The following is a 1,153,433-nucleotide window of genomic DNA, read 5'->3' as shown; positions in this document are numbered from 1 at the left end:
TCTGAGTAAGTGCACACACAGTCCCGGTGAGGGCAAGAGGAGGCCACAAACAGGCTGCTTCCATTGACATCCTAGCAAAGTGACATCTGTCAGATTAGCCTACTGTCCAGAGCAGGGGCCTGAAGGGATGGGGCACGAGACAGGTACATTTCAGCTGAAGAGAGGCAGGCAACTGCCCCAAGGTGGTCAGACTGAAGAGTTGGCCTTGGGAAAAATCCTCAAGAAGATGCACCAGCAGCCTTGGGTGGACACTGTGTCTACAGGCCCCCGAGAGTGAGGGCACTGAGCTGCGTGGTAGGGATGCCAAAGGCAGAGGGCCTATTTCAAGTTTTTCCTGGGGTCGCTCTGCTTCTACAGCAGAGGTTTCAGCAGTAACAACTTCTGTCTTTCCTCCACAGATGAAATAGAATGGCCCCCTTAGGAAATTTACTTCTTTGCATTTTAAACTTTGCAACTGACTTAAAAAAAAAACAATGGGGGCAGGGGCAGAGATTCCATTTTCTCAAATTACAGTTTTCATTCTTCATCAGCCTTCAGAATTTGGCAAGTAGATTCCATTATTTGGTGTGCTGGAAAAGTCAGTCCTGGGGCATATGATGCAACTTCCTGCAACTCATTAAGATTCTTACCATTCTGAACTGGAAATACACACACACGTTAATCTCAGGAGGAAACAAAAATTAGAGCCTCTTTCAACATTATGCACAGGGGGCCATTCTGCTTTCTCATACCCTCCTAGTAAGCATCCCTGCTGCAGCCTTCCCGCAAGAAAGCTGCGGGGTGTACTCTGGGCTCCGTGGGGGAGGATGGCACCCTAGTGAGCATCGTAGGAACCTACAGAAGCTGGAATTATCCCGAAAACTCCTTCCTTCCCTCCAAAGCTCAGAATACATACTAAGAGTCTTTCAATACAGCCTGCCTCCTTGATTACTTCTCTGTGCAATTTGTATGCAAGGTTCAGACAGTCCCAAAAGTCTTTTTGGACTCAGTGAAGTTCTTGACAGCCAATCAAATGGTCCTCCTTTGGTAAAGTTTTGGTGTTAGCTACCTCCCCTTGCTGGGAAAACAATTCTTCTCATACAAAGTAGTGTAATGGTCTGCAAGTCTGTTTCCCCTACTGGATTTTGAGTTCCTTGTATTCACAGGATCTGAGACTCTGACATACAATGGTATTTATATTATATATACTTATTATATATATTATATACATATATAGTATGTATATATAATCATTAGATCATTAAGGAATACATCAAGATTATTACATATAGTACTATTAACCTCTGGTTCACATCTCAGCATCCTGAACATCTTTATTCATCCATTCCTTCGTTCACTCACTCACCACACAATTACTCAATGCCTACATTAGGCTAGTAAATTTTAAATGCTAGAACAGACACTGGCTTTGACCTCAGGGATCTGAAATTAGAAAAACTAAAAGATAAATAAATAAAAAAGAAAGGTTTGGTTGAAATGAGAATAGAAAAAAATTACCAAATTAAAATAACCACAACACGCCAAAAACAATACATATTTTCTCCTACTCAAAGTTAATGCTAAGTTACAGCCTATAGTTTATTTCCTTGAACAGGTAAAGGTACTTTGACATCTATTTTCTCATTTGATCCTCATTGTAAGTCTGGAAGAAACCAGAAGATATTATGGTCTTCATTCTATAGATGAGGAGTGTGACATTCATAAAAGATAAAATGGAAAAGTCTCCACTAGTAGGTAATGGTAGAAATGGAGTCTCACCATATCACACTACCTCCAGAGACTATATTTGGTTTGGCAAGGATTTGTCAAAACTTAAAACCAAAATGTTGAATTCATTCCACAATTGTAAATACAAGATATAATATATATAAATAAAATAGATGTAAGTTCAATTATATTTCTTGTCCCTTTATGTAATCAAAATTGCTAGTTGGTCTATAATTTATGTATTGCTCAATTCTCACCTTAGCTAATAAATATGCAAAAAAATAGGAAACTTATGGGACATATTTGACACCTTAAAAGCCAAAAACCCCCAAAATCCAAAAGCTCAACTGATTCAACAATAGTTCACCACAATGAAAATCATATTACAAATGGAAAGGTAGCAAGATTTGATGGGAAACATATGGACAGAATCTGAAGAACTGCCTTCTATTCCTGCTTGTCTAGTCGCAGACCACTTACCAGTTTGGTGTAATCTGGGGCTTGGGAGTGGAAGTGGGGGGAGGGAGGTGGGAAAGCAATGATGTTTACCTCTCTGAAATTTCATTTTCTCAACTGTAAAACTAGTTGATACTCCCCCAATGACTTCCTAAGACTGTTGAGAGACCAGTAAAATGATATGCATGAAAGTATTTTAAAATGTTAATATTTTATGCAAATATAAGCTCTTTTAATTATTAACCCCCTTCTTTCAGTTCTGATTTGTCTTCACCCCCACATTCCTATGCCAACTCTAACTTGATTCAGTCTCCACAGTTTAATTGTGCTTGGAATCCAAAAATTTTAAATATTTAAATTTCACCTAATTTAATCTAATATTTAACCTGCATTTTCCCCCTCGTGTTTTAAATCCATTACTTCTTGAAGTGTCTTTGTTGACTAATGAGAAAAATTGGTCCCTCTCCTCTCTATAACACCTCTTTATGCATCTGTAAACAGTTACCATGTGTCCCCTCTGTCTTCCTCCTTAAGATTGAACATCCTCAGGTCTCTTAGCTTTTTCTTAGAGGCCCTATTTTCAGAGCCCTTCATCATTTATTGTTGCTCTCTTCTGCAACCTCTGGCAAACGTGTCTATGTTTTAAAAAGTGTGCCATGCCAAATGGAGCATGGTACTCCTATCAAGGTCTAAGGATTACCAAGTGGAGTCCAATAATCATGTTATTTATTTTGTCCTTGACAATTCTGCTAATACAACACAGGGTAGCTATTGCCTTTTTTCCTTCTTTCTTTCTTTTTCTTTTTTTTCATAACAGCATCACACTATTGACTTTTTCTAAGATGTTACTAGCGTAAATTAGAGCTCCTAAAGACAAGAATTGGTAAAATTAACTTACTAATCTTTCTTTTAGTCACATTACCTACAGCAGCATTTCATAAATATTAGGTGCTTAATAAATATGGAGTGAGCCAATAAATACTATTTGTACCTACAAATGGTAATGTTTAAACATATTTTGATTTGATGAAACATGATCCTTTCATTTATGACTGAAACATACTGAAGAGTAGAAAATCTGCATCTGAGTCCTATGGGATTACTTAACACAATTAGATTGAAATGGGTAAACAAAGATTTTACTGCATTTTATTTACATAAAACATCTCTTCATTTACATGAAAGTTTCTGGAAACTCCACCAGAAAACCAGAAGCACAAACCATGAAACTAATGACCAATTCACTTAAAATCAATTACTGTATTAATATAATAGAAGACCTTATAGAATTTAACTGGACTGTCAAACTTGCTTAATATTTGATTTCACAGGACCAAATCTAGAGAAAATATTAGAGGATTTGGCAAAGTCGGTGACTAGAATGCAGGAAGCCTTGATCTTCTAAGCCAGTAGCTCTATCAAAACTTCCTTTTGGGGGAACTGGTAAATGAGAGCAAATAAATGTAATCTCATGCAGATCAGGAGACTGGATTTAAAGGGATCTGAGGTAGTGATGATACCCTTTTATCCTCTAAGTATTATGAACATTTTATCTTATCAGACTGGCTAAGAATCTGTTGCCACAATGCTACACAGTGAGAAAATATCAAGCGCATCAGTAACAATGTAGCTAATCTTCCTTGGCTATTCAGATGAGAAGTGACCCATAGTTTAAATATAGCACTTTCAGAGGATAAGGGAAGAAAGAGCAAGGAACGAGCAAGGGATTCTTCTAGAATACTAACCATTGCAGAATAAATGATGCCTCTTGGACTGCAGATTTTTTTTAATACTTGGCAAACATATCTTTGGGATGGATTTTCATTGAAAATATACAGAGCCAAACTAACCTGAACACCTTTCATAAAGCTTACTGGCTAAAATAAATACATATCTTTTGAAAATAAGTCCCAAGAGATTATGATTGTTCAGTTATCAAGTACGTATTGGAAATTTACATTATACTAGAAATTTCAGTAAGGGCCTAAAAATACATTTAAAAAATAGTTTAGTCAGGTAGCAGGACACAGAAATACAAAAATGATAAAGTCCAACCACCAATTTCAGCTTTTAGCCTACTTGACTTGACCACTGGGCAACATTTTATACTGGTGACTGTTACGTAATTCATGAAAATTTCCTAGATTCTCAGGCAGTTTCTTCACCTACATATCTGGCTAATCCTTCTTGGTTGTCTTGTATTATCCATCCCTGAATGCCTTTCATCCCCCACCCCCACCCCGAGATGTATCCTTGACCCTGAGTCTTTTAATCCATTCTCATGGCTCCAATTTCCATCCACATGCAGGTGACTTCTTTCTTTCTTTCTTTTTTTAAATAATTTTAAAATTTTAATTTTTTTAACATCTTTATTGGAGTATAATTGCTTTACAATGTTGTGTTAGTTTCTTCTTTTTAAGTTAAGAATCTCTGGTTGCATATTCAGACTCAAGCTCCCTTGAACAGAGGAAGGAAGTTATTATCCAGAGATAATGGTACATTCTAAATTCAAGTCTAGGAACACAGCCCAGACTAGGGAAAGTCCTTGGATACAGAGGGAGTGGGAAGGCCTTCAGGAATTTCTCTCTCTGCTGCTTTCTGTTCATATGCCTTAATTCTCTCTCTCATTTCCCCCTACCCCTGCAGCAGTACACCTCTATCTGCTTCTCAATTAATTTATATGTTTCAACTAATTTGCACATTTTATTCAAGAGATAAGAGAGGCTAATTGGTTATCTCTGAATTTCAATTCCAAATTCCTGTGAGACCTGGATCAGTCCTGCTCTGGTCAGACATTCATTCTTGTCCTAACTGTAACCAGTGGAGCAAGGGTCCATGGTCCAAAGAATGTGACTTCAAAGAATGTGACCTCAGACTTCTTTTTAAGGTTAATTCCTTTTTTTTTTTTACTTTAACTGACGTTAGAAATTATTTATTTATTTTAGCTTTTTGTTTTATGTTGGAATATAGTTGATTAACAGTGTTGTGTTAGTTTCAGGTGTACAGCAAAGTGATTCATTTGTACACATACACATATCCATTCTCTTTCAAATTCTTTTCCCATTTAGGCTGTTACATAATTTTGAGCAGAGATCCTTGTGCTACATAGTAGGTCCCTGCTGGTTATCCATTCTAAATATAGTAGTGTGTACATGTCAATCCCAAACTCCCTAACTATCCCTCCTCCCACCCTTCACCCCTGGTAACCATACGTTCGTTCTCTAAGTCTGTGAGTCTCTGTTTTATAAGTAAGTTCATTTGTATCATTTTTTTAGCTCCTGCCTATAAGTGATAAATATGGTAGTTCTCTTTCTCTGTCTGACTTACTTCAATTAGTATAGCGATCTCTAGGTCCATCTGTGTTGCTGCAAATGGCATTTCATTCTTTTTAATGGCTGAGTAATATTCCATTGTATATATATACACCACATCTTCTTTATCCATTCATCTGTCCATAGACATTTAGGTTGTTTCCATGTCTTGGCTACTGTAAACAGTGCTAGTTAATTCCTATTCCAGTATTTGAAGATTTTCAGTTGTTGTTGCTGATTGTTTGGTTTTGGCTATCACATGCTACTGGGCAGAAAACAATAGCAGTATATAATAATGGTTAAGGATAGTCAAACGGCTATGGGTTCTATTCCCATAAGGCTTGTGAGAGCAGGAAACAAGTCTACTGGATTCCAGCTATGTCCTCAGAGTCCAGTAGAGTGTCTCATGCGTAACAGACATTAACAACAGCGGCAGCAAGAACAAAGCAAGTGGAGAAATTAATCACTTTGGAAAACAACTAACACACTGCTAGTATCCTTGCCTGGGATGTGATGTTTAAAAAGCTTCCATTTCCTACATGTGGTTTAGAAGAGTATTCCTAACTGTACTGTCTTACACAGTCCCACAAAATGGAGATACTGTTGCATATTAGACACAAGGAAGAAAAGAAACTTCAAAATAGGTTACTCGCTGAAAGTTTTTAATGAGGCATTAACAGCTCTGTAAATTAAAGTTCTAATTTGCAGTTTTATGGAGTAAACAAGGAGAGAACAGCATCAGATGTAGGCTGCTGTTGCTGCCTCCTCTCAACACATCTTAAGGGAGTGTCAAATTGATTTTGCAATCCTTAATTATATTTCTCTAATTTTTTTTGGACTACTGAATTTATCAGTATGCAGAAACAATCAGTTTTCAGCAAACTATTTTTCTCAGTTAAACTTAATAAGAGAGCATATTAACTCCAATTATATGAGCTATGAAAAATATATTATAGAGGTGCAACAGCATCACAGCAAGAATTGGTCAACTGAGTATGCAAATGTGTATTTCATATTTTAACTGATTAAATTCTTTCCTGTGGAAAAAATACCTGAACAATAGACAAACTACAGCTCTCTGTGTTATAAAAGTTTCTGTCCTAATGTGAATGAGTTCCAAAGAAACCCTATTCAGTAGAGAAAAAAAAAATGTTATTTTGTTGACATTATAGATTCTTGCTGTTAACATAGTTTAACATAGTTAACATAGTTTAATAAATCTCATTTTTCCTATGCTCTATAATATGTAGTGGATACCAATTTATTTCAGGTAAAATTGAGCTTAAATCTAAAGTATATACATTGCTTAAGTCTCTACCTAAAGGAGTTCAGGACCAGTAAATTAAATAATAGACAAATTGATTGATTTTTCTCTACATAAAGCCATTTTTCCATCACAATGTAGATCAATGGTTTTCATGCTAGAATGTTGCAAGAATCACCTGGAGAACTTTTTCTTTTATCCATTTTATTGAGGTATAATTTACATGCAATAAACTGCATCCACTTAAAGGGTACAGTTCAATAAGTTATGAGAAAATCAAAAACACAATGAGATATCATCTCATACCTGTCAGAATGGCTTTCATCAAAAAAAAAAAAAACCCACAACTAACAAATGCAGCCACTGCAGAAAACAATATGGAGGATTGGCAAAAAAACTAAAAATAGAGTTACCACATGACCCAGCAATTCCACTCCTCGGTACACATCCAAAAAAAAAAGAAATATACACACACCCCAATGTTGACAGCAGCATTATTTATAATTGCCAAGATATGGAAGCAACCTAAGTGCCCATCAACAGGTGAACTGTTAAAGAAGATGTGATATATATATATACACACACACACACATATATACACATATATACATATACATATACACACATACACACACACACACAATGGAAAACTACTCAGCCGTTAAAAAGCATGAAATTTTGCCATTTGCAGCAACATGGATGGACTTGAAGGGCATTATGCTAAGTGAACTAAGTAACACAAAGATAAGTACTGTATGCTATCACTTATATGTGGAATCTAAAAAATACAACAAACTAGTGAATATAACAAAAAAGAAGCAGACTCACAGCTATAGAGAACAAACTAGTGGTTACCCATGGGGAGAGGGAAGGGGGAGCGGCAATATAGGAAAACAAAGTTATAAGGAATGTATACCTCTGAAGCCCCATTAGGAGTACTGCAGAGCACTTCCATCGTCCCCTCTTCCTCAGCCCCAGGCCATCACTGACCTCTTTTGTCACTATAGATTAATAATTTAAAAATTTTTTTATGTCAATGGAATTATAATTAAGTAGTCTTCTGCTTTCTTTATTCAGCATATCAATTGAGGTTTGATCCATATTGTTGTTCATATCAGTAGTTTATCCCTTTCCATTGTTGAGTAGTATCCCACTGTATGGATATACCACTGTTTGTTTATCCATTCATCTATGGATGGATATTGTGTTGTTTCCAGTTTTTGACCATACTGAATATAGGTGCTATGAATACTTATGTGCATACTTTTTGTGTGGACAAATTATTTCATTTCTTTTAGACAAATACCCCTGAGATGCAGAGCTGATTCTTATAGTAAGTATCTGTTTAACAGAGTACATGTGGAGATCTTGTCAAAATGCAACTCTCCAGCTATTTCTCCAGATATGTGGTGGGAATCAGAGTTTGCTGCTTTCTTTCAACCACTTATCCAGGCTAATTCTTACAAAGACAGGTCTTCTAACATTTTGTGAGACATTGTGTAGGCAAAACCAATAGATGACTGAATAAAATGGTCACTTTTAAAGAGGCAATCTATAAAAAAAAATACATACATATAATCTTAGTAAAAATATCTATTTAATTTAAGAAACCCAGTGGTCTTATAAAGATGACAAAATTAAGATCAAAAACCTTAATGTGGTGGTCTTCACGTGCAAGGTTTGACCTCTTCTTATATTTCAACTTCATCAAGCACCATTCCTGATTTCTGTGCTCTGGCTTCATTGAATTCTTCCAGTTTTGCTTGTTGGTTCACGTTTGCTTATTTATATACCATGTCATCTCTCACATCAAGGCACTTATACATGCTACTTTCTCTACCTGAACTGCTATACTTCCTATTTTTTGCCTAGCTACCTCAAATTACATTTTTCAGATTATAAAACTCTTCGTCTGAGAGGTCTTCATGAATCCTCTAGACTGGGTTGAATGCTCCTACTATCCATTACAACAGTTTTCTACATCTTATTTTCAGACTTATGGAAATCTTTTTTTTTTGTAACTTTTCAAATTGAGGTATAACATAACAATGAAGTACACAAATTATCAGGGTATACTTTGATGGACATACACAAAGTAAATCCACATGCATTAACACTTTGCAGACTAAAGCATAGACTAATTCCAGACTCTCAGAAGGCTCTGTTTTGCTTTCTTTCACTTATTATCCCATCTTCTGCCTTCCATCATCACTGATTCATTTTCCTGTTCTTGCAATTTATATAAGTGGATTATTAGACTTTTTTTGTTTCTAGCTTCCTTTGCTCAGTAATAGGTCATGAAATTTATCCATATTACTATTGTGAGAATAGTTGGTTCATTTTTATAGCTATACACAGTTCATAGAATTAATACATTACAATTTGTTGTCTATTCTATTTTTGATGGAAATTTGGGTTGTTAACAGTTTTTGATTATCAAGAATATAAAGTTCCTAAGAACAACCTTGCACATGATTTTTGGTACACATATATATGCATTAATTTTGGATATCTATGTGGCAGTATATCATTAGTCTATTTTTGTTTATGCTTGTGCCAATGTTATACTGCCTTACCTACTGTAGCTTTACAGCTAGTTTTGATATGTCATAGTGTAAATCCTCCAGCTTTGTCCTTCTTCAGTATAGCCTTGGCTACTCTAAGTCCTGTCCTTTTCCATATAAATTTTAGAGTTAGCTTGTCAGTTTTCACCAAAATCCTGAGATTATGACTGGAACTACATGGATTATACAGATAAAGTTAGAAAGACTTGTTAATGATATTAAATCTTCAAATCCAGGAACATGAATATCTCTTCATTTATTTAGGTCTTCTCTAATTTCTCACAGTAATACTTTGTAGTTTTCAGTGTAGAGGTCTTGTATTTTATTTTATTTTTTTTACTAGATTTGTTTCTAAATCTTCTATGCATTTTGGTGATATTATAAGTGCTACTTAAATTTTTTTTCCTTTTCCACTTGCTTTTTGCTATTCAATAGAAACATTTGATTTAGGCATATTGATCTTTACCCAACATCTTTGCTAAATTCACTTATTAAATTGGATAGCTTATATATTATTTTGATTCTTCTATATATATAATCATCACATCTGCAAATAAAGACAGTTTACTTCTTCTTTGACATTCTTAATGTATTTATTTTTTTTGCTACATTGCTCTGCTAGTACTTCCAATACAATGTTGAATACAAGTGGTGATAGTGGACTTCTTCATCCTATTCCTGACATCTGGGAGAAAACAGTCAACATTTTGCTATCAGTAGTCTTTTATAAAAATATATTTACCAGGGTATTTCATTCTTACTTTGCTGAGAATTTTATCAAATATATTTATTGAATCCATAGGGATAATTTAGGAGGGTTCATCTTTATTAGGTTAATGTGGTAAATTACAGAGATATTTTGGCCTTACTTTCTTCATTATTTTTTCCATTTTTTATTTCATTAATTTTTGCTTTTATTTGTATTACTTCCTTCTTTCAAGTTTGGAGGGTTTTATTTGCTTTTTTTTTTTTTTTTTTCTGGTTTCTCCTTGAGTTAGAAGCTTAGATACTTGATTTCTAACTCTTCCTTTTTTTTTTCCTAATATATGCGTTCAGACGTTCATAGCTTAAGATTACCATTTACTCCTACAGGGATGGAATTGAAATTCTATCTACTTAGATCCTAATTTAGCTATTATTTTAATTCTAGAACTCCTGTTCTAATACATTCCAATTCTCTGTTTAAATTCTGCATCTTTTCATTTATTTTATTCACAATTTTAATCACAGTTATTTTAAAGTCTGTGTCTGGATATTATATATATATATATATTTCCAGTATGTCTAGATTACTTGAAGATCTATATTTTTGTTTTTATTAGATCCTATTTTTTGGTATTTCTGGTAATTTTGGATTGAATAGCAAACATCGGGTATTAAAAAAAATGTAGATTCTTGTTGATGTTACCTTCTTGCAGCAAATATTTAAATTATTCTGGCAGACAGACTTTTACTCCACCAGCAGTTGAGATGGGTTGAGGATTTACTTCCTGCTTTGGGATGACCGCACTATTCCTCATTTGCTCTCACTGCTAGAGTTTCAGCTGAATGCCTGCCATATTTACCAGGGCCCCTCCTCCTTGGGCCCTGAACTCTAATTTTTTTTTTTTTTTTTTTTTTGCGGTACGCGGGCTTCTCACTGTTGTGGCCTCTCCCATTGCGGAGCACAGGTTCCGGACGCGCAGGCCCAGCAGCCATGGCTCAAGGGCCCAGCCTCTCCGCGGCATGTGGGATCTTCCCAGACCAGGGCATGAACCCGCGTCCCCTGCAGAGGCAGGCGGACTCTCAACCACTGCGCCACCAGGGAAGCCCTGAACTCTATTTTTTTTGCCTTTCAAGCCATGTTTCCCCTCTGCCCCTAACACTGCAATATAGGAATTAAGAAATAAAACAGAAGGAAAATGCAAAGATAAATAAAAAGCTCACACAAATGGTTTTTCTTATTTCTGTGATCTTGATCCCACCAGGCCTGGCACTCCTAGTTACACAGTAATGTCTTTAAAGTACCATATTTTTAAGAAATTTTTATCCAACTTTTAATTTTTTCTCAGCAGGAGGATTTTTTGAAATACTTCACAGCTGGAGTCAGAAATCACTTGTAATTATTTAATTACATGTTTGATGCCTGATTTCATTGCAAGCTTTCAAGCTCCCTAAGGTTAGGGACTGTGTCTGCTTTACTCAATACCCTTTCTAAAACACCAATCATAGCACCTGGCAAATGGGGTGCAATTGAGAAAGATTCACAATACACCCACTAAATGATTGAGTCCCTCCACTTAAAGGCAGAAGTAGCAAGCAGAGCCAAAAGGTTTGAAAAATATTTGCAGAAAATAGAAGGGGAAGCCTGTTGAGAAATATTTAGTTTCTTTGTATGTTTAAAAAGATATAATAACACTACTGTTTAGGGACACATAGGTTGAGGGTTAAGAAAGGGCTCTTGTTTTGAAAATTATTGATAATCTTGAAGGAAGCATTTACAGGAAAGAAGTGGGCAGAAAAAAATGTAGATTGAGGAGTGATTGGTAGATGAGAAAACCTGTAACCATTGGGAAAGTCTTCTTTTTTAAGAGGACTGATGATGAGGAAAAGATAAAAAATAGAGTTAGATTTATAAGCACATGTTGAAATGTAAAGGTAGCCACTAGAAATGCAGAAATGAGAGGTAGAACATCTAAGCCTCTAGACAGAGAAGAAAGGCAACTAAAAAAAAGCCAAACAAACAAAGGTCAGAACTTCATAGACTGAATAAAATAAAGTGAATGATCAGAGAGATATGAGGTAGAGAGAGGTTATAAAAGAATATCATCAAGATTTATGTGGTTTAGGCATATAAAATATATGAATGAATGGAACAGCACATAATTCAAAATCCCGAATTTTAAAATGTCAGCCATAAATGCATATATAATAATGACCATTATGATATTGTGTGCTAATTCCTGCATTGAAACTTTACAATAATCCATTTTAGAGATGAAGAAACTGAGCTGGAGAGCGGGGAAGTGACTCATGCAAAGTTAAACACCAGCACGTAGAGGAGCCAGATTTTCAACTTGGGGAGTCTGACTCCAAAACCTGCACTCTACCACTGCCATTGCTGTCTTCCTTCTGAACTAGAATGTCGACGTCAATACCTCCATTGCCCTTGAAATAGAATTCAATCAATTTGATGCTGTTAATCCATCCATAGCATTGATCACTGCTGTTTATAAAGCACTTTCAAGATTAAAAATGTTTTTTATTGTACTATATATGTTTATTATGACTGTCATCCTAAACCTATCGCAATAAGCCCTAATGATATGTATAGGTAAAAGTGTCAAAATATTCATTAACCTCAAAATTTAATAAGCCTAAGGAGATCCTGTGTCTAAGACACGTGCAACATCTTGTTTCCAGCAATACCATGTGACAGCTGCAGTGGGACAGAAAACGGCTCTAGCTATAATAATCGACAGAGAAGTAACTTCACCAGCAACTAAGGGTCATTAATAAGAATTTTTTTGTCTCTAATACTATATAGCTTAAAACATACTTTCTTATACATCCGAGGCCAATAGAGACTAAACAAATTGAGTTATCACTCTAAACTGTCAATACTTCCAAAAAGGTAGCTCTCAACATTTTGTGACGTATTCTAACGCATCGCAAATCTCATCATTAAGTAATTCTCATAGCTAAGCAATCTTTCTTATGGATTTTTCATTTTCTACCTAACTAACTCCTTTAGTGAATTCTTTATTCAACATTTATTGAACATCTAGTACGGATCCTAGGATGTGCAAGGCACAAATTTATAACTGAAGAAAACAGTCATAACTTCAGCCTTTTGGGGATATAGATAAGTGAACAAGCAATTGTAACGGCATGTGATAAAGGTTAAAACAGAGATTCTTGGTTTCTGTGGTAGTAAGTTAGAGAGGCTCCTAATCTAGGTTTGGCATGGAGTCGGGAGAGGTTGTTGGGAGGCTATTTAAAGGAATAGCTCAGTTGACACTTCAGTGATGAGTAGGAATTAGCCAGGTAACAGGAAAAAGAAGCACTTGCAAGTAAAGGGAGGCATTTCAGGGAAAGGCATCAATATCTTCAAAGACCTGGACATTCAAGAGAGTGGGGTAGATTCAAGCAGCTGGGACTGGAAGATGGCTGTAGAGCTGGAGAGTAACACAGGAGGTATATGAAGAGGTGAGGCTGAACGGTAAGCAGGGAAGCAGAAGAGACTTCATGCAGGGCATCTTTATGAGAAACTTTTGAAAGGTTTTTAGCAACATGATAAGAAATATTAGTAGTTAAAAAAATAGCCTGTAGAAGAGTGAAACTTTTGATTTAGAGACCCACACATAGACCTGGACAAGGAAGTAGCTACAGGACGAGTGGATATTTCCAAGACATGTATCAGAGGCGTAATGGCTAGCGGAGGACCAATTGATGGAATGTGAGGAAGGGAGTGAGAAGTGGTATTCAGGGACATCTCCCAGGTTTCTGTCTCAGGCACCCAGTTATATTCACTTTGGTAAACACAGTGGTAAACACAGAAGAAGGAACGTATCAGGGGAAGGGGTGGATGTGAAGAGACGCAGAAGCCAAGAAAGAGGCATCTACAGTTTTTTTCCGTTTTCTGCCTCGTTGGATGGAAGGACCATTAAATTATTCATTCTCATGAACTTCCCATAAGTCCTTATCTTTCCTTTATGAAATTCTCCTAGGGCCCATTTTATTTGTGGGGATGACATGGCCACCGCTGCCAGAGATGACTTAAATGACCCGAATGATTAAGCAGGCGTTTCTTCCCCCTTCAGCCTCCTCCTGCACCTCTTCAGAGGTTGCACTTAAGTTCAAAGAACCTCCAAACTGAGACTGGGCCTCAGTCAAGGGAATGTACGTAACTGAGTTTCCTTTCTTGAAACTCCAAACCAGCCTGAGGGCGATGTTTGTGAGCTTCCTACAACATACACACCTTAAATAAGGTCTTCATAATATTTCTCGAAATTTCCCCACTCCAAAGGAACTCTTAGTGCATGATCTCATAAAACATTTCTTCAGGCCACTAGAATTCGGTTTTGAAAGATCCAGAATTTTGACAATGATATTACTGGAATCCTTTCTATCTGACTGGAAATGAGGTTAATCTTTTTTTTTTCCCCAAACATTTTAACGTAAAATTACATATGTGTATTTTTTTTCAAATTTCTTAAATTGATGTATAGTTGATTTACAATGTTGGGTTAATTTCTGTTGTATAACAAAGTGATTCAGTTACACATATACACACATTCTTTTTTATATTCTTTTCCATTATGGTTTATCACAGGATATTGAATATAGTTCCCTGTGCTGTACAGTAGGACCTTGTTGTTTATCCATCCTACCTATAATAGTTTGTATCTGCTGATCCCAAACTCCCAATCCTTCCCTCCCCCACTCCCCTCTCCCTTGGCAACCACAAGTCTGTTGTCTATGTCTGTGAGTCTGTTTCTGTTTCGTAGATAAGTTCATTAGTGTTATACTTTAGATTCCGCACGTAAGTGATATCATACTGTATTTGTCTTTCTCTTTCTGACTTATGAAGTTAATCATAATACTTTTTTATGGGTGTTATATTTAACCTAACTGATATAAAATAATTGTAACTATAGATCTTTAAATATTTTAATTATTTTTTCCCAAGAAAATATATACAAAAATTTTCACTTTATTAAATCAAAAAGCAATCAGCTCATAGGTGCTAGTTTCACTATCACTGCTGACCATTATGATTCTTTTTCTGCTCTAAGTTCCTCTTTCTACTCATTTAAATTGGATGAAAGGAGAACTAAAATTAGTCTTTTTTTTGATGCAGAATGTCATGAAGAGACAGAAACATTTTTCTTTGCAACAAAGCCTTAAATAAGATTCCAAAATGGCCAATGTATTGTAAGAAAAAGACACTGGGCAATTTAAGTACCGTAGGTAAATTTGAGACTACTAGGAAACCCAGGGACAGGGTGGAAAGCCTGTGTTTGACAGTATGGCACGAGTGTGTGAGAACACACGTACAGTTGTATAGCAGGCAACAATACATCTTTTTTTGGTAATAAAAGAGATGGGGAAAGCAGATGCTTTAAGCTGGTTAAAAGAGTGTTAGCAGCTAACAACAGTTTGTTTCAAGGAAAAGATTATTCTATTGTATTGGCATGGTCAATGTTGGGGTGACTTTCTGGCCACCTAAGGCTCTGTTGAGCAGAAAAGATGCTATTTCAAGATACTTTCACTTATCAAGCATTACCACCTACTTTGTTGTGTTGGTTTCTCTCATTTATTTTATCTGAGCTCCTTTCTACGTATCTTTAGGCTTCCTGGCATTAGGGCGGAAGAAAAATGTATCATTAATGATGAAATTATGTTAGTATTTTTTTTTTAGAACTAGACTTTAGACCAGGAATAGGCAAGCTACCAGTCTATTGCCCATTTTTGCAAATAAAGTTTTATCGGAACCTGGTTACCCTTATTTTTTTACATATTGTCTATGGATGTTTTCATGCTGCCATGACAGAGCTGAGTAGTTGTGACAGAGATCTCTTGGCCCATAAAGTCAGAAATACTGTTTGGACCTTTAAAGGAGAATTTTGTAACCCCTGCTCTAGATTGACTTGGTGAGAAGTTCACAAAAAGGAAAGGGTTCTTCATGCAAAGACAAATTTGCAATTGCATTCATTTTGACCACCTGAGCAATATCAAAGCCCCCAAAAGGTCTAAAAATTTTGGTGAGACAAAAATCCCTGTGTTGAAATGATTATTTTGTGCAATCTGAGATAAAATTCCAAAGTGAAACAACTTACTTCCAAACCAACCCGACCATTAACTTTCCAAACACAAGGCAACATTACAGAAATGTGCTTCAAAATTAGTCACCTTAAAGATGCAAGGTTAAAACAAATGCAGCCCTTGTAAATTGGCCTTTCTGATGAAGTTGATGAATGGGGAAAAAGCACGGTCCTCTGCCACCCTTCAGTGTCATCTGAAAGCATTTCCTAAGAACTTACTTGGACCTCTCTACTGAAGGTAATAAAAACTAAGCAATTTTAATATTCACTTCTGAATATCTCTAGTTATCATAGGTTAGTCTGACTTCTGTTATTCTAAGAAGATATGTATTTGGATCCTTGTCTCTCTCAGTCCATAAAGGTGAGCTCAACCAGACAGTCACATCTCTTCTGATTCAGTTGCATCAGAAATACCCATGGATCCTCGGCATTGCCCAAGACCCACTGCTTTACTTTGCTCTCAAGTTCCGTGTTCTTACTCTTGCCTTTGTTGTTCTATATCATTATTGCCTGTTTGTTAAACTGCTAGGCCATAGCGTCGATTCATAGAGCTGCTTTTCAATAACTGTGGCCAAAATCTAACATCAAAGCTTAAATAACTTTGTGGTTTAAATATGCTTTGAAAAGACTTGGTGTTTTATTTAGTGTTTTTTTTTTTTTTTTTTTTTCTAAGTACTTTCTGGCAAAACTACTTGCTCCCAGTCAGAGGAAAACAAATAGTGGGACACCAAGGGTGTTGAAGGTCAGAATTAATATGCTTTTACTAATTAGTGTATCGAAGGAGTTTGCCCTACTTATACCTGTACTGTAACTGCTTAGAATCAGCTTTCCTTTAATGCAGTGTTTTAGTGCCTCAGTTCACTGAAAATAATACAAAAATAATAAAGCGTAAATATCATACAGTAAAATGTAAAATATACGCTTTTAAAAGATATTGATTTGGGGGGTTGCATTTCTCTTTTCATGGGTCGGTAATTAATTGTATTTCTGGATCGTGAGGCATTTTAGTTCAGCCATTTTGGGGAAGGCAAATACTAAGAGACAAAAATGTAAGACAATCACTTGGTGTCCTTGAACGGCATTATTATGAAGAAAGTGTACAGAGTTCTCATCTGCAAGATATTCAACATCAGTCATCACATTTTTCATGAAGACAAATAAAAGGGAATTACATCCAGGTGCACATGTGTGTTCATCTCCCCAGTGGGTTGCTACAAAGATCTCTGCAAAGGCAGTTCCTGATTTCTAGGCAGGTTCACCAGTAAAGGCAGTTTAAAAGGCTGGTGTGATTGGCGTCTGGATACTACAATAGTCAAACCTTCCCCCAAATGATCGTGGACCTGTTTTCCACTAATAGGAAAAACAAGTGACAAGGAGAGAGAGAGTCACCTTTGGAATGCCAAACTGAGCAGTATTTTAGTTTGCTGTTTTTACCAGCTTCCCTTTGATTACTAGCAAAATTCTTTGTGTAAGTGGATTTATTCTGCATTCCTGAAAATAATAAGCAAAAAATTTTTTTTTCTCTCCAGAAACACGGTGATAGCTCCTTCCTGTTGTAGGTGGGAGGGATGCTCTATCTGCTATTGCTGTTTTGGAAGGACAAAGTACTGTTAACCCCGTGTAATCAGGGGACTATTTCATTATGAGTGTTCACATGATTTTCTAGTTCCAAGATCATGAAATTATGTTGAACTTGTGTCTTCTTTACACCCTCTGATATAACTCAAGAACTGAATATCCATTTTATATTGAGTAATTTTCCCCACATCACTTAAGTTATCCCTAGAAGTTAACTTATTCCCATAAATTCTTCAGATTAGTAGAGAGAAAGCTTACATTTCTGTAAACCTTAAATTGTGAATATATTATATGAAAGAATCATAAAACAATTAAAAATCTAAGTGTTTTTAAACTCACAGATGCCTTGGTGATAACTTCTATTTTGAATTTTTGAGGCTACTTAAATAACCTGTGCTAACTGATTTGGAATTTTAGAAGTTAAAGGAATTGGCCAAGCCTCAGTTTAATAGATGAGCATGATAAGACCCAGAGGAAAGTAGTTTATATAGTGTCTCAACACTAGGTAGATTAATTTAACTGTTTTCAATAACAAAATTAAATATCACATTTTAATATAGAAATTGCACATTACTCGTACCCCAGGTACAACATTTAGGCAAACATATCTTGTATGTGCAGCAGCAGACGAATTAATAGAATGTTGATTTTATGACTTGCAGAAGACTTTTAGAAAATCTCCTGTCTCATAGTAGGCACTTAATAAATATTTGTTCAATGAGTGATAGCTGATAGCTAATGTTTAAAGACTATAAAGTAATCTGTGTGGCAGATACTGTGCAAAGTTCGTTAGGTGAGCTATCTCCTTTAATCCTTACCTACCTGCTGGATATCAATATTGTAAGTAGTAGTATTATGCCAATTTGAAAGAAAAGGAAACAGAGGCACACAAGTGATTAAGTGGTTTGTCTAATTACATTTAACTAATAAATAATGGGGCATAGATCTGAAACTCCTGTTAGTCTGTTCCCAAAGCCCTCATCCTTAATCATAAAGAAATGGGGGAGTTACTTATACTATGATGTAAATGACTGATAATACACCCTTCCTGGAAATTAGATTTTTGAAAGAACACTTGTATCAGAAAGGAAAAGCGATCAAACGTAGATCTTGCAAAAGATTCATCTGGTTCATTTTTCGGCCCCAAAGTAGATTTTGACAGAGTTCATTTATAATACTAAGCTTACTGATTTATACAGTGAGCAACACAGACATATATTCATATGTTTGAATTGTTTTCATTCTATCATATGAGGGAAAATATTTAAAGCAAATATGGAAGAGGGGGGAGTTATATGAGAGATTCCTTTCTTGAACTGTAATAATGAGATAGTTTATACCTAGACTTTCAACATATTGCTATGACCATGGAATGAATGTATTTACAAATCCTGTCATTGATGGGTGAACTCTCACATTTTTTCCTTACATAAAATATGTATAGTAATACACATCCCTGTATATTTGTTTTTGAGTCATTTGATATCTCCATTCATATTTCAGGAATCATTTTTAGTTAGAGTTTGAGATTCTGAAATGAATCAAAATAAAAGATATCTTAGTTCTTCTTACAATTATTCACTTTTTAAATATAATTCATCATCTTAGAGATGATCAGGATTTGCTCATTAAATTTGCCTTAGAATATAAAAACTGCATGAAATTTATAGGAGCGTGAGTTGAAAGCACTGTTTGACACACAGCACTTCAGCCCACCTAAAATAATTTTGTTTGATGTTAAAAATCTAGTTTTAGGCACACTCTAGAATTAATTGCTACGGAAAAAAAAATCTTATCCCCAGATGTCTTTGGAGATGCAAGTAATAAATAATGCCAATACTATTTCTGGTTGCTACCTGAAAAGCCGAAAAACCGAAAGACAAATCCAAAAAGTTCAGCAGTGTTGAGTAAGGTTTATTTGGGTGATCATTATTTCATCTTCCATCCTCATTTATTACTTTTAGATACTTATTATTCCACAACTTCCAAGCTACTGTCCACAGAATTATCCCTCCCGCTCTGTGGCAAAGCACCAGCTTTTGAACCAGAAGCTTCCAAATTCACATTTCACCTCCAAAATTCAGTAGCTGTGGCACCATGTGGGAACCAGTTATTGGAACCTCACTTCCTCATGTTCCATGAGGGGAAAAATATCTACCTTCTAATGCTGCAGAGGGATTGGATGAAAGAATATACAAGTAAAACAAATGCATGATGCTAGCAATACATTTACCTTTCTACATAAGAAGATCCAAGTTGAAGGAAAGCTATTGATTGAGTTGGTTTTGTAAACTTGTCCCGGTTCATTAATTGGGGAAATTTTGTTAAACCATAACCTGCCTCAATAAAAGTATCCAGCCGAATCTGCCAGGTGAGCCAAAGGGTCAAACCAATAACTTGATGGAGACCTGGTTACTTTAACAGTTAAGAGAGACTCGAAAGTAAGCCAAGCTTCCCATAAAAAGGAGGTAGCGAGGCCCCAGAACATGCCTGAATGCAGAAGAACTGCTTATTCTCCAGGAATCGCCAAAGCTCTAGGAGTCGTTCAAGCCCAAACTGTGATCTGCCTGTCTTGTCCTTCAAATGCTGTGGACTCCAAACACATTTTCTGTGCAGCTGGAGGCTTTGTTATAGACAGAAGGATCCTGCTTAGGGAGGCCAGTGTTTACGGCCTAACTTTCTTAAAGAGGAATTTGGAAAACTTCCCAGACCCTGCATCTGCCCCTAGCCCTTGCACCTCGGAGTCTGAGGGCGGCTAGGGAGACAGCGCAGACGACTAAATTTATTAACAGCCGACGGGCCACTCTATCTTTCACAGCAACAACAGTAGGTGATCCCATCAAAAACCTGTCTGCTGGCTAGCCAGCAAATCCGAGCTGACATGCCTGCTGCAGCGAGACCCAGATGAATGGAAACGAAGGCTGCTTCCTCGAAGAAACACATCACAAGCCAAATGTTGGACCAGGAAGTCAGTTCTAGTTCCATTTGAGAAAAAGCCTTTGACTTTTTTTCCATAGGTTCTTTCCCAGATACTTATGTTTCCTTTTCTTCCCTTTCTTTGACTTTTACGAATATTAAGTAGAAGTCGAGCGTTTTAGGGGAGCTCAATGGTTGAATTTCTAATACTCAGTGAGGAGTTGGATATACTAGTCCAGTGGTTAAGTGTGCATTAATCTTAATATATCACAGCTAGAACATAATCATGATTCATTACAAATATACATCAGCAGCCAGCCTCACTTAAAAGCAAACTATTTACCATTTTAAGTAAAAATAAAATATGTGAGCTACGTTTTATAGTTCAAATTCCATTTCATTGTCCTCAACATACGCAGCATTGGAAAGACTAGCTATTTGCTCCAAAATGACTTTCTCATGGATTAAATTAATATCATTATGAGTTTACAGAGTAACACATATTATATACTTTAAAAAAATTGTAATGGGAAATAAAGTATCATGAATAATTAGAGTTTTCTACATCTGTAGTGAAATAGTGCTTTTAAAAACTGTAATTCATAGAGATAACTGGACTTCCAGAATACTGTAATACCAGTCAGACCAGAAATTGAGTGAGACGTGTGAGGTTGGCTCACACAGTGAGGATTGGATCCTGTCTTTATTTAAAATTTTTATATTTTACTGGGGATGTTTTGGCATTGATTTTTATTTTAAAAATATTGTATTAAAATATCATTTACATGGATTACTGAGTTTTGGGTGCCTTTAAATTTTGTGCCTTGCTTGCCTTACTCTACTCCTGACCCATAGAAGGTATGCTTTCCCTGAAATTACTTTTTCCCATAATGCTCTCCATAGAACATGGGGTATTAACAGTCTTTACACTTTAAAAAGAAAAGAGCTACATCAAATAAGTGTCAGGAATAGTTAAACAGTTAAATAGCTTTCTTATAATTCTTTTCAGAGACTGGATAAGCTGATGTATACTGAGAATCTCCAACAGCATGGGGGCATTTCTCAAACTCATTTGCCCACAGAACTCTTTTCCACAAAGGAAGTGAGGAATACTCCGACACATTCTGGTAAATAGCGTCCAAGAGTCATTTCCAGCACATACGTTGAGCTAATAAGACTGCCTTTTCAGGGAATTCCCTTGTGGTCCAGTGGTTCAGACTCTGTGTTTCCACTGCATGTGGCATGAGTCCGATCCCCAGTTGGGAACTAAGACCACACACACCACACAGTGTGGGCAGAAGAAAAAAAAATTAAAAACACCACCGCCTTCTCACATCTATTATATATATATTTTTCTTTTCTTTCCTCCACTTAACCCACTTGTTTTTTTTCAGAATACTGAAGAGATAAATGTCGACACAATCAAGCTAAAGTTATAAAAGGGCTACATTAGTATCTCTATAAACAGGTGTAGTAAAAATTCATTGTAAAGACATATCAAAAGCATTAAAAATACCCCAGGGCTTAGTGCCTCGTAAAGAAAGTGATATCAAGCACACTTACCGGTGAAGTCTGTATTGAATGGGTGAGTGGAGCTGGGAAATTTATAATATCCGTTTCCTGTGAAACGAGTTCCTTTCATCATTGTGGCCCTTGGAGCTGGTAGAGCTGCCTGTCTCCTTTCCAGCTGATATGTAGGAGAGGGTCCATTCTGTTCTTCAGGTGCCTGCCACCTCAGATGGATGGTTGTACTGTTGATTCCTTCAACCAGAGGTGGCCTCAGTTGGGCTGGTGCTAAATATTAGAAAACCCTTGTTACGTTCAAGAATTTGGCTCCTATCTCTAGACACAGATATGCACACATATGTTCACATGCACCTGTGTACATTAACTCAAAATCAAATCAATTATGGCCTCCAGTATTTCTATGGTCTAGGAACTGAAAACAGTTAATATTAAATGTGACTAAACAAAATTTTGAATGCTGAATACACTTTTATCATTAAACAAAGTTTTTTTCTTACAAATAATTTCTCTATTCTTTCTTGCGACCTGACAGATACTACATATTATAGTCTGTTGGAGCACCACCCAGATTCTCTTTACCAAGCAGATGCTTCACTGCTCTAGCTTCTGTGCCAGTTGGTCTCTAATGGCTCATGGCTTCTCCATTTTCGAGAGAATACCCCTGCCCTACCCAGGAGCTACAAGATCCCTTGTGAATCCTGCAGCCAGTGACTACCAAGCTAGTGGCTACTGATCACAAAGGGCAGAGTCCCTTGTCTTAACATGGTATTGAGTCAGGGCTGCAATTCACAGAGGCCAAGCAGGAAAAGGAAATGGTTGAAATGGGCTCGTTAGGGAGACAAGAGAAAGTGGGGTTTGAGAAAAACCGGTGAGCGGGGCGGGGGTGAACAGTCACTAATTCGTGCCAGCCCACGGATGGTTCAGGAATGACAACCCAATGTTGTCAAATCTTTTATTTTGTTACCTAAAAAAAAAATCATTTTATGTGGAATTTTCTGATTTTTAAAGCTTAGCTACTGGTCTAAATTAAAACAAACAAACAAAAAAACACCACTCTGAAAGCCAAAGCATCCACAGGAAGGAATGAGCCTGTGATCTCAGCGGTTTGCAAACTCCTGTCCAGGCACAACAGACTCAGGCAGCCTCGGGGGCCCTGGAGTGACCACAGCACTCCCAGCAGTGGCCTGAGCCTTGGGCAGTGAGGGCCCAGGGCTCACACGCACACTGGGGCCCGGCGCGCCTTGACGTCCAGGGACACTGGCATTTCTTTGGAGCCTCCTGGGAAACCCCAGGAGTGACAGCTCTGAGACTTCCCCTAAAACCTACTGGAAACAGATCAGATTAACAACTGAGTTGTTGAAAATGAAGACCTGTTTCGATTTTCATTTTCTTAAGCAGTTGGGTTTGTAGGATGAGATGCGTATCCACTCGAAGTGTGTCAGCTGGGTTTGAGGGGTGAAAATGAAGAAAAGAACGCATGTCATAATCGCCAAGTCTATTTACTGAGGACCCAGACTAAGGCTGTGGAGCTTAACTTACACCTGTGTTAACACAGCCTTGTGCAGACACAAAGTTTTTGCCTGTTTCAGTACATGTAAGATAAAATGGTGTGAATACAAAAACTAATATTCTTAAACCAAGAAAGGCAATTCACCTTAAATCAGCTTCGAACAATGACCATTTGTTACTTTCTAGAAAGCTTGGCCAGCTTTCCAAAGAGAAACAATTCATTGTGATTCTATTTTCAGTTTTAGTAAAGAAGAGAGGGCAGTGAGTAAAAAGTTCATCAACTTAGAAAGATAATTAACAATTCTGTTCATCTTCCGCCAGTGTGAGCCATGTGATTTTTTTTTTTTTTTTTTTTTTTTACGGTACGCGGGCCTCTCACTGTTGTGGTCTCTCCCGTTGCGGAGCACAGGCTCCGGACGCGCAGGCTCAGCGGCCACGGCTCGCGGGCCAAGCCGCTCCGCGGCATGTGGGATCCTCCCGGACCAGGGCACGAACCCGCGTCCCCTGCATCGGCAGGCGGACTCTCAACAACTGCGCCACCAGGGAAGCCCGCCATGTGATATTTTTATTCTTATATATACGGATCTGTAAATTTTATGCATGATTTCCTTTAGTATTCTTTACCAAAAATTAGCTAAATGCTGGGTTCTCAAAGATTTCATTCTACAAGCTATGATCCCTCTTCAGAATAATCCAAAACAAAATAAAAAGCTAAGCCATGCAGACATTTCTTCTCCCACTAAGCTCATCTCCAGAGTTTGGAGTTCCATCTTTGTAAAATTTCAGGAAGCCATCATTGGCTATTAGCTTAACTGGGGAAGGAGGACCGCCGAAGATTTCTGAGTCTTGGGGTCAGAGAAGCAAGTAATGGAGGACCGATTATATTATTTTCATTTGTTTAAAATTTTCTACTTAGGAGCAGACAATAGGAATTTTGAGCTTTTCTGTTACTTTCCTGTATTCCACTTAAGATTCCCTAGTGATCTGGCACACAAAGACTTGAACTTTTTAGTTTGAAGAATACCATCTATTCCAGTGATATCCAAATATCATATGATAGCGCTTGTATGTGGAATCTTAAAAAATGACACAGATGAACTTGTTTACAAAACAGAAATAAAGTCACAGGTGTAGAAAACAAATTTATTCTTATTTAAAAGCAGCTACTTTCTCAAGGTCGCATTTGTTTGACATCTAATACTCTTTCCCTTTACTCCAATCACCCATCTGGATGGGGATAATGAAAATTTGTACCACTACTGTACTCAGAATCCTTTCCCCATGGATGCATCATTGAAAATCACTTCTTAGTCAGGAATATAATTTCAGAGTCAAACAAAACAAAATCAAAGGAATTCCAGCAACTCAGTAGGTTTGCTTGTTTATTTGTTTTGTTTGATTGAACGTCTACTAAAAGTGAGAGCACGCAATTTTTAAAATATGACAAAATGATTATAATCAATGAGGACACATGCATTGAGGATCCACTAAAATTAATGTTGACTATTTAAAGTCTAACAAGTCGTGGAGTGCTTCTAGATTCACAGGGGAATTGCTCTGCTGAGCAATTACAGCATTCTTAGGAAGTCAACCACAGAGAATGAGTGGAACTAGAGTATATATATATGTGTGTGTTTGGGTGTGTGCATTTTATTCACTTGCTTAAAAAAAAACAAAAAACAACTCTCAGCTGGTCTGTTACAGTTTCACTTGTGAGTCAACCCAGCCCACCTGAAAGGGTGAGTACCTACTCAGTCACTATCTTCAGAATTCCCCTAAGACCAGAGGGGAACTTTCAATCAATTAAATGAGACTGGTCTCATATACATTCACAAGTAGAATAATGATAAGAAAAACAGATACTCCTGAACTATTAAACACATACACACAAACACAGACTAAGAGACAGGTGAATTAAAGATTATGGCTCAGATCATCAAAGTGAAGGGATTATAGGTATACATTTGTTCATCACAAGACAGTAAATTAAGAGACAATACGAGGCTTCCCTGGTGGTGCAGTGGTTGAGAATCTGCCTGCTAATGCAAGGGACACGGGTTCGAGCCCTGGTCTGGGAGGATCCCACATGCCGTGGAGCGACTAAACCCGTGCGCTACAACTACTGAGCCTGCGCATCTGGAGCCTGTGCTCCGCAACAAGAGAGGCCGCGGTAGTGAGAGGCCCGTGCACCGCGATAAAGAGTGGCCCCCGCTTGCCACAACTAGAGAAAGCCCTCACACAGAAACAAAGATGCAACACAGCAAAAATTAATTAATAAACTCCTACCCGCAACATCTTCTAAAAAAAAAAAAGAGAGACAATATGGAATAATGCGAAAGTCTCTGCAGACTCCTAGAGATATAATTTTCACTTTTTATCCAATTCTGTATGATTTTACAAAAATCACTTCAAACCTATATGCCTCCGTTTTCCCATCCAACATGAGGATAAATTTTCAGTGGAACACTTTGAAAATAACTGCTTTTAAAAACAATATAATTGCGTTAGGTTTTACAAAGCAAACTTCTATTCCAATACAGGGCACTATTTTTACTAGCCAATAAAGCATCTTTCGAATTACGTATTATAAAATGATTCAATTCATCCACATTTAGAATCTGTGTTTACTTAGAAAATCCTCTTATAAGCGTAAAGTATAAAATGGATCTTCATAAGATACTTAGGCTTTTAGATTCAAAGACTAGCAACATACAAAGTCTGTTTCCACTTGGAATAAAATTACGGTGCTCTTGTATTTTTTTGCATTAGCTCTGTGATCCAATTTCTAGTCTCTCCTATTTACAAGCATTCTTTTATACAACACTGCGTAATATACATTCTTCTTTATGTAGCATTTATTACTTTATAATCTGATTAATAGCATATCATAATGCATAAGTTTACACTTGCAAAATTTACGTAGTGTGGAGTTTGACCATCTTAGGATAAGAACTGAAGACTAAATGAGCAGAAGTGCTTGCTGACAGGTCTTTAAAATCAAATCTGTTCTCAAGGAAGAGTTTGTTGTCTATGAAGACTGCATGGCTGTGTCCATACTGTAAAGCATCAACTATTAGGAAGACAGCAATCTAGGAACACACAGCGATTCCTCATTTCAGGGGTGTGAGGGGGGAAAGACTAATATGAGACATCCTCAGGCATCTTGTCAGTGGAAAATGATCCTGACTTTGTCTCAGAGATGCAAACTGTCACAGGAAATGCGATTTGCCAAATGCTGTTAGGCCCGAACACCTGTGAAAGGGCCCTGGAACTAGGACTCAAACGTAAAATCCGGGCTCACGTAGCCATGATTTCCCAGTTGGCAAGTGCTCTCCATTCAGCGTCCAGAAGAGGAGAGGATTCTCCCCTCAGACTCTCAGAGACTTCTCAGTGCTTTCTTGTTGACTATCTATTCTCTGACTGAGGAAAGAACAACATGAATTTTCCCATTTTCTTCTTTGTTTACTAGTCCCCTTCAAGAGAGAAGATATATAGTGGAACTGATCTGGAAAGGAGAAAACTTAGGTTCTAGACTGCTTCTTTAAGACCCTACTTATAGAACATTGGCTAATCCATTATTTGGCCTCTCTGTTCTTCAGTATCTCACTCATTCATTTATATTTTTGGAAAAAAATTTTTTATTAAAGTATAGTTGGTGTACAATATTATATAAATTACAGGTGTACAATAGAGTGATACACCATTTTTAGAGGTTATGCTCCAGTTACAGTTACTATAAGATATTGGCTATATTCCCTGTGCTGTACAATATATCCTTGTAGCTTATTTTATACATAATAGTTTGTACCTCTTAATCCCTTACCCCTATATTGCCCCTCCCCCCTTCCCTCTCCCCACTGGGAACCACTAGTTTGTTCTCTATAGCTGTGAGGCTGCTTCTTTTTTGTTGTTGTTGTTACATTCACTAGTTTGTTGCAATTTTTAGATTCCACATACAAGTGATATCATTCTGCCTCTCTTATTTCACTTAGGAAATACCTTCCAAGTCTATCCATGCTGTTGCAAATGGCCAAATTTCATCCTTTTTTATGGCTGAGTAATATTCCACTGTATATATATATATATATATATATATATATATACACCATGTCTTCTTTACCCATTCATCTGCTGATGGACACTTAGGTTGCTTCCATATCTTGGCAACTGTAATAATGCTGCTATGAACATTGGGGTGAATGGATCTTTTCAAATTAGTGTTTTCATTTTTTCCAGATATGAACCCAGGGGTAGAATTGCTGGGTAATACCTCATTTATTGAAGAGCACAACAGACCCGATCGTGCCTAGGGTCTCTTCCAGTTTCAAAATTCTGCTTGAACATTTCCAAGCAGCTCCTCTCCATAGTAAACCAAGAAGGGGTGCTGGATACATAGATCCCCTCAGCCCTCCAGGAAGCCAGCCAGCTTATCTCCCACAGCTCTGAGCCACCTTGTTCTTTACCTCAGCACGGCAGATACATATTATGATTTTTCTGTGTGTTCTATGATATAAACAAGGCCAGAAAGCAGTGCTTTTAGAGAATTTAGGGGGAATCACCTCCTTGATGAATAAACACTACCTTAACCAGCTGTCATGCAGGTGATCACCAATAATTTGCACGCATCTCACGTCCAACACATAAACAGCGTGAGGATCCGTGATTTCTGAACTGTACATATGGCAGCAGCGATGACAACACGGACTGTTCCCTAAAGTCCCCTGTCAATAAAAGGTAGTTGCTTGGACTGTAATTATGGCATCCTTGGTACCCAAACTTGAAGCTTTTATGGGGCTTATGCAATTAACTACTTAAATGCATAGTAACACTTGCTTCTCTGACAGAAAAGTATTGATTTTTTAATCATTTTCAAGTCTCCTCTAGCACAAATAAATGTACTACAGTTACAGTTAATGCACTGTGTACATGCATTAAACGTTGGTGTGACAAAATTTATTATTTTGTGATATATAGAGCTGAAGTCGGGCTTCTCAGAAAGTAGCATCATGGATCCGACATCAGTGTGGAAACTACCATTGTCCTCGATACTCCAAATTCTCTAACTTCTACAAGTTAGAGATCTTTTTTCATAGGATACTTAGGCTTAAAATAAAGGAGGGCATGCTGAATATAAATCTTTCCTATATGTCAGTGTAGGAGAAAATTAGAAATAGTCCAACAGAGAAGATAACAGTTTATTTTTTCCCAAAGCTGTGGGTGTATGGCAACTCTGTTCAGATGAATTTTTGTCTATTTAATTTTTTTCCCCTTGCATTTATTTAGGGCACATCTATCAAAATATTTTGCACACAATAGTCTTTCTAGTTCAATTCTTACACATTTTAATTGTGTTGTTTTAATGCCTTACTATAGTTAATACATCGGAAAACTAAAACGGTGCTTTAAAAAGTGTGATTTCTGCCATGACAAAAGGTGAACAGAGGCCCCGTGAAAGTCACAGATCTAAATACAGACCTGGCAACAGAGGTCATTACACAGTGTATGAACAAGCCTTTACCTTGGGTGCATCACACATTCAACATTGAAGTGGGTGAGTGAAAAGCAGTTAATTTTGTTTTGTTAGAAATAATATCATTTTAGTTTTAGCATCTAAGACAGATGCCAGCATTTCACTCTGAACAGATGGTAATTCCATCTAATAGTGCATCTCTGTATTAGTCAGGTCTGTTGTGTATACAAACAGTAATAAACAGTAGGTAAGGAGCAAAATAAATTTTAATTGTTGACATTAAATTCTGGCTGCCACAGTTCTAAGGCTGCAATATTCCTTTTTCAAGTCTGTCAGGTTTACTAATGCTACAAAAGCTTTGTCGAAAGCCACCGGATTCCAGCTTCCATACAAAGATGTTGCGTGCTACCAGCTGTTGGTCTGCACCAGGAGTACCTGTTTTTCTACACTGAAATAATCCTTCAGGAATAACATGGGATTGGTGCTACCGCCGATGCACTGGTCCGCCATGATTTCTTTTAGAATGCTCCTGAAGGACTGAACCTTTAATTAAGAGGTTGCTTTTTAAAATGTTGTGTCCAATTGTTACAACTGGGGTCATGGTGCTGTCACAGCCACTTTCCTACCCTGCTAAGTAAGGGTCTCTCATTCAGTTCACTCTATTCTCTTTGCAAATCTGGGCATTCCTGAACTTCTATGAAACTGACATCATCCTTTTCATTTGGTTGGCTTTATCAGGAGTCTGAAGGATTTCCCTAACAATTGCAGCTCTCGTCAGCTGAGCTCTTCTGTAGACTTCGCTGTGGATCAAGCCTGCCAACAAGCACCAATCTGGTTCTCATAATGTCTCCTACGATCTGGTATTACAAGTAGTAGCCGCTCTATATTTGGGGAAGCTGCCATGTCAAAATCATTATAAAAAACCCCAGTTTGGCATTCAAGTTCAATAACAAACACACTTTGCCATCATATTTCCTTAAAAACAAGGATGTATTTTTTTGAATCATGAAAAATATATTGCTTCCACCATATGGGACAACCAACGACTCACCAACCGATTTCAGATGCAGCATATTGAGCTGACCATATGTTACTGTGCTGTTGAATGGCTGAGTGATTCATGCCCGTCACATTCTAGTATATCAATTAAAGCTCCTTGAAGTCTGCATGATTTGTGTCTCTGTTATTAAACCCTGCTAATTCATCCCACTTACACATCTGTTATAAATCTCTAGGAGTGCTGCATGATTCATGGCAATCTGTGAGCATGCTACAGCAAATTCTTCTCCTTGTAATTAACAGTAAATTGTTTTACTGCCATGCAATGAATTTTTCAGTTATATTGCAAATGAACTCCTAAATGTGCGGTTCTTTCCTAAGAACTGACTTATATCATTAGGCAATTAAAAAGTATTGCTTTGAACCAAAAGCTTTTAATCAAGAGAAATACAACTTCAACATTGCCTGAGAGCCATGGAAATTTGACACGGTGGTTAGAAGGGCAAAATAATTTCTGTTGTCGAAAGAGCAAAACAAACAAAACCAACCCTTCCGCGTACTCAGGACTTCCCTGATGCTAAGACGTGAGAACTGCTGCCTGAAAAGACTGGGTGAGACAAGTGTGCACAGATACTCTTTATCTTAGAAGTGACTTAAGTCATCTGTCATTACCAAATTTCTCAGATTGACTTACACTGCTCTAATTGTAAAACAGTGCCTTTATTCTTGAAATAAATAATTGGATAATTAGCCAAGTTGAATCCGCAGAGGATTTCACTGCTGTTCAAGTGCTCCTGTCAAAGGTGAAGCAAATTCATTTCAGCTCGCCTCTGCAGCTCTTCGAAGAGGCTTTGATTTTTTTTTTCCCCCGCTTTCCTGGCAGCAGCCTGAGATTCATGAGTCCATACATCAAGTCGGTAGTTTAACAACAAATGGAATTAAATTCAAAGAAGGGAAACTAATTGAAGGACAGCAACAAAAGTGTTTGGTAATGTGCTTTTTAATATGGCATGCCACATTTGCATGATAATTTTTCCTTTTTAGCATGGAGCAGAAAGTGACTAGCTTAATGAGGGATTATTCAAGACAGGAACGAACAAAATGCATTCATAACTAAGAACAAAGATTGTATTATGAAACAAAAACAGGCAACCTCAGAGAAGTAACTGGATGATTGGTTTATGCATTATGAATAAAAAGGTAGAAAAATATTTATATTAGTATTCACTAATGACTATATATACAAGATTGTTGTAATTAAAATTATAAATTAACATATTAAGAGTGCTTGTTTAATCACTCTGGGTCCTATTCACAATGAAAAGACTTATGTACCTGCATACAAAACAATGTGTATTTTCAACCCAGCCGCAAACATACATTCTACTTCGGATTCAGACAAAAATCTTAATGCACCACTAATTACTTGCTTAATGGGAGATGGGCACTTCTAAGCTTGTAGTGTAGAGGTCATTTTATGACAGGTAAACGAAATAGGACATTTTTCCTCCAGGAATGGATCTCCAAAAGGAATTTCTCTGAAGGAAGGTTTAATTTGTACTTAATTCACAAAGGGCGGAAATGTACAAAGTTATTAGAGTAAAAGGGTAATCTTCAAGAAAAGTATAAGGGTGCCCAGTCCATCAGTTTATGACCCTTATATACCCAGAAGCAACTCCAAAGCCACCCATGACAGTTTCCTGAAGATTTTGCAATGGAGATGCAGCCGCTCCTGGGAGAATACCTCTCTCACATCAGCTCTCAGACTTTGTCACGGGCACCAAAACTAAAGGAGTAAAGCAATAAATATTCTGGACGAAATGTGTAATTCTAATAATATTTAATTGAAAAAATACTTCAAAGAGAGCAAATTATAATGCTCGAGCTTTTTAATGAAACATACATCTTTACAGGTATCTTTTTGATTTCTGTGACTGAGATTCAAGGAAAAATAACATGTTTAAGTGATTCAGTGCTTCAAAAAGGTTGACTACTACTAATTTTGGGTGCTGTTCAAAATTTTTAAATGGTCGCTGGCTTCTTCTGATTCCTGACACTTCACTCACATGAACTACATTTAGACTTGAGTTAAATTTCTCACAAATCCATTAGAATGCACTGGAGTAATATATACCCTCCAAATTGTAACTTTATTACTAGAAGAAACAGAGCAGGAAGAATCATAGCTGCAACTTAACTTTTATTCCTTTCCTACAATGGTCAACAAACCTGTTGACCATTCAAAAGGATTGACCTTCTCACTGTTTATTTCTATGACTTAATATCTATCAGTTACGCACAGAGGTTTAATCCTAGGGAAATTTTAGAAAACAAACCTTATTCACCTATTAAAAACAAAGGAGGCAAGAAGGATATTGGATCTGTAATTGCTGGGGTTTTCTTTGTATTCTAATAAAAACAAGTCCATTCTCCCTGATCCAAACACCCCTGAAAATGGTATATTTTATAATAAATCCAGTGGCAAGCAAAAATTTTTTTTTTTATACTTTTGTCATGTAAGTGACTTTATTCCCTGCCTGGCAGATGAAGAGTCAGAGAATTCTGACAAAATAAATTAAGGGATAAAGAAATAAAAAATTTCCCAGAAGAACGCTAAAATAATTTTTCCTTCAGAAAAGAAAGGATTTCACATGTGAACAAAGTTAATATGTTCTTTTTTTAATGGAAATTGAGTAGAAGGAACATTCTGGCAAAGGACAAAAAACTACACATTTAAAATTTACTATCCCATCTTCTCCTGCAACTGTTTAATTTTTTACCTTCCAGCTTCTGCTCTAACCATGTTAATCAGAGTGCTGCCCAGAGAGTCATCAGTGACCCCACGTTCCTTGCAGTTTACATTTTTCCTACTTTCCCTACAGCATGTGACCCTACTGACAACATTCTCCTTCTAGAATTCTCTCTCCCCTTGAGTTTTTGGATACTGCTTTTTCTACGTTCTTTTTCTAACTCTGACCACGTCTCTGTTCCCTTTATTCCTCCTTTCCTCTTCCTCCCAAAATGTGAGCATTCACTGAGATGTAAACTTTTATTTTGTATTTTCTCTGCCATCACTAATACATTATCATCCATAGTTTCGCCTCCTTCTACATGCAGGTGACTATAAAACCCGCATCCTTCTTAAGCTCCAGATTTGCATTTTCTGCTGTTGGCTGGTTATAATTGTCATGGATGTGTTTCCATCAGATAATCAAACTGAAACTCATGGTTTTATTTCTCCCATATGTTCTTTCTTCGTCTCTTGCATTAGATTTAGTGGCATCACCACTGTCTAGGATATTTACTGTCATCTTCAATTTCTCTCTCTTCTTAACCTGTGGATTTCCCTTCCTTGATCTACTCTATTCCTTTCTTTTTTTTTTTTTGCGATTCACGGGCCTCTCACTGTTGTGGCCTCTCCCGTGGCGGAGCACAGGCTCCGGATGCGCAGGCTCAGCGGCCATAGCTCACGGGCCCGGCCGCTCCGAGGCATGTGGGACCTTCCCGGACCGGGGCACGAACCCGTGTCCCCTGCATCAGCAGGCGGACCCTCAACCACTGCACCACCAGGGAAGCCCCTATTCCTTTCTTTTAATCTTTCCTTCTATTTATCTGATTTACTTTCTCATGGCCCCCTTGGAATGTCTACCAGTCTCTATTCCCACACTTTAATCTATTCTACACTGTACTGACAGAGACATCTTTATAAACCTCAGCTTTCATCATGTCAGTATGGAACAGTCCCTCAAACAGTGACACATGGTATAATAACTGCAAAAATCTTTACCAATTCTTTATAGTCCATTTCAAGTGCCACTTAACCTGAGCTAATTTCCCAGTCTCCTAAATCAAAGCTATCTATCCCGGTATTCTCCGTTCCCATAGCTTTCTTTTATCCTTTCCCCCAAGGGGTTAACCCTACCTGTTATTTGTCAGTACCTTAATGCAGACACCATTAAGGTATCTTTGAATGGATTCTACTAGTATCCCCTCCACCCAGTGCTTTAAATAGTAACCTTAATAGATGCTTACTGAATTGAGCACTCACAGCAAAACAGAGCAACAATATGGTTATGACACATTATTAACTCTATATTGTAAACAACAAATTTGAAATGTGTAGTTTTTGATCAAAATCCTGAAATGCATGCCATAACTCTGAACAACATGCTCCTTACAGAACTGAAAAATGATGCTTTTCAATGTCAGCCCCCCTACAGTTTACTTTTGCCATTCAATCCTTAGTTTTAGGACTCTCCACTGTTATATGTATGTTATAATACTGTTACGGAAACAAAGCTGTAAAATAAATTGCATGACTTCGATAACATTCGATTAGACATTCTATAACATTTACATTGTGACTGAGAAAAGTATTACAAAACAGTTATGATAGAAATCTTGATTAAAAATAGCAATTTTTTTTGAGGATTTACTCTGTGCTGGGCACTGCTTTAAATACTTAACATGTATTTACTCCTCGGGAGAGCCCCATGTAATAGGTTATCCTTATTTATAAATTGGAAAACTAAGGCACAGAGATCATATAATTTACTCAAGGTCACAAAGCTAGTGGATGGCAGAGCCCAAATTCAAGTTGCAGCATTCTGGCTTATCATTTTCCCCTAAAATACACAAATAAACTCTTATTTGAAAAAGTCATTTAACTTGCACATCTCATGGCTTTCGGAGACTATGAGAGGTTTCCAAGTTCTGTTTTTCAGGGATAAAGAGGCAGGGAGAGGACTCAGAGGGCCTAGATGAGTTCTGCTCCACTCAGCTTCCAGTGGATGGAGTGGCCTTAAGCCTCCTCACCAGTGACTAGAAGAAGAGCACATAGCACTGGGGCGCAGTGAGTTCCACGCCCCAGGAACTCTTACTGCAACCAATGAGGATGATATTCACACAGATGTGATCATTGGTCCATTAAGCAGGGAAGATGCCATTCTATAGACATTTTCCCTGCTTTTCTCTTTCCATGTCCAGGGTCTGTCTAGTCTCTGGGGACTGGCATGTCTCTGTTCAGTTCTTTTAGTTTGTGTCTATGAAAAAAACAGAGTAGATCCTATCTAAAGGAGAGAGCCTGTCCTAACAGTGCTGGAAACCTGGGCATGTGAGGTGCAGCTGGGAGGTCCCTCAGTACACAGCCTGGAGGAGAGAAGACTTGGCTGGGGGTATTGTTACTGAAGATGTTATTGGAAGTGATGTCATGACGAAGGTGAATTAGAGTGAGGACAGCGCGCAAGGGAGTGGAAGGAGAATGTTCAATAGGAACCAGAGGGAGGTATCTTGGATTAGTATCGCCTTTGAAATTGCGTTTCGAAGAGGTCTCTAAACATGGTAGGATGTGCCAGAGAGGTGTAGTTCCCCCACCACTAAAGGATCAAACACAGGCTGGACAAACACTTGGAAGGAATGTTGCATAGGATATGTTAATATTGGCTAGTCACCCTAGATGACTTTGAAATGTTTTACAACCCTGAGAAGCTGTGATTTCAGTTCTGCTCGGTCACATCATCGGAGTCCCTTTATCCTCCCCTAGATCTCAGGCCAACCTTTGGTTGGTGTGGTTTCTGTTTCCACTTTCTCCAGCCCCCAGGACAGATTCCTCTTTTAATTTTTATCCTCTAGTTCCAAATTATGTCATTTTTTCTAAAAGAGACAGGGAGTCTTCCCCTGTTATCCACACCCTGTAACTCTCTAATAACACAGTATATAAAAATAAATAAATACTCTTATAGGAGCACGGTGTTTTTTTTCAAGCTAGGTACTCCATAAATACTTGTACATATAGGTTAAATATGTAAAAACGCAAAGAGTTCAGTCAGAGATAATAAAACATAATTACTTGGAACTTTGGAGTCATTCTCATTATTGAAAAAAAAAATTTTTTTTTTTTTGGCCGTGCCATGCAGCACGTGGGGATCTTAGTTCCCCAACCGGGACTGAACCCCTGCCCCTTGCATTGGGAGCACAGAGTCTTAACCACTGGACTGCCAGGGAAGTCCCCATCATTGGTGGACAATTTGAAGAAACAAAATTACTTGTTATATTTGAAGTCTGTTGTATATTGATACAAGATAATTTGAGCCAAACAAGTTTTTCCAGAATGAAAACAAAATAAAACAAGACAAAAACTATGGAATTGTATATGAAGACAGTAAGGAAGAAGGTCTAAGGAGTATTTTCATAGCTAAACACGTTTGCATGCTATCTGTCATTCGCCTAGGAGTCTCTTAACCTCCTCACATCTGGACATTTCCTTAAAGAGCACCAGGAATCTAAGCCCTGTTGGATGCTGACAGAAAAACTGATTTGAAAATATCCTAAATGGTAAGTAATTGGGTTATATAGGTGTTAATAATACCTGTAATCAAGTTTGTGTGAACCTAATTTGTCGTAAGGAAGCAAGCAAAAAATTACACAAACTATTTCCTGGTAAGATTATACTTGATAACAAGTCGTTATTTCAATTTTATGTACTTAGGAGCTTCATATTCATAATAAAAAGATTAATAAGCACACTACTGCCTATCCAATAAAGGCAAAATATGACACCAGGGCAACCCAGTGATTTCTGGATGTCTGCTGTTAGCTCCATGGGGCAGGAGGGGATAGACCAAATCCCACACAAAAAAAGTTAGGATTGAGAGGAGGAGTATTCTGAGTCCTCAGAAGAAGCCTGCCAAACACTTCAAACAATTGTTGGGACACCTTTAGGACTTAGGGTGGTGGGAGCCCTGTAGTCACTCTGCATCTAATTATGTTTCTTATGGTGACACAGTTGCAACTCAGGAATGTTCAGGGCTCTTAAGTTTCTTTTTCTGTGTCATCTTTTTCTATGTCAAGGTCAGTAGCAATAAGGGCTAGTGAGGGAGAAGGAGAAAGCAGAAAAGACAAATATTAAGTCCAAACTAAAGAAGGTATTGAGCTTTGTAGGTGTTTTGTTTATAAATACACAATGTATTTTTCATGTCCTTTAGAACTTGCTTACCTGCTGCTAAAGTCCGTCCTCCTCCCGAAGCACTGGTTATACAACCAACTGAATTGCAGAGAGAAATAGTAAAGTTGTATATCCTATAAGGTTGTAGTCCTTTTACAATATAAGACAGTTCTTGGGATTTAGCAGTGTACAACATCTGTGAAGCAAAAAGAACTAGACGTCAGGTAATAGATAATCAGTGTGAAAAATATTAGCTTGACAAGCAAAGTTCCAGGAATTCTGACAGAGGGAATTATTGCCAACCACGATTAGGAAAAGGGATTCTTTTTGAAGGGCCTCAACAAGCTAGGATTTAATTGACAATTGTACAATCACACTGTTTTATGAGGTAATAATCCAGTTCCTGAGTGGATAAATGAGGAAACCGAGTTATTGCCTCATAAAGCAGCATGGTGGTGCAGTTCGTGTCACTGATGGTACAGATAAAGAATGGTGACACTGTCATTGTTATCGTGAAAAAGTCCAAATAAAACCACAGGGCTTGGCCAAAATGAACCCAGTGCAGTAATGCCCACATGCTAGGTGATGGAGCTGGTACAGAAAGATGTCACTATGTTCAATCAATCCCATCATTTGTTTTTTTTAAAAAAAAAGCCACAGGAAGGAAAAGGGAAAAAAAGGAAAGATTACTGAGCACCCACATGAAGTCAATTCTCAATTATCTTTCTTGTACAACTGAGCATAAGCAGATTGATCAAACAGTTACATTTTTTTTTGAAATCCTGTCTTTATCACACATTTTCAAATGAAAATAGCAGATTTGAGCAACGGAGACTCTATGGTCCATAAACAAGTAATTAAACAATAAGCACTGAGAGCTTGTCCTGTCATTATAACTAGAATTGATCAAAAGCAACCATGTAAATTTGCTTAGTCTGTAGATACAAAGACCACTGGTGATTATATTCAGGAAAAAAAAGTCATTAAAATGGATAGTCTGACAGCAAGCATGAGTACAAAGCTATTTTTTCTAAGGGATACTGATGTACATTCATATGAAATAATCTTCCATATATATAAATACTACAGCTAACTGTAAAGATTAATAACATTTGGAGTCAATTTCTAGATTTTGTTTTCCCTTTAGGAGTACAATAAAATTCATTTGGAATATGTGCCTGGGTACTGACTTTAAAATTTCATAAACTGAGAAGTTCTAGAAAGCAGTGTGTTTGGAATATAAAGTATATTGCTTACATAACATTTTTCAGAAATAAAGGTGACTTTGGAGATTCAAAATATCTAGGAATAATTTAAAACACTGGCACCATTTTCTTGCAATTACATTTAGAAATCAGAAAAGCATCAAACACTGAATTATTAATCCTTTTTCCAATTTTAAAATGGCTACTTAGGTTTTGAAGATATAAACTTTTTTCTTTTGTGCAATGTGATTTAAAATTTTCTAAGAAAAATAAAACTTTGAAATGAGTAAATATTACTTAATATTGCTATAAGATTTATCTTATTTAGCACAATCTTCATGGGATTTAATGTAGATTTTTAGAAAATGAAATTGTTTCTAAGATAAAATACATTAAGGTATTTCTTATTTAATTAAAAAAAGATAAAATAATTAAGGTATTTCTTATTTAATTAAAAAACTTGAATCATTTTTAAACAAATTATTCTTTGTCTCAAGAACACATCATGAGGGAGGGGATGAACAATATGGAGGTTCCTTAAAAAACTAAAAATAGAACTACCATACGACCCAGCAATCCCACTACCGGGCATATACCCTGAGAAAACCATAATTCAAAAAGAGTCATGTACCATAATGTTCACTGCAGCTCTATTTACAATAGCCAGGACATGGAAGCAACCTAAGTGTCCATCAACAGATGAATGGATAAAGAAGATGTGGCACATATATACAATGGAATATTACTCAGCCATAAAAAGAAACAAAATTGAGTTATTTGTAGTGAGGTGGATGAATCTAGAGTCTGTCATACAGAGTGAAGTAAGTCAGAAAGAGAAAAATAAATACTGTATGCTAACACATATATATGGAATCTAAAAAACAAAAAAAAAATGGTCATGAAGAACCTAGGGGCAAGAGGGGAATAAACACACAGACCTACTAGAGAATGGACTTGAGGACACGGGGAGGGGGAAGGGTAAGTTGGGACAAAGTGAGAGAGTGGCATGAACATACATACACTAGCAAATGTAAAATAGATAGCTAGTGGGAAGCAGCCGCATAGCACAGGGAGATCAGCTCACTGCTTTGTGACCAGCTAGAAGGGTGGGATAGGGAAGGCGGGAGGGAGGCAGACGCAAGAGGGAAGAGATATGGGGATATATGTATATGTATAACTGATTCACTTTGTTATAAAGCAGAAACTAACACACCATTGTAAAGCAATTATACTCCAATAAAAAGGTTAAAAAAAAAAGAGGGAGGGGATATGGGGACATGTGTATGCATATGGCTAATTCACTTTGTTGTGCAACAGAAACACAGTATTGTGAAGCAATTATACTCCAATAAAGATCTATTTAAAAAAAATTTTTAAAGAACACAAAATGAAATGTAATAAAGATAAAATGTAGACTAATACTAATTTTGATGAAATTTTACTTCTTCTCTACATATAGTTGTTATAAATTACATGATTTTTAAGAGACACTTATCCTAGAGCTTGGGGCATGTAAAATCATCACTCAGATAAACTGTGTCTTTATCATGTACATAGACTCATCTTAACAAGTCTTAAAGGATGTATCTAATTGAAAGTTTTTTGTGGGATTAATCTTTAAAGAGGTGAGAAGAACTTTGTAGGAGTTTAAAATACTACAATGATAATAGCATCACTTCTCTATATGTCTTCTACCACATTCTTAGGTAAAGATCCTTTAACAGTTATTTTTACAGCAGGCTTTCCCCAGAAATTTTGGCTATTTATTTACCAAGATTATAACAAGACATGCTCAGGTCAGTGTGGATACAAATTTAATTGTTGAGAACATAAAAAATTTGACTTTGCCACTTGTGATTTCACTTTCTTGAATATATGATTAGGTAGATGAATATTTGCAGGAGAGGGTATAAGAGAGAGAATAAAGTGACATATCTATATTCTTATTTTAATTCAGACACAAAGAAAAGACTTTGAAACAAACAAAAGATTTATATACATAAATTTTGTCAATATAAAAATTTTCCTGTTCCATTGAATAATATTTTATAAAATGTAATGTAGCCATATCCCATTAATAATAATCACTAATAATAACAATATCTAATATTTGTCAAGCTCTTTAAGCTCTACAAAAACTGTATAGATAAGCAGGAATTGTTTTCCCATTTTACACATGAATAAAACCTGAAGCACAGAGATGTGTGATATGGCAAGTAATTGGTAAAAGCGGGATAAAAACAAGTTGATTTCTGGGATGTGTTGTATAAACTATGTTTTTTTTTTCTTATCTTAGTTCCTTGGAATAGAATATTATAATACAAGTAACAGCCAGAACGCATTATATGCTGTGCTAGCTGGTAATCCAAACCCACATGTCATCCACCATTCTGACACTGCTGGCTCAATCTCAACTCCTACCTATGACTCCTTGGAGGAACCTTAAGACTTGTGAGAGTAGAAAAATGTGGTTTGATTTGCAGTTGGGTTGTCTTAGTATGTGGTTCATGAAGTCCAAAATGGGTGCTGACTGCTCCATAGCTCCATTCAGGGATGGTCCTAAAACCCAGCAATAAAAAGAAATCCTTTCAATGGGCAAAACTTTAGGTAGTGCACCTGGTGATTTATTCTTTGTGGAAAGGGAAGGGTCCCTGAATTATATGGCTGTGGTTTGGTTGTACTGAACATGGCCATAAAAGAAAAAAAGACTAGAAAATCAGGAACTAGGATGTCTAGGGAAGAAGAATGTGGACAGGTCCATGGGACAGGGCAACAAGTAAGTGCAAAGATCTTTTCCTGTCCTGTTAATGTCCTCCAAAGAGCATCTTCCTCAGAAGAGATGCTAAACAGCCAAGTATGCAGAATGACTTGTCCAGTTGACATCAGCCGGTCTTTGTCTTTGGTCACTCTTATGCTGATAGAAAGGACACTGGTCACACCATAAACTGGAGGGTAACAAGAGCCTCTCATCCTCCAGGATTATTATACATATCAAATGAATTAGTCTATGTACACAGTAAAGCCTCAGTAATCTTAACCTATGATCATTATTCTCATTACTGCTGGCTGGATATAACTCACTAGAAGGAAATATGTCACTACATATCCCAAACCTTGAACATGTTCACAACCTTTGCTATAAGCTGTGATAAACTGCATCCCTCAGAATTTATTCTTAGGAAATAGAAATATGCAAAATGTACATATAAGATGTTCTTATCAATGTCATTTAGATTTCCAAGAGAATTAATACAATGGACATATCAATTGATTGTGGATTGGTTGAACCATTATTGTGTACCCAGATAATATGATAGTACACAGCTACTGAATGTCAGCTTCTTGCAAGATATTTAAGGATATATGCTAAGTGGAAAAAGCAGATTTCATGAAACAAAGTTATACCAACTTTATTTCCATACACCCTTATATTAGGAAAAATGAGTGATATAAGTATTTTGAGCCTTGTGTACATAAATATTATATTAAGAAATGAATGCCCCCTTTAAGGATTGTATTGGGTTGGCCAAAAACTTCATTCGGTTTTAAGTAAAAATAAGACATATTTTTCATTTTCACCAAGAAACTTATTGAATGTATTCATTAACTGAGCAAACTTTTTGGCCAACCCAATATAAATGAAAATTCTGTCAGAATTCTGCAAATACAGAAAATGTCAATATGAAGACATAATTCAATTCTGAAAGGTCGTTAGTTGAAAATAACAATACCTGTGAAAACACCACCGGACTAGATTGTTGAGGTGATTGTTCAGAAACCATACTGACGTTATACCCCACAACTTTTCCTCTTGTCACATTATCTGCTGGCATCTCCCAGGACACATTGAGCGAGTATGGTGAGAGGGCGGAGACTGAAGGAGGGGTCATGAATACAGGCGCTGTTAACAACAACAATAACAACAGCCAAGACAATGAACGCCGTATTCACAGGTTTTCAACCTGAATCCACACATTTATCCTAGTTTCTGAAACACCTCACTCCTTACGTAATATTCTAATTTTTAAAAATCAAAGAAGATGCTGGTGTGTATAAAAGCTACTCACTCACTTATTTTTATATCTGCAAGGATGTTTCTCCACCTTCACATTACTAACAAAGATATTTTCCATTTACAAAATTAAAAAATAGGAATTTGCTTGTGTTCATAAAGGTAACTAGTAGATAGCTGGGGAGGAAACCATAGGTCTTATGACGTCTTTGAAAGGAGAAGCCACAAAAACAGAATATGTCTCAGTCCACAAAGTTTTGAACAATGCATAGCGACATATTGGATTTCTTACATAGAGAAGTAATTCACTGAGCTCCTGGGAGAATATTACTCTTCAGAAAGAGGGAAATCGAAATAACTCTTTAGAAAGAGGGAAATCGAAATAACTCTTTAGAAAGAGGGAAATCGAAATTCTAAATAACCCCGAAGAAATTCGAAAAGTTTTCAATAAATCTGGATTGAAATGTTCAGGGACATACACATATACATTCTCCTCCTGCCATCCTTGAGATCTTAATATGGATTTTAAATGTGTTAACCAAAGGTGTATTATCAAAGGACCTCATTGCACTTTCATTAGCCAGTGACCCATACGATTATGAGGGTCCAGTATTGCTGTTTCATCCATTACTTTTCATTTCTGACCTTGACTTTCCCCTTCCAGAATGCCATGGCTCATCACTTGTGCTATCATGGCCCTATTATTTGGACAAGATGGCTGGGAGTCATTAAGAGGTGCTCAAGCACAATGCACATTTTATTCATGAAATGATTCCCTTGGACATCAAACTTGAAGCTACACTTACCCTCCACAGTCCGAACAGATCCAATTTAAATCGGGATGTGGGTTTCTTTGTATATCTATAGATTCAAAGCATAACAAAAGTGTAGTTTTTTTGTCATGGGCTCATGAAATTTGAAGTGTTTATAATATAAAGAATGAGGTGGAGGATTAAAAATATCTCATTTGCCTTAGTAAAGCTATCTTAAGAAAATTAAAACTTTTCACCATCTTTCCTTACCATATTGCCAACTGCTTATAAACACACTTGGGAATTATAGATTTTGATGTCTGGGATTATATTTTAAGGTACAATTTGGTACCTAAGCTATTTGTTTTGGAAAGAGAAAGAAAAACAAAAACAGATTTGTGAAACTGGTAACAGTTATATCTTTCACTGAACATAAATTGTACTGAATCTGGAGCAAGATGGGACATATGGCCAGCCCAGGACTGGAAACCAATTGCTATTTTTGACAAGCATTCCCAAAAGACTATAACTACAGTTAAGTCATTTTGGCGCCTTGAAGTAACAACTAAAACATTCTTTTTTTCCCTAGAACTTACTGCAAGAACTTTGTGACCTTGAGTTATCTATGAAACCAATCTATGCATTCAATATTTCCTTGGTTTATGTAAATGTACAACTCTTGCTTTTCGAATGTATTTAGTGCTGTTGACTTTACTTTGAGGCAATATTTTCATTCAGGAGTTTCCAAAGTAGAGTTCAAAGCATTAGTCTTCACCTGATTCTCCCGTTCTTCCTGTGGTCCAGGCAGAAGACACACTCCCAGCCATGTTCACAGCTAAGACTCTAAACTTGTACTTGGTGTACGGCTCCAAGCCAGTGACGATTGTGGTTGGTTCGGGAGGTTCTAATGCATTTTCACTGGCTGATTCTGCAAGTGGGTAAGGACTGAGCCAGCCACTGCTCTGAAAAACTCGACTTTCTGCTGACCTGGTTTCTCCATTAGATCTCAGTCTTTCCATGTATAGTTCATATCTTATAATTATGCCTAGAAAAGTGAAACGGTGGACAAAGAGGACTTATTAGACAAATGGGCTATTTTAGGGGTGGGGTGATGTTAGGTTATGTGAAGAGTCCTGGCTCTCCTTGTTCTTCTGACTCAATTACCTGTCTATTTTCTTGGTAATCCACATGATAGGCACTTATTAAAAAAAAACCAAACTACAAGTTGATAGCTACATGAATGCATATTACTGAAAAGCATATTCATGGAAAACGAAAACAGCGCAAAAGTGTACAAACACAAAATAACTATAATTTATGATAGGTAAAGTCAATATTTTTCAGGATGATTGGTTATAATTTATACTAAGAATGGCTATCTCTTTTCGGAAATGTGATCACTGTACCTTCAATTTGTACAGTTTCAAATCTGGGGATTTTAATTTGATTATCTGCTTAACATAAGCCTTGTTTACATAAATATTAGAATATTACAGTTCATTTCCACCTAGTTTTATCAAGTAACTTAAAAATCCTAAGAAAAAAGCTTTTGTTATAACACGCACATGATATTAAATTACTAAAAATCTATGAAGGTGTGCTGGCCTGTATAACCAAGGGTTCAATTATATAAGCCCAAAAAGTAACTTAATGGAGTCAGCTAGCCTATATACATATTTTTTTGTATTATTTCATATCTTCTTCTTGCTTAAAAGAAAATTTACTGCTTATGGGTGCCCTAACTTGTGACACAGTCAAATATAATGCATTTCCTAAGTGAGTTTCAAATTAGAAACATCATTCGTGTTATGGCAGATGTCACTAAGAGCAAAGATAATATTAGCCTTCTAGGGGGCAATTTAAATGAGTGGAATTTGTTATTAGATTAAAGAAATATACTTATTCTACTAACCAGGACAAAGAGTATATCTTTAGAAATCGTTTCCCAATTATGACATCATGCAGTTATAAAACTGAAAATGGTTGTCAGAATCTTAGTGCACAATTCCAAATACCCAGATTCTCCTTCATGTTTTACCCAAGAATGGGAAATCTAGGCCTTGAATTCCTACCATTTGGTTCCATCGGTGGAGCCCATTCTACCTGAAGCTCTGTGGAACTGATCTTCCGCACCTCGGGTGGACCCAGCCTTCGGGGAGGTGCCTGGGCTGTGGTCACTGTCAGAGGGGTGCTGTGTAAACAGCCCCCGCTAGTACACGCCTGTACAGCAAAACGGTATTTGGTGAATGGAACCAGATTCCAGATGGTAGCGGTGGTTTCAGGACCTTCATAGGGAACACAGGGCTGGATGCCATCTAGAGGAGCACAGGACAAAATATATTTCTCGATAGGACCAGAACGATTTGAAGGTACAGCCCAGGTAAGTGTCACAGAGTCTGAGCTAATAGGACTGATATAACTTAAGTTCAGGCTTCCCTCTGGGGCCCCTGGTTTTGTCCTGTACGTGACAGCTGCACTCCTTGTTGAACCACTCAAGCTGCTGGTCTCGAGGTAATAGGAATAGGAGGTATATGGTGACAGCGCAGTGTCTAAGAAGTACTGAATATCTGAAATTTAAAAAAAAAAAAAGAAAAGAGTTACATTCCACAAATTGGCAAGGAAACATTTCTAATTATTTTTCTGTTATATAACATAACTAGATTAAACTACACCAATCCACTCTTTTGAATAAAAGTATGGTTCATATTTTTAAAAATTGAGATGAAGCAAATACTGGTTACTTTTATTGTGCAGTACAATATAAGAAAAGTGCCTTTTGTAATGATGCATATTTAGAAGCTAAAGCTTTTGTTTTGTTCTTTGTATGATACAGCGTCCTTTTTTATATGCTAGAAACCTAATGCCCAAGGTGATGGTATTAGGAGGTGGGGGGACTTTGAAAAATGATGACATCATGAGGGTGGAGTCCACACATGGGATTAGTACCCTTGCAAAAGAGGGCCCAGAAAAATCCCTCATCCCTTTCACCATGTGAGGACACAGCGAGAAGTTGGCAGACTGCAACCCCGAAGAGGGCCATCATCAGAACCCAACCGTGCTGGCACCCTGACTTTGGACTTCTAGCCTCCAGAACATTGAGAAATGAACTTCTGTTGTTTAGAAGCCACTCAGCCTGTGGTATTTTGTTATAGCAGCCTAAACAGACTAAGACAGTGACCATCTGAGTGAAGGGTTATTTGGACATTCTGTTACACATATCATTGCAAATTCTTCATGAAAATATGTTGAATATCAGACTAGAGTCCAGTCAGGTCACAGAAAGCACAGAGTTCAGCACAGAGTAATCTGAACAAGGAAAGCGGAATACACAGAATGATTGAGTACAAAAGGGTTTTACTTACTTAGGGGACCAGAAACCTCTGAAGAATGCAGGAAGAGAATTGACAGAGACAGGGAAAAATCATGACCCCCAGGGCTGAAGCAGAGCACCTAGGGAAGGAACAGAACTGGAAGAGACAAGACCTGGGATGAGATCAGACTTTGTTGGACAGGGTGCAACCGTGGCCCACTTGACGGTGAAGTTCGCTGAGGTTCCATGAAGGCAGAACTCCCTTGGAATCTGGCCTCTAGCACCTCAGGTGCTCTACCACAGAACTTACAGAGAAAACACTTACTGGCAGAGCGCCAAGGAAAGCTGCCCATGATGAGGGGCTACACCATGGAACTCACTGGAAAGCCACCGTCTGTGGTACTAGGGGAAGATGCCACCTGGGCATCAGAAGAATTTACTGGGACTGCCATGCACTGTCTTCTGGGGTGCATGTTGTAGAACTCACTCTTATGGGGCCAGAGCTTGGGAAAGCTGCCCTTTGGGGCCCTGGGGAAAAGCTGCCCAAGGGTAGCCTGGCAGCTGTGTACGGCTGAACATCACTTGTTGAGTGATCTCCTGAGAGGGGTGCACACCGGAACCAGGAAGAGAAACCACCATCTCCTGCAGGATCCCTCCAACACCCTCTACTGATAGAGTGCAACATCATACCGGCTAGTAAAGGAGAAATGTTTACAGGTTCCAGCTCCATTACCACAAAGCAGGCAATGAAGCCAAGGTTTGAAACGGAGAGGCAACAAATTGATAACTTGTACAAGTATACACTTAAAAATCGTTTATGAGACCATGATCTTTAGCCATATTCTTGGGAAACATTTCCTTGGGAAGCATATAAAATGGCTGATGTGTTATTTATAATAGGAAATGTTTAAATAAATTAAAGTTGAATTTCTTAATGAGTTATATTAGTCTAATATTACATTAATAGGATTCTAATATTATATTAGTTATTTAAAACAATAGTGATGAAGACCATACAGCAATATGAGAAAAAATATGAAATGTAATACTGCATAGACTTGATTATTATGCAAAATAAACTGAAGTACATATTCTCCCAGAAATTTTCCAAAATGAGATTCATTTTTGCACTAGAATGCTGGAATTGTGATGCTTAAATTTTTTTTCCTTTACATTTTCTTAATTGGATATACCACTTTTATAATAAAAAGTTATACAAATTCAAATCAAAATCAGGTGTTTAGAGAAATTATTGCACAAGAATATCATGAAATTCCTCTTTAGAGATGCACTGGGTCACAATATTGGCTGACCCCAGCCCCCGTGTGTGGCATTCTCACCCACCAGAGCTACATGGAGCTGTGCAAGTTGCCTGAATTAACCTTATTTTCTCACACACACCTTCATGCCTCGTCTTGTACAATTTCTTCCATGAGAGTAATTCTTCCTCTACTGTGGTATCTGGTTAATTCACCTCACATCACCCGCTTTTGCGGAACTTTCAATGGTTCTCAATCACTATCTCTGCCCTCACAGGCATGGTTGCTTCTTACCCCTCCTCCACTTATAGGATACTCAGAAATATTCTAAAAATATTTCTTAATACTCTTAAGTCTATTCTGGTACAATATTTAATATATTACTTTGTAATCTTGGTTTATTTATCTATATCTCTTTTCAATAATGAGAACTGTTCCTTCCATCCTTGTATTTCTAGTGGCTGGTACCGTTCCTGGTCTGCAGTGAGCAGTGAACAAAGCAGTGAACAAAGAATGAACGAATGATTCATCATATACATATTTTTTTCCAGGAAATAGTATTAAGACCCTTATAATAAAAAACATTGATTTTCATCTATTCTGTTTTCATTCTTATCCCCTGCTTATATTTTCTGGGTGTTTTAGGTTTATTTCTCTCAGAGGTAACTGAACCATCTTACCCTTGTTACATTGATCCTTTGATGTGTATGGAGTAATAAATGATAATGACATTAAAGGTAGAAATGAAATCCCAGAGTTCACTAAGATACAGTGTTGTTTAAAACTCTCATCTTAAACTATGTTAATGTCCCTAGTGACGTAAGCAATGGTCACACGTAGAAATAATCTTCCTCTAGTTTCCCTGTGAAAGCATTTCCCTGGAGTAACATGTAAGGACTATCTCCCCACTCATGGTGACCCAAAGGAGGAAAGATTTAACCGATTGTGAATTTGGGGGGAAAAAAAAGCAAAGCATCCTTTTCTAATCTGTCTTCCTGCAGGAGAAAATGTATATTTTCCAATCTGGCTTCTATTAATAATGACGATGATTTTTATTTTTCATTTCCATCTTATAGATGGAATCCTTATGTCTAGTTCCCCTTTAGTTTCAAACTCAAGTAGGAAAAAATACTATGATTTACTGACCACCCCTTAAAACTTCAATACTATCAAAAGTGTGCTATTTCCTACAATAGCTGTTCTCTTCACCCCTATAACAAATAAAATACCTATTGGCAGCCCTAATCGTGACTGCAGGGGAGATAGTATTAGGTGCTGATTATGTACAATCCCCACTGTGCTAACTTACACCTTTCTCTTCTACTCTTGAAAACTAATTAGGATGCAAAATGAGTGAAATGTTACCTAGGGGAACCACTGACTATACCTTAACTTCCTTTTAAAAAGTTATTTATAAACTTTAAAATTATTCCATCATTATTAGCAGGTAGTACTAAGAACAAATAATTTGCAAGATCTAAAAATGAAAATACCGGTGTGTTATGATCTTAGGTTGGAAACTACTGCCCTGGAGAATCCCTTAGTGCATCAGGCCAGCTAGGAAAAGTTTTATTCTAACAAGGAATTCTATAATGGTCTCAACCAAATGGTCAAACTTGCTTGGAAGACACACTATTAATTTTCTTTGAAAAGTTCAATGATTCTCCACCTATAATTCCAAATGCCTTTATTTAACCCAGAGATTTGTGTTCATATGACTGGATATACGTACTGTTCCCTCTTCATATTACACATGCTATCCACACACTGGAAATAGAGTAATAAACATGAGGGTATTATTAGAATGATACAAAATTCTGACAGCATTAACCAATTGTTCTTACTGTTCAAATGCCATCATGCAGATAATTTGCATATCATTAATTACAGTGATTGTCAAGAAATGCCAGAAGTGGCATTTTTTAATGAAAAATAAGGATTTAAGAAATAATACCTGTTTAATAGGATTATATAAATTTCTGATTAGTGAACGAGCACACATTTATTGTGTAAGAAACTGTTATTTGGATTCTATATTAGTGCAATCATGAAAAAGAGCCAGATTGTTGTACTCACATGTAATGTTCTATAAAATAGATCACTATATGTTACTATGTAAAACATGCCTCTGGGTTGAAGGGTATAATTGAGGTTTAATTTTACTATTGAACTAACCTATATGGAAAATAGAGTGACCCTAATATACAACTTAAGAAATAATTCAACCAGTAATAGTGTCATCTTCAAAATCACTTTCAATATTTTAATAACTCTCTCTTCTTCTATCACAAAAACTTAAGTTTCAGGACACCTGGATCATGCTGACATTTGGAAGAAAATAAACATTCTAGTAGCAGGTTTTTAGGATGCTTTGCCAACGTGGCAGATGTAGACAGATGTTCCTTTCCCTTTGCAATCTGCATTATAAAGTTCAGAGCTTCCATTAACTTCAAAGAAGACTAGAGGCACTGAAGAGACATTTAGAGTTAACACAAAGTACTGAATGTAATAACATAAGTCATACAGAACTGGGTGCAAAATGTAACCTACTATAGTATACACAAAATAAAACTGTATGCTATGCAAAAGTTGTAACGCCAATCAATATGTCAAAACAAGGCACCTTCCTAATCATTTTCAGAAAGATTATGGAACTTCAGTGTTTTTACATAGCTTTATATAATTTTCTAATTAATTAATCATGTTAAACTAGAATTTGGAAAACTGGGTCTTAAACAAAGAGAACAACATGGAAACCTGAATTGGAATCACTGTTTCAATGTTTCTTAAACTAGTTTCTTAAACTAGTTTCTTAAACTAGCTTGTAGCTAAACATGACCAAAGCAAACATCAAAGAACACAAGGCTGGAAGAAAATTTCCAAGTTTTCCTTCTGTCTTTAGGGAAAAAGTATCTAAAACATCTGAGTAAATCTTTTCAAAGATAATGGGTCTAAATACTTTGATTTCTACAAGCTCCTTCAAAATCTTCATAATAGTTTCAGGTGCAAAGATAGTCTTCATGGTTTGTTCACATCCTTCTCTCAATTTAGTTCCATGTTGCTGGGTTTTACCTCTGTGGAAATGGCAATGTATGCATATAATTATACTATTTGCTTGAATGTTAGGACTCTGATTTCCCTTTTTGAAAAGTCCATTTTTCAACCTGAGAATTTAAAATGTGAACCCCTTATAATAGAAATATTTGATAAATTTTCTATAATCCTTATACCCAGAAAAATGATAGACCAGTTTGTTGTAAGTCTTCCAGTATTTTTATATATTTTAAATTAAAATATAATTCATAGATTATTTTAATATCTTTTAGTTACCTTAAACTGTATTTCATGGACATTTCCCATTCATTAATAACTAAACTAAGAGAGCACTTTATAGGTGACCATATTCTACAATTCACTTAATAATGCACCAGATTCTATTATGTCATGTACCATGATTTACTGAAAGTTTTTTGAATGTCTGACTTTTTCCAATATCTTGCAATTACAAATAGTGCAAGTCTGGACATATTTTGTGATTTGGTGTCCCTTTATGACTATGCATTTGAGATACATTTTCTAAAGTAGGTTTGCTGAGTTCAAATGGTTTGCAAAAGGTTTCTCATATATTTTGACAAGTTATCCCATGCGAAAAGTCATACCAATGAACCCTCACAGATAGCCCAGCAGTTTATGTAAGTTCTAGCTTCTCCATATCCTCATTAATCCTGGAAAGGGTAATTTGTTTCCATCTTTGAGGCTTTGATAAGCATTCACGTCTTAACAAATAATAAGCATCTCATTTTCACTGCGTTTCTCTGATTACTAGGGAGATTTGTAATTCTCTCTCTGCTGAAACACTCCATGCTAGACCACAACATGTCTCCTCAATGTCAAAGAACTTAACTAATGTATCAATTTTCAGAATATTATATCTTTCCATCACCAAACCTTGAAACTCACTGTATGGGTATTGATCTTCAACTGTGTAGATTTCAAAACCATCCCTGAATAAACTGTAAGTGAGCCAGTGGGCATTTGGAGAATCAGGTGGACTCCAGGAAACACTGATAGCAGAAGAATTTTGAACTTTTCCTCTGGGTGGAGGTTGCTGGGATGGAGCTAAATTACAATGGAGAGAGCATGTATCAGCAAAGGCAATCAATAAGGACACAAGTAAACTTAAGTAAGACATCCAGCAAAGAGGTCTTTCTGATTCAGGATTACTTTACCAAGAAGACATGTGGTTTACCAAGACATTAATAAACAAAGGGTATACATCATGAGTTCTCTAAAACAAAGCTTTTTATCTATAAACATAAAATCTGTTTGTAGGTCAATGCAGCTGACATGAATATGGTTGGGGGAAAAAAACCACAAAAGTTTACATAAGCACTTTTTTTTATTGAAGTATAGTTGACTTACAATATTATATTCGTTTCAGGTGTATAACATAGTGATTTGATACTTGTATAGATAATGCACCACACAGAGTTATTACAGCATTATTAACTCTATTCCCTGTGCTGTACACTACATCCCTGGGACTTATTTATTCTGTAACTGGAAGTTTGTACTTCTTAATCCCCTTCACCTCTTTCACCCATTCCCCACCTCCCCTCTGGCAACCATTGGTTTGTTCTCTGTATCCATGAGTTTGTCTCTGTTTTGTTCTATTTGTTCATTTTTTTTTAGATTCCACATATAAATGAAAACATACAGTATTTCTCTAACTCTCCACCTCTTTCTTGGAATTTTCCAGAGAAACTATCCAAGGATGCATAATATTTATTTTCTATTTAATTAAATTAAAAGTTGATACACATAAATTGTGTTGAAACTTGAAATAAGTCGTGTCATTTTTGGATTTTTTAAAAGGAAGTTTTCCATTCCATTAAGCACAATGTCTCATCTTGCTTCACAGAGCACAGTGTAAAAGAAAGAATAATAGCTGATGATACAAATAGCTGTGGATGCTAAGGATGTTAAATAGTCTAAATATTAGCAAGAAACAAATTAAATGTATTACATGAACACCAAGCACCTGTTAGAGTTGCTATGATTGTTTATAACACCTGTTAAAAATGCTGTGATTGTAACATAGAAAACAAACTTATGGTTACCAAAGGGGAAATCAGTGGCGGGGGAGGGGGGAGAAGGGTTAAATTAGGGGTTTGGGATTAAAAGATACACACTACTATACATAAAATAGATAAACAACAAGACCTACTGTTTAGCACAGGGAATTATATTCAATATCTTGTAATAATCTCTCATGGAAAAAAATCTGAAAAAGAATATATATAAATATATGTATATAACTGAAGCACTTTGCTGTACACCTGATACTAACAAAACCCTGTAAATCAACTAGACTTCAATTTAAAAAGTGCTGCGATTCAGATGTAGAGAACAAACATATGGACACCAAGGGGGGAAAGCAGGGCGGGGGGGGGGTGAATTGGGAGATTAGGATTGACATATATATACTAATATATACAAAATAGGTAACTAATAAGAACCTGCTGCATAGCACAAAAAAATATAATAAAATAAAAAATGCTGTGATTGTTAGAGATAATACGTTTTCTTCCATCAGGCACATAAGAGCATTCACCTCACTATTTTAGTGATATTTTTATAGTATAAATATATACTATGAACACATTGTTTCTTAGCACTATATTTTTCATAGTCTCCCTATTTTGGAGAATCAGTCTACATTTTTTTCCCCAGAAGATATAAAGGTAAAGGAGAAAAACAATGTCTAACTATATTTTAAGGGCAATCAACCACCAGTTTATTTACCCGCCTCTGGTTTAAGATACATAACCCTTCAACCATTTAGAGAAGCATAATGTAATCGGACTTTCTCATTGAATAAAATGACAAAGGCACAGTTTGCTGTGTTAACTTATTTTGTAAACCATTAATCTTTCTGTTGAGAAAAAATTTTAAATCATGAATCGATCATGAATCGATCAATTATCAATATTATTATATGAAATAGCTGCAGTCACTAGGTGATAGTCCATGTTTCAGAAGAAAAGAAAATGCACACTCAAGTGATTTAACAAAGAGCTTAATAAAGAAACTCTTTTCAAAAGGGTGGGCAGAAGGTAAAGGAACCAAAAGACATGGAGCAGTACTCTGGGGTATGGTAATAGCAGAGCTCTTTTACTACTTCTGTCACGGGTCAAGACCAATCCCAGGCTCAATGCTTCACTAGAAATTCATTCACTCATCATATCGTCCTACTCATGGGTAAGGTTTATTACCGCAAAAGGATACGGAGTACAATCAAAAAAGGGAAAAGGTACATGGGTAAAGTCTGGGGGAAACCAGGCACAAGCTTCAAGTTACAGAGGATGGGCTTAATTTCCCTAGCAACATATAAAAACACACGTGAAATGTTGCCAGCCAGAGAAGTTCATTAGAAACTCAGTGCCCGGTGTCTATACTGGGGACTGTTCATGTCCCCAGTCTCTGCCTGGCACACACCAAAATTCCAAACTCCTAGAAAGAAAGCAGGTGTTAAGCACTGTATGGTCAGGCCACTCAAGAGGGCTGTCCTCTTGCTCTCTGTACATCCTCTGTTCAACCAGTGCCTGCTTCACCTACATCCTACTCACAGGACTGACCTTCCTACATACTTGCCCCAGGTCCCAGCTAATGATTGTTCTTATCAGAGGCAGTGAAGGGCGTGGTCCACTGCTGGTTTCCTTGGTAACCGAAGAGCCAGCCAGAAGTAATTCCCCCTATAACTGGTAATCCCTCCCACCCCCCAGTGAAGCCTACAGCCATGTCCTGCCTGCTCTCCCCTGCATATGGTGGGGTGTCACTCCAGGACCTTGCTTCAGACATGTAAGCTTCCCCATCCACTAAATCATTCATGTCTCTGTCATTGACTCCAGACTCCTTCTTTGGTCTCAAAACTGGGGAAATGGAGGCCAGTATTTCCTATGGGTTGCAGCCCAACAAGCATAAACCATGTGATCTGTACAAAATTTAAGGGACAGTGAGCCCTTCTTAAAAATTCTGAGGATGGTGGGAGCCATCACACTGTCCAAATCCCAGATGCCAGCCAAAGGCCAACTTTGCAAGCAGGTCTTTCTAAAGGCAAGCATTCAGGCCTGCTATGTTAAGTTTTTCTCACACATTATCCCTAGCTTGAAGGGGCACAGCACTCAGAGACAGAAAGGGATGTGTGAAGAGCATCATCTGACCACTCGTTGAAGGACAGAGCCAACTCAAGGCCAGTCTTACACTGAGACAGGGAGCTGGGGATTAAATGTTCTGACTTCCCTTTCTGCCAGCCCTCCTCCAGATGACTAGAAGGCTCCTACTTGTAGCTGAAGCCAACCGAGAGTCAGGGGGCAAGAGAGCCTGCTGACACAGAACATACAGAATCTTGGGGAACAGAGCGGAGTGAGAAGTATGGAGTAGTAACGTGAAGTTATCCTAACACACCAGGCAAAGACTTTCAACTGAGAGCTATTACTAATTCATCAGTACTCATGAATGATCTACTCCATTTGAAAGACATGAGATAATCCAACAATAGCATTTTAAGAAAGTATATCAAGAGCACTGAATTTGAAATACATAAAATTCCGTATCTATGCATAGGCTTCCTAAAGACAATGTCTCTAAACCTATGGTAGATAATATTAACGTCACATTTTTCAAGAAAAATATTCAACCTAGATACATTCTCACTCTTCCCCTTTATCTTTTTTTTGGAGGGGATTTTCATCACTATGTTAAAATTCTAACTGTCCATATGCCTATTTAGATATAGGATAGTGAGTAATGACAATCTCAAAATGACACATGAAGAGAGAATTATTTCCAAACAGCACCTTATATTTTTGAATTCAATGATTTGCCATATTTTGCTATGGTCACTTTGGTTGGTTGAATACTGACAGTACATTTGATCTTTCAGTGGATTTTAATTTAGGGCTCTAAATCCTGTTATTCTTAGTGGAACTTCAAAGACTCATAAACTGTCTCATCTACAGCACTCTCAAAGAGCCTCGTAATCCATGGCAATTTAATGTTTTTTAGTGAATATTAGTGATTACATCTAAAACTCCGCATGCTCTCAGGAACACAATAGATTTCAGAGTTAGAGCAATCAAAACTGACCATTAAACTATTTTCTAAGACGGCAAAATACTTTTGGGATGATTGAAAGAGAGACAGATGTTTCAGTCCCATGTCAAAGGATGTAGAAAATGATTTGCATTACGTGAAAATTTCCTTGACAACAAACACAATCATACACATATATACACACATAGCCTCTTTCAAATGTTTAAAGTTGATTACTTTTTATGACCATCTCTAACCACAATCTTGTCTGACTTCACAGTGTGAATGAATAGTGCTTGTTTGACATTTGATGAGAATTTTCAAAGACCTGAAGGTTTAGATAGTTCAGTACCACTCTAAGAATAAATATTTTGAAACCCTGGGCATGAGATAACTTGAATCCACTTTTTTGTGCTGAAAGTAGGATTCTGAGAAAATGATCATACACTCATTAATCAAAATTGCCAAGAATGGTCTTTGTATAAGGCTCTCTTTTAAGGAAGGAAAGTATAATATTGTGACTACATCCATCAGTTTGGGATTACATCCCAGCTTGGGAACTTTGGTAATTTTAAGACTGCAGTCAAATTTCAGTTGGATGCTCTGACCCTTTTCTTATTTATAGTAAGAAGATGATAATGTCTACCTCTGAAAGCCAAAGCAACTATTATAAGTGTGTTCTAAAAATTAAAGAAAAATATGATAATTTTGTTTCAACAAAAAGGGAATTTCAACAGAGAAAGAGAATGTATAAAAACACCAAAACCAGAGTTGAACAGTATAATAACTAAAATGGAAACTTCTCTAGAGAGGGCTCAATGGCAGATTTGAAATGAAAGAAGAATCAGTAAACTTGTTATAAAGCAACAGATGGAACTTAAATATACAACAATATGATTTATCTAATCCAAAGAACAGAGAAAAAAATTTAACAAAAGTGAAAACAGCCTCAGAGATCTGTGAGTAAATGTCGTATGTATAATGTGTCAACATACATGCAATGGGAAGCACAAAGGAGAGAAAAGACAGAGAAAGGAGAAAAAAATATTTGAAGAAATATTGGCTCAAACTGTCCAAATTCAATGTAAAACACTTATCTCCAATTCCAAAAAGCATAATGAATTCAAGTAGGATACACACAAAGTGATTCAGATCTAGACATAGTGTAGTCAAACTGGTGAAAGAAAAAGACAAACTCTTGAAAGCAGTAAGAGAAAAAACAACTCATAACACAGTTGAAGGGAAATACAATTAAAGGTTTACAGAAACAAAGGAGGCCAGAAGGTAGTAGAATGACATATTTAAAGTCCCCAAAAGAAAAAAGAATAGTTGGTACCAAGAATTCTATATCTAGAAAAAATTACTCATCAAAAGTAAAAGTTAGGGGCTTCCTGGTGGCGCAGTGGTTGAGAGTCCGCCTGCCGATGCAGGGGACACGGGTTCATGCCCCGGTCCGGGAAGATCCCACGTGCCACGGAGTGGCTGGGCCTGTGAGCCATGGCCGCTGAGCCTGTGCTCCGCAACGGGAGAGGCCACGGCACTGAGAGGCCCGCGTACCGCAAAAAAAAAAAGTAAACATCTACCACTACTAAGAAATGTAGGCCAGGTTTCCAGTGACAAGACCATCCACTTTTGCCTGAGGTGTAATTCCTAGACTGTGTCTCAGGTGCAAGAACAGGTAGCAAAAAATGGAGCGGAAGCCAGTATTTTCATACAGCATTAGTGGCAGAACCAATCAAAAAATCTCTAAGATTCCATATATGTTATGTAAAGCTGTCACAATTCTATTATAAACGATGATTTACAACTGACATCCAAAGAAATATGCTGGAATTTCTGTTGCACACAAATCAATCAACTATATAGCTAATCAGTGAACAACAAATATTAATTAAATGTTCGATGAATCCAGATTGGTGTTTAGACTGTATTTATACACAAAGGCAATTGTGATAGTCCTTTCCCAAGAGTAGCGTAAGTACCTACAATTTTACTTTTCCTAAAATCCAGAGAGACCAGTGAAACACGGGATACTGAAGATAAAACACACAGGTACAAAAGCTGAATATGTCTTGTTAATCATTAGCTACATCTTGCTTTCCACTACTTCCAAAACTAGTACAGTTGCTGTGGACCCCAATATTTTATTACTTCTCTCTCTTCCTTAAATATAGATAGCACTGCTCCAGGCATGCTTATTTATGATGATGTGTCCAGACTTGTGGCATTTCCTAACATTGTGACTCATGACAATCTCGGGACACCTCAAGGAGGAAACATATTGTACAATATATTACAGAGGGCTCCTTACCACATGTTCTTAGCAGGCATTTCTTGGGAATTCTGGAAAAAGTAAGGATAGATGATCTTGAAGTAGATACAAAGAAATCATCAATATGCTATGAAATTGTAGGGCTGCAGGTGACCTTGAGAAGTCAGTTCAAGGCCCTTGAGAATGGTGTTGAGAAGTCAAAAGACACTATGATGTAACCTTTGGCTTCCAAGAGTTAAAAATGTGAGAGATGTTGAAAAAACTAATGCAACTTAAAGTAGAAAGACAGGAATATCAAATACAGGAGTAATATGTGGTGATAAATAATGATAATAACTGCTACAATATCAATAAACAACTAATAGTAGCACAGTGTCCATATAATGGTGGGGGCGGGGTGGAAGGACATAAATCCCGCAATAATCTTCCATTTGCTATAGAAATTACCTGGAAATGTTCTTATGTGGTGAGGTGACCACTCATTTTGGTTGAACCAATGTTGTCCTAAATTTTACACTGAAAAGTCCCACATTCTGGGAAAACCCTTAGTCTGGGGTAAACCAGGACTTTGGTCACCTTGTTAGTGATACCACTGCAACAAACGATTGTAAATTTCCCACTACTAAGATCATCGTATAACCAGGTTCAATGATCCAATCAAGGGAAAGAACCCAAATTTCATTTAGTGTAATTTTTTTTTCCATTTCTCACTTAAATTCTCCGCATTGTACCTAAGCCTTTCTGATGAGTTCTCGGTGGAGAGAGAAATTAAGGAGACAGTGCCCTGCGTGATGTTGCCTCCTATACCTGTATTGGGCCAGAGGTCACTTACTTTTGCTGCAGCCCAATGGATTGTTGATATCCAAATGGCTTGCACTGGGAACACAAGTATCACACTTTGAGCCAGTGACAAATCGTTTACAGAAACACTGGCCAGTGACTGAGTGACAGGTTTCATTCAAGGCTCCTGAGAGATGACAACTGCATGGCTGACATCTGAAAAGACAAATAAACCATCAAAGAGAATAACGTTTCGATTAGTAATTCACAGTATAAGTTACATCTATCAATAACACTGTGGAATAAAATAGTCTGTTTTAGCCAGTGTATTGAAAAGGATTCCTGAGCTAAAAAACACAAAATACAACAAAACAGAAAAAACACCTTTATCAAAATGCCACTCACGATAAAATCTCTATGAAGCCATCTCTTTGTACACTAATTAATGCCAAGAAAGTGTTATATTGCTTTTTTCTATGCCATGATACATCTTATGGTCTATTTTCCATACTAGTTGCTCAATTAAGGACACTGTAAACTTTCCATCCTCACAAAAGCAGTTCTCCTGACAGCTAAAAATTAAGATGAGATACCCATAAAATTATCTCTTCAAGTATCCTTTAAGTTGTGAAATACAAAACTGGGTATGATAATTATTGCTCCCCCTAAAAATCTTGTAATCCTATAGTTTTATAAAGAGTAAAAATTATATAGTTTTCTAAAGACTACGTTTTGCTAAGGAAACGGTTTGAGGAAGATACGTTCAAATACTGTTGATGCTTCAATATATGTTATGTGTCACTTTTTATTTTATGCACTAAACTTATTCACCCAAAATAATTAAAGAATAGAGCATTATTCTGATCTATGAAAAGATACTATTGATATAAATATAATGAAAGAACTTCATTTTGACTTAGATTTCCTGGACCCAACGTTGATTGTAAAAGTCACTGTTTTGGCATTTTGCCATGGTAGAAACGTAAACCTGTTTTCTCAGAGTGAATTATTCAAACACTCACTCCATGTCAATGTCACAGATTAGGATAAGCAATTTGGGCACCATGAAGCCTCAGAGAAGCAAAACAGCACACGTAAGAAGACTACCACCTTTAAACAGAGACCTTCCATAGGGTGCATTTAAAACAAAAGTATGGCTTCCCCTATATTTTCTAATAAAGATGCTGGATGGATAGAGTTACTTCATCTCACTGCGACTTTTATGGTGTGATCTCCTGGGTAATCATTCAAGACCCTTTAAAAAGCCGATAAAAGCTAAGGCTACTAAATAAGCTGCAAATTTGTTTTATGGACTAATATCACCTTGGGAATAAATAAAGTACAGTTTGTCCTGAAACCCACTATATTGTAGTTTGCCCTTTTTATGTCATGATAAAAGGACATGTTTCCCTCCAAACAACTATCCTGTATCCTTTATGTATAGACACTGCAGCAGAACTCCATCTCAAATAGATATTTTGTTTAGGTGTTTAAGGATTAGATCTGAAGAAAATTATGCATGGAAATTAAAATGGAATTACAGCAGCAACAAAATATTTAATTTGCTCCTAACTTCATTATATGCTATTACTTAGAGTATACTGTCGGCTTTTAATGTAATATTGGTAAGCAGAAGCAATAAGAGACAAGCTTCTCTCAATGCATATATATATATCACCGCACCACTCATGAATAAGTGTGTGTCAAGTATTTCAGCTTTTATTACCATTCACTCATGACACAATCACATTTCTTTTACATACAGTACATTTAGAGTAATAGTTTCCAGTGTATAACATAATTCCTTTCTTTGATGGAGATCTATTTTCTTCACGTTAACTGTTACATGCTTAACTCCAAGTCAGCTCTGTCAATATACATGGGATATTAAGTTCCAAATCCAAACGGAATAAACCAGTTCTTAGGAAAGCATGCAGTGTTTTGAGTAACTAAGTGTCACTCTTCCTGATTTCATAGTCTTTTTATCCCAGCCATTGTTATATGCAACTTCTCTGACTTCTTATAATGGCTTGACGTTAGTAAGAGAGATTTTTACCTGGATGAAGTTCATAGGAGACTTTTCTGAATATTATAGTTTGTTTCTAGCCTAAAGGACGCTGGGGATAATTTTGTAATTAAGGTTTAAGTAAAATGATTCCTGTAAATTTCTCAGCCATTCAAATATAATTTTAAACATTTCCAAGACTCTTTAGCAGATAAGCTACAAGTTTGATGTCATTTTATAAGTTATCCTTCCTCAAGAGCATCTCCTAAATGAAATACATTTCACATTTATTAAAACAAAATTATACATAATGAAGGAAAAGACATTTTAAGCTTAGAAAGAGAAACACCAAACTAAGATGAATTGTGATATTGATTTTGTGAGGATAAATGGTTTTTGTAATATTAATATAAAGAAACCTTTATTACACTGATTCTCCTGGTACAGCTAGGGCTTCTCCCGCAATCTGTTTAAAATCTTCATTTTTCATCCTTATGGGAAAACCTCACTTGCTAAATGGATTTCATAAAGAGTAATCTGTCAAGATTTATATAGATAAACAATGTGTGATGTTTATTGACCAGTTCATTATGGTTACCATTACAGTTCTGTTTGGGCCCTTACATAACTTAGTGTTTACTGGATAGAATGGGAAAGAAGGTAATTAGCTTCTGTCTCTTAAATCACAAATCTCATATATTTTCCTTTCCAGAGAGCTTCTTCCAGTTGTGCAAACAGTAAGAGAAAGAGTTATCCTACTTATTACTATTGCGGAAACATCACTATGAATGAAGGGAATGAGTTTCAATAGGGCATCTCATTGTCAGAAACTTCATCACGTGAGGAAGAGCTACCACAATAGGAGGCCCACGGATACGGTCCAGGATATAGATAACTTTACTGACGTTTCTCTTTGGACACCTCTCTTCTGTCTGGAGCCTCAACTCATAGGTAACATCAAATTGAGTTAAAGATATTGACCGACATAGATAACATTCACTGAGGGCTAATTATGGCCCAGGACTGGACTAGGCACCGAGCACATAAAGATGAACAAGACAGAGTTGTCCCTGTCTTCAAGGAGCCCTCAGTCTAGTGAGAAATGAAAAAATGGAGAGAGAATTAATAAAGATGTGTACAGACTCTTTGGGAACACAGAAAAGGACCAACTGCCTACTCTGGTGGAAAAGGATCGGGGCAGGGAAAGGAGTAGTAAGAAGGGATCCTGGAAGAGGATGTTTGGACTGCATACTAAAAGATGAATAGGAGGGCTTCCCTGGTGGCGCAGTGGTTGAGAGTCCGCCTGCCGATGCAGGGGACGCGGGTTCGTGCCCCGGTCCGGGAGGATCCCACATGCCGCGGAGCGGCTGGGCCCGTGAGCCATGGCTGCTGAGCCTGCGCATCCGGAGCCTGTGCTCCGCAGCGGGAGAGGCCACAACGGTGAGAGGCCCGCGTACCGCAAAAAAAAAAAAAAAAAGATGAATAGGAATAAGCCAAGCCAACCAGGGAGGGGAGAAAAGAGACAGATAAGACACAGCAGGAGAGGGTGGGAAATTTTAAGCAATTCAAAAATTTTGGATATAAATTCCAAACAAGAAGGTGGTGACAGATAAAGGTGGACAGGTAAGCAGAGGTAAGATAATGCTAGATTAGGTGCAGTGGTGACAGTGGGAAGGAGCAGGATAGATTTAAGAAATGTTTAGTGTGTGAAATCAGTAGGATGGGGTGGACAAATTGAAAAGAGACGTGAAGAAGGAAATAAGGGCGTGGGGTCACTCCCGGTTTTCTAATTTGCTGATGGGTGGATGACGGGGTCATCATTTAACATAAAGAACGAAGAAGGAAGAGACCTCCAATTGCTGAAGGACTTTAGTCAAGGATTATTAATAATCATTAAGAATAGAAGAGAAAGAGGCTTCAAGGCAAATTGGAGAAATTAGACAAAGAGTTTTCTTCCATCAGTCCCTAGCACAAAGACCAGCAACCAGTAAGTGTTCGATAAATATTGTTGAATAAATGAATGAATAAAGCACTAGAAAAGCTTTAGACTTAGGACACCACAGATAAATCTAAATGTGACACATAGCTTTAATAACAATTTAACTTTTGAGCCCTTTCTGATTGGCATAGCTGTCCCCCTGGCTAACCTCTCCCCAAGGAAGGGGCCACTCTTTAAGGGCTGGCCTTCTATTCTGACTCCCTAAGGCCAGAAGAGTTCTTGGTTCAGTCCTTCTGTGCAGGATCCCATGAGTGCCCTCCAGAGGAGTCTGGTTTTCCCCTGGTTAAGATTCTATTCCATCTCTTCAGTGGACGTGTGGTCTCACTGAGCTTCCCAGTTTCCCTTTCTTCACAGCCAACTAGTAGCACCAGATTCTCTTAGAACCAACGTCCAGAATTATAAGAGAGGGATTTGGGGTTTGGAGATCCTCTGTGTGTGAGCTGAAAGCCGTATCACATGGCTTAATGGAGAGGAAGTGGGTGGTGCTGTCTCATCAAGGAGGGAGGAGTCTGCAGTGTTCAGCCCACCCGCCCTAGTGAAGCCTTCCTACAAGTAAAGGGACTCATAAGAACTGGACCTGGGCAGTGACTCCCTTGCATCCAGACAACAGTGTCATCCGAGTCCAGGGTGGGGACATTCCTGTCATCTGAAGAAGACCTTGCTAAGCACAGTCCTGTATTTGGGCCTCTGCCACTTTCTCCTTTGTTGGCACTCCACCTAATCACAGGGAATGTAGGCCACGTCCAACATGCTAGTCACAAAGACCAGACATTTAAAAGGAAAAGAAATCCCAGAAGACTCACTATATTAACAATAACACACGTTTATGTCTCGAAGCTCTAGGGTTCCTTTCCTTAACCTCCTCATTATATGAACATGATAACTCTGAGGTCCGAAAGCAGAGTCAAATTCTTAAAGTGCTCTCAGGGAGGAGCAAGTACACTAATTCTGCGACCCCAGAGGTAGAAGTAAGATCGGTCAAGAAAGTCACAGGAATGAAATTTTTGCTTAATATGAAGAATAAGATTAGAGTTGTTTGAAATAAAGATGAGTTGTTTCAGAGACAATAAGCTCTTTTCAGTCCCATGTTTTCAGCAGAAGCTGAACGATCAGTTATCCTTAAAGGTGATTTATGTAGAAAAATGTATAGGGTACAGTTTAACCAAAGTTACTTTTAAGCTCCTTTCCCAATCTATAGAGTTATGATTCTACAGTGCTTGGTGGGATTACGTAACTTGCTCAGGGGTCACTGACTCTTGGTTACAGACTCAGCAATCTTTATCTAAAAGGACCAGACTAGTAAATATTTTAGGCTTTGTGGCCAAATGACCTCTGGGGCAACTCAACTCTGCTGTAGTAGTGTGCAAGCAGCCATAGACAGTATGTGAAGATTGAGTATTACTGCGCTCCAATAAAATTTTATTTCCATAGATAGGTGGCAGGCCAGGTCTGGTCCACAGGCCACAGTTTGCTGAACCCTGGTGTAGTAGGTTGAATTATTACCCCCCAACAATGTCAAAGTTCCAATCTCCAGAACTTGTGTTACCTTACTTGGCAAAGGAACTTTGCAGATTTGAGATAAAGAGATTACCCTGTATTATCTGAGTATCTAATGTAATCACAAGAGTCCTTATAGGAGACAGACAAGAAGGTGAGAGTCAGAGAGAGAAGATGTAAGAACATAAGCAGAGATCAGAGAAGACAGAAAACACTACTGTGCTGGCTTTGAAGGTGAAGAAAGGAGCCATGAGCTAAGGAATGGGGGTGGTGTCTGGAACTGGGGAAAGCAAGGAAGTGGGTCGTCTCCTGCTGTCCAAGATAAACATAGGCCTGCTGACACCTTGACTTTAGCCCAATGAAACTTAGGACTTCTGGCTTCCATAACTATAAGATAATAAATTCATGTTGTTTTATGCTGCTAAGTTTGTAGTAAATAATTATCATAGCAGGAATAGGACACGAATAGGCCTGGTCTAGTAGAACAGCCATAACTGGAACCTAAACACCTTGATGCCAACACTGTTATTCCTATTATATCACATTGAATAAATGCTACTAGTTTATAAAAACTGAGATTTCTTAGAGAGCCATACAGAACCTGTATTAAAGGAGAATATATCATCTAGTGGTCACGGTAGATTGCAAAAATGACCACAACTCTTCACCTCTCTGTTTACGCAGGTCCTTTGCAACTAACTGTGCAATTCCTTCCATCAAAAAGTAGAGTCTATTTCTCCACCTCTGAATATGTGCTGGCCTGTGACTTGCTTTGGCTAACAGACTAAGGCAAAAGTAACTTTGTGGCAGTTCCAAGCATAGGTCTCAAGTGTCCGAGCACCTTTCTGCTCTCTTTGGGAACTCATCCACTCCCTCATGAGTGAGCCCTGGCTAGGTGGCTAGCTGATGAGAGGCATGTGGCCCTTTAACCCCATCACCCTAGATAAGAACTAGCTGTCTAACAAAGAGTCATAGAGGAGAATGAATCTGTGAGGAACATTCCCCAGCATTCCACTGTGATACCACCAAAGGACAAGAAAGTTATCTGCTTCCCTTTGAAGTCATTGATCTGGTTCTCAGAAAAAGAGACCGATTGAGATCCCTTGGAAATATGCATGTCAAAAGATGGCCAGACCAAATATTTAACTTAGTGGTGAAATGGAGAACTTGTGCAGTAAAACCAAAAGTAATCTGGTCACAGAAGAATTTTACTTTATGTTTTAGAAGTCTGAGCCTTTTGATTCCCTGGCCAGCCTAGATCCCAATTCCCTACTATCTGAGGGAAATCATAGTTCATTGTGTGTCAGCTGGTCAGTAGAAGACACATAGTGATACTTCTAGCTCCTTAAGGCTAAAAAAAGACAATATACCACTAATGAATGGAAAGAAAAGAAGTCATTATGGAAAAAATCTTTAGGGGATTGTGAGGTTTGGATGGTATGTGAGAAAATGGTGGTGCCCCAGATGAACTGGAACCGTCTTGTGGGCTGAGAGAAAGAGGACTCGTAGTTACAGGTCAACTTGCGGACAGTGCTAGGGAGTGCACTGTGTCAAATACGGGTCTCAACTACCCACTGAGACGAACTGAATGTGGCCCATTTTTGTCTCATTGTTTTTGGTTTAGACAAATATGATATATTTTTATTCATTTTTTTTTGCTTTATTGATTTTTTCAGTGGGCAGACTTATTTTTGCTTCATTGTTTTCAATACTGATTAAATCACGTTTGCCTTATGTGTCCAAGGTAAATGGAGTGATTTTTGCACTTGGATCAGCTTTTTAAAAACACATGTCCTTTTTTGTGATAGGGAGCTTTTGAAGAATGGACTACTTAGATGAAAACAGGCAAATGATTTTGTTACTGTTGTGTTTGGGGCATTTTTTGTCACTGTTGCTGTAGTTTAGGGTCAGGTCCTATTTTATGTTACTTATTTTGCCCTTGGGAGTATTAAAAAAAAGTATACAAAATAAGCCAAGAAAAAAATATAGCAAACACAGCTGTGCACAATAAAGAGAAGATGGAGTAGGGTAAGGGATATGTGTGAACTTCACGGAGGGGTTAAGTAAAATCCCCTGAATATATAAATGGAGAAAGCAGATGAGAAGGTCAATTTATTTTCAAAATCAATGAAGAGATACAATGATACTTGTATCTTCTCCTTGCTTAAAAATAAAATACTTACATTCTTTGTAGAATTCTGGAAATTAATGAAATAAATTTATACTTATAAGTACCTACAAGGTACAGTCAAATGATTTTAGATGATTTTCTTTCTTTTTTTAAAATTTTAACATCTGGGCACAAATAGTTATTTTCCTAACTGCACGTCTGTATACATTTAGACTATGAGTGGATTTTTTCCTTCAGAAAACAAAAATTCCTTATACTAGATGGAATCCCATATGTTGTAGCCATCTTTGCACACATTTTCAAAATAGTCAGTGTTAGTATATATACACAAGAACAACCAGAAGTCAACAAATAGATTTCAATATCATTCAGGAAAGGAATGGAAAACATAAAAAGAATAAAATCCATTTTTATCTCTTCTCAGTGATGAGCAAAAGTATACATTCAAGCAATTCTCATTGTCACATTTTGAAACATCTTTCTCTATGACCTTCTGTGCTAGAGGATTTCTTCTCTATCATCGATGTTAAAGTGAAATGCGACAGTAGAATTCATCAGTGGAATAGAAGGGTCAACTGTAGACAAGGGCATTCCAGATGACTGATTTAACAAGGGACAAATCCTGCTGATTTCTTTGGGTCTTTGTGGTTAAGGAAGGCTTTATTTATTTCAGAGAAGCTGCATTACACGTGGTGGCTCTTGCTTTCAATAGCTCTTTCCAGCAGCAGCGTATGCTAATATCAAGAGCCAACCCTGCCCAATCTGAGAGCATCCTGAGTCGCACGTGGGTGGTGCAGACTTGAATAGTTATTTTAAGATTTATATCCCTTTCACTAAGATGATGACGGCATGAGACTTTTATTTTTTTAATTTTTGGCAGAGGTGAGGAAAGTAATGCAAATGAGAATTTTTTCTGTGTTGGTTATATTAAGAATGGGATGCATGAGAGGCATGCAAATTTAAAACTCAGAGAGACAACTAGCCATAGGCCTAGAGCCCATGATGGAGATCTGAAGATGTGATAATATATTTGAAAGTCATTTACAGGCATGTAGAGGTTGAAATCATAGACGTTGATATGTAAGTTGAAGGGCCAGATTAAAGAGGACTAATCATCAAAAGAAACAGAAAACAAATCAGAGAAGCAGAATCTTGGGAATCAAAGGAAAAGATGATTTTAAGAAAAGTGCAAACAATAAAATAATTAGCACACTGGAAAACCATTAGTCATAAAAAGCAATCCTAAATTAATTTTACTTTCATCTTTCACTGATCCTTTAAATATATCATACGGGGCTAATTCCCCTGTCTGCCACCTGGATATAAAGTGAGTCAACTGTATGGCGTTTCTGGTCTTTCTTAGGTAACAGAAAGTCCTACAGCTATTTTAAGTTGCAACGCATGGGTTCAACAAGAAGAACCAAACTGGAGGCATCAGATTTCCTGGTTTTAAAATATATTACAAAGCTATTGTAATCAAAACGGTATGGTACTGGCATTAAAAACAGACACACAGACGAATGGAACAGAATAGAGAGCCCAGAAACAAATCCATGCGTATCAGTCAACTGATCTTCAAAAAGGGTATCAGGAACACACAATGAGGAAAGGATGGTCTCTTCAATAAATGGTGCTGGCAAAACTAAATATTCACATGCAGAAGAATGAAATTGGACCCTAAATCATCATATACAAAAATCAACTCAAAATGGATTAAAAACTTAAAGTTAATACCAGAGTCTAAAACTACTAGAAGAAAACATAGGGAAAAAGCTTCTTGACATTGGTCTGGGCAATGATTTTGTGGTTATGACACCAAAGCTCAGGCAAAAAAGCAAAAAAAGATGAACTAAAAAGCTTCTGCACAGCAAACGAAGTAACCAACAGAGTGAAAACAGACAGCCTACAGAATGGGAGAAAATATTTGCAAACCATCTATCTGATAGGGGGTTAATATCCAAAATATATAAGAAACTCATACAACTCAATAGCAAAAAAAAACCCTAATTTAAAAAAATGAGCAAAGGATATTTATAGACATTTCTCCAAAGAAGACATGCAAATGGCCAACAGGTACATTAAAAGGTGCTCAACATCATTAATCATCAGGGAAATGCAAATCAAACCACAATGAGATATCACCTCACACCTGTTACAATGGCTATTATCAAAAAGCTAGGTGTTGGTGAGGATGTGGAGAAAAGGGAAGCCCTGTACACTACTGGTGGGAATGTAAGTTGGTACAGTCACTATGGAAAACAGTATGAAAGTTCCTTAAGGAACTAAAAATAGGACTATCATATGATTCCAGCAATCCCACTTCTGGGTATATATCCAAAGGAAATAAAATCAGGATCGTGAAGAGATATCCACACCCCTATGTTCACTACAGCATTATTCACAATAGCCAAGATAGGGAAACAACATAAATGCGCGTAAATGGATAAATGGATAAAGAAAATATGGCGTGTGTGTGTACTTCCTTACTTGACTCAATATAATTATCAGTCACCTAATATGTAAAGATATACAATTGTATTTACATGACACTTGTCATAAGTCTTTTTGCTTTGAACTCACACTTATTCTGGCTTTTTTATGCTATAGAAGCTGCCAGCTTTTCAAACTTTGGCTCTATCTCCTAGACTACAGCCCGCACTCATCCCTTTTATTTTACTGAGTTCTGCTTTCCTAATTTTAACCTTGGCACCTTCTAATAATGTATTTGTTGTTGTGGTGGTGGTGGTGGTGGTGGTGATGATGAGGATGTATTTTATACCTACATTTCTGGCTCTTCCTATTTATTCCTCATCAATTCAGGTTAACATTTCAAGCCAGCTTTTAACCCAGGGAGTCTGATTGCCACGTTAGCCAGTCCAACTGCAGGGTGATAGGTGATAGAACACTACTCGTAAGCAATTCTTGGTCCTGGATTAGATTGGGGTGGGTAGATAAATGAGGGAGAAGCAGAATGGGGTGAAGATCAGCCTGAGTTTACAAACACTGAAGGGGAGGGGAAGCCATGTAATGAAGGGAATCAGGTTTCACTTAAAGCAAGTGAAGTGAAAAACCCAAGACAATGAGACATCTTTTGGTCATTAAGTAGGGGTTTTGGTGACAACACTGGCAAGAATAACAAGGGAGCTCAGTAGAGGGGAAATGGGTAAGTGACTGCTGGCACAAAATGTCATAGATAGGCATGAGTATTCCAAGGACAGCTGAGTGGGGAAGATATTTTTCTCTTGGTAATTAAGTGTTGTCAGAAAGACTATGGAAGAGATAGGAAATCTAAAGACAGAGGCTGCCAGTAGTGAAACAAACCAACCCTGGAGTTCCAACTGGGAAATTTGTGAGATGGTCTTTCAACAAAAAGTATGTAGAGGGGGTGGTGGTAGGTGCAATAACTGGCCCTGATTTTACTATCAAGATCCTGGTAATACTTTTTATTTAACATCTACTGTACCATGTGTTTTCTATACTCATTCAGAGCAATTTCATATTTGTACAGAAGAGTGGTAATGCTCTCAGACTAACCAAGACGATATTCCAATGGTAACAGAAGTGGAGCAGCATGGATTTGAAATATAAGATATGTAATAAGAACATAAAGTTGTTTTAATAAATATTTTAAATATTATATTAAAGTTTTTTAATCAAATTGAATTTTAGTAGAAAGCCAAATGAACTAGCTTGAGTTCTTTTTCAATAATTTACCCCGTCACACTGTCCACACTCTAAGCAGGCTGTTAATGAAGAGTGTAACAGCCAAAAGGCAGGCAGCAGGTGACGATGAGTTGAAAAAATCATCTCAAACCCTTGAGCACTTAGCCTTTATATTTATAAACACACACAGACACATATTGAGAAACAGATTTGGTTGGTGTGTGCAGACACAACACTAGTTTCTTGGGGATAGGAACGTCAAAGAATTCATGGATACAGTCCCAATCCTAGACAGATTTATTACCTGACCAGACCAAGAAAACACACATGGAATTGGCATTCCAGCACACCTTCAAAAGTACAGCAATGAACACATCTGCATGAAAGCAAATGCCCACAGATACACAGGAAGTAAGAAGTAGAACATTAAAGACAGTGTAACTTTGAAAAGTGGTTAATTTACTTTCAGAAGGTACTTTACACACTGGGGAAAAAAAATCTTATCACTGAATTCAAAGATATGTTTCTCATCTGCCAGTCTTTAAACCTAAATTAGAAAGGCAAAAGGAACATAAATGAATGCAGTAATAAATTCAGGGTCCATGTAGAGCAAAGTATATACACACACATGATACCTATCTCAGCCTGTGTATGTGCTTGTGTATTTACTTTTATGGATATTTCTTTACCTGTCTTTCTCCACAACCAAATTTTGAGTTCTTTACAGAAAAAGGATTTTATCCTATTAAATATTCCCAGGCCCTAATACTGGACACATTTATCAATGTACAGCAACCCATACATTGGAACTCTAGGAGATATGCAAAGATTACTATTATGTTTAATAAATACAGACATCAATGCATAAAAGAATATATCCACAGACTAAGGGGGACAGAAAATACTCCTTTTTACAGAAGATACTGCCAAAAAATCACTGTTAGTTAAAAAAAAAAAAAGTAATTACAAATATAATTTAGTAAAAACATTTAATTATTAATTCTTATAAACACTTACCTTCCAGCTAGAGGATCAAATCCAAAGTAAAGGTCTTTACAATGGTCACAACTTTGCCCGGCAATGGAATCATCTTGGCAAACACACTGACCAGTCCAGCTATTACAGATGTGATTAACTGCACCAGTCTTGTGGCATGAACATGGCAGGCAGCCAGTGGCATTGCCTGGAGAAATATAAAAACCTGGAAATGAAGCAATGAAAAGTTTTTATTATACTTTCTACCCAGTCTTTTCTTTAAAAAATAACATTTTGATTACACTGAAAAACAGAACGCTCTAACACGGCACTATCTAAGTCCCTGTACAAACGTGGCTGTAGCCGTTCTTTATCAGTATGTCAATTATGGCCAAAGAAAAGCTGAGTAAATAATTGACATTGTAACTGGGTGTCTTCCTGGCACCTACGATTCAGTGTATGTAAAACCTATTTCATGATCTTTCCACTAAAGACTGGTCCCTCCTCTAATCATCTCTGTTTCAGCAAATATCACCACCATCTATTGCTTCAGCTGGAACTCTGAGACATCTTTGGTAGGATAGCCTGATAAAATACAGAATGCCCAGTTAAATTTGAATTTCTGATAACCAATGATTATTTTAGTAAAATTATGTCCCATGTGATATTTGCTCGTATTAAAAAATTATCATTTGAAATTCAAATTTAATTGAGCATCCTATATTTTGCTAAAACTGGCAACTCTTGAGTCCTTCACTTCCCTGTGCCCCTACATATAGCAAATTACCAAGTCCTATGAATACTGCCTTCTAAGAATCTTAAATCTTCTACTCTCCATCCCCACTGCCACCTCCCTGGTTAAAGTCACTACCAAGTTTTCTATAGTTAACACTATGTACCAGAGGCTATGATAAAAGCTTTATATTCACTGTCTCATTTAGTTCTCACTGTTAGCAATGTTAATAATTCAGGCATTATTATGTCTATTGCATAAATTAGACAACTGAAAGTTAGGAAGGTTAACAAACTTTCCTAAAATGATAGAGTTGACAAATAGCAGATTCAAACCCAGGCATCTCAACCACAGAGGCTGTCTCACCCCCTAGCATCCCTCTTGTCCTCCTCCAATCTATTCTTCATAGTGTAGCTGGAACCATCTTTTTCAGAGTGTATATTGAACACCTCATTCCTCTGTTTAAAATTACTTCATAACTTCCTATTCCCTTTAGGAAAAAAATAAATCCTAGCACAGCTTCCAACCCTCCAGTAAGGTCCTGCCTATCTCCCTAGCTTCATTTTACAGCTCATCCCATCTGCCCCAGTCATACTTCATTCTGTTCTTGATGCCTAAATGCTTTTCATGGGCAGTTCTGTCTGCTAAAATGATGTGGACCCACCTTTTCTGCTTAGCTCACTCTATGCATATCAGGTCTTGTGACTCTTCCTCCAGTAACCTATTCTGGGCTAGTTCAGGTATGCCTGTTAGTTTCACAGCATTCTATTTCCTATAGAGTGCTGAGGAAAATTACAATTATTCTCAGTTCCACCAGACTGTAACCACCCTGAAGGCAGGAACCTCATCTGATTAATTCATCATTGTCTACCCAGCATCCAATACAGTGCTTGCCACAAAGGAGGCACTCGAACACTGGAATTCACGAAACTGCACCAAATTATGAGGTAGGCATTGATCCCAACAAGTACTATATTTAAAAAAACAAAAACAGAATTTAGATTAATTATAAAATCTGTATTTTTTCTTATAGAAAAAGAAGGGAAATAAAATATGATTCAAAAATATCTTCCAGTGACTTAAAATTTCTTGGACCCAGAAGGTGGAAATCAACAGTTATAAAATTAGAAACGCATTGGACATTTGGATGATGAAGCAGTCATATGAGGGAGAAATGGTTCTGGGTGTTGTGTGATATGTGTGTTTGTGCATGTACGTGTATATACACATACATACGCATATTCACATATATACACACACAAGTGTGTGCATAATGTTACAAGGAATTTTCTTGAAATAATGAATGAAGCTCTGGCGAATGAAAATAAGTTGTACAGTTGTCAGGATCACTAACTTACATTTATAAAATATCAGTGATATGAAAGAGAGAAAAAGCGTGAGCACACAGGGAAGCACTCTGTGGTATCTATTCTTTAGGGGAAAAACCAAAAGTAATTGGAACACTGTAAAATTCATTTGAGGCTTTAGTTGAGAACAAGCCATTCTTTTACAGCTACCAACAATTAATTTGTTATTCTTCTCCTAGGCCCTGCATATTCTCTCTTAAAAAGTTTCAGGAGGAGTAAAATAGAAAAGAAAGAAGCTCAAAATCTGTGCCATTCAATTGGAGAGAAATAAGACTATCATTTTTGATAGTAATTTGCAACGAGATTCTGCCCTTTGCTTCTTTGCATTCACCAACAGCAATTTGCTTTATATGTGTTGCCAGAAATAGAGTATGGCCCTGACAGTTATTACATAGTTTCCTATCTGACTCACCATGTGATCAAAATCACAAACGTAGAAGGCTTCTATTTTAGACTCAAGACCACTGTGGCTGGGATTCTATGTATTTTCCCTTGTGTGAAGGTACCTAGGTCCTTAAGGTTCATGATGATGGCATCATTCATGTACTAACAGCTCTCCAATTTGGATAAATTCCCCATCAGCACAGATACTTAGAAGTAGAATTAATCTGGACTTTTTGCAATAGGTTCAAGCCACAGAGAAATCTAGGATAGCTAGGAAGGATTTTTACAAAAAAATGATTTGTTAGATGAATCTGTAAAGACCAGGAGTGTAGATTTTGGTGCAGAAGATTGGGTTGCCCAAGTTTTGGAGACTAAAGAAGGGCACAGAAAAATCAGAGGTATCAGCAGAGAAGAACAAGAAAGGTATTAAGGCAGCCAGGGAGGCTGCAGCCTGGAGGTTAGGGCTTCAAGGAAAAGACTACATAGGAGTTTGTCTTAGGGTTAATTCCCCTCCTCCTCTCAGCAGCATGATTATAAAGGTTAATCCCACCAGTATTTCAGCTGTCCTATTTTTAAGCAGTTCTGATTAGGATGACTCAGGTACTTTCCTGCTCAGTGATTACTTCCTGCCTTACCTGAATGTGCCTTATTCTAGACCATTACCTCTCCTTTTATGACTCCTAACTACAGAAGTAGTTCTGTAGTTAGAACTTCCCTCCCACTTAAACTTCAGCTCCTGAGTGTAGCTTAAAGACAACTGACCTTAATTTCTTTCTTTTTTTTTTCTTTTTAAACTCAATAGATTTCTGATCTCCCTCCATTAGGTCCACTTCATCTTCCCCAAGTACGTGTCTGCATCATTTTAACTGGTCTTTTGGAGATTTCTTTCCATGGGTGATTTTGTACCACAGTTTAAAGCACGGTCATTAGGACAAAGGTATTACCTTCCATTATCAGGGCTGAGAGCTCACACCCCCAAATCAGCCCACTAAAGTTTCTTCTTTTCTCCAGTTTTCTTTCTAACTCCAGTCCCAGACCAGACAAGTCTCATGTGGGAAACAATGTGTTATACAGCTAACGCAGAAAGTCACCCATATCATAAAAGAGTATTGCTTTATCCAGGAGAAGGCTTACAGCATCCCTAGAGTTCAAAGTTATTAGCCAGGCAGCTGGTATCCTCTCCTGTAGTGGCTATTTGCACAGCAGAGTACCTGCCCTGGGCATAAAAGAAGAGCCCATTTCCTAGCAATGTCCCTCCTGAGGACCGTGAACAACTAGGCTTTGCTAAGGTCTGGAAATGGGAGAGAGAAAACAAGTTTAACCTCTAGGCCTTATTCAGAAAAGGAGGGCAGAGCTGAGGCTAAGCTCTAATTATGAGCCATTTAGAAGAAACAATTCTCATCTTCAACCAGAGAATGGACACCATGTTAAGAGAAAAGTCTAGGGAGGAATTTGTGGCTCACCTACCCCAGGCAACAAAAGACCATTTGAGAAATGGTTTTGCAAGTCAATCTTTTCAAAATGAAGTGTAGGAGATGATGCTAATTTTCAAATTAAAATAACAATTTTCCTCCGTTTGATGGTTTTGTATAAAAATCATGCTAAAATTATTATTCATAGATTTGACCAAATGTTAACAAATGCTAAATAAATATGATTATTCATCTCAAGCTATCATTTCTCTTTAAACATTTGAAAAACTCATTTTCGACTAGTTTAGATGTATTTTAAATGCCCTCCTCCTCCTATTGCTTCTTCCTGGACTGCTTCCCCTGTTTGAATACCTTGCCGAATCCTATTTGCTTTTAAAACCCAGCTCAGGAAACACTACTAGGTTCTTTATGTCTCCCAGCCTTCAAGAATTAATCAGTCCCTTGATTTTACTCCTTCTCTATCTTATGCATTTCTAATATTGCACTTATCACAAATATGTTATGATCTGCACATGAGTCAGTTTCCCCTACTAAACTGTAATGCCTTAATATATTTCTGGTTGTATATCTTACAGCAGCACAGGCTCTGGTGTGTAGTAATTTATTCAATAGACGTTAATTGAAAAAAATGGATATATGAAGGAAATGGATAGATGGGTGAAAGGATGGATGAGTAGATGGATGGGAGGATATCTGTTACTCTTTACAATTATCAGATGATATCTCTAATACTGAAAAGAAAATGGTAAACATAAATCTGTGAGTCATGAGAGTGGTTAGAAGAGGTAGGGTATCAGGGAGGATTAGTAGGAAATGTATATGGATAAGCACGATAAATTCAAAATGTAATCCTTGCCAGATCAACGGATGGAACAGGGCTTCAGAAAGAAAATATCACTCCAAAAATATGTCTCCAGTTCGTAGAATGAAGGATAGAATAAGATGCTTATATAAGGGAAATTATTCTTTCGGACTTTCTGTTTTATAAAAAACCTGGTTTTCCTATTTGAGTATCCATGAGAAGCCTTCATAAGTATATTCTCTAAGAATCAAATCCAATAACAACAATGAATATAAAGAAGCAGCGCTCTGATTATGTCTTAGAGATTACAGTGCACAGATACACATGTATATTCATAATCCACAGCAAAACTTTTTCCTTGCTCTCACTTTTCTCAGTCTCAATATTTTTCAGATGCATGCTCTAAAGTCTCTGTCCTATGCCATGGCAAACATCTCAGACACTTCTCTAACTTTGTCCGTGGAGTAAGCCCACTCCTAGGCCTCTCGGTCGGCTCTCCATTACTTGATCACTGTAGCTGCTCACAGCTCTGTTCATTTTTATTTTGTAACTATTATTCAGATTCAGCACAACAAATGAAATATCCCAGGACCTGAAGCAGTAGCGAGAAACATGGGTTGAGATGAGTTTGAGCACTGGGGGGAGGTTACAGACACTTGTAAGAGTCTCTATTTCAACCCACCCTCAAATATTTGTTAAGTGAATGTTTATAACAAATAAAGAGGGATTCAGAATGAGAGTTTCACTCTTTCAGAGTGCAGATTCTGGGGTCAGATGGACTTGGATTTGTAAATGGTTCTTCTACTTAATGAGACTGCATTTCCCCTAAGGAAATAATACTGGTCCTTCCATCGTAGAAATAATGTGCATATTAAATGGAATTTTTTTAGATAAAACACTATTCCAGGGTCTGGCATACAGTATACACTTGGTAAATATTATCTATTATCATCATTGTAATTTTTACTAGGCAGTTTTCAATGCAAGTGGGATTTTCCTAAAATTTAGATAATGACCTGTCAATATCCTTTTTTTTTTTTTTTCCCCCAGATGTGAGTAGGATTGTGATTCATATTTCCTATGACAAGATTCTTTCCTGGTGGTTTATTAAGGAAAAGGCTCTTACTCTGTGGTCTTTCTGTGAAAAACAGGCTAATCTGGAAAAGCCGTTTCACCGAACACTGGGGCATGTGTCATAATCGGATCTCAATTTTGATGCACTGATTTTTAATGGAGTATCAGCCATCTAATTCCAATTCCATTGGCAGGGTCTTGCATGCAATGCTGGTTGATGAGCTCATTTCTTGACAACTATGATGCACTTCTTAATGAAACAAGATACTTTATTTTCTAATGGTCTGTATGAGTTATAAAAGCAAACCCAAAGTAAATACCAGAGGGAAGCATGAGGAATTGTCCTATTAGCGCGAAACATGTCATGTGAAGCTGTTTTCATTATAAATTAGCCTTTATTTTATTCCAAAGCTGCAGGATCCTCAATAAACCCTCTCTGCCTCTAGTTCTCAAGGACAAGGGTGGGTCACTGGCTGGGGACGCCTTGACACCGTTCCCTGCCTTTCTCCACCCGGCCTCTGATTAACTGCCTGCTGCCAAACGTTATGAGGTCATCCAGTCCTGAAAAAACGAACCGGGAAAACATATTCCGTGCTCTATTTATGAGTGCAGGTATGTGTCCATCCATATATGTACACACACTCCAAATAATTTTAAATTAAAGCATTTTTAAAATACTTAATGGAGGTTAAGCAGCATTCTTAACCTCTTTTCGAGTTATTGAATGGCATATTAAAACCAATGTGGCTCTAATGTACCTTCTAATGTGCACTGCTGCTTTAACAAATTGCCTATAAATTTTCGTTGAATTAAGCCTATTCCTTGTACATTCCTAGTAAGGTTAAGTTAATAATACATGAGGTTTCATTATATGCACCTTCCTTAATAATGCTTTTTACGAAAGTAGGACAAGAGTCCATGTGTACTAGTCTAGGATGGTCAGTGATATTTACAATCACAGATGAAAAAGGCAGTCTGGAGTCCTTGTGCTCGTTCATTCACCACCACTGTCCATACTGCTCCCTCCGCGGCTCGATGCTCGCACACATCGGTGTGGTGTTCCCCGCTGTAGGCTATAATCTAGTTCTCTCAGATGGGTTTAAAGAAGTAGAAAGAAAGCTTCCGATTGCAGCAGTGCCTTTTAATGTGCCCATTGCCAGGCTGGCTACCATGAAGCATCCGTTTATAATAAAGATACTTTAGGATCAAGGTTTCTTTTTTTCAATCTAAGTTTCAAGGGCAGAGACGATAAAACCCAGAAAACAAAATTCAAAGTAGTTTCTGAAGCTAGGACAATGCAGAACAGAAAACAAAAGAAGAAGAAAAAAAAAGAGGTCCACAAACACACTTTGACTTTTCCATAGGCTATGCGTATGTGTACAGAATACCTTGTGCTGTCCAAAAAATGCATCAGGTCCTTAGGCCACTAGTGTCTTTCCTCCCTGCAAGGTAGAATGCCATATCCTCCCTATGTGTAGCTAAAGAAACACTCACAGGCTTGCACTAGGCCCATGCCTAAAAAGAGGAGAAGGGCATTGAGATATTCTTCAGTGTAAGTCATTCATTAGTTCAGGAAATATCTATGGACCCCCCACTATGGTGATGTGCTCCACGCCCTGGTATAGAGCACTGAACAACCTAAGAAAAGCAATGAGACTTGTAGGCTGGAGAGGAACAACCTATGTCTGGAAATGAAGTCATGGAGGTCATGGGCATTACAGATCATGGGGGCCATTAGAGTCCATCAACTTTGCTGTTTCCTTACAATGATGGAGAGCCGGTGCAGGGTACAGTGATATGATCTGACCGAAGTCTGAACACATCACTTTGCCTGCATGTTGGAGAAGGATAAAGAGGAGAAACAGGGAGTTCAGGCAGCTATTGGGAAAGTCCAGGAGAAACGTGACCACGGCTTGGACCAAGATGGGTAAGTGAGGCGGGTGAGAAGTGGTCAAATCCTGGATATATGTGAAACCAACAAGACTGATTTTGATAGAAGAAACAAGAATTATGGGAAAACTCAAGGTTGACCGCAAGGATTTGATCTGAAAAGATTAAACCCAGAAAATACTAGGGTAACATTTTCAGTTAAGCTTGGTTGATTGGACAATTTTTCCCTTCTAAGTCCAAAACATTAAATAAAAAAAAAAAAAAAAAGAACAGAAGAGGAAATTGCCACTCAGGACAGATGTCTACAAGTAAAAGCCAAGCACTTGCAGGGGGACAGGCCAACAATAAGCTAATTGACGCAGGTTTTCGTAACTCTGGGAAAAAAGTGAAACTGAAGGCTTCAGAGATTTCTGAAGGCAGGTGTGACTTTCCCCAAACAGAAGGTTTTCCCTCTCACATTTTGGGAAAAGAAAATGAGTTTTCTCTTTAGAAGTTATGCCAGAGGGGGTCTGTACTCAACAGGTACAGGGATGAAGTGCTACAGTGAACAGGGGGATTATATGAAAGGGTACCTGTGATGGTTAATTTTATGGGTCAACTTGGCTAGATTTGATGTCCAATTGTTCAGTCAAACACTGGTCTAGATGTTGCTATGAAGGTGTTTTATAGATTCTCCCAAAACATAAGAACATTAATCTACAGACAAAATGCCCCACTGAATTACCAGCGAAAGTATTTATCAAAAAAGCATCTCATCATGAAATTTTCTGACATGAGGGATATAGAAATGGTAAAGCTTCTGGAATGTGAAAAAAAAAGAGAAAGAAACAAGAATCTAGTTGGTACTGCTAGAAGATAATGGTGAAATAAATTTATTGAGTGAAAAGGATTCTATATAATGGTACAATTTCAAACCGCTATGAGTATGGAAGAAAGATAATTTCAGGTATTCAAAATTCTAAAAAAAATCACTTTCCTCCCTGTACTCCTTTTCAGAAGCTACTGGAGCATTTGCTCTACCAAATACACAAATAAATCAAGAAAAAAGAACACATAGGACTCAGGAAACAGGGGATCCACCACAGGATATGTGAAGGAAATCTTCAGTACAGCTGCAAAGGTAAGACCTAGGATACAGCATGTGACAGAACTATAGATCAACAGGCTTAAATCAGAACAGGAGGGTCAGGAGTTCAGATCCTCCCATGGACTAGTATATTCAGTGGAAAAAAAATACACATATATATATGTATGTATGTATGTATATACACACAGACATCTCCTATTGGTTCTTTTTCTCTGGAGAACCCTACCTAATACAGATGTCTCTGTTAAAACTCCTGATTATTTCTCATTTCAATTAAACAAACCACTTACTGACTGCATGCAATATACAAGGAATTACATCAATATTGTGGCTATGTAAGCTGCATAATATAATCCTTACTGTCAAGATATCAAAACTGAAAGGAAATAAGACAACTGCACTAGTAAATAAAATACACGGTAACTTTAAATATGATAATTATTTTCATTAACAGTGATGGTCCCCATTCTATATCCTCCTTAAAAGAGAGGACAGTTTGCCGTACACCTTTGGAGAGGAGTTTTGTGTCATCTGTACTTAGGCAAATAGCTACTAAGAAATTATCCTCCTAAAAAAACACTCTACCACATAAATCCCCAAGAGAAAGGGGTCAGGAGACCATGAGAATTGAGTATGATTTTTCTAATAATTTTTAAATTTTTATTTCTATCAAAATTTACATGCAGATAGTTTTTAAAATCAAATAGAACTTAAAGACTCAGAATGTAAAGTGGCAGCCTGCTGCTTCATCCTTCTCCCAGGAACTTCCCTGCCTAGAGCAATCACCTTCAACTCCTATAGATGTTTCTTCTGGCTTTCATTTCTCAATTTCTGAATAACATGCATGTATTGTTATATCTCAACTCTTAAAATTTAGACTACTGTCTTTCTACTATAGAAAATGAATATTTAGCTCTTTCTACCTCCTCCTCAATAATCCCCTTAGTTGGTTAAATCACTTTTCAGAGATTATCTTATTATGACTACATAAATCTATTTCACAGTTATACCCTATAATATGTTTGATTATATTTCCTTTCTTGAAAAATCTGCCTCTGCTTAGTTTTCTAGGAATCTCTTAGATATTTCTAGGAATCAAAACTCTCCAATAGAACCCTATCCAAGCAATATATCAGTTTCTTTTTTCCACCCCTGGTCCTCCTGTTCTGATTTGAGCCCACTGGTCTCTAGTTCCGTGGCATAGCTATATTCTAGGTCAGAATGAAACACTCAATAAATTTTAACCATGTAACGACTCAAAAGCCTATAAGATTTGCTCTATTAATTTTTGCTGGTTTATTTACAAAGTAGGTTATATACATCATGGTTATTTGTGCAGGAAACTGACTACTTACTTTCCAAAATTAGAGATATTAATAAATAGTGAAAAAAAGTCATCTTAGGATATAAAAAATAGTAATGGATTGCAAATTTGGAAGGATAAATCTGAAGCTGAAAGAACGCAGTACGTTGCAGCTGTCAACACTCAATGATCTTCCTGTTTTCTGGAATACTTACCACCTGAAGGAGTGGTCCCTAGAAGCCATGCTTATGTTATGTGATCCTGACACCACTGGCCACAGTGAATTGGCTCAGACATGGCCACCCCGACAAAACTGAGTCAATTAGAATCTCACTCTTGGAATTGTAACCAAGAAGCAGCTAATGTCTCTCTGTATAGCTGCAACTAGAACTGTAAGCAAACTCAGGAGACAGGGGCGGCTATATAACCACGCAGAGAGGAAGAGAGAAGCAGAGTGCCCTTCTGCAGAAAGAGACGGAGGGTGGGAATGAATGAATGAATATATACCAATGAGAGTTTTCTAGTTCCTGAGTCCTGACTGTGCTGCTCCATATAAGGTTTTATGGGACATTCACTGATAATATAGCCTCCATTTATGTTGAAGCTAGTTCAAATTTTTTTCTGATATTTTATCTCAAAGAGAATTAACTAGCCATCATTTCTTTTCTGTCTCTCTGGATTTACTTGTCACACTGACCAATGCCAAGGGAGAGGTTTGGTTCAATTCTACTAAGCTGAATTCCTTGTTATGCAAAACAAGACTTTAGTCCTACCCTTCCCTGGCAGGCAAATCACCCTTTCGAATTTGCATCACCCTCATTTTCACAGGTTCAGATAACTCAGAGCTGATTTTGCTAGACAGGACAACAATTAGTACAGCTGTTAAACAACCGATATTTATATTTATCATAACATCACGATGAATGTATTATAAAGGAAGTATATTGATTTAGTTAAATCATATAAAGTCAAGGAGAAAGTTATGGATAGGGTCCATCTTTCTTCCAACTGGGAAACCTGGAAAGATGGGTACAGTAGGACTAAACAGTAGCCTATTTTATTAATTTAATGGCATTTAAAAATTATTTTAGATGTTTCTATTTGATGCCAGAACATATAGCTCATTTAGTAAAAACACTTGGTCAGCTTTTATTCAGAAAATCAGTTCATCATCTGAATATTTGGCACTGTGTGGATGACCAACTCAGGTTTCTCTTTCTCTAGAATATAAAATGTATTCTTGCTTTTCTTATTTTTTTTTCAGTTGTTAAAAGGGGATTTACTTCAAGTTGAGAAATTAAATAAAAGTCTCAGTTATGAAATGTCTGATTGGCTGGCATTCATCTAAAGGGTCACTCTCAAATACAGCAACACAAATATGCCACATAATCTTAAATAAACTAGTTACATCTCATCAGATAATGATATAAATGCAACAAAGGTGTTGGAGATTAATTTTTTAGAAGTCCTGACAGAGAAGCAAAGAGGAATCACCTGATATGGGATAAAAAGAAAACCTTCGTGTACTGAAAATGTAACACATTTCTCTCTTACCTGGTTGACACTGATTACACCTTCTTCCTTGACGATGCGGCAAACATAGGCACTGGCCACTGATTGGGTCACAAATGGTCCCAGGTAACGTCCCCCAGGGGTCACACTCACACATCTGGCAGCCTTGAGAATTGCCAACGGTCAGATGATACCTGTGAGGCTCACACCGATTACAGCGAAGACCTGTTACTCCTAATTTGCAGAGACACTGTCCTGTTGATTTGTCACACAGCAGAGAGCCATTTACTGTCCCAGTCCTATCACAGTTACAAGGCAGACAGAGGAAGGAGTTGTTTCGCTGTAGGTAGAAGTATCCCTCCAAACATTCACTGCATCGTCTCCCTCCAACATTGGGATTACAGATGCACTGTCCTGTCCGAGCATCACAGACGGTCCCAGACCGGGACCCAGCTACGTTGCAGTCACAGGCCTTACAACCGGTGGTGTCCAGTCCATAAAAGTGTTCTCTGCAGGTATCACACTGAAGTCCTTTGACTTCTTGTTTGCACTCACACTGCCCAGAAAGAGGATTGCAGAGTTTGTTCACTGAGCCGTGGAGGTTACACTGGCAGGGCTCACAGCCATCGTCATTAACACTTTGGAGAAATTTAAATCCAAAATCACAATGATCACATCTAAGCCCTAAAGAGAAAAATGTGTTTAAAAAGGTAAAGATGTGAAAACAACCGCATTCAAGCTTTCAAGATAGCTGTAGTGCAAACAATGCTACTGTCCACATTTAATACAGGCACAATAAAATGTTGAGTGTTTTTTCCACAAGTAATGCCAAAGAGGGCTGATCATATACTCAAAATACAATGGCAATACTTAACTTGCACTCATGTACCACTTTATTTTTGCAATGTGCTCTATACAATTTTATTCATTACTTAATGCAAGGAGAAATGCTTAATGCAAATACTGCTTCTGTTGCACACACTGGAACTCTTTTCCTCTTTAACAAATATCAGAACTATTATTTTAAAATTATTTAACTATATTAAAACCGTTATTCTTAGTTATTTCATAGTAACAAAGGATGTTCATTTAAAAGTTGAGAGTGAAATACATTTTCAAAGCCATACGGAAGAACTGCATATTACCACATAAGTTATTTTCCTAGAAATCAGCATCCTCCCAAAATGTTTAATAAATGTTAAGCTATAACTATTTTTGTGAGAACAGTACACATACTCACTTCTGAATCTCACACAATTAAATAATTAATATAAATAAAAGTTATCCAGAGCAACTGTATCTCAATGCTTTTATACACTCCTATATTTTATCATTTTCAATTAATATAAATTATGCTCTCCTCGGCTCATAAAGCAATCACATCGCTTGTCATATTGTGTGATTCAGAGCATTCCTCTTTAAACACTAAGTAAATTCTGCTGTTTACATGACTCCTACTTAAAGGAGTACAAACATATATACATTTTACATACAGAGAAAAATGTTTTATCGCCTACACTTAAATCTGACAACTTTCTTTTGTTTCAAAAAAGTGTGACAAGGGAAAGGAATAAAAAAAAATTGAATAGTAAATGTTGAGAGGCAAAATACTTTCTTTAGCTAGTCTTCACATATCCATGAATTTAAATAAGTGACTATGTGAGGTTGAATCCATTGAAAAATTTATTTCAAGCTATAATAGCATTAAAAAAATTAGTCATGAAATAACAGTCAAAAACACACTCATGAAACCATATGCAGAAAAGCATTTCCTAAACTGGAAGGAAACGCATAATATATATGTATATATATGGATAAAAATTCAAGAACTCCAATGGAAGGCAAGTTCTTTAACAGTGATGAATGACTCACCTAAGGCATATCATTTAATTTCAATAAGGAAAATAAAAAAGGACCACTATTGCTGCAAATTTTAAAAATAACTGTATTGTTAACAAGAATTATGACTCATTTTGAACTATTAAAATTGGTCTACATGGATTCACATCATATCAGTTTTAAAAATATGCGCAGTGCTTATTTGAATATGCCATACATATTCCTGACAGGTAATCTATTCCTAACCGTACTCAGGAAGGCCTACAGGGCATCCCATTCGGTGTTAAAAAGTACAGGCGAGTTAGCACACTTGGCATTTAATTCACATTCTTCTCCCTTTTTATTCTAGATGAATGACCTACTTTAATAAAATTATTGGTGCTAATGTATTTTACTGGTGATAGAATCATTAGTAAGCTTTAACAGTTTTGTTAAATCGAACAGTTTGCTTTCTGAAGCACATACAACATATACGTGCATTTTCTGTTGTTTTTTTAATCATATGAACAAGGTAAAATTGAATAAGGTTACTTGCTAGTCCCATTAGGAAAAGAAATACATATACAAAGTTTACATTTCTATTAAAAAATACTGTATGTGCAGAAATAACTCTAGAGATAGTAATATCAAACTGATGATTTCATCTTCAAAAAGTATGTATTTATATTTTCCTGCAGAAAACTACCTGGTCAACCAGTAACACAGGTAAATGGCAGGGAGGCCATAACAAATTTTAAGTAAATAGTAAAGTTTGATTCTTTGATCCTTCCTTAAGCTCTGGAATCTAACTACCACAGGAAAGATTTTATTGATACAGAGCTGTAACCATTTGATTGTCCCTAAAGCCCTTTCTTTAAATTTTGTTTTCACAGCTTGAATTTAAAGGATGTTTTATATCAAAGAACAAAGGATGCTCTATGGACTGAACTTGGAGGACTTCATTCAATATCACAGATAAACTTATACAAAAGTGTGCTTCTCTTTATGTTAGTTGTTCTTTTCTTTTTGTCCCTGAAAAGTTAGCTTTTGTATGCTTAAAATGCATCAGGGCAAGTTTTGGTAAAGATTTTGATTTAATCTTCTTTAAACCAGAGAAATCTTGTGTAATACCATAAATTGCGTAATACTATAAATCTTGTGTAATACCATCAATATGTGCAAGCCCATATTCTTTTCTATTAAATTAAATGAAATGCTTGTCTAGCTGAATTGTACAAAATGATGCATGAATACCAACATATATAAAAGATAAAGAATTAGCTTTAGTGTTATATCACAGAAATGAAAATGTTACTCCAAATGATATGTTCGTATGTTTGTGTATATGCACGTTTGCGGGCACGTGTGTGTGTGTGTGTCTGCCAGGCATGTTTTTATTATTATAAGGTTCAGGTCAGTGTTAGAAAAACCATGGAAGACTTGGTGTCTTGAATGACAATAGAAAGGCAAAGGTCTTTTTTAAACTTTCTATGTGAACCAAGACGTGTTCAGTTACAAGGCTCACTTTATCTGGAAACTTTCCTCTCATGATATTCTCATATATCAACATTTCAAAGTGCATTATGTACATAGTGCATTTCGGGCACTTGATAAATTTTGTCCTTATATGGCTGTGGTTCCCCTCAAAAATGTTGGATGTAATAAATTGCTATAATCAAATCTAATTTCTGAAAAATACCTGTGGGAGTAACAAACAAAAAAAGCACGTCTTGTATAAAAAAATGATAAATAACACCAAAGGTAGCTGTTTATTATAATCAGCTTGGCGCTGAATTACAAAATTAAAATTATGTGGCCCTTTATAACTAACCCTAGCAATATACATGATCTGTGGAATTATGTTGACTTATTTTGCATTTCATAGGAACAGTTCAAAGAAATATAATAGAAAAAAATGGAAAGATTTATCACAAAGGACCCTGCAGCACAGAATATTTCGGAAAAAAATCCATTTATTTTGGTCTATTAAGAAAACTAGCATGGAAATGATTTGCTTAGAACTCATTAAGTGTAAAGCATTTTGAAAAAGTGCTAATTTTCTAAAAGAAACATCTATGCAGTAAGCAAATTATATTTTTCTATGACTTATTAGTATGGGACCATGTGAACTAATGCATCTACGGAATAAAGAAACTTCTGAAGGGTTGATTAAACTAAGCTTCAAGCTGTAGTTTGAGAGAATTATTAATTTAGTCATTTTTAGACAGTTAATTTCATCCAAATTTTTTTTTCCCAGCCTGCCTTGAGCAAGGAAATTTGCTTTACTCTTCAGAGAAGAAATCAAATAGAGGGTTTTATTCCAGATGGTAATAGAGATGTGACTGCAAACTTTTGCATTACACATACCAATAACATTTGCTTTGCACTTGCACTGGCCTGAATTTGGGTGACAGGTAATATCTCCATCCACTGTCCCAGAGGCATTACAGTTGCACGGAATGCAGCCATCAGGATCCCACTCTTGTAGGTTGTAGAATCCGTTCTGGCACTGATTGCACTGTCTGCCAGACACATGTCTCTTACAATTACACTGGCCTCCGATCTAGAGAAGATACAACATTTTGTAGGGTGATGAACGTTTCTATTTTTAGATAATTCGCTCATTAGGTACAAGACAGAGAGGGCAGGGAGGGAAAACACTTTAAATGTGAAACAGACAGGAAGGTAATAAGGTATTTCCCCTCCTGACACAGAAACATGGGAGAGCTTCAGCAGGGTGAATATATAGAGCCGAATGGAAATAAACCCCATAGAAGTCAGTAGTGTATGACTAAAAGGGAAGTGGAATTAAGCCTTAAGCACCATATAAAGAAATCAAAATACAGTCATGGGGAGACTGAAAATAGAAAAGGGCCAGCCGTTAATTTAGTCTTTAATCTCCACCTCTCTGTTTCATTCCTCTCATTTACTCCTTGATCCAAACTTGTCCTGCGCCTGCCCAGTGCTTCAACTGCGGAAGAATCTTCCTATAATAATATCACTCCACCAAGGTGTTAACAATGTTTAAAATAAAGTTCTTAACAGTATCCATTTATGCCTCCTGATAATGACCCTAATAACATTTTTTTACACAACTCTACTCTTAGGAATATTTCAGCATATTTATGGTTCATTTATATTATGAATTAATCACATCAAGTATATTTAACTGACTTACATTGTGGTAAAAAATGCAAAAAAGTTACTTGTTTTAGAGCATTGTCAACTAAAATAACAGCTGAACAAAGGAGAATTTTTCCTCTTCAAGCTGCTGTTTGAGGATGAAAATACACAGACTATATAATGCTTATCTACTCTGTGCATAGATAATGCTATGTTGGTTAAAGAAACAGCTAAAACCTTTCACTAGGGAATATATACATATAACACGTGAAATAAATCTGAGAAATTCAATAATAACTTTGGACTTTCACAAGAGATGTGAATACAGACATCAGATCTCTCATAAAGTCACTGGCCTGTCTCCCCATGATTTCCTTACACTCAGACTGAATCCAGCATGCCACGTTTGGAGGCAAGGTTATCACAAAGGGAAGTTACCTACCTGTGGAAAGACACTGTTTGATCTACCTTTAATCTCAGGGATATCCAAAAATATCACATGAGGTTGGGATTCAGTTACAAAGAGGTAGAGAAGGGTTTTTTAATTAAATAGTTGTTAAAAATCTATCACTGCCTCATTTTTCCTCATCTGGAAAATAGGAACTCACTGGAATCATTATTTAAGGGTAAGATAATGAGACAAAAGGTCTAATACTCTGAAAAATAAAGGTTTATACACGCAGGAGGGAGTTGTAGACAATAATACACGTCAATATCAAAGACACATACAGGTCAGAAAGATATGCAAGGACTGTGACTTGCCCCACAGTGTCTGGCTTTGTTTCACACCCACACTCTTACCCCGCCCCGTGGAAACCAGATTATGACTCAAAACAGGTATTTGATTTGGTCTGCAAAAATAAATGGCATTTATTGACGGGTATAAGTTACTTACAGCCATGAAAATCGAATAGACCTCTGATTACACACATATAACCCTTCAAGTCCATTACCATTTAATGAATCCCCTATTTTTCTGCTCTTGTTTCACATATATTAGTCTTGTTCTCCAGATGGCAAGCACCTTCAGGAATTGGACATACTTTATATTTCTCTCAAAGAATAACCTTGCATACACCCCACATGTAAAGAGGACTCTTTCAAAAATCTAGAGCAAGAAAGAGTGAAAAGGCGAAAGAGAAATAAAGGTGTATTCTGTGCTAAAACTTTATCTTCTATTTATTTTGTTATATTCTTACTCAGATGTAAGGCATGTGTCACCTGGAGCTTCCCTTCCTCTTGAAATCTAGATAAGATTGCCTGGAACCCTCATTCCACTCCTGTTGGAAGGACAAAAGTTCTCCTTCAGCTTTTAAAACTTCTATGTGTACTGATATTCTCATGGCCACCCTGACCCTAAATTTCTGCTTCTTCCATTCGGGAATCTTCCTGCCACCTGAGAGCTCTGCCCTGTATCATTCTAGACACGAAACTTGAAATTTCAGAAGAGGAGCTCTCATTTTTTAAAAAGTAATACATTTTACTAAAGATTTGGGGTGAAAGAAGAGTGAGAACTTTACTTTGCAGTTTATAATATCTATTTAGTTTCCCTACAACTAGACATCGCCAAAGGCTTCTGCACCCCAGTTAGTCACCATTTAACTGTCTTGTCTCTCCCTACTCCTCACTCCTCCCTAATGTGTGTCTACTTTTCCTCTTTACACCTAACTCTTAGTCATCTTTTACATAGATCTAAAAAGTGTTCATTACTGCCTTGATTTGTGCAACACTTTGGTCTTATGGGGTATTTTTTTCAATAAAATGTAATATCCCCATATGGGAAACTCAGCTGCAAATAAGATAACACAACTTTACTCTTATTTCATTAACCTAAATGTTTGCATAACGCATATAGCCTATAATTTCTCTATATTAGCCATACCTTAAAATGCGGTTTAAAAGTAAATGATAAAAGGCTTTATAGTTTATAAATGAGTTCATTGTAATCAGTTTCTCAAAACTCACCTGAAAATACATGTTCACTTCTGTACAACTCACTGTAGATTCTCTCCCTTTTATGTGAGGGAATATAAATCTATTCACACTCTAAGACCAATTCTTGTCCACCAAGAAGTAGAGAGAAGAGTGGGACTCCCTCCCTTTAAAGAATACACTTCCAAAAAGTCAGATACAACACTTTTCTGTTTCCATGCTATTTGATAGAATACTTCTAACCCTAACCCTCGGTTGACTTATTTGATTTTATCTGGCCAGTACTAAGTCAGCAAATATGATGCAAGCAGAAGTTTGAAATGCTTGCAAACTTGGAGTTGATTCTCTCTACCTGGGCTTGGAACCCTGAGACCACCTTGTAAAACAGGCTCAAGCTATCCTGTTGGAGGATTTGAGGACATGTGGAAGAGAATTAGAAGCCCCAGCTAATAGCCTCTCCCATCACCCCAGTTAACCTTCTGCTTGACAACCACTAGACACGTGAGTGAGGCCTTCCTGGATCATCTGACTGCCAGCTGACAAGCTAGCTAACCACATAAATGGAAGAGCTCAGGCACGATCAGATAAGCCAGCCCAGACCACCGCTGAGCCAAACCATAGAATTCTAAACCAAGTAAATGGTTTGCGTGGTTTTAAGCCACCATTTTAGGGGTGAAAGTTAACAGAAACAATACCACTGACCAGAACTTAAATTACGTTTCTATACATAACTGCCAGGGAGGCTGAGAAATACAGTTTATGCTCTAGGATCGCATGGCCAAAAAATATTGAAATTTCTATTAGTAATGTAGAAGGAAAACAAATAATGAGGTACAGTTACTGTTTCTAACAACAAACAAACATGTTCATACTTTAAGCCAGAGACATTTTCTAGCTCTTTAAGGCTTAAAACACAATCTTGGTTTTGTAAGTTTTGGTCTTGCCTGCTTTCAGCCACATGAACAATGAGGGAAAAGGGATGCCCCTGTGAGCTCTAGTTAGAAACTCGAAAATAATTTTGATTAGCCTGGCTTGGGTCATTTCTTTTCTTTTTCTAGTTTCTTAAGGAGAAAGGTTTTTCTTTGAATTTTTTTCTTTTCTAATATAGACAATTTAGTGCTTTTAATATCTTACTAAGGACTGCTATACCAGCATCCCACAGTTTTGATATGTTGTGTTTTCATTTTCATTCAGTTCAGAATACTTTCTAATTTCCCTTTCATTTCCTATTTGACCCTTAGGTTATTGAGATGTGTGTCATTTAGTTTCCAAATATTTAGGGATATTCCAGAGATTACTCTGTTATTGATTTCCAATTTTATTTAATGATTATGGTCAGATAACATACTCTACATGACTTGAATTCTTTTAAATTTATTGAGGCTTGTTTTATGGTCCAGAATTTGATTCATTTTGATAAATGCTTTGTGTAGACTAGAAAAATATGTGTATTCTGCTGCTGCTGAGTGCTCTGTAAACATCAATTAAGTCAAGTTGGTTGACAGTGCTGTTTTAACCTCTATACTTATGATTTTGTCAATTTGTTCTATTAATTATTGAGAAAGGGGTATTGAAATTTTTGCCTACAATCTCGGATTTTTGTATTTCTCCTTTCATTTCTATCAGTTTTTGACTTGTATAGCTGCACAGACTCTGTGGTTTGGTACATAAATTTTAAGAATTTACGTACCAAACCCTTTTGATGAATTGACCTGTTTTGCAATGTGACCATCTTTACCCCGGGAAACACTTTTACTTTAAAATCTATATTTTCTGATATTAATAAAGTGACCCCAGCTTTCTTAGGATTAGTAATTGCATAGTATATCTTTAATCATCCTTTATTTTTAACCTATGTGTGTCTTATATTTGAAATGTATTTCCTGTAGGCAGCATATAATCCTTTGGCAGGGTCTTACTTTTTTTTAATCCAATCTTCCAATCTCTGACTTTTAAATGGAGTATCTAGAACCTTTAAATTTAATGTGATTATTGACATGGTTAGTTTTAAATCCATCATCCTGCTATTTTCCTTATATTTGTTTCAACTGTTTGTGTTCCTCATTTCTGCCTGATTTTCTTTAAATTTTCTAGATTCCATTTTACCTTACTTTCAGTTTATTAGCTACAGCACATTGTTTTATTATTTTTAGTGGTCTCTTTGAAGTCTATGGTGTATATCTTTATCACAGTCTACCTTGAAGTGATTACCTTTAGTAATAAGAACCTTACGATATTATAGTTCATTTTCTCTCTTCTAACATTGTGCTATTGTTGTCATACATTTTAATTGTAAATGTATTATAAACATTTTAATACAGCATTATTGCTTTTGTTTAAACTGCCAATTATTTTTAAAGAGAATTAAATAATCAGATAAATCTTATATAATTACCCATGTAGCTACTCTCTCTGGAGCTCTTCAGTTCTTTGTGTAAATTCATGTTTACATCTGGTATCATTATACTTCTGGCTGAAGGATTTCTTTTTAACATTTCTTATACTGCATGCAGGTCTGCTTGTGATGAATTCTTTCATTTTTATATATTGTAAAAAATTTCTACTTTCCCTTTATCTCAGAGAGATATTTTTGCTAGGTATAGAATTCTATGTACACCGGTTTTTTTATTTCTGTGTTTTAAGTATGTTGCATCATCGTCTTTTTGCTTGCGTTATTTTTAATAGGAAACTCTTATCATCTTAATGGTTTTTCCTCTGTATATAATTTATCTATTTCCTCTGGCTGTTTTAATATTTTATCTTTATCATTAAAGAGAAAATTATCACTAGTTTGAAGCAATTCAATTATGATGTGCTTTCTGCAGTTTTCTTCATGTTTCTTCTTCTTGGCTTTTCTTGAGTTTCTTGGGTTGGTGGTTTTTTTGGTTTTCATTATACAGGATTTAGAATTTTTCAGTTATTATTTCTTCAAATTTTTTTCTGTCTCTATCTTCACTCTTCCTCTTCTTTGGGCACTCCAGTTATACATATATCACAACTCCTGAAGTAGTCCCACAGCTCACTGATGTTGTTTCAATTTTTCTAAATTATCTTTTCTCTATATGTTTAATTTTAGATGGTTTATCTTGTTATGACTTCAAGTTCATTACTCTTTTCTCCAATGTATAAGTACCATTAATCCTATCCAATTTATTTTCATTTTACACATTGCAGCTTTCCTCTCTAGATTTTTGATTTGTATCCTATTTGTACCTTGTATGTCTCTATGCAACTTTTTGAACATCTGGAACATAGTTACAATATCTGTTTTAAGGTACCTGCCTGGTAATTCTAACATCTGTTTTAGTTCTGGGTCTCTTGTGATTAATTGATTTTTGTCCTCATTATAGGTTTTATTTTCCTGCTTCTTTGCATGCCTGGTAATTTTTTTTTAATTGGGTGCTAGATTTTGTGGACTTTCTCTTTTTGGGTGCTAGATATTTTAGTGTTCCTATAAATATTCCTGAGCTTTGTCCTGGGATGCAGTTAAGTTACTTGGAAACAGTTCCTTTGGGTCTTGCTCTTAAGATTTATTAGGTGGTCCTGGAGCAGTGATTAGTCTAGGACTATTCTCTACTCTTGAGGCAAGATACTTCTGTGTACTCTATCGGATATCCTGTGACTCATGAGGTTTTTCTAATTCAGCTAGTGGAAACAGGCACTATTCACAGCCTTGCATGAGTGCTTAGCACGATTACATTTAATTCTTTCAGGTTGTTCTTTCCCCAGCCTCACACACATGCAATAATTGATAGTCAGCTGAGTACTTAAGAAAGATACTCTATAGAGCTCTGGGATTATCTCTCTGTGCTGCTCTCTCTGCAAACTCTAGCCACTTTGGACTCCCCACACTGTCAGCTCCACCTCTTCAACTCAGAGAATCCCCTGAGCTCTACCTCCCACTCTGTTCTTTGGCCTGGAAATTCTCTCAAGGTAAAAAGCCAGAAGATTAAGCATGTGCCTATTTCCTCTTTTCCTGATATTTTACTAAAATAGGAATTTTAAAAATTGTAATCCATAATTTTAATGATTAGACAGAGCAACAGAGAACAAATAAATTTTCCCCAAAAGTTTCAAAGACAGAGAATGGAAGGAAGAAATATAAATGAATATTGACTATACTCTCAACTAGTAAGAAGCTACAATATGGGTGTCAGGTGAGTTGTATTTCTAAAACAAGAAAACTAATTTTTCCTACAGAAAGGAAAACCTTAGCCTTAAGGCTCTGAAAGCCTTAAGGTTTACAAGTGATAAAATACTGAAAAAAGCAGGATAAGTTCTGAAATCAGAACAATGGCTCTCACCTGGGGGTGATTTTGTTCCCCAGAGGACTTTTAGCAGTGGCTGGGGACTTTCTGGTTGTCACAATTGAGAGAGGGGTTCTGCTACCATCTGGTGGGTTGAGGCCAGGGCTGCTGCTAAACATCCTACAACATACAGAACAGTTCCCCACAACAAAGAATTCTCCAGCCAGAAATACCAATCATGCTGTGGTTGAGAATCCTGAATTAGACGAGTTCTACAAAACAAGTATTTAGAGTTCCAATTCCCTTTTTAATCCTACACAGCCGGGTACACTCTTATTCCGTGGTGATATTGGTCTTATTGCCAAAAAAAATTAAGATAACCAGCTCCATTATATTAGACCATCATCAGTGGGTGAACAGATGGGACAGAAATTGGAGGATTAAGTGAGAGTGTACGTACACCCTCACCCCTTGCCACCGTTCCACTTCTCTTACACTGCTTCTAGAAAGCCAGGAGCCAGACTTATTTTCCATTTAGGACCAAGAAAAAAAAAAAAAGGAGAAGAAATAATAATCTATAAGGGAAAGAAGGAATGCAGAAAAGAGAAATATAAGAAGTCATCAACCATAACAAATAAAACACTGCTATAACTATTATCCCCAGAAAGTTATGGTAAAAGTTGCATTCATTTAAAAACATAGAATGGGGGGCTTCCCTGGTGGCGCAGTGGTTGGGAATCTGCCTGCCAATGCAGGGGACACGGGTTCGAGCCCTGGTCTGGGAAGATCCCACATGCCGCGGAGCAGCTGGGCCCGTGAGCCACAACTACTGAGCCTGCGCGTCTGGAGCCTGTGCTCCGCAACAAGAGAGGCCGCAACAGTGAGAGGCCCGCGCACCGCGATGAAGAGTGGGCCCCGCTCGCCACGACTAGAGAAAGTCCTCGCACGAAATGAAGACCCAACACAGTCTAAATAAATAAATAAATAAATTTATTAAAAAAAAAATTAAAAAAAATAAAAAAAATAAAAAAAAACATAGAATGGGACTTCTCTGGTGGCTCAGTGATTAAGAATCTGCCTGCCAATGCAGGGGACACGGGTTTGATCCCTGGTCCTGGAAGATCCCACAGGCCATGGAGCAACTAAGCCCGTGCACCACAACTACAGAGCCTGTGCTCTAGAGCTCACGAGCCACAACTACTGAGCCCGCGTGCCACAACTACTGAAGCCCATGCGCCTAGAGCCTGTGCTCCGCAACAAGAGAAGCCACTGCAATAAGAAGCCTGCGCACCGCAACAAAGAGTAGTCCCTGCTCGCCGCAACTAGAGAAAGCCCGCACACAGCAACGAAGACCCAATGCAACCAAAACTAAATCAATAAAAATAAATAAATTTATTAAAAAATAATAATAAATAAAAACATAGAACAGAAAAAGCCTTAGGAAACAACCTGTGAAGGAAAGAACTATTGAATATTAAAAATACAATAGGCAAAATAAAAATCTCAATAAAAAGACTGTAAGATAAAGTTAAGAAAATTCTTCAGAAATAATAATAGAAGAAAAATGACATAAAAATATAGAATTTCCAGAAGGACAAAAAATAGGAAAATGAGGAAGGAAATTATCAAAGCATTAATACAGCATAAACATTTTTCCTTACATGAAGCCACAGTTTAAAAAGGCTCACCATGTGCTAGCAAATGTAATGGGTAAAAAAAGAAACTACAGTAAGGTACAATCTCATGAAGCATTCAAATACCAGAAATAGAAAGAAGACACAAAAATTTCTAGAGACCAATAAAATAAGTCACATATAAAAGAAATATAGAATATCATTGAAGTGTTCTGTAATATTATTGCAACCTAGAAAACTATATCCTACCTTCCAAATTATAAATAAAATTGTCTTCAAATTATTGGACACGATACCTTCTAAATTATGAATAAACTTATTTTAAATTATTGGAAGCAATACCTTCTAAATTTAACTCCCATTCTCAGGAAGGTACTGGGACATAAGATACCAGCAAATGAGAAAGTCGACAATAATAGCAACAAGAATGCAAGGCATGGGATCCAGGAGATGGAGATTCAGGTATGTGGCAAGCCCATGCTAATAGCTGAGCAGGTAGCCCAGAGGGCCATTGGTCTAGACTAGGTCCAAAAGATGGAACATTCTGAGAAGAAGGTGGGCTGTACAGATGATGTCATCTGTTATACCTGAGCATGTTAAAAAAATTTTTTTTTAATCTTATAGATATGCAAGCGGCAGAGATGTCAGCATCTTGGGGGAAAAAAAACTAGTAGTATATATATAACTATTACTCTGTATATGTCACACTGCTAATGATTAAACAGTAGGTAGTAAATTCATCAAAGGATTGACCATCCAACTTTCTTCAACCTTGTAAAGTACCTAATGGCTGCGTAGCAGGCACTGGCAAAGTGGAAAGGCCAATCCTTTGCATCCCAACCCAGGATTTCCAAGGTTCTGGATGTGCCTTCTCCTCTCTTTTGCTTCCACTCTAGCCACACGGCCTCTTTTCTGTTCCTTGAACACAGCAGGGATACCCACAGCTTAGGGTGTTTGCACAGGCTGCTCTCTCTGCCTGGGTCCCTCCCTACAGACCTCCAGACAACTAACTCCCTCACCACCATCAGGGCTCAAAGCAAATGTCCCCTTCTTAACGAGCAGCTCCCTTAAATTGCAGCTCCCTTCCTTCAAATGGCACTCCTGAGGCCTTTTACTTTGTCCTATTTCGTCCACAGCAATTAACTTAGTAAAGAGATTTACTTATTTTTACATTGACTGATGATTACCTTCCTCCTCTACTCCCCAAACCACCTTACAATGTGAACTCCATAATAGCAGCAGTTTTAGTCATTTTCCCATTTGGGAAATGAATGACTCTTCATTTTGCACAGCAGAAGAAACTGGATCTTAGATCAAGTTACTTCTTGAGGGCCAGACAGTTAGCTGGACAAATCCATGCTCATAACCACTGTGCTAAGTTCACTCTGCTTGTGATAAGCCACAAATGTAACAGCAGCAATGGCAAGAGAGCTAGACCCAAGGAAGGTCAAGGCAATGGCCAATACCTGTGAGGGGCTGGACCCACAGTGGAAGCAGCAGGTTAGCAGTCCAGTTACTAATTTGTGAATTTCTCTGACTCGCCCCGATGTTTGCTAATGGGCGCTGTCTACTACCCAGTGACCACGCTCAAGATCTCTCTACTCTGGACCATACTGCAAAAGTCTGCTGTCCCAGGCTATGTAGCCGTGGTGGATATGCACAGTCAATTGTGTAACAATTGCAACAACGAATTTGGCAGGAAGATTAGTGACAACAGGAAAGAGTAAGACTCTGCTCTGCAATCGTTATCCTAGTCAGCTTTCTCACCCACCCTCTACATTAAGAGATGGAGTTCTATCATGGTGACTCGAGGCATCAGATAATCCATACGTGATTTCTTTTGTGTGTGTGAAAAATATCACTTAGAGATAACGACGTACGAGTTAAAGATTAATAAATTAGGTGAGAACAGTCAATATTTATTAGAGGTTCTCTATGTAATAGACACTACATTTTAAGTAATTCAAAGCAACACTTTTAAAACAGGAGAAATATCTGTCTTCTTAAGCACTCATTTGGCTGGTGGTAGAGGAAAATCTAATGTTCTATAGATTACATCTTCTCACAGAACTCATTAAAAGCCAACGAGGTTATGTGGATGTTGCCAAACAAAGTAAGAATTTGAAAAGCAAACTCAAAAGTTTAAGAACTTGGAAATTAAATTAGATTTTCAGGGTTTTGTTTGAACAGAAATACAAATGAGGGCAAAAAATCTTTTAATTAATGAGTAGATTCTTTAGAATAATCTTTTCTTTTATAGAGACGACTATAGATTTTTTTGAAGAGAAATTCTTCAACTCCTACTCCTCCTTGCTGTAGAACTCATTCATTCATGCTGTTATCAACAAATGTTTGATCACATACAACCACACACTATGTACCCTGTGAGTTGCATGAGGTCATAGTATGCGAGCAATACCTCTCAGTTTCTACCAGTTCTTCCCTCAGAATTGCCAGCATTGCCCAGGAATTGTATGCAGAATGATACACGAATTGATCACCAAGTACTAGCAGTTCTAAGCAATGCCTGTAACGCACTGCTCTCCCCTGACTTGGCACACCACCATACCACTTCCGTGCTCAAAGATATTCAAGAGCTCCCTATTGCCTACCGAACAAAGTCCAAATTCCACGATGTGACCCCAATATGCCTCTCTAGTGTCATGTGACACTACTACCATACCTCAGTGATGGCCCCAGAGTCTCTACTGGAAGGGCTTGATGGCAGCAATCTGGATGGCACTGCTGCTCAAGGACTATTTTGTAGCTACAACTGCATGGCAAAAACACTATTCTTCTTTAGATTATTAACCAATTTTTAATGGCTTTATGGAGGACAATGGTAGGAAGAGAAAAGTGATAATGTGGGGTGAGGGGCTTGATGTCTGCGCCCCTCACCCCACAGAAGGCAATGTCTTCTGTCTCCACTGTCCATCTAGTATCATGTTTTCTGCAAATAACAATAGTTTTGCTTCTTTTTTGACATCCGTGATTTTATTTTGTTCATTTTGTACTCCTTTCAACCTCTGTTACAGCTTTGAACAGAAGTTATAAGAGCAAGGATCCTTGTTTTGTTCCTGATCTTACAGGGAAAATGTTTAACGTTTATTGTTAAGTATGATGTTAAGTTTCTTTGAAGATGCCCTTTTCAGATTGAATAAGTTTTCTTCTGTTTCTAGTATGGAAAGCGTATTTGTCATGAAAGTGTTTTGAATTTTTTCAAAAGTTTTTCAACACTTATTGAGATTATTATGAGATTTATGTTGTTTATTGCACTAATTGATTTTTAAATGTTAAGCCAGTCTTGCATTTTTGGAATAAATGCCAAGCAGTCATGATGCATTACCTTTATTATATATTTCCGGATTCAATTTGCTAAAATATTGTTAAGATATTTTACATCTATGTTCATATGGAACATTTGACTTGTTCAAATGTTATTATATATTTCAGGATTAATATATTTCAGGATTCAATTTGCTAAATTATATTGTTAAGATATTTTACATCTATGTTCATACGGAACAATATTTCAGGATTAATATATTTCAGGATTCAATTTGCTAAATTATATTGTTAAGATATTTTACATCTATGTTCATATGGAACATCTGACTTGTTCAAATGGACTTGTTTTTAAATGTTTTGTCAGGTTATGAGATTAAGGTTAAGTAGCCGTCATTAAACACTTTGGTAAGTACACATTCTTCCTCAGTTTTCTAAAAGAGTTTACGTAGGACTTACATGATTTATTCCTTTATGCTACTGGAGAAGTCACCAATGAAGTCATCTGGGCCTGAAGTTTTCCTTGTTGAAAGGAAATTTGAATTTTGATTACAAATTCAATGTCTTTACAGGAAGCTATTTAGATTTTCTATTTTTTCTTCTGTTAGGTATGTATTAATGTTCTATTTCTTTTTGTGTTAGTTTTATATTAATTTGTCCACTTCACTTAGGATGTCAAATTTCTTAGGAGAGAGTTTTTCATAATATTCATTAGGATCCTATATAGGTGTTTGTAGAATGTGCTGTGATGTCCCTTTTTTTTTATTTCTGATATTGGCAACTTGTTTTTCTCTTCTTTCTACTGATCAGTTTGTCAATGTTATTAATCTTTATGGAAAAAACACGACTACTGAGTTTTTTCATTTTCACTATTGCTTGTCCAATTTCTATTCGGCTAATTTTGTCTTTTCTTTTCCCTTTTGCCTACTTACTCTGTGTTTAGTTTGTTCCTTTTTCCTCCCCATCATCAGTCTTCTGGCTCAGAAAACAATCAGCTTCTCTCAGTGCCTGGCTGCTACTTGCTGATGCAGTCATTTTGCTGTTCATCCCCATTTGTCTTTATTACCTCTCTTACCTGTTTCATAAGAGACTTAAACTATCAGAAAATAAGTGGGTGTGGGGTGGGTGTACGGAAAGTTGAGTGAGTACAGTTGAATACTGTGGTGAGTAGGTGAAAATGGAGGAAAGGACAGTCACTGATGGTGAAATAGGTTGAGAAAGAAGGAGAAGGAGAAGGCATCACATAGGAAGACAAACAACAAAAGAGCTTGGGCTTACATTTCTGCCATGTATTCTATATATTCAGTTTAAGTTAGGCAATACAAGTCAAAAGAGGCTCCAGGGGAATGAGGGACAATGATTACATGGCCACAGAGTTTGTGAATTTCTCCAAATCCCAAAATAAAAACACAACTAAAAAGCAAAACCAGAAGAAGCCAAGAATAATATTTATAACAGAACTAGGTGACCAACTATCCCTAGAAACCCCCAAAGAGAAGCAAGTGCAAAAAAACCAAGTCACAAGACATGTATGGCATGAGTGTCAGCATAGGACAAAGCAGATAGAAGTCAGAGGGCATCTGACTTTTGAAAGATCTGAAAACTCAAACCCCAAGTGCAGTACACTTGAGAACGTTTGGAGAACAGGCATTTTGAGAATGGGTGACTACAAGTGGGAGGGGTACTGCTGATCCAAAACAAGAGATGGTGAGAGATCTACAGTGGGAACTGAAGGGATTGGAGTAGGCTAGCTTCTGGGAACTCTCAAAACTGATGGACCAGGGCACACATCCATGGCAAGACCCCACGCTGAGGAGACACTATGGAAAGTGGATGGGCAGAATGCTGTTTAAAAGAATATGCTTAAAGACAGAAGTTCTGAAGCTGGGGTGGGTTTATCACGGGCAATGAAAAAAATTCAATCTTTCCAAAGTTTATTCCTAGATAATATTAGTAAACAATACATTTCAGGAAGGTTAAATTTCATTTACCAGTCCCTGAGTGATTCGTTCATTCACTATTATGTAACCTTGATTAGCACAGTGCCAAGTACATAGGGGCATCCCCCAAATACTTGTTTATTGACTGGATGAGTTATTTAAAAGTAATTGTTATAGCATTGAAATGTGCTCAGGAGGTACTTCAAATATTAGAAAACTATAAATCACAAGTTCTACTCGGTTTTGGTAGATTTAGTAATATCTGGAATAGGTTCTTAGAAAATATTTACTCCAAATTCTCCTTCATTCAAATGTAAAAATAAAACATATTCACAGTTTTAAAAAGATTTGTCTCAAAGAAGGATACGTGCCATTTTTAAATACTGAAACATTTTGAATATACAAACCTATATCCAACATATGTTTAGTATATTCCAAAGTTGAGTCCTTCGACTGCCTATGACCAAATCAATCAGACCTATAGAAATAAAAGTCCCTGAAGGACAAGCCCAGGAATCTTCATTTTAAAAAATTCCTATTGGTGATTCTTATGAACACTAAGATTAAAGGACTAGCTCCTTAAGTACTTGCTGCCTATTTTGTCACTGCATTATCAATTCCTAGGGACTCGCTGTTACTCTCTTTTCTTCTTAGTCTTGTAACTCATCAAATTATTGATAGGTCCATCACTGAGCATCAGAGAAACATGGTCTTTCTGAACTGATTTAACATTGGAGCATTTATATTATTAAGCATCTAAATGTAAGCTCTGGAAATAGCCTGGTTTTAGCATTTCAAAAAAAAAAAAGCATCTATGAAATACCTAATCATTTGCAGCTGCTGGTGCTTCTAAGGAAAAAATGTGTATATCTCTATTTGTCTATGTATGTATCTGCCTATCTATTTATCTACCTGTCTATCTATCTATTTATCTATCTTTATACAGTATATTCTCCCTGCTAGGAGCTCACTCAGCCATAAGAAGTGGACCCTGAGAATAACTCCATATTTCTAATATAGACACAATGACTTCTTTCCTTAAGCTTCCGCCTCTCTAGAGAAGAAAAGTCCCCACGAATGTAAGAGGCTACCTTTGTAAGGTATTCATTCCACTTCAAAATTAAATGAATCTGCAGTGGTTTCTGCCACATATAAATGTCACAAATTGGAGAATGCCAGGTGAATAATGTACATGATAATACTTGTTTCCATTTAAGTGTTTTGTGATACTGCTGTTTATCATCTTGCTCCAGTATCGAAAATATTCATTTGAGAGGAAAAGCTTCCACACTGGTGTAAAACCAAGACGTCTTTTCTTTTCCATTCTACAATGCCTGTCATTTGTCAGGCTGGTATATTTTTATAGCTCCCCTCCCCCTCCAAAAGGCATTTCCGAGAAAGTGCTTTCCAAACTTCACCACCATAATCTCTAAGGGGAGTGCAGAAAGGTAAAGTTCTGAAGTATGCTCAAACAAAGTGATAGTAGGAAGAGAATACATTTTTTTTCTCAATCTTTTGAGTGTTCAAGACGGAAAGCATGTAAAGAGATTCCCCACATACTGCTGTTCCCAGCAATGGTTACATATTTGAATGGTTTTTTAAGAGGAAGTACTATAATTATAGTCCTTCTACTTCTCAAAGGGGTATAATTTCATATTGCATCATCCTTTCCCCCTCTGGTTTAGGTCTACTTCACTCAGAGATTATAAGCTATAACTTGTAAAAGATGCATATGATATATGTCACACCATGTTAAATTAAAGCATTTCATAAATGTCATCTGAATGGCACAACTGTACAGTGTGGTCTTATTGCAATTTGCTGCAAAATTACTATAGGGGTTATTAACAGGATGGGGTTTTGACTTTATCAAAATGAGAGATCTCACAGTAGCATTTAAAAAATACTTCCAGCACGAAAAAATACATTCTCCACGTGTGTAGTTAATTTTGTACAGAAATAGGCTTTTAGGAAAGTTAACTCATTTGGTTTAACAATCTTTTTTATTTTAGTAAAAATGATCAAAGTTGCTGTGAACCTATAGAGTAGTATGCTTGCCTACTGTACTGTTAGTTTATTGAATCAGTGAAAATGTGAATTCCAAATATATTAAGAGATGTTTATCTGAGATGATAAAGAAACTAAATAAATCAGCCTTTTAAAAAGTGCCTTTACAAAACATTCAAATTAATTTATGTGTAAGATAATAACCTGAATCCTTGGTACACATGAAGCACCAACGGGGCTACATTAACTCGTCAGTATCACCCGAATCTCCACTGGAGAATTGTATTGGTTCTAAGAAATTAGTTTGCAACTGAATTATATACACATGGTTATTTCCTAAATATTTAGGATTTTTTAATAGTTAGAATTAAATTAATAAGATTTGGAATAACAAGCCTAAAACAAATGGATGTTTCCTTGCTACTTTTGGATAGTGTACATAAATATCCAGTTCAGCAACCTGCTATGGGTTCCTTTAATGTGCCAGGCACTGTAAGAGCCAGTGTTTCTAACCTCAGGTTGAACTCTGGAAACAGATAATACAAGTTTCGAATTTCTGCTGTACCCCATTATTACTTGTGTGATCTTGGAGGTGTTGCCTCATTTCTCCGAGGTTCATTGTCCTTAACAACCCAATGGATAAATCGGTAACTACTTTACCAACTTTGGTAAGGACTGAATTACTTGACCAAACATCCTTGCCGTAATACTTTGTACATGGCAAGTGCAAAACAAATGGAACCTATGAGATTCTTACTGACTAGTTTCTGTCCTCATGCACTTTTAGCAGCATGTCATCTGTCTGCCAATCTGTCTTACACATTTCACAATGTGGCACTCCTATGCATGGCACCTAAACCGCATGTGGGTAGATCAAGGTAGAGACCAGTTCTGCAGCACACCAGGATCTGAAACACTCCCCAGTTCTGCAGAAGACTGGAGGGCCTAGTGCTCTTGCCACGGGTTTGCCCTTGATCCTGGGAGCACACCTGCCTCTGGAAATGCTCAGCACATTGGGTTGGTGTGCCAAGAAGGAAGGAGTCTGGCTATGTTCTGTTCCTGAATAAATCAGTATCATCAAAAACACATAGAAAGGGTCCTCATGATGATGCACTGACTAATATTTGAAACATACTTACTATATCTATATCTAAATAGATAAATTCTAAGTGAAGAAAGTCAGACAGAGAAAGAATATCATATGATATCATTCATATGTGGAATCTAGTTTTTTAAAATGAACTTAGTTACAAAACAGAAAAAGACTTACAGATATCAAAAACAAACTTATGGGACTTCCCTGGTGGTGCAGTGGTTACCAATCTGCCTGCCAATGCAGGGGACATGGGTTCGAGCCCTGGTCCGGGAAGATCCCACATGCCACGGAGCAACTAAGCCCATGCGCGACAACTACTGAGCCTGCACTCTAGAGCCCACGAGCCACAACTACTGAAGCCCGTGTGCCTAGAGCCCATGCTCTGCAACAAGAGAAGCCACCACAATGAGAAGCCCGTGCACCGCAACGAAGAGTAGCCCCCGCTCTCTGCAACTAGAGAAAGCCCGCGCGCGGCAACAAAGACCCAACGCAGCCAAAAATAAATTAATTAAAAAAAAAGAAAACAAACTTATGGTTACCAAAGGGGAAACGTGAAGGGGATGAAAAATCAGGAGCCTGAGATGAACATACACACACTATAATATATAAGATAGATAACCAACGAGGACCTACTGTAGAGCACAGGGAACTCTACTCAATATTCTATTATAACCTATATGAGAAAAGAATCTGAAAAAGAATAAATATATGTATGTGTATAACTGAATCACTTTGCTGTACACCTGAAACTAACACAATATTGTAAATCAACTATACTCCAATAAAATTTAAAAAATAAAAAAGATTTACTTTTTATTTATAATCCCAAATAAATAAGGTTTTACTTTTTAATCATAATGTACATATGTATACATTATATCTATCCATATATACATACATATACATATATATGTATCATATGGTGGCTATCTTGCTAAAAGCCTTAAAATACTCCTAGTTTGAAATTGCCTTCAAGATCTATGATCCCTAAGCTTCATCCATGCAGTTTTGCTCTTTGCACTTGTCCTGTCGTCTGGGAGCACCTAGAGGGGCAGTGATTATTGTCTCACTTGCTTGTCCCTGGGGCCTCTCCCTCATAGGTGCTCATGAACGAGACTTCCACGTTGCATGCAAGCTGGTTCTCCTCCCACCCTCGTCCAGGCCTCTTTTGCTAACACGTGCTGACACGGTTGAAGCAGACCACCTTCCACAGCTGTCTCTGCCATTACACAGGATCCACCCCCAAGCAGGCACTGCCATCAGTATTGGTCTGGTAACCCCAAGGTGCTGATGAAGTACTATATTCTCAGGGATTCTCGTTAAGGAGAAGCCACTCTGTTGCGTATGTACCAATAGAAGAAAACATACTTCTCACTGTTGGGCTACCTTCTGTCACATGGGCACCGAGCAGAGATGACAGGTTCTGCATCCTGATCCATTCTCCTCTTCCCTGGTCCACAGCTGTAGCTAGAAAGGGGCTCCCTCACTAGGGACTACCTTTGTCCAGCCCTCCATTAAACTAGTGTAGCCATGTGACGTGCTCTCCCCCAACAGGATCGTATCAGAAGAGACGTGTGCCTCTTTTGGGCCAAGACCTTTTAAAAGGTGGGAGTTGTCTCTCCACATTGTCTTGTCCTTTCCTAGTGAAAGGCAGAGCTACGGAGTGGAAGAGGCTGTGCCCTGAACTGTCGTATGGAGAAGAGCCACCAGGCAACCAGGAACAGCTGCCTTGGAGGGGTTAGAGGAACAAGAAATAAACTCCTATATTGTTTGGGTCACTAGACATGTCGGGGTGTATTCATTACATGCGCTTAGCTTATCCTATTATCGGTAGCAATGCAGTTGCAAACCTTGTTATTACCTCACACTTGTTAGTTAAACCAACAACCACTTATTACCTAACATGCCTGCCCAAACTATCAGCACTGTTGAATCTGACCTTAAATGCCTGAGGTATTCTCACTCGGCCAAGTTTGTGTATCCTGGCCCTTGGGATGAGTTCATTCCCAGGGAGGTGCCAGATGTATCCAAATACGTGGTACTCAACTTAGGCTGAGGCTGGGAACGCCACCGTGGTCGCAGTTTCATCTATTTTACCTTCAGTTTACCACAACTTTGAATCTTGGATAACGTCTTCAGAATGAGCCTTTCCACCAAGCTCAGCTCCATTTCCTCCTTCTCTTCGCATGTGCACCCCAGCACCTTTATCCCTACCCTTGTATCTGGCCCTCTACATTCTCAGGTTGATCACTTATCACTCAGCTTACCAGCTGCAAGAGAAATGTTACTACCCATCTCTCCTTAAGTCTCTGAACGAGGTACCACATGACTTATGGCCAAATCTTCATGTCTTAAAGCTCCACATAAACTCCCCACCTTTCAAATCCTTCGCCACCCTAATGCTTACAGCCAATACCCATACATCATACTATTCAAGGTCAGTCTCCTTATAGGCCGAAGAAACCTGTGCATTACTTCTCTTTGTACACTTTAGTATTGGGGTAACACAAAATATAAGGCAATATGTTTCTGGACTTTTAGATATGTTGTGGTAATTAATGACAAATACTTAGTTCTGAGCAGAGGAGAAAGAGTTGATGAATTGCAGGAAATGGGACATTATGCAGAGAAAGTATATCCTGCTCCATTTTTTAATGTATTTCCTTGACAATTATCACCCTGGCAGATCAATCAATTTTCACAAGTAGGATTCTTATTCCTTATGATTCCATCTTCCATGGGTTGAATCTGGAAATACTTCCGTCACTGATGTCTTTCCATTTCATCTAATTCATCTCAACCACTCGACTCCTGCCTTATTAATTTCTTTTTTAATGTCTCTTAATCATTTCTCTCTCTTCTGGCTCTATTACAGCCGTTTATCGATGCCTTCTTGAGTATTACAATCAACCATTCTTCTCTCTTTTTATAAAATTACAACTATATTTTGGTTTTCAGCCAACTTTTAGATTCCTTCATTCACTGTTTTTTATTTCCATTGTTTTAAAAAAAATAGCTTAGGTTAAATCTTCTGATTTTGAGGACATAGTTTAGGGTACACTTTGACTGCAATTTAACAGGGGCTCAGCATTGTGGAAAACTTAGAAAACCACTTGGTTTTAAGGTGGAATTCAGAGGATAGGAGAGAGTGAATCCACTCCTGACCAAGTGTGTGCAGAAGGACACACTCACATTTACCACCCCCCAACACAGACCCACATCCAGATTCTTTTCTCTATGCATCTTTGATAGACAGTTTTCTAGCAACTTGGTTATTAAAGACTGGTCCACAGACAGCAATGAGGCATCACCCAGAAACTTTCACAAATATAGAATCTTAGTCCCTGCTCAAGATTTTCTGAATCAGAATCTGTCTTTGAAAAAGTATCTGAGAGATTCACATGCACATTAAAGTTTGAGAAGAATTGCGCTGACCGACCTCCTATATCTTGTCTGTTGTGGCTTCACTCTCACGGTTTCCTCAGCCAGGGCCAAGAACACGGCAAAGTAAAGGAGAAAGAAGGGAAGAGAGATGGAGAAAATCCCAAGCAGAAAAGCACTCAGACAGCATTGCCTGAATGCCTTCTGCATGAGGCAGGCCATACGTTAGGGCCTTTCTCTCAAATGTCCTCACCACATCAGCATCACCTGTGCACGTAGGTCAGGAACAGCCTGGGATCTCTACATAAATATACTTTAAGTAGGACCTTCATAGGTCCTTCCCCAAATACCTCAAAATAGTTTTTTAAAGCATCAGCCAGGCCTGGGGCTCTATCTGGTTCCTTCTGGACCTAAGTCACACTAGATGAGGAAAAGGGAAAGAATGTTCAACCTCCAACTCAGGATATATATCCAACAACTCAGGCACTGAGTGCAAAGGAAACACGAAGTGCAGTGACATTTTGGGAGACACATTATGCGTATCTCTACTATTAGCCAAGGCTGCTTATAAGATGAATGGATTTATTTTCCCCAGTGCAGTAATTTTTCTTTTTTTTTGGCCCAGATATATCTTTTGGGTACTGAAAGCTCTCCCTTTAAAGATACATAAACAAAACAAAAAGTACAAAGATACACTCCCACATACAATCTAAAGGTATATATGGATGCCCTAAAACTCATCCATGGTAGCCCTAGGGATCCCAGGACTCTATATTAAGGAATCCTCAATAATAATAACGACTCTTCTCCATTGTCTCCTAATAATATTAATATTATTATGTGCTTTAGATGATCTATGACTTTGATGGTCTTGACTTTGGCATCAGCAATTTTAGGGTTTAGTGACTCAGAGCATTACTTCATGCCATTTTCAAGATCTTGGCATTCACAAGAGGAACAATTACAATATTTCTTATGGAAGAATAAGACAAACATGCCATACCTTATGAGACTGGATGGAGTTTCAAATGACAACTGCCAAAGGGGAAGTTTCCTTTCAGAACACAGAATGCACAGCACAGTCACTCAGGCCATTTGGGGCTGGCTTGGTTCCTAAGTTATTATAACAAAATGAGACTTGAACTACTGCCTAATTTCCTTGTATGCTCCCTAATATTATTAAGGATTGTAATTGCATGAATTTTTAAAACTGGGCTTGAATTTAATTTTACAGTTTATAATTCTGACATTGTTGACAGCTTTTTTAGGGTGTATTCTGTTGTCCCGTTGAAAATGACGCTAAGCAATTTTAGAAATCTTTTATAACATTATTTAGGCAAAGGTGTACTTGACACTATATTTCCACATATAATAATAATCCGTATAATTTGTGTCTGTACGTGGAGCATGAGAAAACAAAATAAAAATTAGGTAAAATGTAAATGTGATTTAGAGGTGGAGAATGTGGAGGTTTTAAATTCACGAAAAGTGTTCTATCACTGTATCTATCTTCAGATTCCTATATGTAGCTCTTTCTGGCTACATGTCAGATTTCATGAAAATTCTGTTTATTTTTTTCTGACTATAAAAATTATCAACAAAGCAAATTAGTCAGACAAAAAGAAAAAAATGTTTTTAAAACAAAGAAAAATGTTAATTTTTAAAAACATCTTTCCTTTCATGCATTTTTAAATTAGATTTTTGTACGTAGAAAATGACACACAGAAGCCTATTTTTATTTTTTTTATTTTTGCGGTACACGGGCCTCTCACTGTTGTGGCCTCTCCCGTTGCAGAGCATAGGCTCAGGCCATGCAGGCTCAGCGGCCATGGCTTACCGGCCCAGCCGCTCTGCGGCACGTGGGATCTTCCCGGACCGGGGCACGAACCCGTGTCCCCTGCATCGGCAGGAGGACTCTCAACCACTGCGCCACCAGGGAAGCCCAGAAGCCTCTTTTTAAAAACGCCTTTTCTATTCTTGTCTCTCTTTTTCTCCTATCCTCACTCCTGAGATCAAAGTCCATGTTGTAATATATACTTTGTACGTTGTAATATGTCCGTACTTTTTTCCTCTTACTACTGAATAAAATTCCATTGAGTGGATATATTACATTTTATTTATCACTCATCAGTTAATGGACATTTGGATTATTTCTACATTTTGACTATTATGAATAAAGCAGCAATGGACATTCATGAATAAGATTGTATGAGGATATATTTTTTCTTTTTGCTTGGATATATAGCAAGGAGTTAAAGTGCAGAGTCGTAGGGTAACACTGTATTTAATATTTTGAGGAACACCAGACTTTTCCAAAGTGGGTACACATTTTACATTCCCACCAGTAGTCTGTGGGAATTCCACTTTCTCCATATCCTCATCAAGACATGTTACTATCTGTACCTTTAATGAAAGCCATCTAAGTGAGTTTGAAGTGGTGTCTCATTGTGCTTCCGATTTGCATTTCTCCTAAGACAAATAATGTCCACAGCATTTTTTCATATGCTTATTTGCCATTTGTATATCTTCCTTGGAGAATTGTCTATTTAGATCCTTTACTCATTTTTTAATTGAACTGTCTTTTAATTATTGAGTTGTAAAGTTTTTCTACAGACACTAGAGACAAGTCTCTTATTGACTATATGCTTTGCAAATATTTTCTCCCATTGTTTGGGTTGTTTTTTCATTTTCCTGATAGTGTCCTATGTAAAACAAATGTTTTAAATTTTAATGAAGTCCAATTTATCCATCCTTTTGTTCCTTGTGCTTTTGGTGTCATATCTAAAATGTCACCGACTAATCTAAGGACATGAAGATTCACATCTCTATTTTCTTCTAAGACTTTTATGGTTTTAGCTCTTACATTTTATTCTTTGCTCCATTTTGAGTTAATTTTTGTATAAGGTATGAAGTAGAGAATCCAACTTCGTTTTTTGCATATCAGTATCATTTATTGAAAAGACCATTGTTTCTTCATTTGTCTTGGCACTCTTGTTAAAAATCAACTGACTGTAAAAGTGATGGTTAATTTCTAGACTCTCAACTCTATTACAGTGATCTGGGTATCTCTCCTCAAGCCACATCACACTGTCTTGATCACAACATTATAGTAAATTCTAAAATTGAGACGTGTGAATCTTCCAACTCTCTTCTTTTTCAAGACAGTTTTGGCCTTTTTTGAGTGCCCTGAATTTTAATATGAATTTTAGGATCATCGTATAAATGTCTGCAAAGAAGCCAGTTGGGCCTTTAACAAGACTGTGTTGAATCTATAGACCAACTGCCATCTTAACAAAATTAAGTCTCTGATACATGAATATAGGATGTTTTTCCATTTATTTAGTGCTTCTTTAATTTCTTTCAACAATATTTTGTAGTGTTCAGAATAAAAGTTTTGGACTTATTTTATTAAATATATTCCTAAGTATTTTATTATTTTGATGTTACTTAAATAAAGTTGTGTTCTAAATTTCAATTTCAGATTGTTCATTGCAAGTACATAAAAATACCACTGATTTCTGTGTATTGATCATGTATTCTGCAAACTTGTTGAACCTTATTAGTTCTGATAGACGGTATTTTAATAAATTTGATAGGGACAGAGTAAAGGGACAAAGTAGGTGATTAAATAGCTAATCCCACCAGGGGATTTTAAGGAGAGAAAAAAGTATGGGAGACATCTATAAGTTAATGATCACTCAGGAAAGCTGGTTTACTTAACCACAAAACCAAGCAGGCTTGCTAGCAACAAAACCATGCAACAGAAGCATGAGACATGCCCCCCACAAATAAAACAATGGTGGCATGAGACCCACATCCTGCCCAGTGAGTTCAGTAAGTTCATGATTCCTTGGACATGCTCCTCTGTGCACACTAAAGAAAATAAAAGGAAAACGTGACATTATACTAAAACCTGAGATGATTTACCATTTTTAGCATATGTTACCACCTTTTTGCTCATTTCCATTGCGCCATGACAGTTTGACCATGTAGGGACAAAAAAAGTCCCCCACCTGACATGGAGGAGGAACTGATGATGGAAGCCTGATGTCTACCCAAGAAAAAGGAAGAAGGTGGTCTTTCCCCCACTTCTCTCTTTTCCTTTGATTGTAAAACTGTAGCCCACTAAGTTCTTGGGGCACGGCACCCTCTCATTAGTCCACTTGTAAGCCTCACAAGCATCCTATTCTAAAAAATCCCTTCTTATCTATCACTTTGCCTCTCACTGAATTCTTTCTGCACTGAGACATAAAGAACCAGAGCTCCTCAAAGCCACCCAAAACACCACCTATCGGTTTCAGATTCCTTGGAATCTTGGGATTTTTTACCTACGAGATCATGTTATATACAAAGACAGATAGTTTTACTTCTTCCTTTCCAATCTGGATGACTTTTTTTTTTTTTTTTTTTTTTTTTTTTTGCCATACGCGGGCCTCTCACTGTTGTGGCCTCTCCCGTTGCAGAGCACAGGCTCTGGACGTGCAGGCTCAGCAGCCATGGCTCACGGGCCCAGCCGCTCCGTGGCATGTGGGATCTTCCCAGAGCAGGGCACGAACCCGCGTCCCCTGCATCGGCAGGTGGACTCTCAACCACTGCGCTGCCAGGGAAGCCCTGGATGACTTTTATTTCATTTTCTTGCCTAATTTCCCTGGTTAGAAACTGCAGTACAATGTTGAATAGAATATTGTTGTCTTATTCCTGATCTTAGGGAGAGAGCATTAAGTTTTTCACTGAAAGTTTTCATTTATAAGTAGGAGGTCAGCTGTAGGTAGGTACTGTGTAGATGTTTGTTTTCAAGTTGAGGAAATTCTCCTCCATTACTAGTTTTCTGAGAGTGTTTATCATGAAATGGTGTTGAATTTTGTCAAATACTATTTCTGAATACAGTATTATAATCAGATGACTTTTTTCTTTAGCCAGAAAATAAGGTGATTGTATTGTTTGATTTTCAAATATTGAAACAGAATGCATTCCTGGAACACAACCACCTTAGTCTTTGTGTTTAATTATTTTAAAATACTGCTGAATATCTATTTGCCAAAATTTTGTTTAAAACTTTGGCTTCTCAATTCATGGAATGATATTGGTTTGTGGTTTTCTTTCACGCACTGTTGCTGGTCTTGTTTGCTATCAGGATAATATTTTCGTTCATGGGCAATCTTTAACTTTCAATTGGTTTATTAGACCAGTTACATTGAATGGTATTATTGCTATATTAAGGTTTAATAAGTCTGCGATTTTATTTTTTTGGTTTTTATTTATTCTATCTGTTTTTCAGTCTCTAGCTACTTCCTCCCTGTATTATTATAGGTTATCTGAACATATTTTATTTTATTATTTCTTTATTTTTTTACATGAACATATTTTAGAATTCCATTTTGATTTATCTGTGGTGTTCTTGAATACATCATCCTTATAATAAGCCTTTTTAGTTGTTGTCTAGATATTACATTATATACACAGATATCAAAGTCTGGTAGTTTTTTTATTTTACCAATTCCAGTTAAGTATAGAAAAATTACTTCCCTTTACATTTCTTACCCTCTCCATTTTTGATATAATTATTTAAAATATCTCCTCTAATATATTGAGAACCACATTAGATAGTGATGTAATTTTTCAACCTTCAAAAAATTTTAAAAACTCAAAGAGGGCTTCCCTGGTGGCGCAGTGGTTGAGAGTCCGCCTGCTGATGCAGGGGACATGGGTTTGTGCTCCGGTCTGGGAAGATCCCACATGCCGTGGAGCGGCTGGGCCCGTGAGCCATGGCCACTGAGCCTGTGCGTCCAGAGCCTGTGCTCCGCAACGGGAAAGGCCACAGCAGTGAGACGCCCGCGTACCACAAAAAAAAAAAAAAAAAAAAAAAAAAAAACACTCAAAGAGAAGGGGGAAAATGTGTCATATTTAGCCACATTTTAACTCTGATGTTTTTTATGCCTTTCTGATGTTGCAAGATTCCTTCATTTATCATTTCCTGTTTAGAGAAGTTTCTTCAGCCTAACTTTAGAGTAGGTATATGCTGGAGACAAATGATGGATGCTTTAAAATCTTTGCATGATAATTCTAACATCTATATCACCTTGATGCTGGTATTGTTGATTGTCTTTTTTCATTCCATTTGATATTATCCTAGTTCTTGTAATGATAAGTGAAATTTTCTTGGAACCCGGACATTTTGGTGTTATGAGACTCTGAATCTTACTTAAGTCTTGCTTTAACAGTCAGGCTTCCTATGAAACTCTTCTGGCGAGTGAAGAGAGGATGTTGCCTCACTATTGCCTGGTGGGAATAGAAGTCAAGGTTCTCCACTCTGGCTCCACTGACTCAGTAGGGGAGGGTCTCCTTGTTACCACCGGGCAGGACTTGGGGTTCTGACTCTCCACTAGGACTCTGAAAACACTGCCCTAGCTGGGAGGGGAGAAACACCTCCATTTCAAGGAGATCTCAAAGAATGTTTACCTATATTGATGACATCAATGATCAGAGAGGTCCTACCTTCTGAAATGTCATTGCCCTGGGTATGTTCATGTACAATTCCACCCCAAAATTAGATCCACCCCATGAGAGCTGGAGAAAGAGATCCAGAGCCAGTAGTGTACTGGAGCCATCTCCACTGTACAAGATCATTCTTCCCAAATTCATATTTGGTGACATCTCATTGGTAGCTTAAAATTGATGATGTGGGCTTTTAATTTTTCTCAGATACCCCAATGTTAAATATTTACAAGCACAGAATTACTAAAACTGTCTCCTACCCCAATAAAATGGACTTGAAATAGGAATTTGAGAAAAATTAGGTTTTAATTTCTTGCATACTTGAGTTGTAGAATTGAGGGACAAATCTGCTACCTTTTACTTCATATGGGTAATGACATATAAATGAAACTTTGGGAGCTGTAACTTTAGTTCACAGTTTTTCAGTACTATATACCAAAATTACTTTACCTTAGATCTTCAGGAAGAAAACGTATTTAAGTGAAAAATTTATGTAATGCTTAGATTATTACAATAACCATTCTAAATGACCATCCAACTATGAGATTAGTGCTCAGACAGAATCTCTCTTCATTTACTTAACGCTTATTAAATAAGTATTTATGGGGTGCTTATTATGTGACTGAAACTGTACTGTTTGTGTTGGACAGAGAAAAGACAATGAAGTAAATAAGTGAATTTATTTAATTTGCTGAAGCAAATAAATGAATTTATTTAATTTGCTTAATTAAATAAAGGCTACAATGAAAATAACATGGGATGATGTAAAATACAGTGATTTGAAAATGTTCTACAACTGAGTGATCAGTGAAGAAATCTCAAAAGATATATCAATCTTTGAATTGAGACTTGAATAACAAGCAAAAGACATCCATGTTGAAAATTCAGGGCAAATGTGTAAGGGTGAAATGTGTAAAGACAGATTTTACTAGTCAACACATATAAAACTGTAATATGACTCTCTCAGAAAATAGTGCCTCAATATCACAATATAAAAACAGTAGAGATTGCCTTTTTAGTTATTTTTCTACCTCCCAGCTTTCCAATGAAGCATATCACACACTATGGTTCATCTGAAGGTCTTCAAATCCATATTAGCTCACTTTACATTTGGCTTTTATTTGCTAAAACAGTTTTTAATACATGCTCCAAGTTATATGACAAATATATTTTGCCTTGAAATAATTATCATTCCATTGTTACTTAAAAAAATTTTTTTTTTCTTTAACCAGATTGTGGTTTATGCTCTTGGCCACTGCATTCTCAACTATTTGCAAGAGAATATGTAATTATTAAAAATTAATACAATCATTGAATTGATTCTTCAAGGTAAATTTGCCTTTTATCTACTTTCGTGTGGTAATATGATCAGAACAGGTAAAAAGCTCCAGCTGAAGACAGCACATTTAAGTACGGAGCTGCTTTTCCTGATGTATGATACAGTTACAATCTGTGTTCATATAGGTCAGACATCAATATTTGTGATGTTGGTAATTAAAATTAATAAAATGATAAAAACCCATTGTACTGTTAGATAGAGAAAAGGTTAAAAGAAATTTAGAACAGAGCTACCATAATTTCCATTTGGATCTATGTGTAAGTGACTTTTGCTATACTATCTTCTACGGAATTTGGGAGGAAAACTGTTCTTGTTTACTTAATATCACTTATGAATATTAATTCACCAGTTATTCCAAGACACATACTTAAATTACTTCGTTGTTTACTTGGAACCCCAAGCTTCCACGTTTCTGTTTTTTTTTTTTTTTGCGGTACGCGGACCTCTCACTCTTGTGGCCTCTCCCGTTGCAGAGCACAGGCTCCGGATGCGCAGGCTCAGCGGCCATGGCTCACGGGCCCAGCCACTCCGTGGCATGTGGGATCCTCCCAGACCGGGGTACGAACCCGTGTCCCCTGCATCAGCAGGTGGACTCTCAACCACTGCGCCACCAGGGAAGCCCCCACGTTTTTTTGACAACTGTAAAATGGACTGCCCAAGTAGCCTTATATTTTATATTCATATTAAAAGTTGTACAGAAACACCCCGAAAGCAACCACCTCTTTGAAATGTAAGCACACACACAGAGGACTTCCTGATATAGCCCTCAGTATCACTGATAGACCATCTCCTAAATTAGTTTCTGGAAGAGAGCAATTCTTTACCTTCAATAGTGAGAACTCACCTGATCACACAGGAAGCTACTGTTTTTAGTGCCAACTTTATCACAGTCACAGGGTTTGCAAACATCTATGGCTGAAGGATCTGCACCAACTTGTCGGAAAAAGTAATCCTTACACAGCTCACAGTTCCTCCCTGCATCGGGGAAAGGTTATGCATTATGACTTCCAATTCATTAAAATCAGCTGCATAATTCAAAATTAAAGACTGTATTCCTTTGAGGAAATTCTATAATTTTAGGGATGTCCATTTTAATGCACCTTTCATCTCTACCTGCCAATTTAGTGATCCACAGCATATGAAACAATGAACCTGTTACAAACTGTGCTCTACTTCATTAAACTCCCATCTGTTATATAATACCACACTTCTAAAAAGCTGTGCTTTGTAGGGGCCCATACATTTTGAAAGAGTTTGTTTCCAAACTTAAAATTCTGGTTTCTAAGACCAGGTACTGAATCTAAATCAAATATGAGAAATTTCTACATTCGTGGCAGATGATATCTCTACAGTTGGAAGCAAATAAGCATATATTATTCAAATATTTTTCCAGAACTAAATCTTATAAAATAGAAGACTGCTTTTAATGTAATTTATTATTTCATAGTTAATGTGATTAAAAGCAAATGCTTCTGTTAGTACTTATGGCCATTATTTTTCATTTCAAATATCAAAATAGAATTTTATATTTAGCTACATCAAATAAATTTCATATTAAATATTAGAATATCTTGACACATTAGAAATATGAGGTAATTCCTATTGTTTACAATTTATTATTCAGAAAATTTCCCTTTCCATTTTATATAAGAAAGCAATCTAAGGAGTTTCTAAACTAAATGTGAGTAGCATATCAGATCACTGAAACTGAAATAAAACTGAAGGCTATCAATTCCCCCTTTAAACATGATGCATTCTTCCTCAAATATTGCTGAAACTGGCCCAATATTAGAAAACTATGAAAACAACTTAATCAAATGAAAAACTCACACTCTAATGGATCTTGGCTGAGGACAAATTAAATGGATTTATAATATGTCTAGAATATTTCCATTTCTATATGCTGAGGACTCCCAAATTTATATCTCCAGTCTGAAATCTCTCCTTTATTTATCATTCAATGAATATTTATTGAGTGATTACCATGTTCCAAACTCTGTGCTAAGGGCTGAGGAAAATACAAACTGCACCCTTTTCACAGAGTTACCTTATAGTCTAGCAGGTAAGATGAATCCTAATTAAATTATTACAGGAATAAATATATATTTACAAACTGTGATAACCATAAGATGCCACTAAAGTATATAGATTATACTGATCCTCTCTGAAGCATCATGGAAGTCCTTTCTTTAAGAAAGGAGCTTCAGAACTGTGTTTCTGACTGCCCCAAAGAGAGTTTCTTCTTTGTTTCTTGGAAACACACAGTGAACTTGTCCAAAGCAGAACTTGCCATCTTCTCCTTCAATTTGATCCTCCTGTATTTCCTATCTCAATGGCTGGTACCAACGTTGATCATGTTGCTCAAACCGGAATGTTAGGCGTAAGTCTTGACTCTTCTTCCTTCCCTTACCTACACTCTGCACCTGGCTCAGAAAATGCTGTCACTGTCTACCCTAAGTGTCTATTGGATCCGCTCATCTCTATCCACACCACCTTAAATGTTTTCCCGCATTACTTCTCATCTGGACCATTGCAATATCTGACTAACGTTTTTTCCCAAACCACTTTTGACCCTCTTCAATCCATTCTCCACTTTATAACCAGATGGGTCTTAAAAAAACACAAAATTCCTTTCCTTAAGTGCCCTGAGATGGCATCTCCTTAACCTTAGGATAGAAGCCAATCTCTTTATCATGGTTTAGAGAGCCCTCCAGTATCTGGGCTCTGCCTTTCTTCCTAGTGCCTTTTCTAACAATCAGCCATTTGCACTTTCAACAGTTCTTCAAGGGCGCCATGTTTCTCTCTCCTCTAGGCCATTGCACAGCTGTTTCTCTTACTGGAAAACTTTGTTCACACTCCTAATCCCCAACCCTGCTCCTTCACCTGGTTAACTCCTACTATACTTCCCCATCTTAGCACTCATCAGACAACTTTTTAATTGTTCCTTTAATAGGGTGCCTTTACCACCATGTAATAATCCACACAAAGACAAGAAAATTCATCATTTTGTTAATCCTTATATTCCCAGCACCTAGCCAAGAGCTTGTCCCACTTTAGGTTATCAATAATTATCCAACAAATTCATTCATGCTTCAGAGTAGCACACTTTCAAACCCATCAGACTTGGGCCATTATATTTTACAAATTCAGACATTGTCTATTTCTGCTTTTAACATATCAGCCTTTCAGAAAATAGTAATTTTTCAATGACTAGTCAAAATGCTGGATGGTTTTGGGGAAAAGACTCTAATAACTATTTTATGCATTTAATGAACATTTTTAAAAAGAGTATTCCCTAATTACTAGAGTCCATACCAAATCTGAATGATTGTAAACCTCTCTACATGGGAATCCAGACATAATGGAAGATCAGAGGTCACACAGAAAACTTATTTCAAGGATATATATACTCAGAATAATACAGTAATTCCTGATGTATCCAAAATATATTCATGATCTAATCAAATGATGTGAACTTATTTAAAAAGAAAAAAACATTTTCCTGAAAATATATAGTCTAAGACTAGAGTGTTATATCTGAAAACTACCTAATCATTTGGAACATGAAGATTCAGTAAACCAGAGTGGTTTTCAAACTTAATGGTATGAAAGCACTTTCTTAAATAAGATAGCAATAACATAATTTAAAATAATATGCATTATGTATAGAAGCACGTGGGCTTCAAGACCAAGTCAGCTTCTCTTATTTGTGTTATTTGCTAGTTACCTGTAGTGTTATGCTCACAGTCATCACAAACTCCTCCACCTCCTCTGTGGTGTTCAAATGGAAAGGGATCCACTGAGATGTTGTAGTGGCAGCTTCTGGAATGGCTGTTGCATTCACAGGGTTTACAATTGAAGGCATGAACTTGATCACTTTGGCGAAAAGGCTTGTCATTATAAAGAGGCAGGCAGTGATCACACTAGAACAATAAAGTAATATCAGAATGATAAATATATAAAGTTGTGCTTTGTTTCTTCTTATTTATATATCCGGCACTTTCACTAGAAAGAAAGCTAATATCAAAGAGTTGAAAGTCAGCAACTATTGTATTTTTAAAAGTGTTTTATAAATCATAAATTAGCATATTACAGTCATGGTAGTGCAGAATTGTTAAAGTGACAATGCAAGCTGAAACCATTTAAAGTGATCTTAATAACCAATGGGGAAAATTATGATTGTTCCACAATCTGAAATTTTTTGTGAAAACATTAAAAGCTTGACTTCCAAGTCCTGGTTCCACAAGTAAAGAGCTTGGAATTGCCACTCCATCATACTAAAAAATAAAAAGTTGAACAGACTGAAAAATCAACAACTCTCCCTGGATCCCTAAGTAGGGGACACGGGGCAAACATCTGTCCCCAAGATTGGAGAGACAGGCAAATAAAGGGAGTCTCAGCTATAGGATCAAAGACTCACTAGCAGAAACTTCCATGGGAACAAATGCTGGGGTAGAAAATCTGAATTATAATTGATATATTGCTGGAAGTTCACCGTGAACAAGTCTGATAATTGAAAACTCCAGGGTAGTGTAGTTATAAAGGGCCCTCACCATTCTGTGAGATTTTCTTCCAGCAGCTTGACCAGGTTCTCACAGTAAATGAACTCAGGGGAAAATCCCCAGGTGCTTCTGGCAGAGGGAGAAGAAAGGAAGCATTTCGAAGTACATCAGAGCACTCTGTTCTTAACGATATCTGTCTCAGGATAAATTACTTAACCAGAGCCTAACGGACCTAGAGAAAGGAAATACTCAACTCCAGCCCCCTCTAGTCACTCTATGCCACCTAAAGGGGAGGTGGGCAGAGGGGACAAAGAGGCATACATGAAGTTCACAGTCCAGAGGCAAAGGCTTACTAAAAGACTGAAAACTAAAGGGAAATAGAAAATAGTAAAACTAACATTTAATAATCATAAGACTATAGAACACTTGCCCTCCCCTCAGTCCTCACCAGCACATTGCTAAAAACCTATTTACAGCAGTTCCTCTCATCTGGTACATCATGTCTGGCTTTCAAGAAAAAAATTACAAGGCATACCAGAAGGCAAAAAACACAATTTGAACAGAAAAAGCAAGCATCAGAACATGACAGAGATGTTGATGTTAGAATTATTAGGCAAGGAATTTAAAATCACAGCATGCAAGAACAGATGGGCAATATAAGCAGAGTGAATGGAAATTCTACAAAAGAACCAAAAAGAAATACTAGAGATCAAAAACACTACCAGAAATGAAGAATGCCTCTGATGAGCTTAGTAGTAGATTGGATAAGGCTCAGGAAAGAATCTCTGAGCTAGATGATATATCAATAGAAACCTCAAAAACTGAAAAGCAAAAAGAATGAAGACTGAAAAATTAGAACACACAATCCAAGGACTGTGGAACAACTACAAAAGGTGCAACATACATATAATGGGAAGGAAACGAGAGGGAGAATGGAATAGAAGAAATATTTGAAACAATAATAATTGAGAATTTCCCCAACTTAATGTCAGACACCAAACCACAGATCCAAGAAACTCAGAAAACACCAAGAAAGATAAATGCCAAAAAACAAACAAAAAACCCCACTATACCTAGGCATATCATTTTCAAACTACAGAAGATCAAAGATAAAAAATTCAGAAAGAGAAAACAAAGTTAAAATACACCTAACCTATATAGTAACAAAGAATTATATCTAACTTCTCCTCAGAAAACATGCAAGCAAGAAGAGAATTGTGTGAAGTACTTAAAGTGTTGAGAGAAAAAAAACTACCAACCTAGAATTCTGTACTCTGCAAAATTATCTTACAAAAGTGAAGGAGAAATAAAGACTTGTCAGACAAACACAAATTGTGAAAATGTGTCGCCAGTAGACCCTACTTGCAAGAAATGTTAAAAGAAGTTTTCTAGAGAAAAGGAAAATAATATACATCAGAAACTTGGATCTACATAAAGGAAGAGTATCAAAGAAGGATAAGTGAAGATAAAACTGTAAAAAACTTCCTATCAGTTACAAATGTAAAGGGAAATAGAAAAACTAACATTTAATAAACTGTAATTTAATATTAGAAACTTTGAGAATTATTTTCCTTGTAAAAATCATTCAGTATCTTGAATAATGCTTGCTTTCTTATTCTGTAAATTTCCATATTGAGCAAGCATCTTTTCTAAGCCTTGAGAATTGTCATACTCCTTTCTAAGTATGGATCAGCCTGCTTCCATCATTTTCATGTTTTTGCTTTCACTGATGTGCAATATCTCTGAGATTCCTTTAATGTAAAGTTTCTGTTGGCATCATTTCCTCTAGGACACCTTTACCTATTCATCACAACCAATGTCCTCATTTATGCTAAATTCGCATTCATTAAGTTGCCCTGGCTGCATATATAAAGTATTCCAAATGGTGACAGTGATCAGCTATTTGTTCTCTAAAAAGAAACGTTTAATTGAAATTTCACTCCCAAAACATTCTTTCCTTCCATCTTTGTTGGCCAATTCTTCTTTTTTGAATATTCATATTTATAAAATGTCACATGGGTTTATCACTTAAAAAGAGGTTAGACCACTACAAGCTTCTCTGTGAACGAACTGATTAATGGATGTGCACTGACCAGTCACCAATAGAGTGAAAGAAGCTACATGATTGGTCACTGATCATGATGTGCAACAGTTATATATATAATTTGTAGACTGACAAGCCAGCAGCAAAATTTGTATTTTATGAAATTACTTACAGGTAATATACCATGATAACTAATATTTGAACCATGTTTTTAGAGGATTGGTGTTTAACTAAAACAGACTTGTTATGTACTGGATCAATTAAAGCTAGACATTTTTTTTAATTAGTGCTTTAGCATCTAATATACATACAATTTATGGACAAAGCAAAATTTATTCCATAGATTAAGGAACTATTCATGGGAACTGTGTTAAAATTTTAGCATAATTATGTACTTAATAAAAGTAATACTATCCTTTTCATAAAATAAATAAATGAAGTAGAAAATAAAAATCACTGATAATTCAACTGCCAAATGATAAGCTACAATATTTTAATGATTTTTTTCAAAACTTATGTGTATTTTTTTCCTTTTTCTCAAAATTAGGAATACACAAAAACACACATATACACACATATAACCCATACTATTACATAGTCTCTTATCATTAAATATCATGAATTTTATTGCATTACTTATCATATTATTCATAAAATAACTTAGTCTGCAACTACAGCAGAAATACTTTGCTTCTTCTAATTTTTTGTTTTTCTTGTGGATATTTCCTTAACAAAATTATAAGTGATAAAGTTGTATCATAAGAGTGTAAATATTTTAAAAGATTTTGTGAAATATGACCACTTTCTTCTAGAAAAATTAAACTAATTTATAATCCCACAAGTAGTATCTGAGAATGTCCATTTTCTTGTGTTCTGCTCAACTAAGTCTATGATTATCTCTTCACTATTTTGATTTTAGAAAAGTATCAATCACTGTTTCAGTATGTATGTTGTTGATTACTAGTAAGGTTTTATATTTTTCATCTAATTTTGATAAAATATAATATTTTTGTGAGAAAATTGCTCATTTTTATTTTGCATATTCATTTTTTCTTATTGCTTTTAAATATCTTTTCATATATTAGGTACATTTTTCTTTGTCTGTCAAATAGTGAGGATTTAGTTCATAATTTTCAATATATACTTATATTTTATTTTCTTTTTCTACTTTACTTCTACATCATTGGCCAAAAATTTTAGCACCATAGTTAATAAATATGCTATAGTGGTGACCGTGGATGTATTTGTATTATTTCTGACTTTAATGGAAATGTCTTTAATATTACAACTTTTATAATGATGTTGACTATTGATTTTAGGTAGATGATCTTTATCACTTAAAAGGAGAAATCTCTATTCCAAAATAAACAAGGTGACTTTATATAAAAACAAAATATTGTCAATTTTATTAAATGTTCTGAATCAGCTGACCTGTTGAACTGAAAAATTATGTTATAGGTTAAGAGGTTAATTAAAATCTATGCTTGCATTCTTAGAATAAACTCAACATCATTAATGGTAAATAATGGTTAAAGTTATGTAGGATTTCTGCATTTATAGTCATAAATTCTATTGCTCCATGTTTTTATACAGACATTAAAATAAATAAAGCCTTAAAACTTTAATAAGGAATAAATATGTATTTGTATTTATCAAGTTAATTTCAATGTCTGAATGAACAAATTTTCATTTTGTACACTAAAACCTATTATAGTTTGTCAAGTTACACTGCATTTAAATTATGATTGATTCTAGATAAGATTTGAAATAAATATGTATATAGCAATAAATATGTACATTCTTACCCTTTTTTTTTTTTGGCTATAAAATACTTAATGTGACTTCTGACAGTACCCAACTTTTTCCATAGTCACATACATAAATTAGGAACCAGAAGAGTCAAACCATGTAAAATAAAGTATCAAAAAGTCTCCCCATATGTTCACAATAATAGTCCTTTGTTTTTTTTAATTTACATTTTTTAAAACTATTTTAGACAACAAATGTCATTCCCTTTTTCTATTTTCTGCAATAAATATCTACTATTTCAGAACAGTTTGACATATTTCATAATTATTATTGGAACAAACTCTAGTCAAAAGCATTTTTTCCAGTATTTATTTTGCCCTACTAGTTCATGGCTGAACAATTTATTCCCTTAATCTTTTTAAATGTAGAAAGAAAAACTATAAGAATTTAATTGTCCAATGTGCTGTTCTTTTATGGTATGCTGAAAAGGTTAGCATGAAAATGCATTGAGTCTTTCTACTTAGCTGAGGAGGAAAAGAAAAAAGACAGAGAAGAGAATGAGAATGTAATATTCAGTCAGTTTTCATGTCAGGTAAGGCTGCATTCTAATTATTGATAAAGTATGCATGCTTACATTTTGGCCTATTAAAAAAATCGGTATCATATTTGTCTTGGAATGAAGAAGATTGTTTTCGGCAAGATCATTTATAACCCTTTGGGCTGGACAGCTGTCCCTCTTCTCTTCTCTCCCTGCACTCTATTAATACCTTGACCCTGCTCCTATCACTTTGAACTCAAATGATTGGTTTGCTTACATGCATCTTTCAGGAAATGCAAGTTACTGATTTTTATACTCCTGTAGTCATCCTCACAGTAGGAGTTTAATAGACAATTGCTAAGCTGCTAACTGAAAACTCACTTCTAATGATACTTATTTTGAAACAAAGTCATTCTTGAAAAACTTTAGACAGGGGTACAATGGGAACAATTAATAAACAGTAATGTTTATGTAAAGTGTTCACAACTGCATGGTATTTGATGACTTGCAATAAACCACCTAAAAATATAAAATGAAACACATTTTGTAAAAGATATGTAGCATTCAGTAGGGTATTGTCAACTATGGGTCTTTGGCCAAAAAAAATTAAAAGTGGGGGAATTGACCTCTTTAAGTTTTCTCTCATCAGCAATAACCATTTGTAAATCAATTTATTTTGTATAATCAAAGTTAGAAATTAGGCATAGGCTGAAGTCAGACATCTTAGTTCAATTATTGGTACTGCCACTAACTGTGAAAAGTAACATGAACTGCATACTTTCTATGTTCTGGGAACTATATTAAGCATTTAAAATGAATTATTACATTGAATCCTCTAGGCTTTGTATTATATGGTATCCCACATCTGATCTCTCTTCTTGATTTTGCTAGCCCTGTGTTTTTGTATAATTAATTCCATCTCTTTAAGGCTTATTTTTCTCATCTAACATGGGGGGTAATAATTCCTGCCTCTTAGAGATGTTGTAAAGTCCAAGTACTTAGCAGAGTGTCTGTCACATCATAAGCCCTCAGTAAACACTGTCTACTACTTTATTGTTAGATTAGCAATTGAGGATCAAAGAGGATAAGTAATGTGAAAACTACCATTGAACAGTAAGTCCCTGAGTCTACTTTAACTCTGAATCTCAGATTCCTCATCTCTAAAAGGAAGGCAATGTAACACAACACCTTAACTGTTACTGACTCAAAATAATCTGAGGATAAGTGGCAATATTTTAAAAATGATCTACAGCAGACAATAACACAACATTGTATATCAACTATACTCCAATAAAAATTTTAAAAATAAATAAATAAAAAATGCTCAACACAAAGCCTGGCACATACTACGCTTTCAAAATCTGGAAGTTACAAGATGGAGGAGGAGGAATGAGAAGAACAAGCAGGGTAAAAATCCAACAGAGGTGTTGATCTCAAGTTCAAATGACACCAGCAGTACGTAAGACAGTCCCTATGTAATATATTGTCTACAACCATTGATAGATTTTTGTGATCATAAACGTACTGGTCTGGTTTAGACGATGTAGCCTACAGAGTGGACCAAGGAGCAATTTATGACCAAAATGCATTTCTGGTTTATCATCTGTAGCTACAACTACTGAGGAGGTCCCATCTACAATTCATTCCTAGTAGCCATCAGACATCACCAGAATATCATTTCTAGTAGCCCTAAGTGTGGATAAGAAGGATAGATGAATACTCACTCTGACCTCCTGGCTTTGGAGAAGAAAAATGCGCTTATTACATTTTCTTCCCCAGGTCAATTAGCCATGCAATTAACCTCATTCCCAAAGGTTTAAAAACTCTATCCCACTGCAAAACCTTGGCCAAATGCAAAATTTTGCTTCAATGCCTGAAGTCTATTTTTTTTACTTCATTTAAAAGTATTCTTATTGACGTCTGTGCTCTCCCAATGATGGTGTTAATATTATTCAAGTTACGCTTTCTTGCATAACTTGGTGGAAGTGATGATATGCAACCTGTGGTCCTGTCACACTGATTACAGAGGCAGTTTGTCTTCAACAAAGCAACTGTCGGCTGTTGGAGTTTGGGATGTTGCCTACATGAATTAGTGGAGTGAATCCAGCAAAAGCATTCCTTTGATATTCTTACGAACGTTTATGCTTTTAGACTGTGATCTAAAAAGATTCTTTTGAGATTTTATCCTTATTGTCAACTTAGAAGCCATTATCAAAAAGCCTTTTTGTAAATGATACTGAACTAAATACTTTACTGATATTCTAAAGATACAGTCCTCGCTCCTTTAATGTTTAAAAACAAAGAGGAATTTGCCACTAACCTAATGGGTTGGTTTGGGTCTGACCAAGTAGTTGTTAGGTGGCTAGCCTTCTTTTTATGGACAATAAAAAACCTACAGAAATATTGGTAAGATTTTAGCCTTTTCTAGAGAAAGCAAGCATAGCTATCATTTTTCAACTCTCAAATTTTTTTTGGAAAAAAAAAATTCTAACACTAGGGTGCAAGAGTTTGTAGAAAGGGCCAGTATGGACAATATTTCTAGGATGGGAGTTTGTCCACAGCTTTCAGGACAGCATATGTGTACATTCCACTGGACCCAACAATTCCACTGGGAATTCAGAAAAGTACATTTTTTTAAACTATTTGAGAAAGATTTTTTTATAATGTGGTCTTTATAATAGGAAAGAAAAGGATACAAGATAAATGTCCAAAAGTAAAGAAATGGCTGAAAAATATCATATATCTTCAAAGAAATATAATACAACCATTCATAAGGACAAATGTAGATAAGTATTTATAATACAATTTGAACTTAAAAACCAAGTGAAAAGTAGTATGTAGAGTATAAGCCTATTTTCTAAAGGTAGACTCATCTGTGAATATGAATACAGAGATAAAACTTTAAGAAGACAGAGACAGATGACACAGATTTCTTTAGTAGAATATCAATAATAAAATATCTGAAAGGATGTAAACTATTTGCCAAGGTTGTCTAGGGGCGGTAGGGTTACAGATGACTTGCTTTTTATAACATTTCTTTCCACAGTGTGCATTTATTACTAATGTATTAAAAATTGTGTTCAAATAAAATGCAACTGCACGGATGATTACAAGAAAATTATACATTATTTGCATCATTTGCATGTACCATTTTGCTAAGAAAATTAAAATGTTCTTATTTTAAATTACACACAGATCAATAAGATACTACAGAGGAAATAACTCTTTTTGAGTATAATGTAGGTTGAAAAAGTACATGAATTACCAGTAAACAGAATATGATTTTTAAACGATAAAAAATTTTCAGAATGATGAGATTAACATATAGAAGCAAGGATTTTGAGAAATGACATCTTAAATTTCTGTTTTAAAGTTTGATTTAAAACATACACAACTATGGCACCTTGACACACATTTTGGCCTCTGATATTAAGGATGAAGCTGCGTTTTTATGATTTTATGTGGTTTACAAAGACAGATAACAGAGAAGGAATACTCTGTAGTCTATTTTTTGGTTACAACATTTCATAAAATTGTTACATTTTTCATCTTATAATTCTGTTTCTCACAACTCCTTTACGATAATACAAAGAATATCGTGACAAAATGGAAGAAATAATAATTAAGGGCATGACAAGTAAATGTTTGAATTCTCACAATTATTTCTATCTTTTCCGTTAATGACTTTTAAACTTTCATTTAAAATCCAGAAATAGTTGTATATCTTATATTCTAGTTCTGAACCAAATGTTTTTCTACCTAACGTTCTCCCAATCTCCAGTTGATCATTTGTCACTTTTGATTATGTTTCAGTTTCTTCTGTACCAACTGGATTCCCCCTGATATGTCCCTGGTTGTTCAAATTATAAGGTTAGACACTGGTTATATCAGGGTGAGGACCTTTATCAACTGATTCATTTCACTGCTTTCATTCTGATAGCATCTTAAAGGCTACTAATCAACTCCCCTAAGTTGCAGCCAAATACTTTAACATGTTCAAGTAGACAAATCACAGAATAATCATTGAATATACAAGACACTGATGACATTTATTTCACTACGTTATGTATTAATATTACACAATGACATTTCTCTCTTCTGGACCATTAAACTGGAATAGTGTTCTTTTGTTACTATTACAGACTAGCAAAGACAGTCTTTCAAAGATTATCCACAGGTCCAAAAGCACTTTTATCAACGCTACTCCCATCAGTCTCAATTTTGATCTACTATTGCCAATATTTCAAATCTGATCCAAATTTACAGAAAAAGTACAAACATACAAATAGTCCCATTTTCAAAAATGTAACTATAGCAGCAACACATTTCTTCAGTCACTTATCCAGCAATCTTAAATGCTCATTATGTGTCTTTGAAGGAAGGAAGAAGAAAATGTCCTCTTAGCCAAAAATACATAAGAGCCATGGGAAGATGGGAGGTGGATGGGGTCGTCCCACAAGTTACTAACAGAAGAGTTCAACAGACTCAGCCGTCCAACAGACTCAATGCCCTTTGAAAGCTCAAGTTCATAATGATGACCATGAGTCATCAAAAACAACTTGTCTTTAACAGTCACAGGTTAAGAAAACGAGGAAGTGAACAATTTGTTTTTGAATGATTTCAAAAAACAGATTAAAACTTCTTTTAATGTTCATTTTAAAAGATCACATCTGGAAAATTTACAAAGAGTAGTTAATTCTGCAATTCTGGTAAATAAATGAAATAATCCTTTTTTTAAAATCTAGTGCATACCATACAGGCTAAAATTTTAGAGGTGCAAAGACGAACTATGGGTACTGACTTATCTCCTTAAGCATGCATAGAGAAAATAGCATTTTGTCTATACTTTTAAAATCACTGCAATTATCATAGAATATTATAATAGTACTTTACTTCTCCATTGTCCTTGTTAGATTCTGAGCTTCCTTAAGCAGGAACCAGATTTTATTGATCTAATGAATCCCAGCATAATGGCTGGAACTTTGTAACTGCTCAATAAATGCTTACTGGGTGAGGGAATGAACAAATGAATGTATGAATGAGTGAATAAATCAATGAACGGTTGATGCAATGAAAGCTCATTTCTATCAGTGAATTCATTTCTTTCATTCCTGGCTCTAGCAAAAAAAACAGAAGTGAGACAAAATTATTTCCCTTTCTACCCTCAACAGTAAAATGCCCACAGATGTCTTTATCTAGGCAATGCTTCCCATGTACTAAGAATAGCTAAGGCTTATGGTGTCAGGCCTACGTGCTTCATATATATTTGATGACTAAATCTCTCCAACAACCTACAAAGTAGTAGCTGCTATTACCTCCATTTTACAACTAAGAAAACTGAGGAATAGGAAAGAAATTGAATAAATTTCTAAAATCATCCAGTAGAATGTCAACTAGTATAAACTAGAATGTAACAATTTCTAAGGGCAGAAAAGTTTGTTGGTTTTTATTCATTACTATATTTCCAGAGCCTAGAGGAAGCCCTAACACATAGGAGGTATTCAATTTAGATACACAAATGGTAGATACATATGTACATACATACATAGGTAGATAGATAGCCCTTGCTCCTAATCCCCATGCTAGACTGTCTCCAGGGATAGAAAATGACCTCTGAGGGAGGGAGGTGTTGAGTGGATTCACTATGGCTAGATGTCCATTCTTACCTCCTTCTGTTCAGTGTCTAAACTGGATGGCAGAGCTCAGGAAACCCAAACTAGGAGTCACCCCACTCCTGGCTGGAAAATTCAGAGGTATGTAGGCAGCCCCTGCCTCTATGGGAAGGGAAACAAGGCAATCTGTTTCAAAGTGAGAGATTATAAACTGCTCACTTTTTAGTCAGTATAGTACTACTTACTGAGCTAAAAGAGGTTATTTGTTACACTATTCCCAAATGGCCTAAATGAATTAGAGATCTTTGGAAGGTCTGTAAATTGCTCCTTTCTCCTCAGAAGCTAGAAGCCAGACCAGTATGTTGGAAATTTTGTCTTAAATCTCTAATAATAATAATTGTCCTCAGGCCCTATTCAAGCTTCCTCTTTCCTTCGAATGTAGTGGTAGTTGTAATTCAAATGATGCCATTTCGTGTAATTTCTTTTGTCTACTAGATAGAGAAATCACCTTTATAAACATAAAAACTTCAGTGTACTCATGTAACTATTTTTTCCAATAGAAGTTTCTCTAGGTATCTCTAACCTTCCAATCATAAAGGTATTGTTACACAAACTTGTTAATTTATCATCATGATAGATTGGGTGGGGTGGGTGTGGAAGCATAGATAAAACTTCCAACTCTGGAGACAATCTAGACAGAAAATGGCTGAATGCTTTGCACACAATAAGTGATCAATATATGTTTGATAAATGCATGAATGTATGGAGGAATGACCTAATAGATTGCTTACATTTATAACATGCTGCAGGATGATGGTACCTTAGTATGTGCAGTATTTAATTAAATAGTAACATAAAAGGTTTAAAGGTAAATGCAATATTTTACCTGCAGAATTTTACCTGTGGATTACTATGTAATCTTAATTAGCAAATTTAAAACAATTACCATGCTTCACCATTGAGAAGACAGAAATGTTCATGTATTTAGCCTTCAATGATCTATTCCTTTCTCAGTAATTATCTTTCCCCTAGTTAGAAATTCTCATATAATTAAAGTGCCCACAGAAAAATTGTACTTACCTGCTTTGTAGGTGCTAAAATTAATAGCATCAATTAAATAACTACTAATACTATTCGACAATACTGATCAGACATTGGTGGCAATACAATGATTGTGAATACTTAATATACAAAGCCTGTCTGGCAATTCAACTATTAATATGTGGTGGCTACTTTTAGAAACTTTCTAATTCATGCAATGCATTGTCTGTACCTCTACAGGCACTGTGCAATGATTAGAAAATCATCCAATAAAACAAATTTTAATAATGTGTGAAACAAAATCTACACTTGCAAAAGTAGACTGTAGGCAGAATTATTCAGACAACTGATTCAGTTCTACACATCGTCTCTGTATAAATATAACTGATAGCCTATGTACTTTTAAGCACAGGGTTTTTTACCATGTGATTTGTGAATACAGACCATCTAACTATGGCTAGTCGTTGAATGAAGCAGAAGCACCTGGATGATGGGCTCCAGAGTTTTATTCATTGATTTTGAATACTGATGGTGTTTGATATTTGATTTTTCCCTTGAGCTTTCTGTTCTTTTTTTCCCCCCCTTTCTTTTTATTGTGTGACTTGTTCAGTGCACTAAAAAGACACATGTGAAGATACAACATGTTCCCCCAAGAGTCCAGAAGGAGGACTTTAAGATTTGCTCAAGTTTGTGGGTAGTGGCCAAGCCAAAGCAATTCTACTGTGTAATATAATAATTTAACCCTGTTTGTGGGCCAGAAAATATGGCCTGGAGTAAAGAACACATTTGTATAGTATAAACTGCATATTTTGAAAAGAAACTTAATGAAAAAGAAATGGATTATATTAAAAATGTTCTTTACATGCAACTGTTCCAAATAATATACATAATACAAAATATGGATTCATATATTAAGAAGCATGATCCATTATCTCTGTCGTTTAGTTTAATGAGTAGACATAAAAATACATTTGAGTTACTATTTGGATATAAAGCCAACTTACATTCCAAATTTTATCTAGTGCTAGACATGAGTACTACATTAGTAAATTAAAAATCCTTTTATTAGTATAGTTGCATTTAATTTTTCCTTTTAAGATTTAAAATGTCAACAATATTTGTTGACAAATTGTCAGCCTGAATCACTTGTTTGTATTAAAGTCATCTCCATTTATTATAGTAATTAGTGTCTTCCAGGGAATCTTTTTTGAATTTCATAAATGAAAGTCCGTCAGTATTTTCAAATACTTGCACCTATAATCAAGATTTTATGGTTGTACTCTAGCATAAGGCTCTACATATACAAGGCATTTCATAAATATTTGTTAAATGAAGAGAGCAAATGATGAAGCTTCACTTTAGAACAATAAGGGTACACAGTAATCATTAATTTTGTAATGGTTATTCCATGCTGAAGAGAGTAGCATCACCTCCACTGTCTTTACCGATAGGATGAATACTTAACGTAGATAATATGTTCCTAATAGATTAATAAATCAAATTATTATATTTTAGGAAAATTATGTTGAGATATTTAAGACACGCAAAATTTATAAAAACAGCAAATAATTGTGTTCCTTATTCACCACCTGATGAAAATAAAATAAAATGCCGTATACATTCCACCCTACCAATAACATCTGAAATTAGTAATATTCATTCACAAGTATTTCTTGATACTTATACTTTATATTTTTGTATTACTTGTAACATAGTATTGTTCTACATGGTTTTAATTTTACATAAATGGTATGCTGTATGTATTATTCTAAAACAAGCTTTTTGCACTCCATTGTTTGAGAAGTCTAATGTTGACACTATACCTATATTCATTCATATCCACTGCTGTATTTCATTTAAATATTTGCAAATTGTTTTTCCACAGTGGTGGCACCTTCCCATCAGTGGCGTATCAGTGCTCAGTACGTAATTCACATCTTTGTCAGCATCTGAAATTTTCAGATTTTTTCATCTTTACCAACCTCATGGGTATAAACCGTTATCTCATAGTTTGGGTTACTTTATCAATAACCAGTAAAGGTTCAGATGTTTTCATATGTAGATTGACCATTTAAGTTGCCACTTCTGGCCTCTTCTGTGAATTACCCATTCGTTATTTTGGTAAGTTTTTCAATTAGTTTGTATGATTTAAAAGTTCCCTTTGCTATATGCATTGTGTTGCCAATATCATCTGCTAGTCTGTAGTTTTTCTTTCTTTTCTTAAAAAGGTAGCTTTTGATGATTAGAAGTTTCTAATTTTAACATAGCCACGTTTACCAATTTCTTCCTTTGTTAGTTTGTGCTTCATGTGCCCAAAAGTCCAAGGGAAAAATGTTATTTATCTTCATAATAAGACATTATTGCGAAGGGCAAGACCCTGCCACTATCTTCCCCAAATTTATTTCCACTGTTTTCACTCCTCTAATCATCTTTACGTTAGAATAAGTTTGTCAAGTCACAGAAAAAAAATCTGTTGTAATATTTTGATTAGAATTAAACTGAATTTATATTATGATTGGGGAGAATTGACATCTGTTATATTAAATCTTCCTCTACATGAGCATGGTGTGGTTCTCCAATAATTCAGGTCTTTTAAATATTTTTCAATAATGTTTCCACCATACACATCATTTGGTAGGTTTTGCTTTGGATATTCCTATTCGTCTGATCCACCAAAATATGTACTCCTATATACACGTATAAAATATCCTCCCACAGTTGGAACCAAGTGGTCTGAGAGCTCACATTGTATGATTTCTTTTAAGTTTGTTCAGGTGCGTTTTATGGCCCAGAATGTGGTTAATCTAGTGAATGTTCCAAGTGAGCTTGAGAAGAATGCATATTCTGCAATTGTTGGACAAAGTAATCTAGGTGTTCAATTATATATCCAGTTGATTGAAAGTGTTGTTGAATTCAACTATGCCCTTACAGATTTTCTGCCTACTGGATCTGCCCATTTCTGAGAGAGGGGTGCTGAAGACTCTATGACAGTGACTGCATCTATTTGTACTTCCTCTTCTATCAGTTTCTGCCTTGTGTACTTTGATGCTCTGTTGTTAGGCACAAGCACATTAATGATTGTTATGTCTCCTTGTAGATTTGACCCTTTTACCACTATGTAATACCCCATCTTATCACTAATAATTTTCCTTACTCTTAACTGTGCTCTGTCTGAAATTAATATTTCAGTATTTACTCTAGTGTTCGTTTGATTAGTGTTAACATGATATATCTTTCTCCATTTCTTTACTTTTAATCTATATGTGTCTTTATATTTAATGTGGGTTTCTTGTAGACAATGTATAGTTGTGTCATGTTTTTGATCCTCTCTGACAAACTCTTTTAATTGATGTTTAGGCCATTGATGTTTAAAGTAATTACTGACATATTTGGAGTAATGCCTACTGTATCTGTTACTCTTTTCTATTCATTGCCCTCATTCTTTGATTCTATTTTTGTCTTCCACTCTTTCTGCCTTTTGTTGTTTTAACTGTGCATTTGATGTGATTCCATTTGCTCTCTTTTCTCAGCATATCAATTATCCTTTTCTTTTTTTTTTTTTTACTTTTTAAAAAAGTGGATGTCCTAGAGTTTGTAATATGCATTTCTAACTAATTTACAATAATTTACAATTAATCTAAGTCCACTTTCAAATAACACTACACCACTTCATGGGTAGAATAAGTACTTTAACAAAACAAAGCACCCCTGGATCCTCTCTTCTGTCCCTTGTATCACTGTTGCCACTTGAGTCACTAATACATAAGCTATAATCATCAAGTATGGAGTTGGCCAAAAAGTTCATCCAGGTTTTCCATCTTACTGAAAAATCCGAACGAACTTTTTGGCCAACCCAACATATCGTGCAATTATTTTGAACAAATTTTTATCTTTTAGATCAATTAAAATAAGAAAAACAAATGTTTTATTTTATCTTCACTTATTTCATCTCTAAGTCACTTCCTTTCTTTATGTAGATCCAAGCTTCTGATCTATATCATTCTCCTTCTCTCTGAAGAACTTCTTTGTTCTCTGAAGAACTCTCTGAAGAATTTCTTGCAAACAAGTCTACTGACAACAAATTCCCTCAACTTTGTTTGAGAAAGTTTTCACTTCTCCTTCACTTTCGAAGGATAATTTTGCAAGTTACAGAATTCTAGGTTGGTGGGTTGTGTCTCTCAACACTTGAGATATTTAATTTTCCTTGTGTGCATGGTTTCTGAGACGTCAGAAGTAATTCTTATCTTTATTCCTCTATAGGTTAGGTGTGTTTTTTTTTTCTGGTTTCTTTTCAGATTTTTTCTTTATCTTTGATTTCCTGTGGTTTGAATATGATATACCTGGGTGTAAATTTTTGGAATTTATTTTGCTTGGTGTTCTCAGGCTTTTGGGATTAGTGGTTTGGTGTCTGACATTCATTTGGGAAATTCTCAGTCATTATTGCTTCTTCTTTTCCATTTCTTTCTTCTCTTTCTAGTATTTCCATTATGCATATATTATATCTTTTGTAACTGTCCCACAGTTCTTAGATATTCTTTTTTTAAAATAATTTTTCTCTTTGCTATTCAGTTTTGGTAGTTTCTATTGACATATTCTCAAGCTCAGAGATTCTTTCTTCAGCCGTGTCCAGTCTGCTAATGAATCCATCAAAGACATCCTTCATTCCTGTTATAGTGTTTTTGATCTCTAGCATATCTTTTTTTTTTTAGAATTTCCATCTTTCTGCTTACATTACCCATCTGTTCTTGTGTATTATATCATTTTCCCATTAGAACCTGTAGCATATTAATTATAGTTGTTTTAACTTCCCAATCTGATAATTCCAACATTTCTACTATATCTGAATCTGGATCTGAAGTTTGCTCTGTCTCTTTAAACTTTACTTTTGGTCTTTTAGTATGCCTTTTAATTTTTTTTTGAAAACTGTACATTATGTACTGGATTAAAGGAACTCCATAAAAATATGCCTTTAGTGATGTGGTCTAAGGTGTGGGGTGTGGAGAAGTGTTCAATAGCCCTATAATTAGGTCTCAGGCTTTTAATGAGTGTGTAACAGTCCCTCAGTCTGACCCCTTAGACACAGCAGGATGACTAGAGGGGGCTGGAGTCGAATATTTTCCTTTCCCTTAACTGTATTTTAATGTCCATTTTAGGAGTATCTTGCTATTTTATACACTCCACCATCTATAATGCTATTATTAATAGAGTTTACATTTATTATTAAATATTAAATATTAATATTAAATATTAATATTAAATATATTAATTATTAATTAAATATATTAAATATATCATTATTAAACAATATTAAATATATAATAATGATATAAATATATCATTATTAAACAATATTATTATTTAAACAATATTATTATTTAATACAGCTTATATATATTTACTGGTTCACTTGCTTATAATTCCTTCTTTTCTGAAATCTTCCTCCTTTTCTGAAATCATTATATTTCTTTATGAAGTATAGCCTTTAAAAATTCTTTCAGTGAATCTACTGGTGGTGAAGTTGATAAATTTTTGTTAGACAAAAATGTATTTTTTCTCCCTTGTTGTTAATTGATAGTTTAGCTACAAATACAATTCTAGGTTTGTTGGTTACTTTCTCTTTGGAATTCAGAGGTATTGCACTATTCCACTGTCTTCTGGCTTCTATTGTGGATTGAGATATCCAATGTCACAGTTTCTTATAAATTCAGATCTATAAATAATTTATCTTTTTCTCTGGTTACTTTTTAGTATCCACTCTTGGTCTTTGATGATCATCAGATTCATTATATCTTACCTATGTATTTTTTTTCATAGTCTACATAGGATTCAGAAGAATCATGCCATTCCTCAGCTTTGGACAATTATTTACCCTTATCCCCTTAAATATCATATTTCTTCATTTGTATATGTTCATCATCTCTATTTACTTCTTCTACAAAGCTGTCTCAATCTATCCCCTTGATCCTAACCTCTTTTTCACATTTTAAACTTGCATTTTAAAGACATTTATGTATATACCTATCTCGGGGAAACAAGTATAAGTGTTTTTCAAAGATTAATAATATCATCCACGTGTCAGACAGGAAATGAAATTCTTGACCTTGACTCACTAAATGTACCTCTAATGGAGATTCTATAATACTAACTGCCAGAATGCTAGTTACATGAAAATGAATTAATTCATTAGTGTTACAAAACTATCGTATAAAATGAAATACATTTACAGTAAAAAATTTCTGTGAGCAAAAAGAAAACATAAGAAGTCATAAAGCTTGATGTGTAATAAAAATATGACACAAGTTAGTCATGATGACTCATACTTCTGGACTTCAGTGCTCTAAAGGAATACACTCTCTCAAATAACAGGAAATATTCATTTACATAAAAAGCAATGTAGAGTGTGACGCTGGCACCATTCAAATTATTGAATGGTAGGAAAGTTTATTATATAAAATGCTTTAAGCTGGCTCTGCTATTTATAATACTAACAAAAATGCATACTGATGGTGTGATTTTAGTTAAAATTCATAAAATCCATGATTAATGTTATCAAAGGGTCACAAATCAGAGCCACAGAATAAAGGAAGTATTCATGGTTCCTAATAAATTGCTCTGTGAATGCTTGACCACCCCTGCAGACAATGATGTCACACGATGATGAAAGACTAGTTAAGTAGCCAACAAAGTGCGCGTGCTTGGCAGAGGCAGTGGTCAGCGCATCATTCTTGGCCCAGAGCCCTTGAAAGGTGCATGCAGCTATTAAAAGAAAATGAAAAATTCTAAGGATGCAAGTTTCAATGGATAACACTTTTCTTAAAGCTAGATTCTATCAATATTTGAACTCTTAGACCAGGTAAAGAAAGTGCCAGACAGGAGGGGAAAAGAAGTAAGACCTATATTGTAGCTATGCCACCATGTTAGTTGACATAGACTAGTTAGTTCCATACACAAGCTTCCAATTCCTAGGTTGTATTCTGCCATGATCTTAACACATATTTTTTGATAGTTATAATGGACTTCCTGAGCAGGTGGACCAGAGGTACTTTATTACAATAAAGCTAATAATACGACTAGTTAGGAAATGACCTATAAAGTACAAAGGAGTTGTGGGGATGGGATGTAGAAGCTGTCAATGACAAATTGGCCCTTGCCATGGGCACTGGCCATCTACCTCCACAAGGATTAAATTATGTGCTGCTGCAGCTGCTGACTTTCAACACCCCCCTGAAAGGAGTTCAGGTGGAGAGCAGCAATGAGGCACTCTGTGCTCTGGGAAAAATGGGTAGAACAGGTCTTCAGATAGATATTTTCAGGAGCCAATTTTATGAGCCCAATTCTTGCATCTCCTCATATCTAGAAAAGCACTAAAATCCTTCACGGTGACGTCTGCTCCTCGTGACTAGCAGAGACCTTCTGCAAAACAATATGTGCTCGACTGCATGTACTCCCCCTTCACCAAAATCACATATACACTGACCTACCTGCCTACCTCTTTGGAGCAGTTTCTCAGAACTATCTGGGATGCTGTCTCCCGGGCTGCAGTCCTCATTTTGCCTCAAATAAAACTTAACTCACAACTCTCATGTTGTGCATTTTTCAGGTCGACAAAGCCTATGTACCAAAATAACACATATTGAATAACTCCATGATATGAAATTTTAGAACAGGCAAAATTAACCTACAGTGACATTGAACAGATTGGTGGTTTCCTGGGATTGAGGTTTGGGAGGAGATATTGACTAGGAAGGAACACAAAAGAGTGGGGAGAGGAAAACATTCTATATCTTGATCATGGTGGTTATTACATGAGGGGATACATTTGCCAAAACTCATCAAACTATACTTTTTTTTTTTTTTGCGGTACGTGGGCCTCTCACTGTTGTGGCCTCTCCCGTTGCGGAGCACAGGCTCCGGACGCGCAGGCTCACCGTCCATGGCTCACGGGCCCAGCCTCTCCGCGGCAATGTGGGATCTTCCCGGACCGGGGCACGAACCCGTGTCCCCTGCATTGACAGGCGGACTCTCAACTGCTGCGCCACCAGGGAAGCCCCAAACTATACATTTTTAAATGGGTATACTCTATTGTACGCAAATTATACTTCAAGAAAGTTGATTTAAAAAGGAAAAACAGTAGTTCTGCAAGATGTTCCCATGAGTCATATTTGGTAAAGGGGACAAGAAATCTCTTTCTTACACTATTTCTTACACTAGTATATGAATTTACAATTATCTCAAAAAATTATTGAAGTTAAAAATACATAAATGAAAATAATTATCCAAATAAAATTAAATTACTCATTTTAAAACAGTATCAACAATCATATGATCCATACAAGTTCAATGCCATGTAATCCTGAAATCTACTTTAAAACATTCAACTCTGCTCAAAAGTTTTTGAATAGCGTCCAGTCTGTTGGGATTTGTTTTTCCATAGATTAATCCTAAAATGGATCAGTAAATTAATTACTCACTGCTTCAGTCATTTGGAGGGAAGAAATGTGGCAGTATGCAAAAATTATTCTCTATTAATGAAATATGCCATTCTAATTTATTGCATACATAATACATTAAAGTCAAAGCCTTAAAATTGCCAATACCATACCAAAATATGTCAGTTCCCAGTCCAACAGCACTGAGCGGAGTCAGTCAGCCTCCCGAAGATAAATGCTTTAGGTTTCACAAAACGTTTAAGAAAAAGTAAGTGTGCCTTTAAGTTCATCTTAGAATCAGTGGTGTTTTTGGTAATAGATTTTCTTGAGTTGTTTTTGGTTACTTGTTAGTTTTATAATTTTATGAATGCACAAAATAAATAGCAGCTATGAAATAGACTGCCAATCCAGCTATACCCAAAATAAATAATCATGTATTCTGGCTACTAGTGTAAGTCTCAATATTAGTGAGTTTTGTGTTTTAGGGTTCAGAAGTTTATAAGTGTCTGAAGACAGGCAGTTAACATGAATGAGGTCACCTAGATATAAAGCTAAGGACAGTAGTAAATTTAGTAGCAAATGAACAGTGATAATGCTCTGAAGATGGTAATTGCTACCGTGAGTTAGCCAACTGTTGCCATGGGGAACATGAGCATAGTAGTGGACTACTTTCTAATTAAGAGAACTCAGAGGTGTAACCAAAAAAAAAAAGAAAGAAAGAAAAGTGAAAACTTTTGTTGGAAAATAAAGAAAAAACTATTTAAACACTGTTCCCACCTGAGGACCACCAGCTCCTAACATCAACTTTATAAACAACTAAAGAATGTTTCATACAGAAAATTCTCTAGAATGGCTCCACATATGAACTTGCTTCTGAATTCACCATTCCATTCCTTTCCCCCGACTTCATTCATTTTCACTTCTGCTAAAAACACTTTCTCATAGGACTGACAATTGCCCAGAACTGGCATCTTCTCAAATCTTACGTTTTCATCTGTTTACCAAATGGCTATAATATAATTCACAAAAGCCCCGTTTATTGAGTAATATTATTAATGGCTAGCATAATACTGTGAAATTGAAGACATTCTTTTTGGATTATGTCCAGATCTTTAAAAAGAACATTGGTTCCAATAGGATATGAATGGCTTATATACCAAAACTTATTATTTTAAAAAGTGGAACAACGTGAAAAGCATTTGAATAAATATATTTTCAAATTATTTTAAGACAACTTTTTTGTCTTTATTTTAAGACAATTATTTAAGACAACTTTTTCAGATACCTAAGTGTATTAAAATATCTAGAATGATAACAAAAGAGAAGCTCATGCTATGAATGCATTATAAAATCATTTTTTATTTTCAACACACGGTTGAAAATATCATAAGACTGAGAAATCATTCAACTTAACAGTCTATTTATTTTTTCCCTTCAGCTGCATTTGCCAAACTTTGGTAAGTGAATGATATTTGTTGCTTTTTTATTTATGGCTACATTCACGAATTATCAAAATATGACAGGAGGAAAATAACAGAAAAGTCAACTTTGAAACTTTTGTTTTCAAAAGGCACTTAGCGTCGAAACAAGAAGCATTAAAACATATTCTCAACCTAAATTATAGTTAATTATTTCACTAGTTCATAATCCAACAGTCACCACCTGAGACCAAGTCTGAAAATCCCAACTTGACTTCTGAAACCAATCATAAGCTGTGATACATTTAATGGCTCTATTTTTAAGGGGAAGCATGAAATCATGCAAGAATCATAAAATATCATTTAACCAGGAGCAGTTAAAGAAAGAGAAAAAGGAAAAAATGGAATGAGGCATGGAGAGGAAGAGAGATGGGGGTGAGGGCGGAGGAGAGGAACTAACTAGTCAAAATAAAGCAAGAGAAGCTCAGATAACAACATATCAAATGAATGTATTAGCCAGTCCTCAGTTTGCATTTACTAGACAGATTCAGATCAAAGTGCCCTATTCAATTCATCCCAGAGCATTTTTTAGTTAGGTAATTAATAGGTTTGGAGAGGAAGGGTGAGGTTAATGAAAGAAATCACTGCCAGGAAAGAAGTGTCTATCTTAAAGGATTAAAAGAAGACACTAAGAAAAACCAAATAAATGTCACTTTAAAATCAAGAACAAATCAAAATCCCCAAAATTTAAACACACAATTATGGCTGAATGAAGAGTGAGTCAATCAAGTTAATCCAATTAATTTCCTTTCTGCGACAACATGATAAGCCATACAATGAAACATTAAAATCAATGCTTTTTCAAAAGATTTGTTTTCATGATATACTAATCAAATCAAACTCAAAGCCTCCAGTGTGAGATATCCAAAAACTGTAGAAGATTCCTTTTTTCAGAGGGATTATCAACTAATGGGGAAGACTAAATGTATAAATAAAAAGATCAGCAGTATAAAGCAATGATCTGGAGAAAAAGTTGAAAGGGGCCTCTGAATTAGAACATGCAAGTTTTGGTTTGAGCACACAGAAAGAAAGGTGGCTGTAACCAAATCAAAGACCATGAGTTGAAACTGAAGATCAGCATCACATCCTAAATGTGCCAGAGGAAGCCTGCATTTTAGATAATATTCTTGCCATTGAACTATATGCACTAATGTTGTAGTCAAAAACAAATTAGATTAAGAATCTCAGACGACAGAAATGGAGTTTGCCAAATCCTTTACAGATGGTCTTAAAAGAATAAGATATTCCATGAAATTCTAAAACAAACTACACAGAGAAGTGAAGTGACTAACGAAACAAGTCAGGGAAAGATCTAGGAGGCAAGGAAGCTCACAAGTCATACAGGAGTCCAGAGACAGTGCTATTATTTTAAAAGCTAAAATATACTAACCTATAATCCCATATTTATGTAACCACAGATACAGATACAACCATTCCATACTCTTGTCAATGCAGAATTGCTTTGTAGAATGACAACTACATAGTGTAACTCACTGTATTTACAACTTTACTTTAATATACATATGGCCAAATTACCCTCCAAAATTTTTGTACCAATTGGTAGTTCCGTCAATGATATATAAAAAGTTCACATTCTCACAAACCTAAATGTTACCAGTTTTGAAACTTTTGCTAATTTGATAGGTTAAAGACAATATTTTATTATAATTTGCAATTTTCTAATTAAAACTGAGGTTGGGTAAACTTTCATATGTTTGTTGAAAATTGTCAGTTCTTCTTTGTAAAATACTTGTTAACATATTTGCTCCTTATCATTATTATTTTTCTAATTATTCTTAAAGTGTTTTTGTGTATTAGGGTTTGTGACATAATAAAATATATTATATTTTTGGGCTGTGGCACACAGCTCCTAAACCTCTTGTAATTTCCTAACTGATAAGAATGATAGGGACATATCTTGTTATAATATTTGGTTTCTGTCCCCAGTTCCTAAAATAGCTCCAGAACAAAAAGGTAAAAGAGCATCTTTTTTTATTCATAACAAGTCCCTTTCAACCCCACCTGAGTTTATTTTAATGAGGTGATTTTTGGAAACACCCTAAGAACAGGGGCTGGTTGCCAGGGTTAGAGGGTTGGAACTTTCAGCCCCATCTCTGGATCTCCAGGGAGGGAGAGGGCCTAGAGGTCAAGTTCAATCACCAATGGCCAATGATTTAATCAATCATGCATAATGAAACTTCCATAAGAACTCTGGCTGAAGAGGTTCAGAGAGCCCACAGATTGATAAACACATTGAGGTGCTGGGAGGGTGGCATGGTCAGAGAGGACACAGAAGCTCTGCGCCCCTTCCTCCTTACCTTCCCTATGCATCCCCTCCATCTGGGCTGTTCCTGAGTTGCATCCTTTTATAATAAATGGTCGTCTAATAAGTAAAGTATTTACTTGAGTTTTGTGAGCCATTCTAGTAAATTATCAAACCAAAAAGGGGGTTGGGGAACTCCCAATTTGCAGCTAAGTCAGACCGAAGTTGTAGTTAACCTGGGGACCCACTACTTGCAGCTGGCATCTGAAGTGAGAGCTCCTCTGGTGGGACTGACCTCTAAACCCATGGGGTCTGTGATACTTCCAGTTAGTGTCAGAATTGAATTAAATTGTAGGACACCCAGTTGATGTCCACAGAGAAGTGAATTGCTTTGTGTAGAAAAACCCCATGCATCTGGTGTCAGAAGTGTAAGCAGCAGTTGTAGAAGAACAGTGTGTTTTGCCTTTTTAGAAGGCTCTCAAATCTTTATCTGTTAATATGATGTAAATATTTTCTATCAGCCTCATCACTTATCATTACACTATAGTTATTTTAGTCCTTACACTATAAAGAATTTTAAATATTTATATGAAAAAATATGTCAATATTTTTTCATGACTCCTGATATGCTTGTTTGTTTCTTGTGTATTTCATATGCTACACTTATATAGACCCCCCCACCTGAGATTTAGAAATACTGCTCTAATCGTTATTTTAATAAATTTAGTTATTTTTACACTTAATTCTTTAAGCGCCTAGATTTTTGTACATGCCATGAGGTAGGCCTCGAACTTTATTTTCTTACAAATTGGCAGCCAATTGCTTCAAACACCATTTACTGAAGACTCCATACTCTTATTTTTGGTATGATTGTTACTGCTGCTGTAACCCTCTTTCATATGAGCTGTTACTGATGTTTATGCTGAATATTTCTAACAAACCTCTCTCAAATTTTTTTCATTTACCTCTTATTCTTAATGATGTAGCTAAATTTCCACTTCAACTATGAAACTTACCCTGATGATCATAGACAAGCTAAAATAATGTAATTTCTAAGTAATTTTACTGTAGATTTTTAAATTAACTACTTAAAATTCCTGATATCAGTAATGAATTAAACTTGATTGATGGACGTACATAAAGATCTCTCTATGTACCTTTGCACAAATTTACCCTTTAGGTGTAGTAATGTGACCCTTTTTCTTTTAGCGCCATCTATTCAGATACCTTAAAAATTGTTTTATAAAATATGATAAACATGAGATGCTGATGAAACAAAGATGAGAAAAGAAAGGAAAAAGAAAATCTCTGCGTTTAGTATTAGTTGTTATTTCCCTCTTAGAGTATTTTTAAATGAAATTTTCAAATTTATTGATGGCTTTAATTTTTCTCTATGAAAAAGTTTTCTGAAATAATTAACATTTTAAGTTCATATCAATTTACTTTTATTCATACCCAGAAATTAGACCAAATCAAGTTTAAGGAATTTATATTCAACAACCCAACACCTCTTTTTTGAGATTCCCATGCATAAACAGAGAACTCACATGAAGTCCTTCAGTGAAACTTTCCCGAGAGCAGAGGCATCTATAGGGCTGGCTTTTCGTGTCACAGTTATCAGCATGACCACGGCACTGACACCTGTGAACATGAGCGTCAGACAACTCCTTAGAAACACCAGCTCAATCATGAATATATTTAAAGACCTACATATATATATATATATATATATATATATATATATCCACTATGTGAATCCAACAAGGGAGACAAATGTGTTAATCAACACAAAAATTAGTTTCTCTTTAATCATGTGTATATTCATAACAGTTTTAAATTAACTTAAGTACGGGAAGGATCGTCATTAATATCCAAACCACATTGACCATGAAGGAAATTTTCAAGCCCATCTTGGGTTGTTTACACCTATGTTAACCATGTGACAAACCTGCCAAGAAAAGGCATTTACTGCAACTACTGACAACACAGTTAAGACTATACAGTTCAGAATAAACTGGAAAATAAAGTTAACAAATTCCAATTTTTTCCCCAAAATTAGATGGTGAAAATTTAATAGTATTATTTTTTCATTGTGCTATGACTTAACAAATAACACTTACATGTTGATATTCTGATCTGTTTTGAAAGATGTTCTTTATTCACAAGATATATCATTCTTCTAGTACAAACCAATTTTAAATATTGTCTATATATGCACTATTTCCATACTAGGGAGTATGCTGCCTCCTAGTTCTCCAGGTATTCATTTGTTTAAATTTGTTCTCAATTAGATCAGATATCTATAAATTAATTAGAGTATATGTGATTTTTCCTTTAAAGGAAAACAGATATTCCTCATAAAACTGTGAATTGTGGACTCAGGGAGACCAAGCCCAACACTTATAAACTAGCTGGTACTATAGTTGTAACTCTAAATCTAGCTCCTGCTCTTTGATTTCAAGAATACTTGAAAATTACATTCCAGAACAAACTAAGCAAAATATTTGGTAAATATTTTCTAAGTTGGATTCATAGTATCATAACTTCTAAACCAAACAGCTTTTGAAAATTGATTTTATAACAGTGTAATATTATGTACAGCAAAGACTTGCATACAAATCTCCCCACAAAATCTTAAGATTATGAAACCAATTCAGTACATGAAGATTAGAATCTGGCTTGCTCTGAAATTTTTGTTAATGTATTTTAAAATAAGTATGACAAAAGTCTAATTAGAAACAATATTCATAATGAAAATCACACTCGAAACCTTGGTAATGAACACTACCTTCCAGTGATGGTGATTTCATTGACCCCGTAGTATCTGTGTCTGGGGCTGACAGAAGTCTCAGTTGTATGGTACTGTCCATGGAAATGAAGTCGTACTTGTGTGGCCTTTACAAACTCTTGAAGAGCTGGGGTATTATAGAAATTATTGTATCCAGGACGATGATTTGGTCCAGGTGTTAGGATGCTAAAGGTGACATTACCACGGGAATATGGAGTAAAACTGTTGATGAAATTTGAAATCATAAGATATTCATATTTTTGACAAAACAAAAATCACAACACAATATTAATAATAGCTTAAATTCTTCATGCTGGGAGAACAAACATATTCCATATATTTCATATACAAACAATATAAGAGCATTACAGAAAAATATAGTAAAACATTTCCTTGAGGACATAATAAAAATCCTATTAATATAGATAACTTGGTAGACAATCTGAAAATCAATTTTAAAGCACAAGTGAGACTGTAAGCAAGAGATACTCTAAAGTTTTACAAGAATTTTAAACATTGTTTAAAACTCAATTTAGGGAGGAGTCCTAGAAAAATCTGCCTTAAGAAAGTTGGTGGTAGAAGGAAGTCTCTACCAACCTGGTTAGCTTACATGTAGGTTACTACTGCTCATTAGTCTCCTAAAATTAACTCCTAAATACATTCAAAGACAATCATTTAAAAATATTCATACTTGGGAAGCTGAAGACAGTTGACAGAATCAGAATTTTCCAATTCTCCATTGTTTTTCATTCCGAAAGTGCTGCAATTTCTAGCAAAATACTGCCAATCCTCCCAGTCTAGGCTGTTGTCTTTCTTCCTTTGAATCCTTATTGCTGTTGGTTGTGGACTAGAGAACTGAATGATGATGTAAAACACCTGAAAATGGATGTTAATTATTGTCACTGAAGTTTTAAGTTTGACCCATCAGTATAAATCATGGAATTGTTAGATTCAAATATAATAACTTCCTTATAATGATAATTACCAAATATTTATTAGATATCCAGAAATTTCATAGCCATATAGTAAAGGCCACACATTCTATAACTGCAGATATGTCCCTCTTCTCAAGAATTTTATAAATTAAGGTGGAAATTAATATTAAGTTTGTTATAAAGATGAAAAAAGAACATTACTTATATGAAATAATTGTTATATATTTCTTCTTAAGTAGTAATTTAAAATAAGGACCTCAGTTTTTATTAATTTGTGCTACTTGATATTGAAAAGATGTTTCAATATTTCATATAATTTTGACACAAATCTCTAATTTTTCTCTAAAATATTAGGTCCTACATACCTTCTTTGAAATATTTTTATTTCATACATTATAATACACTACTTTAGTAAGGTAATGGTCAATTGCCTAATTCAGTTTTCACTTTATAGTTGCAATGTGTCCCCAAATAGATGTGTTCAAGTACGAACTCTTGGTACTTGTGAATGTGACCTTATTTGAAAATAGGGTCTTTGCAGATGTAATTAAGTTAAGGGTCTCAAGGGGAGATAATCCTGGGTGTAGGATGGTCCTCATGAGAGAAGAAAGAGAAAGAATTGACATACACCCAGAAAAAGGAAGAAGGCCATGAAAAAAGGAAGTAGAGATTGGAGTTATGCTGCCATGAACCAAGTAATGCCAGGAGCCACCAGAACCTGGAAAAGGCAAAGAAGGATTCTTCCCCAGCGTCTTTAGAGGGAGCATGGCCCTGTCAACACCTTGATTTCATACTACCGATATTCAGAACTGTAAGAAATTTCTGCTGTGTACAGCCATTCAATCTGTGGTCATTTGTTGAAGCCACCGCTGGAAACTAACACACATCCCACTGTTTCAAATTACCTGATACTGTCCATTTTCCAAATCTATTGAAATAGTCACTCCTTGATTGAGCTGGGTCATGTTTGTAAACACACGGGAAAGCCACGAAGTACCAATATTGTTATCATTGACAAAAGAAAGAGGATGGGCTTCAGGATTCAGCCGTAACACCCTATTATTGGTTGTGTCTTCTGCATCATTAGGAACACAGTATCGCTGTTCCAAACGAGGAACCCGAGGGTGGCTGCCAGGGCAACGGCAATGTGACTGGGTATGCAATCTGGGCAGATCTCCAGAGAAAACTTCCTGAATCTCTCTGTGGGAGTCAAGAAGCAGACGGTAAGGACCAAGAGCTCAACAGTGACAGCTCTTCTAAGAGGTGTTACCAATGTCTATCACTATTTTGTTTTGATTTGCAGCCATTTAGCTTTAATAATTTTCTAAACAGAACATAAAATCAAAGTCATTCCTGGCCAAATAAACATACTCATTCTCAGAAAATGGATATCAAAAACATCAGTACATTTTTTTAAATGAAGTATAGTTGATTACAATGTTGTGTTAATTTCTGCTGTACAGCAAAGTGATTCAGTTATACATATACATTCTTTTTTATATTCTCTTCCATTATGGTTTATCACAGGATATTGAATATAGTTCCCTGTGCTATACAGCAGGACCTTGTTGTTTATCCATTCTAAATATACCAGTTTGCATCTGCTAACCCCAAACTCCCACTCCATCCCTCCCCCACCCCGCTTGGCAACCACAAGTCTATTCTCTGTGTAAAAACAGTACTTTCTTAAGTGTTAACTTTGTACATCAAGAAGCATGAACAAGTCCTTGACTGATTATCAAGATATTTATTAAGATATAGTATTTTACTGGGCCTACTTGTAATAAAAAGAAAGGCAACATTAACTTAGGTTGTTCAGCTGACTTACCACTGAGAGCGAACAATAATGTACTGAAAATAATGAAAGTTATAGATAGGGTCTCTCCTTTATCCATGGGAAAGAAGTAAGAAAATAAGTATCATTTTATCTGCTGCTGTTTTAGGCAAAGGGACTGAGGCCAAGACCATTTGTCAATGGTTTCCTGTGACTCATCAGTACAGATTCTGGCACCCTAAGATGCTTCAATGGCTTCAGATCATATCGCCACTGCCAAGAGTCAAAGAAGAACGCCAGTTTCAGGCAGATATATTTAATTTTTCCATTAAGGGCAATATACTGATCTAGAGCAGAATCAGTCATTCTATTTATAGGCATTCTTCCACATAGCACCTTTCCAGACATTTCAGATAGGCCAACACCAGTAACCCAGGTCTAAGTAGAGAGACTAGACTTCTCTCCAACCCCACCGAAGGCAATGGAGGAGGTAGGAAGCTTTTTCATTCACTAAATTGCATAAAGGCATGCCTTCTTCTTTAAATCTCATTCATAGTTTTCAATTGATATCACATGTTGCATGGGGCCAAAAGTGACCATCCAGTAAGAGCTTTATCTCAGGGAAATCTTTATTTGCAATGCTGCTCATCAGCATTTTAGACAAAGGTGATTTAGAAGATGGTGAGGCTAGTGGCAGTAATCTCCCCAAGACTGTGTTTCAGTGGTACAGCATCCTATATTTAGGCATCTCTAGATCATATAGACGAACAAAAAAAATGTGTATATTGCTAATGGACATACCACTGACCACTGCAGCACCACAAGAGCAATGCTTTTCAACTTTACAAGAGCTAGTCCTGTCATGTGGAAATTCACCATACTAATCTACATTTCCCTTAAAGAAATAGGAATAAACATTCTTCTTTTTGAAGTGAATAAGAGCAACTCATCCATACAACAATTTACTATTATATCATCAAATCATAACTTGGGAAACAAACTTCAGAGGATGTCTCAGGCAGAATTTCACTTTAACTTTCTGAACAGAATGGAAGCCTACATGTCTTGAAAAATGCCTAAGAAAGATTTCCCACCTATTCTCAAGATGAGGAAATACTTCATTAAATATAGTCCAAGTCTACATAGTTATTTGTTCACTGGAAATAGAAATATATAACAATACTTCAAATTACTCACTCTTCTTGTCTCCAAGTCTAACAGCCCCGTCTCTTGAGATCTTTCCATATATCAAAATAATTAATCATTTCCATTGTTCTACATTCTCTAGCACTTACAAATTCAGCAAAACAATTTTAAAAGGCAGATATAGAAGTTTCTTTTTTTAATTTGAATTTTATTTTATTTATTTTTATACAGCAGGTTCTTATTAGTTATCTATTTTATACATATTAGCGTATATATGTCAATCTCAATATCCCAGTTCATCCCACCACCACCACCCTTCCACCCCACTTTCCCCCCTTGGTGTCCATATGTTTGTCCTCTACATCTGTGTCTCTATTTCTGCCTTGCAAACTGGTTCATCTGTACCATTTTTCTAGATTCCAAATATATGCATTAATATATGATATTTGTTTTTCTCTTTCTGACCTACTTCACTCTGTATGAAACTTAAAAGCTTTTGCACAGCAAAGGAAACTATAAACAAGATGAAAAGAAAACCTGCAGAATGGAAGAAAATATTTGCAAATGAATCAATGGACAAAGGATTAATCTCCAAAATATATAAACAGCCCATGCAGCTCAATATTAAAAGAAACAAACAACCCAATCCAAAAATAGGCAGAAGACCTAAATAGACATTTCTCCAAAGAAGACATACAGATGGCCAGGAAGCACATGAAAAGCTGCTCAACATCACTAATTATTAGAGAAATGCAAATCAAAACTACAATGAGGTATCACCTCACACCAGTTAGAATGGGCATTATCAGAAAATCTACAAACAACAAATGCTGGAGAGGGTGTGGAGAAAAGGGAACACTCTAGCACTGCTGGTAGGAATGTAAATTGATACAGCCACTATGGAGAACAGTATGGAGGTTCCTTAAAAAACTAAAAATAGAATTACCATATGACCCAGCCATCCCACTACTGGGCATATACCCAGAGAAAACCATAATTCAAAAAGAGTCATATACCACAATGTTCATTGCAGCACTATTTACAATAGCCAGGTCATGGAAGCAACCTAAATGCCCATCAGCAGATGAATAGATACAGATGTGGTACATATATACAATGGAATATTACTCAGCTATAAAAAGGTCATTTGTAGAGATGTGGATGGACCTAGAGATTATCATACAGAGTGAAGTATAGCAGTTTCTTAAGTATCAGAAACAACTTCATACAGAACATTTAAACAAATGTATCCCAAATTCTATAATACGACTTGTTCAAAAGTCTAGTTTTCTTAGAAGAAATCCTTTGTACAGAATTTGATCAATTTTATATTATGAGGAGTTACCCAATAGAGTAGCACTAGTGAATAACAACCATAGACTAAGCCACAGCAAACACTGTAAACATCAATTAGATGATGTTTCCCAAATACTGTAAAGATGGAAAATGCTGTAATCTTCATGATACTCTTACTTAAATGAATTTATCATTTACCCTTACACTTCAGGTATAAAGTTTTACGATCTGCTTACCTGTTTGTAAGTGCCACTTGGTATAATCGAAAATCTTGCATTCTTCCAACAAATTGCTCTAAACCTGAAAAATACATATATGTATATAATATGAGAAGTCTCAGTTTACCAAGCAACGGTTGACAAATGTTCAAGTGAAATTCTTTTAAAGCTAAGAAACTTTTTAATTATATTAGTTTCAGGTATACAGCATTATAATTCACCATCTGCATACAGTACAAAGTGGTCACAACCACAAGTCTGATTACCATCCATCACCATATGAGTTGACACACTTCATCAGTTTCACCCACTCCTAACCACCTTCCCCTCTGGTAACCACTAAACTGTTCTCTGTATTGATGGGTTTGTTTGTTTTTATTTGTGCATTTGTTTCGTGCATTTGTTTTTTTAGATTCCACATATGAGTGAAATTATACAGTATTTGTCTTTCTCCTTCTGACTTATTTCACTTAGCATAATACCTTCAAGGCTCATCCTTGTTGCCACAAGGATGGATTTCATTCTTTTTTATGGCTGAGTAGTATTCTATTTTATATATATATATGTATATACATACATATATATATAGGCATCTCTTGAATATGTAGACTAATAAAAAGAATGTCACACACACACCACACATCTTCTTTATCCATTCATCAATTGATGGAAACAGGTACACAGGTCGTTTCCATATCTTGGTTATTGTAAACAATGTTACAGAGAACATACGGGCACACACATCTTTTCAAATTAGTGTTTTCATTATCTTCAAATAATACTTAGAAGTGGAATAGCTGGGTCATATGGTAGTTCTAGTCTTAATTTTTTGAGGAATCTCCATACTGATTTCCATAGTGGTTGCACCAATTTACAATCTCACCAACCCAGAAAAAGGTTCCCTTTTCTCCACCTCCTCTCCACAGTTGTTATTTCTTATCCTTTTGATAATAGCCATTCTAACATGTATGAGGTGATATCTCATTACAGTTTTGTTTTGCATTTCCCTAATAATTAGTGATGTTGAACATCATTTCATGTGTGCCTGTTGGCCATCTGTATGTCTTTGGGAAAATGTCTATTCATACCCACTACCTACTTTTTAATTGGGTTGTTCATTCTTTTGTTGTTGCATGAGTTCTTTATATATTTTGGATATTAACCCCTTATCAGATATATCATTGGCAAATATCTTCTCCCATTCAGTAGGCTGCCTTTTCGTTTTGATGATGGTTTCCTTCACTGTGCATAAGCTTTTTAATTTGATGTAGCCCCATTTGTTTATTTTTGCTTTTGTTTCCCTTGACTTTGGAGTCAGAGCCACAAAAACATTGCTAAATCGGATGTCAGCGAGGTTACTGTTTATGCTTTTTCTAGGAATATTATGGTGTCTTTAATCCATTTTGAGTTAATTTTGTGTATGGCATAAGGTAGTCATCTAGTTTCATCATTTTACATGTCCAATTCTCCCAACTGGAAAGAGACTATCCTTTCTCTTGTATGTTCTTTCTCCTTTGTTGGAGATTAATTGTCCACATACATGTGGGTTTATTCATGTGCTCTCAGTTCTGTCCCATTGATCTATGTATTTGTTTTTGTGCCAACACCATACAGTTTTGATTAATACAGCTTTGTAGTAGAGTTTGAAATCAGGGAGAATGGTGCTTCCAGCTTTGTTCTTCTTTCTCAATATTATTTTGGCAATTCAGGATCTCTGTGGTTTCCTACAACTTTTAGAATTATTTGGCCTAGTTCTATGAAATATGCCCTTGGAGTTTTGAAAGGAATTGCATTGAACTTATAGGTTGTTTTGGATAATATGGACATTTTAGGATTATCAGTTCTTCCAATCTATGAATAAGAAATATCTTTCCATTTATTTGTGTCTTCAATTTCATTCAGCAGTGTCTTATAGTTTTCAGTGTACAGGTCTTTCACCTCCTTGGTTAAATTTATTCCTGTTAAAAAAATTGTTTATTTATTTATGGCTGCATTGGGTCTTCATTTCTGTGCACAGGCTTTCTCTAATTGTGGTGAGCAGGGGCTACTCTTCATTGTGGTGCATAGGCTTTTCATTGCAGTGGCTTCTCTTGTTGCAGAGCATGGGCTCCAGGTGTGCGGGCTTCAGTAGTTGTGGTACATGGGCTCAGCAGTTGTGGCGCACGGGCCCAGTTGCTCCACACCATGTGGGATCTTCCTGGACCAGGGATTGAACCCATGTCCCCTGCACTGGCAGGTGGATTCTTATCCACTGCACCACCAAGGAAGTCCCTATTACTTTTTTCAATGCAACTGTAAATATGATTGTTTTCTTAATTTCTCTTTCTCATGGTTCATTATTTGTGCATAGAAATGCAATAGATTTTTGTATATTGATTTTATATCTTGCAACTTACCTTACTTATTAGTTCTAACAGGTTTTGGGGGGAGTCTTTAGGGTTTTCTATATCATGTCATTTGCAAATAGGAACAGTTTTCCTTCTTTCTTTCTGATTTGGATTCCTTTTGTTTCTTATTTCTTGCTAATTGCTGTGGATAGGAATTCCAATACAATGTTGAATAGAAGTGGTGAGAGGGCATCCTTGTCTTATTCCTGATCTTACAGGAAAAGCCTTCATATTTTTCACCATTGTTAGCTGTGGGTTTGTCATACATGGCCTTTATTATGCTGAGATATACTCCCTGTATACCCACTTTGCTGAGAGTTTTTGTCATAAATTAATGTTGAATTTTGTCAAATGCTTTTTCTACATCTATTGAGATGATCATATGACTTTTATCCTTCATTTTGCTGATGTGATTTGTCACCTCAATTGATATGTGGATATTGAACCATCCTTACATCCTTGGAATAAATCCCACTTGATCATGGTGTATGATCCTTTTAATGTCTTGTTGGATTCAGTTTGCTAATATTTTGTCCAGGATTTTTGCCTCCATGTTCATCAAAGAAGAGTTTGAGAAGACTAGGTATTAAATCTTCTTTGAATGCTTTGTAGAATTCACCAGTGAAGACATCTGGTCCTAGGCTTTTTTGTTGACTTTTTTTTTTACTGTTTCAATCTCCTTACTAGTAATTGGTCTATAGTTTAGAAAACTTTTATATCACAGTCCTTTCAAATTCTTACAGACCAATATATATTTTGCTAATTACAAGTGAATAATAATCATAGTTATCTCTATATACATTATAGGACTTGTCAGTTAATATTTTGGCCAGCCTATTTACTGACCCAACTTATGATCTCTATCCAGAATATCTTCCCCAAATCAAATTTCTCTGTAGTTTATAAACCTATAAATCTATCATCTCATCAGCCCTAAATGTGATTGTCATCTGTTTCGCATCCTGATTTTCAGAGCATTCACATTACCAAGAACAAGACTCCCCACTTTTCCATTCCACCTGTTCTACCCCCAAGCTCCAGGGCATCAGCTTGGGTCTTCTCCAAACTAAGATTAATGCCTCATCTAGAAAATCTCCAGTAAGTGAGGATAAATTGAAAATCTCCTATTCATGAGTTCTGAGTTATTCACATGTATCAGTGGCATCCTAGCTCAGTCTCAAAATTCCATCACCTCATGAGAATTTTTCTAAGACAAGTCAGGTTCAGAGCCCAATCTGCTTTGAATTACGTGACTTTTCAAGATGTGGGTATGTATCAACTTTAAACCACACATTATTTTATTAATTCACCAAATATTTATTTAGGATGTACTAACAGATAAGCCCAGGGAGAGTAGGAACAGAAAAATGTAAGAAAGCTAAGGTATTTTTTCTTTTTAATAATGAGAAAAACAATGAAAATGGTAAAATTCTAGCTAGAGTTTAAATCATGGGGACACAACAATGATATGTTCTAAAGTATAATGCTAATCCAGAAACTGTGTTTTTTAAATTAAACTTGGAGCAATGGCCAATCACCAAATGACTATTTCCTTAAATGTGTTTTTTTTAACAATTCTATTTTTTAATTTTATCTCAATAATAGAGTTTTAAGGAATGTCTGATCTATCTTTGCTGCAGTTTTTTGGTGGTGCTTCGGAGGAACCTGGGGCAGAGTGAGGTTATGGCAGATGAATAAAAGATGTAGAGTAGAATTAGCACACCAAATAGTCTGAGATGCTGATCTCAGAAGCAGCAGGAGATGTGAGCAAAGAAAGATGGGACTCAGGGGCATAAAAAGAGTAAGTGTCTATGTGTGAGTTTGTGTGAGTGTGTATTTTATCTTTCTTCTTATAATTATATTAAAGGCTGTAGTTAAGAAAATAACAATATTTCATATATGAATATTTCTTCATGAATCTAAAGGTTTCCAATTGATACATTCTAAGAAAAAGTATATCTGTAGGCCCCCACTCCACTTCTCTGCCTCAGTTTTCCGCACACCCCACAACCCAAAGCCCAAAGAAAACAATGCTCGATGCAGCCTAATGCCCTGACATTCCTGTTAGGAAAGTTCCTCTACCCTTTGTCTAGAAATAGGCAATTGAGGCAAGTGCAAACTAATTATTACTTAAAGCAGTGTTATGAAGAAATAACAACAATAAACAAACAAAAAAACCCCACTCTATTAAAATGTCATAGAAATCTTTAGATTTCCAACACAAATTGCTTTAAAATTTATAATTAGTGAAAAGAGAAAGAAAACATTATGCACAGTTCATTTGACAAACTGGCCATCCAAGAAATTTGGTAAATTGCCCTGGATCAAAGAGCTGAAGCTAAGCAAGGTAGGAAATGATATAATGAAGGATACACCTTTCTTGGACATAGAGGAAAGACAGGAAGAACAGGTGTGAATACATTTAAGTCATTGTGGTTTTGTTTGAAGAGTAGGGAAGACAAACAGGAAAATCACTCCTCATGGTATGAATTTTCTTTCTGAGGAAGAGGTAATGTCTGCCTGGAATGAAGGAAGCTGGATCTGTCCCCTATTTATTTCTTCACCTTCACCTACCCCACTCACACCCAACCCTTCTCCTCCAGCATCCTTCATATGCCATATGGTGCAGGTCTACAGACTACCTGTAGTACTCCACAAGGACCAAGGTCTCTCAGCCCTGAGGTTTTGCACATGATTTTGCCTCTACTTCCAACGTTCCTGCTCTATCCCAGCCCTTAATCAGCTTTGAAATATTTCCTTTGGGAAACTTTCTGTGGCCCAGCAGGATCCTATATGTTCCTGTGGCACTCTGCACTTCTGATTCTGTTCTACAAATGCCTATTTACTTCTCTACCATGCTTATGAAATGTAAAAGTCTTCCCTAGAAAGACACAGAAAGTAATAATTGGTCTTATCTGCTGTTCTATCCCTAGCTCATAGCCAAGTTTCCTGGCAAAGGGTAAAACTGTTCAAAAATTATTTACTAATGAAGGAGGGAAGCAAGGAGGAATAGCGGTATTTATACCTGTAATAAAGATGTATCATGAAGGCTATACAAAATGAGTGAGAAGGTTGACCAGGGAAAAATACACGGATCCTCAAGAAGTATCTTCAGGGCCATCTGAAATCAGAGACTGTAACTTTGCCATGGCACGAGTCTGAAAGCTAAGTGATTTCCCCAAACATGCTGACAACTCAAGAGAAATATCAAATGATGAGAGGTAGCCAGGGTTGAGGGTTTTCAGGTACAGTATATCAAACAAGGAGAACAGGAAGGTAAGATTCCAGTAATATAGAAGAAATAATGCACCACAGTACTTGGAAGAGAACAGGAAAGTGAAACAGGGTGAGAGGTAATAGACCAGAAAAAAGAGAGGAGTCAAGGTAGTGGGCCTCGGATTAAGTAAAAGAAGAGTGCAGTAGAAGTGAGCAGGCTATTTGAAACAATCATAGTATTCACTTCAGTGCTGCCTGGGGACACAATAGAGATAAACACTGGTGCTGCTTTTGGCAGCACTGACTAATGAAGCAACAGGAAGTTTCCCATCATACTCGAAGCATGCTATGCCATCAAGAAACACCCCCCAGATAAAAAAAAATATGGTTATGGGTTGAATGGTGCCCTTCCCAAATTACATGCTGAAGTCTTATCCCCCAGTACCTATGAACATGACCTTCTTTGGAAACAGGGTCTTTGCAGATATCATCAAGGTGATGTCATTAGGGTGGGCCCTAATCTGACTAATGTCCTTATAAAAAGAGGAAAATACTAATAAAAACACATTCACACAGGGAGAAGGCCATGTGACAACAAAGGCAGGGATTAGAGTGACAGAGCTAAAGAACATGGAATACGAAGGATTGGCAGCCACCACCAGAAGTTAATTAAAGACAAAGAAGGATGCACCCCTCGAGGTTTCAGAGAGAACATGGCCCTGTTAACACCTTGATTTTGGACTTACAGCCTCTAGAACTGTAGAACAATAAATTTCTATTGTTATAAGCCACCCAATTTGTGGTATTTTGTTATGGAGGCCCAGGAAACCAGTTTAGTCATCATTTCCTATGGTTGTTAACATAATGAGTTATCAAAGACAAAAAAATAGTGGCAACATGTATTCCACATTACCTAATTTATGTTCGCAGTATAAAAAAAAGTCTAAAATGTTATATATACAACCTCTAGGGAATATTTTAATTCAAAGTACCCAGAAAATACAGATCACAATGAATAAGGGATAATGACTTCTGGTTTTGAAAGCCCTAATATAACTGAAGGCAAAACTGTTGAACACTGTGATTCTGTCAAAGCCTGAATCACGTTGTTGTTTTTTTTAATTAATTTTATTGGCGTATCGTTGCTTTACAATGTTGTGTTAGTTTCTCTTGTTCAGCAAAATGAATCATCCATATGTATACATATATCCCCTCTTTTTTGGATTTCCTTCCCATTTTGGTAACCACAGAGCACTGAGTAGAGTTCCCTGTGCTATACAGTAGGTTCTCATGAGTTATCTAATTTATACTCAGTATCAATAGTGTATATATGTCAATCCCAATCTCCCAATTCCTCCCACTCCCTCCTTACACCCTTGGTATCCATACATTTGTTCTCTACGTCTGTGTCTCTTATTTCTGCTTTGCAAATATGATCATCTATACAATTTTTCTAAATTCCACATATATGTGTTAGCATACAATATTTATTTTTCTCTTTCTGACTTACTTAACTCTGTATGAAAGTCTCTAGGTCCATCCATGTCTTGACAAATGACCCAATTTCATTCCTTTTTATGGCTGAGTAATATTCCATTGTATACATGTACCACATCTTTTTTTTTTTTAACATCTTTATTGGAGTATAATTGTTTTACAATGGTATGTTAGTTTCTCCTTTATAACAAAAAGTGAATCAAGTATACATATATATATAATCCCCATGTCTCCTACCCCTTGCGTCTCCCTCCCACCTTCCCTATCCCACCCCTCTAGGTAGTCACAAAGCACTGAGCTGATCTCCCTGTGCTATGCAGCTGCTTCCCACTAGCTATCTATTTTACATTTGGTAGTGTATATATGTCCACGCCACTCTCTCACTTCGTCCCAGCTTACCCTTCCCCCTCCCTGTGTCCTCAAGTCCATTCTCTACATCTGTGTCTTTATTCCTGTGCTGCCCCTAGATTCTTCAGAACCATTTTTTGTTTTTTGTTTTTTTTTTAGATTCCATATATATGTGTTAGCATATGGTATTTGTTTTTCTCTTTCTGACTTACTTCACTCTGTATGACAGACTCTAGGTCCATCCACCTCACTACAAATAACTCAATTTCGTTGCTTTTTATGGCTGAATAATATTCCACTGTATATATGTGCCAATGTGCCACATCTTCTTTATCCATTCATTGGTTGATGGACACTTAGGTTGCTTCCATGTCCTGGCTATTGTAGATAGTGCTGCAATGAACATTGTGGTATATGACTCTTCTTGAATTATGGTGTTCTCAGGGTATATGCCCAGTAGTGGAATTGCTGGGTCGTATGATAGTTTTTTAAGGAACCTCCATACTGTTCTCCACAGTGGCTGTATCAATTTACATTCCCACCACCAGTGCAAGAGAGTGTCCTTTTCTCCACACCCTCTCCAACATTTATTGTTTGTAGATTTTTTGATGATGGCCATTCTGACTGGTGTGAGGTGATACCTCGTTGTAGTTTTGATTTGCATTTCTCTAATGGTTAGCAATGTTGAGCATTCTTTCATGTGTTTGTTGGCAATCTGTATCTTGTTTGGAGAAATGTCTATTTAGGTCTTCTGCCCATTTTTGGATTGGGTTGTTTGTTTTTTTGATATTGAGCTGCATGAGCCGCTTGTAAATTTTAGAGATTAATCCTTTGTCAGTTGCTTCATTTGCACATATTTTCTTCCATTCTGAGGGTTGTCTTTTCTTCTTGTTTATGTTTTCCTTTGCTGTGCAAAAGCTTTTAAGTTTCATTAGGTTTCATTTATTTATTTTTGTTTTTATCTCCGATTCTCTAGGAGGTGGGTCAAAAAGGATATTGCTGTGATTTATGTCATAGAGTGTTCTGCCTATGATTTCCTCTAAGAGTTTGATAGTGTCTGGCCTTACATTTAGGTTTTTAATCCATTTTGAGTTTATTTTTGTGTATGGTGTTAGGGAGTGTTCTAATTTCATTCTTTTACATGTAGCTGTCCAGTTTTCCCAACACCACTTATTGAAGAGGTCTTTTTTCCATTGTATATTCTTGCCTCCTTTATCAAAAATAAGGTGACCATATGTGCGTGGGTTTATCTCTGGGCTTTCTATCCTGTTCCATTGATCTATATTTCTGTTTTTGTGCCAGTACCATACTGTCTTGATTACTCTAGCTTTGTAGTATAGTCTGAAGTCAGGGAGCCTGATTCTTCCAACTCTGTTTTTCTTTCTCCAGATTGCTTTGGCTATTCAGAGTCTTTTGTGTTTCCATACAAACTGTGAAATTTTTTGTTCTAGTTCTGTGGAAAATGCCATTGGTAGTTTGATAGGGATTGCATTGAATCTTTAGATTGCTTTGGGTAGTTTAGTCATTTTCCCAATGTTGATTCTTCCAATCCAAGAACATGGTATATCTCTCCATCTGTCTGTATCATCTTTAATTTCTTTCATCGGTGTCTTATAGTTTTCTGCACACAGGTCTTTTGTCTCCTTAGGGAAGTTTATTCCTAGGTATTCGAGTCTTTTTGTTGCAATGGTAAATGGGAGTGTTTCCTTAATTTCTCTTTCTGATTTTTCATCATTAGTGTATAGGAATGCAAGAGATTCCTGTGCATTAATTTTGTATCCTGCTACTTTACCAAATTCATTGATTAGCTCTAGTAGTTTTCTGGTAGCATCTTTAGGATTCTCTATGTAGAGTATCATGTCATCTGCCAACAGTGACAGCTTTACTTCTTCTTTTCCAATTTGGATTCCTTTTATTTCTTTTTCTTCTCTGGTTGCTGTGGCTAAAACTTCCAAAATTATGTTGAATAATAGTGGTTAGAGTGGGCAGGCTTGCCTTGTTCCTGATCTTAGTGGAAATGCTTTCAGTTGTTCACCATTCAGAATGATGTTGGCTGTGGGTTTGTCATATATGACCTTTTTTATGTTGAGGTAAGTTCCCTCTATGTCTACTTTCTGGAGGGTTTTTATCATAAATGGTTGTTGAATTTTGTCAAAAGCTTTTTCTGCATCTATTGAGATGATCATATGGTTTTTCTCCTTCAATTTGTTAATATGGTGTATCACATTGATTGATTTGCATATATTGAAGAATCCTTGCAATCCTGGGATAAACACCACTTGATCATGGTGTATGATCGTTTTAATGTGTTGTTGGATTCTGTTTGCTAGTATTTTGTCGAGGATTTTTGCATCTATGTTCAGCAGTGATATTGGTCTGTAGTTTTCTTTCTTTGTGACATCTTTGCCTGGTTTTGGTATCAGGGTGATCGTGGTCTCATAGAATGAGTTTGGGAGTGTTCCTCCCTCTGCAATTTTTTGGAAGAGTTTGACAAGGATAGGTCTTAGCTCTTCTCTAAATGTTTGATAGAATTCACCTGTGAAGCCACCAGGTCCTGGCCTTTTGTTTGTTGGATGATTTTTAATCACAGTCTCAATTTCAGTGCTTGTGATTGGTTTCTTTATATTTTCTATTTCTTCCTGGTTCAGTCTCAGAAGGTTGTGCTTTTCTAAGAATTTGTCCATTTCTTCTAGCTTGTCCATTTTATTGGCATATAGTTGCTTGTAGTAATCTCTCACGATCCTTTGTATTTCTGCAGTGTCATATGTTACTTCTCCTTTTTCATTTCTAATTCTATTGATTTGAGTCTTCTCCCTTTTTTTCTTGATGAGTCTGGCTAATGGTCTATGAATTTTATCTTCTCAAAGAACCAGCTTTTAGTTTTATTGATCTTTGCTATCGTTTCCTTCATTTCTTTTTCATTTATTTCTGATCTGATCTTTATGATTTCTTTCCTTCTGCTAACTTTGGGATTTTTATTTCTTCTTTCTCTTAATGCTTTAGGTATAAGATTAGGTTGTTTATTTGAGATTTTTCATGTTTCATGAGGTAGGATTGTATTGCTATAAACTTCCCTTTTAGAACAGCTTTTGCTGCATTCCGTAGATTTTGGGTCATCATGTTTTCATTGTCATTTGTTTCTAGGCATTTTTTGACTTCCTCTTTGATTTCTTCAGTGATCTCTTGGTTATTAAATAATGTATTGTTTAGCCTCCATTATTTGTATTTTTTACAGATTTTTTCCTGTAATTGATATCTAGTCTCATAGCATACCACACCTTCTTTATCCATTCTTTTCTATTGATGGACATTTAGGTTCCTTCCGTGTCCTAGCTATTGTAAATAGTGTTGCAATGAACACTGGGGTGCATGTGTCTTTTTGAATTGTGGTGTTCTCTGGGTATATGCCCAGTAATCAGATTTCTGGGTCATTTGGTAATTCTACTTTTAGTTTTCTAAGGAACCTCCATACTGTTCTCCAAAGTGGCTGTGTCAATTTACATTCCCATCAACAGTGCATGAAGGTTCCCTTTTCTCCACACCCTCTCCAGCATTTATTGTTTGAAGATTTTTTGATGATGGCCATTCTGACTGGTGTGAGTTTATACCGCATAGTAGTTTTGATTTTCCAATCTATGACAAAGGAGGCAAGAATATACAATGGAGAAACGACAGCCTCTTCGGTAAGTGGTGCTGGGAAAACTGGACAGCTACATGTAAAAGAATGAAATTAGAACCCTCCCTAATGCCATACACAAAAAAAAACCCAAAATGGATTAAAGACCTAAATGTAAGTCCAGACACCACAAAACTCTTAGAGGAAAACATAGGCACAACACTCTTTGACATAAATCACCTCAAAATCTTTTTTGACCTACCTCCTAGAGTAATGAGAATAAAAACAAAAATAAACAAATGGGACCTAATTAAACTTAAAAGCTTTTGTACAGGAAAGGTAACCATAAACATATGAAAAGAGAACCCTCAGAATGGGAGAAAATATTTACAAATGAAGCAACTGACAAAGAATTAATCTCCAAAATATACAAATAGTTCATGCAGCTCAATATCAAAAAAACAAACCCAATCAAAAAATGGGCAGAAGATCTAAATAGACATTTCTCTAAAGAAGACATACACATGGCCAACAAACACATGAAAAGATGCTCAACATCACTAATTATTAGAGAAATGCAAATCAAAACAGAATCATGGCTTTAAATTATCAGGTTGGATTAATTCTTTTATGCATTCATTGACTCAACAAATGCTTACTGGGAACCGTTTACATGCCAGGAACTTTCATGGGTTTCAGGAATACATCAGTTAACAAAACAGGCACAAAAGAAACTCAAACAAACTAACAAACAAACAAAAGAAACTTGCTTTTATGGAGCTTGCATTCAGGCAACTAGATTAATATAACAAGTAATTTATGTAGTATATTAAAACAAGATAAATGCTATGAAAAATGGGAAAAAATAAGAGCAGCTTGGAGAGCATGGCTGGACTTTAATTTGGATAGTATGTTAAAGAGAGGTCTCATTGAGAACACGGTATGACAGTGGAAAGGGAACAATCACATATATAAATCGGGGCAAAATATTCCAGACAGCAGTCATTGAGTGCACAGACCTAAGGCAGTATGCTTGGCATATGAGAAGAACTGCAAGAAGCCAGCATCCTGGAGCAGAATAAGGGAAGTGAGGCTATTGGAAGATTAGGTCAGACAAGTAACTGGCTGCCAGGTGTAGGGTGGTGTGTGTGTGGGGGGGCAATTGGGTTCAAACTGTGAAAAGCCCTGTAGCCTATTGTAAGGACTTCAGTTTTTATTGTATATGAAAGAGGAAGTCACTGGAGAGCTCAGAGTAGAGAGTGACATGAACTCTAGTTTATTCCGAAGTGTTAAAAGTAGAATATAGGGGGCTTCTCTGGTGGCACAGTGGTTAAGAATCTGCCTGCCAATGCAGGGAACACAGGTTTGAGCCCTGGTCCAGGAAGATCCCACGTGCCACAGAGCAAATAAGCCTGTGTGCCACAACTACTGAGTCTGCTCTCTAGAGCCCATGAGCCACAACTACTGAGACCGTGTGCCACAACTACTGAAGCCCATGTACCTAAAGCCTGTGCTCTGTAACGAGAAGCCACTGCAATGAGAAGCCCACGCACCGCAACGAAGTGTAGCCCCCACTTGCAGCAAATAGAGAAAAGTCCTCGTGCAGCAATGAAGACCCAATGCAGCCAAAAAAAAAAAAATCAGTAGCCCTGAAAAAGTTATATATATATATATATATATATATATATATATATATATATATATAAAGTAGAATATAGGATGACAAGAGTAGAAGCAGTGAGACCAGTAAGACTATTACAGTCATCCAAGAGAAAGACAATAGTAGTCAGAAGAGGGTATAGAAGTGGAGGTGTACATCTCAATACTGATAAATTTGAATTCTCTTCCTATATTTTAGTAATAGTTAAAGGGAAGCTTTGCTGCAGAGGGATTATGAAATCTATTTTATCACCTATAAAATAAAAGGCCTAGGCTTTATGACCTTTAAAAACCATTTTAGTTTTAAATTTTGGAATCTGAACATAAAACAATCACATCTACCACAGAATTCATATTTGAAGGGAATTTTTAAAGTTAAAAAAGTTCGCTAAAGACCTAGAGTTAATGTGAATCATCCACTCCAAACAGGAGAATTATGATTTGACTTTGGGGGAGAATATCATAAAATATTTCAAGGACATAGTCTTAAGAGTGAATTTTACTCATTTTTTTGCTAGTTGCCAACTTTTTGGCAACAGATATTCAGTGGAATAAACATTTCATAAAGAGATTCTTCTTTGAAAAATATTCATATGGTAAAGACAGGTCTAAATTATATAAATCGATCAAGTAAATAGATATGACTCATACCAGAAAGCCCTCATAGTTGTCTATTTAGAAAATATGTAATCACTGGTAAGAAGCAGTACAGCCACATTATGATTGGTGGCACAGCAAAATTAGTTAAATAGGAAAACTCTGAGTAAATAATCTAATATATAAATCAAGATAAAAACAGTTTTGCTATAAGCCTAATTTTTTAAAACGTCACAACAATTGGAAAGGAAGAAATAAATTTGCCTCTATTCATGGGTAATATAATTGTCTCCTAGGAAATCCCAGTGAATTTACACAAAAGCTACTAGAAATAATAAAGAAATTTAGCAATTTTATGAGATACAACTTGAAAGTATAAAAAATCAATTCAATTTCTATACACTAGTGATGAAACACTGGAAATGAAACTTTTTAAAGTAACATTTATATTAGCCCCAAAACATGAAATACTAGTTATAAATCTAATAAAGCATGGCAATGTCTATTGATAAAAGTGCAAGATAATGATGAAATAAATTACAGGATGTCATCAGGAATGGCAGAGTAAGAACAACTGAAAATTCTGCCATAAAAGCAATGATAACACTAGCAAAGAATGTCAAATCCAATTTTCTAAAATGATGGAAATTGACCAAAGATTTGCAACAATCCAGGGAGTGTTTTTCCCTCCATGGGTGAATAATAGTAAGAATATCATGTTTTGTGGCATTTTAACTTTCTCTATTCCCATCCTCCTCTATCTCTCAGCAGTTAATCTTGAAATTGGATATTCTACAATCACAGTGAAAAACAGCAGCCTAGCATCCACTGGAGGAATTGAGAATGGGATTGGAGCTCTTTCAAAGCCCCAACCTCAGAAAACTGTCATTATTTAATCTGTCTAGCAGTACTCTAAAATTCCCACAAGTATGGCTTATACTGACTCAGAGTTTGCCCAGTGGAAATAGTCATTTCTTTAGGATGTTTGTTGACAATAACCAGTGGCAACTGCTTAACACTACAGTTGCCTAAGGCAGCAATAACAGCTGGGGAAAACAACAAACAAACAAAAAAAGGTAAAAGGAAAGCTGAGAAATGACATGTCCATAAGGGGCTTTGCAAAACTCCAACATATTCCCATAAATCTAGAAGGCCATGATCATGCAAAGTGGTGTGTGTACACACAGGGACATGTGCATTCCCAAGAGACATCTGAGAAGAACCTAAACTCTCACCTCCTTTTGACCTTGTGGTTCTGCTTAAGCAGCAAATGGTGACTAAAGAAGAGTGCTCATCTGTCTGACTGAATGTTAAAGGTATGCTGCAACACACTAACAGAACCCTCAAAAAAGGCTAAAAAAAGTTATTGGCTCCAGGAATTTATGAAATTCTCTGTTCCATTATTAGCTCAGCACTAAGCTAACTGGACAGAGATTTTAATGACCACATATGACAAAAATACATATTTTATGTAACCTGCTTAGGAAAGTCACTAAGCAAAAGAACAGCAGCAAAAAAAAATCCTGAGGAGAAAAAGACTGATTTCTATATTTGCTACACTATATTATTTAAAATGTCCAGTTTTCAACAAAAAAATTATGACACACGCAAAGAAACAAGAAAGCATGGCTGATACACAGTTGGGGGGAAGTGGCCATAGAAACTGAGCCAATTAAAATCCCATACATTAAACTTACTAGAGAAATACTTCAAATCAACTATTTAAATATGTTCAAAAAACTAAGGGAAACCATATCTAGAGAACTAAAGGAAAGTATGAGAATGATGCCTCAGCAAATAGAGAAGATGAGTAAAGAGACAGAAGTTATAAAACAAAGAATTCACTAAAGGAGCTCAACAACAGGTACAAATGGGTAGAAAAAAGAATCTTAAAAGTCAACTGAGATTATCTAGTCTGAAGAATAGAAAGAAAAAAAATACAAAGAACTAAACAGAACCTCATGGACCTGTGGGATCCCCATCAAGTGTACAAACATAAGCCTAATAGTGATCCCAGAGAAGAGGTAAAGAAAGGAGCAGGGAGAATATTTAAAAGAAATAATCACTAAACCTCCTCAAATTTGATGAAAACCATAATCTACACATCCAAGAAACTCAATGAACTTCAAGAAGGATCAATTCAGAGATCTGTACCTAGGTATATCATAATCAAACTGCTTAAATAAAAAGAGAAAATTATGAAAGCAGTGAGAGAGAAATGATCCATCTCATACAATGAATCTTCAGTAAGATTAACAACAGATTTCTCATGAGAAACCATGGCGGATAGAAGGTAGTGAGATGACATATTTAAAGCACCGAAAGAAAAAAAGACTGTCAACAAAAATTCTCTTTCCTGTAAAACTATTCTTTAAAAATGCAGGACAAATTAAGACATTCCAAGGCAAGCAAAAACTGAGAGAATTTATGACTTATAGACCTAATTTACAAGAAGTACTAAAGGAAGTCTTTAGGCTGAAAGAACAGTAGACAATAGTTCTAATGCATGTAGAGAAATAAAGAGCACTTTTAAAAGTAACTACATAGTGGCTTCCCTGGTGGCGCAGTGGTTGACAGTCCACCTGCCAATGCAGGGGACATGAGTTCAAGCCCTGGTCCAGGGAGATCCCACATGCCGCGGAGCGGCTGGGCCCGTGAGCCATGGCTGCTGAGCCTGTGCGTCTGGAGCCTGTGCTCTGCAATGGGAGAGGCCACAATGTTGAGAGGCCTGTGTACCGCAAAAATAAATAAATAAACAAACTACATAATATAAAAGATAATATAAATATTTCATTTATAATTCTTTTTTTCCTGATTAAAAAGAGAATTGAATAAAGCAATAATTATAAATCTGTGTTGATGGGCATCTAATAACACAGTTTGAATGACAATAACAAGGGGGAGGAAAACAAACAAAATATAGGCACAGAGTTTTTGTATACTATTGAAATTAAGTTGGTATTAATTCAAACTAGATTATTATAAGTTAAGATGTAATTGTGATAACCTGAGAACCTACTAATAAAATAAAAAAATATAGTAAAAGAAATGGCAAGGGGATTAAAATGGTGAACTCAAAAACATTTATTTAACACAAAAGAAAAGAGTAATGGAGAAATAGAGGAACAAAAAGACATAAGAAAAGACATAGAAAACAAACAGCAAAGTGACATTACAAAGGTAACTATCTTATCAGTAATTGCATGAAATGTACATGGTTTAAATACCCCAATAAAAAAATGAGATATTGGAAGAATGGAAAAACAAACCACAAATATGATTCAACTATATATTTTCTATAAGAGACAAGCTCAAAGAAACAGTTTGAAAGCTAAAAAATAGCAAAAAAAAAAATACATATAAATCACATAAACTATAACCAAACACATTCCCAATAACCAATAGGTCAAAGAGGAAATTACAAGAAAACCAGGAAATCCTTGAGACAAATAAAAATGAATATAAAACATATCACACTTCATGAGTTTCAGGTAAAACACTGCTTAAAGGGAAATGTAGAGCTATAATCATCTATATTAAAGAAGAAAGTTATCAAATCAATAGCCTAATCTTCTTCCTTAAGAAACTAGAAAGAAGAAAGGAAACACTATCTAAAGCAATCCAAAGGAAGGAAGTTATAAAGATTAGACACAAATGAAATAAAGGGAAAACAAGCAAAATCAAAAACTGGTTTTTTGAAAAGGTCAACATATTTGACAAATCTTCAGCTAGACGGACAAAGAAAAAAGAAGACTCAAATTATTAATATCAGGAATGAAAGAGGGGACATTACAACTGACCTTACAGACATAAAAAGATTATAGGAGAATCCCATGAACAATTTATGCTAAAATAGATAATCCAGATCACACAGACTAATTTCTAGAAAGATACAAATTACTGAAACTGACTCAAGAAGAAATAGACATCATCACCAAAAAACTACCAGAGCTCATCAATGAATTCAGTAAAGATGCAGGTTACAAAATTAATATACAGAAATCTGTTGCATTTCTATACACTAACAATGTTAAAATGACCATACTACCCAAAAAACGTACAGATTCAATGCAATCCCTGTCAAAATACCAGTGGCATTTTTCACAGAAATAGAACAAATAATTCTAAAATTTGTATGGAAACACAAAAGACCCTGAATAGCTAAAACATTCTTGAGAAAGACCCAGAGGTGTCATGCTCCCTGATTTCAAACTATACTGCAAAGCTACAGTAACCAAAACAGTATAATACTGGCACAAAAACAGACACATAGATCAATGGAACAGCATAGAGAGCCCAGTGAATATGGACTTATATGGGCAATTACTCTATGAAAAAGGAGGAGGCAATAATATACAATGGGAAAAAGACAGTCTCTTTGACAAATGGTGTTGGGAAAACTGGACAGCTAGATGCAGAAGAATCAAAGTGGACTACTGTCACATTACGCACAAAAATAAATTCAAAATGGATTAAAGATTTAAATGTAAGACCTAAGACCATAAAACTTCTAGAAGAAAACATAGGTATTTGCTCTTTGACATTGGTCTCCATAATATGTTTTTAGATATGTCTCCTTGGGTAGGGGAAACAAAAGCAAAAATAAACAGGACTATATCAAACTAAAAAGTTTTTCACAGAGCAGGAAACTATCAGTAAAACGAAAAGGCCACCTAGTGAATGGGAGAAGGTATTTGCAAATTATATATCTGATAAGTGGTTAATATCAAAAATATATAAAGAACTCATACAACAACAAAAGAACAAACAGCCTGACTGAAAAACGGGCAGAGAATCAAAATAAACATTTTTCCAAGGAAGATAAACATACACAGATGGCCAACAGGCAGATGAAAAGATGCTCAACATCACTAATCATCAGGGAAATGCAAATCAAAACCACAATGAGGTATTACCTCACACCTGTCATAAAAACTATTATCAAAAAGGCAACAAATAACAAGTGTTTGCAAGGATGTGGAGAAAAGGAGAACTCATGTGCACTGTTGGTGGGAATGTAAATTGGTGCAGCCACTATGGAAAACAGTATGGAGATTTCTCAAAAGATTAAAAATAGAACTACCATATGATCTAGCAATACCACTCCTCAGTATTTATCCAAAGAAGCATAAACACCAATTAGAAAAGATGTATGCACGTCTATATTCATTGTAGCATTATTTACAATAGCCAAGATATGGAAGCAACCAAAGTGTGCATCAATAGACGAATGGATAAAGAATATGTTGTGTACACACACACACACACACACACACAAATAAAATCCTGTCATTTGCAATGACATGGATGGACTTAGAGGGTATTATGCTTAGTGAAATAAGTCAGACAGAGAAAGGCTAATAATGTATGATTTCACTTAAATGTGAAATCTAAAGAAACAAAACAAGTGAACAAACATAATAAAACATAAACGGAGTTATAGATACAGATAACAAATAGGGGTTTGCCAGTGGTGGGAGGGGGAAGGAGAAGGAAAGAAATAAGTGTGGAAGATTAAGAGGTACAAAATTCCAGTTGCAAAATAAATGAGTCACAGGTATGAAATGTACAGTGTGGGGAATATAGTTAATAACTATGTAATATCTTTGCATGGTGACATATGGTAACTGATTTATTGTAGTGATCAGTTTGAAATACACAGAAATTTTGAATTAATATGCTGTGTAACAGGAACTAACATAGTGCTATAGGTCTATTATACTTTAAAAAAAATAACAAACAAACTTACAGAAAAAGATATCACATTTGTGGTTACCAGAGGTGGAGATGGGGTGGAGGGAGGGGGAAGTGGATGCAGACAGTCGAAAAGTATGAACTTCCAGTTATAAGATAAATAAGTACTAGTGATGTAATGTACAACATTATAAATATAATTAACACTGCTGTATGTCATATACAAAAGCTGTTAAGAGAGTAAATCTCAAGAGTTCTCATCAGAAGAAAAAACTTTGTTTCTATTTCTTTACTTTTATACCTGTATGACATGATGGATGTTCACTAAAATTATTGTGATAATCACTTCATGATGTATGCAAGTCAAATCATTATGTTGTGTACCTTAAACTTATACAGTGCTGTATGTCTATTATATTTCAATAAAACTGGAAGAAGAAACAATAAAAACAAAGAAAATTGATAGTGAATGAAAAAGAAGAAATAGACATTCTGGATAGAGTGATAATAAAAAAGATTAATTTAGTAAAAAAAATTTTTCCACAAAGAAAATCCAGGATCAATGTCTTCACTGAATTCTTATAAACATTTAAAAGAGGAACAATGTCAATCCTTCACAAACTCTTCCAAAAAACAGAAAAAGTAGAAACACTTCCCAAATAATTCTATGAAGTTATCTTACCCTGATACCAAAACCAATAAAGACATTACAAGTAAAGAAAGTTACAGATCAAAGAAATCTTCATAAAATACTAGTAAACCAAATTTAACATCATAAATAAAGGATTATACACCACAAGCAACTGGGATTTATCCTAAAGATTCAAGGTGGGTTCAACATGTGAAAACCAAATAATGAACAATATGATAGAATAAAGGACAAAAACAAATGATCATATCCATAGGTGCAGAAAAAAGCATTTGTCAAATTCCAACATTCTTTCACTATAAAAACAAAAAACATTGAAAAAATAGAAATTCCTCACCTGAGAAAGAGAATTTATAAAAATCAACAGCTAACATCACACTTGAAGGCAAAACACTACTCTCCCCCTATGATCAGGAACAAGACACCAACATCCACATTTACCACTTCTAGTAAATATTGTTCTGGAGGTATTAGCCTCCAGGGCAATTAAGCAAGAAAAAGAAAAGGCTTCCAGATTAGAAAGGAAGAAGTAAAACAAATGTGTACAAGAAGAAACATACAATATGTTAACTATGAAATTTCCTAAATTATAAAAAAAAATTCTTAACATGGGAACTAACACATAATATATACTTTTATTCATAAAATGGAATATTAACAGGGCAGCTAAAATGAATGAACCAGATCTCAAAATTTTAAATTCTCAAAAACTATTTTTATGAAAAAGCCAAGGTGAAAATATACTATAAAGCCACTTATGTAAATTTTAACATGAAGACAATAGCATGTATATTATTTAAGTATACTTATAAGCATATTAGGTTGAAATAGTTAATATCTGACAATTTTTAGTCTGTAAGAATGGCAATTTTATATGGTTCAACCTTATAATAAAGGTATAAAAAAGACATGAGAATGATAATTGTAAATACAGAATAGGAGGGGGGATCTTCAAGAATCTTTAAAAATTGTTCAAGTACATTTCGATATTTCAAGGTCATAAATCTCCATTACCTGGAAAAAACCACTGATGTAAGGAAAAATTTCTAAATTATTTTAGAAAGTTAGATGTTACTAAAAATGCTCAAGTCAAATAAAAGGAAATAGCAACAAGTTATTAAGACTAGATCTGTCCTCGTGAACGAAAAAAATTTTAGAATTGGAACTAGAAGTATAGTGATTGGCACAGTTGCTTTTAAATAGAGGTACTCACCTACAGGCTAAAAGAATTAAAGATAATTACTGTAAATTTTTGGAAAAAATATCTGGTATAATATCAAACTGAGAATCTTCATTTTTTTTATAAATTTTTTTTATTGTTTTATTTTTTTAACCTCTTTATTAGAGTATAATTGCTTTACAATGTTTTGTTAGTTTCTGCTGTATAACGAAGTGAATCACCTATATGTATACATATGTCCCCATATCCCCTCCCTCTGCGCCTCCCTCCCACCCTCCCTATCCCACCCCTCTAGGTGGTCACAAAGCACCAAGCTGATCTCCCTGTGCTATGCAGCTGCTTCCCACTAGCTATCTATTTAACATTTGGTAGAGAATCTTCATCTCTGAAAATAACAAAGCTTAAAGACTGAGCATTTTGACAATACCATTAATAGACTGATATAGGTAAGAAACAAACTGCCAATGCAGTAGAACAGAAAACAAATCTGTGTCCATTCCACAAAGACTTAGATAATGGCTTTTCCTCATTTCTATCAAAAGTTCAAATTGAAATTTAAATTATGCATGATGGGGTTAGGTTAATTACCTGATCTCTAGTCAGTGTGACACAAAAGAAAACATTTCACTCTGAAACAAATTACAAAAACAAATCATAAAAATCTAGAACTTCAAACTATGATGGCTCTAGAATGGAGAGTCAAAGGAGCTTGTTCATTTATTTTTTAATGCTCACAATGGTAAGGATTTTATGCCAGAAAATTTAGGCTGTGTTTTCGTTATTGTTAATGTTGCTTTTAGGTATCAATAGCAAAAAGGTAAGAATACACTCCAGCTGTCATGGAACCATAAAAAGGAAAATAAAGTTCTAAATAACAGTATCGTTGCAGACAACAATAACAAAAAGCACAAGCATTCCATATAGAGTCATATACGATTAATACAGGCATTTTATACAATTACACAATACATACACTATTATAAAGTTCCTTGAATTGAGGAAAGTCTGAAAACTCACCCCCAGAACCAGTAGTTAAGATCAGTGAAAGGCAAGGTGTTATCCTGAAGAATTAACAGATGACCGCAAAATACTCAAAAGTGATAATCAACCACTAGAGAACAGCAGCTTGCATTATGCCAACTTTAGCCAATTGCTTTCCTTCTCTTCAGACCCAGCCTTCTACAGTTATCTGCACTCAAGGCCTTCTGTCCTTCATCATTCAGGCTCATTTTAAAATTATCTACAGTCCCTTTTCGACCATCATCATTAGACTGAAAGTGCATTCTTGATGGCCACCCTAGGTATCATTTTCAGTTTTATAACTTCTCATTCTCCTTGATATTCAGCTGCTTGATATTATTGAAGAGCTTCGTGAATTTTTCAGTATCTGTCTTCTAAATCCTAATCCTTCCAGGCCACATCTATATCCCCTCAGCCGCCTCTCTTCCATATCTCCATTTCCCAACCTTCTATCTATAGCTCAATACTCTTTTTTCTACATTTCTTTCCTTCAAGAATTTCACCTGCTTCTAGATCTTCAAAAATGACCTCTATGAGGAATATTCTTATCTGCATATCATTAGTCCTTAAATCAATCCTCAAATCCACTCTCTTGTCCCAAATGACCTTTTGCCATTTCCACTTGGATAATTCTTTACTATCTCAAATAAATAATTTAAAACTCATTCCCCTAAACTTACTCTGTCCCCTCTTCCTTCTCTCTTCCCCTCCGCTCCATTAACCTTCTCCTCTTCTCCCTCCCTCTCTCCCCACCTCACAAGCATGCACACACACAACCGCAACGTCCTTAGTTCCCTCTATACTGGTATATCTAGGAAACATCTTTGAGCCTTTCTTCTCCTTTAGTCACAACGGCTGCTCAACTACTTCTTTGTAACATTTTCTATTCTCACAAACCTAGTTCATAAGGTATCAATTCTGTAACATTGCCAAAGAGATGAGGCTGACAAACTGATTGAAGCTGTAAAGACTTGTACCCATTATATTCTATCTTTCAGATCCTGCCGTCCACTTATGTATTCAGCAAATATTGAATAGCTACTGTGGGACAGGCAATCTTCTAGGCTCTTGGGACATATCAGTCAACAATGCAAACAAAAAAATCTCTGCCTTCATAAGACTTATATTCTAGAGGGGTAAACAGATATATACAACAATAATAAGTAACGTATAATATGTGAAAAGAGTTAAGTGTTACAGAAAAAAAAAAAAAACAATAGAGTGGCATAATGAGGGCCAGACATGGGGAGCTGGTGTTGGCAATTTTGAACAGGGTAGTAAGGAAGACTTCATTAAGAAGGTGATATCTGAGCAGACTTGAAGCAGGTAAGGGAGTCTGCCCTGTGGATATCAGAAGGTAAAATGGTTCCAACTGAATGAAGGAATAGCCAGTGGTGCAAAGGCTCTAAGACAGAAACTGCCTCACAAAATCAAGAAACAGAAAAAGGCCAGTTTGGCTGCGACAAAGAGAGCAAGGAAAACAGTAATAAGAGATAAAGCCAGAGAGGCAACTGCAGTCAGTTCATGTAGGTCTTAGAGGCCATTGTAAAAATGGTGGCTTTCATGCTGGGGAGGCAGGGAAACAACAGAGCATTTTGAACAGAGAAGTCATATGATCTGACTCATTTTTAACAGAGAAACTCTGGCTTCTGTGTTGAGAATAAAGTGGAGGGCCAGAGTGCAAGCAGTTGAAAGACTGTGCAACAATTATGACTTGGATGGGAATGATTCTAGTGGAGCTGGTAAGAAGGAATCAAACTGGATATATTTTGGAAGTATGATCAGCAGGATTTTTCCTGACACTTGAGATATCAAATGGGAGAGAAAGAGAACTGGCAAGGATGACTCCAAATCCTTTGCTCTGAAGTAGTGGAAAAATAGTTGCCCTCACCTGAGATGGGGAAGGCTATGGGAGAAACTGTGTGAGTCAAAGAGAGAGGTCTAAAAACCAGGATTTCAATGTAGGAAAAAGAAGCTTATTTTGAGGTATAAATTAAGCCTCCAAACGGAGATTTTGGATAGTCTGATGTATATAGCATTCTGGAGTTTAGGAAAGAGGTCTATGGGGAGGGCGATGGGTAGATCCCAATTTGGAAGTCAAGTCATTCAGATGGTATTTAAAGCTATGAGACTAGAGGTGATCTTTAAGGGAGTGAGTGTATATAGACTTGGAAACAAAGTCAGGGTGTAAGGCCTGGAATACCAATATTAAGAAGTCAAGTAATAGATAAAGAGGAACTAGGAATCAAAGTGATAAGTAGCAACTAGAAATTCAAAGGCAAACCGGGAGATGATGCACTCTTAGATGTCAAGTGAAGAAAGTCTATCAAGGAGGAAGGAGTGATCTCAACTCTATTAAATGATGTTGATGGGTCACATAAATTATTGAAATTAACTATTAGATTTATGAAATGAAGGTCAATTAGTTTAACTGTGGTGATGAGCTAAAGCCTGACAGTAGTCGGTAGAATTGGAAAAGAGGAATTCAAGACAACTATCACTGACAATACTTTGGGGGAGTTTTGCTTAAAAAGAGGAACAAGGAAATGAAACAGTGGGCTGGTGGAGGAAATCGGGGTCAAGAAAATGTTTTTCATGGAAGAGTAACAACTTACCTTTGAAATATTCCATTTAAAGAGAAGACTTTACAATATAGGAGTAAGTGGGGAAAAGGCTGGGAAAATTTCCTGGATAAGATCGATTGTAAGACAGAGGTGGGTAAATATAGCAGTGTGAATCTATAGACGTTCTTTTATGATTTGGTTTCATTTTCATAGTGAAAGAGGAGGTAATATCAACTTAGAGGATAAGGAGTAAGTTTGAGAAGAGAACAAATTATGTACATAGTTGTCATAAGATGGGGAAACTGCATGGACAAGAGAAATATGGAATGATTGCAGGGCAGTATCCAGGGCACATATGAGGTTTATGATCATAAACTTAAGGGAGACCAGGCATCCTGATTGGGTACATTTAACCAGTACTGTGGTGTTGCCAAGATAATACTAGAAAGTGAAAAAAAAAAAAAAAGGCAGGAGAGTCACGGTGTGTGTAAGAAAGTGATTATAATATTTGACCATGAAACTTAAGCTGACTAACAAGGGGATAATACACATCAAGGGAGTGGGGAACAGTGAAAAGTTGTTCAGATCAATTGATTGAAGGTCCCAGAGAGGTTGAAAGATGACCTGATTCAGGGTACCAGAGAGTACAAGGTGATAAATACAAGTGCATGTCAGACAGAAAAAGGAAATGCAAGAAGTTTATATGCTAGATGAAATGATGAAAAGACTGCTTCTTGACAAAGGGAACTGCTAAGAGGCACTGAAATAAAAAGTAAAAATATTGCTCAGTAGAAGTCACACGATCACTAGTTAAGTTGGGATCGTCTAACAACAAAAATTCAGAATCCTCAATATGTTTCAGGTTTAAATATTGGCAGTGAATAGATTTCAGGCAAACCAAAGATAACTGATGTAAAATTGAAAAACAAACAGACATAAGCTTAAGGCCCACAAAAGCCAAAAATCTCCAGGAAAAAGGAGAAGGTGTAACTATAAAGTCAATTCTCGAATTCTACTAAAATAATCTTTTGGGCTAAGTAATAGGTACCTTCCTTGGCCAAAATACCTGAGACTAGCAATAGTTAAGGACCAAGAGAGCTGCAGAGTTAAGGTACAGAGTTGGTCAAAGAAAGAAAATGTTATATCAAGTGTTACAATAATAGTTGGACTTTCACTTCTGCTTCAGATGTAGAAAGTTGCAAGAGACCGTCACTTTGCTATCAAACAACCAAAATAAGCCAGATAAGCTATAGAATCATTTTTAACCCATCAGAAAGTAGAGGACACAGAGAAATCCAAATAAATTAAATTCTAGAAAGTAACAAACCTTTCATAGGAGAACTGAGACCGACATCTGCTCTCATCCCTAACAGAGAGGTGAGAAGTAGCAGAATCAGTTACAGAGTAAGAAGAAAGCAGCCCCACGTAGGCTGGGATGACAAATCCCAAAGAGCACCAACCACAGAGTCTGAGTCCATCCTGATTCTAGCCTCAAATATCTGAAACCAGTGGTGAACTAAATTATATTAAAACTGAAATAAAGCTCACATCCAGGTCAACTTCAAATCAGTTTGATGCTGTTATCCTCCCACCATCCTCCTACCCTCCACTAACACACATACTCTAGAGGCTTGATAGACCCAGCAGTGCTCTTTTCTCTGGTCACTATTATTTACTTCTCTCTCTTCTATTCCCTTATACGAAATGTCTGGTAAACAATAAAAACATTTTAAGACACATGAAACAGCAAGAAAATGTGACCAATCATAAAAAAGGAAATAGTCAATAGACATGGCCCGGATGTTGGAATTATCAAATAGGGATTTGGAAATATCTATGGTAAAAATACTAAAAGATCTAGTGGAAATGGTGACAATACATGTGAAAAGATGGGGAAACAGGAGCAGAGAGATGGATCCTAAAAAAAGGAGCCAAATGGAAATACTGGAAACGAAAAGTGTGCTGTTAAAAAATGAAGAATTTTCTAGATAAGCTTAACGGCAGCCTAGACACACGAGAGAAAATAATCAGTGACTATCAAGACAAATCAGTAGAAAGTATCCAAAGAGAAACACTAAGAATAAAAAAAAGAGTAGGGAAAACAAAAACAAGCAAACAAATAAAAACTGTGCTCAAGATCTGTGAGATACTATCTGTGCTCTAACATAAGTGTAATTGAAGTCCCGGAGTAAGAGGAGAAAGAATGTGGAATGAAAAGAAAAAGGAAAAGCAAGAAAAGTTTAAAGAGATAATCATCAGAACTTCCAAAAGTAGTGAAAACCTCAACTTGTACATCCAAGAATCTGAGCAAACCTCAACCAGGATAAATACTATGAAAACTACATCCACGCATAACTTAAACTATTAACATAAAAGAGAAAATTTTAAGCAACAAGAGAAAAATGGCATATACCTTACAAAGGAATATTGATATGAATGATGGTTGATTTCTCACCAGAAACAATGAAAGCAAGTATACAATGAAACAACAATCTTTAAAGTGCTGGAAAAAATTACAATTAGCTATGTAGAATTCTACAGCTGTGAAAATATCTTTCAAAAGCAAAGACAAATTAAAGACATTTTTCATAAAAGCTGAGGGAATTTGTTTCCCAATGACTGAATTATAAGCAATGAAAAAGGAAATTCTTCAGACTAAAAAGAAATAACACCAGGTAGAATTCAGGATTTGTAAGAAACAATGAAGAGTACCAGAGAGGACTAATCTTTGAAGAGAGAAAGAAATTATTTCATGGGACTTTCCTACACAAAATACAGCAGTTTTAAACATCTAGTACATCATTGCCCTAAATAGAACATTTTTTTCTTCCTCGCTCTAAGAAAATTTTGTTTTTCAGCCAAAAAATTAAATGTAGTCCATGACCATTATTTTTAAATATTTAACTTTCACAAAGTCAATAAACTTAATATCTAAATTATAACATTAATATTTATAATAGCAAAGTTTCATTGAGTATCAAACACGAACCAAGTATATATTATTCATAAGTTTTATACTTGCTTTGAAAACTCTATCTAAAACACATGTTACATATGAGGAAACAAATGAGGAAATTGGATTGAGAAGCTCAATTCTTTGCCAAAGTCATTGGCTTCTAAGAAGCAGAGCCAGATTCAAACCAAAAACTGTCCGACTCTAAATTTCATGCCTTGTTTCTTGGGCACTAATTATTATAACAACAGTAATTTCTATGTACAATGAGTTTAATATCCAGTGAAGATTTGTATTTCTTCAACTCATGTTAATAAGTTAGAGTATAGTGTACCTCACACTTATGCTTTTCTCATGTAATAACACATCATGAACCTGTTGCCAAGTCTCTACCAACAGACATTCTATTTCTCTTCATGGTGCACACCTTTTCATTGTTAAGTATAAACTATCATCTGTTTAAGCAATTCCCTTTTGAAGCTTTTAACTGGTCCCAATTATTTGCCACTGTAAGTCATTCTGCAATGAACATTTTTGTGCACATATTTAGGGCCTTGTTTAATTGTATTCTTGAGATATAGGTCCTGGAAGGAGAATACTTGGATGATGTAACTTCCACATTTTTACTTTTCATAGCTTGCCAGGTTATCACAAACTCTTTCCAACACTAGCATTCTCTCTTTTTATTCCTTGCCAAACTGAGTACAAAATGATAAGCACTGTTTGAATTTTAAATTCTCATTTTATTAGTCAGATGTTTCAATATTTTTCCATTAGTGTTTCTGGCCATGGTATCATGCTAATAAAAATCTTTCAATATGCCAGGATTATGGAAACATTTGCCTTTACTGTCCTCTACTACCTCATGATTACACATTTCACATTTTAATGAATTTTAACTCATCTGCAGTTTTTAGTTAATATGGTTGTAAGGTACACATTTAAATTATCTTTTTATTTTTGTACCATAGTGGGCCACTTGTCCTGATAGCATTGCTATCTCTTCTGCAATGCTCCGAAACACCAATTTCATCTTTAATTAAACTGCTCTATACCTTTATATACCTTGTTCCTATACTCTTCTTCCATTCCATTTACCTGTCTTAATCCATCAATTTCTATACTTTTCTATTTCTTGTCTTTTTATCTAATTCCCAAAAAAAAAATTCTCTCAGAAAAATTTAAGCATAATCTCAACTAAACTAAAAGGAAAGCTGACTTTCTATACCCTCGCTGAAGTTAGAAATGTTAACCTTTGGGACACTAGTAGAAAGAAAAGTAGTATTCCAACTCCAGAAAGAACAAGCAGGTGAATTAAGATACAACACACAGTAGAAAACATGAAGGGAAGGGAAGCTGGCATTAGCTTCAGATGATTATCGTTTTGTTCCCTGTATATTCACTTTCACAGCTACATAACAAACATCCACTGATTTCTTAATGACCAATTACCTTCTTAAGAATGTGCTACACACTTTTAAATGCATCATGTAGAGATGCCCACATTTAAAAGGAAATTAGAATTCTGTTGATAAATGAATTCAGAAGTAGCTCGGGAAAGTTTTGATTCACATGATTTTGTATTTTTAAATCCACAATGTGGAGGGCTATTATAGTTCATTATCACAGTGACATTAGAGATTGCCTACAATTACATGTCTGTTACCACAACTCCTCTAGGTTTTATGCCCAACTGGAGGCATTGAAATAAACACACAACTGGAAGAAAATATTCTAAAAAGAAACAGATACATATTGGTTGATATGGATGGTCTAAGGTGTTTCTATTTGTATATTTAGAAATCAGTCCAAGCAAATCAGAGTACCACGTTAATATGTACACATTATACGTATACATATCCCATTAGTACGGATACAGGGCTCAGGAAAAAGCATTCATCTGGTCCCTGATTAATTTCCTAGGTGAGGCAAAGACAAGGCTTGCAGCAACAGAAAGTGTCATTGGCAACATATTTTTCTAGAAAGTTATGCTAGTTAGAAATGAGACTCAAAGAAAAGGCTCTCTAGCAGCGAATACTCATGTGAAAAGTCGTTGCTTCCTGGGTACAGAACCAAAGAAACCAATTAAGCCTAACCAGAGAAGTAAGAAAAGCCATCTTGATTTCCTAAAGGCCTTCGTTTGATATGCCTGTGTTTGAGGTAGTATCTGTTCCAAAGCAGAGACAGCCAGCCCGGTGCTGCATGAGAGCACCTTCAATTCAGCTCGCAGTAATCTCTTGCACAATTACCTCTCCTGAATGAAACCATCTTGGATGCGGACAAAAGTATGGAGGACAGGGACTTGATTTTTTTATTGAAAAAAGGAGCAAGTGAGAGAAAGAAAATGATTTATAATAAGTCCGTGGGAACATTCTGTACCTATCTCTTTTCTGATTAGAGAGGTGGCATGGAGCCTGCCTCATTAGGCAGAAGTAATGAGCCAGTCTACCTGCCATCTCTAATTAGAGAAAAGATACAGTAGGTACAACCGTACCTATAACTTGATGGGAAAAAAGATAAAAATTATTTTAAAATATTCTTTCCTCCTGTAGTTCTCCGATGCTCAGAACTTAAGGAGAAAAACTGTAATAAAAACTAAGTAACATTGGAAATAAACCCTTTTCCAATGATGTGTTTGCCAATCAGAAGTTGAATCAATTTTTTTGCAGTTTAAAAACAAATATCATTTTCAGTCCACACAGTCCTTTGGAAGCATTAATTCAACATTTAGTATACTGAAATAGAATAGGAGCAAATCATTTCAACCCCACAGTGCAGAGTGGACAAATTTATGGCACTGTCTACTACTTTGAGCAACATTTGGGGCAATAAAACGCTTGTAGAAGTGCTAATGGGAGGTAAATATTGAAATAAGGCTCACAAGATGTAATGTGTTATTAAGAATTTCTGCAGGCAGAGTACTTGATAAAATTTTTCAATATACTAATTACTCAAACCAAGCTTCTAAATATATTGGTTCCTTAAAATATTACTTCTTCACATAAGTTTAGCTTGATCTAAAAGAATATACAAATTAAAATAATAGAGTCATGTTTCTTTGGATCTCTTAACAATTCTATGGAAAGTAATTGTTATCTCTGCTTCACAAGAAGAAAATAGATGTTCAAAGAGGTTAATAATAGTTGTCACTTATTAACATTTACAATATGACAAGCAGTACATACTACACATACACAATCTCATATAATTCTTATAATTTTCCCATGAATCATTTATTAAAACATTATTTAATAGATTAGAAACCTAAGACTTAAAAGGGATACATATTTTGACCAAAAATACACAACTAAATTGAATTCAACCCTAAATTTATCTGACCCCAGAGCCTGGAAATTTAACCACAGTGTTTCAGAATGTTTTTTTGAAAATTAAAAATATATACTTTTTTCTTTAAACTAGATAACTCAGGTCATAGGGGGAAATTAAAATTTTACATTGTTTCAAAATTATTAATAACAGCACCCATAAATATCTACGTGACAACTCCAAAGCCATGACTACTTATTCCTTTATTGCAAACATCTGAAAAGATTTGAGTGCCTACTATGTATATATGATAGGACTGTATAACTATTAGAATTAAAATTTAGCAAGGTCATTGGACTTAAGGTCAATATAAAAATTGATGGAATTTTATATAACAGAAAGAAAATTAGAGAATAATGTTCCAAAACAATTGAAGTAAAATTACATGAATAAAAGGACCAACAGATACACAGGACTAAGTCTTACAAATATGAATGAGATGCTGTACAGAAAACTAAAAACATTGCTGGGAGAAAGTAAGGAGTATATGATGTTCATGGATTGGAAGACTTGATATTCTAGAGCTGTCTATTCTCGCAAAATTGAGTTAAGGATTTAAATTCCCTCAAAATTTTGTGAAAAACGAAAAACTCCTTCTAAAATTCATATAATAGCCAAGACAATCTTGAAAGAAAAAAAAGTTGGAGAAATTAAATCTTTCTAAATATTAAGACTTTTATGAAGCTACAATAATGAAAACTAAATGCTTTAATGATAAGTATGGGCAAACATACCATTGAAACAAAACGGTGAGCTCAGGAACAAACCCATCTTCACATAACAGATATATAATTTGTGACAAAGTTACCACTGCAAAGTAGTAGAGAAGTGATGAAAATGTTTAAGGGTAAGGGAACATCTTTATGGTCTTTATGGTGTTCTCCTACACTTTATTCTTTCAGGATTTGCAAAGATATTCTAAACAGGACATGAAAAGTATTAAGTTTGAAAGAAAAGTTAGTAAACTGGACTTCACTAAAATTAAGAATATCTGTTGATCAAAGGAAAATGATAGTATACGCCATAACCCAGAAGGTGATATTTGAAGTCCATGTATCTGTCAAACAACTCATATTCAAAATACTGAAGAGCTCCTGTAAGCAATAAAAAGACAAACTATCCAACTAAAAATAGGCAAAAACTTAAATAGGTATTTCACAAAAGAGCATAGCCGTGACCAAGAAGCACATGAAAATGTTCTCAACATCATAAATCATCAAGAAATGTACCATACAGCCACCAGAATGGCAAACAACAATAACATATGACAATACTCAGTGTTGGTAGGACACGGATCGCCGAAATTCTCAAATATCTTTGGGTAGAATACCCACTTTGAAAAAGTAAAGAAGTATTTCCTAAAGCTTAAAGAAATAGCAACACACAATATAGATAAATCTTACAGGCATAGTGCTTAGAAAAGGAATTAGACACAAAAGAGTACCTACTGCATGATTTAATTTACATGAGAATTCAAGAATAGGCAACACTAATCTATGCCAATAGAGGTCCTTACTAACACTATTCTTGTTTCCCTTTAGAGTCGGTATTCACTAGGAGTCTTTAATACAAGAAATGTTTGATGATCTCACTCTGGATGAGAATTACATAGGATTAAAATTTTATAAAGCTGTACCCCCTTAATATTTATGCATTATGTTACATGCATGTTTTGCCTTTATTAAAAACTTACAATATTTTTAAATTTCTATAATGCAAAGTTATCAGACTATCTAAAAACTAACAAAAACGTGTGTAACATAATATTCTTAGCATTAATGAGCTTTTACAAGTAAGAAATTCCAGACTATAAATATAGACACACAACATGTATGAGGAATTAACAAATGAAATGCAAATTATCAAGACATGTGTGGAAAGCCAGTGAACCTCACTAATGGCCAAATAATTCTAAGGCAGTGTGCAAAAACATTTTTCAGTGAGAGGAATGACAAAAGTGAAAAAAACAAGGATAATTTGTAAGGTCAGTTACTGTTTAAGGAGGCAGATACTTACCTGTATTTTTAAGTGAGGTTGTAAATGTTCACAACCTTTCTGGAGATTATCTGTTGTTAAGCTTTAGGGTAATCAATCTCATATGTATTAAAATTTTAAAATGACCATATATTTCAACCTATTTAACTTCTATTGATTCATGTTAGGGAAATAATTATAATACTAATAACAGCATTACATATCAATATGAGTTAGTATATACAAGGTACAGTATTCATTCATTCCACAAATATGAAGCAACTACTAGGCACCAGATGCTGGAAAAACAGTAGTGCTTTTTATGACATAGCCTCATTTGATCCTTACAATGGGACTGTAATAGCATCATCATCAAGATTTTAAATTGGACGTAACTACAGTTTAGCGACATTAAAAAGTTATTCCAGGTCACAGGGCTAGTAAGTAGAGAGACGGGATTTGAAATCAGGGAAATTGACGCCAAAGTAAAAGGTCTTAGGGAACTGCACAGGCAATTGTTCAAGCACATATATATGTATATGGGTATAGGCATGATAGAGATAGACACAGATATAATATATGGATATATATATTTAGTGTTTTCTATCAAATAACTGCTAATAATACTGAAATAGTAGAAATAACCTAAATGCTCATCAATACAATCTTGTTTAAAAAGTTTTGGGTACAGCTATACAATTGTGCACAATGCAGCCATTTTCAAAGAGAAGGCATACTGATATGTTTCTCATAACATTTGGAGCGGAAGTATTTATTTTCAGAGGGCTCAGAGAAAGCATATGTATGATAATTTCATTTTTGGAAAATTATTATATTTATAACCATATCTCTAGCTATATGTACAAAAATGATGGAAGGGTATAACAAAGTTAACTATATCTATCTATGAAGGTCAAAAAAGGAAAATGCTTCCTATTTTATAGAGTTCTGTGTTGTATGGATTTTCTTATAATGAGCATTTTTTAATAATATAATTCACATTCCCATTTTAAAGTGCAGACAATTTTACAGACCACTGTGATAGTTATTTCAAGAGAAGTCTAAATACAACTTCTGCTCTTTTCAGGATGTGATGCATATTATCTTCTTAATCTACATGGCCCATTTTTAGGGTGGGAAGATATGAACACCATTAATCTAGTTTATTCCATGTTGACTATTATTTTCCAGTTTCTGTCTAATACTCTAAGTCCTACTTTAACAATAGCCATACAATAAAATACAAACCTGAAAAAAAAAGAGAAAGAAAATATAGTTTAAGAAGAAATACAGATGGCCAGGAGGCACACGAAAAGATGCTCAACATTGCTAATTATTAGAGAAAAGCAAATCAAAACTACAATGAGGTCCCACCTCACAACAGTCAGAATGACCACCATTAAAAAGTCTACAAATAACAAATGCTGAAGAGAGTGTGGAGAAAAGGGAACCTCCTACACTGTTGGTGGGAATGGAAGTTGGTGCAGCCACTGTGGAAAACAGTATGGAGGTTCCTCAGAAAACTAAAAATAGAATTACCATATGATCCAACAATCCCACCCCTGGGCATATATCCAGACAAGATTATAATTCAAAAAGATACATCCACCCTTATGTTCATAGCAGCACTATTCACAATAGCCAAGACATGGACATAGCCTAGATGTCCATCAATAGATGAATGGATAAAGATGTGGTACATATAAACAATGGAATACTACTCAGCCATAAAAAAGAACAAAATAATGCCATTTGCAGCAACATGGATGCAACTGAGATTATCATACTAAGTGAAGTAAGTCAGAAAGAGAAAGACAAATACCATATATCACTTATATGTGGAATCTAAAATATGACACAAACGAACCTATCTATGAAATGGAAGGAAAACCACAGACATAGAGAATAGACTGGTGGTTGCCAAGGGGGAGGGGAGTGGGAGAGGGTAGGAGTGGGAGTTTGGGATTAGCAGATGCAAACTGGTATATATAGAATGGATAAACAACAAGGTCTTACTGTAGAGCACGGGGAACTATATTCAATATCCTGTGATAAACCATAATGGAAAAGAATATATAAAAAAAAGAATGTATATATATATGTGTGTAACTGAGTCACTTTGCTATACAGTAGAAATTAACACAACATTGTAATCCAACTTTACTTCAATAAAAAATAAATTTAAAAAATATATAGTTTATTACATAGTATTCTTACTTTAAAAATAAATGATAGAGACGTTCTAATTTTAAAGATTCCCTGATATAGTGGGTTGAATAATGGCCTCCAAAAGATAAGACTACCTGCAACCTGCAACTGTGAGTTTATTTGGAAAAAGCATCTTTGCTGATGTAATTAAGGATCTTGAGACAAGACAATACTGGATTAGGGTGGGTCCTAAATGTGGTCACAAGTGTCCTGAAAAGAGAAGGGGAAAAGGCCAGGTGAAGATGGAAGCAAAGATTGAAGTTATACAGCTACAAGTCAAGAAACACTAAGTATCACCAGAAGCTACCAGAAAGAGAGAGGCGTGGAATGAATTCTCCCCTCAGAACCTGCAGAAGAAACCAATGCTGAATCCTTGATTTCAGACTTCTACCCTCCAGAACCACCAGAGGATGAAATCTGCTTAATTAAGCTGCCACCCAGTTGGTGCTCATGTGTTACAGCAGCGCTAGGAAACAAATACACCTGGGTATTTTAAAATATTATTTTTGACACAATTTTTAAGAAACAGTGTAATTGGATAAAATAAATAATTTTCTGAAGTCGGACTCTTACCATTTAAGCTCTGTCCTATTTTCATAGTACCAGAGGCAAAATCTGTAATTGAACCACTTAGAGTTCTTGCATCAAAAGCTGTATTATCCTCTTCCAAACCATTGACGAAGAAACTGATTTTTGTCTGATGTACCTGTAAGAAATTATCACTGTTATTATTTTGATTGCATAACCTTTTATTTTATAATAACTACACTTCAGCAGGCTTTCTCAAGTTAATTTCCTACTTCTCCACTTCCCTCAGCTGGAAAGACTGGAATTTTATTTTAATGGCTCAATAATACGTCTTGTGTTTGTATATCTAGATATAAACCTATATGTTATAGTTTTGTGCTGGGGTCATGTCTACCAGGGTATTCACAGGTATGCATAACTGTTTGTCCCATATATTTAACAACTCTGACTGTCATGCCTTTATAAGTGTTTTTGGAGACATGTTGTTTCGTTAGCTACTAGTTAGATTTGTTACGGTCATATTTGGAAACAAACAGAAATGAACACAAAGGGCAAAGATATTCAAAACCAGATATACCAAAAATGCATTACATATGGATATAATTCAATTTAGGTTGCTAGTACAAAAGGCTCCTTGTAAACATTTACTTTCTTAGGTGTTGGTATCTAGTCGGTAATTTTCATCTATACTTCTCTAATACAGAATAACGTAAAAAACTGCTAATCGTGTTCTAGGCTAATTAATCAGGCAACCTAACAACTCTCTACATCAGGGGTAAACAAACTTTTTCGGTAAACAGCCAGAGAAAAAATATTTTTTATTTGTTTGCCAAGTGATTTGGTTTTGTGGTCCAAACGGTCCAGGTCACAACTGCTCAACTCTGCTGTAATAGGAAAGCAGCCAGAGACAACATGTATGTGAATGGGCACGGATGTGTTCCGGCAAAACTTTTATAAAAACAGGTAACCAGCCAGATTTGTCCCGTGAGTGTAGTCTGACCACCCCTGGATTACACCATAAAAGTTATGAAATTTTTGTCTGTGTTGATCCGTGAACAGTCAATTCAATCAAACTTCTATGCAGATTACTTCATTGAGAAATTTAATGCCTTGTAGTTGAAGGTCAGAGGCTAACATTTTCATTTAAAAATATCAAATCATAGCATTCAAAATGAAATTTTATTAAAATAGCCTTACAAAAATAACCATCCTCTGATATATTTAAATCATATGAGTGAACTCCTTTCAAACTGCTTCTCAAAAAAAAAAAAAGCATACACACACACATACACCTAGAAATTAGCATCATCATTTATTGAAAAACTTATCCAATATGGCTTTTATCCACTCTACCCAACCTGCTTTCATTTAAAACCGGCTTTCATGTTCTTTCCTAAACTCACTGACCCTGTGTTGCATTTTACTTAATTATAAAACAAAGCTTTAACATAAAGACCTAAAATCACACACTAGCTCCTCACAGACCTGGATATACACCATCCCTGTGGGTTTTTTGGGTTTTTTTTTTGCATCCCATTTTTTACAGCCTGTTACTGTCATTTGGTGTTTGACTGTTATCATTATAAAAGATACAGGCTTTTCTACTTTGTTATTTGTAGCATTATCTCATGTTTTACAACATCTTTGCGCAACACGCAGGCACATGAAATATAACTCGTGAAAAGTTCTCGATGGTATTAATGCATAAAAAAGAATGTGGCTCTATCTCTACTGTCTCTACCCAGCCAAAAGCTGATGAACAGCCCATTTGCCTTTATCACATTAGCACAGCCATGAGGGAAACACATTTGTTCTAGTCAGCTACACTAAAGATACTATTACCAATCTAACATATACATGTTTTATATCAGCAGTATTCTCAGAGCATGAGAGAGCCAACAATATATTAACACTAGCATGACAGTTTATTTAAGAAAAGAAAATTGTCTCTGTAGAGGGACAGAAGTTAGAAATGTATGGCTAAAGCTCAGTGTCACTGGTCTAATAAAGGTAATAATTCTTTGGCTTTCTTTATAGCAGGTAACACTCCTGTGACAGTTCTGTCATATCATTCAAATAAAAATGTTGTCTTTTACAAGTTTAAGTGCACCTTTATTTTGAGTCAGATAGAAAGCATGCTTTTGATTTTCTGTATTCACTGTATTATATCTGTAGTCAAGAGTTCAGGGCCTTTCTTTCTTTTTTCTTTTCTTTTTATCGACTCATCACATATTTGCTTAGTAGAAGGATTCAGTGTCACTGCAGTGAATTCCAGAAGAATGTTTTCACTTTGCTGGTACTTAAAACATGATTAATGACGATCCCAAGTCACTGTCGCCTGTTTGTGACACCCCCCTGCAACCACCTTTTTATAAATAAGATTAAATCCCCTTTGGTGTTCTGTACCATGTTTTATATTCCAGGATCCTCTACGCTACTTTGCAGTTCAGGTCTGGGGCCCCGTCACACTGAAACTGTAACTGTGATGGTGGCTCCTTGCAATAGCTCACCATGATGATCCCCTTGCCAGTTATTTAGGGGAATAGGAATATACACGACAGAATTTCTCACCTGTGAAAAGAAAGCCTTCTCCTGCAGTGCACTTCCCACCTATCTTTTTCTCCACCTCTCTGAGGATTAGAGGAGTTTGTACGTGTTTATTGCTGTGGCTTGAAGGAATGAATTGGCAAAACCAATAGCAGCTGTAGAAAAAGCCTTAAACGCCTTCATAAGACATCCAAAAACATTTTGGAAAGAAGATACAGGGGAGCAAGTCATTCTCCAGCCTTCATTCTCTCAGGGTTTCAAATTTTATTTTAGCCATTGTTTGGGGGAGTCAAATTTGGTGTCCCTGGGATAGGCTGTACTCATTCCTTTGAGCACAAGAGTGTAGTAGACTTAAAAACGTAGAATTCCTAACCATTCTCATGCCTGATTAGAGAGGAGCATAATTCAGAATTCCAGAAGGTCACACAATTGCTGAGAAGCTACCAAGGGAAAACATACACCCAAGTTCACCTTGTAACTGTCAACAATCGCTTGTTCCACTGAAACGCCAAATGTCTGTTGCTATGCTACTCCTGTAGGCCACCACCACCAGGAACAACAACAAAGAAAAAGGAAAACAAAAAACTGCTGATTCAGGTTGGGAAACAAAAAGGCAGAGTACCTACGCTGACTTCCTCATTGGAGAAATAGTTTTATAGTTTTCCTGTTGCCAATATCCTCCTAATTTAAATTTAATTCAATACGGCATTAACCCAGCACCCACAGTGGCACTATGAGTTACACCAAGAAAATAAAATCACTGTACTTTTTCTCAAGGAGCTTGTATGTATGAAACAACAGGGTAATTTTAGCATACTAAATAGTGTCTGAGTCACTACAACTGATGACGGTTGTTTTTTACTTATGTACTGAATCTTCGTGCAGTTAATGCAGTGTTGTCTTTTTTTATGGAGTTGCTTTGAGAAGTTACACCTTCATCCATGAATGTGTGGTGTATAAACTACTTTTGGACCTTCTCTGTGGGACCTGTCTTCCTAGAACCAACTTATAAGCCTCCCAAGAATATCGGTTTCATTAATGTGATGGGTCTCATTTTAAAACAAAATCATTTTAAGCCTTTTGAAAAACACCTTTTTCATAGATTTAACACAAAGTGATCTGGCAACAGATCGTGAATTCAAATTCACTCTCAGATGACGATGGATGATACAAATACAAAAAACATTTTGAATGCTAAGGATTTCAAACAAAAAAGAAAACCACTGTGATATGAATCTGAAGGGAAAACTTTATGGAGGAGAAAGTGTTTTGGACTTTCTGAAATAGAAATTGCCCTGAAATAGAATTTCTATTTCTAGGATAAAGAAGGATTTGCATAAAAGATTCAACTATTCCATCTATAATTTTTAAGCATAAGGAAGGCAATTTATTCTGAAAACTTCATAAGGTTATTTTAAACTATCACATGTATGTTTCATCCCCTACCTGAAAGCATGTGGAATGCCACTCAGCTTACCATCCCAAACCAAAGGTCTTCTGAGGTTTTCCCTCACTCATTCCATCCTCTTTTATTTCTAACTGGTCACCAGTAGCCAACCTCACCTAACTGGTGAGGTTTCTTTACTGTCTGATGATCCCACAATGCTTAATTCCATCTCCATGTTTTATTCAAGCTATTTCCATATGGGAATAACCTTGCTACTGCTTTTCATTTACCTAAATTTTTAATATTTTTCAAAACATATATCTCAAGTCCTGTATCCTACAACGATCCTTTGTTGAATACTTCAGCATTATAAAAGTGCTCTCATTTATTGAAAAACTAGCATGTCAAGCATTGTTCTAAATTATATATATATTCATTTTTTTATCCTTACAACAGCCCAAGGCAGGTTTGGCATTATCTGCAAGTAACGAAATGGAATCACAGAGAATTTTTTTTAAAAAAAAGGTTACACTCTTCAAAGTCACATAGAAGAACAACTGGTTTCAGAGATTGCACCCAGAGAGCATTTAGAAATAACCACCATCTAGTTTATCAGACCCACCCATTGAGTTTCTTGGCTTTAACTCAACACAGTGATGATTCAGGCTTTGTATCAACACCTCCCATAATAAGAAGAGTAACAACTCCAATGAGCTATATAATCACTTGCCATTTGCCAGGCAGTGCGCTGAGTGCTTTACTTATAGTATCTCACTGGGTTCTCAGATTGCCCCTCTACCGTGTTATTATCCCCAGAATGAGGGCACTGAGGTTTACCTACTCCAGTATTCTGCTTCTGCAGACTTTGGGAACCCTTTCATCTTTGAACAGCTTTTACTATTATAAATGATTGAATTGAAAGATATCTCCTTATAACTTCAATTCGTAGGCCCCAGCTCTAATTATTGAGACCACGTGAAAAAAATCCGATCGCTTTTCCACACGAGAGTCCACACATACCATTTTTCTCCTAAGTCTTCTTCCAGATAAATGTGTTTAGTTTCTGTGGTGTTCTAAATATGACATGGTTCTGGGTCTCTCTCTTCTTAAAATGTGGCTCCAGAAATACTACAATCTCTACATGTGGTCTCTCGCCAAACTGAAATAAGATTATCGCCTTAATATAATCCAAAACTGCATGCTACATTTCATGACGTCATACAACTAAAACTGACAAATTAAGTTGAGCTGACTAGTCACTAAGACACTAAGTCTTTTTTTTTTTTTTTTTTTTTTAACTTACATCACTGTTAAAGCATGTCTACTCCATCCTATACATAGGCAGTTAGTTTTTTGGACCAAAGGACAGGAATTTATATTTATCCACATTATATTTCATCTTGTTAGATTCAGCCCATTGCTCCAGGCTGTCAAAATCTTTTTGGATGCTATGTCTGTCATCCAATGTATTTAACATCCTCCAAGATTTGTGTCATTTGCAAATTTGATGAGCATGCCCTACATGCTGGGCAGAAGCTCAATAAATACTAATTGATTGACTGACTAATAGATACTCCAAAAACAAAACTACCAACACAATCTACACGATTCTGCAACTGTAAGCAATAAAGAAAAGGCACCATTTTCTAACAGATAAAATATATCGTACGACGATTCTTCACCTTTGTAAAGTGACCTTATTTAGTAACATGGGTTTTTATAGAATCATATAATTATGAATAAATATGCCAGTCTATTAAATATTTTCTATGCTATGTTTATACAAACAACATGAAAAAAAGAGTTGAGGTAATTGTTGATGGAAGGTTGGTTTGGTAGAAATTAACCGCATGAGTTGCCCACAAGTACTTGCAATGTGCATGCGTTCCCACTACTGGTCTGATTTACTGATAACATCTTATATCTCATTCTCTTTGTATGAAAGATGGCTACAGGGAAATGACTTCAGACACAGCTATATTCCTCAAGATTTTCTTGCTAGTTTTTGTTTCTTTTTTTCACTTCCCATGAGCTCATACATTTCATTTCAACACTCCTCTCCCTGGCCCCTTCTCCCTTCCTCCCGGCCCCATTCATCCCCCCACCCCCTCCCCACCAGACCCCTGTCCCCCACATACAGACTTTTGTTTTTTCCTCTCTGAGTAACTCAGACAAGCCAGGCCCTGGAAGTGATCCATGCCTAAGTGTACTACATTTTCGCCCTAAGTATGATGCTTTGGATTTACTACTCACCCTTGATATCCATTAAAGTTCTCTCTCCATATACTGCAACCTCCTAAGAACAAGCCTCCAACTTAATTAATCTCTAGAAATTTAACATAGGAATCTAAGTAGTTTTCTTTGTCCTATCTTGAGTAGATGTAAAACTCACATGGCCACTTCTTCCGAAACTATTAAATTACTCTCTTCACTTCAAAAAAAAGCTATTTACACACACACACACACACATATATAAAGTAGAAAAATCTTCCAATGGTTTGATTTACTATTGATTTCCTAGGGAATGGGAATAGAGCCAGCCCATTTTCTGTAGATACTGTCTAGGAACATTTCATGCACAATTTCACATTTGGTACAGAGATGATCACAATGTTCTACACTCTTAATTATCCCAATGTATCATTAGTTCTTTTCTCTATGTAATCCATATGGAACAGATGACTTTGAAAAGATTATTAGAATTAGTTGTAAAATACTTAGTAACCTTTTCAGCATTTTATATCCCCAAATCTGGAAGTTGTTTATTTGTTATGCCTACAGATTCCCCTCCTTAAAAAGTCAACTTCTTATTTTGTCTTCCATGTTTAGGAAGAAAATTGTTCACCACACCCTTCATTTAAAACCATAGTTTTTTTGAAAATGTTTCAGTTGTTTGAATATTCAATGAGCACATTATAATATGCTAAGTGTTACGCTACATATGAAGCATGTATAAAACACAGACCTTTTCTTCAAGGAGTTTGTATTCTGTACTGGAAACTGGCATATAAAAATATTTTCAATGCTAGGTGGGAAAATGTAATAAAATAAACATGAATAAAGTGCTTAAGGACAAAGATGAGAAAGAGAAAAATAATCTTAGAAAGTCTTCTCCTCCAAATACTTCCCCATTTCTCTCCTTCCCACTGTAGTGGCATTCCTATGAGCTGCCTATACTTGCTTTGCCCAGTTTCTCTTTTCCTATTTCCTAGTCTCAATTAGTAGTTTCTGGTTTTTATTACTTAAAAACAAACAACAACAACTCAATATTACAGGAAAGTAGCAGGAACAGTACAAGAAGTTTTTTCTGAAACATTTGAGATTAAGTTGCTGACTGATTTACCCATTATCCCCAAATACAGTAATGCATTTGGTACCAAAAAAAAAAAGATATTCTCCTAAATAATCATAATACAACCATCAAAATCAGGAAATTAACATTGACACATCCTTATCACCTTATCCTCAGACACCATTCAAGTTTTGCCAATAGTTCCCAAAATGTCCTTTGTAGATTACAAACCCGGTCCAGGGTCACATGTTGAATTCAGTTGTCACAACTCTCAGGTCTCCTTTGATCTAGAACAGTTCTTCAATCTTTCCTTGACTATCATGATCTTAACACTGTTGAAGACTACAGTCTAGCTATTTTGTAGACTGCCTCTCAATCTGAATTTGTCTGTTTCTTCCTGACTAGATCCAGGTGATTCAGAGATCATCTTATTACATCTTATGTGTTACATAATTTCTAGTTGTTCCATTACTGATGATGTTAACTTTAATCTTTTGGATTAAGATGGTATCTGCCAGGCTTCTTTATGTAAAAAACCAAAATTTCTCTTTGCAATTAATAAGCATTTTGTGAGCAGACACTTTGGGCAGATATCCTGTTCTTTATTAAGCTTTCATTGCCTGCATTTACTTAACTGTACCTGTATGGACTCATGAATTCTTATGTTATTCAGTGGAATATAATAAATGTGCTCAATATGTATTTCAGTGCTCAAGCTATTCCATGTTTAGACAATGAGGGACCCATACTTCCCTGGCCTGGCCCTGAAATCAACCATTTCTCCAAGGAATTCTCGTTCCTTAAGTGACAAGTGGTTTTAGGAACAAAGAATCAGTGCTGTATACTCATCCTATTACTCCCACGCCCCCCCACTCCCTCTTAGTGGACAGAGGTAGAGAATATGAAGATAGAAAGATAGATTAGATCAATACAGACACCTACACATTGACTTATATAGTATTTCTATGTCTATGTGTGTGCATAAATATATATATATATTTATGCACACACATACATACCTGAAATGGGATTACACTGATAAGTTCAATTCTGATCCAATACTCTAAGGTTCATTCTAATTTCTCTTTTCATATTTGCAACTCTCTTCTCTGAAAGGGAGAAACCTGGCTCCCATTATCTTCAATAAACATACTTATTTGATTAATTCTCTTATACATAACCAAAATCCAGTTGCCATGACCAGATACACAACCCCAAAGAGACCTCTTCATCACACTTAGGTCCTGACACCTGTGCCAGGCTACTCTCTCCATGAAAGCATTCCTCCAGCCACTCAAGCTCGAGCATATCAACATTTTGATGCCAGCTGCATCACCACAACTCCCCTATCACGGTCACCAATGAGTTCCATGAAGCTAAAAGCAAACGGTAAATTCCTAGTTTCCAACTTACTTGAACCATCAGTGGCATTGACAGAGCTGATCATTCCCCCCTCCTTGAAATACCTCTGTCATTTGACTGCCTGTACTTCAGACTCTCATAATATTCCCCTTTCCCCTCAGGCTGCTTCTCTCAGTCTCTTTCAATGGATCCTCTTGGACCTGTAAATGTTGAAGTGCCCCAGGATTCAGTCTTTCGATCTCTTCTCCTTTCTGCTTATAAGTAAGTACTCCCTTGATAACATCACCTTGCCTCAATTCTTTAAATACCATCGTTAGGTTGACGACTCCCAAATGATTATCTCTAACTCAGACTTCTTCTAATCTAGACCCTATACCCATCTTTCTATTCAACAACTCTTCTTGGAAGAGCATTAGATCATTCAAGAACATTTCTGCCCCAAACCTGATTCTTCCACAGCCTTCCCCACCTTGGAACATTGCAATTCCCTTCCTCCAGTTGCTCAGCCCAAAATCCTTAGGGTCCTCCCCCACTTCTCTCTTTCCTTCATGCCTCTCACCCATTCCATCAGCAAATCCAGAGGCCCTCCTTTCAAAATATAACCAGAATCCACTCACTGCTCACCACCTCTCTCACTACAACACTAGCCCAAGCCCTCTCTTCCCTAGATTTTTGCAATGGCCTCCTAACTGGCCTCCCAGATGCAGTCTGTGTTCCCCTTCAGTATATTCTCAAGACAGAGGCCCAAGGATTCTTGACAAAACAAAAGCCGATTATGTCACTCTTTTGCAAAACACTGTAAATGTTTTTTGTTTTTTTTTTTCAATTGAAGTATGGTTGATTTACAATGTTGTGTTAGTTTCTGGTGTACAGCAAAGTGATTCAGTTAGACATATATATTATATATATATATTCTTTTTCATATTTTTCCCATTATGGTTTATTACAGGATATTGAATATGGTTCCCTGTGCTACACAGTAGGACCTTGTTCTATATTTTATATATATAGTAGTTTCTATCCACTAATCCCATACTCCAAATTTATCCCTCCCTCACCCCCTTTCCCCTTTGGTAACCATAAATTTGTTTTCTATGTCTATGAGTCTGTTTCTGTTTTGTAAATAAGTTCATTTGTATCATATTTTAGATTCCATGTATAAGTGATATCATATGGTATTTGTCTTTCTGACTTCCTTCACCTAGTATGGTAATCTCCAGGTCCATCCATGTTGCTGCAAATGGCATTATTTCATTCTTTTTTATGGCTGAGTAGTATTCCATTGTGTATATATGCCACATCTTCTTTATCCATTCATCTGTCAATGGACATTTAGGTTGCTTCCATGTCTTGGCTATTGTAAATAGTGCTGCTATGAACACTGGGGTGCATGTGTCTTTTCAAAATTAGAGTTTTCTCAGGATATGTGTGCAAAAGTGGGATCACTGGATCATATGACAACTCTGTTTTTAGTTTAAGGAACCTCCATACTGCTTTCCATAATGGCTGCACCAATTTACATTCCCACCAACAGTGTAGGACAGTTCCTTTTTCTCCACACCCTCTCCAGCATTTATTATTTGTAAACTTTTTGATGGTGGCCATTCTGACCAGTGTGAAGTAGTACCACACTATAGTTCTGATTTGCATTTCTCTAATAATTAGCAATGTTGAGCATCTTTTCATGTGCCTCTTGACCATCTGTATGTCTTCTTTAGAGAAATGTCTATTTAGGTCTTCTGCCCATTTTTCAATTGGGCTGTTTTTGTTATTGAGTTATATGAGCTGTTTATATATTTTGGAAATTAAGCCCTTGTCAGTTGCATTATTTGCAATTATTTTCTCCCAGTCTGTAAGTTGTATTTTCATTTTGTTTACGGTTTCCTTTGCTGTACAAAAGAATGTAAGTTTGAATAGGTCCCATTTGTTTATTTTTGCTTTTATTTCTATTGCCTTGGGAGACTGACCTAAGAAAACATATTGGTAGAGTTTATGGCAGAGAATGTTTTGCCTATGTTCTCTTCTACGAGTTTTATGGTGTCGTGTCTTATATTTAAGTCTTTAAGCCATTTTGTGTTTACTTTTGCGTATGGTGTGAAGGTGTGGTCTAACTTCACTGATTTACCGCATGTAAACCAATGGGTTTCTACACTGAGTAAAAGTTCTACAGATTTCTACCCAATCTGTCTCCTTGCTACCTCTGGCTTATCTTTTATTAGTATGCCCCTGTGCTCTCTGATCTAGCTACACTGTCCTCCACAAACATTCCAGGCACCTATTTTCCTCAAAGCCTTTGCATTTTCTATTTCTTCTCCTTGACGTCGCTTCTACAGACACCTGCTGGCTTATTCCCTCATCTCCTTCAGATGTTTCCTTAACTGTCATTTTAGCAAAACCCCTCCTAATACCCTATCTAAAATTGTAGCCCGATCCATGCTAACCCCCTTCCCTATCAGACTATTCTCTTTACCCACATCAAACATATTGCATATTTTATTTATTTTTGTTTTATTTAGTCTCCTTTTCCTGCCTAAAATCTGAACTCCATAAGAAGAGGTTTGGCTTTGTTTCCCTTACCGTTTTGTTCACTATTGTCCCCTCATTCCCCAGAATGGTAACTAGCAAATATTAGGAACTTATTAAATCTTCATTGAATGAATGAAGCTTCATCTAAACTAAGGATTGAAGGATTAACTAAACTAACTTGGAAGATTAATAGAAATTAGCAAAAGGTGGAAGTGGTAGAAGATAGGGAATAAGTGAGTTGCGGGAAGGAATACGGAAAACGCAAGAAATAAGAAAATGGAAAGAGGCTTATAAGTTATCCCAAGCCTTCCATGTATACTGATCAATCCTTTTTTAAAATTATTTTCTTTTCAATGTGTTGAATTTAAAGTCATCTTTCTCACTTTTTCCCCAAATCTTTTCCAGATTTTTAAACCTCTTTAAATTATAAAGTTGCAAATAACTAGGTCAAATCATGCCTGAAAATGTTGGACGCTGGATTCCTGTTTATACTTTCAGGGAGTAAGACAAAGATGTGAACTCACTCCTGACCCAAAGTCCGAGGGTCAGCAATCCAGCCCTCAATATGTAGATGAATATATAGGAAATCATTTCTGTGTACAATCCAAAAACTCAACTCCACGCCAGTATCCAACTGATATCTTAAAGAGCCTAAGCAGTAATTTGTAAGTTGAAATGGAGTCCTGCCGTATAAATAAAACAGAGGTAAAATGCCTGCTTCCACCCTGCAGGAGTTACTCCTACTAAAATTATCAACAAAGGTGGAATATTCCATTAAATAATTAATGGATTACTAATTTTACATTCCTAAAAGAAATGCATGCTTTTCTACAAGTACCTATCGTCCTGCCATTGTGTGTCCTTTTAATTTTTTTTGTTTTCGTTTTATTTTCCAGCTGTAGGAGTACTGAGCAAAATTTATTGAAAATGTGTCTCATAAACTAAATGAAGAAGAGCCAACTTAGGCCAAAGGAAAAATGTGAATCTCTTTCACCTCCTTTAGAGAACTATATCATGAAATCTGATGTGAATCGCTTTATCTTTGAAGACGCTCTAGAATTGAGAATAAGGTCTTCACGGTGACCCTTGTTTAAAAGGGGTGCTCTCTGCCCTAAACCTGGTGAGACAGTAATTGTCTAAGCAGTTTTTTCTTCAATCAGTAATGGAGAAGCACACACATTTAATTCGGTTTAGACAGAAAAATGACGGCAGCAAATAGGCATTCTTTTAAGGTAAAGATTATATCAGCCCTAAAAACAAAAGTAGCTATTTATGGGTCAAATGTAGAACATTCAGCAAAGTTTCCTTTCTTTTACCCCTGCACAACGAAAAAACACTAAGATTGTGTCATCAATTTGGGCAAGATAAATGAACGCTTTTATTATCATCTGAAGAACATCGTATTAGCAATTGGATCACCAGATTCAAGTGGTGCTCTTGAAAATAATATTCATTTTGTCTTTTTATAATTCACATTTATACAGTCCAATTCTTACATATTTCTTTCCAAACCATTTTCCCCCAGGTAAGCAGCAGCTGTCAAAAAAAAAACCCCTCTAAATTTGGTGGTGTATTTGGAATATAGTTCATCTCTTTCTGCAAAGCCTGGATTAACCTTCTCCAAAGGCTGACAGGTCCCAGGATCGTGAGACCCAGGACAAATATAACCGGTGGGAGAAATATTTGCGTGTTGATTTAACTTGTTGAAGAGAATAACAATGAGTTTACAACTGCTTCCAATATATTTTTAGAAAGAGCAAATCAAGAATGAAGGTGACTATTAAAGGGTAAGACAACTGAAAGGTTAGGGGGAGAATTGCTAAGTTTACAATAGATAATATAAAAATCAGCATAATATCCATTGTCTCCCACGCCATACTTACTGCCCAGGATACTTTAGTAGTGTTTTGTTATCTCCTAATACTTGTAAACAATGGATGTTTGTAAATGACTGTAACTTTCCATTAAGTATAATTAGGTAGTAGTTTACCTCTACCTTCCACAAATTCACCTTTGAATTATAATGTTTAAATACTCAATTTAGGTTGAGATTTTAGGACTTCTGAGACTTTTTTCTAATACAGGTCGTCGGGATGAAGGGATGTAGGGTTAGCTAAGTCCTTATTGCCACTCAGATCTCACTTATATATTGCCACCTCAGAGAGTCCTTTAATGCACAAGCCAGCCTAAATAATCACTTAATAACTTTCTATCATGTTATCATATTTTAATTAACTTTTCTCTCGATATATTTATGATTTAGTTTTTCTTTCCTTTCTGCATCCATCCCTCAGCCATGCCTACACACGCGCATGCGCACACACGTGCACTCACAAAATAACATCAGCTCTAATCAGGTCATCGCATTAGTCCCAGCACTAGCACAAAACCCTTCTAACTCGAAAGCATTTCTTTCTGCAACTTTAACATAACCGTTTCTACTCTCTGCGATTTTTCCCCATCCATTCTTTCTGTTTCCATCTCTGAAACTCCTCTTAGGGGGAGGTTGGATCTCCCTGTGGATGTGTTTCTGTTCAGTCTAGATCAGATCCAAAAACTACAGGGCAAGAGCAGGTAAGCAGCACAACTCATTTTCTCGCTGCAAGGATCCCCTTTCACCCGGGTTGCATCAGCCTGCCTTCTTCTGGCCTAGAGCCCACACTCTACACTCCAAACTGAGGTCAACCGTCTCCACTGCCTGATGCCATCTGATGGGGAAAAGTGGGAGAAGCTGATCCAGACGGTCACTCCAGGTGCTGTCTGCCAAGTCCTGTCCCCGGCAGTCGTCCCCACATATCCTCCTGCCCACAGAGTCTGTCAGCTCCAGGCTTACGACACCCACGACTCAGTTCTCTCATCCGCCACGGCTTTTCTCTCCTATGTGTATTTTGGGCTGTGGTTTCTTCTGCCAACCCGATCTCATCTGCTTTCTACTTTCCTAGATTCCTACAACACGTGTCCTAATCATTGCATTCTTTTCCCTACCTCCCAATAGTAGCATTGGTGATCAGCTGCTACTGTGTCTGAGCACGTTAAAATGGTCAATTTCTTTCCCTAGCAAAAAAAACAGCAAAGACCTAAAAAAACTCGCTGGAAGAAAATAAACATGGGGAGCTGCCTAAGTACCTTATCCTTAATGCACTTGAGAGTGCATTACACTTCTCAAAATTTCACTTCACCATTAGGCTTTCATGCTCCTCGGAATCAGTGTCTAAGTCATTTATACCATTAGACCAGCTAGATGACAGCAAGTTGTCAACAGATTGCTCAAGGATTTCTCTGAGGAACCAGAGACTTACAAGGGGGAGAAAGTGTCACTCCATCTGGATCCAACCATTACACCAATTGACCTGAAAGCTAGAAAGGTTCTGTTTCTCTAAGGAAATAAAACAATTGAAAAGCTTGAGTATCCAATCAAACAAATTACATTTACTTCCCCAAGGGGCTACACCACTCACGCTCCAACCAGAGTTTAGAAGGACTGTCTATTTTAATGGACGACCTTAGCACAGGCTACTGCAAAGGAGCAAAACACAAAATGAATAAAACTGAAATATAATGGCACTGGGGAACCACATAGGTATAAAAGTTCAATCTTACTTGAAATAACATTTTATATGAATTTGAATTCAAGCCCTGTCATTTAAAACTACATATTTATGGAATTAAGCGGGGAATTCCAATTTTACTTAAGGTTGTCATTGATGATCCACAAGAGGAATTAGTCTGTTCACGAAATCTGCAGAAGACACTAAATTGATAGGTATTACGAAAGCCGCTAAGAAACAACCTAGAAGAAAATGCAAGCGGTTAGATATTGGGCAAGAATGGAGTAGGAAATTCATTCTATTTAAAGGGAAGATCATTCCGAACACACAGTTTAAATAACATCTCTTTCCAAGTAGTTGAAAATGTTTATGATTGTCATTCTCACTACCTCATATTTACTGGGGAGCAACATTGTTTCTGATACCAGACAGAATACAGAGACAGAACCGTGAAAAATCAAAAAGATCAAAAATGCCAAATGCAAAAGAAAAACGAGTTCTAGGGAATGCAAGAGAAAGCCAATGTTTGTGTATTTATTTTCCTTGATATGAAAAGTGAAGAAAATGTGTATTATTTTTAAGGAAATTCCAGTTATCTTCTGGGCTTTAACAGAATTCTGAAAAGGCTGAATGTGAGTACATTTGTGAAGAGCAAACGATATTGTAGAATTCAGCGTGAGACAAAACGTGAGGGAAAAAAAAGAGAATCACTAATTTAAGTCATAGTATGATTTTTTTTTAACTTATTGGAGCAAAGAGAGCAGTGAGCTATACAATCACCATCAATGGAAGAGACTACAAAGTGATCAACAATCATGGGAGAGAGAATTTTGTTCAGGATAAAGAAAGAGAGGATTTATGTAGAAATCAGCAAAGTTGTAAGTGTTCACTCATCATTTAAAAAATACATTGAGCTCTTCAGTCTATCACATATCACTTTTTTCTCAATATCATCATTCTTTACCAAACTCACTCAATTCCATTTGTTTACATATTTATTTATATTAAACATCCACCATGCAGCAGGCATTTTTCTATGTTCTTGACACACATAAATGAAGAAAGTATTTGCCTTCAATAAATTCAAAATCTATTTAATGCAAAATCTACCTATAAATGTCTAATGAAATCTACCTATAAAGAAAATGTTGTATGACCAATAGGAAAAAAATGCTATAGGAGCACAGAGGAGAAAAGGGGAAAGGGATTTAGCGTGCTTTTTACAAAGGAATTTGCATTTGTGCTGGTCATTAAAATATGTGTACAAAAGAACTAGGGGTTAAGAGGGAGAGGAAGAAAGGTACAAGGCAGAAGGAACCATGAATGAAGGCACGCAGGAAGAACTTGAATGAAGAGCATTAAGCATAGTTTTCAGAGACTCAGAAAACATCGCAGTTAAAGCTCAAGATACTTAGAAGGACAAGAGGCTACATGGACAGTCTAGCACATTGTAAAGGGTCTTGAAAGAGTTGCTCAGAGGAGAATTCATTCTCTAAAGTGTAAGTAAGGGTGAGCATAGAGTTGATTTAAACAAAGGAGGCATGTAATCACATTTGTATTTTAGAAAGAAAACAGTTTTCACTCTGAAGGTTGTTTTGGAGACAGAAGTCACTGAAAACACTAGGGGTAAGGGGTGGAGAGTATGGGGTGGGGAGTAGAAAATAGGCTGCAATCCACAACCCAAATGTTCAGAAAGGCTCCTGTTTCTAACTCCTACCTGCAAACCAAGTTGTGAAGAACTTTGTTCAAAACTTTAGGGTCATCTTCACTGCTCCTCTAAACTTCCCAATTACTAATGAAATTTTCAGTTTCCTATTTATTTGCCTCATAAACCTGCTTTTGCCTTTCGTTTTCTCCTGCTGCATATTCAATCCATCAGTACCTCTCATCTGTGTTATCATAGGAGCTTCCAAACTGACTGCCCTATTTTCCAAATCTCTTTATTACAACATTGGATGATGCCATCATTCGTTCATCACTCCATTCATTCATTCATAAAAATATTTATTGAGAACTGATCACAGTCAGACATGATGCCAGGCCCTGAAGGGAACATCAGTAAATATGGTACAATCTTTGACCTCAAGTTCCTTGGTCTAGTTGGGGATACAAATGTAGAGCATTGAGTTAATTGTGATGATTTCACAGAAGGATTAAGCACATCTCATTCAGGGTTTGAGATGAGAAAATGTTTCCTGAAGAATCTGATGCCAAATGAGTTAAAGGAGAAGTAGGGTTAAGCTGAATAAATAGTAGAGGGGAGAGGAGTCCTGGCAAAGTCAGGAACGTGTGTGGTTATACAAATGCAAGAAAGACTGATTCACGGCAAGACCTGAGAGTTCAGCATCACTGGAAGGAAAGGTACACAGGGAGGATTTACAGGACATGAGGCTGTGCAGCTGTAGGAGCTAAGTCATTGAGCATCTTTGCGCCATACTCAGGCATCTTAAAACTTAGAAGAAGAACACTTGAATTTTGAAAGATCACTGACTGCACTATGACAATATAAATCTAGGAATTAGAGATTTCATAATCACGAGTATAGAAATCGTTCTAGAGCGAATCATGGTTGTGAATGAGGACTCCAAGGAGGAGTGTGTGAGATGAAAAGTGAATACAGTTAAGCGAGTGGCCATGAAAATACCAAAATAAAGAGCCTGAGTGGAAGAAGAGCTCTTATAAAAGGGGCTTGAGGTGATCGGAATACGCTGATGAATGAATGGACATTAGAGCATATACACGTTCTTATTTAACTTGGATATAAAAGGAAGAAACTAAAAACATTAGTTTTGAAAAAACTAATTATTTGAAAAAACAAATAATTAGGATATAAACACAAAGACATACCAGATCCAGCATTTAGTGATTAGAAAAGTTTTCTGAACATTCAGCTAAGAACAGCTTACTGCATTCCAAAAAAAACAAACAAAGATTAACACCATGATATATGCTACTTGTCCTGGGACTTTAAGGATAAAGAAGGAAACCTATAAAAGTCCCCACCCCCAACACACACAGGACACACACACAGTGAAAAATAATTCTCAAGGTTGTCTCAGATTTCTCTTCGGAAACACGATGCGTTGTATTAAAGGCTCAGAAATGAAAGAGAAGATGAAGAGAAGTTCATCCTCATCCAAGTCACTGTTCATGAAAACAGCCCTTAAAAAGATACACCCAATTCTACAAGGATTCAGAAGGTACATCACCAGCCATGTTCCCTTTGGAAAACAAATACTCTCACCAAAGAGAAGGCTCAATTCAAATTAAGAAATTAGATAAGTAAGTTACAAAAGGACGGTCAATGAGTATTGAATCCATTTAAACATATTACTTTTAAATAACAGTTGTGAAATGTTATGATAATGCTTGAAATAAAAGTAACAACATTTCAATATAATGATTTTGCTATAATATATTGGGATAAAAATCCTTATTTATACTAACAAAAACTAGACTGTGGGAAGAGAAAAAAGAATCGTGAAAGCAAAGGTATGATAGCTCCCTTACTTTCCTATGGGAGTTGATATATAGTTTGATGTCTGAAAATCATGACTTGAGAAATACAGGCTTAAATTATTTTTACATATGGATTTTTAAAATAATCACTAGCATAAATGAAACCAAATTTAATTCCTTCCAAATTACCAGAGGGAAACAATTCTAATACATTAAGATTTCTTAGTAATCAACAAAAAAGCAAACCCCTTAATTTAAAAAAATAAAGCAAGAAAGCAATGTACAGGTATTACTCAGAAGAAAAAAATATATATTCGGCTGGTCAATAAGCCCTACAGAAGGTAAGACGTGCACAAGTTAGGGTAAGAAATGCAAAATGAAACAAGAATGTATGAATATTGTTTTGCCCATCAGACTGGGGAAAGTGAAATAGATAATTCCCTGTATTGGCAAGAATTTAAAGGACAGGCACTCTGATTTACTTTTCATAGGAGTCTGCATTAGTCAAACACTTTCTGAAGGCAATTTGTCAATATGTACCAAAAGTAAAATTATGTACACCCTTTAAATCAAAACCTGCACCTCTGTAATTGACCCTAAGGCTGCACTGAGAAAGCACCTCCAGCTGGAGATCATTAAGTCAGTCCACACACCTGTTTGGTTTTTCTTTTTTTTTTTTTTCCCCCAGTATTAGCCAGCAGTCTATACATAGGCAGTAACAAGGCAGTCTGATGAATCATTTGAGAATTGGGTGTTTGGAGGAAAAGAAGGACAGGGGACATGAAATAAAAGACATGGTTAAGAGACTAGTGAAACCATGTTCTTCGTGGCCTCCGCTAGAAGTGGAGGAAGTGAATCCAGAAGAGACTCAATAGATTCAAAGACAAATACAAGGGTCCAGAGGCTTAACTTAGGTCTGTAGCCAAAAGTTACCATTCACAATAGATACGACATCAGAAAGAGGGCTGTTAGTGTGACTGAGTGAGTGGGATGGTGAAAAGGGGAGAAAATGAGGTTACACGGTCATTGACCAAAAGATGATGCTGGGTCTTGTAAGCTGTGACAAAGCGAGAGAGTGGCATGGACATATACACACTACCAAACGTAAGGTAGATAGCTAGTGGGAAGCAGCCGCATAGCACGGGGAGATCAGCTCGGTGCTTTGTGACCACCTAGAGGGGTGGGATAGGGAGGGTGGGAGACGCAAGAGGGAAGAGATATGGGAACATATGTATATGTATAACTGATTCACTTTGTTATAAAGCAGAAACTAACACACCATTGTAAAGCAATTATACTCCAATAAAAAATTTAAAACAATTTTTTAAAAAAAGATGATGCTGATGTTGAGAAACCCTAAGAGTTAGGGTGAGATTTTCCTGTGTTCATGGCGAGGTTGCCCCAGATTCCAGCTGTGGCAAAAAAGAGGCAGCTGTTGAAGAAAGTTAGATGCTTAGTTAACATGAGCTTAAAAGTACTCTTTCTTTCCAATGCAAGGTTAAAAAAAATAATAATAATGTCAATCTTTAGATCTCCACCTGCCCCCAGCACTGAGATGGATGAAAAGTGGGGGAATGAGTGCCCTCCACTTACAAAGCACAGGAGAGGGGTGCCTCCTGGGAAAGAATCAGTGTTTGTAAGGCCAGGGTTTTGAAGAACTGTTGACCAAGAGGCTGCAAGTGTACGTAAAGTAGCGTGTACAATGAAAATGCTGCCCAAATGTTGAAGATGAAAGTAAAGAAAGGACAGAGAAACGACGGCACGAGAACATGGGAGAGGACACATAATTGAAGGGCATGAATTGTAACAAAAGATGACAGGGCTCTTGGACCCTGCAAGATTAACAGCTCCACATTCCACTGGAATTCTGGGGTGAAGGTGGCTCTGTGCTGCCAGGTTGGGGGAGGGATGGAGCGGGAGCTCGGGGTTAGCAGATGCAAACTGGTATATATAGAACGGATAAACAACAAGGTCCTACTGTATAGCACAGAGATCTGTATTCAATGTCCTATGATAAACCATAATGGAAAGAATATAAAAAAAGAATGTGTATATATATGTATAACTGAATCACGTTGCTTTACAGCAGAAATTAACACAACACTGTAAATCAACTACACTTCAATACATAAAATAAAGGACTGTTTTAACCCGATTCCTCTTTGTTCAAAACCGCCATTTGTTTCCATTTGATTATTGGACGGTATTCCCAACTTCTCTCAAGTTTCCATCATCTGATATCCAACATCCTTCAGGCTTTCATCTTACTATGTTCTTACACAAAATCTGCTCAAGGCAAACCTGACCAGTCACTCTAAGCATTACATGAATACTCCAACCTTTGCGCCTTTCCACGTCCCTGTACAAAACCCAGAATTCTCCCCCCATTTCTGCCTCTTGAGAACTTTTTGAAACTCAAGGCCATAGGTAAATTCATTAGGACCCATGAAGCTTCAGAAGATACTGCAACTTCAACAACTACAACCACTCGTACTCATCACTCTATCAGTGTTACAGTCACCAGTGTTTATGTCTTATCTCTTCTACTAAGTTCCTTTTACCAAGACTCTTTTTAGCTGATTTTTGTCACTTCCAAAACCTCTACACAGTGTCTTTTACGTAGTGTTTAATTTGAAAAATAAATGAAAACACACAGCAGTCACAAACAGAATAGCAGTCATCAAAAAGAATAACAGGGCTTCCCTGGTGGCGCAGTGGTTGAGAGTCCGCCTGCCGATGCTGGGGACACGGGTTCGTGCCCCGGTCCGAGAAGATCCCACGTGCCGCGGAGCGGCTGGGCCCGTGAGCCATGGCCGCTGAGCCTGCGCGTCCGGAGCCTGTGCTCCGCAACGGGAGAGGCCGCAATAGTGAGAGGCCCGCGTACCGCAAAAAATAAAATAAATAAAAATAAAAAGAATAACAGCTCCTGACTTTGTTCCTGCTTTAGCTTTGTGGGCGGAGCTTAAATGCCAATACACTACCCGCACCCCTGACATTTAGCTTCTCAGACTCTGAGAATTTTGTCATAGGACAACTTGAAAATCCTGACAGGTCGTAAAGGGGTTTGGAAGTAAGGCAGGAGGAACTCCTTTTAAAAACGTAATTTAGGGCTTCCCTGGTGGCGCAGTGGTTGAGAGTCCACCTGCCGATGCAGGGGACACGGGTTCGACCCCTGGTCCAGGAAGATCCCACATGCCGCGGAGCAGCTGGGCCCGTGAGCCATGGCCGCTGAGCCTGCGCGTCCGGAGCCTGTGCTCCGCCACGGGATGAGGCCGCAACAGTGAGACGCCCGCGTACCGCAAAAAAAAAAAAAAAAAAGACAGACAAAAACGTAATTTAATTACTTTGCATAAAGGAGAAAACAATCCAAAGTATGAAGGACCCAGAGTGTGGATAAACTTCATACTTCTATGAATGTAAGTAGGATGTAATTTGGAAAAGACAAAAAAAAAAAATCGGAATATGAAAAACATTTATAAAACTAATATCAACTTGATAAAGACACTGGTTACAAGGAAAATGGTTAAAGACACTACTCAGAATAAACTTGTTTTTCCTAAGCCGTAGAGTAGTAAACTCCAATGACAATAACATCCTGGCAGTCAAAACAAACTATGGAATCCATTGTTAAAAATTTAGTTTCCATTTTCACAGTTGAGTCTGGTGTATCTGACCTGATGAAAAAAGTCTTCAACAGAGACCAAATTTTTCTGCATGGATTATTCCAAGACCAATATTCTGGCATTCAGACAGTTTTCTTCAGATGCTGAACATTTTATAATTATTAGACAAGAAGAATCTGGGTATAAAAATGGTTTTAATACAGTGCATACTCTCCAGGCGGGCCAAAGTACTTTACAAATTAATGAGGTAGATATTGGCCATGTGGTGACTTCAGTAGACAAACACAGAATCCATTAAGTACCCAACAGTTCCCTTTACAGATCCTCAAACATAAAAATCTATTCTAAAGCAACACTTCCAAAATGTGTCACAGGGTCTTTAAGGCCCTGTGCCACCAGAGACAGAAATAAAGGACCTTATTTTAACTTTTAACCTGCAAGGACACCTTTACCCGCCCTTCCTCTTTCTCCCCTCCCCCCAGCTCTGACACTGTCTGAATTCCGTATGATGCAAAATTCTGGTGTGGAAATTCGACTCAAATATCTCGTTGAATAGCATCAGGCTCTCCCGACCCTCTAACCTTCTCTTTTGTCCGAATCTCCCGAGAACCAGGCATGTGTCACACTGTAACTAGCTTCCCCTGGAATAGCGTTATTGGAAAGGGGGAAAAATCCTTGCCCAGGACTGACTACATTCTGCCGAGATCCAGTTACACGGCTCTTTAAAGTTAAAAGCAACAAATTTCTATACATTTAACTCAATGAGTTTAATTATAACTGTTATTTTCTCGGGGAAAAAAAATCTACCTTTTATGTAAAGCAAGGGGGTCCAAAGGTGACTCCAGTTTGAGAAGACAGTGAAAACAAATGTCTGGCAAGAAATGATGCTTTTTCCATAAATGAGATTGTTTTAATGTTCTCCTTTCTTCAGAGCTCACTTTAAAATGACCCTTAAGAATCTCCTCCTCAAGGATTTCATCTTTCACTGGAAATCCACTAACTTTGTGTGTCTGGGTTATGCTGCCTTTTGACTCTCGCTGCCGGTAACCAACTAACTTTGTTGTTTTGTAGTTTGGAGGGGAAAAAGTCATTTCCACTCTTTGTATTTTAATATTTTGACTTAAAATGGAACTTGCAAATGCAAAGGAATTCCAGGTGATTTAAGACGCAGAAGCTGAATTTCTATGATGGGCATAGTGAAGAGAAAAACAGCTCACTTTGCACATAAAAGCAGCTTTTTACACGTCATGAGGCATTTGCACAGGGTCTTGTTCTCAGTCAGACCAAAATGCTAATGCCATGTTAACAGAGGGAGGAATCAAAGAATGACATTAGAGGGCAAGCCAGAACCACGATTTATCTGCATAACACTCTGCAGTCCGATGGCAACTTCTAAGCTGGGGACACCACTGGCTGAGGTTCCTGACAAGGAAACTCCTGCTGCTTTTCTGTGAGGAAATTCCTGTCTTTTGTAACTTATCATGCAGGTCTTTCCTTGCCTCCCCCTATGTATTCTTCAAACAATCAAAGGGATATTGGAACTCCTATATCTAAAGGCAAATCAGTTTTAATCTTATATGACAAATTTTCACAAAGCTATATATAACTGTAGGGCAAGGATAAGGATTTAAAAAGCAGTGATGGAGCAGAATAAAACAATTAAAAGGAACCACGGGCCAGGCTTCCCTGGTGGCACAGTGGTTAAGAATCCACCTGCCAATGCAGGGGACACAGGTTCGAGCCCTGGTCCGGGAGGATCTCACATGGCACGGAGCAACTAAGCCTGTGCGCCACAACTACTGAGGCTGCGCTCTAGAGCCCGTGAGCCACAACTACTGAGCCCACGTGCTGCAACTACTGAAGCCCGCGTGCCTAGAGACCATGATCTGCAACAAGAGAAGCCACCGCAGTGAGAAGCCCGTGCACCGCCAACAAAGAGTAGCCCCCGGTCGCCGCAAGTAGAGAAACCCTGCGCGCAACAACGAAGACCCAATCCAGCCAAAAATACATAAGTAAATTTATTTTAAAAAAAGAACAGTATTGGGACCCATAAAAAGGATGAACACCATCTAAATTATAAATAAATGGACACTACTATTTATTTATCTCCTTGTGCTTGGAAACTCAGCTGTTATTTACAACATAGAGAAATGACAAATCACTTCTTAAAGTAAGTAAGGAATCAGTCCTTTTATGATAAAAGCGTTGGTTGGGGTTGGCCCAACTTACTTCTACCAATTCACTCACTTACACAGCATTTCTTCCAGGGATAAATTTACTAAGTAGGATTTTTCTAATGACAATAAAACAATTTTAAATCTTAACTCATATTTAAGCAGGAGAAATTCTTAATCTGACATTAACTTCTTAACCTGCTTTCTTTTCTCCATTTATATACTCTCCATTCATCTCTAAAAGAGATTTATATGCTGAGAAGATTTATAGCCAATGGAACAGAAAGTAAATGCACACCTTAAATAACTGGGCTATTTTCTTCAATACAAATACTTGTCCCATCCCTAATGAGGAAAGTATGGTATTTCTAAATACATTAAAATCTTGCCTCAAACACATTTTTATTTACAGAGAACTTTTTTTTCTATACATCTTCCCTTCAGAACCACTGGAAATGATTTAGTTTTTATTTTAAAATATAGCCAAACATTTCCACCAACACTCAGGCATCAGGTGGACAAAATAATAGTGACTTACATTTACATCTTGCTTCTCAGCTGTCAGTACATTTACTAGCTGTCAGTAAAAGAGGAAAATTTAAAAATTGACTGTCAGTTTTTAAAAAGAGTAAGAAAAGTATACCAGCAAATGTAGAGAAAATAATTTTGAAAAATATTCTACCCGTTTTCAGCATGAGTTTTTCTCCTATGTGAAACGTATAACTGCATAATTTGAATGGTTTGATGTCTTAAAATCACAGATTCTAGAGAAAATGGAATTGCATGGGTAAAACATGTTTGCTTTGAAATCACTATTTCCAAACTAGCTTGGGGCTGATGTAAACACGACTGCCATTCACCTAGTCAAATAAAGGGATCTGGAGCTCTGCAGTGTTATTTGTATAGAACAGGAGACTTAGGCTCAGCTTATTAGATCTATATGTCCCTTAAATTTCCCAACCAGAATCTTAATGAATTTAACATAACTGAAAAGTTGAGCATGGAATACCATAATGAAGAATGAATTCACACCCTAACTGCACCTCTTCCCGAACATAAAACCCCAAGTCTTAATAATTATTTTCCCAATCTCAATATTCAGAAATGGCAACAGAGCTTTTCTTTTATAATACATTGGGTTATATGTGTTTTATAGTTCAATGCAAGTATTTTAGAATATGTGATTTACAGTATATTCACTTTAAAGGGCTAAATGGTCCTGAAACGGATCATTCTATACCTCAGCTTTTAAGAGAACTCATGGATCTAAATAACTAACAGAAGATAAAGGAATAATGATATGACAAATTAATGTGTGCCTATGTTATTGGTATTCATAAGCACACAAAACTTTGAAGATGTTAAGCTTATTAGAGATGTAAGAATTCTCCCATCGCTTGGGCATTTTCCTGGTATAGTGGTGCAATTGCTCATCAAGGAGACTCCTTCCATTTAATCATCACTCATCTGACTTAATGAAATTAAACCTGGGTGAAGGCACGTTATTTTTATTCGAATAATGAACCTGAATCGTTACAGCATTCTGTCCAGAGATAACCAATGGACAGACGAGAACATCTACTGTGAATATATTTAAATATAGATTTACACATGCAGTATTAGGGAAGGTAAAACAGGCTATGAAATAAACATTAGGCATCAACTCTAAGCTCACTGTCAAGAGTACGCCCAAGCTTCTAACCACAGAGTTCAGCTGAAGGTAACTATCTGTCAAATGTAATCTGTGCAAGTGAATATGCTTAAGCTGGGGCTATGAATCAACCAAAATTGCTTTGGTCTTATTGACATTCAATTTTGAGAAGTTGCAGCTCATCCCGTCCAATAGACAGTCTGACAACACCAAGAGTCCTTCCAGTGACAGAAAGCTTTAAATATAGATGCAACTATCATCAAAATACACATGGAACTAAACTTTATGATCCTTCAGAGCATCTTTTGAAATTGGTCAGGAAGTCATCAGCTGGTCATAGATGCCCCCAAGAGCTCATCTCACTGCTCTAACGTCTGCCAGCTGGCTCAGTTAACAAACCATTATTAATCTTGAAAAAAAATAATGAATATAGATTTGATTGACAGGTAAAGTCCTCCTGGATTAGTAGGAGAGTTCCTGTTGCATCGTGCTTAACCCCACTTTGTCACTTTGCAGGTCTGCCTTTTATCTTTTCTACCATTCGAGACTTGCCCCCAGTACATCTTAATAAATAATAACCAGGCATGCAGGAAGAAATCCAGAGGGTCAGTTTTAGACAATGCCTTGCAGATATTTTTTTTGACATGTATTGAGTTTGCATAAGCACTGCATTATACCAACAAGAGAACGAAGGTGAGTGAGGTTAAATGACTCGCTTGGCGTTGTTTCCCCTTGGGCACTGTGACCGCTCAAGCAGATTCTGCCGGGGCCCATATGCTTTTGTTCCAGGTCTTAATCCTGTATTGAACAAACTTTCCATTTCTTTCCTGTCTGGGCATATTTTCTTTTTCTTTTTTTTTAAAATAAATTTATTTATTTATTTATTTATATTTCATTTTTGGCCCCGTTGGGTCTTCGTTGCTGCGCATGGGTTTTCTCTAGTTGCAGCGAGCAGGGGCTACTCTTCGTTGTGGTGCGTGGGCTTCTCATTGTGGTGACTTCTCTTGTTGCGGAGCATGGGCTCAGTAGTCGTGGTGCACGGGCTTAGTTGCTCCGCAACATGTGGGATCTTCCCGGACCAGGGCTCAAACCCGTGTCCACTGCATTGGCAAGAGGATTTTTAACCACTGCGCTAGCAGCGAAGTCCATATTTTCAACCAAGAAAAATATGTTGAGTTCCAAATAACTTGTGATGTTCTGCTCACCTCTGTTCAATACCCTCAACTGCTCTGTGCCTCACTGGTCTCATCTGTACCTTCTTCACAGGGTAGCTCATAAAATGACATGTAAAACCCTTGACTCCGTAAGAAACCAATCGACATAGTGGGTGCATTGATGTTTTACTTTCTAAAGTACTAAGTAAACACTTTCCTGTCCCTCCAAGAGAAATTGCACTGCTAAGAACAAATCTTTACAGGACATAAGGACAAGTACCTGACTTGCAACATTATTTAAAAAGAAAAAAATCTAGAGTGTAGTACATTCCTGAACTCTCACGCTAGTCCTGTTTTTAGCAAAAGCGCTTGCCTTCTTTCAAGGAATCTCTATTATTGATACTTCCCTCAAGACCTACCTCAAACTATGAAGCTATGTGGAAATAAATTGTGATGCAATGTTAACTTAAATAAGAGGAGGAGTAGACAACATTATATATGCACAAAGGGTGTGCTATGGTTAGATCTAAAATATGTACGTGAGACTAGAGAGAATTACATTAATATTATAACAAAGTTACTGGAGAGGTTGGTTGGGTTCGTATTTTTTATTTATTTTCTAAGTATTCTAAAATATTGATTCTATCACAGACAGAGAACAGACTGGTGGTTGCCAAAGGGGAGGTGGGGTGGGGGAGGGATGGAGTGGGAGTTTGCAGTTAGCAGATGTAAACTAGTGTATACAGGATGGATGAACAAGGTCCAACTGTACAGCACAGGGAACTATATTCAATATCCTGTGATAAACCGTACGGAAAAGAATCTGAAAAAGAATGTGATATATATATATATACGTACATGTGTAACCGAGTCAATTTGCTGTATAGCAGTAATTAACACATTATAAATCAACTATACTTCACTCAAAATAAAAATTTTAAAATGCTGATTCTATCACTTAGGTGATTTTTTTAATCTCATTTTTATCCAAAAATTATTTTCCAACAATCTCTACCCAACCTCCCCACACTGTTTCTTTTCTCCTCTGTATAGCTTCTTAGGGACAGAGGCCACAAATTCACCATCTTTGCTCACCTTAAGACCTTTCATGAAGTGGTGTGTGCATAGCAGATGTCAAGGGTGTTTACATTCATAAAAGTAAAGTGTTCTAGGCAAGAGGATTTGACTTGTTCACTAGGGCCATGGCCACAGAGGTTCTTTTCAAGTATTGCATGTGAAAAGGGAAGATACATTTGCCAATGCTGACTTTTACACGTGCTCTTTCCTCCAGTACACTGTGGCCTTGCTCCAGTCATCTGCTTTTGTGTCACCAAAGACTACTGGACAAAAAAGTTCCTTCTGAGTATGGCTAAAAGACAAGTTTTCTTGAAGATCTTATTTATATAGTTCTTACAATTTTCTTATTTTCCAGCAAATATTTAAATTGAAAATTTAATGAAAGGAGTTCCAAAAATACTAAAAAGAATGTGTATAAAACAAAGATAAGGTTCATAAGTAAAACAATTTGCATTTGGGGGGCTTGTACTCAAAAAACACATTAAATAGGACTTAGCATCTTCAGGCTTACTTGTTTCAGGTATTTTTGATCACTAGTTATTTCCCATATGGCTTTTTATTTCTGAATTTTAAAAATCTTATGGCTTTTGATTTTATCATTGAAGTATGGTTGATTTACAATGTTGTGTTAGTTTCGGGTGTACAGCAAAGTGATTAATTTATATACATATACATATATTCTTTTTCAGATTCTTTTCCCTTGTAGGTTATTACAAAATGTTGAATATAGTTCCCTGTGCTATACAGTAGCTCTTGCTGTTTATCTATTTTATATACAGTAGTGTATATATGTTAATCCCACACTCCTAATTTATTCCTCCTCCCCTTTCCCCCTTTGGTAACCATAAGCTTGTTTTCTATGTCTGTGGATTTACCTGTGTTTTATACATAAGTTCATTTGTATCATTTTTTATTTTTAGATTCCCCATATAAGCAATATGCTATATTTGTCTCTGTCTGGCTTACTTCACTTAGTATGATAATTTCTAGGTCCATCCTTGTTGCTGCAAATGGCATTATTTCATTCTTTTTAATGGCTGAGTAATATTCCTTTGTATATATATACTACATCTTCTTTATCCATTCCTCTGTCGATGGACATGTAGGTTGCTTCCACGTCTTGGCTATTGTAAATAATGCTGCAGTGAACTCTGGGGTGCATATATCTTTTCGAATTACGGTTTTCTCCAGATACATGTCTATGGTTGGGATTGCAGGATCATATGGTAGCTCTACTTTTAGTTTTTTAAGGAACCTCAATACGGTTCTCCATAGTGACTGCACAATTTACATTCCCACCAACTGTGTAGGAGGGTTCCTTTTTCTCCGCACAATCTCCAGCATTTATTTGTAGACTTTTTGATGATGACCATTCTGACCGGTGTGAGGTGTTAACTAATTGGCTTTTGATGTTTTTATTTTCTTACATGGAAGATGTCAATCATAAATATTATTAATGGACTGAAAATAATGTTTATGAAATACTGAAAATTAGAAAGCATCATACAAGTCTTCTGATCCTGACCAAGATGGAGTAAGCCCACTTCAGCCTATCTTTCCTTACAATTACCACCGAAAAACCCTGAACAAAATACAAAAAGCAACTACCTGAGGATTCTGAAAAATGAACCAAAGCAAACAGATTGTTTAAAAATGAGTCATAACCTAAAGAACTGAAAACCTCCAATCTGTAAAAGGTATTGTTGAAAGAATGGGAAGACAAGCTACAGACTGGGAGAATATTTGGAAAACAAACAACTGTCAAAAGGCTCATATGCAGAATACATAAAAAGCCATTGAAAGTCCCCAGTAAGAAAACAAAGAACACATTTTTTAAATGGGAAGATTTTGGACAGATACTTCACCAAAGAAGATACACGGAGGAAAAACACAGAAGCCTCTCAATGTCATTGACCACCAGGGAAATGCAGATCAAAACCACAACGAGATATCAATAAATATCTATCAGAAGAATGGCTAACTAGGTACAGGTAGGTAGGTAGATGGGTAGGTAGACAGACCGACAATATCAAGGGCTGGCAAGCAAAGCAACTACAATCTCACATCTTGCTGGTGGGAATACTAAAGGAGACAGCCACTTTGGAGGAAAGCTTGGCAATTTCTGAAAAATTTACGCATACACCTACCATAGGAGCCAGCCACCCTACTACTAGGTATTTACTGAGATAACAGATCAGAGGTTGACAGGGTGTGGGGGTGGGAAGAGGGCAATGGCTATAAAAGGCTACCAGAAGAATATCTGGAGGTTCCATATCTCTTCTATACGTTGACTGGTTGGTGGTTACTTAACTATCATGGTTGCATGATATTTTGTGCATTTACCAAAACTAATAGAAGTGTACACAAAAAGGGGAGATTTTGCTGTATGTAAATAAGTTTTAAATGAATTAAAAAATATTTTAAAAAGCATCACACAAATATGTGATAATAAGCCTTTTCAAAAACCTTTACTAGAACAGATAACAGACTTTTCACAGAAACGTCAAATATCACATGCAAATGTCTCTCAATTGTCAATGCGGCAAATGGTTTCGATCACCAACTTGAGGCCCTAATAAATGATCCAGACATTTTAAATTCTAACTATCTGATCTCACACTTAAACTCTATGTCACCTCAAAACACTTTGAGACTTTTGCAAGGTTGTTTCGCTTTTCAAATCGACCATTTACTGATATCCTATTATTTTCATATAAATGAAACTCCTCCTCTCTTAAGCACAATATTTCTGATGCTAACAATTCTATGCACTTCCTTTAAATAGAAATTTTTAACAATCAACTTTAACTTGGATCATCTTTTAAGTCAAAATATAGTATGTCACCAATTCAGAATTCTTATCAGCTATCCTTAGAAATTGCATAAGCCAATTTTAGAATTTCCTTTCTGTCCCCAATTTTCTTATTTTATGCTTTGATAAACTTCCCTCAATTAAATATGGCTAACCTTAAGTCCAAGTCTTTTCTGTACAGGTTTGACATCACACCATATACCCCTCAAAAAAAGAAAAAAATACCTTGCAAATTATAAGGAAATAGCGAAGGATGAAACTCTAAAGCAGTTTTTCTCAAAGAAGCGTGGTTTTGCCTCTGAGGGGACACTTGGCCATGTCTGAAGACACATTTGCTTATCACTGGGTTGGAGGGAGATGGAGAGATGGGAGGTTTGCTACTGATATCTAGTAGGTAGAAGCCAGGATTGACACTAAACATCCTACAACATACAGGAAAGCCCCTATGACAGAGAATTATCCTGTTCAAAATGTCAAAAGTGCTGAGATTGAACCCACAGATGCAGAGAACAAACTAGTGGTTACCAGTGGGGAGAGAAAATGGGGGAGGGACAATATAGGGGTAGGGGATTAAGAGGTACAAACTATTAGGTATAAAATAAGCTCCAAGGATATATTGTACAACATGGGGAATATAGCCAATAGTTTATAATAACTATAAGTGGAGTATAAACTTTAAAAATTGTGAACCATTATATTGTACACCTGTAATTTATGTAATATGATACGTCAACTACATCAACTGTACTTCAATTTAAAAAAAAAAAGTGCTGAGATTGAGAAATCCTGCCCCAAAGAAATCAACCTATTCAAGAATGACATATACTAATGAAAACGTGAGCACAAAATCAAAACTTGGGGTAATTTCTAGGCATTCCACTTATTCTCTTTCCAACGACTCCACAGCAACATATTGATACTACAGATTTTTCAATATCAAGGAGAAGTAACAGTACATTATCACTTGTTATACAAAGGCATAAGACTGTAGCAGTTTAAGAAATACATCAAAAGTTTGCAATAGAAAGAAATATATGTGATTTAAGGAAACAGAAAGCCATACAAAAATGAGTTGGAGGGCAAGGAAATCTTCAATCAATGACTTCCTGCATGGGAACACAGGTCTGGTTTTTAAGGTCTGGCTCTATAAAAGAAAACCTAATACATTTCTGTTTATGCTAAGTCTAAAACTCCACATGAATTTTCGATGATTCTGTGTGAAACAGTATAAAATCTGCATTTATTAGTATAAGTTTTGCATGAGAGCTTCCACTGTCCATTTAAAAAGCAAGTCACCTATCATTAATGCTCAGTTACACTAGAGTTAATGATTTAGGACAGGATATCTAATAGGTCGCAACAAAAATTAACAACAGCTTATAATTATAGATGCTAATTTGGATAAGCTCTCACTAATTAACCGAAGAATTTATCCTTGGCATTTATTTTAACCACGATCAAGCATTGCTTATTATTTTAATCGACTACATGAACCAGTTACACACGGTGCAAATGAACATGAAACTACATATATTATTAACACAAGAAACTCTCAATCATGAGATCTGCAAATAGTGACAATTGCTTTTGCATCATAAGACAGCTATGTACCTCATTCACAAATCAAATATAAACCAAGATGATGGTCACTTTAACATGGAAAGAGACAAATCTTGAGGGGTCCCAAGTAGCTTTTCGACACCTAAAGTTGCTACAAAAGACATACCTGCCAAAATTAATTGAAACATAATGCGAAAAAGTACAAACTACCTTATCTCTCCAAGCTCCACTCTATATTTAATATGAAACAGCAATCTCTTTCCTCTGAAGTGTTCACGGTCACCTAAATTGGCTGAAATGTTGACACGCTGATGCCAAGTTAAATGTTGCCCTTGAATCAAGTCTCTATTTCTAATTGAGAATTAATCTTGGACTTGCCCACATGAAAGGGATGGATCTCTGCCAGCTGCAGTAGTTGCAACAATCCCAGGCAATAAAGGACGCACCCTGTTGGCCTATGTAGTTATTTTACATTTATCTGGTGTGATATTTGGTTCAGAAACCATTTCAACCTTTTAACTTCTATTTTGACAAGAGAGTTTCTGAAAAAACGTTATGAGAATCTGCAAATGCTCACCCGTAGGTTTCTCATAAAGCATTTTATAATTCGTCAGGACACCTGAACACTGCTGCAACGCATGTGAAATTTTTATTTGTAAATAAGACCATGTCTAGCTTTGTCCAAATTGACTTTGCAATATTTGACCAGTGTATCATCTTTTTCCTATATCCAATTCATTCTGTGAAGGATTCTTCCTTACTTCCCACCATTTTAGCCAACATGTTTTAAACACAATGAAGAGTTTACGGTAAAAAGCGTTAAGAAAGGGTAGACAAGGTCCCCTTTAACACATGGTGACTTCTGGTTCTGACAACGATGGAGGAGTCCTATTCCTCCCAGGTCCTCTTTCCATAATTTAAAAACCCTAGGCATAACATGACAAACAAGTATAGCAGGACTCTTCAAGGTGGGAAGAAGGCAAAAAAAAAACTTAGGGACCTCAGGATTTGAGAAACAACATGGCAGTTAATCCCCTAGTATTCTTATTACTGCCCACATACCCCAGACAGAGCATTCCAGAAGCATCTATCCTAGAACTGCCAACAGGCACAGGTAAAATACATTCCAAGAATAGTCTACTTCTCCTAGATAAAGGACAGGGAAAATGGTGGCCTAAGATAAAAGGCCTCTTAGGCAATGTCTGCCCTACTTCAGCCAGACACCAATGGAAAAACCACAGAGAAACACGTAAACACACAGACACTCTCTCATGGTTCTAACAGAGCCCATCAGGAGGCTAATCTTTCATCCCACCCTCCCACCCAGCAGAAGTAAGTTGCAGTACCTTGAATCCCCTACCTAGTAGAACCGACAGGGCCATTCAGAGATCTCATCTTCCATTGCCCCTGGCAAAGCAGGCAGTGTTCTAGTTCCCTGCAGGGTGGTGCTGAAAACCCAACAAAGAGCTGTTCTTCCCTTCTCCACTTGGCGAAAGCAGGCAACTCTCCAATCTAACGGTAGGGGGAGTATTGGTGGCAAAGAGTAAGGAACTTATTTTCTATACCCTGCTCCACGGAAGGAGGTGGCACTCTGATCCCCTTTCAAAATAGTATTGGCAGGGTGAGAGGGGAGCTGATCTGCCATCCCCACCTGACTGAAGCGGGCTGTACTCCAATTCTTCACCGGGGGATTGTAACCTCAGCCCAGCAAGGACTGAGACTCCAACTCTACCCTCCCATCTGACAACAGGGAGACCTAATGAGGAGGTGCAGAGGCAGGGCGAGTCAGCATTCCACTCCCCCCACTGCCTGACCCTTCCTACTCACCAAGCATCAGTAAGACTGAACAAGGAAAGGAAGCGTGAGCCAGGTCTGGTGAGCACTTTATCTCCCCCAATCCTTGGTGTCAGGGGAGCCCAGGTGAAAGCCGTACCTCTACACCCACTTCATGGCAATGAGACTGAATGCAGTGTTGTGTATCAGGGCTAGTCTGTATTCTGTTTCACACCCAACTCCCACCAAGTGAGCCTAATGGGGAGCTGAGCTGGGCCCCCATCCCAACTTGTGTTAGTGAGACTGAAGGATGTGGTGTGAGGTAAGGCTGGTCAGTATTCCACTGTCCTCTTTACTTCCTTGTGAAATGAACCCAAGGGGAAGCTGAGCCTCCACTTACACCTGGCATCCATGAAGCAGAATAAGGTGACAGGAAAGGAGTTACTTGACACTCCACTGCCCCTTCCTTGGTGTCAATGAGGACCAGCAAGAAGCTGAGCTTCCACTCACCCCACAGTCACAAAGGGGTGTGAGTCAGCAATGTGCTTCCCCCTCTGGTGACAGTGGGGCTCAGCAGGCATATATCTGGAGAAAACCATAATTCGACAAGATACATGCACCCAAATGTTCATTGCAGCACTATTTACGATAGCCAAGACATGGATGCAACCGAAATCTCCATCGACAGAGGAATGGATAAAGAAGATATGGTACATATATACAATGGAATATTACTCGGCCATTAAAAAGAATGAAATAATGCCATTTGCAGCAACATGCATGGACCTAGAGATTATCATACTAAGTGAAGTACGTCAAAGAAAGACAAATATCATATGATATCACTTGTATGTGGAATCTAAAAAAAATGATACAAATGAACTTATTTACAAGACAGAAAAAGACTCACAGACTTCAAAAACAAACTTATGGTTACCAAAGGGGAAAGGTGGTGGGGAGGGATAAATTAGGAGTTTGGAATTCACATATACACACTACTATATATGAAATAGATAATCAACAAGGACCTATACTGTATAGCATGGGGAACTCTACTCAATATTCTGTAATAACTTACATGGGTAAAGAATCTGAAAATGAATAGATATATGTATAACTGAATCACTTTGCTGTACACCTGAAACTAACACAACACTGTAAATCCACTATACTCCAATATAAAATAAAAATCAAATTAAAAATAAGAATCCATAAGCACTTGGAGACGACAGGTGGGTGGGTAGGTGGCCCACTTTCACCAAGGAGGTGTTGAAAATGCTAACCTTCCAACCCGTCATCTGCAACAAGGCCACCAGTGAGGTGATGGTGACAGGGACAGGTGGGAAACTGAACATATACATTCACCTGGCCATTGTGTCAGATCTCACTAGGGGGACAGCCTAATGATAAAACGAAAAGTAAACTGGAGCCAGAGTCTCATAATATAGTAACCAAAATGTCCAGGATAAAATAAAAGTCACATGTCATACAAATAACCAGAAAAACTATGACTTGAATGAGAACAGAAAATCTACCAATACCAACACTGAGATGAATCAGATAGAAGAATTATCTGATAAGGATTTAAAAGCATAAAAATACTTCCACAAGAAATTGTGAATTCTTTCAAAGTGAATGAAGAAAGAAGAGAAAATCTCAGCAAAGTAATAGAAGTTATAATAAAAGATCCAAATGGAAATTTAAGAATTCTTTTTAAACAAAACTTTGAGACAATTAAAAAACTTGCTATATGGACTCAAGAGTAAAGTTAAGATGATGGAATAGAAACTGTGAACTTGAAGACAAATCAATGGTATTTACCTAAATTGAAACAAAAGAGAAAAAAAATATTAAAAGAAATAAAATGAAGCGAGCCTCAAGGATCTGTGGGACAATAACAAAGAGGTAGTATCTCTATAATTAGAATCATAGAGGACAGTGACATTGAAAATATATTGAAAGAAATGTTGTCTGAAAACATTGAAAAATGGCAAAAGACATAAACGTACAGATTCATAAGGCTGAGCAAACTCCCAATAATAGGATAATACCAAAGAAATTCATGCCAAGGAATTCAATATTAAACTTCTGAAAACAAAGCACAAAGAGAAACTCTTGAAAGTTGCCACAGGAAAATGATGCAGAACTTATAAGGGAATATCAATTCAAATTACAACAGGTTTCTCACCTGAACGATGGAAGCCAGAAGGAGCGGCACAACATTTTTCAAGTAATGAAAGAAATTAACTCTCAATCACAAATTTTACATTCAGCAAAAATATCCTTTAGGAATGAAGGGAAAATCAACACATTCTCAGTTGAATGCAAACTAAGAGAATTTGTTTTCATCCAGCTCACTCTTAAAGAGGGACTAAAGAAAGTCCTTTAAAGAGAAACAAAATGACAACAAAAGGTTTAGAATTTCAGGAAGAAAATAAGAACATCAGAATGAGTAATATTAGGAGTAAATACATAAACTATCCTTATCATGAGTTTATTAAATAATATTTGATGGTCAAAGCAAAAACTTTAACACCATTTGATGTGGTGCTCAATGTATGGAGAGGAAACACTCAAGGCAATTATACTTAAAAAGCAGTGTAGGTAAAGGGACCTAAATGGAAGTAACGTTTCTACACTTCAACTGAAGTGACAAAACATCAATGTCAGTAGACTAAGTTAATTATATATACTGTAATACCTAAGCCGCTAAGAACGTTATACAAAAAGATACACCAGAAATGTTATAAAGATGGAATCCTAAAATGTGTTCAAGTAACCCACAGCAAGGTAAGAAAAGCGAAACAGAAAAACCAAAATCAGAAGAAACAGAGAACTAATGACAAAATTGCAGACATAAGTCTATCACATCATTAAGAAGCTTAGATGTAAATGGTCTAAATACACCAAATAAGTGACAGAGATTGGCAGAGTGGATTAAAATTAGATAGATACATAGATAATTGATATATATGCAGAATATAAATAAATATATACAGAATATATATATATATATATATATATATATATATATATATATAACACGCTATGCAACAGCAGGATACACATTAATTTCAAGTGCTCACAGAACGTTCACCAAGAACGTGGGACCATTTTTTAAAAACTCAGCAAATTTTAAAGAACTGAAACAAAACAGTGTTTTTTCTGACCACAATAGATTCAAATTGGAGATCAATATCAGAAATATAATTTTGTTAAATCTTCAAAAGCTTGGAAACTAAACAACCTACTTGTAATTAATGCACGAGTCAAAGAAGTCTCAGCAAAAATAAAAAATACATAGAACTGAATAACAATGAAAATACAACATACTAAAATATTTGTGATACAGCTAAAGCAGTACAAAGAGGAATATTTACAACACTAAATTAAACATTAAATTAAATTACACACTAAATCACAGCACTAAACCTACTGCTTGCTTTTAAGAAGAGAAAAGGTCTGGAAATATCAATCTAAGTTCTTACCTCAAGAAACCCCAGAAAGAGAGCAAAATAAGCGCAAATCAAGCAGACAGAAGGAAATAATATATATAAAAGCAGAAATCAATGCAACTGAGGATAGCTGAACACTAGAGAAAAACCAAGGAAAAAGTGGTTTTTCAAAACTATCAATTAAATTATAAACTTTTGGCAAGACTAACAATTATAAGAGAGAAGACACGAATAATATCAATAATGAAGCAAGTGGTATCACTTTAGATCCTATAGCCAGTAAAATGATAATAAGGGGTAATAAAAGATAAGATGAATAATATTAAAGTCACAAATTCAACATCTTAGAAGAAATAGACTAATTATCTGAAAACCACAAACTACCTAAAATCAACCAAGATAAAATAGACAATCTGAATTAAAGAAATTCAATTTAATTAAAAATCTCCAAATATGACATCTCCAAACAGCTTCACTAAACCTGGAGATGCCTACCAAACATTTAAGGAAGAATTAACGCTAATTTTACATAATCTATTTCAGAAAACAGAATAGGAGGGAACACTTCCCAACTCATTTTATGAGGATAGGATTAACCTAATACCAAAAGATAGTACGAGAAAGGAAAACTATGGATCAATACAGCTCATGAACACAGATGGAAAATTCCTCAGAGGAGTACTAGTAAATCAAATCAAGCAGCATATAAAAGGAATCATCATGACCAAGTTGAATTTATTCCAGGTATGTAAAGTTGGTTAAACATTTGAAAATCAATCAGTGTAACCAACCAGATTAACAGGCTAAAGAAGAAAAATCACATCAATTAGTGTAAAAAAGGACTTTAACAAAATCCAACACTCATTATGATGAAAATTTTTAGTAAATTAGCAATAAAGGGAAATTTTCTCAACATGATGAAGAGCATCTACAGCTAACATTATACTTATTCATGAAAAACTGAATGTTTTCTCCCTAAGATCAGAAACAAAGCAAAGATGTTTGTCATTACCACTCTTACTCAACATAGTATTAGAAATTCTAGCTATTGCAACAAAGAAATAAAAATCACACAGACTGGAAAGAAAGAAACTGCTCCTAATTGCAGGCAACATGATTGTTTATGTAGAAAATCCCAACAAATTACAAAAGAACTTTCAGAACTAATAAGTTAGTTCAGCAAGGTTTTTAAATATAGGATCAAGCCCCCCCAAATCAGTAACATCTTCTGTATTATAACAAAAAATATGTGGGAACTAAAATTTAAAACCTATGACCAATTTCAATCACTCCAAAGAAAATTTAACACTTATGAATAAACTTAGCAAAACATGCACAGGATCTGTATGCTGAAAAGTACAAAATACCAATAAAAGAAATCAAAGATCTAAATTGTTCACATATTGGAAGGTTCAGCATAGTAAAAGATACCAATTCTCCCCAAGTTGATCTAGAGATGCAATGAAATTCCTAACAAGATCCCAACAAGACATTTGGTAGACACAGGTAAATTTATTCTAAAACTTATACGGAAAGGCACAGGCCCTGAAATATATTAAAAATATGAAATCCGTGGTGAAGTAAGGAACAGGTTGGGTGTGTTTATAAAAGGGAAATTTGGGGTAGCCTTATGGTAATAGAACTGTTCTTTATCTTGACTATGATGGAGCCACAAATCTACATATGTGATAAAACTGTATAGAACTACACACACAAACAAGTCCAGAAAAATGGAAAGTCTAAATAAAGTGGGTGGATTGTATCAACGTCAGTATTCTGGTTGTGATATTATGCTATAGTTTTGCAAGATGTTACCCTTGGGTAAGGGGTACTTGGGATCTCTCCGTATTATTTCTCACAAATGTTTGCAAGTCGACAATTATCTCAAAAAAAGTTAATTAAAAATAAACAAAGAAGCACTATCTACACTGGACCCCTCCAAGTTTAGTGCTCCCCAGTTTTCAAAATTTCTTGGGTCTCACTTCTCTTTAATATTTATAAAAGCCTCTTCCCACAAACTTTGAGATGTTCTGTCTGAGACTGCTACAGGTATTTGAAGGGATTAAATAATAATGGTCACCATTTGTCCCAATGTGTATTCCCACAGAATTCATCTTATTTCCAGTTTACTGCTACCTCTCATTTAACCCAAACATTGAACCCAACTCTTTTATATAAATTCCCTAAGGTACCAAACCCCTCAAAATAGCTACCTGTAATCGATTTTGGCCAAATAACTACAATAACACAATGGATTTGCATCCCAGAAAACAACAAACTTAACATTACATATTGTACATCCATAATCTAAACTTTCTCGGTCAACCCCACTACAGTGAAACTGGCACGAGCTGAGTCTCCTCTTCCAGCCCTTCGTCTCTGGCTCTCCTCTCCTCCCCGACCCCCAATTGGAATGCCTTATGTCCTTTCCCTGCCCTTTCCTTTTTCCTTTCTTTCTTTTCTCCCTAGATTGAGAACCATGAACACAAATCATAAACAAGAGAATCCAACTAGTTTTCTACTTCTAGAATATACAATGTTTTTCAGGGATTATCTCATGTAGTCTTTAGAAAGCAGAATGACTGCTTTTCCTGATATGAACACTTACAAAAAATATATATTGACATACATACACACATAATTATATATATATTATATATATAAATATCATTTTTTCTCTGCTGTAATTAAATAATTGGAAGATTAACAAATCTATTAAAGCCTTTCCATTCTTGGAAAAGTTTTTATAATTTGTTTTATTTTAACTGTTCTTTCTTTGGCTTAGAGATATCTAAACTGGTATCTTGAACATATGCTCTTATTATGCATCCAGAACAATACAGCTGCTTGGAATATTTTTGAACGTTGCATTTGAGAGAGAGAAATACCAAGGGAAAATATATGGGAAAAGAAAACTATTCAAGGCCATGTTTAAATAAAGTCATATTCTCTCTTCCATTACCAAGCAATACATACCATAGGCCAAATTCTGCCCTAGGTTATATGAGCACTCTTCTTTTTGACTTTAGTGGGAATTGTTCATGTGTAACTGAAGGCTTCAGTTAGCCCCGTGGACACAAAAATGCCTACCCTCAAAAGAAGCAAAAATGATCTGTCTTATTTGGCTTTTAGATGAAAGTGATATAATATAAATGACAATTCCATTAGATAATATAGGTTTTAAAAAGCACTACCATCAAGTTTTAACTATTACAAATTTGAGAGAATTACCATAGTGGCATTGGCAAGACCAGAGATTGTTGAAACAAATAAGACGTTGGAAAATACTTTTCTTTTTATCACAATTTTCAATTTTAGTAGTGTATGGAATAACTGTGCACTATAATATTTGTATATATTTTCCTTTTGCATATATTGTACATTTTCTAGCTATTGGCTGAGAATCAACCATTTTCTAGCAGAAAAAAATTGCTAAGTTCTTCAAATATCGGTTTCTACGTTTAAATGTTAATTTATCCATAGCTTGCTTTAGATTTTGATTACAGGTTTTTCCAGAGGAAAGGTCTTACTTACTGAACTTAAATTTTTGCCATGAAATATTAGACTGATAACATTCAGACTTGTAAAGGGTAAACACTACAATGAGAGGTGTGTTCATCTTTTTGCATACATCAGCTAGACAAACCTTTTCTTTTGGTGTGTGTGTGTGTATACATATACATGTATATATATGTATGTATATACATATACATGTATATATATGTATGTGTATATATATATAGTGTATATACTAATGGAGAATAATAGTTACGAAATAGATTGGATTAGGAGCAGGTGAAAAAACCTGGGTTGTCTGTCAGAGGGAGAAACAAAAACAAAAGACTTCATAGTTCTATGTAAAACTCTAAGCCACTTTTTCCAGCCTTTTTCATTTAACACATGATATATTTCTTTCTAAGAAACTCAGACCCTCTGAGGCTTACTAACATCTTTTGCTATTTTCATCTTCCAGGCATTGCTCACCTATTCCTGGTATGTAGAATTTCTTCCTTCCTCCTCTTCTCTACCTTAAAAGCCTATTTTTCCTTCAATAGTTAACTCAGATCCTACCTTCTTTATGCATCTTTCCTGACATACCTGAATTGGAATGAGTCATTTCCTGTCTTAAATTCTGATTATTTTATTTTGTTATACACTTTGTAATCCATCAAGGTAGGAAGGAGAACAAGACCACCCCAGACCAATGAAGACACAATGGAGTGTGGGCATCTGAATATCTTTGAAAGTTTCTCAATGATGCTAGTGATCTCTAGAGTTGAGAATTATTGCTCTGAGCTGCAGTCTAGTTTGTAAGTACTAAATATCAAAGTGCTGACTCTCTTCCAGTACTTCTCCTTGGGCAAATGAAACCATTAGTCATGCAATCATCCAAGCCAGAAATCTGGGATTTATCATCTCCCTTTACCTTAACCTCTACTTTCCTTCCATCAACAAGCCCTTTGATTTTAATTCCTGAATAGCTTTCAAAGCTGACCACTTCTCTGTGTATCTGCTATTGCCATCATGGTTCAAGGTATCTCACTTGGGCTCTAAGAGTAACCTAACAACACTTTTTTCTTGTCCTCATGCAAACTGTTCTCCTTCAGTGCAACCAACATGGTCCTTCTGAAAAGATAATCTGCTCAGGCCATACATTTTCCTTACTTCCCCCCACTTCCTCCCTCATCACCTGTTCGCTGCATAAAGCATCTCAGTAGAGTTCTCTTGAGAGCACTTTCACATGGCCAACAGTGATCTTTAAAACATAGCATCTTCCAATGACTCTGGCTACATTTCACATGCTGCTACACTTTGGCTGCTACACTCCACCTCCACTGGCCTTTCAGTATCTCGTATGCAACAAAGTCCCTTTTACAAAAGGGCATCTGCACTATTTGCTATGCATGGATGAAATGTTCGTCTCTACTCTGGTCACCTAGTTCAATCCTGTATGTTCTTTTGAATATATACTGTTATCAGTTAAATTCCGTCCCCCCACAAAAGACAGACTGAAGTCCTAACCCCCCATGTCTGTGACTATGACCTCATTTGGAAACAGAGTCTCCGTGGATATAATCAAGTTAAGGTGAAGTCATACTGATTAGTTGGATCCTAACCCAGTATAACTGGTGTCCTTACAGAAAGAGGAGACGCTGACACACACACACACAGGGGAGGAGATGGCCATGTGATATCGGAGGCAGAGATGAGGTTGATGCATCTAAAAACTCAGGATTTCCGGCAAACACCGGAAGCTAGAAGAAGCAAGTGAGGCTACTCCTCTATAAGTTTTAGAAAGAGCGTGGTCTTGCAGATACCTTAATTTCAGACTTCTGGCCTCCAGAACTGGGAGAGAATACATTGTTGTTATTTTACGCTACTCAGCTGGTGATTTTTTAGGGCAGGCCTAGCAAACTAATACTCGTATCTAATACAATTTCTTCAAAGTAAGCTTTCCTTGACTTCAGAGATTTGATCAGATTGTCCTTCAGATGATCCCACAGAACATATCACAGTTATAATTCGGTTTTCCTTGGTGTGATTGTCTGTCTTTTCCTTCCAATAGACTGTAAGCTCCATTACAGCAGACTATAAAGTACTTTATCAGACATTATTTTCTTTACATGTCACTTACAGTAGAAGCTAAATAGACTGGGTTTATCTTTGTTCCCAATTGTCACAGGTATCTATCATTTCAAGGAGCTACATAATTTTCCAAGGGTTGTACAAATTTTAAGTAAAATATCAAGAATTAAACATTGTCTTTTGGCTAAATATTATAGTTTAAAGTCTGCTAAATATTATAGTTTAAAGTCTCATGCAAAAATGTACAGAGAATAATCTTTATGTTTTTACTTGGAGGGTTTTACCTTTCTCCATAATCAAGTGGGAAGAATTCCCCCTTATTTTTAAGGTATCCTTGCAAAAGGCTTGGTTCTGTATGCCACGGACCAGGTGATCAGGGTGGGTTAAGTGGATTATTCTTTCTTTAACCCACTATAGTCTTTCCTGACTGTCATAAACCAAAAAGATATTGAGCAGAACTGTATATAAAATTATATCCTGTTATGTATTTAAGGCACCTGTATCCCTGAGAGATATGATTGTAAACTATATTGATTTGAATTATTTGTACAAATCATGTAAATATGTGAAGCATTACAAATATGTACAAACGTATGAAAATTCATTTATATTTTATTTACTTTACAAATATGTCTTGTTTCAGTTCTTGGTTTTTGTCAGGGGACGTTCAGAGAACTTTGATAATTAACTACTTCTTCTGTCTTCAGTGACCTAGGTTCACAGCAATTTATTATTTTTTTAGGTAAAGGTCAGAGAAAATTGAGACTGTAAATTCCGGCAGATAATTTAACCTCTCTAAGGCTCCTTTTTTAATCCAGTTCACCTAGTCAGTGCTCAACAGTCACAGCTGTTATTATTATCATCACTTTCAGCTGTTTATTCTGAAAAGCTTTGTTAAATTCTATTGATCTTTACTTCATTTTGAATAACAAACTATTCCCCTAACTTGGGTGACATTCAGCCGGCTAGCTACAAACAGAAGGCTTTCATATACATGTAAATAGTTACAGTTTAAAGCAATGAAAATTATTAAAGGAACGAAACGATATGGATTGACATTCTCTTGTGGTGGGAGTCGAGGTGATGCCCCCAGGAGAATGCCAGTTCACAGAGCTTCCTGAAATGAATGAGGAAGCTTCCATAAGGCTGCGAGGACGTTTTATGTTCCCTCAATCAACAGAGACATGGCAATACCTTTATAAAGCGTGCACATGGGCATACACTCCAGAGATTCACTGAGAGAGTCGGTTTATCTATTCTAACAAATGTTGGTTAAATTGCATTTTCTTTTTCTCCAGAACCATCAATAGTTTCCCTTTTTCAGATTGAATACATAAATCAAAGAACATTTTTCATGAACAAACTATGACTATGAAACTCCTATTCTTCGTCTGTTGATCCCTAAAACTTTATTTACCCATGCATTTTTTTCCTTCACTGTATCAGATTAGAACTGCTCTTTTTCACTTTATTGTAGCTAGGACCTTCTGTGGCTCTTGACTTGTCAGTGTATCAAGGAGCTCTCAAAAGACATAGATGATGTGAAAAACCCCACTGCTGAACTATTTCTTGCGTCCATACTTGCAGTATTTCATCAGCTTCTCATTATAGTACATAATTATTTGACTGCATTTTAGCATAATTACTAATGGGTTACTATACTAATGATTCTTTGATGCTATTTGTCCTATAAAATGTGTAGTACTACTTAAGGGAAAACAGTTTTCAGAGTTTCATAAAACTCTGAGGTTTTACTTTTAAATGATGTGCAACTAAATGTCAATATACTTCCAAGTTGTACTACCCACAAGCCCTAACAAACTGCTGAAGTAAAATCCTTTTACATATTTTCAAAACTTTTTTTTAAAAAAAAGAAATCCGAAGAGGTCTCTTAAAATAACTATAACATGTGCTGATTCAATATGAAAACTAAGCTTTAAAAAAAATCTGCTAATGTTATCAGTGTTCCCCACTCGATAATAAAAAGTCTGAATTGATTTTTTTCCAGTTTTAGTACAAAATATATGACATAACAAATTTCAGCTTGATATAATTTAAAATAGCCAATATATTAAACTCCAAAGTGAAATTTAAATTGGCAATCATGTCAGGTTCAAGTCCCTGAATGAATATTAATTTAAAAACTAATCATTTTCCAACAGGTTGAAGCTTCGAAATGCTAGTTCTTGAATAAAAGCTGTTAGATCCATTACTGTAACATCAGGCATTTTTTGTTTAGGAAACTAGACCTCCAACATTTGGTATGTCTGGCTCTTCCTAGCATCTTTTTTTTTGCCCAGGGAGTTAATTATTTAAAACTCATTTCTTTTTCTGGATTTGGTAAATTAGAATTCTGATTTTACTGATGGAAAGTTGATACTGAGTGAACTGTCTGAGGTAAGGTGTAAGGCCAGATCGGTTAATTAATTTTATGTCACTGTGTCTTTCTAAGTTAAATTCTGAGCCAACTCCATGAGTAAAGATGTTTTATTTTTATATACACACACGCACAGACCTTGCAAATTCATTGATTGTGGCCATATTGGAGGATGAGTAAAAATATATGCATACACTACAGACTTGCAATTTGTAACTTGACTAAGCCAGATTATCTGTGTGTTCTAGCCTATGCCCAGCATTATGAAGTCCCTAACCTCAAAATCAAACAGAATTTGGATGCACTATATTATAAGGCAACAGAGAATAAGTTACATTTCATATTAAAATATGTTCTTTGCAGTTAACTAGTGAAAGAGTTACAAGCTGCATTTGTCCATATCTTGGCTATGAAATCTACCAAAAAAATGTTTGTGTAAATACCAGATAGCAGGGGGAAGCAGAAAAAAGCACAAACCCGATCGTCAGTTGAGGACGAAGCTCTGTCACTTACCATCTCTGTCTAGACAACCCTACACAACTTAGAAGCTTTCCATACTTTCAAAGTCACTTACTTTTTTAGTATACGTGCTGCCGAAGCGAGCACGAAGTCACTTACTTTTTAACGTAGAATTCCAGGAAGTCTGGTTTTGTTCATCTAGTCCTATCCTCTTACTACATAAGTAAGAAAACTGAGGCAAGTGTATTTGTTAAAACTACTGAGTAGCATTACTTGAGTCAGATTTCTCTACACCTCATCTCTTATTCTTCCCACTGCTTTTTGTATTAACTTCCAAGGAATGAGCACATTCTTTATTAAACATCTATGAGTTATTATAAATATTGTAATATCTCAAATGTATTCAGACTTGTTTCCAGTTTAAAGGCACCCTACGCAGAACTCCAATTTAAATAATTGCTCTTTAATTTTTATTTGAATGAATCCAGGTCTCCATAATGCTGGGTACCCCCAAATCTATCAATAAATGCCAGACGAATAAATAAGCGATCTGCACGGCTTTTCTAATGATTTAGGACTGTTTCATTCCGTAGTTTTAACGTAAAATGTAGAATGGGGGGGAACTTATGTAAAAGTAAATAAATAAAAGAAGACCACAAATTGGATAGGACAAATTTTCTCTTGATAGTCGGTTATGAAATAAAGCAGTCTCATTAAATCATAAGTACTTTAACCTTTTCTTGAAAGAAGGGGAAGATTTAAAGATTTATAAAGAAATTTTGCCTAGACTAGGAAGTGACTCACATTTGACATGTACTGAAATGATAATGTTGATTCCAATAGGCACGCTAAGAGCATCTGACTCCCAGGGGAGTAATTCAGTCATGGTTACGTCTTCACATTTGGAATTTTAAACTTTCTTTGTAAAGCTTTTAATGTACTACTGCCTGCCAAAACATGGCACATTTTCACGGATAAGGCAAAATAAAGGCAAGTAAAAAGCATTTTTTTCATCAGCGTTGATATAAAAATATGCGACAAATATAGCTATTCAACATCGTTTCAAGATTCCATTTCTTCAGTCTTCAGTGTTTTTTTTTTTGGCCACACGGCGGCATGCGGGATCTTAGTTCCCCAACAAGGGCTCAAACCTGCGTCCCCTGCAGTGGAAGCGCAGAGTCTTAACCATTGGACCTCCAGGGAAGCCCCTCTGCAGTGGTTTCTATTTCCATTTTTTATATGGAAACGTCATAACACAATTCTGTTGGTCTGGTCAGTGGGTGGAATGGATAAGATATAGAACAAATTAGTCCCCTATCTGCTAACTACTGACAAATGAGAGGCAAGCATGACACACTGAATCCATCATATGCTACAGATGTCACACGTGACCTATCTTTTTGTCGGTCCTTTCAACCCTGGTGGCATGGAAACCTCTGCGTCCTGACAACCAAATTTTCTAAACTCATATCCTAATGAAAAGCAGAGTGGGGAGGGCGAAGGGTAAGCTGTGACAAAGCGAGAGAAAGGCATGGACATATATACACTACCAAACGTAAGGTAGATAGCTAGTGGGAAGCAGTCGCATAGCACAGGGAGATCAGCTCGGTGCTTTGTGACCACCTAGAGGGGTGGGATAGGGAAGGTGGGAGGGAGGGAGACGCAAGAGGGAAGAGATATGGGAACATATGTATATGTATAACTGATTCACTTTGTTATAAAGCAGAAACTAACACACCATTGTAAAGCAACTATACTCCAATAAAGATGTAAAAAAAAAAAAAGAAAAGCAGAGTAGATAAGTCTAACATGATGACTGAATATCACTGTGTCAATACCATCCTATGGAAATCAATCATTGCTAATTCTCTGCATTTCTATTGTAAATGTTCTTCCTTAGGCTTTTAATGCATTGCAGTGCACATACATGGCAGAATTTCATACTACCAGGCCAAACAAAGGTATGTTTCAAGCGTATTTACGTCCTCAATAACGGCAGCTATGCTGAAAGAGACTTTAAAATCCAAGTAACAATTTTCAAGACCTTCTAAGTGAGATAGGCTGGAACCTGGGACCCTTTGCTGCAGTGTTTACACCTGGACAAATGTTTCCTGGAGCAACAAAATATAAAGAAAGAAACTATAAGGGACTAAAAATAACTGCATGCATGTCCAGTTGGGGCAAATTATGGACAAGATACAAAAAGACAAAAAAAAACAACTGCCACTTCTGAAGAACCAGAGCAAAAGCAGGGGATCGCACGTGCCCCCGGCACACAGCACCGCCAAAGGGGTGGGCAGAACACCTAAGCCACCACTGTGGCCCAACCCCTGGACACACCCCTACCCTACCCCATATAAGGAATCAGCTCCACCCCCTTCAGGGAGCGAGCAAGGGAATCTGTTACTTGCTTTTTCTCCCCGCGGCTGCAGCAGGGGCCCCAGTAAAGCCTTGCCTGAATCTCTTGTCTGGCCTCTTATCAATTTCTATTGATTAAGGAGGCCAAGAACCCTGGTAAGTAACATAAGGAAGTCTACCTGCTTCAGGGTGAGGAAAAAAATGTGAGAAATCAAAGATTATTTTCATAAAGTGCACGAGGGTACAACTGTCCTCTAGGGCAAATGGGGTTTGCATGGACCACATTTGAGCACACCTATGAGAGCATATACTGAGAACTACAGTACACAGTACCTCTGGTATAAAAGGCAAGGGTGACTTAAGCTGCACTGGACCATTCCAGAACCCTAAAGAAACCAAAGAATAAACTGTCTCCATTCCTGACAACCATAAAATACCAACCATCTCACAGTTATCTCAGTCTTTAGCAGCTTCTAAGGCGAATACAAACTGTGGTTGACAACTGAAGTAATAATGTAACACCTTTTGAGCGTCTGATGTGTGAAGTTCATTAGTTCTAAGGTCAACATTTTAACACAACAGCCGAATTGTATTCATATCATCAGATGCTATCCACCAAAAACCACTGTAAAAACCAGGCAGGGGTCTTAATACTGCCAAGACTAGTAAAATTAGAACTAGACTGCAAAAGAGCCCTTCCACATTTTTGAACAAAATAAAATACACTAAGCAAATAAAACAAACATTTCCTGAGGATATTACCCCAAATGGGATCGTCCCAACCTTCTGTGGGCATTTTCACAGTAATTTTGAGGGGGAAATTCTGGTATATCAAGAGATACATCATTAGGTCATTTAAATATCGCTTTTCTTTAGTTGTCATTTACACGAGGTTGAAATCTAAAAGGTAGTGCTTCAAATCTGATGGGAAGATGAAAGAAAGGAAGATGGATCCCTGTGTTTAAACAAATGTTAAATATTTTTTATTTTACTCACCTGCACACTAAGATGAATCCATTTCTTCACAAGAATTCTCCCCAGTGTCATTACTTTCACTGGAGGCTGCAAACCATTTACTGTGCGGTAATAAAACATGGTCTCTTTCTCAGATATTGTAAGTTTGAACACAATCTGCCCATCCGCTGTCTTCTCTATAACACACCTTGGGAAGCAACCAGAAAAGAGAAAAGGTCAGCCTCCAACTGAAAGAGAGTCTAAGCCATCACCCAGTGATGGTGGCGTAACTGACCCCAAACTCCACTCAAAGTGTCACAATGAATAAGTACCTGAATGTTATCAAATTCAGGGCAAGCTTTCTCTCAATGAAGAAGCCCTTTTATTTCAATAAAAAATAGAATTCTTATTTACAATATATTCCCCCAGAACCTCCACTCCCTTTATTGGAGACTCATTATGGGAGCTCAAGTGGTCGAATCATCCTGCAAAACCAACACGTAGCCTATTGGCTCATTAGTTCCTCCGCTATTTCTTTTATAGGAAGCGGCACAATACACCACATCCGGCTTGGGTATTGAGTCACCAGCGCAAATCTTTTTTCTTTTCTTTTTTTTTTTTAATGTAAAGAGAGGTTAGTGTCCATAGAAGGCTCTAAACCGCTAACCCTGAGGTCAGAATTGCTCTATTTAATTCTCATGATGAAATGGAGAATGGACGACTATAGCCTTTACTTCGCTCATCATCAACTAGCCAGAAGCCAAAGCCAGTGTCTGTAGCTCGCCATGACCACACGGCCCAGCTGAGGCACTGAGATCATGGTAATGATCCTGGAGGAAAGGTCATCCAATCTTCTAAGAGTACAGTGAAATATTTTGATAAAATAGAAGAATTTTCAGAAAAATTTTAGGTCTGTGTAGGGCCAGTTATCAAATTACTTTGTTTTAATCACTTCTATTCTGATCACAATGGCACTCTTTTCCCATCCCTTTAAATAGACATTTTTATTTTTTATGTCTTCTAATTTCTCTACTGATTTATGTTTAATATATTTTATTTTATACTAATTACATCATTGCATGTGCCTAGCCACTCTGTACCCGTTGAGCAGAAACAGATATGAACTTAAGCAACCCTTTCCTATTACATTTCAACCTAGCAACTCAACTTTTTAGCAGATGAGAGAAGAGCCCCCTGAGTAGATTACTCCTCCACATCTGCTATTTAAAGAGAAATATCATGGACAGTAGCCATCAACATCCCCCCCCAAATAACTAGCTATTAAAGATATTCATCAGCCTGCATCTCACAGACAAGAACTCAAGAAGGCGGTACATCCCAGGGAGGAGAATTTTATCAAGTCCTAGAGGAGTCTGGGTTCCTTTCTTCACCTGGTTGCCTCCTACTCAGCATCTCCAGGATAATGCCTGATCCTAGAATCCTCCCTGCTCAAGGTTCGTAAGGGGCCTTCCCTTGAGCTCACTTATCGTGCTGCCTTGGTAACAACACCCATCCATCCGTCTTCCCATTTGATCATGAGTTTTCTGACAATAGCACCATAGCCTGGTTTATAGTAGAGCCTCAAAAAAATGAGTCAGTGATCTGAGTAGGAAGAATCGAAGAGGCAAAGGTAAGATTGGGCAAACCAAGAATTCTTGCTAAAGGTGTGTTTTTTTTTTTGTTTTTTGTTTTTTTTTGTGGTAAGTGGGCCTCTCACTGTTGTGGCCTCTCCCGTCGCTCCGCGGCATGTGGGATCCTCCCAGATGGGGGCACGAACCCACGTCCCCTGCATCGGCAGGCGGACTCTCAACCACTGCGCCACCAGGGAAGCCCTAAAGGTGTTTTTAAAACTTTCCTTAAAGGGCACATTTTTTCACAAATCATTCCTTCTCACTTGCATTTATTCTTTTTGAGAATTGAGAGGTAATATGACCGGAGAACACTTACCAGTCACTATTTCACTGTCACTTTTTTACTCTATCTGTACATATATTTGGTGATAAAGTTATGAGGCCAAATATATATATTTTAAATAAGGCAAATAGGTTGACATATTTTATATAAAGTGGAAATACGATTTTATGGAAATTCTATTGTGATTGTTTTTAACCCTATGGAAATTCTATTGTGATTTTTTTTTTTAACCCTTTGGTAGGTGAATATTTCTAAGTCACTGGAACGAAAGAATTTCTCTCTATTCCCTGTCTCTAGGTCTTAAACAATCTAAGCAGAGTTTGCCTCTGTTCATTTCTCTTGCCTTAAATCTACAAGTTAGAATTTGACCATTACTCAAGGATGTATTTGCCACATGCAGGCTTATTTCCCCAAGCTTACTGAAAATGCATTTCTTAATATGTTATTGATTATCTTCCTTGCTATTTTGTTTGCTTGTAAACATACTAGCTTGGGTAGATAATGAATGTGAGAGGAAGGCAGGTAGCAAAATATTTAGGAACTGGATTTATTTTGCTCCTGAATAAACAATAATTGGATAATCCATGTCTTGTTTGTTTTACTTATCTAGTACAAACACCCTGAAATTCCCCCAATTCCCACAGGTATTTCAGTTTTGAGAATGGAAACGACCTTGATGCATGGAACTCTCAAAACCATATACCATGTGCTACTGCCTCTATAAATACTCCTCTGTCTTATTTATACAAAATGATACCAATGGAAGATGAATTTGGTAGAGACATATCCCTTGTAAAAAGCTTGGAAAAAAATATTTCATCCTAGCCGTATTTGTCAAGAGACAATTTTTTAAAACTCTTTGCACGTTAGTTACATAAACTAAGTAGGTTGGATTTACTGACATTTCAAACAGTAAGAAAACAGGGTTTTCTTTCAGGGCACATACAGAAATAGGGGTAACGGTTTGTGACGATTTTCACTCCAAATAAAACAAAATGAAAATATGCCAACTTTCACTTGGCACATTAAAACTAAACACCAAAGATATTTAAGCCATATTTGCTTATGAAATTATAAGACTCTTCTGGTTTGTTTCATCAGTTTTTAGATATTTGGCCAACATCCTCATACAAAGAAAACTTCACAAGGAGAAGAGGCAAAAGCCCTACAGGAAGACGAAAGATGAGCAAACTATGCCTCAAAACTGTCCTACTCGTTCCAGTTTCCAGATTGTTTCTAAACACTTAGGGGAAACATTAGATACAGCTTCAGAAACTATTACAGAATGAAGATCAGGTGATTACAGAAAATAACCACAAATGTTAACGAAGCCCCCCTCCGAACTCACTTCTACTGGGATGAATGGCATGAATGCTTTTGAGAAGCTTTTATGCTTCTCTGTATATTTCCTAACAGATGAAAACGCCAGGAAGCGAAGGGCCAAAAGCGACCTCTTTTCAGAGAGAGAGTGTCATTCATTTATTCAACTCATTATTGAGCATCTTCCAAGATGAGTTAAACAAACATCTCTTCCTGGGAAAATAAGGATGCAGACAACACAGTCCTTAGCCCTCAGAGAACTACATGCCTAATGAAAATTGTATACTCTAGTAAGGGCAAGTTGTTTATACAAACCTGGACCAAAACTTTGAAAATATCCATTATTTGTATTGCTAGTCCCCATGACTTAAAACTCACACTGAGCCTGGTTGAGCCTCTGAAAACTAAGACCAAAAGTTTAGCTAAACTGCTGGGAAAAAAAAAAAAAAAAAAAGAGCCAGGTGTAAATATGTCTGCCTGCCATGAAATTATTTTAACACACTCTTCTCTGAGGGTTTACTTCATCCATGGAAAGGAGAAAAATACTTCGAACTCAGGAAAAATTATTTGGAATATAAAGTTGACCAGGAGAGCCTAATATAGGAGTAGGTCTTCAGTTGCATCAATTCCAAAGTGCCTTCATTTCTAGGTTGGAATTCAAGTTGCAATACCCTTGACTCTTACTGATTTTGCAGGACCCTAGGAAAGCTTACACTCCCTCTGCTACTTACATTACACCTTCTTGCTCGGGTTTCAACCACACAGCTAGAGTAAATGACGCCGCCAACCTGGCAGCAGGAGGAGAGGCAAAGCAACTCTGGTGATTTCCAAAAATGAAACTTGCAGAAGAGCCGTGGGCATCGGGACTCAGATCACGCCGGTCTACGGTGATGCAGCCGCTGAGGCCCGCTGAGAAGAGGTCAGTGTAGGTGGGGGGCGACGATCGGTAAGGACAATCCTGAATGCAGAACTGCTGGGGACAGACCCGAAGGCCTTCAGCTGCGGCAGAGCTCTGACAGAAGGTGCTTCGGGCTGGGAGTCCACACGTCGCTTGGGTTGGCACCACCGAAACCTTCTTGAAAGCTGCCACGTTCTCCAGCCTTGGGAAAAGGCCCTGCGAGTCAGCCCACGATATGGAAGCAAAATAAGTAAAGAGCCACGTTTTAGGGGTGGGAAACAAGAAGCCGAAGCCCAAAGAAAGTGCCAGGCAATTCATGTTTACACAAAAGCATTCTCCTTCCGATCAAGCGTTCCTAAATAAATAATCAGGCCGACGGCGCTGGCCAGCGACTCTTTAACACGGCGTGCTTTAAATAACATTGAGATAAATCCATTTTCGGCAAACCGCAGACGCCTTTTCACACTGGGGTAACACCGGAGGCCTCCTTAGTGATGGCGAAGACATGAGTAGCAGCTGGTGTCTGGGAATCAAAAGCAGAGAGTCAAGGAAGAGCTGTTACTGTTACATCTTTAAAACTGTCGGTACATTCTAAGCAGGGGGATTCCGAGTCCCCAGGAAACATGATTAAACTTCTTAAAAACATTTTGAAGTACACTCTCTAGAGTAAAACACTCATTCTTTTGGTAACTCTCTTCATCGGGCAAATCAAGCACTCGAAAAGCCCACAGGACAACCAGTTGGACGTACACGTATGTGCACATACTTTTATTAATATATTTCCCCACACAGTAATTTCAGATTGCTACTCCACCCCAGGGAATTAGCACTAACCACTCTCCTTCACAAGGTAAAGAACTATATAGATTTCCTTTACACACGCACGGGACGTTGCTAACGCAGAGCTAACTTGCAGATGTCCCGAATAAAGCTGGCAAAGCACTTTGGGCCTTTCCCCCCGCCTCATCGCAGCATGTGCGGCAACTTTAAGCTCACGGTAAAGCTGATTAGAAACCCAGCACCATCTGTCCATCCCACGCCTCAGTATTTAGCAAACGTTTGTGTGTTTCCTCATAAGACTTTGTGTAGGTTACATATGGACCCCTGATACTGTGTAAGTAATTGTATTGATAAATAAGCTGAGTTACCATTTCTTTATAGCATTTCAACCAGGCCCCTCAGTGTGACAAATGGCTCTTCACAGGACCGCTGTCCCTGGTTGCCTGGCAACGCTGCGGTAACCTCCGGAAAGTCTCAGCAAATAGGCCACAGCAGCAGGACGGCCGCATGGAAGACTTGGGTGCCCAAGTCAGGGATTCTGCGCAGCGAACGCTTGGTTACCTGAAACTCAGAGTGCAGTCTGCTGGCTGGCCCGCCTGGAACTGAGCTCCTCAGCCTCCAGCAGGTGCCTCAAGCAGTGGGAGGGACCAGCATGGGGCCAGGCATGCATAATTTTAAAGTAGCAGTGCACCTTATCCTCTAATCCCTTCTTTTGCCCCTCCCCTTTCCCTGGCTTTCATGCACCTCAATCCATTTAATCATGCCATCAAAATGATCTTACAGAAGCAAAAGGACCACTGACTTCTTAGCTGCTTGACTGGATATGAATATGTGTGTATTTACGAATGCATGTTTGATGTCAATTCTATGTAGTTTTATTACATCCAAAACTCTCTTCAACCGTCTGGGACATCCCATCCTACAGGAGAAACATTCTAAAGCAACTGATACTTCTATCCCTCCACTGTCTTATAAATGGAAAACTCATTTGGGAAACAACTAGCCAGTTGGGCTTTTTCTATAAGTTATCATATTTAGAGAAATGTTTAGAAGTGAGAGAAATGTCTGTATGGCATTTCTTGTTAGTAAGGCAGGCAGAGACAACTCCAGAATGTCTTCACTCAAATTTCCTTTCATTTCTCTTCCAAGAGAGACCTGGCCATAACTTTTAAGTATCCACTTTACCAGTCAGAACTAGGTGCTTCCAGAGGAAATCTTCATCTTTTGTCAAATTATCCTATTCTCTCTACTAGTTGATTATTATAATCTTGCAAGGGCAATTTTTATTTAAAAGCAAATTTTAATGTAAAACCAGCTAATATGTAAGGAAAATCTGGGGAAATATGTTTGGAAATAGGTACGTAGGACACAGTGAAGTAGACAAATGGATTACTCACACCTCTACAAAACATGCAACCAATATTGGTCTTCCAATGTGTTATTCAATGTCTGGCTCCTCTTATTGCCTTAAGAATCCAAAGATTAACTTTAATTTTTAATTGTGGTGCTTCAGTATATCTTTTGGGTCACCATTCTGGGGATAAAAAAATCATCTCCACATAACAACTCCTGCTTTGTAGTAGGAAGTCATGACTCAAAAGAGACGATCTAAGATTAGCAACTCTGCTCCACAACCAGAAACGCTGCCTGTAATTTGCAAGGGCAGACAATGGATTGACATAGCCCTCAACTTTTGCAATTCTGTACTATCAATCGTGAAGATACATCTGGTAAATGATTTGGGCACCAACAGTTCTACCACCACTAGAAGTGCCTGAGAAATACATAAAGAAAAAAAAGTAAGAGTGTACAGGAGGAAAGTTTAGTTCAACACAAGTAACTATGTGCTACTATTTTTCTCATATATTTTCATGGATTCACTGGGTAGTTCTGTTCTAGACCAGCTTGGCTGGGGCTGGATGGTCTGATGTGCCTCACTCTCTAATCTAGCAGTTGGCTTGACACTCATGGGAGTCTAACCCAAGCTCATCCTGGTGATAGGAGGAAAATTCTGAGCAACCTAAGATGGGAGAGCCTAAGGTAAAAGTATTATTCGGGCATCTGCTTATATCATATTTGCTAATGTTCCCATTGACCAGAGCAAGTCACATGGCCAAGCCCAGATTCAAAGGCTGTGAAATTGACTCAGTTCTTCAAAGAACAGTTGAGAATTGCCAGCAATTTCTTCTTCTAGTGGTAAAGACATCATTGACTCAGAATTTCCTTCCTCCGAAAAAGTCCAAAACATGGTCTTTTAGTTAGACAACTATAAGTAATTTCATACTCATTATTGTGGAAAACATTACTATAATAAGCTTAGTTTTTCAAGTCCTTGAGGCTTAGCTCCTATTGATGGACAAAATCAAGGGATATCCTTGGGTTTTTAACATCCTTTAATTTACTATTAAAATTGACTAACCTCTGCCATAAATGATCTAGAAAAACAGTGAATGTATAATAAGTACTATTAGATGTGAAAATAGAGGCACAAACTACAGAGGCAATGTGATTACAGATACAAGAAAAAGTAGACAATTTTATGAGAATTAAACTTGAGTTCTTAGGCAAATTGGAAAAGTTGCTTAAAATATTTCCAACTTAGACTGATTCAAGAAGAGAGAGAGACGGAAACAACCCAGATGTCCATCAGCTGCAGAACAGATAAAGAAATTGTGGCATATGCATAGGCTGGAAGGAGAAAGCACAATGAAAGAAAAGTGAACTACCATTACAAGCAACAACGTAGATAAGTCTCACAGACATGGTCGTCAGTGAAATAAGGCAGACGCCCCCAAGAACATAGTGTATGATTCCATTTATATGAAGTGCAAAGGCAAAGCTAATCTGTGGTGACAGAAGTCAGAATAGTGCTCTCTTTAAGACAGAGGAAGAGACTGGAAAGTGTTCAAAGAAGCCAGCAGGAGGGCTGGACATTTATCTTGATATGGGTGGTGGTTACACAGGTGGATACATTTTTAAAAGTTCCTCAAGCTTTACACTTAAGGTTTGTTCGCTTTGTGCAAACTATACCTCTATAAAAAAAAAGAGTAGTAAATTTAAAAAAATTTAAGATGAATAGTTCTATCTGTTATAGTCTGCAGTTAAATGTCTTCCCACAAGGAAAACGGTGGGCCTGGAGAGTTGTGCAAATCAGTTATACCACCCGTCTGGGAAAACTGTAATTCCAATTTTTACAAACATTCTTGCAAATCGAATAAGAGAATATTTCCCTTCTTTTTTGAAGCAGTATAACCAAAAGAGAAAGGGAGAGAGAGAGAGAGAGAGTGCGTGTGTGTGTGTGTGTGTGTGTGTGTGTGTGTGTGTGAGAGAGAGAGAGAGAGAGAGAGAGAGAGAGAAAATATAATAAGGGAAAATTAAAGACCAATCATGCTCATATACATACTGCAAAAAAAAATTCTGAATAAAACATAAGCAAACTGAATTGAGAAGTATATAAGAAGCTTAAATCTTTTAAGTTGGCTTTATTCCAGAATTGCAAAATTGGTTTGAATTTTAAAAATATATTAATTCACCATAAAAATAGTAAAAATTCTTGTGAGTTTTTAGGACTAAAACCCTTAACAAACTAAAGAAGAAAACTTCTATAACTTGACGGTTTACAAAAGCAACATCATAAATAATAATAATCAGGATAAATAGCAATTTTGTTAAAATCAGGAGTAGTGCAAGAACACCTACTATCACAGCTTCTAATCAACATTTTACTAGCCAGTGCGTGAAAATAAGGAAAAGATAAACCAAAGCATAAGTACTGAAAATGATTATCAAATGTCATACATTTCTCTAAATAACAAAATCCAAAGACAAATATTTGACCTAGGTTCTGGAGAGAAGATGTACATATGATGAATGCTGCTCATCAATTTCGGGCTCTTTTTTCTAGGCACAAACTACTTGACCCCTTGTCAAGTTAGAGGTGGCCACGTGACTTGCTTTAGCCAATGAAATATGAGCCACTGCCAGGGGAAAGCTACAAGGACCAGTGTGCAATTTCCTGTGCTCACTCTGCCACGTCCAGATGGTGCCTGCTCTGTCAGCCTCTTGCCCTGGCTGGGAAGACATAGATCAGAGTCTGCTTGCCAGCCCTACTGGACACATAGCATGTGTGAAAAATAACTTTGATTGTTTAAAGGAATTTTTTGAAATCTTGGCATTCTTTATTACTGCAGAATAATTTAGTTTAATACGAGGGATGCAAAGATCAATAAACAAAAATCAACTGCACGTCTCTGTGACAGATAGAGGATGAAATAAACAAATTAGAAAATATAACTAAAAGATGCTATTCATATTATAAGGTACTTAAGAACAAATCTAAAAACTGCATTACTACTATGAAAAAAATCAAGTTTTACTGAATAACATGTAAGAGACCAAAAACAGAGAGAGAAATTATGTTCTTGGATTCAACGACTATCACGAGGATGAAGTTTTCATATAGTTGTCTATTAATCCAATGCAATTCCTATGAAAAGCACAGCAGAGTTACTCATGGAACTTGACAAACCTATTTTAAAACATATAAAAAAGAGCAAACAGCCGACAGTATCCAAGGCACTGCAAACATAGAAGATGAGGGACTTTGCTAACAGATATCAAGATGTATATAGGGCCATATAAACTAGGAGTGTGCAACATTAATGCACAGATGGGGAAAAAAATCCGATAGAAACATCAAGAACCACAGGAAAAGACTCACACATATATAGACTTATATTTGTCCCTGGATATCACTAAAAAAAGGATGAACTAGTTAGTAAATTTTACAAGGAAAATCAATTCCACTTACTGGAAAATAAAATGAAATTGGATCCCTACTTCTCAGTATATACGAAAGTTACTTCGAGATAGATTGAGACCTAAACGTTTAGAGACAAAACTTGAAAATCTTTTGAAATTAAAGAAGATGCTTTAACCACCTTAAGATGGGAACATATTTCTTAACCTGGACACAAGTGTAAAACATAAAAGATAAATAAATGGGACTACATTAAAATCAAGAACTTCTGTTCATCAAATGTCCCCATAAAGGGAAAACCCAAGAAAACCTAAGCCACAACACTAGAGACATGTCACACATGTGATGGGAAAAGAATGAACACAGAGAATGCTTAAATAATTTCTGTGAATCGAAAGACGAATATTCCAATTCTTTTTAAAAAGACAGATGATATAAACAAGGATTTCAGAGAACAGTAAACATGAGGGGCCAATAAACTTACAGAAAGTATTGGACTTCATCAATATATACAGAGAGGCAAATTAAAACCACAATGAAATTTTATTTTACACACGCTAGATCATACAAATTTTATATTAGGGCAATACCAACCATTATGAAGGGTATGTAGCAAAATGAACTGAATATTGCAGGTGGAAGGGTAAATTAATGCAAATGCTCTAAAGAACAATTTGGCATATTTAGAAAAGTTGAAGCTGCCTATACTCTAAAAAACAGCACGTTCACACTTATGCACATTCATTAGAAAACCTTAGTGCTTTGCACCAGGGGGCATATTCTGTATTTCACAGCAGTCGTTTCTGGTAATGCCAGAAAGCTGGAAGCCATTCAATGTCTATAATAAATATCAATAAATCATTGACATCTTCCTATGACAACAAATTCTGCTATCTGTTGATCTCTTTCTCGCTCTTCTTATTTCTTCTGCCTTTTTGTTCCCCCTGTGCTTCCTGATTTTCTATGATATAAGTTGACTGTTGACACAGTTATCCAACCAAGTAACCAACCACAGGTTACAGTGGGCAAGCACAACGCATTGAGTATAATATTCTGATTCTAGGTTTTTATCTTTTCAACAGTTCATGGTAGCTGAGAACACCTAGCATCTATCATCGGGGATTTTTTCCATTATATCCTTACCCTTTTTCACATTTGAAAATTCAGATGGCTAGTTCTCGGATAATTAAAGATTGGGTTAGAGTCATAACGGTCATCACAATAGATGCCGTATACTGAGTGTCTCACATGTAGCAGACACCATACACATGATTTATACACGTGTGTGTATTTACATATACACACATAGCCATCTCATCTTTACTATAACTCTAGGAGGTAAGTGCTCTTACCTCATTTCACAAATGTGGAAATTGCAATTTGGAAGGGCTTGATTCTGTTTGTCTTTGCATCTTGAGAAATGAGCATGTCTAACAGGAGGGGCACTCAAACAATGTTTGATTTTTTAATTTCGTGTTCTTTTTTTTTATTGTATTTTTCTTGCCAGAATTGAAAACACTAGCTATTTTATAAAGACTATATTAGTTTTGCCAATATAGAAACAATCTTTGTGCTTTCAAATTATAAAGAGATTAAATGACAAAAATGAATCTATCAGGTCATCAAAGTGCAATGTTTTTGACCAGTGTGTCCTACTTATAGTGTAACAGCAGCACCAATATCAAGTGTGACTAGGATACAGGGGTGTCAACCTCAGGTTGTGGCCTGGGCTGCGGTCCTGTCAACCTGAAGGACTGAACCAAGATTATAAATCAAACAGGGTGGTGGTCCAGGCTAGGGGGTGGTTCAGGAAACATATACTACCCAGTAAGGAAGGTGCAGGACGGAGAGGCCGAGAGAACGAGAGAGATGTTAAAAGTAAATGACTCAGGCTTCCCTGGTGGCGCAGTGGTTGAGAATCCACCCACCAATGCAGGGGCAAGGGTTCGAGCCCTGGTCCAGGAGGATCCCACATGCCGCGGAGCAACTAAGCCAGTGCGCCACAACTACGGAGCCTGCACTCTACAGCCCGCGAGCCACAACTACTGAGCCTGCGCTCTAGAGCCCGTGAGCCACAACTACTGAGCCCGTGTGCCACAACTACTGAGCCTGCGCTCTAGAGCCCGAGCTCCACAACAAGAGAAGCCACTGCAGTGAGAAGCCCACGCACCACAATGAAGAGTAGCCCCCACTCACCACAACTAGAGAAAAGCCCACGTGCAGCAACAAAGACCCAACACAGCCTAAATAAATAAATAAATAAATAAAATTTATGTAAAAAAAAGTAAATGACTGAGTTGGTAAGTGGGTACAGTAACTCGGATAGAGAGGACCATGGCTGCTAGCATTAGCAGACTCTTCCTGAGACAGAGGACAGTGTAAGCCAATACCCAGTCTGGAAGTAGACATAGCCAGGCGGAGGAGGACCCAATCAGATGGATATGCCCTGACATATGTTTAAAGTACATTTAATAAGATGAGGAAAAACTGAGTTTCTTCTCTCCTCCACTCCATACATTTTCTCTTTTAAAATTACACAATGTGTGAACACTGTAAAAAAGATTTTTTAAGCAATATGAGGAGACAAAATTGAAGACTTCATCCACACCCCACCATCACCTCTTCATTAAGCCTCTGTTAGAATTTTTTTGACCTTCTTTTACAAGCATGAAGTATGTATATTCTACACCAATCAGATTCCACATTGTGAAAATTTCAGCAAAATGCTTCCTATTTTTGGAAAATCCCCATCCATTTTCTTTTGCGATTTTCTGAACCAATACAATCCCTTACAATGCTTAAAATTCAGAGCATAAAGTAAACCATTTTCCTTGAATAGTAATAGTTCACACATTATTTGATTTCTAAAGTCTTAAACTAAGGTACTTACTGACAAAGTAAGAATAAATCTAAGTATCATGTGAGTCAAAGCGACACGTGACCTAAAGGTGAAAGTTTAAAGAGTCAGTGCTGGAGGGGTCCTCTCCTCTGATTTTCTGGTCATATTGATACGGAACAATCATCATCCAGGTCTCTGAATAACTACACCTAGATCACACAGATAACCTGCAATGGAAATGTAACATGCAGGACATGTAGCATGAATGAGAGATAAACCCACGTGGTTTTAAGCCACTGAGATCCTAGGATTGCTTGTTATGACAGTAGGGACTACCCTCTGTGATACACAGGGCCTGCTGCATTTTCTTATACAGCTGTACCTGCAGCAGGAAAATTGCCAACACTCCTATCAAATGTACTTGCAAACAAGGCTGGTGCATTCAACGGACAACTAATGACCTAATTTGCATCCATAAAAACCCATATCCTTCAGTCAGTGAGCACAGTTGACCCCGCAGAGTGAAAGCATCTACCTGTAGTGCCTGGAAGGGAGTGACTGCATCTTTAATTCTTCAGGCGTACTGAGGAGGCAGCAGCTCTTTGGACCCCAAGAGGCTAGAACTCCTTTAATAATGTTGCATCCAGTTGGTTGGCAAATGGTATCAAAACAAAAACACAAAAAACTGGTCGCCATCTTCTCAGATGGGTCTTAGAAAAGGAGACAGTTTATTCCAGCAAGGAAAACTGTTTGAGAGAAAGAGAAACCTCCCCCAAGAAAAGGGCCTGTAAGAAGAAGACTACAGGTAAGGACACGCTGGAATGTAAGGATAAAGAAAGTACGTAAGGCAGTAGCAAGTGAGATCAGAGAAGACAACCAGAAACAGGGGGATCGTTTGTGAAGCAGCGTTACTGCCAGTCACACACCCCATCTAGTAGGGCAACTAGGAAGGCCCCTTTATACCACCCCCATTAGTTCAGTTCAGTCTTAGGCAGAAGCTACATCTTAATTTGAGGGTAACACCAAAAACCCATAGAAGGGAAACCTCCTTCCTTGGAGTGGGTTAGAGATTCACCCACGGGCTCACCCACGGGCTCAATGGAAGTTGACTTCTTGGAATGCTGTGATCCTCAAGGCCAGGCCTAAAATCCCCAGAATGGAGCACTTGCCTCCTAGAGAATGACAGAAACGTCAGAACCTCTCACTTCCAAGAAGAAAACGAGCCACCAGGAGATAAGGCACGCCACAGCACTATCCAATAGAGAAGCTGGTAACCTGCCCTGAGGGATGCGAGCCCTCGGACTTAGGAGACCCCAGTGGAAGATGTTTCACAGTCGGAAGAGGCAGTCACTGAAAAGATGAGCAAAGCACCACGCCTTGCTGGTGAGGCTCAGCCCTATCCCCGTAAGATGCTGAGAAGTTGGTGAGGGACACAGTATGTCTTAGGGGTATTTCAAAAAAAAAAAAAGATAAGGTTAAATGAACGGACCACATACCCACCATCACCTGGAGCACTGTGACAGGTAGGACCATTTAGTGGGTAAGAATGCAAGCTCCAGAGACAGCCTGGGTTAGAACCCTGACTCTACCCCCTATATTTGCTGTGTGTTCTTGGACAGGTTACTTAACCTCTGTTTTTCAGCTTCCTCATCTGTAAAATGGGAATATTACCTACCTCCTAGGGTTGTTGGGAGATTAAATGTAGAGAACATAGACTAGTTTTTCACTGTTAGCTTTCTTTATATTTTTTTTTCCAATTTATACCTACTGAGTTTTTCTGTAATTGTACACCCAAAGACAATAGAGAGAATAGGTACATTTGGAGGAAATACTACCATACATTTTTCTATCATTAGATTTCAAACACTTTTATAGATTATCTCACTTGATCTTTATAACAACACTACAGATTGGACACAGACAGCATCACTCCCAAAATACACATGAAGAAAAAGATAATCTGGGCTTACATCGCTTGATGGGCAAGTGGCAAAGCCCAGATTAACTGGATTGGACCTAGTACCTGTCATCTTATTCGAAGGCCGAACTCAGAGGTTTCATGAAATGCTGGGGTATTGAATTATGTCTTGAGAATTAATCGTTTTTATAGATAGAGGAGAACACAATGAGCCTTTCAAGTGATAGGAACAACATAAGTGAAGACACCTAGTTTAGAATAAGACTGTCCTACATTTACAGGACATGTATTTCCTATAGAAATACATACATACAATTCATTGCTCTAAAGTAGATTATATCAGATTTCCAAATTTTTCTGAGAAGGTTCAAAGCATTAACAAGGGTATTATAAATAACTTTGGGAGCCTCTGGTTTTTATTCAGTTTCTAGGTCCCAGCCATTCTCATTCTACTGCCTTGATCAAAATTGTTAAACACATGTTCTTATAGTTCGTAAATTATGCACACCCTCAGATGGCCCAGGAATTGCATTTGTTTGAGGCACAAAAGCTTCACGTGGATATTTCAGGTTGCGCTGGGACACGTGGGGAACTTGATACCGTTGATAGCGTGTGGCAGGCCATCTAACTCCTGTCCATTCTTTCTCCTCGTGCTGGGCAAGGGCCAAGACTGAGCCTGGCAGGTGAATTCAAGATTGGCTTCCTAGAGCTGAGCCTGGCAGGGACATAACAGCTGCCAGGCCATACGGGACAGGTAGCGGCCGGCAAGTTAATAGCTAGCGAGCAGGACAAATAGGTGGGTGTGGGTCTGAAAATGAAAATGACACAGTGTGAGGGAAGGACAGCAGGCAAGCAGAGCACAGGACGGAGCTCCAGCCAGACAGGCAATCGGCAATAATTAAGGCTCAAGTTTCTGCAAAGAGCCCCGTTCCTCGGAATCAGGTGCCTCCCTCTTTACAAGGGGGAAAGCCCTGGATTGCCTGAAACCCACGGGTGTGCTATTTCAACATGCTTTTGAGAAAGTGCCGTCGCAGGGAGGGAGGAAACATGAAGACACAGCAGGTTTCAGGGCACAGTGAACTAAGCAGGGAGGGTGGTACATCTGGTCTTAGAAACTCAACCCAGCTGAATAACCCCTAAAGCACTCCCAAAGAGTAAAGAAAAAAAAAAGAAAAAGAAAATGTGTGCTACACTTAGAATGAAAGAGAAGATGTAAAAATCATGATGGGAAGAAAAATTATTTTGCTTAGGAGAAAACGCCAATATTATGTGTTTGAGAGCTCTTTTGTCTTAATTTAGGGAAAATAATATGGAATCTGCTGCATCAGTGGACTTTTCTAAAAGGTCTCTGTAACTCTCCATGTAATTTACTTATGTGGTTTATTAGTATAATTTTTAGGTTCAGAAGTCAAAGGCCTCAAGAGAAGAGCAAGAGTTAGAAAAATGATGAGGGTAATAAAATTTGAGCGAAATACATTTGCAGAATAGTTTCTAAAAGTTATGTAAGCACTATCATTATCAGCAAAACTGAAACAGATAGTTTGAGAAATAAGAGATTTTACTGAAAAGAAAATTGCTTGTGAGGGAGGGGATGTGAGGCTCAACTCTGATGGGACTATTGTTAGGGTTTGAACGCAAACCCAGGTCTCCTGATGACCAGACCAGAATGATTTCTACCTCGTTCCACACCCAAGAACAGATTTGATTACATGTGATTTTGCATATATGTAAAATTACAGATTTTGCATATACACAAATCAGACAGTTCATGAAGAAGAATTAAGGAACATGAGTATGTGAGCAATCCCTTTGTAATAATAACAATACTAACAACGTTATAAGTGTTAAATGAGTGTACAGTACGTATCAGGCATCATGTTGGAAAAACTATCTCATCTATCTATACAAAAACCTCCAGCAATAATGAACATTACTTGAGATATCAGGATGCTGGGACCAGGATATTAAGGAATTTATTAAAGAACGACAATATTTAGGAAGAAATACAAGATTCAAATCGAGCTCCCTCTAAATCTTTACCAAATGCCACATTGTCATTTAAAGCAATGATCTCAGAACATTCTCGTGTTAGACCTTTTCTTGATATTCTACATGTACCCTTAAAGTAATTTAGGAGGTACTGAGCATCTACAGTCTACCAGGCACTGTGCTACACTGACTGATGAATGGATACCAATTCTAAGAAAACCCTTGAAATTAAGAATTGGCCTTTTGCTTAAAAAAAAAAAGAAAAATGAAGGATTTTATTTTAGGAGAGAAGAGAAAGTCCTTAGTTTAACTGAGATCCACAGATGCAGCCCCTTTTGGCTGTAGGGTGTTCAGATGCCTCCAGTTCTGTTGTTTGAGAATCACAATAGTAGAGCACATTCAGAAGGATCATCTGAGAAAAAGCCAGGAAGTTGGGGGAAAAAATGAGGAGTAAAGCACAGTTTTAAATGAGTACTTGATAAGATTAAAGTTATTGGCAATAAGGGAGCCACTTTATGTAGGGGCAAATGAATCAACTCTAATTTTAACCTAAAATACCACTATAGGGGCAGTAAAATTCTTTCTACTTGGATAAATACTCTCTATTTGAATTACAGCTTGCAGTGAAAATGTAATAAAAATGTTAACTTGACAAGACGCTATGACCACAAAAAAGGAGCTCTTTGTCAGGCAGCTGCAGGACTGGCCACCAGAATTGAAATGGAACTAGAGTAAAATCTGCAAATGATCCATCAAAAGCAGGGTAGAGGGCTTCCCTGGTGGCGCAGTGGTTGAGAGTCCGCCTGCTGATGCAGGGGACACAGGTTCGTGCCCCAGTCCGGGAAGATCCCACATGCCACGGAGCGGCTGGGCCCGTGAGCCATGGCCACTGAGCCTGTGCGTCCAGAGCCTGTGCTCCGCAACAGGAGAGGCCACAGCAGGGAGAGGCCAGCGTACCGCAAAAAAAAAAAAAAAAAAAAAAAAAAAAAAGCTGTTGCTGCCGCCACCAAGAGGCCTGTCTGCGAGCACAGGTCACTATCCACACCTCCCCTCCCGGAGCCTGTGCAGCCCGCCACTGCCAGGAGGCTACAGTGCTGGACCCCCTATGGCAAACAACTAGCAAAACAGGAACACAACCCTACCCATTAGCAGAGAGGCTGCCAAAACCCATAATAAGGTCACAGGCACCCCAAAATACACCACCGGATGCAGTCCTGCCCACCAGAAAGACAAGATCCAGCCTCATCCACCAGAACACAGGCACCAGTCCCCTCCACCAGGAAGCCTGCACAACCCACTGAACCAACATTAGCCACTGGGGACAGACACCAAAAACAACGGGAACTACAGAACTGCAGCCTGCGAAAAGGAGACCCCAAACACAGTAAGTTAAGCAAAATGAGAAGACAGAGACCATCAGACCAAACAAATGAAGAGGAAATAGGCAGTCTACCTGAAAAAGAATTCAGAGTACTGATAGTAAAGACGATTCAAAATCTTGGAAATAGAATGGAGAAAATACAAGAAACGTTTAACAAGGATCTAGGATAACTAAAGAGCAAACAAACAACGATGAACAACAAAATAAATGAAATTTAAAATTCTCTAGAAGGAATCAATAGCGGAATAACAGAGGCAGAAGAATGGATAAGTAACCTGGAAGATAAAATAGTGGAAATAACTACCACAGAACAGAATAAAGAAAAAAGAATTAAAAGAATTGAGGACAGTCTCAGAGACCTCTGGGACAACATTAAACGCACCAACATTCGAATTATAAGGGTCCAAGAAGAAGAAGAGAAGAAAAGGGACTGAGAAAATATTTGAAGAGATTATAGTTCAAAACCTCCCTAATATGGGAGAGGAAATAGTCAATCAAGTCCAGGAAGCACAGAGAGCCCCATACAGGATAAATCCAAGGAGAAACACACCAAGACACATATTAATCGAACTATCAAAAATTAAATACAAAGAAAAAATATTAAAAGCAGCAAGGGAAAAGCAAGAAATAACATACAAGGGAATCCCCATAAGGATAACAGCTGATGTTTCAGCAGAAACTCTGCAAACCAGAAGGGAGTGGCAGGACATATTTAAAGTGATGAAAGGGAAAAACCTACAACCAAGATTACTTTACCCAACAAGGATCTCATTCAGATTCGACAGAGAAATTAAAACCTTTACAGACAAGCAAAAGCTAAGAGACTTCAGCACCACCAAACCAGCTTTACAACAAATGCTAAAGGAACTTCTCTAGGCAGGAAACACAAGAGAAGGAAAAGAACTACAATAACAAACCCAAAACAATTAAGAAAATGGTAATAGGAACACACATATCAATGATTACCTTAAAGATAAATGGATTAAGTGCTCCAACCAAAAGACATAGACTGGCTGAATGGATACAAAAACAAGACCCGTATGTATGCTGTCTACAAGAGAACCACTTCAGACCTAGAGACACATACAGACTGAAAGTGAGGGGATGGAAAAAGATATTCCATGCAAATGGAAATCAAAAGAAAGCTTGAGTAGCAATTCTCATATCAGACAAAATAGACTTTAAAATAAAGACTTCTACAAGAGACAAAGGACATGGCATGATGATCAAGGGATCAATCCAGGAAGAATATAACAACTGTAAATATTTATCCACCCAACATAGGAGCACCTCAAAACATAAGGCAAAGGCTAACAGCCATGAAAGGAGAAATAAACAGTAACACAATCATAATAGGGGACTTTAACACCACAATTTAACCAATGGGAAGATCTTCCAAAATGAAAATAAATAAGGAAACACAAGCTTTAAATGACACATTAAACAAGATAGACTTAATTATAATTTATAGGACATTCCATCCAAAAACAACAGAATACCTTTTCTTCTCAGGTGCTCATAGAACATTCTCCAGGAGAGATCATATCTTGGGTCAGAAATCAAGCCTTGGTAAATATAAGAAAATTGAAATCACATCAAATATCTCTTCCGAACACAATGCTATGAGACTAGTTATCAATTACAGGAAAAAATCTGTAAAAAATACAGACACATGGAGGTTAAACAATACACTAATGAATAACCAAGAGATCACTGAAGAAATCAAAGAGGACATCAAAAAATACCTAGAAACAAATGACAATGAAAACATGATGACCCAAAACCTATGGGATGCAGCAAAAGCAGTTCTGAGAGGGAAGTTTATAGCAATACAATACTACCTCAAGAAACAAGAAACATCTCAAATAAACAACCTAACCTTACACCTAAAGCAATTAGAGAAAGAAGAACAAAAAAACCCCAAAGTTAGCAAAAGGAAAAAAATCATAAAAATCAGATCAGAAATAAATGAAAAAGAAATGAAGGAAACAACAGCAAAGATCAATAAAACTAGGGCTTCCCTGGTGGCGCAGTGGTTGAGAGTCCACCTGCCGATGCAGGGGACACAGGTTTGTGCCCCGGTCCGGGAAGATCCCACATGCCGCGGAGCGGCTGGGCCCCGTGAGCCATGGCCGCTGAGCCTGCACGTCCAGAGCCTGTGCTCCGCAGCAGGAGAGGCCACAACAGTGAGAGGTCCGTGTACCACCAAAAAAAAAAAAAAAAAAAACAATAAAACTAAAAGCAGGTTCTTTAAGAAGGTAAACAAAATTGATAAACCATTAGCCAGACTCATCAAAAAAAAAAAAAGGGAGAACACTCAAATCAATAGAATTAGAAATGAAAAAGGAGAAGTAACAACTGACACTGCAGAAATACAAAGGATCATGAGAGATTACTGCAAGCGACTATATGCCAATAAAATGGACAACCTGGAAGAAATGGACAAATTCTTAGAAAAGCACAACCTTCCAAGACTGAACCAGGAAGAAATAGAAAAAATAAACAGGCCAATCTCTAAGATCCTCTATCTGTTCCTCTAAGAGCAGGAACAAGACAAGGTTATCCACTCTCACACCACTATTATTCAACATAGTTTTGGAAGTTTTAGCCACAGCAATCAGAGAAGAAAAAGAAATAAGAGGAATCCAAATCAGAAAACAAGAAATAAAGCTGTCACTGTCTGCAGATGACATGATACTATACATAGAGAATCCAAAAGATGCTACCAGAAAACTACTACAGCTAATCAATTTGGTAAAGTAGCAGGATACAAAATTAATGCACAGAAATCTCTTGCATTCCTATACACTAATGATGAAAAATCTGAAAGAGAAATTAAGGAAATTCTCCCATTTACCAATGCAACAAAAAGAATAAAATACCTAGGAATAAACCTGCCTAAGGAGAAAAAAGACCTGTATGCAGAAAACTATAAGACACTGATGAAAGAAATTAAAGATGATACAAACAGATGGAGCGATATACCATGTTTTGGATTGGAAGAATCAACGTTGTGAAAATGACTATACTACCCAAAGCAATCTACAGATTCAATGCAGTCTCTATCAAACTACCAATGGCATTTTTCACAGACCTACAACAAAAAATTTCACAATTTGTATGGAAACACAAAAGACCCCAAATAGCCAAAGCAATCTGGAGAAAGAAAAATGGAGGTGGAGAAATCAGGCTCCCTGACTTCCGACTATACTACAAAGGTACAGTAATCAAGACAGTATGGTACTGGCACAAAAACAGAAATACAGATCAATGGAACAGGATAGAAAGTCCAGAGGTAAACCCACACACATATGGTCACCTTATTTTTGATAAAGGAGGCAAGGATATACAATGGATAAAAGACAGCCTCTTCAGTAAGTGGTTCTGGGAAAACTGGACAGCTACATGTAAAAGAATGAAATCAGAACACTTCCTAACACCATACACAAAAATAAACTCAAAATGGATTAAAGACCTAAATATAAGGCCAGACACTTTAAAACTCTTAGAGGAAAACATAGGCAGAACACTCTATGGCATAAATCACAGCAAGATCCTTTTTGACCCACCTCCTAGAGAAATGGAAATAAAAACAAAAATAAACAAATGGGACTGAATGAAACTTAAAAGCTTTTGCACATCAGAGGAAATCATAAACAAGACAAAAATACAACCCTCAAAATGGAAGATAATATTTGCAAACGAAGCAACTGACAAAGGATTAATCTCCAAAATTTACAAGCAGCTCATGCAGCTCAATATCAAAAAAAAACAAACAACCCAATCCAAAAATGGGCAGAAGACCTAAATAGACATTTCTCCAAAGAAGATATACAGATTGCCAACACCACATGAAAGGATGCTCAACATCACTAATCATTAGAGAAATACAAATCAAAACTACAATGACCTCATACCAGTCAGAATGGCCATCATCAAAAAATCTGCAAACAATAAATGCTGGAGAGGGTGTGGAGAAAAGGGAACCCTCTTGCACTGGTGGTGGGAATGTAAATTGATACAGCCACTATGGAGAACAGTATGGAGGTTTCTTAAAAAACTAAAAATAGAACCACTATATGACCCAGTATTTCCACTACTGGACATATACGCTGAGAAAACCATAATTCAAAAAGAGTCATGTCCAGAATGTTCATCACAGCACTATTTACAATAGCCAGGACATGGAAGCAGCCTAAGAGTCCATCGGCAATTGAATGGGTAAGAAGATGTGGCAGGTATATACAATGGAATATTACGCAGCCATAGAAAGAAATGAAACTGATTTATTTGTGGTGACCTGGATGGACCTAGAGTCTGTCATACAGAGTGAAGTAAGTCAGAAAGAGAAAAACAAATACTGTATGCTAACACATAGATATGGAATCTAAAAAAAAAAACAAAATGGTTCTGAAGAACCTAGGGTCAGGACAGGAATAAAGACGCAGACGTAGAGAATGGACTTGAGGACAAGGGGAGTGGGAAGGTTAAGCTGGGATGAAGTGAGAAATTGACATGACATATATACACTACCAAATGTAAAATAGATAGGTAGTGGGAAGTATCCGCATAGCACAGGGAGATCATCTTGGTGCTTAGTGACCACCTATAGGGGTGGGATAGGGAAGGTGGGAGGGAGACACAAGAGGGAGGAGATTTGGGGATATATGTATTTGTATAGCTGATTCACTTTGTTATAAAGCAGAAACTAACACACCATTATAAAGCAATTATACTCCAATAAAGGTTTAAAAAAAAGTCTACAAATAATAATACACTGTTGGTGGGAATATAAGTTGGTACAGCCACTATAGAGAACAGTATGGACTTTCCTTAAAAAACTAAAAATAGAATTACCATAGGATCCAGCAATCCCACTCCTGGGCATATAACTGGACAAAACTATAATATGAAAAGATACATGCACCCCAGTGTTCATAAAAGCACTGTTTACAATAGCCAAGACATGGAAACCACATAAATGTCCATCGACAGAGGAATGGATACTGAAGATGTGGTATATATACACAATGGAATATTACTCAGCCATAAAAAAGAATGAAATAATGCCATTTGCAGCAACATGGATAGACCTAGATATTATCATATTAAGTGAAGCAAGTCAGAAAGAGAAAGATAAATACCATATGATATCACTTACACGTGGAATCTAAAATATGACACAAATGAACTTTTATGCAACAGAAACAGACTCACAGACATAGAGAACAGACTTGTGGTTGCCAAAGGGGATAGGGGATGGGGAATGGGAGAGGGAAGGACTGGGAGTTTGGGGTTAGCAGATGCAAACTATTATATATTGAATGGATAAACAACAAGGTTCTATTGTACAGCACAGGGAACTATAATCAATATCCTGTGATAAAGCACAATGGAAAAGAATATATAAATATAAAACCGAATCACTTTGCTGTACAGCAGAAATTAACACAACATTGCAAATCAACTATACTTTAATAAAATTTAAAAAATGAAAAAAACCCATAAAATCACATGTATGGGTAAATATAAATACATACCTAGTGTACAAAACAACAGAAGTGATATTTTGTGACATTTAAATTGAATAAAGTAAGTCAATTTAATGACAAAAGTAAAACAAAAATTTCGATGGAATAAGCGAAGTTAGAGTTTATCACTAACTGAAAAAGTATTAATTTATATTTGTGAAATCAAGGATTCATATTTTCATTTGTTGTGTGACTACAAAAAGAATAGAAAAAATGTAACTATAAGCTGGTAGAGAGAAAAATGGAATAATGTAAAATTTTCAAACAATCCAAAGAGGGCAAGATAGGGAAAAAAAAAGAACATAAAACAAGTAGGAGAACATAAAACAAACTGCAAGAAGAATGCGTAAGTACATAAATGTTAAAGGATTATATAGTTAAATTAAAAGACCATGATTATCAGCTTATATGCTACTTACAGGATATTTTAGTAAGATAAAAAAATAAAAGGATGGACAAAGCTATACCAGCAAACACTAACTAGATGAATCTGGGGTAGTTATAATAAAATTTTCAGAAAATGTAAACTTTAAGAAGCATTTTTAGGGATAAAGAGGTATATATGTGATACTAAAAAGTCAATTAACAAGAACATAAGAAATTATAAAGGTATATGTTTGTAGTTCAATTCCCAATATAGATATTTGACAGAATTAAAGGAGAAACAGGCAAATGCACAGTCATAAGCAAAGGATTTTACTCCACCTCTTAGTAATTAATAAACATATCAGTAACAATTAAAAAGATATTTTTAGCAAAATTAATAAACTTAACCTAATCAACATATAGAGAGCACTGTAGCCAATCATGCTAGAACTGACATTTTCAAATACAAATGGAATACGTACCAAAGTTTTTCATACGTTTGGCCATGAAGCAGTTCTCAACAAGTTTCAAGAGATTCAAGTAAACCAGGACGTTTATCAGACTACAGTAAAATTAAGCTATAAGTCAATAACAAAGATATTCAGAAAATCCCTAAGTGTTTGGAAATGAAGTAACATGTTTCCAGATAATTTACAGACCAAAGGTAAATCACAAAATGGATGTTAGAAAACATTTTGAGCTTAACAATAATGACAATAAAACATCAAAATCTCCTTAAAGGGAAATGAAGAGCCTAAATGCATATATAAGATTAAAAGTCAATTACTTAAGCAATCAAGCTCAAGCAATTGGAAGGAAATAATTTGAACACCCTCCCCCAAAAGAAAAAGGAAAGTAATTAACCAGTGAGCACAAATCTATGCAAAGAATATTGTACAACAGAGAAAAATCAAGAAAACCGAAACTCATTTCTTTGAAAAGACCAATAAAATTGATAATTAATGGATCAAGAGAAAAACGAAAGATGAAGAATTTACCAATAACAAGTGAATACCCTGCAAAACCTACAGATACTACAAGGAAAATAAGGTGACATTATTAATATCTTTATCCCAATAAATTTGGGAAATTAAACTGAGAAAATACTTAGAAAAAGAAATTTATCTAAAAGCTGATACTCTGTATATATTAAAGAAAGTGAATCTGTAGTTGAAAATTTTCCCACAAAGAACTTTCCATACACTTTACCAGGAAATTCTTCTAAACACTTAAGATATATCATCATTATTACACAAATTCTTCCAGAGACTATATAAAGAAAGAACACGTTCCAACTAATTTTAAGAGGCTAAAACCTTCAAGGATATAAAAAAAGGAACTCTGCATGCCAGTCTCTCTCCTGATATGCAGAAACCTGGAAAAATATTAGCACACATAATCTAAAGTGTGTATGAGGTACAAAACATCAGAATCAAGCTGAATTTATTTCTAAAATGCAAATTGATTTACCTTTCTGATAACTAATCAACGTAATTTGCCATATTAACTTAATAAAAGAGAAATCCCACGTGATCAGTCACAGATAAACCATTTGATAAAAATGCAATATCCATGCTTGATTTTAAAAAAAAAGAAAAACTTTTAGCTAGGAATAGAAGAGAGTTTCTTTATCCATTAAGAATACCGACCCCCCCCCAAATGTAAATTGATATAGCCACTATGGAGAACAGTATGGAGGTTCCTTAAAAAACTAAGAATAGAACTACCATATAACCCAGCAATCCCACTACTGGGCATATACCCTGAGAAAACCATAATTCAAAAAGAGTCATATACCACAATGTTCATTGCAGCACTATTTACAATAGCCAGGACATGGAAGCAGCCTAAATGTCCATTGGCAACTGAATGGATAAAGAAGATGTGGCACATACATACAATGGAATATTACTCAGCCATAAAAAGAAACGAAATTGAGTTATTTGTAGTGAGGTGGATGGACCTAGAGCGTGTCATACAGAGTGAAGTAAGTCAGAGAGAGAAAAACAAATACTGTACGCTAATATATATATATATATATATATATATATATATATATATGGAATCTAAAAAAAAAAAATGGTTCTGAAGAACCTAGGGGCAGGGCAGGAATAAAGACACAGACGTAGAGAATGGACTTGAGGACATGGGAAGGGGGAAGGGTAAGCTGGGACGAAGTAAGAAAGTGGCATTGACATATATACACTACCAAACGTAAAATAGATAGCTAGTGGGAAGCAGCCTCATAGCACAGGGAGATCAGCTCAGTGCTTTGTGACCACCTAGAGGGGTGGGATAGAGAGGGTGGGAGGGAGACGCAAGAGGGAAGAGATATGGGGATATATGTATATGTATAACTGATTCACTTTGTTATAAAGCAGAAACTAACAACACTGTAAAGTAATTATATTCCAATAAAGATGTTTAAAAAAAAGCCAAATATATATACACACACACACACACACAAAGAAAACACACAATACTGGAATGTGGGCACTCAATAAACTCTGGTGGACTGGTACAAAAAAAAAAAAAGAAAAGAACACCAATCCCCCAAAATAGCAATATAGCAGATACCTACTTAATGATATGTACATTTTCATTGTCGCCATTTCTGTTCATTATTAAACTCAAAATCCAGGCCAGCACAACAAGGTAAATGAAAGCAATAAATGGTATCAATGTGGGAAAGGGAGAAATATACCTGTCAGTGCTCACAGATATTAATGAGTGTGTGGAAAATCCAAAAGACTCTACAAACTATTAAAAGTAATGAGTAAATTTAGCCAAGTGATTGGATATAAGATCAAAACATAAATATGAATTACATAATTACAAAACATAAAAAAACAAATTTTATATAACAGCATGAAATTACAACATAAAATTTAAAAATCAGCATTAGAGTAGCTTAAACAAACCAGAGAAACAACTTTAATGAAAAACACAGAAATTCATGAAATTTTATTTTGATAAGTAAAATAAGTCCAATAAATTGAGAGCTGGACCATGTTCATGAACTGAAAGACTCAATATTACAAAGATGTCAATTCTCCACAAATGGAGCAACAAATCCAATGTAATTCCCATCAAAATCCCAGCAGGGTTAATTGTAAATCAATGTAATTATAAAATTTAGCAGATGATTGGGAGTTTGGGATTAGCAGAGACAAGCTATTATATATAGTATGGATAAACAACAAGGTCCTACTATATAGCACAGGGAACTATATTTAATATGCTGTGACAAACCACAATGGAAAAGAATATGAAAAAGAATATACATACATGTATAACTGAGTCACTTTGCCATACAGAAGAAATTAACACAACATTGTAAATCAACTACACGTCAATACATTTTTTTTATATGAAACTGAAAAGACAAATTACAAAAGAGAACAGTTGAAGTAAAAATTTGGAGAATGCAAAGAACAGAGAACACTACTGGACACTAAGATATAATAAATCTGCAATAAGATAGTGTGGTGTGGGTGAAAATAGACAAATATACCAAAGGAAACAGAACAGAGAGCCCAGACACTCATAAATATATAGAAATTTCATTTACGAAAATATTTGACTTCAGAGCAGTAGGAAAAATTTGTTGTTAATTTTGGGTTTTTTGGTTTTTCTTTTTAATAAAGGATTCTGGGTCAATTTGCTATAATGAAAGAAACAACAAGTATCTTTTTATAAACAGAAATTTCCAATTTTAATATATCACTAAGAGAGTAAAACGTCAAGTGGCAGACTGGGATAAAACATTTGCAGTGTCTGATAAATAATTATTATCCAGAGTATATAGAAAACACCTGAAAATCAATGAGAGGCACACAATATAGAAAAAATGAACAAAATTCTTGCACAAGCTTTTTGTAAGAGGTCAATATACATGAATAAACATAAATTCATGCTCAACTCCTCCATGATCAGATAACTGAAAATCAGCAATAACAATGCAACTCTACCAAAATGGATTAAAATTTAAGAAATACCAAGTATGAACAAATATGTGATGCAGTTGGAAATCTTATATACTGCAATTCCATTTCAAGGTTTAAACTCAACAAAAATGTGTACGTGTTTACCAAAGGACATGTATTTATAAGCATTAGGATTTTCACAGCAGTGCTTTCACAATAGCCAAAAACGGGAAACTATCGAATGTCTATCATCAATGGAATGGCTAAATAATAAATTGTTGAATATTCATACCATAAAACTCTATGCAGCATTGAGAATGAACAATCTAAACCACACATGCAATGACATGTTTCAATCTCACATACATGACGTTGAGTGACAGAGCCATGGAAAAAAAAGGACATAATGTAGACTGCATTTACATAAAACTCAAAATCAGGCAAGACTCATCTATCATAAGAGAAGTAAGTGTTTTCCCTTACAAGAGGTAATGCCTGAATGGAGGTAGGCATAAAGGGGTCGATGGAGGGGAAGAGGGGATGCTTTTGAAGGCCCATAAATGTTGTTTCTTGATTTTAATGCTGCTTACACAGTATGTTCAACTTGTGAAAACATGTTTCATTTGTATAAAATACTTATGATTAGTCCACTGTGTACGTTATAATTCAATGAAAAATTAATAAAAGGAAGAATCAGACAATGTCTGTTTTAATAGGTGAGCTTAATCCATGGACATTTATTATTTCTGATACTTTAGGATTTATTTATTTAAACTATTATTTTTCCGTTTCTGCCTTTATGTGGTTTCAAGTTTCCTAATCCACTTTCTTTTCCTCACTAGTGAAAAAATTACACATTTTATTCATGCTCTTATGATTATCACTTGATATTTTACCTTCCTGTTTTTTTAAAATGTGTAGTCAGAATTTCTATCGTTTACCTGAAGAAGTCAAGAATTTCCAATAGTTTTACTTCCACTTCCTTCTTTTCTCACCTGTCACATAGCTATTGGAATTTTAGTTCCCAATTTTATTTTAAATTGTCAACATTTACCTGGAAGTATCCATGAATTTTGCTACCATAACTCAATGTTTCTTCTTACATTTCATTTCTACCTCCTACATTTTCTTATTGCTGAAGCAATATTGTTTTTCACAGAATGTCTATAAATGATCAAATTTCTGATTCTTATAGTTGAAAATGACTATCTCATTCTCATATTTGAATGATACTTTGATTTTGTATTGATTCTAGATTTCAAGTTTTCATTCCCCCAAACTGCCTTCTTGCATCCAGTTTTACTGATAAGAAACCTAATAAACTAATATGAAAATGATTATCATGCCTGTGTAGCTTATCAGGTTCCTCCCACGCCCACCTTTGGGGTTTGCAGTTTTTTCTCTCTGCAGTTTCCATATGTTGACTCTAGACGAGAGGTTATTTTTAGAATTTTTGCTGCCAGACACTGTTAACTCTTTCAGTCTGAAAACTCCTATTTTGCTTTAGAAATTATCTTCTGTTTGTATTTTGGATATTTTCTCTCTTCCATCATCACTACATTAGACAAATGATTAAACCTTATGTCTTTATCTTACATATTTTATACATATTGCTCTTCATCCGGGTAATTCTTTACTCTTCTTGTTGATGAATGGTCTTTTGAGCTACGTCCTTTGGACTCATACAACCAGATTTTAAGCTTTTCGTTTCAACAGTACAGTTTAACTTCTGACTTTAGTTAATCTGTTCAAGTGTCTTGAGTTTTGCTCCGTGGATATTATATTTATTCTGAAGTCATGTTGTTCATAGTACAAACTCTGTTAGAAACTTTTTATTCTCTCTCAAATGGTGAGTTTTCCTGAAATATTTGATGACTCCTGGATATGCAAGGTTTGTTTGTTTTGCTTTGTTTTTGCGGTACGCGGGCCTCTCACTGTTGTGGCCTCTCCCGTTGCGGAGCACAGGCTCCGGACGCGCAGGCTCAGCGGCCATGGCTCACGGGCCCAGCCTCTCCGCGGCATGTGGGATCTTCCCGGACCGGGGCACGAACCCATGTCCCCTGCATCGACAGGCGGACTCTCAACCACTGCGCCACCAGGGAAGCCCCGCAGTTTTTTAATAGTAGAAATTGTCCATTAGACGGCCTGCGATTTCTATTTGGGCAACCTGATAGAAAATACATGGAACTTAACGCTACACTTTATATTCCTGCTTATTTAGATTTTTTTTAAAAAAATCAAGGAGATGTCTTAAGTTTCTGGTTTTGTGACTGCAGTGTTCCCTGCTCTTCCCGATCTAAACAGCCTCTGGGTGCACCGTCTTCCAATCTGTCTCAAGCTCCCGCAGCTGACCTCTCTCCCTGTTGCTCCTCCCTGGCCTAGGGAAAAAGAAGGCGGATGGAGGAACGTTGCGAAACTCCACCCAGTAGTGCAGCTGGAAGTCATCAGCCCGCGGACTGGCTCTCTGCACCATCCTGCTCGCAGGTGTTCTACTTCTGGCGGCATTAAGGTTCCATTTAGCTTTCAACTATGATTTACCTCTTCAGTCTGGAATAAACTGCTTACCATCTCTAATTCTGTCTCCTCGTTCTTGGCACTGAGGTTTCTCCTTCTGTGTCAGTGTGGTTATGGAATTGATTTTGGGTTCTCTTAGTAACATGTTTAGAGGTGGGGTAGGAGATGCTATAGCATGACCTCAGTCATCCATTTTGAATTATAAACCTCACAACTTTCCAACTTGCCAAAGTTATGAATAAAAAGGTCTTTCGGCTCCACCTTCAGTAGGTGGTGCATCAATTATACTTTTGTTTCTCTTTCACCTATTTTTTAATTGAGGTAAAATTTTGTATATAACATTATGTAAGTTTTGAGTTTAAAGCATAATTCAACATTTGTATACAATACAAAGTAAAATCATGCCGTAATTGTCTTTCTCTGTCTTATTCACTTAGCCTAATGCCCTCAGGGTTCATCCATGTTGTCACAAAGGGCAGGATTTCATTCTTTTTATGTTTGAGTAGTATTTCCACTGTGTGTGTGCGCGCGCGTGTGTGTGCGCTCGTGTGTGTGTGTGTGTGTGTGTGTGTGTGTGTGTATATACACACACACACACCACGTATTCTTTTTTTTTTGCGGTACGCGGGCCTCTCACTGTTGTGGCCTCTCCCGTTGCGGAGCACAGGCTCCGGACGTGCAGGCTCAGCGGCCATGGCTCACGGGCCCAGCCGTTCCGCGGCATGTGGGATCTTCTCGGACCGGGGCACGAATCCGTGTCCCCTGCATCGGCAGGCTCTGCTCCACAAAAACTTAGCTGCATTTTGAGAAAACTTCTTGGGCTGAGTTTTAAGAAAAAATATGTTTCTTACGTATCTCACAGAGTTTGATAGTACTAGAGTGCACTTCGTAAGTATCTGCTTGGTGGCCTCTCAGACTCTCATTAACACAAGAATAAAGGAAGTTGGGGGGATTAGAATGAATGTTTCATGAGCATTTGTACGTATTAGAACCTGTGCTAAGTGCTTTGTTTTATTTATCCTAGAAATAAACTATGAGGAGATAGTTTATATAAATGAAATATATAAAACTACGTTTTTATAAATGAAAAAGTTGAGGCTCACAGAAATAGCTTGCACTGTCCAGTAGCACTGTTGAACACTGTCCAGTAGTGTTTATATTGGTCATTAGTCAGTTTCCTGTTGCATTTCCCCGTGCAAACAATTCACATGCCCTCAAGCCCTCCAACGTCCCCCAATCCCTCTTTCACAGCACATGATAAACATGCTCCCATCCCTGCAGACTTTCCCTTCTTTTCATCCTTGCCTCTAATTCTCAGGGAGAGGACTGTGTCTTTCCTCTCTACCTCTAAAACTCTCAATTTCTTCTCCTTCGAGATTTTGCTCCTTGAAATATGCTTTAACATGACGGCTTCAACACTTCCTCTGGTACTTTTCTCAACTACAAATATCCTGTTTTTATATTCATTTATTCATTCATTTATATATAATATATAGAGAGAATAGTAACCTTGCTCTTGCTGTAAGCTGTTCTATCTCTTCAAACTCGGTGAAAGCAGAGGCTATTCTTTGTGTCCTCAGCCCTTTCTCTTGTTCCTGTACCCATTCCACTCCACTGAAGATACCCTCCCTAAATCACTCATCTCCTGTTGGTCAAATACATTAGCTTATATTCAGTCCCGTTTCTCCTCTGTCAACATCTACCAAGTTCAGTAATGTTACCTAGTCCTACTTTTAAAAAACCTTTCCTCACCTGACTTCCAGATATCTTCATTTCTGTCTTACATGAATCCTTTTCAGATCTTCAGATCTTTCCTCCTGCCTTCAAGTGTTCTTTTTCCCCTTTTAGTTCTTAGCTGCAAATGAGAATCACCTGGGGTACTTTTTAAACAGGCTGAAGCTGTGTAGCCCTACCCAAGACCAATGAAGTTAGAATCTCTCAGAGACAGAGACAGAGACAGAGACAGAGACAGAGACAGAGACAGAGCCCAGGCAGGAGCGTTTTTTAAAGTTCCCAAGATGATTCTAATGCACAGCCGGAATTGGAGACTTACAGGTTTTCCAGAAGCCAGTGATTCTTATATGAATAAGCACCACCTAGAAAGAGCTCTTAAAATGCAATTCCTCAGGGCCTGCTTGCTAGGTATTATGACTCAGCAGTATTTGAACAGGACCTATAGATGGGTGTGTTTAACAAGAGCACCAGATGATTCTCATCAAGTGTGGTTAAGAATTATTTAAGGATTTTTCACCCATTCCCTTTCTTTTAGCATGCCTTCTAAACCGCCTTCTAAGCTTCCCGACCTGCATGTCGCAGTCAGTTTTAACTTACCATGTGTGAAATAAAACGTATTCCCTGCCCCTGCCATACCGCTCTCAAATCCCATTGCTTGTCGTATATTCCTGTTCTCTGCTGAGTGACATAAGTATCTACTGCGTAAAAGCAGAAATCTTTGAGCTAACATCTTCCCTTTTTTCCTAATTTTTCACATCACATTGATCAATACAGCCCCTTGATTCTACTTAAGAAATATCTCCAAAAACCTCTCCTTCCTCCTCACTACATTATTAGGACTTTTCCTAAAACAAACACTACTACTTTACGACTTTTTTCCAACTCGGTATCTCCACATTGTTGCCAGAGTGAATTTTTTTATTAATAAAATGCACACTAGAAAGGAAAGTAACATTCAATGAAGAGCCTAGTCTATGCCAGACACTGTTCTAAGAATTATACCTGTTTAATTCGTTTACTTCTCACATCAGTGCTTTGCCTATATTATCTCCATTTTACAGATGAAAGGTAAATGAGAAGAAACTTGCCTAAGCTTACATACCTCATAAGCAGCAGAGCCGGGATGCAGGTCCAGGCAACTCGAGCTCTTAATCACTCCAGTGTACTGATGCCTGGTTATGTTGTTCTCCATCTTAAAGATCTCGGCTTCTTCTAAATTGCCTACAAAACAAAGACTCTTTAGCATGGCATACAAGTCCTTTCAGATTATTTCCGCCTCCTAACCCCTCAACCTTATTTACTACCTGTTAGGCTGCACCCCGCAGGCCTGTAAGCGTTGTAGTTGTGAGTCCAAGGAGCCAGGACACCGTGACAGAGACACCAACTGTTTATTGGATGGGGGATCCTACACGTCTGAAGCTAAAGAGTGCCGAAGCAACACTGACGACAGCAGAAAATGTCACTAATGGGGGGGAGGAGTCTACCTACCATTTATAGGGGGAATTGACTTCTAATTGGCTCATCAGCTACCAGGGAAACCAGCAGCTGGGGGTGGGCAGGGACAAGCATGTAGGCAGTTACTGATTAAGCCCTACAATTAAGAGGATTGGAGAGTCCTGTGAATGAAGGAGGGCCTGGCCCAGCAGGGGATGCACAGAGAGCAAGAGAAGAACCATCTCGAAAGGCCTGACCATACACTACCCCCCCTTCTTTGTTCTGTGAGAGTCACACTATTTTCATCCCCACCAAGTCCTCTCAGGCTCAACAATTTTGTTCCATCTGCTCTGCTTATCCTGCCTCTCTGAAACTTCTTCCCACCCTCCCTCTGACCAGGCAATGCTGACTCATCCTTTCAAAACTAATTTCAAATATTACTGATTCTGTAAAAATGTTGCAGATGCTTTCAGCAAACAGCTCTCAGCTTATTTTGTATCATCACTCTTTGAACTTTGTATAGACAATGCGTATTATTTATTTTAGTAGACAAAATTTCCTGGAATACAGTCTGTATTAATTTCCTAGAGCTACTGCAAAAAATTAACACAAATGTGGGGTCTTTAAACACTAAAAATGTATTCTCTTACACTTTGAGAAGCCAGGAGTCTGAAATGAAGATGTCAGTAGGGCCATGCTCCCTCAGAAGGTTCTGGAGAGAATTTTTCTTTGCCTTTTCCAGATTTTGGTGCTTTTGATTTGTGGTACATTACTCAGATCTCTGCGTTCATCTTCATGTGGCCTTCTCCATGTTTCTACATCCTCTCCTCTTCTTATAAGAACACTGGGCATTGGATTTAGAGCCCGTCTTATATGGAGGATGACTTCATCTTGAGATCCTTAATGAATTACCTCTGCAAAGAAGCTATTTCCAGATATTGTCACATTCTGAGGTTCTAGGTGGAGTTGAATTTTGGAGGGACACTATTTAACCCACTAAAGCAATACAGAGGCAATAAATGTTTATTGATTGTTTGGTAGGAGGCTGGTAGAATGAATGAATGAAAGAGCTTATATCCAGCATATATAAAGAAATCTCAATGATAAGACAAGCAATCCAAATTTTTTAACTCTCTTTTTTCCTTTACTTTTGTAAACATCTTATTTTGTTAAAGCAATTTTAAGTTTACAACAAAATTAAGAAAGAGGTCTAGGGATTTCCCATATACCCTCTGCCCCCACACATGCATAACCTTCCCTATTATCTATAACCTTCCCTATTATCAATGTCACTCACCAGAATGGTACATTTTTAACAAGGAAAAACCCTACTTTGACTCATCATAATTAACTAAAGTACATAGTTTACATTACAGGTCACTTGATATTGTATTGATACATTCTATGGGTTTGGACAAATGTATATTAATATACATCCATCATTATAATATCATACAAGTATTTTCACTGGCCTAAAGCATCTTCTGTGCTCTGGCTATACATCCCTTCCTCAACTCCCCAACCCTGGTAACTACCTACCTTTTTATTGTCTCCACCGTTATGCCTTGTTCCAAACGTCACATCGTTGGAACCATTCAGGGTGTAGCATTTTCAGATTAGCTTCTTAAACTTAGTAATATGCACTGAATGTTCCTCCATGCTTTTCATGGTTTGCTAGCTCATTTCTTTTAGGCACTGAATAATGTTCCATTGTCTGGCTGTACCATGGTTTATTTGTATATGCACCTACTAAACTGTGCTTCCAAGTTTTGGCAATTATGAGTAAAGCTGACATAACCATCTATGTGCAGGTTTTGGGGTGGACATAAATATTCAACTCATTTTGGTAGATACCAAGGAACATGATTTTTGAATCATATGGTAAGAATATGCTTCGTCTTATTTCTTTAAAAAAAAAAAAGGCAAATTATCTTTCAAAGTGTCTCTACCATCTTGCATACCCACCAACAATGTGTGACAGCTCCTGTTGTCCACTCCAACCATGAGGCAGCAGTTTGCCATTTCATCCCTTCTGTTATGGACCCAAGAAGAGTTCTTGATTTTTCAGTCTGTGGAGCTTTTCACTGGTCGTCAGGATGGAGGGGCAAGTTCCAAACTCCTTACACGCAAAACCAGAAACTGGAAGTCCGGTCCAATTTCTAACAAATATTTCAACAAAGAAAATATCCAGATGGTAAACAAGGATATGAAAAGATGTTACATCATTAGTCATCAGGAAAAATACAACATAAAATCACAGCAAGACACTGCTACATAAAGTGGACTCAAAACAATAAATAAGTATATAAATGACAAGGTAATTTCGTGGCTAAGTGCTAGTTTCAAATTCTCCCTCTCGCAGTCAATACCTGTATAACCTTGAGCAGAGTCACCAAGGCTTTGTTTCTTCATATGTAAAACTGGAACAATAATAGCAATACCGACTGCTTAGAGTTGCCAGAAGGACAAAATGAGATCATGCATGTGAAAGTGTTAGCACTGGGCCTGGCACATAGTAGGTGTTCATCAGACTCAGCTATTATTATTACTTAACGCATATATGTGGAATCTAGAAAAATGGTACAGATGAACCTATTTGCAAAGCAGAAATAGAGACACAGATGTAAAGAACAAGTGTATGGACACCAAGGGGAGAAGGGGGGGAGGGTGGGATGAAGTGGGAGATTGGGATTGACATACATACACTACTATGTATAAAATAAATAACTAATGAGAACCTACTGTGTAGCACAGGGAATTCTACTCAGTGCTCTGTGGTGACCTAAATGGGAAGGAAATCCAAAAAAGAGGGGATATATGTATACATATAGCTGACTCACTTCTCTGTACAGCAGAAAATAACAACATTGTAAAGCAACTATACCCCAATTAAAAAAAATCAAATCAAATTTTAAAAATCCCAAGTTATATAAATAAAATATAAAATTATGGGGGAAAAAAGCCTTCCAAGAAAAATGAAAGCTCTGGCTCTGAGCTACAGCGATTACGAGGCTTCTAGCGTAGTAGGGGTTCCCCTTGGCTTCACTCTCTCTCATTCCACAATAAAGCAAAACTCTTCTCAGCAACTCACTAACTGTTGGAAATTGATCTTCCACCAACTCAGTGACATAAACAGTACTTCCTCTGAGGCTGTTTGTTGACCTTGTAGCCATCTTCACTGGCCATCTCATCTCTTCTAGCTGAAGCCCCTGCTGTCATTCAATTAAGCCTCCATTCCAGACCAGAGGCTCCCAGACAGAGAGTCCCCAGCCCAGATCTCCTGTGGGCACAGCACACAGCTTACACAGGCAGGGCAGAGCGACTAACAGTTGGATTTAGAGCTTTCTGGTTCACCCTGCACCGCGGGCAAAAAACAGTATTCCTTTGGGTTTTCACAGTGTCTGGATGCAGTGAGTCATTTAGTCCCATAAGGTAAATTAAATAACATCGCATTTTAAATGGAACTCATTAAATACATTCATAAAAACAATTAAGATATTTCAGTAACACCACAAAGCATTTATGCAACTCATAAAAAAATACCGTTGTACTGATTCCCAGCCTTCACACACAGCTCTGAAATGGCACATTTATCCTTGGCCTATTGATTAAAGAAATATGACATGTTGCAACCAAATTTTGGCAGGTTTCTAAATACTTTGTGAGCATTATAGATACTTTTTAAAATACGAGTTTTGTGAGACAATCTCCATAACCAACATTATATCTTCTAGAATTGTTCAACGACTTATGGAGGAAAAACAGGTTAAAATAGAGGGTGCTGTGGTTGCATGTCTAAAAGAGAACCACCGGGAAGGAATCCAGGTGATTGTAAAAACTGTTTCCTAAAATCATACAAATTATTAAAAATACACATAGGCTAATGTTCCTGTGGATTCACTGTCTCCTCTAAAATACACAGGCAGAAATATTTCCTCCTCTGTTTCCATGGCATTTGGAGAAGCTTCTTACATATCACCTCATAGTGAATCTAGGAACAACTGCTCCCACGGGTCTTGTAAGACAATGGGTGTTAGGGGACAGGACAGTATAGCGGGGATGGGGGTCAGACTCGCAAGTCCAACAACCTTGACTTCTGATCTCAGCCGTGCTGTTTATTAGACATAGATCCTTGAGCAAGTTATTTAACCTTTCTGTCCTTCTGTGTTTTCACAGTTGTTGGGAGAATCAATTGAGAAATATAAGTGCCCAGTAAATGGTGACTACAGATGACATGGTTGAAAAGGTGCTATTATCTTTGGGGCGTTTGACCTTGTAAATGACTTTGTTTTCCTCTTTACTTTGGCCTCTGGGAAGCTTACAGAACAAATTTTCTGACCATCTCTAGTGATCACAACTGGATGGACCCACATGGTCTACATTTCTGGGTGCAATTTTTGCTCTGGTTTTTTTTTTTTTTTGCGGTACGCGGGCCTCTCACTGCTGTGGCCTCTCCCGCTGCAGAGCACAGGCTCCGGACGCGCGGGCCCAGCGGCCACGGCTCACAGGCGCAGCCGCTCCGTGGCATGTGGGACCCTCCCGAACCGGGGCACAAACCCGCGTCCCCTGCATTGGCAGGCGGACTCTCAACCACTGCGCCACCAGGGAAGCCCTTTGCTCTGGTTTTATTTGTTATTATTTTACTGCTCATAATTTTCTTTCTCCTCAACTCAGTTATCTATGTTTACTTTTGCAAAAGTGTGTGTGTGTGTGCGCATTATATCAGATCTTCTGTGGAATAAATAAGTATGCAAGGGAATAAATAAATACATTTTAAAAATTCTATCTGGTCTAAATAATTATGGTTATCTAATGACATCTTGTTGTTTTGTGTTGTCTCCACAGTGGACTGTGAACTAGGAATCCAAACTCCTCAAGGGACATATCTTACTATTGCATTCGTCATCCTTATCACAGTTCCTAAAACACAGAAGAGACTCAGTGATTGTTAAGTGAAGGAGTATATTTCTCACTGTTGTGTGTATTACTTTGTCTTGACCTGTAAGGAATCTGCTCAAATTTTAGAACAAGACAAGAAAAATCGCATGAACTTTACCTAAAAACTATGAAAGCATGTAGTCTTCACATTAAGGTTGATTCAGGTTCAAGTAAACCCGACATTCACAGGGTCCATGGTGAGCAAATCCAGGATTATTACTCTGTACCCTGAGGACTCAATGATCGTTCCGTCCATATTTCAGCATCTTAACTCTAAGCTTATGAATAGGGTAATATATATTCTGATTTTAGAGAAAACAGTAACATCATCTTTTTAATCAGTCCCAGCAAGTAAATAATGAATAAAAATAGACGGGGGGTAGTGAGGCTGGAGAAACTTGGACATTTAGTTCTCATTTCATAAACAAGCTCAAAATTCAACTAAGGCTTTTAATAGAAGCTAAATAGCTATCATGTGTCTCGGGAAGGGATAATAAATGAATGGTGTAAGCAGTAGCCAGATTTATATATACATTAATGTCCTAATTTATAAAAACCAATTTGTGTGCTAAGGGTAAAAAGAAGCCCAAAGCATTTCTTAATTTGTTCCCACGATCTCATTTACCTTATTAGTATTCGTTATTATTTGTAAAATTAATTGATTTCCCTTTTGCGCCACACTTTCCCTGATTTTCCAGAAGGGGCAACAGCTGCTTTCTAGGTCCTGAAAGACACGGTGGGCGGGTGGTGACTGAAATGCTGACTAATGACTTTATGCCTGTAAGTGCGGCGATCTCCCCTCAAAGCTCTGTCAGAATGACCTGGAGAATGGCGGCAAAGCGGACCCTGCTATTCTCAGTGCAGACTGACAATTTGTGCTAAACTGTATCGAATTTGGAGATCTGGACAAATGCCCATTTGGGACGAGGTTTGACTCACCTGGTCTCTCTGAGTCGTAGATAACTCCCAAGAGAGAAAACAGCCTTCAAAAAAAGAAAAGTTGAAATTTTCTGATCCCTTGGGATTTGTGTAGATGCCCCCCTACCTCTCCTCCGCCCCCTTTTTCTTTCTGGAAAATATCTTATGTTCTGACTTAAGTTTGTCACTGTTTTCTCTAGGTTTTGTCTGATCTTAACAGAAAACCTGTGTCATTAGTATTACTTTGAAAGGTAGAGTATGAGCCAAAGTATTCACCTGGTATCAATAAAAAAGATAAAGATAATATTAACATAAGAGAAAAACGTAGCCTCTTTGTGAAAAAATATCACAAAGCACCATCGTATCTGAAATGTTCATTAAGCAAAGTTAAACGGCACAATCACATTAAACCAGCTACTGATAGTATTTGAGTATTATGATCAGTGAAAAGTCCAAACAGACTGAAAAAAGAATTATATTCAGTAACTCCAATACATGACATTACTCAGTGCCCCAATGAACCAGAAATACCCAGTTGTACTTCTTCCTGGTCCTCTCTTAATTGGCTGATTTTTGGAGTCTCCCTCTACCATATTTTTAGCTCCTCTTTGGATCTTTCTGTACACTTCATGATCCTCAAAATTCCATCCTCATGTTCTTTTTCCTCTCAAATGTCATTTATAGTCTAATGACGCCCACTGCTATGTCCCCAAAACCCAACTTTTTCATGTGACTTTCAGACCTATGTCTTTTACAACTTACGGAACATCTCTCCCTAAAAGCTACACAACCTCTTCAAGGGCCACTGGTCTGAATCAATTGCTCAGCCAGTTACCCTTAACTCTCCACTCCCAACAGCCAAATGTCAGCAGTTATCTGTTGCTTCTGCTTCATATCTAGCTCTTGCTTCAGTACTCTTTCACCTTGGACAAAATTCCCCTTAGAACTTCTCAGCAGCCAAGTGTGTTGCTACTTCAGTGATCTCCCTGACCCTAGTTAATCCCTCAGTTATCCAGCCCACAAATTCTTCCATCTGAGTCATACGTCTGGTGTCACCATCCTGTTTAAAATTTTCAGCGACCTCTCCTTGTCTATAAGAGAAACTAACAGCCTCATTATAATATTCGTTCCATGTAAGTTGGTGCAGCCACTATGGAAATCAGTATGGAAGTTCCTCAGAAAACTGAAAATAGAATTACCATATGATCCAGCAATTCTACTTCTGGGCCTATATCTGGACAAAACAATAATTCAAAAAGATACTGCACCCCTATGTTCATAGCAGCACTATTTGCAATAGCCAAAACATAGAAACAACCTAAATGTCCATCAACAGATGAATGGATAAAGAAGGTGTAGTACATATATGCAATGGAATATTACTCAGCCATAAAAAAGAACAAAATAATGCCATTTGCAACGACATGGATGCAACTAGAGATTATCACAGTAAGTGAAGTGAATCAGAAAGAGAAAGACAAATACTATATGATATCACTTATATATGGAATCTAAAATGTGACACAAATGAACCTATCTATGAAACAGAAACAGAATCATGGACATAGAGAACAGACTGGTGGTTGCCAAGGGGGAGGGGGTTGGAGGAGGGATGGAGTGCGAGGTTGGGGTCAGCAGATGTAAGCTTTTATATACAGAATGGATAAACAACAAGGTCCTACTGTATAGCACAGAGAACTGTATCCAATATCCTATGATAAACCATAGTAGAAAAGAATATATAAAAATGAATGTAAATATATATCTATACATGTACAACTGAGTCAATTTGTTGTACAGTAGTAATTAACACAACATTGTAAATCAACTACACTTCAATAAAAAGTTTAAAGATATTTTTAAAATATTAAAAAATAATAATATTCATTCCATTCATCTCACCATTCATTTACTCAAGAAATATTCATTCGACCCCTATTAAAAACCAGGCACCGTTGGTATTGAACGTGCCATAGGGAGTGAAATACAAGTCTGTGCCTTCTCCGAACCCTGGCCTCCATCTTCCAGCCTCATCCCTGCTCTCTCTCCCTACCCTACTTACACCCTACATATTGTGTTCACACCAAATTTCTGTCTCCTAAATATGCTCTGCATTTTGTCCTTCATGTCTCTCACAAAATAGGCTATTTCAAAATGAACTTTTTATCCTCTAAATTGTGACTTTCTAATAATATTTAAAGACCCAATTCAAGAGTCACCTCTCCTGAGAAACGTTCCCGGTCTGTCCCAGACCGTGTGGACAACTCCCTTGGAGCTACGAATAGGATTTTATTGCTATGATAGACATTCTTCAATTAGCAAACCGTTCATCAACATCTACAACATAACAAACAGCTATGGGCTAGATGATTGACTGTAGTTTTCTATTTCTTTCTTTTTTTTTTAATTCCCAGCATCTTACACAATGCCAACCAAACATATGTATGTTGGGCCAAAAAAATTTTTTTCCAGTAATAAATGTAAAATAAACATAAAAAGTGAAGTAGTTTGGTCAAATGAATTGTCTAATTCTAATTGTGGAAGAAAAAAAAGTTAATCTCAAATAAAGACCTATCTGTTTTGGATAAGGGAGGAAGGAATGTTGCCTTTTGACGATTATTCCAACTATTATTTTTCCAACTATTATTTTTATGACTCAGTTAGGAGGTGAATACATGCCTAGATGAAAAACCTGATATAGGTGAATGTATTAATTGGCTTCAGAACTGGAAGACAGAGGGTTTTACTCACATGTGCAACTTTGAGATGTTCTGGGAAAACAATGAGCTTCCACATAATTTACTCCCAGAAGTTAAGGATTTTAGGAACACCTCTCTAATCACTCTTTAAGATGTAAGTATGCTGAATGACCCCTTTTGACCACATCAGCAGTAGCTGTCTAATTCTCAACCTGCCACTTCTTGAAAGAACATTCATTTTTCCCAATGGCTTCTCTTCACATAGTTTAGAATAAATATCTCTATGGTCCCCCAGCGTAACTCAGGAAACTGACAAGGTACATAGTCTTCTCCTACCCAATTTCTCCTTTGCTCCCTACCCCTCCACCCTCAATCCCTTTCTAAGGCACCAAAGTAAAAGCTGACTGATAACATTCTGTGTTTCTCACCAGTAGCTGGTCTATTATGATCTAAAACTGGGCTGCTTCTCACTGCTGGGTGGAAATCCCATGAGCACCTATTGCTACATCATTCAAATACCAGCAGCCAGGGATTCTGAAACAGAGGAATGGAGCAGCAGGAAGAGGCTCTCATGGGGCATTCGTTTCATGCAGATCCGTGAAGCCAAAGTCTTTCTGGCTGCTTTTCACGCACTGGTTCATTCTCTGTTAAAAAGATGTGGCATAAGGCTTAGCGGATGTACAAGAACTCAAGCTGTTGGATTGTATAAAAAGGGGGAAGGTATTTTGTCAGCTTTTGAGATTTCCTTTTTCAATGTGACCAGACGTTCATATACATTTACAGACTTCCCTTTTAATCAGCAACGTGCAAATTGCTTATTCATCTGGCTAGACGTAGGGCAGGCACTGTTCATGGAGATAGGGCTGCACATTATAGGCACAATTCCGGTGAAAGGAAATCTTTGTTTAAAAAAAAAAAAAGAGTACTGGAGGTGAGAAGAAATAAGTGTTATAAAAGCAAATACAGTCTGGGACCAGGACTCCCAAGGCATAGACCTCGTTTCCAGTTGCCTGGTACAAAGCCAACCAAATTTCTCCTAATTGTTTTAATAATATTAATACAAATTCCACCATAACGTACCATACAACTATTTGATTCTTAAATGTTTCTGTTTGCCGTATTGGTGCAGTTTCCCTACCAAAAACCTTTTAGTTGATTTTGAGTCATATTTCCATGCTGGTTTATTTTTAGCAACAAATTCCGATGTAGTCAGGACTATTTTCCTGTATGACTAGGCTGAGTGTCATTCCAGAATCTTTTTGTCAGACTCATCAGTATCATGGTACATATCTGCATGTTTAATGTTGAAATAAATTAATAAAATGTATTTATTTATATACATTTTATATTTCTTATATAATTAAAGAAACTGTATTTTCATCATATGTCTTTCTTTACTCAGTGTTTATCTGAGCATCAAATTGGTACTTACTCAGTGGTAACATTTTATAAGTAACAGTGAATCTATCTTAACATTTTCACCTCCATACCTACTTCTGAGTGATAGGGAATGGTCACGGAATGATTGAACTTCAGTTTGATCCCAGCTACGTAAGATGACTCTCTTTTCTTCTATTCTTATAATACATGAAAATTTTGAAAAACTACGGCCATAACAGAGTCAACCTCCTTTATTTCACCTTCCGGCATACACCACCTTTTACTGTTAGTACCTAATAATCGTCTTCCAAGAGAGGCTACAAACTCCAAACATTTGTCTGCTTTGTTCATTGCTATATCTCCAATGTCTAGAACAAGGGTGGCACAAAGAATTACACAGGCACATCAATAAATATTTGAAAAATAATATGAAAAGAAACAATCAGTACATTGTTTAGCTATTCAGCCCTCACTTATGTATTCTTATTTGTTAAATTGTTAGTAGTTAAGTACATTTTGGAATTAAACATGAAATTGCTAATAAAATACATGTAAATAATTGAACAAAAATGTAAATGGAAGGGCAGAATAGAGTCCAGAGCTTCCAGAGAGGAGAGCGAATGTGAGTGAGCCATTGGGATCAAGGGTCCTGCAACTCGCAGTCAAAGGACACAGCAGGAGAAGGACTTCTATGGGGCAGAGAAGCAGAACCTCAGCCATTCCTCCTTCAGCAATGCAAGGTGCCCCACACTTCTCACACTCATCTTTGAAAGGAAAGGGAAAGAAGAGGAGAAGGTGGATGAGTGCCCCACTGCCAATGGCACTGACTTAGATTTGGGAAGTCCGGTTAAGTACCTGTGGTGAGATGATGTTAACACATCTCCCGCCTAGTCCTACACTCTGTCTCACCTAGACCCCCTCTCACTTCAGGAGCACTCAAAGCCAGGGAAACATGGACACTGGATCCTTGGACAAAACCATCATCCTCTTTTCATTCAAAGTGTTCAGCCCAGGTATAAATCCCTTTTCTATAAGGAAAGATTTGTAAGGATATGCCATCATACAGAACAGATTTTGTACTGCATTTCTCCCACCTCCAAAGCCCCACTCTCACCTCGAGCTGGGAAAAAACATGATCCTTGTAGGAGGACAGAGGGAGCAGAGTTGAAGGGAGACAAAGAATCCACAGACGAGTTTGATTCCACAAAAGTAGGAAGGCCCTGATCTCATTAGGTGGAGCCCAATCCAGTGAATGAGGTCCTGGAGCAGCAGAAGCATAAGTCAGGGTGTTAAAGAGGGACGGGCAGAGGAGACGCGAGACAATACCCCTCCAACCCTCCCCCTCCACTCCTGCAAATCTCCAGAAACTTGGAGCGCACAAGATAATCTCCCCAAGTTCCCCATGCCCACAAAAAATTGTGTAAGTGTTGAGATTTGTTCCATGGAAAGAAAGGAAGCCTTGGGTTCAGGACAAGGGAGCCACCAAGTACATAACTGAAGACCAGAAGCCATGCAGAACTGTGCCCGTCTTACCTGATGGCATCATGGCCGGACCCTTCTCCATGACGCCATGATGCTATGTGACCCCCAGGAATTGGATGCTGCTCGAGGGGGTAAAATGAAGAAAGGACAATTTTTAATTAACTGAGTTAAAATCTAGAATGACTGAGAAAAACAGAATGGACTACAACACATTCCCCCATCAGGGAGAACGGGGACTCAACAAAGAGATTTGCGGCATTATGGACAAAGTTTCACAGCACGGCCGGGAAGCCTTCACATCTCTTAGCATATATTGTAACTCCACTTGGCAAGCTACATGCTGGGGATGACAAGCATAAGTGTAATTAAACAATCTTTAAAGTGTCATGAATACCTGAGAAGAAATAAATACAAGTTTAATGCATTTTATCTAAACTGAGAACAACTAAAATAAAGGTGGGAGAATACATTGTAGACAAAGATGTGACCAATAATTTCCTTGAAAATAGAGTTGAAACTCATGATTAATATTTTATATCAAATGAAAAGATTATATTACTATTTAAATTTAGCTGTTCCTAACAACACTGTCATCAGGAGGGGAAATGAGATGTTGACCCACTGTATTAGGACATGTATTTTCAATTTCTGCACACCGAGTCATTCCCTTACTTTAGGAAAAATATTTATTCAGGAGCTGGGTCAATGATTAAGGAGTGCATGATGATCAGAAAAAAGCCCAACTTACTGATCCGTAAAGAAGACTTGTACATTACAGTGCTTTGATGTAGTCGTTAGTATCATTCTCTTCATTAGCATTATGGTCATTAAAGAAGCAGTGTAATATAGTAACATAATAATATGTTATGAACATAGAGTCCAGAGTCAAATCCCTGCTCGTTCATTTACTAGCTATGCGTCTCTGCAGCAAGTTGCTTACCTTCTTGGTTTACCCATCTGTACAATGGAGATTTCACTGTCCGCACCGCTCGCGGCTGTTAGGAAGACCGAAAGGAGTTTAATGTAACAAAGAACTTGGAACAGAGTCTGGCACATATTACACTCTATCAAGGTGTTGACATTTACACGGGTTATTGACGGTAGTAAGTGTGGTGACATCTAACCTTAAATTGGCATTTTTACAGTTTATAAACCAGATCGAGCTACATTGATCTATTTTAATCTTCATAAGAGCCCTGAGAAGGAGGTGACACTGATATCCATTTTTAAGCAAGAACACTGAAGTTTGGAGGGATTAAGCAACCACTCTAACGAACACAGATTTGAACTCCAGGCTCCTGAATCCAGATACAAAGCTGTTGTCAAGACATTTGCGTTCTCAGCCACACTTGACATGAATCATTCTCCTTTAAGGAAAACAAAACTAAAGGTAAGAGGAACAAATACTACTTTATCCAGAGACAACATATAGAGTCTGAACACTGATATTGGCATCAGGGTGGGGAAGGGCAGGGTGCATTGGAGGAAGTGGTGGGTGCCCTGGGTCACCGATAGGAAAGCCCAGTTTGGCGGACGGAGCTCATCCAAGGCAGCAGAGCCACTTAAGGAGGTCACCCCTGGGCGGAAGGTATGTTATGCACAAAGCAACCCCACTTCTGTGGATTGAAGGCTGCATAAAGTAAAATCTTGGCGTGGAAAGCCCTTCTCTCCAATCGTTGTAAGTGATATTGGATAAAATTTACAATGACCTTATGTTTCAGCTATTACTAGGACCTTAACAGGCACCTCACCAAAGAAGAGATACAGATGGCAAATAACCATATGAAAGATGCTCCACATCATACGTCATCAGGGAAATGCAAACTGAAACAACGAGATACCGCTACACGCCTATTAGAACGGCCAAAATCCAGAACACTGACAGCATCAAATGCTTGTGAGGATATGGAGCTACAGGAACTCTCATGCATGGCTGGTGGGGATGCAAAATGGTACAGCCACTTTGGAAAACAGTTAGGTGGTTTCTTAAAAAACTAAACATTTTCTTACCATATGACTCAGCAGTCACACTCCTTGGTATTTACGCAAAGGAGTTGAAAATTCATGTCCACACAAGAACCTTCACACAGATGTTTATTGCCGCTTTATTTATAATTGCCAAACTTGGAAACATCCTAAGATGTCCTTCAGTAGATGAAGGGATATATGAACAGTGGTACATCCAGAAATGACATATTACTCAGTGCTAAAAAGAAATAAGTTATCAAGCCACGAAAAGACATGGAGCAACATTAAATACATACTACTAAGTGAAAGAAGCCAATCTGAAAGTGCTACATGCTGTATGATTCCAACTATATGATACCCTGGAAAAGAAAAACTATGGAGACAATGAAAAGAGCCGTGGTTGCCGGGGTTGGTGGGGAAAACATGAATAAGCAAAGCACAGGATTTTTAGGGCAGTGAAAATACTGTGTACACTATTATAACCACGGATATATGTAATTATACATTGTTTATATCCATAGCACGTACAACACCAAGAGTGAACCATATAGGTTATTACAGAATATTGAATAGAGTTTCCTGTGCTATACAGTAGGTGTTTGTTGTTTATTCTCTATATAGTAGTGTGTATATGTTAATCTCAAACTCCTAATTTTTCCCTGCCCCCCACCTTTCCCCTTTGGTAACCATAAGTTTATTTTTGAAGTCTGTGAGTCTGATTCTGTTTTGTAAATAAGTTCATTTGTAATAATCTATATGGGAAAAGAATCTGAAAAAGAATGGATAGGTGTATATGTATAACTGAATCACTTTGCTGTACACCTGAAACTAACACAACATTGTAAATCAACTATACTCCAATATAAAATAAAAATTAAATTTAAAAAAAGAATGAACCATAATGCAAACTTATGGACTTTGGTTGACTATGATGTATCAATGTAGGCTTACCCTTGGCAAAGAAAATGTAGCATTCTGGTGAGCGATGGCTAGGAGTGTGTAGGGACAGGGGGTATATGGGAAATCTCTGTATCTCCCTTTCAATTTTGTTGAAAACCTAAAACTGCTCTAAAAAAATTAAGTCTTTTTAAAAAACTAAATAAGTAAGGATATATAGCAGTATTTTGAATGATGTCCTGAGAAATGTCCGAGGTTAAAAATCAGTCAGTTCAAAGCAATATGGAGGCCAATATTTGCAGAGGTTGCTCTGGAAGGTAATGGAAATAATCCTCACAATTAGATAATAGAGCCTTTCCACATTAACATAAATGATATTTAAAAATTGAAACATTAAGCCATGGTAAACATAAGCTCCAATATTAATGGGGCACATAAACAGAAAAAAAATGGTTTTGTGCTATTTAATCTCAAAAATGGTTTAATGACCCTCATCTGATTATGAAAACAGCACAAGCCACTGTATTAGATAAATAGGACATTAAAAATACTGCTAACTGGTAAGCAGCTTGAAAATCTACAAATGAAAGTATTTTTAAATCAAATTTAATAGTCACTGAAGGAATATTAAAGGGATGTCCTAGATACGAGTGTGACATTGGCAAACATGAACATGTATAAAGAACGTTGAAGAAAAGCAACAGAAGAACAGCTAGGAAAACAAATCACAGATTGAAAGTTAAGAATTTGGTTAATTTAGTTAAGGCTTGGTTTCTGCTACTCCAGATGCATTAATCCTCAGACTAATAAGAATATTGACTAATATAGTATGCTTTAATGCATAATGATACCATCCGAATACAACAAACATGGTCAAATGCTTCTCTGGAACTTGGTTTTATGTTGAAAGTCAACCCTTCCACTAGACTGGACAGAGCTTAAGCAAATGTATGTAACACACTGTACTGCAATCTGCCACCATTTTCCTCACCACTCACCTTGACATGAAGAGTCATGATCACTAATAAATGATCATGTCCTTCAGTATTTGAGTCTCGGTGGGCTTGGCTTGAGATGATTCTCTGGCTCCCCTTCTAAGTGCTCATTCATCTTCCCTTCTCTCTTCTTAATATGTTAGTATAATGAAGAAGGACTTGACTTCACCCCAGAGTCATCTTACTAAGTGTAGGGTCTCCTAGGCTTCAATTCCCTAACTTGAAAACCGGAGATAATAATGATACCTCACGAGTGGTTGTATGATGGGAGGGGTAAGCATGTGCTTGGTGGGACCAATCAGCTCAGTAAGCATTACTGTTATGTTCCTCACACTATAGCCCTAGTTGCTCACCTTTACGGACTGGCCCCGACCCCAAGGCTTAACCTCCTACTGATGGTCCTCTGGGAACCTCCTCATTTGTACCATGGTCCATCACATTGCTCTCCTGGTACTACAATAGTGCATCTGAAATATGTATGTTAGATTAATTGTGGCTGGAAATACAAAAGAGGAATATGTCAGAGACAGTCCCAAAGAGCCAAGTAATTACCCCCAAACATTTGTTTCCATCCCCAGAGCAAAATTAGAATCACTAGACGTTCTCAGTGCCATAACGCTCATATTCCACAGCCAGAAGGGAAATCTGGCTGATGGTAGTTGGTTGCAGACTGTGCCCGTGGTACCAGACACTGGGTTATGAGGTTTTGTGCATTTGGTCCAGCTCTGGATCCCACTGGGAAAAAGATGGTTGTAAAGGGAGCTGGAATCAGAAAGGGTCAAGGAGCTCCCTACCTGTCATTCAGCGACATGACACTTAGATATATTTTCCCCCGATGCTTACCTCACAGAAACACAGCAGTCTTTTCTCTCCCCATTTATCATGGTCTAACCTTTTGAACTGTAATTTTGAGAAACAGACCAAAAATAACCTCTGTAAATAAAACCTTGTTGGTTTGCTTTGTTTTGTTTTGTTTCTTCAGGGAGCTTAATGTTTGCCTACGTGTCCCCAAATGAGAGCGCCATCTTTGGGAATCCGTTTTCCAACTGGAAAATGGGAATGAACCCTAGAAGAAAGAGAAAGGCAGTGAGGCAGCCTAAAAAGGAAACCGGGTGCGAACTCCCAGGTTTGCCTTCCCTTCCCTGAGTGCTGGGAACCTCTCCAGCCTTTCCTGCAAGAACCCCAGTTGCACTGTAGACCACATCCAGCAGCGGTGGGTGGCATTTCTTAGAACTTGCACTGTTTTATATGATTACTTTTCCTTAACACCTAACAATACACACAGGTGTTTGCTAGCAGGTACAATGTTATTGAGCATTTACTATCTTGCAGGTAAAATCCTGAAATGAAGAGCATAGGATGAAATAGAGAATGCTATAGAGGCCACTCAATAAATCCTATCATCTGTATATTCCTACACCTATACCATGAAATTATATAGAATAAATGCAGCAACCTATAATTTCTAACTGTGAATTTTGTGAATACCGTTTTGATTTCCTTACTCTGTCTCTGAACTACTCCATAATGTGAATTCATCTGTTTCCTTCATTCTTGTTCAAGTTCTTTTTGGAACACAGCCAGTTACAAAGAAATAACTTTATTTTTCAAATCAGCCCTATCCCCTATACCATCGTTGGCAAACAAGGGAAAGCATCAGATTGTTAAGCGAACAATAATTGGGTGCAAAGCTCAGAAAGATAGGAATGGCTGTTTTCTCACACAGGCAGGGCAGTTGGAAGCTTTCTTTCTTAACTGATAATTACAGATACGCTGCATCAAGAGGGCATGTGAGAAGTACCAGTGCTCACTTGACCTACCAAATATATTTGTTTGGGAAAATATAAATGACAAATTGACCTTCAGATTAATGACTACCATATTGGTAAAGTACAAATTTAAAAGCCACATTACTTTAGTAAAGAGAAGCTTGCTAACGGCTCTTTAATTAAGTACAGTTAATGACCTTAAGGGGATTAGTAGTCTTGTCTGATAATCAATAAGCATGGCAAGATTGCCGCCTCATAAACTGGGGTGGGAGAACCAAATTAATCTGCAAAGATTAGTTTCCCCTAGTCTCTTCCATCATGAGTTGATTCTATCCAACCCTTAGGAAACTCATAATCCCAGGTAAGAACACACCTGTAATCCATTAGTTCTGAAGACATATATTTATCTTAGCAAACATGGTTTAAAAAATAGTGCCAAGAATCCAAGTGACAAATCATAGGTCTTTTCTTGCAAATCATTGTTTGAATAACGCTCAAATAAAATCCTCTGTGCCCCACTTGATGAGTGATTGGCTAATGGATTTTAACTAGCTGTGCCACTGAGGGGTACAATTTCTTCATTTATAAAGTGAAGGAGGAGGCCTCGACGGTCCTTGCCAGTTTCTACATTTTATATTTTGAATAGATAATAATTATAGATTTACTTTGTGAATTATCCATGTTTTAGTAACGAATCAGTTTTGAGCAATAAAATGTTAACCTTCTGGGCTAAGCCTTGTCTTCATTTGCCCCTACACACTCAGCAAAAGCAAGCATGGCCGACCAAGAGAGAATATTTGAAATGCGTTATCAAGGCAAGAACAAAACAAACAAATTAAAAATGTGTGGCATTTGATGCCATATGGTGCAGTGAAGACAGAGGAGAGGGAGGATGAGGTGGAATTTGGGAATAATAGCTTTGGAGTCACACATGTTCTGTTCAACACTTGATTCTTCTGCTTCTAAGATGCATGGCTTAGACAAATTGTTCTTCCCTTCTCAACTTCAGTAGGGCTTAGAGGGCATATCATCAAAATCACAGTAAGTTAATATCCTGCGTACACATCATAGTACTTTCCAGATTGTACTTGTCTATTCCTATGCCATTCTCCCATGTTTCTGGGTGATCTGTAGATAAATATCATATGCAATCTATATGATCCAGCAATGATCCTGGGCATATATCTGGAGAAAACCATAATTCAAAAAGATACATGTACCCCAATATTCATTGCAGCTCTATTTACAATGGCTGAGACATGGAAGCAATCTAAATGTCCATCGACAGATGGGTGGATAAAGAAGATGTGACACATATATGCAATGGAATATTACTCAGCCATAAAAAAGAATGAAATAGTGCCATTTGCAGCAACTTGAATGGACCTGGAGATTATCATACTAAGTAAGTCAAACAGAGAAAGACAAATATCATATGATATCACTTATATGTGGAATCTAAAAAGTGATACAAATGAACTTATTTACAAAACAGAAACAGACTCACAGACTTAGAAAGCAAACATATGGTTACCAAAGGGGAAAGGTGGTAGGGAGGGATAAATTAAGATATTGGGATTAACATATACACACTACTATATATAAAATAGACAATCAACAAGGACCTACTGTATAGCACAGGGAACTATACTCAGTATCCTGTAATAACCTACATGGGAAAAGAATCTGCAAAAGAATGGATATATGTATATGTATAACCGAATCACTTTGCTGTACACCTGAGACTAACACAACATTGTAAATCAACTATACGCCAATATAAGATAAAAATTTTAAGAAGAAAAAAAATTACATGTAGTCTATATGCAATATAACTCTATGTGATATATAAATTCTATACTTGTCCCTGAGTGCCCATCAGACCTTTTGAAAATAACACTATACCTTTTTATCTATGGTTTTTAGCTCCACCTATAGTACCTGGCACACACACATACTGATCAAAATAAAGTACACTTTACAGTAGTTTATTGGTTTTATTCAATTTTAAATCTTCAATATCTGGGCCCCCAATGTTGTGTTGAGGCTACCAGGGCAATCAACTTACTCACTAAAACTAATAAGTAGTATCTGATTTTCTTTAAATACGCCAGTGTTATCAATTTTATGCACAGCAGTTTACTTATACAATAGTTAAGCTCAACTATGTCCCAGGGATTGTGTGAAATGGTTTTAAATATTAAATGATGTTAATCACAAAAATTATATAGCTATTTAATATGTGCAGTCATATTAGAAAGGCTTTTTCTTAAGGTCTTTTCACAGTCACATTTAACTTATTATTATAAACTTGTTGATTATTATCCAAGCAACACTGGTAAGACCTGGTAACTTGGAAGCTGAAGTTGTCAGAAAAAGTCATTTTGCCAGCATGAGATAATGTTCTATTTACTAAGAATATTAAGATAATGTAATAGAGGCTATATTTGAAGAATAATCTCAAGAACTTCAAAAGCTAAAACATAAAAACAGAAACAAAAAACCCACTGAACTTCTAGTAACACTGCTGATACTACAGAGACCCTTTCTTACAGATTGGTTATTTAACTTCTTAAGGGTTTATCTTACAAGAGAGCCTTCTAGATGAGGAAAATGCACAAAGTTCTTTAGAACAAAGTCTCTGAGCAAGGGAAAAAGTCTCCTTCACTAGATGTAAAAACTGTTAACATTTCCTATATTCTAAGAGTAAAAAAATTCCATATATTGTATGGGAATGAAGCCCATTCTGAAATTCTTACGTGAGATGCCAGATTTCCAGTTTTGCCACCGAACATTGCTGTCCATATATTTAGATTCTATTGCAGTCCCATTTTTTTCCCATTTGTGAGAAAGTACACAGAAAGGGCAGCCTGTTTGCAGCAATCTGTTAGAGCCTCTGATGCTTAAGGGCTATTGGATCGGTCTCGGGAGAGCTCGTGGCTGAGCTTGTGATTCTAAAGCTAGATCTCAGCTTGCTTACCGGTGCCCGAGGGCAGCTCCCCACTTGGAGGTGGTCTGGGACCCCTGCGCTCTGCCCCTGGGGGCATTTTCTGTCGCACCTGTTCTGGTCAGTGAACAGTTCCCACACCATCTACCCGCTGCTGGTGCTGGTGGACTGACTGAGTTCCAGGGTGCTGCACTTGACCTTTAAAATGCTGAAGTATGTGTGCTTCGGGGATCACTCAGGAGGTCTTATTCTCAGAACCACGAGCCACCACCATCCTTTAAGTCATCAATTAATCCACAGTGTCATTATAAGTGGCAAATACTTTGTTCAACTGTTTCCCCGTGGACATGCCAACTTGAATATCAATAAATTGCAGTAGGTCAGGAGATTTTTTTAATTCCCTTCATCTGAACAGCCATGGCCATGAAGACAAGTAAACATCAACTTTTCACACTCATAGAAAGTTTTCTCAAAGTCCCTAGACATGAGATAAAAATATAACAACTACAAAATCAACCTAAATTTCCACTGTGCCTCTCAGTCAAGCCCTGCAAATTCGAGATGTTCAAGAAGTACTGTTACTACTTCTCCAAACTTTCAAGGAGCAGCTGAAACAAAGGAATTCTGTTGGGACTAAGATTTTATTCTTCATAGTATTAGGTAGTTAGTCAGACATGGGCAGGTCCCGCCCCATCCTGGACCAGGTCATCTTTCCCTCCCCCAACCTGGACACTGCTAATCGGAACACACCCGGAGATCCTCTCTTTGCAGTCAGGGACTGCTAAGTTTCCAGCCTTATCGGGACCAAACATGATAAAACCTGCCAGCAGAGGTTGGCATAGCGCACCAAGACCTAAATGGTGACTCAGAGTAACCCAGGCTTCCTTACGCCGTATTTGTAATACATTAGCACTACCGTTTCTGCCTCCCCTAACCCCCATGTGTTTCTCTTGGGTGCTTATGGGTGTCTGTGCACAAGGAGAAAAGTTATATAACCTAAAGCTGTCAATCAACTTGTCAGTCAAAGGACACAGGGAGGGACTTTCCACCACTCTGAAAAACCAACCCTAGCCCCATTGCAGGGCTGCTTCTGGTTTCCAGACAGCCTGCTCTCATTCTTTGTTGTTTTTTTAAGTTTTAAAATTTTATTTATTTTTTTATACAGAAGGTTCTTATTAGTTACCCATTTTATACATATTAGTGTATATATGTCAGTCCCAGTCTCCCAATTCATCACACCACCATCTCATCTTTTCTTGAGAGCGTACTTTTGCTTTGCTTAATAAAACTCTTGCTACTTAAAACTGCTCTATGTCTCTCATCCGAATTCCTTCCCTCCATAGGACAAGAACGGAGGAAATCACCATTCCACCGGTAACAAAAGAACTGAAACAATATAACAGAGCATTATACAATTGTAAGACGGTATGATAGGGTATAGGCAGCAGTAGTTGTAGTATAAGAAGCAGTGATAGAAATAGTAGAATTCTATTAGATGCTTGTAGACAGTGAAAGAAGGAACAAGGAGGACGGAACATTCCAGAGTTGATTCGGTTGAAGAGAGGTAGACCTGCTAAGCACCCCCTTCCTGTCTCACTCAGCACATGGGTCAACCCAAGATGGAGAAGCCAAGCATTTTAGCATCATCTCTAACGGCCTTGACTAAAAGGTCACAGGGAGGAAACGTAGAATAGTGAGGAGAGCACAGGTTTTCTACCATCGTCTCTGGCTGAATCTCCGTGGGGCCTTGAGCAAATCCCTTCTCTTCGCCGGGCCCCCATTTCTCTCCCATAAATATCCATCTCACAGGGCTCTTGGAAGATTTATAACTCGTCGACACAAAGCACCTAGCACGATGCATAGGTTAGAGTAGTCATGTTTTAAATAGATACTTTATTTTTCAAGAATTAATAATTAAAAAGGCAAATAATTCAGTGGTGCCCATGTCCATTCATCCAGATTTAACTTACTCATATTAAGGAAGGCCCAATGAGACCCAAATGGAGAGCAAAGAAGGTTCAGAGAACAAAATTTGTCCACTGGGGGCCACTTGGGAGAGGACATTGTGGAGATCAGCAGAGCAGCAGATTACAGTGGGGCAAGCCGTGAAGATGCTCGAAAGGACTGTGAGATTAGAGTGGGGCAAGCCGTGAAGATGCTCGAAAGGACTGTGAGATTAGAGTGGGGCAAGCCGTGAAGATGCTCGAAAGGACTGTGAGATTACAGTGGGGCAAGCCGTGAAGATGCTCGAAAGGACTCTTCCAAGGCATCAAAGAGTTTCTTTTACAGTTCTGCTCCGGACTAGCCCTGAGCCCAGACAAAGATATTTAATCAGAGAGCAATTAAGTGTTATTAACATCAAATCGCAATTTTTACTTTGCAATAGTCAAGTTTTCATTTCTGTGTCTTTCTTGCAGGAAACATTTTCCTCAGCATTTTCTCAAATTGGCATGGTTCTTTTTTTCTCACAATGATGTTGGGGGTTTCAATGATGGGAGACTTGACCCAGGCCTCGTCAGAAGTGTAGCCCTGGTTTCTATGTTGCTGTTGGACATATTGATAAACAGCTCTGGAATCAGGTTGCAGATGTCTTGTGACACAGATTATGAACTGGGGGCCAGGCTTGTGAAACTCTCTGCAAAGAGCACTTTTTACATTTTTATTGCCTACAAAATGCCAGGAGAGTTTCCAAGTAAGAGCAATCACTGTTAAAGAAAATAGGACATAAAATAAACTGTTATTACCTGCAAAACAGCTGGATTTCCTTTTCTTCCCAGAGAAGCACATAAACCCCCTGTATACTCTGACATGAAGAAATGTAATAGAACTTTTATTTCTGCAAACACTAGATATCTGTTCTTTGATAGGCAACATTGGGGAAAAAGTTGTGCTTAAAATTTTATCAGCTGTTCCATGATCACAGAATTAAAGAAGGGATCTCACAAACGGATCTGGCCCACTCTTGGTCCAGGACAGGGTGCTGTCAAGGTTAAGAGCAAGTGTTTTGCAGTAGGACAGACTGACATCCGATCCTGGCTCTGTTTCTTGGTATATATGGGGCATGAGGAAAGTTATTTCAGCTCTTCAAGTTTCACTTTCCTTATTGCAAAGTGGGGACAATAATAGCACCTACCTCATAAGTCTTGAGTATTAAATGAAACAAAATATGTAAAGTGTTAAACATAACGCTTGACCCGTTTGGAAACACCCAGAAAAATGGTAGCTATTATGCCAAAACTGTCCCTAGAAAATAGTTGTTTGATGTAATTTTATAATATATAAATAGGGCACCTAAAGTATAATTTAAGGAAATGAGAATATTTTTAATTGCATCCTTTCTTTTCCTTTCATTTAAATCCATTGCTTTTCCTACTTGTTTTCTTTGAATACAATGGATGATTTCTCAGCACCTGTCTTATAAACGCACTCTTCAATGATCTAGAATTATGATTTTACAGCTGCGAGAGGTTTTATATATAATTTAATGCAACTCCCTTGTTTTCTAGATAATGGAACAAAGCATTAAAAAGATGACAAGACTTGCACAAATTCACAGGTATAATCTTCAACAAAACTCCAGCTATTACGGGCCTCTCCCAATGCTCCCTCCAAGTAAAATTCTAAATTTGAAGCTAACTCTCATCCTTTCCAGCTCTTGTTCCCTGTCATGAGTTCTTCCAACTGTTCTTTATTGTCATTCTATCCTTTTCATGATACTTCGTAAGCACCTTCCAGGTCCTCTGAACTTTTTTACAACTTGAAGATTCCAAGCTATATGCCTTACCCTACTGGTGTCTAATTACAGACAAGGGTTACCAAAGGATTGTTCCCTGACCCCTGGTTTTTGGTACTGCCCCTGGAAGAACTTTCTCTGAGCATCCCTGGTAAAGGTCATCCTCTCTTTTGACCTCTCATAGGTCCAGATATGTGTGCATTTGCTCCTTCCTGGATTCTAAGTCCTTGTACAGAGGGATTCTAGCTCCCCGCACAGATTACCCAACAGATCTCCGAGGAGGAATCACAGAACTCCTTTGTCTGTGGCAGAGCAACTCCCAGAGTTAGATCAAGGCATGCCAGGGGCGGCCTCTGACTTCTGGGAAGTAAAGCAAAAGGTAGGAGAACTTGAGTTCGGGGTCTTCCTCCCATCTAACCGCTAACCAGTTGTAAATGATCATATCAGACTGTCCTGTTGTTTTTCTTATTGGTCACTGTCAACTTTTCTCAGTACAAGTGTCTTCACAGCCCATGGATACAAATATTCAACTACATAATTTGGTATAAAGAGGTTTCCACTGACATTCTGATTTAATTTCCAGCCCCCTTTTCTTGTAACTAAACTTTAATTCTACCTCCTTCCGATGAAGCCAAAGAAGTGTGGATTTGGTATGAAACTTTTCATACATCAGTTACACATCCTTAAAAACAAGGATACTAAATTTGGAAAACTGCTTTCTGCATAACTTGATTAAAACTAGCCCGAAGTAGTAATTTACTCTGTCTCCAATCCCATCGGGTGGGTTTGCAGGGTGTGTACGGAAGACTAATGATGACAGAATTGCTTTCAAGAAAAATACTTCTACTTTTTAACCTGGGTTAAATGAATATAAACCTTACACTGAAGGGGGGAGGTGGCAGCCAAAGGGAGGAGCACCAATTCCCCATCCATAAAAAGCATCTGGCACAAGGAAAACAGTAGCAAGTCCAGATGGTACCCAGCTCTGACACAAGCCAGGGAATGCTCTATGGACAGAAGTACCATATAGACTGTGTGTGAGGAAGCACAAAATACAGTCTTAAAAAATTAAAAATGGGAACTTTCATGGTTGGGTAGGGGGAGAGAATGAGAGTTTAGTCAATATCCTAATAATAAGGACTGCTTTACAAGACCTTCTCTTATTCCTTTATGTCTCCACCTCTCCTTTAAAGTGTATTTTAAGGCATATGGCAGTTGGGCAATCACACTGGGAGGGGGTGTGGCCAATGCTGCCCGGGGTTGAAAAAACCAATTGGAAAGGCGAACATCCATGGTGCCCAACTGGTGTGCGTGCTGTCTAATGTGGTCTAAGGTCGGCAATTGGCCTTCTGTGGTTATCATCCAGCAGGCATTTGGTGCACAAATGCCTGTTTTAAGATCTGCTGAACCAGACATAGAAAACAAACTTATGGCTACCAAAGGGGGAAGGAGGGGAGGGCTAAATTAGGAGTTTGGGATTAACAGATTCACACCACTATATATAAAATAGATAAACGACAAGGACTGACTATATAGCAGAGGGAACTGTCCTCAATATTTATAATAACCTATAAGGGAAAAGAATCTGGGAAAGAATCTATATATAGAGAGAATAAATATATATAGAGAGAATAAATATATATAAAAGAATATATAGAGAGAATAAATACATATAAAATATATATATATATATAAATAGAATCACTGTGCTGTACACCTGACATTAACACATTGTAAATCAACTATACTTCAATAAAATTAAAAAAAAAAATTTTAAATATCTGCTGAACCAATTGATTTCCCCTCCCTTCACTCTCTTCTCAGAGAAGCTAAAGGCTAGTTATTCTCAGTTCAAATATTTCTCGTTTAGGGAGGCCTTCTTCAACCAGGAGAGCCTGGATCAGGGCTCTCATCCCACACTCCTTAGCAGCCAGGATTTTTTGTAAGGACTCACTACAGTTGTGGTCATTGGCTCAAAGCCTGTTCTCCCTCTAACCCCGAACTGTAGGAATGCACGGAATATGCCTGTGTTCACGTTCACCCAGCTCATGACCGACTCTGAGTCTACACATCTTCGGTCTGTGTAACAGACATTGTCCTAAGCACGTGTCATGAAGCGATAAGCAAGACATACAAAACTTGGCTTCACAGAGCTTCCTTTCTATGAGGGGAGACAAGCAACGAGTGTGAAAGAGATTAGCACGGCTCTCTAGAAAGAAACGTTTGGTGGTGCTGACTGCTCTGGAAGCAAATTAAGCAGGAAAAGGGGAGAGTGAGGCTGAGGAAGGCATTTTCAGTTTTAAATAAAGTGATTGGAAAAGCCTCACTGAGAACTTGAAGGAAGATCTAAAGAAGGTGACGGAGCAACGATATGCATCAGAAAGCTGTTTATTTGTTGAGGGAACTAGTAAGTGAAAGGAAGAGGGAAAGAAGGACACAGTTGCCGGTCTAGGGCTTTGTCAACCACATGGTTCCAGCCTCTGTGCCCAGTAGCACTCTGCTAGGTTAAAAATGACCCACATAAAACTCCAAGAAAGGAGTTCTGGAATTGAGTTCTTTGCTTTCTAGTTTGAATTACATAACAGAAAAGAAAAACTAGATGATGTGGTTCAGATCAAGAAGTCAAAGAAAGTAAGGGTGAAAGTTAGCCAGGGGTCGACTTCCTGGAGAAGAGTAGGAAAAAACCAGCATGAGCAGAGGTGGGAAAGAAGAAAGGAACCCAGTGCACTGGCGGCACGGAAAGATCCAGGGGCAGGTTTGACTTCTGGAGCATTTGGAGATGAGGCTGGCTTGAAAGGTGGTTCAGAGAGAAAGTCATTAATGCCAAAGAAAGAAATTTTGTGCCTGATGTGACAGACAGTTGTAATCAGCAGATTTGATGATGCCTGGTCTGAGACCCAAGATCGATGGCAAAGGCGGAGGCAGGAAACGGAAGTCGATCAGTGCAAGGCAGCGTCATTTAAAGCGTGGAATGACGCAGGCGTGGCACAAATAGGGGAGAGTTGAAATAAAGAAGAAAAAGCGAGTCACTAACTGCAGGACATCGGGAAAGACTCACAGCCTCTCAGCCAGCTTTCATCTGGAACAGAAATGAATTGGGCCCGATAATCTGCGCAGTGACTTCCAGCTTTATTTGGCTATGACTTTGTTTATATTATAAAATGATAGTATAAAGAAAGAGATCTCCATTCTGGATTGACTGGGCTACAAAATTGCCTCATTCCATGGCTCTACTGTGACCTATTGCGGATGTACCTAGAGCCCCATGCCAAAGTATTCGTAGGAAACTTCACTTAGAAAATCTTGTTCCTTAGAAAAACTAAAAATAGGGTCACCATATGATCCAGCAATCCCACTCCTGGGCATATATCCAGAGAAAACTCTAATTTGAAAATACACACGTACCCCAGTGTTTACGGCAGCAAGACCTGAAAAAAACCCAAGTGCTCATCAGCAGATGATTGGTTTAAGAAGATGGGATAGAAATACACAATGGAATATTACACAGCCATAAAAAATGAAATAATACCATTTGCAGCAACATGGATTTTCATCCTAAGTGAAGTAAGTCAGACAAAGACAAATATCATATGATATCACTTATATGTGGAATGTTAAAAAAAAAGGTACAAATGAACTTATTTACAAAACAGAAACAGACTCACAGACATAGAAAACAAACTTATGGTTACCAAAGGGGATATGGGTGGGGGAGGGGGAGGGATAAACTGGGAGTTTGGGATTAGCAGATACACACTACTATATATAAAATAGATGAACAACAAGGACCTACTTTATAGCACAGGGAACTGTATTCAATATCTTGTAATAACCTATAATGGAAAAAAATCTGAAAAAGAATATATGTATATATATGTGTGTGTGTATATATATAGAACTGAATCATTTTGCTGTACATCAACTATACTTCAATTACAAAAAAGAAAGTCTCCAGGATTCTTCTAAAAGTCACATTCAAATTGCTTTGCAAAACACAAAAATTCACGTGTGAAATACTGCAAACTTTCGGAAATAATTTCTTCTATTCTATGGCCATTATGTAGAATAAAAGAAATTATTCAAAAGTAACCAAAACATATAAGCAGAAAGAGAGAGAACTACCACCACTGGCAAATATTTAAGTCCAACACTTAACCACGTATGAAACCACAAAATGAGGCAGATGCTAACTGGAAGAGCCATAGACCATTTAAAAGACAGCAGCACAGAAGCAACCCCATCCCTTGAAGTCAGGAATTCTCTGTTTTCCTTTCTCTCAGCTTCATTGATTTTAACCTAAGTCACACGGGACCTAAGAGGATTTGGTGAGGGGATTGACAAATGTTTCTACAGAGTGAGGAAATCTCAGGCAAAAATTTTATATAGGCAAGTAAAGTGAAATTTATTAAGATGTTCATTTTGTGACTACCTTTACCTCAGTTTGACCCTGCATAGGTTATTCTGAATTCATACCCTAAATCAATAGTTTTGTTCTGCTTCAGTCTTCCCACATGGTGGGGTAAAAGAACTCTTCCAAAGAACTTTAACAATGAATTTTGTGATTTTATTTTCGTAAAACCCAAACACATTTACGACTAAGCCCACTTTGGTACATCTGGATGCCCGCCAAACGCCACTGTAATCTCAGCGCCCGTCTGTGTGTGTGTCCACAATTACTTTGGCATCAAATTGTTGCAGAAACACAAGAAAAGTCTAGAGGTATATTTAATATATAACAATGTCTGGGCACCAAATGCATACTGAATGATATAACAATGTGCTTTAGAACTGCGGTTTCAAGTAGTGTATTCGGAGAAAAAATGGTAGAATCAATTTCACAAGTAGGGCCAAATATATGAATTGCAGGACTTAGTAGATCATGAAAATATGGAGTTTTTGTTCAAAAAGCAGAAGGGGAAAAGCATTTTTATTCCCCACTCCACACCCTTGCCCTGTTACGGTGTTTTTATCAGTTAATTGATATCTCGGTCCCTGGAGAGTAGAGATACTGGCCAGGCAGGTTCAGACCCTCATGGACATTCATGACTCAGATCACGTGATGAACGCTCACCACAGGCCTCACCACACCTGCCTTCACAATAGAGCCTCAGTGCCAAGGCCATAGGACCCGTGTTTTAGTGACACTATATTGACAACGTTATACTAAACAACCTAGTTTCAAGAAAATGGCATCATCTGTCACATACTTTGTTTTATTCATCCGTTTTGTATTTACTTTGTAGATTTTTTTGTTGTTGTATAACTGTAAAAGGAGTGCCCCTAATTTTGTATTTGTAATTATTTAAGCACCATTATTATAAAAAGGGAATTAAGTAAATCTTGGAGATCTATGAAACTTTTTTCCTTTAAAAGCATCAAGATCATTAACTAACATGAGCTGCTTATATGTCCCCTTACACTCAGCTCTGAAGGTGCCACAAAATTCAGATGAAGTGTTTAAAAAAAACCCAAAAAACTATAAGAAATGCTTTGGGTACTGTGTGGAGGGAAAATAGCACCGAGACCATGAGGAGTAGTTAAAACACGGGAGGAGAGAGGCTGGAGAAGTGAGGAAGGGCTTTCCCACCGGGCCTTCTTTCTCCCCTGCATCTCCCCCTCCTCCCCTCCCCATCCAATTTGTCATCGTGGAGCAGGAAAAAAAGGAGATGGAAAAACATATGTTATAAAAAGATAAATAACACTAGTAGATCTATATGAAGAGAAAAAAGTAGACTTAAGGGAAACGTGGATCCCACAGCCAAAGAAGGAAAGTTCATTATGATAAAGGTGTCATTTGCCAAAATCATATAACAAGTCACAAAGAATACAGAGCATATATTGACAAATCTACAAAGAGAAATAGACACATCCATAATCATATTGGGATACTTAAATATACCTGTCTTAGTAACTGGTAGAACAAGCAGGCAATATCAATACGGTTTTAGAATTTTTAAAAAATTGTAGAAGATTTGATCGATACAGTTGACGTAATAAAAATATGCATAACACTGGACTTGGCAACGGAAGAATATGTATTCTTTTCAAGTAAATATGAACATTTACAAACTGGCCATGTCATGATCCACAAAGTAAGCCTTAACAAATTTCAAAGGATTGAATTTATAAAGAGTAGTTTGTCTGACCATGATTCAGTGAAGATAGAAATTAATAACCAAAGGAAATCAAGAAATATACTTCTAAATAAAATATGATCACAGAATAAATAGCTTGCAATATTAAAAATTATTTTGAATTTAATGTTAACAGAACACTAAGTGCTGAAATATGCGGGTGATTTCATAATATAGATTAAAATGAAGGAAAGATGAAAACTAATGAGTAAGCATCTATATCAAGAAGATAAAAGAATAAAGTAAATGAATCTAAGGAGAAAATAATAAAGGGGAGAGTAAGAATGGGAGTTAGCATATCACCAATCACACAATAGAAATGGAACAAAAAAATTTCAAGTTTGTTCTTTGAAAAAACCGTTTAAAATTCATAAACCTTGGAAAGACTGATTAAGAAATGAATGAAAGGATGGAATAGCCATCATTAAGAAGTCTACTAAGAGTAAATGCTGGAGAGGGTGTGGAGAAAAGGGAACCCTCCTACACTGTTGGTGGGAATGTACATTGGTGCAGCCACTATGGAGAACAGTATGGAGGTTCCTTAAGAAACTAAAAATAGAGTTGCCATTTGCTCCAGCAATCCTACTCCTGGGCATATACCTGGAAAAGACAAAAATTCTAATTCACTAAGATACATGCACCCCAATGTTCATAGCAGCACTATTTACAATAGCCAAAACCTGGAAACAATCCAAGGGCCCATAAACAGATGAATGGCTTAAAAAGATGGGCTATAAATATACAATGGAATATTACTCAGACATAAAAACAGAATGAAAAAATACCATTTGCAGCAACATGGATGGACCTAGAGATTATCATCCTAAGTGAAGTAAGCCAGACAGAGAAAGACATATGTATGATATCACTTGTACGTGGAATCTAAAAAATAATACAAATGAATCTATATACAAAACAGACACACAGACATGGAAAACAAACTTATGGTTACCAAACGGGAAAGCCAAGGGGGGGAAGGATAAATTAGGAATGTGGGATTAACAGATACAAACTACTATACATAAAACAGATAAGCAGCAAGGATTACTGTATAGCCCAGGGAACTATATTCAATATCTTGTAACAACCTATAATGGAAAATAATCTGAAAAGAATATGTATATATAACTGAATCACTAGGCTGTACAAATGAAACACAATATCATAAATCAACCATACTTCAATTTTTTAAAAAAAGGAAATGAAAGGACAGTATACAAATATTCAATATAAAAGGAAATTCCAATGAAAAAGGAAATACCACTGCAGTAAGCTAAATGATGCACCCCAAAGATATCAGGTCCTAATCCCTGGAATTTGTAAATGTTACCTTATTTGGAAAAGGAATTTGTACAGGTGTGATTAAGTTAAGGATCTTGAGTTGGGGAGATTATACTAGATTATCCAGCGGGTCCTAAATGCCATCACAAATATCTTTATAAGAGAGAGGTAGAGGGAGATAAGACACAAGCAGTGGAGAGGGCCATGTGGTGAGGGAGCAGAGAGAGATGTGAAGATGGGAATAATGTAGCCATACAGCAAGGAATGCTAGCAGCCCCCAGTAATTGGAGGAGCAATGAATGGATGCTCCTCTAGAGCCTTTGGAGGGAACTCAGCCCTGGTGACATCTTGATTTTGGACCCGTGGAACTTATTTCAGACTTCTGGCCTGAGGATAAATGTCAGTCAAACATAATACAAGAAGAGATTTAAAAACTTGCATGATGCCATAATTGTTACAAAGTGTAGTCCTAAGGAAATAACTTTATCTAGAGAAAACATCAGGCCCACACTGTTTCTGTGGCAAATTCAATGACGCATTTACCAAAGAAATAACGTAATAATTGAGATTAGCACAATAAACGAGATTGGGTCTAATACAAATTCTTCAAGAGAAGGAAAGATAAAGAAGGTACATTTCTTCCATCTTGTTTTATGATAACCTCTATATCATAAACTGAAAATTATATTATGGAGAAAAATTATAGGATTTTCTTGTTCATAAACCGAGATGGAAAAACTCTTAAACAAAACATAAGAAAACCAAATTCAGCATAATATAAAGAGATTAATATACCGTGATCAAGTTTGGTGTATTTCAGGAATGCAAAATTAGTTTCATTTTAAAATAGCAATCAAGGGCATACGGGGATATATGTATACATATAGTTGATTCCCTTTGTTATACAGCAGAAACTAACACAACATTGTAAAGCAATTATGCTCCAATAACGATGTAAAAATAAGTAAATAACTTAAATAGCAATCAATATAACTTGCCACGTTACCAGCACAAAAAAGAAAAATCACAGAATATCTTAGCAGATGCAAGAAAAGGTATTTGATAAAATTCAAAGTTGATGCAGTATAAAAATTCTTAGCAATCAGTGGAAAAGAAGGAAACATCCTTTATCTATTAAAGGATGTCTATAAGGAGCCTACATCAAAATTAATGGTGAAAGCCAAAACCATTTACTTTGAGACAGGGAATAAGGTAAGGGTTCTTGTCTCACTAGATTTATTACCATGGAATGAAGGTCTTTGCTGGTGCAGTAGGACAAAGGCAAGAAGTAAAAGACACAAGGTTTAAGAGGAGAGAAATAAAGCCTGTGTGAAAGATACGTTTGAGCATGTAAAACATTCAAAAGAACCCACCAACAAAGTATTAGAATTAATGGGTAAGTTTACCCAGGTTGGTGGATGCAAAACGAATATACAAAGCAATTTTAATTTTACGTGTTGGCAAAAAACAAAACGTAAAATAAAAACGAACTATAGACATAACCTTTACAATAGCACCAAAATATTTCTAATACTTATGCTATAAGCACTCAAGATCTTTTGAAAGATGCTATATTGTAAGAACATAAAAAAGCTGAAGAAAAATAGAATTGAGGGTTATAATGTACTCACGAATTGGAAGTTTCAAGGTAACATAGATATGCATGTTCCACAGATTGATCTAGAGAATCAATGCCATCCTAACTAAAATATTAACAGGTGTGTATATGTGTACGTGTGCGTAAATTAACAAGATGATTCTATATTTTATAGAGAAATGCTAAAAGCCAAGATACTCAGGGAAAAGACACCATGAAGAGGAGTTGCTCTGTCAGCTATTCAGCCTTATGATAAGTATTTTAGGAAGTAATTAGGAGTGCTCAGGATTGGCACAAAGACTGACAAATGAAAGAATAGAAAAGCAGACCCAGAAACAGAGCCGTGTATAGCAGAGGTGACACTGGAGCTGCAGAGAAAGGTCAATCTCTTCCACTGAGTGTTTAAACAACTGGATGTTCATATAGAAAAACAAGAAGATAGAAAACTTGACCTCCACTTCATGTCATACACAAAAATCAATTCCAGGTAGTTGGAAGACTTAAAAGAGAAAGGTAAAACAATATCACTTGTAGAAGATAATATTTGAAAGTATTTTCATAACCTCAAAGAAGGGAAAGAGTTTTTTAAATAGGGCACAGAAAGCACAAGCTACAGAATATGATTGATATGATAACTTGGATTATATTAAAATTAAGAACTTCATCAAAAGATAGCATTAAGAGAGCGAAAATGGAAGCCACAGAGTTAAAGTTATTTGCTACACATAAAACTGACAAATGGTTCATACCCAGAATATGTTAAAAAAAAAACAAACCCTGACAAATCAGTAAGTACAGGCCACCAGAAAGGTGAATGGGGCAATTGCTTCAACAGAAATTTCATTTAAAAAAAAAAGGCTAATAAATGTATGAAAAAGTGCTCAATATTATTAGTCATCAGGGAAATGAAAAACATTATAAAATATAACTACATAGTCAACAGAATGACTAAAATTTAAAAGTGTGCAATAACATTCAGACTTTTAGAACTTTCTCCCACACTGTGAGTAGGAAAAGATATGGACACAATCACTTTGGAAAATAGCTTAAAAGTATCTACTAAAGTTGAACTTACATAGTCATGCTACCTTTTAGAATATAGTAACAAATGCATGTACATATAAGCAGGTGATGTGGCAAACTAGCTATTAATAGTTTATAGAAGCATTATGTGTACTAGAAAAAAACTGTATATAACCCAATGTCCATCATTTGGAAAAATAAACAGTACTATACAGTACTGAAGATAAAAAAAACTACTATTAGCCACCACATGGATGAACTTCTCAAAAGTAATACTGATTGAAAGAAGCCAGTCACAAAATATTAGGTACTGTATAATTCAATTTATATAAATGTCAAAAGCAGACCAACCTCTACTATGCTATTTAGAGATACATGAGTAGAAGGAGAAGTAAATCATGATTATTTTTGTTTTGGGGAAGGAGCATGAGTGTGATGTTTGTGAAACTCACAATGTTCTTTCTCGACTTGGTTGCTGCTTTCGTGAATGTTAGCTTTATGATCGTTCATTAAGGAATACCTAGGTTTTAGGCACATTTCTATGTTTAAAAAGATTTTTTAAAGGACATTATTTACTGGTAAAGAGAATGATAGTTAAAAGGTCATGAAGGTAACGAACATATGTGTAATTGGTGATATTGACTGAAAATACATAAAGCATTAACTGACAAACATACAAATAAATCAATACATAATTGTTAAGTGGGGATTCTAACACATTCCTCTAAGAAATTCTAATATCAAGCAGGCGAAAATAAGCAGCAATGAAATATTTAAATCACATCAATACTGTGCTCAAATGAAATGTCACCCCTCATTCAGAGGATTCACGTTCTTTTTTGAGCACACGTAGAACTTTCTCAAAAAACAGATCCTAGCTGAGCCACAAAGAAAGCTCTTTTAAATTCTGTGATTCAGCCTCATACAGACTGTGTTCTCTGACAGTAACAAAATATCATTGGAAATCAATGACAACAAGTATTTAAAACAAATATTTAACAGGTACCTGAAATCTATACACATAACACACCATGCTGGTTAAAACCTCTTGATTAAAACGAAAATCGTAAGAAAAATTAGAACTAAATGCTTGCAAAAGCATTACCTGTCAAATTTTGTGGAATAGTATTAAGAAGGAAATTTGTGGCTTTGAATATAGTCATTAAAAACGAACAATTGAGTAGAAATTATCAAAGCACTTATGATATATTGAATTATTGTCTCCATTTCTTTATTTCTCTTTGTATCTACGTCCTTTGTCATGTAAATGTCAAGTTTCTCCCACATAATTGCAGAGCACATTGCCCTGTTCTTTGACCTTGGATTTGGCTACATGACTTGCTTGAGCCAATGGGAGGCCATAGAAGACAGATATGAGCTTGAAATGAGCTGGTGCCTTGGGACTTGCTTTCCTGTGCCCTCTGTGATCATCATGAAAAGAGGATCTTCTGAGTAGCTGCTGCCCCTCCAGCCTGGCCCCCAGAGGGAGACATAAGATGCAGAACTGGCCCAGCCAGATCCACAGGTTGACACAGAACCACACAGTCAAGCCCCCTCTAGACACTCCAACTCCAAGTAATAAGTACCTATTTTATTCCACATCGAGGTTCTCTGGTTATAATACACCAAAAACCGACTGATAGAAAACTCGGTACTTAGAAATGGAATTTCTGCCATCATGAAAACCTAAAATACGTGGAAGTGGCTTTGGGACAGAGACAGTGGGAAACTTTTATAGAAAGTTGGAAAAATGTTACTGAAGGCTGGAAAGACAGCAATTCATGTTATATACTGGCAACCCATTCACAAAGTTTCTGCCTTTAGTTACTTGGAAGAAAGAAAATGAATCTAATGAATGTATGGACTTGGGAAAGAAGGTTTACAGTCAGAATGCTAAAAGCATGAGTCGATTGCTCCTACCTGCCTATTAGAAGGTACAGAGAGAAAGAGACGGACTTAGAAATAAGCTGATCAGTTTGCGATCTGAATTTAGAGGGAATGTAGACCATTTACATAGAAAATCCAGGACTGTACACAAATTATTAGAACTAATAAGGAAGTTCAGCAAATTCCCAAGTTTAAGATCGATATGTAAAATGAAACAGTACTCCTTTATTCGAAAGACAAAGCATAACAAAACAATCACTAATAAAATAGATAGCAAGTTGTAATTTGCAATAGCTACAAATCTATAAGGTACCCAGGATTTGACTCAAAGAAAGCATGAGACTTTACGGAGGTAATCTCTACTAGAACATAGGCAAAACATTCTCTGACATAAATCGTATCAATGTTTTCTTAGGTCAGTCTCCCAAGGCAATAGAAATAAAAGCAAAAATAAACAAATGGGATCTAATCAAACTTATAAGCTTTTGCACAGCAAAGGAAACCATAAACAAAATGAAAAGACAACCTGTGGAATGGGAGAAGATATTTGCAAACAATGCAAAAACAAAGGCTTAATTTCCAAAGTGTACAAACAGCTCATACAACTCAATAACAAAAAACATAAAACAAACTTGAAAAATAGTCAGAAGAACAAAATAGACATTTCTGCAAAGAAGACATACAGATGGCCAATAGGCACATGAAAAGATGCTCAATATTGGTAAATATTAGAGAAATGCAAATCAAAACTACAGTGAGGTACCACCTCACACCGGTCAGAATGGCCATCATTAAACAGTCTACAAATAGCAAATACTGGAGAGGAAGTGGAGAAAAGGGAACCCTCCTACACTGTTGGTGGGAATGTGAATTGTTGCAGCCACTATGGAAAACAATATGGTGGTTCCTCAAAAGCTAAAAATAGAGTTGCTATATGCAGCAATCCACTCCTGGGCATATATCCCAATAAAAGTATAATTCAAAAAGATACATGCACCCCTATTTTCAAAGCAGCACTATTCACAAGAGCCAAGACATGGAAGCAACCTAAATGTCCATCAACAGATGAATGGGTAAAGAAGATGTGGTACATAAATGCAATGGAATACTACTCAGCCATAAAAAAGAACAAAATAATGCCATTTGCAGAAACATGGATGGGACTAGAGATGATCATACTAAGTGAAGGAAGTCAGAAAGAGAAAGACAAATACCATATGATATCACTTACATGTGGAATCTAAAATATGACACAAATGAACTTATCTATGAAACAGAATTAGACTCACAGACATAAAGAACAGACTTGTGGTTGCCAGGGGGAGGGGGGATTGGGGAGGGATGGAATGGGAGTTTGGAATTAGTAGATACAAACTATCATATATAGAATGGATAAACAACAAGGTCCTACTGTATAGCACAGGGAACTATATTCAATATCCTGTGATAAACCATAATGGAAAAGAATATGAAAAAGAATGTATATATATATATATATATATGTCTAACTGAATCACTTTGCTGTACACCAGAAATTAACATAACATTGTAAATCAACTACACTTCAATAAAAAAAACTCTTTTAAAGAAAAAACCATAATTTGAAAAGATACATGCACCCCAATGTTCATTGCAGCACTATTTACAATAGCCAGGACATGGAAGCAACCTAAATGGCCCTTGGCGGAGGAATGGATAAAGAAGATGTGGTACATATATGCAATGGAATACTACTCAGCCATAAAAAGAGAACAAAACAATGCCACTTGCAGCAACGTGGATGGACCTAGAGATTGTCTTACTGAGTGAAGTAAGTCAGACACAGAAAGACAAATACATATGATATCGCTTATATGTGGAATCTAAAAAAGGGGTACAAATGAACTTATCTACAAAACAGAAATAGAGTTACAGATGTAGAAAACAAACTTATGGTTACCAGGGGGTAAGGGGGGGCAGGGATAAATTGGGAGATTGGGATTGACATATACACACTACTATATATAAAATAGATAACTAATAAGGATCTACTGTATATCGTAGGGAACCCTACTCAATACTCTGTAATGGCCTGTATGGGAAAGGAATCTAAAAAAGAGTGGATATATGTATATGTATAACTGAATCACTTTGCTGTACACCTGAAGCTAACGCAACATTGTAAATCACCTGTACTCCAATAAAAATTAATAGAAAAAGAAAAGAACAAAAGAGAAAGAAAAGAAGATATGAATAAATGGAGATCTATAATATGCTCACTGAATTTGATTTATAAAATGTTAACTTTCTCCAAATTAATTTGTACATTAAAAATTCTAATAAAATTTATAGAAGAAAATTGAAAAAATTTTCAATTTATAGAGAATTGAAAAAAATTTTGAAAAGTATGAGAAAGAAAAAATTCTCTAAAAAACTAAGAATTTGATAAATAAGACAAAGTGTGTGGCGGTGAGTGGAGGATACATTCTATAAGATATTAAGACAAACTACAAAACTATAGTAATAAAGTAATATAATATTGTGGCAGTAACATATACATTGTCTGAAAAGCATAATAAAAAACCAAGAAATAGATTTCTTTATACATGGTAGTTTGATATATAGATTTGACATCATACATTGGTAGAGAACAGAGTAGAGAATAAATTTCAACCTTATATCACATTAAAAACATCCAAACAGGATTTTAAAAGACCTAAATGTAAAATTTAAATTATAAAAATAACTGCAGAAAATTATAAACATATATTCTTAACTTTGAAAGCACAAGGACCAAACTGATGCATCACTATCACAATTAATAATTTCTAGTGAACAAAGACAAAGGTCAAAGTTACTAGATGCATGACAGACTAGAAGACATTTGCAAAAACTGAAACTGACAAGGATCAATATCTAAAATATACAAAGAACTCCTGCAAATGAACAAGAAAATGATAGGAAACCCAATAGAAAAAAGATCAAAGGTTATGAATAGGCAATTCACAGAAAGGGGAGCCTGAGCTAGTACAAGAATAAGAAAAGATGTTAAAAGAAGTGTAAGTCGAAACAATAACATGCCATTTTAAAAGTAATCAAGTTAGTAAAATTTAAGAGCAAAATAAAGTTATATGCTGCTGAGGGAAAATGAAACAAAACGTATTGCTGGTGGGAGTTCAAACCTATCTAATTCAAATTATATTGGTCCATAGGAAAGACATCCAAAGATGCTCATTGCATTATTGATTGTTTTAAGGAATTGAAAACAACCTTATCACCAGCAGCAAGGAAGTCACATGCCATAGAATCCCTGTGTGTAAAAACATCCACATATCTAAACATCATTTTACTTATTATCCATCCCAGAAATTATTCTCAACTACGTATTTTCTTTTTGTGGAGGAAGGGATTTTTTTCAATACATACACTTGAAAATATAGGCTATATATTTATTTTGATTTAGAAGCATAAAGTTGATACACTAGGGCTGGTCAATCATTTTGTTCACCAAAGGAAAACCAAGGCAAAATAAAAGTCTAGTGGAGAGGAATCTCAAAGTGATTAATATAGAAGTATCAGCAACTTTTTTACATTAATGTTTAGTATTTTTCATTTGTAATGATATGAAATCTCATAATTTAAGAAGGAAAAAAACAAGACTTGCATAGCTCTAGACCTCATTTTGGAAATTGCTCTTATGACTTTAGTTTTCTGTGCTTTTTTTTTTTTTTTTAAGCTACCAGTTCTTCACTTCCTAACAAAACTGTGAGATTCGACTAAGCATGGCAGATTGAATTGGAGTGTGAATAGTGTGATTTAATGCTCCTGCTAGGCTGAAATGTTTTCCTGTTAGGTTCTCATAGTGACCCCTCCCAACAGTTTGTTTGTATTTCTCAAAACCAGCTCTCCAAAGTTCAGTCTATTATGAAACACGCAGGCTACTATGATTTTCACAAAGCTAAAACAGGCTTTTTTTTTTTTTTTTTTTTTTGGTAGAATAAGATCCAGTTCCAATTTGACTGTCTGTAACAAAATTTGTATTGATTAAAAACTTCACTGTTGGGCTTCCCTGGTGGCGCAGTGGTTGAGGGTCCGCCTGCCGATGCGGGGGACGCGGGTTCGTGCCCCGGTCCGGGAAGATCCCACATGCCGCAGAGCGGCTGGGCCCGTGAGCCGTGGCCGCTGGGCCTGCGCGTCCGGAGCTTGTGCTCCGCGGCAGGAGAGGCCTTAGAGGTGAGGTGGCCGCGTACCGCAAAAAACCCAAAAAGACAATAAAACAAAAAAGCAAACAAAAAAAAACTTCACTGTTTCAAAATCCTTTGTCAAGGCTGCATTATAAGGCCTCTCGCAAAATGATCCAAATAATTCCATATATGCTAGGACATTCTTTCCAATTCTTTTAAAAAAGAATACTGGAAAAGGTATATTATGCTCAAAGAGCATTTACATTCATGCTTGGGGCTTCTGTGCTATGTTGACTATGCTGCTGTTTAAAAATATTTTTATACACACACATACATACACGTTTGGTTTATGATCTTAAGTTTAAAAACACTTCTGACTTGGAGCAAATTTTCTCATGGCCAAAATTCTGTGGCATGTTATGGCAATGCCATTAGTACATTGGGACATCTTTTTTTAAGGTTGTACAATTGATGGAATAGTTAATTATTAATCTGACTGGCATCTGTAAAGAAAAAGGGAGTTCTCTTGCTTTCAGGCCATAGACTCAGTATGTAAATCTCTTGTGTGGCTGCAACCCTAATATTCCTGCAGCTATAATGTCACCTACCGTAATTTTCCTGCTAATAAACGAATTTGAACTAGCTAGGAATCCTAAATTTTGAGACTCGTTGTTTATCTCAAATATACTCCAGAGAAATAGTAATGCAGTTCTGCTTTGAATTTAATTTAAACAGGAACAGGCAAAACAAATCTCTATGGAGGACATTTGACAATAATAAAATATTTCTCCCAGCAGGTGAGCTGGTAGCAATTGTATTGTTGCAATCCAAGCTCACGTTTCAGTAGGTCATTACCATCATAACAAGCCCTTGGACCAACTGGCATGGACATGCAACATTGAGCCCCTGATGGGCACATTATTTCAGACCTTTAACTTCCCGGAGAACAAGACAAATACTCCTGGGAAGGAGGGATTATATTTTGAAATCCCTTTCTTTTCTGTTTTGTTTCATAATAAGATGCAGTGTACAATCAGTCTACTGCTACTTGTTTCACTGTTTTTCCACACTACCAAGGGGCACCAGAAGCTAGCCTTAGAGATCTGAAAGTGCCAGAAACACTGACTTAAACCCTCTGTGTCTATTAGACTATGCAACTTTCCGTTCAACGTGTACACCATTGTAGGTGAAACAAAAACCTTAAGCATTTCTCTTTTCTTTGACAGTTTAATCACAAATTAAACAACAAAGTGTACCTAAAGTTTTTGCATAGGCCCAAGAATGAAATATTCTATCTCAGTTCTATTTCATTTCTACCTCTTACCTAAATCAGCAACTTGCAAAATATAGGTAACAGGAATCATTCCAAGAAATCAATTTTGTTCTAATTGTGTTGCTCTTTTGTTTTTTTCAGTAGGGAAAAAACAGGCATTTTGAACCACACCTAACTTAATTTTAAAGCACATGAAAGGGCCAAATGAGTATGACTCAAAAAAAGAAAAAAAAAGATTGTGTGATATTCTGTGCAGGTGTTTAACAGGTATCTCCATTTTCACCTGGGGCATAACCAGAAGATGTGGCTTGGGAATCATTGAAGAAAACGTGTGTTCTCCATGCGTGCTGGGGCAGGATGGAGGTGGGAGGGTTGAGGGGGAGTAGCTGGGGTGGGGGAAGTGGAGGTGAAAACCTTCCAAATGCATTTCATTGGCTTTGTGAGTTAAAAAGTAAAAAGGTTAAGTCCTTTTGTCTTGATATTAAAGAAAAAGATAGTCTAAAATTCTCACAAAAATTCAGAGCCAATATCTGAAAAGGTTCTTTTTAAAAATTTTTTAGAACATTCCTGGCTTATTGGAGAAAAGTATAAAACTTTAAAGCAATGGTTTCCTCATTTTGTCTTCACATTAGAATCACCTGGAGATTTTTTTAAACTATTCCAAAGCCCAGGCCAATTAAACCCCAATCTTCAATATGAGCGCCAGGGATTTTTAACATTCTTCACGTGATTCCAATATTCTGCCAAGTTCGAGAACCACCACTTAAAAAATAAAAAATCACTTATACACAACAGGTAAAAATAAAAGTGACCCTTTAACATAAATACATAACTCATTTGTCAAGTCTACTAGTTGTTTATATACCAAGAAATGCAACAAATGTCAAAATCCTACTTTTTTTCTTTTACACCTGAGGCGACCGTGATAAATACATCAGTACCAGCAAAAGTTGCTCTGTAATAATTCTAAATTATAAAAACCAGAATTCTGACATAGACGTTCTCAAAAGCGTGTGTGTCTGTGTGTGTGTGTGTGTGTGTGTGTGTGTGTGTGTGTAGAACACATACTTTTAAATGAGGACCTACTGGAAGATTACAGGCATGATTTTCCTTCTTAGGTTTGTCTCTTGCATGGTCTCAGTTTTACCCAAATATTTTGAAACTATCCATAATAAAACATGTCAGATTCTACACTGGGCTACTGCCACTCAAAGGACACTCGAATAGGAAAGACAAGTCTTGAGTTCTGTGGCCAGCTAGTGCATCTTAGTGATTTAGGTAATCTCACACCCCTGAATCGGATGCAGTGCCTGGGGGGGGAGGGGAGGGGGGGCTTTTGTGTCACCAGCTTGCTTCTCTAGTAGAACCAGCCACCTCGGAAAGGTGAGAAACACGGTGGGCAAACACAATGACGGGACACTGTCCAGATAGGCAGAGAAGCCAAGAAAGCACATATTAGCACCTCGGTAAGGGCTCCAGGAGGGGCCCGTGGGAGAACAGCTGACCCTGAGCGGCAAGGGCCCTCGTCTCTCCCGGCAAAAAAGCCAAGGGGAAGCCACTTGCTGTCAGCAGTGCTGTTTAACCCTCCTGAGTTCCAAGACAGCGCCCCGTCCTCAGGCTCACCGATCTAGAAGCTCTGCCGCTGCCCTGTTCAGGAAATCCTGCCGGCCACTCCGCTCAGCACTGCTCCGAGGACTCTGGAGCTCAGCTGGCTGCCACGCTCAGAGCCAGCGCCTGATTTAATTGTGGATGGAGGGAAATAATAGGTATCTCTAGCAGATTTTAATAGGATCTTAAAATAGGGGGAAAGTTTTCTGTTATGACATTGACATAGAGGCGACAATTTGGAGTAATGCAGAATGATGTGGAGATGCTTTAAGATTAAATAAGAGCTATATAAAGGCTTGTCAGAATGAATTCTAATGTGCCTGAGACACTTTGCATACTCTTAAATATGCAAAATGTCTCTTGGCACCCTAGAATTCATTCTGACAAGCCTTTATATAGCTCTTCTTTAACCTCCCACTTTATTTTTAGGGAACAGGTTCTCAGATACTCTTTGAATGCAAGCAACAAAGGGCAGTGTTTACTGATTTGGTTCTGTAGTGGGGGAGGGAGCGTGAAAAAAGAAAACACCGTACAAAGGAGCAATCAAAAGTGGAAGCATGTTTAATATTGCTCTACCGTCATCCTGAAAGGCATAATAATTTGAGTTACACATCTGAACTGATTGGAGTTACAGAATCATATCTCCCTTTTGCATTTAACAATATATACAATATAAAATAAATACATTTACACAAATGGACATTTGCTGGAGCACACAGTATGGTACACATCACAAAAATATACAATTGATTGCTTTACAGATGTGAAGCCCATCTACAGCTATAGACAAGGTTTTATTATTATTATTCTTTTTACTACTGTCTATAATGCAACTCCTGGATTATTATAAGCAGTTAAAATTTTTTTTGTCCTTTTACGATCTTTGCACATAAGACTGCCATAAAATGTTTTCCTAGGCAGGTAAACAGAGACGCTTAAATAATTAAAATACAATCACCAACACTCATTTTCTCTTCTATAAGAAAAATAGCAGTTTTAAATTTTTTATATCTTTTATGTTATCATTTAAATGCAAAATAGTGGAATAAATACAACAATCTGATCTGATTGAAACACAAGTGTAACTACAGGTAGTCACACAATCATATTGCTTTAAATAAGAACAAACCTAAAAGAAGCAAAATTACAATTAAAATCATACGGCTAAAACATACACCTTGATAACTTTCCAATACTTCACATTAAGTAAATGGTCTTGCTTGAAACTTGAAAAAAACTTACCTCAAGCGAGGTTTAAGATGAAGCATTTACCCTAAAGCCCGTGCAGTTCTTTTAGATCTAAATTTTAGTTGTGTTTCCTATTTGTGAGATACTTGGTCTCTTGCAATGCTGAGAGTCAATTAAACTGAAAACTAAAAATTGTTCTTCGTTCTTTTTACATCTCCCCATCTTGCGTTTTCAGTTGGTTGGCCTTTACTCCTTAAGCCCAAGTACTTTAATGTGATACAGTGAAAACAATGTATATATTGTATATATTTTATTTATATATATAGTGTGGTTGAATAGTAGTAACTTAAACCCTGCACAAACTGTCTGGAAAATAATCTTTTTTAAACACTTACATATATAAATAATCTTAGAGAATCAGCACCTTTTTTTTTTTCCCAGGAGTTGTATTTTCCGTTGTTATTTTTCAAGGGATGTGCCAATTTCTGAACTCCTATCACAGCTATAAATTTCAAGTTATTGACCATCTGAATGAATTGCTAATGATGATTTACCTAGAATCACACTACAGTCACTTCTCTACTGAGAAACCACAATCTACAATTATAGTCCCATATAGCTAATGATAGATACACAGTATTCCTAGCACTAGGCTGATGAAACATCAACCCAAGGTATTTTGTTTAAAGCACACAAAGTAGCAATAGTTTTGGAAACGTGTCCGCACCAAAATGTTTCGCAACAACACAGAGCGAGTTTATAACAACATCTGAGAGATGATTGAGTGAAAGCCATATATACAGCATTTAAAAATTAGACTTATCTATATTCTTGAAATATTCAAAGTTTTATTTCTAAGCTATACATTGGTATTCTATAATAAACCATTAGAGAAATTATTCCTTGTTTTGAAAATATCATTATGATTTTGATGTGTATCTGTTCATAATGAATACTTGTTTGGAGTTTCAATCTCTTAATTATTATTAGGAAGAACCTTATTAATGGTAAGGAATAGAATATACTACTGTAGTCTCCTGAGGAATTGTACATCCAATATTGTCTCTAATTCTACCCTGTGTCTAAAAGCACACACCACAAGAATCCAAACACCACACGAACAACAAGACAACAGTCCTTGAATGCAACATAAAATTCAGGAAAGCACAGCAAACATGAAACATTGAAAAGCTGAACTACATTTCTTTTGTTTGTTAGGATTACAATTTTAATTACATCTGTGTACATAGAATAAGACTGTTCACATAATACAGGGAGCAGCTACTAACACTGGTCCATTGGTATAGCATTTAATGGAGGTTACTGTTTATTGGTTATTCAGCGATTATAGATTTGGGGGGTATCTAATTGATTTCTTCATTAGATTACACCTCTTAACAGTCTGGGACCTGACTGACTTTCTTGCTGTGACAATACTGGTTGAAAAGCACATAGATTGGCTTAGCTCTTGGTTAAAAACTGCAGATTAATTTAAACAAACATTCCTAAATGAATCAACCCATAGAGATTAGGTTTTAGAATTTGGTCAGGCGTCTGCTTTGATGATTGTTTCTTTTTTTCAAATTCTGGCATTTGCCTTATTGCCTCTTAGGTGAATACTGGCTCACAGCTCCTTCTGAGAAAAGGTCTGTAACTTGGCAAACAGGCAGTATCTCATTCCTAACCACCGTGGCAGCTAGAAATCCTACGGCAACTGGACCTCCCAGGTAGAGAGGGGCGCTCCTGATCATTCTACGGATCTGTGTTCCACGTGTGGTGCTTACATACGTGACCACTCGGAGTCACTGCAGGTGTAATCTAATCCTCTGTGTCAGTGAACATTTAGGTAAACTGGAGCTCATGTTAAGAAATTGATGTTTGGGACCAGACTGGCACACAACATAAATTGCATCCGTGATAATATGCACCTTCCCTTCAACTATTGCTTGAGTAAGTTAAATTCCCATATTAATAAATGGCTGAAAAGTGGTAAAGCTGGTACAAAAAAATCTCCATTTGTAAGAAGAAATGAAACATTTTTTAAAAATCTTCCTTCAGGATTCATTTGTCCTTCATTATTGTTCATAATTGTTCAAAGCCAGCACAAAATTGCAGTATTCTTATTTCTCTTTAGTATTGCATGAATGAATAAAGCTTAAACTATTCCCTGAAAAAGTTACATAGTCGCTAAACTAACAAATACCTGGAAGACTTGAAAAAACAATTAAGGAATCAAATGGCTGTAACTGATCTAGATGGAAAAGCAATGATAAGAAGCAGCCGATGCAACGTTGCTTAAGTCGTCTAATTAGAGGCTGCTCCAGTGGAATCTAATACTGCACTCAGTCAATTTGTGTATGTTGCACTGTACTCTTAGGTGCCATGGTTCTCTCTGATTCCTTAGTCATTGGGGATGTAATGGTTCACAAGAAGTTCACTGGTATCCATATTATGGATCTCCATCCTTTGGCAGGGCTGGCTTCCATCACTCTCCAATTAGAGACTTCTTTTAAAAGTTCAGCAGCAGAAGGAAAGGAAGGAAGGAAAGAAGGAAGGAAGGAAGGAGGAGGGAGGAAGGGAGGGAGGGAGGGAAAGGAAAAGAAAGGAAAGGCAGCAACATTTTCTTATAACCAGAGCTATTAAAATTTAAAAGAAAGGGGAAGAATGAGAAAAGAGGGAGGAAGGTAGAAGAAAGGAAGGAGGGTGGGAGGGAAGGAAGGAAGGAAGGAAAGGAGAGAGTGGGGAACCAGCGATGAAGGAAGCAAGAAACGAAAGAGAAAGAAAATAGGGCGGGAGAAAAAAAAAATAAAGAGCAAAAGAAACGGAGAAAAGATGAGATTAAGGTAGAAAAAAACTCATCAGGAGGATACAGAGGAATCTGAAAGCTGCTTCATAGTCTTGCTGCTAAATGATCAGTGCAGTCTTACTTGATTTTTGATGTTGTTAACTAAACTCTAAGTTTTTTTGACATCACTCTTGGGTTTATTTTTCCCTTTTTCGGCGTGCAGGATAGGATGCCCGGGGAAGCTTTTAGTCAGACCTTGGCCTCCAGCATTTCCAAAAAAAGTTTGTGCATGGGGACTTTGCCTTCCAGTTTGATGTTGTAGAAATGCTGCACGGCCTTGGTAGAGGTCTGCCTCAGGAGCGGCAGCGTCATCAGCATCTTGCCGGCCCTGCGAGGGTCTTCCATGTGCTGGCCGGCCTCATAATCCTGCAAGGCCTCGTGTAAGACATCCTGAAGCTTCTGAACGGCTTCGACGTCTTCTATGTGCATGGAGTCTGTACAAGGCCAGAAAGATAAACAATATTAACGATAATAAAAAATACGCTGATTCGAGTTATGAAACTTAAACCTTATTACTGAACTTCTCTACACTGTGATTTGTTCAGAGACTCTCACATTTCCAAAATCTCCATTTTATTTTTCTAAATTTCACTGCAGTAGATAATTTACAATACTGGCTTAGAACATGGGAATTACTACAAAAAGCCTTTATTTCAAACATGTGGGTTTCTTTCCTCCTGAGACTGAGCAAGTGAACACTTTAACAGATAACAGTCTTGGCTGTTTTATTCATTACCTCATTCGTGTATTTATTCATTCATTCAATTATAAAAGGCCATCTATCAAAAAATTATTCTATGTAACGTTGTATAAAATTCAGACCTTGTGCTCAAAAAGCCCATATGTCCCAAAAGGGGAAAAAAAAGTTGATAACCAAAATTTTAAGAACTCCATGTAAACACACCGAATCTAACACTATGCTCAGTTGTAGACTGTACAGAGATCACAATACATTGCTCATCTTTTTAGAATTTTTAGTGTACTCTTAACAGTTCATTAAAACATCCTGACATAGCCTGCTTCTCTGCAGACTTTAGATTAATGAATTCTGAAATACTTTTCACATTTGTGAAGTGAACTTCGCCCTTAAGTGACTAATTTAAAAATCTAATTCAGTCAAGCAAGGAAAGGGTTAACAGGGTTGCCACAATTATTCTTGCGAGAAATGCGAGATGTGGGGAAAAAATAAAAGTTACAGTTCCAGCTCTAAAACAGACACTTAATTATATACAAGTTTGAATCATTTAGCATGTTTTATTGATTCTGATGACAGTTTATCTGTTAATTACACATAACGGCGTCTTTGGGGGATTCTTCATGTTTAATAATTCTAGTTCTCTGAGAATGCAGAGCTCTGAGATATATGTACCTAGCCTAATCTTTCATATCATTCAAATATCAGATCACATGCCCCAAAAGAGAGAGGAAATGTAATTTAAAATCAAGTAGCTAAACATACGATTAAAAAAATTACGGCAAGGTACTTAAAAGATCAACGGCTATAACCAATAAAGGTTTTTAAAACTTCTTCGTATTTTCTTTACTGCTTTTTTTTTTTTTAACACGGTCATTTTAAAATCGTTTCATCATATCATTGGCGAATTGACCACCATTTACATGAGGTGGTTAATAACACATTTCTTTAAAAGAGTTTTGAATATTCTGGAATATGGTTGCTTATAAGGGTTTACTGCTCAAGATTCGATTCCTGCCTGGTGGGGCCAAAAGAAGGAATTCTTCTGGGTGGGAAACGTTGACAGTGGTGTCCTGGAGTGGAACTCCAGACATTCTCCAACATGAACCCTGGCCTTTCCGATGGACTGCTTCTACCTAGGCTTTCCTGCAATCTGGTTCCTTTCAGCGGAGCAAATCCATCCACTTCCTGTGTGTCTTCTCTTAGAAACAAGCACACGGAATTTCCAAAGTTGTCTAAGGGGGCGGTAATGAAAGTGACATAAAAACAGTCACGGAGGTGACAACAACATGCTCTGATATTTGTTATTTCTATGTTTGCACTTAAATACTGTCAGGGGAAAATGGTGGACATGGACACACAGTAACGGTGAGTGCTTAGATACACAGAAGACTGACCTTTGTACATAAGGGAACCGGGATGAAGTGGACTCACCCAACCTATCTGGGGACTAAACGTTAACACTCTAAGTGGAAACAGTGGGGAAGAAATGGATGAGGAAAAAAGGAACTGCAGTCTTTACAGATAAAATTAAATCAAAATAGCGGTTTTCCAAACAGATTGATTTTGTAAAAAGCAGAATAAATATACTGATTTTAAAAAGCAGAATAGGGACTTCCATGGCCATCCAGTGGTTAAGACTCTGTGCTTCCACTGCAGGAGGTACGGGTTTGATCCCTGGTCAGGGAACTAAGACCCTGCATGCTGCGCAGGGTGGCCAAAAAATTTAAAAAAAAAAAAGAAAGAAAGAAAAAAAGAAAAACAAATTTTTTAAAGCAGAATAAATATACCATTTCTTAAGTACCTGTTTTGGGTGACGCCTCTGATAAGCACTTTATGAACATTGCCTCATTCATCTCAACAGCCCTGCAAGGCAGGTGGCTGCTAGGAAGTGTCAGAGTAGGCTTAAACTCTGGTGTCTCTGAATCAAAGTGTGCTGCCAGGATTTATAACACCGGACATGGCATTTCCTTTTTTTTTTTTTTTAAAGAACTGAAATCGTCCTCTTAAGCTCATCTCATTCAACTTTGCGTCTTCAGCAAGAATCTTTCCTACAACATTTCTAATAAAGACATTGCCAGTTACATGGAGAGCATTCTACTTAACAAGGGACAGAACTACTTGTTAGAAGTGTCCTCTTCATATTTTCCCAAATCTGCCTCTAACTTCCATCCTTTGGTCCTGGTTCTAACTACTGAAACAATACAGGATAACTTTCTTTCTCCGACATGGCAGGTCTTGAAATGCTTGAAGTACGGTCACCTCAGCCCCGACTCCAAGTCTTTCCTTCCCCACTGCTCTTGCCTGGCGGGAGATATATTATAGGATGTCACAGGAAATGAGGCGAGAACAAATAGCAGAGAGATATGCTCACAAACAGCAATTAAGACTTCAAACTATTCTTTTAAAGGCGGTGATTTAGCTTGAGAGATTTAAAAATGATTTAATCAAATTACTATGATAATTTAACTTCCCATTTACAGAAAAGATTCTAACTCATTTTAGCTTTACCCATTCTCGGAGCTGCTAATACTTTAAATGCAAACTCACTAAATCTGAACTATTTAATTAGACCATGATTCAGCTGGCAGACTGCTGAAGAAAATATTAATCTCCATTAAGGATCCCAGTTCAAGTTCTGGCTCTGTGGCTTTAATCTCTGTTTTGTTCTTCGGGCTAAATTTATACATTTATGCAAAGCTCAGTAGAACTGGCATTACTTTATATAATTATTTAACTCTAGTTGTTTGTACTGGGTTTTGGGGTTTTTTTTAACTTTATGTTTTAAAGGAAATTTTCCCATTATTTGTGCTAATGGGAACCAGCTAAACTTAATAATGGAAATCACAGGTTTATGAACTAACCAGACAGTGCAAAGCTGAACATTACAAACACCGAGTGAACTGTTAAGAAAAAAAAAAAACACCTAGGATTTCTGGGTCCAAGCCCAGACCTATTAAATCAGAAAATTGGACTGGATGCAGGACATCTGTATTTTTTAAAATCTAGGTGATCCTATGGTCAAGCCAGGGTTGAGAATCACTAAACTAGACAATAAGACAAACAAATGCTATTCTAAAATGATCAAGATTCCAAAAGATTACCAAAGTTCCAATGATACGTATAGTGTCACCCATATATTAAGTTTCAACATCTAATAATAAAATAGAACCCTTTTGTTCAATTCCAATATTTTCCTCCATGAAGTACGACCCTAAAGGGACATGTCTAGCTCAGATCACTTACTCTGGGAAGACAGCTAAATATCCTTATACCAATAGCCGCAAAATTCAGTGATACTTAGAGCCGTTGCAAAAGAAGATTTTGTTTGTACTTCTTACCTGGAATAAGGCACTGCCCTTCTCTATGGTAAAATTATCCATTACTGTGGCAATAGGTAAAGCTACTCCAGAATGCCCACGCTCTGTTTAGGAACTGTCTTCAGGACTTGTAGCTCATTCTTGGCACTATTTTCTCAATGATGCCAAATCTTATTTTGAGGACGGAATTGAATATTAGACATAAATAAAGCATATACAGAGTCAAATCTGGTACATATTATAAACCAACACTCAGAGTAACCTTTTCTGTGGGACACAGATGTTGATTTTCTTTAGTGTTAGTAAGCTGCCTACATGAAGAGGGGCAGTAACGATACAGCCGACGTGACTCTAATCACCAAAGGAATGAAACATAATATGATGAAAAAGACAGAGAAGTGAGCAAAAGTCTATTTTCTAAAAGATAATTTGCGTCTCCACATTTTTATATACAATTATAAGGAGTCTAAAACAGTGATCTTCTCAGCTACAATCAGATGAGATACCGAAGAACCCTGGTTGACTGTCATGGCACAATGGCTTTTGATTAACATAGATAGTCAAACTTAACGTTTTCAAAAAGGTGCCAATCATAAAGTTTTGATTAAAAATCAGTAAACTGTATTCCAGGAGGATGGCAGTGGTGACAGCAAAAACTCTCTCCAAATCTGCACATAAAAGAACAGAGCGGGCTTCCCTGGTGGCACAGTGGTTGAGAGTCCGCCTGCCGATGCAGGGGACACGGGTTCGTGCCCCGGTCCGGGAAGATCCCACATGCTGCGGAGCGGCTAGGCCCGTGAGCCATGGCCGCTGAGCCTGCGCGTCTGGAGCCTGTGCTCCGCAACGGGAGAGGCCACAGCAGTGAGAGGCCCGCGTACCGCAAAAAAAAAAAAAAAAGAGCAACTAGATGGCAAAATTAAAAATCCATAGAAAACACTTACCAAAAAACTAAGTAACAAGATATCCCCAAAAGACACACACACACACACACAATCAGGATTATAGTGTGTGTGTCTGCGTTCCTAGCTCTGTTCCACTGAAGGGGTTCAGGAAGCACGGCCAACCCAGGTATGCAGTATTCGGAACCAGTAGCACCCAAGTTGTAATCAGATTCCAGGCCCCAATCAGGAAATATTTAGGATGAATATGAACACCTTGTCAGAATAAATAGGAAGGAGAGTATGTACAACTATTACGTCATTCAAAAAGATTCCAGACGCTGACTTGAAGAGGTTCCCGCTGACTCAAATGGGACAATTTAAACTTTAAAAAGAATTACAATTACAATTGATTGAAATCTATTGATTATGTTTAAATACATGTCTTTATAATGACATTAAAAAAAGATAGGGTTCTGATTCCTTATCTTGAAAACTGGTGAATAAACAGAAATAATCAAGCATTTATCCCACATTTCCCATTCAGTCTGTATCACTGGTAACCAAATAAGAGAGGAGAGAAAGCATCTCTGTGTATAAGTATCCCAGCTACTGAATGAAAAAAGAAAGGTTAAAATTACAAATCACCACGGATTTAAGGAATGAGTACCAATGGCTGCTAACATCACAAAAAGTGAGACAACCAGACATTATATGTCTCCCAAAGAACAGCACCCCACCTGTAGGTCTAGAAACTGAATCTGATTAAGCCCTTTGGATCCAGTTGCTGGTTTGCACAAGACGCAAAGGGCAGAGAAACATGATGAGCTGCCCCTAGAGGATATAAACTGCAAAGTCCAGACTCTGGGGAACTGTGCAGGGCAAATGCCCTGGCTTTTGCAATAGATAAACTATAAGAACACAAAAACTTAAAGAGGAACTTTTAGAGTAAAGGAGACTTTAAAAATCCATAAGGAGAAAACAATGTTTTTTAAAGGGGAAGATTAAACTATCGTGTCTGGGGATACACATTTAGTAACAAAACCACTATAAAACATACAGAAGTGACGACTATAAAAGTCAGGACAGGATAGGGGTTACTTTTGTGAGAAGGGAAGGGAGAGCGACTGGGACAGATGCAAAGTTATATTTCTTGACCTTGCTTATATATTCATTGTGGTAGGCAGCAAAACGGTCCCAAAGATATCTGGGTAGCCCAACCCTGCAACCTAAATGTTACCTCGTGTGGCAAAACGGACTTTGCAGCTGTGATTTAGGATCTTGATATGGGAACAGTTTATTCAGGTGGGCCTTCAGTGAAATCAAAAGTGTCCTTATAAGAGGGAGGAAAAGGAAAAAGAAGGCAGTGTTGCCAATGAAGCAAAATGGTACAGGCCTGGCTCTGAAGATGCAGGAAGGCGCCATGCGCCAAGGGATGCAAGGAACACCACAGTAGAAGCTGGAAAAGGCCAGGTATCAGATTCTCCCCTAGAGCCTCCAGAGGGAGAGTGGCCCTGTCCACAACTTGTCATTAACCTGGTGAAACTGATCATGGACCACTGACCTCCTGAACTGTAGGAGAACAAATAAGCGTGGTTTAGAGCCACCAAGATGTGGTGATCTGTTAGAGGAACTAATACACTTATTAAGGCACACATTCCGTTTTGTATGTGTGTGCGTTTTAATCTGTGTTTTTATTAAAATGGGGAGAGAGCTAGAGAGAGAGGTAGTGAGAAACTTGATGAAAAGGTCCCTGCTAGAAAGTAGTGAGTTGAGCAGAATTCCTATCAAGACTACAGAAACACTTGTCAGAAACACCAAGGAAGCCGTTCATATATCAAGCAGGGTGTTGGATCATAAAACCTTTTAGGCCTTTTCTAACCCAGTGAAGTTATAATTCTAATATTGGAAATAGACATAATAATTCTGATTTTGTGCCTAACCATGGTGAGAAAAACAGGACTTCTGATTTTACAGCTTTCCATTGAGACACACTTTTTTTTTTTTTTTTTTTTGGAGGACTGTTTTCCTCCTTTCTTGCTGGGGCTATCAAGTCTGCTTTCTCTTACATTTATATCAATCACACAAATCACTCTCCTACTGTATTTATATAAAATGGTGAATCACAGAAAACCCTCGTGGCCCATAGTTTCTTTCCTCCAGGCTTCCCTCTCGAATCCCAAATTATTGTTGTTTGTTCTGCTGACCTCACATAATTTCCCTGCTAGGTCTTTTCTATTATGCTGCAAGTACTCAAGGCCTTCCCTCTCCCTCCAGTATCTTACACTTTTCTAGAACTTTCTAACTCCTGTTACTAGAAGTGATAAAGACAATGACACCCAAGAAGTGAATCTTGATACCAGCTTGGGTGGTAAATATTTCAACCTTTCTCAACATCCTAAATGCTCTGCACTATGCCAATGACCTTTTATAACAGATTGCTCATTATCTTAAGACCTATACATGAAATGGTGCTATATTATGTCAACTCCTAGAAGTAAAGCAACTATAGAGGATTTTATGTGCTTATAATGCAGGATGGAAGCACAGAGATACTTGTAGCAAGTATTTCCCATGTTATATAAAGGCATAGTGATCATTGAGCATGCTAAGAAACGTTCAGGAACCAGCCTTATTTTCTACATAAAGTTTTGAAATATCACGGTGTGCATGAAATGCAAGGGTTGCATTAAATTAAAAAACAATCCACTTCCCAGATATATCATCTAAAATAAAATTAAAATAATTCAAGCAGTGATGACTGATTTGAGCAAAAACCAGAGAGAAGCAGACTAGGAGATGGAAAGGCATAATTCTGATTTCTTATTTATCTTATAGAATAAGATACTGGTTTGGGTAAAAGTTAAGAATAAATTTCTACCTGCCACAAAGGACCTATCCATTTCTTTAAAAATGTTATAATCTGGTAAACATTTTGTTTTCGATTCTTTTTGTCACTTTCCTGAGTGGTTTTATATCACTATAGCTCCTCGAAGACAGCAAGATAAAGGAACTGGGGACAAAATTCTAAACTAAACTTAAAATACTAATTTAGGGTGGCAGATGTGAAATTGCACTGGCTAACATCTTACTCATTGACCCTTTTAAAGACATGGTATACACGTTATTTGTGAAATAGAAATATTAATAGCTTATTGATAGCAAGGGACTGAGGGTCCAACCCTCTGCCTCAAAGCAGCCACACATCTGTATCAGCTCACTTCCATTACCTGTAAAATGATACTGGATATGTCTACCCAAACAGGCACGCTGTGGAAATCAAAAGAGATTCCCCAGCAGAGGCTAAAAACTAAAACAGAAATGTCTACAGAAAGATTCTAAAAAAGGATAATCTCTTGACCAATAGCTAAAACTATCTCCTGAGTATCAAATCAGCAAACTCCAAATTTCAGTAAAATTGTTTGAGGGCCCAGTAGATACTAAAGAACTGAAGAGGTGTTTTTACTTTTATACTAGTTGTTTAGATCCGTGAAGATGTTAATATTTCTATATTACCAATTTAGCACAAACACACACACCACACACAAAATATACGACCAAGCCACATGCAAAATATAAGACCAAACTTAACACCCTCTCTTAAAAGTAACTGAGATTAAAATTTTAGGCCAGTTAGGAGATGTTAGATGCTATTAAATTCATCTGCCTCATTTTACAGAGAAGAAAAGAGTTATGTGGATAAACCATGCATTCTCAAAGGAGGTGACATTTGGAATTGGAGAGTAGAAAAAACCCTCTCTTTTTAGGTAAAATTCACATATACGCAGTACATAAACAGATGCATTGTATATCTGTGATATTAATACTTCATTGGGGACCTATTAGGAAAAACGTATCGAAAAAGCCTACCCTAAGAGGAGAGAGAATGAAATAAGATTGAGGAACACTAGTCCAATCTTGTATGAGGGTCCAAATATCCTGATTAAATATGGCCCCCATTCCACTCCCCAATAGAAATCATAGACTTTTTAATCCCTTGAAATTATACCACATTCTGCACATATGCCATTTGTCCTTGAGAACAAAATACTGTCATGAGATGAGCATAATGACTGATGATTTGAAATTGATGACCAAAATATTATTTGCAGCTTTATATGAATAGCTGCTATTACTCCAGAGGTACTATGCAGAAGTAAAAAGAAAACTCAACTTAAATATGTAGATTCTATCTATTCTCACATGGGCTGGGCTCACAGGGCTCTAGGTTGGGGGTGGGTCTGGGGTGGCAGCAGTCGGGTTGTGAGGGGCAGCTATGGAGTTGAAGGTCTTGTGACTTAAGCCAAAGAGAATGATCGGACTAAAGGTAATTCTTAATCTTAAACTGCTTTTCATCTTCCACTATGTAAAGGTGAGTATATTACCTTGGGGCCAGTGATAATAGTTTCAAACAAATTTTAGACATAAGAATCAATAGAACCAATTGAGAGAACAGAACCACGTGCTATAATCTTACCCAAAATGCTGGCAGTAATATTTCACTATATTTTCCCATAAAGACATAAAATTAATTCTAGAATCATAGAATTCCCCAAATGGAAAGAATTCTAGAGATTAGTCTAAACCTCTTGGTGTACGTGTGGGAAAGCCGGGGCCTTACAATGACAATGTTAAAATTGTGACCTAGATTTTCCTCTTTAAATTCAGTCCCACAGAGATGTATCGGGGATGCAGTATTTCTCAAAAGGCTGTTGGCACTCCAAAATAGAGAATGTGTAGTTTAAGTGAGTCAGTTAGTTTCTTACCTTCAAAAATCAGTGGAACAATTATTTAGGGTTTTCAAAGATCTGAATGTGATAATTACAGTATTAGCTCATGATATATTGTTTTTTTTTGGCTATATACCTGAAGATAGGGAATACACTTCCAATGGCTTTCTGGTGTTATAGATATTCCTGAATTCATATGTGACAGAAACATAGCTACAAAAAATATGACAGCCATTATCGGGAAGCCAATTCCCTGTTTCCCAAGCATAAGCACAACATTTATAATTATTGAATAAAGACAGATGTTTAAAATAAGCTGAAATTTAGATTAATGAGACAATGGTTGTTTACACCTACAGCCATACGGGGAACGCTGAGGTACTTATATAAATCACACTGAAGTAGGTTTAAAGTCTCTTATGTTAATCTAAAATTTCTAAATAGTGAAAGAAAATCTACAAGTTTTTTGGTATGTTTACGAAAAGCATTAAAATATTTTCATATTGCTGTGTTTGAGCAGCTTAAGAAACACAGGTTCCCGGCAAGACTGAATCTGCAACTTTATTGCTGTCCTCCAAATAATGGTAAAAAAAAATGGAATAAAATAGCATCATATTGACAGTCTCAAACAAAATGCCTTTCTGAGTGGTTTATCCCAAGGTAAAACGGTGGGGCTTGCAGGTTGGCTGGATGAGAGAAAGGCCATATTTATACAGCACAGGAGAGGTGGCACGTTTTAGACATTAAAATAGTCCCTATAGGACTTCGTCGTTACTCCTTTATTATGGACTCTGATTCAATTAATTTTCCTTGGTATTGAGACGCTGAAAAAATGTTAGAATTACTTACAGGAGAATTTTGTGAGGTGGAGAAATTTTTAAGAAAAAAAAATGCTACAGAATACTATGCTAGAAAAAAGAGAGGGTTTGTTTGACTATTTCTGGCTGTTAATACAAGAAAAATAAACTGACTAGTTCTATAAACTTTTTAATCACCAGTCATTGCTTGAAAGTAGGTCACCTCCTCTGCCTCACAGCAGAGAATGTGGAATACAAGTATCTCTCTATAAAAACATTAATGATTATACTTCTACACAGCAGCAACAGAAATGCTGCTACTAATTAATTCGGGTAAACTAAATAATAATCTATAGCCATAAAGTATACATCTAACATCCAAAAGTATAGAATTTTAGCAATTTTGATGATAAAGCTTTAGCATTGCTCAGCACTCATGATTAATTAATAATTCACAAAAAGCAATTTGAGACACGAAAGATATAAAACACACTGGCTTCATTTTAAAAATAATTAACCAAGTAAATGTTTTACACTAGAATCACTATATAGTTTCCAAATAAAAATTCTTCCCAAACCATCACTGCAAAATCTTTCATCTAATTATGAGAGGTGCTCTAATGGGAAGTCCATGCAAGCTAATAAATTCTCAGAAAATTTCTATCCCATCTCCCACTTTGGTTTTCCAGAGAGCAGGGCACAGGGTTCCTCAGGGTTTGTGACAACGATGCCATTTGTCACAGAGAATCATATTTTACAGTTTCACAGGGGAGTAAGCGAGAAGTGAATGGTGTTATAAGGAAGAGGGGTACGTTCGCCATTAAAAGTGTGAAATGCTAAATGCCATCATGAAGACAAATAGGAAAGTACAACTTCATTGTTGAAAACAATCCCCCTCCTATCAGTCCAAGGATTCATGCATCAATATTGTAGATGAACTGTTAATTACAAAATCAATTAAAAATTATTTCTAAAAACAGTCACGCGTCCCTGGCTCTCATGGGGGCAATTTGGGCAGAAGGTCTCATCTCACTAGGACCACGCCGAATCACAAAGTCGTCATCCACAAGTAAGCAAAAGCAATCTGGTTTTTCATTTTTCAGCGCGGCTGAGCCCAGTCTGAGATTGATCGTCACATATGGCCCCAGAAAACAAACTGTCAATACCTTGAATGCTGCAGAATTTGAACAAATAGCCGTCCGCCCATTCAAGCCACTCATTGCATCCCATTTAACAGATTTTATTGACAGTTTCCTTCTTGTAATTAAAGGGAAAACTACTGGCCAGCAACCAAGATAAAGTTCAAAGATAGGGTCAAAACAAAAGCAGATGGAGGGGCACGGTGTGACTGTCAATGGTACATAGCATCAGAGCGTGTTATTGACATGCAGGTATCTAAAGATCAGCTCGTCATTAAGGAGGGATCTATCCTGGACTTTATGCAAATGCTAAGAGAGACTTAAGACCACAGTCAAGCATCAGGAGAGGCACAAAGGGAAAAACAACAAAGCACCAACGATTTTTACTTATCAGAGGTTGCTCCCTATTTTAGTACATTTCAGTTCTCATGTAAAGACCAATTTATTCTCATAATTCTTAACCCTTACTGCATAGGTAATACCCTTGAGGGAAATACTCCTTCAGCAGAACTTGACTTTTAGAGAATTCCAGAATGGAAGAAAACAGAGTATGCTCTGATAACCAAAGTGAAAGGCAACACTACATGTATTATTCCAATTACAAAATTTGCATTTTGGGGGACCGGGGGAATGATTTGTATTTGTAACTCACACATATTTTCACTTGTGCAAACAAGACACAGGAGCTGATTTGGTCCTGAGTGTCCATTTACACCACATGCACATGAGTTTTTGCTGTGCCACGGTTCATGTTAGTAAGTGAATTAGGCGGTGGAAGTGTCACAGCTTTTAATAAACAAACAAAATAAAAATAATTCCCTTTAAGTTGATATTTCTTTTCTTCTAACGTTTCACTAGAAAGCTACAATGACTATAATTTTGCTGCCTCAGAATTTACAACTGGGTCTAGCAAATCCCTGAAGAAGAAAGAAGTTAAGGCAAGGGGTAAAACTGACATATTAGAATGCAACAACGGGCCATTGTCAATATGCCAACCTGAATTAGCAAGAGCGATTGCTTTGAGGGTGACAAATTCTTCTTTCTCCAGCTTCATGCTCTTGTATTTCTTTACCAGCTGCAGGATAGCATTATTTAGGTCAAGAAGGCCTGCTAATTTAGACTGGTCTTCATCCATTATATAATCGTCTGCATAGACAAGTTCATCCTCAAAGGAAAGAGATCGGTACACGACACCGAGGATCAAAATTTCCATCCAAGCACTCTGCAGAAGGCTCATCTGGTCCGCCAGGGACAGCGTGGAGAAGCCTGCATGGGAAGATGGGCAGATCGAGTTACTTTAAAGCCGTCATTTCATAATACAACGCTAGTTTCATACGGTAGTCATCTTCTGCATCGGTGCTCAAAATTATGCTGAGCTTTGATTAGCCACTCTTAAAATTTCCCCTGATCATTTTGCCAATGGCAAAGTAAAAGTCACAAACCAGCTTCAACTTGTTGGCATTGTCTCAAGGTCTTATAGACACAGCTGAGAGGAATATAATAGAAAAGAAGTAGTTTTGTTTCTTTCACTTGAGAAGGAACTACCTTGTAATGTTGAAATATACTTGATTTCTAGGGGAAGTCTTCATGACTGTCTTACAGGAAGTCAAACTTTCAACTACCTCATCTCTAAAAACTACTACTGATAAACACCATGAAAGTAAAAAAACAAAAGCCCCAAATAAAGGAAAACAAACAATGTAGGCCACACAGCAGAGTGCAGTTTGGAACCGTTTCTCTGTAACAGTCACAAGCACAGTGAGTATGGAGTATGCTTACACCCAAAAGAGCCTTCTTAACTGGGTATTTTGCCCCCCTGATATCTAGCACGAATTCCTTTTTTAAATGGTGATTATTGGTATAAAAGAGGGTAGAATCTTTTGTAGCCTGGCCTCCTCAGCAAATAGAGAAGCCACAATTTATTCTTGATATTAAGATCCAGTTATTAACAAAAGTTAAATATGGAGGCAACAAGGTGTGATGGACAGAATATGAGCAGAACCTGATCCTGAACTTAAATGCTGGCTCCACTGAGCTACTGGCTGTTTCACCTCAAGCAAGACAATTTCCTTGTACCTTAATTTTTGTTTTGGGGAAATATAAAAGAAAACCCAGCAAAACACTAATATATAATATGCGTTCCATAAGTGTAGCTGTATGATATATTATTTTTATCTGAAATACCTGGATGACTGCTTCAATCCTTTACAAAAATCTGGTCTGCATTGATGCATAGATGTCTAAAGTCCCTTCTGAACTCAAGAAAACACAAGCAAAAAAAAAAAAAAAAAAAAAAATTAAAAAGAAAATGTGGTTCAAGAGGGAAAGATGAAGTAGTACAATTAAACTTACTTAGGAGTAAAGATATATATTTAAATTTTAGAGGAATTAGACCCAGACTCTAAAAGGAAGTCTTAGTGGAGAAACCCGATGATCAACCACATACTTTTCCTAAAAAAAGAAATGGTTCTTAAAACTTCACTTTCATTTCCAAGGTTATGCTCAGGAATTCCAAGGGTGACCAACCATCTCTGTGGTTTTTGAGGACAATGGGACCATGATTTAAGGTCCTGCTACCAATAATTCTACAGAAGGAAGGAAATATTAATAATGCAACTTGTGATATTAGCAACTACAGCACGGTAAAGAAAAGGAAATGATTTCCTGGCCCGCTGGAGAAAACTAGTGGTTTGTCATTTGGCACCATTAACTACAAGTGTTTAATAAAATCATCAAGAGGGATTAAGTCAAGCTTTTCTTAAGGGGTTTTAGGGCCTGTGTAAAAAGCATTTCTTTCATTTTTTTATCAAGCCGCTTACATGTTACTTAACTGATCTTCTTTTAGACTGGCTATGTCTTTTTTTCCATTCTTTTTTTTTTTTTTATCATTGCAATGTGAGGTTACATTAATAAACATCCTCTTGGCATTAGAGATGTAACAACTTTTAACAGGGATTCAAAAGAGAAGAATAATGATCTAATCTGAGTAGGTGCGGTTCCATTTGCTCTTGAGGTTGTTTTACAACAAACAAACCAAAAAACAAACAATATTGCTCTTTTTTTCTCTTCCCCCATCGCAAGAAAAAGACGTCATGCAAATTCAAATATCTAAGCTAAGAAAAGGGACGGAGTAGGAATTTCTTTTGTAAATGAAGCAGACGAAAACATAATCATCTAGAAAGTTCTGAGCAGAAAGGGATGGGTATTTTCCATTTGCCTTCGTTTCCTTGTTCCTTTTCCTGCTCCCAAGCAGCAGTTTTTCTGCAGCAGCAGATGGACAGAGCGCATAGCCTGCAGCACCTTCCTGTGACAGCCCTATTCTCCCTCCCAGACACTGCTGTTAGTAAATAGATTTACACATTCTCCAATCTCCACACATCTTTCTGCCGAATAATTAAAAGCAGGATGATTAGTTTATTGAGTGGAAGGAGGAACTTTTTTATTGAGGTCCATCCACGATTTTATCAGGGCCAGCACTTTTACGGCTGTCAGGAGGATGCAGGCCTCCAATTTTTCTTATCTGCCTGATTAATACAAACGCTGTTTCAGGACGCATTAATTAACAGATACAAATCTACGTTCTCATGGAAGGATCAATACGGAGAAGAAAAGAGGCATCAATGTGAATTTAGTGCTGATGATGGAGAAGGCGCACTATCGACATTTACGCACACGGAAACTTTAAAGTTGCACGGGGTCCCCTTTGTCCCTGTGATTTACAAATGAACAATTTTTCAGCCATAACAATGTTTCACACATTTCTTGGGGGTTTAATTAAGCAAAAACAATAACATTTCATTTTTTTAGGTTGATCTTGCAGTTTGATTCTTCTAGGTGGATGGCTCTGTGTGTGTGTGAGAGAGTGAGTGTATGTAAACCAAACTTTTCCTTTCAATTCTTAATGAAATAAAAAGAAGGAAAAGGGTAAAGAAAAGGATCTCCTTTTGGGGGGGCAGGTTGGGGAGCACATAAAGATGGATATAGCACAAAAGGTCTGTTGGATTGCCTCAAATCTATTTCAAGCTGATTAGAGGAGGTATAATTTTTGCAAAACCATAGGGAAAAGAAGACAACCCATGCTTTACACAATATAAAAAAGTCTGGCCTTTTTTATCTCTTCTTGGTCTAGAAATAGCTGGATTCCAACAGTTTAACCCTTTCCTCCCAAACCTCTGCAATCTAGAAACTGTCACAAAGAGCTGTCCGGCCCAAATGCCTGGATAACAGCCTTGTTTAAACAGCCTTGTTATGAGCTAGCTGTGTTCACCTGAGCACTAAGGAGGCTGAATACCTAATCGAGATGATATTTTAATTCCTCAAAAAATTTCTCCCTGGCCTTGAGGAGGGCTAGTTCTATTTTACATTCATAAAGACACGTGGATAAAATGATAACTTTACCAGTAGTCCTGAGCAAAGTATAACAACCTAAGTGACCAAGATCTAGATGAAAATGTATATTTTAATAAACTGAGTCTAAGGAATTTTCTAAAAACACTATGGCTCCATTGGCACACGCATGCTTGCATCCAAATGATAATTACTTGCTTGTGCTTTTACTGGGCATTTAGTGGTGTTTTATAGCTCTTGGGCTACAAGTTCGAGGTCCTCAGCATCTATAACCTTTAGCTATCTTCGGAGAGAAACCTCCTTCCGAAGTGAAATAAAACATGCTTTGCAGTGGTGTCATTGGAACTTCATGTTTTGTACATCCCAGGATCTTAATCTTTGGTGTGTGACAGGTTATAGTTTTAAATGTTCAGCCATATTACAGCTTTTTAAAATACACTGGTATCATGGTACCTTTTTTCTTCCCCAGCTCCAGCCCATTCCATGCATATCGCTGGCAACCCTGATCTCTCTTCATCTCCATCCTAGGATCAGTGCCCTTTAACGTATCTCAGGCATTCTGCAGGCAGAACGACTCGCTACCTTAACCCACAGTTAAATAGCGTGTTTATCTGCAATACAGTGTGCTCCAAATAAAGCAGACGACACTGGGGCATAACATCATTTGGAAGGATTGGAAAGCTTCTCAAGAGGCAGGTACCCCTGAGTAATAGGCTGGAAGAAACCATGCTTTGTGCCAATCCCCTTTCCTTCTTCTACTGGAAACTTCGGAGGTTGACAGTGGTGCTACGGCACTTGTCAACCGCTTTTATTTATTTATTTTTTCTTAGCCCAGCAAACGGATGCACTTTGCCGTCAACTTACAAAAAAGGCTAAGCATTTGAAAGTGTGAAGGGCAAAAAATATCTGACGGCTAGTCTTCAAAAATACACTTTCATTTCAGAAAGCATAAATGTTTATTTCCTGAACAGAGTGTTGACAGAAATAGGCTGCCGTGAAGGCATTTGGGTTTAACCCCTGCTAGGCATTTTCTTCTCAGCTGCTTCCTTGAAACAGAACAAGGCTTTTAAATCTTCAGGGTGTCTGTTAATATCACTTAATCATGGCATTGATTTGCCCGCCCACAGTTTTTTGAACTGTAGGGTCTCTGTTCCACCAAAAATGGACACTTTTCAGCAAATAGCATAGCATGCTAAAATTATAATTCTGTCATAATGACTCACTGAGATGACAAACGAAGTTCGCTGAGAGAAGCTGACTGAGCAACATGGCGTCAGCTAGATGCTTCTTCTCCCATATAAATAAACCTAGTGTAGACAGGAACTAGGGGAGAAGAGATAACAATAGCACGAAAATTTGGTCTTAGTTATCAATAAATGCACAGATGCATAAGCCTTGTTAGTGATAAACTTTCTCTTTTTAAGTCAGCCGCTCTTCTCAAATAGCAGGAGACATATCATTTGTTCTATGATTCACAAAACACACAGCTCTGGGGCTTGTAAAATATATATAAATTAAGACCTTTTTTCTCTTTTTTTTTTTTTTCATAGAGATGGACTTCACGGACTAGAACTCAGTAGAGGCTAGAGGCAAGCAACTACAGATGGTCCAGTGCCAAAGTGAAAGCTGGAATATCCACCTGGATCTACCGGCAGCATTTTCTTTAAACATTTTCTTTATGAAAGATGATAATAATTATCTCTATTATATTATAATATCTCTTTATTATATTAGTACCTAAGCATTAGATACAATACATACAATGCTACCCTTTGAACCTTTATCCTGTTAGCCTGACCCAGATATTAATAATTGAGATTCAATAACAATTGGTTTGGGTGACATGTAAGAATAACTGACAAAAACGGGATCACTCCTTTCTTCCCAATTTGATCATTTGTTTTAACATTTGTGGATTCCGTAAGATAGCTGTTTCTTTACTTCTGTTTTCATACTCCAAGTGGGGTTCACAGAGATTTTATGGAGCCATTATTTTAAAATAGTGGCTTCATGGGACAAATGTGAAAATCTGAAAGACAGAACCCAGATTCAAAAATTATTCTATATCTATGTGGGAGAACTGATGACCATCTATATACAGTTTAGTATAAGATCTGGATAGTTGCGATAAACTAAAGAAGGAGAGAGTAGAATTGGACGGGTAGCACCCACCTGTCCAGGGCACAATTATCACTGTTCACCGAGCTTACAGCTTTGACCGGCCACTGACCACTCATGCTGATTATGTGAACAGTCAAATAAGTTTGCAAGGGCACCGAGATTGAAAACACGCCCCCCTACCCCCATGGCACTGATGAAATGCTTTCTTTCGTAAGAAACAATTGTTTCTTATTTCCCAGTCCAGCTTGCTAGAAACATTAAAAGTGTAACAGCAGCTAAGGAAAAATATTCCCAGGTGGCAGCATAGAAAAGCCTCAAAATGATGATAGGAATTTTTTGTTGGTTTGTTTTTGTGAGTGGGCAGTTTTAAACAACTGCCAAGCTTCTTTGAAAAAAGGACCAGAGAGAGGGCAGAAGGATGCAAAATAAGAATACAGAGAACATCTACAGGGAGGGTACAGCTTCTCTTTGCAAGTCCCACTTACCTACCCTCTCTGAATGCCTACAGAGGAGCAAATAATTTCCTCAGTCTTTCCCAAACTCCTTCTGACCTGGCCTCAACTTTACTTCTCTCCTTTCATCTAAACCAAGAAGAAAGACAAATTGTTGGGGAGCATGGAGGCGAGGATGGAGAAGCTGCTTTCAAGGAGGGACATCTAATAGCTTTCTTTACCTACAAGCTTTTTTTTTTTTTTTTTTGTACTAGTTGAAAACAAGAAAGTTCTGCCTGGAAAACTCTCCTTTTTGATGTGACTTAAATTTGTTTGGCCATGAAGAAAAAAGGAAGGCAGCACCATATAATATAGGACTCTTAAAACAAAAATCTTATAAAAGGGTATTGTCAGTTTCACTTAGGGATTAGATAGATACAGAGGAGGGAAAAGCATCATTCTGAAGCAACACTTCTGATTTGGAAGAAAAAGAAACTGTGCTTGAATCTGCCTTGCTTTCCCCAGTGGGACTGGTCAAGAAATATCATCATCGTGCATTACAGGGCATGGACCAGTTGTCCAAGGAAAATCAGTCCAGCCTGGGCACCAGATGTGCAGGCACCATCCTCTTCAGGAAATTCCCAAGGAGTCTTTATCAAATTGGGTCTAATTCTTGATGTAAAAGTCAAACCTCCAAAATAAACACAAATCGACTCTGTCTTGAACTTTGGGGATCTGTAAGGCTGACAGACATTTCCACAGACTTTTGAAGAGTATGTAGGAGACTTATAATGTCAAATACCCAAAAGCTAAGGGTTTACTGCTGTGGAGTGATAGATGAGGGAAGAGGCTGGTGTGGGGAGCAGAGACCTTGAGGTCGGGGGATCTGGGTTATGGTTCTACCCTCGCTACGACCAACGGTGTTAACTTGGTCCCTGCTGTAAGCGGACTTGTGGCCCTCCAAAAGCTGTTGGAATCCTAACTCCCAGGACTGTGAATGTGACCTTATTTGGAAACAGGGTCTTTGTAGATGATCAAGTTAAGATGAGGTCATTAGAGTGGGTCCTAATCTAACCCGACTGTAACTTCATAAAAAGGGCGAAATTTAGACTCAGAGACAGACACAAACAGAGGGAAAACAATGTGAAGATACACAGGATGAACACCATCTACAAGCCAAGGGATGCTGGAGGCTACCCGAAGCTAGAAGAGAGGGGTGGAACAGATCCTTCCTCATGGCGCTCATAAGGAACCGACCCTCCAGACACCTTGATCTCAGACTTCCAGCCTCCAGACACCTTGATCTCAGACTTCCAGCCTCCAGAACTGGAAGACAACTGTGAGACAGTTGCTTCACCCATCCAGTTTGTGGTAAACAAATACAGCAAACAAATACAGACCCACAGCTGACTCTTCATCTGTCAAATGTGAAATGTGGACCAAACATCTCTGAAGGATCTTCCAGCTCCAATACCGTCTGACTCAGAATAACGAACTGAGAGCTACTTACATGAAGCACGAGGCTGTGCGGGTATCGGTGAGCACTTCCCACGAACATCACTGCGTTGGGAGTAAGTCAACCTAGCACGGGGTGCCACCTCTGCTACCAACTAATCATGTGACTCAACTTCTCCAATTCCTGCTTTCTCATCTGTAAAATGCGAAGGTGGCAAAAATCTTCCAAAAGTTTGGGTCTAGCCCTACGTTATTTAGGTTTCCAAGGGTTCCACTGTAACCACTGATATTTAGTGCCTCTATGATAAGTAAAGCACTGTGCTCAGAACCATGAGATGATACAATGCCTGCCCTCTATAACTTTACAGTTTAGTAAAAGTACATTAAAGCACAATGAGGAGAAGTAGGTAGGCGCCATAAAGAATGATCAAAGTGAATGTAAATGCAGAGGAGGAAAGATGGGTGTTTGGTTGGACACATCCTCCCAAATGTACCCAACACTTTCTCTTCTTTTCTTCCTCCATGGTTTTGAGTTGGGCCCCCATCTTCTCTTTTGGGATACAGGGACACCAAAATCCTTATGTCTGGTGTTTCCTTTTTCCATCCTACCTGTGGCTATTCAAGCGTTCTTTCAAATATGAAATCTAATTATGCTATTCGCTGATCAAAACACTTTACTGGCTTCCACATCTGAAGGACAAAACTGAAACTCTCTGGCACAATATGAAATGTCTTTCACTACGTGGCCCTTCTCTCCCTTTCCTGCCATACTTCCTGAAAAATCCTCCCCTGGGAAGTCCTCCGTAGACGGCTTAACACCTTGAAAATTGAGCCCATTTTCCCAACCCCAATGAGAAACCCCACAACTTCACTACTTCCCAGATTAACAGCATCACCATCCACCAGCTGCCTCACTCCTAGCCTTTCAGGGATCTGTCACCAAGTTTTCTCTTTTTGTAGTTCCGACATCAAGTGCACACATTTCTTTCCATCCCTACCGTCCTTACCAGTGTTCCTGTGTAGCATCCAGGGGCACTGACAGTTGTAAGTTGTAAACAGGATAGTGGAGCTCAAGGTAAAGACATCAGCAAGTAAAGGAGTGGGTGTGACGATGTGCTGCCTAACAGGTATATCTGTATCCTTCTCAGTGCGTTCCATGATCTCTGAGCTCTTAACAGTGGAGACCTCCTCTTCTTTGCTCCCTGCTATATCCCCAGCACCTCCATCACTGCCTGCCACATAGCATGTGCTTAATAAACATGTGCCCAAGGAATGAATGGAGAGAAAATTCCTTAACAACTCACGGACTGGCTTTCAACAAGAATGGAAGGCTAGCGATAATATTCCAGAGAAATAAAAATTCCAGATACCAGGTCCCTCTCCCTCTCCACAAAAATATTTGAATGCTTAACAAGACAACTGCCTAATGTGTTTTCATAATTCAGCAAGTGTTTATTAAGGCACCGGTTATACAAGAAGCTCTGCTTACCAGTGCCTATACAGTATATAGGATTTTCTCTGGAGCCACTTAAACTCTGGTAAAGTCCTGCCTAAATTTCTCAACCTCAGCCAGTTCTTTTTTAATTTGTAACTAAAGTTGACATTTTAATCATATGGCCTAACTACTTCCTCCTATATTTACAAGCAACTATTCATAACAGATTCTGTGATGATGTCATGACTTTTTTCTTTTATTATTTACAGGTATCTGTAATTAATTTCTCTGCTTTACCTTAGTTGTATAATTATTTTGACAACGTGTAAATTTATTATCCGGAGCTAGTATTTTAATCCTCTGAAATCCTAACTTAGGTCAGGAACGAAAGAAAAAGCTCACTGCTTCTTTCTACTTGAGGGAATAAAAATCTGTATGTCTACAGTTTTTACATAAATTCTTAGGAGACTCCAAATCTAGCTTTGGTAAAGTCCAAGTAACTGATAAAGACACTTTCTACACTTAAAAAAAAAAAAAAAGGCAAGCAGATTGAGAAATCCTGTATTTTTTTTTAATCATTATGGGTTTCCTCTTCCTAAATCAAAAACAGCAAAGAAAAGGCAATGCAATAAAAATGCATTCACATGCGGCATCTCCCTTTCAGTCCACTTTAGAACAATGGGTTCTCACTAAGTAAATACTCACTTGTCAGAGGTATCTGCAACATGACAGCCATTGGACAGCAACGAGGGAGCGAGATGGCTTCCCATTTTAAAGCAGCAAATTAGACATTTACAGGGCTTCCCTGGTGGCGCAGTGGTTGAGAATCCGCCTGACAATGCAGGGGACACGGGTTCGAGCCCTGGTCCGGGAAGATCCCACATGCCGTGGAGCAACTAGGCCCGTGAGCCACGACTACTGAGCCTGCGCGCGTCTGGAGCCTGTGCTCCACAACAAGAGAGGCCGCGACAGTGAGAGGCCCGCGCACCGCGATGAAGAGTGGCCCCTGCTTGCCACAACTAGAGAAAGCCCTCGCGCAGAAACGAAGCCCCAACACAGCCATAAATAAATATAAAAATAAATAAATAAAAATGTTACCATTCTTTAAAAAAAAAAAAAAGACATTTACAAACAGCGAAGATGGTACTTGTTGGTTATAACCTTTCACTGTGTCTGTACAAGTAGGTGCTAATGTAATTTAAATGCCATTTAGACGTGTTTCAGGTTTATCAAACTGGTTTGTATAGCCATTCTTATGTAATAATTTTGAAGGGGAACCGTTTCCACCTGCTGTAGGAACAAGAATAGCTAGAACCAGCCCTGTGCAAATATCTGGGCAAGTGAAGGAAGATCATTTACGTTAAGAAAAATCAAGTTGGACCTTGAGGAAATCAAGCAGAAATCAAGCAAATATTTTTAATAAGTCAGGTAGTCCGTTCACATTATTTCTGTGTGGACTTTGTTTTACCATTTTTTGTACGTAGCTATTTAGCTGCGAGTTTGGATTAATGGGCACACAAATTATGTCCCTTGGAGACCAAAATTCTTCATTTAGAATAGAAATATGGGAGGAAACGCAAGATGAATTTTGGTAACATAAATTTTCAGATCAAAATATATGTTTTCTTCACCATCCAAAGTTTTAATAAACTAACAAATAAGTTATTAATAAAGTATGTCATTTGTCAGAGTTTAGCAAGAGAGAGATGTGCCTCTAATCCTGTTTAGAATTGTTGGAAAAACAATCCCAACTATAATTTGGGGTTAACTTTTTTTGTTAAACAACACATTATTGGCATTTTTACTTTCCTTTATAATTTCTAATATTTGATGTTTAATCTGTGTTTCTGACCCCCAAATATAGTTTAAATTAAAAAGAAATTTTTGTGAGTTTTTCTTTTGCCCACATGGAATGTAATAACTTTTTTAAAAAGATGAACTGCTTCTCGTGGGAACATTCAACCATTAAAGGAAATCTATAAATAGCAACTTAGCCATGGCTACTTTGTTTTGTTATTTGTGACATAACATAATATTCTTCTATTGAAGAATCTAAAAGCATATTCCACATATTGAATAAAATAGGAGTAAACTGTTACAGTAGATAAATATATATTTATATACATTAAATAACTCAGTTTTATATACATATATATATATATACACACACTATATACATATAAAACTACACAGAGTTCATATATATATGAATGAGTTAATAAAATGAAAAAATGAGAAGGGAAGGAGAAATGGTCAACCCACCCTAATCGGATTTTGAATTAAATGCTGCCTATCTAAGAAAGGTAAGTGTTCAAAGTTTCTCCCAATGCACCTGCTTGCATAAATGAAGGCAGAGTTGCTGCCTTATGGCTCAGGGTATTTAGTCAAAGGAGTCTTTTTGTTACCTTTTTCCCATTTGTGAAGGCCACACCTACACACACGTGAAGGCACAGAATGATGGTGGCATTGTGAAAAACTGGGTGATTTCCTGAGCTCACCTAAAAATTTGCAAATTTTATTTCAGCTACCAAATTATAAAAGAATAGAGTTGTGATCATCTTGTGTGCTTTCACTTAAAGGACCAAGAATTGATTCTCTCTGGGATCTCTACGAGAAAATCACTTCTAATTTCTATATTAATTTTATACAACGTGCCCTCAAATCTTTTCAAATATACCTAATTAGTCCCTTGATATAGAAACACAAATTCCAACAAGAGCCCTAATTATGAGAGACTTGCTGTTTGTGGAATTAACATTAATTTCTCCACTTTTCTCACGTTTACTACCTACAAGTGAAGCAGAAAAAAAGGAAAAAAAAAGAAAATCCTTCAGGTGTGCTTTTCTTGATTTTCCCCAAGTAGAAAGATACTACAACTCAGTGTCTCCAACATATGCCCTGGCAGGAAGAGAGGCAGGAAAAAAAAAAAAAAAAAACCAGACCCAGGAGGTCTTCTGCATAAACGCAAGTTAAAGGATTTACAGCTCAGGCCATTAAAAACAAAGTGTCATATGTATTGATGAACGCACTTAGAAGAAATATGTTCTCCATGAGATGCATGCCACAGATGTGAAATTACAGCACCCTGACCCTGAAACTCCACATTCAAATAGTATTAGAAATCCTCACTATCTATGCTTAAAGACCTGGGCATAATTTGTGCTCTGGACAGCATGGAAAAACAGCAACTCTGAATTTCTAGCCCTGAGAGTTCGGTTTAAAGTCAGGCTCTCACAATATTTTTCTCTGGGGCTAATGAAGATCTGTTTACAAATATTTACTCCCAAGTTCACGGCTGGTGTTTGCCGGCTCAAGCCGAGCTGAGTCATTACGGCTTTGGTACAGGATCCACTGGGGAGGCTACCAGTTATCTTCTCATTGACAACAGAGGCAACCCCTTCGATTCCTCTCTGCCTCCCCTTCTTCCTCTCTACACTGCCTGCCCCCCCGATTTGGATAACTGGCCAAGTTAAAAAGAAACGAAAAACGTGAAACAACACAGCTCTTGGAATTTCTCAACCACATGAATGCAGAATCGTTATCAGTCGTGAAATGCTGCCTGTCCTATTTACCACGGATACACAAACCAAACCTGCAAACCTGCACCTCCTATAATAACTCTTTCGAGACACTCTTCCATTCAAAAGTAGAATGGAGGAGGGAGATGTAGCTGCCGTAAAAGGCTCTCACATTGTCATTCCTCTCCTCCCGAAATGAACGAGAGCACCCACCGCACAGCCTCCCAGTCTCCCTGCTTTGATCTGTTGGGAAGGATATTTATCTTTGTATTCACTATCTCACCTCTCCTCTTTGCTGTGACCAATCCCTTTCATGTCACTGAGATCCTGCAAATAGATCCAGGAAATCCTAGAAATTCCTGTATGAGGTTGATTCAAGGAAATAAGCAAAGGGTTATTAAATAAGAGTTACCATCCGGGGATGAACCTTGTTGGAAGTTGCACCGTTTCCTAACTCCATTTGAGTAGCATTAAGGCTACCTCTGCAGGCAGAGACTCTTAAACGTCTGCAACAGTCCAAAATGAAAGAGGGGGAAAAAAAAAAAGGAAGAAAAAAAGCTGCCTGATTCTAATACACCTAATTAGCCATCGGCAGACTCTTAATTGCATACATTAGGATGATTCCATAGTGGAGATTAATTCTAAATATACCCAAGCAGCTGGTTAAGATGCCATGGATTACAGTGTGGACTGTACTTTTCCACTTAATTAGATATCAAAATTAAGCAGCAACAAGCATTTTGACATAACGGGGATCGAGCCGCTGCTTGGGATCCCAGAGCTGCACTAAAATGACCGCTAAACAGAGCCGCACAGATGGAGAGATATTAAATGCCACACTGGAAAGTAATTTCAAATAATAAAATATCAATATTTACATTTTAATTACCCCTACTGAGAGCCGCTCTGTCATTTTCACTATTGCCGACGCAGCAAGGGGTAGTGAAATGACATTGCAGCTCTGGCTGCAATGACTATTTTGTTTCCATTAAAGAATGACAAGTGTTTTAGAGGCAGTGACACTCGGTGTGTGAACAAGAATGACAGCAGATCAGAAAATTCCTATTAAGGGACTAAATGCCTCAACAAGAGAATTGACTCTGAGCCACAGCTCTTCCTTGAAGCACATAATCCCTTCCAAATTTTCTGCTGAAAGTTTATTATTGGGGATGCCCAAGGGAAGTTTTAGTCTCCCATGAAATATTTAGATCGGAAAACGTTATATGATGATTGCCAATTTAAAAACAATAATACTTGACGTGAACAAATATCCAGGAGTTCTGTGTAAATCACAAAGATGTTGGGGGTTTCTTTGTAAAATTTTCTGTCATTGAAATTGACAATACCATTGATCACATTTCCTTGGAACGTATCTATTTCCTATCAAATACATGGATGAAAGCTTGGGATATGGCTTAGAAACATCATAATAAAAATGCTGGGCTTATTCGCCCTGGGTTTTCATTAGTATTTGGTTGTAGGCAGCCATCTCGATCACAGTTTTCTTAACATGGAAAATAAAGTAAAAACGGGTCACAATTTGTATGGGTAAACGCATACCCCTGTGCATGGATGGTACATATTTTTCTTTAGCTTTTATTATTATTTAAAAATGGCAAAGTCCTAGCGGCTCTTAGAGACCCTCCCCAAATTTAATTACTCTTTATGGGGTGCAAAGATGAGATTATGGAAAAAAAAATAAAAGGTATATATGAGATGTGACATGCTGCATTCACAGGATAATAAATGAAAACAGTAAGCTCTTCCTTTGGGGATGACTGTCAAAACTGTAGAGCTCTTGTAAGAATTTTAATGCCTCAGGATATGAGAGAGTGTATAAGAGAAACTCCTTGGTCACTACAGCAGGCAGTTAACTGACCCCCTATCTCAGAGCCTGCGTTTATTTAATGTGTAGAGATGAACAACCATAAATGTGATGAATGGCTATAGCGGGAGCCTGAATAGAATTCTTCAAAGAAGAGAAAAGGGAAGTTGGGGAGTGATATAGGCCCTTAGCCCTCTTCTACTCCCAATCCTTTTAAAATACCAGTTTTGAAGTTGGAATAAAAACTTGATAACAGGCATGGTAGACTAATGCCAATTCTCTAACTAGGAGATGTGCCTGGGAAAGTATTTCTTAAGCATCCCTAATGCTTTTAGGACAAGACAGATCCCCATTTCTCAGCTACCAGCACCTTTTAATTTCTGAAAGAGCCACGGTTGAAAATCTTAATTAATTGTTCCATACTGCTTCAGGATCATTATGCAATGTAATAAAGGCCGTGTAATTATGAAATTTTACAGCCATTACCAAGGCTGATGGCTCGTATTTCATCCTCAGCTGGACCCGATGGCTTTTAGGCACTCGGCTCCCCTTTGATGAACTACAGACAGATCTATCAGGCCCAAACAATATCCAGGCGAGGCAGCTATAATAGCTACCTACAGATGAAGCCATAGATAAAGATAAACTATAAATCTACACACACAAATGCAGGCACGTTGCCTGGGGATGACAGAGAGAGGATGAGACACTTGGGAAAGGCAGGCGCTTCCACGAAGGTGGCCTCCTGCGCTTCTCCTGCATTCACTCCAGAATGGGTTGGATTTCATAAAAGACAGTGAAACCCAAGTGTACATCTCCTTTATTATCTGTATCTTGAAAGAAAATGAGAGAAGGCAGGGGTGTGAGAGTGTATCCATGAGCATTGTACTTACCGTCTTATTTAAAGGGCAGAAGCTACTCATATATGCTAACGTCCATTTCAGTGGTGGAAAAACAAAAGGCTAGATATTTAGCATTCTTTTTTTTTTTTTTGCCCGAATATAGCACTAATACAGCAATTCAAAATAAGCACACTACAACAAATCAGAGTGTAGCTCATGAGTATCTCTTTTAGAGATATGAACACACTGAAAGGCAGACGGGGAAGATATAATTATATTCATGTATAACTAAAACTTCTGCAGCTCCAAAGTGTTTTTCATTTTGGCATGTAATAATCCATATAGCCATAAAACTATGGTCTGCTTTATGTATCAGTATTTCCAACATCTCTTTTTTGTGAATTACGCATTTATGTAGTTCCTTGTAAACAACAAGTTAAATGGAAAAGGTCCACCGAGGAGGTTCATTCGACAACCGTAAGGGCTACACTCCAGGGAGCATCGAGTTCAACTCTGCCTTTGGGATACGGCGGCGACTTCCGTCCTTACGATGGCATCAGCTTCATGCTGGCTCTTTTCATGAATATGACCAGACAGCCAGTCTGTAACATATCCAGGGAGGAAAAAAAGCCCATCGAGGGTCAGTCCAACTCGTGCTGCAAGCTACAATGGTGGACCATCTCGGGCAAGAAAGAAAAGTAGAAGGATGTACCTAGGGTGGTTTTGAGATTGAAAACTGACAGCCGGGTAGGGTGTATGTGTACAGAAGAGGGCTGGTGCACATAAAAAAGGATGTAAGCTAGGTTTAAGTGGCATTATTAAGTCTCTGGAAAGCACAGCTTGAAACTGTTCACTAGAAGTATGGATTAAGAGTGAGAAAAACTGGTTTCAGTACAATCTCATCTATTAACTAGCTGTGTAACCTTGAGCTAGTCACTGAATTGCTGTTTCCTTATCCCAAACAAAGTTCATTGACCAGATGATCTAGTCTACTGTACACTCCAGATTGGACATTCCATTATTTTTGATGTTCTTTGTTTGGGGGCAGAAAAAGTTATGGACCTAAAACATCCCTTCCATATACAAATGGTTGGTCTCCCTGCCTGAATTCCTTTCTAGGCTTGACTGTATTTTATTTTGCCAACGTGATCTCACCTCCCTTTTTTTTTTTTTTTTTTTTTTGAGAAATAGAGAACGTTGGGTATAGATACCCTTGACCTACTTCTCCTTCTCATCTGTACGAGGACCAATTCCTAACACCTTCCTGCTTGTCTCTAAAGAAAAGAGATTGCTCCTTCTTCCCAAGGAAGGAATTTAGTCCGTTCTGCCCCTCTCCTCCTCCCTGAAATGTTCCGCATACCCTCTGGCACTTGTAACACATTTTTCTCTTGGTCTTCCTGCCTTGTTTCAAGTCAAGCCTTTCCACGTGATACTTTCCATAATTCTGTTTGGCTTTTCCTCTTTTCCCTCTACCTGCTCTCCATTTCTATGGGTGTAACAAGCCTGGAATACCAGCATACACTTCTCCCAAAAGAGCTAGACTTTTATAGATCCAACTCCTTGCAGCCATCCCCATTGAAATACACCACAGGCAACTCACCTCAAAATATCTACAACTGACCTCATTCCCTGCCCCCTCTAATTTATCCCAATGGATTCCCTAGAGCATCCCCATCAAATACTCAACAAGATATAATCAAAGTTTTGGAGCGATATTTGACTCTTCTCCTATGTCCAACTGTTCCTATGAAATGTCTTTGGGTTCCACCTCTTATTTCCAGTCCTACTGCCTAATCTCACCCTTCATTATCTTCCCCCTGAACTGAACTCGTGGTTTCCCTGACTCAAATCTCACCCCTTCTACATCTACATTCAGCAGGGATCATCTCTTCTCTGCTCTTATGATTTCTCTCTGTGAGGTTCATGGAATCCTTCCTAGTCAGGGCTCAATTTACCATTCTTTATTTCTTGTTAAGAATGATGGTGAAGATAAAAATCTGTAAAATTTATTCAGGACTTACTATGTGCCAGGCATTATGCTAAATACTTCCATTTATGGAGTGCCCAGGCATTAGGGATTCAACAAAAGACAAAGTACTTGTCCTCTGGGGGTTTACATTCAGGAGGGCAGGGGGTGAGAAAATAAATAAAAATACAACAGGTGGTAAAACAGTGGCACAATGGAGGAAATAGCCACAAAACAGAGGGAAAAAATAGGCACCAGAGAAGGGGTGAAAGGAAGGAGTTATGTTAAGCAGGGCTGTCAAGGAAAGGCTCCCCGACATAGGACCTCTGAGCAGAGCTCAGAGGAGAGGAGAGAGCAGGCATGCATCCCTCTGTGGAGGACGGAATGGCAAACACACCCTTGCTGGGGGAGGAAGCTTCTTTTTGTGATTCAGAGAATTGCAGAGGCCAGTGCAGCTGGGGACGAAGAGGTGGAGACAACGGTGTTGGTGGGGTCATGGGAACTGGCATGTCACAAAGGCTTTGCAACTTTTTGCAAACTTTTGCAGCTTTTACTTTGAGTGAGAAGGAGAAGCCACTGGGGGCTTTGGGCAAAGAGGAGACCCAACCTGACTTGCATTTTAAAAAGATGACCGGGTGCAGGAGAGCAATGAGGCTGCTGCAAGCATTTCATTCTCACCTTAAGGGGCAACTGCTGTTCTCTTTCCCACTTTCCACATGAGGCAACTGAGGTAGCAAACCCACTCCAGGTCACATGGCTAAAAGTATTAGAGTTACAGCCATAAAAAAAGAATGAAATAATGCCATTTGCAGCAATATGAATGGACCTAGAGATGATCATACAAGTGAAGTAAGTCAGAAAGAGAAAGACAAATATCATATGATGTCAGTTATATGTGTAATCTAAAATATGACACAAATGAACCTATCTAGGAAACAGAAACAGAATCACAGACACAGAGAACACAGTTGTGGTTGCCAAAGGGCAGGGGGCAGCAGGGAGGGACGGAGTCAGAGTTTGGGACTATAATAATAGTAAATAATAATATATATTATATTTATAATAATAAACTATTATTTATATGGGTAACTGAATCACTTTGCTGTGCACCAGAAACTAACACCACATTGTAAATCAACTATACTTCAATAAAACTCACTTTTTAAAAAAGCACTAGAGCTACTATTTGCACACATGTCATCTGAGTCCAGAATCTGCAATTGAGCCACCATGCAGCGTGCTTTTCTTCCTATGTTCCCATCATCATCTATTCTTTTCCAGACAAGCCACACTGACTTCTGTGCTTTTGTTATTTCTCCCTCCCTCCCTCCCTTCCTTTCTTTCTTTCCTTCCTCCCTCCATTCTTCCTTCCTTCCTTTTCTTTTCCTTCCTTCCTTCCTCCCTCCCTCCCTCTCTCTTTCTTTCTTTGGCCATGCCACGCTTATGGGATCTCAGTTCCCCAACCAGGGATTGAACCCAGGCCATGGCAGTGAAAGCCTGGAATCCTAACCACTAGGCCACCAGGGAACTCCAGATATTTCTTTACCTTAGTGTAGAATGCCTTTTCCCTTCCTTTCTGTAGGGCAGATGTCTCTTCAACCATCCATACCTCTCTGAAATATTTTCCTCTAAGTATTTCCCTAATGACCTTAGGGAGAGTGATACCTCCTTCTCTACAGTCTTCTCCTCCACTACTCTGCCCATCATCCTATTGTGTAGACACTACTGAAGTCATGACCTTTTCTGTGATATCAAACCACTTATTCATCATGGTATCCCCAGGGCTTAGTACATAGGAACAGTTTTGTTTTTCTAACTGAAATATTTGTGTGTGTGTGTGTGTGTGTGTATGTGTGTATGTGTGTGTGTGTGTGTGTGTGTGTGTGTCTGTGTGTGCGCGCGTCCAGACCTTGCATGGTCTCAGGACCTAAACAGTCTTAATCCACGTTTGGGAAATAACCAAAGAAATGAGTGGTGGGAAGGGCGAGTGGTCACAGCTTGAGTGAAGGCACAACCAGTGAGTGTGTGAGAAGAGCTAAGAGCAAAACGGCTAAAGAGCTTCCTGACACCTATGCCCCACCCCCGTCCCATTACTGCTCCCACACTTCCCCCAAAAGGCTGGAAATTAGAACACAGTGAAGGCTTTCCTCTGCTGCTGCCCAGCGAGAGGTGACTCAGACAGCTGAGTAATTCCTCAAGGGGAATACAGGATAAGCTTGAGAAGCTGGAAGAGTTTGAGAGCGAAAAAGCAGCAAATGCATCCCTTCGTCCAGAAAGAACATGCTAAAAACCTCTTAAAAGGACCCTAACCATCGTCCTATTCCCCAGCTTAACACCAACCTACTGCTCCACATGCTTGGGTTTAATTCTCCAGCGTGCCAGCCACCCCCATTAACAGTAAAATTGTTTCAAGATAACTCCGAAAAGCTAAATGCCACAGCAGGACGATGTTACCAGGTGTTTATGGAACAAAGTACATACGAGCACAGGATACGAAGCCCTGGAAATAGTCTTAAAAATTATCTTATTGAAAATGCTCATTTAAAAGATGAGGAAGCTGACAACCCTTAGGAAAACAAATTCCATCATTATATGAGACATGTCAGTTAACAAAGAAATTTGAAATAGACGCTATTTCCCCTTCCCTAATCGTTCTGGGATATACTGTCTGGCCACATTGCATGTAGAATTTATGTATTTTCATATTTCTAGCGTATCTCATCCCTAAGATAGAGGAGCCTTGTAAGCCTTCTCCCTTATTAACACTTCCTGTAGAATTCAGATACTGCTATTTTCATGTTCTGAAGAATCTCGGCAAAGTCAATGGGCTCAGCAATTCATATAGAATGAAATGGGAGTAAACTTCCATATTCTGTGCAAATGAAAACTCTTACAGATTTGTTATACATATTTTTCACTTATCACCTATTTTTAATTAGAACAAAGAGGTATTACAGACTCATCATTTAAGCATCCAGCTGAGGTTGCCATGGCCATGCACAAAGGACTGTATTTAATTTTTCAACTGGTCTATCTTTTACACCACAAAGGAGGCGCTCAAATATTCACTAAATGTATAAACTCACAAGAGCAAGCTGTCTATATCAGTCAATACCATGTTTGAAATAATGATGTGTTTTCAGACATCTAATTTCTAAATTCAATTTTAATATAAATAAAATCGCTATTTGCAGCAACATGGATGGACCTGGAGAATATTATACTGAGTGAAGTAAGTCAGACAGAGAAAGACAAATATTATATGATATCACTTATATGTGGAATCTAAAAAATAATACAAGTGAATCTATATACAAAACAGAAACAGATTCACAGACATAGAAAACAAACTTATAGTTATCAAAGGGGAAAAGGGGTGGGAAGGATAAATTAGGAGTATGATAATAACAGATACAAACTACTGTACATAAAATAGATAAGCAATAAGGGTTTACTGTATAGCACAGGGAACTATATTCAATATCTTATAATAACCTATAATCAAAACAATCTGAAAAAATATATATATATAACTAAATCACTTTGCTGTACACCTGAAACTAATATTATATTGTAATCAACTACACTTCAGTAAAAAAAAATATTCACAAGGAACTTGGCATTTAACGATTAACAGTAAAAGTATCACTGTAATGGTGCTACACGCTAAACTCCGTTTCAGTTTCTCTAGGATCAAGGCCTGGAAAGTATTTAAGCAATTGAACTAGAGGAGAAACAACAGCTAGAAATAAAGACTAATTCAAAGCCTATTCTGTCCCAACGCGAACGTTATTTTATTCTGGTGCTTTTACTAAGGTAAGTTCTTTAGGCAGAATAATTCCTGTTGTGCTCGATTAGGATTTCTTGCTACTTAAAATTTAATGGTTGACGATAGCTAGTGGGAAGCAGCGCGTAGCACAGGGAGATCAGCTCGGTGCCTTGTGACCACCTAGAGGGGTGGGATAGGGAGGGTGGGAGGGAGACGCAAAAGGGAGGGGATATGGGCATATATGTATGCATACAGCTGATTCACTTTGTTACACAGTAGAAACTAAGACAACACTGTAAGCAATTATACTCCAATAAAGATGTTAAAAAAAATTTAATGGTTATTTCTTAAAAAAAAAAAAATCAAAGAACTTGCTTTTTTATTCCTATTGAAATCTGGCAGTCTTTGAAGGGGTTTCTTTATAACCAGGAAGATGACATTTACTACTGGGGCGAGGGGACAGGGATTCTCTTTGGAGGCAGCAGCACTAATAAAGGTATGGTTCAATGTCCGAGGTATTCGTCCACGTTTTATTAATTAGGTGGAAAGCCTTTCCCACTGGAATAGTGCAAGGTATTTATTAACACTTCAGACCACAAATAGAACAAATGTACAGCAAAGGAGGTAATTATGAAATATACCAATCCCTTTATCAACTTGGCAGGGACAACCCAAAAGACGGGTTTCTGATTATGATCTTTTTCATGATATTTTAATTGTGCTTCTTAACCTGCTAAATTAAAAACTACAGGGCAATCTCACTTAGATCACAGACAAAGGAGATCATATCAATTTGCAACAAAATGTATGAATGCTCTTATCTGCTTTAATTACACCCAGAACTTAACAGGCAAATTCAATAAGATCACAGAAGGATTGAGAGCTAAATGTTATCTCTCAGCCAATGGCATTATCATGCCCATATGTTGTTACACATTATGGAGCGTGAACCTTTGTTTAATAATAAGTTTAGGAAATAAGGATACTGAAAGTAAAGGAGGCTTGTTCTGAGATTTGAGTCTGTCGGTTATTTTTGTCATCAGCTAGTCTATGTACCCTGGCCGTGAAAATAAGATGAGGGACAGACAATAAAAAAGACCTAAGTCTTCCTGCCTCTTAAACAAAGCCAGGATATGGATTCGGAATATGTTTTTGAATTTTTATTTTATTCTCTGTCTGTAATCATTTTTCGACCAAAATCCTGCCAGAATTAATCTCAGCCAAGCCTTTAGTTCTTCTCAATTAACCCGTTTACTTTTATCCTAAAAACCCTCACCCCAAACCTTCTTATGATCCCCGAGTGTGACTACAGAGCAGGTTCTTGAGAACTTCAACTACTAAGGATTTGAATTTTTAATTCTGTCCACATCTTTGGAAGCCTAATCCAAGGCCAATGTCCTGGTAATAGTTTGACCTAAAATGTGCTCTTTGGTGACTTCAAGAACTGGAGCTACTACATTCTGTGATGGTACCATCTGCGCCTTTGGGGCTGGATGAGGGGCAGAGAGTTTTCTGATTCTACTACTAATCCTGGTTGACCAATTCCTATCCCTTCTATGCTACGTGCAAAGGAAACCACTCCTAATGCTCACATCCTACTGATTCCCATGTTTTCTTGTTTTTCTTGAACTATTTTCTCTCTCCCTCCCAGAGGTGGGGATTCTTATTTAATCACTTCAGCAAGCTTCAAGCTTTTTGCTCTCCTGGAGGAACAGAAGGATGCACCTTTTTTTGATTCCTTAGGAAGTCATCCTTAAAAATTATCAATAGCTCTTACATACACATGTAAGTGAGACATCAACATTTAGTTACGCAAAAAGAGGCACATTCGAGTAAGGATGGACGATGCGTCATGTAGATCCTTAGCGTTCTCTACCAGCAACCAATGTAATGGGACAGTGAAGAGATGGACAGCCATTTAGAAGCTTACGCTTCAATATTATTAAGGAAGCTACTCCTTTACCCTGAGTTAGGACACATCATAGCATTTATTCCACAATGTATCTTGATTTGTCTTTGACATCTTTGTTTTTTCCAAATTTTCAAATTTTTATTGTTTTCCCAAATAGATTTTGATGACTGGGATGGTATTTTAGAAACAGTATATTCCAGCCCCGCCCCCCCAAAAAACTCAATAATGTTGGAGGATTAAATGTTTTCTATCTACTTATTTATTTATTTGCTGATGTAGCTCTAGGTCCACACTTTTGTACAGTTCATATACTCTTGCATGTGCGATGCAGGAGAAAGTCCATTTGAACTTGTACTGGTCTGAATTTAATGTTTATTTCCACTCAAATTATTCTCAGCCAAAGGTAAAACCACTCTGTCTCCCTCCCCCCACCAAATGGCATTTGGAAATATGGTATGTTTAGAACCAAGGCTTTTATTGGGAGAACTAAAGGAGGCTAAAAGTTCTGCAAAATAAAATTTCCCACTCAAAATGACAAGAGCACCCGCATTGAAAAATGTATGCGTTAAGTCCATTGGACAAATAAAACTGAAATTGACTATACAGTTGCCATGTGCCAAAATGCACACGGGACCATCTTCAAATCACTGACAAGGAACTGTATGTTCTGGAATTTCCCACGGCACTCTGATATCCACCCCAAATCCATGTAAGTACATAATTTTTCAGGTTGTAGCATTGTTTTCAAATCTGCCTTCAAGAATCTCATTGTACATTCTTTTATCTGGAATTTTTGGAAATTCTCTAACACCATTTTTAAAAAGCTTTGGGATTAAGACATATTTCTTTCTTTAGCACAGACATTCAGGAAATTTCTTCTATGCTTCTACGAATCCCTGATAGCTCTAAAAGAGAAGAGAACTAACTTCCTTGAGCCCCAAGGCGGAAAGATCATCTTGGGAACACAGGTATGTATCACGTGTGGATTCTGGCAAGCTTCTAATTTTGTTTTATTATCTCAATATTAATGTCTAATTGTTGTCTTCTGGAGACTTACTAATAAAATTTGAATTGGAAATACACTGCATTTCAACATATATTAACATGATTTCATTTATTTCTATTGATTCACTATGAAAACTGTGATTACATTTGCAGTGTATTTTCTCAGTCTACTGAAGAAAAATATAGTACTCACCATCAGCTGAACAGTGCTTTAACACCATTCTAAACGACGCAGGATTCCATCTATACTTAACATCATAGTGATAAGTGAAGTTACTTAAATATTTTTCAGAGATTGACTCATTTAAAAAAATAGAAAGAAGAAAATATAGAATCACATTGTTTTTGTGTTTATGATCAATATATGTTAAAAATGAAAAAAAAGCTTAGAAAATTGTTTCAAATATCAAAATAGCAGAAACTTTTGATAAACTGAATTTACACATCTTGTAAAATGGAATAGCAATTACCTGAGTGACGCTTTTCAGGACATAGATATGCATACAGCGTCAACTGTGTGAATTTAGAGAAAAATCACTTAATCTTTGGGTCTTGGTTTCCTCATCTGGACAAAATAAGAGGGTGGATATAACAACCTCACAAGGATGCTGTACCTATCATATGCAAGTGAGCATCAAATTTATTTGGGATCACTTTGTAATCTGAGCATCACTATGCAAATGATAAACATTGTCATTATTATTCTTTCATTAATAGTAAAAATAGTTCAGATTTGTAAAGGCAGGAGGCATCTCATCTAGGTGAATTTCATTACATAAAACTTCCAAACATTTTTTAAAGATTTTACACATCTTGGGTAGAGTCCTTTAAAATGATTACATATTTCTCAGTCTTCTCAAAATAAGTCTACTAAATACATTTTTAATTTTCCTGATCATCAGAAACATCATGCCAGGAAGCATCAGGAGATCCAAGCTGCCCTGAGTTGCCCTCAGAGGTAACTGAGGAATGTGGGGCTGCCCAAACCCACGTTACACAGCCTCCTGTGCTGGGCTTCTTAGTACTCGATCTGCATTTTATATTTTTGCCTGCAGACTCTTACTTTCTATTGCCATCCATAGGATTCCCTTTGGCGTCAATCTCTCCAGAAATTTGCTAGGTATCAGAAAAAGAGTTAAGGTAGTTAGAATGGTTCATAGAAAGGGTTGAATAGCCTATGAGTGAGGGACTGAGGGGCTTTACAATTACAGTACTTTTGGAAATTACCCAGAACATTTTTTTCCGTTTGTTTTCAATTATGCGATAGGGAGTTGGGCTGTTCAAAATTTGATATATTATCCCTAGATGGAGAGAAACTGAGTGGAAAGATAGTGACATAAAATTTGCTTAAGCGGAAATTTCTGTGTGAAAATACGGTTATTATGGTTCATTGTTTTTCCTCTGAAATGATTAGAAAAACAGTTTAAGAATTAAAAAATGCCAGTAAGAGTTGAATTATATAGACTCACTCATGTATAAGAGTAACTGCCAAAGTATTTATGCAACAAAATAATACCTTTACATATAAAGGTTTTATATAGACTTTATATAACTCATTGACAAGCTATGACATATCCACCCCAACTCACCAATTCTAAGGGTGTCTAGATTAATATTAACATCTTCACAGTTATTCTGAAATTATCTGTGTAAGTTCATATGAAAGGTATCTCTGTCAAAAATTAAAATGTCTTTAAATATACATAGCATTGACTTGAGTGCTTAGAATATTTACCACTGAATATTTATAAATTTTTATAAAAATTTATAAACATTATTTACTTCCAAGTAACTCAGAAACGGTTTCTGTTTGATGAATAAATACATATTTATATATTTGTTAAAATGCATATTGCTTATTGGATGTGCTATAATGGCTCCTTTCTCACCATTACATGTGAATGTGTAATTAGCCACATAATAAATATCTCCAATGAAATTTTCAAGAAAGCTCTTAATTCAGATATGTCATGGTCACTTTTCAGAGTTCACGAACCTTTCTGATTTATTTTTAAACACTAAGGATAAACTTATGGCTTGGCCACAAAATGCTGGTGCAAACGCACCTGGGCTCCCCAATAAATATGTATTGATCTTGTGGATGAATGTGGCTTCTTGGGAAATGAGGCCTTCTCTTTGGTAATAAAGCTACCGTATTTATTTACGTATCCATTTATGAGATTTGCAAAACTGAATACTAAACTCAAAAACCTTATGAGTGTGAGGGTTTACAACAGGTTTCTCAATTTCAACACGACTGGTATTTTAGGCTGAAAACTTCTTTGCTGAGGGGCAAGGTGTGGGGGGATGTCCCGTGAATCGTAGAACATGGAGCAGCGTCCCTGGCCTCTCCACACTAGATGCTCCTCCTTCCCTGTTGTTTCCCTGACTGTGACAATCAAAATGTCCCCAGTCACTGCCAAATGTTCCCCACGAGGCAAAATTGCCCCTGGGTGGGGACCATTGGTTAGGGATGATGAAAAAACCTCCTTTCCTTCCTAAGTGAGTAATTAGTTGTTGGGAATCATGGTATCAAAAATAGCTTGTCTCGGTCTATGTAGCATTTTCCCAGGCCCAACCAGAGACTTGAATAAGAGGGACTCCTCTATTTGCCAAACTTGTCCCCGAGCAAAGTTTCTGTCTCTCCTGGCAATACTAGGCCTGCTTCATGGGTGTGTGCTCTATGCAGGGAGCTGCATGTAGTTGGATGCTCTGCTGTTGTCATCTTGAAATTCTTAATCCACAGGTTCTGCATTTTCATTTTGCACTGGACCCCACCAACTATGTAGCCAGTTCTGTAATAACTATCAAATCAACATTATTGGGATGCACCCATGAAATCTGTTTTGCCAGCAGAAGTTTTTGAGGTCCCATTGTGCTAAACAAAAAAGTCAGTTTGGAATGTAAAAAAATCAATTAGTTTATACCAGGAATTTGTGTTAGCATAGCAGATAAAAATCAGGGTTTTGAATGCAGACCTGAATTTCAGACTCATTGTCTCTATTTTACTAGCTTCATGATCTCAGGCAAGTTGTTTGACTTCTCTAAGCTTCAATTTTCTCAATTATAAAATGGTGTCCAATCGATAAGGGGAATGGAATATTATATAATGGAATACTACTCAGCCATAAAAAATGAACTAGTGATATTTCCAGCAACATAGATGGAGCTAGAGAATATTATGCTTAGTGAGATAAGTCAGACAAAGACAAATATTATATGATATCACTTATATATGGAATCTAAAAAATAATACCAATGAATCTACATACAAAACAGAAACAGATTCATAGACATAGAAAACAAACTTGCGGTTACCAAAGTGGAGGGGGGAAGGGAAAAATTGGGGGTATGGTATTAATAGATAAAAAATACTATATGATAAGCAATGAGGATTTACTGTATAGCACAGGGAATTATACCCAATATCTTGTAATAACCTATAATGGAATGTAATCTGCAAAAATACCGAATCACTATGCTGTACACCTGAAACTAACACAGTATTGTAAATCAACTACACTTCAATTTAAAAAATGGTGTCAGAGGTGATCCTCAGTTATAGGGTTGCTTTGAAGAATAACTGAGATGATGTATACAAAACAATGAGCACTGCGCCTGGCACCTAGTAAGTGCTCAATGAATGTAGCTCCATGACAATGATGATGTTGCCAAAACCCATCCTAGACTGCGACGAGAAAATAAAATTCAGCCTCAAAAGTGTCATCATACTGTTTTTGAAGGCAGATTTCCAGAGTTCAAAGTGGTAGTCCTTTAGGTTGAATCTTACTCTTCCAATATTTTCCTATTACTATTCACCCAAAAGTCTCAAATCTAAATTTTAAAAACACCTATCAAGTGCTTAAAACCTGGCTCCGAATTTACACACCCAGGTCCAAATGTCCAGGGAACACATCTGAACGGGGCTGTATGTGCTCCGCTGCTGACATTACCCGAAGTCGATGGTGCAAGCGTGCGTGTTAATACATTTCATACATTAAAGATGTAAATTTTATTCTTCAAGCTGAAAGCCAGGTGATTAATTCTCATAGCATAGTGATCAATTGGTGCAGATGCTCCACCTGTATTAATGTTTGTTTTTGTACGCATTAGGAGCGGAAGCACACCAATAACACAGGTGTCGTACGCAGAGCTGCGCGAGGTTGCCGTTAGCCGGCAAACACTGAGATCAGTACGTAGGTTGCACGTAGCACTGCCAATTTTTTCAATTAGACCCATTATTGATTTGATGAAAAAGCAAATTAAACATACCATGGTGGTATGTAAATCGGTTAGAGAGAGCATAAGGTTCTGGTACAAAGCTTCAAAGGCATGAGCTGTACAGCTTTCCTCAGCTGTAACTCATAGGGGTTCCTGGCGATTGCTGCTCTGTACGGGGTTCCTTGGGCTGCATGTGCCGGCTGGCCAAACAATCGTCTGGAAAGACCAGAGCTGTATTTTAGAAATTCACAACAGTTTTGCAGAAAGGGAAAGGATGCTGGAAATCGACTAACTTTGAAAGGATACGGAGATAGGAAGGGTTGCAGAAGCGGCCTAAAATGGTTTTCATCAAGTGATAGTCTGGTTTGCCTGCCCGGATGTATGGTCATGGAGAGTGCATCCCGCAGGCATATACGTGACACATTTAAAAGATCGATTTTGCTGATTTGAAAAGTTGTCTTGACCACTACCTCAAGCTACTGCTGCATGTTTTCATTGTCTAAAGTTGAAAGCTGCTGTGCTGTCTAAAATCAGTCTCATCAGCTTCTATATCATAATTTCTTAAAATCTGAAAGAATGTTCTTTGTACGTCAATGAATCATGTTCTCCAGTCCTGCTAACAAATGGGCAGAGGTACTGAAAATGGGCCTGTTTAACCTACAACGACTGGTTTTATTAACAGAAGGGAGCTAATGCTCACCTAAAACTTCTTGATACCTCCCTATGCATTTATCTTCTCTGGATTATCTACACAAGAAGCCTTCAAGCCTTCGAGAAGCCTTCCCTGATTCCCGAAGTTAGGGTTCCCGCCATGGTGTACCCCTAGTATGCTGTGTTGCCCCATCAATGCACTTAGAACACCATGTTATAATTGTCTCTTTGCTTGTCTGTGTCCCTCAAAAGATTCTGAGCCTTACGACCGTGTGACCATCTCTGCTCTGTTTACTTTTGTATTCCACTGCCTAGGAGAGTGATTACCATAAAGGTACCCAACACGTTTACAATAAATAAGTCACGTGGTCAAAATTCAATTTTGTTAACTTTAAATAAGAGACCTTATTAACTAATATTCCAAAGAGTTTGCTCTTCTCATGGCAAATAAGGAAATCTAGTAGGCCAAAGGACTGGCATTGCCAAATCTTAAGCTCTAAGTTCTAAATATAAAGCCTATGATAAATCTGTCAAGATCAACTGGAATCAGTCAGTGATGATTGGAAATGCCATCAAAATAAGTAGCAGGTGCATCAAGGTCATAGAGATGACCTGTCATCCTCATAGGATGACTTTCACGTCCTATTTAGCAACTTACACTGAGAAGGCAAATGACTTTTTGCAGAGAAGAAAGAGAAAGAACCAAAGTGATGGCTGTAACTGGAGATGAGGTTAACAACAAACCAAAATCAAAGAGAAAATGTTGCAACTTTTAAATGTCATCAGATCAATGACGTAAAAGAGCTTTTTATATGAGCACTCAGAAGAAAGAGAATTGGACAAGAGAAAAATATTGGGAAAGGATGGAAAAGTATGCCTACTGATTGCATTGAGATAAATAGAGCCAAGAGGGATTGGGAGGTGGGGTCTTGCATTCATGGGAAGACAATTTCTGTGAATGAATGAATGGGTAATTGTCACAGTTCATCAGAAGTTACCGAGTTGCTAAGCAAGTATAATTAGGGAAAAGACATTCAGATCAGATAGTCCATCCAAACAAGTTCATTTCATGTCCTTTGAATTATAACATTTTATATATACATATATATATATATATATATATATATATATATTGACATTTCCCTGTTGTGCCCCAAATCAACACACCCTTTCTTCCTGGATCATATCAGGGCACTGCAAACATGCACATCTTCGCAAAGAGCCACTTAGGTGAAAAGAATACGTTGCCCAAACAGAGAGGCTCTAAAGATGTGAAACTTAGAAAAACAAAGTTTTTGTCCACTTTTTCCCCCTGAGGGAAACTGTCCAAAGAGATGTGGATGGTATAAATCATCTGAAGAGTTCTTGGTTGTTTTTGTTTTCCTTTATTTTCACATTCGTGAGTTCATTTTCTTTTTAATCGAAAATCTAGAAGATTGGAGCTGGCACTGCCAGCAGTGTCTGATGGGAGAGAGCATATGTTTCCTGTCATACTGGCATCTGACTATAACAGCCATGCGGAAGTCAATGCAAGTCCTTACATCAAAGTTTGATTGCCATTGTACGGACGTTGCTAGAAGTTGAAAAAAAGCAATGTCCATTTGAAGCTTGTCTGTGAACTTTGCATGAACCGCTAGGAATAATGTAGTGTGATGACAAGCCAGTTATACTTTCCACTAAATTTGCTGTCTGGAATGAACTGAAATAGTGTTTGGTTTGTGTAATTACGTCCATCTATCTTTATATTCCAGCGGCATATCGCAAATTGAAAATACTAAAAATTGACTGTTGGTTCTGATATTTAATGATTGCCAAAGACAAGACGATGATTTATTGGTTACTTACCGATGTGACACATTTGCATCTTATTAGACGGAGATTACTATTCCTTAAAATGCGGACGAGGCCTGATCATGTCTGATGGATTGATTTGATTTGCAAATGTAATCAAACTAATAAGAGGGAAAAAATGAGCAATAATGCCTTGTTTTTCAACTGGCAATCACTCCCCTGCCAACAAGGCTGATATCCCTGACTAAGCAGCCTTTACACCGTCTTCCTGTCGTCTCAAATAAACAAAGGGATGCTAAGAGCTTGATAAGAGGATAACAAGCCATGTACAGATGCAGCATGGAGCCCGCACCCCTGAACTGTGCTGTTGCAGGCGAGAACAAAAGTTAATGGCAGGAGATGCCACACGACCTTAACAATCCTGAGAAAAGCTCTCGCTGTAATCAGCTCTCTATTCCCATATTCTTAATATCTCTTCAAAGTAAATGAAGAACCTTTCCTTAAAGTAAAAAATACTGCCATCTTCCCTCGTGCAGTAAGCAGGCCTCTACTCATAAAGAGACTCTGTTTCTGAGATAGTTTAACCACGTAAGATCCAAGTGGGTTCAGAACAACCACGCATACATGGTTTGAAAAGAGCATAAAAACCCTGTCAGGCAGCTGCTGGCCCTCAGTTTATTCCCTAGAACATCACTGATATCCAGAATACAGGGAGGGGAGCTACAGAGTGGGAAACTCTGAAATACTGGACCAGGAGGTGTGGTTGACACCTGACTTTGATCATTCTCAAAGCATTTCTTCAAGACTCTTGAGTACGTGTATGACGGAAAAATAGAAACCATGATCCTGAGTGAGCTGCAAAGCAACCATTCTTGAGATAAAAATTCAAAAAGTGTTTTGATAATAGATCAACTATGCCTCAAAGTCATATAATAATGACAGAGACAGTCTCCCTAAAACAGAACTTTAGTATAAGGCCAACCACAGAGTAGGCTTTTAATATATATTTTTTGTTCAGTGCACGAGTGAATAGGTATTAGCTTGCTACAAAAATATATTACACATGGTATTTTTGTTGGGAAACTGAATATTACAAAGTGTGCAAAAAAAGTCAAATTGAATTTAGAGAACCTACTACCATATTCAGATATCTCAAAAATGATCATAGTTGATGTTTCAAAGATAACCACGTCATCCATCTTCAGCCCATATGAAATTTATTAAACTACAAGAATATAGTATGGTCAGATTCACATTAAATAATAAATAATTCTATTTGAACTGTAAAAAATTGCCTTGGAAATTTGACTTAGACTTTCATGGCACATACAGAAATGTGAGAACCTAAAATCCTCACTGAGTATACTGGGTTGGATAACTGACCAGATTAATTAAAATCCATGGATTATCTACAAGCTAATTTTAATCAAATGTTATATACTGATCTGTCAGTGACACTGTCTTCAAAGATAGCATCACATATATTTACAAAGCAAGTATTCAGAGATGCTTTATATATAAGGTGCACCTCATGTATTCCTGTTACTTTGTCTCTATGTTACCTAGACACTTAGCTCTGTATCAAGATCCTCCATTGAGAAACTCTTGGCCACTTTAAGCTCTTGGTTATGTTTCCCAACCTCAAGCCTCAGTGAAGGAATTCTCTCTACTGTATCCCCCTGTGTGAAACAGAAAGATTCTGAGCTATACCTTTAGATTAATAATTCTTCAGAAAGGGGTTTGATCTGATATATCCAGATATTATAGCCAAGCTATATCAAAGAGTAACAAAAGAAAGATGGGTTTATTACTTATAATTTGGGGTGCACAACTTAAAATATACCGAAATAACTTTTCTATAACATTTTCACTACTGGTCTATCTTCAAAAAATATGCTGTCCATATAAATATGTGCATGTTTATATATGATGTAATATAATGTGGTATAATATAGAACAACGAGGATAACTTGCTAATATTTAATACTATGCATAAGAAGATATACTCTTTTCTGAAAAACTTGTGGTGACGATGATAAATATCAACAGTGTTCAACTGTTAAATGACTGAGTTTTAGTCTCAACTATGTCCTGAGTAGCTCGTGACCTTGGGTAAGTCATTCAGTTTTCCTGGCCTTCAACGTTTTTATCTGTAAGTGAATGTGCAAATAAAGGCATTTAACATTTACTGAACACTTAGCAATTAAAAGATTGGATTGGGCACTTTACATACATTAACTCCCTGAATTGTCCCAGTAGCCTATCAAGTTGGCCACTTCATTATTATCATCCGCATCTTATACATAAGCAAACTTAGTTCATGGCACGAAGCAATATCAGAATTTGAACCATGGTCTCTAACTCCAAGGATGGTACACTACCCACTGCAATATACTACTTCCTCTTAAAATGAGAAGTTCTAGCAATTGAATTCTAAGGTTCATTCTGGTTCTATCATCCAAGAATTAATTTTTAAAGAAAGAGATCTCTATTTGCTATCCTTCCATTTATTTTTAAAAGAGTGTCATAAAACTTCCTGTAGGCATGTTTCTAAGTAAGCAAGCATATTTTTTAAAGTTTGGGAAAATCTATCATATCATATTGAAGCACTTTGCGTCAATATCACAGCCATTCACAGAAATAAATCTGAAATGTTTAAGTAGAGATTCCATGCTTTTCCACAAAAGGTTAATCTGAGTAATATGCACAGTTGAAAGGACCTTTGGGAGGGTATTCCTCTTCTACGTTTACAAGTCTGCATTGCAGACTGGGCTCTGCCGTGACACAGAAAATCACAAGATTAAGTAGAGCTGGACTATTTTTTTTCCTAAAGTGCTGACCATGTCAGGAGGAATCAGTCCTTCCTTGAACCCGTAGCTGTTCCTTCCCTCTCTCCCTCCTCAGCCCAGGCTACCATGTGCCCTGCCATAAACATGCCGCCTGGCTGAGGGGGCCCAGCACTTCAGGGAATTAATCCTTCCGTAATGTAGGTTAAGCAGGTGTGAAGCCCCCTTCCTACAGAGAGGAGGGAGCTGCTCTTCAGAGACACCCCTGGAATTACGGTGTTTCATTGGGCTCCGATGACTCTCTAAATCCATACAGGCTGTGCTGCTGACCTGGACGGCTGGTCATCCACTGGCTTAATCTGAATCCAGTGGAAGAAACGGGTCCTTTCCCCTTCTTGATTTTATAATATTAACAATATGTAGTGAGGACTTAATTGCCCATTCTGGCAATGGAAATATAATTTCCTTATTGGAAGCAAAGTTCTGTGGTTAAATGGAGACATGGAAAATTGTGGGATGAACTAAGGTGAATTGACTCTAGAGCTTAGAATTACCAAGAGGTGCTATTTACCCACTATATGTTCCTCTTTAACTAAATTACGATGCATTAGTACTTTTAACTCATATAATAATAGCACAGAACTTCACATTAAGAGATCCAAGTATAAAATGAAAGCTGAATATCCCTTTGACTTGGGGTTTGTGTACTTTGTACGTCATTCCTGATTCTTGGTGGAGGAAAAAAACATATAACCTGGCAAAAATAAATAAAAAATAAAAGTGGTTGATTGCTTCTGAGAAAATCATAGTTTGTTTTTTTCTTTTCTGGGGAAAACCAAGAAATTTTTTTTCTTAAGAGAAATATCAAGGTATTTATAAACAAATGGAGGTATTATATCTGTTTATCATATACCATAAGCTTCTTAGAAAGTTTGGTCAATTAAAGGGATTTTTAGCAGGTTAAATACATTCTCCTAATTGGGTTCTTCTAAGAATCATATATGAAGGTTGAAAAGTGGCCTGAACTGGGGAGGAAGCAGCTTGGCGTTAGGGAAATTCTATGCCTGGGGACATGTTTGGTATAATGTTAAAAATATTATCTGATTGGTAAGATGCCACTGATGTGGATGGCTTGGGTCACTTTGGACACTGATTTGTTGAAAATGAAGAGAAAGAGAATAATGAAAAAGTAGAGTTAAAGGGAGGGCAGTGCCTTGACTATGTGGACCCTGACTTTGGTTAATAAGGAAAATTCACATGGAAGAGCAAAAAGGTAAATGAATAGCAAATTCCTTCTGTAGATTTCCCCTCCCCCTTCTCCTTCCACCCCTCTGATAACCCCTCTCGGCAGAGGCAATTCAACAGTCTACGAGATCCGCAATATCAAAACTACTCCTCAGTAGTCCTCACACCTTTCATTCCTCCCCAAGTGTCCACAGGGAATTCAGTTCAACCCCCTTTCCTCTTTGCTTCATCTACATCAGCACCGTTTCTTTTTATGCATCAAAACCACACTTTGTATCTTGAACCTGATGGTCACTTATTCACCGAACCTTGGTCTAACAAGGAAGTAGGCTGACTTAGTCACGTTAAGGAATACAGCCAAGGCAAACATTCTTGGGAAAAAAGGCAAACAGAAGAGCAAAGTTACATGGCTTTTCTGAGGCTTTCAAATTCTTTTTATGGTGATGAAAAAGCTCCATCCTTTACAACACACACACACACACACACACACACACACACACACACACACACTACTACTACTACTACACAGCGCTCACACTTTCACATTAACTATTCTATTTCATGTGGGATGACTTGACTATTTCTTTTTTCCAGTGTAATTAGGTTATGTCCCAGCTTTCATAAACTCATTTAGATATAGGCAATCTTGGATTACGCAGCTATTTTTATCTACAAAATGTAATGCATGGTACCAGAAATTCTGAGTTCAGCTGAGTAATACTTACACCCTCATTCAAAAAGAAAACTCAGCATTTTTTTTCATTTTTTTTTGAAGAAACCACTTCTCTGTGTGCTTTCAAATTACTCTGTATTCCACAGAAAACTGTTCCTCAGATGCTTGAAGTCTCCAGCTGCCACACAATTTATATCTCTTTCCTCTGCTCTTTGTTTTTCAGCCATTTTCCCTGAATGTCAAAGTCAATTTAGTGCATTTCACTTTGCTGAATAAATCAGAGGCGAAATCCTTGCTAAAAGTGAAAATTTGATTTGCTAAAAGGAGCTTAGGGCAACTATTAATCAATATATCCAGAGTGCCAAAGCCAAGGCCACGATAGACATGCATTCATTTGGAGATTGGCTGAGGCAGAGCAAGGGGGACGCAGGGGAAAACGTGTGACCAGCCCACGGGAGGGAGGTGGGATTAGGGATGGAGAGAGGGTCAAAGAGGAGCAGAGGGAGAAACAAAACACGCCAGCATCGCGTTTAAACTTCTCCCTCCAATTCTTCTTTTAGAGGTGGAAAAATATTTTAACGAGCCATTTAAGCATATATGGGTTATGCTAATTAAATCAGCTTCCACATAGAATTCTTTTCACAAGACACAGAAGTCTTTCTCTCTTGAACTCATCAAGTAGCCTCGAGAAGACCCTAAAAGTCAGAAGTAACAGCTCTATGAACAAACAGAATTCCAGAACAGAAAGATATGAGTTGGGCCAGGTCTATGGGATGTCAGTATTTTGATAACCCTCAGGCAGAGTGCAGGCTTGTTCAGGCTTCTGATATATATAGTGAACCGAATGACGAGACTCATCCTGTCACCTTATCATTCAAAAGAGTTTCGCGATTACGATTACTTGCCTGAAAATGATACCATCTTTTAGGACTTGATGAATAGAGAAATCTTCAACCCAGTGATCTGAACAGAATTGGGGAGGAAGAGCCTTCAATTTTAGCAACCCATCATTTAAAAACTTTTCCAACCATTCAGCTGAGTAGCTACACAGTGATCACCTTGTTTCATTAAAATTTGTGATCAGGGATATAAAGGGCACACTATCAATCAAACACCTTGATTTTTATTGATTTTAAAGGTGTGTCATACATTTCCTCTTTGATTCAATTCTCCCTTCATTTTATAAATGTAGAGACAATATTTAAAAACAGGGCAAATACGTTCCATTTGCCTAAACTTGTATGAAAGGCAGGTAGGTAATCTGGAACAAATGACAAAAAATGTACGGGGAAGTAGAGGAGGATAGGGGAGAAAGACCTACTGAAGCTACTGGTAAAAAGTCATTTAAGTTAAATATTCCACGGTTCAAGTAACACTACTAACAGTGTGAATCAAACTTCCTGACTCTAGGGGACAATAAGAATTAAACAACTGAATTGTTATGGACATCAAGTAAAAGTTCGTGAAAGTGCTTTGTAAACAATAATAAACTCTACCGATGTTAGTTGTTTTTGTATTGAAAGCTTAATCCCACAAAAAAGAAGATTACCACATAACAATGCACATATGTATGCACAGCTATTTATGCAGACACAGATCCATGATTCAGGGTGGAGATCAGGTCACCTGTAGCTTGAATAAGCCCCACAGTACCTAGCATAGTATTAGGTCCATAGCAGACACTCAAATACTTAAATTGTATTCATGACTGCTATGAAATCATGATTCCTCGCTGATCAGAGGTACACAATGGCATGACGACGAATGGATGGCAGATATATTTGGGGGATACCTAGGAATGGACCAGAACACTGGAACAGAGCTTACGTGAGCACAGGTAATTCAGCATGGTGACGGCACTGTGCATCAGGTCACAAACAATGGCACTGAGTGGTGTGGAGAGGTCTTTGTGAGCATCTTTAATAACATTTGGGGGTGTCTCTTGAACCAGGTCTCTGTCTGGGAAACCTCAAACCTTCTTTGTTGGTCTTTCTCCTTTCTAGCAAGGGAGCTGCAGAAAATGAACAAGCCTGTAGGGGATCTTTCAGATTAGTTTTTTCACAACATAGTTTTCAGCTTGTTCCTTTCTCCATATCACAACTGTGACTTCAGAAACTGATAAACGTTCAGTTATTTCAGGTGTGGCTGAGGAGGACGAACCTGACTATCTAGAAGCTAATGGTCTTGTTCGCCTAGGACAGAGTGATGGCCATATCCATACAGTGACCCTCTTGGTTAAATAACCTTTCCCTCCCTTTCTATTATAATGGAGGTTTGTTCTGAATATTTTTTGAAATAGCTCTTATGAATACTAACTTTTTGGATCACTTGGCTCTAATTACAATAAAATGACAATCTATGCACAGTCTCTTAGGCACTAAAATGAACACTGAATATTTTACGTTTTTAGATGATTCTTGATAATTTGCAAATTAATTATCCATATGTGTATAATTTGCATGTGTGTTTTTTTTCCTCATTTGATTTTCATAATATAACTCATGGCCAGACCAATTACATAACTTACAAAACATTACTCAACTATATACAGCTCAGGTTTTCTGATTTTACTTTCAGAATTATTCTACCTTTTATAAACCACAACTACCGGTACACAGGTATACAACTCCCAGGTACATTAAACATAACTTCCAACTATCTGATAATTGAATATAGTTGTAATTTAAATAGTCTTACTAAGTGCCAAGGCATTGGATCTTAAATTTAAAATTTCTCCACTTGGGGCTTCCCTGGTGGCACAGTGGTTGAGAGTCCGCCTGCTGATGCAGGGGACATGGGTTCGTGCCCTGGTCCGGGAAGATCCCACATGCCGCGGAGCGGCTGGGCCCGTGAGCCATGGCCGCTGAGCCTGCGCGTCCGGAGCCTGTGCTCCACAACGGGAGAGGCCACAACAGTGAGAGGCCCGCATACCGCAAAAAAAAAAAAAAAATTTCTCCACTTAACTAAAAGACTCAATGACTTCACAGTTCTGAAATCATTAAGTTACATGCATATAAGAAAAATTAATCCTGAGAAAAGAGCTGTAATCGCTTTAATTCACTTGTAGCAAAGTAGAAATTACAACTACGCGTAAATTCAGTTATACCATGGGGTGGAGGGCGGAGCCTCAGAGCCAATTAATAGTTTTGTGCTGTGCATATTTTTAATCAACTAATCAATAGTACATTTTTCAAGTGCCAATGATATAGAAACGAAACAGCATATTAGGTCCTTTTTATATATAACATAACTCTCTTAGTTAACTATGCCATTTCCTGCATGTGAAACCATAATCACATGCATACACATGAAAACTTACCTGGTGTTACAAATGGAAACATAATCTTACAGTAATTATTTCCACCACAATTTTTTGTGCTTTTTCACATGTCATAATCATGTAATGGTGCCAGCAGTTTAAGATAAGTAATGGGCAGTTAAAAAACAAAACCTTCACAACTTTGCCTGGGGAATGATACAATCTAAAAAATTGATCTCTACGTAAAATGCATTAGAACAATAAATATATCTTTCAACAGTATCATTAGCCATAAATATTAGTTCAAAACATTCTTGGGTATTCTCTCACAAAATTTATATCCTAATATAGAAATAGTTTATCCATGTTCTTTAGAGATTTCTGTCATTTATAGAAAATTCTAAGTACTTCTGTCGAGAAAACTAGAAAAAGCCAACTCGCTGAGCAAGTTTTAATACGTTTTCCTAAGTGATCGTTTTAGAAAAAATGTTTCAGAATAAATGGAGAATACTGGTTTCTATACTTTAGACTTCTGTTTCTTACATGAATAACTATACATAATGACTGTTTTATCACATCTCTTCCTAGTGTGGTTTTCTTTTTGAGCTTAATAGTTCCTGCCTTCATTTGGTATGAAGAAAAACTATAGTTTTTTGTGGGTTTTTTCCTGTTTTAAAAATGTCACTAAGAGGCTCCAAACTTGAATGGAGTCCTCCTTCTTCAGCAGGTAACTGTTCGATCTGTCATGTCAAAAATAAACAAGCCCACCTGATAATCTGCCATACTTGATAAAGGAAAAAACAACTTCTAAAATACATTCATTCACTGAATTGTTCAAATACCTTTCTCTTAAAGTCATTCGTCTGGCGAGATCCATAAATATATTTAAGCCACTTATATAGGTCAGCTAATATGGGTGATGCTTTTTTAAGCACCATCTGACGAAGCACATTCTGCATTTTGCTAACAAAGTTACAGTACAAAATAATATTTTAATCAACCACAAAGAACAATAATAGATCTGACTGCTGGGCTGATAATCGTCTTATCACACCCTGTGAAACCTAGCTCTAATATGTGACAGAGCCGCCATTACTTGGCAGCCCATTCTAAAAAAGGCCAACAATGGAGAGAGAATGAAGTGGAGTGTGCAGGACCTCCGTATCTACATAAAAGAGATTAGAGGCGACAGCGGTCCATTTTACAGCTCAATCATATTGTGTTAGCATGCGCTTATCCGAGCGCGGACGAAATTGAAAGAGAAATAAAAAAGAGTCAGGCAGATAGGAACCAGAAAAGCGAGGCATGAGCAATTTCCAAGGATATAAAAGGATGCTAATGGTGGGGCCCTGTCATTCTTAAAAAGGGCTATTAGGGCACCATCATCTGTTCTGGTGCCCTTATGCTCCTTCAACTAAAGTCAAGCATTTTCTAAAGCCCTTGTGATCTTTTTGCTTCTAGAGATAAAGTATGGTCATGTTTCCGAACAACACACTTTTCCATTTATGTGATTTATTAAAGTAAGTCAACTAATTCTATTTACTGATAAAAAAAACCCCACTCCCTATGTATTCTTCTTCAATATTTTCTTTTGTTGAATTTGTCACTTTTTTATGTAGCAAAAGCAAGTATACAAAAGTATCTTCCCAGGAGTGCAGAAAGTCTACTGATCTGATCTTATATGCTAAACTTAATTTTTAAAAAGTGTGTGTGTGTGTGTGTGTGTGTGTGTGTGTGTGTGTGTGTGATTCCACAAACTGAGAGCAGCACAAAGAGAGCAAAGGCTTGGATTTTAGTATATTTAAGAAAAAAAGATTTCACTTTAGTTTTAACAGAAGCATTAAAAAACAAACAATTTTGAACTGAAGATTAAGACGTGAAATTTCCGTTCTGATTTGGCTTTAATTCCAGCTCTGACCCCAGTTATGAGGACTAGGTCATGGTATCAAAAACACATTTTTACTTTTATCAAGGCAGAAATGAGACTTTAATCTTTATATTCTCTTTGGCTTTACCCCCTCCCCATCTCATGCTCCATGTTGCTGCCGTGCCCAGGCTCCCTGAACCCGGCTATATAGACCAGCACGCTGGTATCACAGCATCTTTTACTTCTACCTCCGAACACTGCATGGCACACTTACTGTTATGAAACTTAAAGGCATTTCAGTGAATTCGTGTTTTGCTAATCCCTCTCTGAAAAGCCAAGATACTCCTTGCAGTCATTTAAAACACCCTCCGGGTATCACGAGAAACAGAGCTGTGAATCATCATTGCACAGTAACCTCCTCTGGCATTTGCTGGGGAGAGAGAATAACGTCAGCCCCTACCAATTCTAAGCCTCAGCTTAAGACTGAACACATAATCGTATAGCAATTGTTTCCACCACTGGAAATGCTGTTACTCATAGTTATTTAAAGTTACTGTCTTCACAAAGGTCACCAGAGCCCCTTTACTGTGACAAGTTCCTCTGTAAGCTGACATTTCTACTTAGATACACAACTGGACCCACAAATTTATCACTGACTTTTCCTTTCCAGAGAGCAGCAGCAGGAGTTGTTGACTTTTCTTGATCGTTATTATGGAATGTCTGTACGATAACAGAATATGGGCTTAACAAATTTCTTAATTCGGGGAGAACTTGGGCAGAATTCGTGGCCTCTCCCGTTGCGGAGCACAGGCTCCGGACGCGCAGGCTCAGCGGCCACGGCTCACGGGCCCAGCCGCTCCGCGGCATGTAGGATCTTCCCCGACCGGGACACGAACCCGTGTCCCCTGCATCGGCAGGCGGACTCTCAACCACTGCGCCACCAGGGAAGCCCTGTGCAAGTGTTTTTACCTCTCTCTGCCCCAGATCTCCCTATCTTTGAATTAAAGATAATAATATCTGATTCCTGGGTTAGAACAATGGGTCTCAACCGGGGAAGGGGGGCATGATTTTGCCTCCCAAGAGGACATCTGGCAATGTGTGAAGACATTTTTGTTTGTTACAACTCAAGGATGCTAATAGGTAGAAACCAAGGATGTTGCTAAATACCCTACAAGGAACAGGACAGGCCCCATAACAAAAGATTATCTGGTTCCAAACATCAGTTGCGTCAAGACTGAGAAACCCTGGGTTAGAATAATGCTATTTTAAACCTGTGAGTATGTATGTCTGTGTACCTGTGTGTGTGGATAAATGTAAATGATATAATATATATTGATTATTTTTAAAAGTATCTGTGGACACTTCAACAAATCTTAGTTTTGTTTCTTTCTAAAACCCTTCACAACACTTTCCTTCCAAAAAAGTTTTCATACACTGTTTAGGTAAATTCTGGTTGTTTCCACCGCTACAACTTCCAATGTCTCACCATCTTTCAGCATATTCTATTTCGATTTTTTTTGCTTTTTCTAAAAACCTTATAGATATGATTACAATCCAAATGCAAATCAGCTATCCACACAATCAAATTCTCATCTTTCTTTTAGATGCAGTGACCCTTGTGGAGGTATCTTCTAAAGAATACACTCCAGCTCACCTATTTAACTTGTTTTGACTTAATTGGGGGTGCTTTATTAGCAAACAGTGTAAGACAAAGTAGCCGGTATAATACAGAGTGATGTTTAAATTAGTTTACAATTTGCTTGGCCTCATCTAGAACTGCAGTGAACAAAGCCATTCAGAAATGTCAGCTGTGTTCCCAAGCACTGTAACAAATTGTCGCCTGAACGCTGCACACCTAATGACTTCAAATTAGCTTCACTGCGATATTGCCTGACAGTTCGTTACGACTGTTAGCAACATAGCTGGCGTATCATGGCCAATAAATTGGTTTCAGTGTGGGCTGGGAAAGGGACTTCCATCAATTTGATTAAAGAAATTACTGTAGCATTCAAAGCATAAAGACAAACTAGTTTAAGGAGACAGAAATAAGTTCACTGTACCAGAGAAACACGGCTCATCGTCCAAAAATTTGTTTGTAAACTATTTGAAGATCAAAGCTCAAACAAACAATAATTCACGTAGACTACTAAAATTCTTAAACCTTGTGATCAGGTATATGTTCACTGATCTAAGGACAGGCCTGGAGAGAAAAATAATTGGATACTTTAAAATACTACTTTTGGGACTTCCCTGGGGGCGCAGTGGATAAGACTCTGCACTCCCAATGCAGGGGGCCCGGGTTCGATCCCTGGTCAGGGAACTAGATCCCACATGCATGCTGCAACTAAGAGTTTGCATGCCACAACTAAGGAGGCTGCCTGCCACAACTAAGACCCAGCACAATCAAATAAATAAATAAATAAATATTTTTTAAAAACCCTGAAATACTACTCTTAAGTCACCATATGAGAATATTTACAATGTCAATTTAACATTTATTTTCATAATTTATGTATAAATTCATGGTAAATATCTAATTGTAAACCAAAGCAATATGCAAATATGAAAAACAATTCAGTATAAATCGCCACTATGAACAACAAAATAAGTGATTTTTAAAAGGAAAAAAGGTATCTAGACTACTCCTGACAAAAACTTTTTTTTATTACGATATTATAGCTTTATTTAGGGTTTAGGAAGCTAAGATAGAGTAAGCTCAGGAAGTTGTCCCATTGGCAGGCCAGGCAGCACTTATACCCAGGCTGTCTGCCTTAAAGCCCCCAATTCATAAACATTTATTTAAAGTGAAAAGAAAAAACAGAAGTATTTCCTTAGGAGAAAACTCGGACTTTTTAGAAGAATAAAGAAATATTTTAACAAGTTATATTCTCTTTATCTTAGGTTGGCAATAGTACCTTCATATGCGAAAAAATAATTAACAAGCATTCAAGATGGTACAGTTATAAAAACGGCATATGATTCTATTAGGACCAAGAAAGCACTAAATTAAGTATGACAAAAACAAATGTAAAGGTTTAAAAGAATCCTAATGAACGGGAATTGCTTGGTGGTCCAGTGGTTAAGACTCTGTGTTTTCACTGCCGATGGTTTGGGTTCAATCCCTGCTTGGGGAACTAAGTTCTCACAAGCCGTGCAGTGTGGCCAAGAACAATAAATTAATTTAAAAAATACAAATAAAAAAGCAAATTAAAATAAATAAATAAAAATTAAAAATCCTAATGAGAAAATTGTGAATTTGCCTAAATCAACATATAAAGCTTAGGGAATTAATTGCAAACTTTTCTTTTTCATTTCAGAAAAGGTACCTGGAATATGCTTCGCCCATCCAATGATAACCACCAATTCTCGATCGGCCAAGTCGCACAGTGTAGTGAGGGCTTTGATGTCACTGTCGGGAACAGTAGGGTCAGGCATGGCATAGATCTTCTCCGGTTCAGCCACCAATAAATGTGAGACAATCTTGTTATCTGCAGAATCAGACCAGAGCACTACAAGATCACTAGTAGCATCATCCCTCTTTCGCACGTTCTAAACTAGGTGGTGTTTTGAGCAAAAACAAAAAACAACGAAAACACCCCACAAACACCTATAATCAACCCCAAATATTCCATTTACGGTTCAACATATATACATTAAACAGTGTTCTGGAAAACCCATAGCAGTTGTAATAGTTCTTTGTTTCTTCTTGGCTTTACCTGCCTTTGCTGGAATGAAGCATCTGTCCTGTAATGAAATGTTTTATAGCAAACAGATAAGAGAAGTTAGAGGCTTTCTGGGTCTGCTCTTTGATTCTTAAGTGGGATCTGGGGAAGCAGATTAAATAGCATACAACAGCTTTAAAATAAATATCCACATAAGCCATTGAAATATAGAACATAATGCAGGAGGCAAAGAACTCCTACTGCCCATAGACATAATGGGCATGAAAGTCATTAACTGTCCTAATTCCTTTAAAGAGGAGCAAAGGTCAGAGCCCTTCTGCCGGGGTGAATTACTGACTGTATAACTCTGTCTCTGTGGGATGCATTCAATACAAACGACTTGCCTTTCTCCCCCTCCCCACACACCCGGCCCATCTTCCAAATACAGCCAATGTCAGTTTCCAGAAAAATACTCCAACTTAAATGTGACTGTATTTCCTCTTTGGAGCGTCTAATACTTTAATCCTCTATTTTCATCTGTTGTCTTTAGTTCATTCTCTGGTTCAGATTTATCTGTCTGAAATTTGTGATATATGTTTTTAAAATCCTTCATAAAATAAACACTAGAGACAAATGGAAAGCATCACAGCAAATGTGTTTTATCGCTCAGGGCCATGTGAGAGTTTATGGAAGGGGTTATAAAGCCTTGCTAACAGAATGATTTTTCTTGTTGGCCCCACTTTCAATTTCTACATGTAGCTTTAGATTGGATACTTTCTTCTAAGTGAGGAAATACAAATAGGTAAGAATAAACTCAGATATTTCAATGTCTGTGTCCTATTACTCTAGAAAACTAGGGTATTAAATGCGATCTGTGTGAGCCAAGTCAAAGGTTCCTGTACGTTTACTAGACCATTTGCCTTTCCCTATACATTTTTAACTTTTTTAACTCAAAATGAACAGACTTCATATACCTTAGAATTGAAAACATAGTTCTTTTTTTGTCTGCTGTAACAACATAACAAGGATACTTATCCAGGCTACAATTTGTAATTCTTCTGATAGAGTTTAAAATTTTTACTACTATGACCACCACATGAATTTTGTTCACTTCAAATTATCAACAGATAACCATTCAATGGCAGTAATATTCAATTATTATCAAATTAAAAATACAGATTTGGGAGGAAGTATTCCCAAATATCGTATTTTCTAGAAAAGAAATTAAAATCAAATTTTTTTTTTAATTTGTAGGATCTGAAGAGAAGGACATTTGTTTCTCGTATATGCTATCGAAACAACACCCTGTTTTTTAGCTATGCTTGGAAAAGTTTCCACTTTCATTGCTCTGACAATGCAGCAAAACCTGTCAGCAACTACTAGATCCTCAGGATTAGAAGAAAATGCAGTAATAAAGGGTACAAAAATGTAGCGGAAGGAAACCGTGATTCGAGGTCTCTTAGTACAGGGAAAATGCAACCTGTTTCACCCAAGCCACTGGATACTTGACTGGAGGGGGTCAAAGAAATTCGGTGGAAGCTTAGAAATTCCTATCATTCAGAAGATGGAATAGCCGGCAGCACTGTTTCTAGGTGAATCTTATTTAATGTTTCCCTAATTAGAATCAGTAGAACCCAATTTTCATTCTTGGGCTTTTGTAGTACACAATCAGTCAGGCTCCAGAAATCTCCCCCAGCCACTTTCTGAGCAAAGCCCATGCCTGGTCTCTTGACATTTATCTGACAGGATCTGAAAATTAAGTTTTATAAATGTTTGTTACCAAAATACACTAATTGGATAGACTAAGGAAAATGAACACAGAGGCCTTAAGATAATGAGTAATGATTTATTAGGAGTCCTCTTTCATCTCAGACAAATGGAGCTCACTGAAATTGCTGTCATCTTCTTAAAGGTACTTGACAAGTCTCTTCCCAATTTCTCAGGTTTACGCCGAAAACCATAGATGTTTCTTTATCCCTCCTGTGGACTTACGAGTGGGCTGGTGCTCATTTTTCTCTCGGTAGAGGATATCGTCAATGGTGTCAGTTGACTTCATATAAAATGAATGAGAAATGCCCAGTCTGGATATTAGTGAATCCAGGAAAACGAAACCTCTAATGAAATTAAGCATTCGTGTTTATTGCACTTTATTGTATTATCAGAAAGTTTTTTTATTCTAATGTGCAAAATCTGCTTAATGCAGTCCTAGATTGTATTTGCAGAATGCCAGACAGCTTATGCAGGCTGAGGAGATGCCAGATTGGACAATTGAAGGTATAATCAACATAATGTTTTTTGGAAAGGCAAGAGGAAACCATGCCATATGTTCACTTAAGCTTCAATTTTATGTAAAACTGGTTGTTTTGCCTTTGACATAGCTAAAATGTCCTTTCATTTACAGTTCAGGGTCTGTTTTATGTATTTAACAGATGCCCATATGCTCACACGGATGATGCACAGCAGCGACCCCTCCTGGAGAATCGGAATGAGAAGAGGACACTTTTTCTCTTCCCTCGAAAGCAGATCAAAAACTACCCGTGTCCTTTCTAGAACTGCTATAGCTGCAACTTCCTCTGGTGAGGGCTGGTTGTGTCTTCTGAGACAGAGACAGCTAAATGTGAGAATTGTTTCCACCAAAGCACTTTCAGTGCCTCGTATAAACTCTATGCATAAACATCCTAAAATGTTAGCTCTTTTGCACTACGACCATGAACTGATCTTTTAGAAACTGGAACACAGTCAACTGCCTCAATCTATATTCTAGCTCTTTTTAGCTAATGACAAAGAGAATGGGGTTTGCATTTTAGCTACACACCTACCATTGTTTCAAATTGCAGCCAGGCATTATCAAACCATGGGCTTTTAAAAAACAATTCATAATGCCCATAAGGGCATCTGAAATGGAACCACCAACCTATGCTTGTTATCCGTAGGGCCCATCCTTGTTTTAATCTATTGCTAGCTAGTGTGTTAACCATCTATAGCTCTAAATTAATGAGGCTCCTAATGTATTTTCATTGGGAGGTTGAACAAACTCATTTAGCTAGTGGAAACTACAAAAATCACTTTCTTGTGAAATCTGAAACTAACAGCTCCAATGAACTAATGATCATGGTACGATCCATTTTATGTACCTCTGAAAATAAAGATAACCCGTAAATGTAAAATTCGCACTACATAAGCTATGCCTTGGTATGCTTATGCTTCCGCAAAATGACTAGGTGAAAAAAAGGTAGAGGGGGAGAAAACCACAGGAAAAAAAGATAATTCGCTGAGTTGCTGTTGCTCATCAAGGGCAATCCTTGGGAATAAAGCCACATCTCCCCACCCCCGCCAACAAAGAGAAGTCTCGTTGGAGTCAGCAGGAATGGGCATGCCAGAAGTGAGGTACCTAGAGCCAGCTGGGAGGATGTTGTGTGCTGGAAAGCCAGACATGTCTGCTGTACTTACATGGCTTTTTGGCTGGCTGAACCAACTGAGGGTTCAGGTATGGGCTGTTCTCCGCATCTATTCTGCGCTTGTACTTCTGCCGACCTCCACGTACTCTGTCAAGACGCACTCCTGTGGGGAAAGACAGGCACTTCCTTACTGTTGAGGTAACTACCTTTGAGACCAATCAAATACACAGAGACTATCATCCACGGGTGCTAGGTAAACAGAGAGTAGATTGCAGAAGGGTCCAGGGGAAGCAGAGGAATGTAGAAAAGTGACGGCTGAACCAAGACTGGCACAGGTTGGAAACCAAACCTGGCAGAGATGACCAAGCTGAGAGACATTTATGCAAGGCCATCAGAGTCACCTACATACCAAAGGAAAGGCACCTTTCCTTGAGAATTAATACAAAGAAACTGGAATTTGGTGCTAACACGGTTTCTCAAATTAAAGATGTTGGCAACGTGTATCCTCTTCATCAGTCACCCCTGAAAGCTCAATGTGTGGGCTTGAGTAGATCAGTAGACCCAGAGCTGTTCAATCCACGCCGGTCTATCAGAGGACTCCACATGGACCTGTGGAACTGAATTGAGTTGAAAACCCCTACATGTTGTAGAGAGCTGGAACCCTACTACACAAGATGAGACGCGAGGATCGTCCCATGTTCTAAGTCAACATGTCTCTGAAGGAGCATGTTCTTTATATTTTGGCACAAGTTTGTATTTTCCTTCAAATGAGAGAAAACTGAGAGCAGGTTTGGACTGAATGCAGGTTAGAAGGAGGAGATTCCTGAAAGAATTCAGGAGGCTAGGATGGCAAAGGAGGGATTTGTTAGGAGGGCAGAGATGAAGCTAGAAAGTAGGCAAAAGTAGACTGGCATTTAGTAATACTTTTTCCCCCGTGAGTGATGGACTGGGTCAAGATTCAGGGAGGTATTGCTGGTAGTGGATCTATAACATTAGGGAAAGGGGCAAACGGGAAAGAAAGGGATTAAAAAGAAAGAAATGTTTCATTTACATGGGGCAGTGGGGAGGGGCGCTTGTTAATAACTGGTTTCCAGTCTGTAATTGTAAAGTTTAGGATAGAAACATATAAATCTTTATCAAATAAAGAGAAGATTACTTGGGAGTAAGAGAGAGGTGAGAGATTTGCTTTGTGGTCTTAGATTGTACCTTAATTGATAAGACAGTATTAACATTATCCACTAATAAATTCACAACCAAGTAATTCATTGTACATATTTTCATATTTCTCAAACTGTCCAGAAAATAGATTGGGTTTAACAGGATCCTCAGTATTGTTAATTTACTGAAGGCCCTCTCAGAGCCTTTAACATGCAACGAATAGAACTCTCAGAGGGAGATACAGCCTATGCAATGTTTTGCAAACCAAAGTCCTGTTTTGGGAACATTTGTTAATATCATGTGGAACAGGTGAGTTGTGGTGTAACTGAATTATATGAAACAGTCTGGGAAAGGCTGATCTATTTCTATGTGAATCCTGAAGGTGAATATATATACTCATATGTTAAAGATGACTATCAATCCATGAGCTAAAGAAACACATAACTTTTCATATTACTACTACTTTAAGAGTTGACCTCCTTTGAGTGATACACACAAACATACACTTGGTTCTAGATAAACCCTGAAATGTCAAACTGAAACATCAGAGCAGAGTTTAAGTGATATCAGGAGGCAACTTCAAGAGCAAGTAAGTAGGTTTAGACAAACAAATATCAAAAAACGAAGAGCTTAGGTAGAGTCTCTAAGTATTCAGTGAAAATAGAATGCTTGTGAATCATGAAGAAACATTTCTTGACTGCTGCTTTTAGAGCAATTTTGCACCTAGAGTTCCATTCCTTCGTTTATCTAATTTCTAATGTTCTATTTTTATTGTGTCTATACTTAATTTACTAAAGTTTAACACCTTCCCCCTTTTCCCCCCTTTAGTCGTGTTTTGCCTTTTTTCATTGCTTTCTTTCTCCAGGATATTTTTCCAGTTTAGATAATGTGGTCACATTTTGTCTGTTCATCTGAGATCCATTCAAATTTGTTTCATTATAAGAATTAAAAATTTTCCATTATAAGAGTTTAGAAAATTAAAAGCATATATAACTAAAAGTGGTACCATAACACATTTGGCATCCAGCTCCAACGCAATGTGAACATTAATGTGATATGGTTAGAGGTGTGAAGAGAAGGCAGGATGAAACAAACAGAGACAGAGAAAGACAATGACAGACGAAGGCTAAAAAAAGGAGGAAACATTTAAAAATAACTCTGAAATTGTTAGAACCAAGAAAGCCTGACATACACACACTACTATATATAAAACAGATAATCAACAAGGACCTACTGTACAGCACAGGGAACTCTACTCATACTCATACTCATAGGTAATGACCTATATGAGAAAAGAATCTAAAAAAGAGTGGATATATGTATATGCATAACTGATTTACTTTGCTGTACAGCAGAACTAATTCAACACTGTAAATCAACTATACTCCAATAAAAATTTTAAAAATTAAAAAGAAAAAGGAACCAAAAAAGCTCACAGAATGCATCTTGATTAGGTTTGTAGACTCCAAACCTTGCTTTTGGTGTCTGTCAGGGCATGAGTTCACCATGAGCAATATAGCCTCACATGCTCAAATACTGAACAATACACTGTGTATTTTCCAACACAGGAGTCAGAGCTGGTGAGTTTCTGACAATGGATTTTGTCCATCCTGAAGGCCTATGGAAGAGGACTGTGGCTGAAAGACTGGATTCAAGGTCTTGGCTGGACACAATTCTGACACAGTTGTATCACACTAAAGCCACCAATCAGCTTAGCCAACTGGCCCAAGTTTCTGGGAGAAGTGAAACACTGAAAATTAGTTATTAAATATCATGAAGAAAAAAGTACATATACTTGGTTGACAGAATTTTTATTATGCATTATGGGATATTTTTTGTATTTGTAGGAATATAGCCTTTAAGTATTGTGAAATAATTTTATTACTGTACATTTCCTTTCAACTGTGAACAATGAATTACTGAAATATTCATATTATTTTTACGTGCTCCTCCAAAATCTAAAGGAGTGTTCTCTTATGTTCATTCTCGCTTTCTCTTTCTCCTTTTCCCTCTTTTTCTTGCTTTCTTCCCTCCCTCTCACCTCCTTTCAGTGTGTGGGTAGATAAACTACTATCCATCCATCCATCCATCCATACCATCTACGTATCTATCCAGTTTCTAAATATTCAAGTACTTTTTTACAAAAGCCATGACTTAACGCTTTCTTACTTCCTAAAATAAAGATCAGTTGGACAAAGCATTCTTTTATGATTTATAACTTTATGTATATGGTACTCAGTAGATGACTGTAGAGGGAAAAAATAGATATTAATACTACATAATTAATAATTAGTACAATTATGTAGCGAAAGTTGATGGGCAGTCAATATACAGAAAAATTGTTCCTGCCAAGTTTAGATAACAATTAATGGTAAAAATTTCTAGAGTCGATATATTTAAAAAGATCATAATAACTTTTATGTGAAAGTTTTATTCCTATTTTAGGGGGTTAAAAGTAGACAAATATCAACAATTTCAAGTAAAAAATATTTATACTGCTTTTAACCTCTTTTCAAAATCTGGAAAATCTTCTTTTTATGCATCTTCTAGAGACATGATGATGATGATAATGATTTAGTTTAGCTGACTTCATACGCAGTGAAATGTTTGAACTCAAATCCTAGTAACACACCTGCAACTACTTCTACATCATACTAAAATCATTCATCAATTTATTCAGTTCTGTTGGAGAAAAAACAGTCAGTAAAACCAGTTTTTTTTCCCCCCAAGGACAATCATATAACACGGAAATACACAAGTGACATAGGTTTCAAAGTTAAATCAGCCCAAACTATGTGTTCAAACATGTGGACCCAGCTTCTTTATCTGTGCATCTTTGAAAATAAACAGATTTATTCATCTGAGTCATAATAATATATGCACTGAAACTTCAATAATGTTATTTTAAAGGGTCTGATAAAACAATACTATACAGATATCATTAAGAAGTCTATTTTCACATATATACGCTACTATGTATAAAATAGATAACTAATGAGAACCTACTCTATAGCACAGGGAACTCTACTTGGTGCTCTGTGGTGACCTAAATGGGAAGGAAATCCAAAAAAGAGGGGATATATGTATATGTATGGCTGATTCACTTTGCTGTACAGCAGAAACTGGCACAGCAGTGTAAAGCAACTATATGCCAATAAATAAATTTAAAAATAAAAGAAGTCTATTTTCAGTATATTTCTAGTTTTAAAGTTTTTCCAGAAAAATGTTTCCAACTGTAATAATATAATAATTTATTCCTAAATATTATATGAGGAACATGGAAAAAAATAAAGCATAGTTTGCAAATCAGAATGGTTTCTTTCTGGCTCTTTCATTAACAAGCTCTGTAAATTTTGTTGAGTTCCTTAACCTGTTTGCTTTTCCAAATATAAGATGGATATTAAGACAATAACCTCCCTGGTGTTTTGCTGTAATGATCCAATTATATTAATATAAGGTACTAATATATTTGGATATTATACTAATGTACTAATATATTTGCATATTATACAAATACATTATTAAATATCTTATAAACCTTAAAATACCAATTGAAATATTGCTATATTATTTATTGAAATATATTTTGCATCGTGATCATTTATTGAAAATCTACCCCCATGGATTGTGACAGTCTACCCTGCCTCAATTCTGTAGGTAAACAGATTTGAGGTATGACTGAATGGTAAGATAATACAAAGGAAAAAACCCAAATAATGACATTATTTGATGTCTAAGTGATTACAGAAATATTTGGTATCCCATTCTATTTGCTGTTCACCCCTGTCACTAATAATATCATTTGGAATTTATTTTAGAACACATACAGGAGCCAACCCAAAGTCTATCAAAAAGAAAAATGCTATCTCTGAGTTTAGCTAGAAACACACAATACAAAGTTAAGTAGAGAATTGATAATTATCCAATTAACCTAATACATTTCATTTAAAAGTCTCTACTTTCAGCAGAAACAAACAAAAAAAAAAACACAACAGTATTTACGATCAGGACCTGGAAAATCCCGATTTGCCATAAACAAACATCAATCTAATCCAAATATTTCCACTTACAATGGCAAAGCCTGTCTCTCTACATCTTTACAATCTTAAATACAAACAGTTTCTGTTTGGACTCCACTTGTAAACCAGTTTTGAAAAAGTTTAAAAAGAAGATTTCTCCCAGTAAATAAGATACCCACAATGTTCAATGTTTGACAGGATTTGAAGTTAATTAAGGCAACTGGATTTTCTATTCATGTGGAGACTGCCATTACCCCTTTCGTTTTTTAAATAAAAAATTTTAATATTTACATTACCTACCAAACAGAACGTTTCACATTGCTTTTTCTGTCAAGTACTGCATGTGCCTACATTGCCACAAGGGAATCACAAATCTCATAAGTTGTCAGAATTTACAAAATTGAGAAAACAGGAATAGGACAAGAAGGAAAAAACAAAACAAAAAAAACCGCTATGAGGCACATAAATGCCAAAAGAAGTGAAACAGTTCAGCACAAGGCCTTCTTAGGTCAGCTAATTTTATGTCTACCTTTTAGGCCCAAATGCAAATTTTTAAAATATTATATAGTCCAAAGACAAACGTATTTTTCACACTTTTAATAGCACAAAGTCATTTCATAGGATAATTAAAGATCTCCCCTTCAGAGAATTACACAAGGCTATCCTAGCCTACTTTGCTAAATTAAAGACAAGGCTTTTTATAATATTGTTCTTAAACAAAGGTTTGCTAAAAACGTTGATTACATAGACCCCTGGAATACTTAAGAAAGATGCAAATAGTCAAATTAAAGTAATGATAATTTTTTAAAAGATAGTGAAATAATATTTTAAAAGATTAATGACTTTAGGGGCTTCCCCGGTGGCACAGTGGTTGAGAGTCCGCCTGCCGATGCAGGGGACACGGGTTCGTGCCCCGGTCCGGGAAGATCCCACATGCCGCACAGAGCGGCTGGGCCCGTGAGCCATGGCCGCAGAGCCTGCGCGCCCGGAGACTGTGCTCTGCAACGGGAGAGGGCACAACAGTGAGAGGCCCACGTACCGCAAAAAAAAAAAAAAAAAAAAGATTAGTGACTTTAATGACAACTAAATAAATAGTTGGATTATTGAAATGTTATCCAACACGACTTGTACTTCAGAATGAGGAGCTGCCTGGGAAAGTAAAGCTTATGACACAAGAAGGTGAAGAGGGCGGGAACCTTCTCCTCCACGATGTCTCTGCTACTGCGGCTCCCTCTGCTGTGGAAGGGAATCCAGCTCTTTCCGTTCAGGAAAAGAAGTACCTAGAAGCGCCCTTGAATTTGCCTGAGATTTCTGTGAGGGAATCATCATAAACAGAGGGTGGAGAAAACACCTTTGAGGGGCTGTAGGAAAGGAAGCAAAGGCAGATCAGCAGTATCAAGACACAGTGGCGAGAAGTTTAGTGGCAGCCTGTGATGGGGTTCTTCCTCGTAACAGCGTCCTTACAGAGAGTACCAGTTTTACCTAGAGTATTTGTGCATGTTTATAGGTACCCCAGTAAAGGGGTGAGTGAAAGTTATTTGTACATTGACGCAGATACTCCAGGGAGAGTCTAACGATATTAAATTCTGAAGGATCATGAGAGACAATAAAACACACCGAGCCCTAGTTATCTTCTCTTACTATCATTGCCCTTTCTCAAAATAGACAGTGATACTGTCCAACATGGCTTCATGATTTCGTTCCTTTCTTCCTATCTCAGCAAACTTTTGACTCCCGATATCTGCATCTCCTTAACAAGCAATATCTTCATTGATAATGGAACGACTTAATCTCTGTGTGAAGTGTCTTGGAATCAACCCAAACACCCATTGGTTATTGAGAGCTTCTTCTATTCCAGGCAATGGGTTAATTGTTTTACGTACATGAACACGTTTAATACTTACAGCAATCCTATGAAGCAGGTGCTATTATCATCCCATTTTACGAATGAGTTAACTGGAACTGGGAAGAGGCTGAGCCAGGAGTGGCAGCTGGGGGCCACGGCTGCCGAGCCCACGTTCTCAGGGGACCACGGCTGCAGAGCCCACGTTCTCAAGCCCTATGTTTATACTGCTTCTCTGTCATCAAATTCTATTTTTGGAAAAGAGCATGTGGTATATACTCCAAAAGCAGAAGCACGGGCAGATAAAACGCAATTACTGTAGTAAACAATACTCGCACCTTGATGGGGGGTGCATGTAAACAGCAAGGCAGAATGATGAGCTAGCAGGAGGAGAGAGGGATACTTTTACTCCACTGAAGGGCCAGGCATTTTGCATCTATGACTCTGTAAAGCATCTCCACTTAGAAGAGGTTTATAGCTATGAGACTGTGGGTAAACCAAAAATGATAAAAAGATTCAGTCAGTCTGCTTTTTCTTGAGGCAGGGACCCAGAGATATTCATTTCCTCGCTCCTTGTTCCTCTTTAAAATGTCACTGAAGTAAGACAAGGACTGTTTTGCCAGGACCATGGAGGCAAGGCAACATTCTGGCTGAGTTTTACAGTTTAGAAGGAGATCCCGATGGCGGCTTTTCAGTTAGACACCTTGACGAATGGTTACATTTACTTCCGCTGAAATAACATGACAACAATTCAGGAACTTTGGAAATAGCTTGGTTGCATGTGGAAGCACTATAAGATCTGCTGAAATAAAAGGGAAAAATCACACAGGGCGAGAAAATGCATATCCATTAGGTGGGCTTTTTTTTTTTTTTTTTAACTGAGTCCTCAGTCACGAAAAGAGATAAAAGCCAGGACTCACATTAAAGCTTCCTTGCTCTACAGATGAATTAACAATTAGCAAAGGGAAGTCTTTCGTTTTGGTCTCCTGGTAGCTATCTGGACTATTAAACATGTGAGGCTTGCATAGGAAATTACAAAGGCTTCCCTCTGTTTCAGATTCAAGCTGCATCCAAAATACATTTGTAGATTTCTGTGCACAGGACATAGCCACAAAGAAGTCCCTCCTTCTTTTTTTTTCAAGGTGTGATTCACTGCTCTTGGCTGGTTCTGAGGCATATGTGCTAAATTTATAATGTGGCTGAGAGCCGAAATCAAAATCATAGAAAACTGAAAAAGACATAGTTTACAAAATATTTTGCAGGGAAAATATTATTCCACCATGGGTCCAGTTGCTTCATCTGAAGCATGGAGCCCTAATCTGTGACACATAGAAGTACAAATTAGGTCATCTGCAACAGGTGACAAGTTTTAATTGAATGTCTTCTGTCTGCAATTCTGACAAAAGGTGAATAGAAATAAATGGGTCTTGGCAAGACGGCTCTGAGCCTTACAATACCCAATATCTCATTATTTTTAAACAGCTATCTATAAACTGATGCTGACAAGCCTTGAACCTTTTATTTCTGCTCAAGATGAGGTGGCTGTGAAGGGGTAAAAAAAAAAGGAAAGAAAAAGGGGCACCCAGAACATTACATTAAACATGCAATACCTACCATTATCACTTCCCCAGTGTAATTAAAGGAAATCTCCTATTCAAAAGGTACTATTTCTTACTTTGCTTGATGTCAGAGAGAAAGAGAAAGAGAGCGAGCGAGCGAGCTTGCTTGGCCTGTATTTGCTAAACATAGAGACTGCCTTTAAAGAAAAAAAAAGAAAATCTTCCCTTTCTTTCTTTTTTGCCTGTGAAAAATTTCATAAACTATTGAAAGAGATACTGCGGTGACTTAAACCTATCTGAACTCTATTTTGTCTGGTTACTGTTTGATACTGGTGACTCTTCCCTTTATCCTTTCCGAAATTGCCTTCTCATGTGAATAAAGTTGTGAATTAGCGGGTAAAGACATGAAATGTGGTTGCACATCACCATCAGGAAAAGTGATTCTACTAATTCACAATTAAATGTGACAGTGGCAGCAATAAGTTTAACACAATAATAACAGTAATAACGGTGCACAGCACCCCATGGGGATGCTCTGTAAACAGAAGCACAAATATTATTTATGCAAAATTCAATGCCCTGTAAAAATGAATTAAAAATGAAATCAACCAGGCTGGTTTATAAGTTGCGGGTTGAAAGTCATAGTCACTGTGTTTCATCCAGTGAAGAGGAATACAGTGGAGTCTAGTGAACAAAAAAACCACACGTGGATTTCAAAGAGAATATAAGTTGTGGGAGAAAAAAAAAAAGGAAACAGGTGACAGAGAAAGATGGTGGTGAGTCTGGAGGTCATTTGGTTTTAGCATGTGTGATTCTAGATCACGTGGGCAACCAAAGTAGAGTTCAGCTCAAAAGAGAAGCTTATGGTCACTTTAGTAGGAGAAAACTTTAAGCCCTGGCCAATTGGTTAGGAACTCAGCACAGTTAATAAAAATGCATTACCAGACTCAAGCAGAAATTCCAAGAGCCAATTCTAAGATACCAAAGTGACACATGGTGTTTAATTAATATTTTTCTGGTGATTATGATTTTGCAAAGTTGAGACTGGAAATAAAGTAAATCCAGCAGAAAGAACATATGCCTGGGTCATGTGAAAAAAAGAATTATACCAAAACCACAAAATACATAGGGAAAAAAAATCAGTTCAATAGAGATCAAATGTGAACATAACATTAATGTATACACATCCAAATCTCATATCAGTGAGAAATTTTCTTGCGACACTGTGACACTTATTTCTTGTGACACCGGCAGCAATAAGTTTAATACAATAATAATAGTAATAACAATGCACAGCACTCCATGGGGATTCTCTGTGTAAACAGAAGCACAAAGAATATTTATGCAAAATTCAATGCCCTGTAGAAATGAATTAAATATGAAATTAAGCTGGTATTCAAGTAGCTGGAATGAGAGCCATAGTCACTGCATTACATTCAATGGAGAGGAACACAGTGGAGTCCAGTGGCCTCCCTGTAAGATTTTAGTGGAGTAAACAAGAAATGCCATGGACTGAATGTTTGTGTTCTCCAAAAATTCCTATGTTGAAACTGAATCCCCAAGGGGATAGTATTTGGAGGTGAGGCCTTTGGGGTGATTAGGTTATGAAGGTGCAGCCCTCGTGATGGGGTTAGTGCCCTTATAAAGGAGTTCCCAGAGAGCTCCCAGGCCCTTCCCACCATGTGAGGACAGCAAGAAGGCTATCTATCAACCAGGAAACCCTCACTGAACTCTGAATCTGCCAGTGCCTTGATCTTGGACTTCTCAGCCTCTAGGACTGTGAGAAATAAATTTCTCTTCTGTATAAGCCACCCAGTCTATGGTGTTCTGTTATAGCAGCCTGCCTAGACTATAACAAGAAGAAATGAAGGAACATTTAAAAAAAAAAAAAAAAGACTCAGCCATAAAAAACAGTGAAATAATGCCATTTGCAGCAACATGGATGGACCTAGAGATTATCATACTAAGTGAAGTAAGTCAGACAGAGAGAGACAAATACCATGTGATATCACTTACACGTGGAATCTAAAATATGGCACCAATGAACATATCTAGGAAACAAAAACAGACTCACAGACATAGAGAACAGACTTGTGGCTGTCAAGGGGGAGGAGGGCAGGAAGGAAGCATTGGGAGTTTGGGATGAGCAGATGAAAACTATTGTATGCAGGATAGATAAACAACAATGTCCTACTGTCTAGCACAGGGAACTATATTCAATATCCTGTGATAAACCGTATTAGAAAAGAATATGAAAAAGAATATGTATATATGTATAACTGAATCATTTTGCTGTACAGCAGAAATTAATACAACATTGTAAATCAGCTATACTTCAATAAAAATTTTTTAAAAAGGAGGACGTTTAGAGAGATACCCTACAATGGGCTGATTCAAGGTCTAATACGAAATAAAGAAAATACAATGGTTTCCACCCCCTTCTCATCCAAATCTATATACCATAGCTAACCTCCGTTCATCTCCCAGCTGTGCTGCTAAGTATTTGTGAGGAAAGGTAATGGAGAAAAAGAAAAGAAAACCAAGAGAGAGCATGAGAGCATGGTCTAAGTCTTGTAGAAATGCAGACATGGAGAACACGGCATGGCAGATTCAGAACACACTCCCAGCTGCCTCGAGTCCACAAGAGCACATTTTCAAGCCAATTAAAATCCAGTTTTCCTCCCCCAAAGTTGACAAATCAGACTGTTGGGGAATTTAAGACCTCGAGAGAAAAACTAGGGTAGAATAATCATGAGTGGCAGTGATAATAAAAAAGCACTTATACATAAGTGATATATTCACTAAAATTAAAGACAAATATGAGAAGACTATCAATGACAGACACACTAAATAAGTCATGTTTCCTGTACAATTAATTTCCATTTATCATCCTTTGATCTCTTGAATATTTCTAGGATCTTCCTTCTAGCTGGTTTCAGCAAGATGACTATAAATTCAGTTTGAGTTGCTGTAGATAATAGGCATATGAAAAGACTTTTTTAAAAAAACCTGGTTTGGGGCTTCGCTGGTGACGCAGTGGTTGAGAGTCCTCCTGCTGATGCAGGGGACACGGGTTCGTGCCCCAGTCCGAGAAGATCCCACATGCCGCGGAGCGGCTGGGCCCGTGAGCCATGGCCGCTGAGCCTGTGTGTCCGGAACCTGTGCTCCGCAACGGGAGAGGCCACAACAGTGAGAGGCCCGCGTACCGCAAAAAAAAAAAAAAAAAAATCTGGTTTTTAAACCAAACGTTTAATGACACTCTTATGTTACTACTCTGAGCATCTTGGTTTTAATACGGTGCTACTCCAGGTTCATGCTTAACTGATACATAATGTTAAAGATTTGGTGGAGAGTTATACATAAGTAAATGTAAACATATCAAGATTTTCAGTCAAGGAAAATAACAATTAGGAAAGTGCTTATTCTGAGGCCAAAAAGAAAATTGTACATTTAAGTGCTGTGGCAAGGTGAGGTCCATAGGCTGTACTTTTATTCTTAAATTAGGATATGTGAAGAGTGTGTAAAAAAAGAAAACACCAATGACATTTCCACATGCCAAACAGAGTGGGTCTTGGCTGACGAAAGCCTGTATCTGTAGCAGGTCATAAATTTCCTGAAAGACTTCCCTGTGTGTAACTGTTACAGGAGGGGTAGCTGGGAGATACTGCCAGGATGCTCGCAATGGTCCTCAAGGCCAGGAAGAATCTTGAAATCCTAACGGCGCCAAGAAAAGAAAAACACGCTTTTCCAGCCACAAGGCAGCTCAAGGCTAGATGTTGGGAGTAAGTCTCTAAGTGTCACTGCCTCATAGAGAAGGAGGCAGAATTTCCCACGAAAAACTCCTTGCAGTATTCCAAACTACATTTTCTTACTCTTTCCTGCCAACAGGCTTGCTCTCTATTTTTACAACATAATCTGGGTTAGGGACCTCCCTGGTGGCACAGTGGTTAAGAATCCGCCTGCCAATGCAGGGGACATGGGTTCGAGCCCTGGTCCAGGAAGATCCCACATGCCACGGAGCAACTAAGCCTGTGCTCCACAACTACTGAGCCTGCACTCTAGAGCCCGTGAGCCACAACTACTGAAGCCCGCACACCTAGAACCCGTGCTTCGCGGCAAGAGAAGCCATTGCAACAAGAAGCCCGCACACCGCAACGAAGAGTAGCCCCCGCTCGCCACAACTAGAGAAAGCCTGAGTGCAGCAACGAAGACCCAACGCAGCCAAAAATAAATAAATATATATATACTAAAAAAAACCATAATCTGGGTTAAACTCAAACTTCCAAATATTTTATTTATTATGTATATTCATAATTCCACCACAAAAGTTGAGGGCATGGTGATAAATGACACTCTAACTGAAATAGCTTCAAAGGATCAAAATACAGCCAGATGATTTTGACGTATATTTTAACTGCATGTTGCTTTGTCATGGCCCATGCAGTATATGTTACATGCCTGCCACATAGTAGACACTCAAAAATGCTAAGTAAGTGAATAAATCAATTTACAACATGCTTTATGGCCATGTACTCATCAGGGTTTTTTTTGTTTTCATTTGTTTTTCTTTTGATATTTCTAAATCTGGAATGTATACACAGAAAGATATGGACCTCTTGTCAATTCTCTCAGTAATTCTTGCTTATCATGTCTTTCTTAATGCACTAGTATATTGTAACTTTAGAAAGGTATAGAGAGCTTGAAGGTGACAAAACAGCATGAAGTACTGAAGAAAAGAGCGTTGTTGAAAGGTAGGACATACGAATTTAATTTTTCAATATTCATCCTGGTAGTGTAAGAGGAAACAGCATTTGATTTGCTGGGAAAACCTCAAATAGATGTTAAGAAAAATTTACTAATCAGAATTATATTTAGATACTAATTATTGAGCAAGCAAGACCAAGGTCCCTATACCTGGGAAATTTGATAAATGGAGAAAACCATTCTCTTTCCTAGACACTTTGATTACTCTCCTGCCTGGAAGCAGATGAATGAGTTTGATCACGTGTTGAGCTCTCTTCCAGTTCTAAGATTCTATGAATGAAATGGTGTACTTAAAAAGATGGAATTGACCCACAGATTCAGAGTACAACAACTGCCTTGGCAGTGGGAAACATCAACATACTTCATATCTTAAATCAGGAAGACCAAAGCCAAATGGATAGCATTAATGAACCAGAAGAGCAGAAAGCTTTCTGGCACAGGCCTCAGCCTTCCCCTCACACTGACCTTGGCCAAATGCATTTCCTTTTGTTCTTGACAACAATACAGCAAATAAAGTGCCCACGTTTGAAAAACGCTTCTAACTTATTACCGCATTAGGAAAAGATCAATGCCTGTTGCATATGGCTGTGGAGACTGAAGGATGGAAAATTAGGAACAGCCTTAGATTTGTGGGCATTTTACAACACAGAGACTAGATGATGCTAAGGAGAGGAGAATATGACCTAATGATGGAGATTTTGAAAACAAGCAATGAGTAGCTAATACCTAGGCTGTCACTTAACTGAATTGCATCTGGAGTTTCAAAATAAAAAGGCATTTGGCTAAATAGGATCAGATTTCAGTAAATACACCACAACATAATGTTTCATCTCAACATCTACAGTCACCCTTTTTATCAGAAATTACAGTATATATATAATATAAATATGCACACACATACAGAAACACATAGATACAGAAATAGATAAACACACACAAATTCTAAACCAATGATACATTGTTCAGTTTCTGTATCTTCCTGATAATGATTTGGCTGGCCAAATGATTCTGTGAGAATTACTTATTTGCAAGATTTTTCCATCCAAAGAAAACCCATGTTACGTGAGTTTATATTGATATTTATATCAGGAGTTGCAAATTCAAACAACTACTGCAATGTCAAGTGAATAAGTGAAATGGACTGTGTGTTTAAAAAGTTGGTAGCTATTTAGAAATTATCCTTTTATTTTATTTAGGCCTTCATTATATATGAGCATAACCTAAATGCATAATTGCTTAAGTTGTTCTATAGGCTATACTTTGAAATTCTATTTTAAAAATGCTATTATCAAAAAAAAAATGCTATTATCCACAGACACAGAAAACAAACTTATGGTTACCAAAGAGGAAAGGAGGTGGAGGGATAGATTAGGAGTTTGGGATTGACATACATGCACTACTGTATATAAAATAAATAACCAACAAGGACCTACTGTATAGCACAGGGAACTCTACTCAGTATTTTGTAATAACCTGTAAGGGAAAATAATCTGAAAAAGAATATTTATAAAGGTATGTGTATAACTGAATCACTTTGCTATACACCTGAAACTAACATAACATTGTAAACCAATCATACTTCAATAAAAAAGATAAAATTAAAAAATTCTATTTAGTAGGGTTTTAGGTAAAATAATGTATAAAAATATTAGGATTCTCATTGAAAATCATTTCAAACAAGAGTAAAAAATGAATCATCGATGCCCACATGTCACACCTGTCAGTTAAGAATGCTGACATGTTTTGATCCACACAAGCCCTCTTAAAGAATCTTGCTTAAATAAGCACAAGTCTCCATTGTGTTTTATAGTAAATGGCAGCAAAAGCTTTCCTGAAATTCATCCATTATGTTTACTAAATATCTTGACTTTCTGAAGGAACATCTTTCTGCCTAGTGAAATCTGCTGGAATCTGCAAAGTCAATTCTTGTAATACCATTGTTGTGTCTCGACTGTCACTAAGATTACACCAAATTAACCATCACTGGGAATTAGCTGACAAAGAACCACTCTTTTGTTGGCCTAGACCCTTCCTCCCCCAGCTTTTTGCCTTATATGGGAGAGAAGGTCTTTGATGTGGCGAAAGAGTAAGATGTTGCTGAATGCTTTTTGGAACCGTCCTAGGAGGAGTTTGGTTTCAACAGTGCTTTCTTTGGGTTGGTAGGTCATAGAATACAATGGACCAGAAGATGCTGTTGATGGCTGGAGGGGGTGGGTGTGGCTGGGAGATGGCCAAGACAGTGTTACTATCGAAGATATTATGAGAAAAGAAAGGGAAAGAAATTGAATTTGGATAGACTCTTGAGTGTTTTAAAAATAAAACCTATATGTTTAAAAGAAGGTGGTCAGGGGACTTCCCTGGTGGTCCAGTGGTTAAGACTTTGTCTTCCAATGCAGGCGGTGGGGGTTCCATCCCTGGTCAGGGAGCTAAGATCCCACATGTTTCGCAGCCAAAAAACCAAAGCATAAAACAGAAGCGATACTGCAACAAGTTCAATAAAGACTTTAAAAATGGTCCACATCAAAAAAAAGAAAAATCTTGGGTTTCCCTGGTGGCGCAGTGGCTGAGAATCTGCCTGCCAACGCAGGGGACACAGGTTCGAGCCCTGGCCTGGGAAGATCCCACATGCCGCAGAGCAACTAGGTCCGTGAGCCACAACTACTGAGCCTGCGCGTCTGGAGCCTGTGCTCCGCAGCAAGAGAGGCCGCGACAGTGAGAGGCCCGCGCACCGCGATGAAGAGTGGCCCCCGCTCGCCGCAACTAGAAGAAAGCCCACTCACAGAAACGAAGACCCAACACAGCCAAAAAAAAAAAAAAAAAAAAATCTTAAAAAACAATTAATACAAGAAGGTGGTAACAATCACTTTTCCATTAACTGTTTAAGAATATGCAAGCACATTACGGAACTTTCCATGAGCCAAGTAACATAGTACATGGGGCGAAAAAGTGAGTCTTTACACAGGCCGTGACATACACTGGGCAGCCAACAGTAACACAACATTAAAGCCAGGATCAGTAAAAATATAAACCTATTCATGACAGGGGAAAGTCAAATCTGTACACCTGCTGAACTGAATGGTTATATCATAATTCCTACAATACCATACCACTCGAACAACGGGGGCCTCTGACAGAGAGCTAAGGGCTTCTTCTAACTCTGTGTATTTCAGAAACTCACTTTTACAAGCTTCTTATCTCTGCTGCCAACAAGAGAACTGGATAGGAATCCCCTGGAAGCTGTCGTCCCAGTGACCTAATCAGTCAAGAAGGTTGCTGTTGGGCAGCAATGACCTCCCACCCTGCCCACTATCCACAGGGGCTTCCTGCTAAGCCCTCAGGGTCCCTGCTGGCCAAGGAAATGGAAGACCTTGGAACTGAAGCCAAGTCATGACATGGCAGGTCAAGAAAGCACACACAACAATAAAGAGTATCCTTTAATGTCATAACAACATTTCCATCACAATGCTGAGACTGGAAAAAAGTACAATACTTAGATTTAAAAGGAAGTTTTAGATAGTCATATATCTTGGTTTACTCATGCCTTTAGCCATGTCCTAAGGGGGATAGTCAACACAGTCAAGAATTTATGTGGTTTTTGGGGAGGAAACATAGAAAAGTCACTCTTTTCATCATTCTTCCTTACTTCTGTCATCTGGCCACCCAATTTAATTTTATATGTATATTCACACACACACATACACATATATACACATGTATGTATTATGTAGATATGTATAGGACCGATCAGAACTTTCTAAAATAAATGATATATTTTGCAAATCAAGGTACTTTGTTGTTAAAACATATTATAAATGGGAGAAACATAAATGCATTAGTAAGCTCTTCTGAGCATTTTTTTTTTTGCTGTGTGGCATGTGGGATCTTAGTTCCCCGGCCAGGGATTGAACTCGTGCCGCCTACATTGGAAGCATGGAGTCTTAACCACTGCACCACCAGGGAAGTCCCTCTTCTGAGCATTTCTTGCCTGGCCACTACTGGAATTATTCCACAGATTTCAAATAATTTTCCAGCCATGATAAAAAATTTGCATATTTTTAAAATGCTTACATTACTTCATGTATTTTACTTGCTACTTATAAAATCAAGGAAAATAACAAAAGTACTGTTTAGTATTAAGATGGGAAAAAAAATAGAGCTCAGCTCAGTAATTCTCTGCACATCTTCCAAAATATGATGTGCTTTTTAACTGCTGAGGGTATGATTCAAGAATACCAGCATGTAATGGAGTGGTTTTAAGACCAGTTGTAGGCTGAATACTTGAAAGACCTCAAGGTACCAAACATACTCAATAAATGTTCATTGTTAACAAGAATGAAACTAAAAATAACTGCAATTATTTTAATTATTGGTTCTAATAAAATGACAGTTCATTCATCTATTAACACATATTCAGTCACAAATTGAGATAAATTTTAAAAGTTAAACAGGATACAGAAGGGGCCTGGTATGAAGGTAAAGAGAAATCATCTACAGAAAATACTGCTCGGTATTTTCTATGTTTCCCTGGTACTTATTATGGATTTTTTTCCCAAGATTGAGATACACTTAAAGAAAATGGGGAAATTAAAAATATGGCATGGACTCTGTAAATCTAAACGGCCACATTTAGTAAACTGCTAATGTATACTGAATTTCCATGTGAGGTTTTTAGCATAGGATTACACCAAACATTGTACTATCTCTAAATTTGAATCATATGTTGCCTATTTAAGAGAACAAGGTGGACAGGTCTGGATTTAGAATATAAAATTATAAAATTTCTCTTGAAATCAAGGACTTAAGCACAGAATAAAGGAGTAAATACATTCTAAGATAGTCCCTGAAAAAATGGGGGAGGAAATCTAAATCTTTGAGAAAAAATACTTTCAAAAGTGGGATGTTAACAATTTCAAATGATGTCAAAATAAATGTTTGTAAACAGTTGTTCATAATCTTAAAAGTATCACCATAACATGCTGCTACTAGATAATGCAACATAAATAGAAATAGAGGACCAATTATATAAATTTTATCAATCCAATGACTGAATCCAATGAACACACATAAAAATAAAGCTATTTTATATTTTAAAAATTATTTTACTTTTTCAAGAAATTCCAGTAAGTAACAACAGTCTACTTTTCATATAATGAAATGTGAATATATACAAAAGATAATTTAGAACCACAGTAATAATTCCTTAAACTTAAAATTCAAATCTTTACAACTTTTCCACTTTCCTGTATGGCATAAGTATAGTTTCTGAAGCTACCTGGGTTTCAGCTTCTTTAGCAAAACAAGCTTTAGCACAATCTTTCAAGATTCTGGAATGAAAATTGCTTTCAAAACATTTGAAAAGAAGAACTTTGAAAGATATTTTTGTCATGGATGAAATAGCTGTGGTTTTGAAAACCAATAATCAATGTTTTCTTTTAAAGCAAAATAATGGCAAAGTTAAAAGGTACATTAACTTTGGCCATTAGAGGGATGTGTTAACTATTTTTAAAATATAATACCTAATAATGATACAACTATTAAGTGAAATCATAAAGAACTCTACCTCAACTTCTAACGGTCCAAGGAAGCTAATAGCCTAAGTAACTTTGGGGTTTCCAAAACCTTCCTCTATTAGCACTTTTGTAACCCTTGAGACATTTTATCCTACTTACAACTTCTGTATCTGCTGTCCAAACAATGCCCATATGATGACTGAAAGTTTAATAAATAGTAGCATATTATTGATATTTCAATATGGATTAGGTATTATAAATCTCATCTAGATAGCAAACTGGCAATGGAAGTAAAATAACTATATATTTAATGTAAACAATTCAGACATGCATTCCATGGAATTCTGAGCAAGAAAATCATTTTTGAAAAATTATAATTAATTCCACAATCTATAATTTTGCTTCAAATCAATGCTTTGGATCAAAATGAAACTACATTCAGGAACTCTAACGCATTTAGTAATAGACAGACAATCTACACCTCAGTTGCAGTGTCCCCACTCTGAAATTTTAAAAGAAAGCAGTAGCAATTTTACTGTAATCTGATAAAGAAGCGTTTGGACCTTTGAGGAAGGAGTTAATGAATTATAGATCTGAAACCAAGTTCCACGGATTCACTGTGGACTTTTATTCTCATAGTTAAAGTACATGTCTATCAAATTGCTTATGAGGACAAATTTATGGAAAATAAGCAAGAGTAAAGCTTTGCTCTTATTAAGAAACATGAATATGTATGTAATTTTCGCCAGACTAAATTAACCCAAAAATGAATGAATAAAAAAAAAAAAATAAGGACAATAATTGTCACCAGAGAAGCCTTGCTTCCCTTCCTGCTCTTACAAAAGCATTTATGTTTAGAGTTTCAAAAAAGAACTCATATTTTTCGAAAAACTATTTGGAAAGAGACGAAAGAAAAGGAATCTGCGAGGAAACCTTTACAGAGCGAGAAATATGCACAGTGTTACCCCCTTAGTAATAAACCTTTTTGAAGAAGGGGTAGACTGCAGGCTTGCTATGAACGTAATACATGATAATTAGTGTTCGCGCAAGCAGTATACTATTGCTGAGGTGTGCCCATTTCCTAAGCATGACTCTATTTACAAAGGTTACATTGAGCCATTAATCCAAATTTTACATTAAACATCTTTTGAAACTTCATGAACTCTGAACAGAGTAAAATCCCATTTTAGCAGCAACAGTACCAATATGAAATGAATATGAAATATATCATAGATAGTTGTGCAAATCCCTCCCCGTCTTTGTGGGCATGTTTACATGTGTTACCCCTGGCGAATGCTCAATCATCAATTCATCTGAACCAGTATTAATACATAAATGGATTATACCTGTGATTTTACCTTTATTTTCAATCTAATGGTTTAACTTGATGTCAGCTAATCATTAGGGATTTTAGAATGTAAAATCAGTACAATTTGACTTCAGCAAACTTGCAAATTACACTGTTCTTATCCTTCTCATCTTCTTGGGCTACTGTTTCTTCTATAACATTTTAATATGTGAAGACCTGAGAGCGAGGAACTAATATATCAAACAACAACAACAAAAACCAGGCAATCTGGTTCATTTCTGTTAATAAATTTATTACTATGATTTAACTCTGGCATTGCCTTATATAAAATAGAAATAAATAGCTATAATTTTAATATCTTTATGTTCCAGACATTTCAAATATATCAATTAACTCTACCTCAAAGACTCTGGAATACAGTAAGTAAAAACATCCAAGTGAATTATTAATGTCTACAAAGCACTTTCACATAGATCATCTCATTTAACTCATAACTCAGTGTTGTAAACATAGGATTCATATTATTATTAATAATAATATTTCAGTCTCAGAGGAGATAAGCAAATTGTGATCAAGATCTTGGACCTACTTTTCTAATTCCAAGTGCTCTTTATACTCTTGTATATATATATATCTCCATTTTCCACAACTCTAGCAAATTTATAAAATATAAGAAGAAATAGAAAAAAGAAAATAATAATAGCAGATAATTTACTCATTGAGCTCCCCACCCCTTTGCCCCCCACAAACAAGCACTTTGAGTACCTCCTGGGCCCTTCTCTGAGAACTTGCAGTCGATGGGAACAAAGTGAAGGGCAGGAATCTACAGGACATGAAGTGTGTGATCACCAAGGTTCATGACTGAGGTTGTGGCAGGGGAAGAGAAGACAGAGTGAAAGGAAGAGTCAAAATTTAGATCCTAAAGGAAAGGAAAACACTGCTCTTGGCCAAAATGGGGAAGCCGGAAGAGGGAATCAGTTTCTAAACAAAGAAGTATGGTGTCATGCTTGTCAAGTTTCAGACGATTTGGGGAAATCCACGGTACATCACACGGAACCCCAAACTGAAGTTCAAGTGAAAATGCAGACCTGGCGTTGTAAACTTGAGCCACATTACAGACACGTGAAAATATAAACGTAGATTTGTTTTCACAAAGTATAGAATGGAAGGGCTAGGACCTATCTTGGAAACTTCTCCTAAATATAGTAGAGAAACAGTAAGTGAAACCAGAGAAGGAAACAAAGAATGGGTGATTTCAAAAGCAGGAGGGGGAAAATTGGTGACTTCTGTACCATGTTAAACAAGGGAAAGCAAACCATTTAAGAAGTGTGATTCATGTAAGTTTAGCAAAAAGAGTGGAGATCGTAAAATTGAAGACATTATATAATATCAACTTAAGGAACACATGGCAACATAACTATAAGTTATGATAAAATTGAGTATCTTAAAAACAGTGTGAATGTATACTCTTCAAGATATTTTTTAATCAACCCTGATGAAAATATATGCAGTATCACAGATTCTTATCTCAACCAAAATCCTCTTAAAGGTAATCATTGTTCATAGTATGATTAATATATAATTATAATGCACCATATCAAATGGGAAACTATTATATCCTATCATACTGCTCTATTTGTGTCTGTGTGTGGGTGTGTTTAAAGGTGATGTTTAGTGTTTGGGTTGTAGCATATCTTTGCATTTTCTTTAATACACTGTAAAAAAAAAAGAGTAGCTCAGAGTCAAAGGAGTAAATACCAACACAGTTAAACTATAGGAATTGTAACAGTCTTACATCTTCTAGAAAAACCACAAAGCTCCATGCTACCTACAGTTCTAAAGTCCACGGTATGGGACTGGATTAATTTTGCTCTTTCTGTTATTTTTTATTAAATCTCAAAAATCTCAATTTCATATGAAATTTCACTCTAGAGTACTCTGATGTACTCTGAAAGTTATGAACTTAAAGAACTGTACAATCCACACTGATTCGGATGTTGTTTATGTTAAGGATGGGAAAAGAATTTCAATAAACACATAAGAAGAAGTTCAAACTGGCTTCTTTCCTCTCTGGAGTAAGGAAATAAGAAGACTCTTGCAATCTTACACCACATAAAACTGTGTTTCACTTGCAAAGATCATTGATACGTTTTCTGGGCTGAAGATTCCGTTACAGACTTTTGGAGAAAATGAAAGAAGAGGGCAGTAGAATTGGTTCTAACGATGAAAATCCAAGACTGAATAGTATTCTGCGATTTCAAGTCTTTAAACAGATACAGTATTGTCTGATCCCTCAACAGGGAGCATGGAAGAGTTAACAGGCAAACTAGAAACCCAACTTCATTTTACCCACGAGAGTATAGGTCACAGACAGCGTCTCCATCAGACTCATATTCAGTAACTAGGAATGGGATGACAGCATACGTTCATTCTATTGTCTCTTAAAGCTTATGATGCCTTATTGACACACTACTCTATAAGGCTTAAGCTTTATTGACACATGACCACTACCATGTGGTAAAGTGATATTCCTTTTATACAAACACTCAAACAACAACTGTGGTATCGCAGAAAGATATCATGTCTTTGTCCCCATTCCTGACATACAGCTCCTAAAATCTTTGCAACTGTCTGAGTGATAAATAAGGGTGACAGGAGCCTCTTTGGTTCTAATGGGGCAACTCTTCATGACCCCTAGATTACTTCAGGATGGGGGTGTGTTGGTCAGAAAGACCAAACCTTGATTAGAAGCTTGGAACTTTCAACCACACCCCCTACACACAACCTCCAGGTAGGGGGGGGGTGGCTAGAGACAGAATTCATGGCCAGCGGCCCTTAATTCAATCAGTCATGCTTATTTAATGCAGATCTCCATAAAATACCCTAAACAATGGGACAGAGTTTGGAGAGCTTCCAAGCTGGTGAACATCAAGGTGCTGGGAGGACAGAGCATCCAGAGAGGGCATGGAAGTTCTGAAACCCTGCCCATCCCTTGCCCTATGCATATTTCCATTTGCTGTTCCTCAGTGTATCCTTTATAAGAACCTAAAAATAGTAAGTGAAGTTCCTTCCTGAGTTCCATGAGCCATTCCAGCAAATTAGTGAACCTGAGGAGGGTCATGGGAATCATGGGAATCTGTGTGCTGCTTTTTGGTTTATGAAGCACTATCCCTACCTTACCTCACCTGATTCTCATATCCACTCTGAGAGATAGATATTGTGGTTTCCCATTTTACAGATGAGGAAACTGAGGCAGATTCAATCCATTACAAGGTTTGTGGATTCCAGTGACACTCCTACCTCAGTACCACATGGCTGCCTTCCTTACATACAAGGGACGGTCTGCATTCCAGCATTATTAAAAAAAGAAGAAATCAATTAGACAAAGAGCTGCCACTGAAATAAGTTGGTATTGTTCAGATTGCTCAGTCTGAATGAATAACAGTCACTATGCCATCTCAATTAACGTAGGCAAGGCTGCAGTCATCTATCTTCTTTTCCTTTGTTGCTTAGCTTTTTGACTAAAATGGTCAGTCCCGTATTGTTAACTGTGATTGTTTTTAAAGAAGTGAAAAGAAAAAAAAAGAAAATGAACAAAATCAATTATAGTTGTGGGTGAATTCCATATATATGAGGCCCAACTTTACTGTTTCAATTAAATGGAAACACAGGCCCATTGTTTTAAAACCATTAAAAGACAATTCTAACACTGACACTGGCCCTCACCCACACCCCAACCTTGTCTTCTTAAACTAGAACACCTATGACAACCAAGCCCAACACTGCCTAGAAGACTGGATACTGATAATGGCCAACTGTAAATAACTACCTGCATTTTAATTATTCCTCTAAAAAGTCAACTAAGTACAAGTCGACCACTTTGTACATTTCTATAAAGTTTGGAAATTATCTAGTTGAAAGCAACTTGATAGGGTTCACAGATGTGAAATCGAAAGTAACTATGTATAAGTTTGAGTAAATTCCCAGTGAATAATTCGAAGATTTATTCTACTCACACTGACTGAATCTCAATAGGAGTTCGAATCCTGAAACACAAGGGAAACCTCTTAAAATTGGTGTAAGGGAGCACTTCATGGGGGTGGCATTGTGACTTTAAAGTTATGAAACTGGATCCAATCCCAGCTCCATCACTTCCCAGATGTGTGATCTTCATCTCTTTTGGGGCCTTATCTCGCTCATTTGTAAAATGGGGATAAAACCAGTAATGTATCTCCCAGACACATGATGACAAAATGAGATGATGAGTCTCTGGTACAAGACATGTCAGCCATTGTTAGTACTCACATGTGCATTACAAATACACTTTACTATCCTTCAGACTTTTAGTTTTTCAGCTTTTAGCTAGAAATTAATGCCTTTTAGGGACAATAATATTACTTATACCTTTTTGAATACTCTTTTAAGTAGGAATATTTTGAGGATAGCAAAATGTCCACGAAAATCTATTTGCTCAATGGTTCCATCAGTCCTATTATGCGGCCAGCCGTCCAGTCAAGGGGGAAGACCTTGGGCAAACTGTCTTCCATCACTCCCGCCTTTCAAGACTGGTCCTCTCCCTCCATCCCACCAGCTGACCAGAGAGTTCAGTATCCTGGAACCAACTAATGAAATCTGATCACTCAGTTCACAAGAAAGTGAAGTGGAAAAAAATGACTGGTTTTAGCTTGAATCACAGCTCTACCACTTCCTTGTTGTGTGATCTTTGCGCAATTCATGAACACCTTTTTTTTTTTTTTTTTTTTTTTGCGGTACGCGGGCCTCCAGACGCGCAGGCTCAGCGGCCATGGCTCACGGGCCCAGCCGCTCCGCGGCATGTGGGATCTTCCCGGACCTGGGCACGAACCCGTGTCCCCTGCATCAGCAGGCAGACTGTCAACCACTGCGCCACCAGGGAAGCCCCATGAACACCTTTTAGTATCTTTTTTTCCTCTCCTGTAGAGTTATGAATGAGGAATTAGAAAAAAACAGCATCTCTAAAAAGCCTAGCACGGTACTGGGCACATAGCAGGTACTCAGTAAATATTCATTCTCTATGGCTTTCATCTAACTCTTTCCCAGGAAGAATGAACATAGCATGTAAAGGAAACAATTGCAAGGCAAAAAAAAATTAGCCTTTCTTGGTGGAATTTCAGGACTCAGTAGTATCTTGGTAGAGAAGCTATTTTGAGACCTGGGGCATTTTTAGCATCTGTCACATCACAATAGGCAACCACTTAATCTGAGCTGCAGAGAGTAGACTATGGCTAGAGGTGATGTTTCCATAAACTCCTCTAGGAAAAATCCTGCAAGTACTTGTGTGAGAGTGAGAAATCTATCTCCCCTCTTTCTAAGAAAGATGAGAGGGACATTGTTTTCTAGGCAAATGTTTGAAAAGAGAAAACTAGTATGATTAGAACAAAACAGTATGTAGCACAGTAAACAATGTTTAATGATAGAAAACATGGCTTTTTTTCCAAGGTTGATATTATTACTTGAGGAGGCTTACTTGATGTCTAAAATTCTCATGGCACTCAGCTCTCATTACTTTAGGAACGCAGGTTAGCTCAAAAATGACAGGGCCACGATACCTATAGAAAGAGGAAACTCCAATTCGGCACAATTGCTAGTCTAACATAATCATAATTGGCCTTATTTATTTTTTCACCTGACAAAATGCATTCTGAAAATTTGTGGAGAAGCATGTATAGTAAGCACTATTTATTTCAGAAAACTAAATTTCAAATAATTAAAAAAATAAACTGCTAGCATCAAATGTCAAATGTCAAGTGCATAAAATGTCAATTTCTTGGGAAGGGTGCAGCACAGATTTCATTTCTGTTACGCTTTTACTACCTTTCCTCTATTTCTGGAGACAAATACATTTTGAGAGAGCCTAATTAGCTGTCTGTTCAGGTACAACTCTGTGAAAAAGCAGACGGCATTCCTGGCTGTTTTTCCCCAACTTCAAATTTCTTAGAATGCTGAATTTCTGCTTCAACTGCCTCAAAGCCCTTGAGATCAAGTGACGATTTTATTTTCTGCAACACCAGATTACGAAAACAATTATACAAAGCATCAATAGCATTTCTTCTCCACATAATTTTGGCAGAAACATGGGAGAACATAAAAAAAAATCTGTAACAAGTTAGGTGTTTTAGTAGTGTAGGGGAAAGACAAGGGTTTGTTCCCATGTTTCGTATGCATTATTTTGACGCACGCTGCCCAAAGCCAATTCAAAGAGCAATCAGGGATTACCCGCAGCTCCGTTTTCTCTGGAGAAGAACACATGTTCTTACATTGCTTCCAACCTTTATAAGCCCCATTCCTGGGGTCAACTGACTCACGGAGAAAGTCAGATGAGGAACAACATAAAACACGATTACTGCTCTAGTTTTCCCTAAATGCTCTAGGTAGCCGTCACTTTACCCTGTGTACACCGCATTCCACTACTGCCCAAAGTAATAAAGACTTCTGTCACCGCGAGAGCTTTTCATCTTCAGAGCTCCTTTCTCCTCTCCTGATAAGACTGCCAACTCCACTCTCAGTAAATGAGCTCATGTGAACACTTTATTTTCAGTGCGTGAAAACAAGAAGGGCCACTGCCCAGATTCAGAGATGGAGGGGGTGATGCTCTGTCTTCAAAGTCAGATGAGGATGTTTGAAAGGGATTGAAACTGACCTAGGCAGCCTCCCTTGGAATTAAGGACGTTAAAGCTGAGCCATTATATTCCTCCACTAGCCTCACTTCTATTTTACAATGAAGTAAGATTTGGGCGGGAAGGGAGGGAGGGGGACAGAGCAGCTACCTCGAAACCGCTTTCTGTTTGTGAACATTAAACATTTGCATTCACGTTGGCCAGCACCACTGGCCAATATCAATGTCTCCGCAAGTATATGTGAGCTGAACGTGTGGCACAGATGGCTAAACCGTCACAATGCAGTCAATTCCGAAATAAGTGAATCGCAGCTAAGGCTTCGTCGTCCAAACAGTAACTAAATTTAATTTTTTTGCAATCAGTGGCATATGTTTGCACCTGTGAACAATGTGACTTGGGCCAAATCTGATCTGGCCATGGCATCCTGAGTACTAAGGCTATATAATTCCTAGGGTTAAAATGTATGGCAAATACCAGAAGGGGACATGTTAACGAATTAAGAATATACATGGCTTTTTTGGTCCCTTGGATATCTACCGTGTTTGTATAAAGGTAAGAGCTGCTGACCAGCGGGAAGATCTTCACTGATGTATTTCTAAAATGTTTAAACTTGCCCCATCTAAGAACAATAATACTATGTGGAACACATTTAATTTCCTATTTTTTCTAAAAGGGATTGGCTTTATCTGTCTGTCTCATTATATTCGCCCAATTCAATGTATTCAAATATGTAAAAAGTGCTTATTATGTGCCAGGCTCTGAGGCAGGTATACAGATAAATAATTACAGCTGTGTAATGTTTGTTTTCTAATAAAAGCATGAGCTAGACCCTAGAAGGAACATAAGGAAGAAAAGTTCTCTGGGGAAGTCAAGGAAGGTACTTGCGCATAACTACATGCATCCCACAAACAGGTAATACGGCATTCATGGAAGCGCCAATAAAAATCTCTTGAGTCACAAGAATGGGAACTTCTCCCGATAGAACATTCAACTTGAAAGCCCTAAAATAAATTGTTCATATTGAAAACCCACAGTATAAAACCTGAAGACAACAATTAGAAGCAACCCACGAGCAATGAATTCTCCAGTGACAGGCATCTCACTTAAATGGTGAATTGTGGTGGCTGGATGTCTGGCCAAATCATTTTCACTTTCTTCATTTTCTTGGGTAGGGTGTTTTGCTCACCATCTGTGCCCTCACAGTAAGCTAGTGAAATAGGCTTTCTTCCTCAATGGCCAAAATCTGATCCAGGTTCCAATGGAAAAAAAGAAGCCTCATACGCTCCGGAGCCTGGATCTCCTTCCAAGCTAGACCCTTAAAGCCCCTATCACTTTCCCGTAATTCACTGAGTGGATCAGTTAAAAAGAACTAATTCAATGACTGCTGTGTGCAAAGAAGAACTCATGGCATGTAAACTTTCTGACACAAAGTTTTTAAGCTATAGTTAAAAGAGACAAAATATACATAGAGGAAATAATATGACAACAATTAAAAAGCCAACAAATAGTCAATGCTGAAAATAATATGTTATAAGCTAAATCCTTGAGCGCTATGGCGATTTGGGAATTCAGGAGAGAGTGATCAATATAGTGATACGGGGTTAAGAAAGGAAGATTACCCGAAGGAAACTGATTCTGAACCAGCTCATGAAGGAAGCGTTGGGGAACTAAACACATTATGTTTATTATAATGGTTCCCAGTGAATTCTTTCTGATTTATTTTACAATAAAACCACAATCAAAGGTTTTTAATATCTGAAAAGAAAAATAAGAAAGAAAGTATATGGAAGCTAGTATTGGTTCATTAGGCATTTTTAAAGAAAGAAAGAGCACATTAGAACTTACATGGTCTTGACATCTCACAACAAGAAAGAGAACTTTACATGGTGTACTTTCCTTACAATTTCTTAAAACTTTGCTATTTACAAATTCTAATATAATTAATGGGGAGTGTTTATAATGCTTAATGCTGAAAATCCTCTGATCTAACTCATTTTTAAAATGAATTATTGCACTTAACAAGGAAAAAAAAAATCCTTTCGATTTTTCCCCACATGCTACAGTTCTCCAAGTATTCCATATTTTCAGCTATTATCCCTTTCTTACAAAGAGCCCACTTAATAATGTTCACTCTAACAACCTCATTTATTTTCCAGAAAATTAACTCAGTTTCAACCCTGATTAATGATTTCATCTAAATGAATCAAATTAAAAATTGAAAATTATATTTCAAAAGCCAAAGAAAAAAAAATTGACCATTTCCAGTTAACAAATGATCCTTTCAAATATTAAAAGATGACCATGAAGAGTGCGTGATAGTAATGAAATCTGGCTCGGGTCTGCTGCTTATCTGGAGTTCATAGAGGAGGAGAATTAAAGGAAAAAAAAGAAAGAAGAAGAAAGAAAAGGAAAAGGTACCCTACGCATTTTTAACACTGAAATCCCTTGGGAATCCAAACTGACTTCTACTTAGGCTTTGCCTGTAATCAGTGTACCAAAATAATATGAGCATTTCCCTGTTAATTAAAACTGGTTGGGCTGAAGATGCCCCTCAAGCAGAAGGGGGATTAGGAAGTCACACACACACTAATAGTCCCTGTTAACAAAAGCTAACTCGTGAAAGAACGCTTCATGCTACAGTCTTCTCTATGAGGCAGAAGAAGCCCATAAGGAAAACAAACAACTAATTAGGGAGAAACTTCTTCTCTGTTATTTTAAAAAAATCTACCTTGGGCCAGGGATTAAGGAGGAGGGGGTAAATGGGTGAAACACAGAGGTTTTTAGGGCAGTGAAACTATTCTGTGTGATACTGGAATGGTAGATAAACCCAGAGAACACTAAGCATGAACCCCAATGTCAGTATGAACTTTGGGTGATCGTGATGTGTCAGTGTGTGTCAGTGTAGGTCTATCGTAACAAATATATCACTCCTGTGCCTAGTGTTGATAGTGGGGGAGGGAATATATGGGAACTCTGTGCCTTCCACTCAATTTTGCTGTGAACCTAAAACTACTTTAAAAAAATAATGTCTATTAAAAAAAAAAAAGAAAAAAGATAGAATTCTCTCCGCAAAATCTACTTTTGGGGTCTATGGGATTACTGACTTTACCCCAAGTCCTGTGAAAGAACTTTAGAATAAAGGATCATGTCACTTTCTGCTAGATTTCCTTATTTAATTCAGGTGTTTAAATGTGTGCGCATCAAGAGTAACCAACACAGAACGAGTGGCCTTCCCGCAGGTCTCAGAAAACAGAACGGAGGCGTTCTGGTTGTACACAGGATGCATCCTGTTTCTTTGACGGATATATTCACTTCAAGCTTTCCCTTCGGAGCGCAGATTGTTAAAGCCAGAATAGCCTCTCAAACGATGAGGGAGAAAAAGCCGCTTCTGCATTCCTCCCCAGTTCTCCGCTGGGATTTGACTCGCAGAGGTCGTTGAGGGCTTCGCAGAGACCTCCCAAGCTGGCCAGCGGAGGCAGGATGAGGGATGTGGGACGCGGGACGCGGGACACGGCGGCTGCAGATGCGGGCGGGGGATGCTCGGCCCCGACTGCCAGTTCGGCCTCCCCCCCCACCGACCCCGGACCCCCGCAGGCTGCCGGCCCGTCCCAGATGGGCGCGGGGCCAGGGGCTCTGCTGGGTGGAGGGGCCGCCCTGGGAAGGAGCCCTGGCCGGCAGCCCGCGCACCCAGCCGCCGCCCTGGGGCCTCCCTCCGCACACGTGCGTCCGTCCGGGGCGCCTCGGAGCCACCGCATCAGGAGCCAACCTTAGAGGCAAAACAGAAACGCAGAACAGGGAAGGAGGGGATCTCCCAGAAAACTGGAGACCAAAACTATAAGAAACACATCTTGAGTGTTATGGGGAAACAAGGGGGCCTGTGCCTGAAAACATTTACTAAACAGTATTCATTCTCATGACTTGTTTGGGTTCTGACAGAGAAACACGACTTCAAATGGAAAAAGCAAGGATGGACTTTTATTTAGGGCAAGAATGTGGTGGGTTTGGGAGTTATAGGTTTACTGCAAGTTAGCACTTCGCAGCCGCCTTCTCTTCAGCGGCTCGTTTCCCATGTCCCTTGTCATAGCTGTGCCCACACCCCCCTTGCCCCCAGGTTGGAAAATTATTTCATTAATCATCACAACAAGAGGCAGATATTATTACCTACAATTTAGAAGGGAAAATAAAGACACAGAAAGAAGTGACTTGTGTCATGACCCACCACCCCAAAAAAAGTATCATGTTATATGGCTCCTTAACTATTATGAATCTGCCAGACTTTCTGTAGCAGACTTCATCAAGTTCTAGAAAAATGTTCAGTACCCCGCATAGTTTTAAAAACTGAATTCTATTCAAAGCCCTTACAATGGAAACCCTTGGGCCCTTCTTTAACAAAGAAATAAATGAAGGCTCAAAATGGGTGAATGACTTACCTAAGGTCACACGGCTAGTAAGTAAACATAAGATAAAAATGTATGAAAATGTCTGAATCAGTCCTAGTCTTTTTGCGTTCTGCTTAAACTTCTGGTGCTTTCAAATAGAGTAATTGTTTCACACACAGTGAAGGCTATTATCTGAGTTAGCACAGAAAGTGCCTGGCTATGCCATTACATGTGATTCCTCTTCCATTACATTTTCCCGAGGAGTCTAAACGTTCACAGACCCTACCTAGCTTGTCGTGAGCCTGCCAAGACTTGTGACTATTCTAGGCACATACCAGCTTTTGTGATGAAACATAATGCAAAAAATAAAATTTGGCTTGTGAAAGCAAATATTCTTCAACACCAAATATAATCTTTGCACTTTTCAAACAAGAAGGCTGGGATAGGAAAATCAGAACTAGGGCCAACTATAACAGGTGCTAATAAATTTTTCCGTGAACCATTGTGTCCGACTAATCCCTACCCTGACCTGGAACACTTTGGCCATTTTAATGCCAGGCCTCTCTGGATTATCTATTCCAGGTTAAACGTTCCCAAGTGGATTGTTGATTCAGTGCAATAGAGAGAAGTTCTGCAGGGATTATTCTAAAATTGCACAAGAATTTCTCTGACAGTCTAGATGAACCAAGTTTTCAAAATGATGATCCAACGAATTACCTAGCTGAGCAACATCTTCCCAGCTTAACAGGACACTGAAATGATTTCCTCATGTTCAAGGTTCAGGAAATAAATGTAAACTTGCTGTAAATTTAAATTTGTCTTTAGTAACTGATCAATAATCTGACATTGTTTTCATTGTATACATGAAGAAAATGAAGACAAAATAATTTTTCAGCTGTATCATAATGGTGTTAAACTACATCTATATAGCACAAAAGAAAACAATAGGTGGAGATAATCTTTAATTTGGTTGCTACAGATAGCAAAATCTGCTAATAAAGATTTCAAAACATTATCCTTTTGAATTATTGAATTTAGCCGCTATCTACATTAATCAGAATAACCACATTAATGTCTTGCTTTTATATTTGATATCACTTAAAATCCCGTTTTAATCATTGTGTATACTGAATGACATTTTTAAAGGAAATTAATCTATGTAGTTCTTAAATATCATTTAATTTTCATTAATAGTTCCTCTTGTTCATTTTTCACACTAAACTCCTCTGCTTACTTTAACATGTAACTCAAAGCCCACATTCTACACAAACTTCTTCAAAATGTAGCTTATTCATCCATTCTCCAAAAGACTGACACAATCCATGAATCGACTCTAATTTTCACTGAAGTAGTTTGCAAATATTTGTTATAACTTTATTTACCTATCTGCTTTATCTGGTGTGACTACTTGCGGGATGAAGATAGATTTCTATTTAATCCCCACCATAAAAGGACACTACTGACTGCTAAGGAGCCTGTGAATACTCCACAAAAGATCACTGGCTGCAAATCAGTTTAAGTCACAGACATATAAGAAACGAAACGCAAGCACAGTGATTCAGCGATCTCAGTAATTTTCAAATGCTTTTATAAAACTCTGAGATTTCCAATAAAGAAAACAGAAAATTCTTTAATTTATGCCATAACATTCTAGTTACAAATTCTACCCCCCAGTGAGGAAATGAGGATGTGACATTAAGAGAAATAATGCATTATAAAGGAGGAAATTGTTGTTCTACCTTTGTCAGAGTCCAGATGGGAAGACAGAAACCATACTAGGCATTTCAACAGGGAGAATTTAATATGAGAAATTGGTTCAAAGGGTGTTGGAGAACTGCAAGAGCAAAAAGAGGTCAGAGGGGCTTCCCTGGTGGCGCAGTGGTTGAGAGTCCGCCTGCCGATGCAGGGGACGCGGGTTCATGCCCCGGTCCGGGAAGATCCCACATGCCGTGGAGCGGCTGGGCCCGTGAGCCATGGCCGCTGAGCCTGCGCGTCCGGAACCTGTGCTCCGCAACGGGAGAGGCCACAACAGTGAGAGGCCCGCGTACCGCAAAAAAAAAAAAAAAAAAAAATAGGGCAGAGATCCTAACTGCAGAAAGCTTCTGGAAATTGTGGGAACACAGGAAGATTCAGTACTATCAGAATCTGGAAACCCAGCAAAGAGGTCCCCATTGGACTAAGATTCAGACCTCTGAGCTTATGCTAATGGGGCTGGAGCAGGAGTGCCAGAAAGAGCTAGAAACGGAGCCAACTGTCAACGCCAGGGCAAAGGGTCTTTGATGGGATGGCACTGTCAGGAACAAGTCAACAGGAAGCAAACATAAAGATCCAATTTCTTCTCTCTCCTCCTGCCTAGAATCCCAGTCTCCGCATCACACACACAAAAAAGAGTGGGCTTAGAGCTGAGAGACAATAGCTTGATAAAGGGCACTAGGCTTAAGCAGGCTTTCATAACTGGATCATCAACCTCATCTCTAAGAAACAGTAAGCTTTCTATAGAAGTGCATCCTGGGGCATTAGAAAGGGATTGGGTCACTTTCATGAGCCAATAATCTGTCTCTAATACCTAGCGTTCACCCGCTAACTTCCACATTTACATTCTTTTCCATGGCCTGTATCACCTAAAATATTTAGCTGTTGCTCCTTGATCTAAACCCTTACTCTTGACCTTTTAACTTTAAAAAGGCAAATTATATCGCTGTTTGTCACCAAAGACACAGTAGTGTTTCTGTGCAGGATGACTACATCTTTGGAATATACTGAAACCCTACTCCTGTGGCCTTAGGGCTGCTTTGGCTTGTTACCAGGTGGACAGGTGGATGGAAGGGCGGGGGGAGATGCCTGTATGTGAGGGGCGGATGGATATGTGTGTACAATGAGGCCGCTATTGTAAAGAGAAGCACGGCACAAAACTAGGCCAAAAAAACATAACCAAGAAACAAAGCTCAAACTGGAACTGGATAAAGAAGTTACTTGTTCTTTTCTTCTTCTTCCTTTTCTTTTTTTTCTCATTAACGTTTTTGGTCAGATCCTTAATGTTATATGAAAACAGAACTAGTGCCTGTGAACCAATTTACTAAACAAATAGCAGCTGTAGTAAGACATCTGTTTGGGAAAGAGGAAATATAAACGCATAAAATCAAATGAAGGCAATGCGATTCGTACTTTCACAAATATGTGAATGTTGGACATATGGTGCAGTTTGCAAAAGATTATCAATCATTCTATTAAAAAACAAAGTGCAAAACAGGTATTATTGTGATTTCCACACAACATAATAGCCAGAATCTGAATAAGGTTTTAGAAAATGGTATATGAATATTTCTCAGGAACGAGAGGCACCATTCCCATCTCCCTTGCAAAACAAGTGTTTAAAATGAAAGATAGCATTATATCTAAAACCATTTCTACATATCTATACTGTCACCAAAAGTGGAAAGATTGGTATAATATAAGTAACATAATAAGTAACGTAATATAGAGACTAAATAAAATAATAATAACAATAGGAACGAAAAATCGTATGTGGAACTTGGGAAAGGCATTTGCTAGATTATGCACAGACTTGCCCTCTAGTTCATTAGGGTCAAAGCGATTTGCTTTCTGAGATCAATCATTAGAGAACCTCTAATAAAAATTTCAATGAAACTATGAAAAAGAAAAGTAAGGGAAAGACTGGGTTTCATCCTTATGTACCCAGCCTGGAAGAAAAGCACAAATCAATAAAGAGAGCTTAGATTAAAAAAATGAAACAAAACAAAACACAAAAACATCTTCTGAAGAAGTTGCTGCTCTTTTCATAGGAAGGGAAAAGGTGATCTTCTGGTTTGTTTGTACTGCTTTGCTGCCCCCTGCTCTCTTCTTTCTCTTTGATTCACAGAGTTTAAGTTAAAACCAAAGAAAGACATAATACATCCGAAACCAAAATCACATCACTGGTGTATAGCAAATCTGAGAGTGGTAATAAATGTCAGAGCTGTAAAAGCAAAGGCAAGCAGCTAGGTCCCTTTTTTTTCCTCCTTTCTTTCCATACTTAAAAGTGAAATACCTAGCTGTTATCTGGGTGCCTGCAGAGCCTCCCCATTGTAGATTCAATAATACAAGAGGCTTCTTATCAGCAGCTGGGGTGACTGATTGGAGCTGTGATATGTTTAGACAATGCACTGTATTTAACTGAATTTACAGATGCCCCGACTCAGGCGTGGTAGTAAACGCCAGAGACTAATAGGAAATTAAACATGTACAATGGACTAACTCCATTTGCTCTCACAGTGTAATGTGTTTAGTTAACTTACTCATAGTCACACTTTATCTTTTTCTCTATGGATTCCCTGGGATATGTTTCAAATTGGCCAGAGATTAAATCTTCTTTTCAATTTTTTTGTTACCATTTTATTGCCGCTTTCCCTTATTATGGGCCCCTCTTTCTCTTGCAGAGATAAGCTAAACAAGATGACCCTCAGTCCTCCCCCACCAACCCAATTATCAGATAGTCAGCAAGGAATGCCAGGCTACAGGATTCCATAATATTAATATTAACATGAGGGGAACAAAAATCAGTCACTTATTTGAAAGCAATGGTGTATTTAACTCATTTGAAATTTAAATGTGAATTTTAATGTACCTGGTATGTAACACATACATACAGAATGGGAGCAGCATGTACAGGCCATTCGGAGAATTGTTTTAACTCTTCACTGTTTCATAGATTTGCTCACAAAAACAGCTGCAAGTAGACGTGTGTCTACGTGCGCACACAAAGCCCAACTGTTGACGGGGAAGGAAGAGTTGTCACAGTGCTCTAGTACTTTCCATCTGGTTAACAGAGGAAGAGAATTTATCGTTAGATAAATCCTCAGATGGTTCTGTAGATCTTTGAAAGAGGTTGTTCAGAGAGAACTCTCTCGTTACACGACAGCCACTGAATCTATAATGGTTTTGTTGTCCTTAGGAAACTGTAAAGAATTTCTACATTCATGAAAGCATGTTACCTAGAGAGCATAATGGAAATCTCTAGTCTATTCTGATCACACGTGGACTCCTGAGAGGGTTAAAGATAGTCCCATCTCAACGCTGACCACATCCCCACCTGCCCATGACCCTGACCTTGAGAGAAGTGGAGTTAGATACTGAAAAAACTGGCGACAAAGGTTGACATGAGGCTACATCATGGTGACCTCTGGGTCACTTGTTTATATTTATTATGTGGACAAGCAAAAACATTTTTTGCATCAGTCTTTCTTACAAAGCAAAGAAGTAAGGAAATCTAGAGCGAACACAATGGTCTGGGAAGGTGGACAGAGTGGATGGCTTCCTGGCAATTTACATGCTTCAAAATCTAAAGAATTAAACTGGACAGAAAGAAGTTACAACATAAACCCTATGTGTACATATTCACACCTACTTCGGAAAGACCGACCCCTGGACCCTACCACTGAACAGTCCCATTTTGATACACAGGAGACCCAAGCCAGTGACCGTGGCCTTAAATTTACATCATCTTCTCCATTCTCTATTTCCGCAACAGCCCTTATTACTGAGTGCACAAACTATTTTATCAGAATCTTGCATCTAATGAGACATATAAATATTTAAATAAAATGGAAAAGAAACATGTGACTATGATGATCAAATGCTAAGTGCCTGAATATGAGTCCTTTCGATCAATTTTTAAATCGGCTTTTTTAAAAGCAAGGATGACACCAAATGAAGATACTAAAACCACACAAAACCACTATAACCCCAGCTTATAGAATTAATCACCCCAAAGCATTATTACCCCCATGCCCAGATCCAAACTTAACTCTATGGAAAGAGCAAAATGGCATGGAGTACTAATGTCATTTGAAAATCAAGTTATAATCAAATAACCATTACTCAGTAAAATGGACGTCATAGTAATATGAACTGAGCAGTCCCGTAAATGTTACTTCTCTTAATCAGTTCTGATTGGTATTTGCTATAGGAGACACAGACAAATCTTTGACCAATCTTTAATTAGTATCACTGATGAAATATTTATTCTTTTAATTTGAATTTAGAAACCCAATAAAGCCATGTTTGCATCTTTTATCAACTTAAATATTATCCTCCTTTATTGCTTTTGTCATGACTGCAGATTCTGAAAATGTTCTCCTGAAACAATGCGTGTTTCATATATGCATAGTTGCCCTGGTCTCGTTGCTTTTAGGGCAAATATTTCATATAGGCATTCAGGTCATAAATTCATTTCAGTCCTCTTTCTGAGGGGATCATGAAGTAGATTTCCTCTAAGTGTCAAGACAGAAAAGGAAGATATTTTTAGACATCCTAAGACCTTTTTAGGGAATCATAGATTCACCAAATCGTATCTAATCCTCCCTGGAGCTCTGGGGGTTCAATTCACAGAAACGGTGGGGCTGGACAACATTACCGGGCCCTTGTGTCTAGGGCCCAGACACTGAACTCAGAAGCCAGTGTTCTATATTTGGCTCTACAACTGATGAGCTGCCACCTTTAGCTTAACCTGTCTCCCAACCACAGACACAGTTTACACAGTTCCCGAGTCTGATGCTTCAATGGGGATTGGAGATCATTTAAAATAGCAGAGATCACCAAGCATATTATTAAAATCTAATGAAGCAATCAGATTGCACCTTGTTACAAGAACACCTTGACCAATTTCCTCTAGTCCACAAAACACCTCTGAAATTAGTAATATCCAGAACACTCTAGGAAACAAAACAAAACAAAACAAAACACAGGAGGGACTGTATCCTCTGAGAGTTACACAAACAAATAACATAGATGTCCTCTGTATTGCTCAGAGGAATTTCCAGGACTGGAATATCTTTCCTAGTTATTGGTTTTGAATTTTCTTTCACCTTCTCTTTTGCATTCTAGAATCTCCAATGAAAGCTACCTCTTTGTGACAAATCTATCACAAATGGGTGTTTGTAATGTACAGAACATCAGATGTTCAAACAAGCTGTGCTTGTTAATCTATCACACGTACTTGATAGCACCATCTACTCTGCTACCTAGAAGTTTCAGTTATACTTACTCCTGAGATTATTATGCATGAGATTATAAACTTTTTTTCAGAAACTGGATCATACTAGCTTTTGTTTGCTATTGTATGTTTAAAACCCAGCACAATGCCTGCACATAAACATCAAATGAGGAGAACACAGATCTTTTCTCAAGTAAGCCAACACTTAGTGTGTATCTGTCTCTAGGGAACCTTTGATGGCGTCTACCTGGGAGACTGCGCTTCATCCTTGACACGGCTTCTGCTGCAGAGTCCTGACCTCCAGGTAGGTGCAGACTCTGATACTCCTACATTCTTACTTCTATCCAGAAATCACAAAAACAACAACTGAGGTTTTCATGTTTCCGCAAGATCTGTTTTGTGAAAAACTGCCAAGTAGGATCCCTAACGCTTTTAATCAGATTCAATAAAACAGAATACTCTGGGATTCAGGAAATAATCTTCACTGAAATCCATTTTAGAAGTAACAAGCCTACTTTTTTCTTAAAATAATCTGTCATGAAAAGATAGGAGACACAAATATAAAAATAACCTTATTATTGATACACTAGCTAACGTGAATGTTGTGTATGCTGGCATTTCCTGTCAAAATCTTCATTAGTTGCTAATTCTGTCAAACAAAATCTGGGCCCACAATTCTATTTGGTGGTGGCTGTCAGGTTATATTTTGCACGTTTCAGTATTATTTAAAAGTACTTTTCCATATTTAATATATGATGGCTTACTGTACCTTTCCACCAGCATTTATCACCTCTTAAATGTGATCAGTTTCAACGAAAGTGAAGTTCACTGTCACAGAAGGGCCTATAGCCCTCATTTATTACCCTACACAGTATTTGGTACAGAGCCGAATGTACAATAGTAGATGTGCCTTCAATGTAAAGGTCACACACTTAGCAACAGAAATATAAGTTATTAAAATAGACTTATAATCTTTAAAAACATCAAGCGCCCTTAAAGTCTACATAATTGTACAAAATTCAATGTGTACATTTTCTTTTGCTCCAGGTTCCAAAATGATCCTAAAGATGCTGCCATCACCCAAACCAGAATTCCAGTTGTTGGCAGGATTCACCACTGAGTTTAGAGAAATACAGGCTTACAGATCCCCATCCACCAACTTTATCCTTGCCTAATCTACCCATCTCTGTAGTAAGTTAAGTCAATGTAGCTTATGGGGCCTGGAAGGCATTTAAAGGATATTTAGAGGAGTATTTTTTTTCTCCATTTGGTTTAGCTACAGCATGATAAGACCATGTTAATTTGTTTTTCTTCTGCATCTCTTTACTAATGATTAGGACAGGCTCTAAACATGAATGCTGGAGAGAGAGGTGTGCTGTAAGTGCCTAAAGGGGTGAATTTGGTTCCCACCACCCCCTGTCCAGCTCTGCCACTTACTATCTATGTGACTTTGGGCAGGATACCCAAACACTCTATCTTAAGGATATGAGGATAGTAAGTCTGCTGAAATACACACACACACACACACACACACACAGTCTGTTTACAGTACTGAGTACTTATCAGGTGCAAAGCATTGTTTTAAGATCTTTACATTTACTAACTTATTCCTTACACCAATCCGATGAGGAAAAAAGTAAAGGCAACAGAGCACAGAGTGGCTAAGTAAATGCCCATGTTTTCTCAAACAAAAGTGGTAGAACTGGGATCTAGCTGTTTTACTGCCTCTGAGGGATATAACTAACATTATAAAAAGCATCTAGGACCAAGTTTGGCACACAGCAGGTCCTTAATATAAATGGTAGGTTCTTCTTTCTCTCTGTCTCTCTCTTCCTTGTGTTTCCTTGTCACAGAAATCAACCACCAGATTCTCTTAGACTAGCCTGAAGGATCAGTTCAACTGGTATAAAGCGCCTAGCCTAGTCACTAGAGATAAAATCTCATGAGTATATATAAATATTAAGCCTACTAACAAATATAACGCACCTATAAACACACACGTGCGCGCGCGCACACACACACACACACACACAGCTCAAGTTAAGCCTCCAAAGAAACTTCCTGGAACAACCCTTGCCAATGAGTTTATCATCAATACTGATGGAAAATGGACTCAGGTCACAAACACTATGCTGGGTTTAGGGGCACGAAGGGAGGAGGTCAGACAAGAATAAAACTCACTGCCTGCCTTCGAGGACCCAGAATCCACTGGGGGACTCTTTTTAATACCTCACTGTAATATATTTTGCACTACACTAGAGGTATGTAAAAAAAACAAAGAAACAAAAAACAACTATGGGAATGTAGAGCAAGAAACAATTCTGCTAGAGGAGTCAAGAAGTCTTCACAAAATGGAACTGGTTTCTTTTAGATGTGTTTGAATTTCTCTAGGCAAAGACACAAGTGAGAAGGGCACTCCAGGTTGAGAGAATGAATAGGCAGAGACACGGAGGCATGGAAAGCCTGCTACGTGCCAGCAGTCGTGAGAAAGCAGGGGGGCTAAAACATACAGCACCTGAAGGAGGCCAGGGAGTTCAATTAGGTTCTAAGTGTGAATGGCCGCTTAGACAACTGGTAGGGAGTTTGGACTCTATCCTGTGCAGTGCGAAAGTCCGGAACAGAAGGCACCGTAGACACATAGACCAACGGAGATTACTTCAAGGCCCAGGTGATAAAGGAAAACAAACTACACTAAAGTAGCAGCAAGGGGAGACTTCCCTGGTGGTCCAGTGGTTAAGACTCTGCGCTTCCACTGCAGCGGGCAGGGGTTTGATCCCTGGTCAGGGAACTAAGATCCCTCATGCCCCATGGCTCAGACAAAAAAAATAAAAAATAAAAAAATACAGTGGCAAGGGGGGATGAGCAGAAAGAGATGCAGTCAAAGGATCTTCTGTAGGTAGAATCCACTAGGCTTAGTAACTGAAGAGATGGAGGGGGTTAGAAAAAGACGAATGCCAGGAGGTGTCTGATGACAGTAGTCTATATACTTGATGCTCTGAATATTTACTCTTGCTTGAAAAGAAAGGAAGGGAGAAGGAAGGAAGGCAAGAAAGAAAGAAGGAAGACTTGCCTTTGAGGAACTGATCCAATTCTAAGGTGCTGTGAAATGGAAGCAGAAGAGCAGACATCTTGAGTTACAGTAAAGGGCACCCAAGGGCACTTGTTGGTGGCCCTACGTCACTTCCCGAAATACACACACAACGTAACACAGCACCCTTTATCTTCTTTTCTGCATTCCTCTTTCTTCTACCTCCTTCTTCTCCTTCCCTCTTTCCCTTCCCTCTTCTCTGTAGTCTGTCCTAGGCCCAAATACATCAGCAGAGCTTAGCTCTACAAGGCGGGAAGAACCCGTAACACTCTGCTCTCTCGTTTCCCTCACACTAACATTAGTGTCACAACCACAGTTTACTTGACACTCCTCAGAATCCCATTATAAAAATTCAGGTTCTTCCAAAACTGCTTTGTGGGACTTATTGAACCTAAAAGCTCAGCTATATTTACCCCTGAGCCTGCGGCCTCACAGTGGAATAACTTAATAAATGGACGCGGCAGAGACACCTTTATGCTTCCTATGCAAATAATGCTTAGAAAAGCCATTAATGGGAATGATGGAAGGAGAAAGCCAACTAAATACATGGGCCAGAATAAGCAGGATGACTCAGCTGGGCCTCAGGGACCTTCTCCTCTGCTGGTAATTTTATTAGAACCATTGCCAGTGAAGAAATTGGGAGCTTTTCGAATTGAACTGTAAACTGTTTCTTCTTTCCATGGGATCCTAAAGGAATTTCAGGGGGAATTTTTCTTTGGTTTGTGGAGGGATTCCCTGTGGACTGGGGGAAGTCTTTTGGAAATTTCTGGGTTACTCCTGGGGATTTTTACCAAAATGCCTTCTTCTTTAGAAATATTTTGGTTATTAATTTTTTAAAATATTGGAAAATTTTTGTATAAAAATGTGTAGCATGTCTCCAAGTTTCTGTTCACAGGAGTCATAAAAACACTATTATAATGGTAACATCTTATAATGGTGGAAATGTTTATACTCAGGGTTATAAAACCCTGTGTTACTGCTTTGATCTCTGCAGTAAGAAGTTATTGTTTTAAAAACAAGACACTGAATGTGTTTTAGACAATTCTTCATTACCCAATTTATTTTTGGCAGAAGTGCTATAAAGTGTTTCCTTTTTATTTATAAAAATATATTATTTGTGATTCTTGGAAAAAGACTATGAAATGACACGGAAAGCACCTTAAAATGTTTGTCTGTGAGATCACTTAAAGGCTCATAAGAACTATTTTGATGTAACGTTTATTGTGGTCAATCATCACGTCATTTATTTTATTGAAAAGTGCATGCCTCTTTCCACATCACAATTTTAACAAAATCATCTTTTACTGTTCACATCATCCTCAGAAAACTTCAGGTGGCATTAATAAAGCTACCCATTCACACCTGAAACTAACACAATATTGTAAATCAACTGTGGTTTGATAAAAATAATAAAGTAAAATAATGCTGACCGTTCACAGCGGCAATATAAAAAAACTCCTCTAACCTTCTCCTCTGTTGTTTCTCTTGCAGCCAAAGTTCCAACACTAACAGCAACAAAATGTTGTTTAAAAGATGACAGATATGGGGAACGACACTCGATACTTTGTAATAACCTATAAAAGAATCTGAAAAAGAATATATATATATATACACACATACATGTATATGTAAAACTGAATCACTTTGCCATACGCCCGAAACCAACACGACATGGCAAATCAACTATACTTCGATAAAAAGAAAAATTTAAAAAAAGATGATAGATATGAATGGGAGAATTGCTGTTCGTTTTCTAAGAACGATATCTCATTACACTCATAAGCTTTCATTTCATTGTTAGCCTCTTAACCCAAACAGGTTGCCTTTTGCTATTTTCCCTGCTCTGTCCCAAGTTTCCCAAGTGAGTCTTTTCTTGGTTTGCAACTCCTGTAGAGTAAACTATCACTCCTGGTGTCTCCATAGGGCCACAATGTCCAGGCTACACTAAATTTGAAGTCCTTTCTCCCTGACTCCACACCCTGCTTTACAAAAACACACCATTTGCAGATCAAAGAGAGACGATTTATGCTTTCATCCAGCTGACGGACGATTAAATTAAAACAGATCAGCAGTGCAGTGCATGGGCAGGTGGCTCCCACCACCACTGTCGGCCTCAGAGCGATTAAATTGTGGCGGAGATGGAGGGCCTTCCGCTCCCATTCCCGCACTTACAGATCAAACGGTGACAAATGAGATGTTACCGCTCTTGTAAAGCAGGGCGACAATCTGTCAAAATCCAACATAATTTGTGACCCTCTGTGACATCCTCTTTCTCTCTTTTTTTTTTTTTTTGACATTTGAATACAGTGATTGTACTTGAGTCAAGTCCATTTAAGTGAATATAGTCAATTCTATCTAAAGGAATACAGCCTGTTAGCTACAACACGGTAGCTGAATATGTATCTGGTGAGTACTCCAGCGACCCTTTGTGTTAAGTGCATACCATTAACAATGAATTCTGATTTTTTCCAAGTTATATAATTTGATGTCTTGACAGCCCAGACACTTAAAGCACTACTATTTGTTTTAAATGGCTTTATTTTATTGTTTAAATGTCAGTATCAAAATAAAGTAATGCATACAGCCTTGTCAGTTCTAGTACAGGGGGAAGTATTCCCGTTGAGGAGAGTCTTGAAAGAGTTTGTTCTAAAAATGGACTCAAAATTCAATTGCAATGTCTCTTGGCTGAATCCTTAAATGACTCATGAAACATATTTATACCACATTTTCTGTTTAGCTGGTGCATTTAATAAGGCACCGGAGCATAAACAGCAAAGGGAGCATAGCATCTTAACTTACTGAAGTTGACATCATTGCCAGGTTAAAAAAAAAAAAAAAAAATTACTGACTATGGAAAATGACTGAGGGATGCGTGATAGAACCCACAGCCCAGATAAATCCACAGACCTCTCTGTGGGCTTTAACTGTAACATCTGCTGGATTATTATAGGTGGCTTAGTCTTAAAGGAAGAAAATAAAAGATTCAAGGCACTGATGGAGGATAGTTTCCAATATTTTTAAACTACTAGAATGACAGGGAGAATTGATTCTCTCACCCCTCTACTCCATTCAGACCTGTCTGGGGTTTACGAGCCTGTCACATTTTGGAAAAGCCGTTGACTTTCTACGTCAAAGTGGCTAAAGACTTTCCCCCAAAGACTTCTGTTGACCACAAACCTTTAGGCAGGGTAATGCCAACCTTCAGGGAAATCACTCTGAAATAACTTTGTTTACAAAGAATAAAAGCATATCTAGACTCTTTGAGCACTTTTTTTTTTTTTCGGGTTATACTTTCAGGTTCTTGGGCATAAAATGTTTTTCTGCTGTGTAGCTCATTCTGTGATCTACCAAAGTGGGCATGCTCAAGTTATAATGCTCATCCTGGTTTATTTCCTTACCTCTGGACTTGTTGGCCCACATTTTAAAGTAACTGTCCGGCTTGCTTACAATTCCTGTTAATGACTTGGCTTCAGAAACCCAGCAGGCTAAAGAGCAGACCCCAGTTTATGGCATTTCAGAGTAATGAGCTGAGACAGAAACTTCACCTCCATTTTTGGCACATGGCATTGTGATGTACACTAATCTACCCTTATTATGATGGACCTTTATATCCTCTCTAGGCTTTAATGCCTGTCATCACCCTATTGTTACCCAGATGAGGAAAGGGAGAATATGAGCCTCGAGACCTACAGACCTTGCCTATTAAAGCCAGGGTCTCAAGCCAGTCTGAACACATCAGAAGAACCATGCATTTGCTTTTTACAGCCAGGAAAAGGCATTTCACCCCCAAAAAGGGATCCAGGGTCTATGGCCAGCAGCTCTACTGTGTCAGGAGTTACCAGAGGGTTGCTGCAGTGGATGATCACAGAAGAAAGTCTACAGTAAGTGCCCTACATACGAACCTTCAAGTTGCGAACTTTCAAAGATGTGAACGTGCATTCGCATGTCTAATCACGTATGGCATGAGTGAAACTGCAGCTTGCCCTCCGTCTCCTATTGTTGACGATCCTTCAGCTCTACCATCTCCCACCTCCTCTCCCTCCTCCAGTCAGGAACTCTTCTTTCCTGTTCACTCGATGCCAGTCCCTGGATGCCAGCTGTTGTATCAATACTGTGCTATTGTACTTTTCAAGGTACTGTACTGTACTGTAAGATTAAAAATGTTTTATTTCTTGTGTTTGTTTGTCTTTTATGTATTATTTGTGTAAAAAGTATTATAAACCTATTACAGTACAGTACTATACAGCCGATTGTGATAGTTGGGTACCTAGGCTAACTTTGTTGGACTTATGAACAAACTGGACTTACGAACGTGCTCTAGGAACGGAACTCGTTCATATGTAGGGGAACTTACTGTATTGGGGTTTGGCTCCACTACTGTGTGTCTGTAGATTTCTAGACTGTAACTACCACAGAGTTACCCTAACCTGCGGTGTGAGTGGCTTTTGTTATCACTGAAAGACTACCAACAGGTTGGTAGTTAACATCGTGCTTAGTGAAATAAGCCAGACAGAGAAAGACAAACACTATGATGTCACTTATACGTGGGATCTAAAAAAACAATACAAATGAATGTATATGCAAAACAGAAACAGACTCACAGATAGAATAATCCAGTGGTTATGAAAGAGGAGAGGGAAGGGGGAGGGGCAAATGAGGGGTATGGGATGAAGAGATACAAACTACTGTGTATAAAATAGTTAAGTGACAAGGATATACTGTATAGCACAGGGAATTATAGCCGTTATGTTGTAAAAACTTTTAATGGAGTATAATCTGTAAAAATACCAAATCACCATAGTGTACACATGCAACTAACATAATATTGTAAATCCCCTATACTTCAGTTTTTATAAAAGTATGTTCCTCTCTGAACCAGTTGGAAAATGGGCATAAAAAAATAGAAAATGCAGGTTTGGCAAATGTTCTCTTCACAGTAATCCTTCTCAAGTCAAAAACTGCCATGTGAAAAATTTTAGAAAGACTGATTTTTATTTTCCCCTTCATCCCATCTCGCTCTTTCTCCATATTGTTTATGAATGCAAATAGGTTAGAACTGTGTGTTTATCTGTACCTATCGTGACTGACAAACAGCAGTCATTGGGGTGGCCAACTGGCCTGCATTTGTTAACAGATTACTTCTACTCCTGTGAGTTCTGTCTGGCTCCTGGGTCTGCAAAGGCCTTTGCTGATTTTATAACCTGCCACAAAGCAACGAGCTGATCTCTGTTCCTCACTTTCCTCTCTCTTCTCTCACTTTCCTGCTTTTGATGTAGATTCTCTATCAGACACAGGGGATATAAAGCAGGTTTTCACCCTTGCCTGGAAGTAAGCACAAGGGGAGGAAAGAAGAAGGTGGCGGAAATATTCTGAACTTTAAAATCTTCCCTCTACCTCCAAGATGAGGATAAATGTCCCCCAAAGATCCCCTGAGATACACGCACAGACAGCTCTTCCCCCACAGGGATCTCCTGGCACCTCAGGGTTTTTTTGTTTTTTTGTTTTTCTTTTTCTTTTGATGGAATATAAAACTCTCAGTGTGTGTAGAGATCTTTTCAAGCAAGACTACTGTTCTGTATCTGTCAAATGACATCTTCATAAGATAAAACTCATCTGATCTGTTTCTTTTCAACGTCTTCAATGTTTGCTATAAGACGTTAATTATATCTGAACTTTCCCACCTCTAACAGTTTCTCAGACTTTCCTTAGCTACAGCTCGCATCTTCCCGTGTAACTTTTCCAGCAACAGAACAGAAGTGCATCTGAGTGGCTGATGTTAACCAAACTGGAGACCACTTGAGAATGCCACTAGAAGAATAGTGGCTGAAGGTTATAAATAGGTGACACTATTTATAAAGCATCAACAAAATGCTGCATGCTGTGAAACATAAAGCCCAAGTAGTCACATTGTTAAGAACCTGTTCCTGTGTCTAATGTCTACATAAATAGCATGAATGCAATCTCATGAGCTGCTTTGTTTGGGCTCAAGCTAATCATAGGCGCAGGAGAGGAAACTTTTCCTACTAATTGCTGGTCTGCTTTAAAAACAACAACAACAAAACAAAAAAAACCTTCCGGGGTGTAGGAGACTTACAATGTGAGCAAACATAATGTCACAGAGCAGAATTCAAGAGAATCCCAATTATTTGAACATTGAGCAATAATCATATATTGTGGTCCTTGAGTTTAGACCAATAACGTTTTGATAACAAAAAGGCTCAACTCTTGGCCTTAACCTCACCCGGCACTTGTTGCTACTGAAAGGTTAAGGTTATCTCTCTATGTAAGTAACCCACATTTATGTCCAAAATTAGACTATAAAGCAGGAGACTTCTTGGTTAGAATAAAATGGTTTTTAACATCAATTTATTAGTACTCTGAAAAGGCAGGTCCCTTTCCCTCAGCTGAATGACTAATGCATTACAAGATTCTGTGATACCCAGACCATTGACTGTCAGAAAGATTTAAGTTCAAATCAACATGCATTTATTCTTTGGTATAGCAATATGGAAGGCTGATGGCATGAATATTTTACAGTAATGTTTCAATATTAAAATCCCCATATTGAGATTCTGGAGTAGCATACAAATTATATTTAACCATCAAAAAATTCATTGAAGTACTTATTAGAGTATCAGTAATAATAGTCATTAAAATTTTATGATCACTTAAAAAAGAGCACTAAATAAAGACAGTTTAGCAAATGCCCTATTTACATATTTTAACAAGACTTCATAGTAATATCAAAATCACACTGAATGTGAGAGTAAAATTAAACTTGCCCTCAAAAAAACAGATACATTATGGATCTACCCTGATAAATTTGCTTGTTTTCCCAATAGTGGGGTGAGTTGCACTCATTCATTCACTCTGCCTTTTTGGCGCAGCTGGGATATTACACAAAATATGACCAAGGGTCAGGGGTTCAATCTATGAATTAAGAAAAGAATTAACTAAAGAGGCTGTATAGGAATTGAGTCTGCAACCTTAGCCTCCTTTAGCACCAAGTCTCGTTTTGCTCGGCTAAACACTTACACATGGACCTCACCCGATTTTACATATATGTATGTAAAGAATATGTATATAATTACTCCCACACATATATGTATATATATAGGTGGCTCACTTTCATTTAAAACCTTTTAGAATATTTATGCAAGTTCAAGTCCTTAAGCATTTTGATATATAAAATATGAAGCTGATTTTTCACAGCATTTTAGAAAGCTGATGAAAATCATTTTCAAAACTGTGGGCCCTCACACTTTGCACCTCGATCCAGTGTAGACCATAAAACTAAAAAATTAGTGGGACTTGCTTTCTTTACCTTACATGTGTAAGGTTAAGAGTGATCACTGTAAATTCAATGCACCTGAGTAAACAGTAGGCCAACAGAAATTCTCAAGGAGAGATATATGTAGGTACTCAGGGAAGATGGGTGGCCTGGGGTCAACAACCAAGTCTGCTGAGAGTAGCCGTGCCACTGACACAGGTCACTTTGGTTTCCTTGGGGCGAGTGATTTACTGGCAAACACATTCAGTAGAACCCATTAGGCTCTATCAGAATTTGAGGCTCATGGTGGCCAATTCATTTGACAAGACATGCAGCACCACAAAATCCAATGAGGAATAAATAAGCCACGCCATATATGAGTCCTTAGCTATTTTCCTTGTTTTCCTGTTTAGTGCCTTTATAAAATGTCTAACACTATCAAATCAGAAAAGTGAAAGACTTCCTAATATCATACTGTTCTGATTGCGTGTGTGTGTATACACATGCTCATGTGTATGAGAGAGGGAGATAATTATAGAAATTATAGATTCTTATAATCAGAAGTTTATAGAAAATATGAAATACAAAATGTCAAGTGATGCATTCTGACGTATTATCTAAATAAACAAAGAAAAAATATCAGAACTTTTTGGGACCATCTTCATTCTACGGTGGTAACAAGTTCATCACAAAGCCCATGATCACCATCGTTCATGTTTCCCTTCTTCAAAGAAATAGGAATTAAGGTCTCTCACTGTCACTGGTTGCCAAATAAGTAAGTTTCAGCAACACCTTATATGGCAGCTATATGAGCTTTAGACGTGGGACATTAACTTTTTCCTGCAAGAGTCTAGCTAACACCAAGCAGGAGTTCTGTATTCTGAAAGGCATGACTGGTGACAGAGGACAAAAGACCACAAACAATAATTTGCAATGTATTTGGGACCTTCTCCTGAAGCATGTTCAGCTTCCCAATGATCTTTTTTTGAGCTTAATATCAAAATTCAATTACATCTTTCATGACACAGAGTGGTTTGTTTAGTTGAAGAGTTAAAAGATATCCAGAATGACTTGATAACTGAATAATCCGCAGAGAACACCCAATACATGTGGCTAGCAGAGAGTCAAATTTAACTCAAAATATCTAGTCAGTAAAATACCTAGAAATGTTTTTAAACTGAAAAGCTCATTCAATTTGAATTAGAGAAACACTGAATATATAACACTGACTCAAAAAGATCCAAAGCATACAACCTTCTTCATCTCATGGTCCTTCCCAATGTTTCAAAAATTAAAGAATAAGCCCTTTTGATATTAAAAAAAGCTCTTAATACATGTAGAATTTATTTTTCATATAATTAGGAACCCTCCACTCTATAGTAACGGATGGTAGAATGTAGTCTTTAAAAGCCTGGGCTGGGAAGTCAATTTCTGGTTTGAAACCCAGCCCTGTAATGTACCCATGTGATTCTGAACAAGTTACTTAATATCTCTCTTCCCCAATTTTCTCATCTACAAAATGGGTTAAAAATAGCACCTAATCATTAGTGTAATTTGAGGATGAAATGACTTAATATACATAAAGCTCTAACTGTAAACCATCATTCATTAATACATTTTAGATCAGCCCATCACAGAGCCAATTTGCCGGTTTAAATGCTATGCTGCCCCCAGAAAGTCCTACTCAGTCTTTTATTAATCATTCATTCAATTGTTCTTATTCTCAAAGAGTTTGGAAAAGGACATACCACCAAGCTAATGGCGAACCAAGAAAAAGAACTAATGAGGCCTACTCCTGACAATTAGCGTGTACTTTGGTGGGGTGGAGTAATTACTTAAATAATATAAGTCAATTCTTCCTTCACTAATTCTAATTCATTCACATTACACTCTGGCACAAAGTGAATAAGGAGTTCAATCACTTATATGTGACCTAGGAAAATGTTGACAGTGTTTGACCTCAAGGACAAAAAATATAAATATTTACAAGAATGTACACTTGTATAAGATAGTAATCTCCTCTCATCCATGGTCCTTTGATCTGTGACTATAATTACCATTTGGAACATCTACTGAAATATCCTCCATTTTCAGAAAATAGTTCAAGGCAGAGCAGTCACCAGTCTGAAATCTGCTATTCCTTGAGATAATATCAATATTGACATAAAGTTTGGACACCAGATGTCAAGATGCAGGGGGTTTTCCAATGAAGACTCCCATCTTATTTTGCTTTCACATCAGCCAGTGAATATGGATAAGACTGGAAGCAGCCCTGGATATGCATCCACAGCAGAAACTCACTGGAAGTGGCATATAAGTGAAATTTACATATAAAATTTTGCATACTTATTCTAGTCTAAAGCACTCAAAGCACTAACCTTGACCTACCCTATCCAGTTGGGTAAAAATCCAATTTCCTATTCAACTTCAAGAATTTTCTTTTCTTTATGTTTCATTGGAAAAGTATGCCTGCCTACCTCATATAGTACTAAAAGATACATCCTAGTGATATGTGCTTAAAAGGCTTGACAAAGAGGTACAATATTGAGGGCCACCTACAGTAATTATTCCATACATCCAATCAAATATACCACTGGTCGCAGCCTTGTGTGCTGTTACCAGGTGAGGGGAAAGGAGATGCAGAAGGATCTTAACCCACATGTTCAGGTAACGTTATGATAAAGCCCCTTAGAAAAAAGGCTTCCCTCAGATAGTTCTCATCTAGTCAACACCTGAAGTTCTCAACAATGCCATTCCCTCACTGTCACCCTGAGGGAGCAGAATGTCTCATAATTAATCAAGCCATTTGGGGGCAGGTCACCAACCACAGAAGACAAAATTTCACTCTCCCAAATCATCTTGGCTTTGTTGTCCAGAAATAGAGATTGATGGTACACAAGGATCAATCAATTGCAGTAGATGGCTCCACTGATTTTTCTGATGAAGTGATTATTACTCCTTCCAATAATATTCCCAAATCCCGTCAGGCTCTGAGTGGGGGTGAATTCTGCCTTTGAAATGCTTCTCAAGTCCATTTCTTTCTAGTCCTACTGTCGCCACTCTCGTGTGGACCCTCACTGTTCGACACTTGAAAAATCCACAGTGATGTGCTCACTAGATTTCCATGCCTTCCCTCCATCCACGCTTCTACCTTAAACACATCACTTCTCTTAAGGCACAGAAGCCTTAATTGATGTTGACTGTCTACAGGATACAGTGCACATATTTGGCCTGGAATTCTAACAACACCCTCCATGATCTGGGCCTTATCAACTCCATCCTCATCTCCAAATTCTGCCTTTCCCAAAACTTGACTTGAGCCAGAATGAGGGAACTTACCGTACCCTGAAACTCACTTAGACCTGTGACTTAAGTGACACCCGTATATAACTGGCCACAGTTACTCTTCTGAGGAATGTTTTTCCTCTTGACCTCTGAAGTTCTAAGAATTAACATTTCTTTAAGAATGGGAGAAGGTCCACTTCTAAAGGACTTCTTAAAACACTCTGGTCATCTTTAATTAGTTAGGAACTCAACTCTGATAACTAGTGTCTGGCTTATTTATACAGGACCTCTTCTATGCTCTTGAGAATTGTTATATTTCCTTTTAGGTGTTCTTTGATCCTTCTCAACTAAATCAACAGCCCTTTAGGGGCACAGACCCTATACCTGAAATTCCCTGAACATATTAAAGTGACCTATACATAATGGAAAATTGGTTCACTATGATATTAAGAGAAATATGTGTTTCTCCCTTCTATTAAATAGCTCTAATGGAACACAAAGAAAAATTATGTATATTTACAAGATACAATTATATATAAATATAATATAAATGTAAGAAATTATGTAATACATAGTTTTATTTATAAAATATATAAGTATATTTATATATTTAACTATATTATATAGATTTTTTCCCATAAAATAGTGCATACAATCATTTCCTTAGTAGGCTATGCTTTTCATTGGTGTTTGCATCTTGTAAGCTCAATTTATAAGGTCAGACTTTTCCTGAAGAAGAAATTTAGATGCATTTGAATCACTCTGATTACAGGTTTCTCTTTTTCAATATGCTCTACATTGATCTGAGCCTTTTGAAGTCTCAAAATAAATAAATTACTAGTGTATTTGAAAGGAATTTCCATATTTCTAGATGAAATTGGCACTTTTAAAGATATGGAAATAAAGAAAGAAGGGGGATCTAGTCATGTAAACTAATTTAAATCCCTCCTGTAGAAGACAGCATTTTAACAATATTATTCTTTTTTTTTTTCCTAGGAGTTCAAAACATTAACTTTCATAGTCACAGTTCAATGCAACTTATGACTAAACTTGACATCCATCAAAATCAATTAACTCTACCTTTTAAGAACAGGGAACAGGGCAGATTTTGTTTGCAGCATTATAGAGATTAACATTACCCACATAGATGATATCATTATTATCTAGCTAAATTCCTACATCCTATGAGCAATACATCCATACAATGAGGCCAGAAAGTACTAATGTAAAATATTCCCTGCCCCTGTCCTGACAGAGCAGGAAAGGTGCCAGGGACAAAGCTCCGCTATTGAGTGTCTAAGGAAATTGAAGAGTTACTTTACCAACTTTGGAAGGTACAGGGAAGGAAGCAAGTCATCTGAAAACTAGTCAGTTGCTTACAAATCCTTACAAAGATATCCCTACAAGGGTCACTAGACCATATAGTTCTGAAAAGGTATCCATGTCTCATTAACAGACAGAAAGATGCTAAAGTTAATAGTAACTCAATGTGACAAATATATTGAGGATCTGCTAGTGTTCTCTGCATGCTGGGATGGTCATAAATAACTTGTGTGTGCATGTATAGCAAAATGCACAGAAACACAAACAAATATGTAACAAAGGCAGTATATAATAAAGGCAGATCTACATAGAGAGTATATAACAGTATATAACAAAGGCAGATCTACAGATCTAGGCAGATCTCTACAATATATAGAGAGTATATATTGTGCTCGAGGGTGTATATCCACGTGGTCAAATGTACTGTTCTAGCAGGAGCATCATTTATAAATCAAACTCTACTAGCCAAGCCCATATTCCCAGACTATTATTTACAAAAGATCTGAAACACTCTCCCTTTCCCCAAAATATGCGAGGCCAATATCATTTCCGCTAAGACCTAGGAAAAAGCCCAGAGAGATACAAAAACCCCATGAGTGACCATCAAATGCCAGCCTTGGTCTCTTTCTCCCATAAATCCTAGGCAATAGGGTGCTAAGCACTAAAAATCTAAAGAGGAATAAATTCCTAGAACCATGAATAGAAACTTGCCTTTGCTCATTTCTAGCAATACTGTGAGTTTCTGTTCCTGGTTCACTTATCGTTGCAAAGATGAAAAAGCATTCGGATACTTAACAGTGTCTAATAATAGGAGACCGTTTAGAACAGAAATAATTCCAGACCTCTAAGAAACCTGTCAAAATTTCCCAGAAGTAAGAAACAATGACCTACAGCAGACTGTGGCCATGACCCTGGGGTCTAAGTGCTATAACTCTAAAAAAGAGCCATGAGATATTTGATGGTAGGTGATTAAGACATCATTTTTCGCCCTATCTGGAGCAGATAATATACTCTGAAATGAATACTCGGCATACCCGCCTTCAATACCACGTGGAAATTCACACAGAGACACAAGAAAAAAGATGACATTCTTTTCCAAGGCTCTAATTGAATCCATACAAGACCCAACCTTCATCTTTAGGCTACTGTTCTCAAGTTAATAACTCGGTCCCTGAAATTCTTACCCAGACTCCAGCCTTGTGGTTTTAACTGCTGTGAGTCATTTTGACTTGGATACCCCAATATTACCTGGAACTCAGCATGTCTGAACTCAACTCATGCTGAATCCATGTTCAGTACTTATGAGAGGGCTCGGATCACAGGTCACAGAAAGCACCCAACAAAAATGCGTTTGGTGGATTATTTTTTCTCATACCAGTTCCCATTCCACATCCCCCAATTCTGTTTTTTTCCGCCCACTGGTTTCCTACTTTGTGAAATAACTGAGTCTCACTGAGTTGTTCCCCACCTTCCCCCCGCCCAACTCTCATTCAAACACTCACCAAATCTCTCCATCCTTTCTTCACAAGCTCTGTCAGAACTGCCTCTTTGCACACACTACAACTCTCAACCAGACGCTGTGTACCTTATACCTGGGCCGATGAAACTGTCTCCCAGCCTAGCACAATTGACATCTGTCTCTTTCCCCCTCTCATCTGATCTGACTACTTCTACAGGATTAGAATTCATAAAAATAATAGCTTTGGTCCTTTTTTAGGAACCCATACTGGCTCCCAGCTGTTTGTTACATTAATTCTAAACTACCTCAGCGGTCTCTCAACGTCTCTCTAAACCGAGTCCACCCTACCTATCAATCCTTATCATATAGGGAATGTTCCATAGCATCCTTTGGTCACTTTGGTCCTAACTACACTTAGGCAAACTCTGTACTGTGGTTTTATAGGGAAAAAAAAATCTACATTAACATTTGTTCTCTATGTGAGGTTCATACTTACCATACCATCTTGCTTCTGAGTTTTTCACCTGAGAACATCATGCTTCCCTAAACAAAATTCTGGGTTGCTAGAGATGGTAATATCAGAGGCAATAGTCTCTAGTGATTAAGATCTAAACTCTGGAGTGGACTTCTCAGGTTCAAATCCCAGCTCCCGTAGTTAAAAGTTACATGATCTCTGGGAAAGCCTTTTAACTTCTGTATCTCAGTATTCTCATGTGTGAAATGAAGATAATAACACCTACTTTATAAGGTTGTTGCAAGAATCAAACGAGCATACACACACACACACACACACGCACACACACATACATACATACACACGCACACACACATGCATACACACACATACCTACACACATACACACACATACATACAGAGTGCTTTAGAAGAATACATGAATGACATGGTTAATAACTCAATTATTTTTTGTTACTATTACATTTCTTGTAGCCACCATTCTTCCTTCCCCTCCCTTCCTCCCTTAATGTCAAGATGGGGGGGACATCTGTCCATGCCCATCACTTGTTTTACTCATTCCATGCAATCCTCAAAGTGCCACTACCTGGTTCCTGCCACACCATTCTAATAAAACTGCTCTTGCCCAGTTCAGCTTTGACCTCTTTGTTGTCAAGCCCCAAAGTACTTTTCAGTTCTTTTAACTGAACATTCAATGGCTTTTCACTTTTTTGGACCACTCCTTCCTTAAGTCTCCATTTCCTTGGCCTCTGTGATGCCACATTCTCCTGGATTTCCCTCCCACCTCTCTGATCTTCTTAATTTCCTATAGATTCCTCTTCCCCTGTCCTTGACTTAATATCAGCAACCCCAGGATTCTGTCCTGAACTCACTCTTCTGTTTTAAAGAAGTTTCCCCACAGCTTCCATTATCATCTGTACCCTGACAGCTCCCACGATCTATCTTCAGCCCAGATGAAGATCCATTCTGCCTCCTGGACGTCTTTTCTCATCCATCCCACCTCAAATCAGCATGGCAAAAGCTCTATGCATCCCTCTCCCACTTCATCCCCAAGCATTGCTCCTCATATCTTGGGTTCTCTAGGGCCGGGAAGTGCAGCACCATCGACCCAGTGGCCTAAGTCAGAGATGCCTGTGTAGGTCCCTGCCAGGCATCTCTCTCATCACGTTCTGTCCACTGCGTTACCATCCTCCTCCAGATTCTGTTCTCTTCTCTCCCAACAGGACTGATCTCTGATTTCACTCTGTCATTGTTTCTACCCGGGATTACTGCAGCAGATTCCTAACTAGTATCTTTGCAACTGGCCTTGCCCTTGGCCACACTATATATAGTTCCACGATCTTTCTAAAACTGGAAACCTAATCATATCAGCCCCCAGGTTAAACCCTTCACTTTGTTTCCCTACTGCCTGGATAAAATGGAAACTCTTTAGAGACAACCTTTCTTTCTTTCTTTTTTAATTTTTTGAGGATTTTCTTCTCTTATTGACATATAGTTGCTGTACGATATTATATAAGTTACAGGTATATAATTATTCACAATTTTTAAAGGTTATACTCCATTTATGGTTATTATAAAATACTGGCTATATTCCCCATGTTGCACAATATATCATTGAAGCTTATTTTATACCTAATAGTTTGTACCTCTTGCTCCCCTACCCCTCTTGTGCCCCTCCCACCTTCTGTCTCCCCACTGGTAACTACTAGTTTGTTCTCTATAGCTGTGAGTCTGCTTCTTTTTGGTTATATTCACTAGTTTGCTGTATTTTTGAGATTCCACATATAAGTGCTATCATACAGTATTTGTCTTTCTCTGTCTGACCCATTTCACTTAGCATAATGCCCTCCAAGTCCATCCATGTTGCTGCAAATGGCAAAATTTTGTTGTTTTTTTAATGGCCGAGTGGTATTCCGTTGTATATATGTACCATATCTTCTTTATCCATTCATCTGTTGATGGACACTTAGGTTGCTTCCATATCTTGGCAATTAAGAATAAGGCTGCTATGTACACTGGGGTGCACATATCTTTTTGAATTACTGGGTTTTTTTTAGGTATATACTCTTTTTTTTTTTTCTTTTCTTAGGTATATACTCTTTAGGGTCAATCTTCAGCAGGACCTTCCTTGCTTGCCTTGCCAGCCTCATGTCTCATCATTCCCTTCTGAGATTCTAAACTGAACTACACGTGGTCCCATAAAGGTGCCGTTCTCCTTCATAGATTCTACTTCCTCTCTTTGGAATTCTCTCTCATCCCCCTTCTCTGCTTCCCTAACTCCTACTTGTCCTTTAGGGTGAGATATGGGTGTCACCTCTGCAATAAGCCCTCCCTAACTTGCCAAGATTAAATCAGGCAATCCTTCTCGGTGTTTTGTTTGCACCTTCTGCATACATATAATATCCCAAATCTTGTTGTCTTATTATTACTTGCTGTCCTTCATACAGACTGAACTCTTTGGGGACAGGATTCATGCCTTATTCATCTTATCCCCAGAACTCAACAGAGCATGTTTATTAGTAGCTAATAAACATGCATTTATTAAATGAATGAATGAATGAATTAAACTAGCTGCAGTTCTCAATGCATAATGGGCATCGTTATCATATTTTTGGTCCAAAAAATGTTTAAATTCATGACTAGCTTGCTGATAATGTCATGTCTCAAGGAAAGAGGTAATATTAAGGGAATTAACAGTGCCATTCTTTACATTAAAGAAGTGCTGTTGCTAAAAATATTGGTGGGTGTGGAAGTGAAAGAAATCTCAAGAATAAGTGATCATGTAATCTTGCAGTTTACAATAGTGAAAGAGGCAATGCACAGCCATGTACCTTAAACTCTAAGATATGTATATATAGATATAGATGTAAAAAAATTCAGAGTGATAATTATGTCATATCAAGAACTACAAAACTGCCCATACAACTTGACCCAGTTTTCCCTTCCTCATGGAATCATCTTAAAAGAAATGATGCAAAAGAAGAAAAATGCAGGACTTCCCTGGTAGCACAGTGGTTAAGACTCCACGCTCCCAATGCAGGGGGCCCAGGTTCGATCCCTGGTCAAGGAACTAGATCCCACATGCACGCCGCAACTAAGAGTTCGCATGCCACAATTTAGGAGCCCATGTGCCACAACTAAGGAGCCGCAAGCCACAACTAAGGAGCCCATCTGCCACAACTAAGACCTGGTGCAACCAAATAAATAAATAAATATTTTTTTAAAAAAGAAAAAAATGCTATAAAGTTACATAGGATGACCACATATATAATTGAGGGAAAACAACAAATGACCCTCATGAAGCAAATAATTCGGTGAATGATAACACCGATTTTTAATGACATGGCATTTAAGAATGCTACAGAAGTATATGTAAGAAATAATGTATGCACTATGATTATAACTATGAAATATATGTGTGACAAAGGGATCACAGAGAAGTAAAAATAAAAATTGTATTTGCTGTAAATTTGTTTTCAAAATGGAAAAATTGAAAGATTAAAAACAGAGCTGACTCCAATAAGAAAGTCAGTCTTTAGATAATTAATTAGCCTTTACATTCTTCTTATAAATTGCTAACAATCTCAAAAGGGAAGAAAAGAATACGGTATCTTCAGAACCCAATGCGGCTAACGGTAATGTAAAGCTATCATTTATTGAACTTCTGCTATACACTGAGTCCTTTGAAACATTTTCTCTTTAGTTCTTACAATTACTTTACAAAGTAGGTACTGTTATTTCCACTTTATAGATGAGGAATTTGAGTCTCCGAGAGGCTAAATGCCTTATTCAAGGCTCAAAGCCACTAAGTGGTACAGTCAAAAGTCAGACCCAAGTACACTTTGGTTCTGGCCCAGAAACTTTCTAATACACCATCCCCATTGCAGGCCATTCTTTCACAAATTTAAATTAAAAACGAAAACAAAAACAGGGCTTCCCGGGTGGTGCAGTGGTTGAGAGTCCTCCTGCCGATGCTGGGGACGCGGGTTCATGCCCCGGTCCGGGAAGATCCCACATGCTGCGGAGTGGCTGGGCCCGTGAGCCATGGCCGCTGAGCCTGCGCATCCAGAGCCTGTGCTCTGCAACGGGAGAGGCCACAACAGTGAGAGGCCCGCGTACCGCAAAAAAAAAAAAAAAAAAAAAAAAAAATAGAAGTACAAAAAAATGTACTTTTTTTGAAGAAAAAAAACAAAAAGAAATTATAAATAAGAAACACATACTCCCAAACTAGCCAAGGCTTATAAAAGATGTCCAAGTACCAAATATCTTATAGTTTGTTTTCACTGTCTTGCTTTCCATTTGCTCAGGAATCATGGTTATAGTAAGTATGCACTTATTTACCAACGGCTGGCACCAGCCACCTATATTTCAAGCATCCACTAGTGTGTGAATCTTGGGGAAGAGGAGAATCCCAACTCCCACCCCGCAACATAGGACAATTAAAACGCCAGACAATTTGCTAACCTGAACCCCAGCAGTAGGGGGTGGGTACATGCTCAGTCAATCAGAACCCCTGCCTGATCTCCTAATAGGGAATATGATTCAAAGAAGGGACTGCTGAGAACTCACTCCAGGGCCAGTGCAGCAGCATCCAGTACCTGGTGGGAGCAGCTCCTGGGGTGGCCACAGCAGTGTCCTGTAGGGGATGTTCCCGGACATGAACTTGGCTGTGGTCCAGTCATTCCACTGCCCATTTCCTGAGCCTGTTTCTCTAGCATTCCCATTGACTGTTGAGCTACCAATTTCCCTGCCTGTGTATATTCCTTTTCGGTTTAAGTTCAAGTCTGTTTCCGTCGATTGCAACCAAGCACCCTGGCTGGTAAAATAATGTAACAGGAACAGACGACCAAGTGATAGTAAACTATTTCGCTGCTGCTTTTGTGTTTGTTTGTTTGTTTGCTTTTGCCTGTTTCCTCCATCAAACAAAATGCTCCTCTAACGAGGGCAGGGTGAAACTGAATACACCACGAAATAAAATAGTAAGAGAGCATTTACACACTTTAATAAAAGTCAAAATGCTAGACCCAAGGAGATCACATCCAGACTACCAGGGAAGGGTCCTTATGAAACTAATGATGCAGCTTCTTTAATATTTGAGAAACCATGGAACTAGAAGCACCCTATCTATAGATGTGAACATGTCTAGACTCTCCAGAAAGGGGAAACAGAGGATTTTAGAAGCTACAGATCCTGATGTGTATCCCTTACTAAATTTTAGAGAGAATTAGGTTCAAGGCCGTATAAGGAACCACGTGCGCACTCAACCACACAATATAAACAGTAGTTGCCTTTGGGTGGTGAATTTTTTTTCCTCCTCCTATTCTGCACTGTCCACATTCATTTCCTATAATGAACAGTTAACTCTTTTAAAATGGAAAAAAAAAAACCACAAAAAACAAACTTAAAGGTCAAATCATGTCCTACCATGAAAAACCTCATACCCTTCTTTGATGGGGTTATTCTCCTAGTAGGTGACAGGAATTCCACAGACACCTTGACAGTGCTTTCAACAACATACTTAACAGAATCACCATGACAATCCTGTGGACAAGACAGAAACATGTGGGGTGGATGATAGTAAATTTAGGAGAATTCGTGCTGAATGACATTAGAGTTAGGTGAACTCACAGCTGGAAGTACTATCATACTCAAATTATGTGTATTAATGAATTGGTGTCAGTTTACAAGGAAGGAGAACTCCAGAGGTGGAGTGGGAATTTTTATGGTGAGTCCTACTCAATGTTAGTTACAATGGCGTGAAGACAAATATCGCAAATTTATTATAGTATTTACAGGTGAGCCAAAGAAGATGTGTATAGGTTATCCAGGATGACAAAGTAATTCTATGAGATCCAATTCAAGATATTTTTCAAAAAGTCTAATAAGGCTAGAAGTAAAATTCACGATTAGGCTGAAAAGTCAGTTAAGTACTAAAGGCTAAGGGAATCAAAACTAGATAATGATTTATGAAAAAACACCTGAGGATTAGAGCTGACAAGAAGGTTAACAGTATCAGTGGTCTGGGAAGAGCTTCTATAACATCCAAGGGATCCAACAGATCTGGTGGGCAGTATTTAGTCATAAAACATCAGCACTATTCTGTGCAGGTCTGAGAACCATACTTTTAAGAAGATGCTTACGATTATTTTTACTTATTAAGTAAAAAATAATTTCAAAAAAAGCAACCAGAATGATAAGGGGCCTGAAAGTTATTTTAGGGAAGAATTAAAGATACTTAGCCTGGAAAAGTGTGAAGGAGGGAAAAGGAAGCACTTTCACATGCATGCAAGTATCCATCTAAACTTCTGTGTGATTCCACGAGGCAAAAGCAGTGATCATCAGCTGATGCTCAAGAGAGGCAGTAAAAGAGCTACTAATATTGAGACAGAGTCCGGGCAAGGAGAGACAAGTAGGCTGCAGGTAAAGCAGTAATGGTGTACCATAAGTTTATTCCATGAAGCTAAGCTTTCCTCTTCCGTATCTTCGTGCCCAGTGACTCGGCTAGAGCCTAAAACACTTAAAGCATGAGAAAAGCAGTGAGTTTCTGGCCACTAATATATATCGAAGGTCAAGGAAATCCTCAAGAGTAGATTTTCTCGCCCATTTCCAAGGCACTGGTTCCCAGAACTGGGATATTACATTGGGTTCTCATGGTGGGATTTCATATAGAATGACTTGTTCCTTGTGGATGCCACTAATAACTAAAATGTCTCTAATCCATACAAAAATAACTAGTTTGTGGCTATGGATTTTAAAACTGGAAGTCCCTTCATTCCCAGGTGCCATTCTTTTTTATTCACAAACATCCTGATCGCTCATAATGCTTTCACTTCCCTCTACCTCTAGCTGCCATGCATTCTCACCCCCAAATTCCCTTCCTTTCCGTGCTGGTCACATTGTAGCTGGTCCTTGCTTTCTCAGATGCCAACTCAGCCTGTCTACACATCCCACTGCTGCTTAGTTCTCCTTCTACTCTGCTCCATCTAGTGGAATGCTTTTCTTTACAGCATGATGCCAGCTTTAAGAAAAACTAACTCAACTTTGCTGTGAAGGGTTAAGAAATAAATGTAGGAAGCAATATCTATATAAAGGTACGAAAACTTTTATTTTGCTTAGGTAACTTATGTTTTCCCAAATCCCTGGACAGAAACCTAGAATTCTGACAACACATTTACTTGAAGAAAGTGGAAATGTTCAGTATAGTAACAGCATAAGCATTATGCTCAATGAGGGCTATCCTGTCAAGAAATAAAAGACAGGCAAATGACTATCTTCTCTAGTACGGAAGCTTCGTTAGTACTGTTTTGTTCAATATAAATTATTATTTGATAATTGTGAGATATGCTCTACGGATCAAGAAGTTTTTTTTTTTTCTTATACTGGGTGATAAAGTTTAAAATATTAGGGAAGTGAAAACAGTCCTATGTTTTCTTTTATATTTACAGAATAGAAGGTGTGCCTAGAATTATGTGAAAATTTCATCACAGCAGCATGAGTATGATTCTCTGGAAAACATATTATATCTTCCTGTATGAGGATAATTATTTTACAATGTTCATAGAATATGAACTTTACTATAAACCTAGAGCCTGATGGTATACTTTCTTCAGATATACTGATTAATCTGCATATGATATCCTTATGATTAGAATAATGGACTTTTAGAGTTGGAAAGGATCTTAGAGTCTAGCGCCACAAATGTTAATCCGTGCCCTTTCTACACTCACCGTGACCACTCTGTGAATACAAATAATCCATTGAGTCTGACAGGATCAGATCGTAAGGACTCAAGCTACAAGCCAATTTGGAATAGGCTCTGATAACTTTTGGAGTTGAGAAGCACATGAATGAGCCTGAGTATTACCATCATATGAATAAAAATTCCTATTTTTGAATTTGATTGGGTAAAGATCACAGAAATAAACAGAATAAAGGACAGGAACAAAATGCAACCTTAAAAGTGACAGCAAGTCTAGGCAACACCACTGGCTCATTCATTCATTCCCCAAGATGTAGCTACCGAGTTCTTTCTGTAACATACATCTAATCCTATGCAAAACAAGAACCAAACCTTCAAAAACTCATTAACTTCGGTCAAAGTCTAATATCATTAACGAGATTTCAAGATCCTTCAGTATCAAGACCTTGACTCCATCTTCAACATGACTAGCCTGCCATGAGCCTTTAGCCATACTTAGCAACTTTCACTTCCTCAAAAGAGCAAAACTCTCTCAAGGCCTCTGAGCTTTTGCGTCAACTGACTCTCTACCTGGAACTCTGTTCTCCTGTCCCCTCTTTCACCAGGTGCGCATTCCTCTGATATCATCTTATATATCACTTTTTTCAACAACCCGAAACTGGATCAGATACTCCACCCATGTGCTCCCGCGCCCCCTTGCTGTCATCAACCCTCCTTCCCGCCACCAGTTAGACAGTAAAGTGCTTAACCTCCTGTTCACTGTTGATCCTCTTCCCCTAGAATCCTGCTTGAAACAACAGAGGTAGTTAATACACCACTGTTAAGTGGGTCAATGAATAAACGATGGAATGAAACTAAGATGCGAGGGAAACATTGGCACGTAAACCAATGAGCTGACAGTGCACATTTCAGGGTTCTGTTTTCTTAAATATAAAAATAGGAAAAAAAAGATATCTTTTCCCAAACATGTTTGGATGCCAAATAATTTTGCTCATCGGGTGTGTATGGATATAAGAGACCACTGTGAGAAGCAAATTTAAGACATAGTGAGTTAAGTCAGAATGGAGTAACTCTGGAAGGGAAGTAAGATTCCCCTATGGGACTTATTACCTCCAAGAGCTAAGTCACTCCCTGGCAAGAATTTGATCCTTATATAAGAATGCTAATTTTTTTTTTCACCAGAGCAGAGTCTAATCAAGTGTGTAAATGTTGCAATACACCAAGCAGCAGAAGAGAATTAATGTTGCTCTTGTGGGTGGGTTCCTGAAATGTCTTACCACCAGGAAGTAACATAGGCACTGAACAGAAACAGGGGTCATTAGAAACAATTATACAAAACTTATGAAGAGAAAGACCCTTGCTTTATGTGAACATAAGAATATGATCATCTTTTTTTTTTTTGGTGCCCTTGAAGTAGAGACTTAGGTAAAATACCAAGTCATACCCACATCCACAGGGCTCAAAGTAAGAAAAAAAGTCAGTTTACAATTCCTTTGGTTGTCTCTTGTTGTATTTGAACACTACGTGAATAATATTTTCTTAGATACTCTAGTGAGTTCATTCTTCCCTTGCTTAAAAAAAAAGAAAAAGGCCACACACACCCACAAAAATGAAAACTCTGACACCACTATTTTAAGCAAAATCCTGGTGAAGTGGTGAATGGTGGAGTCACTGGACATATTGGGGAAATAACTTGACTTTTAAGCACATATTGTTTTATCGTGAAGTCAGAAGCAGATGACAAATAAACAAGAGGAGTGAAAGACGATTTGCTTCATTCTCTGTGATCAGAGAGCCTTCGATGTCCCAAATCACAATCATAAATTATCAGCTTGAATTATTCTTCCAACACAGAATGATCACTGAATTATAGTAAGACTTCAGAAGTCCTGTCTACCTGCTCATCAAATTTCATTTTTGGCCTTTTCTTTAACTGTTAGTAAAAACTAAGACACACACACACACACACACACACACACACTTAAACCTTATAGGAAAAGGCTTTCACCTCTGCCAAATTTCAGCTGGGAACAAATTTTTATGGCCAGCTAATAAACCTGCTGCAAACAGGGCTTGATAATGAAAACCCTCCCGAGCCCTTAACTACAGTGTGCGCGGCTATAATAAAAAGAATTAATGCAGTCAATTTGTACTAGTGTTCTCAGAACAAAAAACCCCATTTCAACCACAGCCTTTTCAACAGCTGATTGGCAGCCCTGTCCATTTCCCCTCTGCAGTGCTGTCAGGAGTCTTCAACATGATAATGAGCCTGTCACCATATTCAAATAGCCCTGTGACAGCAAGTTTTGTGAGTGTGACGTCCACTGCAAAGGGTCTGTCAAAAAGCACCTTTCAGAAAATGAAAAGAGAATGCTTTCCTGATGATAAACCTAATTTCTTCATAGATAAAAGAGTGAGATTTTTCATCAGATTTTGTCAGTGTTGTGTTGTGATGCATTTATCCCTTCAAATGTTCCTGTTTTCTTTTTTTTTTTAAAATATACCTAGATTTAGATTTGTCAGTGACGGGGGAAAAAAAAAATGATGATGAAACACAACTTTGGTTCCAGGAAGCTGAGTCCATCAGGTTACCACAGAGGGGAAGAGGGGGAAAGGAGAAAAAAAAATGGATGCTTTTTCTAAAATGTTAAAAATTGGCAAGAAGAGTGAGAGGCTAACTTGTTACCAGTTGCCTAGTCAGCTTCCAAAATTCTGTAGGCCTCCCTCACTGAGGCCACTTGTCTCCCCAGAAACACCCACAGGAGATTGCTCTGTTCCAACTGTCTCCCACAGAGAAAGCTCCTACTTCAAGATCTGAGGGTTAGATTACCTTGGTACATTGTGTTGGCTTGCCAACAACTGGGAAAATGTGTTTTCATCATACTTGAACACATTAAGTAATTTGGTGTGTGACAAGCATGTTAAAAAGTATTATTGTTGAGGAAAGAGCCATTTTTCCCCAGTTATGAAGAATGATTTTATAAAGAGCCCAGGTATCTAGAGCATTATTTAACTTCCTACTATTTTACCCCCAAAACTAGACCAAATCTCAGTGTGTTCAGCATTAAGACAAAACTCTAACTCAGGTATTTTCTCAGAATGGGTAGGTACATATATGTGTATATGTGTAGGTATATTAATGTGTATATAAAATACACGCCCCCTATATATACATACAGTGTATATATATAAAGCACATAAACATACATATGTATATATATTATATGTGTATAAAATCCGTGTACCGTACATACATACTGGGTGTATAGAAAATGCATACATATATATGTATTAGATACATATATAATGCAAATATGTACACATGCACATATATACACACACCAAGTAGAAAGAATGTCAAGCTGTTACTCTTTGTGAGACACTAACAAGTGTCTCAGATTTTAATAAAATTCACACACTTGTACCCAAGAAAAACAGGATGGCTCTCTGGCTTTGATAGTGGGAGAAGTATAAAGAAGACCGAGATGAGGAAGCAGGGGGACAAGAAGCCAGCAGAGAACTGTCATTCTCTCACTCCGGAGGTGCCCTGAATACCACCTTTAGCAAATAAACACATGCAGGAGGTCCCGAAGTCTTCAAAGAAAGAAAACCGATGTCGGAATTTAAATCCAACACCTACTTTATCTCAGGCTCTGTGACAGTAAAAGAACCTTATAGAAAATACATATACTCCGCCCAGTAAACTACCATAGGATTTAATTCCTTAATATTCCTATATTGAACTATTTTCAATCATTTAAAAAAAGATATTACAATACATACATAACCATGTTTCACTAGTCTGACTTTAGCTGATGGTTTACTGATACAAGTCCTATTTTTAAAGCAATGTTTCCTTTCAATCCTCTGATCTCATGGCCACTCATGTATCTAGATGTGATGAGAGCATTTGTGAAACCTTGGAGTCAGTGGAATTCTCATTCTCTCAGTTTCAAGTGAATACAGTCCTAGTTATGTCTCGATTTGGTTGAGATCTGAATATGCCAAAAAGGCCTACTAATTAAGGAAGCTGATGATTTCATGTTTTTATATGTATCATATATATATACACACACACATATGTCAGCTTACACGACTAGAGAATTTTCCTAATTAAAAGTTAATACGTTTTGGTGTGTGAGTTGGTGAGGAAGGGTAGAACCTTAATCTTTGCATAGAGGTTATTCTAAATACACCAGGATGATCAAAATTAAAAATACAAATTAGAGGTATTTAAGAAAACAAAAAAACCATGATTCACCTTTACTAGTCAACAGATAGGGAAGCTGAAATTATTAAAGAGTTTCTAGTTTTTAAAGCCCAGAGTAAGAAAAAGAGGCAATGGGGAAACGTGGGTGGAGTAGGGGATGGGGTCTCCCCAATATGCGTAAAAGCAACTCCTGAAAGAAGATAAAAGTGACTCATGAAGGACCAGCCACAAATCTGACTGATCCTAAGTTCATCAGCTGGACGGAACTATTAGAAAGCCAATAAATAGAGCTGTAGACAGCTGGCCTTGTGTAATACCCTGCCTCTTTGCCTAAATGTTTAAACCATGATTTACTTGGGATTAAAAAAAAAAAAAATCTCAAATCAGCTATCCCCAACATACAAAGCAAATTCCAGAATCTTGAAGACTTTTATTGTCTCTGAAAGTCATTGTCACCACCGTAATCCCCTCATTAAAGCTAAAGAAAGGCTGGGATGGCATTAAAATGAATGCAGACGATTTGCAGCAATCTCCTGCTCACACCACCTCCAAATGAAGGCAGGCACATTGCATAATCCAGGCAGCAAGAGCTTCTGACAGGTGGATGATTTATGGTCATAGTCAGAAGAATCGGAGGGCCTGCAGAGGAGACAGCATGAGCTAGGCGGTGGCGAGACAGATGCTCTCAGTGGGCTTGCGGGGCTGGCAGGCTCCAGCTAGTTCAGGTGCAACCTGGACACTTTAAGTGCTGAACTCTGATTGCCTAGATTCCAACACTCTGATGTGCCATTTGCAATATGATATGCAATGTACACAAATAAACTGTCAACGGCAGGCAGGCACTGTATACACGCATGCACCCCTTCTGTGCATAGATGTTATGGACACATGCCCCAGCACACAGGAGAAAGGAAACCCACTTTTTGTCAAACGATTATTCTAGTGCAGGTGTAAATGTTATGAAGCACAAGGATCTTCGGTCCTGAAAATGTTTAGCCCAGGTAGGGTAAGCGGAGAGTGACAAGATTTCCTAACAATTAGATCAATATTAAAGACTGCACAGCGGGATTAGGAGAAACACACCTCAGCAGAAAACCGACATTCCTGTCAATTATATTAATTATTTTTCAGATACATGACATGCCTTCATGACATTTCCTTCTGAGAAGGCATTTGAATATTTGAGAGGAAAATGAATAAGGGGTGGATAAAAGGAAGGATCCCAAAAGGGTTGAACTGCTTTGAAATCAATCTTTAGAACGGTTTTTTCAGAATTTCTCTCAATAGCCCCAAACAATAACAATCTGGTAAAGATTATGGTATTGGTTAAAAGGGTAGATAAACCTAATTATAGCTATCGACGACAAATTACAGCTACTCCGATATCTAATAGAAGGTATTAGCCAGCATTTGACCGGTCAGCAGTAACCCACCAGTGGCTGGAGAAATTCACTCCATAGATCTACACGGAACTGCATAGATCACTGTTTTCCTGCTCAGCCCAGTATCTCTGAGGCACAGAGCTCCAGGCATCAGTGAAAGGGCTAAGTACCCAAATGGACAAGCTTCGGGTTATCTTGGATGAATGCGACTTTACTTTTAACTCCTAATACTGCAGGGTCAAAGGTAGGACTGCCAATGAGAATGAAAGACACAGCCATCCCTTTAATTAGATAACAGTATTCAAAGACTGGTAAATTCCCAAGAAGCCACTTTGCAAAGCAAGAGTTACAGTGTTCTCCTGGGGGGTAAGGGGGGAGGTGGGCAGTGGGCTTTTTTCAGCTCTGCATCAATAAAAGAGAAATTTTTAAAAGAACAAAATGGAATACATTGTAAGTAATTCAAAGTGCCTCCAGACTTGACAGTTCTCCCGAGAGAAAAAACTCAAACAATGCGAAGTCTTCACAAACTGCATCCAAATCCTTTTTCTAACTTCATTAAGCTCCGGTGCTTAAAAATCGTTCATAGCAAGTACTTTAATTAGAGACGAGCCAGTGCAGGAAGAGCGGGACAGGCAGTGCATCCGCCCAGTAATAACACTGCCTGGGGTGGCAGTTTCTTACTCAACGATGCAGGGACAAACTGTAAAGGGACAAACCAGGGGCTGATACCTTTCCTCCTCCCCCCAAAAGGAAACTGGGGAATGTGGGTAGGCGGGCTGCAGAGAGATTCAAATGTCATTCTGGCCTCATCAGTATTCTGCCAGGTTACCATTGTATATACAGAGAGAGAATGCAAAATGTATTGAAGAAAGCAAGTTTTAAGAGAAGCAGAGAACTAAGTCATCTGTACTGTGTAAGCCTATTCTTCCGTTTTTGTTGCCCTTCTTTCCTCTCTCCTCCCTGCTTTCTCTGTTTTCTCTTTTTCTCCACGCCAAACCTTCCAACCCCCATACTCTGGGACCAAAACCATTGCCACGAGATCTGCAGTACATGGGTACAAAACCAGCTTTAAAGCTGTGGGAGCCATACAGAACTCTGAGCTGCTGCCATTGATGTGATGTTCTAAGGTCAATAATAGGGTGGAAAGGAGGTAAGGAAAAGGGGAAGGAAGGGAGGACATTCCTATGCAAGAGTAATTTATACTCTCTACTTTCCCTGCCGGAATAATGGCTTTGAGGCAGAACTTGGGAAGACAAGTAAAGAACTTGCAGGCTCCCAGCGACCTGCAACCTTAAACCCAAGTTATTTAGAGACCTAAAACCGCAAAGACAACAAACCTAAAACAGCACAGTTTTGAAGGGATGGCATGGTTGTTAAAGCTCGAGGTGGAGGCGGAAGCCCTTTCTTCACTAATGACTCACATATTGTTCACCCTGAAAAGCTAGAAGTGAGCGAACACATTAGCATGTCCCAAAGTAACTGTAGGTGCCACAAATTACACTCTGGAAAACGTTAGCCACGATCTGGATGAGAAGTGATTCCATGGCTGCAAGGTCATTCGTTTCTGGTCCATGACAGGCTTGTGTGCTGCTCTCCCACAATCCACAGAGGGGTCTCTGTAATTCTGGCAGGTTCTGCCGACCCTGCCTGTCACCTTCAGATCTCATGCCCACAGGGGAGGGTCTTGGGCTGGAGTCACACAGAGCATTACTGGGGACCTCTGACCCCAGTAAGTCATGGAGAGCAGCAGTGTGAAGACAACCCAAACCTGCTGTGAACACAGCACTTGGTCATTTAGAAGGGAAAAAAATTCCAGGAAGATGACATTTGAGACCAAGCAGAACAGATCTGTTTTGGGTTTAGCCGGGCAGTGTCCTGCACACTTAGACAACAAAATAATAGTGATGGTAATGATACCGATGACAGCTGACATGAACCAAGGGCTGATATTTACCAGACAGGGTGCTAAGTATTTTAAATTTGTTCTCTTATTTGATCCTCACAGCAAACTCCACAGGGCAGGCATTATGATGATGATCACTATTTTATAGGTGAAGAAACTGAGGCTGGAGACATTAAGAAACTTGTGAGTAACCAGCCTCCTAACAACAACTCAAGGCTGCCTACCAGAAAATTCTATGATCTTAACACGCTATGTCAAATGATGTGTTTATAATACAATCCCAAATGTATTCTCTTTATTTTGCCCATATAGGAAACCCGTGCCTTTTTAAGGTATCACACTACCTAATGGAACTTTGCAATGTTAGAAACTGAGGATTCAGCATTTTCCCCTCTACTTTCCTCAGCCTAGAATTTCTTTAAAATATCCAGCCATGAAGAAAAAGGAAAGTGAAAATAAAGCAAAAGAATGAGGTATAGGTACCTTAGCAGGTCACATGAGAAGACTTTTTATCTGTGATCTCTCTCACTGTGATGGAGGGGAGGCATAGGAAAGGCCTTGCAACTAACCTCTGCTTCCCTGGCCCATTAGCTGTTTTCCAATGTGCAAATGACTCTGGTCTCCCAGGACCGTTTAAGAGTTCAGCCGACTTCAGCATTCACTCCTTCTGGGTTTCCAGTTAAAATCAATGCATTAACTGCAGCTGCTAGTGAGATTCTATAACTGCAAGTAAGAAAGGCGAGGAAGGGAAGAATTCCCAGCTTTATAAGCTTAGGAACTTCCAAAGAGTCCAGTTCCCGAGTGGCATTAAAATAGAAGTAGAGGGCTTCCCTGGTGGCGCAGTGGTTGAGAGTTCGCCGCCGATGCATGGGACACGGGTTCGTGCCCCGGTCCGGGAAGATCCCACATGCCCCGGAGCAGCTGGGCCCGTGAGCCATGGCCACTGAGCCGGCGCGTCCGGAGCCTGTGCTCCGCAACGGGAGAGGCCACAGCAGTGAGAGGTCCGCGTACCGCAAAAAAAAAAAAAGAAGAAGTAGAATTACTTGTAAAAGCTGGGGGATTTTGTTCTTTTCTACCTTAACAAAAGTTTTGATAGATTTTCTCTGCTGGAGCACATAACCAAATAGTTAAAGATTTGTGAGATAACCAGGAGATTCTCTATCTAATATTTCCTAGGCACACAGAGTTTGAATTGAATTGCTGTTCCTTTTACTTTGTCACCATTAATGGAGCTTTATATTTCTACACTATCCCCTCCAGATTCTAATTAATGACTTCTTGGGAGACCTACAGACATATACAAAATCGTTGCGAAATACATTTGTTCACAGACCACAAATTTGGACCTGTTGACTGCAGAGCAGGAAAGTGATACTACCAACAGAAGATGAAATCATCAGACAATGACCTGGACTGCCTCTTGGGCACAGGTGCTAGGCACTGGCAGTCTCTTCTGCTAAACAATAGCCCGTGATCGCCTACCTGGAAAGGGTGTAGTTCAGAAATACCAGCGCTCCAACATGATTCAAACCGTTTCTAAGAAAAGGTAGAAATAGTCTACATGGCAACATTAAGAAATAATCCTGTGGTCCTACAGAGAGCAACATTTACAGAAATCAGAAAACGGTCCTGCGATTGCATAGGCCTCTTATTTTAGAGTATCTACAACAAGGAATGATTCTGGAATTCTAATACTTCTGGCAGCAAAACCATTCCCTGAAATCAAGTTCTCCTTGCTCACAAAAGGAAGTAATAGCAGAGAACGGTGGTTTCCGTGTGCCCTGAAATAATATTTTGCCTCAACACTCTGGTTAGATCAACTAATTAAGAGAAAAACCAAAAGACTTCATTATGAATATCAGTAGAGCATATGGGCTTCAGCATCTGAGAAATCAGGAAGGAATTCTGGCTTTGCCATTTACTAGTTGTACGACCTTAGGCAAGTTATTTATATGAGTTATTTAAAATGGGTCTTACATAGAAAACAAACTTATGGTTACCAAAGGGGAAAAGGGTAGGGGATAAATAAGGAGTTTGGGATTAAGAGGTACATACTACTATATATAAAATAGATAAACAGTAAGGATCTACTGTACAGCACAGAGAGCTATATTCAATATCTTGTAATAAACTGTAATGGAAAAGAAGCCGAAAAAGTATATATATGTATAACTTAATATTTTTCTGTACACCTGAAACTAACACAATATTGTAAATCAACTATACTTCAATTTAAAAAATAGGTCTTAATTTTCTCATTTATATTCATTAACATATCAAATGTCTATGGGCAAGACAGGTGAAAAACAATGGCATTTCTCATCTTCCTTTCTTTTTTTTTTGAGACAGGATATATCTATTGCTGTGTCATCAGGGTATTCAATATAAATTCAGTACAACGTGACTTCTGAAATACCATTCTGTCATGGTCACACACATATAAAGGAAAATGTAGAAATGATTTATATATGATGATAGCCCAGGAATTGTTTCTAAAATCATTATTTATGACAAAATTATTTCTATATTCAAGTTTCAATAATGGAACTCAAAGCCTACTAAAGTAGACTAAAAAAGAAGAAATAATTCATCAGTTATATTTTATCGAGCAACTACTATGTGATCGTTGTTATCTTAGGTGCCATGGTAGACTAAAATATAATCAGGTAGAGTCCCTGTTCTGAAGCTGTTTATGCTTTGCTCTATGGTAAATACTAAGCGACAAATAGAATTAAAAAAATTTATATCGATACTAACACAATATTTTCTGATTTCTTATTTGTTTACTAGGCGCTCTGCCAAAGAATATTACAACTATTACCTCATTTAAACCTCACAACAACCCTCTGATGCAGTGAGAATTACAACCCCCATTTTACAGATAACGCTTAAAAATTGGGGTACAGCAACTTGTTTGAGATAACACAGCAAGTAAGTAATAAAGTTTGGATTGAACTCAGATTCTCTGTCTGCACTGCCCAGCAGGTTAATCACCAGCCACATGGGGCGATTTAATTTAACTAAAATTAAATAACATTAAACATTCAATTCTTCTTTTGCATTAGACATATTACAAGGGCTCGATCCACAGTCACAGACTCCATCTGATCTGAGACACCAAGCTTTTCATCTTTACACTCTACTTCCCTACATGAAATTAAAATGCTAAGTTGTATGAAACAGAATATAAAGGCTGGTAAAATTCAGAAGGGAGAAGAATCTGTATCATTGTAAATAATCAGGATTAGGATTATTGATGATGGATCATAAATCCCATGAGGGCAGAAACTTGTCTGTCATGTTCACTTTTTTATCCTTGGCATTAATGAAGTGATTGGTAATCGAGCCATGCCTCAAAAATATTCATTGAACGGGTGGATAAAAAGTGGATGAATAAATGTTTGAAGACGGGTTTGGCGAACATGTATGATTTCGGTCCATAAGTTGCTAGAAAGCAGCTTACAGAGGAATAGCCCGACCCCAACTCTAGATGTTATGATGAACAGGCTGTATTTCTTGGACAGCACGTAGAAATATTTACACCGATTAGACCATAAGGCCAGAATCCACATTCCTTCCAAATATTTCCAAATTACGCATGAATTGATAATAACCTAAGACTGGCTAAGGTCAGAGTAATTGCCATTTAATTGGCTTCAAATATACTAATGATTATGATAATGTTGATACTGAAGAGACTTAATAGGCCTGGGGATAAATGTCTAAGAGAGCAGGGGGTGAATCTGGGGGAGGGGGGTGGCACAGGGAGGGGATAATTACGGAGGTCATAAGCTTGGAAACCACCAAATGGCAACTCACTATGGTGGTGAAGAAACTTTGCTTTTAGAAGAAATTTTGGAACAAAAAAATGTTCAAAAGGTAGGGCGGGGGGAGGGCAGAGGAAGGAAGAGGAAGTTGTATGCCCCCAAAAAGTTAGGTATGAGGGAAAAGTTTAATTGGGGGAAATTAACTGGACATGGAGAAGCCACTAGATAAGGGCTCAGGAGGCCACAAGGAAAACACTTGTAGCTGAGAACTGAGAGGCAGGCCGGGCAAAATGAACTTCACTTCCTTAGTGGGTAACGTGCCGGTTGGAACTGAGAAACAGAACTGGAAATTTATACAGAGCTAAGGAGAAACACATGCTAAGTGAAACAAGGTAATGCAAATGATCTCATTCTTACATAGTCTACTCCTTCAATTTCCCGCATCCCAAATATACCTAAAAAATGCTAATCAAACAGCCCAGGCACCTAAAACTAGGACTACGCAGCCTATGTAGAAAAGACTCACAGTTGAAAATGTAATCATTGAGAAAAATAGGGAAAGGATTATGACTTTAGATACACATCATTTTTGGAGAGACAGGGTAACCCAAGGGCAATCACTAAGAAACCCTCCCTTTGGGTTCTGACATCGGACCCATGATATCCCAACCGCCGTGTAGAAGCAGGGGCTCTTGCAATTGGGGCTTTAAGAGTGGAAATCCTCACGCTCCTGTCAAAGGTCTCTATAAAGCTTCCTGCTTCCAAACTCATTTCCATGTGCTTCTCTTTTGATGGCATGATTCACAGTCACGTCAATATTAAAAAGCGTAGAAGCTGAAGTCAGGTAAAAACAAAATGAGGATGTGGCTACTCAGCTGAACTCCATGGCACCTGGGAAGCAGCTTCGAAGGCGCCTGGGCTGTGCTGTCTGCCCGGGGCAGGCTGGGTGGGAGTGGCAGGGCCTCGATATTTGTTCTCGTGGCCACAAAGCCGCACTGGCTCTCCAACAGCACAATCTGCCGTTCACTTAAGTCTGGTTTGCCAGGAAGCCCAAGGATGGACTCCCCACCAGTACCATCAGGCTCAGGGAATTTGGCTAGCACCAGGCACCCCAGACTTCTGCCAGCTAATTGGCTTTGGGGAAGCCGCTGACCTACTCTCCACTGAGTGGCTTTTGTGAACCTGGAACCCAGCCTGCCGCTCATCATTGATCAACCTTGGCCGAGCCAGCTGGCTTATTCTTTTGCAGACAGCTTGCCTCAGGGAAGCTGGTTGGTGGCTCGACAACCTACTAAGAGAGAGAGACTTCAGAGTGAACGAAATCACGTCTGATGCCTTGGATAACACAGAGGGAGCAGAATTCTGCGTAGCCTCAACAAGTACGGTAACTAACACGTTAGGAATGGTGCCCAAAGGAAATAAAACCATGGAGCTCTTCATTAAACGGGCCTTATTCAAATATATACCAGAATTCCTTTACATTAAATTTAAGCACAATGTCATAAACAACAGGGCCACGTTGATATATGCGGGTATTGGTGAAAAGGAACAAAAATCTGTTGTCTGGAGGCTGGTGGGGAAAAATTCCACATCCAACAGAGTCCTATATGGCGGGGACCTCCCCTCCCCACTTACCATGCTGTCACTAGGCTTCTAGTGCAAGAGCAAATGTTGAAGCAGGTTCTTTCCCCCTTGGGGCAAAATCCATTGGGGATTTTTAATAATCCAAAAGGAATAAAAATTGGTAGCATATTAGATAAATGCTGGCTTCCTATTTCAAATTCACAAATGGAAATGACAAATGAGGACAATCAAATAAATGATTAACTATTAATAGTATTCCCATTAAAGCATGAGGAAGGAAGCTAAAAGAACCATTCCTTATAATTGCAATCTTTCTGTCCTCTCTCACACGAAGGCAGCGAGCGAGGGTAGATGTATTCAGTTCAAATAATTCTCAGTGCTGCCTTTGGTAAGATCACACGAGAGAATCTCTCCACTTCATTTCTAATGTAATTGTTATTTTCGAAAAATATATAAATACAAAATGGTTCCAGAGAACCAAAGGTCCACAGGAAATATGTGATAGACTAAGACTCACATGGGTTAGAGACAGAATCATGGACAAATCTTGAAAACATTAGTATTTCAATTTTCCCCATTTATAAGACAGATAAGATTGTAATATCCCAGTGGTCCACTATGGCCACATCCTCAAAACAACTGAGGCAGATGGTACTCAAAGTCAGTGACTCAGATTCACTGCTCTCTACAAACTTACAAGGAATTTGGTTCTGAACTTCACTTAACTAAAAACTGGAGCCAGAGAGTAAAACTATGTCACCGAACAAAACGTTCCCCTCTGCTCCAACTGGGATTTAAATAAGATGTCACACACTGCTTGACACAGAGACCCCCGAATTCGGGTTCCCAGGAACTGAACAGCTTAAGTGTTGCTGATGTTTATTCACACAGTTTATAACTGGCAAGTTATTCCAAAGTTTATGTTGAGATCTCAAGAATCTCATAGTGGGAAGTCACCATGAAAGATCTTCTAGTCTAATCCCCACATGACACTTGAAATTGTTCTCTACATCATCTCTCACAGTGATGGGAAACTTACTGTCTTTCCACACAGTTCATTCTATTTCCGGACATGAAGTGAAGAACTCAAAGCAATCAAAAGGGAGCCCTGGTTCGGAAAAAAACTGGTTTATTTAAGTAATCTTTTAAGAGCTCAGTATCTCATAATACCCACAGCCGCTGAAGAATCCCAAGCTAAATATATAGAATACTCCTACTGTATTAAACAAATACAGAGAATAAGCAGTAGAGCCAGAAAGCCTGCTCTAAAACCCAGACTCCACCATGCATTGTGAGAGCTCTGGCAAGTAACATAATCTCTCTAAGCTTTTCTTTCCTCTGTGAAATGGGGAAATACCCACCTCTGGAGGTCACCGTAAGGCTTAACAAAAAAATAAAAATCCAACTAAAGCACATAGTACATAGCCTAATGCACACTGAGCTCTCACGAATAAGTGTTATTACTCTTACCCTCAAAATCTTTGCTATTCATTTTAAGACTATTCAGGCTTTCATACCAACAAAGCATGACAAAAAAAAAAAAACCCGAAAGTCACCATCTGGTAGTGCAGTACCTGTACACGAAATAAGTTTTCGTGGCACCTTAAGTATATTCCCAACAGCTTAATGTCAAGACAGAGCTCACGAAAACGGTGCTCTTTGCTATTGCTTACATTATAACTTGGGAGTTTTGTTTAATACTCTGCATTAATGAGGGAGCTTCTTAGGATAATATTACAACAGAGAGTGCAAGAAATACCAGTGAGGTCAATGCAGTTCTACTAACTGTCATCTAACAGAGAAATATATTCCTTGAATACCATTAAAGCTTTCTCCTTTTCTTTGTTCTCCTTTTTGAAGGCAGTAGGAACCCAAATTTCCCTACCGATAATTTCTGTTTTTGACTTGGTAGCATAATGATATTAGACTTGGGGGAAAAAAAAATTCACCTTGGCAACGTCTTATTCAGAGGTTTTTACAAAAGATATTTTGCTAGGATAAATTGCACTAAGCAGGTTCTTTAAGTAAGCAAAAACAAATCTGTTTGTTAATAAATGGGCTGAGTAGTTTTTGTATTTTTTAAAGAGAATCTACCTGGAAAAATGCTACAGCCTTTAAATGAACATTTTATTAAAATGGAAGATATGAAACAGAAGGGTCATTAGATAAGTTGCTCTTTGCTGCTTCTGCTGATAGGGTAAACCCAGAAGGCTCTGAGTTCCCACTGCCATATATAAATCAAAACACAAGCTGTAGCTGCAGCAAAACAGTTCTGGGATAAGTTTTCTTTATAACCTGGGGGCTCAAGACAACTGATTGGAGAGATGTAATGTCAGCTAAATGAATAAATGCATAATCTGTGCTCTGTCTCATATGTATGTATATATGTGCACACACACACACACACACACAATGCCTTCTCCAAACTAAAAAGTAGAAATAGGAAGTATACACTATGGATTATGATAAGATAGCTCAGAATGAATAGGGTCTCTGGACAAAGAATCCTCTACTGTGGAGGAATCCTCTATACTCCTATCATTTTTTCCACTCAAAGATTTCCTAAATATGAGGTAGGTCTTATTAATCGATGAGACAGAGCAAAAGATGAGGGCCTTCCATTCTACACAGACTGGCAATGCTTGATGGATTTTAAATGATTTGGCAAGCCAAAAGCTTTACGCAGGGCATACATGGCATGAGCCTTTTAAGGTACTAGAGACCCAAGAAATGAAAATGAAAGATCATTCTAGATCTTCATACTTTTTCAGGTTAATTTCTTTCCCAGGGACCTATCTAGAAACAGACACTAACTCAGCTTGACCAAAATGAACGGACCTGAATGCACTGTTCTATGCAGTATCTTTTTAAAAATTAAGTAATTTTATTTTTGGCTGCGTTGGGTCTTCATTGCTGCGTGCGGGCTTTCTCTAGTTGCGGTGAGCAGGGGCTTCTCTTGTTGCGGAGCACAGGCTCTAGGCACGTGGGCTTCAGTAGTTGTGGTACATGGGCTCAGGAGCTGTGGCTCGTGGGCTCTACAGCACAGGCTCAGTAGTTGTGGCGCATAGGCTTAGTTGTTCCATGGTATGTGGGACCTTCCCAGACCAGGGCTCGAACCTGTGTCCCCTGCATTGGCAGGCAAATTCTCAACCACTGCGCCACCAGGGAAGTCCCTCCATGCAGCATCTTTAACCTTGCCATTCTCACCTCCACAGCTCCTGGTACACAATGCCTTCTCCAACTCACTCTATGCCCAATATTCTAGCTGCTCAGTTATCCCGTAAAGACCTTTCCTGGGCCTATCCCCACCATTATCTGTATCTTCAGTGGCCTCATTAAACTCCAGGTGAAAAGTCTGGTTTCCCCATTCAGAATCCTAAGGAAAAGTCCCTTCCTTATGAATGCCCTTTATGCATGTATCTTAGGCACAAACCCCTTGTTAAACCCACAAGTTCTGCTGCTTCCTGGGAGTGCCAGCACTGTTTCCCATTTTCTCCACCCTTAAATGAATATTTCGGGCCACTACTGGCCTGCTGTACTGAGATGGTGGGCAATCGACCCACAGCTGGAGCAGGAAAGACCCCTTTTTGGGCCAAGCCTGCAACATGGCTTGATAGAGCTACAGGAGGGGCCTGAGAATATGACATACCTGACTTTCATCTCACTCCCACTGATCTGCAATGGGACCTTGGGTTAAGTTACTAAAACTCTCTGAACCTGGAGTTCCTCATCTGATTAATGAGAATCTGGCACTCAGGGTCCCACTATTTTCCTGTCAGTGAGGTTTTAAGGTGATAATAAAACTGTAATGTCCTGCACCTTTCCACATTGAATAACTTATTTCAAATGCTGATTCCCAACCACTGCTTTGACTTTACCCTGAACAGGAAGACTCACGATTATACCATCTCTTGTAAACTGTCAGCCTAGAATCTTCACCCTTCTATTTTTTAGACTTTTAAAAAGTGGAGGAAAATATTGAGCACCTCTGTAATAGAAACTTACTTTAAAGATGTCAAATCAGATATGAAATGTAAATATGGTTATCGACAAAACACATATAACATCGTTATGTGTTTTGTTTGTTTTAATGACTCATTTTCCCCCAGAAGGCACTTAAAATTATATAAACTCGCTCTTCTCCTCTCCCACTTATGGCAATGTTTTTATTTTAAAAATCTAACAACAAAACTTCAAATATATCTGACCAGTAGCAACACGGCAACCTGTGATGAGCCTTTAGATGCCCACAGAAATAAAACTCTACTGACTGCACTTCAATTTATTAACAAGAGATGGTAGGGGCTGTGAGGAAATAAAGAGGAAAAGCGTTTCAAACACTACAAAAATACATGATCAAGACTTCAAGTCCTAAGTATTTAAATACCTATTAATTGTTCTACTGTTCCTTCAACTCACTTCTATCAACTTTGACAAAAATAACATACCTCCTGCTTTTCTAGAAAGATGGAAAGCATCCAAAGAATTATTCAGTTAAGACAAAATTTACAAAGTAGCACAATTCACTAGCCATGTCTATCGAATCACAGCTCTTATTGTATTTTCAAACTTATGGACATAGTCATCAGCAGCGGTAATAATTATAAGTATCTTTGTGTCATATATTGGTACTATGTTTCTAGAGACATTATATCATTTTTAACAAAACTTATAGAATTTTAGAATAGAAGAGATGAGAAAGAAAGTAGTCTAACTGCTCCCCGGCACATATGGAAATAAAGGCAGAGTTGAATGGACTTGCTTAAAATCACAATGCAAAGTTGTGGAAAATCAGAATTAAAAGCCAAAGCACAATGTTTTTGCCAGACACATGGGAGAAGCTCAGTTAATATTTATGGAGGTGTGCTAAAACTTATTTCTCTCCTCTGATTTTTTATCCACGATGGTCTGATATCAAAGTTACCTCAGTAAAATTTAATGTACCTATGAAGTTAGTAGAATTCTTATATTTCTTCTTGTTTGAAAAGGTGTGTGATTTGTCCATTTTCTTTGGTAGACAAAGGGTTAAGTTCCATATTTATAAATAAATAGGTTGAAGCAAGTGAGTCTTAGAGGTAATATAACTTGCCCCAGGTCCAGGAGGAGACAGAGCCAGGGCTTGAATCTAGATCCACCTGACCTTAAAGCTTGACCCCTACCGTCTCCAGCAACAACAGCTAACCTTGATCTGGTCCTTGCTCTGGGTCACATGGTATGCTGAGCACCTAACCTGCAGTACCTTATTGGCTATGCACAACAACATTTTCTTTGCAAATACTATTATTGCCACTACCACTTTGCAAATGATGAAAGTGATGATTAGAAGGGTTAAGTAACCACCTTTTTAAAGGCAAAGTGCAAAGCACGATTTCTTGGCATGAAATAACTAAACCAGTCCACCAGGCTGCCTGGGTTCATCTGTACCACGGCATGCAGGCTGGCCTGGCTGGGGAATATAATACTGCACACGAATGTGCACCTCTTGCTCTCATGTGCAAGAGTCAAAGAAAAATACTTGAGTCGCCAAGGTGAAACCCATCACGCCAATAAAGAGCAAAAAGCCTTTCTTCAATCTTTGGATCCGCGAATCCTATACGTAAATAAAGTAACTATTGCTTTCATAAAATGTCTGTTTGCCACTGAAAGAGAGAAAACCGAACCAGTATGTCCTACAGTAGCCTTTAAATAACTAAGGAGAAAGATCAAAATAAAAATAAATCTTGACTAGATTTATAGGTGCACGTTGATTAGTTCTTGTTTTTTCCTTCAAATAAACAATACCTGAAAAAAATGAAAAGGGAATGTTGAGACCAGATATCTTGTAATAGATGGGTTTTCTCTGACATACAGTACGGTATAATGCCGAAAAAATAATGCTGGCCCATCATTCGTGAGGCTTGGCAGACAGCAGAGCCCAGAAAAAGCGAAGGGGATTTTTCAGGACGCGGAATGGTGCAACAACTTGGATTTGAACAAAGTACCATTTTTTTTAACTGTACTTCTCACAGTTGTATGTTGTTGCATTTTGTTGTTTTCCCCACACAACTGTTTTTTTGCTTCCACTGGTAACAATATTTTGATTCAAAAATGCTAATATTAAAACCAAACATGGTTCATCTGGACATGATTCTGGTGCTGACTAACGATAAGCCATGTATTATAGGGATTTAATTACACACACTGTGATGTAACTGGAGTTGCTGACCCACTAAGCCACCACTTCCATTTTGTACCTCACATCATTAGTAGAAATGCCACTCAGTAAAACCAAGACATTATTTTTAAAAAAGTAAAAGTCTCATCTTTCTATAAACGCCCTATTTAATGAAAACATCTTCACTTCCCTCAAGCAGCATTTTATCTAAGATGCACATGGCTAGGTGAATAAAAATACCTGTGAAAGGAAAGAAGATTCCCATCAAAGCTGTTGAAATCTGATTTCATTTCAGATTCTAGAACTCATGTTGTTTTCTGTTTAAATAGATTTGGTCTGTCAATTTCCCGACCTGCTGTGCCATCAGCCTGTATGGACTGCTGTGGCCAACGTGGGGGTTGTACAGACAAATATTATTACGGACCGGTAATCGAATTGAACAGGTTTACATTGGAATAGATTTACAACATCATGATCTCTGACATACTGCATGGGACTGAAACCCCTCTCCATCCATAAAGATACATTTAAGACAGTATCATTCTCTCCAGGCTGAGAAGGTAAGCCTTGAGCCAAGGAGATGGCCAAACATAACTGTGCATTTATATGCAGGGTGTAATGCAATATTTCACTGTATTTTTTTAAGGACAGAAGAAAAAGAGTATTCCATATTTACTCATAACCATCATCTCCTTTCTATTTGGGGGAAGGGGCTTAGAGATATTTTTCCACCAAAGTGGGCACAAGGAAGTAAAGGAAAATAAATTATTTTTTGAGTATATCAGCAACAGCAGCAATTCCCTTGAAAACAGTCCCTCTAAAGGCTTGATAACAGCAACTGAAGAGGTGTGAATTATAGATAAGCACCCGTCCTATTTACTTTCACCAACAATGTTTAATTAAACACAGTTCACACCTTTTCAGTCACTCTAACCACTCTTCAAGATTGTTCCTGCTTGAAAACACAATGGGGAAAATTATTTAGGGGAAAATAGGTTTTCTACTTCCTCCTTAAAACTGGAAGGGCAAATAGGTGAGTACACTAGTAGTAAAATCAAACTGCTCAAAAAGATCCTATTTACCTGGACATGGAGGCGTGTCTCCATGTAGTTTAGTTTTTAACAATAAAATCCAAATCTAGGACATACCCATTCAAAGTGTTAATTGATACATTACTTTTATAACATTTTTAAAACATTGATTTGCTTTTGGAAAATAATGATTCCTCAAGTCCAAACTCTAAATTAAGCCTTTTCAAATGAGCATAAGTTTGGTTTGAGTCTCTATAGCTCAACTAAGTGGCAATATAAAGATAATTAAGACCAAAAATATTATTGTCAATCACTAGTTACACTCTGAAATATGTTTTGTTTGCTACTCTGCTATGGGGTTTAAGGCAATTACTAAGGTAATGTTTCCACCACAAGAAAGTCAGCTATCACCACTGTCCTAACTCAGAGGAAAACTCTTTGTCATATGGGTTGGGCTGTTATCGTTGGATTATTATTCATATGTTTTCCTTTGTTAAAATTGTTATCCTTTTAGTATCTTCCACATAAGCTTTCTTCTAACAAGAGAAACCATATCTGTCGTTTTCACTGGGGCATCACTGGAGCCTAGAATAGTGCTTGGCACATGAGAGGAACTTAATAAATATTTAGGAAATGGATTATAAATGCAAAACGTGTTCACTGTGGAAAAATCCTAACAGTGCCAAAAGCTATAGAGTAAACAAGAAAAGTACTCCCTACCCTGACTTTTTTTCACCAGTGTTAACACTGGTACCAATCTTTATCCTTCCTTCTGTTTCTCCATGCATATACCATCATAATGTGCATGTATTAATATAAATTATTACAGTACAAATTTGTATAAAATTTGTATTTAATATAAATTTAATAGCATATTTTATATAAAATATATTTATATGTAAATTGAATCATCCTACTAGCAATTTGTTTTCTTTTTTTAATTACTGAATTAAAGTTGATTTACAATGTTGTGTTAGTTTCAGGTGTACAGCAAAGTGATTCAGTTATACATACACACACACACACACACACACACACACACACACACACACACACACACATATATATCTTTTTCGGATTCTTTTCTATTATAGGCTATTACAAGATATTGAATATAGTTCCCTGTGCTATAGAGTAGGTCCTTGTTTATTTATTTTATATATAGTAGTATGTATCTGTTAATCTCAAACTCCTAATTTATCCCTCCCCCCTCAATTTCCCCTTTGGCAACCACAGGTTTGTTTTCTGTGTCTGTGAGTCTATTTCTGTTTTGTAAATAAGTTCATTTGTGTCATTTTATTAGATTCCACATATAAGTGATATATATGATTTTTGTCTTTCTCTCTCTGACTTACTTCACTTAGTATGATAATCTCTAGGTCCATCCATGTTGCTGCAGGCAATCTGTTTTTTATTTTATTTTTTTACTTGGCAAATATCTTGGTCTTCTTTCCATAAGGCTTTCATGATAAAGTTACACGCTTGTTTACAATTATTTTTCAAGTTGAGGATGAGAAGACTTTGGGAGAATCTTCTTAGTTCCTAGCCAGTGGAGGAGTTAATCTTAGTGGACAAGAGAAAAATAGCATGAATTCCATGTACCCAAATACAATCTGCTTCATTAATCTTCCTATGACATGGTTCACAGTAAAAATCTTGGAATAAGAACAAGCCAGGAAAAATTATGAGATCTGGTGATGCCACACCTAATTGAAGCTCTGGTTCATGCATGAGGAATAAATACTTGGATCTACTTCGATTTTGCAGTTAAAAAATAGGTGATCTCGGGACTTCCCTGGTGGTGCAGTGGTTAGGAATCCACCTGCCAGTTCAGGGAACACGGGTTCGAGCCCTGGTCCGGGAAGATCCCACGTGCCGTGGAGCAACTAAGCCCATATGCCACAACTACTGAGCCTGCGCTCTAGAGCCTGCGAGCCACAGCGACTAAAGCCTATGCACCTAGGGCCTGTGCTCCACAACAAGAGAAGTCACCACAATGAGAGGCCCGCGCACCATGGCGAGGAGTGGCCCCGGCTCGCAGCAACTAGAGAAAACCCACGCACAGCAATGAAGACCCAATGCAGCCAAAAATAAATAAATAAAGTTACTAAAAAAAAAAAAGAAAAAGCCTGTAAAAAAAATAGGTGATCTCCAGTAACAACAAATTATACAAACTCATAAGGCCGACCCCAGGAACAAGATACAGTCTATGACTCAACAGAAACAGTACATTTAAATATTTAATTTACCTCATATTCTTTCAAACTTCAATGACCATATTTCCATTTTGTTACTGTATAAAATTATCATATTTATTTTAAACTCTGGCAAATTTTCTGAAGAGAAGGAAACAGTGAAACCTAAATGCAGTATATAAAATACACATCTACAAAGCACATACACATACAGAAATATATTAAAAACAAACCCAAAACTAAACCTAGGCCTCCCACAGAAAAGAACAATTTTTCTCCATCTCCAAGCTAAAACGTTAGTTTCACTAGACATACTGAAATATACAAAGATTTCAGGAACTTTGATTTAGGTGGGGGACTTGAGTGAATTCTAAAATCTATTTGGGTTCAGTTCCTTGCTCTACCCTCATCTGCTGTGGGAACTTAGGCAATTCGTTTAGCATGGAATACATGCTCATTGTTATTATTTTGTGTTTGTTGTTGTTATCCTCAACTGAAAGCAACAATTTTAATACCATTGTTACAAACTCTTTATAATAGAAGATAAGTCCTAAAGATAAGATTAGAAAAGAATAAAGAGTACTTTAAACGTAAGATGAATTTTTAAAAAAGGAAGAAAGAAAACGGTACCCATATGAAGTGATGGATGTGTTATTACCTTGATTGTGGCAATTATTTCAAAATATATATTAATGAAATACAGGTCATCTACCTTAAAAATACACAATTTTTATTTGTCAGTTATACCTCAGTAAAGATGGGGGGGGGGATCCCTCTGTAGACCTAGTAGTGAAAAGAAAGCAAAAAGACAATGACAGTAGCCTCTTGGCTACCCTTCATCCTTTGCCTTCTGCAAAGTGTAAAAATGAAAAGAAACCGAACTGCCAAGCATACCTGGTGGGTTTAGCTACACATCAGATGTGTCCTACCTTGTCCCTTCCTGTTGATGTCAAGCAGTTAGCCACGAGAGATCAGCAAGTCCAGGTATAAAGGAGGAGTATTCTGCTATCAGATTCAGGATACTTACTGTGACCCCAGAGTTGCCTGGTTTCTCTAATATTTTTGTAATTCCCTGTATATCCCACACCCCCAGCCTAAAGTACAGGAGCAGTAGCACACAGCCTTACCTTCTTTGAGCATGCCCACTTTTAAACACTTCATGAAGCGGCAAGCCTGGCAGGATTTACGTCTGCGCTTTGTGATTTCACATTCATTTGTGGCAGGGCAGCTATATTCTATATTACCTAAAACACAGAGTTTAAGAAAAGAAGCTGTTAGATTTGCAAGACCCAGGCAATCCTAGCAACCCCAAGGCAACACCAACTCTGCTACCCCTACCATCCTCCCTCAAAAAAAAAGTCAACGGGAGTCATGAGGATGTCACAAATATCATGGAGCCAGATGCTCGCTGTAACAACTGAAGATGCATCAAACAAGGAGAAGATACATGGTGAAGCTCTTCAAAAGATTAAGCTTAGAATCAGCCTTTAAAATTATGCTTCATCCACTCATACAAAGTAGCGGTCTTCCAGAATTTGAGGATCCAAAAGAAATCTCCCAGCAGATTATTTCCATAAAAACACCAACATCAAAACCATATTACAGGGCTTCCCTGGTGGTGCAGTGGTTGAGAGTCCGCCTGCCAATGCAGGGGACACGGGTTCATGCCCCGGTCTGGGAAGATCCCACATGCCGCAGAGCGGCTGGGCCCGTGAGCCATGGCTGCTGAGCCTGCGCGTCCGGAGCCTGTGCTCCGCAACGGGAGAGGCCACAGCAGTGAGAGGCCCGCGTACGGCAAAAAAAACCCAAAACAAAACAAACAAAAAAAAAGTATTACAGTATCATCCATCCTGGATTTCTTTTGGTTACTAATGCCCTGATGCATCAGACTTTTTGTCTCTCTGACACTGAACAGTATAAATCTCACTGTGAAAAATGATCAGCAGGCTAATTTGGGACTGTGCAGTAAGCTCCTTGAGGGCAGGGACTGAAGTTACATGGTTCTCGCTTCATCACTTACCAGAGCCTTATAATACAATTTTACTCTTGGAAAATGTTTACCGATGATGATGATCACCATCATCACCATCACCACCATCACCACCATCATTACCATCATCACCACCATCACCACCATCACCACCACCATCACCACCATCATTATCATCATCACCACCATCATTACCACCATCATTATCATCACCACCATCATTACCACCATCATTATCATCATCACCACCATCATTACCATCATCACCACCATCACCACCATCATCACCATCATCACCACCATCATTACCATCATCACCACCATCACCACCATCATTACCATCACCATCACCACCATCATTACCATCATCACTATCTTCATTACAACCATCATCATCACCATCTTCATTATAACCATCATGACCACCATCATCACCGTCATCATCATCATGTTTATTAAATTACTTGCATAATGAATTCCAAATGCATGGAAGTGTTATAAATAAAAATAAACTGCTATGAAATTATATTTTTAATATTACAGTCTACATCATTTACGTTAGTAACAACAGATTTGAAGTGATAAGGATGTCGCCAGAAGATCCAAACTTTAACTTGCAATTTTTCAATTAGTGCCAAAGACTATGTGTGGGAAGTGCTCTGGGGCTGCCTACAGCTTTGTAGAGAAGCTGACTTTAAAATAAAGCCTCTCTCCCCTATCAGCTCTGTCACATAGTGCTTGAAGGTCTTTCGTTACTTCCTAACCCTTTCCCCTTGTGATTAAGTGCATTAGTATCTTAATGAAAATGCATTCTGTTTATTGCCCTCTTGGGAAGGGGGAGGTCATCAGACCAAATGCATAAATTGTCATCAGAGACGGTCCGAGCATAATTGCAATTTTGCTGCTCCATGTTTGCAATACCCAGGGTCCATCCAAGTCCCCTGAAACATGCACAGATTCTAGTAATTAGCATAGAGTCTGCCTGGGACCACAGCATTGATGAAATATTTCAGAGTTAATCACACTTTGTAAACACTGATTTATATTGACTACCTTTCTCCAGACTGATGTCTCCTCATTAAATATCACATTAGTGGATTGCAGGATTGTAGAAAGACTCAACTACTCAGCAACTGCTAATTCAACAGGAAGTAATACCTAACCACTCATAACTACGGGGAACTGGTTAAGTATGCATGACTTCAAAAAAAAAAAAAGCCTGTGTATTATAACTTAAGATAATCCTATCAAAATTGACTAAATTAGCATTCTAATTCAGGGCATTTATAATAATAAAAGAAACTACTTTTTAACATAATAGGTAAAATATTAAGAGTAATATTAATTGCATCAACAGAAGCACACACCATCACCTTCCTCAGAGATATTACTGTGTTACTGTATTATTACACTCACAGAAAACCAAGGATAAGTCAAAGGAACCAAACTGGCTGGGTTACGGCTGAGAATAAAAGGATTTAGAATCTGAACTTTAGATGAATAATTTTTCACTGTGATTTTCACTGAAAATTTATTTTGCATCAAGAGAGTGTTGCTAGCCATTTTCTAGGGGTTAATCAGTATTCTACTACCAGATCCTTCCACTCTACGTGGCTCTCCTTATACTTATTTAAAAAGAAACCCAAGCCTCTGCTTTCTTAGGAAGAGCGGAATAATAACTAGTTAGAAAGGGGAAAAAAAAAAAAAAGTTTTCCGAACAGCATTACTTCCCTTTTTTTGTTCCTCAAAAGTCAATACAAAGTCATCATTTGTTCACTTTCTAGTATCAAGGCATGAGCACAAGTTCCCCTGCCCCATCCCTTTTAACCCAGTGCTGGAAACTACTGGGATGACCCAGCATCACACACACACAAAATAATCACCTTTCTTTTCAAACTAGTTCCTCTTCTTCTTTGAAAATTATATCCTCATCCTTCGCAACAAGGCCCTTCTGACAGGCCCCTAAATGAGGCCTGTGTGAGCTCACACCTGGACTATGGTAGTTATCTCCTAACTGGGCATTTTGCCTCCGTCTTGTCCCCCTCTAATCCACACTGCATACCACGATCATATTCCTCCTCCTATGATGTTTTTGATAATGTCGTTAACTCAACTTTTAAAGAAATCAATAGAGGGCTTCCCTAGTGGCGCAGTGGTTGAGAGCCCGCCTGCCGATGCAGGGGACGCGGATTCACGCCCCGGTCCGGGAGGATCCCACATGCCGCAGAGCGGCTGGGCCTGTGAGCTGTGGCCGCCGAGCCTGCGTGTCAGGAGCCTGTGTTCCGCAACGGGAGAGGCCACAGCAGTGAGAGGCCCGCGTACCGCAAAAAAAAAAAAAAAAAAAAAAAAAAATCAATAGATTCCTATGGCCTCTGGAATAAACATAAAATATTCACCTAGCCAACAAAAGCCCTGCCCCATGTGACTCTCATCCACGTTTCCAGCAACATTACAATGATTACCTTATATGAACTTCCTGATGCACCAATCTGATTTATTCAGTTTTTGCTGTGTCCTTCAGACATCCCTCTGAGGATGATCTATCTTTGCCCCTCTTTTCTTCTTAAAATTACTTCCAAGGCTCAACGTTCAACTCAAATTCCATTCAAATCTTTCATGAAAACTTCTCAAACCACCCTAGCAGAAAATGATTTCTTGGTTCTCATATCTTTTTGGGTACTCTCATCATATACAGACGTGCCAGATTCTTTTATACCTTTTCACGTGCATACTATCCCTTAGATGGTAAGATCCTGGAGGCAAGGATTATTGCTTATGCAGAATAGAAATCCTCCACCCAAAAGTAGTATATAAGTAAAATGATACATTTTAAATTATGAGATATTTTTTGGTACCTCAAGGTCATTTTTCTGAACATCAATTATGATGCTGTCACATAGTACTGTCCACAAGGTCAAGTGAGCTAGATGGCCCATTAGGAAGCAAAATGAAGCACACTAGGAAAACCATTCCACAAATCAAATCAAAAAAAAAATGTAGAAGAAAATCTAGTTAATGTTTCAACACCTTACAAAAATACCTTTGACAAAAATGGAAATCCATGGCAAAACCAGGAGAGCTTTTCAAGGAGAAAAGATAAAAATACAAAGGTTTCTGGGGAGTTAAGTGTGAAAAGAGAAAAAAAACCAAAACAAAACTGTAAGAAGTTTTAAAGGAAATAAAAGTACATCTTGATATAAATAAGAAGAAAAATAATATAAAATATGAAAATACAGATAGGTGGCACTAAGAGAGCTATTTAATGTTTATCTTATCATAACACTTACTATTATTTGCAAAATGGGTGCCCTAAGAATTGGAGCCACGTTGCAGAAAACACTCAGGAGTGATTCAATTATCGCAGCTGAATCTATAGATGCCCCTTCTCTGAATGACTGTCTCAAGATTTCTATATTTCTTCAGAAACAGAAGGGAAATTGTCAGATTGCCATACGAGGATTTTAGATCACATATAAAGAAGAATTCCAGTTTCCTTTCTAACCACTACATTCTATAATTCTTCAATGACAACGAGAAATGTAAAGGCAGAAGAATTTTTAATAGTGCCTTAGGATGAGTTCTTGAGGGCAGAGTTCCGTCTCATTTACAGCTGAATCCTCAACGCTTATCAATAAGCCTACCATTTTGTACATGTGCAGGGCTGGGAAAGAAAGAGGAAGTCCCTGGCCCTTAAGGAATCTACAGTTTTACAAGGAGACAAGACATGTCAACAAATCACAATACAGCTGAGCGTGCGCTGCAACGGCTCTGGATTCAAGTTAGCACCAGACACCCGTGTACACGGATGCATCCCCACAGCTGCTGAGATTGTGCTTTGGAAAGTCAGTGAATTCTTCACACAGGAGCAAATGATTGAACTGTGCTGTGAAAAATGAATAAATGACTACATTGGGGTAAAGGAATCTTCCCCAAGCTATAGAAAAAAACACCACATTCTTATAAAAATTTCACTGTGAATGGAAAGAAAATACACTGGTCCCGAGTATTTTCATAAATGATAGATTTTCAGCTAAGCATATAGACATGGTTTACGATGAATCTGACATCCTTCTGCCAAATGTTCTCTTTCAATAAATTTGTCTTGACATATGTGGATGATAACCTTGATTTCACTAAGTAACACTGGTTTATACCTTGAAAAACAAATCAACATCATCCTAAAGAACTTCTTGGCTGGAGGAAAACCTCTCTAATTTCCGAGCCCTCCCACTGAGTTCCTTAGTTCATTGTTGTTGGCTGTGATCACCCACCCAACAGTCTTTGATTCATGTCAGAGTCTACAAAGATTCTGCCCTTGAAAAACCTTCCCTGGTGCTTTCTCTATTCAATGAAGAAAGCATTTTATCCTAAAAATACGCTGCCCCAAGCACCTAGGCAACACTGTTACATCTATTTTGATAATGGCTCTAAGACACTACTCCCAATAGACCCTATGATCTCCATGGGGCACTTGTTTTCCTTCGATTCACCAAGAGGAAACAAGACAAAAATATTTCCAGTAGCAACTGCCGGCCTCTGGAATGTTAACGCTGGACAGTCATTCAGGGGAACGCACAAGTTATTGTTCACAGCCTAGAATTCTCATTTCAGACACGGAGTTTTCTTGGATTATAGCTCGCTATTTTCTGGGCCACGTTTGTTATAAGGCACCAGGGACTGAACTGGGCAGCCGTGGATGACACGCCTGGAATTTTCCCAGTTTTGTCAGTAGCTGGGGAAATAAGCTCAGCTTCAGAGGGAACCAGATCCACGTGGAAGCTCTGGGTTTTTTAACCAGGCTGACAATCATGATAGAGCAATTTATAATATTTCTTGGCGTCTTTTCAGAAGGTCCTGGGCTCTGATGACTTATTGCAGAGTCTTTTGTACGATCAGTTTGCAGGCAATATAATCTTCTCACTTACTGCTTAATAGAATCTTGCAGCTAGCTGGCGGATAGAATAACAGGGTGTATGTAAAACTTCAGCCTGGAGTGCCAGTGGATAATTTGTATATTCCTTTCAGTCACTTAATGGACTTTTACAGTTTAGCAGTGAAAGGGCTGAATGATGTAAATTAGCACGGCATCTCAAAATAAAAATATATGTCAAATCTTTACTTCCGACTCACATCTCTTGCACATAGTAATGAGGCATTGGGCTTTACGTAGTTCCCAATAGCTGTCCTCTTTTTCATACATACAGACATCATAATTGTAAAGCCAATTTGAAAGCGTCTGTATATTTCCCCCAATTGTTTTAATTTTATTAACAGAACAAATGGCTTGAGATGACCCACAGGGCACTCCAAGTGGGGTTTATCCAATTGTTTTCCAACATTAAGTGATTTAAAAATAATGGGATTTGCCTCAGTACACAATTACAGAGCATTAAAAACGTGAAGGCAATAATCTGTAGTATTTTTGTTTTAAGTGTCCAAAAGCAGAAAAAAGAAAGAAGGAAAATCCCCTCTTTACTGTATGGTAGTAAAGGTTTTTCCATACAGTGATACAACTTCCCTTTCTTTCCTTTTCTTTTCTTTTTTTTGTGTTTAAAGCTCCTTTGTTTCTAGCTTCTTTCTCCTCATTCTACCTGAAATAGAAAATAACAGTATCTATAGCTGGGATTATATAATGTGGGATAATAACTCATTACCTACCTGTGGCAAAAAAAAAAGTCAAAATTCTATCAATGCATAATTAAGTAAAGGATGCTACTTTATTTTCAAAGAACGCACCCGAAGTTAGACTTCAAAATTAGTTACTTAGGGACGCTCTATCCGTTCCCAGAAGACTGCTCTGAATACTTCTCGAAACTTCCTTTAAACTGCCACTAGAGTTATTTCAAAGCTATAAAGCAGAAAGGGGAAGGAATCAAATGACACTTTGCTCATATTCACCCCAAATACTTGACTGGCCAAATACATGACGCCGAACGATGGTTGTCTATCACGAAATGTTAAGTCTCCCCTCAAAGGTCAAAGAACTGCCATCACTGAAGATATTTCAAGAATCTGCCTCAAGTTCTCAATGCGTCTGCCCCAGACTATGACAAGGAAGGGCAGCCCCAGGCAACCAGGGGGACCCCATCCACTTGCGAGGTATAAGACGTATACCTCGCAAGTGGTGGGGGAAGAGGGCCACATCTGGTTAACGGTCACATCTGGCTCTTAGCAAAGCAATTTCGTACACAGGGTTATGCCAGAGCCCCATATTCTTTGCCTTTTTGCTGCCCCTCTAACCCTCTACAAAATGAGGTGGGAGACAGGCGGGTCTAGAAGAGCTCAATTGATATCTGGTTCTTTAAGGTTCTATTGGATTAAATTCTGATCATCACAAATGTAATGTACAAGAGCCCTAAATGTATGTGGGCACAAATGACTGCCTTTGCACAGTGAAGATCAGGCCTTGCTCCCCAATGGGAGTGATGATGCTTTGCCTTTAAGGAAAAAAGATCAGGAAAAAACCCACAAGCAGGCAGGTTTATTTATTTATTTATTTATTTTAATGTTTGGCTGTGCTGCACAGCTTGTGGGATCTTAGTTCCCTGACCAGGGATTGAACCCTGGCCCCCACAGTGAAAGCTCAGAGTCCTAACCACTGGACAGCCAGGGAATTCCCCAAGCAGGCAGGTTTATAAATCCTAGTGATTGGAGACTAAACCACAGACTCTGGTCTCATCCTCCAGCCATCTGTGTTGGGAGGGCCATTGAGTCTACAGTGGGTACCAGCATTGATTGCCTCCATGCAAATACATGTATCTAATCACAAGATTACATTTCCCCGTTGTATTCAGTGAACAATGATTTAGCAGGAAAACAGTGCTGTAAAATGGGGAGGAATTATTTAGCCTTAATTTTTTTCCAATTTAAACAAGACATACCCTGCCTCAGTTTCCCCCAAACTTGTAAACATGGCCACTCCTTTATTGCTTTACTTGCACAACTGTTAACACTGAGCACTGTGCATGTTCATCTCAAAGAGAAGATGGGAAAAAGTTCTTGTATGCCCATGTATATCCATCCTTAACATACTGCCTTGCATATGGGTCAGGAAAACATCTGAGGATGAATAAGTGAGGGAAGAAGGAGAGAGGAAACGGTGGATCTCAGTTCAAATTCCAGCTCTGCCCTTTCTTAGCTGTCAGAACTCAAACTGATCACTTCACCTTCATACTCTCAGTTTGCTTACGTACAAAAGAGGAATCATCACGCCTGCTTTATAACATTGTAAGCATTACGTGGAATATAGGTATTAAAATCATATACAGTTTTGTTCTCCCTTCTCAGAAGAAAGGGAAGAAACACTGTAACATTTTCATCGATTATGAAACATTATGAAATACTTTGACTCAAAGACCTAAGCCTGGAGTTTGGGAATAGCATAGAAACAGCCTTCTGCAGATTTACGCAAGAGTGTGAGAATGAATATGCCATTCACCCAGAGAACTGGAGAGAGGATTGTGTCTTGCCAACAACTCTCGTGTACACAGCCATATTTTACAGATACCAGGAGGAGAGGAAGAAGTGTAATAACTCAAGTCATTTTTTAAAGCACCAAACTGTCTACGAAGTGAATTTCCAAGACATCAACCACCTCTCCTCATGAACATTTCCTGTCACTTCCCTGGAGCTCGTAAACTGCCCATCACTGGGTGTAATCTGATTATAACTGAGGGCAAAGCATTTGCAAAGCTCTTCAAAAGCTCACCCCAGCCTTATCTCTTGCCACAGTTCCAGGTCAATCCCTACCCCTATCCCAAGTCCACCCCCTTGTCTGACACCCACGTTGAATTACTCCCAGTTTCTAGAAAGCAGCATTGTCTTTCCTGCTGGTCCTAGATGTGCTTCTTTTATCATTTCTTCAGTGAATCTCTCCCAGGGCCCACAAGACTGGGGTCCAGGGGTCCGTACGGGTATAACTAGTTCATCTAGCACTTATCTTCAAGCAAACCTTTCTCTTAGCCTTTAAGGCACTTTATTACATGTGTCTAGTGAATTGCCCACCTCTTGTCCCAACTGTACAACTGTCCATTCCTTGAGGGCAGGGACTTACTCCCCTGGAGTCCCCAGCAGAATGTTTCATTATCTGTCCATTTGATCTTTACTGATCCTGTTTCTCATTCCTTCATTTTAATGTTTAGCTCCAAAGCACGCATAAAAATAAACTACGTACAGTCAATTAGACAGAGCATAACTGATAGCAACCCACCAGTAATATATCATTTGTCATAAAGCAACAAAGATTTTTAGGCTATTAGACTTGGAACAAATCCCAAATTCCAGTAGGTTCAGGCTCCTGGTTTTATGTAGACCTGAAAGAGGTGAATGGGGTACTGACTTATCTATGATCACTCAACCCTCTTTACAAGGAGAAGTGCTAGTTAACTGCAGAAAAGAGACCAAAACACAAATTCCTGACAACCAGTCCAATGCTCTTTCAATGCACCTGTTAAAACTTACATACCAACACCTCTAACAAACACTAAGAGTGCGGAGAATTCTTCTATGTGCTCTACATCTATGAAGCCCCATTTTGCAGATGAGAGAATTAAGACACAGAGAGAAGAGGTAACAGACCCAGAATTATACAGCTTACAAGCGCCAGAGCTGGGATTGAAACCCAGTCACTCTGGATCCAAGTCTCTCCAACTAAGATGCAATGTCGCCTGACTCTAATCTTCAAAAGAAATTGAGTGTTGTAATTGAGTGTGTTTAGAACAGAAATGAAAAATGAAATTCTTATCTCCTGAGAGGTTGCTTTGTGTAGCTGTTGTTGTTGCTATTGTTGCTGGTTGGAAAGGAAATTTTGATGCCTGGGAATGTGGTAGGATAGGGTGGATCTTGGCATTGTCATTTGCTGTTGTCAGACTTGTGGTGCAAGACCAGCTGTGGGAGAGGATAGGGTTGCTCTTGGAGAATGGAATTCCTCAACACCTCAAAAAGATATCCCTCAACTTGTCTCTGTACCATTATGGTTTGTGACCAGTTTAAGTCCACAGAAACCAAACAAACTGTGTCACCAAAGCAACAGGTGTCAGGTTGTACACACGCGTTTTATAGATCCCCAAACAAAGCTATTGTTCATGATAGGAAAAAACTCAGAATCCGGAATCGGCAGGGTGTGCTTTGAAACGCATTTAAAAGGGAATAACTGCATACAATCAAAAATACTTATTGATGAAAATGATGGAGAATACAAATCTCTCTCATCAAGGTATGCAGAAATTTAATGTTTTTAGCTTTGACAATGACATCTTCTTGGAAAGGGCTACTGCTCTTTTGCAGTGTAGAAAACATCGCCTACATGATGTGTGCAGCCACTCATCTCTGTCTTTAAGCTCCTATGGTATAGGGATCGTGTCACAGTCTTCATAAAAGAGCTCAAAAACGACCACTGCCACCTGAAAAGCGTTATATCTGAGCTAACCGTAACTCCCCAAATTTGCTGTGCTCGGTAACCAACTCCAATTCTCATGTGTTCCTTCTCTACTTAGAAATTTTAAACAGCCTTGATATGAGTCTGCCTGTGTCTCTTTAAACATACAATTAAAAAAAAAAAAAAGCTCTGTTAACATAATACTCTTGGTGAAAGGAAGAAATGCTAATTAAGTCTAATGCATCCACTCCATTTGGATAGAAAGTTTCAATGTGTGCATTTTGCAGTGGCAATTACCGAATGGTACAGTAAGTCCACATGACAAGTGTGGAGCCAGTAGGATCCTACCCTATGTGACAAAAACAAATGACTCAAAGAGGAATTTGACTTCATGCCGACCTTGAGATTTTCCTTCTACCTTAAACAAGTCAAAACAAACATACCCTCTCCTAATACTGCCCCTAAGTGCTTTGTTCTTGAGTGCTACCAGTGTGCCCAGAGCTCCTAAGAGACATTGGTATTAGATTCTTCCTTCCGGATCAAGTTCAGTATTCAACAAGTATCTACCTATGTCCTCCAAAGCTGGTATGGATTTGGGGAAATCCTGCTTGACACAAGTGACGGTAATTGATCTATATTTAAACTGCAGAATGTGATATAACTGTGATTATAAGATGCTAGAGTCAAATGGGTTCAAGTCCCAGTTCTATCATTTTCTGTCTGAGTTGTGGCAAACTTTTTTTTTTCTTTTTGCGGTACGCGGGCCTCTCACTGTTGTGGCCCCTCCCGTTGTGGAGCACAGGGTCCGGACGTGCAGGCTCAGCGGCCATGGCTCACGGGCCCAGCCACTCTGCGGCATGTGGGATCTTCCCGGACCGGGGCACGAACCCGTGTCCCCTGCATCGGCAGGCGGACTCCCAACCACTGCGCCACCAGAGAAGCCCTGGGGCAAACTTTTAAACCTGGAGTTACTTTCTTTGTAAATGAAGTGGTCACGGGACCTAGCAATTGATACCTCATGGGGTTGCTATGAGAAGCAAGTGGGATCCTGTATTGAAGGTACTGAGCAGAGTGCCTCATACAGAGTGAGCCTTGATTATCAGCCATCATCACAGCAGGGTAATGATGCTCGGGACCGGGGCTGGGATGCAGAAGAAGAGCTAAGAGGGACCTGGGAAGGGCCCGGTGCTGGTCTCGGCCCAGAAATGAGGAAATGCTGGGCAGAGAATTCCTCCTGGCCGGCACCAGGAAGCCAAAAGGCTAGGAGCGTATTGGCCTGTTAAATCAATAGGCACAGTAGGAGAAGCATAAGCCAACGTTCAAAAAGGAGTAATGGGCTTCCCTGGTGGCGCAGTGGTTGGGAGTCCGCCTGCCGATGCAGGGGACACGGGTTCGTGCCCCGGTCCGGGAAGATCCCACATGCCGCGGAGCGGCTGGGCCCGTGAGCCATGGCCGCTGAGCCTGCACGTCCAGAGCCTGTGCTCCGCAACGGGAGAGGCCACAACAGTGAGAGGCCCGCGTACCGCAATAAAAAAAAAGGAGTAATGACTAGTCACCCCAAGAGTCAGGGGACGCCAACAAGGCTGCCAGCTGGATTTAGAGTAAAACAGAGCAGCTCAGAGGAGAACCAGTAAAGCTCGGACCGTGTAGTGTGTGCGCCTGAAGACTCTCCTCTCGGAAAGAAAACCTGGACACCTACACTGTCTGCTCTGACAGGGTGGTCAGCAAAGGACCTGGCGTCTCCTCAGGGAGGAAAAGTACAGAGGGAAACTTAGCAGGGGAGAGTGGGGGGCTTCTTCCTGTCGGATGATGATCCAGGGGAGGCAGGATAAGGATTCCTCTTCCAGGAAACACTTAATTCTACCCCTTTATAAAACAGCAGGGGTCCACAAGCTTTTTCTTAAAGGCCCAGATAGTCAATAGTTCAGCTTTGCCGGGCCTTCAGTGTCTGGTGCGACTCCTGGAGAAGCAGGAGAGCAGCCACGGACAACGCAAGAATCGGCGCGGCTGTGTTCCCATAGAACTTTCTTTAGCAAAGTGGATTTGGCCCCCAGGGCCTTGGTTTACTGATCTTGGGTCTAAAACATGTGGACAAAAGGCTGCAATGATGAGAAATACTTTACAATCTCTTATCCATCATTCTCTCTCTTTTTTTTTTCTCACAACCCTGTAAAGTAGCTTCTTCTGAGTTAGGTTCAGATATTAAAAATGAAACTGAGACGAACAGGTGACAGGATGAGTTGGAGGGCTTTTGCTTGAAATAGTTGCCAAATTTGAAATTGTCATCCATGTAAAACATAGTCTGAGGACTCTGGGGACAGCGAGGGTGTTCCAGAAGCAAGGAAGCAGTGCAGACACTTTGGAAGCAAGAGAGAAAAAAAAAAGGTGCAGTCAAGGACAAAATCTTGGGTTAGATTCGTTCCTTTGAAGATTCTTGTACTTGCCTCTGAGCTTCCTCAAATGGAAACTATGTTAATAGTATGCACTGAAGGAAAATGGGTATCAGAATGCAGATGTAGGGTATGCTTTCAGATTCATTCTAAAGCATTCAGATCTCAAGCTCTAAATTTTAAATTAATCCAGATTTTCTTGTACTAAATTCTCTTCTTTTCTTTCTAGGATGACTCAGTGATGCCCTTCTAAAAAAAAGCATATAAAAATATGGTTGTTTCTTTAAACGTTTTCAAACCAAAGTAAAACAAGAGTTAATTCCAAAGAATATAATTTTTTCCTATAAACATACAGATTCATTCATATAATCACTTAAAAGAAAAAAAAACTCCTTCTGACTAGTATTCATCATAAGAAAAAAAAATTGATTCTGAGCTGCCTTCTGTTGTGGTCACAAAGTTTAGTAAGTGGACGGGAGAAGAATTAAGCCTCTTTCCTCCTGCAATCAAAAACGAGAGTCTGGGAAGTGTTATCAGTGGTGAGTGTACATTTTTAGGATCAATCTAAGACCAGCAACTAAAAATCTAGTGGCAAAATGAGTGTCAGCAGATAAAATCCAAGGGAACTGAGACAGAAAACTGATACGGTGGTACTGAAGGGCTGAACTCTCAAACTTCATATTTAGGGGATTTCAGAGAATGAATGATAAAAAAAATTAGATATTATTAAGACTTACTTCTGCTGCCTCCTTCTTATAAACCTTTAATATCATCTAATCATCACCGAAAATATTCTTAATTCCCCTTTTTTATTATATTTTAACAACTTAATGGAAATATTTGCCCATGAACTAAAATCTCTTAAGAAAAATTCAGTCTAAAATTGTTCAATGCTTGAAAAGCTTTTAAAATATACAAGGCAGGGTAATGAGGGGGTTAAGAGAAGAGGCTCTGGGTTCAGACTGAGACACAACTGTGTCTGGGCAATTTGTTCTCTGTGCCTCTCTGTGAACTTTATAGAAGTTCCACATCTATAAATAATATGGTAATATTAGAATGGGAGTATCTACTTTAATGGAATGATGGAAGAATTAAATAAGATAATTAATGTAAAGCACTTAGAATAATGTGTGGCACATTTTAAAAACAAATATATTCATTATTATTATGACAAATTAACAAATTCTTCATCTATTACTGATATAAAGGCATTGTATTCAATTCAAGAGGATGAAACCAACTATTTACATTGTCCACATATGTAATTACTTATGGATAAGCATTGGCAGGTGAAAGATTAGAACTTCAAATTTGAGATACGTCCAAAATGCCTCAAAAATATTTAAATATTCACCTCATACTCATTATTAGAATGGCCATTATTTAATAAAAAAAAAAGAAGAGAATAAGTGTTGGAGAGGATAAAGAGAAATTAGAACCCTCATGCACTGTTGGTGGGAGTGCAAAATGGTGCAGCCTCTATAGAAAACAACATGGAAGGTCTTCAAAAAATTAAAAATAGAACTGCCATATGATCCAGTAATCCCACCTCTGGGTATTTTATCCAAAAAATTGAAAGCAGGATCTCAAAGAGATATTTGTACACCCATGCTTATTGCAGCATTAGTCACAATAACCAAGAGGCAGAAACAACCTAATGTCCACTGATGAATGGAAAAAGGAAATGTGTATACATCTATACATATAATGGAATATTATTCAGCTGTGAAAAAAAAAAGGAAATCCTGACATATACTACAACATAGATGAACTGAGGACAGTATGCTAAGTGAAACAGGCCAGTCACAAAAACACAAATACTACATGATTCTGCTTATAGGGGGTACTCTAAAGTAGTTAAACTCATAGAAACAGAAAGTAGAATGGTGATTACCAGGGGTTGGGGGAAGGGGAAGATGGGGAGTTGTTATTTAATTGGTATAGAGTTTCATTTCTGCAAGATGAGATAATGTTGAAGTTAGCACTAAGGCATCGTACCCTTAAAAATGGTTACGATGGAGAATTTTAACATATATTATGTTATGTGCATTTTATGTTATGCTTTTTACCACAATAAAAAATAAAATGAATTGGACTTCCCTGGTGGTCCAGTGGTTAAGACTCCACGCTTCCAATGCTGGGGACGCGGAGGTTCGATCCCTGATCGGGGAACTAAGATCCCACGTGCCGCATGGTGCGGCCAAAAAAAAAAAGAAAAAGATGTGAAAAAATAAAATAAATAAAAAGTATGTTGGAACATCATTTCTTTTACATATAAACTTATATTTACTTTTCGTATAAACCAGAATACTTTACCAGCATCCATTATCTAATTTTGCTTTCAGGTAAAACTTCTGAAATGGTGTAATAAGAGAATTCCAATGACCAGGCCTGTTGAATCCCAACAACTTAAAGCAACTTCAAAAGAAACTTAATTAATGCCCTGTGTGTACTTTATCACTTCTATGATGTTATCTAAATTTATCAAGTAATATATCAAAAAAATGAATCATTGCCTTGGGCTTTACCAGTAAAGAAAAAAATTTCTGACCCATGCCACTGAACGCCACCCTGCCATTCCTCACAACCTGTCTCACAGCTTCCAAAACCTGAATTCTAACAAGTAACAAATCCTCGGGATTCAAATCATATTGAGACATATACTCCTGCAACTGATTACCCAAAAAAGTGACCCACATTCGCATCAATAGGAACTTTGGACAGCAGAACCCTCATCACTCATTTTTTTTGTTTCCTTTCCTACCTTTAGGGTGAACATTTTAGTGTGTCCTAACTGGATTCAGCCAGAACCAATTCTGAATTTATGCAAAGAAGGATCTTATCATGTAATTAATATATGTTAAAGCATGCACTTTGAAAAATATGAAGTGCAACGTATCTTTCCTACTATTTGTGCTCAAGCATTTAATATGATGCTCTGTAGACGGAGGCCATTCTAACAATGTAATTTATTGGTTATTCTCTGAACGAAACAGCATTATTTGTCAGGGCTTGGTTCTGAGTGAGGGAGAACCAAGAGGAAAGAATGAAAGCTATTAGAATGTTAAGAGAGGTACTGATACCTTTTCTTGGGAGTTCATCTTGTCCTCAAAGAACAGCCTCCAGCCTCTTCATCAAAACAGTCATCAGATAATACTAGGGTGACCTGGGTGCAAGTCCAGTTGTCTGTAGGCAAAGTATCAGCCACACCCTAATACCTAAGACGTCCCATCACAGATGCAAAAATCCACCTAGCTAACAGATAAGAAAGTAAATGGGGTTTTTAAAGAATTAATTGGAACTGATCTATGAAGTCCTTCCGACCTGAGCATGTAAACAACACAAACTTCCTTCTCACCAGTGACTTGCTGGAAGAGCTGGTGTGGAGTGCTGGGAGAGGTTGTGGATTTGACCTTGTGGTACGTTTTGAGGTTTTGAGGTTGTGGTAGGCTGGGGCAGGCTAGGAAAAGAGAAGTACTCGCCAACAAATTCCCCGGAGGAAATGGCAATACACGTACTTCCTTTCCCGTAAGAAAGTGACTTTATCAGGAAGTATGGATGGCACAGGTGGATCAGGACATCCAGGTAAGTATGGATGGCACAGGTGGATCTGGACACTGGAACCACAGAGGGCACCAGTTCTCACGCCAGCTCCATCTACAATCAGCACCTGGGAGCCCCTTTCCTTCCTGGCTGCTACTTCTGAGGACCCTGGCTCAGGTGAACCATGGGAAATGGATTTTATTTTCTGAGTACACAGGGGTTTTTTTTTAAGAAAAAAAAAGCTTACAAAAATTTAGAAAAGAGAGAGAGCACAGCCAAGTATGCATATGTAAAGATAATCCAGAATAACATTCTTATTTTTTTTTGATTCTATAACGTAGGCCGTATCAGAGTAGAGTCAATGGAGAATATACTAATATTACAGATATATTAGAAATTTAGTTAAAGTGTGAAAATAGAACTAAGTTTAAAAAAATTACTAACAAGCTTGTCCTCTTATTAATTGTAACTATTTCACTTTTAAGAATTAGCGATACTACTACATCTTTTTTTAATAAATAAAAATAAGTGCAGTATCATTTACCAGAGGATCATAAAATGCATACCACAATTTCTTCCCAACCACTGTGAAATGACAGTAGAAGAGAGGGTCACTTGTTTGGCAAATATATTGCTTAGGAAAGTGAATTGTGTCTGCTTAACTCGACTAATTATTCAATCTCACTAATTTGACAGTGAACTACAGCTGGACTTTTTACCATGGCATAAAAAAGTTTCATTGCAAATTCTTTTCCTCCTTGAATGCCATTGGCATATACCCCTTACATGGGATAGGTTCCTATCTACTGTCATCCAACTGGACAATATACCCTCTCAGGAGGTTAAAATATGTTGATTTTAAATGACTTTCAAAATACAGTAACATAATGCAATGTGTTGAATAAACATGTAAATGATACCGGAGACGCCGGTGTTGCACATGGGAGTTCCTAACATCTGAAGGACAAAAAAAATAGTGGGGATCATTAAATTTTCTTCTCTTTTCTTTTCCCTGATCAAAGACCAACCATGCAATTTAATCTCTGAAAATTAATCACTCTTATTTTATACAACCAAGATCCAACTTTTTGTCAGTGACTCTAAATGTTACTTTATTTTCATTTACATTGATTCTGTTTTCTGATTAGCTGGCTGATACACACATGTGTATGTCATAGTGAACAGTGAAAAGAGGCTAGAAAATTTTAATTCCTGGGGAAAAAATATTCTGAAAACTGAGATAACAGGCTAAAAAAAATCATCACGATAGAGACCTTGCTTTCAATTTAAATAAATGATATGCATGCAAAGCTGTCCAGAAAGTCCTCTGATATGAAAATCCTGGTAGTCATTGTTGCCTACAAGGAAGATGAAATGAGGGTGTTTTAGTCTAGCAGCTACCCAAACTAGGGCCAGCCTTCAAATCTAGCCCTAGGTTTGTTTTGGTATGACCTCAAGCTCAGAGTGGTTTCTATATTCTTAAACAGCTTAAAAAATAAAACAAAGCAAAACTGAGTACATGACAGAGAAGACATATGACCTACAGATCCTAAGATATTTACTATCTGTTTTACTCTCTGGTCCTTTATAGAAGAATTTTGTTACCATTAGCTCTTCAACAACCTGAGAAGTGATGACAATTTAGGCCAATTCCTAAAAGTCAGAACAAACCATGAAAAAGCAATCACTACTCATTTATCCTGAGAAGTGGGTCCACTAAGTCAAAACTGAGAGAGATCAAACTGTAAACTGTGCTGTTTCCTAAAATATCAATTCGCATAATACATATTCTTTACCCACAAAGAAAGTCTGCAATACTAAACTTTACTATTAAAATAAACACTGAAGCTAACAATTAAAATAGCAGGAGAATAATATTTCTCACTGATAACTTGGCAACATTCATGCATTTCAAAAACTCAGACAAAATTGGCATCAAATGCAAGGAAAAGTGGAAAAGTCAATTAAACATAACAAAAGCAAGCTCAGAGTTAAAGCAAATGAGGTTTAGACAATATTTCTTTTGAAAATATCACCTCCATATTTAATTTAATACTGCATCCAAACTGATAATCACTGAGATTCGTTAAGTCAATTCCATATTATTTTGGATTTTAATTTTAGAACTTATTCGTTTTAAAGATGCTACGTACGAACTGGGAGAGTGATTTCCTCTAAATGCTATTTAAGTTAAACAGATAATACTTTATTATTTTCCTTGCTAAGGTTCATAAGATGCACAGACACTCAATTTGTAAGTTATTTCCGCCAGTGCTGCAAATATTCTATTCTGAGACTAAAATAGCACATGGACGGCAAAGAAAATGCTACATCCAGGAAAGGTCCTCTAGGAGTACGCCTTCTACTTCAGGAAGGAGTCAACAATTCAGGGTGGAAAACAGCAGACGCACAGACTGTGCCCATTCACCTTTAGCATATGCCTTCCTCCTCTTAATGCCCTATGTTTAAGGTGAGATTTAGGCTCTTATCAGTGTCACCTTTAGACTCAGACTAGGAGGGCCCCCCACCTGAAAGCCCTGGGCTTTAGAAAGTATCACGGTGCAAGCCCTTCCACAGGCTAAGGAGACAAGCCCCCCCTCGTACTGCATGATCCCGAGTACCCAGGACTCCCGAATTCCCAGGATAAACCCCTACAAACCCCGTTCCAGGACCTGCGTGGCCCTCTCCCCTGGGTCGCTCCTCTGGAAGATGGCCTGGGCTGGACCGCAGTGCTGGAGTGCACATTACAAGGCCTGTGCGTGGTCAAGGTGCAGCTGTTAGGAAGGGGTGGATGGGTCTTGGACATGGGGGCAGGGAAGTCCACACTATGTACCAGACATGATGGAAGGCAGAGGGGAAGGAAGGGAAATGGGCTGGGCTGCAAGCTAAAAGCTGGCTCTCCTTCTACTGCCTCTTTCTGACACAAAACTCCTAGGAGTCTAAGAATTAAAAATGCCAAGCTAGCCTCCCAGGCCATTGTGAAGGCACATTTGTCAAATAAGAGAACAGAACATATTTGACTTAGCAGTTTGTTATCTTAATTTACAAACGCTTACATATTTACATACACAATATGTGGGTGTACACTGTATCAGGTCCCATGAACACCGGCAGTGGACTTGGTTCTTATGATGGTCACTCCTAGATTTCATGCTGCAAAGACATTCTGCTTTTTTATTTCCTGAATCCCACATTCAAAGCTTAATTGGGATATTTTACTCAAGTGATAAGATTCAGGTTCCCTTTCTGATTTACCTAGTTTCCCATCCACAGTCACAGAAAACAAAACTGATCACCATAAAGCTACATAAAACCAGGGGAATTCCCTGGTGGGCCAGTGGTTAGGACTTGGTGCTTTCACTGCCGAGGGCCTGGGTTCAATCCCTGGTCAGGGAATTAAGATCCCACCAGCCGAGCAGCACAGTCAAAAAACAAAACAAAACAAACTATATAAAACCAATCAAATTTCCAATCGGCCCACCTAAATGCCTTCTAATATAAAAGGGCACTATTGTGAAAAATGGCTACAGGGAGAGAAAGTTTATTATCAGAGCAAAAGGGGGGTAGCTGCGAGCTGAGAAGCTCACAGGTCCTTCTAGTTTAGCATCAAAGACATCTATTTGTCCTAGAGTATTTGAACCACCCAATGCTTGAATAGCCCAGTCATACTGCCAATAGCAACCAGAGTCAATCAATTATTGAGCCCTTACTATGGGCCAGACTCTTTGATAGTCTCTTCATTTAATCCTTACCACCTGGGGAAGGGAGGCACAGAGAAGTTATGGCTTCTCAGCAGGTAAGTGGCTAAGACTCGGACCTGGTTTTATATGAATCCAAAACCCATGCTAGAATGAATATCTTAAAAAAAATAATCCCCTATTTTAAAAATGTCCTCTTTTTTTTTTTTTTTGCGGTACGCGGGCCTCTCACTGTTGTGGTCTCTTCCGCTGCGGAGCACAGGCTCCGGACGCGCAGGCCCAGTGGCCATGGCTACGGGCCCAGCCACTCCGCAGCATGTGGGATCCTCCCGGACCGGGGCATGAACCCGTGTCCCCTGCATCGGCAGGTGGACTCTCAACCACTGCGCCACCAGGGAAGCCCATAATACCCTCTTTTTAAAAGAGGGGGGGGATGCCATATTTCTAGCACAAGAATGAATGGTTGAAATGGTTATATTAATAAATATATACAATTTATTTTCCATACTCTTATATAGGCATAAAAACTTCAGGGGGTTAGTGTTTTGTGAATTAAATAATGAAACATATATTGACTTTGGGGGGATATAAAGATATTTTCCTTCTCTTACCTCCTTAACAAGAATCCAGGGAAAACTCTTAATGAGAAGGTACCAAAAACAAACCAAAAAAACCCCCACAGAAGTTCCCACTCATTTATGAATTAAGGCCAAACTAGAATAAGAAAAAAAAATCAGAATAACGATATCACACACAAAAACTAATAAGCCTAGAAAACGACAATGAAATCATTGCTGCCATTGTAACCCCATGGGATGATAGAACAGTCAAAATCCTCTAAAACGTTTTTGGTCAGAAAAAAAAAGAAAAGAAAGAAAAAAGCAAACTAAAACCTTCCAAAACTTTGACTATTACCTAAGTGTTGACCTAATTCAATAGTTTTCCAATGATAACTTAGAAACAGTCAATAAGTAAAATATGCCTTTCTGGTTGACTTTCACTGAAATTTATGATGAATTGCCTTTCGCAACTGGAATATCACATTCAGCTTTGAAAAGAACAATTCTCATTACTTTTCGCAAGAGGTGCTCTGGATATATGTTCTTTTGGCTCTAAATTTAAGAAGTATTTTGTCCAACTATTAAAATGTATTACATTTTGGATAACCAATCTTAAATAATTATAACAAGAAATAAAAATTCTAAAGAGGAAATATTCCCATGACTATGGCTTTGAATATCTATGTCCCTTAGTCAAGTCAATGAGAGCAGAACTAGGAAGCCACACTTACCCCCTTGGCCATAGGGGCTATGAGATGGTGGAAAGACTCGTTCTTAAGGGAAGTTGCATAATCCTTTCTCATTCTTCGGTAGAGCTTTAAGGGAGGGAAGGGAAAGACTACTATCGGTCAAGGAGAGTTTGGCCGCAATGCTGTCTCAAGGCATGAGAATGGATTCCATGGTCCCTTCCACATCAGACTAAGCATCTGTGATGATGCAACAGATTCGGCCACTTTCAACAACTTCTGAGTTGAATCGCTATCATTAATTGGCCAGAGGAAGGAGGGGCTGTTCCAATCTCCCTTACAATTACCACCCTAATTATTACATTACACTTTCACAATTTAATCCCTTTATTTGCCTCACTGCCTTTTTGGGGCTAAGTGAGCACCACGGCACGAGGCCCGCTGATGTAGCTAGCAGGGTAGCAGGGCAGCAGGAGTACCACCCAGCTGCCAGCTACAAGCACAGCCAGGTGGGCAAGCCCAGAGTGCTAATCTGGACAGTGACATGTCTGTCTGCTGCTCAAAACCCTTGAAAGTTGCTGTCTCCAATATGGAGTAGAACGGAGCACTATACATCAATGCCAAGAATCACCCTGTGGTTCACCCTGTGAAACTTTTGGTAGCATTTCAGCATCCTAAGGAAGAATCAGCGATAGAAGTCCAATTGTTCTATTCCAGGGATCGCCGGTAAGTAACTATTGCACGGCTATTAATAGCTAAGCGATAGGATTTCTTTTCTTTTTTTTTTTTTAAACAACTGTCAGGAAATGTTTTCACATAGTTGTCCTATCTTTGGAAAACATACTGAGGACCACGTTGTTTCAATCCCCCCCTTCCAAAACAAAAAACTTTGGTATTCTCTCAAAGCAGGAGACATTTATAGGAGGAATTCACTGCAATCCACAACCCTTTGGGAACCAAGCTTTCGTAAAGTGTTGCTAAGCTGAAACTCAGGCCAGCACAGTGCCAGGCCCACAGTAGGTTTTTAGTCAATATTTGTTGAGTAACTGGGAATGGTTTTCATATTGAGACCATTTTGCTTACACCAGTGTACACAGTATCTGTTAATTTATCCCCAAACACTCCCTTTTCTTTGTGTAGTTAGACCCCGAGCTGTGTAAACTGAGTTAACAAAATCAAATTACTAACAGTTTAAATTTGCGATGCTCTGTAGCGTCCATATTCTAATATGGTTGGACGATGGCTGGTAAGAACCCAAAGATTTGAAGTGTGTTTTCATTCTCAAGTTTTGCAATCTAGTAGGTAGGCTGAAGAGATACTTTCAAGTGCCTCAAAGTGAGAGGAAGCTTCGCATACAGATCATCATTGTTTTTATTTACTCACTTTACATGTGATCTTGTATTTCACTTTATCCAGAAGCATTCCTTGAGGTAGGTATTAACGCCTTCAGTTTATAAATGAGAAGAAAGAAAAGAAAGGTCCAGTGGCTGAAGGATTTTTGTAAGAAAATGCTAATAAAATATGGCTACGATGATCCATTAAATATGAAGATACAGCTGTTAAAATATTTAGGTAATTCATACATACTCCACACTAACTTGGCTTGTGTTCTTCCGTTAAAACTATGAAAGGCCGTGAAAAGATTAGGCTGATAGATCCACTCTATTATGTAAGAGTTATGATGCCTTGAACAACTGTGCACTTTAACTCTTTAACTGTGTATTCATCAGCCATACAGCAAGGAAGTGATTATGTGATAGATGGCACAAAAGCAATGGGAGATGGTACCACCTGTTCCACTAAGGACAATCACTAAGATCTTCAGTGCTACTGGGTGAAAAGACTTGCCCGCCCACATGCTCTTAAAAGGAAAGGGTAGAAGATTACTCTCTGTGCTCATAAAGGGGTTCAGAATCACCTTTTGTTAAAACATTTAGAAGGAGTAGAGTTTAACAAACAACACCTCCTTTGCACTTTAAAAACCAGTAAGCGTGTCACACAATTATTAAACTGATTTCAGTTATGTCCAACAAGGGACCAGTAGATGAAAAGGAAGAGTTGTCAGCGGTAAATGAGCAGCGACACGGTAACAGAGCTGTGGTTCTCAAACTCGGGTGAGCATCGGAGTTACCTGGAGGGCTTGGCAAAGCACAAATTGCTGGGCCCTCCCCCAGGGATTCTGACGGAGGTAATCTGGGATGAAGGATGGGAATCTGCATTTCTAACAAATTCCCTGGTGATACTGATAGCAGCCACACCTTCAGAAGCACTGTCACAGAACACAGCACGGTAGGGTGCAGTGGCTCTTAACCTCGGCTTTAGATGAAGCATTAACTAGGAAGCTTTCATAAATCCCCGCTTGCCCTGGCTACACCCAAGGCCAATTAATTCTGAATTTGGGGGTATGAGCCTAGGCATCAGTATTTCTTTTTTATGTCTCCAGGTGACTCCAGCGAGCCTGCAAGGTTGAGAACCACTGACATGAGGGAAAACGCACTTATCTCTATAACTGGTTAAGAAGATACATTTTGGGTATTTTTGTTTTGGCCATGCTACGTGGTTTGTGGAATCTCAGTTCCCCGACTAGAGAGTGAACCCGGGCCCTCAGCAGTGAAAGTGTGGAGTCCTAACCACTGGACCGCCAGGACATTCCCAGAAGATACACTTTGTAAACCACGGAGCAGAGCAGAATAGAATCACTGGTGTGCTGGGGATCCTCAATAAACAATGATTCTTTCCTTCCTCTATTTTCTTCAAAAGTGTATCACAAAGGATCTAAACAAGTGAAAAATAATTTTCTGTAAGAAAAATAATTTTCTGTAATTATCTATAGCTTTGAAAAGGAGCTGAGTTTTGTATTTGTGGATTCCTAGTTTAAAGGGTCACATACAAATTTTAGTCATGTTTTTCTACATTTTTCGGTGGGAAATAATAGTTATTTATAAATCCAGAGATCTATAAAGGTTTGGGTATGTCTTACATACGTTGGAGGCACATTTTATATTTTGGTACAGTTTGGAAGCTTTTTCACACAAATTTATTAAAAAGGTGGGGAAAGTACATCCAACCACAGGAAAAGAAGGAAGGGCATAGAAAATTAAATTTGTTTAGAGAAGTGATTCTCAAAAGTGTAGTTCCTGGACCAGCAACATCGGCATCATCTGAAAATTTGTTAGAAATGTAAATTCTCAGACCCCCTACCTGAAACAGATGTAATGAATCAGAAGCTCTGGGAGTGGGTGATCTGCATTTTCACAAGCTCTCCAGGCGGGTTTGATGCACACTCTAGTTTGAAAACCACTGGTCTAAAATATTTATCATTTTAGCTATACGAAGAACAGAAGAGGTAAAAGCACTATTTATCCAGTGCGCATCGGTTCAGTTGCTATCCAGACCCCCACTGCTCTAATAACAGCTGTGCTCTTTTAAACTCCACCCAAAGCTTATTATCATTCCATCTTTAGAGCTTGATAGTAAACGTGGAATTGATAGGGAACATATGGGGGTGGGGGGGTGGAGTCTATTCTACAAATCCTCCACTATCAATTTTAACCTATTTCTATTTTATACTCAGGATAGAATTAAGAATGCACAACTTGGGCTTCCCTGGTGGTGCCGTGGTTGGGAGTCTGCCTGCCGATGCAAGGGACACGGGTTCGTGCCCCGGTCCGGGAGGATCCCACATGCCGCGGAACGGCTGGGCCCGTGAGCCATGGCCGCTGAGCCTGCGCGTCCGGAGCCTGTGCTCCGCAACGGGAGAGGCCACAGCAGTAAGAGGTCTGGGTATCGCAAAAAAAAAAAAATGCACAACTTGACTAACAAGGACCAGAACCACGAAAACCAACCAACCAACCATCACATGAGGCTGGAGGAGGGTGGGTATCAGCAGGTGCAACTCTCACTCACCTTGAATTGTCCTCTTGAAGAATGCCTTGCAGGCTTCACAGGATGCTACCCCATAGTGGTACCCAGACGCGATGTCACCGCACACTAAACACAGTCTCTTGGGCATCGAGTTGAGCATGTATTCGCACTTGGTCTGGGGGTCTTCAACAATGGTGCTGGAGCAGTCATCGTACAGTTTCCGGACAGGCCCACTACCTCCTAGGATAGGAGCAGAAGGGTAGAGAGGTGGCGAGTCAAGTCCGTTCTGATGGCCATTCATGGTTGAACTGTAGCTCCCGCTGGCGTCTGAAGAGCCACCTGGGCTGTGGTGGTTGACGCTGTCCGTCAGGGAGGCCGGGCTGGAGGGTTCCGTCTTGATGAAGGACGAACAGCTGGAATCAATGTGTCGATCTTTGTTTGACATTCTGCAGAGAAGCCTGAGGTTTAGGGAGGTGCAAACAGAGAGAGAAAGAGGAGAGAGTGTCAAACAGAGATACCAAAATAGGTAGAAACAAAGAGAAGGTGAAAAAATAGAGAAAGTGCAAAAAAAGATGGAAAGGAGGAAAAAAAAAGAATTCATACGTTAAAGACATTGCTCTTTGAGAGTGCTGCCTAAGAACTAAGGACTACACATCATTCTCTAGTCAATATCTCTTGTTCTACAACAAGGTAATCAGCATAAGGGCGTGACAGGGTTACATCAAAGTGCCCAGACAGGCCATAAACAAAAGCTCTAACTGATCCAGTTCCTTTCATTGTACCTTTCTCTTGGAGAACCACTGTCAGTATCTAAATCAACTCTCTAGATTCTAAATTTATCCATGGAAGAGGAGTAATTTGCAAAGTCCATATCACTTCTAAAATTACCCTTATCCTCACTCTACTTTTCTCTTCCATTTTCTGATGTTGCAGTCATTTTATTATGAGCAGAACTAAACTTTTATTGTCAAGGCTGAACAGATGATTCCTCAGCTCTGTAATTACTGTTTGTCAGCACGCTTCCATAAGCATAACTGTGTCTTTTATTGATCTAAGACACACAGGGAATATATCCTCAATCACGTTGCCTCTTTAATTAAATTGCTCTATTTCCTAGACATTTAGCGATACAGAAAGACATCAAGGATAAAATGCTAGCCAATATTTAAGGATTATTTCCTAGAGCCCACAAAACAGTGAAATGATCACCAGCACTGATTAATAAACATGTACATGTGTTTACAGGTGTCCGTGTCTGCATGTGCGATTTGCCACTGTTGAAGAGAGGAATCACTAAAAGCCATTTGAGCCTTCAGTATACCTGTGAATCCATAAACCTGATACTTCATATTCAGCAAAGTAAGGATGTATCAAATTGTGCCCTGAAAAAATGAGATTTGCGATGGTCTCTTTTTCTCCCCTTCCTTTGGTCTTTTAACATCATACCTCCTAAAAGGAAATATGATGAAGCATCTAATCTAACAAACTCTCTCTCTTATCTAGAAGAAACAGACTGCCCCTCTTACTTTGTCAGACCCGTAGGTGATTAAATTTCTGAAGAGGTAATTAGATGAAAAGATATAATTGGTCCTATTTTCTTTCCCGTTCGCCATAGTGCAAAACCCCTTTTAGCCAAGTCTCTAGGAACCTTCTGAGAGCCCACTATACAAAGAAGAGGTGACCGTTGAGAAACAAACTTAGATAATTGCTTCCCGGTGGAAAGTTGATTTATGGGAATCCCACAGGGTAATGGTCATTCACTCGAATTTGGGGGAGTAGTCACAGGATAACCGAAGGGATGCAATTATCTCTTTCACTATAAATCTAATGATATTTTATCACAAATTTCATGCTCTCCTCCGGGTGCCCCCTTCCCCCACTGTTCTGCTACTTTCAAACGAAGAAAAATATGGTTATTTCCTATCAGGGAATGTTCACTGAACGGTTCCGAGAAGGCGGTCTCAAGAGCAAAGCATCCAGAACAAGAAGTTTGCCTCTTACCTAGCAGATTTCCCATCGGAAGTTCTGTGCTGCTTTCTAAAGTAAAGCAAACTCAGGATGTGGAGAGAGCAAACAGGAAGGAGGAATCCACAAAGATATCTTCTTGCTTTCGCCCACCCACTTGGGTTGTCCTTTCCTCAAGAGCTAGTGAAAGAAAAAATATCCCCCCCTCCAGCCTGAACCAGGCGTCCGCTCCCTCCCGCATCTGCTGCCTTGTTCCGTCACTGTTAATGAGCTCTGTAATTAATAGATCGCTCTCCTTGTCTCCCAGCTTGCACCCTGGGCTAAGCACTTTTCCTCAAGTCAACGTTTGAAAGAAAGCGGGTCGGCACTGACTTACAGCAGCCCTGCAAATTCCTTTTAATTTAAAGCACTTACTCTACCACTTCACTTATTACCTTATAATTACTGGACTGCTCGCACATACATTATGATCTTAGACTACAGTTAGAAGTTATTAGGGTACTAAAACACAGTTGCTCCCCTTTCCTCTCTCTGGCACTGAATTTCTCACAGCCATGACAATTAACTCTTTCGCCATCTGCCTGCGAGGCACCATTTCTTAATCATTTTTTCTTTTTCCCAAGGAGAGTTGCTCTGAGCTGCTTGATCACAAAACTGACCACCCTTTCCCTGGGCCCTCTTTTCTCTCTCTCTCTCTTCTTGGATTGTCTCTGTTCAATTTTATCCCAATTTTCTTTCCCTCGGGCTTTTTCTCATGGACTTCTAAAATGTGCAGAAGTCTTGACTGAGAAACAAGGCGAGGAATCACCCTCCTATTTATGGAAGGGTTATTTGCAAAGTCACCAAATGTTTATGTGTCAAATGCATGTTGTTAAGGTCTTTGAAAAATTGGGTGTCTCCAGCCAGCTGTCTCCTCGAAAATCTCAGCCCCTAACTTTGCAATAATCTGGATGGAAGCAAGAAAATTCAGGAAGTTCAAGTGGTCAGGGAAGCCTTTGGACAGGGGCAATCTCTTCTCCTACACAAGTCTGGCCATTGTAGCTGTAAAAGAAAGTGAACATGCTGGATCAGTGCTGTAGGTTTTACATGTTTCTTCTCAGACATGAACTGCTTCCTTAATGAATACCTTTTTGCCCAGTGGAAATAATAATAGAGTTGCCATTTATCAGGTGCTTACTACATGTCAGGCATTGGCCTGAGTACTTTACAAATATTACCTCATTTAATCCCCAAGACAACCTTGTGAGGGAGGTATTACTCTTTAGGAAACAGAGCCTCAGACATCAAACAATTTCCTGAAAGTCATACAGTTTGGAAGTGGAAGAGTCGGGATTTCAACTCAGGGCTGGCTCCAAAGTCCAGTACGGAAATGTCCTGAAGCCAACAGAGAGTTTTTCAAGGTGTTCACTGATGTTTTTTAAATAGCCAAGCAAAGAGGGGTAGTGCTGGCACACACAGAGGCTCTATGACATTCACACTCACCCATGAGTGGAAAAGTGGCTGAAGAAGCCACCATGCTGGCTACAAGGCTACCCTGTTCAGTCACCCTCCCCAGGGTCTGGAGTGACACCGAAACAGACTCTTCTGAAAGAACACAGTTGCCTCCTAATTACTACTTAGCTCATTACACTGAACGTTTCCTAGATACCATTACATTATACCCTAAAACTACAGTGGGTCTTAATTCTCTCCCTCTGTCTCTGAAATTCTACAGCTCTATTATTGAAGCCTGAGATATTCACAACTATCTATAAATTCAATTGTCAGCTGGTGGGTTTTATTCTAGACTTCACTTCAACCTAAAATTAGAGGCACTAAAATTCACATTAACTCTAAGAGGAATGTAGTGAATAAGACTTTATTTCAAAAGAACACCTTTTTGTCAGAAAGAGCCATTTTCAAGATGATGGCTTTATCCGGAGCCAAAGAGAGTAAGCCCAATTCCACATTGTGCTGTTAACGCAGAAATTTTAGGTCACGTTGGATTAATAAAAATCTAAACTTAGTTAAGAATTACAAATAGAAATAACATGTGTCGGAAAAATGTGGGAAATATTTATTTTAAAGGCTACGTAGAGTTGTTTTTATTTTATTATTTTAAGAGAAATGATGGGAGACACAAGGGAAAAAGAGAAGCAACTTTCTAAACATCTTCTCTGAGTGAACACCCTGAGAATAAACTGGAGGGAGAAATAACCATGTCAAGAATAACATTTATTTTCCATATAAGAAACTAAATTTGAGGGATATAACAGCCTTCCAGAGGCCAGAGACATTGCAGTGCTTTAGAAAGTATTTTCAATACAGTTTGAGGTATAGTCTTCTGTATTCTATATATATTCTTATATGTTCTGTTATATATATTATACATATATACATATATATACATTTATATATAAATTCTGATGATCCTGCTTCAACATAGGAACTTCTTGCCCAGCCTTGCCTAAGGGTTAGCAAGAGTAAAATTTATCTTTGGTGTTAGATGCTAATGATCAAGCAAATAAAGCTTCTGGGTTGCTGGACTATTTAAAAATGTAATTTTTGACAGTTGATTAACTGTACGTACAGGTGTTCATGTATAGGGAGAAAGTGACAGACAAAAAGAATAAGAATCAATTAAAGTTGCTGCTGGAGGGGAAAACAAGATCATCTGTAAGTTAATATTCCATTCATATTATAATTATCAAGCTTGTTTTCAGAGAGGCTACCTAGATCCAGGTAAACGTGTGACTATGAGTGAACTGCTGTGAATTTCTGGGCAATGTGTAGGTGTCCAGAGTGGTCTACATTTCCCAGAAGGGACTTAAGCCTACGTTCCATAGGCTTATATATGATTAAATATTATTAATCCTTTCACCAAACTATTGGGTTGCCCAAAACATTCATTCGGTTAGTGAATACGTTGTTCAACAGTTCTTCGTGAAAGTTAAAAATGTGTCTTTTAGTTTCACCTAAACCCGAACAAACGTTTTGGCCAACCCAATAAAAGTTCGTAATACGCAGCTGCATTTCACCTGTTGAATTTTATACCAAACCTGAGTTCATTTGCTACTTTATTTCCCTCCTAAAAAAAGTGGTGCATCAGTGCAACACATGTGTACAGGTCTTCTTTGGCCTTCCTGATTTTAACACCAAAGCAAGATTTTTTGAAATTTTATTATACCTATATTTCAGTGACAGACACCGAAATAGGCTAAATAAATGACAACTAAACAATTCACTAGTTTATTTTCTTCCTTGTCATCCTTAAGGGCCAGAAAAGGTACCCATCATCATTATAAATTCCAAACACTTTATCAATTTATATCTCAAATTTTTACATAACAACAATGGAGCCAGCAAACCTGCGAGTTTACAAATATGAGGAGAGAGAGAGAGAGAAATAAGAAGACAGACTCCTTAGTTCTCTCACTGAATCAGGGAACTTCAGGGTTGGAAAGGAAGGTTATCAAAAGTCCTACTGCTCATAACTTAACCTATCCAAAATAGGAATGAAGCTATAAGGATTGGTCGGTTTTCTACCTGCCGAAATCACCAGATTGAATATTTAAGTATTTTTGTTTCAAAAAATAAGAAGCTTTTATTAGCCTACAGGTTTGGGGTTTTGTTTTAATGCTTTTAGAAGAAAACCTCCGAGACTAAGGCAGCAGCTCCCCGAGGCCCAGGCTTCAAAGCTCACGACCCCAGCAGCTCTGCTGGCAGTCTGAGTTACAACTCCAAGCACGCCACTTTACAATGAGCTTCTTTTTTTTTCTCTCCTGCTTCAACTAATTGCACTCTCGTAAAGTGGCAAAATGTGAATCACTTAGTAACAAAATGGGCACCAGCTGCTATTGTCAAAGAATGGTGATGCTGAAGACAGAGAAAGCAACCGAATGAAGTGTCATGTCAGAAATCAACGGTGCAACGTGTGATTTGAGAAAACATGACTACTTTACAGAGACAGGGTGTCATTATGGCATCACAGTAATACGCTGCTTTGACAACTGCTGGGTCTAACATATCATCATTGCATTAAGGTACACTGGCTTAGTTGGGGAAGGAAGAGAGAGGATTTTTTCTTTTAATAAGAAATATCTTCAGGTCTGCCTGGTTAACCTAACAGAAGGAGACCATTAATTGTAAAGAAGGAATCGTAAATCCTGACCCACACGCCAGAAAGATGAAAACACATGCACACATATGCACACACGCTTAGATATTACTTTAGGTCTTCTTTAATAAACGTGGAGGCCCATCTAATGGAACAGAGGTCTGCATAACATGATCACAGTGATTTAGTGATACCGCTTCTTGATTCTTTGAACAAATAACTTGTGCGTACAGTCTAAAAGACACTTTGCAACTTACTGTCAAGAACCAGAGTAAGCAAACAGCTCCCCACAAAGCTGACGCTTGAGATGTTGACAAGAGATGTAACTAAGTTGTGTGGGAAGCAGGGACCAGCTCCTTCAAGTAACAAATTGGAGCCTCTGTGTAAGCTGAACGCTCTCCCAATTCTGTCAAGGGCCACGTGTGCTACACTAAGCAAAGAAGTTTAGGACAAATAAAAACAGGACACTTGGAACTCATTTCTGGCCAGTCGCTGAAAGCACCCCAGGATTATAATTTCATACCTAGGGCTAAACCATGACCAGGAAGGACCTTGCTGAAACCCTATCTGCTTTTAGGGCTCCAGTGTTCCATTTTGCTCTGAAATTAGGTTAGTCGACTATCCTGATTTAATCACTGAAATCTCATGTCCTGGGACTTCCTTAGTCCAGACAACCCAGGATGGTTGGCCATCCAATCGGATATAGAGAAAGACCTATAAAACCTTGTGCCTTTCCTCCTGCTGTTGTTCCTAAAACAAAGGAAGAGAAATGGATTCCATTCCTTTTCAGCAAAGAGAAGTGCACTGTTCACACTGTGTTCTAAGTGTATGGGTTAGGAAGTACCCGCATCCTTTCTTACTGTGCCATTCCAGCCAGAGGCCACTGCCCAGTGCCTTGTTAAGTTACCCAGACTATTTTAGACGTTGGCAATTGCAATTGCTTCCGTTTGCATTACCAGGTGATTTCTGATGCTTCCTGGTTGATAAACTTTATTAATGGGAAAAGAAATGGTCCTGTGATATCACAATGTGTTGCTCATTACAGTTGTTGACAGTTTCTGTATTGAAGGATTTGATCTGATGCAGGAGCGTTTACTAGTGTAATTCTTCCTTAGCTTGTTTCCTTGGACCTATGTCAATCTGGGGGTGCACATCCCTTGGTTATAGCTCTAAATACAGTAAGCGAGCTACTGGCAAATCAATAAGACTGTTAAATGCATAATAATACTGGGTAATTGCATACATGATGTTTTGCATAATTAACTGTCTGAGCTTTTCTTTAATATAATGGGCTCTCATGTAATATAGAGCAGCTATAAGTCTATAAAATATACACAGTTTATATGAACCATGATTCTGCTTAAAACTCTGGCTAATCACCTACATTGGCTTTGAAGGGAGAGCTCTCCTCCACTGCCAAGTCCAAATCAATTCTTATGACATTACTTTACAACTAACATGATATTTAACTGATGATGGCTATTAGCTATTACACAGATTGCATGCAAGGACTGTAGCAGTAGGGGAAAAAAATACCATTCAGTTTAAACAAACTTCTGCCATGTAATCAATATTACTGAGGCAAATTAAGTGTTTTAACAAGTGTGTATATTTGCCTTAATGCAGCTTAATTAACTATATCCCCACAACTGCCCAAGTCCAGGACACCTATGGATATTAGAAGACAACGTCAAGAACTGTCTAGTCAGCAACTCAGATGCACAAGGGATGCAAAACAAGCATTTTATCTCCAATCCCTAAGGAGCGTTCTTTCCTTACACAAGTTACTCCCCTGGGACCAAAAGCCAGAGGCCCAGAAGGGCTTTAGAATCACGTGCTCTACATCTTGATGTAGGATATGCCCAAGTATTGACCGGATCACTATCTCCAGGGTAGAGTGAAACAGCCCTGGGCACAAGGTGGGGACGCTGCCAGAAAAAAAAGGTTAGTATGGGGTAAAAAAAAACTACCTAAGATAAATCATCAAAATGAAGCTTAGGATATATGCTGAATGTACATTTATTCAGTCTTAGAGATTTACTATGCCATGAGCAGACCTCCTCCGCAGTAAGCTTTCTAGAGAAAAGAAATAGTCTCCTCCTTCTACAAATCTCTGGTCTTTCAAACAGAAATATGGATCAATAAAGTTTGCTTGTGTTCAGACAATTCTGTTTTCAAGCAGTCAAGGAGCACACGGAAGAGAAAAAGCCGACACAACAGCGGGGGGACTGACAGCTAAACGAAGACCTTCTAAAGGCATCTCGCTAGAGCAGAAATAAACAGACATTCAACTCATAGAAAGTCTATGCACTGATCTTTACAAATTAAAAATCGAATATAGATGCTTTACACACACACTCCAGTGATGGAGTTCACAAATCAAATGCAGGTCAATGAAAACTCAGGCTGCCTGAATCTCCCTTTCCTATTCTCTTTGCTACACTGGAAGAGGAAATAAGAATGCTATCAAGAGTTGATGTAAGGATATTGAGATCATAATACTGATGTCACCCTTTACTCATTAAGAAAATGTTTTGCAAAAGCAATTACAATGACCAATAAGCCAGCTGCCTCCATAGAGACAGGCCAGTTCCTCTGGAGTGGAACTCTGAAACACTCCTGGAAACTGGGTGAATCACAGTGGGGAGAAAGCTGAGATGCTGAGGAGGAATCACTGTTGAAATAAATAAGCATAAATAAAATGCTTCGAGCATTTTGGAACATTTCTATGTTAGAGGGAGATTCATAGTACCACCAGATAAGAAACCACATCTTCCCCTGTTGGACAGCTGTTAAACTATATTTATACTTTTAACTTAATAGCTTAGTTTGCAGTAGTTAACATCTGGATGCAAAAGCAGCTGGTCTGGGGGTGATCTATGATAGCAGAGGTTACCATGATATTCTGTTGGTATTAGGTGTTGTTCAGCTGAAGTAGGAGAGTTGGGGGGAGGTGTGGGGGAGGGGAAATCAGCTAATTATTAATCCTAAGACTCCTTCTTCTGTCTTCTTTCTTTAAAAGAAAACATTTCATTGAGCTAGTTGCCTGAAGAGAAGGTGAAGCTTAAACACCCAAGCCACTACTTGCAGGCAATGAAAAATAACATATATATATGCATATATTTAATTCAAGCCATGGAAATGACGAAGGATTTGTTCTGCAGCATTATGGGTTTTGTAAAAGAGATTATTCAGCAGTGAGACACCATCCAGCAAAGACAATAGAAGCCACCGAGAGGCCAAGATTTCAGATCGGAAGGACTCGCTTGTGGTCTGTCATTCAAAGGTCCAAAGATAAACGTGCAGAGAAAAATTTCTGAATCTTAGTCTCAATTCTGAGTAGGACAGGGCTTCCCTGGTGACACAGTGGTTGAGGGTCCGCCTGCCAATGCTGGGGACGCGGGTTCGTGCCCCGGTCCGGGAAGATCCCACATGCCGCGGAGCGGCTGGGCCCGTGAGCCATGGCCACTGAGCCTGCGCGTCCGGAGCCTGTGCACCGCAACGGGAGAGGCCACAACAGTGAGAGGCCCGCGTACTGCAAAAAAAAAAAAAAAAAGTAGGACACCAGGGTTCCCACACCTTGTCTGCCTTCTCCTTCATTTCTCAGCAAACTGTGTCTTCTTACAGCGCTAGAGGGAGGAGCGCTGTGGTTCCAGCTGGGGACTCAGTGCTGTGTGACCGGAGGCAGGTCTCTACCGCACTCTGACCCTCATCCTGCCTTGTCAAATGGCAGGATGAGCCCACGTGCTTTCTAAAATAACTGCTGCCATTAAAAAAAAAAAATTATACTGGGTTGGCCTGAAAAAACCCAAACGAACTTTTTGGCCAACCCAAGATTTTACTCAAATAAAACCCATGCTGGCTTGTGACTCAGGTGAGACTGAGAGCAAGGGCTACTGCATGAAAGCACACTTCCCGAACTTCCTTTTGTTTCCTTGGCTGCTACTGCACTTAGGCAAGCTTCACGGTTAGGGCGTGCGCGCGTGCGTGCGTGCGCGCGTGCGTGTGTGTGTGTGTGTGCGCGCGCGCGCACGTACGTGCTTCAGGAGAAAGAAAAAGTACGTAGCCAACAACCTGCTACATAACAATGCAACCACAGCAACTACAGTCAACTGAGGAATACTTCCCAGCGGGTGACCAAAGGCCAAATAGTGCCATGATCATCTGGTGGGATCCAGGGAGCAGAACTCTTGGTTTCTTCCTAGAAATGGCTCTCTTTTTGCTCATGACGTTTTTGGTGGGAGGTGTTGGCGGAATGGGCAATTCTCTGCAATCAGTGTTTAAGTGAATGTTTGTCCCCGTGTGTGACACCACGCTGTCAGCAAGCAGCGGGGAGTCCTTGAGTTGTCACTACATTTGATTTGACTGCCAGTAGGAAGCTGCATTTCTACCAACTGTTAGTTGCTCGCTCAAAGAATCTTTGTTTCTGGAGTGATTTTTTTTCCTCCTCTCTTCTATTTCCTTTTCCTTGATAGGTTGTGTGCCCAAATGCCACGTGGATGTGTCAGAGGCAATTTTAGTTCTTTTCTCCCGAGCTGGTCAGACCTGAGGGCCTGGCTGTAAAGAGTCCACCCAATGTGTTTGGAATTTCTAGTCTCTCATTTAGATTCTCTGAACTTTAATTCACATTTCCTAGATCCTCACCAGGTCAACACAGACGCAAACTGGTTCGGCCACATTGTGGTCACATGATTTACTTGGTGGGGTTTATTTTAGCTGATGGAGCAGACATTTCTGCAGCTCTTATCAGCCAAAAAGAAAAAAAAAAAAGCCTTGTCACTCACCTTTTCGTGCAATTTTGTTGAAATAACTGCTCTTTGGGTGACTGCTTCCGATACCTCTAAAAATGTTTCTGATTTGATAACTTTACTACTTCCCATGAAAGCCTTTCTCTTTCCAAATAATGATTTTGGTAATTAGGATTCTCAGATAGTGCCTCTGATAACTTCTGACAGTGAAAAGCATCTTTAGAAACAACAAAAGCATAGGCATGAGTAAAAACGGTGGGGAAATAAAGAGAAGGAAAAATCCCTCAGAGATATTATGAAAATTCAGGCTGAATGGAAAATTAATTAACACTAAACAGCTAAAACTGTAATTATGAAAAATTTCATTAAGGAGAGGCAGGTGAGTCTGCTTTTCTAAATATGACAAGGTGCTGTGTAAAAATAAAGTAGAAGCAGGTTTTGGGGAGTGGAGCACGAAAGTCATGTCTTTAACCAGATCAAATTCTCGAAATTGGCTGTCAAGACAGGATTGTTGTGATTTATACGCGTCTATCAAGTGCACGAAAGGAGACACTGAGAGAACAGAAACAAGCTGCTGTCGCTTCCATTCGCAAAGAACCTTTAATTTCCACAGCACCATCTGTTACCAAATCTAATTCACATTCCCCCCTAATCTGGTTTAGTTCCATAATACTAATTCTTCCCCAACCCCTAGGAACACAAACCACCACCAAAAAAAAAAAAAAAAAGGCTTTGGTTCTTGGTGAGTGAGAAATTGAATATTACAGAGTTAAGGTGTAATGGCTCTGGTGACTTAAGTGAAGCATACTCTTCTCCATTAAAATGTCTTCCTGGTAAAGGGATTTGTTTTCAACCAATGCAGAGATATGAAACTGTTCATATTTGGGATAAAAAAAAAATGGTGATATAAAAGTAGGCCGGGGACATGAAAGCAGAGGTTGTCATAAAATACAATTGTCAAGTTTAGTCACTTTCAGAACTGGCTATAAAATCACTTTGTCATGGTTTTCACATAGAGAAAGCCTGAAACTGTATTTTTGTTAAGGAAACTGAGAGTGATGTATAAATTCAGAAAAAGTAGAGAAGACTGGGCAGGGGCGGGGAGGGGAAGCTGGGGGGAAACCTAGGAGGAAATGAGAATGGAAAAAAATCATATATAATTTAAAATAAAGGGATGTATATAGGTAAACACACATCCATCTCTCCCAGTCCGAGATTCTATTAGCACATAGTTTTGATTCAACATCACTTCTTCTCTTAGCCAACATAATAACTGGCATTCACAATAATGAAGCTGTGGGGCTATAAAATTATAAAGTGCTTTCTGCATCAGAGAAAGATTAAACTACACTCAGTAAAGATTTACTGCTAAGTGTATTTTATTGCTTTCTAACTCTGTGAAAATCTGTTATCTCTAAAGGCAATAGTACATAAAGATCTACAGGCATACATTACAAAATGAGAAAAGCCATCGTTTGAACCCTAGGATGAGAAGTTTTGATTACACGTTTAGTCAACTAGCTCACTACCTAATTCTTCTATGAACATTAGAAGCATTACCCTTTTGATCTCTAACCCAGCCACACAGAACACTAGCTGGGTTACAGGATATCAACCCCTCAATGTCAGTAAGTCACTGGAGAGGTTATGATCAAAATATTTATTTTCACGATAGGCATGATTATCACCCATAAATACATTTTTCTGTAGAAAAGACTTTAACTTGTGAAGTCCGTCACCGAACTAGTAGTATCTTTATACCCAATTTTAATAATCCTAAATCTGTTATATAAAGATGTACATTTTCAGGAAAGAATCTCTCATTTTACTGATATAATCCTCTGACTAACTAGGTAGACAGATATTTTCAACTATTAGCAATAATAAGAGCCTGCTTTTTAAGAGACATGGTAGATTATGAAAGAAGAGAAATCGTTCAGGACATTGTAACAAACAAGAAAACTGGAGATGAGAATAAATATGCTTATACACACACATGAGCATATATATATATACATGTGCTATAGAAACATCAGTGGGTGTCATACACACATATCAGTGATTAGAGATTCTAAAAATGGTAAAATATAAAATAACACTTAATATTTTCAATATTCATTAAGCAATATGCTAATTCTGATATCCCTAAATCATACACAGTAATTTGTACTATATAATTTTTAGAGTTTCTATTACAACTGCAAATTAAAGAGAAAATTTTGTTTTCTTCACACTCCTAAAAATGGCTAACATTCCCAACACTGACAACACCAAATGCTGGTGAGGGTGTGGTGCAACCAGAACTCGCATACATGGCTGGCAGGGTATAAAATGGTCCAACATTTTTAGAAAAACAGTTTGGAAGTTTCTTATGAAATTAAATGGATACTTACTACGTCACAACAATTCACTCTTAGATATTTACTAAGAATGAAAACATATGTCCACAAAAAGAACGATACACAAATGTGTATCAGCACTTATTCATAATGGCCCTAAGCTGAAAACAAATCAAATATCCATCATTGATGAATAGAAAAACAAACTATCACATAATGGAATTATAAAATTATACATATGTATGTACATACGTTTGTGTGTGTGTGTGTGTATATGTGTGTGTGTGTATATATATCCTGGTCAACAATAAAAATGAAACAAACTGTGATCATCCACATACAATATCAGAGATACTCTGGTGAGCAAAAACTAGGTAGGTACAAAAGAGTGCTCACTCCAAGATTCTGTTTATGTGAAGATCTAAAACAGGCAAAACTAATCTGTAGGGACAGAAATCACCAGTGGTTGTCTGGACCAAGGGGTGGGGAATGGCTAGAGGGAGACATTAAGGAAATTTTTCCCCTTAACACTTTTTTTTTTTTTTTGTGGTACGTGGGCCTCTCACTGTTGTGGCCTCTCCCGTTGCGGAGCACAGGCTCTGGACGCGCAGGCTCAGCGGCCATGGCTCACGGGCCCAGCCGCTCAGCGGCACGTGTGATCTTCCCGGACCGGGGCACAAACCCGTGTCCCCTGCCTCGGCAGGCAGACTCTCAACCACTGCGCCACCAGGGAAGCCCTAACACTTTCTACCTTGTTTATACTTATGTCTAAACCATATTTTTGTATGTGTTATACGGATCACTTTTGTCAAAACTCATCTAACCATGCATGGAAAATATGTGTTTTGTTATACGTGAATTTTATTGATAAAATTGATCTAAAGAGAAAATTTTGAACAGTAAGTTTAAACATAATGGGAGTTCCCTGGCGGTCCAGTGACTAGGACTCCGCACTCTCACTGCTGAGGGCCTGGGTTCAATCCCTGGCCAGGGAACTAAGATTCCACAAGCCACTCGATGCGGCCCCTGCCAAAAAAAGTTAAACATAATAACTTTATATTACTAGAAGTTTCTATCGATTCCTATGCCTTGTACCAGGTCTTAAATAGCCAGACCTAGAAAATTCTTCATCAACATCTAGCTGTACTTCTGATTTACACACAAGGACCCAGGGGATCAGGGAAGAGAGACAGATGACTTATTCAAGGACACCCAGAATTAGAGGCCAAACTCAGTCCAAATTCCAGCTTTCCATCTCTGAGGCCAGACCTTTTTCTAACCTATTAATGGGACAAAGGCTGAAATCAAGGTTAGGCCCATAGTGAATAATATTCTACTGATCTGAATGATAAACACCCCTCTGTATTCTGTTTTTAAAAACATGAAATATGTGTTACTGTAAACACCAAATAATTCCGTGCATCCATGTGCATATTTGGGAAGTAAAGAAAGCAAACCTGACTTCATTCCTCATTTTCTTCATCCAAACATGGCGCATGATAGAATGGCTTTAGTAAATAGGCAATATGTGAGCAGCGATGTGGTCATGTGTCATTGTAAGTAATTCACAGTGGGCTTTGAAACTTTTTTGGTTTGCTTTGGTTTTGTGTTTGGAATAAGGATGTAGATATTATGGGAGACAGAATACGGAAACAGGATTTAAAACGTGGAAATCAGAAAAAGAGGAGAGTCACCTGAGTTTTAAAAATATGATTTATATATCAGTATAAACCCAATAAAAATGTGTCGGGGAAAAGTACAATATATAAAACCTGAGTTGGTACATTTCAAAAGAAATGTATAATTCTAAAGGAGCTTCCAGGAAAGAAAACTTGCAGAGTAACTTCAATCAACTTAAAAAATTATTTCGTCACCAATTTACCAGCTACTTCTCAAGTAGGAAGACGGCATGGTGTTCCTTAGCAGGAAAGGAAATAAATCACAGAGCACATTTCTTTCCCTCCTTTAACTTTCATACACGTGAAGGTTACAGCATTTAGTACTTCGCTAAGGAGAGATGACATGATTATATAGCTAATTCATGTGTTCCTGAAAAGAGGATTCTGCAGAATAATAAAACTGTGCACATTCCTGAAGACAAATCTAGCCAAGCTTACAATCTCTCTCTTTCAATGGCTCCACAACACTCTACATGTCGACAACCAGTCCCCTTAGCCAAGGAGTCCGGACCTTGCCCTCACTGGCTGGCCATCCTCTCTGACCCCAAATATCACTTCTCCCCGCCTTTTACCTCATATATATGCAATGCTTGCCAACTTGTAATTCCTCCTACCAACCAGCTTTCCCTTCTCTCTGAAATGCATCTCGCTTTCCCTGTCCCCCTAACAATAAGCCATTTCCTATTCATTAGTAAAACCTCAACATGTCCAGCGAGCCTTTCCTGACACCTCTTTCCCTAGATATTCCCATAATTCCGTGAGCCTATTTCTACAACCGCACTTAACACACTGTCTCTCCTGTGCCCGGGCTGGTGAATGAAGGAAGAAACCATAAATTCACATCCGCAAAAATCGGTGAACTTTAAACACTGGGGCACAAATTTTCTAAATTAGAGTGTTGTTCACACAATCTTGAGAATCTGTGAGATACAGCATGAAGCACAAAAAAGCTATTTTTATATCTCCTTAGGTCAAAGTAAACCTGCTAGGACATTTGATTTAAACAAAACAAAACAACCTACAGGGTGAACTAGGAAATGATTATAAGAGTTTTAATTAGATGCCCCGGCTTTGAGTTCACCAACATTGTTATTACTTAGTGCCAACTAACTGTGGGCGCTGACATGTTATCTACAAACCTCAGTTGCTGAATCTGTTAAATGGGAACTGTATCTCATAGTATAGGAAGAGTGAATAAAAATTATTTGCAAAGGTGCCACTGAGTTCAGAAAGGTATCAATGAGCAAAGAATGAGAAAGGCCGTTTTAGGATGAAGGAGGATGACCCAGAAGTGGGCGAATGCAGGGGAGGCTCAGAGAATGAAGGAGGGGGTAGTTTTGCAGAACGCTATAGGGGATCCGGAATTTGCTATGGGTTCAGGAAGTAGTTTGGGGCCACACTGTGGAAGGTTTGAAATACTATAGTATGCAGATTAGATGTTATTTTGTAGATGGGAAGTTACTGAAGATTTCTAAGGAGAAAAGACATAACCCGACTTGTGCCTTCATTAAACACACTTTTGAGTGCAGCACTGCCCATGTACTCACTCATTCATCCCTATCATGTTTCAGGCATAGAACCTGATAAAATAGACCAGACCTCTGAACTCACAGTGTTTAAAGCCCAACTAGGAAGCTATTCTATCCAGCAAGATAAATGATGAGAAAAGCCTGCAGTAAGATGGTAGCAAATAAAATGAGAAAAAGAGGAGATAGATATTGTAAGCATCATCAAAAGAGGTTTTTGCACCCCCAGTGATCCATAAATAATACATGAGAATCGGTCAACCTAAAATGTCTTTGACGAAGTATAATTGCTTATAAAGTATAATATCAAAACAAATGAACACCTTATGATGGAACTGTTCTTGATATTGACTGTGGCGCTGGACAGAGGAATCTACATATACAGTAACAGAACTAAACACACCAACTCACACACACAAGCACAAACGCATGTGCAACTTGTAAGTTCTAAGGTCGGTGGACTCTATCAATGTCAATTTCCTGGTTGTGATATTGTATACTATAATTATGCAAGTGGTTACCACTGAAAGAAACTGGGTGAAGAGTACAGCATTTCTCTGCATTATTTCATACAACTGCATGTGAGTGTACAATTACGTCAAAAAAGGTTTTTTTTAATTAACATTTTCCTTGAAGACATGGGCTACAGCCTATTTGACTTTGTATCCTCAGCACTTTGTACTATGCTGAACTCATATTAGCTCCTTGAATTTGTCACTTAATAGACGTTTGTTGAATGAATAAATGAATGAACTGCAAGGCATTATGTCAACTATAGCCATCATTATTCTTTATAAACCTTGTTATAAACCTCATCACAATAATTTTCTATGTCTGGCTTACAAGTGTGGGACATAACTTGAAATACCAAACCTCTGACACTAGACACCAGTTAGTCAAGGACATGAAGCTGATGGCATAGATGGTCCTCCATTCTGCCACTTCTCAAAGAGTATGGTGAATTCTCAAGATAATGTTCTTAAGAAACATTGATATGACTGCATATATCCCAAGAAGATATCGGGATTTTTTTTCTTTTTCTTTTTAACAGTGAGAAAAGGAGTTACAGTCACACACTGATTCTCAAGACAGAAAGTGAGACAAGTGTTTTCTCCATTTTACAGATGAGGAAACAGAACTGTGATAGAACCGGAACTTGAACTTGAATTTTCTATATCTAAATTCTGTCCTCTGAGCTACAAAATGCTGAACTGCAAAGATTTAATAACAATACTTTATAGCAGCCAATTAAATATGCCAACTGTCATCACACCTATAACTACTATCTTCTAAGGACTTTATTTTTCAATGCTTTAATTTTCTTAAACAACTGTATACTCAGTTAAGTGCTACGCTCTATCTGTGATGACTATTTGAATCCACAATCCCAAAGATGGGACCAAGATACAACAAAAAGGAAAAAAAAAGTAGCTCATTCCCTTAAATGTCTAAGAACAAAGGATAATAATGTTGAAAAGTCAAAATCACTAGCAACTTAGAAAATACTAGATTATTTATATTATTATACCATAGAAGGGATGATTATTATTTTATTGAGACAGGTTTAGAGCCTTCTAATAAGGAGAAACTTATTTCACAGCATGGAAAACTGGAGCTAGATACCAGGTAGAACTTCCTGGCCAATTAGCTTTTGTCATTAATTAACTGTATCAATACATATAATTAATATACATTAATTAATTTGCTATGTCTCAGTTATCTAATAATTAAAATACAGGTACTAATTAATGCCCACACTATCTAATGCACAGGAATGTTGAGACCCAAAAGAAAAAATAAATACGAAAACCTCTGAAAAGTTTAAAGTGTTATGCAAATCCAAAGTGTTACTACTTTTGGAATAACTCTGAACATAAATCTGAACCCAGTTTTGAAATATAAATCCATACTTACCTGGGCTTCCCACAAAAAATTATTCAACTTTGGGGATTTGTTGTGAGTTACATTTGTTTGAACACTTTGATAATGCATTCTGACTTTTACTGATTTTTCACCAACATTAGCTCACACCATCACCCAAAATGAGCTCCTTAACTTCTCAGCACCTGAGATTAAGAGGTGATGCTAGTTGTTTATAGCAAAGCTTTAAATGAATAAGCTCACAAACTTTAGTGAGTATCTACAAACAAATACCGTGTGCTAACACATATATATGGAATCTAAAAAAAAAAAGGTTCTAAAGAACCTAGGGGCAGGACAGGAATAAAGACGCAGACGTAGAGAATGGACTTGAGGACACGGGGAGGGGGAAGGGTAAGCTGGGACGAAGTGAGAGAGTGGCATGGACATATATACACTACCAAATGTCAAATAAATAGCTAGTGGGAAGCAGCCGCATAGCACAGGGAGATCAGCTTGGTGCTTTGTGACCACCTAGAGAGGTGGGATAGGGAGGGTGGGAGGGAGACGCAAGAGGGAGGGGATATGGGGTTATATGTATAGGTATGGCTGATTCACTTTGTTATACAGCAGAAACTAACACACCAGTGTAAAGCAATTATACTCCAATAAAGATGTTAAAAAAAAAAAAGAATCAGTTCACAAACTTTAGTGAGTATCTACTATGTGCCAAGAATGATGTGGGCGCTAAATAATAATGAAGTTTTTCCAAGGAAAATGTGATGTGTTTCAGAGGTCAACATACCATGCTAAGAATGAAGGCTGCATGGAAGTTATGCAAGAAAATAATGAGGTTCGATTCCCCCCACCCCATTCCGCCAATCAGATTCCCCATGGATAACAACTAATCTAACACAGGTCTGGGGGAAAATCAAGTTAGAGGTAACTTCTGAAACTGCTTAACTACATTGGACCATCTTAGCCACTCCCCACAAGAACAAGACAAGAGAGTGTAGATAAAGCTATTATGACCACTTCTGGGGGAAAAAAAAAAAAGTGATTCCTATAACTAGAGGCATAGTCTTCATGCAAGAACCATAGGAAATGTCTCTCTGCAGTTACATCAACCATGCACAGCATTCGTCATAATGGTTCTCAGTCTCAGCAGCCGCTGGGTCGCACCCTCAGAAACCCAAGTCCCTGCCTCCTCTGTTTGCTGCTAAGGCAAGGCTGTCCTACGACAGCTCATCTTTCCATCTTCCAGAAGGCAAACAGACAGGGCAGGATTAGTTCTTGTTCTTATCCGAAGTCCAGGAAGGAATATTGCGGGAAATCAGGAAAAGGGAACAATTAGTGCTGTCCATCTCATGAAACATTCAGTCACTCTTACCTAGTAGCTAACTAGTTAAGATGTATAGGATTTCAAGACTCCTTCTGGAGCATCTATGTCTGCATGTGAACTCCACACTCACATCTAGGCCTATTTGTTTACTGGAAAATCATAAAACTCACATTAACTGACGGTCAGTTATAGGCATGAATTTTACAGACAAGGAAACTAGGGTCCACAGTGAGAAATAAACTTGGATGGTGGGGAGATCCAAGAAATGGGAAATGGAGTAAGGAGTTTGGTTTCATCACTTCAGAAACCTCTATAGGAGAGATGGAGTGATACCTCTCTTCCATTCCTAAAGAACCAGAGATTCTGGTGACTCAGGGAACTGAGGTTTAGCAAAAATGGATCTCTTGAGAAATGGTCACTCCTGTCCTAGGCTTCCCCCACATGTCCATATTTCTCCCCCCTCTCCAAAATTCAGCTGACAGATTATCAGACTCCGATAATAACACTGACTGAAGTTGGAAACTTTATTCATTCATCCATCTTTCTATCCACGGAACCTCACAAAGCTGAAGGCTGTATGCTGAGATCACATGTAGCACATAAATAAGGTGATCTGCGTATTTACCTGCACTGCTGTATCAAATGTGCTGTCAAATTTAAACTAAACGGTCTACTAAAACACCTGCCGCAAAAAAACCAAATAATGATAGTCAAATGATGGCGTATGATTGGTTAACTATACTGAGTACAGGGGGTTGTCACCCTAGTCGTTTCATTAAATATGAAAGCCAAAGATTTATGTCATGGGTGATAAGGGCAAGAATGCTGCAGAAGTGAGAAATATGGCAACAGTATGCTGTACGTCACCAATGGGATAATTATTTATCTAAAAAGTTGGCATTCTTAGACTTCCAACAGGCAGCGTATGAAATTCATATATTCAAAGGAGACATCATAATAACCTGCCGGCTGGTGGTGATGGATATGTTTTTCATCCAAATGACCACAGTCTTCAGCCTGCCTGTCATGGAGGGCCAGGAAAAAATGGAATTTTCCTTTCATAACGCTTGATGTTGAAAGAGGAAAAACCTGGAAGCATGATAAGTGGCTCATTCCAATGGACAAATGGACATGGCGCTGAGAGAATGACTGTGAATAAAAGTCATTGTTCCTGAACTAATGCCATTTTCAGTTGTTACACCAAGAAAACGGAGCAAGGGATGATTTCTGCCTCCTTCCCATCTGGAAAGCACAAGTTCAAACTGCAACAAAAGCTGGAAAATCTTCAACACTGTGTGGATTCGTTTACAAATTACCTCTTGCTGGAAAAAGTCAGGGGGAAGGCTGGTATAATATTTGTCTATTAACTAAAACTTATTGTACAAACACAGCAAGAAGAGTTGATGCTGTAGTGCTTTATTGACTCGAAAGCCTCGCCTATGGATTTCCTCCTTTGAGGTTTAAAGGAATTCCTATTTCTCATTTACAGTCTATCAGAAAAGGTATATGACCTGTATTTTTTAATTTATATAAATCCACTCAGTCAATCAGCCTGGGCTGAAATTTAATGGATGTATCAGTCATTGTTGGTCCAGGGAGAGAGAACAGGCAGCAGAATCCACCATTCCATCTCTCTTCTTCCATTACCTTCCTCCCCCCACTATTTTTTTTTTAACCTCACCAGCTCAGATGTCTCCCTTAACTTCAAGCTAGGAGTCTTTCAAAGCTGTTGTTTTTAAAGGGAGAAATTCAAGTAAATATAAACTGATGGAAATATAGGAAGACCCTTTGGCTATTTTGGTTTTAAAAAAAATCTTCATTTTCCCCATCCATGTTATGGCAATTTTATTACATATTCAGCAAATTTACAGGAACATGATGTTCCCCTGACAAATTAATCACTTTCCAAGCATTTTAACATATAAATAAAATATCACCACAGGAGAGTAAAATCATCAGCTCAACCAGTTGATTTAACCCTTCCTTCAGGAAAACTGACCTGAAATAGATTAAAGACTACCTCCCAGACACACACACACACACACACACACACACACACACACACACACACTCTCTCTCTCTCTCTCTCTCTCTCTCTCTCTCTCTCTCTCTCTCTCTCATAACTATGAGCTAGGCACTCAGACTACTGGTAACAAGGCTTTTAGGGACTTCTAACTTCAGAAGCCAGATTGCAGTGTTTAAAAGATAGGAGAAACTGAAGACAAAAGGACCTCTTCAAATATCTTTAACCTCACAACAATCTGCTAGAATCTATCTTCACTCCTTCATAGTTTTATTTCTGCATTTCCTCTAATAATAATCATTAAATACTATATTTTTATAGTCCTATTCTTACCCTGCCATTGTAGGCAGGGAAGAAAAAATGCAAGGGGCTAGGTTTCTGTCTTTACTTTGCTTTCCCCTCTGCTAATTTCAGAAAGTGAATCCAGCAATTATAAGTAGTAGGAGACTGATAAGGAGTCACACATGCAGGAGAAATAGGTTCAATTCAAGCTTCCCTGACTAATCCTTATTATGACTCATTTCGACTTCAGAATTTGTCGGTTGAGGTAAGAAGCTAATTTGGCTTTGAGAAGTGAAATCTCAGTTTTGTACTTTCCTTCTAGTGCTTCTAACAACCCATTATTAACAGCAAAGTAGGAGGGGGCATGAAATATTTATTGAGTGCCCACTCTCACCAAGCATTTTTTTTTGCATGCTATTTTATTAGATCATTAAACTTGACATACTTTAAGTAAGAGCATTAATTTCTTTGGCTTCCAAACCCACAGTCTGTACCACTGTGTCTTCCATTCGAAAATAAAATGCATTATTTTTAAAACCTATACTCAGTATGGCTCTCAAACTCTGATCCTGAGATGAACAGTAGGACATTCTGCCAGATGAGGAAATAGTAGAGGAAAGGGCCTGGTAGATTTCTCTGAACTGCTTCATCGCTCTGTGTGCACAGATTATGCTCCTTCTGTCTGCACTCGTCAGAAGACCTGTTTCCTCTCTCATCACGGGTTCTCTCACATCAAATACAACCAAGGTTTAATCTATATTTTAAGAAAATAAAGAAATCTGGCATCATGCCTGGGCCAGTTGTGATACCCCAAAACAAAAGACGAACAGGCCATGCTGACTGTCTTCAGTGCTTATGTAAATACCATTCTATTTATTAGCTCTGCTTTGGGGAAACCCCAAATGGTCACCTTACCTCCCTACTCAGGAGCCTGTAAAAATACTGGTGATTTATTACTACATCCTTCTTCTTCCCTATGAATGGGGTAATGAAGTTTTTTACGGAGGCTATTAAGAAGCAACTTGGATGCTACTATTTGCTACTTATCCCATATAATAATACCATAACTGCTATTAGAGGGCAGTACTTCAAGCAGCTAAGCCTTCCATAACTATAGCCGATTTGACGAAACTGTCAATAGCAAATTTCAGGAATAACCACTAAAAGGAGATTTACTTTTGAAATACATCATGTGTTACACAAAGGCTTTTATTAACATTTATTTATTTTTTGGTTCTAATTAAATCCTTCTGGGTAGTTCCTTGACAAATTATGAAATTTCTCTTTTAAATTTCCCGACAAATACTTGGGCACATAAGCTTTCTTTAACAGTTGATGCTCATGTCTTTAAAAAACACCTTCAGTGAAGATGCCAATCAAATAAAAATAAAATTAACATCCAGATTATGGATTTTCTGAGAGAAGATGAAAGAATACATCTGTAAAATGCTGAAAGGAGATGTTTAGACCAAGTACATGTTCATTTACTAAGTTTCCATTGCCATTTTATGGAAATAAACATACTCTAAACTCTTCCTATCAAAACAAATATACATTTTTTCATGATCTTAAGAAAAGTAACTTATTACATATCCCAGGCAAAGCTGACACAGGTACATGATCTGATGAAATCGTATGAATGTAAATTATTCAAAGATAACATAAAGCTGGCCCTGTCCAGATGAGATCAGAGATGTTCTAACACCCGAACCTCAGAATACAAAAGGAGATAAAACAATGCTCAGGAAGCCTCATGCCTTAAGTCTTAAATAAGAACAAAACTTAAAAAACAAACAGCCACTCAGGGTGAATAAAAGCAATTAAAGCAATATGTAAAAAGCCTGTGTTCTTGTATAGATATTTAAATGTTTTTCTAAAACATTTCATTACTTTGTACATCGATGGAGCCTAAAATATCTATAAGCGTTCCCTGAAGTTGCCAATTAAACACTGTGTCAACTCCTGCTCTTGTAGTTAAACCACTGCCATCACCATGTACATGTTATTTCTAATTAATTCATGTCTCTCTCAACTTTGTCCTTCTTTGCCTGTCAAAAGAGTAGGCATTCAATCATCAGCCAACAGTATCCTAGTAACTCCAGGAGCAACAGATTACTTCCAGGAAAAGATAATTTAAAAAGTTACAAATTCTGGGAAAATATAATCTTGGGGAGGGGGCTTTATTTTTATAATGGTATGATGCAAAGCTGGGGGTGAATGCTGTATTGTTCAGTGTGGGGCTGGGGAGAGAGAGAGCTGGGCTGTGAGAGGAAGAACTGTGGAGCAGAAGAAGAAAGATTAGGGGAGAGGACAAACCAGGTATGGTCTAATGCTCCTGAATTTTATTTAATGCCTTTAAATTTTATGGAGTTACTTGGCTTACGACAAATAGCTCATTTTATTTGGCCCTGGAAAATGGATTCAAACGCAGATAAAAAGGAATCATCTCAAATACTTTTTGGAAAGTGACTGGTTATAAATAAATTTCCTTGAAATAAAAAGTGTTTTATTTGAACAACTATGAGTTGGGCTGCTGCTTATATTTTGAATGAGCAGTATGTTTCATTTTCATACATATTTCGCTCCAAATAGACATTGCTTATTTAAGTGAAGGCTAGAGCTTTACTGGCTCAAAGAAACAGCTCCATTAAATTTACTTTGCAACTGAATTGAGTCAAGTGGGATGGAGTAAAGAAACCCTAAAGAATCTAGTCTATTCTAGAACACAAACACCACATGCCTTTCTGGACAGATACAACCAGGGGAGCTATTCACAAACACGGTCTTTTTTTTCATGGCTCTGTCATAAGCTTGTCCCTTAAAACATAAAGAGGTTAGATGTAATACATAACATTATCCATGTATCTGTAAGAATCTATACAGTAAAAATGAGGGGAGTGCATAAAAAAATCATAAATTAATTTAAATGAAGCTCCTACCCCCTACCCCCAAATTATATTACCCCCTAAATGATTCTCAGGAAAGAAAACAGGAAGTTTGTTTCAGTCTGGATACTACTAATGCCATTCATAGTTCTAAATCTTCACTTAGGATTTAGAAATCATTTTCATACAGACTAGCTCTTCCTAGATTTCAATGACAATTTCAGCCTGGTAAGTTTATCTTGTTAGATACCAGGAAGTCTTTTAAAACCATTTCGTTAAAACTTTGCTTATTTCAGTATAAATGGCTTATTTAAGTCCGGTTTACAATTTCTTTAAGTATTCAGTTTTTGCATTCATCAGGTAATTCCTAGAGGACATGCCTGTCCATATGGTTTATCTAGACCCAAAACACACAAAATCCTACAAAGATTTCTACGATTGAGGGCTTTCATTTCATATTTAGGATATATTAATGGATATGTTGAATTCCATAACAGGGTTTTGTATACAGCAACTAACCAAAATATTTTTGACCGGCCACCTATACAAATAAAATTAACCTAAATTTTTTTCTACTTGTTTTTATCTAGTAGAAAAAAAAGAACCCAATATGTATAAATCACAATTCACTAAAAAGTCAAATGCATTATCCCCGCCTGCCCCCGCCCACCACGAACAAAATCAACAGTTTCAGAAAGGACATAGAGTTGTTTTATTTCTGTTAAATCAATGCCTAAAAATATTACATTTTATCAGTTTCACTTATCTTGTCAAGTCCCCAAAGGTTCCCTACCCGAAGCTGGCCATATTTTCAGTGCAAAACAGGCTGAGCACTGCTATCCAAATCTAGATAAAATTCATGGGTTTGTAATCTGCACAATGATCTATACATCTCTATCTCTATGCAAATCAAATGCTTTTCTGCGTTCCTTTGAGCATTCCAAAGCACCCAGGGCTAAGGGAGCATGAGGTTTTTGCAGATTCTTCCCCTGCCCCTCCTTTCCTTTCCCTCTATGGATTTACACTAGCTACCTAAATAATTCACACTGCCTGCTTTTCAGCCCGAATGTTCCTCGGAAGAGGCCTACAATGAGCTACTGCAGTCACCAGATGGACTCATGGATGCAGCAGGTGAGGCAGTTGGCAGGACGCCCTGTCTGATGCTGCTTGCTTCGGCACGGGCCGCCTTTCTTTCCAGGTACATTATCATCCTCTGAACACTGAGCGGTGTGCAGTTTGGGGGTGGGGTGGAAGTGGGGCACTGGCAAGCCCTCTACAAGCATTCCTAGAGGAACCGTAAATTACCAGCTGCCCTCCTCCCTGCCCCTCCACCTCCAGCAACCCCGGATACTTTACGCTGTTGCTTTGTTAGTGGGTTTTTGAAGACTACCGTGAAGCTTTGGCAGTGCATTTTGGCCCTATGCATAAAGAAGGACGCGTCCGTTTGAAAATTCCACCTCGGCTTAATAGAAAGTGAAGAAAAGAGGATTCAAGGGGATGGATACGGGAAAAGTCAGGAAAACTAGGAGGGAGAAATGTATTCTCATAGATACTTTGCAAAAAAACACAAATGAAGGGAAAACACAGGTGAGATGATTCAGCTCATGTCTGCAATGCATTTGTATAAAGGTAAGCTGCCCTTTGCGTCTAGTGAGTGGAGAGAAAAACTGCATTTTTCTAGCTTTTCAGTGTTGCAGAAAATATCCCCTGTGCCCAAGTTTGAGACAGTTCTTTGTCTCATATTTCTAGTGTCATTTCCAAAAAGCACAGCATTTCCCTTCCGAAGTTCATAATTCTATAGGACTGGAAGACAAAAACTGCAATGCATATCACTTGAAATTGGAAGTTTGCAACCTCACGGTGCCAAGCTATCATGAGACGATCACTCGGTAACATGTCGTATAAATTTTAATTGAGTATAAACACTTGACAAAAATTCTCCTGAGTTATTTCTGGCATATTCAGATTGGTAATGGTACCATGACACCATGATTTTAATCTTTCTATAAACTTAACTGATGCCAATATAAATCTTATTACCTAACTTCACTGATCATCTAATTATAAACATCCAAAACTGCGACAGAGCATCATTTTAATGACCTGAAGCAAACCAAGCTGTATCTTCCAAAAAATAAATAAATAAAACACTTGAATAAAATGCATTCATTGAAAAGAGGCTGCAAAGACAGAAAACGGCTTTGAATTCCATCATCGAGTCCTCGGGCAAATTGAAATCCCAGGCTTTGGGGAAGAGCATTGGGTAGTTTTGCAGGACTGTTGGACAAAGACAGTAGCTGTGAGATTATCTCAAGATTAAGGGCAAGGTTTCCTCAGAAAAATTACCTTTCAATAGTCATTTACTTTGATTAGAATGAATTTACTAATGCACACCTTTCCCTCAAACTACACTAACCTTCTAGAGTTCACATACATCCCCCTTCCTTTTCCTACGACCTCGGAAATATCTTTTCTTACCTGATCTTTTAAAGCATTTTCCCCCTTTCATTTCCAGTCTAAGAAACAAACCACACACAAGTCATTTAGAGCATTTTAAGATGTAATGGCCATTTCCGGGATCAAATCTTCGAAGGCTTCACAAGGAAGCAGGCAGGACCAGACTTGACTGCTCTAAGACCCCCAATCACACTTTTGCAATATTTGGGATCTAAATGTACCATTTCTAATTGTGTTCTTGGGGGCTTAACTTCCTGTCAGCTCTAGAAGTCCCAAATCAGAAAATCAGAATGGAAGCTCCAACTTGCTTAAGTTTTATGTAAAACCTCTGCTACCTAAATTCCTGAGATCATTTCCTGAAGGTTGACCCAAGTATAAATTGAAAACTTAAGTATATAAAGTCCCATTTTAGAGTGTTTTTTTAATGCACTCAAGATCATTTTATATTTTTATCATTTATTTCAGGATCTTCGTGCCCAGGACAGGGCCTGCACACAGTCAAATATTTTGGAATGAATGATCAAGAAAATGCAGTTTAATGCACTAAATATTGATTACTTTAATGATTTAAAAAATTGCAGAGGAATGCATGTAATCATGTTGATGCAACGTGAGAAGTTACTATAAGTAATCAATTGGACGCCAGAGAGTTGGTTATAAAAAATTCACTTCAAAAATCAATTTTAAACTGGTATCTTCTAAACTTGATTTCATTAACTCTCATTAAGCTATTTGCCCACAACCCAATTAATGTACATAACCAAAGGTACTTAATACTACTAAACAGAAGGGACTGGACATTTCTTAGAAACATATTAAAAGGCAAACGGTAATAAATGAACATTTAAAGATAGTAACTGTAAAATTAAATATAATTTTTAGCATTTATATATTTTATAATGATGTAGATGTGTGTTCAGATTGCCACAGTTAAACTGGCAGGCAAGATTACTTCTAAAAAAAAAAAGATTACTTCTAAAATATAAGTAGTAGCAAAGTCTCAGCTAAAAAAAACCTGCCATTTGAAAAATTAAAAAAGAGTAAAGTATAAGCAAAGGGTGAAGGAATGAGTGGGTAATTACAGTTTAAGCCCTGGATATAAAAGACAATACAGGTAATATATGGTATAAGATGCTGCTGAAAATGAATGATAATTAGAATTTTGATTTCTGACATTGCAAAATTATTCTTTTAGAAAGTCTATATGATATTCTCAAACACATCCACCTTATATAAATATCTATATTTGAACATACTTCTGGAGTATCAGAAATTAGTGTCATACTATTATATACATACACAAAAAACCCTACATTTGCTTTGCCTGTGTTTAAAGAAGAGTTAGTACCTGTGTGTGTCTGTATTTGTGTGTATGTGTGTGTGTGTGTGTGTGTGTGTAAAATACAATTTCTGTAACTGATTTAATTGTTATTTCCTTTATTTCAGATGTCTTTCTGGATGTGACTGTCTTAAAGTTTCAAAATGCAAGTTAGTCTAAACCTAATAGAGAAAAGATAGATATCTAAATTTTAGCCTGATATACAGTATATACTAGAATTAGCATAATTTAAAGAAAAACATATTTAGAGGCAACCCTTCTCTTTCCTAAACGACATATCAATAAAGTGATTCAAATGCCATAAATTCAATGCAATGCCCAATTGGTTAAACTCATGCAGTCCCCTATGTTAACTATGATCTTTTTTTTGCCAGCTTTCTTGCCCCTATGTAGGTAGTGCTGATTGAAAAAAAAAAAAAATTGTGGGCATAGTGGTTATAATCTCTAATGAAATTACTTATTTTATTTATTTGTGGTTTACCTACCTAGGTGAAAGTATACAATAAGTCACATAATTAAACACAAAAAATATCTTAGAATAAACCAACCAACAATATTTTTAAAAGGTGGGAAATACAGCACCCTGAATGACTATCGACTTTAAATTTGAAGTAAAGGCAGTATGTTTGCAAAATTCACCTGTAACCCTGGTTCAAGATTTACACAGACCACTTTTGTTCTGTTTTGTTTTCCTCTCTGAAAGTCTGAGAAGAAGTGTCAACATAAGTTTTGCGTTTACAGTTTAAAAACAGAGAGAGAGAGAGAGAGAGAGAGGGAGAGAATGAGCCCTGGAACCCTAGCATGCCTCCTGGGCACCTAAACAGAATTATTTGCATAGCCCTTGAACACTGTTTAGAAAACAAAGAATGGACAGGACCAGAGTGGCTTCTATCTCCCAGTCCTGCCGTCCTTTTTCAAAGCAAGGCAGGGGTTCTGTTTTTAGTACACACTTTGGTTCAGCGTTAATCCTGTTTTATGTTGTTCACACCTGCTGCTGACTAGCAGCCTGCTGATGGGTCGGGGCTCACGCTGCTCAGACAAATCCCACTAAACTGAGAAGCCGGACAAAAGCTACTGGACAGAGCTGGAAACAAAGCCTGATCAGGGTTGTGAATACTGGAGAAGCAGACCCCACCAAAATCTCTCCTCTCATTTGCAGACAAGCCTCCGATGTCCCCAATTTCCCACCCAACAGTAAATGCAACCGACTGCTCTTTTTTGAAAGCCTGAACCCCATTGGCTTATTTATATTCCTTGGCTTTTTATGTCTTTTGGTAAAATGAGTGCCAATACAGTAAAAAGAAAGAAAGAAAGAAAGAAAAAAAGGTTGCTAGAATCAGATGATTCTAGCCACTCTGTGTCCTTACCAAAAGAATCTGTATCTGAAACAAACCTCATTATTAATTTAAAATATCCTATAGCTCCACCTCTCTATTCATAGAATCCTACATCCAAAATGAACAGAGATAGAAAATATATATTCTGCCATCAGTGGCCACCGGGTGACCAGGACAGTGACTTGTATGCTAAGACGGCTCTCCCCCGTCCCCTTCCTGCACTGCATGTGCCTAATAGCACACATCAAAAGGAATGAATTCTTTTTTGATCTTAGTACCAGTGATAAATCAAATTCAGTGACACAGACAGGGGGGAAATGCACCACTAAGGGAAAACTCCAAGACTGACAGTGGGACCAGTCGGAGGCATTCGCTCAATCAAGTTCCAGTAAACGAGGCCCACCCTCCCTCTCTCGGAAACAAGATGTAAGCTGTCATATGCTTACCCAGAGTGAGAAAAACTTACCCGGTCCTGATGTGACCCTAAGTCAAGATGAACTTTCTGCTGACATTTCCAGCGGTGGCCTCGGAGCCCCTCCCTCCCACCTAAAGAGTCAATTTCCTTCCTTTCTGGGAGCCGGATTCTTCCCGCTGGTGGGCACCGAGAGCTCCTACTGGCCAGCACAGCATGGCTCCAAGATGAGCTGCACATCTGAGGGGGTCAAATGAAGACTCTGGGATCATTTTATTACATCTCCTGAAGCACCTTTCCTGCCTGCCACAGCCAATAAAGCATCATGGGCTCCACTGCCGACACTCGGGGAGCTGCACATCTGCCTAACCCACAACGGGGCATAAATTTAATGGAGCACAGTTTTAATACTTCTCTGGGGGGAAGCACGCAAAGCGCTAACTAGCCAACTAACGTTCTGTTAATGAATGGATGTGGGGATGCCATAGTTGAGGTGTTGGCATCTTCTTCCCAATTTGCTTTCCAACTATTTACCCTGAGCAACGTGCTGTTTCGGAGGGTCAGTCCTCGAGCCCAACTCAGTTGTTTGTGCCATACTCTCCCTCAGCAGGTGAGAAATTTACAGGGATGCTCAGAAGCAGCTTGGCTACAACAGGTGAGAAGCCAGATAAACGCACACTTTTTCAGTGTGTCTAAGACTGTGTTCTTGGGAACTCTCTACCGGTGTTAAAGAAAAAAGTAGTTGTCAAAAAATGATACTGTAATATACTGGCTATAATTGCAGACAGAATTCATGTGTCTTTCATAATTGGACACAGCCCACCCTAAAATTAAAAATATAGTTTTTGCTTTCAATTTGTTTATGGGATATGGACAGTATAGGAATAAATTCCATTATTACGTGGAATCACACAAAATTGCTTATAGTTGACCATCCCCTGACCTAGAAAAATGGCCATTTCATGTGGTTCAACCTAATTTAATTAGAATCCTAGTATCTCACTTTCATGCAAAAAAGCCTTAAGTTTTGTCGGGGCATTTCATAACTCCAAACTTGACTTTCCTCCTCATTTTCCCTCAGAAAGCCACCTCAGATTCATTTTGGGTTTTTTTAAACCATCAGAATGAGAAAATTTATCGAAGTATATTTCAAGACTTGAGCCTGTTAAGATTTGGGGCACACAAGCCCTAGCTGTCAAAATTTCACTGAAAATCAAGTTTTGCACGTTAGGCCATCCACTCATTCAATGGAGTGTTCACTCTAAGGCTTGCCTTTTTGAGAAGCAATTTGGCAATCCCACATAACAAAAGAGCAAACGCTTCATCCCAAGGGCCAAGACTACACATTGATGGAATAGGATGGAAAATCTCATCCTTGAGGTCCTTCGCTAAAGGACTAGAATCATGGATGATCTTTTTTTCCCCCAGCGACTTTGTAAGTTTGCTCAAGACAGAAAGATTTCAGTGTATCAGCAGCAGTGGCAGCTCTCAGATCAGATGATATTTAGTGTTTTGCATGTAGTATTGGCGATGTGATGAATACCCTCAGATAGGATGGGGAGAAAAGGAGCCTCGGCTGTGAAATTGATCAAAGTGTGCTACCCGCCGCGGCCTCCCTGTGCTGCTCCTAAGTTTGCCCACTTCTGAAGAAAGTGAAGACCACCTTAGTTGGAGGATAGTGCTTTCCTCAGGCAGGAATTTTCATTTCAGTTTGAATCTTAAACCATTACATTGCCAGTGATGCATTTTTATGTTGACAATTGACATCTTCGTAAAAGAATGAAACCTCTGAGCGATGGCTCAAAAGCATGAAGGTTGCCTGCAGTAAGTACTTAAATTATTTTACATCTTAAATGGAGCCCAGTTGTTTTGAGTTAAAATTTAATAAACCTTAAACAGATGACCTTTCTTGCACAGAAAGGCCCAGAGTTGCAAAAACGAACTTTCCAATGAAATATATTTTAAGGAACTAGTGCTGAACAAAGGGCTAGTTAAAGCTGAACGCTTTGTCAATTTATCAGCTTGTGAACATTCTGTTCCTGGATTCCCCACCGCTGCTGGATGTATAGAACGGTGGTGCCTTGCTTAATCGAATACTATTGATTCGAGTGTGTCACAGTGATCTCATGGAGAGTAATCAATAGTAATCCAAAATCAATCAATCTGCTCTTGCACTACCATTTATCAAATCTGAATACGCCAAATTATTTGTAGGCATCAAATTACAAAGAAGAGAAAAGGAGAAAGCCAGGGAAAGTTCATGGTTTATACTGAAGTGCAAAACCAATCCGTCTCTTTTTTAAGGGGAGTGCTTTAAAATGGACAACTACTTGGCCAAATGCATTTATCTTCTCATTAACCTATCCTAAATTTATAATGAATCTCATTCCATTCCTGGGGAAAAAAAGTAAGATTTCTTGTATAGGAGTTGGCTGCTTCAGCACAAGTGATAGAAACGTAAAGATGCCCCAACTTACATAGTAGGTCACACCAGCATTTTCCAAGCCTGATAAGCTAAGTTTCAAATGCCTGTCACCCACCTGCTGGTAAACAAGGAGACTCAACTGGCACAGGACATAACTGCATCTTCGAACATCAGAAATGATGGTTAATGGAATTGGAGGGGAAAAAGAAATAATTTCTCCAGAGAACGTACACATAGATGCACCTGCTTATCGGAGAAGCTGCTGCTGATGCTGAGGGTTCCTTTATCAACAGATTCACCTGTAATTTCGTCCAGGTAATAAATCCTTCTATTCATTATAGCACGCTCAAAAGCACCCCTACTATTTAACTTGAAGGAAAAAAGGCACAGAGTGTCTAAAACATTTACTTTCGCTAATGTAAAAGTGTTGGTGTTTTACTTCATTCCCGATAAGCTGGTGCCAGTAGAAGTGATTATCCTTTTCTTATTCAAAGCCTATCAGCATTTCGAAAAGCTCTCTCCATCTTATCAGGTGTATGAACAGCACAGTTACTGAAAACAGTTTCTACGGCTCCTCTCTCTTTCTGCCAAGCTATCTGATAAAGCCCCAACTAACTAACTGTATTTACACACAATCAAACAGAAGTTGTATCTTCCGCGCGCTGTCGCCAGATTCCAGTTTGCTATAGGTTTTTCTGCTGTGACATTAACTTAACAAAAATGTCAGTAGCAGTACCCCAAACTGACAACAATCAAGAAAACACTATAAAAGCACTCAACTAGAATGCACGACAAACAGAGACGAAAGAAAAACAAATATGAAAAGTTCAAGGCAATCTCTTTGGAATTGGGGTGGGTTGGGGGAATAAAGTGTACTGTGTATGCAAATCGGCATGAATATCATGCACTTACCTTTCACTAAAGTAAACGATCCTTTAGCAAAACAGATGAATAGAAAAACAGCAATTTTAAAAGAAAACGCTGCTGGGATGGAGGGGGTTCAGGAAAGTTTTTAAGAACTGAACGGGCACTTCCCCATATTTCAGGTTATTTCAATGTGGGGCAGAGAGGTTCTATAACATAAGCAAAGTAAGACAACAGACAGTATCACCGAACTTACCCCATACACTGAAGACATGACAGAAAGCAAGGCTGTAACATATGGTGACCACATTCTCAGGATAGATTTTCCAATCATTAAAACCCTCATAAATGCTTTAGACATTAAAGTTTTGTTCACTATAAGGAAATTAAAAAATACAAAAATACAATTTGAGTGTTTAACCTCATCATTTTTCTCATTCTTCAGACTTAACCAACTGAACAGTTCCATATAAAGGTATGAAAAAAGAATCATCCTCCAGACTAACATAAGTGGATGATCTGCTCTCCATTTCTGTCTGGTACAAAACGCTTACCCTAGTTCACGGTTCATACAAATTGAGAGACGTCCCTAATCATTTCTGGGTAGCTCTTTGGAGCATGAAAGACAACAGTGATATTTCTAGAACATAAGAGAAATATGAACTTTACTTCAACAACTGAATAATAAATTCCTGACCCTAGGAAAGAATCTCTGCTTGGGCTTCTGTGCATAAATTGCCCATTTGTTCCTCACCTCCCTTTGCTGAATGGCTAAGAGAGAACAGAAAGAGGCAGCCACATGCTCCCACCTGAGCCCAACCCCTGATTCTGTCTAGACTCCAGGAACAGAATGAGCCTTTCCTTAGATGAGGAGGGCAATAAGATGAATTAGCCAAGTGTGTAGTTCAGTACAATTCAGCTGATGGTTGCCTTTCCATCTGTGACACTATGATCCCATGACTGATGAGGCAGGTCTCATTTAAGTCTGTAGATAAAAGGGATGCTTCTGTCATTTCATAGGACCCAGAACCAACTGTATACAATCACTTTCTCCTATATATCTTTCCCTTTCTTTGGCCATGAATAGTTGGTTACAGGCATGATATTCTTCCTCAAAATATCTGATCTGTTTTAATAGATTAATGGCTGTGAAGAAAGCATTGTTAGAGTATTCTTTCATTTATGGAAAAAATGAATACAATTTAACATGGCCATCTTACATTTGTGGAGAAGTGAAAGTACTACAATAATTTGGAATTATGGAGGGCAAAGGGCCATTGATTGAACAACCTCACATTTGAAATTTTCTCTTAGGTACCTTAGTCTCTATAATCTTTTATATGACTCACTAGTTTTGCTCACTCTGAACATCATTTTAGATATTCTTTTCAAAGCAAAAGAAATTCTTATAAGTATGAACTGTAACAACATTTTAACTGCCTTGAAAAGGACACCTTTTCAAACATTTTTACTCATATTGTATTAAAAAGAAAGTAAATGTATTTATTTAACAAGTCCTTTGTTTAAATTCTCAAAAGCATCTTAAATGAGTAAAATCTTCCTAGAGCAGATGAAAAAGGAATTATCACATACAAAGATATCATGCTGATCATGGAGGAGAAAAAAAGAATTCAGTATGCTTCTGCCTATTTTCTGTGCCTAAGTTCTTGATTTACTTTTTTAAATTTCATTTTTTTTTTTTTTGCCTATTGAATCAGCCAGATAAAAAGAAAGAACAAGATTTTTTTTTTCTTTCTCAGAAAATGTATGCAAAGTGCAACAAAAAAGAAATGTCCCTTGTTTAAAGTGGACTGGCAAGGCTGCTGCTTCTGACTCTCCACTTGTTCAAAGTCTTTACATACATCACACATAAGAGCAACCAAGACTCACCACTTCAGACTTTTTAAAAAAGTAAATCCCATTATAATCCCATTACTTCCAAGGCAGTAAAAAGATTTGAACAAGCTTCAGTTATACTCTTTTTTAAAAACAAAACTCATTACTGTCTACGCTTTCTGTATTCCCACAGCTAGAGTTTTAAAGAGAAGTAAACAAACACGCTGGTTTTCACTGCACTTCTACTAGCCATCAATCTCTAATACAATATGAGAATTTATTGGTAGCTTCCCTTTTATTTAGTACCATCTTAAGCAACTGTTTGCGGAGGTGTATGAGGAAGCAAAGTTAAATTGATATGTCTGTGATATGCCTGACAGCCCTTAGTGTGGCTAATATTAATTTGTTTTCTTTGGCTAGGTAAGTGCTGCGAGAGCATATCATACATAATGTGTACTTCCAATCAAAATGATGAAAAGTATATGTGCAATTTTGTTTCACTCAAAGCAAGATGAGAAGGCCAGAGGAATGTATGTGACAGAGACTGCCTTCGATCATCAAAATATAAATTTGCTTCCGAGTTCGTTTTTTTACAATGCAATCTGATCTTAGGTAGGCTCTCCGTGAGTTTAACACTTTAAACAACTCTTTTAATAGATTTTAAATGCCCAAAGCCAGTGTTTTTATTTATGATATTGTGTGAAAGAATTCCATATAGCCAGAGGCTGCATTTCTAATGGCTAGTGTTGCGTGCTATGTATTTATATTCAAATGCACACATAGATCTATGCCAGTATATTGAAATGGACTTTAATTGGCCAGTGAGAAGCCAATTTATTTAAAACTGTACTTTTTCTTTTATTGCTTTGCCTTAGTGAGTTATCTTCCAAATATACGTGTATTGCCATCAATTAAAATGGCAAAATATTTGAAAAATCAAAACATAAAAAGCAAGTTCCCTCCAAACGTTTAAACATTTTTTAAAAAAATTAAAAGGGGGGGATGCAATAGTACACATACACAGCACACACACAATCTAAACCTTCTCAATCTGATGGCTTTGTATAATTGATTAGAAAATACATTTGGAAAATACTGAGAAATAGTGTCCAAATCAGAGGAGAAGAAACATCTGGCACTTCTGTAAAGAAAAACATAGAGAGGAAGGATGTGTTTGTTATAATTGAACGGAAATTATTCTTATTAGCTAGGTTTCCCAGACTTCGAAAGTAGAAGTCTAAAATGAACTTGAAACAAGAATAAGATGCCAGGTAAATCCTTCAAAAGGCAGAAGGCTGTCACTTGACACCCTCAGATAATAAAGGAGCTAACTTTCAGCAGACGGATTGGCATAAAGAAACAGCAGGATTTTTTTAAAAACGAGAAACATTAAATTTGTTAAAGTACTATACAAACAAATAAGGGCAGGAAATGAATCTAGGAATTTAAACAAAATATGAATTAGAACAAGAATTTGAATAGAAAGAGCATTTGGATAAGTGGTTCCTCTCAACACTCATTCAGATTTACTAATCAAAATCACAGACCTTCAAACTTACCTCTTAGAATAAAATTCAGAAATTCAGAAATCTATGATGTACTTTATATGGATATAAGACTTATTAATTTTCTTTATGTGCTTTTAGCAAAAAAAAAAGAAAATGACATTTATGTAGTGAGGATAAGTGAAATTTATATTTTGCATTTATTTAAAAGTATCATGTTTACATTTAGATATATTTGTCAGGCCCAACTGTATAAGAAAACAGTGTAGCCAAGAGCTTATTCAAAACTGTTTCTTGGATATGGGCCCAAACCATTAAATTACGTATTTAGTACTAGTGGCTTATTTCCTATTTTACAAATTATTTATGATTTCTAGATATTGAATTTTTAAATGATAATAATTAACAATTTATAAAATCAGAAACAAATTAATGTATTAGGTTACCTGTTACCTGTCTGTTACATAGTAGTTAAACCAATTTAATTTAAAATCAGACTTGGTAAATACCTGAAACACTAATTCCAGGTTAAAATTATGCCTGGCAAATTTAACTGGACACTTACTGATTAGAAAACTACTTGAGATCCACTTTATTATATAAATCTACATGAACACTCTCAGCAGCATACCTATATTCTACATACATACCTCTTCCCGTGTATATATATGTATTTCACATGCATACTATACATGCACACAAAGGCACACACGTGTGTGTGGTATATTCTATTGACTGCTTTGGATCTTAAAGTAGCGTATGTGTATCTTTATCTATAATGGTATAGACCGTGGACATCCATATACACATGGCTATGAAAACAATCATCAACAGCAAAACATACAAAATGCAGTAAGAAAAAATGTCAAGCAGCAGAGATGCTGGATGTCATCCCTGGACTATCAAATACACACATAAGTATGATTGGAGAAAAAGAACCTAAATATTTCACTGTCAGAGAATGTAGCAAACAGCAATTCACTTCTACCTCATGTGCTTTAGGACAATGACAATTTAATACAAGGCCAGTGGATGTAAAAGAGATAAAAACTGAACAAACTGGGCCAGGGTAATCAAAGATTTTCTCCAGAGAGCTGACTAGGGCCGGAGCTCATATGCACTTATGCCAGATCAACACTGTATTGTTTCTTTCTTCCATGAATTTGCTATGAAGCAAAATTCAGAGCATAGCTTATCTGCTGCAATGACTTTAAAGTTTTAGTGAGATGCCGTCCTCTTATTTCAAAATGCTTGATAGGTGATTCTCAAAAGTTTATTTGATATTAATTGGTGTCATAGAAATCACGGCTATGAATTGCCACTTGTATGACAAAGTATCGACCATAAGCACAGATTTTAATTTATTTTATGAAATAATATAAGCAAAACATTGAGTGCTGAAGAGCACTTTAGAAGTCAAACAAAGAAATACTTTGTTTAGTCACTAGGCTAAAACAAATGTTGAGGAATTTTTCACAAGTGATACAGACTTGAGGTTCGGCATTATGCCTACCTTCCCAAAGAACGTCCTCTTCTTTGTCTGCAGTTCTTGCAAGAGTGAGGTATTGTGAAAATATTGTTAAACAGACTCATAGAGAAGTTACCTGCCCCCTTTGATGAATAGCACCACGGACCTAAAATTAATTGCAAAAGTATGGCCCCAGCTAATGAGATGGTCCTTATCTTTTTTCAGCACAAGAAGCACAAGTATTTTTCTGCTGGCTCGATATTTTACAAAAATGCCTAAAGTATTCTTAACTCAGTAGAAATCTGATTAAAAGACTTCAAAGGCACAAAATAACGTAAATTCTAAGATCTGGAAAATTTAAAGTTAAAACTAATTTCCTGCATTATTTTCTTTTTAAACCTTTATTTTCTTCTTTGCTTTGAAAAGAACAGCAAAAAATCTTTTCTCTGGCTTCTGTTAGCATTTCTTAAAGCTGAATTACAATACCATTCTTTATAAGATGGCCAATATACATCCCAGGTCAGATTAAATCAAATAAATATATCAAAGGCCATCAATTTAGAATTTAAAAAAAAGAAAAAAGAACAATGATACCGTATTGGGGGGAAAACACTGGAAAAATGATCATCCATGCAAGAGAATTAATGGATATTCACAAGGGCTTTGCTAATAACATGGGTTAATTACCGCTGCAACACACTAGGCTCAGTAAATAAAGCAGCAGTGCCATAAACACATGAAGATGAGAAACCCATCGCTATAAGAACCAGCCAATACCATCACCCTTGCCTCTGACCAGGAAATGGGAAGCTGTTTTCCAGCCCTTTCTGTAAACGGAGGCTTTCTAAACTTACCACCCAATCTGTACAGGGTAATACATAAATACACTGACACAAAGGGCTAGTGAAGCATGGGGTGCCCAGCACTTACTCACCACTCCCATCCAACATTGATTCCATTAACTCAGAACACTTTTTGCTTACTCCAAGGAGAAAAATCATATGTTACATAATCCACACTGTCTGGCTATTTCGACTATATATAGTTTGGGATATGTACAGTAGTTATTTAATTTTTAGAGAAATAGAATTAATCTGTTCACTTTAGTGATGTGATGGGCAAGGTTACGAGACTCTACAGCTTAGGAACACTCACCCCTAAGTGCAGCTGGTTGTCACTTCCAGCAATTCACAAAGAAATCATCCGAAAACCCCTACCTTTAAGGCTGCAGGTGTTTTCAACAGATTTACAGAGAAGAAACAGGAAGGAAAAGTAATATGAGCTCCAAGTCTGGAGTTTAAGGATTCCTTCTTAGAAAAATAAACTTAAAGACTCTGTCCATAGTTCTCAAATAAAATCACATCTAAAGTGACTTAGGCAAGCTCCCATCTTTTTAAAAAAATTGCATCCACTGGTTTAGGCTTTTTGTTGTTGCTGTCATTGCATACATTTTTCCTTCCTGCCTATTTTTATCCCATGTATTTTTTGACATTATAGTATTACTTTTGGATAGTTGTATTTCAATTTACTTTTAGCTTTTAACAGGGAGAGATGAGGCAGAGAAAAGAAGCAAAACCCTGAAAAAGAAAGAGGAAACCTTACAAAATAAAACTTGCATAGCTCCAAGCAGGAATCTTAAAACACAAATCTGTTTAATTTTGGATGTCTGTCTTCCCATGATCAGGCTGAAATTTACTGAACTGTTCCCTCCTCGCCTTGCCTGTTTTGGAGTGTTTCAATTGCCTTTCCTTCTTCCAGCAGCTGTGACAACTGTTAAAACAGTCAGTAAAATTAAGTCCGCTCTATAATCCTGTAGTCAATGTTACATTTTAATCAGAGGTTGAAAGGGAATCATGTGATGAGCACACTCATTTAGAATGATTAGACTGACACATATGTCAAAATGAGCAGATATATTATTTTCATCTATTTATGCTATCAGTTATTACTGCTATTAAATGTGAAACAAGCTTTCAAGTATTATGCGCTTTAATGTGCTGGCACATTTCCTAAAATAAAAAATACATAGTTATAGGTTAACATTTTAGGCTCTCCTAATGGTGGCCAATAAATTACATGAATCTTTTTAACAGCTTCCAAAGCAGAAATTGTCCAATATTCTCCTCTGAAACTGCATAACTCTGGTTTCATTTCCATGTATACTCACACGTGATGGGGTTTAACCCAGCACACTTTACTATGAATATTAATAGCATGTATAAATTCTGTGGTTTATTAATTGAGACAGAGAGGCAGATGCGTTACTAAGCATTAGATCTTTCTGTCTGTCCGGTGAACCACGTAACCATCAGAACTGCATGCAAACAATAAATCTGTATTTTTTAAAGATGACTTTTAATTGAGCCAAAAAGAAAGCTAGTTTGAATCTTGCGCCAAAGCCAAAAGGACATGTGTCCTGATTTCATTTAAATGTGTCTGCTTTAAGAGGCTTATCTAAACTAATTATTCAAATTAGCTATAAGAAGTTAAATTCAAGGAAACTACAAAGAAGCCTGGGGGTGGGGGTGGGGGGTTAAAGTTTGTTTTGTTTATTTATTTATGAGAGAAAGTTCAGAATTGGGTGAGCTTGGATAATGCATTCTTCCTGACATGAAGACATATGAAATTCTCCAGTGGGACAGCCCCCGGCGCGCTCACCTTCAAACTTCACTTGAGTGGGCAGTCCTACCTTTGTTTATTTTTCATTTATATTTTCACACAATTTAAGGTTGTTTCTTCCTTGGAGTGTTTACTACTGACGCAAGCACTGTCTTCCAACCTTTCAGTTCTTCCTAAATCCATCCCTCGGCTAATATCCCTTGTGTGAGTGTGTATGTGTGCAAGCATGCATACACACACGCGCACACACACTCACACACACGAGGAGCCACTGAGACTGCGAGTCACTTTTCATCTCTTGCTTAATTACAAACCAAGGCAATATGCAGTCACTAAGGACCGCTAGTGGACATCTATCTATAATGCACGACCTTCTCCTCTGGAGAGTTTTATATTTTCTTCACAATCTACAGAGAGAAACGTTTGCCAAGAGCACTCTTTTCAGAATTATAACAGTTGGTATTACTGTAATGGGAAAGCAAAGCCATACAACTGACTCAACAGAAACAGGAACCAGTGACAGCTCCTGTGATAAACTAATATTTCAACGGTGGGTTGAAATTAAGTTTATGACCCACTCATTTACACAAGAATGCCTTAATTTACTCCTTTTAACCCCTACCTTGGGCGATCCAAATATGTATATTTCCATGTGCATAAAGATATTAATAAATACCAATTAAACTGCATCTAAGGACAAAAGTACTTTTCTGCATTTTCTGGACACGATACATGAAACAAATCCACAATCTCAGCATTGTCTATTCAAGGGGAAATTTAGAAAGTCACTACTGTTTCTTCTTTAGTTTTTTTTTCCTCCCCTTAAATATTTATAATGTGTTAAAATCTCATGTTACTTAATGGACTGATTTGTCAGTTAAGTGCTGACTTAATGCTAACCATGCAAATAACATTATTCTAGCCCCGGATTGCACAGGGCTAGTTTTTAAATTGTTCTCTGAAGGAGAATTAGTAAATGTGCAATTTTGCCTCTAACTCTGCGCGGTAAGAAATGACAGGGAGCTGAAAATATCTGTCAAACTGCAAATACATAAGAGGCACTCAATAGTATAAATCATTTTGAATCCTGTATTTTAAAACATTTTTCCTTGGGAAAATGGGTCCTAGTAAAAGATGCATTTTAACAGTTCACTAAGCATTTGTGCCAAGTGCCTATTCTTAGCACCTGAATAAGAAGTGACTGTCACCCAGCTGTTTTACTGACAGTCACTGAGCTTTGCCTCAAAGGTAACACTGTAGTCAGAGAACAATTCTCGACTTACTGAATTAGGAGATCACCCTCAACACAAAAGGCACAAGACAGACACAAACAAGCGCTCGTGCGCACGACATACCCAGGGTATTACCTGAATCCGTGCGCCAAGATCCATTCCGTTCACCCCACACTCTCACCCCCAGGACGAGTTTTAAAAAGGAAAGAAAAAGGTACCTACTCTTCCTCGTAGTGCAGGGAAAAAGATTCAGGAAGGCAAAGTTCTACCGAATCCATGTGCGACCGGCAACCATTATTTGCGCACCCCCGCTATAAATCAAAGTTTCCTTGACAGAGCAGAGCGCAATTAACACAAATGTTCTCCTGGTGACAAGCCTATAGGCACAGCCAGTTGGGACCAGAGCTCTCACACTCTCCTAATCAAGGACTTAAAGCCCCGATTGGAGCTTATTAATATGAAGTAGAGCTTAACATATGCAGTCCCACCGGCCCAGGCGCGCAGCCGATTGGGGGGTCTCCGCCCAATCAGGACGGAGGCGACTGGAGGCTGCGAGGCGCCGCGGAAGCAGGCAGGTACGGAGGGTGCAGAGACGCGAAGGGGCTGGCGACGGAACGGGAGAGAAAAAGAGAGCGAGGACCGGAGACCGAAACGCTGCCCGTAGATACTGGGCTCTGCCTTTTCTTTCTTTCTTTCTTTTTCTTTTTCTTTTTTTTCTTATCTTTTTTACTCCCTCCCTCCCTCCCCCCCACCCCCGCCCCAGGAAGCGAGAAAAGAAACCTAACTAATTTAACCCTCTAAGCACTGGAGGGATGTGTCTTGGGTTTCTCACCTAAGATCTCTTTTGCCTTGCACAGAACTCACGCAGACTCTCAGTTAATTTGGGAAAGGATTCTGCGGAAGGTAGAGAATGAAGTTTGTCCTGCCGTAGTCTGTGTTTTATTCCACGGGAGGGGGCTCCTTCTTATTTAGTGCTGTACTTTCTCATTGATCCGTCATCATGTCGTTGCCTGTTTCCCTGATCTCTACTGGGCATTAAAAAAAAAAAAAAAAAAAAATCCAAGACATGCTTTCTAAATTGTTCGGGCATGTGAAGTGGGATCGTCATCTTTGAGGTGGAATGCAGTTTTATACAACTACAGAAGAGGAAAGCGTGCCTCAATGCAGTTTGCGAGAATGCCTATGTAAATTCTATGTGTAAACATTTCTTTACCTGCTTCTGTCTCTCTACCTATAGATATACAATGCATAGCTTTTCAAAACAAAGATAAACAACTGCAGAACAAATTTGCTGCTCCAGTTTCAGGGGTGGGACCCTGAGGGCCGTAGGGGAAGTAGTACATTGAAACCGTCTCAATGCATTTTGACAAAATAAACACTGCTTTTTTCTTTTTTTTCTTTTTTTTTTGTAGGGAGAACATTACTAACTGGTGCACTAAAAGTGTTCTTAATCATATACTTATTTCAATGTAAGCTTCCAAGCTTCCAAATCATATATACAAGTATATATGATTTTTACCCCAAACGTCATCTTTCAAATAAAATGCAGTTTATATAATTATAACATATAACACACGCTGAATGCTTTAAAAAATCAACCCAGAAACATTTTGTAAATCATCACACAGTCTGGTCATTATAAGGACTAGTTTCAAACAGAAGTGCTTTTTAAAGAAAAGAGAATATAAGAGAAGGGTCTTTTTTCTCCAACAGTGTATAAGCCTGTTTTTACTTTCCATATAACAAAGAATTTTCTTAAGTCCTATTTTTAAATACAGGATTTTTTATACTAGCAAATGTACAATGGAATAGCTACCAGCTATTTATGGCAAAGAGATAACTGCTACCTTATGACCCGAAATTTTGATATAATTCAGCTCTACTGCATATTAGTCCTACATGGTATAAACAGTATAATCTTTGAGATCAAAATAAATTAGTTGAGATATCCAGTCTGTGTTAAATTTACTAGATCAGAACTCAGCTCCGTCTTTCAGCCTCTCAAATGTTCTAGGCCTTTAAAAAACAAAACACTAAACTAGAACAGCCGCATTAACATTCAGAATATAAAAATGCCAGATATGATTTGGTCCCCCCAACAGAAGAAAGCAATTTCCCTGCCATGTATTTAGCCATATCTAAGATATGGGCCTGATGCCTTTTATTTGTGGTCTAAATGCATACAAGTTTCTAGTGGAGAACTCACATAGCAAAAACTGTGCCTAAGAATACTATACAAAAGCAGGTAGTAAAAGCTTAATTACCAGTAGCATTATGCTGTCTATATTGTTAAATGTGAACTCAGCAATTAAGATGTAAATTTGGTTGTGAGCAGTGAATTAAAAGAGCTTTGAGATGTAGAAAATCCAAGCATTCTGCAGACACCTCGGAAGGAAAAAAGAGATTTGTCTATTCAATTGAAAATGAGACATGTAATCATTTTATAATTTAAAAAAAATAAAAAGGCATTTGAAAAAGAAACATGATTTTTCTAAAATACAATAAAAGAAGTAGGGAAATATTGCTTCTCAAAGACAGAGAAACATCTTTGGTTCAAAGATTCCTACCTTGATTTGTGAATAAACTAAAATTCTCAGGGTAATTAATAAATCCAGTTGCGTACATTTTTTTAAAAAGATACAGCAAATAAAAGTTTCATTCTTATTTTGTCCCGGGACATTAAAAAAATAAAAATTATTTAATGTAATCAATGGATCTTAATGTACTCAGCACATTCAGATCTTGTACCTGTACAGAATACTGTACTCTATTCAGTTTCTTTGCATTATCATCCTGTGACAGAACCTGCTTATTACGCCTCTGAAATGGCCTTTTAAAGACAAGATTTGTAGTCAGTTATTTACAGATGGACGTTAAGTCACCACGTTTCATGAGAGTTACCTTTTATTTCCCAGAATTTTCTTACTTCTCGTAGGGTACTTATTTGACCCATTATGAACCATTTGACTGTGTTGGTATCTACTTTTAAACATATTTAGACTCATATTCATGTGTAAGTCTTTTTTCTGTGCTCACAGAGATCCATGTACAAACATACACGGTGTGGTCCCCACAGATCTTTCGCTAACCGTATTTCATCTATGCAAGGTGCAGTGTCCATTGAACTAGCTTTCTGAATGACCAGAGGTGCACTAGGTTTGTAGAGCTGGTTTATTTTCCCTCAGGATCAATGTGTCACCTCCACAAGTCAAGGACCTAAGATTACACCTACTGTCTTGAATCCAGTTTAACCAATTTAAACTAATATCGACTGCACTAAACTTGTGAGACAGCTTCCAGAATATTTTATAAACACACAGCATAGTCATCTCAAGAATCTTCCCTAGTCACAGAGCTTTTTCACCTTGAAGGAGGAAAGAGTGGATAATCACAGGAAATAAACACACCATGTGCAATATTGAGCATAAGCCTTTAAGAATCTCAACTACAAAGGATTTGGGGAAAATTTTTTAAAAAAGCGAAACAAGTGAACAGATAAACAGCCTAGAATAAACACTTTTGCTCACCAGTCTATACACTTCACAATCGTACCACAAGGAGTCTACCCAAAGCAGGATAAATGGAACCAGACAAAAGGGTTCCTATGAGTGTTTCACAAAGAATATTAACAAATTAGTTAATATCAGTCTATTAGGCATCAGACCCAGGGTCCACACGCATAGTTTCAATCTCTTCTTCTTTAAACAATGCAGCTTAATATCCAAACAACTTCATTCTCAGGCCCCAATGAAAGCACAGACACCAAGCAGAAAATATCCTTCATTTCCATTTGAAAGAATGAAATGGCAACAAACAAAACTCAAGCGCAAACAAAAGGTAAATTCCTGTTGTCCATACCAGACATTTTACTGTATTTGAGTCTGGAATCATTTCCTAAAACATTCTAACAGTGAATTCTTATGCTGCTAGAAGGTGATGAGAATGCTTAGTCCTGCTATCACTGCATGCTAATAGCTATTTTTAGTCCCCATCTTCCTTCTCTGAAAATTAACAGGACTCATCTGTATGAAAATGTTTATAGCTGCCACACTATTTCTGCAGCAAATCTTGATTTTATATTGCACATTTGCCATTTGTTAAATATTGCAAACTAAACAAGGCATCACCAATCTAGATTTTCAAACTGCCTTGTAATCTACTTTTGCGTTATCTTTTCAAGACCATAAAACCTTTGAAAAGCTATTTAACTTTTGGAACCATCTTCCCTGCTGCCTGTGATATATCGTGTGTAGTATAATAGACTATACTACAAAAAGCAAACCAAGACTTTTACAAACTACTATCTTTAACTCCAAAAGAAAACCCGCAAGGAACATCCCTGGAAAAAGAACCCTGAAGGACAAGCAGAGGCCTGGACCGCAGGTTCCCTCTGCCCCTTCACGAGCTGTGTGCCTCTGTGTCGCTAGTTTCCTCATCTGTGCTTTGGGATTTTTCTCTTTATGCTATAAACCTGCTTCAGAAGATACCTTCCCACTGGGAACATAAAGACATCTTTCGAAGTCAGTATGACTACTTTATATCACCACCAAACCTCTATCAATTCATCAAACCTCATTTTCTGTTGCCTTTCATTTCTAGGGCACAGACTTTGATATTTAAATTATTGTCTCGATTGGCAAGAAGCAATCATTTCTACTGAAAGTGATCACTTCCACAGAAACACTAATAAAAACCTTTCCTTTTGACAAACATCTTGTCCTATAAATCCATCCCATTCCCAAATTACTGAGTCTATGTAAAAAAAGCCCATTCTCTGGGGAGCGATTACCTCACCTCCATAATACACCAAACTCTTTTCCCAGTGTGTTTGTGAAAGTGTGGTGGTGGTGGTGGGGGGAATCAAAGGAAGACAGAGAAACTAAAGAGGCAATTCGGTTTCTGTTTAATTAATTCAGGATTACTTCATTTTCATTTTGTCAAGCTAATCATATACATGGTAAAATGTCAGTAAAAATTAAAGTATAAACTACAGTAGCTCCAACGGGAAAACTGACTCTAGTTACGTTGTATTTCCAACATACTTACCCTGATAAAATACCAACTGCATTTTTTCGTATCCTACAAGCTTCCTATAATCTGCATGGCATGTATTTCCAGAGCAATAGTTAACATTTTGAGATTACACGTTAATAAATGAGTTGCAGTTATATTCTTTCCTGAATGTTAAGCACCATGAGCTAAATGCAGAAAACATTCAAGGTCAATGTCCCGTTTTAGACCTTTTCAGGCAGCTGTAATATTATGATAATCAAGCTTAAAATATTCCTATAGAAAGAGTAAATTAGCCTTTTCACTTGAAAGATGATTATGATAAACAATAAACCTAAGAGAGGACGAAATCCCTATTTTTAAAAGCCATAAATTGTTGACTCAATCATGTGTGTGATCCTGTTGTCCAAAATAAAGGGTAGCTTAACTCTGAGAGGAAGGTGGGGGAGGGATGGAGAGAGAACAGGAGCAGAAGTGGAACAAATATGACAGATTTCAGAGTAAGCAATACTTGCTTTGATACTAGTAAAATGATCAAATTATCCATCTTAATCACTCCATTCAATGTATATTTGAAGCTAAACAATGGATCTATCCATGACACATCAAAAAAGCGCAAAAGTATTTTTTTCCTGATGTATTTGAACAACAACACTGTTTGAAACTTCTCTTATTTGCTTCCATGAACCTTTTTGTCCATATTTTCCAAGGACCAGCATTTTTTTTTTAAAGTGAGATATTCAGCATCTGGTGTCCATATAAAGAGGCTTAAAGAGGTGATTATGCTTTTTTTGGATTTAGAACTCTCTGACACACTTCTGAGGTTCCTTTTCAGAAATGAATACATTTGATAAAAATCTGCTTCCCCCAGCAAATGCGAATGAATTAGGAGTGTGTGTGTTTGTCATGCCTGGCAGAAGTCAGGTGACTGTGGAAAGCCTCTGGGCCAGGTGGTAATGACCTACTCTGGAGTCATGCCTGGGCTTCAGATTCCAACTATGAGGGATAAGGCTTTGGACTTAAGAGTCACATCACCCACCTAAGTCTCAGTTTCTTCAGCTGCTGAATGGGAGGAACAATAATAGCACCTTGTAAAATCATTATGGGGATTAAATGAGTTAAACCAATTTAGCACAGTATCCAGTCCTAGTTGGGGGGACCAAATGACTCAGTGGGCCAAGGGCATTCCGGCTTGGGCCAGTTTTCCTAGCTTAAAAATTTACAGTACTCACTCCTTACACTTTCAAAAGTGCAGGGAACTCTGCTCAATATTCTGTAACAACCTAAATGGGAAAAGAATTTGAAAAAGAATAGGTACATGTATATGTATAACTGAATCACTTTGCTGTATACCTGAAACTAACACAACATTGTTATTTAATTATACTCCAATAAAAAATAAAAATTATAAAGAAATACCCAGCACCCAGCCAATAAATAAATTAATAAATAAATTTCTATCAAAAAAAGAAGTGACTAAGTTTAGAGCATTCATTTTACTGTCATCCTACACACAGGAAGCCCTCCATAAATGTTAACCGTATGATTTTTAAATCTCACTAAATGAAAAAAGAGATAGAAGAGACTGACATTGACAATTCATTTGGCCTTCATCTTTGACTAGTTCAAGGTACTTAATATAGAAAAGAAAATGAAGTGCAAATATTCCTCCAGTGACACTATCAGTAACTTTTGCCATAAAATGATATGAACTGCTTGCTATAATACTGCTCATATTATTGTTTCCATGTAATGAGTGGGAAAAATTAAGGTTGCCCCCTTAAAGCTACCATCACGTTTTGGGCCTGAACATGAGGAAGACAGACTTGAAAAGTTGAGTAATTCTGCCGACTCGCCAAAGCATTCAGTTGTACGTTGTTTACCAGCAAGAAGGGGAGAGAGAAATTGCTCCTCCTTTTCTCTTTAAGACACTTCTTCCACAACCCTTCACCCTAGCGGGCCCATCGATAACAGCTGTTGATTTTATTACTATCCCTGGTACAAGCTCATTCACCCAGGAGTTCCTTTGATCAGATACCCCAAGGACTCAATTTCTTCACAAGGCTTTGCTCTTGTTACATTGAATGGCCACTAATCTACAGCAGAACTGAAGGTCTGGGCCACGGGGAATTACAGGCGGGGGCGGGGAGACAGTAGGGATTTCAAGTTCAACCTGAGTACCTTACAGGTGAGGAAAATAAGGCTCAGAGTGGTTAAGAGCCTTAACCCAGGTTACATACCCAGGTAGTAGAAAAGCTCCTATTAGAAAAGATTCCATTTTCTCCCCTTTCCAGTGCTAACATAGTAACAAGCTACTAATGTAACTCTCACAATTGTTGACTATATACCAGTGCATAGAACTTTGGCTGAGATCGGAGCCCTCTAAGGACAGAGGTCCCAAGTAAGAGCCAAGGGACATCTGATCCCAAGAGACAAATACCCAAGTGTATGTCCAAATTGTTCTCTACTTTCTCCAAAAGCTTAGAAAGGTAAAAAAGAGTCACATATTAAGAAAAGAAGTGGGGACGAATTAGTAGAAATTCTCTTTCTTCTCCCCAGGTAATTAGGTATCCTTTTAGAGAAAATTTGACGATCATTTCTTTTAGGGATTCAGTTTTTATTAAACGGCCATTCCTTTTCCCACTCTAACCCCTACCTAACTCTCATTAGTGGAACTGTACCAGCTTTGGTGGTGTCCCCAGGGCCAGTAATGGAACTCGGTAAACATTCCTGTCAATGTTACAGGAACACAAAGAATATGTTTTGGATGAGCGAATGAATGAATAAACTGGTGACAAATGTTATTAGTCAGTTTATTATTACTCAGTTTAAGAGACGCTGCCAAATGGAAAGATTGGTGGGCAAAGATGCATGCTGAGGAATGCTTTCCTGTACTTCTTGTGTGTCTTAATTCAGTTGGATTATTAGAGTAACGTAGGGAAATTTAAAAAGATAAAGTGATTTTAAAACAGTAAATGGAGAAGAGGGAGGTAGAAAAAGACAAAAGGGAAGACAGGATGAGAGGTCACAGCCTGCTCTACCAACGTATTCTAGCATTTCCTCACCACTTATTCTTCGAAGAGTTAAGAAGGGGCAACTTGGAATGATCACTTTCTTTCTCATCTTTCTACTTTTCTGTTTTCCAAATATTCATATCGACTAAGTACTGGACAGTGAAAAACAATATTTATTATCAAAACAAAAGCAAGCAAACAAATAAAGCTGCCATATTAGTACCTAAAACTGTGCCCCTTACCAGGGTAACATGAAAACATTTTCTTATTTAACCTGACAGAAATGCATTTAAAAATCATGATATCCCAGATATGTCCTGAAAACAAATACTTCTTTTACAAAAGCATTCAAAACTGGCCCTTGTATGCAAGATACAATTTTTGATGTTACGGATTCCAGGGTTTCCTTGGTTGGTTAAATGTGGACAAGGGTCCCATGAAGGGCCACACATCTTCTATTTCTATGTGGTCTTATGCTGGAGCAGCACAGAACACTGAATACTTTCAGCAAGGATTTCTCTTCTTACGGGAGAGGAAGAAGGGAATTAATTCATCAGCAGAAAAAGGCAAAGGTCTTGCCTCTAGGCCACGTTCTACCTCTCTTTACTGCCCATGATTCTTTAACCAAGTCCTGTGTGTTCTGTTTGGTAGTTTCATTCCAAGAGGAAGACATAGATGAGAACATACAACTTTGCATCCTATCAGAGACACCCAAAAAGAATCTTCTAGAAAACCACACTCTCGATGCAAAAGGGAGTGAGACAAAGAATTCCTTTCTCATCTGCTAGTAGATGATAATAACAGGAATGGTGACAGGGAGGGGGACATGAGGACAATACTCACATTAAAACCCCGGGGGCTCTTACCTCACCTGTAGTTTGTCCCTAAGTGAACAGCTATTTGTATCACAAGCTTTATCCAATCAAACTTTGTGTTACAGAATAGCAAGTAACATAATTAAAGACACCGTTTTTTTCTGGAGTTCAGTTACCACTTGAATTAGAAAACTAAATAAATCAAAGACGATTTTCATTAGTGAGAAAAGAAACAGATTACTTCGCCCTTCGATAAATTGGAACACCAAATAAAGAAGTAACATTTAACAAAGGAAGAAGGTTTTTCAATCTTCACAGCTTTAAAATACAGCCAGGTAGAAAAGTTTAGCTGTTTAGAAAATCTTCTAATATAATAGGTAGAATAGCTAATATTTTTGCTATAATTTAACATTAATAAAAGCTGTTTCACACAAGCATCTTTTGTTCCTCACAGCAACACTGTGAAGCAGGGAGAAACTCTATTATTATTATCCCCATTTTGTAGATGACAAAACTGAGGTCTGAAGAATTTATTTGATTGCCCAAAGACATTTGATTGTCAGGCTGCAAAGTCAGGACCTGAATTTCTTGTTTTTTAACTTCTACATCTCTTGTGCTCCTAATCTCTGTTTCCCATAAATCTTGATACATCCTCTTAAAAAAGACACGCAGGAAAATCATTCACTAGTATGCATTTTTGTCCACCAACAAATAGTTTTGTTTTAGGAAAGTGGAATAAACCTGCTTCCACCAATTATACACCTTATTCTTCCTTTTTCATTGAGGAAACACACCTTTTGGATGCCTGATCTGTACTGCCCTGTGTAAGTTTCCTGGGATAAACACATATAATGCTGGTGAGAATTTAAAGTACAAAAAGGAAAACTGAAGTCTCATTTTCCCTTCTCTGTCAACTGGTGTCACTCAGGAAGCTTTGGTCTACCTCCTCATTGATTAGTTTCTCTACCCCAAGTTTCACAGTAATGCAACCACAGTCTAATTCTAGAACATCTAAGCCAGGGCAAAGAGACCTAAGAAGGAGCAAAACGATTCTTCATTTAAAAAGAAGCAACAACAATTTGTAAAGATTTAAATGAAGTTTAAAAATCACCTTATTTGCCTGGAATGTTTCCAAGATTTCCTCATTAGTAAAAAAGAACTGTGATCAACCTATGTAATGTAATAGCGTTATAAACATCAGCGTTCTTTTCTGAATTATTCTATTTTACCTCTCAAATTTTTCCAGAATTCTGTAGAAGGGGACTGCATTGCATACTGCCAGGTGCTCCTGGGCCTGCGTACATGATTGCTAAGAAGATCTTGGAAGGAAACATGGCCACATTTTGTTTTCTCTATTAGCAAAGATGATTAAATGAGACAATATTAGCTTTAATGGGCTCTTTCTGTGGTTAGAGCTTTCCAGTTCAGCCCCACCATTGGCCTCATTTCCATCGATTGAGCAGTTAGTCCTATTCAATTATTCAATCCCAATCAATATTTTGAGATGTACAGAATGTAAGTGTAAACATTCTGTTTATTTTTCACCAGACTTAACTCCTGTACTTTTACTGGGGGAGAAAGTTACATATTTATAAATAAACTCTCTAGTATTGCAAAGAAAGTGTTCCTTTCCTTTAATTCTGGCTCTCATTTGGTCAGCTACGGTGTTTAGCAAAACAATCCACAGGGTAAACACCCTTCCAGTCCTCTGAGGCTACCTGAGATGCCTCTTCCTCTCTAAGCCTCCTTCAGGGGTCCCCAGGCAGAATCAATGGCTTTCTTCTCTGTGTCCCACAATGCTTTGCACTAACGGGTCTAACTGGCTTGTATCAAGGTAGGTTGTCCTATGTCTCTATGCTTTCCATTTAGTAATCTTCTTGATGGGCTTTAATCATCTGGGCTCTGTCTAGTACTGTAATCTGGACATTTAAGGCCTCAATATTCTCCCAAGAGATAGCTGATTTGGGCAAAAATTGTCACATTCATGCTGATTGATTTTTTTCTTTTTTTTTTGTAAATGAGTTTCAATGTTTCTCTAAAGAAATCCTGCCACTATTTTAATGGGGCTTATATATTTATTCTTCCACAATGAACTACTCATTAAATGAAACTGTATTTTGACTTATGAGGGAAGGAGTATTGTTATTGCTGAATTCCAGCCCCCTCACCCCACCCAGGAGATAAAAAGAAAAGGTTGACGGTATTTTTTAGTATTCACTTTTTACTTAAGAAAGGATTGCACAGTGGTGGCAAAACCCTGCCTTCTCCTCACCTTTGCCGTCCATGAGAAAGCTTCTAGAACAACTGTTTACAAGTTTTGAATCCTTAAAATCATATTGATAAATAAATCTACAACCTTAGGTGACACTGAGTGGTCTCAGTTAAGTGAATTATTTACCTAAGAGCTTGATTCTCTGCGTCACTGCACTCATCTCTTCTCGAGAAAGCCAACAGGAAGGAAAATTCCCAAGGGGCAGTTCCTGGCGTATTAATGAGTCACCTTTCTAGACTGTATAATCCATCCAGAATCTGACGCTTCTAAAGCGCTGAAGAGAATTTTAACACCAATATTTATCCCCTCAAGTTAAAGTCAAGCTGAATTTTAGGGGAGGAGTAAGAAGAAAATCTCTGAAGTTCCCCCATCTTGCCCAGAGATGTGGGACATTGTGGAAAGAACACTTGAGGAGCAAGTGTTCTTCTCCATCATCTGTGACCTTGGGGCTGGCCTTTCATCTCATTGGGCTTCCGTGAATAACGGCATTGGATTAGTGCAGTGGTTCTCAAAGTGTGGAGCCCAGACTAGCAGAATCTGCATCAACTGCAAGCTGGCTAGAAATGCAAATTCTCAGGCCCCGCCCTGGACCTACTGAATTGGAGATCTGGTGGAGGGGGATTGGACCTGAGAAATCCGTGTTGCAACGAAACCTCAAAGTGATTCTGGTACCTAAACGTGAGGACCACTGGGCTAGAGGATCCCTATCGGATGCACTGAGCCTAATGAATAGAGTCACACAAAACAAAGCCAAAATAAGCAAATAAATACGCTGCTGCTGACTGCTAAGGCTAATGTCCAGACATGGCCGCGGCTCTCGAGCTTTCAGAATACTCTAAATTCCGTTCTTTTTTCAGTTAGTGTAGGTACACTTTTTTTACTCAGCAGTTTACGCTGCAAGATCTGCAGTAAAAACCTTAAAATTGTGAGAGAACACGGGCTTCCCTGGTGGCGCAGTGGTTCAGAGTCCGTCTGCCGATGCAGGGGACACGGGTTCGTGCCCCGGTCCGGGAAGATCCCACGTGCCGCGGAACGGCTGGGCCCGTGAGCCATGGCCGCTGAGCCTGCGCGTCCGGAGCCTGTGCTCCACAGCGGGAGAGGCCACAGCAGTGAGAGGCCCGCGTACCGCCAAAAAAAAAAAAAAAAAAAATTGTGAGAGAACAATATGGTGACTCAGAGCTACAGACAGTGGTTCATTCCTTGCTTTGGGTCTGGCCTCTGCCATTCTTTAGCTGGTGGACTAAATGGCTGCTGGATTAAATGCTTCTCTGCCTCAGTTTCCTCAGTTTTAAAATGGTGATGACTCTAACCTCATATTGGTGTTCAGAAGATTCAGTGGAAGGGTCTACATATATCAGTGGTTTGAAAGCTCTTGATTCCCCAGGCTACACTTCAGCCAACCAAATTATAATCTTTGGCATCAGGAGTTTTTAAATCTCCTAGTGAATTCAATATGCTGCCAAAGTTGAGACTGGAGAACCACTGGTAAATTGCTTAGCACAGGACCTGGAATCATTATTTTACCATTATTGAACCATATAAAGGAAATGTAAGTGAAAGCATCCAGTTGTCTATGGGATGGCTCAGGTGCAGACCTGGTTCCTCAGTTTACTGGCAAGCACCTGAATTATTTCGTCTTTGCGTTATCACCTGCAAGAACAATTAACAAGAGGGGAGAAAAGATAATACCTGCCCTGCTTACTTCACTTGGTTATTGTAAACACAGACGAGATCATGTAAATCTAAGGCCATTGTAAACTACGCACATGTAAGAAAAGATTATTCTTACATACACCCCGTAACACTATTTCTAACCTACAGACATCTCAGTGGCCTACGTTACATGTCAAGTCACTAAATGCAAGTGACTTCTAGACCTCCAGCTGGTCCTGCGGAAGAGGAATCACCTTTTTCGTTGTTGAGACCATGCTAATATCCCAAAGCCCAAGGATAATCATAGAATGAGAGAATCTGGATCCACACTGAAATCACCTGGGGGGTTTGACAACTATAGAAGCTTGAGTCTCACCCAAATTCCCTGAGTCAGAATCCCTGAGATCCACACAGTGCTATTTTGGGGAAGAGGTCCACTGGTGATTCCAAACTGCAAGCAAGATTGAGAAACACAGAAAAGAGAGGTGCTATTAAGCAATGGGAAAGTGGCTTAGGGTACACTGAAAAGCATTTGCGGGCCTCGAATTCTGTGTGACGTAATGCTGAGGAGCTAAATTTTCACAGATCCATCCGTTTATGAAATTTAACTAAAATGAGTGCAATACCGCCAAGCATCTAGGAGAAAACAGTGAACCACGTGTTCTGTCACTGAGGTGCTCAGTATCATTTAAAAGTCTACCTTAACACGGTGCTTCAGAATAAAAACAGATGTGAAACGCTTAAAATATTAACGTGGGATCATAAACAATAAAATTTATTCTTCATTTTCTTCCTTAAATTCTTAGGCATCGTTTGAATGGTTTCACAGCAAATGTGGATGATTTTTCTCACAGATGATAACGGCCAAATGGAATTTAATGTGGGAGAAAAAAAGTAGAATGAGTGGGGGGCACAGCAGTAAACAGAGATACCAAGTGCCAGAGCTGAGAGGTAAAAAAACAGCTCCCTTATAAGGAAAAAGTTCTAGAACTTTCAAACTCCTGGCAGATTCCTGAACATACAGCCCCATATCTCACTTCTCTCTGCTTTTCCCCAGTCCTTCTGTTTAGCAAAATCCTACTTCTCCTTAATACTTAGTTCTCCCTGGGGAGATCAGAGGAAGCTTCTTACGGGACAGAGACCCCACCATCCTTCTAACACCTCCAGTAACCAAATGCTGTTGACTTTTTCCTTCTATTTGCCTGATTTTCCCATGACTATAAGCTTCTTGAGAATAAAACTTGTGTCCTGTTCATCTTTATAAATAATCCCAGCTTCTTAGGACAAGTGCACAAAAGGTGATCTCCAAAGACTCATTAAACCGAACTAAAAAGCTGCCTGGCTGTGTGAAACATGAAGGAATTCCTAAAAAGGCAAGAATAAGATGTCGTAAAATTATAGCTTTAGTTTTTAAAATAATTTTTAATTATTAAATTAAAATGTTTAAGACTTTTTTTGATGCGGACCATTTTTAAAGTCTTTATTGAATTTTGTTACAATATTGCTTCTGTTTTATGTTTTTTTTGGTTTTTTGGCCATGAGGCATGTGGGATCTTAGCTCCCTGACCAGGGATTGAACCCGCACCCCCTGCATTAGAAGGCGAAGTCTTAAGCACTGGACCGCCAGGGAAGTCCCTAAGTTAAATTTTTAATGATTTTCTTTTAGCAAAGAAGCTTCCTGTACATAAAGTGCCTTCAGTGATCTTTCGGACTTTCTACTTGAGGTTGAGGAGCAGAGCTGCCCAGGGCCCTTGCCCAGTGGATTTAAATAGTAGGTGCTTTGAGATGCTAATTCTTGATTCTCTAGGGACTGGCATACGTGATCTATACAGGTGGTTCTCAAAGTGAAGCATCCCTGTTACTTGGAAACTGATCATGACAATTTCAGACCCCAACTGGAGAAACCCTGAGGGCAGGGCCCAGCAATCTGTGTCTTATCAAATCTTCCAGGCAATTTTAATGCATGTTCAAGTTTGAGACCCCTGGTCCAAAAGAAAGGATTTCGAAGAAAAATGAAAAAGCAACCTCTTTTCAAAGTCAGTTTCTATCTGGGCCATGGAGTCCCAAGCTCAGATGAGCAAGTGTTTCAGAACAGATGAAGACACAGCTGCACTTAAAGTTCCCACTTCTGGCCCCTTAGGAGAATGCAAATAACAAACCTGTCTCTTTTCGGCACTCTATCCAGCCAGCTGTCTTCATCCTTCACTATTTTTCCCTGTAGATTGTCTTGTAAATGTGGCCACATCTTAAGTCTTCACTGACTCCTGACCTCGGGAATGTTAGCCCCTTCCCGGCTGAAGAACACCCTTTGGATCACTGACTTGCTATATTATTCTATGTTTAACAGGCCTGACCTGTGCAATATTTTTTATCTGGCTATAGTCCTATCTCTAAATTCTCTATTTTGAATGAATACTGATTTTGTGACATGAAGCCTGCCATATAATGAAATGCAAACAATGAAAAGACTAAATCAGTTTACAAAAAATCTATTTGTCAAACAGTGTGGCAATGTTCCCAATTTAGTCTGGGCCGTTCATGCAGCTCTTGATAAGGGAGTTAAAAACGTAGCTGTTCGCCAAATGAAAATAAAAGCATCTGCACCACAGATATATTTTCCTTTCGAAAGTCTTTGTTGTAACTTGTAGCTAATTAAATGCCCTCACGTGAGATGTACACACACAGCAAAATCAGAGAATTTTCTTAACAAGGGAGCTTGTGTTAAGAAAGAGAGCAACGCTAGCTTACTACATACATCCTTATATTACATTTACATTTCTATACAGCTTCATCAGCCTGACAGAAAAAAGCAGAAGGGGAGGGCTTTTTTGTTCAATTTTGGACTAGAGAGATTTCTAAGCCCTGCAAAGGAACGTGCTTAACATTTAAAAAAAAAAAAGAAGAAGAAGAAGAAGAAAGAAATAGTAACCCTGCCTTAGATTTTTGTAGAAAAATAATGCTTTCCACACACCTTTCTATATACCCAGCTGAGTAACTAAAAAATGATTGAGAACTTAAAGGGTTCAAATTTTTATTTGTAACTATTTTTTTCACTCCTAGAGCTTATTTGCAGGCAGAGGTGTTCCATATTAAACTTGACATTTATTGGAGTGGTTTTGAACTTACCATGTCACACTTATCAATATGGGATTTAATACAGATTGACATTCTTTAGTTTTTCCACCTTCTGAATGTAACTATTTCATTGGTCAGAATTTAAAGTGTTAATTTTCAGTTGAAAAATATTTGAGTCGTATAAAAAATGGATTCTCCAATATAACTGGCACTGAGTTATCACAGTTTCTAGCCTGTGCCTTCTCTCACAATCCTGTCCCCCTATGGGAAGGCTGTCCCACATAACAGAATCACATGGAACATAAAAACAGAACACTGTCCACACAGAGAAGCTGTTACTAGAGAACTGAATGCTCTTTGGGGTCAGTGTAATATATAATTATTTCTTTATATCTGGTCACCATCCTATGTCACTACACATGTGGATGCCCACAGCCCTGGCCCAACACACCTACACATGTTTTTTCACCTGGAAACTCAGAAAGATCACCTCCTCCCTGGAGGCATTTGTTATTGTGCCATCCTTTTGTGTTTTCATATCTGTTTGTACATAATTGTATCTCTCCCGTTAAACTGTGAGCTCCTTGAAGGCAGGAACCCTGTCTTAATCATCTCCAAAATGCTTGGAACACAGTTCAGGGCCTGGCAGAGAATAGATGTTTAACAGCTGTCTATGGAATAAATGAATAAACACAAGCATAACAGGGCACCTGCCCTTTGAGCTTGGAATTGTTAGTTACGAGAGACAGTAATTTATACAACCCTTTTAGTCATCAAAAAACTACCACGATTTTGCATATGAGTGCTTGGAATAAGTTTGAAAGACCTATTGGTTCCAACCTTAAATCACCTCTGTGTTCTCAAAGCTTTCTGCCTGAATCTCCAAACTAGTGGTTTAACTGATCTCCCCCCCTCCATTTTTCTACATCTTTCTAATCCAACTCATGCTGTTCCCAAGCACTGCACCCCATGTTATCCATGGCTACACAACAAAACCAAGATTTCTGTAACCTGAAATTCAAGTCTGTTCACAATCTGACCTAAATCCTCTTTCCTAGCATATTTCTCACATTTCTGCTTCTAGAAACCTAGGGATGACAATCCCGGATTAACCCGGACATACGGAATGCACTCCTATTTCCAGGAGTTTTTTTTTTTTTCTTTTTTAAAAACTTATTTATTTATTTTTGGCCGTGTTGGGTCTCCGTTGCTGCGCGTGGGCTTTCTCCAGTTGCAGCGAGCGGGGGCTACTCTTCATTGCGGTGTGTGGGCTTCTCATTGCAGTGGCTTCTCTTGTTGCGGAGCACAGGCTCCAGGCACACGTGCTTCAGTAGTTGTGGCACATGGGCTCAGTAGTTGTGGCACGTGGGCCCAGTAGTTGTAGCACATGGGCTTAGTTGCTCTGCAGCACGTGGGATCTTCCCGGACCAGGGCACGAACCCATGTCCCTTGCATCGGCAGGCAGATTCTTAACCACTGCGCCACCAGGGAAGCCCCTATTTCCAGGAGTTTTGCCCCAGCTCTTCCCTCCACCCCTCTGCAATGCTCTTCATAGATGTGCTACGTCTTTCCAAAGTAGAGTTAGAGCCTTAGGAAAGGACATGGCCAATTCTCCTTGCGAGAGGGGAGAGAAGGTAGCAGGTTTTCTGAGCTAAGCCTTAAAAGATAGTTGGAGGAGGAAGGATTCAGGGTACGTGTCTCTTTAAAGACAGAAGAGAAGCATAGATAGAATCACAGTTCTTCAACAGACTGGAAGTTCCTTGAGGACAGGAGCTGCCTGGCTCATCTTAATAGCCCCAATAGTACCTATCAGAGTGCCTTGTATGCAGAAGTTGACCAACAAATATTTTTCTAATGAGCCTTTATCCATTCCTGCACTAACTCCCTCCAAACCTTAATATGATATCTTGCATATAGTAGGTACTCAATAAATACGTTAAATGAATGAATGACTTCGTAATCTTTCAATTCTTTGAAAAATGCAAAAGTGGGGAAATGGACAGAGTGAATAAAATTTCAGTTGCTAGAAAAAATTCTTAAGAAGAAATGTTAATGGTTAGGAACACAAAATATGCGTATTTTGTTTACACACCAAAAATAAACTGTATTTAAAAACTAGTTAAAATGTTGTATTCACATCGCCCTCTGGTGTTGGACTCTCTCAGAAAACAAAACAAAACAAAACAAACCTCAGAAGTATAGTTTGGGAAGATTTTTCTCTCAAAAAAAAAGGATTCTACCTTTCGTGGTAAATGCAGCATGTAGTGTTGAATGAGAAGAGTAGTGTCTTTCAACTTTGCTCCAGTTACGAATTCTTAACTCCAACAAGGTGTGGAGCCTCCAGTATATTTGCTGAATGGAGTAAATTCCTCCTTTCGCCAAAGTCACAAGCTTACCATGAGAGTCATTAGAGTCCAAAGGAATAAGGCTGCTAGCTGTACAACAAGGCTTTGCAGGAAAGCTGTGTTTTAAAACCGCATCAACCCCTTCCCTGGTGGTACAGTGGTTAAGAATCCGCCTGCCAATGCAGGGGACACGGGTTCGAGCCCTGGTCCGGGAAGATCCCACACGCCACGGAGCAACTAAGCCCGTGCGCCACAACTACTGAGCCCGCGTGCCACAACTACTGAAGCCCACATGCCTAGAGCCCGTGCTCCGCGACAAGAGGAGCCACCGCAATGAGAAGCCCGCACGCTGCAACGAAGAGTAGCCCCTGCTCGCCGCAACTAGAGAAAGCCCGCATGCAGACAAAAATTAAATAAATCAATAAAAATAAAAATAAAACCCCACCAAGACATGACTTTGCACCAGTAGCATACAATGAAAGTTTGGCAAATTTTGCCAAGTATGAGAAAAGTTGTTGGGCAGAGAACAAAAGTTCCAACACAGGCACAATCTATTCATCTGCTATTAGTTTTAGGAGAGAGTGCCAAGGTGGCTGAAATAAAACAAAACACCATCCACAAAGTGACTCTTGGTATCACGAAGAGAACCCTGGGATAAATATCTCATACGTATTACAACCATTTTTTTAGCTATGGCATAGAGTTCAGTAAATCCCTCATATTAAAAATACAAAGTCATTGGTCTTCAGGGTAATTTAAGTTGGAGAGCTGGTTTAAGTTTTCCCAAACCTAAGAGTATATTTGAAAGAAGTCTTAGACCCAGAAACACAAACTAGAAACAGATCTTAGCATGATTCCTTTTCATTGTTTGCCTAGGAAGCTGATCGCCACAAAGAGCTTTAACCACCTTTATCGTCTTCACTGTCACCGCCATCATCATTACTGTGGGTACCGGCATTGTCATCACCATCAACGTTGCTAAGTATCACAGGTTTATGACGTGCTAGGACCATGCTCAACAACTGACATAATTTAGCTCCTCTGAAGCTCACAATAATCTTCATAATATGCCAGTTTTACCGAAACTGAGGCTGCATAACTTCCTGCACCTTCCGTATGAGCTAAGTGGCAAAGGCGATTCTAACCCTGCTCATGGGACTCTTAACCTGTGCTATTAACCGTTCTATTTACTACCATTAGGTACCAGCCCTGCCTTTACTTGCAATGGCTCTGAATATGGTGCCACGTGGAGTGTGGTTCTGTTCATTTATTTGCTGCATCCCTCCTTTTATCCAAGGTGCTGATAGGAAGGCTCGAAAGGGTTAAGTGCTCGAAGGGAACAAACTTAAGAGATCAATCTTGGGGGTTCCAAAAAAAAAAAAGAGAGAGAGATCAATCTTGGGTGGAGAAGGAACCATGAGGGAGTAAGAAATGCACTGTCTGCTAGAGTCTCTTTTACTTTGTGTCTGAACAAATGGCAATACAATAAAGAATACCAAACTTCAGGGCATCAAATCAATTGACTTATTTATATATACTCGGCAAGCATTTATCACATTGCTGTTAGCACTGCACTAGGCACTAAACAAAACATTTTCACACCAGAGAAATGCAAGCCCACATCCCTTCCTTAGAAAGTAAACATCAACAGTACTATATTCATAGAGTAACTCCTCGGATGTTTGAATCAAATCTTTGATCTCATCTGAGTCTGGTCCTGAACACTTGGGTATGCACACACACACACACACATATCCCTCTCAACATACTCCTGGAAGCAAAGGTCCAACAATGCCAGGAATCCATAAATTTTAGTCAAAGACTTTCGAAATACCTGCAACAATTTTTTAAAAACCGAGTTTAAGAAATGCACACACACAGGACGTATAGAGGTTACTCCTACCTCTCACCATCTTTATTCCTGGCAATGCATGCTGTGTTACCTACGAGTAGTCTCTTTTTGGCTACAAATGTGTCCCATCTTCCATCTGTTCTTCTAGCAATGCTGCTGGCCTACTGCCACTGCAGCGACATCAGCCTTCATGATGTCATCTGACTAGGTTTTCTCCGGTACCCGTTTGTTTCACTCTCCAGGTGAGATCAGGCAAGTATAGTTTTCTGTCATTTTCTGAGCAGGTTTTAATTGGGGTTCCATATTAGCAAAAGTTTCTACTCTCTTTACCAGAGCTTGCAGCCTACTTAGCGAGGGTCAAAAAGAGAATCTAAAGTTCCTCAAGAAATCGCTGGCTGAGCCATCAGAGGACTTGGCACAGGGCCTGAAGTTCCCTTTTATGACCAGTTATCATTTAGAGGTGTGTCTATTAAAGATACACCTCCCTGAACTGTCCCATCTTTTTTTGAATTTTGCTTTCCCTTCTTTCATTTATTTAAGACATATTTATCCAGTACCTGCTCTGTTCCAGACACTGTGTGAGACCCAGGGATCTCTACTCCCCTTGAGTTGAAGGCTGGGTTCTCCCCAACTTTCCCTCTTCAAGGATCTCACTGCAAATTGTTGTGCAGGCTGGGTAGACAATTGGTTAGAAGGTTCCTAAGTTTCCAAGTCAGCTCTGTTCCTTACTAGGGGTTTGTCCTTGGGAAAGTTACTTAACCTCTCTGTAGTTTCCTTACTTATAAAGGACATTTCTATTTCAGTCTTCCCCGTAGGACAGTTACCTGTGTATTAAACTCATTCTGTAAATTATAAAGAAGTATGCAAATATAAGGCGGTATTACTATTTAATACAGGGTTTGATGTAGGTTTAATGTGGAGTTTATGTTAAAGAAAAATGGAAAATGTTTGTCCAGCACCTACTATGTCTCAAGCACTGTGCTGTGTGCTTCCATATATTATTTTGGTCAACTGCAAAAAAGTTCAGTGAGGTCAAAATAACAACAGCATTCTTTTATTGTGTGATTACCTAATTTAATATGAATAGTATATATATGAGTAGATATTATGACGATTCCATTTTACGAAGAAATGAAAAGAGGGAAATGAAGCGCAGACATTAACTTAGCCAAGAAAACCCAGCCAGTGAGTTTCAGAGTTTCAGACTATGACCCCAGGACCTCTGTCTCCAGAGACTATAACTCTTTCTGCTACAAAGCATGCTTATCCTGGATGGGAAAAGAATGTAAGGTAGGCCCAGGCTAGGCTGAGTGACAGAAAAATAATACCAAACCGATAAAATGTTAATCCTTACAGGCAAAATGTTCTAATTGGCAAAATATTAATTTCACGTATACGGTGTTTTATACCCCAAAGAGTTTGGTATCCACGTAACTGAAAATTGAAAAATATCAAAGCCAACTTTTAAAATAATTCTTTGCTTAAAGTTCTTAATTTTCATAGCATTCTTTCTTGCCTGGTAATAGAACAAGAATTGTATCGTTTGAAAATGTAGATAGATTTACTAATTGTAAAGGTATCACTTGGAACATTATATAATTTACTTACATTCTGTAGCTGACAACTGGCCTGTGTAAAGAGGCCTGTGGTAAACTTCTGATGAAAGAATAAAACTTCCCAGGGTCCTCACCCTCTACTTTGGAGATCTTTGAGAGTTATCAAATGCTAATAAATAAACAAAAATTGGTCCCTAATTCCAAAAACTGTATACTTATCCAAAAAATGAACAACACACACACACACACACACACACACACACACCCCATTCTGCTTTGTTCTGTGTCATGCCTGTTTATATATAATTCTGAACATTTTCCTTCAAACAGCCTAATTTAACTTAAAATTTTTTCTTCACCATATTCAAAAGGCCTTAGATTATTAGCAATACTTATCAGTATGACTTCGCAAAGGAAACCTCATCTGAGAACCCATAAAAGGAGCTTAATGGAATTGATACATTTAATAGTCCTAACGTTTCATTTCATTCACTTCTAGCACAAACATATCACCTTAAAGCTTCCAAGATCCTTGTTCACACATAATCTCATTTAGTCCTTTTGCCTATTTGTGAGATTCACAATGTTAGTTTTCTAGATTCTGCAATAAATATTCTGAGAGGTTATTTAAATTGTCTTGGAACACACCAGCCTGTAAGTGGCAGAGACAAACTCCAAGGTAATGACCCCGATCCCATCAGGGTCCCCCTGTCTGCCTCTGCACCCCCTTCACGCTTCCACCCCACTCTGTGGCTAGACCATGTGATAAAAATAAAAATAACGACAATGAAGTATACCTCTTTGTCCCAGTGCTGGGTCCTCACAAGACCATCCACACAGCTCCGTTCCTTTGCAGGGCGTCTTTATATCATCACAATGATGTGATGCAAGGCTGAATCCCTTTCCCCTCCCCCACCCCCAACCTCACACCTACCGGCACAGTTTCTCTCTGATTTCTCCAGATATGTCTGATACAGGAATGTAGAAGAACTGGACCTTTGGGTGCAACCACTGAACTTCTTTCTAAACTAGATATTATAATTTTGTCAAACAATTTATAAATGCTTAATACCAGAATATCTATGAGTAGCCTCTCTTTAATTCTGGTTCTACTATGAACAATTTGGGTGAGTTTGGGCAAATTGTTCAATCTCTTTAAGCCTCCGTTTACTGACTTCACAGTGAGAAAAATGGATCAATTTAGACTAAGAGTCTAAACCGTCAAATATTATTAGCCTTTGAAAGTATATTTGGCATAATTCAAGAAACACCAGTGCTTGGGAGGCCAAAAAACATGATTAATGAGAAGAGTCCAATAAATGTTTACCTTTACTTTGTGTATAATGTTGCTTAATCCATCAACCCCATTTTGCTTCAGTTTCCTGCAACTGAACTAGAAAGGGGATCGTATAAAGATTAATTCTATGATGTCGGTAATGTGCGCTTTGAATAATAAATACTACTAAGATACAGAGTCGTTACTCTTCAAATAAGGAAAACTTAAATCTGTGCATTGGAAGAGGACTATATTGGGATACAATTATTGATTTATAAATATGGGTTAGAAAAGAAGAAGTTTTTTTGAGGCAGAGGGTAAAGCTGAAATTTATCATAAAGAATGAAGCCTCAATTCATCCCTGTAAATGTACATCCTTGATCAAGGCCTGCTCAGAACAGGTTACAAGTATCACGTTTTCTTAATCCGCATTACCCGGATAGGAAAGAAATGGCCACACTGTGATACCAAAATGCCAAACTACTCTAATTTGACTGGGACCTTATTTTTTTTAATCCAGAATTAGCAGAAGATGGAAAACATAGAGAATAGTCAAATGTTTTCCCAACTGCAGAAGTAAACATTTTCCCAGTAATTTCAAAGAATTTAAAATGTGGCCTTGTTTCTCTTGCTCTAATTTTTTTTTTTTTTTTTACTATCAGTACCAAACCAAGAGTCTGAACCTTAATAGAGCTATTTATATAGGCTGCTTTCCAGCTTAATGCAGATTTTTCAAATTTCTTCTGCAATGTGCTCTATCTAAACACACAGGATCCTCTAAGTCTTGCTCTAGTGCTTGCTTAGGGTACGCATGTTAAGTTCATGAACTTTTGGCCAATTCACAATTTCCTCTTCCTTATGGGAAACACAAGTTGTCCCTGGATTAATAAAGTGATAGGATTTGGGAAGATGTTGTAGATCGACCAACTTTTTCAAACGGACTTTAACCAAGTGTTGCTAATGTGGGGAGGGGTGATCCCGAGCCTGGCAAGGAGAGCAAACCCACGAGTAAACAAAGTGGGGCTCGCAAACTAGAAGTAATCATGAGATGTTCCATGCGAGCACCGTCCGCTGGGGCGAGCACCGTCCGCTGGGGCGAGCACCGTCTGCTGGGGCGAGCACCGTCCGCTGGGGCGAGCCCCGCATTCTTGCAGACGAGGGCAGAACCGGACAGTGACACATCCAATTATGCCTACGCTTATGCGTTGGCAATCTTCAGCTGCCTATTTTCAAAATAGGAAGGCACCTGCTTAAATAAAATCTATCGTGCAGCCCTTCTAATTCTGAACGGGTCCATGCTCCTTATTCCAGCCCGTTCTGTTCCTAGCATACTCCAGAGCAGGGGGGAGCAGGCGACAGACATCCGACCGCAGTCTGTTTGCAGGGGGCTTGCGCAGCTAAGGTGTCTAAACATTCTTTTGCACTGTTACGCCATCACTTAAGGATCAATGAACTGGCCTCTGTGGGGAACTGCTGTTCAGCGACTGATGCCACCCCCTGCACCGGGGCAAAGAGATGCCGCTGCCCAACGTCCTTCATTGTTTGTCGTGTCTCTCAGGTTCCCTAAGACCATACCGATGGCACCTGTTAAAGCTGCTTCTGCTAAGCTGTCCTGCATTTGTCTGGCTGGATTTGGACTTCCTGGATCTCCGGCTGAATACAAAGTGATTAGAAAAGCCCAGTGTTTGGCAACAAGCACGATGGGGAGGACGCTGTGTGTGGGTCTAAAGGAGCAGGGTGTGTGTTTCAGAACGTGGGGCACGGAGCGCCCTGCTAGAGCCCTCGCTGGGGGATCACGGCGCTCTCTGTTGCTGTCAGCTGTTTAACAGCAGCTGTTTCCTGTAATTCCAAATGATCCGCTTGAATGAAGTTGTCATTCTTGCCTTAATCTTTAATTTAGTAAAACACATAGCTGAGCAACATTAATTTGAATGTTAGTTGAGCTCCCCCAAAAGTTTCCAATGCCTGTATTTTTCAATGTCGACACCAGGTAAAAAATCATTATTGAGAAATAGAAATTGTGCAAAGGAGAACCCTGGATAACATCAGTATTTGTCTATCAAAGTTAGTTAAATGCTGATGTGTAGGGAGTTTGGGACTGACATGTACACACTGCTATATTTAAAATGGATAACCAACAAGGACCTACTGTATAGCACAGGGAACTCTGCTCAATATTATGTTACAACCTAAATGGGAACAGAATTGGAAAAAGAATAGGCACATGTATATGTATAACTGAATCATTTTGCTGTACCCCTGAAACACAACATTGTTAATCAACGAAATAAAAGAAAAACTCAAAAAAAATGATGATGTGTAAATAGAGGTTTACCAAAACAAACAAAAAGTATAATGAAGTTAACGGAAGAACTTTTTTTCCATTATTAACCTGTCTGCGTCCATTGCTTGATTAAAATTGCACCTTTCTTCTAAGGAGTACTTTCTATGTTAATAAACTCAAATAGCTAGGACAGAAACAACATCTAACACAGTTCATGTTTTAAACATTAGACAATCGTGAGTGCTCACATAATACAAAGGTGACCACAAATCAATCAGTTTTCCTTTCCTTCCTTCCTCTCTCCCTCCCTCCCTTCCTTCCTCCTTTCTTACCTTCCTAACTCTACTGCTTTTCATCAATCAAGGTTTTCAGAAAAGCCTGTTTACAAGGCAAAAAAGCCTGGCCCGTTCTCAGACAATGCTGCAATTCTCTTGCGGACAATAGAGGGCGCCGATGCTTCTGATCTGGCAGATGTAGCACCTCAGAGAGAACAAAATCGCACCTCTGCGTGTGGCTTGCCTTCCAGCTCGCCTACCTCTCCTCTGGAACCACATTCCATTTGCTGTAGACGTTCTCTCTCTCCCAAGAAAGCTGCCTTTATTCTTTCTCTATTAGTCTATGTTCTACTTCTCCTTTTCAAAGCACTGCTTCAAAAAGCTGTTATTCGGGAATAGCCTGTGATCTTTTTTAAATATCTCTCGGCTTTTCTGATTATGAATAGCATTTCTTCTCAAAGCATTTCTCCTTAACTTACTGCACTCTTCCTAACCCTATTTAAATGCAGTTCATTCAGACATGATGCTACTGCTGGTCTTGGATTAAAAAAAAAATGAAAGCTCCACAGCCTATGATCCTTTAGTATTTGTCTCAGCAGCCTACTGTCCAGTGACAGAGTGGCTATCAAATGCCACAGATTGATACATTGATAGGCACCAGGCCACCCCCTGCAGAAGAACATACTGGAGATACAGTTCTTTACCAAACAGAGCTATTTCCTTTTTAAAAACAAAAAACAAAAAACAAACAAAACTCAAAGCCATAACAATTTAAACTGTTTCACTTGGATCAAATGAGATGCATCATCCATTTCCCTGACGTGCTTTCAGTAAAGAGGCAAAGCGTTCACAGAAGATACCTTTGGAGAGTGCTCTGTGTTTAGCCATTTTCTCACCATAAAAGCACAAATCACCTAATCAGAAAACACTCTATCATTTTACACTGAATGGTTCATAAGAACATAAAACTCCATTTAGCACCACTGCTTGCTCTCATCACCTACCCTTTTAAAATGCTTACCCATCTTTCTCATTGCTATTCAAAGAAACAGATCTATTTCTCACCCTGGAGTTGGCAATTTTGGCATGCCAGATTGAAAATGTACCCAATGCTGAGAAGTGGATGGGTTATTCTTAGTCTCCTGACACGCTTAAGAGAAAATGGGGCAGGGTATGTCTCTAAATCAAGCAAAGTTCTTTGGAAACTATGACTTCAGCTAGAGCTAGATTAGCGAGGCCGTTGTCATATTGGAAAAAGAACCGAAATCGTGAACGATAGGAATTTTAGCTCCAGGAAGAGAGAGGAAGGGGCAGTCATACAGATGGAGAGACGAAGTTGCAGAATTATCACCGTATTCATTGTACATCTGATTTTTTTTTTTTTTAAGTTTTGGTTACGGGAATGAAAGGAATTTCTCCAATGTCTTTTTGATGTTTATCATTTATAATGGAAAAGGCAGCAACTGACGTTTGCTGGGGGTATTTTGCCTCAGCTCAGCTGTGCAAAGCCCCTTCATCGTTTCTCTCCTATTCCTTTCAACCATCCTTTATTCTTTCCCCATTTTTGCCTCCCTACATAAGCATCAAGGCCTGGGAGACACAAGTTACGAGTGTGGCTAGAATGGTTGCTGCCTCTCCCTTTAGAAAGCCAGGGGGAAAGTTATCCCTGGATAGCCACAGCTAGCCCGTATCTTCTTTCCTCAAGGTTTCTGAAATAAAAATCAGAATGGTCTTTGTTAATCTTGTGCTTTAGACTATTTATCATACGAAGAAGACGACTGGGTAGATGATATTTTTTTTCTCTTTGGAAGAAGCTGTTTCCATGCTGTGGCGGAGCTCTTTGGCAGCCAACGGAGCCTCTGATTAGAAGGCTACTTCATAAATTACAAACCACCAGAGTGAGAGTCATTATGTAAAATGGGCTCTGCCATCTGGTCATCCACTCTCTACATGAGAAAGGCCATCATCTTTGCTCTGTGGCTTGGTTACTTCAAGGAGCCCTCAGCCACAGCAAAAGAAAAGAGATATATCTTCATTCCACACTCACTTGGCCTTTTAATCCTGGAATATCCAGGCACCTGGAAAGGCTATAATTCCCATTGAACAGATGGGGAAATTGAGAAATAAGAGTTAAGTGTTTATTTGTAAGTAGCCTTTACAAATCAAGTACAAAGAAAAAGAAGGCAGGATTTGCTCTTTGTTTCAACAGCAAGAGAGCAAAGAGTCCTTTCTTTTCCTGCTCTCTCTCCATATAAGAAATTTCACATCTATTTCATTTCCATTTTCGGAAAGGTTCTATCAATGGAAGTTACAGTGCATGTGACAGGAGAGAACAGATTACTTATGGAACAGGTAGGCACTCTGCAACAATTCATCCCAGCTGCCTCTAGGGACAAAAAAATAGAAGTTTTTAGTGAAGTTGATAAAATGCCAGACAGGAACTACTTCTTGACTTTTATGTATGTTTCTTTCCTGAAGCAAACAGGAGAAACACACCTCTCTTTACCTCTGACAAGCAGTTCAGAATACACTGCCAGAGGTCCTATTCTCTTCAGCAAGAACCACTGGGCATTCAAACTAAAGCCAGACAAATCAAAGAAGCGTTTAGCCCAGCATGGATTCGGTATGATGGAAATTACTAATTCAGTCTTTCACCTTTCTTCCTTTACCTCTAGCTTTCCTGTATTGTGGTATTTTAGCAGCAGTATAGCATCCTGATCAAGAGCATGAATTCTGGAACCTGTGTCTGGGTCCCACCAATGCTTCTTATTAGCTGTCTGGCCTTTGGCAAGTTATTTAAGGTTGCTGTGCTTCAGTTTCTCCCCCTGTAAAATGGGTTTATAACAGTAATTACCTTCACTGGGTTGTTGGAAGAATTACGAGTGAAATTGCTATGATGCTTAGAACAAAACTGTTTCAATGAGAATATTCTGTGGTCTTTTCACTCAATTGTGTTTTTATCTAAAGATTGAAAAGAAATGAAAGGCAAGATTAGGAGCTAGAGGTAAGTTTATACCAGGATGATGTCTCACTTTTATTACTGGAAATTATGTATAATATTCATCTTTGGTCTTAAAACCTACGGCCATTACTTTTTTTTTTTAATAATCTGGAGAATTTTATTTTATTTTTTTAATCTTTGTGGGGGTATAGTTGCTTTACAATGTTGTGTTAGTTTCTACTGTACAGCAAGTGAATCAGGTATACCTACAGGCATTACTACTTTGCATGGGTGAATAACTGAAGGCAAAGGGACACACACACACACACACACACACATACACACCCCAAAGTATCATTAGAAGTTCCTATGCATAAGCATGTTTCCTGTATGAAGAGTTTAAAACTGCACACTAATGCTTATAGATATACTTCTTTGCAAAGATGTTTTCAATTAATGCACAGATGTTTGCCTGGTCTGTAATATCAGACTTTTCTTATGATCAAAGGAGACTGGTATTTATGAGATATGGCAAAAGAAAGCCATCAAAGGATATTTTTAAAGTCTACATTAACTATTATCGTTGCCTTCCTTCAAAAAAAAAAAACAGTAAAAGAAAATATCACTAAAGGAATTCAACAAACTAATACTACTGCTTACAGGTTTCCTTTTATCTTAAGTCGAAGTTCTATTTAAAAAAATTAATCTCAGATGTACATTGGGTCTTCTACATATTTTATAATAGTTGTGCAAACACATTAAAGTATATATAATATTCTTATATTCATGTACTGTAGTCCTTTAACAAAGGCTGTAGGTATAGTCTAAATAACCTGAAAGCATACCTAATTTCTTAGCTACAAAACAGAGGCTGTTTGGAGATGTTCAAGATTGTGCATTATGACTTCATGTCAGTATGTAAGAAACCCGGTTGCAAATCTCACAGGAAGGTGAGGGTGGGAGTGAGGGTGGGGAGTGGTAGGAAAGAAGGCTAGGTGTGCACGTACTGTCTCCATTTTCTTTAGAGCAGGAATAAAATCAGTCACCGGTGATCCTGTACGCAACATAAAGCTGGGTTTCCTGGGCCTGCACCCCTCAGCCACGACTCTCCTCAGTGTTACCAACTCTGCGTGGCATTTGGTTATCCTACCATTGCTGCTCACGGGCCTTTAGTCAGAAACCGTGCTGATTTTACTGCCACTTTTTTCTTCCCAAACATAAGAGCTTTCAAAAGTAACTTAACGGGAAGCAGCTAGACATTTTAAAAGAGAAAGAAAAAAAAAATCCTTCTTCCCAAATCTTCTGAAACACAAGACCAAGAATGAATGTGACCTTCAACAGAGATGTCCCACCCTAGAGGGGCACGTTCATACACACACCACCTGCACTCCCCCCACCAAAAAAAAAAGAAGAATGAATGTGACCTTGACACAACAGAGTCACTTCCCCAAGGGGTCTAGGCTCTAGGGAATCCCAAGCCTTCCCTCCAGGGCACACATCTACATTCACACACACAGTCCTACCTCGGGATTTACCTTTTTTTTGTTTTTTTTTTTTGCAGTACGCGGGCCTCTCACTGTTGTGGCCTCTCCCGTTGCGGAGCACAGGCTCCGGATGCGCAGGCTCAGCGGCCATGGCTCACGGGCCCAGCCGCTCCGCGGCATGTGGGATCTTCCCGGACCGGGGCACGAACCCGTGTCCCCTGCATCGGCAGGCGGACTCTCAACCACTGCGCCACCAGGGAAGCCCTGGATTTACCTTTTTTGAGATATTCACAGAAATAGCTCACACTTTACCCCAGAGTCTAGTATCTGAAAGTACTCCCTGGAATATTGAAATCGTGTTTTCCCCTCTCTATCCCCTTGCAGATGGGACAGTCAACTTTTCTTGTTCAAGATCCTTTTGGGGGCATCTTTCCTCCTGCTCCCTGAGTTCAAGTTTACCAACAACTCTTAAAAAAATCCTCCCCTGAACTCTACATAGGGAAAATGAAGTAGGCCTAATTTATTGGTATGATTATTCAGAGATAATCTTCCAGCCTCTGGGCTGTATCTGGATACTTGTTTGAGTCCTTAACTTAGAATTTTATCCTTTAGTATCTAAGGCAGCAGACCTAGGAAAAAGAGAAAGAACTCATGTGTAGCCATTTTCTACCACATTTTAATCAAGTTGGGTAAAAGATTTGGTGGGAAACTTTGAAAGTAATGGCTCACGTGAACTTTCTCGATGATTTGTGGATTTCACTCTCAAATGTACCTTTCCTATTTCGACTCCATTATAATGGATAATAGAGAACTGACTACACAGATGGGGAATGCATCCATCCATTCATTCAACAAATATTTCAAGACAGTGACAGGAGCATCAAATTTGCTAACATGTAACAAGGCCTCCTTGAAAGAGGCAGATTATGAGAGAATATGGAAGATGGACAGTGTATCTTTTTTTGTTTATGTATTTCTGGTATTCCCTGCACATGTTTACAAAGAACCAAAAAGAAAGGGGGCTGCATTAAGAATACTTTTATGGGTTCCAAAGCAATTCATGTCTTTATCTCTTCTACTGTTTTTTTAACATGGCAGGATATTTTAAAATAAAATGGCTTTACCTTTGAAAGCAGTAAACTGGTGAATTTTGGATGTTTTGTGACTTCCTAAACGATGGTTTTATATTAAAATCTCACAGTGGTAGCAAATTCCATGACTTGTCTTCAAAGGAGAAATTAATTTGGGAATTTCAAGTTTGTCTTCATTCTACCTAGACCGTAACCCTAGATCTTAGAGCCCCCAGATCTCAGGTGCTACATCTTATGTTAGGAAAAGGGAGCATTTGGTTAAATAAATGACTAAGTGAATTGTCAGAGTGACTACATCATGCATGTTTTATACAGAATTTCTTATCTTGAATTATTGGTTCTAGATATATTGCGTTGGCCAAAAAGTTCATTCGGGTTTTTTCTGTAAGACCTTACAGAATTATGTATATATATATATACCTTTATTATATATAACCGCATATTATACTATTATTGGTGAAAATCAAATTCACCTGTAGTCATATTTACTTATATTTGCCTCACATGGTCCCCACATATCAGAGAAGAATGACCTTGAACTCAGCCTCTGCGGTCAGTCCTCCCACACCCAGTCTCCAAGTCAGTGGGTCCTCTGTGGCTCTATCAGAGCACACCCTCAGTAGGTGTTGATAGAACTGACTCCTCTCTTTAATGTAAAATGATCAATGGCCTGAGACAGCAAGAAGTAGTATGCAATTTTATGCCAAGGATTTACTTTGCAAAACATCATGTGAAAGACAAATATCATATGATATCGCTTACATGTGGAATCTAAAAAAAATGGTACAAATGAACATATTTACAAAACAGAAATAGAGTCATAGATGTAGAAAACAAACTTATGGTTACCAGGGGGGAAAGCGGGGTGGGGGGCAGCGGGGAGGGATAAATTTGGAGATTGGGATTGACATATACACACTATTACATATAAAATAGATAACTAATAAGAACCTACTTATTAGTACAGGGAATTCTACTCAATGCTCTGTAATGACCTATATGTGAAAAGAATCTAAAAAAAGAAGGGATATAGGTATATGTATAACTGATTCACTTTGCTGTACAGCAGAAACTAACACAACATTGTAAATCAGCTATACTCCAATAAAATTTTTTAAAAAAACAAAACTTTGACCTGAACAGCCATAAATACCATGCTAAAATTTGTGGGATACGGCTAAAAAAAATCATGTTACATGGTAAAAAGCTTTTGGACTTCTGTGCCAAGGACTATTTGCATCTGCTAACTTCAAGGATTCTAGTTAAGTAATGAGTACTTTCCCCCTGGATGATGGACTCCTGTAAGTAGCAACCGAGAGAGGCTTCCTGATCCTGGGCCACTGCAGGTTCCAGGGAACTAAGCAGACTAACTTTCCCCAGAAACCTGAAGGGGTTTGGATCCCTGAGTAAGATGCCTTCCCAACTCTCATATACCCCAGATAACTCTAGCTTCATGCCGCCAGATCTTAAGGAAGCCCGTGTGCTTTAATTTTCTCACCTGAACAAAGTAGAGAGCATCTGCTCTAACTTACAGGCATGTGTGGGAATAGATGCCATAAAATGGAAATCTCTGGCATTCAATACAATCCATTCTCCCCCAACCCCATCAGAATTGAACTACTAGGAAAAAGTGAAGTATAAATAAGGTTTCTCTCTCTTTTCCTCTGTATTCTAGGATATCAGAATGGTATGTTACAGTAGATGGGTTCAAAGATCTCTGGAGATAAGTCCTTTCTTGGTCCTGGAATAAGAGAATGATTTGGAGTCAGGGACTTGAGATTATTTTAACCAGCAAAACATCCCCCCTCACATCTCTGCATATCAGCACAACTTGGACACAACAGGAGCTTCAACAAGAGGAATTTGTACTTAGAATCAAGAAAATCAGGTTGTTCCTCTTTGACAGATAGAGCTCTCAGAATGGGTCTTGATAAATCCTTCCCCCCCCCCCCCCCCCGCCCCTCGCCCCTGGGAATTGAGAGATAGCTCCTTTTGGATACTTCAAAGGAGGACAAGGCAAGAAAGGGGAGTATGCGTAAGATTTCCAAAGGTAGAGAACCCACAGATATCTACAGAAGCCAGTATTTATTTCGAGAAATTCAAGAGTGAAATAATGACAACTGAAATAACAAAGTTAAAAAAGAATACTCATTGTAGGCTACCATCACTTTAAATGTATACAATTTTCTATTTCAAAAAATGGTTATTATTTTTAATTTTGAAAACCAACTTGGGGGGCAAGAGGAAGAGATGTATTAGGGCAGAGATTGAAAGATGCTATCATAAACCTATATCTACTAACTGATGGGTTTCTAGGGTATCCACCCCTACTTCCCCAAGAGCAGAGAGAGGCAGGTACCCAAGAGCCCTCTCCCTCCTCATAAAGGCATTTCTACAGCTTCCTGAACTCCCATCTAAAGGTTGTCATTGCAACTTTGTGCCATGCTTGGCTCCAAACAATTCACTAATTCAAACTGTAAATCTTTATTATAAAGATTTCCTTCTCCTAAGCAGTAATTCTCTCTGCTCTGGTGGGGAGAGGAATGATTTGGGTTTTTTTGTTACTGGTTATTTCTAAGATATCTACTCTAGATTAGTCCTGCTTGAGTGACATCCTAAATGGCTCCATTCCCCAGCAGTACTTTACTTCTGATGGGAGACTGACAACCGCTACTTAGAATGTCTTTCATGGTACACAATGAAGTGTAAAACTGCTGTGAAAAAGCCCATGTTTCAAAACAAACCATCTCTATAATAAGCACTTAAAACACTTTTCATTAATATATTTCTTGTGGATAAAACAAAAGCTTAATGCTGCAACGTGGCCTTTGACAATTTAAAAAAAAATAAACATTATTTCAATTTTTAGCTGGCTCAAAATAATGGAAATGCAAGTGAGGCTTGTTTGAGATGTTACCCACATACATCCTCTTAATGCTGGGGTAAAGTGTGTTGTTTTCAACCAAAATATTGAAAGTTCAATAGAAATCCAAAGGTGCAAGCCTGAATAGGTAAATACAGAATCTAACAACCTCTGTATCTCAGGTATTAGCAAATACCTTTGGTGGAGAGAGATACAGTCCTGTCTAATCCTTATCCGAATTTGCAATTAAGACTTCAGAGCGGCAGATATCTGTACACAGTTCTGCTCTCTTAATTTTATTTGGCTGGACCCAAATCAAATCGGGCTTCAAATAGATCGAAAAGTAAATGTCTAATGTCTAATTGAACTAATAGATAGCACTCTTTAATACAGCTAATGTTTAGTGCCAGCTTAAGGCTGCCAGGAACTGGAGGGGTAGGTGAAATGAACAAACAAACAGCATTTAAAAAAAGAAAGAAAGACAGAAACTCCTCCTTGGAAAACTTGTCAGGAAATGATGATTACTTAATTCCTTAATATAAATATAAAAGCCAGCCAATTCACACTGATGCTTGGCTGCGTTCCCCCCCCTCCTTCCATCTCTGTGTGCTCTGAATTAGGTCTCCACTCACTCCCATTCACTGTCACCTCCCATAGAATATCGTAAGAGCCTCAAAATGATGCACTTATGAGTTTTCTTTTTCAGTCTCTCTTGAGCTTCTCTCAGTTTATCGCAAATGAACAATCATGTTGGAAGGGGCCCCCGTCTGTTTAATGTCATTAGCGATTGTTTCATTAAACAAACAGCCGCTCCACCGTTCGGCTGCAGTTAATCTTAAATCTAAATGTGGCAGCACTCAGGACGGGTTTGTTCTCACCAATGCAGGTCTCTTAATCTACTTCAAGTCAAGGCGCTTATCTCTGCTCAGTTCAGGGATTTCTTTGTCCAAATACTAAACCAAACCCAGTGAACGTTGGGAGTCCAGAATTTTTTTTTTTTTACCCTCTGGGCAATTTTTTTAAAGCGACTCAAAGTCTACAGTGTATTTATTTATTGACTGTACTATTTTACAAATATTTTCCCAATACTGACAAAGTCAAATACTTTTGCAGGTTGGCGCCTCAGAGCCAGCCTAATCAGTGACTTTGGGAATACTGATAAAAGGCTAAACTGAGAACAAAAACACATTTACCGACCTGGGAACGATGGGTACTTGGAAAGTCAAAGACTTGAAGTGGTTATATACTCGTGGAAGGGTCTGATTATCTCCAAACATTAGGCTAATTTATTATTAGTATCTTAACAATATTATTATTTAGTATGTATTTCATCACAGGCGTGGTCCCCAGATTCACTGGATGTTCATTTTTTTCATTGACTCAGCCAAATAACTCTTAAGAAGGTATTATTATCCTCATTTTCAGAAAAAGTAACTAAGGCTTTGAGAGGTGAAGACATTTGCCAAAAATCACACTGTTGGTACCAGCAGACCCATTGTTTAAAACAAGGGCACACTGGCTTTAAAGCCTATGTTCCCAGCCATAAGGCCCCACGAAAACTGGTCATCACATCAATTTGAAAATTCATGTCTATAATGATCATATATTCTGGAGTTCCTGGGAGGGTTCTAACTTACAAATTTTTGTACCTCTGCCCAACAATGTGCCCGAGGTTTTTAGTGGAAATATTACCATGGTTCTAGGTTAGAGTTTCCAGGAGTAGAAAGCTACCTGTGGGTGCTTCAGGCCCAGAGAGTGAAGGTCACTTTCAAGTTATAACAAATTACCACCCAATTTCCTTACCAGAGCTTACTTAACAGAGGGGATCATGACCAAGTTGACTTAATCTTCATAGGTGGAAACTTTCAGGTCCCAGTTACAGCCCTGTTCACCACACCAACCCCACCCGCCCCTTGTGTCTCTTCCACTCACTAGTTGGCCATCCACCCACTCAGGCATTTAAACCCTGCCTGCCTTCTGTTGACTGCCTGTATGATTTTTAAAATCCTTTGGTTGTTTTAAAATTTTTCTCCAGTCCCACAATGCGATGAAAAGATACTGAAAGGCAGAAATCAAAGTACGAAGCTCTTTACATGGTATCGAACAGTCATTCTCACAGCCAATCAGCCAGAAACCTTTTATGCTCCAAGCACTAGGCTACACGCCAGTATCCCAATATTTGCTGCCTAATACACCTACTATACTAATATAAGAATTTTCCCTTGCGGTAATAATTTGTCAAAGAGAATCTGAAGGTCATCTTCATTCATATCTCTCTGCTCTGGCCTTTGGGAATTACTTTGAGGTCCTCAGAGAAGACAAGCACTTTTGCATCTAAGCATTCACACCTACAGTTCCCTCAGCCTAGTATGCTATCATCCCTTTCCTCACTTGGCTCATTCCTGCTCAATCTTCAGATCTTAGGTCAGAAGGCACTTCTTCAGGGCTATGTCCCCATTCAGAGCATCCCTGAATGGGCTAAGTATCCACGGTTTCCATAGCATCCAGGGTTTTCCCATATCATAGCACTCAGAGCCTATGCACATCCGCCACAGGACTGCAAGCATGGCGAGAGATGCAGGTGGTCTGCCTTGTTCACTGCTGCCTCCCAAGCATGAAGGATGATGCCTGGTATGAGGTGATGCTCAAAAATTTTTGCCTGCCTGGATGGATGGATGGATAGATGGCTGGCTGGGTGGACAGATGAATGCATGGATGGATGGATGGATGGATGGATGGATGGATGGATGGATGGATGGATGGAAGGGTGTCTATTTTAGAATAAATTATTTTATTCTCATAACCAATCAAAAATATCTCAGATCTTTTCAAAATTAAATACATATCATCTGAAGAATGGCAGTTAATTGAAATCCATGGGATTTTGTTATTTTTAAAATTAGAATTAAGAGCAAATAAAGGACATTCTGAATGAAGTTTCAAACTTCCCAAAGAGGGTAAGGTAAGGGCAGACTTCAGCAGGGGGATACAGGGATCAGAAGACAGAGGACATGAACACTCCTTGTGCTTTGCAATTCTGACCAAGGAAACTGATACTTTATAAAGATATGTCAGTTCATTTGACAAATCATCATTTGGTCTCAGCTGATAGGACAAGCACACCAGTAGGCACTGTGAGGTGATGAAAGATGATAAAACATTCTAATTCTACGAATGTATGAGCAGACAATATTGCTGATCGTTAGAGAAATGCAAATCAAAACTACAATGAGGTATCACCTCACACTAGTCAGAATGGCCTTCATTAAAAATTCTACAAATAATAAATGCTGGAGAGGGTATGGAGAAAAAGGAATCCTCCTACACTGTTGGTGGGAATGTAAATTGATACAGCCACTAAGGAGAACAGTATGGAGAGTCCTTAAAAATCTAAAAATAGAGTTACCATATGATCCTGCAATCCCAACGCTGGGCATATGCCTGGAGAAAACTCTAATTTGAAAAGATACATGTGCCCCAGCGCTCACAGCAGAGCTATTTACGATAGCCAAGACGTGGAAGCAACATAAATGTCCATCAAAAGATAAATGGATAAAGAAGATGTGGTACATATATACAATGGAATACTACTCAGCCATAAAAAAGAATGAAATAATGCCCTTTGCAGCAACATGGTTGGACCTAGAGATTATCATACTAAGTGAAGTAAGCCAGACAGAGAAAGACAAATATCATATGATATTGCTAATATGTGGAATATAAAATAACGATACAAATGAACTTATTTACAAAACAGAAATAGATTCCCAGACATAGAAAACAAACTTCTGCTTACGGTTACCAAAGGTAAAAGGAGGAGAGGGAAAAATTGGGAATTTAGGATTAACGGATACACACTACAATATATAAAATAGATAAACAACAAGGACCTACTGTACAGCACAGAACTATACTCAATATCTTGTAATAACCTTTAATGGAAAACAATCTGAAAAAGATTCTATATATATATATATATATATATATATATATATATATATATGAATCAGTTTGCTGTACACTTGAAACTAACACAACACTGTAAATTAACTATACTTCAATTTAGAAACAAATGTATGAGCAGAGTGAGAGAGAAAAAGGTAAAGGCAGGAAAGACACACAGAATTTCCCTTGAAGGGCTACAAGGATGTTATTTGTTCAGTCTCTTTTGTTCATAGCCTAGCAGCTCCAACCCACTGTTGCCCCTTCCAAAACCCACTTGATCCTCCTACTAGGAAGAGACCATAAGGTCCAAAAGAGGGAAAAATATAAGATTTGTAAAGTAAGTTCCACCACTTCATACACTTTCTTATCAATACCTGACATACCCCTTTTGCCAAGTCTGGATCGTTCAGGATCAGCTCTGAGTAAATTGATTATTAATTTATTCAGTTCATGCGAAGAGTACACTGGTCTGCAGAATCAAACAATATTTTAAAGTGGCAAACGTCACTAATGGAAACCAGGAAAAAAATTAAAATCTTACGAATAATCTTGATTCCTGACTTAAATGTTCATTGAGTGAATGAATGATCTACGATTTCATATTCACTGCAAATGTCTACAAATCTTTAAAGCAGGATGGCTACAAATAACCAAATATGCTGACTTGGATTCATTGCATTCTCCCTGCCCCTGCCCACTGCCTACTATCTAAAGAGAACAACACTTAAAAACAAGAACAGTAACAGTAAAATACGTTGCAAAGAAGCAAAATTAATCCTTTACCTGTATTTTCAAGCCCTGAAAAGCCCAGGCTTTCTGTAGTAGGCTTAAGTATGACCACCATTTGAAATACTTTAATACTTGTCAAGTAAAGGAAGAAAAGCAACTGCACTCATTTACAAAGCCTTTCTTTGAACTAGCCTGCAAGCTGGTTCATGACTTGAAGTTTACAGCTTGGAGCTGTCCAGCTCTTCAACGCATTGCCCAGTTTTCAGGGCATCAGTTTTGTGGCTTACAGCCCAAGGGTGTATATCCAGTTCTCCAGCTGTCTGACTCTCAAGTACTAGATAATGACCCTTTGTAGTGGCTGTTAAGGAAACAATAATAATACCAGCATTCTGCCAAGTGCCATAGACCCATTGCTTTATTAATTCCCACAATAACACTAGATCAGGATGGCTGTGATTCAATGCCCCTTTTTCCTATAGATAAGGAAAATGAAGCTTGAAGGGCTAGGGAACTGCCCAAGGCCTTGAGTGAGCAAGAAGTAGTGCCCTGTAGGAACTAATCAGCTCAGGGAGGACTATTTCTACAACAATTCTTAGGCCTACAAACTTGACATAATTCTTGAGCTCAAGACACTTTCCCAAAAGTAAATACTGAATGACAACATATAGTATAGAAGTACCTTATACAAATAGATCCTTGGATTATTATTCAAGTGAAATTCCCAAGATGGTAAATTTTTGACAGCTTATGTGGTAGGCATTTAATAAATGCTTTTTGATTAAACTTACAAGTTACCTAAGAGCACCAACTTTTACAGTAAATTTTTTCTGATCCATTTTCATTTGTAGTCTACAAAAAGCAATTAAAAATAGATTAGTGGGGCTTCCCTGGGGGCGCAGTGGTTGAGAGTCTGCCTGCCGATGCAGGGGACACGGGTTCGTGCCCCGGTCCGGGAAGAGCCCACATGCTGCGGAGCGGCTGGGCCCGTGAGCCATGGCCGCTGGGCCTGTGCATCTGGAGCCTGTGCTCCACAACGGGAGAGGCCACAACAGTGAGAGGACCCCGTACAGCAAAAAAAAAAAAAAAAGATTAGTGGAGGCAAGAAGGGGAAACAGTTATATTGGGGACCATTTACACGGGGACATGGCATTCATGTGAGAAAATCAGTTAGCTCATTTTCCTCATGTCTTCATTTTGGTTTCTTTCCTAAATACATTGAATACACTTTCATATAATACTTCATAAAAAATTGGCTAGAGTATGAATACTTTCAGGCCTTAACATGCTCTCATTGGTCATGGGGCCTCTTCAGGAAGTACTACAATTTTCAATAAATCACTAAGAAAAATGGAATCTTTATTACTTGAAAAAAAAAATCCTTTGCTCTTAATTGTGATGCATATGCTTATTTTGATTACTTTCTTTTTACAAATCACATGTTAGTCCAGATTACTGATCAGTGAGGTATAATGGATAAACAGAAAGGGAGAGTGAGGGCAAAAAAAAAGAAAAAGAAAAAAAAAAAAGAGGGAGGAAAATGAGAGAGGAACCTGAAAAAAAATCATCAAAGAGAAAAGTGGTTACAAAATTATTGTATGCCTAGCGTTTTGGGCTGCTTAAAATCAATTATTTCTTCCCCGGGTATTGTAAGGCTGAGTTCAATTCTATGTTTTGATTTGTGCTTCTGCTTAAATTCGCTCCAACATTAAGTTGGCAGTTTTCACCATGCATGGATAGTAGCACACCGTGAGAAGAACAAAGCTTTTGGATCCCAACAAATGTAGAGGTGGACTGATCTCAAATAATTACCATCTGTGAGTATAGGACTCAAGGTATCCTTAGTTTTGTCATCTATAAAATAAAAAGAATAATGCCTTATATAGGTTTGTGATTATTAACTATAATAAATGTAAAAACTGGCACATAGCAGCTATTCAGTGCATTACAGTCTTGTAGAGAAGACAGATCTGTAAAAGAATTAAATTCAAAACGTTGAAATAAATGCTAGGATGGTTAAAAGTAATGTCTTCCAAGCCATGGTACTTCTACAGGTATCAGAATCCCCTGAGGCTCTTATTAATCATGTAAATTTCTGGGTCCCATGTCAGACCTGCAGGGTGGAGTCTCTAGGGTTTAGATTCTGGAATGTGTAAATTTGCATTTTCGAAACACCCTCACTCATTGATTCCTATGTTCACGCATGTTTGAGAATTTCTACTAGGTAGAAAGAGTAAATATATTGGTAAGGGGCCAAAAGGACACAGATGACACACTCAACCTGGATGATTCCAGAAGGCTTTACTGGCAGAGGGACCAAATGTCAGGGAACTAATGACAATAAGTAGGGGAACCACAAGGGATCACGCATAAACCCAGGGTTAGGAGCGATGGAGCTGTTTCCACCCCAAGGATGGATGCAGACCCGGGAAGAGGGAGAGTTGTACAGAGGAATATTCCTTTAAGAGAAGCAGTGACCTTAGTTGAGGAAGGCAGCCAGAACAAGGCTGGCGGGGAGGGGTCTTTCAGAGAATAAATACTTTGTTCTTGCTTCTCTTCCTCTCTCCAATCTCCTGTGGAGCCTCTGCCATGACCAGAACCTACTGGAAGCCAGAGAGCCCAGAAGCCCTGTTGATATGGTCTCTAGAGGTCACCTCTTGGAGCAGAAGCCAGTGGAAAAGTCGGAGGTTGACCTGGAGTGGAAGATCGATGACAGCAGGGACGGGAAGACTTGACAAATGAAACAGAGCTTGAGTTTGAGGATGACTAAAGGTTAACAGTAATAATGATGATTGTAATAGCCCTATTAATGGAGTTTTCACTCTGCATTACTTCTCGAAGGACTTTACACGTATTCAGTTGTTTAAGCCACACTACAGCCTTGTAAGTCAGGCCCTGTTAACATCCCCATGACAGATCAGGATGCTGAGACACGGAAAGGTTAACTTACCTGCCTAAGATTATAGCTAGTTAACACAAAGCAGAGTTTAGGGTTGGCCAGCTGCCCCCTGGGACTGAGCTGGGAGCTTTACAGCTCCACGGTCTCAAAAGGTATCTCTGAGGCAGCCTATTATCTATAGGATGGATAAACAACAAGGTCCTGCTGTATAGCACAGGGAACTATGTTCAGTGTCCTATGACAAATTATAATGGAAAAGAATATATATATTTATTTATTTATTTATTTATAACTGAGTCACTTTGCTCTACAGAAGAAATTAACACAACATTGTGAATCAACTGTACTTCAATAATTTTTTTTAAAAAAAATTAGAAAAAACAAGGTGTCTCTGAGGGAAAGTGGGTTCTAAGCTATGGGAAGAACAAAAGAATAAGAGAGATGAAAGTGCCCGGTCCGGCATGGGAGGAAACCACGAAGAGGGTGGTGTGGCCATACACTACGGGATCTGGAGAGAGAGAAGAAAGCCTTGAACATCGTCCCTTGACGTTTCTTTTTTTCATCCTGGCAGTGGGGAGCTCCACGAGCCTACAAAGCTTTTGAACGTGCTCTTCCTACAAGCCGGGCACTGAGCTAAGCCCTGGGCTTTTGCTGAACTCCGCGTGCCGAGGTGGAAGCCAGCTTTATTGTTACTCACAAATGGAGTATTACGGATCCCTGGTTCTTTTTCACCTTTCATTGCTTGCTCCTGATATATAACTTTTTATAACAAGAGCCATAGAAACACAAACTCAAAATATCTCAAGGCAGTAGAGGTAAAAAGAGAATGTAATAGTAAAGCCAAGCAATCTTCGAAACAAATCTTGTAAAGCGAACCTGTCGGGTTTTGATGTCTTCATTCAGCACACTTGTCCTCACAGAGGGGCACTCAGATGTAAAACTGTGACAAAAGAACCCGATCCTTATTATTCTGTTAGTATTATGTCTCTCTCTCTTTCTTTTGCTCCATCAATTCTCAGCCCAGCACAAGGATGGAGATAAGTCCTCCCCCAGGACATATGAGTTTACAGCTGCTCCAGTTTGGGGCACCCAGGAGGTAGAATTAGGCAAAGAAGCTGTGTGTGTAGGTAGGGAATGACTTGCGGAGGAGAACTGAGGGAAAATGTTTCAAGAGCAGACAGAAGACAATCTGACTTGCTCTTCTTAGCCACTTGATTTTTTTTTTTTTTTTTTTTTTGCGGTACGCGGGCCTCTCACTGCTGTGGCCTCTCCCGCTGTGGAGCACAGGCTCCAGACGCGCAGGCTCAGCGGCCACGGCTCACAGGCCCAGCCTCTCCGCGGCATGTGGGATCTTCCCGGACCGGGGCACGAACCCGTGTCCCCTGCATTGGCAGGCGGACTCTCAACCGCTGCGCCACCAGGGAAGCCCAGCCACTTGATTTGTATTGTTGCCCCTACTCCAGTCCAAATTTGGGGATTACTGAGATGATGGAAAAAAAAAAAATCAGAAAGCTATTCATTCATTCCCTGGAACTTTCCCAACACCATATATGAATTGTCCTGGGACAGCAGCCCATTCCGCGGTTTCAGTGCTAAAACATGTTGTCACTTTGAAAATCCGTATCTGACGCAGGAGGAAAAGTAGTGTGATATTTGATGGGATGGCAATGAGTACGTCATTAAACCTCCAGAAGAAGTTTATCATTGATATCAGAAGTCGCACCACAGACACTGACCTATTGTCAATATTTATATAAAAGGAGAGTCATGCAGCAACACGGATGGACCTAGAGACTATCATACTAAGTGAAGTTAAGTCAGAAAGAGAAAGACAAATACCATATGTGTCACTTATACGTTGAATCTAAAATATGACACAAAGGAATTTATCTACGAAACAGAAACCAACTCACAGACATAGAGAACAGACTTGTGGTTGCCAACGGGGAGGTAAGGGTGGGGGAGGGTGGACTGGGAGTTTGGGATTAGCAGATGCAAACTATTATATATAGAATGGATAAACAACAAGGTCCTGCTGTATAGCACAGGCAACTATATTCAATATCCTGTGATAGACCATAATGGAAAAGAATACGAAAAAGAATATATATATATGTATAACTGAATCATTTTGCTGTACAGAGAAATTAATATAACACTGGAAATCAACTATACTTCAATAAAATTTTAAAAGAGAAAAGAAAAAGAAAAAGAGAGTCAGAGTCTCCTGAGAAGCCTCTACTTTGTCCATCCTGATCTCAATAATTCTGCCCTCTCGGGTGAGACATGACTCAAACCAATATGCCTCTGGCCGTTGATTCGGGGTTCTCTGTCCATTATTTAGGTAACGTAGATGTCATATATTTGATTGTGGTTATTATATACTCTCTTTTCAGATCTAAACCAATTTCTCTTCCACTATAAATAAAACTGGTGAAGCTCAATCATTTAGAATCACTGAACTTAAGAACTAGAAGGGATCTTCTGATCATATAATCCAACTCCTCGTTCTAACAGGTAACTGATGCCACGGCACAGGGAAAGACACTTGTCCAAAGTCATAAAAAGTGGTAAACCTGACTCAAATCGTTGCGTTCGATTCTGCTCAACATGTTGACTCAGCAAACTGTCCCCGTTAACAAGATTTTCCTTTCTTTCCTTGTTCCTTATATTTTTAAAGTCACATTGGCTTCTAAAAAAAGAAAAGAATAAAACACACAAAGGAGTGGGTACTGGCCAAAGTTTCAAAGACATGATTTCTGAAAAATAAGGGCATAAGGAAAGAAGGGGGGGATTTTTTGTGTCTACTGCCTAAAATGCCATCCAGATAGGTTAACCGTAATCTAATCACCTGCAATGTTTATCCTGGGTTATGGTAACAGTGAGTTTAAAGCTGTTTGAATAACAAGATACTGGGGTTTTGTCAGCTCTAGCTCCATGATGTCTGTAATTTTCAATATATCTCATGATGGAAAAAATATAAGCAATCATTAAGCCTGTGATTGCTGCTAGTACAGTTTACTCAGATAGATACATAACTTACACCACGCCAAGCAGATAGCTGAGTAACTATAGAGCAGTCACATGCGTATGGCTGTGTGAATGTCTAAACGGCGTGGAGAGCCTTTTGCGTGGTTTTCCTCTTCAGATGATTTTCTCATTATGACATTTTATATTTATTCTGGGCTTTGTTAGGTATGCATTTCGACAAGATCTGGGGACAAGACAGGGAAAGAAAGTTCGGTCTATTAAAAAAAGAAGAACTGATTAAATTGTCGGTTGATTTTATTGGCAAAACAGTATTTCCATGAGAGGACTGTAAGCTGTTAGGGAATTACACCTCAGCTTATTGGTTAAAATAAAATTTTGAAAGTCAAGGTCGAAAGTCAACAAAGCCTTTGCACCTGCCCAAATTGCTGGCCGGCTTTATTATTGAAGGTGGCCCATGATGCGCTCGGCATTTAACATATATATGTATAAGTATAACTGATTCACTTTGCTGTACACCTGAAACTAACACAACATTGTAAATCAACTGTGGTCCAATATAAAATTAAAAAAATTTAAAAACATATATTGTCTGTGGTGTGATGAATTGGGAGATTGGGATTGATATGTATACACTGATGTGTATAAAATGGATGACGAATAAGAGCCTGCTGTATAAAAAATAAATTAAATAAAATTGAAAATTTCAAAAAAAACCCCAAACATATACTGTCTGTAATCCTCACAAAAATCCTGTAAGAAAGGTATTTTAAGCCCAGTTTCCAGTTGAGGAAACCAAAGCTCAGAACTCTCCTATGACCAGAGCCAACAATTTCAGAATCTACACTCAAATTCGGGAATGTCCGGCTCCAAAGTCCAAGCTACACCCTTGAAATATGCTGCCCCCATATTGTCTATAAAATACCCAAGCACCATTAAGGAAGGACTGGATTGAAATGACTTCAGGTGAACCAGCTATGCTTTAATATCCTAATAGTATTCTACAATATCCTAATATTATCCTCCCTTAAAAACATTTATTTTGGAGAAAGGAGGAACCACTGTTATTTACTGACTGCCTAAAATTATCCTGAGGTAAATATTATGTAAATAAGTTCAATACGCAAGGAAGCTCAGTCTCAGAAAAGTTACTATCTCCTCTAGGATCGCCAGAACTCTGCAAAGAACAGAAACCAGGATTTAAATCCCACCACGTCTGCCTTACAGCCTATGGGGTAACTACTGAATTTTAAGCCTCAAAATCTAGCATCAAAATAAAACCCACTTCTTTTGGTAGGGGTGGGGACTCCACTCCCAGCTCTACCAAATGGCCCGCCAAGTTATCTTCTCTGAGCCTCATCTATTTGATATAGTTTGATGTCTACAATGTACAAAGCCCTGTGCTTAGTGTCTTAGATTCTTCAGATTCTCTGACAATTACATGAAATGAATGTAAAGTGCTCAACGTAACGTCGAATATACAGTAAGCCCTCAAATATCTATTATCACTTATTAATTCTGATGTTTATTTATTGTTATTATTACTATTATTTTGCAGGTCATACTCTCTGAGCCTTAGTTTCCTATATGCAAAATAAGGACTCTTACTTGGCAGCGTTATTGAGAGCATTAAAGGCAATGTACTAAAATACCGATCATAGTCAGTATATAGCCATATAGCCAGGGCTTAGTAAATGATTAGCTACTAGTAATCTGTCATAAATACTATATTGTGGGATAACAGAGTCTGCTCAGCCAGCCTTCACACAGAACTGAAAATCCTAAGATTTTCAGGAAATATGCTCTTAACAATAAGTGCCTTACGTAATGAAGTACACCAGCTCAGGTGGGGCCAAATATTTCATGAAATCTTTTATTTCCCTTGTCTGCAAGAGTCACAACTACTCTGTCATACTTTGGTTATCTGTTCACCTGTGGAAGGACATCTTGGATCCTTCCAGGTTTTGGATATAGTGAATAAAGCTGCTGTATATATTTCCTTGTCTTTACTTTTAATATTCAAATTGATTTAAATTTTTAAAAAAAGCTAGGTCACCCATTTCTCCCACCCACCCCCACCCCGCCCTCTGGCAACCAACGATCTGTTCTCTGTTCTATAAGCTTCATTACTGATTTGTTTATTTATTTAGATTCTACATATAAGAAGATCATACAGTATTTATATTCTAAATAAGAAGGGACTTATTTTAAACCACATTTTTATCATGAAATACTTCCAAAAATGCCTAATATATGCATTGACATGAGTAACAAGATACAGATGCTTTGGGAAATGGAGACAAAACAATGATTAAAACATCACCTCTTGACCTGAGAGAGTTTAAAATTCGGTAGGAGAACCGAAGAAAGTGATGAAAACCACCATGGTAGGCAATGTTTGATTAGGGTCCCATGAGAGGAATAAACCAAGTGTAGTTCCATTTCAGAGGAAAGACTACTCTCAAAGGGAGTGATCAAAGTCTGCTTCCCAAGGGTGTCCTCTGAGGTAGTCCTTGAATAATGGATTTTGACAAGATGTTCCAGGTAGATGGACGGGCGTAAGTCACCAAGGGTTAAGAGGGAAGGAGTGATTGGGCCAAATTAGCTTAAGTATGTTGTGTATGTAAGACAATAGTGTTGCATGACATTGGAAAGATCGTTTATGGCCATCAAAACTCTCTACTACCAGGCTAAAAAGTATGGGCATCACTGTAGGTCTTTTTTGTATATAACTATTCAATAATTCCTACCCTTTCTGAAAAAGCTGATGATAGATCCACTGTCAGGGTCATGCTAAAAAGGCCTGTTCATCCAACCACTCATTCACCCGTCCATTCATTCATTCATCAAAGATGCCTATTCTATGCCAGGTACTGGATAAGATAAAGCATCAGCCTTGTTTTCTCATCCCATTTTGTTACACACAACTTCAAAAATATAGTCCTTTGTCAAATAAACCAAACACCAGATTTCAATTAATGGGAATTTCTAAAAGTCCAGAGAAATACGAGAAGAAAACGATACTTGCCTTTTATATTAATTTTACTCATCTAATAAAGATGCTCCACAGTTCTTTAACATAAATACACATATGCTTATAGCAGTATGAAAAAATTCAATTGGAAAATTTAAATTAGGCACATTTCTAATTTAATGCCTTATTATCTTTGCCATAGCATGTGCAGACAGTAATCTAATAAGTAAAATATGTAGAACAAGGAAGACGAGCCCTGCCCCAGGGGAATTTATAATACATTCTAATGTATTCTAATAGTGTGTGAAATATACATCTAAAGTCAGAATTTGTCAAAATTTTGTAACTGGGACATGCTGATAACTATGTCTAAGTATGCATCTAAAATATTCCTGCCATAGGAAAAATGTCTTATTCTGTATTTAAAAGCTTCCTCATGTACTGCTAGAAAAATAATTAATAGGCCTATACCTAGAAATATTTTGAGAAAATAATGTGGAATAGCCCTCTTGAGTTTATTTACTGCACTGTGTTTCTTCCCCTGTGATATCATTAGTTATGCAGGTGGTAAATTTATTTATAGTATTTATTTTTAAAGCTGTGTGTTTTCTTTTTTTTGAAAGACACAGCTAATGAAGTAAATTTAAATTTCACACCCCAACCTTTATGGTGAAAATGACACTGCTCTAGCAGTCAGGGGCTTGAGTTCTGGTTTTAGCTCTACATGACCATAGGTGAACATAGCCTCTGAGACCACACCTTTATAAAAAAGAGATGATGAGTTTTGGATTAACAGATACACACTACTGTATATAAAATAGGTAAACAGCATAGACCTACTGTATAGCACAGGGAACTATATTCAATATCTTGGAATAACCTATAATGGAAAAGAATCTGAAAAAGAATACATATACATGTATATGTACATATGAATATATATGGATGTATAACTGAATCACTCTCCTGTACACCTGAAACTAACACAACATTGCAAATCAACTACACTTCAATAAATATATTTTTTTAAAGGAGATGGCATCAGCATAAAATGATGGCTGTTTCATAAAGGTGGTACTTCCATAAATTCTAATGCTGATAGGGAGGGTCCAGGTTGGTACCAGGCAGGTGAAAGCACATGGAGAAGTGGGATCCATAAGTGAACTGGGGAAAACAGGCCTCAACTAAATGCATTCAAGTTCTAATAACACAGACCAAGACACAAAGAAAGAAACAATGCATATGTGCAGCCCACATACAGCAGCCGGTCAGCAAAATCTGCATTGGATGAGTGCAAGGGTAAGTTCCAGGTCAAAACCGGGGGACCTATGATTTTGAGGTCCCCAAAGAACTCTGCCCTCTTCAAGCCCTCACTGCTCTCTCTAACATCCCAGAGGAATTCAGCAGCTCTGGCAGAAGATGCATATGATGAGTTCCAGAAGTTCTTCAACTTCACAGCATTTCAAAAACTTGTGGCGTTCTACAGTTCTACCTTCATCCGATAGCTAGAACACAATGTGAGAAAGACAGTAATTCTGACACTAAGGTATAAACTCTGAAGTACTTAAACTTTCTCTCTCCAACGTAATTTTTTCAACTATCAAAACATATTCTTTGTCATTCCTCTAAAGGCAAAATCTTCAGTTTGAAAGGTGTGTGCTATTTGCCAATGACCTCAGAGAAAGTTAGTTTTATAAAAGAGAATGACATACTGAATTATTTTTCGGTTACCAACACCTTCTGGCTTTGGAACTCGATTCCCAAATAGCTTAGTGGATCTGACCCAGTGTCAGATTACCCAAAGAGAGGCTAAGAAATGTGCTTGTGCAGCAGCACAGCTTTTTTTGGGAAAGAAGCTGATATTTGATGTTTTCAAAAAAGAACCAAAAAATTAAGTACTCTTTGTTGAATAAAATCAGAATTTCGTTGATCTCTAAAACTATCTTGCAGTTTGGTATTGCTTTTGTTTGTAATTACCTTTAGGTAGGAGATGAAGAGGTGAGCATCCTTTTTAACGCCCAGCAGGATTTTCTAAAGGTCTTAACCTGCCCTGGGTTTGAGCATTTGGATGAATAGAGAAGTCAAATAAGCAGATGATGGTATGGAAAAAATCTCAATCAAGGACACTGTGATTTTAAGTACAGAAAATTTGGACTTAAACTACATAAGCTTTTAAGCTTTTCTGTAATATTCATAGCAAAACAGTATAAACTGTTTTTGTTTTCAAGAGAGTGGATTAGAAATCTGGATGGTTTACCAAGCAGATAAGATTTACCAATGAATTCATGGATTTTCCACAAGTTATAGCTTGCTTTTGGTTTAAAACTTCCACCAGAAACACAATGATGTAATTTAAACAACAAATAGTTTTATTTACTCCATAGACTGCTCTTGATGTAGTATCTTACTTAGGGAATTTACTTCTGCCTCCCTTATTTCACTGAGGAGCACCAAACACCTTAAGGACCGCCCCATTCTTGATGAAACTGTTCACTGTGGTTAACTATGAAAATGCTTTTGTATAAGTGGTATTTGATAAACTTAGGAGTACAAAAAGAAAAAAGGAGATATTAGGATTTTACTAAATATTCAAAGGGTTAAAAAAAATATTCAAAAATCTCCAACAGGCAGCCTCTAAGTTCTTTCCTGAAGAAAAAAGATAGATCCCCCGAAGGGAAAAGAGTCAGACTTGGATCTATTTGGGTAAGCAGCTGCAGATCAAGGCTAAAAAGGATAAAACGAACAATGCAGGGTAAAGGCTAGGACTAGGCTCACGATAAGCCTCGTAAACCATATGCAGCACGAGACCCTGCCAGCTTCCTCCCCACGGATACTGTTTCAGTCATAATACACCAAAGTACTAAAGGGATTTTTGTTTTGTTTTGTTGTTTTTATCACATCAAGTTTATTTTATTTTTTTTATTGGAGTATAATTGCTTTACAGTGGTGTGTTAGTTTCTGCTGTACAACAAAGTGAATCAGTTATATGTATACATGTATCCCCTCCCCCTTGGACCTCCCTCCCATCCCACCCCCATCTCTCCCATCTAGGTCATCACAGAGCACTGAGCTGATCTCTCTGTGCTATATCGCAGGTCCCCACTAGCTATCTATTTTACACATGGTAGTGTATTTATGTCAAACCTAATCTCCCAGTTCATCCCGCCCTCCCCTTCCCTGCCGTGATACCTACAGAGTACTAGATGATGATAATAATAAAAATAATGACACGTAACTAATATTGAAGAATGATACCGTTTATATGTTATTTCATTTAGTCCTTATAGCAATTCTGTAAAAGGGTATTTGGCCACAACTTAAAGATGGATGCATTCACAGCCACCAAGACGGTATAGCTTAGGAGTGGTCAAGCCAAATCTGAACCCACACACAAGCTTTCTGGCATAAGGACCTGTGCAACTGGACCCTGTGTTTCTTTAAATACCTTGGTCAGATTTTGTGCTGAGAGGCAACAGAATTGGCATTTTGTCGCTCTCCCTGTCTCCCATTCCTTTGGACTTTGGAAGCTGACTGTGTAGGGAAGCACGAGGGAACATTTCGGTTCCTTTCGAGATGCTGATTTACCCCATGTCACACGTCTGCGGCAGGGGCCACAGTTTAGGCTGCATGAGAGCACGGCTCATGTCACGGGTGTGAGCACACATGATGTTCCATTACACAGTGTGGTCGGAGGTTATGAATTGCAAAAGCAACATGAAATCCTACACTCAGGTCTCCTCTGTACATCAGTCATGCTGTGCTATCACCCTATTACTCTCTCACTTTATGAATGAAAATCTTCACTGCTAAACCCTCCAAATCCGTCTCTTTTTTTCTCCTTCACGTGGAGCGCCGCGCACTCTCCTAAAGGCACTGTCATGTTTCAAAGCCATTGTTCGTAAATGAAGCCTCCGAAGTAACGTGAAAAATGCTGGTAATATATTAGTGAAAAGGGCTAGAATGCGGCACTAAATCCACACTGACTGAAGGTGTATGAAAACTGTGAATACATGTGGATGAGATCTACAAAGAAACATGGAAACAATTAAGGTCATGGGACAGTGAACGATTTCTCTATTTTGGTTTTTAATTGTTGTTGAAAATGTTATCTGTACCATAGTAAAGATGTGAATGCAGAAATATTGCCTCATTTCCAGTTTGCCCTCTGCCATCTGTTGTTCATTTACTTATTGTGTAACAAACATGTTTTCAGGGTCCCAAGATCAGTCGCCTCTCCGTTTTTCCACGCTTCCTGTGTGAATCCGTCCACCCCATCCCTTTAATTACTTTGTAAAATGGTAGTGGTCTTTGTTTCTAGCTCTTGAGCCCTGCAACCCTATAATCAGTGGCCTAGTGGCTAACATGACTCGAATATCTCATAAGCACCTCACCTGTAAACATCACCACCCTCTCCCCACACCTGTCCCTTTTCCTGGGGTCCTCAGGCTGGTGAACCCCACCATGCTCCTCTGATTGCCCAAACCTGACACCATGGAGCCTTTCCTATATAAACAAAATGTCATTTCTCTTTAAAAAATATATCAACCTCAACTTATCACTCATCACTCTTCCCACTGTCACTGTCAGAAATCAGGCCACTCTCACCTCCCAGCAACACCACTCAAAAGGCCCAATCTCACCTTCATTCTCTCCAAGGAAGCCAGAGTGATCATTTTAAAACAGGGAGCCCCTCCCACCACTCTTCTATGTAAATCCCTGTAATAGATCCTTGTTGCTCTTAGGATTAAGGTCAAACTGCTTACTATGTTTGATAAGGTTCTTTTTGACACAGCCTAAGCCTACATTTAGACTCCTTTCTCACTGCTATCACCTCTCCTTTCCCTACCAACCTTACTAATACCTACGACAAAGCCTAATAACCGCAATCACTGGGTTACAGTTCTCCAATAATACTCTCCTTTGAGCAACAGGGCAACCTCTCCGCACCCCACTCCAGCACAAATGTCCCCTGTCTAATCCCAGTGTCTCTCCTTTAGGACTTTTCCAGCCTCCAAAGGCTGACTTAGATGCACCTCAGCTGATGTGCTCAGGACCCTGGGCCTGTCCTCATCCTAGCACTTACCACACTCTGTTACAATTGCCTTGCTCTGGGTCTACGGTTCCTCACTGTACTTCAGACTCTTTGAGGGTTGGGACTGTGTCTTATTTATCATAGTGTATCCCTGGTGCAGTCCCCCATACAGTTTATTATAGCATAAATAAATGCTAAAGGTCAAGATCTATTCAAACATCCAATGGATTCCCACAGACAATATTTAGATACATTTATATTATACATATTTAGTTTATAGGACCCCCTTATATATGTTAGTAGTGAGAGATTCTATAGAGTTTAGGAGGTAAAGGAACATTCCACGACTTCCAAAAAGATGTTACGAGAGAAGGGGGCAAATTCTCCAAATCCTGCTGAAGTTAAAGGAGAAAGGGTGACAGTCATGGATGTTACTGAGGGATGAGAGGCAGTGCTAGGAACCTGGCCAGCCGGGCAATGAGAAACCACGTAACGTTCTTACACTGAGTGATATAAACCCAAAGTAGACTGTGATGAGTTAAAAATGTATATTGTAATCCCTAGAATTACTACTAAAAAAATATCAAGAGGCATAGCTAAAACGTCAACAGAGGTGATAGAATGGAATACTAAAATGTTTTCAACTAACCAAAAAGAGGATAGGAAGGAGGAACAAAAACATACAGAAGTGATAGAAAAAAAAGTAAAACACAGCAAGATGTAGGCTTAAAACCAACCATATCAGTGATTACATGTAAAATAAATCAAACATTTCAGTTAAAGGGAAACATTATTATGCTGAATTTTAAAAAAAAGCAAGACCCAATTATATGCTGTTTATAAGAGATTCACTTTACTTTTTTGTTTTAATTTTTTTTTTTTTTTTGGCGGTACACTGGCCTCTCACCGCTGTGGCCTCTCCCGCTGCGGAGCACAGGCTCCGGACGTGCAGGCTCAGCGGCCATGGCTCACGGGCCCAGCCGCTCCGCAGCATGTGGGATCTTCCCGGACCAGGGCATGAACCCGTGTCCCCTGCATCGGCAGGTGGACTCTCAACCACTGCGCCACCAGGGAAGCCCGGCAGTTTTAATTTTTAATTTTTTTTTTTTGGCTGTGCCATGTGGCTTGTGGGATCTTAGTTCCTTGACCAGGAATGGAACCCGGGCCCAGGTAAGTGAAAGCTCCAAGTCCTGACTACTGGATCACCAAATAAGTCCCAAGAGATTCACTTTAAATATAAATACACACACACAAGTTGAAAGTAAAAATACGGAAAAAGATATCCATGCAAACACTAACCCTAAGAAAGCTAGGGTGGCTCTATCGACTCAAGACAAAGAAGACTTAAAGACAAGGAGAATTACTAGAGATGATTAGGGTCATTTCGTTCACACCAGTTGGACAGAGCTTGTTCTGAGGAGATGAAGGTGGAGATAAAAACTTAGAAGATAAAAGAGGGCACCTCTAGGCGTTTTTAATGTTTGTCTCCATACCCTGTCATCTCTTAACCTCTTGAAGCGCATCCATCACTGTTTTGGATTTATCCTCCTCTCTTCCCAGCCAGGTACCACTGGCATGATCTATGGGAAGGGGCATAATTCACCAGCATGGCTTGCCCACACAGGCTGTAATCAGCAGTGACGTATTTTGTGACAGTTCTGTATAAAAGATGACTAACATAAATAAAACACGTTGTACATTATGGGGTGATAGAATATAAAGCACCACAGATATACTCCCCTAGCAGAGAGGATCCAGGACTTAAGTCTGTGAGAGACAGCATTCCAAGGGAAAGTTAACATTCTGCCTGGCAGCTCACCCCATCACCCAGTGGCATCCAAGCCGTCCAGCTACGTGAAGACCTTCTCCACAACAGGCAACGAGGACTTTCTACAGATATTTATGACCTCAAATCAAGCACCCAGAGTGCGATTTTAGTTATCATTCAACACATTTTGTCACAGAGGCTTTTCTTTTTAATAGGCTATAGAGGACTGAACACAATTGAGAAGAGCCAGCAAGGTCTTGCGTAAAGGACAACCGTACTGGTGTCAAGTTAACCTCACAGCTGGGTAAATTATGCTACTATGAGATAATCATGGAAACAGTTTCTTAGTATTTAAAATGGGGATCTGTCATGTTCATTTCTAAAGTCTCAATATCTAACACGATGAAGTGGACCTATTGAAAATAGTTCACATCCTCTCTCTCTTCTCTTTCTCTCTCTCTCTCACACACACACACACATACACACACACACCGCTTTGCTCTTGTGAATGCCCAGACAGAAATGCTTCCCTGAGATCTCTAACTGTGGAACGATACGTGGACTTTCTTTATTATTATTATTATTGGAGTAGAGTTGATTTACAAGGTTGTGTTACTTTCAGGTGTACAGCAAAGTGATTCACATATATATATATATTCACACATGTATATCTCTTTTTTTCAGATTCTTTTCCCACATAGGTTATTACAAAATATTGAATATAGTACCCTGTCCTATACAGTAAGTCCTTGTTGGTTATCTATTTTATACATAGTAGTGGGTATATGTGAATCACAAACTCCTAATTTATCCCTCCCTGCTTCCCCTGATACATGAACTCTCTATTCCATGATCCCTCCTGTGCAGACTTAGGAACCAAACCAGGGCAGCTTTCAACAGTCAAGTCCAGAGCTGCCCGCTGCCTTAAATTTAAACAACAACTGCCTTCACCCACCTGGTACCTGTCACTGCAAACTAATTCTCAGACGAGCAACACACTGGGACTCATATGAATGAGTCACAATCTAGGCACCATTCAGGGAATCCGGTCTCAGATCTGTGGAAATTATAAAACTAACACAACAGACAAACTTGTTGGAGGTGGTCAGAGCTCAACTCCTTGAGAAACAGATTCTGGGATCTGTGTTCCAGAGGGCTCGTAGGAGGTGCTCTTAGGAGCCATGGGGGTGCAGGAAGCGGAGTGGGCAGAGGGAGGAGGGGAAGTGAGACGATGTGGATCCCACAAGAATTATGGGGCTCAGAAAGCCCTTCAGAGTTGTCTCTATTGCAGGTGGGGGAGCCAGGCCTTTGGACCTCTGCACACACAAATCACGGAGCCCTGGGAGAGTGATTTCCTGACCAAGGAGTGCTTAGCAGGCCACAGGCTGTAGACACACAGGAGGAGCTTGCCTTTGGCTGAAACATATGGCACACCTACTGGAAAATTTAATACTTGGAATAAAAAGAATAAATCTTCCTCTGCTTTAAGGGACATTTACATGGGATTAAAATCATAAGGAAGAAAACGCTAACCTCATTGTTCTAAAAGGAGGAAATATCGACAACAGAGGCTCATTACTCAATCCTGATAAACACACTGGAGTTAAAAGAGAATGTAAAAAAAAAAAAAAAAAGAGAGAAGCATGAAGAAACAGTTCTGCAGACCGTCAAACGAAAACCACATTCACAGAAAGATGGACAAAATAAAAAGGCAGAGGGCTATGTGCCAGAAGAAGGAACAAGATAAACCCCAGAAAAACAACTAAATGAAGTGGAGGCAGGCAACCTTCCAGAAAAAGAATTCAGAATAATGATAGTGAAGATGATCCAGGACCTCAGAAAAAGGATGGAGGCAAGGATTGAAAAGATGCAAGAAATATTTAACAAACACCTAGGAGAATGAAAGAACAAACAATCAGAGATGAACAATGCAATAACTGAAATGAAAAATAAACTAGAAGGAATCAATAGCAGAATAACTGAGGCAGAAGAACAGATAAATGACCTGGAAGACTGAATGGTAGAATTCACCGCCAAAGAACAAAATAAAGAAAAAAGAATGAAAAGAAGTGGAGACAGCCTAAGAGACCTCTGGACAACATTAAATGTAAAAACATTCACAATATAGGGGTCCCGGAAGGAGAAGAGAGAGAGAAACGACCCGAGAAAATATTTGAAGAGATTATAGTCGAAAACTTCCCTAACATGGGAGAGGAAATAGCCACCCAAGTTCAGGAAGTGCAGAGAGACCCAGGCAGGATAAACCCAAGGAGAAACACTCTGAGACACATAGTAATCAAACTGACAAAAATTAAAGACAAAGAAAAATTATTAAAAACAACAAGGGAAAAACAACAGATAACATAAAAGGGAACCCCCATAAGGTTAACAGCTGATCTTTCAGCAGAAACTCTGCAAGCCACAAGGGAGTGGCATGATATATTTAAAGGGATGGAAGGGAAGAACCTAAAACCAAGATTACTCTACCCGGCAAGGATCTCATTCAGATTCAACAGAGAAATCAAAAGCTTTACAGACAAGCAAAAGCTAAGAGAATTCAGCACCACCAAATCAGCTCTACAAGAAATGCTACAGGAACTTCTTTAAGTGGGAAACACAAAAAAAGAAAAGGACCTACAAAAACAAACCCAAACAATTAAGAAAATGGTAATAGGAACATACATATCAATAGTAACCTTAAACGTGAATGGATTAAATGCTCTAACCAAAACACAGGCTTGCTGAATGGATACAAAAACAAGACCCATCTATATGCTGTTTACAAGAGAACCACTTCAGACCAAGGGACATATACAGACTGAAAGTAAGGGGATGGAACAAGATATTCCATGCAAATGGAAATCAAAAGAAAGGTGGAGTAGCAAAATTCATATCAGATAAAATAGACTTTAAAATAAAGACTGTTACAAGAGACAAGGAAGGACACTATATAATGATCAAAGGATCAATCCAAGAAGATATAACAATTATAAATATAGATGTACCCAACATAGGAGCACCTCAATACATAACGCAACTGCTAACAGCTATAAAAGAGGAAATTGACAGTAACACTAAGAGTGGGGGACTTTAACACCTCCCTTACACCAGTAGACAGATTATCCAGACAGAAAATTAATAAGGAAACACAAGCTTTAAATGACACAATACACCATACAGGTTTAAATGATATTTATAGGACATTCCATCCAAAAACAGCAGATTATACTTTCTTTCCAAGTGCACACAGAATATTCTCTAGGATAGATCACATTCTGGGTCACAAATCAAGCCTCAGTATATTTAAGAAAACTGAAATCATATCAAGCATCTTTTCGGACCACAATGCTATGAGATTAGAAATCAATTACAGGGGAAAAAATCGTAAAAAACACAAAAACATGGAGGTTAAACAATATGTTACTAAATAACCAAGAGATCAAGAAAGAAATCAAAAAATACTTAGGGACAAATGACAACGAAAACACGATGATCCAAAAGCTATGGGATGAGGCAAAAGCAGTTCTAAGAGGGAAGTTTATAGCAATACAATCCTACCTCAAGAAACAAGAAAAATCTCAAACAATCTAATCTTACATTTAAGGGAACTAGAGAAAGAAGAACAAACAAAACCCAAAGTTAGTAGAAGGAAAGAAATCATAAAGATCAGAGAAGAAATAAATGAAATAGAAACAAAGGAAACAATACCAAAGATCAATAAAACTAAAAGCTGGTTCTTTGAGAAGATAAACAAAATTGATAAACCTATAGCCAGACTCATCAAGAAAAAGAGGGAGAGGACTCAAATCAATAAAATTAGAAATGAAGAAGAAGTTACAATGGACGCCGCAGAAATACAAAGCATCAAAAAAGACTATTACAAGCAACTCTGTGCCAATAAAATGGACAACCGGGAATAAATGGACAAATTCTTACAAAGGTACAACCTTCCAAGACTGAACCAGGAAGAAATAGAAAATATGAACAGACCGATCACAAGGAATGAAATGGAAATTGTGATTAAAAATCTTCCAGCAAACAAAAGTCCAGGACCAGATGGCCGCACAGGTGAATTCTATCAAACATTTAGAGAAGAGCTAACACCAGCCTTCTCAAACTCTTCCAAAAAATTGCAAGGAAGGAACACTCCCAAACTCATTCTATAAGGCCACCATCATCCTGATACCAAAACCACACAGAGATGTCACACACAAAAAAAATTACAGACCAATATCAATGAGGAATATAGATGCAAAAATCCTCAACAAAATACTAGCAAACAGAATCCAACAACACATTAAAAGGATCATACACCATGATCAAATGGGATTTATCCCAGGGATGCAAGGATTCTTTAGTATACGCAAATCAATCAAGGTGATACACCATACTAACAAATTGAAGAATAAAAACCATATGATCATCTCGATAGATGCAGAAAAAGCTTTTGACAAAATTCAACACCCATTTAAGATTAAAACTCTCCAGAAAGTGGGCATAGAGGGAACCTACCTCAACATAATAAAGGCCATATACGACAAACCCACAGCAAACATCATTCTCAATGGTGAAAAACTGAAAGCATTTCCTTTAAGATCAGGAACAAGACAAGGATGTCCACTCTCACCATTAATATTCAACATAGTTTTGAAAGTCCTAGCCACGGCAATCAGAGAAGAGAAAGAAATAAAAGGAATACAAATTGGAAAAGAAGAAGTAAAACTGTCACTGTTTGCAGATGACATGATACTATACACAGAGAATCCTAAAGATGCTACTAGAAAAGTACTAGAGCTAATCAATGAATCTGTAAAGTTGCAGGATACAAAATTAATGCACAGAAATCACTTGCATTCCTATACACTGATGATGAAAAATCTGAAAGAGAAATTAAGGAAACACTCCCATTTACCACTGCAACAAAAAGAAGAAAATATCTAGGAATAAACCTACCTAGGGAGACAAAAGACCTGTATGCAGAAAACTATAAGATGCTGATGAAAGAAATTAAAGATGATGCCAACAGATGGAGAGGTATACCATGTTCTTGGATTGGAAGAATCAATACTGTGAAAATGACTATACTACCCAAAGCAATCTACAGATTCAGTGCAATCCTTATCAAATTACCAATGGCATTTTTTATGGAACTAGAACATAAAATCTTAAAATTTGTATGGAGACACAAAAGACCCCAAATAGCCAAAGCAGTCTTGAGGAAAAAAAACAGAGCTGGGGGAATCACACTCCCTGACTTCAGACTATACTACAAAGCTACAGTAATCAAGACAATATGGTACTGGCACAAAAACAGAAACATACATCAATGGAACAAGATAGAAAGCCCAGAGATAAACCCACGCACCTATGGTCAACTAATCTATGACAAAGCAGGCAAGGATATACAATGGAGAAAAGACAGTCTCTTCAATAAGTGATGCTGGGAAAAATACACAGCTACGTGTAAAAGAATGAAATTAGAACACTCCCTAACACCATACAGAAAAATAAACTCAAAATGGATTAGAAACCTAAATGTAATACCGGACACTATAAAACTCTTAGAGGAAAACATAGGAAGAACATTCTTTGACATAAACCACAGCAAGATCTTTTTTTGACCCACCTCCTAGAGTAATGGAAATAAAAACAAAAATAAACAAATGGGACCTAATGAAACTTCAAAGCTTCTTCACAGCAAAGGAAACCATAAACAAGATGAAAAGACAACCCTCAGAATGGGAGAAAATATTTGCAAACGAATCAACGGACAAAGGATTAATCTCCAAAACATATAAGCAGCTCAATATTAGAAAAACAAACAACCCAATCCAAAAATGGGCAGAAGACCTAAATAGACATCTCTCCAAAGAAGACATACAGATGGCCAAGAGGCCCACGAAAATCTGCTCAACATCACTAATTATTAGAGAAATGAAAATCAAAACTACAATGAGGTATCACCCCACACCGGTTAGAATGGGCATCATCAGAAAATGTACAAACAACAAATGCTGGAGAAGGTGTGGAGAAAAGGGAACCCTCTTGCACTATTGGTGGGAATGTAGATCGATACAGCCACTATGGAGAACAGTATGGAGGTTCCTTAAAAAACTAAAAATAGAATTACCATATGACCCAGCAATCCCACTACTGGGCATATACCCAGAGAAATCCATAGTTCAAAAAGACACATGCACCCCAATGTTCATGGCAGCATTATTTACAATAGCCAGGTCATGGAAGCAACCTAAATGCCCATCAACAGATGAATGGATAAAGAAGATGTGGCACATATATACAATGGAATATTACTCGGCCATAAAAAGAAACGAAATTGGGTCATTTGTAGAGATGTGGATGGACCTAGAGACTGTCATACAGAGTGAAGTAAGTCAGACAGAGAAGAACAAATATCATATAGTAACACATATATGGAATCTAGAAAAATGATACAGATGAACCGGTTTGCAAGGCAGAAATAGAGACACAGATATAGAGAACAAAGGTATGGACACCAAGAGGGGAAGTGGGGTGGGCGGGTGGTGGTGTGATAAATTGGGAGACTGGGATTGAGATATATACACTAATATGTATAAAATAGATAACTAATAAGAACCTGCTGTATAAAAAATAAATTCAAAAAATTTTTTTAAATTAAAGAAATTAAAAACGAGAGAACCCAAACTTTTGAATATAAACTAAACTTATCCATGGCAATACATCCTCAGAGGGACACAGTGAAGCAGTAATATTAATCTGTGAATTGATGGGCCTTCTCCTCAAGGTCACCCCGCTCAACTCTAACATGATCCCACTAAACAATGCCGGAATACACACCTGAACTGGGAAGCAATCTCTTTTTTAGTACTTATTCAAATGGTATTTGTATCTCTGTTATCATAAGGAGACTTAAGCTTTATGCATGTATAAACTTCTAGGGCAAAACATTTACCCAATTCACCTTCAAACGACTTCCACTATCAGGGATTCCCAGGTGGTTCAGTGGTTAGGGCTCCAAGCTTCCACTTCAGGGGGCATGGGTTCGATCCCTGGTTGGGAACTAAGATCCCTCATGCCACGCAGTGCAGCTTAAAAACAAACAAAAAAAAGACTTCCACTATCTTTAAAAAGCACTTTTGGTTACACTCTTACTTTTTGAACCATAGTGGATTTAAAATTATCTTAATACATCTTTCTAACAATCTAAGTCACAAATGTTAAGATAATTAGAAGCACCTCTGAGGTCAGAAAAAGGGAGGTAAGATTCATCTGGCAGATGTTAGAAGAACATTGTAATAAAAGGTTAGGATTCAGTATTTGGGGAATGACCTTGGCCTACTGGTTTATCCCTCCTGAGACTCAGTACTTTCACCCGTACGAAGGGCACAATATGCACCACTGGGTGATGTTAAAGATCAAATGAGACGCAGATATAAAGTCACTAGCACCCAACATATTATATGCACCAAGCATAGAACAATGTTAGTTTCTTCTGCTTTGTCTCCTTCTACATAAACTCACTGAGAAATTTTCTAAGAACATGAGGCTTCAACTTCTTTAAAAAAGTGATATATGATGTTTCCATAGCTCACATCTACAGCAAAAATTTAAAAAGTGTATCACGAGGGCAAGTGCAAAGAAACTGTGGCTCGTGCTATAGCCGGTGATTAAATCTTAATACACCTTGACAGTTTTAATTTTTATATAAATACCACCAGGGCCAATCATTCACATTATGGATTTCAAGCTTAACAAATGTAATTTAAAAACAACAAAGCTACTTTTAAAGGAGTGCTGTCAAAGCCCTGACATTTGCAAAATTGGAAATGCTCCATGTATAAGATTTGAAATGGAAAACCTGGCAATTCTTCTCTCTACCTGACAGAAGTTATCAGGATGGACCCTGGGAATGCCTGGACATTTTTTACGTTGACTTATTGATAGGTTGGGACAATTTCTCATGAAACCATATATATTTAGGTAGAGAATAAGAGGTAGTAATTGCTGGGATTGGCTCAGTGCTTATTGAAACAGGCTCTGTGAGTGAATCCTCTAATTGTCACAGAAAAGCTATGGGTCCATTAATATCATTATCTTCATTTTGCCAAAGACAAAACTAGAGCAGAGAAAAATCTGGAGGCCCTTATTCCAGATTGCTCTCCTCTTATCTATATTATCTCTATAATATAACAAACCACATAGTGGGAGTGGGGTTTACAGAAGAGAAAACAGAGGTTCAGAGAGGAGAAGGGATGTGCAACGTCCTACAGCTAGTTAGTGACAAGGCAACGACTGGGACTCGATACCCAGACTCATGTTCTTCCTCATGAAGCTTATGTTACTTCTGGATTGTGGCTCCAGCACAAAAGGTTAGAATGTATTCAGCAAAACAGAGCTTTATGTTCATGACACAGAACCAAGTATCACGACTATTGTGACTCACAGGTTTATCAGCAACACACATAGGTGCCATATCGTCCTACTTCAGGACTAAATTCAACTAGTAAATTTCAAAATAAAGAATCTTGTGATTCAGTCCCAAACTGCTAGCTACGCACTTATTACTTTAATCAAATTCAAAATAATAACCAATATTATTGTCTTATCAAGAGTTACCATATGATCCTGCAATCCCACTCCCTGGACATACATCTGGAGAAAACTTTAATTCAAAAAGATATATGTACCCCAGTGTTCATAGCAGCACTATTTTCAATAACCAAGACATGGTAACAACCTAAATGTCCATCAACAGATGAATGGGTACAGAAGATGTGGTACATATATACAATAGAATATTACTCAGCCATAAAAAAGAATGAAATAATGCCATTTGCAGCAACATGGATGGACCTAGTGTTTATCGTACTAAATGAAGTTAAGTCAGACAAAGACAGGTATCATATGATATCACTTATATGTGGAATCTACAAAATGATACGAATGAACTTATATACAAAACAGAAAAAGACTCACAGACATATAAAATAAACTTAGGGTTACTAAAGGGGAAAGCAGGGGAAAATTAGGAGTTTGGGATGAACATATACACACTACTATATATAAAATAGATAACTAACAAGGACCTACTGTATAGCACAGGGAACTCTACTCAATATTTTGTAATAACCTATAAGGGAAAATAATCTGAAAAAGAATAAAACTGAATCACTATGCTGTACACCTGAAACTATCATGGCATTGTAAATCAACTACACTTCAATTAAAAGATAAAAGATCTGAAAAAAAAGCAAATACAAAATACACCTGGTTCGTGGGTAATAAGTCTATAGAAAAGGACAGTATATTACTATTTTAACTTCTCCACTATTTGCATAACATATTCATTCTTTCATTCAAATATTTATTAAATACCTACGATGTGACAGACACTGTGCTCAGCACTAGGGATACATCCCTGAATAGCCAAAAAAAAAAAAAAAAAAAAAAAATCTCTTGCTTCAATCTTTGCTGGAGAGTAAGACCATAGAGAAGTCAAGGTAAATTTATTTAGTTGTTGCTGTTTTCATTTTAACAGCAGTGATGAAAATGGTAGATAATAAATATTATATTTGCAAGCTTCTTTATATAGCATTCAAAATTTTCTTATTTCTATTTTCTTATGTTCAACAATGAGTTTAAACACGTGAGCATATGCCGAAGTCCACCAGCAAATCAGTTAACATTTATTTAATGTCTTCTGCATCCCGAACACTAAACGAAACGTTATTGTCACAGTTCCAAAGAGCTTATATTTTAGTGGACTAATCAATGCAAGCAAAAAGAGTCAGGCAACATACATACCACTCCTGGTGCCCTAATGCGGGGGAGACCAACTTTGCAGGTACAAATATCCCTCTCTTTACTTCTGTCTCTGCGTGGTTGTCTCAGAAAGCCAGGCATGTAACCAGGTAAGACAGAACTAAATCATAGGGGAGTGGCAAGCCCAACTTTCTAGCTCATTTCCAGACGATTCCTGGGAATCGTGAATGTGCAAAGTAAGAGCCAGACTGGCCAGATTCATATTTATGTCCTGCACAGGGGTATACAGACAGGCCATGTGCAAATGCTGGTGATTTCAAGGTGACAAGCCTCTGATTGAGAAGTCTGGAGGTCGATAAGTCTCATTTGGGGTCACCTGGCCTGGCTGTCACCTTGGCTGACAAAGAGGAAATTTTTAGAAAATAAACCCCAATAAGCTTTGAACAGCTAGGCCTCCATTTCCAAAATAATTATGACAACGCACCATGTCTTCCAGCTTAAAAAAAGAAACTGATTTCACATTTCTTTCTGTTAGGAGCAAGTCTCACGTGAGTAAATAGTTACAGCCCCGATTACAAAGGTCTGGGTTTTCAAGCCAGACGCAAGAGCACTTAAATATAATAGAGCTGGTAGGTGCCTTTTAAATCCCTTTTCTCTTTGGTCAGAGAGACAGATGTGCACTTGTTACAGGATGACTGAGTAAGTCACTCATGGCATTGCCACTTGGAGTAATGGCACGATTCCTTCCTTCTTGGGGTGTTAAGTATTTGCTCTCTGTCTCTGTCTTTCCCTGTATATATGAATATCTAATTTTCATGTTGGAGATGAAAATGCAGGCAAGCATTTTCTGCTACTGCACTGGGAAGATAGAGGACATTTTAGAAACTCTAGAGGAATTCAAGCCTCAATCATGTTCTAACTTATCGATTTATGCGAATCAATATGCATTTTTGCAAACTATCTTTCAGCTTTCTTTTTTTGGTTAAGTTTCGCACTTAGCAGCAGAATTAGGTTATTTTCATTAGAAAGAGCTTCTAATTAACTAGTTCTTTATTGCAAAGAATACAAATTCTGCTCTCAAGAATGCTATAACATTTTGTCAATAGTTCAGAACAGGGTTAATGATCCTCATTAATGAAAGCCCAGTGTGAGTCTGAGATCTCCATTTGATTCCTTTTATCAAAGTATGGGATCCCAGGCAAAAAATAGCTTTACGGTAATCATTTTCTACTGCACAAATAAATAAAACAAGAGTTCCAGAGAAGGTGACAAGAAATGTGGGGTGGAAAATAAAAAATATCCCTTGTCAGTTTTAACAGGTATTCAATTTTTTAGACCAATGAGAAATTGGGGGGAAATATTTTCTCATTCTTTGTTTCTTGTTGTCTTAAAAAAAAAATCTATGGGAACATATGCATATGTATAACTGATTCACTTTGTTATAAAGCAGAAACTAACACACCATTGTAAAGCAGTTATACCCCAATAAAGATGTTAAAAAAAATCTACTCAGATGTCCCCTGCTGATTATAAATAATCTCATGTATAGATATCAGAAAGTGGAATAAAGAAGGAATGAAATAACTCCAATCTTACATTTCTCCTAAGAATTGAGGGCATCTTAGAATCTCCCGGGGAGCTGGGCTTTGAGGGAGTTTGGGGATGGGCTTGTGTGGTTCAAAAATGCTTTTCAGGTGATTCTAATGTAGCTTCTGGTTGAGAATTTAGAATTTATTACCTGGGTTTGCCTGATCATATGTCTCAATTATATTATGAATGGCTCCAATCTCTATTCCCTTAGAAAAATACATCCACTAGGAGAGGCCCTCTGCGGAGTGACTGTATCTGAGGAAGTAGGGCTAATTAACTACTGTGTGTGTGTGTGTGTGTGTGTGTGTGTGTGTGTGTGTGTGTGTGTGTATAGTATTATTAGTAATTGTGCAGCTAACAAAGTAGCATAGCTTTTATGAACATCCTCATGTATGTTTTCTTGTTTGTTTATTTATGTGGTTGTTGTTTGTGATATTGATATTTATTGACATCAATACAAAGCAAGGGAAGACTAAAAGTTGATAGCTAACAGGAACAACGATTGGCGCAATTTCTTTCCTGGAGAAGGTATGCATTCAGATCGTGAGACCTTAAATAAAGATGGATTGTCAGGGACCAAACAAGGGTTAAATTTTACCTATTAATATAAAAATTTCTAAAGGCAAAAGCAGAGGGTTAGAAATATTCTTTATGCTAAATCACATAAGCAAAGCAAAAAATTAAAACTCATCTTAATCCTAACACTTTAGCACATATGATATACACTTACACACATATACACAACACATATGGGGATGTTTGTAAAAGCTATGCTGCTTCATTAGCTGCACAATTCTTAATATGAATGTACTTAACAATAGCACAATCTACCTTATAACATCTACCTCCCTCAGAAAAATTATCTTTTAAAGGTCCAATTTTTTCATCACTCATTTTTAATTAAAATTTAAAAAAATAATTTAGATTATTTTACCTCCTAGGAAATCACATTTCCTGATCCTAGCTTTAGTTTCTGCTGTACACCTATAAATATATCTCCTCTCACTACAAGACTACTGGCTTAGGTATTCATAGTTTCCCAACCTCAACTAATCTATTCCCTCTTCAATTTGTCACAAATTCCTAATGGGATTCAAATCCTCCTGTGTCCCTTTCCAGTGTCTGGACCATACTGTCATGATATCTAGGGTGACACAACTTCATTCTAAGGGACCGTCCCAAGACCATGTTCCCATGGGGACTCCTGCCTGAGCTTTGCCCTGACTCTCCAAATATTTCTAGTCAATAATTCGTTCAAAACATTTCCCACTATTGATTTGTAAAATCTTTTGCAGTCTCTCTCAAAGAATTAGAATAAAAAAGAACATATTTGATTTTTAAATTCAAAATCCTCTTATCTTGCCTTCTTTTGCAATACTGGGCCATTCTATCATCATTTGGGGTACTGTTGACTTGTTTTGCACCCTGCCTTTTGATTTCATTTCTTGATCTCTGAGTTAATACAGTTCTTCCTGAGCTAGTTACAATTTCATTAGATTAAGCGAGGTCCTTAAAAGCAGTGTTTATCCATTCATTACACTAGAAAAAAGTTCCTGTCACCCCATCATATTCCTCTGAGAGCTTCTTTTTCACAATTTACATCTTAGTTTTCTCTCTTTCCAGTGTTGAATGTTTTCTCAATCATTTACCACTTTTGTTCATTTGCCATGCTTCCCCTAACCCGTTTAAAACATCCATGATGTGATAGTTAATTGTAGTCAAGGATTTTCCCTTTTTAGCTAAGAATAGCTTTTGCTAGAGCTTAAAAATAAGTTCCTTGCGGAGGCTTTCATTCCATTCCACAGTAGCTCTAAATCTTAGTTACATCTCATAAGTCATAATAAAAGAAACCCTTATTTACTTTATTTCTATGAACACAGAAATGGAAACACAAACACTTACCCTAGAATTTATGGAAAATACATATATGAAGCCCTAGATTCAAATTCTGAGGTTCAACAAAAAAAAGAGTTCCATAAAACACTACCATTATTCCAGATGATCTAAAAACAAAGGTATACTAGAAAAAGAATAGATACATGTATATGTATAACTGAATCACTCTGCTGTACACCTGAAACTAACAGGACATGGTTAATCGACTATGCTCCAATAAAAAAATAAAAATTTTTGAAAAAAGGTATACTAATGAATTTCTCTGTGATTCCATTTCCTTATCTTCCATGTAGTTAAGGAATTATCAAACAGATGATTACATCAATGTCTTACTGAACACACTCCATCTCTAAAAAGTGACTACTTGGCCCCAGTTTCCTTTCTTCCTTTCTCCTCCCTGTAGCCCCAAACCCCCTCCAAAAAGCTTACCAGTTGGTTAGTCTGTGTGTTATTAGTCCATGGAAATGCAAGTATTATTTAACAATAAAAATAAGAATCGCACTCAAGCGAGTCCTGAATTATTCATGTACTCTTATTTTACATAATTTGGCCATCCCTCTTTTTATTGCTATTTCAGTTTCTATCACTAAACAATTCTCCACTAGGTCCACCTTGGATTCCTGTGAACAAGGAGATAACACTTGCAAAATGTTCCCTCGGAGACGATATTCTGAGCTGATGTCCAAACATTTACAGCCAAAGCCTAAACTATGAAAAACAGCAAGGAATACCCTCAGTGCCCAGAATGAAAAGTAGAGTATTAACGAGACTTTTTTTTTTAATCAAATTTCTTTAGCATTTCAAAATATGTAGTGACACAAAAGCTAGCAAAATTGAACCATCACAGGAATAGACTTTTAAGACTGCCATTGTCACTCTATATTTTCATCATGAGGACACACAAACCCAAGACATCATTTAAAACACAATTAAGGCACTTAATGTGGTTTTGCCATTAAAAGTTTTCATGGGCAATGTCAGGCTCCCTGTTTGGTAAGTAGCAGAAGGAAGGGAAGGAGGGCATCTGAACAGGTGAGTGTTGGGAAGATAGGATATAAAGCTGGGAAGCAGCTTGCACCCTCAGCAAAATGTCAAGAGCTGGTGAGACGAGCCCTTATGATGGTCAATATTTTAGACATCACAGTGTCAGGGCACAGTTTGTGCAGGCCTGTATCTTACACAGCAGGCCCTCTGAACTTCATCAGAATTTTGCTCAGAGTTGGAGGGAAAAGCTAGTTTCAGTGGCAACCTCCAGACAGAGCTGAAAAGAGCAAGAAGAGAAAGCAAAGAATCGTGCTAGGCGATTCAAAATGGGCATGAGAACAGCTTTCTCCAGCAAGAGAAGTGTCTCCTTTTTCAAAAATCGCTGTTTATTGTTTTGCACATTTCCAAAATATCATTTTTAGCAAGTCATTAATGCAAGGGACTGGAAGTGTAAACTGAACCTTTGTGGCAACATTCTTGAAATGTTTGGGGTGAAGTGTGGGAAAGGGAAAAAAACACACACACACACAGATGGAAAATACTGTCGTGAACTGACATGTTCTATTTAAAAACTGTTTGTCAGCCGTAGTTAAGTTGACGCTGTCAGCATGGCAACAAATCATAACATTTTGCATGTTTTGCTGCACGCTTGAAGCAGAGATAGCACATAGCACGTGGTGCTAGCACACAGATCATGGTGTGGGGAGTTTAGGAACCGTGCAGTTAGCGGAACGGAACAGAACAAGACTGATCTGCTAGTCCCTAAAGGTCAGCCACCAGGGACGTGGACATCGCCTGGTGTGCTATTTCTTTGTGTCTGTGAAAGAAAAGTGCTGCTTCAGAGAGAGTTTTTAAAGTGGGACGCCTGTAGCCCAGGGGTACTAAGGGACAATCCCTCCTCTACTTTGCTTAACGTCTGCAGTTAACAGAGATTCATGCCCTGTCAGGACAGCATGCTCCACCAGACCGCCCTCCTTTTTGGCTTTATCACAATGGAGAAAAGGGCCACGCTGAATAACACCAACTAGAACCAGACTTGGAGGCATAAGATCTGTACTCCTGCTCTGGGACAGACAGGGCTACTTGGCCAGCCCCATCTGCTCTTTCCTGTTTCCTGGATCCGAGGGGAGACTGCATTCCCCAGGCCAGCAGCTGACAAGCCACATGACTAAGCTCTTGCCAATGAATTATGAGCAAAAGTGCAACTTCCACCTCACTTACTCACGAGAAACTATCTGGACCTGGACTTTGCTCTTTTCCCCTTTCCTTGGCTGGGATGACCAAGGTCAGGGCAACCTTGGAGGCCATGTATTGGAGATGGCAAAACTACTGGCAAGCCGGGTTTCCTAAAGACCTGTGAGGGGCAGGGCCACCTATCCACCTAGAGCATTCGCTTCAGTCTTTCACATGACAGAGAAACAAACATTTATATTCTTTCTTCCACGCTATTTTGGAGAATGTTTGTTACAGAAGCTTATTACCCCTGACTCATTCAGGTCCTAAATCTAACACTGGACAGTACGATACCTTGGGAAAGTCACTTAACCCTTTTGAGCCCGTTCCCCCTCTGTAAAACAGACACGATCATATTTGTCCTTTTTTAACCTAATGGAATATGGACGTAAGCCATTCTGTAAAATGCTGTTATACAAACATAAAATATAAACTAATACAGGAATTCAAAGGAAAGAGCAACTCCTTTTAGGTGGAGTGATCGCAGAAGATTAAAGAGAAGAAGTTGAGCTGAATCTTAGTAATGCTTGGATAGAATTTTAACTCACAAAGAGGATGTAAAATGATGGAGAAAAAGCATCCAAAATTTTAAATAAAGACTGCATTTTTCAGAGTATGGTAGAAGACAGTTTGGCTATCGTTAAGGAATCTAGTAGAAGGGTAATGGGAAATAAGGCTGGAAGATAGGTTTTAGAGCTGGATCGTAGAGGGTAAGAAACACTTGAACACTAGAATAATGAATTCTGATTGATCTTGGTTAGTGGGGGGAATTTCATTCTCTTTACTTATACTTGGTTGAGGATAGTCAATGGCTTGAGACACTGCTCTGTAGAGACGCATTGCTTGGATCTGGGAGAGTTAACTTGTGATCTGAATGGAAAGACCAAGAGAATCAGAGATGCCAACCCAGAATCTTAACACCGTGGAGCCACTGAACAAACCTGGAAGCATTTATCTCTAATCTTCCTGTGATATGGGATAACTAAATGCTTATTTTTCATCCAGCGTTAATTGGCGTTTCTGTTACTTGCAGCTGAAAGCATTTTTAAAGAGTAAGCTGTATAAATGGTTCACCTAGAATCACAGAGAACAATGTATCTGGAAAAAGATTTGAGCTCTGAAAATATTACTTGCAAAACCATCACTGTAATTTCTCAGACATGTGCCCTTCATGATCAATACATTGGAGCCACAGACCTTCACAAAAACATTCTGAGATATGTTTACAAAAGTAATCTAGATATTGACTTTATTAGAAAGAAATTTTTTTGTTATTGATAATTTGTACTTATTTTACAAGCATATCACTTTTATGATACCCCTGGTGCATAAAAATTATATATATTCAAAAGAAAGTCAGCCAGTAGAAAATTTTTGGTAAAACTTCAGAGCTAGGAAAACCCTGATAACTCAATTAGATCTTCTCCACAGTTTACAGAGGAGAAAGTTCAGGCCTTGCTACTATATTACATGCCTTGCTAAAAACCATGACTAGAACCCAGCCCTTACTTTTTTTTTTTTCTCCACAAAAAATCACAATTAGTTCCATTGCTGTCAACATGATTTTCTTTTTGTTCCCAGTATAAGAAATACATGAATATTTTATTTTAAAGATCAAAGAGGGAAGGTCAAGCTTACCTGGCATTACCTATAATTACTGGGCATTTTAACAGTAGCATATGTATCTAAATCTCAAATTTGAAATTGAATATTTGAATAATATTTAGACCAAAAGGACCTATCCAAGCACATACACAAGGGTCAGAACCGTGTTGTCAGTATTATTCATTATCTCTCTGACACCCATGCACGATTTGCTAAATATCTTGTTTCATATCATGTCCTATATCTGGCCATTTCCATAGATCTAGTCCTAAATTAAGCAAGGACTGGAAGTCAGTCTGAGCATAAATACAACACTAGAAAGTAATACCAATGTAATTTACTCTTCTTCTCTCTAGCTATTACTCTCATACACTCCCAAGGTTTTGCCAGGTTAAAGCAGGGAAAGGCCAGGGGAGAAAAGGTACTTTTGAGATTTATAACCCTCAATCACTGCTTCAGAAACAAATATTCAGAAGAAAAAGGGAGGTAAGAATCAGATCTGCTTAGGCATCTTTTACATATGTGAAGTAAAGACGGGGTGGAGGCCACAGGAAAAATGCAGAGTACTCTGGTGTATTTCCTCAGATTGAATAAATGCTATTTAATACGTGTCTTTATGTAATATAATTCAGTTCTTAAGAAGAGAACTAAGCAGCAGAATTTGATACTTCAGTCCAACTCGGAAAAATTTTTTCTTAGATGATCTTACAACAAACCCGGCACTGGGTTATAAATATAGTGGTGCACAAAGAAAAGCTGCCTGGCTCTGGTTGATTTTGATGCCATACCACAGGAGCCATGGAAGGGACGCATTCAAATACAGCCTCTCATGCTGTTCCCATTTCAATTTTCATAAGGCACCATGATCCCTTAGTGAAAAAGAATTGCTCCTCGTCCGCTGCTGGTAGGAATATGATCAGTGACCTTAAATCCTCTTCTTTGCAAAATCAGAATCATGTCAGACAGTTAGAATTCAGAATTTCTAACTAAATTTCTAGACAGACATTCTAGGCTGCTGTCCCTGTTGGCTGGCCCATCTTTATCTTCCATGTTTACCACCTCAGCTCTAAATACTGCCCTTGCTTCCCATGGTGGTTGTTAACATCTGGTTTTTTTTTTTAAATTAAGGGCTTTATCGACTCTTTTTTCTTTCTTTTTTTTTTTTTTTTAGGAGATGTTGGGGGTAGGAGTTTATTAATTAATTAATTAATTATTGCTGTGTTGGGTCTTCGTTTCTGTGCAAGGGCTTTCTCTAGTTGTGGCAAGCGGGGGCCACTCTTTTTTTTTTTTTTTTGCGGTACGTGGGCCTCTCACTGTTGTGGCCTCTCCTGTTGTGGAGCACAGGCTCCGGACACACAGGCTCAGCGGCCATGGCTCACAGGTCCAGCCGCTCCGCTGCATGTGGGATCTTCCCGGACCGGGGCACGAACCCGTGTCCCCTGCATCGGCAGGCGGACTCTCAACCACTGCGCCACCAGGGAAGCCCCGGGGGCCACTCTTCATCACGGTACGCGGGCCTCTCACTGTTGTGGCCTCTCTCGATGCGGAGCACAAGCTCCAGATGCGCAGGCTCAGCGGCCATGGCTCACGGGCCCAGCTGCTCCGCGGCACGTGGGATCCTCCCAGACCAGGGCTCGAACCCGTGTCCCCTGCATCGGCAGGCAGACTCTCAACCACTGCGCCACCAGGGAAGCCCCATCTGGATATTTTTGATCATACTTCTTCACTGCTAATCTTGGAGAATGAGGAGCTCAGTTTGGTGGGGGTTTTTTTTGGTCACGCTGCATGGCTTGCAGGATCTCAGTTCCCTGACCACGGATTGAACCCAGGCCATGGCAGTGAAAGCCTGGAATCCTAACCACTAGGCCCCCAGGGAACTCCCAAGCCGGTCAGTATTTGGATGGAAGACTGTGATGGTAAGCCTCCAAGATGCGCCCCACTCCCCAAGTTCCCCCTTCTATATTCATATCTTTGTATAGGCTCCTCCCATATTGTACCAGGATCAGTCTGTCCAAAAGAACACAGCAGAAGTAATGGTATGTCACTTCTGAGATTAGATTATAAAAAACACTGTGGCTTCTCTTTTGGCCTCTTTTTCTCTCTCTCTGATTGTGAGCTTCGGGGAAAGCCAGCTGCCACGCCATGAGCAGCCTTCTGGAGAGGCCCACGTGGTAAGGAACTGAGGCCCTCCAGCTGGTAGCCATAGGCCGGAACTTGGAAGGAGACCATCTTGCCCTGTCATGCCTTCAGAAGACCTCAGCCCTGGCCACCACCTTGAGTGCAACCTCATGGGAGACCCAGAGCCAGACCTAGACCACTAAGCTGCTCCCAAACTCCTGACTCTCAGAAGTTGTGTGAGGTAACAGATATCTCCTGTCTTAAGTCATTACATTTTCAGGTGATTTGTTCTGCAGCTTAATACATACTAACAGGCACTGTAGGGTTTTTGTTTTTTGTTTTTCTTCTAATTTTTAAGTGACTTGAGGATAGGAGCCATATCTCATTCATCTTCAGGTTCAGCAGAGTACCTTAGGACACAGCAGACCCAATAACCATATTCTGAATGAATGATCATCTCCTTCCTGTTTTTATCATTAAAAAGTAAATTCAATGACAATTACACTTCCAGACTTCTGGCTTAACTAAAGATTTTTTTTTCTTTTAAGTAATGTGGTTTAACCCAGAGAATATATAAGAGGGAAATAATTCTGAAATGAGATCAAGCTTTCAAAAGCTCCAATTTTTTTAATGCTCCTACCATTAAGAGTTGAATATAAATTTACAATAAGGCTCAGTGAGCAATTTAGAAAGCCTTGGCCTCCTGCCTTATCAGCATTCTTGATTACAAAGTAAAACTTGGCCTCACTAGCTAAGACATGACAGCACGATGGGAAAGACTAAAGGCTGATGTAAGTGTGAAAGAAATAAGCTGCCAGAGGTCTTGGGTTTTAGGGGACAGTAGAGTGATTCCCAAGATGACCTGGGGAAAACATTCTGAAAGGTAAGTATCCCTTGGTAACTTGACAGCCTGGGGAGAATCAGGGATCAAACACCTTCCCAGCTTTTTCTGTAGGTGGGACCTACAGATACTTAATGATATATCCATCCCTCCAGATCCACCAACCACCAAATTCTAATACATTCCTACTGGGAAAAAAACAGGTTAAAGAAAGGGGTACAATAACCCCACTACCATGTCGAGAAATGAAGATGCATCCATTTGGAAACATCTCAGGAGACATGCGTGACATTTACTAACAGGGCATCATTTCTCTTTTTTTTTTTTCCATTGACTAAGCCTCTTTCCTAGACAGTGATCTCCTCCGGGAGAGAGTTATTGGAATTATCATTTATGTATATTATTAAGTATTATTATTACTTTGTACTGAGTACAAAGAAGAAAAGCAAAGGTATTGCTCAACACAGTTGAAGTTTTACTAGAGGAAAGTTCAAGTTACATAAATGAAAAGAAAAACAACAACGAGCATTTCACTGCGAAATCATTTCCTTGGACTGCATGAACTATATCTTTAGGGACCATGAACCTGGGTAATCTCTAACCTTCTTCTTCTGGGAAAGAAAAGACTCAGGAAAAGTTGTCTCCCTTTTCTTCACCCTCAACTAGCTGACAAGTGAATACAGCTCAAGAAGCCAAGAGCCAGAATCATTTTTTTGTCATTTAAAAAAAAATCACTAAAATATTAAAAGAGAAAAGAACCAAAATAAACAATCAGACTGTGTAATACATTAGTTTTTAACATCTCTTTGTAAAACACAATCACATATATAAGAAAACAAAGGTGATTTTAAATGTCAGATCCTGGAATTTTGATTTTAAGAAGGTAAAGACTTTTCTGTCCCCTTCACCTTAGAAATTATCAGCAAAACAACAAGAGAAACAGAAACACATTCTCCATCGTTGATAAAAATAGGAGACATACTTGAGCCTGAACCATGGTACATGAAGTTGAAAAGCAGAGTTCAGAGAAGTAAATGTTCAAGAGAGATGCAGGAAGTGAACTGCAAACATAGGCAAAGTGGGAAACCAATGAGAGGACTCTTCACGCTGAAAACTCAGAAGTCAAGGGCATTGGGTATCAGGTACTGGCGTAAGGCAGGGGAGACGCATGGGACTAAAAACAGGTGGGGTTGGCTGAAAGTCTGCACCCACACCTTCTACCTACTCCCTACAAAGCACAGCGCCCACTCTTTCTCCTCACTCTGTCTTTGGAGGAACTGAGCTAGAGAAAGTTTACGATGGGAATATAGGGCACAGTGGGTGAAGGGAAAGCAGAGGGGTACCTCAGAACCCCTTGCTGAAAATGAGGGCATTGCAGAAAAGCCTGTGCATCCTCAGCCCCATCCCCCCTCCCCGGGGTCCCAGAACACCCTCAGGCAATGGTATATCTGCAAGCCAGGACATTGGGGGACTTTGGGAGAAATAGAAGGTTCCAGAGAAAAGACCTACAGACACCAATATTTTGGGATTCTCTCAAGAACAAAAAAAACTGGCCTACAGAATCACCCTAAAATAAAGCCAACCCATCCACGGTCTCCAAGCATCATCTAATCATCACTTTTTTTTTTTTTTTTTGCTATACGCGGGCCTCTCACTGCTGTGGCCTTTCCCGTTGCGGAGCACAGGCTCCGGACGCGCAGGCTCAGCGGCCATGGCTCACGGGCCCAGCCGCTCCGCGGCATGTGGGATCTTCCCGGACCGGAGCACGAACCCGTGTCCCCTGCATCGGCAGACGGACTCTCAACCACTGCGCCACCAGGGAAGCCCTAATCATCACTTTTTTTAGGGCCTTGCTCTTAAATACAAATAGGACAAGCATTTGAGCAATTTCTTCTCTTATGTTATGGATAAATACACATTTCTCCAAATCTTATCAAAGCCTTTCACTGGCATCTATGCTGTCTTCTAGCTCCAATCCAATGCCGTTCCTTCTTTTCCCTGCCTGACTTTCTGTGGCACCTCCTCTTCCTCAGCCCCTGGTATCATGTCCTTAACCCAGATTTCACCACCAGCGCATCCCACACTTCCTACTGCTCCAAGCCAGACACCTCTTGGCTGTCTCCTGATACTGCTAACTCTTTTCCAGTCATTCAGCCTCAAAACTGAAGCAGCTTAGGGTTTTTAAAAAATAAACGTTTAATGTTAGGATAGTTTGAAATTTGTAGGAAAGTTGTCAAGATAGTACCAGAGAGTTCCCTTCCATACATCTCCCACCAGTCTCCGACTTTCAACATGTTACATTAGGTAAGGGTACGTTTGTCACATCTAATGAACCAGTATTGATACATTATTATTAACTACACTCCATATTTACTCAGATGTTCTTAATTTTTGCCTATTGTTTTTCTGCTGCTCCAGGATGTCACATCACATTTAGCTGTTCTAACTCTTTTAGGTTCCTCTTGACTGTAACACTTCCTCAGACTTTCCTTGTTTTTGATGATCTTGACCATTTTAAGGAGCCCTGGTCAAGGACTCTATAGAATTCCTCAGTTGAGATGTGCTTGATGTTTTTCTCATGTTTAGACTGGGGTGATGGATTTAGGGGCAGAAGACCACAGAGGTAAAGTGCTATCACATCATATCAAAGGTACATACTATCAACATTATTTATCAGGGTTGGGGCCAACCTTGATCACCCAGTAGAGGTGTGTCAAGTTCCCCACCATCAAGTTACTCTTTCCCACCCCTCTTTCCACATGGTACTTTTGAGAAGGCAGTCACTGTGCACGGCCCATACTTTACAAGTGGGCGGCTATGTTCCTCCTCCTTCAGGGCAGAGTATCTATAGAGATAATGTGGAATTCTTTTCAGCATCACTTTTGACTGGTCTTTTGCCCTTGGTCTCCATTCCATGCATTTTCCCCAAAAGTAAGTGGGGATCCAATTCAGATACTGTAACTCCAAACCCTGACTATTTTGATGGAAACAAGAAAGACATTTATTCCTGGTACCTTAGAGCTTCCTTCCTTCTTTCTTTCCCTCCTTCAACCAATCCATGTGGTCTGCTATGCACTAGGCCCTGCATCAGCTTTCAGAACACAGAGCTAAGTCAAAGGGAGACGGGCCCTGAGGGCTCAAAGGCTTGGGACGGTGGCATCCAATTTAGCTAAGGAGTCAGGGAAGGCCTCCTGGAAGCTATGACTTCTGAGTTAAGATCTGAGTGGTGGGGGAAGTCAGTCCATGAAAAGGAGATATAAGAAAGGAGGGAGCATTCCAGATAGAGGAACAGTATGTGCACATGCTCTGACAGGTGAGGGAGTGTGGGGTGAAGTACTGCAGAATTATGAGCAGGAGGGACAGGGTGAAGGAGGCCTCCAGGAAGCCAAGAAGGGCTGCCTCCTGAGAATCCTACAAGCAGCTTGTGGCCACTAAGAGTAGGGCAGTGTCCCAGCCAGGAGTTTTCAATAGATCGTTAAATTTACCAAGGCCACGATCTACTTGGGAAGAAAGAATGGATGCAGGATGGCCAGTTAGGAGGCCTTTACTGAGTCCAACTAGGAGCTGATGCAAGCTTGGCCTAAGGCAGGGACAAAGGGGGATAAACAAATACCTACTTCATGGAGTTGTTGTGAGGTCATGAGTTAATGTATGCAAAGCATTTAAACAAATGCCTGGCTTATATTAATTTCTATTAACAATACTGCTTATATGCTCTTGAATAGGTCTCTAAATGGAAATCAGTCCCCTCACTGACAAAATGAGAAGGTTTTGCTGTATAATTTCCAAGACCTTCTTCAGCCCTAAAGGGTTAATTAATATTCTTAACCATTATTCTTTGCTAGTCCAAGAGGACTGTCAGCTCTTATGTATTCTGTTCCCCAAGAGCTCACTCAATAAATCTTACCTTATCTTACTTAACCTATACCACTGTAATACCATTTAGACCCTTTTCAAAAAACAGACGATAGGCAAAAGGTAATCTCCTGACGAAGTAATTCTGATAAATATGAAACTGATTTTTCATTCCTAAACATTTCACATTCTATAGAATTGGTCTTGCATTTCTACCCATCACTCTATCTTGTTATTTCTTCCATGTTTAGAAAGTATTTTCAGGAGTAAATCTACCCCAGGAAACTTAAACATCTGAAGACACCATCAGTACCTGCAGAACCACAACTTAAATGGCAGATCTGATTCCTCGGGGGGGGGGGGGGGCAGTCATTATAATGACTGAATCAGTGAGGTGTGAAAAGCAGTAACAAGGGGTCTGGCATTGTGCTAGGATTTATTGTCAGCACAAAGAAGACGGGTCCTTGTCTCCCAGAGCTTACAGTTTACCTGGGGGGAAAGGCTTATCCATACACAAGAAGACTGAATATAAGATTATAGAAATTATGCATGGTTTCTCAATTCAGACTCTAGACAGACCGGAAAGAATCCAGAGGAGAGGGAATGAGGGCTATGTAATGACCAAAAACACCCAAGAACATTGAGATATACTATCACAGTGAGGTTTTAGCATCAAAAAGTTTGCAAACTCTCAACCAAGAGGACAAAATTTTACTTCTACGACCCCTGTAAAAGCTTACATCCTTGATGCAAATGAGAAAAAGCAAAACAGACATGTTCCAAACTCTTTTACTAAACTGGGTGAATTTACCTGTAATGATAACTGCGTTATGTCTCACTTGTCAATAATTTAGAATTATCACTTACGTAGCCCGAGAACCATGTAATGTTCTTGAGGAAGGGAGCCCTCCCAAACCCACATTTATTTGTAAATAAAACTACCTTAATTTATTAAGGGGAGGGAGGAGGAGTCTTAGTATCTTTCACATAAAATTACACTAAAACAAAGAAAGGAAACGGAAGTTGCTAACGGTGAGAAAAATAGACTAAAAATTCACTTGTAAATGCGTTAACATTGTAGGTAAGTTTGAGGTAATAAAAACAGATGATTTTACAGAAATCTTAACACCTCTCAACACAGCTGTCTGCCCGGTGGTCAGGAAACCATTAACATCTTGTCACCAATGCCTCAGGCATACCAATGATATGAATTCTAAAATCCCAGAACAACAAAAGCAGTGTACCACTCGTAGCCACTGGCTCACAGGCTTGCTCAACTACCTTTTCCTGGCGCATCTCTACACACTGAGGGATCTGCAAAAGGCAGGACGAATACAGGATGGAGAGAAAAGGAGGGAGACAACACAGATAATTTTGAAAGGCAAGCAACAAATATTTCAACCAACTTGAAACATTCAAGAAACACTTTTTCAAAATTATAGTTGATAAACTGGGTTATATGTGGAGGGGTTACTAAAAGTCAGGAAAGTATCCCTTTAATAATAATGGTAAGTCCTTATATACAGTGTTCTATTTTAATAAGAAAGAAACATCATTTTCTCAAATTAAAATACCAAAGCAGGGGTCTTTAATTACTTTTGGGCCAGAGGCTCCTTTGAGGATCTGATGAAAGCCAAATTTTTTCATTAGAAAACTGCATATGCTCACAAACTTTAGCATTCAATTTCAACAGACTTTACTGACTCACATCTCTGCCTACCATCAAATCCGTCCCTCTCTGGGTTCCCCATTGTCTTGTGGGCACATGTGTTAAAGGCTTATAAACCCCTGAATTTATAAACTCTTGTGCTACAGAAACATGCTTAAGACCTTGGAATAAGACATTAAAAGTCTAAATTATACACACTACTATACACAAAATAGATAATCAAGAAGGACCTACTGTGTAGCACAGGGAACTCTGCTCAATACTCTGTAATAACCTATGGGAGGGACTTCCCTGGTGGTTAAGAACCCACCTGCCAGTGCAGGGGAAACGGGTTCAAGCCCTGTTCCGGGAAGATCTCACATGCCGCGGAGCAACTAAGCCCACATGCCACAACTACTGAGCCTGCACTCTACAGCCTGCAAGACACAACTACTAAGCCCACGTGCCACAACTACTGAGGCATTAATGTTGCTCCGCAACAAGAGAAGCCACCGCAATGAGGAGCCCACGCACTGCAACCAAGAGTAGCCCCCACTCACCGCAAATAGAGAAAGCCTGCACACAGCAACAAAGACCCAATGCAGCCATAAAACAAAACAAAACAAAACAAAAATCACCTGTATGGGAAAGTATCTGAAAAAGAATGGACATATGTTTATGTATAACTATATCACTTTGCTGTACACCTGAAACTAACACAACATTGTAAATCAACTATACTCCAATATTTAGAAATTAAATTAAAAATTTTTAAAAATATTATCAAATAGAATAGGAATTCCAAAAAGCATTCCATTTTACTGATTGTGTGGTATACAATGCTATCCATTTAATTTGTTACCAATTCTTGGTCATTCAGAGCTCATTTCTGCCTATCTGTTTTTCCGTTTGGTTCCTATTGCATATATTTGAGGCATTCCATTGCTCAAAAATATTTTTTAGGAGGAAAGCTGAGAAAAAACTTTTAGAAGGTGACACGAAAATGAGTCAGTGCTCTTGGCAGCTCTGGTCATTGGTTTGGTCGTTCGTTAATTCAGTCAACAAACTGAATGCCGACTACGTATCAGATGGTGGGAGGCAGCAGATTTGAAAAAGAGAAAGCCTGCCCCGCCCCCCCAAAAGAGCTTGCTATCTATAGCAGTGGCTAGAGAAGTGGTTAGAATAGGTGGATATATAACGAGGTGCTGTGAGGACAAGAGGACACTGCTGAGGAAGGGTTCTTTCTGCTTGGAGAAGTGGAAAAATTGAGCTGGATGGAGAAAAAAAAAGGAAGGCTTATTCAGGAAGAGCAGGAAGGGCACTGGAGACACAAAGGAATAGTGGTGCACATCTTCTCTCAGGAATGGGATGCTGGCGCAAGAGAAGGGTGAGGATTGCACTGTGGCTGGGACACACCAGGCATTAATGGAAGGAAAGTAGCAGCAAGAAAGTCAAAAAAGGGAGAATTAATTGAGTGGTTACTTGGTGCCTGATAACACCAAAACCTACTTTAAAATATCCAATTAAAGTTGTAGTTGGAAAAGAAACAGAAATTGTGAGCAAAATCAAATAACTGTATTAGGAATCAGCTGTGTAATTTGGGGGGCCCAATGCAAAATGAAAATTAGGAAGAGGTGTTCAAAAATTATGAAGAATTTCTCCCTCTTGCGAGAGCACCAGAATCACAACTAAATGCTGAACAATCATCGACAGGAAGCCACTGGAACTCACCATAAAAGATACCCTACATCCAAAGACAAAGGAGAAGCTGCACTGAGATGGTAGGAGGGGTGCAATCATGATAAAATCAAATCCCATAACCGCTGGGTGGGTGACTCACAAAATGGAGAACAATTATACCACAGAAGTCCACCCACTGGAGTGAAGGTTCTGAGCCCCACATCAGGCTTCCCAACCTGGGGGTCTGGCAATGCAAGGAGGAATCCCCAGAGAATCAGACTTTGAAGGCCAGTGGGATTTCATTGCAGGACCTCGACAGGACTGGGGGAAAAAGAGACTCCACTCTTGGAGGGCACACAAAAAGTAGTGTGCGTACCAGGACCCAAGGGGAAGATGCAGGGACCCCACAGGAGACTGAACCAGACCTACCTGCGACTGTTGGAGGGTCTTCTGCAGAGGTGGGGGGCGGCTGTGGCTCACCGCAGGGACAAGGACGCTGGCAGCAGAAGTTCTGGGAAGTACTCATTGGCTTGAGCCCTCCAGAGTCCACCATTAACCCCACCAAAGAGCCAGGTAGGCTCCAGTGTTGGGTCACCTTAGGCCAAACAACTAACAGGGAGGGAACCTAGCCCCACCCATCAGCAGAAAAGGAGATTAAAGTTTTACTGAGCTCTGCCCACCAAAGCAACACTCAGCTCTACCCACCACCAGTCCCACCCATCAGGAAGCTTGCACAAGCCTCTTAGATAGACTCATCCACCAGAGGGCAGACAGCAGAAGCAAGAACTACAATTCTACAACCTATGGAAGGAAAACTACAATCACAGAAAGATAGACAAGATGAAAAGGCAGAGGGCTATGTACCAGATTAATGAACAAGATAAACCCAAGAAAAACAACTAAATGAAGTGGAGATAGGCAACCTTCCAGAAAAAGAATTCAGAATAATGATAGTGAAGATGATCCAGGACCTCGGAAAAAGAATGGAGGCAAAGATCAAGAAGATGCAAGAAATGGTTAACAAAGACTTAGAAGAATTAAAGAACAAACCAACAGAGATGAACAATACAATAACTGAAATGAAAAATAAACTAGAAGGAATCAATAGCAGAATAACTGAGGCAGAAGAACGGATAAGTGACCTTGAAGATAGAATGGTGGAAATCACTGCTGTGGAACAGAATAAAGAAAAAAGAATGAAAAGAAATGAAGACAGCCTAAGAGACCTCTGGACAACATTAAATGCAACAACATTTACATTATCGTGGTCCCGGAAGAAGAAGAGAGAGAGAAAGTACCTGAGAAAATATATGAAGGGATTAGTCGAAAACTTCCCTAACATGGGAAAGGAAATAGCCACCCAAGTCCAGGAAGCATAGACAGTCCCAAGCAGGATAAACCCAAGGAGAAACACGCTGACACACATAGTAATCAAATTGACAAAAATTAAACACAAACAAAAATTATTAAAAGCAACAAGGGAAAAATGACAAATAACATACAAGGGAACTCCCATAAGGTTAACAGCTGATTTCTCAGCAGAAACTCTACAAGCCAGATGGGACTGGCATGATATATTTAAAGTGACGAAAGGGAAGAACTTACACCCAAGATTATGCTACCCGGCAAGGATCTCATTCAGATTCGACAGAGAAATCAAAAGCTTTACAGACAAGCAAAAGCTAAGAGAATTCAGCACCACCAAACCAGCTCTACAAATGCTAAAGGAACTTCTCTAAGTGGGAAACACAAGAGAAGAAAAGGACCTACCAATACAAACCCATAAATATTAAGAAAATGGTAATAGGAACATACATATTGATAATTACCTTAAATATGAATGGATTAAATGCTCCAACCAAAAGACAAAGACTGGCTGAATGGATACAAAAACAAGACCTGTGAATATGCTGTCTAAAAGAGACCCACCTCAGACCTAGGGACAGACACAGACTGAAAGTGAGGGGATGGTAAAAGATATTCCATGTAAATGGAAATCAAAAGAAAGCCGGAGTAGCAATACTCATATCATAAAATAGACTTTAAAATAAAGAATGTTACAAGACTCAAGGAAGGACACCACATAATGATCAAGGGATGAATCCAAGAAGATATAACAATTATAAATATATACGCACCCAACACAGGAGCACCTCAGTACTTAAGGCAAATGCTAACAACTATAAAGAGGAAACTGACAGTAACACAGTAATAGTGGGGGACTTTAACACCTCCCTTACACCAGTGGACAGATCATCCAGACAGAAAATTAATAAGGAAACATAAGCTTTAAATGACACAGTAGACCAGATAGATTTAATTGACATTTATAGGGCATTCCATCCGAAAACAGCAGATTACACTTTCTTCTCAAGTTCGCACAGAACATTCTCCAGGATACACCACATCCTGCGTCACAAATCAAGCCTCGGTAAATTTAAGAAAATTGAAACTGTATCAAACATCTTTTCCGACCACAATGCTATGAGATTAGAAATAAATTGCAGGAAAAAACCCCTTAAAACACAACACATCAGGCTAAACAATACGCTACTAAATAACCAAGAGATCACTGAAGAAATCAAAAAATACCTAGTGACAAATGACAATGAAAACATGACGATCCAAAACCGATGGGATGAAGGAAAAGCAGTTCTAAGAGGGAAGTTTATAACAATACAATCCTACCTTAAGAAACAAGAAAAATCTCAAATAAACAACCTAATCTTTCACCTAAAGGAACTAGAGAGAGAAGAACAAACAGAACCCAAAGTTAGCAGAGGAAAGAAATCATAAAGATCAGAGCAGAAATAAATGAAATAGAAACAAAGTAAACAATAGCAAAGATCAATAAAATTAAAAGCTGGTTCTTTGAGAAGATTAAAAAATTGATAAACCTTTAGCCAGACTCATCAAGAAAAAGAGCGAGAGGAGTCAAATCAATAAAATTAGAAATGAAAAAGAAGTTATAATGGACACCGCAGAAATAGAAAGCATCATAAGAGACTATTACAAGCAACTCTGTGCCAATAAAATGGACAACCTGGAATAAATGGACAAATTCTTAGAAACGTACAACCTTCCAAGACTTAACTAGGAAGAAACAGAAAATATGAACAGACAGATCACAAGGAATGAAATTGAAACTGTGATTAAAAATCTTCCAGCAAACAAAAGTCCAGGACCAGATGGCTTCACAGGTGAATTCTATCAAACATTTAGAGAAGAGCTAACACCCAGCCTTCTCAAACTCTTCCAAAAAATTGCAGCGGAAGGAACACTCCCAAACTCATTCTATGAGGCCACCGTCACCCTGATACCAAAACCACACAGAGATGTCACAAAAAAAGAAAATTACAGACCAGTATCACTGATGAACACAGATGCAAAAATCTTCAACAAAATACTAGCAAACAAAATCCAGCAGCACATTAAAAGGATCATACAACATGACCAAGTGGGATTTATCCCAAGGATGCAAGGATTCTTCAGTATATGCAAATCAATCAGTGTGATACACCATATTAACAATTGAATAAAAACCATATGATCATCTCGATAGATGCAGAAAAAGCTTTTGACAAAATTCAACACCCATTTATGATAAAAACTCTCCAGAAAGTGGGCACAGAGCGAACTTACCTCAACCTAATAAAGGCCATATACGACAAACCCTCAGCAAACATCATTCTCAATGGTGAAAAACTGAAAGCTCTTCCTCTAAGATCAGGAAGAAGACAAGGATGTCCACTCTCGCCACTATTATTCAACATAGTTTTGGAAGTCCTAGCCACAGCAATCAGACAGGAAAAAGAAATAAAAGGAATACAAATTGGAAAAGAAGAAGTAAAACTGTCACTGTTTGCAGATGACATGATACTACATATAGAGAATCCTAAAGATGCCACCAGAAAACTACTAGAGCTAATCAGTGAATGTGGTAAACTTGCAGGATACAAAATTAATGCACAGAAATCTCTTGCATTCCTATACACTAACAACGAAAGATCAGAAACAGAAATTAAGGAAACAATCCCATTCACCACTGGAACAAAAAGAATAAAATACCTAGGAATAAACCTACCTAAGGAGGTAAAAGACCTGTACTCAGAAAACTGTAAGACACTTATGAAAGAAATCAAAGATGACACAAACAAATGGATTGATATACCATGTTCTTGGATTGGAAGAATCAATATTGTGAAAATGACTATACTACCATAAGCAATCCACAGAGTCAATGCAATCCCTATCAAATTACCAATGGCATTTTTAACAGAACCAGAACAGAAAATCTTAAAATTTGTACGGAAACACAAAAGACCCCAGATAGACAAAACAATCTTGAGGAAAAAAAAAAAAAAACAACGGAGCTGGGGGAATCAGACTCCCTGACTTCAGACTATACTACAAAGCTACAGTAATGAAGACAATATGGTAGCGGCACAAAAACAGAACTACAGATCAATGGAACAGGATAGAAAGCCCAGAGATAAACCCATGCACCTATGGTCAACTAATCTATGACAAAAGGGGTAAGGATATGCAATGGAGAAAAGACAGTCTCTTCAATAAGTGGTGCTGGAAAAACTACACAGCTACATGTAAAAGAATGAAATTAGAACACTCCCTAACACCATACACAAAAACAAACTCAAAATGGATTAAAGACCTAAATGTAAGACCGGACACCATAAATCTCTTAGAGGAAAACATAGGAACAACACTCTTTGACATAAACCACAGCAAGATCTTTTTTTGGACCCATCTCCTAGAGTAACGGAAATTAAAAAAAAATAAACAAATGGGACCTAATGAAACTTAAAAACTTTTGCACAGCAAAGGAAACTATAAACAGGACGAAAAGACAATGCTCAGAATGGGAGAAAATATTTGCAAACGAATCAACAGACAAAGGATTAATCTCCAAAATATATAAAACACCTCATGCAGCTCAATATCAAAAAAACAAACATCCCAATCCAAAAATGGGTGGAAGTCCTAAATAGACATTTCTCCAAGGAAGATATACAGATGGCCAAGAAGCACATGAAAAGCTGCTCAACGTCACTAATTATGAGAGTAATGCAAATCAAAACTACAATGAAGTATCACCTCACACCAGTTATAATGGGCATCATCAGAAAATCTACAAACAATAAATGCTAGAGAGGGTGTGCAGAAAAGGGAACCCTTTTGCACTGTTGGTGGGAATATAAATTGATACAGCCACTATGGAGAACAGTATGGACATTCCTTAAAAAACTAATAATAGAATTATCAAATGACACAGTATCCCACTACTGGGCATATACCCAGAGAAAAGCATAATTCAAAAAGACACATGCACCCCAATGTTCACTGCAGCACTATTTACAGTAGCCAGGTCATGGAAGCAACCTAAATGTCCACTACAGACGAATGGATAAAAAATATGTGGTGTATATATATATATATATATGCAATGGAATATTATTCGGCCATAAAAAGAAACGAAATTGGGTCATTTGTAGAGCTGTGGATGGACCAAGAGACTGTCATACGGAGTGAAGTAAGTCAGGAAAAGAAAAACAAATATCATATATTAATGCATATATGTGGAATCTAGAAAAATGGTACCAAAGAACCAGTTTGCAGGGCAGAAATAGAGACTCGGATGTAGATAACAAATATATGGACACCAAGCGGGTAAAGTGGGGGTAAGGGGGTGGGATGAATTGAGAGATTGGGATTGACATGTATACACTAATATGTATAAAATAGATAACTATTAAGAATATGCTGTACAGCACAGGGAACTGCACTTTGCTGTACAGTAAAAACTAACAGAACGTTGTTAAACAAATATACCCCAATTAAAAAAAAAAAAAATGAAGGACTTCAAGATGGCAACAGGAGAACATTAAACCAAGGGCAAGGCCCTTCTGAGCACTGGGCCCTGCATGACTACACAGGTGGTACATCCATGAATCTGGCCCTGTTTATATTAGAAGGAAACTTCAAATGTTCACCATGATTCTTTATTACCATAGGTACACAACCCATATTCCCAAAAATGGCGACCGTGAAGCAGTTAATATGCTAAAGACCAGGCTGGGAGCCTTAGAGTTACATAATTTTCTCAGCAACTCTGTGAGTAGAGGTAGATATTACTAACCCTACTTATAGATTATGAAACCAATGTTAAGAGCAGTAATCTAAAGGGAAAAGTGATCTTATATATCTTTTTTTTTTTTTTTTTACTTTTTTGGTTGTGCTGGGTCTTAGTTGCAGCTTGCGGGCTCCTTAGTTGTGGCTCACCAGCTCCTTAGTTGCAGCATGTGGGCTCCTTAGTTGTGGCTCACAGGCTCCTTAGTTGCAGCACATGGGCTCCTTAGTTGTGGCATGCGAACTCAGTTACGGCATGCACGTGGGATCTAGTTCCCTGACCAGGGATTGAACCCGGGCCCCCTACGTTGGGAGCGCAGAGTCTTATCCACTGAGCCACCAGGGAAGTCCGATCTTACATATCTTGAAGATATTCCCTCAATACCTTGAGCCATGCTGTATGACAGTGAGTGCTCGATAATGACTTGTAACTAAGTGATTTTATGTCTCTGCCCTGACTTCGTCTTTGGCTGAGCCATCAAAGTCCAGACTCTGTGCAGTCCACCAGAAGGTCTTTGCTTATAGTAGGGAGTGAAAGACTGAAATAGGAAGGGCCACTGTTCACCATTCCAGTTACACCAGTTCATGGAGTCCCAAAACATCTACCTCTAGCAGGAAAATGAGGTGTGGACCTGGAGGGAGCAAAATGTCAGCACTCTCAGAATTGTCCTTTTATCAACACAGACACAGCTCTGAGCAGAAATTCCATAATTTCCGGGAGAAATTATGCATTCAAATAGCACATGCATACTACAAGAGTACTGAATCTATTTTAAAAGAAGTTATTAAATCTTCAGAACCTACAGTAATTTCTGATTTCTCCCAGCAAACCTCCAATTAAGAGTTTCTTGAAACAAAGGCTTGCTAGAGGGTTCAGGTTCATCAGCATGCTCGCCCCTCCCCCCTCCCCTCCCCGCTCTCATCAACGCTGCTGAACAACCTGAATAATCTACTGCCATCAGTGAAATTCACTTTTTCTGCTTAGGATGAGAGTAAGCACTGCCTTGACCACAACAGACCATTAATTCAACAGTGAAAAACCAAAGACTCTAAATATTTACTAAAACTCCTTAGATTTTTATATCGATTTTTAGCCTATTTGAACAGGTCATCCCTGTTATACTTTTGGGAAAGGGGGAGCTTTTGATGGTATATTCAGCATTTTCCATGTTCTCTGGTCTTAGTGGGACTCACATAACCCCTGTAGCTCAGAGCTCTGTATGATTAATAGCTCTGCCAGCCATTCCTATTTAAAAACTATTCCTACTTTATGTCTTTTTTATCCTCCGTCCCTGATTTTCTCTGATCCTTATTTTTCTCCTCAGCAGAAATTACCCACTGCCAGAGTTTTCTCCCTACCCCAAAGCCTTGTCACTTGATTCCACAGTGTCTTGTTTGGGGGAGGTTTTATTCAGTAGATAATAGGCCTTATGTGAATTTAGCAACAAGTATAACTGGCCAAAAGGTTCTTTTTTTAAAAAACTTTTAATTTATTTATTTTAAAGTTCTTAATTTTATTTATTTATTTATTTTTGGTTGCGTTGGGTCTTCGTTGCTGTGTGTGGACTTTCTCTAGCTGTGGCGAGCGGGGGGCTACTCTTCGTTGTGGTGCGCAGACTTCTCATTCTGGTGGCTTTTCTTGTTGCGGAGCACGGGCTCTAGGTGCACAGGCTTCAGTAGTTATGGCATGTGGGCTCAGTAGTTGTGGCCCGTGGGCTCTAGAGTGCAGGCTCAGTAGTTGTGACGCACGGGCTTAGTTGCTCCGCGGCATGTGGAATCTTCCCGGACCAGGGCTCGAACCCGTGTCCCCTGCATTGGCAGGCAGATTCTTAACCACTGCGCCACCAGGGAAGTCCCTTAACTTTTTATTTTATATTGGAGTATAGTTGATTAACAATGCTGTGCTAGCCGCAGCTGTACAGCAAAGTGATTCATCCACACAGGTACATGATCCATTCTTTCTCAAATTCCCCTCCCATCTAGGTTGCCGCATAATATTGAGCAGAGTTCCCTGTGCTACACACAGCAGGTCCCCGTTGGACAAAAGTTTCTACACATGTTAATCATCAGACAGTATCTCTCTTTCCCTGCCCCGCCACCATTCCAAATCCACATCCTAAGATGGAAAGAAAGAAAACAAGGCAACCAATCAAAGGAGACACCACCTCGCACCAAGCGAAGAAGTAGTTTCCCTGTTCTGCTTGTACACTGGAGGTGTAAGTGGCATTTTCAAAATTATCCTGTCAGCCCCATGACAATCTAATTAATTTATTTTTTTATCCCGTTTCTCAACTCTGTTGTTTGGGTAGCAATGTCCCGTCAATATCTCATTCAGGTGTAGCAGGGAAAGGCCTAACAACCCTGGGCCGGCAGCCAAGCTTACTGGTGACTGGCGCTCGATTAACTGAGCAAAGATTTGCTCTGCACGGAGTGGGGCTTGCCTGTACAAGGACCAGTGGTGACAGCCAGGGTGCCGGCTGGAATTCTAACAAAGCTGCTTCCAACGTGTGCTCAGGCGAGTGGAACCAGCATTTAAACTGAATGTTAAGGGGCTTCAATCTCGGTGCTTTTTTTTTTTTTTTTTTCTCCATCATTTACCTTCGGAAAAAACCCTGGGATTTTACAGGGAAAACAGCACATTAGCACACTTAAATCACAAATCCTTGTACCTTTTCAAAAGGCTGTTGAAGATGTATTAAGTTGTAGAAGCCATCATTTAATTGCTTGCCTCTGCTACCCCACACGCTATTTTTTTTTTTTTTAATGACCAAATTAAACCAGCTGCACAGATTTGTGCTTTGAAGTTCCTGCCAAAGGATCATTCCTTTGAGGGCGTGAGGAAAAAGAACTGAAATGCTCTCCTTTGGTACCGATGTCCGCAGACCCCCGCCTTCTCCGCCCGAGATGCCTTCATACACAGAAGCAAATCATTGGCATTTAAATGTTTCAAATTCATTTTCCAAGCCAGGTTCGAATGTCACTGTCATAGTTCCCTCTGTCATTTCAATGAAAGCCCATAAGCATTTACAAATGGAGGAACATCGTACTTACTGTTTGGGGATGTGTAATGCAGCTATGTATCTTATGAAAAAAACTGTTATGCTTATAGACTGCTGTCCTTCCTGTTCAAAGAAAACACCACTCTTGGTACAGTTGAAGAAATTAATGAGAAACAGAAAGTCCTTTCCACACTGGGAACGTGTGAAAACTATTCTGCTAGCTGCAGAAGCAGTTAGCAGAGTCTGTTGTTTGAGACTTTGTCTCTTAGGTCAAACGCAGCCCAAAGCCAACAAGATGACTTACCGTCTCACCACAATGAATTTGATGATATGCAACTGCAGAATGAAATATTTATACGAATTTCCCACTTCACATATAAAAACAGTAGAGACACGGAGAGGTACACAAACGACAGAGAGCCAACGTGCACATTTGTTTAGTTAGCTAGCAACATTCAGAAGTTGTGTGTGGATAACCAGATAGCGTCAGAGTGACAGAGGCAGTGCATCTGGGTTTTTAAAGCGCTGGATGCCTTTTCCTTGGAAAAGAGTTCTGTTCCATTGCATCAGACGCCCAGTAACACGATCTCATCAACCTACGTGAGCATCAGGAGTCCGGGCTGGTCACAAGTCAAATTCTCTTCATTGCCAATTGAGACTGACTTGTGCTGTTGTCCTAAAGATCACATGGTCTCATTTGGCCAAACCGGTGGCCTCGAGAAGAAACCAAGGTACAGTCTGTCAAACTGAAAGGCATTTGCAGGCTGGAGTGTTAGGTTTCCACAATGACAGTGTGGTGAATCTCTGTGGGTTTTTTTGTAATTGGGAAAAAAAAAAAACAAAAAAGGTTTTTATTTCCTTTTTGTATTGTTTTGGCTTTGTTTTGTTTCCGTCTGGTTTTTAAGGCATGTATGCACAGAATACTACAAAGGGACATTAGCTGAGCCTCTCTGGCAGGGACAGAAGAACGTCTGGGTCTTGAAGGAGAGAAGACTTTTACACTCCATCTAACCCAAACCGAGTTAGCTGAGAAACAGTTCTTCGTTCCTCTGTGGGACTCGGAACCTGGATGCTATAAGTGAAAGCCAGTGTATTAAGCATAACACATCAAACTACTGTTAACACCCAGCCTCCCGCAAGGCAGCCTCCTAACAGCTCCGCTTTCTGCCTACGGTCTGTGCAAGCAAGTGGAACCATCACATGCGCTGCATGCTAAAGGCCGCAGCCTTTGTGTTCTCCAAGTTCTGTCTATTTCAGAGGCTAACATGCAGCAATTAGTCTAATTAATGTGAAACAATGAGCTGTGTTACCACTTATCAAATTGATTGTTCCCCTATCAAAACAAAACAGGCTGGCTTTTTGATGTAATTTCAAGAGATGATTTGAAATGTCATGTTGCTGGGAGCCAATTACCTTATGACTAGAGTCACGGTCAACAGAATACATAATTAGCAGGAGTTTGGGAAGGCTGCTTACTGCTAGTATGTTAATTAACTGTCTTTTGTCATAAAACAAAAAGGTTGTACGGAAGGTTCTGAAATAGGTCTTTTTTATTTACATTTCTCTGTGCTTATCATCGCGAGGCATGACAATGCAAAAGAATAGAAAATTTGAATTCCCCTACTTCAAATGAATACCCAGCTTGCCAGGTCAGGGTCATGTGCAAACTGCAACGCCATTCACCTCGCTCCAGTCCTGCCCCAGTGTATTATATGACTCGTGGAGTTAAATTAGGTATCGGGTAAAACTCAAATGTAAGAAATACTAAGCCCCATGAAACACATCCCCTAACAGACTTCTTCGAAGCTTCACTTGCTTTTGTGCATCTTTTGAGGGCTGGACAGAGATTAGCTGACCTGGGAATTATACTCAGGTGTCGTCTTTCTATTTCAGTCTTGAAATTTGGAGAGAATAAACCAATCATCAAGTGATGTTATGGCCTTTACCTCACTATGGCAGAGAGAGGATGCATAACAGTCTTGTAAAGGCATCCTATCTGTGAGTCCAGGTCTCTGTAACTCATCTGCAGCTTCCTCTCGTCTGGGAGAGCCTGGCAATTCCACATTCTTGATTAAGGAACCAATTCTGTATTTCTTGAGCCTAAATGCATTCTAGAGGTAGCTATAATCAGTAACGGACAATTAACAATCAAGTTCATGGCAGCCTTGAGTCATGGTTTGACACACATGTGAGTAAACCAGCTTCTGGTCTGGAAAACAAGTTCAAGTTCCCAGAATTCGAATACAATTGTTCCACTGCCTAATGATGGCATTGTTTTACATGCAAAGGCAGGGGGGCCTCTCTTAGAGATCCCACAATTTTCTATGAGAAATGTGTTATCATTTTGTAAGGGTCTGCAAACTCTTTTTTTTTTTCTTAGGATTTGATTCAAGTCTTACAGTCACATTAGAATGGTCCCCCAAACAAAGCAAAACAAAATACAACACGTTGTTATTAGAAATATTGTTTACTTTGCAAATAGGATTTTCCATACTAATTTATTTCCATTTTTCAACAGAGGTTTTTTTTTTTTTTCCTGTTTCTGACATCATTAAAAAGACTATAAATGTAGTATAAAAAACATTAAATGGATGGGGTGCAATGCTTTTGCTTTTGAGGTTTGGGTTTCTCATTTTTGTAGGGAAAGGAACCCTGGGGTACAGACAGTTGACAGAAAGGAACCAGGGCTCAGCTAAGTGGGAAAAGACAATGAGTTTCTGAGAAACGCTCCACCCCTTGCAGCAGCTTCTCTTCTTTCTGCCAGTTTGAAAGTTTATCCTGAACTGTGATTACAGTTTTCAAAGGCATGGATGGGAGAGAGAGAGCCAAGACGAGGATGGCTATCTGAGAAATCTGGCTCATTAAATAGTAACAACAGCTAACCACTGCTAAGTGCCTTTGAGGTCCGAGGGCGGTACTAATCCCAACACAGTCATGGAAAAAAATTGACTAATTTCATAGCTGGGCATGGAGTTTCTGGAGTGCTTGGCACATTCCTTCTCGGGACTCAAAAGGTTACAGAAACCTAGAGTTGAATGAAATCTTACAGGAATGCCCTCTGCCAACCTCCCTCCAAGCGCAATTCTTCCTACACTGGCCCTGACCACTGAAATAAGATTCCTTTCAGAGATGAGTCTCTTTGGGGGAATTGAGGGACACGTGCAAATATCCTCCACAACTTCTGGGATGCTTGCCGGCAAGAGAACTTAGGGACTTCCCTGGTGGTCCAGCCGTTAAGACTCTGCGCTCCCAGTGCCGGGGGCCCAGGTACAATCCCTGGTCAGGGAACTAGATCCTGCGTGTCGCAACGAAGACCTGGGGCAGCCAAACAAATAAATACTAAAAAAAAAATGAAAACTTAGAATTCCTGATGTTTGGGTGCTATTATTGCTCTAAAGCGAACGCCCAGCTTATAGATAATGTGAGGTGTCACAACATCTGGGCTCCAGTCACTTAAGAGGATGACACAAAGTCCTAGCGAGGTCTGAAGACAGGTCCCTTCTGAACTAGAAACTTGGATGAGTCCTGATTACAGAGGGAAGCATGCATTCACTTCATCAGTGAATCCAAAAGGAACAATTTTGAGACTAAACATCAGGTTTGGTAACAAGAGCAACAGTTTACTTGTAATATTTATTCCCAGCTCTGGTCCCACCCTAACCGTTCCTCAGTGCCTGACATCATTACGTATAATACCAAGTTTCATCACATATGATTCTGCCAAAGGATTTGTTTTTCCTAATATTTTTCCTCAAATGCGAAGGAAGGAAGGAAGTTAAAAAGAGGGGGAGGAAGAGAAGAAACTGTAGTTGCCAGGTGCTGTGCTGGTTTACGTGTGTACACTGGTACATACAGGGTGCTGTGTTAAATGTATGTATTACCTCATTAAGTTCTCATAAGGACCCTGCAGGGTGGGTACTATTTTTCCAACTATATATATTTCTAAATGTTAATGATAAGTCAAGAAGACTTAGAAAGCATCATTAATTAAGCCAAGGCCTTGGAACTAACATTGACTCTCAATTCTACTACTCACTATGCAAAGCTGTTTGGTGTTTTGTGATTGTTTTAACATTTAAGGTAACATCTGAACTGAATAAGGGTCTGCTTTGTTATAGTAAAAGAAAAAAGACCTCTGGGTGTCATCATTAAAGACAGAACACCGTGTATATCTACAAAATGGAATACTACTCAACCATAAAAAAGAATGAAATTTTGCCATTTGCAGCAACGTGGATGGATTTGGAGGGCATTAGGCTGAATGAAATAAGTCAGACAGAGAAAGACAAATATCATATGATATCACTCACGTGTGAATCTGAAAAACATACAACAAACTAGTAAATATAACAAAAAGGAAGCAGACTCACTGATACAGAGAACAAACTAGCCGTTCGTTACCAGTGGGGAAAGGGAAGGGGGGATATGGGGGTAGGGGAATAAGAGGTGCAAACTATTAGATATAAAATAAGCCACGAGGCTATACTGTATTGTACAACATGGGGAATATAGCCAATATTTCATAATAACCATAAATGGAGTATAACCTTTAAAAACTCTGAACCACTATATTATATACCTGTTAACTTACATAATATTGTACAGCAACTATAATTCAATTAAAAAAAAACACAGAACACCATGTATTAGGGCCAGTAACAAGCACCAACTGCAAAGTAGTGTGATGAGTTACCTTTCTAACATTTGAAGTCTTGAAAATGAGGGATTTAAGGAAAACTGGGAATAGCAACATTTTTGTGCTGCACCCAAAATGTTTTCTTGAAATTTAAGACACGTTTAAAGCAAATCAATGTGTTCAGAAAAAATAGGGCATTTTTTTCTTTTTCCTCTTAAAAGCTAAAATTCCTCAGGCATGTTTCCTTCAGGCTTGCAACAAACCTGAACACCTCCTGCAGAAAACAAGTGCTAAACCGAAAACAGTGTCTCTGGCAGCAGATCCAACAAGGAGCGGAGCATCAAAGCCTGAGGCACTGTGGCCCTTCTCACGGGGAAGGTAGACCAGAGCTCCAGAGGCAGGAGACAGCACCTAGAAGGGGCGTGGAGAGAGCAACTCCCACAGACCCGCTGTTGACACGTCAGCCAGGCGCTCGGAGGCTTACCTCCATCACCTTCCACAGAGCTAAAACCTCAGAATACATTGGGCAAAGCCTTTCTTCTTTTCTCTAACTTCAAGACCATGAGCACCAGGAATGAGGAACAGAGAGAGAAGGATGGAGGGGAAGAGAGGGCCAGTTCAGTTCACAGGAAAGCACTGGACCCAGCTCCATGTCTGAACACTGTTCCTGGGAACTCTTAGAATCTTTCCTGAGAGTGGCGGCCGTGAAAACAGAGCGGTAGCAGATGCCTGTCACGCACCCACCACATTCAGATCATCAGGGCTCGGGCCCCTTTCTCAGACCCCTCAGACTCACACGGGATGCTTCAAGACGTGCACTGATGCCCTGGTGCAAATGGCAGCAACACCTGATTTTTCCCCAAGCCATTTCTGGCCCTTTCTGTTCCTACTTACAACCTGCATACCTATGTTCAGAGCATGAACGTTATAAAACAATCCTCAACACTGTAAATCAACCATAGTTTAATAAATGATTTTTTTTTAAAGAGTCACAGCTGGAGCTGAAGGCAGCATGCTTGCCCTTTCTCTAGTCCTCTTGGAACCTGAAAAGAGCACCAGGCTTTAAAGAACAAGCAGAGCTCAGAGATGTTGTGAGTTTAGTTCAAGATCACCACAATAAAGGGAATATCACAGTAAAATAAATAAATAGATAAATAAATTAATTAATTAATTAAACATCCTTACGTGACAGTGGCATATATGTCAGTGTTCCTATATGTTAAGCCTCAAAGAAGAAGTAAAGATTGGGAAGGGTCCAGCTGAGAAGAAGGCAAGATAGAGCTTGAGGGAAGAGATACAACCTTAAAAATACAGGCTAGGCTACAAACAATAAATGCTGCAGAGGGTGTGGAGAAGTGGAGAAAAGCGAACCCTCTTGCACTGTTGGTGGGAATGTACATTGATAGAGCCACTATGGAGAACAGTATGGACGTTCCTTAAAAAACTGAAAATAGAACTACCATACGACCCAGCAATCCCACTACTGGGCATATACCCAGAGAAAACCATATTTCAAAAAGACACATGCACCCCAATGTTCATTGCAACACTATTTACAATAGCCAGGTCATGGAAGCAACCTAAATGCTCATCGGCGGACGAATGGATAAAGAAGATGTGGTACTTATATACAATGGAATATTACTCAGCCATAAAAAGGAAAGAAATTGGGTCATTTGCAGAGACGTGGATGGACCTATAGACTGTCATACGGAGTGAAGTAAGTCAGAAAGAGAAAAACAAATACCGTATATTAACACATATTTGTGGAATCTAGAAAAATGGTACAGATGAACTGGTTTGCAAGGCAGAAGTAGAGACACAGATGTAGAGAACAAATATATGGACACCAAGGGGGGAAAGAGGGAGGTGGGATGAATTGGGAGATTGGGATTGACATATATACACTAATATGTGTAAAATAGATAACTAATGAGAACCTGCTGTATAGCACAGGGAACTCTACTTCATTTTGCTGTACAGTAGAAACGAACCCAACATTGTAAAACAACTATACCCCAATTAAAAAAACAACAAAGAAAGAAATACAGGCGAGGGAAAGCCTCAAAATGCAGCTGATGAAGAGACAGAGGGGTATAGAGAATATGAGGGTCAGTGGTGGACGGCATATATCAGATATATACATGTATGTATGTATGTAGTTTTGTTTAACAATTAGCCCACGATCCAAAAAGCAATGCTTGGGAACAGACAAATAGAGATGCATGTCAAAACTAAAGTGTCACCTGCCTCTATGCACAGCCCTGATCAAAACATACTAGATCACTGGGCTTTATTTTGAGAAGCAAAATAAATTTCAGAAACTAAAGAGGGTCCAAATGAGTCAAATATTGGACAACTGGCTGTACTGGCACACATATGGAGAACGTGAATTCTACAAAGATTTCTTTTTTAAACAGGAGGCTAAGGTGGCTCTTGGGGAAGATGTTTGGTATGGGAGAAGATGGAACCTATCAAATAAAATGAGATAATATAAATATTTCATTTAGTCATTATCATCTCTCTTTATGATGATGAGAAGACATTATTATCATATTTTTTATTCTAACTCATGAAAAATGGTCAATCTTCCACATTTGTAATGGGCTACAGCACACTAATCTTAGTTTGGCATAAAGCTCATACAAACCACTCAATATTTTCAATATAAATGTAATGACTTCTGATTTTAGGGGAAAATAACAACGCTCAAAAAAAAAAAAGAAAAAAAACCATCACTGGTTAACTCTAACCTCTCCCATTGGTCAGTCATTTCTGTAAGTATGTGCATTTGCAAAAAATAAAATAAACCTTCTGCATATTCATTATGAAGAAGACGGACGATAATCAGTAGGATAGACAGCAAATTTCTTCTTGAGGATTAGCCTCCAATTGGTTGAATTTCAACATCAACCTGGCAATTTTACTATTAAGTCAGCAGAAGTGAGTTACTACCGGAGAACATCAGGCAAAGGGAAGGGAACACGCTAGAATAAATTGTGCATTATTTCTGGCATTAGTTAAAGGAACAGAGCATTATAAGGAAAAAAAATACAGTACCATTGATTTTTACAGGTGTTTAATACAGATAAGCTGAAAAAAGGGTTTCCATTTTAAGCCCAGTGATGGCTAAAGATGCATTCAAATATGTTCAAAAGCAATCTAAAGTCTTCTAAAATGGTGTTTAAGCTATTCAAGCAAAACGTAAATAGTTTTTGTCGTAGTACTGAGGAAGGTAGAACAAAAACAGAGTCCAAGAAGCTGACCCTGGCACACTGCTGGCCACCGTAAAATAAGGGGGGTCATTGAAACAGAGGTAATACTATTTATCCATTACATGATCACAGGTTATTTAGTGAAAACAGTAACAGACTGTCCTTAGGAAGGCAGGACGCATAATTACCGTGAAAGTCTCCAAGGCCCCCTCTCTGAAGAGATGGAAAAAAAACAATCAAGCTGAAGACATATATGTTTAAGAGAGTCATTATATAAAGAAATGAAATCTAGGGTGTTTTACCTTGTCTGTTTTAACACATTTCTTTAAAGTTCATTTATGAATAGGGAAACGTTTGCTTTTATCTAACACTGAAAGGATACATTTAAGTGCTCTGCAAAAACCAAATTATAAAAAAAGTTTATGTTGGCATAATTTCTGAATGGATAATGTTTCTACTTCACTTATTTTGGGGTGCCATTGGCCTCCAATTTCTGCAGAGCTGTTTGTTCACACAGTAGACCACACAACAAACAAAGCAAAAACTATAGCAACCACGTTTAACCACATAAACAGAGCATTCATAAATGCTATGAGCCAGGGAGAGAGATGTTTGCTTTTGGCATTCTTCACCATGTGCTATGATTTGTCTTCTTATTAGCAATCAGCCTTTCTTTCTTAGAAACATATTTTGATAACTCTGGTTCAAACATAAGTCTAATTTTAAAGTTTGAATCCCTTCCACACCTTTTTTTTTTTTTTAATCTACTCCTCTCTTGTCCATGACATCGGCTGGATATCATCTTCTCTTTCCTAAGTGTTATGATCATATCCTAACTGACCGCAGGGTAGGTGCTCTCGTGTGAACAAAAAAGAGGGAGCATGGTTAGCCAAAGCCCCTCTGGTCAGTTGATCGACAAACACAAATTTAGTGCCCCTTTCCTGTGCATCTAGCATTGAGAACAGGGCTGATATAAATGAGGACAGAAGGGACTCAATAGACAAAAATAGCCCTCCCACAACAGGTATTAGAATAATTACAAAACATCATGTTAACTGGGATGAAAGAACGCTGTACAGCTGAACAGTTAAGTCTAAGTATTGTGAAGAATGAACTTCGGGAGAAGCCAAGCAAAGTTGGAGAGGTTTATTGTAAAGATGCCCAGTCACTAACAGATCCCGTGAGCTGCGATGGCTGACTCGTGTTCTGGAGATGCTGAAGTGGAAATCCCAGGACTCAGAAGCTGCTGTTTGTTAAACACATGATACGATCAGCCACCAGTCAGAGGACCTAGACAAGTTATCTTGACTAGCCTGGTTAGTGATACTTGGGGACACACACTGGCTCAGCTGTGATCATGTCTCAGAGTTTCCATAGGAAAAATGTCATGAGACTCCTTTATGTCAACAAGTCTTAGCAATATCAGGAACTTGGTAATATTCTGGAATTTGGTTATATTTGCAGCATTATGAAACTTTATCTAAAATGGAGAGGGGAACACGACTCAACTCAGACATGGGAATTTATATTATATAGAGTTACACTACCAATTTTAATTCTACATAGACGGGGCAGCAAGAACACAAGTGTTTTTTTGAAAACAAACAACTTTTTATTGAAGTATAGTTGATTTACAATGTTGGGTTAGTTTCAGGTGTAGAGCAAAGTGATTGTTTTACATATATATATATTATATATAAAATACATATATAATATATATATTCCTTTTCAGACTCTTTTCCATTATAGGTTATTACAAGATATTGAATATTGTTTTGCAGCCAGAAAGTCAAGGTCCAAATCTTTGCTTGACCAACATCAAGCAACATTTGATAGACCATTTAACTTCTCAGGTGTCTTGCCTGTAAAATTGGGAAACAGGAAAACTTGCCCCTCCCGGGGATGTCATAGTGAAGCTCACACAGGTGGATATGCACGAAACTGCCCATAAATGCTTATGCACTCTACATAAATCATTGTTATCGTTATTCACCTGGGTTTATACCAGGACATCCTGCTTGCACAGGAGGAAAATCACTCGGTAAATATGCTCACTCCCTTGGGAAAGAATTCTTACCACTCTTGTGAATTTGAGGAATAACGTCTGAGTTGCTTTAACTGGCGTTTATTAATGTATTATGAACCACTGCCGTGGCATCTGATTCACAATAAAAAGATTAAGCAGACTAATTTGTCATTTATTTTCCAATGCCTGCTTTCCTGCCCGAAGCACCACTAATATCCCAGGAGCTCGTCAACCCAATTATTTCCCATTTTGCATTACTTGCTGAAAATAGCGCTAATGTGCCAAAAAGGCTTTGCTCCTTGGTGATGAAAAAACAAAACAAAACAGAGCAAAACAAACAACAACAAAAAACCCTCCTACTCTACCCACCTCAATACTGTTGTCATTGGGGGAGGAGAAACACCCCCAGACCACTGGGCTATATCTAGTAATCAAACCAAATTAGCAGCCTGACTGCACTGTGAACTCGAGCCACAGACCTGTGCTTATTGAGTATTTATTTTGGGGTGGAAGGGAATTCCATCTGTAGAATGAAATTCACAAGCTAGAGGGAGCTGAATTATACTAGGCCTATATACACAAGCAGTTTTGTTTGTTTGTTTGGGGAATTGCATGTCAAAATCACTCAAATAACTGGTGAATTCAACTTTTTTTTTTTCTCAAACATTGAATAACCAGCTATTTAGCCAACTCCAAATATTAATTTGCAAAACTAATTTGTGAATGTAGACACAACTCAGTATTAATAGAAGCATAAAGATACCTCGTTGTCTATGCTTTTTTAATTCAGCCTTATAAATAGTTTTTAACCTTAATATGTAATATTTCTGCTACTTGCTTCAGTCTGTTTCACTTTGAAAATGTGCTTTTTGCTTATCCCAGGAGTTTCTGTATTGCTTAAAGCAAAATACTCCAGCGTACATTCACAGCTATGAACTGTAAACACTTTTCTACCTTATTCTGCCCAAGGCTCAGAGCCAGTTTAAATGTCTGTGGATAATTTCAGAAGCCTACAAGACTCCACAGAGTCATGAAAAATTATTATTTTTTAAAACTTGCCAATTTTACCAGCAATGTAAAATTTCTATTTAAAAAATCCGATCATTTTAGCTGTGGGGAGACACTGACTGAAAACATAGTGTTTTTTTTCTTTCAAGTAAGATCAGCTTCAAGGATGAGATGCAGCAGATTAAATTAATCTCTATGAGGTTATTTCTTACCATTATTTTCTTAAATCCTGCCCTCACTTTAATCAAGAACAGGAATGTTAAGGGCTTGATGCAGGGAAGAAGCATAGATTAGCGGTTAGCAAAATAGCCGGAAAGCCAGGAAACATGAATTCTATTCTCGGCCAAATGGTCTCAGGTGAGCTCATGATTTACAGCCTCAGTTTCTCCATCTATAAACAGAAAGTGTTGCACTTACCGCAAAGGAAAGCTTCACGGTGGTAATGTTGTGGAGTGCTGGCTGTGTGCCAGGCACAGAGCTAAGCGCTTTTAAAGGATTATTTTCTTTAATCCTTCGAAGTAGATAATATCACTATCCTAACTTTACAAATAAGGTAACTGAGGTACAGAGACGTTGAGTAACTGACCCAAGGTCACACAGCTGGGAGCCAACTGCAAAGGCTGAGCTCTAACCCTTCGGCCACACTGTTCTCTACATCCCTGGCCCTGAGGAATGGGATAGACCGCACACCGAATCCAGAAAATTGTCAGAATAGGGGCCCAGATTGTCCCTCTCCTCTCGGGGCTCCGTGGCTCTTCTCCCTAATCCACACGCTCTGGGCCACTCCCGCCACCTGCCTTGGGGGGAGGACCACCCAGGCTCGGGCCTCTCTGGCTGCGCTGCCCCTGGCAGCACCCACCCACTGCAGCTGTCACACAGCAGAGCTTCATCTGCCAACCGAACCCAAGCAAGACCTCTGGGCACGGTCAAGTGCAGCTGGTGGAAGGAGGCTCAGATTTCCAATAAACTGAACACAATGGAGCAGCTCTGTCACGCGACCATTACGAAAGCACATCTCGCTGCTCATTTTTCTAGCAGAAGTGCGTGGGCTATTTAAAACTACCTCCCCCCAACCGCCCCCCACTCCCCAGCTCTTGCATGTCTTCTTAGGGGTAAAGTTCAGCCAGGGGACTATCTGCCAGATGTTATCTGGTGTCACTATTTTCTTTGCAAAATGAGGACCAAACACAACACAGAAACTGGCTTCCAGAGGAAAACTGTCACTGTTGCTGACAGCACGGATCCCAAATGGCACACTTGCAGAGTGTAAAGGGGCAACGCTGGGACTCCTCCATTCGAATCTGGTGTTCGCAGGAAAAGCCAACTTGAACTTGACTTACCGCAGAGGATAATGAAATGCCTCATTCACTAATAGGATTCATCTTCTGTTTCAGAGCGAACTTGCCAAAGCTAGAGCAAAGGTTTAAAAGGTCTCACCACACCGTACCTTTGGGGTGCTGTACGAAACATGGTTTTAAAATACACCGTATCGGTGGGTGTTCATTAGAAACTGTGGTCATTTAACACATTTTATAATTGTGAACTCAGTAAGAGCTACTGATCTTCACATTTCACGACTCTGATTAAGCAGTGAATAGTAGAATGATGCCTTTTGTACTTAAGCCAAAAATAAATAAGCAACAAATAAGGAATGTTACAGTAAAAGAACCAAACTTTTGGAAACGCCCTAGGACTTTAATGTGTCTGGAATAAGAATGCAAATGGTATACACCTAACTTTCCTGAAAGTCAAGAGTGTTTACATGCAATTGCTAGATCAATATTTGCACATTTAAAAGAACTAAACTGGCTTAAGAGAAGCCTGGTATACACTAAAATCTAACTGGAAGGAACGGAAGAAAGGAATCATACATACGACTTTAAGATATTTGAAAAGCTTCTCCCTGTAAAGAGGCCTTTCAAAGATGGCAAACATTGAAGATGTGCCAATAAAGAAAGAAAATCTTTCCAAACAAGTCATTTAAACAATGTGGAACATATATCAAGGCTTCCTTATCTTATTCATGGTTTAGAGAAAACATTTTGTGATGTTTTTAAATTCAGATAGTCTCCTTACAAAACGTTGCTTTCTTTGGTTCAAAATCAAAACTAAATTTCAACAGTTTTGTAGTAAAGCATCACATAATGCAAACTGTTATTGAGGAAAAAAACAAACAAAAAAATAGGAGCTTAGGGAGTCAATATAGAATAGACTTCCTTAAAAGAGGAAATACTTTGGGAAAACTTGCCTTAGACATGCATCAAATAATATCTGGAAGTTGTGAAAGACCCTGGGAAATAAACTCTTCTTCCTATAAATATTGAAAAAACAGCTACAAGATGCAAATGAACTTCTGAACTCAGTTCTGGGTCTTTAAAATGTATTTCAATAGAATAGCCAATGTATCACCTCAGTGTGAAAAAAGATATAGAGAAATAGCATTCTGAAAAATGAATTAGGAACACATCAACTCCAGCAAAAATAATAAAGGTAGAGAAGATTAAGAGGCAAGCATATCTTTCGGAATTGTAAAATGGGTTTATAGGTCTTCTAATAACAACTTTTACTCAAGCCTTACATAAATAGGCTTAGATGATACAAATATTATGTGGGCTGTGTGGACACCTCCAGGTTCCTACTCATGTTTAGGGATTACTTGATAGAACAGAGACATTTCATTCCTATTGGGCCGAGGGATTACCGCAAAGAAACATCTAATATTCCATTTTTTAATTTCCTGCATTTTTTATTTACCTTTAATGATGCTGTATATATTCATCATCCTGAAATATTAAAACAGTATGAAAAAAGTAATAAATTGGTGGAAAATTTAGGGAATAGGAATGCAACAGCACGCAGATCATACACTATCAAGTGCTTGATACACATCTAAAATTACTGCCGACTACGGCAAAGCCAAATTCCTAGCAGATTTCTGAAGCACAAAGTCACAATAAGAAGATCAGCAGAACAGACTGAAATAATAGAATATTCATCCCTCTAATCCGTATGCAATTCTTTAGGGCTTTTTTTTTTTTTTTAACGATGCATATGAGGTCTGACTGTATTCAGGATTTAAATAAGTTGTCTCTCTCCTTCCTGCTCCTCTCTATTTTTATATAAAAAAAAGTATATATAGTTATCATTTCTGCACTGCTGCACCAACGAAGACAAGGTTAGCACATTTCCTCACACCTCAAATGAAACAATACCGGTTTTAAACAACAAAGGTGTTAAAAGAAATACAATGTATTCATCCCACCAAAATCTCCTGAACCAGATTTTTGGAAAGAAGGAAAGTTGGTGTCATTCATAGGGGAAATGAAGTGATGTTCTTGTCACTTAATTACCAATTAATGAATTGATATAATATTGCATTTAAATATCGACCAGAAAAGCAAAATCTGGCATTTCATCTCTGCTTTATTCACCTTCCCTTGCAGACAGATGAGATTGTCTGTCTGTTGGGCATTAAGAAACATTGTAGCAACAAACAGAAAATTACAGAGGAAGAAGCCACCATCACCTAGTTTGGGATGAGCTCTTCTGGGAGAGAGCTTGGAAGTCTGGGAAAGGGCAAGGACACGCTGGACATCAGATGACCAGCAGTCAGTTCAACAGTCAGGCACCTGGCAGTTGCATCCTCATCTTCGAAGCCCATGTTTTAGTTGCCCCCTGTTAACAAAAGTTGTCTTCCAGCAGGTATGGTGTTTATTATTATTTTTTAAAACAGAGTCACAGATTTATTTGTTTGTTTATTTATTTATTTATGGCTGTGTTGGGTCTTCGTTGCTGCACGCAGGCTTTCTCTAGTTGCGGCGAGCGCGGGCTGCTCTTCGTTGCGGTGCACGGGCTTCTCAATGCGGTGGCTTCTCTTGTTGCACAGCATGGGCTCTAGGCACACGGGCTTCCGTAGTTGTGGCTCACGGGCTCTAGAGCGCAGGTTCAGCAGTTGTGACGCACTGGCTTAGTTGCTCCGCGACATGTGGGATCTTCCCAGACCAGGGATTGAACCCGTGTCCCCTGCGTTGGCAGGCGGATTCTCAACCACTGCGCCACCAGGGAAGTGCCAGGTATGGTGCTTTTAAATTACCTTCTTTTGCTTTCTTTGTATATTCCGATTTTTTTTCTTTAAGAACCACTTACTGCCTTGTAACAAGGAGGAAAACCAACGTAACGGAAACTACTTAAAACGCTACCTATTTTTTAAAGTCATACATCTCTTCTTCTTCAAGAGGCTTTCTTCCATTCACCCAACAGATTTGGTCCCTCTTCTGTACTAATGCTGCTAGCAAATGCCTTACGGCCCAAATCACATTCTGCCTTGTGGTACGGCCCTTCACCTTCTAAGCATGGCTTTTGTAGGATTAAGTCCCTTCAGGGCAAAGGCTGCGTCTTCTTTCCCACTGTTTCCTCTCTTGCAGTACTGATCACAGCTCCTTGTACCTAGTGGGGATTTAGTAATTTGCTGTTGCTATTGAATGAACTAAAACTAGTTTTATGAAGTGTTTTTTATTTCTGTGATACTCACTGTCTTTCAGCTCACCACTACAATTAGACAATTCTACCAGTTGTGAATGAGGTTAGTTACCGTGAATGACACTAGACGTAGAGATAGAACACCTTTCAGAAAATGAATGGGAGAGGATGTGCAGGTTCTACCACCTCAAACAACGAGCCTAACAGAAAAGAGAGTGTGCAGCTCTGCAGAACGATGAAAATATTTACAGGACGTGGAGCAGATACAAACAATACAATGTTGGAAATAAACATTCCCATTCACACCAAGCAATAGAAAAATGTATAGGAAATGAAGGGGGTATATGGCAGAGAGAAAGAAAGAGTTCTTCACCCTACTTAGGAGAGAAAAATGGGAATTTCTTCGGGGAAGATATGCCACCATACCCAAACTTAATAAATATAAAAGCAAAGCCTGCTAAAATTTTCCGTGGACAGGGCAGTCTTCGGGAAGTTCCCACAGCCCAGACTACAGTTCTTAAGCTCCTTTGCCAACACCTCTTTGCATTTGCCTGGCTGTAATGCACCTCCATTTCTCTCTAACCCTCACAACACATTCCAGATCAAGGAAAGCTGAGAATCTATCCAATTTTAATCCAATTCCTTCTTGAAAAGTTTAAGCTTATTCCTTCATTCCTCTTTAATGACATTAAGACACTCAAGGAGGGAAAATATTCAAAACATGGAGCGATGAACGGCAAGAGGAAAAGAGGGGAAAACAACTTCTTAAAGCTGATTTAGGACTTCCGGGAAGATGGCGGAAGAGTAAGACGTGGAGATCACCTTCCTCTCCACAGATACACCAGAAATACATCTACGCGTGGAACAACTCCTACGGAGCACCTACTGAACGCTGGCAGAAGACCTCAGACCTCCCAAAAGGCAAGGAACCCCCCACGTACCTGGTTAGGGCAAAAGAAAAAACTAAACAGAGACAAAAGGATAGGGACGGGTCCTGCACCAGCGGGAGAGAGCTGTGAAGGAGGAAAAGTGTCCACACACTAGGAAGCCCCTTCGCGGGTGGAGACTTCGGGAGGCGGAGTGGGGGAGCTTGGGAGCCGCGGAGGAGAGCACAGCAACAGGGGTGCGGAGGGCAAAGCGGACAGATTCCAGCGCAGAGGATCGGGCCGACCGGCACTCACCAGCCGAGAGGCTTGTCTGCTCGCCCGCCGGGGCGGGCGGGGCTGGGAGCTGAGGCTCCGGCTTTTGTCGGAGCGCCGGGAGAGGACTGAGGTTGGCGGCGTGAACACAGCCTGCAGGGCGTTGGTGCGCCGCGGCTGGCCGGGAGAGAGTCCGGGGAGGGGTCTGGACCTGCCGAAGAGGCAAGAGACTTTTACGTCCCTCTTTGTTTCCTGGTGCACGAGGAGAGGGGATTAAGAACGCTGCTTGAGAGAGCTCCAGGGACGGGCGCGAGCCGCGGCTAAGACTGCGGAGCCCAGAGACGGACATGGGACGCTAAGGCCGCTGCTGCCACCGCCAGGAGGCCTGTGTGCGAACACAGGTCACTAGCCACACGCCCTTCCGGGGAGCCTGTGCAGCCCGCCACTGCCAGGGTCCCGGGATCCAGGGACGGCTCCCCCGGGAGAGCGCACGGCGCGCCTCAGGCTGCAGCGTCACGCCGGCCTCTGCCGCTGCAGGCCCGCCCCGCACTCCGTGCCCCTCCCTACCCCCCGGCCTGGGTGAGCCAGAGCCTCCGAATCAGCGGCTCCTTTAACCCCGTCCTGTCTGAGCAAAGAACAGACGCCCTCCGGCAACCTACACGCACAGGCGGGGCCAAATCCAAAGCTGAGCCCCTGGGAACTGTGAGAACAAAGAAGAGAAAGGGAAATCTCTCCCAGCAGCCTCAGAAGCAGCGGATTAAAGCTCCACAATCAACTTGATATACCCTGCATCTGTGGAATACCTGAATAGACAACGAATCATCCCAAATTAAGGAGCCCTGTGGATGAAAGGCTCTTGGTGCTGCAGCCAGGAGTCAGTGCTGTGCCTCTGAGGTGGGAGAGCCAACTTCAGGACACTGGTCCACAAGAGGCCTCCCAGCTGCACATAATATCAAACAGCAAAAATCTCCGAGAGATCTCCATCTCAACGCCAGCACCCAGCTTCACTCAACGACCAGCAAGCTACAGTGCTGGACAGCCTATGCCAAACAACTAGCAAGACAGAACACAACCCCACCCATTAGCAGAGAGGCTGCCCAAAATCATAATAAGTCTACAGACACCCCAAAACACACCACCAGACGTGGACCTGCCCACCAGAAAGACAAGATCCAGCCTCATCCACCAGAACACAGGCACTAGTACCCTCCACCAGGAAGCCTACACAACCCACCGAACCAACCTTAGCCACTGGGGACAGACACAAAAAACAACAGGAACTACGAACCTTCAGCCTGCAAAAAAGGAGACCCCAAACACAGTAAGATAAGCAAAATGAAAAGACAGAAAAACACACAGCAGATGAAGGAGCAAGATAAAAACCCACCAGACCTAACAAATGAAGAGGAAATAGGCAGTCTACCTGAAAAAGAATTCAGAATAATGATAGTAAGGTTGATCCGAAATCTTGGAGATAGAATGGACAATAGAATGGACAATTGCAAGAATCAGTTAACAAGGACCTAGAAGAACTAAAGATGAAACAAGCAACGATGAACAACACAATAAATGAAATTAAAAGTACTCTAGATGGGATCAATAGCAGAATAACTGAGGCAGAAGAACGGATAAGTGACCTGGAAGATAAAATAGTGGAAATAACTACTGCAGAGCAGAATAAAGAAAAAAGAATGAAAAGAACTGAGGACAGTCTCAGAGACCTCTGGGACAACATTAAACGCACCAACATTCGAATTATAGGGGTTCCAGAAGAAGAAGAGAAAAAGAAAGGGACTGAGAAAATATTTGAAGAGATTATAGTTGAAAACTTCCCTAATATGGGAAAGGAAATAGTTAATCAAGTCCAGGAAGCACAGAGAGTCCCATACAGGATAAATCCAAGGAGAAATACGCCAAGACACATATTAATCAAACTGTCAAAAATTAAATACAAAGAAAACATATTAAAAGCAGCAAGGGAAAAACAACAAATAACACACAAGGGAATCCCCATAAGGTTAACAGCTGATCTTTCAGCAGAAACTCTGCAAGCCAGAAGGGAGTGGCAGGACATATTGAAAGTGTTGAAGGAGAAAAACCTGCAACCAAGATTACTCTACCCAGCAAGGATCTCATTCAGATTTGATGGAGAAATTAAAACCTTTACAGACAAGCAAAAGCTGAGAGAGTTCAGCACCACCAAACCAGCTCTACAACAACTGCTAAAGGAACTTTTCTAGGCAAGAAACACAAAAGAAGGAAAGGACCTACAATAACGAACCCAAAACAATTAAGAAAATGGGAATAGGAACACACATATCGATAATTACCTTAAATGTAAATGGACTAAATGCTCCCACCAAAAGACACAGATTGGCTGAATGGATACAAAAACAAGACCCATATATTTGCTGTCTACAAGAGACCCACTTCAGACCTAGAGACACATACAGACTGAAAGTAAGGGGATGGAAAAAGGTATTTCATGCAAATAGAAACCAAAAGAAAGCTGGAGTAGCAATTCTCATATCAGACAAAATAGACTTTAAAACAAAGACTATTAGAAGAGACAAAGAAGGACACTACATAATGATCAAGGGATCGATCCAAGAGGAAGATATAACAATTGTAAATATTTATGCACCCAACATAGGTGCACCTCAATACATAAGGCAAATACTGACAACCATAAAAGGGGAAATCGACAGTAACACATTCATAGTAGGGGACTTTAACACCCCACTTTCACCAATGGACAGATCATCCAAAATGAAAATAAATAAGGAAACACAAGCTTTAAATGATACATTAAACGAGATGGAGTTAATTGATATTTATAGGACATTCCATCCAAAAACAACAGAATACACATTTTTCTCAAGTGCTCATGGAACATTCTCCAGGATAGATCATATCTTGGGTCACAAATCAAGCCTTGGTAAATTTAAGAAAATTGAAATTGTATCAAGTATCTTTTCTGACCACAACGCCATGAGACTAGATATCAATTACAGGAAAAGATCTGTAAAAAATACAAACACATGGAGGCTAAACAATACACTACTTAATAATGAAGTGATCACTGAAGAAATCAAAGAGGAAATCAAAAAATACCTAGAAACAAATGACAATGGAGACACAACGACCCAAAACCTGTGGGATGCAGTAAAAGCAGTTCTAAGGGGGAAGTTTATAGCAATACAAGCCCACCTTAAGAAGCAGGAAACATCTCGAATGAACAACCTAACCTTGCACCTCAAGCAATTAGAGAAAGAAGAACAAAAAAACCCCAAAGCTAGCAGAAGGAAAGAAATCATAAAAATCAGATCAGAAATAAATGAAAAAGAAATGAAGGAAACAATAGCAAAGATCAATAAAACTAAAAGCTGGTTCTTTGAGAAGATAAACAAAATAGATACACCACTAGCCAGACTCATCAAGAAAAAAAGGGAGAAGACTCAAATCAATAGAATTAGAAATGAAAAAGGAGAGGTAACAACTGACACTGCAGAAATAAAAGAGATCATGAGAGATTACTACAAGCAACTCTATGCCAATAAAATGGACAATCTGGAAGAAATGGACAAATTCTTAGAAATGCACAACCTGCCAAGACTGAATCAGGAAGAAATAGAAAATATGAACAGACCAATCACAAGCACTGAAATTGAAACTGTGATTAAAAATCTTCCAACAAAGAAAAGCCCAGGACCAGATGGCTTCACGGGTGAATTCTATCAAACATTTAGAGAAGAGCTAACACCTATCCTTCTCAAACTCTTCCAAAATATAGCAGAGGGAGGAACACTCCCAAACTCCTTCTACGAGGCCACCATCACCTTGATACCAAAACCAGACAAGGATGTCACAAAGAAAGAAAACTACAGGCCAATATCACTGATGAACATAGATGCAAAAATCCTCAACAAAATACTAGCAAACAGAATCCAACAGCACATTAAAAGGATCATACACCATGATCAAGTGGGGTTTATTCCAGGAATGCAAGGATTCTTCAATATACGCAAATCTATCAATGTAATAAACCATATTAACAAACTGAAGGAGAAAAACCATATGATCATCTCAATAGATGCAGAGAAAGCTTTTGACAAAATTCAACACCCATTTATGATAAAAACCCTGCAGAAAGTAGGCATAGAGGGAACATTCCTCAACATAATAAAGGCCATATATGACAAGCCCACAGCAAACATCATCCTCAATGGTGAAAAACTGAAAGCATTTCCACTAAGATCAGGAACAAGACAAGGTTGCCCACTCTCACCACTCTTATTCAACATAGTTTTGGAAGTTTTAGCCACAGCAATCAGAGAAGAAAAGGAAATAAAAGGAATCCAAATCGGAAAAGAAGAAGTAAAGCTGTCACTGTTTGCAGATGACATGATCCTATACATAGAGAACCCTAAAGATGCTACCAGAAAACTACTAGAGCTAATCAATGAATTTGGTAAAGTGGCAGGATACAAAATTAATGCACAGAAATCTCTGGCATTCCTATATACTAATGATGAAAAATCTGAAAGTGAAATCAAGAAAACACTCCCATTTACCATTGCAACAAAAAGAATAAAATATCTAGGAATAAACCTACCTAAGGAGACAAAAGATCTGTATGCAGAAAATTATAAGACACTGATGAAAGAAATTAAAGATGATACAAATAGATGGAGAGATATACCATGTTCTTGGATTGGAAGAATCAACATTGTGAAAATGACTCTACTACCCAAAGCAATCTATAGATTCAATGCAATCCCTATCAAACTACCACTGGCATTTTTCACAGAACTAGAACAAAAAATTTTGCAATTTGTATGGAAACACAAAAGACCCCGAATAGCCAAAGCAATCTTGAGAACGAAAGAAGGAACTGGAGGAATCAGGCTCCCAGACTTCAGACTATACTACAAAGCTACAGTTATCAAGACGGTATGGTACTGGCACAAAAACAGAAAGATAGATCAATGGAACAGGATAGAAAGCCCAGAGATAAACCCACGCACATATGGTCACCTTATCTTTGACAAAGGAGGCAGAAATGTACAGTGGAGAAAGGACAGCCTATTCAATAAGTGGTGCTGGGAAAACTGGACAGCTACATGTAAAAGTATGAGATTAGATCACTCCCTAACACCATACACAAAAATAAGCTCAAAATGGATTAAAGACCTAAATGTAAGGCCAGAAACTATCAAACTCTTAGAGGAAAACATAGGCAGAACACTCTATGACATAAATCACAGCAAGGTCCTTTTTGACCCACCTCCTAGAGAAATGGAAATAAAAACAAAAGTAAACAAATGGGACCTAATGAAACTTCAAAGCTTTTGTGCAGCAAAGGAAACCATAAAGAAGACCAAAAGACAACCCTCAGAATGGGAGAAAATATTTGCAAACGAAGCAACTGACAAAGGATTAATCTCCAAAATTTATAAGCAGCTCATGCAGCTTAATAACAAAAGAACAAACAACCCAATCCAAAAATGGGCAGAAGACCTAAATAGACATTTCTCCAAAGAAGATATACAGAGTGCCAACAAACACATGAAAGAATGCTCAACATCACTAATCATTAGAGAAATGCAAATCAAAACTACAATGAGATATCATCTCACACCAGTCAGAATGGCCATCATCAAAAAATCTAGAAACAATAAATGCTGGAGAGGGTGTGGAGAAAAGGGAACCCTCTTACACTGTTGGTGGGAATGTAAATTGATACAGCCACTGTGGAGAACAGTATGGAGGTTCCTTAAAAAGCTACAAATAGAACTACCATATGACCCAGCAATCCCACTACTGGGCATATACCCTGAGAAAACCATAATTCAAAAAGAGTCATGTACCAAAATGTTCATTGCAGCTCTATTTACAATAGCCCAGAGATGGAAACAACCTAAGTGTCCATCATCGGATGAATGGATAAAGAAGATGTGGCACATATATACAATGGAATATTACTCAGCCATAAAAAGAGACGAAATTGAGCTATTTGTAATGAGGTGGATAGACCTAGAGTCTGTCATACAGAGTGAAGTAAGTCAGAAAGAGAGAGACAAATACCGTATGCTAACACATATATATGGAATTTAAAAAAAAAAAATGTCATGAAAAACCTAGGGGTGAAACAGGAATAAAGACACAGACTTACTAGAGAATGGACTTGAGGCTATGGGGAGGGGGAAGGGTAAACTGTGACAAAGCGATAAAGAGGCATGGACATATATACACTACCAAACGTAAGGCAGTTAGCTAGTGGGAAGCAGCCGCATAGCACAGGGAGATCAGCTTGGTGCTTTGTGACCGCCTGGAGGGGTGGGATAGGGAGGGTGGGAGGGAGGGAGACGCAAGCGGGAAGAGATATGGGAATATATGTGTATATATAACTGATTCATTTTGTTGTGAAGCTGAAACTAACATACCATTGTAAAGCAATTATACTCCAATAAAGATGTTAAAAAAAAAAAAAAGCTGATTTAAATTGCAGGAAAAACCAAACCTAATGTCTTCGTACACACTTTTGTCTTATGTCAGAACTGCCTTCAATTATAATTATGACAGGATGATCCTATCTATGACATGATATCATCTTTTTTTCAGCTCAAGTTCTCATGCCACTAAGCCTTTCAACTCTAGGCAATCATTCAAGAATTCAGAAGTGTTCTCAAGTTCTTGTGTGAACCAAGATGTGTCAACGCATAGCAGGTGGTTCAGCGGCTCTGAGATTCTTTGCTGAGTCCATCCAGCGTTGGCTTAAGCCCCTTACAAGCAATACGTATCCTGCTTTGCAGTTAGCCACCCAGGCTTGCTAGGGTTAATAAATTCCCTGATATTTATAACTGGCGACAACAGGTCAAGGTGTCACATACGATGGGGCAGAGAGAGTGGTAAGACGGCTAGTTTTAAATTCTGTACCAAGTGCCAACTCCATTCACAAAAGCTTGTCTTCCCAGAGAAGCTGTCCTCCCCTTGTCTACACACTCTCTCTTTGTGGTTTCATGAACTTTGCTTTCCCTACCTTTGTGGGCTGCTAATATTTGATCAGAGTTTTTTGGGAACGTATTTCTAAAACATGAATAAACGACATCATGAAGTTTTTAGAGAGCCTGACTCCGTTTTATAGATTCCGTTTTATGTGTGTCAATTCATATAGAAGTCCAAGCTAACAAGGGCATACCAGGGTTAGGTCATCGGTCATAGACGCCTGGAAAGTAGAGCCACTGGTAACTACTGCTGTCATCCCTCTTACCTTGTCTGCTCCTTCCTCCTGGGACAAATCTGTGCTTACTTTCACGAGTAAATTCAGATTTTCCTCCTTCCAGCCCATACTGACTTTTTTGGAAGTTGCTATTTAGTAGGAGTTTCAATTTCTGGAAGATACTAAATGTGTTACCCATTCAGCTGAACCATTTGAAATTGTTCGGGTTTTGCAGGGCCAAGTAAGGAAAATTCCGTATCATTCAACCTTATACATTGCCTCATCTGAGTCCCACAATGATATTTTGCGGCAGATAATATTATTTCCATTTTACTATTAATGTGTAGTGTCACACGACTACTCAGGGACGAAAGCTGGGCTTGAAAACTGGGTCTATATGGATTCAAAGCTCAGGCTGCTGACCTCCTGGTGGTTACTGTCTCACCACCTGGCTGACCAAGACGGGAGTTAGGACTCTGGCACAAATACGTCCACCTTTTAGAAACCTTGGCATGATAAATTATACGATCTTAGAACGGGACCATCTTACTCTATCAAGATGGAGATACATGTTTTAGAGTCATTTGACAATGACATTAACTGATAGTGAATTTCAACCCAGACTTAGATATGTCCTACGCTCAAGTAGCTTTCAAAGTCACTGACCTACAGACTGGTGGTTGCCAGAGGTGGTAGGTGGGCAAAACGGGTGAAAGAGATCAAACAGTACAAAATTCCAGTTATACAATAAATAAGTCACGGGGATGTAGTGTACAGCACAGTGACCAGAGTTAACAATACTGTCTTGCAGCTGTGAAAGCTGCGAAGTGAGTAAACCTTAGAAGTTATCTCAAGGAAAACATTTGTAACTGTGTGTGGTGGTGATGGATGTTAACTAGAAAATAAGTCACTGCTCGAAAACAGAGTTTCCTTAAGAAATAATGATCTTCTCTGAAAGTCCGAACAGATGAAAAATTATATAAAATAACACTTGGAGGAAACCAATTTTTTCACAAACCCAACTAAAATCATCTCCAGCATAAAAGGGATGACCAAGAACAAAGGAAAATGTACTTCCTGGAGACAGATAATGGTATCAAGGTAGTAATTACACTTTGCCAAGTGCTCGCAAATTAATAAATTTCTAAAACATCATGTTCTTAAAGTAGGAAATATTTTTTTCCCAGTCCTTCCCCCTTAAGCCATTTGAACCTGATGGCAAACACCTGTTGTTGTCTAGCAGCGTGACTTAAGCAGGTGTGTGGAAGGCTTATCTTCAAGTCATCGAGGATTTCTGCCACTCAGCCTTGGGCTGCTTCTGGGTATCATGGATTATCAGTGTGTGTTCCTTCATTTGTTTATATAAATGGACCAGTGGCCATTGAAACACTTCAGAGCACTTAACTAAAGCAAACACAGCTCTTGAACTTTAAATATGCAACAAGAGGAGCTATTGACAAGTAGGACTTAACTTAGCCAATCTCAATGTCATTTGGAAACTTAATACAACCTTCCAGATTTACAAAGAAGGCACACAACGCAGACACTTATCTTAACTTTGGCTCCACACAGAAGATACCATCCTGAGTTGAGACAAGATTCAAAAATAATGCTGCCACCTAGCAGTTTCGCTTGGTTCTTTGTTGTTGGACTTGAAGGTGAGGCTACCCAATAAGAGAAGGGAAATAGGGTCTTTCGCTTCTATCTTAGCCTTCCTGCTTTTGATTCCCTCCCATTCTTCACTCTCTAAACTCAAAGATATTTCTGAGAGAAATCCTGTGAGGGAAACCTCAGATTAACATCAGGGTACCTGGACTTCCGTCCCAGCATTCCCATCATCTGAAAAACTGTGCGTAAGTCACAAATCCTCCCTGAGAATCACGTCTCTGAACTGGATGCAAAGACCCTTCAACTCTAATAGCCAATTGTTCTACTTTTTAAGGAATTTACAACGATGAAATCGACTGATTTACATCAGTAGCTAGAGAAAGAGCGCCATAGTATCATTGCATGTAAGGTTATATAAAATATTCCCAAATAGTAGCAATGGATTCATTGCGTTGCTTCCTTTAGGTCTAGAAAGAAACTGCACATTTCTCTGATGGTTTTTAGAAAAGTTAACGTTGTGACGGCATTTTAGACGCTGGAGAGTTATTCTATGTATTCTATTCCCCTTTGGAATTCCATAATCTTACTTTAGTTATTGCTTGGATATGGCTTTGCTTTAGTGCCAGGAGGAAAAACACAAAAGAAAACACATTACTTTTAAGAAATTTAAATCACTTAACCTTATTTCCATTTGCCTTTCTAGGCTGACCAATAAGTTGGATTCCCATTCTTCCCAACTGTTAGGTTTTCTAATTCAACAGACCTGTTTATCTTTTCTTCTAGAATGTTAGAGCCACCAGGTTTCTGGTGGGAATGTAAGCTGTCTTTACAGGATTCAAGGCATTAGACTAAAAGAAAATTTTCAGGGAAATCTGAAACTTCTACTGGCTACTGGCCTATGATTTTATATATAGTACAAAAAGCATTAAAATAATATTCACAACTTTTGCTACTGATCAACTGTCTTCCATTAAAATAAAAGACAAGTCTGCTTCATATGCACCTTTTTACAACACACACCTGGCTGGAGCCCATGGAGATAAGTTTCCAACTATAAGATGTTTCTCTTGTTTATCCCTTTTTTTGATAAAATCATATGCACATTTAACAAGGGAGCAGAGTCCAGAAAATTTGGAAAATGACATTCGTCCCTCTCTCCACCCCCTGCATCCCTCAAGAACTGTCATTTTAGGGAATAATGCCCAATGTCTTGTCAAGTGCCTCTCTCTGTTTTAAGCTTCTTCTCCTTTTTACATGTATTATTATTTTATTTATTTTTCAAAAAGCTTGGATTGGAAAGGGTGTGAACTACTGAATGAGAAAATCTTAGGCACAGATCCTACAGGGAACAGCTTTTGAAACTCTCCAACATACTAACTTATAATTGGGTTTTAATGCCTAAAAAGGCTGAGTAATTTAAATGTTTAGAAAAGAAAACAGTCTTTCCTAGAGTTTATGAAGTGCTAAGCCTATTTCTTATAATGATTAACTGTGATTCATCCTTTCAAACACGAGCATCTTAGAGCATATGCTCTGGAGAAGGAAGGGATGCTGACGACACACGCCAAATTACCAAACTAGTGTCTCACTGTGACGGACTTGTAGCACATTTTTGTGAAGTTGGGGAAGTAACAAACCATGAACCCTGCTGAGATGGCTGTCTACCTGCCCCGCCTTATGAAATGAAGAATAAATGTTTTAGAAACATATATTCAGTATCTGTCTGCATGTGGTTCTGCATGATTGTACTTGGTCAGGAAGGAGGTCAGTGGCCTGTAGAATGTGCCACAGTGCCACAGAGGTCTGTTCCTTTTTTGTTTGTTTCTTTGTTTTCTGGCTGCGTTGGGTCTTCGTTGCTGCACGTGGGCTTTCTTTAGTTGCGGCGAGCGGAGGCTACTCTTCATTGTGGTGCGTGGGCTTCTCATTGTGGTGGCTTCTCTTGTTGCAGAGCACGGGCTCTAGGCGCACGGGCTTCAGTAGTTGTGGCACGTGGGCTCAGTAGTTGTGGCTCACGGGTTCTAGAGTGCAGGCTCAGTAGTTATGGCACACGCGCTTAGTTGCTCCACAGCATGTGGGATCTTCCTGGACCAGGGCTCAAACCCATGTCCCCTGCATTGACAGGCAGATTCTTAACCACTGCGCCACCAGCGAAGTCCCCAGAGGTCTGTTCTTGATAACTTGATCCATCTGCCTCTCTTTGTCATCAGGTTCTGACCCCACACCATGACAATTATGAGAGTAACGGGCGGAAAACGTGGGCGTTGTTATCTCTCCATGTCAGTTCTGAAAGCGCTGGGGGCCCAGAGACAAATCCTTGTGGTACATTCTTCCTGCCCCTTCAGGCAAGGTTTGGACGGTGAAATCTCTGGCCTGAGCCTCAGAACAGTACGTGGGACTGAGCGCCATCACTACTGCTTCTATATCTCTGTATGGCTTAGATGTTCTCCTTGTAAAAATAAAACAGTAAAATGTGGACAATAGTACCCATGTTGGGTTGTTGTCAGCGTCCAATAGGATAATGCAGGCAAAGATATATCGTAAGGAGCTCTACAAATTCCCTCTAATGTTTTTCAGCGGGTAATCGGACCTCTGAATTGTTAGTGACATTTCAGAGACTCAAAGAAGGAAGGGACAGCCTGAAAATCTGGGATGGTGGATCCTAAGTTACATTTAATGCAAAAGACAAATAAGCTAATAAATGCGTTTGGTTCCTACTGATGCTGGAAGTGTACATAGTGGGCAGAGCTAAGCAACCCTGGATTCAAATCCAGTCTCTGCCACCGAACAGCTGTATGACTTCAGCAAGGTGGCTTACACTCTACGAAGCATTTTAGAAGGAGAAGGACTTAAAGTAACAAGACTCCTTGGCATCAGCACCTCAACAAGGACTCTCTGGAAATGTAGTGATACGGTATCATCAGCCCAGTACTGAAAGGGTACTTAGTCTAGGCAGATAGGTCTCCCAACTACATCCTAAGTCCTCAGATTCAAGCTGGATCCATTAGCTCCTCTGTGGCAAAACCTTCCCAGCCAACGAAGCCAACCCACTGTCTGAGTTGAAGTGTCAATCAATGTCAATTCTATAGCATCCAGTTGGGAATATGAACTCCCACTCAAGTTTCTTACATTTCCCTTGCTAACAAAACTAGGGGAACAGCAAGATTTACCTAAATATTCTCATATGCTGAGATGTAAAGGGAGGACAGGTGGAGTGAATTTGAATTTAAGCTCAGTTCTAATGACAAGGTGCCCAAGTCACCCAGATCCCAGGAAATATGAAAGGAAAACACAAACACAAGCTTAGAGACAGACAGGCAGTATGCAATCAGTAAGGGTATGCACACTGGCTAAGGGTACAATTCTAATACAATACATTTATCTGGACTAGTAAACAAATAGTACCCTGAAATGTAGTATCAGAATCAAAAGTACAGTGTGGACTTATGTGTGCTGGCACGCCTACTGACCTTGAGTTTTTTTACGGTACGTGGGACTCTCACTGTTGTGGCCTCTCCCGTTGCGGAGCACAGGCTCCGGACGCGCAGGCTCAGCGGCCATGGCTCACGGGCCTAGCCGCTCCGCGGCATGTGGGATCTTCCCGGACTGGGGCACGAACCCGTGTCCCCTGCACCGGCAGGCGGACTCTCAACCACTGTGCCACCAGGGAAGCCCCTGACCTTGAGTTTTAAGTACTAGCTGTATGATCTGGGCTCACCAGCCACATCGAGTACAGTTTACCCCCTGGCTCAAAAGTCAAGAGATGTGATAAGCAGAGGTTAGTGATAATAATGCTATTATACTATTAGAACATTATTGGATATCATGTGAAAATTATTTTATAAACATTTCCCAATTTAATTTCATCCTTATACTAATAAGTCTTTGGTTTTGACATTACTGATCCCATTTTACGGAGAAGGAAACTGAAGGTAAGAGGTCTAATGTTGCTGAAGCCAAGGGCCTTGTTCATAATTTTAGGCCACACTCACATAAATTCAAATTTCAGATTGGATCCCAGTCTTTAGTAGAATGACACTGTCATTGCTTCTGTTTCTCAGACAGGAACTTGAAACTGTTCCTCCAAAATTTTCCATACTTTGGTTCCAGAAGGGCTTGGAAAGTTCTGCTATATCATCAACGGACCAAGTAGGTACTTTAGAGTCTGCAATCACGCAGAATTTTCATGAGACTTCCTCTCTCGTTCCCAGCTATACCAGAAGGAGGGTGATCCTGACAGATCTCTCACAGACACTGACATTGCAGTACTGACTGCTTCAAAACGGAAAGAAAAATAGATCTCAGGTTTATAGATTATGACCATAGACAAAGCCTGGAAGCATGATTTATCTTAAATGATAACAGTGTATAGCTCTGTATATTAATGGAATGGTGGTGATTTTCATTTTCTCCTTTAGATTTGTCTGTATTTTTAAAATATTTTACAACAGACATGCTTGACTTTGTTACTGAAAAAATATGTTGAGAATAACATGGTGATATACGGGTCTGATGATTTTATTTAAAACAATGTCTCTAGAATACTCTCTCTTAGAGTATAGTCATCTTATTTTGTCCTGGATTTTAAAACTTATTAAAATGTTATCAGGGGACTTCCCTGGTGGCGCAGTGGTTGACTCCATGCTCCCAATGCAGGGGGCCCAGTTTCGATCCCTGGTCAGGGAACTAGATCCCACGTGCAGGCCGCAACTAAAAGTTTGCATGCCACAACTAAGGAGTGGGAGAGCCGCAACTAAGGAGTTGAGCTGCAACTAGGGAGCCCGCCTGCCACAACTAAAACCTAGTGCAACCAGATAAATGAATAATTTTTAAAAATGTGATCAGTAGTTATACTGTACAGATCTTCCTTGATTTTACAATGAGTCTACATCCCAGTAAATAAGTTGAAAATATCATTAAGTCAAAAATGCATTTAATACACCTAACCTACCAAACATCATGGCTTAGCCTACCTTAAACGTGCTTACATTAGCCTACAGTTGGGCAAAACCATTTAGCACAAAGCCTATTTCATAATAAAATGTTGAATATCTCATGGAATTTATTGTAAACTGTACTGAAAGTGAAAAACAGAAGGGTTGTCTGGGTCCAGTATGGTTATCACATGTTCACCCATGTGATCATATGGTTGATTGGCAGTTGCGATGCCCAGCGTCATCAGAGAGCACTGCCCACACATCGCTACCCCAGGAAAGGATCAAAATTCAAAATCTGAAGCACATTTTCTACTGAATGCGTAATGCTTTTACCTTATGGTGAAGTCAAGAAACTATAAGTCAAACCATCTTAAGTCAGGGACTGTCTGCATTTATTCGATGCCCTCTGGTTTCCCCTCTAGCATCTGACAGTAACTGGGAGAAGCTCTGATAAAACCCTAGCTCTGTCCCTCTCTACCTACACGAGCTGGAGTAATTTAACCTCTCCATTTCCTCACTTATAAAACAGGAATAATAACACCTATCTCGGTGCGTTGAGATGATGTTTCTTAAAATTCTCTAGGCTTCCATATTTTTTCTTCCCTCTTGATAAATATAGAACTTATTTCACATAAGTCATTTGACACTTAGACTTTCTTAAATTGACTTTATATGTATAATCCTATTTCACCAATTGGCCAAATGAATAAATGAATGAAAGTGTATCCAACTGTGTACACAGGGTTGGATGTGTGGAGTGTATGAAAGGACACCCATCATCAAGTAGGATCTAATAGCTCCATATAAATAACTACAGTACAAGTTCAATGCTAAGGGAAATTGGCAAAGTGTATGGTTAATTCCAAAGAGAACCAGAAGCCAGAAAGACTTCAGGTATAAGGCGGTATTTGAGTAGGGCCTTGAAAGATGAGCAGACTCTCATAGGCTGGAAATTGGGGACATGATGAAGAAAAATTAAGAACTTTCTAATTCTCTATACATCTCTTGCTCTTAGTATTGTGCTTACACAGATCATTTTCCATTTGGTGGTTCACTGTTCTCTGCTTAAAACATAATCCTTTCCTGTGTGAAATTAGCAATGACCAAATATCTCACATGCCCAAGAAAGAACCAGAGCTTAAATTTGGGGGCTGTTTCCCAGAGGGAGGAGAGCTGGTCTGGAAACTGAGATCTTCAGAGCCCTCTTAGCTATGAAGAAAATGGATTCCTGTGACACATGACAGCAGTGCACTTACAAAACCAGCTTTTGATACATGTTCTGCAAATTTAAGGATTGAAAGCCATTGTGTTTTTGTTTGCTTTTGTTGTGTTTTCACAGAAGGAAGGTATGCAGAGGCAAACAGAGACCACATTATCTAACCTATATTTCCACATCTGCCAGGCGGGGATGCTAAATAGTACCTACATCAGAGGGTTATCATCCGAAGTGCACAGCAATAGTAAAAGCTTCATAAATGTTTAAAACAAATGCAAATAAAAATCACATTATTAGAACACACACCCTCTTAACAAAATTATCTAATTATTCTTGGGGGCGCACACACGTGCACGCACGCGCACACACACGTCAAGCTCTTTTCCTTAATATTTTAGAGCTTGCTTGTTGTCTCTACATGTGTTAGAATTTGTATTTTCTGTAAGTAGAAAACCTAGCCACAAAGCATTAACTCCAAAAAGACAACTGGTCATAAAAAAGTTGTTTAAAAATTTTTTTCATGTCTAATTAAGAGATGAAACCAAAGACTATATTTCAGAGACCAGGAACTTCATGACTGTGTTTTCAGTGATGCTGGACCCCATATGTGAAGAACGATGTCCTTTCACCAGTGACAAATCTTTTAGCCCATCATCTTAGTCTACATTGTTTTTATAACAGTTGATCGTGGTACATAGCTCAGTTAATATTTGCCAATTCACTAGTATCTCAAAGCTCTATGCTTAGGGATACAAATGCAGTGTTAAGGGTCATCTTGGGGAATATGACCAGAGAAGGGGCTCAGATCCTGTGAAAGACAGGAAAAACAATGGAATATAGGGACATAGGTATATGCTTAAATGACACTTGTTTCACTCGTATATTTTAGAAGAAGATGAAGCTATCTCAGTAAATGTGCTTTGCATTGACAGAATGGCTGTGGAATTCAATGTACAATCAACAGCCTCTTGGTATTATTAACCTGCGAAGTTTATTCTTTCTCCAATAGTGTAACCATTTCTCAAAGAGCCCCAGAGCTCCTGCCACGCTGAACGGTGTCTCTGAACATATATGCAAACATGAGAAGATATCGCTGAGGATGGAGGGGTTAGGCTGCTGTTCATTATCATCAATCATCAACACCATCATCATCATCACCATCATCATCATAACAGGACCATTCACTGGCCACTAACCAGACACTGTGCTAAATTCTTTCAGAGATGTTTTAATTCCCTAGAGCTACACTATTCCCATTTTACTGGCGAGGAGACATAACAAGGTCAAGTAACAAGTTTAAGAAGCTCGGAACTAATAAGCAAGGAAGTCAGGATTCCTCCCAAAAGCCTGGTTCTTAACCATTCTACTTCACAGCCTTCTCACCTTTGAGAGGATTTACGGGATGAAGCAGTGGCTAAAATAGCGGCCAGCTCCATAACGGCACACCCTGTGGGGTCAGCAAAGGCCGCAAAAAGGCTATGTTCTGAAATGAAAGCCTCCGTGTGCCCACAGCAAACACACCGACACACACGCACTCGGGAATTTTATTCGCATTTTCTCCTTGCTGAAACTCTGACCGCCGCACGACAAGGTATTCATCGCCAGGTGCCATTAGGGCCCGGCTCACTTCAAGTGTCACCAATTCCGGGCACATTAATAACATAGTTAATATGAAGGGTTCAGAGCCTCCCCATCGGTGACAAATATGACTCAGCCAAATTTCCTGACCACCGAGGCCACGGAGGGACAATTTGGTAGATTTCATCAACAGCTCTAATTATGTTCCTGTCAAGTGGAGAACGAAGTCATCCATAACTGGGGGGTGCTCGCAAACAGTGGCACAGAAGAGCAATTTATGCCCCAGACACGGGGTCCTTTCTGTAGCTACTGTGCACAATGCCTGACTAACAAGTGGGTTCAAAAAGGAATTGATTAGGGAAAACACAGCCCTCTCGCGTGGAGAGGCTTGTCAGGCGGAAGCTTATGAGGAGTTAGGAGGGAATGAGTTCTAGGAAGTCTTGTTTATCCAAGCAACCCGAGTTCAGGGCTCTCGGCAGCCTTAGAACTGCAGGTTGTAAGACCCAGGATCCTGGCTCCAAGCCTCTCTGGGACTTTTTTCAAACTGCTTGATTTGAGTCGCATCTCTGGAGAGGATTTTCGGGCAGACTTTTTCAAGTGCGACAGGAGGGAAGCTGAAGAGGGTGAACCAATGAGCAGTCGACTTACGGAATAGATTTTTTAAAAATAATAGTTCAGAGAGCATCATCATCAGAGATACAGGGATATCGTTTGAAGGAAAAGAAAAGGACCCTCTTACGAAGCTATAAATAATGTGCTAATGGAATGTGCAAAGGAATTGTTAGGAACAGTAAACTGAAACGTCGCAATACCCCCGTGCACGCTCTCCCGCTTCCCACAACGAAATCTATGAGACCAACAATTAGAAAAGAGTGGGGGAGGGGCTTCCCTGGTGGCGCAGTGGTTGAGAGTCCGCCTGCCGATGCAGGGGACACGGGTTCGTGCCCCGGTCCGGGAAGATCCCACATGCCGCGGAGCAGCTGGGCCCGTGAGCCATGGCCACTGAGCCTGCGCGTCCGGAGCCTGTGTTCCGCAACGGGAGAGGCCACAGCAGGGAGAGGCCCGCGTACCGCAAAAAAAAAAAAAAAAAAGAAAGAGTGGGGGGAGGAGAGAAAGGAAAGGGGTGGGAGGGGAGGCTGGGGGAGGGGACGCATCACGCAATTTTGAGTGATTTTCCACTGCCTTCCATAGTGGAATGCAGCGCCTGTTCCCTCCATGTGGGTAATTTTATACCTGGCATTCTTATTAACTATTTCGGGGGGGGGGGGAGGGAGGGGAGGAGGAGTGATGTGTCTGCTGCCTTGGGTTTTTTTCCAAGAGTTAAGGCTGGTAACGTTAGCAGCTGCTTGGTTATTATTACCGATCAGTTGTTAATTACAATAAAATGAAGCTTCTTAAACTTCAACACCGTATTGCAAATTATGCAAAAGACACAACCGATTGCATTATTAGCAAAAGTTACATTTACAAATAGCTCCACATAAAGAACTAAAATTCATTAAAATTCTAAAACTAAAATCTAATCTAAACTCGCTTTTCCCAAATGCAGCCTGAGGAGACAGAACTGTGGGGAAAACGGGTTTTTCTGCCTCATTCAACAAGGAGAGAGAGAGAAAAAGACTTAAATTTTATTACTAAACAATAACAGAAACAGTAAAGACATTTGAAATTACCTAAGGTAAACTATTAGGTAACAAATTTAGATCATTCTCACCCAGTACACATGTAATACACATTTGGATATAGTTAATTCTGGGTCATGCACAGACAATTTTCCAGGCAATGAATTTAGGAAAATCAGGACTCATTATTATTGCTAAGACCTTCCTGGGTTTTTAAATGTAGGACCTGGTCAGAGATGGGGTAGAAATAAGCCCAATATGATGAGAAAGATATTTGCTATTCACTGGGCACTTATCTGAGAAATACATATACACATTTTTTAAAGTTAGAAGACTACGATCCATTGTTCTTTCTTCCCAGGTTGCTTCTACCCTTCGCCTCGGGGGTCTGCCGAGAGCTGCCAGTGTCTGCAAATGATTCTTTGTACTTAATTTTGCTACATGGAGACCAAGGTATACACAGGGCACTTGGGGCTCTCTCACGCTGCATAAGTGGCAATAAACGAATGCAAAACAAGACGGTGCATTCGTCTCTATAAGTAAGAACTGTGAAATAGCTCATTTGATATCCTTGTGCATTTAATATCACTTTGATTTTCCCCCCTTATTTGTAAAGCTACCACCATCTCTACTCAAGAACAGGGAGGGGCTCCTTTAGCAAAAAAGTAAAACACCGTACAGAAAAAGAACAATTATGGGGAATTCCTTCTTGCTCAACATTGAAACTCCTAAGCTGAATGGAAAGTTCCTTTTGACTATTAGTTTTGGCTAGGGTCCTACCGTAGGTGGAAAACACAAGCATCATTCTCCTAATCCAGGAGAGAGAGACAAGTTTCCTACTGAAATGTCATCCTGCTTCAGGGTCAAGTATAGAACCCTTTGCATAAACAGCTGGGGCCTCAGGAGCAACGGACAACTCCGGGAATGAAAGCCCACAAGCTGATTTGGTAAAATGGTCATATTAACCAATAGAGTAAATTATCCCATCTGATGGTGTCCCCCAACATACCAAAGTCTGGGGAAGACAAGTCTATTTCAGTTCATTATACTTTTTTTCTAGTTCCTTCACCGCTATGTTCACTTTCTAATATAATTTCACTTTTTCCCTGTAGGTCATCCACCATGATTCAAGAGAGGAGGGGCAGTACCGAATGACTGAAAGGCCATCACTGCACTAACACAGAGACAATAGTGTCCACATATTCCTGATTCTTCACCACTTTGCTCTGAAGCTGCACAACTGATTGGCCCAGAATTCTTCACTAACCTCAAGCAATGCCATGCATAGAGTGAGTGCTCCAAAAATTGACCTTTTGCAGGGAAAGGGGCAGCAGTTGAAGGGGCAGTGGTGAGGCAGCACCAGATCACAAGGGGTCAAGGAGCAGGCTGTGACGACGCTATGTACATCCGGTCCTGGAAACATGTTATGAGAAAGTTGATGGTGAAGGAAATGAGAAGAGCCAGGCAGCTATCCGAGCAGTTATCAAGGTGTTGGGAAAGCTGTCTGTTTGCTTTCTTTTCCCTACAGTAGGAAAGGCGTAGTTGGAGGTGGAAGAATCCAGCATGTTGGAGAGACTAACTAATGGAGTTGAATCCTAGAAAACATAGGAAGTACCAGGATCAGCTTAGGCAGAAAGATGCTTCTCACCAGAGATGGGAGAGGAGAAAAGATGCCTGAAGCTCTGATTAACTTGACAATGGAAAAGAGTGGCAAGATGAAGCGAGGCACAACTTCTAGTCTTTTAAACGTAAAACAGAAAGCTAGTGGGAAGCAGTGGCATAGCACAGGGAGATCAGCTCGGTGCTTTGTGACCACCTAGAGGGGTGGGATAGGGAGGGTGGGAGGGAGACGCAAGAGAGAGGAGATATGGGAACATATGTATATGTATAACTGATTCACTTTGTTATAAAGCAGAAACTAACACACCATTGTAAAGCAATTATACTCCAATAAAGATGTAAAAGAAAAAAAAAAAGAAGTTCGGAGCTACCAGTAACAGGAGTCACGTAAAAGGTCAAAGCTCAAAAAATATATGGCGGTGATACTTACCACATTTAGTGAGAGAAGTAGCTAAAGAAATTCTTTGATGTCTTGCAAACAAAATAACTTGATTTATTGAAGTTTCTACTTTTTATCCCATTGTTCTAGAATCATGTGGATTTAGCTCAATAGAGTCACATTGTTTCAAACAGCAGAGTTTAAAAAAAAAATGTGCATGCTCAATTATGTATTTGCCTTCCAAACAAGTGTAATATTCTGGGAGTTCTATGTCCTGCTTATACAGAGTGAAGGAAGCAGCCGATGTTGCTATTTTAACAAAAATCTGGACTGGAAGATTAGAAAATAATTTTTGTCACCAGACTGATTTTCAAACCTAACAAAAATAATGAAGGTATCTGGTAAGTTTGTGATAACATGAAACCCCAACTCAGACGTAGTAACAGCAAATCATTTTAGAAACAAAAATCTTCCTTATCCTCTAGTTTACTTTATTGTGACTATGCCTGTGAGCTTTGCATGGCAAGAATCAGTTCTGTTAGTCTCTCCAATAAGTGAACTTGAGGACGGGGAGAATACAATGGAATAAGAAAATTAGGTTCCTCTCTCTCCAGTGAGTTAAAACCCATCAGCAGTAAGTCACTGAATTTAACTGCACATCCCTTATTATTTTATTTTCCTTTTTTACTGTTTTTATTTCTACAATCACAGGCCAAGAAGCCCATAATCTCCCATCAGGAGCCTGGCACCAGCACAACGGGACAACCAGCCAGGCAGCAGGAAGGCAGGTGATTTTCCTCCTTGGCCCTTTCTGTTGTATAAAAGGGGCTTGGCATGGAGTGGTTTAACAATGGCCACCAACCATTTCTTATTTTTTTCTGAGCAATCATCAATATCAAAAAAGCCTCAAGGGGTACGGTGGTTCCGTAACACATCATGACAGCAGAGTTAGCCCAGCAGGCAAACGTTTTGGCTAATTTGAAATCCTCGTGCAGCCGAATCGAACATGACAAGACGACAGCAAAAAAAGAGAGGCTATTATCTCCAATGAGAGCCGGTAGGTGGCTGAAGTTGGTTTGGGTGGCAGAGATAAAAGAGGGGGAGAGAAGAGAAATAACTAAGAATGATAATCCCAGATAACACAGGCTGCTAGATACGCAGGTACACACATATGCGCGTGCGTGCGCGCGCGCGCGCACACACACACACACACACACACACACACATACACACACACACACACGCACACACACACACACACTCTCAGAGAAGAAAAGGCAAATGCTTCCAAGCTTTAGTGCTGGGCAGATCAAGCATGAGACCACCTCATAATAAGAAGAAGTACCAAATAAACTACTCTATGAAAAAGCATTGGTCCAGCCCTCAAGTAAAGATACATCTAACTTTGAAGGGCTGAGGAAGATGAGGAATCATCCTGGAAGGCAACAGGAAGCTAAAAAAAATCATCCTGGAAGGCAACAGGAAGGCTGATGGGGTCCTCCGCCATGAACTTTGACCACAGCATACAGCACGCTGGGCACCAACGAGAGGAAAGATGACCTGTGGGATGGGCTGGGAACTGTCCTTTGTAAGATTCACAATTTTAAAAGTGCTGAGATGAATTCTGTCTAACAGTTATGGGTGCAGACTTCTTAGAAAGTAGGTTACAAGGTCAGCAGGCTTCCAGAAACTTTACATTGCAGGGATATTTTTTTATATATATATAGGGAGAGTAGACTTAGGTGGCATATGGCTAAAAGCCCTACTACAACGGAGGCTTGGGAGACGAGGTTTTTTTAAGTCTGTTTCCCCAAAATTATCTCTTCACTTAACTGTACCTGAGAAGGCATGAAATGAAGAACAAAGCCACTTCTACAGCTAGCTTTTGCGTTTTTTCTATCTATACCTGATGAAACACCTTTCTCCTTCCTTAGACCTGCCTCCTATCTGAGCCCCTGAAATCAGATATGGAAAAGAAAGAATGAGTTCATTTCCCATTTATTCATATCATAATTACTCATTGTCATCAGGTGAAAATTCGTTCTGATTCTGGTAATGGATGAAAGAAGCAGTGGTATGACATCAACAATTGGTTTGTTTTTCGATCTACAGAACTGCTGTCTTTAGTATACGAAGATCATACCACTAACTAACAATTAGCACATGTACACTGTCATTTTTCTTCCCAGCTTTGATAATGACTTTGAAACCCTGACACTTCTTTTTTCTGATAACGCTGCAACTAGAGGCACACGTTGTTAAGACGTTGAATGCATTTTAGAAGCATACTGTAACATTACTAAAAAAGAATGACTGGCCTAGACAGGGATAGAATACATGACTTTGGCCTCAATTCACTGTACTCTAACCACCTACGTTTACCGTAAACAGCATTTCCTTAAGGTTGAAATAATTGGCAAACAGTTATAGTTATAACCAACGGATCCAAAATTGAATGGGTAGCCTCTTTGTTAAAGGGTACTGTGGATCTTTAAATTAAACAGGACTTTTTTCTAATTTCTGGAGAAGGGGCAATAGGAGGAGACGTAGGGAGGGGAGAGAGAGAGAGACGGAGATGGACATGGGGATATGGGGATGGGGATGGAGATGGAGATGATGGAGATGGAGACAGAGACAGGGATAGAGATAAAGGGAGAGGGAGAGGAAGTGGAAAAAACAGACACTCAGGGTAGACTCCCATCAATGGCCTCCCAGCAGTCCTTTCCCCCTCTTAGGAGTCTAAGAGCACAGAGACAGTCCTGTCTTCAGGGTAAACATCTCAGTCTTTAACTCAGGGGCTACCAGTCTGGTCGACCCTGGTCTGCACACTGTCCTTGTCCTGGGGGATTCTAGAGGAATTCAATCAGGAAGGAAAGTGTAGAGGTCCGTAACACTGGGCAAAAACAGCTGCCGGCTTCGTTTAGGATGGAACTTTAACACGAAGGAACAAGGTCTGGGAGCATTTTGCTGCCCACTTTGGAGAGCAGCTAAAAAGAATGCCTCCTCAGGGCTTCCCTGGTGGCGCAGTGGTTGAGAGTCCGCCTGCCGATGCAGGGGACACGGGTTCGTGCCCCGGTCCGGGAAGATCCCACATGCTGCGGAGCGGCTGGGCCCGTGAGCCATGGCCGCTGAGCCTGCGCGTCCAGAGCCTGTGCTCCGCAACGGGAGAGGCCACAGCAGTGAGAGGCCTGCGTACCGCAAAAAAAAAAAAAAAAAAAGAATGCCTCCTCAGGCCAGTGGCAGGCCAGGTGGAAACCTAAAACAATTAGACAGGTAGCTTATGGCAGGTTCACTTTATCATGCTCACACCTCTTAACTCCCCCCACCCTGCAGGGGCATATGTGCTCATAGCTTGGAATAAAAAACAAAAAGGCAGAGGTCTGGTTCTAACATAAAACCTTTGGGAAATGCACAAGCTAGTTTATCCAAGTTCAGCAAGTAGTGCAAATCTAACTTTTTTTAAAATTAATCTTTATATTTTCAAATGAAAAACAAGAAGAAAATATCTGGGCTTAGGATGGTACAGACGATTTTTTACAAAAGGAACGTATTTCTCATATTGAGGTCCAGTTTTCATATCTAGTTTTCATTTTTCAAACTTAAATTAAGAAATCCTCTTAATATAAAATAGATTTTGGGCCATTAAAGAGAATAAAATTAATTTGCCTGGAAGCTCATTGCCAGATTGAACGAAATAAAGCCAGAAGCTATTTTTCTCCACTATTCATACTGGCAAGAATGACTAAAACAGAACACCCCACAAGCAAAGATCATTCTTGATGTAGGACAGTCTCACTTAGGAAATCTATGCCATAACCCTATTCGTGGGGCCCAGTTCTATGTAAGGTCGTAACTTCCCTTCCCTTTTCTGTCTCAGAGTTGAATTTATATCCTCACAGTGCAGCTTAAGAGAACCCTGGTTTACGGTTCAGTTAAGACATCGCTTACAAGGGAGGTCCGGTTCAGGTCCGCGGAGTACCCATCCATCCTGTGCTTGCATGGGGTTCGCTGTCAAGGGATCCCGTTAGGAAAGGACCACGTGGAAGTGTGAAACAAAAGCTGTCGCAAAGGGACACCAGGGCAACTAGGGCTGAGATTCTGTTTGTCTTCAGAGCATCAGAAGCCAGCAGAGTACTCTGTCACAAATTCCACTTCTCTCTCCAACCCTCAGTATCCTTAAAGCAAGAGGCAGATGGACTTCCTGCCTGGAGATGCAGCACCAACCCAACTGTCACCCAGGACTCCAATTAAGTGTATGTGATGCGCTTACAAGATAACCCGGGCAGAGACTAAACTGTCCATTTTACCAGTTGTAAATGGTTTTCATAGGAAGATGTGCATCTTTATCTATCCATTGACAAGAAAGCACTACTAGTAATCCAAGAAGCAAAGTGCTATGGATTTGACATTGTATTTATCCCATAAAACTTTGAAGATGTCAAAGCTGGCTGAAGACTGCTTTATTGCCTCACGTGCCAGATGTGAGCTAACATACACAAATGCAGGGGCGGTATTCTTCGTTGACCTGGTGGAATTTCATAAGAACCCACTAAACTGGAATCCAGACTTTATACCTGTGAAATATGCACTCATCAAAAAACCATGCTAGTGAACAGACACTAGTAGTGATTCATTCTTCTTTCTTTCCGCCTTGAAAGGAACAAAATTACCTTGTCCTCATTTCATGATGACCAGGCACTCAAACAGCCCACCTCATTGCTTCACAGCTTAAACAAGGATGAAAAGAAAGGAGACAGATGGGACAGGCTCATCCTGTTTTTAAATTTTTGCTTCCATGCATCTTTTCAACCCTGTCCTAACAAAGGGACCTATTAAGAAATAAACTTGTGCTTTCTTGTTTTTCCTGAGTTTTATGAACCTTTTTTTTTGCAACAATAACATGAAAAGCAGGGAGTTTCAAAATTGTGATTTTATTAACGAATGGAAGATCACCTTTTTCAACAGGGCTTTACAAAACATTCCATCAGCGGTGTGAGGCAGGTCGGAGAGACCAACTTTTCCAAGGTATTAAATTAAAAGATGTTGAATTAAGTTAAATGCCCCACACTGAATTGACATTTCCCCTTTTTTAATGCAAGCTAAGATTGATGAAAAATACCACTTATCTACATTAAGGGTCAAAATCTCTAGCAAAAGGAGCTTCTGGTTCAACACGTCAGAGCAGAGTCAGTCTTCCATAATCCAGGGACCAGGACGCAGATCACATTCTGATGATCCAATTAATGGTGGGATACTTTGCAATCATCTAGCAAGCAAGGCCCCTAACAGATTGTGGGGCTGTAACATCAATTTCTTAAGTGCATTTAAAGGATTACAAATGTTAGTCCTGGCTTGAGATTGAAACACCTATTGAGGTGCTCTGAACCACATTACTGTAATTGGGTACCTTAAATTAATGCCATTTCTTCTGATGGGTGAGTTGAATACATTGGAATTAAGAGTTCTTTCAGCGGTATGTCACTTTCCCATTCTTTCTTCCTTTTTTGTTTCCTTGCAACATAAATCCAAATTGAAATATTTTTTTTTTTTTTTTTTTGCGGTACGCGGGCCTCTCACTGCTGTGGCCTCTCCCGTTGCAGAGCACAGGCTCCGGACGCGCAGGCTCAGCGGCCATGTCTCACGGGCCCAGCTGCTCCGCGGCATGTGGGATCCTCCCGGACCGGGGCACGAACCCGTGTCCCCTGCATCGGCAGGCGGGCTCTCAACCACTGCGCCACCAGGGAAGCCCGAAATAACTCTTTTTTAATCCAAGTAGATTTAATTACAGCCCTCAGGAATCCAAGCATTGTCCTAATTTTACCTCACACACTGTTTGGGTGCTTTCTCCTTTGGCTTGTTATCTTAATATGCAGTGCTTAGGAGATGAAAATACAATTATTTTCTTAATAAAACTAAGGGAATGAGGGGAGAGGAAAAAGGAGAGGAAGAGTCCTTCTGCTTCTCCTTCCTTCCAGCCAGACGAGCCTCTCTGAGAACACAGAGGATAGCACTTGAAATTGACCACAAGCCTGGGGAATTCAGAACCAGATCCTCCCTAAATCCTTCATTCTTTCTCAGGTCGGTTTAAGTGAAAGTTCTGATACGGGGAGAACTGGATAACTGGGCACTGTCTGAATATTTTAAATTCTAAAATAAATATGGGTACCTTCTTGCCCATCTTTATCTCTACTAAGTCCCTCAACTTAGGGGAAATTGCATGGCATCACACCATGGCTCCAAACCACCCCAAACTTGCTTATGATAAAGTGAATAAAATCTGTACTTCTCACCTTAGCTTAAAAGGCTGACACACTCTACCGTGCTCAATTTGATGCCATATTCAACCTCTCTCCAACCTATGCATGGAGCTCTGGCCTAAGAGCCTTCTCCCTGTCATCCAAACACACCAAGCTCCTCTCCTCCTCCATTAAAGCCTGCTCGCTGCTTGGAAACTACTCTGAAACATTGCCCTAACTTTCTCCAGGTTTCTACTCACATACAAACTTACATGTTTGTACTGTATTACTACTGTATTACTATGTACTGTATTACTCTGGCTTTGTCATAAAATAACACTCAGGCATTCCATCCTACTCAAGTCATATGCTCTCTCTCTCTTCATAGCATAGTGTGTGTGTGTGTGTGTGCGCGCGCGCGCGCACAAATAGTAATATATGCACCACGCATGTATGCATGAACACACATGTACACACACACAAACAAATGACAACTCCAAACAAGCAGGGACTTCGTTTCATTCACTACTATAGCCCAAGTGACCAGACAGTACCTGGCACAATTAAATATTTGTTTAGTTGAATGAAACTGAATTTTTGCATGGTTGATTCTGTCTGCTTCCTTATTCCCAGCTCAGATCAAATGTTTTCACCACAGAAGACCCCCCAGATGACTCTTAAATAAAGTAGGACTTTCCCAGCCCATCCTCAGAGCCACTAGCTTATTATCTTGTTTTATCATCTTCCTATCACTTATCAATATCTGAAATAGTATATGCATACATACATGTATGTATGTACATGTTTACTGTCTATTTCCCTATCCTGTTACTCAAGGATAATAGGGCAGAACAATGTTTTTCTGTCTTGTTCACCTTGGTGTCTTCAGTGCTAAGAATAGCATTTGGCACGTAGAAGCAGTACCACAAATATTTGCTAAATGTGAATGAATTTAATTCAACCAAAGATAGTCACATATGCAAGAGCCTTTATCAGAATAGGGTCACAGGTGATGCACATTTTCTTCACCTAATTTTACTAGCAATACAATAAAGAATCTAATATAAGGATAACATTCATACAGTGTAATTTATTCCATCCCCTATAGAAAGACCAAGTTGGTCACGGTAGTTATCATCAGCTTTGGTGGGGAGACAAAGAAAGATTGGGGAAAAAAAAAAAAAAGTTGGACTCAGCAAAGCTGATTCTGGGCAAAATTGGGAAATAGGTGATGCCTGTCAGAGCTTCTTCCGATCTTCTGTTCTGTGCTGTTTCCCTGCTTCTAAACTGTACTGTTCCCCTTACTCTACCCCAAAGCACCCAGTGGCCTCTCTCAGTATCTAACTCAAGTTTTCCCCTTCCCCTAAAACACTCCACTTCTGGAACTTTCTGACTCATCCTTGTGCTTCTCCTAAAATATCCAAGTTCAGGTATCACATTCTCCCAAGTCTCTACTCTTAGACTTAAGCTAATCTGATAAATTTCTGGATCTAAAAAGCAACAGCAGCCACTAGTAGTGAACATGACCCCATTCTCCTGGGAAAGTGATGTGCCTTCCACCTGGGGTGTCTCTGCTTCTCCCTCCCTCTGGGAGGAAATCGGGATGGAAATCGGGTTTCCACTGTTCCGAGAAGGAAACAGTCTACAGCAGGATTCCCAGTGCCTCTTCTTTTCTTTCCTTTCCTTCCTTTCTCTTCCTTCCTTTCCCTCCCTCCCTCCGTCCCTCCTTCCCTCCCTTCCTTCCTTCCTTTCACCATAACAACTTAGACTTTTTTTTATTCCTGACAGTAAAAGAAACTTTATTTCAAAAATACAGCAGAAAATTGAGATCATACACAAAGAAAAAAATTTTAATTACCCATAACGTTACCATCCCTAAATAACTAATTGGTGGTTTGTTTGCATTTAGTCTATTCTCTTTGGACATCTTTACATAGTTAATATCTCATTTTAGGTACAGTTTACAAGCCTACTTTTACCCACTTACTGTACCACAAAAATATTTCCACGTCTTCAGATTCTAAGAAACATTTGGGCACAACAGAATATTTAGAACAGAGTATCTCGTTAGAGGGATGTATTGCCATTTAGTTAACAATGCTCTATAATAAAATATACTTCTACTTATAAACAAGGAAACAATAAACATATGTCTTTGTCTTGAGGGGTTAGCAAACTTTTCCTGTAAAGGGGCAGATAGTCAATATTTTAGGTTTTTCAAGATATATGGTCACTATTCAATTCCACCCCAGTTATAGGCAATATGCAGATAAATGGCTGTGACTCTATTCCAATAAAACTTTATTTACAAAAATAGGCATTGGACAGGATTTGGTCCCAGGACGGTGGTTTCCCATCCCAACCCGTGATCTAGAGCTCTGATGCTTTCTCAGGAGTTCTCAGGAATAACTGAGTCAAAAAAGGGTGTGAACATCTATCACAGATTTTTTACACCCACTGGTGATCTCCAATATGGTTTCTTGCTTGATTTTTCACAATAGCAAAATTGTTTATTTAGTAATTTAAGGGAGTCCTCACCCAATTAACAATCCTCAAAAAGGAGAGAAACTGAGTCTCAGATAAGGCTGAGCTTGGGTCTTCAGTTTCATTTGACAATCCCTTTATGCAACTGTCTTCAAAGATAGACCTTTTATGGGAATGTAAGTTGGTGGGGAATGTAAGCCACTATGCAAAACAGTATGGAGGTTCCTCAGCAAACTAAAAATAGAGTCACCATATAATCCAGCAATACCACTCCTGGGCATATATCCAGACAAAGCTCTAATTCAGAAAGATACATGTACCCCTATGTTCATAGCAGCACTATCTACAATAGCTAAGACATAGAAACAACCTATATGTCTATTGACAGAGGAATGGATGAAGAAGATATGGTATATATATACAATGCAATACTATTCACCATAAATAAGAATGAAATAGTGCCATTTGCAGCTACATGGATGGACCTAGAGATTATGATACTAAACAAAGTAAGTCAGAAAGAGAAAGACAAATACCATATAATATCACTTATATGTGGGATCTAAATTATGACACAAATGAACTTATCTATGAAACATAAACAGACTCACAGACATAGAGAACAGACTTGTGGTTGCAAAGGGGGGAGGAGGAGTGGGGGAGGGGTGGATTGGGAGTTTGGGGTTAGTAGATGCAAACTATTATATATGGAATGGATAAACAACAAGGTCCTACTGTACAGCACAGGGAACTATATTCAACACCCTGGGATAAGCCATACTGGAAAAGAATATAAAAAAAGAATGTATATATGTGTACAACTCTGTCACTTTGCTGTACAGCAGAGATTAACAAAACATTGTAAATCAACTATGCTTCAATAAAAAAATAAAATTAAAAAATACAGATCTTGGGGAGGTCTTCAAGATAGTGGAGGAGTAAGACGTGGAGATCACCTTCCACCCCACAAATACAACAGAAAAACATCTACATGTGGAACAACTCCTACAGAACACCTACTGAACGCTGGCAGAAGACCTCAGACCTCCCAAAAGGCAAGAAACCCTCCACGTACCTGGGTAGGGCAAAAGAAAAAAGAAAAAACAGAGACAAAAGAATAGGGACGGGACCTGCACCAGTGGGGGGTGCAGGGGAGGGAGCAGTGAAGGAGGAAAGGTTTCCACACACTAAGAAGCCCCTTCGCGGGCGGAGACTGCGGGTGGCGGAGCGGGGAAGCTTCGGAGTCATGGAGGACAGCACAGCAACAGGGGTGCGGAGGGCAAAGCGGAGAGATTCCCGCACAGAGGATCGGTGCCAACCAGGACTCACCAGCCTGAGAGGCTTGTCTGCTCACCCGCCGGGGCGGGTGGGGCTGGGAGCTGAGGCTCGGGCTTTGGTCAGAGCGCAGGGAGAGGACTGGGGTTGGCGGCATGAACACAGCCTGAAGAGGGCTAGTGCGCCACGGCCAGCCGGGAGGGAGTCCAGGAAAAGGTCTGGAGCTGCCAAAGAGGCAAGAGACTTTTTCTTGCCTCTTTATTTCCTGGTGGACGAGGAGAAGGGATTAAGAGCGCTGCTTAAAGGAGCTCCAGAAACGGGCCTGAGCCGCGGCTAAAAGCGCGGACCCCAGAGACGAGCATGAGACGCTAAGGCTGCTGCTGCCGCCACCAAGAAGCCTGTGTGCAAGCACAGGTCACTATCCACACCTCCCCTCCCGGGAGCCTGTGCAGCCTGCCACTGCCAGGGTCCTGTGATCCAGGGACAACTTCCCTGGGAGAACGCACGGCATGCCTCAGGCTGGTGCAACGTCATGCTGGCCTCTGCCGCCGCAGGCTCGCCCCGCACTCCGTGCCCCTCCCTCCCCCCGGCCTGAGTCAGCCAGAGCCCCCGAATGAGCTGCTCCTTTAACCCCGTCCTGTCTGAGCAAAGAACAGATGCCCTCCAGTGACCTACACGCAGAGGCCAGGCCAAATCCAAAGCTGAACCCTGGGAGCTGTGCGAACAAAGAAGAGAAAGGGAAATCTCCCCCAGCAGCCTCAGGAGCAGTGGATTAAATCTCCACAATTGACCTGATGTACCTGCATCTGTGGAATACCTGAATAGACAACGAATCATCCCAAAACTGAGGCGGTGGACTTTGGGGGCAACTATAGACTTGGAGTTTGCTTTCTGCATCTAATTTGTTTCTGGTTTTATGTTTTTCTTAGTTTAGTATTTAGAGCTTATTATCAATGGTATATTTATTGATCTGGTTGCTCTCTTCTCTTTTATATATATTTTTTTCCTTTTTCTGAGTGTGTATGTGTATGCTTCTTTGTGTGATTCTGCCTGTATAGTTTTGCTTTTGCCATTTGTACTAGGGTTCTGACTGTCCTTTATATATATATATATATATATATATATATATATATATATATATATATATATATATATAGCTTTCAGCGGTTGTTATCATTGGTGGATTTATTTTTTGGTTTGGTTGCTCTCTTCCTTCTTTCTCTTTTCTCTATTACGTTTTTATTTTTAATATTTTTTTTCTATTTTAATAACATTATTTATTTATTTTCTCCTTCTTTCTTTTTTTCTTCCCTCCTTTTTCTTCCCCTTTTTTTTTTCTTCCCTCCTTTTTCTTCCCTGTGGCTGACAGTGTCTTGGTGCTCCGGCTGGGTGTCAGGCCTGAGCCTCTGAGGTGGGAGAGCTGAGGTCATGATATTGCTCCACCAGGGACCTCCCGGCTCCATGTAATATCAAACGGCAAAAGCTCTTCCAGAGATCTCCATCTCAATGCTAACACCCAGCTCCACTCAACGACCAGCAAGCTACAGTGCTGGACACCCTAGGCCAAACAGCTAGCAAGACAGGAACACAACCCCACCCATTAGCAAAGAGGTTGACTAAAATCATAATAAGTGCACAGACACCCCAAAACACACCACCGGACGTGGTCCTGCCACCCGGAAGGACAAGATCCAGCCTCATCCACCAGAACACAGGCACCAGTCCCCTCCACCAGGAAGCCTACACAACTCACTGAACCAACCTAAAACACTGGGGACAGACACCAAAAACAATGGCAACTAGGACCTGCAGCCTGTGAAAAGGAGACCCCAAACACAGTAAGATAAGCAAAATAAGAAAACAGAGAAATACACAGCAGATGAAGGAGAAAGGTAAAAACTCACAAGAACAAACAAATGAAGAGGAAATATGCAGTCTACTTGAAAGTGCATTCAGAGAAATGATACTAAAGATGATCCAAAAACTTGGACGTACAATGGAGAAAATACAAGAAATGTTTAACATGGACCTAGAAGAACTAAAGAGCAAACAAACAATGATGAACAACACAATAAGTGAAATTAAAAATTCTCTAGAAGGAATCATTAGCAGAATAACTGAGGCAGAAGAACGGATAAGTGACCTGGAAGATAAAATAGTGGAAATAACTACCACAGAGCAGAATAAAGAAAAAAGGATGAAAAGAATTGAGGACAGTCTCAGAGACCTCTGGGACAATATTAAATGCACCAACATTCAAACTTTAGGGGTCCAGAAGAAGAAGAGAAAAAAAAAGGGACTGAGAAAATATTTGAAGAGATTATAGTTGAAAACTTCCCTAATATGGGAAAGGAAATAGTCAATTAAGCCCAGGAAGCACAGAGAGTTCCATACAGGATAAACCCAAGGAGGAACACACCAAGACACATGTTAATCAAACTATCAAAAATTAAAATACAAAGAAAAAATATTAAAAGCAGGAAGGGAAAAGCAACAATTAACATACAAGGTAATCCCCATAAGGTTAACAGATCATCTTTCAGCAGAAACTCAGCAAGCCAGAAGGGAGTGACAGGACATATTGAAAGTGATGAAAGGGAAAAACCTACAACCAAGTTTACTCTACCCAGCAAGGATCTCATTCAGATTTGATGGAGAAAATAAAACCTTTACAGACAAGCAAAAGCTGAGAGAATTCAGCACCACCAAACCACCTCCACAACAAATGCTAAAGGGACTTCTCTAAGCAGGAAACAAAAGAGAAGGAAAAGACTTATAATAACAAACCCAAAGCAATTAAGAAAATGGTAATAGGAACATACATATCGATAATTACCTTAAATGTAAATGGATTAAATGCTCCAACCAAAAGACATAGACTGGCTGAACAGATACAAAAACAAGACCCATATATATGCTGCCTACAAGACACCTACTTCAGACCTAGGGACACATACAGACTGAAAGTGAGGGGATGGAAAAAGATATTTCATGCCTATGGAAATCAAAAGAAAGCTAGAGTAGCAATTCTCATATCAGACAAAGTAGGTTTTAAAATAAAGACTATTACAAGAGACAAAGAAGGACACTACATAATGATCAAGGGATCGATCCAAGAAGAAGTTATAGCTATTACAAATATATATGCACTCAACACAGGAACACCTCAATACATAAGGCAAATGCTAACAGCCATAAAAGGGGAAATTGACAGTAACACAATCATAGTAGCGGACTTTAACACCCCACTTTTACCAAGGGACAGATCATCCAAAATAAAAATAAATAAGGAAACACCAGCTTTAAATGATACATTAAACAAGAGATCGACTTAATTGATATTTATAGGACATTCTATCCAAAAATAGCAGATTACACTTTCTTCTGAAGTGCTCACGGAACACTCTCCAGGATAGATCATATCTTGGGTCACAAATCAAGCCTTGGTAAATTTAAGAAAATTGAAATTGTATCAAGTATCTTTTCTGACCATAACGCTATGAGACTAGATATCAATTACAGGGAAAAAAATCTGTAAGAAATACAAATACATGGAGGCTAAACAATACACTACTAAATAACCAAGAGATCACTGAAGAAATCAAATAGGAAATCAAAAATACCTAGAAAGAAATGACAATGAAAACACAACGACCCAAAGACTATGGGATGCTGCAAAAGCAGTTCTAAGAGGGAAGTTTATAGCAATACAATCCTACCTCAAGAAAAAAGAAACATCTTAAATAAACAACGTAACCTTACACGTAAAGCAATTACAGAAAGAAGAACAAAAACCCCCTAAAATTAGCAGATGGAAAGAAATCATAAAGATCAGATCAGAAATAAATGAAAAAGAAATGAAGGAAACAATAGCAAAGACCAATAAAACCAAAAGCTGGTTCTTTGAGAAGATAAACAAAATTGATAAGCCATTAGCCAGACTCATTAAGAAAAAAAAAGGGAGAAGATTCAAATCAACAGAATTAGAAATGAAAAGGAAGTAACAACTGACACTGCAGAAATACAAAGGCTCATGAGAGATTACTACAAGCAACTATATGCCAATAAAATGGAAAACCTGGAAGAAATGGACAAATTCTTAGAAAAGCACAACCTTCTGAGACTGAACTAGGAAGAAATAGAAAATATGAACAGACCAATCACAAGCACTGAAATTGAAACTGTGATTAAAAATCTTCCAACAAAAAAAAGCCCAGAACCAGATGGCTTCACAAGCGAATTCTATCAAACATTTAGAGAAGAGCTAACACCTATCCTTCTCAAACTCTTTCAAAATATAGCAGAGGGAGGAACACTCCCAAACTCATTCAATGAGGCTACCATCACCCTGATACCAAAACCAGACAAAGATGTCACAAAGAAAGAAAACTACAGGCCAATATCACAGATGAATATAGATACAAAAATCCCCAACAAAATACTAGCAAACAGAATCCAAAAGCACATTAAAAGGATCATACACCATGATCAAGTGGGGTTTATCCCAGGAATGCAAGGATTCTTCAATATACACAAATCAATCAATGTGATAAACCATATTAACATACTGAAGGAGAAAAACCACATGATCATCTCAATAGATGCAGAAAAAGCTTTCGATAAAATTCAACACCCATTTATAATAAAAACCCTCCAGAAAGTAGGCATAGAGGGAACCTACCTCAACATAATAAAGGCCATATATGACAAACCCACAGGCAACAGTGTTCTCAATGGTGAAAAACAGAAGCCATTTCCACTAAGATCAGGAAGAAGACAAGGTTGCCCACTCTCACCACTATTATTCAACATAGTTTTGGAAGTTTTAGCCACAGCAATCAGAGAAGAAAAAGAAATAAAAGGAATCCAAATCAGAAAAGAAGTAAAACTGTCACTGTTTGCAGATGACATGGTACTATACATAGAGAATCCTAAAGATGCTACCAGAAAACTACTAGAGCTAATCAATGAATTTGGTAAAGTAGCAGGATACAAAATTAATGCACAGAAATCTCTTGCATTCCTATAAACTAATGATGAAAAACCTGTAAGAGAAATTAAGGAAACACTCCTATTTACCACCACAACAAAAAGAAAAAACTACCCAGGAATAAACCTATGTAAGGAGACAAAAGAACTGTATGCAGAAAACTATACGACACTGATGAAAGAAACTAAAGATGATACAAACAGATGGCGAGATATACCATGTTCTTGGATTGGAAGAATCAACTTTGTGAAAATGACTATACTACCCAAAGCAATCTACAGATTCAATGCAATCCCTATCAAAATACCAATGGCCTTTTTCACAGAACTAGAACAAAAATTTTCACAATTTTTATGGAAACACAAAAGACCCCGAATAGCCAAAGCAATCTTGAGAACGAAAAATGGAGCTGGAGGAATCAGGCTCCCTGAGTTCAGAATATACTACAAAGCTACAGTAATCAAGACAGTATGGTACTGGCACAAAAACAGAAATATAGATCAATGGAACAGGATAGAAAGCCCAGAGATAAACCCATGCACATATGGTCACCTTATCTTTGATAAAGGAGGCCAGAATATACAATGGAGAAAAGACAGCCTCTTTAATTAAGTGGTGCTGGGAAAACTGGACAGCTACATGTAAAAGAATGAAATTAGAACACTCCCTAACACCATACACAAAAATAAACTCAAAATGGATTAAAGACTTAAATGTAAGGCCAGACACTAAAAAACTGTTAGAGGGAAACCTAGGCAGAACATGCTATGACATAAATCACAGCAAGATCCTTTTTGACCCACCTCCTAGAGAAATGGAAATAAAAACAAAAATAAACAGATGGGACCTAATGAAACTTAAAAGCTTTTGCACAGCAAAAGAAACCATAAACAAGATGAAGAGAACCCTCAGAATGGGAGAAAATATTTGCAAACAAAGCAACTGACAAAGGATTAATCTCCAAAATATACAAGCAGCTCATGCAGCTCAATATCAAAAAAACAAACAACCCAATCCAAAAATGGGCAGAAAACCTAAATAGACATTTCTCCAAAGAAGATATACAGATTGCCAACAACACATGAAAGGATGCTCAACATCACTAATCATTAGAGAAATTCAAATCAAAACTACAATGAGGTATCACCTCACACCGGTCATAATGGCCATGATCAAAAAATCTAGAAACAGGGCTTCCCTGGTGGCGCAGTGGTTGAGAGTCCGCCTGCTGATGCAGTGGACACGGGTTCGTGCCCCGGTCCGTGAAGATCCCACATGCCGCGGAGCGGCTGGGCCCATGAGCCATGGCCGCTGAGCCTGCACGTCCGGAGCCTGTGCTCCGCAATGGGAGAGGCTGCAACAGTGAGAAGCCCGCGTACCGCAAAAAAAAAAAATCTAGAAACAATAAATGCTGGAGAGGGTGTGGAGAAAAGGGAACCCTCTTGAACTGGTGGTGGGAATGTTAATTGATACAGCCACTATGGAGAACAATATGAAGGTTCCTCAAAAAACTAAAAGCAGAACTACCATATGACCCAGCAATCCCACTACTGGGCATATACCCTGAGAAAACCATAATTCAAAAATAGTCATGTACCACAATGCTCATTGCAGCTCTATTTACAATTGCCAGGACATGGAAGCAACCTAAGTGTCCATCGACAGATGAATGGATAAAGAAGATGTGGCACATATGTACAATGGAATATTACTCAGTCATAAAAATAAATGAAATTGAGTTAATTGTAGTGAGCTGGATGGACCTAGAGTCTGTCTTACAGAGTGAAGTAAGTCAGAAAGAGAAAATCAAATACCGTATGCTAACACATATATATGGAATCTAAAACAAATAAAATAAAATAAATGGTTCTGAAGAACCTGGGGGCAGGACAGGAATAAAGACACAGATGTAGAGAATGGACTTGAGAACACGGGGAGGGGGAATGGTAAGCTGGGACGAAGTGAGAGAGTAGCATGGACATATATCCACTACTAAATATAAAACACATGGCTAGTGGGAAGCAGCCGCATAGCACAGGTAGATCAGCTTGGTCCTTTGTGACCACCTAGAGGGGTGGGATAGGGAGGGTGGGAGGGGATATGGGGATACATGTATATGTATAGCTGATTCACTTTGTTATAAAGCAGAAACTAACACACCATTGTAAAGCAATTATACTCCAATAAAGATGCTAAAAAAAATACAAATCTTTTATAACAGATTCAGTTGCAAAACCCAAGTTTCTGGGGGCCTGCAACAGTGCAGTCACCAAACCGAGGAAAGACACGGTTGCTCTAATTATTCCATATTCCTTCCAGGTAAGTATTTCAATGGCCATCAACAGCAGGACTGACCACTCCTTTTTTATTTTTAAATAAGCAACACAAGAGGGCTGGTAATCACCTATTATGACCACTGCTTAGGCCACAAGGCTGAGTTGAAAATGCACTTACAGAACATCAAGGCCTTCTGTGTGCAACGCCTGCTACCAGAATGCGATATTATTAAAGTTTGAAAATGTATGAGGGTATAAATGTCTTCTGTCTCAAGTTTTCAAGGAATGCTTATATTTTCACTATAAATCTGTCACATGGCATTATGTTCCAATTTTAGTTTTACTTAATAAGCTGTATGGGGGTGGAGAGCCTCTTTGCTATTTGTCTTCATTCTCTGCAGAGATGGAATCTCAAGAAATGCCTCAAAGGAGTTCAAAAGGCACCATGATTTAACTGGAGTGGAAAGGAAAGGGATACATTTTAATCCCTAAGATATATTTCTTCAGGGAACTAAGAGCAGTTTTTGTTTTTTGGGTTTTTTGTTTTTGCATTTTGTTGTGTTTTCTTCCTAACTGTACAAATGCATCCCTTTCCCCACAGCCCATCAGGGATGATGGGTCTGCGATGAATCTCATGAGTCGTTTCAGTCCAAGCTGCTTTGTCAGCAGAGCAGTTTTCATTATTCTTCAGCACAGGGTCTTCCTAAGTTGGGCATGTCCAGGTCTGCGATTCTACTATGGGACAAAGTCGTACAAAGCCTCTTCATCTGTGGCCTTTTATCAAAACTGTTGAGCTGAAGGGTCCATATACGGACACTGGGCATCTGGTTGGCAGGAGACACACTTTGCCCACTAAAGCTCCAAAACACAATTATCTGTTTGGGGAGTGAAAGGGTGACAACTCCCTGCTTGCCTCCTTCTGCAGCTATTATATTTTTGTAAATATCATCAATAAATGCTCTTTCAAAGTGTGGCAGTAGGACAGCGTTTTTCGACCTCAGCACCACTGAGCTTTGGGGCCAGATCGTTCTGTGCTGTGGGGGCCTGCCCTGTGCATTGCTGGGTGTTCAGCAGCATCTCTGAACTCTACCCAATAGGTGTCGGTAGCAGCTGCTCAGTTGCCACAACCAAAAATGGCTGCAGACATGGCCACGTGTCCTCTGGGAAGTAAAATCACCCTGGTGGAGAAGCACTGGATTGGAGGGACCTAGCGTCCAGAAAAACCCCGCACTCGGTCATTCCCTCTGCCAAATATGGTTCTGGGATGGCAAAGGCAGAAAGCCATGGAGCCCTAAAAAGTCTCTGAGTCCAAGTGGACTGAGCCATCCGTGACCATTTGAACTGTCTCTCTACCAGCAGGCTGAGGTAGCTGGTTTGCTGTGTTCAGTAGTCCTTACAAAGCTAGATTGGAGCTTCTTGGTTGTTTTTTTGTTTTGTTTTGTTTTTTTGACTCATTAGATCACCCTGCTCAAAATGACATACACACAGATAATTAAACTTAACCCCTAAGGACTAGTTAACTGTTTAGCAGTGTATACATTTCATAAAACCATTTCCATACCTCTAGTTTTAAATTCATTAAAAAAATTAATGGCTACCCAGTGCTCTCCATTGCGCAGCAGGTTCCTATGGGACGCTTGCTAAATTACCCCTTTCTATCACTCCTCCAGCGATCTCAGAGACAGTTAAACTTTGCTGGGCTGGAAATGTTGCCTACCAATTTACAGCAAAGCTCATATTTACCATATTTAGTGTGAATCATTGACTGAACTTCAGAAAATATGTGTCTCTGTTTGGTGTACTTCTGGAACATTCCATCAGCTTTAAAGCACAGCGCATGCACTTTTGTCACTCTTGGAAAAATGAGGGAGAAGCATTTAATAGGCAATATTAGTGTTGAATATGCATTAGAAATATATTTTTTACTCATATATCTTTCATCTTTAAGTCCCCTAAATGCGCTTAAATGTCTTGTATTTTTTTTCTCTTGGCATGTTTACATGAGGAGAAAAATGCCTTTCTGCTATGACTACCTACGACCCATTCATTATCTCTTTATTTCTGAATACCAGTATAACAAGACAAATTAGACAGTAAATCTCTTTTCTGTAAACTTATTGTGACCTTTATATGCATGTTAGGATTTTTGCTAACTTAAAAAATATTTTCTATTAAATATAATCTTCATACTCTGCTTCAATCATATTTCACCATAGTTACAGCGTTCACCTCAGGTTTGAAAGGAGTCAGGGTGAACTAATTCATTGTTTACACTCAGAATCCTAGGTGGCCCAATCCCATAAAGGTAGTACAAAGCACTGTATCTTTCGTTCTTAGTACTTATCTTAATCTTAATAACTAGTCAGACAAGTGACTCCAGAGTCTGGGGCTTATCAGCTGGAATTTGTCACATGAACCCAACAGAAGACAAAAAATGCATTATATAACCATGCTATACAAATTGTTATCTTTTGATATTTAAGGTTATTCGCTCAAAAGCCTATAGGAGATTTTCATTTATTTATTTATTTATCCTTTGCTGAACCCAAATTCCACTTGTTCATATTAAATTGGATAGCACATGAACAGAAATGCTCTTGTTGGGTGTTATCTGTGAACAGTGTTTACTCCCAAGAGATCAAAAGGATTCTTCCTGCTTCATTTCAGAATTGGCTATCAGGAACAATCTGCTTGAAAACCTAGCTTTGATACCGATTATTTGGGAAACAGATTAAAAAGAAAATTAAAAGGCCCACGTTCCTTAAACATTCAGAAATGTCAACTGCTTTAGTTGAACTTTCAGTGTCTTCCCCATTAGAAGGCTCTCTGGATTCCTTTAATATAGGCTTACACAAACAAGGGCAATATTAAGCCAGCCACACTACAGTTTTCCCAGATCATGTCCTGAGTTAAAAATAGGATGTGACTCTTAACTGTACACATTGAAGGTATCTTCTTCAACAGCAGCAAGAAGCTTATTTAGTTTCTTTTGGGGCAGATGATTTATGATGAATCTTTCTAATTATACCTTCAAAACTTTCATTCTAAATAAATGGGGTCTCTGAGAGGTGTAATGAATTTTATTTTGCCTCTTTCCAGGAGACGTACTTATCAGTTTTACAGAGCATTTTATTATGTCTATAATGAGCTAAATATATTTACTCAGATTTCAAACAGAAATATATACACAGTTTAAAAATGTAAATGGCCAAATAATCAGCATCTTTCAAATGAATTAGTTTCTTTAAAATCACTCTTTTTGCCTTTTTTCCAACTAAAATGAATTGTGAAGATACCTATTAAATGGCAGCTGGGTTTTAGCTTTTTACCTATGTTGTCAACCCCAATATACTTTCCAATAAATGCTACCTTATTACCTTTCCTCTTTTTTCCAGAGAAAACATTAACTCATTAGTTATTTTAAGAATTCTTAACGTTAAGACCATATTACTTTTGGTGGTATTGGGATCAAGTTCATTAACATCTGCATCCTTAAAAGAGATGCAGTTGCTACTCAATTCACCATAGGTAGTTTCAAAACAAAGACCTCATCTAGAAATTGCATTATGTCTGGAAATAGGCTGACAATGAGATCTGGTGACCAGACATATGCATGTGAATCTTTGGTTTGGTAATTATGTAATTTACTAGGTTTCTATCTCCTTTCTATCAATAATCAAAGGCGCATTTTTAAGACATTTCAATACATGCAAAATGAAAGGTAGCAGAGTTTAATATGAAAAGAGTATATTATATATCATTTTCCCTAGGGATTAAACTCTTCCTATAATATGTAATAAACAGCCTGCTGTTTTCCAAAATGGGAACGAGAAAGATTGATGGTATTGATTATAGGTTTTCTACTTCTCACTGATTCTATTGATGAAGGAAGAAAGGGTCAGAATCTAAAAAAGAGTGGATATATGTATACGTACAATATAATTGATTCACTTTGCTGTACACCTGAAACTAACACAACATTGTAAATCAACTATACTCCAATAAAAATTTTAAAAATAAATAAATAAAAATACAGTAAAATAGATAACCAACAAGGACCTACTATATAGCACAGGGAACTCTGCTCAATATTCTGTAATAACCTAAATGGGAAAAGAATTTGAAAAAGAACAGATACATGTAAATGTATAACTGGATCACTTTGCTGTACACCTGAAACTAACACCACATTGTTAATCAACTATGCTCCAATATAAAATAAATTTAAAAAAAAGTGATATGAGTGAGCACTATTTGTACATTAAAAAAAAAGATTTTAAAAAGGGTCAAAAAGGTCTATGGAAATATCACTTTGTAAATATCTTAGTGCTTAGCTATCAGTGCATTTTATCAAGACTAAAACCTGAAATGTCGATGGAAGTTTTATCTTGTCTTGAAAAGCGGCCTTCTAGAAATTTGTATATGAACATAAAAAAGGTAGTGGAGTGGTAACGTGCCTGTGGTTAGGTGTGTAGTTTACTGAACTACACTGATGTGTGTAAAATTCTCTCCACCAATGTGACAATTTGCTTTTTACCTAATGCATTTTATACTTGATCAAATATTGTGATATAATCTTACTTTTCTAGACTCTTGGAAGTCCTGGGAGGACAAGCAAGAAAGGTTAAGACCCACACCTAACAAGAAAGATAACTTCTTTGTAAAGAATGAATAAATGCACTTTCCAGAGAGCCCACTCATTGCCAAAAGCTGCCCGCTCTGAGTCAGTGTGACCCCTTAAGCCAACAAGATACATTTCCTGCTCTTCAGATTTGGCATCAAAATGAGTTCTGAAATAAAGCAATTTATCAGAGGACTACTGCTGTCTGCCAAATTGCACAAGTACGCATCTCCCACTGCCCATACGAAGGGTCCTTTTATCTTTTCCTGAATATAATAGAAACGAATAAGACAAATATTAGGAAGCCAGCATTTTAAGAGGGGAAAAAGTTGGGCCACACTGATTTTAACTTTGCATAATAAAGAAGTATTAAGAATCACTAAATGGCTCAGCTAAAGCCTTGACAAAAGGACCTCAGAATGGTCAGTAAGAAAGAGAAGTAATCAAGAAAGAACTAGATGAACGTATTACTGCTGAGAAGTTTACCAGATAAATCAATAAAGATTCAAAGCAAAGAGAAAATAGTAAGTGTCTCAAAAGGGGTGCTTTATACTTGGTCTACTTGAGACTTAAGCAACGTCCCTTTTAAATAGTTTTTAGTCTGAGTCCTTCACCCTGGAAATTCACTGGTCACCAGCTTTAAAGAGGCTGGTGGTAAACGCTGGCTTCTTCATAGACACTACGGATATATGCTGGCTTCTTGGCACTCTTTCTTACAGGATGTTAATAAAGAACCAATATTAGCTGATCAAGATAACGAGCACAACAATGGTAAGCACGACACTGTAGAGGAAATTCCTTGGAGTAGAAACCATGGTAAGCAGATTAGCAATCAAAGACCAAAATAAGATCAGAGTTCTGATAGAATTGTGAAAATAGCTCATTTATCTCCTAAGCATTTTACTGCTTATTACGCATATTTTGGCAATTTAACACATCTTGTGGTTTATTTCTACAATGAGATGGTTAACTCCCGGAAGTCAAGAAAATATTTTTTGCTACCTTGTTTAATATCATTCAAAATTGAACACAGGTGCACTTATATGTTATAATTACACTGAATTTGGGTTTATGGGATTCTCGAAAAAAATCACAGAGTTGTCGAGAAGAAAAATTTAGTTGAATAATCTGATGTTTTTCAAATTAAGAAACTGAGGCCGTAAATGGCTGAGAATCAAATTCAGGGTCAGGAAGTTTAGCTCCAAAGGTGGAACTCATTCGCCTTTGTCTTCTGATTTCCCATCAGAATTCTTTCCAGATCAAGATTTATTTTGTCCACTTTATGGGAACACGGTTAAGTCCTTCTAACAATGGCCCTACTCGCTATTTTAGGAGATGGCATTGCACTAGACACAACCCACCCATTCAACATATTTTCTCTAAGTGGAATTTTATTTTATTTTTTAATTTTAAAAAATTTATTTATTTTTGGCTGCGTTGTGTGTTCACTGCTGCACGCTGGGCTTTCTCTAGCTGCGGTGAGCGGGGGCTACCCTTCATTGCGATGTGCAGGCTCTCATTGCGGTGGCTTCTCTTATTGTGGAGCACAGGCTCTAGGCGCGTGGGCTCAGAAGTTGTGGCTCAAGGGCTCTAGAGCGCAGGCTCAGTAGTTGTGGCGTGCGGGCTTACTTGCTCCATGGCATGTGGGATCTTCCTGGACCAGGGCTCGAACCTGTGTCCCCTGAATTGGCAGGCAGACTCCTAACCACTGCGCCACCAGGGAAGCCCTCTAAATGGGATTTTATAGGACTGCCTTTAGCTTTGACTATCTAAATCCATACTCCTGCCCTTTACAGCCAGTTTCCAAACTTGGTAGCACTCTACATCTTCACCAAGGACACAACCATACATCAGAAACACTTAACCCTGACAGGTGTAGATTATGCTAAAGTAATGAGTCAAGTTAATGGTGAAAATAGCCCAACTTCATTTGTGGAGCAGTGTCTACAGACCAACTGTCTGACTGGTTTCAAAGAGAAATGAGAAGTCCTCCAAATCCAGGCTTAATTTCAGAGCGGACTCTACGTCTTTATCAACAGTCCCATCACATGCTGCCAGTGGGCTTCTAAACACCCAGCGTGGATCATGTCACACCCACCCTCAAATGTGTCCAATAGTACGTGTTCCTACGTGATAAATAATAAAGTCCAAACTCTTTATTTTTTTAACATCTGTATTGGAGTATAATTGCTTTACAATGGTGTGTTAGTTTCTGCTGTATAACAAAGTGAATCAGCTATATGTATACTTATATCCCCAAATCCCCTCCCACCCTCCCTATCCCACCCCTCTAGGTGATCACAAAGCACCGAGCTGGTCTCCCTGTGCTATGCAGCTGCTTCCCACTAGCTATCTGTTTTACATTTGGGAGTGTATATATGTCCATGAAACTCTCTCACTTCGTCCCAACTAACCTTTCCCCCTCCCTGTGTCCTCAAGTCCATTTGCTACGTCTGCATCTTTATTCCTGTCCTGCCCCTAGGTTCATCAGAAACATTTTTATTTTTTTAGATTTTTTTTAGAGTTATGTGTTAGCATACGGTATTTGTTTTTCTCTTTCTGACTTAATAAAGTCCAAACTCTTGAACCACATATAAGATCTCTCCCATTTTGTCCTCAGTTTAGTGTTCTATTTAGCAATCCCACTCAGTTTCTACACACACCTTTACTGGAACCCGTCCATTTTTCTCTTTCTCACACCTCACTGTCTTTATCCACACAGTCCCAGAACTCTAAACCCCCCAACACACATCACCCCCGCCTGCACATGCACTCCTCTCCCCTTCACCTCCTCACTCACACACCCAGTACATTTTACTTCCCTTTCAAAGACCAGCGAAGCTGACTGGTCTTCCCGGGCGCCGTTCCCTAGCCCCTGAGTCCCAATGAAACATTTGATCCCATAAATGTCCACAGTGTGTTGCACTGATCTCTAGCTCTAATTTTCATGTTTTTATTTCCTCTTTCCTACTTTTCAACCACTTCATGATAATTTCTTGGTGAAATCATTCAACGGATGCAGCTGCTTATCTTCATTGGATACATATTTTTTACCATCAATGGTTTTTGTAATTCTGTTTATACCTTCTAGGACATGTATGCTTTCTATTAAATCTGAAACACTGTGATAATCCTTGCTATAGAGGATGAGTCCAGACACAACTCCATCAATCACTTTGTGAAGAAGGTGGGGCTGTGACTCCCCTGGCTACTTCTGCGGCTGCCACAAAAACCTTCTGTCTTCCTTATTAGCCTGTACTCTCCTTAAAGATCAGAGGGCTGTCTTCTCCACCTCTGCACATGTTAGAGCATCTAACAAATACCTGAGAGGTACCCAAATGTATACACAAATCCGAGCATACGGGGTACTCAGTAGATGGTGTTGAAATGCAATTCAATCAAATGCCCAGTGTAACAGGAGTACTCACTCTTCCCTCTCCCACGTCTCAGGATAGAACAAAGAAAAAGGGGTGCACACAGTGGAAATCGTAATGTCTACATAAAGCTGGGGGTTGCTACTTATGGCTGCCAACGGATACCAGTGATGGCAATTCACATTGTCCAATGCACTAGAAATATCTTGTCCTCTGACAATAACTGTGGACCAACAGAGAGGTCCTGGCTGGGGAGTCTGTCAAGTTCTCTCTCAGTCAATGTCAGGCTCCATTCGGGGAGAATTTGTCCTCCATGTATTTTCATCCTGAAGGAAAAAGGTAACCTATTTTTTTTTTTTTTTCAAAATCTCCTGGGACCTACGGGCAACTGGTATGATACTTGGATTCAATACTCTGAAACAAAAACAACACTCCTGTTAAAGTTGGCTTAAACAATCACAGGGCTTAGGGACAAAGCGAGGTTCCTGGCAACAGCACCTACGAAGCAACAAACAGTAGCCCCGTCTTCAGCCTAAAGTTGCCTCGGATATTATTAGAGTTGATTTGAATGCTTATTTGGTGCCAGGGACTAGGGTACGTGCTTTTGATGAATTCTCTCATTTAATTCTTAGAAAAATCTCCGTGGATATCATTATTTCTCCATGTGATACATGAGAAAGTTCAAACTCTGAACAATTTAAAAAGACGGTATATAATGACCTAAATGGGAAAAGAATTTGAAACAGAAGAGATATATGTATATGTATAACTGAATCACTTTGCTGTACACCTGAAACTAACACAACATTGTTAATCAACTATACTCCAATAGAAAATAAAAATTTTTTAAAAAGACGGTATGAAATCAAAAGGGAAGTTAGGTCTTGTGGGCAGCTAAAGTGGAAAATAAAATGCTTTTTTAACTCAGGGTGAAAACCATAATGCAAGGTGGCAACAAGTCTGAATACGGGACCCATGGAAGGAAGGGCTCTCTCTGCTACACAGCTGTACTCAGCCACCCCTGCCACTGGCTCATCTGCTCACAAATAAGCCAACACCTGTGAACCAACCAGGTAAGCCCAGGTGCAAAGATGAGTCCACCAATGCACCTGCAGAACATGCCTCAAAACAGTAGTCAACTTTCAAATCCAGTTAATCAAGAATACCCCCTTCCCAGTCCCTCCTCCCCCACCCTCCCTATCCAGGATGTGCCGGATGTGTGCCTCCCCTGCTCTGCTTTCCACTCTCATTTCTTTCTCTCGTGTTTACAGACTTTCTCTCAATCTAAGTGAAGGCAGCAGTACTGAATAATGATGAGATGCTTCCCTCAACCCTGCCCAGTGATAGCCTGATAGTTTCAGCCAGCTTGGAATTCTTCAAATATTTTCTTTTTATTGTTATCAAAAGAGATGCCCTAATACCTGGGGCATTGTGTGGACACCTAGGATAAGTGTCCTAGGATAAGACACCTAGGATAAAGCCAAGGATTGCAATTTTCTTTTTTTTTTTTCCTTTCTCCTGTCCCCCCTGGGATTATCATTCAGTTGCTTTGTTTTTCATAAAACACTTTCCGTGAAAAGAAAATATAGAGTTGAGTTGATACACAGTAGGTTGAGTAAAAGGAGAAATGGGTGAATGGTTCTCAAACTGATGTAAAGCGAAATTTTCTGGGAAGCTTGTTCTTTATTTTCCCCTATAGATATGACCAGTTGCTTAATCAGTCTCTCTGTCTCTATCTTCATCCATCTCTCTCTCTCTCCCTCTCTCTCTCTCTCTCTCTCTCTCCCTCTCTCTCTCTCTCTCTCTCCCTCCCTCTCTCTCTCTCTCTCTCTCTCTCTCTCTCTCTCTCACACACACACACACACACACACACACACACGCATACACACTCTCTCTGGAAACAACACAAGCCATCTGAGAGTGAAGAAATGGATCCTGATCTTGACCTGAAACTGAATTTGAACCAAGTCCATCTCTAACACCAAAAGAGTTTCTGCTACATAGGGTCTGGGTTCAAGCAACCTACAAAATAGCAGTTTATTTAAAAACCAAATTCAGTCCTTATTAAAATGGTGATATTTGAAGCATACACAAGTAAAACTAATTTAACCTTTGGAAAGTTATTTCTGGAGGGAAGGGTCAAAATCCCTTTATAAGATTTTTAAGCACTGCAATTATTCTTTATTTTTATTTTTTATTTTTTTGCGGTACGCGGGCCTCTCACTGTTGTGGCCTCTCCCGTTGCAGAGCACAGGCTCCGGACGCGCAGGCTCAGCGGCCATGGCTCACGGGCCCAGCCGCTCCGCGGCATGTGGGATCCTCCCGGACCGGGGCACGAACCCATGTCCCCTGCGTCAGCAGGTGGACTCTCAATCACTGCGCCACCAGGGAAGCCCTAAGCACTGCAATTATTGATGAGGAGTATATTGCTTCAGTTTTCTCTGATCAGGAAGAGAAAAAAAAAAAAAAAAGAGAAAAACCCACAATTGACATCAGCAGCTGTCAGGCTGTTTTCCAACTGCAAAGAGGTAGTTTACAGTGGGCTTGTGCCAGTCTCTTAAGACGAGGTTAAGAAGCCTTTTTAAAATGCCTTAAAAAGCCAACTCATACATTAATCAAGTTGAACCCTCATCCATACTTACTGCAATACATCAATTACTATGTCTTTTTATTTTAAAATAAATTCCAGTTGACAGCAGACACCTTATTAAGGCCCACTAAAATGATACAATAAGTAGAAGGCTATTAATATTGCTCTCTTTTCTCTCCCTGCTATTGTCTGGCTGCACTGGTCTGCAAACAAATTCAGGCTGCATTACAATTAATGCCGGTGGAACTCCTTCTAACGACTTCCAGCTTGCTAATTTTTTACGCTAATAGTTAAAAAAAAAGGCATTGCTACGCAAGAACGACCTCCTTTTATCATGCGAGCATAGCACACCAGAGAGTGTCTGCTATTGTTCACATGAAAGACAATTAAACCCTGGAACATCAAACCTAAAAATGACAATCTGCTATAACCAGCACTGGGCATTGCTCAATGCTTTCCTCTCTTTTCTGAACTGCTAGAAAACAATTCCCTGAAGACCTTTCTTTCCTGTTCTCCCTTAACCACCCTTTGGGGGAAAAAAAAAGAGTTAAAAAATACCCTTTGCTGATTTATGCATCTCTGCTTAGAATTTATTAACTGTCCAGGGACAATTTCACTACTGCCCTCTTATTGCCTGCAGGTTGAAATTCCGGACACATAAAAAGAAACGCACCAGTATCACCCACATAGTATCCCATTAAAAAACAAACACTAAGGGTTCTTCAAAAATGCATGCACTCTGAAAGTCTGGAAGGAGAGAGAAAAATCTAATTCCTCAGCTCTGTGTATCTCGTCATCTCTGGGGATTATGCTAGAATCACATGGGTATTTGGAAAACTCTCTGGTCCAGACGCCAAGTTTCCACAAAGCCAGAGTCGAAACCAACTAACTCCCTTCCGTTTTAGCAACATAAGGACTCCTTCACCAAAATGCATGCCCATTTACTGGAAAAATACCCATGATTTGGGTTTTAGTTATAATATACAGAACATAAATACAACCACTTAAAAGTTCACTAACTTTCCCAAAGCGTTTTTCAAATATTGGTTGACATTTCGTCCACAGTATAAAGAGGGCAGGATACAAGTCAAATCTGAAGTGACAGCCTGGGTTCAGTCAGCTGCTAATCTTGAGGTTTTGACCAAATCTTCTAAACTCTCTTAGTCTCAGTTTCTCCCTTTGTAAAATAAGCAGGAAAAGTAGCTCTTTCTTCAAGCATGATTGTAAAGATGCTTACAATGGGAAGCATGGGAAGCCGGCTGTGAAAGCTCTCTGAAAATGAAGCCGCTATACATTGCAATGAAAAATAAATAATTAAACGGAGCTGCTGTGCGTCCTCACCAGAGTTGCACTAAAAGCTTTATTATCCGATTAGTAGTGAGTGATTCTCAAACACTGAGCATGACCACATCTTATATTTAACCCACAGGTTTTCAGTAAAGGGGCCAGGCAATATGCTAGGTTCTTCACATCTTGTATTTTATTTCATTTTCACAAGGACTCTCCATGGTAGCGATGATCATTCCCTACTTACAAATGAGGAAACTCAGGCCCAGATAAAGTTAATGATTTGCCTAAGTGACAGAGCTGAGATCTGGATCTCAGCACAAGCCATGACTCAATCCTAAGACACCTCCCATGGGGAGCTTCTTCTGTGGGAGAGCAGGTCTGTGAAGCAAGGGGAAGAGATGAAACCTGTGCTGTTACATCAGCCCTGACAGTTATTGGCTCTGGAACTTTGGGACAGCCAATTCAGCTTTCAGTTTTTGCATCTGAAAAATACAGATTTTTCATTTCTCTCCGGGGGCTGTTATGAGGATCAAATAAGCTAGTACAATGTTCAGAGAAATAGCTGGTTAATATCAAGTACTTAATAAATGTGAACAAATATTACCCTTATCCTCCAGTACTGTGTAAAAAGCTTTAATATATAAAATGAGAATAAAATAGGATCAGTAACTTCTACATTTAGCCAAGGTGGGGCAACAGGGGCTATATTGACTCTACCACTCAGAATAAACAATTTGAAAGACACTGAAATGAGGTAAGAAGAGACAGTGATCTCTGAGAGATGAGAAACATGAGATAAGACCTATGTTCATCTTAGCTTACTGCCCTGAGAGAGTGCAGGCTGTATGCAAAAAGGTGAAGTCCAGTAGACACCTTCAGTTGAGAGTCTAGAGAGATCAAAGCAGCTGGAGTTCATAGGATGGAGCTGGAGAAGACAGTGCTACACAGAGAACTCTGCAGACCTGCAGATGGTCCTCTTCAAATATTCAGCTGAAATATCAATCAGCACACGTATGTAAACAAAGTACCAAAGGCTGGGAAAGAGCCATTCAAAAAGACTAACGGTAACAGTGCCCAGTGCTCACACAAGGTCAGGAATTTTACCTGTTCCCGTCAGCCAGACTGGAAAAACCTCATGATTCACGGGACATTATAAGATATACAGAAAGGTTTTCACTCAATAGTGGGGAATAATTAGCTCTAGACTGACCACTGTTCCAAGTAAACAAATCTTAAAAGTAAGATCCTAAAGAATCAAACTTTTTCCAAATAACTGAATTGCATCTCAGACAGAGTTCAAGAGTATTAATTGAAATAAAAATACATAGCACACAACAAGGTAAATTCTCACTGTCTGGTATCCAATCAAAAGTTATCAGATATTAAAAAAAAGCAGGAACATAAAAACCCAAATGAGGAGAAAAAAATCAATCAAGACAGACACAAAACTGACCCAGATGTTAGAATTAACAGACAAAGCCATTATAACAGTTATAATAACTATAGTTTATATGTTCAAAAGTTGAGGCAAGGAAGATTTATAAGACTACAGATCAATGAATCTCCACAAACCCCAACATAAGAGATATAAAAATCTAACCAAGATATGTCATAATCAAGTTTCTCAAAATCACTGATAAAGAGAAAATCTTAAAAGCAGTTAGAGACAAAACACACTGGTACAGAGACATAAAGGTAAGTATGAGAGCAAGTTTCTCACTGGAAACACTGCAAGTAAGAAAACAGTGGATCAATATATTTAAAGTACTGAAATAAAAGTATCTTTCAAAAACAAAGCCAAAAAAATACGTTTACAGACATACAAAGGCTGAAATAACTTATCACTAGCAGACTGGCACTACAAAAATATTAAAAGAAGTCCTTCAGACAGAAAGAATATGATATCAGATGGAAATCTGGATTTACACAAAGGAATGAAGAGCATCAGAAATGGTAACTATATAGGTAAATATTTTTTTCTTATTCGTTGCATCTATTTAAAGGATAATTTACTGTTTAAACACAAAATAATAATAACAATGTAGTGTGGGGCTTATAATAGTTATAGAAGTAAAATATGTGACAATAGCACAAAGGTCAAGAGGAGAAAAATGATAGTATACTACTGTCAGTCTCAAACTATAAATAAAATGGTAGAATATGACTTGAGCATAGCCCATGATAAGTAAAAGATGTATACTATAAGTCCAAAAGCAATCACTACAACAAATAGTTATAGCTAAGAAGCTAACAGAGGTAATAAAGTAGAATCATAAAAATATTCAATTAATCCACAAGATAGCAAAAAAGAAGAAAGGAAACAACGAAAAGATGGAATAAATAGGAAAGAAATAGCAAGATGCTAGATTTAAACCTAACCATATCAATAGCCACATTAAATATAAGTGGTCTAAATATCTCAATTATAAGGTAGAGATTGTCAGTTTGGATAAAAAAAAACAAAATCCAATTATATGTTGCCCACAAGAAACATATATAGGAGAAAACTTCTGTGACTTAGTCAAAATGTTTTCTTTTAGTTACAAAACCCAAATCACAGTCCATAAAAGATAAAATTGATAAAATTAGACTTCATAAAAATTAAAAATGTATGCTCTTTGAAAGACACTGTTAAGAGAATGAAACGACAAGCCAACTCTGGCAGAATATATTGCAAGTCGTAAAATCTAATAAAGGGCTTGTATTTATAATTTATAATATATAAAGAACTGCCAAAACTCAATAATAAGAAAACAAAAAACCTAATATAAAAGTGGGAAGAGATTTGAGTAGACGTTTCAACAATGAAGATATACAAATGACAAATGAGCACATGAAAAGATGCTCACCTTCATTAGATAAATGCAAATTAAAACCACAATAATACACACTTATTAGAATGAATACAATTAAAAAGCCTGAACATACTGAGGATTTAGAACAAATGAACTCTCATGCACTGTCATTAAGAATGCAAAATGGTACAACTGCTTTGGAAAACGGTTTGGCAGCTTCTGTAAAATCTAAACATACACCTGACATATGATCCATTCCTAGACTTATACCAAAGATAAATGAAAGCCTATGTTCATACAAAGATCTGTACACAAATGTTCATAACAGCTTATTTGTCAACATTCCAAACTGGAAACAACACGAAAGTCCATCAACAGATTACTGGATAAACAGAATGTGGTATATCCATACAATCATATAGTTCTCAGTAATAAAATGGAACTATTATTGCAACAACATGGATAAATCTTAAAATAATGATGCTGAGTGAAAGAAACTAGACCAAAAAGAGTACATACTCTATGATTCCATTTATTTAAATCTCTGGAAAATGTGAACTTATCTCTAGAGACAGCTGATAAATGGTTGCCCTGGGATGGGGAGAGGAAGTCTATAAAGGGCCAGAGGGAAGGATTGCAAAGAGGCACAAGACAACTTTTAGGGCGATTTACCTGTTCATTATCTTGATAATAGTGTTGGTTTCATAGGTATGTATGGATGTCAAAACTGATAAATTGTACACTTTCAAAATGCAGTTTATTATATGTCAGTTATATCTCAATAGGGCTACTGAAAACAAAGATAGGATGATTGCCCACAAGGAATTAAATATCTTGTTATTGAAATAAAACATATACACAAAATTAATGTAATGAATGAGAAGATAGTGTTTCCCACAGAAAGCATGACTAGTACACAACAGTGGTTCTCAGACTTTCACGTGTATCAGAAACAACAGGAGGGAGTCTTAAAACATGGGCTTGCTGGGTCCAATTTCCAGAATTTCTGATTCAGTATGTCTGGGATGGGACTTAATTTATATTTTAAACTAGTTCTCAGGCCTTTCAGGAATAGCTCATACAAGTTGCATTGGCTTAGAGAAACCACCACCCTTTCAGAAAACAATTAAATCTCAAACTCATGAGTAAATTAAGAATCAGGCAAGGGTGTTTCCTAGTAGTCAAACCCCTAATTCCCAGTTTCTGCTGTATTTCAGCTACTCTTCTCTTACATCCTGTTGAGAAACAGTTACTATGGTAGGTCAAAAATGATAAAAATAGTCATCCCTCAGTATCCATGGGGGATTGGTTCCAGGGCCCCCTGCAGATACCAAAATCCGCAGATGCTCAAGTCCCTTACGTATTTACTACCTCTTTCTCAATCATGGGCTTTGGTGCTCGCTATTCCCTTTGAGTGTAACACCTTTTATCCCCTGTGCTTGCTTTTTCATCCGGCTAATTCTAATTCATCCTTTAGGTCTGAGCTTAGACATCAGCTCTTAGACATCAGAACTTTCTCTGGCACACTCCCACACCCACCCTGCTGCTAAGGCAACCCTTCTGCTCCCCTGGTCTTTACTGCATGCCTCCACCTAAGGTTTGCCCTTGAGTGTACCTTCTAAATCAGTTTACCATGCTCATCCCATTTCTTTCTACTTCTCAAAGAAATAATTTATTTCTCTTTAGTTGACTACAGCAGCATTTGGGACATTCCAGCATTCCTGATTCTCTCTGAGTTACAGAGCATGTCAGGGAGAGAGAAGGAGGGAAAGAGGGGTAACAAAAATCTATAATCATAAAACGGGAGAAGAAGGACATGGGATAAAATTATAACTCCACAATGTCACATGCATACATGCACACAAACTATTTGGGGGAGGCTGGTGACTACTCTAAGGGTAGTAACTGCAAGTGGCACCAATCTTTAGCCCAGATTGGATCGTGGGACAAATCAAGTTTCCCAATTCCTACTCATGCATTTGACATATTTATGGCTTTTATAGCTTTTGATCACAATTTCTAGGAGGCAGCTGGTCCCTAAATCAGCAAGTCAGTAAAAAGCAACCAAAGCCCAGTCCTGTTAACAGAACTACCAATGAGGAGATCAGAGCTGTTTTGGAACACATTTAAAACATTTCTGAGAGCCACTGAAAAATGTCTGCTCATGAATTTGGGTTACGTTTAAGGATTCTGATTGTACTTAACCATGATTCTAGACTTCGGCTACAACAGCCCAAAATAAGGATTCAAGCAAAAGAATAAAAATGATCCAGAACAAAAAATCGTTCCTGAAACTTTTTATTCAACCAGAGGGAAGGAAGTTCCAAGGACAGAAAGTAAAGTAGAGGACACCTAGGCATCTCTCTCTGGAAGACAGTGGTCGTTTCACACTTTCAGGGGTTGGTAGTCAGCATGGAATAACTGGTCTGACTTCAGCAGGGAGCAGCTATCCACTTAAGGAGACACTGCCTAGAGGTCCAGCCTTGGAAGAACACCCCGAGTTCTCTGAAAAGGTAGGCCAACATTCAGAAAGTAGGATGGCACTAAATAACTCCAGGCCATCGAAGAAGCTAACTTGGGAAACGGGCTCCTGGCTTCCAGATTCTACCACCACTGCAAAGACCAACAGTTGGGGGCCACACCCCAAAGAGCATGACAAATCCTAGCTTTCTGCACAACAGGAACTGACCTGGAAAAGTCTTTATTCCTCTGACCAAAAAAAAAAAAAAAATCTGATTCCCAAAAGAGTACTTTGACTTCACAGTTTCTGGTGAACCTATATTTTGATGACTATATGCTAATGAATGAAGAAAAAAAAGTTGGACTCTGACTAGGAAAATTTCTCATAAGGTTTCCAATAGGCTTTTTTATGCTATGCAGAAAAAAAGTATTACCAAAAAGGAATAAAGAGCACTAAACAAAGAAATTTCCCTCTCCCAGATTTGCAGCACCTCAGAACTTCCTTGAAAGGGAAGGACAAAGCGGCCGTTTGCTCAGCTTAGATCATTTTGATTGAGACTCATATGTTATTTTAAATGAACATTGCTCAGGTAGTTAAGCCTTAAAAACCAACCATCCTTGACAATTGTCCAATTCTCTTTTTTTAAAGTCTTACCTTAAGGTTTCAAAAACACATTTTCAAGTCTGCTCTAGTGGGAGGGGGCTAAACTTCCTACCTGCTTCACAGCTCCATGGGGCTGCTGGACTTTTCATTTTTGTCTTTGAAAACTTTATGGTACAATTAAAAAGGAAAAAAAAAAAGAAATGGAGCAAACTTAAAAAGCAAACACGGTGCAACTTCTTTAAGCTACTGGAACAATACAAAATTCCAATGCACATTAAATATATAATCCAATAGAATGCTAAATTTTTAAGATTTTACTCTTATTACTCAACTAATAATGTTAAAAAGGAAAGAAAAGGGCTACATTTCTCCGGTGACACTGGGAGGTTACTTACATTGATTTTTTTTCGGGGGGGGGGCGGTGGGAGGCGGATGGCACCATAGCAAGGGAAGCAGAGAGAACAAAAGCTAAAGTCGTCTTTGCATTTTCTATACATTGACTCCCAATGTAAGACAATGTTTGCAACTTTTACTTCCATATTTAATACAACATATATATTTCTTACTTTGTAGAAGCTCCAGAGTCATCTTACATCTTATAGTAAATGCCAACAAAAATATTTAAGGAAAGATCATCCAAAAGAAGACATGATGTTTTGCAGAGCCTTCAGTTTATCTTTAGAAAATGCAATTATAAAAGATGCTTGAATCAAGCTGCCCAGACATTTGTGTCAACACAGAAAATCTGTTACCATTAGTTCTTGCTCAGTAAATGCAAATACTGTGAACACAGTGTTTAATGGCAGCGAATGTCATATCTACCACTTTTATGACCAGTAATAATGTAAAACACTCTCTCAAGTAATAAACATATTTATTAAATGGACCGCCATTCAAACTAGGTATATATACATACAAACACACATTGTATTGGACAGACTATTAAGTGGTCAGAGCCTACGTGTTCATATACAATATGATATGTACGCACATCCCCTTTACATTGTGCAACTATAACAACTCAATGACATATTTTAAAGAATGCTTTCATTGTTATTTAAATATATATGTTCTTATCAATATTGAAATATGCATTTTTTAGGGGAAAGCAACAAGCGTGCATCTTAGTTTCTACTGAAAGTCTGCTTTAAGCTTTCCTAGGACAACCATATTAAAATCACATTACTAGCTCCCCACTGTAGTATATATATATTTTTTCATGATATCTTTATCTTCTAAAGGGGCTGGAGGTATGTCCATATTTCTTCTTCCACATCATTTTTACAGCTTTAAACTCTGGCATCTATGATTAAATTTCACTCTTTGATGTGGGTTTTCAAACTTAAAAAGAGAGTATAAAGCAATCTCTTTTTTTTTTCTGTAACAGACATTTTTCAAACTTTAAATATTTTTGATATCCCTAATTACAAGTTTCTGTCATTTTCTCCATCAGTGTTCAAACTGTGAAATGAGAAGACATATTTGGTTTTAAGAAATAAAATGACAAAACTTTGTAAATATCGATGCTCTACTTCAATGGTCTTTAAGGGTCATGCTGAAATATGGACGCCGTATGTATTCTGATAGGGTCTCAGGAAAAACATCAGCTACCAGAATAACTATCCTCATATTATGCACATGGGGAAACTAAGGCATAGAACACAATTCCCTGTCCAGTAGCTTATAAAGGATGTATCTACACGTACAAACTGATTGAGGGAACTGAACAATTTAATTCAAATCATTTTTCAAAATAACTCTCCTTTTGCTTTAGTAATATTTTTCTTACCTTTCATTTTTACACACAGCCAAATTCTCTGCCAAAAATGGAACATCAATTCAAATATCATTATCTTAAATTTATAATAATTTTTATAGCTTGGGCAGAATTTTGCCTTCATATATCTATGAAGAAAAAATTCTCTAAGTGAATTAACAGCAAAACTAATTTGCACAGAGGATGTTTAACTACGTAAGATAAAATAGCTTTATGGGCTGCTGCTGATTTAGAAACAACCATTTCACTACAAAAAATTAACAAGCAAATAATTTAAAGTTTATTTTAAAAAATATCTACCTCTATTAGCATGCTTTGTAAATCTAATCCCAATTCTGTTTAATTTTATTTCTTGTCTGTCTCCTCCCCTTTCCCCACTATACTGTAATTGCCATGATGGCCAAAAAATTTATTTTCCTTTCCGGTATAAAAAATTTTTAATTTTATTTTCTAAATTATAATACTCCTGGCAATCATTGATCAGTCTTCAACACTACCATTTTGTCTTTTTGTGAATGTCATATACAGTTGACCCTTGAACACACAGGGGTTAGCGGCACTGACTCCCTACACAGTTGAAAATTCATCTATAACTTTACAGCTGGCCCTCCATATCCATGGTTCTGTATCCTTGAATTCAACTAACTGTGGATCGTGTAGTACTGTAGTATATATTTAATGAAAAGTACATGTATACATGGACCTGCACAGTTCAAACCTGTGCTGTTCAAAGGTCAACTGTAAATGGCACAATATAGTATGTAACCTTTTGAAACCAGCTTCCTTCATTCAGCATAGAGATTCATCCAAATTTTTGTATGTATCAATGGTTTCTTCCTTTACAATACTGTGTAGTGTTCCATTGTATGGATATACCACAGTTTGTTAATCCATTCACCCTTAAAGACATTTGGATTGTTTCCAGTTTAGAACAATTATGAATAGACCTGCCATAAAGAGTCAGGTACAGGTTTTTGTGTGAACATAAGTTTACATTTCTCTAAGTTAAATACCCAGAAGTGGGATTTCTACATCATATGACAGGTGTATTTTAACTTTATAAGAAATAGCTAAATTGCTTTTAAGAGTGGCTATATCATTTTGCATTTCTACCAGCAATTAATGCAAGTTCCAATCACACCTCATCCTCATCAACACTTAGTATTGTCAGACTTTTTAAAATTAGCCATTCTAATAGATGTGCTGTAGATCTTAAAAAGGTTTTAATATGCATTTCTCTAATGACTAATGATGGCGGACATTTTTCGTGTGCTGCTATCCATTCTGTATATTATCTTAGGTGAAATGTCTGCTCATGTCTTTTGCCTATTTTAAAAATTAGGTTGTTTTCACACAGCTGAGCTTTGAGAGTTCTTTACTTACTCTTGTCACAAGGGCTTTGTCAGGTATGTGCTTTGTAATTCCATCCACCCCCGCCCCCTCAGTATGGAACTTATCTTTTCACGTTCTTAACACTGGGAGATCAAAAGTATTAAATTTTAACGAAGGCCAATTTATCAACTCTCTCTTTTGTGGATTATGTACTTTTGGTGTCATGCCTGAGACTTTTTGCCTAACCCAAGATCAAGAAGATTTCTTCCTGTGTTCTCTTTCAAAAGGTTTATAGTTTTATATTTTACTTGGTATTGGTCAACTTTGAGTTATTTTTGGTATCAGGCATGAAGTTTAGGTCAAGATTCTTTTTTTTTTTTGCATATTGATGTCCATTCAATTGCTCTAACACCGTTTGCCGAAAAGACCAAATTACTTTTGCACCATTGTCAAAATCCATCAGCCACATTTGTGTGGGCTTATTTCTAGATGCTCTGTTGTGGTCCATTGATAATTGTCTATTCCTTTGCAAATACCACACTGTCTTGATGAGTGTAGTGATAGAAGAAGTCTTAAAATCAATAAATGTTATTCATATGGGCTTTTTTCTTCTTTTTAAAAATGATTTTAGCTATGCTAATTCTGTTGCCTTTCCCTAACATCTTGAGAATCAGTTGTCTATATCTACAAAAAAAAAAAAAAATCCTGCTGGGAATTTTATTGAAGTTTCATTAAATCTATTGACCAAATTGGGGAGACTCAACATCTTTACTCTTTTCAGTCTTCTGATTCATGAACTTAGTATATCTCTCAATTTAGGTCTTCTCTGATTTCTTACATCAGTATTTGCAGTTTCAGCATACAGATCCTGTAACAATTTTGTTAGATTCATATTTATGTATTTTATTTTTGGAACTATTCAAAAATTAAAAAAAAAACTTTTAAAGTTCAGGTTCCAATTGTAACTTGCTAGTATACAGAAATGTCATGATTTTTGTATGTTGATCTTTTATCTTGTAAACTTGCTGAATTCACTTATTATCTCTAGGAGATTTTTTTGTAATTGGGCGGGGGGATTTTCTATGTAGACAATCATGTTGCCTGCATAAAGAGACAGTTTTATGTCTTTCTTTCCAATCTATATGACTTTTTTGTTTGTTGTTTTCATGATATACTTCTTTGACTAGGTCACCCAGTTCAACATTGAATGGGAGTCATATACTGGACATCCTTGATTTGTTCCCAATCATAGGGGAAAGGCATTTAGTCTTTAATCATTAACTGCATTAGCTATAGGTATTTTATAGATGGGCTTTATCGGTTGAATTTCATTCTATTCCTACTTTGTATATAATTTTTATCATAAATCGATATTAAATTTTGGCAATTTTTTCTGTATCAGTTGATGGGAACTCATGGTTTTTCTTCTTTAGACTATTAATATGGTGGATTACAATGATTGATTTTCTAATATTGGACCAGCCTTGCACTCCCAGAGTAAGCCTCACTTTGTAATTGTGTGTTATTCTTTTTACATTTTGATATTGATTTGATCTGCTAATATTGGTTTGCAGTTATTTTATTTTACTATCTTTATCTGGTTTGGGTATCAGTGTTACTCTTCTGATCTCATAAAATGAGTTGGGAAGTGTTCCGTTGTCTATTTTCCAAAGAAGATTTTGTAGAATTGCCCTTAGTTCCTTTTTAATTGTTTTTGGCTAGAGATTCCTTTTTCAGAAGAATTTTAAAAGGAATTTGATTTATTTAACAGGTATATGAGTATTTAGGTTGCCTAAATTATCTTGGGTGAGTTTTAGTAGTTCATGGTTTTCAAGAAATCAATCCATTTCATCTAAGTTGTCAAATTTCGATGCATTGAATTGTTTATAGTATTCTCTTACTAACCTTTTAATGGTTGTAGGATCTTTAGTAACATCCCTTATTTCATTCCTGATATTGTTAATCTGTGTATTTGTTTTTTTCTTTGTCAGTCTTACTAGAAGTTTATCAATTCTATTGATTTTTTTAAAAGAATCAGCTTTTGTTTTTATTTTCTCTGGAATTTTTAATTTTATTAATTTCTGTTCATTTTTATTATTCTCTTCATTCTGCTTCTTTGGGCTTACTTTGCTCCTCTTTTTCTAGTTTGTTAACGTGGAAACCTAGAGTACTGATTGAAGATCTTTTTTCTTTCCTAATACAAGTGTATAATGCCAGAAATTTCCCCTAAAGCACTGCTTAGCTGTATCACACACATTTTGATATGTGCACTTTCATTTTCATTCAATTAAAAATATTTTCTGATTTTCCTTGAGACTTCTTCTTTGACCAGGAGTTATTTATAAATGAATTCTTTAATATTCAAGTTAGGATATTTTCCTGTTCTTTTTGTTATTAATTAATAAATTCTTTATGACCAGAGAACATTTTTTGTATTATTTCAATTAAAAAATTTTCAAATTGTTTTTATGACCTCAGATATAATCTATCATGATGAATGTTCTCTGTTCCCTTGAAAAGAAAAGGTATTCTGCTCTTACTGGGTGGAGTGTTCACATATGTCAATTAGATCCAGCTGGTCGATGCTGTTGTTTAGTTCTATAATCTTGTTGATTTTCTTTCTATTAATTTTATCTATTATAGAAAGGGTAAGTGTTGAAGGCTCCATCTATAATTGTGGATCTGTTCATTTCTCTTCTTAGTTCAGTTAGATTTTGTTTCATGTATTTTGAAGCTTAGTTTTTAAGTTCATACAAATTGTTACATCTTACTGGTGAACTGATCTCTTTCAAAGGTATATCTCTCTTTATGTATTTTTTTATTCCTGATATACTTTGTGGTTTTGGGGGGGTGGCTCTAAAGCTTCTTTTACCTCATTAAGATAGCTGCTCCAGGTTTCTTTTGATTAGTGTTTGCATAGAACATCTTCTTCTATCCTTTTACTTTTAATCTACGTATATCACTATATTAGAAGGGAGTTTCTTATGGGAAGTATATAGAGTAGGGTCATGTTTCCTTTTACTCCTTTCTGATCATCTCTTTTATTTATTGCATTTAGATTATTTCTATCTAATATATTTATTGATACATTTGGATTTATATCTACCAATTTGTTATTTGTTTTCTCTTTGTTCTCTTTTTTATTCAGGTCTCAGTTTCTAAGGAAAAACTTAGGTTACCTGAACATTTTTTAGCTTTCTATTTTAATTTATCTATTGTGTTTTTAATTATCTCTTGTATAGTTGTGTAGTGGTTATTCTAAGGAGTATAATATATATCCATCACTTTTCACAGTCTACTTAGAATCAACTTTACCACTTCAAGTGGAATATGGAAACTTTACCATCTAAGAGTTCCCTTTATCCTTCTCCATTATGTTATAGTTGCCTTAAATATACATTTAAAACTCCATCATTCAGTGTTAAAATTTTGCTTTTAACTGTCAATCATGTCTTAAAGAACTCAAGAGGAGAAGAATAGTCTATGATGTGTACCCAAATATTTACTATTTCTTTTGTCCTTCTTCCATTCTTGATGTTCCAATTTCCTTCTGGTGTTATCTTCCTCCTATCTGAAGAACTTCCCATAGAAATTCTTTTAGAGGTGGTTTGAATTCTTAGGTCAACAAATTCTTAGTTCTCCTTCATCCAAAGATGTCTTTATTTCACCTTCATTTCTAAGCAGTATTTTTGCTGGATATAGAATTCTGGGTTGGAAGTTCTTTTTAGTAATTTTAAAATATTGTGTTGCTTCCTTCTGCCCTCTGTGGTTTTTTCTGAGAAATCCATAGTCATTGAAATTATTGTTCCCTAATAGGAAATGCATATTTTATCTCTGGCCACTTTTAAGATTTTTTTTGTGTACTTATTTCTATAGCATTTTGATGATGATATGTCTGAACACAGACTTATTTGAGTTTATCCTGTTTGGTTTTCACAAAACTTCTTGAATCCATAGGCTATTTTCTTTCCCCCAATGAGGGAAGTTTGGGGCCATTATTTATTTCTCTTCTCCTTCTAGAACTTTAATGACACAAATGTTAGAACTTTTTTTTTTGTCTCACAGGTCTGTGGGGCTCCCTTTATTTTCCCCCCAATCTTTTTCCTTTTTGTTAACTGGTAAGATAATTTCTATTGACCTATTTTCCAATTCACTGACTCTCAGTTTTTCATTTCCATTCTGCTATTGAGCTGATCCAGTAAGATTTTTATTATGATTTTTGTACTTCTTAGTTCTAAAATTTGTATTAAATTCTTCTGTATATTTCCTATTTCTTTGTTCAGACTCTGTATATCTTATCATTTGTTTCAAGAGTGTTTGTGAATGCTTGATAGAGTGTTTTTTAAGTAACAGCTTCTATAAAAATCTTTGCCAGGTTATTCCAACGTCTGTATATTCTCATCAACAGCATCTGTTGATTGTCTTTCCAATGGAGGTTGAGATTTTCCTGGTTCTTTATATGCCAGGTAATTTTGGATAATATCTTAGACAGTTTAATAATATCTTGATACTATGTATCTTGTTTAAATCCTGTGGACAATGTGATATTTTTATTTTAGCAGGCAATCAAACTAGTGAGGTTCAGCCCACAAGTTCCAACTTGTCTTTCGTGGGCTAGGGTTCCAGTGTTAGGTCAGTTTTCAAAGCTTTGCAGTGCTCTTCAGATTTTTCCTATGTGTGTGCCACCCTGTGGCCAGTATGGACATAGGCAGTGGTTTATCTGCTTAGTTCTCAAAGTTTTGATACAATAAGTTAGAATCAGATTTGTGTACAGCAGGTCAGGAATGAGCCCAGGAGAACATAAATATCTTTATGGTGTCACTTTCCCAAGCCCTTAACCTACTGCATAAACCCTGGTATTTTCTATTTCCTTGGGCTCCCATTTTGAGCCCTCCATCTATAAATTTGGAGCTTTAGTTATCTTACTCAGTTGCCAAGTAGTTCAAAAACAGAGAGAAAAAAGCAATGTGTATATGCTCCACCCTCTTGGGACCACAGATCCACTGATGTGAAAAGAAGGCTCCCGTCTCTCAGAAGTTTGCCTCCTGTTGACATCATTATTGATATTGCCCTGGAACTGCTTGAGGCCTGGCTACAAGGAAACAGAGAAAAGAAAAAACACTTGCCTTCACCTTTACCACTCCACAAGCTGAACTAGAGGCCTTCTCCGGGAGCTCTCTCTGTCTGAGCTCTGGTGCTCTCTTCTGGGATTCAACTCCAATAAGATTAGGACAGAAGATACCAGAAGGGGAACAATGGTAAACTCACCACCAGTTTAGGGGTACTTTCAATTCTGATCTACTTTCCTGATCCATCTGCTACTATTTGCTTTTCAGTATCCTTACATAGTGGCTCCAAGAATTCTGTCCAGGTTTTATAGCTGAATTCAGTGGCAGACACAAGGTGGATTGTGCCTATTCCATTTTATGTGGAACAAAAACTCTGCTAAAAATTTTTTTCTCTGGGACTTCCCTGGCAGTCCAGTGGTTAAGACTTCACCTTCCAATGCAGGGGGTGCAGGTTTGATCCCTGGTTGGGGAGCTAAGATCCCACATGCCTCGTGGCCAAAAAACCAAAACACAAAACAGAAGCAATATTGTAACAAGTTCAATAAAGGCTTTAAAAATGGTCCACATCAAAAAAATTTTTTTTCATTGTGAAATGACTGCATCAAACACAAAAAATATAAAACACATATGTAAAGTGAAAAGAATAATATAATAAATACCAGTATACCCCCACCTATGATAAAAACTGGAGGATACTAACTAGTCCCTGAAAAATCCCCCTGTGTGCCCTTCCCATGCTTATATTTCTTCCCACATAGAAGTAATCAGTAACTTGACCTTAGAGGAATCATTCTCTCACATCCTTTCATAGTTTTATCACTTAAGTATATAACCCTGAACAATATACTGTTTAGCTTTTATTTTTATATTTTCATAAAATCTTTAAAGTATCAGATATATACAGAAAAATACACAGATCACTCATATGCAACTTAATTATCCCAAAGTCAACATATTTTTAACTACCATCTAATCTACATATAAAACATCACCTGCACTCCAAAGCCCCTCAGACCTCTCTAGATCATCATTTCTACCTTCTTCCCCAAAGGCAACCATTAACCTGACTTCTAATATTCCAGAGTATTTTTATCTGTCTTAAACTTTATGTAAGTAGAATGATACAAAATATAAGTTTTATGTCTAGCTCCTTCACACTGATATTATACTTATGAGATCTATCCATGTTGCATATAGCACTAGTGGTATATTTTCACTGTTATACAGTATTCCTTTATATGAATTCTATATTAATACTATATTTATTTATACTCATTTATTTCTTCATTCTCATGTTGATGGACATTTAGGTCCCTTCTGTTTTTTTGTTGTTATGAATGATGTTATGAAGATATTTTGTGCATGTCTTTTGGTGCATATATGTATTCATTTTTGTTGGATCATTCCTGGAGAGGAATTGCTGGGACAGAGGCTATGCATATGTTCAGCGTTAGTAGATATTACCAGTTTTTCAGAGTTGTTTAACAACCTACGCTTCCACCGGCAGATATGAGCACTCTAGTTGCAGGAGGAAGGTTTTTTGTTGTTGTTGTTGTTTTTTAATAAGCAGCCACTGTTAGAGAGAAATGCCATCATATAAATAGACAGGTGAAAAATCAAAAACTAGAATTACAATGTTCCCTAGATTTAAACCTGGGCCTTCAGTCTTGAGACTAACGTCATCACTGGAAGATACACTTCTAAACTGATAAAACTAAAAAAACAAAAGAAATAAGGGAAGCTTTAAAATATGAAAATAAAATAAAGGTGTACATTCCCTGGAATAGCATAATCTTGAATTATCCTGCATAGAGATTATAATGTTATTTTTTAATAAGAATTTTTTTTTTAATCTAAGGGCTCCAAACAGTAAACAAATGCTTTGAAGAGTTCCTGATATTTTTAAATATATAGGTAGTACTAATATTTTTGAAAAGTTTTATACAATAAATAACCAAATATATAAAGTCATAAGTTATCTTTCATTACTGACCCAAGTTCTGTAGGAAATAAAGAGGCTGCCTAGGGAATGTTGTGAAAGCTTAAAAGGCCCTACCTGTTAAAACAAGAATCCCCCACAAGCCCATTATAATGTCAGAAATTCCCCCTTAGAATGGGAATAAATATTTATAATGTTATAAATTCCCCATTTATATTAAAGACAAGTTAATCATTATAAAGAGAAATACATACTTCCAGGGAGGTAAAAGCAACTAACAAAGGAAATCTACTTTCCAATTTTTTTTTTTTAAACCATGGCATCATTTCCATCATCCTTCAGTTTTTAGAGGAGTGATCGATTCGTGCTGAGGCATTTGCATACTTGCATCATACTTTTTTTTTTTTTTTGCGGTACGCAGGCCTCTCACTGTTGTGGCCTCTCCCGTTGCAGAGCACAGGCTCCGGACGTGCAGGCTCAGCGGCCATGGCTCATGGGCCCAGCCGCTCCGCGGCACGTGGGATCTTCCCGGACCGGGGCACAAACCCGTGTCCCCTGCATCGGCAGGCGGACTCTCAACCACTGCGCCACCAGGGAAGCCCTGCATTATACGTTTTTGATAACAAGTCGCTAGAAATTGTGAGATGGTTGATCATGGCCAGTATGATTCACGTCAGCCACAGAACCAACTGTTGTCATGAAATACCTGATCTGAAGCAGATTTAACCACCACCATGTCATAATGTTTTAGTCCACTGAGCAACCTGTAGTCAAGTTACATGCTCAACATGAAATAATATGCACCGGGCTAAAGCCTCTATACATTTTAATTGAGTTATACTCAACAAAACCAAATCCATAGTGTCAATGACAGGAAAGTACTTTTCAACTTTTCCCAGTGATTCAAAGACCTCTCTGCTCTATATATACATATATATATATATACATGTATGAAGTATGCAAGAACATAAGAGTAAACAAAAATAACAACAAAGAACAGTATTTGCCCTAATGGAAACCTTAGCCTGGTAGAAAAGTCATACATGTTAATACTCTGTCCAGATCCCTATAAATGTACATACCCATTTCATTATAATTATTTATGTGTCTGTCTCCCTCACTATACTGTGAGCTGCTTATGGATAGAGATAATTTCTCACCCACCACCCAACCATTATCATTCTGAGCAAGACCCGTCTCATGTTCTACATGTTTCTATTTCTCATGCCCCTCCTGTAAAACTTGCAAGTATTTTCATTGATATATGTTAAATGTTCTTGCAAAGTATGCATTGTTATTTTGTGTGCACGTGTTTTTAGTATATGTAAATTGTATCACGTTATATAATTCATTTTGTTTCCCTACTTTTTTCATTCAGGACTACATTTTACAGATCCATCCACATTGCTAGGAGCACACCTAGAGTACGGCTCCTTACTGCTGCACAGGACTCCAAAGAATACACCCACCATTTTTTATCTATCCAGTCTTCCAACGACAGACACTCCAGCTCCTTGCCACCACCACCAACATCCATACTGCAATAAGCATCCTTGCACGTATGTCATTATGGACAACACGGGAAGTTGTCTGGGAGGTAGACCAGAAACAAATCTGCTGTGCACAGTTTTGCAGCATGCAGTATGCCTAAATCGGCTACATCAGTCTATAATTCCACCAACCACACGTGAGGAGTCTCAAATCTGTTTTTTGCCAACACTTGGCATTACGCAATTCTAATTTCTAGCTTTTGTCTATCTAATTCATGCTGTTAGAATCTGCATTTCTCTTATTGTTAATGAGTTTGAACACTTCTAACTATGCTTGCTAATTCTTTGGGTGTTCTCTATAAATTGCCTGATCATAACCTTCATATCTGTCTTTTCAGTTGGGATTGCTATCTTTTTCTTCTTAATTTTCAGGAGTTCTTTTTATAGCCTAGATATTAATCACTCATCATATTAGACACCATAAGTAATTATTTTATTCTATTAACTGAGTATGAATTTTATTTTGTTGTTGAACATAAATGTTTAAATTCTTTATAAATAAGTTAATCAATATTTTTTCTTAATTTATCCTTTTGAGGTTTAAAAAATATTTTTCTATCTCTAGGTCACAAAGCTATTCTCCTGTGTTTTCGTCTACTATTTTTATAGTTTTACTTTCCACATTTATCTTTATAGAGATTATCTTCATAAAAGGTTTAGGAAGGGATCCAGTTTTATATTTCTCCAGGTAGTAAGCATTTTCTAAAAGTCACATAAAATGCAATCTGTCCTTTCCCCATTACTTTTTTGATGTCACTTTAATACGTATTAAGTTTTCACAATTTAAGTTCTCTGTGCTTTTATTGCATACTATTGGTCTCTCATCTGTTTGAAATATTCAAAATAAGTCGTTGAATAAACACATTTTTATTTTAAAAAATTATAATTTTACAGAAGTATGGATAATTTTATAAAAAGTATGGATTATATTATAATTTTACCAAAATATGGATATTATAATTTTACAAAAGTATAGAGAGTGCTGGGAGACCTCTATTCCTCCATGTACATTTTGGATTTGCTTATTTATCCTTGTATTTCCTATTATGTAGCATCATGCCTGGGACAAAATAGGCCACAGAATACATTTTAATACATAAAGAAATGATTAAATTACAGCTCTATAGGCATATAAAAAAGTGCAAAGTGAGCATAGAGGACAAAGACCAAATGGGAGATGAGAGAAACTGGATGTGAACCAATCCTGGCTTAAGCACAAACAGTTCAGTTCTAAAGGCAAATAGGTGAACATATAGCCACTGGAATATAGTCCATTTATATAATTCTCTAGCAAATCTGCTTTGCCATCTGTCTTAGTCTCTAAATAACTTGGAGTTCAAGAGTTTACAGGGGGTTGCACTCAAGTTCAACTTTTTGGTAAATGGTCACGGGGCACTGAACTCACTCTCCAAAAGAACTAACAAACAAAACAGTGCTGATTTCCTGTGCATTGCAATTCATCTCTCTCCGCAATTGCCATGACAGTCTCTGATTACTGATATTATTATCCCCAGAAGATGGTTCAAGGAAATTCTTGTCCCCTGCTAGGCTGTCCCAGTTTTATGAAGTCAAAATCTGGTCAGCTTACTCTACAGGGGAAAAAAAGGCCACCGGAAAAAAAAAAAGGCTGTTTGAAAAAGATAGCAGCTGCTACGATGCCACATTAATGCAGACACAGCAGAGTGAAGAGAGGATGTCTATTTTGCTGTTTTGTTTCTCTTTTTTTTTCTTTCCCGCTTACCCCTTTAGTGACAATATCACTAGAGAGTTAATGGAAGCACTGTCATGGAATTTTCTGAACAACAAAATGGTTAGTCTCCCTAATTATTTCAATCCCAATGCAGTTCTCCTTCCAAAGCAGGAGAATTTAGCAGCCATCTTCCTGTCTCTAAATTCATCCTCATCTCCCAGCGTCCTTTCCAAGTAAGGTACATTCACATCACATTTAAACTAGCAAAATGTCTTGATGGCACCAGTGAAACCAAGTAAAACAGCATTAATTAGGAGTTCATGAATTCTGAATTTGTGACCTATATAGTTATTAATCTGAAATTACTCTGTACTAACAAGGTATTTATTTACACATTATTGTAAATAATATTAAACTACCTTTAAAAAGCTATTTTCATGCACCTTGAATACTTTGGGTGCACCCATTAATATCTAGAAGGTTGATATGTTACAGCCAGAAGAAACCTTTTTTTTTTCCGGTACGCGGGCCTCTCACTGTTGTGGCCTCTCCCGTTGCGGAGCACAGGCTCCAGACGTGCAGGCTCAGCGGCCATGGCTCACGGGCGCAGCCGCTCCGCGGCATGTGGGATCTTCCCGGACCGGGGCACGAACCCGTGTCCCCTGCATCGGCAGGCGGACTCCCAACCACTGCGCCACCAGGGAAGCCCCAGAAGAAACCATTTTATCTAACATTTATCTTACAGATGAGGAGCCTGAAACTTAGAAAGGGGCAGAGACTTGCTGTAATCATTTAAAAAGCCACCTAAAGATTTCTACTAAGCAAATTTCCATTAACTTAATCCAAATATAGTTCCAAAACTGCATTCACAATTGTTTAAAGTATTTATTAATGTTTTACTTGACTTTAATCAGACAAATCCTTCTAACTTTAGTACTGCATTTGTAACACCAATATCATTTACTCTCTACTTTTTATTTAGTTTAGGAAATATTTAACATACTGAGTTATAATTGTGTGACAGTAAAAAATTAACTATGGTGGGAAAGTAGATTATTAAGGAATATGAGGTATGAATCCACCATCAAGAGAAAATTAGGATTCTCAAATATATCCTCATTTATATTAAAAGTATTCAATGGAAGGACTATTTCACAAAGATAAAAAGCACTGCTGATCCATTATTGCTGAACACACACTAGGATAATTATTGCCTTTTAATATGCTCTCTTTCTACCTTAAAACAATTGAACCTACAGATAAAAAAATAAATATTAATTGAAGTGGAGGTCGTTCTGCGGTGAGCCACAGGGAACTTTCCTAAAATGCAACATAAAAGAAAAAAAAGCATAAATTAAATCAACAAAGTTCAAATGCTTCTACTCTTATGCCTATGCCTCTTATGCCTTATGCTTCTTACGATGAGCATGAAAAAAGGTTACCAAAGAAAATCCTGGTAAAAATTATTTGGAGTGAACCAGTTCCTAAATAAACTGCAAATTTATTTTCCAACATTTTCCATATATATGTATTTTTTTTTACTAAAGAAGGATACTGTCCAATTATATAAAGACTCTAGAAAACAAATACAGGGACTTCCCTGGTGGCGCAGTGGTTAACAATCTGCCTGGCAATGCAGGGAACACCGGCTCGATCCCTGGTCCGGGAAGATCCCACATGCCGCGAAGCAACTAAGCCCATGCACCACAACTACTGAAGCCCACACACCTAGAGCCTGTGCTCCACAACAAGAGAAGCCACCACAGTGAGAAGCCTGTGCACCGCAACAAAGAGTAGCCCCCGCTCGCCACACCTAGAGAAAGCCCATGCACAGCAACGAACACCCAATGCAGCCATAAATACATAAATAGATAGATAAATAAATAAATAAGAAAGCAGATACAGGTTATTCTGAAAACAATTGCAAATTGTGGGAGCTTATCAAATATTGCAACCTATCTGAAAAACCTGTATCGATTAATTAAAACTGATACAATTAGTATCATTAGTACTGGAAAGTCATTTTTCAAAGATATTAATAGACACAAATTACATTTCCTCTGTCCGTGAATTGGCACATAACTTCCCTGGGTCCTCTTCTAATATTGCACGGAGTTACGGGGTAATGGAAGCGGAGCTAGGGATTTGACGGGAGAGAGAGGAACAGGAACCACATCAAAGGAGATGTAAAAAAAAAAAAAAAAATCAAGACCAAAAATAAATTTCCATATTTATCTAGGTTTCCCGTTGTTATCGCAAACCCTTCTGCCACCTTTATAAAAAAAAATATTAGGGATTAATTTTGCCACATAGGTCAAGGAAAAGAGTACCTGACCCTAATTATAATCTAATGTTAAGGAAGCCAGATGTGCACTACACAAACATATGAAAGGAGGATAAAAAGTTATGGACACACTGAAGCAAACATTTCAAGGGGAATGAAGATTTACTGCATAAATCTAACAAGAGAGATGTTTGTGAACCATCTGGTAAGTGACTTATATAGCCCCATACATTAGCATCTGTTGTCATGTTTTCAAAGTACAGAATTTCCAAACTGTGCTTATGAGTCTTCTGAATGCAGTGAGTTTGCAGCAATGGATTGGAAAAAAAAAGTCCTAAAGAAAAGGCTTGCACCTGACCTCTAAATAAAATTCTGTATGGTGTTTTAGAGGTTAACATAAGCACTGTCTCTATCACACCCTTATTCAGCCCTCACAATCATCTTATGGGTGGGTAGGTGGGCATTAGGATGATAATGGCCATTTTACAGATGAAGTAACTGAGAGAGTTTCAGTGACTTTCGCAGGATTACCTGGGTGATGGCTGCATAGTCAGGACTACAAATTCCTAGATCTCTTCACTTCCTTAGACTATTTGTAGGCTTTGAATGAGAATGCAAGTCTTGTTGGCTATGAGAGCATCCGCCTTCTTTTGGTTTACCAGACTGCTCTTGAACTAATGTAGGCTCCTTGAGGGGAGGGACAAAGGAATCCCAGGGCCAGGCACACACCCTGCCTTTCCTGGGAGGAGAACAGTGAATGCTTGTTGAATGAATTAATTAAGAAAGGATAAAGAAGATGTATATATGTATATATGATGGAATTACTCAGCCATAAAAAATAGAGATTACTTCATATTGCTTACGTCATATTAAGTAAGAAAGCAGATACAGGTTAGTCTGAAAGCAATTGCAAATTGTGGTAGCTTATCAAGTATGGCATCCTCATCTGAAAAAACTGTATTAAGTAAGTGATACTTCATATCACTTCATATTAAGTGAAGTAAGTCAGACAGAGAAAGACAAATATCTTATCACTTACATGGGGAATCTAAAAAATGATACAAGTGAACTTATTTACAAAACAGAAATAGACTCACAGATACAGAAAACAAACTTACGGTTACCAAAGGGGCTGTGGGGGGTGAAGGGAAATAAATTAGGAGTTTGGGATTAACATATACACACTATTATATATAAAATAGGTAAACAACAAGGATCTACTGTATAGCATAGGGAACTATACCCAATATCTTGTGAGATATATATATATGTATACGCACACACATATACAACTGAATCACTGTGCTGTATGTACACTTGAAACTAACACAACATTGTAAATTAACTATACATCAATTAAAAAAAAAGGAAAGGAATGCCAAACAATTCCTAGTACCCAGAAAACACTCAACAACATGATAGATGCTGGAAAAGGTAAACAAAATACAGATTTTTGTCCCAATAAGACTAACACAATGGAAAATGCAAGGTCCAAGTTATTAGAACTAAACTGTTCAGTGCAAAGCGTAAGTACTACAGTAGTCTGGGAAGGTTCACAAAAAGTTAGCATTTCAGTTGCACCTGGCAATAATTCACTTATTAATGGTAGAGAAAAATAGGAAGGGGTAGAAAAATGGCCTTTAAATAGACAAAAATAAAGTTGAAGCAAAATAACAGAGCTTTAAAAATTAGCATTAAAAATAACAGTGGTAAAATTGAGAATATATTTGCTTTAACTTTAATTTCTGAGATGACATAGTAAGAAATTTAATCCTTTTCACACTCTGTCAGCTGCTGAAGAGTCTGAGACAAAATATGTATTGCTTTTTACTATTTTTTTAGAGTCACAATTTTGAAATCTTTGTCTAGATAAAAATGATATCAAAAAGCGTAAGTATTGACTAAGTATTGACTAAGATCTACCTCTTTCTTAACTTAAACTCTACATAGAGGACCATCAATATGCTAAGACCGCAGCAGACCCAGAGGCATGTCCAATCTTCTTAAGCCCAGTTTGTTTCTAAGACGCACTGTTCAAAGTGATTGTCATGGCACACTTATTTAAAATTAAAAGTTAAAAAATGCAGATTACAGAAAGGCATCAGTAGTGAATAGAGAGAGAGAGATTCTACTGCTTCAGTGTGGCCACGAAGTTTAGACTTAATCCAGCCAAGTGGATGGAAAGGTGAAGCTCGATGGCCCTCCCACGTGGGTTCTTTTGAATTAGGCATGACTTCCGGCTCCAAGCTGAGGTCCCTGCAGTATGAGGCTTCATCAATGGCAGGCAGAACAATTAATTAGCTGCTTCTCTGCCACAAATACACCCCCTAATGGTAGGACCACAACGATTCAGGGGCACACTTGTCAGAGCATTTATTTGCAGGTAGTTACCATGAGGAATATCACTGCAAATGAGGGTGGATGTCCCACACCACTCTGGAATAGTAATTTCTTAATTCTTATTCAAATCCAGTAGGCAGGACAATATAACTTGATCTCAATTGGCCATGTGGTCCTGATGGTGTCCTGCTAATGGGCTGTTCACTTAATTTATGTAATTTTAAAAAATTAAATAGTCATATTTTAAATCCCCACTGCAGTTCTTCAGACTGAAAGTACACATTTAAAAGTTACAGTGTCTTTATAGATCAGCATCACCGAACTTCTTACCTTGTTGACTATGCTCTCCTAAAGTTTTCCCTTTTCTTCACTCCTCTTCTGGTTTGTGAGAAATAACTCAGAATCCCATCCACAAGTCACTTAAAGCTCTGCTTCGGGAAACTAGGTTTGCCAATTTGGTTTTAAACTAAAACGTAAATCTGTTACTTTATGAATATAAAGTAAGAATCCATCATGCTGGGTTACAGATATATTTGCAAAAAGGACTTACCCTAGTAGGGCAAATGCGGTGTTCAAATGTGAACAAAATCAAATTTACTCTTTGATATACATACGATTCCAAAAAACAATACATCTCAATTCACGGAACACTTACTGACAGCCTACTATGCCCAAGATATTGTGCCAGCTACTGGTAACTTTATCTTTGTTTTAAAATCAATTTCTTTACCCTGGTCTGTGCATACACTGGCTGCCTGAACTCTCCTCAGGCTCCCCTTGGATTCAAGGCTTAGAACAACCGCACCAACAAAAAGAAAGCTTCTTAGAGGCATGCAAAACTTCTCACTGGCTATTAAAATCTTTGCTTTGAGGGCTTGTCAATATCTGGAGCGCCTCAAGGTTTTCTCCAGTCTAGAACAGCACATCTTTCTCTGGAACCTCCCATCAAGGATTGTGAGAGAAAAATGGACATTACATCTCAGAACATATCTGAAGGCACATTTATTACTTTCTATATTAGGGGCTCTGATCTCATTGTGGTGAGGTTCATAGTTGTTTTATTCTGGTTTATAAAGTATTTTCTAACAAACTAAACTTCTGGTGATAGTCACACAGTACAGTAGTTAATAAAGAGGCTAGCTAATAATTCCAGTTATTTTTATACCTTGTTCTTTTTTTCTTTTTCACTTTTGAGGTATGGGGCACAGGATGAAGTCCAATGATTTTGGATTCACCTAATTCCCTTCCCTCAGCTCTTCCTGGGTCCCTCGAACAAAGGGAAAATCAACCACTATATATATTCTGAAGTCCAAAAATTCCAAGTGGAAGGAGAAAAGTGGTGAGATGACTGTATTCAGAACAGATTTCAGGAGGACAGCAGGAGGCATGACAGAAAGAGAGCTTGGGGCTTCCCTGGTGGCACAGTGGTTGAGAGTCCGCCTGCCGATGCAGGGGACACGGGTTCGTGCCCCGGTCCGGGAGGATCCCACATGCCACGGAGTGGCTGGGTCTGTGAGCCACCACCGCTGAGCCTGCGCGTCCGGAGCCTGTCCTCCACAACGGGAGAGGCCACAACAGTAAGAGGCCCGCGTACCGCAAAAAAAAAAAAAAAAAAAAAAAAGAAAGAGAGCTTGACTTATTTAAATATAAAAATGAATATATAATTTGTGTGTGTTCATTTTATTAATCATGTAAATAAAATACATAATATACATACTAGCTATATACTCTCTGAATATATATAGCATAATATTATACAATGATAGGATATACATTAACTATTAGATCCATAATGATGCGTGTGAATAGAAGTACGAGTCAGAGTTGCTCAGAGCACTTCTGAGGCTGTCTGGGGAGAGGGACGGGGGAGGCATAGCCTGTGAAAACACTGACCCCAGGGGATCCATTTTACCTATTCTATAAATCAGGTCCCAAGTTTCCGAGTTAGATTTTGTTTGGGAAAAATCTCCTACTCCCTCACTACCTTTTTTTAAATTTATTTTTTATTTTTGGCTGTGTTGAGTCTTCGTTGTGGTGCGCGGGCTTCAGTAGCTGTGGCACACGGGCTCAGTAGTTGTGGCTCGCAGGCTCTAGAGCACAGGCTCAGTATTTGTGGTGCACGGGCTTAGTCGCTCCGCGGCACGTGGGATCTTCCCGGACCAGGGCTCGAACCCATGTCCCCTGCGTTGGCAGGTGGATTCTCAACCACTGCGCCACCAGGGAAGTCCTGTCATTTCCTTTTCAGGCTGACTTTTCACTGCTCCCCAAAGGTACATGTTACCTTTTCTTCAGATAAGTTGATCTTCACATGGCCCTCCTCCCTCCCCTGATAAAACAAACTATGTCTATTTCCAATTCTGTTTCTTCCCACCCATCCAATTACTACTCATTCTTTAAGGCCAAACTCTGGCCCCATCTCCTATATGAATCCCTTCCTAGAAACTCTAGTCTATGACCACCTTCTTCCCTTTTCTTAACTCCTTTTCCTCTATTTGACCTTTTAATTAATGTGACTGGTATATATTCCACTTCTTCTAACTCACTTTTGGTTTTGAATTGCTAGACTAAACCCTGTATGGATAATCTCTGAATCCCTTAGGTATGCACAACCAGCTGAACACAAGCATCAACAGGACCCTTTTTCCTCCCCCTATTCCAGGTGACCTGAGTTTTACCCGCTCCATTTTACATTTCACCCGAGACAATGCACTGTCCCTGTCTACAGCATCAGAACAGGGAGTTATCCCTCCTTATACCTCTCTGGTCAGAGCAAAGACAATCTCCTGTATCCTACTCTATTTGGCTGGTTAACATAATACGTTTGTATTTAAAGTGGGGAAACATTAACATAAACTGATGGTTACAATCTAATATTTTAAATGCAGTGTAAAACATATTCCTAGAGGAAGCATATCTAATAGCAAAACATGTAAGAAATAAAAGTTGGGTCACATTTGGATATGAAAAAAATATAATAAAGAACTGGCAACACCAACATAATCCATGAATGTGCTGCACATGGGTCTTTAAAAGTTTCCTCACCCCCCCCATAAACCTGTACTCTCATAAGAATCCATATAACAGCTATAAAAACTATTATTCAATTAAAAAACAGTGTTTTGTTCTTCTGCTTTCTTAATTACTAGCTCACCAGGATCTAAATGTAATAACCACTTTCATTCTTTGGGTATTTACCCATAGCCCTTTAAGAAGGTACCATTTTCCCCATTTTTCAGATTAGAAGACTAAGGGCCCAAGTGACGACATAGCTAGTCCAGAGTCACTGAGTTGGCAGAAAGACTGGAACTTGGTCTGGCTCACTCCGAAGCCCAGGTTTTCCCACAGGGCCACTCTGACCAACTGAATGCCATGTTTCATATGTACAGTATTTCGGCTACATATCAGTTAAGTAAGCTTTCCTGAAACAGTCCAATTGCCATATATTATATTCTTACTATGGAGAAATACCTTCTAAGTATCAAGGAACTGATTTTAAATTTGAACTCTCAGAACAGAATCATTTTTAATTCTGAGATTTCCTATCCTAATTCATGTCTGACTTAGGTCAGAAAAAGGGGAAGATTTACTCTTATTCCTTAACTAGGATGTCACTTTTATTAAAAGATACTGTAGGTATTAATACATCCTAGCATGCACTTGGAATTGTTTTACAAAAGTGATCATGTTTTTTTTTTTAATTAAAAAAACATATATACTATGGTTGTGTTTATGGAACCCTGCATTTTTCTATCTGCTAACATAACAGACCTGTTCATAAGTGTTTTTCAATTTTCTGCTACATGCAGAAACACTCACCCCCTTCCTCTGAATGGCTGATTTTTCCTCTCTGAATACACTACAATATAATCATCCTCACTGAACTGTATTAAAAGATATACCTAAACACATTCATATCTCTTCATAGACCTTTTACATGAAAAGAATAGGAAACACTCTTTCAGTGCCACAAGAAGGAATATTTTCCCCATTTAGAAATGTTAGTTTTCAGTCTCCTTTTAAACAATGGAGTTAAATCCTAGATGCAGTGAAGTTCTATTCACTTTGAGTATTCATTCTTATGGTGGCTTCTCTGCCTGATTTGTTAAAAAAAGACAACACAATTTGTAATTGATTTTTTTTTTATCGCTAAACAACTAATTTTGTCTTCCAAAAAAAGCTCTAGGGTTTATTAACTGTGCAATCACAATTTACTGAGGCCCTTTCATCAAATTAGCCCTGCAACAATGCAATTTTTGCCTTATTTTACTTCTGTTTCAAGAAGGGCTTTCCACTATGACTCTTATTAAGACAGACAGTCACTCTCTTCTAATTTAGGTGTTTTTCTCATGGCAACAATTCATTATTACAGCTGAAGGATTTTTTGTAACCCAATTCTGGGCTTCCCTTTCCTTATTTCCTATTTTCTAAATGTCATAAAATGAGTTATCTCCAAATTGTAGCAACCACTGGTTCTCCAAACAAATGTGCTCTGTTGTTTAGAAATAGGAATTTCAATTTAGGAATAATCCAGTAAATTCCTCCCGTGCTTTATTTTGTTTATTCACTTATTTTACACTTAGCTCTAAAATAACAAGCTTCAGTGGAATGACTGCGTCATTAAATTTTTAAGTGTTCTTTTCCTTCAGCATACCCAAGCAAGATACATTTACTATATTTTACCTTTCTTCCATTTACTTACAGGAGTATGGGATTCATATGGACTCTCATCAATAGCTATATAAAAATCTGCTCCTACATCATCAAAGAAATATTCTTTGTCTGGTTCCTAGCACCCAACTTAACCCTGGTCCCTCAAAGGCACAGTCAGTATCCCAAATGCCAAAGGAGTACGTGAATGAGAATCCAGAAATAGAGCCCTGGAGATCAATAGATGTAACAGAGAAAGCGTTTACATTCTCAGGGGCAAAGCTCACTGTGTTTCTAAGTGGATCAGAGATATGATCCTCGGCCACCGTGAATGGAACAGAAACTAGATGCCATCAGAGGGAGACACAGGTCCTAATGTGGTGAGGTAATACGACAAGAATAGAAGAGTCAAGGAAGGAAGTGCGGCCCTGAGGAATCTTAAAATAAGCTCGCACTTGCATCCGGACCCTCAGAAGAATGAGAAAAGGCGCAAGGCAGAATTTCAGTGTTTCCAACCCTTGGATCTGAGAGGCATCGACTTTTACTTTCTCTGCTTCCCCACTGAAGTTACACACTGAGAACTCTGAGAGTTATGTCAGCATGTTTTCCTAGGAATAGAATAAGCGAAAGATTGCTGACATCTTTCTAGGTTGGTGGGATGCCCTCATCAAAATGCTGACTCTCCACACAGAGAGATATCCAACGGAGGTGGCCCTGACACATGCTCTGAGTGGACATGTCTAAGAAGATTGCTGAAGCACAAATTTCAAGCCAAAATGCCTGGGAAACAGTCAACGTAGAGGGATTTTGCACATGCTAGGCACACTGCAGCAGCCTTTTTTGCAGAGAGCAATTCAGCAGTCTGTCAATCAAAGGTCCTGAGGCTGACAGGCCACGAACACCCACTTCTGACCTTGCTGGGCCACCAGGACAAGGGGGATAGAAACTGGCTGACAGCAGAAATTCCCCCAGTGGAACAGAATGAAACAAAATTATTGCTAAAAGGAACTTCTCCACTCTGGCCTCCTCTGCAAATCCACTGTACACCATCCTATGCGTTCACCTCAGTCCCCAGATGGCAAATGAGATGGTGTCACAAAGAAAAAGCCAACTCTTGAAGCTCTCCTCTTAGAAGCAGGTATTCATAGTTCTGTTTTTTGTTTCGTTTGTTTACCAACTGTATTTCTCATTGGGTAGGGCAACTCATATATCCATTGGCTTTGCTTTCTTGGTAAGCCAATTTTCGATACATCAAGAGTTAATTCTACGTGAATTTCTATGAGGTTAAATCCAATAATTATTTTACTGTGTATAGAAAGCAGAAGAAAAAGATGAGAAGGTCTCTTTTCATTTACTTGAGGCTAGAGTTGAAAAAATTAGATGGGCTCTAATATGGAGATAGCCCAGCACGCAGACTGAATAAAATTAATTTTATCTCCATGTGAGATTGTTGTAATAAAGTGAGTTTACTTGCTTGAGGACTTATTGATCTGTGGGTTTTTATAAAAGCTGATATCATTTTTTTCCCTGGTGAATAAACATTTATAGATTAACGGGTCTAAAATCTTTCCCTGAAATCCAACTTTAAGCTATGAGTTGGCGATGCAAAACTGAGTAAAAATACAATCCCAACTTTATCCCCCAGGAGTTCATGCCCTACAGGGGAAGTCTTATACATAATTGGACATTTATGATGTAATGAATTATGTGCCCCTCTCACAGCCTGTTGGGCTGGAAATAACAAAATCGGAGCTCTACAGTGAATATTTACTGGGCAGTTCCAATGGACAGGAGAGTACATTTAGCCAAATACATCCCTCTCTGCCCCCATTCTAAAAGTATTCTTCATTGTTCAGCTGGACACATGGATGTATCAACCTGAGACAGACGGCCTGTGATATCAAAACCCAACCTGTGGGAGTCTTACCTTGACGAACCAGAATAAAAGCCATGTCATACTAGACATGAACCTAGTATTTTAAAATGAATATATATTCACACACACACACACACACACACACACACACACACACACGAGTCTGTGTCCCTCCTACAGCACGCTTCTTCTCCATGTCTGTATTTTCAGTATATGAAACAGTCCATTTGCTTTCCTACCCTTTCCCCAATCTTAGAGTAATAACTTCTAGGAAAGAAGAAATAATAAAGAATGATTACACAATCTTATTTGGGCAAAAAGCTAACATATGCGTATCAAGGCCAAAAATATGGATTTCAAGAGAAAACATATGGATGCCCATATGGAAAAAAAGGTTTCCTGGCCGGAAACTCTGCTGTTGCATTTTTTATGCCTATATGTGTGGTATGTTTTTTTTTTCCTTCTGCTGAATAACGCTGTCTGCCGACAGATCCAAATGTTATAAATTCACATGCAAATTTTACAAAATGCTCCACTGTTATCATCTTTATTAGATTTTTTTTATTCTCTTAATCCTTTTCATCGCTTAATAGCTCAACAAGTAATGGATTTTTAGTAAAACGGTGAGGCTTATTACAATCAATCCTGGGACTGAATCTTTTCTTGATGCTTAACAAATGAAACTTATTTTTCTTCGAAACCTCAGTAAGAAAATCCTTCCCTTCACACACAAATGTGTGTTCGTGCGTGCACACACACATATACAACAGGTGGTGCCCTTATGACCCTGAGTAGCCATCAGACAGTTGGCAACAGACACAGGTTCTATTCTGGAGAGACACATCCCATGGAGATCATAAAACATGGGTCAGTTAAGAGATAAAATCTCAAGAGAGTTTCCATCTTAGTCTCTTAAACTGTATTCATCGAGACCTTTTTTCTTGTAAGGGGCAGAGGGAATGGAGGTATCAAGAGAAAAACAGGAGACTTTTGAGAAAATGTGTCCTTTAATGCCGTGCCTCCTTTTAAGTCAGTGGATTCTTTGTGAGCAGGTTTTTAAATTCTAAGTTATCATAAACTTTACAAAAGAAAACATTCTTTCATGAAGAACATTTAGTGTGCCTCTTCTGGCATTCAGATAACTAGACCATAAATTAAAATTCGAGCCTTACAATACTTCAGGGGCAAGTATCTTATCAGCTAAGACATGCCCACCAAGGAGCTCCTCTCACTGGATATCTGGCTATGTTGCAGTTTCACAGGGGAAGGGGCATACTTTCTAGATTTTGGGCCCCTGGAGCTCTAGATTTCAAGAGCATCACCTTCTATCCTGAAGGTTCCTTATGGGGTTTATACATTACTTCCCACAGGGGAGAGAAAACTAGCTCCTATTTAAGAGAAAGAATATTATGGGGAGTTTATCTGTGGTATTTAAAGTTATAAGGTACTATTTAAGTTCTTTTTAGTCTCTTTAAGGAAGCAAAAGTGGATACTGGGCCTTTAAAGGGCCTCAGATTATCCAAGTGGAGTCTGTTGGATTCTCTTTGAATCCACTTATACCAGTGGTATCAAAGGCAAAGAAAATAAGGAGAAGCTAAATTCCCTGAAAGGGTGAAGCAGGGGCAAAGCTGATCTATAGCAACCAACACAGCCCTGTTCTTGCACACTTTCACCATGTTCAGCTATGACAGCAATAATGGCCAATACATCTAAATAATTAAATCGTCCTCTCTACCACTTGTCCTGCTTGGTATCTCTAGAACCAGAATAAAAGCCAACTCTTTATGTTCTTATTATGTGATGGCCAAGCTTACCTTGTTTTAAGGTAATTTTTTTTAACAAAAGGTCACAGTTAAGGTCAGTCATTAACTATATTCAGTGTCTGCCTTCAAGAATGCAGTTCAAATTCCATAGCTGGGCATTGAAAACTATTCACAAGTTGGTCCCAAGCTACCCTTCCCAACTATAATATATATATTTTTTTGAGGTATACCACACTCAACAAACTATTTGCTCTTCCTTGTATAAACAAATACACATCCAGGGACTGCCCTGGTGGCACAGTGGTTAAGAATCCACCTGCCAATGCAGGGGACACGGGTTTGATCCCTGGTCCAGGAAGATCCCACATGTCGTGGAGCAACTAAGCCCATATGCCACAGCTACTGAGCCTGCGCACCTAGAGCCCGTGCTCCGCAACAAGAGAAGCCACCGCAATGAGAAGCCTGCACACCACAAGGAAGAGTAGCCCCCGCTTACCACAACTAAAGAAAGCCTGCACACAGCAACAAAGACCCAAGGCAGCCAAAAAATAAAAAATTAAAATAAAATTTTTTTAATTAAAAAAAAATAATAAAAATACACATCCAGCTTCCAAGCTCGTATTCCTTCAGTTCTTCCCTCCTGGAATGTTCCTTCCCATCCATTTTCCTTCCTTCAACAGCACTGATTTAGTAAACAATTTGCCAGGCAATATCACAGACAATGGAAATCTATTGGTGAACAAGCAGAAACAGTTCCTGAGTTCAGGAAGCTTACAATCTACTCGATATCTAAACCATCCCCTGAGGCTCAGCAATAATTCCCCGATGTCCTCCCGATGCTTAGGCCAGTAAACAGTAACTACCCCAATTCTCTATCAAATCAGACTAAAATTCTACAGTGCCTAACAGAATGCCAGGGCCTCATCGGGCACACAGGAATAAATATGAACTTTAAAGATATACATACAATGAGCTTTCAAGATAAATCTTGAAGGGATGATGTTACTATTAAAGGAACATTCAACCCCATTTATTTAGCTGAGTGCATCATTTGTCCTAAGCACGGGGTTTGGCAGGTGGAAAGCCACCAACACATCCTTATTTAGTTGTACACGTGAATAAGACATAATTCCTTCACTCAAGGAGCTTATAATCATATAGAGGTGATAAGATGTAAACAAAGAGGCAAGAAATACACAATAAAACGTCCATCGGAAAAACGGTGACAGCAAGGAAAGCTGACCGCTTGCTGTAAAGCAGAAGCAGTGTAAAGGTTGTCTGTCTAGTGACTGCTCCTCAAAGGTGCCTGAAGGAAGCCTGTTTTGTGACCGCTTAGGGGATATAACACAGCAAACTGCAAGAATCAAAACTAATTTGAAATTATTTTCTAAATGCAATGTACGTAATGTTCCATTCAATTAAAACAGATGATTTGGATTTGAGTCAATACAACACATTATTCAATGATTCTGGAAAGGCTTTTCCAAAATGCATGTTGGCTTGAGTTTCTGGAAATGCTGACCTCCCGACCTGGAACAGAAGCAAGTGGTTTTTATCACGTTTATACTGTGGATTTCGACCATCCCTAATCCTGAGTTGCCAGATTGTGTATTCTTCTGTGATCTGATTATTACCTATGTTCTACGTGACTGTGGATCATTTTACAAAAGCTCTGTGGGTCAGATCAGGAAACTCAGACCTGACAGTGAATTTCACTTCACAGACTCAGGAACCATAGAGTACAGATGCCTTAAAGCCAGTGGTCCACTTCTCTTTTAAAGGTCTTGGTCTTAACTCTCTGAGTCAGGTAATTTGTCCTGTAAATATTCTGAAAAAGCCTGAATCCATGAGACAAATGCAAGATGAACCAAGCCAGCTATCTCATGTAGTAGCCTGAGTGAATCACCTGCATTTACCCAGTGCCTCAACCAGATGCTTGAGGAGACTGGCTGTGTTATCTCCCTTGCTCGCATATCATCTCTTTATTAAGTTTGCTGTCTTTACAGAGGAACTCACAGGCTCTAACTTAAAGGCTGTCTCCTTCCCTTCTAGCTTAAAATCTTATTTTTAGGAGGAAGAAAAGATGAGGGAGCTGAAGACTGGGGAAGGAGGTAGTAGGGGGAGGGGAGGAGAGAGCTATTACTTGCCAAACCAGCACATGTTCACCAGAGAGCGCGGTCAAGCGGTCAGAAGAAGCAGTGATGTTAATTAGCAATGAAATGAGGAATAAACCAGCATCAGCCCTGAGACTAATCAATGGGAAAATCACTCCAAGAAGCAGTTTAATGAAGTAGTATACAGCTGTTTATTTTTAGTCCGTTTATCCAGACCAAAAAAAAAAAAAAGACAGAGAGAGAGACAGACAGACAGAGAGAGAGAGAGAGAGACAGAGAGACAGAGAGAGAGAGACAGAGAAAGAGAGAGAGACAGAGAGAGGAATCTCCAGTAAATAATAGAAAAAAAAACTTGCTGAAGTATATTTTTTTCAAAGCCCGGGTACTGCTCTGATGTACATATTTATAGCATAACCCCCTATACTTATTTCTTTCAATTAACAGGACAAACAATAAAAATTAGGTGGGTATAAACACCTGTGCCATACCAGAAATACACTTTTTTAAATCTTCTTTACATAGGTGTTCATACTCATTTTGATTTGTAAAAGAATATTACTTTTCCTTGAAATGTACAACTGCTGTAATTTTTTTGCCAGTGGATTATGAAAAAAGTGCTATTGACAGGAAATAGGACTCTTCTCTCATTTCTTTCAAGTGTAAGGGAAATTACCTGGAAAATATTTTTGCTTGTTTTTCACTTGTAAAAAATATGACTGACATCTATCTACAAGCAAGACCACAAAGCCTATTAATTAAGATCTACTGATCTCCGGGGTTTTTCGATAGAAGTACATCATACTATATATGGGGATCAAAAACTAGAAGCCCAATTAGGGGGAAAAAATCTTTGTCATTTTATCAGGATGGTGAGAAAACAGAGTAGTCAGTTTCAACAGAGTAAGTCTCTCTTTGAGAATCTCTTCCTCGGCTCTAATTGGAAGATAAAATTTTCTTCTGAAGGATATAAATGTTCTTCTACCTTTGCACATTCCAAATAAACAAAAGGGACTTCTCAACTGAGAAAATCTTACTCACCAATCTGGAAACAAGCTTAGAGTCAACCTTCCTCCTAATGATGGAGATATTACCGAAAGTCCAAACACTAACTACAGCCAGAGAGACTTGAATTAAAATACCATTTGGTCGGGGGATGGTTGGGGGAAGGAAAAGGGGAAAAAAAAGAAACCAAAAAGAGCTCCTCTGTCATGCCTCTTTTCTCCCCTCATTTTCCTCCCTTTCCTTCTTTCTATTTAGTAATATGATAAGTGGTAGTAACCCCCCATGATATAGGAAAATTAATGTTTGCAAAATATGTCCAGGTAGAAATGAGAACTTAACTATAAAGAAGATAAACAATGAGCCTCCTTGCTTTCTTTTTAAATAGGGATTCAAAATCCTAAGAGATGAAGCTTCTCCTTTTACCCCTTCTTCCAAGTGTAAACACTGACTTTGTTTATCCCTTCTAGTTTCCAACGGGTAAGAGTATACAAATGAATTTTTTTTTATATCATGCCAAGACTAGTGAAATGAACACACATTCTCTTGAAAAGAAAGTCTATGCAAACCTCTACAAACACCTGAAAAACATCAAGCTCTCATTTCAACAGATCCATGCTTAGGTTTGTGGCTATTAATTGGGAAGAAAGCAACTCCCGTTACTGGAAGCATCTTCTGACACTTGGCCTGAGCCGCGCCGTTCAAGGCCATTGCAATTTTTTAAGCATACTTTCCATATGATGAAGCATCTTGAGAAAACACAAACAGAAAACAAAACAACAAACCAACCACTGAAGGCAAACCCGGGAGACAACAGCGCTCAGGTAAATCCCCTTTATAGGATGATTTGATAGCTCAAGGAAATGGAAACAAAGCACCGAGTGCTAGAACACCAACAGCTGGCTGGGAAATTGCCACAGATTGTTGGGGGGACCTGCAAACTAGAGATAGGCAATGAAAAGGTTAGAAATGATAGTTAAAAAAAGACAAATTACTCCAAAGACCATATTCTTAAATCGCTGAAGCAAAACATGTTTATTCGATTTGTTTGTACGCCTATTACAAAAATGCTACTTTGGGATTCTAGGAACCCAGTCTGTCAATTTTTCAGTTTCTGCATTTTCATGGTTGCCTAGAGCTGTTTAATGCAAATACACTTCCAATAAGAGATTTCATGCCCCTAAATTACACCCAGTTAAAAGCAAATGAAAATGTAAGGTAAATAACTATAATCAGCCATATTGTCTTTCTCTTGGCACTCCTCACTTTATAGACATGTTTAAAGACATCTCTGGGGTCCTATCTTTTTTAACAAGCAGCAGTGTATTTCCTGGAATATTACTTAAGATGCTGTGCAGTGAACATTACACAGGTTAAAATGTTACCTAGAGACCTAGAAAGAATTGCATCTGTTGCAAGAGCCATCTTTTTCGCCACATTTTGGAACATCTGAGAAGATGAATGGGCATTTTGCTGTGGAGGGGATGAAAAGAAATGAGAAGAGTTTACGTTTGTCTTTCATGTGTTCGTTCGTTGATCAGTCGTTGTGGAAGTCTGAAGAAAGTAACTCTGGGAAGAAATGAATGAGGGGGGAAGGAAATGTACAAATGAGAAGGACCCTCTGGATCTGCCATACAAAGAAAGCTCTTCAGAGTGAAACCACTAAATTAGCTCTCTGAGAAGGAGTGCGTTCCATGCCCCCGAACATTTTTGCCTTTGATCACTTTTTTTTGGCATCATTGGTTCTTAAACATCAGCATCCTACAGGATGACCCTGTGCAGTGTTTAAAATGCAGAGTTCTGGGCCACCCTGAGAAATGTGGATTCAATACCTCAAGGAAGGAGCTCAGGAATCTGCATTTTTTAATTGAAGTAGCGTTGATTTACAATATTGTGTTAGTTTCAATTATACAGCAAAGTGATTCAGTTATACCTATTCTTTTCCAGACTGTTTTCCATTATAGGTTACTACAGGATATTGAATATAGTTTCCTGTGCTATACAGTAAGTCCTGTTGTTTATCTATTTTATATATATATGTGTGTGTGTATATATATACACACACACACACACACACACACACACACATATATATATATATTTATTAGTGTGTATCTGTTAATCCCAAACTCCTAATTTATCCCCCTCTCCCTCCCCTTCTCCTTTGGTAACCGTAAGTCTGCTTTCTATGTCCGTGTGTCTTTTTCTGTTTTATAAATATCTTCATTTGTATCATATTTTAGATTCCACCTATAAGTGATACCATATGATATTTGTCTTTCTCTGTCTGACCTACTTTACCATAGTATGATAATCTCTAGGTCCATCCATGTTGCTGCAAATGGCATTATTTCATTCTTTTTTTTTTATGGCCGAGTAATAGGGTTCTGCATTTTTAACTAGCACTGCCAGGGAGTTTGTGGACTACCCTGCGAAAATGGCTCTATGATGTTAAGAGCACACATTATTTTTTTTAGATGGCATTGCCATTTCAAAAAGACTTCCCACCCATTCATATAGGCTTTCTCTGCAAAGCACACAATTATGACTTATAAACAAGCCTTCAGAAGTGTGATTAGCAAGGGAGCAAAGGGGAGCAAGAGATTAGAAGAATCGATAAATGGCTCGAATATGTGAAATTACCTTGTTCGTCCAAAATACAGGATGGTATTGTTCTGTCATCCTGGGGCTCAGCTGTCTCACTCCAATTTTAGGAAAAGTGGTAATCATGTCCTTTCGTGGGGAGAACAATTTCTGAAGAACCCAGTCATTTTAAAAAGTGAGATCTCCCCTCTCTATGGACAGAGCAGTCAGTATCTCGGTATCGCGGTACCCATGTGGGCGGCGTGGCAGACAGGGAGAGAGCTGGGTCCAAGTCCTGTCCCGTTCTGTCACTTATTAGGGGTGCCACCTTGGGCAGTGTCTCACTCATTTCCTGGCACACAGAAGACATTCCTCATCTGCACAATGAATGTACATGCTAGGCAAAGGCAGACTTCTGCACCATAAATATAAAACTACCTCTTCACAAACGATGAAGGCGAAATGAGATAGTAAAGCTGTGTTCTTTAGTACAGAGCCTGAAACCTGAAAACTGCAGACCAAATAAGATGGTGAGATAAGCTAGTCAACTCAAGCCTCAGAGCTTAAACTTCAGTGACTCAGTCTGGGGTATTCATTTTCCGACTCGATTTATGAGACCTGGCATTCATTTTAGTTACTTAAGGAATTATTAAGATCTGACAGTGGGAGGAGGGGCTCATTGCATGTCCTCTTACTAATCAAGCTGAGGGGACTACAGGAAGTTAGTGCACTGTCACCCGACTTGACCAAGAAGTAGTCACAACTTGCACACTCTGAAAGCGTGTATGAATTTCATAATTATTTAGAATTTAAATGATGATGTTTTCCCATAGACACCAATTCACAGATGGAGCTTAGATTTCTAGGCCATTCCACCAAAGCCTACTTAACCTGTAAATAGAAAATGAACTACTGTTTTGTTTTTGTTATTTTTTGGGTTTTTTTTTGCGGTACGTGGGCCTCTCACTGTTGTGGCCTCTCCCGTTGCGGAGCACAGGCTCCGGACGCGCAGGCTCAGCGGCCATGGCTCATGGGCCCAGCCGCTCCGCGGCATGTGGGATCCTCCCGGACCGGGGCACGAACCCGCGTCCCCTGCATCGGCAGGCGGACTCTCAACCACTGCGCCACCAGGGAAGCCCTGAACTACTGTTTTGATGGGAAGACATGTCTATGGAACATTAGGACACATCCTCCTCTACTTCTGTCTAAGGTGGAAAAAATATCTTCTTAGCTTGGCACTGAACAAAGCCACCCCGACCTTAGCTTCTTTAACTTGATACAGTCCCATTAACTCAAGCACCTCAGAAGTAGAAGGGCACGTGCTTCTCTTTGGCAGGGTCCTGGGTCACAGACAGAGCTGGAAAGGACTTCCAAGGGTCTCAGGGGAAGTAGGAGGGCACAGCAGACTGGTTATCTGCACTAATCTGTACTATCTGTACTGTTACTAATTCCCTTAAAAATATTGGGGACACTTTTAGGCGATGAATAGTTAAGAAATGTTATAGATAATAACAAAGTTTCAGGGCTGAGAACCAAAGACACATGAATTATAATCTGGATTTTCTTTTCATATAAGTACTTAACCACTATCATTAATAGTACTTTCTGGGACATTTGCGATTTATTCTTTGAATAAATACTCTCATAAACACTACATTTTAAGACAGTGTTTATGTTCTTCCATATTATTGAGCTGTGCTTTGAAAGGAATGAGTCCATGCTATTATTTCCACTTCTTCAGCCACTGACTTTATCCTTGAAAATGAAGGTTCTGGGACAGGCTCAAAGGCAATGAGTTGCCTGCTCAGGGCCACTGAAGAGGCGGAAAAGAGATATGTAGTTTACACTTCACAATTCTAGAAGATCATTTTGGAATTTCCACTGGAACACACTGTCTTTTGACATTCCTCTCTGACTTCAATGTGCAAACACCTGAAGGGACTCACCAGCCATGATGAAAGTTTTAGGGACTTTGTACATGGTCTCTTCCAGGCTGCTTGGCTCTCCTCCTGCATTGACCGTGGAATATACGCAAAGCATATACAGAAACTGGCAGAGATACTCAGGAGAGGCTAACATTGATATGCTTCTGAAGGAAGAGAGGGAAAGGCTGGCTAAAGCCCAAATAAAAGGTAGGTGGCAAAACTAGCAGAAGCCAATCAGCCCATCTAGATGGTGAGTCTGGCAGGTACTGGTAGCCACACTAGCCCAGAAGGTGGCTGGAGGACCTGCCAAGTCTTTGAATGCAGAGTCAAAACCCGACAGAGTCATGCTTTATGCCTAAGACTCGTATATCAGAATCGCTGATTTCAGTAGACCCGACGGGGGTTTTCCCTTCACCTCTTTGCTTTTATAAATTGAACAATTCTGTCCTCTCTTTATGGTATCATAAAGCTGCTAAAGAAATCCCAATTAGTTTTTTTACCCTTCAGAATCAAGAGCTTTAATAACTTCGTTATAAAAGATTTCCATAACAAGGCACAGAATACCCTGTAAGTAAGTATTAGTTGCACTTAACACCAACCTCAATGGTCAGGAGCTACAGAGGAGAGTCCACAAAGATGAACTAAGGTACCTCTAACGATACACCAAATCTTCCAGGCTGGCAAACCACAAATCTAGAATTCTTAGAGCTTTGCCAAAGACAAACAAAACATTCTAACTATTTGGGTTTACTGTTTTTTAAGAAGGGAAAAGAAGATATCACCCACTCAAGTTCGTGTTCAGGTTGTGGGCATTTTGGAAAGCTCCCAGAGTAAAGCAATAATGAGAACAGAACTCCCAGCAGCAGTAAGAGAACTGAGCAAAATTAAAATTATATATGGGGTGTGGGTGCATGAGTGGTGTGTGTGTGTGTGTGTGTGTGTGTGTGTGTGTGTGTTGCACTGCGTGGTCTGAAACAGTTCGGTCTGGTTTGAGGGGAAAGAACTGTGACCTAGTGTATAAATTTTATCCTAATATACACACCATGTTATTTCAAACCTTTACATAAGGACTTAGCCTCATGTTCTATCTCTTGGTCCCAAATCATAAGGACCTTGACACTTTGAGTGGACCAAGGGTAGGTTATGTAATAAAATTTTAAACCATGGCAGCTTGATGTCCTTTAGTTACACTAAGGGCTCACAGGTAATCACAATACATTTACTCTATCTGTATCTTTAAATTGCAAAGTGTACACTGGAGAGAACTCGAGGATATGTAACCATATCCAGTTCTCGTGAATCTCAGATAATGACAATGAAGAGAAACAGCAGAAGTTAGAAGTGCACTCAGGGTGTCACACTGCCAAGTGAAATATGCTTCCAGAATATTCATGCAGAGAGCCCAAATTTCTCACTCCCTTGCTCCCGCTGTCACGCCAGAGGAGACTAAAGCTAGACGGTGAGAAGCCCTCCCGGATTCACCGCTGCTGTGGTTTGCTTCTTAATCCTGTGACTTTGTGTCTGTGTGAGGAAAACATGATTGGAATTGAAAGAGCACGTGAGAGTGGGCTGGGAGAGCCAAGCAATGCAGCTACCTTGTTGTGCAAAGGGGAAGGGGCAAGACCAGAACGTCTGGAGCTAGGAAGACCCTTGCGATTTGATGCAAGGCTCCGAGCAAAGCTAGAGTCACCCACGCGGAACTGTTAATCCCCCTTCCTCCACTTCCCCTCACAGAGGATACTATGTCTTGGTTCCGAGAGATTCTTCTCAGTATATAATTTGAGTCATCCCTCCTCTTGCTAAAATGTGAATGCGTCCTCTTTAGCCATGCAGCAGAATTCTCACGAACCAATCAGGGACGAGGTGCCTACGAACACCGTTTCTATACCTGAAGTCTGTCAGCATGATCTTCACAAGGCTTATCTCCCAGCTGCTATTTTCTAAACTTCTAATTCCTGAACCATCGCTTCATCCTCGATAGCATCCTGTTTCATGGTCCAGGGTGGTTCTGACCTTGAATATAATGATAATCATTCCTGCCTCCTTGGAGAGAGAAGGGGGAGAAACGTGAGTCCGCTCTGTGCCTTCTCCAGTACAACTGCTTACACACACCTCCACACCAGACCTATTTTGAACTCCTTCTAGAGCTCAGAGGTGAGTCGGTGAAGGTTCCCATCTCTTCCGATACTTCAGCAGCTAAGAAAACATAAGAGCTTTTGAAATGGCTTTGTGGCCCCCTACTGAAAACAATACTACTGGCTGAAACAGTACTCAAGACATTCCACCTCCCAGGACGTGCTGAGATATTACTGCATGGGCAGCAGCATGGGATCTGCCAGCCTTTTTGGTGACTGTTCTCTATTATCATCACATTTGGCCTGAGGTCCACAGTGATCACCGGCCAACGCAACTTCATTCTGTTTTCATCTTCCCACTTGCCCACACAGTACAAGGCTGTCATTGTCTCATCAAGCGTTTATGAATAGCCTTTGTATGAAGAGCATTGTGTCCTGGTCGCTTCCATAGCCCAATGTGAAGAAGGGAATCCTCTGGGTATAATTGTATGTATGTGTGTGTCTGCTTATTTGTGTGTCTGTGTATGCACGTGTCTCTGAGCTTGGCAAAACATACCTAGAATTGTGCACTCATTCTCTTAGTCTATTGTGTGTCCAAGGCCCATGTCACCAAGCGTGCCTTGTCAGTACTACAGAATGCTGTACAGTGACAAATCCCTGCCCCAGGAAATGTCCACAGCATGTAATTCTTCATGGAGTGCTTTTTTTGAAAGACTATGACTTAACTAGCATGAGGGTCAATCTCTTTTTTAAGCTAAAAGGCACTTAGGCAAAGAGATCTCTGTGTGTGTGTGTGTGTGTGTGAGAGAGAGAGAGAGAGAGAGAGAGAGAGAGAGAGTGACCAGCTGCACGTGTGTATATATGCAATTGTGTGTGTGTGTATATATATGTGCATGGGGGGAGGGGCTGTGGAGGAAAGAATGGAAATAACAAGATTATAGGTTTGGAGGGTAGGCTTAGGCTCTGATTCCCCAGCTGTAAGGCACAGAGGTTGTGAAAGTGACTCAGAGAGGCAACAGCAGGCAGCAGAACCCTGCACGGCTGGTCCCTGCTGGCCTATATACTCAGGGGAGAGACCGAGCCTCATGGAGAGGAACATCCAGAGATGCGGACAGGTCAACTCCATCCGACAGAGTGAGAAGTGCCTTGGGGCTGAGGACAGTAGATGTCCCAGCTAAATTAAATGCCACTTACATGCCATCGACCCCTACCATCTTCCATACTCGGATGTACCCAGGTACTAATCATTATTTTATTAACAAGACGAGAGGTAACTCTACACAGGATGCAATTAAATTCTTGCTTGGACACTTGAATGTTTACTTCAGAAAGGGTGTTCCAAAGCCCAGAGCACACGGGAAGGAAGCAGAGGGTCTGGTGCAGAGGCTGGCCTCAGCTCCCTGCCTAGGCGTTTACTGAACCTCTTGATGGCTCCGTTTTCTCACCTGCAAAACAAGGATAGTAATTGTGCCCGCCTTGCGGGGTCGAAGTGAGCAGTTTTTTAAAATTTAATATTTATTTATTTATTTTTGGCTGCGTTGGGTCTTCATTGCTGCATGTGGGCTTTCTCTAGTTGTGGCGAGCAGGGGCTACTCTTTGTTGTGGTGCGCGGGCTTCTCATCGCGGTGGCTTCTCTTGTTGTGGAGCATGGTCTCTAGGCGCGCGGGCTTTGGTAGTTGTGGCACGCGGGCTCAGTAGTTCTGGCTCACGGGATCTAGAGTGCAGGCTCAGTAGTTGTGGTGCACGGGCTTAGCTGCTCTGCGGCATGTGGGATCTTCCTGGACCAGGGCTTGAACCTGTGTGCCCTGCATTGGCAGGCGGATTCTTAACCACTGCACCACCAGGGAAGTCCCCGAAGTGAGTATTAAAGATGATTTCAGCAAAGCACCTAGCACAAACTAGGCGAGACTGAGGAAACAGGGACTTACGAAAACTCAACAGAGGGCTGGGAGTTCCAGAGTATTTACTGCAAATACTGAATACAATCACTCCCCCACTAATAGTTAGTTACATTTATTTCCTAATTCTCTAAAAAAGATAAACAACAATCACCCTGCTCATGGATGACATTTTGCAACTTCCATTCCTAAAACAACTCAAAGCCTGCTACCTACAGATAAAATGGTTCTACCAGAGACAAGAAGCTATGTCAAACCCTTTGTTCAACTTCAAAGTTTATGGGATACTCCAGATACCCTGTTAAATGTAGTGTGAGACTGCAAAAAATTAAACTAAGTCATTAAACAAGTGTACTTAGTGCCTGTTATAAACAGAATCAGCTTCTTTTCTCCCAAAGATACTTATGTTTTTTCTCTTTCTTATCTCTACTGCTGGGAACTGCTGAGCTTAACAAAGCAAACTTGGCTTTACTTATCAGAGTGAGCTCAGGAACCCCTAAGAGAAGGAGTTACCCAAACACCAGAGATGCTACGCTCTACAAGAAGCCCAGAAGATGGTTTAATGCCAACAACCCCCAGCAGCTCCATGACTACTAGGCAGGCTTAGATTTTAGAAACACAAATGGGCCATCTGCATTTGATGTGGCTGCAAAGCCCAGCCACTGCCTGGAAGTTTATGACAAGGCAGACATTCTGGGACTCTAAGCAGTTTCTGGGATCTTAGCACTGAGCGGAGATATAAAGAGAATACATGTAACAGAAAGCCACCCTCTTCTGAACTGCTCAAGGAAAATTCCTCACCCCAAATGAGATTAAGGGCTCGGCACAGATAAGTGTCTGTGACATCCATTTCAATGCCATCCTGCACAAAATGACATTTTATGTCACTCAAACTGGAATCATTTCAGAATTCTCATGAAAATCCAATATACGCTGATTTTTTTCTTCATACTATGCATAAAGAAAGATTAGTCAAACAAATTAAAGATGCAAGGGATATTGCAGGGAGTGTACTTAAATGAACTTTAGAGGTTTCAACATATTGTATACAAACAGGCGGTCCATCACACAAGGGATGAACTGTGGGCTTTTCACGGGGGCCCCAGGGTTCAATGTCATGGTCTCACTCACCCTCAACATCAAGGCCAGGTTCTTCGCTCACTAGGCTCTGGCTGCTTCAGTCTTTTTTCTGTTCCTTGAGCCAGCCCAGTTCATGCCCACCTGAAGGCCCTTGCTCTTTTTTTGTTTTTAATTTATATTGGAGGATAGTTGATTTACAATATTGTGTTAGTTTCAGGTGTACAGCAAAGTGATTCAGTTATACATATATCTATTCTTTTTCAGATTCTTTACCCATATAGGTTATTACAGAATATTGAGTAGAGTTCCCCGTGCTATACAGTAAGTCCTTGTTGATTATCTGTTTCATATATAGTAGTGTGTATATGTGAATTCCAAACTCCTAATTTATCCCTCCCCACCACCTTTCCCCTTTGGGAAACCATAAGTTTGCTTTTGAAGTCTGTGAGTCTGTTTCTGTTTTGTAAATAAGTTCATTTGTATCATTTTGTAGATTCCACATATAAGTGATATCATATGATATTTACCTTTCTCTGTCTGACTTCATTCACTTAGTATGATAATCTCTAGGCCCATCCATGTTGCTGCAAATGGTATTATTTCATTCTTTTTTATGGCTGAGTAATATTCCATTGTATATATGTACCACATCTTCTTTCCATTCATCTGTTGATGTACATTTAGGGTGCTTTCATGTCTTGGCTATTGTGAATAGTGCTGCAATGAACATTGGGGTTGCATGTATGTTTTCGAATTATGGTTTTCTCTGGATATATGCTTAGCAGTGGGACTGCTAGATTATATGGTAGCTGTGTTCTTAGTTTTTTAAACAACCCCATACTGTTCTCCATAGAGGCTGTACCTGTGCTTGCTGATCTGTCTGCCAGGAATATTCTGCCATCAAATCCTTATAGGATGGGTTTCTTCTCATTACTATGCTCTTGGACCAAAGATTATCCCTTAAAGTTCAAGCCTTCTCTGACTGTCTAGTCATTCTCCATCATATCTTCATTTTATTTTCTTCCTAACACTTATCACCATCTGAATTCTACACAGTTTTCTTTGTATATTTATTTAACAATGGAACACTCCACTAGACTTGTAGGCCAGTGAACACTTGGACTTTGTCTTATCACCACTGTAGCCCTAGCATCTGGGGCTGTCAGCAAACACACATTTATTAAAGGAAAATTAGCTTAAAAATATCTAATATATTTGTTTTAAGAGATTCTGAAAGACGTCTACTTAGAAACAACTGAGAAGCAGCACAGTATGTACTAGAGAGTAATAAAACATCATACTTTCAAACATTTTACACTTCAGGCTCTTACTAGTTTCAACAGGCTACCTCTCCCTGCTTTCCCAGTATATACGCTCCCCCATTCCATTTTATTTATTCAGCCTGAAAGAGAAAAACTGTCAAACTCTGGAATAAACACAGTAAACTGAAATCAACAGTGCTGCTAATAGTTTTATATCCGTAGCATCATTGTGAAGCAACAGAATATTCTCTGGAGAAGGCTCAGCCTCCAGTCTAAGGTGAAATGAAGAGAGAGAGAGAGGCTAAATTTGACATGGGCTCACTCAATACACAGAAACCTCCAGCATCCATGGTCTACTTGGACCTCTGTCACTGCGCAGTGGGTTGGGAAGTACGGTCTTAACTGAATAGTAAATTTCTCCTGTAACCAGCTCTGAGGATGCACACCGCCTTCTACAACCCATGATACTAGCCAAACTTCCTCAACAACTTCACAAATTCCAAGACACATTAACATCCTGGAAACAAAAGATTCAAATGCCAAAATGATGCTTCTCAAAATGAAGAGGTGATATTACACATGGGTGATGGACCTGAATGAAGGTAACTTCCTAGGATAGGGGACCAGTACCCAGAAGAGAGAAAGGGAAGGAAAGATGCAGAGAATTCTTGCCATATCTCTGTTATATCACCCGCTACCAAATGACTCGTGGGGGACTTCTCTTCCTCTCTGGAAGAAGTAGCTATGTATAGTGTTTCCTTTTTTTTTTTTTTTTTTACATTTAGAGATAAGGAATGTTTTCCCAAAGAAATGAGATAAAGAGTCAAGCACAGGTTCATGCACTGTATCTGGAAATATCTCCAAATGTTTCTTGTGCACTTCTGTAACTGTCTGCATACGTGTGTGCATGTGTCTATGTGAAAGTACGTATTTCTGGGGGGATGTGTGTGTCCACGTGCACCTCTGAGGAACACTGAAAAAGTTGATGTGGGACCTGCCACACTGGGAGAGACTCTGAGAGCTGGAACATTCTGAGTAGGTAATACTCCATGTTGTAAATTGCTCATACAGCAGGACTGAGGAAAAGGCCTCACCTAGCCACCGGCTGTTACTGACTCTGGGAAAATGAAAATACAGCATCTCTGCACCTGTTCACCTGATGGTGAAAGAAGGAAAGGCCATTACCGAGTGACAGGAGACGAAAAACCAAAATCCACTTCAGCAACTCATCTCACGACTGGTGATTAATCTCGCACTCCCCCAACCCGATGCCCATTAACCAGATAATTAATAATTTCTTTAGGGATTCTGGCTCGGCAACTGTTTTATCAACCTGCACAGCATTGGGGAAATGCTGCATTGGTGATCAAACGTCTAGAACCAGGCAAGGGCCATAAAGAAACAGTGGGGGCTTCGCAGCCATTTGTAAGTCTCTTTCAAAATGAGCAAGTACGGCGCGAGCAGTCCAGACTCATTTTTTATCACTACTGTTGGCAACCCTGCATCGCCAAGGACCAGTGATCCCCGTACACCCACCCCAGGAGAAGACCCCCTTTGCACTGGGACAGCTCAAAGACTTGGGATCGCATGGGCTTCCCTACTATGTACACAAACCAGAATAAAGCAGACGTTTATAAACTTTGGAAATGCATCTTTTTAAACAGTGCATAATCTGAAACCTCCTGGAATCAGAAGTTTCAAATAAGTATGTGATGAGAACCATGCCGGTTGATATATTTCTTGTTCTCACTGGCTCTCATTCACATCCATCTCATGAAGGAAGGCACAAGGAAACAAGAGCACCCTTTCTGAGTCTCCTGTGTACATTTAAATTTAAAATTTGTTCCACAGGCAGAAACCAGCTCCTCTTTTTTTTTTACCTATATTTTTATTAAGACTTTAAGACTGTGAATAAAATCCCAAGGAGAATAATAAGTCATGAGGATTGCTATTAAAAAGGCTCACCAATGGCCTTTCCTGGTGGCACAGTGGTTGAGAGTCCGCCTGCCGATGCAAGGGACACAGGTTCGTGCCCCGGTCTGGGAAGATCCCACACGCCGCAGAGCGGCTGGGCCCGTGAGCCATGGCCGCTGAGCCTGTGCGTCCGGAGCCTATGCTCCGCGAAGGGAGAGGCCACAACAGTGAGAGGCCCACGTACCGCAAAAAAAAAAAAGGCTCACCATTAAATTGTCAACTGATTCATTTTCTTTCCTAATGAGAAAAACACTACACTGAAAATATTACTATACATTTCTCTCAGTGCTATACAGAATGCAATTTGGATGGAAAAGAAACAAGAGTGTAATCCATCCTCGTCAGAAATCACAGTGGACTTGCAGGCAGAAAACCTGGGTTGAGGCCTGCCTGTATTTTGGTTTTGTCTCCTCCTGCTTTTTCCAGGTGAGGTTTGCCATGACAGTGTTAATCAGGATGGTTGGCAATCAACAAGGTGGAAGTGTGTCCACCTTATGTGGACCCAAAGGAGACATTTCCATCAGGCTTCAGGGCTAGGATAACCTGGGCTTCTCCTAAGTGTGGACTATACAGACAAGGCAAAACTTCAGGCTGAGAGCATCTGGGCTGGGAGGAAGCTGAGAGCTAAATCAACTGTCTATTTCTAGAAAATCTGCAGGACCATAACATAGGCATCTCTCCCCAACACACATTCCAATTCAATCTTGCTAGGACAGCCTGGTTTTTCTTTCACTCTTTCAGACGTTTTCATATTTTATTGTATGTCCTTAAGAGAATCCCCTCAAATCATTTTTGTAATAAAATAGTAGGTAACAAATTAGATAGACAAAAAAAAAAGAGAGAGAGAGAGAGAAAGAAAAACAGACTGTAAAACCTTTGGCTAAACATGAGATTATTAAGTCTAACATGGAGTAGTTGAAACTGGAAGGATTGGGGATTTACCTGATCTGATTGGGTACCCCCAGTGCAAGGCAGTGTGCCACAGAACTCTCCCCAGAAAAGACCATGGCATCCCTGTAGCATAGATATTACTCTGATTTGGGTTTGGAGAACAAGTTTTTATATTAAAGCATATATTATGGAGCAAAATGCAAATTTCACACACACAGTAAAGATAAGCCAAAGACTTAAAAAAAAAAAAAAGTTTTGGTTGCTACTGGCCATTTCAGGCTAGACCTCTGCTGTTATGTAATGAATATTTGTGTCCCCCGCAAATTCGTATGTTGAAATCTTAACCCCTAATGTAATGGTATTCAGAGGTGGGGCCTTTGGGAGGTAATTAGGTCATGGGGGTGGAGCCCTCAGGAATGGGATTACTGTCCTTATAAAAGAGAACACGTTGAGGTCTCTCACCCCTTTCCAATATGAGAGAACACAGAGAGAGGATGGTCATCTATAAATTAGGAAGTGGGCCTTCATCAGACTCCAAATCCATCAGTGCCTTGATCTTGGACTCCCCAGCCTCCATAAATAACTAGATTTACTAAATTAACTTTCTTTAAATAAGTAAATGTGATCAATAAGTGTTTGTTTTTTAAACTACCCAGTCTATGGTATTCTGTGACAGCAGCCCAAATTGACTAAGACACTGGAAAATCACACAGACATGTTTCTTGACCTCTGCTTTTGCAGTACATGGGTAGAAATTTTCAGAAACTTTCAACTGGATCACGTTACAGATAAGGAAAATGAGACCCAATCCTTTGACTTTGCACAGCCTTAGGCTCATCATCTCTAAAAAAAGTGCAATAAAATGGACAACCTGGAAGAAATGGACAAATTCTTAGAAAGAATTTTTCCAAGACTGAACCAGGAGGAAATAGAAAATATGAACAGACAAATCACAAGTAATGAAATTGAAACTGTGATTAAAAATCTTCCAAAAAAAAAAAAATCTTCCAAAAAACAGAAGTCCAGGACCAGATGGCTTCACAGGTGAATTCTATCAAACATTTAAAGAAGAGCTAACACCCAGCCTTCTCAAACTCTTCCAAAAAATTGCATAGGAAGGAACACTCCCAAACTCATTCTATGAGGCCACCATCACCCTGACACCAAAACCAGACAAAGATACTACAAAACTAGAAAGTTACAGATGAATTTAGATGCAAAAATCCTCAACAAAATGCTAGCAAACAGAATCCAACAACATATTAAAAGGATCATACACCATGATCAAGTGGGATTTATTCCAGGGATGCAAGGATTCTTCAATATACACAAATCAATCAATGTGATACACCATATTAACAAACTGAAGAATAAAAACCATATGGTCATCTCAATAGATGCAGAAATAGCTTCTGACAAAATTCAACACCCATTTATGGTACAAACTCTCAAGAAAGTGGGCATAGAGGGAAACTACCTCAACATAATAAAGGCCATATACCACAAACCCACAGCAAATATCTTTCTCAATGGAAAAAAACTGAAAGCATTTCCTCTAACATCAGAACAAGACAGGGATGTCCACTCTCACCACTATTATTCAACATAATTTTGGAAGTCCTAGCCATGGGAATCAGAGAAGTAAAAGAAATAAAAGGAATAGACATTGGAAAAGAAGAAGTAAAACTGTCACTGTTTGTAGATGACATGATACTACACATAGAGAATCCTAAAGATGCCACCAGAAAACTACTAGAGCTAATCAATGAATCTGGTAAAGTTGCAGGATACAAAACTAATGCACAGAAATCTCTTGCATTCCTATACACTAATGATGAAAAATCTGAAAGAGAAATTAAGGAAGCACTCTCATTTACCATTGCAACAAAAAGAATAAAATACCTAGGAATAAACCTACCTAGGGAGACAAAAGACCTGTATGCAGAAAACTATAAGACACTGATGAAAGAAATTAAAGATGATACAAATAGATGGAGAGATATACCATGTTCTTGGATTGGAAGAATCAATATTGTGAAAATGACTATACTACCCAAAGCAATCTACAGATTCAGTACAATCCCTATCAAATTACCAATGGCCTTTTTTACAGAACTAGAATAAAAAATCTTAAAATTTGTATGGAGACACAAAAGACCCCGAATAGCCAAAGCAGTCTTGAGGGAAAAAAACAACTGGAGGAATCAGACTCCCTGACTTCAGACTATACTACAAAGCTACAGTAATCAAGACAATATGGTACTGGCACAAAAACAGAAATATAGATCAATGGAACAGGATAGAAAGTCCAGAGATAAACCCATGCACCTATGGTCCACTAATCTATGACAAAGGAGGCAAGGATATACAATGGAGAAAAGACAGTCTCTTCAATAAGTGGTCCTGGGAAAACTGGACAGCTACATGTAAAACAATGAAATTAGAACACTCCCTAACACCATACACACACAAAAAAAACCTCAAAATGGATTAGAGACCTAAATATAAGACCGGACACTAAAAATCTCTTGGAGGAAAACATAGGAAGAACACTCTTTGACATAAATCACAGCAAGATCTTTTTTGATCCACCTCCTAGAGTAATGGAAAAATAACAAAAATAAACACATGGGACCTAATGAAACTTAAAATTTTGCTTTTGCACAGCAAAGGAGACTACAAACAAGATGAAAAGACAACCCTCAGAATGGGGGAAAATATTTGCAAACGAATCAATGGACAAAGGATTAATCTCCAAAATATATAAACAGCTCATGCAGTTCAATATTAAAAAAAACAAACAACCCAGTCAAAAAATGGGCAGAAGACCTAAATAGACATCTCTCCAAAGAAGACATACAGATGGCCAAGAAGCACATGAAAAGCTGCTCAACATCACTAATTATTAGAGAAATGCAAATCAAAACTACAATGAGGTATCACCTCACACCAGTTAGAATAGGCATCATCGGAAAATGTACAAACAACCAATGCTGGATAGAGTGTGGAGAAAAGGGAACCCTCTTGCACTGTTGGTGGGAATGTAAATTGATACAGCCACTATGGAGAACAGTATGGAGGTTCCTTAAAAAACTAAAAATAGAATTACCATATGACCCAACAATCCCACTACTGGGCATATACCCAGAGAAAACCATAGTTCAAAAAGACACATGCACCCCAATGTTCATTGCAGCACTATTTACAGTAGCCAGGTCATGGAAGCAACCTAAATGCCCATCAATGGACGAATGGATAAAGAAGATGTGGTACATATATACAATGGAATATTACTCAGCCATAAAAAGGAACGAAATTCGGTCATTTGTAGAGACGTGGATGGAGCTAGAGACTGTCCTACAGAGTGAAGTAAGTCAGAAAGAGAAAAACAAATATCATATATTAACGCATATATGTGGAACCTAGAAAAATGGTACAGATGAACTGGTTTGCAAGGCAGAAATAGAGACACAGATGTAGAAAACAAACATATGGACACCAAGGGGGTAAAGTGGGGTGGGGGGGCGGGGGGCGGTGTGATAAATTGACAGATTGGGATTGACATATATACACTAATATGTATAAAATGGATAACTAATAAGAACCTGCTGTATAAAAACATAAATAAAATAAAATTCAAAAATTTAAATTAAAAAGAAAAGCTGTCTGAAACACACACACACACATCCATTGTAGGTTTTTCTCTCTCTCCCAAATGGCTTGATTCCAAAGCAAACTAAACCAAGATCTTTACAAACCAGAAACAGTATTTTAAAATAACTACATACCATCTCAGCCACTAATTATTTTTAGGATTTTACTATATGCAATGAACTGAAAATGTTCAGGCTTTCCATTCATTAGTTTTATTATAAGCACTCCAATGAATTAAAGAAAAATCCATCATCACCACCTTCCTTGAAAAACTTTCACTGTCTTGTCACAAAGGCCTTGACCTTACAAAAGCAATTCACATTCATTCGGCACAAATCACAGGACTGGACAGAGGATGAAAATCTGGCATTTCTAATAAATAGGACATCACTGAATAAGTTTGACAGAACACTATTCTACTCCTGATGTCAGGAAACAGGGCAGACAATGCTTTCCTTGTTATGGTGAAGTGTATTATACATCACTGACTGCACAGAGGCTCTATTTGACCTGGAGCAAACCCAAATGTGTGAAGTAAGGCACTCCTCAACAGGATTCTTACTTTATTAAAAACTCACATACACATATTTATAAGAATGGAGCCCTGAAAAAAAGATAAATTACAAAGATATTTGCTAAGAAAATTGTGAGACTGGAGGCATGTCCACATTAAGAAGCAGGTACCGAGGCACCCTTGACTATATCCCTTGTCACAAATGGTAGCTCTATACATCGGTTGCTTTTATTTATTAGTAATAACCATTTATTGAATTATTTTTTATGGACAGTGCACTTTATTTAGCATTCATTAACCAATATAAATCATCTTATCTAGTAAGTTTTGTGTCATCGTTTTACAGTTGGGAAAAAAAAATAAACATGGAAAAAGTATATTCATAGACCCAAAGTCTTACATTTATATGTGGCAGGAGTGGGATGCAAACCTAGGCCTACACAAGTTCAAGGCCTATGCTGTTCTGCACATGTTTACATTTTAAAAATACATGGAGGATACACACATATCTTTATTCAAGTCAACCTCTTTGACGTCTGTCTCTCCCAAATATCACTGTAATTATATTCATCCTGGTAAATAATATATAATAACATTCTATTAAATAAGCACCTACTACATGTTCAATTCTCTACTGTTGATGACACTACAATAACTTTTTTAAGTTGAAGTATAGTTGATTTACAATGTCATGTTAGTTTCAGGTGTACAGCACAGTGATTCAGTTATGTGTACATACCTATGTATATATATACATATATATATATATATATTATATATATATTATTTTCAGATTCTTTTCCCTTATAGGTTATTAAAAAATACTGAGTATAATTCCCTGTGATATATAGTAGGTCCTTATTTATCTATTTTATATATAGTAGTGTGTATCTGTTAATGCCAACCTCCTAATTTATCCCTCTCCCCCCTTTCCCCTTTGGTAACCATAAGTTTGTTTTTAATACCTGTGAGTCTCTTTCTGTTTTGGAAATAAGTTCATTTGTATCTTTTTTTTTTTTTTTAGATTCCACATATAAGTGACCTCATATGATATTTGTCTTTCTCTGTCTGGCTTATTTCACTTAGTATGATAATCTCTAGGTCCATCCATGTTGCTGCAAATGGCATTACTTCATTCTTTTTTATGGCTGAGTAATATTCCACTGTGTATATGTACCACATCTTCTTTAATAATTATTAAAAATCATAAGGTATGTCCATTAAAATACTGGTACAGTGTTTACATATGCACCCTTCACATTTATATTTTTGTACTCAGACCAAAGGAAAGTATATAGAATATTATATTTAGTATTTAGGGTTTTCTTTTAAAATGTGCCATTATTGCTCCAAATCGTCAGTGGATTCTGCCTTTGGAGTCATGAGATCTGGGTTCAAGCACTGACTCTATTTATTTCAAGCTTACTCGCTCTGTGGCCCTTGAGGATCTCTCAAGCGTGTTGAGTCTGTTAACTATTTCTAAGAGAGGAATAAAAATATCTGTCTGTCAACTTCAAAGGGCAGTTGTGAATATCAAATAATATAATGCAGGTGATAAGCATTTTACAATGTATACAAAAATTATAAACCTTGAGGAGGCAGATATTAAAGCACCAGTTGTATGGGTTTTGCCCTTTAATGACTTTGAAAGGACTACAGTTATATGCTGAGAAACGAGGAAAAGGAAAAAATAAAGGCACAAGGCATTATGTTTATATACTAATAACAGCCCAGTACAAGGCTATACCTTCAAACAAAAAATGACAATATGGAAAGCACCAGGAAAGTTCATTCTAGTAGGTCTTGGTCAAGAAAAATCAATTTCAAGTCCTTAAAAATCACATCAACTCTCTCTGCCATTTAAAAAAACTCTACACTATATTCCTATACTTCTATTTCCATGAGCTCTGCTATCATCATTGGATAAAGTGAGTCCACTGGCAGGCGAGAGCTTGAGTTCTAACGTCAGCTCCGACACAGGGGATTAATAAACAAATATTTGTACTGTTTCCTGAAGAGGAAAATTCTTGGGTGTTTTTATTAGTATTAGCAGCATATCCCTATGTGTACTTGGTCTCAGCATAGCATCACATATTTAATACTGATTACTGTATGAGCTTCGTTACACAAATGAAATAAAATGTTACTTATAAAAATGCTCACTCGTCCCCTACCATAATTTAAACACATGGCTAAGAGGTCATTTCTCAAACCATTAGTGGCCCTGCAATTTTCTAAAATTTTCAACTTTTCTCAGAAGCAAATGCTCACATAGAATGTCTCAGTAAAAAAAAGGGCTTTGACCATGTAAACACGTCTAACTGTCAGCTGAAATTGCTAGAAAACTGAATTGTACAATTTCCATGAGGGCTCCCTTAGCTAGCAGTGAGACTGGCTTGCTCTTGGGCACATTAACCCTTGATACTTCCTCTGTAAAACCGGCAAGATGCCCAATGCCAGCGTTCCTGGTGCTCAACTAACAGCGTGGCAGTGGTGACCCCATGCAGGAGGTCACCCTAAGGTAGCCTCTTGTGCCCTAAGGCAGCCTGTCAGGCACCGGGAAGCCAGAACCGCTGCTCCCCTGGAGGACACAGGGATTCAACAAATAAACAGATAAATCGTTCACCCCTTACCTTTCCCCACCCAGAAACTCCAGTCCTAAAACAAATGTTCAGAGAACAGGAGGGATTTATTTCCAAGTGCTGTTTCCTAGATCTCTGTTCAAGGATCCATATATAAGTTGAAGAACCTGGAGGCGGAAGAGGACTGACCACTAGTGTGTGAAGACGTATGTATATTCAAATTTCCATCAGTGAACACGGGAGGCTCCTCAGAACGTGTTTCATCTGCTCAGTCTAGTTTAGTCTGGCAGCTGGAGGCTGCCACCACTCCCCACAGGGCTACGGTGAGTAGCCTGGGATCGCTCGTGAAGCAGGAAGCTTCTGGCTCACCATGTCATGGGGCGGCATGAAAAGACAGGTCACACAAAGCAGCACGGTCCCCTCTGCCCTGCTTCTGGAAGAATGCCAGGAGGAAAGCTGCTTCCTACCCTCTCATCCCCGGGCTGGCACGAAGAGGCCATGTAGGATGCCACACCTTGAAACACCTCGGAGAAAAACAACCACATTCTACTACCTTCAAGGAGGTGGATGGGTGGACAAGAAGAAAGGGAGAGTGTGCTTTTAAAACATGCAGATTGTGTTAGCACACAAGTAAGCTGAACTACCATCCAGCCCCAAACAGCCAATACAGCTTTATAAAAACAAACGAACAAAAAGAACCCCAAACACCTGGAAATGTGTACTTGATTACAAAGAGAATCTAAACTACTGTGATTGTGCTATACACATAGGATGCCCAGGTAATCTACTCAAGATCACCTCCAAAGGAGGACTGGAAAAACAACAAAAACAACACTAACGTATCGTGGTAATGCTAAGAATAGATCTAGTAATGGCTATTTTGGCAAAGCAGGACCTTGGCCGTGTAGACCGCAAGGGCTGATGGTACTCCTTTACCATCACAAGCTTCCGAGGGAAACAGCCAGTAGCCGTACCCTCGTTTGGTATGCCCTGTGCCGGTCCAGGCGACCTTGGGAGCTATTCATCAGGGATGGAAGACAGCTATTTTCCTTTATATCATACTTTTCAGAACTTTTAGTCATTTGTGGTTCTCTTTCTACCTCTCACGTGTGTGTGTGACGCAAGCACATGTGCCCACCCACCTCCCTCTTCCTTTCAGCCTCAATTCAAGCATTAACCTTTGACATAACATTTTTGCTGCTCATCAGAATGGAAAGAATGAGCTTCAGAGAAGCAATTGAGTTGAGAGAATCAAAAAGATGACATCACTTCAAACGCGGACTTGCCAGAAAATAATCCTTTCAAGTGCTCCCCTGTGTGACCAGCCGGGGACCCTCAACTCTCCCTGAGCCACTGCATGCTGCCCCTGTTTCATATCTTTTGATCACCATTTGTTTTATGTCACCGTTTGTAACATCCCCCGTGTGTATATGTGTGTGTTACACCTGTGTACTTTTTAAAGCTCCTGTCCATGTTCACTTTATAAACTCCCAAGTGAAAGAAAGGAATTCATTAGCATCTGTTATTAGTTTGATAATTCTCAAACATTTACATGGCATTTGCCCAGGAAGAGTAGCAGGAATGAGAATTTTTGGCCATCTGCACATGTTCTTTCTGATACACACACTAAGAGGTACACACAGTAAAATGGCCCTAGAGGTGGGTCCTGTACTACTGGTATGTTTCTCTTTTTCTCTAAAATACAATTAAAAGGTCTTCTAACTTTTTCTCCTTTTCCACAATGCAGGAGTGTCAGATGCAGAACCATTCTGAGAGATGCTCAAATATCACTGGATTCCTTCCTCTCCCCTATCCCCACCAACTCATGAGCAAACAGTGAGAAAAAATATACATTAAAGTCAGACAGACCTGGGTTCAAATCCTGCTCAGCCGCTGCTTCGCTGTGCAGCGAAGCACAGCTTCTGCTTTTGCTGTGTAACTAACCACTCAAAATTCCATGACTGAAAACAAGCACCGTTATATCCTCACAACTCTACAATCTGGCTGGGCTCAGCTGGACCGTTCTTCTGTTGCTCCTACTACCAGTCACTCATACGGATGCATTCAGCTGGCTTGTTGGCTATGGACTGGCCTCAGCTGGGGTGATGGACTAGCTGTATATCTCAGTCTCCCCGTCTCGCTCTCTCTCTGTCTCGTTCTCCCTGCAGTCACAGGGCCTCTCCCTTCCCATGTGTCTCTCTTCACAGTCTCAGCACAGGGTCTCTCCAGCAGGGTAACTAGACTTTTTTTTATTGGTGACTCAAGGCTTTCAAGCCCATGAAAGTGGCAGCTGCCAGGCCTGCTTAAGTCTGGAACTGGAACCATCTGGCCAGTCCAGATTTGGGGAAGGATAGTAACTACACATGTTGTGAATATAGAAGGTGTGAGTCACTGGGAGACACTCACATAGCCGACTACAGTAGCCAACTACTACAGCCACTTGACAGAGCACTGCATCTTTTCATTTTGATGTGTTCTGTTGTAACATCAGTTTCCGTATCCGTCAAGAGGGAATAATAATATTCCTATATTTATGGAGATGTAAAAATTCAATATGACAATGAATACACAGTGGTAAGCACAGTGACTGACATATAGTAAATAAACTCTGTAAATAGTCTCTTTTGTGTATCCCAAAGTACTTGGAATACCCGGGAATTTGCAAGCCCCTTCCTACCACTGTGTACCCTCCCATGAGAGCAGAGTCCACAGTTCACATTAGCCATCTGAGAAGTCATCTCAGTGCCTTGTACACAGCCAGGCATTCATCAAGTACCTGGTAATGAGTGCTAACTGATTGACTCTGTGATCAAACGAATTGGTATACACTGTCTCCTAAAACTCACTTCCACAACACACAGACAGATTCAGCTATTTCTCAAGAATTTCTTATACGCAAAGCAAAAGTTATCAAATTCAATGTCATGAGCAATCATAGCAGTCTGGAGTTCATCTTCACCACTTTTTAAATATAGTATGTATAGCAATTTCCCCAAAAATATTTTGCCAGATTTTTCACTGCCTCAATTTTAAAACTCAGGCACTATAAGAACTATGTAATCCATATGTCTGTGATGCATTTTTACCCGGTTCATCAAAATTCCATTTTTGTATTAAATGTCAAAATGCCTTTTATGTCTTTATTTATCAGCCCTTGCAAGTTGTTATTTTTAAATGATGGTAGAACATGGTTTGCAAAATCTACAAAGGCATTTGTAATTGTGTTCCAAACACCGGCTTCTGGGAGAGTTCATTTTGTTTACTCTTGGCAAATTCATATTTTCAGATATAGACTTCTAAAGTTGATTTTATGTACTTCATTTAAAAGGTACTAATTTTAAATGTACTAATGAATGTAATCACCTATGTGTACACAGAGTTTGGAAAACCACTGCCCCTTTGAAGGGAAACCTTGCTGTCTCTATCATCTCATTCTACCTCAACTTTATATCTTGATGAATAAAAAAATGAGACTGCCATTGTCACCTATTTGTAAGAGTAAAACAAAGCGCAAATTTTCCTCCCCACAGTGCTAGACTGTGCACCCTTCTTGACACAGACACACTATAGGCTCATCTCACTCCTGACATTCAAACTTCATCAAACCCTCTTCCTGTCTTCTTCTTGTCTCTGTTATTGTTTAAATTTTTCACTAGGGAGATTTTTAAAAAATGATAGCAATCTAAGGGGCCTCGCCGTAACTCAAATTTCTGTGATAAGCCAATTGTAATTTGAATTAAAATAAAATAAATACATACCATAAAGCAGAGTGTTAGCTAAAAAAAAAAAAAATCTATAAAATTCAATGTTATAGATTTTCAAGTCCTATGTTTTAAATAAGAAAATCTGGGGAAAAAAGAAAAGGGAATCTGAAAACCAGAGGAGGGTCTGTGACCTTAGACCAATCAAACTGTGGTTTAATTTATTCATCTGTAACATGAAGATAATGAAGGCTGTATTCCCCCCATCACAGACTTATCATGAATAGCAAATGAATAATACAACATTTCATAAGCCACAAACAATATTAACGATAATAATGAAATATCTGGTACGAGCTGTGACCTATTTTTTTCTCTGTTTCAAATATAAGCTGGTGTAAATTCACTTTTTCTCTAACGTTTCCATGTAAGAGTAAAACATTTATATCAAACCACTGAAGAAACGAAAGAAAATTAGCCTGGCATAACTCTGAAGATCACAAGTGTGAGGCCTGTGTGCTTACTTGTCCAAGCGCCAACGGTTCGCCAATTCCAAGTCACCTGCTAATAAGCAAAGGATGGTATTCTGTCCCTCCGTAACGGAAACGTCATCCGCATGACCCCGATACTTTTACCTTCAGTTTGTCACAATGTCAAGCAGTACGGGAACAGCATTTCTGGGTTTGAACTGAGAAATACCCTATTTCCCAGGCTTTGGCGAGGAGACCAATCACACAGCTAGACCTCTCTGCTCAGGCTGAAAAGCAGCTTGGAAATTTGAACACCAACCAGTGTAAATCTGTTGCTAGGTTAACAGTGTTTTCTAGTAAACAAAGTCTGCTTTCTCAATAACTTGTTAAAATGGAATACATTCTTTTTATTCTTCTCTTAAAAATGCAAGGAAAGAAAACAAATAGGCTATCACGGAGCCTGGCCTCTTCTCTAGAAATGAGATAAGAGCAATTCCTACTGCACACCCGAACTCATCCTGCATGGACGAGAAATAGCATGTTTCTATACCACGCCAAAGCTGACCCGGGTGTTAATTTGAATTTTAAGCAGAATCGAGCTTTTCCTTGTGCCCGTCCCACCTGTCAGCGTATGGTTGTATAACAAGATAATTACTTTCTCTTATTTCAAAATGCCAGACACCCAAGTAAGACTTCCATGGAAAATGAAGAGAGCGCCTGTATTAAATTTTATTCTAATAAGTCTAAGGCTAAGTCTCACCGGTATCTTGTTATATGATTCACAGAAATGGTGGCAGATGCCACATACACCCTACAAAGAGGTAGAACCAGAGTGTGTGATGACTTCAGAAATATACTTGGGGAAAACTTGCAGGAAGCAAGATGAAGCTGTATATCATTCATTCCTGTAGCAGTGCATTGTGGGTAAAAAAAAGTACAAGGTTGAAATCCAAGGTTATTTAGAGAAGGAAAATAGCAATGCGGTGCTTGTGCTATAAAACTATTGTTTATTTAGTCCAGCGAAATTCTAAGGATTTTAGATGTAAAGGCTTCTTTTAAAAGGCATGTCCAGGTTACCAAAGGGGAAAGGTGAGGTGAAAGGGATAAATTGGGAGATTGGGATTGACATATACACACTACTATATATAAAATAGATAACCAACAAGGACCTACTGTATAGCACAGGGAACTCTACTCGATATTATGTGACAACCTAGATGGGAGGGGAATTTGAAAGGGAGTGGATACGTGTATATGCATGGCTGAGGCACTTTGCTGTACACCTAAAACTGACACGGCATTGTTGATCAGCTATACTCCAATATAAAATAAAAAGTTAAAAAAAAGGAATTAGTTTAGAATATTTAATGATGCCTATTTGCCTTTCAAATTCACCAAGAAAGAAGAGACCTTTGCTGATATCCAATGAGATCAATATTACTTAGCAGTGGTTTATAGGATTTGGAAAAGAAATTCCTTTAGACAAATGAAGTCTAGGGACAGCCCTCAAGTGTCTGCTTTTATGCAACCCTATGTCACTTATTACACTGCTGCTTTCCCCAGCTACAGGCTTTCCATAGCCACCCATCTGGTAATTGGAAATCTATCCCAAAAAGATCTGTCCTGGATTGCAGGAGAACGGGTTCAAAGAAGGAACCACACAGAAAGGTCACAATTACAGGCATCTACTCAGGGCCAGTAGAGTACAGCACCTCATTCCTGTATATGTTGAATGAAGCTTTGAGTCTGAGGTTATAAATGCCAGACAGTCAGCAGGATGACGTGAGCAGGGCATGAGATTCAGAGTCGGGCAACAGAACTAGATTCAAATCCCAGATCTGACACGTCCTTCTTCTGTGACTTTGCTCAGTTTACCCAGTTTTCAGATTTCACCATATTCTGCTGTCTTGTTTGGAAACTGAATTTAGAGATGCAAATGGGATCCGGAATGGCCCCTCGATTCATGACTTCAAATCCAGATTATATATATAATAACGTTGACAAAATTTTTCCCATCTGATGGTAAGAAAGACATTGCGTAGACACCAGGCACGTCTTCTATCAGGAAGTGGTGGGCAGTATTTGTGCTGAGGTGTAGGACACAGCATACTCTCTGCGTCTTAGTCACACTGTAAGTTCTTGCAACTACTTAACTGAACTGACTCTGCGCTCTGCATTCCATCGGTGAAATGAGGAAATGCTTCCGTCTCTTAGGGTTTGAAAATGTAAGGCAGATCCTCATTCCTCTGTCTAAAACTCCCCTGGGGCTTCCCATCTTCTGCCGGGTAAGAGCAAAGCCCTTACGAAGGGCTGCAACATCCCTCAACTCCCCTGCTTTCTCCCCGTAGAACCGACCATCCCCTAATACAATCATTTTTTTAAAAATGTATTTGTGTTTATGGCCTTAACTCCTTTCACAAGAATAAAAATTTCACACAGGCAGGAATTTGTAGCGATTTTACTCCCTGCTATATCTCTACTGCAGAGCCCGGTACTAGGGATGCTCAATACATATTTATGGATAAATGGAACTGTTGTAAGGTATCAGCATGTTATCTGTAAAGCACAGAGCACAGTGCCTGGCACATGGTAAGAACTTAATAAATGACAGCTACGGGTTCTTGCAGGTGTCTAACCGTGGGTAAGATTATGATCGTTGGAATCCTGAGGGGGCATGTGCTTTTGGCCAGTCAACAGTGTAACTAACACCTGGGTTACCCCAGGGTACTGGAAGGCGACTGCTCTATAGGTGGGCCTTGCCATGACTCATCTGTAGGCCTTGGGCACACCAGTGTCTGCATCTATAAAACAAACACAATGATATCTACCCTCCAGGGGAGGAAGAAGGTAAAAAAAAAAAAAGCTCTGTTTGTCAATTGCTTAGCCATCTGTGATGAAGTATCCACACCATGATTTAAAACATTTGATAAGAATAAAAATAGGAAAAAACTGGGCTTCCCTGGTGGCGCAGTGGTTGAGAGTCCGCCTGCCAATGCAGGGGACACGGGTTCGTGCCCCGGTCCGGGAAGATCCCACATGCTGCGGAGCGGCTGGGCCCGTGAGCCATGGCCGCTGGGCCTGCGCGTCCGGAGCCTGTGCTCCGCAACGGGAGAGGCCACAGCAGTGAGAGGCTCGTGTACCGCAAAAAAAAAAAAAAAAAAAAAAAAAAGGAAAAAACCATAGCGTTTACATTGGAGTTTTTCTGCCTACGAAAGCCATCTTTCAGCTGGCACTCACACATCCCACCGAAGAGGGTTTCAGCCACAACTTTTTTTCTTCAGGTTAAAATGAAGCAGTGATGAGGGAAACACAGTCAGACCTTTCTGGGGACATCTGAGGATCAGGTTTACCAGCTGGGGCAAGTTATTCTTTTCATCAAGGTAGTAAAATACAGGGAAGGATAGATGCTAGTCGTCTGTTCATTAACTGGGTAGAATTACTGCAGCGAGAAGGTTAATAATTACACAAGTAATTAACACTTCCTTGATTTTCCTACTCTAATCCTATAGTTTCAGGATTTCGACCTCTGGTCCCAGAGTCCACGGGAAGATGAGAGCAGAATGGCAATGAATGGCATTAGCTTTGGAGCGGGGAAGCCAGGAGAGTTTCTCTGGGTTTCTAACCACTTCCTGATGAGATACAACTACAACACAGGTACACTGGCAGTCAACACTCGAGTTTTTGTAACCATCGGGCGCCATGCAGGTATTTGCCACCCTATCTTCCCTAAGCTGCCACTCCCACCCCTTCACACCCGCACGCAGCGTATTTGGTGTCACTGTTTATTAAAGATAACTAATGCCCTAAGTCTTTATTTACTTCTGTTTATTGCTATTTTCGCAGGAGTCACTGGAGAGCAGCTATGCGTCTGGTCCACTCGGGTTCTTTAATCACTGTTAGTAGGTAAAATCATCTGTGACAACTAATCCAAAAAGCAGATTATATTTATTTTGGCTACAGTGGCTTGCAATTCGTTAAAATCAACAAAGCCTTTTCATTAGCCCCCTGCTGATGTCCTAAAAACAGACATTTCAAGGGTCTCAGAGCGCTGAGCTACACATATGCAGCCACGCTCATTCTGACAGATTCTCAGGGCCATTCTTAACACGAAATCTTATTAAGCTAACAAACAAGAAACAGAACCCTTCTGCTTTCATACAAAGGCTTAATTAACATGCCTAAACTCCAAAATCACAATCATAGCCGCAAAGCTTCCTGAATGTGGAAGCAAAACAAACACAACAGAGACTGTATCATTAGTTAAGCAAGACTTACCAAAAATTGGGACCTTTTTTTTAAAAAAAAATAATGTGGGAAAGGATTAGAAATCAGAACCATGATGTCTATTTCTAAACAGTTCTGCATGGGCATTCTGGCCTTCAAAAGCTGGGATGGTGATTAACTGGACGAGATCTGGCAGCAGATCTACTGAGCAGAGGATCAAGGTCTTATTGCGGGGGCTGCCAGAGGTTAGAAACAGTTGCATCACGTTTAAGGTCAGCATCACTCCAGCAATGTTCTATGTATCTTCCCTCTCCCACCCTCACTCCTGTGAACACACTGCTGCCTTTTCCAGGTGTATTTCTTTTCCTTGCTACCATCTGGCTGTCCATCGCAGAGAAGAGAGTCTCTTTAATGCTGAATTGGATGTTAAGGCTCAGTGTCAGAAATGGGGGGCGTTCCAGGAAAGATGCTCACGGCAGTGACTCAGCCATCACTGTGCCACCAGGCAGCAGCCATAATTAATGAATGTATCAGAAGGTCTACCAAAGGAGCAAAGAAGGTAGACGATGATTTATGTTTACCTGGGGGAAGATTATTTAGCTTTGCAAGAGCTTTCAGAAGGAGGGAGCCCAGAAATATTTAGATGTGGCGTGGTACCTCTCCAATCCTGGAGAGAAACTCAAGGAACAGGCAAGCAGACCCAGAAACAGGGGGCAGGGGGGACACACGCCAAGGGTGACGTGCTCTCTCCTGCAATCTTCCCCTCCATGGCTCTGATTGGAAATCTGCTGTGATTTGTTTACTTCCAAGACCGCTACTGCAATGGAATGACTTGTTTGCCCCCTCCAGCATAAGACTGAACACTGTCAAAGATGATTACCAGATGATACTTCATGCAAGTCTCTATCCTAACATGTGGATTTCCACTGGTTGAAAGGGGAAGCCAAAAGCTGCCCTTGAGAGCAATGGCTCGTTTGGTTCTTCAGTTCACAAGGGATGAGTGGGTCAGGCTGCCTCTGGGACACAAAGGTCCAGTTCATCTCCACGAGGGCCTCTGTCCAGTAGCCCCTTCAGCCAGGACTGCAGCTTCCTCTGGTTCATTCCATGAGCAAAAGCGCTGTCTGTTAGAGCAGATAATAAAATCTAGCCTAGAAGGAAAATCCACATACAAAGCTTCTCTCCAATCAGAGTTCTGTCCACAGGGAAAAGGGAGCCACATCTGATAGACAAGTTGTCACTTGGGCCCTCCGTAATTAAAATTATTGTTGCCATAGCAATCCAAAGAGTGGTACGAATATACAAAAGGTTAGTGGCATGGCTTTTTGGTGGTTGTTGATATTGTTTGCAGCCCCAGTTTGGGTTTATTTATGGCAGCGCAGAAATGTGACTTGGACAAACAGCAGAGCAACCATCTGGTAAGGTAAGAAAATCTAAAACTCAATTATGGACCCAAGATACTGTTTGCAATTGTTCCTCAGCCCCTGGCCTGCCTTACTCAATAGGTAATAAAAGCGCACTGCCTTCCTTATTTACATCCAGCAGCTCTCCGCAGCACACCCCGAAGCTTCCTGATTCTCTTCTCTATCATTTCCCAGTATCCAGAGGATTATACTCAAGAAGATTTCCAGGTCATCACAACAGGTCACTTTTCTAAGCCACCGTATCAGGGAATAGGAACCACATGCCGTTCTCACGCAGGGAAACAAAGAATCCACTTGGTTTGGGGACTTAAACAGGATGGCGAAACAGCCTTTATTACTGTTGTCATATAAAACACGTTGGGACAAGCAATACAGCGGCAGTCGCCCCAAGGAGTATTTCAACTTTATACCTCCTAAGGTTATTCTCAAATAAAAGAGCACACACCCTTCAGTTTTTGTTTTGGGTTGGGTTTTTTGTTTTTTTTTTTAAACAGACTCCCTCTTTTCCTGGTTCCTTCAAAATGAGCCTGCTGTTCAGTGCTCATGATCTCCTTAGGACAAAAAAGTCTGAGCCAGGCGAGAGCCAAAGGCCACACAAACAACTCCCCACTTCCCCAGACAACCCCAAGATCCGGCACACCTCTGCCAGCCAGAAGCAGGAACGAACGGGCCAGTGTTTCCCAGCCTGGCCAGACCCAAAGAAGCACCTCAGGCACTTGTTAAACCACAGCACGCCAGCCCCCTGGCCTGGAGACTCTGCTACAGCAGGTCTGAGCGCATTTGGGAAACACCAGTACAGAGGAACTCGGCCAGATGCTCTGAGGGACACGTCGCACGTTCATAACTGTGTAGAGGATCCAATCCAGAGGCGAAGAACCCGAGGGAGTAGAGGATTCATCTCTGGCCTTTTCTGCTACACAACCGGCTATACTGCAACACAGCCAACCTCCCTCCCAGGAATACTGAGAATACCCATGGGGAAAAAAATCACTCCATGTACGTTCTTGTGGCTCTAACACACCTTGAATCCAAATATTGAATGGTTTGGTCATGTTAATGTGGCAGAGGAAGGGAGGGGAGGAAGTTCTGTTGGGCTTTTAATTTGATTTTTCAACTGAATAGAATAGGAGAGAAACTAGCGATTTAAAATTCAGGAAAATGAACTGGTTACTTACTGACTGATTGATTTGGCGGGGGTAGTCGGAGTGGGACACTGCCCTGGCAGCAATAGTTTAGAAATCCGGGTGGGGGGGAAGTAAAAAGTATAATGTTTCACTTAATGCTGGGGACAGTAGCTCAATATGTTGAAAGAAGCATATAATATTTCCCCTGGGGGATCTGAAGGTAGCAGTGTAGGTGACAAAAAAGCCTGGAGGACTGAGGTAGAGAAGGGAGCTTTCATCTGATCAAATGAGTAGTGGACACAGCACGCTGTCACCAAGCTAGCTCCCCCTGCAAGAAGAGTAGCTCAACACAGCCCCCATTACTATATTTCATGGACACTCTGTCTTACCGGAATACAACTTGCTGGGGGGACTAGTGTCTAGAGAGAGACTCTCAAATAAGCTTTTACTAAAAGATTAGATGCCTAGCTGCGGCAACTGCTTCTCTTTAATTCCAAAAGCAATCTGAGCCGTAACCCAATAGTTCTGCCCTCTGATAACTGAGTAAAATCTAATACTGTTCCTGAAATTTTATAGACATTCCTCTCTTTCTAAGGACATGAATAGCGTATATACACTCTTCAAAGGCTCGATCTTTCTCTTTTGTAGCAAAATGGCAAGAGCCTATGGGAGCGCGGTGCCTGGGGCAATGCTCCTTTTCTCTTAGAAGCCACCTGCTAATCACCTGCAAGTAATAACAGACTACAAGGGATGTGGCCCCTCACCCCCATGAAGGGCAAGGGTTAAGGAGAAACAAAGTGAGGGAGGTATTCTTGGCCTGAGGGGGCTCTGCAGAGTGACCAGTGAGATTCTCCAGAAGGATTGGGTTCAAGGGGCTGAGGGGCAGCTGCTGAAGATCAGAGGCCACTTGAAATGGACCAAGGAGCTGGACTTCTGAAGCGGAAAGAAGAAAAATAACACTTCCAGAAAGGTAATACAGTCTCAGGGCCAACAATATCTCAGAGGGTTCCTTGCTCTGCCTCTAGGCTGAGAGGTTGGGCTTGATGGGCCTGGCACACAATGGGCTCCTTCTCATCAGGCTGCTTTCAAAAATGCGGCACCCTCTCACTCCACGGCAAGGCCAGTGCTGCACTGGGTACTGGCACCAAACAGCGTACGAGAAAAATCTGCCTGTTCCCGCTGGTGTACAGCTGTCCCTCAGTATCTGCAGGGGATTGGCTCCAGGACCCCTGTGGATACCAAGTCCCTTATATAAAATACACGTAAGTATATACACACACACACACACACACATATATATAATGACATAGTATTTGCATAAAACCTACGCACATCCTTCCGTATACTTTAAATCATCTCTAGATTACTTATAATACCTAATACAATGTAAAGGCTATGTAAGTAGTTGCAAATACACAGTGAATGCTATTTGAATAGTTGCTGGTGTGCAGCAAATTCAAGTTATGCTTTTTGGAACTTTCTGGAATTTTTTGGAATATTTTTGATCTTCAGTTGGCTGAATCCACGGATGCAAAACCCATGCATACACAGGGCCGACTGTACTTCTACCCAAGAGAACTTAGAGCAGACAATTCAAAGGGCATTAAAGGCTTAGAAAACTGTAACTAAGAAGTTGTTAAGGGAAAAGAGTTTAATCCAGTTCTGATCTTGAACTGAGAAAGAATTCAGGCATGTGAGGGATTTTGATGGAATGAGTATGAATAATTCTTTTCCAGCTACTGAAAAGTCAAGAAGAAGAAAAGATTTCTGAACTAGTCTGGTTGAAAAGAAGAAGGCCTTGAACATGAGAGATTGGTGCCTAACGGCGGCTGTGGAATCACTGTTTTCAGACTGTCATTAACTAGGATATATTCACTGATCTCCTTCCTACATGAAGATTGTAGGATGGCTTTGAATTAAGACTTGATTTGCTCTCCTTCACCATTACATCTTGCCCCTGTGCCCTGTGGAATGCCATTACACTGGCCAAATTCCCCTTTATCCTCCATCTTTCTCTCACCTCTTTCCCCCAGTTTCTCCTCTCAAATGAAGCCTCAGTATTTTCTGTCCCTTTGCATTCATCCTGTCCCTCCATCTTGATAACAAGGAAGAGGGAAAAAATGAATCTCTCTCAAATCTACTTCTCAATATTTACTATCATTTGAAATTTATGGCATCCATCTTCATCACCCACTTCATATCAAGGCTGCTATGGTCCAACTGAAACATTTCCTCTCCCTCCTGTTCAAATCTCCATGTTCTTGGGTATTTTTGTTAACTTTGCCATGTACTTGATGATTCTTTAATTATCTATCCTTCCTCCCCTGCTTGAAAACACTATCTTCTGCACCAATGACCATCCGCCAGGCTACTAGATTACATGATAGATGATGCATTTCAAGATTTAAAACACTTTCCTCCTGGGACTTCCCCGGCGGTCCAGTGGTTAAGACCCCTCACTTCCACTGCAGGGGGCACAGGTTCAATCCCTCATTGGGAAACTAAGATCCCACGTGCCATGTGGACAAAAAACAAAACGAAACAAAAACTGCTCTCCTGTGAAAACAACCCAAATGTCCATCAATGAATGAATGGAAAAATAAAATGTGATGCAGACATACAATGCAATATTATTCAGTTTTAAAAGGAGTAGCATTCTGATACATGATACAACCTGGATGAACTCTGAAAACATTATGCTGAATGAAGTAAGTCAGGCGATGTCATACGATTCCACTTACATGAGGTATTTAGAGTAATCAAATTCATAGGGTCAGAAAGTAGAATGGTGAATGCTAGGGGCTGGGTGGAGGTGGGTATGGGGAATTATTGTTTAATGAATACAGAGTTTTACAGTTTGAGATGATGAAAAGTTCTAGGAATGGATGGTAGTGATGATGACTACACAACAATGTGAATAGACTTAATGCCAATGAAATGTACACTGAGAAATGGTTAAAATATTAGGAAAAAATTAACCCCCGGTCTCCCAAATCTGCATAGGAATGTTCAAGTCACACTGGAATCAAATCTGATTGTACTTAGTTTCAGAAGACACATGGTGGGCTTGGTCAACGATTGGTGGTGAAAATGTGTCACTTAAAGGTGTATTTCTTCCTTCCTTCACTCACTCAAGAGATGTTTACGGTGCAACTACTCTGTGACTGGTACAGTGCTAGAACATAAGACTGAATAGAACTCACAATCTAGAAGAGAAAAGAGACAGTCAAGAAGTAACAGTGTGTCCCACAAATGTTAAGAAATAGGAAAGAAATGCTTAGAAGGCTTTACTTAGTGTGTGGGGAAAGGGGAAGGGAGGATGCTATAAGGATGCTTTTAGGCTGAGACCTAGGGTTTGAAGAGGAGTTAGGCAAAGAATAGAAGACTATTCCAGAGAGAACCACAGGAGTGAATGAGAAAGGACATAAGGCTTAGGGGATAGAATGGAGGTTGGCTTGGCTGAAGTTTAGAGAAAGAACAGAGAGGCAGGTGATGAGGCCTGAAAGGCAGGCAGAGAGTGGACTGTGGGGGGCCTGGGAGATGACATGAAGCATTTTAGACATTTTTTCCTAAAGACCAAACGAGAAGATTACACCAGATCTCCCAGCCCCCTTCCAGACTGGGGCTGCTATTTAGCCGTGAAGGTGTTAAATCTGTGATCTCTGTCCAAGCCTCGCCTGTTACGCCCTCATCCTCCCAATGCCCTCCGAGAAACTGCGACCCATCCCCCAACACGTCCCCACCCATACATGTCACCAGGACCTCACTCAGATTATTAGGCGCCACGTGGCTTCCTTGGACATCTTTCCCCTCCAAGTCCAGGGTTGACATTGTCACCACTATCCTCACTCACAACACACTGCCAAGTTTAGTATGTAATCTTCCTTTCTGACTCACACGCCCTCTGAAGAACCTCTCTCTGACTCACTTCTCCCTTGGAGCAAGCATCCTTCTTTTCCTCCTGCATCTTTAAACTCTCTTCTCAGCCCTTTCTTTCTGCCTTAGATATTCCCAGGTCTCTTCTGTTAGCATATCACTCTTGGGTCACCAAAGTTGAAGGAAGATGTGAATGTGGCTCATCAGCTGTTCACTCTGTCTACCTTCAACTTGGCCGTCCACCAAGAATACGAGGTAATCCATTTGCTCGTCCCCTGTGCATTCCCAGGCTCACTTCCTGTGGAGGTTTCTTTAGAATTACTCTCTCCTCAAGTTCCTAACCCCTATCTTCAGAAAATGACTTGACATTCTGACTATTTATTCAGTGGGCACTCTCACCTCTCATCTGTCCTTGCCTTTGTGGTCCATGGGTCTGTTTCTACAGATGGGCTTGGTCTTCCAGTCTTTCTTTAGGGAGGATGGAACTTCACCATGTTAAAGCCCTGAGAACTGCCAAGAAAGGTAAGACGTGGTTCTTGCCTTTCTGGAAATTTTCATCTACTTAGGAACATGGAGGACTACATCACTATAGTTCGTTGTTTGAGGATGAGTCTTAAATGGTACCAGTACACATTTCAATATCCAGCGTTCTTCTAGCTGAAGAGGTCTGGGAAGGCTGCAAGGAGGAGGTGAAGTTTAGGCTGAGCCTTGAAGCATAAGTGGGATCTCGACAGGCCTGACAAAGAGTGATGGAGGGCAACCCAAATAGAAGGAATAAGTGTGAAGCATGTGGGTAGAGCACGCAAGTAGTTACGCTTTTTTTTTTGAGATATCTTTGATAATAGAACATTACATTATATTAGTTCCAGGTGTACAACATAATGATTTGGTATTTGTATATATTGTGAACGCAGTTATACTTTTTAAAGTGAAGATCGGAAGAACACAATGGTGTGATAGAACTAGAAGTGTGTATGGGATAATGCTGTGGAGATTTCAACTGGCCAGTTAGTCAGGAAGGACCTCATTACAGATAATAGGATCGTATTCTACAGTGGCCCGCAGTGAGGCTTGAAAGTTGAGAGGCTGGAGGCCAAGTTCAGTTAGGAGGTACCTGTCACCAGCTGGTCCCAAAGTAAGGCATAAAGAGATCAAGGAGGACATGTACGATATTTTTAATCTTCAAACAAGGATCCCTCTCCCCCTTTGTCCCATCCCTCATACTTTTGGGGGGAGGGGCTTCTTATCTGTATTGATTTATTATTTAGTTTGTTTAATCCCACTCTTAAGAGTTTCCTTTCCTTCAGCTTAAAATTCCTTTTTCTCATAAAAGTAATAACTGTGCTATGTGGAAATTTTAAAGAATTCAGGAAAACACTTCCCCCCTCATATTGAAAATGCTTTCCCTTGACCCACCCCGAGAAACCGGGCCTCTCTTTCCCTGCTCTGTAAAGCCTCCTGACTTTTCAACGTTTTCGAGTCTCTTTGGCTTGTCATTTCCCTCAGCTGGAAACCCTCCCACCCCTGCTGCCTCAGCCTTAAGGGTTCAGCTTAGGTATCAACCCCTCGGGAAGCCCAGCCACACCTCTCCTCTCCCTCCGCCCAATGTCCTAAGAGCCCACCTCTGGGGCCCCATGACACTTGGGCATCGCCCAGAGCACCAACTGAATGACATGGAAATACCCATTCTCTGCAGCCATCTTTTCAACTAGTCTATGAGCACAGGGCTCCAGAATCACACTGAAAAATGTATAAAAGATTTAGAATAAAATAAATATTGCTTTTCTTTCTTTTGGAGAAGGATCCAATCTAAGCTAGATGAAGCTACAAGAAAAATCAAAATAAACATACTTGACTACTTCTCCTAGATCAGAGTATCAAAAGCAAAATAAAAAGGTAAAATAAAACAGGGAAAGACTTTTGTGACACATTTAAGAGAAAAGGGGTTAATATTCTTAGTGTGCAAGCAGTGACAACAAAGAAGGAAAATGATGACGATTTCAATAGAAATAATTGCCAAGAGAATATGAACATGCAAATTCGCTAAAAAAGATACAAATGACCAATAAAAATCATAACAGATGCTTGACTTCATTCATAATTTTTTAAATGCAAGTTGAAATAACTCTAAGACACTACTTTTCCCATAGTAAATTGGCAAAAAGTTTGAAAGTCTGATAGAACCATGGCTAACCAGGAAATGGACAGTCATACAATGCCGGTAGATGTGTTCATTTATACAATGTTTATAGTGGTTTACAACATTGTATAAGTTGTATATATATAATTTATGTAACTTTTTAATGATCCACTGACAGTTTCTTATAAAATGGAAAAGGTAGATACACTTTGGCTCAGCAATCCTAATTTAGATATCTATTCTACAGGAATAAAAACACAAGAATAAAAAATTACATAGCATTACTGTAAACAGAAAAAGGTAAAAAGGTTAAATACGTATCACTAAGGGAATGGTCATATATGTTATGATATGTGTTATGATATGTCTATCTAAGGGGGTACTAAATACATACTCGTGAAAAGAGTACATATGTTAACAAGTAAACAGAAGACCTGTATGTGGCATGGCTGCATTTTTTCGTTGAAAACGAAACTAGTTAGATCAGTATCTCTATAAACATTGGAATTTGTAGAAAAAGCTATTAATAAACTGTGAAGAGTGACTACTGGGTAGGCACGGATTATGCTTCTGTCTTTTTCCCTCCACAAAATACTTTTTAACTTTGCCATATGTCTCTTTATCCTCAGCCCTTAGCAGTCCTCATCGTAGACGCTCAGTAAATGCTGGTTACAGAGAATCCTTTCTCGACCATCATGAACTCTTAGAAGTCTGCCAGTTTTGTGTATCTGAAAGCCTAGCCTGACCATACGTCACTGTTTGCTGGTTATTTCTGTCTCCGGTCCGATTATCAGTAGTACTCCTCCCCCCTTCACTCACAAAGCGATTCAATTTTCACAATAAATTATATGGTCACCATTATAAAATCTCACTGAAGCCCTTGGCACTGTTAATTCACTACTTCCTCCCCAAATGCTCCTTCCTTATCTTCATGACACTGTCCTTTATGCCTCTCATCCACCCCCTCCCTTTCTACGTGTTCATTCTCTCATTCACTGCCTCTTTTTCTTGTTTTCCTTCCTGAAGTTTAGTTTTCGTTAAGGCTCTACTTTCTATGCTTCATCCCTGTAATGACCAACCTTTTCTCACGACCACACACAAGGGCTGTCTGTCTCTGGCTCAGGTATCACTCCTTTTCCAGGCTGATCTGCTATGGGAGCCTCATGCCTCAGATTCCCTACAGCTCAAATCCTAACTGTCTACAACGAAAAGAGTCCCCCGTCTCCCTCCTAAATGATCCCACTCTTGGTCCAGTTTCTCAGAGACGCTCGAGGCGGCAGAGTTATGCTGGTACAGTCGTTTGCTCCATCAAGTAGCAGTACAGCAAAGCAAACTCCAAGACGGGGGCGTCTGCCCTCAAATCAAAGCTCCTGTATTTGGCCAAACTTCTGAACATCTCTGTACCTCAATTCCCCCTTCTTTAAAATGGGATAATAGCAACTACTTTATAAGGCTGTTTCCAGGATTTCATGATTTATTATATTTAAAGCACTGAAAAAGTGTGGGGCACATAGAAAGCATTATAGAAATGTAAGCTATTATTCTATTTTCCAAATATGCCAGAGTGAACATATGCTATAATAATAATAAAAAGTATTAAAACTAGTCAATAGCTCCCAATGATTTCTAAATCACCCACAAACCATTTGGCTAGTTTAATGCCCTGCTCTCCATGGAGATGAAACCATTCTCCTTATGTAACCCAACCTTCTGACATTTTTTTCCACTCAACACTTCCCAGTTCTTTAGTCCCATCCCCAGAGGTAAGTTCTGAGGATTTATTACTTTTATTTTTAAGATAATTGCTTTACTGTAAGTTTATATAATTTAATTTTTCACAACATTTCATGAAAAACTGGCTCACAAAATTCCTAGAAATGTAACGCTCAGTTGTCTTGGGATGGGCAGGCTCCTGCACACCAAAGAGCCCCCTCCCTCAAGCATCCTCCCTTTGACTCCACCTTTGCATCCCTCCTGAACTGGTCCTCCTTGCTTCTTCCACTGACCCCTGGGCTACCCATCCTACAGTGCAGGAGGACAGCACCCCTCTGGTCCTTCCCTTGCCCAATGCCATAAACATTTTTAAGGAACACTGTACATTTAGCACCCCAGTGTGCATACTTTATTATCTTTTCCACTGACTATTTTGAGTATCATCCTTTCTCCCACCTCCAAATTAGATCATATTTGTTTTATGCGAGTGATTATCAACCGAGGAAAAGGAGGGGACCGCATATTTGAGAATCATTTGAGAACCTGGGTACCTTTACACGCCTCTTCTCCCAGCCAATGGAGGCTGAAATTCCATCTCCAACGTCTTACCTCACTTAGGCTAGAGAGCTACCATCTTATATTTGCAAATCTGAGCCCAATGAATGTCTGGCACATAGTAAGCACTCAGTAATTATAACACTTGTAAATTGAAGAGATCAGCTATTTTAGGAGAAAAACAAATTCTATTAACTAATTTAATAGCTATCTAAAAATTTGGATTCCCTGTCAAGGTAGGTTTTTGGTTTCTTATAGAAAGAAATAACAGTATAGTCCTGGTAGTTATATTAGGGTATAATAGTGAGAAAACAGGTTAAAAATTCAGGATCTTCCTTCTTATAAAGGAAGAGAAATAAATGCCTTCTATCAGAAACCTAAAGCATAAGCACATTGCTACTAACAGGGTAAAGTGGTTGATGCCTTTATTAATGTAAAAATGACTGGAAATTCCTGCTGTCACATTCTTGGAGACCTTGGGGACATGTAAAACACACATACACACATATGTGCTTGCACGCAGGTGTGAGTATAAATATATGTGGCTTGATCATACACTTACTGCAAAACATTTTTAAACTCCAAGTTTGAGGGCTAACTAATTAGAACTAACTAACTTCATTAGAAATGATAGTGTTTAGAGATCTAATTGTTTTACTACTTACTTTGAAATAGCATCATAATTAATTTGTCTCTCATGAGCCTCAACAACAACAAAAGCAAGGGAAAGCTCATGGCCTTCGTGTTCCCATGGAAATTTTAGCTAACACTAAAACAGTCAAAGATAAGCACCAGTGGTTAAGCATAAAAGCTACATTTCAGAACCAGAATTGCTTTATCATATCCTTTCCGAAATCAGAGGAGAGATGTCAGATTATCCTGTGTCCCAATACATTTGGATTCCCTGGGCACACACCCAGTGGCAGAAGTTTCCCGAGAGGCATTCTCGAGACATCCTGAAACAGCCACCCTGTAAATAAGTGGATCTTTCTCTTTTAATTGGTACTTAAACATTTGCCCCAAGAAAGAAGAATATTTTTCAGGCAGTCTGTTTAGTAAAGAAAAAAAACTAAAAATTTTGGCCACACTTGGCCAGCAGTAAGCTTTCTGCTAATTCTCAGTCATAAATAACTAACATTGACAAAGACATTAAAGATGGAAACAATAAAAATAGTCAGGAAGGGCAGCAGAAAAGATTGCCATAATCTTCTGTCTCAGTTTGCAAAAAAGGTATTAAAATCCCAACGATACAAAAATAGACTTGAACAATTACCTTCTTTACAGGGAGGGGGAAACTGCTCCCAGACCTCATAAGACGGGTGTCTTCAAGGTTTCATTGATTAGTTGATAAGTTTGCTGGTGAATGATGAGTCGATTAGTCAGAAGGGTTTGAATTAGTTACTAGAGCTGCGTCTCCCATGAATAAGATGCAGGACTGTCCTCTCTCCCACCCTCTGTGACAGATGATATCTGTTTTCTCCTGTGAGTTTGAATTTAAGAGCCACTGAAGCTCAGCCACAGTATATTCTGGCTCAAATGAGCTGAAAATTGCATTCAATTTGAATTTCAAAAATGGAGGGGAAGAAGGGAAGGAAAAAAAAAAACGCTCAGCACCCATCAAGTCTCCACACTTTTCAACTATTTCCTGCTGCTTAGCTGCATTCCACCAGGCTAGGGACCTGAAACCAGGATGTACTATGGGGGGAAAGAGCATCGCTGGATTCCTGCCCGGCCTGAGTTTAAAAATAAACTTTTAATAGTCAGGATCAAAGCAAACCTCACTTCTACACACATGCATAATGCAGAACGCGACCCGTCGAAAAAGTAGATTTATTTTTTCCAAACTCAAATTGACCTGCTTTTTTTTTTTCTCTCTTTTTTTTTTCTCTCTTATGTACTTTGGAGGTGATAAAGGTGAAGGTGTTTTCCCTGGGAAACTCTAGAAAAGCAAATTCTTCTCTAAATTAAAATTAATTCCTCCTCAGCTCACTTAAGCCCCTCATTCCTTGTTGCTTGATTTTTCCCCTTCTGCCTCGCGTTACAAGGCAGGTGCGCGTTGTTGAAAAATTGAGTGAGCGGACATCGATTTTTTCAAATCAAATCATATTTTAAATGCTCTAAGAGTGCTAGTTATTTAAAGGAATCTTGTGATAAATTATTTTATAAAGCCAACCTATTTTTAGAGTGCAAACACTCGCCCCTTCACGCAAAGGCATCCATCGTAAGCATGCATCTGAGGCAGTTTCCAGTTTTCTTAAAGCAGGGCACACCTGCAGTTTTGAAGAAGCACAAACTGAAGTATCACCAATAATTAAAACTAAACCAATGTCACACAAAGCAACAGGTGACAGCCCAGAATCATGTCACTGAATGATCTGGGGCCAGAACTCCATTACATGGTCATTGGACCTGAAGGAGCAGAGAAAACAACAGACTCATTTCAACCCACTTGGCACATGGAAAAGTACTCTCCCATTGCCTAAATGATTCGCAGTCTGCAAGCGAAGCAACTTGGGTGTCATGAAAAAGGTAATTCAATTCTGAACTGCCTTTTTCCACGTGGAAGCAGGGATCTGCTGAATGCCGTTCAGAAAGTCCGACTGACTCCAGAGGGTTCAATACCAGGCAGGATGGAGAGCATGATTTCCTGCACCCTTGCTCTGCCTCTGGTACTGCAGCAGATGGGGGAAGAGGGTAACGGATGACTCACCGATCTGCCTTGGAGGAGCTAACCATGCAGGGCAGTGGTTTGCCTCCTTTCCTGAGATGTGAACCTGTTTGGAAGTCTGATGGAAGCACAGACTTTCCAATTTAAGAACCCCTCCATACTGTGATACTCATATGACAATCATTACCAAGAAGTTCACACATCCAAGGGGAGGACCTGGGTTTAGGAGACCAATTAAGTAATTGATGATAGCCTAGAAAAGTAGGCACTAGGTGACTTTCCTTCAAAAACGGAGTGAAGGAGACTTAACATTTAGATATATTTGGAAAGGACCACAGGCACCCAATTGATAACTGACAGCACGCCGAGAACTTTTAGTAAGTTCACGGAAGGTAGAACTGAAGAGACGGTTTCCTATCCTAAGTACGGGACAAGACGGAAAGAACAACAATATTTTACTTCTTGTGCATCACCAAAAGACAAGAATTAAGAAACAGTCTGACCCTGACAACCATGGCTTAGTGGCCAATACAGGGAATTAATAGAAACAAGAGTAAAAACTTTTCAGAAAGAATCACATGATCATTGCAACACACACTCCATAAAGTCCCATTTGTCAGAATATCCCATAAAATAAAATATGTGAAAAGCTTCAAAATGATGTTTTTGCATTTTAAAAGACAGAATTGAGGGAAACATGGGAGCCTCTTCACATACTAACGAAATCCTTGCCAGGACCACAGGGACAGTCAAAGATGTCAAGAGGCCACTTAACTCTTTAGCATATAACACATGGCATTATATTCTGTAAGTGTTAAAGGAACATGAATGTCTCCTAATCTTATAGGGAACGGCTTACCTTTCAAACTGCAACAACGTTAGCGTAGGATTTTTTCCTTACATCTTCATAATGTAATATTGTTTCACTGATGAACCAGTAAATTGTCAGCTCTATTCATTTGTGTGACGTGAGCAAGGATCCAACCCAAAAAAGGAAAAAAAAAAAAACAACAAAAAGTGAGGTCAATTTTCTTCGCTGCTGAATTGAATAAAATCTCCCAGGCAAGAGAGTTAAGTACGCATTAATAGCTACGACTTAGTCTGCGCTGCCTTCTGCAAGTCTTTGATTTTCCTATATATATACTCAGGGCTGTATTAACGTTCCCGCTAAGGGACAGTCCTCATTACTTATTTTAAGTTTTCTTCCTTCTCAGCTTTATCAGATTTATTAATCTTCCGCTCCTCTCTTATTTATAGTGCATGCTCTGGTTAAGGTTTGAAAGCATTTTCCATTATAACACCCATTTATAACTTACAGAAAAAAAAATTCTTCTATCACAGGGATCAAGGGACTTTACTTATTTCACTTGGGTCTCAAAATATTCGAGTTTCTTCAAATCAGAGGGGTTTGTTTCTTATTTCTCCGATCCTCAAAAACAGATAAAAAGGAAGCAGGTAGAGGACAAGTTTCCTGATTGGAAAAACTCAAAGCTTCGGTTTTAAATAAGCCCACAGTGGCTTTTCACCAAATATGCTTTTTTTTTTTTTCAAAATGCTGTTTTTGGTAGAATGTTTATCAGAGGAAAACTATTAGACTGAACCTCAGGAAACTGCCAATATTTTACAAAAATGGCAATTCCATATGATTTAACTTAATACCTCTCACATCTTTATCCTTATGTAAAAGAAAACTGTTCAGAGCAACACAGTGATCCCTGGGATATCCAGGGGAATTCTGTGCCAGACTTGCAGCCTAGGGAAGGGAGAAGGGAGAAAAAAAACGGTTGTGACCAACAGATCACTGAAAGGCCTAACAATTTGTTTGGTGCATACTCTCATGCAGTTTGTTCGGTAAAAAATTGTGGGAAAACTCATTAATCTGATGGCACCTGGCCATTTCCATCACACCCCTTGAGGCACGAATGTGGTAACCATAGACTTTGGGGAGTGAACACTTCAAAGAGATGCCTGTATTGTGATTAGAAGATTCTCAGAGGGGCTCTAAATCGTATTCACTCAAGACACCCTTGAAACCCACAGCTTTTTCCCTTTTCTTTAAAGAATGAAGTTAAAAGTAAAATGCTTGACAATTAAACAAGACTGAGGTTTCAATTTCAACTTCGCCTTAATACCCTAAGACCACAAGAAGCAACTGGAATCAAACTTTGATCATTTGCTTTCATGCTCAAGATAAACTATTAGAGTATGAGAAAACAAAGGGATCATTTTTAAAGTTCTTGCATAGAGGGAGAGCTGAAGATCAACTAAGCCCAGAGACCAAGGAGGCTTCCAGTACAGATTGGAATTTGATAGGGTCTAGAATCAAGAAAGGAAGATGCTAACAGAGCAAGACAAATATCATATGATATCACATATACGTGGAATCTAAAAAAATATGATAGAAATGAATTTATTTACAAAACAGAAATAGACTCACAGATATAGAAAACAAATTTATGGTTACCAAAGGGATCAGTGGGGAGGGTGATAAATTAGGAGTTTGGCATGAACAGATACACACTACTATATATGAAATCCATAAACAACAAGGACCTACTGTATAGCACAGGGAACTATACTCAATATCTTGTAATAACCTTTAACAGAAAATAATCTGAAAAAGGATACACGTATATAATTGAATCACTGCCGTACACGTGAAACTAACACAACATTAGAAATTAACTATACTTCAATAAAAAAAGAACGCCCCCCCCCCAAAAAAAAGGAAGATGCTCTGCAAATAAAAATAGGTGTATTTGGTATACTCATAAATGAAAAAGAAGGCAAGATGACTCGAATGTGAGAATCCAACTCTATTTATTTTCTAGGACTGTGAACATAGGAGGCCTTATTAAAAACCTGCAATTTGTATAAGTATAATGAAGCATTAGGAAAGAACCCACCCAAGTGACACTACAGGGTAAGATGCCTGAGGGAAACTAATTTAGGTTGTTACTTTTTTTTTAAGAGACCTTAGGACTCCAGAAGTACAAAAGAAGGATCTGAAGGAACAAAAATCCTTCAGGTGCTGATTTCATCAGATAATAAGTTACTGTCCAGGTAATCATGCCAATGGTCATGACTGATGTGGCTGTGATTTCAAGTTAACATTTAAAATACATAGCTGGTCAAAGCCCACCTCTGAAATCAATGAAAATTCAAACTAACATTCACACTGTTAGTAACAGCTTTGGGAACAGGTTCTCCTCTGACCTCACGTATAGCATTCATCTCTGAGCAGAGGCATTCAACTCAGGATCATCTTACTGTGACCTCCCACACCTGCAGGGGCAGCTCAGGTCAGGGGGCAGTGGGACCCTGCTCTCAAAGTCTTGGGGAGGAAGAATTACTACCTTAGCCACTCAACTCCCTTTTTCTAAAAATAAATTTATTTATTTATTTATTTTTAGCTGTGCTGGGTCTTTGTTTTTGCGCACGGGCTTTCTCTAGTTGAGGTAAGCGGGGGCTACTCTTTGCTGCGGTGTGCAGGCTTCTCATAGCGATGGCTTCTCTTGCTGTGGCGCATGGGCTTCGGGAGCTGTGGTGCACAGGCTTCAGTAGTTGTGGCACGCGGACTCAGTAGTTGTGGCGCACAGGCTTAGTTGCTCCGCAGCATGTGGGATCTTCCCAGACCAGGGCTCGAACCCATGCCCCCTGCACTGGCAGGTGGATTTTTAACCACTGCGCCACCAGGGAAGTCCCGCCACTCACCTCCCTTTTAGACATGCACAAAACCTTTAGGAGTTGTTGCAAGAAGAGAAAAGATGTTTGCCTAGTGCTTCTAGAATTCCTGACGGAAAAATCTGGAGCCCAAAGGGACATGAGCTAGTTGTCCACGGGCAATTGGGGTCCTGCTATTTGGGAGTTCTCAGGAGGAAGGGGTAAAGGAGGAGTTAGAACTTAGCTCTTTGACTACTCTTCTCCCGCCCCAGTTTCTGCATATTTTTGCCATAAACCCCTCACGCCCATTCCATTTCAGGCTCTGTACCACTCAGGGACTGGGAGTGAGGGAAGACAGATGGGCATGAGAAGGGTATGTGGGATTTGCTCCTATTACCTCAACGGTATCCTCTTACTACAAAATGCAATATACACCTCCCCAGATCAATTTCATTTTAAATGGTGACAACCAACCCAGGTGGAAGATTTCTTCTTCAATATAGTAGATAATGTACTAAAGAATAGAAAGCAAGACTGTTGCAGACCTTTAGAAGTTGAGTTACAGCATGACTGAGACTTTTTCTGGTAATCTAGAAACTCACTACCATGTATCGCATTTCTTTTTTCTTGTTTGCAAATAGTCTGAATTACAACCAACCAGTTTTAAAATGTACACTAGGACACTGCTGTTTTATAAACTAGGAGCTGCCTATACCCAATTCATTATTGAGATTGGACGTATGAACTGACAAAAAATTAATTCATTCCAGGATGGAAAACTACCAGATACACTCACATAGATTTTGCTTTGCAGAACTTCACTGGGCATCTTTCACTCGCATTATAATGTGTGAATAGTGCCACCCTACCACGGTTGCATAGTATACGGTTGGGGAAGGAAGCATCTGGATTTTTTCCCTAATCCAGAGTATATTTTTAAAGGGAATCCAGAGAACCAAGTTACCAGTTTCTCTACTCACAAAGTCACTGATGCCAAGGCAAGAGGACTGGTACCACCCCCATCCCTACCAGCCTCTGGGTTGTTGCAGTCACCTCCTTAGAAGATGGGGAATTACCTCTCTACCTTCAGAGGGACAGAGATCTGTTCTTCAGGTCCCAAGAACTAGGAATGGATGTTCCATTAAAAAGAGAAGCCATTTAGCACATAATGTTCAAGAATCATGGTGGCGCTACAGTGGAACCCAACGATTAACAGCTTGGCTATCCTTGATGAAAAGCACATTTTCAATTCCAAAACCTTAGGAGTATGTCTTACTAGGAGGAGTCACCTGTAACCTACTTACAGATACCAAAGCCTGTGCATCATACACTGCTAAAACGTAAATGGATGGCAAAAGATTTTTAAAAGGGGGAACAAAAATGGTTCCACTGATCCAACTGAATATGACTTTAGTGCACAGTCAGATAGTAGATGATAAACAGAAGAAATTCCTAAGCTTTCTAGATTCCCTGCCATAGGTTTGTTCATGTGGTTCTAAATAAGTTTATTTGAAGATTTTTTTCAAGATTTTTAGAAAAGCAATCAGAAAAGATTATCCTGGGCAGGCATAGGATATACAAACAAGTTACTGGTTAATGGGAAGATTTGGGGCAAAGATGACTTCAAACCCTACCCCACTCCCCAACACACACACACACACACACACACACACACACACACACACACACACACACATACAACCAAGCTTGCTATAATAAAAGAGAAACAGGGAACAATATAATTAACATGGTATTTAAAAATGACCCTTGAAAGGAAGAGTAGGTCAGAGACTGATACAGTTTTGAAAATGGATAATACTCCAGCAATGTAATAGATACAGCTTTTTCAGTGATGGATACAAGGTAAGGCTTTCCCCCAGTTAAACTGAACTCCAACTTAGAATTCCAGAGTTAGATGTCCCCATGGTTGTTACTCTACAGTTAGTTTTCACACGTTCATTAATACTGGCTATCTTCTGATGCAATTTCTGAAGGAGAAAGCTCTTCTGTAAGAAGGACATAATATTTTTAAAATAATTGACCAAGATCCTGGATTTTAGCACATTGCTGATCATTTTTCTTCCACTTTAACCCTAGAAACATGGAAAGTCAGAAAGGGAAAGGAATAAGGATAAGTAGCAGAAGAGAAGAAATGTGAAAAGCTAAGAGAAAAGAAAAATAATGGAAGGAAAGTGGAAGATGAAATGTCAGGGAACACATGGTCCATTCACTCAAACTCGGAGTACCGTTAACACAGTCAAAATACAATGGAGGGCAACTTCCCCTGAGTTTATCACCCCTTTCCCTGGAGGATGCAAGAACGCCATTGCTGGCAGAGATCTAGAAGATGGTCCACTCCGAAGTCCTCATGTCACCAGTGAGGAAAATGAGGCCCTGGAAGGACAGGTAACTTCAGGACAGGAAGCCAGGTTCACTGTGGACCAGTCTAAGGTTCTACAGACCACAGCTGTCTGAAAGTCATAAAGGCTTTTCCGAGTCATAGACAATTACTAATGACCCCAGGAGTGAGGTAAGATGGAGATGCCCTTCTCTCTCTGGGGGGGGAAAACACAGATCAGCTCACAGTATTTGAACCCACAGGAAGAGCTGGAATTGGGCAACGCCACAGCTGACCCAGCTTCCGGGGTAATCTGACCCTTGGAGACAGCACACTCTGAATTTAGAAGTACAAGCCCCAAGTCCAATTTCTTATATTCCCAACAAACTGTCTCTGGTGGTGATTATGCCATAACATTTCTGAAGATTAATTAAGAGCCTTTCATACATCACTTGGCTTATAATTAACAGCTCCCCCTGTCTTTAATAAAATAGATAGCATGAAATAAACAAGAGAGACCATGCAGTAGGTAAAACCTAAGCCCAAATGATATCATCGTCCTCTACCCATCAAGACAGAGGCAAAGAAACAAAAGGGGATGGAAAAGATGAGAGGGGCGTGCTGAAGAGGGAGATGGGGGGAGAAAGAAGGCATTTGCTCAATCAGTACCTATTTTCAGAATTTCCTTCAAGCTGGCTCTGACTGAGAGCCATCAATTATTAAAAGATGTAATGTGATGCCTCCTTTGTTAAGGCAAATCTGCAAGCAGACCCCGAGAGAAAATAAAAAATGAATTAGGCAGAATGTATTAGTCTGCTTGAAGAAAACAAAGATTTAGCTATTGGGACGGACTCCTTTTAGAAATAGTTCAATTTTGTCTCCAAAATCCACAAACCATTTTTCCCCCCTCTCCTTACCTATTTATTTATTATTTTCTACAGTAGATCACAAAAAGGGGGATGAATCATTTCCTAAACTTCTCCTTCCTTTTCAGATTCAGCTTGATGTATTGTCTTCATTTAAATTACAAATACACTAATCTGAAACACTGTCTACCAAGCAGCATTTTAAATGAAAGATACAAGAAATTGCATCACTCACATTTAAAAAATGACTTTAGACTCCGGACCTCATAAAAAGCAGCCAACGGTGTTCTCTGTCTTGGCTGCTATATTTCAGTCCAGCTAATGAAATTCAATTAGTGAGCTTTGTACTTAGGACATTATGATTCTGATGGTTGGTCTGATCAAAACCGGTGTGCCAAGCCCTAGTCCTGTGTTTTGGCAGACTACAGTTAAGAGAAAAATTCAATAGAGTAGATTGGCATGGGGAAAGTTAGTTTCAGAGGAGCTCACTTCTCACCATCATTAAAAAATATGAGAGGAGGAGAGCTGTTCCCTGTAAGGGCTCATTATTTACTAAGTGACTGGATTAGCTTTTAGAGAAACCTCAATACCTAAGTCTGTCATTATCAGTTTTAGTACTTTCCAAAAATAGTGACTGACCTCAAATAAACCAGTAACCAACTAAAACCAATAAATCACAGATTTAACTTGTTTTTAGGTTTTGATCTGCCTGAGCTTGTGTTCCAAATAAAAAGTATGGAGACTGGACTCTTAGTGATGTCTTTTTTTTGCGATACGCGGGCCTCTCACTGCTGTGGCCTCTCCCGTTGCAGAGCACAGGCTCCGGCCGCGCAGGCTCAGCGGCCATGGCTCACGGGCCCAGCCGCTCCGCGGCATGTGGGATCCTCCCGGACCGGGGCACGAACCTGCGTCCCCTGCATCGGCAGGCAGACTCTCAACCACTGCGCCACCAGGGAAGCCCTTAGTGATGTCTTTATAAACCTTCCCAATTAAACAAAGCAATAAGTATCAAACAGGAAACCCTGAGCCTTTACAGTATAGATTCAGACTACACCATCAGTTCAAGAGATGCTGTATCTTTAACACTTGAAAGACTTTAACACTTGAAAACAGACATACACTTAGCAAAAACCACTGGGCTGAAGCCTAGTACATTACATTGTCTTGATCCTCCATCTGGGCCACTGGCCTTTGATTCAAGGGCACCACACCTGCATGGATAAAGCCGAATGGCAAGACAGAATCAAACTGATCATTATATGGCCTGATTCTTTGGACAGTAAAAGTAGACAAGCAGAAACCAAAAATTTCAGAAGGATATACAGCCACTGGTCTGTTAATAACAATCCTAATTAATTAGCCGACTGAGAGCTGAGCATCCATTTAATTTTCAAAGTTGTTTTCTTGAAACACAAACCAGCTCGTACCAGTCCTTTGCTTCTCTCACAAGGAATGACACCACCATCCAACCTGAGTTACAGACAGAAACCAAAGAAAACAGCCTTGGCATCTCTTTTGTGTCATCACCACTATCCATTCCATGTCCAAAATCGTTCCCTCTTTTTGGAAAACAACTACGGGAACGATCACATGAAATTCCAGAAGTGGCATCTGATGTCTTGGTCCACTCCTTGGAAAGTTGTTCTAGAAGCTTTCAATTTTACCTGAGAGCAACCCAGGATTGAGTACAGATGCTCAGCCTGGATTCCATGTGCCCTTGGTGCTATTTTTCTCGGACTCAAAAATGGTACAACCCCATCTGTTCTTGATAGGAATACATCATCACATTGATGTTTTTTTCGATGATAAATCCGTTCTGAAGTGAACCTTTCCTTGTGTCAAATACGAAAGGGAAAATGCACACTCACTTCCTTCCCACAAATGGGCTGCCTCTGATGTGTTTTCTCAGAATTCATTAGTAAAATGCCCTGCTAGACTGCCTTGCTCCAGCTTGCTAGAGCAGTCTGTACCTGTCTTCTAAATCCACGTTGAGTGACTTCACATTGGTAGCTTGAAATCACCCACAGTGGGAGTATCTACACCAAGGAAATCAGCAAATGTACAACTCAGGTGTTTTTTAAACATATGGTTACCAAAGGGGAAAGCTGGTCAGGGAGGGATAACTTAGGAGTTTGGGATGAACATATACACACAACTATACATAAAATAGATAATCAACAAGGACATGCTGTATAGCATGGGAAACTCTACTCAATATTCTGTAATAACCTATAAACCTATATGGGAAAGGAATCTAAAAAAGAATGGATATATGTATAGGTACAACAGAGAGAGAGTTTATCAGCACATCACTGAAAAAGGATTTAATTTATTGTTTTCTTCTATGCAAATAAAAGGTACTATAGAGTGTCTTGTGTCAACACCCATCTTTTTTTTTTTTTCTCTTTCTCTCTTTTGGGGGAGGCTAGCCAGAAGTTCACCACCTCTTGTTCCTTGGCACAAGGCTAGACCATATTCCCCAGCCACCTTTGCAGGTAGGTATGGTCATGTGATTGAGTTTCCCTCATGGGAAGAGACTAGAAGTGACAGAAGCCTCTCCACACTTGGCTGGAAACCACGCCCACCAATATTTTCCGCAGTATTTCCCTTTCTGGGGGCTTTTGCAGATGCTACGGACAACCCTGGATGCCATCCACTGAAGTCAGACAGCAAGAGTATAGAAGGAGCTCAACCTTCAAATCCCCACCAGAAAGAGACTCACCCCCAGCAGGAATACCCACTGTGAACTTTAAATGTGAGAGAACAATGAATTTTTCTTCTATTTGAACTACTTAATATTTGAGGGTTTGTTTGCTTCACCAGTCACCATCACTGTTAACTAAACCCTCTTCCAACTCTTCTTACAACCATTGTCTTTCTTCCCCCCAGCTGATGTGATAAATCTAGGCAGGAGGACTGGTCAAGATGGAGAAGACAGAAATAGGAGTCCTAATATAATATTGATTTCTCACTTAGAGTTTTTATTTCACTTAAGAGTTTTGGGTTCTATGTGTTGTTCATTTCAACAGTCAACGGCTAGAAACTTGGGTTATTTCCACGTGCTTGTGGTGCCGTGTGCGGCTTATTCTTTTTCCCTTTAGTGATGTCACGTAAATGAAATGTTCCAATTTAGAATCATTTCCACGTTAGAAATATATGAAGAATTCAATCCATATGCCCTACGCCTTGTCAAGGAAATTAACTATAAAGACAGTGTCGATATTATACAATTAAAATGAGAGCTCTTAACATATTTCATTTCCCCCTGACCTGACTTTCTTCACTCATTAGGAACAAAAAGTATGAATTCATTATTTGCAAATAGTCCAGATCGCTTAATGTATTCTAGAAGGAACTAAGACACCCCCTTGTGTGCACATGCACACACATACACTCAAGCATGCAAGTTTCTGTCTCTATCAAGGGTAAAAATAATAATTAAGCTAAAGAGAAGGGGCCATTCTAAGTCGGTGACCATGTAGGCTTAGTGGAACTATAAGTGTATTTTTAGTCCATATGTTTGTACCTTAAGGTTTTCTCTTTCTGTAATGCTCATGATGAAGACAGAAAAGGAGGGAGGGAGGGAGGAAAGTAGGGAAATTTAAAAAAATTGTTTTAATTTCCCCATATTATTTACTATATAAAGCAGCTCAGGTTTTCCTCCCTGTAAGCTTGTATAAGGAGTCTATTGGGGGTGTTTGGAATTGCTGTGTTTTAAAAAAGTTAGTGTTTTAAAAAAAAGTTAACAATCATAGCTCTGAAGCTTAATCACTTGTATGTGTTACAAGACCAGATGGTTCAAGTGGGTGTTTGTTTACAAGCTCTTTGTATAAGGTTTTTAGCTGCTTCTTAGACCAAAGCTTGTTATTTCAGCTAACAAAGGAGGCAATGAGGAATTGACGAGAAACCCCTGGATTTCACAGATCCCTGGACTATTAGGCTTCACTCCACCGTTGTCCTGTGCACTTTTACAAGGATGTATTTAGGACCTAAGAAACATAACATACACTTCCCATGCTCTGAGCTCTTTATGGAACTCTGGCAGACTCTGGGGGAAGAAGATATCTATCCCGGGCTCAGCGCTGCTGGATGCTGGCAGTGGACCAACCAGAAAAGACCAGAGCACCCTGACTTCCCAACGTCTTTAACCATCTTGAAGCTCTAGGATTTTAAGGTGCTCCCTGTTTTCTACTGGCTTCTGGAGCTGAGCTGTTTCACCAGCCACATCCTCCTCTAGCTCCCTCCTTCCTGAAGTGGGTGAAAGGAGAGCAAGGAAACTTCCTTGGCGGCTGCCCTATTCTTTGCTTCCTCTGCATTAACCACATAGCCAATACTGGCAAACGTGCAAAGGATGCAGGTTTATTTACCACAAAATAAATCCAATAATATTAAAAGTTCCTTAAGGGAGAATGAAAAGTGTCCTCAAGGCACAAACTTTAATGGCTTTGAAAAGGTGAGCATATATTTCTTGTATTTTGGATGAGAAAATCCCCTTCTTCTAGCTCCCCGTCTACTCTGGACAAGATAAGTCAATGCTTGCTTATTTTCATTCTTAATAAGATTAATGATGTTTGGCATCGTTATCACACCTAGAATTAGTATCTTACGTCACTCACGAGCTGTCTATCCTTTATGGGTTACCCAAACTGGCATCCTTCTTGTCACCATCCAATCAGTTCCAAGAAATAAGATATCTGAGGTGAAAGGGGCGGGAGAAGTACCTGAATATCTTAGCATTTCAGTGAACTTGCTTCTATCATATTCTACAACAACTAGCAAGAACTAGCAAGAAATTACAAACTAACAAAAATGGGTTTGATCATTATCATTTCATTATCATTCCATGCATTTAATTCCTGTCTTTTATTAGTTAAGGGAAAAAACCTTTTCCATAATTTCCTTGGATTAATTTAGCAAAAGGCAACATCATTTGACTGTGTCTTTAGGATAAGGAATGTGCATCATTTATCATTTATTCTCCAAAGAGCCACACAGTTTTTGGCTCATAGCTAGTGCTCAATAAAAGGATGCTGAATGAATGAAGGCATAAATTACTAGCTATGGCTATTCTCTTCCAATCCTAATGAACTCAAACCTTAATTTAATGTATGCCATTAGCCTTTGCAAAGTAAAGTGAGGAACACCTAGCTAAATTAGCATATTCATGACTTACATTACCATTTTTTGTCTCCTGAAGACCACCCTTAAGAAAGAGCATTTTCCCAAAACAAACAAGCAAAAAGAACCAACTGATATTTTAGATGAGAATATGCAGTATGATTTCTTTTCTCCATTTTCTCAACTCTTGATAACCATTTGTTCATAAAACTAGCAATAAAAAAAGAAACAGATTAAATCAGGGATGTCTAAATGATCTCAGAAATCGGATCGTCTGTCACCTCCCTATTATCAGGACAGCATGAATCAAACTAATATGTTCCAGATTCTTCTGTGTATTTATCTCTACTCTGGAACCCAAACAAAAGCTGTCAATAAACTTTGAAATTAGGGGGAAAAAAAGAGTGTTTTCATTGTTTACAGCCTTTAATAAAGGAGAATGTGTATAGTCAAATACAAAGAGACTTGAAATATTGTCTTGATTTTTAACAAAAGGAATCAAACTTAGCACATATACTTTCTATGGCAACAGTGTCCACTGTATAGTAGTTGCTACAGACTGAATGTCTGTCTCCCCCTGAAAATTATATGTTGAATCCTAACACCCAATGTGATGGTGTTTGGCCTTTGGGAGGTGATTAGATTATGAGAGTGGACACATGCCCCCCCAAGATGGGATTAGTACCCTTACAAGAGGCCAGAGCACTCCCTTGCCCCTTCCTCCACGTGAGGTTACTGTAAAAAGACAGCCGTCTAAGACGTGGACCTGAATCTGCTGGAGCCATGATTTTGGACTCCTGAGCCAAGATCTTGGACTCCCCATCCCCCAGAACCGTGAGAAATAAACTTCTCTTATTTATAAGCCACCCAATGTACGGTATTTTGTGATAGCAGCCCAACAGACTAAGACAGTAGTCAACCTTCAACTAAAACTTGTTAAATGAATGAACCCATAGCAACCAGTTTTGTATCAAGGTAAAGACGTAGCTTGGGTGTAGAAAGTTAAACCAAAACTCAACTCCTGATTTGCTAACTATCCTTCCCTTACTGTGGACCATGATTATGTATTCTTATTTGTGACATAAAATGAGTGGTCAGATGAAAGAAGAATGTTTAAAATCAAGATGTGGTTTTCCTCTCATCACATCCCTCTAATAAACCCTGGGAGAATCTAGCTACGTTTCTGCACGCATAGGACTCCTTCTCTGCAGACTAAAGCAGGTAGGAATACCAACCGTAGCCAAGAAATAGCACTCGTGGTCACTATTTATGTTTTATATACTGTCTGCAGCAACATGCTGACAGTATATAAGCATCAGACACAGTTATCCAGGCACTTAGATAATGCAGCAAGTGTCAATACTGATGTAACTATTTATAGCCCAATAAACTATGCTTTGAACAATATTAGTAATGGTAAGCTTAGGTAGCACTCCTAGTATTAATGCCTTAATACAGATATATTGCTATAAGCATAGTTTACAGCATGGAACATAAACACAAATCCAGTGACACTGATAAATCACTTTCTTGACTGCTTAAAAATGTACTGCCAAAATGGGCTTTATGCATCACACAATGGAGCAGAAGGCAGCGATATATATTTAAATTTTCCATTTTTAAGCTGTCACTCAAAAACTTTTCATCCTTTTTTAGCTTATTGATCTTACCGGCTTGTGATAAGACTTCAGCTGCTTGGTCGGACTGTTTTTAGCTTCCCTTTTTTATTAAAAGAGCTAAATCAGGAATCATAAAATGCTACTAATTTAGCGTTTTTCAGTAGAAATGGAAGTTACGAACAGCACCAAAATAGTGTGACTCTCATGTCTTATTGCCCTAGAATCCCAGATTTAATTACCATGTGGCATAGCATAATGAAGGGTATCGTGATGCCATGTAACACTATATACACACTGAAAATAAAAACTGGTATTAAATATGCTAAAATACTTGTTCCAGGTTCTCTGATCCTTTCAATTAAATGTTTTTGCACAGGAATGAATTATACATATGTATATATAGGTGTATTATTATTGTACATAGAATAGATTCTGTGCTATTATTTCCCTTCTTTTTCTTTCAGTTACAAAGAAACCTCCATTCTTAAGGTTCTGACTACTCCTTACCCTACAATATATACATCCTGCATCAAAACAACCAAAATACCATCAGCAGGTCAACTGAGGTGATTGGCTAATTACGTGATCTACTAACTTGCCTCATCCCCTCCACATATGCACGCTCAGTGGGCTTAGAGTGGCAAACTGTAGACCACAATCAGAAAACTTCCCAACTCAGAACCTTGTCCTGTCAAACCCATGTCTGCTCTCACATGAGATTTCCTCTGAGCTCTTCAGCAAATTGTGATTTGTTTGTCCCCTCCCTTTTAGCCCCAAAGTTCAAGGCTCAGTATGGAAGAGAGAGCGGCCCTCATAGTTAGTTGCCCCTCTATTGCAAAGGGCTGCATGGAAAGTGGAAGCCATCGCCTCCCAAGGCCAGGATCCATAATAAATACCCCCGTGATGAGTGAGTTGTGTGCTCGTGACTGGGGATCTTAGTGCAGTCCTGAATCTCACCCACTCAGATAGGACGAAACACTGGATTCGTTCTCACCACCCGCCCAGGGCACCCTCCCCTGATGGCCTCGCCAGAAGGGGTGATGGTGGCAACTGTTAAACAGCCATGAAATTTATTCTCAGCGGCAAGGACAGCTGGGATTTTAGTTACTATCATCATACCTAGCTTCTGAGAGAACCGTGAGAGCATGCAAAAGAGCCACATTAGTTTAAAAAGTACACATGAACGAAGGGAAGGTATTTTTCTTTTAGTGTATCTAAAATCATTGGTCTTCCATAAATATTTCTTGCTCACTTGACAGCTCCTAACATCAGTAACTTTAAACTTCCTGCACCATTTCAAACTGAGCCCCCAAATCATTCCTGGCACGGCTTTGGTGCCAGCTCCTAGCAGACGGACACCACCAAGAGTCATCCATTTTCTACAGAACTCACCATTTTGTTTTCATACGCCTCATTTCCATGAACGCTACTGCTTCTCTGAACGTGGCCTCACAACCACACACATCCCGGCCCTCTGCTTTGTCCACAATCTGCATATGTACATGTATGTGGGCGTGTGCACACCCAACCAGAGAGGCACATTTCCATTTCTCTTCCACATAAATATGGCGATGAACTGGTCGCTTAGAGCTTTTCTGACAGCCAGGAGAAATGGTAGCTCCAGTGACCAGGGATGTCCTGGCTCTTCCTTGCCGAAAGGTATTCAGCACACGTAATAATTATCCATATATCTCGTGCACTCTAAAGGCATGGCAATGCAATTTTAGCCTTAAAACAAGACCATATGACAAAAACTAAGGCCATTAGGGACCAATTTCGAGGATTCTCTGCAAGACAGTGATTTTCCAACTGCACTTACATATGCTGAATAGTTACCTCTGCACGACCGCACCTGCTCTCATTTATGTAACCCCTCTGTTTTCTGAAGCTTTTCTTAATAATGAAATAGAGGAAAGTTTTAAAGGCTTGCTGGCTTTTTTTTTTCTTCATTAATTTTTTTTTTCATTTCCCAAAGCACAATATGAAAATGCTGAGGGTGAAATTTCTGCTCACGTCAATGACCATATTTCAGGATTCGCTAGCTCCTCTCTTTCTTCTTTGCTTGCCCCTCTGCCCTGACTTCTCCATCTTTACTTTCAGCCCTGCTCTCTCTCTCTGAACTGAACTCTGGTCTTCCAGGCCCATAAATCCTGACCTCCCCACTTGAGGTTCAGTGACATAATAATGTTGTCTCTGAGAGGATGTGATGTCATCATAAATCTAGGAGCTGTCCCGGCAAAGGCTCCACTTGTAAAGTAGAAAGATGGCCAAAGTTATTTTGAAATAATATAAAATGTGGCTCAAATATTCTTTCATCTCATATTTAAAAATGTTTAGATAAATGAATAAAGCCATGCCATTTTGACAGATAAAATTATAAATACTAAAAGCAATAATATGGTCCATCATTAATTATTTATCAATCTGAGGGGCAGTGGGGAAAAACTCATAACACTAGTAAGAAGGAAAACATTAAAAAGCCCCCACAGGGCTTCCCTGGTGGCGCAGTGGTTGAGAATCTGCCTGCTAATGCAGGGGACATGGGTTCGAGCCCTGGTCTGGGAAGATCCCACATGCCGTGGAGCGGCTGCGCCCATGAGCCACAACTACTGAGCCTGCGCGTCTGGAGCTTGCGCTGCACAACAAGAGAGGCCGCAACACTGAGAGGCCCGCGTACCGCGATGAAGAGTGGCCCCCGCTCTCCGCAACTGGAGAAAGCCCTCGCACAGAAACGAAGACCCAGCACAGCCAAAAATAAATAAATAAATAAATAAAAAGCCTCCACAAAATGAAAAATAGCCAAGACACTAGATTTTACTACCATTACTTCAGATTCTCTATAGAGTCTGCCCAATTCTATTTTTTAATTGTTCAAGGAAAGAGAAATTATCTCTAAATATCAATTAATTGTCATTTGGTTCTTTAGCTTGTAAGACTGCATTGTAATATCTCATCTCTGGACATTTTTCTAAAATTATGAGATAATGGACTTTTAATGCAAGTCCATCGCTAATCTTTTTAATTACAAGGCAACATGGATAAATGATCCCATAAGCAATAACTGAGTTATTAAAAACCTCCATACAGCTCCTCTCCATTGAAGAAGTAGTCATACATTGCAGGAGGCAGTGTTCAGGAAAGTTCTGTGAAGACACCCAATAAAAAAATCCTTATGCCTGCATTGGGGCCATCAAAGCCAAGCTCAGTTTGCTTCATTCTGTACTCTGGACATTCAATTGTTATTCTACTTCTCGCTGCTTAATTTAACAGCAGTGAATCTTGGCCTGTTCTAAGTAAACAAGGGCAGAATGTATTGTGCAATTTCCAATATAATGCACTCAGAAGTTCCTAATTACTTGATCGAGGCATGTGTAAATAAGGGGACCTTATATAAAATGAGCCAATGATCATGGCTTGAGCATTCCACCAGGTGAACAATGTTCTGACTATCTAACCAGGTTCTAAATATGTATAGCTAATGTACGCTGCAGAATATCAAGGGTGTCATCTATAAGTGGGTGTGGTTCATGTTAAAAGCTGAGCTGTGTTTTCTCAATTCAGGTACTTGCCAGCTGACAGGCAGAGGAGTAAGTTATGACATCTCAGGAGTGATCCTGCCTGAGCATGTGTGAAGTTAGCTGTTCCTCTGATTGTCGCCTCATTGGAATTATTTGCATTGGCAATAGCACAAGGAGTTGGTTCTAACTTAAATCTGAATCTCTTAAAATGCCTTCAAAAAAGCTTGCCCAGTGGTGTTGCTCTGGAAATAAAGCCACTGTGTACATAGAAGCTAGCCTGTCACACGCTTGACAACACAGTTACAGACAATAGAAATGGCCAAGTCTTGCAGAAGAAATCATAAAATTTTGAAAGCTAATAGATGTGGGTGTGAACAATTCCCGTGTCACTCATGCCAATCACTTATCTGTCCAAAGCGTTCAATCAAGGAATAAACAGGGCTTCCCAGGTGGTGCAGTGGTTGAGAGTCCGCCTGCCAATGCAGGGGATGTGCGTTCGTGCCCCGGTCCAGGAAGATCCCACATGCCGCGGAGCGGCTGGGCCCGTGAGCCATGGCCACTGAGCCTGCGCGTCCGGAGCCTGTGCTCCGCAACAGGGGAGACCACAACAGTGAGAGGCCTGCGTACCGCAAAAAAAAAAAAAAAAAAAAAAAAGGGAATAAAAACCAAAATTTTAAATAGAAAAAAAAAACCCACAACAAAATAAACAAAAAAACCAGATGAAACCCTAGTATTCTACAATAATCTTAAAATTATACTTTCAACCCTAAAGGTGATAAAGAGTACAAGATTATGAAGACAGATTATGAAAAGAACCATATCACTGTGATGCCCAAAGTACTGAGCAATAGATAAAAGTCATTCTAAAGAGGGACCTCCCTGGTGGTGCAGTGGTTAAGAATCCGCCTGCCAATGCAGGGGACACGGGTTCGACCCCTGGTCCGGGAAGATCCCACATGCCATGGAGCAACTAAGCCCCTGCGTCACAACTACTGAGCCTGCACTCTAGAGCCCACGAGCCACAACTACTGAAGCCCGCACACCTGGAGCCTGTGCTTCGCAACAGGAGAAGCCACCGCAGTGAGAAGCCCGCACACCCCAACGAAGAGTAGCCCCCGCTCACCACAACTAGAAAAAGCCCACATGCAGCAACGAAGACCCAACGCAGACAAAAATAAATTAATTAATTAAAAAAAAAAAAGTCATCCCAAAGAACCTGGAAGTGGAAAGGCTCGGTTACATTCTTATATTTCTTTGCTGAACTTTGGGGATACCTCTTTCTTTTTGCTCTCTTCCTCAATGGTTACTTCCTCAGAGACTCCTCTGTTGATTATTCCTCATTTTCTCATCCCCTAATTGTTACAGAAGTTAAATCCTTGGACCTCTTTTCTCCTCTACACTCACTCCCTAAGTGGCCACAGCTGGCCTCTATAATTTTAAATAGTGTACATATGTGACAAATCACAAATGTATGACGTTAGCCAAGATGTTTCCTCTGAACTTCAGACTCACTGATCCATCTTCCTACTTCCTAGACAATTCATTTGGATGTCTATTATGTATCTCAAAAGTAACATTTCCAAAATGGGTACTGATTACCCTTACCCTACTAAATCTATACGTCCCCAGTATTTTCCATCTTCTGGTTGTTTAGACCAAAAACTTTAGAGACATCTTGATTCTTTCTTTCTCTAACACTGCTCACAAAATCCACTTGGTTCTTCCTTCAAAAGACTGGGTTAGTTCGTAAGATGTTAAGGAAAAACCCAAACGAACGTTTTGGCCAAACCAATATATCCAGAGGCTGGCAAGTTCTCCTCACCCCAACCTTACTGCCCTGACCCACACCACCACCATCATTCTCCAGGACCACTGCAGTGGCACCCTGACTGGTCTTCCTATTTTCACATTTGCCCTCTTCAATCTACTCTCTACAGAGAAGTCAGAGTGATATTAATTTTTTTTTTTTTTTTTGTGGTACACGGGCCTCTTATTGCTGTGGCCTCTCCCGTTGCGGAGCACAGGCTCCGGACGTGCAGGCTCAGCGGCCATGGCTCACAGGCCCAGCCGCTCCACGGCATGTGGGATCTTCCCGGACCGGGGCACGAACCCATGTCCCCTGCATCGGCAGGCGGACTCTCAACCACTGCGCCACCAGGGAAGCCCGATACTAATTTTTTTAAATTAAAGTACTGCTACTAATTACTATCTCTAATGAAATGAACAGATTTTAAGAGTATGAACTGATGAATTATGACAAATGTATACATCCCTAAAACCATCTCAATCAAGGTATAGATTATTTCCATCACCCCAGAAAATTTCCCTTATGTCCCTTTCTAGTCGATTCCTTTCCAAATAAAGGCAGCTAAATTTCTGATTTCTATTACTAAAGCTTAGTTTTGCCTGTTTCAGACGTTATTATGACCAAAACATACGGATGCTACACACTATTTTTTGCACCTGGTTTCCTTTTGCACAGTATTAGATTTATGACATTCATCCATGCTGTTGAGTGTATTAGTCGTTCATGTTATTTTATTGATGACTAGTATTCCACTGTATAAATATACCATAACTGATTCATTATTTGTTGATGGACATTTACAGTGTTTCCAGTTTTTAGCCATTATGAATAAAGATGCCACAAACACTCTGTACAAACTTTTTCTGGACCCATGTTTTCACTGTTCTTGGGTAAATACCTGGGTGTGGAATTACTGGGTCACAGGATAGAAATTTTGAATTTCATAGAAACTGCCAGTTTCCCAAAGGGATTGCTCTATTTCACACACTCACCAGCAATGGATAAGAGGTCAGGTTGCTCTGCATACTTCTAAGCAGTGCATCCTTGTCCGTTGGGTTTGTTGTTTTTGTTGTTTATTTTAGTTTTAGCCATCCTAGTGGGTATAAAGTGGTATCTCACTGTGGTGTTAACTCACCTTTCTCTGATAACTAATGGTTTTGAACAAATTCTCGTGTGCTTGTTGACCCTTTGTCTATGGTTGGATATGTCCATTCAAGTCTTTTGCTCACTCTTAAAGTGATCTTTTAAAACTAAGTCACATCTTGTCACTCCTCTGCTCAGAGTTCAACAGTATGTCAGCTCATTTTGTAAAAGCTACGATCTTAACAACACCCACTAAGGTGCAACACAGTCTGCCCTCAAGGAACCCTGTGACCTCCTGTCACCCTCCCTCTGCTCCAGCCACTGCGGACTCCTGTGTCCTTGAAAAACTGAGGACCATCTCAGAGCATCCTTGCTGTTCCCTCTGTGGGAAGTTTCTTGTCCCAGATACCCGCCTGCCCAATTTCTCACTTCTTTTAGTAACTTCTGGAATATTCCCACTAAAAAAGTAACCACATGTCCAGTGTTCTCTATTCTCTGTATCTAGTTTTATTTTTTCCATAATATTTAGCATTAAGATGTGATTTTTTCATTGAAGTATAATGTACAATGTTGTGTTAGTTTCTGGTGTACAGCAAAGTGATTAAGTTATATATATATATGTATTTTTTTCATATTCCTTTCCATTAAAATTTATTACAAGATTTTGAATATAGTTCCCTGTGCTATACAGTAGGACCTTGTTGTTTATCTCTTTCAGTAGTGTGTATCTGCTAATCCCATACTCTTAATTTATCCCTATCCCTCCTTTTCCCCTTTGGTAACCATAGGTTTGTTTTCTATGTCTGTGAGTCTGTTTGTTTTGTAAATAAATTCATTTGTATCATATTTCAGATTCCACACAAAGTGATATTATATGATATTTGTCTTTCTGTCTTTCTTTAGTTAGTATGATAATCTCTAGGTCCATCCATGTTGCTGCAAATGGCATTATTTCATTCCTTTTCATGGCTGAGTAGAATTGATATATATATACATATATGAATCATATACAATAATCATATATATATATATGATTATTTTTAAACTTATTTTTTACTCACTTTGCTCCCTTTCCTTCCTTCCTTTGCCTTTTTTCTTTCATCTTCCTCTGTTTCTTCCTTTCTTCCCCTTCCTTCCTTCTTTCCTTTCTGCTCCCTCCATCCCTCCCTCCCTCCCTCCCTTCCTTCCTCTCTATAGTTCATTATTTATCTCCCACTAACAAAATGTAAGCTCTATGAGAACACAGAGCCTTTGTTCATTGCCGTATGTCCATTCACTCCACAAATATGCTGTTCACTACTGTATTCCCAGATCCTAGAACAAATTTTTAACTGTTTAAAAGTATTGAGAAGACTGTATATTTGGACTTTTGCAAATTTAAACACATGAATTTTTAGTCTTCAACTACGTTTACTTAAAAAGCTGCAATTATATAGTTAAAAGAAAAAAAAACAAACCTTAAAACAGATCTAAAATCCATGATGTTTTTTTTTAATGAGGCTGAATAACACATGAACGAAACAGACTTTCTAGAACAAAGTGAAAAATTACACAGATAGATTCTATTAAGTACAGTAATAATAAAGTAGATAAACTAATCTTCACTGACTGCTTATAATGTGCCAGGAAGTGTTAATCCTAACAAGAACTCCATGAGGGAAAATTGGGTCTTAGAGTGTTTGAACAACTTGCTAAATTTATATAGGTAGTCAATCACAGAGCCAGGATTTAAAGAACGGAAAAGGTAACAATTCCAGTCCCTTAATACGCATATGCTTTTATTAAATTATCACAATGTACATACTTTTATAGTTTTTTAATTTTATTTTTATAATAGTTAATATAAAATAATATATGTATCATATATGTAAATTATGAAACATAATAATAAAATGAACCTTCACGAACCTTCTTTCGCAGGAAGGAAAGGAAGGGAGCAAAGTAATAAGCAATGCCAAAACCGATAAGGCTATCCAAGGACCCTTCTTCAATCGCGTTCAGCTCCACTCCTTACCAGGAGTAAACACTATCTTGAATTGTGTGCATATCATTCCTTTCGTTTTCCTTGGAAATTTCACCACAAGAATCTGTCCCTAAATAATATATTGTTTAGATTTATTTCTACGTGATATTTCGAGATGGTATCATGCGGTATATAGTCCCTTTTGGTTGTTTTATGTTTTCTCATTAAATATTACCTTTCTATGATTCATCTGCGTTAATGCACATAGATGATTTCACTGATCTCACTGCTCTATCATATTCAGTTTATGAATATACCAAATTTATTTGTCCAGCCTTCTGCTGACTTCTTCTGTAGACATCAAAACATATTATAAAGCTACTGTGAGACAGTATGATATTTATACAAGGATAGACAAATTAGTCAACAGAACCAAACAGAGAGCTTAAAAACAGGACCACACGGGATGGTAACTTGGTATCTAATAAAAGTAAATTGCAGATCTGTGGGGAAAAGATGAACCATAGTAACTGGCACTGAGACAACTGATTATCCTTAAAAGGAATCCTACCTTATACTGCATATTCACAATAGCAAATTTCAGATGGTTTAAAAACTATGAAAAGCAAACCTCTAAAATTTTAAAAAGACAGTATAAGAGAATATCTTCATGACTTTCAGTTAGAAAAGAAAATATTTTTGACAACACAAAAAGTGTCAACCATAAAGAAAGATTGATAAATTCTATCAACTAAAAGTAAGAAAATATTTTCATCAAAGAATACCATAAAGAAAATAAATGGAGAAGCCACAACTCTCGGAAGATATTTAGAATGCATTTATCTATTTCTTCTTAAGGATTTCTTTTTAAATTATAGTCCTATCTTCCCTGAAATAGTCACTACTTGATCACCTTACTCTTACTGTGTCTTTGTCTAGTTCTTCCTAGTGCTCTGAAAATTAGGGACTCCATAAAAGGGGACCCTCTTGCACTGTTGATGGGAATGTAAATTGATACAACCACTATGGAGAACAGTATGGAGCTTCCTTAGAAAACTAAAAACAGAACAACCATATGACCCAGCAATCCCACTACTGGGCATATACCCTGAGAAAACCATAACTCAAAAAGAGTCATGTACCACAGTGTTCATTGTAGCTCTATTTACAATAGCCAGGACATGGAAGCAACCTAAGTGTCCACTGACAGATGAATGGATAAAGAAGATGTGGCACATATATACAATGGAATATTACTCGGCCATAAAAAGAAACGAAATTGAGTTATCTGTAGGGAGGTGGATGGACCTAGAGTCTGTCATACAGAGTGAAGTAAGTCAGAAAGAGAAAAACAAATACCTTGTGCTAACACATATATACAGAATCTAAAAAAAAAAAAAAAAAAACAAAACTGATTCTGAAGAACCTAGGGGCAGGACAGGAATAAAGATGCAGACAAACAGAATGGACTTGAGGACACAGGGAGTGGGAAGGGTAAGCTGGGATGAAGTGAGAGAGTGGCATGGACATATATCCACTACCAAACGTAAAACAGATAGCTAGTGGGAAGTAGCTGCATAGCACAGGGAGTTCAGCTCGGTGCTTTGTGACCACCTAGAGGGGTGGGATAGGGAGGGTGGGAGGGAGGCGCAAGAGGGAGGAGATATGGGGATATATGTATATGTATAGCCGATTCACTTTGTTATACAGCAGAAACTAACACACCATTGTAAAGCAGTTATACTCCAATAAAGATGTTAAAAAAGAAAAAAAAGAAAATTAGGGACTCCATAAACACTTCTGACTAACAGACTGTTATTTTAGGCTGTCTTCTGTTTCAGTACACGTAAAATTTTACCTTGCTTTAAACAAAGGCTACTAACTATAGGTGGCATTGTTGTAGCACAGATCATGTTCTCAATTACCTGTATGACAGCAAAGAGTGATACCTGTAAAACTTCATTTAAGTTTTTTAATTCAATTGAACCAGGTCATTGACACTTCAGTAATTGCTACTGAAAAGCATTTGGCTAAGAGAAAAACACACACACACATATATATACACTGTGAAATAAACTGTGACATAATCTGTAGTACAGATTATTCATTTTAAAAGAATTGCCTACTTCTTGTTACAAGATCATTATTGCAATTATTTTACCTAATGAAAATTTTAATGACTCTGAAACAATAGTCAAACATGACATAATTTATACAGCCCAACTAAAGAAAATTGTCAGTGCTTTCTACTGTCTTTTTGACCACACACAGAAAATTCCAATGTTTAAGCTTTGTTCTAGTTTTAAACTATGGAATAAACACAAAGGAATGAAAAGAACAAGAGAGGAAGGAAGTGGTTTGCAAGGGGAGCAGCCTTCTTAGTATAGATGGGCAACACACAGCATGTTGTCCAAGTGCTACTGAAGGTGGATGATGAGGCCCTTTCCTCCCAACTAGGGATGTCTGGGAAAGTCTTTGACTTTTCCTGATTTCTTCTCTGTTTTCATTCCAAGAAGACAGGGCTTAGTATTACTAAGTATTTAAAATTCCCTTGTCTGTAAACGTTTAAAAACGTGTTCCCACCTAAAAGGATGGCAGAGAGAGGGGTGTGAATGCACATCTCAGACTAGATATTTAATCTGTCAAGTCTGGCATCTGTCATCTCATCCATTAAACCTTGAGTTCCCACAACTAGGAACCTTCTTTTTTTTGTTTTTGATTGTTTGTTTACTTGGGTTTTTTGTGTGTTTTTGTTTTTGGGGTTTTTTTTTTGCTAAATACAAAAAAGTCATTGTTAGGCTAATAAATCCTTTCATTAAAAAACAAAGCCATGGGCTTCCCTGGTGGCGCAGTGGTTGAGAGTCCGCCTGCCAATGCAGGGGACACGGGTTCGTGCCCCGGTCCGGGAGGATCCCACATGCCGCGGAGCGGCTGGGCCCGTGAGCCATGGCCACTGAGCCTGCGCGTCCAGAGCCTGTGCTCCGCAACAGGAGAGGCCACAACAGTGAGAGGCCCGCGTACCGTAAAAACAAAAACAAAAACAAAGCCATACAGCAACATGGATGGACCTAGAGACTATCATACTAAGTGAAGTAAGTCAGACAGAGAATGACAAATACCACATGACATCGTTTGTATGTGGAATCTAAGAAAATGATACAAATGAACTTATTTACAAAACAGAAACAGACTCACAGATCTCAGAATCAAACTTATGGTTACCAAAGGGGAGAGGAGGGGAGGGATAAATTAGGAGTTTGGGATTAGCAGATATAAATTACGATATAGAAAATAGGTAAACAACAAGGTCCTACTGTATAGCATGGAGAACTATACTCAGTATCTTGTAACAAACTATAATGGAAAAGAATCTGAAGAATAATATATAGATATGTATAACTGAATCACGTAGCTGTACATCTGAAACTAACACAACATTGCAAATCAAATATACTTCAATTAAAAAAAAAAAGCCAGCACAATACCAGAATGTATGAATAGAAGTATGTTATTTAAGGAATCACTGAAATCTTATCATTTGAAAGTTTCTTTTCAAAGACACTCTATTTTAGGTCTATATAACCAATATTATACATTGAAAACTTAGAGCTCAGAAAAGAACAGTGAAAATAAACACAGGTGTGGAAAACAGCAACTGAGAAAACATATACATTAGTGTGACAATATGGTGATAAGCCAGAGGAAAAGCTAGGTAGAATCTCACTCTTCTCACAAACAGATGGTGGTTCCTGATATTGTGAAAACAACTTGGGGTTTGAAAACACAAACACCTGAGTGTGAGAGCCATCTGTCCATCTGTGTCATGGGCAAGCCATGTGATCGTGAACAAGTTCTATCCTCTCTCTGGGCTGCTTTGTGAGAGGACAGGAAATAATATTCAACCCTCCGAGCTACTGGAAGATTCAATGAGATGACACAGTTAAAACACGTTGTAAACTGTAAGTCACTACGTAAATGTGATTCGTCTATTTAAAGAATAATTATCAAAATAGGGCTTCCCTGGTGGCGCAGTGGTTGAGAGTCCGCCTGCCGATGCAGGGGACACAGGTTCGAGCCCCGGTCCGGGAAGATCCCACATGCCGTGGAGCGGCTGGGCCCGTGAGCCATGGCCACTGGGTCTGCGCATCCGGAGCCTGTGCTCCGCAACGGGAGAGGCCACAACAGTGGGAGGCCCGCGTACCGCAAAAAAAAAAAAAAAGAAAGAATAATTATCAAAATAGATTCTCCCCAAGGAAAGAACAGAGGAAATGGGCTTATTAAATTATAGCAAGAGGAATTTCTATCAGGCAGCAGGAAAAGCATCCTAACTGTGACACTGATTGTAAGAGAGGGAACAGAGTTACTTTTGAGGTAAAACCACCACTGCTTGAGAGAATTAAAACAAACTTGCCTGGTGATAAAGTGATAGAGTATGTGACACCTTCTGGTGCCACCTCGGATAAAAGTTGAGCTCAAAGTTAATAAAATTCCTTATCCAGTTCAGTTTTCTAAAGTCAGTCTTCTACCATGTTCCCTGGGACCCGAAAGAATCTAACTGCATCAAACTGTGTAATTCTAAAGCATTTGCTCGCTCCCTCTTGTAAAAGTTGAATGAAGATCTGTCTGTCCCCCTCCATTATCCCCAAATAAAGCATTTTTAAATGAGCCACCAACCGATAAAAGTAATTGGATGGAATATTGCCAAATATTAAACATGCAGGGCTGTCCTTAGGGCAACCCAGGGAAGAGGAGGATCACCTTGCTCTCTGATCCTTCCCACAAGGGATATTAAGGGCCCACTCTGGGCAGGTTCTGTGGTAAGTGCTAGGAAGACAGAGGAAGAGCTAAAGCAGACAGTCTCTGCCCTCAAGGAGTGTCAGTGCAGTGGGAGAGGCAGACATTACTCAAAGCCTCATTCTTGAAAATGAGTGCCTTGAAAGTCTACAATAAATGGATGTGACCAACTCAGAGCACCCAAGTCGGGTCACCTAAGGATGAGAAGAAGCAGCAGATACCTGAGGACACAGTAAGTATTAACTAGCAAACATAGGACCTGGAGATTTCTAAGCAGAGAGAAGAGCAGGTGCAAAGGTCCTATGACAAAAGGAAAATGATGAGTCCAAGCATCTAAAAGAAAGCAGCTGGGCAGACGCACAGGGCAGGGAGCCTGGGGTGAAATGAGGTGAGAGAAGTGGGTAGGGCCAGACCAGACCGGGACTCTTAGGCCATGTTCAGGATTTTGGCCTTTATCCTTAGAACAAGGTGAAGCCACTGGTACAATGGAGGTTAAGAGAAAAACAGATCACAGGAGCTAAGAATTCCTTGTGGAAAAGATAAGGAATGGCCTTAACTGCTTTGTGATGAAATGGAGGGAGGATCAAAAAGCACTGGATGGTTCCTTAAGTCACCAGCAGTCTTATCTCCCCCCAGAGTGGACCATGTGGCCTGATCATCTCGATTTTTGTACCCCATGGGCAGCTCTGCTGAGCAAGTTATTTATCTCCCACCCACAGAAACTGAATGATGGGCCCTGGGGAGTTTAGGTGCTGCCGGTACCTGATGGAATATACATGTGGAATGAATGAGGATGCAGAAGGGTGAGGGGGGCAGCTGACACTGAATGTGAGTCAGTACTTGTCTACCTAACCCTGAAGGTAGATCTGGAAGGAAATACTGTCATCCAAACTTACTCCTTTCTGCTCTAGATAATGACTCTCTCTATTAAAAATGTCCCTAGTGTTAGTAGTTCTGTATTTATAAAAGGAGAAGAGAAGAAAAAAACTCTGGCAGGGAAATAATAACAAAATGTATGATCCACAGAGGTGGTGGGAAGATATAATGTTATTTTACATATTTGATATAGAGCCTAAATTAAGCCATAGAAAAGAGGCCATGAATCTCGAAAGCCTCATTAACAAGCCTCCCTAAACCTCAAATACAGCAAAACACATTTCATAAACAAAGACCCAATAGGATTTTAATAGTACAATGAATTTCACAGACGTCTGCACTAATCACATTTCATTACATTTTTTTTCAAAAGAAATTCCATTTGATGGAGAGTCAGCTTTTGAAAGAGGGTACAAAATACCTTTTAGGAAGCTGATTTTTTGACTGACTGTGAAAATGCAAGTCAAATTTGCTCTGGACACATCCAATATTATGCAACTGAAAAGCTGCACATATGCTTTCCCCGCCCCTCCTCAGATTCACTGTGTCCAGGTCATTGTCCTAAGTCTCTAAAGATACATCTTTCCTCTAAACCATCCCCAACAGCAGGAAACTCAGTTAGAGCTGTCAACCCCTCAGGTGTCTATGACCCTGGATGCCTTTCCACAGTTGCATGTGTTTTCAACGTGTAGATGAGTTTTCTAATGCAAATGTCCATCTATTCAACACCTGATTTGGATGAAGACACTCGAGCGTGAATGCCATCACCACAATAATCTTATACGCAGAAAGAGAGATACATTTATCTACTCCTACCTTTAGCCCAGAGCAAGAGGAGTTTTACCTGGGCTCTGCACTTTAGCGGCCCCTTCTCTGGCCGTGCCCTTCTCTGCAGTATGAGAAGTCTACAGGGCAGGAGGATGCGTCTCCCTAGGGCCCATACTCCACCTCTAGACCCTGGAAGTCTTGGGATTCTGGATTCCCTTACCCCAATGTTCCTAAGGTTACTTTAGGCTGGAATCCATCCTCACAATGGCTGAGTGTTCTGCCAATGGTACGTTTCTGGGCCCGAGGGCAGGCCAAAGAGCAGCTATTTTAAAGGGATATGATTGTGTCGACTGGAGTATCCATTCATTTGAAGACAAGGCACCTTGAGATGCTGGAAGAAGCTGGGGGTAGGAAAAGGAGGGGGTCGGGATAGAGGTTCGGGGCTGAGACACAGTTCTTGTCACGTTGCCATGTTCTGGGGCAGTACTCCAAGAAATCTGTGGGTTCTATACTAGAACTTGGCCTTTCAGGTCATTCTGAACGGTGCTTCTCAAAGTTCAGTGTGCTAACAAAGTACCTGGAGGTCTTATTAAATGTAGCTTCTGATTCAGTAAACCTGAGGTCGAGCCTGAAAGTCTGTACTTCTAATAAGCTCTGAGATGATACTGACGCTGCTGGCATGTGGACCACAATTTAAGTAAAAAGGATTGTGAAGGTATATTTCTCAAGATAGAACAATAGAAGATGTTTTATTTAACAATTTATTAACTTGATTTGTAGCTTTCAAACAATTGTGGTACATGGGCCTCCATTTGTTCTCTTGTCCTAGCCCAGAAAATGCTAGAGACAAGCCTGCATTTCCTCTTTCATCAGTGACCCGCGGATTTCATAGAAATCTCATCATAGGGGAAGAGTTAGGATGAAGAACAGAAAGTCTCCACCAAGGATTAACTGCTTCTAATAACTGTGCTTCAAACAGTGCACCAGCGAGTTACGCAGGCTGCCCACAGTTTCTATTCTGACGCTGTGAACAATGTGAGAATTCACCTTTCCTTGGTTATCTTCACTCTTCACAAGCCCTTGGCTGCATCTCTACTTCGCAGTAGTCATCTTTTTTTTTTTTTTTAACATCTTTATTGGGGTATAATTGCTTTACAATGGTGTGTTAGTTTCTGCTTTATAACAAAGTGAACCCGTTATACATATACATATGTTCCCATATCTCTTCCCTCTTGCGTCTCCCTCCCTCCCACCCTTCCTATCCCACCCCTCCAGGCGGTCACAAAGCACTGAGCCGATATCCCTGTGCCATGCGGCTGCTTCCCACTAGCTATCTACCTTACGTTTGTTAGTGTATATATGTCCAGGCCTCTCTCTCACCCTGTCACACAGAAACTGGGAGAACGAGATCAGAGAGTAGTTGCCACTCCTATCTGGGAAGATGTATGCCTTCCATGGGTGCAGGCTCACTTGTGAGTTAGATACCTAGCTGCCCTGAGATACAGTCTCCTTCCTTGCCCTTCCTCTCTCACGTGCTCAAGATTCTGGCTCTGGTTTCCTCATTCCAGCATTTTCCTGAGTCCCCAGGAATGAGCATGGGATGTCTCTCTTTTTACTTAGTTCTTTGATTTCTTTTTATCAGAGTTTTGTAGTTTTCCTCACAGAGTTCTTGTACATAGTATGTTAGATTTCTACCTAAGTATTTCATTTTGGGGGATGCTAAGGTAAATTGCCATCCACTTTTTTTTTTTTTCTGCAAGGAATCTGCTCCTTCTAATTTTACTCTTCAAGTCCTCTTCTTAGGCTAACCCCTAATGAACCTTCAGATCTCAGACTACCTGTCATTTTGAGAAATCTTTCTTAAGCACATATTTAATCATTCACTCAATCTCTCATGCATTCATTTAACAAATATATTTAAAATTTCTACCATGTGCCAGTTGTTATTCTAAGCTCTGGGGATAAGTCAGAAACATAAAGTTCTCTACCCCCGTAGAACATAGTCTAATGGGAAGGGGTCAAAACAAACAAACGTAAACATAAAAAAATCTCTTTAATAACTCCCACTTGTTGAGGTACTCATTAAATAATGAATGAAGGAATGTTGAATTCCCTTATGAAGACCAAGGAACTTTATTTTTGGTTAGACTTTTCCTTCAACAAATTGAAAACAAAAAAATTAGATAGACGATCTGTTTTATGTTTCTATTGACTGCAGCCCCTGAACTAATTCAATGATGAGTGTACATTTAGTGCTTAAGAAATACTTAAATAATTGATTGACTAATGTTTCAGGAAGCACATTTTAGACTCCTTGGCTCTTCTATAGAAATCTGCAAACAAGAATGTTAAATCTGAAATGGAGAATGCCTTTCAAAACTGACATGTGTGGATTCCTTTGAATCTGAAGGGAAGGAGCATGGGCACCTAAAAGAATCACCACTTTCTTTATTTCAAATTAAAGTGTATGCTATTCCCCACCCCAGATTCTAATTTGAACAGCTACAATCTATAGCCTTTCACCAAAATCAGGTTCAACTGATCAGGTTCAAAAATCATCACTGATGGTGATTTTTAATTTAACCCTTAGGGTATTGTGTTCATCAGAAAAATACTGGGAACCACTAGTAGAAACGTTATTGAAGCCACCAGAAGTTTTACTATCAACTGGAAAATCCACGCATAAAAATGAAGATGAGAAAAATGCATCACTAAAAATCTAATGTGCAGTTGGCTAAATGATAAACCAATTTGAAGTAGTGAATTCTAATTGAAAAACGGCATGACAAAGTATTTTCCCATTAAAACAGGAATTTCCTAAAGGCATTTTCAATTATTTATCATGCTTCAGTAAAAAGCTTCACACATCCTAACAGCACACTGTCTTCTTCAACTTTGCCTACTGATCGAATTTTTAGCACAACGACACCTAGCTCAGATGACTTTAAAAATTATATGCCAATGACCTTGACGATGTTCTTTAATTTTTATGAGGTTCTTTTTCTCTCTCTCTACAGTCCTCACACCTAACTGCACAGATGCTTTTAACTTGATAATCTAATTATTACCTTATGAGTGTTAATATTTTTAACCTTATCAGGGCTTATCTGCATCCCAGGAACTCACAGTTCACTGGACTTTACTGGACAAGCGGAGTATTTGGAAATTTTGACCATCTAAAAGGACATTTTAGATGAAGGACTATCTCCCTTTGAAGTTCACAAATATTTGAATGTCCTTTCAATTGCTTAGATAACTTACTCTTCTCAAAATCAGGGCAGAGGTGACTCTGGGAGCTAAAATTGTGGATTCCAAGCCTACAGGAAAGGGAATATATTTGGAATATAATACCCTGTTGGTGCTCAATAAATGTTTATTAATGAGCCCCATTTTTTGACCCAGGCATGGAGAATAAATCCAAGGAAGGAAGATTATGCAAATAGACAGAAAGGTCACCCAGCCCTACATGGGGGTGTGGCCCAGGGTGAGGGCAGAACCAAGTCATTCAGGCGACAGGACATTCTCCTGGGTGTACAGCAGTGACCCTGGCAACCCCCATTCCAATAGTTATCAATTCCGTTATAAAATAATGTAGAAGAACATTTTAGTCAGAGGCTGCAAAAATTGCTGTTCGAGGGAAAAACAACCACAACAAAAATAAACAACAGTTTCTTCTCATAAGAGATTCTTGGGACAGAAGACTCTTGATGGAGAATGGAGAGTGAAGAGAATCAAAACACGACCTATAAGAATTATTAGTAATTCACTCTTATCCACTGACTCTTGGAAACCCACTGGCCATTGTAATTAGCCCACACTGTAAACTTGCAGGAGAGGGGAGAGCTCTCATGAAGCCAGACTTCAAAACATCTTTTCAGAGAACAGATTGATCCTGAAAGTGACATGTTAGGAAGAATTACAAGGACTGGGAATTCACGCAATGCAAACTGATGACTATGGGCAAGGACCACTCCAAAGGCAAAATTTACAAAACGATATCACCTTCTCTGATATAAAACAGAAAAGGCTTGAAACAGTTACCAAAATGCCTTATAAGATTCATATGTCCTTCCTCTCTAGTACTACTATAGAGAAGAATGTCTGTATGATTTGACATCAGTCATTAGCCATTTTAAATTATCGTTTTTAATCTAGTAAGTAAAACAGAAATCTGCTATGGTTTATTTTAATAAAATATTTATGATCTTCAGGAAAAGAGCTAAATAGCTCTGATCTGAAAGTGAACAACGAAACTGAACTAAATTGGTATCTCCCCAGTTGGACACCCAGCTCAAAACACACACGCGTAAAAGATCGTCATGTCTCAACTAAAATGTTTAAACTATATTTTGTAGACTTTCTCTTCTTTTAATTGAAATCTTATCTGAGGTGGAGATTACCTCTTTTCCTTCAGCTACGCTCACGTTTTCTAGCCTGAAGGCCCATGACTTGTGAATTATTAATCATATTTGTAGCAGCAAACTGATTTTTGAGAGAATCCATATTGATTGAGATATTCCAGACTAATGATTTGAGGTTAAGGTATTTAGATATTATTACCTCTGATGAATTCAATTGATAGGGCTTTTCTTCTATTTACATTATTTTCTATTAATAGATCATCCAACTTGCTCTTCAGCCTTGGTTCCATCCATCTGACCAATAAATGTGGACAGCTGACTTTTGCAAGCGCCAAAGCACTTGATATGCTAAAACAATGTCAGTTGTCCACATCCGTAAAAGACTGTAACTGTGATTGGTTAGTCAGCTGGTCAGCAACCTGTCAGGGGTTGAAGTCATATTTTTAATTGTTGGTTAGGTTAATTAGTCTTGCTCTATTCCAGTAATTCAGAAGGCATCTCTAAGCTGCAAATAATGGACGATGGGTTGGTTACAGAAGAGTCAGTGGATAAGAGTGAAGTGGCCAAAACTGGGTAAATTAATCGCTAGCTACCAGAAAAAAAAGAATGCTAAGTGCATGGCCAAATGTTCTTCTCTGTAGGTCAGCACCTCTCTCTTCATACACAAAAGATTATATATTTTCAATACTATAATAACTCCTAACAACAGTATTTGAGATGTTTTGCACTGACTCAACTCCTCAAAGGACCCTTTGGATAACTGAAATGCTGGAACCCCATAAGCTACGGTCCCAGCACTTAATAAGGAAGATGATCTTTATGAGAGCAATTCTGTAGGAGATGAGTTTAAGTGTCTGCTCTGCCATTGACAGGCTATATTAACCTGGCCAGATTATTTAACATCACAGGGCCTCTGTTAGTCCAAAAGATGAATGAATACCTACTGCATGGATACCTACTGATAATATAAATAAAAGCATTTTAGTTTTTAAAATACAGTCCAAGGCACATATATGTTTTTGTTGTTATAGTTGATAACAGAGAAATTGTTTAAGGTTTTGATGGTTGTGGAATGAGAGTCTGCAATTGAAAGGTTTTCTTTCTCTCCGACCTCACATCTAAACCGTCACACGTCCTATTGGCACGACCTTCAAAGTCTATCCAGAGACCCCCCAACCATTTCCCCCACTGCCTCCATGTGGACCTCAAGGGTCCTAGCCACTGTCACCTCTCCCTGCATTGTAACAGTGGCCTCCTAGGGAGTTTCTCAGTCTCTGCCCTTGTTTCTCTCAACAGCTGCTGGAAGGATCCTTTATAAATGTCAGATCATGCCATTCCCCTCCTCAAAATCCTGTAATTGGCTTCATCTCATTCAGAGTACAAGCCATAGCCATGACAGTGACCTCAATGACCACGGAGCCCCGCCCCCATGTCTCCCTTGACACCCCCTCTCACTGTTCTTCCCTGAGTTCTCTTCACTCCAGTCCCATCGCTGTTCTTGCTTTGCTGGAACAATCCAGGCACCACCCTTCCTCAGAATGTTTGCATCTGCTGTTCCCACCACCTGAAATCACCCCTCCCAGGCATCCACGTAACCACTCCCTCAGTGGCTTCAGGTCTTTTTGCAAACGTCACCTCAATGGAGTCTTCCCTGACCATCCTGGGTAAATTCAAATCCCAACTCTCCTCCCCTCACTCTATTCTTTTCCATTGCACATACTGTCTGCTATCTTTCCTTAGTTGTTCTCTTTGTTACTAGAATGTAAGCTCTATGCCAGCAGAGGCTCTGTCTCTCACATTCCCTGTTCTTTACCCAGATCAGTGCTGGATCAATAAATATATGTGAAAGAATAAAAGAAAAGAAAGAAAAAAAAGAAGAAAGATTCCAAATCCAGCTCTGCCTTCTAACAAGTCTTTTTTTTTTTTACTTAAGTATAGCTGATTTACAATGTTGTGTTAGTTTCTGCTGTACAGCAAAGTGATTCAGTTATACATACATATATATTCTTTTTCATATTCTTTTCCATTATGGTTTATTACAGGATATTGAATATAGTTCCCTGTGTTACACAGTAGGGCTTTGTTGTTTATCTATTTTATATAAAGTAGTTTGTATCTGCTGATCCCAAACTCCTAATTTATCCCTTCCCCACCCCCTTTCGCCTTTGGTAACCGAAAGTTCCTAACAACATCCTTGTTTCTCATGAGCCAGTAGGCCTATGAAAGTACCAGTCAACACATGGCTAGTTTTTAATTAATTTTTTTTTTTGCGGTACGTGGGCCTCTCACTGTTGTGGCCTCTCCCGTTGAGGAGCAAGGCTCCGGACGCGCAGGCTCAGCGGCCATGGCTCACGGGCCCAGCCGCTCCGCGGCATGTGGGATCCTCCCAGACCGGGGCACGAACCCGCATCCCTCGCATTGGCAGGCGGACCCTCAACCACTGCGCCACCAGGGAAGCCCCATATGGGTAGTTTTTAATGCACTATATGATCAGTGCACTTTCCAAAACTCTGTTGCCGTGACTATTCCCACCCCACTGGTTATAAACCCCAGTGTGACTCTTGAGCTTAAAGTGCAAAGGAATTATTACTGTAATTGCAATCATTATCATTAACATTTCTGTTTATTTAAAGAAAAAAGTAGGTAACTTCCATCTATATTCATCTTTCCAAAAATTGCTAATTGACTTGAGCCTCTGAAATTCCTTATTTGACAATAACCTGAACTTGACCCTTGCCGATAATTCCTTTTTCCAAAGAGAAAAAGAACAGCCGTAAAAATATTTCAACGTTCTGTAAACTGAGATTCATAATAGTTCTATTCCTAAACCACATATACATTACTCTCCAAATCATGATAAAGAATAAAAGAGCTGGTTTATAATTTTTTAAACAGAAAAATGGGCAGCAGTACTTTAAAACTTCTCAGTTGGAAAGGGATATTTTTGGTCAATGATCTATTTTTATTTCTGCTCTGCTGTTTCTCGAGGAGTCCAATGACAAGGACCTGTCCTTCAAAGTTGTAGTCTGTGGGCACAGAATTAGCATTTTCAATTACTTTCCCCTGGACGAGGTACACAGGTTTCTTTCCCTCCCCACCCCCCATCATTCTCTTTCTCTTTTCTCTCCCCTCCGAGGACAGGGAGGGCAGTTTCTGGGTTACCCTTCCTTTTTTTTTCCCAGAATTTTCTCAGCAGGCTACCAACATACTTTAAAAAGTAATTTATAGTTTTTTTTTCCCCAAAAAGATAACTGCAGATAGGATTTAAACACCATATGATATTTGCTTAAACTATCGAGACTATCTGTTTTAGTTAACAAATTTGTGTCATTCTTAGTCAGCAGATGCATATTTTTGTTCCTCCTACCAATTCTGCAGCAAAGCTAGTTAATTATCATCTTGGAATCTTGGGTAATATACTCAGAACAGTTGCCCTTACAGACATATTTAATAAAAACAAACATTGAGTGGGGACTCAGAAATGAGACCGGATTACTTTATCATCCAAGGAATAATCATTGTTCTACATTCTTCTTTCCATACCCTTTTACCACCTTTTTAGTACAACAGTATGGTCAGATCCAGGGCAGATTTGGAAAGGGGGAGACAAAAAAGGCAACTTCTGTTTAATTTTTGGTAAAGGCAAGATCCCAAAGGAAGCAAACCAGAAAGCCTGGAGCAAGGGTTGAGCTCAGGTGATGGAAGCCATAAATTCTTCTATAGTGATGTGGTTGTCCTGCAATTCGGAGGAGGATCTTGGAGGGGGCCTTCCTTTATTCTGGCTCTGGTCTCTACTTAGAGAAATCAATGATTCTCAGACACATTGGAAATAAGCATTGCTCATTAAAAAGGCACACACAGAATTCTGAAACTACTCACTTCAATACTCAACATTTCTGTATCCTGCCGCTCCATGTTTAAGCCTTGAGAGGAGATACCAGAGACACAGAGGTCTGGGATCTAGTCTCTTTGATTACAAAGAGCTATCCTTAACCTAAGAGATTCAAAAACAGGCAACTGATAGAATAAGGACTCAATATGAAAGCACCACGTTTGTTGAGCATCTACTGTATGCCATCCCCTGTAAGATTCTTTAGATATTCCATTTCAAGGAGCAGATTCCTGGGACAGATCACCTTAACCTCCTACCCCGAAAGCTCAACATCAAATCATCTTACCCTACAACAAATATTGCAAAAAGGACTGCTCTCCATGAGAGAGCCAACCATCTTTTGGAAGTTCGTTGGCTCTGCAGTTCTCACAGGGATGAAATCTACTTCAGAGCATGTCTTGCAATTTATCTAACACCAACTAATAGAAACATCCAATCCAAGATACTTGGAAAAGTGTATCCAACAAAATTGCTAGTGCTAATACAAAAAAGTATGAAGAAATTGTTAGGAACTGAAGATGTACAAATATTCAAGATAAAAATCACTTTAATAACTATAAATTAATACTCACTTTAAGCTATATTAGTATCCCTCAGTATATCCAAGCAGCAAATGCTCCTAAAAAGGCATGTACATGTGTGTGTATACCACACACATATTACTCCCCTCCCCCATCCACTCCAACACTCCCAGCTTAAAATAAAAAGAAGTTGGAAAGAAACTAGGATGCTACTCCATGAGGCTGTAAACGCTTAAGCTATTGGCTGAATCGCTAAACCATGTCAGTGCCATTGGCTGTTTCATTAAGCTTACCTTTGGCTGTTGTAACCTTCATAACCCAGCGTCTCCACTGGTCTAACATTTACACAGCAATATCTTTTTAAAGCAATAGGCTTCAGTGTTAAACACCTCTTAATTATGGGCTCACTGAACAAAGGTAGCATTCATCTCTTCATGTCACAAAGACAGTCAACAGCAGCGTTGGTGGCAAATTTATTTGTAGGAACCTAACTGCCATATAGACTCATTTTTATTACTCTTCAATAATGAGCTTTGTGTTTTGTTTTGTGCTTAAACGATGGATTGGACTCACATGAATCTGTCTTTCTTCCTTATTACTCTTATGACTTTCATAAGGAAGGAGAGTGTGTAGGCACGTCCCATTCTGTATCCTGCCTTAAATCAAGTGCACTAGAGGGGAAATAAGTGAATATGGATCTACCCCCTCTCTCTATTAGATTAATCACGGTGGACCCCAGAGGATATAGTATCTAGAGTGAAGATGAAATCATTAACTGTCCTATACTATGTTCAGTACTTTTTACATTTATATTCATAAAAGGGTTAAAGGCAATGGAATGTCATCTCTTTTTCTTTTACGTCTGTTTCTTGTACTGTTTAGAGAAATTCTAGGAATACTATTGAAGCAAGTATGTATTATTGGCTTAAATGTTTTTTAGGAGACACTTTCTTTGCCATCCTCCAGACTGGCGCATTTCCTCTGCCTCCTGCTAGGGAACTGGATCTTATCTGTCAAGCTCATAGGAGTCAAGTTCTAATGCAACCTAATGATATTAGGAGGAAAAATTATTACAAATTAAAGAGTACACAAACTAATTTTCCAGTGAGAATTATGCTTTTTAACCTAAGGAATGAGGTGGACTAGCTTTCTTGTTTGTTTGGTTTTGGTTTTAATTTTTTGGCTGCACTGCGAGGCATGTGGAATCTTACGTCCCCGACCAGGGATCGAACCCATGTCTCCTGCACTGGAAGCACAGAACCACTGGACCACCAGGGAAGTCCGAAGTGGACTAGTTTTTTAAAGAAAGTTTTAGCGACACTTATAGCTTTGATTTTACTTTATATTGGCAAAGCACTTTTTCAAACTCTTCTACATAGAATGTGAGAGCTGAAAAAGTCCTCAAAAAACTGAGAGTAAGTACAAGGCCAAGGTCCCACAGCTGGCTGGCACCTCTGCATCCAGCCTTCCTTCTTTTATGAACTATTTATTATGCCAGGTATTTGCAACCTCCTGACTTGCTGGGTGAGAATAATCAACGAACTGGAGGAATGAGGGGACTGAGACACTAGGGAGGTCAAGTTGTTTGCCTAAAACAAGGGATGGCAAGACTATGAAGTCCGTCCAAATCTGCCTCTCCCATCTTCCATCCTCCCATCCCCCACCTGCTTTTTAAAGTAAAGTTCTGCTGGGACTTGGCCAAGCTCATTCATTTACATACTTACCTAAGGCAGCTTTTGCACTACAATGGCAAAGTTGAAGAGAAACAGAAAACATTTACCATCTGGCCTTCACAGAACAAGTGTGCTGGTTGCCAGCCAGTTAGAGTTAAACTTGGTATTAAAACCCACATCTTCCAAACTCTTGTCACACAGGGAATAAAATGGCATCTATTCAAATGTGCTTCACTAATTTTACCAGGATCAAGAAAGATCTCCTGGACATCGTGGGCTCAGCTCTGCAAAGGCACATCCAATATCCGTCTTTTAATCTTCATCCACAGTTCGGACCCCGTGGCCAACCCCACGTTGGGCTTAGTTCCCCAACGCTGTGTGCAAGGCTAACTGCCAATCTCCTTGATGACAGGGCAGAAAGAGCCATCCTGGTGCATGAACCCCAAGCTGCTTCCCTAATGTACAGGTACCCTGCACTGAAAAGGAATTTTTTTCTGTGTAACCATTGATGAAGTGAGACCCTGTGGGCCATGTGGGCTCCTTGAACAAGTCCAAAGTCCTTTTCCTTTATTGTCTTCTCTCCTCCGTCTTTTTCTGGGGCTGATTAGGCTATGTGCTTAAAGAGGTGAAACACTCAGGGGGGTAAAGCCCACAGTGACCAAGTACACAGGGGCTGGAGCCTCTTTTCCTCTACTGGTCAGGTCTGAATAGCCAGCCCACCTTAGAGAAGAGAAGTCACCTCCCTGCTCTCTCTCCCTTCCCCTCTCCCTTCCCTCCTTCCTTTTCTCCTGGGAGCTAGCCAGGTATACTGAAGATGTAGCTTAGACTGGCCTGATTTTGACAATGGAAAAGTCCCTCTAGCGCTCCCCTTTCTCTGGCACTACCTCCTCCAGCCCCTCAGATCATGGTGGGGACGTCCCGCACGGGCCTTTCCTTGAAGGTGGTAAAGGTGTGATTCAGGACTGGCCTTATGGGCAATCAGCCTCTCCCTGGACTCCCCAGAGTTCTGCTTTGAGATCTGGCACCATACATACGTCCCAATACAGTATTACTTAGTCCCACTAGCCTGTGATTTGCCAGGATAAGTATCACTTTGGTGTTCTCAAGAGATGGAAAGCTCGGTCACAGCCAGATTCTTAGATTCTTTGGTCTTCGGGTCATGATATCAGGGAGACAATACAGGGTACAGTAGTGGAGCCAGAACTTCCAGATTCAAAGTCCAGAACCAGCCACTTAGCAGCCACTTGGCAAATCACTCAAACTCTGTGCCTCTGTTTCCTCATCTGGAAAATGGAGACAATAAGAGTCCCTACCTCACAGGAGTGTTGTGAAAACTAAATGGGTAACAGGTGTAAAGTACTCAAAACTATGACTGGCACCATAATAAGAACTACAATAAATGTTTCATAATTGGGATGAAAATTGAAATTTTGTTTTAGAGGATAACCATTACCAACACATTACACATAGTTGTCAGCTGTCCAATTTCAGAGAAAGGTTTAACAGTGATTTAATACACATGCATGTGTTTCACTGAGGCCCTACTTCTTTTTAAAGTAATCCCTAAAGCACCGTCCAGAACCAAACAATCCAGTATTTGAAATGTGTACCTCCCAAGGGAAGCTTCTAAAACATCACTTTGCTAAACCTGAGGACTTTTCCATACAAAATTATTATTTCCCCTTCTTTTCTTTCCACTCAGTTAAAGTCTAACTTTCTAGTCCCAAACCTCTTCTTTCATGAAGTCCTTTCAACAACCCCGTCTATCGGCTACTAAACCCTATTCTGTCTTGCCTGTTGGTGTAATACTAATGCCTGCCCTCTGTGTTACTCCTCCATGCATGGGATGATAACCTTGCTTAGTAAAATTCACTAGCTGTGACCTCCATGTCTGCTGATGGCTCTTATTCAAACACAGCCCTGTTGCCTAACTTTGGGTCGTGTGTGTTCAACTGTCTTACAGATAACTCCAGATACATGTCCCAAAGGAAGCTCAAACCTGACCAAATTAAACGCACAATTTTTAACCCAAATCTGTTCCATTTTTTATAACCCTCATAAAATGAATGACTTTTTAGGGAAAATATTAAGATTCTAAGCTTCCTGAAGGCAAAGGCTCAGTTTTACGTTTTTGTTTCCCCAGTGCCTAGCGCAGTGACCGACACAAGTAGGTGAGCAAGATAGGTTTAATGGTACTGAAGGGGGAACATGGCAAGATATTTAACCACACAGAACAATCAGCTTTTGCTGATTTTCCTTTCAACATTATTAGCTATGTCCAAAGTTAAACTGCAACTGAAAATATAACATCTTGATATATACAGATAGAGAATTCCATTATACATGCGCTCTAAACCAAGCTTCCTATAAGACTTTACAGGCTCCCCAAATTTCGAAAGGGCACACAGGCCCCATTGTTGTTGAGGATGATGATGATAGGAGTTATAACGATAGTGACCACTGATTAAGCGCTAACCACCTGTCAAGCACTGTGCTAGATGCTTCCCTATACGCTCTGCTTTACCCAGCAGGTCACTGCATCATAGCACCTCCTTCCTCAGAGGCTTCCCCTAATCACCACGTCTAAAGTAGCACCACTTGAATGTAAACTGGTGCAGCCACTATGGAGAACAGTATGGAGGTTCCTTAAAAAACTACAAATAAAACTACCATATGACCCAGCAATCCCACTCCTGGGCATATATCTGGAGAAAACTCTATTTGGAAAAGATACATGCACCCCAATGTTCACAGCAGCACTATTCACAATAGCCAAGACATGGAAGCAACCTAAGTGTTCATCAACAGATGAACGGATACAGAAGATGTGGCATACACACACACACACACACACACACACACACAATGGAATACTACTCGGCCATAAAAAAAGAATGAAATAATGTCATTCGCAGCAACATGGATGGACCTAGAGATTATCATACTAAGTGAAGTAAGTCAGACACAGAAAGGCAAATATATGATAACCCTTATGTGTAGAGTCTAAAAATAATACAAGTGAATTTATTTACAAAACAGAAACAGACTCACAGACATAGAAAACAAACTTATGGTTACCGAAGAGGAAGGAGGGGAGAGATAAATTAGGAGTTTGGGATTAGCAGATATACATCACTGTATATATTATAAAATAAACAACAATTTACCATATAGCACAGGGAGCTATATTCAATATCTTGTAAGAACCTACAATGAAAAAGAATCTGAAAAAACTATGTATGTATAACTGAATTACTTTGCTGTACATCTGAAATTAACACAATATTGTAAATCAACTATACTTCAATAAAAAAATTAATGGCTTACTAATTTTTTTTCAAACCAGAAATCAACCTTCAGGTCCTCCCATCTCCTCTTTCCTCATATCTAATGAATGACCAGTCTCTCTGAAGAGTGCTTAAGCATATCCCACCACTCCAACTCTGCAGGCACCATACCAGTTCACACCCACATAACTTTACCCAAGACTACTCCAATAGACTCCATTCTTGACCACTCCCCCAACCCTTCAATCCATCATGCAAGGCACTGCTTCCCTAACCTCAACTGGACCACTCCTCCAGAGTCTCACATGGCTTCAGTGGTATCCCTCACTCCTCCAGGTACACCCACAGCCCACTGCATGGTACACAATGTCAGTGGCAAGTCTGCCTGTTAAGTGAACAGTCTTGGTTCCCTCTCTTGCCTCCACTCAGCCATCTTCCATTGTGTACTCCAGCTCCATAGAACCAGTACAGTTTCCAAAACATCCCCCGTGCTCTCCTGTCTTTACACCCGTTCTTCTCTCATTTTGTAATGCCTTTTCTCACCTTGTCCATAGGAAAACTATTCTTAACCCATAAAATCTCGGCTCAAATGTTATGTATTTGCTTCCTTTCCTGACTATAATATGTATTGAGTACCTAGTAAGATCTAGCCAGATAACATGCTAGTCACTGGTTATATAGCCATGCCCATGAAAGCAATTCCCAAAGATGAGCTGACTTTTCCTCCATGTCAACCCTGGCCCCGATGCACCTTTCCATTACAGCAGGAACAGCATTACGTTGGAGTTACGGGTGTGTCTGTCTTTCCACTCTACCATAAGCACAATATTCAGTAAAATGTATGTTGAAAGAATGAAAAAGTACACTATGATGTCCCTTTGACTAATCTGTCCTCTGGTTTCATTGGATTTCTCAAAGGACATAATCGAATACAAGGCACAGTGGTCAACAGTAGAGGCTTCAGTGTCAGACAATCTCAGTTCCAAATTTGGTTCCACTACTCATTAGCTATGTGACCTTGGGCAGGCTACTTATCTTCTATAGAGTAGAGACAATTTTGGTCCCTACTTCATAGGGCTGTCGTGAGGACAGCCTCATGACAGGTAAATAACTCAAAACAGTACCTGGCACGAAATCAACTCTTCAATAAATGTTAACTATTATGATTTTACATTGAATACTACACACCTACATATATAAGAAACAACAAATTGTGAAAATAAACAGAAATTAATCTCTTAGTTCAAGTAGTCACTTACTCCACAATTTTCTACCTCCCATACGATTTCCAATTGGCTTGAACCTAAAGAGTTAAACATACAGACACACAAGCATTTTTCCCACTAAGGCTTGTCATCTGAGGATGAGGGTCGGGGAAGGCAATGCTGCTGGTTATGGATGTTAAATCAACAATTTTTTCTTACAACAAACCCCTGGCACCCTGTTCTCACCATGTCACGGCCTGTGACGACTTAGTGTCTCCCAAGCATGACCAAGCGATTAGCGGGGCTGTGTCTGTGCATCTCAACAGTAATGGGAGCTCTCTTTCCATTTGGCATGTATTGAAGCCTGAGCGCTTCACTGCCTCGTGCATTTTCAACTTGATGAATTCATTATTCCCCATATTTTTCTCCTCCCTCCTTCAGAGAAAACCTGTCCCTAAAAATGCCAGGATTTTGCCCCGGTTTTAAGAAAACGGGTGTTTCCTTTTAAACATGCAACCTTGACAGCAAGTCTGCGACAGCTTAGCTACACCCAGTACCACTTGAAGAAGAAGAAGAAAACAGTGAAACGTTAAATTCTTTAATACAAACCCCACAGTATCACCTTTCGCTGGAAAGAAAACACGCAGGTGTCAGTTGGGTATTTTCTAAGAAAAGAGTATTTTTTCAGCTCTGAAAAGGGACAAGGCTAAAGTTATTTGTCCTGGATGAACAACGATATGCTGGTCTCAACAGAAGACCTGAGAACTTATCTCTCACTGTTTGCTTTTTTTTTATCCCCCATAAACAAAGCCCTCCCCCACTCCCCCTGCCATACCTGGAGTGTATCCTTCCCCACTCCGGCCATACAGAGAGTGTCGGCTCATCCCGATGCTGTACTCATGGGCAGGGATGCAACTGAAGGGTGACAAGGGCAGTTTCTGCAGAGCTGTGGTTTTATAAAGTGCTTTCAGGAGAAAAGGGAAAGAAAGGAAATTATCCTAATGGAATAAAATCGTAGATAGCAGAAGAACACCTTACTTAAAACCGATCTGTGGCTTGCAAACTTATTCTTTTCAGCCATATGACTGGCTTTCAGTAGCAAGAGAATGTAGGAGAGAACTCTGTTCCACCATAAGCAACAGACAAAGAGGCTCTGCTGATATTTCTGAATCAAGACCTGGAGTTTAATGAGCAATAAGGACTCTGTTTTTATAATGGGTGACATCACGTGCACTGGCCTTTCCAGTGACCTGCAGATGCCTAGGTCACAATCATCATCAATGCTACCTTCACACACACAAGATAACATGAGCCATCAGAGAACTGCATTTAAGGGCATTAGGAAAATAGTTACAAGCACTGGCCCAGGAGTCAGGCCACCTGAGTCTGAAACCTGGCCAGCTCAGGGACCTTACATAGGTTGTTTAATTCTCTAAACCTCAGCTTCCTTATCTGTAAAATGGGAATGCTACTACACACCTGGTATGGAACCTGGTGATGAAACAAAGTAACACATGAAATATGCTTAGCACTTATTTAGCTATTATTAAAATTAGTATCAAACCCAGTATTGTTTTGTTTTGGTAATTTCCTGATATATCTTCAAATATCTCCTTTCTCAGGTATCATAGATCTTTCTGGATGAAGAGTTTTGTTGTTGTTAACTAAAATTTTTATTTTACCCAAATATGAATAAAATAATGCCTCTCTAGTGGACAGACATCCATTTTTTAAAGAATCTACTCCAAAAAAGTTGGTAATATATGACAGCAGTGCTTTTTTGCAACAAATACCAGATTGTGACAAAAATATGTCCTTCTATAAAATAATGTCAAAGAGATCCTGCCTGCTAGTTGGGTTTCTTACACAGAGCCAAGCCTTATCCCCCAGAAGGTGAAAATATCCCAAATGGTTATCTCCTCCACTAGGCAAAAAAAAAACAAAAAAAACAAAAAACATATCCTGCCACGCTTCTCAGAGGCACAACCTTGCTGTGGTCACACAGAGTCTGAAGATGACGCTTCAGATCTAAATATGGCATGGTTGGGGGGAGAGGGCTGGGAGATAATAGAAGGGAGGGTGGGCGGAGCCCATGGGCTATAAATAACCAAAGAGCATGACTACATTTAGAGCTTCCCAGTGTGTAGGGCTCCGGCAAATCTCCTGCTTTGTTTCCTGAAACAAAAGAAACAACGGCTATGTCCAGGTTTCTCTGAACCTCTGGCAGGAATATACTCTTCTGTATATTCTTTTCTTTTGAACAACTGGGAGCTCAAAATAAATCCTCACCAGCCCTTTAAGACCTTCTCATCCCCAAGCTGCATCCACACTACGTAGGGAATGACCCGCACACGCTCTCCAGGCACTAGCTTCATGCAAAATAACTCCCTAAACATAAAAGGTTTATCTGGCCAAGTCTTAACAAGCCGAGCACACCTTTCAGCTGCAAGTGTTTGTCCCTCTAACATCTTCAAGACGGATGCTCTTTACAGTGTTTTGGCAGAAATAAACATCTGTTTGGGGGAGGACACCTGATCATTTTAACCATTCCTATAATGGGGAAGTGCTGACTAGAGGAAATGTTTACAAAGATTCTTTGTGCAGAGAGGATGGCCCAGGTGTCTCTAAAATCGTCTGTTCAGCAAAAGCACAACCAACCAACATTGCCGCAAACCTCTGAGCTGTCTTCCTTCAAAATGTTTCTAAGCTCTACGCTACCAAAGAAAGTCCCTTAGTGAGCCCACCAGAGAATTCTGAATAATCCTGGGCTAGTCACACATACAATTTGGTGACTAATCTGTACTCCTGTCAAATGGAGAGGGGTCTATATGCATGTGGATTTGTAGAGTCCCAAGAGAAGTTCGGGTCCATAAACCAGTGAATGAATTCCATTAATACATATATGTGGCTTTTTCATCTGTGACATAAATGACGTTTTTTACACCCCTATTTCTGAATGTTCTTTATTAAATAATAAACTCAAGAAAAATTTCATACAAATCACCAGTGTCTGTAACGATTATTCCTTATTATTACAATGGCTTCCTCACGGGCAAAAGCGAGAGTCGAATTTCAAAATCATGGTGGAGTTTGCCAGGGTGGAAGCCTTTTATGACAGCTCCAGATCCCAAGGCTACTTTCACAAAACCGAATCTCTAAAAGATCACTTGGAGAGATCTGGGGACAATTCTGAACTTTAAAATGTATTTATTAGTACAAGAGGCTGATGGGGTAGGGCAAGAAGTCCTTTTGGACAGCTTTCTAAATCACCTTCTGGTTTTTCCCACCCACCGCAGGAAAGAGATTCTTGACCTCACAGATGCGCCTCCCTCAAAGAACCTCCACACCCTGGAAAAGCCTGGTAAGACTCAGAGGAATACGCTGGAAACTTCACCCTCAGACCCAGGCTGGAGAAGGAGGAAGCAGTTTCAATTTCTCCAAACATTTCAAAGGCCATGTTGCTCCCTTGACGACTGAATTCCAAGCTGTCTGGTCCAGCTTCCCCTTCCTGCTTGGAAATATCTTTCCAGTGCTAAAGGTTTGGAACTTCTGAGTGAGTGTGTGCTTTAATAAAATATGGGATTCCGTTACAATCCTATTTCCTCTTGAAGGGCAAAATCTAATTTCAGGGGAGAAAAGCATGTGAAGGAATCTCGAAGGTTTCTTCTAAGATTTCCATCTAGACCCAGCAGGCGAGTCCAGGTCAAGAGTTTGATGAGGATACTCATTTCCTATCTACCATATTTTTGCTATATGAGCTGAAGACCAGGACAGTTAGCCAAAGCACTCCCTGGGTATAGCAGAGGCCACCTTGCCCCTACCCCTTCCCTTACCAATTCCTGGCTTAACTGCCATCGTCTGTAGCTTTTTTGGGGTTTTTTTTGGCCAAGAGGCATTCTCTGGCGGCCATGATTGTTTTTGCCTGCTTGCCTGCATGGCAGTGATGATGTACCAGGGGATGAACATCCTATGGCAGCCCTGACCAATGAGTGACCGGAGAATTGGTGCACAAATATTCCATTTCCATCACCTATCACAGGGATCACTCTGAGGCCTCCCAGTTTCCCAGCAGGACTGAGATCTAGTTATAACTTCCTTGATAATGAAAACCTTTATTGGCTGCCTTCTCTTCTCTGTCTTACTTCCTTACCTTTCTACCAAGATTGCTTCTCCAATAAATTACTTGCCATTGAATCTTTGTCTTGGGGTCTGTTTCAGTTGGAATTCAAACTAAGTCTCTGAGATAGTTAAGTCTCTAGAAAGAAAACACATTTGGAAGAAAGTAAAGACACACCCAGAGTTGCATAATTACTACTGCATTACCTATTATAACCAACTCCAGGGCTATATGTGTCTATCATTATCTCTGTTTGAATAAGAAACTCGGGGGGGGGGAAATGACTTACCAATACGATTTAGGGATTCCATGAAAACTGTAAAGACTTTTTGGACTACCTGTGAAAGACTATTTTTTAATCTCACCCCGACTTCTGCCCACGATCCCTCATACTTGCCCTTTGCTTTCCTCACTGTAATTTTCAAGGCTCAGGCTATGCCTGTGCCCATGGACACAGGAACTAGGCAACAAGCCCACTGTCTCCCACCTCCTGCCTGCTTTACGGGGCTCAGCTTCCCCGTCTGGCTAGCACTTGGTTCTGGCCTCATTCTTAGCTGCTGCCCTTCTGTTTGAGAACCTCACCCCTCATATCCAGTGGGTTCTGATTTGATGGCTTGACTATTCAGTTCATACCTGTCTCCTCTTCTTGGGTAACTCTTTGTGTTTGGTAACCTCGTGTTTGTACCTTTCCCTGGCTCAGACTCTGGTCTCTACACTTGGCTACTCTTAGAATCTTCCCAGCTGACCTGTGCCTTTCAGAGAGCGGGATAAGACACTTCTGGACAGCCCTCCTGCTTATCCCTAGTAATTTACCACATGCTCAAGGGAAACGTCTATTATGCGTACTTATTCAGACAAAATGAATGAGAAGATAAACGTGCCTGCAGAACAAGGAAAAGCCTTCTATGCGTTTTTGCAGTGCTTCAAGTTTTCTCTTCTGCTAGCGTGAAGGCTAAGAGTAAACGGTAGCCCCTCAGTCATACATAGCCCTTTAACTGGAAGGGCAACAATCACACTTCTGCCACGAGATGTGAAAGGCAGAAGCTGCAGATGGAGTCTTTCTTGTCCACCTGAGTGTCTATTGTTTGTATTTAATTACTTGTCTGAAAATGGAGGAGTGGGTAATTTCTCTCAATGAGATGAAACTAAACATCAGATATGAGTATCTTTTTATTCACAAAGAGAGATTTATAGATTTATGTCATGTATCACCCTTTCTCCAGTTAAAATCTTTGTGCAATAGGTAAAACAGTGGTTTCAAAGATACCACCAATCAAAAAACTCAACTCAAATCTTTGATAACATGTATAGACAAGTGTGTGTTTAAATCCAGCACCAGATTTCCTTCATGCAGTGTCGCATTCCCAGTCATTATTCATTTATACCCAATAACTCAGCAATGGCTCACACTTTCCTTCATATTCAGAAGTAAAAGGTGTTCCTGCGGTTTTCTGCTTCCAGGCAGGATGTCTTGATTTTCATGGGTTCTACCTGTGCTTCAGTAGTAGATGTTTACAAGACATTCTCCACTGGAAAGAGCTGGTGAGAAGAAAGTTCTTCTGTATCAGTTATGACTGAGATGTTTGAACAGTTTCCTGAAATTTACCTTCCAAGAAAGGTGGTTTGGCTTTAACCTAGATGAATGGTGTGTGCAGGGGTGAAGTTCAGGGAGGGAAGACCTATCCTGAGCCCTTTATAACGACTCTTAGTTGAAAGAGTAATTGGAGTAGTTGGATGATTAACAAGCTATGTAAATAATCTACAGTAACATTAAGAAAATCTCTTATATCCAACAATTCTCTAAAAATTATGTGAACTCACAAAGGAATGTCACTGGAGATTTTTCCAACATGGGTCTACTCTTAGGTCAAACCATCCAGATTTTGTCCATAGTGTCAGTGAAGCATATAACCTGAAGGATAGCGTGAGAGGCAAAGACAATGTTTCTAGAACAGCAGGTATGTTGAATCAGTGTGTACCCCACACCCCGGAACATGGATGTTTTGCAATCTGTATCTATGAGTCTTAATGTTAAAGCTGAATAATAACACCCCTTATCCAATTTGCAAAAAATATTAAAAAATTAGTAAAAGTATACATATTTTAAAACAATCAATGAAATACTACTTACTAGCCTCGTCCCTATAGTTCCTTTAACATTTGGCCATAGTACCGCTTTCGTACGATAAAGTTTAGAAAGATAGTTAATTTCATGCATCACTACATCATGTGGTCCTACAGAGAGCATCAAGTTCTCTGCCATCTAAACAAATGTTAGAAACCTTGCTCTGATTTCACAGAGTTTTGACTGCTCTCCTGAACCTTAAGGGTTTTATTGTTGTTACTGTTGCTGTCATCAGCCATCATTGCTACAATTCATGAATTAAGTAAATATTCATAGGGAGTCTACTCTGCACCAAGCACTGGGTCTACAAATGTGAACAAGAAGTTCCTGCCCTCACAAGGCTTACACATCTAATGGGAGAGACAGCCAAGGAATATGCAAATGCATACCCAATAGGGAACTACAGAATAGGATTGGGTAGGATAGGATAGAGTAGGGTAGGTGAATAGAACAAAATGTTCCCCTGAAGACCAAAAAGCAGAGAAAGGAGGTAGAGTGTGAAGAGCAGTGGTTAAAAGCTGTACTGAGCAGGACCTTATGGGGCCTTCCCAGGACAGACCCCCCCCCCCCACCATGTCCTCTGCCTGCCTCTTGTCTGTAGAAGAACGTTAGCCTGCCAGGCTTTCCCCAAGTTCCAAAGAATAAATATAGGCAGAGAAATGAGAAAATGCAGAAGCAGAGGAGAACAGTCAAGAAAGACAAAATAATAGTTTATCCATTAAACAAAGTCCTTTAGTTCCTCCTCAAGAGCTATAGATAATATTCTGAGCCATATCCTTGAGCGGTTTTGCATATACTGAAACCAAAACCAGGTGGAAGAAGTTAACTGTATGTTGCCCACAAGCATGGAGACCCCAGACCGTTTGGAACCAGAAGGTTGATGATGTTGACTCCCATTTACCACACCACCAACCAATCAGAAGAATGTCCGTGAGCTGATCACACACCCTGAAGGCCCCTCCCTCACCCTGTCTTTAAAAACCTTTCCCTGAAAGCCATCGGGGAGTTCTGGCCTTTTAAGCACTAGGTACCTGACTCCTTGCTTGGCGCCCTGTAAGAAATACTGTACTTTCCTTCACTACAACCTGGTGTCAGTAGATTCGCTTTACTGCGTGCAGGAGGGTGGACTCAAGTTTGGTTCAGTAACAGAGTCAGTATAGGCCTCTCTGAGTAGATGCCATGTTTGGTCCCAAAGTAAACTTACAGACTCACAACAAAAATAGACTCCGGAAAGCAATCTGCAGGTGTGTTTTATGTATGCCACTTAATGCACTGCATATATGTCTCTCAGGTGTAAATCACTTTTCCCAAATCCCACTTCGTTCCATCACTGAAATATACCTAGGCTGAGATTTTTATCCCTAACTTTCCCCAGACAGGGTGTGATATGCTGCTTATAAAGGCCAAAGGATAATAGAGTGTTGCCAAGTGGATTGTAGATTCCCATGCAGTCTGGACTTTCCAGACCAAATGAATCAGCTGGCCCTGCATGACCTCAATTAAGATGGGAATGGGGGCTTCGCTTTGGCCACACATCCTAAACCACATACTGTGCTAAGTTTCCGAGCTGTCAGTCTTTGTGACTCCCCCTTAGGAATACTTAACGACGACTTGTGACATGAGATTCTGAAAGCTTTTTGAAAGTCTTACTCGCTAATGGAAAAGCCTCTTACATATTTTATAGAACTAAACAAACATCAAAGTTAACACTCAAATGCAACTTGTTTTTTCTAAACTCTACAGAGCCTTGTCAGCATATCAACTCTCCTGCAGGTTCGAGTCAAACAAAGAGTGCATGAGTCCTGAATTTTTAGGGAAAATATTAAGATTCTAAGCTTCCTGAAGGCAAAGCCTCAGTTTTACGTTTTTGTTTCCCCAGTGCCTAGCGCAGTGACCGACACAAGTAGGTGAGCAAGATAGGTTTAATGGTACTGAAGGGGGAACATGGCAAGATATTTAACCACACAGAACAATCAGCTTTTGCTGATTTTCCTTTCAACATTATTAGCTATCTCCAAAGTTAAACTGTAACTGAAAATAAAACATCTTGATATATACAGATAGAGAATTCCATTATACATGCGCTCTAAACCAAGCTTCCTATAAGACTTTACAGGCTCCCCAAATTTCAAAAGGGCACACAGGTCCCATTGTTGTTGAGGATAATGATGATAGGAGTTATAACAATAGTGACCACTGATTAAGCGCTAACCACCTGCCAAGCACTGTGCTAGATGCTTCCCTATACGCTCTGCTTTACCCAGCAGGTCACTGCATCATAGCACCTCCTTCCTCAGAGGCTTCCCCTAATCACCACGTCTAAAGTAGCCCCACTTGAATGTAAACTGGTGCAGCCACTATGGAGAACAGTATGGAGGTTCCTTAAAAAACTAAAAATAGAGCTACCATATGATCCAGCAATCCCACTCCTGGGCATATATCTGGAGAAAACTCTAATTGGAAAAGATACATGCACCCCAATGTTCACAGCAGCACTATTCACAATAGCCAAGACATGGAAGCAACCTAAATGGCCATCGACAGATGAATGGATAAAGATGTTGTACACATATACCATGGAATATTACTCAGCCATAAAAAAGAAATGAAATAATGCCATCTGCAGCAACATGGATGGACCTAGAGATTACCATCCTAAGTGAAATAAGCTGAGAGAGAAATACAAATGCCATATGCTATCTCTTATATGTGGAATCTAAAATAGGGCACGAATGAACTTATTTACAAAACAGAAACAGACTCACAGACATAGAAAACAAACTTATGGTTATCAATGGGGAAAAGGGGGAGAGGGATAAATTAGGAGTTTGGGATTAGCAAATACAAACTACTATATATAAAATAGATAACAAAGTCCTACTGTACAGCACAGGGAACTATATTCAATATCTTTTAATAAACTGTAATGGAAAAGAATACGAAAAAGAATATATATGTATAACTGAATCACTTTGCTGTATACCAGAAACTAACACAACATTGTAAATCAATTATACTTGAAAGAAATAAATTAAAAAAAAAAATAAAGTAGCACCACTCTTTGGTTCCTCTCAGTCCTTACCTTGCTTTATCACCCACCTGCTGATATTGTAAATATTTATTTGTTCAATTGTTTCTTAACTCTAGCTCTACCCACTAGAATGTGAGTTCCAGGAGAGCAGTGACTTCATACTATTCACTCTTGGTTCTTTAGCAGTTTAGTAGAGCTCAATGAACAGTTGATTAGTGAATGAATGTATGAATGATTTCATTCACCCTTTAAGACAACTCTGCAAATTAGTTATGTTTAGACCCAAGAGACTGCAACTATATTTCCCTAAGTCCCACGCTCTTCTTGGTACCCCATACCGACACATGTTGGACAAACAAACATGGTGAGGGAAAGCCATCCCTCCCTCCCCCCACCCCTGCTTCTCCTACCTTTCTTCGGTAGGACCAAAGTCTCCCAGTTCTGTCCTCCCTGGCACATTCTCAGAGGAAGGCAATGAGCAAAGTCGACACAGAGTAACCATTTCCCATGTTACTTTTATATAATGTATTTGTAACCCAAGAAGGAAAGGTTATATCACTTGGAGTCTGGGAGCAGAGATCGTCAGATTTATGAGTCCTCTCTGAGTCACCCGAAGCATCACTGCAGCACAGACCTGGCCTAAGGCATGAACCGGAATCGGGGAAGTTGATTTCTGTGAACTCACCGGGAGATGATGACGGCACATCCAAGGTTAAGGTGACGGATTTTCCGGTACCGAAGTCTTGCCCATTTATATCCACGACGCTGCATCTCTGAGGTACCCTGTTGAATGACTCACTCCTGGCTACGTTTGTGCCTCAAAAAATATTGGGTAGAGACTGTGCTCACTCTGGCTCCAGTTCCACAATGATCTCACTCAGGCTCCTGGTCCATAATGATGAGGTTCTGCCTGAATTATAACGTACTGCAGATTTTCAGTTACTTCTTTCAGAAAAATGGGCTTTTATCTTCCTTATCTTTTAAATTTTATCTCCAGGTAAATATAGCTTTTTCTCCAATATATTTTTATTTCAGGAGGATGATGGATGCAAACAGGAGCCAATGTTTTAATTGCTCTAATACAATGAATCATCTCTATCATGCACATTTTACTTCTTGCAAAGATTTTTTTTTTCTTAAATCTGTAAGTGCATTTCTGCGAGTTCTGAAATGGAAGCGTATCTCTGAGCTTGCTGACTACATTTCCCATAGTAGGCTATTTAAATGTATCTTTAAAGTGGATTACACATCTCAGGGGACTGGTAATGGGCTATGGAGTTACCTACTTCGGAGTCACCAGTTCACATTTAGTCCAGACTTCCGGCAGTGAACAAAAATCATTGTAACTGACCACAGTTTGGCTTTCTTTTGTGGAAATGGATCAGCGGCTCCCCTCCGGTTCCCAGTTCCTAGTTCTCCACAGCACAGGGACCACCAGCATCTCAAGGCATTAAGTGAGATCCTCTCAGTGATGGGGGAACCGGAAGAGAAGCATCTGTGTAGAGACACACAGACACACTCACATGCACACTGTGGATGCACATATATAAACACACGTGTGCACACATCCACACATCAACACACACACATACACACATACTGGTACAACTATTTTGACCGAACTCATCCATAAGGAACAGTAGGAAACATATTGTAACCACTGATCTCCCAACACTCAATTCACTCCAAACTGTTCCAACAACTTAAGAATGCGCCTACACCGCCTGGGGGCCTGCTCTTGGTGTGCAGGATTTCTGCAAACGGATGAGAGCACCTTCGGAAGCCAGCCTGGCTGTACACTGTGATGAAACGTAACATGACATTAGTCTTCAGGGATGTCCATCTGGAAGCTTTTAGGAACAAGCCTGTACTTAAAGATCAAAGACAACTGAGATGACTCTTCAGAAATACTACCTTTCCTCAGAACCCAGGAGACTGAATGCCGTTCTTCCCCGCTGCCCCTCCTTCATCTCTTGCCTCCAACATATCATCATGGCTTGTCCATCTCCACTCTTCATACACCATGAATCCATCACTTATTCCCACCATCATCATCACCCTCTTAGGGACCACCATCACTCCCCTTGAATACTGCAACCTTCCCCTGTGTCCTTGTCTGAGATGTTTACTCCACGCCTTCTCTGTGAACATTCCAGATCACCACTGCCCTGTTAAAACCCTTCAGTGGCTCCCCGTTGCTTCATATCGAGGTCCGTACTCCTAGCACAGCCAATAAGACCTTGATGATTTCACCGCCATGGCCTCCTTCTCTGTGTTCACATCACAGAAACCATAGACCCTAGCCATGTTGTTCCTGTGATGCTTCCATCAACCAGGCCTGCCTTGCTGCCTTCCACCATGTTTCCTCTTTACTATTAAATCATCCTTCTTGACTCAGCATAACTGTCATTTCTTCCCAGGGGTGTAACCTCAGCCTTCCAAGTTCTGGGTTGAGTGCCTTCATATAGCCCTATCATGTCACTCACTACACTACAGCAGAATATTATCCCCTTTAGGAGAAGCTGAGTCTTGTGCACTGTTGAATCCCTAGTCACTAATATGGTACCTGGAGTCTATTTTGGTGAATAAATAAATGAGTTCAGAATTTTAAGAATGGCTTATAGCATTTTCTCTCTCTCATGACTACATTCCTCCTATCTTTTTTGTTCTATTATAAACCAACCTTGTATCCTGAGCACATTCTATTCTTATTCTTTTTTTTAACCTTGGTATGGACCTCTCTGCATACAAAGCAGAGAACAACAGAAATGGAGAGGGGAACTCCACTCCAAGCCAGGATTCAAAAGGTAGGTTAGGGCTTCCCTGGGGGCGCAGTGGTTGGGAGTCCGCCTGCCGATGCAGGCGACGCAGGTTCGTGCCCCGGTCCGGGAGGATCCCACATGCCGCGGAGCGGCTGGGCCCGTGGGCCATGGCCACTGGGCCTGCGCGTCCGGAGCCTGTGCTCCGCAACGGGAGAGGCCACAACAGTGAGAGGCCCGCTTACCGCAAAAAAAAAAAAAGGTTACTAAGGAAAATCAAAGGCTAGCCTTTTCGGGAGGGCTTTTATTTACCTTTTTTTTTTTCTAAGGACAGTTTATCCTGTGCTTGAAGAGCTTTAGGCAAGATCTTACCTGAAGATGATGGAATCAATGATCACTGTTTGTTATAAACAAATCTAAGCCAGGTTTTGAAATGAAGGTGAAGAACCTAGAATTATTGCTTACATGACTATGTCTCTGCTTCTTTGGACCTGACAGAGAAGGAAAAAAAGGAAACGAGAAGAAACGGGTAGATAAGGAGACGATAGGATATATTTCTAAAAGGAGAGTATAAGAAATATACAGATGCAGAGGATTGGAAGTAGAAATGATAACTACTAAAGGAGCTCAAGGAAGGAAAGTGGGAAGCATAGAGACAGCAAGGAGAAGAGTAAAAGCAGATGAGCGGGAGAGGTAACACCCAAGGGAAAAAGAAGAGGGAAAATCAAAAGATATGAACAGATAAATCAGAGAAGCAGTGAAAAAGAATAGGCTAGAAGAAAAGAGGAGACAGTGTAATATGGTAATTTGCTTAGAGTAGGGGCCTTACTTTGACAGTTGAATAAATCAATGAATGAATGAGAAATAAGAAAAAGTCAAGGAATATCAAAAAAGCTTAAAATATTTGGACTTTGATTTCCAATCTATCATGTTATGTATTCACTACACCCCCAAAGTACTGGGCCCATCCACAGCCCAGTCAACTGAGAGCAAAACTCGATTTTATATTAATGTTAAGAATAGAATGTGATTAGAATGCCGATCATTCATTCATTCAACCAACAATCACTACGCACTCTCAGCGGCCAGACCCTGTATTAGGTGTGAAGGACCTGACTGTCAGACACATCACCTCTGCCCCCAGGGAGATTGCAAAAGAAAGCACTAAATCTCTTTTCAAATTGGAAAGAATCTTCTACTTTATACTGCACAGCCTACATAATCTGTGAAAAAAATATATATATCAGAATCAAAAGTAATAGTGTGGCTTGGCCAAAAGCCACAGGAAATGGGGGCGTCTTTCTCAACAGAATTAGATGACATTATAACATGTGCCCATTTCGAATGGAACTGCAAATCATAAAAATGCCAAAAACATGGAGAAGAAAAACATTGAAGGAGCTAACAGAAAAATATTAAAGACAGACGTTATTAAAGAGAAAAGCATAATAAATACAGGGTACTTGAAATTCTCTTTGTCATAGGGCTAGACTGCAGCGTGATTCCCAATCCCATTAAGGTCATTCTAAATTGAGTCCCTTGGTATAATGAGCCCCTCTTGATAACAGCAAAACACATGGCCTCTCAAGAGCTCCTGGAAGGGGCCCTGCAGAGCCGGCCACCAGGAGGATATTCATGGAGGAAGGCAGTGGCCACTTCACGTGGCAGCCCTGCAGACAGAAACACAGACCCACGTCCCACTCTTCCTTCCCAGATCCTCAGCACAGGAGTAAACAGCATCCCTTCGCTGTTCACCAGGAGACAGAAACCAGAGCTTTTAGATGCATATTTCAGTAACAAGGTCCTGCTGAATCCCCAACTTTTGACATTTGCTGGCTATAAATGTCTTAGACTTGAAGAGTTGTGATATTACATTAGAGGTTTCCTGGAAAAAATACTCTTGACTATTTTATATTTGGACTACAAGTTGTAGCTTCCTATTTAATTTGAATAAAAGAGAGAATAATGTATACAATTTCCCCACTGAGGTCGTCTTTCCTCATACACTTTGGATGATTCGAAACAGAAAGGAGTTTCGAATAAGGACAGAGGGATTCCAGATACATTTTATAAGCAACACCACCCTCCTCCACCATACAAAATGCTAGCAAATTTGAGGGACATACACTGTAAGTTAGTGGGACATCCAAGAAACCCAAATTATTACATTACCATTTTCCTGGACCCCATTAACCTTGAGAGAACTGTAAAGGTCACAAGACTGCATGGCTAAATAGCATTCAGCAATTTCTCTAAAAATGTAAAACCAATAGCTCTTCCACCCATGCTCTTTTTTTTTTTTAATCACTAAAGGTATTTGCATGAAAACAGGATCTTTGTTTCCTAAGGATTGATCCCCTTGCTACTTACTGCTGCTGCATCTCCACCTTGGTGGCATCAGAGCTCCTGCTAAAGAGCTAATTGTAATATCACAAAGGATTGTGATTTCAAGTGGAAGCAGCTAACCTCTTATGAAACAAAGACCCTGTTTTCAAGCAACTGTTTCTTACAATAAAATGCAAGAAAAGCTAAATATCTAAAATGTAAAATAGATGATTTATCTGAAGAATAGATACTAATATTGTCTATGACTCTCTACTTCTTAAAGCTGCAGGAAAAAGTTAGACAAAGAAAAAAAAAGAAAGAGACTAAAAATGAACTTTCAGATGTTAACAACATGCTTTTTCTACACCTTTGCCAGTGTCATTTGCCTACCAATGTGGGACAATTATATTCTTATTATTTTACTATGCTAACCTCATTTCACTGAGCAATATGGGTCTAAAATTAGGTTTGAAAATGGCATATTTTATCTAGACACTACTTCATCTTTGTAACTATAAAGCCACTTACAATAATTTCTATTTTCCATTTTCCCTACGTAATTTAGCATTTTGCTCACATTTTACTATTTATATTATGACAATTAAGCATCAGTTTTCAGGGATTTTAGTCTCAGCAGTGTGCACAGATGAGTATACTCCTAATCACTCTGTAAGAGATAAGTAGAAATATTCCTTCCTACGGCATGAAATGAACACCTAGATCTCATAAACCCCAAGTTACTGCACAAGTAAGACAAATATAAATGGATTTAGAATGCATCCTGATAAATATATATAATTTATGGAAAATACAGGAGAAAAATGTCAAATGACCACTAAGAGAACCTAGGTGATATCCACCCTTTGAAGCCTATTTCAGGAAAGATAACCAAACGTGGACATTCACGTTTACATGCTTTGTATGACCCCTGAACCGTGGGCTGGAGCCAGGGTGCTGCTTCCTCTCCTATGGGCTGCTCAAATAATCACACACAGCATGGCCCCATTACCTGTGATTATCTGTGACTCTCTCCTGTGGGTGGGCACAACGTGTCAGAAAAGAGAAAGCTGTGGATAGGAGTCTTGTGTGAACTATTCAGGTTTGCCCTCTCTGGACCTCACAGCCCCAGTACCTGCATAAGAATGCCCAGATCTTGGATAAAGAAAAGATGAGGGGAGGGTCAGAGCTGGAACGGGGTTCACACCTCATCATTATTAAAAAATTAAAAGAAAGCTGGATCAAATGCACTTGCCACATCAACAGCATAGTTGAGGTATGTAAAGATACTATGCTGTGTACTGTCTTTAAAGATGTTTAAGTCAGAAGAACCACTACTGAACACTTAAACGTGAAAAACTCTGCTTGGTGCTTTACATTAACTCACATTTAAAAATAACCTTCCAAGGTATTCTTATCTCATCTCATCTCTTGCAAGGTGTACACAGCATCTGAAGATGATGGAAGGGTGAATTTGCCCAACTTCACACAGCAAAGTGTGGGCACACTGGGATTCAAGATCAGCCCGGGCCCGATTTCTTTCCTATTCTAAGAGGTAAAGTTCTTATCAACGTAAACTAATGAAAAAGATCTGGTAGTTTACCAAAACTCTAAGCCTGGCTCCAAAATCTTTAGCTTCATTTATTCATTCAGCAAACATTGGTTGAGTAGCTCTTCTGTGATGATTCATACTTCGTAAGAGAGGAACTTTGGTTTAAAAAAAGAAGAGTGGTTGGGAATCTTGGATCAAGCCTCCTTCCTAGCTCCTCTGGTCCCACTAAGGCTAACTACTCAACTCTTCTTCTGTAACATGAAGACATTAGACAAGATCATTTCCATGTTTGCTTCTAAAAGGGGGTAATGCCTCTACATGCCTTTGTTCTAATACCCAGATAATAACTAGTCATTTCAGAGCAGGTATGTCAAGATCAAGCTACTGTAATTAACAAATAGCACTGCATGGAAATGTGGGTTTAATAATTACCTCATTATATGAACATAATCTACCCCATACATCTTTGCTTGTACCTAAGGCTTTTCACACGTAAAATGTGCTAAGTGGATTGTTGTGGTGTCATCTGAGTGCTGCCTAATGCTTGCATTACGATACATAAGTGAATAATTACTGTATTAGTTTGCTGGGCCTTCTGTGACAAAGTACCACAGACAGGGTGGCTTAAACAACAGAAATTTATTGTCTTACAGTTCTGGAGGCTAGAAGTCCAAAATCAAGGATGTCACCAGGGCCGGTTCCTTTGGAAAGCTGTGAGGGTAAACCTGTTCTAGTCCTCTCTCTGAAGCTTCTGGTTTGCTGGCAATCTTTGGAGTTCCTTGGCTTATGGCTGTATAAACTCATCTTCACGTGGCATTCTACCTGTGTCTCTCTCTGTGTCCAAATTTCCCCCTTCGATAAGGACACCAGTCCTACTGGATTAAGACCCACCCTACAGACCTCATCTCAACTTAATCATCTGCAAAGACTTTATTTCCAATTAACGTCACATTCTGAGTCCCTAGGGGTTAGAACTTCAACATCTTTGGGGGGAACACAATCTAACCCATGATAGTTACAGTTCATAAAGTTTTGATTTCTTTAGATGTTTTGTAAAATTTAAAAGCTCAGTTGTCTCCTGCTGCACTGATTCCACGTGAAGGACCAGTTAGGGACATTTCACTGGAAACCCATAGAGAAGAAGGCAAGACACAAGTTCGGGGTTTGGGAAGGCAGAAGCTCAGCAAAGCACTCAGCCCACACAGCGAGGGTCCACACACTCTGTTCCCACTCCATGGAGACCCACAGTAATGGAAAGTCCAGCCTAGAGATGGCTCACACTAAGCACATGTCAAAGATACAGCTTTCCATTCAATCGGAGACAATTCTGTTCACAGGCAACAAAATGGACCCTGCCGTGTCATGTAGGATGGTGGCCTCAATGAGATATATCTTGATTTAATAGAGAAATAAAAGCAATATAAGGTCATAAGCTAAGACCATCATAAAGCGCATTCAGGCACCCCTATACTATACTCCCAAGCTGCTTTTTAACTGAGTGAAACAATTTCCCCAATGTCTACAGCAATGGCTCAGTTAATTTCCTCCCTTAAGAGAATATCAACCTGTCCCCTATAACACATCTTAGTGGAAGTGTTTTTCTTTTCTTCTGTTCTTTTTTTATGTTAGAACTCTAAAGATATGAGGAGGGAAACAGCACCGGTTTCTGAATGACAGGAAATCTCCCGCAGAAAAGAAAGCACGTTCACACTTGATTACTGTCTCTAGAGACTTTGTAAAAGACCAAGCATCAGTATTTGAAAATGAACCAAGTGAAAGGTACCAAACTGCCTTGGGCAGAAAAAGCAGTACTGGCATCTCCCTACACCTTCACTAATAATTCTTTCATTCAATAAAAAAAAAAAAAATCTGAGCACCTACTATGTTTCGTTCCTTGTTCTAGGCAGAGGGCAGCAATTTAAAATGGGATGGTCGGGGTAGATCTCATTGAAAAAGTAACATTTGAGGAAAGCCTTGAATTATGGAAGGAGTTAATCACAACGATATATAAAAGAATATTTCAAGCAGCGCCAAGGCCCTGGATAGCTCAAGGGATAACAAAGAGGTCAGGTGTTTGGAGCAGAGACACGAGGGGAGAGGAGAAAGACCAGGTGAGGGAGGAGATGGGGGTCAGCCCAGGTCAGTCTTCTCAAACATTCTAAATTCTCTGACTTAAAATGGAAATGGACAGCCACAACAGCATTTTGAACAGGGGTGAATAACCAGGCTTATGTTTTGAAACCTCTTTTAGCTCAGAAAAGTCTCCTGCTCATCAAAAGCAAATGACTGAGTACTATCTTACCTCACGTTTAAAATTTACTCAAGATGTATTAACGACTTGAATGCAAGACTTGAAACCATAAAACTCCTAGAAGATGGGCTTCCCTGGTGGCGCAGTGGTTGAGAGGCCACCTGCCGATGCAGGGGACGCGGGTTCGTGCCCCGGTCCGGGAAGATCCCACACGCCTCGGAGCGGCTGGGCCCGTAAGCCATGGCCGCTGAGCCTGCGCGTCCGGAGCCTGTGCTCCGCAACGGGAGAGGCCACAACAGTGAGAGGCCCGCGTACCACAAAAAAAAAAAAAAAAAAAAAAAAAAACTCCTAGAAGAAAACATAGGCAGTAAGCTCCTTGACATCAGTCTTGGTAAGGATTCTTTGGCTCTGACTCCAAAAGCAAAGGCAAGGCAACAAAAGCAAAAATAAACAAGTGGGACAACTTCAAGCTAAAAAGCTTCTTCACAGCGAAGGAAACCATCAACAAAAGGAAAATGCAGCCTACTGAATGGGAGAAGATACATGCAAATCATATATCTGATAGGGGGGTAATATTCAAAATACATAAAGAACTCATACAACTGAATAGCCAAAAAAACGAACAATCTGATTAAAAAATAGGTGGAGGATCTGAGTAGACATTTTTCCAAAGAAGATACAGATGACCAACAGACACATGAAAAGATGGTTAATATCACTAATCAAGGAATAGCAAGGAGGCCACGGTGGTTATATGCATATGTATATATACAATGGAATACTACTCAGCCACAGAAGAGAATTAAATCCTGCCATTTGCGACAACATGGATGGACTCTGAGGGCATTATGCTAAGTGAAAAGTCAGACAGAGAAAGACAAATACCGTGTGATCTCACTTATATGTAGAATCTAAGAGCAAAACAAATACAAAACTAATAGACCCAGAGAATAGAATGGTGGTTGCCAGAGGCAGATGGTGGGTGAGCAAAATTGGGTGAAGGGGGTCAAGAGGTACAAACTTCTAGTTGTAAAGTGTGTAAGCCATAGGGATGTAACATACAGCACAGTGACTATAGTCAGTAATACTTTATTGCATATTTGAAAGTTGTCGTAAGAGGAAATCCTAAAAGTTCTCATCACAGGAAAGAAAGTTTTTTGTAAATTTTTTGTAACTTAGTATCAGGACTAACTGTAACTGGACTTCTGTGGTGGCTAAAGCCAGCTCAGCACCTGTAAATGGCTCTTCACAATGAATCTCTGCTAGAAACAAGCCAACCTCAAACCTCCAAATCAGTACCAGTGTGTATTTTTTTCAAAGAGAGACAGAGATTACACACATTGTGTAATAGTCAATTTAAGGCAGATTCTTCCCTAAAGTTACATGAGCTTGAATAAATCTGGATTTGCTTCCTACTCTTTAAAATTAAGGGATGAGTACCAATAAAAATTATCTGTAAAAGTACATATATACTGTATGTTTCATGTCTGGTAGCCAGCCTCCATGATGGCCTATGATGACCCTTGTCTCCTGATACTCACATTTTTTTGCATGAGTCGTAAAGAAATAGTGAATTAGGGCTGGCCAGTGTGACCCCTTCAATAAGGCTGAAGTGATGATGTGTGACTTTCAAGGCTAGGTCATAAAAGACATTGCAGCTTCTGCCTTGTTCTAGAGAATCACTTGCTCTAGGGAGATGCCAGCCACCATGCTATGGGGAGAGGCCTACATGGAGAGACACCAACATGCCAGCTGTTATAAGTAGCCACCTTGGAAATGGGTCTTCCAGCCCTATTCAAGCCGTCCTTCGGCTGTAGCTCTGCCCAGAAACCCACTGCAACTTCCTGGTGACAGACAACCTCATGAATAACCCCGATCCAGAATTTCCCAACCAAGCTCATCCTAAATTTCCAAGCCACAGAAAGCATGAGAATGAATATGTCCTTATTTTCTGAAGCCACTAAGTTTCCGGCTTATTCATTACTCAATAGATAACTGTGATGCTTTCTAACATCCAAATATTCTAGTGATCAGCAGTGAGCTACTGTTTACAACATTCATTTTTATCTGAACTCGACCCCAAAATCAGTATTAAGATCACAACCAGATAAAACTATATTGGGAAATTACAGAAACATACACTGAAAACCTTCACTTGACTGAAATACCAAAACTAAAACGTACTCATTTGGAGTGATATTAGAATGCTGGAGGAAGGATGGACTTTGGAGTCAGTAAAAAAAATGGGTATGAAAAATGTGCTTATTAGCTTGAGCACATGACTTAAACTGGTCAAGCCTCAGCTTCTCAATTGGCAGAATGGGAAAATAATGCTTAGTTTACATTGTTGAGAAGAATAAATAAGGTAATATGTACAAATAATTTTATTCACCAAGCATCAGTTTCTCTTTTATTAAAATGAATCTGGGCCAGGTTTGTTTTGAAAAGGCAAACCTCTAAAAATAATGAATTGACATTTATTAATTTAAGTGTAAGTTTTATTTGCTTTGTGTAAGTTTTATTTGCTTGTCTCATGGCTAATGTTAATTGTAACATTAGTCTTGTTTTGTGTCTAATATGAAGCTAACCAAAACTCAGAGTGTTTATAATCAGTAATTCATTTGTTACTGGCCACTGCAATGCCATTTAAATTTTGGATAGGGGAAACAGCTAAATACTTTACAGAACCAGGTCAGAAAAGGGCTTAATTGGTTCACTCTTAAAACCCGGAGACTATCCTTTAACTCACATAGCTGAGTCCAGTTTGAACTGGAATGGCTTTGAAGCCAATGAGTTGAATCCTTTGGGATTATCATCTGACTTTTTTTTTTTGTATACTATGATGCAGTGTAGAAAAACAAACACATGCTCAATTCTCAACATAATTTATGTTACCAAGCAGAAATTTGTAAATCGTTTTAAAATATCTTAAAAAGTAAAATATAATTGAATAATATAACAATTAATTTGGTAGTGTAAAGATTCAGTGTAAATTTTATTTAATATTATTGGTGATATACTAACCTGAATGATTGCTATATATACAACTTAAATTTATTCTATTAATAATATCATTGATAATTTAGTTTATTCATTAGTTTATTCACACCACAAGAAGTGTGGAGCCAGTATTATACTATAGTTACTTAATAACAATGGTTGATTTTAATTACTTAGTAAACAACTAGTGTCAAAATAATTCCTTAAACTGTGTGCTATTTTACTTATCGTCATCAGTGATAAAGGCTAACTTCCCCACCTGTATTTGATAAATCTGATCATCAGTTTAAGGCTTCTAATAACTACTGTAATTCTATGTGATTAATTACTCTGAATAATCCATGAAGATTTTTCTCTAGATCTTTAAGAGGACTGTAATGAGTTCAGAGATAATAGAGATTAAATACACAGGATACTCACAAAAAGGGCAAAAGGGATATTCAACCATCCTGTATACATATATATAGGATTCCAATGTGGGAGAATGTCCCACCATGCCAAAACATTACGACTTGAATGTGACTTCTGAATTATTGGGGGTAGCGGGGTGGGAAGGTGGGGAAGTTGAGTGGTTGGTTGAGAGAGAGAGACAGAGAGACTCAAAGAGAGCAAGCTATCACCATGTGGTCCTACGATTTCAGTCTAAAATTCGTAAGATATTTTCCCATGATACCATGTAATTACTAACTCAATCATTTTATTCTCTCCTGCCAAAGCGCGAAGACGGGACAGGAAAGAAACACTAAGCCAATGGCATTTTCATAACAAATTTCGGAATACTGTAATTGTGCTATTGGATAATTCAAGGATATTATCCTTATCTTCAGCTCAACACCTGAAAAATATCAGCACTTGTAAGGATTATTGTCAAAAACCATTTACGACTTCGGAGGATTAGAGAGTGAAAAACTTCAGTCTTGTAAATATCTTTATCATGTCAGTCTCCACAAAACTCTTACCCTTCCTGCTCTATTCTGCTCTATTCTTAGGTGATTTTCTTTGATGAAACCAAACTTTCTAAGCCTATCAAAGAAGTTTTACTTGGACTTCTTTCCTTCCTTCCTTCCTTCCTTCCTCCCTCCCTTTCTTTCTTTCTTCCTTCCTTCCTTCCTTCCATCCATCCATCCATCCAGGTGTTCATTCAGTATATATGTACTGAGAATTTACTACATGCCAAGCACTGTTCTAGGTGCTGGGTAGTCAGCAGTAAATAATAATAAAGCCCCAGCCCAATTACGGGATTGAGGTGGGAGCAGATGAAGAGGAGGAGAAGAGTGTGAAGTGATCTATAGTGCATCCGAGAGGAGCTGTGATATAAGCAAGAAGAATGATCTACCAAAGGGAATTAAAAAAACCCCAGATCTTCTGCCCCATGGGTCTAGTCCCACATCACAATCTCACCTTTAACCCACGCTGCTCAAACATATCCTAAAGGAACTAGGCACTTAGATAAAACAGCTACAACACCAGAACCACAAACCCAGCACAGCAGATATAAAAATCTTCACCACTACTAATCACTCATACTTTTTAACTCCTTTGAGCCTGACAGCCAGAATGGGATATGGGCAAGCTCAATCTTATTATCTCCAAATGCAGCAAGTTGCAAAGCGGTTGTTCAGGGTTACAAAGCTAAACAGCAGAGCTAAGGTCTTAAACACAGACTTCTGATTCCAGTACAGAGCTTTTTCCATATACTGTATTATTTCTCTGCCATCAGACAACATCCTCAGTGGAAGGATAGAGCAGCTGGATCCAAACCCTGGCCTCCAGTGACTGCTCTAGAATATCCACAAGATGCTGTAGTTGATGGCAACTGATAGGGAAAGAAGACTGCCTTCAGGTAGCATGGGAAACACACTAGACTTCTTTAGACTGTGTGCAGTCTCTAGGCTGGTGCTACTAGGGACCGTCAGAGCTCTTGGAGTAGGGAGTAGGAGGGTAGGGCAGACAAGTACTGATAAAGAATTCAACCCCAGGGCTTCCCTGGTGGCGCAGTGGTTGAGAGTCCGCCTGCCGATGCAGGGGACACGGGTTCGTGCCCCGGTCCGGGAAGATCCCACGTGCCGCGGAGCGGCTGGGCCCGTGAGCCATGGCTGCTGAGCCTGCGCATCCGGAGCCTGTGCTCCACAACGGGAGAGGCCACAACAGTGAGAGGCCCGCGTACCGCAAAAAAAAAAAAAAAAAAAAAAAAGAATTCAACCCCAAAGGCAGCACAGATGACTATCACAAGTTGCCATGTGAAACAGCAACCCAACTTCTACCTCCAGAAATTTTATCAGTCTCATTTCATTAACCAGGGACAATGGCCCTTGATTTATCCCTTACGTCCACTCCTCCAAGGTTCTGCACTGTGGCTGAGTTGAAACAAATCCCTGTTACCTTCTGTGGCCCAGAGACTTACTGAAATGGACCGGTGTCCCCCAAAAAACTGCTGGCTAAAGGAGCATCTTCCCACCAAATACTAGGAATACTTCTGCAGGATTTAGAAACTCAAGAAACACCTTTCTAAAACTTTGACCAGAGACGTTAGTGGCCAAGTTTCTATGCCACCTGATGGGAACATAAGGCGGGAGGATTATCTTGAATATGTCCAAGTTTGCATTTGAAAGCAGTTAAATCATCCTCATTCTTCATGGTAAGAGAAACAGTTTACATCACGTTCATTTCCATCTCTGTAATTTCACCCTGTTACTAAACGCTTCCTGCTCAAGTCAATCTGATATGAATTCTACACGTTTAAGACTAGGTATTACTCCCCTTACCTCTCTGAGCGCACCTAGCACAATGCAAGGCTCACGGGGCATGCTATGTACTGGCTGACTCATTCCTTTAAGGAAGACTGCTCTTTAAAATTCCTTCCATAGGATGGTAGATCAGATGGTAGATCTGAAACTGGCCTAGAGTAGATGCAAATCAAGTGGTGTTCAAGTCACTGGCTTTGGGGCTTTCAAAGCTCTCAAGTCCAAAAACATCCAAAGACACAGCTCCAAGCAACTGAAACGAGCCCACAATTTTATTTGAAAAAGAAACAAATAAAAATGACAGGCTATAAAACAAATGTAAACTTCCCATTGCTTTATGATGCTCTGCTGTCAGTTCACTGTCTACTGTTAATGGTGTTTGGCATGAATTCTTTAGATGGGAAAGTTGTTTAAGGAACGTTCAGAATGCCAGCCCTCTACATCCATGTGTCTCGTGAGCATAGCCCATTGAGTACAGTTTTCAAATTTTCAGCTGCTCTAACTTACACTTAAAGCATAAACATCAGACCAACCATGGGTTTTTTTTTATTTATGGGGTACAAAACGAAGAGATTTCACGGTAGGGGGGGACATCAGCAAATCAGATGAGCAGAGATGAACCCAGTCAGCCCCCAATGAGAGGGGCAGATGTAGTCATTAACACAGTTCCTGATGAATAAACATACCCTTTTGTATTATTCTGATGTCTGCCTGTTCTTACACACTGTGTCTCTCTGGCAAAGGAGAGCCAATATCTATATCTGAAAATGACTGTTAATCACATTTTTGAAAAACATATTTTAGCAGAGGACAAAAACACTCACAAATGCAGCTGGAAAGCAAAATGAGAGAGAGAAAAGCAGCCATCCCTGCAGCCAAAACAACTCAGTGTGGGTACAGTGTCATGTGGACGCATCTCTGAAGCCCGACTGATGTGTAAAATCATCAGAAATGAGGCGGCTGGCTCTGATTACCATTGTGATTTGGGGGTGTATTCAGCCTTCGATAGAAAGTCTGTTCAAATGAATTCTCCCACATAACACGCCATCCGTCAGGCGACGCGCTAACAGCGATCTTCATAAAGAACTGAACGTTGTCAAAGGTTATCTTTCCATTCAGAGGTACGGCATGAGAGGTGGAGATACAGCTTCACACCAAATTTTGTCCTGTGAATAGAAGTCATTGAATGACTGTCTGAAGAGGCCAGGAGAGTTTGAATAAAATAGCCAAAGACCAGGGAAACAGTGACCATGAATGCAAAATTATGCGAAATAAGATTAAGCAAGGTGTGTGGTGGAAACTGGGAAGCCGAGGTAGAAAAGAGGAAGATGGGGAAATTCGATTCTCTTCTCTATGATAACAGCCCCTTACCTCCTTACCCCTCCCTCAAGACAGATTAGATCTGAAAACGCCTTTGATCTCCGGTAGACAGGTTTCAGCACCAATAGGTTAAAATATTTATGGGCGACAGCTTGAAAATTCCAACAAGCCACATTCAATAATTAGATCTACTGATGAGGCCAAGGTTACCCACCAGACGCCACCAACTCCATATGATCTGCTTACTATGCAAATATCTACATAGTGCAAAGTCTTATTATTATAAATAACTCATCTCCCAGCTGCACACACACTCTACAGAGAAAATGACACATCGCCTATCACTTAACGACGCCAAGTGAAAGTGATGGAAAATGCTGGCCTGCAAACCTGTGTCTCCTGATTTTAGGTTTTATTTGGAACATAAAAGGAAGTCCCAAGTGAAATGAGAACTCCCTGGCATTCAGTAAACAGGTTTACAGGTTGCTACTCCAATGCCAGGAAGCGAGGCTGGCCTTCTCAGAGCCTGAGTGGTGACGTGGAAAACTGTGACATTAGCTGAATATTTTCACTGGCTCTGGAGGGAACAGAGGCTGTGACTCAATTCTTGTGTACTACCCTGCTTCCTCTCTACATTAGCTAATTGGTTGAGTGCTTACATGCAAAGCACTTTGCTGGATACTCTCCAAGGGGTCTAAAACCCTCGCTCTTCATTTTAGTTGAGTTGACCCTCTCCTCTCCTCGCTTTGGGACTGCTTTTGTCCTGGAAAGGATATGAGAGATTTCCTTATACACACACACCATTCCGCAGCATGCCTGTCACAAGCACCTCACTTGTGGATACCTCATATCTAGTTCTTTTTTAAAAAATTTAATTTGTATTTTATATATTGGAGTCGAGTTGATTTCCAATGTTCTGTCAATTTCAGGTGTACAGCAAAGTGATTCAGTTATACATATACATACATGCATTCTTTTTTAGATTCTTTTCCCATGTAGCTTATTACAGAATATGGAGTAGAGTTCCCTGAGCTACACAGTAGGTCCTTGTTGATTATATATTTTATATACAGTAGTGTGTATATGTTAATCCCAAACTCCTAATTTATCTAGTTCTTAATCTAAATTCTCCAGGGAATTCTCCTCTGTGGTCCCTGGCCACCCAGCTTCAGACCCAACCCTGATTCCCACACCCCTCACTCTCTTGCCCAACTCAGACTTGTTACTTTCTGAGCACTTGTCTCATTTGGAATATTCATATCTTTAGTTCTGATTTTTGTATTCAGCCTTGTTTTAACTTCCTCTTGTTCTGGCTTCCTACCCCTTGCAGGATTTACTGTTTCCTGGAAGCCCCACTATCATTAGAACCAGAGACATATCCAGGTTTTGAGGTGCCTGAAACTCATGCAATTGGAGAGGGACTCTCTTTAATAAAAATAATATAAATGTAAAACTAAAAACAAAGCTTTGGAGGGGGGCCAGGCAATGGAGATGATCTGGTGCTTAAATGTCATCAGCTTCTCAGTAAATCTGCCCCTGACTAGACCTCCGTAATTCTAGCAGATTGCCCTCAAAGGTTTCTGGCCAATCTTCTGAGGAGGTCATTTATTTCTATAATACTTAAGACCTTGTTTTCCTTTAGAATTTGAGGATTTAATAAAACTTGTAAGTGTTTATGCTCACGAGAGGCATGCAATCCATATCTGCTAATGTAAAAAATAAAAGTGATGATGAGATGGGATCATAGAAGCCCCAAACCCCAATGTATAAAATTTGAGAAAAAAGAAGCTCATGAACCCAACTGATTATATGGAAACAGTTACTGATGCACACCTTATGTGTCAGCATTCAAAACAGGTCCTACTCTGTTAGCGTTAGAAAACACTTATTTTGAGTTACTGATAGTAAGAAGTTGACACTGACATTGGCAATGTAGAAAAGGCAAACTCCCAGGCTAAGTTTAGGTTAAAGGAACTTGGGGAGTATGGGTGCATTTCTCTCCTTTCTCCCACAGTTTCCTCAAGCAACCTCCCCTCTGGGGCTTCCCACATCTGTCCTGCCAGGAAGCTCTCCAACCCCCTCCAGGCACTGACCAACGGAAAAGGCTCATTGCTCCCTTATCCCTGCGTTCTTTGAACACCACTGGATTAGACCCTTGGCATTTCTATGGGATCCGCATAGAAAAATCCCCAGGGATGCAAGGATTTTTCAATATCTGCAAATCAATCAATGTGATAGACCACATTAGCAAATTGAAGAATAAAAACCATATGATCATCTCAATAGATGCAGAAAAAGCTTTTGATAAAATTCAACAGTCCATTTATGAGAAAAGAACCTCTCCAGAAAGTGGGCATAGAGGGGACATACCTCAACATAATTAAGGCCATACATGACAAACCCACAGCTAACATCATACTCATACTTTTCACCCATACAATGGTGAAAAGATGAAAGCATTCCTTCTAAGATCAGGAATAAAACAAGGGTGCACCCTCTTTTATTCAATTTAATTTTGGAAGTCCTAGCCACAGCAGTCAGAGAAGAAAAAGAAATAAAAGGAATCCAAATTGGAAACTGTTTGCTGTTGACATGATACCATACATAGACAATCTTAAAGATGCCACCAAAAAACTACTAGAGCCCATCAATGAATTCAGTAAAGTGGCAGGATACAAAATTAATATACAGAAATCTGTTGCATTTCTATACACTAGCAATGAAATGACAGAAAGAGAAATTAAGGAAGCAATCCCATTTACCGTTGCATCAAAAAGAATAAAATACCTAGGAATAAACCTACCTAAGGAGACAAAAGACCTGTACTCCGAAAACTATAATATGCTGATGAAAGAAACTGAAGACGACACAAACAGATGGAAAGATATACCATGTTCTTGGATAGGGCTGCTGTTGTACCACAGACTGGGTGGCTTCAACAACAGTAATTCAATGTCTCAGTTCTAAAGACTGGAAGTCTGAAATCTAGGTGTCAACAGAGTTGGTTCCCTCTTAAAGCTGTGAGGGAGGATCTGTTCTAGGCCTCTGTCCTTATAGCTTTTGGAGTACAGGTCTTTTGCCTCCTTAGGTAGGTTTATTCCTAGGTTTGTAGATGGTCCTCTTCTTTCTGAGCCTCTTCACAATGTCTGTCCTCTATAAATGTCTGTCTCTGTGCCCAAATTTCCATTTTCCATAAGGACACCAGTCATATTGAATTAGGGTCCACCCCAAAGACCTTATTTATCTTAGTTACCTCTGTAAAGACCCTGTCTCCATACAGGGTCACAGCTCTAGGTGCTGGGGGTTGGAACTCCAACATATCATTTAAGGTGTGGGGGACACAATTCAACCTATAATGAACAGGACCGTCACAAGCTCTCTTTATTACACACTTAGGAAAAAGATGTGCAGCTAAGGTGACCATATATAAGCAAGTTCACTGAGCATATATAACTTTAGGATGCCAAAAGAGTGTTTGAAGAATGCCCTTCTTTAATAGCAAAAAATAGAGGTTTAAGAACTGATATGATGATAACGACAATTATACTAAATTTGGTAAAGAACAATGTGAAACTGCATAATCCCTTGTGAACTGATTCCATGCTCGTAGACATTTTAACAAGTTAACATGTCTCCAATTTTTGGAAAGACAAGCAGTCTGTAGTCTCTAATAAACCAGAGTTCCTTAAAATGCTCCACTGCTAGATAATTTGAAACTCCTAGAAGAGATAAGTCAAGTCACATGACTTACCCTCCAAGTGCGGTATTAAGCTTTATATATAGTTTATCTCTGGGTAAAAGAGGTGGAAATTACTTCCTGCTAACTTCTTGGAGGATGCTTTAGCAATAGAAGGACCTAAAATGGCACGTGAGGTCATTTTCACTGTCAGGAGTTCCAGTCCGTGTTAGTTTAATGTCATCCCCCTGAAAGAGTGAGCAAGCACCCCCTTCCACCTGGAGTTAGCCACCTTGCCCTGCCTTCATACCGTCAAAAGGAAGGGCTGAACCATTAGCACACCAGAGGGATGGAGAGGGTGAACACGATATGATGATCATGAAAATGAAAGCCAACCATCAAAGCCAGAGGCAAAAGATACGGATGGGTTACCACTGACACTCCTCTAGATGAAATCGTACTCCATCAAGTAACGCTAAGAAAGGGCGAAGGGCACCTAGCCTCCCTTTCCTTCTTACATCTGCTTGGAGAATTCCTTTGGCCTTTGTGTCCTTACTCCCTTTTTCTCTCCTTCCAAAATAAAATTTACTTTTGTGACTGCTGTGGGTGTTTGGGTTCTTAGTTTAATTTATTTTAAAGTTTGATTTAAATTTGGAACCTGCATAAGACTTTTGACATTTATTTCTGGGGGTGTTTTCTGAAGCTCGATGAAGTGGGTGTTGATTGACAAGCAGGTTGCTATGGAAATAGCTGTCACTGCAGAGACTAGGGCTTTATTTTGTACTCTTCCTTTGTCAGGCAGAGGTTTGTGGGATATTTTAAAAATAGTATAAGTGCCCCAGAATTAATAGGAAATTGTTCAGTGACTCTTTCCTAACATACCTATCAAAACCTGCAATTGTTTTTCATTCTGTAGTGTTCTGTTCTGCATATGTATTCATAACTTTCTGCTTTATAACAAGTGCTTTCTAATATTGTTTTCTCCCATTGGTTACTTGTTCTTCACATTTACCCTATGATACTGGCCCTCTGTGAAATTATATAGGTAAGGAAATTGAAGTAATAAAGAGCACTGAACAGTCTTCCCAAAGAAATTCCCAACTAGTACAATCATGGAGTTGGAGAGCCTGCCAGCTCAATACTGGGGCTATTTTTACTGGGCAAGTTCTTCATCCCAGGCTTTTAAAGAGGAAATTCCGGAGATAAGAAAATGCATATATGATGTTTAAAGAGGAGCATATTAGTTACCTTAGATTTAAGTTGGGTTCAATTATTCTTAGTTCCATTCATTTATTTATTCTCCATCTTTACTAGCTTATCGGACAGTTGGGTATACGATTAAATAAGATGCAGGACTTCCACACCAAGTACTAATGAGACCCAAATCTTCTATTTTTTAGGACCCTCACTCCTCAGACATTCATTACAGCCCAAAAAGCAACTGAATTCTGAATACTTCCCAAGCATCATTAAAAAAAGCAGAAACCCCACGGAAGAATACGCTCTACAAATAATGAAGAGTGACCCTCTTCTAAGCTCAGCTTCCTAGGAACCGGAATCTAATCATCTATTTTCTTTACAACAGATACCTCTCTACACTACTCCACATACCAACACAGCCCAGGACTCCTTATAGGTCAGCTCTTGGATTTCTGAAAATAGTGCAAGGGATGAGTGTTTGCATTACTTTGTATTTTTCTGGCTGTAGTCAATTTCTACCATCTCTTTATTGGTCTTAGTTAGCTCCCTTTTATATGAATGTCAAATTTTGCATTTGTTAAGGGCCATCATCCAGACCCCTGCTGGGAAAGCAAATTTTTCCTCTTGGTAATGTTTGAGATTTATATCACCTAAATATGAATTAGACCCATAGTTTGGAGAATGTAAAATACATACAAACATTGATTTGTTTTCTTGAAACATGGTTCAAACTCACACAGTTCCTTTAATCATTCCATTGGAGGGGGTTTACTGAAAGTTTTTTTTCTACCCAGTATCACTAAGTGTTTATGTCATCTTGGTGTATGTATGCAAACTTGTTTAATAAACGAAAATTGTATACTCTTATTATATTTCCTCACTAACTGAAAAATATATATATAAGATCCAAGATATTAGTGAGGATCTTGATTACGCACGACAAAGAAGGTTTGACATTTTAGGGACCTCAGATTTTTTTGGCCAGATTTAGAGTGAGAATGGGAAGAAATATATCGAGGTGGAGACTAGTTGATCTTACCTTCTTTCTATGGCTCAAACAGCTGATTTGGGGAGTAGACTGGAAGGCAAATCTATCTCTCTGATCTTACTGTAAGAAGTCTAGTAAGTCCAGTGAATTACAAATCTTAGAACATAGATAAAAATGGTGGGAAGACGAAAGGGGTTAGGAAAGGGAAAGAGTGATGGCATGGGAGTCAAATTCAATCTAACAAAATGCTAAACAGGACAGAGATATGTACTATCATGATATAGACTGAGATGCTATCAACTTACTCATCATAAGCACAGCATCCTTCATATATAATATTTTATAAAGATAGGTACCATTTCTTTTTTTTTTAAGATTGTATAGTGGGACAATTTCTGAACTTTAAGTCAGATGAGCTAGAATTTGGCTTCCCAAGTCATTGGATAAGTGACCTTATGCAGGTATCAGTTTAGTTGAGACTGAATCTCATTTTTAACAGAACGCCTTGCCTACCTCACAACTTCTGAAAGCATTTAGTGAAACTGTAAGCTGCTCTTCAAATCTAAGTTATTATTGTTGTTTTCACCCTTTTCCCCTTCTTCTCCCTCGTCTCCTCCTCCCCACTGTCATCTTCATCATCACTGTCATCATGATTCCTTGGGGTCAATATTTAGGCTGGAAATCTCATTTCAGCATTTATTCCTTGCAGAAAGAGAACCCTCAAAAGATATTACCCTTTTATCCCCTCTCTTTGACTCCCCTGATCATGTCTCCAAAGCTAGGGGTTCTGTTAAATTTTGCTATAAATGGAACCAGTTTGGCGAATCTCATTAAGACTTTATAATCTGAGTAAAATATTTACATATTTTTGGCATGTTTACAGAATTCATTTGTAAAGTCTAATTATCAACTCAGATGCCTGATGCTTTTATACCCAGGCATATGTCTACGTAGTTTATCCTCATACAATACAGGAAAACTGAAAATCCAATAAGTGAACTCTTTCACTGAGAGACATAACCAAAAAAGCCTGTTGTCACTTTTTAAGAGACTGTAAATCAATAAGTGATGTAGGGTTTTATTCTTTGGTAACATTAGGATGTTGACTTCAGCAATAAGCATGCTATAGATCAGAAGTTGGGACAGAATGTTCTGAAATGATACACAAGTAAAAAGCTTCTTTTTTTAGAACTGTAGACATCAGTTATCTTATCCAACGACCAGCTCTACACTTGTACTATCTTGAGGAGTACTCTGTAATCTACGGCCACTGTGCTGGTCTTTCCACTACAGTTTCTACCCAGGGAGGGGGAAAACAGCAATACATTCTAGTGAAAATTACCAATTCACAAATGGAGAAGAACATAAAATAATAAAAACAACTCTTCTCAGCCTCATTCAGATTGAGGATAAATGAAAGTGTTATTATTCATGCTGCTGTCAGACAGGATCACATCTGAGTCACATCAGACACAACTGAATCTAGCTTGGTTTTTTATTTACAAGATCCATGGAGAAAAGAGAGTCTACAGAACTCCAAAAAAGGGGGGGAACCTAGTCCACTGTTTGCAATGTCCACTGTCTGGACATTCTTGCTCATTTTGTTTAAAGATCTAGAAAAAAAGAGAAATTGGAATTTTAATTTCCAAGTTGACTCTTTCCCAAATATGTTTTTTTAGGCAAGTCCCTTAATTTTTTTGGGCCTCAGTTCTTTTTGTGTATTTAGAATGAGGTAATGATAGTATCTATCCCATAAGGTTTTTTTTAATCAATTGAAATTGAAACACATTAAATATTCTAAAAACTGTATGATGGTGCTTCCCTGGTGGCACAGTGGTTAAGAATCTGCCTGCCAAGGGGACACAGGTTCGAGCTCTGGTCCGGGAAGATCCCACATGCCGCGGAGCAACTAAGCCCGTGTGCCACAACTGCTGAGCCTGCGCTCTAGAGCCTGCGAGCCACAACTACTGAAGCATGTGAGCCTGGAGCACGAGCTCCACGACAAGAGAAGCCACCGCAACAAGAAGCCCCCTCTCGCCGCAACTAGAGAAAGCCCGTGCATAGCAACAAAGACCCAACGCAGCCAAAAATAAATTAATTTAAAAAACTGTATGATGCTATATAGTTGAGAGTAATATATTAGTTGACAGTAATAGTTAATAGTCATAGCAGTAACAGCAACACCAACAAAAGGCCTACACCACCCATTACATGACCCCTCAGCAGGGCCACAGTCAGATGCACTACTATTTCTATAGCAAAAGATACAAATATTCATGCAGTGGAATAAACAAAAGAATATAATTAGCCTGACATAACTGAAGGTCAGATTTTGCTGCCAAAATGTTTTGAGGCCAAATTTATAAATATAAATTGAAACATGAAAGCCAACAGCAACTTTTTTGGATTTCAGAATTGTGCATAACAGATTTTAGATTTGAACTAATAAACTGATATATATGAGCCAAACTTTACTATGGAAATATGGTTATTAAATTTTCCCCCAGCCTTTCTGCATCTTGACTAAATTATTCTCATTTCAATTTCCTTCCTGATCTGATCCCCCCATCCCACTGCCCTTCTATTAAAACTCGCCAAAGTCTCCATGTTGTTGGGCCAGCAACATAGGCTCTGCAGCACAATAGGAAGACAAACTCTCAAAAATATGATGGACAGAAGTATTCTATTCTGACAGCCTCCTGGACCGGTCTTCCTGTTTCCATCCAGGGGTGAGTGATCCTTTTACAATGAAAACTTAGACATGTCGCCCTTCTGCAAAAATCTTTCAACGCCCTTTCAAGATTCTACTCAACAGAGATCAAACTTTTTAACATCTTGCACAAAGCCCTTTGTGGTCTGGTTCCAGCCTCATCCTCCTGCTGGGTTTACTCGCTCACAATCCACAAGGCCCACATCCCAGTCCCGCCAGATGATTCGCAGTTCTCTGAAGATGCAGGAATATCTTACCTCTGCCCTTTGCTCACCCTGTCCCTTCTGCTATGACTGCCCCTCCCCAGACGGGTCTGCCAGGCGGCTATTACTCACCCTTTGTACATCCTCCAAAGCAAAACTTCACCTGTTAAGTCGACCCTGACCTCTTCACATTTCCTCTGAACTCCGGCTGTATCTTAAGCCTGTTGTCACCACGTGGGCCACATTATGGCATGATGACCCGCTCTAATTATGTGTCTACTCATCTTCCCCGACTCTTCACGTAGCCATCCTCAGTACGGCAATCACCACAGTCACTTTACAAACTGCGTGCTCAGTACGTATTTCCTTCGTGGATAAAAGTGCTTCGTGTAACTTTCCACCAAAACTCTAGATGTTAAAGGTATATAAAAAGTCACCACCCGCTAACTTTAAAGTTGGAGAAAAGTTCCTGTATCTTTTGTTTACAAGATAAAATTTAAGTTTGTTCTCTATCTGTGGTTCTCATGGAAGAACTCTACATAGTTTAGTGCTTGGGTTGAAAAAAAAAAATCTCTACTTTTGACCCTGCTCTATTAGACAAGCTAGAAATACACAGCATTTCAACAGGCATCACCAACACTAGACGAATATTAGAATGTGGCCAATGAAATCTTGATTTAAAGTTGGAAAGCTCTGCAGCACAGAAAGATTCAGAGGGAGGACGCAGGTCCCTAGAACTTTCCACAAATGCGTGACCTTCCCACCACTTCCAAAGGAGTTTTTGTCTATGTTGATAACATTTGCTTACACGCCAATGCTGAAAAACCCCTGACAAATATCTTACAAGCATATCCGTGATAAGAAGAAAAATGTCCCAAGCAGAACAATGCTTAGAATGTACAAGGTTACTACTTAAACAACAGCCTGCCAGGACAAAAACCCATGTCTGAGATATTCAAATACTATTCAGTGAAACTAGTAACTCGTACATTCCGAGCGAATTTGGGACAAATAATTAAAGGAGATGCTTTATGTATTAAGAAACATTGAGCATGTCACATTTGTCCTTCTCTTTTACTCATCTTTCTAGAACTGAGGTTTTCCTTTATATTAAGAGGACCAGGGCAAGCGCTGGTAGGGGTGCCTATGTCTTATTCATCCTCAGTGCCCGGTACAGTGGCTGTCCCATAGAAAGCTCTTGATATTTGTTTACTGAACAAAACCAGAAACTTTCATTTAGAGAACATACTTAAGAAAATCTCTTTCTACTTCTTAGTTCTAATTATAAAGTATTTCTGATTTACTGATTTCTCTGGTTGCTTAGAGTAGGGCAAGACCACACTGTGAATAGTTCATGATTAGGTGCCTGGATAAAATGGGCAGAACTCTGGTACCTAATACTATTCTTCGTGAACCTTTGTGCCTAGGCTAACTCGAGGCCACAGAATAACTACATGACATCTTTCTTTCCTGCTTTTTCCTAAATCTCAAAGGTCCTGGGACACCCTCACACTGTTTTGCTCAAATCAGTAAAGAAGCAGGGGTAAAAAAAAATCCCAGGGGAAAACAGCATCTAAGTGGCTCATGCTGAATTTTAGGGGATCTCTTCCTCTTTATTTTGAACCTGGGTGCTAACCACTAAGGAAGGCTATCATCATATGGCCACATTTAAAAAATAAATTTGAAATTGCTGACCTAGAGATGATCATACTAAGTGAAGTAAGTCAGACAGAGAAAGACAAATACTATGTGATATCACCTTTATGTGGAATCTAAAAAATAGTACAAATGAACTTATTTACAAAACAGAAACAGACTCCCAGACATAGAAAACAAACTTACGGCTACCAAAGGGGAGGGGAAAGGGATAAATTAGGAGTAGGGGACTAACAGATGCATACTACCATATATAAAATAGATAAATAACAAGGATTTACTGTAGAGCACAGGGAACTATATTCCACATCTTGTAATAACCTATAATGGAATAGAATAAAAAAAAGAATATAGATTTATACATATATAGATGTATAACGGAATCACTTCGCTATACACCTGAAACTAACACAATATTGCAAATCAACTATATTTCAGTAAAAAACAAAAAGAAAAAAAGACAGAAAAAAATAATAAATACAGAACTATGAAATCACACACAAAAAATACAACCAGTGTTCAAAACTTCTGTAAAGTTTTGAAAAGTATGCACTGACGCATCAAACACAGTCTATCTTCCACCTTGGCCTAGAGCGCTATTGCCAAACTGTCAAGATTATCTACTGTAACATTTTACAGTGAGGAAACCAAGCCTCGAACAGTAACTTATGCGAGTTCACACATTCTAACATCCAAAGGGAAATACTGCTTCCTCTTCTTTTACATCAGAGTTTTGTCACTGATAACAGCCCTACTTGAAATGAAAAAAGGACCAATGTCTTCTACTCTCCACACATAATCCTTCAAAGATGCGAGCAAGAGGATGAATTTTAGTGGGGAGGCAAGGACAAGGAAAGCACGAAGTGAAATGACACAGAGGCTCTCTTTCTCTTGTTCAAGCCTCATAAGGTCCTGTTGAAAAAATCTACAGATAAGCATCTGAAATCACGGTAAATTACACACTGCATGCTGGTGACTCGGTCATGGAAAATTACGAAGCTACGTGATGTCTCATTTGTTGTGCTGAAAACAAATGTAAATAAATTACTGGGAGAATCTCATTTACATTTAGAAATTCATCCTGATGCATGACATGACTACCGATTGTTTTTAAAGATACCTTCAGAAGAAATGCCACTCATTAAACTCAGATCATGAGCATCATGTATGAGTGTGATCTGGTGCAGGCTTTTCAAAACAAGCAATACCTACCCTTTCATAAGAGTAGAAACACCTACCCTACACCACCACCTCACCCTCAGCGCAGGGGAGGAGAAGCAGCATGAGTTGTTACTGTTTCTAACGCCCCCTCTGCTGTTCTCAGAGAGAACACTCCCGACCCACAGTCAGTGGGACCAGCTGGTTACCTAGTAGTGGGGATGGTTTGTGGTGAGCCTTTCACGCTCCCTCACCCCACTGCACCCATGACCTAAGGCTGCTGGCTGGGGTTAATGGGACAGAATGGACTTAACTGGCTCCTGGAGGGATCAAACCCATGCCCAATCTCATTAGCACTCTGCTTTGACCAACTGAGCTGCAAAGCCAGGGAACCTCATTGACCAGGAATTGGTCATCCAGTGGCACAGATGCCCTACGCTGAGACGCAGTTGACCTGAAAAGGCAGATATAAAGTACAGGAGATGGATGCGATCTGACCAAAAAACCTTGAAGGGCTTCATGTCTAGGGTGGCCGTTCGGCTTGCTGCCATGCTTAATTTATCCCATCCACCTCTCCACGACTCCATCAAATAACCCAGGGCAACAGCAAGAACTTAGGAAACGGGGACAGAGTTACTGCACATTGAAGGTAATGAGAACAAATCAGATAAGCACTTACCAAAAAGTTCTGAGAACCGTTACAAGTAGCCTAAAGAGCTACAGCTAGAAAAGACTAGACTGCTGTTCCCCGTGGTTATGATACTCCACGTAGCAATGGTCCAGCATACTCTGTGCAATACACCTCCCTCCACGTCAGATGCAATCACACATCCCAATGCCCTGCCTTCTAAGTGACGGCCTGGGACTCAACCTTGTTTTCTCTGCAGCTGTGACTATGGGCTCAGTTTCCAGCCATTAAATGTCTTCCCATCTTTTTTCTTTTCCCTCACCCTAAATAGATATCTCAAAAAGTTGTTGAGTTTTGCTTTCTACCCCACAAGGGTGAGATACACCATTTCCTAAATAGGGTTATGATGGTGTGCGCGGCCTCATCCACAGCTGAATATTTACATAAGCCTGAAGAGGTCTCAGAGTTTATTGGTTAAGGGAAAAATAAGCAGGCCATGAAATAATTATTTTTCATTGTGCCCTGCCAAAACCATTCAGCCAAAGGCTAAATTGAGCTGCTATTGTGATTATTTGAACTGTGGAGCCAAAAGTCTTTGCTGCAAAGCATCCCAGCTGTCCTAAATTTTGTTCTGATGGCTAGTTTTCATTCTGGCTCAGACCCTGCCAAAAAAAATGGTCCCCAAAATAGGCGGGTGGAAGAGTGGCTTTATCCAGACCCACATCAATTACAGATTTACGGCCATGTGGAGAACTTGATTATTAACAAATCACTTCCTGAAACCGTCATGACAGGATTCCCACATGCAAATGGTAGGCCGCTCATATGCACACAGTGAGGCGAGGAAATTAAAACCAAGACTTCCTCAATTTACTGACAGTCATTTCTTTCAACGCAGATTGTACTTGATGGCAAATGAGTTCTTCCCAGTGGTCCTCACGGCGGGGAGGCTGCAGCAGTTACCCAGGCTGGCTTAATGGCGGCATCGACCCTGTGCTTCCCTGGCACCTTGACAGGTGTGTCTAGTGACGGGAGGATTTCTCCACTGAGTGAAATGGCTTTAGGAAGCAATGTAAGCCTCTAAAAGGGCCTTAGCAAGGAATGTAGACTCTGCCTGTTCAGTGTGATGCCCCCAGTACGTGGAGCCATATTTGCCCGTTGGAGGCACTCAACAAACACGTGTCGTAAGAAAGGAAGCAGAGAAGGCAGGTGAGCGGAGAGCATGGTGCCACTAAGTTGTTAAGTCTGTTGCACCTTCTAAATAAGTATTCCTTTCGTATGCTAGGATGGACACATGTTGGAAAACTAACATAAAGCGGAGACACAGAAGACCTCCAAATCCATCATCTCTCTTTTTTCTGCTATACAGCAGGTTCTTAATAGTTATCTGTTTTACACATATTAGCGTGTATCTGTCAAATCGATCATCTCTTATCCAACCATTACTTTTTCCTACTTTGGCCAAGATCCATTCCCAATGGAGAAAAGCAGCAAATCAACGTTTTAATTGAATGCACCGTTCTATCAAAATGTACACCAGGCTTGAACAGAAATCAGAGCGCCTCTAAGAAGATCTCCTAAGATTTTCTTGCAGTTTACCACTCGATATATTTCAAGGTATGGAACCAGCTGCAATTGTATATCAATTTCAGGTAGACCAATAAGGCTGATCTGGAGGGTAGAGGAGGGAAAGCAGAAGCTCAAAAACCAAAAGGAAAGCCTGCAGAAAAGCCCTGGGAATCCTCCTGCTGTCTGCGTCCACATGGCATCCGGGGGGCGGCGGGTACTTTCCCAGAGCCTCAACTTACTCTCACTTGCGGCAGAACAAGTTTGATCTGTCCTGAAGCCAGTTTCAAGGTAGGGATGAAGCTTGGAGACACTGAAATCACCACTCAGAGTGAGGGTGAGTTTTTACCGTTTCTTGGACCTGCTTGGAAGAAAAGCAAAATCCCTGCTAGAACTGATTTTATGTAATATCAATTACAATTTGGAAAGTCACCTTCTCCCCATATTCAAACAACTCTGGAAATCCCCTTCTTTGTGATGTCTTCCGGGAACTATGACAGGAGTGGGGACTTCCTTGGTGTGCTTTGGGTGTGATATGATTTACTCCCTGTCCACTCATCTCCCCACCTCCCGGCACTCAAACTAAAAGGTGGAGGTGGGGAGGTGAACGCATACCCTTCCAGCAATGGAGAACCTCTAACTGGTAAAGACCATGTCTGTCATACACCAGCTCTCCTGATTGCCTAGCAGGACTAACTAGTTCTTGATCGATCCGTGAAAAATTAACATGGGTGGTGAAAGGTAAGTAGCTGGGTCATCTTTTAAATAGAGATGGTAGCTAGGAGATGCAGTCATGATATCTGAAAAGCATAAATCTAAAAGATGCATCTGGAAAACAAAGTAGTTTGGGTGACTAATGGTGGGGATATAACTATATATGGTTGTCAAGGGGATTTGGGGGCTGTACAGACTTCAGGCTAGGACAGGTGGGTTATCTTTGTCATGACTGCTTCATGACACCACCAGAAACTAGAGCCAAGAGGGACCTTAGCGATCACCCCCTCCACACCCACCCACGATGATACCCACTCCAATTGCCACCAAAAAGAGAAGAAGACACAGAGGCCTGGATATATGAGCATCATTCAATCATTCACCATCAAATGCAATTTTTTTCTTGATTCTTAACCTCTTTTCCTCTCTGCTCCATCGTTCCTTTCAGTCCTCTCCATTTCTACGCACCCGCTTCAACATTTATTATCTTTTCCTTCTCCCTGTGACTTAGATCTTCCTTCCCAGCAGCCGTAAGACTAATTTTAAAAAGCAAAGATTTATACAGCACTTATGGTGCTAGGAATTATTCTGAGTGCTTTGATATTCACCACCTCATTTGTTCTTTCCAACAGCCCTATGAGGCAGGTACTATCATGATCCCATTTTATTATAGATGAGCAAACTGAGGTGTAGAGAGATTAGGTAACCGGTTCAAGAGTACTCAGTTGAGGGACACAAGCAAATCTGAAGTGCGGGGGGCTTCTGGGAAGATGGCGGAAGAGTAAGACGCGGAGATCACCTTCCTCCCCACAGATACACCAGAAAAACATCTACACGTGGAACAACTCCTACAGGACACCTACTGAACGCTGGCAGAAGACCTCAGACCTCCCAAAAGGCAAGAAACTCCCCCACGTACCTGGGTAGGCCAAAAGAAAAAACAGAGACAAAATAAAAGGGACGGTACCTGCACCACTGGGAGGGAGCCGTGAAGGAGGAAAAGTTTCCATACACTAGGAAGCCCCTTCGCGGACGGAGACTGCGGGTGGCGGAGGGGGGAGCTTCGAAGCCGCGGAGGAGAGCACAGCAACAGAGGAGCGGAGGTCAAAGATGAGAGATTCCCGCACAGAGGATCAGGGCCGACCGGCACTCACCAGGCCGAGAAGCATGTCTGCTCACCCGCCGGGCCGGGCGGGGCTGGGAGCTGAGGCTCGGGCTTCGGTCGGAGCGCAGGGAGACGACTGCGGCTGGCTGCGTGAACACAGCCTGAAGGGGGATAGTGCGCCACGGCTGGCCGGGAGGGAGTCCGGGAAAAAGTCTGGAGCTGCCGAAGAGGCAAGAGACTTTTTCTTCCCTCTTTGTTTCCTGGTGCGCGAGGAGTGGGGATTAAGAGCGCTGCTTAAAGGAGCTCCAGAGACGGGCGCGAGCTGCGGCTAAAAGGGCCGGACCCCAGAGACGGGCGCGAGCCGCGGCTAAAAGGGCGGATCCCAGAAATGGGCATGAGACGCTAAGAATGCTGCTGCCGCCACCAAAGAAGCCTGTGTGTGAGCACAGGTCACTGTCCACAACCCCCTTCCGGGGAGCCTGTGCAGCCCGCCACTGCCAGAGTCAAACGCCCGGCGCCTCAGGCTGGGGCAACGTCATCCTCCAGCGACCTACACGAAGAGGCGGGGCCAAATCCAAAGCTGAGCCCCAGGAACTCTGAGAACAAAGAAGAGAAAGGGAAATCTCCCCCAGCAGCCTCAGAAGCAGCGGATTAAAACTCCACAATCAACTTGATGTACCCTGCATCTGCGGAATACGTGAATAGACAACGAATCATCCCAAATTGAGGAGGTGGACTTTCAGAGCAAGAGTTATGATTTTTTCCCCTTTTCCTCTTTTTTTGAGTGTGTATGTGTATGCTTCTGTGAGAGATTATGTCTGTATAGCTTTGCTTCCACCATTTGTCGTAGGGTTCTATCCGTCCGTTTTTCTTTCTTTTTTGTAATAATTATTTTTTTATTTTAATAACTTTACTATATTTTATCTTATTTTATTTTACTTTATCTTCTTTCTTTTTTCCTTCCTCCCTCCCTCCCTCCCTCCCTCCTTCCCTCCTTTCTTTCTTTTTTCTACTTCTAATAATTCTTCCTTTCTACTTTTTCTCCCTTTTATTCTGAGCCATGTGGGTGAAAGGCTCTTGGTGCTGCAGCCAGGCGTCAGTGCTGTGCCTCTGAGATGGGAGAGCCAACTTCAGGACACTGCTCCACAAGAGACCTCCCAGCTCCACATAATATCAAACGGCGAAAATCTCCGAGAGATCTCCATCTCAACACCAGCACCCAGCTTCACTCAATGACCAGCAAGCTACAGTGCTGGACATCCTATGCCAAACAACTAGAAAGACAGGAACACAACCCCACCCATTAGCAGAGAGGCTGCCTAAAATCATAATAAGTCCACAGACACCCCAAAACACACCACCAGATGTGGACCTGCCCACCAGAAAGACAATATCCAGCCTCATCCACCAGAACACAGGCACTAGTCCCGTCCACCAGGAAGCCTACACAACCCACTGAACCAACCTTAGCCACTGGGGACAGACACCAAAAACAACAGGAACTACGAACCCGCAGCCTGCAAAAAGGAGACCCCAAACACAGTAAGATAGGCAAAATGAGAAGACAGAAAAACACACAGCAGATGAAGGAGCAAGATAAAGCCCAAACAGACCTAACAAATGAAGAGGAAATAGGCAGTCTGCCTTAAAAAGAATTCAGAATAATGACAGTAAAGATGATCCAGAATCTTGGAAACAGAATAGACAAAATGCAAGAAACATTTAACAAGGACCTAGAAGAACTAAAGATGAAACAAACAACGATGAACAACACAATAAATGAAATTAAAAATACTCTAGAAGGGATCAATAGCAGAATAACTGAGGCAGAAGAACGGATAAGTGACGTGGAAGATAAAATAGTGGAAATAACTACTGCAGAGCAGAATAAAGAAAAAAGAATGAAAAGAACTGAGGACAGTCTTAGAGACCTCTGGGACAACATTAAACGCACCAACATTCGAATTATAGGGGTTCCAGAAGAAGAAGAGAAAAAGAAAGGGACTGAGAAAATATTTGAAGAGATTATAGTTGAAAACTTCCCTAATATGGGAAAGGAAATAGTTAATCAAGTCCAGGAAGCACAGAGAGTCCCATACAGGAAAAATCCAAGGAGAAATACGCCAAGACACATATTAATCAAACTGTCAAAAATTAAATACAAAGAAAACATATTAAAAGCAGGAAGGGCAAAACAACAAATAACACACAAGGGAATCCCCATAAGGTTAACAGCTGATCTTTCAGCAGAAACTCTGCAAGCCAGAAGGGACTGGCAGGACATATTAAAAGTGATGAAGGAGAAAAACCTGCAACCAAGATTACTCTACCCAGCAAGGATCTCATTCAGATTTGATGGAGAAATTAAAACCTTTACAGCCAAGCAAAAGCTGAGAGAGTTCAGCACAACCAAACCAACTTTACAGCAACTGCTAAAGGAACTTCTCTAGGCAAGAAACACAAGAGAAGGAAAAGACCTACAATAACGAACCCAAAACAATTAAGAAAATGGGAATAGGAACATACATATCGATAATTACCTTAAATGTAAATGGACTAAATCCTCTCACCAAAAGACACAGGTTGACTGAATGGATACAAAAACAAGACCCATATATTTGCTATCTACAAGAGACCCACTTCAGACCTAGAGACACATACAGACTGAAAGTAAGGGGATGGAAAAAGATATTTCATGCAAATGGAAATCAAAAGAAAGCTGGACTAGCAATTCTCATATCAGACAAAATAGACTTTAAAATAAAGACTATTAGAAGAGACAAAGAACGACACTACATAATGATCAAGGGATCGATCCAAGAAGAAGATATAACAATTGTAAATATTTATGCACCCAACATAGGAGCACATCAATACATAAGGCAAATACCAACGCCATAAAAAGGGAAATCGACAGTAACACATTCATAGTAGGGGACTTTAACACCCCACTTTCACCAATGGACAGATCATCAAAATGATAATAAATAAGGAAACATAAGCTTTAAATGATACATTAAATAAGATGGACTTAATTGATATTTATAGGACATTCCATCCAAAAACAACAGAATACACATTTTTCTCAAGTGCTCATGGAACATTCTCCAGGATAGATCATATCTTGGGTCACAAGTCAAGCCTTGGTAAATTTAAGAAAACTGAAATTGTTTCAAGTGTCTTTTCCAACCATCTCACTATGAGACTAGATATCAATTACAGGAAAAGATCTGTAAAAAATACAAACACATAGAGGCTAAACAATACATTACTTAATAACGAAGTGATCACTGAAGAAATCAAAGAGGAAATCAAAAAATACCTAGAAGCAAATGACAATGGAGACACAACGACCCAAAATCTATGGGATGCAGCAAAAGCAGTTCTAAGAGGGAAGTTTATAGCACTACAATCCTACCTTAAGAAGCAGGAAACATCTCAAATAAACAACCTAACCTTGCAGCTAATGCAATTACTGAAAGAAGAACAAAAAACCCCCAAAGTTAGCAGAAGGAAAGAAATCATAAAAATCAGATCAGAAATAAATGAAAAAGAAATGAAGTAAACGGTAGCAAAGATCAATAAAACTAAAAGCTGGTTCTTTGAGAAGATAAACAAGATTGATAAATCATTAGCCAGACTCATCAAGAAAAAAAGGGAGAAGACTCAAATCAATAGAATTAGAAATGAAAAAGGAGAAGTAACAACTGACACTGCAGAAATACAAAGGATCATGAGAGATTACTACAAGCAACTCTATGCCAATAAAATGGACAACCTGGAAGAAATGGACAAATTCGTAGAAATGCACAACCTGCCAAGACTGAATCAGGAAGAAATAGAAAATATGAACAGACCAATCACAAGCACTGAAATTGAAACTGTGATTAAAAATCTTCCAACAAACAAAAGCCCAGGCCCAGATGGCTTCACAGGCGAATTCTATCAAACATTTAGAGAAGAGCTAACACCTATCCTTCTCAAACTCTTCCAGAATATAGCAGAGGGAGGAACACTCCCAAACTCATTCTACGAGGCCACCATCACCCTGATACCAAAACCAGACAAGGATGTCACAAAGAAAGAAAACTACAGACCAATATCACTGATGAACATAGATGCAAAAATCCTCAACAAAATACTAGCAAACAGAATCCAACAGCACATTAAATGGATCATACATCATGATCAAGTGAGGTTTATTCCAGGAATGCAAGGATTCTTCAATATACGCAAATCAATCAATGTAATACACCATATTAACAAATTGAAGGAGAAAAAACATATGATCATCTCAATACATGCAGAGAAAGCTTTCGACAAAATTCAACACCCATTTATGATAAAAACCCTGCAGAAAGTAGGCATAGAGGGAATTTTCCTCAACATAATAAAGGCCATATACGGCAAACCCACAGCCAACATCATCCTCAATGGGGAAAAACTGAAAGCATTTCCACTAAGATCAGGAACAAGACAAGGTTGCCCACTCTCACTACTCTTATTCAACATAGTTTTGGAAGTTTTAGCCACAGCAATCAGAGAAGAAAAGGAAATAAAAGGAATCCAAATTGGAAAAGAAGAAGTAAAGCTGTCACTGTTTGCAGATGACATGATACTATACATAGAGAATTGTAAAGATGCTACCAGAAAACTCCTAGAGCTAATCAATGAATTTGGTAAAGTAGCAGGATACAAAATTAATGCACAGAAATCTCTGGCATTCCTATACACTAATGATGAAAAATCTGAAAGTGAAATAAAGAAAACACTCCCATTTACCATTGCAACAAAAAGAATAAAATGTCTAGGAATAAACCTACCTAAGGAGACAAAAGACCTGTATGCAGAAAGTTATAAGACACTGATGAAAGAAATTAAAGATGATACAAATAGATGGAGAGATATACCATTTTCTTGGATTGGAAGAATCAACATTGTGAAAATGACTTTACTACCCAAAGCAATCTACAGAGTCAATGCAATCCCTATCAAACTACGACTGGCATTTTTTACAGAACTAGAACAAAAAATTTCACAGTTTGTATGGAAACACAAAAGGGCCCGAATAGCCAAAGCAATCTTGAGAACGAAAAACGGAGCTGGAGGAATCAGGCTCCCTGACTTCAGACTATACTACAAAGCTACAGTAATCAAGACAGTATGGTACTGGCACAAAAACAGAAAGATAAATAGAACAGGATAGAAAGCCCAGAGATAAACCCACACACATATGGTCACCTTATCTTTGATAAAGGAGGCAGGAATGTACAGTGAAGAAAGGACAGCCTCTTCAATAAGTGGTGCTGGGGAAACTGAACAGGTACATGTAAAAGTATGAGATTAGATCACTGCCTAACACCATACACAAAAATAAGCTCAAAATGGATTAAAGACCTAAATGTAAGGCCAGAAACTATCAAACTCTTAGAGGACAAGATAGGCAGAACACTCTATGACATAAATCACAGCAAGAATCTTTTTGACCCACATCCTAGAGAAATGGAAATAAAACAAAAATCAACAAATGGGACCTAATGAAACTTCAAAGCTTTTGCACAGCAAAGGAAACCATAAACAAGACCCAAAGACAACCCTCAGAATGGGAGAAAATATTTGCAAATGAAGCAACTGACAAAGGATTAATCTCCAAAATTTATAAGCAGCTCATGCAGCTCAATAACAGAAAAACAAACAACCCAATCCAAAAATGGGAACAAGACCTAAATAGACATTTCTCCAAAGAAGATATACAGTCTGCCAACACATGAAAGAATGCTCAACATCATTAATGATTAGAGAAATGCAAATCAAAACTACAATGAGATATCATCTCACACCAGTCAGAATGGCCGTCATCAAAGAATCTAGAAACAATAAATGCTGGAGAGGGTGTGGAGAAAAGGGAACACTCTTGCACTGCTAGTGGGAATGTGAATTGGTACAGCCACTGTGGAGAACAGTATGGAGGTTCCTTAAGAAACTAAAAATAGAACTACCATATGACCCAGCAATCCCACTCCTGGGCATATACCCTGAGAAAACCATAATTCAAAAAGAGTCATGTACGAAAATGTTCATTGCAGTTCTATTTACAATAGCCCAGAGATGGAAATATCCTAAGTGTCCATCATTGGATGAATGGATAAAGAAGATGTGGCACATATATACAATGGAATATTACTCAGCCATAAAAAGAAACGAAATTGAGCTATTTGTAATGAGGTGGATAGACCTAGAGTCTGTCATACAGAGTGAAGTAAGTCAGAAAGAGAAAGACATATACCGTATGCTAACACATATATATGGAATTTAAGAAAAAAAAATGTCATGAAGAACCTAGGGGTAAGACAGGAATAAAGACACAGACATACTAGAGAATGGAGTTGAGGATATGGGGAGTGGGAAGGGTAAGCTGTGACAAAGCGAGAGAGAGGCATGGACATATATACACTACCAAACGTAAGGTAGATAGCTAGTGGGAAGCAGCCGCATAGCCCAGGGAGATCTGCTCAGTGCTTTGTGACCGCCTGGAGGGGTGGGATAGGGAGGGTGGGAGGGAGGGAGATGCAAGAGGGAAGATATATGGGAACATATGTATATGTATAACTGATTCACTTTGTTATAAAGCAGAAACTAACACACCATTGTAAAGCAATTATACTGCAATAAAGATGTTAAAAAAAAAAGAGTACTCAGTTGATAAGCAACAGAGATATATTTGAAAACAGTGAGGTGGTCTCCAGACACCTTGCTTTTAACCATTATACAAACTGCGTCAACTACTAAACGTTACTGCACATCTATGATGGGCCAGCCATTGTGCTATGGACTTTATGGGCACTGTTTCATGTATTCCTCGAAACCACTAGATGAGGTATTTAATAGCCTTCTTCCCACTTTACGTGAGGCAACTGAGACATGAAGAGTTTTAGAAACATGACCAAGGTCATTGTCTAGGAGGAAGCACACCAGGTTAGGAGCCAGGTCACCTGACTATGGAACCTATCCTTCTAAACAGGCTCCCAACTTTCCCTTCACCCTGCCAGAGACCCAGAGGCTAGAATACCCAGAGGCTAGAAGACAGGATCAATGATGAGAGCAAAGAGCTATGCCTGGTGGGTCCTGGAGTCTGTCATGTCATTAGGTTCAAAAAATCTTTAGAAACCTAGGAAATAGGGAAAAAACATCCATGGAGTGCTTTTGTTTTGTGAAAACAAGACAAGAATTATCTAGCATGCATTCCTGCAGAATGATTTTTGCCAGTTTCAGTTATTCAAAAGTACAAGCTGAATAAGGTGACGTTAATTTTGAATAACCGTGACCAAAAATAAATCTCTCTTTTTAAAGATCCTAAATAACACCAGTCTAGGGCTTTGGGTCTAACTTCCAGGGTACATCATATTTGTGGAAAAAGCATATGCACTATAACAGAAAATTAACTCACGTGTTTGTGGTCAAGAACAGCAGAGAAAGCAAAGAATTGAAAATTCTATTTTAGTCATTTTCAAATGCTAAGGTTTTCCCACCATCTACTAAGGATGTTCCCCAGGAAAACAGTGATCTCTACAAGCAAGACCTCTTACACTTGCCCACACCCTTACCTAGAAAGGTCCAAATGCAGTCTGTAGTTACTTTACGTAGAAACACAGGATCAAGATGTTTGATGTGGTAGAAGAATACAACTGAAGTCAAGTGTTCTAAAAAATACTGGAGGAATATTCATTATGCTAATCAATCATTTCAGAGAGGGAGGATCATGCCAACGTCTTAGGAGATCCCCATCCTGGAAAACCACTAATATGAGGTTATACGGTTACGGTACCATTAAAGTACCACAGTCGTGGTAGGTCATTTTCATTCTGATTTTCTATTCTCCCTTTTACATATTATTCATATCTGGAATAATACACAACCTAAGATGAGAGGAGAAATAGCCAAAAAAGGAAAGTTCTTGTAAAACCATAAAAAGTTAAGCCCACGATCCCCAGCAGAGAACAACCTCTGCCCCCACTACTCCCCACAGAGGTCGGCCGTGCATGGTGAGCTAACACCTTGCCTTTAGTTCCCTGACCTTTCCTCTGGTCTGCTGAGCCCCATGGAACTGGCAGCAACTCGTGATTTCATTCCTACCTGAGTTGGTGGCATGAAAGGAGCCCTGCCCTGTGACCTGTGGGAGAGCCATGACTCTACCCGCTAACTAGATCCCCTCTGATCCAGCCCCTTGGCCCAAGGAAGCTATACAACATTTTCCCCTTTAAGGCAAAGAAAGAGATGCCAGACAGGCTTCATTTCAATGAAACAGAGCAGAGAATCAGAATAAAATCCGTCATACTTATTGGAAGACGCTGCAAATGGCAAGAGTTTTCAAGACATCACTCATGGTTAATTAAAGAGTATGAAAAATGTACACTACTCACTCAAGGCTATTCCCTTCCTCCCAAAGAGTTGTGGGTTCAGGGAAGGCCAGGGCTCCAGCAAAAGGGTTATTAAACAGCACCTCTGCCCTGAGTTCGGCTGATTTGGTATAATGTTTTACATGTGATAACACATGTGGCTATCCACTGGGGGGTGTCTGATTTGGAGGGCGATTAATGTGTAGCCTTTCCTAGTGAATCCGCCTAAGGGATTAGTAACATCCCCAAAGTTCAGTTGAATATTAACTGCATTAACTTTGCAGCCTGCAACATCCTGTTACACACAAACAGCCCACGGTACCTTATGGATGGCTCACTTCACAAAAACCATTCCAAGCAGAGCCCCACTGATGGAAAACTGTGTTCCATCCAAAGGGGTGCCCTCCCAGCCAACCTTGGCCAAGACCCAACAGAAAGAGCCCAGTCTAGGGTATTAATGGTTTTACTCAGCTGTCAGAATGCCTCTGACCAGACAGCACCCCTTTCTTTTAGGTCTTACTGTGGACCAAGTCCCTGAGGATTGTTTGAAAAGAGGCATCTTGTAAGAATGTTGAATGTTCCACATAATTTTTTTAAAAAAATTATCCAACACAAGGGCCACATGTTCATCCTGTTCCCAAAATATAAAGTCCCCAAGAACAACTTCCTACCGACCATAAAATTTCCAGAAAAAGCACAGAGAACAATTCTGTTACTACCCCCAGGACACAAAAAAGACTGAATAAAGCTTGAACCCATCTGATAAATGAAAGACACGGTCGCTCATCTTCTGCCCAATGGCAGGCACTACCTTAGAGAAGATCAGCTCACCAGAACCCCCACTGAATGAGCGCCCCCCTCTCCTTACACTCTAGTTCTTTGTTACATGCATTCTTGAGCCCTTACAAGTCACCTGTACAGAGGTGGGTGCAGCGTAACTAGAAATCAAGTTAAATCTCAGGGTCTGGAAACTTTATCTTTTCATAATGCTGTACACTTAATTCCTCCTGCCAATTAGCCATGCAGTTATGTTGTCTAGAAATGGAGAAGACAAACAATGGATTTTAGTATTTAAACAGGAACTGAAACTGCAAGCAGAGAGCCACAAACCACACCATGACGCTGGAATTAAAGCTCTATGTGAAAAGAAAAAGTTTCCCTCCCAGCCACCAGCAGGCACCATGCACAAAGCAGCCACCCACAGATCACAAGGAAGGTGGAACATGAAGGCAAAGCTTGGATTCCCAGGTTGGGCTGGGATTTTGTGAAAACCCCAGGCATGAAAATATGACAGAATAAAGCAGAGAACAATACGGCACAACACTTGCCCTTTAAGGGTTAAACAAATGAAACTCCTCTACCAACAGCATCATTCATGTAAAATTGTGGTGTCAGTTTAGCCTTTCTCTAATCTTCATGCCTATCAAGGTTTTCTAAAGTCATGCCTTACTATCAGAGTTGGGAAACAGAACAAGCAACAGTCAACTGACGTTTATCCCCATTTTCTAGAAATTGTGACGAGAATCAACAAAAATTCAAACGTATGAGCAGATTTGGCCTTGCATTTCCCTCTGGATCCTATTCCTAGAATCTTTATAACAACCTCTGCACCCATGTCACCTCCATCAATACATGGACCTTCTCTTAATAGAATCTATAAGGGGATACAGACCTTACAGAATAGCATCTTATTCCAGTTTTATGGAAGGAATGAATTCAGCCTCTATCACCATTACCGCTCCACAGAGAGGCCTGGATGGTCTTCAAACATCCATGGAGGAAACAACTAGAGGAAACGTTGCCAGGAGATTCTTCTGCTGGGAAGGTTTTGCCGAAAACAGCAAGACTAAGAGAACCCACATTGGAGACAGAAACTTTATTTATACGCTCAAGAACTGTGGCCAGCGGACACAAGCCTCATGTGCCTTCTGAGGACAGACTTATCAAGACTGGACGCCAAGTAGAGAAGAGGCCTGAGCTTTGCCTGTTTAGCTGAATGTGCAAAAACTGTAGAACCTCTAGTGGAAATAACTCCTCCCAAGAGAGGGGTGACAGAAACTTCTGGGTTGAATTTTGCATCTTTAAGAACAGCAAATTTCAGGAGTCAGCCATCACTATGTCCCCTCAAATACACAGTGTATCTGAAAAAATAAATTGGTGAAGAACATTTTCCAATTCCTGGAAATTAGCACAAAATGGTAAAAAAAAATGTAATTAATGGGTTTGTACATACATGTAGGTTATATACCCAACTACATGAGTATATACTACCAATGTTCATATAGAATTTGTTGATGATTCTATTTAGCCTCTATTCTGCCTCTGCTTGTATTAAAAGAGCCTCTTCACAACAGTCTTCCTGGCCTTGCCTTGAAAAAATACGAAGTATTGGCACCGTATTCCACTGCTTTCTGAAAATCAAGGGTTGTTCCACAAATCGCATTACCCATCCCTATACGATAGCACTGGACCCTCCAGAAAAGTACTCCCGGGCTTCCCTGGTGGCGCAGTGGTTGGGAGTCCGCCTGCCGATGCACTGGACGTGGGTTCGTGCCCCGGCCCAGGAGGATCCCGCGTGCCGCGGAGTGGCTGGGCCTGTGGGCCACGGCCACTGGGCCCGCGCATCCGGGGCCTGTGCTCCGCAACGGGAGAGGCCGCGGCGGTGAGATGCCCACGTACCGCAAAAAAAAAAAAAAAAAAAAAAAAAAGAAAAGTACTCCCCTCCATTTCCTCTTTAATTCAAAAGTAATTGCGCACCACTAGAGCTCAGAGTTTAAAACGAGTTCTCTAAAAAACTCAAGAAAAAAGAAGGAGAAATTAATTCTAACCCTTACCTTTGGCACCTTATAAGACTTTTGGCCATGACTTACCTGTATAAATAGAAAGAACTAATTTACTACAGAAATGCCCATGGGCGAACATGTACTGACTAATGAAGTGTTCAGCTTTCGCATGATTAACCAGATGGCAGGGGGGAGTGTAAAAAGCAGAGGGCATAAAATAATAAGAAAAATTGATTAGCAGCCCCCTTTTAAAGTAGTCCATGAAAAATCCCTATTTTGTACTCACTAGCTTGGAAACTTACTGCAAGGGACGATAAATGTGAATGGTTCACCAGGGCACTGAGCAAGCCCCATGGCAGCTGTGTGCGTCTTCAAAATTCACTAAATAGGGAGGTTCACGTAAGAGGAGAAAAGACACCGAGCTGCCTCCAAACTGATCAACTTACACAACAGGTCCTGCCAGCTGTCATAAAGTTAATTTTCTAATATATTGTGAAACACATTACATAAAGTTGAAAACTATGATTGGGCTTTGTGTCCATTCAATTTTCTCTCTGGAGAACTCTCCTAGACCACACTTGGCTTTAACTCCCGCCAGACCAATTCATTAAGAAAAAAGGGGATAGTCTTGAGCCAGAATATTTATACACTTGACTCAGAAACAATCTATTCTAAGGGACATTTTCCCAAGCTAAATGCACTACAGGGCTCTCCTATTCATAAAATTCTTGAGCTGGTCTGCAACTCCCTTAAGTGAGGAGAAAAGGAGTCAGATCCAAAAAAGAAAAATGCACACGGACCAAAAAAGAAAGGAAATGTCCGAGGAGAAGCATGGGTTTAGGCTACTTATAAAGCAATGAAACCTCTTTCTTCCATTTACTCTGATTACACAACTAATATTTACTCAGCTTAGTCCTCCCTTTAGCACAAGGGACAGGCATTTCCCAGGCAAAGAAAAGAGAACAACCAACGCTCAGTATCCTCGCCACCACGCCAGGCTCCAACCCCCAGATCCTACCCTTTATCTAGGATGCTGCCTCGGTTAAAGAGACACTAGGATGGGCCAGAAGTAGTAACCTACAAAGACGCATGCGCATGCGCACGCTCACAAGCCCGCGCACGACGCACAAATGCACACACGTATATTCTTATCTACAAGTCCCTTACCCAGGTGATGGAAGTACAGGTCCTTCCTTTCCTATACTCTTCTCTGTGATCGCAGACAGCACCCCTTTTCCCCAGCTGACTTCTCACAGGTTTGCCACAGATCGTAAGTAAGACCTAACACTGAATTATATGCAAAGAATAAACACATCATCATGACCTGTTTTCCTGATGACCCCAGGCAAGAGGCCGTTTATGCCAACTTTACATAACAGTGTGGTGGGAAGGCCACTGTCCGGTGCTGGGATCTGAGTTCTAGCAAGGGATCTACTGCTAAACTAGCTGCGCGAACTTGGTTGGCCAAGCTACTTAGCCCTTCTGATCTTCCGTTTCCTCATTTACAAAATGAAGGGTCGGAGCAGTTGATCTCTAAGCAACCTTCCAGTTCTAAGATCTTAGTTTTTTTTTTCTTTTTCTGTGCACATTGACAGGTTAATGGACTAGAGGAGATTGCCTGAACACTCATCAAAGTTACTCCGGAGCTATGCTGTCCAATATGGTAGCCACTGGCCACATGCAGTAATTGAATACTTGAAATGTGGCGAGTCCTGATTTCAAAGACTTAGGATCAAAAAATGCAACATATCTCATTCATAATCTTTATCTTGGTTACATGTTGAAAATGGTGGTTTTTAGGATATATTTGGTGAAATAAAATGCATTATGAAAATTAAATTTATGTGTTTCTTTTTACTGTTTTTAATGTGGCTACTTGAAAATTTTAAATTAAAAATGTGACTCACATTATATTTCTGTTGAACAGCAATGCTCTACGGGTGACTTGGCATGGAGTCCAAATCTGGTCCACAGCCTATTTTTATATATCCAGAAAGCTCAAAAGAGTTTTTACATTTTCAAAGGGTTGTTTAAAAAAAAAAAGAGAGAGATCATGTTATAGACACTATGTATGGCCAGCAAAGGTTAAAATATTTACTATCTTGCCCTTTATAGAGAAAGTTTGCCCACCCACCCTTAGTTCCCTCCTTACAGGGTTTGGTGCTACAGTAATACTCCAATCTTGAATGCAGTGCCAGAAAAATTATGCTTGGAATTCCCCCACCAATTTCCATATTCCCACCATTGTCCTAAACGTGGTGGCAAGAATATGAAGAGAATTCCAGAAGGAGAGGGAAGGGATGGTCCAGACCTCTCTGTGATTCTCCCCCGCCCCCCCCCCCCCCACCTATAGTAGCAGCAAAGCTTACGTACACTGCTACCTTACAGATCTGTTTCCCTCTTAAGAGAAAATATCTAAACATGAAGCAACTTAGCCTAGGGGGAAAATATGACAATTTTAATCTAATATTATAGCTTTTGCGGGGGGCACATTCAGTGTGATCAACCGTCCCTATTTGCCCAGGACTGAGGGGTTTCCTGGAATTTGGGGCTTTCTGCAGGCTAAAGTACAAAAATCAGGACAGTCCTGGGCAAACCAGGATGAGTTGGTCACTTTAAATTTAACCATTGAACACGATGTTACTATATTAGATAAAGAATGCAATGCTAATCATATTATCCTAATAGAAATAGCTTTTTTTTTTTTAAACAAAGCTGCACGTTGACGTTTTGCCTCTTGTACTTTCGTTGCCTTTTAATTATTGAAAATTAAATTTTCAGTACATAAGTTCTCCCTTGACCATTCAGTTCTTTCATTTTATGATCTTGGATCAAATCCCTTGACCTCTCTGGGCCTCACTTTTTCCTCCATAAAATATCCTGAGGAGACAGTGCACTCTTCCCAGTGACTTCTGCTGGAGGATAAAACACCAGCCATTGAGGGAAAAGAGAATTCTCAATTCAGGATTCAGGTCCAGTTCTGGATAATGGACAACAGTTGTCGATAGGATGAGTTCTTAAAAGTGGTTAAACGGTTCAACAGTGTAATCGCTTGAACTGGAGATAAAATATAGAACCCAGCAAGATTCGACTTGCAAAGAGAAGGGGATACAAATGATATCTCAAATCCAGAAAAGTTATATCTCCCATATTCATGAACCTAAATGGCAACATTTTATCATTACTTGTGTCATTATCTTGGGGTGACTGTTTTGAAAATCGTGGATGAAATGATAGGACATCCACTTTCACAAACTGAAACTTGAGAATGGAATTCCCCGAGAGCATGGAAACGCTCTCGTTGTTTAGGAGAAGCGTGTCATTCATTGCATATTAAACACACACTGTCTATGTTTCATCGGGGATGCTCTATTGTGCAATAATTGGTCCCCATTGTTACATGCACAATTTGTCTGCTCAGATGTAAAAGTAAAACCTCTTAAATAGCTATCTCCACTGATAGCCTTAGGCGTCGAAGGTCCCCTGTGGCCCCGTGCCTGCAGCAAGCCATGACTAAGGCTTTGGGGAGGGAGAGAGAGATGAAAAGGGGATGCACCTATAATCCTTTATTTATATTAGAAAAGCACCCCTGAAACCTCATTAGCAATGGCCGAGTGCTGTGGCAAGTCCCCGGCAAGGACTCTGCCCTGAGTGGAGCCCACTAAGGGAGAGGAAGTGGTCCTTGCCCAGAGCAGAGGGAAAGGAAAACAAAATCCTCCCGGGTCCTAGCGCTTCTCCCCACGGAAACACCTGTCCTCCTTTCCACCTGGCAGCTTTGCTCCTTACATCACCCCTTCAAAACCCACAAGTCACAGAGGCCATTTCTCACCTAAACGACCACAGCATCCCTCTGAGCCCTGTGAGCTCAGCTGGGTTACAGCTGAGATGGTCTGAATATGGAAGACAGCCCTGTTTCCCCCATATTACTGAAATTTCCCCTTTTCAATTCTGAAATCCTTTCATGTCAAAGACAGACCTTGGATTTTTTTTTTTTTTCCATTATTGTTTCAACCTGTGTCTTTTTGAAATTTCTTTGTTCCCTCGGTCTGTCTCAAACCCTGCCCCTCCTGAAACTCTGAAGTTCAGAGATGCCTGGAGGGAACTTTACTCCCCACTTCAGTCCTAGGAACCACTGGGGGATCTGGCCGCTCTCTAGTAAGTTTCACGCTGACCACTGAACAATGAAATACATTGTTCTCCCCTCCAGGGTGCTGACATCTGAACCATAAGACAATCGCTGCTTCCCCTGGGTCAAAGCCAACTTTCTCCCACAAACCCTTTTTCACACACATCGACAAAGATGGGAGCAAACCAAAGGCATGGAAGCAAGGTGAGTCGGCCTCAGTCCCCCCCTCCTTCTCTTAGACGCGCTGCACTCAGAGGCTCCTGAGGACAGAGCAGGACCCGGGCCGCAGGGCACGCTCTGTAACAGCAAGATCTCTGTGTGCTTAATGTTACTTTTAATAACATGGAGGAGTTGGCAAGCAACCCACAATGGAACATTACACTGTAAACGAAAGGGGAGAGAACTAGCATTTCCTACGTTGTATGGAAAAAAATGGAAAACGACACCTTCCATCTACCTACAAATTATTTTTAACATGTCCAAAGTATTTTAAAAGGTCCTCTGGCAAAACCTCCTTGTCAATGAAGGACAGGAAGGTAGAGCAGACTGGTCCTTAGTTCGAATCCCAGCCATGTGACTTTGGCCAGTTTCTAAACGTGCCCTGGTCTCAGTTTCATCACTGTTGAAGGCAGGCTAATAAAACCTATCTTATTAGCGCTGCTGTGAGAATTAAATGGATGATATATAAGAAGTGTTTGGCAAAGTGCTGATGTATTTTTTATTGAAGTACAATTGATTTAAATATTGTGTAAGTTTCAGGTGTACAGCATGGCTATTCAGTGTGCTGAATCAGATATTTTCCCCTTATAGTTTATTACATAATATCGAGTATAGTTCCCTGCGCTATATGGTAGCTCCTTGTTGGCTATCTATTTTACACATAGTAGTATGTGCATGTTAATCCCAGCCTCCCAATTTATCCCTCCCCCCACTCCCTTTCCCCTTTGGTAACCGTAAGTTTGTTTTCTGTGTCTGTGAGTCTCTTTCTGTTTTGGAAATAAGTTCATTTGTGCCTTTTTTTTTTTCTTTTAGATTCCACATATAAGGGATACCATATGATATTTGTCTTTCTCTGTCTGGCTTACTTTACTTAGTGTGATAATCGCTAGGTCCATCCATATTACTGCAAATGGCATTATTTCCTTCTTTTTTATGGCTGAGTAATACTCCATCACACACATACACACACACACACACACACACACACACACACACACACACACACACACTACATCTTCTTTATCCATTCATCTGTTGATGGACATTTACATTGCTTCCATGTCTTGGCTAATTGTAAACAGTGCCGCTATGAACATTGGCATGCATGCATCTTTTCGAATTATGATTTTCTCTGGATACATGCCCAGGAATGTGATTGCAGGATCATACGGTAACACTATTTTTTAGTTTTTTAAGAAACCTCCATACTGCTGATATACTTTTTAAATAATGACTAGCTATTGTTGTTACCACTGGTCCTAGTAGGTGTACAGAAAATCACAAGTTGAGGAATGAGGCCAAGGTTACTCAGTTTGCTGATCCAGAAGCAGGACTGTGTGCTTGGTAAATTACAGACAGTTTCTCCACAAGGCCAACCCCTTCCAAATACCTCTGGCCACAGAAGTGAGATATATATAGAAAAAAAAAAATCACTAGGGCCTGAAATATTTAACAGGATGTTTGGGTTCGATATAAAAGTCAAAAAACTTGACTGAAGTAAGAGCTCTAGCGACTCTGTGCAAAAATTATGAGCTGAAGGCAGAGTTATTCCAAAGAAATACCAAAGTGTTTCCTAGAATTTAAAGAAGACCTAGGACTGCCATATGGGTCCTAGTCATGTCTGTGCCAAAATCTGTCCCTTATTAGTAAGAGTATCAGACACGATAAGGAACCAGCCAATCAGGCAACATCACAGCACTGCTTTTCCCAACTGGTCCCCACCTTGTTCTGTTTCAGCTCTCAGTCACGCCGGGGTTGTTAGCCAAGCAGCATCCTTTCTTTGAATCCCAGCTGGAGAGCACAGACCATAAAAGCAGCACCTCTCCTCCAAGACCAAAGGAATTACGTCCAGCCACCTTGCCTGGGGGCCACAGGCTGAGTCTGTTCTCTAGAAACCGGGTAAGGTATTGACAGATGTCTCAAGGAGCCTGACTCTGCTCCCCGAAGGACACATATTTTGCTTTCCCTTTTCCCTGGGGTGTCCTGAGATTCTTGTCTCATGCCTGGGTAGGGTCGATATTTCACATCCCCCCTCCCTCTTTTTTTAAGACTATTTTCACCGCTCCAAAAGTTGTGTATTTTTTCTGATTTAACTAAATCCACCATGAGTTCCCTTTCAAAGTACTTAACACACACACAGCCTTCACCCTATGACTTTGTACTTGTTTACACAAACTTCTGAAGTCTTCTTAAATTGTTTGTACCTTGGTACGTTCTGTACCTCCACCATTAATGTAAGCTCCTGCAATCTGAATAGTGTCTTTTTTTAACTGAAGTTTTTTTTTTTTTTTTTTTTTTGGCAAGACAAGATTTTTCTTTTTGACCAGCAAAAGGAAAATGAGGACAAAACAATTAAGTGGAGACTTTGATTTCCAGTTCAGTCTGGGGATGGTGACATGTGGAGATGTCCCCACATAAGGTCCCCCTGCAAGGGGACTCCCCATTTTATGAAAGACCTGTGACGAGGAAGAGTTGGTGGGAATTCAGTGTGCAAATCCACATGCCTTTGAAAGAAGGCAAGGTCAAGGCTTCCTAGTGAATCTTTACCCTGTAGACTGGTCCATTTGGGAAGCCTGTGTACATAAGGGTTTGCTGAAAGCAAGGCAGAGACAGAAACAACTCACTGCTGGGAGCCGGGCACCTTGCACGCAGCTGTAATTGGACGTGTGCACACAATCTGTGTTGTGTGGATTCTACAGAATGAGCCGAGGGTGGGCTGGCAACTACGGTGTAAACATACACACCACCTTTATTCTTGACTGACCATGTTGTGTCAGTGTCTGGTGTACAGCAAAGTGAGTCTAATACATGTATACACACATATATATTCTTATACATATGTTCCTTTTTAGTTTCTTTTCCATTATAGGTTATCACAAGACATTGACTACAGTTCCCTGTGCTATACAGTAGAACCTTGTTGTCTATCTATTTTATATATAGTAGTGTATATCTGTTAATCCCTAACTCCTAATTTATCCCTCCCCCGCTTTCCCCTTTGGTAGCCATTAGTTTGCTTTCTATGTCTGTGAGTCTGTTTCTGTTTTGTAAATATGTTCATTTGTATCATTTTCTTTAGATTCCACGTGTACGTGATATCATATATTTGTCTTTCTCTTTCTGACTTACTTCACTTAAGTATGATCATCTCTAGGTCCATCCACGTTGCTGCAAACGGCATTATTTCATTCTTTTCTATGGCTGAGTATATATATATATGTATATGTACATATATATAGTCCATTGTCTATGTATATATATTATATATATACTATATACACCACATCCTCTCTATCCATTCACATGTTAATGGGGGTGTCTCTTTTTTTAACCCTGTCTCAATGCCTCCTGAATAGTAGTATTCTGTAACCAGTCACCGGGTGATCAACAGCACCCCGTCAACTCTGTCTCAATCTTTGTAGGCTGGGCTCCATGGGAACATGGGGAAATAAACACCACACGCACACACACACATACACACACAGAGGAGAGGGAAGGGAGGGGACAGAGAGAGAAAGGCGACGATGGCAAGAATTACTAGCTTAGCTTGACTGTGGCGAGATCTCCCACAGCAGACGTAATTGCCCTCGTATCCCTGGCCTCTGCTTCATAAGAATCGTGACACTCTACTTTAAAAAAATTTCAAACTAGCGGTCTCAAAATGGGGCCGTGGCAGTTGAAGAGAGTTTGGAGCTGGTCACGGCAGAAAAAAGTCCTCAGGCTGCTGAGTTCAAATTCTGTCTCTTCGGCAGCTTGACCGAGTGTGTTCTGAAGCCATGGCCCTATTTCCTGTCTCACAGTTACAGGCCTATGAAGAAGGAAACTGAGAGCCTGCCTGTGTCATCTCTACGTTTGTCCACCACAGAGAAGGAAATACCCCCTTTTACTTTCCACATTCACCTGCCCCTGAACTGGAATTTTTTAATTCTTTTCAAATTATTCAACTTGTTCCTTTGAGATTTAATAAGTAAAGCTGCTGCTTTAGTTAAACTTTTATGGCAGCGAGTTAGCAATCACACACCTTTTTTTTTTCTTGTTTGGCTGGTAAGAGTTTCAGGTTTGGACTATTTCAAGATTTTTCTATCAACGGTTAAATGTTTCCCTCTCCTGTGAAATATCTTCACAAAGCTAGTATACCTTTTCCCCTTCAAACGAATCCTGTGAGATGGTCTCTTTTGATTATAAGGAAACTGTGAATTAGGGAGGTGAGGTGGCACAGTGCTTAGGAATCCACCTGCCAGTGCAGGGGACGCGGGTTCGAGCCCTGGTCCGGGAAGATCCCACGTGCCGCGGAGCAGCTAAGCCCTTGCGCCACAACTACTGAGCCTGCGCACCTTGAGCTCCGCAACGACAGAACCCACCGCCATGAGAGGCCCGCGCATCGCAAGGAAGAGTAGCCCTGCTCGCCACAACTAGAGAAAGCCCGTGCGCAGCAACAAAGACCCAACACAGCCAAACATAAATAAATTAATAAAAAAATAAATTCATTAAAAAAAACAGAAACGAAACGAAACAGCTTGAGCACTAGTTGCGTTAAAAGAAAACCAACCCTTAAAAAAAAAAAAAAAAAAAGGCAGCACATCCTCAGCAGGCATTGGGGTTGAGATTCACACCAACCTAATTGGACTCCAAACCCTACTCCCTGTATCTGTGCTAGGTACACAGTGATACTCAATAGATGCTATTGGCCCCCATCCACTCAACCCAAATGGAGGATTAGAAATTTGCTAGCCTTCAAGGAAACACCTACCAGCTGAATTCTGTCAATACAGAGCCCACTGAGTTTTATTTGTAGCTTCTGGCAACACATCCCACTGTCCTATAGTTTATTCAGCTACTCGCTTCTACACTGGGCCCCCTCAACAACTAGGCTAGCTGCCTAGTCCATTCCCGCCCCCTCAATCTGGGCTTGAAACTGTACAGAGTGTGTGCTTAGTAAAAGCCTGAAAAAATATTCTCATCCTTTTTTATTAAAAAAAAAAAAATGAAATCACAGAGACCCAGGGATCTCTAGCTAAGAGGCCCCATTGTCAGAAACACTGAAAAAAGATCATAGCTGACACCACAGTTGGTGAAAATAACAGCCTACAAGCTGTGCCCAAAGTTCTTTTTCCTCATCTAATCTCCCCCTCATTCTTCTGACACACAACAGCAAATGCATGAAATCCTTTAAACATTCATTGCAAGTTGGTATAAAGGTAGTGCATTTTAAAAGTTGAAAACAAATCTATATACAAACACACACGTACAGATGTATCTATCCATATATAATACATTACACATACTTTTAAAAGGAATTGGCTCAGTAGATGTTTAAAACCATCATGTAATCTAACTGATCCCCCCCATAACAGGAAAGAAGTTAGCTGCGTCTAGATTCGATTTGAGAAGTAAAACTTCCATCTTTTGCTTCCCTGGAAAACTCAAGTTTCCACAACAAGCCTTATAGAGATTGTTTTGTTTATTGTTTCTAGTTTGCTTCCCCCCCTGGAACATTAAGTGGCCTTGGATATTAGAAAATAAACAGGCATCTGACTGTCACCCTACCAGCTGGCAGACTCAGGTGTCACAGCTAAGTCCACACCTGCTTAGTTTCCTACAGAATCTCCACTTTAATTAGAATTAGATATTGGTCTGTGAGTATGTGTTCTACTTTTACTTTTCATTTGAAATCTTGCCTTGGCACGCGATATCTTGTTTACCTTCTTGGAAAGGAATACCTATGCTTGTCCTAAGGAAATCTCACAGTTATATTCAAAGCCATCATCCACTAGGTTCTCAGCTGACATTTTATGATCTAGAAACTGTAAGTACCGGGTGAGACTTTATCATTGGGCTATCACTGTGCTACTGCCATCTTTTGATGTTCCCTGATAGCATCCCATTTCAGTTTGAAAGAAACCATCACTTCAATAGGTGGGCTCATTCTAACCACAGATATGTATTTCTGCTTTGATAAAATGTAGAATTATTTATATTATGGAGCACTCCCTCTATTTGTTTTTCTTGAATCACTCAGCTCTATCCTATGCTGAATGACATATAAATATAGAAATTATGGAAATCGAGAAAGCATTTTCTCCAATGCAGATTCTGAGCTGCTCAAATGAGTTGCTAAAATTTCTCTCTAGTGTGTCATTTAAAGTCTAACCTTGTCCCAAATAACGACTGACCACCGATTTCTTTGATTCCCAAGAAAGGAGAACTCTGCAGTGTGACGCAGGCGAGAGCATTTGGGCTTGAGGCATTCAGCCAGGAGGAAAGTAAAGAAAAAATTCACACACAAGCAAACACACACACGTGCATGCACACACACTCTGGAACGCTGCAGGCATCCAGCAGAAGTAAGAGAACACACAAACAGTGGCACCCCCATTTTCCACACCACCACAGGCCCATCCTAAAACGGCAAACATAGAGTACTGGTGCAGGTGTTTGTAAACAAGTGTGTTTGAAGACGTTTCTAATTATAAGCTGTCACAGCTAAAATTAGAAACCCGATCTGCTCACTTTAAAAAAAAAAAAAAAAGCTCTCCAAAAGGGTTTAAATGAGAGCAGCCAGCCACAAAAGAGGAGATATATGTACATGTATAGCTGATCCACTTTGCTGTACAGCAGAAACTAACACAACATTGCAAAGCAACTATACTCCAATAAAAGTTAATTTAAAAAACAAAATAGATGACAGCAGCCAGTAAGCTTTGATTTGGCAGAGTGATGAGCTCTGGTGACACAGCCAGGGAACTGCTGTGTGTCAGCTTTTCTGATGTATCAGGAGGGATGCTTCCCAGGTCCTAGTGAAGAAGGGCACAATCTGCATCCATTGTCATGGAATGATAACGTCTTCTCTGGATGCGGGTATCAATCACCCCATGCCTCACTGGCCTGATGTCTCCCCCTGTATCCTAAAAAATACACTCATAACTTCCTGTTTCTCCCTTTACTCCCAGCTCCAGTTCAAATTCAATTGCAAACGTTAAGCATTCCTTGGCTTTCTCTCGCCCCCCAACCAAAAGACACTCCGTAATAACCTATGTCTAGATGCTCAAGCCCCAACACCCATTAGGAAACTCAGCAAAGAAGACAAACTTGATACATCAACAGGGCGATCATACAACATTCCAATCCTAGACAGAGCAAAGTGAGCGCCCTCACCGATCGCAGCTAAATTGGACCGCAAAGATGCTTTCCATAAGTGGAAAGAAGGAAGCGGGGTTCAGTTACAGAGAGGAAGCTTCTCTCTCCCATTTACACAAACAATATAAAATCACCAGCCTCAACCTGAAAAGTCTGTGTCATTTTTAAAACCCATCAATAATAAATGAATATTGCACAACTCAGCCCCAGTTAACCAAAATTCTCAGTCACACTTCCTGAAATGAAACACATCTTTGTTGACCCTTTTCAGTCTTACAAGAGCCAAAAAGTATCTCGTGACAATAACGGGTCTCAGTACTTTCATTTAAAGAGCCATTATCTTACCCCAGAGTTTTAACTTTAGCTATTTTTGTTCTTATTTTTCATTACTCTCGCATTGAGCCAGCTGCTCAGGATAAGAGGCAAAAGAATAACCGTTATTTGTACCCACATCCTGGCTCTTAAAGACACGTAGAGACAGAAAATTAAGTCATATTTCTAAAGACGAAGCGCTAATGCTCTTTATATAGATTTTACCCATAGAGGGACAAAACGGAAATAACAATTCAAAAGGGAGAGCTGAGAATGAGTTATGTGGGGTTACAGAAAACAGGGATAACTGTTTTCACTGGATATTCACCCCCTGCATTTTTGCACCAGCTTCAGTCTCATCCCTTCGCCTCTACAGACCATCACCCAGAGTTCCGAAAAAAAAGAAAAAGAAAACCTGCCAAATTTTAATTTCACCTTTCTCTCTCCAATTTCTAGAAAAGATAATACTAGCATTAAGACAGCCAAAGACAAGGAAAAAAGGAAAGCAACAACAACTATGGATCCTTTGACTGTTGCATTCTGAAGGATCTGTCTTAAATCATCAAGACAATCGATTCTCTAATAAAGCAATAATGAGCTTTTAAATTTGACTGCACCAGGGAGCAGCCCTTGAAATTCAGAAGCTCAAGGCAGTTCTTCCCCTCCATAGGACGTCCAGTAGATGCGGCTGAAATTATTCTGTCTGCTGAGCACCCCCCTCCCTGCCCCTTTCGGCTACATAACGTCCCCTACCCAGATGCTTCTGTGAACCACTGAACCGTAAGCCCAGTAATACCCTAGGCTCTCTCGCTTTTCTAACTTTCTTAATCATGGTGCCCCTTCCTTTTGTCTAAATTAATTAATTTTATTGGAGTACAGTTGATTTACAATGGTGTGCTAGTTTCTGCTGTACAGCAAAGTGAATCAGTTATATATATATATATATATATATATATATATATATATATATATATATATATCTCCACTCTTTTTTACTCTCTATTCCCATATAGGTCATTACAGAGTACATGGGGCCCCTTCTACCATCTGCATGCATGCACTCTATTCATTAACTACAGGACTGGACAAGAAAGATCACAATTCCATCCCAAGTTCATTCTATATAAATGAATGTGGCCCCTTCCTGGAAATCTTTAATCCATCTCTTATTGGTCCCTAATATAATCCACATATGAAGTATTCCAAACCTAACCCATACACCTCACATGCCCATGCTGACCTCCAACTCAGGTTACAGGTAAGACGTAAGGTGATAGAGAGCTCCAGGTAACTTAGGAAGAGGCATGCAATCACGGACTGCAATTGACACATCAAATGCTAGTCCATTTTCCTATTTTCTGACTGGTACTTAAAAAAAAAAAAAAGACGAAAAACAGCTCCACAGGAAAATGGACTTCCTGCCGAAAGCCTCAGCAAAAACAGCCACCAGAATAATTCACCAGCACTGGGTTATTAAAATCCCTGACAGGTATTACTTAAGATGTTAGAAAATTATTCAGGCACACGTGTACACATATATCTACCTTCTGGGCTTGTGCGCTCACACACACACACTCACATTTTTAGTAAGTACTCATTAAGGTATCTGAGATATTAAAACTAATCACAGCAGTTTTCCTTTAATGTTATCCTCAGCATAAAGAGAAATGAGCCCATTGTCATTTATTTCAAAATCATTCTTTATAAAAAATAGCTAACCTCCAGAAGCACACCTGGTTTATTGAAGTGAATACAAAGATGCAGCATATAGCTTTAATGTGCGCAGCTGGGAAAATATATTTTTTTAAATGAGCATTTGTTAGGCCTTTATTTGCAAATGCAAAACTATCCAAGGCACTCTTTGTGCATGGAGGGATTTTTTTTTTATTTCAAAAACCACATTAATAGAGGAGGATTCACTTCAAACACTAACGGCAGCAAAGAAAATTAACACTTGCAGGACTGGAAAAACAAACAAACAAACAAAAAACAATACCAGGTTACAGGAAATCTAAAACCCAGGAAACTATGGACACAACCCTGAAGTGTATCTGATAGAAACTGTTAACATAACACTGTTCCAACAAAACCTCCTGACTCATATATTTAAAGTGCAAGTATCTACAAAGTTGACTCAGGTATTAAAAGTGGCAGAAATGAGGCAGCTGCTAGGTTAAATATTAGAAAGAAAAGATCACCCATTAACTACACTTGGGAACTTCCAAGGGAAAATAATGACAAGTCTAGAGCTTTCCCTAATCTTCTGAGCTGGCCACTCTCCATAAGGAGACACGAGGTTGTCCCAGTTGCCAAGGATGGACTGTAGGAAGGTTTTCACAGCAAGGCCATGTGGGAAGGAGTGTGTGGCTCTCAGCCATGTTTGCCGGGTGTTTCTTAGATACGATAGGAGGTGTCATTTTTTTTTCCATTTGATCAGGGAATGTAATACATCTTCAAAACAGTTTTCACCCAACTGGTCAGAGATGTTAAAATCCAACCCTAAAAAAAAATCCCTTTGCCACTTTCCCTCAGAGATACACTCGCCTATCCTGCTGGGTTTCTTTTAAAATATGTCATTTTCACACAAAGGTCATTGATCTGTTCGCTTCTTCAATTTTCTTGTACTTAGAAATAAAATCAAAATATACAGTTAGTATATTCCATTAGGGATCTGAAGAAAAACAAAATAATTCTGCTAAATGACAAAATGAACACCACAAGAACAAGTGGGCTGGCCTTTCCAGCGTTGAAAAAGGTAATGTCTACGGAGCTTATCATGACCTAAAAGGGTTGAGGTTAATAAAAGGGTTTATGTCAGGAAACTTTGACATCTTATGCTGTGTTTTCCTTTACAAATCAAACCTAAAATTAGTGCTAACTTTTTTTACCTATATCCAAAATGAATACTAGCGTCATAACCGGAGACATCTTCTCTTTACCTTTTAATTTTATATCTGCATAGCACCCAGCAGAGCATCTTATTCAAAAGAGATGATCAATAAATAGGTGTTATCCTGAGTGACGTAAGTCAGATGGAGAAAAACAAATATCATAGGATATCACTTATATGTGAAATCTAAAAAAACGGCACAAATGAACTTATTTACAAAACAGAAACAGAGTCACAGATGTAGAAAACAAACTTATGGTTACCAAGGGGGAGGGGGGGAGGGATAAACTGGGAAATTGGGATTGACATATACACACTGCTATATGTAAAACAGATAAACTAATAAGGAGCTACTGTATAGCACAGGGAACTCTACTCAGTACTCTGTAATGACCTATATGGGAAAAGAATCTAAAAAAGAGTGGATATATGTATATGGATAACTGATTCACTTTGCTGTAGGGCAGAAACTCACACAACATTGTAAATCAACTATACTCCAATAAACATTAATTTTAAAAATTAGGTGTTGAATGAATCAACTTGCTGGTATTAGATAAAGGAAGTCGTCCTGAGTCAAGCCCACGCAAATTATGTTATTCCCCCCTTGGCTTAAAACCCTCAATGGCTCTCCATTACCTACCTTAGGATAAAGTCCAAACATCTTCTAGTGATTTAGCTCCTGCCCACATTTCTAGCTTCCTCACTTATCAACACTTTTACAAGTATGTGGGGAATACGGTCATCATAGAAATAAACTTGACTTTTGAGAGTAAAATCTTAAGAGCAACACAGAATGGGATCAGAACAGAGATAGGCAACATCATTGGAAAGAGACAAAATTATCCCCTAGTTAAGGGGATAATTAATAAAGGTAAGATTTGCTGTAAACTGACTGAATATATTAACATGTAAATGAAGGCTGTGTTCTTCAGAAAAGGAGGCAGAGTGATGAAGCATGGGCTATACCATGGAAGAGGGAATGTTAGCCAATAGATTTATTTCTCATCTGGTCTCATCGGTAAGCCTCTGCCTACAGTGAGATGGTTGCATCAAACCATTTATCATTTGTTTCAGCTAGTTATCACTCTTCAAATTTCATACTCACCAACTAACCAACTAATCTTATTATAATAAGATTTCCTAGAGAGATATCAATTTTTGAGCTATAAATCGCTACATCCTACTAATTACTAGATATCTCCACTTGGATGTCTCACAGGAACTCCAAATTCACCATGTCCAAAAGTGGACTAGTCCCCCCAAACAATTCTTTTTCCGCTATTCTGTGTCTTAGTAAATAGCATCCCCATCCGTCCATGCAAACCAGGAACCTGAGGCCCTCACATTTGATCAGTTCACCTTCTTTAATCAAACAGTAAGCACTGTCAATCCTACTATCTAGGTATTTTCTAATCCATTAATTTCTCTCCATTCCCATTGTCATCACCCAAGTCCAAGTTACGAACATCTCTCTTAGCAGACCATGTTCCTACTTTTAACAGGGAGAATATTTTTAAAATATTCCATCGACATAATTAATCACAATCCTTTGCATCTAGCCATTTCTACAGCTGCACTGTGAGGATTATTTTTCTAGTGGGGGCAAGCCGACGAGAGTGACTGAGAAGAACACTGCGCAGCTCTGAGTCTCAAAGCTGACTTACTTGACCTCTGTAGCTAGACAGAAACCTCTAAACTGAATCTCTAGAGAGCAAGCCAAGGGATTCTCAATTCCATAGTAAGATCTTTGGCTTTGACACTAAATTTTAGTGTTTGACCATAGGCTGAGAGAGAGAGAGACTACCAAATGAGGTTAGAGAAGTGCACCAGCCCACCTTTCCAGCCCAGGGTGTAGAGGAGGAAGAAGACAGGCAGAGGTAGCAGTAGCAGATCATGAAAGAGGTCTTGACCCACTTCCCTGGGTTGCAGTGCTGGAGCAGGTAGACATGTAAAGAATTTTTCTCCACTTCCTGTCCGGAAACATCTTACCAGGTGTTCCCCAGTTCCCAGCCTGGAGCAACTCAGCAGAATAAAGGGGGGGGGCGGTGGGGGCAGTGAGGGATACGGATAAGTGGAGAGAAAGCCTGGGTCTAGCTCCCTAGTGGCTCCCTTGTCTTTAGTGTAGTTCAGAAGGACACAGAAGGTCCTATGTGCTCTGTGCAGGGATATGGGCCGTCACTGATGGTGCTGGCTGGGGAGCCTCCCAGGGATCAGGGCTGGGAGGGGGTGGGCATCACACCAGAATCCAGGTGGTACACAGAGCCAGACTTCAGACAGTCAGGATGCAGAAGAGGCAGAGAAGAGGCTCCTCAGGCCCTAACCAAGCTGAAACAGAACAGAGAGTGAATTCATCAGGCCCAGAGTTCAGCAGCAAATGGAGGCGGGGCAGCAGTTACCAGGTGGGCAATGAGGTATGATGCCTGCAGAGGGCAGTAGTGAGCACCCAGAGAGCTGCCCAAAGACCCAGAGACAGATATCAGGCTCCCTTCCACCACTGTCTGAGGCACAGGAAGCTCTCCCATTGCTCCAGTGCCATCCTGGAGAGAAGGAGACTATGTGGAAAACTGAGCAGTTACCCAAAAGGGACTATTTCAAATTAAAGAAAGTGATTGAAAACTGAAAGAGACTAGGACCTAATGTATTTCATGCTACCCACTAGAGCAGGAACTGAAGTGTGGGTAAATTTTCCTCCCTACAACATACTCTGGCCCATCTCTTATGTGCTTCCAACTTGTAGCCAGGGTGGTTTTTTGACAATGCATATCTAATTGGACCATAGCCTTTCTTTTCCCCATTCAATAGTGACCAAAATCCTTAACATGGCCAATAAGTCCTCCATAACTAGGCCTCCCTGTGCTCTCCCCACCACCTCCTGCTTCACCAAGCTCCCCTCTTACTTCTCCACCATCCTCCAGGCACGATGGTCTTCAGAGTTTCTTGAACTTGCATTCCCTCTGCCCAGAATGTTACCTCCAACGTTCCTCCCCCACTCCAAATTCTGTTCATCATTTAAATCAGAATTCAACTATATCTTCCTCAGGCCAGCTTTTTCTCACCAGAATTTTTACACCTGTGAAATTCTAGATGACACACCAAAAAACTCATTTTCTAACTGCACGAAATCTCAGAGTCTTTACTACGCTACTATGAATCCTCAAGAAGCAGGATGGAGTATGCACAGTTTCCTAAACTTACCTGGGAACATTTTTCTTCATCTCACAGAATGAGCAACCTTCAAGAAATCATTTGGTAAGGGCTGATGCATGGCATTCACAGAACCAAGAATCATGGCTCTATGAAGACCAAAGAAGAAAGTTAGTAAGGCTTCTCGGAGAAGAGGAGAGATATGATTCTGATCATGGGAAGAAACTTTTGAATTTCTTCTGAGGAGGTGATAAGGCAGTAAGATAGCAGAGGAGAAAAAAAAGAAAGAATAACAGGTGCATCTATCAGCCCCGTCAACAAGAAGGGAGGTACATTAAAGAGTCTGCCCCATGTTGGGCACTCACAATCTCCCTGTGGCCCTGTGCCCTCCCCCCAACTCTTAGGCCCATAGACACAGCCTGAGCTCCGAGCACCTTCTTCTCCTGCCACAGGTACACTAGAGTTGGTTCCCATCCAGGGAGACCAGCTAGTGCCACTCATAAGAAGTCAAGAGCAGCTACCCTGGGAACCAGAAGAAAGAGGTCACAAGAAAAGAAAGTGAGCCAGAAGGGGGTAGAAGAGAAAGTGAGAGCTGGTCTTCTCTGCCTCCATTTAGGAAGACTTATATGGAAAGGAAAAGGTCTTCTCTGCTTCCCATTTGGAAAGACTATGTGTTTCAGGAAAGAGGTGGCATCATTCTGAACAAGTAAAGTAAGTAAATCTACAAAGAACAGAAGAAATATGTGAAAACTTCCCATCAGACGATTCACGGCATTCTCTACGTGGAGCAAACTTCACCGTAAGTCAGATGTGCTTGAAGCCCATTCAAGGGAATTTAATAACTGAGATGTCAAAGAACCTTATTAGAAGGCAATCTTACCTGTGTGCTCCTCTGACCTGGACCCCAAGGATCGTCTACAGCGACTTGCCAAGATATCTCAGCCGGGGGGGTGAAAAAGAACTTCTGGCAACACAGCTTAATAAATGGATTCCCTGGCCCAGGGAAGTTGCTAAAGTAGTAAAACTAGATGCAGTCCAACAAAAATTAGGTTACACATGAGAAAGATTGGGCTCCAATATAGCCCTTTTCAGCAAAACCACATTATCTTCTATTAGATGGGAGAGGCCACATAACCTGGGCAATTTTATCATCTGAGGTCATAGGTCAGCTGGTGACCGCTCAAGTTTGAATAACAGAGGGGGGCCAGACACTTCTCATGTGAATGATTCCTCGTCTGGAGGCTGCTTGGCAGGAAAGCCAACCGTCTCCTTCTGTTCAAAAGAAGCTCCACAGCGAGGCCGGTGATTGCAGATCAATGGAGGAAAGGCCAACCTCCAATAACCAATGGTGTCAGAATAACCTGATGGTTGGAAAAGCAGGATCTCAAGGGCAGAAGGAGGAGATCCAGGTTATCCACTGCCCAAACCTAGATGCAGATCGATTAGTCACATCTTCTCCTCTGTTCTATTAGTGACTGTCTTCTCCTCAGTTTGCTTGTTAATAAATGGCCACAGCTGGTGGGATTCCCACCAAAATAAATCAGTCATTAAACTAATAATCAAGAAGTCTGGGGAAAGTCATAGTGAAACAGGCTGGAACCTGGGACTCTTTGCTGCAGTGCTTGCACCTGGACAAACATCTCCTTGAGCGACAAAATACAAAGAAACTATAAGGAGCTAAAAATAACTATGCGAGGTTGAGGCAAATTATGGACAACAAGATACAAAAAGACCAAAAACCCAACTGCCTCTTCTGAAGAGCCAGGAGCAAAAACAGGCTACCAGGAGCAAAAGCAGGGTACTACACATGCCCCCTGCACACAATACCACCAAAGGGGTGGGCAAACCTCCTAAGCCACCCTTCTGGCCCAACCCCTGGACACACCCACTACCCTTACTCCATGTAAGGAACCAGATCACCCCCCACGCCCGGGGAGCTAGCAAGGAAACCTGTTAATTGTTCTCACTGCCCCTTGCTGCAGCAGGGGTCCCAGTAAAGTCTTTTCTGAATTTCTTGTCTGGCCTCTTATCAATTTCTATTGATTAAGGAGGCCAAGAACCTGGGTCAGTAACAATAGCTCACTCCCTGTGTCACTAGGACTTGAGTGTCTGTGTCAGCTTTTAGAAGATCCTTCTAGGGCTCCAAAGGGTAAAAATAGTGCCATTTAAAATGACTGCTCAGGCTATGGAACACTGCGTTGGCCATCAGGTTAGAAATAGCCAGGTGTGGGAAAGAATCAGTGCAGAACAGACTTCAAGATAGAAAGAGAAATTTTTTTTTTTTTTCTGGTGTGCACATAGGCTGACAAAGGGATAAATGAAATTCTGGAAGAAAGGTTTTGTGAAAGACTTTTTTTCCTCATCATTTCACACCCAGGATCTAAGACCTACGCACCGGCCAAGGAGCTGAAGTCAGCAGCTTCTAAGTCTTTAAGTGGTTCTGAGACAAGAGAGAAAGGAGTGGATAATGGGGGGGGGGGGGGGGCGGGAAAGACTGGGTCATTTGATAATTCTGGGCTTGAACCTACAAGGGTTTCCCTTTGGGTACTATCCTGAAGAAAGCTCCGGGAAACCTTATGCTTATTCTTCACTTGTCACTTGGAAAAGGTCAATCAGTTCATTCTTACAATGGCTGACTCTGCTACATCTCAAGTTCACACGCACCTTCTAGTTATAAGAAACAGGCTTCTTGGGCTACTCCAGGCAAAAGCTGAGAGGATGCCAACATTATTTTTGTTGTTACTGCAGCATCCAAATAGTTTTCCATCTGCGAGAGCCTCAAATTAAAAGGGCAATGATTATGAGTCAACGCGTGCCCACTGGCCTGGGCCATCCTTATGTTTCCGGAACAGTCACTGTGCCACTTTCTGCATTAAGAGGTGAGAGAGAGAAAAGAGCCATATGGGATAGGAGCTGCCCTGAGAGACAAGATAGCTGGGTTACATACCGACTATGCTTTTAAATGGCCAAGAGGTAGTATGCAAAAGCAACTGGATCCTTCAGGAATCTTATTTCCCATTAATGAGGTGCTCAGAAGTTCTGTGAAAATAACAATGGCAAGGGCAATGAGACCATTTTTGAATCAACTTCCCCATTAGAATCATTTTGAGGTGTGCAGGAAGACATACTACGGATGCAGAATGGAAATACGCCTTGGATTTTGAGATTGAATTTTGAAACTGAAGAAAGCGCTTATACCACTTTTGAGGAAGTGCTACAGAAAGAATTGGGGGTGATTCAAAAGAGATCGACTTTAAGATTTGGTACAGAAAATAATCTGCACGTAACCAAAGGCACATAGGGCAGCCATGAAGCAGATGCCAAGGCAAATTTCATAGTGACTGAACACATCAACATCAAAGTAATCTCCCTCTGTAAGTGATTCCAAATGAATTCCTGGTTACAACGTAATAACCATATAGTACATTCATGTTACAATGGTATTTAGTCCCTCTCCCCATCTTTCTAAAATGATCTAAGAGAGAGCTAGATGTTTAGAACCAGGTGTTTAATAACATTTCTAACAATATATCCAAGAGTCCTTCAAATAAACCAGAAGCTCCCCTTGACCTGACTGAATGTTTCTATACATTTCTAGACTACCAGGTGAGTGCTAGTAAATGACCTAATAAGTCCTTTTAAAAGAGAACAGTTTCTACCTTCTCAGTGGGGTGGGGGGAAATGAGGACCATAATCTGGTTGATGGGATAGTTAACCACGGCAGGGCATTCCTTAAATGGTTTCTCAGAGGCAATCTAGGGCAGTTGGTTAAGGAATCTTGTATCTTCCAGCCAGAGTCCATGGACTAATCATCCTTAATCACTAAGATGGTTCTTGCATACTATAGGAGTTCTGATGAAAACAAATAGGCCCCCTGGAAATGAACATAGAAATCAAGAGGTACTTTTCTTTCATCTTCCGTCATTCTTCCTTAATCATATCAAAATTACCTATCTTGAAATAGTTGCCCAAAAAACCCCTCAAATGCTATAGAAAAATAACATGTGTGATTCTTATTCTAGGCATTAGACCTCTATAGAATTATTCAAGAATAAATATTAAAACAAAACTGTGCTCCCCAAATCATTTCTTTTATTCCAAACAATTTGAGGGGCATGATCAATACATCAATGGTCTTGTTCCTAAAATATAGTGGTGGTTTTGTTTTGTTCTTTTACTCTGATAGTACAGAAGAAGAGTCCCTTTGGAATGTTTCAAGAGCTACCAAAGTGCTAGAGTCATGGTTATTAGCACCAGACATTGGGCAACGTGGTAAGGAGGGGTTGGCACATTTTTGGGGGGAGTAAGGGCATTTGGAAACTCCATGGTGGGTCCCAATGGCACACAGGCTCTTGTGGACGGTGGTACTTTACAAGAAAGGCTCAGCGGATCCCTCGGCAGCTGCGAAGCTGTCAGCTGTGGCATTCCTTACAAAGCTGGGTGGCTACTCACTGCTGACATGTTCAGTTTTGAACTCTGAACAACAAAAAATGTAGCCTCCCTGGAATGTTGAGCTTGGCAAAAATAGCAGATGCCCCAAATGAAAAAACCCATCATACCTCAGGTGCTTAGGAACCTTCTGGAAACTACTGAAAAAACATGAGTATTTCTCTACTAAGTTTGCAGTTAGCCATTTCAGGTGCTTGCCTTGAAATCCCCCCATTTCCCCCTCCTGCACCTTGACAGCCAGACTAGAGACAGTCCAATAGGTTATTGATCACATGCTCTTCTAAAGGTCACTCTGGGGGGGAAACAGAAATGCTAGACAAACCACATGCCTCTCTAAGGAAGATGCATGTTTTATTTACCTTCCTATTTAACCTCCTACGGGCTTCTAGCAAGACATGGTAATGTCTTGGAAATGTCCATGTGAGGTTTGAAACCATATACTCACGATCATTTTCTCTGGTTTTCTCAAGGCAGGGCTCTACCCACAAGAAAGGACAAAATACACATGGCAATCTTTCTAGACTCCAGTCTAAGCAAAGAAGACTACTCAACAGTTCACTTTGGTATCTCCTAAAGGAAGAAAAGCCGTCTCCTTCTAAGAGCATTGCAACACCAGTTTCCAGGACTAGATCTTGCCACAATGGTGTCTATTTAGGTAGTAATGATCTGAACAAAGAGAAATGTATGGCTATAGTGGTTATTATAAGGGTGCCTGGCAATAAAATACTATGCCTTAGCAAATCAAGAGACATAGGAGGTGAAGAAAGGTCAGAGAAAAAAAAACAGATGAGAAATCAATGTCAAAAGAGGTCACTTTATGAGCTTCAAAGGGAGCTACCGTCATTGATTATAATATCACTGAAACAACACAGGCTCAGTGAGATCTGAAATTACATTTCCAGGCTGCATTTATAGAACTCACTACAGCCCCTGGTTGTGACTGTAGCACGTTAATGGGAGCCTACCAAGTAAGCATGATTTAGACGGGCGCAGGCAGAGGTGAATTCAGTTTTTCCTGGGTTTACAGCACTAGGCACATGATCAAGAAAGGTTCAGAATTGGTGTCTTCTTCGATTTCAGAGACGCGTCTGCTAATAGTTGGGGGTCAGAATTCTCTTTCAAAAACACAAATTGGATTATGGCTCTTCCTTGCGTTGCAAACCACCAATAGCACTGTTTCTTGTGCAGGATGAGGTTTGGAACCCTTAGGCGATATGCAAGCCCTTCTTAGGAAGCCAGCACAGCCTCCTTTTCTGACTTCAGCTGATGTTCCAAGCATACCAGAATTCTTTCAGCTCTCCCAAGCCAACCTACTCTTCCCTACATCCAGGTCTTTATACAACTGTTTTCTGGCTGAAAGGCCCTCTCTACCCTGAAAATTTATTCCTTATTCTTCTCTTTCCCCATTTCCTCACCATGGCAGATCCTGGGCTCACAAAACCCCATGTCTTTTTCTTCCTGGACACATGGTTACACTGCTTTTCCCAGCTTCCCTTGCCGTCATATAGTTCTACGTGAATAAACTCTGCCCAGTGATATGTGGGCAGAAATGATGTATGACATCACTGATCCCTAAAATCTTCCCTTGAGAGACTCTATATTCTCTCTCTTCCAGGGCTTCAGACTCGGAGGCTCTTGAAGATGGTCCTGGGTCCCTGAATAACTATGGGGAGCTGAGCATCCAACTCACGCCAGCCTCCAATCCAAGCTAGACGGTGGTGTAAGTGACAAATACTTTAAGACATCAAGATGTTTAGAGTGTTTGTTTCAGTAGTTAGTTTACTTTAACTAATACATTCAACCAGATACTATTATATTTTATCTTTTGTTATTGTGCTTATAAGTCACCATGTTTATTTTTGGAAGAAGTCTAGGTATAAATAGAAACTCATGTTTCATGAAGAAAAGAAAAGCTGAATGTAGACCAAAACAAAACCAAAATTATACAAGTCTTTTTTTTTTTTTTTTTACACTTCTGGGCTGACTAGCTAAGTTTCCTAGAACATGGTGCCACTGAAAATGCATTCATGAGTTCCACCCTATTGGGGTAAGTTAGCTTGTAGAGAAGAAAACCCTTCTGGGTACGCTGGCCACATCCCTTTTCCTGGGCTGTTGTTTCTTAGATACATGCCACTAATCATATGGGGCACTGTTTTAACTAAGCTGGGGAGAGAATTCCAGAAAGATGTTGGCAGCAATGGCAACATAGTTTTTCAATCCTTTGAATGCTATAAAAATAGAACTAGGGGCTTCCCTGGTGGCACAGTGGTTGAGAGTCCGCCTGCCGATGCAGGGGACACAGGTTCGTGGCCCGGTCCGGGAAGATCCCACATGCCGTGGAGCGACTGGGCCCGTGAGACATGGCCACTGAGCCTGCGCGTCCGGAGCCTATGCTCTGCAACGGGAGAGGCCACAACAGTGAGAGGCCCGCGTACCGCAAAAAAAAAAAAAAAAAAAAAAAAATAGAACTAGACAACAAAACCTAAAACTCATGGACAACATTTAAAACAAAACTAGGGGACATAATTTCCTCATGAATCCCAAGCAAGTTGATGGGGTAAACCACCAAGAAGTCACAAATCCTACAGGGAATCAGCATGTGGATGAGAGGAAGAAGGAAGTAATGGGCGTGGCATCTCATGGGCCTGAAACAGAAGAATTCTACAAATAGCCAACGGTACTCACTGGAAAGTTCAATGGGCCAATTTGGAACAATAGCTATAACTGGGAGGGGTTTTATACTTTTCAACACCTAAGTGCAAGGACCCCATTGTACCTAGGACTGAAAGTAATAGAGCAATGTAGTCCCCATGAGTTGTCAAGACACCAGGGCTCCTTTCCAAGTAAGCCCCCACCAATGAGACACTGCTACAAGTGACATTAAACTTGAGTAGTATTGAATAAGAGATCTGCAAGAAAGAAAGGTCTAGATCAAAGTGGGGGAGGGGAGAACAGCAGGGAATCCCAGAAAGCAATCTACCATATTTTTTAACCCCTAACACTACACACACACACACACACACACACACACACACACAGACACAGACACAGACACACACACAGACACAGACACACACACAGAAGAGAAAGCTCTGTGAGGGCAGTGAGACTTCTTGCGCCCTACCTCGTTCTAAAAGGACAGGAAAATTAATGTCACATAAAAATGAACAATGGAAAAGTATCAATGTTAAATCCCATACAAAATTATTATAGTAACATAAAAGAATAAGGAGCAGAAAAAAAAATCCCTAAAGACAACAAAAGCATGCTGGAAAGACACTCTCACAAAACAGATCAAAACTATAACTTATCAGTTCAAAAGAAGCTTAAAGAAAGGATATAAAATACAAAAGAACACCACCATCAGGTTAAAAGAACTCATAAATATGGTGACAGGACTCAGAAAAGAATTGAAATAAAAGGGAAAAAAGTATTTCATAAATGCCACCTAAACTAGAAACAAAAATACACAACAGATAATCCCTTAATAAATATAAAACGTAAAAAGGAGGAAAGCTAAAAAAGAAAAAAAAAAGAGATGAAAGGGTTTGAAGAGAGACAAATAGTAAAGATAGGCAAAGAAAACTGAACATAAAAATAATAAGAGATTCTGAAGAACAAACCAAAGCAAGGAAATATAACAAATACTAATAACTATAATTCAAGAAAATTTCCCCCAATACAAAAAAACCTGAAGTTACACTGAAAAATTATATCATGTACCTGCCAACACTGACCCCCCCCCCCAAACAATACCAAGACATGTTCTAATAAAATCCTTTGGGTTTTTAGGCAAAAAGAGTACATGACTTATAATGTAAAGAAAATTAACATCAGAGTTTTCTAAAGCAATGCTTTAGGCCAGAAGAAAAAAGAGTTGTCTATTTGATATACTAAACAAAAGAAAAGAATTTTATATCCAGCAAAACTGACTTGCAAGTATAAAAGGTTCAAACAAAGTGGCATGGATATAAGCAGGAACTGAAAAAATATTGTTCCCATGAGTCCTTTCAGAAGAACATACTAGAGAATGACCTTCAGGCAATCAAAACCATTAGGCCATCAACATAGGGATTAGTGGTGGATATTAAAATATGTAGTTAGCTGTAGAATTAAGCCTGGAAGGAGGCTAAGAAGCAGAGGGCAGAGTATCTAATGGCTACATGCTCTGACAATGTAGATATAGCACAACTATTTAAAAATGAGGGAAGGATGGGGGTACTATATGCAAAAATAAGCTTAATGTTTTCAGTAACTACAATGGTCCTAGTATTAGCATTGTTCTCCTGAGACTATTGTGCACATAATATAGGATAAAACAAATGAGTAATGGGCTTCCCTGGTGGCGCAGTGGTTGAGAGTCCGCCTGCCAGTGCAGAGGACGCAGGTTCGTGTCCCAGTCCAGGAAGATCCCACATGCCGCGAAGCGGCTGGGCCCGTGAGCCATGGCCGCTGAGCCTGTGCGTCCGGAGCCTGCGCTCCGCAACAGGAGAGGCCACAGCAGTGAGAGGCCCGCGTAATGCAAAAAAAAAAAAAAAAACAAAAACAAACAAACAAAAAAAAACAAATGAGTAATTACATGATACTCTAATTCTATTATTCCCCTGTGTCCTTAAGAATCGACATTCTTGGACTTTCCTGGCGGTGCAGTGGTTAAGAATCCACTTGCCAATGCAGGGGACACAGGTTTGATCCCTGGTCCGGGAAGATCCCACATGCCGCGGAGCAACTAAGCCCGTGCTCTACAACTACTGAGCCTGTGCTCTAGAGAGCCCGCGAGCCACAACTACTGAGCCCACATGGCACAACTACTGAAGCCCACGCGCCTAGAGCCCATGCTAAGCAACAAGAGAAGCCACCACAATGAGAAGCCCGCACACCGCAACGAAGAGTAGTCCCTGCTCGCCGCAACTAGAGAAAGCCCACATGCAGCAACGAAGACCCAATGCAGCCACAAAGACCCAACGCAGCCATAAATAAATACATTAAATAACTAAATAAATAAATTTATATTAAAAAAAGAATCAACATTCTTGGGAATGGAAGGATATATAAATGTAATGCAGAAGAGGTGAAATAAAACTCTATAATCTCAAGTTTGGAGTATCAATATCAACTCATAAGTTCATAAAATATGTAGTAAAATAAACTATAAAATATATCTATCATGTTAATGAGATTTGGATAGATAGATAGATAGATTCCCAATCCTGTCCTTTACAAAAAGTTAGGAAACAATGACCAACCCAGCAGCAGTGAGCATCCCTAGCACTTCTCACCTAGAGAAACTAGGGCTTCTTGAAGTAATGGGTGAGTCCAGATCTAGGGCAGGAAATGTGCAAGATAAACCTGGAACATCTTGTATGACCAGATAACAAGGAAGTTATCAAAGGCTTTTAAGGCAATGATCAAAGGACTCAAGAACCAACTTGTAGAGGTCCCCACTGGCTAGAGTGGGACAATTTGAGTTTCAATAATGATTGTAGCCTTGCCAACCACCACCAATAGTCTAGCCAAAGGGATCAAACCAGAGTCTGATCCAGTCTCTGGATCTAACTGCCAATTTGCAGGACAGGCAGGGGCTGAAGAACTTGTCTGAATGCACTAGGAGTGTGTAGTTGTGAAAACTCAGGCTCAGTAAAACTCTATAGGTCAAACGGGCTGCCCAAGTTCCTCAATAGATAAATTGTAAGGAAATGAAAGGGATTAAGAAGGAACTTTACAGATTGAAAAAGACTAAAGTGTATACCAATTTTTTTTTTTTTAATGGGCAAGACTGAACATAGCGTTTGCGGGTGCCCACTGGGTAATAAACATGTTTCTAAAAATATAATGAGGTGACTATTATAATGGATAATGGTTACTTATGGGGGTACAAAGGTCTGTGATTGGGTGAGGCACCTGGAGGGGTTTCTGGAGAGGCAAAATTCTACTTCTTGTCCCAGCTAATATACAATACATATACAATATACAAATCCAGCACATACACACACATATATGTACATATATTTTATACAATATATCTATAATATATAAATATACAGAGCATCAGGACATGCATTTGACTCATGTCGTTTTCTCTATTTGTGTTTCATTTAGAAAAAAATATTTTTCTTAAAAAAGACTATGAGTTTCTCGCTGCCATCCAATCTCCCACTGAGAAGGTGATGCAAAGCACATGGCTGAAGTGGAAAAGAATGCTAGGAAATGATGACTGAGTGAAGGTCAACAAAAGCCTTTGCCGAGTTACATTTAATTTGAAGATACTATAGATCCACTTAAAGGTTTTTATGAGTCCAGTGATTTCCCCTTTCCTCTGAACTTCTTAAACATTTTTTTTTTTTTTTTTTGTGGTACGCGGGCCTCTCACTGCTGTGGCCTCTCCCATTGCGGAGCACAGGCTCCGGATGCGCAGGCTCAGAGGCCATGGCTCACAGGCCCAGCCGCTCCACGGCATGTGGGATCTTCCCAGACCGGGGCACGAACCCGTGTCCCCTGCATCGCCAGGTGGACTCTCAACCACTGCGCCACCAGGGAAGCCCTCCTCTGAACTTCTTAATGTCTCCATCATTTATTTGATTCTCATATTTGTATAATTTAGCTAAGCGAGCTAAAGAAAGATGGTGCCAAATAAATCCTGGCCAGAAAACTGTAGTCTTACCTGGTTGCAGAGGGCTGGACCAGTGCCATTATTGTGGGTAAAGCCACACTTACCCTGTTCACTGGAATTTAATAGAAACTTGCTTGCTGTGTCATACATATTAAATTAACTTTATCCAGAGATTTTTGCCTTTCTACGCATCTAAATTATTCTGTTTCTCAGGGAATATGCTAGGACTCAGGAGAAAAGAGTCAACTTTGAGTCATAAAATCAAAACCACATTGAACACTAGAGAGAGAGAGACAGACACAAGGGAATAAATACCTCTGGGTATGCCTAAACAATCAAAACAAATGTACAGGTATCTTCTTGAGACTGTCGAGAAGATATCCCTTAGAAATTATTATTTTATATCCATTATTCTAATTTAATATCTAACTTCCATAGACAGGCTATTTTACTTAGCATACCAAATATTTTTAGTGACCATAAGAAATAATCATAAGAGATTTTGTGGATTTGTTCTTTTTTTTCCCCAAAAGGTCTTAAGTTCTTCCATTCCAAATTATCCATCCAGTGGGATTTTCAGGGGTTAATAAGGTGGGAAATGCTCCTTGTTTAAGACAAAGACGAAAACGAAGCTTTTAAAATTGCCAGTGTGTCACAGTTAGGATAAAATGGCCTGCCAGCCCCATATCACAAAAGCACTCCTTCCCAGTCCTTTTAGAAATGGATGGGGTATTGAATCACAAATAAAAACCAAAATCTAACAACAACAAAAAAGGAAGATAACATAAATCGAAGTAGCTAAATGCGTGTTAAGAACCAAATGTGATAGGCATGAGTGTTACAAACCTTGCAAGAGCCCAGGACCGCATTCACACTTCCAATTCAGAGGAGATAAATGGGCTCATCCCACCCTTAACTCTGGAATAAAAAAGACAGTTGCACAGGACTGCAGAAGAGCCAAGCCCAAATTCACAGAGGTTTCATTAAAAACAGGAAAAGGTCAGTCCTCATCTCCCAAAGGAATGTCCAGGGCTTGTCAGAATTATTACTCTAAGATAGTTTCTTTATTAAATTCACTGTGCAGGAATACAAAGAAAGGCTGGGAGAACTAGAAAGACACGGAAAGTCTTACTTTAGCCCCAGAGTAAATTGAATGCAAGATACAAGGAATCAGCATTCTCTTCAATGAATCTACAAATCAGATATATTTTGAAACCTAATCCTTAATGAACTAAGAAATCATGTCATTAAAGAACCCACTAATGATAACTACTTCACCTTTGTTCTTTCCCCAAAATAAGAGTGATATGCCAGGTATGACACTGGTAACAACCTCACTGCTAAACAAGAACATGAAACAACCATTTACTTTTTAACCTCTGCTCGCTTCTAGTTAAAATCAAGGGTTAGTTAATGAATTAGTTTGAGTGAATTTATAGATCGAGGACAGCCCAGCACTGCCTTGTTTAGCAAACATTTTTGAACATGGGCGGTCACGGGGGAAAACCTCAAGCCCAAGTTTAAGTGGCAACTTAAAATGGATTCCCGAGACACCCCCGGAGTGTGAATTAATTCTATTTGTATTAATATTTGGAACATCACTCAGGGTGCCGCAGCTGGTTTTTCATGATGCTCCGGCACTCTCTCCCCAGCATTTTTATCATGAAAATAACCATGTTTTGAAAGCTGGGGCATCCTGTGTGAGAGACTTTTACAAGAGTGAAAAAAAAAATGCGAAGCTAAACATGTCTGCCCTGGTCTCTGCCTAGGAAACATCCTAGCTTTTCAACGGCAAGCCACCTTTTGGTGGCAGAGCACAGGGCACCGTATTTCATTTCAGGGCAGTGAGAAGGTTGAGTCATCTGCTTTCTTTACATTTCAGATCACACCCGTGGCAGAAAAGTCAACAGATCCGGCCGCTCCAAAATAAGCCCATCACTCCATCACTCAGGACACGAACCCAAAAATGCTCCTTGTAAGGAGGTAAAAAATGAAAGCAACACCTAGCAGGGAAAATCTGTCCTCGAGAGCTACCATCAAAGGGGAGCGTCAGAGGTTGAAGTCCTTCTCTTTGGAAAGCTGTTTGCAAACCAGTGCTACTGTTTTTGTGGTAACAGAGCTGAGGCTGGTTTGCAGCAGCAAAAACCAGGTAGAGACAAATCCTTCCTTTTGGTTTATAGTTTCAAATGTTGCTTGACATCCAACATTCTTATGGCTTAGAAATGAAAACGTCATCTGGTTTGGGTTGTACTTCTTTCCCTTCTGGGCTTCTGACGGCTACGTCAATGAAACTAACATGGTTACAGAGAGAAGGAAAGAAGGGTGGTGAGAATCAGGACAGGCTCCCGCTGCTTAATCAGCCCTGGACCAGCCAGACACCTGTGCAACCCCCTCTTCCCTTCCTCAGCCGAGATCTAACAGCGGCATCCATTCTGGAGGAGTATCTGATGTGGGGCTCTGGGGTCTCACATGTTGTTACCCTTCCTCTCTTCCTCCTTCTCTAATGGGTTCTAGAAAAAGCCTAGGAGAGTGCCGTTTCCGCAGACAGGGAAAAGAGGGTTGATATGCTTTACATAGTTATTTTTATATTTAATCCAAGAGCAAGAAAGGACTAAGCAACCCAGCTGACTCTCAAAAGCATTTTAGGAAGTTGGCAACGGAACAGCCATCTCCTGCTCTCTCCTCCTGTGAAGTAACGGTATCTGGCGTACAGATATGTTCGTCAAAGATATCAATAGCACAGATAATTAAGTTAGCGCAGCAAACCAGCTCCATGCTTTGAAGTGTTGGTACAGTTGATGCGTTAACCTTTCCCTCACCTGAGAGGCTAAGCCTACAATCTCCTCACACATGTTAACAATCTTGTGACATTTGGTCCACCCTCATTATCACATCATTTAGGTTACCCAACCACCATAGGGCCAACCATAAAAAGGGCTGCTTATAAACTGGGGGAGTGAGTTACTACGTTCAAAGACAGGCTCCTTCAAAGTGAGAAGAACCTTCAACTAGAAGAGTTAAAATTCTCTAGATTTCTCTCTACTGCTGCGGCAGGGAAAGGATATCACAGAGGGGGAAAGGATGTTGGCAAACCCCGCGCTCCCCAAACTCTGAAGTGTATCGGAATCCCACGAGGTGTTTCTAAAAATACATGTTACTGGAGCCCACCCTCTAGAGATTCCTATTTAAAACATGGGGCTAGAGGCATGGAATCTGCATTTTAGTGAGTACAGAGGTTGAGTCTAACTTTGTAGACCTCAGATATTTTAGAAAGCTAAGTAGTGAATGAGTCCAGTTTCTTAAGACTCCAGAAGTATGTACAGCAATACGTACATTATAACCCCAGTAACAGTAGCATTCCAGGCCTTCCCTCCACAGAAAACAAGAGTGGCCAGGAGCTTGAAAAAAGACTGATGGTAACATGCAGATAGTATTAGAAGTTCTCCAAAGCATGGGCATTCCTTATACATTTTATTGGAACTTGAACAAAATAAACTATGAGTTGCACATAAGAATCAGTCTTTAGGGCTTCCCTGGTGGTGCAGTGGTTGAGAGTCCGCCTGCCGATGCAGGGGACACGGATTCGTGCCCCGGTCCGGGAAGATCCCACATGCCGCGGAGCGGCTGGGCCCGTGAGCCATGGCCGCTGAGCCTGCGCGTCTGGAGCCTGTGCTCCGCAATGGGAGAGGCCACAACAGTGAGAGGCCCGCGTACAGCAAAAAAAAAAAAAAGAATCAGTCTTTAAGCACAGAGAAGCCCACTATGAACAAATGAATGGTGACTATCCTTTGAAACAGAAAGGGATAAAGACCATGAGAACTGGGCCTCTTTTCTATCCGACTTTCTACCCCACCCCGATTATGCCGGTCTCTCTGCAGACTCTCCAAACTTGAATATATCCCTACTGCATTCTATTTTGGGTTTTCAATGAGGAAGAAATCAAGTACTAGAATGCCACTTTTCCCCAACTCTAGTACCAGGCTTGGGGACTCTCTGCTTAACAGGAAGGCCTTTTACAGTAAGAAAAAGACAGGGGTGTTTCAACTGCTACTAGAAAGATAAATAGCCTAGGATATCCATTAGTGCCCCATAAATACTGCTGCTCAGAATACTGATATATTTCTAGTTATTTGCGATGTGTTCCTTTCCGGTTTTCTATGGCAACTGAGGTTTAATACAATAGGCCAGTTTGGCAAAGGTAAGATGTGTAGCTATGACGAACTTATTCCCTGGACTCAGAACCCTCAGAAGGTGTGAAAGCAGCAAATCTAGCTAACTTCCCAATTCCCCCAGAAATCCCCACTGGGAATATGACTTTTGAGGTGGCATTTCTAGGGAAGATTCCATGGTTAAATGTGTTCTTGGAGAATCTACCGTGAGGCTTGCCTAGAGACATTGTACATAGTTTTCTTTGAAACATGAGGTTTTAAGTGGATCAAACCCACCCCGATGATGAAAGTTTAAAGGGAGAGCTCATATCCCCACTACAAACTCTGGAGATAAGACAGAGAAAGCCAGAGAAGCTCATACGGCCACAAGTATGAGTGACCACTTCATAATTTACAAGGCTGAGCTGCAAGGGATACTCACTTCCTGTCAGTTACACACAACCGGAAGACCAGTTCAGCTGAGAATGGTTATTGGAGAGGAAAAGACAGACAGGCATGGAACCGGGTACAGAACTGGCAAGCAGAGAGTTATAGAACCTTTTTCGTTCTCTCCCTCTAGAAGCAAATATAAACCTGCTTTACGATGACCATCCTAGCTTCTGAGAGAAGCACTTTGGCAATAACGGCCCCATAGAATAAAAGCTTGAGCAACTAGGGGCATTTAGAACAATAAAGCCTTCCTCTTCCCAAACGTATTGTTGTCAGTGCCGCCACTGCTCTGCTCCTTACAATTCCTTCCAGGAGCTCACCTTATTCCTACAGACTAGAGCACGGATGTGTCTGAGTACTGAAGGGCACAGTCATGATACCTCCTTGGTAGAGCTGCATTTTGGATGAGCTGAATCAGTAAATGGGAAGATGCTCTGGACAGTACCTGGTACACAGCAAGCTCTGTATGAGTCATAGCCATTGATATTGTCACGACGGTGGCTGTTATACGTAGTTCAATAGCCACAATGCATATATTACATTCCAAATATTTTTAAAGCAAGCATAGGACTTGTTTGGATTTTTCATCTTTATTCTACGTCCCATGGGGAAAATTCGAATCGTGAAATCGTCCATTTAAAAAAAGATCTGAAATTTTGAAGCGACCCACTTTCTCCCCTACCTTTCAAATTTTGGAAGAGCAAGTCTTCTCAATCTCAATAGTGTTGACATTTGAGGTTGGATAATTCCTTGCTGTGTAGGGAGCTTCCCTGTGCACTGAATAATGTTTAGCAGCATCCCTGGTGTCTACTCACTCCATGCCCATAGCACCCTCTTCCCAGTTGTAATAATCAAAAATGTCTTCCAACATTGTCCTTTGGGGGCAAAACTGCCCCTAGCTGAGAACTGCTGGTCTAGAGCCATTTAGAAACAGACAAGTAAACTACAGACGCAAGTTCTCTAAAATATGCCTCAAACATAAGATGGTGTGCCCCTGCCGGGGATTTCACTCATGCTACAAATAGCATTTTACTAGCAGTGAAGTGAAACCCAAAGCCTGACGGGGACAGTGAGATACTTAGCACTAACAAACTATGGTGAGCAAAACAGTACAAACTTCTTCACATATGCAAACTCAACATTTAATTTTCTGCAAGATTACCCACAATAATTACAAAATTTCTATAACACAGCCTTAAAAGCTTGAAACTCTGAGATCCATAAGAATTGATCTTTTATCTTTTACCTTTGCCATGTACTGTGTCTGTGTAACATAGCAAATGAATGGAAGCAATATTTTCTTCTAATTTCTAGGAGTATGAAAGTGAAGCTTTACCAAAATTAACTTGATTATTAAATAATCCAATGGAGAGAAATAGAGAGCACACCTCTAGCGTACAAACAACATTTTGATTTTAAGCATGCATCCTTCAGCTGAAAATATTTGTTGTCCATATGGTGATAGGAGTTTGACCTTCTAAAAGTAATGCTGAAAGATCAGCTGGTAGCTGCTTCTGGTTAAAAATGATTTGAAGGCAAAAAGTCGGCATCTATAGGACACCAGTGTCTTTACTCTGCCGGTAACATACAGGACTTTTGAAGCATTAGCAATAGCTTGAATGGACTTCCTACCAGGAATCTACGGTCAAATGCTGAGTAATGCCGGATCAACTTGAAGATTTCAGAGCCATTATAAAATACATAACTTCCCTGTCATAGTCTTAGAATTAAGCCAAACCAGAAATTCACCCTATTATCCAGAACTGGGTTAGGATCTTATTTACCTGATGTCAGTAAAATAGAGCTCGTATGAGAGAGGACTCACTTTTCTTTTCACCTTCTAATATACACATGACTTACAAGGTTTCATTCCAAAGGGAAAAAAAAAAATGACACCCATATTTTAACAGAGTATCAGGCCAACGCAGTTTTATCCTCTGGTTATTAATTGCTCTGATGAAGGAAGGTTGCGCCGTCCACCCACATCCTGGATCTCATTTAGTTGTCCCTTCACATTGAAGACGATATTACTGACAGGGATTATGGTCCTATGACATGGTAAAGTGGGTGGGACAACTAAGTCTGCATGTACAAGGTCATTTCTCTTTTGCTTAGAGATGCCTCAATTCCATCTTCTGAGAAGCAGGGAGTGTATTTCCACTCAACTACCTGACCTAAGATAGGACAGTCTGGGGACTGGGGTGGGGTGGGGGAGAAGTCACCTGCATCCTTTATGAGCCACCCAGGGTGACTTCCCTTTTCCCGCCCCCTGGCCTTCATCTTCTTTTGAGGACAAAATCAGAATCTTTGCACCATCCTGAAGCCATATGTACCACACCCACCAAAATAAAAAAAAAAGACATCACGAGTTGTTTCTTCTAATATTTTCAGGACTGATTTTTCCTCTTCCTAATGTCCTTCCCACTAATGTCATCAGTCCTACCCCACACCAACCCTCTTCCAAGACTGGATTCTCTAAGAGGTAGGAGCGATCCAGACCTAGATGTCAGAAGACTCAATTTTGAGTCTTCTGCTCTCTTTTTAACAAGCTGTGTTAATCTCAAGAAGCCACTTAATCTTGCTAGGTTAACTCAGCTATAAAAGGGAAATGATAATTTGTGACATCATAAACTTTCACCACACAAATATCATGTATTATTAGAAGAAATACTTAAATCTAGAGGGAGTCATTCTGTATGTTATTTCAGTGGACACGGTAAGAAAACAATTGTTTATCAACAAGCACAGTTATTCTCAAGCAGCTTTTCTCAAAGCTGGTCGTATGGTTCCATGACCTTCTAAGGCAAAAGGTCAAAAGCCACCCCTTTTACCGCTTATAATCCTTCCTCTCCACCTCCATCATTTAAACACCGAAAAAGGGTAATTGGGCAGTTACGATTTTTTTCCCCAAGAAGGACCCTGGGGTTTTTGCCCAACTAACTTTGGCCTAACTTTAGAGATTCCGCTCAAACTGATTTAGAAGGTGGTCTGACCTTGACCTTAACCTTGGAAATTACAAAGATTTCCCTTTTCCCTCTTTTCACTCTGTCTTGGACTGCCTCTCATTTCTCACACAACAGTCTGGTACCTCCCTTTTATCCTGGTCCCCTGTACTTACCAAAACCCAAATCTTCAAAACAAACATGCAGAGCAGGAAGTACCTCTTGGAAGGGAACCCCATCCGCTTTACAAACAGAGTGCCAGTCGGACATATCATGGGAGCAGCAGGCAACTCTCTGGGGAAGACACCATAGCATCTGGTGGACCCCAGGAGGCTAAAGTGCAAGAAGGCACAGGATTCTCTCCAGTGCCCAGCCTGGATTCTAGGGAAGAAAAGAACGTTGTAAACTATAGCCCGTACATCATTCCTTAAAGACCAGTTGATGGTATTCCAGATTTGAAGACAAGAGCAAAACCTGCATGAAAGGATCAACATCTCCTTCCGTTTCCAAGAAAGGCCCTCATTATGTACACAGGTGTGACTTTTCCATCCATGTGTCCCCAAGTTCTTAGAAGTTGATTAAGCGATAACCATACCAATTAGAAGAGATCATCACAGGAAAGAGAAAAGTCTTTTTCTGGAGGGTCAAAAACCAGAGAATGACTTTCATATCTGTTATCAACTACTATGGTCTTAGGGAAATAATTTAACCTCTGCATAACTCATTTTCTTCATCTGTAAAATTGGGAATAAAAGGTGACTGACATAGCTCACAAGTTTTTTTTTTTTGAAAATCCATTCAATAAGAGAAGTAAAAACGAATTTTAAATAAAAAGCATTAAATATCTAATAACACTTTTAAACACCTAGTCTTCTGAATATAGATTAATCTAACTTATGTCTATAGTTGCAGAACCACAAGAGGACTTTAGAAAATCTCCACGTTAATGTCTATAAAAGCTAAAAGACAGTTCTAATATTATTTGTCTCCACGTCAGTGTATCTATACTTCTCTCTCTTTATGAGTCTATATCATCGTATGAATCTTTATGCCTCAAAAGGCAGCAAAATGTAGCAGAACAATGCACTGGATTTAAAGGCAAAATACCATAGTGTAAATCCCCAATCCATTATTTCTGGTTGTGCTGTTTTGGACAAAAGAAGGTCTAAAATGAGGAAGGTGATTCCAGACCATCTACCTCCATGACTGCTTGACTGTTAAATGACAGGCATGTACTTATGCCACTGTGTGTCTGTCTCTCTCTCTCTTTCACTCTCCTCTTTCTCCTTTTCTTTCTCCTCCTCATTATTCATTATCCTTTTCCACCTCTGTCTCTTATCTCTTCCTGTCCTTAAAAATCAAATTAAAGTATATTTCCAGATTTTTCTGATTATTGAGTAAATAAATTAAATTGCTTTTTACTGTGATCATCTTCCCTGTTTCTAGTTTGAGTCTTCTGAATGTCCTAGAAGAAAGCCATTTCATGATTCTTGGGTCTCTTTCATTCCAGAAAATACACTTTTCCCACCACCTCTGCAAACTGTCTCCAACTTAGTGAGCAGTGTAGGGGAGATACGTAAAGAAGATTTTAAACTGGAGGCTTTTCTCTGTCACTCACTAGCTGGGCAAGTTCTATCACCTCTTATAGGCTCTATTTTCTCATTTGTAAGATGGAGGTAACTATTTCGTAAGAATAATGAGAGAATTAAATCAGTTAAGATACCGTTTAAAACACATGACATAATGCCTTTTTCAACGGTTAAGTACACGATAAAGGCAGCTTGTACTGTGTGAAAACTAAAACACAGTTTTATGTATTAATGATACCATGGTTAACATTAAAAATGATAATTTTCAGAGGGAAAAATTCTCAAGGTAGGACGCTGCCCTATCAGATAGCTTGGAGACAAAAACGTCTAAAAATTGCTAACACTAGGGGTTCCCTGGTGATGCAGTGGTTAAGAATCCGCCTGCCAACGCAGGGGACACGGGTTCCATCCCTGGTCCTGGAAGATCCCACATGCCGCGGAGCAACTAAGCCCGTGCGCCACAACTACTGAGCCTGCACTCTAGAGAGCCCGCGAGCAACAACTACTGAGCCAGCGTGCCACAACTACTGAAGCCCGTGCGCCTAGAGCTCGTGCTCCGCAACAAGAAGCCACCGCAATGAGAAGCCCGTGCACCGCAACGAAGAGTAGCCCCTGCTCGCCACAACTAGAGAAAGCCCGCGTGCAGCAGCGAAGACCCAACGCAGCCAAAAATAAATAATATTAAAAAAAATAATTGCTAACACTTACTGTGTGCCAGACATTTTTCTTAGTACTTTTCATGTGTTAACTCGTTTAATCCTCACAACAACAGTATGAGGTGGGTACCACTATGACTCCAATTAAAGATGAGGGAATAGAGATTAAGAGTGGTTCAGTTACTTCTGTAGGTCATCACAGCTCGTGAGTGGTTGAACCAGAATTCAAACCCATGTATTCAATAGTTCCAGGTCTGGGATGTAAAGCACCTTTCAAAATCATGTTTCTCCAGGAAAGACGGCATCTTCTAGGCCAACTGGTATTTTGCCAGTAATTTGTTACCAGTAACAAAGTACTAAAGTCTGCCGATGATTTTCTTTTTAATTTAAATGAGTGTAGATGCCCTTCTAATGGCACCAACTCTTACTCACCCACATTTTGACTTCCTCTCTAGTGTGGGAAAGAAAGCCGTGCAATCCAGACTAAAGCTCTGGGGACTCGTGTATAGTCCTGGGCTCATCTGTGGTATGTACACCTCACCGATCAGCATGTGTCATCACCACCACCACCATGATCATCACCACCATCGTGTTATTATGTATTGATCATCTATGCCAGGCACGCAGTAATTCTTCACGTACATTTCTCTGTGTTAAAGCAGAAGAAAAACGTTGAAAACCATTGAGCTACTCTATTCCACATGCCTTCTTAAAAGCCTTTCCTCGTAATTCTACCCTACATGAAGACTCCACCACCAACCTTGAAAAAAAAAGAAGAATGACGATAATATTTACTGATATCTATCTTGTATCAAGCATAAGCTTAGGTACTTGCCACATGTAATCTTATTTAATCCACACAACAAACCTAAACTATAAGCATTATTTTTATTGCTTAGTTATCACCATTGATTAATTATTTTGATCTCAATTTTACAGTGAGTAAAAACCACAGCTCAGATGGCTTGGTATCTTTCCCAAGGCTCACAGAGCTTCTAAATTATGGCTTCAGGGTTAGAACGAGACCTATATGACTCTTTTGAGCAACCTCTTTAAGATAGTCTTACTAGTCCCTAAACCGGATTTTTTTTCCCCAATGTGATATAAACTGTCTCTTTTGTAGTCTATTCACTGAAAGCCAGCAGCCCTCAAAAGAGTGCCATCCTGGGAGTCAGACACCCCAAGTTCTAGCCCTGGTTGTACAACTCATAAGTTGTGTGACTTTGGACAAGTCATTCATCCACCTAATTTTTTTTTTTTTTGGTCACACCACATGCAACATGTGGGATCTTAGTTCCCCAACCAGGGATCGAACCCGCACCCTCAGCAGTTGGAAGCGTGGAGCCCTAACCACTGGACAGCCAGGGAAGTTCCCATTCATCCATTTAAAATGAACAGTTTCCAGCTCTAATTCTACACTCTCTGATCTCCCCAAAATAGATACCAGACACCCATCCTCACTCATATGATATCGGATTCTAATCTCAGGCTTTCTCTCTGCCCTTTGAAGAGAAGATTACAGAGAGGGGCCCGCTGCAGAGTGCACTTGTTGACCAGACCATCAGACGAGGGTGGTTAAAGAGAAAGTTGGCTGGGAAGTGTGAGAAAGTCATCCACCTTGCAGCTGTCCCGGCCTGAACACTACCATGGATAAACAAGAGCCCCTCTCTAGAGATTCCTGCTGGCACCTTGTCTTCATTCCTTTCTGGAAAAAAAAAAAAAATTCATATCCCTGTGAAGAATGTATTGCCTTCAACACACAACTGCCAAAACCCCAACTGTAGGCAAAACCCATCTGACAAAATCCCTTAACTGCTTTGATTCCGATCTTAAAGGAGATTAGTTGTTGGAAGGTCACAGAGAAACCAACCTACTGCACATTGCAGCCTGGGGTTTCAAAGCTCTCACTACTAAGGGGATCTCCATACCCCATGCCCCTTCCCTCCATGCCGTTTAATCAATGAATCAACAAATAGCTACCGAACGAGGCTTCCCTGGAGTCTGCAGGTCACTTCAGATGTGCTTCTCCAGTTCAATAGCGGGAGAAAGAAAAACAGATTTTTCTGACTCTTCTTAAAGTTTCCATTTATAAAACCAGGACTAACATAAAAAGACTGTGGGTCTCCTCTCCCTCTTTTTCTGTTCCCTGAACCCTTCTGATTCACAACGAAAAAGTAAATGCTATAGAGTTGAGAGAATATACAAGAGATAAAAGGCGGGCAGGAGAGAAGGAAGGAAGGAGGGAGGGAAGGAAGGAAAGAGGGAGGGAAGGGAGAGAGAAAGGAAGGAGAGAATCAGAACCTTAGATTTCAGGAAGGTCAAAGGACACAGTAAACATGTAGACAATCCTCTCAAGATAAACCATAATGGAAAAGAATATGAAAAAAACGTAATGGAAAGAATATGATAAACCGTAATGGAAAAGAATATGTATGTTATAACTGAATCCCTTTGCTATATGCAGAAATTAACACAACATGGTAAGTAACTATACTTCAATAAAATTTTTTAAAAAAGAAATGTCTCTTTGGTAGTGTCTAATTAGCTAGCCTGTTAATTATTACTGCTCTTTAGTAGATATGATTATCATTGAGAACTAGTTACCACTAGTTTTAAGCTTGTAGGATTGATGGAATGATGAGTATCTTATACCTCTAGGTGTTTTTCTGCTCTCAACTCTAGCAATAGGATCATAGATAAAATGTGCATGTTACCGCAATAGCCATAGTTACCAGAAATCATAAATACAAAAAAATTAATTGGTTTTCCTGCATAACTTGCATGAAAATGAAAAAATACATGGCAAAAAGATACTACTTTAGGCTTTTAGCAAATGTTATATAAAAACACTACACTAGGCTACAAACTAAATCACCATCTCCCAAGTGATGACCAGTTACTGCGTGTACAACCGTCACTAGAACAGGACCAACCCATGATGTGAATATTGTCTTTTTCTGACCCAGCATTTAGAGCAGGATTCTACTTCCCCAAATGTTTCCTCGGTCAAAAATAATAATGAAACTAGGAACAGCTTATGAAGCACTTACTATATGCCAGACGTGGTGGGAAATAGTAATACTTTCTATGCATTAGCTCAGTTAACCCTTTCACCCGCCCGCTGGTGTGCATTACCCTCCTCAATCTACAGATGACAAGGTGGCAGCTCAGAGAGATGGTCGCTTTGCTCAAAATCTTAAGCATAACGAGGTCCAGAGCAAAGACTCTAACCCACGTCTGACTCCACCGTCTGTGCTTCTAACCACCTTGTAGTTGATACTTTATTCCTGTTCTTCAACGTGGAGAATCAAGGCTGGGAAAAGTAAAAATAGTGTATTTTATTATCATTTACCCAAAACCTCACCTGGACTTGGTGTTCCCCTGTCAGCTTCAAATTGCTCCTCCCTGGCCCCCAACATGAATGACTACAGTTTCTTCTTTTGTTTCTTTTTGATAAGCAAAGCTAATATTAGAATAGCTAACAAACCATGCGACCACAGACAACTAAAACATTCTGAAGAATTCTTCAGTCTAAGCATGCGATGAGGCACTCCAACATCTTAAAAAACTCATTAAAAAAAAAAAAAGCTTAAATAGAAGTACTATGTTAACACTCACAGGTATAAACAAAGAGTCCACTAGGTAAAACTCCTGAGTGTATATAGAGAAGGCTGATGCTCTGATATCTTACTGAGCTTCTAAATTACAACCCCCATGCTTTTTTCATGTGTCGATGGGGTCTATCGTAGTGAAGGTATTAATAGAAAAATAAACGCCCCAAATTCTTTTATTCAGTATGACATCTATATGTGTACAATCACGCATCTATTCAGAAGTACCTGCATGGTAAAAGGACGTAAAATATAAACACAGCATGATCTTTTGTTCCAAGATGATACGATGATTTCGACCATCTGTGCGCAGAAGGTGGTATGGCTCAAGAGACCAGCTCAGGTCTGTTTCACCTTGACACACAACACATATAGAGACAGACCTTTGCTCAAGGTGCCTGGGGCTGTCTGCGACAGTGACTCTGAGCCCCTTCACTCGTGCACACTAGGTACCAACTCGGGACCACCCTCCAAATCTGGCTTCTAAGCGCCCCTTTTTCTCCCAGACTCTGAAGACTAGAGTTTCTTCTTTCATTTCCTTTGACTAAGCACAGCTGGGATCAGTACCAAACACGCCATGAGGGTAGCACTTGACACAGGTACAGTGTGCTAATGTTTCTTGGTTGAAGGCACGTTTATGAACACTTCAGTCATTTTCACGCACGGAAACCATTTCTACCAGAGAAACGCAAATCGTATTGTAAAAGCTCGTCCTTGTAGAACTCAGCAAAGGTCTGCGTGGATGCAAACCTAGAGGTTAGACACAGCACTTCTCCCGGTATCTGCATGTGCTCATTACCATATTGCAGGAGTTGCTTCTAAAGCCAATAAGAGTTTTCAGAAACACCGAGGTTACGAAATAATCCAGAGGCTTCAGAAGGCAGAGAAAAGACAGTTGCATCCTGTAAAGGCTAAGGAACAAAATGACCTATTCCTCTTACATCAAAGCTTGAGGACTTCTAGAACGCAATTAGCATGACCTTCCATGAAGGAAGCCCAGGAAGACGCAGATGTCCTTCTGGTTTCTTAAAAGGAAGGTACTTACCCTGAAAATCCACCAGTCACCACACTTTGCCCAGAATTACCCTGGCCACCCTTCTCCACGGAAGCAGAGCATGGGACCTGCCAAGTCTGTGGAGACATCTACTTGGGTGGGTTGGGAATAGGCGAGGTGGGGGAGAAAAGACAGACTTTCCCTTTAAAACCGAACAGAAGCTGATACCACATCACATGACCTTTTACCGTAATTTCTATTAAAATCATTTCATGTCTGGTTGCCTCTGCTCTCCTGGCTCATTTGTATTGTTTACAACAAGTCATTGCACTGGCAGTGAGTGGTGGCTGAATCCATGGTTACCCGTTTTTACATCCACTAGTTAAATGGAATGCAGCTCTGCTGTGGGTTTCAGGGAACCAGCTCTTAAGAAACCACAGTCCAGCTATCAATCAGCCTAATCTGAGAGAAATTAATCTTATAAACCTAAGTATTGGTACATATTAAAAATTGATAGCAAAGGGGCATGAGCTTTTATTGGCTGGAGTTATGAAAGTGGACAAGCTGACATCTGACTTAGAGCCTCAGAGTATTCAATCTGTGGTCTCCACCTGACAGCCATTCACGTTGTGCAGCTAAACAGCTTTCAAGGGTAATACGACCACCCTTTAAAACAAACCCACCCACCCCCTCCCAAATTCTGTGAGCATTTCTTTCACTGGTTGTTCTTAGGATCCAGAGAGTGCCTAAACACAGGTTTAACCAGACTGCAATCTAGCAAAGTAACTTAAACAGATATACACAAGCCAGTAAAACATCACACAGACAGCACTGGGTAGGATTCAATTAAGACAAAACCTCAGCGGAATGCTCTTTATGAGTAAATGAAAACTGCAAACTAATATGTTTTATTGAGAGCGAGAACGGTCCGAATCCATTCTACTGTCCATGAATTTAGGTGGTTAATTCTTTTAAAAACATTCCCCAAAGCAAACTTGTTTCTCAAGATGGACATGCCCAGCAATTATCATTCCTAATCAAAATTTAGAAGTTTTATAGTTTAATGCCCACCATCACCATCCCACAAGTCACATCTCCATGCTAAATGAGAACAGCAAATAGTTAAAGCTAACATATTACATACAACCCCATCTACTGCAAAGTCACTGTATCAGAAGCTAGAATTGATTTGTTTTCTCAGAACGAATTGAAAATGAATGTAACAAAACGTCGGAAAAATCCCTCTTGCCCTGCTAATCGGATATTGTATAATGGTTGATTGCAGCTCTGCCCTGTCCTCTTGCTGCCTAAATCATACATACTTACACGTTCTGGGTTCTTCCAAGAGTTTGGTGCAGTTTCAAGGACAAATGTCTTAAGGAAGCCTCTCTACTGTGCAGCAGGGAGCCTAGCTCGGATCTGATGACAAGAGCACGGTGCTCAATCTGACAACAGAGAAGGAAAGTTCCTGCGTGGAGAGGAGGTCTTGGAAAGTCTCGGGGTTAAAAAGGCTGCTTTAAATGTGCTGGTTGATCTGCTCCCTGGTTGTGTATACACAGTAGCAGCTGATCTGTGTTTGCAGCCCTGCAGAAAGGAACCTTTACTGAAAACCAATGGCATCACATTTCAGCGGAGCTCGTGCCAAGGGCTGGAGAGCAGAGCCACCTTTGACAACTTCACACAGTTCAACCCAGCAGACTTACCACAGATCGGGGAGGAGCATGGAAAGCATCGTCCCTCCCACCCCACCCCAGGTTTCATCTCGACTATATTAGCGCAGTTCCTGGGAAACTAAACACTGTTACTGGCTGGACTCTGCTAACAGTGCAAGGTATTCTCTGGACTTACCTTAAATATAGTCCCTAATCTCTGCTGTCCTGACCTCCTATGTACTGTATTTTCACAGAATTTTAAAAAATGAATCCCAATTTTTAAAATGCATTCCCCTCAATTTCTTATACAAACCTTCAGATCCACAGTGGGTTACTACTAATCCTGTGTTGAGTATTTCAGGCTCCCTGGACATTGCTCACAAATAAACAGAGGAAAACATAACATAGGACTGGGGACAGGGGTACCTAGTTCTCTATTCTGCTTTCCAAATTCAGAGGCTGGAGTTTTCAAATTCCTGTTTGGTTGGGGGCCATCTTATTACTGTTGATTCTAAACTAGGCACAACTGTAAAATTTCACTCCAGTAGAACCTACTGATAGAATAAGGCTGGTGGGATGTTAGGGGCAGGCAAGCCATGCAGAACGTGAATATGCTGTTTGGTATTGGCATCACCTTCTTTACCACCTGATCATGGAGGAGAATGGAAATTCCAGACCTTGCCAACTCTGAGAGGGAAAGTTAAGAGAGTGTACGAGACAGAGGGGGCTCGGGGACTTGGTGCGGGTTGCTGGAGAAAACTTAATCCAAGTCACTGGTTAACCACTTCAGCATCTGTGTGTGCCTCACTGCCCCTCCTCTCCCTTCTGTCCCAATGACAAGCCTAGGTAATGGTATATTATATGGTATTTTCTCACGATTTTGCACCTTACTTCAAAGGGTAGAAATCAGGACTGACAGTTCAACCAAAGGCCACGTTAAATGTGTCAGGCAGCACAGGGAAGTGTTCTCCTACTTCTCTGAAAGCTGGCCCATGAGCTGCCTGGGCAACTGGTAAGTTATCCAAGGCCTTTGCTTTTCATTTTGCCCACACTAAGGTTCAGGCGTAATGATAATTTCCGACCCTGTAGTGTAATGATAGCTTCCTAACATGACCCTACTACTTTCTACCTACATGAGATTGGAGTTGCTTAAAATCTCTAAACCTCTGTTTTCTCATTTGTGAAATGGAGACAATATATATCTACCATACAAGATTATGGGGAAGATTTAAAGAATAACATAGGTCAAGGGCTGTCCCCAGTGCCTCACATGCACGCATTTGCCAACATTTACTGAGCCCCCTCTCAGAACCAGGCCCAGTGCCAGACTCGGGGGTACAAGGTCAGCTGAGACACGGCCCCTACTCTCAAGTGCAATGCTATCAGTGTCCTTCCTCCCCCCCTCCTGGAATTTGTGTAATCTCTATCATAAAGCACAAAAACACTTTCAAATACTTGGTCTCATTTGATTCTCGTGACAATCCTAGGAGACAGATGAAACTATGCCCAATTTGTAAATGGTAAAACTATGGCTTAAAGAGGTGAGAGTCACACAGCCAGTAAATGATAGCCTGAACCTCAACCCAAGCTCTGATTCTGTCGCAATACATATGACTCTGTCACATAGCTTCATTTTCTGCACCATGCTATATTGGACTGTTATCTTAATAGTTTAATGTGTGTTATTATATTCCCCTAAAGATAGTGTAATTCCCTTAAAGAGAGGAACTATATCTTAAAATTACTTTGTATTCTCTACCAGACCTAACCTGATGCTAAACACATTATGTGTTTAATAAATTTTCCTAAATGTAAAAGAAACTCAAGCTGGGTCCATTTTACTCTCTATGATCAATCTCATAAGAAGCTACAGCTTCTCAACAAAGAGTGGTTTGGAGGTTATTTGTGGCCTTCCAGAGTTCATGCTAGGTTTTCAGTTACTTTCAAATAATTACACACATATCAAAGTTTTTAACACTGACGCATAACTAAATCACCTAAATATTGTTTTCTCCATTTGGTTAGCATATATTCTATATGTTGAGGACTAAAGAATTTTGGTAAGAGCCACTGAATATTTACTTTTAGATTCAAACTTGATCCCAAGACATCTCTTGATTTCTAGGTTCACTTCAGTTTCTAGGTTTGACAGATCACAAAGTATAGAATTCTGTTGATCATTATCTTGTGAATTAGAGCAGAGCACAGGACCAACCTCAGGTAAAGTCCAAGCAGATTTTTGAATCTGCTTTTTAAAGATATATTGTCTAAACAAACAGCCCAAATTTCTTGAATACTTCTTGATCTACTGCTTCACTTCAGGCTTTGAAGTGTAGGCCATTTCTGATGGAAGAATCGGCTAAACGTTTATCAGTGAACCCTACATAAAAATAAAAATATTCTTGAGAGATCTGTATAGAATTTAGAATTTGGAGTTCAGCTGATGTATTGCATTAATCAGTTCTGTTATAGCCTGGAAATCTTTTTTTAAATGGAATTTATATTAGTATTAATTAGTATTTACTGCCAAACCATGATTCCTTCAGCCTTAACAAAAATCCAGGAAGTTTAGATGAATATCAGCGTCCTGGCAAAAGTGGGAATGACAGGCAATGTTCGAGACAAAGAAAACAATTATTGGATACATTGCTTTTGTTTCCAAAGTCATTCACTTGTGTATTAGACAAGCTGTGGCCAACTGTAAAGCAAGGAAATATGTTCCTGTGCACTGGCATAGCATACATTAGAATTATCAGGCCCGCTCTTTTCAACCGGCCAGCTGCATACTACTTCCTGCTTCCTCCCTAAATAAAAGAATATGTAATGAACCCACCACAGTTCTTGGGCCACAATGGACAAGAAACATGCCTACCAAAGACCACTCTGGAGCTAAACGAATTGGCCTAAGCCTTTGTCACACCTGGTCAGCACGAAGAACCGCTTGACCCAATGACTTTTCCTACCACCTAAAACTAGGTAGAACTTCCAAGCACTTTTATACACGAGTCTCACTCAACTCTCACAACCATCTTGGAAGCACATGCTTTTCTTATTTACACGTTTACCGATAAGACAAATTCAGAGAACTTAATAATTTCACAAGATCAAAACAGGCAATGAGTGGCCCAGCAAAAATTTCAAAATGAATGCTCAAACTCTAATTCCAACGTTTCTCCACATAACTCACATACTGTACTTTCTCTTCAGGAAGAATATGCATGCCTTAGCTTCCCTCTTTTGCCTTTTGGTTTCCCAACCTACTGATCAGTTAAATGCAGACCAAGCCATCCATCTCTCTCTCTCTCTCTCTCTCTCTCTCTCTCTCTCTCTCTCTCTATCTCATTCATACACACACACACACCACACATACCCCCATATGCCTCTTTTCTACCTTCAACCACCTTCCATCTTTTCTTCTCTCACATCTTGACCAATCACTTCAGAGCATAATTTTTTCTCTCCGTTTTTTCTCACTCTCTCACTTTTCAATACTGGTTGTCAAAAAACAAATCTTATTACAGGTGAGGAACTTAGGAGTACTGCTAATGTTACACTATGCCCAGGGAAAGAAATACTTTGCAGCCAGTCTCTAAAAATCCTGGAAGTTTCTAAAAATCCCTTGCATAAAATATTAAAAAAAATCCCTTTCAGATACTCTGCAATAGTTTCCACCTATCTTTTTAACTTCCATTTATATGTGTATTCTCTTAAACATCAACCCTCCAGAATTTAGATAAATGATAAACTATCATCAGTTTTATGGCTTTTCTGTTACATTTATCACTTGTTTCATAACAGAACTGTTTTTCACATTTTTTTCTCAACGATATACAATAATTCACCTCAGTAAGTAACATAAGTTTTATGGTTTAGCCTAGAAAAATCATCTGCATTTAAGATTATTTTCTGTGAAAAAAAAAGTATATATCTAATAATTAGTCTATAAATGAAAAATTTCAGTGTAAACTTGAGTGGCTAAATTTCATGAGGCTTTCATTTCAAACCCCTGAACCGGAGCTTAGTTACTACTCTACACACTAATATCTCCAGTCATGGCATAAGGCCATACTTATGTAAATAATTAGCTTATAGAATAGAAATAAACAGGAGTATGATTAATTGGTTTATTCATTATTAATCAATCACTTAATTCAGAATCACTGGAGACCATCAAGTCATATCCCTTCATTTCAGAAATAAAAAAACAGGGCTTCCCTGGTGGTGCAGTGGTTGAGAGTCTGCCTGCCGATGCAGGGGACACGGGTTCGTGCCCCGGTCCGGGAGGATCCCACATGCCGCGGAGCGGCTAGGCCCGTGAGCCATGGCCGCTGAGCCTGCGCGTCCGGAGCCTGTGCTCCGCAACGGGAGAGGCCACAACAGTGAGAGGCCCGCGTATCGCAAAAAAAAAAAAAAAAAAAAAAGAAAGAAAGAAACAAAGGGTCACGGTTCTCGGATGAAGACGGCAACCGGATCATAGTATAAACTCTGCTCAGGACCATTTTGACTGTCCCTGAGCTGAAGATCGATGTTCAGTAATGTACACATTAGCTAAAAAACACAAATTTCTAACTTTGATGGATCCAAAGGGCCCTCCGGTATTATGTCCCATTGTTTCAACCTTTGGAAAATAAATGTTCACCCTAAATAGAACATGGATTTCTAGTAACTGAATTAAACTGTTCATCTAAATAGCCAACTTTGGATTTATCTCCACACGTAATAACTTGGAAAAATATATAGCCTGTGTTTACTAGAGCACTATAGCCACAGTCTCTAAGAAGAGCTATAACTCGCTAACAATTTTCCTGATTTATGTTTGAAAACATACAGGGCATGAAATGATTTCAGCAACCTTACATTTTCCTCAAGAACACTGGTAGGCAGAAGACAGATTCTAAAAATCCTGTTGGATTGCTTGTTACAGCTCCTTTTTTAATAGAAATGTGTCATAAGCAATTATACATGCCCCACTAAAAAAAAAAAAAGCATCATTAGGTTTTTCTCCATTAAGAAAGGAAAAAAGAAAAAAGGAAGGAAGAGGAGGGAAAGAGGAAGGGAGAAAGGAAAGGAAAGAGAAAGAAAACTCTGGTAAAAGAATCTATTTTCATATTACGTTTACCTGATTGCCTTCTTGAGTAAGAAAATGCAATAGATATTCTTCCAAAGAACAGCTTATAGATAACGTATGGTTATAAACTGTAACACACTATACAAATGTTAGTTATTTCTGTTGTTAGTATTTAACATATATGGAAATTTACCTCACGATCTATAATTGTGCTAATGAAAACAAGTATTTGTGAATATGATATTGGTCATAAAATCAGCCTTATTAATCTAATATATCTTAGAGTGAGATCAAATTGAAATGGGTCACTCTGGTAACACAGATATCTGGAAACACTGTTTATCCTACCACATATGTATCAGACTAGGAGTACAAAAGTTTTGCTGTGCTTCATATGAAGCTAGCATTCTGAATTTGAATCTTCCAAACAGTAAAAGATCACTGTGCCAGATATGCATATTTTCCAAGTTAAAAACAAAAATTCATTTGTGTAAGGAAAATAAAACAAGCGCATTCATTAATTAGCATCCTTTAAAGGGTCCTATCCAGGTTATTTATTTTAGCAGACGGGTCACCTGAAACAGCTATAAGTGCCCCTAAGTAAATAAAATAGCTTTGATTCTCCAGGGTCTTGCATTTTACCACAGGAATTCTAAACACATTTAACCCTCTTTTGCGGTAACTATGATCATTCCTTTGTTTCCATGAACAAAGCATCTTTCGTAATAGAAGTATAAACAGAGGCCTGATTTAAAACTATCAATGATTCTTCTTCACAACCACAGGAATTATCGAGCATAATGGTATAAATACATTATAAAATATCTGCACATGGTGTACATATCAGAGGGAGAGTGGGAGGTGGGATTTACACCCAATACGATGCAGCAAGTCAGCTAAGGGAGGAGTGGGCCTTCACAATTAGAAATCATTCAGGGTTGAGTGAATGAATGGCATCTAATTGCCAAGGAAAAGAAAACTGTCCTAGCTATGTGATAAAGACACACAGGGTCTTAGCATCATCACAATGTCTACTTAGAGAATTTTTATTTAATGATTTGCAAAGATATTCCCAGTTACCTGACTCTGAAGATCCCAAATCATTAGGTTGTGTGTCTACATTCTATTTCAAAAGACTGAATTACTTTCTGCAATCATCTCTCAAAAGAAGGCCTCACAGGATCCGGCTCTCCTTTTTGGCCACCACTACCACTGATTCCAAAACAAAATACTCTTACAAATTAGGTTCAAAATAATCAAAAGAAGATGGTTCCAGAGAAAGATCCTTCACCTTTCCTACAGCACCTGCCCCCATCTGCTAACCTGAGAGCATAAGAAGTACACAGAACGCCTATGTAATTCCCTCCTCTGATTCCTAAGGCCCGCTTACTCTACTGGAATGGCAATGCTAACCTTAAAACTAAATTGCAAAGCAGAATTATTTCACAGCTTTTAAAAAGTGACAAGAGAAAATTTCTTTGTTGGCACAAGAGGTACGTTATTTTGACTTTATAGAGATATTTTCAGTGAATTTCAAAAAATCACAGTACTATGAAACTCAGTCATCGTTTCTTCGAAACGACAGATTCTGTTGTTAAAGGAAAAATTTGCAGTTGGTTTCCTCATACCAGTGGTTCAACGGAAGGATTCACCAACTGCTCCCTGGAGGAAACAGATCGTCATTTAAATGGAGATATAGTGTTTCCAAATGCACAGTACCTAGAAGGCAGATACTGTCAAGGTTTCTTAGTGAGACTAACTCAAATTGTATTAGGTACGTTTCGAGGCTGTAGCTCTCTCCATCGCATAGGGCTCCGTCTGTTTCCATAATTTTTCTTTTTCCTCTGTGCATTCTTTGTAGTATTTGTCCCAAGAAGTTAAAATTAAACCTTTCTCCACTGCAAAGTCCCCGCACTAGCAGCCAGCCATTACTACTGTACACATCATTTCTGATGTGTACAGAAAAAGACCACAGAAGATAGGTTGGCCAGAAATGTTAAATAATTGAAAAGTATAATGGCTTAATAGAGGAGTAGGCTTAGTTGACAATGCAGCCAATTTAAAGCCATAAAGATACTGTGTAAGAATGTTATCTTGTGGTTGACCATCACATAGCCTATCTATTATTCAAAAGTATCTCAACATTGTTTTTCTTCATTAACGTGGTTTTTGGCATTTCCCTCAAAATCCTTCTGTTCCCACAGTTTTCCAACAATTTTGAAACAAATACAAAATTCCTACTTTATGTCATAAATTCCCCTCACTGGGATAATGAGATCTCCAGTGTCTAATTGAAACCAATTTATAGATCAACCTGCAAGGCATACTTTAACTTCCTCGGATGTGATTTGTTTTGCATTGAACACAGTCAAGCATGCCTGCTGTTGAAAAATAAACAAATAAAACAGGGCTAAAGCTACTTGCATGGACACATCTGCAAACAAAGGAGAACCTCATAAATAACCTCCTTTCCTGTGACACAGTAATCCAGGGATTTGTCTATATTAGCAAATGTCATTGGGGCCTAAGGAAAGTTTTGCCTTGAGTGTTCAGCTAAGGTACATAGCAAGTCCGTGAAGGAGAAAAAAAAAAGACACACTTAGGATCAATTTCAAACATAAGCCCATTACCTCTGGCAGGCTCTTGTGAAAATTCTAGCTGCTTCTGAAATGTCCCTGTAAACAAGGTTGCTGAGAACAGCCCCAGTTACTCTTCTCAGCAACACTTTCCCTCCCAGCCCTTCCACTGCCTGCCAACGAGGTTAGTTATACCTCATCTTGCTGCCCGGCCATTCTCATGCTGATTCAAATTCAGAACTCAAAATGAGAGATGAAATATCTTCCAGATCACTTAATATTGAAATCCTGTTGCAGTAATAAGTGGCGCTCAGTTGGAGCTGGGAACGTGGAACTCTCTTGGTAACCTTTTAATTTCTGGAAAACTTGTACAGAATAAATTGAGTGGCACAGACATGGAAACCAAATGGATTGATCTGCTCTCTGTTGTTAAAGTCACCACCCATCAGAAGGTCTCTTTGCTCCCTTGGCAATCTCCCCTTTAAAAAGACCAGCAGGTTTCCGTATACATCATGCACAAAGATTTCAATGCTATTTTGATTTATTAAAGAAAAGAAATGATCTTTTATCTACATTCATCTCCCCAGTCAACGGATAGTTCTATGCGTTATATGATACCATTCTCAATATAAAAACTTCTAATTCTCTATGAGTCGAAAGAGTTATGAGAATTGTTTTAGTAAAAACAACAAAGCCATGCTTGACAGACAAATCTATATCTGAAAGATCACATAGGCCTGTTTCATGATATACTCAACTCGTTTTGTATTTGAAGGAAAAGAAACCCTACCACGTGACTCCATCTCCATCCATGTTTTCAAGTACCTTCCTCAGCTCAGATCTGAGAACTGTTCAAATTTCCCTCTCTTGCCCACAAGGACAGAACACTGTTTTCTCAGGTTGGTTAACTCATTTTGATAACATCAAATCTACTGGACAGGGAAAAAAAACAAACAAACAAACCCTGACACCTCTCCCCCACTCCCCAATCCCATCCCCTTCCTTCCCTGGGAGAATATTTCTTCCTCTTTTCTGTTGCCTGCTGCTTCTGAATTTGGGCATTTTCCAAACACACTCCCCTATCTGGTCTTTGGGCAGCGTGAGAAACAAAAGAGAGTCTCTCTTCAAAACTAAACCAAGTCATTCAGCTGCTCGCAACACTTCAAAACATCCCCAGGTCTCTTGCTCTTGACTTAAAGTATTATGCAGGAGTGTTTTGAAAAGAGGAGGAAGTCATATGTGGACCTAACAGCTGCACCTAACCCACATGCTGAGAATTTCTTTCTTTTTTCTCTTTTTTCTTTTCTTTTCTTTTTTTTTTTTTTAAATCGAGAGAGAGAAGGTGTTATTTTCAACACTGCCCTCTGGTTTAGAGTAGAAAAATCCTGTATTTCTGTGTCTGCCTGTGTCTTTTTGTGTGGCCACTGGTCCTGGTACTACAATACCAACACACAGCAAACAAGCCTCCCTAGCTTAAGCCAACCCATGTGGCAATTCACAACATAACCCAAGCAAGCACAAGAAATAAACACAGACATAATCATTCCACAGCAGTGAGGCATGCGAGGGGTTTCTCCAGGCCCTTCCGGACTTTTCCAGAATTGTTCATTAAGATTCTGAATGGGGGAGGGGTGCAGCTAGGAAAAGGTTGCCAGAAGGGAAGAGAATGGGAGGAGAGAGCTTTGCCTTCTGTGTCTTTCTCTCTCTGAGAACCTCCCATCACCAAGCATGGGTGGGGGGGAGAGTCTATCCGACATGCATCGGACAGACTTGAGGGGTGGAAGGGGGTAGGTAGGTGGTTTGAAATACTTAAAATGACACGACGGTCGGGTGACCTCCGTGTAACTTCAGAGACTCCCACGGAAGGTGAACGGGTTGGGGAGACAGGGAATGAGGCGTAGAGGACAGGCAGGAGACACCTAGGACTACGGCAGCAGCAAGCACCAGAAGGATTTGCCAGCCCACGACAGCGGTCCTCAACTCCTGACACCACCCTCTCCCCAACGACCCCTTCCCCGGATCCCCTCGCCCCCTAAGACCGGAGGACTCCCCCCGCCCCGCACCCATCCCAGTCCCAGCGCCCTAACTCTGCCCTCACTCTTTGCCACTTTCCCAAGCCCTGAAGTCTCTATCCAGGAAGGGGGATGGGAGAGGTGTTTTAAAGAACAAATCTCATGGAAATGAAAATTGGTCAGTGTCCCTAGAACACGCGCTGACAGTTTTGCAGTCATGGTAAGGCGAGTCTACAACAGCGGGATAGGACTTATGGTTGTGTGATGGAGGGAGGGTTGCTTTTTTTTTTTTCCTCCAAGAGACTCTAAACAAGTGAAGGGGGGAAGGCGGGGTGGGGGGGGGCGGGGAGCAATAGAGATTTCCACCAGGACTGCAAATCAAGGATGCCCCAGATGCAAATGTCTGTCTCCAGATGTTGATGATAAGGATTTGGACCAGTTACCTTGGCAGGGTCAGAACTGCAGCAGGTTAAGCAGGTGAGTCGTCGGGGATTTTAAAGAAGCCGAAGCCGGTCGCTTTGGCTGGGAAAGTCTACAAAACCCCCATGCAGGAACATTGCACATCTTACACACGCCTCCTTTAACTGGGCTCCCGCGACCTCGGGCGGGCGAGGGGGTGCCTGCCTGCTCGCCGGGACCAAGGGCACGGCCCCCCGCTGGGCCCCCGCGGCTGCAGGGCCGGCCTGGCCCCCGGGGTCCGCGTCCCGCGCGGCTGTGCACTCACCGAGCCGGGCGGCCAGGGGCCGAGGGGCGCCCGCCGCTAGCCGGAGCGCCCGGGCGCCTCCCTTTGCTCTTGGTAGCGTCGGTCCGCACTCCCTGTGACCCAGGACGTCATGATGCCTGTCTGTTTTCTCAATGATAACTTGGCAGAAGAAGAGAGAGGCTGCCAGGTTCTCCTCGGGTGGTTACGTGGTATGTGCACGTTTCTGTTTGCATGCCTTTCTCTCTCTCCCTTTTGCAAAATAAATATCTAGATTTCCCCCCCGCAAAAAAAAAAAAAAAATTCCCGGCACTGTCATGATTTGATTGCAATATTGCGTTGGCATAATTGACGCCTCTCGGTGTGTATTTATGTGTGTCTGTGCGTGTGGGGTTTTTTGTGGGTTTTTTTTTCCCCTTTAAATCCTGCTGTTGCTACTGCCGCTGCAGCCGCCGCTGCCGAACGGAAAGCAAGCATGCGTTCATCTTTTGTCTTTCATTTTACCTTCAGGGTGACATTCAGTGCCAACGGCTCCCTTTTGACCGTCGCCAATCCCCGGCTGGGCAAAAGACGTTTTTTAAAACCTGGGGGGAGGGGAAGGAAGAGCCCCCTCGGCCCCGAATGCTGGGGTTTCCATTCCTAACAAGGCCGGACCCCAAACCTACCCGACCCACCGCCCACCCCTGAAAAACCATTTTCCCTTCTACCCACCAGGCCCAGGCAGAGAAGCGGCACCCATACAGCGAGGAGCATCCACCCAGGGCCAGACACTCCTGTTGTCGGCTCGCACTTGCTGACTTGCATCTCTCAGTTGCATTCCCAGTGTGTAGGCCTCTCACAACTGGAGCTATTTTTGTCTCCCAGAGATGTTCTTTAAAGCCCTTTAAAAATGGGGAGGGGGCAGGGAAGAAAAGAGAGAGAGAGAGAAAAGGCCAAGCCCCTATAAGAGGGGCTTTCTGGACACATCCGGAAATTTGGGGGGGGGGGGAAGGCATCTGACCCACAAGGGTAGTTTAAAAGGGCAGAGAGGATAACTAGCTTTATTTGAACTCTTCTACAATAGCAAGAAAACTTTTTTTTTTAATACAAAGATATTGCTGGTCATTCACTGTATTTGTCATTTCTATAATTAGGTTCTCGGGAATCAGTAAGGAAGTTCTCAAAATTAATCCTTAATATTTATCTCTGCAAACATGAGAATGCATTTTAGATGGTGTGGCTACATGACAGGTAAAGCAGAGAGCATGTCTTTTTGTCATACCTAGTTTGTGTCCTTTGTACATTGTTTGGTATGTTTTCCGTAGCATCTATTAATCATAATATTGTGTATATCAATCACTATGTATGCATTGCTGAAAAATAAATATCTAGCACGAGGTCTGGCAAATACATTGCCCTTCTTTATCGCTAATTCCCCATTTGGAGTAGTAGAACAGGCTTAGGAATTTTTTTTCCCCAAGCCTCATGTTGACCTTGGTCACCATCATGTATCGGTAAAGTCACTGATTCAAATTCCTAAAAGATGACAGCAGAAGCTAAGGTTGCAAAACATAAAGCATGGAGGAGAGTATCCTATCTGAAAAACAAAGCTGATTGGTAGAAAACTTTTGAACTCTTCTAAAATAATCTGCAGCTGCTATAGGTTTACAACTAGTTTACCTATCTGAGAGATTGGCTCAGTTTAATGAAAACGGCAAGTCACCTGGTAGGTCTTTTCCCTTTAGAGTCACAGACCACGAATCACTAGCAAATTCCAGAGGGAAGACACTGTAATTATGTAAAGACCATACAATCCGAATTGGAGAAGAGCCTCACTAAAGTAAACCGAAGGAGGGTCTCAGGACTACTGACTAGTAGACAGATTCCAGAAGTTAACTCTACCTCGCCACCCTAAACAACTGGACATAGCTGTCTGGCTCTACTTATCTGTCTCCTTGGAATGCCCGAAGGATGAATCAGTGCAGACCTGTCTGGCGCTTAGGGGTTATCAGGGTCAACGATGATTCTGAAGAAGGCGAGGGTCTACTCAGAATTCGAGGAGACATCATCGCACCGTGTTACTGGTGACTTTTCAGTAACTCTCCAACAGGGGCTCATTAATATTCAACCTACCAACCTGGTTCTCCAGCTCCTTTACTTATTAACCTCAGAACTGGACCCTTAAAGACCCAATGCCAAGAGAAAGAACAATAAAAATTTGACTAACTTTAATCCCTTGAAATCCAATTTTTTTTTTTCAGACAATTGCCTTCTGTGCTGTTTGTCACCAATCCACATGCCAGTGAAGGTGACCAAATGGTTTCCTTCCCCAGGGCGGCTGAGCTCTTTGAGCAACTAGTAAAGTGTAGAAGGCAAGGTACTCAAGTTCTCTGGAGGTTTGAAAAGATCCCTTCTAAGCCCAGCTTTTCTAAATCCAATTCTGCCTGAGAATGGCTCTCTGTTGTTTATTCAAGTTCAAACTCCTCAGACCACTTTCAGGTCTTTATTTTCTGCCTTCACCCTGACTATAATAGTTAATATTGTTGGAGCACGTTCAGTTTAACTTCCCAACGAAACCAAAGTGTGTAAAAATGCTTACTAAGGTGGATGGAACACACTGAAGGCACTGTTCTAAACTTTGTGTTTGGAACTTGTAAATCTAATTAAATCTTCTCAACAACAATATGAGAGAGGGATTATTGGTATTCCCATTTTACCCAAGGAAACGGAGGCACAGAGAAGTTAAGTAATTTGCCCAAAGTTACCCAGCTGGGATTCAAATTCAAGGGCCTTGAGCCCTCATTATCACGCTCTCTGCCTATCTACCCCCTAACCAACTCAACTTGCATCCTAACTAGTCGAATCTTGCAGTCAGGCTTGTCATACACTGCCCATCTCACACCCTCTGTTAACTCCTACTCCAATAGCATTGCCCAAGCCTTCAATGTCATTGGTCAAGTCCAAGTTCAAATCCTATTTTGCCCACAAAGTCATTATTTACTATTCTCGAGTGTACTGATCATTGTCTCTCTCTGTTCTGGAATGTTCACTTCTACATATGACATCACTGTTATTTAACCGCTTCAGGGGTTTGCTTTTTTAATCACCACCTCCCAATTCCTTTCTAACAGGATTATGGATTTTTTTTTTCCTGTCTCTTCTGGCTTGCCTAACAAAGTGCCAAGTACAACACAGGCTCTCATAAAACAGCTTCTGATGCACTCATTGACACAAAACTGCCCTTTGGAGAGCTACGATGCCAATGTTCAATTTGACAGAAATTGAAAGTTTTAAGTGGCAACAGTTTTATCCTTTTAACTGGAGAAATATTTCTCCATATTTCACACAGGCCCTAGGAAAAAACAAGTAAGGCCAAAGGTGAAGCTATTTAGTTAGAGAAGCATATTCTGATGACATAGAACTTAATGAGAGCGTGTGTGCTGGAGGTGTCGGGGGGCGGACACATATATAATTGTAGTATTTGGAAGGCAACTGTAAACTTGATTATGACTTTTCAGCTGTTACGAGCCTTTCTCTGTTGGATGTTGAATTTGCTACGTGTCAAGATATTAATTCTCCTGCTTAAAAAGATAGGAAAATGGGCTTCCCTGGTGGTGCAGTGGTTGAGAGTCCGCCTGCCGATGCAGGGGACGCAGGTTCGTGCCCCGGTCCGGGAAGATCCCACATGCCGCAGAGCGGCTGGGCCTGTGAGCCATGGCCGCTGAGCCTGCGCATCCGGAGCCTGTGCTCCGCAATGGGAGAGGCCACAACAGTGAGAGGCCCACATAGTGCAAAAAGTATATATATATAGGAAAGTAAGTGGGGACAAGTAGTCCCCTGTGATCTTCTCTGGGTGTGGTTCTGATCAGCTGTGGGTGACCTCAGGCAAATGATTTCATGAAACTGGGCTTCAGTTTCCTTCTTGCACAGGGAAAGATGTAATCAGCCTAGTAAGATTGGTTTTTTGGAGGATACCAAACATATGCTGGGTAGCTCAGGTAAAATGAACAAAGATCGTATTTCTAACTTCTGAGTATAGTTAAGGGTAGCTCAGAAAAAAATCTGTACACAAAAATATGTTCAAACTTCTTAGCTTTTCCGAGATGGCCCCTTTTATATAAGATAAAATGACGAATAACTGAGTGTACCAGTAGCCGACCAAATCAGCCAAAATGTTATCAGTCATCATTCATGCCTGCCTTCATGCCACAATCAATCAGATTGTTGCACAGACCTCATTTGATGTAAACTGGTCCAACTGTTTTTGCGTTGATGCCTTGATCACCTGTAGCTTGAATTAAATCATGAAGTTAGTTGAAGAGCAGTTGGGGGCTAGAACCAGAATGGGACCCCTTATATATTTCCTGATGTAACTAATTTGGATCAAGCCTCTGTCTGTGTTCCTTTCCTTATTTATCCCTATGCATTGAAGACATAACTCATCGACCTTCTCATCAGGTCTTTGTTAGGATAAAGTGAAATAGCAGGAATGAAAGCACTCTTCCAATACAACGAAATACCGTCATGGCAGACGTGCCTCATTTTACACTAGAGTTGTGTTTCTAAAAAAATTTTATAAACTTAGCAGAGGCTATAGAGACAAGAATTTAGGTCCCCTGGCTAAGGATCTAAGTTGATTTCTACTGTATCTTGCTAGTTATAGGCCATCACAAAGTCCTACAGCTAGTTAAGGGTGTAATCAGGAAGACGATACAGGTAAACAGCCCTATCCCAGGCCATTCTTGAAATGAGGGGGTGGGCAAGTATTATAGCTAATCAAATCGAGTGGGACCAACTTCATGAGAACATTTCCTTAAAATAGAAAGGTATACCATGCCTCTGACATGAAAGAAAGAAAACAATTTCTTATAAGGCAGGGGTCCTCAACCCAGATTTCATGATTGTTCTAGGGAGCCATGGATGAATTCAAAGTCTTGAAGTCGTAGGCAAAATATGTGTGTATGTGTGTGTGCCTGTGCCTTGTTCTCAAGAGAAGACCCTTAAGTTTCACCACATTCTCAAAAGGGTTCATGACTCCAGAAAGGTTAAGAACCACTGATGTAAGATGTTTATTTTAAAACTGAACTTAAAAGAGAATAACACATCCATTTAAGCCAAATGTCATGCTGCCTACAACATGGGGAGTATATAATAATCACCAGTATTCAGAATGACGGCCTTGAGGCACAATAAAAGCTTCAATCATCACGGAAATTTATCTTCAAGGTATTTTACTTAACTGACAAGCGAAAATGGACCAGCCTTTTAGAAAGATTTGAATACTGAATTAAAATAAGAAAAGCCTTCTGGTTTGGTTTAAACTGGCTGGACAATGCTCGGTGTGCTAAGAAAGATGGATTAGTGTGGGGAAATACTCATTGTTTCAGGGAGTACAGTTAAGATCCATGGCAGCTGTTAGGTGCCAAAGAATGGGGGCTGCAGCAGAATTGTGGCAGTGAGGTGGGGAAGAGGGATGGGACGGTATTTGGCAGGAAAGCTGGAATCAACAGACCTTAGTGTCTGACTTGGGCAACTGAATTAATGATAGCACGTCAAAGAGATACAAATAAAGGCTACGTAAAGAAAATAATGAATTTGGTTTGGGATATACGAGGTTTAACAGCCTGTGGAACAGCCATATTCTACCAGCCTCGGGAAAGATTTAGAAGAAATCTGTGGCTGGAGAAATTTATTTGGCAATCATTAGTAAATTGGCAACGGCTTAAACTGATAATATAGATGGGGTGGGGCGGTTAGAAGCATCTGAAATAAAATTGCATTTATTTGAATAAAACCTAATTTGTAAAATATGAAATTATATAACACCCAAGGCAAAAGGGTGTTGGTGATTTTAAATATTTGTGGACATCTGTATTTATACCATAAATTTCTGAATAGGGCGATACAGCTCAGATTTTATTTTATACCTGGGGTTTTCTGGATTTCTTTCATTTTAAGGCTCTATTTTCATCTGAGATATTCACTGCCCAGGTTCAGAAGGGAGAAAATTTTCCTTGGCAACCAGGTTCAACTGGAAAAAATAATCAAGATGTCACCTGATGCTACAAGTCACCAGCTATGTTCTCAGCTCTGCGGCCCTGCCAGAAGCTGAACCAGCAGAGGAAACTCGGCGTCATGGAAAGAACACTAAACTTGGAGTCAGAACACAGAGTGGGAGTCTAATTTCTACCTCTGACGGCTTTTGCGACTCTGGACAAGTCATTCAACTTCTTACAACCTGGATTTCCTCTTTAATAGCTTTCCTACCATCCTCAGGGAAGGATCTTTCAAGCATTGGTGGTTAGGTAATCACCAAAGGGATGCGTGACTGGACCCAACCACACGCTTCAAAAGTCACCTTGATGCCAAGATGCCAGCCCCCTCCCCTCCCCTCCCTGCAAGAGCCCAGCGTGGCCCATCAGGCCTTCCTCTTTACTCCATCAATGTGCTTCCACGACTATACTTACCATATTTTAATTATGGTTACTACATCTGTCTTTGCTGCTCAGCTGTAACTGCCTTTAGTGTCACACATGTTTTACTTCTCTTTTTATTCTTAGTGCCTAGCACACAGTAGGTGCTCCGTAAATGTTCAATGAATAAACTATTATTAAGGGAGAGCATTTGCCTGCATCTGTTCCTATTCCATGAAGTCTTTAGCTAATCTGGGAAATGGAAAAAACAGGGCCAGCCTTACTGACAGGCCTGAAGCTATAGGGTACGGGTGCTTTGCTTAGAAAGGGCCTCTCTCAGAAAACTCCTACATTTACTGTTAATTAAGCTGCCTTATGTGTACAGTTATTATAAGGGAATAAAGTATGTCATTTCCCCATCATATTTAAGCTTAAAATGAAAAACTGCCTCTCCCTCCAAAAAAAATGTTAACACTGACTTCATTTGCCATTGTTACAGAAATGCTGCACACCAGGTTTTACCAGACAGCTAAGGAGAGAAAAAACAGGGTGGGGGAAGCATTGTGAGCCTAAAGAAAAGTTGAATGGCTGTCACGGTGTGGTGGAAAGGACCAAGAAAAACAGGACAAATGTCCTGTTTCAAATTCCTTAGGAAATATCTTAAGCTCTTTAGGATCAGTGATTGCATCTTTAAAATGGGATCATACTATGTAAGTATCAGAGTTATTGGGAAGATTAAATGCACATGAAGGCACAATGCCTTGTCCAAATAGGCAATTGATAAACACAAATTCTCCTCCCTCCCCTCCATCCCTCCCTTTCTTCCTTCTTCCTTGTTTTCCTTCCCAGAAGAAAAAAAGAATCTAACTCACTGATTTGTAACAACGATCTACTTGGAAGCTTTTCTTTCTTTCTTTTTTTTAAAAAATTATTATTATTATTTTTAACATATTTATTGGAGTATAATTGCTTTACAATGGTTAGTTTCTGCTTTATAACAAAGTGAATCAGCTATACATATACACATATCCCCATATCCCCTCCCTCTTGCATCTCCCTCCCACCCTCCCTATCCCACCCCTCTAGGTGGTCACAAAGCAAAGAGCTGATCTCCCTGTGCTATGCAGCTGCTTCCCACTAGCTATCTATTTTACATTTGGTAGTGTATATATGTCCATACCACTCTCTCACTTTGTCCCAGCTTACCCTTCCCCCTCCCCGTGTCCTCAAGTCCATTCTCTACGTCTGCATCTTTGTTCCTGTCCTGCCCCTAGGTTCTTCAGAACCTTTTTTTTTTTTTGATTCCATATATATGTGTTAGCATATGGTATTTGTTTTTGTCTTTCTGACTTACTTCACTCTGTATGACAGACTCTAGGTCCATCCACCTCACTACAAATAACTCAATTTCATTTCTTTTTATGGCTGAGTAATATTCCATTGTATATATGTGCCACATCTTCTTTATCCATCCGTCAGTGGACACGTAGGTTGCTTCCATGTCCTGGCTACTGTAAATAAAGCTGCAATGAACATTCTGGTACGGAAGCTTTTTTCTTGACCAGGCTGCTGAAAAGGAGGTTCCCAGGGATTGGTTTAAATCAGTGGCCTCCAAACTTTGCCATGTACCGGAATCACTTGGAAAGCTTGTCCTGATGCTCAAGTCACAGCACACAGCAAGAAAGTCAGAATGTCTGGGTTGGAGACAGGCGACAGTATGTTTTTAAAACTGCCAAGTGAGTCTGGTATGCTCCCAAGTTTGGGAACCACTAGCTCATGTAAAGAAATGGGCCTGTGATTCATTACTTTAGCTGATTGAAGCCTGATACTAATAAGGCCCCGGGTTTGGATTCTGGTCCAGGAGGGCAGCTCTTCACTCTCTCACAGACGCTGAATGTTCATTCTTTCTCCTTCAACGCTCCTTTGGCAAGCTCTTTATACATGAACCCCAGACAGGGTCATATCCTTGGACTGACTCATCCCAGGTTCCAAAAAAGTGAATAAAGAAGCACATAAGACCCCTGTATTTGGAGGACTCTACAGTTCAGAAAGGCAGTAACACTGGGTGTTATTTAACCCTTACAACGACCCCACCTAGTTGGCATTCTTATGATGCCCAACTTAGAGATGATGAAACCAAAAATAAGGAAAGTTCAACTTGCTGAGGGACAAAGTAGCAGATGCAGGTCTCATACTTAGGTCCAGGGTTCCAGAATGGAGGCATTTTTCCTGGACTGTTCTGCCTCGGAAGCCCTAGTGATCATCAGTCAGCAGGGTTGTGTGCACATTTGAGGGTTGGTTTAGAGCTATGGTGGCTGCTCTGGCTTATTAGGAAAGAAGGAGAGGGTGGAAGAGGGAGGGAGAGGGGAGGGGGGAAGGAGGGAGGGGGAGGGGAGGGGAGGGGGAGGGAGGGGGAGGGGAGGGAGGGAAGGAAATATTTGTAAATATGTTTGAGTTAAATAGGTTTCTTTCTAGCAGGTCTTTTCAAATTATTTAATATGCTAACAAGCATTATACATCTCTAAAATGTATTTCCCAACTTATTAAATAGTGAAACACTTTTTAAGCTCAGCATTTCTTAGGACTAATGTCCCATGGAATGCTATTCCATAAAAGCTGCCCTGGCTGTCCTCACTTCCCTCAGGATTTTGTTGAAGTGTTACCCTCTCAGAGAGGAGCCCCCTAAGAGAAAGACAAATATCATATGCTATCACTCATAGGTGGAATCTAATTTCTAAAGAAGACTTTTGTTTGTAAAATAGAAACAGACTTACAGATATCGAAAACATACTTACGGTTACCAAAGGGGAAACGTGGCGGGGATGATAAATCAGGAGCTTGGGATGAACAGACACACACTACTATATATTAGATAGATAACCAGTGAGGACCTACTGTAGAGCACAGGAAACTACTCAATATTCTGGGATAACCTATATGGGAAAAGAATCTAAAAAAGAATGAATATATGTATATGTATAACTGAATCACTTTGCTGTACACCCGAAACTAACACAACATTGTAAATCAACTCTACCCCAATAAAAATAAAATTTAAAAAAAACGGAATCACCACCTGCTCCCCACCTGCTTTTCCTGCTTTGTTTTCCCTGTAGCCCTTAACGGCTTCTCACATACTTTGTAGCTGACTTATTTATTCCCTTTACTGTTTGCCTCGTCCTCTATGTCTGGATGCTGTATGAGACATGACATTTTCTGGCTAATTTTTCCCAGTGAGATCTCCAGCACCTAGAAGCGTAACTGGCCCAAAGTAGGTGTTCAATAAATATGTATTAAAGGACTGAATGAAGGGCCAAAAAGAAATATGCCTGCAAGAATTCAAATGAAGGAAACTTCTCCACAAGTATGTCCCCTTTAAGGAAATCTTTTCTAATTCTAGTTATCGCTTACAATGATCTAATGAAGTGAATATGATCCCTACCTTATAGAAAGATAAAATGAGAATTAAAGCAATTAGACCTGTATGCAGAGCAAAAAAATGGTTAAGCCGACATACTGTGAAACTGGAATTGATTCTTTTTAATTTTCGGTGTAATTATTGTGAGATAAAGTATATATGGTGCATGTTTCCAACAGTATATGTGAAATCTACTAGAAATGTGGACAGCCATGAATTAACTGCACAGAGGTCTAATGTATCATGCCCAGAAACTCTTTTGCATTTACCAAACCAGACCAAGCTAAGATATAAAAATTCAGCAGACCCCTGATATAGCAAGGTTCATCATTGCCTGGATTCAGATTCTCCATAGGTCAACTCATACTCTGAGAAATGTTCTATAGAATTCTAATGGCAGTCAGCCTGTAACACAGGTGTAGTTGGGTCCTCCCCCACCATTTCGCAAAGGCTCTACTATATAATAACAACGCTTGGCATCAATGGAGAGCTGTTCTCTGGTAAAGGTCAAAGTGTTGTGAACAATTCAAATATACGCAGGAATGATGCTGGTCCACGGAGCTCAGAAAATGACCCAATTGACTCCTCTCCAAACACAGAGAGTAACGAGGAAGTGGAGAACACATAGTAATAACGTCGGATGAATGCTCTGCTCCTCTATGTTTTCCTCTTTATCCAGAAAAACCATATTTCTGAAGGGACGCTGTTTTAGTAATGAAAGTGGTTTTATTAAACACACCAGAAACTACAAATCCAAATGAGCATTTCCCTACAAAATGGTCACTTGGGGAGGCTACGTAATTACCTCACCGAGCCTGTGATTGCTCTAAACATTTGGGGAATTCCTCTTTTAAAGTCATCAGCTGGTTTAGGACACACACAAGAAAACCAATCTCATTCCTTTATGGCTGCACTTTATGTAACAAAAATACCACATTTCAATCCCAGGCAAACTTGGTTGGTCAATGCAGTGGGTAACCAACTGGCTGCCCATCCGAATCTCCCAGGCATTTATTAAGGACACGGAATGCCAGGCTGACCCCAATTCGCTTTGCAGTGGGTCAGGGCTGGGAACTGGGAGTCTGTTTTTAAGAAACCACCCCAGGTGATTCTGATGCATCCCGTTTTCTTTGTGAACTGTGGGTTTGAGTACCTTGCTGTTAAGACAGCCTGAGCCAGTGAACCTTCCTCTACTGTATGGCCACAAAGCCTGAACCTCTAACATCCAAATCATTCATTCACTCACCCAACATCTATCGAGTCCTTACTGTTTTGTTTTACAAAGAGGGAACTGTTGGCAATAAGAAGTTGAGTAAAAGAAAGTGGAAGGTTAGGTCAAAAACATCCCTATCGGACACATCCTCTTTCTCACCCTGCTCTCTTGGTCAACCTCATAGCTTCAGCCTTTGCCTTGGAAATAGTCCGAAAAAGAATAAAGAGTGTAGACTCCAGCATAACATTGCCTGGAGTCAAACCCTTGCTGACCACTTCATCAGGTGACCTGGGGCCTTAAGTTACTTGTCTGTTCTGGGCCTGATTTCCCCATCTGTGAGAGGAAGCTGATCATAGTATCTTTCTCCTGGGGATGCTGAGAGCCTTAAGTGAGATAAGGCATACAAAATGTTTAGCACAGAGTGCACAGTTTTCAATAAATATTAATTATTATTATTTTTAATACTTACACATTAATAATTTTTAAATCATAAATTCTACATCTGAAATCCCAACCTCCTTGCTTATCATTAAGACATAAAAACTCAACACCATTTCAAACTGACCAGATACAAAGTTGAATTAATGTTGGCCCAACTTCTCAAATTTATTCTATTCTGCTCCCAGTCTTGGTTCAAGGTATCAATTATCCATAGGGTCATTCAGTCCCCAAACCAAATGTACCTCAGATTCTTTCTCCTACCTTACTCTATGCCAACAATTACACATCCATCCACATGCACTTCACTTGGTTATAAATTCATATTGATTCCCTCTCGACAATTTTTCTTTCCACTCTTGTGTGTATGTGTTTCAAATTAACGTTTATTAAGGTGTTGCTACATGCCAGGTCTGAATGCTGTACATGCATCAATTCATATAAATCTTACAACAACTTATGAATTAAGTGCTATTATTCTTTCCATTGTAAAGATGTAAAAACTGATGCACGAAGAGATTAGGAAATTTGCTGGGATCCAACCAGCAAGGAACTCTGGAAACTGAGAGTCAATCCTGGCAGCACGGCCCAGAGCTGTGATCCTCACCACTATATAGGACTAATGCTAATATTTTTAAAATAATCATATGTGTTGCATTCTCAGCATGGTATATCCTCATGACAATCCTATGACACAGATGCTGTTAAAACTCCTCTTTTGCAGGTCAGGAAACCGGGGCCCACAGAGTATGAGCTGCCACTTCTCAAGTTCAGGTTTCCCTGGGGTATTGCCTGGGCTAATGAAATTACCTCCCACCCCTTCTGTGCAACTCCTAGTTGAAATCTGGCCAATTACTTACACTCAGATCTCAGAATAATCTTTCCAAAGCTTAGATCTTGTCATTTATTCTTTAAAAATAATTTATTTAAAAACCAACTGTATTCCAAGCAATATTTTTCTAATCTATCATTCACATACCCAAGGTAAATCTGACATGGATGTGTCTACAAGAAGCTCTTGGTCTTTGGAGGAGGTTGGTGCATAAACAGATAACTTCTTCAACGTATATTATGTGCACTATACAGGTGCACAGAAGAGGGCCCCTAACGTAGCAGGGCATGGGATGGGGTCAAAGAAGGCCAAGCATGATCTTGGAGGATTAGTAGAATCAGCAAGGCAACTGATAAGGTAGAGAAAAGGAGAATAAAGAAGACAGGGCCTTGATGAATGAAACTGAAGAAGACACAGATAAATAGAAAGATACCCCATGTTCACGGAGTGTAAGAATTAATAATAAAATGTCCATACTATTCAAAGTAATCTATAGATCCAATGCAATTCCTATCAAGATTCCAATAGCACTTTTTACAGAAATAGAAAAAAAAAAAAACCCTAAGATTCATATGGAACCATAAAAGACCCCTAATAGCCAAAGCAATCCTAGGAAGATAAAGATGGACGAATCAGGCTCCCTGACTTCAGACTGTACTACAAAGCTATAGTAATCAAACAGTATGGTACTGGTCTAAAAACATACACAAAGACCAATGCAACAGAACCAAGAACCCAGAAATAAACCCATGCATAAACAATGAACTAGTATTTGACAAGGGAGCCAAGAACACTCAATGGAGAAAACACAGTCCCTTCAATTAATGGGAAAATTCGATGTTCACATGTAAAAGAATGAAACTGGACCCCAATCTTACACCACTCAGAAAAATTAACTTGAAATAAATTAAAGACTTAAATGTAAGATCTGAAACTGTGAAACTCCTAGAAGAAAACATAGGGACACTGGTTTTGGCAGTGACTTTTATGGACATGACACCCAGAGCACAAGCAACAAAAGCAAAAATAAACAAGTGGAACCACATCAAACTAAAAAGCTTCTGCAGAGAAAAAAAAATCAACAAAATGAAAAGGCAACCTATGGAATGGGAGAAAATATTTGCAAACCACATATCTGATAAAAGTTAATTTCCAAAATATATGAGAAACTCATACAACTCAATAGAAAAAATAATCTAATTTAAAAATGGGCAAAGAACCTGAAGAGACATGTTTCCAAAGAAGATATTCAAAAAGTCAACAGGTATCAATACAATCAATCAATATCACTAATCATGAGGGAAATGCAAATCAAAACTACAATGAGATATTATTACCTCACACCCATTAGAATGGCTATTACCAAAAGAATAAAAGGTAACAAAAGTTGGCAAGAATGTGGAGAAAAGGAAACCCTTGTACACTGTTGATAGGGATGTAAATTGATGCAGCCATATGGAAAACAGTATGAAAGTTCCCTAAAAAAAATAAAAACAGAACTACCTTAAAATCCAGCAATTCCATTTGTGAGTATGCATCTGAAGAAAATGTAATTACCATCTCAAAGAGATATCTGCACCACTATGTTCACGGAAGCAGCATTTAAAATGGCCAAGACATGGAAACAATCTAAGTGTTTAATTATATATATAATATATTATAATATAATGTAATAATATAATGTATAATATAAATACAATTATAATTATATATGTATTATTATTCAGCCATTAAAAAGAAGGATAGACTGCCACGTGCAACAACAGGGATGAAACTTGAGAACATTATGCTAAGTGAAGTAAATCAGACAAAGACAGAGAAATTCCACTTGTATGTGGCATATAAAAACATGGACGCAAGAGGGAGGGGATATGGGGATATACATATAGCTGATTCACTTTGTTATACAGCAGAAACTAACACACCATTGTAAAGCAATTATACTCCAATAAAGATGTTAAAAAAAAAAACAAAAAAAACCCCCAAAAACCATGGAACTCATAGAAACAGAGGACAAATTGGTGGTTGCCAGGGGCAAGGGGTTAGTGATGGGGGGAAATGGGTGAAGGCAGTCAAGGAGTATGAACTTCCAGTTATAAGATGAATAAGTTCTGGGGATGTAATGCATAGTGCGGTGACTATAGTTACCAATACAGTATCGTATATTTTAAAGTTGCTAAGAGAGTAGATCTTGAAAGCTCTCACCACCAAAATAAAAAAACAGTACCTATGTGAGGTGATGGATAGTATTAACTAAGCTTATTGTGATAATTATTCTGCAATAGATATACATATCAAATCATTACATTGTACACCGTAAACTTATACAATGTTATATGTCAATTATATCTCAATAAAGCTGGGGAAAATTTTTAAATAAAATAAAAAATAATAGAGGGCTTTCTTGGCAGAGGGGAAAATATGCTGTGAGTAGAGACTCCAGATAATTCTGTGCTGTTCAGCGGGGCTTCTGTCATTCTATGTTGAAGGGTTTAAGGACCCAATCTGGAAGGCTTGGGTTGGAGATGTGTCTTGAAGTTTGGTTTATACATAAGCACACAGTTCTGATAAGTTTCCTACTGTATTATGTTTTCTTGGGCTTGCTGATGGGAAGAACGGGCTAAAGCATCCTCCCTCTGCTGGCATTGCTGGAATCTGAAAGGGGAAGCAGAGAGTAAGAAATCCTCCACCAGTTTATGGAATCTGGATGTCATGCCGCAATGGGCAGCAGGTGAAGGATTTTAAAGGGGAATGACATGATTGTATTTATGTCAGAGAATGATTACATGCGTGACTAATGCCCCTCCTCGCCTCACAATCTTAAAGTGGCTTCCTCATGCCCAAAGAAGGAAGTGTAATCTCTTCTGCATTGCAGGAAGAAACCCCAAGTGTAAAGGCCTGGACATACCCGCATATTTGCTCTGTTCAAGCAACAGCAAGCAGACCCAAGTGGCTGAGGCAGAATCAGAGGTGGGACAGGACAGGGCACTGGAGAAAGACAGGGGATGAGATCAGAGAGATGAGAGTTCTGAGCAGAGGAGCAACTTGATCTGACTTATTTTGAAAAAGAAAAAAGAAATCCCTCTGTTTGCTCTGATCCTGGATGCTATCACAAAATAATACACAATGATTGTTACTAGAACAAGGCTCTGCACCCAAAACATTCTGGGATGCTGCTCTTCCCTCAGTGCCTATTCCCTTTTAAGCTTCACAAATTCTGACATCTATCACATACTTATCTTTGACTCAAGAGGAAAATGAAATCAGAGCCAGGACAGCCTCTTTCATCCCCCGGAGCCCCTGTGAACAGTGCTGGTGTGGATGGCACATTTTGAGAGCTGAGTGCAGAGGGCTGGTGCCTAGCGAACTGGCGAAAGCCCTGGAGGCCACTGTTTAAAACACAATGACACACACACTACTATATATAACACAGATAACCAACAGGGACCTACTGTATAGCACAGGGAACTCTACTCAATATTCTGTAATAACCTGTAAGGGAAAAGAATCTGAAAAAAAATAGACATGTATGTATATATGGCTGAATAACTTTGCTGCACACCTGAAACTAACCCGTTATTGTAAATCAACTATACTTCAATTAAAAAAAATACCCCACAATGACACAGGAGGGGAGCACACAATAAGCCACCAGCAGCTTGCAGTTAACATGGCAAAGTAGAAAAAGTCACAGAGCTTCTATTCAGAAAATCTGGCTTCTGGATGTGGCTATATCACTTTGCAGCTGAGTGACCTTGGGCAATTCAACTGTCTGAGCCTCATTTCCTCAATGGAGGTGATTCCTGCCTCACCAGTTGAGGGGGAGATAAATGAGATCAAAGGGGCAAAGCGCTTTGTAAATGATAATGGACTAGATAAGAGTGAGACTTCATTGTCCTCTCAGTTGATTAGTCCCCTAGCAAGGTTTTGAAGCCAGAGAACTGCAGTGTCTTGAAGTGGAGACAGAGGTAGGAAAGAGTCTGGAGCAGCAAGTGTTGGGTGGCACAGGACACTGGGCTTCAGTATAAGGAAGAAAACAGTGACATCATCATGAAAGAGACAGGTATTCCCATTCATCATACTTTTCACATCGGATATTTTGAATTTTGCAATAAAAAAAGTGTTATAAACTCTGTGATTTGAGATTCATCTTAAAACTCTTCCTTACAGGTGAGGCTTCTTGGGCAGGAACAAATCTTGGGAAAAGTTCACATGATGGGTTAGTCTCTAGGAAAGTGCTTTTGAAGGATCACAGACTAAGCATGGCTCCGTGCGAATTCAGTTGGATAATTAAAGTGCAATATCCCATCTAGTTCCTCGTCTTTGTGACCCTCTCATTCCCAGAGAGACCCCATCAAAGCCACATGCAAATTCAGATCCATTCTAAGCGTGATATCCATTCTGATCTCTAGTCAGGGGCAGTCTAAGAGGGCTCAATATCATGTCATAATAATCATTTTCCTGGTCTTATACTCACCGGGTATCCTACTTTCAGTAACTGAACCCCTTGTTTCTAAAATCAGACCTCCACTTTGCTCTAGACATAACCCTAATAACCAACATTTTTTTAAAGCTATCATTTGTTGCACTCTTAGTGTGGTTCAGACATGTGCTAAGTGTTTTATTATTATTATTATTTTTTTTTTTTTTTGCGGTACGCGGGCCTCTCACTGTTGAGGCCTTTCCCGTTTCGGAGCATAGGCTCCGGACGCGCAGGCTCAGAGGCCATGGTTCACGGGCCCAGCCGCTCCGCGGCATGTGGGATCTTCCCGGACCGGGGCACGAACCCGTGTCCCCTGCATCGTCAGGCGGACTCTCAACCACTGCGCCACCAGGGAAGCCCTGTTTTATTATTTTTAACACCACAATACCCTTACAAGGTAGGCACTATCTCATTTTTATAACTTTACAGAAGTTGGAGTTTAGAGAGATTAAATAACTTGGGCAGAGCCATGAGTTAGTAAAGGGCGGGGCCAGGATTTGGGTTGAGTTGTTCTTCTCCCGATCCTTAATCAGCAAGTTCTGGGTACTTGAACCTGGCTTCTGAATGCTGGCCCTGTGCATGGGTCCAGGTTGCTGCTGATTGGTCTTCCTTGGACTCCCTGGCTGGCTGGAATAGCCACCAACCATATACCACTCTCTGAACTTCTCTGACGCGCAGAAGCGCCTCTCCGTCTCCATGGTAACAGATTCTGCGCACTAGTCTCCTGCTTAGACTTCCTCCCTCCCACCTACGCGCAATCAGCCAGCACCTGCCTCTTTCCTAGTAGCCCACCTCTAGTCTCAGATCTCAGTTTTTCTGTCCCATGATTTCCAACCATGTGACGTTGTTGGGCTACGTGACCTGGAAGTCTCCTAGGGGTAAAGGCTAGAGGTTTCATGAAGTAGAAACTAATAAAAATACCTTCACCTTATTTCACATTCTAGATAAATAAAATAAACCTTGAGGCCACGCACTTAACCATTTTAAGAACTAAATCAGTGACCAAATTAGATTATGGTGAATTCATCTGGCTATGTAAAAATTAAACATTAATGCAATATCCCCAAATTGAAAGACTTAATTGCTAAGGAATACAAAAATATGCTTTCTTCCAAAGACCAAAACAAACAAACAATAACAACCACAAAAAACCCTGAGATTAGGTAAAAGTCTTTAAATGTAATAGACTCTGAGCAATAGATTTCAAACAATTTTCAAGCAAGAAAACCACTGTTTTTGAAAGTAGTAGTATTTGGGATCGTGATAGATGAGATGAAACGGGAGCTTCTTTGACTGAATGGCAGTCTTCAGACCAGACTTCCCCCCCACCCCGGGGTAGACCCTCTCTGCTTCATCACAGCTCAGGAAGCTCCTCGGCTTTATACCTCACCACACACACACTCACGCCACCCAGTCTCAGTGGGCTTGTTTCTAAGTGATTCTATGACTAGCTCCTGAAAGTATTTGGTTAAGTATCGACTGAGATGACAGTGTTGCAAAAGCCATTGATGGTTCTGGTTTAGGCACAGGTAATAACAGAAAAAGAAAAGCTCTGAATCATCTAGGATAAAGAGCCTCACTTATTAAGAGAGGGGTTTTTGAAAACAAAAATTCCCTTAGCATTCCTCTTGGTAACATCAGGTCTCCTGTCCCAAGCTGCTCGGCCAGCCTTAAGTTTGCTGACACGAGACACTTGGCTTTGAATTTTGCCACCCTCCCCTGTGATCATAAGCCAGTCTCCAGCCTTACTGCCTTAACCTTGACAAGCTCCTTTGCCTGACTTTGAATTGTGCCAAACTCACTCCTATCACTCTGAAGTGGAAAACGCTGTAAAAATTATTTTTGGCAAACAATAAATTTTTCTGAGTTTTATGCTGTTACCACGTTCTGTGAGCCTATCATGGTTTCAAAATGGGTCTTCCCTCCCCTCCACTTACCATCTACCTGGAACTGAGAAATTTCACAGACTGAAACAATTAATACAGTTTCAAAAGATCTGGGTGTATTGATTAGACTGATCATTTTCCACGTATTAATCCGTTTTGCAAGCTAAGCAGAGATATTACAGCTGAACTCAAACATCAGTAATTTCAGTATCCTCTGGATGATGTTAACAGTCTGCCTTATTTAGAACTTGGAAGAAAAATAACTCTGTTATGTTACATCAGAAAAATTAAAGATAAGTAAATAACAGTAATTCAAATCTCCTCTTCCTAAAAACACTTGATAAGACCCCTTGCTTATGTTCACCAGCCCCTGCGTGACTCCGACTTTTCTGCCCTGGATTAACAGCTTAGGTGGCATTCATTTATTAGTGAGGACATTACCCAGCATTCAAAGTACACCCAAAACTTATTCATGACAATCAAATGCCAATGCTTCCCTGATAGAGAGTCCTGTATGATTTCTAGTCGCCCCCTTCTGCTTGGAAGCTGACACTCATCCATAGATATCGCCCTTTTTTCCCTCGTGGCTTAGTTTGTAAAGTTTGTTTTATTAGGCCACCGACATAGGAAAAGGTACAAGTTCTTCTAAATAGTTGCATTTAAATGCGTATATGAACATTTCATTGTACCTAGTGGGACCGGAAGTTCACAGAGAAGTTACCTATTAGATATACGGTCTGTTTCTATGTCCAAACTTAATGCTGAAATGTATTTTTTAAAAACCCCCTTAAAGTTCACTGTGAGCTACTTATGCACAAGGGCCATGGCACCGGCCTCCATACAATTATTTAAGACGTTATAAAGAGTGTTTTCTGTCTTTCTTATGCTTGGAAATAGATGTTATGACTGCTGAGTCAGAGCCAAAAAATATAATTTTATGCCATAAAATACTACCTTTTCCTTCGGCTGTGGAAATTTATATGTACATATTTATGTCCTTACAGAGATAAAAATCTTCATAAACAGAGTGGCCCATTTGAGATGAACTCTATTTAAAGCATGTTGTTACCGACTCTGATAATATTACCGCTGTGCTTTAAAAAATTCAGTACTTCCCCATAACTTACCAAATTAAAAACGAATACCCCAAACTGGCATTCAGGTCTCTCTACAGTGTTTAAAAACCTTTCCTGGCTTTTCTCCTAAGCTTAACCTACTCAAACAAAACCAGACAGAGCTGCCACCACGTCCAAACCTTGGACTCTCTCTCAAGCTCTAGCACTATTTCCATTCATCAAAATCCCAGACATCCTTCAGATCTCTTCCTAAATGCTACCTCCTCGTGGTCATTACCCATCTCCTCCTAAATGTATAATTTCTCCACCACTTGGACTTCCAGAGTTCATTAGAGCTTTCTGATGGTATCTGTCAGAACTCTGTTTAAATAAATCTCATGGATCTTCAAAGAATTATTACAATACTCTATTGACAACAGGTTGCATGGGCGCATATGTTAAATTGTGCTATCTGGTAGCCCATACCCCAAAATGCAATGGGATAGTCTAAAAGGCAAGGACTTTATCCATCAGACTGATTTTGGACAACAGCAAGTGCACGAGAGCAAAGCATTGGCTTGATTTTTCCACCAAGGTGCTCGGGAATGAATGTCTATAAACCAGGGAAGAGAATATTCCAGGACAGCGACAGTCACCTTCCATTTAGATGCTATGCAAGGCTGCTTTACACGGACGTTGAGGAAAGCCACAAAGGAAACTGGCTACAAACCTACACCCTGTTCCAAATACTCCTTTCAACACCTACAGGTCCAGATTCAGAGACCATCTCAAGCACAGGCAAGAAGTATGAAGCCAAGGTCGTTTTCCCCTTACAATCAAATGCATTCAGATGTGTCTGCTTATGTTCTGGACTGAACTAGATGAAGCACCCATTAGTTCTGGATATATCATCAAAGAAGCTTGGGAAATAGCAAAAAATCTTAATTTTTAAAGGTGGTGAAGGGGGATACTCTCACCAGGTACCATATCAAAATCTACTTAAGTACTTTCCTAAACTACACATTTCCCCATATCACCAGACACACCCCTGCCTTGGGGCCTAGGGGAGGTGGCTTTCATCTCCTCCACCTGCCCTCAAAGCCAAGGGAGCCAAGTATTCTAGGTGGAAGGAAGTCTAAAGTCATCTGCTGTTCAAGAAAAAACATGGGGGACTGAGTTAGGTGAAGTTAGCAAAGTTAAAAAACATGAGTGGAAAAAAGGCCAAAAATATCAAAGAGGCTAGCAGCAAAACAGCCATAGTTCATGAATCATAGCTCTGGTGTTAGTGAACTCTAAGAGATTTTAATTTCTGGCTTCCAGAACACACCATATCCTTCAAGGGTCTTTAAAATGAGGTGGGTGAACTCTGATCTTTTTAAAGGGTAAATTATCCCTGTTCAATTAGTTTCTAATTCCAAGCCACTTCACGTAGCCTACTTTATTGCTCACTAGAAAGCTGTCCATGGCCACATCCTGGAGTCCGTGTGCCCGCCTCCTCTTCATCAGCTCAGACGGCAACCACATGGTGCACTGGCTGCCAACCCCACCCAGCCTAGGCATCCATGGAAGACGCAGCTACTCAATCATGGCGACCTGTCATGCACACACCAAACAGGGTCTCAGACTGTGCTCCACGTAGCACTCCGAACAGCAGCTACCAGTTGCTCAGAGTGAGTTCAAACCACTCTACCACCTCTGTGTTAAGGAAATCCCTTCAAATCACCTGGACTTGTCTGTTTGGGCTTCCAATACACAGCTGCTTTCACCACTCTGTGCTCTTGATTCACAGAACTACAGCTTGCTCATAACCACAGCAAACCTTTGCCTGTTTGGCTTTTTCTTGATCTCATCCTCCAAACCTAGCTTACTGTTGACCACAGGAAATCACACTTTGATTTTTGTCATGAATTCTCAGTCTCCAAGCCATTGCATGCATCTGATCTTGAATTTTACCCAAGTGACTCCTGGCTTTAGTTTTTTCCCCGTTACTCAGCCCTACATCCATTCCCATCTTTTCGCGAATGCCATTCAGGGTTAGAGGGAAATGTCCAAGTTCTTCCAGAAGAGTCCTGATTTTTCTTTGTCTGTTTGTTTGCTCCAGTGTGCAGCTATACAAAAAAGTACCCTAGGGCCAGGTCCCTATTTAAGAAGTAAGATGGAAGTCAGTCATTGGAGATGGAGCCCAAGATGACACAAAGACTGGCATAGACAAGGCTCAATGAATTGCCTTGGGCCCCTTCTTTCTTCCCTTCCAGCACGCACCTGGAGAACCATTAAGGCTCCATGGATGGTATTAGCTCGGGAGCCTGCCACACCCCCTCCCACATGGGGTATGACCATGCCAGCCTTCTTAGCACCCAGCTCTCCAAAACAAAAGGTCAAGATTTTGATACACTACTGTTAAAAGGTCACTAAGTCCTGCTGGAGACTATAAAATAGGGTGGACTGTCCACCTGAACTTAACAAATGTATCGTCCCAACAGGGATTCACACAATTTCAAAATTTAGGTACAGATTAGTCCATGGCATTCAAAATGATGGGAACAATATAACTAAGCCAAAGAAGAAAACAGAAAGGCATCTTCTAAAGGTTTACAAAATTTCATAAACTTCAGAACTTTTTCAGAGCAAAAAGCTTGTAGCAAGAAGACTTCTCTGAATTGGAATTCCTTAGGTACCTCCCTTGGGCCACAGATTCCCCTGAAAAACCTCCCAAATTTTTAGCTGCTGGCTCTAATAAACACACATACATGTCACTGATATCTCCCCCAAAGTGGGGTAGTTTGGGAGGGCTCTGAAAATCAGTGTGGAAAATTAAAGATGGCCACAAGGTTATTTGTTCTTTTTCTCAATGAAGAGGCAATAGCTCTACCCATTGAATAAGAGCTATTAAAATTCAACAGCAATGACATTATGGAACTTCCAAAGCTGAGTCATAAAAAACTTTGCAGCTTCTATCTAGGTCTCTTGAAACACTCTCTCTCGAGACATTCCCTCTGAGAATCTGGCCACCATACTATAGGAAGTCCATGCCACAAGGAGAAGCCATACACAGACACTCAGGTTGACAGCCCCACCTGAGCCCCTAGACAACAGCCAGCATCAACTGTCAGCCATGTGAGGGACCCATATGACCTACTTCAGGTAACCACAGCCCTAGCCAACCTCTGAAGGCAACTGCAGAAGAGACCCCAAGAACCAACTGTCCAGCCAAGCTCTTCCCAAATTCCAGTTCCACAAAATTATGAGCGAAACAAAGTGGTTGTCGAGGTGGGGGAGGGATGGATTGGGAGTTTGGGGTTAGCAGATGCAAACTATTATATATAGGATGGACAAACAACAAGGTCCTTCTGTATAGCACAGGGAATATAACATATTCAATATCCTGTGGTAAACTATAATGGAAAAGACTATGAGAAAGAATGTAGATATATGTATAACTGAATCACTGTGCTGTACAGCAGAAATTAACACAAGATTGTAAATCAACTCTACTTCAATAAAATAAATTTTTTTTAGAAAGTGGTTGTTTTAAGCCATTAAGTACTAAAGTGAGTTTCACATACCCATATATAATTGGAGTAGAATTTGTTTCCAAAAGTGGGATTCTGTCGAAAACATTTTAAATGTGTGACATTGGCTTTGGGACCAAGTGGCAGGCATGAGTTGTTAGGGCCTTGAGGAGATGGTTAGTGAAAGCTGGAAGGGCCTCAAGGAGATGAAAACTTGAAGGACAGAGAGGAAAATACATGGAAGGCTGGAGAGAAGGACAGCTGAATTAAATATGAGCAGAACAGTGAACAAACTATTGCTTATAGTAGTATGGAAAATAGAAAAGAGAGTACCTAATAATCTTGAGGATATGACTAACATTTCTGGGACAAATGTTGAAAGCGCTATCTGGCTTTTTCTAGACATGTATAATAAAACACATCTAGAAACACACAGAGAGGGATGGATTAATGAAAAGATTATTCAACTTTTTTTTAGCAGAATTTAGATCCAGGATTTGCTGGGTTTCAAAAGAAACAGTTTCTCATCTCTAGTCGCTCTCAGAAAGGATTCTCAAAGTAAGAAAAGCTTAATTGCTTCAAGATAAAGATCAAATCTAGAGTCTTTGTTAAAATCTCAGAAAGATTTAAGATGGTACTCCACAGAAACTTTCAGCTATACAAGGGCTTTCTAAGGTTCCAACAGCAAGTGTCATAGACCCTCTCTGTCAAACAACAGAGCTCCCAAGCGTCTTACGTGTTATTCTATAGCAGCCTCACACAGGACTCAAGACAGAGAAGGATGTATCTTGAAGAGATGTGTAGGTGAGGCTTTTGACTGATAGAGTAATGCCAGTAAGTCATGAGAAACCCATATGTTTCAAGAGAATTGTATTGGTAGAAGGGCTCCAGATGAGACGAAACTGGATAGAGACAATAGAAAACGAAAAGAGGCCTTGAGATTCCCAACTTTTAACAAGCAGGAAACAGGCTGAGGAAGCTACTCACTTGAAAGCATGGGCCTTTTTTTTTTAAGGAACACTGATTCAAAGGTGGAACCAAGACATTAAAGGGTAGAGGCAAAAGCCTGAGCATCATTCTGAGGCAGCAAGACTGGACCCTTATCAAGAAACTGGCAACACGGGACCAGCTCAATTTCAGAACTGCTATGGATCAGTGACTACTACATGCCCCAATTCCTCCTCCCCCTTTTAAAAGGGGAGTGTTTATAGCAGTTATCTGGTCCCTGTATACACTATATATTGAGCGGGGGGTGCAGGTGGAGCAGAAACTTACCTTTTTAGCTCACAGGCCTTCAGATTAAGAGAAACCATTTTCAAAGAACTGCCCTCCAGGGAGCCGCATCCACCTGTGGACCTGATTTACCTGACAAAATCTGACCTTAAAACCAAAGCTAGGGCTGCCCTGGTGGCGCAGTGGTTGAGAGTCCGCCTGCCGATGCAGGGGACACGGGTTCGTGCCCCGGTCCGGGAAGATCCCACATGCCGCGGAGCGGCTGGGCCCGTGAGCCATGGCCGCTGAGCCTGCGCATCCGGAGCCTGTGCTCCGCAACGGGAGAGGCCACAACAGTGAGAGGCCTGCGTACGGCAAAAAAAAAAAAAACAAAACAAATCTATAAAGGAAAGAGACTTTGGAGGCCTTGGGAGGCAATGAGAGTGTTTTTTATTTGGGAAGAATACAAGTAATTTGTTACCAAACGGCAAACTGTTGTTGATTATGGATGCCTGGAAATCCTTTGCTATTCCTCCCTTTAAGAATTTGGACAGGGAGAGAGTTCCCTGGTGGTCTAGTGGTTAGGATTTGGTGCTGTCACCGCCATGGCCCAGGTTCAATCCCTAGTTGGGTAACCGAGATCCCGCAAGCCAGGAAAAACAAAACAAAACAAAACAAAACAAAAACCTACAATTAGAAAAAAAAAAAGAATTTGGACTGGGAGAGAGTGGAAACTCTAACACTAGTTAAAGATAAGACCCACCACACAGATAAGGAATCTTGCCTTGCACTACATTACAAAAAGTAAAAATTATTAAACTTTGAAGTTTCCTGCTAGTCTGACATATGAAAATATAAATAAGTGCTAGGTAGAAAAAAATAACCAAGAAGAACTAAGAAAAAGAAAAACAAATATACCCGTGACCTGGATGCAATGCTAACCTGTCAGCCAGAAAGATCTTACACTTTTGCTACATGGAAATTTGGGCAAGGCTAAAAAAAAATTAGTCCTTCCAGATTATAGCTATACTCTTACTTTATCAGGGTGAGAAAATTTAGACTTACTGAAACATAGGTGCTTTTTCATTTCACAAGATGATATGTGATCAGTGTCTTAGAATTCATTCTGACTATAACTCACTGGACTCAAATTCAATTCATCCATAACATTTCAAGAACACTGTTATTCCATAGAATGGGGTGTCACTTGTGCATGGAGGTCAAAAAGGTTTTACAGTTAACTGCATCATCTCTTCTCCAGGGAGATGTGTTGCATGTGAGGATGTGAGGAAGTGAGGAAGTGGGTAGTCACTCCATGATGCTGAATGAGAGGGTCCCTTTGTGTGTCATTGTGAGCCTTCCCTTAGCTTGTAGGGAAAATACGGCTGGGCATTGTTCATACCGATGTAAAATTCTCCACTTGGGAGAAGAAAGTTTCAGTGCAGCGTTTTTACATATTTACTTTTCTTTTTTTGGCTGCAGTGGGTCTTCATTGCTGCGCGCGGCCTCTCTCTAGTTGCAGTGAGCGGGGGCTACTCTTCGTTGTGGTGCGCAGGCTTCTCATTGTGGTGGCTTCTCTCGTTGCAGAGCATGGGCTCTACACACCTGAGCTCAGTGTTTGTGGCGTGTGAGCTCAGTAGTTGTGGCTCACGGGCTCTAGAGCGCAGGCTCAGTAGCTGTGGCGCACGGGCTTAGTTGCTCCACGGCATGTGGGATCTTCCCGGACCAGAAATTGAACCCGTGTCCCCTGCATTGGCAGGCGGATTCTCAACCACTGTGCCACCAGGGAAGTCCCTAAGTATTTACTTTTCTATCTCCTGTACCAGACTGAATAACTTGAGGGAAATGTATTTATCTTTCTTCTTTGGGCTTCCAGAGTAGAGCACAGTGCATGCCATGGGGCTGGTATTCAATAAATGTCAGTTGAGATGAAAAGAGTCCCATCCCTGCATGTTCCACAACAGCTCCTCCCTATCTGCCCCCACCCACCTGGTTGTGGCCTGATAGGAAGTCAGATTCTACAAACTCTCACCTACAGGGCCCCACAGGCTCTATAAGCCCCATAACCTCTCTGTTGCATCTCCTACACCCGTCTTCTTGTTCATTGTGCTCCAGCTCCACTGTCCAATTTGCTCAAACATGGCAGGCATGCTCCTTCTACCAGTCCTCTGTATCTCCCATTCCCTCTGCCTGAAATGCTCTTTTCACAGATTTCTGCAAGACTGGCTTCCTCATTTCCTTTAGGTCTGCCCTCAAAAGTCACTTTCTCATGGATGCCTTCCTTGTCCACTGATCTAAATTTCACCCTCCCGAACATTTTATATCCCCTTCCTTTCCTTTTTTTCTTCATAGCAACTCTCATCTTATATCCTATATATTTACCTACTTATATTGTTCACTCTCTCTCCACTAGAATTTAAGTTCCATGACTTAAATTCCAGGGACTTTTGTCTGTTCCATTTACTACCTAGCACCCCGAACAGTCTCTGAAATTTGATAGCATCTCAGTGTAAATTGATGAATAAGTGAATGAATAAATGCATTTATAGCAGGCTGACTTCCAGTGCAGAGGCTATTTCTCAGCAGTAATTTTTGGTATAAGTGGGTACAGAGAGGAGGGAAGATTAAATACAAGATTTATTAAGTGTGTGTTTTTTTCAAAGATCCTGGTCCCTATTCAGCCTGTTAAAATGTCTGGATTCTATGTAGGTGCTATAGATAAAATAGATTAAGATAGGCACTTTTGCATTTTATGGATATATGTATCTTAATTATCTTGAGAGGAATGTATAAAGCCATCACCATGGATAACAGTGATCGCTGGCAGGTCCTAACTCTGGCTGTCATCTCATTGGCAAGTTCCCAAATAGAGTATAATGATTTGCTACTAATTCAAACCAAACTAATAACAACCCATGATTTGCCTGATGTGTTTAAAGAAGTGAGATGGCTTCCATAGGATCTGTTAAACTTACTGACAATATTTAATCAAAAAGCTAAGTGTTTTGACCCTAATGATGCTTACTTGAAATATGACATGGTAATAGGGAGGATGAATATCATATTTTACAAACTTAGGGGGAAAGCAATTCCCCATAATCCCTTAGTATTTTAACAGCCAAACTGTCAGAATGTTCTTATTAAAGTCTAAAAAAGATATTTTCGGTTATAATTTGGTATCATTAATGAAACACAGAAAAATTAAAGGAGTCAGTCATCATGTTACTGAGAATGTGACAAGCAAGTTAGAGATTTTTCTAATTTGCAAAGACAATGCAGGATAGTTATGGTTCTGCTTTTCTCCCCACATCCTTGCTGCTTTACTTCCTCTTTGAATCTCTTTCCCATTGGTGTTTCTGCTGTCTCTCTCTCTCCCTACCTACATCAGCCCATTGGGTTGGTGGTAAGTACGGAATTAGCAAGAATCTCTAGTATTAGATGGTTGTAGATAAATTAGAAAACTTGGAGTCTTACAAATAGGATATGCAGTTACTGAATAATCCTGGGCAAATCAATCAATTTCATTAAGATTCAATTTTCTTATCTACAAAATTGGGACTTCAAGAATGCTTAACTGGGACTCTGTGCTTCCAATGTGGGGGGCACGAGTTCAATCCCTGGTGGGGGAACTAGGATCCCGCATGCCACACGGTGCGGCCAAAAAAAAAATGCTTAACTCATAGAGCATTTAAAGTACTTTAGGGCTTCCCTGGTGGCGCAGTGGTTGAGAGTCCGCCTGCCGCTGCAGGGGACACGGGTTCGTGCCCCGGTCCGGGAAGATCCCACATGCCCCGGAGCGGCTAGGCCCGTGAGCCATGGCCGCTGAGCCTGCGCGTCTGGAGCCTGTGCTCTGCAACGGGAGAGGCCACACAGTGAGAGGCCTGCATATCGCAAAAAAAATAAATAAAAAAAAAAAAATAAAGTACTTTAAATGCCATGTTGATGATAGCTATTAATATAAATACTAGCAGACAGAGGGAAATTCATCATATAGGTTAAAAATACTGGCTTTGCAGTTTGTCATAAGTGGGTTCAAGTCCTGGTTCTGGTACTAAACAGCTTTGAAACCTCAAAATGCTACCTCACCTCTCTGAGTCTCAGTTTAGTTATATGTAAGATGGAGATAACAATACTTTCTGGAATTTTGTGAGAATTAAATGAAGTTAAATGATTAAAAATTAAATGAGATTAAATAAAGTTCCTGTGACAGAGTAAGTGCTCAATAAACAGCTGATATTATTAAAATTGCTAAACCCATTTCTAGGTCCAGTCTGGTGAATTTTCTTTGGCTTTCTCTTCACTGAACTAAATCTTCTTGAGGTCTTTAACCTTCACTAAATGACACCAACTTCACTGGAATATTTTTTGATACTCATAATAATTTTAGAGAGTATTTATAGAAATCAGTCTCTGAAACAATTCAGTTTAAAAGGTCAAGTAGATGATATGTATTTAATATTTCACCAAAAAGTTCAAAATTCTTTTCATTTCACCAAAAGTTGCACTGACCTTGCTTTCACAAATCTATCTTTGTCTCTATAAAGCCCATGTCTTCAGCATCTTCCTACTGTAACAACAATAAGCAAGAAATTATTTAGGACTTACTATGTGCCAGACCCCATTCAAAGCATTTTACTGATATTAATGGTTTTAATTCTCCCAAAAACCCAATGCAATGAGTATATTACTAACCTCATCCTAAATGTGGAGAAACTGAGAAACAAAGAGTTATATTACTGGACCAAGGTTATACCACTAGTAAATGGCTTAAGGAAGAAATGAACCCAGGAAGTCTGACTCTGGATCCTGGACTCTGAATCACGCTATTAAACTTCTTAGTGAAAATACTGCCAGTTCTAAGAATCTACATTCAGCTTGGCCATCTCTGTGGCCTGAAGTTACTGGATAACTGCTAGATCTACACTTTGTACTAGAGACTTGGCCTCAGAGTCCGTAGTTACATTTAGTCATGCTTGCCATGGCCAGTCATTAAAATCAATATGATTGGGCCATCAGTCACATGCTACTCAATTCCTACTCTCATCATTAAGATCTGCAAGAAGAAACTGTAAGTTCATTCAAGCCAACCACTGTCCCCTCTGCTCACATTAGATATGGATGATACCATCTTCCAAAAGAAGAGAAGGAATCACACAAAAATGCATGCAAAGGGGAAAAAAATACACTTTGGCCTCAGTAATCTGCATATGTCATGGGATAAGATAGTCATGGGACCTTAAATATGTAGATTTCCAATAAAGTAATAAGGGATGATTTCTCCAATTTCAAGATTACAGTAGAAAAAATCTCATCCCAGTCTGGGTTAATGAAACTAAAAGTACCATTCATTACTGTGTACAAACTGAGTCCAACGAATTTTAAGGGGCCCATACCCCAAACACTTCATAGGGAATTTAAAGACTTAGCTTTGTTTCACCACAGATAGAAGCTGTTTGTGTGGTTAGGACTAAATTCAGCAGATTCAAAGTATTGTTCTGTCACTCTGACTCCAAGAAACAGTGAATGTGCTTCAGATCCATGCTGTGAAAAGAGCCCAGCAATGGACCATGTAAATGTCTGAATCCCTCTCTAGATCTGCCCTAATGACTGAATGCTAACCTCCAAAATAAAATGAACAGAAAGACAGTGAAAAAATAAATAGGCCTGGTTACATTTCTTTTGTATCTGCCAACCCTCTTTCTGTAGATTCATTCTAATTTCATTTAGTCCTGCAACATAAAGAATAGTTCATTTTTAGAGTATGATCTCTGTGTTGTTCTTGTAGCTTGACTGGTTTTGACTTACTTAGGAGAGAATGTCCCTGAGTAAACATTATATGGTTTTAAAAATAACAGAAGCAGTATTTGAAACAAAGGTTAGGTTGGAAAGTAGCTGTAAACTTAAGGCTTAATTACATTATGTGTCATAATTTAACTTCTTAGCCAGGGATTTAAAACACTACAACTGAGCCCCAGCTTGTCTTTCCAGTGTTTTCTTGACCCTATTACTGGTGTGAGAGAAACTGTGTGGGCTTTGGGGTCAGTTAGATCATTTATTCACAAAGATGTACTGGGAAAATATTATGTGCAAATTACAGTAGTAGGTATTGAGGATACAAAAATGAATAAGATGAAGATGAAGGAGAATAAGGAGGAGAAGGAGGAGGAGGAGGAGGAGAAGGAGGAGGAGGAGGAGGAGAAGGAGGAGGAGGAGGAGGAGAAGGAGGAGAAGGAGAAGGAGGAGGAGAAGGAGGAGGAGGAGGGGGAGGGGAGGGGGAGGGGAGGGGTGGAGGAGGGGGAGAAGAAGAAGAAGAAGAAAAGAAGAAGAAGGGGAAGGAGGGGGAGGGAGGAGGAAGGGGGAGGAAGAGGAGGAGAAGGAGAAGAAGAAGAAGAAGGAGAAGGAGAAGAAGAAGAAGGTGGTGGAGGGAAGGGGAGGGGAGGGCGAGGAGGAGGAGGAGGGGGAGGAAAGAGTATATGCTGTTCCGACCCTTTGAGAAGCTCACAGTCTAATAAAGAGAAACACAAACAAAGGTAATTATAATACAGTATATGTGAAGCAACAGAAGTATGCTTAACATCCAGTGAAATGATTCCTTCTAGATATTCCCCAAGGCAGTTCACATTCAAACTCTCTCCAAACTAGTTTTCTTCTAGATAAGTGTTCCTTATCTCCATGACAAGCTTTATCCTCCATCCAAGAATATGGGAATCTTCCTTGATACCTCCCTCTCCCTCATCTACCATCTTTAATCCTAAATATGACTTATTCATCACCATTATCACAACCCTAATTCAATATACCAGCACCTCTAGCCTGAGCTAACAAATCTAGCATCATCTACTCTGCTAACCATCAAACTCACCCTTCTCACAGAGGCCAGAATGAATTCGTCAAAAAAATTAAACTGATTATATCTTCTCTACCTCATTGTAAATGGCTTTCCACTCCTCTTAGAACAAAGAGAAACCTCTGTTAACAGGTTCATGAAGTTCTTCAGCCCCTACTTCCTTCTCCTGTCTCATTCTGTTCCTCATTCCTTAAACCAATACCCTCACTGATCCTGGTCTTTATTCAATCCCTTCATATATCCTGATGGGGTTTGGGATGTGTGACCCCAAAATATGGCACCCTGGCATATTGAATATTTTAAGCTGAAGGAGTTTGAGAATATAGCAGAAGCAGAAAGGTCCCTCTGACCACCCCCCATCCTCTCCCCTGAAGCAAGTCTTCCTCATGTGAGAGGTTCCCTCTCTATACCCAGAGGGAAGGAACGTTCTTGTCTCTAAGATGGAGGGACACCAGAAGAACCCAAAGGAACACTCCTTGCTAAATTTCCCCCAGTTTACTCACTGAGCTCCCACTCTTTGCCCTCTCATAACTTCCCACGACTTTACACTCTTCAGCAAACCCAGCACAAAACCATTCAGGTCAAACCATATCTTTGGGTCTTCATTTCCTTATAAAGGTTCCCATGTCACATAAAAGTTAGATTAAATAAGTGTGTGTGCTTTTCTCCTGTTAATCTGTCTTTGTTTAATTTTCAGATCCATCCAGGGACCCTAAGAGTGTCAAGGGAAATGTTTTCCTCTTCTGCAATCCCAAATTTCCTCCTAACCTAAAGTTTTGATACCCACCATTACCTCTGCCTACAAGTCATTTTTCTCACCTGGTTATTTCATCTTGTATATTTCACTTAAGCATACTTCCTGGGTGAAAGTCGCTTCTCTACTCCCTTGCTGGGTCAAATTCTCCTACGATGGGCTATCATCACACTCATTTTCCTTCTTCATAGCATTTGTCACAGTTGTAATTTTACATTTGTTTGTGGGAATATTCGATTGATGTCCAACTCTGCCATTAGACTGTAAGCTCCACAAGGGCAGGAACCATATCTATTTCTGCTCTTCACATCCAATGATTAATACAACGAGCCTAGAATGGACAGATATTCAATAGCATTCATGGAATAAATGAAACACAATAAGGAAAGAGTGGAGAAGTGTTAGGATAATGTCACAGAAGAGGTGTCAGCTGTGTTGGGTCTTGAAAAGTAGACAGAAGGAACACATGAGCAGAGAGACAAAGAAATGAAACAGTCTGGCATCACTCAGTATGACTGAAGCTGTGGGGGTGATCTGTTTGGGGGAGGAGAATAGTAAAGGGTCAGAAATGAGGCTGGAGAGAATCAGGGACTAAACCGCAGAGGGCCTTTTGTGCGCTGCAAAGCAGTTTGGACTTCTGCCATGGGAAATCACTGAAGGGTCATAAAAAGGGAGTAAAATGATCATCAGATTTGCATTTTCGAAAAATCACTCTCACGGTAGTGTAAAGGATGTCCTTGACAGGTTGCTGTTGGGGACAGGGTGACCAGTTAGGAGGCCATTGTACAAGTCTACGTGAGAGATGATGAAGGCACAGAGCAAGACGGTAGCAGGGGATTAAGTGGAGTGGGCAGTTTCAAAAGATATTTAAGAGATGAAAATGACTGGCAATGGAGAGTAAGGTGGACGGACAAGTCAGAGTGTATCTCCCTGGTCTCTGGGCATCTGGGAGGGGGGCATGGTCATTAACCACGTGAGGGAATACAAGATACGAAGTCAATTTGGGTAGACGGCTGAGTGTGTTTCTAAACCCAGTGGGATTTAATATCTGAGAGGCTTGTGCCAGAACAATGGGTATCCTTCAAAGTCTTCCTTCTCCTCTTTCGTCAAATACTGTTTCAGCTGAGCACATAGCCACCTACGAGTGACCACAAAGCCCAGGCTCCCTCCATCCATGTGACTAAGCTCTTGATAGTAGAAGAGGAACCAAAGTGTGCAATCTCTGTCATGTGCTTAAAAAAAAAAAATTGTTGCATTTCTGCTTGGATAACCAGGACCTGGGTTAGCTTTAACTGTGCCAAAGGGACAACCCCTTAAAGGACGGCAGGAAAACACTACGGAAAGAACCAAAGGGTGAGTGAAGCAGATAGGCCGGACAAGCACTCCACTCCAACCACTTATTCTAGGGGGGGAAAAAACCTACTTACTTAATCCATTGTATCCTGGAGCCTTATTTAAGAGAGCTTACTTTATGGCCTGAATAACAGACTTTCAAGTAGGGAAATCTGGTAGGCAACTACCTACTAGATAATAGTCTGGACCTCCCAAAAGAGGTCTGGACCAACAATGGAGAACTGATACCTACTAGCATGTAGACAGTAGTCAAAACCATGGGAATAGAATAAGAGAACATTCTGAAGATGGACTTGGGTTTGCATCTAGGCCCCACTTGTTATTTTTTAAGTGATTTTGAGTCAGTTACATCTATGAGCCTGTATTATATAAGCCTGTAATAATACTTGTATTAATTAAGGTCACCCTAGCTGCTATAACAATAAATCTCTACATCTCAGTAGCTTATTTATTTATTCAAAGAAATTTACTTCCCATTTATATCAAGTCCAGTTGCATGCTGACTAGGACCCAGGCTCCTCTATCTAGTGACTCTTTCTCCTGTAGGACCTTGAAGTCCTTTGTTTACAGCCTTTCTCCTTCTATAGTCCATGGTGGAAAGGGCACACGTGCTCCTAACCACGTTAGCCTGGAAGGTACATAAACATTTCATTGTTGAGAACAAGCATTTGGCCCCAACAAAGGTAAAAGGGCCTAGGAAATATGGTAGTACCCGCCTTGGCAGTCGCTCCCCAGCAGAAACGCTACACAATGGAAATGGTACCGGAATCTTGGTGAACAGCAACCTTGAAAGTAATGTCTTCTGCTTATTGCAAGGATGAAAAGTGAAAATGGATGGATAATACACCTGACGGTATATCATGGCTAAAGGGCCCTCAATAATGTTAAGTCCTACCTTTTTCTCTGTTGGTTTCCCCTCTTCTTCCATTCCCACATACACTTCTTCTGTGTCCCAAACAGGCCTTATATGTTCCCACTTCTGTGTCTTTATTCACATTCTTGCCTTATATATAAAACCCTACGCCCATTTCTTCTCTTTGCTGCTCCACCAAAGCCACCTCTATCTATTTTTATAGACCAATCTCACAGCAATCTCCTGCAGTCAGTTGTTCCTAATTCTTCATGGCCAGATTAAACTCCTTTGAACCACCATCACCGTGCTTAAAACTCTTCCTGTAGCACTTACCAGACAGCTGTATGATATCATAACAATATATGTTTTTACCCTTCCTGACTACCTCCCAGCCTAAGCTGTAACCTCCCTGAAGACAGCAACTGCATTTAACTCCTCTTGTTCAAAGTGACTAAAAGAGTAAACTGAATTGAGACTTTGAATTCCAGAGACCAACACTTAGAGATCTGATATCCCCTCACAAAGAATGAAAAGGTTAACATTTATTTAGGCAACTCTAGAAAGGGGGGGACAAAAGCAGTTTGTCTTAAGTATTTATATATGCAGGTGATGACCACTTGAATTATTGGGAAACTGCTCCATTTCTTTATTTTATTTTGTATATCCATGAACAAGCATATGGTAAGATCTGCCTTTGAATAAAGCATGTACTTAACGAACAATAAAGCAACATATCTTTAAATATTATGATAACTAAGAACAACAAACAATTCTGAAGAGGCTTCTTTAAGAACTCTCCACTTTCATGAATCGAGGTGGTGATGTGGCAATTCTTCGGGTAATTTGATAAATGTCAACAACCAAACTATTTAAATCCACCCATCAGGGGAACTAGTCCCTGGACACTAGCTCTTTGGCCGAAGTCTGCCCATTGCTCATCCCACTGTTCACTAGGCTATCAGAACAATACTACCCTGGGGGCTGGGGCTGCAGTGGGGGTCCACTTTTATAATATCCCCCCTTTCTCTACCAGTGCCACAGATTTGAGCCTTCCAGGGCACAGGATTTCACTGGAACGTGTAAGGACAGTGTGTTCCAAATGGTGTTCTGTCGAGTACTAGACGTAGGAGGTGACCTTCACCCAAAGGATGCTACAATATGTCTAGAAGACATCACATACAATAATCCTCTCTCATATATTTACAGCACATATTAGGTATGTTGAAGGCTCTGAAATGTACCTGTCTGAAGAAATCTGTTAAACCCATTATTTCACACATTTTTCTACGAAGAAAGCTTTTGGGGCAAAACATCTGTTAACATCTTTCCTCAACAGACTGGGTTCCAGGAGGTCAGTGTTCCTTCACTGTTGCTCATCACATACTTCACATGGTATTAGACATTTTAATAAGTATTTGCTGAATTAATGAAAATCCCGTGGAAGCAGGGTCCTACAGAACATGCTTTATAAAACGATGTGATAAAAAATCCCACTTCTATGGAATATTTCAAATAAGAACAACTTCCCCAAGTGGGACGATCTCTTTGAATCTCTTATTTAAATCCCAATTTGTGAGGTAACTATTAAGAGTATACTGGCATTTCTTGTTTGTGGTCAGAAGATTTCTTTTTTCTCTTCCAACGATCTTAGTGTCAAACTGACCTAACCAAATATTTCAACATTTTTAGTATCTAGACCTGCAAACCCTAACATATATTGTGTATAAATATCTTGAGGGGACTATTAAGATTGCTGAATCCTAGGGATTCAGTATTTCGAAAGCAGGTCCTAGGATTCTACACTTTATACAAACATCTCAGGACATTTTGACATGGGGATTCAGGGGAAAAACACTCTCAAATATGCTGATCAAGAGACGTGGAAGAGGAGCCTTTGACTTGGTATCAGAAGCCTGGGTTTGAGCCCCAAATCTGTACCCTCACTACCTGTGTGGTCATGGGCAGTCACCTCTAAGTCTCACTTTCCTCCCTATGGGATTCACAATATTTCTCTGAACCCATCTACCTCGCTACTTTCCCACCCACCTCATAGCATTAAAAGCCAGCCAGTAGTCAACACACACTGTGTGCTGAATCAGCAAGTTCACCATCATTCTACAGTAGTCAACAAACTAATCACAGGAAGTGTTCAACACATAAGGTGTTTCTGCTGATGATTTAAAACAGGTAATACAGGGCTGGACCAATAGTACTGTGCGTATCCATGTCAAGCCACCCGACAAACTTCCACAGAACACTTGACTCAGGCTTATGGACCCAATATTGGCCAAATCACGGTGAAAGCCCAGCTACGTGACACTGAACACAATGCACTGAATGTTAAAATACTTCCCCTGCTTGGTACCAGACCTCTGAAAAGTGGACTCTTCACTCTTAAGTTGGCAAACAGCTAGAGTTAACTCTTTGGTTGGCATCTACACATTTACAAGAGGAAAGTTCTTGCTTACCAAGGATCCTCATTAACAATAATTAACCATGTTCAGATATTAGGATGCAATGGAATATATATAATGATAATACAGTATTTGGCATCTTTAATTCTCTCTCCATTCAGAAGATTCTTCTGGAGCCTGTAGCATTCGGGGTAATCGCTATGAACACTCCTCAGTCACACTGCATGAACCAGTCTTTTGAAAACCCAAGACAGAGGGTGGATGGTTTCCCAACTTTGTGGTATATTCTGAAGCCTGCTTTTTGGAATAGATCTGATACTGCTTGTTATTTACCTTTTGTGTCTAAAACAATGAAACAAACTCTTTCCTGACTGAAAGATACCTGCCTAAAAGACTAATGATTAAAGATTTCCAATGGGTGGTAAAAAAAATTTTTCCTGTATGTTAATTGATATTATTCTGTGAGTGTTGGTTTTTGTTGCCTTTCTGATTTTAAACTTCTAAATTTTACAAGTACTTGTTCCTCACCTCAAGTACTCAGTGGGTACCCAACCGATCTCTCTCGCTCACTGATCTGCGGTTAATGATAGCAGCAAGAGAACTCTGCCAAACTAAATTCATGCCATGATGTTTATTTTCTATATTTATTATTGCCTTCCTGCTTACTATGTTGATTGTGATCTATTTTCCTTGCCTGGGGCTCATGTTAGTGGTAACAAGTGTGACTGATTATAGGACTCACGCAAGTAAACAAGTGAATGAATCAAGCGAAGTCGGGCGACCCCATCAACAGATGGCAGGGACCACTGGACCCCCGCTGACTGCTGCCGGGACAGAATGCCGCAGTGCGGCCCCAGCATTCCTAGACGTTCCAGTGTTTCAAGAGAAGTCTGGCAAATAAGAGGTACTCAGTAAACACTGATTAAATCCATTAATACAGAGACTCCAATTTTCATCTGAAATCTCAAGATTTTAAATGTAACCAACAGGATGGAGTCGTAAGAACATGGACTCTGGAGCCAGACTACCTGGGTTTCAAAAATCTGACTCTGCCACTTATCAGCTATATGATTTGGGCAAGTTATATAAAATCTCCACGCTTCCCTTTTCTCACCTATAAAATGAGGGGAAATCGTACCTACCTCATAGGGCTGTTTGCGGACTTAAGTTTTTAACGTTTATTAAATCTTAAGGCAATATCTGGTACGTTGTAAGTGCTACACAAACAAGAAAACACACTAGAACTTCAAAATGCCTTATCATTTTCGCAAGTATTATTCCCTTTTTCCCCACCATAACTGGGGGATGAAGGTGTTACCCTGCAGAGAAGGAAACTCAGTTTCCCTCAAGATCTTTCAGGGCTGTTCAGGATGACAGCCATGCATGTGGGTCATGCAAGAACACCATGTGTGGACACTTAGAAAGAGTCCAGTGGTTTGCCCAATACGATATTCCATAACATGGCAGATGTCAGAATCCAGTCCATGAGTTCCAATGAGCAGAATCAGAGATGTGTCCATCGGTGTTCACCATAAGCTTTCTTCCTCAATAACTAAATAAGGAAATTAAATGAAGAGCTGGTTCAAACCACTGTTTGTTTTTTTTAACCCATAAATTAATTACCTAAAAACAGCCAAATTGAGAGAATCGGCAAAGCCTCAACACTTAATAATGTCAATTTCTGTTCTTCCTCTTTCATTAATTTTTGTTTTTAACATGTTTTGCAATAATTTAGTTTCTCTTCTCTCTGACTCCAAGACCTTTCTCCCAGGAGTTTTACAAGTATATCACCTGACTACACAGCCTGTGTGTGGCTGTGTGTTAAAAACTGCTAGGCTAGAAACACCTTTTCTTTGATCTTCCTGGTTGTTGTTGGTTTAAAGCATATCCTGAATGTTGTTTAAACAGAGGAGACTATTTGAAATTTCTTGGTAGATGAATTTGATAATGATAATTTAAAAAAAAACTACTGTCATCCTGAGATAAAACATCTCATTCAGCAGGTCCTGAATAACACAGGACTTCTTTGAAGAAAAAGGTCAATGTAGCCATAGCTGTTTCCTTTTCTTGTACAACAGCAGTAACTTTACACACTCCCTGATAATCTACATTTGATAAAGTTGCTCTCTCGCATTGCAGAAGAGTTTTCTCTTTTTTTAGGGTTTAGCATTTTAAATTTTTATTTTGTCTTGTGTTTAATCTGAGTTTTAGCATGGGTGAGGAATGTACCTATTGTTAAAAATAACTTCTACTAAATTGGACTTTATCAAAATTAAAAACTTTTATGAATTGCAGGGTAATACCAAGCAGGTGAAAAACAACCCAGAGAAAGGGAGAAGATATAAATATTTGCAAATCGTATATCTGCTAAAGATCTATTATTCAGAATACATAAAAACTCTTATAATTCAACAACAAAAAGACAAACAACCAATTTCAAAGGAGGCAAAGACAGTGAATAGACATTTCTCCAAAGAAGATATTCAAATGGCCAACAAGCACATGAAAAGGCACTCAGCACCATTAGTCATTAGGGAAATGCAAATCAAAACCACAGTGAGATACCACTTACACTAGGGTGGCTTTAATTTTTTTTAATAAAATAAATAAATAGTTAAATAAAAATAAATATTTAAATAAAAAAATAAAGATTAAAAATAAATATTTAAATAAAATAAATGTTGACAAAGATGTGGAGAAGTTGGACCTCTCAGACATTTTTGGTAGGACTATAAAACTGTGCAGCCACTGTGGAAAGCAGTCTGGTGATTCCTCAAAAAGTTAAACGCAGAGTTAGGAAACGACCGAGCCAAGATCTGAAAACATAGGTTCAAACAAATTTTGTAATGAATGTTCACAGAGCATTATTCATAATAGCCGCAAGGTGGAAACAACCCAAATGTCCATCAACACAATGTGGTATGTCCATAAAATCCAATATCATTCAGCCATAAAGAAGAAGGAAGTACTAACACATACTACAACAGGGATGAACCTTGAAAATACTCTGTTAAGGGAAAGAAGTCAGGCACGAAAGGCCAAATGTTAAATGATTTCAGTTATAAAATGTGCACAACAGGCAGATGCATAGAGACAGAATGCAGATTAGTGGTTGCCAGAGGTGGAGGTGGGAGAGGGAGAGATTGCCTAATGGGTACAAGGTTTTCTTTTGGGGTGATGAAAATGTTCTGGACTTAAATAGTGGTCATGGTTGCACAGCACTGTGAATATAGTAAAAAGCCATTATGTTCTATGCTTTAAAACGACTTAAATGTTGGATTTTACGGTATCTAAAATTTTGCCTCCTTAAAAAAAAAAAAAATACTGGCTTGAATCCCCAGTAGGTAAAGCAGGAGCTTCTTCTTCCCTGCAAAGTAACTTCACACGATACCTCACTCAAATAATGTTAAGGAGTGAAATATTGCATCTAGAAGATCAGTGGCTGACAAGCTGTCCTATTTCCTCTATTTCACTAGGCCATTTGTCATTAACCCTTTTGCTCTTGAATGGCATTCTTGGTTCATCAGTTTCCCTGTAAAAACACCAACTTTTCCAATGTTACATTTCCACTTCCAGATGTTTCCTGTTAATAGTTTAGCCAATTTAGCCAGCACTGACCGATTAATGAACATATGTGGGAACCTTCTCTCTTCGAAATTACATTAAAATGCTTATTTAAAATAATAAAATATTTTATGACTCTGGTAAGAAGAGTGATGTGATTTATCATAAATCAGTAATTTGAATCTTAATGTACATGAGATAAATGAACAGGAAACAATGACATATAGAAAAAACTTTTTAAATTGGAGAAAAACTAATCATTCAGTAGGCCTCCCTGAAAAAGAAGATATATATTTCTTTTATATACATATGTTTTATATTTATAAAATATATATCTTTTCTTCCAAAAAGAAATGTCTTTTTAACTATTAAAATATAAACAATAAAATAGCAATTATACAAATGGGTCAGTAGAATGTATTATATGCTCCAAATTTAATTTTTCTGAGCTGCAAACTTTCATGTCAACTAGGTTATATAAAGGGAAATGTCGAAAGAATTTTAAAGTTGGAAAAAAATCTCCTCTGAATCTATAAACAATCTGTATTTGTTAAGCAGTTGACAGCAGACACCGTTACGATCAGAGGATATAATTGTAAAGAAGCATGACAAAGTTACATGGAAAGTTCTGCAAATAAATCTAGCTGCCAATGGATTTCAAAGATACAATTTCCTGAAATTACGTTAAATACCTAAGCTATGATTTTTTAAATCTCAAAGAAAATTTCTACATAAAAAGCCACGTGTATCTTTCGTGACATGTCTACTTAAACATTAATATGACTGGGTTTATTCCACAGAGGCAGAAGGAAACAAAAGAGCAAGTATTTAGATAATATGAGTTTTAAAAAAAAGCCCCTCACTTTCATCTCAAGTAAGCCTCTCTTTCAGGTGAAAGCAACGATGGTTTTAGCCAGAACCACCTGGAGAATTGCAGAGGGAATAACCCTGTCTCACAGAAGCTAAGCATATCTGGTTCATGTACTGTTATTGCAAGGAAATTTGAGAAATATAGAAACTGAAACCAACTGTTGAAGGTGAACAAGAACTAGATGAAAAGAAATGTGGATACTTTATGTCAAAATTAAGTGAGACGGAAGAGTGCACAGAAGACTTTACAGATAGCATATGTATTCGATGGTCCAATTCTGAAAATGCTTGGTCAGAATATACATCTGAACGTGTGGCCAAAATAGTCATGTAAGTGGAGAATTCTTTTTCCTCATTTAAGGGGAAAAGTGAGGTTAAACTGGTGAAACACAAGAGGCAAGCATGGAGTTAATGGAACTTGTTTGCCAAGCAGAGTCACTTAGATCTTCTCTGGGTTCTCCTTAACCCCTCTTTCCGCTGGTGTTGCAGACCTCAGCTCTTTGCCCAGGTATGTGCAAATTTATGATCAACTGCAATCTTGGAAGGAGACTGAACTCAGCTCCTCTAAGTTTTCACTTCTTCATAAGAGAAGTCTCGTATAAAGAACAGCACAAAAGCTAGGAATTGGAATTGCTGGAGTCCTGGGGTTACTGACCCGAGAAAGACTGGTGATGGGCATAGGGAAAGGAACTGCTCCAGCTTTTAGGAAAAGTGACCCCTCCCTTCATCCATCCACACACACCCAGCAGAGTCAAAGGTATATCTGGGGAAAGGGATAGAGAGGCACTGGAGTGGGTCCTATCCTCTGCTTTAGGCCCCAGGTGACCCAGTAGCGCAGCTCACAGCAATATGAAAAGCACAACTTAAGGACTGTCAGGTGTTTATGATCTAAGATCATCTAAGAAGGGCGAGGCCTGCTCGCAGGTGGGCACAAGTGGCCTTCTCTGCCAAGCCCCCCGCCCCCGCCCCCGTCTCCATCACGTGTTAGGGCTTATAGGTCACAGACCTGAAGAATTTGTTAAGAGGACAATCCCTAGTCCTGTCTCCTTCCAGGGTTCCTTGAAAGCATGACCTATTTGGAGAGAGTGTAATTTCTTCTTCCATGCAGGTAAGTTCACTTGGAAACTAAGCGGCCTCCCCGTTCTCCGCCTTCACCTCCCCTTCCTTACACACCAAGTTTCTTCTCTTATTTTGTCTGGATGGTGGTAGGTCATTTTTACTCAATCTGAGGAAGAGAACTGGGGGTCTTTCCTATCTAAAGCCCCCGCCTGCGGGTAAAGCCTCAGGAGTCTGGAGGCCCCGCAACAGAGGCAGAGCGTGGCAAGGCAGGGACGGGAAAGAATCTGCAGCCGGAAGGGAGAAAAAGAAGGGTCCAGGGCTATCGCACGCAGAGAACTAAGCCAGAGCCCAGGACAAGTTTATTTTACTTCGCTGAGCCCCAAAAGCTCCCAAGTTCTAAGATCCCGTCAGAGACGGGGGAAAAGCCCTACCGGTTCCCCAGATTCCTGAAAGCATAATGATTTGGGCAAGTACTCCTCTCCCACCGGCGTCCCGGAGCCCGCGCGCAGCGCGCCCCTGCCGACCCCAGGTTCTGTGCAGAAGTAGAACCGCAGGGGTTGCGGCGAGCGCACGCTGGGCCTTCTCCGTCTTTGACTAGCTCCTGAGCGAAGCGTGTCGCACAGCCCTGGGGACAGGGAATTTGCATGTGGCTGAGGGTCGCGAGCTGGGGAAACTGCGCAAGTGAATCAAACCGCGGGCAGAGGCGCATCCACCAGCCGACCAACGTCAGAGAACTTGGGGTGAGGGTGGATGCTCTTGGGCTAACTCCAACGCTCTCTCGAAACATCGTGCTCTTTTCCAAGGAGGCAAGGAGGAAGACAGCTAGCTAGAGCACACCTTCCCTTTTATCCTGTCTTTTCTCTGACTCATTTCCTCCTAACTTCCATCTTTCTTACTTTGATCTCGCTGTCTCCTTCCCTCCTTTTTCTTCCTCTTAGGACTTAACGAAAAGCCTCCAGACTCACACAAACCCGTGACAGGAGAGCCGAGTGGCATTTACTCTCGGGGGATGGGCTGGGAGGAGAGATACTAAGACATCGCACCCCCAATCCCTGAATCCCTACCTTTATGGGTCCCTGCCGCTAGTTTCTGGCTATAAAATTGTAATCAATTTGCCATCTACGCATAACCACGCCTGCGGCCCAGGGATAGAAGGAGAAACCTGCCTGTGCTTTTAACTTGGCAGTCGAATTTCTGAAAGCTGTTTTGGGCGGGCCGGGGTGAGAATCCGGGCAGCTCTGGGCCAGGGAGGGGCGGCCCCCATCCGGTCTGAGCCAGATGGTCTCTTCAGAGTGAGCAGAGGGGGGAACCTGTGCTCAGACCCCTCCCCCGTTTCTGTGCCGGGAACCCTGGGTGCACGCACTTTGGAAAGTCAAGTTCCCTCTGGGGCACCGCCACAGACCGGTGCTGAGATTTCGCTCAACACCAGTCTATCCACAGGCAGACCGAGCGCTCTGGGGAGGTGGCCGCAGGGGGATTGTGTGCTATCCACCGTGAGAGGAGATATTGGTGGCGGGTAAGAAGCTAATCAGCGAGGGCACAGGGCCCTAAGCACGCGACCAGCGAGGCCGCAGTTGTTCCCTCACTGGTTCCTAACTTCTCTCCACTTCAGCGCTGGGGCTCAGATCTCCGGCCAAACGGTTCCGAGCCTCCGGTTATTTTCAGTCACAGCCTTCTCCACCCCCCAAATGTCGCACCTGGTCTCTGGGGGGAAAGGGTGGTTTGAAGAGTCCTGCGCGAGGCTCATGGCCGCCGCCGCGCGCCTGCGGGAAAGCCGGCCGGGCCGCGGCCCCGAGCGCATAGCCCTTTCCCGAGCCACGCGCGCGCGCATGCCGCTCCTCTCGCCCGGGGCTCGGGAACATTTCCTGCCTGCCAGGCTCCCCGCCCGCTTCACTTCTGGGTTCTAAAAACACAGAAGCATCGTCTAAGGCGCTGGCAGGTAGAAAAGGGAGACAAGGTCAAGGCCCACGGACGGCCACGATCCGCTTGCGCCCTTGCTGTCTCCGCAAGCGAGTCCTGTCCATCGCCGCGGGGCAGAAAGGTTGTCGCAGCGCCCAATTCTACCTGTAATTCAGGGACTTGAGTCTATTTCCCGACTACCCTCGGCCAGCGCCCACAATCTTCCCTCCTTTCGCCCGGAGCGGTTTAAGTCATCTGCCCCCCCCCCCGTCCCCCATTGTAGAGGGATGGTTCCAAAGAGCGAGGCTTCGTGAGCACCGCATTCCCATCCTGCAGTCGGGCGGTGCCAAGGCAAAAGGAAAGGTCTCGCTCTGAACGCGCCTCATCCCCTTCCGCCGCGCGCGGGGCCGCGCTCCAGGCCGCCTCCGGTACGCGCCTCCCCCTCCCCCAGACCCACAGAGTTTTCTTCTTTAGAAAACAGACGTGCCCAGCCCCCCCCTCCGCCTCCCACGTAAAGACCAGTCGCCTTTTTTGTGCCCAAACTCAGCTGGAAGTTGAGTGCAGGGGAGAGTCAGAGAAGCACGGAAATAGACAATGAGGAAGGAGAAATCAAAGCGGGAGGAGGGAGAAGAAAGGAGCTGGAGGTCGCAGGGGCAGAGGCGGAGGCCAGCCCTAGGGGCGCTGGGCCGGAGGCCGAGCGGCAGCGTCTCCCCCGCGTCCGCCCGCCCGCCCGCGCGCGCGCTGAGCCCGGTTAGGCGCGGACTCACATGGTCGGACTGCAGAGCCGCTCTCTCAACTACCGCCAGTGGGTGGTTTCGGGGCTGCCCGCGAGGTGCCCAGCTGCCTGCGGCGTGAGGGCAGAAACAGAACAGTACAGATCACGGGACACGACCGAGACGGGCCGCTCGGCGCCGCGGGGACTTCTCTCACTTTGCAAAGGAAGCGGGCACGGGGATTCGGGCTGCCGAGTGTAGCCTATAAATAGCGAACTTTTAGACCGAATCAACTAACAAATGAGATGCGCGGGCGTAAATTTGCGCCGGATCCCCCTTTCCCGGGATGACCCTCCCTCCCTCCGCCTCCCCCCACACATCCCTCCGCCGCAACTCTCCAGGCAGGATTTGGGAGGGGGACAGATTGGGGGGGATGGGATTTAGTTTTATTAGAATTTCCAGTAGTTCTGTTATTTTTGCAAGGAGGGGGGTTACTCCGCCTCTTTGGCTCCCCCCACCGCAACCCCAGTTGGGCACTAGAGGCACCAGCTGGGAAGGGCAAAGGCCCAGGAGAGCGAGGATCCTAGGGCTTGGCTGTAGAAGCAGGGACGGGGAAGGGCACACGGAGCCGGGTTCCCCCTGGGATTACGTGAGGAAAGCGGGATACTGCCAGAATTTGAGCTTTTCTTGAGCCGCCAGGACGGGAATTTAGATAACCCCGTGTTTGGGAGGGAACTGCGACACAGTGAGGGCAGAAGGCACAAAGGAGTTCGTAGAGTGTAGGTTTCCTCTCCCGGGGTCAACCGTAACACTCCAGGGCTAGCAACACCCTCCCCCCGCAGCAACTTTACTTGACCTCGGTCATGACCCGCCGAGGTTACGGAGGCGTGCCCCGGGGTCACGTCCTCGCTCGCCCGGGGGCCGCAAACTCAGAGGCAGCGCGCCCTGCCCGGTGGCGCCCTGGAGCCGGCCGCCTTTTCGCAGAGCCGGCGCACACCTGCCGACCGGAAGAGATCCTTGTGACTGTGAGTCCTGACGGCCACTCGCCGCCCACCCTCCCGCTTTCCTTGAGCCAGGGCCAGACTGCGAACGCTGATTGGGTTAGTAAGACTTTCATTTTTATGCCAGGTGCTTTCTCAAAAATAAACCCACCCCCCGAGAACGACAGACGCTAGCTCTCCACTCCAAACTCCCCAATTCAAGAGTTTGCTTCGCTAAATGTATCCTGGGTGTCTCACATCAACCATAGTCAATGGTATGGTCTAATAGAGTTGGCTGTGGGGGGGACTGAGAAATTGAGGACGCTGCAGGTGAAAGGAGGTTGCACGGATTCTCTTTGGAGGCTCCATAGTCGAGGCAAGGCCTGCAGAGCAGGGAGCCAAGCCCGCCCAAGGGGCCTAAAGACGGCCTCAAGCTGGGGGAGAGGGGAGCCGGAGAACGGTGGCGCTCTTTCTTTTCACTGCCTGCCCCGCCCAGCGCCCCCGGGCACCCCCTATAAACAGAAATGGCTTAGGTCTCACCTCTACCCCTACCCCTGGAAGAAAATCGAAGAGGGTCCTCCACGCAGTTGGGGGCAGGGCGTTGCCGCCCGCTTCCCGCTTCTTCTAATACTACTTCCCGCCGGTTACCTCCCCCGTAAACGGAAAAGTTATTTTGCTTTATCCCAGACTCCAGCCGAGTTTGGCAGGACAGGAGAAAGACAGGTGCTAAGGGGGTTTCAGCGGTCGGTCTCCCTGCGGGGTGCGTCCACCGCCCTCGACTCCACGCAGGCGGGTGCGCGCGGCATTTTCAGCCATCCGAAGCCCGCGCTCCCTGGGCGCCGGGCAGACAGCTGCGCTTCCCTCGCTTCCCCAAGGGCCCCGAGCCCGCGGGGGGTGACCTCTCCGCCCCGGCCCAAAGCCAGCTTAAGGGTGCTCCCAGACAGAACTGGACGGAGCCCGGGCGTCCCGGGCCCCTCGCGTCTGGCTTAAGCTCCCCTGGCTACGTACCTGTCCTGGCCTTCCCACTCCGATTGCTGACCCGGCTGGGGAGCCCGGCCCCGGAGCCTGCGCCTCCAGCGAGCCCGCCCCCGCCCTCTCCCGCGCGCCCTCGCGCTCCGGGACTCTCGGCCAGATGTGGGGCGGTGTCTCGCGGGCCATTGGCTTGGGCCACTGTTTCGAGCTGTCTTCGAGGATTTCCCCAGGCTTTGGGGCCCCTGTGTGGACTGGGAAGAGAGGGGCCAGGCCGGCGCCTCTCCTTTCCCCTCACCCACCCCTCCCCACAATCCCTCAAGTTCCCCTTCATCCAGCCCCTGGAGCCCAGGGCTTTGAAACTGCGGTAACTCCGCAAAGAAAGCGGATGAGAACCTCCTTGCGGGCCGAGTATGGGAGTCAGATGGGGGCTTGCGGCGTTTCTGGAAGGTTCTGGGTGTTGGTACTGGGGGAACAGGCCCTATGGGGACAGAAATGACACACGTGCAGACAGCGTCCCCGTGGCTGTCTTCACCGCGAAGTTCACGTCTATTGTTTCCTGCCTCGGGGAAGGCTGCCCAGTGTGACAGATCTGTTTAGATCCCATCACTGGAAGAAAAATCCTGGTGATAACGATTATCTCCCGCTCGCGCTATCTGGCCATCGCCCCAATTCATCTCCCTCTCGCTCCAGCCCCTCGGAGAGACGAGGAGGGTAAGAGGCTGGCGGGAGGACGGGCCAATCCGCTGCCCTCGGACGGAGCGGAGAGGCACGAGGTCACCTCATCCGTCCCATTCCGCTCCGGGCTGGGGAGAGAGGACACGGCAGGTTTCTTTCTCTGCCAAGCCTCAAGCTTCTTTCAAATGATTTTAGTCTGGTGCTCCGGTCTATCTATATACATTTCCAATCTCATGGCTCATAAACTATTAGCAAAATGGTTTCATTATTCACCTTCTGTATCCTACAAAAGGGAGAAAAGAAGGGAGCGGCACGAAGGCAGACTGGGGGTGGGGCAGTCATGGGACACTAGTTAACAGTGATACTGCCCGTGTTTAAATCACGGCTCAGACTGCCTTCTTCAAGCTGACACTCAACAAATCTGATCCGTTTCCGAGGATCTATAGCCGACCCCTTCTCTTCCCCCCCTCCCCTCCCCCTTCTCTCTCTCCTTCTCTCCATCCATCACTATCCATCTCTCCTTAACATCCAGGTTTCTAGAAGGACCAGATGGATAGCCAAGATACTGCAAACCCAGTATTTGCTTCATTAGGTGTCATCAATAAGGCTCGCCCTTTAGATACAACACATACAATTAATTGATTAGAATGGTTACTCCCGTCCCCTTGTGTGGTGTTGGTGATAGAATCACATGTCATCTCTGAAAGCAAACCATCCTAAGACACAAGTCTAGGATGATAACCAAGAAGTTTACTTGTGGCCTCAAGGTGGCCAATGGGGCACCAAGTCCTCACCTGACTTCTGCAAGCCCCCGGAAGTGAGGAAGTTGCAGAGTGGGGTGTGTGTGTGTGTGTGTGTGTGTGTGTGTACACGCGCGCATGCCCGTGTGTCTGTGAGGAGAATAGGGGGCTAACAGATCAGGGTCTTTGTTTAGCTCTGAGAGGTGAGAAAAAAACATTAAATGAGTCAACCCGAATTAAAAGACAAAGCAGCAAACTGACTCGTGGAGGCCTGAGAACCGAGTGCAAGGGGCTAAAAACTAAGGGCAGGCGCGAGCTGGCAGAAGCAGCCTCGGGCGATTGAAATCTGGACCGTCTTCTCCGCTGGTGTCAATGATGATATTAAGTGTCTCCACCAACACTTTTACTTTTCATATCAATATATTTTATCTAGAATGACTCTAACAACACACACACACACACGCGCACACACACACACACACACACACACACTCCCAGCACTTTTGAAAATATAAAGGACGCCAGGCAAGTGAGCGTGCGGTAATTATCCCTGGATGTGAAAACCAATCTTGCTGCAAGAGACCTCTCTGCGATCGGCGGCGGAGGCGGCGCGGGGACCTGCGCGGAGACCGGGGGACTCCCGCCGCTCGCTAGGTCACCGCGCCACGCGGCCGCCGCTCGCCCGCTGTTTAATATACATGGGGTGGGAACGCAGGGAAACGGATCTCGTGCCTGCACGTCCTGCAGGGGGAAAAAAAAATCAATTTGCTATTTATTTTTGAAATATATAGATTTAGGGAAATTTTTTTCTAGCTCGACCCCCTTCAAGAAACGGCGGCCCACATTGAATTACGTCTTTTAATGACTTTTCCCTTATTTGCCATTGCGATTTCACGTTCAGGGCGGGGGCAGGGTGGAGTTTCTTTGGGAGGTCTTCAATTCTGGTATCTTCAAAAAGATTTGCCTTGTGTGTTAATTGCATGCTGTTAAGCGCCTCTGGGACTGCGTGCTGACCAACTCGCACCAACTTTTAATTAACACATTGACCCGGCGATGAAGCGGCCGCCCGGTCTCCCCCTCGAAATATGTATATGAGCCGCGCGGATACCTCTCGGCCCGCGCCGCCAGATGCGTGCGAGGAATTGCCTGCGTTCCAGGAGCGGGAGGGGGTGCAAATCGCAACAGTTCGCTCTCTTTCTGTGAACGTTTCTCTCGCCTACAGGTGTATGAGCAATACACAAAGACAAAGAGTAAATGACCGGCTCCTGGAGCGGGCTCCTTACATCCTTTAACGCGACTTGACCCTTGGCGGGGGAGTTGCGGGAACGGGAGGGAAGATCCCCAAGGCCATTGCTACCCAGCCTGCCTTGGGCCTAAACTGAAGGCTCGAGCCGGGGCTTTTCTAATGGACCGACCTCTCTGTTAGTGAAAGCGGTGGCCGAGAATCCCGGTGAAGAGAACGAGGAACCGCTGCCTTTCCTGGCTCTGGCCTTCCTCCGCTCAACCTCTTCGCCCTCGCCCCGGGCTCCCCGAAGCGAAACCACAAACTCCCGGGCCCCAGGTCTGAGAAAGAGGAAGGGGTTTCCTCGCTTCTTGGCGCGCAGAAGGCGAGCGTACAGGAAACGAGGGGCTACTTTTAGGAGGCTACGACCTTTCACGGGAGACTAGGCAATTCAGGGGGCGATCTTGCAGCCAGGCCAGTCACATCCCGGCCGCGGGGAGCAAGAAACCCAGAGCGCAAGCAGGCAGACGAGGCCACCTGCAGATATGCAATTTCACCCTAAGTAATTTCATTCAGAGTTGAGGGCGTTTCACCGGAGTGGTGCCTTCAAAGTGAATGCCTAGCCTGCCCACCCCCCCGCCCCCCCCGCCCCGTAGAGGACCAATGCGGGTTAATGCCCAGATACGTACTCATTTTCTCTTTCCGCATGTAATCTCAACTGCCTCGCTCTTCTAAGTGCTTAGCTTCGGCATACAACCCTATAAAAAATTGTCAAAGTGGTATTCTTTCTCCCAGCCATAAAAAAAGTTGGAGTGAATCACTCCCAAGTTACCTTTTAAGATCCCCTCCAGGTAACAGTTGAAGTTTCTTGTTTGACATTTTTCATTCCTGAATACAGAACTTTTCCATAAATACGCAGTCGCAGCATGAGGAGGAGTATATGTCCCAATAACTTCACAGCTGTATGTTCTAACTATGTCGATGCTTTGGAAAATTTAATGTGACGAGATTGCCTCCCAAATTCCTTCCACCTCTTTTCTTTTTTTTTCTGTCCTTCCCTTGAATCTACTTCTATCAACTTATCAGAGAATCTGCAAAATTTAAAACTAGAAGGATAGAAAAGATAAAGACAAGAGAACAACGTTCTATTACTCAGTATTCCTCTGAGTTCCTCTAGATCTTTTTAAAATTCAGATAGAGGTATAATCAGCACCTATCTTTAGTCAGGGAAAAAAAACACAATCAGTTGGTAAATTACAATATCCCTTTGCAAAGATAAGGCCTTTGGAAGGTAGCACAAGCATTACCCAAATGGCTTTATTTTGAGTTGAGTGGACCACAGCTCCTTATTTCAGCTCACAAATTGATCTGCAAAATTGCAGCACACACCTGATATCCAGGGGAAAACAAGAGTTGGTAACTCCAGCTGTTTCTTTTGATTTACTCTGCCTGGTAAGATGTATGCTGGGGTGTTTTGATAAGGAAAAAAAAGAGGAGTCAGCAGTTTGATTTGGAAACTTTTGTTGCTGAATATGGTTGCAGGTTTAAACTAAGGAATGTGTTTCTGCTGGGGACATTTGCATGACACATCCATATGCATTAGCAGCTGCACAGTGTGATATCATCAGTTCCTGTGAGCATTTATCTTTTTTTCCCCCTTCTGTCTTTCTCAAAGGAAGTAGGTAAGTGGCTTATAGGAGAACCACATAGCCTTTAAAGATACATGAATCTTCCTCTGTCCTTCAGGCCCTTGGCACCTAACTGGCCTACAACAACCTGTTTCTTTTGAGAATTTTGGAATATTTGAAGTAGTCAGCCTCCCTGGTCACACCTTTTAAATTATAATAATGATTTTCAATGTATAAAATATAATCGAAGAATTATTCAGAGAAAGGAGCCTTGGAGATTCAACTCTGTATTTAGGAAGAAGGTCTTGTCACCCACATTCTTCTGATCATCTGCTTAGAGACTTAAAAAGAGAAACTTTTCAGTAGATAAATTGCCTTCACTTCTTGATACATGATAGATGTAATACTGTTGAATCAAGAGAGCTAAGACCTTACCATACTGACATGTAGTGATGGTGTCAGAGACCACAGGAGAAGTTCTGGAAGATGTTTGCTTTTCCAAATGTTGTATGAGCTGGGCAAAGGCCACTTTCTAATATCCACGGTGAGTTTTCTGCAACTAATCTTCCTTAAACTCTATTTCATGTGTGATTCTCCCTGAATCCTAGTGGTCTGTGAACAGCAAGAACCACAAGTCAAATTGAAATCAGAAGGAAACTGCATCTGATTGTGTCCAGTTACTCGGCCTATTTTTTGTTTTTAGAAAGAAAACTGTACATTTAAATTGTGCTCATCAGGTCAGGGCGACTAGGAAGCATATGGATTCCAAACCAAGAGATTAACATAAGCACATTTTTAAAAGTCACCTCTCATTTCTGCTCACATTCACTATTTGATGGAATTGCTGGAGAATAATTATGCTCAGATCTTCACAGTACAGGTGTGTTGCAGGTGTATTACAAAGAGAAACAGACATCTTACACACACATGTACAAACAAGCAAACAAAAAAGTAATCATTCTTATCAGGAATTGTGATGACCAATGAAAATATCCTACTAGAGATATTATGGCTTTTCCTCCATTTTTTTGTAGCTTTTTTGGTCTCCAAAAAAGATATTTAAAGAAAAAAAATGAAATGACAATAATTAGTAAAGGACTGTCATTCACTTTTCTCCTAAAATATTTGGAACTAATATGCACTATTGTAAAAATGTGCGTGCACAATGACACATCAATATGCATGAGTCTAAGTAATAATCTACTTTTATGTCTTGTTTCCAGTTGTTTGCAAATACCAACAGTGCATTTGTTTGACCTAACTAAAAGGAGCTAAGATCTCTGCCATCAATTGAATCCTAGATGTTTTAGGCATCACAGAACAAATTTCTCCTATCCTCCATTGCAATAAAGTTGAGTTTTAAAAAAATTATTTAACTTTAAAGTAGTAATTCAATATAATATGGATAAAAGTAAAAAAAGTTGTTTGATATAATATAATGAAAAAATTAACCAGCTGCATATTTTATTCAATTAATTATTTCGGGGATAATTAGAACAGCCAATTGTTAGGGCTGGTTATCTTGGTTGTTTAGTTTAGAACATGGCCCAGAATTGATCCTGTGATTAATTGTGTCCGTGCTCAAGAGCTGCATATTACATCCCCCAAGCCTGACTGGCCCTGGACGATTATGTGCCAGAAGTGACAGGAAGAGCAAAGGAGAATGTGGATAAATTTGCACAGACCAAAGAAAAATGATTTACTTTTAAAAGCGCACATCTCACTTGTAGCATTAAGTACAGAAGAGGTGATGTATATGTCTGCAATTCAAATGAAATCTCTCTGGCAAGATTTATCAGAGAGCAGAGAAAAAGAACAAAACTACCTCATTGAGACTACAAGGAGAGCTTAGACTTGATGAAGAAAACTACTGTATCTGCCTGGGTATTGGTATATCATTTAAAACGTTTTCAAATCAGATGCTACCACTTAATGTGTATTCTCTTTATCTTTAAGGTAAAGAATTTGTTTGCTTTCAGATTGGATTTTGGTATTAAACATTTCTGGATGTATGAATAGTGTCTGTAGATTTTTGGATATGAGGGATCTGAAGGAATTACTTATTTGCTTATCCATTCGTCTCTCAGTTTATTTACAGAATAATTCCATTGTTTTCCTCAAAGACTTCTTTGGCACAGGTCACAATATCATAGGCTCTTTGAAATACAGTGGCAAACGAAGATAAATCAGACCATTACAATTGGTCACCCTTGATTCAGCAGATCCAAGTCAAAAAAGCAGGAGGAAGTTTTGTTAAGTCCGTACTTAAATCTATGGCCATTTATTCAGACTCATTTCCAGGAAGTATAAGCTAGGTAACATGGATATTCAAAAGCCAATGATTGTGATTCAGCACAGAGCTCAGAAGTCATCACTCCATCCTAACAAGTAAAAGGCTGAACAGACTGAAAAACCAGTTCTTCTTAGATTCATCAGAGAAGGGTGGTCACAGGGCAAAATGCTGTCCCCAAAATTGGAGACATAGACAGATAAATGCAGACGATCACAGCTTATGGGAGTTAGAAACCCAAGAGCTGAAACCTCCTCGGGAGCCAGTACTGGGGAAAACTGAACTGGAATTGACAAATTGCTGGTGACTCTGTGTGAACAAATCTGAGAGTTAAAAACTCCAGCAAGAGCCAGCCATAGACAGGACCTCATACCTCTATGAGTTTTATTTCCAGGAGCTCTACCAGTTCCTTGCTGTGAATGTCAGAGACAAATACTCTCATACTTCCTGGAGGAGGAAGGGAAAAAGAACCATTTTAAACATGCCGTAGTATTCTGTTTTTCTTAACAAGGCCTGCCTGCAGGAGAAACTGGTTTGCTAGAGCCAAATCTATTGGGATTTATCAGAAACTAACTACCTGAGGAAAGGGAAATACCCAGCTACAGCCCCTTCTAGCCATCTGGTCCCACCTATGGGGAGTAAAAAACTGAGGTGCATTAGTGAAATCCACAGCCCAGGGGCACAGGCTCATCAAAAGACTGAGACGTAATCATAGGACTATAGGACAGTTCTCCCCCTCCACACCTTACCCCTACATCACTAAAAGCCTATTAGCTTGCAGTTTCTTTTACCCAGTGCGTCATGTTCACCTTTCAACAAAAATTACAAAGCATACTAAAAAGCAAAAAAAACACAGTATGAAGAGACTGAACAAGCATTGGAATCAATCAGATATGGCAGGAATGTTGGAATTATCAGACCAGGAATTTTTTTAAATATATCATTAATATGCTAAAGGATTTAATAGAAAGAGTAGAGAACATGCAAGTGCAGATGGATAGTGTAATCCGAGAGATGGAAATTCTCAGAAAGAATCAAAAAGAAATACTGGAGTATAAGTCTAACAAAATATATACAGGATCTATATGAGGAAAACTACAAAACTCTGATAAATAGAAATAAAAGAAAAACAAACTAAATGGAGAGATATTCCATGTTCATGGATAGAAGGACTCAGTACTGTGTCTTTCTGATAATCTGATAATGTCGGATTTTCCCAACTTGATCCTGTAGATTTGATGCAGTCCCAATCAAAATCTCAGTAAGTTATCTTGTGGATATCAACAAACTATTTCTAAAGTTTATATGAAAAAGGCTAAGACCCAAAATAGCCAACTCAATATTAAAGGAGAAGAATAAAGTTGATGGGTTGACACTGCCTGACTTTATGACTTATTATAGGTACAATAATCAAGCCAGTGTGGTATTGGTGAAAGAATATACAAATAGATCAGTGGAACAAAATAGAGAGCTCAGAAATAAACCCACATAAATATAGTCAACTGAGCTTTGACAAAAGAATAAAAGCAATACAATGAAGCAAAGATAGTCTTTCCAACCAATGGTACTAGAACAACTGGACATCCACATACAAAAGATGAATCTAAGAACAGACCTTACACTCTTCACAGAGGAGCTCAAACTGGATCATAGATAACATAGAAAGACCTAAGGTGATGGTGATAACTTTTTACATATGACACTGGAGGCATGATTCATGAAAGAAGCAAGTGATAAGCTGGGCCTTATTAAAATTTAATACCTCCACTCTGTGAAAGACAATATCAAGAGAATGAGAAGACAAACCTCACGTCTAATAAAGGACTGTTACCAAAATATACAAACAACACTTAAATCTTAATATTAAGAAAGCCAATGACCCAATGAAACCCAATTGAAAAATGGGTAAAAGACGTGACAGACACCTCACCAGAGAAGAAATACAGAGGACAAGTAAGTTCATGAAAAATGTTCAATGTTGTATATCATTAGGGAATCACAGATTAAAATGAGATAACACTACACATTTACTAGAATGGCCGAAAACCCAAAACACTGACAACAACACATGCTGGTGAGAATGTGGAGCAATAAGAACACTCATCCGTTGCTGGTGGACACAAAACGGTACAGCCACTTTGGAATATAGTCTGGTAATTTCTTGCAAAACCAAGCATATTCTTACATACAATCCAACAAATACACTCCTTGGTACTTACTTGAATGAACTGAGAACTCATATGTACACACAAATACCTGCACATGGATGTTTATAGGAGCTTGATTCGTAATTCTTAAAATTTGGAAGCGACCAAGAGGTCATTTAGTAGGTTAATGGAGAAATAAGCTGTGGCCCATTCAGAGAATGGAATACTATTCAAGGCTGAAAAGAAATGAGCTATCAAGCTATAAAAAGTTGTGGAGGACTCTTAAATGCATATTATTAAGTGAAAGAAGCCAATCTGAAAAGACTACATACTGTATGATTCCAACTATATGACATTCCGGAAGAGGCAAAACCATGGAGACAGTAGAAGTATCAGTGGTTGCCAGGAATTAGGGTGTTGGGGAAGGATGAATAGATAGAGCACTGAGGACTTTTAGGGCAGGGAAAATATTCTGTATGATAACAATTGTGGATATATGTCATTATACATTTATCGAAACCCATAGAATCTGCAACTCCAAGAGTGAACCCCAATGTAAACTATAGACTTTTGGTGATAAAGATGTGTAGGTTCATCAGTTGTAACAAAGGTACTGCTCTGGGGGAGGGGGAGTGTTAATAGTGGGGGACGCTCTGCATGTGGGGGGCAGGGGGTATATAAACTCCATACTTTCTGCTTTTAGGTTTCACTGTGAACCTAAAACTGCCTTATAAAAAATAAACTTTATTAATTAATAAAAAATCAATTACTTTCTATAATGTCAATGGTATTAGTAGCATATCCCAGATCTTAAGCGCTAGGTCTTGCTGCTTTGCAAAATCTTTCCAAAAACATTTTTATTTCTATCCATTAACAATGAGGGAATGTGCACATGGCACTAAATGTTAAAATAGCCTTGTGAATAGCATGAATAAGTACAAGAAAATCAATCCTAAGAAATGCTTCCAAAACAGACAACAAACATAGTTTGGAGTATTTTAGTATTACGTTAAGTGGAACAATGATATGGGATACAACCGGGAAACATAAATGGTCTTAATGGGGAAGAAGGATAATATGTTCAATTTTTCTCCGTCATCATGGTCTCCACCAGTGCACCATCCCTGTCATTTACTGAGTACTCACTCTGTGCCAGACACTGTGCTAGGGCTTTATACACACCCTCCCAGACAGTTAGCACTCAATTTTTTTTTTTTTTTTTCCCGGTACGCGGGCCTCTCACTGTTGTGGCCTCTCCTGTTGCAGAGCACAGGCTCCGGACGCGCAGTCTCAGCGGCCATGGCTCACGGGCCCAGCCGCTCCGCGGCACGTGGGATCTATCCCGGACCAGGACACGAACCCGCATCCCCTCCATCGGCAGGCGGACTCTCAACCACTGCACCACCAGGGAAGCCCAGCACTCAACTTTTGAGGTAGGCTCTCTTAGCTCTGTTTTACTGGTAGGGAAACTGAGGTACAGAGAACTGCTTTACTCCTGGACACCTGCCAGTCTGCATAAGGAATCTGTGGGTACCATTTAGTTTGATATTTTAGAACAGATTTTTGTGTATGTGCATGCAAAGGAAAATAATACTTCTCATTTTCTAAAAATGCATCTGAAACACACTAGGTTAGGGAGACTCTTTATATATGACAGCCGTCTGGACTATTTATCTGGTCTGCCCACTCTATTTACCACAAAAATAAGTGTCACTCTCAGGTCAAGCCATCTAAGCCAGGTATCCATCTGCAAACATAACTAGAAGAGTCTTTAGCTAAGGACTACTGGCAGGGCTTGGGAGTAGGAGTGAAATTCTCCTAAACAATTTGGAAATAAAGCAAATAAAGTCGGCTGCTGAGAGACTAAAATGTAACAATGTGATTAAGCCCTGTATCTATGGGAGATGCCTATAAATATGTCAATGTAGGGGACACCCAAGACTCCAAATAAGGTGACACAAGTATAATCTCAGAAATACAAGTCTGGAATGTGATTTTTAACTTAGTATGTACAAGCATTATCAATTATGTTATTTTTTTCTGAAGAAACACCTTCTGAACACAGGGGGGACAGTCAGGTAAGCATGGGCTAATGGTTCAGAAATTGGACATCTATATCCAAGACCTGGATCCTAGAACAGTCATAGCATCATTCATTGTAAAGTCATGTTTCTATAGCCACCCTTTATCAAGTGTTTACTGTATGACAGGCAGTTTACATATATTTCCCAAATGATCATTTTAAAAAACTCTTTAAAGCAAGTTATTATCTCTACTTTGCAATCGGGAAAAAAAGACTTGTGTAGATAATACAGCTAAGTATATGGCAGATCAGGATTCAAACTCTAAGGCCACACTCTGAAGTACTATCCTGGTTTTATACATCTGTCTTTTGTTAGCTGGGTTAACATGAGTCTAACCCTCAGAAGTAAACACAATCTTGACAGTGTCAAAATCAACTTTCTGAATTTAAGGACCATATTCTGGACCTGGTGAGTTCTCTAAAGACTATAAACACTACTCTGGGAGGTTTCTTGGTAGGCAGCTGGCTGACCTTGTCTAGTGATGCCTTTATCTCTCTGTATACTTTTATTCAAACCAAGCAGGAACTTCATAATGGCTATGAAAGGATTTTTTGAAAATGACCGGATTTAGGATTTATGTCATAGATGGGCATGATTTAGTATTAGCAAAAAGATAACACAAGCAATCACAAATGACAAAGTGGGGGGATTAAATTCCACACTTTTTTTTCTAGCTATTAAACAAACTTTGAAACTCTTATCCATGGTTGGCTTTAGGAAATGCCATTATATTCTTTTTCCTTCATCCGTTTTTCCTGTGTGTCCAGTTGTCATGTCAGGATGGAGTGAAACCATTTCCTTGTACAAGGGCTTTTAATAATAATTGCAAAGAATGCCCAAGCTCTCAAATCTTAGCTCTAATTCTCCAAAATGCACCCTTCATGTAAGATCTTTACCAACCTTATCAAGTATTGCCAGACTAGTGCTACTTTCTACACCTGTTCAAAGCCAGCAGTTAAGAGAATTGCTTTCCTTAAATGGGCTCTGCAAGGTGACTGCTACCTATTTATTACTAAGAAGTGGCTTTGGTTTGTGAAGCATTGCGTCGTCTCTCTGTCTCTCCTACCTGTGTGCTATGTTTTGTGGGGATACAGTTTATAATCTGCTGGGAAGGATGGTTCTCATATTGGGATTAAAAAAAATAAAAGGCTTTCTCCTCCCTCCTTCCATCTTGAGGAAATAGAGATGCCTCCTTATATCTGATATGCAGTAACCATTCTTTTCAGCTGCAGCCACCTAACTATTTCACTGGCATATAAGTTACACGTACCTGCATATACCTTTATTTATAAAAGCATAATCATATTCCCTATGAAACTTTGGGCAGCTTGATTGGTTGATGGAGCCAAAGGTTCAGCTGTGCTGTCTGTATGCTTAGTCCTTCTCACTGGGTTCCCTGGTAACAGAGTAAACCCCCAGTCTCCACAATCTCTGGAAAATGTGTCTATCAGAGGAAAAAACAGGGGAGATTACCAGCGATCACTACCCTTGCTAAAACAACTCAGGCTTCATGCTTACTGCTGACTGACCTTCATATGATGATGGTAAAACACTGATACACTTAGTCTCACACACTTTTAGTCTGTAGATTTACATACTCTCCAGTCAGCATGGTCCCCTGCGGGCAGGAATTTTTTCCGTATCCTCAGAGTCGATCGTGGGGACAGAGTCAGGGTGGTTGTGTAATAAATGTTTCTTCAATGAATTAAAATTACAAAAGTAAACCCAGATGTAAAATAAAAGATAGCAAGTTGCATCGGTGGACTTTCAATTTAAAAAGAAGAAAAGGATGTGTTGTGACTTTTAAACAGACTATTGACTTTTGCTGGGGTGCACGGCTCACATCGCGATTAGGAGTCCGAACCATAATTGTTCTTGTCATCCACACACTCGGCTCCAGTCGATATCTTTTTATCATATACATTTTTAATCATGTATTAATAAATAAGAAGTCTGTATCATATTGATGATTGGATTATATTATTGACTAACTCCACAATTCCACACATGGCTTCTGAAAATATAAACAAGGTCAAAATGTAAAGATCACGTAAAGAGCATCAAAGACATACGTTAGGCTTTTCTCCAACTCTTCGTACGACTCTTGTGGAGAATGATTCTAAGGAGAGCAGAGGAATTTTGAAATTATTTATCAAGTGAATAAATGATTCTGTCTAGAGCAGAGAGAATAATAGAAATAAAAATTAAATTACTTTATTGTACTGGAATACTGCAAGTGTTTTTGCTTTTCATACACTTTGGTTGTGAGTGATTTCTTGCAATAAAATTTGACCAAGGCTGCTTCAAGAATTCTCACTGAAGTTATAAGGAAAATGCACTCCTGGCTGTCGGCACACAGAAAATGTTACACTTGGAAAAATGGGTTTTACTTCATCACCTGCCAAAAGGACTAGGATTTTCTCCTCCCAAGTCTAAGCTGTTCGTATTATGATTCTTCCCCTCCTTCTTCCCATATACCTCCCTACTCTGCAATGCCATCTCCTCCATCCATGGTGTTTGTTCCTGGTGTGGGTCGCCCAGACACTTCAGCTGTTGGCTAGACACCACTGGGAGAATCAACCTTGTGAAAATTAGACAAGATATGGGTGAAAAAGAGTGTGATTCAGCTCAGTTCAAATTCTCATGTACAGCGTACATTTTAACCATTCTTCTTTCTTCTTCACTCTTCATTAAGATCTCTGGTGTAAAGTTAACGACAGTTCTTATACCATCTTAAGTCACTGAGAAGCCGGAGGAAACATGTCTTTCTGAGCCCCACCTCAAATACCTTCTTTACACACTTGGCCTATGAACTCTGACTTCTCTCTTCTCATAAACCATAGTGCAATTCCTTCCACTTGATCAGGGCACTTTGAAGACCTCTGACATTTTATCACTCTTTTTCTAAAAGTTCCCTTTAATTCACTGACATTCCTCAAACTTTTGACTTTAACTTTCCTTCTGTGGTCTGGTTAATTGCTCCAGTGTCGGTTTCTTGGTTTTGAGAATGTGCTATGTAATATAAGTTGTTACCATTGGGTAGAAGCTAGGTGATGGGCATGTGAGACCTCTTTCTATTGTTTTGCAACTTCTTTTGAGTCTATAATTGTTTCTAAATTACAAAATTAAATCATATTTTTAAAAATCAGGCCAAAATATCAACAGCTACTATTTACATTTAAGATAAGTATTTCTACACTCTCTGGACATAACCCCCTAACTCACAATTACATTTGTGGTAGGGAGGGATGTTGGGGAAGTGAGATTACCTTCTTTATTACAGGAGTTGTCTTTGATTTTGGAGTTTTAACTGCTTTTGGAGAGAAGCTTTTGGGGACAGGGTGATAGAACATGAGGGGATGGGAGGAGAGACAGACTTTAAGAAAAAGAATAAGAAAATGATTGTTTGTGAGCTAGACTGGAAGGAGATAATCAAAAGCACAAATACTTTGAATGTTCACAAAAAATAAAGTCCTGTCTTTTCATTGTGCAATGTATTCAAATAGAATTAATACTCCTTTGGAGCTCTTCATTTGCATCAGCTAAATATGATAATAATACCTTATGTATATAGTCATTTAGTCTTTTCAAAATTCACATGTGTTGTCTCTTTGATCTTCATAAAAATTCTGTGACACAGGCAAAGGAGCAATTATTATTCCCATTTAAATACGTGTAGCTAAGCCTGGAACCTGTATTTTCCAGTTCCTAGTCAGGTGATTTCCTAATCCACTATATATTATTAGAATATCTGGTTTGGACTTTATTTTTCTCTGCTGTGGAGCAAGAACCATGAACGCTGTTCACATTGCTTTAATCTTTGTTTGGGAAAAAAAAAATGAAGTTGTCCCCCTGCCCCCCATCCACTATCTGCAAGGAGTTGATACCAGGGCCCACCATGGGTATCAGAATCCACGGATGCTCAAGTCCCACAGTCAGCCCTCGAATCCAAGGCTTTGGATTCACCGATTTAACAAAGGACTGTGCAGTAATCCATGTATTAATTGAAAAAAAATTCGCATAGAAGTGGACCTGTGCCATTCAAACTCGTGTTGTTCAAGGGTCAACTATACTTTAAATAATAATACTGTCCTGAAAAATGACAGGCCGTGCGTGTTACTTAATGAATTTTTTCCTTCATGTATCACTCTGTGACTTTCTGTAAGTGAAGCTCTTTGGGTCTGTCTCTCCAGTTCTCTGTCTTTCTGGTAACATGACTGTCTTCTCCTCTACCTTGGGTATTCTTTACCTTGGTTTAACCGAGAAATTGAGAGTTTCTATATTTTATTTTACTTATTCAATAGAATTTTGTAGTCACACTTCTTGATGTAGAGAGAGAATCTTGAGCATATTTTTCAATTTCTCTTTTCTGTAAACCAAATCACTGAGTTTTCCTAAGAGGCCCTTTGTAGTCTTGTTAGTTTGTTTTTTGGTCCTGGATTCTATGGCCTTTCAACAATTTCCCTAATCAATCAAGTTTCCTTTTTCCCAGAAAGTTTATTTTGGGTTTTAAAATTGACATTCAAGGGGGCTTCCCTGGTGGCACAGTGGTTAAGAATCCGCCTGCCAATGCAGGGAACACGGGTTCAAGCCCTGGTCCAGGAAGATCCCACATGCCGCAGAGCAACAAAGCCTGGGCGCCACAACTACTGAGCCTACATTCTAGAGCCCACGTGCCACAACTACTGAAGCCCGCATGCCTAGAGCCCATGCTCCGCAACAAGAGAAGCCACCACAATGAGAAACCCACGCACCGCAATGAAGAGTAGCCCGCGCTCGCTGCGACTAGAGAAAGCCCGCGCGCAGCAACGAAGACCCAACGCAGCCAAAAATAAATAAAAATGAAAATAAATAAATTTAAAATTGACATTCAATATAACCAAATTACAAATTCAAAATTTCAGGTTTTTCTTGAGTTTGTAAGATCAGCTTACACATATTATGTTATTTTTAAATCCGCAGCTTTTGATTAGTTACTTATTTTTTCAAAAATACTTGTTCCCTTTTACACACTTAACTGAGTACCCTCAAGCACTTATATAGATTATTAATGTACTTATTCTAGTGTTATTTTAAAATAATTCACTTATTTGTATCTCAATTAACAAACAAAACTTTCCCAAGGAATTAAATAACTTTTACACATCCAAGAGATGTGTATATGTCTGGTGAACAAAAAATCTTCTTAAATATTCCAAAAAAAATACATTAGTAAGCTACCACTTTATATTCACAAGTCTAAATTGATTACTCAATTTCACATTTTAAATAAGAGTTAGAAAGCTATCCCTCCATTAGAAGGGATTATCTCATAAAAACACATTAAATAGCAAACATGTACATACCTCTTTTAACATGAAATTCCAGTGCTATGGCTTTTAAATTTTTTTTCTACTAAACATACAGTAAAAATGACCCTCTTCTGGTACTTCTATGAATTTTAACACATATATAGATTTGTGTAACCACCAATACCAAAGGATATAGGGCAGCAAAAGTTCCCTTTAATTCCCTGAAAGTTCTCTTGAATTCTGCCATTCCTCAAATGTGTCCTCAGGTTCCTTTCTGTCATCTGCTTAAATATGCCAATGTCAATTTCCTTGTTTTTTTTTGTTTGTTTGTTTGTTTGTTTTTGGTTTTTTTTGCGGTACGTGGGCCTCTCACTGTTGTGGCCTCTCCCGTTGCGGAGCACAGGCTCCGGACGCGCAGGCTCAGCGGCCATGGCTCACGGGCCCAGCCGCTCCGCGGCATGTGGGATCTTCCCGGACCGGGGCACGAACCCGTGTCCCCTGCATCGGCAGGCGGACTCTCAACCACTGCGCCACCAGGGAAATCCAGTTTCCTTGTTTTAATAATGTACTGTAGTTATATCCAAGGTTACTTAAGGGGAAGCTGGGGGATGGGTACATGGGACCACTCTGCACTGTTTCTGCCGTTTATTTGGGCTCTATAATTATTTCAACATAAACGATTAAAAAAATCAGACCTGTGTCTTCTAAAGGCCCAGTCACCTACAATTCATCTTTACATATTAACACAAACATTTCTGCACTTTCTGTCTGGATGTGATCTTGTAAGTCACAATTCATTTTGGGTGGAATGAGTTTATCTTTTTTTGTTACAGAACAGTTCCATCATCTCCCTAAACTCCCATGTGCTATCCCTTTATAACCACACCCTTCCTCCACCCCTATCTGTAATGTCAAATAGTCATTGATCTGGTCTCTGTCACTATAGCTTCATATTTTCAAGAAAGTCACAAAAATCATACAGTATTATGATGTTTTTTTGAGGTTGGCTTCTTTCATTCAGCATAATGCCTCTGAGATTCATCTGAGCTTTTGCAAGTATCAATAGTCTGCTCCTGTTTATTGCTGAGGAGTATTCCACTGAATGGATATACACAATTTGTTTATCCATTCACTTGCTGAAAGACATCTGGGTTGTTTCCCATTATTTTTTTGCAGTTATAAATAGACTTACTGTAAACATTCACCTGCATGTTTTTGTGTGCTCATGTTTTCATTTCTCTAGGGTATATATGAAGGAGTGGAATCACTGGGGCAAATACATAGTTTATGTCTAAATTTCTAAGAAACTGCCTGACTATCTTCCAGGGTGTCCATACCCTTTCACCATCAATGTGTGAGTGTTCCAGTTGCTCCACATCCTCCCAGCAAATGGTGTTATCAATACTTTTTATTTTATCCATTCTAATAGATGTGCAGTGGTATCTCATTGTGGATTTGCATTTCCCTAATGGCTAATGATGTTAACCATCATATCATGTGTTTATTTGCCTTCTATATATCTTCTTTGATGAAAGGTCTGTTCAAGTCTTTTGCCCATTTTTTAACTGGGTTGTTTGTATTATTCAGTTTTGAGTGTTTTTAAAAATATGTATTCTAGAAACAAGTCCTTTGTTAGATATGTGATTTGCAAATATTTGCTTCCTGTATGTAATTTGTGTTTCACTCTTAATAGTATCTTTAGCAGAACAATTCCTTTTGTTTTGATAAAGTTCAATTTATCAACTTTTTTTCTTTTTTGATGTTTTGATATCATGAATGAGAACTCTTCGCCTAAAACCAGATCACCAAGATCCTCTCCTACAAGCTTTATACTTTTACATTTTAGAGGTACGAACTATTCTGTATAAAATAAATGAGCTACAAAGATAAACAACAGAATACACTTACTTCTCAAGTGCTCATGGAACATTCTCCAGGATAGACCATATTGTAGGTCACAAATCAAGCCTTGGTAAATTTAAGAAATTTGAAATCGTATCAAGTATCTTTTCTGTCCACAACATTATGAGACTAGATATCAATTACAGGAAAAAAACTGTAAAGAATAAAAACACCTGGACGCTAAACAATACACTACTAAATTACCAAGAGATCACTGAAGAAACCAAAGAGGTAATCAAACATACTTAGAAACAAATGACAATGAAAACACAACAGCCCAAAACCTATGGGATGCAGCAAAAAAGTACTAAGAAGGAAGTTTATAGCAATACAATCCTACCTCAAGAAACAAGAAACATCGCAAGTAAATAACCTAACCTTACACCTAAAGCAATTACAGAAAGAACAAAAAAACCCCAAAGTTAGCAGAAGGAAAGAACTCATAAAGGTCAGATCAGAAATAAATGAAAAAGAAATGAAGGAAATGATAGCAAAGATGAATAAAATTAAAAGCTGGTTCTTTGAGAAGATAAACAAAATTGATAAACCACTAGCCCAACTCATCAAGAAAAAAAGGAAGAAGACTCAAATCAATAGAATTAGAAGTGAAAAAGGAGAAGTAACAGCTGACACTGCAGAAATACAAATACCGTATGCTAACACATATATATGGAATTTAAGAAAAAAAAAATGTCATGAAAAACCTAGGGGTGAAACAGGAATAAAGACACAGACTTACTAGAGAATGGACTTGAGGCTATGGGGAGGGGGAAGGGTAAACGGTGACAAAGCGAGAGAGAGGCATGGACATATATACACTACCAAACGTAAGGTAGATAGCTAGTGGGAAGCAGCCGCATAGCACAGGGAGATCAGCTCGGTGCTTTGTGACCGCCTGGAGGGGTGGGATAGGGAGGGTGGGAGGGAGGGAGACGCAAGCGGGAAGAGATATGGGAACATATGTATATATATAACTGATTCATTTTGTTGTGAAGCTGAAACTAACATACCATTGTAAAGCAATTATACTCCAATAAAGATGTTAAAATGAAAAAAAAAAAAGAAAAAAAAAAGAAATACAAAGGACCATGAGAGATTACTACAAGCAACTATATGACAATAAAATGGACAACCTGGAAGAAATGGACAAATTCTTAGAAAAGCACAACCTTCCAAGACTGAACCAGGATGAAATAGAAAATATAAACAGACCAGTCACAAGCACTGAAATTGAAACTGTGATGAAAAATCTTCCAACAAACAAAAGCCCAGGACCAGATGGCTTCACTCGCAAATTCTATCAAACATTTAGAGAAGAGCTAACAACCATCCTCAAAATCTTCCAAAATATAGCAGAGGGAGGAACACTCCCAAACTCATTCTACAAGGCCACCATCACCCTGATACCAAAACCAGACAAAGATGTCACCAAAAAAGAAAACTACAGGCCAATATCACTGATGAACATAGATGCAAAAATCCTCAACAAAATACTAGCAAACAGAATCCAACAGCACATTAAAAGGATCACACACCATGATCAAGTGGGGTTTATCCCAGGAATGCAAGGATTCTTCAATATATGCAAATCAATCAATGTGATACACCATATTAACAAACTGAAGGATAAAAACCATATGATAATCTCAATAAATGCAGAAAAGGTTTTGGACAAAATGCAACACCCATTCATGATAAAAAAGTCTCTGGAGAGTAGGCATAGAGGGAACTTGCCTCAACATAATAAAGGCCATATATTTTGTATATGGCCATATATTGTACCATATACAAACGCACAGACAACATCTTTCTCAGTTGTGAAAAACTGAAGCCATTTCCACTAAGATCAAGAACAATACAAGGTTGCCCACTCTCACCACTATTATTCAACATAGTTTTGGAAGTTTTAGCCACAGCAATCAGAGAAGAAAAGGAAATAAAAGGAATCCAAATTGGAAAAGAAGTAAAACTGTCACTGTTTGCAGATGACATGTTACTATACATAGAGAATCCTAAAGATGCTACCAGAAAACTACTAGAGGTAATCAATCAATTTGGTAGAAGAGCAGGATACAAAATTAATGCACAGAAATCTCTTGCATTCCTATACACTAATGATGAAAAATCTGAAAGAGAAATTAAAGAAACACTCCCATTTATCATTGCAACAAAAAGAATAAAATACCTAGGAATAAACCTATGTAAGGAGACAAAAGACCTGTATGCAGAAAACTATAAGACACTGATGAAAGAAATTAAAGATGATACAAACAGATGGAGCGATATACCATGTTCTTGGATTGGAAGAATCAACATTGTGAAAATGACTATACTACCCAAAGCAATCTACAGATTCTGCAATCCCTATCAAACTAGTTTTCACAGAACTAGAACAAAAAATTTCACAATTTGTATGGAAACACAAAAGACCCTGAATAGCCAAAGCTATCTTGAGAAAGAAAAACAGAACTGGAGGAATCAGTCTCCCAGACTTCAGACTATACTACAAAGCTACAGTAGTCAAGACAGTATAGTACTGGCACAAAAACAGAAATATAGATCAATGGAACAGGATAGAAAGCTCAGAGATAAACCTACACACATATGGTCACCTTATCCTTGATAAAGGAGGCATGAATATACAATGGAGAAAAGACAGCCTCTTCAATAAGTGGTGCTGGGAAAACTGGACAGCTACATGTAAAAGAATGAAATTAGAACACTCCCTAACACCATACAAAATAATAAACTCAAAATGGATTAAAGACCTAAATGTAAGGCCAGACACTATAAAACTCGTAGAGGAAAACATAGGCAAAACACTCTATGACATAAATCACAGCAAGATCCTTTTTGACCCACCTCCTAGAGAAATGGAAATAAACGAAAAATAAACAAATGGGACCTAATGAAACTTCAAAGCTTTTGCAGAGCAAAGGAAACCATAATCAAGACCAAAAGACAACCCTTAGAATAGGAGAAAATATTTGCAAACAAAGCAACTGACAAAGGCTTAATCTCCAAAATATACAAGCAGCTCATGCAGCTCAATATCAAAAAAACAAACAACCCAATCCAAAAATGGGCAGCAGACCTAAACAGACATTTCTCCATAGAAGATATACGGATTGCCATCAAACACATGAAAAGATGCTCAACATCACTAATCATTAGGGAAATGCAAATCAAAACTACAATGAGGTATCACCTCACACATGTCAGAATGGCCATCATGAAAAAATCTAGAAACAATAAATGCTGGAGAGGGTGTGGAGAAAAGGGAACCCTCTTGCACTGTTGGTGGGAATGTAAATTGATACAGCCATTATGGAAAGCAGTATGGAGATTCCTTAAAAAACTAAAAATAGAACTACCATATGACCCAGCAATCTCACTACTGGGCATATACCCTGAGAAAACCATAATTCAAAAAGAGTCATGTACTACAATGTTCATTGCAGCACTATTTACAATAGCCAGGACATGGAAGCAACCTAAGTGTCCATCGACAGACGAATGGATAAAGAAGATGTGGCACATATATACAATGGAATATTAGCCATAAAAAGTAACGAAATTGAGTTATTTGTAGTGAGATGTATGGACCTAGAGCCTGTTATACAGCTAACACATATGTATGGAATCTAAAGAAAAATGGTTCTGAAGAACCTAGGGGCAGGACAGGAATAAAGATGCAGACATAGAGAATGGACTTGAGGACACTGGACAGGGAAGGAGTAAGCTGGGACGAAGTGAGAGAGTGGCATGGACACATACACACTACCAAATGTAAGATAGATAGCTAGTGGGAAGCAGCCACTTACCACAAGGCGATCAGCTCGGTGCTTTGTGACCACCTAGAGGGATGGGATAGGGAGGGTGGGAGGGAGACACAAGAGGGAGGAGTTATGGGGATATATGTATACATATAGCTGATTCACTTTGTTATACAGCAGAAACTAACACAACAATGTAAAGCAATTATACTCCAATAAAGATGTTAAAAAATACATATACATTGCACAATGCAGGGAATATAACCAATATTTTATAATAACTATAAGTGGAGTATAACTTTTAAAAATTGTGAATCACTATGTTGTACACCTGTAAATTATGTAATATTGGACATCAGCTATATCTCAATTTAAAAAGTAAAAAAAATACATTAAGATCTACGATCCATTTTCTGTTAATTTGTTTGTTCTGAGATTTAGGTTAAGGCTTATTTTTCTGCCTATACATATCCAATTGTTCTAATGCCATTTGTTGAAATGCCTGTTTCCTTCATTGAATTGGCTTTGCGTCTTTGTCAAAATCAGTTGGTCCTATTTCTGTGGGTCTGTTTCTGGATTCTCCATTCTCTTTCATTAATCTATATATTTATCTCTCTGTCAGTACCTCCACTGTCTTGATTATTGTAGCTGTATAGTAAGTATAAAAATCAGGAGATGTGATTCTTTCAACTTTGTTCTTATTTTTCAAAATTCTTTTTGCTAGTCTACATCCTTTCCGTTCCAAATAATTTTAGAAATAAGTTTTCTCTATCTACATAGAATCTTGCTAGCATTTTGATAGGAATTTATTAAACCTACAGATCCATTTGGAGGATCTTTCCCATGTAGAGTCTTCAAATCCATGAACATGATATGTCTTTCCATTTTTTTTAGGTTTTCTTTGATTGTTTTCGTCAGGTTTTTGTAGTATTCATCATAGTGATCCTATGTATGTTTTATTAGACTTATACCTGTGCGATTTGGGGGGCTATTTTAAATGTTGTTTTTGTTTTCAGTTTCAGTTTCCAATTGTTCATTACTAGGATATAGAAATATGATTGATTTTGCATGTTAACTTTGGATCTTCCAACTTTGCCTGTAAGTTCTAGATTTTTAAAATAGAGTCCTTGGGATTTTCTACATAGGCAATCATGTTATCTGCAAATAATTTTATTACTTTCTTTCCAGTATGTATGTCTTTGATTTCTTTTTCTTGCTTTATTGTATAGATAAAGACTTCCAGTAGCTCCAACCAAGTCTCAGTGTTCATTTTTTTTTTTTGGTCCAATGTAATGTATACTTTCTGATCTCATAGGTTTCAAAGCTTTCTTATAGATTTTGTCATATGAGATTTTGCTTATTCTTCTTTAATAATAGGTTTGTTTTTTTTTTTTTTTTTTGGTTAACCCATGAGGCACCAGAAGAGAACAGCTAAAAGAGTTGGAATGGTTAAATTAATTGAATTCCTTTGTGAGCAATGCAGAGTATGGGGGAACCATCATCATCCAGAGATGGTCAGAGCTCCGCAAAGTGGTAGGTATTAAGAAGTACAGAGCAAGTCTATGTGGCAGTCCAACAGCTGGGCCACTAGGGTGGACTTTGGAGATCAGATTCTAGCCTCCAACCTGTTAAAAAGCCAAGAACACCCATTCCTTAAGACTGGGATAAAATTCCTTAAGCACTGAGACAGAAAATTGGGTACAGTGGAATAAGTACAAATATTCGTCTTCAGGACTGGAGTGCCAGTGAATAGAATGACTCCAGGGGCAACATGGGATTCCAGGGTGTTGGATGAAGCTCTTGCTTGCAGCCAAGACTGACCCTCAAATAGTGAAGTAGGACTTGGTGGTGAGTTGGGGGAGTGACCTCTGTCATGGGGAGAGGAGGGATGAATAGGCTATGAATCTCACAGATTTTGATAGAACAAAATATGAGTGAAAAGTTTGTCATTTGTACTTTTTCCTTTTCCCCCTGTCAAAGGAGTCATTTTCTTCTTACTTAAAAATTATTAATGTTTGAAATAAGTGTTATTAGTTTCAAATACATAGATTCATGGAATTAACTCTATTGATCAAATAGAGTAAAAAGTTAGGACTGAGTATCTTCTGCATTGTTGCTTCCAGATAAGGGGTATCTTGCATTATTAGCATTTCTACAAATACCCTTTTCCTGAGGAAGGAAACTGTTTGATCATCCAGGAGGTATTTTAGAAACAAACAGCTGATCTATGGTCAAAGATCAGGAATTTTATTTACCTGATTTCATGATTAGCTGCAGCCAAAGCATCATTTTGAACAGATTCTTGGACAGCATCTCCCGAACAAGAGCTCTCTGATCATGGGAAAACAACTTCTTCCTCTCATTTACCACTTCATATTAGGTCACGACTCAGTCTTAATTATTTTCTTATTTTATGTATAGGTGTAGACCTGCCAGGGCATAAAAATGGACCCAACAGATAACTCCTTCTTGTTCTTCTATAATCCTGTTCACATTTCCTTTGACCATATCACTCATCTAGTAGTATGGGATTGAAACCCCTGATCATTCCCCACAGATTATCTCCCTATGGGTTTCTAAAATGTCTACTGGATGATTAAACAGTTTCCTTCCTCAAGAAAGAGTATTTGTAGAAATGCTAAAAATATATCAAAATCCCTTTCTGAATTCAGGGCACCCAGACAACCGGCTTGGCTCTTACAGCCTCCTAAAGGTCACCTGTGTCGTGATTTGCATTCACTGTGCCATCCACAAATATAAATTAAGCCACCTGCAAGAAAAGGAGCTTTAAATTTAGGCAATGGGCGTAGACTGGGCCCAAAGGATCCATTTCCACTAAATGAGGCTATAAAAACTAAACATGACCTAAGCATTCTTCTGCCCTCCAAAACAAGGCTCAAGATGACAGTTAGGCCGAGAAAACACACTACCTAGAAGAAAGCAAAGGACAGGACAAACACTCATCCCATCCTCTCTCGGTACGACAAAGCACAGACAAAATACAGGTTTGGAAAGAACCACTGGTCTGATGAATTAGCTTTTCGTATATTTCTCAGATAGCATTAATACTATTAACACATACACACACACACATACACCATTTTCACAGGAAAATATCATCCCAAAGTTGTATTGGCAGTAAGCACAACCCAAAAGACACAAAATGAGAGCATCCAAAGTGTTATGACTTAGATATACTGCAGCACACATTTCTCTTCAGTGCAGAATCTCGGTGTGTAAATGTATACAGTGGAGCCTCCCCATGACTCTATTCTAGTAAATTCATATGAAATAGCTTGTGGTGATCCCACTGGGTCAGCTGGTGCTGTACAGGGCTTGAATCAGCTGAAAAAATGGTTCAATGGCAGTGGAAAAAAAGTAAGGCAATACTAGATATCTGGTATTGTGTCATTTATTGCCTTTTTTTGAGGAATAGTATGCGTTTCCTTGGAATTTTGGGGGAGCTTTGTGGTTTCCCTTATATTAATTAACCAGGCAAAGGAAAAGTGCCCTGGATATTTTCCTATCATTGAAAAGTCAGATCAGTTCAAGACCAAACTAAAATTCCGTACACCAACATTTCCCAAAGGAATGCTATGAGAAGACGTTTCAATGCTTTACCTATGTGTAGGAAATATTGTTGTATATAAAGTTAAACAGGTTGCTTTACTCTGGGGCTTTGCAGCGCCTATGATAGGCTAAGGTACATGAAAAATAGCTTTGGGATTAACAGATACAGACTACTATATATAAAATAGACAACAAAGACCTTCAGTATTGCACAGGGAACTATATTCAATATCTTGTAATAACCTATAATGGCAAAGAATCTGAAAAAGAATATATATATATATATATATATATGTATATATATAACTGAATCACTTTGCTGTATACCTGAATCATTGTAAATCAACTATTCTTCATTAAAACTTTTCTTAATTGAAAAAAAGTTTTTTTTTAAAAAAGAATATCCTAGAAGGAGACAGAGTAGTCAGTATTTCCCAAACTTGCTTGACCATAGAATCCATTTCTTGTGGAGCATCTCACTTCACAAGTGTTTCCCAGACCACACTTGAATAAAACATTGCTTCAAGTGGTTTCAACAGGAACATTAAAGCCAGATCCATTGCTCCTTCTTGCTATCTGGCCCCAGGTGACTGGTGGCAGGGACCACACTGAATGTAACTTTGTTCCTTTTGTTTTCCACACAGTGAAAGGACCTGGTATACCAGTTGCTCTGTTTGGTTTGATTTTTACAGAGGGTATAAATCACCCTGACCAAACTTACACATCCATCAGGGAACACAATTTGAGGGGTTCAGAATACGCAGTCAGCCATTCCTTGGTTGATTATAAAAAAGAAATCACTGTGGTAATTAGTCCTCATGTAAAATTTTGATGTGACAAAGTCCTGAAAATGTGTACTATACTATTATCTTTTTTTGCTTACTCTCAGTGAATACATATATGAGGTTTTAGTCTGTGTGTGTATATCTGTATGAGTAAACCCTTGGTAATAATACCATCTGAGATATACTGATTACAGAAGATGTTCTGTACTGAAGAAGTTCTGTTATTTCACTAGCCCAATATAAAATTTCATGACATATGTGTGTATATATATATATATATATATATATATACATATATGTATATATGTATATATATATATATATGTATTCTGAGATAAAGACAATTCTTTCTCTACTCTCCCTCCCCCCAAAAATAATCAGATGGTCATGTCAAAACAGTAATTCAATCAAACCTGCAAATTCAGATCAAAACACGACTTAAAACTTTTTAAAAAAAGTAAATTCAGGGCTTCCCTGGTGGCGCAGTTGTTGAGAGTCCACCTGCCGATGCAGGGGACACGGGTTCGTGCCCCAGTCCGGGAAGATCCCACGTGCCGTGGAGCGGTTGGGCCCGTGAGCCATGGCCACTGAACTTGCGTGTCCAGAGCCTGTGCTGCTCAACGGGAGAGGCCACAGCAGTGAGAGGCCCGCGTACCACAAGAAAAAAAAAAAAAAAGTAAATTCAGTTGCTTGGTGTTCTGTAGACAGTTTTATAGACCTCAAATTTCACTTTTCAACCAGTTAGTTTTCTGTGGCATAGACAAAGCCTGTGTCAGCATTCTCTGAGGGCACGTCATGAATACAGACTGTAGTGATGTGCTGTCTTGTAGGAAAATCCAAACAAAGTGGCAGAAACAGAAGTCATTCTGTCAAGTAGGCAGTTGATTCAGTTAAGTAAGAGTTTAATTTTTTTCCTATTCAATTGGTGAGTTGATATATTCTAGCTTCAGTCTTAATCCCTATGTTTTGAGGAAGTACAAACAAATATTGAAGGAACAAATCCGAGTAATACAAATTAATGGTGCTCATGCAGGTGCTGAATTGAAGGGAGACATTTCTGGGAGGAGGAGGCATGGTAGGGAAGTTTCCACCTCCCTCCTTACCTCCGTTTTCTTTCGTTCCCTCTCACAAAGTACCTTTTGGTTAGACTTTAGGAGAAAAGTAAGGACAAGGAAGTTTGAAAAGGAGGCATGCTTTAATCATCCACAAAAGGAGGAAGGTTGTCAAGTGAAAAAGAAATGAACGCAAATGATGAGCCAGTAAGTTCGACAAGCGTAGAGACTAAGTCCCAGAAAATGACTGTTATTTGATAATTTGAGGATGAGAAGCCTTAAAATATATTGATAGTTTTATATTTAATTTGATGGATGATGGGAGAAGTAACTTGACATTTCAGTATAAAGTACATTCTATATAACTATCTATATTAATCTATTGATCTAGAGATAGACATACACATTGTATACAGATATATAAAGATATATTGCATATATGTATACAAGTATAGAGGTACTATAGATACATTGTATTTATAGATAGATTTACAATTTACACAACATATATAAGTGGGTCTCTCCATATAGCTATATAATACATACAGATGTATACCTATAATCAGATAGATAGATAAACACATTGTTTATCGATATCTATATATAAAGCACTAACAAAAGCATTACAGGGGATTGCCATATAAGAGAGAAATAAGAACAAATTTTATCTGTTGAAGATGATTTTTGTTAGAGAAATTATTTTTCTACTTATATGAAATTGTTTTAATATTTATACATTAAAATTCTAATAGTAACTGTTATAGACTGAGTTGTGTCCCCACAAAATTCATATGTTGAAGCCCTAGTGCCCACTGTGACTGTATTTGGATATAGGGTCTGTAGGGAGATAATTCAATTTAAATGAGGTCATAAGGGTGGGGCCTTAATCCAACAGGACTAGTATCCTCATAAGAAGAGTAAGAGGCAGCAGAGAGCTCTCTCTGCATGAGCACAGAGGAAGGAGGCTGTCTGAGAACACAGTGGTGAGAGAAGGTGGCCGTCTACAAGCCAGAAAGAGAGGCCTCAGCAGAAACTAACCCTGGCAGCACCTTGATCTTAGACTTCTAGACTCCCAGAACTGTGCCCACACACAGCCCTACAGAGTTTGCCTCCCAACTCAGGATGTTTCAACAGCTGTCCTTATTTTGAAAACTTTATAGTAAACGTGTACAAATTTCTCCCCAACCGTAACCAGTACTCATTCATATAAATTTTCCAAGTTCACAGGCAATCAGGCTTCAGTGACAGCAAAGTGATGTAAGACATCAGGTGGGTCCCATCACTGAGGACTAGAGGCAGTTGCAGTAGGAAGCAGGGGTGCGAGATTCTTGATTTCTCAAAATGCTGTGTAAACCAACACACCAGGATAGTGTGGACCTCTTGTTAAAATGCTGACCCCAAATTCCCCAGATCCACATTTAAGAAGCCCCCCTGTTGATTCTTGTACACACTGAAGCTCAAAAACTCTATCTGAATTGTGGACAGACATCCCTCTGCCACAGCAGGAAGCTGAGGAATGGTTAATGTTGGGGATCAATAAATGCCTATTGAATGGAATTGATGACCTCTCAGGGCCCTTTTGTGTCTATCTGTGAAATTGATCATGTTTTTTTCCCCAATCACATGATGTTTTATTTATTCTTATTCAGTAACAGTGTAGTGTGTAGCACAAAATACTTAGTAATTCCTCCTGACTTCTTTTTTTTATTGAAGTATAGTTAACTTACAATATGTTAGCTTCAGGTGTATGGCAAAGTGATTCAGCTTTACATATATATAAAAGAATATATATATATATATATATATATATCCTTTTTCAAATTCTTTTCCATTATAGATTATTACAAGATATTGAGTATAGTTCTCTGTGCTATACATAGGTCCTTGTTGTTTACCTATTTTATATACAGTAGTATGTATATGTTAATCCCAAACTCCTAATTTATCTCTTCCCCCATCCCCGCTATCCTCTTTGGTAACCATAAGCTTGTTTTCTATGTCTGTGAGTCTATTTCTGTTTTGTAAATAAGTTCGAAACTGATCACCTTTGAGGAGCAAGTCCATTGTTTTCCTATTCTGCAGACTAACATTCCCACACCAGAAGGTAACTTCAAGCTTCTCATGGCAGGCTGGGCAACAGACAAGTTTAACCCTTTCACTATTGCAGAAATTGCTAATCTTAAAAGCATAAAAATATGCTTCTTCCTTGGCACCCTCTCCTTATCTTCCATCATCTTTCTTCTCAGTTCTAACCTGCACCAGAATATTTATAACGTTTCCTCCTATCTCCTAGCTAGAACCACTCGCAGGAAAGGATCAGTCTTGGTAACACCGTGTAATCCTGAGCTCCCATTTTTTCCCACTTGGATCACTGACACTTCAGGCCTGTCACTGAATCTCATGCAACTGTAAGTGAGGAAGAAAATGTCTTTCCCACAAGGGAGGTGCAGAACAGGCTGCTGATGCCTTGCCTCGTGTTGGCCCACCTGGGTTTCCCTGCAGGTACAGGTTCTCAGCACACAGTAAGTTTCTCACCTGCCCTGCATCTCTCTTCTCTGCCCGAGGCTTCCTCTGGCTCCACTGAGGGTGCCACCTTGGAAGCAGGAGCCACCTGGAAGTGTGCATCTGAGGGTGATGCCTCTGGGGGCAACTCTCAACCCATGGGATAGGTGTCCAGACATAAACGGCCTGCCATTCTTGTTCTCCTGATTCTGAAGTGTGTTCCTCAAGCTTCCTCAGTGGATCCCAGTGGGATGGGAGCCCAGTTGGCCATGGAAGTGACTTGCTCTTTCATGTTCATGCGACCGACATTTCTCCCTTCTCTTGTTCACATGTGATTCCTAGGATCGCCTTCCAATTAAACTGCGGGCACTCAAGACCCTATCTCAGGGTCTGCTTTGGGAACCCCCAAACTAAGATGAATGCTGTGCTCACACCTCATCTCTGCTTATCCAAAGGGCCATAAACTGGTTTCTAATAGAATATTTGCATTGCACAATAATTTTAGCAGAATTTAAGTGATTGTATAAATCTATGACCACATAAATCTAGACTTCTTACTTCTCTTAAAACGCCGCAGTATTTACTGCGACAGGGCCCTGCTGGTCCTGAGGGGTGACTAGTCTCTTTAGAGAGCCCTGCACTCTGCAGGTTGCCCAGCCCTGACCACTCACTCCAGGAACGCAGATGTACGTGTACCTACTCCGCACTCCTTCCTCACGTCCATAACCCGCCAGGCTCCTGTAGGCGTTGGGGCAATCGTGGACATTGGGCTAGTGGGCTTTGTCACCTATAAATGTGGGAGAATTCATGCACCGAGGCAGCTTGGGAGTGTTGCTGGTGAGGGTGAACAGCTGTCCTGTTCTCAGCACTGATGTGAAGAAAGCCCAGAAGTTTCTTTCCCACCTCCTTCCTGGAGCCAGGACTATAGGACCAGTGGGAAGCCACTTTCTGAGAGTCCCTGGGAAGAAGCACAGGAAAATGAAGGTTTATAAAAGCAGCGCTGGCCTGAGCACAGGTCCACACTGGTGACCAGTGCCCTTTGCGTCTGTGTCCAGGCCAGGGCTCTCCCGGGCTGTTTCCTGCAGGAGGGAGAATGAGGAAGAGCATCCTTCTGACCTAGAAAAAGCAACCTGAGTTTTCTCTGGGCTACGATCTCTTCTTTCTTCCTTTCCTAGAAAAGTCATTTAACAGGGCATAAGAAACCATGAAAATTCAGACTGAATCTTAGAATGAGTTCCACTTACAAGTTTCAGCAATAACTTTGTGTGGAGGGAGTGGAGAACTCAGCTAACCTCTGTGTTTCTCGACATTTTAATTTGGCCAGAAGTGATAATCACCATATTTAGTGACCTTGTAGGTGCCCTGAGCATTAATGAGACAATGGGAGAAAATTACGAAGTGCTGAATGTTAGTCCTAGTTTTACCTATTTTAAAAGTCTCATTTATCTCAAAGGAAAAAAAAAAGTTAAATGGAAAGCCCTAGTACTACAGAGGATGGAGAAAAAGAAAACAGTTACTGAAACAATTTTAATAAAAGAAATAGCCAATTAACAGAGCCACAGAAGGGACCCTATTATGCCCACTTCAGAAGTACCATCTTCCCTTTATCTTTTTGGGAGCATGAATATAGCTTAATTTTGGAACTGTATATCTATTCCAAATTCCCCTCTCCTAAATGATTGTAGTTAATGAAACAAATCTGAAATGTCTGTGGCTATATACATATAGTACATAGTGAAAGATATGCTTGGAAGGAAGGAAGGAAGGAAGGAAGGAAAATTTTCCATTCATTCTGATTTTAGAATGATATTATAGAATGGGTAGAGAGGTCAGAAATGATGAAAGAGGATTAGGAATGGTCCCGTAAATGCTATGACCCTCAAAATCATTTCTCTCCATTTATCCACCAAGTGTTACTAACCCTCACTGTGCCCAACGCTGGAAGAATCAAAGACATGTAAAACATGGCCCTTATGTGAAACAGTTTAAAATCTAGTTGTAGAAGCACAGCAAACAAATATATATATGAAATAATTACAAAGGATGAGGTACAAATTCTGGGTTATGACAAGAACCGACATTCCGAGAAGGAAGAGGTCGCTCGGGACTGATACAGTCGGAGAAGCCTTCTGGAGATGGTGCTGGAGTCAGCCTCTAAGATGAACTTGCTCCATCCCCCATCTATTCCTCACATTAACCCTGGAAGGTTAATCTCTTTTCATAAATGAGGAAACAGCTCAGGCAGATTAAGTCACTTACCAAGGTCACACAATTGAGGTGTATCTAACGGCAGGGGCCTCTCCTCCACACAGCACTTCTGCTATCATGTCTGGGTTGTTGCAATAATGGGATAAAAGCCAAAGTCCTTGGACTTCCCTGGTGGCGCAGTGGTTGAAAGTCCGCCTACCAATGCAGGGGACGCGGGTTCGTGCCCCGGTCCGGGAAGATCCCACATGCCGCGGAGCGGCTAGGCCCGTGAGCCATGGCCGCTGAGCCTGCGCGTCCCGAGCCTGTGCTCCGCAACGGGAGAGGCCACAGCAGTGAGAGGCCTGTGTACCGCAAAAAAAAAAAAAAAAAAAAGCCAAAGTCCTGGTTTAGACTCTGCACCATGCAAGTTTCATTGCCCACCATTGTTCCATATGCCCTCTGCTTCAGCCATGCCTTATGTTTTAAGAAAGGTCCTAGCAGGAAACACATGGCACACCTAAAAGAATTTAACTAAAAATAGTATAATGAGGAATTATTTTCAGAGAAGTGGGCAATTAGAAGAACTAGCCAAGGCTGGGGGAGTAGCCAGCAGTAGCAGGAAGCCAGTACTACTCCAGGACTAGAGAGACAAGAGGATAAGTGGAGATATTGGAGCCTGGAAAATGCTGGAACCACAAAGGCAGAAGGTAGTAGGAACCGTCGCTCTGCATCTGCACCCTCAAAACCACAGTGAGAACAAACCCCCCATCCTCTCTCACCACCTGCCCTTGCGTTGCCTGCTGGTGTCTTCCATTGGTCAAACCTCTGGAAGACAGAGGGCGAAGGAGTCCGAGTGCTACAGTCCAAGGAGGTCAACCTCACAGACCCAGAGGAGGGAAGGGCAGAGACTAGATCTTAGGGACAAAATGAGATCCGAGAGCTCCCTGCCTTTGCAAACACTGCTGACACCCAGAAGGTCCTCCATTGCCTGGCTAACTCCTCTTCATCCTTTAAGACTCGGTTCAAGGGACACCAACACTGCGGAGCCGTTTATTACCCACAGCCTGGGCTAAGAGCCTCCCCTCTGTGCTTTCACAGTCTCTGTGCATACCTTTATTCTTGCCCCTCTCTTGTTCTTGGAATGAACCCCGAGCGAGCCAGAGGCACTGGGGCTGAGGAAAATCGCTATCCTAATTCAACCAAATGCGTGCAAGGGGGCTGATCAAATTGAACACTCAGTGATAAACACATATTTCCTAAACTTTTAATTTTGATTTAATTTTAAACTTAGAGAAAAATTGCCAGAATAATATAAAGGACTCCTATGTTCCATTCTTCCGGATTCGCCAATTAACATTTTGACCCATTTGTGTTATCATTCTTCTCTCTCTCTCTCTCTTTCTCTCTCTCTCTCTCTATCTCTCTCTCTATGTATATATATATAATATAAAAATATATATATTTAACATCTATATATAATATAGATGTAAAATTTTCCCTTTGTTATTTGAAAGTTGGAATGATTACCCCTTTGCTACTAAATACTTTAGTGTGTATTTTCTAAGAACAAGGACATTCTCTTTTATACTTAGAATACAATAATCAAAATTGAATATTGATACAATACTATTACCTAATTCACAGTCCATTTTCAAATTTTGTCAATTGCATCAGCCATATTATTAATAGCTCTCCCCACTCCCCTCCCCAAGTCCAGAAGCCAATACAAGATCATGCATTGCAATTGGTTGCTATATATGTTTAGTCTCCTTTAACCTGGAACACTTCCTCTGCCTTTCTGTGTCTTGCCTTGAAATCTTTGTAGAGTATGGGACAGTAATTTCACAGAATGCCCTGTAATGTGGCTTTATCTGACATTTCCATTTGATTAGATTTAGCTTCTTCATTTTTGGCAGGAATACCTGTGATGTTGTGTCCTTCTCGGTGCCTCGTTGAGTTAGGTCAGTGCGCCCTGATACTAGTGATATTAACTCATGATTGGTGAAGGTGTGTCTGCCAAGTGTCTCTATTATTAAATGTTATTATTTTAAATTTATAAATAACTTGTGGAGGATTCTTTGAGACTCTGTAAATAACCTGTTCCTCACCAAATTCCAACCATTTTTAAAAAGGAAAACAAAAACAATTTGCTGGGTGTAGTGGGCAAAAAAGGGAAGTGATGCTAATCTTCAGTCATCCCTAATCTTCTGCCCCTGGTACCAAGGCAGGTCATTTCACTGTCTAGGGTTTTCACTTTGGAATCACAGCTTGTCTCTGCTGGGTCCCTACTAAGGATTCCATTAGGAGATAACTGAAGAGGTTGATTTGAGTCTCAATAAGCAATACAAACCAACCCAGCAGCACCTCTTTGGGATCAGGACTCAGTCCTTTTATAATTCTCCAGTCTCCTCTGATCATCAGAAGCAGGGATCCCTTCCTGCCTATTCCCACTTAGCTAAGTGTACATCAAAACTGGGTAGGCTTTCCACTGGCTTATTAACTTCCAAGTTCTGAGCTGTAGAAGCATAGCTTGATTATTATGGACCCAAGTCATTTTTCTTGCTTAGGAAATGGTTTAATACTATTAGGAGCTGTAGTCTGATAAAACTGGAAATGCAAATAATCTTGTCCTCAGACCTTGAAGACTAATACAAAGTTAATATCTCTGCCTTAAAAAAAAATTAAGTATTTATAGTGTTTTAAACTGCTACTTGCTTTCCTTTCCATATCTCCTTTAATAAGATAATCACGGTGAGAACTTTAAACCACCTGTAAAATACCGCATCATAGTTATTAGTTTAGTTACCTGTCCCACCCTAGAATAGGATCTCTTTGAGGCCAGGGCTGTGCACTATTCATTTACCTGTGCATCTCCCTCTGCTAGCATTTGCACAGCACACCATGGACACTCAGGTTTAGTTGAATAATTGAATGAATTAAATGGCTCCCAGTATTATAAATTATTCTTCACTGCAGTCTGTTTCTTCTATTAAAATATTTCAGTCTAGGAGCAAAAAGAATTTAATTAGAATCTATTGTTTTTTGCTGTAGAAAATCTTATAAAATTTTATTGAAAAACATTTTTAAAAATCTGGGGACTTCCCTGGTGGTGCAGATTAGAAGCCTCCGCAATGAGAAGCCTGCGCACCGCAACGAAGAGTAGTCCCTGCTCTCCACAACTAGAGAAAGCCCGTGCACGGCAAGGAAGACCCAATACAGCCAAAAAAAAAAAAAAATCTAAATAAATGTACCGATATTACTTTTACAGAAAGAATCTCTTTATATTGTTTAATACTTTTTATTTAAAAAAAGTGTAAGACTCACAAGAAGTTACCAAAATGGTACAGAAAGTCCTAAGTACCCTTCACCCTGCTCCCCCCCAAGGATAACATCTGACATAGTAGATGTTATCATAGTGAATTTGTCCAAACCCGGAAATGGACTTCACTGCAATACTAACTCAACTACTGACTGATTCTTATTCGGGATTCAACAGTTTTTACAAGCACTTTTTTTGGTTGTTTATAGTTCTTAGAAATTTTAACCCATGTCTAGTTTTGTGCAACCATCATTACAATCTGAACACAGAACTGTCCCATGACCACAAAGAAGCTCCCTCATGTTATCATTTTATAGTCACACCCTTACACCCCCCCCACCACCACCACCCGCCAAGACTAACCTCTGGAAACCCTTGGTCTGTTCTCTGTAATTTGGTCACTTCGAGAATATTACATAAATAGGATTACACAGTATGTTATATTTTGTGATTGGCTTTTTTTTTTTTTTTCCACTCAGCATAATGCCCTTGAGATCCATCCAGGGCTCTGCCCTGAGTCCCCTTCATGTCTTTCTCTCCATAGCTTCTCTAGGTGATTTCATCTGGTCCCATGGCTTTAAATATGAACTCTATAAGGATGCCTTCCTAATCTTTATTTCCAGCTTCCTAGAAATCCAGTCTTGGAAATTCATATGCCTACTTTATGACTTCATGGATGTTTAATACATTTCTCAAAATGAACCTGGCTGAAACAGTTTTTTCCCCCAAACCCACAGAAGATTAGAGAAACTCCAAGCCTTTTCATTTGAATACCCACTATTTGCCAAATTGCTCAAGACAAATATTGAAGAACTCTCTGATTTTTCTGTTTCTTTTACTTTATGTGTTAATTAGTTAGTAATTCTGTTGATTCCACCTATAACCACATCCTGAGTTGGAATGCATTTATTCTCTCCAGGAGAGAGTATGAAGCAGAAGTTAAGAGCCTGGGTCTTGGGTCAAACCCTGCATCTGCTTCCTGCCAGTTATGAGCCCTTAGCCTCCCTCTTTACCTGAATTATCTTGTTGGCAAGATGAATTAGTCAAGTTCAAGTATGAGCTCTTTTAACAATCCCTGGTACATAGCAAACACTCAAACACTCAAAAATATTAGCTGTCGTTCATCATTTGTTCACAAATGCTATAGAGTGGCTATTAGGTGATGGATACTGGGTATACAGCAGTAAATGGAGCTGAGATCCCCGCTTTAGCGAGCCTAAATTGTAAGGTGTTGGGAGAGGGAGGGATAGAACTGAGTGACCATACGTAACAGCTGTGGTTACTATGGAAGTGAGTAGCCCTGATCTTTTTTTTTAGTTTTATTGAAGTAGAGTTGATTTACAATGTTGTGTTAATTTCTGCTGTACAGCAAAGTGACTCAGTTATACATATATATATATATATATATATATTCTTTTTCATATTCTTCTCCATTACGGGTTATCACAGGATATTGAATATAGTTCCCTGTGCTATACTGTAGGACCTTGTTGTTTATCCATCCTATGTATAATAGTTTGCATCTGCTAACTGCAAACTCCCACTCCATTCCTCCCCAACTCTTGGCAACCACAAGTCTGTCCTCTATGTCTGTGAGTCTGTTTTGTTTCGTAGATATGTTCATTTGTGTCATATTTTAGATTCCACATATGAGTGATATTATGGTATTTGTCTTTCTCTTACTGGCTAACTACACTTAGAATGATCATCTCTAGGTCCATCCATGTTGCCACAAATGGCATTATTTCATTCTTTTTAAAGGCTGAGTAATATTCCATTGTACATATGTACCACATCTGATCTTTCTTTAAAAGAACCGGCCATAAGGAGCACAGGAAGCTGAAGGCCTCCACCTGTCATACCTTCCAACCCCTTCCAGTGTTCACACTGAGACCTCTTTCCCCAGGCTCATCCTAAACTGTGACTGAGCAGAGGTGCCAGAGCCTGGTCATCTTTGGACCCCTCTAATGGGCCATCTTTCCTCCAGGGCCTCCCATCAGCCTGACCAAGACTTCCTCAGAGCGGCACTGCAGTCTGAGGCCCTCCCATCTGCTCTTCTTCCCCAGTCCTCCTCCCTCCCCCTTTTATCCTTCTAAGGAATTTCCTCCAATTAATCTCTTGCCCGTCAAAATCCATTTTAGCATCTACTTCTTGGAGGAGGCAAACTCAGTGGGATAAAGAAAAATGAAATGGGGTCAGGGAGATAGAAAGTGACTCAGAGATATAGAAAATATTTATTGAATGCCTTTCTGGCTGGATGGGTAGAATCTATTCATCTGTGAGCGAGAGAGGTGTGCAAATATCTGGAGGGAGCGTTTTCCAGGTAGAGGCAATAGCAAGCACAGAGACCCTGAGATGGTAGCCTGCTTGGTACATTTACAAGATGTCTGGAATGACCTGAGCAAGGGCTGAGTAAGAGGAGATAAGGTCAGATAAGCAGTGGACAGCCAGATCATGTAGGGTCTTGTAGACCCAGAAAAGACTGGATTTATTCTTTCACTGAGATGGTATGCCGTTGGAGTGTTTTCAGCAGGGAATTGACACGATCTGACAAGTTTTTTTAAAAAAGCAGGATTACTTTAACCAGAATTAAAGTCAGTGTCATAGACAGGATTCTAGATAGATTCAGAAGACCCTCCCCCCTTCTTTATACACCCTGTATAATTCCCACTCCTTGAGGGTGGGTGAAATCTGTGAACATGATGGCTCGTCACTCTTGTGATTTTGTTACTAATCGATTGACTTTGCACTGACTTTGCTGCCCAGGCTGCCTAACCAGGTAGGCCCTTAAAAAGACAAGAAGTAGCAGCTGGTGCACTCCAGCTGGCTTCAAATATAGCAAAGACCATGTTGTGAAATGTCTGTGGGGGCCACATGGTAAGGAGCTGCAGGCAGCAGCTAGGAGCTAAGAGTGATTCCTGGCCACCAGCTAACAAGAAATGAGGACCACAGTCATACAACCACAAGGATCTGTATGCTGCCAACCTGTGAGCTTGAACGAGCCTCAGAAGAGACTGCTGACACTGTGATTTCAGCCTGATAAAACCCTGAGCAGAAGATCCAGCTAACCTATATCCTCACTCCTGACCCATAGGTTGTGAGATAAATCACTTGTTGTTTTAATAAGAAACAACAAACTAATATTGTGTTGTTTTAAGGTACTATATTTGTAGTAATTTGTTACACTGCAGTAGAAAATGAATACAGTTGGCAATGGTGGAAGCAATCAGACAGACCTTTTAGGAGGCTGTAGCAATAATCCACATGGCAGATGATGGTGGCTTGGATCAGTGATATATATTGTGCTGGTCAAGCCAACAGGACTTGCTGATGGATTGGATGTGGAATGTGAGAGGAAGTTGTCAAGGATGACCATAAGGTATTTGGCCTGAGCACCTGGAAGTCGGGGATGGTCAATTACCGAGAATGGGAAGGCTATGGGAAGAGCAGGTTTGATGTTCTTCTGGCAAGTGGAATCAGTAGGAATCCCAGGTTCTGTTCTATTGGGAATGTCAATTAGACATCAAAATGGAGATGTCCAGGAGGCACAAGTGGATGTCTGAGGCAGGAATCATGGGTGAGGCCCCGGCTGCCAATGTAAGTTTGGTATCATCAGCAAATATATGATCTCTAAAACCATGAAACTGGAGGCGATCACAGCAATTGTTATTATTAATATTTTCAGACTTGTCCAAGCCCACTTCATCTCTCACTTGGACTTCATTAATTTTCTAACCGATCTGCCCTTTCACTATCCACCTTCCGCACTGCTGCTGGAGTGATTAAAAAAAAAAAACACACGTAAATCAGATCAAGTCACTTCTCTGTTTAATACCCTCCAGAGGATTCCTATCGCACTGAATTCGTTAGCTTTTGTTGTATTGCAAACCACCCCAGAATTTAGCAGTTTTGCTCTAAAACAGCACATTAAAAAAAAAAATCTTGATTCTGTGGATCTGCTGAATGATTTTTCCGGTCCAGAGTGCTCAGCGGGGGCAGCGGCTCACTCATAGGTCCTGTGGTTAGCTAGTTGGTCAAAAAGTAGAGAATTTAGCTGGGGTGGCGCCTCTTCTCTCCCCCTCCAGCGGGCTAGCCCAGACTTCTTCCACGGTGGACTCAGAGTTCCAAAAGCAGCAAGAGAGAGCAAGCCCCAGTGACTAGCACCTTTCAAGCCTTTGCTTAGGTCATGTTTGCCAATGTCCCATTGGCCAAAGCAAGTCAAAGGACCTGCCGAGATTCTAGGGGCAGAGAAATAGACCCCACCTCTGATGAGAGCCACTGCAAAGTCACACTGCAAAGAGGGGTGTGCAAAAAGGAGATGGGAAGAATTATAATAACACCAAAGACAATTCTGAATCCTTACTCTGGCTTTCAAAGTTCTGCATGATCTGACCCCTGTCTACCTCTTCAACATTATCTCGTTCAGCTCTGTCTCTTTCTTTCTCTTCTCTAGTAGACATCATCTTTTTAGAGCAGTTTTAGGTTTACAGCAAAATTGAGCAGAAAGTAGAGATTTCCCATATAACCTCTGCCCCCAAACGTGCATTATGTCCGCCATTATCAACATCCCCTGACATCTGCTCTTTTTTACATCAACTCTTTTTTTAAAATATTTATTTATTTTTATTGGGGTGTAGTTGCTTTACAATATTGTGCTAGCTCCTGCTGCACAGCAAAGTGAACCAGCCACATGTATACACACATCCCCTCCTCTTTTGATTTCCCTCCCATCCAGGTCACCACAGAGCACCGAGTAGAGTTCCCTGTGCTATACAGCAGGTTCTCATTAGTTATCTATTTTATACATACTAGAGTATATATATCAGTCCCAATCTCCCAATTCATCCCACCCCTCCCTTTTCCCCACTGATGTCCACACATTTATCCGCTACATCTATGTCTCTATTTCTGCTTCGCAAACAGGTTCATCTGTACCATTTTTATAGATTCCACATATATGTGTTAATGTATGATATTTGTTTTTCTCTTTCTAGCTTACTTCACTCTGTATGACAGTCTCTAGGTCCATCTGTGTCTCTAAAAATGACCCAATTTCGTTCCCTTTTATGGCTGAGTAATATTCCATTGTATAAATGTACCACATCTTCTTTATCCACTCGTCTGTCAATGGACATTTAGGTTGCTTCCATGTCCGGGCTATTGTCGATAGTGCTGCAATGAACATTGGGGTGCGTGACACTTTTTGAATTATGGTTTTCTCAGGGTATATGCCCAGTAGTGGGATTGCTGGGTCATATAGTAGTTCTATTTTTAGTTTCTTAAGGAACCTCCATAGTGGCTGTATCAATTAACATTCCCACCACCAGTTCAAGAGGGTTCCCTTTTCTCCACACTCTCTCCAGCATTTATTGCTTGTAGATTTTTGATGATGACCATTCTCACTGGTGTGAGGTGATACCTCATTGTAGTTTTGATCTGTATTTCTCTAATAATTACTGATGTTGAGCATCTTTTCATCTTTTTACACCAACTCTTGAGCCAAAATGCTCCTCTCCTATAATTTAATTTAACAAGCCTGTTCTTGGTTCAGAGAATCTGCTGCTCCCTCTGTCTGAAATATTATTCCCCATGGTTTTGTCATGGCAGGCTCTTCCTTTTCATTGAAACCTCAGCTTAAATGTGTTCTTCTCCTTCTTCTTTTTTTTCAATAAATTTGTTTATTTATTTTTGGCTGTGTTGGGTCTTCATTGCTGTGCGCAGGCTTTGGTAGTTGTGGCACGTGGTCTTCAGTAGTTGTGGCGCAAGGGCTTAGTTGTTCTGTGGCATGTGGGATATTCCCGGACCAGGGCTCGAACCCGTGTCCCTGCATTGGCAGGCAGATTCTTAATCACTGAACCCAGGGAGGCCCTTAAATGTGTTCTTCTGAGAGAGGCTTCCCCCCACCTCCTGATCACCCTCTATCTTACTCTCTGGTTGAATTCTCATCACATTGCTTATTACCATCTGATCTTTTTCTAGTTCATTTACTTGCTCATACACATCCCTTCCCCTCAAAGAATGTAAGCTCTGTAAGAGCAGAGACTATTTTATTCAAGAACAGCATTTTGCATATAGTGGATATTCATACAATTGTTAATGAAAATTCTCAAATGCCAAGTGAAGAATGTTCTCCTACCATGGAAAATGGAGAGCTGACTACAATAAAATGACCCTCATTCAGCTAAGGTTTATAAAAAGTAAAGCTGTATAACTTAAACTGATAGTGCAATAGAAAACTTTTTTTAAAAATAAGAGACAAATTCATCTTTTAGACGCGCAGGTAAAATGCATTGTCTTTTTAAGGTATTTACGATATTGACTATCTTTTTAAAGGATTTCCTGCTCAGTGACGTAAGATGTAACAAATGGTACCTAGATCCCTGGGTTAGTGTCCTGCCAGCTGTTCATCCTGAACTTCTCTGTTCTGATTAATAACAAGTAATCAAATATCCTATAATAAATAGGAAAGCCCTTAATGCTTACTTCCTGCATTTTCTGACATATTTGCCAAAAAGCCACTCACTAATAAATTTTATTTCTCAGCTGACTCCCTGTTATGGACTGAATGTTTGTGTCTCTCCTCCCACTGACCCAATTTCATATGTTGAAGCCCTAACCCTTAATATAAGGCTATTAGGAGGTGGGGACCTTTGGAGGTAATTAGGTTTATGTGAGGTCATGAGGGTGGGGCCTGTATGATGGGATTAGTGCCCTTATTAGAAAAGGAAGAGACCCCAGAGCTGTTTCTCTTCACCATGTGAGGACACAGTGAAAAGACTGCTGTGTGCATACCAGGAGAGGGTTCTCACCAGAACCCAACCATGCTGGCACCCTGATCTCAGACTTCCAGCCTCCAGAGCTGTGAGAAATAAATGTCTGTTGTTTAAAGGTCCAGTCTATGGTATTTTGTTATGGCAGCCCAAGCTAACTAAGGCATCTCCTTTTCATTCTTTTCTCCATTTTCTTTCTCCCTCTCACTGAGTCCGTCTTTTCTGGATCAACCAGTTTTAGTGATTCTACTTTCCAGGGAATATGTGTAGCTTGTTTCATTTGTGGTTTCTGATTAGTCCTTGCAACAGATTCATCTGTCTGCTCCAGTGCCATTCACTTTTCTTAATTCAAACAACTCTTGTCTCCTCTATTCTACTCCAGCATTCATCAACTTCATCTCATACACCCCAGGGAAATGCCATTCTCTTGGCAATAGGCAGAGAACTTCTTCAGCACCACGCTGGATAGCTTAAATCTGAACGTCAGCATGCAAATAGAGATGAGTGCAGATCTAGTGGGGTGGGGTTGAGGTGGCAGGAGAATAATATTCCTGGGATTTTAGAATACTGAAATTGGCCAGTGACCAGGGTCACTGTGCAGAACCAAGGCCTTGTGTCTACTTGCTATTCTTGTTTTCCTCCTGGGCAGTAAGAAGCCCTCATTTCCCGGCTTCCTTTGCATCTAAGTGAGGCCATATGACTAGTATGATTAGTTCTGTTCAATGATTTGTTTGTGGAAGTAATCCATGCCACTTTTAGGCTTGGGGCCAAGGTTGGGGCTGCGTAGGAGAAGGTGGGAAGAAGTTGATACTATTGAGAAACAGAATTCTCTGAGGATGATCCATCAGGATGAAAGCAATAAGAATAGGTGTCTGGCTGAAGGGCAACGAAGTAGACGTTCCTCCTTGTGGGATGAGAGTAGAATTTAGGAAACATCCATATAATGCACAGTAGCTCCTGGTGACACACAGACACAAGTGTTCATTTGGGATTCACAGTAGGTGGAGGAAGATCCTTCTTAAAAACCAAAAGAACCACATAAACAAAATGAGAAATAGTGGGGAAAGGAGAGAAAAAGACTACAGCTACTCAGAGAACTGCAAAAGAATAGACAAAGACAGACAGCCCAGGAGTAAGAACATCTACTATCACTAATGGTGGTTTTCGGGGGTGGTCCCCACTGAGGTCCCTAAGAAGCAGCCTCCTGTCCTCTGATAGAGAAAAGAGAAGCTGCTTGGTTGCTCGGGCTGGGGAAGGGGGACTTGAGTTAGTGAGTACCCCTTGTACACACACTCAAGCAGTTCTCCTGTTGTCAACTCCATCTCACACCCAGCCTTCAGAGGTCATGGGGTTTGTGATGGGAGCCAATTCCATTCTTGTTGGTGTACCTCCTACTGGCAGTTGGAGTCCTGTTTTCCTCTCTTTGTAGCAGCCTCTTGTGGGACTGTGGGCCCCAAACCCTTGGTCCAGCTGACTTCAGGGCAGGAATGGACATTCCCACATCAAGCATCATCAAGCATGGCCTCACTCTCTGAACTTTGCTGTTCAAACAGGGCTGTTTGAAGTTCTTGCCTGGCAGCAGGCCAGAAGCAAAAAAGTTTTAATGTTCCCAGAAGCAGCCCTTCATGGTTGGGGGAGGGAGCCTACTCTGAGCTGGTTCTACATGGTTCCTCAGAAAGCTCCCGAAAGACCTGAGACCTAGCTGTGCACAGCGGTAACCAGCTTCCCGTCTCGCATCCACCACCCTCTCATTTCTGCTATCTGGGTTCACTCATTGTACAAGGCCTTTCTTCCCCTCTGCTAAGACTAGACTTTCCAACTTTCAACATTGTGTTAGAACATCTGCTGTGGTTTCTTCTCTCATGCATTTTGTCTTTGTGGGTTATAGTTTTAAATTCCTTATCGTCATGTCTGTGGAGTTAGAAAGGAAGTGGAGATACTGTATGTCTTCAAATTGCTCTTCTTCCCCTGCTGACTCCTACTTAACCCTCAGCTCCCATGTTGCTTCCTCCGGGAAGCCTTCCTGGACCTTCCCATCAAAATGAGGTTTCCTGTTTGGCCGTCATAATATCCTACATTCATCCTCATAGCACTTAGCACAGTTTATATCTTTATTTGTTGGTTTACCACTCTCCCAGTAGGATCTAAGCTCCATGAATCAGCCTGCATCTCTTTTCTAGAATCTATATGTTTTGATTCGATGAACAAAGCACTTTCCTCTGTCCACCATGTTCTAAACAGACCCAACCTCCCAATCCTTCCGTATAGCAATTAGGTGACCACTAAGGTCACCCACATAGAGACCCATTTTTGGCACCTCTTCTTGGAAAGGCTCAGCTTTGAGCCAACTCAGAATTATGTCATCAAGAACGAGTTGTCAGCTAGCAAAGTTATGTCAGCATAGACATGAGTAGCAGCTGACTTGGGGAATGGAAACAAAAAAAGGAAAAGCAGAGGGTCACTGAACTAGACTTGATTTTCTTCCCAACCCCCCTACCCCAACCCCAGCTCAAGCTAAGTCACTGACCAACTCCCAGCATCTTCTGATTTGAGTTACTCCTGAATGCAGAGCTGTCCTCAGTGTTCCTGGGCTGCTGATACTCTCTTATCCCTTGCCTCTCACCATGCTGAGGCATCTCTACCTGCCTAGCTAGCCATAGGCTTTAGGTACCATCCCCAAAGACAGGACACAGACTCTCTGCGAACCACCTTCGTAAGACTGGTGACCGCACAGTGAAAGAGTGTGTGAAGCTAGTGCTTTCAAAATCTTACTTAACTGATGGAGAGACAAAAATAAATGATTGCTTCAAATAAAAATCTCTGAGATACTTTACAGAAATAGGCCAAAGATTGTTTGGTTTAAAGAACTATTAAAGCATGACAAAGGGATCAAGGAGGTTCCCCACTCCATCCTGAAAGTCCTTCATGTGACTTCCGTGTCCGCACTGCACCTGATTTTAAAACTAGCACATGTATGACATATAATACAACATTTATAAATTAAGGAAGCCCACCTCTTTTAAGTAAGAGTCTTTAAATCTCCATTTCTGACAGTCCTACTATTTGCATGGTGACTGTAACAGGCGTATTTTTTGGAAAATAGTGAATAAAAACTGACAAGCTATCTGGGGAATCTGAATGTATAATTGATAGGGGCATAAATTAATATGATTAGGCCTTTATTGGGTACAGTGGCTGCCAAACCTACAAAAGGGGCCTGGAATGAAACATGGTTGTGGTCTCACCGCTGATAGACATCAATATGTAATGTGGATTCTCTCAAACTTTCTCATGTGGTCTGCTGATGACAGGACTGAGCCTAATTGAAATTTTTATCTTTTTGTTGCATACAGACTGTTTTGGCTGGTTACTTCCTTTGGAAAGAGGAGAAAACCAGGTGATTAAAAAAAAAATCAAGGTTTTCAGTGAAGGTCTTAATAAAATCGTTTTTATAAGGCTTTAGAAATTAGTGCTTTGTAAAGCCACTTTGGAGAACCCGACTTCTGGAAATTCCTTTGCACTATGATTTTTCAAATATTCCTAATTAGGCACGTCCAAACCAAAGTAACACAGAAAATTCAGTCACTTCTGGGAAATTGATGGGACTTTCATAAAATCATGGTTAATAGTTTAGCTTTTTTTTGACACTTATAAAAACATTTCTTAATGCCCATGATAAAATGCATCTTTGCAGAATAATATCTATATGTCCATAAGTAACAAAATTAAAATAATTTTCCCATCCATTCTAAAAAACAAATTTACATGCTTAATAGTTAAACAGTGATCATCCCTGCATACCAGTACTTTTGCTTATATACAGTTTTCCACTGTATGTTTTAGGTTGCAATACTGTGATCAGAAATAGGAGGTTGGAGTTGTGATATTTACAGAATGGCATGTTAAGTTTCAGAGATCGAAGCACTTTCATCTGTAATTTTCCAGAACTTCCTCATTTTATAGCATATAAAATATTAGTCACATTTTACATCTGCCCTTGGCAGTAGTAAGTTTAAGATGTGAAACAAGCTCGATATGATTTGGGGGAACATTTGTGTACTGCAACCAGAAAGGTCATATGTTTTATGTACTTTGTGATAAAAGTGAGTGTTGATATCTAGGGACTGGACAATGAAAACTAATGGGGCATTGGAACTTTCTTGGTGACCTCATGAAGCAATTTACGATCCTTTTATCATCCCTAATACGATGTTGTCATAAAAATGATCTTTTAATTAAATGTAACAGGAAAACTCTGCACCCTCATTGGCGTGTTTCTGGTCCTGGTGAGTTAACATCTTTAATAGCATACCATCAGCAGTCAGCAATGTTGGATTTATAAAATACCGTTCCTCTCGAGTACTTTCAAAGCTATGATCTCTGTAGCTGTATCAGTTACCCCAGGGTCTGAAGTGTAAAAGGAAAGCAATTGGAAGAGTTTCTCTTGCAGAAAGGCAGTGGAATATCATAGGAAGACAACTGGGCTAAGAAGAGACATGGGCTATCACTTTCTAAATGCCTATTATGTGCTAGGCTTTCCACCAAACTTTACCCTAACTTTTATTTCAAATAGTCTAGCCCTTATTCTCTGGAGAACTGGGTTCTGTATCAGTCTCTGCCACTATTTGGTCGTGTGATCTTGGGCTCATAGCTCTGATCTCAGTTTTCTCTTCTGTAAATGGGGTGGGAGAGTAAAGAATGGGACCAGATGGTCTCTAATTGCAGCTTTAAATTTCTATACAAGAAATAAAAGAATGAGGATAGAAGAGAGGAAGAGAATCAGAGGAAGGGACATTATTGAAGTTTACCGTGAACCATCCATTGTCCTGGGGTCTGGAGACAGATGACCAAAATATAGCCCCTGCTATTAAAGAATCATACGTAGGCTTGTGGGAGAATGAATGCCATGTTAGCATAAGAAAAATGTATGCTGGTAATGGCAAGCACAGAGAGCTATGGAAAGAGACGAGGAGGTGCAGCTCAAATGAAAAGTAGAAGGAAGGCTTCCAGGGGGAGATGACCACTAGCAAAACCTTAAATAATGAGGAATGTGACCTGGGTGAAGAAAAGTGGGACTAGTGTCCCAGGCAGAAGGAAGACTTACAGGGATGAAACAGCCTGGTGTATGCAAGGAAATGCGGGACGTTTGCTATGACGAAGGCGTCAAACACAAGCTTGTTAGTACAAGGAGCAAAGATCAAAGACATAAAGGGGACCCCGTTCATGAAATTTCTTACAAGTTGGGCTAAGGAGCATGGACTTTATCCCACAGGAAATGAGAAGCCACAGACAGGTCCCATTGAGATTTAGAAAAATGAGCCTGGCTACAACAAGAGGGGAGATCTGAATAGAACAAAAATGGAGGCAAGCAGGTCAGTTAAGAAGCTACGGCAACATTTGTTGAAAGATGATCTGTCCCTGAACTGGGGAAATGGCATGGGTGCTGAAAAGAGGAGACAGGCATGAGAAAAGTTTGGAAGGTGAAATCAGCATGGCATGGGCTTGATTGGATGGGGGATCAGTCTAAGAAGGGGGGACAGTCTGGACCAAATTGCTGGCCAACTCCATCAATTCAATGAAAGCAAAAGTCAGTTAATTCCGTGGAGAAAAACAATTAGATACTTTCTTTGTTTCTGTGGTGGTGAAAAATCCAAAATGTTGATGAACTGAAATAATTTTTTATTAAGTGCTTGGCGTGATCTTCCCTATCACTCATCTTCCCCAGAAGCCAATAGGGGATAAAGAAAGTCATTTTTACCTCCGCTTTGTAGCTGGAGAAACAGAAGTCCTGACGTATCGGGTGATACAGCACCAGGATGTCAGTACAGAGGAGGAAGCCATCTCTCCTAGCTCCAGGTGCACATGATTAGTCCTTTCACAGCCTGCCTTCTCTATGACAGAGACTTAAAGCAATTCTTTTCAATAAGTATTGATTGTTATTAGCATTCCAATTTTTAAAATATTTAAATTCTCTTCTCTGATAACATAAGGATTTATAGTCCTTAGTTTTCCCTAGGGAAATAATTGACTTTTGAAATTTGCTTAAGTTCCTAAATATTCATGTGAATAGTGAACGACAAGTAGTAGCTACTATACTATTTAAAAAGAGAACATGTACAACATCGACACCCTTCAACTTGAAAAGGTAGCACAAATTAATCCATGATAGCACTCATTTACATGAGATGTGTTCCATTCACAGGAGGATTCTTGACAGTGAAACTGATTCTTGATTTTCCATGGTGATTGGACAACTGGAATAAAACAAATAATCCCAAATCTCACTTTAACTAATATTTTTAATCTCCTCATGTATCAACTGTTTTACCAGGGCTGCAGTCAAGCAGCAAAATTAACCTTGCTTGAGTCTTATCTTTTTCCCATTTCAAGACCTGTTGAGAATTTCACCCTGGGACACTGGGAAATAGGAAACACAAAGACCTTGCATTTCAGCAAACAAGATGATATTTAGGAAAGACCATACATTGCATTTTAGTTAGTCGCTGAGAAATCCATTAATTCTGCACTGTGTCTTTCAGTCTTCTTCTGAGCTATGAAATTCTAACAACTCAAATCAACATTCTCTCAGCCCTAGGTTAATAAAGGGATTCCTCAGGGACTGAGGTCAATGCCCCAAGAATTAAAATCAGGTAGGAAACACCAACATACAGTTGTGGCCACAGAGTTGGAATGTGAATGTTAATAAAACAGTACATTTGATGCCTTGATATGTAAGTTTCATTGAGCACAAGTCTATTACTTTACTCTTGGAATGAGGGTGACAGATGAATTTGAGAGGTTAAATAGATCTCACACTGACACTCTCTCTACTCTTACTGGTTCAAGCCAATTTTATGTCTTGACTGGAGTCTTCAAACATCTTCCTAACTCATCTGTTTACTTCCGGAATACCTTTAGAATACCTTGCCTTCTGTGCTGCTAAAATTACGAACCTACTTGTCTTCACATTTCAATATCTCCCTATAGGGTGTGTGATAACATCCAAATTCCTTTACTGGTGTGTAATACGTTTCTGGTTCAGCCTCTGCCTGTGTGCCTCACGTCCTCATGTCCTGCTACTTTCCTTCACCCAACCCTGAGTTCCAGCCAAGTTCAACCAACTGTAGGTCTTCAAAAATACTACTTTTGCTTACGCCTCCTCCAACTGGCACGTCAGCCTGCCAATCCATCAGGAATCAGCTAAAGGCTCACACCTGAGTCCAGTGATGTGGCATGGTTCCTGAGAAAAGTAAAAGGATGGGGGCCAGACAGATATGGGCTGGAATCCAGCCTCCACGCCTGACTGGCGATATGACCTTGAAGGAATTACTTCAGTCTCTAACCAGAATCCGCACCAGAAACAACGGGATAACAGCAATATCTATGTCACAGGGATATTGAAGGAATTAAAGAGCAAACGTACGTAAAGCTTAGTGCCTGGTACTTGGTAAGGACGCAAAGTGTTAGGTGTTACAGTATCACTGGTAGTAACTTTTAATCATTCTTCATGCTTCCACCAAGCCCAGATGCATAGTCTAGCAGCCATATTCCTACACCTTTTCTGGCTGTAATTGTTTAAATGTCTGTGTCTTCTACCAGGCTGTGCAGGATCTGTGTACCCCGTGTGAAATGTTCAGGACCTGTCTTTGAATGAATTAATGAGGAAATTGAAAACCTTCCCTCTACTGCTCCTGTAAATGTAGAATAAGATACATTTTTTTTCACACCCATTTCAACTTGGGAAGGATTCTATATAACAGTTTATAGCACATTATCAATCTCACTTTTATTGGAATATTGGCTTTAATTTTTTTCCCAAGAATATATGAAGGACAGCTAATAAGCCCATGTTTCAATGATTTGAACCACATACACTGCATTCTGTAAGATAATTATTTTATGGTACATTTTGGCAAATTACTGGTATCTTGGCAGTGGCAGTGATGGTGTTGTTTCATTTTTATTTAGTCATATTCTCTAATCTTCCTTCCTGTTACTATTACTGCGTTCTACTTATCACCTGTTCACTTTAGCTGTTCTTGTCTCTTTCTGTCTTGTGTTTCAATCAAGTGGGATAAGGTCTGATAGGAGAAGAAGGTGAAAGTGAGCCTTAGAAGACACACACAGTAGCCGTTGTTTGAAAGTGCCTAAGCCACCAACTTGAGACAAAAGTTGACCATTATTTTTTGTTTAATTTTATTAATATATAATATTACAAGTAATAAAATAATGAATCCCATTGTATGAAAGGAACCACACAGAGACTAAAGCTCCCTAAGCCTCCCAGATCCTTTTCTGTACTGTGTTTGAGCATGTATGTATGTATCTGTATATATTTACTTAATAATTTTTTATACTGAATTCATAATTCTTTTTTTGAGTGTTGAGCTTTTCCATGCCAGTCTATATGGCTTAATTTTGTTTTAAAATTTTGCATAGTTTTCCTTTATATGGCTATACTGTGATTTATTAACCATTCTACTCTTGATAAATATTTAGGTTATTTCCATTTTTATCTTGCAATAACACCCTTATACATGTCTCCTTGTATACATGAATCTATATTTCTCTGGGAGTAGATGCTGAGAAGTGTAATTGCTGTGTCATAGTATTTGGACTTGGAAAAAGAAAATTTTATTCAATTATTTTTTTAACAAGAATACAATCTTACAGTATAAAATTCAGATGTTATAAAATGGTATTTACCTTCCAATGCCTGCTATCTAGTCATATAGTTCCCTCCCAGGAAGCAACCAGTGTTATTTTTTTGTATGTCCTTCCAGAGATATTTTTCCATATTGAAGCAAATAATTAAATAAATGTATTTATCTTGATGTGTATATTATGTAAGCAAAGGTGTGTGTGTATAGGTAAGTCTACAATTCTTTATCTGCTTTTCTGAAAAAAATCTCTATTTATAGTCTTATATCATCTCACTGGACATGAATTTTCAAACATTTTACCACCAAAATATCCATATGTTTGATTAAGGGGTGCTGCTTCAGGCTGCACTAGGGGTATAAGCCCAATAATGTATTTCTAAAGTCCAAACTACTCTGAATTCTAAAACCATCTGGCCTCAAAGATTGCAGACAAGAGATTATAGGCCTAAATCTGTCTTTTTTAATCCTTTGAATGATCCCAGAAATTGTAATAAATTTAACAATATGCTCTTTGTTGTTTATCACTTAATTCATTTTAGAGATATTTTCACATTTCACAAAATAGTCTATACATCGTTTTACACATAATTCATCTTATATATAATTTCATATAATATTACAAAGTATATCTCAATGTTTTTAATAGATTCGTATTACTTCATTGTATTGATGTACCATAATATGTTGAATGGGTCACTTATTGATGGTCATTTAGCTTTTTCCCAATATTTTACTCTTACAAATAATACTACAATGAATAAATTGCTGAGTCAAAGTATATGTGCATTCATATATACACATATATATATTTTTATTTTATTTTATTTTATTTATTTTTTTTTTTTTTTTGCGGTAAGCGGGCCTTTCACTGCTGTGGCCCCCCCCAGTTGTGGAGCACAGGCTCCGGACGTGCAGGCTCAGCGGCCATGGCTCATGGGCCTAGCTGCTCCACGGCATGTGGGATCTTCCCAGACCGGGGCGCAAACCCGTGTCCCCTGCATCGGCAGGCGGACTCTCAACCACTGCGCCACCAGGGAAGCCCTTACATGTTTTTTTAACCTTACAATCCTGAGGAATGTATCTCCTGATGTCCTGTTGGGGTCACATGACCTTCCATGAAGCAAATACTGTAGGTAGGGGGTTGAAATACTCTTGCTGGAACTTGGGGCAAGGGAAGGGCAATATCAACCCCACATAATTTACATTGAGTAAACTGGGTAATTATAGCATCGGGGGGCATGGGACCCAAGTAAAAGGGTATCAAGTAGACAAACAAGATGTGTCCACTGTGTGTATTAGTATCTATTCAACACCCATTCTACTAAGTGTGGTAAAGTCTCATGCTTAGTTGAGGTTTCTTAAGCTTGTGTGGATACGTTTTACTAATTAAAATTTTAGAAGCCAATTATATTACCCATTCAGGTTTTGGAGGGTCTCTGCTTTTGTTTGGGTGAGACAAGAACAGGAAAATGATACAAGCTAGTGGATAACTGAGATTACTGGGGTTCTCAAAGGTGTATTCTGCATTCAGCTGTGCGGGTTTCACTATACAACTTATATAACCACACACAGCAGCCCTGATTATCACTCTCCAATATCCTGAGAGGTTAAATAATCTTAGGACTGAAGTTGCAAGCCTTGTGTAAAATGAAATTCATCCATTATAAGTGTCAGTCTCATGAGACTTGACAAATGCATATAATCATGTAATAGCCACCCTAATCATGTAATAGCCACCCTAAGGTATAGAATATTCCCATCACTCCCCAAAGTTCTCTCATTCTCCCTCTCAGTCAACACCGTCCCCACCACCACTTCTGGCTTCCAGCTACTTCTGACCTGCTTTCTATAACCATAGCTTTACCTATCTGAGAATTCTCTATACGTGAAAACGTGATCTTTTATAAATGGCTTCTTTCACTTAGTACAATACTTTTGAGATTCAAACATATTGCTGCACATATCTGTAGTTTGTTCCTTCTTATTGCTAATGAGTATTGTACTGTACTGGTATACCATTTTGTTCATGTGTTTACCAGTTGATAGTCATTTGGATTATTTTCAGCCTCTGGCTATTATGAATAAAGCTGCTGTGAATATTCATGTACAGTTCTTTGCCCAAGACATATGTTTTCTTTTCTCTCGGGTAAGTATTTAGGAGTGGAATTGTTGAATTATGATAAATACATATTTAATTTTATAAGAAACTGCCAAACTCCTTTGCAAAGTGGCTGTACTATTTTGCATTCCCACCAGTAACACATGAAGGTTTTACCTGCTCCATATCTTTGTCAACACTTGACATTATCAGACTTTTAAATTTTAGCCATTCTAGTGGGTGTGTATTGGTATTTCATTGTGGTTTTAATTTTCATTTCCTTAGTTAGTCCTAAGGAAATTAGTCTTCTTGACTAATGATGTGAGCATATTTTAGTGGCTTATTGGCTATATATCTTCTTTGATGAAGAGTCTGTTCAAATCTTTTGTCCCCTTTAAAATCAGGTTGTTTGCCTTCCTATCACTGAGTTGAGAGTTTTTTACGTAATCCCACACCATTCTTTCCGTTGATGGGATGTAAGTGTTTCAACTGATCTGTGCCATCTACATTCTAGATAAAGTAACAGAAAGCTGATTAATTATATATCCCTAGTTCTGTGTTGGAGGAAAACCTTATTTTCCTCTGCCTTCATAGTTCCATATGGAGGCTGCTCCCTTAGAATTACCTTTCTGCCTCTTGCCCCACCACTTTGCCAGCAGGGTGGGATGAGAGAGCTATCTGGTGAATCTGGGAGAAGTTGTGAGCATGCTCAATTAAGCCCCTGGGTGCTCTGGGATTTGTTGTGTACAGAGTGTGCTTTTTTTTGCACCTCCTCACTATAGTAGTGTCACAGCCTGTGGTTTTCCAACCACTGCCTGTGACTGGGAGGCTTAGTTCAATTGAAAACGTTCTAACAAGTCTATTTGGTCCTCACACTAAGTTTTACCAAAAATCAGCTTTTTTTCAGTAAAGTCATCATGAGAGTGGGTATCCTATTATCTTTGTCATATATTGTTACTCAGTAAAGGAGTGACTATCCTATCATATTCACAAGTCCCAACTGCACTTAAGAGAAGGAGATTATACAGGGCAGGAAGACCAGGAAATGGGAATCTTGGGACCATCTTAGAATTCTGCCTATCATGGTACCTGATACCAGGAGGATATGAAACTATCTGTATCCAGAACAAGAAGGCGCATGTAGAGGATCTGTTCCTTAGGGAATTTTAAATGCATGAGAGCTGGTGGCAAATGCCTTTAAGGACCTTAAGGTAAATTAGATCCTACTTCTACTACTGATTTTGGAAATAACCAAAAACTTAAGTATCAAAACAGTAACAGAAGACTTCTTTTAGAGCTTAATTTTCTAATTTAATCAATATATCATACTGACCCACATAAAGCTATTAGCTATCTCTTAAATTTTTTTTGCCCTGTTTCTCACATCCATTTGCCCCTTTGCCCCACCATTCCTGTATGTATATATTTCCATTCCTCATTTCTGTTTCATAAAAAATCTTGTAATATTTTCCTTAGAATTCTGAAATCTATTTTTGTTCCAAACAATTCAAGATGGGTGATTTCTGAGAGTCCATGTGTTCAGCCCAGAACTTGGCAGGTCTCTAGGAAACAGATTACAAAACACTGCTAAAGTCCAAACCAAAAACCCAGTTTCTTCCAGAAAGATGACTCACAATCTGGCCAGAGTTTCTCAAGTGCAGGTTTCCATGCAGGTTACCGTCAGGTGTCTGTCAGTTTTATTAAAAGGAGCCACAGTCATGTCTTTGGGAATGACCGTACATCAGTTTTCTCAAAAAAGTCTCAGTTTATGCCTTTTGTCTTGGTATAATAATTCATCATGCACCTTTTCACTCTCAAAAGTTTCTCATTTTGGACAATAAGTTATATGATCATTCTAGGATGTATTGCAGAATACTTTCCAAATTGCAATAGAACTTAACACATACACACACACATATATGCACACACACACACATGCACACACACACAAATAGCAATTTGGGATATTTGTTAGTAAATTCAAACCCCTTTTGTGTTGCAAAAATTCAAATTATTTGGCAATGATTCAATAATCAGTCCATGTTTGCTGTCTTCCATATGCATTCTGTGAGTTTTACTCTCATACTTAACAATACAGTTTTTTTTAATAAAAAAATTACAAGCCTACTAATAAGTATTTCTGTGAATCCAATTTAAGATCATCAAGTAATACATTTTGAAACTAGAGAATATATCAACAAATATATATTAATGGAGAGAGATTCTCCCATTCTCCAACTCCATTATGTTGTAGAAGACCAGAAATGCTATACTGTGGTCTGGGGATTCTAAAGACCAATAGGTATCAAAGTAAGATTCAGAGAGAGAGGAAGAGAGAGAGAGACAGAGACAGAGAATGAGAGCATTGATGAAGTAAATCCATGTGCTTTTCTGGGTCAAAACACATGTATGTACCCAGGTCAAAGAAGACTGTGGGTCCAAGGCTGGGACACAGGTGAATAAGAGGTGATACCTTGGAAGCATCTGCATGGGTAGGTCACTCAAACAGCCAAAGTCAAAAATCCAGTAAAGAATATCAAGGATGAAGAATGTAGAAATATCATGGAAATCAAGTAAAATCTAATAGATAAAGCATTCTTTTGCTCAAGTTTAACTGATTATTTCCCTCCCACTCTGGGAGAAGACTATTACTTGCTAGAGGATGTAAGTGAAGATAGATGACATGGTTTGGAGTGTAGCATCAGGCACCAGACACTGTTTTTACCAGAGATGGTGTCTGGGAATAATTTTGTCTATTGAATATACTTTTAACAAATACTTGAATGCCCTTTATGTTCCAGGCATTGTGTTAAGTGTTGGATGTATAATAGAGAGGAAAAGAGAAAAAAACTGTAATAGTGACAACAAAAGGTCCAGTCGCTGCTCTTAAGGGACTTATAGCGTAGTCCCTTAATTTTGCTTTCATTCTGTTGCTATATTCATTTCAGTTGTTACTATGCTTATTGGATAGACATGATACCCTTCTTATGATTTACACGTACACCTAATTATTTAGGAAAAATTTCTGGAGCAAAAGGTATGTTTTGGTCATTGTTTTGGTGCTGGGGCCGATGCTTGTGTATCTTTCATTGTAAGCTAAATCTCTAAAATAGTCTTTTAAGTACATTCTGAGTACAAGCACAATGCTATATTATTTGGTGAAAATGTTCATTTTCAAGAGCTCTTTTTTTTTTTCTAAAAAGCTCCCGACAATTACACATTCATCGCTTTCCTTAAGTGCTATCACTTACATAGCCTCTACATAGTATTTCAACATGAGGTTAATTGCAGCTAAAGAAAAGTTTATGATTAGTCCAGACAGGTATTTTTCTTCATTGTCTAATACCATAAATCCATTAAATTCCTATCCAATTTGTCATCCTCTCCTTGAAGACTGGGTTATATGACCTGCAATACTAGTTCAGTTGCGTGATTATAATTGGGATTGGCAGAGAGCTTTCAGGGTTGCAATAAATTTTGCCACAGGCAGAGAGGGATTTTGTACCAACCCAATTCCAATGTGAAATCAGAATTTTTAACTATCTTATTACTGGTGAACAGCATCATTTAGAAGAAAGAGCCGTGGCAGTCTTCTGACTTTAATAATTGCAGTAATTTGCTTTGGAGGACTAAGTTTGAAGTAGCTTACAGATATGTGGTTTTTCTTTGTATTATTTGTGACTAAAGCATGCCACTACCTTTAAACCTGTGTTCTGTAGTCCTTCTGCATCCTTGGATCATTTTTTCCATTGTTTTCATAGCCCACGGATAATCCTGGGAAATGGGAATGGTGGTAGAGCTCTTGTCAGAGGAAGTGGACAACACATTTTCTTCTGCTCTATTTTTGTCTTTCTGGGAAAAAAAGAGGCAAATTTCAGGGACTCTCCAGTGTTTGTGTATACGTGTGTGTGTGCGTGTGTGTATGTATGAGCAAGTAGACCATGTGCCCATGATACATGTGTTCCTCCTTGAAATTTCTGTTGTTGACATGCTGGAAAAATTGGGTACGTAAATTATTTCTGCCCCCAGGCACTTTAACTTGTATGGCCAGCACTTATTCACTGGTCACCATGGGTCCCCCTGTCCTTGGCAGCATTACAGGGGTAATATTTTTTAACATGGTTGAACAGCTCTTGGAAATTTCTCCAATGTATTAAGCATGAACAAGCCTTTCTTCACATCAGGCTTGTATGTCTTCCCTCCACATTTATTTCTCTACAACCAACATATTTATTGGGGCCATTATGAGAAAAATCTCCCTCTCCATAAATGTTTGTCTTCCCCTTTGTCCCTTTTATAGCATCGTGAAGAAATGATGGATGGTCTTGTTGGATGATCGTATGTGTGTGTTTGAAGGGGAACTCCCTTTCACTGAACTATCTCCATGAAGTCTTCTTTAAAATGCCAGACAGTAGCTTTTGGGAGTTTGCTTTGGAGTGACAGATGGGCTAAGTAACAGAATAGGTGATAAACAGGACTCATGATGTCAATAAACAATGGAGTATTCTCTGTACCGGCATTTGCAAATGAATTCATTTACCACACCCATGGGTATCACTGAAATGTATCTAGGATCTAGTTTTTGACAGATCACCCTCTGGCCAAATAGCTATCTAAGAGCAGTTTAAATTGTGGAATTCAGATAACAAATGCTCAGATATTGCTTCATTTTTTCAAAATTTTCATGATGTAGACACAGTAGAAGGAAAATAATCACATTTTCTGACAATCATCAAGAGCAGTTATCTCTGTGATACAGGACAGTGTTGCCAAGACGGCCTGATGTGTCTGTTGTCACAGCTTCTTGGTTCATAATTAAACTAAAATTCAGGGTATATTTGAATCCTGTTTGTGCAAATAGCCATCATTTAAGATTCTGTGGAATCGAGGTTGACAGCTGGGTAATATAAGGATATGTTTACTACCGTACCCTTACAGAGGGAATGGAGAGAGATATAGCTTATAACCATTCCAGCCAATCCCTGCTTTTATTTTGGCAAGTCTGGAATCTATTCCTCTTCTAGAGCACTTGTTTGCTATTTACTGGTAGCCAAAGGCATAAGACAGGGAGGAGGCATCCCTACATTAATTTCTACATCAAGACTTCACACAATTTCCAATTAGTCTGTTGGGGAACTGGGCAAGCGGGGTCAGGAACAAAAATACATCATCATGGGCCTTCCCTGGTGGCGCAGTGGTTGAGAGTCCGCCTGCCGATGCAGGGGACACGGGTTCGTGCCCCGGTCCGGGAGGATCCCACATGCAGTGGAGCGGCTGGGCCCGTGAGCCATGGCCGCTGGGCCTGCGCGTCCGGAGCCTGTGTTCCGCAACGGGAGAGACCACAACAGTGAGAGGCCCGCGTACCGCAAAAAAAAAAAAAAAAAAAAAAAAATTACATCATCATGGTTGTGATGTACCAGGTGAATTTTGGATGCAGTTCCCCCTCAAATACTCCTGTTTACAATCACATTCCATTGGGTTCAGTTAGGAAGCAGACAATCTGAGTACGTTTCTTGGGGGATGTTTCTCAGAAAGCCGGTGACCTGACTAACGCTCGTATTGGCAGCCTCAGTGAAAGCCATGGAGACCAAATGACCCACTTCTGTCTTCAAAGCAAGGCTGAGGGACGATGGGAGCAAAGATCAATCCTGGGCTCTAGCTGCTGCTGCAGCTGCCTCACGGGCAGGTCTATTTCTAGGGAAATTTAGAAGGTTCTATTTTTAATCCTCTTACCTTTAATGTAGAACGGCACTGTTGCATTTGAAGGCATGAGATCAGATTCTGAGCCCTAAAGAGAGCCTCTCTAGTGTAATATATTTTAAAACAGGCGGAACTTGGGCACATACCCTACCTAGGGTGCTCTCCATTTTCTGGGACTTACAGTCACCACAAGAGTTATTTGGGTGGAAGATTCGTTTATCAACATATTTTGTCTATCTTTTAATACTTTAACTTTTTAATAATTGAGGTAAAATTTTTATACGTAAAGTGCATAGATCTTAAGTGTACAATACCATTCGGTGACTTATGAAAGATGTATGCACTTGTATAACCAATAGCAAAATCAAGATATAGAACGTTTCCATCAATCCAGAAAATCCCCTTGTGACCCCTTCCAATCTCTTCCCCATCATGAGCAACCACTCTTAGTTTCTATCACTAAGTTTGTAGGACTTCTATCTTCTAGATATGTCTTTTATCATATGTGTAATGCAAATGTTTTCCTCTACTCTGAGGCTTGCTGTTTAATTTTCCTAATATGTCTTTTGATGAACGTAAGTTTTAATTTTGACGAAAAACATTACGAGAATTTTTTGTAGTTAGTACTTTTTGTGTTCTCATTGAGAAGCATTTGCTTATTACGAGGTCACAATCTTCCTCTGTTTTCCTCTAGGAGCTTTATAATTATACCTTTTAATTTTAGGTGTACAGCTTATCTCAAATTAATTCGTGTATTCGGTGAATGGAGGGGTTTATGTTCATTTATTTCTTCATATTTTTCCCAATTGTCTCAGTACTACGTGTTGATAAAATTTTCCTTTCCGTGTTGAATAGCCTAAACACACTTGCTGAAAATCAGTTGAAACTTTATAGTGTAGGTATAGATTCAGGCTCTGTTATGTTATGTTCCAATGATTTGTCTTTCCTTTCATGAATACTATTTTGTTTACTGTTACTTTATAGTAAGTTTTGAAATCAGGTAGAGTGAGACTTCCAAATTTGTTCTTTTTCAAGATTATTTTGACAATTCCAAGTCTTTGCATTCTCATTAAACTTTTTTTTTTTTTACATCTTTATTGGAGTATAATTGCTTTACAATGGTGTGTTAGTTTCTGCTTTATAACGAAGTGAATCAGTTATACATATACATATGTCCCCATATCTCTTCTCTCTTGCATCTCCCTCCCTCCCACCCTCCCTATCCCACCCCTCCAGGCAGTCACAAAGCACCGAGCTCATCTCCCTGGGCTATGCGGCTGCTTCCCACTAGCTATCTACCTTACATTTGGTAGTGTATATATGTCCATGCCTTTCTCTCGCTTTGTCACAGCTTACCCTTCGCCCTCCCCATATCCTCAAGTCCATTCTCTAGTAGGTCTGTGTCTTTATTCCTGCCTTACCCCTAGGTTCTTCATGACATTTTTTTCCTTAAATTCCATATATATGTGTAAGCATACGGTATTTGTCTTTCTCTTTCTGACTTACTTCACTCTCTATGACAGACTCTAGGTCTATCCACCTCATTACAAATAGCTCAATTTCATTTCTTTTTATGGCTGAGTAATATTCCATTGTATATATGTGCCACATCTTCTTTATCCATTCATCCGATGATGGACACTTAGGTTGTTTCCATCCCCAGGCTATTGTAAATAGAGCAGCAATGAACATTTTGGTACATGACTCTTTTTGAATTATGGTTTTCTCAGGGTATATGCCCAGTAGTGGGATTGCTGGGTCATATGGTAGTTCTATTTGTAGTTTTTTAAGGAACCTCCATACTGTTCTCCACAGTGGCTGTATCAATTTACATTCCCACCAACAGTGCAAGAGGGTTCCCTTTTCTCCACACCTTCTCCAGCATTTATTGTTTCTAGATTTTTGATGATGGCCATTCTGACTGGTGTGAGATGATATCTCATTGTAGTTTTGATTTGCATTTCTCTAATCATTAATGATGTTGAGCATTCTTTCATGTGTTTGTTGGCAGACTGTATATCTTCTTTGGAGAAATGTCTATTTAGGTCTTCTGTTCATTTTTGGATTGGGTTGTTTGTTTTTTTGTTATTGAGCTGCATGAGCTGCTTATAAATTTTGGAGATTAATCCTTTGTAAGTTGCTTCATTTGCAAATATTTTCTCCCATTCTGAGGGTTGTCTTTGGGTCTTGTTTATGGTTTCCTTTGCTGTGCAAAAGCTTTGAAGTTTCATTAGGTCCCATTTGTTGATTTTTGTTTTATTTCCATTTCTCTAGGAGGTGGGTCAAAAAGGATCTTGATGTGATTTATGTCATAGAGTGTTCTGCCTATCTTGTCCTCTAAGAGTTTGATAGTTTCCGGCCTTACATTTAGGTCTTTAATCCATTTTGAGCTTATTTTTGTGTATGGTGTTAGGCAGTGATCTAATCTCATACTTTTATATGTACCTGTCCAGTTTTCCCAGCACCACTTATTGAAGAGGCTGTCCTTTCTCCACTGTAAATTCCTGCCACCTTTATCAAAGATAAGGCGCCCATATGTGCGTGGGTTTATCTCTGGGCTTTCTATCCTGTTCTATTGATCTTTCTGTTTTTGTGCCAGTACCATACTGTCTTGATTACTGTACCTTTCTAGTATAGTCTGAAGTCAGGGAGCCTGATTCCTCCAGCTCCATTTTTCGTTCTCAAGATTGCTTTGGCTATTCGGGGCCTTTGGTTTCCATACAAATTGTGAAATTTTTTGTTCTAGTTCTGTGAAAAATGCCAGTGGTAGTTGGATGGGGATTGCACTGAATCTGTAGATTGCTTTGGGTAGTAGAGTCATTTTCACAATGTTGATTCTTCCAATCCAAGAACATGGTATATCTCTGCATCTATTTGTATCATCTTTAATTTCTTTCATCAGTGTCTTATAACTTTCTGCATACAGGTCTTTTGTCTCCTTAGGTAGGTTTATTCCTAGATATTTTATTCTTTTTGTTGCAATGGTAAATGGGAGTGTTTTCTTTATTTCACTTTCAGATTTTTCATCATTAGTGTATAGGAATGCCAGAGATTTCTGTGCATTAATTTTGTATCCTGCTACTTTACCAAATTCATTGATTAGCTCTAGGAGTTTTCTGGTAGCATCTTTACAATTATCTATGTATAGTATCATGTCATCTGCAAACAGTGACAGCTTTACTTCTTCTTTTCCGATTTGGATTCCTTTTATTTCCTTTTCTTCTCTGATTGCTGTGGCTAAAACTTCCAAAACTATGTTGAATAAGAGTAGTGAGAGTGGGCAACCTTGTCTTGTTCCTGATCTTAGTGGAAATGCTTTCAGTTTTTCCCCATTGAGGATGATGTTGGCTGTGGGTTTGCCATATATGGCCTTTATTATGTTGAGGAAAATTCCCTCTATGCCTACTTTCTGCAGGGTTTTTATCATAAATGGGTGTTGAATTTTGTTGAAAGCTTTCTCTGCATCTATTGAGATGATCATATGGTTTTTCTCCTTCAATTTGTTAATATGGTGTATTACGTTGATTGATTTGTGTATATTGAAGAATCCTTGCATTCCCGGAATAAACCCCACTTGATCATGATGTATGATCCATTTAATGTGCTGTTGGATTCTGTTTGCTAGTATTTTGTTGAGGATTTTTGCACTATGTTCATCAGTGATATTGAGCTGTAGTTATCTTTCTTTGTGACATCTTTGTCTGGTTTTGATATCAGGGTGATGGTGGCCTCGTAGAATGAGTTTGGGAGTGTTCCTCCCTCTGCTATATTCTGGAAGAGTTTGAGAAGGATAGGTGTTAGCTCTTCTCTAAATGTTTGATAGAATTCGCCTGTGAAGCCATCTGGGCCTGGGCTTTTGTTTGTTGGAAGATTTTTAATCACAGTTTCAATTTCAGTGCTTGTGATTGGTCTGTTCATATTTTCTATTTCTTCCTGATTCAGTCTTGGCAGGTTGTACATTTCTACGAATTTGTCCATTTCTTCCAGGTTTTCCATTTTATTGGCATACAGTTGCTTGTAGTAATCTCTCATGATCCTTTGTATTTCTGCAATGTCAGTTGTTACTTCTCCTTTCTCATTTCTAATTCTATTGATTTGAGTCTTCTCCCTTTTTTTATTGATAAGTCTGGCTAATGGTTTATCAATTTTGTTTATCTTCTCAAAGAACCAGCTTTTAGTTTTATGGATCTTTGCTATCGTTTCATTTCTTTTTCATTTATTTCTGATCTAATTTTTATGATTTCTTTCCTTCTGCTAACTTTGGGGCTTTTTGTTCTTCTTTCTCTAATTGCTTTAGATGTAAGGTTAGGTTGTTTATTCGAGATGTTTCCTGTTTCTTAAGGTAGGATTGTATTGCTATAAACTTCCCTCTTAGAACTGCTTTTGCTGCATCCCATAGATTTTGGGTCATCGTGTCTCCATTGTCATTTGCTTCTAGGTATATTTTGATTTCCTCTTTGATTTCTTCAGTGACCACTTCGTTATTAAGTAGTGTATTGTTTAGCCTCCAATCTTTTAAAGAAAGATCTTTCACAGATCTTTTCCTGTAATTGATATCTAGTCTATAGCGTTGTGGTCGGAAAAGATACTTGAAACAATTTTAATTTTCTTAAATTTACCAAGGCTTGACTTGTGACCCAAGATATGATCTATCCTGGAGAATGTTCCATAAGCACTTGAGAAAAATGTGTATTCTGTTGTTTTTGGATGGAATGTCCTATAAATATCAATTAAGTCCATCTTGTTTAATGTATCATTTAAAGCTTGTGTTTCCTTATTTATTTTCATTTTGGATGATCTGTCCATTGGTGAAAGTGGGGTGTTAAAGTCCCCTACTATGAATGTGTTACTGTCGATTTCCCCTTTTATGGCTGTTAGTATTTGCCTTATGTATTGAGGTGCTCCAATGTTGGATGCATAAATATTTACAATTGTTATATCTTCTTCTTGGATTGATCCCTTGATCATTATGTAGTGTCCTTCTTTGTCTCTTCTAATAGTCTTTATTTTAAAGTCTATTTTGTCCGATATGAGAATTGCTACTCCAGCTTTCTTTTGGTTTCCATTTGCATGAAATATCATTTTCCATCCCCTTACTTTCAGTCTGTATGTGTCTCTAGGTCTGAAGTGGGTCTCTTGTAGACAGCAAATATATGGGTCTTGTTTTTGTATCCATTCAGCCAATCTGTGTCTTTCGGTGGGAGCATGTAGTCCATTTACATTTAAGGTAATTATCAATATGTATGTTCCTATTCCCATTTTCTTAATTGTTTTGGGTTCGTTATTGTAGGTCTTTCCCTTCTCTTGTGTTTCTTGCCTAGAGAAGTTCCTTTAGCATTTGTTGTAAAGCTGGTTTGGTGGTGCTGAACTCTCTCAGCTTTTGCTTGTCTGTAAAGGTTTTAATTTCTCCATCAAATCTGAATGAGATCCTTGCTGGGTAGAGTAATCTTGGTTGCAGGTTTTTCTCCTTCATCACTTTAAATATGTCCTGCCAGTCCCTTCTGGCTTGCAGAGTTTCTGCTGAAAGATCAGCTGTTAACCTAATGGGGATTCCCTTGTGTGTTGTTTGTTGTTTTTCCCTTCCTGCTTTTAATATGTTTTCTTTGTATTTAATTTTTGACAGTTTGATTAATATGTGTCTTGGCGTATTTCTCCTTGGATTTTTCCTGTATGGGACTCTCTGTGCTTCCTGGACTTGATTAACTATTTCCTTTCCCATATTAGGGAAGTTTTCAACTATAATCTCTTCAAATATTTTCTCAGTCCCTTTCTTTTTCTCTTCTTCTTCTGGAACCCCTATACTTCAAATGTTGGGGTGTTTAATGTTGTCCCAGAGGTCTCTGAGACTGTCCTCAGTTCTTTTCATTCTTTTTTCTTTATTCTGCTCTGCAGTAGTTATTTCCACTATTTTATCTTCCAGGTCTCTTATCCGTTCTTCTGCCTCAGTTATTCTGATATTGATCCCATCTAGAGTATTTTTAATGTCATTTATTGTGTTGTTCATCGTTGTTTGTTTCATCTTTAGTTCTTCTAGGTCCTTGTTAAATGTTTCTTGCATTTTGTCTATTCTATTTCCAAGATTCTGGGTCATCTTTACTATCATTATTCTGAATTCTTTTTCAGATAGACTGCCTATTTCCTCTTCATTTGTTAGGTCTGGTGGGTTTTTATCTTGCTCCTTCATCTGCTGTGTGTTTTTCTGCCTTCTCATTTTGTTTATCTTACTGTGTTTGGGGTCTCCTTTTTGCAGGCTGCAGGTTCGTAGTTCCTGTTGTTTTTGGTTTCTGTTCCCAGTGGCTAAGGTTGGTTCAGAGGGTTGTGTAGGCTTCCTGGTGGAGGGGACTAGTGCCTGTGTTCTGGTGGATGAGGCTGGATCTTGTCTTTCTGGTGGCCAGGTCCACGTCTGATGGTGTGTTTTGGGGTGTCTGTGGACTTTTTATGATTTTAGGCAGCCTCTCTGCTAATGGGTGGGGTTGTGTTCCTGTCTTTCTAGTTGTTTGGCATAGGATGTCCAGCACTGTAGCTTGCTGGTCGTTGAGTGAAGCTGGGTGCTGGTGTTGAGATGGAGATCTCTGGGAGATTTTCGCCATTTGATATTATGTGGAGCTGGGAGGTCTCTTGTGGACCAGTGTCCTGAAGTTGGCTCTCCCACCTCAGAGGCACAGCACTGACTCCTGGCTGCAGCACCAAGAGCCTTTCATCCACTCGGCTCAGAATAAAAGGAAGATAAATTAGAAAGAAAGAATTAGTAGAAGTAGAAAGAGAGAAAGAAAGAAAAAAAGAAAGAAAGAAAGAAGGGAGGAAGGGAGGAAGGGAGGGAGGAAGGAAAGAAGGAAGGAGGGAAGGAAAAGAGAAAGAAAGAAGATAAAGTGAAATAAAATAAGATAAAAGATAATAAAGTTATTAAAATAAAAAATAATTTTTAAGAGAAAAAAATTAAAAAAAAAAAACGGATGGATAGAACCCTAGGACAAATGGTGGAAGCAAAGCTATATAGACAAAATGTCACACAGAAACATACACACTCACAAAAAGAGGAAATGGGGAAAAAATCATAAATCTTCCTCTCAGAGTCCACCTCCTTAGTTTGGGATGATTCCTTGTGTATTCAGGTATTCCACAGATGCAGGTACATCAAGTTGATTGTGGAGCTTCAATCCGCTGCTTCTGAGGCTGCTCGGAGAGATTTCCCTTTCTCTTCTTTGTTTTCACAGCTCCCGGGGCTCAGCTTTGGATTTGGCCCCGCCTCTGCGTGTAGGTCACCGGAGGGCATCTGTTCTTCGCTCAGACACGACAGGGTTAAAGGTGCCACTGATTCGGGGGCTCTGGCTCACTCAGGCCGGGGAGAGGGAGGGGCACAGAGTGCGGGGCGGGCCTGTGGCGGCACAGGCCGGCGTGACGTTGCACCAGCCTGAGGCGCACAGTGCGTTCTTCCGGGGGAGTTGTCCCTGGATTCCAGAACCCTGGCCGTGGCGGGCTGCACAGGCTCCCCGGAAGGGGGGTGTGGAGAGTGACCTGTGCTCGCACACAGGTTCTTGGTGGCGGCAGCAGCAGCCTTAGCGTCTCATGCCCGTCTCTGGGGTCCGCGCTTTTAGCCGTGGCTAGCGGCCGTCTCTGGAGCTCCTTTAAGCAGCGCTCTTAATCCCCTCTCCTCGCGCACCAGGAAACAAAGAGGGAAGAAAAAGTCTCTTGCCTCTTCGGCAGCTCCAGACTTTTCCCCGGACTCCCTCCCGGCCAGCCGTGGTGCACTAACCCCTTCAGGCTGTGTTCACGCCGCCAACCCCAGTCCTCTCCCCGCGCTCCGACCGAAGCCCGAGCCTCAGCTCCCAGCCCCGCCCGCCCCGGTGAGTGAGAAGACAAGCCTCTCGGCCTGGTGAGTGGCGGTCGGCCCGTATCCTCTGTGCGGGAATCTCTCCGCTTTGACCTCCGCACCCCTGTTGCTGTGCTCTCCTCCGCGGCTTTGAAGCTCCCGCCTCCGCCTCCCGCAGTCTCTGCCTGTGAAGGGGCTTCTAGTGTGTGGAAACTTTTCCTCCTTCACAGCTCCCTCCCACTGGTGCAGGTCCTGTAGCTATCCTTTTGTCTCTGTTTATTCTTTTTTCTTTTGCCCTACCCAGGTACGTGGGGGGTTTCTTGCCTTTTGGGAGGTCTGAGGTCTTTTGCCACCGTTCAGTAGGTGTTCTGTAGGAGTTGTTCCACGTGTAGATGTATTTCTGGTGTATCTGTGGGGAGGAAGGTGATCTCCGCGTCTTACTCTTCCTCCATCTTCCCCAGCAATCCTCATTAAACTTTTAGAATCAACTTGTCAATTTCTACTAAAAAAAAAAAAATGCCTGATGGAATTTTGATTGGTATTGCATGGAGTCTATAGATCAATTTGCCAAGAATTGATATTTTAATAATATTGATTATTTTAATAATAATTAAATAATTTTAATAATATTCATTCTTCCAAGTTATGAACATGGTGTGTCTATCTATGTATTAAGGTCTTCCTTAATTTCTATCAGTTGTGTTTTGTAGCTTCAGCTGGAGAGGTGCTACACATATCTTTTCAAAAAATATTTCTAAATACTTTACAGTTTCTAATGTTACTATACATGGAAACTTAAAATTTCATTTTCTAGTGGTTTGCTGCTAGTGTATAGAAATGCCATTGCTTTTTGTATATTGACTTTGTATACTACAGCCTTGCTGAATTCATCATTAGTTTAATGAGATGTGATTTTTCTGGAAGATTCTTAGGACTTTCTATAGATATGATTATGTTGTTGTAAATGAAGACAGTTTTAGTCTACGTGTCCTTCTTTCTTTTTTATCTTTTTTTCCTTGCTTTATTGCACCGGATAGAACGTTCAGTACAATCACGAAAAGCAATGGTGACATTCTTTCCTTGTTTCTGTTTTTAGGGGGACAGTCAGTGTTTGATATTTCACTATTACACATTGTTAGCAAAAGGTTTTTCATAGATGCCCTTTATCAGACTGAGAAAATTCCCTTTTATTTTTAAACTTGCTAGGATTTTTTTAGTTTGTCTTAAATCATGAATATATGTATAATTTTGTCAAAATTTTTTCTGCATCTGTTGAGATGATCATGTAGATCACATGTTGTTCCTTTTTTCCTACTGATGGGCTAAATTACACTAATTGATTTTCAAATGTTAAACCAATTTTTTATTTCTGGAATAAGTCCCAGCTGGTTATTATATATAATTTTTTCATGTAATTCAGGGTTCAGTTTGCTAGTAATTTGCTAAGGAATTTTTTGTTTTTGTTCATGAGAAATATTGACGTATAATTTTCTTTTCTTGTAATATTTTTAGCAAATTGGGTCCCAGGGTTATACTGACCTGGTAAAATGTGTTGGGAAGTGTTCCCTTTTCTATTTCCCCAAAACATTTATGTAAGACTGTATTATTTTTTTCTTAAATGTTAGAATTCACAAGTGAAACAATTTAGGCTTAGAGTTTATTTGTGGAAAGAGTCCTTATCACACATTCAATTTCTTTCATTGATATTAGTCTGTTAAGAAATTGATAAGTTGGGTTTTTTCAAGGAATTTTTCTTTTTCTAATTTGTAGAACTTATTAGCATTAAAATATTTATAGTATTGCCTTCTTATGATTTTTATATCTGTAATACCTATATATATAATTTCTTTTGTTTCTGATATTGAAATTCGTGTTTTTTTATTCTTGATCAGCCTTGCTGAGGGTTTATCAATTTAATTATCTTTTCAATGAACCAATTTTTCCATTTTTTGGTTGTTGTTTAGTATTTCATCTGTTTCCAATATTATGGTTATAATTTATTTCCTTTATTTCCTATAGCATTAATTTTTTCCCTACTTTTGTAATATGGGAGCTTAGTTTATTAATTATAAACTTTTCTTCTTTTATATGAGAAACATTTAAAGCTATAAATTTTCTTCTAATCACTCTTTTAGCTGAATCCTATATTTTTTATTTTTTTAAATTATGGTAAAATGCACGTAACAAAATTTATCATTTTAACCATTCGTAAGTGTGCAGTTTTCTAGTGTTAAGTACATTCACATTTTTGTGTAACTAATCACTAAAACTCTTTTCATCTTGCAAAAGTGAAACTTTATACTCATTAGACAACTCCCCTTCCCCACTCCCCTCAGCTTCTGGCAACCATCATTCTACTTCCTGTCTCTATAAATTTAACTACTCTAGCTACCTCACGTAAGTGGAATTATACAGTGTTTAACTTTTTGTGACTGACTTATTTCACTTAGCGTGACATTCTTGGGTTTCATCCATTTCATAGCGTATATCAAAATTTCCTTCCTTTTTAAGGCTGAATAATATTCCATTGTATGTATATACCATGTCTGAATGCTGGCCTGAGTGATGACCCCATAGGTCCCTGAACATTTGATAATTCATTTTCAATCTCTTTTCTCTGTCTTCTTTGGATTAGGTCTACCTTCAACTCCATTAATCCTTTGGTGGTTGTTAATTTTTTGTTGTTGTGTTGTTGGCTGCGTCAGGTCTTAGTTGTGGTGTGCAGCCTCTTCATTGTGGCACATGGTCTTCTCTCTAGTTGTGGTGCACAGGCTTCTCTCTAGTTGTGGCATGCGGGTTTTCTCTCTCTAGTTGTGGCCCGCAGGCTCCAGAACACGTGGGCTCTGTAGTTGTGGCGCGTGGACTCCAGTGTGCATGGGCTCTGTAGTTTCCAGCATGCAGACTCTCTACTGAGGTGCGTGGGCTCAGTAGTTGTGGCATGTGGGCTTAGTTGCCCCACGGCATGTGGGAATTTAGTTCCCTGACCAGGGATGGAACACGTGTCCCCTGCATTGGATGGTGGATTCTTTACCACTGGACCACCAGGGAAGTCCCCAACTCCATTAATCCTTTATTTTGTAATTTTCAATTTGTTCTTCAGTCCATGCAGTAAAGTTTCCTTTAATTTGATTACTCCTTTCAGTTCCAGAATTTCCCTTTGGTTCTTTTTATAGTTTCCATTTTTTCTGGATTCCTCATCTGTTATTCATTATGACCATCATTTCCTTTATGTCCTTGATCATATTTATAATGTTTTCTGTGTAAATCTGTTCTGCTAATTCTAATACCTGCTTAATCTCAGTGTTAGGTTTTTCTTTTTTTCTTCTTGAATATAAGTTACATTTTCCTGCTTCTTTGCATATCTAATAATGGTTACTGTTTGCTGGATAGTGTAAATAATACATTGTATAGAGTGTGAATTGTGTCATCTTTCTTTAAAATGGTTATATACTGTTCTGTGAGATTCTTTTGGTTCTATCATAGTGGGTTTTATTCTTTGTTAGAACAGGTGTTGTTCTTTTTTGAACATAGTCCTGTGATGAGGCTCTTATTCTCAGGCATGATCTTTACATCTAAATTGTGGTCTTCTGGAGTTTCAACTGAATGTCCAATATACTCAGTGAGGTCTATTCACTCAAGCTTGACCAGAAGTTTAATGTTTCCCAGAACAGCCTCTAGTATTATTTTTCAGTTCTCAGTTCCATAGGAAAAGGTCCCTTCTGTGACTCCCAGAACATGTGCATCCCAGCACTCAGCCAAGGACTTACAGGGAATTCCTACCTAGACTTCTGTGTTTCCCTTTATGTACAGCTACCTTCTTTCTGGTACTCTGTCCTGCAAGTTCCAGCCCATTAGAAGCCTGGAATTCTAACCTCTGCCTCCTCAACTCATCTAGAGCTCTGCACCTCTTGAGATCTAACTCTCATTACCATGGCAGAAGAATGATGTAGGCAGAAATCCAGGACAATCATGGGGCTTACCTTGTGTGTTTTTATTCTCTCAAGGATCACAGATCTTCTCTGCTTGTTGCTCAATGCCTTCATCGCATACTGATTTTGCTTCATATATTTTGTTGATTTTTATAATTATTTTTCATCAGGAAGGAAAGTCTAGAACTAGTTATCATGTCATACCTGGAAGCACAATTCCAGTTTTATTTTTTAAATAGATATAATGCAATGAGCTAGTATTTCTGGGTATTACGGAAGACCTGCAGATATAATCTTAGGGAAAAGCACTTTTCTTTCCCCTAGCATCCAACCCGCCACAGACTCTGAAAGCTTAGTCTGTTTGTTAGAGAATAGTAGCCAAAGGATATAATATTCAACTCTATGACTTCACCCAAGAGACGAAGAAAGTACTTATTTAAATAGATACAAACCAAGGACTGATTTCTGAGTTTTAAATATGGGCTTTCATATATTGTGTTCCCCCAAAATTCATATTTTGAAGTCCTAATCTCTAGAACCTTAGAATGTGACTATATTTGGAGATAAGGCCTTTATAGAGATAATTGAGGTTAAATGAGGTCATATGGGTAGGTTCTAATCCAATATGACTGATGTCTTATAAGCAGAGGGAGAGACACTGGTGATTCTCATGCACAGAGTAAAGGTCATGTGAGGGTACAGCAAGAAAACAGCTATGTGAAAGCCAAGGAGAAAGGTCTCTGGAGAAACCAAACCTGCTAACACCTTGATCTTAGACTTCCAACCTTCAGAACTATAAGAAAAATTGTTTAAGCCTCTCTGTCTGTGGTATTTTGTTATGGTAGCTATACCAAAGTGATACATGCTTGTAATGTTAATGCAAGGATTTTCATGGCTGTGTTGTTTTAGGATAACTCTAAGTTGAGTATAATTTAATGCAGAGTTATTGAGAATTGGTTATATAAAATCCAGTATGTATTTATACAATGGAATATTATGCAGCTATCAACTGTAAAATATAACCATATACAGGAAGAACATTTACAATGTAACAGATGAAAAAATTTGAGGTAAGTTTATAAGAAAAAATTATATGTGTACTTTTGACGCAAAGCTTATAGCAAACTAAGGCCATATTTTTTAATAGTTAAGTTAAAGTTAACTTATACAGTTAAGTGACTGCCAGGGGACTGGGGGGAGATTGATTGGGAAGGGATGTGGAATGTCCTTCTGGGATACTGGAAATGTTTTATGTCTTGATTTGAATGGTAATTACATGGTATACACTGAAATAAAAATTCAGTGAATGGTATACTTAGGATTAGTGTACTTTTATCCACCTTTTTGTATTTAAACCTTACCAATAAAATGATCAAACACTGATATGAGTTTACCTACAATCTTGTCACCAAAAAATGTCCTAATCTTCTCCCTGGTCACTGAGGCCGGAATTATCCCATACATGTAGAGTATTTCATATAATTCAGTCCCAATAGCTCACCCTTGGGCTGAGAATTCAAAATCCACCTTGATCTTGGAGAAAAGTCATCCCATCAATAGAAGCTAGTTGCTTTGCAGTGGGTTATTAGATTGCAGTAATTCCACAGACTGAATGCCTACTGAAGAGAAATCCAGAGAGACTTGCTTGTCACCACTATTCTTGCTAAAATCCCTTCTAAAAATACTCATCACCATGCTTAGAATAAAACCCAACCTCCCATCATGACTAGCAAACCAAAAGACCTGACTGCCTCCCGCCCCCGAACTTCATCTCCTGCGACTCACCACCGTTCCTCTTTTTCAGCCTGCTCCAGACACACAGCCCTCACTTCTGCATCTTGATCTTTTCAATTCTGTTCCAGTCTCAGGGTCTTTGCCCTTAATCGATCTCCTACTTAGAACATTTTCTCCCAGATCCCATTATATCTGCCTTCTTTTCATCATCTTAACATCATCTAACTAAAATGTCAACTCTACTTCCTTAGAGAGGACTCCCCTGGCAAATCTAGCTAAAGCAACCTTCTCCACGCCTACATAATCCTTTTTAATACCCAATTGTATCTTTTTCAAAATATATACAGGTAGACGTATGAAGCTATGTTTGTAGTTATTTATGTGCATTTTTTGGAAGGGTCTGTCTGTCCCCTGAAATGTAAGGTTCCTAAGGGCAGAGGCTCTGTCTGATTCAATGCCATACCCCCAGTTACTAGTGTTTAGAACCTAGTAGTGCTCAATAAATGTTTTCACTGATTTGGTGGACTGATTTGTCATGAATAACGATCCTTACCACCATTCAGTGCATTACAACTGAAACTTCACACAAAGAGCTAATCCTGACTTAAAAGCACCTGTAAGACGGTGGAGGGAAGAGCTAGAGAATCTGCAGTCACTGCCATATGATATGATTACTGGAGACAGGTAGTTTCTCACTGTGCCAGGTCATCTCCATGCACTTTTGTTATAATGTCTTACCTGTCTAGCACAAGCACCTCAATTTGCATGTGTGTGGTGGGGAGGCAGGAAGTAACAGGAGCAAGACAAGGTCATTCACTTGAATGTTACCTTCAGCCACGATTACCCCTTTCCAATGTGGTAAATCTTGATTGTGTACTCATACTCATAGCTTTTAATTCAAATATCCACAGTGAGCTGCTGGATTAAGAAATCTACTAACCATAGTGACTTACAGTGCCCAGAAATTACCCTTCCCCAAGAGAGTTTAGGTTTTGAAATTAAACCAGATTATTTCCTTTTACTAGCTATTTTAGTCCTCATTTCTGCCCAGTGGTCTCAATAGGGACTATATCAATGATCCAGTTTGGTGTTTTTTTTTTTTTTTTTTTTTCCCAGTATACAGCAGAGTAATTCCTTTTTTTTTCTTTTGTATTATTTTTGCCACATCTGTATTGGACTATAATTACTTTACACTGTTGTGTTATTTTCTGCTGCATAACAGAGTGAAACAGCTTTATGCATACATATATCCCCTTATCCCCTCCCTCTTGCATCTCCCTCCCACCACGCTAGGTGGTGGTTAAGCACCGAGATGATCTCCCTGTGCTATGCTGATGCTTCCCACTAACTATTTTACACTTGGTAGTGTAAATATGTCCACGCCACTCTCTCACTTCATCCCGGCTTACCCTTCCCCCTCCCCGTGTCCTCAAGTCCATTCTCTACATCTGTGTCTTTATTCCTGCCCTGCTCCTAGGTTCTTCAGAACCATTTATTTTATTTTTTTAGATTCCATATATATGTGTTTTTCTCTTTCTGGCTCACTTCACTCTGTATGACAGACTCTAGGTCCATCCACCTGACTACAAATAACTCAATTTCGTTTCTTTTTATGGCTGAGTAATATCCCATGTATATATGTGCCACATCTTCTTTATCCATTCATCTGTCGATGGACACTTAGGTTGCTTCCATGTCCTGGGTATTGTAAATAGTGCTGCAGTGAACATTGTGGTACATGACTCTTTTTGAATTATGGTTTTCTCAGGGTATATGCCCAGTAGTGGGATTGCTGGGTCATATGGTAGTTCTATTTGTAGATTTTTAAGGAACCTCCATACTGTTCTCCATAGTGGCTGTATCAATTTACATTCGCACCAAAAGTGCAAGAGGGTTCCTTTTTCTCCACACACCCTCCAGCATTTATTGTTTGTAGATTTTTTTGATGACGGCCATTCTGACCAGTGTGAGGTGATACCTCATTGTAGTTGTGATTTGCATTTCTCTAATGATTAGTGATGTTGAGCATCCTTTCATGTGTTTGTTGGCAATTTGTATATCTTCTTTGGAGAAATGTCTATTTAAGTCTTCTACCCATTTTTGGATTGGATTGTTTGCTTTTTTGATATTGAGCTGCATGAGCTGCTTGTATATTTTAGAGATTAATCCTTTGTCAGTTGCTTCATTAGCAAATTTTTTCTCCCATTCTGAGGGTTGTCTTTTCGTCTTGTTTATGGTTTCCTTTGCCGTGCAAAAGCTTTTAAGTTTCATTAGGTCCCATTTGTTTATTTTTGTTTTTATTTCCATTTCTCTAGGAGGTGGATCAAAAAGGGTCTTGCTGTGATTTATGTCATAGAGTGTTCTGCCTATGTTTTACTCTAAGAGTTTTATAGTGTCTGGCCTTACATTTAGGTCTTTAAACCATTTTGAGTTTATTTTTGTGTATGGTGTTCGGCAGTGTTCTAATTTCATTCTTTTACATGTAGCTGTCCAGTTTTCCCAGCACCACTTATTGAAGAGGCTGTCATTTCTCCACTGTATATTCTTGCCTCCTTTATCAGAGATAAGGGAACCATATGTCCATGGGTATATCTCTGGGCTTTCTATCCTGTTCCATTGATCTATATTTCTGTTTTTGTGCCAGTACTATACTGTCTTGATTACTGTAGCTTTGTAGTATAGTCTGAAGTCAGGGAGCCTGATTCCTCCACCTCCATTTCTCTTTCTCAAGATTGTTTTGGCTATTCGGTGTCTTTTTGTCTCCATACAAATTGTGAAATTTTTTGTTCTAGTTCTGTGAAAAATGTCATTTGTAGTTTGATAGGGATTGCACTGAATCTGTAGATTGCTTTGGGTATTATAATCATTTTCACAATGTTAATTCTTCCAGTCCAAGAATATGGTATATCTCTCCATTTGTGTGTATCATCTTTAATTCTTTCATCACTGTCTTATAGTTTTTGGCGTACAGGTCTTTTGTCTCCTTAGGCAGGCTTATTCCTAGGTATTTTATTCTTTGTGTTGCAATGGTAAATGGGAGTGTTTCCTTAATTTCTCTTTCAGATTTTTCATCATTAGTGCATAGGAATGCAAGAGATTTGTGTGCATTAATTTTGTATCCTGCTACTTTACCAAATTCATTGCTTACCTCTAGTAGTTTTCTGGTAGCATCTTTACAATTCTCTATGTATAGTGTCATGTCACCCACAAACAGTGACAGTTTTAATTCTTCTTTTCTGATTTGGATTCCTTTTATTGCTTTTTCTTCTCTGATTGCTGTGGCTAAAACTTCCAAAACTATGTTGAATAATAGCGGTGAGAGTGGACAACCTTGTCTTGTTCTTAGAGGAAATAGTTTCAATTTTCCACCATTGAGAATGATGTTGGCTGTGGGTCTGTCATATATGCCCTTTATTATGTTGAGGTAGGTTCCCTCTATGCCTACTTTCTGGAGGGTTTTTATCATAAACGGGTGTTGAATTTTGTTGAAAGCATTTTCTGCATATATTGAGATGATCATATGGTTTTATCCTTCAGTATGGTAATATGGTTTATCACATTGACTGATTTGTGTATATTGAAGAATCCTTGCATTCCTGGGATAAACCCCACTTGTATGATCCGTTTAATGTCCTGTTGGATTCTGTTTGCTAGTATTTTGTTGAGGATTTTTGCATCTATGTTCATCAGAGATATTGGCCTGTAGTTTTCTTTTTTTGTGACATCTTTGGTATCAGGGTGATGGTGGACTCGTAGAATGAGTTTGGGAGTGTTCCTCCCTCTGCTATATTTTGCAAGAGTTTGAGAAATATAGGTGTTACCTCTTCTGTAATTGTCTGATAGAATTTGCCTGTGAAGCCATTTGGTCCTGGGCTTTTGTTTGTTGGAAGATTTTTCATCACAGTTTCAATTTCATTGCTTGTGATTGGTCTGTTTATATTTTCTATTTCTTCCTGGTTCAGTCTCAGAAGGTTGTGCTTTTCTAAGAATTTGTCCACTTCTTCCAGGTTGTCCATTTTATTGGCATATAGTTGCTCATACTAATCTCTCATGATCCTTTTTATTTCTGCAATGTCAATTATTACTTCTCCTTTTTCATTTCTAATTCTATTGATTTGAGTCTTCTCCCATTTTTTCTTGATGAGTCTGGCTAGTGGTTTATCAATTTTGTTTATCTTCTCAAAGAACCTCTAGTTTTATTGATCTTTGCTATCGCTTCCTTCATTTCTTTTTCGTTTATTTCTGATCTGATCTTTATGATTTGCTTCCTGATGTTAACTTTGGGGTTTTCTTGTTCTTGTTTCCGTAATTGCTTTAGGTGTAAGTTTAGGTTGTTTACTTGAGTTCTTTCTTTTTTCTTGAGGTAGATTTTTATTGCTATAAACTTCCCTCTTAGAACTGCTTTTGCTGCATCCCATTGGTTTTGGGTTGTCGTGTTTTCATTGCCATTTGTCTAGGTATTTTTTGATTTCCTCTTTGATTTCTTCAGTGATCTCTTGGTTATTTAGTAGCGTATTGTTTAGCTTCTATGTGTTTGTATTTTTTGCAGCTTTTTTCCTGTAATTGATGTCTAGTCTCATAGTGTTGTGGTCAAAGAAAATACTTGATACCATTTCAGTTTTCTTAAATTTCCCAAGGCTTGATTTGTGACCCAAGGTATGATCTATTCTGGAGAACGTTCCATGAGCACTTTAGAAGAAAGTGTAGTTTTTGGATGGAATGTCCTATAAGTATCAATTAAGTCCATGTTGTTTAATGTATCATTTAAAGCTTGTGTTTCCTTGTTTTATTCATTTTGGATGATCTGTCCATTGATGAAAGTAGGGTGTTAAAGTCCCCTACCATGATTGTGTTACTGTCGATTTCCCCTTTTATGGCTGTTAGCATTTGCCTTATGTATTGAGGTGCTCCTACGTTGGGTACATAAATATTTACAACTGTTATATCTTCTTCTTGGATCGATCCCTTGATCATTATGTAGTGTCCTTCTTTGTCTCTTGTAATAGTCTTTATTTAAAGTCTATTTGGTTTGATATGACAATTGCTATTCCAGCTCTTTTGATTTCCATTTGCATAGTATATATTTCTCCATCCTCTCACTTTCGGTCTGTATGTGTCCCTAGGTCTGAAGTAGGTCTCTTGTAGACAGCATATATACGGGTCTTCCTTTTGTATTGTAGGTGTTTTCCTTCTTTTGTGTTTCCTGCCTAGAGAAGTTCCTTTAGCATTCGTTGTAAAGCTGGTTTGGTGGTGCTGAATTCTTTAACTTTTGCTTATCTGTAAAGGTTTTAATTTCTCCATCAAATCTGATTGAAATCTTTGCTGAGTAGAGTTGTCTTGGTTGTAGGTTTTTCCCTTTCATTACTTTAAATATGTCATTCCACTCCCTTCTGCCTTGCAGAGTTTCTGCTGAAAGATCAGCTGTTAACCTTATGGGGATTCCCTTGTATGTTATTTGTTGCCTTTCCCTTGCTGCTTTTATTATTTTTTCTTTGTATTTAATTTTTGATAGTTTGATTAATATGTGTCTCGGCATGTTCCTCTTTGGGTTTATCCTGTATGGGACTGTCTGCACTTCCTGGACTTGATGAACTATTTCCTTTCCCATGTTAGGTACGTTTTCATCTATAATCTCTTCAAATATTTTCTGAGACCCTTTCTTTTTCTCTTCTCCTTCTGGGACCCCATATAATTAGAATGTTCCTGCATTTAATGTTGTCCCAGAGGTCTCTGAGACTGTCCTCAATTCTTTTCTTTTTTTTTTCTTTATTCTGTTCCCTGGCAGTTATTTCCACCATTCTATCTTCTAGCTCACTTATCTGTTCTTCTGCCTCAGTTATTAGGCTATTGATTCCTTCTAGAGTATTTTTAATTTCAGTAATTGTGTTGTTCAACACAGTTTGTTTTCTCTTTAATTCTTCTAGATCCTTGTTAAATGTTTCTTGTATTTTCTCCATTTTGTTTCCGAGATTTTGGATCATCTTTACTATCATTACTCTGAATTCTTTTTCAGGTAGGTAGGTTCCCTATTTTGTCTTCATTTATTTGATGTTGTAGATTTTTACCTTGCTCCTTCCTCTGTAACATATTTTTTTGTCATTTCTTTTTTTTTTTTTTTTTATGGGTGGTGCTATATTCCTGTCTTACTGGTTGTTTGGCCTGAGACGTCCAGCACTGGAGTTTGCAGGCAGTTGGATAGAGCTGGATTTTGATGCTGAGAGGAGGGCCTCCGGGAGGCCTCACTCCGATTAATATTCCCTGGGGTCTGAGGTTCTCTGTTAGTCCAGCGGTTTTGACTTGGAGCTCCTGCCACAGGAGCTTTGGCCTGACCTCCGGCCTGGGAACCAAGATCCCATAAGACAGTCACTGCGGGTTCCTCCTGTCTCCTTAGGCTTCTGTGGTCCCCCACCGGTGCCTGGTAGGTGCCCTAGTTGTGTGGAGATGCGAATTCTGCATCCTCCTAGTGCTAATTCTCTCTTTATATGTGGACATGTCATCATTGCAGAATGATACCACAATGTAAATTGTTAAGAAATTTCCTCTGATATGGGATTAGGTAGAAACCAAAGATTTGGGGGCAGAGGATGTAGGAAAATTTTTGGATTATCATATTTCAGTCAGCTCCAATAAGAAGGTTTTTCTTTATGTTCCTGATATGAGGACAAAGGGTCAAATTAATGAAGCTCTGAATCAAATGACATCCCTTTCAGATATGTCTTCACATTCCACTAGTGAAGTGAGGAAATCCTGAAGTGAATCCAGTTTCTTTCCAAAGTGTAGCTGACAATCCTTTAAAGTTAAAAATTAAAAAAAAAAAGAAAAACACAACTATTTTCAGGTATGCCAGCCAGGACAAACTGGTGACTTATTTGAAATGCTAGTTAAATTATTTGAAATGCCACCATTTCTGTGGTTTTCCTTTCAGTTTCTATTCTTTTTAGTACATTTTCATGGCTCAATTACCAGACCAATTATACTTTTCTCTTTTTATTTGTTCTTTTTTATTGCCATCCGGGACAGAAAAAAAAGAACATTGGTGACAGTCATCTCGTTTATGGAAGGCTTTCAACATTACTAATTGGAACGCTCTTCAGGAAGTCGACTTCCAATGACATACTATAAAAACAGCTTTTCAGATTAGAATCTTCATGCAATGGAGATGTTTCTCACTAATGGAAATATACAAATGTGGGCTGACACTCTGAGTAAGGAACAGGAAGTCTCCTTCAGGAGTGAGTTTCAGACCCATTGCTTCTTTTTTAAGATTTTTATCATTGACTTGGAGAATGAAGTATGCTCCTGGATATTATGGAAAAGCAATTAACATTTTAAATTACATAGGTTCTTAACACATAGTTAGAAGTAACCGTGAAAAATCAGGGTGTCTGAATTAGATTGCAGTATGGTTAATCATATTAAATTTGTTCTGAAAGAGACCTGAAATGTGTATATATCTCCTAGTCAGTTCCATGCTCATGGAGAAGTACAGTGTGAGAACTGAGATCTCAGAATCATAAAATTGAGACCAAGTGCAGTGATAGCACACACAGAGGAAAATATCCACACAGGGCTGGAAAGAGAAGGATCACAGTCACTACCAAGCGAATCGTGAGGTTATGAGTTTTTACCATGACCACATCAGGGAATAACCCCATGTTTAGAAGTTTGTTCAAAATGTTATATTTTTATTGTTAGAGACACTGCATGTTGTCCGAGATGCCATAAGTAAAGGTATGTCTAGTAGTTGCCAGGCTGCTCATAGCCTTTTCCTAAAGTGTGGACTGTTGGATTCCTTCATCTGTAAGTGTAGTCCTGTGTCGGGCTCTTGGGACAATCCTAATGTCTCTATGTCCCATCTCTAAAAATGGGGAAGGTCAGAAAGAGTTCCAGATCTTGTTCTAGAGGTTGGCTCATGATGGGCTGGTCATGGCAAGACTATTCAGTGTGGTAAAGAAATAAGGAAGTGTCAATGGAGGAACTCTAGACTTGGATAGGTGATGTAAATGCAGAGTGGGAGGAGCAAAAATAAGGTGTACATACAAGAGATAGACACTGGTGGGGCTTGAATGTCAAGAAGTGTTGAAGATGTCTTTGACTACTGCCTCCTCACCTTTATGGGTACATGGCCAATGGTATGTTTGGTGGGCTTAAAGATCAAGAAAGACAGTGTCTGAACTTCACTATCATCAATCTTGCTGCCAAGTCTGGCTCTGACCTCTTATCCTCTTAATTAGATAATTGGGCATCTGGTTCTTCCTGACTTCAATCCCGCCCCTCAGTTTCAGTTTGGTGTCTGAGAACTGATTACCAGAGATTTCCCTGCTACCATCTTCCTTTCTACCTTCCTTAGTTCTGCCTGGTCTTTTTGCTATGTTTTATCTGTCTGACCTTCCCTAGGTTAGATGTTTTCCTGGACAAGAACTTGTCATCTGTATCCACATTCTCTTTAGATACAGTCATCTTCCTGCTGAAGAGGAAACTTTAAATGCTTTCTCGGAGGCATACATACTGGGGCAGAGTAGGTGTTTACCCACTGATGTGGAATCTGGGTAGCAGGACAGTGCTGGTGTCTTCCTGAAATATTTCTGACCTAATTGACAATTGATGCCTAGAAATTCAGGAGCCAGGCATTTATTCATTAAAATATAAATTCCCGTGGGAGCATTAATTTATATCAAGGCTTCCTTTGCAACTTGGTTGGATTAAGGGATCTGAGAGAGAAATTTTCATAGAGGAGAGAGAGAGGAAAAAAGCATTATTGGTTACCTAATGTCAGTTACACAGTGGAAATTTTAAAAGCCCAGAAGATGATTTCACCATTTTGGCTCTGAATATTCTAGTTGATTTGACTATAGCAATTGGCCACAGACAACCAAGCAACCAGGCAAAAGATCCAACCCTACATTCTACACTCATAGTCTCATACAATGCTCTGGATAATAAAATAAATCCTCTATTCTCCATCAGTCAGTTATTCTAAAAATCGTTATTCCCAGGTCTTTCACAGCCCACTATCCACCACTGTTAACCCACACCCCACCTTATTGACCACCCCATTTATATTTATTAAACACCCATCAGGACTGTTGGCTACTGTTGTGTTGTAGCCACCCAAGCTATGCTTCATTGTCTCATTTTGGATTTCCATTTTTGCTTTCCTCACAGCCCTTGATAACCCAGAAAGCAAAGAGACTAAGATAGAATGTATTTTAAGATGGTAGACTGGAATGTGAAGACAAATTATAAGGGAAAGTCAAAGGATTTAGATACATTTGCCAGATAAACATTTTGAGCAGCCTTACATAGAGAAACTAGAGGTGAATTTTGCGGATGCTGGGTATTGTAAATTGATTTTAGAGTCTACTTCTAGGTTTTACAGAACTACCTATTTCTAATTATTGTAATCCTATAAGAATGAAATACTCGTGGTGCTCCAAACGTGTCATATTTTCTCTCACCTCTTCTTTTGCATGTATTGTTGTCTGTACTTCCCTTTCCCCTAACGCTTTAGCTTTTCTCTATTTCTTCCCGCCTTACCCAGCAATTGCCTTAATACTTAATATCAAACTGTAATTGTCACTTCCAATGAAGAGACTTCCTTGAACTCCTAAGACTGGGTTAGGAATCACTCCTATGTCCTCATAACGCCCTATTCTTGCACCTGAGATGGCTTGTACACATTGTAAAGTTACTACCTTTTTACTCTCCCAACTCTCCAATCAGACCATAAACATTTTTTGTGACTGCTTCTCTGTCTGGTTTACCATTAGATTCCCTTCTTCCTAGCACCATGCTTGCACCATACTTGGGGCTCAGAACGATTTGAACCACCTCTGCCACATTAGACATCTGTAACCAAATTTCTTCCCTACCCTTATTTTCGGTGCCAGTCTTAGAAGTCAGGGAGCAGTATTTATAAAATTTGCTCCAATTTCAGTAGAGATATTTATCATGGTTTTCATTTCAAGGGTATCCAGGAACTTAAAGCAAGTCAACAGAAAGAGTATATTCTTATGGGAATGGTGAACTTGGGAGTCAACTTGAGGAGGTGGCTAACACTGCCATCTCCAAAGGAATGTAGCAAACATAGGTCTTTCAGAGGCTCCCTACCCAAAGAGTCCAGTCTGGTGGAAGGATTAGCATCAGAAGTCTCTGAAGAATGTGCCTCCATAGTCATGGTTCTAAGACATTTTATTAAATGGGAATAGATCTCAAAGTAGGGTGGTCTACTTTCTGATTGAGAAGAATGAAGCAGAAATTGGACAGGGGACCAGGTCTCCAGACCGACATGCTGAGGAGTATTAAGAAGCTGGAACACAGCCCCCAAACTGGTATAGAAACTCCAGCAAGTGGCCCAGCGCCCCAGGGTGATAGTTGGGGATGGCAGCTGCAGCTTGTTGGCATGTGAATGCCCAGGGGCTCACCCTGGTCATATCAGACACCATTTGAAAGGCAGTAGTCAAATGCTCATCCCCATAGTACACTCGGGAAAGGACCAACAGTTGCTTATTTTGTAACAACTATTGTAGGAGGGCGTTTGGGAAGAAGCTTTGTCTCATAAGTGTTAAGACTGCACCAAAATGGAATTCAAATTCATATTACATACTTTGCAGAAAGTGATTCTGTTACCAGGGTGCATACCAAGGAACTCTGGGGAGAGTTTCTGAATAGCACAGGATACTGAATGAGAACAAAGTCATTTTCTGAGACATCTAAAAATCAGGCTCATTTTGAAATATCAACTCTTGGGTTGCCCATGATCCAACATGCCCCACAGATGTAAAACGCCACACTAAAATTGCCATAAAAACCTTGGCCAAGATGATGGGGCCAAGTTCATAAAATTATTGAATCTGTTTGTTTTACAGACTACTTTCAAAAATCACAACTGAAAAGAGATAAATGCTTTCTATACTGAACTACAACAGAAGATCCAATGGGTTATGGGTTATCAAGGCACATCTCTACCTTTGCACTTTTATACTGTTTTATAATTATCTGTTTATGTGTCTGTCTCCCTAATTAGGTCTCATGACCCCTAGAGCATGAAGTCCTTTAGGAACTAACTTTGTATTTTCAGTTCATGGTATAGTGGCCCAGACTCAGTTAGTGTGATATAGACCAATAGCTCTCCTCCAAAAACAGTTTTCCCTTTTTTTTGGCCACATAGGCAGATTTCAGTTATCTGTGAGTAATTTGTCAGCACTGTATGTCATGTGTGAATATGCCTTAACTTAGTGCTTTGGTCTCAAGACAGGAAAACCAAGTCTCATTCCCTGTATTATAAACAAGTGACATAGACCAAATCTGTCAAATTCCCAATGACTTGGATCAATATGGTAGCACTGTAAAACCAGACTAGCCATGATCACTTTATGAATATATTCAAAGACTTTTTTTCCCCCAGAAACATAACATGAATAAATGTTGGAATACAGGTTCTCAATCACCTGGTTTTCTGAGATGATTTTCCTGATAGAAAATGGTGTCTTTTAAAGCGTAATAATGTAAAATGTGGGGATTTTAACACTACATTCTTATGAGTAAAAGTGTGCTTTTCACTTATGAAAGAGTGTTACCTCCAGGCAAATATGTTTTCTAGTCCTTTCCCCTTTTCTTGCTTCTTCTCTTGTTTCTTTATGCACATTATTTCTCCTTCCAGAAATACATTCTAGTTCATATTCTTTCTTTTAAAAATTCTACTCCATATTCATTTCTGGTAGTAAAAATATTCTGGTCTAGGAAGTACATATTTGTCAGCATAAATCACATTTAATTTTTCCATTTGTTCTGAGAGTCTTCTAGACCTTGAGTATCTATAAGGATTCTTGTAATGAAATCAGCTTGTTTGAAAATTGGACAAGTAGTTTGCAAACTAGCAGAAAACTTTCCAAGTATGGGGAAAAAAATCGTTGATTCAGGGATTGAAATAAATGATGACATTAATGTAAAAGTCTATTTTTCTTCAGTCAAAACAATTACCGTAATTAACAAACACTTACTGAGTTGACATAGTGAGTTCAAAAATAATGACAATAATGAAAAAGCTTTTATTTAGTTTCAAATCAATGATATTAATTTAATTGGTTGTAAACTCATTATTTCTGAACTCAATGCTTTTGAAAAATTAACTTCATCATTTTTAAGTCATAAATAAATCTTCTGTGTTTTTAGGCAATAAATAAAGCTTCTGTACTTTGATAGGTCATGTCTCTTAATTTGCAAATGAACCGTTATCTTTTGATTATAGCTTATGTCCATTGCAACAAGTCACATTACAGTGAAATCTCCCTCTAGAGACAGAGACTTTTAATTCTTATTTTCCCTTATTTCAAATGATATTTGATGCAACAAAATCCTAATTCAAGGGAAGTTTGGCTGATCCCTTAAGAATTTTGAAGGAGTGGCTTACCTATATTTATTTATAGTTTTTCTGAGAGCTATGATAAGAATGGTTCTTGAGATAAAGGCATAGTGCATACATAGAAAAGAATAAAGCCAGATATCTAAAAAGTATAAAATAATTGCACTTGTGATTTATATAGATTAAATACAGATAAAAGATCAAACACCTATTGAGTTTTTTCATTTTTGTTCAGATTTTATTTTGTGGATATATAGGCATGCCAGAAATGTTTTGGATGGATTACCGTTCATGAGATCTACCACTGTCTTGAACTAACAGTCAGTGATTCTAGACCCTAACCCTAATGGAAGGTTTCCTATCTTTAGTGAGAAGAGTCTTGAATGATTAGAAATCTCTAGGCCTCTCTCCTTTTATAGGTTAAGAGTGACTCACCTGATAGATACTAACCTCCATACCTTGGGGTTACCCAAGATTTTTTATAGTAAGTCACTTGATCAGACATCCCCATGTGCAGACTATATGAGTTATTAATTAATAACAATGATGAAATACAGCTTGTTTATTTTAAGATTATTTAATAAGAAATAACAATAATGCAAATGGATTTTTTCAATAGGCATAGTTATATTACCTGTATTTGTTTGAAAGCATGGAGTTAAAGTCCTAGTGGTAGTCAATAATTAAATTGAGGAAAATACTGGAATTTTTCTCATGAGATGAATTTACCATATCTTACGCAGATGTGGAGCCACAAACACATCATGATGAGGGAGGTTGGTGAAGTACATACTCCATAAATCCATTTTCTCCAAGAAAGGGGAGAGCAGGGTGTCAGTTGGACATGTGTTAGAAAGCTTGAGGAGACTGAGAGCGTTTTGGAGAATCTCTGATAGAAATAAGAGAAAAAGCTGTTCAAGTGCCAAAAAAATTTTTTTGATATATTTTGAGCCCACCTAATATTGGAAAACCATAAATTTAGATGCAGTACTGGAATTCCATAAATATTTAAACACCTAATATATGCTTGGATGTTCTAGGCGCTGGGGATTCAGCCAAGTTCTTGTGGAGTTTGCCTTCTGGAGGGATAATGTTTATTTGAGTTTCTGTTGTACAGGAATAAAGAAGGCTGCTTGCTTAGTGGCTTTCGATTGGAGAATTTGAAGAGTGAACGTGGAGGAAGGTCAGGGGCTTAGTTCATTTCACTGCAAGAAATATTTATTGAACACCTATAATATTCCAGCCATTCTGACAGGTGTTGGAAAATCAAGGATTAAAAAATAGTCTCTCTTCCAAGAGTGCTTGTAGTTTTCTGGGAAGGACAGAAACGTTAGCAGATCTTGTCACTAGCATGTGGTCAGCACTGTGATGGCCTTGAGAACAGTGTGTTCAGGGGCCAAGGTCCTTATCTCAGTCTGGGAAGGGCCTGGGGAGAAGTGTCAGGGGATGAAAACTAGGTAAGAGGATGCTTGAGCCAAGTCTTTAGACAGCATGGCAAGGCTCAAAGACCTAAAACAACCTTGTGTGATGCCTGCAGAGAACTGTAAGCTGGTTGATATTCTTCCTGCTTAGAGGATAAGGCAGGCAGTGCCTGGGGATGAGGCTGGAGGGGGAGTGAAGATACTTGGTGGTCGGCACCAGTAAGAAAATAGCACAGGGAACTATAATCAATATGATGTGATAAACCATCATGGGAAAGAATATGAAAAAGAATATATATATGTATAACTGAGTCACTTTGCTGTACAGCAGAAATTAACACAACACTGTCAATCAACCCTACTTCAATAAATGTTTTTAAAAAGAAAATAGACCAGATGATCAATTATAGGGTCCAAGCTGGGTAGCAAAGGCCGTGAAGCTAGGAGGGCTCTGATAGGTTGGAAAACAATTAGGGAATCAAAGAATGAGTCTCCCTATGGAGTAGAAGAGAAGGATCAGTGAGAGAGATGCAAGGAAAGTAGGTAATAACCTGAGAGAGAGATATTTGAGTTTAAGGAGTCTGCCGTGGAGTTGCTCTAGATGAAGAGAAGGACAAGGACCTGGAAATGAGGATCACGGAAGCCGAGGAAGCCCAAGAACTCATCTATTGGCTGGCCCCTTCGCACACACGTTGCAATGACTAAGAATGATGTCAGGAGGTGAAATAAAGAGGAAAACTGCGTGGATTCCAAACTAGTATAAGAGATAATAACCCGGATATCAGTTAACTGTAGTTATAAGAGGGAAAGAGGCTTGACTTAGCTAGATGTCATGGGCCTTAAAAGCAAAGGACTGTGTGTGAGGGTTTTTGTGGAGAGCACAGGACCTCAAGGCGCCAAGTCCCTTGGACCCCTGCTGGGTACCTTCTAATCACCAGAAAAGGGTCCACTCCCAAAGCTCTAACAGAGACCTGGGTTAAGGACTTCACATCCTTCAGTCTTATCTGGATGTTGGTTGCGTCTGCACAGACGCCAGAGGCATCAATGAATTCCTTAAGCTCTCGGAGTAAGCTTGATTCAGGACCAGAATGGAAAGATTTTGCCTTTAATCTGTGACACTAGACTTCACTGCATTTTCTAAAAATTAGATTTCTCATCCAGACAGTGTTTTTCAATGACACATTATTCCTTTTAATCCAAAAGTACCGGTGAAAATTATTTTCTTAGAATTATAATTATGCCACTTAATGAAGCCTGGCTGATAAATGGAAGCATTCTCTTGTCACATGCACTTTCCCTAAGATTCTCACACTCATGTCAGAAGGCCGAGAGGGCTCCTAGGCCTCAATGTTACTACAAATCTGGCCTGTGCATTCTCAATTTATTTTTTGGAAGCAGCCTGATTTTTCCCCCTTAAATTTGATAAAAGTTGTTGCCATGTCTTTATCAAATGGAAATTTTGCTCAGTGTAGAACCGACCTGCACATCCAGAACAAATTCTTCAGTGTTGAATATCTGGGGCAAAAGCAGTCAAAACATTCAATCTGCTGCAGATTTCTAAGTACTGACTGCTTCTCTTTGTCTACCTAATGACTGATTTTTTAAATTTAAATTTGAATACTTGGCTATCCTGTAATTACGTATTCTCTTTTCTCAGTCTTCCCAAACTGAGCCTGTGCCCACAGTGTGGAAAATTTCTGAGAACCACCTTGACTTTGATCTCTTAGATAGCTTTCCTGGAACTCCGGCTTGCTGGTGTGATTGGAGGAGACACAAATATTTCCTTACAGGTTTTCCCTGTTATGCTATTTTTTTTATGGAAGGCACTGCTTTGTTTGGACATTTCATGTAACAGTCTTCACTAGATAATGTTTCTATCATCTCTGAGCAATTTCTCTTCTAATTGTGGCTTTGCCTTACAGGACCTCCATACAGCGTTGGTGTGTCTCTTGCTAGTAAATTTTAGAGTTCAACATGCCTGTGTTTTTGCAAAATATTATTGCCAACATTACCATATTTCATCCTCAAAACATCCCTCTGAGGCAGAACCAATGCTTTTCTCCCTGATTTAAAGATGAAGAAACAGTTACAAAAAGAGATGAGAACATTTTCTCCAGGCCTACAGAGCGCATTAGCAGAACTGGGCTAAAAACTTTTTCTTTTTCTTTTCTTTTTTTTTTTTTTTTTGGAGCAGAGAAATGTTTATTGCAGGGCCAAGCAAGGAGAATGGGTGGCTTGAGCTCAAAAACCCTGAACTCCAAAAACTGATGTTTTAAGGAATAGAACAAGCAAGGGACTTCTATTTTACACAACAGAGGTAAAATTTTGTTCACTTAATTTTCTATTACAAAATATAGTTACTTTTAAAACTGATTTGGGGGCATTATCTTGTTGAGTCTTTCAGGACCAATAAAAAACTCAAATATAGGGCTTCCCTGGTGGTGCAGTGGTTAGGAGTCCACCTGCCGATGCAGGGGACGTGGGTTCGTGCCCCGGTCTGGGAGGATCCCGCATGCTGCGGAGCAGCTGGGCCCGTGAGCCGTGGCCGCTGGGCCTGCGTGTCCGGAGCCTGTGCTCCACAACGGGAGAGGCCGCAACAGTGAGAGGCCCGCGTACTGCAAAAAAACCCCAAAAAACTCAAATATAAACTTTTTTCAAAAACTCTTTAGCTACAATCTTGAATCTGGGAGAGAAGATATATCTTCCTAGGCTTAGCTTTATACTTAGTAAAATGAAACATGTTTAATTTTATTTTTAAAAGGCAATGAAGGCAAAAAGAGAAGATTTTGCATCCTCTGTGTATCAGGGTGTGGTAACTATTTTTGATAATAAACATCGATCAAGAGGCCATAAATATTCAGAAACTCTCATGTTCATTTTTTTTAACGTCTTTATTGGAGTATAATTGCTTTATAACAGTGTGTTAGTTTTTGCTTTATAACAAAGTGAATCAGCTATACATATACATATATCCCCATATCTCCTCCCTCTTGTGTCTCCCTCCAACCCACCCTCCCTATCCCACCCCTCGAGGTGGTCACAAAGCACCGAGCTGATCTCCCTGTGCTATGTGGCTGATTCCCACTAGCTATCTATTTTACATTTGGTAGTGTATATATGTCCATGCCACTCTCTCACTTCTATTACAGTGTTACTGTTGATTTCCCCTTTTATGGCTGTTAACATTTGCCTTATGTATTGAGGTGCTCCGATGTTGGGTGCATAAATATTTACAATTGTTATATCTTCTTCTTAGATCGATCCCTTGATCATTATGTAGTGTCCTTTTTTGTCTCTTGTAATAGTCTTTATTTTAAACTCTATTTGGTCTGATCTGACAATTGCTACTCCAGCATTCTTTTGATTTCCATTTGCATGGAATATCTTTTTCCATCCCCTCACTTTCAGTCTGTATGTATCCCTAGGTCTAAAGTGGGTCTCTGGTAGACAGCATATATACAGGTTTGTATCCATTGTTTTTGTATCCATTCAGCCAGTCTATCTCTTTTGGTTGGAGCATTTAGTCTATTTACATTTAAGGTTTTTATCGATTTGTATGTTCCTATTACCATTTTCTTAATTGTTTTTCGTTTGTTATTGTGGTCTTTTCCTTCTTGTCTTTCCTGCCTAGAGAAGTTCCTTTAGCGTTTGTTGTAAAGCTGGTTTGGTGGTGCTGAATTCTCTTAGCTTTTGGCTTGCAGAGTTTCTGCTGAAAGATCAGCTGTTAACCTTATGGGGATTCCCTTGTATGTTATTTGTTGCTTTTCCCTTGCTGCTTTTAATATTTTTTGTTTGTATTTTATTTTTGATAGTTTGATTAATATGTGTTTTGGCATATTTCTCCTCAGATTTATCCTGTATGGGACTCTGTGCTTCCTGGACTTGATTAACTATTTCCTTTCCCATATTAGGGAAGTTTTCAACTATAATCTCTTCAAATATTTTCTCATTCCCTTTCTTTTTCTCTTCTTCTTCTGGCCCCTATAATTCGGTTGTTGGTGCATTTAATGCTGTCCTAGAGGTCTCTAGGACTGTCCACAATTCTTTCCAGTCTTTTATCTTTATTCTGCTCTGTGGTACTTATTTCCACTGTTTTATCTTCCCAGTCACTTATCTGTTCTTCTGCCTCAGTTATTCTGCTATTGATTCCTTCTGGAGACTTTTTAATTTCATTTGTCATGTTGTTCATCATTGTTTGTTTGCTCTTTAGTTTTTCTACGTCCTTGTTAAACGTTTCTTGTATTTTCTCCATTCTATTTCCAAGATTTTGGATCATCTTTACTATCATTACTCTGAATTCTCTTTCAGGTAGACTGCCTATTTCCTCTTCATTTGTTTGGTCTGGTGGGTTTTTACCTTGCTCCTTCATCTGCTGTGTGTTTCTCTATCTTCTCATTTTGCTTAACTTACTGTGTTTGGGGTCTCCTTTTCACAGGCTGTGGGTTTGTAGTTCCCGTTGTTTTTGGTGTCTGCCCCCAGTGGCTAAGGTTGGTTCAGTGGGTTATGTAGGCTTCCTGGTGGAGGGGACTGGTGCCTGTGTTCTGGTGGATGAGGCTGGATCTTGTCTTCCTGGTGGGCAGGACTACGTCCGGTGGTGTGTTTTGGGGTGTCTGTGACCTTTTTATGATTTTAGGCAGCCTCTCTGCTAATGGGTGGGGTTGTGTTCCTATCTTGCTAGTTGTTTGGCATAGGGTCTTCAGCACTGTAGCTTCCTGGTTGTTGAGTGGAGCTGGGTCTTAGCATTGAGATGGAGATATCTGGGAGAGCTTTCGCCTTTTGATATTACGTGAAGATTGGAGGACTCTGGTGGACCAATGTCCTGAACTCGGCTCTCCCACCTCAGAGGCACAGGCCTGACACATGGCCGGAGCACCAAGACCCTGCCAGCCACACGTCTCAGAAGAAAAGGGAGAAAAAAGGGAGAGAGAGAGAGAGAGAGAGAGAGAGGAGAGAAAGTTATTAAAATAAAAAAATAATAAAAAATTATTAAAAACAAAAAAATTTAAAAGTAATTTAAAAAAAAAGAAAGAAGAGAGCAGCCAAACCAAAAAACAAATCCACCAATGATAACAAGCGCTAAAAACTATAGTAAAAAGAACAGACAGAACCCTAGGACAAATGATAAAAGCAAAGCTATACAGGCAAAATCACATAAAGAAGCATACACATACACACTCACAAAAAGAGAAAAAGGAAAAAAAAATATATATATATATATAAAAGGAAGCCGGCAACCAAATCAATAAACAAATCTACCAATGATAATAATAAACTCTAAATACTAAACTAAGATAAACATGAAACCAGAGACAAATTAGATGCAGAAAGCAAACCCCAAGTCTACAATTGCTCTCAAAGTCCACCTCCTCAAATTTGGGATGGTTCATTGTCTATTCAGGTATTCCACAGATGCAGGGTACATCAGGTTGATTGTGGAGATTTAATCCGCAGCTTCTGAGGCTGCTGGGAGAGAATTCCCTTTCTCTTCTTTGTTCGCACAGCTCCTGGAGTTCAGCTTTGGATTTGGCCCCGCCTCTGCGTGTAGGTTGCCTGAGGACATCTCTTTTTCTCTCAGACAGGACGGGGTTAACGTAGCAGCCTATTAGGGGGCTCTGGCTCACTCAGGCCGGGGAGAGGGAGGGGCACGGAGTGCGGGGCGAGCCTGCGGCGGCAGAGGCCTTCGTGAAGTTGCACCAGCCTGAGGCGCGCTGTGCGTTCTCCCGGGGAAGTTGTCCCTGAATCCCGGGACCCTGGCAGTGGCGGGCTGCACAGGCTCCGGGAGGGGAGGTGTGGAGAGTGACCTGTGCTCGCACACAGGCTTCTTGGTGGCGGCAGCAGCAGCCTTAGCGTCTCATGCCCGTCTCTGGGGTCCAGGCTGATAGCCGCAGCTCGCGCCCGTCTCTGGAGCTCGTTTAGGTGGTGCTCTGAATCTCCTCTCCTTGCGCACCCCGAAACAATGGTCTCTTGCCTCTTCGGCAGCTCCAGACTTTTTCCTGGACTCCCTCCTAGCCAGCTGTGGCACACTAGCCCCTTCACGCAGCCAACTCCAGTCCTCTCCCTGGGATCCGACTTCTGAAGCCCGAGCCTCAGCTCCCAGTCCCCGCCCCCCCCGGCGGGTGAGCACACAAGCCTCTCGGGCTGGTGAGTGCTTGTCGGCACCGATCCTCTGTGCGGGAATCTCTCTGCTTTGCCCACCACACCCCTGTTGCTGTGCTCTCCTCCGCGGCTCTGAAGCTTCCCCCTCCGCCACCCGCAGTCTCCGCCTGCGAAGGAGCTTCTAGTGTGTGGAAACTTTCCTCCTTCACAGCTCCCTCCCCGAGGTGCAGGTCCCGTCCCTATTCTTTTGTCTCTGTTTATTCTTTTTTCTTTTTCCCTACCCAGGTACGAGGGGAGTTTCTTGCCTTTTGGGAGGTCTGAGGTCTTCTGCCAGTGTTCAGTAGGTGTTCTGTAGGAGTTGTTCCACATGTAGATGTATTTCTGATGTATTTGTGGGGAGGAAGGTGATCTCTACGTCTTACTCCTCCCCCATCTTGAAGGTCTCCCCTCACGTTCATTTTTAAAAGCTAATTTTTGTCTTTTGCTCTAAGATACATAAAATATTTATATTTGTACTCTTTTTCATAAACTGGTAAATTCCTTTTTCAGAGATGCGTAGAGGATATCCATGTAGAAACGTGTGACCGTTAACAAATGGGACAGCCACATTCTTGCCTTCTTGAGTCACTTTATACACCTTCCCAACTGATTATGCAATGAAGTTACCAGACAGATGGGTAAATTATCAGTCAAGGAAGAAGTGATTTTTTAAAATTTCTCTCTTTTTACCCTTAGCTATACGCAAAAGAATGCTACCCAAATGCACTTTCTACTGCTCTTACTTTGTTTTTATTTCTTTTTCAACTTTTCCCTTAAATTGTCATTTACTGCCAGCTGTGGCAAATGTGTTATTCCTTTTTAAGAAACAACTTTATTGAACTGGAAATCTCACCCTCTTACTATTTATTTATATAGTTTTAGAAGAATCCTCCCATTTTGGTTGGTAGCTGCTCAGTTGGGTTTCAGTGTAATGCACTTGTTGGCTGTTTAGTCCCTTGGGGACTGTGCTGAGACAGACTTAGCCAGGCTTCCTTTGAACACAGAAATGAAAATCAATAAACAATTTCAACTTCTTCAAGGAGAATTTTTCTTCTCTAATGAATATACAAGCTTGGTTACAGCTTAATTCAAAGATTGAATTTAGTGAGTGCTTTTGAATGCACTATAAGCGTGACAAACACAAGCTTCAACATGCCTCACAGGGAGACTTAATGTTTAAAAGGAAAAAATCATACTCTCCCGTTCCAAGTCCACATACAAATGAGACAACTCAACTGTAGTACTATTTACTTGAACCAGACTTGAGACATGGCCCAGGGAGTGCCCAGTCATATTATTTGTGCCCTCTACACAGGAAGAACTTTGAAAGCAAATATATGGACAAACAAAAAAGAGCTCAATTAAATGAAACAAATATTTTATCAGTTAAGGTTTTTTGTTATATTTCAAGTGGAAGAAAACTCACCTCTGGCTTTGGTTAAGTCTCCATCCAGGGGCTCGTCTGGTGGTTACTAAGATTCACTCCTTTGTTTCCCTCTGTTCGTCCTTCTGTGTGTTAGCTTCATCCTTATTCTTCACATCAGAGCAAGGCATTTCCAAGCAAAATGGCTCCCAAGGAAAGGAGTTAAGCTTTTTTTTTTTTCTCTTTACACAACATTTGACAAAGAGCCCAGGTCCTGTCTCTTACTGACCTGATTAGGTTCCTGTGCTCATTTCTATCTCTGCGGCCAGAGGGGTAGGATGTACTGATTGATTGAAGGCCATCTGGGTTCACCCTTTGAATTAAGGATGGTGTCAATCCCAGGCAAGAGTTCAAGTGTTTGCCAGGGGTGATTTCTCAGTAAGAATTTGAGGAAATATTTCCCCAAAAGATTAGGGAGAGAGTACTGTATGACCAAAACCACAGATAGAGGCAGGTAAAACAGATTTGAGGCATGGTTCAATAAATTAATTAGTTAATGGTACTATTAGAATCATCTTTAAAAATGTGGTAATAAGTTGAGCTGTGCCCATAATTCATCACCAGTGGCTTATAATATTAAGCACACATGTTAATGAATGATGACACTTTTAAAAGATGGAAGAATAAATATACAGCTGTATAAATATCAATCCAATACCATAAATGAAACTAATTACTTACCTATAAACTCTATTATTAAATGCCTGTGAAAAATAAGATTTCATATTTCTCACTGTAAATGACTCCAGAGACTTAGTTTCCTTTGTCTTGATAGTATCATATCATGAGGCTTCTCTTTTTTCTGCCTGGTTTAACAATATACACACTGGAGCCATGAAAGACAAAAAATGTTACAGTCCCCCCCCTCCACCCCCTGTTTTTCTCTGGTAATAGAGAAAGGTCATGCAGAGAGAGGAAATCGTAGGACTGACCTTTCTTTATCTTGAGTAAATCAAGAGAAAACATCCTTCTGCTGGTTTATGACAAGGCCAGTTGAAAATTCCACAAGTGAGATAATTCTGTCGATTAATGATGGCTGATGGTTCTGGAGTTTACAAATGGCAACAGACCATGTCTTCCTGAGCCTGGTGAGAAGAACATCAGTTCTTTATTCTAGTCCCAGGCTCTTCCTTTTGACTCTCGTCTACTGGCAGTATCTGTGGTGGTTTTGCATTAGGTTCATAAGTTCATCAACAATTCTCCCTCTAAATGTTGGAGCCAGATCCCCATCCTCTTGCATATGGGTTGGCCTTACTTCTAACAAATGAGTACGGCAAAAGTTATAGCATACCGGGCATCCCTGGTGGTGCAGTGGTTGAGAGTCCGCCTGCCGATGAGGGGACACGGGTTCGTGCCCCGGTCCGGGAAGATCCCATGCGCCGCGGAGCGGCTGTGCCCGTGAGCCATGGCCACTGAGCCTGCGCGTCCGGAGCCTGTGCTCCACAACGGGAGAGGCCACAACAGTGAGAGGCCCGCTTACCGCAAAAAAAAAAAAAAAAAAGTGATAGCATACCTGCTTTAGGTCATTAAAGGCATTGCAGCTTCCTCCTTGATTTCTGTTTCTCCTTTGGACCACTCCTTGTGCTGGAAGCCAGTGGCCATTTGGTGAAAACACTTCAGGCTGCTGGTGTGAGCCACCGCTCTGGGGTGGCTGGTGCCCACAACCTGGTCTCGTCAGTCTGTCATACAGAGTGAAGTAAGTCAGAAAGAGAAAAACAAATACCATATGCTAACACATATATATGGAATCTAAAAAAAAAAAAAAAAAATGGTTCTGAAGAACCTAGGGGCAGGACAGGAATAAAGACGCAGACGTAGAGAATGGACTTGAGGACACGGGGAGGGGGTAAGCTGGGACGAAGTGAGAGAGTGGCATGGACATATATACACTACCAAATGTAAAGTAGATAGCTAGTGGGAAGCAGCCACATAGCACAGGGAGATCAGCTTGGTGCTTTGTGACCACCTAGAGGGGTGGGATAGGGAGGGTGGGAGGGAGAGGTAAGAGGGAGGAGATATGGGGATATATGTATACGTATAGCTGATTCACTTTGTTCTAAAGCAGAAACTAACACACCATTGTAAAACAATTATACTCCAATAAAGATGTTAAAAAAAAAAAAAACCACTTCAGAAGCCCTGTGAAGAGGTCCATGTGCTAAGGAACGAAGGCCCCCTGCCTACTGCCAGCAAGAGAGGGAGGCTCCCTATCTAAAGCCATGTGAGTGGGCCGTCTTGGGAGGGGGCCCCTTAGCCCCAGTCAAGCTTTCATTCAACTGAAACTTCCAGCCATGTCTTGACCTCAACCTCATGAGAGACCCTGAACCAGAACCACTAGGCTAAACTCTTCCCAGATTCCTTACCTTCAGAAAATGTGTGAGATAATAAAACGTGTTGCTTTAAGCCACTTGGGGGCTTAATGGGGGTTATATTTGGGTGTAATTGGTTATGCAGCAATACCCTATCTTATTTCCCATTGCTTGTCAAGATGCAAACTCTCCTGACATGTATCAACCAATAAATTAGTTAGTCAAGCAGTCAACTAACTGAGCATGTATTTACTATTTACCACTTTCATAGGCAGGATAATCTCTAATCTAACCTCAGGACCTTCCTTATCTCCTCTTGCCTTCTCTACATTTCTGGTGATTTTCTAGTCAGTAGCATACAGATGAGCCCATAATTTTGCTTTAATTGACTTATCTATGTTATATTTATTTGGCCAACTTCCCCAAAGGCAGAAGTCTTCATATTGTTAATATTTCTGAATGCATTTCTGGATTAAATACGGCTTGATGAAGTAGCAAATGAGTTCCTTCAAGTTGCTTGACTCCCAGGAAAATTTAATAAATTTGACTCTTTCAGAGCAAGGGCTTTGTTGCAGTCTTATGCAGAGGAGTCTGTTTTCCCCATTCCCATCACTTACCACTTTACCCCCATGGAGAGCAGGTGTCAGCAAACAGTTTCTGTAAAGGGCCATAGAGGAAAGCGTTTGAGTTTTGGGGGACATATGCAACTACTCAAATTTATTGTGATAGTGTGAAAGCAGTGATAGACAATAAATAAATAAATGGACATGACTATGTCCCAGTAAAACTTTATTGACAAAAACAGGTGCTAGAACCGTTTTGGCCCCTGTGTGTGGACCCACATCCTAGGGTGGAATTCCCCAACATTGCTACATCATAAGAATCACCTGGAAAACTTGTTTTACAATAGCCACGTCTACCTGCAAATGTGTTTTGACTAAGCACCTCCATTGTTCCTTATAAACTGACAAATTTGGAAACCCTGGAGATTTGAATCAAACCTGTGGTTTCCTTTGTGCCAGGGTATGCTTTCCCCTGTGAGACTGAGATGAGAATGTGAGGCAGGAATCACCAATCACATTTCTTGTTGTAAAATTTCTCCGATTTTGCAAGGCTACAATCCTCATCTAAGGACTGGCTGTCATGTTTCTCATAAATACACAGCTAAATATCTTATGGTAGGAAAGACAACAACAGATAAAACGATCACTTCCCTACTTCATTAAGGAAAAATTAATGTCCCAAGAAAATTTCTGGACTATCCACTTTGTTTAAAGGATGCAGTCACCTTAACTGTTCTCCTGCACAATGTGTAATTTTCTTAAAATGATAGTTGCTTTGCAAGATTAAGATTTTTAAGATATAAAATTTAGATACATAATATGAAATCAGGTGGAGGGCAGAAACACTTAAGTCTGACCAAAGTTCAACCAAAGAGGTAGCTCATATCTAACCATGCTGTGCTCAGATTCCAAATGTGTGGTTCATCTCTTAAAAATAAAATTATAATTGCAATTTTTGAATGGATTTCCTATATGCATGCTGAGACCCTTGTCCTAGTCCAAATTAGTGAGATACAGTATCCTAAGATTGCCTTTCTTTTGCTTTTTTATTGAGTACTTGGGCTTTATAATTTTAATAAATATCATCAAGGAGCAAACAAACCCTATTAATTGCCCCCAGGGCTTCCACACAAATCTTTGGGTATAACATATCAGAGATGTAGTTATATGTGTAGAGAGTGCGTGATTTGGTTCTCAGCCTTGACAATGTTGACATTTTGGACTGGAACATTTTTATTGTGGGAAGCTGTCCTGTGCATCATATGTGAGCTGGTTATCAGCCTTCAGTGCCTCTATCTGCTGGATTCCAGTAGCACTCTCAAGTTGTGACAATCAAAAATGACTCCAGACCCTGCCAAATGTTCCCCAGGGGTAGCAAGAATCATCCCTGTTGAGAACCATTGATATCAAGAGTGTGTGAAAACCATAAGCAAAGGGGAGGAAAGGGACAGCTTTCCAGACATCTCATATTAAGTCCCTGCCCTCAAATTCTCCTGAAATACTTAGATAAGGAAAAGATGGGCTCATTCAAGCTGTAATTATTCAGGTAATTGACTCAGTGCTTCTCTTTGCTTTCCATGTGCAAGCACCAACAGCGAGATTTAGCTCTCCTGGGAACCGCACAGGAATCAATTCTTCAGGAACACCTGGGGACCATAATTTGTTGGATTCCTCAGTAATAATTTTGCAACACCCAGATGTTAGCAAAAACATTTGTACACACCGACCCAGGCTCGCTGCATTTTGACATATCTGCAGTCAGAGAATGCCAGGGAGTATGAGTAAGAACTAGGCAGCATATACCATCTGGTGTTTTGAAAAATACATACCATAGGCCCAGTTAAGAACTTATTTTTATGCTATTTGTGAATGGGCTTATTTTGAATGAAACAGAAGTCTAACCCTAAAATAAATGAACTAGCTCAAATTTTTATTTAAATTGAATTTTCTAACATGATTTCATAATAATGGGATTTTGGAATACAACCTAAGGCATTGTGTGGGCTGAATTGTGTCCTCCCCACAAATTCACATGTTGAAGCCCTAACCCCTCAGTATTTCAGAACATAATCATATTTGGTGATAAGTTCTTTAAAGTGGTAATTAAGTTAAATGAGGTCATTAGGGTGGGCCCTAATTCAATGACTGGTGTCCTTATAAGAAGAGGAGATTTGGACACAGACATGAACACACACACAGGAAAAGCCATGTGAGGACACAGCAAGAAGGCGGCCATCTACAAGCCAATGAGAGAGGCCGCAGAGGAAAACAAACCTGCTGTCACCTTGGTCTCATCACCTTGTCGCCTTGGTCTTGGTCTTCTAGCCTCCAGAGTTGTAAGAAAATACATTTCTGTTGTTTAAGTCATTCAGTCTGTGGTATTTAGTTATGGCAGCCCTAGCAAAGCAATATAGTGGGTTCCCTAACCCATTTGTTCCCTGACCTGGGAATAAGGGTCATTAGTATAAGAAAATGACAATGAAATGACTAAGTCCTTGAAGGTGCCTCTCACAACTCCCCACCCAAGTCAAGATAGTAAATCAGAAGCAGATTACCTTCCTGAAGCAATGACAGAGATGAGTAATCTCATTAAAAACCAGAAGGATACAGCCATGGTGGTGTCACATCTATGCATTTAGCTCACCTGGTTGGTCTCAGCAAAACCTAATGGATCTTAGCAGATGATAGTGAACTTCCGTAAACCAGTAGGTAGACTCAGTTGCATCTGTTATCTGGATATGGTATCATCACTGAAGAAGATGAACACAGCCTCTTGCACTTGGTATGTAGGCACTGATTGACAAATTATTTATTCTCAAAACTCTAATAGAATTAAAAGCAGTTTGCATTTACATGGCAAGGGCAGGAGTATACCTTTATTATCTTGGTCCTGATCTCTTAACTTCTCCCACTTTATGACATCATATAATCCATGGGGGACCTTAATCATCTTTAGGTTGCATATCACAAAGTCACCCTATTGATGATATCATGCTAACTGGCCTTGAGAAGGAAGGAAATGTCATGTATTCTACAGTCTTGGTAAGACATCTGCCTGCCACAGAGTGTGAGAAAACCATGAAGCTCCATGGACCTACCACATTGGTGAAGATTTTAGGAGTTAGCGGCCTTGGGCGTGCTGGCATATCCTCTTTGAGATAAAGAACCAATTTGTTGTATCTTGCTCCTTCTACCATTAAGAAAGAAGCTGAGTATCTGTTGGATCCCTTTAAATTCTGGAAGCAAAGTTATTCTGCATTTGGGAATACTGCTATGATCCATTTATGACGTTTTCTGGTTTTGAATGAAGCACAGAGCAAGAGAGAGTTCTGTGTGGTCCACGCTGTGGGAAAAGCTTCTCTGATCCTTGGGCTTTATCGGCAAATCCTATGGTGTTCAAAACTGTCCATGATGGTTAAGATTACCGTGTGGCATCTCTGGCAAGCTCCTAGAGGAGAGTCAAAGTTTAGAACCTTGGGGACTAGGATGAGACTATTCTGTATGTGGTGAAGTACCATAATGTGTTTGTAAAACACCTCCTGATTGACTACGTGGCCATCGTAGATACTGAGCATCTGACCCCTGGGATCACATGACTCTTCGATCTGAGCCATCCACTATGAACTCAGCATTACTGGATTCACCTGGTTATGCACTGGGGCACGCACAGCATCTGTTCATTGTGGTGTAGAGGTGATGCAATCAGGACCAGCTCAAGCAGATCCAGAAAGCACAGATAAATTACATGCAGAGACAGTCCAGACTCCCTTATCACCAACCTGTGCTCTTCCACAATTGCGCTTCCTTCAACCCATACCATGGCCTCACTGGAGGTGAGTATATGTGTGTATTGGGTGATGAAAGGTGATTTGCCTCTGATCAACCAACAGAAAAGGACACTGGCCTAGTTTATAGGCGGATTGGTATAATGTTGGCTGTGATCGGAAATGGGCTGCAGCTGCATTACAGCCCCGCCTAAGAGAGCCCTGGAGGACAGCAGGAAAGGGAAATCCTCCCAGCAGGTAGAGCTTTGAGACATACACTTAGTTGGACCCTTTGTTTGAAGGGAGGTTGTCTGAAGTCCAAAATACAGACATGTATTGATGCCTAGGCAGGAGCAAATAGTTTGCCTGGCTGGTGAGGGGCCTGAGAAGAGGGATACTGAAATCAGTGAGAAGGAGGTCTAGGGAAGAGTGTGATTGGACACAGGAAGGTGGTCCCCAAACGAAGATCTTTGTGTCTCGGTGTGATGCCCACTCAAAGAACATGTCTACTGCAGTCAATATTCTCATCATCCTGTCAGGTGGACAGAATAATCCTTCCTAGGGATGTCAGCCAGCCTTTCTTCATGGTCACTTCAGTACAATGGGTCTATGAACAGAATGGCCATGGCGGAAGGATGGAGACCATGCTAGGCTCAGCATGGATTCCCTTCCACCGGGATCGCTCTAGCTGCTGACACTGCCAAGCACCCAACCTGCTGGCATCAGACAAGAAAGCTGAGCCCCTAATGGGGCCCCACTGACTAACCAGCCACCTGGTAGTAGGTGAAAGATAGCTCTGCCCTTCCGCCTTCAGAAGGCAGGTTCATTGCTTCTCAGACTGATATATAATCTGAATATAGGTTTTCCCTTCCCGCCCTCAGTGCCCCTGCCAGCCAGACACATACAGAATCTGAGGGCTTGAAGAATGTCTTTGCCATCAACATGATAGCCGTACACCATAGCCTCAGACTGAAGGCCTGCTTTTGTTACAAAGATGTCATAGTGGCCTGATGATCTGGAATTCACATGTTTTACCAGGTACCCCATTATCCAAAAGCCTCAGCTCTTGAAGACTTAGCTGAGGGACATCTTTGTGGATCTAAGATGTGTCTTCCAGCTTGCAGTAAATTCGTTGAACCAAAGGGTGATATATGGAGTTGTGTCTCTAATAATTAGCGTACGTGAGTTTGGGAACCAAAGAATGGAAGATGGCTGGACCCTCTCACTGTCACACCCAGTGACTCGCTTGTGGAATGTGTACTCCACACACCTGAAGCCTGAATCTCTACCAGGTAGATGCCTGGATGTCAGAGGTGGAACACTTCCTCCAGAGGAAAGAGTAAGAATTCCCTTGGACTGGAAGCTTTGACCAGCACTTAGCCATCTTGGGCTTCTTATGCCAGCAACCAGTCGGAGTTGCTGGAATAATTGTAGCTGATTATCATGAAGAACAATTGGTCCTGATTACCTGAGAGATTTGGCTTGCTACTACACAAATGATTAGGGAAGAGTACGTCTGGATCCGAGGGGAATCATTTTTTTAAATTTCCAAGCCCAGTAATACTGTTCATGGACACTTAACAGCAATTGCAACTCCCAAAAGAAGGGCAACTCATGTCTCAGACTCCTCGGGAATAAAGGGTCTAGGTCACTTCAGGCCTTAGGTCTTGCAAGGGTTTGAGATGGGTTATCACCTTGAAGGGGATCTAAGAAATGCGGCTTGAGACTCTCCCCTTGGAAAGAAGTAAGGGCATCTTATTCACACACACACACACACACACACACACACACACACACACACACACAGCCCCATATTGCAGTATGGGAACTAGATATAAATTAGGAGGGTGTAAGTGTGTCTCAGGAGCACAAAGGGTCCCTGAATTAAGTGTATCTTATTTACTTCCTCAGATTCTCTCAGCCTTACCTGCCTCTTAGAAATGTAGCTGCTGATTCTGCCTGAGCCATCACTTTGGCCTAAATCTCTGGTTTTGCCACTTGAATCTTATCAACCACACACCCAGAGTTTCTGACTTCTTCTCCTTCCAGAATCTGGGTTCTCCAGTCGCTGCCAGAGAGGCCCAGGTATCTGCCCAGAAGTAGAAGGTAGTTACCTCCTTCCCGGGTGAAATTTGACCAATGCGAGAAGGAGATGAGAAGGAATCCAGTAGATAAGGAATTTATTGTAAGCGTGGTTTCTCCATAGCCTATGCGAATACATCCTCTGCAGCCTCTTCAGTGGTATAATGAAGCTGGGTCCTACAGTTTTTTTCAATTTAATTTTAATTTTATATTGGAGTAGAGTTGATTTACAATGTTGTGTTTCAGGTGTACAGCAAAGTGATGCAGTTATACACATACGTATATCCATTCTTTTCCAGATTCTTTTCCCATGTAGGTTATTACAGAATATTGAGTAGAGTTTCCTGTGCTATACAGTAGCTTCTTGTTGATTAGCTGTTTTATATATAGTAGTGTGTATAGGTTAATCCCAACCCCCTAATTTATCCCTCCCCACCACCTTTCCCCTCTGGTAACCATAAGTTTGTTTTCTATGTCTGTGAGTCTGTTACTGTTTTGTAAATAAGTTCATTTGTATCATTTTTTTAAATTCCACATATAAGTGATATCATATGATATTTGTCTTTCTCTGTCTGACTTACAGTTTTCAAAAGCCCTTTGTATGCATCTCTTCCCAGCTTCACGTTCAGTGATGTCACCTTGGTGGCTTGCAATCAGCCATGTAGGAGTATTTACACCAGGGAAACTGGCAAACACTAGAAATCAGGGCTTTTCCTCCAGGGAGAGCTTGTTGTTAAATATTTACTCTAAACCCCACTGAGCCAAATGGACATTCCCACCGCTGTGTCTCTATGGCCCTTCATGAAGCAGTGACCATAACTAATGCATCCCTCCCACTGCTACTCACTTTTCTCTGCGTCACTACCCCTTTGCTTTGCTTTTACTGCTCTGGCCACTGGGGTCTTCTTGCTGTTCCTTAAATAAGCCAACCTCATTCTGCCTCAAGTGCCTGGTAAACTCGATTTGCCCACACGTTCATTTGGCTTGTCTAATTATGTTAGGTTGCAGCTCAAATGTCACCTTCTCAGAGAGGTTGTCTGAGATTGCACTGAAAGAGCCCAATTCTCTCCATTCACTTACACAGCTTTATTTCTCTTCATAAACCTTATCACAATCTGGCATTATTTTATCCCTTCACAAATAAATCATCGGCATTTAATCTCTGTTTCAGGTTCTGTTTACTAGGATCCCCAGACTAGGACAAGAGTTAAATGGAGTTGAGGAAGGGATTTCAGATCTTTGCTAAAAGGATGTTATAGGACCCATGTACACACTATGGAAACTTTCTCCAGCAACCAACCATATGCCAACTTGGCAGCAAGAGTGAAAAAGATGACTGGGTGGGACTTACTCAGGTTTGGATAAGTGAGAGATGGTACAGTATGAAAGAGATTCTGGGCTTCTGTATTTCTCTAGTTGAGATTGTTGGCCTGCATTTAAGAATGCCTGCAGAAGTTCTATTTACAATAGCCAAGACGTGGAAGCAACCTAAGTTTCCATCGACAGATGAATGGATAAAGAAGATGTGGCACATATATACAATGGAATATTACTCAGCCATAAAAAGAAATGAAATTGAGTTATTTGTAGTGAGGTGGATGGACCCAGAGTCTGTCATACAGAGTGAAGTAAGTCAGAAGAAGAAAAACAAATACCATCTGCTAACACATATGTATGGAATCTAAAAAAAAAAAAAAAAAAAAAAAAAAAAAAGTGGTTCTGAAGAACCTAGGGGCAGGACAGGAATAAAGACGCAGATGTAGAGAATGGACTTGAGGACACGGGGAGGGGGAAGGGTCAGCTGGGACGAAGTGAGAGAGTGGCATGGACATATATACACTACCATATGTAAGATAGACAGCTAGTGGGAAGCAGCCACATAGCACAGGGAGATCAGCTCAGTGCTTAGTGACCACCTAGAGGGGTGGGATAGGGAGGGTGGAAGGGAGACTCAAGAAGGAGGGGATATGGGGATATATGTATATGTATAGCTGATTCACTTTGTTATACAGCAGAAACTAACACGCCATTGTAAAGCAATTATACTCCAATAAAGATGTTAAAAAAAAATGCCTGCAGAGTTTAATGTAGGAGGAGGCAAAGGGCTAGGAGATCAAAACCAACACACATCAGAGGTACTGATGAGGGCAAAAAGCATATTTCATAAACAATGAAGGAGTGAGAAAATAGTTTTCTGAATTTTTCTCCCAACATATCAAAACATACATATATATGCATATATATTTTTTCTTAATTCCATATATATATTCTTAATTCCATATATATATATTCTTAATTCCATATATATATTCTTACTTCCCTATATATATATTCTTTTTTTTAATAGATCTTTACTGGAGTATAATTGCTTCACAATACTGTGTTAGTTTCTGCTTTATAACAAAGTGAATCAGCTATACATATACATATATCCCCATATCTCCTCCCTCTTGCGTCTGCCTCCCACCCTCCCTATCCCACCCCTCTAGGTCATCGCAAAGCACCGAGCCGATCTCCCTGTGCTATGCGGCTGCTTCCCACCAGCCAACTATTTAACATTCAGTAGTGTATGTATGTCAATGCTACTCTCACTTTGCCCAGGTTTCGCCCTCCCACCCCATGTCCTCAAGTCCATTTTCTATGTCTATCTTTATTCTTGCCCTGCAACTAGGTTCATCAGTACCATTTTTTTTTTTTAGATTCCATATATATGTGTTTGCATACAGTATTTGTTTTTCTCTTTCTGACTGACTTCACTCTGTATGACAGACTCTAGGTCCATCCACCTCACTACAAATAATTCAATTTTGTTTCTTTATGGCTGAGTAATATTCCATTGCATATATATTAACCCACCATTTTCTTTTACACTTTTTTGCTCTAGCCACTGGGGTCTTCTTGCTGTTCCTTAAACAAGCCAACCTCATTCTGCCTCAAGTGCCTGGTAGATTCTGTATGCCCAGATGTTCCTTTGGCTTTTTCAATTATATTAGTTTGCAGCTCACATGTCACCTTCTCAGGGAGGTTGTCTGAAATTGCCCTAACTAAAAGAGCCCAGTTCTCCATATTCACTTACCCAGGGTTATTTCTGTTAACAAACCTTACCACAATCTGGCATTATTTTATTTACTTGTTCATTTTTGTCTTCCTGTCTAGAATACAGATGCCATGGGGGCAGAGATATATCAGTTCTGAAACTCCAGCACTTATAATAGTGCCAAGTACATAATAGATACTTTATGAATATTTGTAGAGTAAATGAATAATCAATTATCATTAACTGTTAATTTATTTATAATTAAATATTTTAAAATTAATAATAATTAATTACTCAATGACTTTGTGTGTACCTATCTCTATGCCAGGTCAGGAGACCAGGAAGTGGAAGACTTGTTTCAAACTTTTGAGCAGCTAGCAGTTTCGTTGAGGTGATAAGCCCCATGTACACACAACACCTGAACACACTGCAGTGTAGCATGTGACATATGTCAAATCGATGATGAGCCTTCCATTTGACAAGTGTTATGAGAGTTCAGAGAACAGACCCCAGTGCACCGGAGCAGACAGATTTTTAGAAGAAGCAGGTTTTTGTGCCCCCCATGAGCATGGGTTTGATATGGGGGTAAAGGATAGAAAGAGGATTGTTTTGGTAACCCTCCAGGACCTTACCAGTGCTAAATTTGTTAGTATCCAACCATGCAACCCATTAAAACCCCCAAATGGCCATTTGTCCAATTACCTTGTCTACATGACACACGTGCACACAAAAAAATCATCTAGGAGATGATATGAGTTTAATACTCAAGCAGCTCTCTGTTGTGTTTTGAGCTCTGCTGCAATGAGATGAATAAATATTGACTGAATGAAATCAGGAACACTCAATTCAAGTGCTGAACTATGTCTGTGTCCCCCTTTAGAAAGGAAAAAACAAGATGGATTCTGTTTGTCAGGAACTGACTGATGTCCAGTCCGATGTCCCCATTTGGTGTCAGCCTCTGATAAAAATGAAGCCAGTTGATTTATTCGAGTATTTTTTCACTGTGACTATTTGACAAAAGCCCATTCCAATTGCCCTCATCAATTGTACTCTTTTATCCTGGTTTCAGCTCTTCCTTGTGCTGTCTTATCTTCTCAATGCTGGTATAAATGTTCCTTGCTTTCATTTTAATTTTTTGAATCCAAAAACTTCATGCACTCTAAAATTCTTTATGTTGGTTTTTAAAACTAATAACACATACACAAAAAATCTAACCACCCTACCCCCAAAACTGCCAACCTGCTCCTGAGGGTTTAAGTAAGATTTAGTTCATAGGTGGCGCCCTGTATACAATCCTTTTTTCCCTTGAGCTGATTCGCTGATTTGTGTAAGGCCAGGAGCTTTTCTCCTCCTTACAGGATCAGTCCTCAGCCGCAGCTTCTGAAGGAACAGTGTTGTTCTTAGTGACGTTAAAACAGAAGAAGCTAGAAAGGCCCTTTATTTCTGAAACTACTTTTTCATAGCCCATAAGCAACAGACACACTAGTAACTCTGCACAGGGCATTAGGGCAACCTCAACTCACACATCAGGAGATTTATGTTAGTGTCCTTTTCCTAAAGGAAAGGAAGAGAAACTCAACTCCTATTAATATTTATCAAGGCCACTCTGGAAATTATTCAGAGGTGAGGCATTCTGAGAGGAAAATGCAAAATTCTCTTTTTGGTTTAGAAGAATGTTTTAAAGGTATACAACAAACGATTTCCAGAAGTTTGATGATGAGAAGAACAATTCTAAGAGAAACAGAGAGCCAAGTAAGACTAGGACATCAAATCACAGTAAACTTAAGTTATTAGTGGAAGAGAGGCCAATCAGGTTATTACTATTAAAGATTTCAAGGAACTTGTACTCAGAACTAAAGGAAAAAGACATTCAGAAGAATAAATGTGTGTTGAGTGTTGAAAAAAAAGTATCTGACTAAATGAATGAATGAACCAGCAAATCTTAGAGAATTTTGTTACTCATTGGTTAAAGTATAAAAACTTGTGAAAACATAGATTTATGGCAACATGGTGTGTAGATCTGTATCCCTGAATGATGTAATCCCACTGTTATATTTACTGAAAAGTATTCTTACTTAAGGCCATGAGGATTAATGTTGCTCTCTTGGTAATATACCAAGAAACAGTCTGATGTCTTTTAAAACAAAGCAATATAACACTCTGAATGTACAAGCAACATTGCTCCAGGAAACACATTTGTCTGTCACAGCCAAATAGTAATCCTAATTTAATGAACATCTCCAGTTTGTTGAGCCCACCAGGGAAGGAGAGTCTTTTGGGAAAGCCTGAAACTGAATTGTTCCGATTTGTTAGGTAGCTTTTTATTTAGGGTAAAATTTAAGTACCTGAAATACTTGACCAAAAGATTCAAGAGTTCTCTCAAAATTGAGTCTATTGTCCAAGATTATCCCTTAAATGTTGAGGGGAAAGAAAATAGTCATCTATATATTAGATGCCTTGATCTCAGACAAGTTACTTGTATCTTTCTATCTTAAGGTCACCTTAAGATATTCTCCCTACAAGGAATAATATCGCACAATCAAAAAAGGAACAATATTAGATTCATTCATTCATTTCTGAAATATTAGAAATGCTTGACAGACAGTCCTTTCATAGGGTCCTTTTACAGAGAATTGCATTCCACAAGGCAAAACCAAGAACATTTAAAACAACCAGTATTTTCTGGAATATTTTGATTTCATGATAAGGGCAACCATGGGGCTCACTTAGCGGGCCTTGGTCAGGAGCTGTGTCAAGGTGTGTGTCATTATTCAGACAGCGCTCCAGACCTCTCAGATATCAGCATCCTTGTCTGTTCCTTCTTAAGCCCTTTCACTGGCAGTCATTGTTGGTATAAGCAAGGAAGGGAATGCATGCTTTCACAACTGTTAAGCTATACCTGCTCAGTTTAGGGAGAAAAGCTTTGCAGTCAGCCTACCTTAGACTATTCTGCACTCTGTGCTCCCTGGATAATACTTGTATTGTGCTGTAAGACGTGACAAATTGTGTTCTGTAGGGCTATATGATGGTAGCTGGCATCCCCTTTTGCCTTAGAACATTTTTTTTTTATTGGAGTATAGTTGCTTTACAATGTTGTGTTAGTTTCTGCTGTACAACGAAGTGAATCAGCTATACGTATACATATATCCCCTCCCTCTTAGACCTCCCTCCCATCCCACCCCATCCCACCCATCTAGGTCGCCACTGAGCACCGAGCTGAACTCCCTGCGCTATCAGCAGGTTCCCACTAGCTATCTGTTTTACACATGGTACTGTATATATGTCAATCCCAATCTCCCAGTTCATCCTACACTCCCTCCTGCCCCATGTCCACACATCTGTTCTCTATGTCTGTGTCTCTATTCCTGCCCTGCAGATAGGTTCATCTGTACCATTTTTCGAGATTTCACATATATGTCTTAGAACTTCTGTAACAGGACTAGCGCTCTTTTTTCTCCCTTATTTGGCACATATGATTTCTGCGTCTGTGTACTTGTCTTATCTGTTGATGATGCTGGGCTGGAGAAGGACACGTGTATCTACGTGCCCACATATGGAGAGTACCCACGTCTACCTGGTGTCTTTTCCAGTATTTGGAAGCTAGTTCATTTTTCACATGATTCCAAGTGCCCATAAGCAGCAACAAAGAATGGAAATTCAATTCCTAATCTTCTCTGAATTGGAAGCTAAGATCACAATCACAGGTTTATTTTTTCTAGATCTTCTGATAAGTCATCTGTAGCATGGCGTGGGATGTGCCTGGTTATGGTAATTAGGGGGTGGGATGAATTGGAGAAAATTATATAACATGAACACAGACAGAAATGATATAAATCGTTATGAAAATTTCTTCCTGGAAACTGGACTTGTGATATTTTATTGCCTGTTCCAGAGATGCCAGTAAGCATCATGAGATCAATAAAATTTTCCAAGATTCAATGAGCCAAACTGGTCTCTCTCTTCACTACATTACCCTGAATCCCATCAAGGCCATGTGCTGAGCAGGGGTCCTGGAGCTCTAACTGCCATGTACTTAAAATCACAAGTGACCTGTGAACATCCTGACACAGAGGGAAGAAGTGGGCAACAGAAATTTCAAATAGGATTTATTTCTTTAATACACGCTGTATTAGTTTCCTGTGGCTGCCATAACAAAGTACCATAAACTTGGTGACCTAAAGCATCAGAAACGTATTCTCCCCTGGTTCTGGAATCCAGAAGTCTGAAATCAAGGTGTCAGTAGGGCCACCCTCCTCTGGAGGCTCTAGGAGAGGATCTGGTCTTTTGTTCCTGCAGCTTCTGGTATTTGTTGGCGTCCTTGTGGCTGCATCCCTCTAATATCTTCCTGTTATCCATAACTTCTCTGCTTCTATCTCTTAGTAGAAGGATAGCTGTCATTGGATTTATTTATTTTTTATTTATTTTTTTGTGGTACGTGGGCCTCTCACTGTTGTGGCCTCTCCCGTTGCGCAGCACAGGCTCTGGACGCACAGGCTCAGTGGCCATGGCTCACAGGCCCAGCCGCTCCGCGGCATGTGGGACCTTCCAGGACCGGGGCACGAACCCGTGTCCCCTGCATCGGCAGACGGACTCTCAACCACTGTGCCACCAGGGAAGCCCTGTCATTGGATTTAGTCCCCACCCAGGTAGTCTGAGATGATCTCATCTCAAGGTCCTGAACTTAATTATATCTGCAAAGACCCTTTGTCCAAAAGGTAACATTTACAGGTTTTAGGGATGTGGATGTGCACCTGTATTTTGGGGCCACCATCAAGCCCACAATCTGTCCCATGTGGCAGGTTCTCCTCTGGTACTTTACACATATTAACTTCGAATTTCCAAAATCTGTATTCAGTGCATAGCTCTGTCACCAGCCGGCTGTGTAACCTCGGACAAGTCATTTCACTGTGTCTGGGTAGCAGTTTCCTCATTTGTAAAATGAAGAGGGTTGGATTAGTTAAAGGGATCAAAATAATACCATTGGGAAATACAGAGCCTTAATTTTAGAAGACTTAAAAGAATTTGGTTCAGTTCTTCATAGGTACAGATCACCTACAATTTCCCAAGGGCTGTACTAGGTATTAGGACTATAGATGAATATAAGACCTTGGCCTTTGTTTTACATGTCCACTCCCTAAAGGAGGCAACAATATTATCCTTGTGCCCAAGCAATGTCACTCAAGGAGGTGAAGCCAAAGAAAGTTCTCATGAAAAAAAAATTAACAAATTGAATCAGGAATAAAACTGTGTAGAAGCAGCAAGGTGCAGAGCCAAAGTTTATTGGCTTCATTGCTAAATCATGAGAAAGTAGATGCCAGTTGCTCTCCACTGAAACCCCAGAGGGTACAGCTACTCGTGACCATCCAGGGATTAATGGTGCATTTAAATTGTTCTCACCAGAGGTTACATATGCACTGAGCCACAGTGGAGGCCAGAGCTGCATAGCACCTAATGGCAAACTCTGAAATACCCCTGCATTTTTCTGAAAGGAGGATTGATAACATCCAAAGATGTTGTGGCGAATAGTCAGTTCAGACAGCTGACCTCCAAGAAGGCCTCAGGTCCCATGAGACCGACCACCCAGGTTCTAGAAATGTGTCCGGGGGAAATCTGTTCCCTGGCCAGATGTAGGCTGTGAGCATGTACTTTGGTTCAGTGAACTCTACCCTGCAAGGGAGGAATTCATCATCCTACTCACTAAAGCAGGGGCACTGGGAGACTGTATAAGGGCACTGAATGTCTCCACTAAATGTCAGGGTACATTTAGTGAATTTGGCAAGCTCAGACTCAGCCCCAGTTAACATTTTTCTCAAATTCCCCAGCAGACAGTCTGGCCTGGTTGACAGTTTACTCGTAAGAGACCCAGAATTATGTAATCAGTTCAGCTAAGCAAGCTCTAGAAAAGAGATTCACAATACAAAATAATGCCCAGGTTCACTCTTAGGTAGACTGACAACGACCTCTCATCCAGAAACGGAAGAAACGTCATCAGCCAGAGCAGCTTGTGTGGAGGAATGCGGTAAGACTCAAGTCCTTTTGCAGTGACCACAATTGACCTGGTCATCATGAGAAATAGGCTGTCTCAGGCAACACTCAGCATGGAGAGAAGTGCTCACAGCAGCCCGGGCATACGGCAAATCAGAGAGCTATAGGTGTATAACAAGAGAAAGCTAGTGTCGTGCTGGGCGCCCACCTCAAAAAGTGCCAGAGAATGTCAAGGCACTGAAAAGCCTAATTATTTGGAATAATAGCATTCATGTGACATAACAGGAGACGTTCAGGTACTGAGACTATCTAAAATTTTCACAGTTCCTTGCCCCTAATGTCATGTTTTTCTCCAATTAAGTGCTAGAGGCTAGGAAATAATAATAATAATAGTAATTGGGCTTCCCTGGTGACGCAGTGGTTGAGAGTCCCCCTGCCGATGCAGGGGACACGGGTTCGTGCCCCGGTCCGGGAAGATCCCACATGCCGTGGAGCGGCTGGGCCCGTGAGCCATGGCCGCTGAGCCTGTGAGTCCAGAGCCTGTGCTCCGCAATGGGAGAGGCCACAACAGTGAGAGGCCCACATATCGCAAAAAAAAAAAATAATAATAATAATAGTAATAATAATAGTAATTGGTTTAGTCAACCTGGGCTGTTATAACAAAATATTGTAGACTGAGTGGCTTAAACAGCAGACATTTCTTTCTCACAGTTCTGGAGATTGAGAAGTTAAGGTGTGGACAGATGTGGATCTTGGTGAGTGCTCTCTTTCTGGCTTGTAGACAGCTGCCTTCTTGTTGCATCCCCACATGATGGGCAGAGAGAGGGCTCTGGTCTCTTCCTCTTCTTATAAAGGCACTAATCCCATCATGAACTCCACCCTCATGAACTCATCTAAATCCAATTCTCTCCCAGAGGCACCACTTCCAGATACCATCACATTGGGGATTAGGGCTTTGACATACAAATTTCGGGGGACACAGTCCCACAGTAAAAATAATAATAAAAGAGTAATAATAATAATAAACAGATACTATTCCTTCCTTAATGAAGCTCACAGTCTAGTAGAGTTACAGATGTTCATCAAATTGTCATACCCAAATATATGAAATTACAATTGTGTTTCAGTTTGAAAAAGAAGAGGTACACGAGGCTATGAGAGCACATAGTAGGGGGATTTGACTAATGGGAGGTCAAAGACTCCCCCATGACAACTGAGCTGAAATTAAAAGGCAAGTGTGTGCCAACTTGTGGTATCAGACAGAGAGTACAGGTAACGACCAAGGGAAGGAGAAAGATGGGAGATGGGACCAGATGGACCCGTGGGGTCCAGGAAGTGTGTGTGTATGTGTGTATGTGTGTGTGTGTGTGTGTGTGTGTGTGTGTGAGAGAGAGAGAGAGAGAGAGAGAGAGAGACTTTAAGGGAGAGACTTGAATGCAACAGAAAGATAGGACTGGAGTTCCTATCATCACATGATGAGTGTAATCCTCGTGGGTTTCTAATTCTTCATATATTAGTTGGAAAAGTTTCTTCCTCATTGTTGAGGAAACTATGGAAATATTTTTCTGTGTTTTAGGGAAGTCAGTTTTGTCACCACCTTCTCCTGTCTACCACGGCCCATTTCTTCCTCTTGTGCCCTTCCCTCCCACCACTTTTGGCATTCCCCCCTTTTTAGTGTTTGGTGCAAAGGTCCCTGAAAAGTGACTGCTCATTCTTCTGGAGGAATCTGTGCTTGTGTCTCTACTTCTGAGTTCCTATTATCTGAACTATAGATATTTCAGGGCTTTTCTACTCAAAATAGTTTGTAACAGTTACAGAAATATTATGAAGTATTAAACAAATATTCCATTAAGAGACAAATCATCTCCTTGCAAAAGAAATTCCTGGTAAATAACATCAATGTATTGGTTATTTTCTGTATTTGGCTTATTGAAAAACAACCCAGAAGGAGTCATGGCTCAATGTTCTTATGGCCAAGACATACAATAAATTCTGTAAAATCTACATGCTTTTTTAAAATGCCTCCTTGAATTGAAGACAAGAAATCTTACCAATTGAAATGTTCTGAAAACATTCCCATTAGATGGTTTGTCACATATATTCAGCCTTAAGAAGGGTTTTCAGAATGGATACCAGCATGCTACGCATTGAGTGAGGCAGACAAGATCAGTATCAAAGAAAGCATAAGACAGAACCTGACCCATGTAAGAGCTTATAGTCAAGGCAAAGAAGGAAAATCAAGATTAACTTATTCATGAATACTGTTGAGCACCTATTATATTTCAGTGATGAACTAGAAAATATCATCCCTGCATTTGCAGAGATTAGAGTTGAGCCAAAGCTACACACTCAGAAAAAAAGACAAAAGCTTTCAACCGTGACTTTCAGCCAACTTGAACATTTTTTATTAGCACAGAAACAAAAAGAGTAGTATTCTAACTTTGCCGCTCTGTAGACGAATTGTCAATTTAATCTATTTAAAGTCAGGTCCCTCACAATGTACTAATGCCAAGTATTTAAACATATATGAGAGGCATAAAATATTTAATGTTTATATAACCAGGGTGTGACATTTAGAACATCCAACACAAATGACTCAACAAGTATTGTATATCAGGGTTTAGGAAATTCATGTGCTCTATATTACCAGGAATCTTACCATTTACTAATATGTCTCTTCTTCAGTAATTATATATGAAGACTGAGTGACGGATGAGCAAAGTTGTTACAGAATGAGTCGTGTCCTTCCACAATTCGTGTGTTGAGTCCTAATGCCCAATGTGACTGTATTTTGAGTCAGGGTCTGTAAGGAGGTGATTAAGGTTAAGTGAGGTTATAAAGGTCAGGTCCTAATTCAATAAAACTGGGGTACTGATAAAAAGAGGAAGAGACACGGTGCTCTCCTTGTCTCTGTGCCCAGAGGAAAGGCCACGTGAGGACACAGGGAGAAGGTGGCTGTCTATAAGCTGGGAAGAGAGCTCTCACCAGGAACAAAACTGACTGAGACTTCTGGCTCCCAGAACTGTGAGAAAATAAATTTTTGTTGGTTAAGTCAGCAGCTTGTTATAGTCTGTTATGGCAGCCCAAGAAGACTAAGACAAAAATAAACTAATATTTATTGAACTAATATTTATTGAAGTACCTGCTAGGTGCCAGAATCTGTGCATTGTAACAGCCAGTGTTTTTTGAATACTAACAATTAAAACTATTTCTAGGGAATTATCTTCCTTTACATAGTTCAAGATAGCTTGCCGCTATGTCCACATTCCAACCACAAGATGAGAAAAGGAGAGGGAACCTCCCTCCCCTTTAAGGCATCACCCAGGATTTACACATTCTATTTGCTTGCATCCTATTGGAAGATCTTAAATCACATAGCTACCTTAACTACAAAGGAAGCTAAGAAATGTAGTCTTTATTTTTTCTTTTGTCCAAATCAGAGGTTCTATTACTATCAAGGAAAGAATGCATATTAAAGGACAACAGACAATCTCTCCTATACCCCCACTTTCAAAGGTACTTAGACGGTCCAGAATAGAGTATTTAACGTTTATAGCCCTGCTGCTCTGCCTCACCCTAGATCCTCTGATTACACCAGTGGATCATGTTACCACTTAGTTGGGGCTAATATTTTCTACACATCTCGGTTACAGACTCCTGCTGCAATGACGACAGCCCACCCTTTTGTGGATTAAGCCCAGTTGTTTATTGCCCACATAATGGAAGAAGCACAAATTTTTCTCATAGCTGTGAAAGTAAAGTGATTTGCTTAAGGCTTCATATAGGTAGTCATAGAATGACTGGGATATGAATCAAGATCTGGGCATTGCAAGGGCAGTTTTGTTCCCACTTAACTACCAGATGATTTAGAAGTGCCTCCTAATACACCGTAAGGTTTATGAATGAACGAGTTTCCACATAATAGAAGATATGAGGTGGGCAAGTTGGATGGTGAAGACCATCCTGAGCAAATGGGAATAAATTTTGTGTTTCATCTGTTTCTTGTTTCTTAAAGAATTTGACTTTCAGTCATTAATATTCCATGATGTGAATGTATCATGGTTTACTAAATCTCCTATTAGGGTATATTTAGATTGTTTTCATTCTGTTTCACTGCTGTTATAAGCCACACTTCATTAAACTTAACTGTCATAAATATATGGGGTGGATAGTTCAAAAGTTATACATGTCTTTAAAATCTGTTGACTGTCTTTGGCAATACTGCCAAACTACTGTCCAAAAAGACTTCCTGATATTTACTTCCATCGAGAATATATGAGAATTTGTGGAATCTAAAATATGACACAAATGAACCTATCTATGAAACAGAAACAGAATCATGGACATAGAGAACAGACTGGTGGTTGCCAGGGGGGAGGGGTTTGGAGGAGGGATGGGTGGGAGGTTGAGGTTAGCAGATGTAAGCGATTATATATAGGATGGATAAACAACAAGGTCCTACTATATAGCACAGGGAACTATATTCAATATCCTCTGATACACCATAATGGAAAAGAATATTAAAAAGAATATATACATATATATATCTGAATCACTTTGCTGTATAGCAGAAATTAACATTGTAAATCAACTATACTTCAATGAAAAAAATTAAAATTAAAAAATTATTTTAAAAAATTTGTTTAAAGAATATATGAAAAAAAAAAGGAATATATGAGACTAAAATTTGAGGTCCTAGATTGGGTTCTCCAGAAGCAAACCCTGATGTGAAGATCCTCTGTAAGTGATTTATTCAGGAGGTGCTTCCTGGGGAGACCAGTAAGGACTCGAGAACCAGGACAGGGAAAGGATGGAAGCCAGGCAGAGTGTGCTCTCAGGCAAAGTGCTACAAAGCCTGGGCTTCAGCCTCGTCCCTCAGGAGAAATCTAGAGAATAAAGAAACCTCAGAATTGTCCCAAACAGAGGCAAGCGAGCTGGACTTTCACATTCTAGTGTCTGATGGTCATTTGTCAAGAGCCAACCCAGGGAGAAGGTAAACCCTAAGCATGCACGTTTTGACTCCTGGGTGTACAGTAAAGCAGCTCTGGTAGCCTGAGGGCAGTCCTCCAGAGAAGAGTCTCAAGTTCCAGACTTTAAAACACACGGAAGTCAGTGCAGAGGCAGCGTAGGTTGTGCACAGAAAATATCACAAGAAATCTGAGAGGACCAAGCAAAAGCACCAACATTTTCTGCTACAGCCCACCCCTTGCCCTTGCTCAAACCCTCTCACATCTCATGTCGAGTTCACTCCATTCTATTAAAACTTCTTGAAGGTTGCTCAAAATTTCTGGGGAAAATTGTAAATGTGAGAGTCGTTGAACATGGTGCAGTCTCTCCTGCTGCAACTGGTCCTGAAGGGATGACATTTTACCATCTCCCACTTCTGCCACCCGTTCTAGATTCCTCTCAACCACTCTTGAATGTAACAGTGACACTATGCCCTACAGCCGAGTGCTTTCTTCATTGCTCTAGTGAAGGATCTTTTCGCTGGGCCTTCATGAGGAACCGAATCGTGCTTATACCTCTAAATATGTTGATCCTTTTCTCAACAATCTGCCAGGTCATTATTTGTTCCAAGCTTCCAAGCGCTATTCCAGTGACTTAGTAGGACCGGCTCCAGCGGCCCTTGCCAGAGTGTTAAATACTGAGTCACAGGACAGTGACCCTATATTAACAAAATCCCCCTTATCAACCACCCTGATTTGGCATCCTCAGTATTTAATTCCAGGCCTGCTCTCCCGGAACCAGAGAGTACATATTACCCAAGTCCTATAGATCTTTTCACAAATGATTTCTTCCTCCTTTAATCAAGCCAAAATTTCCCCAGTTAAGTCATGCTGAGGCTTGAACGTAGTTTTCTATCTAGAGGTCAGGGAGAAGGGTGGGAGCAGATCATGAGGAGAGCAAGTATTGCCTTTCAGTGCATCGGCTTCTGAAAAGTCTCCAGACACGAAGGGGACTGCTTTCCTTTAGAAAAAGGGAGTTTGGCAATCTTGCAGGTCCAGAGGGTCCGGTAGACTCTAGGGGTTCACTGTTCTATATAGCACATCTGTTCAGATTATCTGTCTTGAGTCTCAGGGTCCCCCTCCTTCCTTGCTAGAGCCCTGATTTTGTACAGGGAATTTACTGTGATTGTTAAGTTCAGTCTTCTGTGAGGTTCTATTACTGTTACAATCAAGCCTGGTCTTCAGCACAGTCTTTCCCCTGCCGCGAGGGGAGGGTCCCATTTCACACCCTTAAAGACCTGCTGGCTTTCCTACTGTGCCTTAAGTTGGTAATTGACTGACCTAAGCTTGAATTTTTCTCAATTTGATGCATTAATAGCACTCAGAAACAACTAGCCACTTCACAGTTTTTGTAATCACTGCTTCGCCCGTATCTTTCAAATGCATGCAATGTTGTATGAATGAGAGCATCATTCCCATCTGTCTGCCAGCCCAACTTAACACAAGTGAAAGTCTTAGTAAATGTGTGCTAATGCCAGCAATAGTCACTCCCCTACCCAACACCAGTAAAGGGGCCTTTGTTTTCAGATGGCCATTGAATAGCTAACTACGGAATCTGGTCCCTAGAGTGGGCTTCTTAAGACCACTGATGGTACCAACTATCTTAGGGGGGGTCTGCAGAAGCAGTTCCTGAGATGAGCATTCATTTGCAAATAATTTCCAAAAATGCTTCCAGGAAGACTGGTAAAAGAGTGGGGAACAGGTTGGAAAAAGGGGAAAAGGCGAGCACTGGTGTGGTCTCAGGCAGAAGTCTCTCAGAAGGTAGATCTCTGAGGGGAACTCTGGAATCTAAGTGACACCTCACAACTATCCCAGTCTGAAGCAAGGGAGCTAGACTTTGGTACTTCTGCATCCATCAGTCTTTGGACAACGTCCATCAGCCAGAATGTAAACCCCTAGATACTTCCAATTCTCTGTACAGTGAGAACAAAATGGCTCCAGTAGCCCAAGGGCTCTTGAGGGTAGAGCAGCAGGCACTGGTCCCTCAAAGGGCAAGCGTGGAGAAAGTGGGCGTGGTGGGGGAGAGCACAGACAAGGTAAAAATGGATCCTGGGAATCTGGGCAGACCACTGTCTGCTACGGCTATATTCCTCTTTTTGTTCATTTACTTGTTTTCTGTGTGTTTGTTTGCATAACTTCTTTTATTTTTATTCACTTTTTCTTTCTAAGATTCAAGTTTAATTTACTTGCAGAATGGGTAATAGTTTGCATATAGTACAAAAGTCAAACTTTCTAGAAGGTTTACAGGGAAAATCTCCTTCTTTTTTATCCCTTCAAAGAGATCCTCTGAGAACAGATTTTACACAGTACAAAAATCACTAAACCTCTTCTGTTTCATGTTATGTTTATGTTTATGTTTACACTTCTATCTTCTCATTTAAAGGGATTGATTCTTTTCTGCATGGGAGCCCAGGACAAAGATGGCATCCCATCACCAAAAGAGAAAACAAAGTAAGAGTCATTGGGTTAGTGAGTGCTACATAACATGCAGGAAGGAAACTAACAATGAGGCCTAATTCCCCATATATTAATTGGCAAATCATCATTGTTCAAGGAAGCGATAATCACAATTATAAGTTTAGGAAAAAAATTCCGTTAATTAACAAAAATGTCTCAAAATTTTATTTGTTGTACTGTGAGAAAAAGAGAAATCATTATAGGGTGGGCTGGTAAAACACTGGATAATAATGAAAGGCAGTGGATGGGCCATCCATTATAGGGCCATCCATCTGACTGGGCCTTTAAAGGACGCAGAGGATTTACTTATTTTGAAAAAAAAAGTCAGAGTGAAGAGAACCACAGGTAGGATTAAGAAAACTTATGTACTAGCCCCAGTTTTGCCAGGAACCTGCTGTGTTTGCTTGGTTAATTCACTTAACCTCTCTGTGCTTCCATGCTCATCTATAATCTCCATTCAAGAGTATTGTGGAGATGGAAATGAAATAAGTATCTCCAAAGCAAAGAATTTGGATAATTTGATATGCAACAATATAATTAATAATAATACTAACATGAGGCTGGTAGGCAAGATTTTTCCTTTTGATTTACTTTTAAGTTTTTTGGGGTTTTTTTGCGGTACGTGGGCCTCTCACTGTTGTGGCCTCTCCCGTTGCGGAGCACAGGCTCCGGACGCGCAGGCTCAGCGGCCATGGCTCACGGGCCCAGCCGCTCCGTGACATGTGGGATCTTCCCAAACCGGGGCACGAACCCGTGTCCCCTGCATCAGCAGGCAGACTCTCAACCACTGCGCTACCAGGGAAGCCCTGATTTACTTTTAGATTGCCACTATCATTTAGCAATCTGGACAAGGTATCTACAGGTTTAGTTTATTCTTCAAGACCAAATCAACTCACCCTACACATAGAAATGTGTTTCACTGTTAACAGTGCTATTGGGGAAATGCAGGATATCCAGTGAAGACACATGATGTGGTCAGCTCCTAGTCCTTACTTTCTTCTGACTCACAGAGCTCTTACCTTCATGACTCGGTTGGTATGATTGGGAAAGACGGCACTGTCAAAGGTTATATTATGAATTTACATTTTGCACGTCAATGAGGAAAACCAAGCCTGCAACTCATTAAGATGTTTGAATCTATCAAATGAATGGAGGAAATTACCAACTGCCTTTATTTATGTTGCTTCCTAAGAGTACAGAGATACTTTAAAGCAGCGGTCCCCAACCTTTTTGGCACCAGGGACCGGTTTTGTGGAAGACAGTTTTTCCACAGATGTGGGTTGGGGGGGATGGTTCAGGCGGTAATGTGAGCGATGGGGAGCGATGGGGAGCGGTGGGGAGCGGCAGATGAAGCTTCGCTCTCTTGCCCACTGCTCACCTCCTGCTGTGTGGCCCGGTTCCTAACAGGCCCGGATCGGTGCCGGTCCATGGCCCAGGTGTTGGGGACCCCTGCTTTAAGCTCCTGATCTTCAAGTCTATTTATGCTTACACGCTGATTTGTGCAGTTACCTGTCCATCAAGTGTCTACATATCATAGGCTGAGCTACATAGATTTGAGAACAGCTATTGTGGACCACCAGATTCCAAAGTGGATTTTGATTTTGCCTGAATTATCCCTGTAGGAGTTTTCTATCATTGCCATAACACATTACCACCAACCTAAGCTACTTAAACAGCATAAATTTATTATCTCACAGTTTACGAGATCAGAAGTCCAGAGACAGCAGGCTGATACTCTGCTTAGGGTATCACAGGGCAGAAATGAAGGTGCGGGCAGGGCTGTGTTCCTTTCTGGAGGCTCTAAGAATTCACTTCCAATCTCATTCTGGTTGTTGGCAGAATTCAGCTCCATGTGGTTGTAGAACTGATGCGCTATCTCCTTGTGGCTATCTGCTAGTGGCTGCCCTTAGCTCCTAGTTGCCTCTCTGCAATTTTTGCATGTTGTTCCCTGCATCTCAGAGCCAGCAACAATTCACTGAACTTTTACTGCACTACTGCTTTTCTTCTGTGTCCTCTTTTTCTGCCACATCTCTCTCACTCACTGTTCTGCCTTCCTCTTTTAAAAACTAAAGTGATTAGATTGAGCCCACCCTATAATCCAGGATAGTCTCCTGTTTTAAGGTCTGTAACCTTAATCACATCTGCAAAGACCCTTTTGCTGTAACATAGTCCAAGGTTCTAGGGATTAAGGCACAGTGTGGAAATCTTTGGGGGTTACTGTTCTGCCTGTCACAATCTCAAAGACCAAAATATAAGTAATTATGGGATACTGTGTCCTCATATAGTTACCTTCCTTCTAGAATTATTTATTGTGATTAATTATTAGCTGCTGCCTGGCTTATCCAGGAACCATAGGAAGCAGGTGAGATACTAATATAGGGGAAGGGTAGGGGATGTGTACATGACACATTCGCTTCTCCGGATGTTTCCTTCCATATGCAGAGAGATTCTCTAACAAAAAACATTTGACCTCTCACACACTGCCTCATTTCCCCCACCATAATGTGACTGATGACTTTGGAGGAGGAACTGGGACTGCATGGATCAGCCCCTGTTAGGGGTCATATTTGGGATCACCTGCAGAGAGTATGAGCCCTGGTCTGCCCTTGGCCACATGATAAGCTCAGTTAAATGCTCTGCCTTGTACGTGAAGGACCCTAATTGTCGCCTATAATTGAGTATATATGTTCAAATGGATTAAGTTATTCTTCCAGGCCAGTTTAACCATGGACAAGTCAAGTTCAATCTTTTAGATATATTGAGTAACTACTACATGCAGAGTAAAGTACCTGGTACTATGAAATAGACAAAAATGAATAGTGACTTCCAATTATAAAATAAGACAGTAAAGGTATCTTTTCTCTCTTCTCTCTGAAATCACTCCAGTAAAAACAACATAATGAAGGAAAGGGTTGAGAAGGAGGGAGGCAGTGTATATAACTTGATATTGTCACCTTTTATAGTGGGGGAAGGGGAAAGGTGGGTGTCAAAAAATCTAAATCTGATAAATTAAGTAGTATATGTTCAAACATATTTACAGAAACACAAGAAAGTTCTAGAAAAGCTAATAACAGTAATATGATTAAATGGAGGGAGGATGGGAGGTGAGAAGAAATACAAATATGCTAGTTTTACCATTACTTGAAGTAGGGAGACAGTAGATGCTGTCTAAAGAAACAGAAGATGTGTTATATTTTATAAATTTTAGTTGTAAATTATGTCACTAGATTAAAAATAGAATGCAAATATGCAGAAGGAAACTTGTATTTAACAAGAGCAAAGAAAAAGTAAATAATACAATGAAAGATTGGAAAACACACAAAAATAAGAATAACAGAAAGGTAACAGAACTGAAAGGTATTTCTTATCAAAAAATATAAATGGTATAAGCATTCCTATTAAAAAATAAAGACTCGGGACTTCCCTGGTGGTCCAGTGGTAAAGAATCCGCCTTACATTGCAGGGGGTGTAGGTTCGATCCCTGGTCAGGGAACTAAGATCCCACATGTCATGGGGCAGCTAAGCCTGCGAGCCACAACTACTGAGACCCCACGCCACAACTAGAGAGCCCACATGCCACAAACTACAGAGCCACATGCTCTGGAGCCCATGTGCCACAACTAGAGAAGAGAAAGCAGCATGTCACAACTAGAGAGAAGTCCACGCACCACAATGAAGAGTCTACACCACAGCAAAAGATCCTGCTTGCCTTAACGAAGATCCTCTGTGCTGCAACTAAGACCGGACGCAACCAAAAAATAAATTAAATAAATAAATAATAAATGAATCTTTAAAAAAAAGATAAAAACTCTCAAATTGTATCAAAAGATAAAATCCAAACATACGATATATATAATAAGCACACACTTAAAGCACATTGACAAAGAAAGGCTGAAAATGAAAGAATGTGTAAAGGCTTATCATACGAATAAAAAGATGGTTCACTGAAAAAGACACAAATTGGTTTTCAAACATATGAAACGAGCCTACCCTCATAAAAAGTGTAATTCAAAATAAAACTACTCTAGAGGGGGCTGTTCACCCATCAAATTAGCAAAGATCAAAAGTCAGATAGCACATTAGTTGTTGGAAGTGAGACTTAACAGGCACTTTCATGCATTGCTGGAAGGACCGTAAATTAGCCCAACACTTATAGAGTGTAACTTGATGTACAAATACATTGACTCTATGACGCAGCAATTCCAGTTTGATGAATTTATCCTATAGCAATCCTCACACGTATGTACAAGGATGCAGTATCAATGCAGTATTACCTGTAAGAGCAAATATTTTAAAGTAATTCGATATGTACATTAATCAAACTTATGAAACCATTAAAAATGAAAATGTAGCTTTCAATGTATTTGTACAAAATGAGTTACAAGATTAAGGGGGAAAGAAAGTGTCCCTATCAAGGGTCATCAGTAGCCCACATGTTGCTTTTGCACAAGTTAGAAGAAGATGTTCCCTTCTCCTGGATGAAGTCTTCGCCTGGGTCCATAGTTTGTAAGTGGAGCAGGAGAGGACTTTAGCTCCACACGCCCCTCAACCACACACTCTTATGGAGGAGAGCCTTAACGTGGGTGCCCTGGCTCCAGAGCAAAAACTTGCATTACTTTTAATATGGCATTTAAGAAAAAAGAACGCTGTGGGACTTCCCTGGTGGTCCAGTGGTTAAGACTCTGTTCTCCTAATGCAGGGGGCATGGGTTCAATCCCTGGTCAGGGAGCTAAGATCCCACAAGCCACATGGTGTAGCCAAAAAAAGAAAAAAGAACATTGCACCTGCATTTCTATTATTTTGGTACATAGACATACTATCAACCAATTATCTGAGCAGAAATAACGAATTGAAGATATCTTAATGTAACCCATAAGGAAAGTAATAATTGGTGGATCATTAAGATTTAATCATCTAGTGGAAAGAGTAGCATTTTATTTACCACACGATCTTAATTTGTTTTCTGAACGGAATTAATTAATTAGTTAATTTAGTTCTTAACACCACTTGTTACTTTTGAATAGTATCATTAAAGTATAAATTAGTAAAGTTTGTAAACAATGAATTGGAAGATGGACCACGGTGTCTCAGATTTGTATCAAACAAATGTTACAATCTATATTTCTATGATGCCTCTCTCTATAAATAGGTAGATAGATATTTCATATCAGTAAATATAAATGGTATAAGCTTTACTTATATGTGTGTGTATATATGTGTGTGTATATATATATATATATATATATAGAGAGAGAGAGAGAGAGAGAGAGAGAGTCAATTATCTACAAGTTTGGCCCATATCATACTCAGATATGGTTTGTTTTAAAGCTGTTAAACAAATATACAACAACAATTCAGTAACTTAACACATAATAACCTAATGCAGATGTTCCTGGTTGGTTGGTGGCTTTCCTCTTGAATGATCTGGTTACACAGGCTCTTTCCATCTTGTGCTCTGCCGTGACCTTGGAGTCTGGAGTCCTCGGCATACAACTGACAGAAAAGAAAAGAAAGAGTGGAGAATCCTGCCTCTTAAAAGCCTCAGACAGGAAGTGACAACTATCACTTCTACTCTCATCACATTGGTGAGATCTAGTCTTATGGCTGCACTCAAATACAAAGGCTGCTGGAGATGTCTGAAGCTCCACAGCTATCAACCAAGAACAATGCTATACCAGGAAAGGGGGAGCATGCATTTTGGGTGAATAGCTAAATATCTCTGCCATAGAGTTGAATCTGACTGAATAATAACTTGGAATTTAGATGTTTGGCATTTTGTGAACTCAGGATTGGCCTATACATGGGATGGAAGATTTAAGCGGAATACAGTACCTGATGATTCTTGAAAGACTCGCCTACATGTGTAGTCCCCTTCTCTGTGATTCTTCAACACACCTCTACCTGAAGTTTATTCCCAAACTTGGACAATCTCAGTCAAGAATATACTGAGCTCTTCTGAAAATTCAACCTGCCTTTACCAGTCTTTATACTCATGGACCTTCATGGTGGCTGACACTGTAGACTGTTTCCTCTTTCATAGCCCTCTCTTCTTTGTCCATTCTTACTTCTTTTCTCACCTCTTCTGGACATTTCATCTCAGATCTCTTCCCAGGTTTCTTCTCCTAATGCCCCTTAAATGTTAGTGTTCCTGGTAGGTTAATCCTGACTCAACACTCTTCCTCTTCCAAACCTTCCTTGAGTGATCTTATCCTTTCTAAGATTAGAACCATCATCTGTAGGCAGTTAGTGCTCGGATTTGTATCTCTAGATGTTATCTCTAACCTGAGCTTCAGACCATGCTTCCATGCTGAACATTTTTCCTGGACATCACAAGAAAACTTTCATTAAGTCTAAACATACCTCTTTCTAAACTTTCTCTTCCTCTAGTATTTTTGTCTTAACAATGAGACTCTATTTATCCAGTTAGATAAGCTACAAAATTCATGCTTGACCCTACTTACTTTAACCCCATTAAATTAATCATAAGCATGGCTGTCTTATCTTACCTCTTGAATATACTTCAAATCCATTCCTTTTTATTCATTTCTTATTATTATTGCCTTAATTTGGAACTTCAAAGTTCTCTGGATTACTGAAATCATCTCATTTTGGCTCCCCTACTGCAGTCCTCCTCTCTTTAGATTGCGCACATTTGCTAATACCGATTCCACCCCCGGCCTAGTGGCTCAGAACATCCTGAATTGGGTTGGGATTTCAATTTGAGTTTTTACAGAAGATCTTAGGTAATTTTGATCACCAGCCAAGTTTGGAAATCAGTGTCCTAGAATGAGTCCTGTGAGCAAGCCATAAGTAGCAGGTTATATAGCAACCTAGCCCTGTGTATATTTTCAGTCCTTTATAGATTATCTCTTGGTTTTCCAAGCCCTGAAAACAACAAAGGAGTGACACTGAGGCTCTGATGTGATATATCTAGTTCCTTCAACTGCTTCAAGTTCAATTCAATTCAATTGGCTTCACTACAGAGTAACTGAATTGGAGGAACACTTGGGCCATACTGTGAATTTTATACACCCCTATGTTCAGTGCATTAGTCAAGTCACGGAAGTTTTTCATCAGGCCATGTCAGGCAAATATTAAGGAATGAATCAATACACTGGCAAACTGGGATCCAACGGGGGGCTACTGTATAACCTTGATGCTGAGCTATGAATGCCATCACTCAGTAGAAAGAGAATACAGTAGGGAATGGATGAGTATGTATCAGTGTTTCTTAGATTGGCTACTTTATGATAAAGGGAATTTGTTGGGAGGATATTGGGGAGCTCATCAAGTTGGCTGGAGGTAGAAGGAAGGGCTGGTCAATGAGCAGAAACCAAGGAAGGTTGGAGGTCTAAGAAGCAGAAAACAGAGCAGTCATGTCAGTAGCAGAAACAGGCTGGTCCAAACACTTGCCACCATCACAGCTAGATGGAAGACCCCTAAGAACTCATGCTGGCCCTGTCTACCTTGTTTAACATCTAAAGTTCTACTTGGTCAAACTAAGGTCGTTGCCAGCCCCCTTGATGGCGCTAGTGCCAGGGACAGGGTGGATTCAGGGGGAGGCAGGAATAGGACTAGCCCAATAAAGAGGAGCTCATTTTCCAAGAGGAAGACAGGGTCCTGTTACAAAGAGAGAATAAATGCTAAGCAGCCAATGAATGACAAATATCCATTGCCGTGCACCTAAGGAAATAAACGGGAGAAAGAAAAAAGGTGGGGAAACAAGACTGAGGAAGTAGGGAAAATGTTAGGTTCAAACATCACACAAACAGCCACATGGGAATTTTATTTTGTTTCCCTTTGTTTTTATTACTTTTTAAATTAATCAAAAGAAAATCCCTTATGGACTTGATAACAATACATCTGGTCCTAATAACCCAAGAAATCTCTATTTATAGACATTGAATGTGTTGCTGAAATTAAACATAATGCGTGAACAAAAATTGCAAGATAGGTTTAGGGTTTGACTTTTCAATAAAGTATACCACAAAGGGAATAAAGAAATTCTTCTCTCAAATTAATGGTGAATTCTTTTGTCATGAGAATAGGAGCTTATATGCATTTCACTGAAAGCACATAAATTGTTCTAGACAAGAAAAACAAAAGTAGCCCAAGGCAGTATTTTCATTATAGAAGAAGGCACATGTCCATGAATATCTAGTTTAATATTAACAAAAGTCATTCAATTAGCTATGCGTGTGCCATTGTTATGAATATGTATTCGCGTCTCAGCTAAGTAACACTGATATCTTTTATTCACCAGTTCAGAGATTCAGATGTTATAAATGTTACCCTTCTTGCCCTGGTGTGACATAAGGGATTTGAGTCCAAAAAATACCTGACACTTCCCATCACTGGATATGCAAATTTCTTTAGAACTTTCAACTTTCTGTTATGGAAATTGCCTTTGTTGTTTGCTGATTTTATTTCTTCTCTAAAATCATTAAAAGAAAAACAATCCTGATGAGTTAACATTGGTTCTTTAATAATAGCAATCTTTAAAGATCTAAAAAATGGTTTCCTTTTTCTTGTCTCTTGCAATAGCTCTAGGTGGCCCAAAGAAAGAGAAAAGCATGTAAAATGCAGGTGAATGAGACTGTTTAGAGCAGGGATAGCAAATTCCCTTGTCTGTGACAGACTTTGCTAATCATTTCGGGTGCTCTTTCCTGCTAAGCCCAGATGTGGTTTCTGTATCCAAAACTCAATTCTTAAGTATGTACTTTTGATCTATGGGGCTCAGCATGTAAGATGAAACATACTTGCTATACATAATTTAGATCAATGCAGTTCATTCAGGAAAAAAAACAAGTCTTTTCATGCTACTCTATTTAGAAGATGTATACAGCAACAATGACTCAACAGTCTCAATTTCCATCATCTGGAAAATCTTATACTGTCCAGCCATTAGTGACTTAGAATCTCTTATTTTCCCTTCTCTCAATTTTGACTTTTCCCACCACCACTGAGAATGGATTGTCTAAACCCTTACATCCTTTCTCTTCTGGGCTTTTATCATCTTTTTATCTTTTCCCCTGACCAGGCATTTCTTACTTCAGCAACCTCTGTACTAGAAATGAAACATGCACACACACGTTAATTTTATATGCTTCCGAAAAATTCTGGTTCAGAGAATGAAGTGTTTTCTTAAATATTTATATGTATTACCTGTAGATTTCCATTGTTTAAGCTTTACCTACTCTCTACCCTCTTAAATAAATGCTATTCATTATTGACAATTAAATTATTAAGTTCTCGAAATATGCAAAGTTTCATTTCAAAAACACACCAGAAATAATCTAGCAAAGGTATTTTCATGTTTCATATACCATCCTCCTTGGTTTTTCAATAAGAAATCCTATCAAACAAAATCTGTCTTTAGGAGGGCGGAAATCTCTTCTAGTTAGGCTCAAACACTGCCTTTCTTCTTTACCTAGGCAATTCCTACATCTTTATTCTTGTTTCAGATAGAGTTCAAGTTCAGCTTCCTCAAAGCAGCTTTCCATCCTTGACTTCCTAGTTTAGTTTCAAGTCCCTTACTAGTTACTAGTGACCAGTGCATAAGATGATGTTCTTTTCTTTTATTTACCTGTTCTATGCATTCATTGCTGCAGTTTTTTCTATTACTGTTTCTGCTACTAGACTGTAAACTTTGTGAGATTAGGAGCTATATCTGCTTTTGCTTTACATTATCTCCCCAGGGCCTAATATAGTGCCTAGACCTATACTTGTGACTCAATAAATAATGGTTGAATGAATTAGTAAGTATTTCACTTCAAGGTATGGGTGACTTATGATAGTTTAATATGTCCTATCTACTGAGTGCATTTGCAGGCCAGAGGAGAAAGTATCTTAACCCAAAGGGATCTCCAATGGAAACTTTCAACCACATGTGACAGGACAAAGAGAAAACTTGTCCTGGGAAGGAGGTAAAGCTCCTTCCTTCCGCTCTTCAGTGGATGCCACGTAAAGGGCCTTCTAGTTCTCTGGATAGGATATCTCGGATAACTGCCTACATTCCCAGAGTGCTTCAGATTCCAGATTCCAGCTGCATTTCTGTGAATGTGAGCTTTCATCTTCCTCCATATGGCCCCTCTAGGGCCTCAGCAGGTTGATGGGTCCACATCCAGCAGCTAGGTTAGAGTTAGGAGATCACTTAAGCAATGGGATAGCAATGTGCTCCTGGCCTAGAGCTCAGAGTGACCAGGTTAACATGGGATCCTTAGTACTGTCAGGCTTTTTTCCCCTTTTTTGCACCTTAGGTCAACATCATAAAAGTGACTAAAATTGCTTTCCTCAGTTGGTATGGAATTAAGGAGAAACTTTGGTCCTTATAACCATTAAAGCCTTAATTAACTCAAAAATGGGAATTCATTACCTCCCATGTAGCCTGTGCTCTAGCTTTCAAATTACATCACTGCCACAGGCCTGGACCTGCAGTCCCCCTTCTAACCAAAAGGTGCTTTGCCCTCCAGAGTGGTCAGCAGACAATCTTGTCTCTTCAGGAAGGTAGTAGTCAACTCTTCACTGAACGATGCTTCCCTTTGATTGTCTAGGTGGATGGAAGTAATACAGTATTTGATATTCAGGAAAATGCTGGAAAATCCCGCTGCACTGTGAAAGGCAAATTATAAATTTCTTGGGAAAAGGACTGTCTTACCTATATCTTATGGCCGGCCTAATGCCTAACGATTATTCGTACTAAGTAAAAATTGTTATTGGTTAACTGGTTGTTTTGTGGATGGATTAAATTGACATCATTGGTCAGGGTGCCCACACTGTGATAAACAAGACTTGAGAATAGTGGTTCCCCGAGTTGCTGGTGCTAGAGAGAGTGCTTAATGAGACCAGGTTACCAAGCTGCACCCCCCAAAATATTACGGCTCATGGTGTATGGGGTGGAGCCTTGAAAGCCAGATTTCATAAAGCTTCCCTACATGACTCACCACACTGGATCAAATCTAAAATACCATCAGCTGTAGAAGGGAGCATTATTTGCCTATCTTTAAAAAAGAAAAAGAAGTTGTCAGTTAACCTGTGCCTTGGTACTTGTGATGTCATTGATCAGACGCTGCAGCCGGATTTTAGAGTTGTGAGAAAGTAAAAACATGAAACACTGATTTAGAGCATTTGGAGTGAGTCTGGGGACGTACTGATGTTGGGGTTAACCATGAAGCAACAGCATGAAGGCCAGAGGAGAAGAGGGTAAGAGTGTACTATTAATCTGAGAAAAACTTGCAGATGGTTTCTATCTGTCAATGAATAAGGTTGCAAACTGCTAGGGTGAATCTATTTCTTTTGTACCTCAAATCTTAGAATGCCAGGTCAAGTGACACTCTTGGTTTGGCTTACAAATTCATTTTGCAAAAAGCATAATGAGGGCTTCCCTGGTGGCGCAGTGGCTGAGAGTCCGCCTGCCGATGCAGGGGACACAGGTTCGTGCCCCGGTCCGGGAGGATCCCACATGCCGCGGAGCGGCTGGGCCCGTGAGCCATGGCCGCTGAACCTGCGCGTCCGGAGCCTGTGCTCCGCAACGGGAGAGGTCACAACAGTGAGAGGCCTGCGTACTGCCAAAAAAAAAAAACAAAAAAACAAAACAAAAAAAGCATAATGAAAATGAAATGCTTAACCATGTGTAGCTGTTCATTTTGATTTTTTTTGAAGGGAAAAATGTACAAAAATGTGACAGTGTTATAATTAGAGCCTATATGAAAAGGAAATGATATTTATATAAATGGTCAAGTGGGTCTGTGGTAACGATTTGGTTCTAACAACCTGTGCTCAGTTGGGTAGTCATTCTTTATCAGCTCTGTCCAATAGAAATATAATGCGAGCCGCAAAGGAAACTTTGAATTTCCTAGTAGCCATATTTCAAAAAGTTAAAAGAAACAGGTGAAATTAATGTCAATAATATATTTACTGCAGCATATCCCAAATATTGTCATGTCAACATCTACTTAATAAAATAATAATGAATGAGTTATTCAACATTCTGTTTTTCATACTGTCTTCAGACGCTGGTGTGTATTTTCCACGTCAATCAGTTTTGACTGACCACATTTCTAATGCTCAGTAGCCACATGCGGCTGCCATATTGGATAGTGTAGCTTTATAATCTCTCTGGAAGTTTATGTATCTCTGAATTAGAAGAGCAACTGTCCCTCTCAAATTCCTCCATGGCAGTGTAGTGGGAAACTTCCTGGAATGGGTGTTGAATTCCCTTAGAGGAAAGATTTCTCTCCCATTTCCTATTGTCATAGTTAATTATCAACATAAATACAAAATAAGCATGATTATGTGTTGATGCAAATGAAGCTTGTATGTATAGCTTTACCTAATTCAGAGACAAATTATTTTACTTTGACCCAGTTTTATGTATATACGTATTTTACAGGTAGATACAGCAGACACATTTGTGTGTCTCAAATTCAAATGTCAGTCTCAAATTCAGACTCAGATTTTGCTCATCTAAGACTGAATTGGTAGCTGAAATACAGGGGATACAAAGAAATGTAAGAAACACGGTCGCTTTCCTCCAGGAATTTACACTGTACTTAGGGAGAAATGGATGAGGCCCAATGAGCTCTAAGATGGTGCCCAAATTACTTTGGCATACTGGAATTCTGTGATGTTAAATATAACATGAAATAAGCAGGATATTAGCTGGGTTTTATATGTCCTTTTGGCCGGTAGGAATTTTCATTATAATGAGTTCGTGTAATGAGATGACTTGTAATCTTACCGAGTACCAATTCCGATGCCACAGGTTTTTGATTTTTCAAAGAATTTCAAAGCAACTCACAGCACCACTAAAAAGACCCCTGCTGGTTATCATCTTAGTTTTTATGTTGGTTCTTAACAAAGCAGATATGTTTGCCCTTGGAAAGACACAAATGCAAAAATACAGAGTATGATGATTAAACAAGAACAAAATCAAAGTAACTACTATGAACCACAGAAATGACTAAGGACAAGCTATATTCCGCATAAACATGTCCTAAATTTAATTTTTCCTCTAGAAGAATTTCCAAGTCAAAGTAACAGACTGCATGCCCATGGAACCACATTATCAGACCCTGCCAATGGGCAGCCACAGGACCTTTGCATAGCTCTCTCTTCCTTTGACAACCTTGCCTGGTTACTGCTAGATTTGTAAGTTTGTGGTTGGTTGCGGATTCTGCAAAAATTCCCCGAACAAGAAGAGGAAAAGAAAATTCCCTGTTCATTTACTTGTTTCAATTTAATACCAGGTTAAGAAATTCTGATTCAGAGTGAAACCCTGTTTCCTGAGCTGATCATTCAAACACACTGCAGTCGGAGAAGCCAAATGGAGAAACGCAGTGATAAAATATCCAAGATTAAAAGCCCATTTTCTTTTAGTTCTCTTGAATCCACTTTCACTCATTAGTCTTTTATTGTATATCCTCCAAAATTGCCTGACGTCTTATGGTTCTGAGGAGACAACAGAAAAGGTTCTTGGCATCTGAAGCCAAATTATTGAGGAGATTTACATCTTACCATAATGTTGGCTTAGAGGTATGCATGTCTCTCATCAAGCTCATATAACCTTCCCTCTGACTTAAACTACAGGTAATCAATTCCATGGCAATAGAAAGAGACTTACCTATTTCTTGGAAGGGAAGAGAACAAACAAATGTTTGGACAAGCGCAGCTGTATTAATATACATGAGAAAGCAACAGCTAGTGTTATTCTACAGAAATGAATGAATAAATAACTAGACTCTAAGCACTTTATTCTTCTCACATAATTTCTTCTCAGTGACATTATTGAACAGGCTGTTGAAAACAAACATCGTTAAATGAGAAAAGAAGAGCAGCCGCCTCTCTGATTCCCCGCTGCAACATTTTCCAATGACGAATGCTCCCTAAATGGATTGAGCTTTTTGAAAAAGAAATCTGAGAGAAATTTGATGTGGCCCCCTGACCCCTGGTAAGCACATGTATCTTCACCTGTCACACAACACACTGGCACTTGCTTACTTTCCAGCAGACTATTGATTTTGCTTATTGGCTGCAGGTGAGTCCGTAAAGAACAAATTACAAAGTCAGAGGTCCACAGTTAGCAATTGCTTGCATGATAACAGGGGCCTCACTCCACCCACACCGTTCACTATTAACACCCTCACCACCCCAGCCAAAGGAGAAGGCTGGATAAGAAACCTAGGATGTATTTTCAACGGCTGTAAAGTCAGTGTTATATACAAAGGTTTCTGTAAAGGATGAAAATGCAGGAAATTGGCTACAACTGTGGTGGGTAGGGCATATATATATATATGTGTGTGTGTGTGTGTGTGTGTGTGTTTGTGGATAGTGGATGGGAAGCAGAACCTTAAAGTAAAGAAGATACACCATTCTGGATGTAGAAAAGGAAGCATAGAATGAGCATTTGGTGCACCTGTGAAATTGTCCTTTCTTGAAGCTTAAAAAAAACCATGTAGATTGATATACGTATATTTCTACTGTAGAGAGCTTATGGTCTAGCAGTTTCTCCAGATAACTTCCAGGCCAAAGAGTCTATGCTTTTCTTATAGAGATTTAAGAGTGTCAGAACATGTTTCTTCTGTAATTAAACAAAACCTATGAGTTGAACTTTTAAATAAATAAACCAAAATAAGATGGAAAGCAATGTGACTCAACTTGAAGCCACTACAGTGACAGCTTTTCCATCAATTCATTTCCGTCAGCACCTTAAATGGCTTAATCCATTGGATCAAGCATGGAGTAATCTGAATTTGTTGTTTCAACTCCTCAAAATTTTTTTCCAAGTGAAAATTTTCATCAGGGTTATAGTCCAAAATTTGATGAGCACTATAGCCAATAGCCTAAGTAACTGGGGGAAGTAAGTGGATGTTACTTAAAATAATGCGATCACCTGACACTTTTTGACCAAAAATCATAGTCTAATTCCAAAAGTCTAAACACCAAGACACTAATAATTAAAGAGACATAGGATTAAAAAAATACATGTCATAAAATTCCTAGATCATTCACATAAGTGAATCTCCTAGCACTTCTGATCCTTCAGAGGGCAGATGTTAAGAGACAGGTCATGTTCTGGAGGCATAAAATTATTGATGGATAATGGAGATGGAAAGGGACTCCACTCAGAGTCGTCATACAGCTTGATCAGGAAAATAAATATTGGAGAAACATATCTGAAAGCTATCACCAGGTCAAGCTGGCCACATAGGTAACCAATAATAAGAACCCCTGCAGAGTCTTGAAATTCAGGTGTGTGCTTCGTTCCTACCTTATAGCATAGAAATGGAAATCTAGTTTGACTTTGGTACGTATTTACTGACAGTCCTTTACTATAATTGAGGGGATGCCATGCTAAGGAGACTGAAATAGCTTCACGGGAAGAAAAACTTCTAAATATACCTTCCCACAAGGCACGGGCTCTTATGAATATTACTCTGCATTAACATCACTTTGACGGAACTGCTGAGCTAGATTGCAGTTTTAAACGAAAACTAAAAACCTGGTCACTTTATTTCTGGTGACACCATAGAGATTCCCAGGTAAGCTCACCCCAGAGAGTTTTCAAGAAATTTTTGGCTATGCAAATTACCTGCTACAATGGATTTGGATGCAAAAGCTTGTGGGAGGATCATGTGAATTTGGAATGAGAATGACAAGTCCAGCTTGGGGCTCAGGGTAGGAGACATGATTGAGGGTTATTGCCTGCCCTCATAGGCCCTATAAAACACACAGAATATCGAGCAAGGAAAAGTCTCAGACTTCAAAGCGCAAGTTCTTACATTCCCATGATGCTCTTCCTAACCTTCCTCTAATCCCCCTTGGAAGCCCATATGGCCCTCCAGCACATGGCTTTTTTGCACCGTCAGGTGGATGGAATGAGTTTGTCATCATCTTCAGCTAGTATTACCTGTGAACTGGTTTGGGGATTGAGAGAGGAGATGGGACATTTATGGTCTTCCACAATGATTGCTGTTGCTAATTCTGCTGTGAAATATGTGACGCATCTGGACAGGGAATTCAATAAAGTGTGGCCAAAATAGCATTCACTTTATGCCCTAGCTTCTGCCCATTTAAGACAGCACTGAGACAGATCATATGACCCCAGCCCTTGCAAGACCTCATCACTTTTCATGGGAGAACTGAAAAGTGCTTATCCTGGAGCGTTTATGCTGATGGAACACAGATAAAAATCTGCAGGTGTAACTTTTTTAAAATTTAGTACATGAAGCATAAAAAATATATCAGTACCACCATACATCATCCAGACCTAACTTCAACACCATGTTGTAGATATAAAAACACCCATCAGACTCTTTCAGTGTACGAAAACTCATAAATGGAGCTATACCATAACAAATAGTAGGTTAAAATGCGCTTTTTGTATTTTTAAAGGATAGCAAGTAAGGTATTTACTTATTATAACCCAAAGAGGACACATCATTTCAATGTAAAGACATCAAATATAACTTACACATCTTGTCATCATCTAATCTTTCATTGGTTGAGAGCTTGTACTATAGAATGCTGGAAGAAGTATTGAGGGAGAAGAAAAAGAAAAGGATAAAGAAGATGCATAATGTTGTAAGAACCAGAAGTGGAAACAGCTAAGCTGTAGGTGAGCAGAGAAGAGAAAATAGGAAGCCCTAACTGAAGGGTGACCTTCTGGAGGGGAAAGGAGGTTAGGTCCTAATTTCCTCACCTATAAAGTGAATTGAACTAGATTTTGAATACAATTCAAAACTCATTCCTAAAATGGTACTGATGGACCTAGTGGCAGGGCAGGAATAAAGATACAGATGTAGAGAACGGACTTGAGGACACGGCGGGGGAAGGGGAGGCTGGGATGAAGTGAGAGAGTGGCATGGACATATATACACTACCAAATGTAAAACAGAGAGCTAGTGGGAAGCAGCTGCATTGCACAGGGTGGTCAGCTCCGCGCTTTGTGACGACCTAGAGGCGTGGGATAGGGAGGGTGGGAGGGAGGCCCAAGAGGGAGGGGATATGGGGATATATGTATACGTATAGCTGATTCACTTTTTTGTACAGCAGAAAGTAACACAACACTGTAAAGCAATTGTACTCCAATAAAGGTGTTAAAAAAAAAAAAAAGAAATGTTTTTCGCTAACTCTGGTAATCATGTTGCAATATATAAATAGATCGAATCATATTGTATACCTTAAACTTACACAATTTTTTTAAACCTTGCTCTTTTATTTTTTTAAATTAAGTAATTAATTTTTGTTTTTGGCTCCATTGGGTCTTTGTTGCATGTGGGCTTTCTCTAGTTGTGGTGAGCAGGGACTACTCTTCATTGCGGTGCGTGGGCTTCTCATTGCGGTGGCTTCTCTTGTTGCGGAGCACAGGCTCTAGGTGTGCAGGCTTCAGTAGTTGTGTCTCGCAGGCTCTAGAGCACAGGCTCAGTAGTTGTGGTGCACGGGCTTAGTTGCTCCACGGCATGTGGGAACTTCCCAGACCAGGGCTCAAACCTATGTCCACTGCATTGGCAGGCAGATTCTTAACCACTGTGCCACCAGGGAAGTCCCACTTACACAATTTTATATGTCAATTATATCTAAATTAAAAACAAACAAAACAAATAAAAAACCACTTAAAACTATCTAATATACCATTTTAAATAGAAGGAAATTCTCTGGGGTAAAGGAAATCTTACGTCTCAATTGATAGATAAATAGATGTAAAGTTTTTATATATATTTAAAATCTCATCCAATGTACACATAAGATCTGTGAAATTCACTACATGCAAATTATATTTCCAATTTTTAAAAAATGAGACAAAAAAAGAGAGACTTGAGGGTCATATCATCCAATTATATACCAAAAAAAAACCCACCCTCATTCATAGAAACTCAAAAAAATGAAGATTGGAAAACAAGTAAACAAATAAACAGACAAAAAAAGAAAATGAAGGTTGGGCATGCACAGATAGTTTGTATGGTTGAAAGATATGCAGATCCATTTTTCCTACCTTAGGAGCACTTGCAATGAATCACAGATATAAGAATAAAATTGTTTTGGAAATAATGGGCATATTTACCTGATTCCTGTGTCTTGAGGAAATTCAAAGCACTTTAACAAATGTATCCCATTCTATACTGGTTGAAAACATTAAGGTAATTTCTTATCTAGAAAAAGAGATACCCTCTCAGAGCACGAGAGGCTCTATAGGCAAAAATCTCACCCAGGGTTTTTGGCATCATCTAGTACCAAATTTAGATTCCCCAATCTAAATTCTCAGCTCCTTTCAACTGCCTACTCTATCTTAAGATATCCAAAATTCATGCCATCTTTAACCCAACGCCACCCACTAACTTCTTGTTCTGCCCTCAATTCCATCGCTCCATGAATGGGACAACCAGTACTTGAGATGGAAACACTGTAGTCATTTTTGTTCCTTTTGTTCCCCATATCCTCAGTCACAGGGCCCCACAAATTTTATGCCTAAATAATCTGTGCTACCATCTTCCTCCTCCAGTTCCATTGCCTTAATTTAGGCCTCCTTAATGCCTTCTCTGGATGATTGCACTTCCTAACTTCCTAATGCCTTAAATAACACCCACCTCCCTTGATCAGTTACCCTCACTGTTGCCAGCGAAATCCTGCTAAATGAAAATCTGCTTATGTTACTCTTTAACATGAAATCTTTCAGTGGATCCCTATCACCCTTTGGAATCAAATCCAAAGAAACAACTCTCGTATGTTCAAATGGAGTTATTTCTTCAATCATTACCAGGTATGGACACGCAAATGAAATGTTATTAGTGCTTTCTGCTGCTTGATCTCTGATTCAAACTGTGATAATGGTTTTCTCTCTGTTACTACCAAATGATAGGACATTTTTTAAGTAATTGTTTAAGAAGCAGACATCCTACAAAAGTGTGTTTTTCCAACTCTCAAGACAGACATAAACCAACTCTTTTATTCTGCAGCTTGAAATTTCCTAAAAGATTATTAGTTTTACCTGAATTTCCAGAAGCAAAATTCAATGGGGTAAATTAACTGTTCAGAAAACTTCTATAGGAAAAGAACTGCTTCCATTATATAGATCTCTACCATAGTCAGTAATATTGCTTTAACATAAAGGGCTATTCCGTTACTTCAGTAGGGCTCGTTCCTTGGCTGAATCACAGAAGCAGGCAAAGAATCTCCTCTGCCTTACGTAGTCCCTTCCTTCAAGTTTGGCTCAACTTTGTGCCTTAAACTTAAGAGAGCCGATCAGAAACCGGGACTACTCTTTCCTACATTACAGTTTATACAGGGATCCTAAGAGATTTCGCGTGTTATTGTTATTTATTTCTCCAACAGTCCCAAGTACCACATTTTGACCTTACTCCACCCTTTTCCAAATTATGGGTTCTCAAAAAAAGAATTGTCAGAATTTACATTTATTAAAACTATTCTTTTTTTTTTTTTTTTTTTTGCGTTACGCGGGCCTCTCACTGTTGTGGCCTCTCCCGTTGCGGAGCACAGGCTCCGGACGCGCAGGTTCAGCGGCCATGGCTCACGATCCCAGCCGCTCCGCGGCATGTGGGATCTTCCCAGACCGGGGCACGAACGCGCGTCCCCCGCATCGGCAGGCGGACTCCCAACCACTGCGCCACCAGGGAAGCCCCTATTAAAACTATTCTTAATTCTAGAGTACACACAGAACCCTCTCAAGAGACATATTGCTCCGTATCCTTATTGTAGGATCTATCCCCAAAAACCCTAATGTGCTTGAGGAATGACAAATATCTTATTTAGACTCCTGGATATCAAATCTTTTGGGAACTTTGATTTCTAGAAAATTTCCCAAGTACTCCTTGGTAGTACATTATCATGACTGCTAATAATAGCTAACACTTCTTAAGTGCTTATTATGGGCATAGCTGTATCTTATTTAATTCTTATAGCAATCCTATAAAGTAGATCCTCTTACTATTCCTTAGTTTACAGGTAAAAGTAGGCTTCCGGTGTGCTGCTAAGAACATTATTACCAAGACTGTAAGTACCCATTAGCGACTCACGTCTCCAGAATGCTGAAACTGAAATAAGTCCTCCAGAGTTTCAGAGTCCTACCACCCACATGTCTTTTAAATATTATAGCATTTTCCCCCATGGGTCCCAGTCCTGTGTAGATCTAATGTTTCAGAAAATGTGATTCCTCTTAAAGATACACTCTTCAGCCAGTGGGTATCTGTGTTCACTTTCTCTGTGAAATGCTTTACCTTAAAGAACAAACAAGGTTTGGTGAACATGCCAGTTGGAAAATATGCTCAATACTGAAGACTGTTGATGCTTCTCAAACCATAGGATTACTGTTGATTCTAATGATGAAAGAATAGAGCCTGAGATTATTGTTAGTCTTCATTTTTAGCACTTCCTGTCATTTATATCAAGTTTTGTTATGAATATCAATTAGCCATCATTGTAGACAACTTCAATTTGTCTACCAGAGATCTTATCTTCCTTTTCAACATGCCCATAAGCTTCTCCATACTGACAAGAAGTCACAATCAGATCTGGAACAACTTTCTTTCTCTTTGCCCACTCATTTATACCCTTGCTGTGGGCCTGGCCTGTGTGACATCTGATAAGTTTCTCAGACCAAGGGATTCTTTCATCAAATAGGCTTGTTTCACAAACCAGACATTAACCAGCTTATATTAGTTTTTAAGGAGTAACCAGGACCCAACCGTTCCTTGATCTGGTTTTAACTCTCTCGAAAGTTCAAATCACAAAATTATAGCAAGTCAGAGCTGGAAGGAACCTTCAGACTGATCTCCAATTCCCACATATTATAGAGAAAATGGAATTCCAGATGATCCAATGCCTCATTCCTGGACACACATGATTAGGAGTTCTGACTCATGGTCTTTTTCCTGTGTCACTTTTTCACACAATTTCATGATTGATAGTCTAAAAAGAGAAATGAAATTTTGATTAAATTCAGTAAATATATGCATGGAGAGAGATACCTGCTTATCGATCTATGAGAGGCAGGGTAACAGGAGACCAGCATAAAAGTAGGTCCCACTTATTCATTAACACCACAGACATTATGCTAGGCATCTTACATCTATTATCTCTTTCAAAACACTAGGTAACTCTGCAGAGTTTTACACAGAAGGATGCAGAAGCTGGGAGAGTATAGCTAACTTGGCTAAAGTCAGAACTAGTAAATGGCCTGTCTGAATTTTGAACCCCAATTTTCCTGACTCCAAGCTAGGTTCTTTTTAATCTAACCTGTTGTTTGGCATTTGGGAAATGGGAAGTGATTTAGTGAGATGCAGACATAGAAAACAAACTTACGGTTACCAAAGGGGAAAGCGGGGAAGGATAAACTGGGAATTTGGGATTAACAGATACACACTACTATATGTAAAGTAGATGAACAACAAGGACCTACTGTATAGCGCAGGGAACTATATTCAATATCTTGTAATAACCTATAATGGAAAAGAATATGATATGTGTATAACTCAATCACTTTGCTGTACACGTGAATCACTGTAAATCAACAATACTTCAATAGAAATATATATTAGAAAATAGAGTGAGTTGTTGGAAGAGAGCATTAGAAGCTGAGAACTTGGCATTCCTTTTCAGTCCTTAAAGATCTGCAGAGTGAACAGTGTACTGGATGAGGGTTATATGCTCACTTACAGTGTAAACATCCTGTACTTTCCATCATAGTTGTTTGATATTTTAGGCCTATCGATCAGGTGACTTTTCTAACTAGGCACTGTATTTTATGCAATGTTTCAGTGTCTGGCTGTAACTAACTTCAGCAAAATGACATGCTTCTTCCCCTGCCAAAGAGTACCTAATGTAACATGACTCATCAGAAAAGTAACATGACACAGCAAAACTAAATGCTCGTGACTAGTGATTTAGGCAGGTAATAAAGGCAATAACATTGTATTGTTCATGTCTGGATAATATTCATGGATAATTCAGTATGCCCCAAACCCCTAGAGATCAGGCTTCTAAGGCAAATACACTGTTTCTGGGGATTTTGCTAAATCAAACCAGATGTGCTGCAAGATACATTTTTATCAAAAGCTTTACTTTATAAATAGGCCCACCAGCCAGACTCATTTTCAGGTCTTAAAGCAGAACTGTGAGTGCATCCTGTGCCCTGTCTTGGGTATTATAAGAGACAATCTGCTTCAGAGAACTGAAGTTTCCCATCAGACGTCTCACTCTGGACCGACATTGTTTAAAGCCCTCACACTCACTACATTCCTCAAACCAAGGGTGTAGAGACATTGCTAAAAGGTAGAGAGGAACCACAGGTCCAATTCTTGCTTTATTGGGCTGGAAAACGGTGTGTATTTCAATAAAACAACAATCAGTTACCACAAAGATACATATTAATGGAAGCCCCTTACTTGTATTTTTTTAATAGTTTCCTGCAATTTAAATAGCTTCCAACTTGCCAAACTACCAGCAGAACTTGTATACTTCATCCCTTTCATTTAGATTTTTCCACTCATCTCTCAGAACTGCAGAGAAGCTGATGGAAACTTCTGTACAGAATTGGAGGAAATAAATCTAGTGATTAAGAGCAGATTTTAGACTAAGGCAGACTTTGGTTCAATTACTTGCTTCACCATTTACTAGTTGTGGAATCCTGGAATATCTACTTAACTTCTTCAAGCCTCAGGCACCTCATCTGTAAAATCCTACTTTTTAGGCTTGTTATGAGGCTTAACTAAGATACTGCATGTATAGAAGCTTGCACATAATAGTTGCTCAATAAAGGTAAGCTATTTGTAGTAGTAAAAATAAAAGTGTAAAGTAAACTCGGAAGTTTTCTAAAGAGCCACAGCTCCCCAAAGATCTCATATACAGGAGTGTAAATAAGATATTTCTACATTTTTGACCATTTTAGAGGTCCTTGGGGGACATAAAATTAAAGAAGAACAACCTCCCCATTGAGAAGATTCTGTGGTCTCCTAGAATTAAGGAAGTGTGTCATGATTACCTTTTCCTGGCTGGATTTTTGATTCATAGTTTTTGACGATTTTAAGGCAAAACGTACACTGTATTAAATTTAGACTGTCATCAGTAGCCATATTTATAACACAAATTATATAAAACCATTTTTGTGAATTTAGATGTCTGTCCTTCGAAACAGACCGTTAGCCCCTGCAGCCAGGAGCCTGATTTTATTTCCTATTAGCAGCACTTTTCATGAAATCTGGCACACAGTAAACATTAAATAAAAGTTGAAAAAGTAAATGAATGGATAAATTATTTCCACTTTTTCTAGAAAAGAGTTAAAAAGTGATGGCGCTCATTACATGATGAATAATATGGTTTGAATTTCTTATCAGATAATTGTATTGTGTTTGAACATGGGCATTTGAGAAGGTTTATGTGGTATTTGGACTCATAAAGGGTCATTAACAAATAATATTTGTTGACCTTTTCCCTCATATTAATACACAAAAACAGGAGGGTTTCTTAGGCTCACTGTGCAGCTGCATCACACAATGTCCTTAACTGAGACCTGTATGTATATACACACTTCCTGGTACACTTGCACATAACTCTATTTCACAGACTGGAAGCCCAATGGGAAATAAAACACAATCAGAAAAATCAATATTCTAAGTCAGGCTAGTTTCTGTTTGAAATAAAAAAGTGTAAATTTAGGGCTTCCCTGGTGGCGCAGTGGTTGGGAGTCTGCCTGCCGATGCAGGGGACACGGGTTTGTGCCCCGGTCCGGGAAGATCCCACATGCCGCGGAGTGGCTGGGCCCGTGAGCCATGGCCGCTGAGCCTGTGCGTCCGGAGCCTGTGCTCCGCAACGTGAGAGGCCACAACAGTGGGAGGCCCGTGTACTGCAAAAAAAAGTGTAAATTTAAAACAATTTTCATCTAACTAAAATTTTTAATATTTTATTATGTATTTATTTATTTTGTCTGCGAGGGGTCTTCATTGCGGCACATAGGATCTTTAGTTGTGGCATGCGGACTCTTAGTTGCAACATGCATGCAGGATCTAGTTCCAGGACTGGGGATCGAACCCGGGCCCCCTGATTTGGGAGCACGGAGTCTTACCCACTGGACCACCAGGGAAGTCCCTCATCTAACTAAATTAAATTTTTTTTTTTAATGTTGCTACTTTTATTTATCTATTTAAAAATCTTTATAGGAGTATAATTGCTTTACCATAGTGTGTTAGTTTCTGATTTATAACAAAGTGAATCAACTATACATATACATATATCTCCATATCTCCTCCCTCTTGTGTCTCCCTCCCACCCTCCCTATTCCACCCCTCTAGGTGGTCACAAAGCACCGAGCTGAACTCCCTGTGCTATGCGGCTGCTTCCTACTAGCGATCTATTTTACATTTGGTATCTAACTAAACTTTTTCATCCCCAAATTGCCCAGCCATGGATGTTCATTGTCACCAGCCCTCTTGGCAGCCCTAGGAACGGATCTTTACCCAGTGCACAATAGGAAATCCTTCAAATAAACAACAAGGTACAATTGACTGTAGTTTGCGTGGAATAGAAAATAAAAATCCTAAACAGATAAAAATATTATTAGAATGCCAGCAAATCAAACTGACTTAAAAGTAACCATTAACTGGACTTCCGTGGTGGTCCAGTGGTTAAGACTCTGTGCTTCCACTGCAGGCGGTGCTGGTTCTATCCCTGGTTGGGGAATTAAGATCCCACATGCTTTCTAGCACTGCCAAAAAAAACCGAAGTAACCATTTACTTGATTGACACCAAGGGGAATGCCCATTTGTTTCTGGCCTAGCACTGTGTATGGCATGTAATAATAACTCAATGAATGTCTGTGGAACTGAACTAGTAAACTGAGTAGACAGAGTCAAGGTGAGCCAGTTTTAGCATCAGGAATATGGTGGCTATCTAGTCACTTGACCCTGCAAAATAGGTTCAGTTGTACAGTAATCCCATTTTTAAATAAAGAAGCTGAATTAATATCTTGTATAAAACGTACATTGGAAGACACTTATGAAAATTAACCAACCAAAGGAATTTTTTCTGCCATAGTCAACAGAACCACTGCATTGTGTTCCAGCGAACCAGGGAAGGAAGTGGAGAGCAAAACACAGCTGAGGGTAATATCAACTTCTAAACACGGACAGAGACTCCCAGTACTCATTTGAGGAGCATCAGAAAAAGTCAAAATTTTTAGCCATGGGAAAAATATTTCTACCTTCACCAAGTAGTTCTTTGCTATTACAAAATGGGACAAACTGTCCTGAGTAGTGAACTAAATGTTCTTGGGATCTGATTATCTATAGATTTTTTCCTACATTTATTACTATAAAATTCAATTTTTCCTCTGCTTTTCTCCAAACCCTGTCTCAAGGAAGTATATTCAGCAAACTACCGCAAATGATGGTAAGAGAAGTGATCAGTGCAGCCTCTCTCTAAACATTCTCTCTTGACGATTAGTACAGCTAGAGATGCAACAAGTAGAGCTCTTGTTCCAAAATGAATGTGAAGACAAATTTAAAATCTGTCCTGGAGCGATATAATGCCTCAAATAGGACACACGAAAGCAACAATGTGGATGATGTTGGAGAAGCGCATAGACGATGAACTGAATTAATAAGTACATATTGACTATCCTTGACAAAGGGTCAACTCTGGGAACTGAGCTCTGCTGATATTGTGATCCTGCAGCACATTTCTTGTATAGTCCATTTTTTAGAGTATTTTACAAATGACATTTTGGTTTCTGATTGCACAGGAGAAAGATAACAAACACAGCAATACAAAAAGAATGGCTACATTCTGCTACTGATGAAAAAAAAAAAATAGCATCCCTCTTGCCTCCATGAATTCTGACCCAGTTGAGGAGTAAGATAAGAGTCCGCAGATAAAAGCAAAATATCACTTCTATTAGTGATAAAGGATAAGTTGGACAATACAGAAATACAGTGTTTTGAGCCAGATTGATCTGTTAACTGAACAAGAGAATCAGGCAGACTTAGGCAGGGCTGAATGATGACAGCCTCATCCCTTCCCACCACCCTTCACATGATGAGAAAAGAACCTCCCTGCTGGATCCCAGAAGAATCCCTGCTCCCTGCGAGCAGCTTGCTCCCACGGTGGAGATGGGAGGAGCTAAGCTGAACATCTCCCATCTATTGTTAACAAATTTTATCAGTAGTTTCTCCGTGTCCCTAATAATGAGTAGAGGTCTAGAGAAGAGCCAGAGTTCTAGTATCATGTGTCACTGGCAACGACAGAAACATTAAGAGCGGAAAGAAGTGTTGCCTTCTTAACAGTACGATTTGGTACAAGACTACTGATAATTTCTTGTCAACCCAGCTCAATTTAGATTTCTGGTGGTCAGACCCTGGTTTTCTTCCCAAAATGAATATCGCCTCCTGTCTGCTGCCAAAATGCAAACACTGTTAACCTATAGGTGATATAAGTACCTTAGTCTGGAAAGAATTAATATTTTAATTCTTTTTCTCTTTAGTTCTTTCACATACTTCGTATATTCTAATTTATACTGCATACTTCTTGTTGCCAAGAGCATGTCATTATAATTATGTAGTAGAGTATTCAGCATAGTATTTACATGCAATTACAGGATGTACACGTGCTCTGAACAAACTCAGCTCCACCCATACTCACTTTCCTTCTCCAGTAGCTATTATTTCTCCATCTATTTGTACATTAACAATTAAAAAGTCTAGTTTTGAGGCTATGAGAAGTAAAGAGAAGAAGAAGTAAAGGGGTTGTAGCTAGAACAAAGCTATGGCCAGAGCAAAAACACTGCCTTTACTGTCAGCACAAAGCATTAGCAAGCATGGGCCATAGTTTTAGCCATTGAGTTCTGTGTTCAGCTACAGTATATCTACTGTCTTTGTACTTATTTGGGAGTTATTCAGCCTAATACAAGTGTAAAAAAAAATGTGTGATGTCGAAAGGGTTGGAAGAAGTAAACAATTATGATAGAAATAGAAGTGAAACAGAAAGTTACCAAGGGACTATGCCCTAACCAGCTGAAATGTGTCACATTGGATTTGCCAACAAATGGAATCAGGAAAAGCCTTTCAAAATCTAAACTATAAGTAGAGGTGCTTTTTTTATCACATCAAGTAAGTTTTATGGTATAATTCAGGCAGAGTCAAATTATTTGTTACTATATTTCAAAATACATATCAGGCTAAATTGGATCTTATTTACATTTCACACGACAACAGCTAGAATTTTTATTCTTATTTTTATATTCAAAGCGTATAATTTCCCTACTGAAAAGCAAACAAGGATTTTCCACTTTCAGAAGTTTGGCACACTAGAGAGTTTGAGGCACCTTCCTACTGCAGAACATACTTGTGATTGTACTGCTGGGCTTAGGGGAAGAAGGGAAAATCTCCAAGCCTCTTCCCATGATGCTACTTCAGAAGGGGGGGAGAAAATCACAGAGACAAACCATGAAGACTCACCACTAGGCACAGTGAGTGGGCAGAGGATCAGTGCTATGCTGACAGCGATGCCAATGGCAGTTTTACAACCCTACAAATAAGATATAATACTTTGGGTCAATAGCAAAGAGTAGGAGTAGAACTGGACACCTTCTCATTAAGACAGAACCCTGGAAGGGAGCTACAGGGTAGATTGACTTATGGCAACATCTGCACATAACAGAGGCAAACATATATTGTATCTGAAAGAAAGTATCTCTAATTTAATCCTGTAAAATCTCCACAGATGAAGACTGAACTATTTGGAGTTCACAAAGATCATTGATCGTAAAAGAGAACAAGATTCCATTGGGAAAAGTAGGGGGAAGAAAAGGGAATATTTAAAAACAGCAGATTAGATCCTCTCGTTTTCATATATTTGAATCATCATAAATAGCATATTGAATAGTCATGTATGAAATGCATAAAGAGCTGAAGGATGGACTCTCAAAACATAGGCAAGCTATAGGTGATCACCAGGAATGACTACATAGCATAGATCTAAATAGGAATAAAATGGAGGTTCAGAAGTGAAAGTATAATTGTTGAACAAAGACCTCAATGAAGGGATTAAACAGCAGATTAAATACAATTAAAGAGATAAATCGTTCCCTAAAAGATACATCTGAAAAAATAGGAATGCTGCACAAACTAACAAGAAGATACAAAACATGAAATAGAAATTAAGAGAGATAGAGGATAATATGAGTCCTAATTTCAGAGTCCCAAAAGAAGATCACAAAAGTAATTTGAAGTCGTAATTATTGAGAATTTTCCATAACTGATAAAAAAAAACCATAAATACACATTCAGGAAATTTAACATTTCTCAAGCAGAATAAATAAGAAATCCATACCTAGACACAACACAGTGACACTGCAGAACACCAAAGACAAAGACTGCTTTTTAAAAGTAGCTGGAGAGAAAAGTAAGGTCACCTACAAAAGAATGACAATTACATTGACAACAGACCTCTCAACAGCAACAAAGGGAGCCAAATTTTGCAGAATAATAATTTCAGAGTGCTGATAGAAAATGACTATCAACTTATAATTGAGTATTCAGAAAAATGACCTTTCAAAAAGGAGGGTAAAATAAAGACATTTTATTTTATAATGAAAGCATTTTACTTTATAATTTTATAATGAAAATATTTTCCACCAATAAACCTGTGCTGGTGGAACTTTTAAGAATGCGTTTCAGGAAGAAGGAAATTATTTACAAAAGGGTCATCTGACATACAAAAGGAAATAGTGAGTATATAAAATAGTAACCAAAATATGTAATTTTGAAAAATTGTCTGCATAAAATAATAATAATTATGTTTAATTTGTGCAGAAGAATTAAGAGCAGAGCTAAAATACTGTACCACAATGGTCATAATTCAAAGGGAGAGGCTGGAGCTAAGTGTTCTAAGGTTCTTGTATGGAGCAATATAATATGCATGTATATTTTGTAAAATAAACATTAAAAAAAAAACAAAGTGTAAAATTTGCAAACTAATATAGGAAAATAATGGATAAGAGAAGGCAATAAACAAAGTAACAGTAAATCAAAATTTTTAAGAAAGAAGAAAAAAATGAAGAAACAGAAACAGGTACAAATAGAAAACAGAGAATAAATGGAAGAAAATTTTCAACTAAATGATTCATCTTAATACATTTAAAGAGATTGAACTTATTAAGATATATTATTATAGTAGACAAAAATATCCTGTATATTCTGTTTACATTGGACACACCAAAAATAAAAAAAACATTGAAGTATAAAAGGAAAAAGAAGGAAAAATTTATCGTTCAAAATAAAAAATAAGCTGGTTTAACTATATCATTGCCAGACAAAACAGACTTTGAGACAAAAAGCATTATTAAGGATCAAGTACTTAATTACAAAAGGCTTAATTCACTAGGGAGACAAGAGTTTTAAACTTGTACATCCACATTAAAATAGCCTAAAAATATAAAAAGTAAAAACTGATAGAACTTAAGGAATAAATTTCTTAAATCTTCATTGCATTAAGAGCTTTCACCATCTCTCTCTCACTATTGATAGGAGAAGCAGAAAAAATAATAATAGGGAAGATATAGACTATTTGTAAAATAATTTAGGTAAATCATATCATCAGTATATTAAAAGAATAATATGTTATGGCCAGATAAGTTTATTCTAGGAATGCAAGGATGGCTCAATAGATAACACAAAGATGGCTCAATTAATGGTGAAAGGAGATTTAATAAAATTCGCTATAAATTTATGGCTTTTAAAAAATAACTTAGATTAGAAACAGAAAGATATTTCCTTTAGTGGAACTATCTGTTTCAAACTAAGAGTCAAAATGATGATGAGACATTAAGGGTTTAAGAGACTGTGTTCTGTAGTCACTCTTCCTCAGGTTTGATAGTAGCTTTGCCACTTACTACTTCACCTTGGGCAAATTAACTTATGAACCATTTGTTCACCTCAGTCTATATAGCAAAATAAAATAATAATAAATAATTAAATATAAAAAATAAAATTATCTGCTTTGGAGGGCATTTCTAACATAAAAATAAGAGGCATTATGGGGAAAATTGATAGATTACATTATGCCAAATCATGAAACATGATAGTAAAGGATCCATGAAGATTAGGGAAAATATTCACAACATATATGACAGAATTTATTCATACAAAGAGAGAATTCTAACAAATCAATGAGAAAAATAGTAAATATCCCTCTAGAAAATGGTATCCCAATTTTTAAGAGTTATTTTAAAAAGTAATTTATAAAAGAAGAAATATAAGTGGTCAAGAAACTTAAAATGTCAACCTGATTTCAATGAAATACCATTTCTTCACATAAGAAATCGACAAGTATATATACACACATAAATTAATGATGGTGTCCATGGTTTGTGAGGAATTGGGTTGGGAACTGATGTGGAGAAGTAGCACTCTCAAAGACGGTTGGGGTTTAAACTGATATAATCTTTCCAGAATTAATTTTGAAATATGAATGAAGAGACTTAAAAATATTTTATTTCCTTTAACCAAGAGATTACATATCCAGGAATTTTTCCCTAAGGAAACAAAGATGTGCAAAATTATATCAATACAAAGGTATTTATCTCAGAGTTTTAACAGCAAAAATTAGAAACAACCTAAATATCTAACAGTAGGAGATTTGTTAAATAAATCACAGTGAATCTGATAAAGGAATTCTACATAGCCAATTAAAAAAAGTGTTTTAGAAAAACTGAGGAAAGTGATCATAATATATTCTTGAGTTCAAAGGTATATTAAAATGCAATATTCAGAACAGTCCTAATTTTATTTTAAAAACTTGATCTACAATTATCTTAGATCAGAGGCTGGCAAACTTTTTCTGCCTAGGGCCAGGTAGTAAATGTTTTAAGCTTTACCGGACAGATATGATCTTTGTTGCATATTCTTGTTTGTTTGTTTTTTTGTTAATAACCCTTCAAAAAATGTAAAAACCATTCTTGTCTCTAGGGCTACAAAAACAGGCCACTGAGGCTCTTTCTAGAAACTGTGATTTGCAAATTTCTGGTCTTAGGTAAAGGGACATATTAGCCAAATATTAACAGTGATTATCTGTGAGTAATTTATTTTTATTTATTTTAGTTATTATTCTTGCTCACTACGTGCTAGGCATTGCTTTATTTTTTTCAGCTTTATTGAGATATAATTGACACACATGCGTAAGTTTAAAATGTACGTTTTAATTTTAAATGCTGATTTTATACAGTTATATATTGCAAAATAATTATCACCATAGCATTAGCTAACACCTCCATCATGTCACATAATTACCATTTTTTTTTTTGTGGTGAGAACTTTTAAGATCTAAGAACAGAACAGAGAGCCCAGAAATAAACTTATGCATATATGGTCAATTAATTTACAATAAAGGAGCCAAGATTATACAATGGGGAAAGGATAATCTCTTCAATAAATGATGTTGAGAAATGGTATGGGAAAACTGCATAGCCACATGCAAAAGAATGAAACTGGACCCCTCCCCTATTTTATACCATACACAAAAATCAATTAAAAAGAATTAAAGATTTGAAGTAATACCTGAAACCACAAAACTTCTTAGAAGAAAACATAGGAGTAAGCTCCTTGACATGGGTCAAGGTCACACATCATGGAAAATGATGTGTGACCTTGAGTATGTCCATCAACTTCTCAGAGCCCTAATTTCCTTATATGTAAACTGTGAATAGTTTACATATAAGTTCACTTATATGTGAACTGAGAATAGTATCTCTTTTCCATGATTGCTATGACATTTAAGTAAGTATATGCTACTTATGTGTAAATTGACAGTAATGTGTTTAGCATATAATAGAGGCACAATAAGTGAAAGATACTTAAAATTAATTTCCTCCATCTTTCCAAATTTTACCCATTCTGCGATGTCCAGCTCAAGTCCCAATATCTCGATGATTAACTCTTCTTGAAATGTAGCCTACAGTAATCTCACTTTTCTCTCAATTTCTATTATGTTTGTTTTCTGCTCATTAACTATGGCACTTAATTGTATAAAATTTGATTTTTTTATACAATTTGCTGTACCTGGATGCATATTTACGTATATTATCACCCCTAACTACATTGTCAGCTCCTAGAGGGCAAAGCCATCTCTTTTTCTTTTCCTCCTAAAGTTAACCAGTTTAGGTAAGAAAAAGACAATCCGGCTTAAAATAAAGCAATAAAAATGATGTATTTTTTTAAAAAAAATAATAGTCAAAAGTAGAGAACTTTTCAATAAATTAAAATATAGATATTAAGTGATAAGGTAAATATTGGAAAGTTACCAATGAATGATTAAAATTTGGGAAAAGCGACTCTATTCCACCCTGCCCTCTTCCTTTTGGAATTCCCTTTTCAACAGTTGGGTAATTTGATTCACCTTTCTCCCAGCCTCTGCCCTTCCCTTCCTCTCCCCCTCCTCCTCCTTCAATAGCTCTATTGAAGTATAATTTACATCCTGTGAAATTCACCTATTGTGAGTGTACCATTCAAAATTTTTGGTAAATTTACGAAATTTCATACATCTCTTTTGATTTCCCTCCAGCTCCAGACACAGTGCTGGAAATTGCATTACTAGGCAGCCAATAAGCCCCCAGGAAGAATGAATAAATCAATTATAGATATTTAAGTACCTTACTAGACCTTCTCACAATAGTTGATTTGCTTGACCTGCTATTCACAAACCAAGTCCATCATGATGTGAGACTTTTCCTGGTGGCCTGAGCATCCGGTCTCCTACCTGAGGCCATGTAGCCAAAATTCAGCCTCTGTATCCCGGTACTGAATTGAATCTTGGAGTCAGTTTTGGGTGAAGTAGAAAAGAATAGCTTTATTTCTTTGCCAGGCAGAGGGGGCCACAGAGGGATAATGCCCTCAAAACTGTGTGTCCCGACCTGGAGGGGGTAGTGAGGAATTTTATAGTAATGGTTCAAAGAGGAAGGTGTGATCAGCTTGAGGACATTTTTCTGATTGGTTGGTGGTGAGGCAATTGGGAGTCAGCATCATCAACCTTCTGGTTCCAAATTGTCTGGGGTCTACATGCTTGTGGGCAGCATACAGTTAACTTCTCCCACTTGGTGGGGATTTCAGTATCTTCAAAACAGCTGAAAGATATTGTTATGTGTATCCCTTGAGGGGGAACAAGGACCCTACCCCAAGGCTGCAGTATTGTTTCTTGACTGTTCCTCCCCTGTCTCTGCATCCCCTCCCTTCCCTGATGAGCAACTGTTTGAACCTGCCCTTGGAACTCAGGGAAGCTTGGGAGCTGAAGGAAGCCTATTTCCTATAATCAAGAAATGGGGGACACAGAAAGGCTTTTGTGCCCAGGAGCCCCAGCAGGTGCTGCTTGGTTTCAGCGACACAAGAGGGTGGGATGTATAGTGGTTCTTGCATGGAAAATTCAGATACTGCATATTTATTTGAGAAAGGCTGGAAAGCCAGCAGATTCAGCACTCACCCTGGTTTGAAGGTTGAACCCAGACACACTCAATTCTATTCTTGAATAACCAAACACTTTTAGTTTCCCAGTCGAGGGCTAAACTTGTTTAATAAGCAATTCACTCATGTGGTAATACCTGTGCTTCAGACACATACTTTAATAATGTATGTTAAAGTCTTTTACAAATTCCAAAGCAGTATACAAATGAAAGGAATTGAACATTGTGATTTTTACTCATTTATTTCTCCTGGGCAGATATGTTTAGTCAGTTACTTAGTAGACAACGACCATTCATTGGCACCAACACAGAGAGACAATGTTTGAATATATTTTGATGGATGAGAATATAACAATTGAGAAGTTTCTTTTAAAAAGTGAATTTTATGTTTTTTTAAATGCTATTAACAAATGGCATCCGTAAACATTAGCTATTTTAATTTTTATTAAACATTTTATGTTCACTATGACATTTATTTGTAGGTCACCTGAAATTCAATAGAAAATCAAAGAATTGGATAAAAGAATAACTTCACAGTTTACGAGTACTGCACCTCATTTTATTTATAATGAGGCATGCTTAATAATATATAATTTTTGGGCTTCCTTGGTGGCGCAGTGGGTGAGAGTCTGCCTGCCGATGCAGGGGACACGGGTTCGTGCCCCGGTCCTGGAAGATCCCACATGCCGCGGAGCAGCTGGGCCCGTGAGCCATGGCCGCTGAGCCTGCGCGTCCGGAGCCTGTGCTTCGCAACGGGAGAGGCCACAACAGTGAGAGGCCCGCAAAAAAAAAAAAGAATATATAATTTTTGCTATGTGGCTACAAAATCTTTTATTATGCTTCAAATGTGACATAATATTTCCTTAATTTGATTTGCAAGTATACAATACTCTCTTTCTGTTATTGGACTACCTTTATATTATTATGAATAAAAGTGTTTTTTATCTTTTTAGAGTTCTTTTCAATAGTACAGGAATGAGATTAATGAGTTAAATACGACCATAACTCCCTGCAACCACCATCACCACACACACACACACACACACACACACACACACACACACACACACACACACACACACACACACACACACACACACGTACCTTAAATCTCTTCAATAAATCCTCACTGGCCCAAGTCCGTAGTCCTCACATGATGCACAAGATTTTCATACCCAGCCTTGTCTACTTCTGAAGACAATCCTTTGGTCACCAAACTCACTTTATGTCCCAGGATTATCAAGTTATTCATAGTTCCCAGGACAATCCCTGTTAGTCCTGTTTCCTGCTTTTGCACATGGAATTCCCTTTCCCAGCATCGCTGCTTCTTCCTTCCCTCCACTCTCTCCAAGATTGCTTGTCTGGAAAACTCTTCATTCATCCTTTAAAACTGTTCAGATACCTCCCCTGGGAAATTTTCCTGCTTTGTACACAGATTCAACATATTCCTTTTTTATTGTTTTTGTTTTGGGTTGTTGCTGTTACTATTTTTTTTCTTAATTTTTATTGGAGTATAGTTGATTTACAATGTTGTGTTAGATTCTGCTGTACAGCAAAGTGAATCAGTTATACATATACATATATCCACTTTTCTTTAGATTCTTTTCCATGTAGGTCATTACAGAGTGTTGAGTAGGGTTCCCTGTGCTATACAGTAGCTCCGTATTAGTTATCTATTGTATATATAGTAGTGTGTATATGGCAATTAGTTTTATTGTATATATAGTAGTGTGTATATGGCAATCCCAGCCAAGAGCAGAGTTCTATTGTTTAACATTTCACTCTGTGTTATAATTACTTACTTACATGTCTGTCAGCTTCAGCACTCACACTGGTTTGAAGGTTGAACCCAGACAAACTCAATTCTATTCTTGAATAACCAAGAGGTCAGAAGCCAGTCCTCCTTAACCTCTGTTCACCTCCTGCCTAGCACCAAGCCTGGCCCATATTCAGTAAATGTTTCTACATCTCTTCAATTTGGAAGGCATAGATCACAAATTTTATATTTTAAAAGTATATATCCTGAAATCGCTTTAAAAGTGATTCGTGTTCTTTTCTACTGCCGCCAGAACAAGAGAGCGGAAGAGCCCCTCCATCTACTCACCTGCCTTAGGCATGAGCATCTTGTGAGGGTTATACATGACCATCAGTGGTGGAAGTCTGGCAGAGCAAGGGCCAGGGGCTATACAGACATGGAATATTCTGGAAAATATAACCACATATTAGAAACATGAAAACCATTACCTTCTATTTCTCAGGTAGTAAGCTGGGGACAGAGAGTTGGGGTTCCTTAATGAATTTGGTACCCTGAGTGCTTCTGACTAGGTATGTTTATGGATGGGAAGATCCTTGTCCTAGAGGGTTTCCAAGACATATTTGCAAAGTGGAAAGTTGGCCGTGCTAATGCTTGCTTTTAGACCACATGAGAGTGTTTCCTTCATTATTCACAGCTGATTACATGGCTGTGGATTTCAAAAAGTGTACACTTCTTTTTTCACATTCACACATACACCTGAAATCAAAATTAAGTTCACTTGTTGTTTGGGAATGAGGCACATAAAATAAGGGTATCATGTGGCATTTTTATGCTCAGCCTCTTAGAAAGCTAAATAATTCTCTCCCTTCTCCAGAGTATATCTATTTTCCAAAGATATTCCCTGTTTCACCAATAAGAATAATCACAGGGGACTTTTCCCCCCTAAGCTGTTATTTTGATTTCAGGAATTAAGCTCTAATTGAGCAGCTGAGAAAGATCCTGCTGGAAATATTAACGATGGAGCCAGCTTTTCTAATGAATTCCAGCTGATGAGGGGGCAGGAGGAAGGGAAGTAGAACAGCAACATGGATTAGGGGTAGGCTGTGCAATGAGTAGAATAGTGACCCCCAAAATTCATGTCCATCTGGAACCTCAGAATATGACCTTATTTGGAAATGGGGTCTTTTCAGATGTAATCAATCAAGGATCTCTAGATGAAATTATCTGGATTTAGTGTGGGCCTTAAATCCAGTAACTGATGCTTTATAAGAAGAGAAGAGGACACAGAGAGACACAGGAGAAGACAGCCATGTGAAGATAGAGGCAAAGGTTGGAGTGATGCAGCCACAAGCCAAGGATGCCTGGGTCACCAGAAGTTGGAAGAGGCAAAGAAGGATTCTTCTCTAGAGCCTTCAGAGGGGTTCCTGCTGACACATTGATTTCAAACTTCTAGACTCCAGATTGTGAGAGAATAAATTTCTGCAGTTTTAAGCCACCAAGTCTCTTGAAATTTATTATGACATCCACAAGGAACTAATACAGGCTGCATATTTGTGTATCCAATAAATATTTACTGAGTACCTACTATTTTCCAGGTACTATGCTAAGTACTAGGTGTACAGTAATAAATAAGAGAGACATTAAACAAATGCAGTACTTATAGTGCTGTGAGAGTGTAAAGTAAAAGGTGTAGTTTGAGGGTGTGGGGAAGACTTTGCCCCAAATGAGGCAAACAATGGGTAGGGTGGTCAAGCTATGTATATTGTCCAGGTAAACAGGGAAGATGATAGAGACCATTACAGTAGAAGAAAGCCAAAAACTCTAAGAAAAAATTCAACGCTCTTGAGATATGTAGGAGCTTGGTTGGGAAAGTGTATCTGGAACATAATGACTGGTAGATCAGTGACACAAGGTAATGCAGGAGATACAGTCAGGGATGACGTCAGACAGGTCCTTGTAGGTTCTGTCAAATATCAGAGACATTATTCTAAGTGCAATCACAAGTCTTGTGAAGAAGCTTTGGAAGGGTATAATGTGATTCGAGTCCTTTTTAAGACACCACTCTGATTATTCTATAGAGAAGGAGTTAGAGGAAGGCAAGAATGGGTGTAGGTCACCATGTAGAAGGATTGCAGTGGTCCAAGAAGGAAACAGTGGTGGCCTAGAGTCAAGATCATGGTAGTAGAGTTAGAGATGTGAATGGATTTAAGATACATTTGGGGGAAAGGGGTCATAGGACTTGATGTCTAGAGGAAGGAGTGAAGTGGACAGATGTCAAGAATATATTTGCTTGGAAAAACTAACAGAGGAACATGTTTTGTGGAGACAATGACCCTGAATTTGCTTTTGGATTTGTTTTCAGAAGTGTCTTTACAATATCTAAGTAGAGATGTAACGTTTGTCATCACATATACAGCTATAAAGTTGAGAGGCTCTTGCTGGCCTGAAGATATAAATTCCAAGTCATCAGAACTTGATTGTATTGGAAACAATGGAATAAAGACATCATCTAGGGAGAGAATGGAGAGAGAGAAGACCTGCAAAACAGAAGCACTCCTGAAGGATATGGAGCTATGCTTTTAAAAAATGGCAAGAAAGATCAGAAGAAAGCTGGGTGGGAGTGGTATATGGAAGCCAAGAGAAAGGAGTCGTTTAAGGAGAAACAGTCAACTAGGTCAAAAGTTGATGGGTGTCTTAGTATGATGAGAATGAAAAAATGTCTCTTGAATTTAGTAATATGGAGAGCATTGGTGACCTTAGCCAAAACTGGAGAAGTGGCCCACGGTGGGCAGAGGCGGGTGTGCCCATAGGCCACAGGAATGAAAAGTGCCAACAGGGTAGGTGCTGTCGAGTCAGGATTCTATGCTCATCCCCACTCTGATGTCTTGGTGTTTCAAAAGGCCCCTGAAGTATTTCTGAGTTGTCCTGTGATTGGGTTTCCATTGCCTGGTAGAATGGAAGCTTGAAATAAAGATTAAGTTCAGTTGTAGAGAAAGTTGCCTGTCTTTGTGTACGTTGGGCACTGAGATTCATCTTGCTACAATGAAGTGAGTTAGGGGAGCATTGACATCAGAGAGGAAGAGATGAACTGTCCTGGAAGGAACAGGAAAAACCAGCACACTCAACCCTAATGGAAAAATTTTTCAAGCCCACCCGCAGGGATAAACAGGCTAAAGCTTTCTGCACAGGATTTGTTTTTTTTTGTTTGTTTTTGTTTTGTTTTGGCTGCGCCATGCAGCATGCGGGATCTTAAGTTTCCCGACCAGGGATCAAACCCGTGCCCCCTGCATTGGGAGCACGGAGCCTTAACCACTGGACCACCTGGGAAGTCCTGAGGATTTGTATTTTGTGCAACATAATTGGTCCCCCAACTCTATTCCAGACCTTCAGGTCTAGAAATTAGTATCTGCTTCTCCCACTGGTTCATCTGTTCTAGGGCCAAGCAATATGTTGGTTTTAAAATCTCTCAAGAGGTTCTGATATTCTGATGGTGGAGGGGAACCTCTGAGCTAACTAATCTCTAGGGTTCCTTCAACTTCAGCACTTTACAAGTCAAAGAGGATAGAGGATAGACACCATGGCAACACCTGCATGAGTAGCCTGATAGGAGTTAGTTCCAGGTCATGTCTGGTCTTCAGCTGGCAGTCTCCAATTATCAGTGTTGGCTTATTGTTTCATTTCCAAATAAAATTCAAAGACTACCTAGAAGGATAGGAACTGGTTCCAAGAAAGCTTGATCAAATGAGTACCTCAGAAGACACTACAAAAATAAGATCTAAAGCCTCTTGTCTTATAGCATCTTAATGTCGTGGCCTTTATTTAACATGTATATTTTAGTTAAAAAAAAAGTTTCTAAGGGAAGTCATCTCATTTTGATAAAAGATGTCTTTTCCAAGGCTTTTGACTTTTGCAAGAAAAAAGTGTTTTTGTGGCTATCTATTTTACATTTGGTAGTGTGTATACGTCCATGCCACTAGCACAGGGAGATCAGCTCGGTGCTTTGTGTCCACCTAGAGGGGTGGGATAGGGAGGGAGGGAGGGAGACTCAAGAGGGAGGAGATATGGGGATATATGTATGTGTATAGCTGATTCACTTTGTTATAAAGCAGAAACTAACACGCCATTGTAAAGCAATTATACTCCAATAAAGATGTTAAAAAAGAAGAAGAAAAAAAAGTGTTTTTTCTAAACCTGGTCCCAAAATTGAATAGGCATTTTTCAGCTTTTTTGTTTGTATGTGTGTTTACTATAACAAAAATAAGTGTTGTGTAGTTAAGCTGTAGACAGAAACCAATGAGTGACATGAGGCAGCCAGGTGATGGTGGAAATGGCAACTCCCACGGCGTGTGTAAGGGCTCAGCTCAGCACCCTTTCCAAGGAGTGAGCAAACTTAAAGAAGGACTGGGCAAGACAGCACAGAGGGTGAGCTGAAAAGGGGTAAATAGAGGGAACCAAAAACTGCATCTGTATATGCAACTCATTTTAGGCTACTTTCATTTAATATCTTTGATTTTCAAGACAACCCTGTGAGGTGACTAGCATTTATTATTCCCATTTTCTGAGATGATAAAACCAAGTTTTCAAGAGATTAAGGCACATACTAGTGTTGACAAAAAAAAAAAAAAAACGCACAGCCTAGAAGTTGAGAGTTATGTTTTATTCCACAGATTTTCTGAGGACTTCAAGCCCAGGAGACAGGACTCATCTCACTCTGAGGGACGGTTCCAAAGAGGTCAGGGAGGAGCTGGGATAAATAGGAGTTTTTGCAACACAGACCAGGTAGTTGGAACATCAAAGGATTACTGTTAATGAAAGAAAACCAGATCTGAAGGTAAGGAATTTAGCTCTTTTCTACCTATGAGAAGATGCAGAGTCTGGGCTCATTGAAATCATTCCTTTGATAACATCTCAGCTATCTGGGGCCAGGATCCTGTGTTTTCTCATCCTGAGTCTCCTCAGGGTGTACTGTTGGGGATGACTTGGGTAGTTGACTGCTGGGTGGTGGGCATCATGTTGCATCCTGAGTTCCCTTAGAGCTTACCATCGGGGATGCTGAAATGTGATGGCCTGATGGCTGCAACATCCTTTGTTTACTGATACGGCAGGCAAAGTTTTTCATTCACACTAGAAAAAGATGCTGTTGAGACTCAAACCCAGGACTTCCTGATTATTTTCTGACTCATAATCCCTAAAGTAACCTGTTGCTTTTATGTCGATGCCTACATCTTGATAGGCATATAATAGCTTTCATACCCCCTGACTAGAATAATTTTAAGAACCAGTGTGTGGAAAACTGATGTTGATTCTCTTTATCGCTCTAGAGAAAAGGGCTTATGTTTGCCTCTCCCATTAATTAAAGGGAAGACACCATAAAGTCTAATTCAGACATTGCTGTATGGGATTTTCAAGTCAAGTACACGTGTCTTAACCTAATAAGGCAGTAGTGAAATATTAATGAGACCATGCATATATAATGCTTAATACAATACCTGGAACATAGCATATACTCAGTAAATATGGGTCATGTTATTTGACTACTACTATTATTATTATATGCCATGTGATGTATATTTTAAAGATTACAACTTCTAAATCATAAACTTATTGCCAGTATTGTAGATTTAGGCTCTCCTGTGAACGCTTGAATACACATTTTCAAAGTATTTTAAACCTCTCATGACTTGAGATAATTCACAGAGCAAGAGATAAGCAGAAAGGTGTTTCTCTTAAATAGTTTTGGTATTTAAGATGATGAATTCTTAATAGAATCGCTCTTTTTTATTTTTATAGTTTTGCTTAATCACGTATTTATGAATATTCACCAAGATCACTCTAATGAAATTATTTTTGAAGACATGTCTTATAATGCAATGATATATATTAAAGAAATAGTATAGTTATGTTTTATTTTCTGCTATTAATGATAGTAGTTAGAGGTACCCTCCCCTCTGCATGCCTTAGGTCATTTTCTTAAATCTATTTTATTGAAGTGTAGTTGATTTACAATGATGTGTTAGTTTCAGGTGTACAGCAAAGTGATTCAGTTATATATATATATATATATATATACACATATATATATATATATACACATACACACACACACATTCTTTTTCACATTCTTTTCTGTTATAGTTTATCACAGAGTATTAAATATAGTTCCCTGTGCCATACACCAGGACTTTGTTTATCTATTCTATGTACAATAGTTTGCATCTGCTAATCCCAAACTTCCAGTGCATCCCTCCTCCACCTCTCTCCCCCTTGGCAATCACAAGTCTGTTCTCTATGTCTGTGAGTCTGTTTCTGTTTTGTAGATAGGTTCATTTGTGTCATATTTTAGATTCCACATATAAGTGATATAATGTGGTATTTATCTTTCTCTTTCTGACTTACTTCACTTAGTATGATAATCTCTAGGTCCATCCATGTTGCTGCAAATGGCATTATTTCATTCTTTTTTATGGCTGAGTAGTATTCCATTGTGTATATATACCACATCTTCTTTATCCATTCATCTGTCGATGAACATTTAGGTTGTTTCCATGTCTTGGCTATTGTGAACACGGCTGCTATGAACATAGGGGTGCAAGTATCTTTTTGAATTATAGTGTTGTCTGGACATATGCCCAGGAGTGGGGTTGCTGGATCATATGGTAGCTCTAGTTATAGTTTTTTGAGGAACCTCCATACTGCTTTCCATAGTGTCCATGCCTCAGGTTTTCAAGTGGAGAGACTTCAGTGTGCTGGGACACCCATTGGAGTTCCTTGGGCTTCTCTCTGCCAGCTCACTCATACCTCCAAAATATCAGATTACAGAGTTTGTGAGGAGAAACTAGACTTGATAGCCTAACTCATTCCACTACCCAGTGTCCTTCATCTCTGCTCCTTATGGCATTGTTTTTACCGCAGCAGACTCTGTCCCTGTGAAAGAGATCCGAGTCCTTTAGTTTCCCAGAGGCTGGATGAGAGTGTCAGGAAGCCCATCGTTGCTGCACAACTGGCCACATTCTCCCAGAGCTCCTTCTGTCTCGCTCCTGGTCTACCTCTCAGTTGGTTCTGAATCCGGCTAGAAGAGAGGGCAGCTATTTGGGACGCCCCTATATTTCCAACAAATACATCCTCATGATTGGATGCCTTTGGAAGGGCGAGAGGAATAGTACACAGAAGAGTTACTGATCATGTCACTTCAATATCTGGACAAGTAAAGAAAAATCAACAAATAAAAAGATAAGCTCTCCACCCTTGAGAAGTTTATATGTTTTGCTAGCTTTTATATTTTTATAGTTTATATATTTTGACAGTTTTGTGGACACCTAATCAAAGGTACCACATGAAATGAAACAGGTACTGGTATATTATGTGTTTTTATCAAAGGCAGACAAGCCCTAGGATGTATTATATAATTTAATTTACAGTATGAAAGCAGTCTTTCCTTTTAACCATCCAATTGCCTGACTACATAAAATTCCTGTGTTAGTAGTTAAATTGTGTCATGTATGTAAAAGTGTTTTAAATATTTCAAAACATTATGTACATATAAATAGTAAGCTATTATTTTGGTCATAATTATTCCAAACTTGACACCCTTTCTCTGTTCATTTTTTCTCAGATATTCTCACCTGAGCATTTATTACATCAGGCATAAGCTGGTTATATAGGATCTAAGAACAGCCACCTCCTTTTCCAATTCTAGAATAATTCTTTCAAGTAAATTTTGTTAAGTAGAAGTTAACATATTATTCTTGCTTTCCAACTAGCAATCTTTAACCGACAGGAAAATCAATGCCATTTCCTCAACAACAAATTATATTCCACTTATGAACATTATAGCACTTTTCTTGGAGTTGATAAATAAGGAAAAAATACTGACAGTCATTTAACTTAGTAGGATTTACTTATACGAACTGCCAGAAAGGACTTAATTCTTAAAATAATTGATTTTTCTCTACATCAGATGAAAAACATACAACAGAGTAAATGAAAGTCTTTCAAACAAAAGTAATTTTCTGTTCATTAAAGGAAACATAAAATACACTATAAGGTTGAATTATCCAAATCTTTGAAAAACAATTACTTGCAGGTTATTAACCTATTTTTAAGGCAAGAAGTTTTAAATGGCATTCAGAGCATTTCCTAACCTGACATGCATTGAGATGAAGAAATTTTAAAATAGTTATTACTACCCCAATGTTTTTGCTACACACTGATGGAGGAAAATAGCTGAACGTACGTAAGTGATTTGAAAATAACATGCAATGTCTCATGACAGGCAATGGCAGCAGAGAGACCTGGAAAAAAATCCATACTGGTCTCACCACTGTTCAACTCCTATTGACAGTTGTCACTCAAAAGGTGATATCACATAAAAGCTTTCTGATCTGAAGCTTAAGTTTCCACAGTAGGGCAAAATCCTATTACCTTCAAACCCACCTTTCAGACATCTATTCTCTTCTTTTCATGTTTGCAAACCGCTGACAGTTTCTTCTAGGTAAAATGTTTCCTTCCCAAGTTGGTTCTTTTTGTTTTGTTTTGTTTTGTTTTGCGGTACGCGGTCCTCTCACTGCTGTGGCCTCTCCCGTTGCGGAGCACAGGCTCCGGACGCGCAGGCTCAGCGGCCATGGCTCACGGGCCCAGCCGCTCCGCGGCACTTGGGATCTTCCCGGACCGGGGCACGAACCCGTGTCCCCTGCATCGGCAGGCGGACCCTCAACCGCTGCGCCACCAGGGAAGCCCCCCAGGGTGGTTCTTGTTATCATCCCAGCCACAAATCTTCTTTACAAAAATAATCAATTGTATAGAATCATATGCAGGTTAGTTACGTTTTTCTTCAAGTTAAATTATGTAGCACCCAACTCCATTTAATTGCCATTTCCTACCTTTGCTGGTTTATCTAAATTTTTCCATAGCTGAAATCTTACTAGTATTCAGATTGGTTTTTGAATTTCGTTTCCATATATCTTGAACATTTCAGTTGTTTAATGTTCTTGAGATCTAGGAATAGAAGAGATTACGGGTGGATTCTATAACATTACTCATAATTTAGAAAATGTATAGGATTTATAGACATGAATCTACAGTCCTCTATTCAAAAGAAGCTGGTTGAAAGTTAAGAAAAGAAAATATTCAACTTAATTCTTCCTATACATATGATGTGAGATGATTAGCATTTGCTTAATATTTCACCAGACTTTATGTCTGTACTAGTAGACACAGTCTAGGATAAAAGGAATAGCAATAATCTCTTCTAAGAGTTCATCAATGATCTGTCCAGTAAGAGAGATAAAGAGAAATTTATAGGTGTTTTATATCAGAGGAAACTAGTAAGATCATAACTTTGCCATTGTGTAACCTGCCAAAGTGGTCCCAACCCAGTTTGGTCGTATGGTTTGGCATGTCCTCAATTATCTTGGCAGCTGGAGAGGCGGCTCTCATGACATTTTCAAATCAAGTAATTCTCCGAAATCATGAATTCATTGAAAACACATTTATTTAGTACCTACTAGGTGCTTGTATAATTCCTTTACCTAGATGTCCTTTTCTGCTCCCTGCATCAACTTTCTTCCTACTCATCCCTGAATACTTAGGGCAGATATTAGTGCCTTCATGAAGCCTTTCCTCACCCTTTTTTAACCTACCTTAGTAGTGGAATGAATCACATTATCCTGGGAATTCTTTTTCTTAATAACATGTTTATTGAGATATAATCACGTATCATAAACTTCATCCTTTTTAAGATTACAATCCAGTGGTATTTCATATATTTACAAGGTTGTGCATTGATCACCACTAATTCCAGACCATTTTCATCAACTCCCCCAAAACAAGCCCTACACCTTTATCACTCGCTCTTCACCCCCTCTCCCCCAGCTCCCCAATTCCTGGCAACCCCTGAATCACTTTCTGTCTCTATGGATTTGCCTACTCCGTACATTTCATATAATGGAATCACAATATGTGGCCTTTTGTTCCTGCCTTCTTTCACTTAGCATAAAGTTCTTAAAGGGTCTTCCATGTTATAGTATGTCGTTCCTTTCCATTGCCACATAAGATTCCACTGTACAGATACACCACATTTGTTTATTCATTCTTCAGTTGATGGTAATTTGGGTTGTTTCCACTTTTCGGCTACTATGAATAATTCTTCCATGAACAGTCATGTACGAATTTGGTGTGTCCATATGTTTTCAGTTCTCTTGGGTATATATCTAAGAGTGGAATCCCTGGGTCATATGATAAATCTATGCTTAACATTTTGAGGATCTGCCAAAGTGGTTGCACCATTTTATGGTCCCGCCGGCAACTCATGACGGTTCTAATTTCTCTGCATTCTTGGCCACACTTGTTATGGTCCATCCTTTTTTTTTTAACCATAGTCATCCTAGTGAGTATGAAGTGCTACTTTATTGTGGTTTTGACCTGCTTTCCCCGACTAATGATGAGTCCCTCAACATGGCTAATGATGTCGAGCATTGTTTCACCTAGAAGGGGAGATTCTTAAGTTTGGGGTCAAAATATTATTTATTTTACTATCTCCAGTACCAAATACAAACTGGCACATAGTAGGAAGCCAATAATTTTTATAAACAGAATGAGTATGTATTTAATTTTTTAAGAGTACTGTGCTTTGAATTACTCACAAGAGTGGTCCTAGGTACCTAATGTCTATTAAAATATTGGCTCTGTACATGAATGCAAAAAATACAGATTCTTTAACCCCATTTTTAAAAACCAGCAAAAATGTGTGTTCTTTAAATGATGGCTTACTTGCTTATATTTTTCTCCTTAGAAATCAATTTTCAGCAAGCAGTGTATCTTGTCTCTTTCTGGGAGCAAAGTTTAACTCAGATTGGGCGGTAGCTGTGTTTCAGCCAAGTTGATTACAGGGCCAGGAAACGAAAATGCAGTGTTTGTGGAAGGCAGAGGCAGATATGGATCTCTCATGAGAGCCTGTCCCCTGAAATTAGAGATGGATGAGAGATATGGATTTATTTTTCAGGATGTGTTCCTTCCTGGGTGTCAGATGCCATTTGTCATACCACAGATTTTGCTGTCTATCAGGATCTAGGCAAAAAGGTATTTCAGAGCTTAAGGAGTTTCTCTCCATACAGTATTTTACCCAAAGAAGCAGTCTCAATTCCTTTGAGAAGTTAAGAAGTTGGAGAAAAGCACAACCCCACATGTACCAGGGTATTCAGCCGGCTAGCTCTGTATCTCAGCTACCTCCTAAATTTAGAATCTACATTAATTCAATTATTTTTAAGAATGATTTCAATAAATCCTTGTGTCCGTGGTCTAAACCTGACCCAAATGGCTGTAAAACATTTCCAAAGGTCACAAATTTACTACCAGAGAATAAGTGGGAAACGGGGAAATCAAATCATTAAGGTGAGAGCAGAGTTGGACAAAAATGTTTTGAAAGACTGAAAAATGGGCATATCTAGTGATGCAGGAAGTTTATTTTTAGGGAGTAACTGTAGGAAATAATTAGATAATTGTGCAAAGATTTATGAACATAGATGTTCATACTGGATTGTTCAAGATAGAGAAAAAGCTATGAACAACCTAATAGTATAATAGTAGAGTTGACAATAAATTATAGTACATACACATGTCCATATAATGGAATACTACCCAGATATTAAAGCCATCTTGTAGAAGACTATTTAGTGCTGTAGGAATTTTCGAGATATATGAGTTTAAAAAAGCAGGTTATATAAATATATACCTATTACAATCTTTTAAAATATATGTTTATATGTATATATATGTGCATAAGAGGAAATACTGGACTCTGAGTGGTGACGTAACAAGTAGCTTTTATATTTTTATGTGTGCTTTTTGGGTCCACATGTTATGCTTAATAACTTATTATTAAGTGGCACATTACTTAAAAAGAAAAAAAGCAGAATTTTTGGTGAGGTGACATGTATGTAAGAAGCCTGGGCCTTAGGAGACAGTATTTTAAATAGGACTAATTTTGTGGAGGTTTGATATACATAATATATGAGAGGTACAAACACACACACAAACACACAGCAAATCCCTTTTTTGAGGTGACTTTTAGATTTTCTTTCTGTCTTGATTTTTGAAAATCTTTTCAAGTGGGAGGGGCTAGTGTGGAATTTTGGAGGGAATTTCTAGCCTGTAGTCTCATGTTTCCCTGATGGGCAGCTCCTGCCAAAGTCATGTTCTTTGGCTCTCTTAGTCCCTGGCCCATTCCTGCCCCTGATAGGAGTGACTTATCTGAGAGTAAGGCTGGCCCTGCCCCTCCCAGGCTCTTGTGTGTGTGTGTGCGTGTGTGTGCATGTGTGTGTATGCGCGTGCGCGCGCGCGCATGTGTGCCAGGTCCTGTCCTTGGGATGCATTCTCATCTCCTCTCTGTTGTGATCTCCTTGGATCCGTCTGGTAGTTACCTGGGGCTGTTGAACTGTGTCCAAAGTGGAGAGACAAGATGATCTAATCCACTACACGGCTTTAAAGTCTCAGTTGTGTCCATATCCTCAAATCCAGCATTACTCAGTAATAAATCTGATCTTTGAGATCTATTTCTAGTGTACAGAAGTCATTGCTTTCTTATATGCCACCAATAAACAATTGGAATTTGACATTAAAAACCACAACACCATTTGTATGAGCACTAAAACCAGAGAGATGCGTTAGGTATAAATCTAATAAAATATGGCCAACTCTATATGAAAAAGACTGTAAAATTCTGATAAAAAGCAATCAAAGAAGATCTAAACAAATGGAGAGATAGTCCATGTATGTGGATAAGAAGAGTCAATATTGTCAAGATGTCAGTTCTCCCCAACTTGATCTATAGATTCACCACAATCCCAATCAGAATTCTCAGCAAGTTATTTTGTGGATATTGACAAACTGATTTTAAAGTTTGTATGGAAAGGCAAAAGACACAGAATCGCCAACATGATATTGAAGGAGAAGAACAAAGTCAGAGAACTGACACTACCTGACTTCAAAACTTACTGTAAAGTTACGGTCATCAAGAGAGTGTGGTATTGGAGAAAGAAAAGACAAATAGATCAATGGAATAGAACAGAGAGCCCAGAAATAGACCTACTTAAATACAGTCAACTGATCTTTGGCAAAGGAGCAAAGGCAGTTAAATAGAGCAAAGACAGTGTCTCCAACAAATGTTGCTAGAACCACTGAATTGATCCTCCACATGCAATAATAATAATAATAAAGAATCTAGACCCAGACCTTACACTTTTCACAAAAATTGACTCAAATTGGATCATAGTAAATGTAAAATGCAGAACTATAAAACTCCTAGGAGATAACACAGGAGAAAATCTACGTGACCTTGGGGTTAGTAATGACTTTTTTGGTACAACATCAAAAGCATGACCCCTGGAAGAAAAATTTGACAAGTTGGACTTCATTAAAATTAAAAACTTCTGCCCTGTGAAGAAAACACTGTTAAGAAAATGAGGAAAAAAGCCACAGAGTGGGAGAAAACAACATTTGTAAATGTAAAAATGTAAAAATATTGTAAAAAAACAATATTTGTAAAACAACATCTGATAAATGACTGATATCCCAAATTACAAAGCACTCTTAAAACTTAACAATAAAAACAAACAACTCAACTAGAATCTGTATCTGTCTGTCTCCTGTATCCATATGACAACTGGTTATTAACTTAGAAAAGCAAGAAATGTGTTATTTATGCAATCTTCCCCCACAAACAAAGAACCCTGATGATTCCATGAAGGAGGTGTTTGGAGAAGGTACAGTTCTTTGCCCGTTCATGAGTAACCTATATTGAGGGGAACCTAAATGATGCTTATGGGAGAAAAGTGGGACAGATTGGCAGAAACATATTAATTTGTTCTCATGGGGTATATTGAAGAGGGAGAGACAGACTCTCAAGTGAGAAAATAAACCAAAAGGGGCTAAAGTGAGGTTTTTTTTAATTGGAGCAGGTGACAAGATGGGCCAGAGTTTTCAAATTCCAGCTCAAGAGGCAATGTGTCCTGGGTGAATCTCGGCTCTGTCCCTCACAAGCTGCGTGAGCTTGGACAAATAATTCAACCTCTGGGGGCTTCAGTTTCTTCATCTGTAAAATGGGAATAATAATATTAGTAAGCACTTTATAAGCATCAGTTATGAAAATAAAGAAAATACCCAGAAAAGTAGATTTTTCTCTTATGCTCCTGACCTTACTGTTCAAACGACAGAGGAGAGCTGTCTGGCTAATTCTTGAGGTTGGGCAGTTTATCTTAAAGATCTTCCAAAGGAGGAGCAAATGCCACAGCCAATTCAAACAGATGAAAGTGGAGCACTAAGTGAATGGAAAGGAAGACATTATGGAGGTACTCCTAAATCACAGGCTGAATATTTGGAGGTGAAATGCCCTCCCTGTTTAGGATCATCTGCAAAAAGAGAAGAGGCTCCTTTTATTTTAATTGAAGTATGGTTAATTTACAATGTTGTGTTAGTTTCAGGTGTACAGCAAAGTGAATCAGACATATATATATATCTGAAGATTCTTTTTCAGCTTCTTTTCCATTATAGGTTATTACAAGATATTGAGTGTAGATCCCCGTGCTCTACAGCAGGTCCTTGTTGTTTACCTATTTTATATAGAATAGTGTGTCTATGTTAATCCCAACCTCCTAATTTATCTCTCCATCCCTTCCCCCCACTCTCCCTTTTGGTAACCATAGTTTGTTTTATATGTCCGTGAGTCTATTTCTGTTTTGCAAATAAGTTCATTTGTACCTTTTCTTTTTTTAGATTCCACAAATAAGTGCTATCATATGATAGTTGTCTTTCTCTGTCTGGCTTACTTCACTTAATATGATAATCTATGGCTAAGTCCATCCATGTTGCTGCAAATGGCATTATTTCATTCTTTTTTATGGAATATATACAATATTCCATTGTATATATACACCATATCTTCTTTATTCATTCATCTGTTGATGGACATTTAGGTTGCTTCCATGTATTGGCTATTGTAAATAGTGCTGCTATAAATATTGGCGTGCATGTATCTTTTCGAATTAGAGTTTTCTCCAGATATATGCCCAGGAGTGGGATTGCAGGATCATAGGGGAACTGTATTTTTAATTTTTAAGGAACCTCCACACAGTTTTCCATAGTAGCTGCAGCAATTTACATTACCACCAACAATGTAGGAGTGTTCCTTTTTCTTCCACACCCTCTCCAGCCTTTCTTATTTGTAGACTTTTAAGGATGGCCTTCCTGACTGTGTGAGGTGGTACCTCATTGTAGTTTTCTTGAAAACCAATGATAACGACATCCCTACCTAAAGTAATAAAACACTTACCTTGGACCACAAGGAACTCACTGATGCTTTTTTTTTTAACATCTTTATTGGAGTATAATTGCTTTACAATGGTGTGTTAGTTTCTGCTTTATAACAAAGTGAATCAGCTATACATATACATATGTCCCCATGTCTCTTCCTTCTTGCGTCTCCCTGCCTCCCACCCTCCCTATCCCACCCCTCTAGGTGGTCACAAAGCACCGAGCTGATCTCCCTGTGCTATGCAGCTGCTTCCCACTAGCGATCTATTTTACATTTGGTAGTGTATATATGTCCATGCCACTCTCTCACTTCATCCCAGCTTACCCTTCCCCCCACCGTGTCCTCAAGTCCTGATCCTTTATTAAACATACCAAGCTTTGCATCTGGTCTCTAGGAGATGGGAGAGACTGCTGCAACACTGTAACAGAATGTGGCTTTGTGAAGAGCTCAAGGATGTGGCCAAGGTCACCTGACTCATTTTATGGGTGAACTTTCCCATCCATCAGAAATGACTGACTGACACCTCATTGAGAGTTACTAAAACTTACTTATAGTTCAATAAATACAATAGTTATTCTAGGTATTATGCTAATTAATATTTTTTAAAAGATTAAATGCTTGTTCTATAGGTCATACAGCAAGTAAAATACGGGGTCAATATTAGAACAAGGTCTGCCTGTTGTCTAAACCTAGAGGTTTTGAACTGCATACATATACTATAAAGCAAATTCAAATTCTTATTGTGGGGTTGGAGTCAAAAATACCAAATGACTAATTGGGAATATAGGAATCATCACTGGAGAATATTTTTTAAGAATAAATCAGTCTTATGTCTTTGGAATTCCCATTACTCAAAATAAGCCAACAACCTATTTCCAAGTGAGATCTGCTGATAGAATAGAGAAGAATCATTTTCATTTAGCACATTAATTGTTTGTATATGGTTTTCTTTCATGTTAGAGAAAATATTCATTAAATTTCATCATTTGTGATCACTGTGTTGTAACCAAATTAACACTGACATAAACTTTGACATTTAAAAACACAGAGAACGTACTGATTTTTCACCTATTTTGCTTACATGTACTTTTCAGTTCTCATGCAGGGCTCATAATTAGGAGATACTGTCCACTAATTTTCTCATATGTTGCTTATTACGAACAAAATTCAGAAGGTAGAAAAATGCCAATATAAATTTATTCTCCAAAACTGCCCATGAATGTATTGTCATTGTTTTCCTAATTATATATTTACGGTACACTCTTCTGCTAAGATATTAAAAAATAATTTGTTCCCATTGATAGGTAAATCAATCCCATGATATCGAGTTTACAGTAGGCATTTGCTTTGCTGAGCCAACTTTGCTTGTAAGATAATGCAAAGTTAAATAAGTCTGACCTAAGTTTTTAATTTAAAGTCTATATTTTTAGGCACTTCAAAAGAAATATAAGTACAGGATGTGAGCTGAATAACTCCAAAAGTTTCTGTAAAAAACTTCTGATCCCTGGTAGACAAAGTATCAATAACCTCATTGTCTACCACCCATTCCTTCTGCCCAAGCATTGGAACTTCAGCTGGGCACAGAATGCTTTAATTTGGAGATGAAGAAGATTTTTGTTTTCTAAGTAGAAAGCATACCACGGAGAATATGAATCACTAAGGGTGACATTAAGTCTTGCAAAGAGATAATATATGTCTCTGTGGTGGCTCAAGAGACTAACAATAAATGTTAAATATTAACAAGATTGTGGAAATCCTCATGGATACTGTGATAAAGTAGCACCAGAAAAGGGGAAAAGACAGAGACAATAAAAACCAGAGATCTGGCCTTCCCTGGTGGCGCAGTGGTTGAGAGTCCGCCTGCCGATGCAGGGGACGCAGGTTCGTGCCCCGGTCCGGGAAGATCCCACATGCCGCGGAGCAGCTGGGCCCGTGAGCCATGGCCGCTGAGCCTGCGCGTCCGGAGCCTGTGCTCCGCAACGGGAGAGGCCACAACAGTGAGAGGCCCACGTACCGAAAAAAAAAAAACAAAAAACCAGAGATCTATGTCATGGTCTTTGCTGCAATTCAGTGTATGCTTTCTATTTGGGGGAAAAGTAAATAAAGAGAAGAGAAATGTTTTTCTCCAGGAAAAAGACAGGTTTGGGAGTGTATAACCTTAGAAAAGAGATAATATTCTTTAGAGACAGGCAGTTGGGACCTCCTCTTGTGGGCTGAGATACAAAGGAAAATCAGCCATTCTGAGGAGGAATCCGCTATGCCACCTTGAGAGTGAATCCATTTGCTTTTTTCTTTTTTTAATTTTAATTTTATTGGAGTAGAGTTGAGTTGCAATGTTGTGTTAGTTTTAGGTGTACAGCAAAGTGATTCAGTTATACATATCCATATATTCATTCTTTTTCAGATTCCTTTCTCATATAAGTTATCCCAGAACACCGAGTAGAGTTTCCAGTGCTATACAGTAGGTTCTTGTTGGTTATCTTACGTATAGTAGTGTGTGTGTGTTCATCCCAAGCTCTTGATTTATCCCTCCCTCCCCCAGTTCCCCTTTGGTAACCACAGGTTTGCTTTTGATATCTGTAAGTCTGTTTCTGTTTTGTAAATAAGTCCATTTGTTTCATTTTGTTAAAAAAATTAGATTACACAGATGAGTGATATATGATATTTGTCTACGGCCATTCAACCCTGAGCGTGCCTGATCTCATCCATTTACTTTTGAGTCCATGGTTTTCTTAGCTTTTGTGCTTGCTTTGGTCCCTGGGGATGACAGCAACAATAGCGCTGACAGAGGACGGTCATGTCAACCCATCACTCAGAGAGTGACAGCTTGATGGGCCTGGACACGGCTTCACCTCGTGGCTCCTCTTCAAAGCCTGAGGCCTCCCAAGTCTCTGAGTGTATCTGCAGACCAACTACGAGGGAGAGAGTTTCTGTCGATAACACTGGCTCACCCTGCCCTTAGTTTGGAAATGAGCCCTACTTTTAGACTCTCTTTCTCCTGCCCGGACTAGACTGAACCTGATGGATGGGGCCACTTGGGCGGTGGTCGAATGCATTTTCTCACACAGAAAAAGGGGATGGAAACCAATTATCTAAAAACAGGGAAAGACAGGAAATCACCGGGCTTGCATCCTTTTAAGGGCTCAGCCCCATGTCTGGTTTGAATTGCTATGTTAAAAAAATAGCAATTTTTCTAGTTATTCCGGAGGTGGTGAGCAGAGAGCAAAGGAAAGCATCAGAGGAAAACAGTCAAACTGGTTGAAGACTCAGTGTGTGGAGGCCCGTGGGAAATATGTGGAGAGTCTCGGAGAAGTACATTCCCTCTCCATTCAGGTGCAGGGGGAGCCGGGGGACCCCCGAGACCATGGGAGATGTGTGTTTGGGTGTGTTTGGGAGGAAGGAAGGATGAGGGCTGCAGAGCAGGAGACACGGACATGGAAAAGGAGTTGGGAGGTGGGCATATGGCTGTGTGGCCTTCACATGCCAATATCACAGCATAACCTGAACCTTATTCTGAAAGATGCAAATGGAAAGATGGAAATGAAAAGATTCTTTTTGCTGTTGTTGTGGTTGAAGTAGAGTTGATTTACCATGTTGTGGTTATGTCTGCTATACAGTAAAGTGACTCAGTTATACATATATATTCTTCTTCATATTCTTTTTCCATTCTGGTTTATCACAGAATATTGAACATAGTTCCCTGTGCTATAGAGCAGGACCTTGTTGTTTATCCATGCTATACATAATAGTTTGCCTCTGCTAATCCCAAACTCCCGGTCCATCCCTCCTCCACTACACCCCCCTTGGCAACCACAAGTCTGTTCTCTATGTCTGTGAGTCTGTTTCTGTTTCATAGATAAGTTCATTTGTGTCGTAGTTTAGATTCCACATATAAGTGATATCATATGGTATTTGTATCTGACTTACTTGATAATCTCTTGGTCCATTCCTGTTGCTGCAAATGGCATTATTTCATTCCATTTCATGGTGGAAGAAATGGAAAGATTCTAACAAGATTCTCATTTGGACTTGATCCATTCTGGAAACAGAAGAAAGATAGGCAAGTTAGTACTAATTTGCAATCTATAAAATATTATTTTGAGAATAAGTCATATTCTGGGTTTTTTCTCTTTTTTTTTTCTTTTTTTACATTTTTAGTTGAAGAAAGGAGATTCAATTAGGCCAAAGGAAGAAATGCTTAACAGTTCAAATACTGCCAGAGGTGACTGTGCTATCTGTCTCCTCAAGAAACGTTTTTATAAAGGTAATCTGACTTTCTTTTGATTTATTTGATATCAGGGATTGAACCGAATGACTCCCAAGGCTGTTCTCAAATCCACATTTTATGATTTTTAAGAAAGAAAATGTCCTTTCTAAAGAATTCCAGAAACTGAAAAGGAGGAGGTTGTTTTTTTGTTTGTTTGTTTGTTCGTTTTCTTCTGTGAAGGCACAGGCCTCGATGTGAAAACTGGGGAAGTCAGTTGCATTCCCAGCCTTCACTGAATTTAGAACCACAGAGCACAGATCAAGTTAGAACAGAATGGAAGGCCCCACCATTCCCTACGCGCAGCAGCAGAAGAGCAGAGCTGCAAACTCAAATGCCTCTGAATGTCATCCAATTACTTCTGCTTCCAAAAATTTGAATTTCTTGGTTGGACTGAAGCACATTCTATCTGGGATTAAGATAAAAAATAGAACGTAATGTGTATCCAGACAAAACTCTAATCCAAAAAGATACATGCACCCCTATGTTCATAGCAGCACTATTCACAATAGCCAAGACATGGAAACAACCTAAATGTCCATCGACATAGGAATGGATAAAGAAGACGTGATACATATATACAATGGAATACTACTTAGCCATAAGAAAGAACAAAATAATGCCATTTGCAGCAACATGGATGCAACTAGAGATTATCATACTAAATGAAGTAAGTCAGAAAGAGAAACACAGATACCATATGATATCACTTATATGTGGAATCTAAAGTACGACACAAATGAACCTCTCTACGAAACACAAACAGACTCACGGACATAGAGAACAGACTGGTGGTTGCCAAGGGGGAGGGGGGGTTGGAGGAAAGATGGAGTGGGAGGTTGGGGTTAAGAGATGTAAGCTATTGTATATTTAAACAACAAGGTCCTACTGTACAGCACAGAGAACTATATTCAGTATCCTATGATAAACCATAATGGAAAAGACTATATATATATTATATATATATATATATATATAAAATATATATATATATATAAAATCACTTTGCTGTATACCTGAAACTAACACAAAATTGTAAATCAACTATACTTCAATTAAAACAAAGAAATCAAAAAAAAAATTGATACCTATGTATAAAATAGACAACTGAGGGGAACATACTGTATAGCACAGGTAACTCTACTTAATGCACTGTGGTGTCCTAAATAGGAGGGAAATCCAAAAGGGAGGGGATATATGTATATGTACAGCTGATTCATTTTGCTGTGCAGTAGAAGCTAACACAACATTGTAAAGCAACTGTACTCCAATAAAAATTAATTAAAAAATAAAATAGGGGCTTCCCTTGTGGCACAGTGGTTGAGAGTCTGCCTGCCGATGCAGGGGACACGGGTTCGTGCCCCAGTCCGGGAAGATCCCACATGCCACGGAGCGGCTGGGCCCGTGAGCTATGGCCACTGAGCCTGCGCATTCGGAGCCTGTGCTCCGCAGCGGGAGAGGCCACAGCAGTGAGAGGCCCATGTACCACAAAAAAATAATAATAATAAAATAAAATAAAAAGTAAAAAAGGCTACAAATCAAAAATATAAATAAATAAATAAATAAATGAAAGAAAGTCAAGAAGTAAGTGGTTTCTGGCATTGGTTCAGCAGCTCAATCATGTTGGGGCTCATATCTCTGCAATTCCCTTGTCTTTTCTCTGTGTTCCAAGATGGCTTCTTTGGACCCAGCCATGTGTCAGCATCCAAGGTAGGATGAAGGCAACTAGGAGGAAGGATCCAAGCTAGTCATGTCTGTCTCTTTTTATGAATGAAACAGAAACTTTCCCAGAAATATTTCCCAGCAGACTTCTGGCTGAATCACATGACCACCTCTAGCTGCAAGTATAAAAAGCTTAGGACCAGCAGTCTGGAAACCTGAGTCCTTCCTCTCTCTGAGTCCACAAGACTGAACTAGAGGACCAGAAGACTCTCAAATCCCATTCCAGCCTGGTGGTCCTTTGCTCCGGACTCTGTGTACTGCATCATGAGTGGGGTCTGGAAGGGGCAGCATCCCTGCGCTCACCACCAGATGCACAATGGGTGCTGCTGGCTCCTTCCCCTGGCTCTCAAGGTGTCTCGTGGGCATTCTGAGTTCAGAGAATTGGGTTTAAATTTTGGCTCTGGGCCTCAGTTTCTGCAGGGGAGTATAGTTTATCCTTATATTACAGGGTGGTTATAAGGAATCTAGAAAGTGCTGGGGTGGCATCTAGTGCAATTCCTGGCACAGGATAAACAACATTTAATAAACAACAACTACTTTATTACTTGTATTATTGCAGTGATGACGATGATGATGATGATGATGATGGTGATGATGATGACGGTGATGATGATGATGGTGATGATGATGACGGTGATGATGTGATGACGGTGATGATGATGACGGTGATGATGACGACGGTGATGATGATGATGATGATGGTGATGATGATGACGGTGATGATGATGACGGTGATGATGATGACGGTGATGATGGTGATGATGATGATGATGGTGATGATGATGGTGATGATGGTGATGATGATGATGGTGATGATGGTGATGATGATGGTGATGATGATGATGACGGTGATGATGATGACGATGATGACGATGATGGTGATGATGACGGTGATGATGACGACGGTGATGATGACGGTGATGATGATGATGACGGTGATGATGGTGATGATGATGGTGATGGTGATGATGATGGTGATGATGATGATGACGGTGATGATGACGATGACAACGATGATGGTGATGATGATGACATTGGTGATGATGACGATGATGACGACGATGACGACAGTGATGACGACAATGACGACGGTGATGACGATGATGACGGTGATGACGACAACGATGACGACGATGATGATGATGATGGTGATGATGATGGTGATGGTGTGTGGTTGTTGTTACAACTCTAACGTTTCTTGGCCTAAGGAAAGTGGTTAAACAGGAATTTGTCTCTGGCATCCTCCTGCTCCCAAGCATTACTCCCTTCTCCTCCTGTCCAGGTGGGTCTGTTTCTTTTTCATTCCCTTGCTTCCATCGATTTTTTACTGGCCCCCACAAGCAGTCCCAGAACTACTCATTACCTTCTTGTCTTGATATTGTCCAGATCCCCCCAAGAACATTGAAACTTCCCTTGCATGTTTCTTATCCTATGGGTTTGCTTCCCGTATTTCACACTGTTCCACGCTCATGGACCACAGCTACTGGGCAAAAGATGTGCTGTGATATTCTATACATATTTATATCCAGGCCTTGTGATATTTATATCACGACCTTTGTTCATTTCACTGAAATGAAATTTTTGCCTTCGTTTCTAACTGAAACCAGTGTTTGAGTAAAAATAAAGTCAGACACAAAAAAGTCAATCATATACTAGTTTCTGAGAGCAACAACACAAAATTAGCAAGTTCAATTCTTACATACACAGCAGGTGTGTTAAAAATGCATTGAAGGAACTTTGCAAATCAGTCTGATCCAGGCTCACTTCTAACCAGCCAGCCTTAGCCCAGGGCGCCCTAAAGTCAGAAACCCCGAGGAAGTGTATGTAGTGTGAGAAGAGTTTCCTAAGACACTCTGTTAACAGCCAAGATGAGAGACTGACATTTTTAAAAGACAGAGAGGGGAAAAGGTGAGAAGCCAGCCTGCCAGGAAGATAGCGACAGAGTTGAACCTATGATTTCAACTTAGATATGCAACGTCGTTGCCAAGATAGCTGTGTCTGAGTTATCTTGGGAAGAAACAGCATTCTGGATTTTAATTGGCTAGACTTGGGGGAGTTTGTGGATTTAAAAGCAGTCCCTCCAGCCTGTCTGCCCCAGACCTTGGTAAAAGACTGTCTTGAACTGCGCCACTCAGACGGGAGTTAAAAGAGGCCCAGGCTAGAGCAAAAAAGTTCCAATTTGGACGCTAGAGGCTGCTGCATTCTTCCTCAGCACTTCTGCTTCTTGCCCACACCTCACTTTGTACCCAGTTTTGATTTCTTTTTATACCTTTTGTTATTTGTCAATTGCTTTGAAGACAAAATCAGGACCTGCCATAATTACATTCTCCACTGCAGCTAGCACAGAGCTTTGGACACAGTATCATTCCCATTCAATGTTTCTTCAACTGGTCAGTGAAATCAACAAAGCTTAGCGATTTAAGAAACTAGGACTCAGGACCTTAGGTATGATGGAATTATTCCACATTATATATATGGGAAGCCATACAGCGTTGTGGGGAAGGCCATGAGTTTATGAGTCAGGCTGACCTGGGATTGAGTCCTGGCCCCAAGCACTCTTTGCCGTGTGACCTTGGTGAGTTGCTTTTGTCACCTGTGTTCATCTCTGGGCTAATCCCTGAACCTCTTGTTTCCACGCCTCAGCTTTCTCATCTCTAAAATGGGGGTGATCATGACCCCTACTGCATAGAATCATAACAGTACCGACTTCAAAGAACCAACCTCATAATAAAAGTCCCTCATAATTCCTGGGGAGAGTTCATGGAAATTATAGTTCTACAGCTCTTAGCACAGTTGTTGCCACATATTAGGCCCTGATTAGATGAGAGCTATTAGTAATAATAATAACATGGTCTTTTTCAATTTCTACTTTAATTTTGGATTTATCTTGAGGGACAGTTGTCACTCTCGTATTGACCAAATAATGACATCCAAATATATGTACTGGAGCTTTCCTCGAGGACTGGTGGCATTGTTCCTGCCATGGGAAGGTGGCATTGTGTTTTGATCATTTGACTGAGGCCCCTCTAATGTTTTTGTTAAAAATTTGATGTATGGGCTTCCCGGATGGCGCAGTGGTTGAGAGTCCACCTGCCGATGCAGAGGACACGGGTTTGTGCCCCGGTCCGGGAAGATCCCACATGCCGCGGAGCGGCTGAGCCCGTGAGCCATGGCCGCTGAGCCTGCGCGTCCAGAGCCTGTGTTCCGCAGCGGGAGAGGCCACAACAGTGAGAGGCCCACGTACCGCAAAAAAAAAAAAAATTGATGTATGTAAAAAAAAAAAAAAACCCTGTGATTTTATGGAGGATTATGGAGTTGCCTGTGGAATAATAGTAGCTGTCGTTTATTCACCGTCTACCACATGCCTTACCCTGTGCTGTGCACTTTTGTATCCATTACCTCACCTGATCCTCAGACAGGCCACTATTTTCGCTCTGTATCACTGGTGAAGGAACTCAAACTCAAAGGGTAAGCAACTTGCTCTGGTCACATAGTCCGAAAGTAGCAGAGGTAGGATTTGAAGTGGGCTCTGCCTTCAAAGTCCGTGCCCTGGCCTGGACTCCTGATCTCTGAAATATTCGCAGTCTTGCCTAGAGGTTCTGCACTGATCAGCCCCAAATCAGAGGCTAGGGTATGATTTTTTTTTTTTTTTTTTTTTTTTTTTTTTTGCGGTACGCGGGCCTCTCACTGTTGTGGCCTCTCCCGTTGCGGAGCACAGGCTCCGGACGCGCAAGCTCAGCGGCCATGGCTCACGGGCCCAGCCGCTCCGCGGCATATGGGATCTTCCCGGACCGGGGCACAAACCCGTGTCCCCTGCATCGGCAGGCAGACTCTCAACCACTGCGCCACCAGGGAAGCCCTAAATTACTCATTTTGAAAGTTGGATCATGGGCCTGACACATTCACTATTCACAGTAAACAACGAGAGCAGGCGGAGAGTAGGTGCTCCAGGCCAAAAAAATCAGCTCATTTATCTTAGTCCTTCCTCCTCTCGACACGCATCTCCTGTTCGTCCGGTACTTTCACGCCTTGTTCCTTCCGTCACTGAACACACAGGATGTTCGAGTAACGTGGTACAAACGTTCTGGCGAACATTCCTCGCGAGGTTCATTATCCTTAACTGTTCTCTGGTGTCTGAGGAGTTTGGAAGACCAGGGCGTGAAGAAACTACACCTTTGGCACACGTGTCTGAAGGAACGTGTGCAGTGACTATTCACAACTGTCTCCAATTCTTCTCCCTCTGATACACATCAGTCGAGCTGCTGTTCCATGCCAGGCACGGAGCTAGGCTGATCGTGAGATTAGGGCTGGGATGCCTCTCCTCAAGGAGCTTGCGGAAAGGGGTCAGCTGGGGGACGCCAGCAGGCAGAACGGGTCTCATTCTAAAATGGTAAGAGCTGCCGCGTATGTGTGTACAGCGGGTGACACTGAAAGCCGTGGAGGGGAGGGGTGAAGGCGGAGCAAGTACCAAATGTTGTTTTGGTCGAATATAGGATGTCTCAGCTAAACACAAGAAGTGTGGTGTCGTGAGACCCGTTGATCTCAAACTGCATTCCCTGGAACCACATCTTGACACCTACCGCGTACCAGGGACTATTTGAGTCCTGCGGACTTAGAGGGAATAAAATAAAATTGATGAGAATGAACTTCTTGAAGCGAACTTCTCTGCTATCAATATATTAGGTAACCTTAGGTAAGTTACTTCACTCGTTTGGACTCAATTTCTTGATCTGTAAAAGAGGGAAGTTGAAGAAGAGAATCGCCAAAGCTCTCCTGCCGGCTTTAACTCCTTACGAAATAAAAAAGATTTCTGAAGATTTCTTGATTTCTTTTTTTCACCAAACGTTATTTTGGTGAGAACCACCATGAACATCCTCCACTCTGGAGTTCAAGGAGGACAAAATATGCATGGTTCCTGCTCTTGTGGAATTCACCGGCTACGTGGGAAACAGTTTTAAACAAACGAAATGCATAATTAGGTATTACCGAGGGTAACTGCTTTGAAGGAAAATTTTTGAAAAACGTTTCATTTACTTAAGTAGTTTGAACTTGTCTATCTCTTGATCATTTACATTTGTGGTTAACAAAACTGCATCTTTTTAGAGTTTATTTTATTGAAGTGTAGTTGATTTACAATGCTGTGTTAATTTATGCTGTACAGCAAAGCGATTCAGTTATACATATGGATACGTTCCTTTTCATATTCTTTTCCATTATGGTTTATCACAGGATATTGAATATAATTCCCTGAAAACTGCATCTTTTTGATTGAGTATGTTCTGGATGACATTTGTCTGGGTATCCCCGAGGGCCACCCCCCCCCAAAAAAAACAGGAGGCATTGCTGAGTCGTGCAGCACTGTTTGTCATAGGGCTTCTTAGACCCTCTTCAGAGCCATCTGAGAGTCCAAGACCCCTGATGATCAGGAAGGAGCAGCAAAGAAAAAGAAAGTAGTCACCCCTAGGCTGGAGGGGAACAAGGACCACGATTCTGCAGCAGCATCAGATCTGATTGGACCCTGACACCAAGAGATAACTGTGAACCCGGCAAGTGTTGGCTGCTCTGGCTGCAAGCAGACAGCAGTGGGAAGATCACCGCTCAGAGCAGCGGACAGCTCTCCCTAAAGCACTGCATCCCAGCCTGTGGGCTTGGCGATGAATGGCTCACCAGGGAGAGCTGGGTTTCCCTGTGAGCAGTTGTTTACATCCAGGCTTAAAGAAGCTAAGGTCTTCATCCTTCCTCAGGTGGCTTTGATGAGACTGCTACAGGGTGAAAGAGACAAGAGTGGAAATTTCATGGTGATTTCAGCTCCGCCTAGTAGGGTTGTGAATTTCCAAAGTTGTAGGTTACTGATCAGGTTCAGAATGGAGACTAATGCCAGCCAGGCTTTCTATTGTGCATCTTTAGAAAGATTGCCACATTTTTCTCATCATGACCCTAGAACGATCCACATAGCTTATCTGGTTTGAAAAACACAGGCTGTTACTCAGCCATAAAAAGAAACGAAATTGAGTTATTTGTAGTGAGGTGGATGGACCTAGAGTCTGTCATACAGAGTGAAGGAAGTGAGAAAGAGAAAATAAAGTGCTGTATGCTAATGTATATATACGGAATCTAAAAAAAAAGGTACTGATGACCCTAGTTGCAGGGCAGGAATAAAGAGGTAGACAAAGAGAATGGACTTGAGGACACGGAGTGGGAGGGGGAAGCTGGGGCAAAGTGAGAGTAGCATGGACATATATACACTACGGAATGTAAAATACCTAATGGGAAGCAGCAGCATAGCACAGGGAGAGCTTTGCGATGACCTAGAGGGGTGGGATAGGGAGGGTGGAAGGGAGGGGATATGGGGACATGTGTACGCACATGGCTGATTCGCTTTGTTGTGCAACAGAAACTAACACAGTATTGTGAAGCAATTATACTCCAATAAAGATCTATTTAAAAAAAAAGCGCACAGGCTGCTTAACTGTCGCATTCAAGGTCACCTAGCAAGTGAATACCAGGGCCGAGAAGAGAACCCAGATCATCCAACTCTTTTACCCTTCGTAATGGACCAGGCTAGGTTTTTTTATTTTATTTTTGCATTCTCAGTAATTACAAATTAGCCTACAGTAAACTTCTCTCGTGGGGAAAGATTGACTTGGTCAATTCATAAATGGAAGAATTTGTAGTAACGACAAAAAAAAAAAGTCCCTATAGAAAACCGGAAGAAAAGCTTCTGAATTCAATCCCCAGCCCACATTCCTGGCTCAGACAAGCAGCGGCATTTGCCCTGGCATGCCTGGCTCAGTGCCAAGCACCACGAGTAATAGATCTCTGTCTGGGTTGTCTTCAGGACAAAAACTTGAAAATGAAACAGGGTGAGGGTATCTTGGGGAAGGAGGGAGTCCAGGCAGGACAACACATTGCACGCACTTCTCTGTCATCAGGGAATCCCACCTCTTCCCAAACCTGGTTCAGCCGTGCTTTGGCAAAGGCTGTTCATGTAAGAGCTCTGTAACTGAAGGCCTTTGACACGGAGTTCTACAGGGCAGTGAGAGTGACATCAAGTGGATGTAGGAGTGAATGAAACAGCCATGTGAACTCAGTCCTGTGGTAGAGGACTGTCATTCCGTGAAGCAGGCTTCCTGTTTAGAATTATATTTAGGGTTCAGCTCTGGTTCTGCTCTACACCTTTGTTCTCTCGCCTGTGTATTTCTCCAGGGACCTCCTTGCATAGGAATTTGAGTTCTCCTTGCACAGGATGGGTCATCTTCTAAGCTCGTTCTGGTGTCTTTGCGGGGATTGGGGAATGGGGTGTGTTTAGAGGATTCATCTGATGTGAAATTCAGTTCAACAAGTTTGTGGAGCACCGACTATGTACCAAATGCTGCCTTATGTATTGAGGATGTAAGGACAGCCCTTACACTCTAGATGTTTACTGTCTAATTTAGTGAGAAAGGCAATAAACACAGGTGAGCATGGAGAAGAGCTATCTAATCCATTCCATCAGGATGGGTGACTCCTGAGTTGAATCTTGAGGGGACAGACTAGCCACACAGAGCACTATAGGAGGTCAGAGCCTGGGGAGCAGCCTGAACAAAGTATGAAAATGGAGAACAGCATCTGGGTGCAGATAAAGATTTCAGGACTATGGGACCAGTAAGCTGAGAGTTAGAGCGATTGCATTGGTCCCAGTTTCCGCCTCTGCAAGATGAGAGGGAAGTCTCCCAAACTGGCTTTTTCTGAGCACGTCTCCCATGAAGAGGATGAATTTGGAGGGTGATTTACCTGAAAGGCTCTATATGCCTCCAATGCCATTTGTTTGCTTGTTTTAAAGAGTGACATCATAGCTTTGTTTAAAGATGCCAACATTACAGTACACCAGAAGTTGAAATCTTTGAATCCAACCAAATCCATGATAAAATATTTTTTAAATTGTGGTAAAATACACATAACCTAGAACTTACCATTTTAACCATTTCTAAGTGTACAGTGGGTGGCATTAAGTACATTTACATTGTTGTGCAACCATCACCACTGTCCATCTCCAGAACTTGGTCATCACCCCAACCTGAAACTCTGAGCCCATGAAACAGTAACTCGCCCTGTCCCTGGTAACCTGACCTTTGTTTTCAATTGAACTCTTTGCCTTTCATGGAGAAGTCCCAGGGTGCTTTGCCACAGCATGCAATAGATGGAACTATCCATCAGACAGCTCTGGACAGAGGGACCCCTGACAGAGGGACAGCCATCAGTTATTTTTGGTTTTGCCACAAGGCTCATTAACTGTATTTTGAAGGCATGTCAAGAGTTTCTCCTCTCAGTGTAGAGCATAGAACCCACCAGGGAAGCGTGAGCTTCCCCTAGAGTTTAGTGCCTGCATTGCAACAATACAGGCAAAAATAGCAGGCAAAAAGTTCCAACTGTTGGTGGATTCGGGAAGGGAAGGGAAGGACAAGATTTGAGAGCCACTAGGGAGTTTCTAAGTACAACCTGTCCGTGCTTCTGAAACCGCACGGCCTTCCTTCCTCTCTCCCCTGGGCTGCCTTTCATAATCCTGCCAACACTTAAACCCCTTTTGCTTCCTAGACTGTCCCAAGTAATTGATGATGCTGATGCTTTAGTAAGCAATGCTGTTACTCCAGTCAGTATGGAACAAATGTTTCAGCAAAGGACCACTGTGTTCCCAGGGATGACAGAAATCAAGTGAAACATAAAACGCAGGCCCTGACCACCTCTGGTCCCAAAGGCTTGCTTGGAACTTTCACTGAATGGAAGCGTTCCTGTTTCTGCATTAATCCTCGTAATACTGGCTACGTTCCAACTCAGGTAATTACATTCTCCCTTACCCAAATCCCCCTGGCAAATTTAGTCCTTTCGTGTGTCTTCTTGTGATTTTTTTTAGTTTTTGTGTTTTGCTCTTGACACGCAGCATTTTGCTGAAGACATTTTGCCTTTCAGTGAGAGGGCAGAGAGGGTGGGCCCATTGGCCCTGTGCATTACCTTCAGAATTGTAGGGCTAAGGAAAGGTGGTGGAGCCATGCTGAGCAGAGCAGAACCCTGGAGACTGAGAGGCCTCAGGAGATGCCCTGATGGGAATCCTCCCTCAGGTAGGCATGTGATGAAACCTCTGATGCTATTCACTGACTCCTCAGTATAAAGCCTCCATAACCTCTGTAGTGAGACAGCCAGTTTTATCACTCTTTTGGCAAGTGACCGAACTTATCCCTAACTGGGACCCCTACCACCTGGGTGTTGCCAATCCACCCTCTGTTTCTCACGTTCGATTGACGAATGGTCTATTGTTCAATTCCCCGGGGTTACGATCTAGATTTTTACTTTGGGCTGAAGGGGTTGTAGGCATTTGGGGTTATTTGGTCCCCAGATCACTAAAACATGGCAGCAATTTCTCAGTAATTATAGTTTTAAATATCACCTGGTCCTCAGCTGTGATCAATGACGTGACACACTTTGACTCATGAAGCATTTATTGAATAACTGTGTCCCCTTCCCTTCCACCTGAGTCGCCTTAAGGAAGTTAGCTAACAATTTCGTGCTTTGGTTTTCTTACTTGTAAATTGAGGGTGATAAGAATAACTACTTCATAAGCTTGTTGTGATGATTAAATGGGAGAGCAGGGAAAACCATTATTATTATACTATTATTAGTAGTATTACTAGTGTTAGTATTATTATAAGACATTGTATTAAGCAAACATATTGTGGAACCGATCTAGAACAGGGGTCCCGAACCCCCAGGCCTGTTTGGAACCCTGGGCCACACAGCAGGAGGCGAGCGGCGGGCGAGCGAGTGAAGTTTCATCTGCCGCTCCCCACCGCTCCCCATTGCTCCCCACCGCTCCCCACCGCTCCCCACCGCTCCCTACCGCCCCCCACCGCTCCCCACCGCTCCCCATCGCTCCCCATCGCTCCCCATCACTCACATTACTGCCTGAACCATGTCCCCCTGCCCCCCACCCCACCCCCACTTCCGTGGAAAAATTCTCTTCCACGAAACCTGTCCTTGGTGCCTAAAAGGTTGGGGATCACTGATCTAGAAGATAATGAAATACTCCAAAAATCTCTTAAATAAAATGAGGATGCCAAGATGACTAAGCAATGGTCCTGCCTCAGTATGTTTATAATCTAATGAAGGAGTCATATATTCTTCTTCACTGTTGTCATCCTAATACCTAGATCCATGCCTGGCATTTATAGTGGGAGGCCAAGAAGTGTTTGTTAATAGGATGAATGTATAAAGGACTGAAACACAAACATACAGAAGGGAAATTACCAACGAGGGGAATTGAGGACAGCTTCATAGAGAAGTTTGCATTTGATCTTTGATTGGATTCTTTGATTGAATTCAGACTTTGAAGAGTAGATATGATTTTGAAAGATGGTGAAGAAAGTGAAAGGCCCTCAAAATCACTTACTGGAACAGTGTTTCCCAGTCTTTTTTGGATCATAGCACATGAAGAAAATAATAATATTTATACAGGACACTGGTCAAAGGTTCTACATAAGGACATGATCCCCAAGAGAACAGAGACCTTGGCCACCTTGGTCAACTTTGTATCCCCAACACCTAGGATGGTACTTAGCAGATATTAGTTGAATAGGAGCAAAGGGGAAAGCATGAGCAAACGCTTAGAGTTGGTCTGTAAAAGGCATGACTGGGGGCACTGGGGTGCAGGATTCATAAGAAAATGTAGAAAGAGCCAAGAAAGTTTAGAGGCAGATCTAGGATGCCTTTGGATGCGGTACCAAATTGTCTGTATTCACTAGGGCATGGGATCCACGAAAGAGTTTGGATTGGGAGCTCTTAATAAGAAAGACAGTCCTGGGTGGGGGCTATGTAAGGGATAGAGCGAAAAACACCGGGAGAAGAAAATCATGAAGGCGGCTATTTGTAGTGTCTGGATGGCAGACAATGAGGTACTGAAATGGGGGGGGGGGGAATGTGAAGGAAGGACATGAATTTGACACTTGAGTTGAGAAATAGTTGGTAGGACCTCACTGGAATGAATGGGAAAGGGCAAGCCAAGAGTCGTATTACCACTAGTGGGCGGTTTCACCTTAGACAGTGTACTTAGCCTCTCTGCCTGTTTCCTCATCTACAGAATGAGAGACCTGAACTATTCCTTCAGCCCCATTAATTTCTAGTATTTTAGAATTCTCTAATCTTATCAACCTTTCAATGAATTAGAAAGGTCTCTCTTCCTCACCCCACCCCCACCCCTCCTCCGCCTCAGTTTGTGGTGGCATTTCACCTTCTTACTTTGGACTCCCTTAGTCCTCTGAAAAATTTCAGGCTAACATTTCACTCAAGTACAGCATATAGATCCTTAGGGCACAGGGTGGAGTAGTGTTCCCTACTCCATCTGAAGATACTCAACTGGTAATTTCTTCCACTTTTCTCTTATTCATGGGGTCTTCTTGGGAGACCCCTGACATAGACCTTTTTCTTATGAGTAAGAATTGTGTCTTATTCCCGTTTGCCAATCCAAGCCTGACATAGAATAGCTGCTCAAAAATAGGAGGGATGAATGAATGAATGAGTAAATGAGTTGATGATGGGGAGATATCCCTTGGATTATATCTTTCTGGCCACTGGAAAGTTCTGGTCAGATGCATTGTGACAGGAGACTGGTAACATCATCTTTTGATTTTTTTCTTTTCTTTCCTTGAGAACTCTTAAGAATCTAAATGATTTTCTAAACTTTTGTTCTCCTAGAGCTATTGCTGTTACTTGCTCCTGAGCCTTTCCCATCCACAAGTGGTTACCTGCCTAAGCTCATTTGAAGGCTGGGGAATCAGTTGTGTCATCCTTTTCTCTTAGGACTAGAACACCAACAGTTATGTGCACAGAAATTCCATCCATGGTATCAACACAGACTTTCCAGGATAGAAACCTAGAATGAGTTAACAAGCACCAACACATTTGCTAAACTTAAAAGAATACTCTAGTATTGCGTGGCAATTGGTAAAGAACTTATTAATTAAGGATATGAGACAGAGAAATCTCCCAAGGGGCAAAAAGCCATTACAAAGACATTGTGGAACCAATCTAGCAGTTAATGGAATATTCAGAGGTTCTTTAAAAAGAAGAGAGTGAGAGAGGGGGTCACTTTTCAAAAGAATAGGTATCACCAAATTAATGATATGTTACAGATTGTGGGAAACTTACCAAAAGACAGGTAAATTCTAAAAACAAAACAAAAAGCCTCAGAAGCATTTTTTTTTTGTGGTTCTAAATTTTGTTTTGTTTTGGTTTATAGCGCAAATATTTTGTATTGTAAGATATCAACAAACAGCCCCAAACTGGCTGGCTAGAAGCATTTGTTCTAATACAATCCAGTGTTTCTATCGTAACATCTCTAGATCCTAAACACACATCCACACCACCACAAAGCATAAGAGTAAATTGAGATGGAAATCAGAATCAAGCTAGTGTTGCACATGAGAATTAACAGGACATTTGCTTTTGTTCTGAGACGGAGGGCATTCGGAGACAAAATAAATAACTCATTTCAAGTGCCCGTGAGTTGTTCGCTTAAGACATAACTCAAATTAACAAGAAATGCCAGGCTCTCCTCTGTTTCTCTTTTTTAATTGTAAGTCTTCCCCCTACAGATTATCTGGTGGTATGAGAACAGTGTTGTGTTTTAGAGGGGGATTTGGTGAATCTCACGAAAAGCAGAGTTGGGTCCTCTGGAGTGATAATAGAGGTCTGCCATACCTGTTCTATTAAGATGCTTATCTTCAGAAGGACCTCCTAGCTCCAGCCCTCTGTGCCAGCACCCACAGGCACTGGCTGAAGCAAACCTCCCAACCACACAGCATCACAAAGCACATGGTCACAGGATCCTAATAACTCGGTGTGTTGGACCCCAGTGAGCCTTTCGTCTCTGAGGCAAAACCAGACCTGAGACATATCTTCATCAGAGGAACAGCGTATATGTTAAGAGCACGAGCATGAGAAAAATCAGGGACATCCGCTTGTTTATGTTGCCATTCAAACATAACCTAGACCAATCCTCTGTACACAAATAATATATTCATAAGTGAAAACCTGTGAATTATTTATTCCACATTTTGGGGGGGAGGAGTGAGACGCATTTACATTAATGAACATAAGATGGTTAAGTAGAAAGCTCACTGGACATGGAATGTGAACATTTGATTTTGAGCATGTGTGAGCAACTCCCTAGCTCTCTTATCAGGACGTATTGCTCAGACTTACTGAGCCTCCTTTTTCTCATCTGCAAAAGGGGGTACAAGCGCTCTTGCTCCGCCTGCCTCATAGAGTAGATGTAAAGCTCATATAAGATAAAATGTGCCAGAGCACTATACCGTCTGTAAAGGTTTAAGATGGTGGGGGTGGTTATGATGATGATGAATCATTAGCTCAAAGCAATTACCCTAGTCCGTCTTAAAGGCAATGACTAAGCTTTGTGATAAATGGTGGGAGAAACGGAAAGACAGTTTTTGAGAAAGAAGTTCCATGAGAATGTAAACATTTATCATAATAGAAGGGATTCCATAGTGCCATTGAATATTCTGTGAAACAGAATATATTTATTTGCCCTTGATTTTCAGACAAAACCCAAACCACAATAACATGTGTGGCTCATAACACAAACAAGGATATGTCGCCAGAAAATGGCTGTCACTGTGATGTCAGGTCTATCCCAGCACTTAGGCTTATTCTTTTCCCGTGTCTGCTTCATCTGCACCAGGATCTCCATCCCTGTTCCCTATCCTAGATTTCAGTGTCTTTTTCAACACTCCTGTTCTACCTATTTAGTTTCTGAGTTTCATGCTACTTGATGAAAATGATAGCGGCCCAATGGGAGTTGAATAACTTGGCTTGCTTTCTATAACCTACCTAAATAGTATGCCCAACATCCCCAAATACGCGTCTTCTGTCTTTGTCCTGCTGTCTCCAAATATAGTTAGGTTTTTCTTTTATTGTTCTCTCCAGTTTCATGAGCTTGACCCGTTGTTGGGCTCAGTCTTCCTAGGCCTATCTTTTTGCAGTTTTATATTTGAGTCCATCAGAGTGTTCTTTATCTAGTTGGTTATATTGGCTTCTGTAGACTAACCTCCCAACACTTTTTTTGGTAATTGGCATTGCATGTAATTAAGGTAGAATTTAATTTCATAGTGTCTCTCAAGTGCCTTGAGAGTCTTTTAGGATTCCTTTTAGTTTTTGTTCATAGGACTATTAGGTGCTTAAGAGTTTGGCTCATGGAAAATCCCTGTCTATCCCTGTCTCTTCTTTGATATTACAAAATTTCATAGTAGCTCTCTGAACTTTCCACCATAATTCCCTGTTTTCACTACCTGTTTATCCCTTAAGACTTTTAAACTTTCTGTTCTCTCTGCCTGGAACAGTCTTTCATGTCTGTTCTTTGCATAACAGGCTCTTTCTCATCGTTAGGTCTTCATTTTAATGTTATACCCTCAGAAAGGAACTTCATGGTTATAATAATTAAAGTAGCCTTTGATATATACACACCCATCCACCTACCCACACACTTACTTGTTCTCAACACCCTATTTATTACTCTCATGACATTGAACATGATTGGTAACTATCATGTTGACTGATTTGTTTCCCCATGTGTTCTCTCTCTCTCTCCCACCCACACCCTATCTACCCACTATGCCTTGGATCTTGTCCATCTTCTTCAGTGATATTTCCCAGTTCCTGGCACAGGGTCCATCCAATAAATATGCGTTGGAGGAATGAATGGTCTATTTCTACATTATTCTGTAAGCTCTAAGCAGGCAGGGTCTAAATATATTAACTGAGTGAAATTGTTATTAAAGGGAAAATCAATTTTTAGAGTGCAAATAAAATTGAGATTATTTATTCCATAATTTTCATTTTGTAAGTAAGTGTTCAAAGAAGTGAAATAATTTGTACAAGGTTTTATTCTTTAGTGAAAAAGCCAGGAGTAGAAGCTATGTCTTCTGATGTCCAGAGGAGTAAGCATCAATTAAATATCTTCTTCCCACTGGCACTTATAGACTAGGTTGCCCAACTTCCCCAAACTCTCCGCTCCAGCCAACAAAACCAACAATACGTAGCTTTTTTATTGACAGCAGCAATAGCAAATCCCAGCTGTCTCTACTGAATGAAGCAGAGTCTCCTCCCATTCGCCTCTATTCACTGAAGTCCTGCTCAAAAGATCTTATCTTTTTCAAGTTTTACTTGAGTAAGCCCAATCAACTCTAGTCTTATCAGGTGCTCTGTAAATTGTTTAGCTCTTTCTTTTTTCTTTTCTTCCTTTTATCTTTTTTTTTTCTTTTTGGCTGTGCCACATGGCATGCACCATCTTAGTTCCCTGACCAGAGATGGGACCCATGACCCCGGCAGTGGAAGCACAGAGTCTTAACCACTGGACTGCCAGGGAAGTCCCTGTTTAGCTCTTTCTACCCCTGCTCTCCTGCCTAGATGGTAGATCTGGGACTCGTTTTTCAATGAAATTTCCTCACTGAGGTAGATTGAAAAAAAGGGCCACACTATTTTGCAGCTCCTCCCATTAAGAGGTGGGAATCTGGGCTTAGCCATTTGACTTGCTTTGGCCAATGGGATATTGACAAACATGTTTCAAACAGAGGCTCAAAAAATGCTTGTGATGTTAGGGCTTGCCTTCTCTTGCTGCAGTTGGAATCCTGAGGCCACCATATGAAAAAGCACACACTAGCCTTCTGGAAAGGCCACATAAAGAAAAACCTGAGCACCTTGACTGGCTACCTTCCAAATGCTAGACATGTGAGTGGGACCATCCTAGACCCCCCTAGCTCTCAGTCTATCTGCCAACTGACTGCAGACCTATGAGTGAGCTCAGGTGAGAATATCAAAGGAATTGCCCAAATGAACCCAGCACAACTTGCCAACCCACAGAATTGTGAGCTAACAAATGACTGTTGTTTTAAACAGTTCTGGGATGTTTTGTTACACACTAAAGCCAACCGATATACTCACTATGCTTCCCGCATTGCTTTCTAGTCATCTTTAGTTGCTGCTTCACAGGTGTACTTCATTAGTGGATGATCCACTTATCCCCATTTCACAGAGAGGAAAGGTCAATGCCAAGAGGCTTTTCTAGTATTGATGCCCTGACAGGCTTACTTCTTTAGATCCCATGCATTAGAGATAAATCCTCCTTAGACATTTTCCAAGGGAACAGCCACTAAAAATGTTCAGAAAGGAATTAGAAAGTTAAGGATGTGCAGACAGCGCCTGAAAGCTGGACTCCAAAACTATAAGCCTGAGCTTAAATAGGGCTTATAAAGTTAATAAAGCCAGTATCCAGTTTTGTTTGTTTACCTCTCATTTTCCAACCAGCAGCTATCAACCATGCACAAAAAATCTAGGCTGTTCCAAGGCCACAGTCACTAGAACCCACACAATAATCAGCACAATAATTATCAATAGTATTTATTGATCATCTTTAAATGTTAGGCACTTTTCACATCCATATCTCTGATGCCACAATAAACCAACTAATAGTTACATTTACCTTCTACAGAATAAGAAACTAAGGCCTGGAAAAGTTAAGAAACTAGCCCCAAACCACACAGCTAGAAGGCAGAGCACTGAAATCCAAGCCAGTGTTAGCCTATGACCTTTCTCATCTAGGCTTTTCCTCCCTCGGATTGACTGCAATGCAATTCCTGTTTCCTTCCACATATTAAGGATGCAGGTCATGAGCCCCACATCCAAGGATACCTGCAGGGACTGTTCCTTAGCAAGAAAGCAGAGTCTCTGTCATGTATCAAAATGTAAGTGATTTCACTTTCAAACAGCTTAAGTCTGTTGGTTATCCTTGGAATTCCCCTAGAAAAGCCTCCTATTTGTCCACAGCATTTACTTTTCAACTCAAGTTTTGAGGAGGCAGAAGGGAATACATTAAGCCGTGAACGAGACGCATTTTTTTTCTAACTCAGAGCCGGATAAAGTAAAATAAGACCTTCCCAAACTTCTGAATTAAATTCCTTCAAAAATCCTCAAAGGAGACCTCAATATTTAAAAACATAAGAGAGGTCAGCCTTGAAGCAATGAACAGCCTTTATAAATACTTTTTATGTTCCCAGTAAGAGACCAATGCACAGCACACTCATCTCTGTTAGTGACATTTTACACTTCTTAAAGTAGTAAAAATGGACACTGTGCTTTTAATTTTATTTAATGGATCATCTCTTACCGGCTAGCTCCATTTTAGTATCTCCCTTCGCCCTCAGTTACAGGCTTATAAAATCAGTTTACTTCGTTGCATCTAACAGGTATTTGTTTTTTATCTGCTCCATATCCACAGGCCTTTATAATTTTGTGATTGTAGCATCTCACTTCCTGGAGCCTTCCGTTTGCACTTATGTGTAGAACTGTCCATGTCCTCTCCTTGACAGCTAGCACCTGACTTTAGTTTCCATTGTATCCCAGTGCCTAAGACAGTTCCTGACACATGTAGGGGCTTATAATGTCGCATTGCATTATACCTTTTTGTATCCCAACTCTACACACTTGCTACTTTGCACATAGAGGGAATTCTCTAAATATTGTGAATTAATTAATGGAGGGACAATGGGAATGATCAAAGTAAGGGAAGTTCATCATGATTGTAAGCAGCTCTTAGGGGCAGGAGATCAATGACAATTCCCTTCCTCCATTTTTATTTATTTTTAAAAAGACAGGGTTCCTCTGCTTCATCAATTCCTTTCCCCCAATACTCCAAACTCGATATCTGACCTTGTTAAAATAAGCCAGTTTCTTTTCCCTACAAGGCCAATTTCATAAATATAATTCTGCTAACTTACATACCAGCTGAAACAGGCTGGGATCTGGGACCCGGGACCCTTTGCTGCAGTGCTTGCACCTGGACAAAATCTCCTTGGACAACAAAGAAACTATAAGGGACCAAAAATAACTGTGTGCATGAGCAGTTGGGGCAAATTATGAACAAGATACAAAAAGACCATATGGCAACTGCCACTAAGGAGGTGTGGGGAGCAAAGCAGGTTACCGGGCCGGACCACTGGACCCGCTCCTACCCTCACCCCATTTCAGGGACCAGCTCGCCCCCCGTGCAGGGAACAAGCAAGGGAACCTGTTATTGTTTTTGCTCCCTCATGCTGCAGCTCGAGTCCCAGTAAAGTCTTGTCTGAATTTCTCATCTGGCCTCTTATCAATTTCTTTTGATTAAGGAGTCCAAGAACCCTGGTCGATAACACAGCCATTTTAAGAACCATAGCAGACTATCTCAATCTTTGTGAGAATTAAGTGACCAAAGCCACTTAAAAAGCACAGCTTAGCAATTCTTTTAGTTCCCTTAAAAACAGCAGCATTCTGTAGAAGCCAAATCGCAGAATCCAATTCAGGATGTAAATTACCACCAAAGAAAAGGGAATAGCGGCAGGAGTTCTCCCTGGTCAGGTTATACCTACTAAGCTAAAATTCACGCATCTGGAAAATAATATAACATTTAAAAAATATAACATTAAAAAATATAAATATATATATATATATAACATTAAAGAAATAATATAACATTAAAAAAAGCAAAACTGATTTCCCTTGAATTAGAACCACGTCTGATTTGGTACCTCTTACATCTGCTTCAACCAAACTTGTTGAAATGGAGTTATCGAAATGTCTGTGCTGGGCGATCAGGCAGCACCAGGACAGCACAAAAGAGACGAGAAAAGAGCAAGAGGAAGGGAATATGTCACATCCTGACTACAGGGAAACAGTGCAAAACATCTAATCACAGCAGTGCCAGGGAACTTGAACCTGTCCAAAAAGATCCCGAGCTCTCCGTGTTTAATTGCCGTTGATGGCTGCTGGCCGGTCATGCATGACGATGTGTGTGGGTCTGGCTGCTCCCTGCCTGTGCT

General features: G+C 39.1%; 2 protein-coding genes and 1 long non-coding RNA gene across 7 annotated transcripts in view; 1 reads left to right on the top strand and 2 right to left on the bottom strand.

Moving 5' to 3' along the window:
* The window catches only part of USH2A (usherin), a 782,904-nt gene extending 542,138 nt beyond the window's left edge, over positions 1-240,766 (bottom strand). Inside the window, exons 1-21 of one of the 2 annotated variants that reach the window (XM_049708908.1) lie at positions 240,531-240,766; positions 239,216-239,905; positions 235,293-235,458; positions 186,162-186,294; positions 150,718-150,781; positions 147,171-147,465; positions 146,022-146,206; positions 145,331-145,552; positions 144,090-144,183; positions 118,614-118,809; positions 115,731-115,861; positions 86,775-86,970; positions 82,632-83,273; positions 71,047-71,230; positions 58,787-58,950; positions 51,549-51,707; positions 45,092-45,586; positions 43,795-44,064; positions 41,987-42,156; positions 37,102-37,246; positions 21,949-22,396 (exon numbers count right to left, since the gene is read on the bottom strand). In XM_049708908.1, the coding sequence (XP_049564865.1) occupies positions 22,152-22,396; positions 37,102-37,246; positions 41,987-42,156; positions 43,795-44,064; positions 45,092-45,586; positions 51,549-51,707; positions 58,787-58,950; positions 71,047-71,230; positions 82,632-83,273; positions 86,775-86,970; positions 115,731-115,861; positions 118,614-118,809; positions 144,090-144,183; positions 145,331-145,552; positions 146,022-146,206; positions 147,171-147,465; positions 150,718-150,781; positions 186,162-186,294; positions 235,293-235,458; positions 239,216-239,700 (4,641 nt within the window). In that variant the 5' untranslated portion in view covers positions 239,701-239,905; positions 240,531-240,766 and the 3' untranslated portion in view covers positions 21,949-22,151. Of the gene's footprint in view, positions 1-21,948; positions 22,397-37,101; positions 37,247-41,986; positions 42,157-43,794; positions 44,065-45,091; positions 45,587-51,548; positions 51,708-58,786; positions 58,951-71,046; positions 71,231-82,631; positions 83,274-86,774; positions 86,971-115,730; positions 115,862-118,613; positions 118,810-144,089; positions 144,184-145,330; positions 145,553-146,021; positions 146,207-147,170; positions 147,466-150,717; positions 150,782-186,161; positions 186,295-235,292; positions 235,459-239,215; positions 239,906-240,530 lie in introns of those variants that run through there. The other variant, XM_049708907.1, reaches the window with a different exon arrangement.
* A 73,233-nt stretch (positions 240,767-313,999) lies between these two features.
* On the bottom strand, positions 314,000-912,948 carry ESRRG (estrogen related receptor gamma). Of its 4 annotated transcripts, none has more exons than XM_033430465.2 (8): positions 912,648-912,948; positions 763,120-763,211; positions 486,178-486,593; positions 461,156-461,272; positions 375,068-375,178; positions 371,282-371,443; positions 327,833-328,102; positions 314,000-315,712 (listed from the first exon to the last, which is right to left on the bottom strand). In XM_033430465.2, the coding sequence occupies exons 3-8, from the start codon at positions 486,578-486,580 to the stop codon at positions 315,468-315,470; spliced, it is 1,308 nt and encodes a 435-aa protein (XP_033286356.1). In that variant the 5' UTR covers positions 486,581-486,593; positions 763,120-763,211; positions 912,648-912,948; the 3' UTR covers positions 314,000-315,467. The 4 variants fall into 4 exon arrangements, with proteins under 4 accessions (XP_033286356.1, XP_049568346.1, XP_049568351.1 ...); XM_049712389.1 differs by lacking the exon at positions 912,648-912,948 and adding an exon at positions 806,448-806,576; XM_049712394.1 differs by lacking the exons at positions 763,120-763,211; positions 912,648-912,948 and adding an exon at positions 902,223-902,514.
* A 19-nt stretch (positions 912,949-912,967) lies between these two features.
* LOC117201775 (uncharacterized) lies at positions 912,968-919,503 on the top strand. Its single transcript, XR_004483871.2, has 2 exons — positions 912,968-913,116; positions 918,842-919,503. It is a non-coding gene; the product is annotated as an uncharacterized LOC117201775 (long non-coding RNA).
* The last annotated feature ends 233,930 nt before the right edge of the window (positions 919,504-1,153,433 follow it).

The sequence above is a fragment of the Orcinus orca genome, chromosome 1, assembly GCF_937001465.1.
Source record: "Orcinus orca chromosome 1, mOrcOrc1.1, whole genome shotgun sequence".
NCBI classification, from domain to species: Eukaryota; Metazoa; Chordata; class Mammalia; order Artiodactyla; family Delphinidae; genus Orcinus; species Orcinus orca.
Note: the sequence above shows the minus strand (reverse complement) of the source record. Positions and strands in the feature narration are given on the sequence as shown.

What these genes read in the sequence shown, in the direction of transcription:
- ESRRG (XM_004271032.3), bottom strand. Translation starts at nt 528,652, where the DNA reads ATGGATTCGGTAGAACTTTGCCTTCCTGAATCTTTTTCCCTGCACTAC. An exon ending in CTTCAAGAGGACAATTCAAG is followed by an intron (nt 461,273 to 486,177) that starts GTGAGTGAGAGT and finishes TCTGTGTTTTAG; the next exon opens with GTAATATAGAATATAGCTGC. An exon ending in TCAGCCAGCCAAAAAGCCAT is followed by an intron (nt 371,444 to 375,067) that starts GTAAGTACAGCA and finishes CTGATTCTGCAG; the next exon opens with ATAACAAGATTGTCTCACAT.